The sequence below is a fragment of the Leucopleurus acutus genome, assembly GCF_964270905.1.
Source record: "Leucopleurus acutus genome assembly, chromosome: 9".
NCBI classification, from domain to species: Eukaryota; Metazoa; Chordata; class Mammalia; order Artiodactyla; family Delphinidae; genus Leucopleurus; species Leucopleurus acutus.
In genome coordinates, this window is record NC_139144.1 from 49,382,861 (window position 1) to 50,483,989 (window position 1,101,129).

At 39.6% G+C, this 1,101,129-nt stretch overlaps 6 protein-coding genes and 1 long non-coding RNA gene across 23 annotated transcripts; 5 read left to right on the forward strand and 2 right to left on the reverse strand.

Moving 5' to 3' along the window:
* Positions 1-140,298: 140,298 nt before the first annotated feature.
* On the forward strand, positions 140,299-344,696 carry SLC25A13 (solute carrier family 25 member 13; the record flags this gene model as incomplete). The annotated part of the gene is given in 19 exon segments (XM_082846449.1): positions 140,299-140,445; positions 140,448-140,507; positions 172,518-172,571; positions 185,135-185,277; positions 229,986-230,101; positions 251,536-251,675; positions 267,337-267,483; positions 269,738-269,876; positions 270,633-270,726; positions 270,945-271,029; positions 274,380-274,467; positions 274,951-275,109; positions 287,963-288,015; positions 289,380-289,460; positions 312,970-313,110; positions 331,480-331,618; positions 342,391-342,549; positions 342,641-342,731; positions 342,999-344,696. Coding segments are annotated over 19 exon segments (2,217 nt in total). The 3' UTR covers positions 343,180-344,696.
* Positions 344,697-347,831: 3,135 nt separating this feature from the next.
* Positions 347,832-365,497, forward strand: LOC309966432. The gene is made up of 3 exons (XR_014326450.1): positions 347,832-349,443; positions 353,965-354,079; positions 364,959-365,497. It is a non-coding gene; the product is annotated as an uncharacterized lncRNA (long non-coding RNA).
* On the reverse strand, positions 361,828-868,355 carry DYNC1I1 (dynein cytoplasmic 1 intermediate chain 1). Of its 15 annotated transcripts, none has more exons than XM_082846457.1 (22): positions 868,130-868,355; positions 865,612-865,689; positions 752,949-753,077; positions 749,487-749,550; positions 733,170-733,233; positions 720,575-720,611; positions 659,165-659,281; positions 651,330-651,444; positions 648,529-648,619; positions 632,798-632,857; positions 605,268-605,383; positions 498,252-498,341; positions 491,862-492,024; positions 489,795-489,894; positions 482,108-482,233; positions 445,997-446,143; positions 441,938-442,051; positions 439,317-439,450; positions 435,549-435,693; positions 386,583-386,723; positions 382,374-382,499; positions 361,828-362,786 (listed from the first exon to the last, which is right to left on the reverse strand). In XM_082846457.1, the coding sequence occupies exons 4-22, from the start codon at positions 749,539-749,541 to the stop codon at positions 362,676-362,678; spliced, it is 2,052 nt and encodes a 683-aa protein (XP_082702583.1). In that variant the 5' UTR covers positions 749,542-749,550; positions 752,949-753,077; positions 865,612-865,689; positions 868,130-868,355; the 3' UTR covers positions 361,828-362,675. The 15 variants fall into 15 exon arrangements, with proteins under 15 accessions (XP_082702583.1, XP_082702587.1, XP_082702586.1 ...); XM_082846461.1 differs by lacking the exons at positions 752,949-753,077; positions 865,612-865,689; positions 868,130-868,355 and adding exons at positions 703,236-704,194; positions 707,813-707,923; positions 732,674-732,729 and having other exon boundaries at positions 711,745-720,611; positions 749,487-749,512; XM_082846460.1 differs by lacking the exons at positions 752,949-753,077; positions 865,612-865,689; positions 868,130-868,355 and adding exons at positions 703,236-704,194; positions 707,813-707,923; positions 732,674-732,729 and having other exon boundaries at positions 708,853-720,611; positions 749,487-749,512.
* Positions 844,395-857,517, forward strand: PDK4 (pyruvate dehydrogenase kinase 4). Its single transcript, XM_082846467.1, has 11 exons — positions 844,395-845,593; positions 846,599-846,740; positions 847,937-848,008; positions 848,770-848,954; positions 849,123-849,209; positions 849,667-849,744; positions 851,276-851,352; positions 853,351-853,449; positions 853,649-853,759; positions 853,946-854,059; positions 855,248-857,517. Exons 1-11 carry the CDS (start codon positions 845,479-845,481, stop codon positions 855,389-855,391), a joined length of 1,224 nt encoding a protein of 407 aa, XP_082702593.1. The 5' UTR covers positions 844,395-845,478; the 3' UTR covers positions 855,392-857,517.
* A 33,428-nt stretch (positions 868,356-901,783) lies between the features above and the next one.
* ASB4 (ankyrin repeat and SOCS box containing 4) lies at positions 901,784-1,022,656 on the reverse strand. 2 transcript variants are annotated; one of them, XM_082846465.1, is made up of 9 exons: positions 1,022,570-1,022,656; positions 1,018,489-1,018,634; positions 1,017,664-1,017,803; positions 985,039-985,082; positions 983,647-983,789; positions 955,333-955,632; positions 920,262-920,752; positions 904,101-904,214; positions 901,784-903,188 (listed from the first exon to the last, which is right to left on the reverse strand). In XM_082846465.1, the coding sequence occupies exons 3-9, from the start codon at positions 1,017,712-1,017,714 to the stop codon at positions 903,000-903,002; spliced, it is 1,332 nt and encodes a 443-aa protein (XP_082702591.1). In that variant the 5' UTR covers positions 1,017,715-1,017,803; positions 1,018,489-1,018,634; positions 1,022,570-1,022,656; the 3' UTR covers positions 901,784-902,999. The 2 variants fall into 2 exon arrangements, with proteins under 2 accessions (XP_082702591.1, XP_082702592.1); XM_082846466.1 differs by lacking the exons at positions 983,647-983,789; positions 985,039-985,082; positions 1,017,664-1,017,803; positions 1,018,489-1,018,634; positions 1,022,570-1,022,656 and adding an exon at positions 966,066-966,273.
* Positions 1,022,657-1,022,899: 243 nt separating this feature from the next.
* PON2 (paraoxonase 2) lies at positions 1,022,900-1,049,242 on the forward strand. Of its 2 annotated transcripts, none has more exons than XM_082846551.1 (9): positions 1,022,900-1,023,008; positions 1,031,028-1,031,098; positions 1,037,903-1,037,958; positions 1,041,594-1,041,759; positions 1,042,333-1,042,423; positions 1,043,872-1,044,072; positions 1,046,953-1,047,034; positions 1,047,758-1,047,886; positions 1,048,459-1,049,242. In XM_082846551.1, exons 1-9 carry the CDS (start codon positions 1,022,935-1,022,937, stop codon positions 1,048,615-1,048,617), a joined length of 1,029 nt encoding a protein of 342 aa, XP_082702677.1. In that variant the 5' UTR covers positions 1,022,900-1,022,934; the 3' UTR covers positions 1,048,618-1,049,242. The 2 variants fall into 2 exon arrangements, with proteins under 2 accessions (XP_082702677.1, XP_082702676.1); XM_082846550.1 differs by having other exon boundaries at positions 1,042,297-1,042,423; positions 1,048,459-1,049,238.
* Positions 1,049,243-1,059,006: 9,764 nt separating this feature from the next.
* On the forward strand, positions 1,059,007-1,092,811 carry PON3 (paraoxonase 3). Its single transcript, XM_082846103.1, has 9 exons — positions 1,059,007-1,059,189; positions 1,060,970-1,061,040; positions 1,073,773-1,073,828; positions 1,077,985-1,078,150; positions 1,082,786-1,082,912; positions 1,087,739-1,087,939; positions 1,088,925-1,089,006; positions 1,089,251-1,089,379; positions 1,091,828-1,092,811. The coding sequence occupies exons 1-9, from the start codon at positions 1,059,116-1,059,118 to the stop codon at positions 1,091,984-1,091,986; spliced, it is 1,065 nt and encodes a 354-aa protein (XP_082702229.1). The 5' UTR covers positions 1,059,007-1,059,115; the 3' UTR covers positions 1,091,987-1,092,811.
* Positions 1,092,812-1,101,129: the final 8,318 nt, after the last annotated feature.

The window sequence follows — 1,101,129 nt, forward strand, 5'->3', positions numbered from 1 at the left end:
CTCCCATTTCTCTTATGACTAGCTTGCAAAGCTTTATTAAAATCAAGACCAGCAGGTATGACAAGAGGCTGACCTTGTTTCCTAAGCATTATGTATGCTGCCCACACAAAAGACTCCTAAGGCTTTTGCACGGCCCATAAATTCATATATCCCCAAATCTAAGTCCCTAGTTAGTTATTGAAGCAAAAAGTAGCGGCAATACAGCATAATATTTTAAAGCATGGAATCCAAAATAAGACTTCTGAGGTTCAGATTCTGTCTTTACCACTCTCCAGCTGTGTGACTTTAAGAAAGTTATTGAACTTTTTTCAGCCTCAGTTATTTCATCTGTAAAGTAGAATAATAACAGTTTCTACTTTTCAGAATTATTGTGAGGATTAATTGAGTTGATGCGTGTAAAGGACATGGTAAATGCCTATTAGTAGGTATTATAATCAGGATTACGGTCATTTTTAATTCCTACCAATCCCTATAGTGACCAATTTCTAGGCAATAGATGGAGTTGCAAAACAGACAGTAAAAATCAAACACCAATATCTTCCAGATGATTTCAGCAACCATATCATGGTCTGCTTATTCTGGTCATCTTAGTAGTCAAAGGTCATTGATCACCAGAGTCAGAAAATAACCTTTTAATAGTTCCTAAACCAGCTAATTGTGTTACTGTGTCTCAACAACCTGCATTTTCTGTCAGATAATTTGAGCAATGTGTCAATTTGATCTGATTCATCAATTGCTATTGAGCATCCATTATGTACAAGGCACTGAGTCAAATTGTGTGGAAGGATAAAGGTTAATATTTCATTGAGTGGCTATTAAATGCCTTTCTGCGTGCCAGGCACTGAGCTAGGTGATGAAGATATAAGAGCAAAGTACATAGACTTTCTGTGCTTGGGGAGCTTCTAGTCTAAAGGGGAAAAAGAATAATAAAGTCTAAGTGCTGTGCTAGGAGAAGACAAAATGCTGTGTTAGAAAAGAACAAGATGAAATAGAGGTCAAGGATGCTGTCGAGGTAGAAGTTGTATCTAACGTGAGAACAAAGGCATGAGTAGGAATTAGCCAGGTGAAGCCATAGGGAGAGTACTGGGGAACAGCATAGGCAAAGGCTCAGAGGCAAGAAAGGGCCCAACAGTCTTCAAAGGAGGAACTAATAGGAGTTAAGTATCTCTGGAGTGTATAGTACAAGAGTTAGAAGGGAGAGATAGAACCTTGTAAGCCATGGTAAGGAGTTTAGATCTCATCCCTAGGACAATGGGATGATACTAAAATTTTAAGCAAGGGAATGAGATGATCAGATAAATAGGCATTTTAGAAAAAAATCACTCTGGCTACAGAGCAAGAAATAAATGGGCAAGAGGAGGCAGACTGGAGATAAGACTTGAGTCAGGAAAACGTTTTAGAGTATTATGATGATAAAACAAGACCTGGAGGTAGCTCAGACTCAGATAGGACAGTGGGACTGTAAAGAAGTGAATGTTTTCAGGAGATACTGAGAAAAGAGAATCAGGAAGTGTTAATGATTGATGAGATGGAGTCATTGTGGGAGAAGAAAGAATCAAAGGTGACTCTGAGATGAGATAGAGGATATAAAGTAGAGGGCAAAGGCTCCTGTTCCCTGTTGTATGGAATAGGGGGTAGGACAGAATATGATCACTGACACAATAGAAATGCAAAGATGCAAGAGAGGCATGAGAGCATCGTTCCCCAGGGATAAGAGACTTGGAAACATCTTCAAGGTTAGGTGGCATTGGAGTTGGATTAAGATTAGCAGGGACTGTTTGTTTGGAAAACCAAAAGGGTATTTTTATTCTTCGGTGATTTCAGTTCCATAGCTTGAATCTTTTTCAGTGGCCAGAGTCCCTGGAGCAGGCAGTGCTTTCAGGAAGCGGCACTGACAGTTGAAAGTCCAGAGGTACCTGTTCATCGGGACCTGGAATTCCTGACTGAAGTCATCTGTGGCTCCATGTAACATTTCTCAAGCTGTAGATATTTGAGGTCACGTCCAGGCCTTTGTCAGCTAGGGAATTGCTGCTCTGAAAGCGTGCTTAGGTTTTTTTTGTTGTTTGTTTGTTTGTTTTTGCGGTACGCGGGCCTCTCACTGTTGTGGCCTCTCCCGTTGCGGAGCACAGGCTCCAGATGCACAGACTCAGCAGCCATGGCTCACAGGCCCAGCCGCTCCGCAGCATGTGGGATCTTCCCGGACCGGGGCATGAACCCGTGTGCCCTGTCTCGGCAAGCAGACTCTCAACCACTGCGCCACCAGGGAAGCCCTGAAAGTGTGCTTAGTGAAAGCCTTGCCAAAGTTGTCAGAAACAAATCACTCTCCCCACCCCCTTAAAATTTCTTAAAAAAAAAAAAAAAGATAAAAGACACACTTTCATATAATTTTCCAAAGCTTTGCATACCAGATTTGCTCTGGGGTAGATATTGATGTAACATCAGACCTCAAAGAAATAAGCATTACTTTTAGCCTGGAATCTGAACACTGACCCTTTCTGCTTCAGCCCTACTCACCTGAGCTTTGCAATCAGAATTTTCAGCAGCACTGTGAAGGCTCAGAGAAGAGTTAACAGGCCTTTTAAACTGCCCGCCCAGCACATGTGGGATACATCTTTAACCACAAAGTATGTTTTCTTTAAGGCCTTTCCTCAATTGTGAAAACTGAAATTTAATAAGGACTGAGGAAGCCTGTAAATCAAACACAATAAAATATTAAATTATGTACCTTACTCCAAGTGTGGTACATATATTTTATCATTGAAAAGTATGGGTCTGAGTATTCTGGAAATTCTGATTTCTTGGGCAGTTTGGGGGTGTGGAACAAAGCTGCATTAGTTTTCAATTTTCAGAACATGATGTTAGTGATTACATTAACTTAATCTAATATTATTTCCCATATTTAAAGACAGAATGAGAACCTTGTGTTTAGATTGTTGTTGGCTTTAAAAATATAAATGTGAATGTATGTGTGTGAGTGTGTGTATATGTGTGGACATACATAAAGAAATAAGGGCCTGGCTGGCTTTCCATATAATAGGCCGAGTTATTAGTACAGCTGCACATTCTGTGTCTCAGGGGATTAGAAGCTCAGCCTGAAATCTCATTTAATTACAGAGAATTGACTACCATGGACCTCTTGCATCTGGACCCAGAAATAATAGAGAGAATTTTGTTTGAATGGTTTGTAGTGTTCAGGCTAGAAACACATGTAGTTCAATTTCTAACATTTGGTTAAGAACAAAAAGCAAAAGTTCACAGATGGTTAGCTTAGCCTATTATATTATTTTACTAAGGTTCCTTGACTTTCTTCTTCTTTGAGGACTTAAAAAAATGCAACCTATTCTCTTTTAGATGTGGAGGTAAAAGGGCACCAAATTACTCAGTTCATCTGTAAATGAATTTAACAATAATACCTACCTCACAGATTATCATGGGGATGATGCCAGGTAATGAAAGTGAAAGGACTCCACAAAATACCAAATGCAGTTCAATGTTAGTTAAACACTATTATTACTCATTCATTCCTTTATTCACTCAGTAAAAACTTTTGAGCACCTAGTAGGTACTGAGCACTATTCTAGGTGAGAGAAATAGAGTGGTGAATAAGAAAGATATGATTTCAGCTCTACAGCAGTTTACACTGTAATGAGGGAGCCAGATGACAAGATGATTTTAGAGCATAATGAGTGCTGTGAAAAATATGAAGCAGGATAAAGTGATAGACAGTGGCTATGGGGTTCCTTTGGAAAAGTAATCTTTGCGCTGGAGACTGAATGAATTAAATGACGAGAAGTCAGCCATTGGAAGGGCAATCCAGAAAGTGAGAAAAGCAAATGCAGTGGCCTAAGCTGGGCCCGTTTGAGGACAAGAGAAGACCACAGTGACTGGAGTGTGGTGAAGAGGGAGAAGGATACGAGGTGAGTCGAGAGAAAGGCAGTGGCCCAGCCTGGTAGGCCTTGCTAGGGTTTGGAATTTTATCACAAGAGCTACGGGAAAGCATTGGAGGATTTTAACCAGCTAAGGAATATGTTCTGAATTGCATTTTTTTTTTTCATCATTCTGGCTGCTGGGTAGAAAATGGAGAGAGGTGGTGTGGGGAGTGGCCAGAGTTGTAATGGAGACACTAATTAAGAGGCTATTATGATAGCAGAGGTAAGATGAATGACGGCTGCACTAGGGTGGTTACATGAGAAGAGAGAAAAATAGGCATCCCAGCGGAGATGTCAAGCAGGAAGCTGCATTTATGACCTGGAATTCAGGGGCAAGATTTGGGTTAGAGGTGTGAATGTGAAGGTCGTCAGCAAACCAATGGTAGATAAATCCTTGGGGGCTGAATTGTCACACAGGGAGATCCGAGAGGGAGGAAGAGAGGGTCAGGACTGAGCTTGGGAATATCCTGAAATTTAGAGGAAAACAGAGGAGGAAAAGCCAGCAAAGGTGCAATCACTGAACAGAGCAGGGGGAAATTCAAGAAAGGATGGTGTTCTGGTAGCCAAGAAAATAAAGTACTATGAAAAGGAGGGATTAGTCAATTGAGTCAAGTGCAACTGAAATGAAGAGGAAGATGACTACCTGAAGAATTCAGTGGATTTGATGACCTTGATAGGGAAACTAAAACCTGATTATAGTAGGCTACAAACAGACTTGAACTTGAGGAAGTGAAGAACGATTTTAGGCAATACTTCTTCAAAGTTTTATAGGAAGGATCAAAGAAATGAGACTTGGGTCAAAAAATATTTCTTTAAGTAGCTAATACTAGCTACTAGCTACCATTTTTTGCCCAGTCACTATGTGCCAGTCACTATGTAATTTTATCTCACTGACATTTTAATCCTTAAAATTCTATCAGGTAGATATAGTATAATTTACTGTTGACATGTGAGTCACCTGAAGCAAAGAGATAGGCTACCGGCCCAAGACCCTACAACAAGTAAATAGAGGAGCCAACATTGGAACCCAGGTCTGTCCCCTTTCAAGGCCCATGGTTTTCCCATGAAACTCCAATAGCTACAGACCTACGCTCTTAATCATATTCTCCAGCCAAATGTCTATAAAGCTGTGCCATGGATATTGACTCAATGTGTTAGTTAATATAATCTGTGTATGAAACATATCTGATTCCCACTGACCCTGGCTAAGGATTTCATATAACTGGAAATTCAAAAGTGGGGCAGGCCCCAGGACAACATGAACAGCGGCTCATCAAGGACCCGTCTTCCTTCCTTCTCTGTGTTCTGCAATCCTCAGCCCTGGTCTCATCTTAGGCTGGTTCCCCTCATTCACACTGGGTACCTTCTGGTGTAACATGCCATATGCTCCATTGTTTAAATCAAGAACAGATAGAAAACCTCTCTCTAAGCACAGAGCACAGCCACAGTCTGTTTGAGCCAAGTGAAGCCATGTACCCCTTCGTCAGTCATTAGGGAACTGTCAAATATTGATTGGCTTAGACAAAACAAAACCTTTCTCTGGAACTGAGGGTCAAAGGATAAACTTTCAAAATCGGGTTCTATCGGGAAGGGATAGGAGATAGATATTGGATAAGAATGCCTAGGCTCTGCCTGCAGCTACAATCCTATTTAAGTCCTCTATGAAGGGCCAATTTACATGTGCCCTCTCCACAATAATTTAGGGAACACAGCAACAAAGCCTGGAGAGTTATTAGAAATTTTGTCATATCCCTTTATAGCATTTCTGAATAAGGAATTCTGTCACATGTTCCCATGCTTCTTTCTATTTGCTATTTTGACTGGGGGCCACTTCCAGGACCACTAATAATACTTTGTACTCAAGAAAAATGAATTGATCTACTATTTGGATGGGGGTTTTCTTTAGCCTAAGGTTTAAGATGGTGAAATACTGAAGGGAATAACTTTGTCTTCTAACACTTACTTTGGTGTTCTTGACTTACACTGGGTGCTGAATAACAATGGTTGTCTGACCTTCCCTTGGAAAACATTGGAAGCTTTCAAATGCAACTATTGGTAAATGTTGGGTCATATTTACACTTACATGTGTCACTAATGAAATACATATGGATATAGGCAAAATCAACAGGTTTTTTTTTTTAAACACCTTTATTGGAGAATAATTGCTTTACAATGTTGTATTAGTTGCTCGTGTATAACAAAGTGAATCAGCTATATGTATACATATATCCCCATATCTCCTCCCTTTTGCATCTCGCTCCCACCCTCCCTATCCCACCCCTCTGGTAGTCACAAAGCACCGAGCTGATCTCCCTGTGCTATGCGGCTGCTTCCCACTAGCTATCTATTTTACATTTGGTAGTGTATATATGTCCATGCCACTCTCTCACTTTGTCCCAGCTTACCCTTCCCCCTCACCGTGTCCTCAAGTCCATTCTCTACGTCTGCATCTTTATTCCTGTCCGGCCCCTAAGTTCTTCAGAACCTTTTTTTGTTTTTGATTCCATATATATGTGTTAGCATATGATATTTGTTTTTCTCTATCTGACTTACTTCACTCTGTATGACAGTCTCTAGGTCCATCCACCTCACTAAAATAACTCAGTTTCGTTTCTTTTTATGGCTAAGTAATATTCCATTGTATATATGTGCCACATCTTCCTTATCCATTCATCTGTCAGTGGACATTTAGGTTGCTTCCATGTCCTGTCTATTGTAAATAGAGCTGCAATGAACATTGTGGAACATAACTCTTTTTGAATTATGGTTTTCTCAGGGGATATGGCCAGTAGTGGAATTGCTGGGTCGTATGGTAGGTCTATTTTTAGTTTTTTAGGAAAACTCCATACCGTTCTCCATAGTGGCTGCATCAGTTTACATTCCTACCAACAATGCAAGAGTGTTCCCTTTTCTCCACATCCTCTCCAGCATTTATTGTTTGTAGATTTTTTTGATATTGGCCATTCTGAGCGATGTGAGGTGATACCTCACTGTAGTTTTGATTTGCATTTCTCTAATGATTAGTGATGTTGAGCATCCTTTCATGCGTTTGTTGGCAATCTGTATATCTTCTTTGGAGAAATGTCTATTTAGGTCTTCTGCCCATTTTTGGATTGGGTTGTTTGTTTGTTTGATTTTGAGCTGCATGGGCTGCTTGTATATTTTGGAGATTCGTCCTTTGTCAGTTGTTTGTTTGTAAATATTTTCACCCATTCTGAGGGTTTTCTTTTCATCTTGTTTATGGTTTCCTTTGCTGTGCAAAAGCATTGAAGTTTCATTAGGTCCCATTTGTTTACTTTTGTTTTTATTTCCATTACTCTAGGAGGTGGGTCAAAAAGGATCTTTCTATGATTTATGTCATAGAGTGTTCGGCCTATGTTTTCCTCTAAGAGTTTTATAGTGTCTGGCCCTTCATTTAGGTCTTTAATGCATTTTGAGTTTATTTTTGTGTATGGTGTTAGAGAGTGTTCTAATTTCATTCTTTTACATGTAGCTGTCCAGTTTCCCCAGTGCCACTTATTGAAGAGGCTGTCTTTTCTCCATTGGATATTCTTGCCTCCTTTATCAAAAATAAGGTGACCATATGTGCGTGGGTTTATCTCTGGGCTTTCTATCCTGTTCCATTGATCTATCTTTCTGTTTTTGTGCCAGGACCATACTGTCTTGATTACTGTAGCTTTGTAGTATAGTCTGAAGTCTGGGAACCTGATTCCTCCAACTCCATTTTTCTTTCTCAAGATTGCTTTGGCTATTCGGGGTCTTTTTTGTTTCCATACAAATTGTGGAATTTTTTGTTCTAGTTCTGTGAAAAATGACATTGGTAGTTTGATAAGGATTGCATTGAATCTGTAGATTGCTTTTGGGTAGTAGAGTCATTTTCACAATGTTGGTACTTCCAATCCAAGAACATGGTATATCACTACAACTGTTTGTATCGTCTTTAATTTCTTTCATCAGTATCATAGTTTTATGCATACAGGTCTTTTGTCTCTTTAGGTAAGTTTATTCCTAGGTATTTTATTCTTTTTGTTGCAGTGGTAAATGGGAGTGTTTCCTGAATTTCATTTTCAGATTTTTCATCATGAGTGTATAGGAATGCAAGAGATTTCTGTGCATTAATTTTGTATCCTGCTACTTTACCAAATTCATTGATTACCACTAGTAGTTTTCTGGTAGCATCTTTAGGATTCTCTATGTATAGTATCATGTCATCTGCAAACAGTGATAGTTTTACTTCTTCTTTTCCAATTTTCATTCCTTTTATTTCCTTTCATCACTGATTGCTGTGGCTAAAACTTCCAAAACTGTGTTGAATAATAGTGGTGAGAGTTGGCAACCTTGTCTTATTCCTGATCTGAGTGGAAATGGTTTCAGTTTTTCACCATTGAGAATGATGTTGGCTGTGGGTTTGTGATATATGGCCTTTATTATGTTGAGGTAAGTTCCCTCTATTCCTACTTTCTGGAGGGTTTTTTATCATAAATGGGTTGAATTTTGTTGAAAGTTTTTTCTGCATCTATTGAGATGATCATATGGTTTTTCTCCTTCAGTTTGTTACTATGGTTTATCACATTGATTTGCGTATACTGAAGAATCCTTGCATTACTGGGATAAACCCCACTTGATCATGGTGTATGATCCTTCTAATGTGCTGTTGGATTCTGTTTGCTGGTATTTTGAGGATTTTTACATCTATGTCCATTAGTGTTATTGGCCTGTAGTTTTCTTTCTTTGTGACATCTTTGTCTGGTTTTGGTATCAGGGTGTTGGTGGCCTTGTAGAATGAGTTTGGGAGTGTTCCTCCCTCTGCTGTACTTTGGAAGAGTTTGAAAAGGATAGGAGTTAGCTCATCGCTAAATGTTTGATAGAATTCACCTGTGAAGCCATCTGGTCCTGGGCTTTTGTTTGTTGGAAGATTTTTAATCACAGTTTCCATTTCAGTGCTTGTGATTGGTCTGCTTATATTTTCTATTTCTTCCTGGTTCAGTCTCAGAAAGTTGTGCTTTTCTAAGAATTTGTCCATTTCTTCCAGGTTGTTCATTTTATTGGAGTATTGTTGTTTGTAGTAATCTCTCATGATCCTTTGTATTTCTGCAGTGTCAGTTGCTACTTCTCCTTTTTCATTTCTAATTCTACTGAACTGAGTTTCCCTCTTTTTTTCTTGATGAGTCTGGCTAATGGTTTATCAATTTTGTTTATCTCTCAAAGAACCAGCCTTTAGTTTTATTGATCTTTGCTATTGTTTCCTTCATTTCTTTTTCATTTATTTCTGATCTGTCTTTATGATTTCTTTCCTTCTGCTAACTTGGGGATTTTTTTGTTCTGTCTCTAATTGCTTTAGGTGTAAGGTTAGGTTGTTCATTTTTGAAGTTTCTTGTTTCTTGAGGTAGAATAGTATTGCTATAAACTTCCCTCTTAGAACTGCTTCTGCTGCATCCCATAGGTTTTGGGCTGTCGTGTTTTTATTGTCACTTGTTTATTTTTTGATTTCCTCTTTGATTTCTTCAGTGATCTCTTGCTATTTAGTAGTGTATTATTTAGCCTTCATGTGTCTGTATTTTTTACAGATTTTTTCTTGTAATTGATATCTAGTCTCAGCCTTGTGTAGTCTCATAGTGTTGTGGTCGGAAAAGATACTTGATACAATTTCAAATTTTTAAAATTTACCAGTGCTTGATTTGTGACCCAAGATATGATCTATCCTGGAGAATGTTCCTTGAGCACTTGAGAAGAAAGTGTATTCTGTTGTTTTTGGATGGCTTTATGGCCCAGCATGTGATCTACCCTGGAGAATATTCCATATGGACCTGAGAAGAATGTGTATTCTGTTGTTTTTGGATGGAATGTCCTATAAATATCAATTAAGTCCACCTTGTTTAATGTGTCATTTAAAGCTTGTGTTTCCTTATTTATTTTCATTTTGGATGATTTGTCCATTGGTGAAAGTGGCATGTTTAAGTCCCCTTATATGTTTGTGTTACTGTTGATTTTCCCTTTTATGGCTGTTAGCATTTGCCTTATGTATTGACGTGCTCCTATGTTGGGTGTGTAAATATTTACAACTGTTATATCTTCTTCTTGGATTGATCTCTTCATCATTATGTAGTGTCCTTCTTTGTCTCTTGTAATAGTCTTTATTTTAAAGTCTATTTTGTCTGATATGAGAATTGCTACTCCAGCTTTCTTCTGATATCCCTTTGCATGGAATATCTTTTTCCATCCCCTCACTTTCAATCAGTATGTGTCCCTAGGTCTGAAGTGGGTCTCTTGTAGACAGCATATAGATTCGTCTTGTTTTTGTATCTATTCAGCCAGTCTATGTCTTTCGGTTGGAGCATTTAATCCACTTACATTTAAGGTAATTTTCTATGTGTATATTCCTATTACCATTTTCTTAATTGTTTTGTTTTTGTTTTTGTAGGCCTTTCCTTCTCTTGTGTTTCCTGCCTAGAGAAGTTCCTTTAGCATTTGTTGTAATGCTGGTTTGGTGGTGCTGAATTCTCTTAGCTTTGCTTGTCTGTAAATGTTTTAATTTCTCTGTCAAATCTGAATGAGATCCTTGCTGGGTAAAGTAATCTTGGTTGTAGGTTTTTCCCTTTCATCACTTTAAATATGTCCTGCCACTCCTTTCTGGCTTGTAGAGTTTCTGCTGAAAGATCAGCTGTTAACCTTATGGGGATTCCCTTGTATGTTATTTGTTGTTTTTCCCTTGCTTCTTTTAATATTTTTTCTTTGTATTTAATTTTTATAGTTTGATTAATATGTGTCTTGGCGTGTTTTCCTTGGATTTATCCTGTATGGGACTCTCTGCACTTCCTGGACTTGATTGACTATCTCCTTTTCCACATTAGGGAAGTGTTCAAATATAATCTCTTCAAATATTTTCTCAGTCCCTTTTTTTCCCCTCTTCTTCTTCTGAGACCCCTATAATTTGAATGTTGATGCATTGAATGTTGATGCATTTAATATTGTCCCAGAGGTCTCTGAGACTGTCCTCAATTCTTTTCATTCTTTTTTCTTTATTCTGCTCTGCAGTAGTTACTTCCACTATTTTATCTTCCAGGTCACTTATCTGTTCTTCTACCTCATTTATTCTGTTCTTGATTCCTTCTAGAGAATTTTTAATTTCATTTATTGTGTTGTTCATCATTGTTTGTTTGCTCTTTAGTTCTTCTGGGTCGTTGTTAAATATTTGTTTTATTTTCTCCATTCTATTTTGAAGATTTTGGATCATCTTTACTATCACTACTCTGAATTCTTTTTCAGGTAGACTGCCTGTTTCCTCTTTCTTTGTTTGGTCTGATGGGTTTTTACCTTGCTTCTTCATCTGCTGTGTATTTCTCATTTTGCTTAACTTACTGTCTTTGGGGTCTCCTTTTTGCAGGCTTCCGGTTCATAATTCCCATTGTTTTGGTGTCTGCCCCCAGTGGGTAAGGTTGGTTCAGTGGGTTATGCAGGGTTCCTGGTAGAGGGGACTGGTACCTGTTTTCTGGTGAATGAGGCTGGATCTTGTCTTTCTGGTGGGCAGGACCACGTCCAGTGGTATGTTTTGGGGTGTCTGTGACCTTATTATGATTTTATGAAGCCTCTCTGCTAATGGGTGTGGTTGTGTTCCTGTCTTGCTAGTTGTTTGGCACAGGGTGTCCAGCACTGTAGCTTGCTGGTTGTTGAGTGGTACTGGGTCTTAGCTTTGAGATGGTGATCTCTGGGAGAGATTTTTCTGTTTGATATTACATGGGGCCAGGAGCTCTCTGGTGGACCAATGTCCTGATCTCAGCCCTCCCACCTCAGAGGCTCAGGCTTCACACCCAGCTGAAGCACCAAGACCCTGTCAGCCACACAGCTCAGAAGAAAAGGGAGAAAAACAAAATAAATAAAGTTATTAAAATAAAAATAAATTATTAAAAATTTAAAAATGATAAAAAAAAGGAAAGAAAGAAGAGAGCAACCAAACCAAGAAACAAATCCACCAATGATAACAAGCACTAAAAACTATACTAAAAAAAAGGAAAAGAAAAACAGATATACAGATCCCTAGGACAAATGGTAAAAGTAAAGATATACAGACAAAATCACACTAAGAGATATACACATACACACTTACAAAAGGAGAAGAAGGAGGGCTTCCCTGGTGGCGCAGTGGTTGAGAGTCCACCTGCTGATGCAGGGGACACAGGTTCGTGCCCTATTCCGGGAGGATCCCACATGCCATGGAGCGGCTGGGCCCGTGAGCCATGGCCGCTGAGGCTGCGCATCCAGAGCCTGTGCTCCGCAACGGGAGAGGCCACAACAGTGAGAGGCCCACATACCGCATAAAAAAAAGAAAAAGGGAGAAAAAAAAAATATATATATATATTAAAAAGAAAAGGAAGAGAGCAACCAAATCCATAAACAAATCTACTGATGATAATAAACTCTAAATGCTAAACTAAGATAAACATAAAACGAGAAACAAATTAGATGCAGAAAGCAAACCCCAAGTCTACAGTTGCTCCCAAAGTCCACCGCCTGAATTTTGGGATGATTCGTTGTCTATTCAGGTATTCCACAGCTGCAGAGTACATCAAGTTGATAGTGGAGATTTAATCTGCTGCTCCTGAGGCTGCTGGGAGAAATTTTCCTTTCTCTTCTTTGTTCCCACAGCTCCTGGTGTTCAGCCTTGGATTTGGCCCCGCCTCTGTATGTAGGTCACCTGAGGGCATCTGTTCCCCACCCAGACAGGATGGGGTTAAAGTAGCAGCTGATTAGGGGGCTCTGGCTCACTCACGCTGGAGGTGAGGGAGGGGTACGGAATGCAGGGCGAGCCTGCTGCGGCAGAGGCCGGCGTGATGTTGCAACAGCCTGAGGTGCACCGTGTGTTCTCCCGGGGAAGTTGTCCCTGGATCACGGGACCCTGGCAGTGGCGGGCTGCACAGGCTCTCAGGAGGCGAGGTGTGGATAGTGACCTGTGCTTGAACACAGGTTTGTTGGTGGCTGCAGCAGCAGCGTTAGTGTTTCATGCCCATCTCTGGTGTCTGTGCTGTTATCCATGGCTTGTGCCCATCTCTGGAGCTTGTTTAGGTGGTGTTCTGAATTCCCTCTCCTCGTGCACCCACAACCACTGGTGTCTTGCCTCTCAGGCAGTTCCACACTTTTTCCTGGACTCCCTCTGGCTAGCTGTGGTGCACTAGCCCCCTTCAGGCTGTATTCACACAGCCAACCCCACTCATCTCCCTGGGATCTGACCTCCAAAGCCCAAGCCTCAGCTCCCAGCCCCTACCCGTCCCGGCGGGTGAGCAGACAAGCCTCTCAGGCTGGTGAGTGCTGGTCGGCTCCGATCCTCTGTGTGGGATTCTCTCCGCTTTGCCCTCTGCACCCCTGTTGCTACACTCTTCTCTGTGGCTCTGAATCTTCCCCACTGCCACTCTGTGTCTCCACCAGTGAAGGGGCTTCCTAGTGTGTGGAAGCTTTTCCTCCTTCACAGCTCCCTCCCAGAGGGGCAAGCCCCATCCCTATTGTTTTGTCTGTGGTTTTTCTTTTTTCTTTTGCCCTACCCAGGTATGTGGGGAGTTTCTTGCCTTTTGGGATCTGAGGTCTTCTGCCAGCATTCAGTAAGTGTTCTCTAGGAGTTGTTCACATGTAGATGTATTTCTGATGTATTTGCAGGGAGGAAGGTGATCTCCAAGTCTTACTCCTCCACCATCTTGAAGGTCCCTCAAATCAACTGAGTTTAAGTGAAAAATAGAAACAAATCCCATGGCAATCCTAAACAAAGATTTTTTTTTACTAAGATTTTCATATTATAGGAAAAACAGAGTAGCAGTCATACAAATTTTTTTTTAAATTTCCCAGTCCAACTTCATCAGATAATGTTCCACCATATGCTTAATTTAGTTTAAAAATTCAGTCAACTAAATGGGTAAGATAATTTCCTAATCTAAATACAATAATATTAAAGAGATAGTTTACATAATAATAGGATACATTTCTTTATTTATAACTTTAGTAGTATTTGATGAAGTACCTATAGGAAGTTCTCTAGGGAAAGAGAGAACTAACCTTTAGATTATTTACCATGTGCTAACTACTATACCTATTGCTATATTTACATTAACTTGCTTAGCACTCACTGCTATCCTGCAAGATATAACCTATATTCAATACAGAAATGAGAAGACTTTGGCTCAGAGTTTAATAAAACCTATTCAGGTTTACATATAATGTTGGAGTAATAAGTTGGGCCTCAGGTCAGTCTGTCTAAAGAACAAATATTCTTCTTACTTCTTTATACCACCTGTTTTACATAAGCTAGAGGAGACCATTCCCCATCCCACACAAGGCTGAGTACCATATGATACACTTCCATAATATGCATTGTAGGAAACTCCTGTAGGATTTAACACATTTGTTTAGTGACAGATTCCCATGTAGAATCTAGTCAATAGGCTCCATGAGGTCAGATCCTCAGTCTGATTATCACTTTATAAATTCCTGTATCTCACACTCAGAATTTGAGTCCTTAGTCAAAATCTGTTAACTGGCAGCCTTAAAAGAACATCTTTATAATTTAGAGAAAATACTAGGCAAGAATACAATGATTCAAGATCTACAAAGCAAGCTACCGTCTGTCAGAGAAAAATTATCTTAAAAAGCAGCCCATGTCAATCCCTCTTGAACTCTTGGTGGGAATGTAAATTGATACAGCCACTATGGAGAACAGTATGGAGGTTCCTTAAAAAACTAAAAATAGAATTACCATATGACCCAGCAATCCCACTACTGGGCATATACCCAGAAAAAACCATAATTCAAAAAGACACATGCACCCCAATGTTCATTGCAGCACTCTTTACAATAGCCAGGTCATGGAAACAACCTAAATGCCCATCAACAGATGAATGGATAAAGAAGATGTGGTACATATATACAATGGAATATTACTCAGCCATAAAAAGGAATGAAATTAGGTCATTTGTAGAGACGTGGATGGACCTAGAGACTGTCATACAGAGTGAAGTAAATCAGAAAGAGAAAAACAAATATCGTATGTTAACACATATATATGGAATCTAGAAAAATGGTACAGATGAACCAGTTTTCAAGGCAGAAATAGAGACACAGATGTAGAGAACAAACGTGGACACCAAGAGGGGAAAGCGGGGTAGGGGGGATGAATTGGGAGGTTGAGATTGACATATATACACTACTATGTATAAAATAGATAACTAATAAGAACCTGCTGTATACAATTTTTTTAATAAAATTTTAAAAAAGCATACCCCCCCCCAAAAAAAAGCAACCATGTCTGATACAACCCTAAAGCAGACTCTGTCAGGTCTATGGAAGCCAAAATATTCTGTGCCTATCATTCCTTCCATCCCTGGTCACCACCCCAAAATGTACACACATCCAGACAGCTATCCAGTCAGCTCACTCCTTCATGCTCTGTGCTTCCTCTCTTCTGACCCAACGTCTATCCTCCTTTCCTTCCAAACTATCCCACTGCAAAACCCTATGTACCTTATTCCAGAGTAAACAGATTCCCTTCTACCCTCAGCTGCTACACAGAACACTTCCTATACTTCCTTGCTTTACTAAAATTTGGTGCATCTCCCAAGGCCGCTACTTCTTTGGTTGCCCTTTCAAGGGCCATCTTCCCGTATGCCATATTCCATAGCTCTCTCCCAAATACCATGTTACATAGCTCTAAGGCATGGGTTTTTCATTCTTTTCACTCACCAGTGCATTTTTCAAACCATTATTTCCCAGTCCTTAAGTTTAAAAGATATGTTTGTCATTTGAGATTCATGTTGTTTAACATATCATCAGTTCCTGCTAAACCATCCACCACTAACCACCCACCTGGTTATGGTCTTAGTCAAAGCTTTTGGCCTCTGTATCATAATGGTCCTCTCCACCCCAAGTCTCTTCCAGAGATCCCAATTAAAATCCATGTATAGTAGCTACTTTCAGCTCTTTAAAGTCCTTCATTCCTGCTATGCCTGTCCTTGGACTTCAATTCTCTCCTGTCTCTACTTTATTTTTTACTTAGTCTACATCTCATGATCTATCATGTCACCCCTCTCATAATACTCTTCTCAACAACCTTGCCCCATATCCTCCCATCACACTATCCTAGGAAACCCCACCTTTAACTTCTATGATCTACCAGGCAGTATTGGAAAATGTAAGTTCACAGTGCATATTGGTATCCCTTCATATTCTAGATCTTTGATTTTCACTTGGTTTCTAGCACTGCCTGTAAACCATATATTCCTAGTCAGCAATCTCCTCTTGTCAAATACTAGTAATAATTTTAAAACTTCATCAGTCTTCTCAGGCAACATGCCTCAAACCTCCTATCTCACTCTTAAGACATGACCTCACCTCCTACTTTAGGAAGAACGAAGAGACAATCCTATGAGAATTTCTTTACCTTCCCACTCTCAGATCTACAAGACTAACTAAATCTATCCTTGTCTTTTTCTTCTTTCTGTCTCAGTGGAAGAGTTTCCCCTCCTGAGGCTGATCCTTAAACTTATGCTTTGACTGCCAACTAAGTTTTCTAACCAACCCACTGCAACTACTCTTACCAGTTACCAATAACTCCTTGTTGCTATTCAGTGGATGGGGTTCTGTTCTTAACTTACTTGATTTCTGTGAACCTCTTTCTCCTTCTTGGAACACTTTCTTCTATTAATTTTTATAACATCACACTCTCCTGGTTTTCCTACTACATACCTGTCCATTCCACAGTATCTTCCTCTACCTGCCCTACAAGTGTTGTTCTACTATAAGGCTCCATCCTTGGTTATCTTCTCACTCTACACATTTTTGCTGAGTAATTTCACCCATTCCTATAACCTCAATCACCATCAATATCAGCAGTCTTTAAATTTGTGATCAGTCCATTTGAGAATCTGATGAAAATTCTGGGCCTTGTCCCTAAAAACAAGTGCACAAGCAGAAATTTTTCCAAACCATTTTAGGAGGGTTCATGGACACCCTGAAACCTATTGATGGACCTTTCCAGATTTCCTGATCTACAGTGCTAACAACCCCCAAACCTTCATCTCCATCCATGTCTCTTAGACAAGACTCATATATCACACGGCCAACTTGATATCTCTAATCAAATATTCCACCAGCACCACACACTCAACATATTTAAAACCTACTACTTTCTTCCTACCCTAAACCTGACACCTACAGATTTGCTTTTTTTGTCATTCAATATGGTTTTCTTTATTGGGTCTTGTGCAATTCTTGTTAAGTTTATTCCCAGATAGTTTAAATTGTTTCCATTGAGAATGAGATATATTTCCCATTTCTATTTCTAGGTGCTTACTGCTAGCACAGAAAAAAAGCTATTTTTTTTATATTTATCAAATATTCAGGTATCTTGTTGAATTTTACTAGCATTTTTACTATAGTCTCTTGGATTTTCTAAATATAAATTCAAAGAATTGGCAAAAAAAGCTAGTTTGTTTTCCTTTTCTAATATTTATGATGATTATTCAATGTTCTTGTCTTATTGCATTTGCTAATCTGGCTACTGAAAGTGTGGAATCAATAGTATTGGCATCATCTAGGAGCTTATTAAAGATGAAGAATCTCAGCCCCATCCCTAGACCTACTAAATCATAAGCTGCATTTTAAAGATCCCCAGGTGACTCATGTACACAGTAAAAATTGAGCATACTGCTATAGAATATTCAAGACAATATTGAATAATAACGATAGTCGCTTGCATTATCTATTTACTGGTTTAAGTTGAAATGGGCTCTATGTTTCACCATCTAAATGATTTTGGTAAATGGTTTTTACAACACAAAAATAATTTTTTCTCTTGCTCTCTTAGAATTTTTTATTTAGAATGACTGCTTAATCAGAGTTCTTTATTATCAAATTTCTTTATATATGATAATATGTAGAATTTGTTTATATATATGATAATATAGTCTTTCTACCTTGATTAAGTTAATATAATTAATTACATCAACAAATGGTTCAGTTACACCAACAAAGTTAATGTATCTTTTGATATATTACTCAATTCTATATCTTAATATTTTATTTTAATTTTTTCTTCTATATCCATAAACAACTTGTCTCTATCTTTCTTTATTGGTTTGAGGTAACAAATTGTAGCTGTTTTTATAAAATGATTTGGGAACTATATTTGTCATCTTTGTCAGTAGACAGAAACAATGGTTGGCAAACCTAGTTTGCACATTAGAATTACCTGGGGAGCTTTAGAGAAATATTAATGTTCAGGCCTGTCTCTTAGAGATTCTGATTCAAGTAGTCTGGGACTCACCAGAAAACAGTATTTTTAATTAAGTTAAATTTTTAAAAAACAGCTCCACAGGTGATTCTAGTGAGTCTTTAGGACTGAGAAATACTGGTCTAAAATCCTTTAAATAACTTGAGAAGATTAAGTACAATTTAGCCATTATCTTGTCAATGGGTGCTATTTAGTCACCTTCTCAGTTTCTTTTAATGTAATTGTTCCATTAAAACTTCCCATTTCTTTTAAAATGAATTTTAATAAACTTATATCTTGTTCTCTACGAGGTTAAGGACATTTCTTTCTATTCTCATTTTTCTGAGAGTTTTTCTTTTTTTAATCATGAATGGATGTTCAATTTTGTCAAAGACTTCTTCTGCATCTCTTGAGATGATGATGCAGTTTTACTTCTTTAGTCTGTTAATACGGTGAATTACATTGATTGACTGTGAAATGTTGAACTAGCCTTTCCCTCCCAAGATAAATCCCACTTTATTGTGGCATCCTTTTTATATGTTGCTGGATTCTATTTGTTAATATTTTGTTGAGTGGGGAGATATCAGGAAACTCACCCTTACTGGTCATTCTTCATTTTCCTCCCCATAAGTTTGCTATCGTTACTTCTCAAATTTTTCAGATGCTTCATTGCTTTTTGTAGTCTATTTAGATTTTCAGTTGGAATCAGTGGAAGAGATAGACTGTGGTACGCTTACTCCATCTTGACTAGGACCAGAAGTCTGTCACTTTCTTTGGATATTTTTTGTAAACAGTACATCCAATTAGCCTGCTTTTAAATGGAGAATTCAATCTATTTACATAAAGCTCATATTCTTGATTTTATTTGTTTCATTTTATTTTATTTATTTGTACTTTTTTTGGTCTTTGGATTTTTTCTATTGTCTAATTATTCCCTACCTCCACAATCTCCTGTTATTTAAAAATGCCAATAGGGACTTCCCTGGTGGTCCAGTGGTTAAGAATCCACCTTCCAACGTGTGTTCGATCCCTGGTCGAGGAACTAAGATCCCACATGCTGTGGAGCAACTAAGCCCGTGCACCACAACTACAGAGCCCACACGCTCTGGAGCCCATGAGCCACAGTTACAGAGCCCATGCGCTCTGGAGCTCGTGCGCCACAACTAGAGAGAAGCTTGCACGCTGCAAGGAAAGATCCCGTGTGCCACAACTAAGACCTGACTAAGCCAAAAAATAAATAAATAGATAAATAAATATTTTTTAAATATATAAAAAAAAATAAATAAAAATGCCATTGTAATTTTTCAATTCATAAATATTCACTTTCCCTTTCCTGGAGGTCATAAGGGAGCACCTTTTACTCAACTATTACACAAAAGTAGATACCAACTGTTTTCTCTCCAACAAGGCATTGGTCTTTCATTTCTTTACTCCTTTCTTTAAAGAAATGCTCTTTAGAACACATTTTCTTTTGACATTATATTCCCCCTCCCAAATGAGTCTTTTCCCATTTTTTTTTCTCTTCCTTTCCTCCTGTTTCCACCTAGGTTGTACAGAGATTTAGTACTTTGTTTAGTTCCAGACTAGCATTATATTTTGCAGTACATGTCCTCTATTCCAGGATCATTGTCTTAGCCCTTGCATTATGTATAATGATTATACATTTAGATAGATGGGAAAATACATTTTCCTCCTTTGCCCCTCCCTATGTCCTCGTCATCTTTCCTTATCTTGAATTCTCTCTTCTGGTTAATTCCAGTTTGGTTACAGTCTCTACTCAACTATTTTCTTCAGCTTTGGTAGAAAGATAATATATTCAGTAACTCTTTATATATTTGCAAACAACTTTTTACATGCCAATAGATGAATCTCAGAAACCTATTGAGCAAAAGAAGCCAGACACAAATGAGCACATGTTGGATGATTCCATCTATAGAAGTTTGAGAACAAACAAAATGGATATATTGATATATGATAGTGTTTAGAATAATGGTTACTTTGGGGAGAGGAATGAGGAAGCCTACTGGGGTGCTGGAAATATCTGTTATTCTCTGTGGTGCTTCCCTGTGTTTATACGTATGTAAAAATTATCAACCTGTATGCTTAAGATCTTTGCACTTTTCTATATGTGACCTATACCTCAAGAAAAAGAAAAAGTTTAAAGGGGATGAAGAATATTAATAAATTAATAGCTTAACTATAGAAGGAAGTTGAAAAAGAGGACCAAGAATAAGACTTTCTCCCATAAAAAGCACCATACCAAAAACTGTTAAAAGCAATTTCTAGCAAAACTCTCAGGAACGGGTGTATTTAATGCTATTTAAAATGTTCTGATTTTTAAAACTAGAGAAATGAAAAGATTCCCAAATAATTTGGCAACATGAAAAGGTGACCTCATATTTTTGCCCTTAAATTGACCAGAATAAAGAAGCATCAAGTATCCACATTCTAAAGAAAGAAAGCTGCAAACAGTTGGAGACACCTGGGCTTGTTGGGAAGTGAACTCGCCCTCCTAAACCCGCAGCTCCTTCCACTTTGGGGTGCTAGAATGAGGAAAAAGCTGAAGGCTGCTAGCCTTCTCACTCCCCACCCCCTCACCTCCCTAATCCCCACCCCAGGGCCCTTCAGCAACAGGTTAAGCTGATCTGGATAGAGGGAAGCATATTCAAACAATTAAGAACGTATATAGTTGACATCTATTCTGTGAGCCCAAGTTATTAGAATCCATAGTTACCTAATTACAATTTCTACCAAAGAGTGGTCACCATGCAAAGAAGTCAAGAATCCACGAAAAAAAAATTTTAATTAAAATCTATTCAAAAGCTAGAAATCAATTGGAAAGCATGACATAACCAAGTGCATGCTGCTCTCTTAAAAATGTGAATTAAAAAAAAAAAATCAGTGAGGACAAAATCTGCTTGTGTCAATCCAGGTTGTTCCTCCTATTATAGCAAAAGCATATTTTATAACACACTTATATTTCTTCACTGAGGGCCCACTTTCACTCTTTGTTTTTGACCTCTGTGCAAATGAACGTTGTGAAGCAGTTATTTCATCTGCTGGAGCTGAGGTCTGCATTGCCATTCATCTCCTCATTTCTGGGGCTCTGCATTCAGGCGTATGGAGAGAAAACTCTAACAGAGCAGCAAGCCTTGGTCTGAAATCAGCACTTAGAGTATCTGCCCACATAGAAACAGATCTTTTTGTGAGGTTGAATGATGCTGATAAAATAATAGATTGGCCTGCTGTGTAGAAGCTATGGAAAGGCAGCTAATGGGGCTCCCACAGGTCCTGGGAACCCAGCTAGCAGTTGCAGCAAGAATCTGATGAAAAAGCAAGATCTAGCTAAGGTGCTATAAGTAAATTAACCCAATACTTAAAGGGGTGTGTGTGCGTGCGTGCACGTGCTGAGAGGCACAATTAACCATTAACACACACTAGTTTGATCTATCTAGCTTCTGTTGCAAGTTCTAGCGCTGTCTAGCACTCCTTCTGGAAACATGCCCCATGTTTCAACAATACTTTTGCTGAGAGAATGAGCTCCCTGGGACATGGGGGTGTGTATGCCATTAAAACCAATCAATTTCATTGTTAAATTTTACAAATATTTCCATGCAATTGTCAACAGAAATATAATTTTCTGAACAATGTCACACAAATAAAACATATCTTGGAAAACACTGCAGAAGTCAAAATGTCCATTTGGACAAGTCAATTCTTAGACTTCTCTTTGTGATCTCCAGCTCATTCAGCATCTTAGTAACCACGCAGACATATTCTGCAGCTGGAAAGTACGAAGGCAACTTCAACATGTCTCTCAGGCCAAGGTTATCCTGTGTTTTTGGGTTTGTCCCTCCTGTCCCGACAGAAAGAATGCACAGGGAATGTCTCATTTGGATTCGGGAGGTGAAGGTGGTCCTGAGAAGAGTTGGTAACCATGCAGTGAGTACCCCATCAGCCAAACTAAAGTGTGTGTGCATGTATGTGTGCATGTGTGTGTATGAGAGAAAGGGTGGAAGGCAAACCTGCTCTAAGAGGAAAGAGTAAATAGTTCTTGCTAAGGTATGAATAACTGATAAATACAGTCTCACAGTAAAGCCAAGTCTTCACATGTTATTTCTTGTTGTAAGATTTGTAACCACTTCCTAAAGCTTCTTCATTTTGACCAAGAATAGAGTCTTAAGTTAAATGGAAAAAGCTCTAATGCTGGAACACAGATTCTTGGGCTTACTGAGCTGATAAAGGAGATTGCCCTTCTGGGAGCCTGGGGAGGTTATACTGTATGGGTTTCCCTGAAAATGCAACTATTACTCTGTCTTATTTCAAGTCTTTCCAGGACAGAGGAAAGACTTGTGTGCCTCTCTGCTCTCTGTATAAGGAACAAGAATATTAGTGCAAAATTCGACTTCTCAGAGCACCTGTGTTAGGTCCCAAAAGGGTCAAGCACTGGGATAGTTGATGAGGCAACCAGGGACAATCCAACAGGCTCTAACACATGCCCCTGGGGTGGCCATGCTGCAATCAGCTCACAAGCCAAAAGAACTTGAGTTTGTCCAAAGCTGAGGACAATAGGGCAGACTGGGCAGGCTTGGCCATGCAGAGGCTTTGTGTCATACTCAACATTCCCTCCCTATGAAAGTCTTGGAAACCTGGGGGACATGAAGAACACTAGCAGTCATTCTAGACACTTGGAACTTGGTCCCTCTCCCACATGCATTTCTTGTCTGGTTGTATCAACAAATGTAGGGTTGAGGAAAGATGTGAATGATGGAAGGAACTTTCCAGATAGGAGTGAGGGAGCAGAGCCCAGCATGTAACTGCCTCTTCTATTACCTGCAGCTTGCTCTCTGAGGTACAACCACATCCTCACCATGTGACCAGCATGCCCAAACTCAAATTCTGCCATGGGTGCCTCTAAGCCACATTGGCAGTACTACTTCTTACTTCCAAGCATATCATGCTGCCCCTAGGAGGTATTCAATAAATGTACTGAATGATAATACCCCACCTTGTGGTGTTTCTCATCTCTCCTATGTGGCTACATCTTGTTTCCCTAGTAGGATCATAAACAAGGACAGCATATAACACTTCACCTGCCTTACGCTTCCTCATGGAGCACCATACACAGAGTGCTCTGAGAGACACCAAACCCTTAATACTTTCCCATGCTTGCATAGATGGGCATTTTCTATTTATGTCTATTTCTTTATTTACATTATTCTGTACAGTGTGGCCTTTTAAACTTTCACCTACAAACAATGACTGCTAGTATAACACTCCAGCCTCTACATGGAATTAGTTTCCTCGGTTCTGCTGGAGAGCTGCAAGAGACAGAACATATGATCAATTTTATATGATATTTTGATAATTCATATCCTGTTACTGAGAAGAATTACCACAGGAAAGGAAAAAAGAGAGACAGAGAGAGAGAAAGATATTGTCTTGTAGATAATAAAAAATTTTCACTCATTTCTTACATTTATCCATTTTCAAGATCACTTTCCATTTTCTTAGTTCTCTTTTCTGAAGTGTTCCTGAGGAAAAATAAAAGACATATTCCCCTTTAGGTAGCCTGTTTGGAATGAACTATTTGAAGGGCAACCCAGCAATGCATGGGCTTTCATAAGTAACATGACCATCCACCACTTTAAGGAAATACAATATAAATAGATAAAGCAGCTAGCAGGTAATTACATGCATTAAAGAAAGATTCTCCACTTTCCAGGGGAGAATTACTACAAGCTCCGACTTTGCACTGAACATGAATTTCAACTTTTAAATTTTGATTTGCATAAAACTTTTTGTAACAGAGGTGCACTTACAACAAGAATTTCTCCGAATCCTATTACAATGAGGAGGAGACTGAGGGAGGATCTTCCCGTCCTAGCCACTAATCCAGTGAGATTGTAGCTGCATTTGAAAGGGTGATGTCAAACCACTCTAAGGCTGTGACCCATGGGGTTGTCAGCCAATCAAAGACTCAGTGTGCAGCTGGGCCAGGTCATTTGTTCTCCCAGATCTTATCAGACTTGACTCCTTTTCCCATTAGAACTCCTATTTCTCATTTTCGGCCTCAAGTTTCCTCTACTCACAAATACCCACAATAGAAAGCAGCTTTACGGTCTTCTAATCCACTGATTTTCAAACTTCTTTTAAATCAGAGAATTCTTTCCTCAAATGAAGGCTCACCCCAAAACCCAAGATGTAAAACAGAGCCACTTGGATGTGCTCTGGTCGTGTCGCAAAGCCCCACCAGAAGCCCACCTGCTGCACTGACCTGACCTTCTTAGTAAGGACTTCAAGATGGAAATGCCACTCCCTCCATGTACAAATGGAGAATCTGGAGGTTGGGCTCAGTGCTTCTCAGTGAAGATGTTATTGGCATTTGGGGACAAAAGCAGTCTTTACTGTGTAGGATTGACCTCTGCATGGTAGTCCTTTAACTTCCTCAGCTAAGTGCCTGTTGCCCTCGCATACTTGTGTTGACTAAAATCAGCTACTGAGAGAGAGTCATCTGGTTCCACCTGGGCTGAGAATCACATGGCTCTGAAATGATTTCACCAGGGTTAGTCAGAGGGGCAAGGCCAGCATGAACCCAGGTATCCTGATTCCCAGTCTATTGTTCTTTCCTCTCCAGCACATGGACTTTCCTGCCAGCTACAATTTTTTCTGTCTCTCACCCCTTTTAAGCTTTGCTCTAACAGTTGGGGCCCCGTCTACTGAAATTCAGCTTCTACTTGTCTGTGGGCTGCCTTGAACCACTGCCATTGCTGCTCTTAATGTAGAAGCCGGGAAAGCTCTTCCATCTGAGGATGGAGATTAGTGTAGACAAAGAAAAGATATCACAAGCACTTCTCAGTTCCTAGTGAGCACAAATTTAAGCCCTGGTCCCATGAACAACATAGCTTCTCAGTGAGATGTGAAATTGCAATGCACTAGCCCAGATGAACTGAATTTTTTAAATTGAAATATAGTTGATTTTGTTTGTTGTATATATATAAACATATAAAATGGTTATAGTGGAACAGGATAGAAAGTCCAGAGATAAACCCACGTACATATGGTCACCTTATCTTTGATAAAGGAGGGAGGAATACACAGTGGAGAAAAGACAGCCTCTTCAATAAGTGGTGCTGGGAAAACTGGACAGGTACATGTAAAAGTATGAAATTAGAACACTCTCTAACACCATACACAAAAATAAACTCAAAATGGATTAAAGACCTAAATGGAAGGCCAGACACTATCAAACTCTTAGAGGAAAACATAGGCAGAACACTCTAAGACATAAATCACAGCAAGATCCTTTTAGACCCACCTCCCAGAGAAATGGAAATAAAAACAAACAAATGGCCCTAATGAAACTTCAAAGCTTTTGCACAGCAAAGGAAACCATAAACAAGACGAAAAGACAACTCTCAGAATGGGAGAAAATACTTGCAAATGAAGCAACTGACAAAGGATTAATCTCCAAAATTTATAAGCAGCTCATGCAGCTCAATAACAAAAAAACAAAGAACCCAATCCAAAAATGGGCAGAAGACCTAAATAGACATTTCTCCAAAGAAGATATACAGACTGCCAACAAACACATGAAGGAATGCTCAGCATCATTAATCATTAGAGAAACGCAAATCAAAACTACAATGAGATATCATCTCACACCAGTCAGAATGGCCATCATCAAAAAACTCTACAAACAATAAATGCTGGAGAGGGTGTAGAGAAAAGGGAACCCTCTTGCACTGTTGGTGGGAATGTAAATTGATACAGCCACTGTGGAGAACAGTATGGAGGTTCCTTAAAAAACTAAAAATAGGACTACCATACGACCCAGCAATCCCACTACTGGGCATATACCCTGAGAAAACCATAATTCAAAAGGAGTCATGTACCAAAATGTTCATTGCAGCTCTATTTACAATAGCCAGGACATGGAAGCAACCTAAGTGTCCATCAACAGATCAATGGATGAAGAAGATGTAGCACATATATACAATGGAATATTACTCAGCCATAAAGAGAAATGAAATTGAGTTATTTGTAGTGAGGTGGATGGACCTAGAGTCTGTCATACAGAGTGAAGTAAGTCAGAAAGAGAAAAACAAATACCGTATGCTAACACATATTTATGGAATCTAAGGGGAAAACAAAAGGTCATGAAGAACCTAGGGGCAAGACGGGAATAAAGACACAGACCTACTAGAGAATGGACTTGAGGATATGGGGAGGGGGAAGGGTGAGCTGTGACAAAGTGAGAGAGTGGCATGGACATATATACACTACCAAATTAAAATAGATAGCTAATGGGAAGCAGCCACATAGCACAGGGAGATCAGCTTGGTGCTTTGTGACCACCTAGAGGGGTGGGATAGGGAGGGTGGGAGGGAGGGAGATGCAAAAGGGAAGAGATATGGGGACATATGTATATGTATAACTGAATCACTTTGTTATAAAGCAGAAACTAACACACCATTGTAAAGCAATTATACTCCAATAAAGATGTTAAAAACGAAAAAAGACACATTCACCCCAATGTTCATTGCAGCACTATTTACAATAGCCAGGTCATGGAAGCAACCTAAATGCCCATCGACAGACGAATGGATAAAGAAGTTGTGGTACATATACACAATGGAATATTACTCAGCCATAAAAAGGAACGAAACTGGGTCATTTGTTGAGACGTGGATGGATCTAGAGACTGTCATAGAGAGTGAAGTAAGTCAGAAAGAGAAAAACAAATATTGTATATTAACACATGTATGTGGAACCTAGGAAAATGGTACACTGGTTTGCAGGGCAGAAGTTGAGACACAGATGTAGAGAACAAATGTATAGACACCAAGAGGGGAAAGCTGTGGAGGGGTGGTGATGGTGGTGTGATGAATTGGGCAGTTGGAATTGACGTGTATACACTGATGTGTATAAAATTGATGACTAATAAGAACCTGCTGTATAAAATAATTTTGAATAAAATTCAAAAATTAAATAAAATTTTTAAAATGTTTATAAAAACATTTTATATGTTGTGTTAGTTTCTGGTACATAGCAAAGTGATTCAGTTTTATATATATATATATATATATTCTTTTTCATATTCTTTTCTATTATAGGTTACTACAAGATATTGAATATAGTTCCCTGTGCTATACAGTAAGACCTCGTTGTTCATCTATTTGATTTGATTTGATTTATTTTATTTATTTTTGGCTGCGTGCAGGCTTTCTCTAGTTGCGGCGAGCCGGGGCTACTCTTCGTTGCAGTGCACCAGCTTCTCATTGCGGTGGCTTCTCTTGTTGCGGAGCTGGGCTCTAGGCACGTGGGCTTTAGTAGTTGCAGCACACAGGCTCAGTAGTTGTGGCATGCAGGTCCTAGAGTGTGCGGGCTTCAGTACTTGCAGCACATGGGCTTAGTAGTTGTGGCTCGCAGGCTCTAGAGCACAGGCTCAGTAGTTGTGGCGCACGCGCTTAGTTGCTCTGCAGCCTGTGGGATCTTCCCCAACCAGGGATCGAACTTGTGTCCCCTGCATTGGCAGGTGGATTCTTAACCCCTGTGCCACCAGGGAAGGCCTGTGTTCATCTATTTTATATATAGTAGTTTGTATCTGCTAATCTCAAACTCCTTATTTATCCCTCCCTGCCCCCTTGATTTTTTTTCTTCTCCCCAAATCATACTGTTTGATTCTAGGTCATCTATATTCTGTATAACCTTGCTTCTCATAGATCGTCTTTTGGCTGACATTCTCACCAAACAATTCCTACTTTCTCCATTCAGCAGCTGTATGACTTTCTAAAGGACACCTGGCTTTTCTGACCTCAGTTTCCTCATTTACAAACTGGGGAGAAGAGAAAATTTGCAGGATCCTTGCATGGATTCACTGCAATAATGCATGTAGAGTCCCTAGCACTACCAATTGCTTATTAAATGGCTGCTGCCACTGTTCGGATTAACATTGTCACCATTTCCTTGCCTTGGTATAACTTGTTGGAATAAAGTAAATTCCCCTTAGGTAATCTTCTTAAAGTTGTCACTTGGAGGTAGTTGAACACCCAAATTCTAGATTCCCTGCTCAAAGCTTCCCCTCGGCTTTCAAGCTTGCCCAGTAATGTCAGCCTATTTTGGAAGAAAGTGTTAGATTCCCCTCTTCCTCCTGTAGTAAGACAGGTAGACATCCCCGTAGTCATCTGGGAGATCTTATTTCCCACTGATACAGGGGTCGGCAAATTTCCAGACCTTTTAAAATGGGTTTTTACTAACAGTCTATCAAGTCTCCAGAGAGAACTATCCTGTCCAAGACAGCCAGGACTCTTTTTTTTACTGACAGTTTGAGCTGTGTGCTTGAAATCATTTTTGACAAGAAAGAAACAGGCTCAAGTACAAAGAATCACGGACCGTCCACAGTGACCATTTTTCAGACTTTAAAATCCACACAAGTGCTTAATTATGCCATACAAAAAAAGAATTTTCATGGAAGTTTGTTGTAAATTTTTGTCTTTTGCTCTCAGTACTCAAGAATCAGTTAAACAATTTCAAAAATCATAGCTGTTAAGTCAAACTAAACCAAACACACTTCTGAAATATTTGCCAAAAGTTGTTTCAGCATACAATTTGCTTCATTGAATCAATTAGGTTTTGCAAAGTTATATTTGTGTAGAGCATCTGTTAGATACCTGTTTAAAATCTATCCATATGGTTAGTGTTTTAAATGATATATACAAATGTTAAGTGTATATACGAAAAAGTACCCTTTATTGAAAAAATAGTTAAAACCCAATAAATCATAACAAATTCAATATTACATTCCATGTTGGGATTCTTTGGGTCGATCAGATTCAGCAGCACTTCTTAATAGAAAGCTTTCATGTGTTTCTGAGGAAATTGTGCCCAAGGAAAGACTGGTGCAGTTTCCCTAGCTACATTTCCTTGCTCTTTTTCTCCTCAATGAAACAATAATTATTCAATTAATCTTGTCAACAAGTGGAGGCTGGTTTCATTTCAGTTGTTTACTAATTATTATTGGGTAGATCTTTATATCCTTGAAAATGTTGTCCAATTGCGACAAGCTACTAATGAAGCAAGACTTGGTTAATTAGGTAATAAGAGCAATTAGCTTGTCAGCAGTTAATTCCAACAGTCCCTAGAGAACTGCTACATTTAGGGATATGTATCTCAGGAGCTATTGACCTCTAAACCTTCCTCCTTTGCTGTCACTGCAGTTTAATGGAAAGTCATTTATTTTGTCAGGCTAATAACTGAGGTAATGAAGTAGCCTATGGCTCTGGCTTGCTACTCTGTTTTTCTCTTGCTAATTTTAGAAAGTTTAAAAATAGATGAATGGGTCTATTTTGGATATCATTAAAAGAGGAAACCCAAGGTGGGACTTTACAGAATCCATGGAGCACCCGCTGACCACCCCCAAAGCTATCTGGAGCTCATTAGTCCTTACAGAGCTTTCTCTGCCAAAGAAAAGTTGGTTGTGAAATTTTAAATTCAAAGACTTTTAAAAGCCAAATCAATTTTGTTTGAAAATTTGATTTAACGGGATGATGGAGGATACTTCTGGAATTTATTCTCATTTCCATGTTTACTGATAGAGACTGTCTTTAAAAAGTGATGGAATTGGGTGATTCATTTGTAGCTTTTTGTGTTGCAGGGAGATGAACGAGGCCGGAATGAGGATTACTTTTCATAATAGATCTTAGAAAATATCTTAGGACAACTTGACAAGCTTGACTTTGCCAAAGAGTAAATTTAAGCTAAGATAATATGATTGTTCTAATATTGGACCTTCCATTTTCAGTGTAAATTCTGTGTAGAACATTCCCTCCACCTCTAGACAGTGGCTGAATCTGACTGAGACTGAGACCAAGTCTGAGACTGAGATATTTCACGGAACCAATTTGCTATTTCTGGTCTCCTCATTCCTACAAAAAGTTGGGAGAGGAAAGTGCAAGCCTTTCCTCTCAGAAGTCCACAGGCCCTGGTCTGTCTACCCCACGGCATATTTCAGAGCTTCACTTACTTCATCTCTATTTTTCTCCTTGGGAGCATTGTGCAAAACTCTTCTAAGCTTAAGCCATTATACCAACTACAAAGGATAAAAAAGGAACATGAAAGTGGAAACAAAAATGAAGGCAACTAATCCTATCTCATCTCATAGTTTTCCTGAAGTTGTCACCAATATTAGAGGTAACAGTATGGACCTTGTTGGAATTCAAGATGCCCAATAAATAGTACTCTCCCTTACCCTCTTGAGTTCTGAACCAAATAAGAAATAAGTCAAAAGGGTAAGGTGGATTAGAACTCATATTACCTTTATTTTAAATTGATAGAATTCAATTCAGATTTTACTACACTTTCAAGGGAAATTACCTCAATATTTTAAAGAATTAACAAAATTTAATACTGTTTAAAACATCATATTAGAGAACGTGGTTGTTGTAGGAATATGGCTTCTATCCTAATAGAACTAAACCCCAGAATTAGAAAAACTTACCCACCCGGTGTCTGGACCACATCACCTGGGAAAACTGCTGGCATAAACCAAGGAGCTGAGCCAAAGATGTGCTTCTGCTGGTGGCTGCATGCTAGAGAGGAAAGAGTTGGCTTTACATGTCCAACTTCACTTTCCAAACTCAGGAATAAGATTAAGGCACTCCTCAAGGGAGCAGTAGGAGGGGGCAGGAATACAGGTGTGTTTCCCAAGTAGAATTCCCTCCACTGGAGTAGGGAAGGACTCTTCCTTCCAACAGATGTTATAGATGTAGGTTTTTTTATATGATTCCATTTTGGTGATTCATTAAGAAATTAAGAGTATAGTAAAATTGAAATTAAACCTCATTAATTTTAAAATAAGGTGATTTACAACTTCAAATTGTCAATAAACAAAGAATCTATAAAGCAAATTAACAGTGTCTTTAGAATTTGTGAAGGACCATTTTGATTCCATAAGAGAATATACTAATTTGAAGTCACTTCAAAGTGACTAATTTAATTTCAAAGTCACTAATTTAAAAGGGACCATCCTAATTATAAAATATTGCTAAATCTGTTAAAGTAACTCATATAGGCATAGGTATGTTGTTCTTACCAGAATAGTGAAAATGCTGAACAGAACTATCTCAATTATTTTATTTTACTTCTTGATGCGCATATATTCTACCAACATACTCTACCTTCAGCTTACTAATAAGACTGAAAGGAAAAGGAACTCTGGGTTGCCCCATATTTCCCTTTCCTTCTGTGCCATCATATTCAGCATAAGTCATTGACACAGAGGGGTAATATGAGGAAAAGAAGATATGATACGCTTCCCAGGTTGTTTTTGTTTCTTACAACAGCACTGCTGCCTTCTTCTTGTGTATGACACAAGTTCTCTTTTAAACAGAAAGTGTGGTTTGGGGAGCTGTTAGCATACCACCCCGCCCACAAGCTCTGCTGCTAAGTCCTTGATGTAACACACTTACCTTATACTTGCTTTGAGTTTCGCTGAACTCCCATGCTGCATGAGTGCACCAGAGTTCCGTGCCCACGGGGCACTGTGAACGCTGCCTACAAATGGGACAGCTAGGAAGCGTGGGACTTACACTGCACATACCCTCTCTGCTCAAATGCATGCTTTATTGTCCCATCAGACTTCATGCATGAAACACAAGTTCAAAGATAAAATTAAGAATTTCAAAACAGAGACAGCAGAGAAATAAAACAAGTGTGGGCACTTTTGGGCATGGGGCCATGTGCAGTGGCACAGGTCACATGCCCATGAAGCAAGCCCTGGAGAGAAGGTTAGACCTAAGGGAATTCAGGCCACAGATTAGCAGCAAGGAAGGCTGAATTCCAGGATAGTGGTCTGAAAGGGAGGGACAAGTGGTGGAACAACTCCTTATTCTTGTTTTAAGCAACTACTCTCACTTTTACCAGGCTGTTAGAGTACCAATGATAAATGGGCCTTGTACCAACACAACACCAGGCTGGCAAGAGTGTTAGAGGTGACTTACTCCTCAATAAATATGAAGTAATTCTTCTCAAGTTGTTATTCAGAGTTGTATGGACCCAATTTAGTCTTTGTGCTAAATTACATTCCACTATGCACAGAAGTAGGTGAGTTTTTGCTACATTTTTGTGGGCATTTGGCAATAACTAGTCTGGTTAAATAAAAGTTTATTATAATTTCTCAACTGATTTAGTAAAATTGGTATAAATGTTAGCTTTGGTAAATTAAACAGCTTTCAAAGTACTTTAAATTCATTACCTTTAGAGTTTACAAAGTGCTTTTACCTACCGAATCCCCCATTTAACCCCCATAATAACCCTGTGAGATAGAATAGGCAGACATTTTTATCACTGTGTATGGGTGTGTTTACCAGAACTATCAATTGGATTACATGAACCTACATCCCTCCATGGCCTCACCTGATTGGAAAGGTGGAAGCACTTAATGGAAGGAAATCAGACCATAAGCTAGACAATGAATGAACTAGTGTGACCAGACTCTAAAAGATGAACTGGGCCAATTTGATGTATCTCTCAACAGAGGTAAGGTAATTTGTCAAATACAGACCTTGTTGTACAACTCATACTGAGTCTCAACATTTCTAAAATAAATCTATTGAGACATTTTCTCAAATTGCCCCTTTCTCTGTCTTCTCCATCTCAGTAAAGAGCACTTCCATCCACTTGTTTGTTCAGCCAAAAGTAGGAGTCATCCTTGAGTCCTCCTTTTCCCTCCATCCAATCTCTCAGCAAGCTCTGCCAGTTCTATTGATAGCTTTAGTCTATCTGCTTCTGTTCAACTCTACTGCCCACCCTCTGGCCCAAGCTACCATCATCTCTTGCCTACTTTGCAATATCCTCAAAGGTGGTCTGCCTGCTTCCAATCTTGCCCCATTGTAATCCATTCTCCACACGACAGCCATTGTGAGCTTTATAAAATGTAAATAAATCATGTCACTTATATGCTTAAAAATTTTAGAGGTTCTTCAGAGTTCAAGAGCTCATTGTCCTCATACAGACTGAAAGTGAGGGGATGGAAAAAGATATTCCATGCAAATGGAAATCAAAAGAAAGCTGGAGTAGCAATTTGCATATTAGACAAAATGGACTTTAAAATAAACACCATTGCAAGAGACAAAGAAGGACAATACATAATGATCAAGAGATCAATCCAGGAAGAAGATATAACAATTGTAGATATTTATGCACCCAACATAGGAGCACCTCAATACATAAGGCAAATGCTAACAGCAATAAAAGGGGAAATGGACAGTAAAACATTCATAGTACGGGACTTTAACACCCCACTTTCACCAATGGACAGATCATCCAAAATGAAAATAAATAAGGAAACACAAGCTTTAAATGATACATTAAACAAGATGAACTTAATTGATATTTATAGGACATTCCATCCAGCAACAACAGAATACACTTTCTTCTCAAGTGCTCAAGGAACATTCTCCAGTATAGATCATGTCTTGGGTCACAAATCAAGCCTTGGTAAATTTAAGAAAATTGAAATCGTATCAAGCATCTTTTCTGACCACAAGACTATGAGACTAGATATCAATTACAGGAATAAATCTGTAAAAACTACAAACAAATGGAGGCTAAACAATACACTACTTAATAACCAAGAGATCACTGAAGAAATCAAAGAGGAAATCAGAAAATACCTAGAAACAAATAACAATGAAAACACGATGACCCAAAACCTATGGGATGCAGCAAAAGCAGTTCTAAGAGGGAAGTTTATAGCAATACAATCCTATCTCAAATAAACAACCCAACCTTACACCTAAAGCAATTAGAGAAAGAAGAACAAAAAAACCCCAAAGTTAGCAGAAGGAAAGAAATCATAAAGATCAGATCAGAAATAAATGAAAAAGAAATGAAGGAAATGACACCAAAGATCAACAAAACTAAAAGCTGGTTCTTTGAGAAGATAAACAAAATTGATAAGCCATTAGCCAGATTCATCAAGAAAAAAAGGGAGAAGACTCAGATCAATAGAATTAGAAATGAAAAAGGAGAAGTAACAACTGACACTGCAGAAATACAAAAGTTCATGAGAGAATACTACAAGCAACTATATGCCAATAAAATGGACAACCTTGCCCAGGAAGAAATGGGCAAATTCTTAGAAAAGTACAACTTTCCGAGACTGAACCAGGAAGAAATAGAAAATATAAACAGACCAATCACAAGCACTGAAATTGAAACTGTGATTAACAATCTTCCAACAAACAAAAGCCCAGGATCAAATGGCTTCACACGTGAATTCTATCAAACATTTAGAGAAGAGCTAACTCCTATCCTTCTCTAGCTCTTCCAAAGTATAGCAGAGGGAGGAACACTCCCAAACTCATTCTACAAGGCCACCATCACCCTGATACCAAAACCAGACAAAGATGTCACAAAGAAAGGAAACTACAGGCCAATAACACTAATGGACATAGATGCAAAAATCCTCAAAATACCAGCAAACAGAATGCAACAACACATTAAAAGGATCATACACCGTGATCAAGTGGGATTTATCCCAGTAATGCAAGGATTCTTCAGTATACGCAAATCAATCAATGTGATAAACCATAGTAACAAACTGAAGGAGAAAAACCATATGATCATCTCAATAGATGCAGAAAAAGCTTTTGACAAAATTCAATACCCGTTTATGATAAAAACTCTCCAGTAATTAGGCATAGAAGGAACTTACCTCCACATAATAAAGGCCATATATGACAAACCCACAACAAACATCATTCTGAATGGGGAAAAACTGAAACCATTTCCACTAAGATCAGGAACAAGACATGGTTGCCCACTCTCACCACTATTATTCAACATAGTTTTGGAAGTTTTAGCCACAGCAATCAGAGAAGAAAAAGAAATAAAATGAATACAAATTGAAAAAGAAGAAGTAAAACTGTCACTGTTTGCAGATGACATGATACTATACATAGAGAATCCTAAAGATGCTACCAGAAAACTACTAGAGCTAATCAATAAATTTGGTAAAGTTGCAGGATACAAAATTAATGCACAGAAATCTCTTGCATTCCTATACACTAATAATGAAAAATCTGAAAGAGAAATTCAGGAAACACTCCCATTTACCACTGCAACAAAAAGAATAAAATACTTAGGAATACATCTACCTAAGGAGACAAAAGACCTGTATGCAGAAAACTATGACATTGATCAAAGAAATTAGAGATGATACCAACAGATGGAGAGATATATCATGTTCTTGGATTGGAAGAATCAACATTGTGAAAATGACTCTACTACCCAAAGCAATCTACAGATTCAATGCAATCCCTATCAAACTACCAATGGCATTTTTCACAGAACTAGAACAAAAATTTGCACAATTGGTATGGAAACATAAAAGACCCCGAATAGCAAAAGCAATCTTGAGAAAGGAAAACGAAGCTGGAGGAATCAGGCTCCCTGACTTCAGACTACACTACAAAGCTACAGTTATCAAGACAGTATGGTACTGGCACAAAAACAGAAAGATAGATCAATGGAACAGGATAGAAAGCCCAGAGATAAACCCACGCACATAGGGTCACCTTATCTTTGTTAAAGGAGGCAAGAATATACAATGGAGAAAAGACAGCTTCTTCAATAAGTGGTGTTGGGAAAACTGGATAGCTACATATAAAAGAATGAAATTAGAACACTCCCTAACACCATACACAAAAATAAACTCAAAATGGATTAAAGACCTAAATGTAAGGCCAGACACTATCAAACTCTTAGAGGAAAACATAGGCAGAACACTCTATGACATAAATCACAGCAAGATCCTTTTTGACCCACCTCCTAGAGAAATGGAAATAAAAACAAAAATAAACAAATGGACCTAATGAAACTTCAAAGCTTTTGCACAGCAAAGGAAACCATAAACAAGGCGAAAGGACAACCCTCAGAATAGGGGAAAATATTTGCAAACAAATAAACTGACAAAGGATTAATCTCCAAAATTTACAAGCAGCTCATGCAGCTCAATAACAAAGAAACAACCAACACAATCCAAAAATGGCCAGAAGACCTAAATAGACATTTCTCCAAAGAAGATATACAGATTGCCAACAAACATATGAAAGGATGCTCAGCATCACCAGTCATTAGAGAAATGCAAATCAAAACTACAATAAGGTATCACCTCACACTGGTCAGAATGGCCATCATCAAAAAATCTACAAACAATAAATGCTGGAGAGGGTGTAGAGAAAAGGGAACCCTCTTGCACTGTTGGTGGGAATGTAAATTGATACAGCCACTATGGAAAACAGTATGGAGGTTCCTTTAAAAACTAGAAATAGAACTACCATACGACCCAGCAATCCCACTACTGGGCATATACCCTGAGAAAACCATAATTCAAAAAGAGTCATGTAATGCAATGCTCATTGCAGCTCTATTTACAATAGCCAGGACATGGAAGCAACCTAAGTGTCCATTGACAGATGAATGGATAAAGAAGATGTGGCACATATATACAATGGAATATTACTCAGCCATAAAAAGAAACGAAATTGACTTACTTGTAGTGAGGTGTATGGACCTAGAGTGTGTCATACAGAGTGAAGTAAGTCAGAAAGAGAAAAACAAATACCATATGCTAACACATATATAGGAAATCAAAGAAAAAATTCTGAAGAACCTAGGGGCAGGACAGGAATAAAGACACAAACATAGAGAATGGACTTGAGGACACAGGGAGGGGGAAGGGTAAGCTGGGGTGAAGTGAGAGAGTGGCATGGATACATATACACTACCAAATATAAAATAGATAGCTAGTGGGAAGCAGCTGCATAGTACAGGAGATCAGCTCAGCGCTTTGTGTCCACCTAGAGGGGTGGGATAGGGAGGGTGGGAGGGAGACGCAGGAGGGAGGGGATATGGGGGTATATGTATATGTACAGCTGATTCACTTTGTTATACAGCAGTAACCAATACACCATTGTAAAGCAATTATACTCCAGTAAAGATGTTATAAAAAAAAAAGTTAAGAGAGAGACATGGTACCCAGTCATGAGCAGATCACTTTCAGTGAATTTCCTCTCCAAGATTTACTTAGGAAGGCAGAGTGTGTTATTTTGAGGGGCATTTGAAGAAAATGGTAACTTTAACATTACCATGGAAAAGTATGTGTGTAAATACTACAAATAATAATGCTGTTTATTAAAGTAAAAAAAAAAAAAGAGCTCATTGTACTGATTTCCAAGGCTTTGCATGATCTGAAATTTGCATCCCTCTCCAACCTGACTCATACCAATCCCTTTAGCCACACTGACCTTCTGTTAGTACTTGGAGCCCATCAAGCTCTCTCTGTCTCAGGGACTTTGCACTTGCTAGTCCCTCTGGCTGGAATATTCTGCCTTCAACTCTTTGCAATGCTTATTTTGAAATCATTTTTAATTTAAATGTCACCTTTATAGGAAGGGCCTTCACTGATCATCCATCAGAAGTGATTTGCACCCCCATTTATTCTCTATTCAGTTCCTATTATTTCCCATCATAGGCCTTATCACAATCTATCTTATTTATTAGTGTCTTTGCTCGCTTATTGACCTTTTCTCCCATCAAAAAGTACATTTCATTAGGGCAAGGACCTTGCCTATATTGTTTATCACTGTATGCCTAGCACATGGAAAAGTACCTGGCACATAATGGGGGCTTGATAATGTTTTATTTAAATGAAGAGTAGAGAGGAAGTCAGATGGACATATTAAAGTTGCTGATGTACTTGTATTTGGAGCAACCTTACGTATACTGAAGACTATGTACAAGCAGAGGAAATAAAAATTAAGCAAAGGAGATTAAATAAATTAAATAAAAATTAAGCAAAGGAGAAAGGGGACATGGAAAGGATTGCAGAAATAAGCCAAAATCTGAAAAAGAATGAATATAGACCCCAGAGGTGTCTTCAGTGAGAAGTGTCCCAGTTATTAACTCAGAACAGCGGTGTCCTGACAATAAACTGCTTTTGTCAGATACCAACCAATGTCCCAAATTTTTTAAGTTAGAAAACTGAAGGTAATTCTGTAGTCTTGTCTTCTACAACTGTGGTTTTCATCAGAAGTCTTTTAGCTACAAGTAACAGATATATAATTTAAGCTATCAAGAATAAAAAGGGGACTTTTATTGATTCATAAATCTAGGAAACCTGCAGACATGGATGATTTCATCTTGGCTGGACCCAGAAGCTCAACTTATGTCATTTTCTCTCTCTCTGTGTCCTTTCTCTCTCTCTCGCTCTCTGTCTCTCTGGATGGATAGATAATAGATAGAACATACAGAGACACACACAGATAGACAGAGATATAAATATACATCCCTATTTCTTAAACTTCCTTCCTTCAGTGCTGTGATTAATTCTCCAATAAGTTCTCACCTTTCGGACAAAAACACAACTATAGTCACACCCAAACTCACATTCTTACAACTCTTCATCAGAAGGAAGAGATACTCTCCCCCAGTGTCCTTAAGTGAATTTCACAGGACTGTTACACCTGACAACAAATTTTCTGAAAAAAAAAAAAGAAATTTTGTTTACAATAGCATCAAAAACAATAAAATACTTAGGAATAAATTTAAATAAGAAGATGAAAGATCTCTACTCTGAAAACTACAAGACATTAATGAAAGAAATTGAAGAAGACACAAATAAATGGAAAGGTATTTCACGTTCATGGATTGGAAGAATGAATGTTGTTAAAATATCAATACTGCAAGAAGCCATCAATGCAATACCTATCAAGACTTCAGTTGGTATTTTTTATAGAAGTAGGAAAAAAAAACACTCCAAAAATTTATATGGAAACACAAAAGACTCCAAATAACCAAGAAATCCTGAGAAGGAAGAACGAAGCAGGAGGCACTACACTTCCTGATTTCAAACTATACTATAAAGTTATAGTCATCAAAACAATATGGTACTGGCATAAAAACAGGTCAGTAGACCAATAGAACAGAATTGAGAGCCCAGAAATAAACCCAAGTTGACTGTATGGTCAACTAACATTTGACAAAGGAGCCCGGAATACGCAATGGAGAAAAGACAGTCTTTTCAATAATAGTGCCCGGATAATTGAATATCCATATGTGAAAGAATGAAACTTGACCCCTATCTTATACCATTCATAAAAATTAACCCAAAATGGATTAAAGACTTAAATGTAAGACCTACAACCATGAAAGACCTAGAAGGAAACATGGAACTAAAGCTCCTCATCATGGGTCTTGGTAATAAGTTTTTCGATCTGACACATAAAGCACAAGCAACAAAATAAAAAAATAAACAGATGGGACTACATCAGATTAAAAAGCTTCTGCCCAGCAAAAGAAGCCAACAACAAAGTGAAAAGACAACGTACAGATGGGAAAAAATATTTGCAAACCATATATATGATAAGGGGTTAATATCAAAAATATATAAAGAACTCATTCAGGGACTTCCCTGGTGGTCCAGTGGTTAAAACTTTGCCTTCCAATGCAGGGAGTGTGGGTTCGATCCCTGATTGGGGAGCTAAGATCCCACATGCCTCGGGGCCAAAAAGCAAAACATAAAACGGAACAATATTGTAACAAATTCAATAAAGACTTTAAAAATGATCCACATCAAAAAAATCTTTAAAAAGAAAAGAACTCATTCAGCTCAATAACAACAACAACAACAAAAAACCAAATAACCCAATTTTTTAAATGGACAAGGGACCTGAATCACCATTTCTCCAAAAAAGATATACAAAAGGCCCACAGATAATTGAAAAGATGCTTAACATCACTAGTCATTAGGGAAATGCAAATTAAAGCCATAATAACACCTCACTCCTGTTAGAATGGCCATCATCAAAAAGTTAAGAGATAACAGACACTGGCATGAATGTTGAGAAAAGGGAACTCTTGTGCACTGTTGATGGGAATGTATCTTGGTACAGCCACTATGGAAAACGGTACGAAGAATTCTAAAAAATTAAAAATAGAACCACCGTGTGATCCGGAAACTCCAGTTCTGGGACTATATCCGAAGGAAATGTAAACACTAACTTGAAAAGATATCTGCACCCCCATGTTCATAGCAGCATCGCTTGCAATAGCCAAGACATGGAAACAACCTAAGTGTCCATTGACGGATAAATGGGTAAAGAAGTTGGCATATATACATACAATGGAATATTATTCAGCCATAAAAAAATGGCAATATGGACGGACTTGAAGGCATTATGCTAAGTGAAATAAGTCAGATAGAGAAAGATAAATACTATATGATCTCACTTATATGTGGAATCTAAAAAAAGAAACTAAACAAAAAACCAAAACAAACAAACAAAAAAACCCACACCAAATTTATAGAAAAGAGATCAGATTTGTGGTTACAGAGGCGGAGGGTGGGAGCAGGGGAAACTGGAGGAAGGTGGTCAAAAAGTACAAATTTCAGGTTATAAGTTAAGAAGTACTAGGGGTGTAATGTCAACAACATGATGACAATAACTAAGGCTGCTCTGTGATATATAGGAAAGTTGTTAGAGGGTAAATCCTACGAGTTCTTATCACAAGGAGAACATTTTTTTCCTTTTATCTTTTCTTCTTTTTATTGTATCTATATGAGAAGATGGATGTAAGCTGACCCTATTGTGGTAATCATTTCACAATATATGTAAATCAAACCATCACACTATATGCCCTAAATGTATACAATGGTATAAGTCAATTATTTCTCAATAAAACTGAGGGGAAAATTGCCTGGGTCCAGGAGGCTAAGTCACTATGAATGGTCATCCTAGATGACCTGTCCAATCCTGTGGCCAGCAAGCCTGGCACAGTGACAGCACACGAACCTGGCACAGTGACAAAAAAACACACAAAGCCCACTTGGAATGGGTAAGGTGTGACTTCCCCAAGAGATGCTGGCAGAGAAAAGTGACCTATCCTCTGCTACTCTATTCCAGCCACCTCCCAAATGCCTTTCAATTCCCTGCACACACCATGTTCTTCTATATGATCAGCGATTTGCACATGCCCCTGCCTTGGATTCCCTTCTCTCTTAGCTTCCTGGTGAACTTGAGATAAGATGGTTAATCTCAAAGCACTCCATGCATACCTCCACCACAGCCAGCTCACTGCCCTGGGTTCTTTATCTTTGTCTACATCTGTCTTGCTCAGACTGTGAGCATCTTGACTTCAAGGACAGTGAGTGGGTGTTCAACAAATAGGTGTTTCACAAACAAATGGATGTGTGACTATTTCACATTCAAAGGTCCCACAGCTAATGAATTACAGAGCCAAGATTAGAACCCAGTGTATTTCCCTTGGCCCAGTATTCAAAACTTGTGTAGCATTATAATTATATAAGACTCTTATGAAGAAAAGCTGTAACTTTCTCAGCTATTGCAGGAAAAGCCTTAGTTTGGGCATTAATATTGAGAAAAAGAAAAACAACTCTCCACTGAATAAATAAATACAAAAGGCCTTAGAATGTTTTGCTGAAGTAAATTGTATTATTGGAGTTGTGATAACTCAGGAAACTTTTCTATTTTAAGCTCTTTTCACAGCCCTTCCAACAGTCAGTATTTCTTGTAAATGTTTATCCAGTGAGCACTTATTTAATGGATACTAAATAGGACTCTGATTGTACTAGTGACTGGGGACAAAAAGATAAGCAAGGCATCCCCTGCCATTGAGGAAACACAGTCAATGAAGAAATCAGACACAGCAGCCTATAGGATCCTTTAACATCAGGTAAATCATGTCACTCTTCTGTTCAAAACCGCCCCCTAGTTTTCCTGCCCATTTGTGGTTATCTCCAGACTCCTTATCACGACCTACAAAACCCTCACAGCATGGCCTTCCCCTACCTTTCTGACCTCATCTCCCACCACTCTAGCACAACCAGCTTTCTGCCTCAAGTCCTTGAACTCTTTCTCTGCCTGAAATGTCCTTCCCCAGGTATCCACAGTTAAGTCCCTTACTTCCTTTATAGTTCTCAAATGTCTTCTTATCAAAAAGGGCTTTCCTGACCAGACTCCCCATCACCCAGTTCCCAGCATCATTCTCTAACCCTGCACCTGGTTTTCTTTATATTCAAGCACTTACTACTAACTGACATATGTTTATTTTTTTATGTTAGCGCTCTCTCTCTCTCTCTCTCTCTCTCACACACACACACACAGACACAGACACACACACACACACACACACACACACGATTGTAAGCTTCATTAAATAGGAATTTGCTGTTTTATTCATATTCAACAAATAGTTGAGTGACTGAATGAATGAATACCGAATATTTTTTATTTTATTGAAGTATAGTTGATTTACAATGTTGAGTTAATTTCTATTGTACAGAAAAGTATTCAGTTATACATATATATATATATATATATATTCTTTTTCATATTCTTCTCCATTATGATTTATTACAGGATACTGAATATAAGTCCCTGTGCTATACAGTAGGACCTTGTTGTTTATCCATTCTATATATGAGTTTGCATCTGCTAATCCAAACTCCCAATCCATCCCTCTCCCAACCCCCTCCCCCTTGGCATCCACAAATCTGTTCTCTATGTCTGTGAGTCTGTTTCTGTTTTGTAGATAAGTTCACTTGTGTTGTATTTTAGATTTCACATATGTGATATCATATGGTATTTGTCTTTCTCTTTCTGACTTACTTCACTCAGTATGACAATCTCTAGGTCCATCCATTAGCTGCAAATGGCATTTATTCTTTTTTATGGCTGAGTAATATTCCATTTTATATATATATATATATATATATATACACACACACACACATATACATATATCACATCTTCTTTATCCATTCATCTGTTGATTGACATGTAGGTTGCTTCCATGTCTTGGCTATTGTAAATAGTGCTGCTGTGAACATAAGGGTACCTATATGTTTTTGAATTATAGTTTTTTCCAGATATATGCCCAGCAGTGGGATTGCTAGATCATATGGCAACTCTATTTTTAGTTTTATGAGGAAGCTCCATACTGTTTTCCATAGTAGCTGTAGCAATTTCCATTCCTACCAACAGTGCAGGAGGGTTCCCTTTTCTCCACACCTTCTCCAGCGTTTGTTATTTGTAGACTTTTTAATGATGGCCATTCTGACCAGTGTGAGGTGATACCTCTTGTAGTTTTGATTTACATTTCTTTAATAATTAGTGGTAATGAGCATCTTGTCATGTGCCTATTGGCCATCTGTATGTCTTCTTTGGAGAAATGTCTATTTAGGTCTTCTGCTTATTTTTGATTGGGTTTTTTTGTTGTTATTGAGTTGTATGAGCTGTTTGTACCATTTATTTTGGAAGTTAAGCCCTTGTTGGTCATACCATTTGCAAATATTTTCTCCCAGTCTGTAGGTTGTCTTTTCATTTTGTTTATGGTTTCCTTTACTGCACAAAAGTTTATAAATTTGATTAGATTGCTTTTGTTTCTTTTTACTTTTATTTCTATTGCCTTGGGAGACTGACCTAAGAAAACATTGGTACGATTTATGTTAGAGAATGTTTTGCCTATGTTCTCTTCTAGCTTTATGGTGTCATGTCTTATATTTAAGTCTTTAAGCCATTTTTGAGTTTATTTTTGCATATGGTTTGAGGGTATGTTCTAACTTCATTGATTTACATGCAGCTGTCAAGCTTTCCCAACACCACTTGCTGAAGAGACTATCTTTTCCCTACTGTATATTCTTGTCTCCTTTGTTGAAGATTAACTGACCATAGGTGTGCTCTCTATTGTGTTCCATTGATCCATATGTCTGCTTTTGTGCCAATACCATGCTCTTTTAATTACTGTAGCTTTGTAGTATTGTCTGAAGTCTGGAGTACCCAGTATTTTAATACAAACGTTTTCAAAATACACTGTACTCAATTATAACAATCATTCTCTTAAACTGCACTGATGATAGCTCTTACTAATGAGAACTGAATTCCAATGTTTAGGCTAGAGCCTGGCTCCAGTTGATGAGGTATTTCTTATTTCTAGTGAACCATTAAAGGCAAGACACTGGATCAGATGTTGAGAAGGGCACCAATGGGGTCAAAATAAGATTCAGAATTTAGGAGACTTTGGTCCAGTAGAAGAGAGAAAATCCACCTCTGATCATACAAATGCAGTCAGTAATAGGAGTCTAAAGACAGAGCATGTCATGAAGTCTCAGAAGAGAGAAAGAGAATTCTTGTTGGGAGGATCAGAGAAGACCTGAAGGATGAACTGATGTTTCACTTAAGCATTGAAGAATAGGTAGACACAGGAGAATGACAACTGCCCACAGAAGAGACACAGAAAACAAAGCCACGGGAGCGTAAGAGAAAGTCTAGTCTTCCTTGACTCATGCTAATGGGAGTAGAGAATATAAAGATATAATGATCCTTTGAGATCATAGAAACCTGTGAATATGCTGAATAGTTTGGAGAGATGGGCCTCATGGACAAATCTAACATTTTAAAAACTGGTTCTTTAGCAAAATTGAAATATCAATACTTACTTATAGAGTTCTAACAAAATAACATATTTGAAAGCACTGCCACATACTATATTTCATTAATCCTGGTTTTTGTTTGCTTATTATTCAGAAGACATTGTCTATTTATGGAAACAATTTGAACAAAGAATGACATAATCAGAGCTTTTTCTTACTATCAAATTACCTGAGAGATCTGGTACGATTTGGTCCTCCCTTGATCAGATGTTTTTGAAATGCCAAACTCAATTTCCTATTCCCCTACATGTCAACCAAAGACATAATGATAACATTAGCCTCTTCTTCATATGCAAATGGACATTCAAAAACGTTTTTGAAAAAGTTATGAGGTGGTAAAACCAAACTGCCTGGGTTTGATGCTGCCTCTTCTATGCAATAACTGTGTGACCTTGCCCAGGACACTTGACTTCTCCATGCCTAGTGGTTGGTGCTGTGAGAATTAAATAAGATACTGTGTATCACGTACTTAGCACAGAGCCTGGCATACAGCAAATGGTCAGTAAATATTATTTATTGTGATGCCATTGATGTTCTCTTAGATCCTAACTAGATAAGGATATAAAATTTAGCAATTTGGTCTTTATGATTTTTATTAATAATTTAAGCTATAAAAATTGGAGATTTGAACAGTATGATGCACCTAAGTTTGAAAGATATGAAAAATTGGACTTCATCAAAATTAAAGACCTTTGTGTATCAAAGGACATTATCAAGAAAATGAAAAGACAACCTATAGAATGGGAGAAGATATTTGCAAACCATATATCTGATAAGGGTCTGATATCCAGAATATATAAAGAACTCTTACAACTCAACAACAAGAAGATAAACAATTCAATTTTTAAATGGGCATTAAAAATTGACATTAACAGACATTACTCCAAAGAAGATATACAAATGTCCAATAAGCACATGAAAAGATGATCAACATCATTAATGATTAGAGAAATGCAAGTCAAAACCATAATGAGATACTGCTTCACAGCCACTAGGATGGCTATAATTTTAAAAAAACAGAAATAACAAGTGTTAGTGAGGATATACCTTGCTGGGGGTGATATAAAATGGTTCAACTGCTGTGGAAAACAATTTGATAATAAAGTTTAACTCATAAAGTTAAACATAGAATTACTGTATGATCAATCAATTCTACTCCTGGGTAAATACCCCCCCAAAATTGAACTTAGGTACTCAAACAAATACATGTACAAACTTGTTCATAGCAGCTTTATTCAAACTAACTAAAATGTGGAGACAGCCCAAATATCCATCAACTGATGAATGGATAAACAAGCCATGATACATACAGGCAATGGAATATCATTCATCCATAAAAAATGAAGTACTGATATATGCATGCTACAATGTGGATAAACCTAGAAAGGCTAAGTAAAAGAAGCCAGACACAAAAGATCACATATTGTATGATTCCATGTATATGAAATATCCAGAACAGGTAAATCCACAGAGACAGAGAGCAGATTGGTGGTTGCCAGGGGCTGGGAGAAGAGAGGAATGAGGAGCAGCTGCTTAATGGGGACAGGGATTCCTTTTGGGGTGAAGAAATTTTGGAACTGTATAAAGGGGGCAGTTGCACAACACTGTGGATATTCTAAATGCCACTCAATTGTTAATTTCTAAGAAGTTAATTTTACCTTATGTAAATCTCATTTCAAAGAAATATGAAAGCAAAATGATTATTTCCATAAAAATGTTAGAATTACAGTCTTTTCTAATTTGTCCCATTTTGTAGTCACATAGTATATGTTTCCTCCATCATAGCATACTAGTCCCTGTGTTCTATTTTATCTTGTATGCACATCTACTACAGGGCTCAGTAAACTATGGCCCACAGGCCGAATTTGGCCCACTGCCTATTTTTGTGTGGCCCACAAACTAAGAATAGTTTTCACATTTTTAAATGGTTGAAAAAAATCAAAGCAAGAATAATATTTTGTAACACATGAAAATAAAATACAAAATTCAAATACGTGTCCATTTATAAAGTTTTATTAGAACATGGTGACTCTCATCTTTTGTGTATTGTCAATGGCTACTTTCATTCTACAGTAGTTGACAACAGAAGCCAAAGCCAAAAATATTTACCATCTGCCCCTTTACAGAAAATGGTTTTGACCCTTGATCTATATTAGATGATAAACCTTTAAGGGGAAGAAGTAGCTCAAGTTCCTAGCCTAATGGTTTGTATATCCCAGAGTTTTGATAAATGCCTCTTACTTTAACACCACTGTAAATTTTTTAGTATTCAAATGTGTGCCACAGGATTCCTGCTTCTATGTGCTAATAAAATTGAAAGCACTAATTTCCTTATATTTCTACAAAGTTTGACACTTACCTAGTTTGATATTTAGCATATGAATTCTACAAAAGATTTTTTAACAGAAATTCCATGCTGCAGTTGGAATTTATCATACCCAAAAAGAGAAGTAATTTTGCAGTCTTTCTAAAAAATATATAAAATAGGTGTTCATGTTGAAATCTTGAAAATTATGCTAATGTGCCATTCAAACTTTAGATGTCAGTACATAAAACTATGTTAGTTTTCTAGCACAAAAATAAATTAAGGATTAAAAAGTTCTGATCCCTGGCATTCCACTCTTGAGGATAAATTCAAAACTGGTATAACATTAGTTTTAAAAAAAAGCTTCTATATTTAACATTTAATTTATTAGGAGATATAGAATTCTGTTATTGGTTTTACAAAGTGAGACACCACATATGTTCAGGAGAGTATAGGTAAAGATGTAAACACTAAACATTCCAACAGTAGATTTGAAGGAAAAAAGAAGCAAAAATAACATTAGAGACTAGCTCTTTTTCGACTGTAGGTGACAAATGAGCCAACATCTTTGTAAGATAAAATGATACTAAGCAGAAATCACTTAAGTTTCTCAGACATTTTTCTAGCAAAATTTCTTCCTTCTCTGACTTTTAATATCTTTCACTACTTATATGTCTCTATTTTGCTCAGAAGATTGTCTGAGTTGCATGGGACTGTTGGTATAATCAATTTAGCAATCAATTCAGTGACATTGATGTTGAGTAAAGAATAGCCTATTGGGAGTTCAGAGATCTCAACCAGAAGCCAAGTGACCTTGAGCCTGTTCTTTTACTTTTCATCATCTATGATAAAGAAGGTGACTCCGTGGTTTCTGAGCCTCTTCCATTCTAACATCCTGGGTGGCTAAATAATAAATTAAATTTATTTTTGACATTGTGATTGACAAGTTATTCAACAGATTTAGGTGCATCACATTTTTTATAGTAATATATAGATTTGGGCCTTTGTATTTCTTCTTTATCAAATAATTTATGTGCACCTACTAGTGTAGTAGCCCTATATTTAATAGGACAATGTAAAAGAGTTTTCAAAGGGTGAAAAATCTATACATGTAAATTATTATTATTAAATAAAATCATACGATATTAGGATTAGGAAGTTATGAAGTTCACCTACATGACTTTTTCACTTCACAGATGAGAAAACTGGATAAGATTTGGAGTAAGTGCTAGAGATTTGAGCTTTTCCATTATTCTATGTTGCCCCAGTTACAGCTAAAAAATGCATTCCAAATCCTTGCTGTTCCTGCAGTATTTGCCTGTATTGGCTTCCTCAATCATAATGTTTTTCAGGCAATATTCTATTTTCTCACACTCTTACTTTTTTATTCCCATGGCTTGATTTCAACCTAGTCTCTGTGTCTGCAAAACATTGCATTCCCTGGTTGGGTTTATCAAACAGTTATATCTAAGTAGTGTATTTATATTTCATCCAAGCATAAGAAGTATATGGCTCATTAGAATTCAGGGATAATAACATAAGGTGAAGAAAAATAAACAAAGATGAAATAAGGGGGAAATTTTTGTCTTATCTCAACCATTTTGATGTCAGATTCTTCTTCAAAACTATGGTTTTTTAAAGGGGAATAAATTAATCTGGCAAATTATATCTAGTTAACCAGAAAGTCAGCAACAGTAGCAAGATACTTCTGGCAAGAGTCCATTCACTCAGTCATGTTCAGCAAACATTTATGGAACCCTATAAATAGCAAGCCAATTTAGGAGATCCTGACTGAAATGAACAGATTAATGAGTCCCTTCCTTTCTAGGAAAGAAGTTAAGAAATAATCATTATAACTCAAATTTATTGACTCCTTACTATGTGCCAGGCTGTGTTCTGAGTATCTTACATGAATTATCCCTTTTGATATTTATATTGATATCAAGATTAAATGAGATCCTTGACTAAGCTTCTCAACCAAGCCTGGAGCATTTTTGATTCTCACAACATATTAATTTGCTCTCTGTCCTCCTTTTATTTCACAGGAGACATCAATATCTTTCCTTCTAGAAAATATCTCCCAGATAGAAGTGGATTTCCAGAGCTAAATGAATAATACAACCGGAAGTACCTGCTGACTGAACATAAGAAATATCCCTGAATCCAAAGGGCAGCTTAGATAGAGAAGTGAAATGAAGCTCAGCTGAAGGCAGAAATGAAACAAATGCTCATCTGAGGCACCAGGGATGGATTAACACAAGAGATGCCTGGAGATGGGAGGTAAACAGAGAGATTCTACCATAAAGCACTGAGACAAGAAGAGGTCTGGGCTCTGCTTAGTCATGAAAAGGCTCATACAGTTGGGGAGGCCTGGCTCCAGGGAACACACTGAAGGAAGTGTGGGCAGAGGCACAAATGACAGATTTTGGAGCCTGTCTCATGATGCCCCAGCCTAGAGCCTTCAGAGCATGGCTTCCAGAACCACAGCAGACCAACACTTTCCACAGAGATGGGGAGGAAGTTGCTAGAACAAACACTGTCCTGAAACTTGCCCCAAATCTGAACCTAATCAAACCCCAATGTTTTCTTGAGGTTAGAAAAGGCCTGGCTTAGCATTTTTAAAACAATATCTATTTGCCTTTTGTCTCCCATTTGTAGCCAGAAGTGGAAGTTCTAAAAACCCATTAAAAACTTTGGGTTTTATTTTCTATTTATTTCTTTACTATATGCTTTCCCAGCCAAAACCAGAAAATGCTGGGACGGCACAAGCTCATTCTCCTGAGATATCCAGATCAAAGTTGTTTGGAACTGCCTTGGCTAAGCAACTGAATTTTTCCATTCTTATCCAAACCAATGCTTCAAACCCTTGCAATTTACTCATATGCATCCACCTTCTCAAGTGTTCTGAGGCATTTCTTTCAGCACACATGTTGGCCTTCAAAGGGTAATAAGCAATTGTGTGCTGGCAAAAGTTGCATTTTCAAGTTTGTACCCCCGTACCATCATCCAACAAAGTGAACAAGAACTTCTGGCAACTTTGTCCACTCTCTATATATTCCATACAGAGTCAAAGTATAGGAAAATATAGGAAAAGCAACATTAAAGACCCTCTTGCAGAGAAATGTATTATTTTCAGAGTACTTTGCACTGCTAAATTATCCTCTTCCTTAAGTATAGAACTCACTTTGGCCAAGTAAAATTGTAAGACAACTCATGTCATCCAACCTGCAAATTTACTGGAAAACTGGTTTCGTTCCTCTCTTAAGGCCTTAGAGAGATGTCCCTTGGCAGGGGGCAGTCACCCAAATTTGCCCTATCAGAAAATTTGCATGTTGTTGGATAACCCATAGTTTACATTTATTACTCTATAAGTCATCCTTATTCTAAATGACTTTGCTCCATAGGTACGTTACCTTTCAGGAAATTATTGAGTACAATGTGTCGCATGCCACAATCTTAATTTTGTCTTCACAAAAAATACAGTTTATCTATAGTGATTTTGCTGTGGCAATTCTTACCTTGATTTTCTTTTTTCCATGGGATACAAGAGCAAACTAGAGTTTGTGTTACCAAAAAATCAACTCTCAGGGTACTCCACATTTTCAATAGGATGAAGAAAATGTATGATGCTGCCCTACTCAAAGCTGCTGAGAAAACATCACAGTGATGCCCATCCTTGCCTGTGACCTGTTTTAGCCTCAGCTTCTCTTTGGATACAAAGGTATTTCTTCAAGGATTTTACACAACCTTGGCTATTCCGGGCTGTGTATTTGAAGCCTTGTTCATTATCACAATCTTTTTTTAATGCCAAATGAAAACCATTTTTATGATCAGATAGATGAACTTCTAAGGTCAGCATCCCTGTCTCAATTACTGATGTTTCCAAAATATACAAGTGATTCTTTAGTTTTATAAACCTCCACCTGCTTCTTCCTTTCATGTAATTCACCTTTGTTCAGTTATTTTGCGCCACCCCTGCAGTGTTTTCAAATATATTTCAAATCCCCCAAGCAAACCTATTTCAGTTGATTGGCTTCAGAGAACTCTAATGCTGGCCAGGCATTTTGCTGCAACCCCATTTAGACTCAGCAGGAAGAGAAGATTTAAAAGGCAGATTACGTTTTTAGCTTTTTAAAACCTGCTTTATTAGAGAGGCTAAAAGTCACAGTGGTGGTAAGCTGAATTCTTTTGAAATACAAGCAACTTCAAGACATCTAGCGAGCAGTTCCTCGCCTGTGGGGCTCCTCCCTTTGGGTTTCAATGATGGCAGGGACCAGCTGGCTCCAGGCATTATTCTTAAGGGTCTTTGTGGGTCCAACAACAGAATCCATAAAAGCACCAAAGAGGTTTCATTTAAGGGTCAGAGGTCTTTTAAAAGCAGCTCACCAAGATTCCCACCCCTGGACTTATAGTGGGCCATTTTGTGTGAAAGGTTTGGTTAGGTACTGGCCTCCATTAATTGTAGAGGTTGGCCAAGGGACAGTAGATAGAGAGCCATGGTGAGGATGTGAAAAGCCACTTAGAGAAGAAGAGAGAATACCTGCAGGCCAAGTCCTATGGCAGGCAGCTAGGAGTCTAAATGGATGGATAGATAGGTAGGTAGATAGATAGATAGATAGATAGATAGATAGATAGATAGATAGATAGATAGATAGATAGATAAATAGAAGCTATAGCACATATCATCTTAAAACAAGTTATCAGTGCTTTCTCTTTCACTTATTTGGAGCTCTGTTTGAATTACACCAGGAGCTGCTTGTAAAGTGGCTGAGGGCCTATGAAAGGAGGTGGGAATAATGAAATTTCAAGAGAGTCAATGAGATTCCATAAGGTTTTGTTTAGAGGTTTTGAGATGAGATGAACACTACTGGGTTTCAAGAATGTTTATGGAGAGAGTGCACTGAGAAGCAGCCTGGGTCCTGTTTAAAGGCAAGATACAGGCTTAAACCAGAGATGTAGCTAATCAGAGAGGACAAATACATAGCATCTGTGCTGCCACCCACTCCCTCTGTGGCCAAAGAGAATATCAACAACTAATCCTAACTCCTGTGCCAAGCCCAGCCGGCCTTAGAATCCTTCTTAGCAGGCTGCTGCAGTCCTGGATTAGACTGCGGATACTCCTAAAAATGTCTATGGATAAGTTTAGAACCCAACACAAGTTTCCGTGGGTGGGGCAAAGAGGTGACAGAACTGAGTACAGCCAGCACAATGGTTACTATCAGGGTGTCCTGTGGAGGCTCCATGTGAGCAAGGGCAGCAGGTATTCAGCTTCAGATGTTACCCCACAGGAATCTGGGACCCGTGTGACCAGATTTTTCAAGAGTAAATAGAAATCCAATTTTGACTTGGAATCTCTTGATTTTTGAATGTTGGATCCAAAAAGAGAGGGGAAAATGAGTGCTGTGTGGGCCAAACCGAATACATATGCAGAAAAAAATAAAATTAAAATACACCAATGGGCTAGCATAGCTTGCAGGCTAGATGAACTGAAGGAAGGTTCCAGTTTGCTCTTATCTTGCCTGAATTACCTTGTTACCATTCGCAGCTTAAAAACAAAAGAAAACCATCTCACCAGGGCTTGAAGAGAGCATGTGACAAATTGCAGAAAATTATAGCCAGCGCTTTGTGGTTGCTGAGCTCCCCCAGGTTGCACACTAGCAGAGTCCTGAAAAAGTAGGCAAACTTCAAAGATCAAACTTTCCACGGCTTCAGAAGGGACCTTTCAACCAGCTTGCTTTTGTCCAGATCCTCCCTTACCCCAACCCTTTTTTTTCAGTCACAAAGCAGTTGTCTCAAAGCTCAGATTCTGATATTGTCAGAGGCTAATGACAATGTCAGAGGCATTTGCTCCTTACTTATTTCAGTATTCCAGCCCTCTCAGTCTTGGTCTCCCTTTGGGCTGTTTACATACAATTTCCTTCTGGGTGGAACTTTGTTTTTCCTTTCCTTCTTTTGAGGCTGTTGTTTTTTCTTAAAATAGGAGGTCATTTCAGGCAGAAATGTGTTTTCGTCTCCTTGCTTCCTCTATGGCTGGGACTGGGGCCCTTTTGGAAAGAAGGAAATTTCCACTTTGTTTACAGGAGGGATTGGTTTTCTTTGGATATCCCATTAATTTGCTGGGTAGGGAGTTTGGAGTTCCTAGCATTATCTAAGGAGATCAGGAAAGTTATTTTAAAGGCATTTCTTTGATTTTTTTTTTTAATGTTATACACTCTGCTTTTCTTATTCTTTTTCTCAAACCAGTTCATGTTTTTCCAATGAATCTAAGCTTCCCATGTGTCTGTCCCTGCATTTCAGCTCTCTACGTTGTCTTCCCAAGATCTTTAAGCTTTAGTTGTCAATCTGGATAATTTGACCAGCATTCTGGAACAAGTCCAGCATGAGTCATAGTTTTATACTCTGGGTTGGAAAAGTAATTTTCCCTTTCCCTTCAAAATGCAGCCATGACCCATTACTGTTACTGGAAAAGACAGACTTGATCATGCATACCTTTCTTCACCCCATCCTCGCATCTTCACAGGCTACATCTGTCAAGCAATCCATCGCCCACGTCAAATAATGTAAATATGCACCCAAGTGGGTGTTCTAGGCACCATTGAGAGTTTAACCTGGACCTCTGGAAGAATACATTCTAAGAGAGAACATTAACTGAAAAAAATTTTCCAAGCATCCCAAAGCCAAACAGAATAAAATTGCTCTAGGTGAATCTTGTGATGACTTTAGTAGGTTTGATGCAAAAGAAATATTAATTTTAAAATAATTTATTCAAGGCCACTCCCAATATGTGATTTATTTAAACGACCATGTTCACTAACAAATAATGCCCCAAAACCTCATTAAATGCAGTCAAACTATCCGATCTCAATTTTGATTTTTCAGTGCCATTCCATTTCATAAATGCTTTGTTTATTCTAACCCTGAGAACAAAAGTAAATAACGAAAAATAGGATAGGTGATAAGAAGGATTGAGATCAGGAAATATGTGACCAAAGTGGCTAAGGATGGAGGTTAGGACCATGGATTTGGAGCCAGACAGGTGTGGGATGGGTTCTCAGCCACATTGGTACTAGCTAAGTGGCCTTAGGCAAGTTACTCATTTTGTCTATTTAATTTTCTCGTCTGTAAAATAAAGATACTAATAGTACCTGCTTCACAGAGTTGTTGTGGATTAGTATGTTAAAGACATAGTTAAGTGCTCACCACCAACAACACAGAAATAATTCTAACGTTTATAGGGCACTTACTATGCATCAGGTACTGCCTTTACTTGAATAACTCTATGAAGTAGGTATTATTATTATTATCTTAATTTTACAGATGAGAACATTAGGGACCCAGAGAAGTTAAGTAACTTATCCAGAGCCACAGAGCTACTAAGTAACCAAGCCAGGATTCCAACCCAAGTGGACTGGCTTTGAGCCTAAGCCCTTAACCACTATGTAGATTTTATTATTAACATCTTTTTAATTTGTAATGAGTCTTCATTATTCTAAGTGATGTTCTATAGGTTATTTCTTCGTTAATTCAATTTCTTACGTTGCCTGTGACTGTATATATAGTGTTGTACACTGAACAGAGAAGTTCAAAGTGTCAATTCTGTTCTCCAAAATATAATAAGAATCTCTCTCTCTCTCTCCCCACCCCCTGCCTTCATACGCACGCAAGCACACACACATATACACACAGAGATTTGGTTATCCTCATTGGGCTCTACTTCCTAAATCAGAGAAGTAAATGATGTATTTCAAAAATATTGTCTACAGTATAAAAAAAGAAAGGGTTTCTAATGCATTTTTGCCTTTTAGTTAACCAGGAATAAGTTATTTAAAACCTCTTAATCCTCTTAGCATTCTGGTTAACAGAGATTTTTCTGTAAAACAAAATAAATACACATGTCTGATATTATAGAGTCAAATAGCTTCAATTCCAAAAGGTACAAACTGCTCTAATTTCTAGTTTTTAAAGAAGCGAATATTTTAAAGTAAATTGTTGGCGAAAGTCCAATTTTCATTTTTCTGAGCAATGAAATTTGAAGAATTGGAAGGAGTGGTAAAGTATGACATCAGAAACAGATATATGAAAAAGGCCAGAAGTTTGTCCCAGTAACATATTCTAATAATCAAGAAATTAAACATCACAGGATGTGTTTGCATATGTACAACAATATGCTGTCCTCGAATAAAGCTTACATTTTACTTTACCACGTGTGACCTCATTTGATTTCTACAGGAGAAATAATATTTAATATTAGGTGAGAAGAGAGTAGACATAGTACCAATTCATTTTATGTAGGAGGAAACTGAGGCTCAGAGATCCAATTGCTTGACCTAGGTCACACAGCTGGTTACTTGCAAAGCCAAGACTTATCATTTCCTGCTATTTCTGCTAAATCACAATTCCCACTGGCACTTTTGCTGAACTTAGTTTGACAGTTTATACTAAGACCAGGATGGCTGTTCCCCAAGGTGTGGGAACCAGGAATAATTTCTGTGTAGAAAAGTCCAGAAAAAGAGATGGTAATGCATTTGGGTACACCACTCCCAAACCAGTTCAGAAGGCCCAAGGCAGTGTTGGAAGAAAAGAGGTCACTGGCAGGAGAGAGAGACATAACAAAGGGCAAGTGTCCCAATTTTCCCACATCTGGCTATGCTCATCCCACATTTTATTTTGTTTTAAAACTACTGTCTCTCCAGTCAAACTGCAGGGATTGAATCCTGGCTCCACTATTCACTAACCTCTTTTTGCCTCATTTCTTTGTTGGTAGAATAGGATCCATAATAGTACTGCTTTTGTGGGGTTCATGTGAGAATTCAACAGGAAAGCTTATGTAAAAGATTTAGCATTGTAACTGATGTGTGGTGAGTACTGAAAGAACACCAACAATTGTCATCATAGTTATTTCATGCAGAGATATAAGTGGAGGAGCCAGAATTTGAACCTAGTCAACCAAACTCCAGAGACCATTTTCTTAACCACAGTCCTATACCACCTTCGTACTTGCTCTGTCCTTCCGTCTGGAAAGCACTTTTCCTAGGTACACATCGACATGGCTCCCTTCCTTTCTCCACTCAGGCCCCTGCTCAAATGTCACTTCCTCTGAATGACCTTTCCTGGCTGCCTGATCTAAAACAGTGCTCCTTGTGACTCTCTATGCCTTTAATCTGCTTCATTTTTTTTATCACACTCATAGCAACCTGATACAAGATTGAATATTAATTTGATTGTTCATGGAAGGCTTTCTCCACCATTAGAAAGCAAACTCCATGAAGGTAGGGAGCTTGGTTTGGCTCACATCCGTAACCTTATTGCCTAGAATATGTCCAATTATTTGTTGCATACATGTATACATTAATAAGGAAAACACTCATTAGCAGCAGCAGCTAACACATTGAAACGCTATCAACAGATAAACCAAAATATGGGTAAGATCTGGTTTCTACTCTTAAGGGACTTGCACTTCAGCTGGGAAGGGGCTGTGGAAAGGTGGACAGAAACACGCCCAGCCACTATAATAGCGCATGCCAGGCTGGTGAGTGGTGCCAGGCCTCTGGGCACTTACATCCTGAGTCTTATCTTCTTGCTAAGGTGCTGACTTCTCCACCAAGTCAGTCTGATAGTCTAACCTTCCCAAATGAAAAGTTCTGGAAGCAAATCTCATAAAATCAAATGAGATAATTTCGGAAAGCCATTTCAAAAGAGTTTAAGTGCTCAACCCCATTGTCTCTATGAAATCAGACATATCATTCTCTTGGGGGTGACATTCCCCTGAGAGCTGCAGATAAGGTACATTGAAGTCTACTCAAACTACATTTCTTCTCGGTCTAATCTACCCCCAAGAGTAAACTGGGGAAGTAGATACTTTACAGTTGCTAAAGGTCCTGGGAGAGTGAAAAGCAAAATAGGCACTCAGCCTCATTCAGCCCAAACTACTGGACCTTGTCTCCCGTGTGTGAGTCATTAATCAATCCCATTAAGTTCTAATCCTTTGCCAAGCTAAGAAAACACAATCCAAACAGTAGTGAACATTTCCTCCCCTTGCCACTTACCCCTAAATAGGAAGAGCAGCCTTCTAAAAACTTCAGTCTTCCTGAGATAAGCAGGTCTGCAAAATGTCTGTAGGATTTTCCGGAGAGAATATGTGCCACATTCGATGAAGTGAGAGAACACTGCTTGATTCTGACCACTCACACTCAAAAGTATTTCCATAGCCCAGATAAAGCAATGCAGAGCTACACAGGATGACATGACTAAAATAAAACAAATCATTTAAAGCATGATTTCCCGCTGAGTGGTATTGTTAGCCGTCCCATGGTGGATAACTGTTAGCTAACACAGAACAGACCCCAGGCTCTTGTATAGCAAATCCTTTTATATGACAAATGACACTGTGTTGATGAATGGTGACCACAGGAAAACAGCATGATATAATGGAAGACTACACTGTAAAAAAAAAAAAAGACTACACTGTACTTCATCAGAGAAGATCACCTTGATCAGGTGTGATGGCCCAAAGGGATAAATAGCCACTGGGACAGTCAAATCCACACTCCCAAGCCAGGGCATAGCAGGGGCCTGATGTGGTTTATTTAAAGGGCAACACAACACAATGGAACATGATTGGTCAAGGGTCTGGTATATGCAACGTTAAGGGTTAGGGGTTAAAGAGATAAAGATGAACACAACACATGCCTGCTATTAAGGAAGACGAAAGTACTAACTTAAAACCTTATTTAATTTGGTTTTTATAAGAATCTAGTAGGGTAGACAGAGCAGTTCTATAAACCCCATTTACAGATAATGAACCTAAGGCTCAAAGTGATAAGTGATGTGATCAAGTCTTACCCTGAGTGAGGTCTGGAGCTGGGACTTGGCTCTGAGTCCTGGGCTCTTACTACTAAATCACCCTGCATCTGGCTCCATCTTTAGACAACTGGAAAAAAGGAAGCCTTCCTTCAAACCTAATCCTGAGGTATGTTAGAATTTGACAGCTCTAAACTTTTAACCACTTCAATACATCATTGCAAAGATTAATAACTTTCTTTCATAAAACTGTAGTATACTCACCTGATCAAAATAGCCAGATGATCTCAAAACTGAAGCTCTGGGCTTCCCTGCTGGCGCAGTGTTTAAGAATCTGCCTGCCAATGCAGGGGACACAGGTTTGAGCCCTGGCCCGGGAAGATCCCACATGCCGCGGAGCAACTAAGCCCATGAGCCACACCTACTGAGCTTGCGCTCTAGAGCCTGTGAGCCACAACTACTGAGCCCGAGTGCCACAACTACTGAAGCTCGCGTGCCTAGAGCCCGAACTCTGTAACAAGAGAAGCCACCCAATGAGAAGCCCACGCACCGCAAGGAAGAGTAGCCCCTGCTCGCTGCAACTAGAGAAAAGCCTGCACGCAGCAATAAAGACCCAAGGCAGCCAAAAATAAAAATAAATTTAAAAAAACAAAAACAAAACAAAAAAAACAAGCAAACAAACAGAAGCTCTGCTTGCATTCACAGTACAGTTCAGGATCCAAGGATGGCAGGCTGGATCCAAGGTGCCAGGGAGATCAGAGGGTTCCTGCCCTGGGTTGGATCCTAAACAGTTTTAAGTGGCCCAGAATTAGTACGTTTACTCTCTTTGGTTTATAGTTGCATCTGTCTTTCACCTCCTTTACCTAGATTCCTTTCAGTGAGCTTTTACTGCACTTTTGGTTCAAATGCCATTTCCTGACATCTTTGTTCATCAGAAGGTGTTGTGCCTTCATCATTGTGATCATAGTGGCACTTTTATCTTTACTTCTCTTTCTAGTGAAACAATGTTTTCTACCCTGTATTACTGTTATTTATGTATATTTTTATGTCACCTCTGAACGTAAAAGTCCTTGAAAACAGTATCTGTAATTGAATATTATGTCTTAACTAACCAGCACAGAGTCTTGAATTTGGTACGTATCCAGTATGTTGAAAAAATGAATGAATCCTTCTCTGGTTTCCACTCACCCCTATATCTTCTTCCAAGGACTTCTGCCTGACTTGAGTCCAGTCTTATCTATAGAAGGTCTCTTTTTACTAGTTGTCCTTTTTATTTCTCCAGCTCCATGATATTTGTTTATTTTAAGCATTTCTTGAGCCCATCTTGAGGAAAAGTTTATAAAATTTCCAATTCTCTCAAAATGTTACTGATGATCCAATCAAACCAGGATTGTCATGAGTAAAGAAAAATTGCCTATCAGTATTTGAAGCAGAGATGCTTTTCCCCAGAGCCTTGAAATGCCCCAGTGAGCAAAGGCTTTAGATTTCCCTCAGTCCTGAATCTTTGGACCTACTGGAAAATTAGGAATTCCTGGCAAAATACAACATAAGGAGAGACATGGGAGTTGGGAGAGATAGTAGATCATGTAATTCAATTTCATCATTTTACATATGAAAAATAGAAGTCCAAAATGGTCACGTAATGTATCCAAACTTACCCACCTCCTTAGTGAAAGGCCCAGAACTAAAACCCAGTTGTCCTACCCACTGGTCCTCTGGGGTATTTTCTTTTTTTAATCTACCATCTCATACTAATATTTTATTTCCTGTTTTTATTGGATTGGCTTGAATCCTTGAATCCTCCTCCTGTTCTCATGCCTGTCCAAAGCACTAGGCCACTGAACTAACAGCCCAGTCCTCATGGCTCCAAGAAGCCCCATCTAGTGAGAAGGCACTCATCTCACTCCTTTGAGCAGTACCATTTTCCCTACTTAGACAGGAGATCCCTATTTTAATCTGTCTGCCTGGAGTCCTACAATAACTAGCAGAGCTAAGAAATCATGCCCAGACTTATGTTGGCCAGGTAGAAACTACTCTACAACCTGTGGGTCAGGTAACATTACACTCACTCTGGCATACCTTGATTTAAGAATCAAATAGTTTTATCAGAGTCCTTTGTGATTATATTACCATCTTAGCTACCTCATTTTTCTAGTCCTACCATCTATTTTTTAATAGAAATATGCCTTTCTCATATGTAGTTTTATATTTATTCACTTTGAGATGTGATTATTTTGTGGAATATTACTTGAATTTAAAAGAAAAACCTATTTATGTAAAAAGGATGAATTTATCAAATTCAATATATTAGAGCAAGCTCTGATCAAAAGAGCCCTAGATCTGAAATCAGAAGACTGGAGTTAAAATCCAGCCCCTCACCAGCTCTGTGACTTTTGTCAATGACTGAACCTCTCTCAGCCCCAGTGTGCCCATTTGTAGAATGGAGCAAATAATCCAATGGCATAGAGTCTGGGAAGTTGAGTGAAAAGTCATTCAATGGGTCATGTGTGCTGCCTGTTATGGTACATAGGCTCTCACTACATTTTGACTGAATCTGAAAATGCATGATTTTCAGGAACAAAAGAGCAATTTATCAGTTTCTTTCACTGTTGCTCTGGTTTCTCTCTTCATCAGCACTTTCCATAGTGTTTTAGAAATGCCAATTAATTTTTAAAAATCAAATTTAAATGAAATGGAAAGATATCATGGTGCATATTACCAAAAAACTTATTACATATGTACCTCTTAAGAGCTTAGTAAAGTATTCAAGAGAAATAGATTAAATAGTTGTTAAATTCAGGCAGGACTTCCCTGGTGGCAGAGTGGTTAAGAATCCACCAGCCAATGCAGGGAACACGGGTTCGATCCCTGGTCCGGGAAGATCCCACACGCCACAGAGCAACTAAGCCTATGCGCCACAACTACTGAGCCTGCGCTCTAGAGCCCTCGAGCCACAACTACTGAAGTTCGTGTGCCCTAGAGCCCACATGTCACAACTACTGAGCCTGCATGCTGCAACTACTGAAGCTGGCATGCCTATAGGCCACACTCCACAACAGGAGAAGCCACCACATTGAGAAGCCTGCGCATCACAACGAAGAGTAGCTCCTGCTCGCCGCAACTAGTTTGGACATCATTCAGAGAAAAACATTAAACAGCGTGAATACAAAATCTTTCAGAGTGTATTAGAAAATAAAAAATCTACACTAAATCGAACGTTGAAGAGGTCCTGGATTCTTCTTCTTTTTTATGGGGATCAAAATGGCAGCTGAACAACCATTTTTCAGACTGAAAAAAAAGCAACATTAATTTTTTTGTTGTTGTTGTTTTTTTTGTGTTTTTTTTTTGGTAACATTAATGTTTTTAAATGCAATTCCAAAATAGTATTAAAGGTAATGTTATCAGTAAACACATGACCACAATCTCCATATGTTACTACAGTTTACCTTCTGCTTGTACATAGATTTCAGATAATGTTTAATCATATTTTGAATTATACTAACTCTCCCTTACATTATATTATAAATATTTTTCATTTATTTAAATGACTGCATAATATAGTTCATCATGCTGCTGAGTCTAAATTTAAGTAACTCTTCCCCTAATCCTAGACATTTATTTGAAAGGTCAATTAAATTGGGTGATTAAGAGTTGTATAAGTAGTTCTTAGAGATTTCATTTCAGAATTCCCCTGCATTCCCAGTCCCAGTGGCCATTTCAGTTATGCAGAGTATGACAGTGGCACGTAAAACAAAGAGAAGTAGAAGATAAGCCCCTAAAACTACTATTATAGTGGGGGGGGGGTGGGGGGCAGTGAAGAGCAATAGAGGTACAACAAACCAAAAAAGCACCTTCTTTTAATGTTTGTCTTCAGTTATTGGACTAAATGATTATCTGGTTCCCTTGTGGAGATTTATTTCATCAGCCACTTTTTCTAATTCTGTATTCCTTTTGGCCAGGTAGAAATAGACTAAAAATATGTGCAGGGAAGAATTCTGGACATATTTTAATGTGTGTCTATCTGCATTGGTTTATGTCCTGTCTTGTTATAAAAAGGATTTAAGGCAGCTCTGAAGGACTTAAGGTCTTTAACAATGCAGTTTTCTCCATTTTTTTCCTATTCCTAGAGCATTTCCATCAGTAACAGAAGTTGAATTATACTTCTTAGAGTCTTACCTCATATTACTAGTACATAATATTTTGATTCCTTTTTATTTTACTCTCTATAGAAATCAGCTGGATGTGAACAGTTTCATATCAACATTCAGAGGTTATTACAAATGGTCCACATTTGTCTTTGTTATATCTCTTGTGTAATTACAGCCTGGATAGAGTATTATTTGTTCAAACGTCAGAGGTCACAGAGCAGTCTTTTCTGGTTTATGTCTGTGCTAATCAGCTAAGAAACAGTGGGCTAAGTTATAAAAAAAATAATAATAAAATAAAGGTAAATGTTGAAGTTTTCTGAATGCAGGCCTTGACAATAACATGCAACTAGCTGGGCTTTGGAACTCCAACTGTATAGGACTAGGACTGTCCCATTGTTTGTTGCAATGTGAGATCATTCCATCACAATATTTGCTCTATAGCTGCATGATTTTTTTTGTTTCTTTGTTTTAGTATTTACTGTGAGTCAACCTTTTGTATTCTGTGCAGTGGCAGAGTGGCGTTTAGGAAATGGGAGGAAAGGTATCTGATCTCTAGCAAATATAAATCTTTGCACTTGTATGGAACTTTAGAATTGAAAGAATGTTTTCCACCTATGGCCTTCACAACAACACTGTGAGAGACATAGGAAAGGAATGATTATCCTCATTTTATAGGAATGAAACTGAAACTCAGGTTTTGTGACTTACTCAAATCCATCACAACTGGAAAATGGAAGACAATGGGCTCCATCCCAGATATTCCTGTTCCTAATCCAACCTGCTGGATTCCACCATTCACAGCTGTAATTAAGACTTTATTAAGTAATTTCCCCCTTTGAGAGTTTTCTGTAATTTCTAGTTGCAACTTAGTTTTACAGCAATCCAAGTCAAGGACAAATCTGTGTGCTTATGAAATGACTTCTTCCTTTGATGTACCTTGACTCTCCATGGAATGGACCCAACAATTAGTTCTGTCCCCGACTAAAGAGCTCATGTCGTTTGTTGAGATGGTACCCAATAGAGAGTGAGACTTCTCAAAGCAGCTAATAGATTGGGGCTTCCTAAACCACATCTTGAGGGTCAAGAAACATTACCCTCCCTGGCTGGTGGTAAATCTTCAACAAATTCAGGTGGCTCTTTCCCTAGGTTCCCATATTTCCTCTCTTCACTCAGCCAAAGTCCACATTCCTTTCCCTGTCACCACACACAGTTTGACCCCAGACCAACGTGGCAGTTTCCTCCATCCCTTTGAGGTCACAGCCAGTGCTGCTCTGTGGACTCCCTGGCAGTGGGTATTTGGGGACAGCCACTGCCCAAGCCTTCTGCAGCAGCCCCTGAACCTTATTGACAATGATCTTGTGTTCTCCTTGGCTCCCTGGGAGGAAGACTCATCCTGCTCAGCCCAGGCCTCCCACCAAGTGTGTTACTTGAGGCCCTCAACCCAAACAGGATGGTGGTTGAGTGCTGGAAGTTACTTGACCACCATTACCTCCTCCTTGCCCCCCCCCCCCCCCCGCTGCTCGGTTTAGCCAAAGATGTCAGGAACCCACATCAGAAAGGTTTGAGTTTACTGTGAAATACTGTGAATATCTTCTAAGTCTTTTTCTCCCCCCATGCTGCTTTGAAAAGACATATGAGATAGGCCCAGTGCAAAGAGGTATTTTTGCATCTAGTCTGGGAAAAAAACGTCCTAGCCCAAATAGCTGAGAACATTTTTATTATGAAAACCTGGGAGGAACAACTATGAGGAAGATTGATGTCCCCATCAGCAAGGTATACTGGACAGAGGACTGAGTTCTTTGGTGGTGGTCTGTGCAATGGCCCTGAGGAAAATATGGCTGACACTGTGGGCTAGTATACAGAAAGAGAGGCCATAAAAGAGGACCCTGCCACTTCTACCCTCAGAAAATCCCACAAGAAGCAACTGCTATGGGGGACTGTTCCCAAAACAAATTCCAGATCTTGAGAGGCACTCTTAAAAAAATTAAATTTATTCCCTATATATCCATACCACCCCCATCTAGGTACTCTCACTTTTATGAGGCCGCCTCCACCATCAACACTTATTAAACACCCTCTCACCTTGACACCCACATATTCATTCCTTTATTTATTCATTCAGCACCAGACTCTTTACTAGGCAGTAGGGCCAAGTAAGACATAACATCAAGCCTTTCTGTGGGCATCCAGGATTGGGCCAGGGCAGGAACTTCTGTTCCCACAGTTACACTATCAACTTCCTTTCAATTCTTGTCTTTGCCTTCATTTTCCCTCTGAGATCTGTTCTCTGCCTAGTGGAATATTGCGGTGACCATATAAATTAACCAGGCTGCTATATTAACCAAGTAGTATATTTCTTCTCCCACGTAAATTCAAACTCTTGAGTTCTTAAGAAGGCCATTCAAGAATTATCCTAATGTTAAGATCTTCAGGCAATTTGACAAATACAGGGAGGGTAAGGGTATAACGTGTTGAATCTATGTCCCTCAACCAATCACTGTAGTCAGTGGCTGCCTTTGTAGTTCATGCAAATGGCCAGCTCTGGTCAACAGGTTAAAACACAAAAAAGCTCAAATTTCCTTAGGCAGAATTACTTGGTACGAATGTATCTTTTTTTATTTTCCATTATTAATGAACGTGTGTGTAAAAGTATATAAACAAATCTTTAAAATCAAGTAGGCTACAATGATATCATCAGGAAGAGAAAGTAAATAATAATACTGAGGCAGGATACCTCTCTGTAGATGTTGGGAAAATGAAGGGAAATAAACATCTGAGCTATATCCACTCATTATTAGAATAAACTTTCTCCCAAATAGAGATTATTTGCAGAATCATAGAGGGTAATTGCGCAGGACTTCCTAACACTCAGATGAGGCAGAGTCCAAAGTATGGTACAGACTCAAGGAACTGAAAAGTTTTCAGGATCCCCTCTTTTCATGTCTCTCTAAGAGCCAAACCAACCCAGACCAATAATAGCAACTTTTTTATTAAACATTTTCTAGGGAAATTGATTTTATATGTTGCTTTATAGTCCCATTGCAGTAGTTAAAATATATGCATCATCAAAAAATATTTCTAACATCTAATTTAAAGCTCTAGATTAAACTTAAACCTGTATTCTGGGGGGGAGGGGACTGAGAAGAGGTAGAGTAAAGATGGAGAGAAACAATCAGTTAGCCTCTTCTTTGTTTGTTATAGCACTGGTATTCTTGAAGCCTGTGTCTAATTCCATTTATAAAAATTTCTTTTCCATCATAAGTAATTCTAGATTAATAGGTTGGTTCAAATTAGCCATTGTCTCTTCAACTTTTCTTTAAATGTGTTAATAATAACTCACAGTAGTATGGCAAATTCTAGTCACAAAGCACCTTCTTAGGCTTTATCTGTTATCCTTTCCATTTATTCAGAAGAGACTGTTGGGTGCTTTGAATATTTGTGGACAGCTGTTAATTAATCCTTTCACTAACTTGTCTCATTAAGAGTCATGGGTTTCATAATTTGAAAAGATACATGCATCCCAATGTTCATTGCAACACTTCCATAGCCAAGACATGGAAGCAACCTAAATGTCCATCGACAGATGAATGGATAAAGTAGATGTGGTACATATATACAATGGAATACTCAGCCATAAAAAAAGAATGAAATAATGCCATTTGCAGTGACATGGATGGACCTAGAGATTGTCATACTGAGTGAAGTAAGTCAGACAAAGACAAATATCATATGATATCACTTATATGTGGAATCTTAAAAAATGGTATAAATGAACTTATTTACAATACAGAGATATAGTCACAGATGTAGAAAACAAACTTATCATTACCAAGGGGGAAAGGAGATTGGAGATAAGTTGGGAGGTTGGGATTGACATATACACACTATTATATATAACTAATAAGGACCTGCTGTATAGCACAGGAAACTCTACTCAATACTCTGTAATGACCTATATGGGAAAAGAATCTAAAAAAGAGTGGATATGGGTATATGTATAACTGATTCACTTTGCTGTACAGCAGAAACTAACAAAAAATTGTAAATCAACTATACTCCAATAAAAATTAATGTAAAAAAAGGAGGGAGGCTTCCCTGGTGGCACAGTGGTTGAGAGTCCGCCTGCCAATGCAGGGGACACGGGTTCGTGCCCCGGTCTGGGAAAGATCCCACATGCCGCGGAGCAGCTAGGCCCGTGAGCCATGGCCACTGAGCCTGCACATCCGGAGCCTGTGCTCTGCAGCGGGAGAGGCCACAGCGGTGGGGGGCCTGCATACTGCAAAATAAATAAATAAATAAATAAAATTTAAAAAGGAGTCACAGGTTTCAAATTAAGCCAGTTGATTTATATTTCTAATGTCTGAAAAAGATGTGGAATTTTGAGGTGATGGCAGTAGTGTTGCTAGAAATAAGATTCTCCAGTTGTCTACATATTTTGAAAGGTGTTTATTACATAGAAGGGCAGTTTCCGTTGAAGGTAACTCTCCCATTTGTTATAGGATAGGTTTTCCTCCTGTCCTGGAGTTTCTGTGTTTGAGAGTCTGAAACAGGAAGTCTATCATCCACACTGATTCCTGCCTGCAGCTTTAACTTTCTAGAGATCAAAGTGGATCTCTTTTCTATGTTGTCAAGAGTGATAGGCCAGAGTTCAGCACCACCAAACCAGCTTTACAACAAATGCTAAAGGAACTTCTCTAGGCAAGAAACACAAGAGAAGGAAAAGACCTACAATAACAAACCCAAAACAATTAAGAAAATGGGAATAGGAACATACATATCGATAATTAAATGTAAATGGATTAAATGCTCCCACCAAAAGACACAGACTGGCTGAATGGATACAAAAACAAGACCCATATATATGCTGTCTACAAGAGACCCACTTCAGACCTAGGGACACATACAGACTGAAAGTGAGGGGATGGAAAAAGATACTCCATGCAAATGGAAATCAGAAAAAAGCCGGAGTAGCAATTCTCATATCAGGAAAAGTAGACTTTAAAATAAAGACTATTTCAAGAGACAAAGAAGGACACTACATAACGATCAAAGGGTCAATCAAAGAAGAAGATACAACAATTGTAAATATATATGCACTCAACATAGGAGCACCTCAATACATAAGGCAAATACTAACAGCCATACAAGGGGAAACTGACAGTAACACAATCACAGTAGGGGACTTTAACACCCCACTTTCACCAATGGACAGATCATCCAAAATGTAAATAAATAAGGAAACACAAGCTTTAAATGATACATTAAACAAGATGGATTTAATTGATATTTACAGGACATTCCATCCAAAAACAACAGAATACACATCTTTCTCAAGTGCTCATGGAACATTATCCAGGATAGATCATATCTTGGGTCACAAATCAAGCCTTGGTAAATTGAAGAAAATTGAAATTGTATCAAGTATCTTTTCCAACAACAACGCTATGAGACTAGATATCAATTAAAGGAAAAGATCTGTAAACAATACAAACACATGGAGGCTAAACAATACACTGCTTAATAACGAAGTGATCACTGAAGAAATCAAAGAGGAAATCAAAAAGTACCTAGAAACAAATGACAATGGAAACACGACAACCCAAAACCTATGGGATGCAGCAAAAGCAGTTCTAAGAGGGAAGTTTATAGCAATACAATCCTACCTTAAGAAACAGGAAATATCTCAAATAAACAACCTAACCTTGCACCTAAAGCAATTAGAGAAGGAAGAACAAAAAAAACCCCAACGTTAGCAGAAGGAAAGAAATCATAAAGATCAGATCAGAAATAAATGAAAAAGAAATGAAGGAAATGACAGCAAAGATAAATAAAACTAAAAGCTGGTTCTTTGAGAAGATAAACAAAATTGATAAACCATTAGCCAGACTCATCAAGAAAAAAAGGGAGAAGACTCAAATCAATAGAATTAGAAATGAAAAAGGAGAAGTAACAACTGACACTGCAGAAATACAAAAGATCATGAGAGATGACTACAAGCAACTCTATACCAATAAAATGGACAACCTGGAAGAAATGGACAAATTCTTAGAAATGCACAACCTTCCAAGACTGAACCTGGAAGAAATAGAAAATATGAAGAGACAAATCACAAGTAATGAAATTGAAACTGTGATTTAAAATCTTCCAACAAACAAAAGCCCAGGACCAGATGGCTTCACAGGCGAATTCTATCAAACATTTAGAGAAGAGTTAACATCTATCCTTCTCAAACTCTTCCAAAATATAGCAGAGGGAGGAACACTCCCAAACTCATTCTACGAGGCCACCATCACCCTGATAACCAAAACCAGACAAGGATGTCACAAAGAAAGAAAACTACAGGCCAATATCACTGATGAACATAGATGCAAAAATCCTCAACAAAATAGTAACAAACAGAATCCAACAGCACATTAAAAGGATCATACACCATGATCAAGTGGGGTTTATTCCAGGAATGCAAGGATTCTTCAGTATATGCAAATCAATCAACGTAATACCCCATATTAACAAACTGAAGGAAAAAAAACATATGTTCATCTCAATAGATGAAGAGAATGCTTTCGACAAAATTCAACACCCATTTATGATAAAAACCCTGTAGAAAGTAGGCATAGAGGGATCTTTGCTCAACATAATAAATGCTGTATATGACAGACCCGCAGCCAGCATCGTCCTCAATGGTAAAAAACTGAAACCATTGCCACTAAGATCAGGAACAAGACAAGGTTGCCCACACTCACCACTCTTATTCAACATAGTTTTGGGAGTTCTAGCCACAGCAATCAGAGAAGAAAAGGAAATAAAAGGAATCCAAATCGGAAAAGAAGAAGCAAAGCTGTCACTGTTTGCAGATGACATGATACTATACATAGAGAATCCTAAAGATGCTACCAGAAAACTACTAGAGCTAATCAATGAATTTGGCAAAGTAGCAGGATACAAAATTAATGCACAGAAATCTCTGGCATTCCTATACACTAATGATGAAAAATCTGAACGTGAAATTAAGAAAACACTCCCATTTACCACTGCAACAAAAAGAATAAAATATCTAGGAATAAACCTACCTTAGGAGACAAAAGACCTGTATGCAGAAAATTATAAGACACTGATGAAAGAAATTAAGGATGATACAAATAGATGGAGAGATATACCATGTTCTTGGATTGTAAGAATCAACATTGTGAAAATGACTCTACTACCCAAACAATCTACAGATTCAATACAATCCCTGTCAAACTACCACTGGCATTTCTCATAGAACTAGAACAAAAAATTTCACAATTTGTATGGAAACACAAAAGACCCCGAACAGCCAAAGCAATCTTGAGAACAGAAAACGGAGCTGGAGGAATCAGGCTCCCTGACTTTAGACTATACTACAAAGCTACAGTAATCAAGACAGTATGGTACTGGCACAAAAACAGAAATATAGATCAATGGAACAGGACAGAAAGCCCAGAGATAAACCCACTCACATATGGTCATCTTATCTTTGATAAAGGAGGCAAGAATATACAGTGGAGAATAGACAGCCTCTTCAATAAGTGGTGCTGGGCAAACTGGACAGGTACAAGTAAAAGTATGAAATTAGAACACTCCCTAACACCATACACAAAAATAAACTCAAAATGGATTAAAGACCTAAATGTAAGGTCAGAAACTATCAAACTCTTAGAGGAAAACATAGGCAGAACACTCTATGACATAAATCACAGCAAGATCCTTTTTGGCCCACCTCCTAGAGAAATGGAAATAAAAACAAAAATAAATAAACGGGACCTAATGAAACTTCAAAGCTTTTGCACAGCAAAGGAAACCATAAACAAGGCCAAAAGACAACCCTCAGAATGGGAGAAAATATTTGCAAATGAAGCAACTGACAAAGGATTAATCTCCAAAATTTACAACCAGCTCAATAACAAAAAAACAAACAACCCAATCCAAAAATGGGCAGAAGACAAAAATAGACATTTCTCCAAAGAAGATATACAGATTGCCAACAAACACATGAAAGAATGCTCAACATCATTAATCATTAGAGAAATGCAAATCAAAACTAAAATGAGATATCTTCTCATACCGTTCAGAATGGCCATCATCAAAGAATCTAGAAACAATAAATTCTGGAGAGGGTGTGGAGAAAAGGGAACCCTCTTGCACTGTTGGTGGGAATGTAAATTGATACAGCTACTATGGAGAACAGTATGGAGGTTCCTTAAAAAACTAGAAATAGAACTACCATACGACCCAGCAATCCCACTACTGGGCATATACCCTGAGCAAACCATAATTCAAAAAGAGTCATGTTCCAAAATGTTCATTGCAGCTCTATTTACAATAGCCAGGACATGGAAGCAACCTAAGTGTCCAGCGACAGATGAATGGATAAAGAAGATGTGGCACATATATACAATGGAATATTACTCAGCCATAAAAGGAAATGTAGTGAGGTGGATGGGCCTAGAGTGTGTCATACAGAGTGAAGTAAGTCAGAAAGAGAAAAACAAATACCATATGCTAACACATATATATGGAATCTAAGGGGAAAAAAAGGTCATGAAGAACCTAGGGGTAAGCCGGGAGTAAAGACACAGACCTACTAGAGAATGGACTTGAGGATATGGGGAGGGGGAAGGTAAGCTGTGACAAAGTGAGAGAGTGGCATGGACATATATACACTACCAAATTAAAATAGATAGCTAGTGGGAAGCAGCCGCATAGCACAGGGAGATCAGCTCGGTGGTTTGTGACCTCCTAGAGTGGTGGGATAGGGAGGATGGGAGGGAGGGAGATGCACGAGGGAAGAGATATAGGCACATATGTATATGTATAACTGATTCACCTTGTTATAAAGCAGAAACTGACACACCATTGTGAAGCAATTATACTCCAATAAAGATGTTAAAAATAAAAAGTGACAGGCCATCATTGTACAGCACAGTAGATGAATTCATAACACAAAAACAATAGCACTTCTTCCTTAACTTGTTCAATAATATCAACGTTATGGTCTCAAACAATTTAATTTCATCTTTCAAGGGCAACTCATTCTTGAGCCTAAGATTACTTAAGAGAGGGATATGTTGTGGTATAATTGCTTCTGGATTAAATATTTTCCCCGTTACCCATCAATTTAACCCTATTTTTGTCTGAATCTAATCATCATTTGAAAATATAGGTCATGTGAATATTTAAAAAATAAAAGAATGAAGGAGGGAGTTATTCTCAATGAACAATGATAAGGTATTTGTATTCCTTAAGTTTCAAAATAGTGTGAGCCTTAGAAATCCACTAAATATTCCAGCTGGGGACCCAATCATACGGTTGTGTAACTATTTTTCTTAAGTGAACTTTCCTGGTCAGTTATTACTACTTTCAGATCATTCAGTTTGGTCCTCAACCAACAGAGACCAAGCATTTTAAAGTCAATAAAAAAGCCTTTTCAAGAAACAATGTCATTCTTTTTTCTAATAAAATCCAAACCTTTCAGTATTTCCATACCAGATGCCACATTTTACTACTATAGATTGTACCAACTTTTCTCATAGCCAATATTAAAACTGCACATGTGTGTACAGTTTGAGTTCCAGTTTAAGAAATATATTCAATAGAAATAATTGGGCACTACACAAAAATATATGTACAAAAATGTTCATCACACTATTGTTTATAAAGGCAAATATTGGAAAAATTAAATGTCCTTCAGTGAAAAAATCTGATGATACATTCATGAATTGAGATACTGTATAACCACTGAAGATGATGAAATCTATCTCTATAGACAGTGAAATATGTATATGTGTGTGTATGTCTATGTATTTTTTTTCAGGATATGTATGTATTCAGGATATCTATAGTTGCATAAATAAATGTATGAGGTTATTTTTTTGCTTTTCTCAAAACATGTTTTACATGATATGTAGCAGAGTGTATGCATAGAAAAAGACTTCAAAGAAATATGTGGAAATGTTAACAGCAATTGTACCTGATGTACACCAGCAGTTGTACCTGGGATCACAGGTAAATTTATTCTTCTACTTTATATGCTGTATAATTTTTTAAATATCTTTAAAAACTATGAAAGTAAGCATGTATATCTTCAATAGTTTTTAAGCTATTTTCATTTTGGAGGAAAAAGAAGCTCTTAACAGAAAATATTTTATAAGGGTTTCGTTTCTTTAAAGGAAACCACTCAAGTCAGGAAAAAATTCTTTGCACAAAATACAGTGAATTTTATTCATCAGGAGTGATTAAAGGATGGGGCATTATAGTTAAATGAGAGTAACTACATGTACTTTATGTGAGTATAGGTCATGGGCATATCAAAAAGGGCACTACAAAGTGGCTTTCATCCAAACTTTTAAAACCTTCTTTTTAAAATTTCAGCTTAGTTTGTTTTATCTGAAATAGTTTCTTTTTTTTATTGAAGTATAGTTGATTTACAATACTGTGTTAGTTTCAGGTGTACAGCAAAGTGATTCAGTTATATATACATATTTTTTCAGATTATTTTCCATTATAGATTATTGTAAGAAACTGAATATAGTTCCCTGTACTATACAGTAGGATGTTGTTTATTTTATATATAGTAGTGTGTATCTATTAATCCCATACTCCTAATTTATCCTGCCCCTCTTTTCCCTTTGGTAACCATATATTTGTTTTCTATGTCTGTGAGTCTGTTTCTGTTTTGTAAATAAACTCATTGGTACTATTTTTTAGATTCCACATATAAGTGATATCATATAATATTTGTCTTTGTCAGACTTACTTCACTTAGTCTGATAATCTCTAGGTCCATCCATGTTTCTGCAAATGGCATTATTTCATTATTTTTTATGGCTGGGTAATATTCCATTGTATATATGTACCACATCTTCTTTATCCATTCATCTACAGATGGACATTTATGTTGCTTCCATGTCTTGGCTATTGTAAATAGTGCTGCTATGAACATTGGGGTGCATGTATCTTTTTAAATTAGTTTTCATCTTTTCCAGATATATGCCCAGGAGTGGGATTGCTGGATCATATGGTAACTCTATTTTTAGTTATTTAAGGAATCTCCATACTGTTTTCTATAGCAGCTGCAGCAATTTATATTCCCACCAACAGTGTAAAAGGGTTCTCTTTTCTCCACACCCTCTCCAGCATTCATTATTTGTAGACTTTTTGATGATTCTGACCAGTGTGAGGTGATACCGCATTGTGATTTTGATTTGGATTTCTCTAATAATTAGCGATGTTGATCATCTTTCCATGTGCCTGTTGGCTATCTTTATGTCTTCTTTGGAGAAATGTCTATGTAGATCTTCTGCCCATTTTTGATTGGGTTGTTTGGTTTTATGACATTAAGTTGTATAAGCTATCTGTATACTTTGGAAATCAACCCCTTATCAGTTGCATCATTTACAAATACTTTCTCCCAGTCCATAGGTTTTCTTTTCATTTTGTTTACGGTTTCCTCTGTTGTGCAAAAGCTTTTAAGTTTGATTAGGTCCCATTTGTTTATTTTTGCTTTTATTTCTTTTGCCTTGGGAGACGGATCTAAGAAAATACTACTACGATTTATGTCAGAGAATGTTTTGCGTATGTTCTCTTGTAATTTTATGGTGTCATATTTTATATTTAGGACTTTAAACCATTTTGAGTTTATTTTTGTGTGTGGTGTAAGTGAGTGTTCTAATTTCATTGATTTACATGAGGCTGTCCAGCTTTCCCAGCACCAGTTGCTGAAGAGACTGTCTTTTCTCCATTGTATATTCTTGCCTACTTTTTTGAAGACTAATTGACTGTAAGTGTGTGGGTTTATTTCTGGGCTATCTTTTCTGTTCCATTGATCTATATGTTTGTTTTTGTTCTAATACCATGCTACTTTGATTACTTTAGCTTTGTAGTATTGTCTGAAGTCTGGGAGGGTTATGCCTCCAGCTTTGTTCTGTTTTCCTCAGTATTGGTTTGGCAATTCTGGGTCTTTTGTGGTTCCATATAAATTTTAGGATTATTTGTTCTAGTTCTGTGAAAATTGTCATAGATAATTTGATAGCGATCACATTAAATCTGTAGAAAGCCTTCTATTTTTAATGACTGGACCAAACCCAAAAATAAGCATCTTTGGATTCTGCAGTTGTTACTAACGTGCATTGATTGGCTGTAAACGTATCCAATTCCTCCTCTCTCTTCTCACCCACAGATTCTCATATATGAAAACGACTTGAAAGACTCTAGCCAGTGGTATTCATGCTGGGTTTCACAAAGTTGCTGACCTGGGCTTGTCAGCAGAGCAGAGAAGGGCTGAGGTCCCTCTTTTCCATCTTTTTAATCATAGAATGATGCATAATGCTTCTTTTGAAAGAAGGGGTCTATGGCAACAGCAAAAACAGAAAGCTTTGAGACACACCCTCATTACTACAAACAGGGAAACTGACGCCTAGATGGACTAAGTTACTTGTTCACCAGAACAGAAATGCCAGGACAAGAATGCAGGATTCCTGACACTTGTTCTGTTAGTTACTATTTTCACAGCACTAGTTAGGCTCCTCACAAGAAAGAATCTCTATAGGACAAGCAAAGAACAGAGCCAGTGAAAGAGGAGTGTCTTTGTCCCAAATCTGAGGTATTCATATTCTGGCTGAAAATAATTAGCAGTGTTTCAAACTATTAAGATTCCTATGGAAGGCAGCAAACCAAAATATGAAAGTCTTTATAATATCTAATGCAAGACCTCTGAACAGCCATTGTGTTAAATGTCACAAGAGATTTTCATCTTAGTATTTAGTGGCTGGCAGGAGATGACTCAGTGCCATGGAATTTAATTTTAAATTGTTTTCAAATAAATTCACAGAGTCCAATAGCATGAAACCTTGGAAGGTGACGGGGTGGCTTTAAAGATTTGAGAGTTTTTAAAGCCATATATCAAAGGTTCCCTCTGACAGTTATGGGGATTTATCGTGTTCTCAACCTCAATTGTTTCTATAAGCTCTCAACCATGATTCCCTATGCAAGAAAATTAAGTTTGGATATCTTGCCATCTTCGCCTGCCTGGGACCTCAAAATATCTAACCCCATGTACCTAGAAACTGCTCAAACATTCCTTCCTAGGGGCTGTCATTAAATCCCCATTTTCTGGATGGAGACACAGAGGGTGCAACCATTGGTCAAGGTTACCCAGTGAGTCAGCGGCAAAGCTGGGAATGCAACCCAGACTTTCTGACTCCCTTGCCCGTCCTCTGACCATCAAACCACATGCTCCTGACCAGGATGAAACAAGCTTGTCTGTCTCAGCATTTGGAGGGAGCTGAGTCAAACTGCAGTTTATCCATTTCCCTTTCGAACATTCATATGCCATTTATTTCATCGGCTAATGGACAAATGGCTCCAGATCATTTTTCACTCTAAAAAACTTATTTTTTATTAATTTTTCAAGGAAAGGCTATCTTAATTTGGAAAAGCAAGAAAGACCGCTTTTTCCCCCCCATCGTATCACATTGTGTAACACTGACAGTGTGGCTGCTTCGAAAACCCACAGAAGCTGCTTCCTTTGCCCTGCCGATGGCCAGTTCCTTTGCCAGCTTCTCCATGTGGCCTTCCTTGTACTGGGGTCGGGCGTCCCGTGGTTCCTGGCAAAAGCAGGTCCCATGGACAAGCCAGGCCTTGACGTGGCTGTTCCTTCTCCTGCTCTGTTTTTTTAATCTCTGGCTGCACTGGGTCTTCGTTGCTGCGCGCGGGCTTTCTCTAGTTGCGGTTCGCGGGGGCTACTCTTCGTTGCGATGCACAGGCTTCTCATTGCGGTGGCTTCTCTCGTTGCAGAGCATTGGCTCTAGAGCTCAGGCTAAGTAGTTGTGGCGCACGGGCTTACTTGTTCCACAGCATGTGGGATCTCCCGGACCAGGGCTCGAACCCTTGTCCCCTGCATTGGCAGGCGGATTCTTAACCACTGAGCCACCAGGGAAGTCCTCTCCCGCTCTTTTAAATACTCCTTGACCACAAGAGAACCCAGTTCTCCCACCAGCTACACCCCATGTGCCACTTGAAATGTAGTCAGTGGTGACGGTCCAAAAGGGCGCCAGCCAGAGTCCAGAGCAACTTTACTAGGGACTAGGGAAAAGCAATACCAGGTCTCCTGCCAGTGAGTACCACCTGCTGCCAAAGACCACAGGGGGAGAAAGGTTTCTAACACTCTGCGCAGGGGTAAACGCTCTCTCTTTCTTGCAGCCCGTAAAATTGTTTCTCCCAGCGTTTTATACCTGTCATGTTTAATCATAAATATTTCTTCCTCGAAATGAACTAAATTGTTTACTCCCAAAGACCTGTTGCCATTTGGGGGACAACTTTCCAAACTCTGGGTTAGGGATTTTGACCAGCCTGCTCCATGCCCTCTCCTTCTGTTGGCAGCTCGTCATCGTGCTCTGCAACGACTTTGCTCCAGAGGCTGTCAGCAGAAGCGTGGAGCAGCAGAGAATGGAATCAGGGGAGAAGAGAGGTGTGTCGTTATGGTGCTATCTAGGCTCCTCTTTCTCCTCCCTTGCCTTTGTTAAACCTGTCTAGTCCAGGCCAAGCAGGCCGTGGTCCGGTGAGATTCCCTGAAGTCTCCTCAAAATGTAGTGCTGTGCCCTAGTGAAGTACCGCACCTTCCTCGGTGCCCAGCCGCCTGTCCTCTGACTGCAAGAGACTTGAGGGCTGAGGCTATCTCACTACATTTCAGAACAAAGTCCCCACAGACACACAGGGTGGCCCGAAGTCAGTCTCCCTAAAGGTCTTAAAATTGTAAACACTTAAAAAGCTGATTCTGCTTGTCATTCCCATCACACATGGCTCCAAATGCATCGTATCCTCCTCTTCTCTAGCTCTTTCTGCACAAGCCATCAGGCACTGTGGTCCCATGAGAAGAAATAAGTTTGCTTAATGTGACAGCACTGGGATGTACTCCAGGGAGAGTGACAACATAATTTTGTTTACTATTCACTCCAAGTTCTAAAGAAGTAAACTTCATTAACTTTTCTGATAAAGCACAAAGACTCTATTATTTGCCTTACCCACAAAATTAAAAAAGGAAAAAAAAAAAACTTTGATGTCTCCAGGAAGGCAGGCTTTTTTTGAAGTTTCTATTGCTCTACCCAGGTGATCTAGAGGCTGATATTGCTTCAGTTGGCCTCTGACCTCTGATGGAAACGCCCAGGTCGGGGATTCTGTGCAGTGCTCAGCCGAAGCCTGTCTGCCTATCCATGTAGATTTAATGGTCCACCTGGCAGCTCGACTGCTGGAACAAAGAGGTTTTACATCTCTGGCTAATATTATGTATATATTTATAGAGAGAGAGAGATAGAGATATGCATTTAGATAGATAGAGAGAGATTTTTCATTCACAGGGTAACAAACCTATGCAGATAGGTATTCAAAGCAGCCTCTCAATCAGAAAATAAGGGACTTAAAAATATAACATGGCCCATGGAAGCCTGACTTAAGTCATAGACAGGCCTAGAGAGACTGAAGCCCCATAAGGGGAGAGTGGGGAGGACAAATCAGCCTGGCCCTCCACCTTCCAAATGTGATAGAAGAACTTATGGGCCCTGTTTAGGCTTGTGTCTTCTTGATTCTCTGTCCACAGGGTGGAAATCTGCTCTTACGATAAAAGATCATGAGAAAAACTATCTGGAAAAATGATAATTTTTAGAAAACTGCTTTCAGTTAAAAAAAAATTAGCTAGAAAACCAAACCAAACCCCCAAATTAGATATTGGATCAGATTACTTTATTTTTTTATTCCCTTTTTTCTTTCTGCTGAAAGGAAACGGTCGTGTATATGAATGTGTCAGCAAGCACAGGCCCCAGCCTCTGACTGCTCAGAGAAATTAAACTGCTTTCAAAGGGAGTAGCAGGCAAGACCGCCCGAGAAAAGGAGTTTAAGGCCTTTTGCATTCATTCAAATTTATTTGGGGCACAATAGATCTCCCATATATGTCAAACAGTCATCTTTTCTCCTTTATTTTAAAAGTGGCATTTGAAGATCTGAGAGTAAAGAGTAATGTGAAAGTTTCCTTCACAGAACTTGTTCTTTTTCTTCCCCCAGCCCCCCAATAAAATGGTGTTTATGGCTTAATATTACAGAGTTGGAAAGAAAAGATGTGAGTGGGAAGACATGGGATTTAAAAATATACAAACTATAGAAATAGAACTATATTTGGATGTCGAACTTTTTTTTAAAAAGGCAAACTTTGTTTTTTGGTTTAATTTTTTTACTGTGGTAAAAATATATATATAACATAGTATTCATCATTTTAGCCATTCATAAGTGTACAATTCAGTGGCATTAAATTCATTCACAATGTTGTATAAACATCACCACTATCTATACCCAAAATTTTTTTTACCATCTCCAATAAAAAATATCTATGCTCTGGGAATTCCCTGGCAGTCCAGTTGTTAAGACTCAGTGCTTTCACTGCTGTAGGCCCAGGTTTCATCCCTGGTCAGAAACTAAGATCCCACAAGCCGCGTGGCACAGCCAGAAAAGAAAAAGAAAAAATCTCTGCTCCTAGTTATTATTTAACTAGTCCAATGCCCCTGGTAACACCTCTATTCTTTCTTTCTCTATGAATTTGTGTATTGTAGGTATCTCATATAAGTTGGAATCATACAGTATTTGTTCTGTGTCTGATTTATTTCACCAAGCATAATGTTTTCTAGGTCCATCCATATTGTAGCATGTATCAAAATGTCATTTCTAAAAAAAGCAAACTTTCACCTGTAAAGAGTCAGAATTTTGATCTATTTTCTTCTTATTTGCAGCCCTTGTTCTCTGGAGCTTGTTAATGCTCCATAAAGGAAAGCAGAGGTCTTTGATCTTATGGGGCTTTGCTTTACTTACCATCTTCTGAGCACTTGCAAGTCTTTCCTTGTTGACTGAGAAGCCGAAGAGGTTCTGGATTTTGTTTTTATTTTGCTTTCAGATCTTCTGGTACTGTGAACTGACAAACTCCTCTCTTAAAACCAAACGACTGAAAAATCTGACACTGAGGCACTTACGGTCAACCTCAAAAGCACATTTTTTGACCCTCCTTGACCTGAATACTTGTAATTTTCCTTCAGTTAAACTGAGGAGGGGTACAATGTGTAGGCAATGGGCATTTTACACAACCCACGTTCATGACTCCTCCCTTTTTTAATCACCTAGTGATAAAAAAAGTCTAGTGTTTCTCAATCCCAATGGGGCAAACGCCACCTTTCACAAATATTTTGTTAATCCCCCTTTAAAATCATAAAATGAAATTCATAGGCAATATAACCTATATACACCCATTACTTTTTTTAAAAATCAAGACAATGCCTTAAGCATGATATAAATTAGAAATAAAAGAACAATAATTTCTAATAAAATGATATATATTCCAGTAATACGTTTCCCAATTTGCTTGGGAATAACTACATTGAAAGACATAATAAAGTAGTCAGAAGCTGGCATTTAGAGGGAGAGTCACTCTTGAATTCAACAACTACAGATACAAACGAAGACAAGTGTGTTATATAGACAACTAAATCCCTTGAGTAATGTTGCAATTTTCCAACAGTTATGCAAATTTCCAAATCAATGAACAACTTAGAAAAAAGTTCTGGACAGAGTATAAAGTTTTATTCTTAGAAAGTTTAGGATATGTTAAAGCTGTAATAAAATATATTGTGCTTGTATGTAAAATGGAGTTAGATTTTCAGTTCAAATAATGCACGAGTTTGTCCACATTCATGACTGTCCAGCTGGACATACGAAAATCATATATGGAATGCAGAACAATTCTTTGTGCAGGACTGCCCCAAACTTGCATAACATTGACATCCCTAACATTTGCCCAGTAAATATGAATGGCCCCCAATCAGTGTGACAGTCAAAACTCCCACAATTTTAAAAAAAATAACCCAGAGGTAGAAGTATAACTGGTCTAGTCTTTTTAGAGGTGGGAAACCAGCAGATAATTTTAAGTGCCTCTAAGAATTCCCAAGTATGTTTACATGCCCCATTTCCAGAGTGGGGTCTGGAGAGAGAAATGCTCCAGGGACAAATTCGGCAGGGAGGCTATTTGGGTGGTTGCCGTTTTTGGAGTGATTTTCTCATGTCCTTGCCCATGCCATGGGCCTGAGAGCTTACCCTTTGCCTTTCTCTTTAGACGCTCTGTCCACCACCACCTTTGCCAAGCTTCATAAATGTAGGAAAGTACATAAACAATTTTACTGTGGCATGGTGGAAGCTCTGGGGTTGAACATGCAAATTATGTCGTTACAGCTTCAAAAAAGGTTCAGGCTCTTTCCTCCATTTCATTTTCCCTTCTAAGTTCACCCTTAATTGCAGACTCCAGACCAAAGCTGCAAGTCTTGGCATAGCTCCCATACTATTAAAAACTCTTAAGAATTCCTTTCTATATGTGTCTCCAATCCTACCTCCAACTTGGTTCCGTGCCCACACTAGTAGTTTGTCTGAACCAAACTTGGTGGCTTCCTGCATTCTGTGCTACAGTCACCCTGGAAACTGTACTTTCCACTCTCCATCAGGACATCCCTGGGCATCTCTCAAACAATCTTGCCACATTTCAAAAATATGTTCTAAAAGAGCCAGGTTCCTTCTATGCCTCCACAGAATCTAAAATTTTTCTCCATCCCCCATCACTTATGTTGTCTGCTCAGATCCTTAAGATAATCCTGTAAAGTAGATCAGGGAGATAGCATCTTATCACTAAGGTTCACTGAGGTACAGATCAATTGATTTGCCAAAGTCACACCGCTAATAAGTAGCAGAACTGGGAAAATAACATAGATTTTGGGTTACTTATTTGTTTTTGTCTTTATTTTCTTACATTTAATTCAGTAGGATTTTCAGGGATTATTTAACTAACTCCATTAAAATAAAAAACTCTTTGGTGCACGATGTCATATTTACCGTTTCCATACTCATTTGAAATTTTGCAAATCTCTCCAAAAGCTTTCTTGCTTTTCTTGCTGTCAGTACAGTCGGAAAACCCCTCATTTTCTAGTCTATCATCATATCCCCAGAAGTGCCTCTGCCCTTCAGATGGTTTAAGGTGCCCTTCCTTTGACCCTTTTCACCATTGTTATTTTTTCTGGATACACAGAAACCAGAATTGCCACACTGAAAGATATGTATGGCCTACATTTTGGTAACAGAGGAGTGATAATATTTTCTTTTTTATTTCTGAAGCATATTGTAGGCAGAATACTCTGAACTTGAAGCTTCTCAGAACGGCAATTACTCTCTTCACCCTTCACTGAGGCCCCAACTTCCCATGCATTTCACCCTGTTCCTAAAGCCCTGACTGCTCTTCAGCCTTCTCCTGTCCTAAAATCCCACACAGACTTCAAGGCCTAGTTTGCGTGCTGTAGCCTCTATGAAGCTTTCTTTAAACTTCCAAAACAATCCCTCTATTTCTCCCATAGCACATCGTCTAAAACTTGTTTAGCACTTATTTAATTCTACAGGATATTATAATTAAATGCTCACAAAGGTTTGTTTTATATTCATTCTTACATATGCTTTGCATTAAATTTCACACATTTCCCTGCTTATCATTGAGATTGTATCTCATTGCTTCTCCCTGACTTCATGTTTCTTCTTCCTCATATAAACTGTCTCTGAGAGGATCTGTAAATGGTAAATTTTTTGAATTCTGTTTCAATTAGAAAATTTTTGTCTGCAAGTGACAAAAATCCCTACTCGAATTGTTTAAAAACATAAAGGAATTCATTTATCTCACTTACCACCAGGTCCTGAGATAAGTACAGCTTCACAAGCAAAGATATCACGTAAAGGAAAATTTCTTCTCGCCATCCCACTCTGCCATCCTCCACCTTTCTATTCTGCTCTGGGGTTGACACCCTTCTTGACAATGGCTGCCACAATCCCAGGAATCACTGGCAAACATGACAATGTCCAAGGGAAGAGCACTCTGCCTCTTTTCCCTATGATCTCTTGAAAGGAAAAGAGACCTTTCATATAAGCCCCCTGGCAGATTTATCCTCACATCTTATTGGCCAGGACTGAGTCACCCAGCCCTTTCTATATGTACTAACCACTGTCAAGGGGAATGGGATTACTATGGTTAGTATAGACTAATTAAGATTTACCCTTTGTCAGGCCAGAAGGTAGGGTAAACAACACTATCAACTTGGGACATAGATAACACTTGGTTTTTGGACAACACTTACAGGAAGAACTTTCCAGAATGCACTTAGTCCCCATAAGAGAGTTCTTGAACCAGGCAAAGCAGGATGCACCATGGGTAGTGCCCTGGGGCAGAGAGCTGGTGCCTGTGCTGCTTTAGCATGTATAAAGAAGCGAGGGCAGGAATACTTAACCAATCCTATAGCAACAGGAGTTTTCAGTCAGAGCACTGGTGTTGATGGTGAGGATATGTGGAAGCAGGACAACAGCCACCTGGAGGAGTTTTCTTTCCAGTTCTGGTGTCAGCTAGAGATCTCATAGTTCTCCTCACTGAGCTAGCTTTTTGCTCGGTTACCTAAGGGAACAGGGTGAGAGAATTTGTCTTGCCTCATCCCTGAATCACATGGAGGAAGAATGTACACCTCAGTAAAAACAGGGCTCTACGAGCAAGAGAGAAAGCTCTTTTCAGTAGGCTATTGATGTGCCTTATACCTTGAATGCTTGAAACCCTTACCGACTATGGTTAAATCTTAATTTTAGAGTCAAAAGTTCTTTTCCTTCAATTCTCTGACGCTTTTGCTTCAGTGTCTTCTCTTACCCAGTACTGCAGATGAGAAATCTGTGGGTTATCTGTTTTGATTCTCTGGAGGAGCTTTTGCAACTTTTTAAAATCTTTTAAGTATGAAAATGTCATAATTTTGTGCGAATTTGTGAGGTTGTTCATCCTGTTTGGCACACGGTGTTACCTTTCAATCTAAGAGCTCTTTTTTTTCAGGTGTTATTTATTTGTCATTTACTTGAAGATTTCCTTCATTATCTCTATTTTATTCCTTCAGACTGGCCCAGGGGAACCATGCATCATTAAACAGGCTTTAAAATTTACGGATATCTCATCCAAGTCTCCCAACTTCTCTTGCACATTTTTACCTATTTGCTGTTTATGCTCTCTTCTGTAAGGACAGTTGACCCAGTTTTTAGCTCATTATTTAGCTCTTTAGTTTTTCTTTTCTGCTGTTCAGTCTTACATTTAGTTTTTCTAATAAACCTCATTATTGAAATATAACATGCATAAAGAAAAGTGTATAAATCCTAGGTGTACAGGTTGATGAAGAATCACTAAGTGAACAACACATGTGTAACCCTCACAGGTGAAGAAAGAAGACAGCACCAAGAATGTTGTCTTTGCTTCTTTTTTTCTTTTTAAAATTAATTAATTAATTTTTGGCTTTGTTGGGTCTTCGTTGCTACACGTGGGCTTTCTCTTCTTGCAGTGAGTGGGGTCTATTGTTCGTTGTGGTGCGCGGGCTTCTCATTGCGGTGGCTTCTCTTGTTGCAGAGCACGGGCTCTAGGCATGCAGGCTTCAGTAGTTGTGGCACGAGAGCTCAGTAGTTGTGGCACATGGGCTCTAGAGTACAGGCTCAGTAGTTGTGGCACACAGGCTTAGCTGTTCTGCGGCATGTGGGATCTTCCCGGACCAGGGCTCAAACCCATGTCACCTTCTTTGGCAGGCGGAAGAAGAACCACTGCGCCACCAGGGAAGTCCTGTCTTTGCTTCTTTAATATATAGGGTATATATTTCTGATATGGAAACTTAGTAAAGTGAAAAAATAAAGAGACAGCAGAAAGTACTGCTAGAATAATCTTTAACTTAGTTTGCAATTCAAGCCAAGTGTTCATTCTGTAAGTGTAGCCATCTGGTCCAGGGCAAAGAAGGGTTTTTGTTCAAATGAGAAAAATGTGAGATCCTCCATCTCTATAATGATCCAGTTCACAATGATATTGCCGACAAATTTTCTAATTATTCCATCTTGCTCATATGATTATTTTCTCACTCATCTTCCCTCTCTATAATATTAGTTCATGATTTTTTTATGGCCAAACCAAAGAAAGTGGAAATTTTTCTGACCACACCCTCTCCTAAAAATCTAAGGATGGATTATTGTGCAAGGACCCTGCTGTGGCTAAGCTCCAGCCTGAAAAGGGGAGTTGGGAAGGTTAAAAGAAAATGACTATCTCCTCTCAGTAAGAGATGCATGGAAGTGTCCACTCTCCCTAGACCATCAAGTAAACTAGCTCGCCCATGCCCTCAGGAGTAATCTGGGAGGAAATGGTAGAGAGGTATACTGTCTTCCTAGTCTAATGCTCTGCTTGCTGCCCCCAAAGTTATCGTCATTCATTCTTCTTGTTGAGGACTGACCATCTCAAGAGAAGAAAGATCTCAAGGAATTGATCACAACTTGCAGCTCTTATGTGGATTCAGTGAAGTCTCAACAAATATCCAGGTCATTCAGTGGCTGGAAATCTATATGATTAGTTCAATTCAACAGATGCTTTTGTAACACCTGTCATTTTTTTTTATTCATTCAACAAATATTTGTCAGTCACCTACTCTGCACCAGGCTCTATTTAGGAGCCATATAATGGACACAATAAATAAGATGAGACCCTGCTTTGAAGGAAATTCCAATTTAGTTGGAAGGAAAAGGCACACAGAAATAATGAAAACCAATAACAGGAAAAGGCATGTACCCTGGAGCAGTATAAATAAATGACACTGGGGGCAGGACGAGGGAGGTCAAGAAAGGGAGATCATACTCAGATCAGTAAACCAGGATGACTTCATAGAAGATCGCATTTAACCTTGAAGCTAGGTAGGAATTTGACAGAGATGCAGGAAAGAAGAGCGTTCCAAGAGAGAAAACTGCATAAAGAAAGGCATGGAGTTGAAGGTAGGCAAAATAGTTGGGTGTGGCTGGAATGAGAATAGAGACAAATAAGCAGAGGTAGATTGTTTTTTAAAAAAGAGAAAAAGTTGGTCTATGTGCACCATACGTATGGATCACAGTCCTAACCAATAGTCAATGGAAGCTGTAACATCCAAAACAAACTATTTTATAGAAGATATAGAGCTCCTGGTTAAAAGTAAATGATATTTTTGTTAATCCAGTATAACCTGGGTTAAATGCAAAGTGCTAAGATGAACGCTTTCCTCAAGGAATCCTCTTTTTAATAAAGGAATTAGAGGAACCAAAAACTTGCCCAGTTTTCCTAGATAAAAATATGGATAAGTTAAAGTAAACATTAATGATTGAAGAGTTAGTTCTCGCTGAAAGGAACATGGAAGGCTCTGTGGAAAATGCACATTTAAGCATGGTTTTGAATGATGGGCCAGGAGCTGGAGAAGATGGAAGTGAAATCAAGCTCCTGGTTTTGTAATGTTGTAATATTTGTAATGCTCATGGACAACAAGCATGGAGCTTGTGAAATCACTTGCCCTCCATAGACATAGCTACAGAAGCACTCTGACCCAGCCAATTAACTGTGGGTATCTAATGAACGTTTCATTAGCATAAATTGCTATGATGGATAGAAACTTTATGAATCCTACGCAGCTCTCTAGGCATTTAAATAGAGGCTTTGTTTGTCTTCTGAAATCATTATTACAAAATAGAGGAATATTTACAATACAATAGTATAGGAAGGCTAAAGTGGGGTAGTGACCATAGATGAGGTATGAGCAACATGTTCTAAGGCCTTAAATGCCATCTTAAAAAGTTTAGCTCTTATTCTAAAGACAATGGGAATCATCAAAGCATTTTGAACCAGGAGCAGGCTTCCACTTTAGAAAAGTCACTCTGGCGGTTGGAAGAAAGAAATGAGTGGTAGGTGGGCTGAAGACCTAGCACCCAGTCAATATTCCACTATAGCTGGGCAGCCAGGGCAGGGTGGACTCGTAACATGGCATAGTAACTAAGACTGGTTTCAGAGCTGGAGAAAGCACTTACTGCGAACCGTCTGGTTACGTCGTTAAGGTCCCTCACCACCCCCTGTTTGTCAGAACACTGCTCAAGCCAATTTTTTAAACCAAAAGGCTTAGGAATAAGAATATCACATACACTGAGGAAATTTTAATTTAACTTTCCTGAGAGTGGGAAACCAACCTCTTGCAAAGTTCAGCACATTCCTCAAAGCTGCTCTCACTTTCCTGCCTCGCTGAGTCAGGCAGCAAAAGGGCTTCGTTGCTAAGACAACTCCATACAAGGCCCTCCATGCCGCGCTGCCCTCTGCAGCCATCTCTGGCCAAACCCTTTGGGGTTGCCTGGAAAATTACAAACCAAAACTGGCAAGCCTACTTCTTCACATATCTTTTACAGAAATCCCACTTAGATATCCCTTTCTATCAACCACTTTATTTCTGTTGTCAGTCTCTCCAGCCCCAAACTCTTCCTTCTTTGAAAGGAAACATGGACTTTCCAGGCAAATAAGATTTTATTTCCTGATATCTTCAGACCTCATTTCCTATTCTTCTGTTTGTTTGAAACTTATCTAAGGAAGGACTAGAAAGCGAGGGAGAGAAGCTGCTTCTGATCTACTATACGTCACTCAGGGCTGGGTGCTCTGATGCATGAAAGTACCGCATTTAAATGCATTTCCTTGTTGAAACATATGACATCATATATTGAATAAGAGCAATATAGAGCATCTGGCTTTCAAAAAGGTATCTGGCAAAGTTTCAGGATAAGGAACAAGGTGAAGAAATGGGAACTGGATAAGGTTATGTGGTTAGAATGATTCAAATCTGACAATACCCAGAGGATGTTGATTAATGAACCACTGAGATTTTGCAGGAAGGGCTCTATTCTTAACCCCCTCCTGTTCATCAAATTCATAATCACTTGGATAGCAACATATGCTATTAATTTTGCAGATGACCGAATACATTTAGTGCAATGCTAAGCACTTAGTAATTGCTCAATAAATGTTTGTTGAATTTAATTGAGAGGAAACTGTTGATACTTTACATGACAGAATCACAATTCTAAATTAGTTCATTAGGCTGAAAGAAAGTAAAAATACAAATACAATAATATTGAAAAGGGATGGATGAATTTTGTGCTCTTGGGCTCAAATAATCAATGGTACAACTGTAGGACTGAGAAAGCCCAATTTAACATATGAAAAAAAATTAGAATTTAGTTGACGATAAACAAAATATGAATTAATAGGCTGCTTTCCTCTCCTTACAAAAGTAATACAGGCTACATAGCATCATGGACAAATCAAGGGAGATAACAGGGTTTGCCATTGCACTATTTAGACAACATCTGGAAACTGTGTTTCATATTAGGCACTGTGCTTTAAGAGGATCATTAATCAAGAAACTGTGTCCAGATGAGAATGGGCATAATGGAAAGGGGCTCCCATGAGAAAAATGTAAAGACATTTGGATTATTTGTCCAAATTATAAAACAAAATGTATGCAGGTATAGGGGTAATAATAGGATTCTTCATGATAGCTACTTTCACATGTTGAAAGGCTATCACATACAAGCAAGATTCACATTATTCTCGGTTGCTCCAGAGGGCTTAGCTTAACTAAGCTAAGATTAACATAGCTTAACTAGGACCTTGAAAAGAGTGAAAACAAAGCAAAGTTTGGCTGTAGATAAGAAATAATCCTTTACCAAATAAAATAGTCAACAAATGAAACAGTGAGTGCTACAAAGTAATATTGAAAAGCAGGTTACTTTTAGAGAGAAGTATCACATAAAGTAGTTTGTTGGATTTTTAAAAGGACTCTATATTTTGAAGTCCCTTCCATCTCTAAAACTGCCTGATTGTGATTATAATTATATTGTCTGAAAGCAAAAAACAAATAGTGGTAAACCACCATCAATCAACTAATCATCATGCAGATCAATATGGCACATGAAATATTCATTCAGCTGAATTCCACAAGTAATTTTTGACTGCTTCTTTTGTACTAAGCACTTTGTAGGTACTAACTTTTTAATTGAATAAGACTTAGTGATTTACCACAAGAAGCTTACAATCTTGTGGTGAAGAATGACCTAAATAGATAACTTCAATATGTTTCTTAGGCACTTGCACTAGTTTCCAATTGCTACTGTAATACATTACCAAAACTTAGTAGCTTAAAACATTCACAATTTTATTGTCTTACAGTTCTGAGAGTCAGAAGTCTAAAATGGGTGTCACTAAGTTAGAATCAAAATAGCAGGGCTGGTTCCTTCTGGAGGCTCTAGGGGAGAGTCTGTTTCCTTGCCTTTTCCAGGTTCTAGAGGTCACCCATATTCCTTGGCTTGTGGCCCTATTCCTCCAAGTTCAAAGCCAGAAATGTCAGGCATAGTCATTCTCACACTGCCATCTGTCTGGTTCTCTATATTCTGCCTCCCTCTTCAGAATTTAAGGACACGTGATTATGTTGGGCCCACCCAGATAATCCAGGATAATCCCCGCATCACAAGGTCAGCTGATAGCCGTGTAGTATTTAACTCAGTATTGTCACATATTCTAGTTTTTCAAGGGAAGCTGCAGATTTGGATAGTTATATATAAAATACCGGAGAATTTTACACTGCAACTCTTATAAAATATATCTGTGGACCAGATATGGCCCATAGGCTACTAGTTTGCAACCTCTAGTCTAAGATGAAGAAAGTTTTTGACTGATTAACTAGCAGTTCTTAACCTGGAGTCCAGGATAGAATTCAGGAGGCCAGGAGCCTGAATGTGGAAAAAAGTATATCTCCATTTTTATTTATATAACACGAATTACATATCTTTTAAATATCTGTTTAAATATCTTTATATTAAACAATAGAAAATAAATTATATGCTTTAGTTTTTACTAACCTCCAATAGAAATTTAGCATCTCCTTATTTATGAATATCAACAACAAACCGCAGTAGTATTAGGAATACCTGTAGCTATCACCCATTATGTTACATTACAGTGTTGCAACATTTCAAAATATCTTCTATGCTCACCACTACTTTGAAATTATGGCAATTTGTAGATCCATCCTAGATCTACTTGTTTAATGTATTAATAAAGCAGCACATATAATACCATATCACGAATTTGCTTTTATTTAAATATTTTGATAACTGTATGTCATCATATTTGGTTACTTTTACCATGCTGTTTTATTTTATATATTTAGAAAGATTATTCTGAGAAGAGTTCCATATGCTTCACCGGACTGCAAAGGAGTCCATGGCACGTGCAACACACACACACACACACACACACACACACACACACACACACACACACACACACACACCTTGAGCCAAATGAGGGGAATGAAGGAAAAAGGCAAGGAGAAATACGACTCAAAGCCAACACTCACAACTGTCCAGCTTAGTTTACACTTTGATAAAATGTTAGTATGTGCCCAGGGGGCACTTGTCAATCTCTGTCACTGAGGCAGTGACATTAACTCTTTCAGGCTTCGCAGGTACTGCAGTTGAGTCTAATTTCAACTACCAGGAGTGACTTGAATCTTGGTGGAAACTGAAACCTGCTGTTGTTAAGCTCTATTATTAAAGTAATAGCATCTTGTTCAGTTAATAGGTCGCACAGGAACGTCATGTAGTTAGACATGAAGATTTTGGGTTTAGGGCTTGCTGGGCTGAGGAGCTACTGAGTGTTTGCTTGCATCCCGTTTCACCAAAGCCTCTCTCTGCTGGTGGATGATGGCTGGTTGCTTTGCAGGTCTGGGAAATGTGTTTGGCCTACTCCATTCTGGGCTGTCTGCTCTGCTTGCTTTGGTTTTGCAAGTCTGAGCTCAGCTGTGGGTTTATTTAGTTCCAGGAGACTGGCGTTGGCTTTTCACATTCCTAGGTCTCATGTGTCTGAAGACCTTCAGTTTGGCTTTACAAATGATCCTATGGTGTAACACTAGCTCCTGAATGGTAACATAAGTTTGGTAATAATAATAAAACAGAAATAGGGAGCTATCAGAGATTATTAGTACTGGCATGTGAATTAAACCATATTGCAACAAATCTGTTTCAAGGGTAATAATCTTAGTTTGGACAGAATTGAATTCAAGACCTCAGCCTCGCTGGCATTTCCCACATCCACTTCCTCTAACTTTGAAGCTTTCCAGATCACTTAAATGGTGTACGCTCTCCGCTAGTCTCCAATAGTCCTCTAAAAGGAAATCATTCCTACCAACCTCTGTTTGCAAATGTCTTGACATTTTTTGAGTTGCAGGTAGCTGAATGCCCAAAGTTATAAACAAGAGGGTCTCCATACCTGTCTATGGTTCCTAAAGGCAGATATTTGTCTCTTTCGTTCATTGTGGCATCTCTGCCTGGCACACTGATAGGTGTTCAAAAAATATTAGTTTAGTAAATAAATGAATCAATGCAACACAAATACTTATAATTACAATGCTTTCTTCAGAAGTTATTGAAAGGATTATTTAAGATACCATGTTAAAACCTTCATAAACTCCTAAGTCCTATATAAGTGAGTAAATTGAATTCACTAGTGCCATAAACCATGGTTAATCTCATCCCCTCCTTTCATGTTAAGTCCAACGAGAAATGCAGAAAATACATTTATACTAACTTTTGGTTGTATAAGAGTCTTTTGGTTATATAAAAGTCTGTCCCTAAGCAAAACTGTATAATTGGCATGCTGCCATTCCAGTCTCCTTTTATCGAGACTTTTGGGGCACCCCCAACTTCCAGGGATACAGGGCCTCCCAAAACCTTGTACATTTGACATAATTAGTTTTGAAGATACTTCTATCCTTATTCCAGACACAACATTTCTTAGCATCGCTGCGTCACCATCAAAACTTTTGTTTCCATGTACTATTCTTTCTCAGCATTACAAAGCTAACCTGAAATCCTTAATGTGTATCAGTGTGTCATCAGCAGGTTTCTGTTTAATGTGATATCTTGGGTTGTGCACATGTCTTTCATTAGGATCAGATACTTCAGCTATCCTGGCAAAATGATGGGAGAATATTGGCTCTTCAAGATCATTTAATGTTATACTGCATTGGCCCTCATTGTTATACCTATTTTATCTGTGCATAGATCCAACTGGGTAACACACGCTGAGGCTTATTTTGCCTCTGCTCTGCCCTGGTACACTGGGAGACTTGGGCAAATTGCCCCCCTCTCTCTCTGCCTGAGCTACTTCATCTAGAAATTGAAAAGGGAGTAGGGGAGTGCCCCAGATAATCTAGTCTGCACCTAAAGGAGCAATAATTCTGGGGTTATCTGTACTATGCTTCAGATGAAATAAATCAGGTTAAAAGAGAAATTTATAAGAGATGCTGCTGTTTTTCTCACCTTCACTTGGCATCACACCCTTAATGAAATAGAGTAATTCAGGAGCCAAAGATACGATATATATACATACACACACATACATATATCTTAAAGCGATAAGAAGACAAAAAATGATTTTTGAACAATGACCAAACTCACATTCCGCAAAGAGAACTATATAAATTTACTGAACTAGAAAGTATATACCTCATAGTGTGTTCTCATAACTGTTTTTACTTCCCCCACTTTCAGAATCTTGTGACACTCAGAATGGTTCTTCAGGCCAATTACTACTGGTCACACAGTTCTGTGCAGTTTCAGTATGTCTAGCCTGAGCTGTCTGAATCTTCAGTCTCATCAGGATTATCATCTTCACTACCCATCAGTGGGACAGGAAGGTCTAAACTCACATTTGTTGTGGAGGAATTACTTTCTACTTGAGATTCCTTCAATATGCAAAAGCATGGATAGCACCATACTTCCTATTTAATATCATTAAATATGCCTGTCATATTTTATGCCTGAAGAGCTTGGAGTGCTATTATTCAGTTGCTTTGTGTCCTGCCTAGTGTAGGCACATATACACATTTATGTTAGTGAGAGTAAGGCTAAATTTCTGCATCAAAGAGATCCCCACGCACACACACACAAAAAGAATTAGTGGCTAAAAGAAACAAATCGCCTTCTCGATCATGTACCAGCCTGAAGTAAGTATTGCCAGCTGGCGAGTCTGCTTACATGATGATCATTCAGAAACCCAGGCTAACAGTGGCTCACCTATCTTCAGTATTTACCTCCAAGTAACACCCTAAATTCCCTGTATGAGCTTAAAAATAGACCACAAACTGATAATTTTATCACTTTGTAGTTAAAAATGTGACCCATAAATCTACTTATCTCCACCTAAAATTTGCCTCTCTTTTTTGTTTTAATTAATTAATTTATTTTTGGCTGCATTGGGTCTTCATTGTTGGGTCTTTGTTGCTGTGCAAGGGCTTTCTCTAGTTGTGGTGAGCAGGGGCTACTCTTCGTTGTGGTGCGTGGGCTTCTCATTGCAGTGGCTTCTCTTGTTGCAGAGCTCGGGCTCTAGGCACACGGGCTTCAGTAGTTGTGGCACACAGGCTCAGTAGTTGTGGCTCGCAGGCTCTAGAGTGCAGGCTCAGTAGTTGTGGCGCACGGGCTTAGTTGTTCCGCAGCATGTGGGATCTTCCCGGGCCAGGGCTCGAACCTGTGTCCCCTGCATTGGCAGGAGGATTCTCAACCACTGCGCCACCAGAGAAGTCCCGAAAATTTGCCTCTTTTTAAAATAAAAATCATGGCATAGTGACTAATTTAATGCTTCAGGTGTAGTGGGCAAACTGTTGATAAAACAGAGAATTTCCATTTTTATTAGCTCCTTTGACAACCAAATAAATGAATCTGGAGGCTTATTTATTATATATACGATTCTTCTTTATTATATATACGATTCTTCTTCTATTCAATAAAAAATGTCAAAATTGGTAATAAAGTCTGTGGTTTTTAATGTCTTTTTTTGCAATCATGTTAATATGCCAATGTCAGGCTGTCCTTTCTATAGAAGGAACTAAACGTCAAAATATAAACAAAGGAGTGAGTTCCTTTGTGTTCCATTTTTGTTGACACTGAATTTTCCTTCTGAACAAAAATAAAGCCCGTTTTTCTCATAAGTAGTGACTTTAACTTGACCAGAAAGGAAAAATAAAAAGACAGCAATGTGTTGGCAAATGCCAGGAGACAGTGGTGACTGTATTTTTATAGTGCATTGTGAAAGACATTTAACAAAAAAAAATTGAAAGAATACTAAGAATAAATACTTCTAAAGGTCTCTGGCTCCCTTTTAAAGAATAACTTGAAGGATGATCAGCATTCATCCCTGATAGATAGTCAAGATAAATAGGGATAAATAGAAAGTCAAGAAAATAAATCAGCTTATAAATGAGCATATTTACCAAAACCCAGAAAATTTTAAAAGTTATGCTATTCACATTGATAGAATACAAGTTTGTTTACTGCCATGGAGAGCAAGATATTTTATTGGATACAACTGCCGTATGGTTTCCCTGCTGGCCTAGATCTCTTAGGCAAGTAGACCCACAGCAGCTGAGCAAACACTCTGGAACTTTATGTCGCTCAAGACCACCGCAAGGGCTGCTGGAGGAGTGGAAGGCAGCCACCCTGTGGAATCTGAGGGAGAGGCTTCTGAGAATGAGGTGGTCTTGGGGCATCAGAAGCCTACTATGGACTGAGTGCCAAGGTGTTGAGATTCCCAGATCAGCAAGGTCCCATTCTCACAGACCCCTGAGATCAGATAAAGTCTGGGGACCCCTGCTTGCCTGTGTCAGACAGCCAATGGCACTTGGTGCTAAGTCCCAGCGAACTGCTTCTCCGCCCTCCCACGGCTGTCCCACAGTAGTTTTGGCCCAGATTGGTTCCTGCTACATTTCCTTTCTCCACTGCCATGTAGAAAAGTGTGATGGGGCATGAAAAATAGTATTGCAAGCCAAATAATACACTCTATTTGAAATGACTGGCCTGGTATCCTTAAATAAAAAATAATTTTGCTTCTAATCTCAAATGCCAGTCTACAAACTTGCAAGAAACCCAGAAGACCACAGGATGAGGTGATGTAGACTACAGTGAGGTAGAGAACAGAAAAGGGAGATATCATAAGAGCCTGGGGAAAATGTGGATAATTAGAAAATGTGGCTGCTGTGTTGGACTTTGAAGGCATTCAGCTGTAACCAAGGCCTTCCCATGACACAAAAGTGTGAGACAAGGTTAGTTATATATATAATCTTCTATTAAGTTCATGAAAGTTAATTCTACCAGCGTAGCTTTTAATCTTTTTAAAAATGTTTATTTATTTATTTATTTTAGCTGTGCTGGGTCTTAGTTGCGGCATACGGGATCTTCGTTGTGGTGTGCATGATCTTTAGTTGTGGCATGTGGACTCTTAGTTGCAGCATGCATGGGGGATCTAATTCCCTTACCACAGATAGAACCCAGGCGCCCTGCATTGGGAGCACGGAGTCTTACCCACTGGACTACCAGGGAAGTTCCCTAGTTTGTATTATTAAAGACAGTGATGATGCAGCCTGCTATCTTGTCGTGTATACAATATTAATAGAAATAGTTACAAACTAAGGTTATCAAATATATGAATACACAATCAATGCAAAATATTCTTTTTTTAAAAAATTTACTTTATTTATTTTTGGCTGGGTTGGGTCTTCGTTGCTGCGCGCAGGCTTTCTCTAGTTGTGGAGAGCAGGGGCTACTCTTCGTTGCGGTGTGTGGGCTTCTCATTGCTGTGGCTTCTCTTGTTGCAGAGCACAGGCCCTAGGCACACAGGCTTCAGTAGTTGCAGCACGTGGTCTCAGTAGTTGTGGCTCATGGGCTCTAGAGCACAGGCTCAGTAGTTGTGGCACACAGGCTTTGTTGCTCCGTGGCATGTGGGATCTTCCCAGACCAGGGCTCGAACCCGGGTCCCCTGCATTGGCAGGTGGATTCTTAACCACTGCACCACCAGGGAAGCCCAATGCAAAATATTCTTGTCAGGTAATTCAGTTGGAAAGCAGTCACTCTTCTTCTGTAGCCTGTGCCCACATGTGCACTAGCGTGTGTTCACACATGCAGAATGCTCAAGGAAGGACTGAAAAGAGAAGGATGAGTAGAGAAAAACAACTAAGGAAAATGTGAGGCAGAATTGGAAATCAAAACAAACTTACCTCTGAAATGATGTGATTAATTAAATGATGTGGCCCTCAAACATCAAAGTAATGCAAGAACAGGGATGTTTTCCAAAGCTCCTTTGTTGAATAAGGGAATCATTTCACTGTATGAATTACAATATACACGACACTGGTCCTCCTTACTAGTCATAACAAAAATTACCTGAAACATATACAGAGTGAAGGAAAGAATTTCGGTTTTGAATACTGAGAATTCAAGAAGAGAGAAGTTATTTCCTCTAAAGGCTGAAAATTTACCATATATATATATATTCTGTGACTATAAGTGAAATCTTTTTCTCCTTTCCCTTCAGAGTCTGAAATAATTTAATCTTTTTGTAATTTTTTTTTTTTAGAAAACAGACTGTAAACATTCACATTATTAAATATATATTTAGTGGATAGAAAAGAACAAGAACAAAAGTTTCAGCTGAGGAGTTTCTGCCAAGAAAAGATCTGATTGAATTTTCATGATGCTTAGAAAAATAGAGTAGGCTGTATTCTGTACATTAATGCTCTTTGGAAAGTTATAGGCTGGATTTTAAATCCATTTTATGATAATAATAAGTCACTTTAAGTATTGTCATTATATGCTGTTAAGTTAAATATAATTATTTAAATTAAATCATAAACTGAAGTTTCCTTCTTTTAAAATAGAAAAATCTAGCAGTTACCCAGTAACAAAGTGGTCAAATGTAGCATCCCTAGTAATGGGACAAATCATCATGATGTTACTCTTGATGGGATGCTATTGGAAGTACATAATACAACCTATATAGTATTCTCACCAAAATGTTTAACCTGAACATATTCACAAGAAAACAACCAAATCTAGATTACAGGACATTCTCTGAAAGAATTGGCTCTGACCCTTAAAAAATAGTTAATGCCATAAAAGACAAACAGGAGACGGTACTATTCTAGATTAAAGGAAACTAAAGTGATATGGCAACCATACGTAAGTGCATAATCATTGACTGGATCCTGGATCAAAAATAACTACAATAAAGATTATTTTGTAAACAACTGGAGAAATTTGAATATGGACTCTATATTAGATAGATCGTTATTAAATATCTTGGGTGGTTTTGTAGAAGATATAAGAAATACATTCTTAAGAAATACATGTTGAAGTGTTTAGGGGTAAAGGGTCATGTCTGCAAGTTGCTTTCAAGTGTATATACAGACGTGTGTGTGTGTGTGTGTGTGTGTGTGTGTGTGTGTGTGTGTGTGTAGAGAGACAGGTAAAAGCAAATGTTGTAAAATATTAAGAATTAGTGAATCCAAGTAAAGAGTATATTGTACTGTTCTTTCAGCTCTTTCAAATTCAGTGGATTTGAAATTGTTTAAAGACACTGGGTTACTACATCATAGATGAAGGCTATTTCTCTTTAGAAAGCTTTCAGGTAATAAATGAAGGAATGATAGAATTAGACTGTCTCCATTTTGTAATCTTTAATATACTCATATATCTAAGCATTGAGCATCAATGGTCATAAAAGGAAAAACAATCAGATATTAAATGCCTTTTAAAAGAACACACCACAATTATAAAGTGGCTTTGACAAAAAATATCAAACCTGAAACTGACTAACCCTCTAGGTCAGCTGGTCTAAAACATCAGCAGAATCAGAGTCACCTGAAACGCTTGTTAATCACTGATTGTGGAATTGAAAGCCCAGGGTTTCTGATTCTGTAGGCCTGGGGTAAAGTTCAATATTTTGCGGTTCTAACAGGTCACTGGGTAAAGCTGAGGCTGTGGTCCAAGACCACCCTTTGAGAAGAACCTCACTAGATCAACATACTAATTTACAGGAGCTACAAATGACAGAGGAACATGTCAAATAATATCATGGAGGTGCTATCAACAAAACCAGACTGTGGGTAAGTAAAGGAAAAAACACTGTTTCTTAAATAAATCAATTGCAATTTAAATAAAGATGAAGGGGAACGTACAGGTTAAAAGATATACCAATCAATTGCAATATGTAAATTTTTACTTGGATTCTTATTTAACTGCATTTTTAAGTATTTATTATATTTATGATGTTTAGAAATTTGACTATTGACTGGATGAATTATGATTAATGTTTTAGGAGTATTATTGGTATTTTTTTTAAAGAGAGTTCTTATTTCTCAGATATACATATTAAAATATTCATGAATGAAAAAGTTAGAGGGGAAAAAGTTTAAAAACATAAATAAAGGCAACAAATCTATAATTCTCAATAACTTCACTGATTTTTATTCTCCGGCAAGAGTATTTTTATCCTGCTTGTTTCATCTTTAATATTCCTATTTAGCTTTTTTCTATCTTCCTTTCCCCTGCTGGTGACTCAGCTCTTGGAAATCTGAGATAGCCATCACAATTATTTTCACAGCTAAATTCTCTTTGCTAATCTACGGTACACATGTATTGATTTCCTCATAATTTTGACATTTTTAAATGTCAAAATACTAAAACAACAAGTACACCCATAATCAATATAATTTCTATTTTAATTACAAGCAAAAATATCAAAAATTAGGGCTTCCCTGGTGGCGCAGTGGTTGAGAGTCCGCCTGCCGATGCAGGGGACGCGGGTTCCTGCCCCGGTCCGGGAAAATCCCACATGCCGCGGAGCGGCTGGGCCCGTAAGCCATGGCCACTGAGCCTGTGCGTCCGGAGCCTGTGCTCCGCAACGGGAGAGGCCACAGCAGTGAGAGGCCCTCGTACCGCAAAAAAAAAAAAAAAAAAAAAAAAAATCAAAACTTAAGTTTAGTTTTATTGTGAAAATATCAAATATAAAGCGTGTATGATGAACATAGAGCTTAAACGATAACAAATGAAAACCTGTGCATCAACCACCCAGCTTAAGAAATAGGATATTATCAGTACCCTTAGAAGATCCCTGTGTGCCCCCAACTAAATCACTTCCCCTGAAAGTAACCACTATGCTGAATTTTGTGCTAATTATTCCTTTGCTGTATTATATAATTTTGCTGCCTAACACTATAGTTGTGTCTATTTTGATATTTATATAAGCAGACTCATACCATAGTCATTCTTCTGTGTATTTGTTGTTGCTGCTTACAACTTTATGTTTTTGAGATTCAGCGATAAAAATAGGTACAGCAGTAATCCATCCATTTTCACTGCTGGATTAGTATTCATTTGTACAGATACTCCAAGATTTATTGATCACTTCTTGTGTTGATGGATATTTTATCTCTCTTTCCAAATTTTACAGCTCCTTATTTGATTGTACTATTACCTCCATTACAAGGTTACCCTAAAATGATGATGCAGAGCTGACTTTTTAAAGTCAGTTCTTCCTAACTTGAGTAGCATGGCTGCAGTGTTTCCCCTTAACTGTGGGCTCAAATATATATTTATATCATGTTAAGGAAATATTCATCTATTCTTAATTGAATGTTTTTGTCAAAAATCATTGCTGGATTCTGTCAGGTACCTGTTGAACATTTATGGAGATGATCATGTGATATTTCCAATTAGTTCTTTCAATTTAATAGTTTTTTAATATATAAATGTTATTGATTCATGAAATAAACTCCCCTTGTTAATGATGTTTTAATCTTAAATTTTGTTGCTAGAGTTTATTTTAGAGTTTAGTACAATATTTATAAGTGAAATTGGTCAATAGGACTTTTTTTATATAATCTGTCAGATTTTGGAATCAGTATCACTTTGTAAAAATAATTTGGAATAGAGATTATTTTTTTCTTAATGTTGTGGCTATCTAAATAATACTGTTATTGTATTTCCTTTAAAGTTTTGGCATAACTTTCCATAGAGTCAAATGGCCCTGGAGTTTTTCTTTGTTGATTTTCTCTATTTCTTCTAAGGACATCATTATTTTTTTTTTTTTTAGGTTTTTCTATATCTTCTGATCAGTTTTGCTATTATATTTTCCTAAATGAAAGTTATTCTGTTCATCCAAATTTGCAAATATATTTTCGCAGAGCTGAGTGTTCTCTTATTTTTCTTTTAATTTCCTCTGTTTCTGCCATGATTTCTCTATTACCATTTCTTTTTCATTATACAATACTCTGTTAGTTCCTGGTATACAACATAGTGATTTGATATGTCTATACATTTCAAAATGATCACCATGGTAAGTCTAGTTTTAATATGTCACCATACAAACATATTACATAGTTATTGACTATATTTCCCACAATGTACACTTCATCCCTATGACTCGTTTATTTTGTAACTGGAAGTTTTTACCTCTTAATCTCCCTCACCTATTTCTCTCCTCTTCCTACTCCCCTCCCCTCTGGCAACTGCCTGTTTGTTCTCTGTATCTATGACTCTGTTTCTGTTCAATTATATTTGTTCATTTGTTTTGTCTTTTAGATTCCACATATAAGTGAAATCACACAGTATTTGTCTTTCTCCGTCTGACTTATTTCATTTAGCAGAATACCCTCCAGGTCCATCCATGAGATCACAAATGGCAAGATTCCATTATTTTTTATGGCTGAGTAATAGTCCATTGTATATATATATACCACATCTTCTTTATCCATTCATTTATTGGTGGGCACTTATGTTGTTTCCATATCTTGGCTATTGTAAATAATGCTGCTAAAAACATTGGGGTGCATGTATCTTCTTATATGTATATATATATACATATATATATATATATATCTTATATATCTTATATATATATCTTATATATATCTTCTTATATATATCTTCTTATATGGTTATTTTGTTTGGATAAATGCCTAGGAGTGTAATTCCTGGGACGTATGGTAGTTCTATTTTTAATTTTTTGAGGAATTTCCATACTGTTTTCCAGAGTGGCTGCACCAATTTACATTGCCACCAACAGTGTACAAGGGTACCCTTTCCTCCACATCCTTGCCAAAACTTGTTATTTGCTGTCTTTTGGGTAATAGACATTCTGACAGATGTGGGGTGATATCTCATTGTGGTTTTAATTTGTATTTCCCTGATGATTAATGATGTTGAACATCCTTTCATATGCCTATTGACCATCTGTATGTCTTCTTTGGAAAAATGTCTATTCAGGTCTTCTGCTCATTTTTTAATTGGGTTGTTTGGGGTTTTTTTGTTTGTTTGTTTTTTGATGTTAAGTTGTATGAGTTCTTTGTATATTTTGGATATTAACCCCTTATTGGATATATCATTTTGCATTTCTATACACTAACAATGAGCTATCAAAAAAATTAAAAAAGAAAACAATCCCATTTGCAATCTCATCAAAAATAATAAAATACCTAGGAATAAATCTAACTGAGAAGGTAAAAGGCATGTACTCAGAAAACTGTAAGACACTGGTGAAAGAAGCAGAAGATGACACAAACAGATGGAAAGATATACCATGTTCCTGGATTGGAAGAATTAATATTGTTAAAATGATTATAATACCCAAGGCAATCTACAGATTCAGTACAATCCCTATCAAAATACCAGTGGCATTCTTCACAGAAGTAGAACAAATAATTCCAAAATTTATATGGAAACACAAAAGACCTTGAATAGCCAAAACAATTTTGAGAAAGAAGAAAAAAGCTGGAGGTATCATGCTTCTTGATTTCAAACTATATTACAAAGCTGCAATTATCAAAACAGTATAGTACTGGCATAAAAACAGACACATAGATCCATGGAACAGAATAGAGAGCCCAGAAATGAGCCCATACTTACATGGGCAATTAATCTATGACAAAGGAGGCAAGAATATACAATGGGGAAAAGACAGACTCTTCAATAAATGGTGTTGGGAAAACTGAACAGCTACATGCAAAAGAATGAAACTAGACTACTTTTTCACACCATGCACAAAAATAAATTCAAAATGGCATAAAGACTTAAATGTAAGACCTGAAACCATAAAACTCCTAGAAGAAAACATAGGCAGTAAGCTCTTTGACATCAGTCTTAGTAATATTTTTTTTGGATATGTCTCCTCTGGTAAGGGAACCAAAAGCAAAACTAAAACAAATGAGACTACATCAAACTAAAAAACTTTTGCACAGCAAAGGAAACTATCAACAAAATGAAAAGGGCACCAACTGCATAGGAACAAAATACATTCTTAGGCCTTTTATTTATAAAAAAGTCCACTTACATGTTCTCAGTAGAAACAGAGAAAAGGTAAAAATATGTAAAATTTTAACCTAGGGTAAGCAGTGATCTGAGTGTAATTGCATATTGCCTAAGAAAGGCAACAAATATTACTTTAACAAGTTTCCCATGCTTTTTGACAACTCAGCTAATTTTGATTCTTTTGTTTTACTTGGCTAAAATATTTATTCTTGTCCAGACATGAATCAATTACTATGTATGTTATCTCCTTGTCAGATATTGCTCCTGCTCAATTTATTTATTTGTAACAATAGATAGATGATGTAAAGATACTGAGTAGTTTTCATAAGTTAATGATCCTAGATTTCAATTTGCTTCAAAAATAATTAGTTAAAAATTATTTTTAAAAAATTATTTAAATTTTTAAACAAATTAGTTGAAAATATTTGTTCTGTTATCTAAAGTGTAGTGTAGTTTTAAAGCCACAGTATCTGGTCTTCTGACTAAGGCTCAAGAAATACTTGTTTATAATATGATGTAATGAGAAATAATCCAAAGTGATTTCCTTAACTTTGTGGGGTTATAGATATTTCATAGACTTTCAAATAAGAGAATAAATGACCATTGAAAATAACAGAATAAATACCACCAGCAGGAATTTGTGAGGAAAACAGAGAGCAGTTTGAAAAAATGATGTTTTCCAAATGTTCCCCATATTTCATTCAAGGCTCATCTCTCATTCACATTACCTTATTGTTTTTAAAAATGTTTTGTGCTTTTTTGTGTGTGAAATACTGAAGGTTACTGGGTCAATGAATTGTTTTTGCAAATCAAATATTTCTTTAAAATTCAACAAATTTTCAATGAGCGTTAATTAGGCAGAGAAATAGTTCAGAACTCATTTTAAAACATGCATGATAATTAGGGAACATCAAAAAGTATTGTTAAATTCTAAACAGTAAACAATCTATTGTTAATGATTTAACAAATTCCAAACACTAACCCACAGAGCTGAGAACTGACCTTGTTTTTTTAAGGCAAGTATAGATTAAGCTAATGATTTACTCAATTCTTCTTTTCAAAAAGTAGTTTCACCAAAGACTACATTTATCATTGCAAAGGTCAAAGTTCATGGAATTTTGGAGCTGAGAGAGACATTAGGTATCTCCCTGTCCACCAGCAGATCCACCAGCAGCTGAGGAAACTGACATGGCCAATTCATATTTGGTTACCAACAGGCTGAACTAGGACACAGTTTTCCTGGCTCTCAACCTAGGTTACTTTCTACTATATTTTGCTGTGTCTGTATTAATATATGTAAAAGCACTCACAACACTAGCTAATAAGTTTACTGTGGTGTATTATTTTTTTAATTGACATTTTAAAAATCTTTTATGTTAAGAATCACTGTGATAAATAACAGGGATACACCAATGAATGAGGAGGAAAGTTTCTCTCTTTCAGGAGTCCATGTTCTGGTGGGAAAAGCACATATGCTTAATTAGAAAAGCATTAGAGCAAGAATGGTAAATCTTGCTACGACTGATTAGTTTTCTCCCCTGGGCTTGTTAGGAGTGGTGGAATGTCTGGCTCATGTCGTTTTTGTCCCAAGTTCTACCACATTTTAATTACAATTATCCCTTAAACTTCTGTGGCCCTTTTCAGGTTTGAAAATATGTCTCCATTACTGTATCTGATTCTTACAGTAAAAGGTGACACAGATATTATTATCTCCATTTTCTAATTTAAAATCTGTAGCTAAGACTGGGTGACTTACCCAAAGCCTTACAGCCAGAAAGTTGTAGAACCGGTTCTAGAATCCCAGGCTTCTGGCCTTTAGTCCAATGAGTTGGTCGTAATATTAATCAACCTGAATTTCCAAAATTCCAAACATTTAGTTTTCTGGGAATTCTGAGGTTACTTTAGAAGGGAGATCCTTCAGTGGAAGTTTGGGTAACCTAAATATCCAAATAATAGCATGCTTTCTTGGAAAAGGAAAATAGTAGCACCCAAAAATTCCATGGAAGTACTTGTGGCTCTTAATGAACTGTGAGGATGGCGTTTTGCTAGAAGCGTGAAACCACAGTCAGCTTTGAGTTCCTCGGTTTGTTTGTTCCATTTCTTGTCACGGGGATAAGGAAACTTGAAAATAAAATATCACTGAAATTAAATGTGTCTGGAAAGAAGTTTACCAAAATGTTACCAGTCTCTGGGTGGTTGGATTACAAGTTAATTTCATTTTCTTTTTCTGCATTTTCCACATTTCCTACAATAATTGTTATTTTTATAATTAGAAATTATATAATTCATCTATAGCTATATATGATTCGCAACCTATTCAAAAAGGGAAAGAAATTTAAACTTTCTTAAGCTGGATACTTGGATGGACAGATATTTGGAAACTCTCCCAACAAATGAATACCCTTTAAAAAAAAAAAGTCAATCTGTGAGTAAGCTAAAGAATTCATTCAGGCATTCATTCATTCTTCTCTAACAGGTATTTATTGAGCACTACAATGTGCCTAGCATATGGCACGTTGTAGTGGGACTGGGAAGGTAGCACTGAACAAAACGGATAAAAATTCTTGCCTTCAAGGACCTTCCATTTTAGAGGGAGAGACAGACACCCCCAAAAAAGATGGGTTTCATAGAATATGTTAAATGGTGCTAAATGATTAGAAGAAAAATTAAGCAGGAAAGGAGAATGGAGTACTTGGGGTAAGGGCATTTTGGATAAGGGTATTCATGGAAGGTGTGACTGAGAAGGTGACCTGAAATAGATGAGGTAGTGAGCCAATGGGTTTCTGGAGGGAGAGAAATCCAGGTCAAGAGAGCAGCAAGTACAAAGGCACAGCGTAGGACTGTGCTTAGCATGTTCTAGAAACAGCAAGGTAGCCACAGTGTCTGGAAGACCATGAGCAACAGGGAGAAGAGTAGGAGATGCCATCAGCAGGAAAGGAATGTGATCTGACCTATGTTTTTGGATCACTTTGGCTGTTGCGATAAGGATAGATTAAAGGCAAGCAAAAACAGGCAGGGGGAGACAGACTGAGGACTGCTGCAAGACCTCCGCAAGTGGTGTTGGTGGCTTGAACCAGGATGGCAAGAATGAAGGTAGTGAGAAGTAGATAACCTCTGGATATATTTTGAAGGTGGGGCAAACAGGATTTGCTTATGGATTGAATGAGGGTTTTAAGAGAAAGAGTCGACAGTGACTCAAAGTTTCCAATTGAGCAACTAGAAAATTGGAGTTGTCATTTTCTAAAATAAAGAACACTATGGGAAAAGAAGATTTGAGGTAGACAGAATTGAGAGCTCATTTTTCGCTATGCTAAGTTGAGGTGCCTATCCTCTACCAAAGTAGAAATGTTGATTTGACACTTGAATATACTCGTTGGGAGTTCAAGGGAGTAGTATGAGCTAGAGATAAAAAGTTGAGGAGTTGGGAGCACAGAGATGACATGTAAATCCAAGAGGCCAGGTAGGAGCAACAAGGAGCAAGTGACACTAGGTAAGAGCAGAGACCCAAGGAGAGCCCTGGGTCCTATCTACATACAGGGAAATGGGGAAACCAAGTGAACAACAAGTTTCAAGAAAGAGGACATGATCAGTTGGTGGTAAGTCAAATGCAGCTGAGAATGATTGTGCTTGAGGCCAGTTATTTCTCAGAAAAAAATGGATAGTGTCTGTTCCAGGGATTAAGGATCCATAACAGTTATGCCAGAAGAAAAGCATTTTAGAGACTATGGTATCACTTCTTGACCTTCTGACTAAGATCAAGTGTAGAGGCCATGGTATAATGGAAGGACCAGCTTTGAGGACCAGATTTGAGGACCAGCTTCACCACTTATTGGCTGTGTGATCTGGAAACGTCATCTAAACATTTCAATCCCAGGTTCCTGCGACTATGAGGTAGAAGCAATACTAGCTATCTCATTCTGTTGCTATGACGAATAATGGAAATAAAACTCCTATCACTGTTCCTAACAAACAGTAGGCATTCAATAAATATTAGCTTCCTCTTTGTTATTAAATGGCATAGTTGTTGAGGTCAATGTAATGGGAAGGAATATGGACAGAGCCTATAATATATTTTGGACTCTATGAAATTCATCCTTGGTGATCCAACTCCCCATTTCTCCCTCCTTCTAATTATTCAGGTCCCAAATATGTGTCCCTTGCTAAACTTTTAACTTGGCTTCTAAAACTAAAAATCCCAAACTGAGGAATATTCATAAAATAATTGCCTAATGTTCTCCATGTTCATTTCATGAAAACAAAGAAACGCTTAGAAACTGTTCTAGATTAAAGGAGAATAAACAGACATGACAAATAAATACAATATGTGACCCTGGACTGGATCCTGGACTGCTATTGGAGAAAAGGGGGCTGTCCTGAAGGACATAATAAGGACAAAAATGAAATATGGACTATATATTTGAATATGTATTTTTAATATGTTAATAATGTTAAATGCCCTGAATTTGATAATTGTGCATGGATGTCTATGAGAATATCCTTGATTTAAGAAATAGCACTAAGGCACATCAGAGTAACAATCATTAAAAGTAATTATATATAGAATGGAGAGAGAGAAAACGAAAAACAAAAGTGACAAAATGTTAAAAGTTGGTTAATCTGGGTAAGGGGTATTTCTGTATTATTCTTGCAACTTTTTAATTTTGAAATGTTTTCAGAATAGAAAGTTAAAAATATCCCTGTAATATGCTGTTAATCACTTCATGCAAAAAGCTTCTTTCCCAGATCAGTTTTGGGACAATCTTTCACATACATTTTATATATTCTTTTACATATGTGACAAATTGCACAACAACAACAAAATAAAAAATAATGAGGAATGTGTAAATGTCTGAATTTACATGGAAATGTTGTTAGGTGACACAGGAAATTGTAGATCCTTGACTTGAACCCCTTTGGTTAAAAAAAATCACACAGATACACACACACACACACACACACACACACACACACACACACACACACACGCTAGTTATGCTCAGCTAATGTCTGAAAATATACAAAAGTAATTTAAACAGTGATTACCTCTGAAGAGTCCAAATGTAATTTTCTCTCCAAAACTTTCTTTCCGCTTTGAATTTTTTAAATGATGATTGCTTTTCTAATTTAATATTTAATTTACTGTGGTTAATAAATGATACTATTAAAATTAGAAAGCCAAATATCACTGTTAGAATTTGTGACCCAATAAGAAGGGAGTGGTTTTGAAAGAGAGAAGCAGAGCATTTCTCCTGCTGCAAATGTAAAAATAAGAAAAACTAGAATTTGTCAGTCTTTGTCTTTTGCCTAAGATCTCACTGTGGCAGGAAGCAGAATTATCAACAATCATTGAAAAAGCAACTGTTATTTAGGACTTCAAATGTTTAGGTAAATTATTCTGTACCCACAATTTTCTGGCTTCTGAAAATCCAAGCTTCCCCATGATTTGTACTAATTCCCTACCTTCAGATCCTGTTTTTCTGTGCTCCTCCATCAAGAGCCACCTTGTTGCTGCCTAGAGTTGCTCTGCTACCTTTTATGAGGAATCCCGGCACATTCATGGTTTAGAATTGAGTAACTTGAGTAAAGGCTTGAAGAGTGGTGGAAGCACCTTCACTGGGCATTGCCAGGCCTTCCATTGTCTTCCTCTTTCACATTTCACTGACTTCCAAAAATGTGTGTCCCCACCCTGTGACACTGCAGATGTGTGCCTACACTCAGAAGTGCAGTCAAATTCTAGGCTTCACTTGTATCACTCTAGTGGACCAGCCAGGCCCGGCCAATCTCCCAGTCCCAACTCACCTTGGAATTCTGGTGAATAAAGTGCTTGTCAATGAAAGTTTATGATTATGGTTTGTAAATGAAGCATTTGATCAGGCACAATTGTGGCAGGAAGGGGAACTAATTCATGGAAGCCAACAGATCTTTGAGTCATCTAAACACTCTTCCTGAAATGCCCTGTATCTCCTCTTCCCTGACCTCATCCCTCCTCATTCTTTAGGACATAAGTCTGGGCTCACTTTTTGCTGGAAGCTTTTTGTAACTGTCTCCCCCTTCTTCAGACCCATCATCTTTAGACACACATATTAGTTGAAATCATGCAATTAAATGGGATGGTCCAAATGGTCCATGAAATACAAAACAACAACAACAATAATAAAAATAAATAATTTTGTGATTAGAGATGCAGGCTATAGAGCCAACCTGCCAGAATTCAATTCTGGATCCCCTACTGAATAGTTTCATCACTTAGACTTTTGCTAGACTAAGAAGAGGTGAAAGAGTATTATACATATTCCTTTAAAGATTGTGGGGAATTCATTTTATTTATTTTCATGAAAATGAGGATATGTAGGGAGTTGGCAGAAGTTTATAAGGATATGTACTGACAACATTTAATAAGTCTTCCAATGAATTGCTGGCCTTGTTTCTCATCCTTAAGTATTCCATACCTATACTTCATTCTTTTCACAGTTATGGTCATTGACCAAAACATCTGTGTTTGTCTCTCACCAGACCAGGAGAAAGAAGTCATGAAAGGTCTTTAAAGATCTGTCTTAGTAGGAGTCTTGTAGCTAATTAAAATCCAAAATAAAAGAGTAATATTTTCCTCCAAGTTGACATCTGTCCTATCCATCTCAACTATGAAACTCCTCACCAAGTATGGTAGGCAGAATAATGGCTCCCCAAACATGTCCTCATCCAAATCCCTGAAACCCATGAATGTGTTACCTTACATGGCAAAAAGGAATTTGCAGATGTGATTAAATTAAGGAGATGGAGCAATTATCCTGGATTATCCAGGATAATCATAAAGTTCTTATAAGTGGAGGTAAGAGAGTGAGAGTCAGGGAAGAGATTTGAAGCTGCTGTGCTGCTGGTTTTAAAAATATTAGAAAAAGGAACTATGAGCCAAGTAACACAGATGGCCTCTAGAAGCTGGAAAAGGCAAAGAAACAGATTCTCTGCTGGAGCCTCCAGAAGGAATACAGTCCTGCCAATACCTTGATTTTAGCCCCGCAAGATCCAGTTTGGGCTCTTCTGAATTCCAGAACTGAGTGATGATAACTTTGTGTTGTTTTATGTTACTAAATGTGTGGTAATTTGTTATAGCAGCAGTAAGAAACTAATACACCAAGTCACTTACGTTATTTCCTTCTCATACTTCTCTCTAGCTGAAACTTTGTTGTTCAGTTGATTGGTTTGTTAGTTGTTTCCATACCACTCCACTCCCTCAGTAATATAAACTCCACAAGGTGAGGAGGGGTAGCCCTCAGACTGAGCCCACTGCCTGTCCCACTGAGTCAAAGAATTACTAATGATGTTGTCAAAATTGTTTGACATTACTTACTAACACCAGAGAGCAGGAACATGGTATTCATTCTGATGTGTTCTTAGGAATCTACTGTGTCCAGGGACATGGGAAGCATCCAGACGAAGAGAGATGTGAACAGCTCCTGACACCCAGGAGATATCAATCCAATCACATGAAGTAACAAGGTAATAGTGATGTAGGATTTGTTTGAGCAATTAAAATGCAAATAGAATAGCAATGTTTTAGAAGTCTGTGGTTTAGAAGAAAGGCATGATGGGGCATAGTGGTGAAGAGCAGTGGCTTTAGACTCAAGGCATTTAGTTGAGAATCCTGTCACTTCTTTCCCCAGGGTGACCTGGGGTACTTAATTTCTCCAGCCTGATATCCTTGTTAGTAAAATGGGGACGATGAGATCCATGCCACAGGTTGTTGCGATAATTATTATAAATGAGAAAATGTACAAGAGTCTTTAGTGTAATGTCTGGCATAAAATAATAGCTCAATAAATCATAACTTAAGAGTCTGATTCATTTCTCAATACTCAAGAGCAATTTTTACGGAACTAGATGGTTTCTCAACATTTCCTCATCAGGATCCTCTAGAGCTGAGTTATCTTATTTTGAAGAGATCTCCTTCCTTCCCACATCTCCCCACTCCTTTCCCCACTCCTAAATCCATAATTTCTGTTCAGTGCTGAAATGATTTGCCAAACCAGATTCTGTCAGTTAGAGTTTCCCTTTGCCTATTTTCCTTCAAGAGATGGACTCCAGCCAGAAAAAGGGTTTTGGAGGTTAGTTAGGAGACTCTCCAACTAAAAACATAAATGTGGTTTGGGGAGGGTACCATAAGAAGGCAGAAATATAAGACACAATGATTCTTTCTTTGTGGTCAAGATGGATGAGCTATATTTGTTAGGGCAATTTTGTTTGCCTATGTTCTTTTTTTTTATGCTGTATATCAGTATACAATCCCTCATTGTTCATTTTCTACTGGACCTTTCTCAATATAACTTTCACTGTTTTCTTTCCAACACCTCACTGCCAAGCTGATCAGAAAGGCAGCTGATTCTACCTCTCAAAGGTTAAACTGTGCAGTTAAACATATATGAAAGATTTTCTCTTTAACACATAAAAATGGTTTGTTTTATTTCTCTTCCATCTAACCCAACACACAAAAATACTCAATCTCATATTCTGAATTCTCACCAGTGAATGAAAGGAATAATTAGGAATGATCAACAGACAAATAGACCTATGGAACAGAATCAAGAGCCCAGAAATAAACCCAAGCATATATGGTCAACTAATATTTGACAAGGAAGCCAAAATACTGAATGGAGAAAAGACAGTCTCTTCAAAACATGATGCTGGGAAAATTGGATATTCACATGTAAAAGAATTAAACTTGACCCCTATCTTACGCCACTCACAAAAATTAACTTAAGTGGATTAAAGACATAGATGTAAGACCTGAGACCATGAAACTCCTAGAAGAAAACAGGAAAAATCTCCTTGGCATGGGTCTTGGTAATGATTTTTTTGGAAATCACACCTAAAGCACAAGAAACAAAATAAAAAATAAATAGATGGAGCTACATGAAACTAAAAAGCTTCTGCACAGCAAAAGAAACCATCAACAAAGTGAGAAAACTACCTATGAAATGGGAAAAAAATATTTGCAAACCATGTGTCTGATAAGGGGTCAATATCCAAAATACATAAAGAATTCACATCTCAATGGCAAAAATTCAAATAATCCAATTAAAAAATGGGCAAAGGACTTGAATAGACATTTCTCCAAAGAAGATATAAAAATGACCAACAGATACATCAAAAGATGCTCAACATCATTTGTCATTAGGGAAATGCAAATTAAAACCACAATGAGATATCACCTCATGCCTGTTAGAATGGCCATCATCCAAAAGATGAGATAAAAAATGCTGGTGTGGATGTGGAGAAAAGGGAACCATTGTGCACTGGTGGTGGGACTGTAATTTGTACAGCACTAGGGAAGCAGTATGGAGTTTCCTCAAAAAATTAGTTATAGATCCACCCTATGATCCAGCAATTCCAGCTCTGGGAATATATTCAAAGGAAATGAAAACACTAACATGAAAAGATATCTGCATCCCCATATTCATAGCAGCATTATTTACAATAGCCAAGATGTGGAAACAGCCTAAGTGTCCACTGATGGATGAATGGATAAAGAAATTGTAGTGTGTGTACACACACACACACACACACACACACACACACACAATGGAATATTATTCAACCATAAAGAGAGAGGCAATCCTGCCATTTGTGACAACATGGATGGACCTTGAGGGCATTATGCTAAGTGGAATAAGTCAGACAGAGAAAGACAAATACTGTATGATCTTACCTACATGTGGAATCTAAATAAAACAAAACAAACAAGCAAAAATGAACAAACAAGAAAAACTCACACCAAACTCAGAGAAAAAGAAATCAGATTTGTCGTTAGCAGAGGTGAGGGTCAGGGAGGGGGAATTGAAGGAAGGTGGTCAAAAGGTACAAACTTCCAGTTATAATATAAATAAGTACTAGGAATGTGATGTACAACATGATAAATATAATTAACACTGCTGTATGAACATAGGAAAGTTGTTAAGAGAGATCTTGAGTTCTCATCACAAGAAGAAAAATTTTTTCTTTTCTTTTTATTGTATCTATATGAGATGATGGATGTTAACTAAACCTACTGTAATCATTTCACAATATATGTAAATCAAAATGATCATGTTGTATGCCTTAAATTTATACAGTGATGTATGTCAGTTATTTCTTAATAAAACTGAGGGGAAAAAGAATGATCAAATCCTTTGATTCTTAGAGGGTTTAAACGCTGTTATTACATGTGGGGGCAGATGTATCTCCTTTCATTTGTTTCCCAAATATGAAGAAATCAGGTAGCAGTCCCAGTCCTAAAGCCAGAGCTGTGCAATGGGAGTTATCATCTGTAATCTCCTCATATGCTGAAGTCTTTCAGAAAATCCAACCTTCCCATTGAGTGAAAGGTCTCAGTAAATATGGCATATCTCCCCCATTTATATTGGCAGCTACCCAGAAATCTATAATAGGGTCATTTTCCTTTTGGAGAGGTGGGAAATTTGAGGAGAATAGTCTGTGGATTCATGCTTGGAAGGATAGACCCCTTGAAGAGCTCTCGTAATTTATGATGGGCAGTGGCCAGGGGCTACTGTTAACCGTGGCACAGCCGCCCCCGGAGAACACAGTGACTCTTCAGTCAGCCTTTCTGGCTCGCCTGCTGAGACCCACGTGGAACCTCAGTAGGCGCAGTAGGTGGTATGTAATTCCTGGTCTCTCAGAAGGCAATAGAAACCAACTTCAAACGCTTGCAAAAGAATTCAGGCTGTTTAACAGTGGGGATCTTCCAATGGAGGCGGGTGAATGAATGTGAGCCTCTCTCATTTAGAAATATAAACCGTGGTATATATTTTGCCAAGTGTGTAAGTGTGTGTGAAGACTGGAATCTGTTCCTATCTCAGGCTACTAAATTCAATTCAATTCATCATAACTATGTATTGAAAGCTTTTTGTGTGTATAGCTCTGTACATTATTTTGTGGCAAATATGGAAATGAGTAATGAAGACAGAAGGAAAGGAAAGTCATATTTATAGAGTTCATTCTATGTATCTGCTTTAATTAAAAAGAATTTTTCTCACAACAACGGTGAGAGGCTGGGCAGTTTAGATGAAAGGTCCAGACTCATGTAATAGAGGGTCAAAATTACAGGGAGTTAAAAATAGTAGATATTTCTCTTTTTTCAATGTCAGAGTCCAGAAGTAGGTGCTCCAGCACTGGTATGATGGTTCTGTTCCAGCGACCCAGACACTTTCTACTTGTTGCTCAGCCATCTCTAGGGTGTTACTTTCATCCACGGTCCAAAATGGCTGTCCACCCCATCTACATCCCCACCCCTCGCATACATTGGTTCTGCTCACAGCCTGTTTGCCAAAGATTAGCCTCATGGCTAAATCTACCTGTGTAATATAGACTTCATTATGGGCAGTCTCAGGCCAGGTGAAAAAGCAGAAATTCATTTACATGAAAGAAAAGGCAAAAGATATTGTGGAACATAGGTAGTTATGATGTTTCTCATTTTACAGTTATGAAGCTGAGATTCATACGGGTCAAATAACCTTCCTAAGATCCACGACTTCACTATACTATACTGCCTCTCTGCTGTGCTGTGCCATAGTCGCTTTAGGCTTTTGGTTAAGCTATTCCTGCAAGAATAGAGCCCTGAAATGCCAGAATTATGCCTTTCCACGATAAGTTCTGTATCCTTTATGTAAAGGGAAATAACGTTGCGATGGAAATCATTTATGGTAGAGATTTAAGATGCTCAAGATCTCTCACTTAGCAAAGGAAAATAAGGTTTTAAGTAAATGGAAAATCCACTGAACTATGGGAAGAAGTCCAACAAACCAAGCATCCAGGGCAGCAAGGTGGGTGAGACTTGCCTGGGAGAAGTCAAGGCCCTCCCTCTCTATGGTTTTATACCCTCATCATGACAGTGGTCACTGTCATGACTACTCAACTCTGCCATTGTAACATTAAACCAGCCATAAATTAGACAATACAAAAGCGAATGGGTGTGGCTGTGTTCCAATATATTATTATTTGTGAACACTGTATTTTGCCTTTCATATGATTTTCACGTCACAAAATATTATTCATCTTTTGATTTTTTAAAAGCCATTTTAAAATGTAAAAATTATTTTGAGTTTGTCAGCCGTTTAAAAACAGATAATGGGTACATCCCTATAGTGGACTATAACTCAGCAATAAAAAAAACAAACTCCTGATACACACAACAACTTGGATGGATCTCAAGGGCATTGTGCTGAGTGAAACAGTCAATCTCAAAGGTCACAGACTGTATGATTCCATTTGTATAACATTCTCAAAATGACAAAATTATAGAGATAGAGACACATTAGTGGTTAGGGGTTAAGGGTTGTTGGAGATAGGGACATGGTTGACTACAAAGGGGTGGCATGAGGGAGATTTCTGTGATAATGAAATAGTTCTCTGTCTTTCTTGAAGTGGTAACTACATGAATCTAGGTAAGCATGTGATAAAATGGTGTAGACATACACACATTGTGCCAATATGAATTTCCTGGCTCTGATATTAGACTATAATTATGTAAAATGTAACCATTGGGGGAAACTGGGTGAAGGGTACACATCTTTCTGTACTATCTTTGCAATTTCACATTTATAATGAACATATCATTATTTCAAAATAAAAAGTTAAATATAAAAAATTCAAAACAAAGAGTGGTTTGGATTTGGCATGTGGGCTATAGTTTGTCAACCACTGGACTAGAAAAAACAATTTCAGAATATAATAGGAAAAAATTAATATGCATAAATATAGAATATATAAGTCAATGAGGGCACTTCCCTGGTGGTGCAGTGGTTAGGAATCCGCCTGCCAATGCAGGGGACATGGATTCTGGTCCGGGAAGATCCCACGTGTCATGGAACAGCTAAGCCTGTGCACCACAACTACTGACCCTGCGCTCTAGAGCCTGCAAGCCACAACTACGGAGCCCGTGCACCTAGACCCCATGATCTGCAACAAGAGAAGCCACCGCAGTGAGACGCCTGGGTACCACAACGAAGGGTAGCCCCAGCTTGCTACAACTAGAGAAAGCCCACGCACAGCAACAAAGACCCAACACAGCCATAAATAAATAGATAGATAGATAATTTTTTTAAAAAAGACAATTTGATAATTTCTATGAAAAATTTTAAAAAGTATCCCTTTGGTCCACCAATTACACATCTCCGAATTAGTTCTATGAAAATACTTACATGGGACCACAAAGATATGAGTATAAGGATGTTCACTATAGTATAGTTGGTTTTTTAAAAATGAAACTTTATTGAGCTATAATTTATGTACCATAAAATTAGCTCATTTAAAATATACAAGTCAGTGATTTTTTAATAATTTACGGAGTCATACAACCATTACTAAAATCCAATTTTAGAACATTTCCATTATCCCTAAAAGATACCTCCTGCCCATTTTTAGTAGCTCCCTGTTTCCACCCTTAGCCCTAGGTAACCATTAATGTACTTTTGTCTCTATAGATTTGTCTTTCCTGGATATTTCATTTAAGTAACAAATTTTAGTTTTAATTGGGACATGCTCAATACCCAACAACATAAAATTTCTTTCACTAATGCTCTAGTGCCAGCTACGGACATGATTTTAAATCATGCTTAACTTTAGCTTAAAAGCATCAAGAATACAGTTTCAGTAGGGAGGAGATTAAAGGATACTAACACCATGTAAGAGAAATTGGTATTAACACATTTGTATGTATACTGTCTTCCTTTAGAATTTGATAAGCAAAATCAGTTAAACTTTGTCCTAGAGAAACATCATGCAGCTGTTATACTGCTCCCCATTCATAAGGGTTGCAAAATTGATCTGTGTATTTTCAGTGTGGGAGGCATTGGTACTTTGACAGAGTTCTGTTACAGTATTCTGATTATGCCAAATGTCTAATGTACACCTAATGATTGTATTATACACAGAAAGCTGCTATGCACTGATTACCAACTGCTGTTTATAATTTTTTGAATACATTTTTCTGATGCTGAAAAAAGGATGGAAAAAGTCACAAGAGGGAGAAAATGGAAAAGAAAGTTATCCATAAACAGTGGGGCTTCATATAGCTCCATGTGGCTACATCAAGACTCATGATGTCTGAGAGTCTCTGACAAGTTTTAAGAGCATGATAAATATCTAGGTTTAATAGCAATAAGCAAATAGTAGCCTCAGATTTGATATGTACATGGGTGTCAAGCTTATTGTAACACTTGATATCATGAATCCTTGGCGACTTAGGCCTGCTGGCAACTGCTGAGCCTACTACGCCCCAACCATAAGTCATCAGTTAACATAATCAATCAGAGATCAAGTTTTTCCTGTAGGGAAACTGCTTATTTAAATGTTCAGGGCTACTTTATATGTTTGTTATGATCCAATTATATTTTCAAATATTTGAGATGCTCAGTAGAGAGGGAACATAAAGGACTTGGTTCCTTTGAGCAGGGTAGGTGTTATCAGTACTACAAATTAAGCCATCATGTGAGGAAAGCAAGAAGCAAAGGGTAGTCCCAAATGGGACTAGATTCTGAAACTCTACTATCTCCTTTCCCTGTGGCATTAGAAGGCAATCATTTTAGAAGAAAGTGAAAAAGTAGTAAGAATAGAGGACCATCTTCCCCATGGTGTGAAGAACATCTTCCCCGTGGTAAGAACCAAGGCAAGAGAGTGGGGGAAGAGTTTAAGAAACTGAAATTAGTTCAGCTTGACTAAAGCAGAGGTTGCAGTAAGGAAAGTGGCAAAAGATGAGGCTGAAGTAGTAGACAGGAGCCAGTAAGCCGCGTTAAGGTCCTAGGAATTTATTTGAGGACATTGGGGAACTATTTAAAAATTCTGAGTAAAGGAGTGGCCTGATGAGGTTTGGATTTTTAGGTTTCCCTTTGGGCACAGGGAGGAGAACAGTGTGGAGGAGAGTGAAGTTGGAGGCAGGGAGGCCAGGTAAGAGATTCTGTAGAAATTCCCTGGAAGAGGTGGTCTTGCTCGCACTACCACAGTGGTGGTGTAGAGAACAGAGGTAACTACATGAAGGAATCTACAGCACTTGAACCTACAGTGGCTGAATGGGTGCAGAGGGTGAGGGAAGGAGAGGAGTCACGGATGACCTCCATTTTTCTGGCTTGGGGAGTAAGGTGGCTGATGGTGCCATTCATTGAGGCAGAGATCAGAGGGGAGGAATTGGTTGGGGTAGTGTCCAATTTGGACATATTAAAGTATTAATGACCAGAAGGCAAATACATAAGTAATTATTATGAGTCTGAAGCTCAGGAAGAGAGATAAAGAAAGAGGTAAAGATTTGAGAATCAGACGTCGAAGCTACAGAGGTAAATGAGATGAGACAAGACTGTAGGGAATCTGGAACCTAAAGAGGGTAAAAATGTCACAAAGATAACATTATTGGGCCTGGGATCACAGCCCAGGTCTTTGGACTCCCAGTAGAATGGTCTTGCCTAAGAACCAGGGGGGAGAACAGCCCGACATGGTAGTTGAGAGCCCCAAGTCAGTAAGCAGAGAGAGAGTAGTTTGAATCCCAGCCTGGCTACACATAAACCAAATGATATTAGGCAAGTGACCTAGTCTCTTTAAACCTTACTTTCTTAAGTTATGGTAAAGAGATAATAATAATATCAGCCACAAGGGTGCTGGAGATTAAAGGAAAAAGCATTTCTAAAGCATCTATCTCAGTGTTTGACATATAGTTGGGAATCAACAAATAATCTTACTATCATGTACAAGAAACAGAAGGAAAAGTTGGTATTATATGTAAAAACAGTAAATTTCTCTAGAAAGAATAGGGTCTATATCTGGAGGGCAAAGTGCCAACAGCATGGCAGTACTGTTTGATATATTTTGGGGAGGAATAGGCCCATCCAGAAAGAAAATGATAAATATGCTAAGTTTATACAATATGTACTCAGCGATAAATATTCTAAGCATGTACTTCAATAATTCTCTCATCAGAGCAGCCCTGTTACCCCCACCAGATACTGATAATTAATCAACTGAAATGAATCTTTACAGAATAAACAAATCTGCTATACATGAATGATGATTATGTCTCTCTCAGTTGTGAAGGCTTTTCATAACTTATTCATGCCAATGTTATGAAGAGTTTTCCCTTAGGGAACAAAATCTTCTTTTTGGTGAGACCTCCTTTTAGACTGTTTCTGGTGATCATTTCAGCCATATCCACAGGATGTAGGTAATTGTCAGGATCATAAGGGGGTTCTGGGGTGCTAGTCCACTCTGTTCTGCAGGAGGCAGAGAGTGGGCCCCTTAATATGTTTCACAAACTCTTGAAGTCCTGCTGGCAGAGCTGGGATTGTTTGCCCTAACTGCACTCAGGGACGTGGACACCACAACTATTGTATCCAGATGCAAGCAGATGGCCCTACTGAGAAATCTCTGCATAAGCTGCAAAGGCATTCACTTCTGTGGCTAAGGAATATGGAAAGAAAGTAGATTGTGCCAGACAAAAAGAGACCTCAGCTTGGTCCTGAAGAAAATAACAACAGCCCCATGAATTAAATGTACACATACACTCTAACTACTTCCTAATACCATCTTCATGCTCATTTTAAAGAACATTCTCCACAGGTCTCTTGCATTTTTGCACATCTTATGAGCAGAGGCTCTGATGGCCTTGCTCCAAATTATCTTATCAGGACATTTGTATAACAAAGGGCCTTGGAAGCTCCTGGACACAGAACAGCATACTTACTGTCCCTTATAAAGAGTCAGTTTCCGTAACTAGGGTTCCCCTCCTGTAATGCAACCCTCTGCTTGTGCAGGTATCATGTGGCCTCTTTGCATTGCGCTGTGGGAGTTTGGGTATAGGGAAACCAAAGCTGATATTCTGGCTGTTGCTTTACTGTGAGTAATAAACTGTTCTTTGTCTCTGACCCAGGAGTCTCACGTCTTCTGCCAGCATCCATGAAACTTACTAGCTTGCAAGCAGACTAAAATCTCAGAACGTTTACAGTTCTTAACACTAGATTTTACCATGTCTAATATTTCATATGAGTCATTTTCAGTTTTTTTTTTTTACATCTTTATTGGAATATAATTGCTTTACAATGCTGTGTTAGTTTCTGCTTTATAACAAAGTGAATCAGTTATACATATACATATGTTTCCATATCTCTTCGCTCTTGCGTCTCCCTCCCTCCCACCATCCCTATCCCACCCCTCTAGGTGGTCACAAAGCACCGAGCTGATCTCCCTGTGCTATGCGGCTGCTTCCCACTAGCTATCTATTTTAAGTTTGGTAGTGTATATATGTCCATGCTACTCTCTCACTTTGTCACAGCTTACCCTTCCCCCTCCCCATATCCTCAAGTCTATTCTCTAGTAGCTCTGTGTCTTTATTCCTGTCTTACCCCTAGGTTCTTCATGACATTTTTTTTTCTTAAATTCCATATATATGTGTTAGCATACGGTATTTCTCTTTTTCTTCCTGACTGACTTCACTCTGTATGACACACTCTAGGTTCATCCAACTCACTACAAGTAAGTCAATTTCGTTTCTTTTTATGGCTGAGTAATATTCCATTGTATATATGTGCCACATCTTCTTTATCCATTCATCCGATGACGGACACTTAGGTTGTTTCCATCTCCTGGCTATTGTAAATAGAGCTGCAATGAACATTTTGGTACATGACTCTTTTTGAATTATGGTTTTCTCAGGGTATATGCCCAGGAGTGGGATTGCTGGGTCATATGGTAGCTCTATTTGTAGGTTTTTTGTTTGCTTGTTTGTTTTTTGCAGTACACGGGCCTCTCACTGCTGTGACCTCTCCTGCTGAGGAGCACAGGCTCCGGACGCGCAGGCTCAGTGACCATGGATCACGGGCCCAGCTGCTCTACAGCATGTGGGATCTTCCTGGACCGGGGCACGAACATGCGTCCCCTGTATCGGCAGGCAGACTCTCGACTGCTGCACCACCAGGGAAGCCCTATTTGTAGTTTTTTAAGGAACCTCCATACTGTTCTCCATAGTGGCTGTACCAATTCACATTCCCACCAGCAGTGCAAGTGTTCCCTTTTCTCCACACCCTCTCCAGCATTTATTGTTTCTAGATTTTTTGATGATGGCCAATCTGATAGGTGTGACACGATATCACATTGTAGTTTTGATTTGCATTTCTCTAATGATTAATGATGTTGAGCATTCTTTCATGTGTTTGTTGGCAGTCTGTATATCTTATTTGGAGAAATGGCTGTTTAGGTCTTCTGCCCATTTTTGGATTGGGTTGTTTGTTTTTTTGTTATTGAGCTGCATGAACTGCTTGTAAAATTTGGAGATTAATCCTTTGTCAGTTGCTTCATTTGAAAATATTTTCTCCCATTCTGAGGGTTGTCATTTTGTCTTGTTTATGGTTTCCTTTGCTGTGCAAAAGCTTTGAAGTTTCATTAGGTCCCATTTGTTTATTTTTGTTTTTATTTCCATTACTCTAGGAGGTGGGTCAAAAAGGATCTTGCTGTGATTTATGTCATAGAGTGTTCTGCCTATATTTTCCTCTAAGAGTTTGATAGTGTCTGGCCTTACATTTAGGTCTATAATCCATTTTGAGCTTATTTTTGTGTATGGTGTTAGGGAGTGATCTAATCTCATACTTTTACATGTACCTGTCCAGTTTTCCCAGCACCACTTATTGAAGAGGCTGTCCTTCCTCCACTGTACATTCCTGCCTCCTTTATCAAAGATAAGGTGACCATATGTGAGTGGGTTTATCTCTGGGCTTTCTATCCTGTTCCATTGTTTTATATTTCTGTTTTTGTGCCAGTACCATACTGTCTTGATTACTGTAGCTTTGTAGTATAGTCTGAAGTCAGGGAGCCTGATTCCTCCAGCTCCGTTTTTCGTTCTCAAGATTGCTTTGGCTATTCAGGGTCTTGTGTGTTTCCATACAAATTGTGAAATTTTTTGTTCTAGTTCTGTGAAAAATGCCGTGGTAGTTTGATAGGGATTGCATTGAATCTGTAGATTGCTTTGGGTAGTAGAGTCATTTTCACAATGTTGATTCTTCCAATCCAAGAACATGGTATATCTCTCCATCTATTTGTATCATCCTTAATTTCTTTCATCTGTGTCTTATAATTTTCTACATACAGGTCTTTTGTCTCCTTAGGTAGGTTTATTCCTAGATATTTTATTCTTTTTGTTGCAATGGTAAATGGGAGTGTTTTCTTGATTTCACTTTCAGATTTTTCATCATTAGTGTATAGGAATGCCAGAGATTTCTGTGCATTAATTTTGTATCCTGCTACTTTACCAAATTCATTGATTAGCTCTAGTAGTTTTCTGGTAGCGTCTTTCGGATTCTCTATGTATTGTATCATGTCATCTGCAAACAGTGACAGCTTTACTTCTTCTTTTCCAATTTGGATTCCTTTTATTTCCTTTTCTTCTCTGTGGTTCTTGCTGAGGCTAAAACTTCTAAAACTATATTGAATAAGAGTGGTGAGAGTAGGCAACATTGTCTTGTTCCTGATCATAGTGGAAACGCTTTCAGTTTTTCACCATTGAGGATGACGTTGGCTGTGGCTTTGTCATATATGGCCTTTATTATGCTGACGAAAGTTACTCTATGCCTATTTCTGCAGGGTTTTTGTCATAAATGGGTGTTGAATTTTGTCAAAAGCTTTCTCTGCGTCTGTTGAGATGACCATATGGTTTTTCTCCTTCAATTTGTTAATATGGTGTATCACGTTGATTGATTTGTGTGTATTGAAGAATCCTTGCATTCCTGGAGTAAACCCCACTTGATCATGGTGTATGATTATTTTAATGTGCTGTTGGATTCTGTTTGTTACTATTTTGTTGAGGATTTTTGCATCTGTGTTCATAAGTGATACTGGCGTGTAGTTTTCTTTCTTTGTGACATCCTTGTCTGGTTTTGGTTATCAGGGTGATGGTGGCCTCGTAGAATGAGTTTGGGAGTGTTCCTCCCTCTGCTATATTTTGGAAGAGTTTGAGAAGGATAGGGGTTATGTCTTCTCTAAATGTTTGATAGAATCCGCCTGTGAAGCCATCTGGTCCTGGGCTTTTGTTTGTTGGAAGATTTTTAATCACAGTTTCAATTTCAGTGTTTGTGATTGGTCTGTTCATATTTTCTATTTCTTCCTGGTTCTGTCTCGGCAGGTTGTGCATTTCTCCGAATTTGTGCATTTTTTCCAGGTTGTCCATTTTATTGGCATAGAGTTGCTTGTAGTAATCTCTCATGATCTTTTGTATTTCTTTTTTTTTATTTTTATTTTTTTTTATTTTTATTTTTTTAACATCTTTATTGGGGTATAATTACTTTACAATGGTGTGTTAGTTTCTGCCCTATAACAAAGTGAATCAGTTATACATATACATATGTTTCCATATCTCTTCCCTCTTGCGTCTCCCTCCCTCCCACCCTCCCTATCCCACCCCTCCAGGCTGTCACAAAGCACCGAGCCAATATCCCTGTGCCATGTGGCTGCTTCCCACTAGCTATCTACCTTACTGCATTTGTTAGTGTGTATATGTCCATGACTCTCTCTCGCCCCGTCACAGCTCACCCTTCCCCCTCCCCATAACCTCAAGTCCGTTCTCTAGGAGGTCTGCGTCTTTATTCCTGCCTTACCCCTAGGTTCTTCATGACATTTTTTTTTCTTGAATTCCATATATATGTGTTAGCATACGGTATTTGTCTTTTTCTTTCTGACTTACTTCACTGTGTATGACAGACTCTAGGTCTATCCACCTCATTACAAATAGCTCAATTTCGTTTCTTTTTATGGCTGAGTAATATTCCATTGTATATATGTGCCACATCTTCTTTATCCATTCATCCGATGATGGGCACTTAGGTTGTTTCCATCTCCGGGCTATGGTAAATAGAGCTGCGATGAATATTTTGGTACATGACTCTTTTTGAATTTCGGTTTTCTCAGGGTATATGCCCAGTAGTGGGATTGCTGGGTTATATGGTAGTTCTATTTGTAGTTTTTTAAGGAACCTCCATACTGTTCTCCATAGTGGCTGAACCAATTCACATTCCCACCAGCAGTGCAAGAGGGTTCCCTTTTCTCCACACCCTCTCCAGCATTTATTGTTTCTAGATTTTTTGATGATGGCTATTCTGACTGGTGTGAGATGATATCTCATTGTAGTTTTGATTTGCATTTCTCTAATGATTAATGATGTTGAGCATTCTTTCATGTGTTTGTTGGCAGTCTGTATATCTTCTTTGGAGAAATGTCTATTTAGGTCTTCTGCCCATTTTTGGATTGGGTTGTTTGTTTTTTTGTTGTTGAGCTGCATGAGCTGCTTGTAAATTTTGGAGATTAATCCTTTGTCGGTTGCTTCATTTGCAAATATTTTCTCCCATTCTGAGGGTTGTCTTTTGGTCTTGTTTATGGTTTCCTTTGCTGTGCAAAAGCTTTGAAGTTTCATTAGGTCCCATTTGTTTATTTTTGTTTTTATTTCCATTACTCTAGGGGGTGGGTCAGAAAGAATCTTGCTGTGCTTTATGTCATAGAGTGTTCTGCCTATTTTTTCCTCTAAGAGTTTGATAGTTTCTGGCCTTATATTTAGGTCTTTAATCCATTTTGAGCTTATTTTTTGTATGGTGTTAGGGAGTGTTCTAATTTCATTCTTTTACATGTACCTGTCCAGTTTTCCCAGCACCACTTATTGAAGAGGCTGTCCTTTTTCCACTGTACATTCCTGCCACCTTTATCAAAGATAAGGAGTCTATATGTGCATGGGTTTATCTCTGGGCTTTCTATCCTGTTCCATTGATCTATCTTTCTGTTTTTGTGCCAGAACCATACCATCTTGATAACTGTAGCTTTGTAGTATAGTCTGAAGTCAGGGAGCCTGATTCCTCCAGTTCCTTTTTTTGTTCTCAAGATTGCTTTGGGTATTCGGGGTCTTTTGTGTTTCCATACAAATTGTGAAATTTTTTGTTCTAGTTCTGTGAAAAATGCCAGTGGTAGTTTGATAGGGATTGCATTGAATCTGTAGATTGCTTTGGGTAGTAGAGTCATTTTCACAATGTTGATTCTTCCAATCCAAGAACATGGTATATCTCTCCATCTATTTGTATCATCCTTAATTTCTTTCATCTGTGTCTTATAATTTTCTACATACAGGTCTTTTGTCTCCTTAGGTAGGTTTATTCCTAGATATTTTATTCTTTTTGTTGCAATGGTAAATGGGAGTGTTTTCTTGATTTCACTTTCAGATTTTTCATCATTAGTGTATAGGAATGCCAGAGATTTCTGTGCATTAATTTTGTATCCTGCTACTTTACCAAATTCATTGATTAGCTCTAGTAGTTTTCTGGTAGCGTCTTTCGGATTCTCTATGTATTGTATCATGTCATCTGCAAACAGTGACAGCTTTACTTCTTCTTTTCCAATTTGGATTCCTTTTATTTCCTTTTCTTCTCTGTGGTTCTTGCTGAGGCTAAAACTTCTAAAACTATATTGAATAAGAGTGGTGAGAGTAGGCAACATTGTCTTGTTCCTGATCATAGTGGAAACGCTTTCAGTTTTTCACCATTGAGGATGACGTTGGCTGTGGCTTTGTCATATATGGCCTTTATTATGCTGACGAAAGTTACTCTATGCCTATTTCTGCAGGGTTTTTGTCATAAATGGGTGTTGAATTTTGTCAAAAGCTTTCTCTGCGTCTGTTGAGATGACCATATGGTTTTTCTCCTTCAATTTGTTAATATGGTGTATCACGTTGATTGATTTGTGTGTATTGAAGAATCCTTGCATTCCTGGAGTAAACCCCACTTGATCATGGTGTATGATTATTTTAATGTGCTGTTGGATTCTGTTTGTTACTATTTTGTTGAGGATTTTTGCATCTGTGTTCATAAGTGATACTGGCGTGTAGTTTTCTTTCTTTGTGACATCCTTGTCTGGTTTTGGTATCAGGGTGATGGTGGCCTTGTAGAATGAGTTTGGGAGTGTTCCTCCCTCTGCTATATTTTGGAAGAGTTTGAGAAGGATAGGGGTTATGTCTTCTCTAAATGTTTGATAGAATTCGCCTGTGAAGCCATCTGGTCCTGGGCTTTTGTTTGTTGGAAGATTTTTAATCACAGTTTCAATTTCAGTGTTTGTGATTGGTCTGTTCATATTTTCTATTTCTTCCTGGTTCTGTCTCGGCAGGTTGTGCATTTCTCCGAATTTGTGCATTTTTTCCAGGTTGTCCATTTTATTGGCATAGAGTTGCTTGTAGTAATCTCTCATGATCTTTTGTATTTCTGCCGTGTCAGTTTTTACTTCTCCTTTTTCATTTCTAATTCTATTGATTTGAGTCTTCTCCCTTTTTTTCTTGATGAGTCTGGCTAATGGTTTATCAATTTTGTTTATCTTCTCAAAGAACCAGCTTTTAGTTTTATTTATCTTTGCTGTCATTTCCTTCATTTCTTTTTCATTTATTTCTGATCTGATCTTTATGATTTCTTTCCTTCTGCTAAGTGTGCAGTGTTTTTGTTCTTCTTTCTCTAATTGCTTTAGGTGCAAGGTTAGGTAGTTTATTCGAGACGTTTCCTGTTTCTTAAGGTAGGATTGTATTACTATAAACTTCCCTCTTAGAACTGCTTTTGCTGCATCCCATAGGTTTTGGGTCGTCGTGTTTCCATTGTCATTTGTTTCTAGGTATTTTTTTATTTCCTCTTTGATTTCTTCAGTGATCACTTAGTTCTTAAGTAGTGTATTGTTTAGCCTCCATGTGTTTGTATATTTTACAGATCTTTTCCTGTAATTGATATCTAGTCTCATAGCATTATGGTCGGTAAAGATACTTGATACAATTTCAATTTTCTTCAATTTACCAAGGCTTGATTTGTTACCCAAGATATGATCTATCTTGGAGAATGTTTCATGAGCACTTGAGAAAAATGTGTATTCTGTTGTTTTTGCAAGGAATGTCCTATAAATATCAATTCAGTCCATCTTGTTTAATGTATCATTTAAAGCTTGTATTTCCTTATTTATTTACATTTTGGATGATCTGTCCATTGGTGAAAGTGGAGTGTTAAAGTCCCCTACTATGAATGTGTTACTGTCGATTTCCCCTTTTATGGTTGTTAGTATTTGCCTTATGTATTGAAGTGCTCCTATGTTAGGTGCATAAATATTTACAATTGTTATATTTTCTTCTTGGACTGATCCCTTGATCATTATGTAGTGTCCTTCTTTGTCTCTTCTAATAGACTTTATTTTAAAGTCTATTTTGCTGATATGAGAATTGCTACTCCAGCTTTCTTTTGGTTCCCATTTGCATGGAATATCTTTTTCCATCCCTTCACTTTCAGTCTGTATGTGTCCCTAGGTTTGAAGTGGGTCTCTTGCAGACAGCATATAGATTCATTTTGTTTTTGTATCCATTCAGCCAGTCTGTGTCTTTTGGTGGGAGCATTTAATCCATTTATATTTAAGGAAATTCTCAATATGTATGTTCCTATTCCCATTTTCTTAATTGTTTTGGGTTGTTATTATAGGTCTTTTCCTTCTCTTGTGTTTATTGCCTAGAGAAGATCCTTTAGCATTTGTTGTAAAGCTGGTTTCGTGGTGCTGAACTCTCTCAGCTTTTGCTTGTCTGTAAAGGTTTTAATTTCTCCATCAAATATGAATGAGATCCTTCCTGGGTAATCTTGGTTGTAGGTTTTTCTCCTTCATCACTTTAAATATGTCCTCCCAGTCCCTTCTGGCTTGCAGAGTTTCTGCTGAAATATCAGCTGTTAACCGTATGGGGATTCCCTTGTGTGTTATTTGTTGTTTTTCCCTTGATGCATTTAATGTTTTCTTTGTATTTAATTTTTGACAGTTTGATTAATATGTGTCTTGGCGTGTTTCTCCTTGGATTTATCCTGTATGGGACTCTCTGTGCTTCTTGGACTTGATTAACTATTTCCTTTCCCATATTAGGGAAGTTTTCAACTATAATCTCTTCAAATATTTTCTCAGTCCCTCTCTTTCTCTCTTCTTCTTCTGGGACCCCTATAATTCGAATGTTGATACATTTAATGTTGTCCCAGATGTCTCTGAGACTGTCCTTAATTCTTTTCATTCTTTTTTCTTTATTCTGCTCTGAAGTAGTTATTTCCAGTATTTTATCTTCCAGGTCACTTATCCATTCTTCTGCCTCAGTTATTCTGCTATTGATCCCTTCTAGAGTATTTTTAATTTCATTTTTTGTGTTGTTCATCATTGCTTTTTTCCTCTTTAGTTCTTCTAGGTCTTTGTTAAATGTTTCTTGCATTTTCTCTATTCTATTTCCAAGATTTTGGATCATCTTTGCTATCATTATTCTGAATTCTTTTTCAGGTAGACTGCCTATTTCCTCTTCATTTGTTAGGTCTGGTGGGTTTTTATCTTGCTCCTTCATCTGCTGTGTGTTTTTCTGTCTTCTCATTTTGCTTATCTTACTGTGTTTGGGGTCTCCTTTTTGCAGGCTGCAGGTTCATAGTTCCCATTGTTTTTGGTGTCTGTCCCCAGTAGCTAAAGTTGGTTCAGTGGGTTGTGTAGGCTTCCTAGTGGAGGGGACTAGTGCCTGTGTTCTGGTGAATGAGGCTGGATCTTGTCTTTCTGGTGGGCAGGTCCACGTCTGGTGGTGTGTTTTTGGGGTGTCTGTGGACTTATTATGATTTTAGACAGCCTCTCTGCTAATGGGTGGGGTTGTGTTCCTGTCTTGCTAGTTGTTTGGCATAGGGTGTCCAGCACTGTAGCTTGCTGGTCGTTGAGTGAAGCTGGGTGTTGGTGTTGAGATGGAGATCTCTGGGAGATTTTCGCTGTTTGATAGTACATGGAGCTGGGAGGTCTCTTGTGGACCAGTGTCCTGAAGTTGGCTCTCCCACCTCAGAGGCACAGCACTGACTCCTGGCTGTAGCACCAAGAGCCTTTCATTCACACAGCTCAGAATAAAAGGGAGAAAAAAGTAGAAAGAAAGAAAGAGGATAAAAGAAAAGAAAATAAAGTAAGGTAAAATAAAATAAAGTTATTAAAATAAAAAAAATAGTTATTAAGAAAAAATATTTTTTAAGTAAAAAAAAACGGACGGATAGAACCCTAGGAGAAATGGTGAAAGCAAAGCTATACAGACAAAAATCTCACACAGAAGCATACACATACACACTCACAAAAAGAGAAAAAGGGGAAAAAATAATAAAGCTTGCTCTTAAAGTCCACCTCCTCAATTTGGGATGATTCGTTGTCTATTCAGGTATTCCAGAGATGCAGGGTACATCAAGTTGATTTTGAAGATTTAATCCGCTGCTCCTGAGGCTGCTGGGAGAGATTTCCCTTTCTCTTCTTTGTTCTCACAGCTCCTGGGGTTCAGCTTTGGACTTGGCCTCGCCTCTGCGTGTAGGTCGCTGGAGTGTGTCTGTTCTCTCAGACTAGACGGGGTTAAAGGAGCTGCTGGTTCAGGGACTTTGGCTCACTCAGGCCGGGGGAAGGGAGGAGTATGGAGTGCGGGGCGGGCCTGAGGGGGCAGAGGCCGGCCTGACGTTGTACCAGCCTGAGGCGGGCCATGCGTTCTTCCGGGGAAGTTGTCCCTGGATCCCGGGACCCTGGCAGTGGCGGGCTGCACAGGCTCCCCGGAAGTGGGGTGTAGATGGTAACATGTGCTCGCACACAGGCCCCTTGGTGGCAGCAGCAGCCGCCTTAGCGTCTCATGCCCGTCTCTGGGGTCCGCGCTGTTAGCCGCGGCTGGCGCCCGTCTCTGGAGCTCCTTTAAACAGCACTCTTAATCCCCTCTCCTCGCGCACCAGGAAACAAAGAGGGAAGAAAAAGTCTCTTGCGTCTTCGTTAGGTCCAGACTTTTCCCCGGACTCCCTCCCGGCTAGCCGTGGTGCACTAGACCCCTTCAGGCTGTTTTCACGCCGCCAGTCCTCTTCCTGCGCTCCAACTGAAGCCCGAGCCTCAGCTCCCAGCCCCGCCCGCCCCGGCGGTTGAGCAGACAAGCCTCTCGGGCTGGTGAGTGCTGGTCGGCGCCAATCCTCTGTGTGGGAATCTCCCCACTTTGCCCTCCGCACGCCTGTTGCTGTGCTCTCCTCCGCAGCTCCGAAGCTTCCCCCCTTCCGCCACCCACAGTCTCCGCCCACGAAGGGGCTTCTTAGTGTGTGGAAACCTTTCCTCCTTCACAGCTCCCTCCCACCGGTGCAGGTTCCGTCCCTATTCTTTTGTCTCTGTTTATTTTTTTTTTTTTTAGCCCTACCCAGGTACGTGGGTACTTTCTTGCATTTTGGGAGCTCTGAGGTCTTCTGCCAGCATTCAGTAGGTGTTCTGTAGGAGTTGTTCCGGAGGAAGGTGATCTCCGCGTCTTTCTCTTCCGCCATCTTCCCCCTCCCATTTTCAGTGCTAATGTACCTTAAAAATTTGCCTTTGTGTGTTCCCGTCCTTCTAAAATGAAATTTAGGACACCAAGAATTGATCTGCAGGCAGTAGAAAGGAAAGATATTTCTGAAAGAGACGTGGAAAGCCAAATAGTCAAAGTATGTTCTAAATCATCTACAGTATAGAAAATTAGATATACTTGTCTATATTGTCTTTGACAAAAAAAAAAAAAGAAACCCGAAGAATGAAAAAAATAGAGGAATATTTTTCTAAAGAGTCAGCCATAAAAGTTCAGAGTAGGAAAAGAACTTACAAAGTTGATTCACTGACGCCCTCCATTTAAAAAAAAAAAAAGACTAACTCTCATTTTCTTCCTTTGCGTTCTCCATAATGGCTTTTATAAACTTACTCAATTTTCCTTAGAAACTTAAAAATTTGATGTACAAATGTATTTATCATTTTCTACTTATGCTAGATAGAAGTGATAAATGACTTAAAACACCCACCCATAAGAGAGTGGTTGAGATGCTGGTAAATTCTTATGATATAATATTAGGGAGCCATTCATAATTATGTTTTTCGAGAATACTTAATAGCATGATAAAGTTTTTATGACATATTGTTAAGTGAGACAGTAAGATACACAAATTATGTTACCCCAGTAACATAACACGTCGTTATAACACACACTCATGCATACAAAGAAAATAATGGGAAGAAAATTACTTTAAAATATTAAAGTAGTTAAAACTGGGTTAGGGGAATATGGATGATTTTTTTTCTTTGTTGTCTTCTATGTTGTCAAAAATCCCTTATAGTCTATTCAAATATTTTTTTTAATTTCCTTTATACAATAGAATCAAAATCAGAATCTTATTCTGGGATAGATAACTTACACTAAAGTTCAATCTTTGTTTAATTCACCATGGGGCTCATTTTAGCCTTTCTCCTTTCCATTTGTAACTCTCCTCACAGTGTGAAGTGCACTGGGCAGTGCAGTTTTTAGGGGTGGGAGGGGGAGTAACACCATCTGATTCCTTGGCCTCCTACTCCAGCCTGCCCCTCCTACCCAATTCGTCATACCCTATCCTCATGTGAAGTCATATATATGGAAAATCCCTAGAATTCCTACCCCTGGGAACTCCAGCCTGTGCCCTGGCATTGCCAAATTTTTCTAAGCTGGCTGCCTAATGGTGCAAATGAGTGCAAACTGGGGATATACTAGGCAAAATGTCTTTGTGACTCACTCCCATCTCCTCCATCAATCTTTGCTGCATCAACTCCTCCACCTTCTCTCGCTCTCTCCACACACACACACACACACACACACACACACACACACAACTCTAGCTCTAGAACGCACGATTCAAGAGCAATATAATGCGAGCCCCTAACCAATCAAAATTGTTCTATTAGCCACATTAAAGATATTAAAAGAAACATATGAAATGAATCTTAAGAATATATTTTATTTAACCCAACATGTCTAAATTATTACTATTTCAACATGTCATAAATTTAAAAATTATTTAATGAGACATTTTATATCTGCTTTTCCATACTAAAATCTCTGCAATCCAATGTGTATTTTATACTTTCAGCACATCTCAGTTCACACCAGCCATGTCTCAAGCACTCAGCAGCCACATGTGGCTTGTGGTTATAGTATTGGACAGCAAAGATCTGGAGACATCGTTTCCCTCTACAACTTCTGTCCCATGTCCCTTAGCCTGGGGCTTCCAAAAGTGTAAATGCCTCGTGGTAGCTTTTGGGACCGGCTCCACTAGGACAGCTATCTACAGTTAACCTGGGGCTTTAGAGGAAATTTCCTGTCACAGATTGTGACACACACCCCGAGGGAAATTGGGGCCTTTTGTGGTTCTGCCACCCAGAGTAGGCAGTCACCTATCTGAATCTTGCCAGGGTGGGGACTGGATCAAGTGGAGTTCTGTTCCCTTATTAAAGGACACTTTGGAACTTAAGTACAGAGGCCATCACTGTTCTTAATCGATACCACCCATCCCACGCTCTCCAGAGTAAGAACATTCCTCTTCTTCTACCTCATGCCTGAGCTTGGATGGATGGCTGACTTGCTGGCTGTCTAAGCAAATCAGGACAAGGAGAATGTTAATTGATTGAGCGTCTTCAAAATCAAGTGTGCTCATTTCATTGGTGAAGCAACTGAGTCCTGGAGAGGAGAAGTGATTTGCCCATGGTGGCACGGCTGCTAAGGGGCAGAATTGGATTGGAACTGCAGATCTCCTGACCCTCAGTCCATTACATCAGGCCTCAGGTCACTTGTTTGCACAATGTTGATAGAGCTAATGAATAAGTTCACTTACTAGCAGAAATTCCAGGATCTACCCCAGAACAGGCCATTTACCTGTCCCATCTAGGTCAGTTTCCCTTTCCCAAGTCATCTTTCCACACCAAAGTTAAGAAAACAAACAAACAGAAATAATTACTCACCGTGATAAGTGCCAAAAGGGCCAGAGACAGGATGCAGAGATAGAGAATAACAAGGAGTTTCCTGCTTCAGAAGGGAGGTCAGAGCAGGTCCCTGAGGACCTGAGGGATGAGAAAAAGGGTCGGCAAGAAGGGCTGGCAGAGCTCCAGACAGAGGGAAAAGCAAGTGCAGAGGCCCTGGGGCAAGAAAACAGCCTGTAGAGGAACCAATGGCAGTCAGGAAGTGAGGGGTGGGAGGACCTAAGAGGAAGGGGGGGAGCATGTTACATGGAGTCTTACACAGAAAAGCTAGACATTCAGTTAGAATTGGATTCTCCTGCCTCTTTTGATATATGGTGAGTTTCTTTTTAATTTTAAATGTTGATGTTTAAAGATCTTCTTTGCTGCATTATGACCTTAAGAGAATTATCTCTGCCACCTGCAAGTGAAGTCATTAGGGTGGGCCCTAATCCAATATGACTGGTGTCAGTTATAAGAAGAGAAGATTAGGACACAGATATGCACACAGGGAAGACCATATGAACACACAGAATTATCTCTGCCACCTGCAAGAGTCCTTGGGGGCTGAATGTGAGGGCCTCTATTTCTAGCAGTGGATCCCTAATGGATTCAAGCGGTAGTGGCAGGAAAGAAGATAAAGCACCACAAAGGCTAGTGGCCCTGAAGGTGCACTTGTGATTGTGTCCAACTGACAAACAAGTTCAGACATGACCGATTTGATCCAATCTCTTCAAATTGGAAACTGAGAACTAACGCTAATAGGTTGTTCTTAAATACTCAAGTGCTTTCACGTTCTCTGCCTCACTGGAGTTTCAATCTCCAGCTTCGAAAGTAGATTTTCCAATCTTTGTAAATTGATTTACCTCCCTCTCTTCCCCCACCTCTATACTTCCCTACCTTTAAAAGATTCTGAGACAGTGAGCCTAGGCATAGTCTTCATTTGTGTGATAGAATGCTCTTAGGAGGAGTAACGTACAGTAGAATTATAGAATACCGGAGCTAGAAGGAATCCCAGAAGACAGCTGCTCTGACCCTCTCATCCTATTATTATTATTATTTGTAACATATTCCTATGTGCCATATGATTTATATACATTCAATTCAATATCTTAGCAACATTGCAAAATGGGTGTTTTTACTTCTCTTTTACAGATAAGGAGACTGAGGCTCAGAGAGGTTGATAACTGACCAAGTGTTGCACAGCCATAAGTGGCAGAGCTGGGACTCAAATAGTCTGTCTGATTTCTTTTTTTTTTTTTAAATGTATTTATTTATTTATTTATTTTTGGCTGCGTTGGGTCTTCTTTGCTGCACGCGAGCTTTCTCTAGTTGTGGCAAGCGGGGGCTACTCTTTGTTGCAGTGCACGGGCTTCTCATTGTGGTGGCTTCTCTTGTTGTGGAGCACAGGCTCTAGGCGCACGGGCTTCAGTAGTTGTGGCACACGGGCTCAGTAGTTGTGGCTCACGGGCTCTAGAGCGCAGGCTCAGTAGTTGTGGTGCACGGGCTTAGTTGCTCCGTGGCATGTGGGATCTTCCCAGACTAGGGCTCAAACCCGTGTCCCCTGCACTGGCAGGCGGATTCTTACCCACTGCGCCACCAGGGAAGCCCCATCTATCTGATTTCTAACTCACCATGCTAGCTGAAGCTAGTTAGACAGATAGAGAGAGAGATTGCTAAGGAAATAATAACAAGAGCCAGTGGTAGAATCTACACACTCCAACTTTTTTACATTGTGATTTGCGGTAAAGAAGAATACAAAAGAGAAATAAGATCTGTATAGAGTTTTACTGTTATTGCTGTTGCTTTATTTTTTAAATAAAAACATAGGTCTCATTAAACCAGTTTTGGTAAGATTGTCTTACTGAGCATCTGATTTCTTCAAAAATTATAGAGCTCTTGGTAGTTTCAGGAATTCTTGCAAAAGAAACTGCTGCACTGGAAGCAATGCTGCAGGTGGCCAGGCCCGAAGAACTCATTGTATGAATCGCTGGCTGTTGCTCCTTCCTGCTGGTCAGACACTGGCGGACTGAAGCACTTGCCTCTTCTGATACGTCCCTCTTGAGTACGCTGAGGGGCCAAGGCGGCCTAAGCTTGATTCGCCACTACTTTGAGTGGATTGCTGGGCCCAGAGAACCTCAGCCAGATTCACAAACACAGACTTGGACTTGGTGCAAGACCCTGAGGTTTTCTGCTTCTGCGCCATAGAAACTGGGCTTATCCTCTTTAAAGACTTTTGATGTAAATCCCCCCGAGTAGTCAGTTTTGCTTTACTGGGATTGTGTGGGACTATGGTAAATGGTACCAAATATTCTACTCTAAGAACTCTCATTTCTCTAGATTTGCTACACCAGTGAGAGCATTATCAGTACAAGGTGTGTTAGGCAGAATCATAGCTCCCCAAAGATGCTCACGTCTCTATCCCCAGAACCTGTGAATAGGTTACATTACATGGCGAAAGAGACTTAAGGTAGCAGACGGAATTAAAGTTGCTAATTGCTATGGGCTAAATTGTCTCCCCCTTAAAAGTCATATGTTGAAATACTAACCTCTAGTGCCTCAGAATGTGGCTATATTTGGAAATAACCACATTCTGAGGCTAAATGTGGCATTTAAATTGGTAATTAATGTTAAGTGAGGTCATTAGGGTGGGCCCTAATCCAATATGACTGGTGTCTTATAAGAAGAGAAGATTAGGACACAGATATGCACACAGGGAAGACCATATGAACACACAGGCAGAAGATGGCCATCTACAGCCAAGGAAAGATGCCTCTGAAGAAATGAACCCTGCTGATACCTTGATCTCAGACTTCTAGCCTCCAGAACTGTGACAAAATAAGTTTCTGTTGTTTAAGCCACCCAGTCTGTTGTATTTTGTTACGGCAGCCGCAACAAACTAATTAATTGACCTTAACATTGGAAGGTTATCCTGGATTATCTGGGTAAACCTGATGTAATTACAAGGGCCCTTAAATGTAAAAAAGCAAAGCAGAAGAGGAAATCAGAGTGATGTGATATGAGAATGAAACAGGAGGGAAGGGGGCAGGGCACAACTTTTAAAAGAATGACATAAGGACTTCCATGGTGGTGCAATGGTTAAGAATCTGCCTGCCAATGCAGGGGACATGGGTTCAATCCCTGGTCCGGGAAGATCCCACATGCCGCACAGCAACTAAGCCCATGTGCCACAACTACTGAGCCCTCACGTCACAACTACTGAAGCCCATGTGCCTAGAGCCCATGCTCCACAACAAGAGAAGCCACCGCAATGAGAAGCCTGCACACCGCAACAAAGAGTAGCCCCTGCTGGCTGCAACTAGAGAAAGCCTGTGCACAGCAATGAAGACCCAACGCAGCCAAAAAAAAAAAAAAAAAAAGAATGACATAGCCATAAGACATGACTAAAACTGGTTAAAACTAACTAGATCCAAAATGGTGGAAAATTTGAATTCCAGTGGACCTTGAGCCTTATTATACACTCATTGTAATACATTAGCATCTAAATGACACACCTACCAGTGCCATGACAGTTCTGAGGCTGACCATCAAAGATCAAAAAGTGGGTGGTGGCCCAATTTCAGGAAATCTCTGCCCCTTCCCCCAAATAACTGGAATACTCCTCTCATTCATTAGCCTATGAAATTACCCACCCCTATAAAAACTGACAGCCCTGTACCCTGGGGCTGCTCTCGCCTTCTGAGATGGCCCACACTCTGTCTGTGGAGTGTGTTTCTCTCTAAATAAATCCACTTCTTACCTATCAATTTCTCCCTCACTGAATTCTTTCTATGACAAGACATCAAGAACCTGAGCTTCATGGACTTCCCTGGTGGTCCATTGATTAAGAAGCCACCTGCCAATGCAAGGGACATGGGTTCGATCCTTGGTCTGGGAAGATCCCACATGCTGCAGAGCAACTAAGCCTGTGCGCCACAACTACTGAGCCTGCACTCTAGGGCTCACGTGCCACAACTACTGAGCCCATGTACTGCAACTACTGAAGCCTGCGTTCTCTAGGGCCCACATGCCACAACTACTGAGCCCACATGCTGCGACTACTGAAGCCCACATGCCTAGAGCCCGTGCTCCACGACAAGAGAAACCACCACAGTGAGAAGCCCATGCATCTCAACGAACAGTAGCCCCTGCTGCCCACAACTAGAGAAAGCCTGCACCCAGCAATGAAGACCCAACGCAGCCAAAAATAAATAAATAAATACATACATACATACATACATAAAAATTTTAAAAAAAAGAAGGAAACTGAGCTTCATTAAGTCCTGAGACCAGGTGTGTGATCTCAGTTAAAAGACTGTAGTTCAAGTCCCAATCTGGGTTCTGGCTGGGTTCAAGTCCTGGCCCATGGGTTCAAGTCCCAATCTGGGTTTTGGCTGGATTCGAGTCCCGGCCCTGGTTCAGGTCTCAATCTGAGTTGCACGGTTTCGAGAAGAGTTGGACCTGCTGTTGCTGGTTTTGCAGATGGTGAAGGAAGGTCGTGAGCCAAGAAACGTAGATGACTTCTAGAAGCTGAAGCAGCAAGGAAATAGATTCTCTCCTATAGTCTCCAGAAAGCAACATAGCCCTGCTGATACCTTTATTTTACCCTTTTTTGGCCTTCTGAAATATAGAACTGTAAGATAATAAATTTATGTTGTTGTGGTTTTTTTTAAATTGAGTTTTGTTTATTTACAATGTTGTGTTAATTACTCCTGTATAGCAAAGTGATTCAGTTATACATACATATATATATATATATATTCTTCTTTTAATTTTCCATTATGGTTTATCATAGAATATTGAATATAGGTCTCTGTGCTATACAGTAAGACCTTGTTGTTCAAACACTAAGTTTGCGGTAACTTATTACAGCAGCAATAGGAGACTAATGCTGCTACTGAATACACGTTCATGTGCCTGATGCACAGTGAGGCCAAACAAACCAACACATTGGTGTTTGGAGCAGAGAAAGGTTTACTGCAGGGCCAAGCAAGGAGAATGGGTGGCTCATGCTCAAAAACCCCTAACTCCCTGACGGTTTTGTGGGAGAAGTTTTTAAAGGCAAATCTGGGGTGAGGGCTGCAGGGTGTGTGACTTTCTTCTGACTGGTTGGTGGTGAGGTAACAGGGAGGTGCTCCAGGAATATTGTGCAGAGCCTGAAGTTACCATCTTCCACCTGGGTGGGGGCCTTAGTTCCTACAGGAGAACTCAAAGATATTGTTATGTATATTCCTTCAGGAGGAACTAGGACTGTGTTCCAAAGCTCTACAACTGTTTCTTGACTGCTCCTCCATTGTTTCTGCATTCCCTCCCTTCTCTGATTAACAACTGTTTATTATTTTTAATAAATAAATGAATAAATTTATTTATTTTTGGCTGTGTTGGGTCTTCATTGCTCTGCATGGACTTTCTCTAGCTGTGGGGAGCAGGGGCTACTCTTTGTTGTGGTGCGCAGGCTTCTCATTGCGGTGGCTTTCCTTTTTGCGGAGCACGGGCTCTAGGCGCGCAGGCTTCAGTAGTTGTGGCTCGCGGGCTCTAGAGCGCAGGCTCAGTAGCTGTGGCGCCCAGGCTTAACTGCTCCATGGTATGTGGGATCTTCCCAGACCAGGGCTCAAACTGGTGTCCCCTGCATTGGCAGGCGTATGCTTAACCACTGCGCCACCAGGGAAGCCCATTAAATTTTTTTTTTTTTTGGCTGCATTGGGTCTTCATTGCTGTGCACGAGCTTTCTCTCTAGTTGCGGTGAGCGGGGGCTACTCTTTGTTGCGGTGTGTGGGCTTCTCATTGCGGTGGCTTCTCTTGTTGGGACTTCCATCGTGGCGCAGTGGTTAAGAATCCTTCTTAGCTTCTGGTGGTAGCTGTTGACCCTTGGTGTCCTTTGGTTTGCACCTGTGTCACTCTAATCACTGCCTTTATCGCGTGGCTTCTCCTGGTGTGTTTCTGTGTCTTTTTATAGGGACACCAGTCATAGTGGATTAAGGGCCCATTCTACTCCAGTATGACCTCATCTTAACTAATTACATCTGCAGTCTCCAAATAAGTCACATTCTGAGGTCATGGAGATGTGTTTGGGGGGTACACAACACATAACATGGCCCCTTCAGTCAAAATTCAGTGCCAGCTACTTTTAAACGGTAGGGAAGAGGGTGGTCTGGGGACAGACAGGAAGGACAAGTATGACATAAGTCACTTACTAGGAGGGCACCTAAGCCTGGCAGGACAAGACAAAGTAGCAGGTGCCCAGCCAACTTATACTTTATCCTTTCAGATGATGTTTCACATTGTTCATAGGTCACGTGGAAATCAAGGAGCATCCTTCCTATTTCAGGGCTTTTGACAGTTTAACTTTTCAAAAATTTCACATTTTGAGGAATTCTAGAAGGAAGAAGAAAGCCTAATTAACTGAGTCTGACTCCAAATGTAGGTTGAAATACACTTTTATTCATATGTGGTTACATTTGCATCCATAGTGTGGTAGGTTTGGTGGGTGGACTAATGGCTTCCCCCAAATGTCCACATCCTAATCCCTAGAGCCTATGAATGTTACCTAATATGGCAGAAACTTTTTTGCAGATGTGAATATGTTGTGGATATGGAGGTGGAGAGATTATCCTGGCTTATCTGGGTGGACCCCAAATGCCATCATAAGTGTCCTTATGAGAGGGAGGCAGAGGGCTATCACAGACAGAAGAGGCAATGTGAGGGAAGCAGAGTCAGAGAGCGAAGATGTTATGTATGCTGGCCTTGAAGATGGAGGAGGGGGCCATGAGCCCCTGGAAAAGGCAAAGAAACAGATACTCCCCTAAACCTTCTGGAGGGAGCACAGCCCTGCTGACACCTTGGTTTTAGCCTCTTAAGACTCACTCTGAAATTCTGACTTCCATAATTGGAAGAGAATAAATTTCTGTTTTTGTAAGCCACCAAGCATGTGGGTCACTTTTTGAAGCAGCCATAAAAAACTTACATACAGAATGTGATTCCTTGTATTTAAATTCAAATATGACTCTCTCTACATACCCACATGAAGACATCAAGACTTGAAGAAAACAACAGTAAAATGTTAACAGTAGCTAACTAGTGGAAGAAATGTGAGTGATTTTCTTGTCATTGCTGTGATTTCCTGGATTTTCCAAGATTTCTAGAAAACATCTACAGATTCTTGATTCTTTTTCTATAAAAGTTAAGGGAATATTATACAGTCTTTAAGAGTCTTGCAATTCTGACACACGCTAAAAAACAGATGAACCTTGAGGACACTATGCTAAATGAAATAAGCCAGTCATAAAAAGACAAATACTATATGATTCCATTTTTATGAGGTACCCAGAGTAGTCACATTTATAGAGACAGAAACTAAAATGGTGGCTGCCAGGGGCTGGGGGGAGGGAGGAATGACAGTGGTTGTTTAATAGGCTTAAAGTGTTAGTTTTGCAAGATGAAAAGCGTTTTCGAGATTGGCTGTACTACCATGTGCATGTGCTTAACACTACTGAACTGTACACTTAAAACTCGTTAAGAGAGTAGATTTTATGTCATATATATGTTTATCAACATTGAAAGTTTTTTTAAAGTTCATTTATATTATAAAAGGAGCGCTTCAGTGATACCCTTAGAAATAGATATGCAGTATACGATGTGATCTTGGTTACATGAGGTGGTATTTTCTCTGCACCTTTTAAAATCCTTTACAGCAGCCAGGGCTACCCTGTAAGTGAGCTTTAGACTTGTCCCGCACTATCCTTTTCTTTATCAATTCTCCTGTTTTTGCTTTTGTCTTTATTCTTTCACTCCTTTCATGGTCTTTCTCTGCTGCCTATGAACACATTTGAGGCTTTTGGGTCTTTGTTAGACTTCTTGAGAGTATGTTAACAAATCACTCCTTTTTGAAATGCTTCTTTCTTTGGCTTTTACAACGTCATTTGTATATTTCACATACACTCTCCTTACAGAGAAGAGGCACACACTTCAAAACACTCCTCCTGTATTACTGATGGCTGGAGTCTCTAACATCTACACCAGAGGCCACTGTGCAAGACTGGGTGAGCTCCTTTCTCTCTCCCACCCCCACATATAATCAGGCACCACGCTGACTAATTTTACCTCCTATGTGTTCCTCTAGCCCTATCCCATCTCTGGTTTCAGGCCTTCAGCCTGTCTTATCTGAATATTCCAATAGTTTGGTCTTACCCCATTCTCTACACTGTAAGCAGAGGGATCCATCTATACTGTAACCCTGGCCACGCCACCTCCCTTAAAGCCCTTCAGTTAAGGTGCACACCCTTCAACATGGCACCCAACATCCTCCAAGACATGGTCCCAACCTGCCTGCTCAGACTCTACTTCCACCAGTTCCACAGCCTGTTACCTTTCATGACCAATCACTTTCATAACTTGCTGTGTTTCCTCAGCAATTTCTGGACCTCCTGCTTCCCCTCCTTATTTCTTCTGGCTGCAAAACCGTTCCCCTCCACTTCACTGGACTGATGCACATCCACAGCTTAGGCATCATGTACTCTAAGAGGCTTCCCCAGTCCTCAGCATTCCCATAGTGCCCTGGGAAAAGGGTGTTGCCTTAACAGTTTATATGGACATTAACTGTGTGCTTGCTTTCCCACTAGCTCTTTAAGGGCTGGGACCATCTCTCAAGTCATTCTGGGGTTTCAACTCCTAACACAGTGCCTGGCATATAGTAGGCACTCAGTCAGTGTTAATTAATTAAAATGATTAGTAATAAACACTTTTGTTGATAGGTTATATCCATAATCCACAAAACATTTAAAGCCCTTTTCACTGACCACCATTGCCTTAATTATAAATTTTGGTAGCAGGGACAAATGAATGAAATTCTTATAAAGAGGAAGAAGACCTCTGGGGATTGATTATACATTCGATTTTTCGATTAAAATTTTGACCTGTTTATTTTAGTAGGGCCTATTTTTGGGCGTGTGTCTTTGACTTCTACAGCCCTACTATGCAGGGCTGAAATGAAGGAGCTCCATGTTCTGCACTACATACAGTCGAGTTTGCCAGATCTGACCTAAAAGTAGACTTGCCAGAGACATTATTTTGCTATTTCCAATAGACCAGTCAATGCTTCGGGATTCCTTATAGCAGAGAGGAGCCCCTTTGAAAGGGAACACCTGGCTACACATGGCACCAAGTGTAGTTCTCAACTTCCCCAGGCTGTGTGCCCTGCCTGTGGGTCTCGAGGGCCCTGGAGCAGCCCCTAGAAGCATCCGAAGCCAACAGCTTCCCTCGTGAGGCCACCTGATCCCAAGAGACAGGCTTGCACCCCGCCACCCGCCCTCGGCCCCACCACAGAAGTCGCCGCTGCTGGACAGCGGAGCCGGGGTCACGTGCGCGGGTCCAGTCTACCGCCCCCAGACCCGGGCCCGCCCCGGCAGAAGGGCAGAGGCCATCGGGATCACGCGCGCCCCGGCGGCCCTGGCCGGGCCCAGCCAATGGGCTGGCGGCGCCCGCATGACCCGCGCCGGCGGGAGGGCGTGGGGAGGCAGGCCGGGCGCGCACGCTGCCAGGCTGTATCGCCGCTCCCGCCGCCGTCGGGACTGGAAGTGAGCGGCCCGGGCCCGCAGCGCCAGCGAGCCAGTGAGAGCGTCCCGCAGCCTCCCGCAGCCTCCCGCACCCGGTGCAAAGCATGGCGGCCTCCAAGGTAAGCGTCGGCCCCTTGGCCGGTTGCCCCGGGGGGCGCGAGGGGCCCGGGCGTTCACGTGCCGGGCTGGTGCAACCGGGAAAGCAGAAAGAAAGGGGCGCGGGGCAGCTGTTCCACCTTGCAGCAGAGGGAGGAGGGAGGTGCCCACCCCTCCCGGGCAGCCCAGACGGCCGGTGCGGAGAACGGGGACCTGGGCCCGACCTTGCAGCAGGAACTTTGCTGGCTGGACCCTCCCACTTGGCCCGGGCGGGGAGTCAGTGCCGGGCCTGCGCCCGGCGGGCCGAGCCAAAGCCGGTGAGCAGGAGCGGACACGAGCGCGTCCCGGGGCGTGGGAGTGCTCGGGGTCTGCAGGTCCGCACTGCTACCCCAGCGCACTCGCGCTCCTGACCCTGGTAGTTGTTGACCCGAGCTGCTTCCCGGGGGTCACAGCCCGCGCAGAAGCCTAATCCCATTCGGTTTCAGAGGCTCCGCCCTCTCACGGGTGGGGAAGTCACCTTAACTTCCGTTTTGGAGACCGCTTGAGAGAGTTGGCCTGGGCGTGTGTGCGTAAAAACTCCAAAGCACCCGCATCCCCCCAGGCCCCCCGCTTCTCGTCCTTCTCTCCGCATATGACAACACTTACATACCGGCCTCTAAGCGTTTGAGAGGCTTCTTTTTAGAAATGACAAAACAGATTGTCTTGGGAGCCTGTAACTCCTGTGAAGTTCTACTTAAAAGGAATTCTGCGTAAGGTGACTCATTAACTAACCCAGAGGAAAGGGAACTCCGACAGCTTGACCTTTCCTCTTTTACCACTTCTTGAAACCTGGACACCATTTCAGCTTCTTTGGACTCCATTTCAACTTTTCTGGCAGAATACCATATTTAGTCCCAATCACTTGAATCATTGGAATTTATTGCTTTTAATTTTAAGTTCATGAAGGCAGCCCTTTAATCAAGCCTATACAACTTCTTAGCTCATTTTAAGTGCAGTGAACTTAAATATACCCAACATTTCAAACATTTGTCCTTAATCAAAACTCTGTGATAACCCTCAAGAGGAAAACATGGCCAACACATCATATTCCTATTTATTTGAGCAAACTAATCACATTTGCAATGGAAATTGTAAGCAGACAGATATATTTAAATGCTGTTCTATGACTTAAGTTTCTCCGAGCGTCCCGAAATCTGCAGGCTTTTCGGTGTTCCTAGATTATGTGGCCTAAGTGGCCTTTCTCTTTTCCTTAATGACTCTGAGTTCCATCCTAAGGAGTGTGCTCTGGGTATGCATGTGCAGACACATGGGTATGTATATAACTGTTCTAGTTAGATTCCCTGAGGATCACTGGGATTCATTTTTGGAACCTACATTAGCCCTTTCAAACCCAATAAATAGCCCTTGACCTTTTCTTTGCAGTAAATTTGCATGCAATGAGTACAAGTCACCCTCAAGGTGACTTCTTCCAGGAGAGTAGGTGGGAGTAGATACCCATACTTTACTGTCATTTTTATGTCTATAGATGAGTTAAATAATTTTACTTAATTTGGAGATAAAGTGAGGAACTTAAATTGAGGAGTATGCATGTAAATGGAGTATAAGACTGATTAACTAGTTTGAAATAAAATAAGTGACATGAAGGAGGTTTAACTTTTTGGTTGTATTTTTATTAAACTGTCACTTCATATCAATAAGTGCAGTTGAATTTTAGCCAAGTAGTGAGAGTCAGGGAAAATGAAACATTTCATTTTTACTCTTTGGGAACTTGTGTTTTTGTTTATTTATTCATTTAAACTTGCCTCTTTTCAGGATTTCTGATGGCTCATGCCATATATACATATATTTATAAACCAACAAGACATATCAAAATCAAGTCAAAGTAGATGAGAAAAACAGGATAAAGGGAAAATAAGATGAAGCCAGGGCTAAGGTTAGTGGAAAATAAGGATGTATGTACTTGCTAGAGGTGACTGAATTTTCTAGCAGCCAAAGCAAAGAGGAAGTGATCAGTGAGGTCAGTTACTTGGGAGAGAGGTCTCCTTTTTCTGCTATCTGAGGGCAGTTTCGCCCCATCTTTTTCTTTTTTTTTTTTTTGCGGTACGCGGGCCTCTCACTGTTGTGGCCTCTCCCATTGTGGAGCACAGGCTCCGGATGCGCAGGCTCAGTGGCCATGGCTCACGGGACCAGCCGCTCCGCGGCATGTGGGATCTTCCCGGACCGGGGCACGAACCCGTATCCGCTGCATCGGCAGGCGGACTCTTCAACCACTGCGCCACCATCTCTTTTTATATGCAGTGAGCAAACTGCATTCAAAACTACCTCATGACCACAAATGTGTGTTTGTGGATTCCATAAGGCCATTTCTTATAGTGTTTCTCATTTTAGCTCAACGGCGGTAAATGTAGGTCCCCAAATGAGCTGTGCTGGTCCACCTTAGTCCAAGAATACCCCTTATTTAGTTGCCTTTGGACTCTTATTAGGGTGAGGTGATTCTGTCCTCTATTAGGCAGTGCTGGGCAGCCCCGATTCAAGGCCATGCTCTTTGCTTTTTCCTGGAGCCCAGATATTCCATATTGAACACAGAGCCATAGGCTTAGCAATCTTAATCTGGTGGTAGGATTGACATCCCCTCTTAAAACTTGAGGAACCTGACTAGAAGAGAATCCCATCTCAGTGGAGTGTCTAAGATTCTGGAGTGCCCAGAATCAGAAACTGGTCTTTTATTCTTTTCTTTTGGCCGCGCTGTGTGGCTTGCGAAATCTTAGTTCCCTGATCAGGGATTGAACCCAGGCCCTCGGCAGTGAAAGCGCAGAGTCCTAACCACTGGACCTCCAGGGAATTCCCTTTTATTTATTCAAACGTAACTAATTTTTCATGTCCCTCTTCCTTTAAATAGTATAAATAGGAAGGCTGAGAATCTGTTCTTTAGTCTGCTTTTATTTTGATTTCTGCTTGATGGTTACTACTTAATGCAAAAGGTATTTGTTTTTTCATGAAGTAACATTGCTCCGAAACTTGGTGTTTTGAGATGAACTTAGAAAACTTCAATTCTCTTGCTGCTGCCTTTTGTAGGAATAATCCTATGGTTTCCCTTGGTAGATGGTAGATGATAAGTGGTCTGCCTGTACTACTAGTGTTATTTTGAGTATTTCTTTAAAAAACTTCCAAGCACTGCCCTACATGTATTGAAATGAAAATGAGTTTTTTAAATTCTATTTTATATATTTCCATAAAAAAATTCATTTTTAAAAAGTAGTATTAGAGAGGCTATCCTTTTCTTGTAGTTGTAGTCAACGTTCCCTTTTCGTCACAGGTTGAGTTTATTATCCATTAAGAATGACGAAATTAAACTAGGTGAAACTGTTAAAAGAGATTGCTCACTGGAGTTCAGGTGTGAGAGATGTTCAGGTATAAAACTGGACTCCAATAATTTGGGTGAAATTAACCTAGAACTAAAAGAAGAACATTTGGAGACAAGCTAAAGCATTCATAATCATGAAAATTTGGTCTGTAGTGCTAATACACTTAGTATTGCTATTCCATTGTTGACTGAGTTGTTGCCGTGATCGTTTAGAATTGTGTGTATTGTGTTCTTTTGAATGTTGCAAACGGGAATAAACTAAGGATATGAAAATGAACTGGACTCCGTTTGGACCTTCAAGAAAACCACAACCATACCACAGGCTAAATCCTCTCATGGAAGTGCCCCAGGTAGGGTTAGTGCCATAACAAGGGCTTATGGGAGCATCAGGGAAGGAGCCCGTTTCTGTCAGGGGAGGGGAGGGAGCGTCTGAAAGGTAGTGGTATTTCAAAAGGAATAGTCAGAGGAAGAGGGAAGACCATTCCAGTGATAGGAAACAGCAAATGAAAGAAAGAGAGGTGAGAGCACCTGCTGCGTTTAGGGGATAGCAGGTAATAAAATCAACTGGAGAGTAGCTAACACTTACTATTTACTAGATGTGAGATTCAGTTCTAAATGCTTTTCATTATTAACTCGCCTAATGCCCCTAACAGTCCTATGAGTTACATACTATAATTTCTGGTTTATAGATGAAGACTCAGACACCAAGGGGTGATGTAAGTGGCCTAAGATCTGATAATTAAAAAGTGAAGAAGCTGGGTTTCAAATCAGCCAGTCTGGCTCCAGGGTCTGTGCTCTTACCCTGTCCACCATATTGTCTGCCTGGTAGTTTAGCATAATGGAGAGTAGAGTTTATGGGAGAAGGGGGAGATGGCTTGGGAGGGGAAATTAGATGCCTCTTATTTAAGACATTTATTTAGGTCTTGTAACTGTAAACCAGACTTTTATTTTTGAGAACCACTTACACAGTGCTTACTGTGTGTGAGGCACTTTCCCAAGTGCTTTACAAATAATAACTCCTTTATTTTTCATAATACCAAAAGTAGGTGTGGTCTATTTTTGTCCTCATTTTACAGGTGAGAAAACTGAGGTCTGGAGAGGTTAAGTAATTTCCTCACAGTTATACGGAGAATAAGCAATACAGCTTGGATTTGAACCCAGCCAGTCTGTGCTCAGAGTCTCTGCCTCACCTGCCCAGGCCTTAAAAAGAAGTTCCATTTGCAGAGGTGCATGTGAGAATTCACATGTTATCAGTTATGGGCATGTGTATTTCCTGATCATTCCAGTCCAGTAGTTTGTAGAATGCTTTGGCACTCAGTATATGCTTCATTGTTAAGTGGTTTTTGAACCAGATTGCACAGGCCAGAAATTGTCATATACTTTTTTTTAAACAACTTTATTGAGATATAGGTCACATGCCATAAAAGTCACCCATTTAAAGTGTACACGTCAGTGGTTTTTTGTATATTCACAGAGTTGTGCAACTATCATCACTGTCATTTACCTTTGTAAAAATTTTAACCCAGTGTTCACTAATTAGGACTTGGGCTATATATTTAACCTCCATGTTTTTCATGCTTCTCATCAATAATAATACCCTCTTCAGAGGTTTGTTACTGAGGATAAAATGTGATTGAGTTTATTAAGGATATTCTTCAGGTTGAAGGTGTTCTCTCCCATATGGTAAAAACGGCTAGGTATTTGATGGTATAATAATAGTATAATAAAACAGATCAGTTTTTTGTACTGGACAGGAAGGAAAGAATGTTTTGAGTTGTTTTTATGCAGCCATGATGCTGGTAAGTTTCTGTGCTTCCACTGATGTTTGGATTTAGGGTTTCTTAAATTGATGGTGCTGGATGGGCCTTGGGGTTTACATAACACAATGTTCCTCACTCCTCCCTTCGTTAATCTTGTTCCCTTTTACCAGGTGAAGAAATGGAGTCCTAGAAAAGTTTGTAGTTGGTCCAAGTTCCCTTGAAACCTGTTTGCTTTTTGCACTATTGTAGTCCAGGGGTTCTCAGCACATTATAGTCCTCTGGACTGGTATAAAAGTGCTGATGCCTGGGTCTCACTCAGAGGTTCTGATTTAATTGGACTTAGGTGTGGCCTGAGCCGCAAGGTTTTTGAAAGCTCCCCAAGTGAATCAAATCTGCTTCTGAGGTTGCCAGCCACTGCTCTAGGCGGTTTTCCTGCTCTTTGCTTCAGCTGATCCTCTGATGGTTCCTTCTTGGAATAAGGAAGGAATGCAGTGAGATCAATGCAAGTCTCTGGTGTGTCAATTCAAAGGAAGGATACCTAGGGGTCCCTACAAGTTGTCTTCTTTCTTGACAATTTCTTTTCAGTCCTTCTGCCTTGTTTCACCTTCGTGCTTAGGCATCAAGTTTATATAGTTTTGTAGTTATCCTAGAATATGGGTTTTATCACCAAATTGATTGAAAGCTCCTTTTGTCTTCTGTAAGTCTCAGTGGTTTTCTGTATCAGTGTAGGTGCTTGAGGGGGGAAGTGTTGCAAAGAGCAAGGTAACCCTGGTCTTGCAGCCTTTTCCCTGGCTAACCTAGTTGGGTGCCCATGTGTTGTCAATGTTCCCCAGTTGGGTCACAGGGCTTTACAAGTGTTGTTTAGCAAATAGAGAACTGGGGGTGGGGAGAGGGATGGGGAAGGGTTGAAAGCCCTGTAGGGTAAGAAAATAAGGGAGCAGGTCTTCCTGGATATCAAGTCCTTCTGTAATTGCTGGAGTTGCTCTGACTCCTTCGGCCTCTTTGACCTTTTGTCCCACGACTGGCCTCTGCTTTTTTTTTTAGTGGAAACACATTTTTAAAAAATTTTATTTATTTTTGGCTGCGTTTGGGTCTTCGTTGCTGCATGCGGGCTTTCTCTAGTTGCGGCGAGCAGGGGCTATTCTTCATTGCAGTGCGCAGGCTTCTCATTGCAGTGGCTTCTCTTTTTGCGGAGCATGGGCTTTAGGCACGTGGGCTCAGTAGTTGTGGCTTGCAGGCTCTAGAGCGCAGGCTCAGTAGTTGTGGTGCACGGGCTTAGTTGCTGTGCAGCATGTGGGATCTTCCCGGACCAGGGCTTGAACCCGTGTCTCCTGCATTGGCAGATGGATTCTTAACCACTGCGCCACCAGGGAAGCCCCAGCCTCTGCTTTTGTTGAGTTCTTAGATGGAGGCATTCCTTCCTGTGTTCTCCACTATCTGTGAGGATTAGCTCTGCTGAGCATGGTCCATTCCTACTCACCCTGCCCATCATTTGCTGCTTCATAGCACTTATCCTTCCCACCATGTTTTCTTGGATCCCTTTGTGTGAATCTGCTGGTGTCGTTGCTTCTGCTTGGGATGTGCCCTTGTCACAGTGATGTAATTCCCTTGGCAAAGTACTTAATAGCAACTGAGCAAACCCTGTTTTTCATGGCCTGTTTAACCAGACCCTCTTGTTAGGTCAAGTCAACCCCATCAATGGTGGCTCTGGTCTCTTAGCTCAGAATTATTCCCAGTGGCTGATTTGTAGAGTGGTGGTCTGGTTTGTTGGTTGGAAACGTTTAAAAGATAGTGTACTCGAACTCACCATTTCCTTTGGAAATTTGCTTTGTAGTTGCATGAGTGAATATAGGCCTGGTGATTTCTTTTGCTTTAGGTGCTGACAACATAGCAAAATTGGCAGTGTTGAAATTCTTAGCAATTCAATGTAAATAAACCACTCTATTTAATGGCTGTTATTAGGCTGGTAGCTTTGTCTTGATTTCCACATGTAGTCACAGTTTCCACATGTTTTCCATGAAAACTGTTGACTTGCTATGAAAGTCAGATATTTCAATATACAATTACTGTTTTATGGTAAAATGTCTTTTGCATAAGACATAAGACAGTAAAATTTGTAAGAAAATTGTCTAAGTAAGTGTAGGGGAGGAAAAAGTTTCCCTCAACTCTCTTAGGGTCCCTGGCTGGGTCTGAAAATTAAAATGACAAAGGCAGCTTAACAAAAGAAAAGTATACAAATTTTGCTGAATTTTTATGTGTACATGAGAACCTTCACAAGAGAATGAAAGTGACCAGAGCAGAAAGCTTTAAAACCTTTTGGACAATGAAAAATAAATTTGTAAAGAATTGACAGGACAAAAGGGAAGTAAATGGTGAAGAAGTAACTAGGAAGATAAGGGTGGGTTTAACAAGGTTTGTGTGTGCAGGTTTTTTGGCCCCAACTTCCCCATCTTTGGTGACGATTGTCTCCTCTCCTCCTGGAACAGGGACGGTACCTTTTGTAGGGGAGTTTATGACCCTTTCAGGAAAGAAGGTTGGGGTTGTGTGTGGGGATGGTCAGAGTGACCTTCCTGTTTCTGCTGTTTTCTTAAACTCCTTCAGCTTAAGACACTGAATATGACAAGGTGCCGCATTTTGGGGTAGCATGTCCTGAACCTCGTCGTAAGCCTGATTTGAACAGGTTTTTAGACCTGGGCTCATATTCAGTAGTTTTTCTGAGTTAGACATGATTTGTATCTGTCTGAGCCCAGCCACAGTTGTAGTCTGAGATGTAGAGGACACCCAACTGCTCAGTCAGCACCCCTTTCTCATGTGGGAAAACGCTTCAAGAACTTTTTTTTTTTTTTTAATTTTAAATTAGTAGCTCTGGTTTAGTGAAAGAGCCCTGGACTAGAAGGCAGGAGAACCTGGATTACAGGTCCAGTGCTTCCACTGATGGTGAGAACGTGGACAAGTCTGGCTTCTCTGGGCGCTCAGAATCCCCGTGAAGCAAACAGGGCCTATCTGTGACGTCTGTGATGAGCAAATGAAGTATAACATGGGAAAGCACTTTGGGGATTATGAAGTGCTATAGGGACTGTCAAGTGATGTCTGTTGGAGACTGTGGGACGTTTCTACCTAACTGAAAACTAGGGACATAGGTATTATTTGACCTACCTGAACAAAAGATGGTGTGCTTTTCTTAAGCTCATGATCTACTAAATAGTCACCATAATGGCTAGACAGTCTGGCTGCTTCAGTAATCAGATTCTCTTGAGTGGTGTGGTCCCTTCCTGGAGCCTTGCTATTAGAAGCTTATGGTCCAAGGACCAGGAACATTGGTTTTACTCGGGAGCTTGTTAGAATTGCAGCATCTGTGGACTCATCCCAAATATTCTGTTGCATCAGAATCTGCATTTTAAATAGATCCCCAGGGGATTGTATACACATAAAAGTTTAAAGAATATTGGTCTGGAACTCTCATTACTGTGTAATTAAATGTAGCTGCCTTTCTAAACTGAGGGTACAGTACTTTTTGATTTGGTTGTAAGTCAGTCCAACTTTTTGCAGAATTAAATACATAGTGATAAAACCCAGTATAAATTTTAGGATTCTTCGGGTTAATTTTGATTCCATTGGAGCCAGGGTATTATTTTGGATGGCGTCTCTGTGTTATTATTTAAGGGTTGTACTCGTCTCCATTTCTTTACTACCCACCTGTACTTAAAATTCCTGAAAATGAACTTATGCCTATTCTAGTTTTTGACATTCTCTCCTTTGGGTCACCAGTAACCTCTGTTCTGAAACTGTTGGCCCGTCCTCCTTATCTCTGGCCTCACAGGACCCCGTGTCCCACTCCTTCCTTCCTGGAGCACCTTCTGTCAGCTTTCATGATGTGCCCTCTCCTGCTTGGTCCCTTAACTCATACTTATTCTCCTTGGCCGGCTTCTTTTTTGTCCTTCTGCTCTCCCCTGAAATGTTGGTGTTCCCCAGGCCTCTGCCTCAGATCCTTTTCCTTCTGACAGGTGATACTTCATGGTACTCCCCATGGGGCAGCTCTCTCAAGCACTGGCCTTGTGTTTTTGACTTTTTGTTGGAAATCTCAACTGGCTTGTCTCAAAGATATTCCAAACTCTGTTTACTAGAATTGAATTCATCTTCTTGGTCATTCCTTACTTTTAGCTGCAGTTTAACTTTCCTACCAGTTAAAGTTTCTGGTTAGTTCGCTAAGTACTTGGGTGGGCAACCAGGAGAGACACCATTGGCAGGAACTTGGATATGGGCAAAGAGATGGGTCAGTCAAACCCTTCTCATTCCCTGGAGCAGGTGTGTCCCATCTCCTCCATTTATGTTCAGGTCCTCATTCCTTTTTAGGTCCAGCACTGCCATAGCTCCAAGCTGGTTTTGCCTTTGGTCTCTTCTCTGCACTTTCCTCTCGATTCTGCCCAGAACTGTCAAAGGAAGCCTGTAAGATTGGCCCTTGTGTCCCTGTTCAGAGCAGTCCTTTGTTCATGAGCACGGCACTTAACAGTTTTTAAAAAGTGCATTCAAGTGTGTTACTGATTCCAACTGCATGCCAGCTCCTATACTGAGTGCTGGGCTTCCTCAAACGAGTAAGCTATTGGATTTGTTTTCAGGAACTCACAGTCTACAGAGATTAAAATGACCAGATAATGTGAAGACCCAAGCTTCATTATCTGATCTTTATAATCATCTACAAGACAGCAGGGAAGGTGTCATGACCTCATTTGACAGAGAAACTTAAGGTTCAGAAAGGTTACGCAAATAACAGTGACAACAGCAGCTGACACAAGCCAGATACTGTTCTAGGTACTCTGTATGTGAAGTAATTTAATCTTCACAACAATCCCACGGCATGTAAGTGCTATTATTGTCTCCATTATACAGATGGGGAAACTCATCTGTACAGAGTGGTTAAGTCTCTTGAGGCACAGAGAGGTTACATGACTTGCCCAAGGTCACACACCTTTCAAGTGGCAGAGCTATGACTGGAACACACGCAGCCTGGCTGCAGAGTCCATGATCATAACCACTGTACTACATTGCCCTCTTTAATCTACCTTGCTGCACAGTGTGGCTTCATTATGCCTAAAGAATAATATTTAATCTCATTAGTCAGTTTATGCCTCCTTGGTCTTGACTGTTGTCTAACTTTTCCAGTATTACCTCATGCCCATTCCCTTCTCATATCCTTCACAGCGGTTTGTAAATGTGACATGTCCAACCCCTGTTCAGATTCTGTGCCATAAAGCTATGGCAACAGTGTAGCAGGAAAAAAGGGAGCCTGTTTGTTTGTTTAACTTAGAGCTCAGTCAGAGACAAGAATGTTTCTTGTCATTCCTCTATATTGGTGGGCAGATATTGTTTGTTTATTTAGTTCTTTCCTTCAGTTTTAGGGAAAGCGGTCTTAGTTTTATTCCCTCATTCCTTGAAGTATCTGTAAGGATGTTAAATCCCATGTCCTAGTTTTTATAGTTGGTTTGTTCTAATCAAGATTCAGACACAGTCTGCACATGGCATTTGGTCGATATTGTCTTTTAACTCTTGTTAATCTATAGGTTTGACTACCCATCTTTTTTTGTGTTTCCTTGCAGTTTATTTGATGAGTGAATTGGGTCATCTTTCCTGTAGTTTCCCACAATTTGGAATTTGCTGATTGCACCCCCCCTGATGTCCGTCTGTCCCTAGTGTTTCCTGACAATTGATAGTTAGGTCTGGATGCTTGATCAAGTTTAAGATTTTATTTTTTTTTATTTTTTGTTTTTGGCTAGAATACTTCCTAGGTGGTTGCTGGCTGCCTCTCTCAGGTTACTGGATCCTTGGTACTGGGTACGCCCATCAGGAGGCACGTAATTCCTGGTTGTTTCCTACGTTGTTATGTTTGGTGAGTGGGTTTGGATGTTGCCTTCCTGCTGCACCAGCGTTTTGCGTAATGGTTTCTTGTAGTTGGCTAAGTTTTCATATTCACAATTGTGCTTTGTGGTGCATTGTGATGTTCATCCTTTAAAAACACACACGTGTGCCTGTGTGTATACACGTATGTATGTATATATACATATATATTACAATGAGTGTGTATCACAGTTACAACAAATAGTGGCTATTAAAATCAATTGGATATTCATTAGTGGGCACAGAGTTTGTGTTTGGGATGATGAAATGGATAGTTCTCATGGTTGTACAACATTGTGAATGTCCTCAGTGCTGTTGAACTGTACACTTAAAAATGGTTAAAATGTTAAATTTTATGTGTTTTATCACAATAAAAACAAATCAATTGAAACTGGATTGTAACATACTGAATTTTTTTAAAAAATTAATCATTCCATGACTATTATTCTTTCCCCAAAAGAGTCAAAGTGAGATGGAGGTGGGGAAGTAAAATTCTTACTTACTGAAGAATCAACTAACCAAGTAGAAGGTATGATAGAATTAGAAAAAGAAGACAAATTATTTGGCAACCTGCAGGTAATTGATTCAGGCACGTGTCCTCAGTGGATGCTAAAACCTTCAGTAAAAGATTGTTGGAATTCTCCCTGTCTCAAAGTATCTCCCTATAAATTACTAACTACAAAGGGGAAAAAGTACCGTCATAAGGGAGGGCTCGGCCTCAAACTGTGATCCAATTTAACATCATCAGAAGGAGGGAAAAGCTAGCATGGCGCACCCACAGGTGTGATGCCATGAGAAGTATACAACATGACCTTTAGAGATTTCTTGCCAAAAATGTTGAATCTGAATCTAATCATGAGGAAACAATTAGACAAATCCAGAAAATAGGACGTTCTGTAAGACCTCTGGCTTTAAAAATGCCAATGTTACGAATGAAAAGGCTAGATTAAAGGAGGCTCCCGAAGAGATATGACAACCAAATGCAGCGCTTGAACGTGGATCCAAAATAAATAAAACAATGGCCCTGTTGGAGCAACCTGAATAAGGAGTTTATATTAAATTATACTGTAATAGTTGGCTAGGGCTGCCGTAACAAAGTACCACAGAATGAGTGGCCTAAATGACAGAAATTTATTTTCACACAAATCTAGAGGCTAAAAGTCCAAGATCAAGGTGTTGAGAAGGTTGGTTTCTTCTGAGGCTTCTCTCTTCGGCTCATAGATGGCCTTTGTCTCTGTGTGTCTTTACATGGTCTTCCCTCTGTGTCTGTGTCCTAATTTCCTCCTCTTATAAGGACACCAGTCTTAAGGGATGAAGGCCCACCTTAATGACCTCATTTTACCTTAATTACTACTTTCAATATCCTATCTCCAAATACAGATTCATTCTGAGGTACTGGGGGTTTAGGGCTTCAACATATGAATTTTGTGGGGACACAGTTCAGCCCATAACAGATATTAAATCATTTTTAAATTGTCTTGGGTGAGATAGTGATATTGATGTTCTGAAGGAAAATGGTCCTTGCTGTTTCTTATATTTTATGTTTTCCACTAGATTTTAAACTGATGACAGGGACCTCAAAGTACCTGTTACATAACATTCAGACACCATTTGTTGAATCGTTCGTTTACTTGGGGGTGCCACCCATGGCAACGTGAAAGGGAGCAGATTTCTGCTGCATGCGTGTGGTTTGTTGGAAACTTCTCTTTTTCTAATAACCATTTTCTCAAGCCCCTCCATCCCTCACTAAACTAAAAAAACTAATAATTTGGAATACTTGAGGAGTTGTGCATGGGTAGCCCCCAGGAGAGCGCATGGTGGAGAATCATAGCTGCGCAGTAAACCTCAGCAGGGATTGGGCTGTTCAAGGTAGATGAATCTCCATGACTACAGAGAAGCTGCTTCAGAAGGACGCTCCTGGAGAAATGTGCTTCCTTTTGACTAAGAAGGTCCAGCTGCATTATAGCGAGACATTCCCAGCAGGTCCAAACAGTATGTCTGCTGATTCAGACCAGCTGGTCCCAGTAGCATACTGCACCCTCCAGGTGGCTTGACAGGAAAGGCTGGTGATATATCCGATCTCTTATCTGACTCTGCCAGGCCCACTGGCAAGGACTTTCATCCTTGTGTGTCTTCACGAACTTATTTTATTGCAGGTTGATGTTGACTCTGCGTTTCAAGATTCCACTTTCTTTCCATTGTGAACTGAGACGGGCATCTCAGTTCCAGAGTAAAAGCCCAGCTCCTGGTTTCCGTATGGTGCTTCTTGGAGGTTTTTGTTAGCCCATTTTGGTGTCCACCAGCAGTTTAAGAAGAGCCTGGTCTTGACCTTTGCCCAGCTTTCCATTGGGTTATTTGCCTTCTCATATTGACTTGTTCTAAGAGCGCTTTTAAATTAAGAACCTTGGCCTTTTGTCCTGTTACACATTATTTATATGTTTATTTTTTGCAGTTGTTTGATGTTTAATGGGTTCATACACACTTTTGATTTTTAGAACTTTTTATGTTACACATTTATTAATCTTTTCCTGTATGGTTTCTGCATTCTGGTTTGTCTATCATGTTTAAACACAGCTTTCCCTCTTAGTATTACATAAGAAACCACTCATGTTTGATGTCAGATGAAAGGTAGGAAACCAGTTTAATTTTTGTTGTTGTTGTTCAATCCCAGGAGGTCATGAACCTTCACTAGTGCCACTTCATCAGCCAGCATGACCTACTGCCAGCTCAGCCCAGACCCTCTGCTGGCTCAGATTCTTAAGAGGAGCTCTGATTAGTTCAGAAAGCCAAGAGAGCCTTCCCTTAGGGCTCAGCTGTCCACTGATGACTCAGTCAGCTGGACCACTATGAATATGGAAAGGATACAACAAACTGGCAAGCAAGGCACTGCTAGATTCTGTCCCAGAGTATGCTACTTTCATTCAATCCTGATTCTCACTCACTCTCTCTCTGTAACAGGTGAGAAAATAGGAAGTCATATTGCTGGTTAGCAGTAGAGTCAGAATTCAGACGTCCATTTGCAAAGTCCATAAAAGTAGGTGTAAATAGCATTCTATGAGGGAAACCTGGTTAGAGAATCTGGAAAATCTTCCAGGAGGAATTGGCATTTGACTTAAGCCTTAAAAAAATAGTAGCATTTTTTAAACTTCTCATTATGGAAATTTTCCATAAAAAATTAGAACAGTGTAACAAACTCCCATGTCCCTTTCTTTTTTTTTTTTTCTTTTTTTTTTTTATTTGAAGTGGGCCTCTCACTGTTGTGGCCTCTCCCATTGTGGAGCACAGGCTCTGGACGCGCAGGCTCAGCGGCCATGGCTCATGGGCCCAGCCACTCCGCGGCATGTCGGATCTTCCCGGACCGGGGCACGAACCCGTGTCCGCTGCATCGGCAGGCAGACTCTCAACCACTGCGCCACCAGGGAAGCCCCCATGTCCCTCTCTAACCAGTTTCAGTAATTATCAGCTTATGGCAGATGTCGTTTAATTTATACTACACCCTCTCTTGTCCTCTCATCGCTCTGAGTTTTTCAAAGCAGATCCCCAACATCATATCTGTAAATATCACTGTGTATCTCTAAAAAAGATTTTTTAAATGCACAACCAAAATATCATTGTCACATCTAAAAAAAATTTAGTGCTTCCTCAATAGGATCAAATACCTATTCTGTACACATTTTACATATTTCCCCTATTGTCTTACAATTTTTTTAAATTGTTTTCTGAATTGTCATCTAAATAAGGCCCAGGCAATGCAATTGGTTGATATGACCTAATTTTCTTTAATCTCTAGGTTCTCTGCTTTCTTAATCTCCTGTTCTTTCTTTTTTCCTTCTGAAAGTCATGATCCCATATGATTAAAATCATGGACTCTGTTCAAATTATGGCTCTGGGCAAGTTACTCTACCTCTGTCTACCTCAGTTTCCTCGTCTGTAAACAGGACATGGTGGTTTTTACTTCCTGGGTTATTGGGAGGGTCAATATGCTCATGTTTCTAAAGCTCAGAGCCAGGCCTGGACACAGTAAGCTTTACAGAAGTGTGGGCTTCCAGAGGGGTTTGGAACCAGAGCACTTGCTCAGAGTCATGTTGAAAATCGTGGGAGAGGAAAGAGGAGGGGTTGCTCCAGTGAAATTGTGCCCAGTCTTTGGGACAAGGATCCCAGCTGTGCAGAGGGCTCCTGTGCATTTTCTTTTAACTTCCTCCTGGGTTCTTGACTATTCTTCAGTTATATGATGTTGATGCATAGCAGAATTTTGAACAGGTGAGGTATTATTTAGTGAAAGCAACTTTCTGTTGTCCTTTGATTTGCTGCTCTCTCTTCTCTGCGTCTAATAAGTTAACTATTCTCTCAGCCATTTTACCTTTCTGTGGCATTATCTGGGCTCCAGCAACTTGTGATCTCCTAAGTAGAACCTTTCAGCCCTTTATAAATATGTCATATACTTTTTATATTCCTTTGTTCCCCATCAGGAACATACACCCCAGTCTTCAGAACAGCACAATCAGTTTTTATTCATTTAAGGAGCAGTAGTAATTTGACACTTGCTAATATGTAACAAATTATATTGGGAGTGGTAATTACAATTGCAGCTCGTTGCTAATTACACTGTAACCTTGATGCTTTAAAAAAACTGAGACTGAGTTCAGCATATAATACTGAGAATAATATTCTCTCCATTAGGTAAATCTGGCTTCCACTGAACCACGGGTATTTATGTATGATAATACCAAATCAGAAAAACTTTATTTTAAGTGGCTTTCACCTGTAATGTTGTCCAGTAGCACCAGTCATAAGGATAGCTTAAAGTCCCCATCTTTGATTGCCAAATTCCTGGCACATCCTCCAGGCAGTATAATTAGTATGAAGATGACCTGGGCTCTAGGGTTATTTTTGGCTCCGTGATTTACTACTACTCATTTAAGACTAAGTGTCTTACATGCCACAACTTCCTCATCTGGAGACTGGGATGTTAATGACTTTTCACCTTGAATAGTTTTAGTAATGTTTAAGTGAGATCAGGCATAAAGCCTTTAGCACATGCCTAGCATAGAGTTAAGGGCCCAGTAAAAGTTAACTGGTCAGTGTGAACCGCTGTAATCAGTAATAAATAACCCAGCTCCAAGACCTTACCTCTGCCACCCCTGACTCCAAGAGCTAACCAGAGTTAGCACTCTGATTTGTGATAGCATATAGCATCACACACTTTGTACCAACCACTCGTTGATAAGTCTGTCGTTCCCCCTCAGGGGGCAGGGTCTCTGGTTATTTGGCGTTGTCCCCTCAGTGCCTGGTACATCGGAGGCTTCCCATAGGCGATCGTGTTGCATGAACGAGCAAGTGGAGTGGCGCTGTCTCAGGCAGTGGTTCTCCCCTGGGGGCAGCCCCCAGGGGAGATTTGGTAATGTCTGGAGACACTGTTGGTTGTCACATCTGGGAGAAGGGGTTGCTACTGGCATCTAGTGATTACAGACCAGGGATGTTGCTAAACATCCTACGATGTGCCCGACAGCCCTCTGTAACAAAGAATGATCTGACCCAAAACAGTACGGCCAAGGTTGAGAAGCCCTGGTCTAACGCAACTTGACTGTATTAGGTTGTGGCCCTGGGGGAAAGACATGGGGCCTGGGGCCCATCAGCTCTTTGACCTGCAGTTTTCTCAACTACAAAGGAAAAGAACCAACCTACTTCAAGGATTCAAAGAAAGGGAGATTATACAGATGTGTGCCTAGTGACTCTGCCTCCTTAGTTTCATCTTGATGGTCCTGGCTACCCATGATCTTTTTTAAAAATAGACTTTATTATTATTATTATTATTGTTTTGGAGTGGTTTTAGGTTCATAGCAAAATATAAAGAGAGGTTCAGAGATTTCCTGTACTCCTCCTGGCTGCCCCCCGCACATGCATAACCTCTCTCGTATTATCATCATCCCCCCATCAGAATGGTACATTTGTTACAATTGATGAACCTACAGTGACATATCATTATCACTCAAAGTCCGTGGTTTACATTAAAGTTGACTCTTGATGTTGAACAGTCTGTGAACACATTTTATAATGATATGTGTCCATCATTATAGTTTCATACAGAGTCTTATCACTGCTCCAAAAGTCTGTGCTCTGCCTGTTTTCCTTCCCTATTTGCCAAACCCTGGCAACTACTGATCTTTTTACTGTCTCCATAGTTTTTCCTGTTCCAGAATGTCATATAGTTGGAATCATACAGTATGTAGGCTTTTCCGATTGGCTTCTTTCACTTAGTAATATGCATTGAAGTTTCCTTCATGTCTTGTCATGGGTTGATAGCTCATTTTTTAGTGCTTAATGATATTCCACTGTCTGGGTAAACCACAGTTCATCTGTTCACTGACTGAAAGACATCTTGGTTGCTTCCAGCTTTTGACAGTTAGGAATAGAGCTGCTGTAAACATCCCTCCATCCAGGTTTTTGTGTGAATGTAGTTTTCAACGCCTTTGGCTGAATACTTAGCAGCATGAATGCTGGATCGTATGGTAAGAGTATGTTTAGTTTTGTAAGAAACCTCCAATTTGTCTTCCAAAGTGGCTGTGCCATTTTGCATTCTCATCAGCAAACAGTGCAAGTTCCTTTTGCTGCACATCTTCACCAGCATTTGATATTGTCAGTGTTCTGGGTTTTGGCCATTTCTAGTGGGTATGTAGTGGTATTTCATTGTTGTTTTAATCTGTATTTTCCTGATGACTGAAGATGTGGAGCACCTTTTCATATGCTTATTTGGTATCTGTATAACTTCTTTGGTGAGGTGTCTGTTAAGGTCTTTGGCCCATATTTTAATCTTAATTGAGTTGTTTGTTTTCTTATTGTTGAGTTTTAACAGTTCTTTGTATATCTTGGGTAACAGTCATTTATTGGCTATTCTTTCTTTGTTTTTGTTTTTGTTTTTGCGGTATGAGGGCCTCTCCTGTTGTGGCCTCTCCCGTTGCGGAGCACAGGCTCCGGACGCGCAGGCTCAGTGGCCATGGCTCACGGGCCCAGCTGCTCTGCGACATGTGGGATCTTCCCAGACTGGGGCACGAACCCATGTCCCCTGCATCGGCAGGAGGACTCTCAACCACTGAGCCACCAGGGAAGCCCCATTTATTGCCTATTCTTGTGCAAATACTTTATCCACGTGTTGGCTTATCTTTACATTCTCTTGACAGTGTCTTTCACAGAGTGGAAATGTCCATTTTATTGAAGTCCAGCCTATCATGGATCATGCCTTTGGTGTTATATCCAAAAAATCATCATCAAGCCCCAAGGCCATCTAAGTTTTCTCCTTTGTTGTCTTCTAAGAGTTTTACATTTAGGTCTGTGATCCATTTTGAGTTAATTTTTGTTAACGGTGTAAGGTCTGTGTCTAGAATCATTTTTTGCATATCAGTGTACAATACCATTTGTTGAAGAGGCTATCTTTGATCCTTTGTCAAAGATCAGTTGACTGTATTTATGAAGGTCTATTTCTAGGCTTTCTATTCTGTTAGATTGAGGATTATTATGTCTTTTTGGAGAATTGACCCCTTTATCATTAAATAATGCCCCTGTTTATCCCTGTTAACTTTCCTTGCTTTAAAATGGGCTCTGTCTGAAAGTAATATAACTCCTCTGCTCTCTTTTAATTAGTGTGTGCATGGTATATCTTTCTCCATTCATTTATTTTGATCTCTATGTGTCTTTATATTTAAAATGTTTTTTTGTAGATGGCATATAGTTGGGTCTTATGTTTTTGATGCATTCTAACAATCTGTCCTTTAATTAATTGGGACGTTGATGTTTAAAGTGATTTTGATTATCTTCATTGGTGTATCTGATCTTTGTGTATCTGTGGTTTGGTATCTGACATTGATTGGGTGGTAATTCGGAATCATTATTATTTCAGATATTCCTTCCGGTCCTTTCTTCTCCTTCTGGTATTCCCATTACACGTATATTACACTTTTTGTAGTTGTCCCACGGTCTTGGATATTGTTCTAGTTTTTTTTTGTTTGTTTGTTTGTTTGTTTGCTTTCAGTTTTTTTTGTCTTTGCTTTTCAGTTTTGGAGATTTCTATTGAAATATCATCAGACTCAGAGATTTTCTCCTCAGTTGTATCCAGTCTACTAATAAGCCCAGCAAAGGCATTCTTCATCACTGTTACAGTATTGTTGATCTCTAGCATTCTTTTTTAGTTCTTCCTTAGAATTTCCATTTTTCTGCTTACATTGCTGATCTCTTCTTGTATGTTGTCTACCTTATCCATCAGAGCCCTTAGCATATTAATCATAGTTGTTTTAAATTCCTAGTCTGATAATCTCAATATTCCAGACATATTTGAGTCTGGTTATGATGCTTGCTCTGTCTCTTCAAATTGTGTATTTTTGATTTTTGGTATGCTTTGTAATTTTTTCTTGATAGCCAGACATGATGTACTGGATAAAAGGAACTGCTATAACTAGTCCTTTGGTAATGTGGGCACAGGGTGTAGAGGGAAAGGAAGTGTTCCTAGTCCTATGACTAGGTCTCAGTCCATTAGAGAGCCTGTGCCCCTGGACAGTGTACTTCACAAGTGTTTCTCAATTTTTTCTTCCCCTCAGGTGGGAGAGGATGGCTGGAGGTGGCTGGAGTTGGGTATTTATTTGCCTTCCCTGTGGTCAGCTGGCTCTGGTATTACTCCAGTGGGTTAGACGCCTCTGAAATAACTTCTGAGGCAGACCTTCTTACAAAGAATGGAATGCTCTGATGCATTTCAGCTTGGTTCCTTTTCCTTTCCTCCTACTGGAAATGCCAGGTGATTTTTCTCTGACATTCACTGAGAACCAGGTTGAGTTCCAGGAGGTAACATTCACGAAAGTGTGGGGAATCCACTATGTCTAGGTCCACCTAGAGTTTTTTAAGTCTTTTCTTGTCCACACTGAGCCTCCAGCAATTGGTCATTGTGATCCTCTGGTTCTCCCTTTCTGTTTCTCCATGTTGGGGGGCAGTGGTTTGCTTGTTGACATCACTCCTCTGATGGATCTGGGGAGAGTAGTTGATTTTTCAATTTTTAAGCTTTTTACTTATTTTTAGGACAGTCTGGCAACTTCTAAGCCCCTTACATGCTGGACTGGAAACCAGAAGTCTCCCCATCATCTTTTGACTACCTTTCCTATAATGGAGAAAATCCCCACATTACAAGGCCTGCCTGCTAGAACATATGAGTCAAAACTCAGTTCCCATCTTTCCCTGCAGCCGGCGCACAAGCATGCGATCTAGCTTTGCCAATTGGATGCTCATGTGTGACTTTGATTTGGAAGACGGCAACACAAGGAAGCAGCTTGTGTGTGAAGTTTCCATTTCGGCTGACATGATAGGCAGCCTAGGCAACCTGCTTTTGTTGTGGGATTGGAGGTACATTTCTCACCAGGTGATTCTAGGATAGTTTTGGGCATCGCTGGTGGTGCCTTAGCCTTAAGCTGATTCTCCAGGCTTCCCAACATGGCTGTCATCATCCAATAGAATTTTAATATACTGATTTTCTCCTTAGCCTGTTACCTTTTATTGCTTATTTCTAAGTTGGATACATGTTGGACCTACCTCCTCGTCTTCCTTTCATATTGAGGATTAGAAATACCATATAACTGTGTTTACAGCTTACATTTTTTAAGAGTAGCTATTAATCACTACCAACCTTATGTATCATTTTAGGATTCACAGAGCACTTTTTCTTCATTCTAATGAATCCTTAAGATAACTTTATGAAACAGATACGTAGATTTTGTCATTTTGCCCTTTTTATAGATGAGGAAACTAAAACTTGGAGCTGTTAACTGACTTGTCCAAGATCACCAAGTTAGCAATACACTGGAACCCAAATCTTTACTCTAAACGTGGAGATGTTTGTTTATGAAAGGGTGAGCAAGCATCTTTTTCACCATAAGGAGTTGAAAATATAAACAGACAAATGTCTATTTCAGAAAAGACTTATACTGCCTCTTGTCAAAGTTTTAGTCTTGGGAACATTTACTGGAATGTTAGCTTTAGCTTAATAACAATAATAATAAAATCTAAAATTAGAGCATTTAAAGTTATTTTGACCTAACAGAACCCACAGCTAAAATACCACCATTCATTTCTTAACTGCTGTACTCTTCTTCATACAGAATTTTAATGGTGATGGATTTATTACTGTTTAATGTTTGTCTACAACATTTTACAAGCTACTGAATCGTTCTGATAAATATCTCCAGCATCCCTGAAATTACCCACTTGCATAATTACTCAGCAGGTTAACATTTGTGGTGTCTGGTGCTTTGTAAGTAAACTGTTGAGTGATATGAACATTTGAGAGTTGATTACACAGTAAGGTTGTGCTTTGAAGAATGCTTAACATGGCATTTTGTCTGTATATTAATTTATATTTCAGTAACTTTTTTATAATGACTGCTCTTCATTTATTTATTTTTTAACATCTTTATTGGAGTATAATTGCTTTACAATGGTGTGTTACTTTCTGCTTTATAACAAAGTGAATCAGCTATACATATATCCCCATATCTCTTCCCTCTTGCGTCTCCTTCCCTCCCACCCTCCCTATCCCACCCCTCTAGGTGGTCACAGAGCACCGAGCTGATCTCCCTGTGCTATGTGGCTGCTTCCCACTAGCTATCGGTTTTACATTAGGTAGTGTATATATGTACATGCCACTCTCTCACTTTGTCCCAGCTTACCCTTCCCCCTCCCCGGGTCCTCAAGTCCATTCTCTACTATGTCTGCATCTTTATTCCCATCCTGCCCTTAGGTCCTTCATGACCATTTTTTTTTTTTTTAGATTCAATATATATGTGTTAGCATACTGTATTTGTTTTTCTCTTTCTGACTTACTTCACTCTGTACGACAGACTCTAGGTCCAAACATCTGACTACAAATAAGTCAATTTTGTTTCTTTTTATGGCTGAGTAATATTCCATTGTATATATGTGCCACATCTTCTTTATCCATTGATCTGTTGATGGACACTTAGGTTGCTTCCACGTCTTGGCTATGGTAAATATAGCTGCAATGAACATTGTGGTGCATGACTCTTTTTGAATTATGGTTTACTCAGGGTATATGCCCAGTAGTGGAATTGCTGGGTCGTATGTAGTTCTATTTTTAGGTTTTCAAGGATCCTCCATACTGTTCTTCACAGTGGCTGTATCAATTGACATTCCCACCAACAGAGCAAGAGGGTTCCCTTTTCTCTACACCCTCTCCAGCATTTATTGTTTGTAGATTTTTTGATGATGGCCATTCTGACGTGTGTGAGATGATATCTCATTGTACTTTTGATTTGCATTTCTCTAATGATTAGTGATGTCGAGCATCCTTTCATGTGTTTGTTGGCAGTCTGTATATCTTCTTTGGAGAAATGTCTATTTAGGTCTTCTGCCCATTTTTGGATTGGGTTGTTTGTTTTTTTGATATTGAGCTGCATGAGCTGCTTTTACATTTTGGAGATTAATCCTTTGTCAGTTGCTTCGTTTGCAAATATTTTCTACCATTCTGAGGGTTGTCTTTTGGTCTTGTTTATGGTTTCCTTTGCTGTGCAAAAGCTTTTGAGTTTCATTAGGTCCCATTTGTTTACTTTGTTTTTATTTCTATTTCTCTAGGAGGTGGGTCAAAAAGGATCTTGCTGTGATTTATGTCATAGAGTGTTCTGCCTATGTTTTCCTCTAAGAGTTTTATAGTGTCTGGCCTTTCATTTAGGTCTTTAATCCATTTTGAGTTTATCTTTGTGTATGCTGTTAGGAAGTGTTCTAATTTCATTCTTTTACATGTAGCTTCCAGTTTTCCCAGCACCACTGATTGAAGAGGCTGTATTTTCTCCATTGTATATTCTTGTTTCCTTTATCAAAGATAAGGTGCATGGGTTTATCTCTGGGCTTTCTATCCTGTTCCATTGATCTATATTTCTGTTTTTATGCCAGTACCATACTGTCTTGATTATTGTAGCTTTGTAGTATAGTCTGAAGTCAGGGAGCCTGACTCTTCCAGCTCCATTTTTCTTTCTCAAGATTGCTTTGGGTATTCGGGGTCTTTTGTGTTTCCATACAATTGTGAAATTTTTTGTTCTAGTTCTGTGAAAAATGCCATTGGTAGTTTGATAGGGATTGCATTGAATCTGTATATTACTTTGGGTAGTATAGTCATTTTCACAGTGTTGATTCTTCCAGTCCAAGAACATGGTCTATCTCTCCATCTGTTTGTATCATCTTTTGTTTCTTTCATCAGTGTCTTATTTATTCCAAGGTATTTTATTCTTTTTGTTGCAGTGGTAAATGGGAGTATTTCCTTAATTTCACTTTTAGATTTTTCATCATTAGTTTATAGGAATGCAAGAGATTTCTGTGCATTAAGTTTATATACTGCTACTTTACCAAATTCATTGATTTGCTCTAGTAGTTTTCTGGTAGCATGTTTAGGATTCTCTATGTATAGGAGGATCATGTCATCTGCAAACAGTGACAGCTTTACTTCTTCTTTTCTGATTTGGATTCCTTTTATTTCTTTTTCTTCTCTGATTGCTGTGGCTAAAACTTCCAAAACAATGTTGAATAATAGTGATGAGAGTGGGCAACCTTGTCTTGCTCCTGATCTTAGTGGAAATGGTTTCAGTTTTTCACCACTGAGGACTATCTTGGCTGTGGGTTTGTCATATATGGCCTTTATTATGTTGACGTAAGTTCTCTCTATGCCTACTTTCTGGAGGATTTTTATCATAAATGGGTCTTGAATTTTGTCAAAAGCTTTCTCTGCATCTATTGAGATGATCATATTGCTTTTATTCTTCAATTTGTTAATATGGTGTATCACATTGATTGATTTGCGTATATTGAAGAATCCTTGCATTCCTGGGATAAACCCCACTTGATCATGGTGTATGATCCTTTTAATGTGCTGTTGGATTCTGTTTGCTAGTATTCTGTTGAGGATTTTTGCATCTATGTTCATCAGTGATATTGGCCTGTAGTTTTCTTTCTTTGTGACATCTTTGTCTGGTTTTGATATCAGGGTGATGGTGGCCTCATAGAATGACTTTGGGAGTGTTCCTCCCTCTGCTGTATTTTGGAAGAGTTTGAGAAGGATAGGTATTAGCTCTTCTCTAAATGTTTGCTAGAATTCACCAGCCCTGGTCCTGGGCTTTTGTTTGTTGGAAGATTTTTAATCACAGTTTCAATTTCAATGCTTGTGATTGGTCTGTTTATATTTTCTATTTCTTCCTGGTTCAGTCTTGGAAGGTTATGCTTTTCTAAGAATTTGTCCATTTCTTCCAGGTTGTCCATTTTATTGGCACATAGTTGCTTGTAGTAATCTCTCATGATCCTTCGTATTTCTGCAGTGTCAGTTGTTCTTTTTCATTTCTAATTCTATTGATTTGAGTCTTCTCCCTTTTTTTCATAATGAGCCTGCCTAATGGTTTATCAATTTTGTTTATCTTCTCAAAGAACCAGCTTTTAGTTTTATTGATCTTTGCTATTGTTTCCTTCATTTCCTTTTTCATTTATTTCTGATCTGATCTTTATGATTTCTTTCCTTCTGCTAACTTTGGGGTTCTTTTGTTCTTCTTTCTCTAATTGCTTTAAGTGTAAGGTTAGGTTTTTTATTTGAGATGTTTCTTGTTTCTTGAGGTAGGATTGTATTGCTATAAACTTCCCTCTTAGAACTGCTTTTGCTGCATCCCATAGGTTTTGGGTCGTCATGTTTTCATTGTCATTTGTTCCTAGGTATTTTTTGATTTCCTCTTTGATTTATTCAGTGATCTTTTGGTTATTAAGTAGTGTATTGTTTAGCCTCCGTGTGTTTGTATTTTTTACAGATTTTTTCCTGTAATTGATATTTAGTCTCATAGCGTTGTGGTCACAAAAGATACTTGATACGATTTCAATTTTCTTAAATTTACCAAGGCTTGATTTGTGACCCAAGATATGATCTGTCCTGGAGAATGTTCCATGAGCACTTGAGAAGAAAGTGTATTCTGTTGTTTGGATGGAATGTCCTATAAATATCAATTAAGTCCATCTTGTTTAATGTATCATTTAGAGCTTGTGTTTCCTTATTTATTTTCATTTTGGATGATCTGTCCATTGGTAAAAGTGGGGTGTTAAAATCCCCTACTGTGGGTTGAGAATCTGCCTGCCAATGCAGGAGACATGGGTTTGAGCCCCGGTCTGGGAAGTTCCCACATGCAACGGAGCAACTAGGCCCATGAGCCACAACTAATGAGCCTGCGTGTCTGGAGCCTGTGCTCTGCAACAAGAGATGCTGCGACAGTGAGAGCCCCACGCGCCATGATGAAGAGTGACCCCCGCTCGCTGCAACTAGAGAAACCCCTCGCACAGAAACGAAGACCCAACACAGCCAAAAATAAATAAATAATTGATTTTTTAAAAATCCCCTACTACGATTGTGTTACTGTCGATTTCCCCTTTTATGGCTGTTAGCATTTGCCATATGTTTTGAGGTGCTTCTATGTTGGGTGCATAAATATTTACAATTTTTATATCTTCTTCTTGGATTGATCCCTTGATCATTATGTAGTGTCCCTCTTTGTCTCTTGTAATAATCTTTATTTTAAAGTCTATTTTGTCTGATATCAGAATTTCTACTCCAGCTTTCTTTTGATTTCCATTTGCATGGAATATCCTTTTCCATCCCCTCACTTTCAGTCTGTATGCGTCCCTAGGTCTGAAGTGGGTCTCTTGTAGACAGCATATAGATGGGTCTTGTTTTTGTAACCATTCAGCCAGTCTATGTCTTTTGGTGGGAGCATTTAATCCATTTACATTTAAGGTAATTATCGATATGTACGTTCCTATTACCATTTTCTTAATTGTTTGGGGTTTTAGTTTGTAGGTCTTTTCCTTCTCTTGTGTTTCCTGCCTAGAGAAGTTCCTTTAGCATTTGTTGTAAAGCTGGTTTGGTGGTGCTGTGTTCTCTTAGCTTTTGCTTGTCTGTAAAGGTTTTAATTTCTCCATCGAATCTGAATGAGATCCTTAATGGGTAGAGTAATCTTGGTTGTAGGTTTTTCCCTTTTATCACTTTAAATATGTCCTGCCACTCCTTTGTGGCTTGCAGAGTTTCTGCTGAAAGATCAGCTGTTAACCTTATGGGGGTTCCCTTGTATGTTATTTGTTTTTCCCTTACTGCTTTTAATATTTTTTTTTTTGCATTTAATTTTGCATAGTTTGATTAATATGTGTCCTGGCGTGTCTGGACACATTTGATTAATATGTGTCCTGGCGTGTCTCTCCTTGGATTTATACTGTATGGGACTCTCTGCACTTCCTGGACTTGATTAACTATTTCTTTTCCCATATTAGGGAAGTTTTCAGCTATAATCTCTTCAAATATTTTCTCAGTCCCTCTCTTTCTCTCTTCTTCTTCTGGGACCCCTATAATTCGAATGTTGATACATTTAATGTTGTCCCAGAGGTCTCTGAGACTGTCCTCAGTTCTTTTCATTCTTTTTTCTTTAATCTGCTCTGCAGTAGTTATTTCCACTATTTTATCTTCTAGGTCACTTATCCGTTCTGCCTCAGTTATTCTGCTATTGATTCCTTCTAGAGAATTTTTAATTTCATTTATTGTGTTGCTCATCATTTTTTATTTGCTCTTTAGTTCTTCTAGTTCCTTGTTAAACGTTTCTTGTATTTTTTCCATTCTATTTCCAAGATTTTTGGATCATCTTTACTATCATTATTCTGAATTCTTTTTCAGGTAGACTGCCTGTTTCCTCTTCATTTGTTTGGTCTGGTGGGTTTTTACCTTGCTCCTTCATCTGCTGTGTGTTTCTCTGTCTTCTCATTTGCTTAACTTACGGTCTTTGGGGTCTCCGTTTAGCAGGCTGCAGGTTCTTAGTTCCCGTTGTTTTTGGTGTCTGTCCCCAGTGGCTAAGGTTGGTTCAGTGGGTTGTGTAAGCTTCCTGGTGAAGGGGACTGGTGCCTGTGTTCTGGTGGATGAGGCTGGATCTTGTCTTTCTGGTGGGCAGGTCCACGTCTGGTGGTGTGTTTTGGGGTGTCTGTGGACTTATTATGTTTTTAGGCAGCCTCTCTGCTAATGGGTGGGGTTGTGTTCGTGTCTTGCTGGTTGTTTGGCATGGGGTGTCCAGCACTGTAGCTTGCTGGTTGTTGAGTGGAGCTGGGTCTTAGGTTGAGATGGAGATCTCTGGGAGACTTTTGCCATTTGATATTACATGGAGCTGGGAGGTCTCTGGTGGACCAATATCCTGAACTTGGCTCTCCCACCTCAGAGGCACGGGCCTGACGCCCAGCCGGAGCACCAAGACCCTGTCATCCACACGGCTCAGAATAAAAGGGAGAAAAAAGGAAAGAAAGAAAAAATAAAGTTATTTAAATAAAAAATAAAAGATAATTATTAAGAAAAGAATTTAAAGTAATAAAATAAAAGAAAGAATGAAAGAAGAGACCAAGCAAACCAAAAAACAAATCCACCAATGATAACAAACGCTAAAAACTATACTAAAGAATCCAAGAAAAACCAAAAAAATGGACAGACATAACCCTAGGACAAATGGTAAAAGCACAGCTATACAGACAGAATCACATGCAGAAGCATTCACATACTCACAAAAAGAGAAAAAGAGAAAAACATGTGTATATCGTTTCTCCCAAACTCGACCTCCTGAATTTGGGATGATTCGTTGCCTATTCAGGTATTCCACAGATGCAGGTACCTCATGTTGATTGTGGAGATTTAATCCGCTGCACCTGAGGCTGCTGGGAGAGATTTCCCTTTGTCTTTGTTCACACAGCTCCCGGGATTCAGCTTTGGATTTGGACCCGCCTCTGCGTGTAGGTCGCCTGAGGGCGTCTGTTCTTCGCTCACACAGGACGGGGTTAAAGGAGCAGCTGATTCGGAGGCTCTGGCTCACTCAGGCCGGGAGGGAGGGAGGTGTACGAAGTGCCTGGCGAGCCTGCGGGGGAGGGGCCCGTAGTGCGCGGCGAGCCTCTGAGGGAGGGGCACGGAGTGCGGGGCGGGCCTGCGTCGGCAGAGGCCGCCATGATGTTGCACCAGCGTGAGGCGCGCCGTGCGTTCTCCCGGGGAAGTTGTCCCTGGATCCCGGGACTCTGGCAGTGGCGGGCTGCACAGGCTCCCCGGAAGGGAGGTGTGGAGAGTGACCTGTCCTCGCACACAGGCTTTTTGGTGGCGGCAGCAGCAGCCTTAGCATCTCATGCCCGGCTCTGGGGTCCGCGCTCTTAGGCGGGGCTCACGCCAGTCTCTGGAGCTCCTTTAATCAGCGCTCTTAATCCCCCCTCCCCGCGCACTGCAAAACAGAAAGAGGCAAGAAAAAGTCTCTTGCCTCTTCGGCAGCTCGAGACATTTTCCGGGACTCCCTCCCGGCTAGCCGTGGTGCACTAACCCCTTCAGGTTGTGTTCACGCCGCTAGTCCTCTCCCTGTGCTCCGACCGAAGCCCGAGCCTCAGCTCCCAGCCCCGCCCGCCCCGGCGGGTGAGCAGACAAGCCTCTTGGGCTGGTGAGTGCCGGTCGGCGCCGATCCTCTGTGCGGGCATCTCTCCGCTTTGTCCTCCGCACCCCTGTTGCTGAGCTCTCCTCCGTGGCTCTGAAGCTTCTCCCACCCCTCCGCCACCCGCAGTCTCCGCCCGCGAAGGGGCTTCTAGTGTGTAGAAACCTTTCCTCCTTCACGGCTTCCTCCCACTGGTGCAGGTCCGGTCCCTATTCTTTTGTCTCTGTTTATTCTTTTTTCTTTTGCCCTACCCAGGTACATGGGGGAGTTTCTTGCCTTTTGGGAGGTCTGAGGTCTCCTGCCAGCGTTCAGTAGGTGTTTTGTAGGAGTTGTTAAACACGTAGATGTATTTCTGATGTATTTGTGGGGAGGAACGTGATCTCCACGTCTTACTCTTCTGCCATCTTGAAGCTCGGATCTGCTTTTCATTTATTAGAATGTAGGGAAACTGTAGGATGAGGAATGAGTGACTCAGTGAAGTCAATGAAGAATTATTTTTCTTAAATGTGATGAGACCTCTCTTTCTTTTTTTCTTCTCCAGTTAATGGTAACTGTGTTTTGGGGGAATTTCTTTTAGAGTTACTGCTTGTATCAGTGAAGGTTCACTTGCAGAGCACAGAATTCACACTTTATCTCTCTGGTTTTCCTTGCCATACTTCCCACTGCCCCCCTTTTAAACCAGTCATTGAAGTTATGTTATTTTTGGCTGTTATTATTTTTGTATTTGGGATGTACCTAGCTAGTATATGTGTTTTGCAAATGCTATTGCTGTTATTTATAATGTTTGTCTTATCAAAAATTTTACATATTCAGTGTTCTTCAGATTCTGCCCCGTGGAACATAGATTTGGGGAATTGACCTGAAATTTCTATACTGTCTTTAAACAAAGGTTAACTACTCCCAGTTCATGGAAAAACATATACTGCATAGTTTTTCCAGTTCTCCCCCCCTTCTCCCTTAACCTCCACTTGGTGTGAATGTTATGTGCTTCTGTATAAAATTCTCTATTGAATTAAGTAGTAAATGGTGGTAATTCATAGTCATCTGCCAATAATCCTTTTTCTTCTCGGTGATTTACTCCCTATGTTTGAAAATTACTTTATTTAAATCTCTTGATATAAATATTTTGTTTTAATGGTGGCATCTATTCTTATAAACGCAAATTCAGAAGAGTAATGATAAAGCAAATCAGGCAATCAGATTGTAAGAATAGTATCTGTAAATATTTACATGCTGTTAGTATATGAGAAATATATACATGTATATAAAACAATGAAAATCAGCCTTTTGGAAAAAATCTAGAGTTTCATGAATCTTCTGAGAAGCCCAATGAACTAAGGATTGTCAGGTGATGCAACGTGCGCTTGCCGAGCAGGTGTTCTGAGTTGGCTTAAAAAGGGAGCCTACGTTTCTTGGCTCCCTTTTTCCAGTTCACAGAACTTGCTAGCTCCTGGTTTTGCCACCAGGTAGACTCCATCTCAGTACCCCTTCAGAACGCTGGCATGTCTAACTGTAACTTAAGTGTAACTGTAACTTAACTGTAACTATGAAGTGTTCTGTACACATCAGGTGACCTGACTTAAAAGTGCTGGGCCACTATATGGATTGTTTTCTCCTGTGCCTCCCACCCTGGGAGAGTTACAGAGTGAAAGCTTTCTTTCTCTCACAGAGGTGTAGTCCTGGTGGTGCATTTTGGGATTAGTAAGTAAAAGAACGCTGTGGGAATTTAGGGCGGGGGAAATTCACTCTGAAACTGCGTTGCCCAGGGAAGGCTTTATGAAGTATGTGGCATGGTGAATTAATTTGATTTTAAAGGATGTGTTATTCAGATGGAGCAAGAATAGTTCACTTTGTGGAAACTTACCTTTGCTTTTTTGAAAGGAAACCCAATTAAGTGCTGAGGGTCACTATAGGCCTTTTAAAAAACTGTTACGGTCTTGAGATGTAGAACTCGAAGGGAATTTCTTTGCTCTTAAAGGAGAGGATAGAGGCATTTCATGCTGGCTCATCTTCTCCAATAGTGTTTGTCCTACGCCACCTTTCTCAGAATATAGACCCAAAGGGAGGGAATCTTCTGAGACTCTTGGCACTATCATCAATCATAGGTTGGTTAGCAGTCTCTTTTCTTCTCGTTAACTGAACAGCAAAGAACACTCACTAATTGAGGATTTTAAAGAGATTACAAATTCTTATGGATAAAAATAGCATTGGTGGTTACAAGTACTCAGCTGAAGTTAAGAGTTATCAGTCTTGCTTTGGGAAACAAGGTGACCAACTAACTGGTTTCAGGAAAACTACCTCTCCTATTCCAGTGATTAGTTAATAAAATTATTCCTGACAGTGGTAGGCCAAGAAGCTCAGGCAGTTACATATTTCGAGACAGAGAACCCATTGTCCAAAGGTCTCAGAAGAGCCTTTGCAAACACACAGAAAGGATTTAGAACAATTTGCATAAATCTCCCCATGGATAGCGACATGGCTCCAGTATTGGGGTGGTTCCAGGAACCCCTCCTTGGCTGTATCGTGGGGTGACGCTGTGCTTGGTGAGAACTCAGTCTCCCGACGGTTTTTGCCAGCAGGATGGGGTGATGGGACGCTGAATAAGCCTACTGTTTGGTTCCACATAAGGACTCTTTTGTGTTGGCCTGGGGCAGCCATGTTCAAGTTTGTCTTCTTTTTCCCCAATGATGTTTTTGGACTTTGTGGGCTGGAGAATTAAGCACAACACCTATTCTGAGCTAATCTGTCAGACTTTGCTCTGAAAGCTAACCATAGCCCCTTGTATTCTAGAATGTGGTAAATAATAGTCATACATATGGAGACTTAGGACTTTTTTTTTTCGTTGAAGTATAGTTGATTTACATTATTAGTTTCAGGTGTACAGCGTTGCTATTCAACATTTTTTATAGATTATACTCCGTTTAAAGTTATTACAAAACAGTGGTTATATTTCTCAGTGCTGTATAATTGGAGACTTCTGGTTTCTTAAAAGTAGGGGAGAGGAGGAGACTGCTTGGCATGACAAGATAGCTGGGCATTCACACCTGTCCATTGTGGAACTGTGGAAAGTAATTCCCTTCTGTGAATATTGTTTGCCTTGCTCACTAACTTCTCTAAGAACTATGTTCTCTTACATAGTTAACGAACAAGTTGTACTTTAATATTGGCCTATGAAAGGTGTGGGTCACTCTGGAGTGTAGTTTAAAATGCCAGGTGGTTACAAATCTGTTTCAACTTTTCTTTTTTTCTTATTCATTTTGGAAAAACAATGGTATATATTAAACACTACATATTAGGAGCTTTATTGGTTTCTTGCACGGAATGTTATCATTCTAGAAGCCACATAAGGAGTCTTAATTTAAAATCCAGAGAGTAGTTTATGCACTGGGGAAATTTAGTGCTTTAAGTGTAAAAATGAAATCCACTGATTTCTAACCTGGAGTTTATTTTCTTTCAGTCTGCTAGCTTGATTTCTCAGCTTTGTTCTAATAATATAAACATTTTTATGTTTATTTATAGGTGGCTTTAACCAAGAGAGCAGATCCAGCCGAACTTAGAACAATATTTTTGAAGGTCAGTATAAAGGAATTTATTTTGTTTTTTGTTTGATTTGTGTTCTGTAACTTTGAAGATTATTTTTGAGCAGCTCTTAATTTCATTGTTATATTTTAAAAAAAATCCCCCAAAGTATCTTAAGACGTGTAAAAGAGATCCTTTACAGTTATATCTATTTTTAAAAATGTATCAGATACTTGTAGGCGACTGTGATGGCTGCATGGTTTATGTTTTATTTCTTTTGTCTCACACGGTATTAGATATTGAAACAGAGTTGCCCGGGTGGCGGGTGGGGGGGAGGGTGTTCGGGGGTGGGCGAGGACCTCACAACCCATTTACCTTTCCAGGGTTGACTTGTGCAGTTTGATGATACTAATACTTTTCCTCCTAAGAAGTTTAAAGCTCTTCGTAAACATCTTAGTAATCCTTCTTTCATCCAAAGGGGACCAGCCTTGTCTCTCCTTAGAGCATTGTTGTTGCTCTTATCATCATCATCTTCATCATATCATTTTACTTCAACTGTGGTGCCCTTGAGGAGGCCCCAGTATGAGTAATAGTAGATACTACCTCACAACAGACAGCACACAAGTTTACTTCCTTAGTTTCTTACGCTTGCACCTACTTTGTGATATTAGGCACTGAGTGATTAATACTCTAATAAAAGCCTACCTCAGGTCCCAAACACTGGACCACTTTTAAGGTTATTTAACTGGCAATGAAGTACTAAAAAAAGAAAGAAAAGGCCACTTTTGTAAAGAAAATTTTGAAAAATATATATGTGGACCTTTTCTAAACATGGTGAAAAGGTAGCTGTGCTATATATAAAGAGGATCAAGCCTTCAAGTGAGAAACTTATTATACTGCTGTGTGTCAGATATATGGCTTAGGAAGTTATTAATTCTGTGAGCATCACTGTCCTCATCAAACTGTGTCACTATTAAAAAATTGAGGACTCAAGGAATTTGAATACTGATAGGATTATTTGATATTAAAGAATTGTTATTAATTGATTTTTTAGGCCAGGTAATGGTATTCCGAATATGGGAACTATAGAGTCTTTTTCATTTAGAGATGTACACTGAAGTATTTACAGATGAGATTATGCTATCTGAGATTTGCTTTTAAATAACCCAGTTTTGGTGAGGTAGGAGAAATAAGTGGGCAGTATGATGGTAATTTTTGCAATTGGGAAATGGAATATTGGGTTTATTATACTATTCAATCTACTTTGTATATACTGATATATGAACATTTTCATAATGTCATAAAATTTGTAAAGATTCAATGAAAAAACTTATTTGAAAGTGATATGCATTAGATATGCATGTGATATGCATCAGATATCGATTCAGTAAATGCTTGAAATTAAATAATTCAATAAAAGAGACGGACTCCAAGAGAAAATGGTTAAAAATATGAGCAAAATATGAGAAAAAAATGTATAAGGTGGATTGTATTATATATAGGAAAGCAGAATTCTTTATAAATTTGTTTTTTGCCCAGAAAGGTCAATACAGTGTAGAGATTCTAAGGTGGAAAAGAATTCTGGATGACGGAAGTCCAGAAAACAGAAACACATTTCTTCCTCACCTAGACTAGTGTTTGTTGCTGTGCACGTTGGGCCCTCCATGATTGGGCTGAGGTGTGTATGAGTGAACCATAGACATTTTAAAGGTGTGTATTTAAGGTCTTCTCTCATGAGGTAATTCTGGAAGACCACTTGCAGAAGAGCACGTGAGTGGGTTGCTAAGGAGCCTAGAGAGATGCATACAACTTGTTAACTCTAGCTGGCAAAGTCATCATCATTCCTTGAACTCAGGATCTGTGTACTTCCCATCTTCTAAACCAGCAATAGCTGTGGGCATCCTTCTGACGGGAAATGGGAACAACTTAGAGTGTCTCAGAAGATGGTGCATCTTGGGTACTTACTGGTCTTTTGATGTGATCCAGTGCAAAGGTTCCGTGTAAAAGCCGTGCCCACCCTTTGATGGCACGTGGTGGCTGGTGAGGCTGGGTTAAGATTCTGCTTTGGAACAACATATCTTTTTTCCAGCTGCCACATCTCAGTAGCAGGCAAGTCTTTACTGCAGACAAATGAGATTGGTCAGGTAGACCCAAGGAGGGTAGCAGTCCCTGCAGAGTTCTGGAGAGCCACCTGTGGGGCTTCTGCGTCAGCGGGCCGGAAGGCTGGGCTGGAACCTTTGGGACCAGATAGGGGAGTGCTGCCTTCTCTTGGCGTGGCTGGGACTACGTGGCTTTTGAGTGAGAGTTCCATATGACTTAGAGTCCGAGAGGATGATGTGGGGCAACTGTCCCCGAAGAAAACAGTGGTCAGCAGTTTCTGGAAGGGATTGTGGATCTGGCAGAGGTTCGGGTGATCTCATCAGGCTTGGGTAGTGTGGTACCAACACAAATCCACCTTGGCTCAGCACGCTGAGGAGCTCTTGTTTACTCTCTGCCGCAGACGCTGTTATGGGGGAAGAATAGGGAGAGAGGCGCCTGGGGGCTGGACCAGGCGTGTCTCTGCTGGGGCTGGGCTTTTCAGTTAAGCGAGGATCAGCAGTGAGCATGCTGTAAACCTGACTGCTTTGCTGACTTTCTATGACTCTTCCTGACTTTCCTTATTTATAAATATCCCAACCTTCTCTCTGCTAAACTAGTTAGATGATTCTTCTGTAGCTTAGGGGAGGTGGAGAGAAGCTTCACTGTACCCTTTGGACCAGATGTGCTGGTAACGGGAGTGGCAGCTGTGAAGAGCAGAGAGAGCTAGCAGAACCAAAACAGATAAGGAAAGAGGGGTCCTGGTGGGCTAAAATGGGCCCAATTCTGGCTTATTTTAGTTTTTTGAAAAGAATTAAAATCAATTCCACTTCGTTTTTTGAAGCTGCTTACTGTATGTTAAGTACAGTGTCAGGTGTTGGAGATATAAAGATGCATAAATCATGGCTCCTGCCCTTAACTATCTCACTGTGTGTGTGTTTAAGTGTAAAAAAATAATATGGTTGATCTGCATTATGTAGCATTAATTAGCAGGGAGATGATGTGGGGCTAATTACATCTTCCTAGAGAGGGTCATTAAAAGTTGCGGGAGGTGGTGATATCTGAGCTGGTATTTATCAGATGGAGAAGGTGGAGGAGGGTTGTGGAGCAAAGGAAGACCGTTCCAGGCAAAGGCAATAGCATGACCAAAGCAAAGAGCTCTAAGAGCTCCAGGTGTGGCAGTGGCCTGCAGCATAGGGGCTTAGGCAAGGGTACTAGAATGGTAGGCAGGGTGGAACTTGGCATAAAGCATCCCCAGCCTAAGGTGTTTGAATTTTTTTATGCAGGCTTTTCTAGTGATATGTGGCGGGTAATGTTTTGTCTGGATGTAGAAGTTGAGGTCTAGGTGTAGTCAGTTTTGTTTCTAACCTAAACGTTGACATGGGGTTTTCCTCTGCCTAACACTTTCCATGCTGCTTCATGTTAAACAGGTGTGTATTTGAGTGCTTACAGTTTAAATAAAACCCCATGGAAATTCGCAGTGAGTGGGATGTGCAGAAAAAGGAGACCAGATTTACAGGCATGCAGAAGGTAAAAAAAAATCTTAAGTCAGCACAGTCAAGGGTCACTTGTGTGGTTAAAGCAAATGCCACAGGAAATGGGAGGAGGGAGCAGTCCCTGTGGTGGGGAGAGGTCAGAGAAGGCTCCTTGGAGAGGGAATTTGTGGAGCCCCAGGGTCGCGTGGGAGCTGGGCAGGCACTGAGGAGGGCAGCCGAGGCTTCTGGGAAACAGGACCACATTGGAGGGAAGGCCTGGAGGTGGGTTTGGGAGCAAACAGCCTCCAGATTGAAGGATTCCTGCTCATTCTTCAAATGTTTATTTAAATTCAACTCTGTGCCAAGGAGTCTGCCAAGTATTACAGTGTGTGGGTGACAAAATTAGAAAGAGAATTGGGAGTTTGCTGTTTCTGCTAAGCAATAGGACTCCATTGAAGGTTTTCTGAGTTATCCAGCGACATGGAGTGTGGGTCTGAGATTTGATTGGTGCAGCAAGACCATGGGTTAGGCAGCGACGGACGTAATTGTGGTGTGAGACCCTAATAACTTGATGAGGGTTTTGGTAGCAGGGAGAATGGAGAACGGGCAAGTTAAAGACATTTTGAAGGACCATTTGGTTGAAAATGACCGATCTTTCATTCTTTGTCAACAAAAGCATAATATATACTTTAAAAAATGTTTGTAGGCAAAATTGGAAAAATAATTCCTTCTTTGAAAAACTTTTTCGTATGACAAAACAGTTCCTATGTTTTGAAAATTTAAAAGGCAGATGTGTATAAAGAAATGTAACTTGTGATCCATATATATTTATGTCTATATGTTTATATATACATGTATCCATTTCCCTCTCCCTGTTTCTTTGTCTCTGTATATGAATATAATTATTTTCCTTAACAGGAAATACCATTTTGTATCCATTTTTTCCCTCACCTAAGATGTTATGAATACCTTTTCCTATAATTGAAAGCATTTCTGCATTATTTTTATTGCTATCATATTACTGTATATGGCTGTTTTACCATAATTTATCTAGCCACTCCCTATTATTGGATGTTTAGTTGTCTTCTCTGCTCTGCTATCATTAACAGCACTGTAATGAATACCCTTGAAACTACATTTTTGCATATAGCTAGCATTTTCTTAGGATAAATTCATAGAAGTGGCATCGTTGGATTAAAGAGTGGGTTTACAACACTTTAAGGCTTTTGGTTCTTGGCAGACTGCCTTTCAAGAAGATTGTATCAGTACACGTTTTTGGGAGTATGGAAGTTTTCATTTCTCCACATTATGACGTCAACTCAGATTATTTAAAAAAATATAGCAGCAGCAGTAAAAAAACCTTTCTGCCAACTTGTTAGTTGAAAAATTGTATCTTCTTTTAAATTTTTATCAACAGTAACATATTTTTCTGTATTAACTTTGTGATAATTGTATTTAAAATTTTTTGTTATAATTTACAAATATACAGAAAATAGAGTAGTACAGTAAACACCCACATAACCACCACTTAATTTAAATTAATATCTGTCATATAGTTTCATATATATATTTAATGATATATTTCAGTGTAAGTTAGCTGTCACCATGATTCAGCCGCAATACTTTGGCATACAGCTCCAAATAATAAGAACAGTTTCCCTCATGGCCATAATATATATCACTGTGCACTTAATGAAATTAATAGTAATTCCTTAATAACATAAAATACTTGATCCATATGCAAATTCTTAATTATACTTTATTCCACCCCTATAACAGGGAATCAGGGTGAAGAATGGTCAGACGTAGTGATCAGGTGTGCACAGCATTTCTCTGTGGCTAGAAAACAGTCAAGGAGAATTTGCCCTTCAGCCCTCAGATGTGAATGATTTGTGGCAAACATGGGTGGCTGGATGATTATAGTTCTGGTGTGTTCACAGTTGATAGACTATTTTGTTTAACCAGTGGTGAGCAGGCCAGTTAGGCCCCCTGGCCTCTGAGCATACAGTGTAGTGACACATTCGTTTCCTTTGCTACTGTATGCATTGGGTGTGGTGGTGCGTCTTCATGTTGACAGTTGGCTTATTAGTCAGGGTTCTCCAGAGAAACAACCAGTAGGAGATATCTCCATCTCTAGCTCTAGCTATATATCTATCTAATGAGATTTATTGTGAGGAGTTAGCTCACACCATCCATTTTAGAGGCTGAGAAGTCCCATGATATACTGTCTGCGGGCTGGAGACCCAGGAAAACCTGTGTTGTAATTCAGTCCCAGTCTGAAGGCCTGAGAACCAGGGGAGCTGATGATGTAAATCCCAGTCTGAGGGCCAGAGAAGACAGGTCCCAGCTCAAGCAATGGGGAAGGATAAAAGGTGTGAATTTTTCTTTCCTCCACCTTTTATTCTATTCGGTCCCCAATGGATTGGATGAAGCTTATCCATATTGGGGAGGAAAATCCACTTTACTGAGGCCACAGATTGAAATGTCACTCTCATCCAGAAACACCTTCACAGACACACCCAGAAACAATGATTAACCTGGGCACCTGTTGGCCAGTCAAGTTGACCCATAAAATTAACCGTCACAATTAGTACTATACTAGGTTGTGCAAGGAATCCTAAAAGCCTTCCCATTTTATAAGTATATATGTTTAATCATATTAAAACTTCGAAAAATTGTAAGGGAGAGAAGCTTCAGGTCATTTGTAAAAGCTATTACCAAAGAAGGATTAAATAACATTTCAAAGATGTGGTAGCTGTAAGGTATAGTCCACTCCCCTGACAGGGACCCTCTTTCCATCAATCTAAGGAAAACCTTTGACATGTTTACTTTAATCACAGGCAGACCACCCCAGCCTTGGTGATGAGCTGATTTTTAAAACTGCAGAAAACTGTGTTCTTTGTGTCCAAATTAACATGTTCTTACATTTAAGAGATGATTTATCACCTCTAAAAAAATGAGGCAGGTAAAATACCTGAGATTTTTAAATGTCAACTGTTTATTGAGGGTTAAGTGAAGTGCACAAATCATAAATGTACAGCTCCATGCATGTTCACAAAGTGAGTACACCCAGGTACCCAGCACCTCAGAAGCCCTCTGACGCCCTTCCTAGTTAATACCCGCTCCTTCCAAGAGTAACTAGTTGTCTGACACCGTATATTAGTTTGCTTGGTTTTCAACTTTATATAAATAGAATAATACAATATGTATTCTTGTATCTAGTTTCTTTCACTCTTGCTTTATTTGTAAGATTCATGCATGTTGTCATGTGTAGTTGGTATTAGTTTATTCCATTGTGTGAATATACCACAGTTCATTTAAATATTCTACTGTTGACATTTGAGTTATTTTCCATTTCTTCACTCTTCAAAATAATGCTGCTGTGGGGTGGGACCAGCTTAGTGCTGTGGCCCCGATCCAACCCCTCTGGCCCCGATCCAGCCTCTACCTAAGGTACACACATGGGGGAAAGAGTGAAACCCGCACAGAAATGCACCCCTAAAGCCCTCAGGCCCTGGCCATGTCCCAAACCAAGGCAGAGACTGCTGTCATACCCAAGAGAAACCCAGCTCCCACCCCCAATAGAGCTGTGATGACCACTGAGCAGAGAAGCCCTGGCTTGCACATGGCTCTGGCTCTAGCCCCTCCAACTCCAGCTCCACCTCCTACCAAGGCGGTAGCTGCCAGTACACCCTGGAGAAGATGCAGCCCGTGCTCACATCAGATCTTTCTGTCCCACCAAAGCCACTGGGCACATGCAGACTGCATATGGATGCTCCAAGGACACGCCTTCAAGGCCAGGAGAGGTAATTGTTTCACCTAATTTCATAGAGACAGAGAAAGTTAAACAAAATGAGAAGACAGAGGAAAATGTTTCAAATGAAAGAACAAGGGAAAAAGCCTGGAAAAAACCACTGATGAAACAGAGATAAGTAATTTACTTGATAAAGAGTTCAAAGCATTAGTACTAAGAATCTTAACGGGGGAAAAGAATAGATGAACACAGTGAGAATTTTAATAAAGAACTAGAAAATATAAAAAAAGAACCAGCCAGCACTGGAGAATATAATAACTGAAATGAAAAAAAAATACACTGGAGGGAATTAACAAGAGATGAGGTGATATAAAACATATAAGTGATCTGGAAGATAGAGTAATGGAAATTGCCCAATAAGAACAGCAAAAAGTAAAACATCGTAAAAAGTGAGGATAGTTTAAGGAACTTCTGGGACAACATCAGGTGTACTAACATTTGCATTTTAGGGGTCCCAGAAGGAGAAAAGAGAAAGGAGTAGAGAGGGTCTTTGATGAAATTATGGCTGAAAACTTCCCAGATATCCAGGTACAGGAAGCACAGAGGGTTCCAAACAAGATGAACCCAAAGAGACCCACACCAAGACATACACTTAAAATGGCAAAAGGTAAAGGTAGAGAATTTTAAACGCAGCAAGAGAAAAACAAAGTCACATTCAAGGGAACTGCCATAAGGCTGTCAGCTGATTTTTCTGCAGAAACTTTGCAGGCCAGAAGGGAGTGGCATGATATATTTAAAGTGCCGAAAGGGAAGAACTTACAACCTGGGATACTCTATGCAGCAAGATTATCATTCAAAATTGAAGGAGAAATAAAGAGCTGCTCAGACAATCAAAAACTAAAAGAGTTCATCAATACTAAATTGACCTTACAAGAAGCATTAAAGGGTCGCCTTTAAGTGATGAAAAAGAAAAAGCTCCAATAAGAAATTACAGGAAGGGAAAAATCCCACTGGTAAAGGCAAGTATATAGTAAAGGCTGTAGATCAGCCACTTAAATAAGCCAGTATAAAGGCTAGAAGCCAAAAATTGTAAAATTAACTAAACTACAATAAACAGTTAAGAGATAGACATGAAGATGTAAGATATGACCTCAAAAACAAAATGTGGCAGGGAGGAACAGAAAATGTAGATCTTTTAGAATGTGTTTGAACTTATATGACTTAATCAGTTGAAAACAAGTAGATACAGTTATAGGTCAACATATATGAACTCCATGGTAACCACAAATCAAAAAACCTACAGTAGATACACAAAAACTAGAGAGAAGGGAACACAAATATATCCCTAAAGAAAATCATCAAACAACAAGGGACAAGACTAAAAGAAGAAGAAAAGCACAGAGAACAACTATAATACAAAACAACCAGAAAACAAGTAACAAAATGACAACATACTTATCAAAATAATATTGCTGTGGACATTAAAATGCTAAAGCATGGGGTTTTTGTTTTTTGGTGTGAAATTGCTGGGTCTCTGCTTACGTGTATGTTCAGTTATAGTAGATATTGCCAAGCAGTTTTCTAAAGTGCTTCACCAGTTACATTTGCTTCACATTTTGCAAACATTGGTTATTTATTTTTAATTATCTTGTGTATGAGTAGTGGTATCGCATTGTAGTTTTAATTTCCATTTTCGGTGGAATTTTTTTAGGGGTCGGTAGCTTGACAGTGATTCTAAAGATCATTTGGGGAAAAATCAAAGAGTGATTATGGCCAAGAAGACTTGCAGGAGAAAAGTAATGCAATGTTTTTTTAATTTTTATTGGAGTATAGTTGATCTACAATGTTGTGTTAGTTGCAGGTGTACAGCAAAGTGAATCAGTTATACATATACATATATCCACTCTTCTTTTAGATTCTTTTCCCATGTGGGTCATTACAGAGTACTGAGTAGAGTTCCCTGTGCTATACAGTAGGTCCTTATTAGTTATCTGTTTTATATATAGTAGTGTATATATGTCAATCCCAGTCTCCCAATTTATCCCTGCCCCCGTTCCCCCCTTGGTAATCATAAGTTTGTTTTCTACATCCATGACTCTATTTCTGTTTTGTAAGTTCACATTCATTCGGCAGATATTTATTGAACATGTTTCACTCTCTGCCAGGCAACAGTCTGGAACTTGAGGATATAGCAGTGAGAAAGGAAAAAAGTCCTGTCCTGGCAGAGCTTTCCCTCTAGTTATAGCAATTAAGATGCATGTAATCTTGCAAGAGTAGACAGGTCAATGCCTAGGATAGACCTGAAACAGTTCCTGCTGCAGTGATGACAGGAGCTGTCAGCCCATCCTGGCATTCTCCCATGGAGTTTGGTCAGAGTACATCTTGACCTTAGGAAGCCATTGACGACTGATCAGAAGTGGTACTGAAGATGGACTTGCTTGCCAAGCCTTTCCCTGGTGACCATATGATAATTTAGTATGTGGTAAACATTACATCCTAAATGGAGGAAGAGAGAATGATTTGATGTATGATCCTAGGACAACCAAGAGAGTAAGTAGAAAAGTCTCAAGGTGGAGGATACTTTTTCAGACCACATAGAAAAACAAAGTACCAATAATGTACTGAAACTTAAAGGTAAAAGATAAACCTATTCAAGAAAAGCTAAGAGAAAACGTGGGTGAATATTTAGTCTTGAGATGAGGAAGAACTAGTTTCTAAACTTAGAAGTAATGGAAGAAATTGCAAAGGAGATAAAAACCTACAGCCTCAATTATATAAAAATATTAAACTCGAAAAATATTTACAACAAGTATGATAGACAAAGGGGGAAAAGGCTATGTTCTCACACTGTTGGTGAGACTGTAATTGATACAATCTTTCTGGAGAGCAGTGTGTTAATAAGTATCAAGACCCTTAAAGATGCTCTCCTTTGACTCAACAATTTCTCTTCCGGGAGTCTAGCCTTTGAAATTTGCCAGGAATTTGGACAAATGTTACATACAAAGCTGGTTACCTTAGCTTTTTAAAAAAAATACCCAAAACTGGAGATAATCCAGTAATCTAATAATGTCTACTGATGGGAGAAGAGTTAAACTTTTTTAAATAAATTAAACTGTTTTTAAATAAATAAATTATTCACTACTATAAGCAAACATAGGTATAATTCTAAATCATAGGATTGCTGTAATTAGAAGTGACATTTCCTTTATATATTTCAGTCTTTTTTTGCCTCAGTTAGGAAAATCAAAGTATAATCCTTCTACGTTTGCAAAAAGCCAAATTCATTGCTAACTGAAGAATAGTAGGATTAGTGGGCCGTCTTTGAGCTTTTCTTTTTTTTTGTGCTAAAAAATGTTAAACAAAAACCAATAATCTAGACCATTTATAAAATACCTGTTGTGTGTAGGGCATTGTGCTAAGTGCGTTACATGATTGTTCATTTATTTCTAGTATCAACCTTAAGAGCAGGTAGTGTTGTTATCCCCATTTTACAGGTGAGGAGCCAGAGGCCCAGAAGGCTTTAGTTACTTACCTGAGGCCCTCCAGGTGGTTAGAGGCAGAGGCAGAAGCAGAGCTCTCTGCAGCCCAGGCCCGACAGAGTCTAAAGCCCATAACTGAGTATCTAACCAAGAGCTTATCCCACATTGGAATGACTGAAATGTAGAAATGACAAGTGACTTTTTTAAAAATTAATTTATTTTTATTTATTTTTGGCTGCATTGGTTCTTCGTTGCTGTGCGTGGGTTTTCTCTAGTTGTGGCGCGCGGGCTTCTCATTGCGGTGGCTTCTCTTCTTGTGGAGCATGGGCTCTAGGTGCGCGGGCTTCAGTAGTTGTGGCTCTCGGGCTCTAGAGCACAGGCTCAGTAGCTGTGGCGCATGGGCTTAGTTGCTCCGCGGCATGTGGGGTCTTCCCGGACCAGGGATCGAACCCATGTCCCCTGCATTGGCAGGCGGATTCTTAACCACTGCACCACCAAGGAAGCCCCGACAAGTGACTTTTTAAAACAGTTTTAACTGGGATTAACGGCAGTTACAGAGGGAACAGAGATGCTATCATTGCACCTCTGTTCACTGTGCTCTCCCATCACTGTGGCTGCTGTCACCCAACTAGCTCTCTTCTTGTAGTTCATGGTCCTCATCTCTCCACCCCGCAAATCCCTGTTTGATCCCAAGGATCAAGAGGCCCTCCCCTGCTTCACAGGGATATGTGTGACCCCCATGTTGTTTCTCAGCGTTTCCCACAGCCCCCGGTCCTCCACAGAACAGAAATGAGCAGGTTCCACTTATGTGAACTGGAACGTCTTGCAGGCAAGACCTGGGGGGACGCTGTGAAAAAGCATAACATGCCACCTTAATCTCTTGTTTTTTTTGGCCACAGTGCGCGGCACGTGGAACTTCCCTGACCAGGGATTGAACCTGTGCCCCCTGCAGTGGAAGTGTGGAGTCTTATCCACTGGGCCACCAGGGAAATCCCACCACCTTATTCTTGTTAACCATTTCTGCTGTAGAATGGAGAGGACACTAACCACAGCAGCATTTCTTACCTGCTTCCATAAAATCTCACAGCAGCCATGTTGTTAACAGTTTGCTCTCCAGCTTATCCTTTTTTTTTTTTTTCCAACGTTATTGCCTTTGAAACAGGAAAGAGGGCAAAAGAATTGGGTTGTTTTCATTCATGATTTCAGAATTCTACTTTTTAAAAAACAAAAAACAACTGTATGTTCTTGCTAAAGAACAAGACAAAATTTGTCCTTCTAAATTTCTGTAAACCTGGGTTTCTCAAGCTCAGCGCTGTCGACAGTTGGCTGGGTGACTGTTATTGGGGTGGAGGGTCGTCCTGTGCACTGTGGGTATTTAACAGCATCCCTGGCCTGTATCAAGTAGATGCCAGTTTCTGCTTCTGCCCCTCCCCCCAAGTTATGACAATCAGAATTGTCAGCAGACACTGCCAGATGTCCCCTGTGAGGAAACGCGAAAACAGAGGCAGCTCAGAGCTAGAGAACTCCACCCCAGAAAGGTAACGTACAGAGAAGGCTCGTCTTTGTGCGTTGTGCTTGACTCTTGGGGACATTGGTGTATGTAAGCTGGACAGTCAGGCTAAGCTGCCTGCAGTTGAGAACCGCTGGTATAAAAATAAAACTCGGCAAACTTAATGGGGTTTTGCTTTTTATTTGGAGCGATGGGAAATAACTGTCCTTGTGAAGAGTATATTGTCATGTCTGATATTTTATCCATTGAATATTCTCCGCTTTTTCACATATTGGTTATATACTTTTGAGAACAAAATATATTTTCTTTCTCTTTTTAAACAGTATGCAAACATTGAAAAAAATGGTGAATTTTTCATGTCTCCCAATGACTTCGTCATTCGATATTTGAATATTTTTGGAGGAAGCCAGCCTAATCCAAAGACTGTGGAACTTTTAAGTGGTGTGGTGGATCAGACCAAAGATGGGTATGTTTATTTTTAATTATCTCGTTTAATTGTTTTTTGTTTGAAACAGCTTTCTGTTGCTTTAATGATTAGAAAGTCAGTGTTTACCTTCCCATCACTTAAGAGCATTTTCTCTCGCTATTACAATTAATACGTTATTTTAGAAATAATACCCTTAACATTTCCTTCAGTGTTCTTATCACAGTTGGGGATTCTATATGTGTATTTCTTGACATAGTTTAAACAACTGTTTATAGTTTCACAACTCTTGTAGTTGAATGGTGTGAAGATGTACTCAAGTGTATGTAGCATATTGGTATTTTTGAAGGCCACTGTAAAAATTGTGAGTAAATTTAAAACATAGCTCTGTGAACTTTTCTACAGTCTTTCTCTCTGCTCAAGTAACTTTTAAATGTCACATATGATTAAATGCTCTAAATCTAACAGACAGAATAATGATTCCAAATACCCAAGAAGGGCATTCTGCCCAAGCTGGAAGAGAGACACTGGACCATCTAAAATTAAATAGGACACTTTGCAAAATGCCTTTGGATTTTTTTTCCCTTACCAGTCTTTTCTGTTTACATTTTTAAAAATGAGTCATTCCTAAGTTGTATAAGAATGCAGTTGGGGCTTCCCTGGTGGCGCAGTGGTTGAGAGTCCGCCTGCCGATGCAGGGCACACGGGTTCGTGCCCCGGTCCGGGAAGATCCCACATGCCGCGGAGCGGCTGGGCCCGTGAGCCATGGCCGCTGAGCCTGCGCGTCCGGAGCCTGTGCTCCGCAACGGGAGAGGCCACAACAGTGAGAGCCCCGCGTACCACAAACAAAACAAAACAAAACAAAACAAAAAGAATGCAGTTGGCTTTTACCATTAAGTGCAGAATTTTGGGCTCTGAAATATTGGTAATACGACCGCCAGTGTCCCCTAATAACCAAGTATAATATGTAAAAAGTAGCCTTCTGTATATAAACTGTAGTAGATCCAGCCATCTGGCCTTGCCACGTGCCAGCACCCCCTTTGATAGATTAAACCACCTGCCATTCTGGGGTGGTGTTCGTTAGCTTTGAACATTCTCTGTCGGTCCTGTGTCTGATTTTCCCACATGCATGGGTTTGAGACGCAAACAAAGTAAACTCCAGCGCTGCAGTGCGAATGCTCTCAGTTTTACCAGCACCTTCCTTTTCTTGCTTATGCACCTGTCGTTCCATCATGCATGGAAGTAACCTCCTCTAAAGTGAAAGTCTTGCAGATGGGAGGGAAGTGCGGAGGAAATTGGCAGTTATACGTCTTGTAATACGCGGCAGATTGCTGGATTATATTGTCTCTGTTCCAGTAGCAGTTACTTGGGCTACTTCTGTTTTCTACCTCCCCAAGGTGGGATTCTTTGCTTGATAGGAAAATGTCATGTATGAGCAGGTCTTCCTTCCCTCACAGGACCTCTCTGATGAGGTGCAGGGTGAGGCAGAGGTATATTTCACAGTAGTCCATTCAGGCTAAAGCTAGACAGAACATAGATTTATTCTAGCAAATATATATATATATATTTTTTTTTTTGAGGGAAGTTTGGTTGCTTCCACATACTCTGTGCTTACAAGATTCAGAAGAAGTGTGACCAAGCTCATGTGCAATATGAATTATGAGACTCAATGTTTAAGATCATTTTCTTCTTATTTGATAGTTAAATTTTTTAAGCTACAGGAAATTGAAAGAATTCAGTGAATGCCCAATAGACACCTTTCATCTAGATTGACTGTTAACTATTTTTTTTTTTTTTTGCGGTATGCGGGCCTCTCACTGTTGTGGCCTCTCCTGTTGCTGAGCACAGGCTCCAGTCGTGCAGGCTCAGTGGCCATGGCTCACGGGTCCAGCCGCTCCGTGGCATGTGGGATCCTCCTGGACCAGGGCACGAACCTGTGTCCCCTGCATCAGCAGGCGGTCTGTCAACCACTGCTCTACCAGGGAAGCCCGACTGTTAACATTTTTAACACCTGTGTGCCTTTTTCTTTTTTTTTACACATACACTTTCTACACATGCACACACATTTCCTCTTTTGGCTGGACCATTTAACTATAAATTGCAGGCATCAAGATACTTCAGTGTTTGTCTTCTAAGAATAAGAACATTCTTCTTACCATTATCATACTTAGGAGGATTAACAATGGTGTGAAATATATAATATCCAGTCTATTTAAAAATGTACCAGATCTCTCCCCTCACTCCCCACCTCAAATGGCTCATTGCCTTTTGTTTTTTAAATCCAGGATCTAATCAAAGTTCTTGTATTACATTTAGTTGTTGTATATCTTTTAATCTAGAACAGAGCCTTGCCTATTATTGTTCTTTCATGAAATTGACTTAAAACCCAGGTCCAGTTATTTCGTTGAAGGTCCCGCATTCTGGACTTGTCTGATTGTTTCCTCATGACTTGGATTCATGATGGATTTTGGGGTGCAGGTTAGGAAAGATTCTACTACCTATTGTATCTCCTCAGGAGGTACCCCGTCCCGGCATTGATGACACCATGGGTATCCTGTTTCCCAAGCAGCCTTTGACCCACTCGTTTTGGCATCCATGGTGATCCTTTTCTGAATCAGTTATTACACTGATGTTTGAAAAGTAGTGATTTTTCTAACTCTTTGTTTGTCCTCTCTTTATTGTCTGCCATTCTTCAGTAAAGAAAAGCTTTCTTCCCTCCACTCCCTTTTCTTTCTCTCTTAATTTTTTATATCAGTATAAACTCATGGAATTCTTTATTTTAAATTCAGTCCATTATAATCTATTACTGTGTTCTCTGAGTTGTTCAGATTGTCCCAGTGAGGTCAGTGGGAGTCCCTTTAAGCTGGCTTGTACCCTCAGCCTTTGAGTACTCTTTGCTTTTGGTAAATAAGATGTTCCAGGCTCGCTTTGGATTTGTCCTGCTTCTGACCGGGACATTACTCTTTTCTCAAAGAAGTCCTGGTTCCTTTCGTTTGGGACTGGTGCTTGGAAACAAGGAGCTAAGCACTGGCTCATTGTTACCAGGGTAACTTTTCCGTGGAAAGAGCTGGGAAATATACTTTTAAAAAGTTCATAATGATATTTCCTATTTAAATTTAACATTTACAGGAGTTTTCCTTCTCTTCTATTTTGTACCTCTTTCTTTCAGTGAACATTTTGGTTCCTAGATGCATTAATTTTGTACAATTGTAGTATCTTGTAATGTACTTTGCTTCCTTTCCATCCCACCCCCATTAACACACATGCTTTTCCTATTTCTTTTTACATATACTCTTCAAAAATAGAGGCTTAAATTCATTAGACGTCAACAATGTAACATGCATTTAACATAAATAAAGTAATAACATGTATGTTTTTTCAAGAGTTCATAACAAATCTGGAACGTTGGCTTTCTTTTCCTGACTTCCCAGATGAGAACTGAGGGATCAAGCAATTTGCTACCAAAAGGTGCCCAGGCTTGTCTGGCTCTAGTCCTAGGCCTTCCCACTGTTCTGAGCTGCCTCTTCTCTCATAATCTCACAATCCTCTTTAACTTGACATTTTCTTTATGATTTTTTATTATCTTAAATCTTAGCATTTTACTGTGACAGAGAAAATCTTAAATGGTCTCAATCCTTTGCCCTATGACTAACTTTTCTTTCTTTTTTTTTTTTTTTTTGCAGTATTGACAGTGTATAGCTCAGGGAAAAGGGAAAACCATCACCTATAACCTTCTCAGCTTGCCACAGATATTTTGAATTTTTTAGTATCTTCCATAATTTGTTAACCTGTATCAATGTTTTTTATAATTTGAATTCATTTTAATTGTAATTCTCTTTTATAATCTTTTTGACTGTATCAATTTTCATATTTCCATATGCTGTTCATATGAACAGTGTTAAATATAGCTTCATCATTTTCTATCAGATTAATATACCATACTTTATGAAATCATGCCCTTATAGAGTTATTTCAGTTTCTACTTTTCTATAATAGATGCTATTGGAGTGAATATCTTCATGTATATGACATTTTTCCCTCTGTTTAATTACTTCCTTAGAAAGAACTAAGAGAGGGATTCCTGGGTCTAAGGGTAGAAATATTTTATAGCTCACCGTATGTATTGTGATAATTCTTGCCAAAAGGGCTGAGCAATTGAAGAACTTGTCTCCGGTATTTAAGCTGACCGAGCTAGTAGCATAGGACCACTGTTTAAGACCCATGCAGATGTTCCTGTGCTATTTTCCCTAACCCTGACACGCAGCTCCACAGTATTTACTTCAAAACTAGATATAATCATACATCTTTTCTCAGTGTAAAATGGTGAATGCCCTCATTTCCCCTTCCTTTACCTTTCCACAAGTCACACATCATCCTCCCAAATCAAGTACTGTTCCTTGAAAAAATTACATGACAGAAGCCACGCAGTGGCCCACAAAAGCACAACAGCACACGCTGAATGAACAATGAGGAAGTGCTGGAGGACGTGCCATTAGTCTGGTCAGGCTCTTTTGGGGTGTGATCTCCTAGCTTGACTAGCCAGAGGGATTTTAGTGTATAACTTTATTAAAATTTAAAAAGCTATTTGTAAATTGACAACTTTAGGATTTAAAAATAATGACAGCTGTGCTGGCCCAGATGTCATGGTGATTTGAAATACTCATTTTTAGTTAAGTACTGGTCCCCCAGCTGTGGTTTCTTGAGTCCAAGGTCCAGGTCCTGCATATTTTACCATCTCCAGGGTCTAGTCCAATATCTGGCCTCTGTTTTGCATCAATTTGTTGACTAAACTTAGGTAAATGTACTGAGAAGTTTTTGCCCCCCTTATGTTATGAAAGCCCAGGAGTGTTGGGAAATGGAAGCTTTAGTTCAAATTCTAGGTTGCTCATTGTGGGAGGCTCAATTATGGCCACCTGAAGATACCAAGATACCATAATCCCTGGAATTTGGAAATGCGACCTTGTGGAAAAAGTGTCTTTGCAGATGTGGTTAAATTGAGGATTTTGAGATGAAGAGATTAGGACACAACACTGGCAGGGGCAGGAGGCATTGTGACCACAGAGGCAGAGATTAGAGTGATGGGGTCACGAACCAGGGAACACCTGGGGCCACCAGAAGCTGGAAGAGGCAAGGAATGCTTCTTCCCTAAAGAATCTCCCTTTGGATGGAGCATGGCTCTGCTGACACCTTGGTTTTAGATGTCTGGTCCCCAGAACTGTGATAGGATGAATTCCTGCTGTGCTGAGCCACCCACTTTGTGGTCAGTGATTGTAGCAGCCCTAGGAAATGAGTACCCTCACATAGGTATTTTCTTTGGGTAATGAGAAGGCCTGTAGTTGTGAAGAATTTTGGGGGGACAGAGACCAATCAGCCTAATACCGAAAGGGAGCATTTTTTTTCAGTAGTAGCTTTTGGCTAGAACCAGGCATTTTCCAGGCAGAGACCCCTGCTGTAGACTGTCTCCTTGAGGGATGGCCCTTTCTGGAAGGCTTCAGCTCTGTTTAGTGTTGGGCTGAGCTTTAGCGTGGAAGTAAAACACCTGTGCACTGCATGAACTTATGGACTTGTTGGCAAAGGGACCTTGTTTTTCTGGAGCCCTCTTGACGCTAATTTAATGACTCATGAGGTTGTGGCTTGGTCAGCCTTCCACGCTGGGAGAATCTTGTGGAGGCCTGTCCACTCGGTCGTTCAGCAGCTGCTTGAGAACCTCATGTCTGTGCCTGGCACTGTTCTGTATGTGCAGCATACCATGTCGAGTGGGAAAAGGAGTGCTTGCCTGCTTGGTGCTTCTAATTTAGTGCGGCAGACAGGTGTTAATCCGAGAACCACAAATAAATGTGAGCTGATGTTGTGATGGGTGCTATGTAGGAGAGACACGGTGTGAGAGATAGCAGAGGGGGCTTCATGCCAACTGGGAGGTCAGGAAAGACTTCCACTGAGTGACATTTGAGCCATGGGAGTTGGGAAGGTGACAAGAGGTGGGCGACAGAGGACAACATTGTAGACAGAGGGAACAGTGGCTGCAAAGTCACATTCTGAAATGCAGGGGCCGGCAGGCCTGGAGCATGGAAGGTGCAGGGCATGGGGGCGGGGGTTGGTGGTAGGCCGTGGCCAGACTGTGTGGGAACTTGTACTTCATATTAAGGATTGGGGGTCTTTGTCCTAAGAGCAATGGAGAGCCATCAAAGGATCGTGTGAGTCTGGGGATTGGCACGACCTGCCTCTGTTAAACGTGGTCCTCGCTGTTAATATTCTTTGATTTCACCAGTCCTTACTCTCCCTTCTAATAGCCTGTTGTGTTTAGATTTCCCTGCATTCCACTGTTTTAATAGATTTAATGATGAGTTTAATCAGCTTGTGAAGTTCCTGGAGGGTGCCCAGGCCTGGAAGCCTTTTGTAGGTGGACCTCTGGGTGAGGAGGGTTTTCTGAGCCTCGGAGGAGGGAGATGTTGGGTTTGTCTGTGTAATTTTTGAGATATCTTTTACGTTTGGTTGTCATTACGTTTTTGTTTAAAATGGGAATGAAGCTTTTTTAACTGCAATTTTAATACATCGTTCACATAGCTATCTGCTAAGAGCAAGGGAAAAATAAATTGTGTGTGTGTGTCCCTTTGAGCTTTGCCAACATGTTTGTTTCTAGTTGTTGTTCATTAACTGAAGTCTCATTAGAGAGGCTGGGGCTCAAAAGCAATTTGACTAGTACCTGGCCTCACGTGGAAAGACTAAGCATGGCCTGAATAAGCCGGAGGTGTTGGCTGCCTGGCCTCTTGGGCTCAAGATGCTCTCTGCCTGTTACAGGTCCGACCCCTGTCTGTGTGGGGTGGGCACTGGGCAGCTCTGGTATCTAGTTTGTTTGCTAGGATTGCTATTTTCCATCTCAAGTGTGGAATCTCTTTGCACTCCATGCAAAAACAAAAGTTGGTTCTTCTTTTGAAAAAGGGAATTTCAGAAATCCTGATTTCTTTGTTCTTTTTCTCGGACATTTTAATTATGAAAAATTTCAATCATACACAAAAGTGAAATCCTGATTTCTTAGTGACAAGCTGACGCATTCAGCTTAACACCTTGTCAGCCCCTATTCCTCATTGAATCAAAATGATAATGTAATCGTCATCCACAAATAAGTCTTTTCAGAGTACAGAGAATCAATCCTGGGACAATTCCCATTTTGAGGCATGAGGAATAAGGGTGTCAAAGAAGAAAAGATAAAAAAAAAATCTCAGGTTTTAAAATGTGTGGCTATATAAAGTGTGTTCTCTGCCTTTCCTATGTTCGCTATTTATCCTTCTGAGAAGGAGAAAAAAAAGCTCCTTTAAATACTTCACAAGGTGAAGGAGGATATAATAATGTTGTTGATGATAAAAGCATTTTTATATACCTGTTTTCACTTTGCGAGGCTGTCGCGATGAAATCCAGGCCTTGGCCGCATGCTGGGAGTTAATGAGGTTTACAATTGGCAATGCTTAAAGAGTATTAGGATAATGTATTTAAACATCAGCAGTTCACAGTCTGAAATGCTCATCATCTGTCAAACACAATCCAGAATCAATAGGAGGAGGTCTTTCAGTTTGCTAATGAGGAAAGTTTTCTACACTACTGGGGTGGACACAGAGTTCAGATAAACACCTGAAATTCATAAACTGTAGAATTAAGCAAAGGCATTTCTTTAATTAAAAAAAAAATTGGTACTAATCAACAGCAGTCACCTGAGAAGCTTAAATTTTCTTCTTAGTCATCAGACTCCCAAATTAATCTACCAAAACAAAAAGCCTCATTAGCAGCTCTCGTTGAATCAGTGTCATTTTTTTCTTTCTCTCAAAGTGTCTGATTAACCCCCTTTCTTTTTGCATTACTCACTTTGTGTTAATATTTGATGTCTGAAATCATGGGGGGGGGGGCGTGCAATGTGGTGGCTAGATGCTGTCTGTGCAGAGTAGATTAAAAAGAATTCTTAAAAAGGTTTGTATTATGTCGCTGGTACATTAGAAAACCTTTAGGAGTGTCAGGTGCCTGGGTTTATTTTTCTTCTTAATTCCAGAAAGCATTGATTAGTGAGTAGGTGCTGATTTCACTCCTCATTCATATGTAGGGATAGCCCTCCTTCTCTTCCCCCTTCTCCTACTTACCAAGCCAGGCCCTCATTTGGAGACTTTTGCTTTCAAGGGAAGGTGAGAAATGGGCCATAGCTGGAGGTGGGAGGGAGGTGAAAGCGAGGGTCTTTTTAAAATGGGTAGAGGGCAGTGTAATGCATGCTGATGGGAATGACTACAGAGAGTGGAGAATTGACAGTGTAGGAGAGAAAAGGAGGAAATTTCTGATACGTTCTGAGAGGGAGGTGGCCTCTTGTGGTAACATGGAAAGTTCATCTAGAACAGCTGCTCTCAGAGTGTGGTTGGTAGACCCCCGGGGGTCTCAGAGACCTTTCTAGGGAGTCCGTGGGTTCCAAACTGTTTACATAAAAATACTAAGACATCATCTGCCTTTTTTTGTCCTGTTGTATTTGAACTGATGGTCTTAAAAGCCACGGTTTATAGAACTGCTGGTTAGCACCGATTCAGCAGCGACCCCAAGCCCAGCAGTATGAGCGGTCATCGTATGCTTCACTCACACGTGTTCACAATCATGGTAGGAACGATGATGCCAATTCTGTTTCAGAGTGTCCTTGAAGAAGTAAAAATGACTGATTTTTTATTAAATCTTACGCTTGAATACGTATCACTTACAAATTCTGAGTGACTAAACGGGAAGCATCCGTAAAGACTGCTGGTTACTGTCCTGGGATGGTTGTCAGAGGAAAAGCAACTCAGGTGCTCGCCGAGTTAGTCATTTTTTAAATGGAACACACTTTTTGAGAGAATTAAAATTTTCACATGACAGCCTTCTGATACTTAAAGCCTTTTCTGATATAATTAGTGGTGATAGTAATAATGTGGTTTTTCAATATAGTATAATGCAATGTGCCAGCGTTTGGAAGATCTGCATAACTTAGGGAAACATCTTTTCCAGTTGACCAGTACATGGTGTTAGAGAATCACGTATGAGTCAAAGGTCTATTCAAAGTGCAAGATAGACCCATGGATTTTAATGTAACAAGGTGGGAAAAGTTCATTGGTACAGTTTCAGATTCCACATTGCAGCTAATCTTTAAGAAACTATCCCTTGTTGGGATTTGGTGTTGTATCATAGAATATCCACAAGTATCTAAAAAGGCTATTAAAATGCTCCTTCCTTTTCTAACTGTGAATCTGTATGAGGCTTAAATCCTTCATATCCTTCAACCAGAAAAACACATTACAGCAGATTGAATGCAGCTGTCTTCCATGAAGTCCGATATTTAAGAGATTTGCAAAGACATGATACTGCTTTTTTCTCACTACATTTTTTTGTTTTAGAAAATAGTTATTTTTCATATAAATATGTTATTTATATTGCCATATAATAGGCTTATTCACTTTTTAATGAATTAATATTTTAAGAATTTATCAGTTTTAATTTCTCACACAGTAAATATGATAGGTACAACCCACATAAATAAAAGCCCCTTGGGATCCTCAATAATTCATAAGCACGTAAAGGGGTCCTGAGACTTGAAAGTTTGAAAAATACTGAGCTAGAAAAATGGAAGAAGATAAGGTACTATATGGGGCAGAGGTGTTGTATAGATGTGGTGGTGGGATTTGGGGGAAGTTTTCTTCTGATCTCCTTGGTTTTTCTCTGGGAGATAGATGAGACGGAGGATGCAGGTGAGGTATTGTCAGTTTGAGGAGAGAGGAGAATATACTACGTATTCATTTAGAAGTGAATGGATAAAGGAACACAGCATGGCTGCTGGGTTGGACCCACTTGAGGTCCCACCTGAGGGCTTGTGGTCGTGAAATTCAAAGTGAGACCAGTTCGTGTGGCTGTTTGTGTTCTAGCTACCGAGGCCAGCTGCTTACCTGCCGGCATGGAGCAGGAAGTGTTGGCTATGACCGAGGTTGGGGGCTTGGCCGTTGATTAACCCAGAGTAGGTAAGGGCATGCAGGGGAGCAATTACAATGATTGACTATAGATTTAATCTGGATAAGGGGCAAAGAAAGGACATCGGAATAGCAGGCAGTGAGAAGGTGGTAGGCTCAGTGAATTGTTGATTTCAGTGAGATTGAAGATTGTTGAAGTTGGGGTATAGAAGGGAGTGAGCAGGAAGGCTAGAAGGTAGTGAGATGCATGAAATTGAGAATAAGGAGGTATTGCAGTTATTGGTGATGGCAGAAGTCTAGAGTCTCACCGTCGGACTGAGTGACCGAGAATGGATGGAGAAAAGATCATTGGAAGAGGCAAATTCAAGTAATTGGGAGGCCTGGGTGTTTCAAATTATTGAAAATATTGAGAATTAAGGTAGGAGTAGGGTTGGAGAGCATGTCAATGAGTCAGGAGTTAAAACATGTTAGGGAGGAGGTATGAATCTGGAGTTATTAGGTGATAGAAACAAGTTGGGGTGCTGAGTGCTAGTTATATGGTGGGAGTATTTAAACTGGGGGTTAGGAAGGAAGGATTGGGGGATGGTCTGGGAGGGGCAATGGGAAGGAAGGAGTACACCTCCCCTGCTTATAAGCTTGATGCAACCCAGGACTGCAGAGGAAAGCCCCTTGCTGCTTCAGAAGCATGGAAGAGCCAGGTGTTGGTTACAGCAAACAGGTGAAGGGATATTTAGAGGACTCCTGAAAGGAATTCCCTTTAGAGATGGGATTGAGGATGAGATTTTGCTCACCATGTGCTGTGAATTCTAGAGGGCACAGTGGGGAGGGGTTTCTGGGAGATGGTGGGTGACAGAATAGGGAAAGTGCAGAGCCCCTGTGGGGATTAGGTGTGGATGTTAAAGGGTAAGCGGGGAATCTGGGGCTGCTGGCGGGCTGCTGTCGACATGTACAGGATAAAGGGCACAATGAGATTAGTCTTGATGAACTCCAGATTGTGCCTGCTGGGAGATAGGGATCTTTGTAGAGAGGCAAGGAAGCTTGGGGAGGGGCAGTCTTACTACTTGAAGAATTTTTAAAGCAAAAATATTCTGTGGGATTAGAGCTCTGCTGATGTTTTTATCCTAGATGGTTAGATTAAAGGATGAAAGAAGCAAAGAGTTACCGAGCACATATAGGGTTCCAGATCTGGTGCTAACAGTTTCCACCCTTTCTCTTATTTAATCCACATAACAAGTCCTTAAAATAGGTACTTTTACCTCTGCTAACCCTAACCTTACAGAGAGAGGTGCAGAGTCATAAAGTTTAAATAATTTTCTTGAAGTCATATATCTAGTGCTGGAACTAGAATTTGGACCCATTTCTCTTTGGTTTGTGCCCAATCTGCTCTGGAACTTTGTGTGTTTAGAGAAGAATATTAAAAATGGAGCTTTGGGGCTTCCCTGGTGGCGCAGTGGTTGAGAGTCCGCCTGCCGATGCAGGGGACACGGGTTCGTGCCCCGGTCCGGGAAGATCCCACATGCCGTGGAGCCGCTGGGCCCATGAGCCATGGCCGCTGAGCCTGCGCGTCCAGAGCCTGTGCTCCGCAACGGGAGAGGCCGCAGCAGTGAGAGGCCTGCGTACTGCAAAAAAAAAAAAAAGAAAATGGAGCTTTGAATGAGAACTTTGCATATGTCTTTGCTTAGAAGTTGTGATGCCCTTTGCAAAATTCTTAGTCCCTAAGACTGATTATTTGACCAACTTAAGGTGGACCTAAAACCTTCATGAGAGCTATCCCAGCTATCATCCACACCCACAAACTTAGGGAAAACTGTCCTCACATTCCTCACATTTTTATTTTTTAGGCCAGGAATAATTTTTGGTATACTCTTCCCCTTTTATTTCTCACAGACTGAACCTTGAAAGTACCAGTGCACACCGTATTCTCAGAAGGCTCACCTTTATTAGGCCAACTGAAAATACCAACCCTTCTTCCCAGCATGTCAGGATGCTCAGAAAATGTTTGAAGAGCAAATACTGTTCCTTCCCTCCCCCTTGCCTTGTTTGGTTGTCTGGTTTTGCTTTACCTGTACCATAGGTGTTTAAAATTCAAATCTAAGATTTTAAAGGAAATCAAATGTAAGCTCTGTTTCCTGGCTACTTGCAAACATATTTCTCTACAAATATCAGTGTCATTGACACAGGATGTGGCTGTTGCTTAAATTAAAAGTCTTGCCTTAAGCTGTGAGGAATTCCTGAAGTGAAATGTGAGGAGATAGTGCCTGTTAACTTTCCCTTTGATTGTGGCATAATTGTCAATGAGTCACTTCCTAATAAACAGAGTGAGATTCTCAGACTTTAATGAAGGTTTTGGAGGGTAAAGCTTCCATAGCAATCTGATGTAGAGATTTGGGGATCTTCAGTCTGGAAAAATAAGAGGTGAAAGAAGATAACTGTTTAACTTTCATAGAAATTCTAGAGAAACTTTATTATATTATTTGTTTATATTATTTGTTATAGAGTCTCTGTAATAAAGGATATATGATAGCGTGGCCTTGTGTTCTATACCTGAGAGAACCTTGATACTTTAAAAATATGTCAATTTCAGATTTATTAATTCATTTAACAAATATTTATTGACACCAACTATGTGCCAGGCACTGTTCTAAACAAAACAGATAAACATTGCACTCTTATATAGCAAATAGACAGTGTAAACCAATAGACATATGTGATAGAGAGGCAGGTGGCTGTATCTGTTTGTGCAAGGGAAGGAGATGGTGAGTGGCCATGTGCTCTGGGGTACTACAGTCGATAGGGTGGTCGGGGAGACCTCTTTGTTTTTGTTTTTGCGGTACACGGGCCTCTCACTGTTGTGGCCTCTCCTGTTGCGGAGCACAGGCTCCGGACGCGCAGGCTCAGCGGCCACGGCTCACGGGCCCAGCTGCTCTGCGGCACGTGGGATCTTCCCGGACCGGGGCACAAACCCACGTCCCCTGCATCGGCAGGCGGACTCTCAACCACTGCGCCACCAGGGAAGCCCAAGTGTGCTTGTTATCTTTGAGATAAGCCAGGAAACCAGTTTGATCAGAGGCTGGTAATGAGCAGGAAAGTGGAAGAAGTCAGAAAGGTATCCAGGAGCCAGATTATAAAGGTACTGTAGTATTTTATTTCAAGTGAGGGAGAAGTCACAAGAGAGTTTTGAGCACTGGATTGACGTGATCAGAGTAACAGTTTGAAAGGATCTCCCTAGCTGATTTGCAAAGAATAGAATGAAGTGAGCAAGAGTGGAAGAAAGAAAAAAGATAGTAGGACTAGAGGGCTAGTTGTGGAGACGATAAAAGTGATTGGATTTGGGGTTTTCTTGATAGATTGGATATGAGATATAGGAAGGAACAAGCTAAGTGACTGAGGGGATTCTGAGGGAGGAACAGGTTTGGAAGCAAAACTAAGCATTCGTTAGGACATGATAATATCCGGGTGTCTATTAAACATGTAATTGGAGACAGAGCCTGATAGATGTTGGCATCTGGATTAATTTTAGAGGAGAGGTCTGGGTTAGAAATGGGAGTCAACCAAATTAGTTCCTTCATCTGAGCCAATTTTCAGCATCAGGAGTTGATGTTGTAATAACTTCGGAAGGTTCAAAGAGTTGTGTGTCATTTTTTTTGTGGGAATGGGGGCCTTTTTTTATATTGAGTATTATGAACTCAAAGGGCTTTTATGCATTTGGTATATTTTAAAAATTGAGGTATAGTTAATTTATTATGTTGTGTTCGAAGTGTACAGCAAAGCGATTCCATTATACATACATATGTATGTGCATATATATATATATTTAGATTCTTTTGCATTATAGGTTATTACAAGATATTGAGTATAGTTCCCTGTGCTGTACTGTTGGAACTTACTGTTTAATTATTTCATGTTTAGTAGTGTGTATATGTTAATCACAAACTCCTAATTTATCTCTTTCCCCGCCCTCCCGCCCCCCCCACCCACCCACTATCCCCTTTGGTAACCATAAGTTTGTTTTCTATGTCTGAGAGTCTATTTCTATGTTGTAAATAAGTTCATTTGTATCATTTTTTTACATTCCACAAATAAGTGATTTCATATGGTATTTGTCTTTCTCTGACTTACTTCACTTAATATGATAATCTCTGGGGCAATCCATGTTGCTGCAAATGGCATTATTTTATTCTTTTTAATGGCTGAGTAATATTCCATTGTATTTGTACACCACATCTTCTTTATCCATTCACGTGTTGATGGACATTTAGGTTGCCTCCACATCTGGGCTATTGTAAATAGTGCTACTGTTTACAATAGTGAATGCTGAGGTGCATGTATCTTTTTCAATTAGAGTTTTCTCCAGATACATGCCCAGGAGTGGGATTGCTGGATCATATGGTAACTCTGTTTTTAGTTTTTTAAGGAACCTCCATACTATTCTCCATAGTGACTGCACTAATTTACATTTTCACAAACAGTGTAGAAGGGTTCCTTTTTCTCCACACCCTCCCCAGCATTTATTATTTGTAGACTTTTTAGTGATGGCCATTCTGACTGGTATGAGGTGGTACCTCACTGTAGTTTTGATTTGCATTTTTTAATAATTAGTGATATTGAGCATTTTTTCATGTGCCTCTTGGCCATCTGTCTGTTTTCTTTGGAGAATTGTCTATTTATGTCTTCTGCCTATTTTTTAATTGGGCTTTTTTTGTTGTTGTTGTTATTTTGATATTAAACTGTATGAGATGTTTGTATATTTTGGCAATTAAACCCTTGTCAGTAGCATTTTTTGGAAGTATTTTCTCCCAGACTGTAGGTTGTCTTTACATTTTGTTTATGGCTTCCTTTGCTGTGCAAAAGCTTTTAAGTTTAACTAGGTCCCATTTGTTTATTTTTGTTTTTTTCCCCCATTACTCTAGGAGATGGGTCCAAAAAGATACTGCTGTGATTTATGTCAAAGAGTGTTCTGCCTATGTTTTCCTCTAGGACAGTGGTCCCCAACCTTTTTGGCACCAGGGACTGCTTTCGTGGTAGACAGTTTTTCCACAGATGGGGGGTGGGGGCTGAGGGTATGGTTCAGACGGGAATGTGAGCGATGGGGAGCGGCAGATGAAGATTCACTCGCTCACCTGCTGTTCACCTCCTGCTGTGCGGCTCAACTGTTGGGGACCCCTGCTCTAAGAGTTTTATAGTATATAAAAGTATATAGGGGCCTCCCTGGTGGCGCAGTGGTTGAGAGTCCGCCTGCCGATGCAGGGGACACAGGTTCGTGCCCCGGTCCGGGAAGATCCCACATGCCTCGGAGCAGCTAGGCCCGTGAGCCATGGCTGCTGAGCCTGCGCGTCCGGAGCCTGTGCTCCGCAACCGGAGAGGCCACAACAGTGAGAGGCCCACGTACCACAAAAAAGAAAATAATAAAAAATTTTTAAAAAGTATATATATATAAAAGTTTATATATATATGTGTGTAAAAGTATATATGAAGTATATAGTTTTACATTTAGGTCTTTAATCTATTTTGAGTTTATTTTTGTATATGGTGTTAGAGAATGTTCTAATTTCATTTTTTTACATGTAGCTCCCCAGTTTTCCCAGCACCACTTGTTGAAGAGAAGTGTTGAAGAGTCTTTTCTCCACTGTATATTCTTGCCTCCTTCATTGTAAAGTAATTGATCATAAGTGTGTGGGTTTATATCTGGGCTTTCTATCCTGTTCTGTTGATCTATATGTCTGTTTTTGTGACAGTACCATACTGTTTTGATCACTGTAGCTTTGTAGTATAGTCTGAAGTCAGGGAGCCTGACTGCTCCAGCTCCATTCTTCTTTCTCAAGATTGTTTTGGCTATTCAGGGTCTTTTGTTTCCATACAAGTTTAAAATTTTTTTTCTAGTTCTGTGAAAAATGCTGTTGGTAATTTGGTAGGGATTGCATTGAATCTGTAGATTGCCTAGGGTAGTGTGGTCATCTTAACAATACTGATTATTCCAATCCAAGAACACGATGTATCTTTTCATCTGTTTGTGTTGTCCTCAATTGCTTTCATCAGTCTCTTACAGTTTTCAGAGTATAGTTCTTTTGCCTCCTTAGGTAGGTTTATTCTTAGGTATTGTATTCTTTTTGATGCGATGATAAGTGGGCTTGTTTCTTTAATTTCTCTTTCTGATCTTTCACTGTTAGTGTATAGAAATGCAACAGATTTCTGTGTATTAATTTTGTATCCTACAACTTTACCAAATTCATTGATGAGCCCTAGTAGTTTTCTGGTGGCATCTTTAGGATTGTCTATGTATAGTATCAGGTCATCTGCAAACAGTGACAGTTTTACTCCTTCTTTTCCAATTTGGATTCGTTTTATTTCTTTTTCTTCTCTGATTGCTGTGGCTAGGACTTCCAAAACTATGTTGAATAATAGTGGCAAGTGTGGACATCCTTGTCTTGTTCCTGATCTTAGAGGAAATGCTTTCAGCTTTTCACAGTTGAGAGTGATGTTAGCTGATGTTTGTCACATATGGCCTTTATTATGTTGAAGTATGTTTCCTCTGTGTCCACTTTATGAAGATTTTTTATCATAAACGGATGTTGAATTTTATCAAAAGCTTTTTTCTCCATCTATTGAGATGATCATATGGTTTTTATTCTTCAATTTGTTAATGTGGTGTATCACATTGACTTGTAGATATTGAAAAATCCTTGCATCCTGGGATAAATCCCACTTGATCAAGGTGTATGATCCTTTTAGTGTATTGTTGGAGTTGGTTTGCTAGGATTTTGTTGAGGATTTTTGTGTCTGTGTTCATCAGTGATATTAGCCTATAATCTGCTTTTTGTGTGTGATATGTTTGTCTGGTTTTGGTATCAGGGTGATGGTGGCCTCATAGAATGAGTTTGGAAGTGTTCCTTCCTCTGCAGTTTTTTGGAATAGTTTCAGAGGATAGGTGTTAACTCTTCTCTAAATTTTTGGTAGAAATCACCTGTGAAGCCATTTGGTCCTGGACTTTTGCTTTTTGGGAGTTATAGAATTACTGATACAGTTTCAGTACTGGTAATTGGTCTGTTCATATTTTCCATTTCTTCCTGGATTCAGTCGTGGGAGATTATACCTTTCTAAGAATTTGTCCATTTCTTCCAGGTTGTCCATTTTATTGGTGTATAGTTGCTTGCAGTAGTCTCTTATGATCCTTTGTATTTCTGTGGTTTCGGTTGTAACTTCTTTTTCATTTCTGATTTTATTCATGTGGGCCCTCTCCCACATGGGCCCACATGAATAAAAAGAAAATAGCTTTTTTCTTGATGAGCCTGAGTAAAGGTTTATCAATTTTGTTTATCTTTTCAAAGAACCAGCTTTTAGTTTCATTGATCTTTGCTATTGTTTTTTAGTCCCTATTTCATTTATTTTTGCTCTGATATTTATGATTTCTTTCCTAAGAAAGAAACTAAGTTTGGGCTCTGTTTGTTCTTCTTTCTCTAGTTGCTTTAGACATAAGGTTAGTTTGTTTATTTGAGATTTTTCTTATTTCCTGAGGTAAGCTTACATCACTATAAATTTTCCTCTTAGACCTGCTTTTGCTACATCCCATAGGTTTCAGTTTGTCGTCTTTTCATTTTCAGTTGCCTCTAGGTGCGTTCTGACTTCCTCTTTCATTTCTTCAGTGATCCATTGGTTGTTTAGTAGCATACTGTTTAGCCTCCATGTGTTTGTGTTTCTTTACAGTTTTTTTTTTATCCTGTTTCTAGCTTCATAGCATTGTGTTCAGAGAAGATGCTTGATACGATTTCAGTTTTCTAAAATTTACTGAGGCTTGCTTTGTGGCCCAGCATGTGATTCATCCTAGAGAATGTTCCATGTACACTTGATGAGACTGTGTATTCTGCTGCTTTTGAATGGAATGCTCTGTAAATATCAGTTAAGTGCATCTGGTCCAATGTGTCATTTAAGGCCTGTGTTTCCTAATAGATTTTTTGTCTGGATGATCTGTCCATTGATGTAACTGGGGTGTTACAGTCCCCCACTATTATTGTGTTACTGTTGAATTCTTGTTTTATGTCTGTTAACATTTGCCATATATATTGCGGTGCTCCTGTGTTGGGTTGTATTTGTCATGTTTTAATCAACTGTATGTATTTCATCTTTGACCAGTGGGAACCTTTTTATATTTTCTCCTTTGTCCTTTTTGATAGGTTCCATCAATATTGGAGTATTTCCTTGCTTTGTGGCAAAGCAGGATGTTATTCTATGTATTTCCTGCTCCAGACCTGGACTCAGCCACACATCCATGGAGCTGTATTCTTTTTCATGGGCAGCTATATATAGAGACCTGCTTTGAGGCTTTAGTGGATAGAAGGAGGAAAAAGTCTTCAGTTTATACTGGTATTTCAAAGTTAAATGGACAAAATTCAAGTCAAAATATGTTTAGTCTCTGATTTTTTAAAATTTATCTCTATTCTTTCACTGAAAATCTTGATTACCAGCAACATCACAGAATTACGTGTTTGCAATATGTAGGATATATTCAAAATAAAAACACCAGTATTGATGCTGACAGTTAGATACGGAAGGAAGCTTAAGATTTCTTTTCAACTTTATTTGTGCTTAGACTGCATCCCACTAAGTATATACAATGAAAATACTGTGTTCTAAGGTTATTTGAAATAATTCATTTCTCTGTGCGGTTTTGCCACCAACTTGATGTATCTGGTTAGGTTCATTCATTTCAGTTTGTTTTCAATTTTTAGGGACTGCTTTTTTTTCTTTTAGATCTAATTTAATTGTTGCATATATAAAACAAATGTTTCCTAAGTCACAACTATATAATAGAGGCAAGGTATACTCAGAGAAGTCTGGCTGGAGATGCCTGTCTTCTTCCCCCTGTCTCCACCCTCCCCCTTATAGCTTACCCTTTTTTCCTTTAGTTTTTGTATTTTTCTTCCACAGGGTGTTTCTCCCCCAAATATAAATAAATTGGTATGCATGCATATTCATGTTCATATTTCTCTCCCCATTCATACCCCAAACCAGCCATGTAAACTCTCACTATAGTGTATATATACTGTAGTATTTGGGTTCTTTATTACTGTTTATGCTACAGTGTATATAGTATATGTGCATGTGTGTGTGTTTTAGTTAGGGTTCTCCAAAGAAACAGAATTAATAAAGCATATCTGCAGTTGACCTTTGAACAACACAGGGGTTATGGGCACTGACCCTCCTAACAGTCGAAAATTTGAGTATAACTTACGGTTGGCCCTCTGTTCCTGCGGTTCTCCCATATCTGCAGTTCTGCACCCTTGGATTCAACCAATCTTGGATCATGTAGTACTGTAGTATTTACTTTTGGGGTGGGGGAACTATGTATAAGTGGATCCTAGCAGTTCAACCCATGTTTTGTTTTGGTTTTTTTTTTTCAAATAAAAGTCTCTCCAAATTCGTTACTTTCAGGCAGTAACAGATTGTCACATTTAACAACTGTCTTATATACACCAAAGATTCCAGAGAAAAAAACAATTTGAAAAACTTTAATAAATGGAAAGAGAACTTTTCCCAGTTACCTTATACCATTTCTAAAATATGAACAGTTACATAGACTTATAAGAGTAGAAAACAGTAGAAAATTGTAATGTATTGACTAAAATTATTAGTTCAGTGAATGGACATCTCAATTTATCTAGATTATCTAAAATTCTTGGATCTGTGAAATATATAGAGAAATTTTTCACTATCAAGGCCCCCCACCATTTCACTGTGTTATTCAAAAAATTAACTGATTTTTCTTTTGTAAAAAATTGGATTTTTGAATCCTGATACTAGCAGGTTTGCAGAAGTTTATTGGGTTGAAAAGAAAAGAAATTTTTTTAAAAACCAATTTTTTCTGCTATTCCACTCAAATTTTAAATTGAGTTTTGCATTGTTTCTTTTTTTTAATTTAATTTAATTTTTTTTTTTATACAGCAGGTTCTTATTAGTCATCAATTTCATACACATCAGTGTATACATGTCAATACCAATCGCCCAATTCATTACACACACACACACACACACACACGCCGCTTTCCCCCCTTGGTATCCATACGTTTGTTCTCTACATCTTTGTCTCAATTTCTGCCCTGCAAACTGGTTCATCTGTACCATTTTTCTAGGTTCCACATATATGCATTAATATACGATATTTGTTTTTCTCTTTCTGACTTACTTCACTCTGTATGACAGTCTCTAGATCCATCCACATCTCAACAATAGACCCAATTTCGTTCCTTTTTATGGCTGAGTAATATTCCATTGTATATATTTACCACATCTTTATCCACTCGTCTGTCGATGGGCATTTAGGTTGCTTCCATTACCTGGCTATTGTAAATAGTGCTACAATGAACATAGGGGTGCATGTGTCTTTTTGAATTATGGTTTTCTCTGGGTATATGCCCAATGGTGGGATTGCTGGATCATATGGTAATTCTATTTTTAGTTTTTTAAGGAACCTCCATACTGTTCTCCATAATGGCTGTATCAATTTACATTCCCACCAACAGTGCAAGAGGGTTCCCTTTTCTCCACACCCTATCCAGCATTTGTTGTTTGTAGATTTTCTGATGATGCCCATTCTAACTGGTGTGAGGTGATACCTCACTGTATTATTGATTTGCATTTCTCTAATAATTAGTGATGTTGAGCAGCTTTTCATGTGCTTCTTGGCCACCTGTATGTATTTTTTTGGAGAAATGTCTATTTAGGTCTTCTGCCCATTTTTGGATTGGGTTGTTTGTTTTTTTAATACTGAGCTGCATGAGCTGTTTATGCATTTTGGAGATTAATCCTTTGTCCATTGATTCATTTGCAAATGTTTTCTCCCATTCTGAGGGTTGTCTTTTCATCTTGTTTATGGTTTCCTTTGCTGTGCAAAAGCTTTGAAGTTTCATTAGGTCCCATTTGTTTATTTTTGTTTTTATTTCCATTACTCTAGGAGGTGGATCAAAAAAGATCTTGCTGTGATTTATGTCAAAGAGTGTCCTTCCTATGTTTTCCTCTAAGAGTTTTATAGTGTCCAGTGTTACATTTAGGTCTCGAATCCATTTTGAGTTCATTTTTGTGTGTGGTGTTAGGGAGTGTCCTAATTTCATTCTTTTACATGTAGCTGTCCAGTTTTCCCAGCACCACTTATTCAAGAGGCTATCTTTTCTCCATTGCATATCCTTGCCTCCTTTGTCATAGAGTAGTTGACCATAGGTGCGTGGGTTTATCTTAGAGCTTTCTGTCTTGTTCCATTGAGCTATATTTCTGTTTTTGTGCCAGTAACATATTGTCTTGATTACTGTAGTTTTGTAGTATAGTCTGAAGTCAGGGAGTCTGATTCTTCCAGCTCAGCTTTTTTCCCTCAAGACTGCATTGACTATTCAGGGTCTTCTGTGTCTCCATACGAATTTTAAGAATTTTTGTTCTAGTTCTGTGAAAAATGCCATTGGTAATTTGTTAAGGATTGCATTGAATCTGTACATTGCTTTGGGTAGTATAGTCATTTTCACAATATTGATTCTTCGAATCCAAGAACATGGTATATCTCTCCATCTGTTGGTATCATCTTTAATTTCTTTCATCAGTGTCTTATAGTTTTCTGCATACAGGTACTTTGTCTCCCTAGGTAGGTTTATTCCTAGGTATTTTATTCTTTTTGTTGCAGTGGAAAATGTGAGTGTTTCCTTAATTTCTCTTTCAGATTTTTCATCAGTAGTATATAGGAATGCAAGAGATTTCTGTGCATTAATTTTGTATCCTGCAACTTTACCAAATTCATTAATTAGCTCTAGTAGTTTTCTGGTGGCATCTTTAGGATTCTCTATGTATAGTATCATGTCATCTGCAAGCAGTGACAGTTTTACTTCTTCTTTTCCAATTTGTATTCCTTTTATTTCTTTTTCTTCTCTGATTGCCATGGCTAGAACTTCCAAAACTATGTTGAATATTAGTGGTGAGAGTGGACATGCTTGTCTTGTTCCTGATCTTAAAGGAAATGCTTTCAGTTTTTCACCATTGAGAATGATGTTTGCTTTGTCATATATGGCCTTTATTATGTTGAGGTAGGTTCCCTCTCTGCCCACTTTCTGGAGAGTTTTTATCGTAAATGGGTGTTGAATTTTGTCAGAAGCTTTTTCTGCATCTACTGAGATGATCATATGGTTTTTTTCCTTCAGTTTGTTAATATGGTGTATCACATTGATTGATTTGCGTGTATTGAAGAATTCTTGCATCCCTGATTTAAATCCCACTTGATCATGGAGTATGGTCCTTTTAATGTGTTATTGGATTCTGTTTGTATTTTGTTTAGGATTTTTGCATCTATATTCATCAGTTATATTGTTCTGTAATTTAATTTTTTTGTATTATCTTTGTCTGGTTTTGGTATCAGGGTGATGGTGGCCTTATAGAATGAGTTTGGGAGTGTTCCTTCCTCCACAATTTTTTGGAAGAGTTTGAGAAGGATGAGTGTTAGCTATTCTCTAAATGTTTCATAGAATTCACCTGTGAAGCCATCTGGTCCTGGACTTTTGTTTGTTGGAAGATTTTTAATCACAGTTTCAATTTTATTACATGTGGTTGGTCTGTTCATAGTTTCTGTTTCTTCCTGGTTCAGTCTTCGAAGGTTATACCTTTCTAAGAATTTGTCCGTTTCTTCCAGGTTGTCCATTTTATTGGCATAGAGTTGTTTGTAGTAGTCTCTTAGGATGCTTTGTATTTCTGCTGTGTCTGTTGTAAGTTCTCCTTTTTCATTTTATTGATTTGAGTCCTCTTCCTCTTTTTTTTGATGAGTCTGGGTAATGGTTTGTCAATTTTGTTTATCTTCTCAAAGAACCAGCTTTTAGTTTTATTGACCTTTGCTATTGTTTTCTTTGTTTCTGTTTAATTTATTTCTGCTCTGATCTTTATGCTTTCTTTCCTTATGCTAACTGTGGGTTTTGTTTGTTCTTCTTTCTGTAGTTCCTTTAGGTGTAATGTTAGATTGTTTATTTGAGATTTTTCTTGTTTCTTGAGGTAGCCTTGTATAGCTATCAACTTCCCTCTTAGAAGTGCATTTGCTGCTTCCCATAGGTTTTGGATTGTCGTGTTTTCATTGTCATTTTTCTCTAAGTATTTTTTGATTTCCTCTTTGATTTCTTCAGTGATCTCTTGGTTATTTAGTAATGTAGTGTCTAGCCTCCATGTGTTTATGTTTTTTATGTTTTTTTCCCCTGTAATACATTTCTAATCTCATAGCGTTTTGGCCAGAAAAGATGCTTGATGTGATTTCAAGTTTCTTAAATTTACTGAGGCTTGATTTGTGACCCAAGATGTGATCTATGCTGGAGAGTGTTCCCTGCGCACTTGAGAAGAAAGTGTTATCTGCTGTTTTTGGATGGAATGTCCTATAAATATCTATTAAATCTATCTGGTCTATTGTGTCATTTAAAGCTTCTGTTTCCTTATTTATTTTCATTTTGGATGACCTGTCCATTGGTGCAAGTGAGGTGTTAAAGTCCCCCACTATTATTGTGTTACTGTCGATTTCCTCTTTTATAGCTGTTAGCAGTTGCCTTATGTATTGAGGTGCTCCTATGTTGGGTGCATGTATATTTATAATTGTTATATCTTCTTGGATTGATCCCGTCATCATTATGTAGTGTCCTTTCTTGTCTCTTGTAACATTCTTTATTTTACAGTCTGTTTTATCTGATATAAGTATTGCTACTCCAGCTTTCTTTTGATTTCCATTTGCATGGAATATCTCTTTCCATCCCCTCACTTTCAGTCTGTATGTGTCCCTAGGTCTGAAGTGTGGGCCTCTTGTAGACAGCATATATATGGGTCTTGAAAAACAAGTACCCATTCAGCAAGCCTGTGTCTTTTGGTTGGAGCATTTAATCCATTCATGTTTAAGGTAATTATCGATATGTGTGTTTCTATTACCATTTGCTTAATTGTTTTGGGTTTGTTTTTGTAGGTCCTTTTCTTCTCTTGTGTTTCCTGCCTAGAGAAGTTCCTTTAGTATCTGCTGTAGAGCTGGTTTGGTGGTGCTGAATTCTCTTAGCTTTTGCTTGTCTGTAAAGCTTTTGATTTCTCCATCGAATCTGAATGAGATCCTTAATGGGTAGAGTAATCGTGGTTGTAGGTTCTTCCCTTTCATCACTTTAAGTATATCATGCCACTCCCTTCTGGCCTGTAGAGTTTCTGCTGAGAAATGAGCTGTTTAACCTTATGGGAATTCCCTTGTATGTTATTTGTTGTTTTTCCCTTGTTTTCAATAATTTTTCTTTGTCTTTAATTTTTGCCAATTTGATTATTATGTGTCTCAGCCTGTTTCTCCTTGGGTTTATCCTGTATGGGACTCTCTGCGCTTCCTGGACTTGGGTGGCTATTTCCTTTCCCATGTTAGGGAAGTTTTCGACTATAACCTCTTCAAATATTTTCTTGGGTCCTTTCTCTCTCTTCTCCTTCTAGGACCCCTATAATGTGAATGTTGTTGCGTTTAATGTTGTCCCAGAGGTCTCTTAGGCTGTCTTCATTTCTTTTCATTCTTTTTTCTTTATTCTGTTCTTTATTCTGTTCACCATTCTGTCTTCCAGGTCACTTATCCATTCCTCTGCCTCAGTTATTCTACTATTGATTCCTTCTAGTGTATTTTTCATTTCAGTTATTGTGTTATTCATTTCTGTTTGTTCTTGAATCCTTCTAGGTCTTTGTTAAACATTTCTTGCATCTTCTCGATCTTTGCCTCCATTCTTTTTCCAAGGTCCTGGATCATGTTCACTATCATTATTCTGAATTCTTTCCTGGAAGTTTGCCTATCTCCACTTCATTTACTTGTTTTTCTGAGGTTTTATCTTGTTCCTTCATCTGGTACATAGCCTTCTGCCTGTTCATCTTGTCTGTCTTTCTGTGAATGTGGTTTTTGTTCCACAGGCTGCAGGATTGTAGTTCCTCTTGCTGCTGCTGTCTGCCCTCTGGTGGATGAAACTGTCTAAGAGGCTTGTGCAAGTTTCCTAATGAGAGGGACAGGTGTTGGGTAGAGCTGGCTTTTGCTCTGGTGGGCAGAGCTCAGTAAAACTTTAATCCACTTGACTGCTGATGAGTGGGGCTGGGTTCCCTCCCTGTTGGTTGTTTGGCCTGCGGCAACCAGACACTAGAGCCTGCAGGCTCTTTGGTGGGGCTAATCGCGGACTCTGGGAGGGCTCATGCCAAGGAGTACTTCCCAGAACTTCTGCTGCCAGTGTCCTTGTCCTCAGGGTGAGCCACAGCCACCCACCTCTTCTGCAGGTCACCCTCCAACACTAGCAGGTAGGTCTGGTTCAGTCTCTCCTGGGGTCACTGCTCTTTCCCCTGGGTCCTGATTCGCACACTACTTTGTGTGTGCCCTCCAAGAGTGGCGTCTCTGTTTCCCCCAGTCCTGTCAGAGTCCTGCAGTCGAATCCCGCTAGGCTTCAAAGTCTGATTCTCTAGGAATTCCTCCTCCCGTTGCCGGACCCCCAGGTTCAGAAGCCTGACGTGGGGCTGAGAACCTTCACTCCAGTGGGTGGACTTCTGTGGTATAAGTGTTCTCCAGTTTGTGAGTCATCCACCCAGCAGTTATGGGATTTGATTTTATTATGATTGCGCCCCTCCTATCGTCTCATTTTGGCTTTTCCTTTGTCTTTGGTTGTGGGGTACCTTTTTTGGTGAGTTCCAGTGTCTTCCTGTCGATGATTGTTCAGCAGTTAGTTGTGATTCTGGTGTTCTCACAAGAGGGAGTGAGAGCACATCCTTCTACTCCACCATCTTGGTTTAGGCTCCTCTCAACCCATGTTGTTGAAGGATCAACTGTATAAAGGGATGAGGAGGAAAGGGAGGGGAGCTGGGGCTGGGGAGAGAGGGAGAGATTTATTAGGAGGAATTGGCTCATGCAATTACGGAGGCTGAGACCTCTCACTGTCCACCATGTACAAGCTGGAGACCCAGGAAAGTCAGTAGTGTAGTTCATTCTGAATCTGAAAACGTCCATGCCCTCTTCAGGCACACCACCCTCCCAACCCTGTCATGTGCTCACCAATCTAGAAGCTGCCTGGACCCTGTACTTTTGAAATTTTTATGGAGGCCTCACGATCAGTTATTTAACTGCATTTCTAACCCCTCCCCCCTTTTAAAAATTGGAGTATAGTTGCTTTACAGTGTTGCGTTAGTTTCTGCTCTACAGCAAAGTGAATCAGCCACATGTATACATATATCCCCTTTTCCTTGGATTTCCTTCACATACAGGTCACCACAAAGCATTGAGTAGAGTTCCCTGTGCTACACAGTCTGTTCTCATTAGTTATCTATTTTATACATAGTAGTGTATATATCTCAATCCCAATCTCCCAATCCATCCCACCGCCCCATTTCCCCCCTTGGTATCCATACGTTTATCCTCTACGTCTGTGTGTCTATTTCTGCTTTGCAAATAAGTTCATCTATACCATATTTCTAGATTCCACATATGTGTGTTAATATACAACATTTGTTTTTCTCTTTCTGACCTCACTCTGTATGACAGTCTCTAGGTCCATCCATGTCTCTACAAATGACCCAGTTTTGTTCCTTTTTATGGATGAGTAATATTTACTACATCTTCTTTATCCATTCCTCTGTTGATGGACATTTAGGTTGCTTCCATGTCCTGGCTATTGTAAATAGTACTGCAGTGAACATTGGGGTGCATGTATCTTTTCAAATTATGGTTTTCTCTGGGTATATGCCCAGGAGTGGGATTGCTGGGTCATATGGTAGTTCTATTTTTAGTTTTTTAAGGAACTGCCATACTGTTCTCCATAGTGGCTGTATTAATTTACATTCCCGCCAACAGTGCAAGAGGGTTCCCTTTTCTCTACACCCTCTCCAGCATTTATTGTTTGTTGATTTTTTGATGCTGGCCATTCTGACTGCTGTGAGGTAATACCTCATTGTAGTTTTGATTTGCATTTCTCTAGTACTTAGTAATGTTAAGCATCTTTTCATGTGTTTGTTGGCCATCTGTATGTGTTTTTTGAAGACCTGTCTATTTAGGTCTTCCACCCATTTTCTGATTGGGTTTTTTTTTTGTTATTGAGCTGCATGAGCTGTTTGTATATTTCGGAAGATTAATCCCTTGTCAGCTGCTTTGTTTGCAATATTTTCTCCCATTCTCAGTGTTGTCTTTTCTTCTTGTTTATGGTTTCTTTTGCTATGCAAAAGCTTTTAAGTTTCTTTTTTTAAAATAAATTTATTCAATTTATTTTTGGCTGCATTGGGTCTTCGTTGCTGCACGTGGGCTTTCTCTAGTTGCGGTGAACGGGGGCTACTCTCTTCATTGTGGTGCACAGCCTTCTCACTGCGGTGGCTTCTTGTTGCATTGCACGGGCTCTAGGCACGTGGGCTTCAGTAGTTGTAGCATGCAGGCTCAGTAGTTGTGGCACATGGGCTTAGTTGCTTTGCGGCGTGTGGGATCTTCCCGGACCAGGGCTCAAACCTGTGTCCTCTGCATTAGTAGGCAGATTCTTAACCACTGAGCCACCAGGGAAGCCCTGCTTTTAAGTTTCATTAGGTCCCGTTTATTTTTGTTTTTATTTTCATTACTCTAGGAGTCAAAAAAGACCTTGTCAAAAAAGACCTTGCTGCAATTTATCTCAAAGAGTGCTCTGCCTATGTTTTCCTCTAAGAGCTTTATAGTGTCCGGGCTTACATTTAGGTCTTTAATCCATTTTGAGTTTACTTTTGTGTGTGGTGGTAGGGAGTGTTCTAATTTCATTCTTTCACATGTAGCTGTACACTAACAACAGAGATCACAAAGAGAGATTAAGAAAACACTCTCATTTACCATTGCAACAAAAAGAATAAAATAACTAGGAATAAACCTACCTAAAGAGGCAAAAGACCTGTACTCAGAAAACTATAAGACGCTGATGAAAGAAATCAAAGGGAACACAAACAGATGGAGAGATATACCATGTTCTTGGATAGGAGGAATCAACATTGTAAAAATGGCTATACTACCTTTTCCCCTTTCTAGAGAATAGGGGATGCCCTGAAAATTTCAAGCTTCTAATCATTCCTTGGCCTTTGTGGTAACCAGTTCCCATCCAGGAGTCCACCAAGAGATGCTTAGTAGAAGACTCATCAGATTGATTTCTAACATAGAGTCCATGTTCAACCTACACCAGAAAAGTTGGCAATGAACCAGCTGCTGGTAAAGATGATTAAAAGGGGAAGCAGGATAGCAAATGTACATACCACTGTAGTTCTGCTTCATTTTATTTTTTTTAAAATATTTGTTTTATTTATTTATTTTCCTTAATTTTTTTGGCTGCATCGGGTCTTAGTTGCAGCACTCAGGATCTTTTCATTGCGGCGTTGGCTCTTTGTTGTGGCGTACAGGTTCCTCTCTAGTTATCACGCGCAGGGTTCAGAGTGCTCGGGCTCAGTAGTTGCAGTGTGCAGGCTCTCTAGTTGAGGCACGTGGGCTCAGTTAGTTGTGGCTCGCAGCATGTGGGATCTTAGTTCCCTGTCCAGGGATCGAACCCACGTCCCCTGCATTGGAAGGTGGATTCTTTACCACTGGACCACCAGGGAAGTTCCTGCTTCATTTGAATTTTCTCTGCAAGTTCATCTAAATGTACATTTTCAAAAAGAAAACTATATTAAATGAGCAAAAAGAAAAAAGGGAAAATATTAAAAGTGTCAGTAATTCACCCTGTAACGGTGCAAATTCAGGCTCAGCACAGCTGATGATTGGCACATGGCCCCCAGGTGGCTAGTTCTGTGGATTCATTCCTGGTGAATAATTGAACTCCCAATAAAGTGACTCTTCATTTTACATGATTTAGTTCTTTTGATTCCATTTGTAGCATTATGGAGGGATGTTACTCTGTATCCGGAAGGTGACCACTTACCACCTTTGCTGAGAGGCATGACCATCCCTCCCTGAGATTATTGTAATGGCCTCTTAAGTCTCCCTGCGTCTGTTCTTGCTTCCCTGCAGTCTGTTCAGCACAGCAGCCAGAGTGATCCTATTAAGACCTACGTTGGGTCATGTTACTCTCTGGCTCACACTCTTTTATGGCTCCCCATGTCACTCCAAGTAAAAGCCAGAGTCCTTACTGTGGCCAGCAAGGCCTTACTGTGCCCACTCTCTCCTTCCCTTACCCTTCTACTTCATCTCCTACAATTCCTCTCCCCACTTAGTCTGTTCCAGCCCCAGTGGCCTTCTTGCTGCACCGTGAACACACCATGCTCAGTCTCACTGCAATGCCTGCGCACTTCCTCTTCCCCCAAGAAGTAGGTCTTCGTGCTGATGACACCTTCTTAGGAAGGCTTTACCCGAACGTGCTGTTTTAAATTGTACCCCCAACATGCCTTTCTCCTTATAGGGCAGTGTATCTCATAGTGGTTATCTGGTCACATAAGGATTTTATTAATTGGTTTACTGTCTCCCCCTCTGCCTTCTCACACACGCTTGGCTGAAGCTCCAAGAAGGCAGGGATTTTTGTCTGCTTGGCTCACTGCTGAACCTGCAGATCCTAGACAGTGCGGCTGGCACACAGGAGCACTCTGTATTTAGTGAATGAATTTGAATGGATTGGACACATAAAGTGCTATGAGTGTGGGAGGTATGATTATCAAGCTGATAAGGGGATGGAATTCTCAGGCTGTCTTCTGGTTCCATATTGAAATTCAACATATTAAAACCCCTGGTTTTCATTTTTTCCTAGGAACTCTATGACATTTTATGCCATCTCTCTCTGTAACAGGTGCTGAAACTTTTAGCTAATCTTTTTTCTTATCCTGTTTTCACGTTTATCCTCTCCAAATAGGCTGGTACCACAGTAGTCTGGGGTCATTCTTGTTTTTGTAAAATTACTGTGAGCGATTCTTTGTATTGAGAAAAACACCCATATGATTAGGTTCTTGATCCTTTTGAGACTCCTGCCCCTCCCCTTCAGCACCCTATGAAGGCCAAAGAGTTGGCTAGCTGGGGACCATTTGTCTCTGCCTCTCTCTTCCCTGCTTATGGTCTGGTGAGTCACAGCTTTCTTCAGCAGAGGCGAATAAATGCAGCCACGTGTCTCCTCTTTTAATAGATTTTAGTTCACACCATTCTTCCAGTTATTAACTTAGAATATGATTTTTACAAATTCACTAAGGGGGTTGCATTTCCATCTAGGGAAAACCTCCCTTGAAAGTACCTGGGATTCGCTGAACATGGAAAACCTCTTTTTGTGGCTTTATGATTTCCTGATTAATGCTTTCTTCTAGAGTTTTGTTTTGTTTTTTAATTTAAATCAGGAAATAAAAGTTACCAATTAAGGAAAAAGCATTAAAATACTGATGTTGCTTTTCCACAATTAGCAGTAATTGTACCTAGAAAAAGCAAAAGAGTCTCAAAAGTCTTGTAGCTGAATTTGCTTTTGCAAAAATATAAAAGTACTCCCAACAGTTTCTAATTTTGATTATTATTATTTTTTTACAATTGCTATTCTGTGTTGTAATTGCCTGCTTAAAAAAAACTTGCTATTATTATGAGACCTTTATAAATAGGACTTGTTAATGAATGCAGAGATAGTATAGAATAGGATGGGGCAACATATTGGACAGAAAATTTTTCTTGCCTTTTTTTTGGAATTTATGTAGGTTCTTCCAGAGAGTAAAATAAACTATAAACCTAAGTAGAGCAGGCTTACATAGCTATAATAAATGCTTTTGGTTATTTTAATGAGAATCTACGTTCATGGGTGGCCTGTGTTAATAGGTGTATTTATTGTGTTTTGTTAGTGATTATTTGTATAGCAAAACATAATTAAATATGAAAAACTTACATTTTTCTTTACCAGATCTTGTGCCAATTCTTAAGTGAATTATGTTCATGTAGTAAAATTTAAATTAATCTGTATCGAGGATAGGGGTGGAAATAGCATTCTGTTTATTGTAGGTATTGGGTAAAATCCAGAAATACTACTTAATCAGAATATTGTAAGCAGAAAACGCTTTTTGTTTCAATTCTCATTAGTAATGTTTCTTAAGTTTTTAGGCTACTTTTCTCAGCAATGACAGTGTATACAATTTAGTTTTAATTTTTAAGTTTCATTTGAAATCCTAGAGTGTCTTAGATAATCATTTAGAACATGAATCGTTATAGAGGCATCAGAGATGTGACTGAATCTGTACTGATCCCAGTATATCTTGAACATGTTTTGCTTAAAGATTTACCTGTGCTATCAGTTTGTTTCTCATGATTTACCTCATTTCAGAGCAGAATGTTGAAACCAAAATGGGGTATACATTTAATATCAAATAACTTTTTCCTTGCCAACCACACCTCAGCCCCTGGACTGAACATGGTGTTTGAGGTTTTATTCAGTTATGTGAGTATTTGTGGAGCAGTGGGAGGTGTAAGCATGGCACCTGAGGCTAAGTCATTCCATTTTGTGTGGCCATTTCTTCCTCATTTTGAATTAGGAAACAGATGTGGAAAGGAGAAAAAAGATCCCAGTTCATCATCATAGTTCTTTCTGGTACCTCAAGCCTCACAACTAAGAACTTATTTGTTCTTGGCCGAGCTGTCTCTTTACTCTTAGGTTGACTGAGGACAGCTTTGGGGCTGCCTCCTGAACCTTACTTGATCAGTACCCCCAGCCCCACTTCCAGCGTTTTGGAGCCTGCCTTTCTCCTTTTCTGGGAAAGGTGAGAAAGCACGTTAGAGATGGCCGTGCCATTTGATGATTCATTTTCTTTCTGCATGTGTCCTTTAAAATTAACATTGCAGGGGCTTCCCTGGTGGCACAGTGGTTGAGAGTCCTCCTGCCGATGCAGGGGTCACGGGTTCGTGCCCCGGACCGGGAGGATCCCACATGCCGCAGAGCGGCTGGGCCCGTGAGCCACGGCCGCTGAGCCTGCGCGTCCGGAGCCTGTGCTCCGCAACGGGAGAGGCCACAACAGTGAGAGGCCCGCGTACCGCAAAAAAAAAATTAACATTGCAGATTTAGAGGCCCTTTGTGATGCAGGTGATAGAGGACAAGTTGTTATTGTTTACAGGCTGAGAGATTAGGCTTACATGGAGTTATGATGTGTCTCAGAAAATCGTAATTCCATGGTTTAGGAGCGATAATCTGCTTGGGAATGTGGGTGGGGAGGAGGAGACTCGAAGCATTGAGACTATGTTTGTGGGGCCAAGTACATTGTTTTTCTTAGACAAGGATGCGTATTTGGGGCGGCATTGGATGGAGGGCTGATGGAGATTATTGGGGACAGCTGCCATTCTTCATGCAGGCATTGCTCTAGAACATGCTGTATAAACTGCATATTACCACTTCTAAACTATAGAACACATCAGTAAATTTTTAAATTTAAAATATTTTAGATAGTGCATGATTTATCCCATACTTTTTCTTTCTTACTATGTGCCTTGATTTTAAGGATCTTATTCTTTAAATTAATTTTGTTACCGAACTTGAGTGCTTTCTCTCTCCTTGTTAGAAATGAGAGTAAAAGTATTTGATGGTCTGAGATGGAATTGATGCAGTTATTTTACAACTTTGAGTAAATTTAAAGTAAAATTTAAAAACCTAAGCCTTCTTTGCTTGCACTGAAATATTATGACTATATAGATGAGAAGTGTTGCCCCTGAAACTTGGTCTGAGTTCTCTTGTTAATATAAGAGAGATTTCTGCAAATTCAATTTGGAATCAACACGTAGGCACTTTTAAGATTTCTTTTTCATGGTCTTAAATACAGAAAATCATAATCTATTTTAAGCTTCTTATAAATGATGGAGCACTTGTTTACATGTGTAAAATGACTCTATCTGAGTAGTGTATTGAAGTTCATGTTCATGTTTGCTATTTAATGACACCTAATGATATTCAACGAAGGGTTATGCTAAACCAAAGAGAAAATGTGTTACCCAGGCAACTGCCTCAGGCAGACTAGAGATTCAGGCATATGGCTCTGTAGTATACATTATTTCAGCATTTTTAAGCATAAAGAACCACACATGTAATTGACTGTGAAAAATTACTGCTCAGTTACTGTATTGTATGGTCATAATAGAAGTAAATGAATACGTCATTGTTATTGGAACAAGTCTGTTGGGAACCACTTGTAGACTCTACTATTTAAGAAGCAAAAATACAATAAGAAGAAAATAGCTGGTTTAATTAACATGTAAAAGTGGGTTAATTTGAATTCAGCTGGCACAGCAGATATTAATGTTGGCTTTTTTTGTGTGCGTGTGATATTCTGGCTTAAGCCTATGTACTTCTGTTTCTTTTGGCCACACCATAAATAATTTTATTTAAAAAAATATGATAAAGGCTATTTGAGTCGTTGAATTTTTGCTTGCTAAGGGCTTATGTTCTGATCACATCAAAAAAGGTTTTTGCGTGTATCCATAATGTAAGTTTTATAAGTGAAAGAAAATGTTAAAATATTTGAGTAACTGATAATGTTTTTTCAAAGGGCAATCAGTAAAACTTGATTTCATGTATTATTTAAAAATTTAGTTTACTGCTTTTTAGTCAGAGTGCCTAGCTGGACAGTTACTGCGTTGGCAGATGCGAGACAGTGGCACATTTGCTCTTGTCACTTTTTGTGTGTCTGTGCTTATTTAGATGCTTCTTACTTGTTTCCGAATATCATTTTAATCATCGTCACCTTGCTTCAGAGTTTCAGAAAAACGCATTGAGAAGGGCATTGTGTTCCGATTACAAAATGATTTAACTCAATCAATTTTTGGTGTTTTAAAATGTCATTTGGGCAAAGAACACCCATAGATAGTACGGGCCTGCGAAAATTGTTCCTTGAGCTGTCTACTGTGCCGTAGGTACTCACATAGTCTCTGGAGTGCAGGGCGCTTTTGTGTTTTTCGGCTCTAAACTAATCAAACTGGAGACTGAAGTCAGATATGCAAAGGGTTTGGCAGCATGTACTCCACGGGAAGCATTTAAAGTATGTAACTGGTTTCCAGTGGCAATCTAACAGCTAACCTGCTACTTTATGCAGTGATAGGCCAGTGTACGGTGGTCCTTAAAACATGCTAGTTAACAAATTTACTTGCCTGCTGGCTTTCCAGTTACTGATTTATCAGGCTTATCTGCAGTTTATCTCCCCGTTATCCTTCTTCATTTGCCATTTTATTTATTTTCATTTTTATTTATTTATTTGTTTTTGGCTGCTCTGCACAGCATGTGGGATGTTAGTTCCCCGACCAGGGATCCCATGCCCCCGGCACTGGAAGCATGGAGTCTTAACCACGGGACTACCAGGGAAGTCCCTTTTTAAAAAATTTATTTTTATTTTAATTTTTTGGCATTTGCCATTTTAATAATGTTGAAAGCCTTCTCATCCAGCCTTGAAAGAATAAGGGAAGATCTAGGAAACCTAGATTAAAAAAAAAAAAATCTACTTTGCTTACCCAAGTGGATTTTCCAGTATGGTTTATAACTACTTCTCCCTTTTTTCACCACTGGTCTTTCTCCTTTTCAACTTTTTCCCCCCATTAAAGGCAATCCCCAATTTAAAATGAGTTGCTCATAGTGTTTTTAGTAACTTTGTATACATTATATTTTTATAGTTATTATAAAATATTGGCTATATTCCTTGTGTTGTATAGTATATCTGTGTAGCTTAATTTTTACATGATAATTTGTACCTCTTAATCCCCTACCCCTATATTGCCTTTAACCCCTTCCTTGTCCCCAGTGGTAACCACTGGTTTGTTCTCTATATCTGTTGAGTCTCCTTCTTTTTTGTTATATTCACTAGTTTGTTGTATTTTTTATATTCCACATAAGTGGTATCATACAGTATTTGTCTTTATTCGTCTGATTTATTTCACTTAACATAATACCCTCCAAGTCCATCCATCTACTGTGAAGTAGAACGGGGATGGATCATACTTGCTCGACATGTTTGATCCCGCTGATAAGGAAGAAAGTATTAGAGGTAGAAGAACACCCTGTATAAATGCCAGCAGTTGGCACAGTCCGCCTTGGGCAGCTCAAATACTGTTTGAAATGAACTGCAAAGCAGTGGCCAGACAGGTAGATCTGGAAGCATGGGCATATCACTCACCAAGTTAAGCTCGTAATTACAAGAGCCTTTATATTTATCTTCTTTTGGCAATATGGGAGCAGTGATGTATGCAGAGGTGGTATTTATAAGCTAAGTTTATGATAACAATACAGTAAAATTGCTAATAAAATCTTTAATAGGTTTTTGAAGCCAGGCAGTAGCCTGCTTGTTTGAACAACATTCAAGCTGTCAGATTTCATTGGAGCCATTGAATTTAAATAGCCCCTTGGCGAACGCTGCAGTGAGATTTGAACCTGAATGCATGGTAGGGCTGAGGAACCCAGCTGGCCTCAGGACAGATGCACTCCTGGGAGCGCCAGGCTGGTGCCAGAGCCAGGCTGGACACGGATCCTCCCTCTGACTGAAGATGGAAGAAAATGGGATTGTAGCGTGAAAAGCACTGGAGAGAGCACCTGTAAGAGATCAGGAAAGGGGGTCTGTTCCAACTTGCCCAGCAAGATCATGCTGCCTGTTAGGCAAGGGAAAACTACAACTCGAGCCTCTTTCTACCTTATTACTGATGGTTTTTAGAATATAAAATGAGGTAATAACTCATTGTCTCTTTCTAGAATGTGTTAAGAACAGTTGTGTTAAATTTACATAATTAGGGCCGTTGAGGCTTAGTTTGGTTGCTCACTGACCATCAACTGGAATATTAAATAAAATCTTTATTTATGACCTCTTTCATCATCTGCCTAAGTAGCGGTTTTTGTAACCTCAGTAACTTCGGGGCCTCAGAGTCTCTGCTTCTCTGGCGGCTGCAGGCCACCAGGCATCCCAAGGGCACACCTGATGTGCTCCTGGGCTTTAAAAGCTGTGTGCTTTGACTTCCAGGACAAGCCCCCCAGCTCTGTCTAGAGAGCGTATCGTGGATTTGATCCCTTCTGTTTTTCTCTCTCCTGCTATGACCCCGGTCCCACCCACTGCAGCCACTTCCAACTGGACTCGTGCTCCGGGGTTTCCTGAGTGTTCTTTCCAGGAGCTCACATCACCCCCCTGCATAAAACCCTCCAACATGGCTGTTTCCCATGTGTGCTTGGAATGAAGTCCACACAGCCTGTATGCCCTGCACCCTCCTTCATCCCCGTCTCTCTCCCTGCCCCCCACCCCTGTACTCTCCAGCCACTCAGGTGTCTCCCTGTGCCATGGAACTTGGCAGGGTTGGCTGGTCGTAGGTCCGGACCTCACACTGAGGTTTCTTCCACCAGAATACCCTTGCTCCAGATCTTCCCGTGCTTCCTCCTTTTCATCATTCAGATCTTAATACCACCCCCCAGGAGGCATTTCCTCACCACCTATCTCCATCATTCTCAAGCTTGGCTGGGTGGGAAGTTAAAAACAACAACAACAACGACAAAAAAAACGGGTGGTTGCTCTGATCCCTCCTCATACCCATTAAATAGGCTGCTGGGGCTAAGAAGCACTATTTAATGTATTTCTCAATTTTGTCCTCTACACAGCAGTTATCTGATCTAGAACCATCTCATCTTTATGTAGGTATGTTTGAGCTCATTGTCTGCCTTCTCCACTGGAATGGAACTCCTTGAGGACATGGATTCTGTCAATCTTATTCATTTTCATAGTACCCTTAGCACCTAGGGCATTGCCTGGCGTATGCTAAGTGCGGGGTACGTATATGTTTGGGGCCCTGAACAATGTATATTTCTAGGGCATTTGGGAGGGAGATAAAAGAACTGGAAACCCCCCAAAGCTATTAAAGATGTTAAAGTCATGGAGGCCAAAACTGTTTTGATAAACTGGCCATCACAGGAGAGCCCAGTTCTGTTTTTGTTTCTTTTTGTTTTTTTCGCTTGACATTCACAGATACTTGAACCTGGGTGGTCTGGTGGTTGGAGCCCAGTTTTTGGAGTTAGATTTTACTTTCATCTCTGCCATTATTCCTGGACAGCTGTTTGGCTTCTGTTGTAACACACGGAAGAAGGTTATAAGGAGAAGTTATTTTTGTGAAGCACTCTTATGGTTAGGAACCTTAAGTAAAAGTGGTAATTGGATTTTGATGCGCTGCACTGTCTATTACCAAACTTCCTAAAGTCTAAACAGATCAGCTCCTTACGTGCAGTTGCTTAAACTTTCATAGCCACGGAGTTGGCCTGGAGATAGGAGCCAGGCAGGAGATGAGAGGGACCACACAGGGTACAAGCCATTGCTGAGCGAGAGTAAGCAACAGCAGGGAGGAAGAGAACTGGAGCTTATCCACCTTGGATGGCCAGAGTGAGTGTGGCTTTCAACTGTTTGCTTCTTTTTTCAGCTCTCCCTACCCCCACCTATTTTGTTCAGTCCTTCTGCCACTACCCAAATTTAAGGTGCTTGCTGTTTTGTTTCATAGAAATTTTTATTCTTTTTCTTACTACACAAATAATTCAGTATGTGTGTTATTGAAAAGATTAGAAAATGTGGACAAGCAAAAAAAAAACCTTAAATTTCTAATATTTTAACTACCTGGAGATATACCCATGACTAACTCTTTGGTGTTCATCCTTCAAACTCTTTGCGTGTGTGTATAAGATACCATTTTTGTCTATTTTTCACAAAATGGGCTTGTTTTCTACATACATTTGTGTAACCGATTTTGTACTTAATAACATGAATTTGTTTATTGCAGTTTGTAGTGGTTGGACAGTTCTCAGTGTATGAATGGTCCTTTATTTAATCAATCATGAGTTGTTGCATATTGAGGTTGTTTTCACTTTTTTCACTGTTATCAACAATGCTGCTTGAACATTCCTGTAGAGAAAAGTTTGCACACATTCACTGATGATGTTTTAGGGTAAATTCCTGGAAGTGCGATTGTGGTGTCAAGGAGTGTGGGCGTTATCAAGACTCTTGCTGTATTGTTGGATTGTCCTCCGGAGAGTGTAGTGCCATAAACTTCTATCCCCTTGTCGTAAGGAGCCTTTCTTTCTCCTTCAGATCTTCATGATTCTTCCCTGGATTCAACCAACAATCTCCCCAACTCCAGGCTCTTCTCCCTCCAGTTCATTTAACTCTGCCAGATTGAAGGGTCTGAAGCCCAAATTCATCATGTCACTAAAAGTTCTAGATTTTATCTGCCATTAGGAACTCCATACCTTCCTTTGTGCTTGCCCTCCCTCCAGCACACTTGCACTTCTTGTGGCTCTTCATCTCCAGCCTTCCTTCCTTGGTTCCTGGCTCACCGTCTACTCCCCCAGACCTCCAGTTGTTTGGGGCAGAAATTGCACTTTTCATCTATGTGTTCCCAGCACTGGCCTGTGCTCAGCACATAGAGCAGGCGCTGAATTGGAGTCAATGGCCTTTCCTTTCCCCCCCTGCCATCTCTACTTGATCATCTCCCCTCTTTTACAAGACTGATGTTACATGACCACATGGTCACATCTTCCCTCTGATGTCACGTGTTCCTAATTTCACAGACTTTCTCCATCTCCTCCTTTTTCTCAATATAACAATAATCTTTCCCTCCTCTGAATTCGTGGAGTAATTTATCTCCAGTTCTCTTATATTACCTACCATTTTTTCTATAATATCATAATTTTCCATCTATATTCTCTGTTATAAGTCTTTCCAGGCTGAGAGCTTTCCCTTGCAAAGTTGAGAAGGGGCGGGGAAGGAACCTACAGTTACGCTAATGTAAAAAGCACTGACATCATTTTGGTATGTATCCTAGTATCTTCCTCTGTCTATAGTAGACACGTAATCTTACATCATCCTAAGCATAATGTCCAGAGGCACTCCACTTTTAATCCTTTCCTCCTTGGCTCAGTATGTGACTGCAGTATGTAGTGCTGTAGCTGTTTTACTGACACTTTAAAGGCCTTGTAACATAGCTGCTGTTATAAATGGCTTTCAGAAGAACAATAGCTCTGGTGGTTTGGAGAACAAAAATGACTTGCTTAAAAAAATCTCTGCTCGTGTCAGAACCATGAAATAGAGTAGCTAGAAACCTACTCTCCCCTAATCTTTTTTTTTTTTCCACTAGTTTGTGCACTTTCTCATAGATGTACTTTTTTTTTTAACATCTTTATTGGAGTATAATTGCTTTACAATGGTGTGTTAGTTTCTGCTTTATAACAAAGTGAGTCAGCTATACATATACATATATCCCCATATCTCCTCCCTCCTGCATCTCCCTCCCACCCTCCCTATCCCACCCCTCTAGGTGGTCACAAAGCACCAAGCTGATCTCCCTGTGCTATGTGGCTGCTTCCCACTAGCTATCTGTTTTACATTTGTTAGTGTATGTATGTCCATGCCACTCTCTCACTTAGTCCCAGCCTACCGTTCCCCCTCTCCGTGTCCTCAAGTCCATTCTCTACGTCTGCGTCTTTATTCCTGTCCTGCCCCTAGGTTCTTCAGAACCTTTTTTTTTTTTTTTTTTTAGATTCCGTATATATGCATTAGCATACGGTATTTGTTTTTCTGTTTTTGACTTACCTCACTCTGTATGACAGACTTTAGGTCCATCCACCTCACTACAAATAACTCAGTTTTGTTTCTTTTTATGGTTGAGTAATATTCCATTGTATATATGTGCCACATCTTCTTTATCCATTCATCTGTTGATGGACACTTAGGTTGCTTCTGTGTCCTGGCTCTTGTAAATAGAGCTGCAGTGAACATTGTGGTGCTGTTTTGAATTATGGTTTTCTCAGGGTATATGCCCAGTATTGGGATTGCTGGGTTGTATGGTAGTTCTATTTTTAGTTTTTTAAGGAAACTCCATACTGTTCTCCACAGTGGCTGTATCAATTTACATTCCCACCAACAGTGCAAGAGGCTTCCCTTTTCTCTACACCCTCTCCAGCATTTTTTGTTTGTAGATTTTTAGGTGATGGCCATTCTGACTGGTGTGAGATGATATCTCATTGTAGTTTTTCTTTGCATTTCTCTAATGATTAGTGATGTTGAGCATCCTTTCATGTGTTTGTTGGCAATCTGTATATCTTCTTTGGAGAAATGTCTATTTAGGTCTTCTGCCCATTTTTGGATTGGGTTGTTTGTTTTTTTGATGTTGAGCTGCATGAGCTCCTTGTATATTTTGGAGTTTAATCCTTTGGCAGATGCTTCGTTTGCAAATATTTTCTCCCATTCTGAGGGTTGTCTTTTTGTCTTGTTTATGGTTTCCTTTGCTGTGCAAAGACTTTTAAGTTTCATTAGGTCCCATTTGTTTATTTTTGTTTTTATTTCCATTTCTCTAGGAGGTGGGTCAAAAAAAGATCTTGCTGTGATTTATGTCATAGAATGTTCTGCCTATGTTTTCCTCTAAGAGTTTTATAGTGTCTGGCCTTACATTTAGGGCTTTAATACATTTTTTTTTTTTTTTTTTTTTTTTTTGCGGTATGTGGGCCTCTCACTGTCGTGGCTTCTCGTTGCGGACGCGCAGGCTCAGCGGCCATGGCTCACGGGCCCAGCCGCTCTGCGGCATGTGGGATCTTCCCGGACTGGGGCACGAACCCGTGTCCCCTGCATCGGCAGGCAGACTCTCAACTAGGCAGACTCTCTTCCCACCAGGGAAGCCCTAGGTCTTTAATACATTTTGAGTTTATTTTTGTGTATGGTGTTAGGGAGTGTTCTAATTTCATTCTTTTACATGTAGCTGTCCAGTTTTCCCAGCACCACTTATTGAAGAGGCTGTCTTTTCTCCATTGTATATTCTTGCCTCCTTTATCAAAAATAAAGTGACCATATGTGCATGGGTTTATCTCTGGGCTTTCTATCCTGTTCCATTGATCTATATTTCTGTTTCTGTGTCAGTATGTCCCCTAATCTTGAGTGGTGTAGGCCTGTGAAAATGTGACTTCTGTGTGTGCTTCCATGTCAGCTGACCCGTATCGCACTATTAGTTGCTGCAGGTGAGCATTAGTGTCATATCGTGACTGTTCCTCTTAGACGCTAGATGCAGAGCTCATCAAAGTTGTGTGATTTATTTTAGAGGGCATCTAACATTGTCAAAGAAGTTTGGGAAGTTGAGGGCAGAAAAGGAACTAAGTGAGCCCACCAGCCAGGTCTGAACTTGATTAAGCTGGTATCCTTTGTTGTAACTTACGCTAATACCCATTAAATCTGCAAAGCAAGACTGGAATACTGTTTACACAAAAAATATGTGTACCTATGTAAATGTTTTTAGATATCACGCTGTAAATGAATATAGTACTATATAATTATTCTGATAGCCTTCTAGTCAGATTACCTTGAAAATCCAAAATGATCTTGATGAACAGTAAAACATTGTGATTTCATAGTTCATCTGTATACCTCCTACATAGATGTATAATACTTGTGTCTAACAGGATTACCAAATTACATACCTTTTTGGTATCTGTAACATGCCTAAAATACCAGAGCATTCATTGGCCAGTTACAGTTATGAAACCACAATGACATTGCCAGAGGAGGATTTGTTCACCGACATAGATGGCCTTCAGGTTTCTCATACCATTTTGAGAGAGATGAGATTCTCTTTTTCTGGTATTTAAGCCTTCCTTTATTCAGATCATTACATTTAAGAAATGTCCTGGTTCTACATAACACACTGTGTGATTCGCCTTAACTCACCCACCGTCTGTGCAGAGATAATTTATCGATTGATAAACTGGCAGCAAGTTCAGCTGATGAGTGTGTGGCTGTATGGTTGTTGGTGCTGCTCTGAGGAGGTCCTGGGGTGTGAGGAGTGGTGGTGAGAAGAAAGCAGCCAATCAGAAACACATTTCTCCTCTGTGCTGCTGCTTCAGTGGTCTGGAGCCGGGCGAGCATGCGTCCCTAAGTGAAATGGTTCTGGGCGGTTTCATTCACAGCATTAAGTAGCCTTTGTTTAAAAACTCCTAGTTCTGTGTTTCCAATCTTGGCCTGTGTATTAATATTAGTTTGCTAGGGCTGTCATAACAAAGCACCACACACTAGGTGGCTTAAAGAAAAAACAAAGAATTTTATTGTCTCACAGTTCCAGAGGCTGAGATCGAGGTGTTAGCAAGGTTGCTTCCTTCTGGGGGCCTGTTCCATGCTTCTTCCCTAGCTTCATTCGGGTGGTTTGCTGGCAGGCTTTGGCATTCCTGGGTTTGTAGAAGCATCACCCTGATCTCTGTCTTCATCTTCATGGGGCGCTCTCCCCGTGTGCACGTCTGGGTCCAGATTTCCCCTTTTCATAAGGACTCTAGTCATTTTGGATTGGGTGCCCACCCTACTCCAGTAGGATCTCATCTTAACCAATTACATTTACAACGATTGCATTCTGAGGTTAGGACTTCAACGTGGATTTTGGGGGGACATAGTTCAACCCCATATTCACCTTTCTCCTGCGGTCCACACTAGTCCTTTTGGCTTCCTACTGGATACCATACTTCACTGTTCCATGGGTATCTCTAATTTAACACGGTTAGAATTGATCTTACTCTCTCACAATTCCCTTCTTTTTCCTTTTTTATTCTTTATCTTTGGTGGTGGTGTCATCATCCCACTCAATTATCTAAGTTAGAAGTCTTGGAGTAACTCTTTTCTGGCTGTCAGCCTCTGACCTCCAGTTGCTACCAAGTTTTGTCATTCCTGCCTCAGTTGTATTTCTCCACTTTTCCCCTTTCTCCAATCCTAGTGTTCCGGCTCTGGTTTAGACCCCTGCTGTCTCTAGCTGTCAGGCTGTCTCCCCACGTCTCGTCTTTCCTCTGTTAAATTCATCTTCCACAGCAGTTCCCTTTTCTAAAATAAAGATATGAACCTGGCATTTATTAACCCTAAAAACCTCCAGTGACTTCTCACTGCCTGCAAAAAAAAAAAGGTCAGGATTCTATAACTGGCCTTTAAAGGCCTTTACAGGTGGCTGGCATGATAGCTCAACCACTCTTTTACTCGGCAGGACCATTAGATGCAGGGTCAGTAACACCTTTGTCCTTCTCTAAATGCAGCACACCCCTCTGTACTTAGTTCTTTCCTCAGTGTGGATCGTCCTCCCCCTACCCTTCTCTCTTCTCTCCATCCTCCCATACCGATTGGAATTCTGTCTCGGTCAAATGGGAACCAGGACACTTGGTTTTCAGGCCAAAATGCCAGAAGCCAATTGTTTCACCGTGCATGAGCCATAACTTCTAACAGTTTTCTCAAAAGTAAAATGAGGAGGTGGAAGGAGTTGATCTCTAAGATCTTTTCAGCTTTCAAATTTGTTCTTTAAGTGCCACAGATTCGTGGAGCATTCCTTAATTTATTATTTATTTATTCCTTAAGGAAGAATAAGTCACTTCTCCTCTGTGCCCCGATACTTTATCTTTTACTTTTGATACTCAGCTCGTGTTCTGGCAGGGTTACATGCACACGACTACCTCTCCTTCCCCCAGCAGGCTGTCAGCTCCTTGAGGCCAGCCGGGAACCTTCCACTCATATGTGTTTCCCTTGCCATCCCCACCTGCCCCTGGTCCTGCTCACACACACAAGATTCTCAGTGAGACAGACTCTGTAGCCGAGGAGAAAATGTTCTGGGCAAGTGTTCTTCTGTAATACGTGCCGTTCCTGAATGTTCCCCTGCGTTCGGAAGGATGTGTTTTTGGATGGTGAATGACATAGAGACCATGTAATGAACACACCAGAGTTTTCCTTTCTTTGTGGCATTATTATAATCAGGTGACATTCTGGGAAATAGCTAAGTTAATGTTGTAGCACTTACTTTCTATAAAAATGTGTTCTCTCTATAAGATTTTGGAAGTAATTAAGTGTTCTGTGAAACATGGGAAAGCACTTCTGTTTTCTTTCTCCTTCTATATCCTCGAGACTTGGACTATCCCAATGTATCATTGAAATATTTGTACATTTAAAATACAAAATAGTGGCAAAGAACTTAGTTCTAAGACAGCCTTTGTGGATTTATTTACTCCTTGGAAGTCAAAGCACCTGTGGCCTGTTCTGCACCTCCTAATGGATAGATGTAATCATACCGTGACCTTGCTGAGAAACTTGTATCTCTGAACGTCTGATCTCATTTCACAGTGTTCTCTTATGTACTTTTCTGTCCAGATAAAATTAGTTCCTCACATTTTCCTTGCACACTCCCTAGCTTTCTTGTACCAGCCTTTCTGCAGGCATTTCCCCTGCCTAAGGTGACCTCCTTTCTATGCCCATTACTGCATACCTGTATTTCACTAATTTTTCAAGACCCAACTCACATTCCATCTCTGCCACAAAGCTTTCTTTGGTTTCCTACCAAAATTCTTTTATCATCATCTTGGTTTCTGTCTTATGATTTGTCTTTCCTGTATAATATTCTAGACTAGTGTTATCTGTCTTACCAGACTAAAAGTGCCTTGGGGTCATATTTCGTGGCCAGTTTATCTGTATTCTATCCCCCGCCCCAATATCGTCCTTTAGTTCAATCCTCATGTGGTCAGTGGATATCAGTAATGAATGAATCTTTGTGAACCATTTTTACATGGTGTAGGAAGGTATTAATGAATGACTGAGCTGGTCTATTTTGTTGTTAACAACCATATATTAATCTAAAGTGTCTAAGCTTTATTTTTAGAATTAATGTGTCACCATATCCTCAAATCTGTCATGTCTTTTAGATTCTGTGTGTTGTTATTTCAGTCCACTCTATGTAAAAGGAAATGCTAAGTGTTTATACATGTTTTTAGGTTTGAATTTTATTTTTTGACAGTGACGTTTTATTTTTTTCCCTTAGTGTATATTTGTGTATGCTTTTATCTTCCACAAGCTACTGACTTTATGCTTTGTGCTTGTTTTGTGTTGCAGATTAATATCCTTTCAAGAATTTGTGGCGTTTGAATCTGTCCTGTGTGCCCCAGATGCTTTGTTCGTGGTGGCCTTCCAGCTGTTTGACAAAGCTGGCAAAGGAGAAGTCACTTTTGGTAAGGGGCGTGAGTGTGTGCACACCTAAGGAAGTGCAGACCTGTGTGAGCGGTTTGGGCTTTTTTTCCCCAAGACTGAAGTGTATGGAAATGGTTTTAAGAAGTTAGCCTATCCCTTTTAACAAAGATATCTCGGTGTTTTGAGGCGCCAGTTCTTGAAAAAAAAGTCTCCCTTCGTGAAAAATTAAGTTTCTGGCTTAGTAGTTTTGATGCTCTGCTTTCGTTGTAAGGTGAGGGAGGATGGAGCACGACTGAGTCACAGGGTCGTAGAAGGTGAGAGACAGACAGGATTTGACCGTCCACTTCATTCCCTTCACAGTCAGTAGTGCTTTCCACGATTAGAATGAAGACGTTAATAAAGTGCCTAAGAACAGAAGGGATTCATGTTCCCAGTACCTTGTGTCCTTACCTTGTCCTCATGGAGTAGCTGGAGTCCAGAGGCAGCGCGCGAGATGGTAATTTGGAGCGGTACGTGGAGAACCCTGTTCTTCTCAATAACACGTTCCCCTCTGGCTGGGCTGGCAGTGTCTGCTGTGCTGCCCCCGCCTTTATTCGGGGACGCAGCACCATCTTCATGGGGCTCAGCCGCCAAGCTGCAGAACACCCTGAAGTCTCTTAAGCATTAGGAGAAAGGGAAAACCAGGACGTGGTGGGGCAGTGGTACGTTCTTGTTTAAAAATAAACTGGTTACTGAAGATACATGGGGCAGAAGACACCACATTTCCCTCGGACTGTGCCGTGTCCAGCGTATGTTATCTGTGCGTGTGAACCTGGTGCAGAAAGCATTGCTGTGGAGAATTTTGGAGCCCTTTTGGGGCACACAGATTGTGCATTTCAGGGGAAATGGGTAATGCACCCATTTTAAACGTCTTTGTTCCTTGTCTCTAATTTATTCAGACTTCTTGGTCTTGTCTTACTTGTACGTTGTGAGGAATGTACAGATAGGGGAAATACAGGTGGTGTAATAGAGCACCATCTGTTCTGGATGGTTCTGGAATTGGAGAGACTTAGCTCCTCCCAGCTCTGCCACTTTTGTCTCTGAGTCAAGTTAATTATCCTTTCAGGTCTTTATTTTCCTTATCAGAAATGAAGGTAATAACTACATAAAGTATAGGTAAGGCAGCCTTCCCCTCCCCGACCCATTCCTCAACGTTCATTTGACATGACAGTTATTTAAGGCTAGATCAGCCAGGGCAGAGGCAAAAACACATATATTTACCTGGTTTTCTTTCATGTATTCTAGAAGCTCAGATGCTTTCCGTTAATACTTCACGAGGATTATTTGATATTTTAAAATCCCTAGAATAATTTTAGTTTTTGCCTCTCCCATCACCCAGTTCCTCTAGCCACAACTTTTCAGTGGAATACCAATAAAAATGTTCCCACTAAAATCTCCAAATAATAAATGAGCAGCTAGCTCATGGTGGTGTTGATTTACCCGGTGGAAGTCAGTTTGATGAGAACGTTATGATGACGTTTCCTCGGGGTGAACAACAAGGGGAACCTGTAAGTTTGCGTGAGCTCAGCACAGGTGTGCTCGCTCTCTCGTCTTCCTCCTTTCTGCAGCAAATCTGGAGGGAGGGCTGGAAGAGAGCTGGATTGGAGATGGGGGGCTGAGAAATGGATTTCCGGCGTTTTCCCGACTCCGATCAGTCTTCCGTCGTGGGCATGAAGTGGCGGGGCTGATGTTACCACCAGCACACCACTGGCCTGGCGGAGGAAAGAAGCAGGAGGCTTTGCCAGTGCTGGGAGGGCTGTGTGTGTGTGTTAGTGTGGTCAGGAGAAAAGAACAGGTAAAGCAGCAGAATGTGGGAGATGGGAGTCATCTGTGAATTGTAGAAAGAACGTGGCATGACAACTGTTTCTGCTTCTCTCTAGCTGTTGGTTGATGGACAAGTCATTTCCGATTTCTGAGCCTTATTTTCCTTACCTACAAAATCAGGGTAATAGCCTACCTTCCAGGACTATTGCACATAAACGGGCCATGTGGAAAACAAAGGCCTTTATAAAAATAATATTACTGAAAGAAATAATGTGAGAGAACAAAGGAGGATTTCCTTTTTTTTCTTCTTCTTTTTTTTGTTCTTTGAGAAGCCCTTTATTTTAACTTGCAGTTTAACCACTGGTCAGGTAGCTGGGAATTTGTGCTGTGTTGAACACTGTCCCATCTCTGAAGACATACGAGAGTGCGTAAGACATGGGGGCTTCCAGGGGGCTACGATTCTGCTTCTGTCCTCAGCTGCATGTGACTGTGGTGGAAGAGTGCATAGCCCATCTCTCGATACCCTGCCTTCTGCAGGTATTTGTTCCAGAATCTGCCTGTCTCACAAAACACAAACAGGGTATGTCCTGTATCTGTTTATGAGGAGCCAGTGGCGTCCTCACTCTGTGGGTGTAATAAAATGTAGCCTGCGCTTTTCTGAGCTGTTAATCCCCATTTAGGATTAAACTGAAAGAGCTATTCATAGTACAAAGAAGATACTCAAATGACCATCAAATTGAAAAATGGTAGCTGACTTAACATTTTTCATGAGGTCGGGTAGAGTCATTCAGTGGAGGTGAGTGCTGTGTACAACAGGCTTTTGCCAAGTAAACACAATCATATGGGAGGTGTGGCAGCCTTAGGAGTGTTTTGTCAGCAGGTACCTTTAGAAGAAGCTAACAAATAAGTACGTTTTTCAGGAAACTTGTGATGGGGTTGAAGAAATTTTTTAAAAAATGGAGTTGGGCAGAAAAGTGGACTTTCCTAGTCAATCCTGATCTCATAGCCCACAGTATTATAAGGGAATCCAGATCTGTGCCCTGACTCTCTGTCCATATGAAGCTGTTTGAGAGACACACAGTGGCACTCTTTGCTCTGATTACTTCCTCAGCTCCCTGTAAATCCTTCACTCAAGAGTGACCCTTTTGTATATCAGAAGGTTGCCCTCCTGAGTGTGCATCTTTGGGAGGAGTAGGCATGGAGTGGCGAGAGAGGAAGGGCTCCTTTTTTAACCTCCCAGGTTGGCATGGTCAGCTGTGGTCACGGGGTGAGCACTGTGCTTGCACTAAACAGTGGGTCATCTGGGGCCTTCCCATGCCAGGGAAGGCTGGCAAGTGGCCTCAGATCCCCCATGTCTCCTGGCTTTGCATTTCATCCAGAGGAGAGCAGTTACACTCTTTATCTGTATACATATTAGGTTTCCACATAAGAGCTCATCTGAAGCAGGGCTTCTAGGACTAAGCCCAGTAAGCACCGGTATTTGTCAACAAGCCGGCAGTGTCAGTGCTCCCACTAATGCTGATTCTGATACACACTAAACAAAAATCAGATGGAGCATTTCAGTGTCGCATTTCAGTGAAGCCTTGCCCCCTGTTCTCTGAGGCCTTGTTTATGTTTACCGTATTTTCATGTCCCGATCACTCCCTGTGTTTGCTACAATGAAAAGATCTTGATGAGGCCAATTTTGTTCCTTTGATATCTAGTTCATTATGTTCTCCTGTTTCCTTTGAGGGAAAACATATCTCCACTATTCTTGTTCTCACCATGTTTTCTTATTTTGATACCCGGTATTTGTAAGTGCATTTTATGTTGCCAACAGATGTATAACATGATATCAGTATAAGTAGAAAATTCTGCTTAACAATTTGCAACTCTGTGTGATTGGAGAGAAAAGTATTTTGTTCTAAATCTTTTCATTTGCATTTTTAGCCTATTTTATATGGCCGTGATTTTTTACTCTTAATTTTTTCAAGTGTACTTTACTGAAGTAGAGCATACATGCAGAAGGATGCATGAATCCTAAGTGTACATTTTGATGACTTTGCACAGTGTACATACTTGTTTCACCACCATCCAGATCAGAAAGAGAATGGTACCAACACTCAGTAGGTCTCTTCCCAGTTACTGTTCCAATGGTAGCAAGGGATATTTATCACCATCAATTGATTTTGCTTGCTTTTAAACTTAATAAAAATTGAGTGATACAGGATTTATTCTTTCATTCTCACTTTTGCTCAAATTTTATTTGTGAGATTCATCCATGTTTTTGCTATGTGTATTTTTATTTTGTTCTTTTTCTTTGCTGTGTAGTATTCCATTGTATAACTTTACCCTAATACGTTTACTCATTCTACAGTTGATAGACACTTGCACATTTCCAGTTTTGATTGCTACAAATATGCTTTGAACATTCTTTTATGTGTTTTGGGGTGTGCATATGTGTAGGCATTTCTAGGAGTAGAATTGCTGGGTCGTAGAGAGCTTCCCTGGTGGTGCAGTGGTTAAGTATCCACCTGCCAATGCAGGGGACATGGGTTCGAACCCTGGGCCGGGAACATCCCACATGCTGCGGAGCAACTAAGCCCGTGTGCCACAACTACTGAGACTGCGCTCTAGAGCCCGCGAGCCACAACTGCTGAGCCAGTGTGCTGCAACTACTGAAGCCCACATGCCTAGAGCCCATGCTCCGCAACAAGAGAAGCCACTGCAATGAGAAGCCCGTGCACCACAACGAAGAGTGTAGCCCCCACTCGCAGCAACTAGAGAAAGCCCACGCGCAGCAACGAAGACCCAACACAGCCAAAAATAAATAAAATAAATGAAGAAAAAAAAGAATTGCTGGGTCTTAGAAAATGTGTATATTTAGCTTTCAGTAGATCTTACCAAACAGTTTTCCGAAGTGGTTGTACCAGTTCACATTCATACCATCAGTGTATGAGAGTTCTAGTTATTCTACTTCTTTGCAAACACTTGCTGTTATCAGTTACTTTCATTTTAGTGATATCTCACACTGTGACTTTAATTTGCATTTTTCTCATTACTTATGGGTTGTACAACTTTTAAAAAACTGTTTATTGACCACTTGAGTATCCTTTTTTTACTATGTGTCTATTTTCTAGATACAAGGGCTTTGTGGGTTGTATATTTCCAGATGTTTTTACTCTGTGACTTGCACTTTTACTCCACTTCATGGAGTCCTGAGGAACGTAAGTTCTTAATTTTAATGTAGTACAAATTACCAGCATTTTCTTTTATTGGTAGTGCTTTTTAAAAAAAAAAATATTTTTTTATTTTTGGCTGTGTTGGGTCTTCGTTGCTGCGTGCGGGCTTTCTCTAGTTGTGGCAAGCGGGGGCTACTCTTCGTTGAGGTGCGCGGGCTTGTAGTTGAGTTGGCTTCTCTTGTTGTGGAGCACGGGCTCTAGATCAGGGACAGCAAAGTTCTTCTGTAAAGCGCCAAATAGTAAATATTTTGGGCTTTGTGGGCCATAGGATCTCTGTCACAACTACTCAACTCTGCTGTTCCTATGGGTGCGTGTGGCTATGTTCCAATAAAACTTAATTTGAAAAGACAGCTGGTGGCCAGTGGAACATAGTTTGCTGACCCTTCCACCAGAGTATTAACAGGAGCATACACAAGTTGATGATAAGACTAGGGATTAAGACACTTAGTAGAATGGGTAGGTTGTGGTGATATTTGGATATTTGCAATGAGCTACGAAACAAAGAAGGTTCTCTTCTTTGTGTCTAATATGGTTTGGTTAGCTTCATTGAGAAAGTGACTTTTGAACACAAATTTGAAAGAAGTCTAAGGCAATTGATCATATAGAATAAGGAAGAAGGAGGGGAAGAGACTGTCCCAGGTGAAAGGAATGGCCTTTGCCCAGGTTGGAAGACTGGAGTGTTCTTGGCACATTTGAGGAACAGCAAGGAGGACTCATGAGAATTGAGTGAGGCAGGGCGTCCTGGTAGGAGAGGAACTCAGAGAAGTAATGGATCTGATCAAGGAAGGCCCTGTAGGCCAAGGTTAGGACTTGACTTTGATGGTAAGTGAACTGGGAAACCATTGCAGGGTTTTTTGTTTTTGTTTTTTTTTTAGCAGGAGATTGTCATGATCTGGTTTATATTTTTACAGCATCATTCTGGCTGTTGGTTGAGAATAAACTATAGAAGGGCAAGAGCAGGAAGAGAGAGAACAGTTAGGAAGCTATTGCAATAATTCAAATGAGGCATCATGGTGGCTTGGGTGGGAGTGAGGTTAGGGATATATTGAAGAGAGAATCAGTAGGGTTCTCTGATAGGTTGGACGTGGCCTGTGAAAGAGAGAAGAGGCAAGAAAGATTCTAAACTCTTTGGCCAGATCAACTGGAAGGGTGGAGTTATCAACTGATAACTTGGAGGACTGAAGGCTTGGGGACGGTGGGGGAAAGAAGAGGAGCTCACTTTTGGATGTGTTAGTTTGATGCCTTTAGATATTTAAGTGAAGATGTCAAACAGGCACTTAGATATCTGAGTGTGGAATTTGGGAGATAGAAATTTGGTAGTTATCAGAAAACAGATAGTGTTTGAAGCCATTTAACTGGATGAGTGAGTTAGAAGAATAAGGAAAGATAGGGGTGTCTATTGAATGCTTACTATGTTGTAGGACTGGAGATACAGCAGTGGCAAGACTAAAAAGTCCTGATCAGACGTTTTAGGGAGAGAGACAGTAAACAAGTAGAACATGACATCATACTATATATTCTCTATCTACAAGGTAAAACAGGCTAGGTAGAGAGGAGGGAGAGAAGCTATCCAAGCAGACCTGGAAGAGTCTGTGCACCAAGGTGACGTGATACAGGCTGTGTATTGCAGGAGGAGATGGAGCTAGAGGGTCTGGAGGTGATGGTCACTTGAGAGGTGCTTCGACAGTCTAGGCAGGGGTAATGCAGGCCTGGACTGGACCCCACCAGGGCCATTCCAGAGGGTGAATCCTATATGACTTGGCTCCTGACGGACTGTAGTAAAAAGGAGATCAAAGGAAAGAAGAGGGACCCAGTAGTAGCTACTGAGTTTGTTCTGTTCCAATGACATGTGGTTTTTACATGATCTCTTGAGAGAAGGGATATAGCTGTCATTTTAATCTTGAAGTTTATTGATCACTTACTACTGAACTCACCCTGAGCCAAGTGCTTTATATGTAATTGATTATTTAACCCTCAGAACCTAGGAGGTCTGTACTATTATAATTCTCATTTTTATTATGAGGAAATGGCCTTGGGGAGGTTAAGTAACTTGTCTGTGGTCCTGGAGTTGCCTGTGGTGGAGCCAAGGTAGCAGCCAGAGGACGGCCAAGCGTTACTCACTGTTCCACACTGCCTCCCTCTGGTGATGGCTGTGCTCTGTGAGGACGGCCTGCCTTTGTAATCTAGATAGGTGCTGATTCATCCTTTGTGGTTTCAGTCTTTTTATCAGACATTAGAGGGATTTAATAATTTTTCATGAAGAAGTAAAGAACAATACACGAATGAATTAAGATTTTGTTTATATGACCGTACTGGAAAGTAATTATAAGGAAGAATGTACCTGGATTAGAGTTCTCAGTACATGTAGAAATTTGCCTTGGTTACAGAGACGTCCAAGGGATTTGTTGAAATGCACTTGTTGTGAGCTTTACCCAGGAGGCTTTATCTTTTGATGTGAGCAGAATTTTAAATGGAGGGGGAATTACAGAGTGGTGGGAGGGGAAGGAGAGTTGGCCTTTGTGCAGATTGAGGATAGTAGAGGAGACCCTTGATTGAAATGTGGGTGCTGGGAGCCAGGGCCCCATGTGATGGTGCACCCACCACAGCCCTCTAAGCAGGAGTTTTAATTTGATAGGAGAGGCAATTGGGAGTCCTGCAGGGTTGTTGAGAGGACGGGGACGGGATCCGAATGATGCTTGGAAAAGGTGGGTTTTGTTGCATTGGTTGGAGTGGGGCAAAGCCAGAGGCAGACGTGTCTGTGATCCTTGTGTAAGCTTCCCATACCGATGTGAAACAGGCAAATGGGTGATCACTCCCATTTTGGGAGTGGAAGAACTGAAAGTCAGGGTTTGAAAGGACTTACCTGCCCTCTGAGCAAGTTGGTACAGGGTGGTTTTCCAACACTTCCATTTTCCCAAGTTTCTTATTTGTTGATGCTGGGAAAGCAAAGCATTATTGTTAGGAATTTTAAGAAAGTGTGTGTGTGTGTGTGTGTGTGTGTGTGTGTGTATTTAGTGGAACTGTTAATCTGATATATTTAGTGCACCCACCAGTGATTATTTTTTTCATGATGCTAATTTAACATTAACTCTTCCTATTTATGAATATTTCTTCAGTAGTTGTGTCTGCAGTAGGCGCCAGTAATAGCCTAACTCAATAGTAGTGGAGGACCTGAATCTTACCTTTGTCTAGTGTAAGTCACAATTGACCTTCTGAAAATTCAGAGTATGTTGTATACCAGAATACTTCCTCAAGTTGAAATATAAAATTTTTATTTGCTTAATGCCGTCACATGTTTTTCTTTCCCTTTGACTTATCTTTTTCATTACTCTTGAACAAAATTTCATGAAATGTTTTATATGCAGTTATAAAGCTTCCATTCTTAGTATGTGAACATAAGCCCCCAGTGTCATTATTGTGGTGGTGGTGGGGTGTGTGTGTGTGTGTCCGCCTGCAATTTTTCATTGACCTTTAGCAACAGGGATTCTCAACTCTTTGGTTCTAGATAAGTGTTAGGAAGTCCATGAATGGCCACAGTTGTTAGTTGTGTTTTGTCTAAATGAGCATTTGCCTTTAGCAAGTCTGAAAGGAGTCCTGCCAAAGGGTAGGAACTGCTTTTTGAAGAGGGACAGCTGAATGAGTAGACATATATCTTATTTAATACTTTTCTAGCATTGCTGTTTAAAAACTTCAATTGTAAAATAGTCTTTGCCCTGAGCTACACTGGGAGAGTTGGCTGCCTTGCTCCTTCAGCTCTGTCAGTTGGCCTGGAATCCAAAAGAAGCGAGCACAGTATTGATTTTGTATTATAAGCTGCTGTGGCCTCTTGTCCTTTAATCTTAACTATTGAGTGATATTGTGAGTTTGGGTGCTTTAAAGTGGTGTCTCCTGTTAACGTTGTGTGAGAGAGGATTCTCCTATTAGACAGTCGTAAGGCCCCAAAGTTTTAGTCTACGAAGGCTCTGAGAAGTCCTGCAGAAAATGTAAATTAACTTTGACAAACTATTTGAACAGAACCTACCTTTCTTTTGTATGTGAGACGTAAACAGAATCCACAGAACTAATGAAGCGATTTCTAATGTCCTTCTCTAGTTAATTCTTTGACGTGTATGTTGGTGTTTGGAGGGGCCCTTCCTGGGTTCACAGTTGGATTTTGTGCAGGAACACTTGCTGTGATGAAAGTGAATTGGAATGCTCTGGGAAAACGGACAGGCTAGATGACACAAGGAACTATGTGGAAACAACCCGCTTCAGTGATTCTGATTCAAGTTGCAGAAAATGATGAGAGCTAAAAGTACGCAGATAAGTTTTGAAGGTAGACACTCAAATTTAATAATAAATGTAAAAAACTAGAGGAATGCAGGTATTGGAGTAGAAGAGGACAAAACTTTAGCCATAATTTTTGAAAGCTCACTACGAAGAAGGTCATTTATTAATACCTTTGTAAAGACACTTGGAAAATGAAATATTCAAAACGATAACTGAGGGGAAAATGGTTCTGAGAGTCAGAAGGACCAATTATTTGAGCAAAGTTCTTTGTTAATATTCATTCTGATTTTGATGTTTCACAAAAACAACAGGTTATTTTGGTGAGAGGACGTTATTGCCCGATAGTAGATTTTATTTCCTATTTTGGGGGGACCCACGTATATTTTCTTAAGACACATTCCAATAGAGAATGAGAATATTGAGTAAGAGCAGTGTGAGTTTTGAGAGGAAATAACCTCAGCATTGATGAGGACTGCGGTGTGCCCAGGGACCGAGTGTCTTGTATGAGATCCTAGAGACTGTGCAGAAGCTGTTCCAGTTCATTGGGTCAAAAATCTACTACTTACGAAAAGCTAAATACGGATTTGCACGATTGACCATAATGGCTTCAATTTTGAAAGACAGTGGTATCAGAGAGCACTTCCAGTTGGTGGGATAATTTGAGAATCATCTATGCTCAAATGGCTAAAATATTGTACTTTTTGCTACTTCATCACCCCATTTTAAAAATAGGGAGTGGGGGGGGAGGCCTGTTGAGAAGGTGGAGGAATGTCAATTGGAGAGAAAATCACAATAACCATGTGAAGCCACTCCTTAGTGAATAACCGCCTGAAGGTTAAACGTTCTTTAGAAGACTGTGGGTATGGAGAGGTCGAATCAGGGGACGTCTGCCCCTGGTGTGTGTGTGTGTGTGTGTGTGTGTGTATGTGTAAGATGAAGGGAGAAGAGAACTTGTGAATAGGAAAGATGGTGTGGAGAACAGAAAGCTAACGGTAAATCCTAAAACTTGGAGCACTGGGAAAATTTGCCTATTTTAAACAGTACTGCTCACTTAAAAATAATAAAATTATACCATTATTCTTTCAGTATAAGAGGAGATAAAAATATAGTTTTTCTAAATTGGAAAATTTGCTGTAATCTTGCTGCTAATGACTGATTTCTTCTAACAGTTGCAAGGCTGTTTTTGCTCTGATAGGTTGATAAAGGAAACAAAATCAAGAATGTATTGGAAGTTCTCAGAGAAAATTACAGTTTAGGTATATGTTGGGGGTGGATAGTTAGACATTTTAATTGAAATAAAACAGTTTTATACTAATAAGGGATCACTGTGGGTGTACATTTGTAGTACATTTGCTCTTGAGCATTTAAGTAGGGTTAAATGTATGTTAATGCTTTTGCAAGAAAATTATTTTTGATAACATCCGTCTAAGGAAACTAGCTTAGGAAATTGGTGTTTTAAACAATAGAGATATTATACTTGCATTTAGGGAATGAATTAGGATTCTTTGTACTGCTTTAAAATTTTCAAAGAGTTGGAGTCCTTTGGTGTGTTCCTCTCTAGTGGTAAGGAAAGTTAACAATAATTAACACAACAGACGATTAAAGCAAGCTTACACGTCTGCACAGTGACCGCAGTCTGCTGTATACCTCCAAACACCATTTTAACTGACCTACTTTGTTTGTTTGTTTGTTTTGTTTTGTTTTTTTGCGGTACGCGGGCCTCTCACTGCTGTGGCCTCTCCCATTGTGGAGCACAGGCTCCGGACGCGCAGGCTCAGCGGCCATGGCTCACGGGCCCAGCCGCTCTGCGGCATGTGGGATCTTCCCGGACCGGGGCACAAACCCACGTCCCTTGCATCGGCAGGCGGACTCTCAACCACTGCGCCACCAGGGAAGCCCTGACCTACTTTTGATTTTATGAAAGACTGCTAATGATTTATTCTGTCCAATTGAAAATAACTTTTTTCTGGCAGATAGATTGAAAACATCTCAGTTGGCCTCTCTTGCTGTTTGATTTAGATAGTGCATGTGATAGAAGATTAATCTCGAATGCTAAGTAGCTGCCAGCCTGTAACATTTTTCATTGTTAACCAGCATTCACTATGATGACTTACATAGTGAATTAATCTTGAGGATTTATAGATCCATTAGGCTTTAGAATAGGAAGGATTCTTATCAATAAGGCAGAGCACGAGTTCTCGTTGTAATAACGTGGGGAGGGGGTGTTCATGACAACTGCAGGCTCCCTGGCTCCATCGCAAATCTGCTGAATCAGAGTATTTGGGCGTGGGGCTTGGGAATGTGTTTTGAACAAGCTCTCCAAGGGAACGCGTTTCACACTGCAGCTGAACAACGGCTGGTGTCATTTATGGCTTTATTTCATGGATGTGGAAACAGGCACAGAGAGGGGATGGTGACTGGTATCGTAGGAACCACAACTTTGTCTTCCAGCACTACTAGATGGGTGATATTCTGTTCTAGAATGCCACGTGACCTCATATCAGGGTAGTCCCATGCCTCTCTACGTACAGAACTGGAAGAGGTTTAAGTTAGCCCTAATTTCTACATGTACCAACACCATATATGACTTGGAAATAATATTCAGCTCAGCTCGACTGTCTGTGTGTACGCAAGCGCTGTGTCTGCCTGTGTGCTCATTTTTTTGAAAGATACTTATCACCACTGTACCCGCATGTTCAGAATGATAGTAATAATAATACAAAGTTTACAGGGGCTTATAGAGATCTCAATTTAATCAGAAGAGCTGAGTGTGTGAAGTACTTATTCTGTACTTACTCTATTTTAATGGCACCCATTTTCCCCCTAGAACTTCCTTGAGCAAGTCTGAATTGTAGCCAGAATACTTCTTTCCTCTTCAGACCCTTAACTGTGATTAATAGAAAAAGGCACTTGTCAAAAGGGTTTGAAATGGCAAACCTTGATATTGGCCCATGTAGCAGTAGAGATAGGTCTGTATCCACTTACTCCATTATGCTATTTAACTTCCGAATTCAACAGTTTGTCTTGTGCTCCCTGCTTAAAAGACGTTGGCCGTATAAGCTGTTGTTAACCATATCAGCAGGGTGAAATATTATTTCCCTTCGAACGAAACCACAACTTTCTTTGAGGATTTAGCACACATTAGAAAAAGCACCCCAGTGAAGCTGCTGAGGAGTAAAGGGCACTGTTCAGCAACTCTCCCTTTGCCTCTGAGAGGGATGGATTACTTTCGGGTTTAACTGAAACATCCTTTTTGTGTTTATTGTATTAATGAAATTTTTAGGATCCATGAGAGAGAGATTGTGGTTCAGTGTTTGAAATAATGTAGCTTGATGAACCTTTTTTATTTTAATGGGAAACTTGTTTTCCTTGATTTGCAGCTTCGAAGAGTGAATCTTTTGGAAATTAAAGTGCATTAACTTAGTTATTCTGTATGGAAACAAAAACATAGAAAGTAAAAATTTGCATAAGTGAAGACCTCGATGATTTCAGATTATAGTGTGGTAGAGGTTAAGGAATAAGAGGCCATAGAATTTGTAAAAACAAATTCAGTCTAACCACTTAATGGCATGTGCAAGTAATTTGCCAATTAAATATTTCTAGTATCTGAAAGATCTTCAAAGTAAAGAGTGGTGGTTCTTAATCTTTCTTAATTTCATACTTTCAGAAACATAATGGAAAATTACTTAGTTTTTTTTATCACTTTTCATTCAAAATTTTAATATATGAGCTAAAAGAGGATGATTTTAAGTATTTGAGGAAAATTATTGCTTTTTGAGATATGTGTAAACTATGATATTTCCAATCACACTGTGCCTGATTCTTTTTTTCTTTTTGTATCTTTTGTAAATATTTGGTGCCCAGATAACAATCTTCATTATAATTAAGACTTTAGATTTTGGAATTTTACCATTTTAGTGGTCACCTGCTGTGTTTAGAACATTGTACTGGGCACACTTGGCTACAACCCTCAAGTTATTTTACTCCCGTTTTACACATTGAGAGAATGGAGTCACGGTAAGTAATTTGCCTAATATCACTCATTAGTAGGAAGCAGATTTGAGGGTTCCAGGTTATTTTTAAAAACACAGCTTTATTTAGATATAATGCACCCATTTAAAGTGTATGATGCAATGTTTTTTCGTCTGTTCACATATTTGTGTAACCATCATCAGTTTTAGAATATTTTCATCACCCCAGCAAGAAACCCCGTACCTTAGCAATCCTCACTCCCCAATCCCATTTTCCCCTAGCCCCTCCAGTGCTAAGCAACCACTAATCTACTTTCTGTCTCTCTGGATTTGCCTATTCTGGACATTTCATATACATGGAATCATACAACATGTGGTCTTTCATGACTAGCTTCTTAGTATAATGTTTTCAAGGCTCATCCATGTTGTAGCATGTAATAGTACTGTATTCCTTTTATTGAGGATGTCACATTGTTATAGGTATACCACTTATTGTTTATCCATCCTTCAGTTAATGGATATTCTGGTTGTTTCCACTTTTTGGCTATTGTGAATAATGCTGCTATGAACATTTGTGTACAAGTTTTTAATGTGAACACATGTCTTCATTTCTCTTGGATATATACCTAGGAGTGGAATTGCTGGGTCACATGGTAACTATGTTTAACTTTTTGAAGAACTACCAAACTCTTCCAAAGTGACTGCGCCATTTTTACATTCCCACAAGCAGTGTATGAGGGTTTCAGATTTCTTCACATCCTCACCAACACTTGCTACTTGTGGGGGTGAAGTGGTATCTCATTGTGATATCTCGTTTGATTTGCATTTCCTTAAAGGCTAATGATTGGAGCATCTTGTCATGTGCTTATTGGCCATTTTGTCTTTGGAAAAATGTCTGTTCAAATCCTTTGCCCATTTTAAAAATTAGATGAATTGTCTTTTTGAGTTGCAAGAGTTCTTTATATATTCTAGAGTTCTTTATCAGATACGTGATTCGCAAAACTTTTCTCCCATTCTGTAGTCTGTCTTTTAACTTTGTCGATGGTATCCTTTGGAGTACAAAAGTTTTCAGTTTTGAAGATGTCCAGTTTATATATTATTGTCCTTGGTTGCTTGTGTTTTTTTGTTTTTGTTTTTTTTTGTTTTTGCAGTATGTGGGCCTCTCCTGTTGCGGAGCACAGGCTCCTGACGCGCAGCCTTAGCGGCCATGGCTCACGGGCCCAGCCGCTCCGCGGCATGTGGAATCTTCCCGGACCGGGGCACGAACCCGTGTGCCCTGCATCGACAGGCGGACTCTCAACCACTGCGCCACCAGGGAAGCCCCTGCTTGTGTTTTTGATACTATATCTAAGAAACTATTTTCCAATCCAGAGCCGTAAAGATTTATGCCTACGTTTTCCTTTAAAAGCTTCACAGTTTTAGCTCTTATATTTAGGTCTTTGCTCCATTTTTAAGTTAGTTTTTGTATATGGTGTGAGGTTGGGTCCCACCTTACTTCTTTTGCATGGTTGTCCCAGCACCATTTGTTGAAAAGACTAATCTTTCCCTATTGAATTGTCACCCTTGTTGAAAATTAACTGACCATAAATGTAAGGGTTTATTTCTTGACTCTCAGTTCTATTCCATTTGTCTTATATGTCTGTCTTTATGCCAGTACCACACAGTCTTGATTACTGTAGCTTTGAGGTAAATTTGAAATACAACTTTTTTCTTCTTTCTCAAGATTGGTTTGGTTATTCTGGGTCTCTAGAATTTCCATATGAATTTTAACGTCTGCTTGTCAATTTCTGCAGACACCAGCTGGAATTTTGATAGGGATTACACTGAATCTGTGTATCACTTTGGGGAGTATTACCATCTTAACAGTATTAAGACCTCCCATCTATGAATATGGAATGTCTTTGCATTTATTTAGATCTTCTTTAATTTCTTTCAACAGTGTTTTATAGTTTTTAGAGTACACGTTTTGCATGTCTTTTGTTAAATTTTTTCCTAAGTATTTTATTCTTTTTGAGGCTATTGTAAATTGAATTGCTTTCTTAATTTCATTTTTGGGTTGCTTACTTCCAGTGTGTAGAGATACAGTTGATTTTTGTATGTTGATCTTGTATCCTTCAACAGTGCTGGACTTAGTAGTTCTAATGGTTTTTACGTGGATTCCTTAGGACCTTGAATACGCAAGATCATGTCATCTATGACCCAGCTTTTAAAAATCACAACTGTTTCCACTGCAGCCATACTGTGTAGCCTGGGAAACTTATTGGGGGAAATCAGTTGACTTTTTGAGGTTATATTTAGGTAAGAAACGATTACCACTTCGTAATTATCTTTTTATAATCTTAAAAAAAAGTGCAGCAGACTTTCAGGCTAGAAACATTTGTGGAGAAAGCAAAGTCCCCAAAAATAAACCCAAAGGCTCTTTGAGCTTATTTGGTGAAGTCTTGCTTTAAATACTATCACCATTATTTGGTGATATTATGGGAACTATAGACCTTCCAAACATAGTTTGTTTGGCACATATTGAAATAACAATGATTATACTTTGAGATAAGCACTCTAATTTGTTTTTACTTTCAGGAGGAGTGGCTGAGCTAAGAAAACTATGATTTTAAATATCCAAAATATATATCTAGTGCTTCATTTATATTTCATTGCTAATTCAGTTTTGCTTCTTTGCCTACATGACCTCAACCTGGGGGTAAGATTTTAAGACCTTGTGCTTTAGACTAGGAGAGACCTTCTAATTTTTTTAAGTTAGTAATCTGCCAAGTGATGCTTGTTTGAAAGCCATCAGCAGGTGCGTTATGAATTACAGTTGTACTTATTTGTTTATTAATTTGCTTATTTCACGGAACCAAGGGACCAAAAAGCGTAAAACATTTTTCTCTTTCCTCTCCAGGACTGCAAGTTAGGAAGTTAGGTTTGAAAAGCTCAGGGAATGGTAAAGATTTAGTGATAGGATGACCCTAAGATGGACTCCTAGAGTCTTTTATGGTAAAGCTCATGGAATTTTCCATGAAAGTGAGAGTACAGAGCAGTTTTGAAAATCACTTTGGTTTTTAGTTTCTGATTTTCCAACTATATGATGGAAGGAGTACTCTTACCTCTCATTGTCTCACCAAGGCATGGAGAAATCTTAAAACAATCAAATGTTAAGTGAGAAAGCTATTTGAGCCTCCTAAAAGGAGAAGAGAATATTAACCTGAGATGATATTACAGTGTCTTCCAAAGTGAGGGGGGAAATTCCAGAACCCATTGTGACTATTGGGCCTAGAGATGTTTGTTTTCATGAATGTACAGGAAAATGTTGAGGCCAAGCATTTCAGAAAATCAGTGCCCCCGAATGACTTCTTGTAGTGGGATGAAGTATTCAGACTTAAGAATCTATAAAATATTTTCAGAGAAAAACTGTGAGATTTCCAGAGTGACAAAATTTAATATTTTAATTTCTTAAAAGAGTTGATTAGCCTTGAAAATGACTATAGAAATATTGGTAGTTTTCCTCTTTATCAGTAATAATAATGCTCATATCATTTGGTTTGTCCAGTTAGAATGACTTGGTAATCTTATGATATTTGAGTATTCAAGCCTCTGTTAGGTAAGTTAGGAGAGTGAAAAATAAATTTTGTAGAGATTGTATCAAGTGGTAAAAAACTCCAGGTCTTATCTTTCTGCAGAATTCCATGACCAACTGTTCTTCCCGTAGCAACCTTTTCTTCACCACAAATGTAGCATCAAGTCCTTAGGGTTTGAAAATAATATTTGCTGCTGGCAGGTGATGCCAACATCTGTAAGTGCCTAGACCAGGATCTGTCCTGTCTCAGTGGCTTTGGTCCAATATGTTCTGATTGGACCCTTAATTCACTTCAAAAGAAATGAACCCTTCTTCATGCTGTTGCTCTTTACTGAAAAACTCCCTCACAGGTTCATCTGAATAAATCCTCCACAGCCTTTAGGACCCAGATCAAGTTTTACCTTCTCCAGAAAGCTTTTTTTTCTCCCACTGTTGTAAATGCATCCTTCCTTAAACTTGTGTTTCCTTGCCAAGAGGAACTGTTGCTGTTTAGCACTTAATCCAGTATACTGTTTGGATGTGTTGTTTAGTTATTTCTTGTGGATTAGACTTGGATTCAGCACCGTGTCTTCTTCTGCCCTCCTACTTCCCGCAGGACCTAATACAGTGCTCCCAGCTGTGCTGGCTAACTAAGGACTGACATTCTTACAGTGGCCAGTGTGTTAGAACGGCTGAGAACTGAAAATGGACCTCATTCTCAGGGTTGTATAGTTTGTAAACTGTCCAACTCCAGGGAGCACTGGTCACATAGACCATGAAGTGAATGTCAGTCACTGGATTGTACAACTTGCACGTCCCCTTGGGTCTACAAGTGGCCTGTGTGTACACTTACTGCATGACATTAGGTCTTCTGGAGAATCTTTCCTACCTCCTTCCTTTCATATTTTTTTGTCCGTTTCAGTGGGGAGTTTAAAAACCCTTCTATAAATCTTTAGAACAACGTTTTTCAAAATGAGGTTCTGGACCCTTGAATTAGAAAAACCCAGGAGGCTAATTAAAATGCAGGTTCTTTAGTTCACTTGAATCAGCCTAGGCCTGGGGCTGGAGACATTAATAAGGAAGATTGACAATTCTTTGCAGTTCACTAAAATCTTAGGAAATGATTGTTGAAATGTTTGATGATTATTGGAAATGATTGTTGATTGTTGAAATGTTCAGTAGGGTGGAAACTGTAGTGCCTCAAAGGGTTAATACCACTGTCCTTAACCTGTTGCACTATTGTAAACCTTTTCTTCCTCATTTAAGTTCAACCACAACTTAGTGAATAGTTGCTCTATGGCCACCATTGTGCAGGCACAAGGGGAGAAGCAGATGTGAAAAATATGACCTTTGTTCTGAAGGTGCTAATAATCTATGTAGAAAGAAAAGATGTATAATTAATGTGTATACTCACGCAGACCTATCTGCATACCTATACAATACTATATAGAGATATCTTTTTAAAAACACATCAATAGTTCAGGTCTGTAGGATTGACAGTTTGTAGAGTTGAAACGTGTTTTAGAGATCACATATAGCTCTATACTTCAGGGGGACTAAATTTCAATACTTCAGGCAGGCATTTGCATAAGAGAGACAAGCTCTCATGGAATAGTGGAGAAAGCTCTAGACTTAAGGTTCCAAGTTCACAGTTTTGAATTAAAGTCAGAGCTCTGGTAAGCAGTGAATGATAATTATAGGAAAAATAAGATTGTTGGTTAGAGTCAGTCACATTTTAAATTCATTTACTAAGTTTTGAGTAACCTAAATTTATTATATATATTTATAGTTTTATACCATATAAATATTAAAATGGATAATAAATGCCTTAGCTTTATATGCCAATATTGGGTTAATACCTTCTGTTACTTTTCTTTGTATTAATACATGTAATTTGCATATATTTAGCCTAAAACACATTTTTACTACATTTAATTGATTTAAATATCCAGCTGACACACCCTTTTTATAACATGCCTGCTTTTGTAAATGTCTCTCATCTTGCTTACGGTGGTAGCAGGAGATACGGAGGGTCTTTTTGGGTAACTTCCTCGTCACTGCTGTGGGAGTTCCTGTTGCTCATTGTAATAGTTTGCTGGGGTTGCCATAACAAAGTGCCACAGAGTGGGGTGGCTTAAACGACAGAAATGAACTTTCTTACAGTTCTGGAAGCGAGAAGTCCAAGATCAAGGTGTTGGCAGGATTGGTGTCTTTTGAGGCCTCTCTCCTTGGCTTGTAAATGACAGTCTTCTCCTTGTGTCTTCACATGGTCTTCCTCTGTGCCTGTCCGTATCCTAATCTACTTTTCTTATAAGCATGGCAGTCATATGACATTAGGCCACCCCCCCCGCAACGACCTCATTTTAACTTATCTCTTTGAAGAACTTGTCTCCAAAATATAGTCATATTTAAAGTCCTAGGGGCCATGGCTTCAACATACAAACGCAACACAGCACGTAGATCTCATGTCCTGTCACCTCTGAAGTCTTCTATTACAACATACCAAACCTTCATCATGAACTTCCGTCTTTCCAGCTCTATCACTAACTTCATCAAGATTTCCAGTGTTGGACTTTTTGTTCTCCAGAGTCATCATTTCTTTATGACTTTTACTTAACCTTCCATCCACCCATGTCTCCAATATTGGGTTAACACCTTCTGTTACTTTCTATAGGATGTTGAAGGAAAGGTCAAGAAAAGGAAGGACCTCGTTTTTGACAGCTATCCCATGATTATTGCATTGAAAGGTTATTTTACCAGAATGCTGGGCAGAGAGGAATCTTTATTTCACCAGCTTGGCAGAAAAATGGCCACCAAGTCATTTTTGTTCGTATATTTCTCTAAAATTTTATTATAGTATAGAAACATTTTTTATAGAGTAAAAAATTGTGTGTTTTTTTTTCTTTTGGTCACATCTTTGTCATTTGAACATCGTTTCTCATTAGATCATTTATTGGTCTTGATTAGAAGATTGATTAGAAGATTGTGGGCCTTCCTTGAATCTATCCTGGGCCTGCTTCATACAGAGGCATAGAAATTTAGAATGGGAAAGGAGCTACAGATTATCTAGGTTAATATCTATTCTATCACATATAGCCACTAGAATAATACCTAGCACATGGTAAGTGCCTAAGAAATTTTAGCTACTATTAGTAGTAGAATTTAAACCCAAGTAATTTGACTTTCAGTTCGGTAATTCCTTCTCAGAGGTTTTAGAGCCAAAAAGAAACTTGCTGAGTCTCCTCCTACTTAGTTCATTTCATTCATCACTCCCCACTCAGATCCTCAATTCTTGATTCACTTCATTTTTCTTATGTCCTTTCTCTCTTTTTTTTCTCTTTTTTCCTAAAAGTGGAGAAGACAGAATAAATTCAAAGAAATTGAGGGTTATGCTTAAAACTTCTTATTTTATTATCCTTATCAGGGCCAGCCTGAGGTTTTCTGCCATCTTTTATAAAATTTATGCCTGGCATAATGCTGATTTTTTACTGCGTTCTTCGTGCAGATACACACCCAATCTTATACTGATGGCAGCACTACTGTTTCTTCATGGCAAGACTTTTAAAATTTCTGGAAACTTTAAAAGCATGGGATAAAAACTTGTGAGTGTAAGGGTGGATGGAAGTAGGAAATTTGGGGGAAACCGTGGAAACACGTGCCAAGGTTTTTGGCACCCTTTAGAGAATTAAAGAATTTACCTCTTTTTTTAAATAGTTGCAAAGGGAAAAAAACAAGGTAGCAGGCACAGTTTGCTCATAAAAGCGAGCAGGGTTGGTAGATATATTTAAAGATGTGAAGGCCAGGACAAATTCATTAATATAATTTGTGTCCCTTTACCCTCCAAGCATACACTCATGTTGGGAGGCGGAGAGACTAGTAAATAAAAACGTGAAGCTTTAGAAAAGTAAGGTTTTTCATATTGTTGTTTTCTGTTCTCTGTCAGTCCTCTTACAGTTTTGTGGTAGAGGCTAAAAAGAGGGGAAGAATCAATACTACAGTACATTTGGTAGCCCATCTTAAAAGGGGATTATTTGGACCATTTGAGAACGTCTGTCAAGCCAGAGTGTGCAGGATAAAGTTAAAGGATGGGGCTGTTGGCTGTTCTTCCTCTTACCTTTAAGTGTGGCCTGATTAACAGTGGAACTTTTTACAGCTTAAATAGAGTCTTAGTGCCGTTGAATATATGCTTCAAGATTTATATCTAACTGATTTCTAAATCCTCAAAAACATTTTAACAGCTTGTTAAAGAGGACTATATTTAAGACTTGTGTAGTGTTCTATGTGTGTCTGTATGTATATGTCTGTTTCCTGCCACTAAAGATTGAATTATATCCCCTGTGCCTAGAAAATAATATTTGTTGAAACAAAACAGATGATGATATGAGATTTAGCTTATTACTTTGGTTTGCGACTGCCTTTTAGGGCTTTTTGTGTGTGTGTGTGTGTAACTTCTTGGTTTTTTCCTTTTATTGGATGGCATTATTAACTTTGACTTCATGAGACTCCCAGTTCTATTTCTGCCATGATTTTATAATCTGTGTTTTTAAAGTTGAGTTACTTTTTATACAAAGAAAGTAGCAATATCCATTTAATAACAGGTTTTATAAGGAAGAACCCGATTTGCTTTGTTTTAATCAACCTTTCCTTTCTCTTTTCAGAGGACGTTAAGCAAGTTTTTGGACAGACCACAATTCATCAACGTATTCCATTTAACTGGGATTCAGAATTTGTGCAACTACACTTTGGAAAAGAAAGAAAAAGACACCTGACATATGCGGAATTCACTCAGTTTTTACTGGTGGGTCTAGCCCTTATAAAAAATTTAAAAGAGTGAATAAGTAAAACTAGGATCGTGATGCACATTTGCTAACCCTGGCCAAACCATCCTATTTGGAAGTATTTCTTTATTAGTATGTAGAAACTATAGGATTAGATAGACTCTTACAGACTCTGCAGAACCCCTTCCTGCTTAAATGGAATACACATTGAGGACCCAGGAAGTCAAGTGATGTGCTGAAAGGTCACATAAATCAGGAGGGACACAATCAGAACCTGAACTCTCGGCTTATGGCTGGTTCCGCCACTACTTACCAATATTTTGTTTTCCCTTGGGAAATGGACAGGTGTCATCATCAGCATCTAACCATAGCATCATTTCACCTGAGGCCTTTGTATAGACAAGACACTCGATCTAGACCTTGACTGCATATTGGAATCACCTGGGGAGCTTTAAAAACTTGTTTGGGTCCCCCATCTCTAGAGATTAGATTTTGTGTGTGTGTGTGTGTGTGAGAGAGAGAGATGGAGGGCAGGGAGGGACTGCTTGGGCCTTGGGGTATTTAAAGCTTTTCAGGCACTTCTATTGTGTTGCCAAGTTAGAGAATCACTGTTCAGAGCACTAGCTGTCCATATCCGGGGTTCAGCTCTGTGGGAGTTACCTACATCTCTGGGACGCCCCTGGCCCAGTCCCTCCTGACTCTCTCTTTTCCCTCCCTGCTTCGTGATAATTTCACTAGGCCACTGATGATACTAACAGAAGGCTAGTAACAAAATATGATCACAGTTTAGTTTTCCTCCTGAAGCATAATTTTAAGACTGTTGATTCGGATATTGTTTAGTCACTAGAGATCAATATCTAGATATTGTATAGGTCTATGTGATAAACCACTCTTTCTTTCAGATTTTTATGCATTTGTTTTGCTTCTCTAACAATTTTATTTTATTAAATATAATATTTAAAAGGCCTGTTTAAGGGAATTAGTTTGCTGTGTTTAAGTCGTGGGTCTTGAGGAAAAATTTGCCAAGGAAACAATCTTTTTCTTCTTTTTTTTAAAAATTGAAATGTAGTTGATATACAATATTATGTTAGTTTTAGGTGTACTATGTAGTGGTTTGACATTTGCATACATTCTTTTTTTTTTCCTCTTTAAAAAAAATCATTTTATTGATCCTTTACCATACAAAATTTATTCAAATTACACCCATTTGAAGTGGTAAGATCACAGCTAGAGAACAGGTTACCCTGTAACAAATCTATTTACAAAATCCATCATAAAAGCTTTTTTTTTTTTTTTTACATTATATTACATATTTTCTTCTTTTAACTAGCATACAACACAAAGCTAAACTGATTAGTAGTTTGCCTGCTCCCAATTTTGGGAGAAATACTTACTTTTGACAAAATCACGTACCCCATAGGAAAAGAAATTCCCACAATCTGACAGTTGCCACCCGACTCACTCTGCAAGGCATCTTCCTTCAAATTTTGCATACATTCTGACATGTTCACCATGATAAGTCTGGTAACCATCTTTCCCCATACAGAATTATTACAATATTGACCATATTCCTAATGTTGTGTATGACATCCTCGTGGCTTCTTTATTTTACTACTGTAGGTTTATAGCTCTTCATCTCCTTTGCCTATTTTGGCCCCGCCCTCCCCATCTGCCTACCCTAAACACCTCCTCTTCTTTGTTATTAGTAACATCAGCAGTGGGTATCTTGGTGGCCCTGCATCCTTCCTGCGCCTGTGACCTTGCCAGAGTCTTCTGAGGAGTGGTTGGAAGCACAGCTGTGGGGCGGAGGTGGAGGGTATGGGGACACACGTGCACCGTGCCCAGTGCTCGTTCACTCAGCATTTTGTGGTCTCCATTCTTAGGCACAGTGTATGTAATAGGTTGACTTTACTAGGTGCTTCTCTTTCTGACTTTCATTGGTATCGTTATGATATCTAAAATTTGTCACGCTTTGTAGTTTGCTTTTATTTTCCCAGTCTTTGAAAACTTAAAAAACAAGATGTCTTAAACATGCCTTTGTATTTATTTTAAAATGTGTTCATGTCTATGGATTCCCGTTTGCAGTTCTATATAAACATAAACCTGATTAAATAACTCAGGTGGAGAATGGAATGTGAGTTGTTAGGTTTGTGCTCTTGTTTATACAAGACATCGCGCTGCAGTAGGAGGTGGTATTCATTTTGATGAGGAATAATTACAATAATGCTATTGAGACAGATGCCTCCAATTGACTTTATGGAACACAGCCTAATTAACTTTTAGTCTTAATGGGATGTTAGCAGTGGTAAGGATGATCAGGTTTCCCTTTAAGCAAATATCAATTATGCCGAATTGAGTCAGCTGTAATCCACTCAGCTGCTTCTAGGCCTTCCTCAAGATATGGACAAGCCAGAGGCAAAGATGAGATGACTCAGGGATTATTGATTAGGTTCCCAGCTGCAGCTTGTGGGGCATTCACTTGTATTGGACTCCGTTCTATACTGGTGAATACGCTCATCCCTCAGTGTCCGGCATGGGACAATTTTGACTTTGTAGCCAGAACGCAAGTGCTAAACTTTTACTAGATTAAAACGGTCTTGGTAGGTAATTAGGGCTTTGCTTTTGTGTCCCACTCCAGGCCCAGAGTTAAAGGAATTAATGGATGTATCATGATAGACTTGCTATGAATGCCGATGAAATGCCAGTTTTGGTGTCTACCATTGGGTCACTGTCCCACTGCCCCCATTCAAATGCTTCCTTTGAAGTCTTTTCTGAATGAAGGTAGAGCCTCAGACCTCAACTTCAAATACTTCGTTCTTTGGGGCTCTTTTCTGGATGCAGGGACCTTCTTAAGGATGTAAGTAAACGTAATCTCCTATGTTTGGGGCTCTTGCTTTATCAAGCATGTGCCCGCCTTTCTGCTGTGGAGCAGGGCTCAGAAACACAGGCACCAGCTCCCTGGCTGGTGCCAAGGTCGTGAAAGAACTGCCACCATGCATGCCACTTGCCTGTCACCTGAGGAGGAAGAGGAGCAGTCAGCCGTAGGGTCAACTTCACAGTGCTTGTGACCTCAAGGAGCCTGTTGTCGAAAACACCGGTCAATCCCACTGAAGGGCCTAGAAGGTATCAGCCTCACACTCTTGTGTGTTAACCTGTGCTTATGTATGTGCACGTGTTTGTGCCTGGTGAGCAGTGCAATTCTCCGCAAGGTCAGTTTTTTCCCCTTCATTTAAAAAATATTTTATTTTATTTTTAATTAATTATTTATTTGGCTGTGTTGGGTCTTTGTGGCTGCGCACAGGATTTTCTCTAGTTGCAGTGAGGGGGGGCTACTTTTCGTCGCAGCGCGTGGGTTCCTTGTTGCGGTGGCTTCTCTTGCTGCGGAGCACGGGCTCTAGGCACACAGGCTTCAGTAGTTGCAGCACGCGGGCTCAGTAGTTGTGGCTTGTGGGCTCCAGAGCACAGGCTTCAGCAGTTGTGGCTCACGGGCTTAGTTGCTCTGCGGCATGTGGGATCTTCCCGGACCAGGGATTGAACCCGTGTCCCCTGCATTGGCAGGTGGATTCTTAACTACTGCGCCACCATGGAAGTCCTGAAAAACATTTTACTATACGGAAGCTGGTGTGCGTTTGTTATAAGCCACCACGTGGCTGTGAGGGCTCCACATGTTCACATGTTCGTCTGGGTACTGTCTGAGGTGGTTGGTGCCGGTCGTGGGCATCTATTGGATGCTGAGCTGGAATGTTGTTTTCTGTGCTTTGGTTATAAAATTCATAAAGTGGTGAATCAGTTTGATATACTTGGAGCTAAATTTGTCTTGTTTGTATCTAAATGATATTGTTGACGCAAGTAGCAGGGATGCAAAGCCTCCCTTCTAGAGTCTTGGTAGGGAAGGATTTCAGAAGGGAGTGGAGCCACAGTCCTGTTACCCCCATCCTTAATACTGTTGCATCCACTGCTGCTATCTTTTTTGTGCCGGGTTCTATCATCTCCACTTAACTGCATGAGTGATGGTGTGTACGTGTGAATGTGAATATAGTTTTATACGTTGCAGTGTATGTGTGTGTATATTAAAATAGTCTATAAGCCTTTCCAACATATCTGTACTCTCAGCTCTTAGGGCAAAGCTCTAATTTTATGGTTACTATTGAAAAATGGATTTTAATATACTGAAAACAGTATATTTAGAAAACAGTTCTGAGAAATTTTCCTATTCTATACCTGCTGGAACTCCTGTTCATAAATGATATTAACATAGAACTCTCTACCCTGTTTTGAAGTATTTTTGTGATTGTTACTCGCATGAGGCAAGCCACCCAATTCATCTAATGTTTGCTGAGGATATAGGATTTGTCAAGAGGCCTTGTGCAAAAGGCTCAGAGGTGCAGAGGTAACAACTTTTGAAATACTTATAATGTACAAGTCTGGGCGCGTGTTCCTATGTTTATTCGCCTGACAGCTCAAAAAGCACAACTGCAAACAGATATAAAATGTATACCCTATGACGATGCTCTTCTATAACAAAAATCCTTAAGGGTTTGTAGCATAAACCCTTATGGCAGGTGTAAACCCGAAACCAACATTCAAAGTGTGGTTAGAGCAGCCGTTCAAGGTACAAAATTAAAGGGCCAGATACTACTATACGGTCTATTTAACAGACCCATTTTACAGATGAAGAGTCTGAGGCCTTTTACTTTAGAGTCTCTTAGCAGTATCTCATTTGTGATTTCGATTTGCATTTCCCTAGTGACTGATGATGTTGAGCATCTTTTCATGTGCTTGTTGCCACTTGTACGTTTTCTCTGGAGATATGTCTGTTCAAATCCATTACCTTTTTCTTATTGGATGGGAGTCATAGGCAGTTGTGAGCACAGAGTGAAAGAAAAGCCTCTTAAGTTTTTATGCCAAATTATTCTGTAGAGTCGGTACTGAGAGTCACTCTCAAAAAAAGAAGTCATAATAGCAACAACCTTTATAATTTACAAAGTGGTTTTAAATATCCTGTTTCTGATGCTAGCATCCCCCAATACCCTGAGAGGTAATTATAGTTATTTCCTATTATATACAAAAGAATAAACAGACTCTAGGGTAAAATTTTGCATTTACAGGTAATTTTACGGGGAAATGCTCATGGTTTTCAATGGGGTCCCAAAGGAGTACCCCAAAAGAGTACAGACCTGCTGTTCTAGAGCTTAACTTCTTCCATAAGATCACAGACATGTGAGGGATTAAAAAATATGATGCCATTACCACTATACTCCACTATGTTGTCTCCAGGGCCATGGCTATGAAGCTAGTTTCTCTTCCTGGAAAGGGCCATGTTTCTGAATGGGGATGTACAGTCATGCATTGCTGGACATTTAGCATTCCTGATCCCGGCCATTAATTGCCAGATAATGATTATAAAAAAGCCATAGTAGGGGGCTTCCCTGGTGGCGCAGTGGTTGAGAGTCCCGCCTGCCGATGCAGGGGATACAGGTTCGTGCCCCGGTCCGGGAAGATCCCACATGCCGCGGAGCGGCTAGGCCCGTGAGCCATGGCCGCTGAGCCTGTGCGTCCGGAGCCTGTGCTCCGCAATGGGAGAGGCCGCAACAGTGAGAGGCCTGCATACCGCAAAAAAGAAAAAAAGAAAAAGAAAAAAAGCCATAGTAGGGGTACGTGTTACAGTTGTTTCCAGTTTTATTTTATTATTATTTTTTTTTTGGCCACACCGCACGGCTTGCAGGATCTTAGTTCCCCGACCGGGGATCCAAGCGTGGAGTCCTAGCCACTGGACCGCCAGGGATTTCCCTCCAGTTACTTCTTGATAATGGTTTATAATCATGGGTATATATTTCACATATAATTATTACAGTCTAAAAATCATCTACACATAGGAGTTTCTAACGGCTCTGGTCTCAGGATAGAAAAGTCTCAGATTACTACCCAATGCGATATGCTTGTTAACTAGAAAACTGTTGCTGTTAACTACGTCTCCTGTAGCATTTTCCAGCCTTAGAGAGTGCTTTGGCTTGTGTTGGTCTTTACAGTTGCCTTAGGTGTTAAGCAGTTGCTATTGTTTCTGTATGAAAGATGAGCATGTAGAAGCTTGGAGGAGTTTTTTGTTCAAGATGAGACAGGTGGAATAGAAGTTGGTTTTAATTTTCCTAAATCTGTAGCAGTGTTTTCAAATTTTGTGTAAAATGTTTCTGAAGTGATTTTAAAAGGTGGTGCCCTGGGCCTCTGTCCCCACCAAGGGTCTGATTCAGTAGGTCTGGATAGGGCCTAAGAAATAGCCTTTCAAACAGGCGTCCTGAACTGTGATGTTCCAAATGGTCCGAGGGCCCCATGTTGAGAAACGTTGGTCTAGATGACAAAACCCTGACTGTTTAAAAGCACAGAATCTGGTGTTCAGGTCTCATCCTAAGGCTGATGGGGAGCTAGGAGAGGCAAACATGATCGGATTGGTGTTTCAGAAGGACTGCTCTGGCTGTTGTGTGGACAGTCAAATGGAGAGGGATCTGACTGGGAGAGGGAGACCATCTGGCCATTCTCCAATCCAAGAGAGAAATGACTGTGGCTTGGGTTGGATGGTGATGGTGATGAGCTAAAGAAAATGGGTTCAAGAAAAGTTCAAGACATGGGCCTGTCCAGGCTTGGTGATCTGTTAGGATGGGGACAGTAAAGGATATGCAGAACTCATGGTTCGCTCCTGGATTTTAGGCTTGGGCAAGTGGGAGGATGGTGGTGATTTACCAAGACTGGGAGCACAGGGGGATGGGATGGAGGACATGTTGGTGAAGGCTTGTGAGGAGTGCTTTGCATGTAATCACCACTGATCATTTCATGGAGCCAGGAAATTTCTTCTGTTTTCAGAGCCCTTCCTCCTCTTACTGGAGGAAGAAGAGTCACGCACAAATCAACCACGCTCTAAATTGGTGACGAGGCCAGATTTTGAAGGTGGGATTCCATTAGTTAGCCAAGAAATGAGATAGCTGGCTTGGGAGGGAGTGGGACTAAAAATCCTCTCTAATATCTTCTCATCAGATAGAGTTTAAGGGGCTTCTCTGGTGGCACAGTGGTTGAGAGTCCGCCTGCCGATGCAGGGGACACAGGTTCGTGCCCTGATCCGGGAAGATCCCACGTGCCGCGGAGCGGCTGGGCCCGTGAGCCATGGCCGCTGAGCCTGCGTGTCCGGAGCCTGTGCTCCACAACGGGAGAGGCCACAACAGTGAGAGGCCCCCGTAAAGCAAAAAAAAAAAAAAATAGAGTTTAAGAATGAAGTTGTCTGATCCAACAGAAAGTCCTCATCACAAGGGTGTGAGTGTTTTACCATAACTTTATTCAGGTCCTCCTTTCGTCAGGAGATGGATGATGAGACCCAGAGAGGTGAATCGTAGTTGGTAGAGCTAGGAGTAGAACCTGGGACTCAGAGCTGTGTCTGGTGTCCCGACCAGCCATTCATATTTGTTAGGACCCTTGTCATCAGATCACGTGAGCCCCAAGCTAGCCCTGTTGGATGCCAAAGCATATGCATGCAAATAAGGCAACTGAACAGTTTTGGTTCTTTTCGTTAAATCAAACCAACCAGTATTTTGGCCTATGGGTCAACAATGGCATACAGACCAACCCAAGTCTTTTGTGTGAAATGGACATTTTGGTTTTCAGGTTCTGCGCCCTAGAGAGCAGAGTTCTGTAAGTCAGCAGCCCCAGGTGCTGGTGGTGTCCCACCACCAGCGTGTCCCTCTGAAGGCCAGAGATTTGCTGCTCCTAGTAGTGAGCTGTTCTGAGTCATAGGGTTGCGACTATGTATGTCAGGGTATCCTGGTTTAAGGCAAAACTTTCAGCACAAAAGCCTGTGTTGTTAAAAAAGGAATTGTTCCCCCTGCCAGCCCAACATCACCACCAAACAAAAGAAAACAGAACCTTCAACCATGGCAACATCAAATTCTCAAGCTTTGGAATTGAAAGAGCATTTCAGGTGTTAACAAAAAACAATCCTTTGTAGTAGAACTTGCTGAAGCCACAATTGTTTTAACAGGTCAGTGGACCACTAACAAAGTCCTTACTTAGGATTGAGTAACCCAAGCCATTTGTGCCGCCCCCCGCCGGGTACCCCAGCTTGCCATCTGTATTAGTTAAAATATCTAGACCCTGGATCTTTAGTAGCCAGAGACCATGATTATATTTGCATTCTTAACATGGGTGTGATTTTTATGTTGATTTTAAGTTGGACCAGATGGGGTCTGTGATACAGCTTTGGTACTGCTTCATAAATACAGTACCACTTGATGTTCCAAAGTGAAATAATGAGTAAAGGCAGCTAATGTTGTTTTGCCCTCAGCTTCTCCAAGAGATGAGATTGTGTTTTGTGTCCAAATGGAAACCACTGCTAGTTTGGCGCCGAGTGACCAGAGATGGGGGAATAGCCTGGTCACTTGGAGAATTAGACACAGGATTCATTTCATTCGCACTGCACTTTCTGCTCTCTGGGCAAAGGAAATCAGAATTCATTGTGCTTTTGTGTCCGTGGTTTTCATCGGCTAGCTGTTTTGTTGAGTAGCCTGTTGTGCAGGCTTTTACAGTAACATCCTGGTGAAAATGAACACACCATATAGCTGTTACCCACTGTGAAGTTTAACGTTGAATCAGAAGAGCAAGGAAATTGAGATGGAAAAGCTCTGTACTGGTTGTTGTCAAGGTGTTGCTGTGTGTGCGGTGTCACATGCAGCACTGCTACTAAAGACCCTTTTAATTAGAGACCCCACCCAGTGAATTGGAGATGAAATTTCACGCTGAACTCTGGAAGTCTGACTGCATAGGCTGAATGTGGGGAGCACAGAAAAATGTTGAGAATGGGAACTACTTATCTCTCTACCTATTGCATTGCCAAGTTCCATTTTTCACTCAGTTTAAAAATATGTGGATCTTTATTTTAACTAGAATTTTTTCCTCTAAATTAGCATAGGATTATGAAAATGATACTTATATATTAAATGGTAGAGGTCCTGATACTTGATGTAATATAGAATTTATTTGAAATAGGGCCAAATATAATACCATATTTTATAAGCAAACCTTCTTTATACATTTTTATTCCTCATTTTCATAAATAATTACCTGCATTTTCCCCAGAATTCTTCTACCACCACCCCTAAAAAGGAATTCTTTTGAATTATATCTTTGTTGATAACCCGTTATTAAAGTTTTAGATATATATTTTTTTAATTTCAAAACTATACAAAACACAAAAATGCAAAGTAGTCAGGGGTGTTTTTTGGTGTTCTTGGCTTTATAATATAAGTCTAATATAAATCATCTGGATCTGCTGCTTGTTTTGAGGGTCTGTTGGTCTTTATTTTTTTTTTTTTTTGGTTCCTGATAAATTGTTTTCAGGCTGAAGCACGAACTTGCGCGTCTGAATAAAGGTGGAGAGAATTTTTGCATTCAGAATATACCCACTTGAAAATTGGAGATTATTAAGGAAATGACAGGCCTGGAACTCTTAGAAGCATGAATGTTAAACCAAAAGTGGTGTAACCCCTATATATGTGTATTTCTGTACAGCTAGCAACTCTGAAGAGTTTGATTTTTTTTTCCCCCTCCTGCAGCATTCTGAATGGGTGTGTTAAAGTAGTTGGAAACTGCTACAGTAGAAGCCTAGTCCATTAATCATCACGTACCGGAATAGAGGGAACAGAAAACAGCTCACTGGCAAATGTAAAGAGAAACTGAGCCTCCTTTCACGTGTTGGAGCCTTAGAGGTGGCCGTCCAGCTCCTTGCTTTGTGACCTCCTGGCCTTAGGTGAAGGAGAGCCCTTTCTCTTTACAGTCCTTCCTGGCTCCATCAACAGCGTTTAGGAAGCGCCCTGTGGCCTGTTACTGATAAGAGCTCTCTCGGGAGAGCCGTGCCTTCATTCCAGCTCTCTGGGTTTTCCACAGGGTCTCAGGCCATCGATTTTATTGTCTGTACTCATTTAGGTATTGCTTCCATTTTTGTCATCTGCCTGCTCTTCCTATGCATTGTAGGATGATCTCATCCATTTTTACAACTTTTTTTTTTTTTTCCTTTTGGTTTTTGGTAGGCCTTCCCCTAAAAGGAACGGGCAGTCCACGTAGGATAAGGGTATGGCTCTGGAGCCAGACCGCCCGGCTGCATATCCAGTTTCATCCTTAGCGTCATGCGACCCTCAGCTGCTCTTTACCTAATTTTTCCATCTACAAAATGGAGGTGGTGGGTAATCCCACCTTATAAGGTTATTGAAAGATGAAGCAGGAAAATGCAGCTGTCCCTGGAGCATAGCCTGCGCTTAACAACAGTAAATGTTAGCCTTTGGGGGTTTTTTTTCCCCCTAAAATCCTGTTGTCTGCATTTCTCAGATTTACATTTCGACCTGTACCTCTGGCTTTCTTTTGTTTGTAGCTGGAGGCAAAGCTTATCTCACTCCAAGTTTCTCCCCGTGGTCAACTACCTCATCTCTTTCCCCTTAAGTATTTTCTTTTGTGGTAGATTCTCCTATCTCTCCCATCATTCAAGGTGAGAATTCTTTAAGAAACTCTTGTTCCATTTTTATATATAAATCACCACCCAAACTTTTCTTAAAATCTCTTTTCCAGTTATCTGTCCAGATCACTTATGATCCCCTTGCTTATGGTTTTACCCAAGGCAGCATACGTTAGTGGTTGGAATCCGACAATACTTTGGTAGCGATCTCAGCCTCTCCCACCTCCTAGCTGTGTGACGTTGGACTGGTTACTTAACCTCCCTAAGCTTCGGGTGCCTCTGGGAGACGAAGGTGTTATCACTTCACAGGATTGTTGTGAGGCTTGAATGAAGTCCTGTCTTTGAAGTTCTTGGCAGAGCCCCTGGCCTGTAGAAGTGTTCAGGCACTCAGCTGTTACTGTTATCCTCCACCCTAACTGGTCTTCGTCTCTGTTCCTGTTGTTGGTTCAGAATGACTTAGCAGAACTGTTCCTTACCTACTAGGTGATTTTTTTAAAGACTCCAAGAACTTATATTGGAACTGACTTTGGAGGTTTTTGACGTCTAGTTTTTACCACTCGGTGCAGTCAGGTGTTGCTGAGGCTCTGAGATATAAACACACTTCCCTAAGCCCTCCCAGCCAGGAGCACCATGACTGATACTTGAACTCTGCCCATTCCTGTCCCAAACTTCAGATTTGTCATTATAACAGATTGCTTCCACAACCCCTTGTATAAAATGAAATAAAATAGAATATGAAAAAATAAAAAAATAAAATTCCTTGACGTATGTTTCTCAGCCAGTTCAACAGGTATTTCCAGTGACTGGGAACCCCCTACTTTGCAAGGTAGCCCATTTCATTGCTGAATAGTCAGGTTAAATACTTCTGTGTTTTGTGCTGAAACCTGATCCCTCTATCTTCTCTCCATTGATTTTTTTTTTCTTTAAGAAATACAGAGAACCAGTCTAACTTCTTTTTTACCTGATAGTCCTTTAAACCTTTAAATATTTGAACGTAACTATTGCGTCTCCGTCTCGCATTGTTCTCCTCTCCCCCCCGCACGTAGGACGAGTTTCTCCATTCTGGTCCCTTTCGTTTTGGAAATGAACTGTAACTACCCATGCTCTAGACACCATGCATACCAAAAGCTCGCCGTCCCAGCTTTACCCCTCTGCACTCAGATCTAGGATGCTTCACTGTCTTGGTAGCCCTGAATAGGGTTAGGTTTTCCTTAAACAGCTGTAGAGGTGCCAATGGAGAGCTTTGATGTTAAGTCAGTCTACCATGAGTAGTGAGCCTGGCTCTTTGTTTCAAAGGTCATTCATTCTTGAATTAAGTATTTATAGAGTACCTGTATGTTAGCTCCCCCCCAGGCCTCCTTATTGGTCTTTCTCCTCCTCAATCTCTTGAGGTCGTGAGCAAGGCTGGGAGAAGGCCGTTTAGATTTGGTTTCTCTCCTCCATGGTCTCTGCTATTGTTAGGAGGACAATCCTGGTGTTTGAGAGCGCATCAGAGACTTTTGCCTTAATGCAAAAGTTTGGGGAATTTTATTGTTTTCTCGTGAAAATAGGCTACAGAAAAATCTAGAGCACTGGAATACTTTAAAAGCAAATTGAATGTTTATCTTCTTATAGCTATGAAGACTCCTAAGTGTCAAATAATATTTTGTAATCAAATTCCTGACAGCAGCATTATCCAGGCTTCCCATGCAATGTAGTGGGGTATTAGGAGCAAGGTCAGTGCAGCGGGACTGCCTGGCTTTGAATTCCAGCTTTGCTGCTTCCTGTCAGTGAGACGTTCGTTTCCTCAACTGCTACAGTGGAGTTAATAATAGTTCCTGCCTCATAGGGTTGCTGTGAGCATTAAATCAGTTTATCACTACAAAGCACTTTAGAACACTGGCAGGTAATGTATGCTTACAAAATGCTGTTATCGTGGCTGTTTTATCATTTGAGGTAATAGTTTTCATTTCCTCACCCAGAAGAAGAAATAGTCATGACATAAACAGATGTTCTTCAGAAGGCAACCCCCTCTTCAGTAAGCTACTTTTAAGTTTGGGGAGACACATAACTAAACGTTTTTACTATACGTGACTATTAGAGAACTACCTGGATCCACCTTGATTTTCATGGAATTTAGTGTCCCCAATCTTTAAGAACTGTTGGAAATGTGTTCTCAAGTTGTCCTTTGTTAGGGTTAGAAGTGCTTATGTACCGTGATTGCAGGATTCCTGCTACTAGATGTTTAATCGTGCACAGAAATGCGTAGTGATGCCACTTGTCCCCATTACAGACTCACCCCCTGTCCTGCAGTGGAAGCATCAACCCCACTTGGGTGTCTGTTTCCCAGTTAGACATTCTGGATGGATTGGTCTTAGTGTTCCGGCTTCCTGCTCTCTGAGGAGTTGGAGTGACCAGGGAAACTGATGCTGCTTTTGATACAATGTTCTGAGGAGCCCCGAGACTATTTCAGTTATAAACTAGGGGAAGTGGTAAATAACTGAACGCACTTTCTGGTATTGTTGAGAGTAATCTTGGCTTGCGATAGCTTTAGCAGTGGGTCTAGCGATTCAAAGAAGACTGTGTTCATTTACTTTCAATTGAATACATACTGTGGTCATTTTTCACTACAGGGTGTTTAACAGTTGGTTTCATCCTTCCTTTTAAATTGGAGACACTTGTACAGAGGACCCCTTTTTGTTCAATACATTGTAATTTGTTCACTCAGTTGGTTTTATACAGTACCTGTCACTGAAGATTATGTCCATGGTTTATTGAGTACCTGCTATATCTAAAGCATTCTGCCCACACCATAAGTAGGATGAGCAGGACACAGTCTCTTTTTCCTGGCAAGGCGGGGGAAAGACAGGAATTTAAATAACTGATTATAATGTAGGATGGAGTAAGACAAGCCTTATAATTGCGGTTCAAGCAGGAGGCCGCATGATCAGATCAGTTATTTTCAGTTAGGAGGCCTGGTTATATTTACCTAAGTGGTGGCATTTGAGCCACCAAGTGGAAGGATTTCAGGAGCTAGAGCAGAAGGCTATAATCTCCGCCAGGTGGAGGGAAGAGTGTGGACAAAGGCCCGGATGTGTGGAAGGTCTGTCCAGGCTGGGCATGGGGTGCCCTAGACCGGGCTGAGAGTAACTCCTTGTAGGGTCTGGAGAGCCTTGCTTTGGAGATAGATCTTTACGATGAAAGGTTTCAGCTGAGGGTGACTGAAGTCAGATTTGAGATGCTGAAAGGCAGCTGTTGATGTGTGCAAGGTGGATGCAGAGATCAGAGAGGAGTGCCAGACTGACAGTTGGGCCCATGGTGGCCATTCAGCCGTGGTCTGAGGAGGCCTTGAACCAGTGGTCAGGAATAAAAAGGAAAAGATGCATTTGACTGAACTTTCAAAGGTCCAAGTGGCTTAATGTAGTAACTGGTTTACTCTGGGGGAAAGGAAGCTGGAAAAATTGAAAATGACAGGTTTCTAGGGTAAATGATTGGGAAAACAACATGCTAATAATTCAGCTTTGAACATGGGAGAAGGACCAGGTTTGAGGGCTGGGTGGGAGACATATAGTAGTGGATTTAGCGACGTGTAATTTTATGGCCTTTACAAGATACCCCCATGAGTATATTCACTAAGCAGTTAGAAATTCTGGCGCAGCAGATAGGAGTGAGAGGCTTGGATCTGGGAGTCAAGCCTTATAAGAAATCTCATAAGAAGACCTAGCGGGGGAGGTCTTTGCCTAGGAGAGTTGAGTGAGAAGACCTGAGGACAGAGGGCTGACACGTGCCTCCTATTTAAGGAGTGAGTGGAAGAAATACTAGAAAGATTAGGGTCCCAGACGAGAGTTCCAGGCCGGATCAACACTGGCAGATGCTATAACCGAGAAGAGGCTTTTGAATAGGATAAGAACTCTGATTCTTGTTATTGTTTTGTCTTTAAAAATGTTTTATTGTAGACACTTTCAAACCCCATAAAAGTAAGGATAAAGATATGATGACCCACCGTGTTCCCACTATACAGCTTCAATTATTATCAATATAGTCTTCCTTTATCTCCCCACCTTTCTGTAGGAGGAGAAGGGAGATAGGATACTTCAAGGCATTTTCAGATTCATGTCATTTCTCCCACACTTTAGTTTGTACTACTTCATGAGAACAGTTAGTTTTCATAAAACTGTAAGTCATTATCTCACCAAAGTTAAAAAAAAAAAGTTAATTCCTCAGTATCATCTAATAAAACTTTTAAATTTAAAGTCCTTGAAAGCCACATCCGGGATGCCTTTTAATTTCATAGACATTAGATCTCACTCAAAGGGCCCATTTGGGAAATGGACAGAGTGTCTTGAGGAAGAGAATATAATACTCTCTGCAGAAGGGCTGCTTCTCCTACACAGCACATGATGGGTTTTGACGGGAGACCGTGTTTTATTTTTTGTTACACTTATCCCCTGAGAATAGCAATAGAAATCTAAGGTTGGGCTTCCTGTCCTTAGATCATAGGAATTAAAACATATATCCAATGGCACTGCCACAGTTTTGCCACCTCTGATGCATGTACCATCCAGTCCCTAATTCTAGAGTATTGGCCCTCAATCGGGACATATGGTCCTCTCTGGAGACATTTTTGATTGCCATGGCCTTGCGGAAAAGCGGCTACCAGCATCCAGTGGAAAGAGGGTAGGGATGCATAGGACAGCCCCCATAACAAAGGCTTAACCTACCCCAAATACCAACAGTGTAGAGGAATAGCATATTCCTGAGCAGAGCCACCCTTTTCAATCTGCTGTTACATCACATGTGTGTGAACCAAGTTACCGTTAAACATTTTCCTCTGTTCTTTGGAGAGAGGTTACTGTCCCTGTAGGTGTTTTCCCTTTGATCATCTGCATCCCCTAAGCAGGGTTTGTCCAGACCTTTGAGCCTGCCAAGCTTCATTCTAGGTTTTATTTTCCTTGTGTCTTTGGACTAGAGCAGAACATGGAAGTGATTTGGTTTCTTTGGGTAAGAAATTGAAGGAATGTACTTTCTCAAGACATGTTCACCAGTCTGAACAAAGTTCTCTCTTTGGAAGGAGATAACTTGGGAGTGCTATTGAACAAGTGTGGGGCTTAGTAAATCAAGATATAATGTATATATTTCTTCACCCCGATTTGAAATTGAGCAGTCATTGGTAGTAAATGGGAAACATAAATGAAGTACTTCACCTTCTTTGTTTGCAGGAAATACAATTGGAGCACGCGAAGCAAGCCTTTGTTCAAAGGGACAATGCCAGGACCGGAAAGGTCACAGCCATTGACTTCCGAGACATCATGGTCACCATCCGCCCTCATGTCTTGACACCTTTTGTAGAAGAATGTCTTGTAGCTGTAAGTTGTTTTTTAATTTCTATTGGAGTATAGTTAATTTACAATGTTCTGTTTGTTTCAGGTGTATAGCAAAGTGAATCAGTTATACATATATCCACTCTTTTTTAGATTATTTTCCCATATAGGTCATTACAAAGTACTGAGTAGAGTTCCCTGTGTTACAGTAGGTCCGTATTACTTATCTATTTTATATATAGTAGCGTGTATATGTCAATTCCAATCTCCCAATTTATCCCTCCTCCTAGGTTGTAACTTGCCATAATGAAATGGCTTATTCTACCTGGTGTAAGCTCAGTAAATAAGAGATCGTAAGAACAGGTCTTACAGATTATGTTTAAACACTAACATTTTTTTATTTCCTTAGTGATATTGCATCCATTACCAAACTTAACAGAGAGTGCTTTGCCAGTTTTAGTGGGTAGGTTAACTTGTTACCTGGATGATGTGGACTATCTTAAAGAAATGTATTAACTGGCTTTTTTGAAAAGGAAAAACAGACATATAATCGCATATTAATTTGCTTTATATTTTGAGGTATGTCAAATGCTGATCTTTGCTTTTACCTGTTCTCCAAGGCAAAGTGGTTTTTGTAAGCAGGTAGTGCACATAGATATGTTTGAGGTGTCAGCAGAACAGGAACTCTAACCCTTGGATTCACTCATTCATTCAGCATGTGTGTGGAGGCGACACTGGCACATGCAGTGGGCGGAGCCTTGCTGTCCTGTGTCGTGGAGCTTCCCTCCTAGTGGATGTCCAGCCACTCTCCTCCTTCATGGACCCTGAGGGTGTCCTGGAACATTCAGTGGTGGTGGTTCCCAAGCCTTGGTCACGGAGCTTAAGAATCATCAGGGATAGTTATTAAAAGTGCGGATTCAGGGCTTCCCTGGTGGCGCAGTGGTTGAGAGTCCGCCTGCCGATGCAGGGGACACGGGTTCGTGCCCCGGTCCGGGAAGATCCCACATGCCGCGGAGTGGCTGGGCCTGTGAGCCATGACCGCTGAGCCTGTGCGTCCGGAGCCTGTGCTCCCCAACGGGAGAGACCACAACAGTGAGAGGCCCGCGTAACGCAAGAAAAAAAAAAAAAAGTGCGGATTCTGAGGTCTCTTCCAAGCCTACCCATTCACCATCCACAGGTGGTAAGGTCCTAGAATCTAATTTCTGAGGCTTCCTAGGTAATTGTGATGATCCCCCAGATTAGGGACCCTTATGCAATGGTAACTCTTCCTTTGTTAATCCCAGGGAGAGGACTTTTTGAGTGTTTTCACCATCACCTGAGTTTGCCCCAGTGCTTACCATAAGGAGAGCTTTTCATTTTTCCTCTTTTTCTTTCTGGTCTCTCTCTTTGGAGATGCGGTGATCTGACAAGGCCTTTTCCACTCCGGCACTGTGTTAATCTCGCTCCTTTTCTTGGCCCCCCCTTCGCTATCCCAGCTCTCACATCAGCTATTTCAAACGAGTAGTAAGTGAAGATTTATGTGGTTGTTACCTTATAAAGAAGTGCTTTCCTAATAAAAATATTTTGCCTTGTTAGGGAAGGCAAGATATTTGAAACCTCAAACTGAAGTTCCATTCATAATGGACATGCTGTTTTCCTTGTCCCCGTGAAGAAATATGGTTTCTTACAAATTCTGATTATCAGAATTCTGACCAGTCTTAACCCTCATCAAAGCGTATGACATCTCATAATTTTACCATAATATGCTTGTTTGCTAGAAATCCTACCAATATAAAGTCTGTACTTAATGCTGATTTATTACTACTTATAATTAACATGACAAATCATGATATTAATGTTAGATTGACCACTTTTCTTAGTATGTTTGTGTTGGTATAATAGAGTTTTGCATGTATAAGTATACACATGTGTGCATGTGTATAATAGAGTTTTGCATGTCTAAGCTTTTAAGGATTGCTCATTAGATGAAATAAACAAACTTATAAAACATTTCCAATTGAAATTTGAACTCTGTAAATTACTACTGGTTCTGTTGTTATAATCCTACACATGTATTTAGTTTTCTAGGACTTTGTGGAGAGTACAAGTTCTGGTCATGATTAGTTGCAGTTACTTCTAAAAATCATTTATAGCTTTTTTTTAATGTGAAAGAAAAATGCTTATAAACATTTCTTTCTATACATGCTTTCTTAATTACTTCCAAAACTAGCATTTGATGTACATACTTCTGAATCTTCTTCATTCTATAAATGCTTTGTTTATTTTTCTTCTCCCCCTTCTTATTTTCAACTTATTTGAGGCTGCTGGAGGTACCACATCCCATCAAGTTAGTTTCTCCTATTTTAATGGATTTAATTCACTCCTTAACAACATGGAACTCATTAGAAAGATCTACAGCACTCTGGCTGGCAACAGGAAAGATGTAGAGGTGACTAAGGGTAAGTGAGAATCTGAATTCTTGCCTGCAACTATCTTGGTGAGTTATTATTAGGGTAAAGAAGACAACTAGGAGTTTACGTTATAAATTTTTCTGTCCCACTGACACATATTAACCATATGGTACATGTGTGTTCCCCACCCTTAGATCAGACAAAACAGTCTTCAGCACATTTTAAATAAACCCAAGACGGTCTTTGAATGAGGGAACCATGTAAAGTTTCTTAAATGTTTTCAAATCTTACTAAAACCTGAGCTAAATTGGCATCCTCTAAAGTGACCTTCAAAAGTACACAAGGAATTCCATAAACTTACACTGCTGACAGTGTGTGTTGATTGACTATCTCTGATCAAGATATCAGCATTTTAATGGGATTTTTTTTTTTTTAAACAGAGAATTCCCTTCGGAATTCCACAGCTTCATTAATATTACGTCCTGGGACCTATGCATATTGAGTTTCATATCTCCTTCCTGGTTTTCCCTGACCCGCAATTTGAATGGCTTCCTGTGTCATTTATTCAAAGCCTTTGGATGACACCAAGCTTTTAGAGTCAATATTAGAGAAACTATTCTGTACAGTTTTTCCAGATAAAGGAAAGAACTGCAAAAATTCTTACCCTATTTGGATTGACTTGAATTCTACGACTGTTAATAATAAAGTTTGGTGATGTTCGCTCATTCCTGTGCCTTGAGTTAATGCTGCATTTAGCGGCTATTCCTTCTTGAATCTTTCCCTTTTAACTCTTTTTCCATACAGAGGAGTTTGTTCTGGCAGCTCAGAAATTTGGTCAGGTTACACCCATGGAAGTTGACATCTTGTTTCAGTTAGCAGATTTATATGAGCCACGGGGGTAAGTTGCTCTTTTTTTTTTTTTTTTTTTTTAATTAGCTTAATAAAGGGAGGTTAGGAGGTGGGGTAGGAGGACCGCAGCAAACCTGGAGAAAAAGAAGCCATATTAAAGATGACTCTGAAATATGGGAAACAAGAAAAGAAACGTTTTAAAATTCCATAATGTAAATTTTAATAAATTTGTATTTTGTTGTTGCTTGTGCTCGCTTTTCCCTCTAGACGTATGACGTTAGCCGACATTGAACGGATCGCTCCTCTGGAAGAGGGAACTCTGCCCTTCAACTTGGCCGAGGCCCAGAGGCAGGTGGGTAAAAGGGAGCACACTTTCTTCCTGGTGTTTCTTTGATAGGGTCACCCAACCTCTTTTCACGTGCAGTTGCCTTTTGGACACTGGTCTCTGACCTACCATTTCTTTGTTTTGCACCAAAAATCCAGACCATTTCAAAAGGCTGGAATGAGAAATTACTTAGAGATATTCTGAGAAACAGATAATTGGCATTTGCTTTTCCTGTGAAAGATGGGGTGATTTCTTAACCGCCTTAGAAGCCTAACCCTTCCAAAAGAGGCAGAAGATCTTCTTCCCTCAATTTTGTGCTGGGAGAGGTAGGACTGGAGTCCCGTTTTGGTGTCACCGTCCCAGCGTCGTGTTGTGAAATGAAAGCTGGGCTCTGCCCCACAGAGAGGTACTTCATCAGGGCATCGCCCAACTGCCATGCCTGCCGGTTTTCTGAATATCAAAATGAGATAATTTTGTTTAGTCTGGAGTCATAGTTTGAAGGCTTTTAGACCTATTTTCTTTGTGAAAGGACTCATAAGTTATGTGGAAACAATTTGAGGAATGCTAAATTTTATTTTATGGTTAACAGAAACCAACCTCTTGAATTTGTGGAAGTCAGAAACCGAAGACCTGGGACCTCTTAAATTTAACTCTTACTCGGCTTTCTATAGGTCAGGGTTATAGAATAAAAGCCTCCAGAGCATGTGTTGTGCTTACATGGTGTTTGTAAAATAAATCCACTCACAGACGAGCATCGTTTTAGAAAAATACCTCCTTTAAGGCAAAGCCATCTCTGAATCCTGTGAGACTTAACAGTTTTTGGCTGGGAGCTCCGGGTCTGTACAGAGACGCCAGTTTGACCACAATGGGTTGATGCGGGCTGCATTTTTAGGACGGGCAGGCCTCGGGCCAGGACGCCCTCCTTTCAGCTCTTTCCCACCCGATGGCAGCGGCAGGTTTTGTGTGCAGCGTGTAACTCAGAACGGTGGGTGTGCACTCAGTAAACCCTAACTAGGCACCTCTGGAAAACCAGCTGGCTGCCGTTAAAAGGGGAAGCCGATTTCCCCGAGTGCAGGAGAGAGAACTGTGTAATCACGTGCAGAGGTGGAAGCAGCTCCGCTCTCCCCCGCTTTGATTTTTAAACACTGCTTACCAGATGATTATCTCTTCGTCTCTGTGCTACTATCTCCTGTAGAAATTTGGGGATTAAGAAAAAGGAGAGCATTTTTTTTTTTTTTTTTTTTTTAAGATTCCTCCTGTTCTCCAGCTGGCAGTGGTATCCCGCAAGTTTTCCTCTACGCACTCTGCAGCTTTTGAGAGTTTCAGATGATGGGTGCTTGTGGATCCTGGCCATGAAAGGGTTAGACGAGATTGATGAGATTTATAGGAGGAAATGATTGGCTGCTGCTTAGAGGTCTAGAGCAATTCACTGGGGGCTTGCCTGGAATATTCTTTACTATGTGAACCCCAGTGGGCCTGACAACATCGACACTCTCAAGCAGTGGAGGTCATCTACCTGGTAGGCTAGGTGCCAACATTTATCCTCCACAGAGTGCAGGAGGAGGAGTCTGTCTTGTGTTGTTTTGTGAGCACGCCACATTTCTAGCTTTAGAAAAGTTAAATGAAAGTCTGGGATTTCATTTATTTTGTCTTTGGATGAGTTAGTGATAGTGGTAGGTTCCTCTCCCCACCAACCTATTATTTTCAAAGTATTTTCACTCACTGTTTTGATGCCAGCACCTTTCTAAGTACTGCATATTTATATCCGTGTAAATAAAACAGTACCTTTCCAACGGATGCATCTGTCAAAATGAAGTTACTATGGTTAACAGATATAGATGGAAATCATCCATCTATACGGAGATAGCGTTGGATGCACCCCATGGAATCTGCAGAAGAGATGTTTTACTTTCTTAAAGATGCATATTTCTATGTAAAGCTGTTTTCAGTTAAATAACTTTGAAGGAGATTCCCAATTATCTCATTGTATTAGAATTGTGCTACATTGACAGCAACTAAAACTCAGTGGGTTGATAGCTGGGATTGGTCATTATTTTCATTGTTCACCGATCTTAATTATCGTGGCTTTTGAAAAAACAAGTGTTACTGAATGTATTTATTCATTCAACAGGTATTTATTAAGCACCAGCTATATGCCACCCTCATGTGACAGCTCTGTGTGACATAAAATTGCTATTTTATTTATGTAGACAGAGAATGGAAATACTCTGAAATGTTCTGGCATCAAAAACACTGTAAGAATAATAGGTCAAAAGAACAAGCATAATACAATAACTGACTGGCCTGAAGTATGAATTTAGAAAAGATGGACAAAAAAGGGGAGAAAGTATCAAATCACCTGTAGTACAACCACCTAGTTGTAGCCACTGTAAACATTCGGATGCCTCTGGGTGATGAGATAGCCAAAATGTTAGTGTTGTTATTATATGCGTATACATACCAAAATAACTTTTTAAAAAGTAGCATATTCACACACAGTCTTTAACATTGGTTTTAAAAGATTATCATGAAACATTTCAAACATTTTAAAAGGTAAAGAAAATCATACCATGAATACCTGTCTACTCACCATACTCTTTTTAGCCTGTTTTTGCTTTATTATACCTTATGAACACTTTTTCTGAGCATCAAATATCTTTTACAATATTGCTTTTTAATGACATACAATTTTGTGTTAAAGCTATAGCATTATTTTTAACCCGTCCTCCATTATTGGACATTTAGGTATTCTCAGAGTTTTTGCTCTTAAAACAGTACTGCTTTTTAATATTCTTGTAGCTTGATCCTTGTTTATATATATGATTATTTTCTAGCCTAACTTTTTATAAGTAGAATTGCAGGGTCAAAGTTCAGGTACATTTTAAGGGTTTGGGTGCATATTGCCAAGTTTCCCTTCAGTTTATGCTTGATTAAATGGCAGATTTGAGAAGCTCTGTTTTTTTAATCATCTCTTACCAGGTTGGATATTGCCATTAAACAAACAAACAAAAAAACCCCAAACCTACCAATTTGACAATTTGATTGATGAAGAATGATGGCTCATTAATGTTTTTAAATTTGTATCTCTTTGATCACTAATGAGAATTGAACATTTGAAAATGGGTTCATATTCATAACGTTTTGGGGGCACATAACAGCTTTCATTATATTCAAACTTGATTTTAAAAATTAATAGCAATAATTACTTTTTATTAATAAGAACTTACAAAATCTAATCATGCCTTCCTCTTTGACATTTTAGTTGTATCATGAGTTTAGAACCCAGTTGTAACTTTTAAAAAATAGTATGTGCTCATTTTTGTTCTGTCTTCCTTTCTGTCTCCTGTTTTCTCACTGCAATTCCTGTGCGTGCAAAGAAGAAGGCCTCAGTCGATTCATCTCGACCGATTCTCCTACAAATTGCAGAGTCGGCCTACAGGTTTGGTCTGGGTTCTGTTGCTGGAGGTGAGTCATGGATGAGTGCAAATTTTTCATTTTTGTTATTCCTCTTTTTCCTCTGATTTTCCACCTTGAAATACTGAAGGACAAAGCCTCCTCTGGTCTTTCCCTGAGCTAGTTACCAGTCTGTATCTGTGTGATAGGATAATAGCAGAGGGAACTTTCTCCTCATACCTACATCTGATCAGGGACTTAGAAGTGACTTTTTTCTCTTATTTATCTGCACACAGGCTTTCTAGAGACAGGTTAATAATGAGGTTAGGCTGTAGTGATGTGCTTTTTAAAATTTGAACTGTCTGTGATATCCTTTTATCGGGAGAGACTTGAATGAAAATCCACAGTTATTTATTAAGGGTGTAGAGAGTTTTAAAACTTGTATATACAAAATTTGTTTTTTTCTTCCATTCACATCTTCTCTTTGATGTTAACCAACCCTCCCTTTCCTCTGACCTTAATTTCTTCTGAAATATTGTTATTCCTTGATTTTAGCTGTTGGAGCCACTGCTGTGTACCCTATCGATCTGGTAAAAACTCGAATGCAGAACCAGCGATCCACTGGCTCTTTTGTGGGAGAACTTATGTATAAAAACAGCTTGGACTGTTTTAAGAAAGTGCTACGCTATGAAGGCTTCTTTGGACTGTATAGAGGTTAGTGCCATGTGCTAAATTCATGAAAGGGGAAATAGTAGTCAGAGGTTTGGTTTTTCCATCTGAATGCCTGAAATGTATTAGAGAGACTGTGTTAAAATGGAAATACAGCAGATTCTCAATTATCCATGCTAATGGGCGTAGGCTGGAGGCATCTAGGGCATGGCTAATCAAAACAGCCCATAATCTGAAAGCCATTTATATTGCTCTGCCATATGTTTTATTTCTTAAAAGTAATTATTTTCATAACCATCTCTAGTGAGTTTTTAAAAGGCTTGTATTGTTTGTGTTCTTGAACTAACTCTACTCACCACCTAACAGGGAAAGGCAGCTGGGGGACAGGACAGAGCCTACTTGGGACTAATGATTCTCCTCGAATATTCCACAAAAATGTCTATCAGGCCAGTACCCAGGGGTTCAGTGCAGCGCTCGTTCCTTGACTGTCTCTTTCTGAGTTAAGGTTGCCCCTTTCCCTTCCTCTGACTCTGAACCCAATGGAGTTAATTCACATACCACTCTAGCCAGGCAGTCCTTCTCTATCCAGCTGCTTCTGTAATCACCTGAGGCTCATTAATCAACAACAACAGTAGCAAGAAGTATGTCATCACAAATGGAAAGGATCCCACAGACCCTGACTGCTTGACCACCGGCACTGGCCTAAAGGACATGACTTAACTTCCCAGCCACTCCCTCTGTGATTGCCTTCTACAGAGAGAAGAGAAGTAACTGTATTTGCATCAGCTAAAATCCAGTATCGTGAGGCAGTTCCAGCTAAGCCACTTTGCCATTTGGCGACTGCAAAGCTGACGGGGTCTTCCCTCCCTTCCCCTACCAGGAGATAGTATTTAGTACTCTGCAGAGACAGACCTTGAAGCCGTGGAAGCAGCCGTGGAAGCCCGTGCCTCTAGGCCTCTTCTGCCATCTGCTGATTCTAGTCTTCCTCTTAAGCACCCAAGTTAAAAATAAAACAACAACAAAGACCCCTCTTGAAATCTCTCACCTTAGCAATGAGGAGGTTTCAAACCCCAGAGAAGTTCCATTTTGCAGGTTCTTTTGTGTAGGGAGATAACCTCCATCAAAGGCCTTTTGATCTTTCCTCTGCCCTCTTTCCCTCACCCCCTGCGTCTTCTCACAATTGGGAAGGTCTTTGACCCCAGGTGATTGATGATGACCCTTACAGGGTCACTGCCTTTCATTTGAAATACTTTTCCCTCCTGGTGACAACAAACCTCGCAAGTGAAATGTCTCCCGAAATGTCTCCCCGAGTAGTACAAGGTTAATGTCACCGTTCCTGCTTTGCAGTGATTCAGGCAAAGGCTACTGCTACCTGTTCGTGTGGGTTGTTTTCTGTGGGCAGAGCTTTGAGCCTCAAACCGGACAAATGTCTCAGCCTTGGCATTGCTTCACACACCACTTTTATGGGCTTCCCTTGGTGTTGGATTAAATGTCAAGGGTGCCTTTAGAATTGTGAGACATAATGTTTGTCCTGCTGAATGCCTTTAACGTGCTTGTTTTGACCTGGTTTGTTTGAATTTTGAGTCCCTTCTCTTTCCTCTTTGACCACACCTGGTGGGTTTTGATTCTTGGTCGCATCTGGAATTCCTTCCTCAACCTATCCTTTTGACCCCCTGGACAAAACAGCTTAAAGCGTACCTGAGTAGTGAGCTACTGTGGGCCGTCCGGTAAACCGCATGCTGTTTCAGTTATATCAGTGAGACTGGCAGAACTGGTTTTAACTCCTCAGGGATGGGGAGTAAGCCGGCCTGTCAGGCAGACGTGGAGGCTCCCTTTGAACACCAAAGAGGCAGCCCCTCATCCTTTTCCTGGTTTAGAAAGAGCCATTTATCTAACCTGTTTTGGGTGCCTGATCCCTAAGGCGTTCTCTTGTCAGAGGATGATAAGTAGAGTGTGAATATAAGATGATTAGTGCTAGGAGTCACCTGTGTTCATTTCTCCCTGACTTCTTATCTCTTCTAGTAGACAATTTTAGAGCAAAAGATGTGCTATAAAGCTTTGCTTAGTTTCTGTTTCGTAATTTGGATCTTGAGAGCAAAGAGGTGATTGGCAGTTTAGGCTTTTGAAAAAATGATATACGGTCTTGCTTCATAAATGAATTATTCCTATTCTTGATTCATTGGGGACTAATTCCCTTTAGTGCCTTGCACATAGTCATTGATTAATAATTGTGTGTAACTGTATATTTGTAAATGCTTATCATTGGACAAGAGAGGGATCAGGTGAAAACGGGAAACTATCATTACCAGCCAAAAATTATAATAGAAACAAAAAAGACCCCAACTATTTCTGAGAATCAGTATTCTAACCTTCGTGTAGAAGGTCAAGATATAAAACACCCAACATGTGACTCTTTGACGATAAATTTCTTATTAAATGTAATTTTGTTTAAAATTTTAATATTCCAGGGGAAAACAGTTAAATTTTAATTCTGAGAATTTAGAATTGCTGCTGTTCACACTCCACCTAGCAATACTTGAGAAGGTGACAGAGTACATCTCTAATTTATAAACATGTTTCAAAATATTGAGCCTATTTTTTCCTATTATGGAATTTTGCTTAACATGTAATTTTTCTGCATCAAGACAAATATAATTGCTAATATTTCCCAAAGAGTATAATTTGGGAATGTTGCATAAGTAAGTTCTCTCCCCTATTGTAAAGCTATCTTTATGTATATTTGGAGGAAAAGTTGGCAGTTGGCCCTGAAAGAAGGTGCTTGCAGCATGCATCCTTATTACAAGGTTAATGTAGCATCGCTCTCCCTCTCTTTTTTTTCTTTCTTACAACAAGAATACGGAACTCTAAAGGAAGCGGTTTTGTATTTAGAAATCGTTCCCTGTGGAGCTCTGAGAGCGAAGGCTCTTTTTGAAGAACTCATTCGGCGCAAGTTGTTTTCCTCTGTCCTTTCTCTGGCAGTTGCCAGCATCTGTGCGCGGTCCTGGAAGTTATCCCATCATAAGCAGGGACCACATTTGAATCACGGCCCCGTCATCAAAAGGTGACTGATAACAGCTATGGGGATTTTTAGCACTGTCTTCAGTTGATGCTGAGTCCTCGGAATTTTAGTGTTGTGAGTTGGTGAGGTCTTCTCTCCATGTTTCTGTGCAGCTCCCTGCTTCTTTGTCTCTCAGAGCCTCTTATCTTTGGGGGGTAAGTTTGGTTGTTAGACGTGATCCCCTTAGAAATCCTATGAGACTGACTCTGCAACCCATCTCTATAATGCAGACTACTTTCTTTACAAGAAAATTATTGATTTTCCTAGGTTTTTCTGTAATTTTTGAAATTCAGACCCTTTAGGCTAAGTCTATCTGTATCACAGGAAATAACACCTAAGAAAATCCAGATCTCCCTGAAGTCCCTTGGGAAAGTCTTCCTCTATTTCCTCCCCAGTCTCCAGATTGATTTAATGCACTCAGGTGTTTAAAATTCTTAATGAATTACCTGACAGCTCATTTGGGTTGAATGAACTACATGACCAAACGAGTCAGTTATTGGCTAGCTGTAGACTTGGCATATCAAGGAGAAACAATTGATTGGGTAATCATCCATAATTAAATGCTCTTAACGTTCCAGGAATAACTAATTTCTGCCTCTAAATTTTTGCTACGCTCTCCTCTCTCAGATGCTTCAGGTAATGAGATGAGTACCCTTAGAAATTGGAAAATGTTACGGGGAGGGAGGACCACGGGGAGAAAGATGGATTCAGGAGAAATACTTCCTAAAGGAAGGTTTTAGTTTTTATTTCTGTTCATGGGAAAAAAAGAAAATCTGCCAGAAAGGGAAATTAGATCACTTTGTGAATTAAACTTAATTTGGAGTACTACTTAGTCTTTGAGCCAGTTGGCAAAAAAAAAAAAAGAAAAAAAATTTTTTTTTTTTTTTAATCAGCCCATTGACCAGGCTTGCAGAGTTTTAAATGTGTCTATTTCGGGTTGTCTGCGTGATGCAAAAGCAGTCGTCTTCCATCCTGGAATGTTCTCAAGGTGACATCTAGAGGATATTGTGGTGATATCTCAGGAAGTTTTGTCAGATAGCTAGTTTAAGCTATGTCTCTTGGGTGGTTAATGGTTCTGTAGAAGGCAGTGTCCAAATTATGTGGCTCCACAGTGAGATTCCTTCTTGCTTAATTCTTGTAGATAAAAATAAGTTTAAAAATTCTATCACCAAAATAGAGCAATTGGAGGTTGTACAAGTCTATTTTGCATAACTTAAGAAGCCATGCATCTTGGCACAAACCACAGTGAATCTGTACACTTCACTGAGTCATGGTGTCCATTCATGTCCACCAAAGCTTCTAATGAGTGCAGAATGGTTTGGTTTGAGTCGTATTTTCTTGGCCATTTCTGCACATTTTCATTTAGGGTGTTAAGCTGTGAGTAGATCAAAAAGCAGATATTTGGTTATAGAAAATCAAGTGAAAATGAGCAAAAGACTTGGACAGTTCCTGAGCTGGGTAATCAAATCTCCAGAAATCTACCGTGAGCACAGAGCATTAAAAGGGGAGACTATGGTGACACAGACTTGGAACTAAAGTGGGTGGGAGTATCGTCAGAGGCTTGAGAGGGCCGAATGAGAACAATGATGAGCTTAGAAAATTGGGAAAGATGGAACTAGACGTAACCTGGAGAAGAGAGGATTAATTAGTGAACGAATTAGTTCTAGGCCTCAAGAATGATAATTTATTACCAGCTACTGCCAATGCTGAGACTGAGACAAGGGAAATAGATTAAATCTCAGCAGCAAGGAAATTTAGATAGAAGAGAAGATAACCAAGACCCTGAAAGTTGCCATATACTAGAGTGAAAACCTGAAGGAGGAGAGGGTATGATTCTTCTTCCCAATGACCTTCACTTCTAGAAATCCTCCAAATAGAGAAGTCCCAGGAACCAAGGTTTTTCTAGACCATAACAGTATCATTCCGTCATGCTTTAACAATCAGTCTCCCAAAGGCATCTCCTGAGCCATAGCTAAAATAATAGATGGTTCTTGACATTTTGAGCAAAAATATTTAACCCAGATAAACAAGCATTTAAATCTTAATATCTGCCATGCCCCCAGCTCCACTGTACGCTCAGCTTGGAGTGATATCCTGAGAGCTGGTGGAAAACTGGATAGTAACGAGGGCCATGAAAGGGGATAGTGTAGTTGGGAGAGGAGGGGCGTGCCTCATGCCTGGGGGCTGTGTGAGTCAAAAGCAGACAGACACAGGGGAGGGGCGGGGCCGGGAGGGGGGGTGGGGGGAGAAGAAAGCTTGAACAAGTGAAGAGAGAAGGCCATGGAAATAGGAGCAGGAAGAAAAGCTGTGAGGCAGGGCGCACAGAGTGCTGATAGCTCCAGAATGAAGGTTAATCTGATGTTGAAAGCAAGGAGGGCTCTCTGGGAAGATGGGGACAAGTGTAGGGGCCTCCATGGTGAGGTCAGGAGGCTAAGAATTTAACATCGGAGGGGTTGCCTCTGGGTTGAAACTAGATAACACAGAAAAGTGCTAGATGTGGTTTCAGCTACAGCAATAGGAGTATTTTGTGCATTAATATCCCCTACCAAGCTCTACTGCCTGTCTCTGCCCTGGATGCCTTGGATGCTGTCTTACGTGCTTTAAGCTACCTTTCTCAGGGCTGGGCTGGCCACTCTTGAACTTGTTTTCTGTCTGACCTGAGACAGAAATGCTGCTTGAATGATGGGTTTCTCCCTTGCTGTGGCCCGACATCATCTGTGCCCCTCCGTGTCTTGTCCAGTGTGGTCTGTTGGGACAGCTGCCGCATGGCGGTTACAGTTGTTCGTGGACCCTCAGCCCGGCTTCTGACCCGCTGCTTTCTCTGAGCCTCGTTCCCCAGTTGAGCCCTGACTCCCACTTGTCCACCAGGTTATAGTCTGCAGCTCAGCTCTGCAGGTCAGTGCCTTCTCCTGTGAGAGCCTCATATTCTCTGGAGAGAGAGACGTGGAGGCAGATGTGCGTGCCACCACATAGCCGCCCTCCTCTTACTGTGTGAAAGGGCCCAGCCCTGCAGCCTACTAGCCCAGCGTGAGCCGGCACCCAGAGAAAAGTTGCAGAACATTCTGGGCTGGAAAGAAATGCCTTTGTTGGCGCCATAAATCCACTAGAGTGCACAGGGAAAAGCTGAGCATTCCAGGGCCGAAGAGCCCTGCTTTGGGAGGCATCACGGACCCGAATTCAACTCAGTGCCACAGCACGGTCACCAAATAGTGAGGGACTTGGGAGAAGCTGCTTAGCCTCTCTAGAGCCCAGTTTCCATGGAAGAAGGGGAGGATAGTGATGCTGATGAAGGTGAAGAACAACAAAAAGACACCTCTGTAGTACTTACTATGTGCTTGGCACTCTTCTGAGGGTTTTGTGTATATTAACTTGTTTCATCTTCGAAACTACCCCATGCACATGGTACTGTGTTTATCCCTATTTTACAGATGTGGAAACTAAGGTACAGAGAGGTTGGGTAACATAACCACAATTACACAGCTACTAAATAACAGTCAAAATTCAAACCCAGCAGCCTGGCTCCAGACTCCATGCTCTTAAATCGCCCGGCTCTTCTACTCCTCAGGAGAAATTACATGGTAAAAAGTTGCTTATCATCAGAGATTGAGAACTGTTTTAGTTCTTAACTGAAACATTTTATTTTAGCTTGAAAACATAGTTGAAGGTGTGGTGTTATGTGTGTACTGCTTCCTTATCTTTGCCTAAAGTAAGTGGTGCTGCTAGACACTGTCAGACCGCGTGTGCCCTCGCTGCTTGGCGACAGCTCTTCTAAGGATGGGCATAATGCCATGGCAAACAGCATTGTACTCCTAACCTACTTCCCTAGTTCCTATACTGCCATAGTCACCTAATTCTAGGCTGTGAGCATTATTCAGGATGAATTGCCTCTTGTAAGCAAGAGGATAATCAAGAGTATGCCTTGAACAAATAGGTAGAAAGAAACTTTCGTCACCTTTTTTGAATACATAATATAGGTTGTGAACGGTGTCTGGCTCCTTGTATACCTTTACTGATATCATTATCATAATAAACCGATGAGTCGTAATTGGCATCCTTGGTTTACTGATGAGGAACTTCGAGTTCAAAGAATAATGTCCCCAAGATCACTCAGCACAAAAGAGGTGCAGACCTAGGATTCCTGCCCAGGTCTGCCTACCTCCGAGGCCCGTGCTCCAAGCCATTCATTTTGCTGCCGAGCCACTGGAAACAAATAGCTTTAATTAGGCCAGCGTTACTAATGAGTCTCTCTCGTAGTCCCTTCTAACTCTGAGATTCTAGAATTATATTTCTAAAAACGTAGTAGCCCTCTGATCAGCACACTGCTCTCGGGAACTTCCTTTTGGGGGTTCTGTGTGAAGCCTACAGTGGAGGTTCGTGGTATGGGCTTAGTTCCCACACCTCCAGCTCAGTTCTTTCTCGTTGGGTTGCATGAAGGTTGGGAATCAGAGGGGATAGTGTGATTTATATCTCAGCCCCATGAAATCTCAAGACAAAATACTGTATTAATATTGTACCCTGTAAATCTTTTCTCGCATTAGCAGCCTTCTGGTGAAGTTTGCCAAGGAAGCATTGCCATATGTGCTGATGGAGCTGAACTAAAATGAGAAGATTAGAAAACTAACCACACTAATAAATTTCATTTGAGGCAGTTGGAAAACAGACTGCTGTTTTGACAAGTTAGAAACAACACACACATCCATTCTCTGTTTCTAATGGTTAAAATGAATTTCCAGAATCCAACAGAAACATCTTGTATTAGAAGCCTAATTTTTCTGCTGAGTTACCCAGACGTCAAACATACATGTGCTTTAAACTCCAGTGCGATGGCGTTGAAGTGTCTTCACCAGACTGGCTGTTTTAAGGCATTACCGAGCCACACTACCCTTCCTCCCTCTGAGGTCAAGGAACCGGGAGGTTTATTGAAATTCCCGCCTCTCTGACTTTCCTTGTCCTGCAGGTCAGGGCCCCTCCCCTCCCAACGGGCACTTGCCCACAACTAATGGTGTCAAGGCCCACATCTCTCCTGGCTCTCAGATTGTCATCCACAGCTACCCTTTGCTCCCTAGTTTGCCAGGGTTGTCACCACAAGAATGGTACTTAGCCAGTACCTCACTGAGTGCCAGCATCTGGCCCAGGTCTCAGGAATGGATTTGTACTTTGGTTTTGTTCTTACTGGGTTGAAGTTACTCATTTAATACAGTGGAACTCAGGGCCTTGGATTCAATTACTTTAACCTCCTAATTACTCTTCGTGCCTTGGGTCTCTGCCTTTACCGTCTGTCCTTCACCTGCCTCCAGAACTTTTTACTTTTTGAACTTGACTCTTTAAAAGCCACCCCATGTGTCTACAGAATTTTTTCCAACCCCCTTAGGGTGGCCTGGGGAGAAGCAGTGCAGTATACCGGCCAGGAGCACCCCCTTAGAGCCAGACCACCTAGGGTTGAACCCCACTGCCCCACCTAACAGCTGAGCAACCTTGGGCGGGCTCCGAGAAGTCTGCCTCAGTTCCTCATCTGTTGATGGGGTAAAAATAACATGTGGTGAGCTATTGTTACTGACCACTTGTGGTGTAGATTACATGTGTTGATTCACATAAAGCGCATAGAGAGGTGCCTGGCATGTACTGGCTGTTGTCCTTATCGCCGCTACCATTGTTTATTACAATGTCAGCCATCTCACCACAGCCTCCAGTGACCTCGCCCTCACCCTGACTGTGCCACGGTCTTGAGAAATGTTGGTGCCTTTTCACGCTCCGTCCCCTCTGCCTGGATCACCTTGCCCTCTGTTCTATTCATGTCTCTCTTCTCCAGTGAACCTCTGCTTATCCTTAAAGAATCAAGTTAAGTATCTCCTCTTCTTTGATGCTTTTCTCCCTCCTGCAGGCAGAATAACTGGTTCTCTCCACTGTGTTCCCATAGTACTTTGGTGCCCCGGGGCTGTGATACTCAGCACTCTGTTTTTAGGTGGTGTGTCTCCTTTCTGGCACACAGAGACACCTAGGGCTCCCTTTTCTTCTAAACTGACACCGGCTCCAGGGGATGCCACAGACCTTACTATGTTCATCCCAGTTTCTTCCAGTACCAGGCACAGAAAGCATTTGGTAAATGTTTGCTGAACAAATAAATATTTGCTGCCCTATATATAGTCTTAAAAGCAGGGTTTTCTCTATTGTTTTGTTTTGCTCTCTGCTGTTCACAGTGCATTACTAAATTTATAGTGAGAAATACAGAACTCGATAGCTTAAAAGGCTGGCTGAAGTGGTTGCATCTAACGCTACAGTCACTTGGCTCTGTGGGCTGTTTTTTATTAGTCATTTAAAAACACCATCACAGGGTAGTTAAAGAGACGGGAGATCATCATTTAAATCACAGTGCTATCAACCCATCCATGGCTTGGTCTACAATTTAATGATGAGAGTAATACATCTAGCAAGTAAATATTTAACTAAACATTTTGGTACTTGACCTGAATGCAGAGAGTAGAATGGAAATTGTAAATGTTAAGATGTAGTTTAACCAGCTTATCCCTGAATTTTACTGGTAGAAATTAATGTTGTACTTTCATAAAGTAATAAGAAAGCCTTTCTTCTCATAGATGTTATCTCATGGTATAAGCAAAGGATTAATAAGTGAGCATAGTTTAGGAGGAGAGAATTCTTACTTTGAATAAGAACATTTGCTTTGCCCAGATGGTTCCATATTCACATTTTCTGTGCTTTTTCGGTTCATTTAGATTAAAAAGAGTATAACCCCCAGGCTTCCCTGGTGGCGCAGTGGTTGAGAGTCCGCCTGCCTATGCAGGGGACACGGGTTCGTGCCCCGGTCCGGGAAGATCCCACATGCCGCGGAGCGGCTGGGCCCGTGAGCCATGGCCGCTGAGCCTGCGTGTCCGGAGCCTGTGCTCCGCAACGGGAGAGGCCATGGCAGGGAGAGGTCTGCGTACCACAATAAAAAAAAATTTTAAAAATAAAAGAGTATAGCCCATACTCAAGCTGGCAGAGGCATAGGGGAACTTGGTAAGAGTTCACATGAGAGAGAAGGAAATCCGAGATCTCATAGGGATCCCAGGGCAGGAGTTTCACTGGAATCTGGCCTCCGTGGGACCGGAAGATGGTCAAGGCCGTCCCTCCCACCTGTGCACCTTTCATGGGCTGTGTGTTTTCTCTCTCTCTGGTGTCTCCATTCTGTTTGCTACACATTTTCTCCTGCCAGTCTTCTTCCTTTTCGTGTCATAGTTGCTTCTTCCTTGTGGCGTTATCACACTCGTCTTCAGCTGGCCACCTTCCCCACTCCATCTGGCACCGTCTCAGTTTGCTCCTTTGTGCTGACTGACTCATCACCTTTGAGAACTCTGTCACGCTCCTGGGAGAAGGGTCCTGACTGGGCAGCTCTACTCTTGGTGCCAGGTCACAGGGCCCAGGTTGCTGAACTCATTGGCTGTACATCTTTTAGGTGTCTTGCCCTTGGGGATGAGATAGGCTCAAAATATGGCTGCCTGGAGAAGACGTTGCAAACCCAACTGTTTATAGGATCCAGGCAGCTTAGTTATATCAGTGAAGAAATGAGGCTGGTTGTGAAAGGCAAATACACATTTGCCTGTCAGGCAGAGGACAGAGTTGGGTGTTGTCTAAAGGCATAGACTCTTGAGGAAGATGGCTTAAATTTGAATCCCAGTCTCACTATTTATCATTTGGGTAACTGAGAACAAATTACTTAATCTCTGTATGCCTCAGTTTCCACTCTACAGGGTGGTTTTAAGGATTAAATGAGTTAGTAAAGTGCTTAAAATGGTGCCTGACACATAATAAACAATATGTTGGCTGTTTTTAGAGGAAATTTTGATTAGAATCAGCATCCTTATCATTTAGTTTTACGATGAAATGAGCTTTCTCCAATTCTGCCTAAAACATGAAGCTGTCTTGGTCTATTTAGTTTCTCCCTTTTTGTAAAGCCATAAGCCCAGAGAGATATTTCTCTATTGTGAGGATATCAACAGAGCAAGAAATGATGAACGATAATTGGCACTTGTCCTTATTGCCGTGATGGCATTAGGGCGTGGCAGGGACCTTGCTGAATTGATGCTTGGGTCCTGTCTAAAGGGCAGAGCCTCGCCCAACTGGAGATAGATTGCTGTGATGTCAGGAGGAGGCCCAGAGCTGTCAGATCCATTAATCAATCAATTGATCAGTCTAGTCATCCATTCAGCCATCTATCTATCTATCTGTCTGTCTATATAATCTCAAATTATGTTTAAAACCTGTGCTACTCAGCAAAGCACATCTGCAAGCTGGATGCACACATCCCTCGAGCTAGTGACTTTTGGCTGTAGGCTGTTTCTTTAAGAAGATGATGTGGGGTGGTGCAGTGGTTCAGAGTCCACCGATGCAGGGGACACGGGTTCGTGCCCCCGTCCGGGAAGATCCCACATGCCACGGAGCGGCTGGGCCCGTGAACCATGGCCGCTGAGCCTGTGTGTCCGGAGCCTGTGCTCCGCAACGGGAGAGGCCACAACAGTGAGAGGCCCGCGTACCGCAAAAAAAAAAAAAACAAAAAAGAAGATGATGTGGGCAGAGCTGGTCTCTCCAAAGAGGCTGAGGGTGGACCTTTTAATATAGCGAATTAGGAAAGTGTACTTAGTAGTGACGTATAACACCATGAAGACCCTCCCAAGGACAGCAGCATGACGTGGCAACAGTAGATTCTGATCCTTGGGGTTAGCTTACTGAGTGTTTCCAAGGAAAGGCATCTGTCTTTGATTTGATTTTCTTAGAAAGAACAGATGAAAAAGGTAACTTTTTTTTTTAGTTCAAATATGTAGGTCCACTACTGTCATAACTGCCTTTCCTAGAAGTGGCCCTTTCCTGTCAAAGACCACACCTCCTCCTGTGCCCTGATTCTTAATTTCCACTCCACCTATTGTGTCCAAAACTGAGCTCGGCCGTCTTCATCTGTACCAGGTGTTAGTGCTAAAAACTGAGCTCTAGCAGTCAGAGCCAGTTACACCCACCCCCCCCCCACACACACACACACCCCACACGCACACACACACACACCCATCACTATACCCTGTTTTCTGCGCCACATCCAGAGTGGTCTTTTGAAAATATGAGGTAGCACATCACTCTCCTCCTAATGGAAACCCTTCTTACCTAACTTGGAGTATATCGGGCTTCAGGGTCCGGGTCTGCAGCGTGGCATCGGGCCCCACCTATGCCTCTCCCTGTGCCTGCCTCCTGCGAGGTGATGTACTGACACTCTCCCTCATTTTTGAGCACACCAGGCTTGTTCCCACTCTGCTGTCTTTGCCCCGTCTGTTCCCCTTCCCGAAATGCAATGCATGTTTCCCCAACTTTTTCAGCAAGGTCTCTCCCTTCCTTCCATCTGAGACCAGTCAGAGGGAGCCTCGTTTGTCTTGAGCTTGTCACAGAGTCATAGTTGCTAAATGTATGAATGGCTGAACCGTGGGCAGTGTGTTGGGGGGGGGGAGGAGCTGAGAAAGGCGTTAGAGAAAAAGAGTATTTTCACTAAAGTTCACTGATTTAAGAGGCGGGAGGGAAAAAAGCAAATCTGGAATAATGAGATTTCCTGTATCACTAATACTGTTGATTTACCCAATGTGCAAACGATCCAGAACGTGAGGGGGAACTTACTCAGGCCTGATGTAGCTCTTAGACATTAGTACCTAAACATTCCATTTCAAGTATTCTCATTCAAGGTAAGAGCAGAAAGTGGCAGCAAAGATTGCCCCAGTTTTTACATTGTGATCCCCCTCTTTAGAGCTGTTGATGTGTTTAGTTAATGTTAATTTACTTAATATGCTTCTACTTTTTGTTGTTTTTCAGGTCTGTTGCCACAGTTATTGGGAGTCGCCCCAGAGAAGGCCATAAAACTTACAGTAAGTCTTTTGATTTGATGCTTCCAATGAAGGGAGTTTGCACACACTCAGGAATCTAGCAGAGATTCTTATGTGAAACAGCAGGTCTGTGTTTCCTCAGAGGCGCTAACTGATTTGAACATGGAGGTGCTCACCACACATAGCTTTTTATTATTCCCCATTTAACAGTGAACATCTGAAAATGTGATAATATACTTGAACAAGGTTTTGGGTGGTTGCCACCACCATCATCATTGTCATCATCACTATAGTAGTGGCAGCAACAGCAGCTAAATTTCTTTCAGTACCTACCATATTAGGTGCTTTCCATGTATTATCTGTTACTGTTTTAATCTCAAGCAAGGTGTGACCCACAGTTTACAAGTCAGGAAAGTGAGGCCCACGGGGATTAAGTGTTTACGTGTGTTTGCACAGGTCGTTAGTAGGAAGACTAGAATTCAAAACCAGATTTTTCTGACTCCAAAACATATTGTTCAAGTACACATGCTATTTACAGAATTCGTGTTCGGGGTGTATTCTGTACACATTTGCCGAAGTGGCATGTTTAGGGGTCTGAGTTCTAGTTTAAGTTGATCCTCCATCATATTGGTTCTTCAGTGCCTGACTCCTGTCTGACAGGTGGTAAGTATTCAGTATGTATTTGTGCAATGGATAAATAATTGCATTTTCATCACCAAGGTCATAAAGTCCCAGAAAGTTAAACTTCACTTTTGGATTGGGCTGTGTAGCATTGGTGCTGAAATTCTTCTTTTACCATCTTATTGTGTGACCTTGGGACAGCTAATCTTTTGAGTGATCCTTAAAATTGCTTGTAGTACATACCATTTTGAGAATGTTATACTTAATTAATTAATGAATGCTCTTGATGTTCTCTCAGAATCCTTGAGAAATTTTTTAAATACTGAATTTCTACTAAGCTAAAAGATCCGCTCGGCCAAATTTGTCTCAATGATGCTGTTTTAGATTAAATCTTGTTGGAAAACTTGAAAGTGATTTTTTTAATCAAATCCTATAAAACAGTTTTTAAGTTATAAAATGTATGTTTTAATTTTGTCTCTGTTGTTAATATGTCTCTCTTTTTATGCTATTGTAATGGCAGGACATATTTGAATTAAGCTTGTAAGCCACCTCTCTTAATTGTTTTCTCCGTGAAACATCAGGAATACGTATTTATATATTTTACCTTTCAATAACTATGTATATGCTATTAAGAGCAAACTCTTAAGATACTTCATTTATTCAGTTTATGATTACTCCAATACAGTGACAGAGAAAAGTAACATTTATTTACAGTTGTATATTTATATGTGTTTAATGGCTTTCTCTATATTTTTCATCAGCTTCTATAAATATTTTTCTTCCAGGTGAATGATTTTGTGAGGGATAAATTTACGCGCAAAGATGGCTCAGTCCCACTCGCAGCAGAAATTCTTGCTGGAGGCTGTGTAAGTACCTTTTGCGGATATCTACATTGAAAAGACTTGTTTCACATACATATCACGACCGTGCTACACAAGTGTGGACTAAGGCTTCTGTTCACCACAGGTCCCGTTCAAGGGCAGAGTCTACTAGGGCACCTCGGCTTCTCCTAGACAGGCGGACCACTCCTGAGGTGGAAGGGTAAACGTCTCTGGTCTTACTGCCTGTTAAGTCGTGCCTGTTAAATTCGCCATTGCTAGCAGTTGGTTCTGCAGGAGAAGCCATTTGTGGCAGAAGTGTTTGACCTTTGAACAGATCTTTGCTAACCTATTTTAGAGTTTATTTTTCATACATTCTTTCCTCATGGCACCCTCTGCTGGGTCAGGCACTGAAATTTGTAGTTTGAAGTCAGCAACCATAGCTCTCTGCTTTGCTTTACTTCACAAATGCCAGCAACTCTTCAAGTTTCCCAGTGCTTCCAGGAGAAGGATGTGGGAGGTGACTGGCTGAGTGCGCTCCGCATTGTCAGAAATGCTTAGAACGAGTATTTCTTTATATGGATGAACAACCTGCATCTTGTTCTTGAGCTCAGCAAAACATCATGTCTTGTTTTATTTCATGTACAGGTTTGTTCACGTGAATGTAAATACCTTACGTAAGTTAAACTCTTATACAAAGACTGGTGCTATTTAAAGATAAGGTTGGTTAAATAAATGGTCTTTGATCACTAGGGCAATAAATATTGGTATATTTTCCATCTACACCTGTGTTTCTTGTACAAAAGATGAGGTCACTTTTTTTTTTTTTTAAATTCACTTGTTCTGTGCAGGAAATGGTGTTCATAAAATGATCTTTTCTTGAAAAGTCCTTGAGTGTAGAAGTTGGGAAAACACCCGAGAATATTAAACCTTTGTCTGGAGAGGGATTATTGTCCTAACATTGAATGGGGTTCCCTGAACGTAGCAGGAGCTACAGAGTCCTAGCTCCTGGTAATTCTTAAGAGATGGACGGAATTTGGCTACAGCCTGACTTTCTGTTTGATCACTGACCTGTCAGAGACAGCCAGGTAAGATCCCCTTGTCCTGTAACTTTAGGAGCATTCAGGGTGGAAAAAGGGAGCCTTTAATGTCCTAAATAAAAAGGGCGCACAATAATAATCCAGAAGAATATTAGGAGTTGCAGAAATGGCTCTTGCCGGTAGGTACTCATCCTTTAAAACAACTGTAGTTTCCAGTTAAATAACTAGATTTTCTGATTTTCAATAGGCATAACCATGGGCTTTACCTAAGTCCATCCTTGAAGCTATTACAAGGGTCTCGAGAGAGTAGGGCATTTCTGTAGGTCAGGTGGGTTTGTTTTTTTTTTAGAAGTCAGGTTTTAAACTTTCTGAAAAGACATGATTACATATCTCTGTAAGAATTTAAAATGGAAAACTAACTATGTGATACTACTCAAGATTTTGGCAATAATCTTGAGGGTTATTTTCTTTTTAATGAAAGCATTTTGCCTGCACACAGCCCTGGGTGCCAAGGAGATTGGTCGTGGCACGTATCGTCTGCTGTAGGTGGTCTTGTTTTCTCGTATGTGGTCGCCCATTCCAAACACAAAGCACCGATTGGCATCAGACGCGGTGCCTCGTTATTGCAAAGTGGTGCAGCCCTTTTCAAACCTGATCTAAACACAGGCTTAAAATTGGAGCCACTGGGGCTTTACAGCTACTTAAAATATCTGTGAAATGAGGTTTGCCATCCTTCATCTCAAAGGTGGGGAGTCAGTGGTCCTCAGTGTTTCAAGTCTCCTGTTTTTGACTGCCCCCTACTCCTCCCTCCCCCCGAGTCATTGCTTTGAGAAGTAAGAGTTTATTTTTCAGGTAAGCAATTCTGTTGGTGGCAAACAATCCAGGTCCTTTAGATCTCTGAGTAGTGGGATGGCTGGTGCCATTGCAGCATGTGTTTTTAAAGCAGTAGCAGCATCTTTCTCTGCAGGCTCTGGCAGAGTTGTTGTCCCTGTCGTTCAGAGCCAGTCACACACCTCCTTAGAGAGTCCTTGTGAGTACCTCTGCCTCACTGTCCAGTTAGGACTACAGAGGGTTTAAAAGGTAGTGTTGCATGGGCAGTTCCCCTTAGTTCACCCAAGCATTGCCAGGCACTGCCTTTTAAGTCCCCGGGGAGCTCACCTTACTGTATTATGACCGAGAATTAGGAGTATGGCTAACTTTTGCACTTATAACCTCAACTGCTGATTTCTTTGAAGATGGCTTTTTTGTTTATTTTATAATCTGGTTTCTACAAAAACAGGGAAAAGATGCAAGGAGGTCCTTGTCTGCTAACCTTAATCGTCTCCTGGCTAAACTGAGGCCTGTTTTATTATTTTTTTTCTTTAGAAAAACAACAAGAATGATAGTAAATTTGAAGGAAAATGTTGGAGGAAAAAGAATAAAATTGATCTCATTCATTAATTTTTGATATAATGAAATCTGTGACTGAAGAGCTTAAAAAACTCTTTTGTTAAATACTCTTGTTTCATTGGTGTATGTAAAAGGATGAATCTAGCATGAAACTTACTTTTTGCACTAGTTTAGAGCACTGTTAAAAATTTGACCAGTTTTCTGAGCATTTTTGTAAATTGACACTTAACAGTGGTGATATATTCAGCACGGCTCAAGGCTACAGTAGGTGCCAAGACTGGGGTTTATAAACTCTCATTCTGAAAGGTGTCTTGTGGTTTGTGTTTTCTACATAAGTTGGTTTTCTACTTTCTGAATTAGACTAGGAGTTTTAGGAGTTTTGACAACTTGTTTGACAACGGTTTTGACAAGTTGTAGGAGTGTAGGTCTTTGACAAAGACCTGGAGCCTCAGGTGTCCCTGCACAAGAGCTCAGCCCTGGAGGGAGATGTGACTTAGGGTGGTCACTGTCAGCAACGGTGGAGGCTCCCAGTAAATGGGGCAGAGGACAGAGGGCCTGTCACCACTACCCATCTCCAGTTAGGTTCCCAGTGACTTTAAACCTGACATGTTACCTCCGAGTACGTTGTTGTGATTGCAGTGTTGCTGCTACTTTAAGAAAAAATAACATATGTAATACCATGTGGTCTGTAGGTTACAGTCCTTAAATTCTACAAAGTAAGTCTTCTATGCCTCTAGTGGAATAGAGGGTTGAACTCCTGGGGGCACTGGGATCTTTAGTTTTTGATCCTTTGATCTTAAGGTTGTCCAATAAGGAAACACAAATGGTGCCACGACTGGTTTCAGGGAAGATATAAATATGATTAATTTATTTGGCATGAAAATCTACATTGAAATGAAAAGAAAAGAAATGATATTCAGTGGGTGGAAAAATATGTCAAAAAAGGATAAACCTCTGTCTTATAAAGCTTGTATTTAGTAAAAATTATTTGTGTACCAATAAAAATTAATAGTATTCCGTAATAATTTTTGGAAACACAAGTGAACATGCTTCCTGAACAATAGTCCTTTGATTATGGATCCACTGTATTTTTCTTTCTTTTTTATTTTAATTTTATATTGGAGTATAGTTGATCAACAATGTTGTGTTAGTTTCGGGTATACAGCAAAGTGATTCAGTTATACATATACATGTGTCTATTCTTTTTCAGATTCTTTTCCCATTTAGCTTATTATAGAGTATCACGCACAGTTCCCTGTGCTATACAGTAGGTCCTTGTTGGTTACCTATTTTAAATATAGTAGTGTGCACATGTCAATCCCCAATTCCCAATCTGTTCCTCCCCTCTGGTAACCATAAGTTCCTTCTCTAAGTCTGTGAGTCTGTTTCTGTTTTGTAAGTTCATTTGTATCTTTTTTTTTTTTTTAGATTCCACACATAAGTGATATCCTATGATATTTGTCTTTCTCTGACTTACTTCACTTAGTGTGATTATCTCTAGGTCCATCCATGTTGCTGCAAATGGCATTATTTCATTCTTTTTAATGACTGAGTAATATTCCATTGTATATATGTACCACATCTTCTTTATCCATTCATCTGTTGATGGACATTTAGGTTGCTTCCATGTCTTGGCTATTGTAAACAGCGCTGCAGTGAACATTGTGGTGCATGTATCCTTTCGAACTATGTTTTTCTCTGGATATATGCCCAGGAGTGGGATTGCTAGATCATATGGTAGCTCCATTTTTAGTTTTTTAAGGAACCTCCATACTGTTCTCCATAGTGGCTGTACCAATTTACATTCCCACCAACAGTGTAGGAAGGTTCCCTCTTCTCCACACTCTCTCTGGCATTTATTATCTGTAGGTTCTGTGATGATGGCCATTCTGACTAGTGTGAGGTGATATTTCATTATAGTTTTGATTTGCATTTCTCTGCTAATTAGCAGTGTTGAGCGTCTTTTTATGTGCCTCTTGGCCATCTGTATGTCTTCTCTGGAGAAATGTCTGTTTAGATCTTCTGCCCATTTTTTGATTGAGTTGTTTGTTTTTTTGATATTGAGCCGCATGAGCTGTTTGTAAATTTTGGAGATTAATCCCTTGTCAGTTGCATTGTTTGCAAATATTTTCGCCCATTCTGTGGATTGTCTTTTCATTTTGTTTATGGTTTCCTTTGCTGTGCAAAAGCTTTTGAGTTTCATTAGGTCCCATTTGTTTATTTTTGTTTTTATTTCCATTACTCTAGGAGACGTATCAAAAAAGATATTGCTGCAATTTATGTCAAAGAGTGTTCTGCCTGCGTTTTCCTCTAAGAGTTTTATAGTGTCTGGTCTTAAATTTAGATCTTAAATCCATATGGAGTTTATTTTCGTGTATGGCGTTAAAGAATGTTCTAATTTCATGTTTTTACGTGCAGCTGTCCAGTTTTCCCAGACATTTATCGAAGAGACTATTTTTTTTTTTCCATTGTATAGTCTTGCCGCCTTTGTCATAGATTAATTGGTCATAGGTGCTTGGGTTTATTTCTGAGTTTTCAATCCTGTTCCATTGATCTATATTTCTTTTTTTGTGCCAGTACCATACTGTTTTGATGACTGTAGCTTTGTAGTTTAATCTGAAGTCTGGGAGCCTGATTCCTCCAGCTCCGTTTTTCTTTCTCAAGATTGCTGTGGCTGTTTGGGGTCCTTTGTGTCGCCATACAAATTTTAAGATTTTTTGTTCTAGTTCTGTGAAAAATGCCATTGGTAATTTTTCCATCGAGATACATACATGTGCATTTGGGTGTGGGTATATGTGTAAATATATCTAATGCTTATGGGAGCTTATATTCATTTTAAGTGGGGAAAATAATTGACATGCTCACATCACTGGTTCTGAAAGGGATTGGTGAGAATGTCACCATGGAAAAACATGGCATGAAGAGCAATCTTAATTGCTCTCCCTTGCAAGTAAGTGTGACCCTAATATTGTGGCCTCTGTTCCCATTATTGTGGGGATTCTCATACACATGGTATTTTTTGCTTGTTTGTACAGCCATGTATCAGATACCATTTTAAGGAACTTTTTTTTTTTTTTTTTTTTTTTTTTTGCGGTACGCAGGCCTCTCACTGTTGTGGCCTCTCCCATTGCGGAGCACAGGCTCTGGATGCACAGACTCAGCGGCCATGGCTCACGGGCCCAGCCGCTCCGTGGCATGTGGGATCTTCCCGGACCAGGGCACGAACCCGTGTCCCCTGCGTCAGCAGGCGGACTCTCAACCACTGCGCCACCAGGGAAGCCCTTAAGGAACGTTTTTATAACTCATTTTTTTTTCTTTTGCATTACGTTCAATGGCAGTTAATTTTTATGATTTTTGAAAAACAAAAAGACACAGACACCCATGTGCCTGCCACTTAGCTTAAGATGTCACACTTGACAAATGCAGCCAGAGGCCCTCTTGTGTTTACCTGTCCCAATAGCTTTTTCCTCCCTCATCTCCCAAGAGATAAAACTATCCTGAAATTGGTATTTTTTTTATTCTCATGCCTGTTTTTTTATACTTTTTGTGACATTTGTGAAATTGGTGTTTTTTTTAATTCTCATGCCTGTTTTTTTTATACTTTTTGAGTGTATCCCTAAGCAAGATGAATGTTTGCTTTTGGATGTTTCATTCTGACCCAATGCTACAGGAACATAGACCCAATGATTCCCATACTGATGCCTTTGCATTTTTTTCTTACTAGTGCCTTGCTTGGAAGAAAAGAATAGTAAATGGGAATATCATTTTCAAATGCTGTAATGTGGCTGGCATACAGTGAGTATGTCTTATAGATGTGTGGATTTATATGATTTTATATAAATATAGTTGGAATGGCATATTTATTTAACCAAGTTTTATGTAACTTGGAGTTTCTTCGCTAAAGTCATTTCTTCAATCCTACCATTTAAACTCATGATGAATACTGAGTAAATTTAAAATTGTAACCCTCCCCACTGCCAATACACACGCTCCCTACCTGCCTTACTGTCTCCGCTCCTCCTCTTCTCCCTAATGGGAATATGATTTCAGCGTTTCTCTATCACTGAGGAGGAGAGGTGTTCTGGTTATCTATTGTTGTATAACAAGTCATCGAACAACTTAGTGGCTTCAAACAGCATTTTATTATTATCTCTCCTGGTTCTGTGGGCCGACTGGGTTCACCTGGGCAGTTCTCCTTTGTGATCTCCATGTGGTGATAGGCAGACAGCAGCTGGGGCTGGAATCATCTGAAGGCTCCACTGGAATAGACGTCCAGGATGGCTCACACTTGAGCTGGCGGTGCTGCTCACTGTTGCCTGGGAGCAGCTGGGGCTGTGTTGCAGAGCACCTACTACGTTCCTCTATTATGTACCTTGAACTTTTCAAACCTCGGCAGCTTGATTCTAAGAGAAAGCTTCCCAGAAGCAGGCATCCTAAGAGTCCCGGGCAGAAACTGCAAAACTTCTTATGACCTAGCTTTCAATAGCACTTCTTCTGCATTCTACTCGTCAAACAAGCCACTTAGCACAGCCCGGATTCAAGAGGAGAGAAATTAGACTCTACCTCTCAATGAGAAGAGTAGCCAAGAATCTTTAAACTACCACTGGAGGGTTCAATAAGCAGCGTTGTAGGATGGGAACATCCTCATTGCCCTCCAGTTTATGAAGATTTCATAGTTAATCACATGTCTTCTCCAAGGAGCTGTTGCTGATTCTGGAACCCATTCCTGTCCCACATTGCTCTTGGTTGAAGGGAGCAGAAACTCACTAAAGAAAAGCAATAACTAAATGAAAGTCTCCCTGAAGGGTGTACATGAAATGAAATCAAAGGCGCTTGAGAATTGAGGCAGTTCTGTGCACTGGCAACTTTCTCTATTTTCTCTGGGCCTTCTTGGTCTCTCTCACAGGGACTTTGCATCTCTCTGCATATTTTTTTAAGACTTTACTTTCTTAAGAGCAGTTTTAGATTCACAATTTTGAGAGAAAGATACAGAGATTTCCCGTATACCCCCTGTCCCCACACGTGCACAGCCTCCCCATTACCAGCATCCCCACTAGAGTGGTACCTTTTTTACAGTTGATGAATCTACATTGGCACGTTAGTCATTCAAAGTCCATAGTTTACCTGAGGGTCCATTCATGGTGTCATGCATTCTACGGGCTTGGACAAATGTATGACATATATCCATCATTGTAATATCATGCAGAGTGTTCTCACTGCCCTGAAAATCCTCTGTGCTCTGCCTCCCTGCCCCACCCCTAGCAACCATTGATCTTTGTACTGTCTCCATGGTTTTATTTTTTCCAGAATGTCTTATGGTTGGAACCATACAGTTTTGTAGTCCTTGCAGATTGACTCCTTTCACTTAGTATTGTGCATTTAAGGTTCCTCCATGTCTTTTCATGGCTTCATAGCTCATTTCTTTTCAGCACTCAGTAATATTCCTTTGAGTGTACCACAGTTTATCTTTTCACCTACTGAAGGACATCTTGGTTTCTTCCAAGTTTTGGCACTTGTAAGTAAAACTGCCGTAAACAACCTTGTGCCAGGTTTTTGTTGAAAACGTAAGTTTTCAGCTCCTTTGGGTAGATACCAAGGAGCGCAATTGTTGGATCTTACTGTAAGAGTATGTTTAGTTTTATAAGAAGCCTCCGAGCTGTCTTCCAAAGTGGCTGTACCATTTTGCATCCCTACCAGCAAGGAACGAGAGTTCTGTTGCTCCACATCCTTGCCAGCATTTGGTGTTGTCAGTGTTCCGTGCATCTTTTTACTTCGCTGATCCATTTCTTCTCGTCCTCATGGTGTTCACTTCCTCAAGAATTCCCGTCATGTTTTTACTGGCCAGCTGGGCTCTCACCGTACAGTATGATCTTCAGCTTCCTTTCATCCTCAGCCCTAGCTAATTGCCCAGTTTTGTTTTGTTTTTCATTTAATTTTTGAGAGGAAATTTGGCAGTCCTCATCTTTGTGTGCCCGGTTGTAGAGCAGTAGTCATGACCACCCAGATATTAATAACTTTGCTTAACAAATCCATTTGTTTCAACTATTTATAAATGTGTTCAAACCCTTCTTGTACCATTTTGGTTTTAGCTTGAATTCTGTAAGTATCCTGTGAATAGTAGTTTAGGTACTTTTGTTATAAAATATACCCAAAGCCTTATTCCTTATGCCTGAGCTTGAAATCACTTGAGATTTCAAACCCAGTCATATCAAACCAGGAAGAAAATTTCCTCATGTAATGAACACATATGCTCTGGCAATCAGAGTGTGTGAGTCAGAGTGCCTCAAGTGGATTTAAGTCGTACTTTTGTGATCTTTCTCTTCCCTGGGCTTTCTGTGGAGATGTGGCCTCATGGTGTAGTTTTCTTAGGGCAGAATTTTAGTTTCTCTGTGAAAGTCTCTGTGCACATATCCTACTTAATAAATACAGAATGATATGAGGCTCAGTCGTTAAGTTGAATTTCTGTGAGGTTGCTGCTGTGTAACGTGTCAAGTAGCCATGACTTATTATGTGTTATAATGATGCTATGGAAATAAGGTTATTATTTTATTAATGCATAACATCATTATAATTTATTTGTAGTTTAATGAAAAGCTAATGGTTAGTTACATTGTTTTCAAATTTGTTACTATTATTTGGAGTATCTCTGGGAGATTTTTTTGCATACCCCCAAAATGTAAGACCATATTGTAAGGGTTTTTTTTCCCCCCAATGGTAATATATAGTTTAATAGATGACTTCCAACAAGATTCTAGTGAATTAAATTATCCTTGTTTCATAAGCTTTACATTATTTAAAATACTTTTCATTCATTTCTGTATTTTTACAAACGAAAATAGTACCAAACATACATATTTTATTTTATTTATTTATTTAATATTTATTTATTTATTTGGTTGCACCGGGTCTTAGCTGTGGCTCGTGGGCTCCTTAGTTGTGGCTCACCAGCTCCTTAGTTATGGCTCACCAGCTCCTTAGTTGCAGCACGTGAGTTCCTGAGTTGGGGTTTGTGGGCTTCTTAGTTGCAGCTTGCTGGCACCTTAGTTGTGGCATGCAAGCTCTTAGTTGCAGCATGCATGTGGGGTCTAGTTCCCTGTCCAGGGGTCGAACCCGGGTCCCCTGCATTGGGATCATGGAGTCTTAACCACTGTGCCATCAGGGAAGTCCCCAAACGTACATATTTTAGTCAAGATCATATCATAAACATTTTCTGTCTTTCAACATATGTTATAATTGTGATTATTAAGAAAAAAATAACCATATTAAAGCTAGGGTAGAAAACAAAGCAAAAGAAACTGCCCATAATTCTTCAATTCTCATATCATAAGTTTTCTTAATCTGTACTTATGCTTTATCCCTGACTTCCAGCTCTACTGACTGCAAGGCTTAGAGACTATTTCAGGTATTATGTATGACTTGTTGTCTCTGTCAAATGTGGTCCTGCTTTGCCACTTGAGCTTTTCCTTTATAACTGTGCTGAAAGCTAATTGTATCCTGGGGACCTTGGGTAAATGTTGACAGAACTGAGACATCTATAAATGTGCAGGACAGGACCCCTGTCTCACTGTTATGCTCTATATCTAGCCTGTGTCTGACACACGAGAGAGGCTTAAAAATAGCTGTGGAATGAATAAATGCTTGACTAGAAGGTGTTGGTGATGAGGGCAGTAAACGTAGGGTAGTCATTTGATACACTCTGTTGCTGTTACCTTCGTTACAGATGGGCAGTAAAGACACAGTGCCTCCAGGGATTGCAGCAGCGCACAGGAATTGATGGACCTTAGGGAATAGCTGTAACATGCCTACATATGTACATACCCAGGATGTTTCACAAGTAATGTTTTCATTGGTCACTCAGGAAAGGAGCCAAAAAGCTTCTATTTATTTTATTTGGCTTCATTTCTAAGAATGGTAAATAAACTAACACACAAATATGTGCAGAACCTTAAGAACAGGATGAAGACAAACAACTTGGGGCACTTGGTATAACTTATTCATTATTGCTTATGGTCTTAGTAGAAAAGATTTTATCGAATGGTTAACGTGAAGTTATGTCAGAATCATGAAGGAATCGTTAAAAGAGTGGCTTTAAAAAAAAGACTAACAACAGTGAGATACCACTATACACCTTTTAGAATGGGTGAAATCCAGAACACTAACGATATCAAAGGCTAGTGAGGATGTGGAGCAACAGGAACTCTCATTTGTTGCTGGTAGGAATGCAAAATGGTGCAGCCACTTTGGAAGACAGTTTGGAAGTTTCTTACAAAACTAAACATGCTCTCATAGTAAGATCCAATAATTGCATTCCTTGGTATTTACCCAAAGGAGTTGAAAACTTATGTTTTCAGCAAAAACCTTTACAGCTGCTACAAACTGTATGGTTCGGACTATAGGACATTCTGGAAAAGGCAAAACTATGGAGACAGCAGAAGGATCAGTTGTTGCCAGGAGTTGTGGGGAGGGAGGGATGAATAGGCAGAGCACAGAGGATTTTTAGGGCAGTGAAAATACTCTGTATGATATTATAATGATGGTAATATGTTGTTAAACATTTTTCTAAACCCATAGAAGCTGCAACTCCAAGAGTGAACCTTAGTTAAACTCTGGATTTTGGAGGATTATGAAAATAATTTTGCTCCATCATAATTTGCCCAGTAAGTCTTCTGGGGGATAGGACTAAGGCACTGGGCTGCGATAGAATTCTATGGCCTGCCTGCTTCTATGAAAAGTTCTTTCTTCACACTTCTACTTGAACTTGGAGCAAAAATAGAAGGTGTCTGGTGACAGTAAGGGTTCATAGCACTGGCCTCCCTGGCTAAGGGCTGCCTTTGGTGGCTCAGAAATGTCATCTTACTAGAAGCAAGTCCATCTCGTGATAGACACTGAGCCAGCCAGATGTCTCTCTTTTGTTTTCCTCCCTTCCCCTTCTTTGTGAAGGTCTCGGAGTTATTTGACTGAACACAGTTCAAACGCTGAAGCATCCTTCTGGTTTTCTAATAAATAGGGGAGGGGTTTGTTACGATATGAAGGTATGAACAAAGATTCGGTCACAGCTTTCATACGGTTAAGATCCTTTAGATATTGAGGGTCTGTGAATCATTAAGAAATTCTGGTAGTCGTAGTCAAAATAGACATATATAACAGGCAGAGCCCAAATGTGAGCGTATTTGACAGCTCTGTAACTTAATTACTTTTTAATGTCAGTCGAACAGATTCCACTTTGGTTTCCTGGCCAGGCTTCTGTAGGCCTGTTAAAACCCTATGAAGTTGAAAATTTGAAACTTAGTGTTCGTAAAACACGTAAACAGAGTACCCTTTTTCTGTCTTACCATGTAGTTAAGAAATTAAGAATAGGACATTTTATTTTGGTATCTGTCTCAAAAACAGTTAAGTGGTGAGAATCTATTTTCAAAGTTCTGAACAGTCAAGTCACAGATTTTTTTTACTTAAGAGCTTAATTTATACATCAAATCAAAGGAGAAAATCCCATACTGCCTTGTGTTTAGAGGCATGCATTTAGTCAGTTTAACTAGGTGTATTAGTTTTCTAGGGCTGCCATAGCAAAATGCCACGGGCCGCATGGCTTAAACAACAGAATTTTTTTTTCTCACACTTAGAGAAGCAGGAAGTCCAAGATCAAGGTGTCTGCAGGTTTGATTTTCTTCTGAAGCCTCTCTCCTTTGCTTGCAGTGGCCATTTTCTCACTGTGTCCTCACATGGTCACCCCTCAATCTCTGTGTTGTCCTTATCCTGATCTCTTCTTCTTCTAAGGACTCCAGTCATGTTGAATTAAGGCACACCCATATGACCTCGTTTTACCTTAATTACCTCTTTAAAGGCCCTGTCTCCAAATATAGTCACATCAGAAGTACAGGGTTAGGTCTTCAGCATATGAATTTTGGAGGGACACAATTCAGCCCATAACACTAGGGGTTAAGATAAAGATTCTTTTCTCAACTGCAATAAGGACTCAAGTTCTTGACTGAAGCAGGGTGATGACCCCTCGTGAGGGCACTGGGTCTGACACTTTCCCTTCAGAGCTTGATAGAGTGAGTGGCATCTCGGCCTCATGCCCCATTTGCCAGCTTCTCTGTGAGGTTGCTGAGCACCTGCCTGTCTTCAGTGTTTGTGAACAGCAGCTGAGTGCTGTTGGGCACTGTGTTTTAATTTAATTCACCCACTGGTATTTGCGGAATATCTGTTTTGTACATGTGATCTTTATAGACCGTGATAATACCCGCACTGCGTACAAATTATTTTCATGTCTCCATTTAACATTGGAGTAGAGAGTAAATGGAAAATATGTTGAAGCTTAGATTTCTCAAGAAATCTTTGTTTTCCAGTTTATTCAAATATCACATTGCATTATCACTTGAGTATTCATTTTATATGTAATGTAAATCATTAGACATTTACTAGTGTAGACCTTTTTTTGTAGTTACAATTTTATTTGTATCAAAATAATGTACTTGGGTTTTAGTTTAAAAAAATTAAATTCCATATCTTCATATTAATCTATTTTTGACACATTTAAGCACACATTTTAGAATGTCACTGTGCAATTAGATATTCTTAGCACATGTCACTTGTGAAAAGCACTTTAAATCTAAGTACATTCAATTGAGCACAATTAGAATATCAAGATACATATTCTTCGTATACATTTTGCCACTTAATTTTTTAAGTAGCTATAAGTATCTACCATGTGAATTCAAATTAAAGGGAGGTGATTAAATTACAGTTATAGTTAATGCTTTTAGTTTAAAATATAGCAGGAATAACACTATTTTTTTAAAAAATACACTGCTACGTTTTCTGTGGACAGCAGATTGATGACAGAATGGATTTGTTGTTATTTTTGTTACATGCAAGACTGTTAGTATTCTCTGCATATTCTCAAGACTGTTGCCGAGAATGGTGGGGGAGGGAGCAGGCGTCATAAGGGCTTTTCCATCTTGTGAGTTCTTTTGACTCGACGGCCCCCCCAGTCCCTAGAAAGAATGTTCGAGGATAGTATCTTGGTTGGTAAAGAAGCATTAGAGAAAGGCTTGTTTAGTTCATAACAGGTGAGAAAAAATGGATTATAGGGAAATATGAACTGGGGTTCCTGAACAGATCTTTTAGATCATGTATTTAGGCTGCTGGTATGTCCTGTGATTGTAATAGTGAGCAGACGGCCTTGGCAAGTCATTTTTAATTTCCATGTAACTTTTTTTTTTTTTGGGTGGGGGGCCATGCCACGTGGCTTGTGGATCTTAGTACCCTAGCCAGAGATTGAACCTGGCCCTGGCAGTGAAAGCGCAGACTCCTAACCACTGGACCGCCAGGGAATTCCCTAATCCCATGTAACTTTAAAACTTACTTGTTCACAGTCATTGGACCTAAAGTATGTTAAGATCATTTTTGTGAAGATCACTGTTCTTGGAATACTTAGAGAAATTGGGCAGTACATTAAGATTCTGGATTATGTTGCCTTTCTAAATATCTGATTTCTTGAAATTCTCCTTTTAAGAAAGAAGTGTCACTTCCCTCAATAAAGTTAACTATGCAGAATCAGAAGTGTTAACCATGAAGTTAATCCTTACATAATATGGCAAAAGGAATTTGGGTGACAAAAGTGGGAGATAGAGAAGAAAAAATCAAGCTTACAGAAGCACCTGGGCACTGAGCAAAAGCTATGATAGAAGCCACGTTTCAGGTTCTTTGCAGACTATCTATCTAGCCCATTTCAGAAAGGGGGTATTAGAAGAAAAAACCTATATTTTACTTCAAGCCCTGAGGACCATGTCATGTGAAAAATTCGAGCATTTGGAAAGAGTGATGCTTTGTGTTGATAGAGTGCCACTCACCTGAGAAGCTTGGTGCTCGGACTTCATGCTGACATAGTTGTAGCTTCCACAGCCCTGCTTCCCTTTCCGGTTGCTCTCAGCCCTCCTGGATGCAAAGGTGAATTTATGAAGATCATGGACTTCAGGCAGGACTCACACAGCTAGAACTGTCATACGGAGATGTGCACTTTCATTTGTACTGGTGGCAAGATGAGGTGTCTAGCATCCACTTGGGATAGTTTTAAAGTCCAAATACTAGGACTTGATCTGGAACATTAAGGGTGATCGTGTTACCTTTTCCTTCTAGCAGTCGTATTACCTGGTTAGAAGGAGTGCACGGTGCGTCATTTTCAGCAGTGGGGAATCTTCTGTGCTATATCCTGTCTAGTCTCTCTCTCGGTCCCTTTTGTGACTATCAGTGCACATTTCCAAAGTGGCTTGCCAGTGTCGAGGGCAGCCCACACCTAAATGGAACAGAGATCAGTCCACAAACATGGTGTTGTAAATGATGCGGGTTATCTATCTGGCCGTTGTCATTTTTACCGGGACATGATTATTAACCATTTCTCAGTAACAAATTTTCAGAATTTAAAATACCCACAATTTATTGAATGTCATCTTGAATTTAATTAAATAAAATTGAATGAATTTAAGTTAAATAAAAACCATCTGGTTATGTTGAGCTCTACGACATCACCCATCACTCACTCACATGAGTTCTTCTTTTTTTTTAAATTAATTAATTTATTTAGTTTTGGCTGTGTTGGGTCTTTGTTGCTGCACACGGGCTTTCTCTGGTTGCAGCGAGCAGGGGCTACTCTTTGTTGCGGTGCACGGGCTTCTCATTGCGGTGGCTTGTCTTTGTTGTGGAGTGCGGGCTCTAGGTGGGTGGGCTCAGCAGTTGTGGCTTGCAGGCTCTAGAGCACAGGTTCAGTAGTTGTGGTGCATGGGCTTAGTTGCTCCACAGCATGTGGGATCTTCCCGGGCTCGAACCCTTATCGCCTGCATTGGCAGGCGGATTCTTAACCACTGCGCCACCAGAGAAGTCCCACGTGAGTTCTTTTCTTCCTTTTTTTTTTCCTTTTTTACCTGATATAGCTGCTTCTTACCAGTCTTCAGTGTGACTGTGCTTTCCTCAGAAAGAAAGTTTAATTTGCAAGTTTCTAGGGAAAAAAAAATTTGAAAACTCAACTGTCCTGGCTTTGAAGGAGTTTGCTAAACTAAATTCACCTAAACAGAGTTTCGTCATGTATTTATTAATGGTAATCAGGACCCCTGATTGAGCACTGTGGTGTGCTAGACACTGGAATCAGTGCGTTATATACTTGTTTCCATTTACTCCTCACATGATCCTATAAATAACAGCTAGAATATGGGCTCCCTGAGGGTGGGCATCTTTGTCAGTTTTGTTCACTCCTGTATACCTGCCTCTGGAGTTGGCACATTGAAAGCATGAAGAGCATCAATGTCCCTGTGTCCATTTTACAGGTGAAATAAGTTTGGAGTGTGTAGGTTGAGAAGTGTGTCAGAGCCTAGGCTGTCAACCATGGGCCATACTGACTCCCAGCGGTGCCCCCCATTTCTCAAGCAGCTGCTCTGTGTCAGGCACTGTGCTCGCTGTGGCACCTGCTACTTTATTTAGTCCTCACAATGCGTCTGTGAAATGCTTTCATCTCTTTGGTATAAATAAAGAATCTAAGTCTCAGTAAGTTTGAAGAATTTGTCCAAGGTCACATACAAGGAAATTATGAAGGCTGAATTAAAATCCAGGTTCCTCCGATTCAGTTGCTCCTATGCTGAACCACTGCGCTATATTTAGGTAAAACCCACACTAGTGTAATTATTTTCTGAGCCTGTTTGAATAAAATGGAAAATAGGTCAGTAGCTATACATTTCTGAGTCTGAACTATTCCTCAAGGATTCAGATTTGGCATGATTGGGGGATTTTGCCCCCTATTGGCCGGGCTTCCTCGTGATTTATTGACTAATCTACAGAGAAAAACTTGATGCATCTGATGGAAATCAGGGATATTGTACCTGGGAGAAAACCTCTCTTACGTATTTCTTGATGGACTCCAGTGTCTCTGAAGCATTTGCATATCTGGATCTTTTCATTTCTCTAGTCTTGGCTAAATTTTAAAAGTCACCGACGCTGTAAATGCGTGTTAATGTGGCACAGGACTCTCCACGTGACTTTTTGTTCAGAATATTCCTATCTTCAAACATCTTCATGAAACCTGGTTGGGATTTAATTTAGGAAGACTGCTCTGAATTTTAAATTAGTTTATGAAAAAATTGACACCTTTACAACCTTGGACTATTACATTCATTTATAGGAAATTGACATTTTTTACATTTGCATTTAAAATTAATTTACAGATCAAATGACACCTTTATAACATTGAGTCTCCCAGTTTAAGAACAATACTTGTTTCTCTAGTATTCAATCTGTATGCCCTTTGTATTTTAAAAATCTATATTTTTTTTCATTTCAGTTCTGTACATTTAATATTAGGTTATTTCTTGTTAATGCCACTTGTTAAAAAAGAAAAAAGTTAATGTGTAAGGTTTTTTGTTTGGTGTAGCAGTTTCATATTTCTCCTCTAAAGATATATAATGTTTTTGAATGTTGGGCTCTGTTTTTTTTTTTTTAATGCTACAGAATTTTTTGTCACACTGATGCAGGTATTCAATACAAGTAGGCAATAAAATATTCTTGTTCGGTACCTGATCATAGCCTGGGTAAGAGTCCACATGGCGCCAAACGGAATCATTGCTCACCTACAGTCCTGTGCATACAGTCGGCTCTTAATAGAGAACCTAGAGAACCACTGTGGAGCTGCCCATGGCTCTGGGTACCCTGGGGCGGGCACAGATAAAACAGCCTGTTTTAAACACTGTTTAAACACGGGCTGCATGCTGCATCTAACAGCCTGTTTCGAGTTGAGGGACAGAAGGCATGAGCAATTGCATTGGGCTCATCCTTAGACGTCATTAGCTGCTTCATCCTCTTGTCTGTGTTGCAAATCAGACTGACTTCACCCTAACTTCTACTTGAGAGCCAGAGTATAATTTTACTGTTGCTCCTGAGGGCCCTTTTGTTGTTGATTTGGTTACGCTTCAGAACTTTAGTTGTGGTTCCTTATGCCAAATCCTGATCCATTTGATTCTATTTTCTTTATCTTTGAAGCCTGTATAGTAAGACTAAGACTAATAGTTTCTGCTCTGAAAAAAAATCATCCCACAGCTCTGCGTGTGTCATTAAAGCAGATCTGCCAGCTTTACAAAACTGTCTTCCACTCTTCCTCTTCCTCCACTCAGAACTTGTGCTGTTTTGCTTAAGTGAAACACAATTATCCCCAGTTCTGTTTATCTTTTCACTCTCCGTAGATCTTTTCTCCTTAATTCCCTAAATTTTCATTCTACTTTGCTTGCTTCCATAAATGACTATCATTCTCTCTTTTCCACTTCCCTGGAGAAATGTGGCTTACAGGAGCTCTCTAATTACTCAGCATCCCATCCCCAATCACAGATCACCCCGTGTGCTGGGCTTCACCTCCTCCTTGTGTCAGCAGCCGTTGTTGGCCTTCTTCTGCCTTTGGGAAGCCCCTTTCTTGACTTCTGAGCCTGCATCAGTGTGCACTGTGGTGTAAGCAGAAGACTGTCATCACTTCTTAGGTCTCCACTCTTGGTGTTTCGTCTTCGTCCCACCCCATGTAAGCTCCCGCCTTCAGTTAGCACATATGTGGGGTGACGCCCTCATCTGTGTCTCAGTCCTTAATTCCCAACTCACCCTTCTGTGGCCTTCTGGATGTGTCATCTCTTTCGGTTCTTTTTTTCCCCCCTTTTACATATATGCAAAAACTCTGTTCCTTTCTTCAACCCTACCCACTCCTTTTGCCCCACATTCAGCATCCAAGCCCTGCTGATCTCTGTTGCATCCGCCCACCCCCTACTTCATTACCAATGTAATTGTTCTAATTCTGGCCTTCTTTGGCTCTCACCTAGTCTGCTAAAACCCTAATTTTTACCCCTGCCCCAGGGCTCTCCCTCCTAATAAACTCTCCCCTCTGCTGCCCGGTCATCCTTCTGAGACATAGATACTAGTCACAGCACCCTCCAGCTCCTGAGCGTCATTTGCCAGCTCTCTTCCCACCACAGGCACACACAGAGGCACTTCCCCGGAAGGCGGCCCCATTCCCGAGTGTAGCGTTCTAGGCCTTCCGTGATTTGGCCCCCGTAGTCCTATTTTTCACCATCCTCCTTCGTACCCCTTCCAGGCCACCTGAAGCAATGATTCTTCCATGCTACTGTGATAAGCAGTGGAAATAAATGCTCAGGCTCTGGCATCCAGCAGGTCTAGCTTTGAACCCAGGCTCCACCTTCCTAGCTGTGTGACGACCTCAGGCAAGTTACGTAACCTCTTTTCAGCCTTGGTTGCTCACTTATAAAACTGGAATAATATTATTAGCTACCTTACGACATTATGAGGACCAAAAGAGAAAATCCTTACAGAGCTCTTAGCACGATGCCTGGTACGTAGTAAGTACTCAGTAAGTGCTACGGGACGATAATGTTGATCTCGTCATAATTATCATTCTAATTAAAATCTCTTTGGGCAGATGTGGTGCTGGGTCTCTTTACCCTCCAAGTGTAGCAAGCTCTTGTCACTGTCGCTTTGTGTCGTTCCTTGCCTGGATCACCTAAATCCTAATTGCACTTCAGTCACCAGGTGACGCATAATCTCCCCAGATTATCCAAGTCAGAAGAAATCTCTCCCTCCTTTGAACTGCCATGGCAGTGTGTCTGGACTTTAGCTCTTATCTCACTTATCTTTTCTCACGTGCCATTTTTTGTATTCATAATGAGTATATTTCTTGGACTCAGTCTTTCCTCTGCTTGCTGGTTGTGTAGCCCTAAGGGTAAGTTGCTGTATTCGTTTGCTAGAGCTGCCATAGCAGATATACCACAGACTGGGTGACCTAATATAAGTTTATTTTCTCACATTTCTGGAGGCTGGAAGTCGAAGACCAAGGTGTCAGCAGGGTTGGTTTCTTCTGAGGCTCCTTTTCTTGGCTTGAAGATGGCCACCTTCTTACTCTGCCTCACATGGTCCTTTCTCTGTATATCTTGGTTTCCTCTAGTTGTAAGGACACCAGTCACGTTGGATTAGGGCTTACTCATAGGATTTCATTTTACCTTAGTTACCTTTTAAAAGGTCCTATCTTCAAATACAGTCACATTCTGAGGTACTGAGGGCTGTCTTACTTCAGTATATGAATTTCGGTGGAACACAGCGTAGCCCGTACGTAATAGTTGCTTTAATCTTTCTATGCCTCAATTTCCTCTTATGTAAAATCTGGAAAAACATGTTTTGAGTAGACTGAAGATATGTATACATGCAAAGCAACACCCTAATAGCCTATGATGGATGCTTAAGGAATATTTATTATCTCTACTCCTGTTTCAAACTCCTTGAGAACAGGAATTCTTTCTCACTCATCTTGTGTCTTTATTGTTGCTAGGACAAACTTTGAACATGATTGCTATAAATATTTGGTGGATAAATATATGAATGAACGATCAAGTAGGAGAAGCGAGCGTGCAATAGGTATATGTGTTTCTCTTTAGATGCATCCAGATAATGAATAGCAACTAAGATTTCAGTCACAAAGACGATACTGAGAAACCTGAAGACAAGTCAGTCTCCCCACTGTAAACATAATATGCCACACGGAGCCAGTTCCTGTATGGAAAATCGTCACCTGGCCTACTTGTCACAGACTCCAGAAAGTCACAGGGAAAGGATTTGTGACAAAATTGCCCACATACAAAAAGCAGTGTCTTCACACAGCCAGAGCCTTCAAGTGATGAGGGACACAGAGACGTCACGTGCACAATAGGTGTTCCTGTCCACTGTCTGCAGATTCAGCTCTCTTTGATCTCTGCAGAGGAGGGACGTGGGTAAGGTACTGTGAATGGATAATAGACCAGGAGACTGAAGAGCAGCAGTGGTGCACTGCTCAGCGATCAAGTCACGATGGTGCCCAGACATCATGCATCTGATGATAAGCATCTTCTCTTGGTGCCTTGGAGTCTCTCATTTCCTTCCAGCTTGACTCCAAAGAGCCGATTCATCTTCAGCCCCTCTACAATGTGCCACTTTGAGTCTGTAGGTTCTTTCTTTCTGAGCCCACCAGAGGTAACTAGTGCGACATTATTTTTTTCTTAGTATCACTGCACTCTTTCTTCCCACTGCCTCTGTTCCCTGCAGCTCTCTGAAGGGAACTTTTGCATCATCCTTAGTGATTAGACAGACTTCACTGTGCGATGCTGAAAGATTGGTATCTGTCAATTGGCTTGGAGTCAAGGGAGTTGAGTATAATTTCTTGTTTTATTGTATATAATATTAACTTTTGTGGGTATTAGTTATGATATCAGATAATGAATAAGATAGCAATTCTGTACCTAACAATCATACCCTTTAATAATGTTACCACTTGGAGATGTATAAAAGGTTTGTTACGAGGTCAGATGTAAAACATATAAATGTTACCCTCTGAAAGAATGTAGAAAACTAGAATTAGAAATCACAGCTTTAAGCCCTTTAAGCAGCCTCTCAGTTGAAAGGCAGCCTAGAGATGTTGCAGTGAAGTAAAATGATTCTCAACTCTCACCACACGTTTTAATCACATAGGAAGGGGCAAATGTAGAAATCTTATTTATCAGGAGTAAGATCTAGAAGTCACTATGTTTGAAAAGCTCTGCAAGCAGTTGTAACATGCCACCAGGGAGGAGAGCCATCAGTTTAGGAGCTAGAGGAGAGGAAACCAATGTGTTTGGAGTCACTGTTTGAGCCCCGTGCTGGCTGCTGTGCATTGGCCGTCTCTTTGATCCTCGTAACAGGTGAGATGGTACGACCAGTAGTGACTGAGGATCACTTGTCACATGTGATACTCAACTGCCCCTTAGCTGCTGTTGGCAGCACTTGGTGAGTGTGCGTCGCGTTCCTGTTCTGTTCTTCAAGAAGATCCATGTATATGTACGCTGACTGCTTGCCATTCTACCCGTGGTAGACACGGTCTTACCCACTTTTGAGCTTTTAAAAGTCAGCCTCAGGTTAATTCCAACTCAGCGAATCTTTCCCAGCCCTTCTGCCCCATGAAACAATTTTTAAAATTGTATTCATTTTCACAACATGAGAACTCAGGTCCAGAAGCACAGACATAATCCTTACTGTACCCTCAGTGCTGTTACTAGGCCAGGGCCTTTTCATCTCTTCATTATGGCTCCCATCAGCAACCCGCTCCGTGTCGCTTGGAAAGACGCAGGTGCCAACTCACAAAATACTCAAGGGCTGCAGGGGTTGGTCTTCCCACCTGCCTGCGGGTCACAGCAGCCTGGGAGCAAAGCATGGCTCTTCTGAGCCCTGGGAGCAGTGGAAGCAGAATGGCTTCGTGTGGACCAGAAGAACACACCAGCCTCTCCTTCCCACTTTAGAAGGGCCTTTTGTGGGCCTTTTCGTGAATACAACCCAGGTTTTTCCTACCACTTCTGTAGAGTCACTCAGGAGAGATGAAGGTGATGGGTGAAACGTGATTTAAGCAAGTACAGAGAGGGAGTCTGTGGCAGTCTAAACACAGGGGAATACTGCCTTCTCCATAGTTTGAATGTGTGGAGAGAGGGAAACTCCTAGTCTGTTTTTAGGAACAAATGTGTATTGACTAAGGTATCAAGTTGGTAAAAATGGAAAAACGATTTGATTGAGAGAGTTAAAAGGATGAACATTTTTCTTTGTTTTTTTTTGGTTAACGTTGCTTCTCATATTAGATAAAAATGAATACTGCTACATGACTTCTTTATAGAAGTAACACATGATCTATGCAGAAGAAACAAAAAACACAGCAGAAAAGAAATCTGTAACCCTACCACCTCAAAAGCACTACATTGGTGTCTCTCTTCTACATGATGGTCAGGGATAGCAGCGGGAGAGGCGTACGTGCGTTTACGCATCTGAGAGTTTTTACTTCACAATGTGTATTGACCATTTCCCACCTTATTTTTATGGGCAGCATAATATCTCATTTCAGGAGCATACTCAAATGCATTTAATCTATCCCTTCCCAGTGCATGTTTATGTTTCTAATTTTTATTTCCAGGTATTAAACTGTACTTTAAAGACCATCCTTACAGCTGGTTTTGATTAGCACAAGCCATTTTGTGAAGGCACGCACGTTGGTTGATAGGATCAGAGGATCTGGCGAGAAGTAGTTTGGTATGATATTGACCCAAATTGTGCATGTTACCATGATAGCATCTGCTAAGCTGTAAATGTCAGCACCATGTCTGTGGTCTGGTTCGGTGACGTAGCTGTATAATGAAGATTCTGAAGTACGTTCTGTGTCAGCCTTAGTTTAGATGATATAAAAATATATTTGAGACAAGGAATAACAAGTTGAAGTACAGTAAGAATGTAATTGCTTATAATAAATATAGGCTTAGCTTCAAAATAGCTAGCTTAAAATTCCCCTTACAGTGTGCACTTTAGAGATTTCCACTGATGATCTTAGAGGTGAGGCTCCCAGCCATTTGCTGGAATGAACACACATTGTTCACAGTTTGGGCTGTAATTGATTTAATGCATATTTTTACTACTTTGACATTTATCTTGTATGAAAAGAGCAATTCTATACACAGATAATATGTAAATATAATACGTAAGTCCATAAAACGGTGTTTGATGAGCGATCTGATTTTTTTAAGAGAAGAAAAAGTAGCTTTCATCTAAGTTTGCATGTCCTCTGGCAGTTGTTGGAATATTGACAGAGTTATGAAGTACATCATGCGAGAGCCTGTGTCCTCTCTGCCCCCCTCCTGTTCTGACAGGCAGATTCGTGTCTCTTTATTTAGATACCACTTGACTTTCATGTTATGGCTGCCTTTGTGTGTGCTTGGCTTTGAGTCCTGTGGCGGTGGTTGATTGTGCTTCAAGGAATGTTTGTCATTTTCGTGTGAGGACTTGGGTGAGGCCAACAGAAGCCTCTCTGTGTTGGGCCAAGTCTCTGGTCTTTGCTCTCTTTCACCCTCCACGTGAAGGAAATAGAGCCTGATCCAAGTCCTCCCAGGCAGTAACTATGTTTTGATTCAAACTCATAATCACTGTTTTAATTGATGGGACAAGGATTGAAACTACAGTCTATTGAGAATAGAATATTCTGAGCTCCTTTGAAGAGAATCACTCATCTCTTTCTGAACCACCCCGCGTTATACTAAATCTTTTCTTTTGCTCCCTTTTAGGCAGGAGCCTCCCAGGTGATTTTCACAAATCCTTTGGAAATTGTCAAGATCCGTTTGCAGGTGGCTGGAGAGATCACCACTGGTCCCCGAGTCAGTGCTCTGTCTGTCCTAAGGGACCTGGGCTTCTTTGGGATCTACAAGGTAACTCTTTTCAGTCATTTATTTGAGTATATGCTCATCTCCTAAACTAGTAACTGCTCATAGGCATGAAATTGATTCCTCACATTTCTATACCTAGAGAAGATCTTCTGCCAGAGCTCATAGGGGACCTTCATGCCAGTAGAAGGAGGTGTCCTTTCCTGCCATCTGCCAAATAACTGTCCTTAGAAAACATAAATCAAGGATGAGTATGATGTCATGACCCCCACAGACACTGTTCAGTGCACAGCTCTTTGCCGCAGCACTGGGTGGAGTTTTGTTTGGGTCTGTTACTGATATAAAAACCTAATTCTCAGTGCTGTTGTCTATGAAAGATAGCTGCCAGGGTCACGGGGCACCATCTTTCGGGAGATGGGCTGAGCTCGGTTTACCCACGCGCACAAAGCCCACACCAGATCAGGAATTTATGTTCCGATCCTGTACGTTCCAAACCTATCCCTATGTGTGCCTTTTCATAATTATTCTGCATCTTAACCATTTATCATTTAGAAAACAGTTTTTCAGAATGATCGCAAAACCAAAATTATAGAAAATTCTTGAAATTTGTCATTTACACTCTTCTACCAAAGAAGTTGTAATGAACTAGAATTAGCTTCATATATGCCCTGTTATAAGGCTTCATCAGACATTAGGTGTTCACCAATTTTCAATGAGAAGATTAAAAAAAATGTTTCATGGCCAACTTGAATAAGTAAACCTTTAGGGATATAGGAAGGTAAGTCAAACAACTACTTAAAATGTTGGTTTTCATTTATTTACACATAGATATATAAAATCACATTACATAAAATTAATATTGCTTTTTTCTGTACACACATATCAAGAAATATTTTATTCAAGTTTCTCATATGAATTTTGAATCAGCGTCTTGATCACCACTTAATTCACATTTTAAATCAGCCATTCACGTGGTTTTGGAAAGTCCATTGTCTTCATTTTCGTTCCAAGCTGTCAAGAGGAAGTCACTTTTGGACTCTGGGCAATATTGTCCCTAGAAATTTTGTCCCACAGACACATAACATTACGACACTTGCTTTCTTTCTTTTCTATTCCCAATTTATCCTGAATGGATATATAATGGTCCCATATGTAACATATTGCTTTTTAGAGTGAACTTTGAATGCCTTGCTCTGACATTCAGCACAGCATTTGTAAAAGTATTCCCCAGGAATACTTTTTTACCCTTTTCTTTTTAACTCAGTTTTTTAGGTGACCTTGGTGAACATCCAGTGTTAGTAATAATTGAGGTTGTTTCAGGTAAATCTGCCTTCCCCAAATAGAGCTCTGTACTTCTCAAGGTCAAGTGGTTGGAAGAGTACCCCAAGATCTGAGACTCTGTGAGGATCAAATATTATGTGACACCCTCTTCTCTGAGGTTAGTTTTCTGGGGGAACCTTGCCTTATATTTAGGCATCTTGTAGTGTTTAGGAATAAGCATGCTGATTTTTTAAAGTAGCACTTAAAATGCTCAAGGTGATTGTGCGGTGGAACACAACATGATAGCTGTTTCATTTACCAAATTGTTATCCAGCTGTAAGAAACAAACAGTATTGTCATGAGGCATAGCATTCATCAATTTGAAGAAAAACCCTCTTCTGTTCTGAGTTTTTAGTCTCTTGCAGACTATCGCACGATGTCGCAGCATGTCAGTTTGACAGGCTGCCAGGCAATCTTTCAGTGGGTTGTCTGGTAAAAAGCACTTAGGTACTGTGGCAGTGACTGCTATCGAAATGTCTAGATGGATAAAATGGTAAAAACTTGTTTGCTGACACAGAAACGGAGACTGCTAAACTACCTGCAAACGAAACAAGACTGAGTTTTAGTCCTTTTCATCTTCACAGTGTTTCATAATCTTAATCCCCTTTAACACCCCTTGGAAGTAGTTGGTCTCCTAATTTTGTAGTTAGGAGAATAGAGGTGCCAACGGTGGTATCTGAGCTGAAATTGAGGCTCAGAAGTTTCTTGTTTCCACTTTTGTACTAAAATGGCTTTCCTGAAATGAGCAGGATTGCTCAAGTTTGAGCAAGAGACCTCTCCCATATAAAGTTAGTTTAATTACTAGCCTGGTGGTTTAATCTAGTTCAGAGGCATTCCACAGGCCTGGGTGCTGCCTTTCAAAACACTGCTTTTGGTGTATTGGTAATTACCAGGTGAAGTCACTGACAATTTGAGCTTTGAGCTTCTGGAAACTTGATTGCATTGCGAGAGAGTGACCTGGCAGGCAGTCTCCTCCGTTCTGCTGGCCATTGGTATCATCAGCTAAACTCCCTGAGACCTGCGAGGCTGGACTTGATTCAGCAGAGTTCCCCTCTCCACTCAGTCTGATTGGTCTTGTATTACCACCCTAGCTTATCCTCATTTGTTTTATCCCACCTTCCAACCTCAGCTTTTGTAGTTTATCCTCATTCGTTTTATCCCATCTTCTAACCTCAGCTTTTGTTTCTTGTGAGTTTCCTTTCTCCAGGCTCACCTACCTTGCCCCACCCCTCCATGGTCAGAAATCACTTTAGTGGTTCTAGATCCCACCTTTTAGGGGCATCACAGCTTTAACATTGCTATGTAGTTTACTGTGTTGTTGTTGTTGTTGTTGTTGTTTCCAGATAGCGCTCTTCAGTGATAAAGCTTTTCTCTGTTTCTAGTCTTGGTTGGGTAGAAAAATGCGAATGACCTGTGGTGACTAATACTTTTAAATCTGGTATGTGTCCCTCTGGGTGGGTCTTGAAAAAGAGAACTTCTACCCTAGTTTAAGGTGGGACAGGTAATCTTCATTTTCCCTCCCTTGGACCCTTTGTTTGCTGTTGTTAACATGACAATGCGGGACCCAGGAAGGGTTGAGTGTAGGCTCTGTCTGTGTGTTTAGACCTGCAGTGCTCAACCTCACTTAATTGGACTTAACCAGGCTTTCTGTTTTTCTCCTAAATTGACTTGCAAAATACCCAACTATTCTGCAACTTTCCAGTAAAAGGTAATTAGAATACTTGCTTTAGAAATACATTTACAACTGAAAAAAAAAAGTGGATGTGGTAAACATTTCACATTCCTAAAGTTAGAAATAGTTTAGAGCAGAAAGAGTGAACTCTGTAAACAAAGTACCCCCCATTATAGTGACATTGTTATAGCCCAGAGTAGGCAGGTGATTGAAGTAAAGGCAGGATAATTAATTGCCTTTGAAAGAGCTGTTTGAATATAATGTAGTTTTTTAAAATCTGCAACAGGTACTACTTTTCTTAAGAATATGTGAGGTGGTATTTCCCTTTCACTAGGTAACTTTTGTTTTATTACATAAGCCCCTAGAGTGTAAGTAAAATAAATTCTTACCTAAGAAAGTGATACACATCTACTTTTGAATGGTACCTTCTCCCTAGGAGCCAACAGAGCTTCAATGAGGAGAAAGATTATACCTTCTGAGTGGAATAGAACTTATTTAACATTAAATGGCAGCACAGCTAAGATAGACTAAAAGGTGCATGCATGCTTCTGAAGCAATGGAGTAGTTCGTGGCTATTTTTAAGAATGAAAAATGGTCAGTGAAGCAATAGTGGCAACGATCCATCAAGCTTTGTTGAAAATGGTTTTCAGGTTGTGTAATCACAAATTAAACATTTCCATCTAAAGCGTGGAAAGTCACCAAGGAATATGAGCTCTGTCCACTGTTTTCGAATCAAAGGCCTCTGTCCCACTGCATTTGACAGAGAAAGTCATCCCTTGGTACCCGTGGGGGACAGATGCTCAAGTCCCTTCTATAAAATGACGTAGTACAATGAATACAGTTGGCCCTCCATATCCACAGGCTTCACATCCAGTTGTATTTTCATCCACATACGTGCGTGGTGTGTATGTGTGTTCATTCATCGTGTGTATATAAGTGAATCACTGGAGCTACTGTTCATAATATCAGAAAGCAAGTGATGACACATGTTCTTGATTATTCTGCTAGTTATCTCAAAGGGATATTGTTTGGTCTTTTAAAGTAAAATACAAGTTTATGTTTCAAAAAAATGATATAATTCAGAAATGTCTTAAAGTAAAATTTTCTCTTTACCCCTTACCACCCTATTCTCTCTTTAAAGGATTACCACTGCTTATGTTTTTTATATATCTTTAAGAAAAGAAAACCTTTCTATTTAAATCTGTATTTATTTCTCTCCTCCCTCTCTCCCTTTTCTCTATCAAAAATTGTACACACACACACACACACACACACACACACACACACACACACATCAATGGTGTATCTGTGTGTTTTAACAAAAACAGAATCCTCCTAAACACACAATATATCTTAATTCTCTTTTCTCATTTTATTTAATAACTGTATATAAGTTTCTTTTAAGTTTGTTTTTTTAAAGCAGTTTCCTATTGATGGGTATTTAAGTTGTTTCTAGTTTGGGGACATCACAATGACAGGGTGAACATCCCTGCATATAGTGTGACATACTTTTGTGAGTATATACAATGAATTCTTAGCAATCCCTGCATATAGTGTGACATACTTTTGTGAGTATATACAATGAATTCTTAGCAATGAACTTGTTAGGTCAAGGGGCATGTGCATTTTTTAGTGTTAGTAGATTTTGTCAGATTTCATCAGTTTATCACTTTTATCTTGGTAGCATACAAGTACGTAAGAATAATTTCTCAAGATAGCAGCTTTTAAAAATACCTGCTTTGGGATATTGGCTTGGTGCTTTGTGACAGCCTGGAGGGGTGGGATAGGGAGGGTGGGAGGGAGGGAGACGCAAGAGGGAAGAGATATGGGAACATATGTATATGTATAACTGATTCACTTTGTTATAAAGCAGAAACTAACACACCATTGTAAAGCAATTATACCCCAATAAAGATGTTAAAAAAAAAAAAAAGATAGCTAGTGGGAAGCAGCTGCATAGCAGAGGGAGATCAGCTAGGTGGTTTGTGACCACCTAGAGGGGTGGGATGGGGAGGGTGGGAGGGAGGGAGACGCAAGAGGGAAGAGATATGGGAACATATGTTTATGTATAACTGATTCACTTTGTTATAAAGCAGAAACTAACACATCATTGTAAAGCAGTTATACTCCAATAAAGATGTTAAAAAAATGCAAAAAAAAAAAATACCTGCTTTTATGAGCTCATGGTCCCATATGAAGAAAACAATTGTTTAGTCATGGCTTTGAGGACATCGTGCCATGCTAATTTTCTAACGCTAAGGGACACTACATGGTTTTACAACCACCCGAGTGGCAGTTCTCTTCTGATTCATCCACCTTTCCCTTTCACCCAGACCTCTGTGAAAGCCTCCTCATGGGTTTCTCTATTTTGATTCTTGACTCCGTCAGATCCGTAGTCCCCACAGCAGCCAGAGTGATGTAGTTAAAATGTAAGTCAGGTTAATTCAGTCACTGGATATACGTCTCTTGAGGTCTGACTGTGTGCCTGGCACTGGTCTAGCCATTTAGAATGTCACTGTGAAAAGCCAAGCCCCTGCTCACTTTGGTGGGTAGAAGTCAGCCGTCAAGAAACCAAATATATGACGTCAGGTGGAGCTAAGGACCTTAAAGAAGAAGGAGGCAGGGTGAGGGGATGGAGAAGGGCGGAGGCTGGATGGAATTGGGATGTTGCCTTTTAATAGGGTGGCCAGGGAAGGCCTCTCTGAGGAGATGATATTTGAGTAGAAACCAGAGGAAATAAGAAGCTAGTGTGCCCTACAGAAACTGTGTCTCTGGTGAAAAACTGTCTAGCAGTTAAACTAGAACCTACTGTGCTTAGACTAGAACCCCAGCTCCATCCCTGCTGGCCCCGTCCTCTCCACCCTCCATTCTGCACCGCCCGCCTACTCTGCGAGCTATGCTGGCCACCTTTCCTTTTCAGATACTCCAGGCTCGTCCGCTCATTTTCAGTTGCCTGAAGGCTCTTCCCCTCACATCTTAGCTCAGCAGATGCCTGTTCAGAAGGACACCAGGTCACTCACTGTCACATCTCCCTCTTCCAGGTCTCTATGTAGCACCCATCACCATCTGATAGTTCCGTCTGTCTCTGTCTCTCCCGCATCCAGAGTGAACTGTGATACCAAAGACCTAGCTTGCTCACTGCTTCTGGCACATAAGTAGACATTTGATAAATATTTGTTGAGCAAATAAATGGTAAGCAAAAGCCAGGTGTTTCCAAGTTACTAGCAATGATATGAAAGCATGGAGAGAGAATAAGTTGACAAGTAATGACCACAGAAGACCAGGATACTGGGGAGGCCAAACATAAAGGAAACAGCCAACTAGATGAAAGATCGCTTTCCCAGGTTCCGAGGCCTCCATTTATTCACCTGGAAAGCTCTGCCCTGGGCACTGGGAAAATGAAAATGAATTATAGTGCATGTTTTTATAAAGAGTTTACCATCTCATGGGGACGGTCAGACAAGTATAGAGACCCTTGGAATACAACACATGCAGTTGAGAAGGGCTGTCAGAGTGCTGCACACAGAGTTCTAAGAGGGATGGAGCAGACTCATAGCAAGAAAGCCAGGGGGCTTTGGAAGGGGAGATGGCATTAAAAGATGTGTCATAGTTAACCAGGTAGAAGGCAAAGACAAATGGCATGATAGGGTTTGTGTTTAAGGAGGGGTAATTCAGCGTCAGTGTGGAGAGTGCCACACGGGAGAGCAAGACAGAAGGCTGGGAGGCCAGTTAGGAAGATACAGACTGGGGATGGCAGGGAGGAGGGATGACCGTGACCTCAACCAGGACGTCACGGTGGGGAGAGGCAGTAGGGGGATATATTTAGAGGATGTGTGAGAGTTAGACTCACAAAGTCTTGGAAAGTGATGAAAGGTGAAAAGAAAAGGAAGATTAAATCAGCCCAGATTTCTGGCCTGAGCACCTGGATGGACTGTGATACTGTAAATTTTATAATTTCATAATATTTGAGAAGCTGCAAGAAACCTTAAAAGACCTTCTGTCTGGTGTTACCTTTATAATTGAGGAATCGAAGCCCAGAAGTCTTAGGAGAATCAGCTAGGTGATTGGTAGGCAGGGCACAGCTAGGCCTGACACTGTCTCCTGACACCCTATCTGGTGTTCTTCTTACTCTGCCCTGTTGAATGTTGGCCTAGAGCCTTGTCAGAGGGATGGGAACTTTAGACGGTCTTTTAAGGGTCATCCACGTGCATGAAGCTATGGGAGTGGGTAAGATCCCCAAGCTGATGGGACACCAATGATGGAACTCAAAAACTACCCTCATTAGGGTGGCAGGAGTTAAGTGAGTATGGGGGAGAAAATAGCAGAAGCAGCTGTCAGGTGGAGAACCAGAAGAAACAGTGCTGTGGGAGCTGGTAGAGAGCTGAGATGTAAGCGGAAGAGGAAGAACTTGAGTAGTATCTAGTGCTGCAGACCAAGGGGACTGAAGTCCAAGGAAAGGCCTTTGAATTTAAAGATGGAGGCCACTGGTTATCCTTAAGAAGTCAATTTAAGGACAATGGTAGAGGTAGAAACCTGATTGAGAAAATATTAGCCGATACAGACCATTCAACCTAAAGATTCTACCGTGAAAGAAACAAAAGTGAAAGCATACAGCAACTGGAAGAAAAAGTAGAGGCGAGGGCTAACGTTACAGGGGAGAAGAGGCTGAGAGATTTGTGGTTTGTTTTAATTTGTTGGAAGAACCATGCCTGTCTGTAGACAGAAAAAAGAGTCACTGAAAATGGAAGGATTTGAAACATCTGAAGATACAGCAAGATCAGATATGGTGCTAGGACTTTCAGGAGGGACAGAGGCAGGGTCCAGGCTTAGAAGCGTGTGTGTTTGTTCGCATGTGCGTGCAAGCTCGTTAGAGCTAATGTTTGATGAGGGCCCACTTTGTGCTAGGCCCCATGTTTAGAGCTGTATACACTTTACATCATTTAATCCCTACTACAGCCTACTGATGCAGATAGTTTTGTTTTTTTGTTTTTTTAGCTCCAAGTTACAGTTGAGGAAAAGAAGGCTTGATGGGTTTAGGTAATTTTTCTAAGGTCATATACCTTGTAAGGAAGTGGGAGGCTGGGTTTCAAACTCAATGCAATCTCTCTTTGAAACATGAGTTATCACCTAGAGATATCTTGAGCCAGATGAGAGAGAGCATATGTCTGATAGATAATTCAGGGAAGTTCAAAGACAAGGTTCTATGCTACACACGGATATGGAGCAGTTGGCAGTTTTGGTGTCATTGTTGATGCGAGCGTGCTAGGAAAATGGAGATGAAAAGATTTGAGAGGATACCAAACAGCACGAATGTGTGATAGCTTAGGTCAGGGTAGTTATATGATCATTTTTTCCTCATTCCTTTTAGTACCCAATACTTTTAAAAAATGTTAGTTAGAATGGCTCAATTTTGCTTTGTTTTGTTTTTTAGAATAAACACATGTTACCTTAGATCTGATATCAACTCTTTAAATTATAGGAATTAAAATGATTTTATCCATTGCGAGGCAAGAGGGCCCTTCTGTTTCCTTAACTCTTGCATTAACCAGCATAGCAGTACAAACCCCACATGCCCTGCAGAGAGCCACATAATCTGACAATGAGCCAAGCTGCTACCCAAATGATAGCAATTTGTGTTCTTTGAAAAATAACTTTGTGGGGCTTCCCTGGTGGCGCAGTGGTTGAGAGTCCGCCTGCCGATGCAGGGGACACGGGTTCGTGCCCCGGTCCGGGAAGATCCCACGTGCCGCGGAGCGGCTGGGCCCATGAGCCGTGGCCGCTGGGCCTGTGCGTCCGGAGCCTATGCTCCGCAGCGGGAGAGGCCACAACAGTGAGAGGCCTGCGTACCACAAAACAAAGAACAAAAAAAAATCTTTGTGCCTTCCTGATAACTTTGTCATAAATATCTGCTGTAAAATGAACATTTGGGGCATTTTGTCATATTAAAAGACAGTTATTTTAGAAATTAATGAAAGGATATCAAGTACCTCAAGCGGCCAGGTTTTATATCTAACATGGTGTGAACTTGTGACTAATATTGGAAATGATGTAATAGTGTCCCTATTCTGCTTAGAAGTTTGCATTTAAAAAAAAAAAACTGAAAAAAAAAAAGACTTAAAAAAACCTTTCTGTCCCTGTGTTTCAAACGCATTATCGGTAAAAGAGGATAGTAATGATACCTACATTTGGAAGAGCAAATAAAAGGAGACATTGTGAAAAATATTATTTTTATTGAACAGTGCTGGAAGAAATGGAGTGTGCTGAAGGGGGCTAGAAAATATTGTTTAAAATATTAAAAAATGGTTAATTTTTTATCATTCTCCCATTCACCCAGCAAATATTTGTTGAGGGCTAACACTCTGAGGTGTGCTGAGTTACAGAGATGAGTATGGCCTTATTGCCTTCAAAGTGATCAATATTAAGAGAGGTGAGAGAATAATTCTAGTGCCATAAAGTTCTTTCAAAAGTTAATTTTAACAGGTAGTATAGCTTTTAAGAGAAGAAAATTCAGATATAAAAAAGTATGTAATAGTAAAACATTAGCCTCCTAGCCTCATGCTGTTGGGTAACCTTCTAGAGGCAAACATTTTTATCCAGTTAGTGTTTTGTTTTGTTGTTGTTTTGTTTTTTGCTAAGTGCCTGCAGGATTGGTTTCAACAGCTCTTTTTTATTTTAGTTCATCTTTTGGAATATAATATGCTGTTCTTTTTTGTTGTTTTTGTGGTACGCGGGCCTCTCCCGTTATGGAGCACAGGCTCCGGACGCGCAGGCTCAGCGGCCATGGCTCACGGGCCCAGCTGCTCCGCGGCATGCGGGATCCTGCTGGACCGGGACACGAACCCGTGTCCCCTGCATCGGCAGGCGGACTCCCAACCACTGCGCCACCAGGGAAGCCCTAATATGCTGTTCTTTATATTTAGAAGTATTGAAAGTGATGCTACTACTCCACTGTTCATAGAGGGCTCTGAATATATTTTCCAGAAGTGATAGATATATTTCTACTAATCTATCCTTATATTTCTCTGGTTTCTAATTGTGACCAAGTTCTGTATTTAAAAGATGGCTAATTTGAGAAATGTTCATCTACTGTAAAGTTAAGGAGATATGTCTTGTGACAGCCATAGTCCCATGTGGAGTATGATCAATTTAGCAAACTAGTTTAAGCTTACTTGATAGGATTCGGCCTTCTGCCAAATAAAAGATTTGCTCTTAGCCTGATAAATGCAGAGCTCTCCTGTGATTCAGGTATGAAACCATATAGGAGTCACACTCCAGCTGCCAGTTGTTTAAAGACTATATCAGCTAATTCTGTTTTCCCCTCCGACAGGACAGTGTGCTTTTCGTTGATAATAATAATTGTCTTTATATCACCACTTTTTATTGAAGATCCTTGTGCTAGGTATTATACTAGGTACTTTATATTCATCATTGAATTTAAATGTAATTCTTATGTCAGTACAAATATTACTCACTTTTTTTGGAGAGGAACTTGAGGCACAGAGATTTTAAGAACTTCGCCCAACATCAGGTAGCTAAGTGGCAGAGCAGTAATCTGAGCCCAGGTCTCTGACTCCAAAGTCTGTATTCTTGCTCCTGCAGTATCCTGCTGTTGATGCGGAGTGGCGGAATTCAGATATAGATCCATATTTAAGATACATTTTGACACATATGTGTGTGTATATATATAAAACTGAATCATTTTGCTGTACACCTGAAGCTAATACAGTATTTAAATGGAAATATAGTTCAATAAAAAAAATTTTTTTAATGCTCCCTCATACTATCTGGACAGCAATGAAAATTGCTTTGTTTCTGAGTGGAGGGAGAGAGAAGGGGGAGGGGAAAACCCACCCCTAAGAATCAGGAACTCCAAGCTTGTCTCACATAGGTTTGCAGACTGAATTTATATTTCTTGAGTGATACGAAAACTCTCAAGCTGGGAATTTATTTTAAATAATCTTGAATTGGTAGTGCCTCCAGCTCCCTGGCAGAAGCAAACACAAGTTTCGTTAAGAGGAACCCACCTTCAGCCCAGATGTTAAAGAATTTTCATAGATAATGTTCCAAGGAAAATGGGCAGCTCATAAACAAAATTCTCAAATCACACAAGGAAACAAGGCACTTTAAAAAGAGACGGCGAAAACAACTGACAGCATTTTAAACCTCCAAAGGTTTAAAATTTAAAAATTATCATAGCTCTAAAGTGAATGTTTTTGTTTTAAAAATTAAAAAGGTGAATATATTTATGATGATTGAAATTTAAAATTCAGCATTTCAAAATTCTTGCTTTAACAGCAGATTAAACACAGCTGAAGAGAGAATTAGAGAATTACTCACAATAGAGAGACAGAGAGTGAGACACAGGAAAGTGTGAGGAGGTCTAATGGGTATAAAAGAAAACCAGGAGGAAAGGAGAAATGATGGCTGAAAATTCTCCAGAACCATTGAAAGCTATCAATCCATAAGTTCAAGAAGTACAGCAAATCTCAAGCAGGATAAATAAAATTAATTCAGGCTAGACAGTCAGAATGAGACTGTTGAACGCTAAAGCTGAAGAGAAGCTCTTAAGTGGCTAGAGAGAAAAGCAGATTGTCTTTAAAGGGGAACAGTTGAACTGATGGCTAACTTAGAAACAGGAACCGTGGAAGCCAGAAGTCATTTGAATGGTATCTTCAGTGTGTAGAGGAAAAAACCTTTCAACATAGAATTCTATACCCTGTAAAAATGTCTTCCAGGAACAAGGGTAAAATAAAGACAATTTTTAGACTAGCAAAACTCAGAAGGCGTATCACTGGTAGAACCGTACCAAAGGAAATTCTAGAATGTACTTCAAGTAGGAGGAAAGTGATTCCAGATGGTAGTTTGGAGGTGGAACAGGGGATGAAGAGCAAAGAAAAGTGGTAAATATTTAGTCTAAATAACATTGTCTGAATTTAAATGTGTGTGTGTGTGTGTATACACATACACGTATATGTATGCATGTATGATGGTAATTACAATGCTTAATGTTATCTGAGCTAGAATTAAAGTCCATAACAATGATAAGATGGAGGGGTTGCTTATAATTTAAGTAGTCTAATGTGCAAGTATTATATAGGAGGAAGGTAAAGATAACAGACTGTAAGTTAAGTTAAATTTCAGGGTCTAAACCTTGGGACTAGAAACAAACCATGCAACTTGCAAATAGGTAGCAGGGAGAAGTTGGGGGGAAAGACAGCAAGAAGGGAAAGAAAAGAAAAATGGAAAAGATGGGACGTTTTTTACAGATTAGCTTTGTGAAGGGGACAAAGCTTCTCAGAGACCAAAATTCCATGTAATAAAACTCTGAGCCACTTATTGGATTTCCAGTCCATCTAAATGATGAGCGTCATTGATGGCAAAGCAACATGTAATAGTAGAACAGTAGAGAATTAGACCTGGCACACGAGTGGCATTTCCTAACAAAAAACCTTGAGTTACCAAGGTGCTTTTGTTAGAATTGCAATGAAATTAGGGAGACACCAATAATCTAAAAGTCCCTGGACTAAAGAAAGCAAGTAGTAGGCATTGATATTTTATATTCAAATTGAAGTAACTTCAGTGTCACTTATATGGAGTCTCCGATTGTTGACTGGTTGATTTGGCTTTAACGCCAGTGACACAACATAACGGAGCTTGGCACCAGTAATGTTTCTCAGCAAGATACTGAAATGCACCCTGTTCAAATCCCTAACTGTCCCTTGCCTGGGCAGGAGAGGTGCTGCCAGGCTGTGTATACAAGGGTTAACTCGCTTGGGAGAAACGAAGAGGAATGCTAAGGGATCAAGACATGACATGCTGCCCATTGTTTGTAGCTCCAGGATCAAAATATACAATTATACATGCCAAATAAATTCTAAACCTGTAAGGTAGGAAAAGAGGGGTGGCTCTGACTACAGGTGCCAGAAGCATTAAATAACCTTCCCAGACAAGGTGCACCACTGTTGTCTTGAATGCTGCAGGGTCCCCCCCCCCCCCCCCCCCCCGGTCTGGCATTTCCCCCCATGCTAGACAATGTGCATTCACTGCAGGAGTCTCTGTTAAGCCTCTGTCTCCCAGACCTGCTGGCTCCTGGTGCCCAGCCCTGACACAGAGGTGCCTTTGTGAGTGTAATTACCTTCCCCTGTATTAGAAATAGTCTGTTTCAAGCTGTATTTGCAGGTATAGCTAGAGTAAGCAGGAATTAGCATGTGAAAAGACCTGCCCTGGCCCTGACTTCTTTATCAACCAGCATCCTTCAGGATGGTTTTTTCCCTCAGATTGATTGGGCAGGTGTGATACCATCCAAGATGAAGAGCTTTAAAAGAAGGAAAAAGACACTGGAGATAGCAGTGTATGTGTGTAAGACACAAATCCTGTTGTGTTTTATCTTTTGACAATTTCATGCCAGACAGAGCTGCCAGAGTCAGCTTGGGTGGATGATTCCAGCAACTTAAGAATTGATTAAAGCTCCTTTGGGCTTTCACCATAGTGTCCGCATCCAAAAAAGCATGAGAAGTAAAACAGATATTTCCTTTGCCATGGCGATACAGTGGCCAGCGTCTCTAAACATGTCTAATTGGCCTGTGTGCACCATGGACCACTGAAGTTAAATGAAGTTCCTAGACGTTGACTAGAATGGTGACGGAGAGACTTTGGAGGGATATGGAATTGGAACAGAGCCAGAGTTGATAATTAAACTAGATCTGAGTTTTGATTCAAGTTTATTCACATATAGGTCTCCCCTGAGATGCCTTTTATTGTTCCTGTCTGTTATTAGTGGGCCTTTTATTAAAAAGGAAAAGAATAATAATAATAATTTCCCCTTTTTGGAGAAAGAGTGCTTTAACGAAGAGTAAGAGATCAGATGATTGCATTTTTCATTTATTAATTTCCCCCAAGTGATTTTACTGTGTGTACAAAGGAACTTCAGGGCCAACCAGGGAATGTCCAAGGGCAGGGCTGCCCAGAGCAGGGAAATGTGGGGATTTTTCTTAAGGAGAGGAACATTTAAAGATTTATTTTAGGTGGTACACACTTTGTCATTTATTAATTTTTTAATGGCCAAAGTACTTCTTTTTGTGTTGCTGACGCAGGCTCTTGGGCAGCATGGAATGTTCCCCTTTATTATAAAGTTGCCTGTTCAGAATGGCTGATCACTTGGTAAAAATGGTACGTGCGGCAAGTAGAATTCAAGTCAGACAGGTTTATGTTTTGATGTAGGACGGGAGGATGGGTGTTCACTGAGAAGTGAAGGATTTATCAAGGAATCTGGGGAACATTCTCACCGTTGGAACTTTAAATGCCTTTCTCACATCCTGTCTCCCTTTTCATTGTGCCAAACTGGCACCTGCCTTTGTGCCTTAGGCCTGGAGGAAGTCGGGGGGCGGGGGAGGATGGGGGGAGGAGACCAGGAAAATTTAATAAGCCTGTGCCTTTTTCTTCAACCCTTTGCAAAGTTAGCTTTCCTTGGGAACTGGGCTTTGATGCCTGGGGTGTGAGAGACACCTCATAACTCAGAAGAAGTGATGTGCTGCCGGGAGATGTCTGAGCAGGTGCTGGGCTGTGGGAGGATGCAGGCTCCAGGAGAGGCAGGGACCACAGACCTCCTCATCCCCACCGGCCCTCACGCTTGTCCTGGACTTGATACTTTACATGGGACTTTAATAATTATTTCCTCGTGTAGTCCTAAACCCCTGTCCCCCTCCCTGCCCCGAAGAAGGCAACCTTTGGCCATTTTGACAGGAGAGGAAGGTTCAGAGCTCTGTTTCCCCCAGTGCTCTTTCATTACACAGCCACACAGCCATAGAGGGGAGGGTACCTCTCTCAGGTCCCAGGGCTGCTTCATACGTTGCTCAGTGGAAATTAGAGTTTCTAAATGTTTTCACTTGCTGGCTAGATGGTCCTGCCTCTGTGAAGCAGAGATGGTGGCCATTCCACAAGGTAACTTTCTTCCTTCACTTTCCCTTTCCTTCCTGTTTTTCAGATAATCAGAAACCAGAAATGTCTTACAGAGTCTCACCTTGGCTCCAGCATCCGTAAATTATTTAAGCACATTGTCTGATCCCTGGTAGGAAAAATGCAGCATATTTCTGACCATTTTTCCTTTAGTGTTTCACAGTGTAGCTCCGCCTTTTCCTTAGATGTGGTCTGTCTTTGTTTGTTCATCTGTGTTTTGATCAAGTCATTTTTCTTCGTAGTCATCTGGAACTGTTTTCAGACATCTCTTAAAGCATATCACACCTCTTATTAGGCTCCTATTCTCACACTGATACATGATTTACTGTCATGATTTCAGGAAAGCAGAGTTCCTTCTTGGGAGAACCCAGCTGCTGCTTCACTTGGCCTTACTCTTCTTGTGTCACAGGGATGTTTCTAATTTCAGGTCACATATCAGTGTATCCCAAAGCCTCTCATTTCTCTCTTTAGTTGTGGTGTTTTCTGTGGGAGTTGGCAAAGCCAAATCAGTGTCACCAGGAACATGTCTTAGGCCCTAACAGCCCAAGGTTTTGTTGTTTTCTAAATTAAATCAGGCAGTAGTTTCTGGCTCCTGGTTGCCTACACTCTGAAATAGGCAACACTGACGTAGGCAGATACACAGCACTGAGAAAGTGTGGACAGTGTGGAGCCATGTGGAATCTACTCCTCGTCTATCTTCTACTTACTTGGAAAGGGTGGTGTTTGGGTTAAAATGAATGAAGAGGAGGTATTTAAGAGGTTGATGTGCCTAGCTTAGCAGTTATCAAAGACGATGGAGAGCAATAGGTGTGCCTTGATTGATCAGATGAATGGGGCATCGATTAGCTTTACCTGAGAGGAATCAGGCTGACCAGGAGAGGAAAATGGGAAAGTGAAGTCATTACAGAGCTTTGACAAGGGTGACAATACGGGGCCTAACCCACAGGACAGCCAAGACCATGATGATGGTGGAGTTTTTAAAACAGCGTATAGAAAAGGAATTTAGGCAGTATGGCTGAGGAGACGTTAGACCATACCGCCCCCTCACCCTCCCACAAAAAAGAAAACCAAAACACTGGACAGCATGAATTTAAGGAGAAGAAAAGCATAACTGAACCACAGAAGCATGACCCCGACTATGGAACGGTTGATAATATTACTGTTGAAGGCGATGCTCCTAAACGTATATGGTGGTTGCAGTGTTTATCTCTTGCTGGTGAAAATTAAGTGCAGATTAAATTTTTAATACTTAACTTTGTCTGTGATAGGCACTTACTATTTTCCAATCGGGGGGAAAAACATGTTAAAGGGAAAATATTACCAGCAAAAAAAGAAAAAAAAAAAATGAGCAGAGCATCTAGACTGAAGTTCTATAGATGCAGAAATTTGGGAGATGAGGTCCGTAGTAAAAACTAATAGATCTAGTTAAAAGCAGGATTCGTGTGAGGAGGAATTTTATCATCCTAAAAATTACTCCAAAGTGATTTGTTTAGTAAGTCAGTAATACGGCAAGTTTTTTTTTTACTATATTGAAGGAGCCAGACATGAAGAAGATTTAACTGATCTTAATATGAGTTGGTCATTTGGTGTTTAATTTGAATATCTCCTGGACAGACTCTGCATGTGAGCAAATAGCGAACAGAACTTATGGGAAGGTTTGTAGGCAAAATAAGGAAAAGGAAGTAAAAATAGACACACAAATGAGTGATAGTATTACCCTTACACAGTAACTCCCTGGATTATAACTTTTTGAAAAGCGAATCATCAGGAAAGGATTGGACGCTACATGGATACTGGTGCTATACTGTACTTTTTCCCCTTGAAAAAACTGGGAGAGGTGGAAAAAACTCGAGCCTCCTGAGTTTTGGACCTGTCTCTGGCACTGCCTCCAAGGAGGTCCCTTAAGCAAGCCAACAGCAAGGCCCTTAATAAACCTGCGATTGATAGGTTAACTGTCCTGGGCACCAATTTGCACATGTATAAAATGAGGAATTTGGGTGTGGTGAATTTTGTAGTTCTTCTTTTCAGTTACTCATTTAACAGTTTGGGTGTTAACAGAAGTGTGGGCTGATTGGCCATACGTGATGGGGGATCTGTACTCAAAGTGGCCAGAGGCAGCTTAACACATCCATGGGTGAGTTGATTGAAGAACAGCCAACATGACAGAATCCAGATTCCAAGCATTTGTTCTGGTTGGAAGGATGGGCCAAACTAGGATGAAGTTTAATAGGATTAAACACAAAGCCCTGCTTATGTTACTTGTTTAGGACAACTAATTAAGTTACAGTAGACCTAGGTTAATAGCGGTTCATATGAAAAAGACTAAGGGCTTTATTACCCACAAGCTCAGTGTGAGTCAGGAGTGTAATGCGGGTGTCAGAAAAGCAAAGGCTGCAGTAACAGATGTGTAGTGTTAAGGAACTTTGACAGATTGGAGGCTGGCATCAGGCAAATACCCGAGAGCCAACATCACTAGACCTCAATAAATGTCGCTGGGCTTGGCTAGATCTGTGGAATCTGGATGGATTCATTATTTTCCTTGAAGAATCTCTAAATTTGATGAAAATTTTTAGGCATTAGAAATCTGTGAAAGAAATGGTATTAAATCATTAAGTGTTGAAAAGGGGGGCTTCTGAAGGTAGGTGGGTTTAGCCTGCCTAAAACACGGTATACGTCTTGTGGTTTTCATTAGAATATTATATCGTATTTCTGGGCATGCATCAATTTTCAAGCCCTCCCCATGGCATTATTTTGGCACCAGAAATTATTTGGTGAAGACTTTGCCTTAGTTGCTAATTGTTCTACACAGAGCTCTTAAATATACAGGAATTATTATAAACATTTTAAGGCTTCAGGACAGGCATTTATCAATGTTTCATAAACCCTGGGGCAGTCGGGCTAAGTATATGAATAAATTGGGGGAATCCATGAACCCCTTGAAAAGGTGTCTAATTTTTTACATATGTGTGATTTTTTCTGGGAAAGAGTCCAGCATTTTCATCAGAGTCTCAAACAATGTGAAAAACAAACCCCTTCCCCTACCACCTTTATAATTTGTCCACTTCCCAGTGCGTAAACACAGAGGTATCTTGGTTGTTGTTGCCCATCTTCTGAGAACAGATCCTCCTTGAAATGCCAGTGACCTGCCATCAATTAGGGATTTAAAAGGATGTGGCAGGCAGAGTTCCGAAAATGTTTTCATCGAAATCTTACCATTAGAATAAACAAGAACTCTCCCCTCTCGCTTATACCACACAGTAAAATGTTTTATTTTAAAATACAAGATTCTGATTTATTACTTGCAGAACTTGGGTTATATATGTTTTTTTCTGTTCCCCTTTCAACTTGTTAAGTACAAATTTGGTCTTCTCCAGGAATATTTTGTTCTGAGGGAAGTTCCAGAGAAGCTTGATCTTCTGAATGGGATATGTGTTTCATGTGGTTTTTCTTCCTTTTCAAACGTACAGGGTGCCAAAGCGTGCTTTCTGCGGGACATTCCTTTCTCGGCCATCTACTTCCCATGCTATGCTCATGTGAAGGCTTCCCTTGCAAATGAAGATGGGCAGATTAGCCCCGGAAGCCTGCTCTTCGCTGGCGCCATAGCCGGTGAGTGTCCTCAGAGCTCTGTTCCCCCTGTGCCACGGCACTGGAATTTTTGCTTATCGCTGTCGACAAGGTACACGTGAGATGGCTTTAGATGGCTTTGAAGAGCTACTACAATGAAAGGGAAAGAAATGAATCTTACGTCTGGCAGGTTAGACTATTAGACAAGCTTAATTTCTCAACTCCAAAAAAAAGCTCGTTAAAAGTTGGTGCATTTGTACTATTGCTGGATTCCAGTTCAGGTTCCATGTCATTTCATAGTTTCATTTCATGGTGTAAGAACAAGAACTGTTCAGTCAGAAGTTTTTAAAAATGTTAATACTTGTGCCTTAAAGGTGTCTAACCAAGATAGTACATAAAACTTGTCCAGAATTTAAGCAGTAGTTATTGTCATTGAGAGAAAAGAAATGTAATAGAACTAGAAACAGCTTGGGTCTATTAGATACCTGATTCCTGCTAGCTGTGTAAGGTTGTAAGATTCGGGGTGGGGGGTTGTATTGAATCTCAGAGAGCAATGACTGTCTTCTATAGTGCTACAGTGAAAGTATCAACAGAAGAAAATAGATGCAGACGTTGGCTTCTACATTCCCAGTGTAAATCCTTAGAGGAAATTTGATTATAGCCCCAGCAGGAATGAGTTCATTCTTTGATGCTTCTCCTTGTTTAGAGACCCTAAAGGCTAGAACAATCTGGATTAGCTCTCCAGGTGGTGACAAACATTTAATGAGTTAACAGACCCTAAGGCAGTCATGGGGTGCCTGGGTCCAGACAATTTTGGTACAGGTGTTGTTCTCATCAGACATGTGGCTTGAGCCTCTTGAGAACTACCCCCTGCTTTGAGAAGTTGTTTGCTAGTTTTTGAGCCCCGTGTCCTGCCTGTAGCCTGGGGAGCCCTGGAGGCGGGAACCCATGGAGCTCCTCTGTAATTCTTGGTGAATCCCTTTTCTTCAAAGGTGGTGATGTTGGTGTATGAGGCAGGGCTGTCCTTTCCTGGCTGCTCAGGGAGCCTCGTATGAGTAGCAGTGAGACCACTCTACCTAAATCGTAAAAGCATGATCTCAAGACTCAACCATAGAATTCCCTGTTTTAATCCCAGTTTGGCTGTTGACTCACTCACTGTGTCCTTTATGTGTCATTTACAGATGTATAAACGCTAATATCTTTTGAATCAAAAGGGTATAATACAACTTATTTCCAGTCATTTACTTGAAATAAGGTAGGACCTACTGGGGAGAACTGACATACCACTTAGTAGTATGTGACCTCGGGCAAGTTACTTAAGCTCCCCGGGGTTGATTTCCTCAGCCATAAAGGGAGATGGTAGTTGTACTGACTGGAGAGAGTGGTTGTGAGGCTCTAATGGGAGCACCGATGTGGAGGACTTAGCCTGTAGCCTGGCAGAGAGTAAATACTCAGTACATGTTAGCCATCATTATGTTGAATCCAAGAGAATCTGTCTGTAACTCACTCCAAAACTCAATTGCAACATCAGAAGATAAAGCTCAAAGTCTAGGACATTCTCCAAGCTTTGTTTTCTTTGAACCACAAAAATATTGCCTTTAACTCTTCCCTTGGAGAAGATAGCTACCCAGACATAATTTTTGTCTCTGAGTACAAGTTTTCCTGGGTGATCCATGCTGTCAGAACTGTAGAAATTATGAGTGGATTTTTTTTCTCTTTTAAAGTTTATTGTCTTCTATTTTTTGTAGGATTATGAAAATATTGACCATTGTAAAATATTTGGAAAGTATCGGAACACGTAAATAAGATAACACTATCCATTATTCCATGACTCTAAGAAAATCACCATTTAATATTTTTGCTAATTTCTCCCCCCCTTGGACGGTTTTTAACAGAAATGTGATCCCATTATGGTTATGTGGTTTGCACTTAGTATCGTTTCTGAAGCATTGTTCACCATCACTGCAAAATGGTTCATGGCATGTGCTGTGGGGTCAGACTATCCGGGTTCAAATTCCAGTTTCCCTGCTGAGAACTGTATGACCTGAATGAGTTACTTAATGCCTCTCAGCTTGTTTCTCCACCTCTATATGGAAATAAGAATAGTCTTAGTCTTGTAAGATTATTATGAGGATTAAGTGAATTAATGGATATAAAGATCCAGGAAAGCACCTGGCACATAATAAATGTTCAATAATAATATTAATTTTCTTATGTCATTTAAAACTTTGTAAACAAAATTTTTAATTTGCTGCATACTTAAATCATCTTCAATCTTAGAAAACAAACTTTTTTTTCAAAAAAAATTTAAATACATGGTATTGTTAAAAAACATCTTTGTGCATAAGGCTTGTCCCCCTATTCTGGATTGTTTTCTTGGGAGAAATAAATTCTCTGAAGTGAGTTTGCTGGTTAAAAAAAAAAAAAAAAAATTATGATTGTTTTTAAGGCATTGCCTTGTCCTACTTGAAAGTTTGAACTGCTTTACATCCCCATTCTACTATTATTTTAGCCCTCTAGCCATCCTGTTGTCTTTCAGAGTTGTTTTCCACATACCTTCTGTATTAGTTATTTGTTGCCACAGAACAGGTTACCCCAAACTTAGCAGCTTCAAACAACAAATGTTTATTATCCCAGTTTCTGTGGGTTGGGAGCAGCTTATCTGGGGACCTGTAGCTCGAGTCTGTCATGAGGTTGCAGTCAAGACGTCAGCCAGGGCTCTAGAAGGCCTGACTGGGGTCCGAGGACGCACTTTCAAGACGGCTCAGTCGCACGCACGGCATTGGCAGGACTGTCAGTTCCTTGCCACAGGGCCTCTCCATAGGTCCTTGGGTGTCCTCATGACACAGCGGCTGGCTTCCCCCAGAGCAAGACCAGAGAGAGAGGGAGGAGGGAGAGGGAGGGACAGGGCAGGAGAAGTTGGGGGAGGAAGGTGAGAAGAAGAGGAAGCAAATAGAAGCTGCAGTGTCTTTATGAGCAAGGCTTGTAAGTCGCACTCCTTCGTTTCCACACCGTCCTATTAGTCCTACTGATCAGCCCTCCGTAACGTGCACGGAGACGATGCGGAGGCAGAGGTGTGAACACCAGCAGGTGAAGATCACTGAGGCCCCTTTGGGAGCGAACTGCCATGCTGACTATAGAACGTTTACTTTCACTTTATTGCCCATCTTCCCCTTCCCTGTAAGACAGGATAATATAAGACAGACTTTGTCATTGGATTTTTCTTGAAAGGACAGATAAGCCACAAAGCTTGATGGTCTTTATCTTCCACAAACCTGTATAAACTATGTAATGAGAACTAAGCTACTTTCTTAATTTCATAACAGATATCAGAAGCCAATGGCAACTGTCATAACCTCTGTTCTCATTAAAGTTAGGGATGTTTCTGTTATCCAGTTTTTTAGCCTTATTTGGAGGTTCCAGTCAATGTGGTGAATATGAAAAGGAAGAAAGAGGCATAAATATTAGAAAAGAAGAAATGAATCTATCGTTATTTGAAAATGATTGTTTACCTGAAAATCCAAATTAAAATGCCTAAAAATGTATCAGAATTAATAAGGAAGATTAGTAATTTTTTTTTTAAGTAAGATAAACATAAAAATGTATGTCCAGTGATAAGCAGTTAACTGATGTCCTGGGAGGAAGCAGGGCCACCATCTGCTGAGTGTAGAGCCTTGCAGGTGTGCTCAGCCAGGAAGCTGAATTCAGTATGGAAAGGGCAGGGGACTGTGGTCAGAAGCGTGCCCAGGGCAACACCATCAAGAAGGGCAGTGAGCACAAAATGCACCACACGTGTGTGGGCTGTTGGTTGCAGGCCAGATCAGACCCCCATGTTCCTCTTGTGGATACCAGGGGAAGAAAGGCATTTCCTCAGGAGAGGACACAGTGATGGGGTGGGTATGCACAGAAGCCCAGGAGGTAGGTCCAAGGGCCAGAGGGATCTTTGTTGTCATTAAGAGAAAGGAGAAAAGCTGATCTCAAAATAAGCTACGAGGAACAGTAATTGACTTAACTAACTTATTATAAGAAATGTCTTAATGCTATTTTTATATGTTATATAAAATACACATTTTAATATAAAATATGATTTTTATATTTTATATTTCAGTTTATCTCTTACACAGGATACTTTTGTTGTTGTTGTTGTTGTTGTTGTTGTACGCGGGCCTCTCACTGTTGCGGCCCCTCACCCTGCGGAGCACAGGCTCCAGACTGGCGGGCTCAGCGGCCATAGCTCACGGGCCCAGCCACTCCGCGGCATGTGGGATCTTCCCGGACCGGGGCACGAACCCGTGTCCCCTGCATCGGCAGGCGGACTCTCAACCACTGCGCCACCAGGGAAGCCCAGGATACGTATATTTTTTGTTGAACAATACTATTATACATAAGATGGATCTGGGTTCAGTGAACATGATTTTACCTTTTATGTTTTGACAGGAATTTCAGTTATTCAGTATTACCTTACTTTCTCCAAAAATTTGATTTGATTTAAAGTTAGATTGCTTCGGTAATATACAGCTTTTTAACAGGTGGTTGTTAGTATCTTAAAACATAGAGAATATTAAATTTTTTTAGGTCTATGTATCTAGTGATAAACTGGGAAGATCTTTAGATGCTGGGAACATCTCCATTAATTCACAGGATCGAGTTAAGACCAACAGATATTTGAATTTATGTTCATTAGCCGAAGTGCCTCATGTGTCAGAAGGTGAGGGTTGAAGCAAGGGGCCTGAAATTAAGGAATCAAATTCTGACTCACTCTAAGTGTTGCTTTTTTGATTAATGAAGGGCAATGCAATATGGTTTATGGATAATATCAAATGAAGGATATCTAATACTTCTCAAATGTTATAGAGTGACCGCTCATCCCAGATGATCTTGTCAGAGTGGTGAGGTAGAGGAACAAGTCAGACTGCAGTGATGGTCGTGTGATGTTGTCTTTGAATTAATTAGCTTTGAATTAATTCAGGAATATCTTTTTTTCTTTTTTTTTTTTGCGGTACGCGGGCCTCTCACTGTTGTGGCCTCTCCCGTTGCGGAGCACAGGCTCCGGACGCGCAGGCTCAGCGGCCATGTTTCACGGGCCCAGCCGCTCCGCGGCATGTGGTATCTTCCCAGACCGGGGCACGAACCCGTGTCCCCTGCATCGGCAGGCGGACTCTCAACCACTGCGCCACCAGGGAAGCCCCAGGAATATCTTTAAAAGAGTTCTGTGTGTGACTGATCATGATGCTTTTACAAATGTATTAGAAGAATTAAGTTAGGAGAAAAGTACCATTGGCACATAATTATATAAAATGTAACGATTTTTTAATTATGTGGACATAAAGCTTAAGATAATTTAAAAGCAATTCTTAGATCCTTAAAAATAAAAAGTAATGGAGAGGTTGGATCAAGGTAATGGACTGAGCATGTTGATCCATCTCTCCTCCCAAATATCTTAAAATGGTAGAAAGTACATGTTAAAAAACTCCTTATTGGGCTTCCCTGGTGGCACAGTGGTTGAGAGTCCGCCTGCCGATGCAGGGGACACGGGTTCGTGCCCCCGTCCGGGAGGATCCCACATGCCACGGAGCGGCTGGGCCCGTGAGCCATGGCCGCTGAGCCTGCGTGTCCGGAGCCTGTGCTCCGCACCGGGAGAGGCCACAACAGTGAGAGGCCCGCGTAACGCAAAACAAACAAACAAACAAAACTCCTTGTTAGCACCAGCCTTCAGAAGATAGGAACCAAAACCTGAAACAAGTGAAAAATGCCACAGCCCAGAACACCGGCAGGAGAAACTACTTTTATTAATTTAAGAGCAAAACCAGATAATTTTAACCTCAGAGTGAACAATGGATAAAATGCCTTGAGTGTTGGGGAAGGTTTTAGGGTAAATAATTAACAAGAGTTAAGGAACTGCATTTACTGCGGGAAGGTCGGCTTGCTCCTCTCTCTTCTCCTTTCTATATGGAACTTCAGGCAACATTTGAACGGAGGCTAAAAGCCCAGAGCTGTATTCTAAAGGGAAGGGAACACTTGCCTGGAGAGGGTGATTGTAAAGAACTGAAATAAATCAGGGCAAGGCTTAATGGTAATTCCAGACCTTTACCACAGATGCAGGGGGGGAAGAAAAAAATGAACTAATAGCAGCTCTTCCAAAGAGGGGTAGAAAATAATTCCTTCTACCTCCAGAGTGAAGCACCCCGCATTGCAGGATTTGGAAGGTCCCTGCCCTGCCAGCCTATCTTAGCCCCTGCATGCAGTTACGGGCCTCACCCATTTCACAAACTCTCTCCATTCAGGAGAGAGGCCTGTGGGTGAGGCTGGCCCAGAGTGCGGTGAAAAGCTGTCCACAGCACAAATCAGCCTGTCCTTTGAACTTGAATGTCAGTAGACAGCCAGGGGTCCCCTCAGACAACAAGGAGCAATAAGGTAAGTAAATAGAAGAATTACAGAGAAAATGGGCAATTCAGGGAACAGAGAACTTTTAAGAACTATAATTAGGGTCCTCAGATTTGAAAGAAACACTCAGTAAGGAGGCTTTCTTGAAAGTTAATAAAAAGATTGCCAAACTTAGAAATCCATAAAAAAAAAAAAAAACCACCAAATTTGACACATGGAAAATAAAGTCATGGGAGAAAACAAACAAAAAACTCTAGAATATGGATCACAAATACATAGATGAAAAATAACAGAAAATTTAAGAGATACGTGGGATGAATCCGAGAGGTCTAACATCTGTTTAATAGGAGTTATCCAGGGAGAAGCAATAAGGGAAAGAGGACAGAAAACCAATCAGTAATGGAAGATTGGCTTCTCATCTGCGGTGCTGGCTTCCGTCAAAACGCCGAGGAGAGGAGGTCTTGATATGCAGTTACCTTCCCAGCAGGCACACTTGCCTTCAGGAGCAGAGGCCAAAGCAGGGTAGTCCCTCCCAGCCAGGACTCACAGGTACCCCTCACAGACCTCTCGGAGGCAAAATGAAAAGTGAACTTAAGAAAGAGGACACTGTGGGATATATGAAACAGAGCAGATAAAAGTTAAACCCAAGAGTCGGTCTGAGTGACTGCTAACCTTGGCTTATGTGTTTTTGTACAAGAAGCGTTGTTGGGAGGCAGGTAATAGAAAGGGAGACAAAGGGAGGGGCCACCACCTCCTCAGCTTGCAGAGATGTCAGTGCTCATTCGTTGCACACACTGTAACCCACACCTGTGTAACAAACGCTTATGATATTTAGACAAATTGAATTAGTCAGGAAAGGGTGGAAATCACAAGGGAAACACCTAGAAGCAGAGAAAATAAAAACTGTAACTAACCCAGAATGGCAGAAATCAGTCTACAAGCCACAACTGAATGCGTTCAGTGCCGCTAGTAAAAACAAACACTTTTAGCCAAGTTGTGAAAGAAAATCTAGTCATCTGAAATTCGAGGAAACAGTGACATAGAAAGATGGAAAGAGAATGGATTGAAAAATATGTACCAGGCAAATACCAACAATAAGCAAGTGTAGCAATATTAATGTCAAACTAAATGGAATTCAGGGTTTAAAAATAGCATTCAGAAGCACAGAGACATATTTTACACTTAGAAAAGATGAAGTTCACTAAGAAGCCTCTCTGTATTATCAACATAATATCGTCTTATAAAACCTCAAGTTAAAAGTATGACAAGAGGGCTTCCCTGGTGGCGCAGTGGTTGGGGGTCCGCCTGCCGATGCAGGGGACATGGGTTCGTGCCCCGGTCCGGGAGGATCCCACATGCCGCGGAGCGGCTGGGCCCATGAGCCATGGCCGCTGAGCCTGCGCGTCCGGAGCCCGTGCTCCGCAATGGGAGAGGCCACAGCAGTGAGAGGCCCGCGTACCGCAAAAAAAAAAAAAAAAAAAAAAAAAAAAAAGTATGACAAGAACGTGGTATTTTCTCTTTCTAAATGAAAATCTTTACACTTTTCTTAGAAACTGATACATCAAGTAGATAATATAGATAAGGGTGCAAAGCGATTCTGGCAAACTTAACCTTGATCCAAAATACATAGATATTAACTCTGTGTCCCATAAACAGAGAAGCACATTTTTTTTTTTTGCAAATACTAACGGGATATTTGTGAAAATTAAGGCTGACTTACCCCAAAGCTGTATTTTGAGTCATATGATATCTGTTCATTGGTCTTTGCTGGGTTGGTTTTTTTGTGTGTTTTTTTTTTTTGAGGTACAATATTATATAAGTTTCTGTTGTGCAGTATAGTGATTCACAATTTTTAAAGGTTATATTCCATTTGTAGTTATTGTAAAATATTGGCTGTATTCCCTGTTATACAACATATCCTTGTACCAAAGCTGTGTTTTGCCAATCATGCTTTCTTTTTGTTGTAAATGACCTTCTACTCTCTAGCTGCTGGGCACCCCCTTAAAGAGTTATAATTTTTTTATTGGCTGGAGAACACCCAAGTTGTTCCAGTCACACAGGTAGCAGGTGGCCCCAAGGTCTCACCATTTGTCTCATCTCTGAAGCACCAGCTGGGCAGCAGTCCCCTTCCTGTTGAGGAACCTGAAAGCTGCCTCCCTGTTGCCTAGCCTTCTCTTGTTCTCCCATCTTTGGGAACCTAAAAGCTGCCTCCCTGTTGCCTAGCCTTCTCTTGTTCTCCCATCTTTGGGGAGAGAGAAAACTTGACCTCTTTTTGTTGTTGTTGTTGTTGTTTTTATTTGGTTGCACTGGGTCTTAGTCGTGAGACGTGGGCTCCTTAGTTGTGGCATGCGAACTCTTAGTTGCGGCATGCATGTGGGATCTAGTTCCCTGACCGGGAATCAAACCCGGGACCCCTGCATTGGGAGCGTGGAATCTTAACCACTGCACCACCAGGGAAGTCCCAAGACTTGACCTCTTGCTCAGCATTGTCTTTACCCTTTTGCAAGCCGGGAGAGGCCAGGCAAATTGGCTCAGAGTCTTTGCCATCCCTGACCCCCCAAATCAACACATCTCCGGTGGCCCAGCTCTTCCTGGTAGGTGCTGCTTTCCTGGCCTTGCTCTGGAGCAGCCTGATGCTATTCTCCAGGGGAATTCAGCAAATCTCCACACCAGAAATCCCCTGTCCACAGGGATATCCACAGTCCCTCTGAGGCCCTGGCAGCTGGCCTCCTAGGAGAGGTGGGAGCAGGGGGTGGAGAGGATGAGAGTCGTGCACAGGCCGCCATGTTTCCAGGACTCCGCCCCCGCCAACACACACACCAATCACTTTTTACCAGACAACTTGCTAAACATCTTACACGTTTCTCTTGGCATTTTTATTCCACTGATCAATGTCTTTCCTCCCTGCCCTCCCCAATACTTCTCTCTTTTTTCATAACAAGTAGCTATTTATGAAAACTGCCCTAACTGAAGGAAACCTTTTACCCATTTTATTGCTTGTATGTCTTTCACATTCACACTCTGACATGCCTGCCCACCGTTGTAAGGAGGATTTTATTGCGTGTCTAAAGCAGACAGCCTTGCTAAACTCTTTCTAAACCAGGAAGTGAAACAAAATTGGTGGTGTGAACACAGTGGGTTTCTAAGCATTTTTCATGTTTCCTTCCATTATGTTGGAGGATAAATTCCTGGCTCAAAGTTGAAATAATTCCTCTAAGCTAATAGGAAATTCAGTATGACTTATCCAGTGAAGCACTGGATATAAAGTGAGCTTTCTCACGTGCAAAAACGTGATGCATTTTATAAAAACTGTTAAGATGAATGTTTGAGGAGCTTAGTATAGATGGAAGAGGAAAAGATACAGCTTAGTGATATAAATGCAAACGTGTACTCTGCAGATTTCCCCCGGGCACATACGCACACACTGTAACTTTAAAGCTGTCTGTTAGAAGGATGAGATGGAGTTGTGAGCCAGACCACGTTGGTTTGGACAGAAATTCTTACAGAATTATTAAGCCTTAAAAAAAGCAAAGGAGATTTATGCATCTGCATTTGACCAATTTGGTTTGGAATAGGTTCATAATGGAAAAGTAATAAAACCATAAGAGACAGTGTCTTCTGAGTACAGTCTCGCTTTTAAAAAATCTAAACATGGGCTGCCCCAGTTTGGATAAAATGACTGTAGAAAAATTTCCCATTGGTAATTTTGGGAGGGTTTTGTTGTTGTTGTTGTTTCTTTTTCATTGATTATCGGCCAATCTAAATTTTAAGCTTTCTGTCATGTTTTCTGGAGATGTCAGTCATAGGAAAGAGGAATCCTGAAGTGTTATCTGTGGGCGCCTCCCCTTCAGGTCACTACACACACACACACATACACACACACACACACACACACACACACACACAGTGTTTGTTTAGCTGTCAGTAAAGTCTTTCTCTGATGTAAATGAAGAGGTGAGGGTTTGGAAGGTGGGGGGTGGTTGAGTGTATGTGACAAGGCACCTCCAGTGACTGCCAGAAAAGCAGGAAGAGGAGACGGATAACAAGCTTCACCTCTGAAAACTCAGACCTGGTAACTCTGATTTCCACAGGAAAGCAAAAGAAAAAACAAGCAAACAAACAAAATCTTTCTCCGTTTGTTCTCAACCACTTGAAGTCATCGTCTTGATAATTCCTTCAAACTATTTAAGAATATAAGCATAACAAACGGAGGTTGCTGATCTGGAGACGAGGCGTGTGCTCCTCTAGGTGTGTTGGAGCCTCCTTCACTGCGGACGAGAGTCACAGCTGTGCTTCCCAGAGGGGACAGCAAAGAGGCATTTGATTTCATCTGATTCTTAACTTTCTTTCCACGGCCGGCAGTTCAAAGCACAGTTCTTTTTATATAGGGAGAATGTGACCGGACTGCGAAGGTGTTGTCTTTCCTGCAGGTATGCCTGCGGCATCTCTAGTGACCCCCGCTGATGTTATCAAGACTCGATTACAGGTGGCCGCCCGGGCCGGCCAGACCACTTACAGCGGAGTGATAGACTGCTTTAGGAAGATCCTTCGGGAAGAAGGCCCAAAAGCTTTGTGGAAAGGAGCTGGCGGTATGGAAATAATTTGCTCTTAACTAAACCTTTGGTATCAGGTGAATTTTTAAAATCTAATTGCATCTGTTATTTCTTATTTCTTTCAAAGCTCGTGTGTTTCGTTCCTCCCCCCAGTTTGGTGTAACTTTGCTGACCTATGAATTGCTGCAGCGATGGTTCTACGTTGATTTTGGAGGAGTGTAAGTATCCTGCTAAATTTCAGCTGCTTCTCATACTCTGTTGTCATTGAGAAAGGTATGTCTGTTTAGTCCCTATGATGAAGTAGAAAAGATGTAGGAAAATACTGAAGTCATGTTATCAAACTCATTTCAAAAGGGAATATACAGCTAACTAGAATTCCACAGTTCCTCTCTGATCCAGACTTCAGCAGTTTTTGAGCGTTGTTTTTACCAAGTTAAAAAACAAAACAAAAACTCAGATTCTCGCTCTGTTTTCTCTCCTTTTAGGAAGCCCATGGGAGCAGAGCCAGTTCCTAAATCCAGGGTCACACTGCCTGCTCCCAACCCCGATCACGTTGGGGGCTACAAACTGGCAGTTGCGACGTTTGCAGGGATTGAAAACAAATTTGGGCTCTACCTACCTCTCTTCAAGCCATCTACCTCACAAGCCGTTGGTAGAGGCCCGTAGGACCGTCCCTGCCCTATTGCTGTGGCTTTGTTGTTACTGCAATGAAGAATGCCCCAGCTTGGATTGAAGCAACACTTCATTCCTTTCACTTCCATCTCCTGTTTAAATTCAAGTCGAGGCTTTTTATAAGGTGAAATCATTTATTTTCCGTGTGGTTTCATAACCTAGATCATTGTGAAATTTTTCATAATTATTCTTTGGGCCTCTGCTCACAAACCTTTGTGTCTGACATTTGCTGGGATTTGGTCAACACTAACCGGATTTGGAGGAAGAAGCAAGTCTGAATACAAATTAGAACCGTTCTCCTTAGGATTAGGATTATAGTCCCAAAGAGGCTATTGAGAGGGAATCATGGTGCTCAGAGCAAAAGTGTTCCGTGTGTCTATTTAACCTGGTAGGAAACTGGGTGCATATTCGTGAAAGTAAAAAACGCTGGAAGAAATGAAAACATTATCAGAAATAGGCAGCCTGGCTTCATGTTTTAAGCATGCACTAATTCTGTCTCTGGATTACATTATGAAGCTTTTATGTGAAACATGTTTTTTTGTAATGAAAACCACATTGAAGATGTTTAATAATCATATTCTGTTACTGGTACTAAGACTACTAGGGAGAAGTCTTTTGTGCTTTAGCGAAAGTACTGTTGGCACTGTACTCTCTAGATGGAGAAACCAGGATATGCAGCATCTCTCCTCATTTGGGGGAGCTGCTCATATGAAGCACATGTGCTGACTGCTGCCTATTTCAATAAACACTGTAGAAAAACGCGTGCCTCCCTGTTACTGGTACCTACCCTCGCCCCCTCCCAGTCCCCTGTAATTGGCATCCATTTGCTTTTAAAATCCATTTTATCTTGAATCATGGAAGAAAAATACATTGCAATGTAAGTTTTAATTTAATTTGTGGTGCCTTGCGCAATGGTCAGAAGGCTCATGTGTTTGTGAGGAAGGAAATAAACTATTTTTAAAGCTACTGGATTGTTTGCTCTTGTTATGTCATGTGGCGAATGACCGCAATAATTGTCATCATTGGACTCTCTGTGTTTCATTTTGAGGGTGATTTGTTCGTATTGGCGCGGATATGTCCTCGTCTTTCAAGGTGACGTGTACCCTTGTCTTTGGTATGCCAGCGTTCAGCGTGAATAAGGGAAACTACACTTAACCCCAGCTGAGCGAGGAACCTAGCAAACTGACACTCGTTCTAGTCGTTCTCGGTGCTTTTGGCAGTTTCTTACCGTGAGAATTAATGTAAAGCTTCCCTGGCAGTTGGGCGTGAAAACTGGTATGAAATGGCAATGGTATTTTCTCTGACTCTTCCTCATACCAAAACCATATACCACTGTGTCTGACCTTTGGTAATATTTGGCCAGCACTGTAATGACTGGTGGAAAGGTGTTAGTCTTGAACAGACCTTAGGGCTCTCCTTAGGCTGCAATCGTGCTCCTGAGGAAGCTGCTGAGTAACTTACCAGCAGTGAGCTGGAACTTTCTGTTTCTCCGAAATTCACCTCCAGACGGCACAGCCATTTCTCAGTCTCTGTCTTGCTGTAGATCAGCAGGTTGGCATTCCAAGTTATTGTTCAAAATTGGAAAGTGTAGACACCATCCATGAGTCTGTTTTGTTCTGTTTTTTTCAGTGAACAAAAGCTTTGTTATTCTCACCAGAGACAGGACACATACATACATGGCTCCCTCATGGTTTTGGTTTGGCGAACACCAAAGAGAAACCCCTCCGTCTCCCTGAACTCACCCCTAATCCCTGCTCAAAGTGACAAGTGGTATTTATATTTTAATCTCAAAGACCAGTCACAAGACTCCAGATACGTCTTATAAATTTAGGTGGTGTTACAATAACAAAGCACTCAAGCTTTGGTATTTTGAATGTGGAGCAAAGTCTCCGAGTGTAAATCGCTGCATTCCTTTTCTTCACGTGCTTGAAATTTTATAGAAGATCAAATTTTCATTGTATAAACACTGACCCACGTCTCAGACATGGTGCATTGCCCTGCCTGCTTCTTTAAGAGATGCTGCATTTGTTGGGAGAGTGTCTTGGTTTCCCTTAGACGTACCTGTAGCTGAGGGCGATTCTCTTTAGTAAATGAGAAACCCGGGGTACCAGGAAGCCAGAGGAGATAGGGCCACAGGACTGTGTTTCTTTAAAATCCTCCGCTTACTCTGTTCAGGGATAGGCAGTGACTTGAGACACTTTGAAGGAGGCCTAATTTCCATCTGAGTTGTGCTCAGTGGGTGGTGTGACTGTGACATCCTTGAATAGAACTGCAATCACCGTGTGGTGAAAACCACGTCAAATTTGTTCTGGGTTTTTCTTCTTCCTGAAGTGACAGCACAATACGTTGGCAGTGCTGTGGCTGCCGTTTCTGCAGCTGCTCCTTTTCCTCAATGCTGAGGAACCGAGAGCCGTGTAACTCCCACCCATGGGGACCAGCCTCCCCCCTGCCTGGCCAGCGCGCTGGAGTGTCTCCCTCTGCCCTTGGTCCACCTCATGATTGCTTGGGGTTGGGGAAGAGGCCTGACTTTTGTAGCAGCTTTTTTTTTTTTCTAGGAGGGGAAAAAATGTGGAGCTGACCACAGAATGAACACACTGATTCTTGGGTTCCAGTCGTGGCTGGGTTTCTTGAGGCTGGGTGGCATGCTGTCGCCAAGCTCATGCTACACCTCATAACCCACAACCATTCGCTGTGCTCCCTGGGGTCGCCTTAATCCCAAGCAGCCGGGGTTGCACAGGGGAAAATAAGAATTCTGGCACAGAAAGGAGTCATTTAAATGCTTATTGCATTTCAAGCTTCAGTTTTTACTTAGCTAAAATATTTACCATTGCTGGAAAACAATGTTTAAAATTTTGTGCTTATATGTTATTTAATGGTGTGGCCTATGTAAACCTCAGGATGCTTACATTTTGACAGTCTTCTGGAAATGTTTAACAGCACATAACTCAGTGAGCAGGGAATAAAAACCGGGAACAAATTGTGCTTGAAACTTTGTAACCTCCCCTAGCTAGGTATTCGGCAAGGCACCTTGGAATTCTTCAGGTAGAGGCAGGGAAATCTCCAGTAATGGAATTTGGTGAATCCTGTCTTGTGGCCCCATTTGTCAACCTTCTAGATAAACCCTAAGGGTCATCATGTGCTTTTTACCGCAGAAGCCATCCTTGTGGGGATGAATTTGTGTCTTTGCCACTGAGCAAAAATCCCATTTTAAATTCAGGGTAATCAAACGCTTTCAGGATGTGGATTTTCCCGAAGATTTTTAGAAGACACGTTCCCTGGTAAGAGCAGTGAAATGTTCTTTCCACAAATGGTACTGCCCACAGAGGGGGCGTGCCTTTTGTTTTACCTTTTGGGAATAACCCAACCCTCACCGAAGGGTTCTGTTTTTGATGTTATGAGGACCACGGTGGGGGGGGAGGGGGGTGTTTAATGGTTTCATTTTAAGGTCTGAGGCAGCAAAAAGCATTGCCACTTCTATCTTTTAAAACAGTGGCAGTCTTCAGCTTGAAAGCCCAGATTGGGCTCCATAAGGGTAGGGACTATGCTTTGATGCTAGTTCCACAGCGCCTGGAACTTTTAGTAGACTCTTATTATTTGGATGGATGGATGGATGGATTTTTGAGAAATGGGTTTTTTTCCCAATGAGTAATCTCTATTATTTTCCTATTTTATAGGCCTTTTCAGTAGTGGTTTTAATGGCTGGAGTTAAAACCATAACTGAAAACAATTATAGTCTTATGTATTGTTCAGTTACTTTAGAAGTCATAAGTACTTCTTTTATTAGAGCAACTACAGCTATTTATTTAAATTGGTTTTAATTAGTTGGTTACTTTGAGTCAGGAACTTTCATATAAACTATATGATATTTAAATTTCCTGGTCATGGTTAAAAATAAAGAATTAAAAAATCATATCCTTTGAGATTATTGTTACATTAGGGTTGAGCTATATCATTAAAACAGTTTTTATCAATAAGTGTTAATTATTTAGAACTCATTCTCTGTTCTTCGCTGTCTTGACGTTTGTGTCCTTAGGAGCACGGTGGCGCGCTTCCCTTTAGAAGTTGCCGAGGACAACGGGAACGCTCTTTCGGAAGGGTTTGTTTTTAGCTAATGCATTAATTGACTCCAAAAAGTCCAAATGGAACACTCTGCTTTCATCTGCTGGGGTAACCTAATAAAATAATGTTTGTTTTTAGATTCCCGGCTGTTAAGGGGGGTTTGCTCAAGGCAAAACCACAGTCCCCTCGAATAACTTTAGAAGGAGAGTTAAGACGACACACTAATTGTGCCTGTCGGAGGTTTGCTCCTTCGAGGGCCCAGACACACCCCTTGCACACTGGTCTGGCCACCAGGGCTCCGGTGCCCACTGCTGAGTTGATTCCATTGGACAGGGCTCCTGCCCCTTTGGAAGATGCTTGATTTTGCTGTGAGCGGTTCTTAAGGGGATTTAAAAATGGACTAAGCTCTCGGAGCAGACTTGGGCAAGCACGCTGTATATGCTATCTGTCTGTCCTACAGAATGGAGAAAGGGAAACACAACTTAGTGAAAGAAGACTGATTATAACATGCTCCTTACCTCCCATCACCCCCTCCCCCATCCTTTGCTACTTAGCCAAGCTCTTGCTCTGGTGTCTTATTGGGCTGCTTTCAAATGAGAAGGGGACAAGTAATCCTGCGCCCCCCCCACCCCCCGCCCCGGAGTTCTTTGGCCAGGAAGAACTCACTAAATATGAGTATTACATGCCAGGCATGCTCTCATTAAATCCTTCACACGTCCCTTGAAGTAGGTACTATTCTTTTCCCTGTGTCACAAATGAGGAAACCAAGACTCAAGAGACGTTAAGTATCTTGCTTATGGTCTCCGCTAGCAAATAAGAATGCTAAGATTTGAATCCAGGTCTGATGGCCCCCCAAGCCCTGTTCTATATGAGGATTTCTCAACAAAACTCAGTACAGGAAGTTTTTTTGATAGTCTATGCCCAGAATTTCTTATTGTCCCCTGGTTCTCAGTATCAGATGTATCATTCCTAGCTTAGAGTAGAAGGGAAGGGTGATCTCAGATTATTTACCATTGTAAGTGCATTTGCTATCAGAGAATTCCACAGCCTGAGGACCTGGTGAATCCTGACAAGCCTTTTGAGGTTCATCTTAGACTATTTTACAGCCTATTAAAGTCAGTAAAGAGAGAATTAAGGTAAACTAGAAGTATTTGCCCCACCGGTTTAAAATTGGAAGGTAACGTGGAAAAAGCAGAGATAAATTTACAAACTGTTACAGTGCAATGTGATATGACGTGAACTGAATTGGACCATCTTAAAAATCTCTACTATAATTAGAAAATGACGTTCTTCAACAAAAGTTGGAAATAATGGAAAACCAACTTAAAAGTAAATATCTATGGGTACTTGGCTTCAAAGTGTGTCTGGAGGGCATGGAGACAGTTTACAGAATGTGGGATTTGCTGGAATTACTTTTGGACATAAAATCTCCATCACGCCTAATGGTGGAAAAGCCTTACTCTATTCCCAACAAGTTACCTGTTATCCCTAAAGTTAAAGGCGGATATCTACCACTGCGTTTTGCTGCCCCCTCACCCATTCTTAAATAAATGAAAGCAAATTACTGACTAACCCACACCAAAAATTTATAGCATTTTTTTTCCTGGACAAAAGGGATAAAAAATATATATATATATATAAAAAATATATACACATACACATATAAATACATATATATATAAACATAAATACATATACGTGTGTTTATATATATGTATATGTGTATTAAAATGTCATATTCCTTTTTCAAAAGACTGATATATTTCAAAATGTGAATTTCTGTTTTGAAGCAGAATTTACCTATGTAAGTTCTAAGTATACAGATATGCTTTATCAGTTTGAGAATTTATGGAGAATTAGCCACTCCATGTAAGAGGCTGCTTTTTTTCTGATGACCTCTTCATTTGGGCCAGCTCCAGTGTTATAAAAAGCTTACACTCTGGTAGAGTAACATAAGAAATAAGAAAGATTGGGGATAGCGGAAATTGAAACAGGCATTCTTTTTTCTTCTGAAGACAGAAGTGAAGCGATTGCCAATGTTTGTTGAATTTTATTACAGTGAAAGCAGAGATTTCTCCACACTTTCGGTCTCAGCCTTTGTCCAGCCTCACTATGCAGTGTATGTATCACCTTCTGAACTAAAGAAGCAGTTCACACTTGACCTAGAACTTCAAGTTACCTGTGACCACTACTTATAAAGTAAGTGACTTCTTTCTTTTTTTAAATAGTTTGTCTGAAAGTAGAGAAACCATCATTTCTGTCCTTTTCTGGGACTTGAAATTAAGTGTGGCATTTTTTCCTTTTACTCCATTTAGAAAGTGTCTTGATTGGCTTAATAACTAACCCTTCTAACACCACACATATCTGGCTAAGTTATTACAAATTATAATGGCATTTGACATGAGTTGGTTATAAAGGATAACCACTATCTTTTATCAAAGCTGTCTAACAATAAATTTCAAAATAATCATTATTGTCAGGGCCCTGAAGTAATTATTAAATAAATGCTTTAACCTCTATAGACAGTAAACTCTAGTTTACTTTTTTCTACCTTAAAAATTATACCTTTGGGAGATTTCTGCTTCTGGCCATGATGGAATAGTAGGGAAAACTAGAAAACTGGGTGAAACATATGGCACAGTAGTTTTAAAACGTTAAATATGAGGCAAAATAGGACTGTGAACTCTGAGGTGGGAAAGGAAACACACAAGATGAAACCTACCATTGCACCAGCTTACTGCCTGGGCGCAGGTTCCAGACACTGTGCAGAGAAGGGGAACCAAGACAGGGCCCAGCCGTCTCCCCGAATTGAAAAGCTGGAGCTCAGAAATCAGGGGGCCAAGATAGCTAGAATTTTAAGACAAACTACCAAACAGGAGGGAGCTGCTCTGAGAGCTCTGGAGTTTTGCAGAGAGTTCCCCAGTCTTTGAGTACTGATCTGTGCATTTGTGGGAGGAAACGATAGCAAACTTGGGAAAGAACCACTGGAAAGGAAGAAGCAGAAAAATTCTGGAGTTCACAGAGGAGAAAGAGTTTGTGTTCCCACCAGCAGGAGTAGAAATTCCTCCATAATACATAGAACATCAGGTAGAATCCACAGAAAAATGTCATATTATGAATAGCACTAAATAAGAACTACTATGAAGGCGGCTCTGCCCTTAACAAAGCTTAAAAGCAGACCTCACAAAGATCTGATTCCAAGTAATTTAACTGCTTGTCAGAACACAATTTGATACTAATTCAAACAATATAACAAAAAAAGCCCACAACCCACTGTAACAAATTTAATTAAAAAGTCACCCATCATAATAAGGAAAATATAAACGATAAAAAAGTGAAAAAATCAACCAACAGAAATGTATATCATGATGAAGATGGTGAAAACAAATGATAAATAGAAAATCTTAAAAGTTGCCAGAGGAAAACATCCCATAACCTACAAGGAAGGATGATAATAAGAGAAGATTTCTACTTGGGAACTATTTAAGGCAGAAAGCCAGAGTAACATCTTTAAGGTATTTAAAAAACAAGGCCAACCAATAAATCTACACCCAGTGAAAATATCTTTTGAAAACAAAGGCAAAATAAGGTAGACAACAAGTAAGAGAATTCACCGGGCAGCTAGAATTGCACTAAAGGAGATGTTAATGATAGGTCATCAGGCAGAACCAAAGTGATATCAGATGGAAATTTAGATCTATACAAATAGATGTAGAGTTCCAGAATTGAAAATAAATGGATAATTAACTATTTTTTATTTTTAATTCTTTTAAAAGATAATTAAGTCTTTAAAGCAAAATCAATAATGATGTATTGTGAGTTTTATAGCATACATAGCAGTAAAATGTACAATAACAGCACAAAAAAGAAGAAAGGAAAATGAAAATACACTGTCAAAAAGTTTTACTACTACTATACATGAAGTAGTATACTATTATCTGAAGGTAAAGTGTAGTAAGTAAAAGATGTATGTTGTAAACCCCAGAGCACACTAGAAGATGAAAACCAAACAGATTTAGTTAATAAGACATTAGTGGAAACCTTAAAAAAAGAAAAATCCAAAAGAAGACAGGAAAAGAAGAAAACAGAAATAAAAAAACAGATGGAGTAAATAAAGAAGAGCAAGATGGTAGATTTAAACCTAACCATATTCATAATTACATTAACTGCAAATGGCCTAATCACTCCAATTAAAAGGTAGAGATCAGATTTGAGGGGGAAAAAAAAAAGCAAGGCCCACCTATATGCTATATAAAGAAACTCACTTTAAATATAAAAACACAGATAGATGGGAAGTAACTTGACAGAAAAAGATATGCCATGTAATCACAGATTTCAAAAAAGCTAGAGTATGCTATGTTGATATCAGCCAAAGTATATTTTAGAAAGAGAACTAGTAGTAGGGATAAAGAAGAATATTTCATACCGATAAAGATGTCAATTTATCACAAAATCCTAAATGTATATGTACCTAATAACAGTGCTTCAGATACATGAAACAAAAACTAACAAAATTAAAGAATAGAAGAAACACACAATTTTACTTCCAAATTTCAACACACTCCTCTTGATATAACAGGTAGAAAATCTACAGTATATAGAAGACCTGAACAAATTTATCAAATAATTGACCTTATTCATATTTATAGAACACTCCACTCAACATCAGCAGAATACACATTCTTCTTAAGTACACGATAAATTTTACCAAGATTAACTATAATCTGGGCCATAAAACAAGTTTCAATAAACTTAAGAGGATTGAAATCACACACATTACCTTCTCTGGCCATGACAGAATCGAACTGGAAAGGAATAACTAAAAGATACTTGGAGGGGCTTCCCTGGTGGCGCAGTGGTTAAGAATCTACTTGCCAATGCAGGGGACACGGGTTTGATCCCTGGTCCGGGAAGATCCCACATGTCACGGAGCAACTAAGCCTGTGCACCACAACTACTGAGCCTGTGCTCTAGAGCCCACGAGCCACAACTACTGAAGCCCGCGTGCCACAACTACTGAAGCCCGCACGCCTAGAGCCTGTGCTCTGCAACGAGAAGCCACCACAGTGAGAAGCCTGTGCACCACAACGAAGAGTAGCCCCCGTTTGCTGCAACTAGAGAAGAGCCCGCGCATAGCAACAAAGACTCATCGCAGCCCAAAATAAAAATTAATTAATTAAAAAAAAAATACTTGGAAATTCCCCATATATCTGAAAAATATATAGTTCCAAACAACACTTGAGTCTACGAAGAAATCACAAGGATAATTAGGAAATATTTTAAACTAAATGAAAAGAAGAATACAACGTATCAAAAATTTTACAATGAAAAAAATATTTTACAATGCATTTAAAACAGTGCTTAGAGGGAAATATATACTATTAAGTGCTTACATTAGAAAAGATGCGAGGTCTCAAACAATTATCTCATTTTCCACCTTAAAGCAAGAAAAAGAAGAGCAAATTAAACCCCAAAGATGCAGAAGATAATAAAAAGCAGAAATCAATGAGATAGAAGACAGGAAAACAATAGAAAAAAACAGTAAGATGAAAATGTTTCTTTAAAAAAATCCCCAAATTTAGAAACCACTAATAAGACTGATCAGAAAAAGAGAAAAACAAAACAACAACAACAAAAATAACAACTAATGTGATTAAAAGGGAATGCTATGAACAAATTTATGCCAATAAATTAAACTACATAGATGAAATAGATTTCTTGAAAGATATATACTAGCAAAGTCACTGAAAAAGAGATATTGTTACTAACTCTATTTCAATAATCAAATTCTTAGTTAAAAACTCTTGTCCCAAAGAAAAATCCAAGCCTAGATGAACATAAAAGGGACAATCCCTTATGACCAAATAGGGTTCATCACCAGAATATAAGTTAGGTATAACACTAAAAAAATATATACTATACTGATTAAAAAGAAAAATCATGATTATTTAAATTAGATTCAGAAAAAGAATTTGGAAAAATTCAACACCCATTTAAAAAAAATAACTCACAAGCCAGAAATAAAAAGAAATGTAATCTGATAAAGGGCATCTACAAAAAAAAAAAAAAGCTATAGCTAACATGATACTTTACGTGAATGATTCAATGCCCTAGGCAGTGCAACATGATAAGAAATAAATAAATAAATAAATACACTGGGGAAAAAGAAGTAGAACAGTATTCAACTGCATATGAAGAAAATTTTAAGAAGTCTACATAACATTTATTAGAAGTAGTAAATGAATTTAGCGACACCACAAGAGACAAAGTCAGTATATAAAAATCCACTGTATTTCTATATACTACCAACAGTATCTGAAAATAACATTTTAAATATTTACAAAATGGGGAAATAATAGTCTTTTCTACAAATGTTGCTGGAAAATTAACTATGCATATACATAAAAATTAACCTTAGCCCACAACCACACCATACACAAAATTAATTAAAGATGCATCATACACATAAATATGAGTTTAAACTATAAATATTTCATAAAAAAACATAAGAGAAAATCTTTATCTTATCTGTCAAAGAGTTCTATTTTTGCCTTGGATTAGGCAAAAATATTTTAGATGAGTCAAGATTTTAGAAAACATTCTTAATGAAGAAAGCACTGTCAAATTGGAATTCTATATCCAAAAAAAAAAAACCTTCATAAATAAAGGCAAAATAAAGACATATTTAGACACACAAAAACTGAAATTATTCTCTTGCAGAATCTTACTACTGGATATGCCAAAAGAATTTCATTGGTTGAAGAGAGATAACATGAAATGGAAAGCCCAGATCTCCAGAAAGAAATGAAGAGAACCAGAAAAGAAAAATGTGAAAGTAAGTAGTTTTTAAAACCTTTTAGAATTATCTTTATTTTATAAATACTTTTAATTCATAAAACACTATTCACTGAAGCAAAAATAATAGTGTATTGTGGGATTTATAGAAAATACAGAAGTAAAATACATGACAACACAGGAACAAAGGACAGAGAGAAGGTAAATGTATTATTCTGTTACATCATTTGAAGGTAGTCTGTTAGTAGTTAAACATGCATACTGCATTCTTGTGAAACCACTAAAAAGAATAAAGGTCAATAGATGAACTGTAATGCAATACTAAGAATTATTTGGACCATCAGAAAGAAGGCAGAGGGGAAGAATAGAAGAACAAAGAATGAATGGGATCAATAAAAAACATTTACTAAAAAAAATAATAAAAAACAATTACTAATACAAAATAAAAAATTAACCATGCCAAAAATTACATTAATTATACATGGACCAAATCCTCCAATTAAAAGGCAGAGACTATTAGACTGTATTTAAAAAAAAAAGAAAGAAGGACCCAACTTTCAGCTGTTTACAAGAAACACACTTCAAATATATAGACTTAAAAAGATTAAAAATAAAAGGGTGGGAATGACATCAGCCAAAATGGCAAACTAAAAAACTCCAAATTCTGCCCTTCCATAAAAGCAATAAAAAACGGGCTGAAAGTCAAAATCAACTCTTGTTCTTGAACTCTGGAAATTAACCAAAGACTTGCATCAACTAAGGGAACACTGACTGAAGAACAACCCGGATTCTCTGAAAGAATCATGAACTTTGTGTCATTTTAACTTACTCTAGTCCCATCCCCTCTCTGTAGTCCAGCAGCAGCTCTGAAAATAACAGCTCACATTCCCAATACGACAGGAAGCAGAAAGTACTTCATTCACAAAGGATTCTAATTATTTGTTCTGACCTGTCTGGTTCCTCCCTGGTAGACAAAATACATGTCTTTATTGCACCTAACTTGGAACTGGTGTAGTACTAAGGCTGCTTCCTGATGCGGGGTTATTTGTCCAAAACATTCACAGGCTGATATCCTAGTTGCTGCTGGCTGAGGTAATAAATAACAGTTAAGACAATCAATAGACTAACAAAAAACTTGAGAGGACAGGCTAGGGAATGAGATCTTTGAGGGCTATGAATAGCTCTGACATACCCCTGGGAATCTGGACAAACACACACACACACATACTCAGAACTGTGCACATGCTCAGGAAAGTCCTAAGAAGGCCCTAAGATCTCACCTCCTGTTGACATTGAAGCTCTGTAGAAACCGGAAGTGAAGGCCAATGCAGAACTGTAAACTGCCTGGCTGATAGGTGACGATGCACCTCAACAGAGAGATATACAGAGTCCTTTGCCATAGACTAGAAGAGTTTTTTGGCTCCAGGCATGTAAGGAGCCAATCACTAGCTAAACATTAAATTAACAGAGACTTCAGAGGCTGCACATACACAGAATACAGACTGCACAGAATTAGTTCAGAAAATTTGGTAAATAAACAACAATTACAATAAGCAGCAACAACAACAAATCCTGTGGAGGTAAAAAATCTGATTTCCAGAGTTGCACATTACAGTATTATAATTACTGGATATATTATAATATTAAGTTTTCAACAACAAAAAAGTACACATGCAAAAAAATAACAAAGTATGGCATATACAATGGAAAAAAGTCAATAGAAACTGCCTGAGAAAGCCCACATACTGGATTTTTCTAGACAAAGACTTTAAATCAGCTATTATAAATATACTCAATGAATTAAAGGAAACCATGTCTAAAGAACAAAAGGAGGGGACTTCCCTGGTCGTCCAGTGGTTAAGAATCCTCTTTCCAATGCAGGGGACGCGGGTTCGATCCGTGGTTGGGGAACTAAGATCCCACATGCTGCGGGGCAACTAAGCCTACATGCCGCAACTACTGAGCCCGCATGCTCTGGAGCCTGTGCGCCACAACTAGAGAGAAGCCCGTGCACCACAACGAAAGATCTCGCATGCCGCAATGAAGATCCCATGTACCACAACTAAGACCCGATGCCAAATAAATAAATATTTAAAAAATAATAATAATAATAAATTTAAAAAAAAATAGAATGAAAGGAAAATATGAAAATGATGTCTCACAAAATAGAAAATATCAATAGATAGATACTATAAAAAGAAGCCATGTAGACATTTTGGAGTCAAAAAGCACAATAAATGAAATGAAAATTTCAATAGGGAGCTCAATAGCAGATTTGAATAGGCAGAAGAAAACATGAAGAATCAATTGAAAGTATGCAGTCCAAAAAACAAAAAGAAAAAAGATAGAAAATTTAAGAGACCTGTGGGACACCATCATGCATGCCAACATACACACAATGGAAGTTCTAGAAGGAGGAGACAGAGAAAGAGTAAAAAGAATGCTTGAAGAAATAATGGCTAAAATTTTCCCAAATTTGATGAAAAACATTAATCTATCCATTCAAGAAATTCCATGAAATCCAAGTAGGAAAAACTCAAGAGATCCACACCTAAACACATCATAATCAAACTGTCAAAATCCAAAGCTGATGAAGGAATCTTAAAAGTTACAAGAAAGGGCTTCCCTGGTGGCACAGTGGTTGAGAGTCCGCCTGCCAATGCAGGGGACACGGGTTCGTGCCCCGGGAAGATCCCACATGCCATGGAGCGGCTAGGCCCGTGAGCCATGGCTGCTGAGCCTGCGCGTCCGGAGCCTGTGCTCCGCAACGAGAGAGGCCACAACAGTGAGAGGCCCGTGTACCACAAAAAAAAAAAAAAAAAAAGTTACAAGAAAGAAGCAACTCACTTTATCTGGAAACATAGAGACCAAAAGGCAGTGGGATGAGATACTCAAACTGCTGAGGAAAAAAAAAAAATTGTCAATGAAAAATTCAACTTCTGACAAAATTATTCTTCAGAGATAAAGGAGAAATTAAGACTTTCCCAGATAAGCAAAAGCTGAAAGTTTATCCTAGCAGACCTCCCCTACAACAAATGCTAAAGGGTGCCCTTCGGGCTGAAATGAAACACTAGAGGGAAATTTCATAATAATAAAAGGGTCAGTTTATTAAGAAGATATAATAAACTTAATATGTATGTACCTAGTAACAGCTTCAAAATGCAAAAATAAAAATGGAGAGAACTAAAGAACAAGTAGGCAAATTCAAAACCGTAAGTGGGTATTTTAATATCTCCTTCTTGGTCACTGATAGAATACATAGAAAACAGTAAGATTAGAGAAGATTGAAACAATACTCTCAGCCAGTTTAATCTATTTGACATTTTTAGAACCACATACCCAACATACAAAGAATGCACATTTTTTCAGGTGTACATGGAACATTGCCTAAGTTAGACCATATCCTGGCCCCTAATGGCACGTGCTAATTCTTGTAACTCTTTCGGTGGCTAGTCTCTTTACTCCTTAATAGGTCACATGTCCCCAGCCAGGTTATGCTGGGAGAGCCATCAGAGAGTGGTGTCAATCTGACCCGAAGAAGGTGAGAGGGAAAGAAGGGAGGGAGGGAAGGGAAAGCAAAGATTAGTCTTAGACTGAAGTACAGTTCCGAGAAAGTTTTAGCAATGCTGGCAGGGAGGCCTTGAGAACTCCTTTGAGTTCTCCTCAGAGAACTCTTACATCTCCCAGGAACAGGCCTGCCTTACTATCCCTGGTATGCTCAGGCTTGGCTGACAAGCATGACATTGGTCAGACATACTGGTGGATTTTAGAGCAAAGCAGCTGGAGCTGTCAGTCAATTATGTTCTTTGCAACGAGATCTTAGAGGCAAATTGTCATGGCTACCACATTCCATCTGGGACATCAGCTGGAAGAACTTGAATGGCTGTGGGCTGCCTGGATATCTTTCTCTATATCCACATGGCCACTCTGTGATGAGCTTAGGCCTTTGTACAGCCTAGAGGTCTTAGGGTAGTTGCCCTTCTTACACAATGGCTTGGGGAATTAAGAGTGAGTGTGCCAAGAGACCCAGAAGGAACCTATGTCTTCATATAACCTTGTCCTGAACCCCACATAGTATCACTTCCCACATATTCTATCATTACACAAGGTCATCCCAGGTTCATGATGGGGAAACACCACACAAGAAGTGGGAGACTGTCTTGGAGACTAGCTACCATGGTGGGATATACCCATATACAAGCTCTTATAATTCTTCATGTGCCTATTACAAGTGACTGGCCTTAGCACTTTTCATAGTCCTCACTACTGAATCCTTCAGACTTTGGTCTATAACAGCTCATGGCTTATTGATTTGTTCTAAGGTTCTTTAGCATATGTTTGAGAAAATTTTTTCCCCAGTACTTTTCATTGGATTGCTTTTTAAAAAAATTTTACTATAGTTGATTTACAATGTTGTATTAGTTTCTGCTGTACAGCAAAGTGATTCAGTTATACATATATTCATTCTTTTTTAGATTCTTTTCTCATATACGTTATCCCAGAATATTGAGTAGAGTTCCCTGTGCTGTACAGTAGGTCCTTGTTGGTTATCTATTCTTATATGTAGTAGTGTGTGTCTGTTCATCCCACGCTCCTGATTTATCCCTTCCCCACCACGTTTCCCCTTTAATAACCATAAGTCTGTTTTGTAAATAAATTCATTTGTATCATTTTTTAAAAAATTAGATTCCACATATGAGAGATACAATATGATATTTGTCTTTCTCTGACTTACTTCACTTAATATGATAATCTCTAGGTCCATCCATGTTGCTGCAAATGGCATTATTTCATTCTTTTTTGTGGCTGAGTAATATTTCATTGTATATATGTACCATATCTTCTTTATCCATTCCTCTGTGAATGGACATTTAGGTTGCTTCCATGTCTTGGCTATTGTAAATAGTGCTGCAATGAACATTGAGGTGCATCCACCTTTTGGGATTATGGTTTTCTCTGGAGATATGCCCAGGAGGGGATTGCAGGATGATATGGTAGCTCTTTTTTTTTTTTTAATTGGAGTATAGTTGATTTACAATGTTGTTTCAGGTGTACAGCAAAGTGAATCACTTATACATATATCCACTCTTTTTTAGATTCTATTTCCATATAGGTCATTATAGAGTATTGAGTAGAGTTCCCTGTGCTATACAGTAGGTCCTTATTAGTTCTCTGTTTTATACAGTTGTGTGTATATATCAATCTCAATCTAGCTTTCCGACCATCTTACCCTGTGGTAACCATAAGTTTGTTTTCTACATCTGTGACTCTATTTCTGTTTTGTAAATAGGTTCATTTATACCTTTTTCTTAGATTCCACTATAAAAGCGATATATTTGTCTTTCTCTGTCTGACTTCACTCAGTATGACATTCTCTAGGTCCATCCATGTTGCTGCAAATGGCATTATTTCATTCTTTTTAATGGCTGGGTAATATTCCACTGTGTATTTGTACCACATCTTCTTTATTTCTCTCTTTATCTATTTCTATTTCTCTAAATGTCCGTCGATGGACATTTAGGTTGCTTCCATATCCTGGCTATTGTAAATAGTACTGCAACGAACATCGGGGTGCAGGTATCTTTTCGAACCATGTTTTTCTCTGGATATAGGCCCAGGTGTGGGATTGCCGGACCATATGGTAGCTCTATTTTTAGTTTTTTAAAGAACCTCCATACTGTACTCCATAATGGTTGTACCAGTTTACATTCCCACCAACAGTGTAGGAGGGTTCCCTTTTCTCAACACCCTTTCCAGCATTTATTGTTTGTAGACTTTTTGATGATGGCCATTCTGACTGCTGTGAGGTGATACTTCACTGTAGTTTTGATTTGCATTTCTCTAATAATTAATGTTGAGCATTTTTCAGGTGCTTTTCCTTTTTTAAGATTAGCCATTTGGTTTTTTTTGTTTGCTTTTTTGTTTTTTGGCTGCGTTGGGTCTTAGTTACAGCACGTGGGATCTTCATTGCGGCATGTGGGATCTGTCATTGAGGCAGGCAGGCTCTTCGTTGTGGTGTCTGGGCTTCTCTCTAGTTGTGGCATGCGGGTTCCAGAGCGCACAGGCTCAGTAGTTGCGGCGTGCAGGCTTAGTTGCCCCACAGCACGTGGGATCTTAGTTACCTGAGCAGGGATCAAACCCACATCCCCTGCATTGGAAGGCGGATTCTTTACCACTGGACCACCAGGGAAGTCCCTCATGTGTTTTTAGACCATCTGTATGTCTTCTTTGGAGAAATGTCTGTTTAGATCTTCTGCCCATTTTTTGATTGGGTTGTTCTTTTGACATAGAGCTGCATAAGCTGTTTGTAAATTCTGGAGACTAATTCCTTGTCAGTCACGTCATTTGCAACTATTTTCTCCTAGTCTGTAGGCTGTCTTTTCATTTGGTTTATGGTTTCCTTTGCTGTGCAGAAGCTTTTAAGTTTAATTAGGTCCCATTTGTTTATTTTTGTGGTTTTTTTTCCATTACTTTAGGAGGTGCATCCAAAAAGATGTTGCTGCAATTTATATCAAAGAGTGTTCTGCCTATGTTTTCCTCTAAGAGTTTTACAGTGTCTGGCCTCACATTTAGGTCTTTGATCCACTTTGACTTTATTTTTGTGTATGCTGTTAGAGAATGTTCTAATTTCATTCTTTTACATGTAGGTGTCCAGTTTTCCCAGCACTGCTTATTGAAGAAACTGTCTTTTCTTCATTGTATATTCTTGCTTCCTTTTGTCATATACTAATTGACCATAGGTGCATGGATTTATTTCTGGGCTTTTATACTGTTCCACTGATCTATATTTCTGTTTTTATGCCAGTACGATACTGTTTTGATGACTGTAGCTTTGTAGTATAGTGTGAAGTCAGGGAGCCCAATTCCTCCAGATCCGTTTTTCTTTCTCAAGATTATTTTGGCGATTAGGGGGTCCTTTGTGTCTCCATGCAAATTAAAAAATTTTTTGTTCTATTTCTGTGAAAAATGCCATTGGTAATTTGATAGGGATTGCACTGAATCTGTAGATTGCCTTGGGCAGCACAGTCATTTTGACAATGCTGATTCTTCCGATCCAAGAACATGGTATATCTCTCCATCTGTTTGTGTCATCTTCGATTTCTTTAATCAGTGTCTTATAGTTTTCAGAGTACAGGTCTTTTGTCTCATTGGGTTGCTTTTAAACGTATTTTAGATATTCATATTTTAGCTTTAAAAATTTAATGTTTTTAAAGAGTTTCAATATTAACACACTGTATAGCACTTAGGGAAAAGCATATCATTATTTCAAAATTAAAAGAAATCTCATAGCTCAAGGAATCCCTACCAACAAAGCACCATGGAAATTCTCTTCCTAAAAAGCCAAAGACTGTCTTCAAATGTTTTTCATGACTCAGCCACTATTTATTTTCATTCTCTCTAGGCAAGAAATGACCTTTTGAAAAAACAAAATCCTATAAAGTTGTTTAGACATATTTCCTAGTCCAACAGTAATAAATGTAATTTTCTGGTATAAATTAAAAAATAATGAAATGTGTGGAACAGTTGGTATTTGTTCATCTTAACCTGTTCTTCCTACTCCCAACACTTGAAATAGTCTTTGGGTTAGAGTGGCTCTGGCGAAGAAGACAAGAAAAAGCTTTCCAGAAATAGCACACACGTTCCTTCATAAAAATAAAACCAGAGTCTTGGTTTAAGTCCAGCCAGGTTGGCTGCCTATAAATTCATTATCAACCTTTAACACGGCCCTAATGTATCTCCCCTACCCGCTGGCCACGGCAGAATTTTAATCAGGCAGTTCCCAAGCAAAGGATTTATCCACACTAGAGCAGACCTGGTTTGGAACATTTTATTGGCAATACTGGTGTCATATTTAGGAACCACAGACTTTTGTCAGACTGGGTTAGCTTGAATGACAAATATCAATGATCAACTATATGTGAAATACTGTTAAAGTACCTAGAAATAATAGGCATTAAAATTCATTCCATTCACTGCAACAAACCTCTAAAGATTTCATGTCCTCAGTGGAACCGGCATACTGTAATTGTTATTTGGAACTTAATGTAACCTCAACAGCAACAGAGAGACAATGCAGTCCTCTCATTATGCACATGCTCTAGGATCGTTTATTTTAATGCTTTCAAATAAATATGTTCCATGCAGCACACCACAATAAATAAGGAGCAGCAATGTTCTTCTAGTAAATCCATTCATAATGTGAGTCACCGTGTAAAACGCCACATCTCAAGTCTTTGGCCCTGTACCATAGCATGACACCACATCTGCACCTAATCATATCTGGCTTCATATGGATTTAATAGGACTATGCCAGAAGTGCGTGTAAGCACAAATTTAACCAGAGGTTTCCAGCTATTAAATACGGCTACTAAGTAGTTAAAAGGCAACAACTCAACGCAAAAAGGCTCCTACCTCCCCATCCCCACTTTTGAGACAGAAATATAAAGACAGAAATGCTCTGGCGAATTTCAGGTCAGTGGACAGTATACATCTGGAATACTTGGAGCAAAGCTGGCACAACATGGCACCCAAACGGTCACGGCAATACTGATACTGAATGGACACTGAATACAAGCGGACTTGATGACTGCAGATGCTGAGCTCTAGAAGGTCAAGGTGGGGACGGCTCATTTCCACTAGGCAGATAACTCAACGGTGCCTTCCTCCTCGCTGTCAGCTCTGTTCGCACGAATCTCCACGAGCGTCCTGGCAAATCGGGTCCACTCATCATTGTGGGGAACTGCAAGCTGCAAAACAAATTAACGGAAAATGGTGAACAAGGTATCTTCCATGCTGAAAGCCTTGAAGCCTGCATGATTGTTCTTCTTGAAACAGATGATTCCCTTGGAATGTAAGGAAATCAGATAGTCTTCCTTGAATCAGATCTCTGAAGCATTGCTCTTAAACTGATAATTTAAGAGAATAATGTCACTCTCAAAAGCAAAATCGCACGTGGGATTTATAAAACATTAAAAATTTATGTAAACTATATAGTTCATACAGTATCCAAGTTAAAGCACTTGCAGTAAGAAGACCAGAATTACAGTGAACACGACAAATAAAAACTGCATTACTAGGAATTTGCAATAACGGTGGTATTGTCTTCCTAAGTCGATGCTATTGATCCTTTTCTAAAAAGTGTTGCTAACGTGCCAATCTATATATGACAAGAGTATAACTTACATATTCAAAGAAATCTTACTACTATAATATGACATTTTGGCCTTTCCAGCAAGATCGTATATGATGATGCCAATGAATAGTAGTAACTAAGATTTACCAAGAGTTCTGCTCTAAGTACTTTACATGTATTCTACTTATTCCTCACAGCAATCCTATGTAGGATAATATTAGCATTTACATTTTACAAAAGGAGAAATGGAGGCACAGAAAGATTAACTCATCTTGCCAAGGTTGCATAGCCAGCAAATATCAGTGCCAATGTCATCTGGTTCCAGTAATTACATGCTTAGCCAGTATGCTACACTGAATCACCAAAAAGAGGAATTATAAAATTTCCCCAAAATATCTTCTCCTGTGCACAGTTCAGTAAGGAGAAAATTAACCCCACCTGACACAAACTGCATGTATGGATTTTTGTTAGGTGTTTTAAAGGATAATGATTTCTCTACATGGCATCTAAAAATGAATTGTCTAAAGGTATCATGCAAGTGTTTGGAATAAAAAAGAATTATTTGAAGATGAGAAGCAGGATCAAGTACAAGTCTGAATGGTTTTCATGTAATAAAATTTGTTTCGACTGTAGAGCCATTTTCTTGGAAGACTACCCTGTAAGATGATGTAATCCATCTACAGATACTAGTGCTACCCATGCTATCCATATATTCCATAAACATTAATAACACACAATCATCCCAGTCAATATACATTTTCCAAAATAAAAAAGCAAATAAATCTAAACTTTGAGATCACTTTTACAGCTGAAAAATTTCTTACTATATCAAGCCAGACATTTAGGACTTTTTAAATTTTAATTTTATTTATTTATTTTTGGCTTCATTGGGTCTTTGCTGCTGTGTGCGGGCTTTCTCTAGTTGTGGTGAGCGGGAGCTACTCTTTATTGTGGTGCGCGGGCTTCTCGTTGCAGTGGCTTCTCTCGTTGCACAGAGCACGGGCCCCAGGCACGCGGGCCTCAGCAGTGGCGCAGGCTCAGTCGTTATGGCTCGCAGTCTCTAGAGCACAGGCTCAGTAGTTGAGGCGCACGGGCTTAGCTGCTCCGCAGCATGTGGGATCTTCCCGGACCAGGGCTCGAAACCGTGTCCCCTGCATTGACAGGTGGATTCCCAACCACTGTGCCACCAGGTAAGCCCCTAGAACTTTACATTTTTATTACAGTTGATGATATCCTCAGATACGATCTATCCAAGACAACTTATTGGAGGGTGGCATCATCATCCTACAAAGTACCGTCCTTCAATTAGTGCTCTGTTCTGAGGTTAAATGTTTCAAGGATTTAATTCCGGAAATGATATACAGGTGGGAGAAGTAAGTTTTTTTTTCTTTTAACAACTTTTTTTTGGGTACTTCTTTGTTATTTCTTATTTGGAGAAACGGAGTACTAACAAGAACTCTCATTTAGCCGTATGAGTGAGTTCTGGATGGTTAAGTACTTCCCTAGTTATTGAAATGAATCCAAATTCCTTTTCAGACAGTGACACAAGTTCACAGCAGTCTTGAATGGCACTGTTACCCCTTTGCTCAGTTCATTTTCTCTACTTTGAGTTATTTTCCTATGCTCCACTATTCATTTTTCTCTTCAATTTTACAAAATACTGCACTGGGGAAATGAAGTCCTCAAAATAAATTATACAAAGAGCTAACAAAAAGTATGAGCAGGAAAAGGTTGGCAACATATTTATATGAAAGAATAGGTCCACTCTTTCTTGTCTTTTCTCCAGCTCCTGACCAAGCCCTCCCAGAAAGAACCACAAAAACGAAACAAAAAGCCCAAGAAGGTACAAAAGCGAATCCCGATAACATAACTTTTTCTCATATAAGGTGAGAATCAAGTTAAATCTAAAATGCCTCGTAACTTCATGTAACGTTAAATATTGGGAAAAAAGCAGATCTCACTGGTAAAAGTGATATACTCGAGGGGTTTGGCTTCTAAATGTAACACTGTACTTATTATTGGTTAAAATGGCACAAATTTAAGTTACTATATGATACCATATGTAATGTTTTATTGATAGCAATGTATAGAAACAATATACTAAAACAAAACAGGTCAATGTGTTTACATAGTTTCATGTAGTGGTAACGGCAAGACTTAAGAAACAACTCTAATAAAGATTATGAAACATTAAGGGTTGGATATGTGTCCAGATACAGTCTGGGACAGAACTGAGTATCACTGATGACATATAAAATTGTGCATCTAACTTTTCAAAGACAAATTTTTTGGAAATCTCGTTCCTTTATTTGTTAAAGAAATCAAAGTAGTGATTTTAATATTTACCATTAATCAAACATAAAATTTAAAGGGTTTTGTAAGTAAAACCTTGGAGGTTTTTTTTAAAAAAATTGAAGTATACTTGAGTTAAAAATTGTTTCAGGTGTGCAGTAAAGTGATTCAATTATATATACTTCAGATTATTTTCTATTTTATATTACTACAAAGTATTGAATATAGTTCCCTGTGCTATTCAGTAAATCTCTGTTGCTTATCTATTTTACATATAGTAGTTTCTGTCTGTTAATCCCATACTCCTGATATATCTCTTCCCACCCCCATCTTCCCTTTTGGTAACTGTACGTTTGTTTTCTATGCCAGTCTGTTTGTTTTGTATCTACATCCATTTGTATCATTTTTTAGATTCCACATATAAGTGATATTATGACATTTATCTTTCTCTGGCTTACTCCACTTAGTATAATAATGTCTAGGTCTGTCCATATTACTGCAAATGGCATTATTTCATTATTTTTTATGGCTGAGTAATATTCCACTGTGTATCTACACCACATTTTCTTTTATCCACTCATCTGTCAGTGGACATTTAGGTTGCTTCCATGTCCTGGCTATTGTAAATAGTGCTGCAATGAACATTGGGGTACATGTATCTTTTCCAATTAAGAGTTTTCATCTTTTCCAGATATATACCCAGGATTGCTGGGTATGTGGATTGCTGTGTGGGATTGCTGGATCATATGGTAGCTCTAGTTTTATTTTTTCTCAGGAACCTCCATACTGTTTTCCATAGTTGCTGCACTAATTTACATTCCCACCAACAGTGTAAGAAGGTTCCCTTTTCTCTACACCCTCTCCCAGCATTTAGTATTTTTTGCCTTTTTGATGATGGCCATTCAGACCAGTGTGCGATAATACCAAGGTGTGGTTTTGATTTGCATTTTTCTAATAGTTATGGATTTTGAACATCTTTTCATGTGCCTGTTGGCCATCTCTATGTCCTCTTTGGAGAAACGTCTATTTAGGTCTTCTACCCATTTCTTTGATTGGGTCGTTCAGTGTTTTTGATACTGAGTTGCATGAGCCGTTCGTATGTTTTGGATTAGCCCCCTGTCAGTAGCAGCACTTGTAAATATTTTCTCCCATTCCATAGGCTGTGCTTTGCTGTTAGAGAAGTTTAGGTCTGATTTGGTCCCATTTGTTTATTTTTGCTTTTATTTCTTTTGCCTTGGGGAACTGATCTAAGAAAATATTGCTATGATTTATGTCAGAGGATGTTTTGCCTATGCGCTCTTCTAGGAGTTTCATGGTGTCACGTCTTATATTTAGTTCTTTAAACCATTTTGAGTTTTTGTATATGGTATGAGGGATATTGTAATTTCATTGATTTACATGTTGTCCAGCTTTCCCAGCCCCACTTGTTGAAGAGACTGTCTTTTCTCCATTGTATATTCTTGGCTCCTTTGTCACAGATTAATTGACCGTAGGTGTGTGAGTTTATTTCTAGGCTCTCTATTCTGTTCCATTGATCTATGCCTGTTTTTGTGCCAATACCATTGCTGTTTTGATTACTATTGCTTTGTAGTACAGTCTGAAGTCTGGAAGGGTTATGTCTCCTGCTTTGTTCTTTTTCCTCAGAATTCTGGGTCTTTTGTGGTTCCATGTAAATTTTAGGATTTGTTCTACTTCTGGGAAAAATGTCATGGGTATTTTGATAGGGATTGCATTAAAGCTGTAGATTGCTTTGGATAGTATGGCCATTTAACAATATTAATTCTAATCCAAGAGCATGGATCTCTTTCCATTCTTTGAATCACTTTCCTTTATCAGTGTTTTATAGGTTTCAGCATATACGTGTTTCACCTCCTTGGTTAAGTCTATCCCTAGGTATTTTATATATATATTTATGTTATATAAATATATTTATATATATATATAAAATAAATAAATATATATACTTTTTTTTTTGGCTGCACCCCACAGCTTGCGGGATCTTAGTTCCCTGACCAGGGATGGAACCCAGGCCCTCAGCAGTGAAAGCACAGAGTCCTAACCACTGGACTACCAGGGAATTCCTGGTAGGTATTTTATATTTTTGATGCTATTTTAAATGGGATTTTTACTTTCTCCTTCTGATATTTCATTGTTAGTGTAAAGAAATGCAACAGATTTCTCTATGTTAATCTAAGAATGGATTTTATCAAATTTAAAAGTTTCTGATAAAAATATACCCTACTGTGGAACTACTGCAATACATTTGACCTTTTCCATGGTGATGGAAATAATAGTACTATATTTGTCCTTAAAAATACAGATTCACCCTCACAAAATGTTTCACAGTATTCTAACATATCTTGTCTTTTTGATCTGTGAAAGTTTCATTTAGGTTGGGGAAATATTAGAAGTTTGTTTTTTCTTTTTTAAATTGCTCTGCCAAGCATTTTCCTCTCTAGAATACCATAAACTTCACAGAAAAGTTAGCTTGTTTTGGTTCACACACACAAGATTCTTGATTAGAACAGGCTGAGAACACAATTGCTTCTAGAAACTTAAATTTATCTACCTCACCCCATCACACTTTTTCATCTAGCTGACTATAAAAACAATCCAAGATCATCATAATGTTAGAAGGTGAGGTGCACACTGCCCCATTTTTAGAGTTAAATATCACCATCAGGAAGCACTTTAAGTATAATCTTAGCTTGAATGTGTATTCACAGGCTGTTTCCACACCCAAAGTAATAATTTTTGGCATCTGAATTACTTGCAGGTAAGACCAAACAGGTATCCTAACACACAAGACCACCACTCTTTTCATTTTACATCTTTGGCTGTAAACAGCTATCTGTTTGGACAGAACTGTGTCCTTCTTACCCTTGGCAGTTCCTGACTCTTCTCACCTGGTTCTCTCCTATTAGAAATGTCTAGAAAAGAAGTTCATGAGCATAAGTGCATCTGAAACTTTCTCTAGGAGACTTTTAATCCAATTTTACCTTAATCATTAAGTAGGATAAAAAACTCTGCTCGTTTCTTTGATTAAGAGAAAGACTGCTGTCATGCCCTTCTAACTAGCATATATGTATCTATTCAATACTGATTTAGTCATCATGGACTTAGTACCAGCTATATGGCAGGCACTATGGTAGGACTAAAGATACAGTGATGAATCATTTTGGCATATGATGACTATAAATATTAATTATAGTGTTTTCTTAGGTCAAAATGTGTGAATACTGGCGTAGGTTTTTTTTTTTTTTTTTAAACTTTACTGATACTCAGAAAGTGAGTAGAGTAACCTAAAATTCACTTTCTTACAGTGATAACTGCAACATTTCCTGGTATGTGTTGTGTGTCAAGCGAGTAGCAGGGACGCAAATGGCATGTTAATGACATGGCTTCAGCATCTCTTCAGGTTTCTGTCAAGGCATTAAGGCTAAATCTAGACCATCACTATGGATTTTTTCCCCCTGAAAATAAGTTTAGAATAATTTTCAAACAGTGTAAATTTCTGATAGGAAGAATATTCACAAGTGTCTAATGGTGATGAACAATTTCAGTTAATTTAAAAAACATATTTGAGAAGCACTGTGAAGCAAACAGCCCATAGTTATATCAAGGGACTACCATAAAAAAGGGCCCGAAAAAATTGACCAGTATTGTCCTGAGTCAAAGTGGATCTGGAAACATTTTGGGCCTTCAGATTCATCCACCAACGTCCACATCCTAGGTCAGAGGTGACTCAGATTCTTCTACTGCTTCACCCAGGGTTCACCACTCGCCAGTTTACCACCCCCCTTCGCAACTGGATGATTGTTTTCTAACTTTTTGCTAAATGTATAAAGCATTTTTGTGCCAGAAGCACTCAGGGAGCCGATTCCTGAGATAACAAAATCTTAGCTCTAAGAGTAGGTGCCTCTTACAGATATGATATGACCATACATTTACAGCCAAGGGAACTAAGGCCAAAGGTAGTTTCTGAAGCAGTAATTTGGCCCTAAGGAGGAGGTAAAATGAGCCTTAGATTTGGACAGGAAACTTAAGTCCTGCTTTCATCTTGGTTACTGGCCAGGGTCAGGCACTTAACCTCTCATTGCCTCAATTGTAAAATGGGGATGATGGTGTCTGACCCATTTATCAAGAGAGATGTGGAGAGGATGAGAAAGGTAATCTAAGTGAAGAAAGTACTATGAGTTCAACACAGAACAGTCATGCATTCTTGTTCTATGAACAGTTACTCAGATTGAACATGTTCCTAAAAATCACATATGTGAGTGGCATACGTATCAATTCGATATCATCTTTGTGGTTTTGCTTTAAGAATTAATTCTAATTTTGCTATGTGAGGACATTAAGAAGCAGACCTCTCTCTGACAGACAGGAAACAGAAGGCCAGGGAGCTGAATGATTTGCTCAAGACCATGTAACTTACCGCATGTCAGTGTGGGCAATCAGGAGCCTCACCCCTTTAGGAAATGCCAGCATACCATGGCAGGCAGGTATTGTGTTTTGAGTCACCTGTTAAAAGAGTCTAAATATTTTTAATCTTCTAAGATTCCTGGAAGATGTAAAGGTCAGAAATAAAAAGCAAAAGTGCAAAAGTTGTGGAAAAATTCATGAAAATTGATCGTTTTCATCCTCCCCCTTCATCCCCCTAGTTCTGAGGCTGTGTCACGGGTCTGCCCCCCAGCCTCCTCCCGCCTGAATGGAATGGAGGATGCCCCTAGATCCTGCCCTACCCCATCCCCAAATAACTAATTAGGCTAACCACTGGGTGTCCTGCCTGGGCTTCCTGGGCTTCTTGTGTACCTAAAGGGAGGCACAGATTGCACGGTAACTAGATTTTGAGAATGGAGCCAGGGTTGACTTTTTTCCACCTCAGACAGCACCTAGATGATATGGTTTCTTTCACAGCTCTGCCAATAATTTCCTGGGTGTCCTTAGGAAACGTATGTTTTAACATCTTCACTTCATTTGTGAGAAAAAGGAATTTTTCCACTAACTCCTAGGACCATTGTGAATATTAAACAAGATCTCCCCCCCAAATATAAAAAGCTTAAGCTCAGTGTTTGGCACATTATAAACCCCAGATAAATGATGTTGTTCACCCTATATTTTTCCTTCTTAATGTTAATTCCCTCTCCTCCAATTTTTTTCCTTTTTTCGCTTCCGTACCTATTTTCTTTCTTCCATTTTCTTCTTTTCACCTACAGAGAGCACTGCATTTTTTAGAAGTACACCTTAGATTTGATCATATTTGCTTTCTTAAAAACCCATACAAATCATTTCCTAGATAGCTATTATTAAATGTATGACTGAGTTTCACGAACTGGGTATGGGGAAAGGGTTCTTTCAGATCACAAGAAAAATCCTGTCAGAGGACGTTTTGTTCATTTAAAAATCAAATTCCAAGTATAATTATTCCTTGTAAATACACACATACACATGCATCTTTTTCATTTTTCAAATATGACCAATATAGCTTTGTCAAGCTATTTTTTTTAATTTTTTTTTATAAATTTACTTATTTACTTATTTTCAGCTGCATTGGGTCTTCATTGCTGTGCATGGGCTTTCTCTAGTTGCAGCCAGCACGGGCTACACTGTGTCGTGGTGCACAGGCTTCTCATTGCAATGCATTCTCTTGTTGTGGGGCATGGGCTGTAGGTGCATGGGCTTCAGTAATTGTGGCACGTGGGCTCAGCAGTTGTGGCTCGTGAGCTCTAGAGCTCAGGCTCAGTAGTTGTGGTGCACAGACTTAGTTGCTCCGCGGCATGTGGGATCTTCCCGGACCAGGGCTCGGACCCGTGTCCTCTGCACTGGCAGGTGGATTCTTAACCACTGCGCCCCCAGGGAAGCCCAAGCTATTTCCTTTTCATGGCACTTTCTATGGTGGGAGTCTGCATTTTTAGCTCAAGTTGTAAGGCCTTGTAACCACTGAACATGCTGTTATAAAAATCAAATGACTTTTTATAACCAGGGTTAAGCACACAAATATCATGCATGTGTCCCTTTTTATAAGCACATGGCTAACCATTCTAAGCAGTCCTCAGTCAGGCCTCCCTCATTTGTTAGTAATTGTAAAGGGTTTATAGTACCTAGCAGCTGATTTTAAATAGCTGCATTATCTGCAGTAACTCACTCCTACCAGCCCAACGCTCTATTTTTTATGTTAAAAGTATCCGTCTCAGGCACTGCCTCGTATAAAAGCAGGTTACTTTTTAAAAATATCTTGGATAATTAAGACAGAAAGGCATTCTGTAATTTCAGTGTGCCACGCTTAACGTATCTGAGAAACCAAGCAAATTAAAATGAGTAGGACTCCAGGTTTCAGGATGAATATTCCAGGATGTGTGGTTCGGCAGCATCTTTGTCATCTTTCAATTAAATGGAGTCATTAAAAAAAAAAGTCTGAGACAATTACGTTAACCATGGATTCCAAAGAGATACACAATTCAGCTCCTGTACTAACCTAAAAATGAAAGTTTTCTTTCAAACGATATCTTACGAATTACCTTTTCACTTTAATGCACGCTGATATTGTTGTTCTTGTTGCTAATGCATTTAAAGAAACCGTGGACGTGAACATGGGTTTCCACAGAACAACTGCTAAACCCTTCTAAGCTCTAAAAGCTTTTTAAAAAGTACAACTGTTAATGGCACCCCAATTCAGGAGATTGCGAACTTACCGGTGTACAAACACACATTTGTGTTCAGAGGAAGCCTATATTTTTTAGGACACTTCCCTTTGCCACACACACAGAGGGAAGCAAAGCGGGAGGTCATAAGCAATGAAACAGCTGCCAGAACAGAACGAGACCAAGCTCCACTGTATTTAACTCTTGGGAGCGTCTAGCATCACTGGTAACAATGGATGAAACCACGAACCAAAATTCCAAGCCAGAATGCAGTATACAGAGCGCATAAGTATACTACAGTGCTCCACCACGAAAAGATATACTGTGTGGTAACTTAGTATTTAGAGAAGTCCAGAAAGTAGAAGTTACATTAGTCTCCATTCTGTAGCATCTGCTGTTACCAGTCAGTAGGTCAAAATTTCTGTGAAATTTAGCATCATGCTAAGCTATGGTAGTCTGATGATATCTGATTATTTTTTGGTTAAGAAAGAATTTCTTTTTTCTGAAAATCCCATCTAAGGGAACCCTCTATCCACCCATGAAGCTTGAGATCTTTCTGCTAAAGTTCTCTTCCTAGTATCTTTAAATGAGTGCTTGACTTTTATAGCATGTTTGTTAGAACAATACTTTTAAAAAATCCATTACCACCCAATTAAGGGAAAAAAATTAAGTTAGGACATGAAAGTCAAAAGTAAACAGTAACAAATACGAGTCTATATCAATTTCAATAAGCCAGCAAACACGGAAGGAAATAATTTTAAACATTATTCTTAAAAAGTGAACATTTAGAACTATTCTTCATGTTAAAATTTAGCATCATGGGAAGTGTGACAAAATTCTGAAGTTTTTACCTGAGGGGGGAAAAACCCACACAGCTGAAAAAGAGTTAATTCACTATGGCTTAAAGATGACCTTGTTCACATCTGTATCAAAATCTTGTCACTCTCTTTTCTTTAGAAATGTCTTCAGCATTATTTTTCTATTATTTAGAACAATCTATTTCTCTGTCCAAAAGATGGAAAAAATTGCTAAAAACTTTGGCTGGTGGGCAACAATGGAAAATAAACTTTTTAAACTGCACTACCATTCTTTGTCCATAACACAAAAGATCAAGAAACTGACAGGGAAATGAAAAAGCATATGCTACTCAAACTGATCTCTCATACCAGCTGACTAAACATATATCCTTTCTCTTTCTGATATTAACTATAGGTTTTCTAGTAAATTTCTAGCAACCACTGCATCTAAGCAGTTTTGACAAAAAGAAGGCTTATTGCTAAACATCTTAAAAACATTTACCAAGGTAATAAAAGAAATGTTATTCCCTCCTACTGAATGTTTGGGCATAAAAGAGGTATTTTTATAATGTAGTTCATGATTTACCATATCTATAGTGTCCAAAAAAAGCAAAATGAAAAAGAAGCATTTTTCCAGTGGTTTGACGACTATCTGAATAAACTGTTCCTCTTCTGTTACCTCTAGTGACCAACTGCTCACTTTTAAAAGCAACGGAGGGGCTTCCCTGGTGGCGCAGTGGTTGAGAGTCCGCCTGCCGATTCAGGGGACGTGGGTTCGTGCCCCGGTCCAGGAGGATCCCACATGCCGCGGAGCGGCTGCACCCATGAGCCATGGCCGCTGAGCCTGCACATCCGGAGCCACACACAAAAAAACGGTAAAAGCAAAGGAGGGGAGAGTGACTGGGACAGAGACTGGAGAGGAAGGACAAGCACTCTTTTCTAAATATATTTTCTATGTATCTTTTACCATGCAAATATAGTCAAAGGATTTTTCCTGTCCATTCATCTATAGCCAATGTGGAGGCTGCCCTCTGAACGCTTCACACCATTAAGCTTTTCCTTAACCTTCAACTTTCACATGTGAAACATCCATTCACCGAATTATTTACTGAGTGCCTGTTATGTGCCAGGCACTGTGCTAGGCCAGGTTATCCTGTTCAAATAGACAACTGGCAAGTACCTATGTTTCTGTGGATGTGGCACTCTAAAATCAGAAAAACTCTACTGAGGAATGTGATAAGCCAAAGGAGGGCTGCCAGACTGATTTTTTCCCCTAAGTCAAAGGGTGCCTAGTTCTTAGGATACTAGAAGATGTTCAGTTTTTTCCTAAGGGTCTTTAATGCCAAGGCAGACAAAAATAGAAGATCCTGTCTACATGTGGAGGACAAAGATCTCGGGGAATGGACCACGATCAGCTTTATCGGCCAGCCTAAAAAGTAAGAGTGCAAACTTTCTTCTACAATGTTAAGCTCTGACATTCCCTAAATGGTTGATAAATAATTCATGTTTTAAAATGGGAAAGATGTTCTGATAGCTGACATTCTCAAAAATTCATGCAGACCTTCCTTGAGAGTAGAACAGAATGATTCATTCACTTCCTCCCTTTGCAAGTCCAGCCTGTATGGCATATAAATATTTATATGTCAACATGTATAGGCAGATATTTGATTTCATATTCTATTTTAGATATACCAATAGTAAACACACATACTCGCAAAAGAAACAAATAACTTCATTTCTATACAGGCCAGTGTTAATCTAGACTCACATATGATTGAAGCAGCTTCATGCCCGGGCTGGTCTAAGCTGTGATTTGAGGCTACCGTTCTAAGCAGTAATTTTTCAAGATAAAGTTTAGCAGGTTTGAAATTCTAAAACTAAACACAAGTTTGTTAGACATAAAAAAATATTAACACTATAATTAATGACTGCTTCAAAATCCAAACTGCTATTGAAGACGACAGTTTGAAACCACAGAAGAATCATAAAAGATGATTAATTATACAAACTGATACTTGTTTCAGAAGGTTTATATTCAAAGACCATTTATCACCAAAATGGGAATATGTTAATTTCACTGAATATTGCAGATTACTCTGCACACATTAATTTGGTTTTTATAAAATTAGATATTAGTGTTTTCACTTAATCAACTACTCCATAATAGATAAAAGTCATTAAGTATTATCAATTCAGAAAAAAGTAGCTTGAAAATATATTTAAATCCATTTTTATACACTACTGCTACCTGAATAAGCACACTATTTGTATAATAATTAGTTTAATCATGGTCTTTTACATATGTAATTATCAAAAGCCACTGTGACTGCATTCACTATAAGATAATTATAACATTAATTGGAATAGCACTTTTCTTTTTACAACACTTTTCCTAGAAGAAATCAAGTTAATACTAAAATTATAATTGTCCATTTTAATCAGATTATTTTATTTCAAATATAATTTATTATGACATGGAAATGAATATATTATTTCAAAGTAGCTTATTTTATATAATTATATTTATTAGCACCCCAAATCTGCCCATGCAGATATATGCCTTTGTGCTTTTGACTTAACTGCACAGGTTTGTGGCTATGATAATAAAAATTCAGGTTAAAAACTGAAAAGTCCAGTTGAAAAAATCCCAAATGTTTTGCTTCTATGTCATCAAATATCTAGATATTACTGGCAGAACTAAGTATCTGGATTTCCAGTTTTTATCTGGATTTTGGCATCACAGAATAGTTTATGCCAAAGTCTTTGCAATGGAGGGGAAAACCAAAAGAAGTGTTTAGTATCAGCAAAAGATGAAAATATTGTTTATCTACTGAAGAATAAGCTACTACTTAAAAGACCTTCAAGAGTCTAGCAACTTACGGCCACACTCATTTAATGAGAAACACAAGTGTTTTGGGTGATTATAACTGGACTCTGGTAAGCTGAGCCTAGCTCTGCCCTTCTCTTCTGGAGGCTCCCAGAGCTTAGCTGTGCTATCAGGCTCGTCATCAACAGGGGATAATGGCTTTCATAGAGCACAATAATTAAATCGACTGATTTCGAGTGCAGTTCTTTTTCATTAAGGAACTCTTATTTGAATCAACCCCCAAATTTCACTTTAACTTATTTTGTGTTCTGCATTCCCCCCTTCCCCACGGAGGGGGATTATTTAGAGCACAAATTCCTGTGGAAAACTGATGTAGGCACTGTCCTACTGGAAAACATGAAATCGTTCCACAAAACAAACAATTATTGCCTCCGTGTAATCGACTTAAAAACCGTACGTGTATTGTTATTTATTTTGTGTTTTGCTCAAACCCTTTTTTGACTCCCAGTACTTCCAGTTTATCAGGTGCTCCTACGCAGAACTGCTATTTAAGCTGCAAGGAAAATGGCTCATGGAATCTCTTTGCTTTTATTCTTATTCTAGCTGGCTATGACAATGGTTTGAGGCACATTTTAATAGTCCTCTTACATTATCATACCTTGACCATCATTCTAAAGTATATTGCACAGGTCATTTTTCCTATTGGGAATCCAAGTAAACTTTTCATTCGAATTTTTAATTTCAGCTTTAAAATATATTCAAATGAACATTTAGCAACTAAGATCTGATGCAGCCAAAAGTAAATAAATAATAAATAAATCTTTTTAAAAAAATGAACATTTAAATTCATGCTTACGGTTTTAGCAGCTGCATTTGATCTCTCGTATTCTCCTGCCTTTTTCCTTTCTAAAAAATTTTCAAGGCCTTTTTAACACATTGACAAATGTCAAATTTATTGTATTTATTAAAATTTGTAATAAAATGACTGCCGTTCTTTTGGCCCCAAAGAGTCATATGAAACAAGCTATATGAAATGTTGCCAAAGCTCAGGGTTAAACTTTAGAGATTAATACACATTTCCTTAGGTAATTAGTGAATGGGATACCAAGCAAATAAAGCTGGGACGGTAAGATTTATTCATCTCCCAAATTAGTTTTTAAGTTGCCATTTTATTTTTCAGATTCTACTTTAGGCTGAAATGATTTTGGAATTTTACCATTTGACTACTGTAAAAACAATCAGGGATTTGAAACATAATTATGAGTATTCATCGCAACTGAAAACAGTCTTCTCTAGAAGAGGTTAATGGAAAAAGAAATAATAGGAGGTGGAAGATAAACTGCTTCTTTCACAACTGGTGCTGCAAACAGCATTGTAACTAATTCAGATAAGCAGCAAACATAGTTGTTAGGGGATATCTATGACAGCTGCATCTGTGTGACAGCAGTGAAGCATTAAAAATGGCAACGGGCTTGCTATAAAACACATCTGCAAGAAAGACAGGTAGCTAGGCTGACGATCAATCATCAGGACACGTGAATAATTCTATACTCACTGGCCCATGTGCTGGTAAAACCAGCTCCGTACGTATATACATAGAAAAAGCTCGCTATTCGGTAAAGAGCCACAGCAGGGAGTAATTTTTATTTTTAATTCTTAAGAATATGTGTGTTCACACATCATTTTTAAAAATCCAACCATGATGAACAGGTCTCTGTGAGCGTATTCTGAAGAAGAATGCACTCAACATTTTCAGGTTGTATTTGTAGTTACTTTCTGACTTGTTATCTTACCCATCTTTCAATTAATTTAATGGGATCATACAGCTCCAAAACAAACAGATTGCATCCCACAGTTTGGGGAGCAAAATCCTGGAAACGTATTCAAGAGCTAGGCTCATTTTCAAGTGTAGATCTTAGAAAATTTAAATGGTGCATGCAACCACTGTCTATTTAAGTAACTTTTAAGATGCATGAATAGAATTAAAATTAGAGCCAAATAATAAAAGGGGTCTTCTCTGTCTTTCACTGAATTCACATAACTTCCATTTACGCTAATGGGAGTTAAGCACCTGCTCTGCAAAGAAAATAGACCCCTATCTGTGAAAATAAACGTGTACAGTATATTTTCCAGATACAATGCTCAAATCAAACAACCAAAAATGTATGCTATATAAACAAAGCATCATGTGGCCTACCTGAAAACACTTGTTTTATATTTTACCCCCTTAGTCGTAGACCTTGAGATATTACTCATGCCTTTGCTATTTAAATGTACCAGAAAGAAAAAAAAAAAAAGGATGGACAGACTCAATCTGGTGATTTCAGTGAGCTCATACACAATCCTCTGTTTACCCCTTCAGAAGTTCATAATAAATTGCATCAGTAAATATGGATTCGAGCCACTGCTCTCTGCCATCATCTTAAAAGTCATGGAGGACAACTGTACATAAGAGAGGAGGGCATGATCATGGGCGCACTGTGCTGGGACTCCCTGCAGCAGCTGCAGCCTCGGCTGGGACAGGAGATGAGGCAGACGACTGTTAACCACTGTGACACCAGAGTCCCCTTCTGCAGCGCCCTTCTGGCTGAGTGTGAGGTCTCACAGGAAGGCACATCTACCTGGACTTGAATGGAGCTCTCTCCATTGGCAGTCACAGGAGTCACAGAACCTCTATCAGGAGGTTCTTGACACCGAGGTGGACAGAGAAAGGCTGCCCCTCTCGACTCCACCTAAAGTAGGCATCATAGAGATCTTTCCCAAAACTCTATTATACTTTCAGTTAAAATTATGATGTGATCAAAAGAGGGTTGTGGGGAGGTAAATTAGAATATCCACCAAATATCCAAATATGATATTTAGAATATAATGTCATTGCTATTCTCATCCAACATTTTTGAATAGTCTTAAGGAATAGGTAGTAATAATATCAGACGGCATGCACTACATTTAACCATATCTCTATAAAGATTTCTCCTTCTTCCTAATTGTCTAGGTCAAGGCCAAAATTTTTAATTTCTGATCTGCATTGTGAGTGGTATTGAAAGCAATACTCTTGTGGACAGGAGGGAATACAGAATTTGAGGGGCCCAGTGCAAAATGGAAACATGGAGCACCTTGTTGAAAAATGTCTTAACAGTTGGAAGACAATGACAACAGAGCATGAAACCAAGCTCAGGGCTCCTCTGCACGGGGCCCTGCAAGACGGCACAGGTGGGACAACCATGAAGCCAGCCTCGCTCTGAAACAGGACCTTACGAAAGATAGCCTGCTGCCCCCTCCTCCCTTCTCCTCAGCCTAACAGAGGTCTCAGTCAAGTAAACCATAGGAGAATGAATGTGAGATGTCCTCCGGTAGACAGACACCAGTTCTATGTACTGAGGTCCCGAGGAAAATGGAGCAACAAAGTGTCCTCTAAAAACTACCATTTACTTCCTTATACAGATTGTATTGTAAGGCTTATCGAAAAGTGTTCCATCTTCTTCCTAGAGGGTTCCACAAAGCAAGGTTTTCTATCCGAAGGCCAGCGTGACCCTGGTGATGGGCTCTGTTTTAATGGGGCCTGGAGGACTAGTTTTGGATACAGATAATGGTAGCACTGTCTCCTGGCAATCTGATCCTCAGTGACATATTTTTTCTTTCTCTGTATTTTTTTCCTTTTAAAATCACTTCCTGCTTAAACCCCTTCCCTCTCGTCAGTCGTGCACCAGCGTTGGATTTGACCTCAAATTCTAAATGGGCCAGGTTGCCGTGAAGGCGCTCCACCTGGCTTTCTGCAGTGTAGGTGATTAGGAAGGCTGGGGAAGCGCTGTTTAGGGGGTGCCCTTCTAAGGACAGCTGTGCTCTGTCAGGTCTAGGTTCAGTGAACGAGACAATAGTAATTACAGTAATGGCAGCATTTGCCTATGAGCTACCACCTCTCCGAAGTGGGCATCAGCTAAACTCAGCTGGAGGAGTTGTCTTTCCTTTTAGGAACGTGGAACCTCCACAGAGTTGGTCTTCAGAGACTTAGAACAGGCTATAGAGGCAAGCAAAGAGAAACAGAAAAGGACCCCTTTATTTCTCCCCCAAACTACATATAAATATTTTTGTAAGGTATTTACAAATTTAAGAGAAAAACTATACTTACAACAAAATTATCTTGTAAAGTCTGAGTTTTTCTGAGCTATGGGTTACTTTTTAGGATCAAACAATACAGAAAGAACTGTTCAAACGTATAAGCTTATCCTGATTTTCGGTCGTTCAGAAAAGGGCTCGAAGATTATAATATTACCTACTCTCAATAAAAGAGTATACCCCCCCCCGTTTTTTTTTTCCCCCTGGTAGTGAATTTGTAGGGATAAACAACCCTACAAATTTGGGGGCCTATTATATGTCACAGAGATTTTTTTCTATAGCCTGTCTAGACTCCAGACAATAGGTGAGACTGGCCTAGAGTTGCAGACATTTCCATAGTCTGTAATGTCCCTTAGAAAAGTAAGGGCAATAATACTAAAATGAAAACCAGCCTGATCTGCTGGTACGATAGGAGAAATATGAGTATGACAACACTTTACAACTTAGAAATGATGACAACCACCTAGGAAGAAGTTTTAGCAGCCATATATCAGCCAAAGCAACTTCTACAAAATCATACATACTCCCCCAATATGAGTCATATTCAAGTAATGTTGTCCAATGGCTATAAAATCACCTTATTGCAGAAAATTCTGTATATATGTTATGTTGTATTTTCTTATTGCCTAGAGGTGGTGTGTGTGAATGTATATTACATATATATGAATATATGACCACAGATTATTTGTGGTCAGCATACAGGTTTTTCAAAATGCCTTACTTTAAATAAACCAGATTGTTAGACTATTCTGCTTTTCAGCCCTCTTGGATAAAACAATTAATGTTGCATATAATCTTAAGACAATTAAGGGACGTTATGTATAAGCAAGGGAAGTGGAGAAAAGAGTTTTTAAATTTCATCTATTTTCTACCATTTCGTCTCTGAGCATGTCTCCACATACCTATTTTCTCTCCTACAATTGTACTTGTTCTAAACAAAGGAAAGGAGGAGAGAGACCTTTTGTTTCTTTATATTCTCCTTCTTTGCTACTTTTTAAATTTTTAAATAAATGAACCAATGTAGAATAAGTGTTTTTGTTGCTTGGTTTTATGATGATGAAGACCATGAAAAAGATGCACTGATTTTAAATATTCATTGAAGAAAATATTGCTTTAAAAATATTGGCAATATTTTTAATTCAGAGGGTATTCTCTTTCTCAAAGACTCCAAACTACGTCAGTAGTCACTGGACCATTTGCATCTTCACCACTGGGGATGAATATTAACAGAGTCTTTGTTACTGTTAGAATGACTCAGCTTACGACATCAGGAGTAGTTGAGAGGGGGGGGGGGGACGGGGGGGACGGGGGGGGGGTGTCTAATGAAATAGACGGCTTGCAGTGAAAACAAGAGATTCTTCTAGCTGTTCTCCTTAGAGTTGTACATCCCCAAACAGAAGACTCCCATCTCTGAAGTCATTTAGTTTCTGTCTCTGGCCGAATTAAAACACATACATACACACACACACAAACACCATCCAGCTTGTTTCAACACAACGAACTCTACCATATAGCATCATCAAAAGTTCCATTGTAGAGCAAACCATCTAGGATTGCCAAAATTATAGAAAGCTCATTGATGAAACCATAAAGAACCCTTCGCAGTGTGATCAGCTATGCCTATCCACCAGGCACTCAAAGAGCACTCCCAAGGTCTAGGACATTATATACACAAATGCAGTATATTTTCCCCCGGAATGCAAATGTTAGATTCATACTACACGAAAACAGTTTACACAACACTCTTGTTTTGCTTGAAAGTTCAATATTTTCTTTGTCTTTAAGAAAAAAACTCTTTAACCAAAATGAAGGTTCTTGTCAATACTTTCCCATAGAGTAAAAACAAACAGATATGCTTCTGTAAAATGGACTGATAATGTAACATTAAGTATAGTATGAATATTCAAGGAGATTTATATGAAAGAAAAGATGTAGTTTTTTCTTTTGATATGTACCATGATATTCAGAATGACTTTACATGTCATATAACAGGGTAAACCAGAGAAGTACACACTGCATATAATAACTTTGAATACCATGAAAACGATACGAAGTTCTGATTCCCCTCAGCTTTTTTAATTGGCTACTTTTAATTAAAGAGTAATAGTATATACCTTTTAATTGAACACACCAACTAAAGCTTGACTTTTCAAAGTAAACAACAAATTCCAAATTCAATGTTCGCATGATGAATTTGGCAAACTTTTCATTTTCATGAAGCGGGGGGGAAGCGCCATGCTCCATCACAGGATGGCTGGGAATTCTACAGCGCTCTGAAAGCCCGATCGCTAACTGACGCACGGCCCTGCGCGTGGACGCGGAAGACCAAATTAGGCCCTGAGGAAGTCTCACTAAACTCCCACCGAAGTCAATGGAAATTTGCAAACGCACTCGAGAGGGCTCTCAGGGCCCACAGGGTGCTGTCAATAATTTCACTAGGTCTTCAAACCAGATACACAAGCAAAAACAAAACCAAAAAAACTGAACAACAAAAACAAAATCAAACACCCAAACCAAATAACATGTACCTCTCCGACGTCATAGATCCAAATACGGCCTTCTGAGTCCCCAACGGCAACTTCTTTGCCACCTTGAGCCCAACGAACACGGTTTAGGGCGGATGCCCCCTCAATGGCCACACTTGCTGTTGGAACCTGCCAGAGGGGTTACGACAAAGAATCTCTGAATATGAACTTAAATATACGAATTCACAACGATACGTTTAACTGGATGAGTCACCACTGCCTGCATGTGCATTAAGTACTATATATACCTTGTGCAGGGGTGAAAAGGATTCATTGTTCTTAAATCATATGCTCCACTGAATTAAAGAGTAGAGAGAAGAGACACTTTCACAAAAAAAGGAAAAGAGGGAGAGTCTTTTTCCACAGTCAATGGGCAGTGAGTGACATAAATATTTCTTCCGATTATGCAGGGTGCACAAACAACATACAAACACAGCAGCTAAATGTGATACTTCTTGATCAGGTCATGATTTATGGATCAATGGAGGGGGAGATTTCAGGATTTACCAAGATTAAGGATACTCTAAAAGGCGGAATGGGGTACATGGTGGAAAAAAAGTCATATTAAGGGTCTTCAGGGGAAAAAAATGTATTGATCCCTCAAAACCTCATCAGGGAGGGGATGCTCAGAAGAAGAAAAAGCAAGCAGGTGAGAAACTTCAAAACTGCGAGTTCTCCTTTCTTTTTTCTTTTCTCACCCCGCCCCCCCCCCCCCCACCTTTTTTCTTCCTCCTAGCAATACCAAGGTGTAGGAAGTTCTCCATAGCTCTGAAAATGTCCTCAGGGTGATATCCTGATAGAATGTAGCACTTACTTGTAGAAAAGGCCTTACATCTCCTTTAATAAACACCTGAAATCTGACAATGTTGATAATGACAATATTAATCATTATTAAAGTGAACCAGAGGTGCTGAAATGGAACCTGCAGTATTTGTTACAAGAACCTTAATATTTGGAAAAAGAATTTCAGTGGGTCTGCCCCTCTTTTCATCATCAGCTGTGTAAACACTCATCTTGAAGGTTGGAAGTTTATAACTGATAGATCAGATCTCCAAGCCTTCTACAAGAAAGTTGAATAGGAAATGACAATAGCCCATTAAAAATGAAAAAAGGTAAATGTTAAAATAAAAAAGGAAAAAAATATATAGTGAAAAGAGGGCCACCAACATCATCTTATGCCACTGTTTTAAGACCTGTGTCTAATAAACATGTCCTATTAGGATGGAAACACCACATGTACTGTGCCTTAGCTCCCCTGGCATTCTGCTATTCAGGGAATTGAAACCATCTGTTTATATGATATTATTGACCCAATACCTATCTTTAAAATAGCAATAAAAACTCCATCATATGTAAGAATCTATGTTTAAACTTAATCTTGAAATCAATAAAAATTCTTTTACCTGCTTAAATCACTGTATGTCAATTGACAGCAAAAATGTCAAAAGTCCCCAGCTCATTTTTTTTTTTTTAATACACAATTTCTACAGTAAAGGGACCTGCTGTGCAGTGCTGGAGACTGAATTTTTAACCAAACTTTTTAAAGGCCAAAACAATGTGAATTTAGTTTGGGCCATAATTCTGTCAATGCACTTTATTATTAGTGTGCTACTCAGCAAAGAAATCTGCGATTCAGCTATAGAGTTTCAGAGTTAACTTTTAACTCCATAATTTAGAGAGATCATACAGGATCCTACTTTCTCTAACGCTAGTTAATAACAGATTTTATCTGTGAACAATCTCAAAAATTGAATAAAAAGTATTTAATCTTAATATAATACTCAAAAGAAAGTGATTTTTTTGATACATTTTAAATTATGCCTAAAACATTTTAAAGAATTTTATTTATTTGGAATTAAGTAAAGTAGCAAACTGGAACAATTAATATTTTAACCATTTAAAAATATCTTCATAGATATTATAAGTGGTTAAAAAAAAAGGCTATCACAGTCTATAACATGTGCTAAAAGAATTATCAAATGCATGAAGAAAATGACAAAAATATATTTTATTAGTTTGACCAGTAATGAGCTTTCAGAAGTTGATGAATCTACAATGAAAATAATCCATATATTGTCTCTGGCTTTCTTACTCTTGTATCTCAGTTTCGGATATATTTTCATATTTTTTTTAGAGACTCAATCATTTTAATTGCAAAGACAGGATGTATATACATAATTTACTACATCGTGTAGAGGTGACACTGAAGTAGGTGAATATGAACTATCCTTGCATAGGAGCAGTCGGAATAACTTGGTTTAAAAGCACAGTATTTTGCACAAGGACAAAGAAACACTGAGACTTCAGGGTTTTTTTTTTAAACAAATCTAATTCCTAATTGGACAAATATTTGAAAAATCTTATTCAACTTGATAGAAGGCAAAAATGAGTGTTTTAAAAAGTGTTCAGTTCATTACTGGATTTGAATCAGGCTCAACGTATCTACTATTATTGTGAAAGCAGAACTACGATCACCGCAAAACTAAACGATCTGCATGCCAAGTAACCATTTTTAAAAATGGTTAACAATAAAACACTTATGTGGTTGTCTCTTGATACCTAGAGCGAGGGAGGGAAGGGAAAACACGTTTGGCAATGTTGAGATATTAATTTTGTTTTACCTAAAAAGCCGATTAAAACAGAAAACTAAACGAGAAGAGTTACAGAGGAATTACTATGGAGTTGGTAGAACACTCCATTACATCATAGTTGAGTATCACCTGAACTCACTTCTACTAAATCTGATTTCTGACTGGGTCTCCTAAATCAATCTGGAAAATGTGTTTTTGGTTGTTTAGAGTGAATTGAGTTTATTCCAGCAGACAGAAACAATATGATTTTAATCAACGGTGATGAAAGACTTTGGGAAACCATCACATCGTAGAGTAATAACACCTTTCTATAAAAGCAGTAATGTTATAAACATTTCAACATCTGAAATGATGGGCACTGCACGTATTGATGCCCTTTATTTCCAAAGATGCTTCATTACGTAACTCGTGTCCTTGTCATACACTTCTGGTAGCCAAAAGGAAAAAATAGACGTAAATGGAAAGTTTTTTTAAAAGACAACTATTTGGCAGTGGTTTTAGATGTATATAATCTTGCAAGATACAATGACTCAATAATAACACCTGAAGGATATTTCCCTGCCCCCTCCCAGAAAAAATACTAGGGGAGCCTGTTCCTCTTCATATCCTCCAGCTGTAGGCTTCCTAATTAAAAAGGCTGAGCTGTTTCCTGCTCAGAACACTTCAAAAGACCTCTCTCTCGTTCTCCACTTGACATGTAGTTTTCAGCACTTGTTCTTCTTACCTGTCCATTCTTATTGATGGAGAGCTGCCCTGAATCACAGACCAGGAGACGACGACGAGACCATTTTATTGTATTAAACTGAAGGACATTTAATATTCACGTTTAAAAAACCCAACCAAAAACTCTGCTACCTGAATTAGCACCTCAATAATTCTGAGAAAGTGTAAAAAAGGAAAAATATACGTGGCATAATTTTTAAAACATTTATATAGCAAAAATTTTTAAAAGACTATTTCCTAGTGTTAATTGCTTTTTGAAAACATTTTTCACTTGTGAAGGACTCTAAATGTGACATGTTAAAATCTCCTTTAAAAAATACTGAGTTTAACATACATGTTCAGTTTGAAACTTATAAAAGTCTGTCTGTGAGTTCGGTATCTTAGTCAAGGATTATTCACCTTGTAAATTTCAAATGGAGACTAGATCTAAACATAAACGGTCAAGAGAATCATCTTTTATGGATTTAAAACAGAAATTGTGCAAGTAGCAAACACTGGCAAATAGCCCTTTTTAAAAGCCCAATCTCGAGTCAAAGTCCACCAAAAGCTTACTTTTCCAAGTGTTTGCCAATGGAGTTATTTCAACACCCTGAAATATGCCCGAGTGTCCTTTCCCGCAGTAAAAGGCGTGAACACGTATGGTTTTGCTCTTTGCAGAGAAGGGTCGTCAATTGTCCAAGATTCCGCCACGGTTTGGGGATGAAGTGAGATTAAATGATTTGGGGCCAACGCATCTGCCAATACCCTGCACAGCAGCGGAGAATGGGGGGTCGGCAGCCCAGCTGCAATTGGAGGGTCTGTCCAAAAAAGGCCATTTCAGAGAGAGGGGGAGACGGAGAGAGGCCGACGGCTCCCCCCCTCCCAGCCCGCCCGGCCCGGCGCCTGCGCTGCCGCTCACCTCGGTGTCATTGTTGAGGTTCCAGAGGTCCAAGCGCCCCATCCCGTCCACGCAGGCAAAGAGCGCGGGATGCACGGGGGACCACATGACATCGTACACATAGTCTGCATTGTCTTCAAAGGAGTAGAGCGGCTTGTTGTGCTGTAAAGCAGAGAGACCGTGAAGACTTTGTGGCGCTGCGGCTGCCTCGGGCTGTCTAGCGAGCCTAATTAAAAACTTTGCACATTCACAAAGTGTCATAAAACTTCCCGAGATGAAAGTCCTCGAGAAGGTGGACCGCAGCTTTAATGTTACTAGAACTGTCCACTGGCATAAGTAAATACGGTGGGGGAGGGGGGCGGGGGAGGCGGGGAGGGACTCTTAAGGGGCTAGGGGCTGGGGGCTGGGACGGGCGGGGGAAGGCGGTTTCAGACACAGTCGTGCGAGACATTCCAGACAGGTGGCCGGGGCTGCCCAGGAGCCCGGAGATCTCGCCGGGCTATGCTCTGCGAGTCGCTCAGGGCCCGAACCCAGGCGTGCTCTGCCTGCCGGGATCAGACCCGCGGGGAAGGATCTGGAAGCCCCGGCGGTCCCGGAGACCCAGAACCCTTGGCATTGAAGGCAACGCCTGCCACCTCGCGGTCGTTTTCTGTAGCTGCAACTCCGCCTCCAATCCAACTCGAGGCCAAATTTATACTTTAATGGCTCCTCTGCGGCGGGGATGGGGATACATACTTTAAACGGATTTGTAGCTCTTATGGGAGGTGAAAAATCTCGCGGTTCTGAGTCTCTGGTCTCTCTCTCCAGGGTCAGTTCACCCAAATCGGGTGGACTGGCGGGGCTCAATGCAATGCCCCTGAACCTTCGTAGGAGGCGGACCACGTTTTCTAGATTACTCAGTATTTCTAAGAGCCCTGAAATCGGTGTTTTTTGGGGAAAATGCACTAGCACACCCCTACTGCCTACAAATGCTTCCCCTTCGGAGGGACACAATAAATTAAAATGGCACTCTTGATTTCCTGTGAATATTGTCACATCAAAATAGCAGAGAAGTCAGAGGCAAGTTTGAAAGTACACCAGAAATAAAACGTAATTGGACTTCATGAATTATTCATTCCATCTGGCTTGTCTTATTCTAATTTCTGCATAATGGCTTTACTAATCCCTGATCAATTAATGTAAAATGAAATTTAAATGATAATGAAAGCCCTAGAGATAAAAGAAATTAAGCATTCTTATATCCTCTGACAGAAATCTAAACAATGGGAGTTTTTTCCCCCAATGTCTTCCTCATCCAGTCAGCTGTCTGTACTCCTTTCATGGGTTCAGCTGAATGCCTGTACAGGCCAGAGTAGTAAGATCAAAAAACGGTAACATACAATATGAACAATCAAATACTTTCTGCAGAAAATGTTCAAAGAATGTATCTGTGGGGAATCAGCTCCAAATATTCGAGCAAACTCCCCAAATGTACTGTGAGTGAAAATAAAATGCACAAAATGCGTGTGCTGAAATCCAGGTGAGAGAAATCACGGGAAGACAATAAACTCCCACAGCCTAAACCTAATGCAAAAATTTGTTAAGGTAGTGACTATACGTGATTTCTCCTTCCAGGAATTATCTTGCTTTGGCGTTGCTGAGACGTGAACACAACTGTAAGACTATTAAAGCAACGGAAGATTTTAGATGGGACATTGTATGTGTGGGGCGGGTGGTGTGTGTGGTCTTATTTTTAGTTTAAGAAGTACCTAAAACAAACATGTGACATTGAGATATCAAGAAGAATTAAATGGACATTTAGCCTTGTAATTTTGTATTTTAATACCCTATACCTCTTTTATGCCAAAAAGTTCATGATATCCCATATGTGCACTGTAATTTGGAGCTAAGATTATCTGCCTATTTGCTATTTTTGTAGCTTTTTTCCTTCCTCTCACTGCTTGGAATGAGGTGATTCAAACTACCTTCCTTCAGCAAATCTGAATACCCAATGACCTTAAATTAATATGATTATATCATCTTTTTTCCTTATTAATATAAAAAAAAGGCAGGGTGGAGTAGCTGCTCCTTCACTGACTACTTGTGAATATTAAATCCTAAGTCTTCATAGAAGATTATTCCTGCCCCAAATTCTTGATTTTGTAGCTAGCTAGTCACTATTTGTTAGAGAATATGAGTAACACATTTTTCTTAAAATCAAAGAGTAGAAAAGACTTACACATGCTTTAAAAAGTCAGTTCTCAGTATCTTCTCTTAATAACCCAGCTGATAGCATAACTGAGTACACAGAGGTCTAGACATAGATGCACGCATACATTCAATACACATAACTCATCTTCAGTCCTTGCTTTGATCAATTAGAAAACCATCTAGCTTTAAACAGTCATCTTCTAAGGAGTTGATATTACTCAATATGTTAATTCTCTCAAATTACACTGCTAATCTCTAGTGTTATTTCTTTCCTTTTTTCTTTTGGTGTCTTCCTTTTGAAGAAACTTGGTCAAAACTCCAGTATATCCTGGAGATTTTACTTTTTAAACATCTGGAAATAACTGCTTTGTTCATCTTACCAAAAACCAATTTTCTCGTGTTTAACAGTATTGTATTGAAATGCTATTATTCCCTAGGTTTTCTTCAGCCCCCTTATCACCTCCCACCTCCAAGACTGAAGTCACTGTGCAAGTTAATGCTAAGCTACAGATTGTGCATGTTTGGGGCAGGGAGAAGGATTTATATTTTCAAAGGCTTTGCTCTAATCTTGATAAATTCATAGGATGAAGAAGTCTTGGTGGAGACTGAAGGCATTTTTAGGGTACCAAGGGGACCGACATCTATGAAGCAACAGTTCCCACGTTTAGAACGGCACATGCTATAGGCATTGGGCTAATGCCACTCTAACAATAGTAAGCAGTGCTATTCTGAATATGAAGTGCAGTTTTTTCAATAGAGGAGTTTTCCATTCTATCTTAGTTGGGACTCAGAGGGTAAGCTGAAAACCTCATTGAAAATTTGTCTCAAACATTTAATATAAAACATTTCATAATTTACATATGTATCATGAAATATTAACAAAATATATCAAAAGCATTAGGGTCTAAAGATTCTGTTTTTGAATTTTGAAACATATGTTTGTATCTACAAAGTTGTTATAGCTTGCTATTGCATTATCACCGATTTTAGAACACTACAAGTTTTGAAAAGGTGGAGCGTGTAGGGGCAAATGTGACCAATGATTTTTGAGGAGGATCCTATAATATCATTTATATATATTAAAGATACAGAAGCTTGGTGATTTTAAATATTAACCCTGCAAAATACTCAAGGCCATTTAGTAAATTAAATATCATTCCACTATGTGTTACCGTAGAAAGCGTTTTTTAAGACAATCAAATTTCACTAGACACAAACCCCTTCACTTGCGTGTTCTCTTTTCTGATGCCCTGTTTGGTATCAGAGACCCGTTAGAGAACAAAAAGGAAAACTGCCTTGTAACGCAGACTACGGCATGTGTGACACATGCCAATGAAATAAAGCTGCGACGCCCTGTGTTTTAGACGGGTTTCCAGAACTGTGCCAAAATGTTAAAATATCCAGACACCGACCAGTGTGATTTTAATGCCCTGATTCTCAGACAGAGCGGAGAAGCAGGCTACCAGTCACCTCCCAGACAGACTTGAAGGGCAGGAAAGGGTACATTATTGGGTGCTTGCGTGTGCCTGACTCTATACACACATTGTCTAATTTAATCCGCATAAAATCTCTGTAAGGTAGACGGTATTTACAGAAGAGAAAATTATAGTTCAGGAAAGTTAGTAACTTTCCCAAGGCCACGAAGGTTGTAAGTGGTGGTGCTGGATTTGGTTCTCGGGTTTTTCTAGCTGTTAAGCACATCCTCTATATGCCGGAACCGTGTGGTCCTCTATGAAACACAGTGAAGGTCTTCGGTCTTTACAGAAAGAGCAAAAGATCTGTTACCTCTCCACTTCGCTGTCCCCGTCAATTCAACCAGTACTTAACTAAGCACACTGTAACTTGTAGAAAGAGTTCAAAACTATCACATGCACAATGTTTCATTTCCTGAATCGGTTATTAATAATCCTGAAGATGTTACCCATACAATTCCAGGCACCCTCAGCACCCTGTGACACTAACAGAAGTCTTTCTTTCCTGAAAACTAGGAAACAGGATGGAAATAGGCCTTTAGCCAGCAGAGATTAAAGCAGGCCATGCATTAGAGAGCAGAATAAAATGATGCTAAGAGGCAAAGATCCGGGTTCAAGTTCACTGAATGTCTATACACCTTTGGGTGAGGGACTCATCTGATAGATGGGGATAACACAAGGAGTATGGAATAGGAAAGGAAGGAGGAGAAAGTGGAAAAACTACAGACCTTGGGAAATTGAATTTAACATTCTTGGATCTGAAGTTTATTTTTCATCTGTAAGATGGAAAGCTAGAGCAATTGACCTCAAGGGTTCCCACTGGCTTTGTGATTCTATGACTCTGTTCTGTGGTCAGGGCTGAGTGGAATAAAGCATGTGAAAGTTTAACAAAGAGTTATTCAAAACTAAGTATTATAATTAAAGCCATCTTCCTTGATGTTCTGTGGAATTCATATCATAGTGATTCCTTTTTACTTTGTATTTCACCAAAATACACAAAGATGTATGAGGGTAGTTTTCAGTGAGAAAAACTGAAATAATAAGAGTAATAAAAGACCTCCTATTTGACCAGAGAAGGGGTAAAGACTATTAAATTTACAAAAGAGAGGCAGGTAGTGAACTCTGTTCAAAAATGAACTGTTACAACATCCATCAACGTTTTACCATAAAGACGATCTCTGGATTGAGCTTTGATTTTATAAGTATACTTCTGACAATGACTAGAGCTGCGTATTTTTCCAATCAGTTAACTGTAAAATGATTTCATGAGAGGTGAATTTCTGTTTCTGACGTTAGAAATGTACCAAAGTCACATCCAGGGAATATAGTGTTTGTTTTATTTTCCTCTATATGATTTTTTTTTTCCTCCTATCAGGCAGCTCAAGGCATCCTAACGGGCTTTAGTTTCTTTTGCAGGTTGGTGAATAGGAAGATTTGTGTTAAAATGCCTCCTAACACCTCCAAACACTGTGGTTCTTGAGGTTGCATTTGCCTGTAAATGATTAGCTCTCAAAGCCAACTTAGAAATGCCTGCCCAAACCATGGACCTTTCTTTTGGTGACGGGGGAGTGGGGAAGGGGGTATTTCATGGGTAGGTCAGGTCGGGGTGGACAACTAACAGTAGAATTTCTATGTATTTATTCTGAAATAAAAGGAAAACAAATGGAATCTTACCTTGAAAACTCTATCTTGTTGGGGGAAAAATGATGACCAAAATACTAAACAATGAGTAATAAGAAAATGTCCTTCAAAAATTGTCATGCGGGTTCCTGTGAAGTAATTAAATAGCCAGCTAGTTCTTCCAGGAAACATTAAAATGTGAGATCACAATATCACTTTTTAAAAAACCACCAAAGGACCCCCAAACTTCAAGCTCACACAAAAATGGATGCTTCTACCATAAAAAGAGAGTGCTTAAACAAACCAACCAACCCAAACTCACAAACCAAACCAAACCACCAACTTTCTTGGCCCAAAAGAAGTGCTGCAAATTTGGTACTATGGCTGGAAAACATTATTTGCAACTTAATGTAGTGTCTTTCTAAAGCGCAAAGTATCCTGTATTTATCTTAATTTCTGTGGCTAATATTGTAACAATACTCATGATACCCACATCCTATCTTTACCTGCTTCTACCATGGTCAGAAATTCAGAATCAGGCATAAACACTTTGGATGAGCTATTCTTAACAGAAGAGGTACAGTGGGTCTGTTTGTTGTTTGTGTACATTAACCAAAAATACATTTAAGGACTTTAACTTGAATTAGTTAAAAGAATTACAAAGAAGGTTATAGAAATCCAGGAATTTAGCATTTGCCTCTCTATAAATGTAGAAGTTTTGCTAAGTAAGTACTGAAGCCACATAAAAGGTGTTCTTTGCTGCACTACCTTCCTCTACGGCTTATTTGCATGGAAGAATCCTTCTAATCCAGGAGGCGCCAGCAATAAAGGGGATAAATCCATATAAAAGAATGGATACATATTCACAGGTTCTGACTAGCGTTTGAGTGTTTCAAGCCACGGAAAAAGCTACCAGCTTTGCCTCCCTCATTCATAAAAGGAGTTATTTCCCCACACTGGCACGAGTTTTATGCATATCAGCTCCACCTAAAGGTTCTCCTTTAAAACAGGCATTTTAGTGAAACAAATCTGTACAGAATCCTTGTGAAGACACTCAGCAAGCAGGGGTGCTCTTCTGAATTGAGCTGTTTGCATTCACCTCAGCTGCTAGGGCTCTTTTGGTAAGTTCTGCCTCCGGACTTATTTGAGTGGAGGCAGGGCAGAGACAGTCACTCGACAGTTGGCTCATTGGTACCATGTGGGTGGCCATCCTCTGGACTGACTGTCTCTCTCTGACACACTCTGTGGCTATAGAAGGAAGCAAGCAAGTTCAGAAGAGCCCCTCTTTGGTTACTGCTGCCCCAATTCTACTCCTACCACGGCCAAGTGGTTTCATATGCAACATGATGTTAGAGAAAGACACATTCGATATGAAGATAATGTACAGGTGGATGAGAGCCTGTATTAGGAGGCAGGCGGGACGGGATGGAGACTGGTGTGAAGGATGAGCCGGTGTAGAGGGATGACCTAGGGCTGGACCTAGAAGCAGCTAGAAGTGTGGTTGTAGCCGTGTCTTGAAAAGTTAGAAGGCGGAGCCAGTATAGACATATTTGCAGGCTTAAGCAGCTTTATTTATTTGTTCCTATTGCGGGTTAAACTGCACAACTGCATTTTATTAGTGGGTAGATTAAGTGGCAGAATATTTCCACTCTGGTCCTTAAACTGTCCACCTCCATCCACTCTAGCATCTGGCTTATAAACTCTCTCCCCATTGTAAACAAATGTATATTTAATACATATTTATAAATTATATACATACACATATATATACATATATAAATTTACAAACATATAATTCTTAAAAATTTAAAAAGATAAAGTTATAAACCTAGATCCATGGATTACACCTTGATTCTCCCTTCATAACTTATGTCTAAATTCCCCAGGTAAACACGTGCCAGTTCTCAGAGCTAATCTGACATTAGTGGTCGCACTACATTTAGTAAATATAACATTTAGACAAATTTTATTTCTTTTTTTTTGAATTTTATATACACTAATATGTATAAGATGGATAACTAATAACCTGCTGTACAAATTTCATTTCTTTTCGAGAAGTCACATACCCAAATACCCAGGTTTAAAATCTAATGGTAAAATTGTCTAAGTAATTAAATATTTCATTCTACTTGCTCAACAATCGGATATATATCGTATACATTCAATTGTTATAGATGTGTCCTACATACATGTGAAGGGCACATTTTCAAAGGGTTAAGGCAAGTTTTTTGTGGGTCTGCACCCCTGAGTCTCCTGGTGTTAAATGCAATGTATCTTTTATATTATATTCAGGAGTAGGATAGCTGACAGTTGTGTTTATTTTAACGGTGGAGAGAACTGGCACAGAGAATCCCACATAAGCAGAAGTTCAAAACATTCAGTTCAGACGTGGAATACATTTGATATGCTTCCTGCTTTGCAACAAATTTGCTTACCTTATTTTATTTTGCCTAAACCAAACTGAAATTAACTTCTATTCAAAATGGAAACACCAGCTAAGCATGAGGTGAGGTGATTCAGGATACTAAAGATGGGCATGGGAAAATAACCTAGTATTAATTACGAACCCTGGACGATTTGCAAGGCTAAGAGGTCATATGAGGCTGCCCAAGACGGAGCTACGTTGGTCTGATGCAAACACAGCTACTTTGGGGAACAGAGATGAGTTTTAATTTACCTTCCAACATCAGACATGACATGCGGGTTAGATCAGGAGGCGGGGGTGGAGGTATCTTTGAATCTCATAACTGTGTAGATAGTTGTATCTGTTATTTGTTATTCTCATTCTCTCTCCAAACATTAGTGCTTAGAAGGAGAAGGCTGGGGAGGGCAACTCACGCAGCATAGCCGTGAAATGAAAAGGCAAACATTTCCGCTCTGGTTAAAAGAGCAAAAGAAAGGATTCAGCAAGCCCTTCTCGCACAACAATAAAGCCCAGTCAGCTGGGTGAATTTTAAGTCTCAAAAGTGTTTGCACTTATATGGATTATTCACACATGGCTGTATAAATATTTAGCAGCTATAGTTATGTGTTGGTGGGTGAATGTTTGGCGGGGTAGCGGGGGGGGGGGGGGGGCGGCTCAGGTTGGGGCAGGGGTAAAAGGACAGGAAGCACGAACACAGGCTAAGTCTGGCTGTGACTTGATGATTACATTCTTGTGGTTTCTTTCAAAGTTAAAGTATTCTCCCTGGGTGAGCTTAAAACAGGAACCCCCTTCTTCCCCCCCAGCCCCCGCCAAAAAAAAAAAAAAAAAGGGAAGAAAAGAATCTGGTGACTGGCACAGGTAGTTTATTGAAAGCCGATTTTAATGTTTGCTACCTTATATTAGGAAGGGGGAGTGAAAATGAGGATAAGGGAAGAAAAAATAAGTCAGACACCACCTGAATGTCTTGTTTACCACAGAGGCAGCTAGCAGGGCTTTGGGCTTGTGGGAAAAAATGCACTCTGTCATCGGTCAGTGTTAATGGCAGTAAACTATTGATTTCATTAATCTTCTTGCTTTTGTTAAGTGTTATGCTTAGATACTGTAATAGCCAAATCTTTAACTTTTGATTTTTATTGTGTTTTCCTTCTTCTGATATTTTAAACATTTAACAAAATGCTAGCAGAAATAGATATACTCAGGGCCCTTTGTTAGAATTATGTAATTTTTAGGAAGTGTTTCCAACACAGCTTAAAATAATCTAACCTACCTTAACAAAGTACATTATTTCACTTAGGATATCTAAAAGTATTGATTCATCAACAATGATTTATTGAGGACCTACCATATGCTTCCTACTTTGGGAAATCAATAGAAATACAAGATCTGACTGTTCATAAGGACTTGAAATCCAGGTAGGAAAATGAAAATTATGAAATAATAAGGAATTGTTCACTTGGGAGCCTATTTTCTCGTTTTGTTCCAAAAGGACTTATGTTGTCTTACAAGTTAAATATACTGCAAAATTAAGAATAAACACACAACAGAGGCAGATAGAATAGACAGCTAATACTAGGATCCTGACGATTACAATCTGGTAATGAATTAGCTCTAAATTTCCTGATAACTAAGACATAGGGGAAAACACGTCGTGTCACAAGGAGTACGTAGATTTCCCCATATGAAGAAAGAAAGAAAGAATACAAATTCCTCCTCAAAGACACATTCTTGGGAAAAACTCAAGGAGAAATTTACCATGTCTGTGAATCCCTGGAAGAGAGACTGGCTTTCTGGTTTGTTTATACCAAAGAAAGCGAACAAGTAAGATAGCCAGGTGCTAAATTCTGTGGTACAGATGTCAGGTGCCAGAGGAATTCGGAGACTGGAGGGATGGCATGTTGGTGGTTACCTTAGTCTGATGTGGTCAAGGAAGGTATTATCTAGGACAGGTGATGGGACCGGCCTTCAAAGATGCATAGACTTTGACAGATGGTAAGGAAGCCAGTCGGTGGGGAGGGGTTGGGGAGAAGCAAAGCAAACAAAGACCTGGCTGCGGACATCAGCATGGAATTCCCAGGTGGAAGGTGAGAAGTGGGGACAGCCCAGTGGACTCTGAAGATTTGTCCTAAGGAATAATAGGCAATAATTTTGGTTTGGATAGAGTCGGAGGTAAGGACATGTTATGAATAGTCTTGAGTATAGAGTTAAGACTTTTTAATGCAATAAGCTACTCATTTATTAAATATGTACTGATAAATGGGCAGAACATCGTGCTATGTGCTAAACAGGTTCAGAGAAGTCTAACATTCACGCAAGGGTTTTCAATGATAGAAAATAGAAGCAGCAGCAGAGTAGGGGAGGGAGATCTGATTTGTATTTTAAACATGGTACATTTGAGTCTCTGGAGATGACACTTAAGCCAGCAGTCGAAGTGTAGGTCTGGAATTGAAAGAGGGGCAAGCTTGAAGCCTGTGCCAAACAATCATTCACGAGAGGTGCTGAGGGAGAGGAGAGAGTGCTGCAGAAATGAGCAGCAGACAGTATGATACAAGATGAGTACTAAAAAGAAGCCAGCACACTTGAAATTAGGGGTTTACCAATGGTCTTGGAGAGAGAAGTGTCAAAAGGCTAAGACGGTAGGTTGAGGAGTGGCTGGGAAATATGGCAGTGGTTGGTCTGGACGCATGTTGGCTCTTCAAGGGGCTTGGCAAGCTAATCCAAATGTTTGGACATGCCGGGACTTCCCTGGTGGCGCAGTGGTTAAGAATCCACCTGCCAATGCAGGGGACACGCGTTCGAGCCCTGGTCCGGGAAGATCCCACATGCCGTGGAGCAACTAAGCCTGTGCACCACAACTGCTGAGCCTGCGCTCTAGAGCCTGTGAGCCACCACTGCTGAGCCCGTGAGCCACAACTACTGAAGCCCACGCACCTAGAGCCCGTGCTCTGCAAGAAGAGAATCCTCCGCAGTGAGAAGCCCGCGCACCGCAATGAAGAGTAGCCCCCGCTCGCTGCAACTAGAGAAAGCCCGTACGCAGCAATGAAAATCCAATGCAGCCAAAAATTAATTAATTAATTTTTTTAAAAAAGAAAAATTTTCGGACACGCCTGTGATACTTTAAGCCAACCCATCCAATCACAAACCACAAACCTCTAAGAGGATCCTAATATTACTGGTGTTTGAATCTAGATCTGTCTTCTTTAAGACCACCCACTTGCCATTTTGATGTAACATCCTTGACATTTTGGACAATCTCTTATGTGGCTTTATATCTCACACGTGGCATTGAGCCTGGCAAACACTGCATCTTGAGGTAGACAAGATGCACTGAGAGTGGATGCTGAAGCAGGCAGCATCTGGGTGCAGTCCCATCTCTGCCTGACACCTCCGAGCAGAGCCTTGAACTTCCCCCTGATTCTTTGGGCTTATGATTCTTTCTTAGTCTCCCCAGGGCTGAACCTCCACTTTGCCTGATGGGTTTTTGATTCAGCATCCTCCTTCGGCTCTTATTCTAGCATGCTACTTCAGTTTAAACCTTTCCCCCCACTCTGCTACCTTAAATGTAAACTCTGATGAAGACCACCCAGTCATGGCAAAGGTTTCAGCATGTTTGTAAACCACTGGCAACGAACCAGACAAAGGGGACTGTTTTTGTGGAGGAAGGTGATATGAAAAAGAGTAATAAAAAATTAGGCTTGGACAGTAGGAAATCTAGTCAGGCCTTCCTGTGTATTATAGGAACAGGGTATTGGGAATTGAATGTCTGATGAATGTTACCTCATTAAAAATAAACACGGGCTTCCCTGGTGGCGCAGTGGTTGAGAGTCCGCCTGCCGATGCAGGGGACACGGGTTCGTGCCCCGGTCCGGGAAGATCCCACATGCTGCGGAGCAGCTGGGCCCGTGAGCCATGGTCGTTGAGCCTGAGCGTCCGGAGCCTGTGCTCCGCAACGGGAGAGGCCACAACAGTGAGAGGCCCACGTACCGCAAAAAACAAACAAACAAAACTTATCCTGGGACGTAAAATATAACACATACATATATTTCAATTGGTGTGTGTGTCTGTGTGTGTGTGAGAGAGAGAGAGGAAAAGAGGAAGAGCAAGAGAGAGATATTGATCTGAGAAGGAGATTAACATGCTTTTTCATGGACTATCCTTACATGTTTATTTGTCTGGAGAAGAAGAGTGATGCCTGAAAACAAGAGAATGCTGTACTGACCATAGAAAGCCTGAATCCAAATCAGCACCACACAGTGACTAGATACCCTGCACCAGTTAATAAACGTATTCTGAACACGGTGATAATGATGAAACAGGTCTTTGGATTCAGCATCAACAAACTTACTTCTCTACAGAGCTACCATATGATCCAGCAATCCCACTCCTGGGGATATATCCAGAGAAAACCATAATTTGAAAGGATACATGCACCCCAATGTTCATTGCAGCACTATTTACAGTAGCCAAGACATGGAAGCAACCTAAATGTCCACTGACAGAAGAATGGATAAAGAAGATGTGGTACATATATACAATGGAATATTACTCAGCCATAAAAAAAACGAAATAATGCCATTTTAGCAACATGGATGGACCTAGAGATTGTCATACTGAGTGAAGTCGGTCAGACAGAGAAAGACAAATATCATATGATATCACTTATATGTGGAATCTAAAAAAGGGGTACAAATGAACTTATTTACAAAACAGAAATAGAGTCATAGATGTAGCAAACAAACTTATGGTTACCAAGGGGGAAAAGGCGGGGGGCTAGGGATAAATTGGGAGATGGGGATTGACATATACACACTACTATATATAAAATAGATAACTAATAATGACCCACTGTATAGCACAGGGAACTCTACTCAATACTCTGTAAGGACCCACATGGGAAAAGAATCTAAAAAAGAGTGGATATATGTATAACTGATTCACTTTGCTGTACAGCAAAAACTAACACAACATTATAAATTAACTATACTCCAATAAAAATTAATTTTAAAAAACTGCAGAGATAACTACTTATGTTACTTCTGAACTGTGGAAGAAGCTTCTATGCTATAAATCCAGGCATTTAAAGATGAATCTATTAATATAAGTCCATGATTTTCATGCAAAAATCACATTCACAAATGCCAGCAACTGGAAATTAAATGTATTAAAGTCCTGCAGGAAGCAAAAAAAACCCCACAAAACCCCAAAACAAACAAACACAGTTACTTCTCACATTAACCATAATGCATCAACTGTTCCTGCAACTTTCCCTCAACATCCACGGGTCCTTCAGGGCTTTACTGCCCCTGGAAGCCAGCCTTGGAAGGACTGGAGCCCTTCAGGCACTAGGGGTGGGGTGTGTGTGAAAGAACCTCAAGAAAAGCTCATTACTGTTAACTTCTTTGTCCATAACCAAGGGTCAACTGTGATAATGAAATAACCTTCGTTTTTGTTACAGGCTGAATTGTGTTGGCCCCAAAAGTCATACGTTGAAGTTCTAACCCCAAGTATCTCAGAATGTGACTATTTTGATATAGCCTCTTTAAAGAGGTTATTCAGGTTAAATGAGGTCATATGGGTGGACTCTAATCCCATATGACTGGTGTCCTTTTAAGAAGAGGAGATTCAGACACAAATATGCACAGAGGGAAAACATAGGGAGAACACGGCCATCTGCAAGCCAAGGAGCGAGGCCTCAGAAGAAATCAACCCTGTCAATACCTTGATCTTGGACTTCTAGTCTCCAAAACGGTGAGGAAATAAATTTCTGCTGTTGAAACCACCCCATCTATGATACTTTGTGATGGCAGCCCTAGCAAACTAATATAGCTCTCAAAGGAAAAGAGAAGGAAGGCTCTCTTTTTTTCCTTGGCTTCTAAGGCACACCCACATGGGCACATTTACCCTATGATTCTGCATTTATGGAACTGCCCCCAAGAGCACAAGGCAGAATGCTGTTTCTTTTGCAGTCTTTTGTGCTTTACTGTGTCTTCCACTGGAAAGGGCCTGTGGTGAATATAAAGCCTCTCTGGAGGCAGCAGAGCCTCTTTCTAATTTTCAACTTCGCTTTACTTCGCACCTCTAGTTCTGCAATGTTGTTGGGACAACTGAGGAGGGCACAGATGCTGCCTCGATACCAACACGCCCAACCACTGCAGGGACCCAATTGAACGTGAACCAGAAATGACAATTCTGCCTGATTCAGCCCGTCACTTTTGCCTGGATAAAGAGCTGTTCCCCCCCCCCGCCCCCCCAAAACAAAGTCTGCTTTGCTTGAGATGAGAGTTTATTTTGGTTTAATTTTGTCACCCTCTGCAGGCTCCGTCTTGAAGTCCCTTTCTTTTAGAAAAGGTAGCTGGAGGGTGAGGTGCGGATGGGGTGAGAGGGCAGGAAAAGGCGAGGCAAGCAGGCAGGGTAGCTGAGCACGACATGGGTCCAAAAGCGGAGCCCTCTTACCCAGGGCCTGGGGTTAACCTTTCACCTCCAGAGCAGGCAGGCCCCTGCCGAGCTCTCCTTATCAGCCTCCTTAAAGGCTAATTCCTGCTGAATGGGTTCCTGAGGCTGGAGAAATTTCAAAGAATTTTTGAATACATCTCTACAGCCTCTTCTCTTAACAATAGGATCTATCAAACAGCAGGGGAAGGCTCTGTTTAAAAGCACCGACAGGAGATCACAAGAATGTGTTTGATTGCCAAAGTGACTAATTTATTTTTACACAGTATTAATGATGCTACAATAACTAATATCTATAGCCTGGTTTTGACAGCTTATTGCAAGCGTTCCCATTGTTTAAGAAAGAAGGAAAAGGAAGCAAAAAAAGAAAGTACGAAAGAGAGTGTTTTATTTTGCTACATTTCCATTTGTTAACAAAACTCTCCATAAGCAAAACCAGAGGTCATTAGCAAACAACCAAAACATGCCTGTCTCCAGAAGAATACAGTTCCCTTCATCATTTAAAATACAGCTCTGCTGAAAACCCGAATCAGGACAAATCCTTAACATGAAAAATTCAGTGCAGACGTGAAACCACCTGACTTTACTTTGGGTTTGTGCTTAAAATGACCTAGAAAATACCATAATCTTCTCTTCGTGCGCTGGATGCGGGCCAGGGCCCTGGCTCCAGAGGCAAAGGGTAAAACTAAAAATCATGTCTGAACAGACAGCTCCACCCTCTCTCCCAAGTCCACTTGGCCTCCTGACAAAAAGTGAGGTCTGAAGCACATTCACCCAGGGCCTGGGGTTTTGGCGAAAACTCAATACTCTTATAGGACAAACAAAAATGAAATCCAAAATGTTATCGCCCTCGCCTTTAGAAGTCAAATGAGCTTAAATGACTGTACTGCATACGGCGAGTGGTTCCCGTTTGCTATGTAATAGGGTAGATAGAAATGTATTAAATTGTAGCTTTTTGTTTAGGAAAAGGATCCCTAGCTGAGAGTTTAAATTCCAAAGTGTTTTTTGATAATAATTGTGTGTGTGTGCAAAAAATGAGATAGAGAGAAACTGAAAGAGAGAGAGAGGAGAGAGAGATTTCCATATGGAACCAAACACTTTGGATTAAAGGTCAACTATGGGGGGGGGGTGGAGGGCACAGGGACCCCACGGTGGGGTGGGGCTGCTTGCCTGGCACGGGTGCCCCAGAATGTGGGTAAGCCTCTCAATGCCCTTCACTCTCCCTCACTGAACGCTTCAGCTCTTAAGGACTCTCCCCAATGCCCACCCACTCTGACACCCCTACTCTCCCTCACGCTTTGGATGGGTGAGAGCCAGGAGAGACTGTCAAGTAATTTTTACCTCCTGCTGAGCTAGTGACAGGCTCAGTACAAACAGCTACATCAAGAAAGTACCTCCACGCCACAGATCCCAGAGCCAGGGCTCTAACAAGACAGTCCGGGGCTATGAATACCACCATCTGATCCCACTGGGGCAGATCAGTGCTGAAACGGCAGGACCACGCGTTCCAAATGTGCTTTCCCCCTCGTCCCCTAATCAAAACCCTCTGCTCCAGCCAGTCGGCTGGGTTCACAATCCCCGCTGCACACTGGAACCCTTCTGCCCTTCAAGCCTTTACTCACGCTGCTGCTTTCTATCGCTGGAGAAAGAATGACCAACAAGGGATTAACCTCCAAAATATACAAACAGCTTATGCAGCTCAATATCAAAAAAACAAACAACACAATCAAAAAATGGGTGGAAGATCTAAATAGACATTTCTCTAAAGAAGACATACAGATGGCCAAGAGGCACATGACATGATGCTCAACATCACTAATTATTAGAGAAATGAAAATCAAAACTACAATGAGGTATCACCTCACACCGGTCAGAATGGCCATCATCAAAAAGTCTACAAACAATAAATGCTGGAGAGGGTGTGGAGAAAAGGGAACCCTCCTACACTGTTGGTGGGAATGTAAATTGATACAGCCACTATGGAGAACAGTATGGAGGTTCCTCAAAAAACTAAAAATAGAGCTACCATATGATCCAGCAATCCCACTACTGGGCATATATCCAGAGAAAATCGTAATTCAAAAAGATACATGCACCCCAATGTTCACTGCAGCACTATTTATAATAGCCAGGATATGGAAGCAACCTAAATGTCCATCGACGGAGGAATGGATAGAGAAGATGTGGTACATATAAACAATGCAATATTACTCAGCCATAAAAAAGAATGAAATAATGCCATTTCAGCAACATGGATGGACCTAGAGACTGTCAAACTGAGTGAAGTAAGTCAGACAGAGAAAGACAAATATATGATATCACTTATATGTGGAATCTAAAAAAGTGGTACATACAAACCTATTTACAAAACAGAAATAGTCATAGATGTAGAAAACAAACTTATGGTTACCAAGGGTGAAAGGAAGAGAGTAGGGATAAATTGGAAGGTTGGGATTGACATGTATACACTACTGTATATGAAACAGAAAACTAATGAGGACTTACTGTATAGCACAGGGAACTCTACTCAATACTCTGTAATGACCTATATGGGAAAAGAATCTAAAAAAGACTGGATACATGTATAACTGATTCACTTTGCTGTACCCCTGAAACTAACACAACACTGTAAGTCAACTATATTCTAATAAAAATTAATTTTTAAAATATACCTTTACTTCATTCCTGAAGTGTTTGGTTTTCCACATAAAGGATGGTTTTTTGAATTTGTGCTTTTAATTTTAGCTATTAGAGCAGTTTTAGGTTCATGGCAAAATTGAGAGGCAGGTGGAGAGAGTTCCCGTATACTCCTGCCCCACAGCCTCCTCCGTTATTAACATTTCCCACAGAGCGGGACATTCATTACAATCAATGACCCTACAGTGACGCATCATTATCACCCAAAGTCTATAGTTTATCTTAGTTCACTCTTGGTGTTGCACATTCTATGGGTTGTGACCAGTGTATGACATGTACCCACCATTGTAGTAGCAGAGTAGTTTCACTGCCCTAAACATTTTCTGTTAGAGCAAGTTTGGTCAAACAGTCCTGGAGGGCAGCAGATTTAATTCTTGGTGGGGAGGGATGGGGGACTCCTTGGGGTTCTCATTCACTGCTGGTGGGAACGCAAGATGGTACAGCCACTCTGGAAGTTTCTTACAAAACTAAACATATTCTTACCATACAATCCAGCAATGATACTCATTGGTATTTACCCAAAGGAACTGAAAACTAAGGCCCACACAAAGATCTGCATACGAATGCTTACAGCAGCTTTATTCATAATGGCCAAAACCTGGAAGCAACAAAGATGTCCTGATGAAGTGATAAACTGTAGTATATCAAGGCGATGTTATTCAGTGATAAGAAGAAATGAGCTATCAAGCCATGAAAAGACTCAGAGGAACCTTAAATGCGTTTTTACCAGGTCAAAGAAGCTAATCTGGAAAGGCTATGTATTATATGATTCCCAGTACAGGACACTCTGGAAAAGGCAAAACTATGGTGACAGTAAGAGATCAGTGGTTGCCAGGAGTTGCGTGCGGGGCGGGAGGGATGAAGAAGCAGAGCACAGAGGATTTTTAAGGCAGTGAAATACTCTGTATGATGTTATAATTATGATTGTATGTTATACTTGTACAGACCCATACAATGTACAATACTAAGAATGAACCTTAAACTATGGACTTTGGGTGAATATGAAAAAAAATTCTAGACTGTTATTACATTCTTGCATGTTTTGCAATGATGACATGTAGGTTGATATGTAAACATTCATGTGTTCATGTTTGTACAACTGATTGGACAGAAGGGGCAAAAATCAATGGAGTAGAAAAGAGGTGATAAGCGGAGAATGCGATTGTCAAACATATCAATTAAGAATGGACAGAGGTGTCTTTGCAGGTCCATTTGTGTTTGGGGTGCAGTTATGTTTCAGTCACTGGGGCACCTGAATGAGGATTAAAATAAATTTGCAGTAAATATAAAACTTCAGAGTTTATCCTATCATTCATCAGCAACATTACTGCTAGTGGCTTAATTTAATTTATATGTAATTGGTCAATAAGATAATCAGCCTGTGTAATATATTAACCATTTACTACTCTGACTGAAAGCTGTGGGGAATATAGAATAGATGTGAACTATGGCCACTGACCTCAAGAAGTTCATAGCTCAATAAAAAGAGGGAAACAACAAACAAATACATTAAAAGACATTTACATTATTTTAAAGTGCTGGGTTTTTTCCTGATGATTAAAATTATTTTATGAATAGCTTTATGACAATAGGGTGAGGCATCATTAAGCAAGAGAAAATTGCAAGATATTCCAGCACTACTCAAATAAAAATAGGTGCACAGGAGGAGGAACCAAGACGGCAGAGTAGAAGGACATGCTCTCCCTCTTGCGAGAACACCAGAATCACAACTAGCTGCTGGACAATCACTGACAGAAAGACACTGGAACTCACCAAAAAAGGTACCCGACATCCAAAGACAAAGGAGAAGCCACAGTGAGACGGTAGGAGGGGCACAATCACAGTAAAATCAAATCCCGTAACAGCTGGATGGGTGACTCACAGACTGGCGAACACTTATACCACAAAAGTCCACCCGCTGGAGTGAAGGTTCTGAGCCCCACGTCAGGCTGCCCAACCTGGGGGTCCAGCAACGGGAGGAGGAATTCCTAGAGAATCAGACTTTGAAACCTAGTGGGAATTGATTGCAAGACTTCAACAGGACTGGGGGAAACAGAGACTCCACTCTTGGAGGGCACACACAAAGGAGTGGGCACATCGGGACCCGGGGGAAGAATCAGTGACCCCAGGGGAGACTGAACCAGACCTACCTGCTAGTGTTGGAGGGTCTCCTGCAGAGGCAGGGGGTGGCTCTGTTTCACCACGGGGACAAGGACACTGGCAGCAGAAGTTCTAGGAAGTACTCCTTGACGTGAGCCCTCCCAGAGTCTGTCATTAGCCCCAACAAAGAGCCAAGGTAGGTTCCAGTGCTGGGTCGCCTCAGGCCAAACAACCAACAGGGAGGTAACCCAGCCACACCCATCAACAGTCAAGTGGATTCAAGTTTTACTGAGCTCTGCCCACCAGAGCAACAGTCCCCTCTACCCACCACCAGTCCCTCCCATCAAGCCTCTGAGATAGCCTCATCCTCCAGAGAGCAGACAGCAGAAGCAAGAAGAACTACAATCCTGCAGCCGGTGGAACAAAACCCACATTCACAGAAAGATAGACAAGATGAAAAGGCAGAAGGCTATATACCAGATGAAGGAACAAGATTAAAACCCCAGAAAAACAACTAAATGAAGTGGAGATAGACAACCTTCCAGAAAAAGAATTCAGAATAATGATAGTGAAGATGATCCAGGACCTTGGAAAAAGAATGGAGGCAAAGATCAAGAAGATGCAAGAAATGTTTAATAAAGACCTAGAAGAATTAAAGAACAAACAAACAGAGATGAACAATACAATAACTGAAATGAAAACTACACTAGAAGGAATCAATGGCACAAAAACTGAGGCAGAAGAACGGATAAATGACCTAGAAGACAGTGGAATTCACTGCTGCGGAACAGACTAAAGAAAAAAGAATGCAAAGAAATGAAGACAGCCTAAGAGACTCTGGCACAACATTAAATGCAACAACATTTGCATTATTGGGGTCCCAGAAGGAGAAGAGAGAGAGAAAGGACCAGAGAAGATATTTGAAGAGATGCTAGTTGAAAACTTCCCTAACATGGCAAAGCCAACAGCCACCAAAGTCAAGGATGCGCAGCGAGTCCCATACAGGATAAACCCAAGGAGAAACACGCCGAGACACAGGGTAATCAAACTGGCAAAAATTAAAGACAAAGAAAAATTATAAAAAGCAGCAAGGGAAAAACAACAGATAACATACAAGGGAACTCCCATAAGGTTAACAGCTGATTTCTCAGCAGAAACTCCACAAGCCAGAAGGGAGTGGCATAATATACTTACAGTGATGAAAGGGAAGAACCTACAACCCAGATTACTCTACCCAGCAAGGATCTCATTCAGAGTCGATGGAGAAATCAAAAGCTTTACAGACAAGCAAAAGTTAAGAGAATTCAGCACCACCAAACCAGCTCTACAACAAATGCTAAAGGAACTTCTCTAAGTGGGAAACACAAGAGAAGAAAAGGACCTACAAAAGCAAACCCAAAACAATTAAGAAAATGGTCATAGGGACATACATATCGATAATTAAACGTGAATGGATTAAATGCTCCAACCAAAAGACACAGGCTTGCTGAATGGATACAAAAACAAGACCCATATATATGCTGTCTACAACAGACCCACTTCAGACCTAGGGACACACACAGACTGAAAGTGAGGGGATGTAAAAAGATATTCCATGCAAAAGGAAATCAAAAGAAAGCTGAAGTAGCTATATTCGTATCAAATAAAACAGACTTTAAAATAAAGAATGTTACAAGAGACAAGGAAGGACACTATGTAATGATCAAGGGATCAATCCAAGAAGAAGATATAACAATTATAAATATATATGCATCCAACATAGGAGCACCTAAATACATAAGGCAACTGCTAACAGCTATAAAAGAGGAAATCGACAGTAACACAATAATAGTGGGGGACTTAACACCTCACTTACACCAATGGACAGATCATCCAAACGAAAAATAAAGGAAACAGAAGCTTTAAGTGACACAACAGACCAGATAGATTTAATTGATACTTATAGGACATTCCATCCAAAAACAGCAGATTACACTTTCTTCTCAAGTATGCACAGAACATTCTCCAGGATAGATCACATCTTGGGTCACAAGTCAAGCCTCAGTAAATTTAAGAAAATTGAAATCATATCAAGCATGTTTTCTGACCACAACACTATTAGATTAGAAATGAATTACAGGGAAAAAAAACATACAAAACACAAACACATGGAGGCTAAACAATACATTACTAAATAACCAAGAGATCACTGAAGAAATCAAAAAGGAAATCAAAAAATACCTAGAGACAAATGGCAATGAAAAAACGATGATCCAAAACCTATGGGATGCAGCAAAAGCAGTTCTAAGAGGGAAGTTTATAGCTATACAAGCCTACCTCAAGAAAGAAGAAAAATCTCAAGTAAACTATCTAACCTTACACCTAAAGGAACTAGAGAAAGAAGAACGAACAAAACCCAAAGTTAGCAGAAGGAAAGAAATCATAAAGATCAGAGCAGAAATAAATGAAATAGAAACAAAGAAGACAATAACAAAGATCAATAAAACTAAAAGCTGGTTCTTTGAGAAGATAAGCAAAATTGATAAACCATTAGCAAGACTCATCAAGAAAAAGAGGGAGAGGACTCAAATCAATAAAATTAGAAATGAAAAAGGAGAAGTAAAAACTGACACCGCTGAAATACAAAGCATCCTAAGAGACTACTACAAGCAACTCTATGCCAATAAAATGGAAAATCTGGAAGAAATGGACAAATTCTTAGAAACGTATAACCTTTCAAGACTGAACCAGGAAGAAATAGAAAATATGAACAGAGCAATCACAAGTAATGAAATTGAAACTGTGATTAAAAATCTTCCAACAAACAAAAGTCCAGGACCACATTGCTTCACAGGTGAATTCTATCAAACATTTAGAGAAGAGCTAACACCCATCCTTCTCAAACTCTTTCAAAAAATTGCAGAGGAAGGAACACTCCCAAACTCATTCTATGAGGCCACCATCACCCTGATACCAAAACCAGACAAGGATGTCACAAAGAAAGAAATCTACAGGCCAATATCACTGATGAACATAGATGCAAAAATCCTCAACAAAATACTAGCAAATAGAATCCAACAACACATTAAAAGGATCATATACCATGATCAAGTGGGATTTATCCCAGGGGATGCAAGGATTCTTCAATATACACAAATCAGTCAATGTGATACATCATACTAGCAAATTGAAGACTAAAAACCACATGATCATCTCAGTAGATGCAGAAAAAGCTTTTGACAAAATTCAACACCCATTTATGATAAATACTCTCAAGAAAGTGGGCATAGAGGGAACCTACCTCAACATAATAAAGGCCATATATCACAAACCCACAGCAAACCTCATTCTCAATGGTGAAAAATTGAAAGCATTTCCTCTAAGATCAGGAACGAGACATGGATGTCCACTCTCACCACTATTATTCAACACAGCTTTGGAAGTCCTAGCCATGGCAATCAGAGAAAAAAAAAAAAAGAAATAAAAGGAATACAAATTGGAAAAGAAGTAAAACGGTCACTGTTTGCCGATGACGTGATACTATACATAGAGAATCCTAAAAATGCCACCAGAAAACTACTAGAGCTAATCAATGAATTTGGTAAAGTTGCAGGATACAAAATTAATGCACAGAAATCTCTTGCATTCCTATACACTAATGAAAAATCTGAAAGAGAAATTATGGAAACACTCCCATTTACCATTACAAAACAAGAATAAAATACCTAGGAATAAACCTACCTAGGGAGACAAACACGTGTATGCAGAAAACCATAACACACTGATGAAAGAAATTAAAGATGATACCAACAGATGGAGAGATATACCATGTTCTTGGATTCGAAGAATCAATATTGTGAAAATGTCTATACTACCCAAAGCAATCTACAGATTCAATGCAATCCCTATGAAATTACCAATCGCAATTTTTAAGGAACTAGAACAAATCATTTTAAGATTTGTATGGAGACACAAAAGACCCTGAATAGCCAAAGCAGTCTTGAGGGAAAAACAAAGAGCTGGAGGAATCAGACTCCCTGACTTCAGACTATACTACAAAGCTACAGTAATCAAGACAACATGGTACTGGCACAAAAACAGAAACACAGATCAATGGAACAAGATACAAAGCCCAGAGATAAACCCATGCACCTATGGTCAACTAATCTATGACAAAGGAGGCAAAGATATACAATGGAGATAAGACAGTCTCTTCAATAAGTGGTCCTGGGAAAACTGGACAGCTACATGTAAAAGAATGAAATTAGAACACTCCCTAACACCATACACAAAAATAAACTCAAAATGGATTCGAGACCTAAATGTAAGACCAGACACTATAAAACTCTTAGAGGAAAACATAGGAAGAATACTCTTTGACATAAATCACAGCAAGATCTTTTTTGATCCACCTCCTAGAGTAATGGAAATAAAAACAAAAATAAACAAACGGGACCTAATGAAACATCAAAGCTTTTGCACAGCAAAGGAAACCAAAAACAAGATGAAAAGACAACCCTCAGAATGGGAGAAAATGTTTGCAAAGGAATCAACAAACAAAGGATTAATCTCCAAAATATATAAACAGCTCATGCAGCTCAATATTAAAAAAAACAGACAACCCAATCCAAAAATGGGCAGAAGAGCTAAATAGACATTTCTCCAAAGAAGACATACAGATGGCCAAGAGACACATGAAAAGATGCTCAACATCACTAATTATTAGAGAAATGCAAATCAAAACTACCATGAGATATCACCTCACACTGGTGAGAATGGACATCAGAAAATCTACAAGCAATAAATGCTGGAGAGGGCATGGAGAAAAGGGAACCCTCTTGCACTGTTGGTGGGAATGTAAATTGATACAGCCACTACGGAGAACAGTACAGAGGTTCCTTAAAAAACTAAAAATAGAATTACCATATGATCCAGCAATCCCACTATTGGGCATATACCCAGAGAAAACCATAATTCAAAAAGACACATGCACCCCAATGTTCATTGCAGCACTATTTACAATAGCCAGGTCATGGAAGCAACCTAAATGCCCATCGACAGACGAATGGATAAAGAAGTTGTGGTACATATATACAATGGAATATTACTCAGCCATAAAAAGGAACGAAATTGAGTCATTTGTTGAGACGTGGATGGATCTAGAGACTGTCACACAGAGTGAAGTAAGTCAGAAAGAGAAAAACAAATATCATATATTAACGCATGTATGTAGAACCTAGAAAAATGGTACAGATGAAACAGTTTGCAGGGCAGAAGCTGAGACACAGATGTAGAGAACAAACGTATGGACACCAAGGGGGAAAGCCGCAGGGGGGCGGGGATGGTGGTGTGCTGAATTGGGAGATTGGGATTGACATGTATACACTGATGTGTATAAAATTGATGACTAATAAGAACCTGCAGTATAAACAAACAAACAAACACAAACTAATCCTAAACTTTCTTTGGGTTATTTGTATGGAAATATGTTAATATAAATGTTTCAGACATTATATGAAATTTCTAAAATCTTATATGTTCTGGTATAATGTTGTAAGTCATAATTCTAGTTTTTACTTTAAAATGTATATCTCAGGAACAATTAAATTTCCTTGTCAATTGCATTATTATGAACTTTCATCAAATCTTTAACCGTGGTCATTTTTAAGTCTTTTGTCATTTACAGACAGTTCTGGTGTACTCTGATGCTTTTGCAAAACTGTTCCTATAAAAGGGTTTCATCTTCAAGGAATTCATGGAAAAGACTCCGACAAGTACAGGTTTCTGGTAACTGCTTGTACTACTGAACTGAATGAATAAGCATTTTCAGAACTCTAATGGAAAACTGATAAATGCATAAAAGTGCTAGCAAAAGATCAAGATGAAAAAAAATTAATTACATGGGACTGAGTGAACTGATGAGGATGATTATAATTTTTGTGACTTTGTCTGAATAAAAAAAAAGAAAAATCCCACAAAGGCTCAGAGGCAAAAAATATACAATTCAATTTTCATTGCAAAGTAAAGGAGCTGTTACAGTGGAGCATTCCTGGACTGAATGTCAATATTATGACATAGTACGAGTGTGTTTCGTGTTTGGTAATTGCAATCATTGTTGCTTTTGTTGTGGTCATCCATTTACAATGCTTGGTGTCAGTTTATTTATCTCTTGTACAAATAAAATACAGTGTGTGTGTGTGTGTGTAAAAAGAAATAGGTGCACAGTTCAAAATGTTAAAATCATTTTTTTTACATGCACTTATTTCTAACTGACTCAATTACAATCAATGTGAGGTGGAAAAAATATGCAACTAAAAGAATATCTAAATCACTTCTCTCTACACACTGGTTTTCTTTCCTGTAATATCAGGGAATTAAATAGGGGGTCTGTAAAGTACTCCTCAGGTCTGATTTCTATGACTTAAGCCATATTTTCTTGTTGCTCTCCTTTCTTGTTTCCCGCCCACGGACTTTGGTTCTGTAAAGGACATAAAGACTGTTTATAAGAAAATAAGTGGTATATTTATTTAATCATTATTCCAAGTGGTGCTGGCATCATACCTGTCTTCATGGAAAGCTCCTTGCATAGCTTTCAGAGCCTGTCACGCCTCCATCTCTAAATACTATTTCTGGACATTTAATTCTTCCTTCCTTTCAGCCTCTCTCTCTCTCCCCTCTCTAGAAATTCAAGTTCATTAATCATCTCTATACTTACTGATATTTTTGTCTAATTGTTTGACATTATTACTGAAAAATGCAAATTGGAAAGAGTGCATTTAGAACTTGCGGGACTAATGGGTAGATGCTTGTCCAAGCGAGTGGAAAACCATGAAATGCAGGTTGAGGTGTTTGAAATGATTAGGAGAGCAAGTAGAGCGGTGTCCATCAGAGTTTCCGAAGGTATGTTCCAAGGAATACTGTTCTCCCACTATGCCTGGGTAAAAATGAGTCCCATACCCAGATGAGTTTGGGGACCTTTGCATGGCAAAAATCAGCCCATTCCTGAAGGATAAGTTAAAAAGGCCTCTCCGATAAACATACTTGTTCACTTTAACTCTTTCTGTATTGCTTTTAAATCATGGAACCTCTTCCCCTGCCTTTTTTAAAAAAAATGCCTGTTAAGATTCCACAGAATACACGTATTGTAGGAGATGACATAATGAAAGGTGTGTTTTATTTTAGGAAGAGGATTATGTAGGAAGAATGAGCATGGGGAGAGACCAACCTCAGAGAAATAGGTAAAAAATTTGTCATAGGGGCTTCCCTGGTGGCACAGTGGTTGGGAGTCTGCCTGCTGATGCAGCGGACACGGGTTCCTGTCCCGGTCCGGGAGGATCCCACATGCCGCGGAGCGGCTAGGCCCGTGAGCCGTGGCCGCTGAGCCTGCGCGTCCCGAGCCTGTGCTCCGCAACGGGAGAGGCCACAACAGTGAGAGGCCCGCGTACCGTAAAAAAAATAAATAAATAAAAATAAAAAAATTTGTCATAAATTTGATAAAGAAGACATGGTCCTTCTCTGCTCTCAAGGAACTATTTTTTCAAATAGCCTCCTCTGGGGGACTGGGGAGGGCATTCTTAAAGGAGCGCATGCCTGTTCTAATTTATTACAGATCTAGATACACACAAAATACTTTAAAAAGAAGAAACAAGATCACACACACACACTGACAGACATATAAAGACACACACCTTTCATGTTGGCAGTCCATGGATTGCAATACTGAAAAAACGGTCTTAACAGCAAAAGACTAGCAAACCTCAGTTCATTTACTAAATTTTGTTAAAGGAGGGCAACTGAGAGAGAGAAAAACCAAGCCAATCAGGCATAAATTAGGTTCCATAGGTGGGTGGAAGCCAAGAGTCTCAAGTATAAGCCTCCTCGATTGGGGACCCATTACAGCTCTTAACGCAGCTGGGCCTGGCAGAGTGGTAAAGGGGAAATCTGGTTTAAAAGTTACGTTTTTAATCATTAAGGAAGGTCCTAAGTGAGAAGGAAAATGACAACTTATAAGAGGCTTCTGACTTTTGACTTGGGTTTAGTTCAAGCCAATGAACAGAGGACAGGAGAGAAAACTATTTCACTCTACCGCCAATTCCACAACATTCCTCTCCAGAAACTTCCACAGCACTGGTGAGCTTCCAGTAGTAAACACTGAGGTCTGTTTCCCCAGAATTTATGAGAGGGCCTGTTACTCTACTTTGGAAGGAAAAATGAGAGTTTCCAAAGATTAATTATATTTATTTTTCCTCTACAAAACTTTTATTTATTCTTTACAAAGTACTAGAAGAATGAGAACAATCTCCCAATTTGTATTGTCCCAAGTTGATACAGTAGTAATTTGTCCTAATGGTCAAATTCTACTCATCCTATATTGTGTGTAATACTGGCAAACTAACATATATGAGACACAGGATAAGGATGACCAAAGAAATATCCTTCTCTGAGAAAGAGTGTATCAATACATACTAAATAGACAAGTTAAAGAAATAACCTAGAAATTGTAAAAGTAACTGATATTAGAATATACTAAGAAAAATCCTCACATGTGCTTTCTTTAGCTCGCCATATTTAAATCACCTTTGAGAGGTCAGGACTCAGTGGGAAGCAGGGGACAGGTGTGAAAAGACTGTGGTGACAGGGTAGTTTGGAGCTAAGAAGGACAAGGACGAGAATGTATACTTGGCTCAAAAATTTAAAAACAATCATAAGTTGGTAAAAAGAAAAGTCCAGTTGAAGATACCACAGAGGAACAAGTAAACATCAAGCTAGCAGAAAGCTCAGATGAGACAATTAAGGGGTCACGTGGCAGTATGTTTACAAAAATATACTTAGTAGGGCTTCCCTGGTGGTGCAGTGGTTGAGAGTCCGCCTGCTGATGCAGGGGACACAGGTTCGTGCCCCGGTCCGGGAGGATCCCACATGCCGCAGAGCGGCTGGGCCCGTGAGCCATGGCCACTGAGCCTGCGCCTCCGGAGCCTGTGCTCCGCAACGGGAGGGGCCACAACAGTGAGAGGCCCGCGTACCACAAAAAAAAAAAAAAAAAAAAAAAAAAGTGGAAAAAAATATATATATACTTAGTATTACCTGATATCACTGGTACAATGCCAGTCACATGGAAGTATGCAGCTGAATGAAACTTCTGTTATTACGATGATTACTACCATTATAGTCTTTATCATCATGATTGGGCTTCATCTGAATATTTCAAGTGTAGTAGTGAATTGGGAGGGGAGTCCCATGAAGGGTTGCAAAAGTAAACATTCTGGTCACTCGAGGTGCTACTACTGAATGTGGTAGAATGGCGAGAGTGTATATTAATAATTCAACCAACTAATGTTGAGATAAGAGAGATCTATGGGCTGAATCCAGGGGTTAATGTGAAACACAAGTATTGCTGGTAATCTGAGGAAGCGGTAGCAGATGTAGAACATGAGGTTGACCCTGTGGTTCAAAATCCTGAGGGGAAGGTGAGATGTCTCTACTGCCCAGTCTCACTCAGTATGACAACAAGAGGCAATGAGGCCCCACTTTATAAGCCATTGCCCTTGTCATTTCCAGAAGAAAGTCTACACTCTATCGCATGGCACCACAGGCTGCCTTTCATCCCCGCTTTTTGCCTCAATTGCTACCCTTTCATTATTCCCTTCCAGTCACCTTGAACCCACTGCTCCAGTTCAGCTACACTTTCATATCCAAATAACAACAATAGCAACAATAACACTATTTAATAGTAATGACAGTACTGCTACTTCTTTCATAGTGTTTACCCTGTGCCTGGCACTGTTCTAAGAGCTTTATGTATACTAACTCATTTAATCTTCACAAGTACCCTATGAGATAGGTAGTATTTTAATCCCCATTGTATAGATGAATAAACTGCAGCACAGAGAGGTTAAGTAACTTTCCGGAAGTCACACAGCTAGAGTGTCAACTATTCCATGCCTCTGACTTTGAATACTCTGTTCCTTTTGCTTGGATTCCCTTCCCTTTCTCCCTTTACCTAAGTCCTTCAAACCTCACCTTGGATGTCACCTACTTTGAGAAGCTTCTTTACTGCATTTCCTTCTCTATCCCCTCCCCACTGCTTTAGTTTGAGTTAAGAATTTCTCTTATAAACTATGATTTAGAGAAGAGCTGAGCCCCCTTCTTTTGGAGAGAATCACTTCCCATAAGAGTCAGACTTTCCCAGAGTTATCTTTAGAACGAGTGTTCCTGCGTGTAGCAGTGAACCAAGGGATGACTGTCAGGCTTGTTTGGGAACCTCTTGCCTTGATCACCTGAAGAAATACTCACCACCTTGAGTGAAAGGGGCGGGTAAGGACACACACTCTGGTTGCCCCTCTCTTCGGATCATTCTTACAAACTAATTGGAATTCTAATCACCTACTTTGTAAGAAAAATATTAGGAGGTCACTCTACCCCTAGATGGTTGCCTTAGATTTTTTCCCCAAAATTATAGTTTCTTAAATATTTCCTAATAGGATTTTTAGGGCTTAACCTCAGTTTTCTAATTATTATATTTATAAGTTATGGTTATGAATTTTACTGCTCAAAACCACTGCTAACTAAATATTTGCTCCAGTATGTCTTTAATGGACATCTTTAAAAGATCCAGGGACTATTCATCCATGTATTAATTCAATATTTTATTAAGTGCCTTAGCAGGTGCCAAGCACTATGGGGATACAGATGGAATAACATGGGTCTACTCTCAAGGAGCTCACGGTCTTAGAGAGAAAGGGTAGAAATTCTACACATACTAAACGGGACTCAGTAAGCAAGACAGCTGTTTTTATCGTTGCATTAGCTACAATATAGCCACATTTAACATTTATTATAACACCTAATCATTGTTCATGAATCCATTTTAAAGGTAATAACCAATGTTGTTCCTTAGAAACAAAATTTTTCCTATTTCTTTTACTCATGAAAAATTGAAATGATCATTCCTCTCTAGTAGTTAGGAGGGGAAAAAACCCAGCTAAGATAGTCATCTTATATTTTAACCCTGGCAGAGGATGTAAATGTGAAATAGGTGATATTTACTGATTTCACAGTATTGCTTGAAAATTGAAGATTATCTTTCAAATTTGTGCAAAGTCATCACCCTTCAGTCACTTAGAAAATTTTGTTCTCAGAGTCACTGCTTCGTTAAAAGCTTAGAGGACTGAGAAGTATGTAAACTGCTAGGACAGATTATACAATGTCAAGATACACTCCGAGGAAGTCAGTGATTTCCATCAATCAAATGTGTGCCCGGAAAGGTTCTTGGATGATTGCACCCCAGGGTGCTGTCCAGGATCCACATCAAATACCGACATACTGATACATGGGTTAAGTCAGGCCCTACACCTGACCAGTCAACATAAAGGAATTGCATTTTAGAGACCAAAAGTTCTAGTGCAGGAAGCATTTAGAGAATATTATCAACACAAGTGACAGAAACGAGACCTTTGAGGTCTAAAGGAAGGGGCTGACCTGGCAAATACACGAATAGTATCAAGAACCCAAATCCTTGTGAAGCTGTACCAGGACCAAAATAAATATTAACACAATGTTTAACTGGAATCCACTGAAACTTTCCAAACTGGATGCAATGACAAAAAGTCCAAAGACTCATAACTTGTCCAGCTCCTAAACTACAGTACGGGAAAAAAATTATCCTAAACCTCAGCAAACAGAAAAGCTGAGAGGAATAATGGATGTTTTAATCCAGCCAAGAGTTCATACTTTATTTCTAAGCATCAATTCCAGCATTTCTTGATGGATGGGAAATTTAATGTGCTAAGATACAATAAAAGGTAGGAGTTGATAGTCAATAGAATTTATTCAGGCAATGCCTTTTTTTTTTTATTGTTTAAAAGGATCATCAAGGATAGACTTAAGTATACAGTTTTTTACTGTTCTCTTAAAAACAGCTTCATTGATGTATTTAAAGAAGAATTTTCCAAGGGACTAATCAACATTATTGAAACAGCGAAGTCATGAAAGGAAATGAAAATGGCAAAATGACCTTGGAAGAGGCAAAGATGTCGGGGCAATCTGAAGGAGCAGGTTTGCTGGTGATCATGGGCATAAAGACAGTGTAGGAGGTAAAACTGCAGTTTGGTAGGAAAAAAAAAAAGGCAGAAGATAAACAGGATTGGAAAGGGTAAACACGGTCAAAGGCGGGTATCTGTGTTTTGCTTTTTTTCCCCCAGTAAGCTGGAGGGAAGGAGATGTCAGGCATATAGAGAAAAGGGACACGATGCTAAGTGTGGGAATTCACATGGGGAAGATCTCCCATGGGAGGCCTCCCCATGGAGAGGTAGAGCACCTACACTCTGTATCTTCCAAGCCCTGTCCCACACCCTGGCTGGGACAAATCCGATTGTTTGTTCTACTATTTATTTGGACTCTTCCGTCCACTGCCTATATGGTAGCGGACCATAACAAAACTGTTTACTACACATGGTTATATTTCTACGCTTTATCCACTGAGGCCAGGGTCATATAGTTTATTTCCTTTACCCCTCTTACAACGGGTTAAAATATGTTGATAATTAAGGTGATAAACAAAGCTCCTCTCACTACTAAAAATGGTTGCATTCCTATGCTTTAAAAAATGTGCCTTTAATTATATTGCCTTAAATTTCTGATCAAAAAACCCCCCAAAACCAAAAACCAAAAACCATCCAATGCCTCTGTCACTAACATGCAATTACAATTGACCCTTGAACGACACAGGTTTGAACTGTGTGGGTACATTTACGCATGTTGCACCTGTATTTTCATTTTACAGATCTTTCAATTAACTAAGTGTGGGGAAAAGTTTGTGTTCAATTAGAGATCACAATATGTAGAATCTAAAGAACTAAGGTTTGAGTCCTGACTCTATCCAAACTTCCAGCTTTCTACCCTTGGGTGAGTCATTTATCAAAAATTCCTTTTTTTGTTTTGCTTTGAGGCAGAGATAGCAGTCCTCAGATTTTCAACTGCGAGAGGGGTGGGTGGCCCTCACCCCCACGTTGTTCAAGGATCAACTGTACTTATTTTCTCTTAGTAAGTCAACTAAGCTAATGAAACTAGAAAGAAGCGTTTAAACTTTTCAAGATTCTATAAGCAATGTGGTTATCTGGTGTTCATGAGCTAAATCACTCTTTGGGGGAATGTTTACTACTATGCTTTTTTTTTTTTTTTTTTTTTTTTTTTTTTTTTTTTTTTGCGGTACGCGGGCCTCTCACTGTTGGGGCCTCTCCCGTTGCGGAGCACAGGCTTCGGACGCGCAGGCTCAGCGGCCATGGCTCATGGGCCCAGCCGCTCTGCGGCATGTGGGATCTTCCCGGACCGGGGCGCGAACCCACATCCCCTGCATTGGCAGGCAGACTCTCAACCACTGCGCCACCAGGGAAGCCCTGGGGGAATGTTTAGAAGCCCAAACCTCCAAAAATATGCCATATAATGTTCTTTCTTTAGGCTTTCCCCCAAATTTAAATAAAATCATACATAAAGTTAACGGGAATATTAGTTTTTCAAATCACAAAGAGAGTTGACAATGACTGCATTTTCCTCCAAATATACTTTTTAATTTAACTACAATATTTCTAAAATCCTGTGCAGAGGAATTTTATTTTTTAGTCTTGATCTTCAAAATCATAGCTTCTTCTAAAAGTGTGTGAAGTGCTATTGTCTCTTTGGCAATCACATTACTTACGCAAAGTGAATTGATATGGACTTTGCTACAGGCATCAAGATTAGATTCATTTCACTCAGGGTGCTAATTCCAGCATCACATTCTCCCCTGGAATACGGATTTTCTTTGCTAATACTATCTTTGTGTTAGAAATATAAATTCTTGGTCAGTAGAATGTACAAAATGCATGTCTGTGTTGCCAGATTTCCCTGTTGTTTGGTTTTCCTTTAAACCTTTTTTTGGGGGGGTATCCTTTATGAGCTACACGGTACTTATTTTTATGCACAAAGTATTATATCGAAGCCACTTTAAAAATCTGACTTAAGGATTCTTCCTTATGTTATTTAATTTGCAATCTGCTATGGTCTGAATGTATCCCCCCAAAATTCATATGTTGAAATCCTAATCCCCATACATGATGGTATTAGGAGGTGGGGCCTTTGGGAGGTGATTAGGTCGTGAGGGTGGAGCCCTTGTGAATGGGATTAGAGCCCTTTTAAAAGAGACCTCCACAGAGCTCCCCAGGCCCCTCCATCAGTGAGGACATTGTGCTGGCTATGAACCAGGAAGGGGACCTCGCCAGAATGTGACCATGCTGGCCCTTAATCTTGGGCTTTCCAGCTTCCAAAACTGTGAGAAGTGAACTTTTGTTGTTTATAAGCCACCCAGTCTGTGATATTTTGTTATAGCAGCCTGAACAGACTAAGACACGATCTCAAGTGTGAGGGTACCACTGACTCGATTACCGAGAAAGCCTCCACCATAACCTTCTTCACCTTTGTTTAAATGATTAAAGAAGTCTAAGTTATCCAATGAGTTTAAAATAAAGATTAGCAAGGTAACCATTATTGTCAGAAGGAACTGAAAAATAATTACCCATCTTATTTCTTTCTCTGCTCTACACCTATCTGAAAATTCTCATTGTCAACAAGAATTTTAAAAAAGCAAAAACCAAAAGCCTTGATTTCCAGTATTTTCAAAACAATATTTATATTTTCACTTTGCTCTTTTTATTAATATAAAGAAGGTTATGTTCAGGCATAGTCTTGCAAAAGTGACTAGTAATTTTAGGAGGTGTTGCTACCGTTTCCTTTAAATTTTATGTGTGTTCAGATTATGAAGAGGAGAAAAGACCCTACCTAATGTTGTCAAGAGTATCAAGTGTAACCATTGTTCCCAGTACATCACCACAAAAGGTTATGATTAATTTGGGGTTTCAAATATATTTACAGTACAAAGCTCTGGGCAGAACACGTAAGGTACTAATTATATCATGAAACCTGGCTGGGAAGTGGGACATTGGTTTTTGCTCTCCTGCCTGAATCCTGAACTAGCTCTCTAGTCCCTAACACAACCTTGAAGAGAAAGGAGAGACCCCTGAAAATAACTGAACTGCCCCCTCACGCCCCCTCCCTGGCTCTGCAGGATAGAGAATCTGAAACAGAACTTCACATTGCTTTAGAGCACAGCTCTTCAAATTTTAGCAGCATCAGGATCTCGTAGAGGGTTAATTACAACACAGATTACCAGGCCTCACTCCCAGAGTTTTTGATGCAAAGTTCTGGAGTGGGGCCCAGAGAGTTTGCATTTGTATCAAGTCCCAGCTAATGCTGATCAAGGGGCCACACTTTGAGAACCCTTGGTTTAGAATTGTAGACAAGTGGTAGATCTCCCACTCCTGAATTTGTCAACCTGCTATGGTAAGTTGGGGACAGGTTGTGGACAGTTATGAATGTCAGAGTCAGGAGGTTTCTGAAGACCTAAGAGATTCATCAACGACAATTTTCCACAATTCCTGGCATTCCTGTAAAACTGAAATTAGACATCACCTGTGAAATGCGATGACCTCCTCTGGAGTCAGGGCCCTGTCTCATCTCTCACAGGACCTGATCTAAACCTCCCCGCTCTCCCTGCCACATCTCACTTCCCATCAGAGGTAAAAGTGTCTCTGACTTCACTGGATAATAGGGACCTTCTGTCATTCTCTGCTTCCCCCTCTGCTACCATTACCTAAATCTATCCATAAACCTTTTTTCTCCAGTCTTTCCGGTGCCCTGCCTTTTCTCCACACCCCAACCCTGCATGGGCACCTGATATCACCGTTCTCGATTTTTCAAACCATCCACTATTGATCTATACATTTCAATGGCTCCTTCTCTTCAGGCCACAAACATGCTCAAGTCTCTCAAAAAGAATAATAACCAAATCCTTCCTCCGCCCAGCCTTCCCTGCTGGCCACCACTGGATGTCCTTCAGTTCACAGCCTAATGGCTGGAAGAGCAGTCTGTATTTGCGATGTCTACTGTCTTCCCTCCTCACTCTGCTGCCACCTACAATCTGTCCTCAAGGATCCACTGAAATTGCTCACTGAGCTCCACACCACCTTCCTCTTGCCTTTTTTTTTCTTTTTTGCGGTACGCGGGCCTCTCATTCTTGTGGCCTCTCCCGTTGCGGAGCACAGGCTCCGGACGCGCAGGCTCAGCGGCCATGGCTCACGGGCCCAGCCGCTCCGCGGCATGTGGGATCCTCCCAGACCATGGCACGAACCCACGTCCCCTGCATGGGCAGGCGGACTCTCAACCACTGCGCCACCAGGGAAGCCCCCTCTTGCCTTTTTGATCTGGGTACTCCTCCTCATGCTGCAGCAGCATCAGCTCCAAGGTTACACCCTTGTCATCTTCCATCCACAGTCTATTCATAAGTTTCTCCCTTGGAGTAAATGACTAACTATATGCTGATCACTGTCAGCGCTGTAGTTTTAACTCCACTCTTGCCCCTGAGCTGCTGTTTTTGCAATTACCTTTGAGAAAGTTTCAGCTAATTTTCTACCCCAACTGAAGCCTGCTTCTCCTCCTCTATTTCCTGTCTCAGTCACTGGCGCCACCGTTCTTTCACTCAGATGCCAAAGGCAGAAACATCAGGATCGTCACTGACTCCCCTGTCAAGTCAGTTGGTCATTACGTGTGCTTGATTTTCTCTCTCAGACTTGTGTTCTCCTGCACAAGCTCACTGTTTCTGCCACTGCCAACATCATGGCTCTCACCGGGATGATCTAACTAGCCTTGTAACTGGATTTCCTGCCTCTAGGCTCAGTATGCTGGTGTGGAAGAGGACATGTTAGGGGGTCACACAAACCTAGGTTCGAATCCCAGTTTCCCCACTTTCTCACTGAGCACAGCAGGCATGTTATTTAAGCTCTCTTATGCCTTTTTCCTCTATAAAATGGAATAATAGTATCTACTCATAACTTTACTGTGAGGACTTTGTGGACTAATGTATGTAACACTGGATGTAACATTTAGCACAATGCCTAGCACACACTATGACCTCAATAAATGTTGGTCCCTCCTCCCCGACCCCTCCAAATCACCTTCCATCGAAAACTCCCTAAAATTAAATTTTGATTCATTCATAAAGTGAGGTGTCACTGTTTATAAAATAAAAATAAATCTACACAATCAAGTATACACTGATCTTTCCAGCCTCACTGCATGTCATTTCCTAACTGGATACCTGCTTTCAGCCGTTTAGGTGAAAACAGCTGCACATTTGTTGATCCAGCTCCCAGGAATGCAACCTGGTCCATGGTTTGCCAGGTAAACTACTCCAATGAAGTTTCTGCTTCAGTGGGAAGCCTTCCCTGTCTGTGGTTTAAAGATGAAACTTGGTGGGGGGAGGGCAATGTAATGTGTTTTAATCCCCTCTCCCTTCATGCTATCCTCACTAGAATTTGCAAAATTAGCATCCTGTTTGGAATTCATTTTTTTCATCTTTCCTCCTCATTCTGGTGGTCTCTCTCATAGCATTTTCTAGAAATCTCTATTAGTACTTATTTCACCTGAACCAACCACTCACTGCTCCCCCTCTTTTCCAGATGTTTCCACCATGCCCTCCGTGTCTCATTCCATAGTAAAGTCATGTGCCTGCATTCTCAGCCTTCTCACTGAAAACTCCCTTGACTGCCTGTCTCAAACCCATCACCTCCCGTGCCGTTTCCTCAAGTAGAAGCTGTTCATCACGGCGTATTCTATTTCACATCAGTGAGGCAGACAGTCAGCTTCTTACTTGCTCTCCAGGGCTGTTTCATGGCTCTTCAGCCCTCCAGGAAAAAGTCCTGCTTCTTTTAAGCTCAGGCCACTTGTCTGTACCACCTTTTACCTCTTTTGATCTCTCTTCCTAATTCACTGAAGACTTTAGCACCTGGGTCACCATCTTCTTCTCTATTCTTATTTTGCCATTATTATCCTGGCCCACTTCAAAGCACACAGCATACTAGAACCCTGACCTTTTATTTCCGTGACTACCTCATCTCCAGAGAACTACAACTTCACTGGACTTCAGCTACAGACATGACCACACCCTGGACCCTTTTTTTTTTTTAATCACTTGGAATTATTTCAGTTGTGAAATGTTAAATCCAAACATCCCATTTTCTAACAATTTACTAATTCTAACAATTTCTAAAAATTTACTAATTCTCTTACCCAATTACTGTCTTCATAATGTTCTTTGATCTTATAGGGCCTTCCAACCCCCCCAATCCCTTTACTTTCTTTTTTTTTAAAAAAATTTATTTATTTTTGGCTGTGTTGGGTCTTTGTTGCTGTGCGTGGGCTTTCTCTAGTTGCGGCGAACAGGGGCTACTGTTCGCTGCGGTGCGTGGGCTTCTCATTGCGGTGCCTTCTCTTGTTGTGGAGCAGGGGCTCTAGGCACGTGGGCTTCAGTAGTTGTGGCGCACGGGCTTAGTTGCTCCGCGGCATATGGGATCTTTCCAAACCAGGGCTTGAACCCATGTCTCCTGCATTGGCAGGTGGATTCTTAACCACTGCACCACCAGGGAAGTACTACTTTCTTTCTCTTTTCATTTCCTTCCTGCTCCAGCTTAGAATCCTTAGTCTAACATCAAACACTGTCTTGTCCACATCTCCAAATCCTATATTCTGTTGTCCTTCCATCATATTATGGCAAAGCTCCAGCCCAGGGTCCAACTAACTGTCCATCTCATCCCTGTCCATATTTGTGCTGCCAAGCTCTCTCAGAGGAAGTCAGCCCTGAAGACTGATGCCACTAAAACATCCTGGTCTCCAACCCAACTGGGTCCTCCACACTGCCCGAGTCCATCTTTGTTTCCCTCATCAGCCCTTTCTGTTCTCTTCTGTGACCAACTGAAACCTGCTCCCTTCAGCACCTCCCTTCTGCTCCCTTCAGCACTTCCCACTCAGCAGAACACTTCATCTCCTACCATTCTGAGAAAACAGAATCAATCGAGAGTTCTCTCTGCTTTCATCCACCAAACCTACACACCTATGTATATCTGCCCCCATCCTTTCCTGTTCCTCTGTTACACCAGAAAAAGGTGTCACTGCTCAAATGTAAAACTCACCCCCTGCCTATGCTATGCATCCCATTCACTCCAACATTTTTGGGATCCTCTCTCTGCCTTATGCTTACAGGTTTTTTTCTACTCTTTTTCTTTACTGGCTCTTCCACAACAGCAATATCCTCAAGAGTCTCTACAGTCTTAAAAAAAAAAAAAAAAAACGAAAGAATAGAAAGAAGAAAAACCCTCTCTCCACTTTCCATCTTCCTCTCCCTGTAGCCAAGCTTCTGGATTTTTCTTCAGCACTTTCTGTTTTCCTCTCACTCCTTACCTCCTTAATCTGTGTTCCACTCTCAGTGCACTCCAATGGGACTGTACTTGCCATGGGCACCAGTCGAGTTGCTAAATACAAGGGACATGTGACAGTCTCGATGCTACTTCTCTCAAGTATTTGTTACCGTTGATCACTCCCTCCTCTTTTGCCTTCTTAGTTTTATTATAGAAAATTTCAAACATATTTAGAAATAGAATATCCAACTTCAATAGTTATCAATACATGGCTCATCCTATTCACCTACAACCACAAGCTCTCCCCTTCCCAAACGATTATTGTGAAGCAAATCCCTGACATCATGTAACGTCTTCTGTAAATATTTCTGTGTACCTCCTTCAAGGTCAAACCACTTAAAATGATCACAATATCATTATGACACCTAAAATAATAATTCATCTTTATCAACAAATATTCAGCCAATATTCACATTTCCCTAAAAGCCTTCTAATGTTTCAATGGGCTGTTTGCTTGAATCAAGACCTTATACAGGATCCATACTGTGAGACTGGATGAAATGTCTCAAGTTTTGTTTTGTGTTCTGTTTTGTTTTGGCATATAGCTTCCACCTCTATTTCTTTCTTTTTCCTTGAAAAAAATTTTTTGGTTTTGTTGCTGAAATGAGATCAGTTGTCTTACAGATTTCCCCAGTCTGGAGTTGGCTGACTGCATCCCTGTGGTATTATTTAACATTTTGCATCTGTATCTCCTATTGCCTCTAAATTCAGAGATCTGGTAGATTGATAAGATTCAGATTTGATCTGGGGGACAAGCCTACTTCAAAGGTGGTATTGCATACTTCCATAATTATGAAGGTGGTTTCTATTTTTAAGACGTTATCAGCAATAACCATTGCTTAGATCATTAGTGGTTGCAAAATGATAATATTCAAATCCTATCATTTCTTCTTCCCATAATAGCTGGAATATGTCTATAAAGAAAAACTACTCCCATCAACTACTTAGTAACCCTGCAATACAAATCACAGAAAGACAGAACAAATCTTTGACTCTTTCAGAATGACTGATTCTTTCCTTTAGTTATTAGTGCTTTGTTTTGTTTTTTAAAATAAATTATTTATTTTGGGCTGCATTGGGTCTTCGTTGTTGGGTCTTTGTTGCTGCACGCAGGCTTTCTCTAGTTGCAGTGAGCAGGGGCTACTCTTTGTTGTGGTGAGTGGGCTTCTCATTGCAGTGGCTTCTTTTGTTGCAGAGCTCGGACTCTAGGCACGCAGGCTCAGTAGCTGTGGCTCACAGGCTCTAGAGCGCAGCCTCAGTAGTTGTGGTGCATGGGCTTAGTTGCTCCACGGCAAGTGGGATCTTCCCGGACCAGGGCTTGAACCCCATGTTCCCTGCATTTGCAGGCGGATTCTCAACCACTGCGCCACCAGGGAAGTCCCTAGTTATTAGTTTTTAAAATAATCAGTTGGTCTCCCTGATATTCTCCAAAGATGACCAATGAGGTTTTATTTTTCTTTTTTCAGTATCATTATGAACTCAATCTATTACTTATAGACAGAGTAAAAGCTTATTCAGCTTGGCTTCCAAACTCTTTGACAAGAAATTCATAGCGTTTGCTAGCTTCCTTGTTTTCTATTATGATGAAATATTCCAAGCTCATTTTCTACATTTCCTGCTCCAGATCTAGAATCAGTAATTTCTTCCAGGATCTCTGGTTTCTTTTAGTGGAACTGGTATTTAGAAAGCACAATCTGGACCCCAGAAGAGTAAATGCCATTGGATTGGTCATTTGTTTCTAAACCTTTTTGGTAGATAGAGCTGTGAATATGTATTCTTTTGGATTTAGAGGTCACACACACCATGAGTTCTTACTGATAGGTCCAACTCAAATTTAGGATTATGACAGAGTTTTTACCTGACTTTGTGTATTTGCATCTCCTTTCGACCCTGCTGTTTATATGAATTCTCAATGACATCAACTCTCACAAACATCGCTATCAAGATACAAATGCAACAGTATAAGAGACAGTAACAATATGACCATCAGCAATATGAGTACTAGAAGTAGTTAAAGATTTTTGAGGGGAGTCCTTTTTATCCCTAAAATATCTCTCGTTTGGAATGTATAGTCAAAAATGCAGGGTTTTGAAGTCATTTAGAATTGTCCCACACTGTAAGGTTCTGCATCCAATCTGAGCCACACCTAAGCTGATTTCATGTTACTTCAATGAAAAGGAACCAGTTGTAAAACTTATTTTGTTTTATAACTATGTAAAATATTTACATAGTTCGCAAACCAAACTGCCAAGGTATATTCAAAGAAGTATGGCTGTTCATTTCAGCCTCCAGTCTCTCTCTAAGTAATCATTTTTGTGTGTGTGTGGTTCATCTTTCCAACTTTTAAAAATGTATATGTAGATATTTAATTTAGGGAAGGAGGCAAGATAGCAGAATGGAAGGACTTGAGCTCAACTCCTCTCACGAAAACACCAAAATCACAGTTGACTGAACAGCCATCAACAAAAAAGACTTGAACCTACCAAAAAAGATATTCTACACATAAAGCCAAGGAAGAAGCCACAGTGAAATACTAGGAGGGGTGCTTTCACAGTATAATCAAATCTCATACCTGCCAGGTGGGCAACCCACAAACTGGAAAATAATTATATGGCAGAGGTTCTCCCACAGGAGTGAGAGTTCGGAGCCCCAGGTCAGGCTCCCCAGCCTGGGGGTCTGGCATCGGGAGGAGGAGCTCCCAGAGCATTTGGCTTTGAAGGCCAGCAGGGCTTGAGTGCAGGAGCTCCACAGGACTGGGGGAAACAGACACTCCACTCTTGGAAGGCACACACAAGGTTTCATGTGCACTGGGACCCAGGACAAAGTAGTGCCTTCGTAAGAGCCTGGGCCAGACCTACCTGTGGGTCTTAGAGGGTCTACTGGGGAGGCGGGGATCAGCTGTGGCTCACTGGGGGGGCAATGACACTGGTGGCGGAGGCCCCAGGGAAAATTCATCTGCGCGAGCTCTCTCGGGGGTCACCATTTTGGCACCATGACCTGTCCCCACCCAGCAGCCTGCAGGCTCCAGCGTAGGGATGCCTCAGGCTAAACAACCAACAGGGTGAATACACAGCTCCATCCATCAGCAGACAGGCTGCCTAAAGTTGTCCTGAGCCAAAAGCCACCTAAAAACACACCCCTTGACATGGCCCTGCCCCTGTCACCAGAGTGACAAGACCCAGCTCCACCTACCAGTGAGTAGGCACCAGGCCTTCCCACCAGGAAGCCTGCACAAGCCCCTGGACCAATCTCACCCACCAGGGGGCAGACACCAGAAGCAAGAAGAACTAAAACCCTGCAGCCTGAGGAACAGAGACCACAAACACAAAAGGTTAGGCACAATGAGACGGCAGAGAAATATGTTCCAGATGAATGAACAAGATAAAGAAGAACAACTAAATGAAGTGGAGATAGGCAACTACCTGAAAAAGAATTCAGAGTAATGATAGTAAAGATGATCCAAGATCTTGGAAAAAGAATGGAGGCACAGGCTGAGAGAATACAAGAAATGTTTAATAAAGAGCTGGAAGCTTTAAAGAACAAACAGAGATACAATAACCAAAATGAAAAATACACTAGAAGGAATCAATAGCAGAATAAATGAGGCAGAAGAACGAATAAGTGAGCTGGAAGACAGATCGGTGGAAATCACTGCTGCAAAACAGAATAAAGAAAAAAGACTTAAAAGAAATGAGTAAAGTCTAAGAGACCTCTGGGGCAACATTAGAGGCACCAATATTTGCATTATAGGGGGCCTGAAAGGAGAGGAGAGAAAAGACCCGAGAAAATATTTGGAGAGATAATAGCTGAAAACTTCCCTAACATGGAAAAGGAAACAGTCACCCAAGTCCAAAAAGTGCAGAGAGTCCCAGACAGGATGAACGCAAGGAGGAACACACTGAGACGAACAGTAATCAAACTGACAGAAATTAAAGACAAAGAAAAAATATTAAAAGCAACAAGGGAAAAGCGACAAATAACATACAAGGGACCTCCCATAAGGTTATTAGCTGATTTCTCAGCAGAAACTCTGCAGGCCAGAAGGGAGTGGCACAATATATTTAAAGTGATGAAAGGGAGCGTCCCTGGTGGTGCAGTGGTTAAGAATTTGCCTGCTAATGCACGGGACATGGGTTTGAGCCCTCGTCCTGGAAGATCCCACATGCCGCGGAGCAACTAAGCCCGTGCGCCACAACTACTGAGCCTGCATGCCACAACTACTGAAGCCTGCTTGCCTAGAGCCCATGCTCCGCAACAGGAGAAGCCACTGCAATGAGAAGCCTGCGCACCACAACGAAGGGTAGCCCCCACTCGCTGCAACTAGAGAAAGCCTGCGTGCAGCAACGACGACCCAATGCAGCCAAAAATAAATGAATTAAAAAAAATAAAGTGATGAAAGAGAAAAACCTACAAGCAAGAATACTCTACCCATCAAAGCTCTCACTCAGATTTAACAGAGAAATCAACAGCTTCACAGACAAGCAAAAGCTAACAGAATTCAGCACAACCAGACCAGCTTTGGAACAGATGCCAAAAGAACTTCTCTAGGCAGAAAAGAAAAGGCCATAACTAGAAACAAGAAAATTATGAACAGGAAAGCTCACCGGTAAGGGCAAATATACAGTAAAAGTAGGAAATCATCCACAAACAAATATGATATCAAAACCAGCAATCATGAGAAGAGAAAACAAATGTGGGATATTGGAAATGCATTTGAAATTAAGAGACCAGCTACTTAAAACAAACTTGTATATACACAGACTGCTATATCAAAACCTCATGGTAACCACAAACCAAAAATCTACAATAGATACACACACACGAAAAAAGAAAAAGCAATCCAAACACAACAATAGTCATCAAATCACAAAAGAGAACAAAAGAGGAAGGGAAGAAAAAAGATCTACAAAAACAAATCCAAAACAATTAACAAAATGGCAATAAGAACATACATATCGATAATTACCTTAAACATAAACGAATAAGTGCTCCAACCAAAATACATAGACTGGCTGAATGGATACAAAAACAAGACCCATATATATGCTGTCTATAAGAGACTCACTTCAGATCTAGGGACACACAGAGAGTGAAAGTGAGGGGCTGGAAAAAGGTATTCCATGCAAATGAAAATCAAAAGAAAGCTAGAGTAGCAATACTCATATTAGACAAAATAGACTTTAAAATAAAGACTGTTACAAGAGACAAAGAAGGACACTACATAATGATCGAGTGATCAATCCGAGAAGAAGATATAACAATTGTAAATTGTAAATACATATGCACCCAACATAAGACCACCTCAATATATAAGCCAAATGCTAACAGCCATAAAAGGGAAAATCGAGAGTAAGACAATAATACTGGGGGACTTTAACTCCCCACTTACATCAATGGACAGATCATCCAGACACAAAATCAATAAGGAAACACAGGCCTTAAATGACGCATTAGACCAGATGGACTAATGGATATTTATAGAGCATTCCATGCAAAAGCAGAATACACATTCTTCCAAGTGCACGTGGAATATTCTCTAGGATAGATCAAATGCTGGGCCATAAAGAAAGCCTTGATAAATTTAAGAAAACTGAAATCATATCAAGCATCTTTTCTGACTGCAATGCTATGAGATTAGAAATCAACTACAAGAAAAAAAACTGTGAAAACCATAAACACGTGTAGGCTAAACAATATGCTACTAAACAACCAATGGATCACTGAAGAAATCAAAGAGGAAATTTTTAAAAATACCTAGAGACAAATGACAGTGAAAACACAACAATCCAAAACTTATGGGATGTGGCAAAAGCAATTCTCAAAAGGGAAGTTTATAGCAATACAATCTTACCTCAGGAAACAAGAAAAATCCCAAATAAACAATCTAACCTTACACCTAAAGCAACTAGAAAAAGAAGAATAAGCAAAATCCAAAGTTAGAAGAAGGAAAGAAATCATAAACATCAGAGCAGAAACAAATTAAATAGAGACAAAGAAAACAACAGAAAAGATCAGTGAAACTAAAAGCTGGTTCTTTGAAGAGATAAACAAAATTGACAAACCTTTAGCCAGAATCATCAAGAAAAAAAGAGGGCTCAAATCAATAACATTAGAAATAAAAAAGGAGAAGTTACAGCTGACATCACAGAAATACAAAGGATCATAAAAGACTACTACAAGCAACTATATGCCAATAAAATGTACAACCTAGAAGAAATGGTCAAATTCTTAGAAAGATACAATCTCCCAAACTGAACCAAGAATAGAAAGTATGAATAGACCAATCACAAGCACTGAAATTGAAACTGTGATTAAAAAACTCCCAACAACCAAAACTCCAGGACCAGATGGCTTCACAGGTGAATTCTACCAAACATTTAGAGAAGAGTTAACACCTATACTTCTGAAACTATTCCAAAATATTGCAGGGGAAGGAACACTCCCAAACTCATTCTATGAGGTATCACCCTGATACCAAAACCAGACAAAGATATCACAAAAAAAGAGACTTATATGCCAATATCACTAATGAACATAGATGCAAAAATCCTCAACAAAATATTACTAGCAAACCAAATCCAACAATACATTAAAAGGATCATACACCATAATCAAGTGGGATTTATCCCAGGGGTGCAAGGATTTTTCAATATCTGCAAATCAATCAGTGTGATGCACCACATTAACAAACTGAAGAATAAAAGCCATATGATCATCTCAATAGAAGCAGAAAATGGTTTTGACAAAATTCAGCACCCATTTACGATAAAAAGTCTCCAGAAAGTGGGCATAGAGGGAACCTACCTCAACATAACAAAGGCCATATATGACAAAACCCGAGGTAACATCATACTCAATGGTGAAAAGCTGAAAGCATTTCCTCTAAGATCAGGGACAAGACAAGAATGTTCACTCTTACCACTTTTATTCAACATAGCTTTGGAAGTCCTCTAATCACAGCAATCAGAGAAGAAAAAGTAATAAAAGAAATCCAAGTTTGAAAAGAAGTAAAACTGTCACCATTTGCAGATGACATGATACTATATACAGAAAATCCTAAAGATGCTACCAGAGAACTACTAGAGCTCATAAACAAACTTGGTAAAGTTGCAGGATACAAAATTAATACACGGAAATCTCTTGCATTTCTATACACTAAAAACAAAAGATCAGAAAGAGAAATTAAGGAAACAATCCCATTTACCACTGTATCAAAAAGAATAAAATACCTAGGAATAAACCTACCCAAGGAGGCAAAAGACCTGTACTTTGAAAACTATAAGACGCTGATGAAAGAAACTGAAGACGATACAAACAGATGGAAAGTTATACCAAGTTCTTGGATGGGAAGACTCAATATTGTCAAAATGACTATACTATCCAAGGCAATCTATAGATTCAATGCAATCCCTATTAAATTACCAATGGCACTTTCATGGAACTAGAACAAAACTTTTTAAATTTGTACGGAAACCTGTAAGACCCTGAATAGGCAAAGCAATCCTGAGAAAGAAAAACGGAGCTGGAGGAATCAGGCTGACTTCAGATTATACTACAAAGCTACAGCCATCAAAGCAGTATGGTACTGGCACAAAAACAGATATACAGATAAGTGGAACAGGATAGAAAGCCTAGAAATAAACCCATGCACCTATGGTCAATTAATCTACGACAAAGGAGGCAAGAAAATACAATGGAGAAAAGACAGTCTCTTCAATAAGTGGTGCTGGGAAAACTGGACAGCTACGTGCAAAAGAATGAAATTAGCACACTCCCTAATACTGTACACAAAAATAAACACAAAATGGATTAAAGACCTAAATGTAAGATTAAAGACCTATAAAACTCTTAGAGGAAAACACAGGCAGAACACTCTGACATAAATCTCAGCAATATCTTTCTGGATCCACCTCCTAGAGTAATGAAAATAAAAACAAAAATAAACAAATGGGACCTAATGAAACTTAAAAGCTTTTGCATAGCAAAGGAAACCATAAACAAAACAAAAAGATAACCCACAGAATGGGAGAAAATATTTGCAAACGAAGTGACCAAAAAGGGATTAATCTCCAAAATATACAAATAGCACATGCAGCTCAATATCAAAAAAAAAAAAAAAAAACCCAATCAACACAATCAAGAAGCGGGCAGAAGGTCAAAATAGACATTTCTCCAAAGAAGACATACAGATGCCCAAAAACCACATGAAAAGACGCTCAACTTTGCTAATTATCAGAGAAATGCAAATCAAAACTACAATGAGGTATCACCTCACACCGGTCAGAATGGCCATCATCAAAGTCTACAGACAATAAATGCTGGTGAGGATGTGGAGAAAAGGGAACCCTCCTACACTGCTGGTGAGAATATAAACTGGTACAACCATTATGGAGTACAGTATGGAGGCTCCTTAAAAAACAAAAACTAGAATTACCATATGATCTAGCAATCCCACTGATGGGCATATATCCAGAGAAAACCATAATTTGAATAGAAACATGCACCCCAATGTTCACTGCAGCACTATGTACAGCAGCGAAGACATGGAGGCAGTCTAAATGTCCATCAACAGAAGAGTGGATAAAGAAGATGTGGTACATATATATACAATGGAATATTAGCCACAAAAAAGAGTGAAATAATGCCGTTTGCAGAAACATAGGTGGACCTAGAGATTATTATACTAAGTGAAGTCAGAGAAATACAAATATCATATGATATCACTTATGTGGAATCTAAAAAAATGATACAAATGAACTTATTTACAAAACAGACTCACAGAGTTCAAAAACAAATTTATGGTTACCAAAGGGGAAAGGTCGGGGGAGGGATAAATCAGGAGATTGGGATTAATGTGTACACACTACTTTATATAAAATAACCAACAAGGACCTACTGTATAGCCCAGCTCAATATTCTGTAATAACCCACATGGGAAAAGAATCTGAAAATGAACTGAATCACTTTGCTGTATACCTGAAACTAACAAAACATTGTAAATCAACTATAAAATAAAAATTAAATTTAAAAAATATATAAGTAAAGATTAAATGGTGACAACATACTATTTACGTTTCTCATTTAAAAATATAGTGACCTCTATATTCTAGAGATCACTTCATAATAAGCATATGGACATCTTCATTTCTTTTCTACATCTGAATAGTACTCCTTCATGTGGATGTATCATACTTTTGATCTGTCCAGTGTCCTACTGATGGACTTTTGGGCTTTTTCCAATGTTTTGCTATTCAAGGTAGTCTTTGAACAACTATCCCTCTGCATAAGTCTTTTTCTTATTTATTGCTAGTACATCTTTGGCATAGAATCCTAGAAGCGGGAATTGCTGTCAATGAGCAAATATGCATTCATCATTTTCAGATATTGCCAAATTCCCCTCCATTAGCGTTGTATCATTTGCATTTCCAATGACAATGTATCAGAATGGTTGTTTTCTTTCGGTCTCCTCACAGAGTATGTTATCTTTTGGATTTCTGTCAGTCTCATAGTTGAGGTTTCTCAGCTTGGTTTGAGTTTGAATTTCTAAGTGTGGTTGTTTTTCATACAGTTAACAGCCAATTCTGTCATCTTGACACAGTCCTCTCCATTAATACCCAGGAAGCCCTATACGCAAACAATTCTAATTGTTTCCTATTTCTTGGGTTGTTACTTTTTAATCTTTTTTTTCTACCTCCATTTCTCCTGTTTATTTCATAAATATTTCTCTTTCTCTGCATTGTGTTTTAGCATTTCTTTTAAAGTCCACTCCTTGGACTTAATAAACGTTCTGATTGCAACTAGGTCCGTATGAGCAGCCCAAAGCGCTCCCTCTGCTTCTGTCCCGATTATCAAACTGCGTAGTGAAGGCTGTGAATTGTGCCTCCCAGCCACCTTAAATACGACCCGCACATCACTCCTCAGCAACATACACCTCCTTGGGTGTTCTCCACCGCAATGAATGCCACTACAGACCTCCAGTCGCCCCAGTCTTAAACCTGGGTTTCTTCCTGCTGACTCCCTCTCTCACCTTCCTTGTATCAAATCAGTCACCAGTTTCTGTGGCTTTTACCTCATAAATGATTCTCAAATCCATCTACGTCTCTCCATTCCAAACTACTGATCTAAGCCACTGTCATTTCTTCCCTGGACTCCTGCACCTTCCTTCCAGGTGGCTTTTTCTAGTTTTTCTTGCTCCCAAACATGGTCAGAATTACTTGTGAAAGCACAAATAGGATGGTGCCATTTACCAGCTTAAAAACCATCAAAAACTCAAAAATAACCCAAAACCAAGAAACCCAAGTCCCAAGTCCTGTATTTCCATAGGTACAGATGTATGTGAGTAAGTACTGCAATGCTCTGGACGCTCAACACTATACTGATAGCAGAGGGTACCTGGGATGGAAGGCAATGAAGGCGATGTCAGGGGCAGGCTTAGTATTGGTGAAGGAGGACTTGTTTTATCATTATTTGCATTGTTTGAATTTTTACAATTAGAGTGTTCTCCAGTATTACTTACATATGTTAAAATAGATAAAACGGACTGAGAAAGTGAGGCTTAACTAGCTCTGAGGCAGGTCGGGTTCACCAGAAGGTTGTACAAATTCCTAATGCCAGGTCTCCTGGAAGAGACTAAAGGTTCCCTACAACTACTCCCAAGAGACAAAAGTGTCCTCTTCCCCTGTGTATTTCCTGGGAATGTAAATCAAGGTTTTCTTACCTTTGTGGTCCACAGTTTGACGGTCCAGTCGAACGACGACGTGACAAACAGGTGTGAAAAGTCGATTGGGCCCACTGCCATGTGGCAGTTAATTCCTGTCACTGGCCCTTGGTGGCCTTCGAAGACTTCCCCAATACCTGCTTTGCTGCACAAAGACCACACAAGAGCAGAGTTTCAGTGACCTTCACAAAGCACTGATTACTTTACAAAAACCAGGCTTGTTTCTGCGTGATTACTTCTCCATGATTTAGCACAGCCATAAACCATCAGACATGAAACCACTTTCGGTTACCCTGAGAGAAGTAAATGCTAAACTACTCTTAGTGACTAAAAAGACAATATGGGGTGATACCGTCTTTTTAATCTTCAGAAGTTAATATCAAATTTTTACCATTTAATCCTTTTTCAGGAGTGCCTCAAAGCCCATCACTGTGGTTGCAGCTGCTTTGATGCAAAACACATACAGCCGGTCCTCTATAACCGCAGACGCGGAGCCCGCGATATGGAAGTCTGACTGTATTGTGCCGTTTTATAGAAGGGACTTGAGCATCCTCGGATTTGGGTACCTGCAAGGGCTTCTGGAACCAATTCCTCGTGGATTCGGATACCAAGGGACGACTGTACACTCAGATCTCAAAGCTTTCGTATTTGTAATAAGATGATTCTACTCTTGTGGTGACTTTGACACAACTCCCATTTTAACTCCTTCCAGGGAGCCTATTGGCTATAAAACTCCATATATCCTTGAATACATGCATTTACCCTTTTGAGAAAAAGTTCTTAAACTAAGCTGACATACCTGAAAATGTAAAACTTTGTGGAAACCCTTGTCACCACAAAATAATAGGCAAAATAACTTAAATGTCATATGGAGAAAATGTTTTCACTGAAAGCAGAAGAGTAATTTACAAATCCGCTAAATGTAAATTCCGTAAGGGCTGGTGCCTTGTTTAGCATGCAGTAAGTGCTCAATAAACATTTGTTGAACAAAACAGCAAAGAAAGAGGCAAACTTACGCCTTTTTCCCCAACAGGAGCACATTTGAGAAATGGCGATACAGTTTGAAAGTTATCCACAGACATATGTCGTTTATTTAACTAAGCTGGGGTTGTTCCCAGCCTCTATTATCCCACAATAGTCTGCACACAATCACACCCAATTAGAAAATATACCAAAATGCTGTATTTTAAAAATTCACGTGCACAAGGTTATAAATATGACAAATACAGAGGGATTGTGGAATCCATATATTATGTCACAAAGAGTGAGAATGCATTAAGTTATTAAAGAATGTAGGCTTCTGGAGCACCAGTAAATGTCAGTATGCTAAGGAAAATTTGAAATCATGAGCCAAGTGCTGCAGCATGTGTTCCATGTGACAGGCACTCAAAAATTATGCCTGGTCAAACTGCTAACAGCAGTTCCACACGTGATCATTTACATTTGTCCTAGAGAACATGAGGAACTGATCTTTGAAGTGGCCCCTGGTGAGACTCCATTTGCTCTTAACAGCATCCTGAAAGGGTTTATAGGGTGCAAAATAAAGAACTTATTTAATTTATGGAAGTGGATTTGCACCTTTTCCATGTTAGGTGAAACACAGAAATTTCGCACCTCTCCCCTGTAGCCCTATGTGACCCACTTAAGATCACTATGAAGCCCAATGCCTATGACTTTACAACTCTACTGAGATCTGTATTTTATATTTCAGATAGATGGACCAATGTAAAAAGCAAAATCAAGCTCACTGTAAAATGATTTGCGGTTTGTACCTTAGGTACCCTTCCTTTGAACCACAGTGCATCTTCTGATTGTGTTCGAAAAGGACAATAGCCACAGAACAAAAATATTCACCATGTAAATGGTTATTCACATTAGAGAAAATTTCTTAAAATCTGAAAGATATCAATGAACATGTTCTGTAGCCCTCACAGATAATTAAAGCCTTGGGTTAAGTCAACTGAACCTGTGCCCTGTCGATTCTAAAAAGTATGAGAGTCTGTCTGGCCCACTGTTGCTCTCTGTGCCTCTCTCATGCCACTTACGACGTTCTACCCGTCTTGCAGATGTTTGTGTGCTTACCTTTTCCACCATCATCAGTTTCTTGAAGATAGGAACAGGTTTAAATGATGTCTGCATGCCTGGCAACATCTAGCAATGCACTTTGCTGAGAGCAGTTGTGCAATGAACGTTTCCATGAATGAACAACTCTATCAGATCTTTCTATGCTTTCATAAAACTGATGTGTGGTTGTAGCCAATACTTAGGAAGTAGGACTATTGGGCATGGAATTATGAGGCACATCTTCCTAGTCATCTTTTACTCATGTGAGCAGGGAAAATACTGCTTGTTTCTGTGGAGAGCACAGTAGGGACTTCACAGCCTGTAACTGTGTGAATGGAAAAATCATATAGCTGAGCCACGGATGCCTGTTACTTCCACAAATCACAAATACACTGGAGTATGAACCTGGAACAATTTCTGGTTCCTCGTTCAATCTAAATAGCCTGTGGTGAGTGCAAGAGATGAAACATCAATTGAATTAGAACTACTAAAGTGAAAGAGAAATAACACACCAAGGTGAACACAGTGAACCTTTCAAAAGCTGTGAGTCCATTCATTAAGTCTTGCATGTAATTTTATAACCCAGTCTAAATTATCGAGTTCCACTTTTTCCTGAGATTTTTCCAGGAGCACCTGCCAATCTCTCAACCAAGACAGGATTCTTATCACCTGGAATCTTCATTCTGCCTTATGTATCTCATACTATTTCAGCCTCTGATTGAGAGGAAGGGCCCTAAGGCACTTCTCTATATTATTTGGTTGTTGTCATTCTTTATTCCCCATATAAATTTTTAACTCCTCACTTACTATGTGCCACACACCAGGCAGGAAACCAATGACGAAATGGAAATAGTTTAGTAAGAGAAAAATGGCAGATGACTGAATAGTTGAAATAAAATGGGATGAATGCTAATGTAGAAGTGATACGAAAATATATAAAACAACAAACCTATCTGACAGCTTGTAGTCCTATCCCATTTATTCCACTTTAATTTTCTCCATAGTACTTATCATCTTACACCACATATTCACCTGTTTATTATTTTACTGTCATTCACCCTCAACCAGAATATGAACTCCAGGTCTGTTTTGTTCCCTACTGCATCCTTATGACATGGTGGTGCCTGGCACATGGTAGGTTCTTAGGAAATACTCCTTGAAAGAATGAATGAATAAAGGGAATGAAAATGCTATGGAAACATAAAGAGCGAAATGATTTTCTTTGTCCAAGAGAGTCAAGAGAGGCTTCAGCGTGGAAAGACCTTTGTTCTGGCTCTCGAAGGGTGAGAGGGAATTAACCAGGCCAAGATGGGAGAAATACCAGACCCAGCGGGAGAAACCAAACGTACAAACTCACAGAGGTGTGGTGGGGAGGGGTGCGTGGCTGGAGCCTGAAGGCTGAGGCTGGGAAGGGGCAGGCAGTCAAGGGTAATCAAGAATCTTCTATGATACGCTAAGAAGCTTGGACTTTTTCCTTCAGGCAGTGTGAACCATCAAAGGCTTACAAACGGCTAAAGCCTTACAAAGGCTTACAAATGGCATCCTTATAGCAGAAGGATGCTATAAAATAGTGAAGACATGAGGCTGTGATTTGCATTTCTTCAGAAATGCCTTTCTCATAACGCAAGGTGGTTATAATCCAGAAAGCGATAACAGACTTTTGGAAATGAAGAACACGTCATCGGTAAGAAAACAGAAACTCACCTTCCATGACGACAGGCCGTGTAGACGGTACCCTCCTCGCTGCCAACCACGAAGTTATTGACGTCTCCCGTTGGGAAAGCCATTCCGGTAACGGCCACAGGCTTGGACTTATTGTACACCAGCTCCATGCTCTCCTACCAAAACATGGCGTGGTTACATCCCCTCTGTCAACTCCTTGCCATGCCAAAGATAGCACGGAAAAATCATTTGACTAAATCGCCTGTTTGCTTTTCACACAGCGTTACAAAAGACCCCGGCTGTGCCAGAAACCACGCTTTACTGCCCCTGACATTCATGCTTCTGTGTATCTCTGGTTTCAGGCCGGCTGTATTTCATCAGTGTGTGTGCTGCTTCTGAAGTCAGGCAGAGATGACAGGTGAGAATTTTGAAACTAATGGTGCAGAAACTAAAGATAATACTGTAATGGTTACACTTGTCAGCCCCAGGCTTTAATACAACACACAATACCCTTATATTTACAAACATTTTCAACATCAATTGTTCGTGAGAATACACTTGTATTAATATCAGATGTACTAAGCACGTTTGGCAAAGCAGGAGTGTGTGTCCTCCATGGACTGAAACCAGAAAGTTGTCACTCAGGTCATAAAAACCAGATTTCAACAGGGACTAGATTTCATGAAGGGCAGACATTGGGTGTGTAGGCTCTAAGCCTGCAAAAGACAATGTTTAAATAAGTCTTTAAAATGGTAAATGAGAGTCTTTATTTTACCTAAAATGATTTTCAAAATTGGGAATTCAAGTGTATTTTAAAAGACATTCTGCTGAATTAAGTTTAACGACAGTGAAGAACAGTTAAGTATAACTAACATCCTTGAGTATTTCTGGCTATTTACATCAAACAGCCTGCTTTGTGCACCTAAAGTAAGTTTAAAACAACATTCTAGGGGATCATGTCATTCTGTTTGGAAGTTTAGTCTTTTTTTATGCAAACAAATAAACCTAGTCATCGCAGCTAAGGAGTCCATAAATCGGAAGCACATGCTAACAGTCTGGGAAGCACAGACCACGTGGTCATGTGACATGCCTGCAGTTTGTGAGATCCAGACGCAGCGCGTGCTTTAGTGAGGGGATGCTGTGACAGTGTAATACAGAAACCTAGACCAACCGGGGGTCTGCTCCATGGCTAAAATTAGCAGAGGGAAGGTACAGTCTCTTGGTCACCCACTTGGGACAGAGAGGGAATAGGGCAACTGTTGTCTGTTCCCATGTCTGCCTGCCATCCACAGCCATGCCACGAAATGCTCCATCTCTGTACAGAGACAGGCGTCTGCGGGCATGCCAAAACTAATAAAAATGGTCATGTAGCCCCCGTACGACTGGCTTTAACCTAAACAAACACACATTTAATCAGCAAAATGGGCAATTAAAAATTCCTAATTAGAGGGTTCGCTCATATCTGTTTGCTTTTAAAAGAAAACAACATATTGCTGAGAAATTTAAGACAAAGCTATAAAATACCCACACACAACTCCCAACTTGTATAAATGTTAAAGATCAGCAAAAATAGAGGAACTTAAATTGTAAGGAACTTATTAGCTCTCCCCCCACACTAAAATTATAAAAAGAACTTCTTTAGTCTTAGTATTCTCTTCATCTGTTATTTTGTGGAAACTTATAGCGAGGTTCCTTTCAGTTTCCACATTTCCTTATGTATCCTGAAACTTCTAATGTCTTCTAAAATTGTGACAGAGACATCCCAGCATTGTTATTCCAGGAAAGGGAATAGGAATGTTAAAATTGAGAAGTATATCCTAGATATCTTTTACAATTTTCTTGATGTTTCCTCACATTGTCAAAGGCTATAACAGGAAATTCTTCTCTGTTTTTAGCTGGAGGACAGTGAAGTACTTTTTTCCCCAAGAAATGTGGAAAGAGTATGGATATGTGTGTATTTATCTGTGGGTATGAGTGGTGTCTTCCGTGTGAGTGTACATACATATACTCTGAAAGTTGCACTTAGATGCCTCCCCCCAATGGACTCTTGCACTTCTGCTCCTTTGTTTAGCTCTCATTACTGTAATCAGGAGCAGTTTGGAAACCTTGGAACTTTTTCATTTTCAACTTCTTGTTTTTTTGAGCAAGGAATGGCAGGAGCCACCCTAAGAAACATTCCAGAGGAGAAAACAGATGGTTGGACAAATTCTTCAAACACACAAGGCAGTTGTCTAGGCTACAGATACAAGCAAGGGCTTGGATTTCTGTTTTGCTGGGATACCTTTTCTCCAAGGCAAGGACCCATCAGGGATCGCTCCGCTGAGTTCCAACCCCGTTTATATTTGTTTAACAATGCTGTAGGGTAAGTACGATTCCTACCACAGCCAACTTCCATAATTACTATGCTTTAAAATGGATTATTTCATTTTCACTTGAAACTGACCTAAGGATTAACGTATTACAATAATTACATGATTTGCGGTAAAGGAAATGGGTTTGGCTTCAAGAGGAGGCTGCTGAAAACAGGCACCACTCTTTCAAGTGCACACATTGATTTTAGGTCCTATAGGATGTGAGAGTTTGGCTTTTCGGAACTCTGTTCCATTAGGCAGGTTATCTCTTTTAACCAAGATGCTCTTATGTGTAGGGGAAAACAAACCCACCTGTGGAGTGGAGAGCATGTCCAGGCTCCAGGAACACATTTTACCATCGGTAGAGACAGTGATGAGGTTATGAGCATTCTGGGTCCCAACAACATTTACACAGTACACGGGATGCTGCAGAAACATAAACATGGAGGATCAAACCCTGATCCAAGAGGAAATGCTTACATCTGAGTGTCAAACACATTACTCTAAAACAAGGATTAAGGAGTGACATAATCCCACAATAATACAAGCCTCAGGTCATTTGCCACTTTTGATTTGAACCTGATTTCTTTTTAAAAGCTCTGGCAGCAACACGTCGTAGTGGAAATACTCAGAAAGCTTCACCTTGCTCGGTCAGATGCAGTACAATGGAGCTGAAGCAAACGGGAGCAAATGAGGATTGATGGGACAGAAGGTGCACAGGGAGGTGAATGTGTATTACTTGAATGAGGCTCCACCACACAGTCTGGCTTCTAACCTCACCATGAGTGATGGAAAAAGACAGTCTTCAAAAGGGTAGAACAACTGCCTTTTGGAAGGAGTGTTAACTAACTCCGGAGTTGAGTGCGTTATAGCCACAGTGCCAGACATTTGTTAACATGCTTTATAAAAAGTGGTTAATATTCATCAGCCTCTTTGATTTGAGGGAGAGATACTGGTGGTGGAAATTATTGGCACAAGGAACCTAGTAAGATTAAATTAGGCTTCTTTATGTTGCTGTAAAACCTAGGATAATGATAGATTTATTTCTCAAAATATTGTTTAGGGTTGTACGGAGGCTTAGATCTGGCCAGGGCCTTGAGAAAGGTCACTTAAACATCCCAGGAATCATAAGCAAGATGCTGTAACCTTTTTTCATAATGCAAGAAGGTTATGCTACTCTGTAGAATCCTCAATGGTAGGCTAAAATCATTTGCAGCTGCACATTAAATACTAAATGCAAGGTTAGCAGAAGCACAACGTAGCAGTAATTTGGGTTAGATTTCAGGCAGCTTAGCCATCAGTGGCCAAACCACAACTTAGTCGATGCTTCTCTGTGCAAATAGCTGACAGTCTGAGTCTCTCTCTTGATGAGTTACTGTCCATAATACCTAGCCACAACAACAATGAAACAATCTCTAATATTGCAAAGTTGATATTATATAAAGGATGGTTCCCAAACTATTATTATCATATAAACTCCTGGTCAGAAGGAACTGTAATAACTATAAGTATAGCTGTTCATCTGCCTCTCCCAAGAAGTGGTCCAAACTCTGCTTAAACACCTTTCTTAGCCAGTTTTAGCACTAATTCTTGGGCAGTTCCTCCTTCTACCAATGGGGATGAAGAAAGCTCAAGGAAATACTTTCAGTGAAGTGCCCTCTGACATCATATACATCAAGTCAAATAATACGTACAGATTGTTCTTATATTACCCCTCCTCCCCCCAGTCTTGTCTTGCTCTGACAAATCATCACCAATTCCTTCAAATGCGCTGAGGACCTGGTTTTCAATACCTTCCGCAACCTGGACACTCTCTTTTGAATACGCTATATTTTGTCCGAGTTCCCCTTCCAGTGAAGTTCTGAGAATGAAACATAACCGTCTACGTACATTCTGACTAACTGAATACAGAAATACAGGGAGCATTGAATTGTCACTTCTCATGTGATAAAAAAAAAAAACGCCTGTATTAACGCATCTTAAGATTTACACTTGTTTTGGCAACTGCATCACCTCTTTTACCCATGCTGATGGAGAGTCAACCAAGTCCCTATGTCTTTTTCACACCACGTTCCTGCAGAAACCTGGACAGTGGTAAGTACAGCAGAGATCTGGAACGAAATATTCTTCTGATCAGGTCTCTAAATACCAAAAGGACCGACTGGTTGTGGGGCTGTGGACAATGCTTTTTCCCAAGTCTCTGGTGTATGTGGAACGTACAGCAGAGTACAAACTCAAGGGTGAGTCACATGGCGTTCTAAGCTCTGCACGCAAATAAACTGGAAGAATGGATGAGACACATTGTCGCCTGAAAATGGCAGACTCAGTAAACTGAAGAATGAGAAAGCAAGGTCCAAACATTGTTATGAGCCCCAAATCTGCCTAGTGTTTTTTAGCAAGAGTCCAACAGGGTTTCTTCTGTTAACCACAGAGCATCAACACAAATCTCCAAAACCCTAATGGATCGGGACTCCTAAGGGTGGGTGTAGTAGGGAAAGAAGGCATCTAGAAGGATGTAGAGAGCAAATGCCCTGAGAAGGAATGTGTGTGGTAGCCCCTCCCTGGCTTTAATCAGTACTACTGGCCTGTGCTTTCAGGAGCAATAAAACTCAGTTTAAGTTTAAAAGAAAAGAGAGATGTAAAGAAACCAGAACAGAAGCAGACACGTGGGCATGCCTACTTATACACACACACAAACACACATCACCCTGCTTAATGGAAAGAAAAAAGCAACGGTACCGCTCATTTTTCCAGTATAGAAGCCAGATTGTTTTTATTTATTTTAGGAATAAACTTACTGTGTGCCAGAAGGTTTTTGCTTTAATTAGGATTTCCTGTTGTCCCAAATGCATATGTGTGGTGGGTGTGAAAGGAAATTAGTTAGTAATCTGTGGTGGGACTCTCTTTCCTTAACCACTTTTGATCCTGGTACCAATGAGCCAGGCATGAGTGGAAGTTGAAAGACAAGTCTCAAAATTAACTGTGCTCTTTGAGCTGTGGATTCAACGAAACACAGCAAAAGAGAAAAAAAATGTTATTTTATTTTCTAACAGAAATAATGTCACTCTGTTTGATAATTACAGTATTTTCGTTGTGAAGATCACATCCTAAGTTGCTTGGAAAAGAGATGAATACTTTGGAAGAGCCCCTGCAGCATTTGGATTCTCCCCAAAAGCTTCGTGCTAAACGTTCTGATACCTGGATTTATAACTTTTTGAAATTTCAGGAGGTATGCTCACAAACGCACCAGATAGGGCCAAGGGCCAAGAAATGGCTTCATGCTCCTTGAGCAAACACCTGCATCAAGCCCGTCTCCTCTTGGGTCACAATTTTCTGTTATTAGTTTGGAGAAATGGGGTAGGCAAGAGCAATTTTCCCAGATTCCCAAGAACTAGTTTCACCTGCATGTGTGTTAGGCCCAAGTCAATCAGAATTAAGGCTGACTTGGTATTTGTCATTTCCCATCGTCGATCTTACAAGAGTGGAAGAATTTTCCTCTTCATGGTCTCGGCTAAAGCAGCGAGCAGTTCTTTTTCAAAGCTAGAGGGTTTTGAGGCCAGCAGATGAAACAAATGAGGCAACCACATTAAGGAAATTGAAACAATAGCAGAGCTGTATCCTTGGGCATAATTTGGGCATTTCAGAGAAAGGACATCAATTCCCCTGAATGTCAGGGTAGCAGAGATTGATGGAGACATGCCTGTCTTCTTATTCCTCCTAACAATTGCTAAACACACCTGTCATTCTCTTAAAGGAAATGACAGACTAGTTGTCTTACGAACACTGTACTGAAACTCTTCTGCTAAATTATGGGTAATGGTTTTGAGATGTTGACTTTTAACCCTAGGGATTATACTGTCACTGTAGACTTTATCGTTGAGACTTACACCATGCATTCCAGAATTTAAAGTCACAGCACTCCCTCAAATCACAAGTGGAAAAGGCCTATTGGCAAAAGTCCCATATGCCATCCCTAGACAGAAAGTGCTTACTCTTTATGGTCTATTTGAAAATATGAGTTTCCACCTTATAATGTAAATGTGAAGAGTTTCTTTGGGAAAACAATTTCACAGATGCTTCTTCCAAGGTTTCTTCCTGGGGCATTTTTTAGTTTTAAGCTATCCTCCCTGTAGGAGGACATCCAAAGAGATCCTTTCTATGTGTTAAAACTTGTAGATCGTTAAGAGTCCTCTAAACCCAGTGCTTCCTTCATCTACTTTCCACTCGGCTTTCCTTTAGTCAGTCAGAAAGCAATCACTATACATTAGATACTTCGAAGTTGGAGTTACTAACAACAGCCGTACTTCTGTCAGTTATCCCCTCTTTCAGGGCTTGGATGGCTGACCGGGATGTGACAAAAGCTTGACTTACTGTGTGTGCAGCAGCCGACAAGGGTGTCCGCTGGACTGGCGTCCTCCGATGACTGCGATTATCCCACAGGACAATCTGGCCCGAGTAAGTCCCACCAACTACCAAATTGGGATGGAAACGAGCAAAGCAGACTGACATCACAGAGGACTGTGGGAGGGAAGAGGAGAAAGGTATCGTGTGAAATGGTTAGAGGAGGCTTGTTTCTTCCTGAAGAAAAAAAAACTGCTCATCCCATAAACTCAGCACATCCTGGAAAACACAAAGCAAATGTTAAGTGCAGAGCGTGTAGGACATTTTGTACACAGACACAGAATTTCCCTGGAGAGGTTAGCCGATGTTTACTCCTTGAAACTTGAAATCTGAAGTCTCGGCCACGTCATCAAATAGGCATAAACCCTATCTTACGTACATCATGTTTTGTGGTCTGTAAAGCTTGGGTTTGTGGATATTTCCCATTTATCAATAAAATCACATCAGAATTAATATTAATTCTCCATTAGTCTCTACAAAACAATTCTTTATTTGAGGGCGTGTCTGCATCCGTGTACAGTGCTGGCAAGGCTCTGAGGACTCTGAGACTGGGTACTTTTTTTTTCTTTTTGGCTTAATGTAGACTTCTAGGAAGTGTACTGATCTCAGACTGATCCAACTGGTTCCTCCCCAAATTCCCTCGCCTCCCATGGGCATTCTCCTGACCTTTATCCTGCCCACTTCAGACAATTCTTAATGTTATTCTTTGCCTATTTTAACAGTCAGAAATGGATTTCAGTCCAGCTCTGCCATGGCCTGTCATAGCATCATGAATGTGGTTTCTAAAATTCCACAGAAGACTACCGGGCACTACATTTTATAGGAAATTACTTAGCTGAGCAGGAGCCATGATATATTTAAAATCAGACAAGCTGGCTGTTCCACATTTGCTAAGAAGTCCACTGTGACTCCTGTTGTGCTTTACATGGTTGCATTTATACACAAAAGTAATTGTTTTTAATAAACCCATTTCACCCTTTCAGTTAAATTCAATGAGTGGATCTTATGTGTAAGGAAGGCATTGTACCAGGCATGATGAGAATACAAAGGTAGTCACTGCCCTCGACAAACCCGTGCCCTAGGAAAGAAAACTAAAAAGCATGCGTTCGGTGAACATGCTGCCGCTGGTCCCTACATGCTAGTCCACACCTTTGTATGGAATAAAAAAAGGTGCCTCTCTGCACAACATAGTCACGTGGGCGTGCGCCTTGGCAAGTGGGGAGGAAGGTAGATTTTTGTCCTCACTTGTCCCTTGGGTTTGAGATGCTTATGCAGGTCACAACTTGCACACACAAGCAGCAGCCCTGACGGTGATATGGGCCATGACTAGGTCACAGGAGCGTGTGTGTGTGTGTGGCGTGGAGGGGGGTGGTGAGAAAGGTTTGGTTTAGCTAGGAGAGGGGAAAAAAGAGGGGAGCGGAAAGGGTGGGATGATTAGAAAGACCTCATGAAAGGGAATGCATCACCCTTGATGTACATGTGGAATGTTCAGCAAGTGGAGAGGAAAAGAAACAGTGATCCCTGAGAGATGGGATAATGGGAAGACAAGACCGGAGGCTCCAAAGCAGAGGCTGCTGAACAGCCACAGTCTGGTTTGGCTGGAAGAAGCTTGCATGGAAGAAGCAGGGAGTAGGAAATGTGACTGAAGGGTTCACCTGGGCCAGACAAGAGTGGACCTTGAATGGCAGGCACTGCGTGGACTGTTTTCTGTGGGCAATAGTGAGAAATCACTGCTTTCTGAGCAGAGAGAGACAGAGAGAGAGAGACAGAGAGAGGGTCAACGGTTTAACTGTTACGCCAGTAAAGCAAAGAAGTCATTGACAAAGAAACGATAACCTCTTTGTGACTGGGAAGCTAACTGTCCATTAAAAAAAAAAAAAAAGTCAGATCTACTATCAGCCTAAGGCTAGCTCCTACTCAGGGTCTCAGATTCTCTGAAGTACAATAAAGAATGTAGACTATTTTTCGATGTCATGTTTTCCTAGTTTGAATGATTCTCAATTCCAATTCCTTGAGCACGATTCAATGGGGAGCATGCTTGTGCCCCAATCTGGTTTTCATAAAGTTCAAGAATAACTCTCAATAATGGTACTGAATTAAAGAAAAAGAAAATAATGCTGGTCAGCTTCTTGTTTTTACACATCTCACAGAAACGATTCTGAGCTTTCAATTGATGAAATTCTTTTTCTGCTTGAGCTATGTTGGAGACATTTTCTTTGAAACTTCAGAAAGACTTAAAATTATCCAGGTGGTATCAACAATTGAATTTACCAAAGCTCTCCAATGGATATAGATAAAGGAATGTCATTAAATTTGAAAAATCCAGAATTAAACCACTTAATTGCTTTTGTGTTTCACTTAAATCTCAGCAAATACTGCTCCAAACCTTACACAGTTTGTTAAGAGACTAAACTACAGAAAAACAGTGGAGGTATTTCTACAAAACAGAAATACATAGTTGGTGATCAACCAGAATCCAACACCACAAGGTGAGAACTTAATTCCTACTTTTTCATTCGTTAGTGTGTCCACTTTGCATTCATTCATTAAACACACAGTGCTAAGTACTAACTAAATCATTTAAAAAAACGTTAAATGTCAGAAAAGCACCCCCATCTCGAATTCAGAATTCTCTTTACATTTGATAAAAAGTCAAATTATTATGAAACAGAAACAGACTCATAGACATCGAAAACAAATTTATGGTTACCAAAGGGGAAAAGGGTGGGGGAGGGATAAGTTAGGAGTTTGGGATTAGCAGATACAAACTACTATATATAATATAGGTAAGAAACAAGGTCCTACTGTATAGAACAGGAAACTATATTCAATATCCTATAATAAAACAATGGAAAGAATATGAAAAAGAATATATATATATAACTGAATCACTTGCTGTACACCAGAAACAAACAACATTGTAAATCAATTATACTTTAATTTAAAAAAGTCAAATTGGTACTAAAAAAAAAAAGAGTAACACCACTTTGGAGCATCAGAGTTCTGCCATTAGAGTCTACTTTGTTTTGCTGAAAACCAATCTTTACGATACCTCCATGAGGAAAAAAAGAGTAGAAATACTTATTTTATATCTGGAAGATTAGAAATGATGGAGAATTTGTGATTCATCAATTGCACTTATTTTTTTAAGCTCAGTATGTTAATTATAGTAAATATTCTATGTATTATAGACTATGTATAAATGTTAAAAATAGATCTCTAGGGTATGCCACATTTGACATAGTATTATTCATACGGAAACTCTAAGGCAGTATGATCACAATTATCTACATGTAAAGTTTAGAATTTAGTCATTTCTTGAGATGTTTCAAAGTACCCTGATGTTTGATTTAATGGTAGCAAACACTTGGTTGATTGACTGAATTTTTAATTTTTCATCCAAATGTTTAGGTTACTTTAGACACATGGGAACAGTCCCCCAACTACAGTCCTGACAGAGACAGCTCCTCTTCTAATTTGGAAAGTCTGCATCAAACTGCGACTAGTAAAGTGTCTTAGAAAAATCCCTGCAACCTTGCACTGTTCATACAGCTACTGATCTAGTTGTTGTTGCCAATTGTCATGGAATTTATTGACTGTCAGCATAAAGAGCAAAGGATGATATCATCCTGTCAGTTATATCCATTGGGTAAAGAGTAAAAAAGCATTCCAGAAAAAGTGACTGACACTACTAAAACATGTGGCTTTCTGTTGCTCTCATATTTAACAGTTGTTGTTCTATGTTGTTCTCATATTAATATTTTCTGAAGACATATTCTATGAAAAACATTAATAATACTAATGCTATCTTAAAAATTTCATCACTCTCCTGGGCATTTAAAATTTTGTATTCACTCAGTTATTCAGTGTCATAAATAAAGCATTACATGACTAATACAATTTAGACAAACAAATTGGAAACAAGAAGCTTCCCTACCCTTGTTATTCTTGGCTCTGTAAGAATACGTATCTATATAGTTTGTAGTTTTAACTGTTTACCTATTTTATTTTTTTCTTTAAAATATTAGAGCCTTGAGGGCTTCCCTGGTGGCACAGTGGTTGAGAGTCCACCTGCCGATGCAGGGGACACGGGTTCGTGCCCCGGTCTGGGAAGATCCCACATGACGCAGAGCGGCTGGGCCCGTGAGCCATGGCCGCTGAGCCTGCGCTCCGCAATGGGAGAGGCCACAACAGTGAGCGGCCCGCGTACCGCAAAAAAAAAAATTAGAGCCTTGAAATTATTTTGGAAAATAACATATGGCCTTTAAACATTCAAATCAAGTAGTTTACATAAGTGGAAAAATAATGATAAAGATGATGAGAATTTTGGGACAATGCTGACGGTTTAATCAAAGTAAGTTTTCCCGAGACTACAGTCGAACTGTTTTAACACAGCTAGTGATTTCATTTACGTGGCCATGTTGATGGTCAAATCAGGCCCCAGAAATATGATAAGCTCCTATTAAAAGCTTCGTGTAGAAGTGGTGAGCTTGACCATCTATATTCCAATACAAGTAACACAGAGACATTATTACACGAGGAACCACTATTTCCAATAGGACGAGCATGCCATTTTGATTATTTTACATACTATAGTTCCCCCAAACCAGGAGAAGCAAGGTGGTGAGACTACGTCTGGAGGATCAGGCTATCTCTATTGACAGTTTCTGGTGTCCTCCGCAGACGCGGGCACCCAGAGGCTCCTGAGGAAACTGTTTATCTTCTAATCTTGTACAGAATGCCTGGTGCAAAGGCAGCCCTCCTCCTTAACCATATTGCCACATGGCCATTTGCACACGAGCTGACCCACTAGAACAGGGTTCCACGCTCTCGTCATCTATTTCGAGACCAGGCAGTTAATTTCACCCCACTCACTAAGGGAATTCCACAGAGACGAGCCGGGCGGAGGCTCCATTCTCCACGTCTCCCTCCTCGCACTGCACACCAACTGCATTCAATTCCAGTCGGCCCCGAGCCCTCTTTAAGTGGCTGTGGGGCTGTTTTCTATTTTATAGAGTTAATCCAGACCAGCTTAAGGATGGTACTTTCCCTTAACCACAGACCCAGATGCCCAGGGCAAACAGCCTTTGGTCACTGCTGGTTGGGCAGCTGGTGCCGTAGGTTCACATTTGATCTGGTCGCCCGGGTCCTTTTGTGTGTAGCACTCTGCCCGCTCCCCAGCCATCATGCCTGGGCAGGAGGGATAGGGGCCCTGCATTCAAAAGCATCTCTTATTTCAAGTACCATCTCTTCTGGGGAGAAGTTAATCCTTGAGAGGGAATGGCCATATTGTTGCCATATGCTGTTTAATGGTGGCTGACATTTTATTTGCCTAAAAGCTAATGCTTAGCTGTCAGAGGGTTGTGAGGCAGACAGATCAGATGCTTCTGGCTACTAGTGCGCTAGTATATATTTCTGCAAGTACCTAAGAAACCCTCAAAGATAGTTCTTATGTTAATGGAAACAAATGTAATTGGAGAACACTGCTGTCGAAACACCTCTTACAGGCAATCAGGCAGCACCAGGCACCTGACAATGTAGAAGGTTGTGAAGGTGGAAAATCCAAGACATGAGTCATGAGCTGGGCATTTAACTTTAATTGAGATGAAGGCAAAGGGTCTTTCCTCTTTCAGAGCTCTTTTCCTATGCCTAAGTCTCTATCCTAGGGCATACACGTCACTCTTCTAAACTCTACGAGTAACCATCTATGAAAGTTACCACCCCATTAGTAATGGGGTGTGCAGGAGCAAAAGCTGAATTAGCCTGCTTGCTACTGCTTGACTCGGTTTGTATTTTAAAAAAATTAATGTAAAGCAGCTGATTCTAAAATCTGATTTCTGGGAGATTAGAAACCACTCATTCCAATGACCTTTCTTCAAATCCCTTGGAATTTTCGTGCATCTCAGTATTGTGCGTCCCTAGACCTGGGCTGTGTGCTGAGTACACAAAAGTTAGTGCGCAAACCACAATGAGGTGCCACTTCACACCCTCTAAGATAGCTATAATTTTTAAATGTTTACATGTCAATTATACCTCAGGAAAGCTAAGGGAAGAAACAAACAAAAAAGGAAAATCATAATTGTTGGTGAGGCTACGGAGACATTGGAACACTCATACAGTGCTGGTAGGAATGTAAAATGAGGCAGCCACTCTGGAAAACAGCCTGGCAGTTCCTGAAACCATTAAACATAGAGTTAACATCTGACCCGGCAATTCCACTCCTACGTATGTACCCAAGATAACTGAAAACATGTAACTACTCGAATTGTACATAAATGTTCATAGCAGCATTGTTGATAAGAGCCAAAAAGTGAAAACAACCCAAATGTCCATCAACTGAGGAATAAAAAAAATGTGGTGAAACCATACAATGCAATATTATTCAATAAAAAGGAAGGAACTACTGATGCGTGTTATAACATGGATGAAGCTTGAAAGGACGCTAAGTGAAAGAAGTCACAGAAGGTCACATATTGTATGATTCTATTTATATGAAATGTCCAGAAGAGACAAATCCACAGAGGCAGAAGGAAGATTAGTGGTTGCTCAGGAATGGGGGTTGGGGGAGAATGGGGAATGACTACTAATGGGTCTGGGTCAACTTTTTGGGGTGATAAAAATGTTCTGAAGTTAGACAGTGGTGATGGTTACACAACTCTGAATACACGCAAAAAACTGAATTGTACACTTAAAAATAGTGAATTTTACGATGTGTGAATTATATCTCGATGTTTTTAATAAAAAATTTTTAATTAAAAACTTTTAAAATTTAAAAATATATATACATTGCTTATATGTGGAATCTAAAATATGGCACAAATGGGACTTCCCTGGTGGCACACTGGTTAAGAATCCGCCTACCAATGCAGGGGACACGGGTTTGGGCCCTGGTCCGGGAAGATCCCACATGCCGCGGAGCAACTAAGCCCGTGCGCCACAACTACTGAGCCTGCACTCTAGAGCCCGTGAGCCACAACTACGGAAGCCCACGCACCTAGAGCCCATACTCTTCAACAAGAGAAGCCACCGTGATGAGAAGCCCACGCATCACAACGAAGAGAGTAGCCCCCACTCGCCACAACTAGAGAAAGCCTGTGCGCAGCAAAGAACACCCAACACAGCCAAAAATATAATTTATAAAAAATAAAATAAATAAAATACGGCACAAATGAACCTATCTACAAAACAGAAACAGACTCACAGACAGAGATCAGACTTGTGGTTGCCAAGGGGGAGGGGGCAGGGAGAGGGGTAGACTGGGAATTTGGGGTTGGTAGATGCAAACTATTACATTTAGAATGGATAAACAAGGTCCTGCTGTATAGCACAGGGAATTATATCCAATCTCCTGGGATAAACCATAATGGAAAAGAACATTAAAAAAAGAATGTACATATGTGTGTAAAACTGAGTCACTTTGCTGTACAGCAGAGATTGCCACAACACTGTCAATCAACTATCCTTCAAATAAAGAAAGAAAATAAAATTAAAAAGAATAAAAATTCAATCCATAATTAAAACACTTCCAACAACAACAGAAAAGTCGGTGTGCTGACATGGTCCTTATCTCGTGAACCTTAACAACCTTATTTCTTATCTTCAGGACAACTGTCTGGACTACTTTGACCACTCTTTCCTGAGATAATTATTCTCTTTACTTCTCCCGAATAGCTTCTTCAGTTTCTACTCCCTGAGAGGTTCTGGAGGTGGAAAGGGAGGGTTGACACACTTGGAATCTCGAGACCTGACTTCCTGCTCTGATACCCACTAGTTGTATACATCCTCTAAGCCTTAATTTTTTTGCACATTTGCAAATTATTTATTTATTTTTAAAATTGTGCTGAAATACATGTAACATAAAATTATTAGCCATTATTAAGTGTACTGTTCGGGGCATTAAGTACATTTACATTGTTGTGTAGCTATCACCATCATCCATCTCTGGAACATTTTCATCTTCCCGAACTCAAACTCTGTATCTATTAAACACGCATCCCCCATTCCCACCCTCCTCTCAGCCCTTGGCAACCAGCAGTCTACTTTCTGTCTCTATGAATTTGACTACTCTAGGAACCTCATGTGAATGGAATCAGAGTGCCTTTTGTGACATTTGTCATGTGTCACTTAGCATGTCATAAAGGTGTCATTATACCCAGGTAGCACTACTAGTATTAGTGCATGCATGCTGTGGCATATAACAGAATTTCTTTCCTTTTTAAGTCTGAATAATATTCCATCATATGCATATACCACATTTTGTTTATCCATTCATCTGTCAATAGACACTTGGGTTGCTTCTACTTTTTGGCTATTGTGAATAACGTTACTGTAAATATACAATATTTACAAATACTGTAATTGTATACAGATTATCTCTTCAAGATTCTGCTTTCAATTCCTTTGGGTATATACCTGAGAGTGGAACTGATGGATCATATTCCATTTTTAAATCTTCGAGGGACTCTCATACTGTTTTCTATAGTGGCTGCACCATTTTACATTCTTACCTGTAACGCACAAAGGTTCCAATTTCTCCACACCCTTGCTGATTCGTATTTTCTGCTTTCGTTTTGTTTTATTTCATAGTAGCCATCCTAATTGAAGTGAGGTCTCATTCTACGCCTGAATTTTCAATTCATGGCAGCAGCACGAGAGTTCTTGCCGGGCCTAGAAACAGGGCATTTTCTTTGCCTCTCTTCCCTCGGGGCCGTTGCAAGATTTGAATTAAGTAATGCAGTTTAAAGACGATAAACAACATTGCATGCCCCTATATAGAGTTAGAAGTGACTTCTGTGATTTGAAGAAACACTTCCAGAGAAAACAAAGGTCCAGAGACGTTTTCATTTTGCTCAACCAATCTTTCCTAAGCAGTTCTGATAGTAATGCTAGGTCCTGCCTTGATGATCTAGGTTGAGAAACTGTCTCCGAGAAGTTTTACTGCACCGTTTGTTACATGTTTTAACTCTTTGGAGTCCTTATTTTGACAACCCTCTGCTCCTTCCTGGGACACTGAGTCTCTCTGGTTTAACGGATCTTCATGCTTGGTTACAGCTCCTGTTGTTGATGGCAATTCTAAGTCCTGACAATTTGCTGACTTTGGGTAACGAGGAAGAGGAAAAGGAGGAAACTGAAATGTTAGCACCAGAGATAACTCTACAGTGAAAGCCAAGATGAGATTCATGCCACATTATTATTCAGGCATACTCATATTGCAAGCACTGCCAATTTAGGAAAATTTAGGCTCTCAATCTTAGTCCCTTCGGTGCAAGAACTTTTGAATACAACAAAATTCTAGGGCAATGGGATAATCTACACGCTGATTCCAGAAAGATTTCTGAAATGGGATTTTTCTTATGTTAACATATTTCACACTTTTTTTTTCTTTTTGTGGTATGCGGGCCTCTGTTGTGGCCTCTCCCGTTGCGGAGCACAGGCTCTGGATGCACAGGCTCAGCGGCCATGGCTCACGGGCCCAGCCGCTCTGCGGCATGTGGGATCCTCCCGGACCGGGGCACGAACCCACATCCCCTGCATCGGCAGGCGGACTCTCAACCACTGCGCCACCAGGGAAGCCCCATATTTCACACTTTTGAGTCGAGCTGGGACTTACTTATCTGTGATGTGACTTTACATCTGATTATTATTCATCATTTGCAGGTGCATGGACCCCTCAAGCTATTTTCTAAGTCAGTGTTACTCCAAACTTGCCTGTACCTTAGCATCATCTGAGGACCTATTTAAAATTCCCCAGTACTCAAGCCACAAACCATACCAATTAAATAAGAATTTCTGGGGGTAGGACCCAGGCATCAAGACTTTTTAAAATTGCACAGGAAGTTCCCACGTGCAGTCAAGTGAACAGTACTGTTTTAAAGCAATGGTTCTGGAACTTATCTGAACATAAGTACTTAGTTTATTAAAAACACAGATTCCTGGGTCCCAGCCTGGATCTACTGAATCAGAATTTGAAGAGGCTTGGAGGTCTGTGCTTTGTGTCTCTGAGAAATCTGGAGGACCTGCAAACAATGCATTAGTTGAGTATGGCTGAAAGTCACTGTGAGATAAATCTCCTTTTGCATCAGTGTAGGCCATGCCTGGGATGTTTCCTTCATGGGGTCATGCACCCATTTGCACAACCTGGCCAACTGAGACACATATGATACAATAAAAGTTCCTCTGCCAAAGTGCCATTGCTTAATTTCCTTCCATTTGACTTGCTAGTTTTTACATCTCTCCTGGCTTCCCCTTCCCTCCTAAGTGATTAGGCTCTTAGAAAGAGATCACTGAGAGGGATACTAAAGGTTTAGGTCCCAAGTTCCCTTCAGCATCATGCCCCAAGCTGACACTGAACACCTGAGAGTTTTCTTGTTCAGTATTAGGAAGGCTAATGAACATTATCACTGTCACACTAGATTACATGGTTATTTACTTGTGGGGGCATTCCAAATTTTTGAGCACCTACTAAGTGCCAAGCACGCTGTATACATCTCTCTATCAGTCCTATTAGGTGGGTAATTTTGCCTCTTTTTCTTCAGATTAGAAAACCCAGACTCAGGCAAGTAACGTCATGGGCTTAAGTGGCAAAGCTCAAATCTGAACTATGGCCTGGCTGATTTCGAAGTCAATATACTATGAAACCTTGCATCTGAACTGAATGCAGGTGCACTTTCTCTTGGAGATATACAATCCTCCCCCTTCTGACTTCACGCCATGGGACGTGGGACTCATGATCACAGACGACCTCATGCATCCCTACAGGGCAGAGAGGGCTTTTGGGCTCCCGTCTGCTACAGTGGCCTTGGCGTGGAGTCTCCAACCCCTTTCCAGCTGGACTTCTGTTGCCAGTATAGAGATCGACCACCTGACTCAACAGAACTAATTAGCACCAATTGTGGTGAGACCTACCATGAGGTGGGTTCTTCCTGCTGAGAACTGATTGCGACCAAATAATCATTTCATGGGAGTCTACTGAACAGCTAACAGCTGGAAACCAGTTGGGTCACTACTAACAAGCTCTGCATTCACTGTCACTGCTTCGGGAGAAAACGCTTTGTTTTCACCTTATCACTATGCAGCCAAATCAGAAATGCCATTTCAATACAACCTTCTTAAATGAGTGTTTATACCCCTAAATAATGATGTGAACTGTTATTAGCTCTTGTGAAAAGGGGAGAGTGCCCCCATGCGCTTTAACGAACAAAAGAGACTTCCTGCCTAGAGACACAGACACAGGAACCCATTCTTCTCAACTCAAGAAATATGAAATACACATACATTTTTAAAATAAGGGGTTCGTTAGGAGATGGGATCCTCTTGGGTAAAATGGTCCCATTTTGGAAATGAAAGGTAAGGATCGTGCTAAGTGAAATAAGTCAGACAGAGAAAGACGAATACTGTATTATATCACTTACATGTGGAATCTAAAAAATACAACAAACTAGTGAATAAAACAAAAAAAGAAGCAGTCTCACAGATACAGAGAACAAACTAATGGTTACCAGTGGGGAGAGGGCAATATATAGGTAGGAGGAAAAAAGGGTTATTATGGGATTATATGAAATCGTCTGTGTGAAACTTCTAAAAACTGTAAAGCACTATAGATTTTAAAGAATCTTTCATTCAATAAAAAAATTTTAAAGTTAAAAAAAAAGAGAAAGGGATGCCCTGTGTTATGGAAAAAGTTCAAAAACAACAATCAGTGAAAATTTTGAGGTGTATTCCATCCTCACCTGTACCTGCAGAGTCTCTTAAAGATCTATACAATGCAAGACACATACAGAACGGCCATCTTTAAAAAGTCGACAAAAAAATGCTGGAGAGGGTGTGGAGAAAAGGGAACCCTCTTATACTGTTGGTGGGAATATAAATTGGTGCAGCCACTATGGAAAACAGTCGGATGTTCTTCAAAAAAACCAAATAACAGAGTTGCCATATGATCCAGCAATCCCACTCCTGGGCATATATCCTGACAAAACTATAATTTGAAAAGACACATGCACTCCTGTGTTCATAGCAGCACTATTTACAGTAGCCAAGACATGGAAGCAACCTAAATGTCCACTGACAGAGGAATGGATAAAGAGGATGTGGTACATATATACAATGGAGTATTACTCACCCATTAAAAAGAATGAAATAATTGCTGACACTTGCAGCAATATGGATGGATCTAGAGATTACCATATTAAGTGAACTAAGAAAGAGAAAGACAAATACCAGATGATATCACTTATATGTGGAATCTAAAATACAACACAAACGAACGTATCTATGAAATGAAAACAGACTTACAGATATAGAGAACAGACTTGTGGTTGTCGAGGGGGAGGGGGGAGAAAGAGGGATGGACTGGGAGCTTGGGATTAACAGATGCAAACAATTATATATAGGATGGATAAACAACAAGGTCGTACTACAGAGCACAGGGAACTATACTGAATATCTTGTGATAAACCATAATGGAAAAGAATATGACAAAGAATGTATATGTATAACTGAGTCATTTTGCTGTATGGCAGAAATTAAACACAACATTGTAAATCAACTATCCTTCAATAAAATAAAATTTTTTAAAAAAGACACATACCAAAAATTCAAGGTGAAAATGAGACCTATACACACAATTTGTGTGTGCGTGTACATTCCAGCTAAAAAACTACCCAACAGCAAGATGGAGAGTCTTGGTAACAAGTTCTTCAAAATGCCAAGCCACTCTTAGGAAGTAACTGCTTCAGACTATCAAACACAGTGGTATTGAAAACCTTCCTTGTGCCAGGTACCAGACTAGATATGACCCACGTGTTACTTTGCCGAACAACTAGGAAATTTCTATTTCCTTGTTTGTAAAAGGAAAGTTTATTTCCCATAGAAACTTTATTTGTAAAAGGAAAAGTGTTTCTCACTCCTATGTCAATCCTCACAGCTAGTAAGAGTTCTGTAGAGAAATCAGCACAAAAATTATCATTCTTAATTTTTTAATAAACTTTTTATAACAGTTTTAGATTTGCAGAGAAGTTCTAAAGATAGTACACTTCCTATGCACCTCACAGGCTGTTTCCCCTAATGTTAACATCTTCCCTGTTGCTACATTAGTATGAGTACATTTGTCACAACTAATGAACCAATATTGATGCAATATTACTGAAGGCCAAACTTTATCCATAGGTTCTTCGTTTTTACCCAATGTCCTTTTCTTGTTCCAGAATTCCATCCAGGACACCACATTACGTTTAGACATCATGTCTCCTTAGGTTTCTCTAGGCTGGGACAGTTTCTCAGACTTCCCTTATTTTTGATAATGTTAACTTCTTTGAGGAGTACTGGCAGTCAGGTATTTCCTAGCATGTCCGTCAATTTGGTTTGATTTTTTTTCCCTTGTAATTAGGCCTAGACATAGATATTCTAGGTCTTAGAGAACATTTGAACAACAACAACAACAACAACTCCAGGAGTTTGAGATCAGTTGGTGAAAGGGGATTATAACACACCCACATTCAATTTGTATACATTAGGTTATTTCAAAACTTTACTGTGAATAAAGCAAGGTGGAGAGATGCACCATTTTTTGACAGTAATGCTCAATGAAACATGCTCAGGTCAAAGAAGCTTTTTCAGTCTAGACTTCCAAACATTTACTAACCATTTAGCGTCTCCTTTTCGGGAAATACGAAACCCAGGTTGCTATGCCTAAACTGGAATAGGGGTGTGGTGTAAGCTGAAAGCAAAATTTTGCTTTATAAAAGGGACAATAAAGAATAGGAAGAGATGAATATATGGTTGTTTTATATGTTAAAAAGCACCAGCTTTCTTCAAATCAAATGTCTAAATCCTGCCTAATTAAAAAAGGAAATTGATATTTGGATATGGCATGTGTTGACATCTACCCCTTTGATTTACATGAGTATGAACTAGAGAGAAGAGATTATTCAAGAGAGAAGAAAAAGAGTTCCAATTTGACAGGAAAGAGTGTAGGCAGCATCAGCTTTAGTGCCTGTTAAAACATGAAGCATTAATAGCAAAAAGGGAGGGAAGAATTGTGACTGTTTCCAGTTTAGTATCTTCAAAAATGCTTGGGGTTTCTGAGAATGGCTCACCCAACCACATGAAAGTGATGCTAAGGGATTCAGCCACACGACTTCTCTAAATCCAGGGCTGGGACTGCTCCACTTTTACCATCAAACCATCTTACTTAAAGTGTAGCCACAAATTAAGTTTATTTTCTCTCGAAAAAGTACTAAGTTCTTTCGAAGGGGGCAAACACAGCATTCAGGAATATGGCTCTCCCCCCGCCCCGCCCCTGCTCCCTGCCTCCTACTCCCTCCTCGATAGAGTAAGTCATGAAAAAAAAAGAGCCAGCTTCTTAGTCTATGAATTCTTCCTTGGCTATATAAAAAAGTCAACAATGGCTTTCAGCTGTAAAATTCAACAGAATTCAGTTACCAGGTTTTTTTTTTTTTTCTTTTTACAAACAAACAAACAATAGGCTAATCGGATTCAGAATTACTGTACTGGCAAGAAGGTCTAAAAACAATTGCATGACAGATCTGTGTCTTGCTTTGCGGGCAATTTCTTTCTGAATTTGTAGGATTCAGGTTTTGTGCTACAGGAGGTCCAAAAATGAGGAAGAAAATGCAGTCTCATATGTCACTCGACAACCCCCTGCTGATAAAATAAAATAAAATGTAGGTGGATCCTACATTTGGAGGATCCACCCAAGGAGTCATGGGACATCCCACATTAGATCATTACCAAGCCACTTAGGTTAAAAATTACAGGGGGACCATTAAAAAGAAAAGACTAAAGTGTTCCACTACGCATAGGCTCTTGACATGGTTTTTTTTTTGAGTTACTGTGGTGGTTTTTTTTGCCAGCTGTGACGGTTCATGAAATCAGTTGGATTATTCTAAATTTAAGAAGGTAAAAGAATTTGTCAAGAAGAGGCGCTTGCGCACATTGAAACTATATGGTGAATACAGATCTCAGGGAAGCAAAAGTGAGGTCCTACAGCCAAGAAGCAACGTGGTACAAAGGCAGAAGCTGTCTTTGTCTCTTTTTATCTGCCTGGAATTACTTAGATATGCTTATGCCTAAGGCAGGGAGATGAACCAGATGACCTCTTAGGACTGTGTCTAGCTTGCTGGTTCTATTGATAAACTGCTACTTTGAAGTACTGAAAAGGACTAGAAAAAAACTGAGTTTAAGTGCTTGCTAAAAGATCAATGCAAGAGACAAGGGTAAACTGATTTTTGTGACTGTCACCCAATCCCAAGTCTCACCCATCCCCCAATTTCTACACCAATGCTTTTTTCCACTAAAGATTCTTTGATGTTTAACAAGAAACCCAACGACTGAGAGTGAGTTGAGTGTGGAAAGGGACAGAAATCTGTCCTGGTGGCTCATTTCTAAGTGGAGTTAAATCCTCTTTTAACATAACATTTATGTATACTTAGAAGACCAATGGATAAATGGGTATCAATTCCCAGTTGTTCAAGTTGAGCTAGTTTTTCAAAGACGGACAAATAATAAACAAACCCAGAGACAAACAAAAATGTATGAATAAAAATTCCTTTGGGATCAAATGATTAAATTTACAGCACTTGAGATTTTTCTGTACTTTTTGTCCCCCAGGGGAAAAATCCTCTCTCTCAAGACTTAGAATGCGCAAATTAAAGGCCATTTACATGGAGTTTGAAGTTCTCAGTTCCGAAAAAAGAATCTGGAGGCACAGTCAAAGCCTTCTGTCAATAGAATTCTGTCTGAACCTTGTCCTTCACTGAATTCTATGGGTGATAGTACTGGTCAGCTAGAAGAAATGTGATCATACTTCTCAAACACATATGACAGAGTACACTCAATGTGTGTGTCAGTCAATTATCACAATGGAGTGTGTAAATAAAAATACACAAGGGCTTCCCTGGTGGCGCAGTGGTTGAGAGTCCGCCTGCTGATGCAGTGGACACGGGTGCCTGCCCCGGTCCGGGAAGATCCCACATGCTGCAGAGCGGCTGGGCCCGTGAGCCATGGCCCGTGAGCCATGGCCACTGAGCCTGCGCGTCCAGAGCCTGTGCTCCGCAGCGGGAGCGGTCACAACGGTGAGAGGCCCGCATACCGAAAAAAAAAAAACCAAAAAAACCCCCAAAACACAAGGACAATATATTTTCTCCTTTTCCCTAAAAAGGTAAAAGAGAAATGATTTTATGTAATGAATAGGAGCAGTTTTCACAGTAATCTGAGTTTTGTCTACAGACTTGTGATGATAGTATTTTGTCTTGGGAACCGGTGGCTCTAAGATTCACACAGTACCCAGTGTACTTTTCCAAGAGTTGAGAAACGAAAGGTGTCCCATGGTCCTGGAGAACCAGGAACAATATGAAACCAGATAATGAAGAGTTAAGAAAAGCTTCTCAGGCTGCTAATGAACTCCATCCTGCCCTGGTGAGACCACCCTCCTTTTAAGTAAGAGGTAATTTAATATGCATCTAACTCAGTTGTGTTTGGGCTTCATCCAATCTAAGAGTATCAGTGTGATAAATTATAATGAATTGTCTGCAGTACTTCACAAAGTGACTATAACAGACCTGAAAAACAAGATCTCTAAGCCTGATTTTCCAGCTCCCTTTGAATGCTTTTCGCCTGATTCCTTTCACATGCACCACTCCAAAACTTGAGAATGCTTCTTATAGCTCCTCCACGCGGAAAAGTTATGTGCTTCTGGCCCCATTTGATTAGATCCACAGTTGTTGGCTGTCTATTACACTTGAACATGACACCAACAGTGAGACCCTCCAAACACTGCAGCAAGAGCACCTTTCCTTTCCGAACAGTTTTTCTATGTTAATTTCCTTTCATAATCCACACAGTGCGCTGGGAAGTCACTTAGTGAAACAGACTCGATTCATAGTTCAGATTCTGAAAAAGCAGCTGGATCTAGGCACCCTAGAGTCTGTAAGGAAAATGGGCAGAGACTGAAAAAGTGGTCAGGAAACTCAAGTTCTAGCAGGGTCTGGGACTATAGCTGTGTGACCCACCTCCTTTCGGAAGTAGTTTCCTCATTTAGGTTAGCAACCACTGCCCTAGAGAAAAGGCCACCTCCACTTCATTTCCTGACTTTAGAGAGTCCCAGCTCTTCAGAATGCAAAAGCAGGACTGTTATTCTATAGAAGATCCTTCACAAATAAAAGAGATTAGATTGGGGTTAAATGGTTTGCTGTGCTGGTCAGAGGACAGCAGCCTGTAGGGTAACACACAAAACTTGTGTGGGAGGGGCAGGATGGGATTGTTTTTTTCCTATTCATAGGATACAGATGTTGTTGTGTAAAGATCCATGGACTGGTAATCAAGATGATTTTCTGTGAAAATCACATTAATTCTATCAGGCTTCATTTCTTCATGGGCAAAATAAAATGGGCATGTTGAACTTGTAAGCTTCACTCCCAAGGGCAGGGGATGTGCTTCTCTCTTCTGTGTTGTGCTTTGTGCCCAAGGCACTTCCTGAGGACTAGGAGGTATTTGTACTTGTTTCCTATTTTGCTGCTGTAACAAATTATCCCACATTGAGTGGCTTAAAACAATACCAATTTATTATTTTAGAGTTCTGGAGGTTGGGACTAAAATCCAGGGGGAGGCAGGGCTGCATTCCTCTCTGGAGGCTCTAGGGGAGAATCAGTTTCCTGGCCATCCTTCCAGCTTCCAGAGGCAGCCTCGCTCTTTGGCTCATGGCCACCTTCCACCTGCAAAGCAGCAATGGCTGGTTGAGTCTTGCTCACATCTCATCACTTTGATTCTCCTTCCATCATCACATTTCCTTCTAAGTCTGACTCTCCTGCCTCCCTCTTTCATTTATAAGGACCCCTGTGATTACACGGGGCACATCCAGATAATCCAGGACAATCTCCCCTTCTTAAGAGCCTTAATTTACCACATCTGCAAAGTCCCTTTTGCCATGTGAGGTAACACACTCAGTTTTCCGGTATTAGAAGGTAGCCATTATTCTGCCTACCACATTGTTCAATAAATATTTGATCAACTTGTAAATATTTTGAGAAAATGGGTAGCTAAACACTTTGAATTATCTATAAGGTTAGCTAATTTCCATGGCTCATCACTAGCCAAAGTCGCAGTCACAGGTATACTGGACATTTCCGATCCCTCCCAGACACGCAACCTTCATGCTCATTCAAGTTTATGTGCACTTCACCCTGTTTTGGCTGTAAAAACGTACTGTGGTTCTATCCAACTCTCTTTCACCTGGTAGAGAGAACATAATCTGTTGTGACAGATTTTTCCCAACCAAGTTACGTGAATTGCTCACTGTCACACCAAGATATAGCCTTTCCACTTCCCTTGCATCCCATTTCATACTAAACTCCTTTCTCCAATTACCATTTCAGACAGATCAACCAACAAAAAAGAGGAGGTGGCAATCTTCCGGCAGGAGTAAAGATGCACAGAGCACACTGGAATCCTACCAGGAAAAACCCAAGCTCTGTCATTATTAACACCCTGAGTCACGCATCTTCTTCCTCCAAGATGAATCCTTCAAATCTAAGTCACGATCAATGAACTACTCTCCCACTAGAGGTGCTGCCAGCCATCATATCAAGATTCAGACACCGTCTGTCAAAACTTTTTCAAATTTGTCCTCACAGCATTAAACATATGACAATAATCTACGTCCAACTGTCACCCAACCCTCCTCCCCCAATGCAGGTCAAGTTTCAGGGTGATTTTGGCAGGTTATCTAAAGGAACTTGAGTGATGGACAATTACATATTTTCATTTTGAAGTTTTTCAATTGTTTTAAAGCAACTGACATTTTATGCCTGTTAGGCTATCACTTGGGCAAACTTTTACCAGTTCTTAATCAAAACAATTACAGAAACCCTGTCATCTTTAACGTAATTGTAGCATTCAGAAAGAGATGACAACTCAATATTTGCCCTATTCCCAGTCCTATCAATGTATCATATATAACTGGTGTTAAAGAGTAATTGGGAATAATTGGAAATCAAACACTGTACTTAAGCATGTTGATAGAAAGATAAGTATTGAGAGCTAGATTGACGTGAAACAACACTTCAGAATTTGATACCCCAGACATTCTCTTCTTTTAAACCTGGCAAAGATACCAAATTATATCAAAGTCCACAGATTTACTTACTGATTATCTTAAGTACAAACAGAATGTCTCTCTGTGGCCTAGAGGAAATAACTGCACAAGACTCACAAGACGCAAATTCTCCTGAGCAATTTTTCCTGCAGTTCCAGTAGGTCATTAAAGATTTAGCACCAGGACTTCCCTGGTGGCTCAGTGGTTACCAATCCGCCTGCCAATGCAGAGGACACGGGTTCGAGCCCTGGTCTGTAAGATCCCACATGCCACGGAACAACTAAGCCCGTGCGCCACAACTACTGAGCCTGTGCTCTAGAGCCTGTGAGCCACAACTACTGAAGCCCACGTGCCTAGAGCCCGTGCTCCGCAACAAGAGAAGCCACCGCAATGAGACGCCTGCTCACCACAACTAGAGAAAGCCCTGGCGCAGCAACGAAGACCTAACGCAACCAAAAATTAATTCATTCATTTTAAAAAAGATTTAGCACCTACTGTTTGCACACTTAAACCTCCGGAGGTTGGTTTAACATAGCACATAGCTGTCCCTGAAGAATGTGAATTTCTATGGGAAAATCTAGTTCAAAGGTAAACCAATCTGTAATACATTTTCTTTTTTCCTTATTTAATTCCATATTCTTAAACACGAGCTTTAAAATGCAAAGAAACTGGGAAAACTGATATACATTTACTCTCAAGAAGCAAGACAAACACAAAATACAGTTGAATTTCTAAATAAATAGCTGCTTTAGAGTCCGAAAATGTCATAACTTGGTAGCAATAATACCTTTCATATGGCAAATACAAGGTACTGTGGAAAGTTCTGCGTCTACATTTGCCAGGTCAAATGCAGAGTTGAAGAAACTGGTTGAAATGCCAAAAGAAAAAAAATTAAACTTTCTTCTAAGGCAATCAGACCAAAGAGGCAATAGGAGTTTCATTTTCCTGTATAATTTGAATAAACTACTTCAGTTTTACACACACACACACCCCCTTCCAAAATGTAGACAAGGGCTATATAGCTACCAACAAGTTGTCACACATCTGGAAGACTATTTTAAAACACATTCAAAATGTTTTGACTACATGATGCCAAGCATCTGGCAATACAAACTTCTCTTAGGAACTTTTCTTCTATAGAATTCAGTCTTGTGTATAGTCATTGTGCCAGATTTTGAACTACACGTTTTATTTGTGGAACGACTGTGTGTATATACATATACACACATATATATGCAAATATATATATATATATACACATATATTTATATGCAAAGGCAAGGTTTTCCTTATGATTTTGATTTAGGTAGATTTAACTTAAATGATGTTAACAGAGTTGCTATTGATTTTTGCGTTACTTGAACTACTCTCTAGCTGTGCCCTCCCCCTGCCCCAAAAGCCGTTCAGTGGCCTCTATTGGTCAGTCCCTCCCCAGGAACATTCTCTCCCAAATGAACAGCACTCACTCACTTGTCTAAATAGTAACTGACTTTATTGGTTTCATTCCTCAGCAAGGATGAGGAAAAGCGAGGCTTCTAGCTTTCCCTGTCTAATAGGAACCAGCCTTAGGAATACCTGTGGTTCACCAACCATCCCCAAACCATCTGCAGGATCTTGAGGTAGGAGGTAGGTATTCTTCATGTGAGGTCGCCTCCCTCCTCAGGCGAGCTAGCTCAGATTTCCAAAGGCCTTTTCCACAAACTAACCTAACCATTCCTATCTCCACTCCACTTTCAACCTTTCACACTAAGTCCTAAGTCGGGTGACACCACGGTGGGAGTGTTCTGAGTAAAATATGCACCAGTTATTTCAGTTTTGTAGATTGCAATGACCTCAGATCACTCACTTTTGCTTGTGACCCAGGCGAAGAGGGATAAATTCCTCATAGGCAGGTTACATGGTGCTAGGCATAAGTGTCTGTTGAATTCTTCTGCATAAAAATGCAGACTGTCCCATCATTGAAGTAAAGATGACCGTATTTCAAACTTGAAATAAAATTAAACAGGTGGTCAGGTTTCAGCCTAAGCAGTGTTCACCATTTGGGTAGCTGTGAATAGCAGATTAATGGGGACAGGTTCACCAGAACTCTATTGGCATTAGGGTGCTACTGGTAAAATACAAAGACTGTATATATGAGGAACTTTGGAGAGAGTGGGGTACCAGCTTGCCGTATTTAGGCTTCCTTGACACAAAGAATACACACTTAGGGGAGAAAATCATTGTCTCCTTCTTTACAGAACATGCCCTGACCTGACGGGCTTCAGTTCTAGAAGTCACTGGACTGTTCAGGGCCCTGAAGCATGGCAGCAACAATGATGCTGCAGCAATAGAAACCAGCACATGGTTGTGAAGCTCACGCTGGAGGGAGTGAGGGCCACCCCTCGAGATGTTTGATGGGGTCAGAGCATAGGGGAAGGTGGTGGGGCCTGGGTGCTGGAGCTCCAGCCAGCTGCCTTCAGCGCCACAGGCAGTCCGTGGAACCTTATTCATGCACATACTTGCAACTTCTAGAAGCTTCCAGAAAAAAAGTGAGAGAATTTGAAGAACCTGGAAATCTCAAATTGCAGACGGGATGAGAATTATAGAAATACAGTTTATATTATAAACAAGACCTCATTTAACCAGTCTGGTGTGGCTTAGAAAAACCCGGGATTTGATAGGTAGATAGATAAATACACAGAAATAGGGACAATGAATTTGATGACATCAAGCAACATAATATATTGCTACTTGATAATATATTTAATAGCATAAGATATTGCTATTGCACTTTAAAATATAATCTAAATCAAGTATTTGAAGGAGTTTCATGATCTGAAAATATACCTGAGAAAAATGTAGAAAGCCTCCTTAAAGGGTTAAAATACATTCTTCACCTGGGAATTATTAACTCAGAATTCCTCACGAAAAGCAGCCTTCGCTGCAGGTTTTACAAATAACAGCAGTTGGTGGCTAATATTTCTAACCTTTAGTCAGTTTTCTGTTGATGAAAAATCAGAATCAGGGATTATTACTTTTACAAAGAATGTTTAGACATCCCAGTGACATGATCACTATATAAAATATAATTCAAATTATCTCAGTTTAAACACTGACTTTGACAGTTAGTAAAATCATTTAATTTTCTGCTATGGAAACTATTTTAATAATTTTAACCACTTTTTAGATTATATCAATTCTTTGAGATGAAGCACGACGGAGAATGAAAATAATCTTTGTAAATTGAGCTCTATTGCAAAAAATGATTTCCATTCTTCAGTAGGGATATTAACGGATAACCTTTTGAGTACCCTTTCCTTGTATTTCTCTTCTTCCTCTACCTCTCCTGTCTTCCACAGCTCAAAGAAAACCTAGCTCATGAAAACAGACTCTACTTAATGATCCCCTTCCCTCTGCCATTCTCTTTCATTCACATTCCCAACTTTGCATCTCTGTTCTCATTTTCCTTTTTTCTTTCCGGGGAATGACCACCTCAAAGGATTAATTCAGAACAGGCAGCAGAAAATGGTAACAAGAGTGGGCAAATCAGGATGTGGATTTAAAATCAAGAGGTATTTTAAAGGAGGAGAGTTACTCAAATTAAACATATGTTAAAAATATGGGTTTGTTGTTCATGGCATACCTGCTGCCTGCGATCCCACCCTCATCGGATCAGCCTTCAAGGGCAGAGCATTCCCTAGTGGAATAATAAATAGAGCGGCTTGAGTGGATACGGATCTGAGCAGCCCAGCGAGCTGCCTTTCCTCTTGGTCTGACTTCACTGTTGGAACACAGGTGGTAACTGAACTAGCTGAACTAGTGAAATGGATCGTGGCCCCTCAGGCTCACCGCCAGAGAGAGAGAATAGAATTCAGGCTCCAAGTAATCAGGCTTTGGGCATAAAAAATTCTAATATAGGTCTTAGCATTTATACCAAATTTTGTTTTAACTGATATTGCCTGTTTTCCAAGGGATCATCTTTCTTACCTTGATGCATGTGAACTAGGCAGCAAAAATCCACTAGTCTTTTATTTTTTATTATTTTTATTTATTTATTTTTTTACTGCGGTATGCAGGCCTCTCACTGTTGTGGCCTCTCCCGTTGAGGAGCACAGGCTCCGGACGCGCAGGCTCAGCGGCCATGGCTCACGGGCCCAGCCGCTCCGCGGCATGTGGGATCATCCCGGACCGGGGCACGAACCCGCATCCCCTGCATCTGCAGGTGGACTCTCAACCAATGCACCACCAGGGAAGCCCCCACTGGTCTTTTAAAAAATATATGCTGTACAGATGCTTACAGTGCTATAGTGCTATTCTTTGGGCTGACCTGCCATCAACCGAGGGGTGTGGCAAATTGTATTCTGCAGGTAAAAACAAAAAGACTTGCCCTATTTCTGCACTTTCATTCTCCCCAATGTACCATATTTTGCAGCTCTCTGCTTTCTCAGAATTATGCTCCCAAACATTATTGATATGAACGACCCACATCTATACTCATTAAAGGTTTTCAGTGGGAACTATGTAGAATAGCAATATATGATTTTCTTGCTCCTTTATATCCTTCCTTGCTGTAGAGGAGTTTTGAAGTTGAGAGCAGCAATGTAAGATACTTATGGGTTGAATTCATTCCACTGATAGGCAAGATTCAACAGTCTTGGGTCTCTAAGGATAAGTTTCCATGATATGGACAACATATCCGTAAGGGTTTTGAAATAATATGGGTCTGAGAAGACATTGTTTCTAGAACACAAGAACTACCTAACTAGCTGTGAAATTATTACAGAATAATAGAGGCTAACTGGTTTCCCTTTATACTGTCTATGAAAAATACTACTTGCTAATGAAATGAATAGTGTGGGGTAATAAACAGTTTCTAAGTCCCTCAAGCATTTCATATGTGCCCAATATAAACCATCATATACAAACAACAAAACCTTTTTAACTGTTCATTAAAGCAATCAGGCCCCCAATGTTTGTTTACTAGTTCAGGTTATCACATACAGAAATAAAAATATATTAACACCAAGAGTAACAATGCCCCAAATCAGCAGATATCATATCAGAGGACCTAACGTATATGAAAATTACTATTTGTACAAAGGATAGTTTGAAGGGTATGATTATTTGCTTTTCAAAAAATTCATTTAGTTATCCAGGTCTCCTCTAGCAAGCCATATCTGATTTAAGAACTGGCCTCCTTTCTCCAAGCTGTCCGAATTGGTGATGTTTTATAGAACTTGGCTCAAATGTCCCTCTTACAAAGGGGAGAACATATTGTAATGTTCTGAAGGCAGGAGGTCTGTGTTAAGCCTGTCACAGCAACTTTCGCTATCTAAAGGGGAAAATCAGGTGAAATCGAGTTCTGAAATTTAGCAAGTCCTCACAATTTGACCATATTAAAGAAAGTGCCGTGGGGCTTCCCTGGTGGCACAGTGGTTGAGAGTCCGCCTGCCCATGCAGGGGACACGGGTTCGTGCCCCGGTCCGGGAAGATCCCACATGCCGCGGAGCGGCTGGGCCCATGAGCCTGCGCGTGCCATGAAACAGGTATAGGGCATGATCAGAAGTGTGGCTTGGCAGGTGGGGCAGGTGGAAGGAGGTAGAGCACAGGTACAACCCGGTTGGTGGGCAGCAGGGAGAGCTTTTCCTAAGCACCTTCCTCCAAAGGGAAGTCTTTTCAAGAATTTTAATGGCAATAAGATTGACACATGTTGTCAATGCCTTTGATGACACGATGTGAAAGGAAGCAGGTGAGGACAAAGATGGAGAGACACATGAGAAGGTTGGGGCAGGGGGAGGACAGGCAGCATTGTATTTAAGTGCTTTCCCACTCCCAAAGCAACCCAAAGCCTGCTGCCCCACTCCCGGACTTGTTCCCCTTGACATTCCAAGGTGATTTTGCCTGTCTGTGATGAGCAGTCCTTTAGGGTGGAACGTCATTCTGCAGCAAGCTCACTGGGAAACTGCAGCACTGGCCAGAGACGGAGCGGTCTGCCCTGGGTCAGGAGCGTGAGCCATGTTCAAGCAAGGCAACATGATGACTTGGCAGGGCAAGAAGGAATCATTCAAGAGAATTCAGGCATGAATAGGTGGCTGGTCCAGAAAACCATGAAGGTATCTCCAAACCCTGAGATTCTACAATTCTACATATTGCTAGATATTGTGGACAAAATATTAACTCATATGAGAAACAAACACCCGAAAAACAAAATGAAAACCAATCCCCTCCCCACCCAATACAGCAGAACACGGTTAGCCTATCTTATAATGGTAACTGGACTGAAATGGAAAGGCAAATCCCAGCTATTTAAAAAACTATTAGAAGGGCTTCCCTGGTGGCACAGTGGTTGAGAGTCCGCCTGCCGATGAAGGGGACACGGGTTCGTGCCCCGGTCTGAGAAGATCCCACATGCCGCGGAGCGGCTGGGCCTGTGAGCCATGGCCGCTGACCCTGCGCGTCCGGAGCCTGTGCTCCGCAACGGCAGAGGCCACGACAGTGCGAGGCCCGCGTACCGCAAAAAAAAAAAAAAAAAAAAAAAAAACTATTAGAAGATGAAACAAAAATACAATCTCTGGTTCCAAATATTAAGTGAGTATGGATGCAGAACTCTGGATCAGTAGTTAAGATTGGCTAATACAATGTGTCTGTTGCTAAAACAAAGTTAAATTAATTGTGAAAATCTCCATGAGCCCACACAGATTCTGTTCACAGGACCTGCCCACTCTCCCCGACATTTTTCTTTGTATGTGTGTATAGGGTGTGTGTGTCTGTGTGTGTATACTTTGCGGCTAAAGGAGCACATTTGCTTTGATTGTGGAGCTCTTTCCAGACATTAAAAGCCACAATTCTAGTTTTTATACCTAGAAAATGCCAAAATGTGTTCCTTTCTGGGGGAATGAAACACTGAGCCCCCTTTAAGGGCAAGCCCTTAGAAGCCCATCAACTGTTGTTTGAAAACTTCTGGCTCTATTTTTGTAGAAACTTTGTCCTGTATTTTCTGAAAGGCTCTTGGATGAACATTCTTCTAGTGCCAATTTTAACACAGCTGAATGCTTTTATTTGTGCTGCAGGTAGCACACATGGTAACAGACATCACTAAATGAATTTCGTTCCCACACAGAAGTTCTTTTCCAGAAGTTGTTTGCCGGCTGCCCAGCTGTGGGATCAGAGGGTAGGATACTGCTGATTTTAGACATAAGGAAGCGGACAGTAGGAGCCGGGCTTTTAGTGATGGAGCCTTTTGGGGCCCCGGGGTAACTGTTACACATCTCGTGCCAGAGAACACAGTGTGCGACATCACTGTTCACTCAGAGTCCCTACCAAGATTAAAAACCACATATACAGCAAAATACTTTACTATAATGTAGACCAAGAGTACTTTCCTTTAGAAATAGTACGTGCAGGGGGAAAAGCTGAGTAAGCCCAAGGGAAAACCCGTGCATAAGCTGCTTATCTGTTACTCTTAGCAAGGTGAGGGGATCCTGGCCACACTTTGTGGACTCTAAGGACATTTTGGTCTTTCTCTGCATCATGCTCTGGAATTATTTTTTCCATTTTTTTTTTCATGCTGCCTCTGTAACACAACCTCTTTACATAGTTTATCTCAGGAAATGACAATTGGCTGTCGAATCCCATACAAATTGATTGGATATGACAGCTTAAAGGAATAAATATTCTGCAGAGAAGAAAAGTTTTTCCTTAGACTCTTGTATTTTCAATCTTTTTTATTCCTTCTTAATTTTATTATTTCAATTAGATCATTTAAAAAATCAACACATCACATACCAACCTCCCCTAAGAGCAATCATAAGATTTGATGATTTTTCTGATACACAGGCTAGGGTTTCAAATTTGCATTATTTTATCTACTGAATTAACTATGAATTCTAAACCAAACTAATGCTGCCATGTGTTTTTAAACATCTCTAATCCAAACCATCTGGAGAGGCATGGTTTTGCAAAGGCATCCCTTCCAGGACACTCTGTGGATTTTGTCACTGCTTGAGGTTTTGGCAAACCATCAACATTACTATAATTCTCTTTTATAAAATATAGCTTTTGACTAGGATTTTAGAGTCTTGGGTGTGTGCGTGCAGACACTTTTTGCTCTTGTCCCTTTCTCTTTCCAGAAGACCATATTTAAAACGAACTTATTTTAAAGAAATAAAGGTCTTTTTGTATAAGGAATACACTTAACTTCAACTATTCAACATAATGCTCGACAGCGTTATCAAGAAGCAAAGAACACACCTTATTGTACATAGATGCTGGAAATACTTTTTAAAACAAGTCAAAAGGAGAAAACTTATCAACTTTAGAGAAGAGCAACTACAAAAAGTATAAATATAAAATGATTATGGCAACAATGATCTGTAGCATGTGACAAACTCCATGCATTTATGAGATTACAATAAAAAATTGACTAAGCTAAATCTTTCACCTGAGAAAAGCAACATCTCGTTTAATTCTTTGGCTACTAATGAACACATCATTTAAAAATTATACATCAGGGACTTCCCTGGTGGTGCAGTGGTTAAGAATCTGCCTGCCAATGCAGGGGACACGGGTTTGAGCCCTGGTCCGGGAAGATCCCACATGCCACGGAGCAACTAAGCCCATGTGCCACAACTACTGAGCCTGCGCTCTAGAGCCTGTGAGCCACAACTACTGAGCTCATGTGCCACAACTACTGAAGCCTGTGTGCCTAGAGCCCGTGCTCCACATCAAGAGAAGCCACCGCAATGAGAAGCTCACGCACCACAATGAAGAGTAGCCCCCGCTCGCTGCAACTAGAGAAAGCCCGCGCGCAGCAACGAAGGCCCAACGCAGGCAAAATAAATAAATTTATTAAAAAAAATTATAAATCAGATGTAAGCATGCTAAAAGCGAAGGGTGGACCACTTGTCACAACAAAGGTTAAAAAAACTTTCCCTGGAAGTAAGGATGATTCTCCTTCCACAAATTCTCTTTGATAATAATGCTTTCAAATAATTTCAAAAGTAAAAGAATGGAAAGGTCAGCTTTTTTGTTGAGCCACTGTCTGAAATAAATTAGACACAAAGTAGAAGGTTTTGGGCAAGTTTATAACAGGGAAAAATGTCTATTCTTTAGAAGTAGATGGCCTGAAATCCAGAGTGAGTCTGTGCCTAGAATGTAAGGATGCCAAAAGAAACGCACAGGCACTCACTCAGAGGTGGTGGCATCCTAGAACACTCCTGGCAGATGCTAACATGATCTGGGGTACCATGAGAGTCCACTCCTGGCTTCTGTTTCCTTTCCTGGAATGGGTTCCTCCACACCCACACCTCTGAGGGACAGGGCTGCCTTTCTGAGACTTCTTTCCTTTTAGACCACCTGGTATAATTTAAACCTGCTCCTGCCTAAAATGGAGGATAAAGGAAAAGCACAATCTGAGATTTCAGAGGATGGAAGATGGAAGCCCCACCTGGGGGGCCTGGATCCAAGTCTTTAGGAGAGATAGCTCTTAACAGAGATGCTAATCTAGTCTTAGCTGCAAGTAGAACACTGGTCAGCCCCATCTTCCTTACTCTTGCTTCAAGGTCTACAGAGCGAGTCCAGCGTGGCAAATGGCCAGCGAGTCTATACAGAATTCAGTGCAGCCATATGAGCTATGTTAGAAACCAGTGGGTTCCGTTATGTAGCCTGTGCCTGAGGCAAACAATCAGTGTAAGTAATTAAGGCACGGAAGCAAATGCATCTGTACCCAGTACACGGTGGAGGCAGAAATAGCAAGGACACTACTTCAGCCATGTGTACCGATACAACAGTACCAGTTATCAAAATACTGAGATTATTTTGTGCTTGTTAGAAAACAACTAGGGCATGGCAGGGATGGGGGCGAACTGAAGAGTTCTTGTGGAGAGGGGACAGCCTCTTCTCAGCTCTAGCCTATTGTTGCTTGAGGACCTGGCCATACTGGGTACCCCATAAATGTCTGTTGAACGAATGAATCTAAGTTAGGTGAAATTGCTTTGCAAAATACGCAAGCAAGGAAAATAAGAATACCAAAGTTTAAGCTTCCTGCCATGGGATGGACTAAAATGTGGTAATAGGGAAACAACCAAATGTAAAGAGAATACTTTTATCTTTTCAAAGTATGTTCACCTACTGCTACGCACAGAATTATGTTCCCCTAATCCCCAATGTGATGGTATTTGGAGATGGGGCCTCTGGGAGGTAATTAGGTTTAGATGAGGTCATGAGGGTGAAGCCCCTGTGATGGTATTAAGACATCAGAAGAGCTCACTCTCTATCTTCATGTGAGGACATACCTAAAAGGCAGTGGTCTGTAAGCCAGGGAGAGAGTCCTTACCAGAAACCAAAATGGCTGGCACCTTGATCTTGAACTTTCTAGCTCCAGAACTGTCAGAAAATTATTTTCTGTTGTTTAAGCCACCCAGTCTATGATATTCTGTTATGGCAGCCTGAGCAGACTAACACACCTATATTATCTCTTTTATCCTCACAATAATCCTAAGAGGTAAGGAGAACCCCATCGGTATTCAACCCAGACCCCTGAAAACACCCATTTCCCTTAGACCAAGCTCTTGTGACCTCAGTCAATGGCCAGGTAGCAGGGTGGTGAGCACAAGGGGAGTGACAGGCTGGAAACCTTGCTCATGCTGTTGTCTGGAGCTCAATGCACAGCACCAATAATTACTGGGCAATTCCTTGATGAAGCACAACCACAGAAAGCCCAGTTCAGACCGTTTTAGCACAGGGCACGGCAAGAGGAGGGAAGGGCATTTCGAGAACTGAATAAAATCCTCAATGTTGGTTTCTGTGCCTCCAACTCCCTTGCACGTTAATGGGGCAGACCAAACGCTCTTAAGTCTTAGGTAGCTTTGTAATAATGTTAAACTTCAGCTTGAATTTAAAAACAATGTGTTTAAAGGTGGACTCTCATGGCATCCCCTGCATCTAATAGCTCACTTGGTCACGTGTCAGGTACACAGCTCCCTCACTGCTATTTCCAGATGAGGAATCGTCTCTGATACAACCTCTTGGCTGTAATGCTGCTGCTAACTCTCATCTCCCTAGATGTGTCCCAATGATCAGTTTTGCTTCTTCTTAATTTTTGGAGAAGATTCTAGAAAGCAGGCAGATAAAGAATGAGAGCTGGCAAGGCAGTTTTTCTGCTTCCAGCTTCCTGAGCCAAAACAGAAAAAGAAGTTCCTGTTGTTTGGTTTAATAACAATCAGTGTCTAGCTCAAGCCTTGCTCGTCGGACCAGTCATACTCAATCGGCATAAAAAAAAGTGTTTCCGAGTGTCTGCATTTCATTTCAGCATGTACGTGTAAACTCCCTTTTCTTTTTTCCTAAAGACGCAAAATAGCCCTGCTGTGCTGCTCTTCTTGTCTGATCCATATAACCTGCATCTTTTAGGTAAGAGTTTAATTCTACCTTTATTGTTGCATGTATTCCTTAATTATCCATAATTGTGTACTTTGAAATGTGTATCACCATCTATACAACAACAGTGAGGTTTCCTCTTTTGGGTTTCTCCATCCTGCAGTCCACCCAGCATTGCCTTTGAAAACTAGGTCTTACATTACTTAGCACGTCCTTGTCTGTGGAGTTTATTCTGCAATTACTAAGCACCTATCATGTGCCCTCACTTTGTCATCCCAGGAACTCATATTGAATACATAACCCTAGTTGTCAAAGAACTTTACATTCATTCATCCCTTCTCTTTTCCGACCTCTACTGAGTAACCACTCCTTGCCACATTGAAGAGAAAAGCTTAGAAAATGACTTCTTAAAAAAAAAAAAAAAAAAAATCAGTCAAGCCGTAAGGAAGTTACCTGTCCTTTAATTTAAAAAGAATCCTCAGGGCTTCCCTGGTGGCGCAGTGGTTGAGAGTCCGCCTGCCGATGCAGGGGACATGGGTTCGTGCCCCAGTCTGGGAAGATCCCACATGCCGTGGAGCGGCTGGGCCCGTGAGCCATGGCCGCTGAGCCTGCGTGTCCAGAGCCTGTGCTCCGCAACAGGAGAGGCCACAACAGTGAGAGGCCCACGTACCGCAAAAAAAAAAAAAAAAAAGAATCCTCAAGTCAAATTCTAACACTTCTCGGGTCATAATATACCTAGGAAAATTCATTTAATTTATATCTTTGTGTCCATAGCTGTTCTGTTCGTTTAGATTATAGCCCACAGTCTGAGCCGGGGGAGGAACAAAAATTGATGGGAGAAGAAATCAAGTTTAATGCAATAAACCTCACAGTTCCACCAGAGACTAGGGGAAGTCTTCTCTCCACGACATGACAACAATGCCTCAACAACTGTCCCGGGGTCACTCAGCAGTGTGGTCAGCTAGGAACAGAGCTGACAGTCCTGCCTTTCTGTCCACTCCCCTCACCAGCAGCCCACATTCTCTCCTGGGTTCCCATCACTCCTCACAGCGAGGGTGGGGATGATGAGGTCAGCAGGCACCTCACATGAAACCGAGCACTGGATGGCTAACGCTGTAGCTGCAATCTCACCTGTAACCTTTGTAGAATCTTAATGAGAAGCGAAACCACACATGGGGGGAAAGTCAGCTGAGGATTTTAAACACTGGCACAAATGAGGCTCGTTCACTTCACATTCTGCTTCCCACCCACCCACCCACCCCCCGGCCCCGAAATCAGGAGAGCTTCAGGTCTGTGTCAGTTTCAGGTCATTGTCAGATAATCCTCAAAAAGCGAATGCCAAGAACAAAGAAACCAAATCAGGAAAAAAATAAAAACCTCTGACCAAGCCAAGCCTCTAAATATAGCTTTTCCACTTACCTCAATGCAGATAATTCTAAGATATATATTTCTGATTCTATTCATTGCATTTAAAAGAGAAAGACCACACCAGGGTAAGCAATGCAGGGTGGTCAGACACATAATCTAATGACAGTGTGTGGAAGCCACTACAGAAGACAGCAGGAGCACTGCCAGATGGTGCGGTGGGGCTGAGTGGCTGATTTCTATGCAGAGTTGCCGATGTTTTCCAAGTACGGATGGCTCTCATTGAAATGAAAATAGAAAATGCAGGACCAGAGCCCACACTAAACATTCAGTTTAGTAAAGACAGAAAACTGCCCACGAAAGTGGAAGGTACTTGGCCTTACTATATTCTCAGTAGAGAGAGAGGAGCCTTCCTCCTGCAATCTTTTTACCGTTAGGCTAAAAGCCTGTCGGTCTTTGCAAAGGAAAACGGAACTGATAGCTGCGTCTTGTGCATTTGTTTTCTAGGGCCTGAAACGATGCTTTTCTGAGCCATAGGATTTGTTTGCAACTATACACTTGGCGAAAAATATGAAGAATCAAGAGATCAGCAAGAAATGGCTAGCTAATGTGATTCTTCCAAAATGATAAAAGTACAGTCGTCATAAGGCACCCGTAGCTCCTCACCTCCAGTCCTCTTTCTTACTAAGAAAACGAATTTTGAAATTATTGCAACATCATAGGAGAATGTGGCAGCACATTCATTCTACCCAATTTCAGTGAGATAATGTCTGGAAAGGACCAATTGTAGTAAATAAGCTTCACCAACGAACAGGAAGGATACAAGAAGAAAAGTGATAGGTCAGTGAGCGGCGGTTTTGGTTTTTCTCATGTCTATTTTAGTTCTGTGGGCTCTCCAAATACCCCCCTGCACTACCATGGTTAGTGCACGGTAACCAAACTGCTCTTACTACTTTTTCCCTCCACCTCACCAACATCCACTAAGTCACCTACACCTTCCCTGGCTGCCTAAGTTATCCCTGCTTTGGCCTCCCAACAGCTCAGTCATACTCGGTATCACGGCACTTTTGTTTTCTTTTGGCAGCCACTGGTGTTTACCTGGAGGTGAGCCGAACTTCACGGAGATCAACTACAGCAAGGTGTGTCATTATCCCAAAAGAAAGGGCACTGTCCAATGCACGTTGTGTCGTGTTCAATGGGGTCTTGAGTCCACTCCTGGAAAAACAACTCTGGGTCTTCTGACCACCACAGAAGCAGATCCCACCAATAAGTGAGCTCAAGGAAATAAGTATGTGTGGGAGGAGGGGTGGGGCGTGGAGGTCTCCACCTCCTCCACGTGAGGTGAAGCGGGAGGGGGAAGGGAGTTGGTAGGAAATTTCTCAAATAGGGTCAGGTGGGAAGGCATCAGAGTAACAAAGGCAAAAAACACCACTCTAGTTTGGGCCAAAGGGGAAAAAGGAATGATGGCCATACTTCCAAATAAAGAAGCCAACTAGGTTCATCACCTATCATCCCCTCTCTTCATCTCTCCTCTACATTCCAGTGGTTTTCAACTATTGCTGCATCTTCAACTCACTTGGGAGCTTTGTAAAAATGACCAGACTGTGCCCCAGATTAATTAAATCAGAATCTCTGGATGAAACGCAGGCATCAGGAGGTCTTAAAGTCGCCCAGGTGACTGCAATGATCAAGTAAGATGGAAAACACATCTCTGTTCCATTTTTCTCTCTTCACTTCTCCCCAGACCCCCATGCCACACACCTGCGTGGTGTTAACTGGCTGAGTTCCTGACTAGTGCAGCAGGAGGCAATACACAGGCTTCAGAGTAAAATATGAGCTGACTTCAATCCTGGCTTTGCCATTTACGGGCACCTGCCCGGGTTCATGGCCTCTCTGAGCCACAGTTTCTCACCCGGGCAGAAATGGGAGCTTACCACGATGAATGTAGATTCTTAAAACATGTTAATATCTTTTTTATTTTCAGAGATCAATGTCACAGAGACATTCCCCATGTCCTCAAACTATTGTTTTTTTCTCACCTCTTAGGAAAGCTCCCACTCAAGGTCTAATAATTTCAAAGTTGATCACTCCAGGTATATTTGCTTATTAGCCCAAATGATCTGAAATCAGTAGGACTTTAGGAGTTGTGAAAGGTGTTAGTTTCCTGGGTTGCTCTGAGGTGAAATCCAGGTATGATGGTTAATTTTATGTGTCAACTTGGCTAGGCTACAGTCCCTAGTTTTTTGGTCAAATACAAGTCTAAATGTTGGTGTGAAGGTATTTAGATGTGATTAACATTTAAATCAGTAGACTGTTCCTTTGCACATGTCACTTAACCCCAAAGTTTAAAAGTATTAGAATTCTCCCCTTTCTCAGTGAGAATGCTAGTAGAGTTTAGAACCCCCAGCTGCTTCTGGTCACCAGATGAAGTGAAGATAATAGTAGGAATCTGGGGAATACAGAGATAGTTTAGTCAGCATCTTTTGTTAGGATATTCAGAGTACTTCTGACTTTAAAAAAAAAAAAAAAATCAAGGGTATATCTTCTAAAACACATATATTGGAGCATTTAAGGGGGCAACTAAAAATAAGGTTAAATGCATTTTGGTGAAGCTTTTAGTAAATGATCCCAAAGATACCAGGAGATGAAAGAATGCTCCTTTCAGTCAATACTTGTATTAACCATTGTGTGATAAAACAGATAATTTGAAAATTCCAGTTAATTCCGAAGACTTTTGGAATTTGCCTCTTCACTCAGCATTATTAGTTCCTACTGACCTACTGCTGTGCAGTGTTATGAATATTAAGCACATTATCAAATTGTTATTACCACAGGCTACCTTTCGTCAGTTAATATAATAAAATATTTAAATTATGATAAACATTATGTACTTCGACCAAAACAACATAGTGTCACTTCTTAAATTTAAAAAAATTCAATATATGCTTTATACAATATCAAAATAGCTTAAATGGCACTGTTTTTCAAAAAATGTGCTTCTGCTTATCCCATAATCCTTTTAGTATTTTCTTGGTAATTCAGCAAAACTCTTTAAACTGAATAAAATTAGGATTTTGTGCTTCTATGTTTACAGAAAGAGCATATCAGACTGACAAATTTGATAATCTAAAAAAAAAAAGAAAGAAAAAACTGTTCTTATTTCAAAGGTTCAAAAAATAAAGGTTATTTACTATGCAGACCAGGACTTCTTGTTTTTAAGATAGCAAATTAGAAAAACATGGTAAGAGTTAGAGGTTACTCAATCAGGTTGAAGCTGGGACTTTTACTCCAGCAGCTCTTGTTCCCCAAATTATATCTGATAATGTTCTAAAGTCTAAACATATTTTAGTTCAAAAAGATACTCAGCTCTTAGATATAAAATGGCACTAAGCTTCCAAATATCAACAGGTTTACCCACCCTCTTCAACTAATGTATCTGTTTTCAGAGTAATCTGCCACTCAGGACCTCTGAATCGTAATATTTGAGGAACTGAAACTTTGAGCTAAACCGTTTGTTTGCATTTTCCTGTGCGTAATCACAGGAGAGGGGCATTAATAAAGGGGTTGGTGTATTGGCCACTACCAAGGCCTATTATTTCAGCAGAGTCATGGCAACAGGGCAAAGCCGAGTGTGTGCAACTGTGACATAATTTCAGCCTGTATTGTGTTGAATGGAAGAGAAGACCAATGTGTCAGCAGATACAAGCAGTAAAATATCCCAGACTAGTTGCAAACCGGAAACAGTATCTATATTTCTCAACAATTCAAGAAAGACAGTGATAAATCTTACCTTAAACTGGCTACAAAAGTATTATAACCTGTAAAGCAAGATGGCGCCCGTAAACTTAAAATTGGCAAAATCCCATTGAACTGCATTTCAGAGAGAGGAGGGAACTCGAAATGGTACTGTTTTGAGGGTGTCCACGAGCGTGGGCAAGCATACGTTCCTGCTAAGCAGAGGAAGTGGTACACCCGGATTTCTTCCTAAGTGCGAGGTCTTTAGAAACTCATCCTCATGGGGGCTGTTTTAAATGGAAAGAAAATGACACACAGTCCCCAGCTAGGCTTCTGAACTGTTTGCAGAGGGTTGCCACTTTCCCCAGACATTAGGTTACTGTGGGGGAATTTTCCAAAGTTGTCAACAATTCCATTTTTAAACTCAGTTCTTCCTCTCCACATAAAACAGATGCGAGGCAGCATGAACTATATTTGGTCTAACAGGAGATATAAGGTTTTTTTACATTGCTGACTCCTACCTGACAGTGGAAGACGTATTCTGGTGTGGTTTTCTTAAACTTCATGTTCCAAACCAAGGCCACTCCATCTGGTTCATGGGGAGCATCTTCGTTGTTGTTGTAGGAAGCGACCATCAGCTCGGGGTACTGGATGGAAGAGGTCACAAGGATGGCTTATGCCAAGATGACAACACAAGGAAAACATTCTTATTCCAACAGACACATGCTATATTACATACTTTCAATGGCACTTTCTTTTTAAGCTGTGGCATACTTAATACCAACCTCACGTCTCAACCCACTACAAGCTGGTTTCTACTCCCAACAAACGTTCCACGTGTGCTGCCATAGTCACCAATGACCACTAAACTGCATGCTCTGCTGGATCTCTCTGGGTTCTATGACATTTGGGCTACTCCCTCCTTTCTCCTATGTTGGCTTTCATGACATCTTTCTCTCCTGATCTTCTTCCAAACCACTCTTTTCAGTCCCTACAGTTTCTTCTATTACCTATATTCCAAGGGGGGCTGTGTTCTGCCCTTATTTGTCTCTATCGACACACTGTCCCTGGGTGAACTCATCAATAGCTTTAATAAGCATTAATACATTGACAATGTTCAAATCTTTATCTCTAGGCTTGATTTCTCTCTGAGGTGCAGATTTCACAGCTACTGGGGATTTCTCAAGGCTGTCCACAGACACGTCAGATGCAGTGCATAGGAAAGCGAGCTTGTTGCCTTCTACAAAAACCTACTGCTCTTTCAACATTCCCTCTTCCAACATTCATCCCTTTAGTGCTTTGCACTGACATTACCTAGCTGTCCAGGCCAGACACTCCACGTTCATTTTTTACTCCTCCCTCTTTCTCATCTTCACATACTGTGTTTCACTACTTCCTCAATGGTAATTCAAATGCATGTTTTCTTTCTATCCTTGAGATCAGAGGGCTCCTAAATGAATTTCTTGTCTGGATGAAAACAGTTTTTTAAATGGCTTCCTGCTTCCAGGCTCGCCATGCCTTACCCTCACCTACTCCACTCTTCATCCTTTGTCAATATGATTTTACAAAACATACATTTGGCTAAGTCACTCCTCTGCTTAAAATACTTTAATGGCTCATCATTACTTTCAAGATAAAATCCAGGTCATATAGGATCCTTCATCATCTGTTATTTTCTACTTTCTCTGCTTAATCTCTTACAACCTTCCCTCCCTCCTCCCAACCCCACTCTATGACCCAGCCTCACTGGGCTAGTTCTGAGGTTCATAGGTACAGCCTCTGTACCACGAGTCTGATACTCACTCTCATTGGAATGCCTCTTCTGTGTTGGTTACATCATTAACTTATTCGTTAGGACTCGATGCAGGCACCAAGTCCTCCAGACAATCCTATCTAACTATCCACCACCCCTCCTTGCCTCTCAGCAGCTCCCTTAGCAATTATGTGTGTCCCCCTATTAAAGCACCTGTCAAACTGTATTACGGCTTCTCCTGGTCTATGTCTATGACTAGATTGTAAGCTCTTTGAGTATAGGGACTTGTTTTTATTGACCTCTGAATCCAGAGTACAGTAAGTCCTAGCACAATAAACTTGTGCCAAAATCTGTTGAATTACAAATGCTCTTTCTTATGTTAGTAACCCTGTGCTCGGAGGCAAGACCTTATCTTTAATCCTTTGTTGTTAAATAACACCAACAATTAAAAGCTCAAGTAAAAGAAACACAAGTAGTAAAATAACAAAGAGGACTCTACAGTGAGTAGAAATACCTACTCACCGTCCATGAACTCTATGCTGAGTGTTATAAATAAACTGAGGCTGAATCTCATGGCAGGTATTCAGGAGTTAGAGCACATTTCATGAAAATGTCATTCCTACCTGGGATTCCCATAAGGCAGCTCTGTTAAAAATAGCATCAGGCTTATAGCAGATCATATCAGTCTTTGCTCACAGGTAATTTTTCCCTACACTGCATATATTTAACATAAGATTGTCTGTATAAATTTGAACATCAACTTTTTTTCTATCAAAAATAATTAAACCTAAGTCTTCTATGTGATTGTAGTCATTCTTTGAGCTCCCTCAACTTAAGAAAGCTGCAGAGAGTTACAACTCGCCAGTTGGTACAGAGAAAGTATAAGCCTACAACAACACACACGTATGTGGCCACCAGGGGAAAGTAATCATTCTTTATTAGAAAACACTCCTCAGCGGATGAATCAAAGGCCTGTTAAGAAAGGCCTTTGATTCGAAGCCCATTCAAAGAAACTAACATCCAGATAAACACAGAAGTCTCCAGACTGCCCATCTGAAGTTTAACTATGTCACATGTGAAAAGGCAACTCTATATAAACATCAACACCACTACCACAGTGGCCAATGGACAGCCAGATGTGTCTGGAATAATATCCCACAGCTTCACATCTGGGTCTCATCGCTGGCTCCCACTTGCAGTTCTTCTTTTTTCATTAAAAAAATATTTTACATTATTGGGTTTAAAACTCCTTTAGAAAACAGGGAGAATTTCTGTGAAATACCAGTGAAATGCTTTTGGTGAAATATCTATGACTAGGATCAAAAGGCCTAAAGATACTGATTAACTCTTATCTCTTGAAAGTGTTTGTGATTTCAAAGTCTCCTCTAGTATGTTTGTTTGAACATGACTAATCATATTTTCTTATTTTCCAATAAAAAGTAGTAAATCTCTGAACGATTATTTAAACTTTAAAGGTTAAAATTATTACCTTAAAGGGAATATTAACTACTAGGAAGTTTGTGATTACTCACGGGGCTGAATTATCTAATATTTAACCTAGGAGAATTTTACCCGGAAATTACCAGATCTGCTCTCAAGCTGCTTTTTCTTATAAAGAAATAAAATCTGACATTTATTGGCGAGGAAGGAACCAACATGTTTTAAGTGCCATTATGTGCCAGACACTGGGCTGGGGAACATGTTCACTCATTTGATCCTTACAATTCTCTAAAGTAAGCAATGGTTTTCCCACTTCTACAGACAAAGAAGCCAAGGGTCCCTGGGTAAGGAACTTGTTCCAAGTTAAGTTGCTAATAAATGATAAAGTGAGACCCTGCTTGAAGTCTATTTGGTTTCAAAGACCATGTTCCTTCCAGCCCACTGTGGCATGCGTCAAGTGCCCCCTCCCCCCATGCATATGAGAGGCACTGGTGCCAGGTAAAATGGGGGACACGAATTTCAACAGTAACATGCTTTGCTTTATAGGAGCTCATCACTTAGCAGAGGGAGGTGAGACACATGTATGAATAACTACAACACAAATATAAAAGCAGAACATGCTAAGATGGAGATACAAAAGGAGTTCTATCAAAGCACAGAGGAGAAAATAACTACTTTAGTTGGAATGGGGTATGGTAGGGAGAGATATTGGAAAGGACTTCTGAGAAGAAATGAGACTTGATTGGGCGCTGTTAAATGGCTAGGTGATTAGGAGAGAAGTGAGAGGAGAGTATAGACGAGGGTAAATATTGTATAGTCAGGTAAATATTGATGCAGGAAATCTCTCTTGGGTGTCTGCCTGGTTCACAGTGATTCTCCCAATCTTTGGAGATTACCTCTATACACAGGTATCTAACTTCCCAGGGACAATTAATTCATTGCAGGGTTCATACCTGACCCAGCTGGGGCAATCACATTCTCTAACTTGGCTACTGTAACTTTTGAGCTGAGACACAGAACCCATGGGCTGGCAAATGAGTCAGCTTATGACAGCATCTTATTGGTGGAGCCTCTCGAGCTGCCCAGATTTATACTCCTGAGTCCCCGTTCTTCATCTCTTCCGTGGATTCCCTGAGCACCTTAGCAGCTCTCGAATAAATTTCCCTTCTTCCTTAAGGTAGCCAGGGGTAAAGTTTTCTTGACTAATGGAGTGGAGAACATATTCAGGAGACAGTAGGTTATAGCACCTGGCTGGGAGGCAGGTGTTACGAAGAGATGAAAAAGATACAAGGGCTGCAGATGCCTCAGGGCATCCTCACAGAAGTCACTGAGTACAGGCTAATGATTTTAGACTTCACTCTGGGAGACATACTCTGCAACTACTAATACTACTAATTCTACTACTACTTTAACATTTATTGAGTATTTTTTATATACTAGACAGTTTTAAAACTCGAAGTGTTTTAAATATTTACTCACTTAATACAATAAGCATGTGAGCTAGGTATGATTATCATTTTATGAGTGAGGAAACTTAAGCCAAAAAAAGTCAGGTAATTTGCTCAAGGTGACACTGAGAGCAAATAAGTAATCTTCACAAATAGTAAACTGGAAAAGTACTTACAATGATTCAACAGTGTAGAGAATTGAGGCAGGGAGACCAGCTAGGAAGCTATTTCCTAATCTAAGCACAAAGTGGAGGCCATGACATAAAGTAGGTATCAACTCCACATGTAAGTGGATTTGAATTGATCACAGTGGGGGTCTTTTTGCTACCGTAAATTTGATTGGGTTTTGCAATTAAATGAGTTATCAAAAATTACTTGAAGAGGGATGGGGGAGGAATGGAGTAGGAAGTTGGGGTTAGCAGATGTAAGCTATTATATAGAGAGTGGATAAACACCAAGGTTCTACTGTATAGCACAGGAAACTATATTCGATATCCTATGATAAACCATAATGAAAGAGAATATAAAAAGAATGTATATATATGTATAATTGAATCACTTTGCTGTACAGCAGAAATTAACACAACATTGTAAATCAACTTTACTTCAATTAAAAAAAAAATGACTTGGCTTTGTATCTTGGATGACTCCAAGGTTAGAGGATGCAACTTACATATGAGAGGAATATACATGGTGGGAGTGAGATCATAAGTCTGGTTTTGTATATGTCTGCCAAATCTGTCATGTGATATGTGGATAGTATTATTGACCTCCTGTGCTAAACAATATTCAATGAATAGCAAAGTTGACATCATTCCCCAAGCACCCAAATGTCTTCCAAGGAATAATGTTTGGTGGATATTTTGCAAATATCGCAAAGTTAAAGTGTTCTTGTTTAAGAAGTACAAGAGGTACTCATAGCAAAGCTATGCAGGAATCTTACCGTTTCTTCCCTTTTTCCCCTCTGTTCCATTCTGTTCCACTCATAATCATCCTAAGCATACACGCCTCTACTAGACGCTAAGACTATGCCTCTATCCTTTTCTTCTTTCTTAATATCATTGGATTGCACGTAGATTCACTCAGAAAGTCTCTTCATTCCATATGTATGTCAACCTGGTCCTTTGAACCCCAAAACTGTTATGATGTAAGGGCTCTAATTCCTGTTTCTTATGCTCCAAAGAAAATACATTTTTCAGAAATGCAAACCCCTTCCCCACAGTGTAGATGGCAGGTTACACAAAAATGGGGAAAAACAGATGCAGTCTCTCTATGGAGGAGTTTCTGCCCTTTCCAGTTTCACCTCCTGCAACAAAAATGACACACAAGACCCTGTGTGGAAACAAACCTATCCACAGGCAATAGGGCCCACCACACGCTGAGGCCAGGCAGGGACCAGCCCCACGGGTGAGCCCCCTGCTGCCTCCTCAGGGAGAGTTATCAGTGAAACCTGCCTTTGAGGAATGTGTCAGATAAGGTTCCTGTGTAATTTCCAGACTCTGAACAAGTGCACAAGCCGAGCTAAATGTCTCCTCAGCCTTGGAATCTGCTTTCTGCACACACACCTGAGTGTGCTCACAGAGCACCCACGCACTGGCGGGAAGTGGCTGGGCACACCCTGCCTGTATTAGCCTCTGCACGACCATGCCCTGCGTGCTCTCTCGTTTGGATGTAAAAAGAGATTCAAGGGGAGAGATCACTTGCCCACTTTGTGGCTGCTGACAATCTGGTTGCAGGGGTTTACATTCCTCTGCAGTGTTCCTGTTCTCAGCATGACTAAATGGGGCTCTTCACATCACCTGCTTTACTGCTCTGCCTAGAACACACTCTTCTCCCCTCCATTTGTCTAATCCCAGTCTTCTAAGATGCCCTGTCCAACCAGAGACAGACTCCAACCTCCACTGAATCCGGAAAGCACTTGCTCTCCGCCCTATGTCACTCAGCCCTTAGAACCTCTTTTGGTTTCAGATTCATAAGCCCTTTGTGGGAGGCACTGGTAAAGAGCATATGCCTGGAAGTGCTGAAAGGCTTGGGTTCAAAGCCCTGCTGTACCACATCCTGGCTGAGTGACGGTTAGTAAGATACTTAGTTGCTCTGAGCCTCAATTTCTTCAGCTATAAAATTAAAATAGTAACAGTGGCTGCCTCACTTGATGTTGTGAGGGTGAAATAAGACAATGCCTCCAGAGCAGCTGGCACAGTGCTTAGTATATAAGAAACACAAATTAAAAGCTAGCCATGATAATTATTCCCAATAAAAGCATAGACTATAAGAAAACAGAAACTGCACTGTGTATAAATGCCCAGTACTTATCATCCCTATTTCCCTCATTGCTATTATGTCATTGTCATTACAGGAGGGGATGCAGCATGGTGATCAAGAATGTGAGCTCAGGAGTCAGACCACCTGAGTTCATATTCTGACCCCACCACAATTAGGCTGTGTGCCTTTATGTGCATTATTTAACTACTCAGTGCTGGGTAAATTATACACTAATTGAGTAGGCCATTCAATTGGCTTTTGGTAAATCTGCCTGCTTTCACTATAAGTGCTACGCTAGGGAGTTTAGATTTTTTTTTTCTTGCAGGCAATAGGGAGTTTTAAACCAGGGAGTGAAGTGATCAGATTTGCATTTTTAGAAATATTATTTGGCTAGATGTCTACAGGGAAAACTATAGGTGGACAAGTTTGGATGTAGAAAGAACACAAGAAGGTTAGCAATACTACAGGTGTAAGATGATGAATATATGAGCAGCGAAACGGACAGTCTTGGTGACAGACCGGGTCTAGGCGATAAGGGAGAGAAAGTTTCTAATGTTAATGACGAAAGTTTTGCTTTAGGTCCTTGGGTATATTGTGATGGCTTTAAGAATAGAGGAAGCAAAAAAGGATTTCAGACATGTGGAAACAATGAGTTAGTGATTAGTTTGAGATTCTATGGGACACCTGAATGGATCTGTCTGGTGTGTAAAGTGGAATTCAGGAGGGAGATTGGGCGGGGGAGAGAAAAAGGCTGCCCACGTGGTGGTTGAATCCATAGCAGTGGAAGAGATCTCCCACAGAGAGCATGTCGAGAAGAGTAAAGGTTGAAGGCACGACCACGGGGACCACGAGGGTAGGAGAGGAAAAAGAAGTCTCGGAGGAGTTCGAGAACTGAAAGAGAGTCGAGTTGTGGAACTCAGTGGAAGGATAATATTTTTAGAAGTATGGGGAAGTCAACAAAGCTGGATGACAAAGAGAGGTCAGGGCAGATTAAGGCTTAAAAATATTCACATGGATTTGACAAGCAGGAAATCATTGGTGACCTTAGTGAGAGCAGTTTCATGGACAGAATGGCCTGGCTCTTCGTCTGGTCCCTAGTAAGTACTCAATGTGTATGAATAATAGAGTGCAAATTTTAAACTGAAACTTCAGTAAAATGAGAAAGAAAACCAATAGGCACAGAAAAAAATTGCAAGTTAGAGAACACGTCCAAAATAGTGGAGCAATTCTCTCTTATTTTTTTTTTAAATACAAATGCCATGAGAACACAAGTCCAGTTTGTCCCATCCCAGCAACAATTCTTACCTGGAGAGACCAGTCCATACACGTGACTACTCGGTGCTTGGACCAATGCTCATCGTAGAACTGACGATTGAAAGAAAGGTTGGCTCCAGCCTGGACATCCCTAGGAGGGTTTAAACATCAAAGACAAATATGATGCTTCCAATCGGGGCTTTACCTCTAGTGCTCATACTGAAAGAATGAAATGGCAAGAGCATGGCGCACAATACTCTCTAAAGCCAAAGCGTCGATCTAGACAGCAAACTCTGATCATAAATAAACTAAAGGTGATCTCCTTTCTGCAAAGCCCTCTCTGACCTGGCCCAGAAAAGGTTCCCACATGTTGTTCCAAGCCTGGTGTGAAATGTCAGATTTGTTTCAGGTTCCTATCTTGAGCAGTTCTAAAGCATTCTCCTCCCCCTAACAAGCTCTGCCTTGAATCAGAGTTTACCAGAAATTTCCCAGCTCGCAAGGAAGCGCAGCACATTTGGAGAGTCTTTGGTATCAATATCACCTTATCTGGCCTTAGACCGGAAATGATATGCATGTTTCTCTTTACCTGTAATTTCTGATTGAAGGTGAAAGTTCCACCGTGAGACAGGCCTGCTGGGGAGTGAGGGATTCACCAAACACCTTAGATACTTAACATAGACCAAAATATCACCTGGGTGGAGGAAGATTACACTTTGGCTACTGTTTACTTGCCTGATATTCAGCTGGCTGCAAAACCTCCTCTGAAGAACTCTGCACTGGTCGTGCATTCGCTCCACAAGACCGAGTGTTTAAATTGAGTCATACTTGTTCTGTGTCAGCATCTATGGGATCTGCATAAAAAGCTGCCTATACTCCTTGGGCTTCAGTTCAGGAATTCTTCCACACTCACCCTTTTTTTCTGTTCATTTGCTTCATTCCATTGCTTTGCACCCTGTATCACTTGTCCTATATAGTTCTTGTTCAGACTGGGTGACTTGACCTCAGATTAGGTACTTGGGCTCCAAGCAGCTGACTTATCATGACTTTTTTCCCCCCTGCTAATCCTTCCTCAGCTCCACCACTGCAAACCCAGGCAAGAGGTACGTGCACCCAAATATCTGCCAGGAACCCAGTATAACACTGTGCCAGACACCCAGAGGGAAAGAGGACTCAGAAAACTAACTGAGCCATAGAGTAATGGCTTCTTAAAAGAAAACAAATATAACACATGTATTCCAAATATTATTCTCTTTGATGGAGTCTAACGATGCTGTCGACTGTTTAGAACATTTTTAGAACTCCCTTTTGAAACTGTTTTCAGAGCCGCGGTTACATTGCCTTGAGCATCTTCAACGATGACAGGTTGGCCTTTGACAATGTATTTGAATTTTAGAAGTAGTAAAATGTCAGGTCTAATGAAAAAGGCAGGTAACCTCATCTTTTCATGTTGTTCTTGGCCAAAAGAAATTGGTGGCTAAAAACCAGCTCTATCTCTCACAGAGCTCATAAAGCGCCTCCAATTATCCACACGAAGATGGCTGACAGCCCCTGCCGAACGTAATACATATGCTGCAGTCACGGGGCAAGTCATTTGGGGCCATTTACTTCTAATGGTTAGTTGAAAGTAAATGGCACTTGTATTTCCTAAAAGGCATATACACATAATCTTATGGCATCAAAAGAGGAAAGAGTTGCCAGTCTCTGTTTGCTGTCTCCCACATCAGTTAAGGTCTCCCATATCTCATGTTTATTTTCTTCGGCTTCCTGTTTGCTTAGACATCAAAAATAGATCTACGGGATATAACACAAATCTCCTTTTGCTGCTTATGTTTTCTCAGAGGACAATGTACATGACTCTGCCAGTCTCTATCACCTGGGCTGTTCTCCAGATATCAAGTTCAAAAGCATTTCATGGAAGCACATGATAATTACAAGGAAACTCTAAGCCAGAAGTCATAACCAAAGCCCTTAGTCAAAGCTGTTCAGCAAGATCAGCTCTGGAATTTCATACTCCTCTGATTTGTTAGGCTTGGAACTTGCCTACTCAAAACATAAGTGAATTTAGAATCAACAGAGAACTTATCACAGTATTTTTTTAAATGCACACAAGAAACTAACCCATCTTTTTCCTCTAACTCTCGACCACTATAGTCAAAGAAGATATCGGAGTCTTCTGCCAGCGCTCTTTCAATTACCCGTATTGTCCGATCAAAAAAGATGAGAAATTCCTCTGAGTGAAGGATCTGCTGTTTTTCTTCCTCTGTCAGCTCCCTTGGAGGAGCTATTTATGTAAAAGAGATTGTTGGGAAAGAAAAAAAAAAAAGGGATAATTAAAACATTTCAAGAGGAATCCAACTCTTGAAAGACATTGCTTATCAAAAGAGTGATAAGACACAGTGAAATAAACCATTGTTAATATTAATTCTAAATTACTCTTAAATTCACATCAAAGGTTTTTGCAGATGTCTTCACTGACAATTTTACAAAAAGATTTCATATCTGGACTAATTACTATTTTGAAGAGTTGAAAAATATTACAAATGAAAATGATTGGTGTGTTTTAACAATGAGTTCTGAACGTTATTTTCTTTAGAACTGAACTTGAAAAACAGCTCAAATAGTACATAATAGAGAAATCTATAAAACCATGTATATCAGATTATAAAGCTGCGCATACTAAATAATTAAGAACTATCTATAATATGATCTAGATAGCACCTTTCCTCTTTCTGCTGATAAATTCATTTTATTTTAGATAGTTACTTGATAAGGCTGATTGATTGTTATATAGATTCTCCTCAAAAACTGAAACATGTCCTTCCAAACGCACCTTTACCCAAGATATCTTCTGCTTTTAAACAAACACATGGAACAAATAAATGCTATAAGACACCTCATAATTGTTATTATGCCTTACTTTTCCAGCATGATTAATCTTATAAGACTAAATTTGAAGATACAAAATAAGGCAAAGAGAGATTAAGTAACTAGCAATATGTCATAGTGTCTGAAAGTCAGCTCACCTCAGAGTCACGATTAGGTTATATAAACTGTTCCTTCGGTAGCAGGGTTTACATAAAACTATAGAGGAAGGATTAGGAACTCCCCCAGAGTGAGAGATCCCTAAGGGCAGAAACTGTCAGCTGAACCTTTGTGGTTCTTCAGGAACCCCAGTTCAACTTTTGTGCAGAGAGACTTCAATAAATGTTTGATCAATTACCCTTCCAGTAGGACCAGAAGCTCCTGGAGTTTAAGCTACAAGAGGAGGGTAGTGCATTAAAACCATAGGGGTCCCTGGTGGAATGACTCACCCACAGGATTTCCTAAACACTTCCACAACCATCCTCATAACCAGGACCGATTTCTACCTGGCCACATGGTCAGAGGAATCATTTAGGTATAGCCACCTATAGCATAATGTTTTATGGAAGTGTTATTTGATTTGATTAATGGTATCTTGAAGCCACTGTCCTGAGAAATCTGAACCGTCAAGAAGCCCTCCTGCAGAGCCATGGAAGTAGATCTCAAGCTTTTAATGTTCATAATGTCTCTCCCCTTCTGGCCTCCCCTCCCCTGCCCCAGACTGAAAGGCAGAGAGGTCTGGAAAGACTCCAGGGTCTGTATTTGTACAAGAAATTAGAATGATTACGACGTAGTTGATTCACACCTTGAGAAGTGGAAAAACATGATTCAGCCACTACAGCAGAAGATTATCTCCAAATACAGCTCACCCCGGTGTTTCTAGCAGCCCTAAATATAGCCGGAAATATTTCTTTGTTGCTGAAGTCTCCAGAGCCCTAAATGTGCCCATGTGTATTGGGACTCTCCAAAAACCTCCATCAACATCTGCTGAGCAATGCTGCACAGACACTAGCTTGAGAAATGGTGAAGTGGGCAATGTGTAAACTGTAAATAACAAGAACTCTACAAAACCAACCTGGAATCCAAGAGTTACTCTGCCATTTGCTAGCTTGGATTCTTTTATCAATGAAAGCTCTCTAAGCTGCAGTGTTATCCATAAAATGAGGCAATGATACCTAAACTTTAAGTCTGGTTTAAGACTTAAATATACTGACAAATAGTTCAGCATTCAATAATTAGCAGTTATATATAACTAGTCTACTTTCTAAAGCACCCATAAATTAGGCATTTGAATTTTTTCACCCTGATATAAGTTCAAGAAAACAGTAAAACTACTAAATGTAACTAGGTAAAGGGGAAAACGCTAGGGTCCTTTTGTTTTGGTCAGTACTGTTATATAAATAAATAAACTTCACTAAACAAGGATGCTACAGGACCAAGAAGAATGTCTTATTTATTATTTTTTTTTTGAATGTCTTATTTTAAAACCTTCACTCGGCTTTTGTCACTGCTGATGTATGACTTGAGACACACCTGAAATTAAGCAGAGAAATAGGAATTTTTTCCCTTTATTCCTGTTTTTACATTTTAAAAATACCTATTCTATTCTCTGTTTATCTTTTTGAGCTACTTGTATTCCACCTGTATATTTCCTTACAGGTCCATTACCTTGAATAAAAAACAGTTCCTGTGTAATTTTCTGTAATCTTTTTCTTCCCTGTAGCTTACTGTCATTTTGATCTCAGCTTTCAAGACACACAACTTCTTCTCTAAGAGAAACATAAATGGCTGATCAAAGTGTATTTGCAGAGGCCAAGTTCAGGTAAGTGAAGCAGTAGCGTCTCCAGATATTATGTTTGGCAATACAATATCTGGCTTGAAATTAAATTGCTACTGAAGCAAAACAAAGAACATATTTTATATTAAGCTTTGATGTCTAACAGGGATCAAATGACATGATTTGTTAGCACAAAATAATAAGATGCATGTGCAGATGAGTACTTTTTAAAAGTCATAAACAATATTCAACTTAGGAGTTAAACAGAGCTATGGTTATTTTCGCTAAAACCCCAAACCTCTCATATTTAAAAGTCTTTAAATTGATGTGTTATTACAATGTAATGAAAACATAATGGAGTATCCAGGAACCACAACCAAAATCTGTATTTGGAGGTAAAACCTCTCCAGACATCATATTTCATGAAAAAAAAATTAGTTGATTAATGGAGTCCACAAAATTTTAAATATAAGCATAAACAATTAAAATCAGAATTGTATTACTCCAGGAGAGACCCCAAATTCTCCCTAAAATCTCTGTTTCTTCAGCTTTTCCCTATCCCTGGAACCTAAAGAATTATTTTCAGCATCTCTGCATAAAAAGGTAGGAAGTAATTTAATAGCAACAGGCGTAACAGCGCAAAACAAGGGCAATGATAATGGTTGATTTTTCTTACAAGTTAAGCAGAAATTGCTATTATAGCAGGTTTGTTGTTTGTTTTTGCAACATGGAGTATTTCTGCCAAGAGCTAACAATATTTTATGCATTTAAAGTGACCTTTTTTAAGAAATAAAGATTCTTCAGAAAAAGTAGTACACATGGATATGACTTACATATGAGCCAATGACAGCACAATTTTCAAACTTACCAAAATTTACCTGAACAGTTATATTTAGCTTGAATAAGAAGTACGAAAACAATGTACTAGAGTCATGAAACTCAAAGTTTAGAGAACTGCCTAATTGTATGAATTCATGGCCTGCAAAATTAAAATCTAGTATGAATTTTATTTTAGGGTCTACTTTTAATTCTTTTTATTATAGAAATGTTAATTTGTCTTGGTACTGTACATGAAAATACTTTTTTATGTGTCTCTCATGTTGATTCTATCCTATTTGCTATGCTTCTTAAGTTTTCTTATTGACCTGAATGTGTACTTTTTCAATTTCTTTTTGATTTACTCTATTTACTAGACACTATATCTTTTGATTTCTAGAGTTCCTGGATGTTTTTTCTCTGTAAAAATGTAAAATCTGTAATGGAATCCACAATTTATATTGAGTATTTTACAATCTCATCTTTAGGTCAAAAGTAATTTTTAAAATATCCATTTCAGAAATGTCTTGCCTTGTTTCAATGATATAGCTTTAAATTTCAATATAAAAATTACATCTTTTAAATATTTTTCAAGAATATGTCAAAAAGATTAAAAAATAAATAAGTAAACCCACATAACTTAAATATTCCATCAGATTAAATAGGGACAGTAGCTCTTACTGAATTTTACAGTGAAATCAGTTCAAAAACAAGAGGAAGAAAACCAAACCAAACTAATAAAGAATGATGTCCTTCTCTGAAGTTAATGTGAAGTTTATGAGTTAATGTGCATTTACAAGAGTCACGTTTCCAATTCTGTTGCTTTAAATCTCTAAACATGAAGATACTAGGACACTCACATATAGAAATTTCCTAAAATTTTATTAAAAGCTAAAAGCTACCTGCTGTTTTCCCTACTCTGATGTGGAAAAAAGAGTGAGAAGAGTAATAAATCAAACCCATATTTCTCTACTGTTTAATGCATTTTTGATGTCACATGGGCAAAAATGTCAAAAGCTAGCGAGCACTGATTTTTTTCCCATCTCCCCCTCAGCACTTTTTTTTTTTTTTAACTCCAAAAAAGGCCAGATTTCTCAAAAATGTGTTCCCTGGTTTGAAACTGTGTATGTCAAGTTTCAGCCCAGAGCAAATGTTTATGGCTAAGTAATAAATCCCTGAAACTCAGGGTTCCTATGGAAGTGCTGACACAGCCCTGACTACCATGCAGCTGTATGAATGGCGCCACGATTGTATCTGCTAGAGATTCTTTAAAAAGTTTGCAAAATACTGTCTTGCTTTAAAAAAAAATAGCCAGAGAGAGTTTGATGCCAACATAAACATGCTTTTAACCCATTATGTGCTAATTTGCAGAAAAGCCATTAATAGAGACTTAAGATGCACGGCGCGGCAGTAACAGGAAATGCACTTTCAAACTTCTCTTGGACTTTTAACAGGACTTTAATCAATTCCATGAAGCATGAGTGAGAGTTAAAACTGGAGGGTGTTTTTGCTCAGAACTTAAGAAGGAGGTTGCAATGCTTTGCCAGAGAAGAGAATTTGGAGATTGGGGTTGGGGGGCAGGAGGGAATCCGTGCCAAGACACACAAAATACACCCTGGCTTCTTATCACCCAGTACATCTTAAGGATATTTTGCAAAAAAAAAAAAAAAAAAAAGAGGGTGAGGGTATTTTAGTAAACTTTGACTTATTTTGTCTCTTGCTACACCTGTGTTAATGATATTCTATTCACCAGCTTAAATATATACATGTTCTTAGTAGGAGGTTTAAATGTGAACTTGCTTCAATCAAATCCTTTTAGAATCTCTCAGAAAGAGGAACTTGTGCCTTCTGTGGACGCCACTGTTAAAGATGCTGAATCTACTGCCTGCCTACAGCCGTACCCTAGAACTTGACAGTAATCCACCTCACTCAATGCCTGGGCAGGTTGAAGGGAGTCCCTATGACCACTCCTACAAAGTCCCCGGGGACAACCATGTGCCATGCACTTCGCCAGAGCCACGGGCAAATCGAAAATTTAAAAATCAAATGAAATTCTAATTAGACTTACGTTGCTCTAAACTTGGAACATTTAGTAGGAAATATGGAAGAATCTTTTTAATCTACACTCCATTCTCATGGACACTCCATTCCTCAATAAGAATGACAATCTCAAAATTCTCTTTTTCTCCATAGGCTGAAAATCTCAAAGGGACACAAAATTAGATTTTTAGGGAAACATCAGCTATAGTATTTCTTGCCTTTCCCTTTCTTTTCTTTTTTTCATTATTGCTTTCTTGTTTTTTGAAATCCAGTGCTATTACAGGAAGATGGCTTTGTGGGCAAGTGTACAGGCTTTGGAGTCAACTCCAAATCCTGGATTGTGTACTTACACATTATGTATCCATGGGTACATTTTTAAGCCTCCCTTTTCCTATTTCTCTACCTATAAAATAGGGAAAATAATAGTATCTGCTTCAAAAGGATGTTGCAAAGGGTACATATTATCTCTGGAGTGTTAAGGAGAGCGCCAAGTACCTAGCAAGCCCCTAATAAGTACTAGTCATTGTTATCACTGGAGCATGTAAAGGCTGCTCCTTCTGATATGGGCAGAGTGTGGAGGGAAACTTTTAATAGTATAGTTAATAGTGATGATCACGGTTAATGTTTCTCTGTAGATCACAAGAATAAACCTCAGAATTTAGTGACATAATAATTATACCTGCTCCTTTCCTTTACTGTTATCATTAGGAATAAATGATGGCGTGAACTAGATAACATGTCACTTGCTAACAAGTGTCTTATTTTACTGCTATTTAGTAATAATTTTACTGGAAATGTGACTGGACTTGTGGATGGTTCGTGTTTTATTTGCTTCTGTCAGTCAAAAAAATAAAGGATTACAGTTTATGTTGCTAAATGTAATGTATTGATCAATCACATAAAACCTTCCACGCAGGAGGTATACGTTTAATTTTTACTTACCTCTATAGTCCCTTATGTTGGTTAAAAAGACAGCAATAAAATGATGACGCAATTTAGCTCCCACACCATACCTTCCTTCACTTCCTGTTTTTTGTCTTGATTTTCCAGTTCTGAATCCTGGCCAACTTTAGGTTCTACCATTTCCTCATCATCCTCATCCTCTAGAAAAAAGAAAGAGAAAAATGCATTATATTCTTTCCTTCAAATCAAAGCGTCTGGCTGATGGTGGGAGGTAGGGGCAGAGGGTAAAGTTCCAATCATTTAGGGCGGCTTCTAAGTAAATCAGTCCACGATGAATGCCCAAGATATACGTTCATGAATACATGAATACATTATCTCCAAAAAAGGCCTCTTTGAAAGTACCCCACGCTTCTGAGAAAACCGCCCCGAGTCGGCACCTGCTACATCCATCTCCAGGCCCTCACCACATGGGATGTCTTGGAATTGCCTCTCTGACCTCTGAAGCTTCTTCGGAGATGGGCCAGGAACAGATCTTAAAATGTTTCCACCTGTAGCACATTCTCCACAGGGGACACCTGCTGTACAGACGACTCATTTCCAATTTCATTCTCACCAAATTAATTTGGTTTTGACCTACAGGAAAGGGTTAAATACAGGTCTGACCCCAGGTCAAATGCCACTGGCAAGTAAACAACCTGGGGTAGGGCCCCAAAAGTCATTGCCATTGGCCTGGAAGAAAGCAACCAACCTGAAATGGCATTTACACATTCAGAGCAGTTCATGCATTAATGTGAATTTAATGAGCACTAACAAACGGTACCAGTCGGCCACCACCGCCAGATGTTACAGTGCCCTTCCTGCCCTACGCAAATGTGCTCCTACTCTCTCTCTCCTCCCAAACTGCTTTTCTTGGAGGTCCCTTTCAGTGCAGAGTGCTTGAAATCATCAGTCACAGTGTAGAGGACGGAGGGGCAAGACAAAGTGTCACAAGAAAATCCAACTTAATGGAATAAAACAGTATAAAAAATTAAAACTTGCTTCCATGGTTTTTAAATATATTACCTTCACTCAAGTATTATATTGATTTCATTGGCTCAAATGGAGTTTAAAAGAAATGACTTCACTTCCTCCACCCCCATCATTCATTCATATATCCATTCATTCAACAAATATTGATATTTACAGATGTTCTATAAGATCCAAAGCTCTATGGAGAGTCCCATTTCCATCACAAGAAATCCTGAGATTTATAGTAACTCAAAATTTCAGCTCTAACCACTTAGAGAATGCATTATATATGCATATTTAAATGCCCAAACAAATATGTATAGCCTGAAAAGCAGCTGTAAAAGTTCTTGATTATATTAAGCAAGTGATTTGTGGAAGGAATATCCATTTTAAAAATATGGATATGTAAATATAGTATTGCAATTTAGATACTGAAATACAGTAACCTATATGCATGTGTGTAGATTGTGGAACCAACATCATTACTTTATAATCACACTAAATACATATTGGAAAGAATGTAAAACACTTTTGAGGAAAACTGTCATTATTATTAACACATTAACACAGTTATTACTAATGCATTATTACTAACACATACCTGTGAGACAAAAATGTGCACTTAAAATTTTGAAAAGTACACTGTTACCCAGATCTTTAGACAAATAGACCTTTAACGTGTTAAATTATAAATAACACATCTAAATCTTTATATATAAAGATATTTCTGCTATCTTCCCATTAAAAGCCAGCTTGGAAGGTCCTGAACAAAATATTCACCTCGACATGATGTATCTTCCTGACCCAAAGACCTAACACAAAGCCCAGTGAGGCACTAGCGGGAGGGAAGTTTCCTCTTCTGGTAAACCTTGGATGCAGAGGCAATTTTCAAAAGGCCACTAATCTGCTGGGAAGTAGCTCCATCTCTGAACCTTCTAGAGACAAGTATTTAAATCCAGTGGATTCAGCAGCCGTTCCCTGGCACTTACTAAATACAAGTAAATACAACAAATGCAAAGGTGACAAAGCCCACATTATGGGTTGAACTGTGTCCCCCTCCCCAAATTTGTATGTTGAAATCCTAACCCCCAGTACCTCAGAATGTGACCTTATTTGGAAATAGTGTCATTGCAGATATAGTTAGTTAAGATGATGGCATGCTGGAGTAGTGCAGGCACCAAGTCCAGCATGACTAGTGTCTTTATAAAAAGGGGAGATTTAAACACAGATTCACATGCAGGGAGAATGACGTTGAAGATGAAGGTGAAGATGAAGACTGGGGGATGCTTCTACAAGCTGAGAAGTGCCAAGGCTGGCCAGTAAACCACCAGAGACATAGAACAGATTCTTCCTCATAGCCCTCAGAAGGAACCAACCCTGCCAACATCTTGATCTTGGAATTCTAGCTTCCAGAACTGCGAGACATTCAATTTCTACAGTTTAAACTGTCCAGTTTATAGGACATTGTTATGGCAGCCCTAGCAAACTAATAAAGTCAGTAGCGTGCCTTACCTTCTATGATCTTATAATCTAGTAGAAGAGATAATGAGATATACAATAATAACAACTAAAGCAGTGATGAATGCTTTACTTGTATCATCTAATTTATTTATCCGAACTCGGTACTACCCACCTAATTTTATAGGTGAGGAGACGGTAATTCCCCCCAAAGAAACTCCCAACCGTGTTGAGCTTCAAGTTTTGTCTGGTTCTGCGTGTTTTGATCCGATCTGATCTTTAACCATTACGCACACTACCTCCCCACCCGCAGCTGTCATGAAACAGAAATGTCGTGGAGGAAAGCCTGAAGCACGGCAGGTGAGCTGCTCAGCTGCAGGGTAAGGAGGGGTGTGTGTAGGCTCTCAGAGGTGGACATCGCGTGGTTCACTCTCCCAATTCCCGGAGGTCAGCGCATGTAACACTCAACTGAGGAGAAGTTAGGTTTCACACCCTTGAGAGCTAAACAGATGAGTTGCTTTATTTATCAAAACTATATATGCTACACCCACACTCTATTCTTATTTACTTTGTGGAATACACTCTCCTGAGACCTGACCAGCAACATTTACTACAAAGCATTGCTGTATTCCTTCAGCCAGACAGATTCGCAGCTTGCGTGGGAGCAACATTTCAAGGGAAGTAATTGGTCTGAGTTCAAGGCTGGAGTCTACCACTTGCCAGCCCCTGACTTTACATAGTTCGTAGAAACTCTCTGAGGCCTTTTTCCTCATCTGCTGAATTGGGATAATAACCCTGTCTTAAAACACAAATTTATTGTGAGAAAAAACAAAAGTATTGATGTGAAATTGCTTTTTAAACCACCAGGAGAGTTGCAAACATCCATACAGAGAAACCGTCAAACAAATGCTGCCTTCGCTTGTATGTCAGAAAATATTTACTGAGCCCTTACTATGTGCCAGGTGCCAGGCACAGGACAGGGAACAAGACAGACAAAAAAAAAAAAATTCTGTGCTCATGTCACGGAGCTTCCAGGAGTTAGGGGAGAGAAACTGCAAACAAACAAATAAACAAAACATACACTGTGTCAGGTAAGTGGGATGGGGACAGAGAAAGCTGAAAAGGGACATCTGGCATGCTGATAAGGGGAGGAAGAGGTGAAATTTTCAATAGAGTGGTCAGGAAGGGCCACACTGAGCAAAACCTTCAAGGAGTTAAGGCGTGAGCCATGGGAAGATCTTGGGGAAGCAAAACTAACAACAAATAGATTCTTCCATCTCACTCCATAGACCCAAAGGGTGGAATAGGTCAAGGTCTAAATTACTTTATTATCAGCTCATTTGACTATGGAAAACAATTGTGCTTTTATTAGAACCACCTAGTTTGTACATTCACATTTTTTAGTTCTTAAAACGAAGTCAGTTTCACCAAATGACTTTGGCTAGTCAGCTTTAAATAGTATCAAGCTCTCACCTTTTGCAGCTATAAGGATTTTTGTTTTAAAAACTCCTGGAAGAATCAAAAGCAACATCATGACAGAAGCGCCCCTTAGAGCTTTTAGGAAACATATTATTCTATAAGGGCCTGGCAATAAAAAGGGCTAGACTGTGATAGAAGTGTGTTAGTTTATTTTTGAAGTAGGTGGGGAAATAGCAGGTTATCTAATTCTTTAAATACAAAATACTTGCCCAGAGAGTATGTTTTCAATGAGTTCTTTTTTTTTTTCCAATGAGTTCTTATAATATGTGCAAAGTCCCATAATGAGATACTGTGAATAAAAGAGACATAAATTTAAAAAACAGTACCTGCCTTTTTAAAGTAGTTACAAACCAGTTGTAGGCATTAATTTTGAGTGGCCACAGAATTCTTTGTCTATCATCCTTTTAAAGACAGAAAGTGAGTGTTTCAGTGGATTTGTTAAGGAAATAAAACACAAGAGACTGGTTTGTTTCTCTGCATACTGATATGTTTGCCTTGCTCAGCAAAGAGAGTATATTTTTCTTTAAGACTCTGGTTTCCTTTCTGGTGCAATTGGAATTACTTCTGTTGAAACCATTTTCAAAACAGTTAAATAACTTTAAAGAAAAGGATTTATGTAGAACCGCTCCAGACTACTGATATATGAGTTGTGCTACTTAGTTCATACCCGGTTACATTTCCTCTGAGATTGGAGGGAAAAAAATCACCACCCATGTACAGTTTCCTGTACCAGGTACACAAGAGAAAGTAAACTACTGGCAGAAGTTAATTGCCTGTCAGCCCAAGGGGCTAATTTCAAACAACAGCATCTTTTAGACATTATTTTATTTAGCACCCAAATTCTACTGTCTGCAGTTGTTGCCTTCTTTCTCTCTAGTTGGAAAAAAGTTTGCTCATCACTTCTCCTTCCTTAAGATTTTCTCAATGTCTAAACACAAGTAATTGCATGCCTGGCAGCAATTACACATAACACACTTAGTGCAAGGCCTCACCCCTTATATGAGCTCCCAAAAGGTTAGTTTCCTCCACCAGTGAGTGGCTGAGAATGAAGTCAATGTCACCCATTGGAATACGCCACAGTCCTCTGAGTGTTGAGCTGCTCTGATGGCCTCACACATTTGAGACTTTGGAAAGGAAGTGCAGGGGACCGTTCGCCACTGTTAGCAATACAACATCAAAATCCCTTTCTGTCTTGGTGGGGGGGGGCGCGGGATTCCCCTTGCACTACTGTTGTATTGGCGCCTTGCTGGACCCTACTTTATTCTCCTGACATCCTGGGGAGACATTTTCCTGCTCTCCATTTCCTGGTGACCAGGACACAGGCAGGATCTGGGCAGTGTCCTAACAGGGGCTTTGCTCCTAACAGGGGCTTTGTCTCTGGAGCCAGGAGGCAAAGCTGAGGGGACAGTTAGGATTAACGAGGGGCAACGTGCAGCGGTGTCTGACATCCTGGCCAGACTACTCCAGAGCTCCACGGTCTGGGTTCCCTTGGTCTTGCCCTTTTCCAAACCTGTTCCTTCTGCCTCCTGTTGATTCTGTGAGTACCAGATTTCCTTCCAATAAATCCCATTGGACTCGGTGCCTGCTGCTTGCAACCAGAATCCCGAGTGATATGGGGTGGCCCTCTGTGAAGAGAAGGGCTTGGGTTTTATGAGGTCAGTGGGTTCTTGCTTTCCTCGGCTCTTTCAGGGCCTGCAAAACCCCAGGATAAGAGCGTTTGAGTGCCTGGCCTGAGCCCTTGACACCCTGCTCCTGGCTTTTCACAAGGGGGCTGTGGCCTCATGGAGGACCGCTAAGTCAGGTCAGGGGGAGAAGGACAGCAGGGAGCAGAGTGGGCCATTTCACTACATCCTTCTCAAAAGGGGCAAGAACAAAGCAATTACCATATGACTTCGAATCGAACAGGCCAAAGACTGTAAGATACACAATTACTATACGTACCACTAAGAAAACTGATTACTGCTAATTAAACTATAACATACATAAATTCTAATGTGAAAAATTGTGAATGTTGAAACTGATAAAATAATTAGTGGCTTAGAAATGAATAGAACGCTAGCTTCCAAAAGATAAAAGGGATGGCAAGAACACAGAGTCAATTCCAAATCAAACTTACTACTGTGCTACTGTTGGTGAACGGACTTGGCGAGATACAAAAGCTCTTTTTTTGTTTTTTGTGTTTTGGACGTATTGCACTTAACTTACGAGCAAATGCCCTAGTCACTTTTATATAAGTCTATGTATGACTATTTCAGATAGGGATTCTTTTTATAACATATTTAAAATTTTTTATAGAAAAACACAGTTAATCTCTCAAATTAAAATTTATTTTCGATTTAAAAATAATTCACCTTAATGAAGATATTCTTTACAGTTCTGTCTTTGGCTTCATCTTTTCTCATATCAAATGCCACTCTGGATAATATTTACATCTGTCTTCCATCATCACCCACAAATGGATGTCTCCTGCCAAGATATCCCTTCTAGGCTCCAGATTCTGTATTGTACATTCCAACATGAATGTCCCCCAGGCACCTCACACTCGACATGTTCAAAGCAGAACTCCCACCTTCCGCTGAGATCCGCTCCTTTGACCACATTCTCCATCCCACCTAATGGTACCACCTTCCATGTGGGTTCACAGTTGGATATCACAGTACCACCTTTAATTCTTCTTTTCCATCAGAGCTTAGGGGGTCTCTAAGTCCTCTCAATTCCTCCTCCAAAATCTGTCTTAGGGCTTCCCTGGTGGCGCAGTGGTTGAGAGTCTGCCTGCCAATGCAGGGGACACGGGTTCGAGCCCTGGTCTGGGAAGATCCCACATGCCGCGGAGCAACTAGACCCGTGAGCCACAACTACTGAGCCTGCGCGTCTGGAACCTGTGCTCCGCAACAGGAGAGGCCGCAACAGTGAGAGACCCGCGCACCGCGATGAAGAGTGGCCCCCACTCGCCGCAACTGGAGAAAGCCCTCGAACAGAAACGAAGACCCAACACAGCCAAAAATAATATAAATAAATAAATAAAGTGTGACTAGTGTGGCTAGGGAACTGGATTTAAAAAAAAAAAAAATCTGTCTTAAATCCACCTCTGTCTTTTCTGCACTGCCCTCATCCAGGCCATTGCCATCTCTCTCCTGGAGTATTACAATAGCCTTTTGACTGTTCTTTCTACTACTACCAGTCTTGCTCTGGATTTCTAGTAGTTTCATTTTTATTTAAAAAATACATCTCTTTATCCTCTCTCCACCAAAAAAAATTCTGTAGTTTCCTATAAATTTCAGTATAAAACCCCATAACTTCTTGTCTCTTCTACCTCAGTTTGCATTTTGGACAATGCACAATCACCCAAAATCCCAGTAGGTACATGCCTCAAAGTCAATGCGCATTGTTTTTTTCTGCCTGTCTTGGTCTTCCCTCCAATGTCCAGGAGGTGATTATTACTAACTCTTTGTGACGCATCTCTGGAGCTTTAACACTTCCCCGCAAGCAGATCTGTTGACCCCTTCCATTGTTCCACACATTGACCCCTTCCACTGTTCCCCCTTGTATCTCTATGATAACACAGCCAAGACCACTTGAAATTAGGTTTCACATTTATCTCCAGAACCAGACAAAAAGTCCCTCAAAGACCCACGCTTGTTTGTATCATCAACGTCAAGTACGAACTCTAGCAAGAGCAAGATGGGTGATTGTTCTGGAAAGGGAGTGTGAACCACACCATGTAGGACCTTGAATGACAGAACAAGTTTGGACTTCTTTCTGGAGATCAGTATCCCCCCTTTTTAATAAACATACATCTCATTTAATCCATAAATATTATTTAAAATTTCAAAAGGAATTCAAGGCACTGGAGATGCTAAATATGACTTTTGAAACCTCACTTATCTCCTTCCCAGCCAGCTCTTTATGTATATTCTAGTATATCTAAGGGGCGGTCTGACCTTTGATGAAAATTATTGCTGCCATCCAGCCCTGCAGAGAAACTGGAGGCTTTTAAAAATTCAAGAGACAAGGTCTGATTTTGTTTAAGAATATGGAGGCTGGAGGGGAGTGGGAGAGCCTGGAATGAGAGGGACAGTTAGAAGGTAAGCTATAGCCATAATCCAAGAAACAAATGATAAGGATTTGGCTTCAGTTGCCAGTAGGCGTGATGAATCGTACTGTGAATGTAGACATGTGTTTGTACAGCAGACAGTGAGGGCTCCCGTACAGAACTCACTCAAGTCACCTTATCCTTGGACCAGCTTCATGTACAGTTTGCCAATTTCACCAGGAGTCCAAGGACAGGCACCCTCCCGATACGTATCACGGCGGCCAAAATAAAGTATAGTATGCACCACTGAATGCTTACACAAACCAAGGTGAGCGCCTCTGTACTTCAAAAATATGCGGCAAAGACATATTTTGTGGGATTTTCAGTAAGCACTTTGTTAAATATACTACATGCTAATATTTAAAAAAACCTTCACTTTCTGGTCTAGAAAAATCTGGCCAGAGTAAAGAAAACATACATTTCTCATCGTACAGAGCACTCCTGTTAACACTCTAGGCCACATCAGTTCTCTCCTAAGGCTCTAACATGACAGTACTTGGAAAGTTTACTTCCTGATGGAATGTCACACAAGGCATTGCAAATGGGAGGAAATGAAAGAAAATATTTAAAACAAGAGAGGAAGCCAGAGAATGGTACTTTTTAGCAGCTGTTTCTGAAACTTGTAACTGTGCTGATACATAATGTGTGTGCAGTAAATATGTGCTGAATTGAGTTGATGCGGATTAGTCAGCTTGCGTGGAAGGACAGAGACCAGGAATGGAATGCCCTTCTAGAGATGTCCAGGCAGGAGCCCATGGATAACTTCAGCATTTGATGTTTGTGGATGGGAAGATGTGATTGATCTCTATTTCCATAAATTTTCCTCCTTAAAAACCATCAATGGCTCCCTATTTCCTAGAGCATCTCAACATTTAAGGCCAATCACTAGCTGACTTCAATTAATTCTCCAGTGCTGCCCAGAGCAGAATAGTCCTTAGCTCACCTGTGTATGAAATAGGCCAAATTTGTTGCCAGAAACCACCCCCCGCATCTTTCCTCCCTTTATTCTTTTATATTTTTCAGGTCCCCATCTCCTAAGCTTTCTCAGGAAGTCATGGAGCTTTCAGCTGTGATCAGTTGAGTGAACTAATTCATACTAATGGATTAGAGAATGGTAACCCCAATAAATTAAGCTCTAACGGTGCAGGAGCTGGGAGGAAGATTTTCAAACAGCCAAGCCACTCCTCAAATCGGTCCTCTGTTCTGCATCCTTGGAAGCAGAACCATCATTGCACAACTACAGAAAGAGCACTCCCATTGTACTCTAAGTTAATAGGGACTCCTTGACTTGTACAGGGCACGGGTTCTATATCTATTCTATATCTAGGTTTATTTGTACAGAGGCATAAACACACACACACACACACACATTTTGGGCAATAATTCAAAACACAAGAAAATGCAATTCTTGTCTGCTTGGAGAGGGAGAAGGGACTCCTAACTTTCTTTTCCAGACTTAAATTCCTTTTGCTGCCTACTTTTGATTTTGGACAATCCCATACCCTTCTCTTTGTTTCCTCTATCACTTCTTCAAATGTGCAATTTTGCACTTCCTCTCAGTGGGAGCATGGCTTGTGAAAAAGAACACTGGGGTCACAGGGACAGGGATGTCATCATACCTAACTTTCAGCAGCAACTATAGATATGTCCCAGAAAAAAGTAAATCTCAAGGACTCCAGGTACTAAAATGTCTGCTGTGTTATTCTAGCTAGTAAAAACAGAGTAAAATAAGTAGAAACCATTTAGACACATTATTTTGCTTGTAAAGAAACTGTTCATAAGGAAAACATGGTACCTTTCATCTTTAAGCCTGTCAACTCTGACATTTAATGTCAGAGCAGTCATCACATCCACCACCGCACATAGATGTCATCCCACTATTACATGTTCTCTAAGTGACTCAGTTATACACACACACACACACACACATACACACACACATATTCTTTTTCATATTCTTTTCCATTATAGTTTATCCCAGGACATTGAATATGGTTCCCTGTGCTACACAATAGGACCTTGTTGTCCATCCATTCTATACGTAATAGGTTGCATCTACTAACCCCAATCTCCCAGTCTATCCCTCCCCCTCCCGCCCTCCCAACCACAAGTTTCTTCTCTATGTGAGTCTGTTTCTGCATTCTTTTTGTTAACAAGAGAATCAGATCTTGTTAATTCTACCTCTTTGTATCCCCTTCACTTGCACAACTGCCTCTGTCCTCTCCATTTTTCTCCCTCCTTCTCTTTGGTAAAGGCACCATGGTTGTTTATGTGGCTGTCAGGTCTCCTAGCTAGCATTCTTACCTCCAGCTGCTCTCTATGCCTACCCTTGACAGTGTATGACAATCTACACTGTCAGATTAATGCTCTAAAAACAGAACTCTGCTCATATAAATTTCCCAGTGAAAGCCCTTGATAGTTTCCATGACATGAAGAATAAAAGCTGGATTCCTTGGCCTAGTCTCCAAGTCTTCCAGGGTCTGACTCCAACATGTGTTTCCTGCTGAATTGCCTCTACCATGTTAACCCCCTCTCACCCCTGTCAGTACTCACACTCCAGTCAGCTGACACTGACACTGTGATTGCTGCACAAACTACCACATTCTATCTGTCCTTTGGTTCATGTTGTTCGCTCAGGCAGACTCTTTCCCTCCCTTCTCTTTACAAAATACGAGCGCCTAATACGTGTCAAGCACTATTCCAGGTGCTGGGATTAGAGCAGTGAACAAAGCAGACAAAACCTCCTGTCTTCATGGCACTTGCATTCTAGTGGTGGAGACAGAAATTTGACAAGATAAACCAGTAAAGTCTACAGTACGTTAGAGAGCTGCAAGTGCTAAAGAGAAAAGCAACACAGGGAGGTGGTGGGTATCACAATTTTACATAGGTAGCTGGGAGGTCCTTACTGAGAGGTGGCATTTGAAGAAAAGACTCAAGGAACTCAGAGGTCAAGCTACATGGATAGCTGGAGAAAGCATTCTAGGTAGAGGAAGCAAAAGCACAAGGGCAGGATTTTGCCTGGAATATTCAAGGCCTTGAATACGTTTGTATCTTCCCCGCATGTAAAATCCATCTATACTTCAACCCAGTTCCCCAAATCTCTCCTGTTCACCCTTGTTGTAAGGGATTTCTTCCTCATTTAACCCTTCATAGCACTTGAGTCTGTCTTAACAACTTTCTCTATCCAATCAAAGAACTATCATGTTTAAAAGTATGACATTTATCATGCTCTACTTTGTATATGTTTTTATGTTAAGCAAAGCACATCCCTGTACATGTGTGAGTTTTCTTCTCCATCCAAAATTCTGAATTTCTTGGGATTAGGATGCATTAATTATTCATATTTATTTGCCCCAATATGGGTGTTAAGTAAATATTCTTGACTGTTTTAAATGTTAATAATGTCATTTCCCCAGTGTTCTAAAAAGCACATTTTCTCAGTGGTTTCTCCAATGTTTTAACTGGATCACAAATCTCTTCACTCAACTTCAAATTTTAAGGTTCCTGTCCTTGATCACTAGATCTCATCATCATTGCCAGCAACTCTTCTCTAAACTTACCCAGCGAGTCCCTACACTCACTGTGAGGCTCATGGTCCTTTACTTTGTTTGGTGTCCTGATCACTGGTCACGAGGTATTTGCTCACTACCTAATGTATGCTCAGATCTGTTCTAGGCATCATGGAAAAACAACAGTTAACAATTCACTGAATCATATATGCCAAGCTTTGTGGTAAAGGTTTTATTCCATTAGCTTATTTAATACTCCTAACAACTCGTGTATAGAGTTCTCTCTATACATGAGGCTTAGAAAAGAAGATGATCAACAAGGTTAGAGGTAGAGGAAGAATAGAGTCAAGATTCAAACTCATGTTTTCCAACTCCCAAACTTCCTTAACTTGCTGCTAACTTGAAGCAAACAGTATAAAGGAAGAAAAGGGAACTGTAATGCATATTGTGGCTTTGACCACCCAGAACCCACCAAGTCACATCTTTGACTAACAGTCTCTCTATTCTTCTTTGGTGGACCCATCCCTCCCCACTCTCAGCTAAGCAAATCCTTCTTAAGATTTAGAGGAACACTCTGTATCTGAGGCAGTGACCAATGAGACTAAATCTCAGTATTTCTCTTTGGACTATCAGCAGAGTGACCATAACATCTACTGTCCAAATTGGGATACTTCTCAGAGGGAATGGAGGTACAATTACTATTTAAGCAGGACTGGCAGGTGTAAACGAGGACAGTCTGGGCCATCCAGGATGTGTGGTCACCCCTACCACAAGGAAGTGGACTCCTCTGTTATACCGCACTGTGTGACTGTTCTAGCCCAAACAGGACACGTGGTTACTCTAACCATCAGGGAAGTGGATTCCTCTCCTCCATTGGATTGGGTGTCATACTAACAACGGAACCAAAGCTGTCCTGGCTCCCCATATGGAACTTGAAAAGAATCAATAAATAAAGCATGGGGACTTCCCTGGCGGTCCCGTGGTTAAGACTCTGTGCTTCCACTGCAGGGGACACGGCAAGCTGTGTAGTGCAGCCAAACAAATAAATAAATAAATAAAGCATGGCCAAGAGATGGATAGTGGTAACAGTTTGAAACCTAAATTGAGCAGCAGCTGAAGGCAGCATGTCCCGAGAATCTAGGGCCTAGATTTATATTCACTAAGAGCCAACAAACATTTTTTCGGCTTAAGTAATTTGGGGTCGGTTTCTCTATCACTGGCAACCAAAAAAGTATGATTGGTCAGGAACTAGTAACTACTGACTACCTACTTTGTAGGTACTCTCTATTTCTCTTCATGATCTCTTTTAGCATGCACACTAGCCTGCAAGGTAGCATAGGGTGAAATGCATGAGTCCTGCTGCCATGCTGCTCAAGTTCAGATCCTGTTCCTACCATTTAGTAGTAACCTTGGACTACTTACTTAACCCCTTGTGCCTCAGTTTTCTCATCTACTGATTACAAATTGTCCTCCTTGGTTAATGATGATTCTTTAATGGCTTAAGACACTTAAAGAACATTTTATTATTATTGATGAGGAAACTGAGACTCAAAGAGGTTAAATAAGTTTCTGAAAGTCAGACAGCTACTAAATTATAAAGGCAGATTTTTTAACCCAAGTTTTTTGATGTACCAAATTCCATTCTGTTTCAACTGTGTCTACACTGTCCCAGTTGCTTGGACTAAGCTGTGAAGGATGGAGATGTCTCAATGGGTTTGGAGGTAAGAATAAGCATAGCCAGTGGAGAGGAAACGTGGAAGAGGCAAAGCAGTTTTGGAGCACAGTTGAAAAAAAAAGCTGCCACCCATATTCATTCACACAGACCCCAGCTTCTCTTGCCTATCCCAGTTTCAGTATTGTTTTCGCACAGTGAGTGGGTTGCTTCACAATCCATGTGTAGATTCAGAAGTGTTCCCACCTACTGCAGGGAGGTCTACTTGAACAATCTTGTTTCCTCCAGTACGAGACTATGCCTACAGGATGTGCCCTGCTCCATCTCTTACTAAATGGGTTACTCTGCCCTTTGCCAACACTGCTTCAACTGAGCTAGCTTTCTAGCTTTTCCTGATCTTGCCAAGAACTCTCATATCTCATAGCTTTTATACTTGCTGTCCCCTCTACCTGCAATACTCTTTATCCAAATATTCACACATCTTTCTCATGATTTTCTTAGAGTCCCTGTTCAAATGTCACATCGACTGTGAGGGCTTTCCTATGCAACCTACATAATAGAGCAACGTGCCTCAGCCCATTCTGTACTGGCACACGGCACTTGTTTTCTCCTTATCCTAAGTTTTAAAAAACTCCATAGCACTGATAACTATCTGATTTAGTACATTTATTTATGTATGTATTTATTGTCTGTCTCCTACTACTTAGCACGGAAATTCTACAATGTCAGTGACTGTGTCTCTTCTTTGCTCTATACAAAGCACTTAGAAAATAGCTGGGTAGGTGGTAGGTGGCAATAAATATGTGTTGGACCATAAGATGACTGAATGCACAAAAGGACAGCAAGGCAGCACTGCATGTTGAAACGAACAACATATAATTCCTTAAGCCCGCAGAGTGATGGCAGTCCCTGTAATGGAAATCAGGGACCCCCTCCCCCAACCTTGTTATGGATGCTCACAACCCCACAGATCTGGTTCCCTGAAATGAGAATTTTCTATCTCTTTAGCACTTTCATTCTCTAGAAGATGAAAAACGGATCTTCTGAGTGCTCTTTGCTGACTTCTATTTCAGCATTTCCTCGTTCTGGTGTCCCACCCCCACCCCCGAGAGAACTGATATATTTTCCATCTGGAAATACATCAAAATTCATCACAGTCCAATTCTCAGGGAAGATCATTAGCACATTTGTTTGCTTTTATCCTGGCATTAACAACTCTATTTGGGGCTAAATTATTTCCCCTGGTTTCAACATCAAGTTTTCCCATTGGCTCAAATACGAAGTCCCTTGTCTGTCAATGTAATAATTTTCTATTAATTATGAAAGAAGAAAGCTAGCAGTTTGAGAGTCTTAAGGGAGGCATTTGCCTAATCCAAGAAACTGATTTTTCCAGTTACTTGGACTAAGTACAACTCTCAGTTGTGGTCAGATTCACAGATTTCAAAGTGCCCCTTGTTTTTACTTTCTGGTCAGTCTAGACAGACATGGTTCATTCCTTCATTTTTCAAGCTGTTGAAACATCAAGTTGGTCAAAAGAATCTGAATCTCTCGAGAATGAACTGAGCAGCACTTCACCAGAGACTTCATAACTTTCTATTGAATATCCCTTCAAACAGAAGAACCAACTCAGTGGTACTAGGAGAGATTTCACTTCAAAGGCTCAATGTGAGTGTGAGATTGAAAGTGTGACAACAAAAATAATGACCATTATTGTCCTATCCAGAATGGAAAAATAGTCTAGTGTTTAGGACATGCAGTCCTGAATTTTTTTGCCTGTTCTCAGCTATTTCAGTTTCATCTGGGTGTCCTCACCCAACCTAAACTGCCCCCGTTAATAATAATGCTTCTATTCGTTACAATTGGACACATGCTCTTGAGAAGCTACCACGTGCAAGGCATAAGCTCCATCTTATGGGGCCACAGAAATGAATCAAGAGAGATGCTTGAACTCAACGGTCTGGCATTTGGGCAGGGAAATGGCCACTGTATGTAAATATCTATATCAGAAGAGAGAATGCTTGGAGATCTGCTCTGGGAATTCCACAGGGGTAAAGTTATTCTCAAGGGAGAGTATGGGCAGGGAGAGACGAAAGGGAAGCAGATTTTTCAAGGAGTTTAATTTGAGCTGGGTCTTGAGGAGTGGTGAGGTCTTCACAAGGATATAGAGATGGGAATGCAGAGTATCATTCCAGAAGAAGAAAGAGCATGTATGAGTACAGCACAATGGAAAGATGGGCACAATGGCAGGAAGTTCAGTAGAGGAAGTAATGGAAAAACCTTAAATACCAGGATAAGTACCAGGATAAGTAGAGTCACACACATTTGCTATTTGATTCTCAAATTGATTCTCAGCTCTGTTGAGAAGAAGCATTGTGAATTCACATTGCTTTAACTCATGTCAAAAGAGGCTTTTTAAGGATCCCTGGGTACTTAGCAGTGTCATGACTCAAGCGAACAATTTTCCCATCAGAAATTCTGCAGCAGGTAAATTACCTACATATGTTCCCCAGAGATAGCATAGGGAAAACATGGTCTTATTCATGACCATTTGCTATACGATAGGTGAAAGCTAGGTTAGTTCCTTGAAGATTTATTTTCTCATCTGTAAAGCAGCGATGCTCATTTCTGTGCTACTTATATAACAAAGTTGTCGTGTGGAACAATGATATAATGGAGATAGAGATGTTTTGTCAGTGGTAAAGGGCCATTCGTTACATGTTAGTTATTAAGGTAGGGTAATTGTAGTAATAATTACAGCTTCTCGATGGCACAAAAATGTGTGAGGTAGGAAGAAGGTTATGAAACAGAAAAAAGAAGGGAGACATTCCAGTTAGGGCTCATGATAGAAACAAAGGGCGGGAAAGATCCACAGAGACAGTTATCGCTGGGTTGTGGCAGAATTGGGGGATGCGTGTAAAGCAGCGAGCACAGTTCAAATAACAGAATACAAAATAAGGGCTCAAGGTGCCAAGGCTCTAAGTCTTGTTGACACTAGACAAACAGCACATGTAAGCTACGGATCATTAAGCATTTAGGTGGAGTCGGTGCTTACTGCAGGCATGATCTTGGCTTTAAAGGACAGGTAAGAGTATGATGGGTAGGGAAAGGGTGTTAGCATCTATATTATTTAGGTTAGGTGTTCTGGGCTCCCACTGCACCCTGTACTTCCATCTTTAAGGGTACATAAACATGGGAGCATTAAATTAAGTTCTCTCTGAACTACCAGCTCTCTGTCTAATAATTCACCCACAAAGGGACTCCTTACTTGTGTGTTGAATCAGGCTAGGTACATGATGAAGGAGGGTGTAAAGTCAGGAGATAATGAGGACACATTCAAGGGTAAGGGAAGAAAAGCCATGTGAGAAGGGAACAAGGGACAAGAATGGTGGCAAGGCTGGAAGATATGTGATAGATACCTCGGAAGCTAGGCTAAGGCCTTGAGTTTTGATGGAGCAGAGAGAACAGGGTAACAAATTGAAAATAAGTAATGTATGGTAGCCATGTACTGGACATGCTACTGCTTCAGCCCTAGCTGTAATGCAGTCGTCAGGTGGACCAACCAGGGGGAAAGAACCAAAACCATGACCACCACGATTCGATCATGGTATTCCAGTGAAATCGATTTTTCCACCACACATGCCAATCCCTACTCCTGTCCTCGGTCACTGTTGAGGCAGCCTCAAGGTTTTAAAACATTACCTCCTATTACACAGGAAAAGTTTGTCTCCATCTTCTGCCATTCCGTTTTATTCCTAGAGCTTTCACATTAACTCAGACTCATAAAATCATTCAGCTGAAAAGATCCATAAAGACAGCTATGGAAGTATTGTGAGATTTAAGGACGGTGTGTGTAAACCACATAGCACGATGCTCAGAGAATTAGATTAAAAAAACAGGTAAGTAGAAGTTTCTTCTTTTCTTCCTCTTCCTTTTCCCCCTCCTCCTTCTCCTCCCTCCTAATGATCTAGTGTAGTCTTTTCACCTAATGGATGCGCTATTGCCATCCATATAGTCGAAATCTCCCTAAGTTCACACAGCCAGCTAATGGTCAAGCTTGGATTAGAATACAGATTTGCTGGCTCTCTTCCCATTGCTCTCCCCACACCTCATGTTGTGGCAGCAAGACTGTCCCGGAGACAAAGAAAAGCCTCAGTTCCAACTAGACTTGAAGGAGAAATGTGTTTCAGCAGCAGATTATCTGACATGCCCTCAGCAAGCTTCACCTGTCAAGATGGCTACTACCTCATTTATGTATTCCATTTCTCAACTCCAAATCTCTCCTTCTGAATGAAGTCATTAAATTATGCAAAGTCATCAAAGCACCCTGTGGCTTCTGGCCAAGCCACTGCGGGCCATCCAACCCTCCCTCCTAGGGCCCATGCATGGCAGAGGGCAGTCTGCTAGCACAACTATGGGCCACCAAAATTCGAAGATTCTTTTCGGGACAGGCTAATTAGACCAAATCACTCCAACAGGTCTAGACGGTGCCGAACAGAGTTTAGTAGCTGGATCAGAGCCTACTGTGCTCCCACGGGCTTGGCCGCTCCTATCCACTTGCAAAGGCACGTCCTTCCCTTCTTTGCAGTGTTGAGTGTTGGCCTTTTAAGGCAAAGTGAAACCTCCTGGACACACATTATCTGCAGCTGTAGGGAACAACTAAGAAAAAGGATATTTCATGCTGATATGCTTGGAACACCTCAAGTGGCTATCACTGTTTTACCTCCCCTTTACATCGAAGCAAGCCAATCAAGTTGACAAACTGAGTTTTCAATACACTTAAGAGGGAAACTAGAATAAAGAAGGCCGGTGGGAACTTTTCTACCACCCCTTTCCTATGGTGTTAGTTCAGCCCTTCCAGACTGCTGCTGAAGTGATTATTGGGACATGAATACCGGGACATATCATCTCCCTGCTTAAAATCCCAGTATCTCCTCATCCCCCACACAGGATAAAGGCCAAACTCCCTAGCCTGGCATATACAATCTCCCGTGGTTTAACCCTTGCTAGTTTGCTGTCCTTATATCACACCACTCCCCTCGTGCAGGCTATATTCCAACCGTTTAATCTAGGTGCACTTGCCCCCAGGAGGCAGTATATTAGAATGGTTAGGAGCACAAGCTCTGAACTGAGGTTGGACTGCGTGGACTCAGGGTTGCTGCGCTGCGTAAGTCCCGAAGGACACTCTGCACACTGTCGCTAACATTAATTGACGCTCACTAAATGTTAGGCATAGTTTTCCTGGTGGTCATCTCATTTCAACCTTATAATAACCTACCAAGTAAGTACTGTTATCAGCCCTCCTTTAAGATGTGAGGAAGCCAAGGCCTAGAGAAGTTGAGTCCAAGCAAGTTCATGCAATTGGTAAACAAGAGAAATGGGATATAAACCAGGTCGAATTTAATTTCAGAACTCAAGGTTTGAACCAGGCCATCATGCTGTTTCATTGTTCTCTCCCCCAAACCTCTCTTCTTCCTGGATTCTCTTATCTTTGGGATTGAGGACCAGCCACTGAGCCACCTTAGCTAGAAGCCTGAGATCCATCAGAAACGTCCCTTCTGTGTCAGGTTCCTATCTCCAATCAGCTGATAGATTTGATCTGCTTAATCTCTAAAACATCTCCTCCCCCCACTCCCATTAACCATGCCTTGATTTCGGTCCCTATTAATTTCCTGCTGAATTACTGCTGCTGCCTCCTAACTGGACTCTCTGTTGCTGGTCTGAGGTCTACAATGTTGCTGAAAGGAGCTGCCAAAAGGCCCTGTCCTGCCCCTGCTAAAATTCTGCCAGTGCGTCTCCACCGTGGCTTCCAGTTCAGCACCCAAAGCCCTGCAGGTTGTGGTATGGACTCTCTCACTTCACTTTACATTCCTGCCCCATAGGATCCCTTTGCCCAGGCATTCAGAGCCTCTCATAGTTCTCCATACTGTGTGGCTTCATCTGTCTGAATCTTCATACACATCGCTCCTTCTGCCTGGGGTGTCCTTGTTCACTTCTTCCAGTTAACTCCTATTCATCCTTCAAAACATAGCTTCATAGCTTCAACTTCACCTCCTCTAGAATGCTTCCCCTGATACCTGATGTAGCTGCTTCTCCTCTGTGTAGAGCAACTTAGCCATGTATTATTTGTAATTGATGATTGTATGTCTGTCTCAATTATGCTCTAAACTCCTAAAGGAGAGTAATCACGTTTTATTTGTCTCTGATTGCCAATGCTTGGTCAAATGCCTGGCACATAGTAAATCCTCAATAAAGATTTCTGCATGTTGAATTAACAGACAAGTCTTTTACGGTACATTTTAGGACAGCGTCAATATTAATTTCTACTTATGTGTTTTTAATATGATTTATCTTCAGGTTCTCTATACGGCAAGAACTGTCATTGATCAGCTTAGAAAATTTATGTCTAGAGGAAAGAGTTTGATTGCTTTGTTTAGAACTCAACTGTGTCTCATACAAGTGAGTGCTTATACAATATAAACTTTTTGGTTATAACATAATGTATACATTCCTTAATCATTTTCCCAGAAACTCCTAGAAGAAAGTTACTGAATCTTACTGAGAAATGGCGGCACATCTGGAATCCTATGAGTGTCTCCATATGGTAGTGGTTCTCAACTCAGGGTGTTTTTGCCCACTGCCCGCCCCCAGCCCAGGAGACATTTGGCAATGTCTGGAGATGTTTCTGGTTGTTATCACATCTGGGGTCAGTTGCTACTGGAACCTGGTAGACAGAGGCCAGGGATGCTGCTAAACATCCTGCAATGCATAGGACAGCCCCCCACTGCAAAGGCTTAATCAATCCAAAATGCCAGTAACGTCGAGGTTGAAAAACTCTGGTTTATGGTATCCAGATCCACTCACTCTTTGAAGATATCCATCTGCAATTGTGATGAACTGGGTAACACTCAGACTACACTTCTTTCTCCCAGTAGAAGCTCTCATGATTGGTGATATTTGATGTGGGTGTGAATGTGGCTTAGAGACCAAGGCCAGAAGGATGAGTTCTATGATCTTGAGGATGGAGAACTTCACTTCTTTCAGCACCTACTCCTCTATGTGTCCTTTCCTGTAAATTCCATGATTAGCAAAACATTTTGTTGCTCAAAATGACCCTCCAGCTCCTGACTGCTACAACCAGATGAAAGCTTCAGGCTGCAAGAGTCATCTCCCCATTCTGACACCTCCGGTTCATGCAAGGTAGTGGGCAGAGAGAAGACCCACATGTTTGCAAGGTTTCAGCTTCCTCCTTTCTTGGAGTGATAGGGCCCCCAGTCAAGAACTCCCAGACAAGACCCGAGCCCCCGCGAGTGGGAGCTTCTAGATAATGAATAACTCTGAAATCCTGAAACAATGAGTAAGCAGCAGCAGACAATAAACAGCTTGAACAATTAATTCTTTGGGGAAAGAGTACTGATTTTAGGGGGACTTTTGTGAATCAAAGAAATAAAGGAGTGGGCTGAGGCAAACAGATTGCTCTGAGATTCACATTCCAAGTACCAGGTTTTAGGAAGTTGCCACCATTCTGAAAATCTAAGCAGCAACTCCCAACTTCTTCTGCCACTAGAAAGTTTTACAAAAAGGTCCAATGAATACTGCCTAACTGCTGGCAGTAACATTTCATGCAGTAATTGTTTTAGCCTTGTTTCATAGTATTTACAATCATTTGTCCATTATATCATCTCTAATGCAAACCAATATTATCATTTTAGAGGTAAGGAATAGCAATAACCCAGAAGAAGGGTTTTTCTGGTTATGTAACAAGTCATTGACCTAGCTGGAACTTAAACTCAATCCATCCAGGACTACAGAACAACTAGATGAAGAAAATGCCAAGGTAGTAATTTGGTAGCACACTGAATGAACTCAATGACTGAGCTGCTCATTAATATGTGTGTTTTAATAGCATCTTGTAGTTCCAATAGCCAATTAAATGTGTGCTCTTATTGAGCATCCACTGTGCAAGCTGAGGAAGACAAAGGTGGCTGAATATAACTCCTTTCCTTGGAGAACTCGGGGTGCAGTCAGAGAAGCTAGCAAATAAGCACTTAATGCTACATTATTTACTTAGCAACTCAACATGCATGTGCCATGCCTGTTGGCACAGGCATGGTCTTTCTGCCGAGTGCACTGAGATGTGACCAGGTACTCAGGGATGGAACTAGGACAAGGCTGAGGATTCTCTTGTTATAAGGTATCAGCTCACATCACAGAGAAATGTCTCCTTTGTGCTGAGATACAGTCATGTATCTCCTTCTTCAATTCAAATGCTGTAATACTTTTCAAATAGTAGTGACTGTTACCAGCTAAAGCACAAATCTTCCCAACTTGGCCAAGTGTAATAAACAAGCCCCACATTGCTCTCGATAACAGGCACCCGCTCCCCTTCTTCTGGTCTAGGCTCCCTGAGATAGAGACGGTTATACAAAAACTGGAGCTAGATTTATAGAGAAGAGCATTCAGCACTAACATCCTTAATACACATTGAAGAGTGAATGAGAAAACTACTATAGATTATGTTCACAGTTATGCCAAATAATTACATATTTAATATATTTTTTACCCTGAATTGAGCTTTTGCTCCTTTCATTTAAGCTAGTCCTGTCTGAAATTCTTAGATGAACTGTGTTTCCAAAGGTGAAACTTTTCATACATCTTTGCTTCTTAACTCTGTGTGGTGAAGGGCCAGTTTCTTTTTTGTGTGTGTGGTACGCGGGCGTCTCACTGTTGTGGCCTCTCCCGTTGCGGCGCAACAGGCTCCGGAAGCGCAGGCTCAGCGGCCATGGCTCACGGGCACAGCCGCTCCGCGGCATGTGGGATCTTCCCGGACCGGGACACGAACCCTGCATCGGCAGGCGGACTCTCAACCACTGCACCACCAGGGAAGCCCGGGCCAGTTTCTTTTTTAAAAATTTCTATTCTGTCACAGACCGATCTTTTCATAAAATACAATCAAGATGAATGATTGGATGCCGCAGCAATGCTGAATCCTTATAAAAATGTCTAAATGCATATTCTCAGTTTCTCTCCCTCCCTCACTGTAGATTGATAACTAACAGTTTGTGGACTAGACCCTCTGGGAAGCACATGTTACAAGGCACTGATATATAGATATTCAAAGACATTTAAGACAGCAAAGAAAGTAATTATCCATGAATCTTTAACAGGAAGATACAAAATCAGAACATGCAAGATGGAAACATGCTTAAATTGTAGCATCCGGCTCTTACTGCCTGTATCTTTTAAGTATCTGATCAATGTAAAGGTGTCAAATGGTTAGAGACCAAGAGACATTCTACAAACACCATCTACACCAGCATTGGCCAAGAGAGATTTCTGTGGTGATGGAAATGTCCTGTCTGTGCTGTCCAATGCAGTAGCCCCGAGCCCCACGTGGCTATCGGGCACTTGGAGTAAGGTTACTGAAAATGGAGGAACTGGATTTGAAACTGTATTTAATTATTTTAAGTTTAAACAGCCTCATGTGGCTGGTGACTCCCAGTCTGGACAGCGTGTACGTGTAGCTGACTTTTAAATGACCAATTTTTAAAAAGAGGTGGCATGAAAAATATGAAAAGAGTGGAACTGCTTCTTTCTAGAAGGATGACGCATCTGAATCCACAAGCCCTACCGCTCCCTCCCCCCTAATCAGCTGCTCCCTTCTAGCCCTCAATGTTCTGGCCCTATGACTGCCTTGGAGTTCATGTTTTCTTTCCGCACCCACAGTACTCTTGCCCTCTTGCCAGCCAGAGAAGTGAATGGTGACCAGAGAGCACGTGAACCCCTTTTCTTTGCAGCAGCTCAAATTAATTGGCTCTCTGCTGCTCTCAAGACAGTCAAGGCCGCCTGGCCGAAGTGTTGAACCAAGGTGTTTGTGCTTGCACAGAATTAAGTCACAAGTAAAGCACTTATGTCCGATGGCAGATTTATAAGAGGAAAAACTCAGCAGGAATAAAGAGTTGGAGACCCCAGCCACAGGCTTTTCATAAACTTTGCCTTGATTTAGTGACTCAAACAACCAGCAAGAAAGGCAAACTGCAGAGGTAATCCTATCATCTTTTCTCCAACCAGCACTACTCCATCTTCTTGGCTTCCTCACGCTGCTAACGTGAATTCAAATCATCTGTGTTTAAAGTTAAACTCGGTGATTGACAGTTCTTTATAGTCTCAGTCCTATTGAAGATTATTCTAGATATCTATCAGTTATTACTACAAGCACAGTATGATATTCAATGCCGACAGTGAAAATTGTTTTTAACAGTGTAATGTCTGATCTGTTTTGAAAGCGATTTTAAAATAAAGAACTAACCATAACCAGGTGGTGAAAATCCAAACATGTTTCTTTTTTCTTTTTCTTTCTTTTTTTTTTGGCCTTTTTTTTTTGGATAGGGGCAAGGCAATGGGGAAAGAAGAGAAAGTAAAACACATACTGCAAGAAGCTGTTCCACTAACGTAAAAAGAGACAAAAGTATTTCACTTTAGTTTTGCAGCATTTATTGCTTAAAAAAAAAAGATATATAAAATTGAACAAAATACTCACAGCCACTAAAACTTTTGGGATTTTATTTCTAAAAGATGTTAGAGTCACTTGTAAAAACTGCCATTGCCCAAGAGATTATGAAAATGTATTGTAACATGTGAAGATCTGTGTGAAAGGACACTTGTCTGCTTTGTTCTCTGTAGTGTTCTCAAAGCTAGAACAGCCAGGCACATGGTACATGCAAATATTTGCAGAATGAATCCATGAACTTGTAAAGACATGGACCAACTGCTATAATTCATGATAGTGCTTAACAAAGGCCATTGGCTGCTCTGACCAGCACAATTCTGCCCCGTGGAGACCAGAGTAGTTTTGCGGCCAGGCTTTAAACAGAGCTCTGCTGGACGAGCAGACCCTGAAGGTATGATGTGATCAATCATTTCGTAAGCTTGCGCTCTGAACTCAACCACACACCTCAGCAAGGCCAAAACTGAAGAAAGGGCAACACGATGACTAAAAGAAGGACTGAGGAGGAAGGACGGGAAAGAGAAATAGGGCTGCAAAGTGGAAATACACTGAAATGTTGGTTTTTTTCTTTAAAGCTTATTATGCAGCATCTACAAATTTTATATCTCCATTTACATAAAAAGGTTTTTTCCCTGGTAGAGAAATAACATAGCATTTGCTTCAAAACAGGCTGCTTGGGGGAGAGCACTGAGCCGGGTAGTGCGTACCCCGGGGCTTGCGGAAGGTTTTCAGCTAGAATCTCCAGGTCAGGACATAGAAAGAGATTACTCAGGTTTTGCTAGTAAAGTGGGGATAAAAGGAGTGGAGGAGGGGACATCTAGGGATCCGGGCTTGAATGCACGTCTTCGTCTTGATGAGGCATCTCTTGTTGCTGAGTTCCCAGTGGCATTTTCAAGATTCCTCTAATCACTAGTTGTCACTCTCCGCCATTAGTGAAGGAAGGGAGTTGCAAAGGGGAGGAAAATATAAGCTAAAAAAATCTACCACCTTATGTCAGAAGTGATAAATGCATTTACAGCAATTGGGAACAAATCTGAGAGTCAGAAGGATGAAAAGATTCCATCATGAGGTAAAGAACATAAGTGGGCGATCTGGGGGCAAACTGGCCTTAAAACAGCTAGAATGGGGAAGGAGGAAAGGAGACAAGGAAAGAGAGAAATGGGAGATGAAAGGAAAGATGAAAAGGAGGGAGGAAACAGTAAGAAAGATTCTTATGCTCTATTATCAGACTCACTCAGTTGGAGCACAGAGCACCATTTCAGAATCAAATAGGTGACCAATTCCAATACCCTGTTTATCAATTTGCTTTTTTTTTCCAATTTCAAATAATGAAACATAAATGATTCTGAGGGAAACTGAAAGGAATACGTTCCATGAGGCTGTGGAGAAACACAGAGAAACATACACAGAAAAAAAGCATCAGGGTGGGGTCCTTCCTGACCTCCACTCGGTGTAGTCTCCAAGGCGAGAAGCATGAAAGCACGTACACAAGGAACCCTTCAGAACTGCAACTCTTTGCTGCACGAACCCACAACACAGAGGAAATCTGCTGTGTAGGCGTGCAGTCCTCCTACTTGAAAAGAGATGGCGATACTGCCATGTCACGGAAGGATTTTCCTTCTCATTTTGTGAGCTGGAGGCATTTGAAAAGTGGGTAAAGCATGAGCTTAAGACTGTGTCATAAGAAAAGATATGTTAAACCTAACCTCTAATAAAAAGGTTATGTTGGATGCATTGTTTAAAACTGTAAAAGACAAGTACTGGTAGTGAGGAAAAGGAAAAAGAAAAACAAAACAAAAAACCTCGCGGGTTCCAAGCAAACTTTCAAAAGCCAAATTCAGAGAAAACTACCCCATACTGATCCTCAGTTGGACCACCCCCTGTTTTATCATAACTGTAAAAACATAAGCATCACTGCCTCTCCCATAGCACATCTTAGCCTTTGTAAATACTGTCCATGACCTTTAAAGCCTTAACAGTTTTGTGAACAGGAAAGCCAAGGCTATGTTAAGGACGAGATGGAGAGAAGTCATGTTTTCTTCACCACAGATTTGGGGCGGGCTCTGGGGGGAGAGCTGGAGCCTCACTGAAGAAATATCAAATATGCTGCTTAGCAAAAAAAAAAAAAAATCAATTTCAATTATATCACAAAACTTCTGGAACTGGTGCTGTCTACTGAGCAGAAAATAATGATAACAGTAAAGTGCTAGTTATGAAAACTTTAAAAGGTATAATCATTGTCACCAAAAAACACTGGTCTATTTTATTCAACCCCGTTCATTCTTAGCTCCATAGACCATTTTATTTTGAAGAGTTATGAGACAAGGCTCAGGGAGAGAAAGACTAGAAGAAACAGTGATGCTTTGCAACAGGTAATGAATTTTTCACATACCCTGAGGTAGAGGCGATTTGAACCTTTATTGTGTCACGATTATTCTATATTGGGTTAACTGTTATGGTCTTTATTGCTGGCCATTTTTTTTTGGTTTGCTTTTGTTTTGGTTTCTAGGCTGAACTGGTCCTGATTTTCACTTCTGTTTGATGGGTGTAGCTGCATTGGTACCCTTCCCAACTGACCAAAGCCTTGCTTCTTTATCCTTCACTTGTCTCTTCATCTGAGTCTGACCTGTTGACTCTCTGGTCATGACTCTTAATTCAGTTTTGCCAAACTCTGCTGTGACAGCTGCAGATGTCAGAACAGAACAATAATAAAGGAAACTCATGGTTCATCATTCTTTACTGGCAACATAAGCTACTTATTTATATAAGACTCAATGGCACATATTGAACAGGTACATCAAGAAGCATTTTCACTGATTTTCCCGCACAAAAGTATATTTTTAGTCAAAAGAATTAGATGTGGATAAGTTAATGCAAATCCATTCATGTTCACCGGAAAAAAACAAGTAAGCAAATGAAACCAAACACCAAAAAAAAAAAACCCCGAAGTGAACCAAAGCAAAACAAAACTTTCAAAATATGCTTGAAAAGGGTGAGGAGTAACATCTTCATATTCTAAGGATGGCAAGTGTTTACCATTATATGTCCCTAATGCTCTTTTAATAAGCATCCTTGTAGAAATATAAAAGTCTCACAGGACTCTTACGTTTTCTAAGCAACCATTTTCCCCATTTCCTTTATGGGACACTTCTTTCTATGACAGAAATAGCAAGTTGCCTAGGAGTGTGATAAACATTTGCCAAGGGGGAAAAAAAGGAAAGAATTCAAAGTGAGCACATCTAAAAATCAAGGATTTCTAACATGCCAGTTAAAGTATTTTGCAGAAAAGATTAGTGAAAAAAGAAAAGAAAGGTGAGAGATTAATGGCAAACCAGTCCAAGGCCCTTTATTAATCCTCAGGCCAAAAGAAAACTAACAGGTGCACTGTTTGTGGATTTATAGAAGACATCTGTCCATCTGGACTTCCATTATTCAGGTCCACTTTGGTTAGGATGGATGCAGGTTTTTAAAAGAGGAGGGTATTTATGTCAACTGAAAAAACTACATCTCCATCTCTTACACTTACCTGCTAATTATAGTTCCTGGCAGTAGTATAGAACAAGAACAAAAACCTCTTAAATCCTCTCTGGTGAGAGCTCCATGCTAAATGACTTTCATCTTGGCATTTAAAGGAAATCCAGTCAGGCTAGTGAACAGACCTCATCTACCAGTTCTAACAATTCCACGGAATTTGCTTTTCCCTTTTCCAAGAATCTTAGGAATTTTTCTTGCAGGAAAGCAGTTCCTCATTAAAAGCCAGCCACTCTTGGGAGTCAGGCTTAAGTTAATGGCCATTGAAAGCCAAACATTCAAATGTGCAGTAAATTAGCTTTCTCCAAAGATGGTGTTTCCAGAAGGTGTATGCACCACTCCCCAACCCTTCAGCGGCCCCACCTAGGGCAGTAATGGGTAGCTAGTTGTTCTAAGGATTAGTGCACTTGCATAAGTGAATATATAAATTCCAAAGAAGAGTTATATGCACACTATAAGACCAGATCCTGAAATGGATCTCCAGAGCCACATTTTATGCCTAAGTACAATACAAACACCTGCTTTAAACACAAATTCTTTTACCTTGACCACATTCTCTTTTTGGTTCACCTCAATTTGATCTTTACTCAAATGCAAGCCTCATTTATTTCTCCACAAAGCCCAAGTTGTTCCCAACTTTCATCATCATCATATCTCACTCTTGCCTGGAGTGGGCTACATATCCTCCCATGCAGAGCAGAATTGCAAAGACAGAGGAAGACCTAGGACCTGAGAAGAAATGAACTGGGAGACTTTATGGTCCAAAAGGAAACATTAGACAGATGTAAATGAAATTACATCATCATCCTATCAGCCTGACGCAGACACTAGCATCTGTATAAAGCTAACAGCTATCTGCGATTAAAGAATGGGAGAAAATATCTGCAAATGATGCCACCGGCAAGGGATTAATCTCCAAAATTTACGAACAGCTCATGCAGCTCAATATCAAAAAAAACAAACTACCTAATCAAAACATGGGCAGAAGACCTAAACAGACATTTCTCCGAAGAAGACATACAGATGGCCAAGAGGCAAATGAAAAGATGCTCAACGTTGCTAATTATAAGAGAAACACAAATCAAAACTACAATGATATCTCACTTCACACCAGTCAGAATGGCCATCATCAAGAAGTCTACAAACAATAAATGCTGGAAAGGGTGTGGAGAAAAGGGAACCCCCCTACACTGCTGGTGGGAATGTAAATTGGTACAACCACTATGGAGAACAGTATGGAGGTTCCTTAAGAAACTAAAAATAGAGCTACCATATGACCCAGCAATCCCACTCCTGGGCATATATTCGGAGAAAAACATGGTTAGAAAGGATACATGCGCCCCAATGTTCAATGCAGTGCTGTTTACAATAGCCAAGACATGGAAGCAACCTAAATGTCCATTGACAGAGGAATGGATAAAGAAGATGTAGTACACAAATATAAAGGAATATTAGCCATTAAAAAGAAGGAAATAATGTCATTTGCAGCAACGTGAATGGACCTGGAGATTATCATACTACGTGAAGTAAGTCAGAGAAAAACAAGTATCATATGATATCGCTTATATGCGGAATCTAAAAAAAATGATACAAATGAACTTATTTACAAAAGAGAAATAACCTCACAAACTTAAGAGAATGAACTTATGTTTATCAGGGGCAAAGGATGCAGGGGAGGAATAGATTGGGAGTTTGGGATTGACATGTACACACTGCTATATTTAAAAGAGATAACCAACAAGGACCTACTATAAAAAATTAAAAATTTTAAAAATTAAAAATAAAAAAGAAGATGTGGTGTATACATAGCTACAAAGGAATATTACTCAGCCATAAAAAAGAATGAATACTGCCATTTGCAGCAGCATGGATGGACCTAGAGAATATTATGCTTAGCGAAATAAGTCAGAGAAAGACAAAAACTGTCATCATTTATACATGGAATCTAAAAAATAATACAAATGAATGTATATGTAAAACAGAAACAGATTCACAGATATAGAAAGCAAACTTGTGGTTACCAAAGGGGAGAGGGGAGGCAGGAGGGACAAATTAGGAGTGTGGGATTAACAGATACAAACTACTATATATAAAATAGATAAGCAACAAGAATTTACTGTATAGCACAGGGAATTATAGCCATTATCTTGTAATAACCTATAATTAAGTATAATCTGCAAAAATACTGAATCACTATGCTATACACCTGAAACTATTATTGTAAATCAACAATAATAAAGAAAAATGGAAAACAATTGCTGAATTGGCTGCTTCTTCAACTCCCACTTCTCCTCACAAAATTCCCCCTTAGTTCTCTTATTTATTCCATGTGTTCCAGTTTCCTAAAACCTATACTTGGGTCAAATTATGCCTCCTCATCAGGAACAACAATAACAGGACTTACCTCAAAGAGTTGTTGTGAGAACTAGATGACTTAATGCAGGTAAAAGCCTGGCACAAGCCTTTCCTCACACCATATACTCAATAAATGTTGGCTTTAATATTATAGCTAAATGATGTATGGCCCTGGACACAAATAGTCCAATCACTCCCTTTCTGTTGTAAGGAATCAAAGATGTTGACTCAAGACCAAGCCAGTGAATTGTTGAAGTTAACTAAGCCATTCCCACTGGGCCACTGCTGAGTGTGGTCTTGGGACCTCAGCAATGCAGTTTGAGAATATGCTGAACGATAGGAGCACTGGTCCATCCAAGCACACTGACAAATATGGACGTCTCCTGTCTGCTGTATCCATCATCTGGCCCGCCCAAAGGCCCTCTCAGAATTTCAGTTTCAGCCTGACTTTCATGTTACCATCCCGAGAGTTCAGAGTCTTTGTTGGAATGCTGTCCAATGCAGGTGTCATGCACATGTGCTTGTCAACTGAGGTTATCCTCCTCCTGAAGATCAGTATACTATTGGCTTGAAACGCTCAATGCCCTTGAGAGACTTTTGAGAATTTCTCCAGGATGAACAGATGGTCATCTCTGGCTCCCGCTGCCGGCCTCTGCAGAGTTCTTTCTCCCCCTACTATTAATCACAGGGCTTTTCATTCATTTCTGCCCTGATGTTGACCCTCAAATGGAACTCACCCCTTTTCTTTAACTACTACCCAAACAAAGCCATATACAAGGACCTGTTTTGTAGAAGACTTTATTGAAGGTTTCAGGAGATGAAAAGAATTTGTAATGCAGCAATGTAAACTTTTGGTCTTTTCTGTTCTTAGAAGATGCTTTTTGGTCTTTTCTATTCTTAAAAACTTCTAAGCCACACTGCCATAATACTTGGAGAACTGTTCTTCTACATTCTTTTCTCTCTTCTCTCCCTCTCAGGTGTAAACCCCCATTCTGCTCCTAAATTTCTCCTATTCTTTTATGTATAGCATTTCAGCTGCCTTAGTTCCTGTGCCTGCCTAAGCTGGAAAAGAAGAAACTGGAGAGTGAGATCAGGGTTTAAAGGAGTACAGAATGGAGAATTTGGCCCACCCCCCTTTATGGAGGCATGAATTTCCTAGGGATGGATGGAACGGAGCTGGTCTGGAGCCCTCTTGAGCATAGCCCACCCCAAAACCTGCCATCTATAGGAGAAGATCTCAGCAGCAGGAGGCTCTGGGGTGGACTAAGAGTGGCAGGACCTGAGAAAGACAAGTGAAGCATGAAGACATGCTTCACGTAGTTGTTGTTCATGGATATCTTTACTGTATAACACAGTTGGTTGCCTTCGTGTTTTCTGTAGCACAAATTTGGTAATGACTTTGGCCTTAGTGCTTAAAAGACACATCACTTTCAAGGAAGAGAGACTATAATAATGCAGACAAGCACATACATCAACATGAACAGACATTTACAAAAGAAAGGCACTGAAGACTGACAGAGCACTCACTATGTGCTGGGCTTTCTGCGTACACTATTTCATTTAATCCTCGTAAACCATCCTTCCCTACTGTACTGTTATTTCCATTTTGATCACAGAGGAAACCGCAACTCCGAGAACTTAGTTATCTTGGGCTGTCCCTCAAAGACACTAAGATTGCTACCTGCACCTATGGTGAGCCTTTGCATCACCACTGCTTGGAATCATTCCCTCCAGTAATCCAGGGCTGTCTCTGTTCCTTTCTCCATGCCTCCGTTCTAACTTTAGCAGGTGAGTGATGTTTTTGCTATCTATCGTATACAAAAGAACACCCTCCTTCCATCTGGCTTTCTCTAGCTCTATGTCTTTTACTCTGTTCTTTTCTCCTCTATAACACCCAATCACCATCTGACATACTCTACTTGTTTAACTTATTTCTTGTATTTCTCCCCTTTCCTCCAACCAAGATGTAAGTTCCTTGAAGGCAGGGGCTGTGCCTGCCATGCTCACTATAGTGTCCTTAGCACCTAGAATAGGGCCTGGCTCGGGGTAGACACTTACTAAATATTTACTGAATGAATGAATGAGTCATACACCCCATTAATTCTTCACTAAAAACAACAAAATAAACATCTACTCCACTAATTCTCCACTATAAAAAGACGTGTTCATTTCCCATGTATTATATGTCTCTTGGGTTACAAGATACCCGACGTTTAATGTTAAGAAAAAGAACAGTGCCAATTTAATGCTTTGGAAACGTGTCTATTTCCCAAAAGTATCTTTTAAAATGAAGAAAAAAAGGATATTCTGAAGTGAGTTTACCACATGAGACAGCTAGTCTTACATATGGCTCTTTCAGAACACTTACTTAAAAGGAGTACAATTTCTCCTTTATAATCAAGACTCAAGAATGACAACAAATATGAATTTAAATTGAAGAAATAGTTACTGCAAAATTAGGAATCTTGAGTAGAGACTGAAAATGCTTTAAGTTTGGCAGAAATACTTTATTTAGAAGACTTTATTATTAAACTGCTATTGCATTTTACAATAAAATAAAATCCCTTCCAGATAATAAAATACGGAATAAACATTAATTTTCATTATAAAATTTTGTGAGCATACCTCTTTTTTCCCCTCTACTTCCAAATATATACAAATTATTTACAGTGAAAGGACACTATCTGAAATGCATCTGATTAAGATCCAACTTTTATCCACAAGGAACTTGTCTTAAAATATAAATGTCTCAGTAGGATTACGCACTACTAATATTTCTCCTACTATTGATACTATTACTATTTATGCTATTGCTACTAATTCTTGCTACTGCTACAACCCACATCTCCCCCACCATCACTAGCACTTTATAGCTGACAAAAAGCTTTTAATATAGACCTCATTAAATCCTTATAACAGATCTATGAGATTTCCATACATACCTCAAGATTCGTATTACAGATGAGAAAACTGGGCAGAGAGAATCGTAACTTGGCCAAGGTTAAAAAGCAGCAGAGCCATTATTTGAAGCCGAGTCTATTTGATGCCAAGTGGCCTTATTTAAAATGAGGATATTACAATAAAAATATTCTACATCCCAAAGCCATAAATTGCCATATGTGATTATTCCACATTTTCCCTAATACGCTAACCACCCCCTTTACCCCCAGTCTTTATCTTTTCACTATGAAAAGCAATCCTTTATTGCATTAGCTAAACTGCAATGTAGCCGCAAGCAATCAGCTTCTGTCTTTGGAGACTCAGAAACCTTATCAAGTTCACCACCACCATGAATGTTATTATAATTTGAGAAATAGGTAATTTATCAGATTAGCCTGCTAAATAAAGTATCGGTGAGCAAAGACATGCAGCCAATTTGTTATGTGTAAGATCTACCAATATAGATAAAAATGCTCTTTGCCCTTCTAGGCTAATGTAAATGAGAGAAAAATGTCATTGACAGCATATATGATAAGAAAACATAACAAACTGCCAATGTCTCACCAAGAGGGAATTCAGACATACTCTAAGTTAAGCACACTTAAGGAAAGCCTCAGGCACAAGGAAGAAGAGGAGTACCCGAGTAATAACAAGTAAAACTCCTTTCACGAGAGATGAGAACAATAAATTACAGTTCATGCATACAATGCAACGCTATGTTCAACCATCAAAATGATATTATATGGTCAAGATGTTTAATGTGAAAAGACAATATATTTATATTACTAAAACAAAAATATGTATGTGTGTTACGTATGTATACATATGTTATAAATATATTAGTACATAATACATACTATAAAAGCTATATATACACATAACACCAAAGTGTCAGCAATGCTGGGATAAGTTGTATTTATGGTTGTTTGTAAACACTCTTTTTTTGTTTTTCCACATTTTCCATTTGTTCTACATTGAAAATGGATTGCTGTCACAAAGAAAAAGTAAAATGTAATGAAAATTTTGTCTATTTTTCTTTTAACATTTTGCTGAACCTTTTACAATGTTTCAGATATCATCACACTTTCCTAATTCTTAATTCCAAATTACTTCAGCAAGCATCTCATAAAACAAGCACATTGTCCTATTAACCATAATACCATTACCACACCAAAAAAATTAATAATAATATCCCAATATTGTCTAATATCCAATCTATATGCATATATCTTTAGCAGTCCCTCAAATATCTTTCATAGGGCTTCCCTGGTGGCGCAGTGGTTGAGAGTCCGCCTGCCGATGCAGGGGACACGGGTTTGTGCCCCGGTCCGGGAAGATCCCACATGCCGCGGAGCGGCTGGGTCCGTGAGCCATGGCCGCTGAGCCTACGCGTCTAGAGCCTGTGCTCCGCGACGGGACAGGCCACAAGAGTGAGAGGCCCGCGTACCGCAAAAAATAAAAAAACAAATCTTTCATAGCTGCTTTCTTTTGGAACCAGGATCCAATAAAGGTTCATACACTGAATTTGGTTGTTATGCCTCTTTAGAATCTTTTAACCTAATAAAGCCCTATCCCTAATCTTTGTTCCACCCCTCCCACACATACCTTTTTTAAAATAACAGTCACTTTTAGTAGACACTCCCATTCTTGTAGAATGTTTCATATTCTGGCTATGTCCAATTTTTTCTTCATGGAACTACTGTATTTTTAATTTATAAAATTCTTTCTTGTTCTCCATGCTTTTTCTCACATCATCTTATTCTTATTTTTAGGGTAGAATGATGTCTTAGTGCTCAAAATCTATTACTTATAGCACCCTTTTTTGGTAATTTTCTTCTGTTGCTTGAATATCTTTTTCCTCCAGATTATTTTTTTCTATTTGTTTTTGCCTCTGCTTTGGGTATACGTTTTTTAAACACACCCCATTTCACCTGAAAAACCAGCTACAGATGAAAACCCATCCTTCTGTGGTTGTCTCTATAAATCTGGACACTATCTTAATGCTAACTTCCCAGAGTCTTTGAACATTCCAGTATCTTATTTTTAAGAAGAACTGTTTAGCTTGTAGCCGTCTGTGACTATTATTGAGGCAAGTCCAGGGAAATAATTTTGCTAACAACTTAGCTACCATTTTGGCATTCTGGTGTCCCAACCAATTCCCCTTCCTTCTCGGCATATCAGCCATGTATATACTCGAATCATTTTAGCTTCCTTATTTTATACAGCAAACACATATACTTCACTAATTTCACAATAACTACTTCCCTATAATAACTTTTTATTGCACATACTCCATTCTTGACTTTAATATTTGCTTGCCTATTTAGTAACTGGAGAAGAGCATCATGGCAAATTTGGAGTACATGTGGTCACATCTGATTAGCTCCTTTAATGGGGAGGACGAATAGATTATCTGTGATATTGTATACTTCAGCTGAGATTTTTTTCAAAACGCAAACAAAAAAGAACTTCAGTTTTTTTTAAACTTTGAGACGTTATGTGTACTTTTTTTTAATTGTAGTTTCATGTATATTTACCTTCTTGTATTTTTCTTATGCTAATATTAAAAAGGGTGTGTATTCTCAAGTGATGGTGTGTGGTGAAGGCTTTAAAATTCAAGGAGTGGCAAGGGGAAGTCAGGCTGGGATTTTAAAAATTTATAAGTAAAATCCACCAAGTGGACAATATTTTTGATGATATTGGCATTTGACTAGGTGACCTTAAAGTCCCTTCCAGTTCTGGGGGTTCTTCGTTCTACGACTTCAGTATTTGATTCTATAACTTTGGTTTTATTCTATGAATGGTTGCCTTCATTCTCTGTCTACAGGTAGCCAAAACAACACCATAATTGTGTTCATAAGAAAGAACTATTTATCAGACCATTTTATTTGTGGATATATAACTGATTGGTTTTCAATGAGCTGTTTCATTATTTTGTATGTTCAGCCAGTTTTAAATAATGAAGCCTTACGTGTGTTGTTCCTCACCCTACTAAGAAGACATTCCTACTTGCATGTTGATTATGGTTTGTTTGCCTTGCTTTTCCTAGTAAGGGCTATAATTTAGGAAACAAAGCTCTTGTCTGTAATTTAATACGTACTCCCTAATACCTAATAATGTACCTTACAGGAACTCTAGAAATACTTAGTGACCATCTATTAATCTGACAAAGTGTCCAACGTTGTTTCATGTCTTCCAGTCACTGAGACTAACCATAGCTGGTTGTTTTCAGTCTGTTTTCTCTGTCTCCACACGGTTTCTAGGCCAAGAAACTGAATAGCAGAGTTTGCTCTAGTCATTTCCCTCTTTTTCTCTATTCCAAGACAACCAGGCAATTACTACTGGCACTTAAACAAAGACAATTATCAGTGGCAAAAATCTCTTGCGTTCTACTGTAAAGAATACAGATTGTGACAGTTTTCTAGGCAAATCTTCCACTGGCACCAATGGTGACCCTAGACTGAACTTATGAATTAAGAAATAGGTGGTTCTGAGTATTGGGTATTTCGTATTACTTCTTTTACTACCACCAGGCTCAAAATAAATCTAGCTAAGAATAATGAAGAAAAGGCCATGAGAGGCTACAGCAAGAGAAACTTAAAGGTGAGAGTCTCGTCAACATTAAATATTTGCCTGATTTTATTATGTGAGGTTTAAAAAAAAAAGTGTTTGCTAAGTGAAAAAATTAGAGAAAGACAAACGTTATATGATTTCACTTATATATGGAATCTAAAAAACAAATGAACAAACATAACAAAACAGAAGCAGAGTCATAGATACAGAGAACAAACAGGTGGCTGCCAGAGGGGAGAAGGGTGAGGGGGATGAGAGAAATAGACAAGGGAATTAAGAGGTACAAACTTCCAATTACAAAATATAGGAGTCATGGGTATGAAATGTACAATGTGAAAACACAGTCAATAATAATGTAACAGCTTTGTATGGTGACAGATGATAACTAGACTTATTGTGGTGATCATTTTGGAATGTGTAGAAATATTGAAACACTATGTTCTGTAACAGGAACTAACACAGTGTTGTAGGTCAATTATACTTCAAAACAAACAAACAAACTCATAGAAAAGGAGATCAGATTTGTGGTTACCAAAGATGGGGGATTGTGGGTGGGGGGAGGAAATTAGATGAAAGTGGTCAAAAGGTACAAACTTCCTCTTAGAAGATAAATAAGTACTAGGAATGTAATGAGCAACATGATAAATATAATTAACTCTGCTGTATGTTATACAGTAAAGTCGTTAAGAACTCTTAACAGTTCTCATCACAAGGAAAAAAAATTGTTTTAATTTTTCTTTTACTTTGCAACTATATGAAATGATGGATGTTCATAAACTTACTGTGTTCATTTCATGATGTATGTAAGTCAAATCATTACGCTGTACACCTTAAACTTATACAGTGCTGTATAATTATATCTCAATAAAACTGGAAGAAAAAACAAAAATTAAACAAACAAAAACCCAACATTTCACTACCTTTAGTGCAGTTTCATGTCACCTCTGTAAGAGCTTAGATTCAAATGGTGTGTCTATTATGAACACAAATTGTGACATGTTTGAAAGACATGTCTTTGTGCAAATGCAGGTTTTGCCAGATGTTGGTGTCATTTCTAAGCTGCCAAAAATGTTAATTCACATGAGCATCAACTTATTTTTGCTTTACTAGAGGCAATGATTTCCTTAGAAGTCTAGAAAATATTATGTTTCTGTATTGGATTAACCCTGAGTCACATCAATGTGCTAAAATGACTTCAGCTGAGGATATCTATTTCTTTTCCAATGAGACTTTAATGTACACAAACAAAGGGCTTGACATTGTCAGGAACAAGAACTTCCAAACAGTTTAGGCCACGGATCAGTTTGGACTCTTTTTTTGTTGTGATGGCCGAAGGGATGACACCTAACATTTTATCAGAAACAAAACTACTCTCACATGAATTTTCAGTCTTAAATCATGTATTTGAAAAGCCTACAAATACAAATACGCTGTCAAAGTATAAAACCTACCAATGATGTGCTGCTGTAAGTCTTATTCTTCCTGAGTTTTGAAAATCAGGTGTTTCAATTCTAGGTCACTGGAGTTGGAGTCAGTGGATAGGCTAAGTCATGATCAAAACCTACTACTATGACCTTGAATAAATCACTTAACCTTTGTGGGGCTCAGTGCCCTCATCTAAAACTGAAGGGGCTCATTTTATCATTGTAGAGGTTCCTAGAAGCTTGATGTTCAATGGTTTCATATTTCTAACACATACACCGTAATCTTGACATTTTCTCAGGCTACAGTTCAAGTGAGGGCAAGCTCACAAACACCCTACCTAAGGACACTTCTAATGCCCTCTTATGTCGTTCAGTTCCACTCAGTCTTTTCCCAGGGTAGGTACTGCCTAGCAATGGGAAACATAAAACATCTGTCCTGAGTACTGCCCACTGTCATGTTTAAGTCCCTGATCAAGTTAATTCACCCCCCCCCCTTTCTTTTCTATTAGCCATGATTACCATGCAACTTCTCTGTTGTGAAAATGTGCTACTATATTGTGTGTATGACTTTCCAGTATAGGTTGGGAAAAATAAAGACTTTTTTTGCCAGGTTTTATCGCTGCATTCTTGGACCTAGTCTGTCATACAGAGTGAAGGAAGTCAGAAAGAGAAAAACAAATACCGTATGCTAACACATATATATGGAATCTAAAAAAAAAATAAATGGTTATAAAGAACCTAGAGGCAGGATGGGAATAAAGACGCAAACTTACTAGAGAATGGACTTGAGGACACGGGGAGGGGGAAGGGTAAGCTGGGACAAAGTGAGACAGTGGCATGGACATATATACACTACCAAATGTATGTAAAATCGATAGCTAGCGGGAAGCAGCCGCATAGCACAGGGAGATCAGCTCGGTGCTTTGTGACCACCTAGAGGGGTGGGATAGGGAGGGTGGGAAGGAGGGAGACGCAAGAGGGAAGATATATGGGGATATATGTATATGTATAGGTGATTCACTTTGTTATAAAGCAGAAACTAACACACCACTGTAAAGCAATTATACTCCAATAAAGATGTTAAAAAAAAATAAAATAAAATAAAAGGACTAATTTCTGCTGGAAAAAAAGGAAGAAACTGAAAGTAAGCTCCATGTTCACCAATAGAGGGTAATAAAATAAGTTTAACTCAGTCCTACTGAGTTATGGACATGACTATGAGTTATGGACAATGAGTTATGGACATGAGTTATGGACATGAGTTATGGACATGAGTTATGGACATGAGTTATGGACAATATGCAACAGGTAAATAAACATTATGAGATAGAGCAACATGTCTTGATATGGATGACTGATCATGAAGGCAAATTGTTAAATGAAAAAATGTGAGGAATAGAACAAATGTGATATGTGATACCACCTATGTAAAAATAAACAAAATTATATGTATATATGAACACTGCATATAAAATTCCTATTACTCTAAATATATAAAACTGCTAAAGAAAAAATATCTACTACAGGGGTCAGCAAACTTTTTCTGTAACGGGCAGTTAGTAAGTATTTTTTAGGCTTTGTGGGTCACACGGTCTCTGCTGCAGATGCATGACTCGGCTATCACAGTGTGAAAGCAACCAGGGACAAAATGTAAACAAATAGGTGTGCCTGTGGTCCTATAAAACTTTATTTACAAAAACAGGCAGGGAGGGCTTCCCTGGCGGCGCAGTGGTTGACAGTCCGCCTGCTGATGCAGGGGACACGGGTTCGTGCCCCGGTCTGGAAAGATCCCACGTGCCGCGGAGCGGCTGGGCCCGTGAGCCATGGCCGCTGAGCCTGCGCGTCCGGAGCCTGTGCTCCGCAACGGGAGAGGCCACGACAGTGAGAGGCCCGCGTACCGCAAAAAAAAAAAACAGGCAGGGAGCTGAATTGGCCCTTCGGCTATAGTTTGCTGGCCCCTGATCTAGCATCATACATACTAACTAATGAAAGGATTATCTACTGGGAGGAAACCAGAACTGATGAGGAGTAGTCAAGGGGATATTTTTCTCTAACTGCATTGTTAGATTTTGATTTTACATTGAGAATGTATTCATGAATTACCTGTATAATTAAAGACATTTTAGAAGAATAAGAAAAATAATTAAAAGAATAAAAATCATTTCACCTGCCACTTAAAGCAGCAATACTCTGATCTGGCAAACTTTCTAAGCTCTTCCCAATAAACATCCCATGAAGCAATCTTCCTGCCAAGGCTTTGTTCTCTTATCAGCTCTCTGGGGCACATTAAAGTATGGCAGCCCAGAGCCTGCAGAGCTAAAGGACAAAGAACACTGGGGCACAATCCCACTCTAAAGAGCTCACGCAGCAACCAACCTCTGCAGTAAATGAGGACAAGCTGCCCTGTGTTATGTTTCCTTTTCAAATACTTCTTTTTACATCAAAAACACATTGCAGGGGAGTGAAGACTTCAGGGGCATCCTACAAAAACAGGCTGCATAATTCTGATATTGAAAGCCAGCCACGTTTTAATTGACTGCCAGTGCTCAGCCACGTCCTTGAGCTCGAGATAGCCAATAACAATCTTGTAATTTCTGAATGTGAACTGCCACTCAGGTGGAGACCAAATAGCGAAGGTTTCAGCTTACCTCTTCAAATGTAAACATGAAATTTCAGATATCCATAGCAACGAGACCTCCCTCCGCCTTAGACACTTTCTTCAGAAAAAAAAAAAGGGGGGAGGAAAAAGCATTTCTGTGGTGGGTGGCATGTAGACAGTTGCCCATTAAAACGATAACATCGAAATATAAACAGCCAAACCTTTTCATCATTTACTGACAAATGACTTATAAGACTGCTAGTGAAATCCTTTCAAAAACCTTTTCAGACATGTTGGAAATTAAGACACCAGCAGCAAGTTAAACTGACAAGTAATTACAATTAATGCCACCACAATCATTAGTAAAACACATTTAGCTATATATTTGTATGCCAATATTTAACAGCAAAACAGAATCCCAGGAATGCCAACCTGCCCAAAAGTGCCCTATCTGATTTTTACCAATTTTGCAACCAGCTCGGTTAGAACATAAAAAAGAATTCATGAGCCGGGAAACCGAGGTATCCTGCTTCTGAAAGACCTTGTCAGCTCTGGAAACCAGGAGCCTTTAGTCACTGCTCTTTTCAAAGGGTGGGAAATCAGGGCTGCCTTTCTAGCATTCATAAATTTAACCTTCTGTCCTGTCATCCCTTCCTTGTGAAATGTTTCTCAAGAGGCAGACATCCGTATTCGAATTAGTTCACAAAACAGTTACTTTCAAGTGAAACTTCGGCAGCAGAATGAATAAATAAACAGGTTTACACAGTGGGATACTATATAGTCGTGAAAGAAAATGAACCACAACCAAACACAACAGTATGAATGAATCTCAAACATAATGTTAAACAAAAGAGCTAGCCATGAAAGAGTACATACTGTATGATTACATTTGTAGAAAGTTCATTCAGGCAAAACTAATCTATGATGTTAGAAAGCGTGACAGTAGTTAAATCTTGGGGGAGCAGAGACTAAAGGTGAACCTCTACATTTCTCCTAATTGTCTCCTGATATTACTCCTAAGACTTCATCTGGAGGCTGGTTGCCTGGGTATGTTCACTTTGTAAAACTATCAAGCTGTATACTCTTGACGTGGGCACTATTCTGTATGCTTATTCTGCTTTCAAAGAATGTATAAGAACAACAAACAACCCCAATACAACAGGTATTGAGCAGCGTATGCTGCAACTAGGATAAATATAATAATCTCTATCCTCCAGAAATGTAGAGTCAAGTAGGGAAGATGAGTTTAAAAAACAAAACCATATTACTTGGTATGGCCCGGGCTATTAAAGAGTTAGGTGAACGGCACTACGGGAGTGATTTCCTCTGCTCTCAAGGTGATGGGCGTCCACAGAAGGTGACACTGGGCCAAACTTGAGTGACGAGCTCTGTCAGCACTGAGTAAAGGGCAAAGGCATTCTAGGCATGGGTACCACTGGCGCTCAGGGCCTGGGAGGATGATGGAAGAGCAGGATACACATCATGTTAGAAAACAACAATCACCCCGCCACCCGGGGTGCTCATCTTTATGTATTCGCTGAGTAATTCACAGTTTTTCAAGGAGTACTTTACTCATATCCAATTGCAAGGCTCTCATCCTCAAAGGAGCCGTATCTCTAAAAGACAGTTGAATCAACTATGCAACATCAGTAAGTCTGGGGAAGGAAGGGAAGGAGAAAGGACAGAAGCCAGGCTGCAAACATTAATACTCATGACAAGCACAACAACAATGGTGATAACCACCACATACGCTTCCTACTTGATATGCATAGTCTGATACATTTAATTCTGACACCAATTGTACGAGCCGAGCCGGGGACTCTCATTATCTCCATTTAGTAGAAGCTGAAACTGAGGCTTAGTGAGGCTCGCTAACCACCCGCAGCTATATAGCCAGTAAGCAGCAGAGCCACTATTGGAACCTGGCGGGTCTAACCCTGAGGCCTGTCTGCTCAGTGAAGGTCTTTGCACGGGGACCAGCCTCGGTTGTCAGGCACCGACTCTCTCCTCACAGCCTGTGCAGCACTGGGGCACAGGGCAGGCTCAAGACAGCTGCAAACCCACCTCGGTCAGGACTGCAGCTTCTCTAGTGACCAAGTGATCACCCTGGAGATACTGGGAGAGGCTGTGGATGATTTCCTTCCCTCCACATCCTGTCTTTCCATGCTTCCCAGCCTGAGCAAGAGAATCAACTTCAGTGTTTCTGCTTCCTGGAGCTCCCAGGTGGGAGCAGGGAAAGACGGGGGACTGGGCACACCTCTTTCCGGCTGCCGCTCTTAGCTCCTAGAGCTAAGGTGGGGCTGCTTTCCTCTCCTGGAACATCCTCACTCTCACTGTCCTCACACCCTGCTGAGGGATCTTTAAATTTGTAGCACCCTGGAAAATGTGTTTCTTGAATAGAGGTGGCTTGCGACGGTGAAGTATGTGAAGAGCTCGGGTCTGAGCCACACTGACAAATTACCTGGAGGATGTTATCTGGAGACCAGAGGTGAGGACTTGGCATGCTTTTGCTGAAGCTCCAATTTAATAATGATGACAGGGAAGGGACTGGAGTGTCATCTGGGAAATGTCTTTAAAGAAATGTGTGCTGGGCTTCCCTGGTGGTGCAGTGGTTGAGAGTCTGCCTGCCGATGCAGGGGACACGGGTTCGTGCCCCGGTCCGGGAAGATGCCACGGAGCGGCTGGGCCCGTGAGCCATGGCCGCCGAGCCTGCGCGTCCGGAGCCTGTGCTCCGCAACGGGAGAGGCCACGACAGTGAGAGTCCCACGTACCGCGAAAAAAAAAAAAAAAGAAATGTGTGCTATCCTGAGGGAGGACGCAAGGCAACATTCAAATGGAAGGCAGAAAGCTTTGTTTTCTAAGTCAGACTCTCCATTTTCTTCGTCTTGTTTGTTTTTTCCACAAGGAAGGGTCTGATAGCAAACTGCTCAAAGCAGCCAAATGTGGCTGGGCGGGCACGGCTTCCACCCCTCCACACGACACAGCCCTCCTGCTATTTCAGGCCTCGGGTTCCGCAAAACAGACGCCGCTGCCCTCCATCCTGGGTTGTGTGAAATTATGCGGTGGTTTGGTGAAGTCAACAAATAACTAGAATGAACCACATTTTGGGAAATAAAAAAGCAGCTGGCATCAGTTCTGGTCTTCAGAAGGCAGTAAATAAGGACAGCTATCCTCTGTTGCCTCTTATCTGAAATCTGGCTTTTGAAAAACTTTTTATTGGGAGATGATTTCAAAGGAGCGGATACGTTGCAAAAATAAAAATAGTACAAAGAACATCCATATGCCCTTTACCCAGATTCATCTACTGTTAATATTTTATCCCATTTACTTAATTATTTGTGCTGTCTCTGTCACCTCCACCCCTGCCACATACTTGTGTATTTCCTAATAAAATAGATATACTTGCACATACCACAGAACAGTTATCAAATTCAGTAAATTTAATATTAATATAATATTTTAAACTAATCTAGTATTGGTATGCAATTTTATCAGTTAGCCCAATAATGTCCTTTCAGCCCAACACAAATGCTACCTCTGCCATGATCCTATTCCTAACATTTCTCTCTTCTTTTGTGATACTTCTTTAGCACTCAGATTTCCTTTTCATGAGACTATTATGTCCTACCTTGCGCTGTATGGCCATTTACCTCTTCTATTAGACTGTAAGCTTCTTGAAGACAGGGCAAATATCTATTGGATGAATTGCTAGGTGTATATATGTGTGTGTATATACTAATATAAATGGCTGTAGAGTTAATTAATTTGTATTAGATGTTTCAAGACTTCCATGTCGTCATTTAAAAAAATGAATACCTTTTTGCTTCTTAGCCTAGAAAGATTCACATACAATAACCTTTAAACAGAACCATTAAACTACAACAGTCTGTTTGTGAGGTGAGTTTGTGGAAATATTTTTACAAAAATCATAGTCATAAGTCATAATCAAAGTCATAGTACTGTCACATGTTTTGAGCATATGAGAGGACAGATTACAATTCCAAAGCACCATAACAAATGAAAGAAGTATTTTGAACAGCACAGTCCATATCTGGCTATGCATTGAGCAGTCAATTAAAGATAGTATGTCAGGGGAATGATGTCAAATAGAATCTACATTGAAAGCATGTCAGGAGCGGGTGGGTGGATCATTATGATCATAAAAGATCAAGGTCAACAAGGTAGCTATTAAGGCAACTACTAGACAGAAAAGTTGGTTTGAATCACAAAGTAATTCCTTATATCCCTCGCCTGTGTTTTATCCTTACTACAATTTTATGTACCTTTTATTCATCTAACCACATATAGAGGGAGGAGGAAAACTTGAATATACTCAAAAAGAGTTTCAGGAAACTGTCTATGGCCCAAAGTTGTTGCACCTTCTCAAACAGAAGGAATAAATAGATTTTTTTAAACCCTCACAATTCTAACATCCAGATATAACTACCATCAATACTCTGGCATAATCATTTCAGTCTTCCCTCTGCATATGTAGAAAATAGATATTATTTTATCAGTATCAAATCACATTCACATACATTTTTTAACCTGTTTATTTTGTAACCTGTTTTATTTATTTTTTTCCTCACTTAAAAGTATATCATAGACGGGCTTCCCTGGTGGCGCAGTGGTTGAAAGTCCGCCTGCCGATGCAGGGGACACGGGTTCGTGCCCCGGTCCGGGAAGATCCCACATGCCGTGGAGGGGCTGGGCCCGTGAGCCATGGCCGCTGAGCCTGCGCGTCCGGAGCCTGTGCTCCGCAACGGGAGAGGCCACAACAGCGAGAGGCCCGCGTACCGCAAAAAAAGAAAAAAAAAAAAGTATATCATAAGCTGTCATTTTTAAGCTAAATAGTGTTTCATCATATGCAGGCATCTTAATTTATGTAACTAGTTCCCAAGTAATAGATATTTCTAGGTTTTTAATTTTGCGATCAGGAAATTTAAAAAAGCAGCTGGCATCAGTTCTGGTCTTCAGAAGGCAGTAAATAAGGACAGCTATCCTCTGTTGCCTCTTATCTGAGAGTTGGCTTTTAAAAAATCTTTTTATTGGGAAATGATTTCAAATGAGCATGTAAGTTAAAAAATAAAAATAGTACCAAGAACACCCATATGCCCTTTCCCCAGATTCTTCTATTATTAATATTTTAAACAATGCGGCAGTGAGAATTCTTGTAGTTTAGTTAAATCTTTTCTCTCATTCTTGATTACTTCCCACAGGAATAATTCCTAGAAAGGAAACTGCTCAGTTTGTACATTGTTTTAAAGCTCATAATGATAAGTATTACCAAGCTGCCTTTCAGCAATACTGTGACAATTTTAAATCCTGAAGCAATGCCAGAGAGAGTCCCTTCAACCATACCCTTGGGAATTATCTTTGACAATTAAATATGTGCAGTGTTGCTCCTTGTTTAAATTTGGATTTCTCTGATTTATACATCAAGTTAAACATCAAATAACTTAATTGGAAATTTGTACTACCGTTTTATGAGTTTGGGGTCATAAATATTTAAATGATAAAAAGAAAAACTAAAGAAGATAAAGTAATATTCAAAGTATATTTCAAATCTAGAAAAATGCAATTCCACTCCATGTAATAAAACAGGCATAAGAAGAAACAAGGAGGGCTTCCCTGGTGGCACGGTGGTTGAGAGTCCGCCTGCCGATGCGGGGGACACGGGTTCGTGCCCCGGTCCGGGAAGATCCCACATGCCGCGGAGCGGCTGGGCCCGTGAGCCATGGCCGCTGAGCCTGCGCGTCCGGAGCCTGTGCTCCGCAACGGGAGAGGCCACAACAGTGAGAGGCCCGCGTACCGCAAAAAAAAAAAAAAAAAGAAGAAACAAGGAAGGTATGTTCCAAGTTTAAGCACAAATGTCACTTGTGAATACAGCTTTTGCTCTGCATCTACGAAAGATCAGATCGTTTTGTAAAGTGCCTGTCAAATTTTGGCTATTTTCTATTTTCTAGAGAGCTGAATGTTAAAAATCAATAGAAATGTTACAGCATTCATGCCGCCTTTAGAAGGGTTAGACAGACCCATGCCCACAACATTCAAAGCCATTTCTGTTTAGAATCTTGGGAAGGAACCTATTCCAAACTTCCAGAATCACAGCTGGCAGGCTATAATTTAGAGTTGCATACAGGATAATGTGTATTAGTCCATTACTAAGCTGTAAGTTGACACCAACCTTTGGAATTGCTTTCTCAGAGGAAATGTTGAAGAACCAATGCCTCAATCATTTCCAACGGGGCTGGAAAAAACATTCAGACAACCCATTAGATCCTTTCATCTCACATTTTGATGATTTTCATCAAAAGGGAGGTGGAAAGGGGGTGATTAGACACCAATTTTCACTCTGGTGAAAATCCAAACATGTATTTTTAAGCTCAAGACATTGATAACCGATTGGCAAGTTCTTGTCCCCACTTATGTGAACCCTAGCAGCCACCCAGAATATCCTAATGGTAATGAACATGTTCAGAAAGAAGGGATGGGCAGCAGCATCTAAAGCAAATATTGCAATCCATATTGGACAAGCAAAGGGCATTTTTGTGAATACCAACAGAAACCTTAAGTCACCAGGGATTAGGTTTGAGACTTTCATTTGCCAAAGTCTAAGCTGAATTGCACTCTAGCTGTGAGATCGAAGGGCTGTTCTTTGATGATGTATAAGAGTCTGCAGTGGTCACATGGGTTTGGCTAAGGCTGCATTAGAGTCAACTGAGGGACTCAGAAGAGCCTGCTTTGGAACGGGTCAAAGATGTAGGCCCTCTTCCTGCCCACGCCATCTGGGCTGATTCTGCCACAATTCAGGATAGGACAGATACCCTGGCTCCAGACGCTACAAGCTGAACCACTGTGCCGTACTAGCGTTCCCCATCAGCTAGCTCCAAGTTTTATCTTTGAAACAACAGAACTCGATCTAAATCTAAGCCTTCCATCAAACTGAGCTGAAATTTAATGAACACTGAACATTTTTTTCTGTCTGACCTAATGCGTTTCTTCTTTCCCCATTCTCATCAAAAGCAGAAAAATGTTGTTACTCTCCGACCCAGCACTATCCAACAGAAATACACTGTGAGCCACAGATGTAATTTTAATTTTTTTTAAAACTTTAAACAAAATTAAAAACAAAAAATTTTAATTAAAAACAAAAGATGAAATCAATTTTAATAATATAGTCTATTTAACCTAATATATTCATCATGTTATAATTTCAGTATGTAACCAATGTAAAAATTATTGAGATAGTTTCCATTTTTCTCACTCCAAGTCTTCAAAATCCAGTGGGTATTTTATACTTAGAGTGCATCTCAATCTGGTCTTGCCACATTTCAAGTGTTCAATAGTGCCATGTGCCTAAGTGGCTACTGTATCAGAAGGAACACAGATCTAGAGATTAAAATGTGGATCAGGACCACCAAAGCAATATAAGGACAATTCAAGATGCAAAACACAGAAGACTGATCTCACGACGACTATGCTCACTTCATAAACACAGCAATGCAAAGAAATGGGAGATGCTCTGGAAATCATCCATTCAATGCCCACGTGCACTCTCTAACAAGCTTGATAACACCGTATTCTAATGGGGAAAATTTTTCTCAATAGTAGCCCCCAAATGCAAAGCAATGAGCCTCTCTTGTTTTTCCTTGGCAAACACAGTTGTAAAGTGGTGCCCAATGTGAAGAATGTAAAGGTGAGGAACATATAAAATTGTTTCCATGCCATCCTGGTGCCAATTCCTGATAGCCATCATGCCAACCTTAAAAGTTCCTATACATAACTGTCATGCACAACCTGAATTAAAAATATATTAGTAATACTTCATTATAATTTCCCCCTTCACTCAAATGTCATTTGTACAGTGAAGTTACACAATTTCCAAATGTGTGCATCTTGTTCAAGGCAATTTAAAAAATGATGAACAGATATGAGAGTTTAAATTTCTTCCCCATAATGGCATACCATTGTTTTAACTGTGTAGAGAACCTTTGCAAATAAGCTATAAAATGCTGTTACCCCACAAAAATTATTCTTCAAGCACAGTCTTCCTCCATATAACACAACCTATATTTAGTAATAATAATTAACACTTTACAAGTGGATAGTCCTTTTCTGTTTACAAAGCATGGTTTACGCTGTCTCGTTAAGCGTCACAAGAAACCTTGTGAGGCATAGATGGCAAAATAAACAAAATACAAGTTCTTTGTCACTGGCTTTCTTCCAACATTTTACTTCCTTTGGGTACACTGACTATTTACAAGGTCAATGTAAGGAATCTCTCTTTAAAAAAAAAAATACTATTAATGAATCTTTCAGATTGCTTGATAAGCTATGTCCTAGTAGTCATTTGGTTTTCACACTGAATAAGTCAAAGTTCTTGTCCTACTCAATCTTAGTCAAATAAATTCTACTCAAATCTCAAATAAAGCAATTCCCTTACTATTCAGTTGACTCTAAGTTTTAAAAAATGGTGGGCTGGGGCTTCCCTGGTGGCGCAGTGGTTGAGAGTCCGCCTGCCGATGCAGGGGGCACGGGTTCGTGTCCCGGTTCGGGAAGATCCCACATGCCGCGGAGTGGCTGGGCCCGTGAGCCATGGCCGCTGAGCCTGCGCGTCCGGAGCCTGTGCTCCTCAACGGGAGAGGCCGCAACGGTGAGAGACCCGCGTACCACAAAAAATAAAAAACAAAAAAGAATGGTGGGCTGAAGTCTTGACCCAAACACAGATTTACCTTTACGTCGCACTATGTATAGACCTGCCTGGTGTAGGAACAGCTAAGCCTCTGAACAACCGCCGCCCCTCCCCCTGACCCAATCAAGAAAAAAGGTGGGACAATAAAAGGCCCCTGAAGAAATTTAAACTCTGAAGTCAAAAGACTAACTTAAACTTTAAGAAAAATCTGCCATGAGATTAGAGTCAAGAGAGAGGTTTGATGAGAAGAAATAAAAAAATCAAGTGGGAGCCTTTAGACACAACAGTGCTCAAGACCCGATAACGCAATCTTATCGTCAGGAAAGAGCACATACAGGGAAACGAAGAAGGCTTTTTAAATTATAAATTAATTAATTAATTAAAGCTCCACTTTTTCTAGGTATTTAAACATTTTTCAGAACCTGGAGCCCCGGCTTGCCTGGGTGCTGCTTTTCTACACCTAGAAATCAAGGAAGAAAATTGGAGGGAGCGTGTTCGTGCATGGAATGAAAAATAGACCATCTTGTTAATTATATATCTATCTGCTACATATGTCCCAGCTCGCTGTCTTACACATAAAATTGCGGGGAAAGTCTGGGTATCCCGAAAATAGCCCCTCTCCCCTAGCATGGAAATAGGAAGGAGTGAGAAGGGCCTGAACTTCATGTGTGGCTCCTACTTTCTCTTGTTGTAAAGGCCACACATGGAGTGCAGTAAGAACAACAGGCCAGGCAAGATAGGTTTTGGTTTCCTTAGTTAAACAGCTCAGTAGACTTGGCTGTTCCCTCATGCCAAAGCAAGCTAACCGATCAGTCCTTCTCCGAAGAGTTTTGCCTTCTGTGTCTTATAGAGATATAAAGGTTACTCACTTTGGAGGGACATTTGAAACACATTTCAAAATAGACTGGAGCATGTTTAAGGAGCTTTTGGAATCACTGAAACCACCTTTTGACTGACTTATATTGAAAAAGAAAAGAAAAAAATTCCTGAAGAAAAATTTGATTTGTCATTTGATTTGAATGGATTAAAAATATAACATAGCAGCTGTTCAATTCTGTGTCATTGAAATTCCCATTTCATATTTTTTAATTGCTACTACGAAAAATTCTTTGATTGCACTTGATGAAATTAAGTTTTGCCTTTTTAATGATTAAACGGGAAAATTCAAGTGTGTTCTAGTTAAGAATTTAAATTATTGTGTGTGTTTAAAACATGAAGTTAAATCAAGGATTTACTGGGTTAAAGGAAAGGAAACTGTAGGATCACAATGCTCATAACCATATTGTGACAGGGTTGCTTTACAGATGGCAAATGACATATTTGTCATCAGTTGTTTTGTGACAACCCCGTGAGTCACTGGTCAGTTAACACACTCATAAACATGGTGCACATTCTGCTCCTGAGATTTCATTATGGAAGATGACCAAGGTGTTTGAAGACAAGAGAACAACCAGGGAGCCCACTGGCTGCTCAAAGGCTCCCAGATCCCATAAAGATTTTAAAGGATGAAACCCAGACCATGTGTTTATTACTGTAGGCAGAAACCCTTGTCCCAGTCTGCAGCTGAACGCTAAAATGGAAACAGTGAAAGGCGGTAGCCTCTGAATACAAAGAAGATAATGCATGTGAAATGGGACCACTGGACCACACAAAAGAGCTCTCCCAGAAAATGCCTCTTTGTCCTACAGATGTATGGCATGTTTAGAGATGTGTAATATAGTTGAACTTTTTGCAGTCACAATAGCATGCTATTTATAGTTATGACATAATAAAGCCTCAAAATTTTTTGATAGGTTTATCAATAGCCACGATAAATTTTACATCTCTTATGAATAGTTACAAGGTGGGGATGAAAAATTCATTACTTCATCTCAAAAAGAATATATTTTACTCTCTTTTTAAAACACTGTACTTATTAATGCAAGAAAATACAGTGCAATTTTGATAATGACTATAATATAAACGATTTTTTGAAGGTAGCTATCATATTAGCAGGGATTGTGCAGAGAATGAGAGAGACCGTTTGATTATTATTATTTCTAAACGATCCACTGAAAATTATCTAACTCTTGACTGAATGCTAAAGTGGCCCCTCACCACTAAGTTACTCAGAGTTCCCTCCCCTGTGGGTGGTCATGGTAGTCCTAACTATGGAGAGCAAACTTTCTCATACCTTGGGTCCCTAATAAACACTTTTCATAAAGTAGAATATTGAGTCTTTTATAAGCAAAGGCAATCATGATATTCATAGCTCCACAAATGGCACCTTTAACAATTATAAATACATAAAGTAGTAAAGCTTGGAGAACATGTTTTATCCAATTTAAAGTCATCTCTTAAAAATCAACCCAGAGTTAGGAAAATAATTACATTGAGATGTAGGGCTAATATATGAAAATAAGGATTACTTTTTTAAAAACTTTATATTTCAAAATAGTTTCAGTTTTAAAGAAAGGTTGCAAAGATAGTAGAGAGTCTTCTCGGATACCCCCAACTAGTCTTCCCTATCGTTAACTCTTACATCAATATGTCACTTGTCACAACTAGTGAACTAATCTTGATACATTATTATTATCCAAAGTCCACCCTTTATTCAGATTTGCTTAGTTTTCACTTGATGACTTTTTCTGCCCCAGGATCCCATCCAGGAGATGGATTACATTACTGCATTACATTTAGTCATCATGTCTCCTTAGGCTCCCGCAGACTGTGACAGTTTCACAGACTTTCCATGTTTTTAATAACATTGAAAGTTTCAAGGAATACGGTCTGGTATTTTGTAGGATGCCCCTGGAATTCGATGTTTTTTCATGATTAGACTGGGATTATGTGTTTGGGGGAGGAAGCCTACAGAAATAAAGTGTCATTCCCGTGTTATCATAGTAGGGGTACATGCTATCAATATGATTTATCACTCTTGGTGTTGACATTGATCACCTGGCTGGGGTACTACCACCCGCTCCCCCTCCACACCATACTCCCTGGAAGAAGGTTACTGTGCATAACCCGCGATGAGTGAAGGGTTACTCTCTACTTCCTTGAAGATGTAGTATCTACAGAAATTATTTGGGATTCTTTTGTATGGGAGATTTGTCTATTCTCCCTAACTTATTTAGTTATTCCATCACTTATTTACATCGTTATGGATTTATGAATACGTATTTTATACTTTGAGTTATAATCCAATAATATAATAATATAATAATATAATAATTATATTAATATATATAATATATATATTATATTATATATATAATATAATTAATTATATTAATATAATAATATAATCCAATCCAACAATTAATATTATAATTAATATAATTAATATATATTAATATAATATTATATATTATATATATTATATTTTATATATATTATATATAATATTGATATAATATTAATATATATTAATATAATTAATATAATAATATAATCCAATCCAATTATATATATAATATAATTAATTATATTAATATAATAATATAATCCAATCCAACTTTGAGTTATGAATCTAATCCAATCCAATCCAACAATTTACTATTTATTTTGCTGCTCAAATTCTTCCAGCTTTGGCCATTGGGAGCTCTTTCCATTCCTAAATGTTGCTCCTAAATATTACTTTTTAAAACTATAACTACATCTTCCCTGTTCTCACTTAATATTTTTCCCCAAATTATATATGGGAAGAACATGCCAAGTTTCATATTGATTTTGTACTGTTTAAAATGTCAAACCCAGATTCTTAACTTTGGTTTCGATGGCTCACACAAACAGGACATTGAGTTTGTTCCTTAGATGGCAGACTGTCAGATTCTTGCCTGGAGCCCAACTACTCCTCAGAATGAAGACAATGGGCCATTCCAGCTTTTCTTGTAACTGTTGTAACTTTTTCTCTTTTACTTTGTTTTACGTATTTTCCTGTGGAGTGTTGGCTATGCAAAGAAGCTGATTTTTAAATGTTTACAAATATGAAACATATAAATATGAAACCTAATTAACCCTATGTTTGTGGAATTAACCTGTATTTGTAAAAACAGAATGGGAATCATGTGACATTTAGAGCTGAAATGAACATGGCCTATTTCTAACTAGACAATCCAGAACTAGCTTTTTTCCCTTTCTTTGGAAAAAAAAACCCTCTAGGTTGCTGACATTGGGTCAATAATCAAATTCCATGTCTGGATTTTATTTTACTTCTTTGGGATAGTGTAACTTGTAGAAAATACTATTTAGGTATTTTGGTAGAATTAATTGCTAATTAAACAAGAATGTATGGTCTTATATAAATATATAAGAATATATATCAAAATTCTGAGTTTACGATTCTGAAAAAAAATCAGCCTGAAGTAATTAAATTTTCATTTCACGAATATTTCTGGGTTGCCTGCACTATGCAGAAGTAACAGCTTTCTCAGTGTCCCACCACTTGTTTTTTTTTTTTTTTTTTGTGGTATGCGGGCCTCTCACTGTTGTGGCCTCTCCCGCTGCGGAGCACAGGCTCCGGACGCGCAGGCTCGGCGGCCATGGCTCACGGGCCTAGCCACTCCGTGGCATGTGGGATCTTCCCGGACCAGGGCACGAACCCGTGTCCCCTGCATCGGCAGGCGGACTCTCAACCACTGCGCCACCAGGGAAGCCCCCACCATTTGGTCTTTTAAGGCTAGAGTAAAAAGGTTTTAAGAGCAGTCTCTTTAAGAAGATCTCCCAAGATTTAAATTCTGGTACATTGCCTATTAAGATGGAAAAGGCATGAACTCAAGGAATTCTAGGCTGTCCCCCAAATGAAAACATTTATGATATTTGTTTAAAGGAAAAAATGTGAGAGTGGGGAGATGGCAAACAAAAGCTTTGTCCTAACAATGAAGAATTTAAAATAAGCAATACAAAGGAGCATAGAGAAAAATCAGCGCTACGTAAATGTCCCCCAAGGCCTCAGAAACCTTCTGTTCACCTCTAGAAAGTTAGTTCATTCTTCTTCCTAAGGAATTTTTTCAGCCTGACTGCTTTTAACGGTGCCAACAGCAGCAAACCATGACAAAAAAGCCAACTGCTCACAGACACACACACACACACACACACACACACACACACACACACACACACACACCTGCTCCTGCCTTTCTCCATCCACACTTCCATAATTTCCCTCATGAACCCAGAGCTGTTCTGTCTCCACCAGGAAGGGTGGGAGCACCTTAGACCTCTCCCTGGGAATCAATTTAGATTGATTCTCCTACGAAACAGAAAAGTCAGGTTTTCTGCCTGTTTTTTTTTTTTTTTTTTTGGTTTGAAGAAAGGGAAACAGAGGCAGAAAGGTCAGTTGACCTTCTGAACGCCACCCAGAGAGCCTCAGCTTGGGCCTCAGCTTCTCTTTAAAATAAAGGTTTACTTTAGATACTCAAATAGACGTTTTTAAATGTGCAAATCTAAAACCTCAACCACTGGACCCATGTTTACAGTTCAGGATTATACAAATTTCCCTTGGTCTTCTGAGGCCTCATCTAAGGGACCTGATTGATGCTCTCCTGCAGCCCCAGGACAAGGGGCAGGATGCTTCATGGAGAACACAGCCGTTAGCTAATGGAAGACATTTTTCATCCTGTGGAAGGAGGGTCGACGGCAGCCAGCTACAGGGCCAGCCAAAAGTGGCACCTACCAGCTATGAAGGACAGAGAGTCCCAGTGCCCATATGGCAAAGAAAAAACACATTAAGCAAAGTTCAGGTTCACCAAGAACTTTAACAGGATGTTTTGACACTGGCTGACACCACCGTAAAGGTGAATCGCAGATGTGACTACGGTGGCAGTTCGATATTTTCTATTTCTCCATAACATCTTAAACATCTTGTGAAAGTTCCCGGGTGGCTGGGGTGAGGGGAGGTCCTGCAGAAGATACCTCTGTAAGTGTTGGAGGTTCTAGGATTTCTTTGCCGGAAAAGCTTAGGTATAGCATTTTCTTTGGAAGGAGACTAGGGAGAGAGTTGGGTAGAAATTGACTTGAACCTGTGTTTGCATAGCAGTTTATAAAATATCGAGGGACTGTCAGTAGTTCTTCTCAAAGGATGAAGGTGCTGGTGGAGAAGTAAAAGTCTCTTCCCAGATCACTCCTGAGCATGGCCACTGTGCGTAAGGGGGCGCCCCCAGAAGACAGAATGCCTCTGAGTCTACAAGATCGTGCCCTCCTCCCACTGACCTCTCCCTACCAAGGCCTCCAACCCCCTCCCCAGTCCACACCCTGGATGGCCAAGGTGGCACAGATATTTCCTCATCATTGTACCAGGTCAGGGGATAACTGGCAAGGCTAGCTGGCAAGTGAAAGTGTAAACAGGTTCTTATTTTCCCCTTCTTTTGGCTCTCTATGAATAGAACGATCACATAAGAACCTCAAGCTGATGGAAAAATTAGATAATCACACCCGGCTGCCCTGAACTCATCCTTAAGGTGGGTCAGCTAAGGGCTCTGTAGATGTGTGAAGGAAAACGAATTGCCCACTTTTATTGATGCCTTTGGGGAGATGAGATGCCAAAAGACATGAAGAAACAATTTTGACAAATTTAAGACAGTTTTCTCATCTTGATTACTTTGACTCAAGAAAAATAATTTCCATATATGTTTTTTAAAGTGCTGAAAACAGGCAGTGAGCCGTTTTCTTTAAAAAGTAAGCCGGCAACGCCCTCTGCTGGCTGTTTTTCTGCAGTGTCCAGGATCTAACACGGGGCAACGCGGCAAAAGTGGGTTTCAGAGACACAGGATATAATGTTCAAGGGAAGAGTACAGACATGTTTTGGAAAATGATCCATACTTGCATATTGAAGGTTAACTGTGAAATTGTAGCTGTTTCTAAATGTTCAAGTAAATACCATAAGATACAGGAAAACTAGACCCTTAGAAAAGAAAATACATAAAGAAAATGGATAACAACGTATTTCTAATAGAATACAAATGTCTACTGATTATTCTATCGTTTTTATAAATAAACAGATCCAAATATTAAACAAAATTTTCTCCTTTAGAGGAAACTGTACAAATAAACACACAGCGATATTTATGAAATTCACATAATTTGAGCCAGTTTTTCCACTCATATTTAAGCTCTGCTTACATACTCCAGTTTCAAATTTAAGGCAAAGAAAAGCTCGGCAATCAGAAGCTTTTATTGGCAATAGAAATAAAGTCCCAAAGCCCACAGCTAACTGACTTTATATGGGAAATATTTGATTTTGAGAAATGTTTTTATACTTGAGAAAGATAATTTTTAGTTAGAAACATTTCCATCTGCGGCTTGTTTCTTTTAAATAAATATTTAAAATATGGGGACCGGTATGACTTCTAAGTGTTCTTTGTTAGGCAGTTCAGAGACAATGTTATAGTACTGAGCATATAGTCCCAGAGACAAATCAATTCCCAAAGCGTAGCCCACTCGCTGATTCTTACAGTGGGGATAACTGGCTATTTACTCTAAGGCAAATCAATCTCCTTTCGCAAATCAATCTCCTTTCATTTTGGTGAGTTCACTGTTCTCTGTTGTTGAACACACACTAATGAACAGACTACCAAGCACAGTTTGTTTCTCTGCCTGTGAGCTGGAATGGGGGGGGGGGGGGGGCGGGAATCACCTTTTTATTGACACATGCCAACTTAAAGCAAAGAAATATTCTAACCTAACTGAAAAGCAGACAAGTACAAATATTCTGATTTTGTTAATGTGGGGATTTGTCTTATATAATTTTATAGGCTTGTAAAGTGAAACTTTCTGATTTCATTTCATTGACAAAAAGGAATTCTGTTCTATGAATGCACTGATCTTACTTGACTGCAAGTTGCCAGAGGCCAGTAGACAGCAGGCATTCAAGAACATACATTGAATGTTTTGAAAGTTTCTCGGGCAGGTCGGTTTATATAATTTTACAGTCGTAAGGGCACAAAAGGATTATCTGGTCTAACCCGGCTCCTTCAGAATGTGGCTCCACTTAGTAGCCAATATATTGTTTCAAAAGTAGCTTTTTCAGAAGTGTATAGAAATAAAACATAGATACTCATTAATAACTTAAAATACAAATTAAATCGAAAATTAAAAGCTTTGGAGATATATGGAGTTTCAAATCCCAGCATCACAACTCTTTCTAGCTATGTGACTGTGCATGTTAGTTAAACCTCTCTGATACTCCAGTGCCTGATCTGTAAATACTTGTCAGAACCTTTGTATTGGAGATAACACGTATAAGGCTTCTGGCACGTAAGTGCTCAACGAATGGTAGCTGTTACTATATCTGTTATGATCGTGTGTGTGTTCTCCTTGGCTCTCTTTGTGATTCTGCCAAAATCGCATGCTCTCTGAATTAGGAAGAGCTTAACTATCTAACTAACATGGAAGGAAATGATAGCACACAGGACAGAGTGCGTTCACTTGTCTCATTCAGGATATAACTGAGATCACTCATTTCAGGGTCAATGTATCTCAGAGGGTGAAGAGTAGAAAATAAAATGCTGCAAGATTTTCCCTTGAATCAAAAATCTCATTCTGATGAAAAAGAAAACAAGTGAGTCACTTTAAAAGAAGTGCATGGGTGATTTTATTTGCTCAGTTTCCCTTTTAAGATGTGATCACCAGACTTCTGGCTGCTTGAACAACACTGCTATCGGCTACAAAACCACATGCCGCAGGCAGGCACAGCCAGCACCCAGAGGACAGAATACAGAGTAGACCTCATAAGGAATCTAAGGAAAAGAGGAATGAATGCAAACACCAATTGCTGACAGGCAGACTTCATTCTCAAATTGCACACCAGTGGACACACTCATAAATTATCAGGTATCTTCATTTTGAAATGCTAGTCCAACATTAATGTGACCATATGATGTTTTCAAAGGGATAATTATCATTCTCATCTTGCAGATTGATCATCACACTTAAAAAGGAACATCATTTCACGTTATGACTAATATCATATTCGGCTGCCAATGTTAATAGGTGAAAATATTCTGTCTGCATACAAAAATGACATGACCGGCCCAATATTGGCAAGGCGTGTGTATGCGGCTTTCTTGTTTAATTATTTGCTCCCTCTTTTATCCACAACCCACACAAAGGATTTCAAGTGGCTTATAAAAAGAACCAAATTACAAAACCAGGGACGTTCTAATGAAAGGAAATAATAAAGCCATGGACAAGAACAGCGACCACATCCTATCCAACTGCTAGAAGTGGCTCAGAGCTTCCTGGTGGGTTAAGGAAATAAAACATGATTCACAGTGGCCGTAAGATAAAATGTACTTTGATTTGTTTTTTTCCAGGAGTGACAGGCCAGCTGCTTCTATCAGCCTTCTTACCTATCAACCCGGTGCCGCCTGGGTCAGTGTATATAGTTTTGGCCATGACATAGTCAAAGCTGAAAGGCTGGAAAGTGGATCCGATTCTGCCCAAGATCAGAGCTTCTTGGCTCATGTGTGACTCACAAGCCTGTTGTGAGCTACTGACCTCCTCAGCCTGGGATGAAGATGGGTTACCTCCTCCCTCTACCCCAGTGTGCCACACAAATATTGTAATTTTGATGTGAGAAATACCGGGCAGCACAGCTCTAAACAACTGAGCTAATAAACCATCGCTTTATTTGTGAATAGAGTGAAAGTCAAACTCATCACCCCAAAGATCGGCTAGGATACTGCTCCCTTAATTCTGTGTGTTGGCCATGCTTGACATCCCTTATGAAGCTCTTTTTCATTACTCTTTTTCATTCCCTCCCTTTCAAGTTCTCACATCATAACTGCCTTACTTGGAGGCAAGGGTCAGTTTACGGAATAAAGGTCAAGGTTCAACTTCAAAAGAACTCACAAATAATATCCGTCTATTTGCAAAACTCGTTCTCATTTCGTGAACACGGGGGAGTAGCTATTTCCAAGGATCCATGAAACCAACCCATGGCCACAATAGGAACACACAGGAAATCCAGCTTAGTCTGTGCCCCACAGATCTCCTGCCCTCAGGGTGATCCTCCCACTTTTCAGAAGCTGATCCAAAGGCAGAGGAAGGACAACAGCTGTGGGATGTTAGCCCCTGATGAGGGCTGGTGCTAATGAGAGTCTTGACATAGACAAAGGCTCCTGCCTCCAAAGCTGGCTGGCACCTCACTTCACACAGGTCCGAAGAGAGGGGCAAGATCGTGTGCCTGGTTAGGACAGTTCCTTCTGCTGGAGAGCTGCCTGAGGGAGATGTTCTGGTGAAACAATCTTCACAAGATGAAAACAAGACTCGTCTCATTATTCTGCACTCTTCACACCACTGCAAATCAAGAGGCAGGAAAGATGAACCCAAGCCACATGCATGGCACACCGTGAACAGGAGGGATTCCGTGTCACCCGTAGGCAGACGTCTTCACGCTACGGGGTACAGAACAAACCAAAGTAACACCTTCGTTCTAAAACTGCCTCTCCGCTCCTTTCTCAGCATCAGGATTTCCAAATGATGAGCGCAAAACGAGAAGCCTTAAAAACAGCCTGGATTACGTGTTCATGGAATTTGCCCTAGAGATGAGGGCTATCCTTTAGAACCTCTGAGGTCTCCTTATAGATGATTCATAACTAGTTTCAGTGGCCTTGAAACATTAGCTATATATATTTTTTCTAATTTTTCTTAATGGTAGTTTAGCCCCCTCTTAAGAGTATTGGTTCTCAAAGATCAGCTCCACCTGGCAGCTTATGGGACGGTCAAAGGACGGGACCAGCAACCTGGTTCTAACAAGGCCTCCAGGTGATTCTGATGCTCGCTCGAATTTGCTTCAGAGTATTCTTTCCTGTTTTACTTACGGCTTCAGATTACTTTGCTTTGGTCACTGACAAGTTCAAACCTCCAAACCTGTGAGCTTTCCCTAGCTTCAAGATCCCGCCGGGTCCTAATTTTTTGACAACTGTGGGATTATCCAGTTTTGTTTGCCTGCTCTTTATACTGTGTCTGCCCCCATAAATCTAACTGTTGGCTGAGCTCCAGCTGTACCCAACACTTGGGTGAGATCACCTGTCCTGATGAGACCTAAGGATGAACATCAGTGGGCCATTCTGAGAGCTAGAGAAAGGGTACGTTGGGTGGGGTGAATCAGGACAAGGGCCGTGAGTTGGGAAAGGACTTGGTGCATTCAGGAGGAACAGAACAACAACCCGTGAAGATGGGTGATGGTGAGCAAGGGAGAGAAAGATGAAATAAGGGTGGAGAGCAGAGCTCTGATGGGGCAATGCAGGGCTTCAAGGACATGGTAAGGAGCTTAGATTTGATTTCAAGGGCAACTTGAAGTCATGGGCTGGGGGCGAGGGGGGGTGGTAAGTAAGAGAGTGCTGTTATTTATTTATATTTATACAAAGCACTCCAGCTGCACCTCTCCTTCTACCAGTTCCTGGTCGTTCTCCTTCCTCTTGTTCATGGTTCAGCATCCAAATTCGTTCACATTCCAGGACAGCAGAGAATGTGAGCGTGTCAGTATCACCCACCCTGTGTCCCCAACTCCCACACAGGGAGGCACGTAGAAGAGGCTCAATAAACACGTATTAAATAAATAAGGGACAAACTGAATCTGCACGTATCTTTGTCTTATATGCAATCTGCAATGAGGTTCTTACAGCCAAGGATGTGGTTAGAAAACATCCTCATTCCTACTAGAAAAAAAAAAAAGTGGATATTTTTAGAGCTCGACTCCCCCCACCCCAAATGTCCCTAGAGTTTTCAGCTGTGCTCACTTTGCTGTTTTTGTTACTGAACTCCTCTTCTCCTCCCCACGAACCTTTGTCCTGCCATTCTTTCCCTTTCACTTAGAATTGTTTTTATTCCAAGTCTCTTTGGTATTTCATCATTCCTTGCATCATCCCTTTTCTTTCTGTTCCAGTAACAGCCCCAGTCCACTGTCTGGAGAGCTATGCCCTACTCTTTAATTTTTTGCCCTTGCAGTGCCATAGACCTTCCCTCAACCCCTACTCCCTCTCTTGTAATGCAGTTTATGTCTTGTCTTAAAAGAAGTCTTTTGGTTTTTTAAAAGTCAAGGTCACATTTAACAAGGTACATTTTACTAGTGACTCTTGATAGTGCAGAAGGCTAGTTTTCCAGTACTACTCCACTGGGAGTCCCCTGCAGCTCACTACGTTATTTAACCCTGGCAGACTCTTTATAAGACAGATACCAGGGAGAATCACATCCAGGAATCCTAGATTCCTGGGCTGCTTAAGAACCCTCAAGGGTTGTGGATGCCCCCCCTGTATCTGGGTGTGGAAGAAAACCTTTCACCCCCTAAAAGAGGCCGGATCACTGGCCTAAGTCCTACAGATCAGTTAGAAAATTGCTACAAACATCAGAGTTGAAGAGTTGTTTAACCAGTAATATTTAGCCATTTGGTGTATTACTTCCTTCTGTGGAAACACCATGAGTCAGTTATTTTTTTATTGCTTTCTGACACAAAAGGCTGCGTTATTTTCCCCCAAACTCCTTTCATTATCTCTCATCGATAGTGCCTACCAATGCTTTTAAAATATTAGATATTTAAGGTTATAATATAATATGGATAGATGCCAAATCTATTTGTAGATCACTATTTGGTTGCTAAATGCTTGCTTTTAGGCTGAAATGTGGAAAAATAACTTACTTCCTGAACTAGAGTTCTCAATGATATAGTCCAATAAACAAATACTTTTTTGTTTTATGAAACTATACACAAAAGTGTGTACATTCATATTAAAACTTCAGAAGAGTTATCAGAAACACACTCTCCCTGCGTGTGGTTGCTTTAACAGGGTTGGAGAATATTTCATTATTTTCTTCCTTAAAAATAAGATACTCAGGGTGGGATAGGGAGAGTGGGAGGGAGGGAGACGCAAGAGGGAAGAGATATGGGGATATATGTATATGTATAACTGATTCACTCTGTTATAAAGCAGAAACTAACACACCATTGTAAAGCAATTATACTCCAATAAAGATGTTAAAAAAATAAAAATAAAATAAGATACTCAGACTGTTTAACTGACTTGACCCAACACCATTCTGTATTTATTAAAATACAAATTATAGAAAGTAAAAAATATTCCACCATTACAAAAATCTCCAGATCACATTTATTTGAATTTTTTTACTTGCAGACTTTTCAAGACTGCTTTCATTCCTTTTTTTAACTCTTCATCTTAAGCATATCTTGTTTAAAAAAACTGAACTCAATTTGCCTATGCTTTTCTAATTTTCTACCTGATAATTCTGTTAAACCATATTTACTGAGTGTTGAATATAGAAAACATTTCCTAGGACAAAAAAGTTAAAGACACATTTTTCCTCAAGTAGACTACATTCTAATTAAGAATTCACAGAACAAGGACCAAACTGACACAGTCATGGTGAAAGCCAGAGAACAGGGACATGAACTTGGACTAGGGAAGACTAGGAAATCCATGCGAGGATATAGGGCTTGGGCTTTGAGCAATGGAATGATTAGAGTTGGGGAAAATTAAACAGAGGGAAAAGCAATTGAAGAGTTGGGAACAGCAAGACCACAGGCACGGGAAAAAGAACGTTATGCCGACTTGAGTGAAGAGGCCAGACTAGCTGGAGCATAGGGCTCACGTGTGGGAGTTGAGGGGAGGTTAGGCAGGCAAACTGCAGAAGGTTTTGAGTGCCAGCTCACTCTCCTGGACGACAGAAGGCCTGCCATTTCTTCTCAAAATGCAGGGAGTCATGCTGGGAATCATATGATGGCTTACGAAAGCACTCATTACATGACCTTAACTCATTATCAGATACTCACTTACGTAACTTCATGAGAACAATGTCCCTTAAAACACTAAGATGTGGGGCAAGAATATGTGCTTTTATCCAAATATTTTCCACTGTTCTTGCATTACCTGAGAAGAATGGGACAAGATAAAGCAAGTAGCTCAGAGATCAACAGCCCTGTCTCTGAGTGAGCTGCAGATTTCAAAGGAGATGCTCTGCAAGCAGATCTCAGTAAGGAAGCTGGGAAGCACAGCTGCTTGGAGAGCTTAAGTGATTTAGCTTAATTCCTCTGTAAACTGTATTTTAAATGACTATGAAACCACATTTCTGTGACTGGTATTGTTTAAGGGGATGGAAGCCCAGCTAAAAGGCTTTGGTTTTCTTTCATAAATATTCAGGCTTATTCTACTGAGACTTCCTCCCACCCCCCTTAGTAGTCTCTGAGAATTAGCCCCTTGCAAGTTACGGAAAGACTGGATTGCCCACTGTATGTCTTAAGGGCTCTGTGTTTGGCACATGCATCTTATTTTCTTGGAGATCTAGTGGACTGTGATCTTTCAGGTTGCTTCATAAGGTGGCTTTCTATAAATAAAAGAAAAAAGAATGAATTCATTTCACCCCGATTCCCAAAAAGATAAATGTTACCCTGCCCACCCCCCCAAATATAAGCATAAAGCTTAAAGGTCTGTTTCTTACATAGGAATAAGTAGAAGATAAATCCTTCACCATGATCAGAGACCCACTGTGAGCACATGCTGGAAAACCTCTAAAGAAAGTGTTTTTAAAACCATCAGAAACTTTTCAGTAAAATAGAAGAGGAGCTACATCTGTGTGAAAAAAAACAGGAAAAGGCATAAGAATTGAGCTTCTCTGTATCAAGTGATCAAGACCTCTTACCTACCTCTCATTTAATTTTCATGGCTATCATATGCAGTTTTCCCACTTACAAATGTGGAAACTACAGCTCAAGGAAGAAGATTAAGTAACAAGCACATTAAGACATAGGAAGATTAAAACACAGCTTATAAGAGACAATATATTAATACTGAAGTGAGTGGTGGAGACTACAAAGTGATCTAGTTGAGAGAAAGGAGAGGTCCTTTTACACTGGGCTGGTCTGTGGAGAGGCTGAAGCAAAGGTGAGATTGGGCTTAACATTGGAGGATGGGCAAAATTTTAACCCGCTCACAATGCTGGCAGGATGATGAAATGTCATCAATGAAAAGGAAAAGATTAGGACACAATGGAGCATTAGCAGGAGTCCAGTCCCAAGATCTGCCCTTAAGAAAGACAGAGCCCCCAGAGAATGACTCAAGCAATGAAATGGGAGATAAATCCTTCATATGATCAGGAACCCCATGAGACAGCGAGGCACAAGTCAGACCAGAAGCAGGGCCAATACTAGAATGAATCTCTGAATCTATAGCTGCTAAGCCTGGGAGAAAAAAGAAAGTGGCCTCTTTAAGAAAAAGGGCCCAGAGAGCATGGGCCCACAGCTGAGTAGGTCTACAACTCAAATTACAGAACGCTTCAGCACTCAGAGTTTTAGTCCTGGGAGCTATCCAAGGTACTGACTGATTCCATACTAATTTCTGACCCAGTGGACCAAGGTCTGTCCTACTGTCTCTGCACATGTAACACATGAACCTCTTTACTTCAACCACTCTCCAGCTAACTGCTATTTGCAACTTCAGTTACTTTCCAAGCCAACTTACACCTTGTCTGTTGCCTGCCATGGTTTATGACTCTAGGCCATCAACTTTACACTCCTATTGTCAATCCACTAGGTAAAGAAAATAGTGGAGCCATTATAAGCAAAAATAGCATTTTAAACAAAGGTCAGAAACAATAAATTGACCTATTTAAATAGTTTAAAACTATTGACTTTTATAGGGAAACTGTAAAAATGAACCTTGAAATGTAGGTTGAAAGTAGTTTATGAAAAGTGCTGATTTCAATGATAAGAAATTTTGCCTTGTCAAACGCAACAGGCAATTTCAAAGTTCTGAAAGTTATTGAATAGGACATTGATGTGACAAAGAAGTGTTGGGGAAATCAATGTGGAAGTATCATGCCAATGGATTAAAAAGGAAAGATTCAAGAGGTAGGCAGATATCTCCTTCTTTGGGCTGAAATACTTTTTAGAATATGTATACACACACACACACACACACACACACACATATTGTATATACATATATTCCTAAAAAAGTCTTTTCAGGGATTTAGGATTTTAAGAAAATGATTTTCCAAAGATTAAAGATCACATTGAACGCTTCTATGTACAAAAAGTACATTCCTGAATCTAAATCTAGTTAGATTTAATCAACTTTTAAATCCAAAAAGAATGTTCTGTTGTATCTGGTGCCTGTCACTGACTGATAATGCATCTTTGCATCTTCCAGTCTCCTGCCATTTTTCTTATAATCCAACCAATTTCTCAATGCTGGATATCTGTCACTACTGTTTGCAAAATTCTCCCCAGACAAAGCACATCGCTTATGGCTCACTGTTGTATATTCTTGAAACATTACTTCCTCCTCTTTCCAGCAGTTGCCATTAAACCCAGGTGGCTCCATCCTCCATAGATGGCCAGGGAAAGAGGACCTGGGGATCAGGAACCTAAGGTCTGGCTACAGTCCAGGTCCTTGTTAACAGGACTTTGGAAGTGATATAGTGTGGATTCGGACGTTTATGACACTGTACCATAAGGTAGTTGCCAGATGTGGGGCAGCCTAAGTCCTATACATACTTTAAAATAAAGGGCTAACCAAACCCAGTTATCAGCCAAATAGTATCTATGTCTCCAGTATAGCAAGGCAAAACTGGACTCAAAATCTTTCATACTAGCCACAAAATGTTGCCAATCTGTCAACACATCCTCAGGACCTCGCTGCTGCCACTCTCCAGCTGCCTTTGTCTCTAGGCAATTTGGGCGTTGCTTTCTGCCCTAAGCCAAATTCTCCCACAGGAACTGCCACTACTGCCTTGCATTCTGACATTCAACTAACTGCCCCTTGCCAAGAATGCATATTCCCATTCTTCACAGTCAAACAAAGAAGGATTCAAATTCTGCCTCTACTATTACTGGTTGTGCTCTTGGACAAGCTGGGCAACCCCACTAAGCCTCAGGTTCTTATCTATCAAAGAGGAGTGATCAGACTTACCGAGTTGTTGCAAAGATAAAAATCAAATAAGGGATACGAAGCACTTAGCGAGGTCTGGAAAAGGGACGCACACAATAAACTGTGAATTGTGGTGGGAATAAAATGATATTTCTTGTTCTGACAGGACATTCACAGGAAGGCCAGTTTTCCATGGGCTGCAACACTTTAAACTTTTAAGTCTCTCCTCTAGTCTGCCTCCTTGTTTGTGGTTCCACCGTTTATCATAGCTCTCTATCTTTTCTTCATCTTTACTTCATCTGGGTTCCAGCCCTCGGCATGGATTACTCCTAAGCTAGAACCAGGTATGACTAGCCTTGCCACTCTCTGCTGGGGGTAGATAAGAATGCTTCAGAAAATACAAGGTGCCTCTCTCTTCAAAATGAACATTTTTCCATACAGGTTTAAAGCATCAAGGTAAAATAGGGCAAAGCACTTTGGAAAGACAGTTTGAACAAAGCTCAAAAACTGTGAAAATGAGACAAGGTAGATGTGTTCTTCTTTCCCACCTTCAGTAGTCTTACTACCAAAACACTAACTATTAATTAAATTGTCCCACACTTCAAGTTTCTTCTCAGTGGGGGTATAGGTAGCAAAGAATACTTGCTACCAAGATATGGCTGTGGAATATTTTAATTTTGTGCACTACAAGTGGGACTGCGCCACTGGGATATCTCATGTCCGTTAACAATTTCAGAATGCTCCTGACATAAATGAAGGTCCCTGAGTCAGCCTGGAAATAGTCAGTGCTTTTTTATAAACAAAAACACTGAACCAACTAGAAAGATAGCTTTCATACTGTTCTCCATGAAGGAACAGTGCGGTAAAATTTTCACATGTGAATTCAACCAAACTGAAATAAGATGGCCCATTGTTTGAATAAACTGAGGGCATGCAGCTGGGTTTTTCCTTGGCAGTAATTCTAATAGCCTAAATAAAGAACATGTTGAACTACCTACTTTGGGGAGAAAGCCCCTGGAATATTTCCTCAGGAAGAGGAGACAAGTGGATTTAAAACGTATCATGTTTTTAGAAGACTAAGTTTCCCCTGCATGGAGGCACAGTATAAATATTACTTTAAAAACGCCATGTTTCTTAAAATGTGATGGTTTCCCCAATATATAATATGAATGTAAACAAGATGCCTGTCAAGCATGGCTATAACATACTGCTTAACACACCAAACTTATAATATGCACCTATTAGAGGCTTGGTTCTCTTAATGAGAGGAACTAAGGACACTGCATAAATTCTTCAACACATGTTTCATTTCTCCAGCTGCCTTGTGCTGTAGAACATCATGTTAACAAGAAGTGATGCTAACAAGAAGCTAAAACCAGTGTAGCAAATGGGGCATTTAAAATATATATAAACATACTGGCCTTCACAAAGAAAGGAGCTATTTGGGGGGAACTAAATGGATCCCTAGACAGACATATTTTAGTTTAATATTCCATGTATTTTTCTACATGCTAACCATGTCAGTGCTTCTCAATGGCAGAAAAATACTCTGTGAGAGAACAAGAAGCCAGCATGCAATTATCCCCTGGGCTCATACTCTAAACACAATCATTTGGGGGGAAGGGTAAAAGGCAGCCACCTGAATTTCACCAACTTTCTTTGGTCACTTTAGGGCCATTTTTAAATACCAATATTTGCAGACAGCAGCTAAAGAAACCAAAGCTTGCACTGCTTATTCTAAACAAACCACCTGGCAGCTTGCGTGGATTCAGAGAAGCTGGCTATTTTATGCACTGGTCCACCGGAGCTGGAGAATCAGTCTAGAATCTCACTGCTTACTCTCCTAAATGCTCACCAGGGAAATCAGTTCTCATTGTTCACTGAGGCCAAATCTATATAGCAGTAATTTCTAGTATAAATTCAGAATGAAGAAATGACTGGTCTTTTAGCCCAAATCACCCAGGTGTTTAACCAACCCTGAAGCAAATGGTGGCCCTCATCTAACCATGCAAGGCTTCATTCGTCCACTTGTGTCCTCCAGGTTCCACAGCCTCCATCAGTAAGCACTATCAGTAAGCAACTCTGTTGCAGAGAATGGGATATCTTCAAAATGGTATCGTTTGTCAATTAAAGCCAGCTTCATATTAAAAGGAGGATACGGGGTCCATATAGAGGCAATGTAATGAAAACAGTTCAAGAGCAACTGGTTGATGAGGGGTGGCGGCTGCCCGGAAAAAAAGTATAAACTATTCGTAAAATGAAATGACTGGTTGAACTTACAGGCTATTAGAAGTGATGTTGAGTATATATCCTACTTCAGCCTGAAGACTACTGAAGACTATACAGTAGAGCTCTCATTTGTTTGTTATTATTCTTTTGTACGGTAAATGAAACAGCAAACAGATGGCGACAGTACATTCTATTAAACATTCAGAGAACTCTGTCCCTTTGACTACAGCCTGTATAATACCTCAGGCTCCAGGAAACTAGTCTGATTTTGGCCCAGCGCTCCACTGGCAGTCAAAGTTGGTCTGAACAGGTTCCAAAAGAACTCTGCTCCAACCCGACTGGGCATTGGTCAATTACTGCAGAGCACCATTTAAGTTGAAAGGGATAGTTATCTGGGCCTAAAATCAGCTGGAAACGGAGTTGCTGCCATGTCAGCAGTCTGCCTTTCCCGGAGGCTCCAGCACACTTAGGCTGGCTCTTTTGTCACCAGTCATCTGCATCCAACCTGACGTGGTTGCTTAAAAAGAGAGGATGCCAAGTTTGTTTGTCACACTTCATTTCTTTTTCTCCCTCCTCTACATCCAAGAAACAACCAAAGAGGAAATTAAAGACTCTTTTAATATTTAATATTTTTATACCAATTGAAAATGGGGAAAATAATACACTCAGTTTCTCTGGAGGGACCCAGAGTGAAGTATAAACTGATATTCTTTTAACAATGTACAGCTCATTCCCTATATGTTTACATTGAAATTCCCATGGAAGATCCATGGTATGAATAAAACTTTTCATTCCATTTTTACTAGGATTTCTTTTAGAAATGGAGGATGGATGGCAAAGATTAAATACCGTAGAACCTGCTTTCCAAATAAACCAAGACTTTAAGAAAAGCCCAAGTCTGTTTTGGGATTAAAACCCTTGTATTTTTCCTGCTCTGATATCATTCAAAATGAGTTTTATTGGTGAGTGGATAGCTTCCACGAGGCAACCATTTTCCACACAGATTTCCAATTCCAAATCTCCTTAGCAATGACCTCAGCTTGACTCCAAATTTAACTGTACACATCTAACCTCAAGTGCAGCTTCTCCAGCAAACCCCAGGTTGTCCTTATTTTGCTTTCTAAAGCAATGTGTGTATTGTAACTGGTCCATGATGATGGTGATTATTATATTAATAAAGCTACTGTTCCCTGGAGATGTGGCTTTGTGGTTTACAAAGAGCCTTCTACCCTAGCCAAAAAGGAGGCAAAATTCTTGTATGGGTTGTTTTGCAATGGTTTGTGGCACAGAACAGCAGAATGTCATAAGAAGGAAACAAGAATTAAAAGGGAAGGGAAATTTGAAGAAAAACACAAACTCGGATTCCTTTCCAGTGGGTATGCTGAACACAGGCTATGGAGTACTACTAGAAATAAAGTAGGCTAACCCTCCCAATCCATGTAGCCTCAGGCACGCTCTACAGATGAATTTCCCAAGCTCGTGTCCAGAGAAGCCAATGGAAACGCATACGTACATTCTTTCTAGATCTTTGTCAGAGCAAAATCATGTGCTCTGTGGAACAGATATATTCTGTGTACATAATACAGATGAGCCCTTACCATGAAAACAGTATATCATTTACCTGCTATTTCTGCAAGCTGTTCTAAAATCAAGAACTTTCGGGAATAAGAAAGTGAGTGAGATACAGAGGTGGAGCAGAGGTCAGATAATAATGAGGAGTTAGAAATATCTGGGGGATATTCATAGAAAAAATAGAATATTCAAAACTTGCTCTAAGGAAAAATAAAAAAAAAAACTAGTGATGTAGTTTTTCTTCCCTCTGCCCTGAATATTCTAACACACTGAAGACCTCAGATGAAAGCGGTAGTTTCTAACACACTCCGCATGTCAGGTTATCCTTACCTGTGATTTTCCTTTGTGTGTGTGTAATTTATATTCCATACTTATTAATAGTGGACATCACAATATATTACATTGGATTTTAAACAATAACCTGTGTGTTTCTTATGATATACTTTTACAAAAACGAATAGAAAAAAAGCAGGCCAAAATAAGCTTTTGTTCTAGTCTCACAGAAGTGAACTATCAATGGAGAAGAAATGCCTTAAGTACAATAGCAATGGAAACAGATACCATGAGCACATCCCAGATAATATTGTCATCTAACTTACAGCAAGTAACTCCATTTGTTCTTCTTTTGCTAGGTTATTTTAAATTTTAAGTGATTTTTGTTTAAATTATTAGATGTCAGTTTTTAAAGATGATTAATATTTAATGACAGGATAAAATAGAAAATGGAGTTACAAGCTTTTCTCATTGACATTTAATGTAAATTGTACACTAGCCACATAGCATACTATCAAGTGATTTTATGGTAGAGATCAATTTTGGGGGGGAAAAAAAATAAAGTCATACTTTTTTTTCTTACCTTTGCCTCCCTTCACCCATTTATCTCAAACCCCTGTCCCCCACCTTTGGCAACCATCAATCTGTTCTCTGTATCTATGAGTTTGGTTTTTTTGCCTTTTTTTTTTTAATAGATTCCACATATAAGAGAGGTCATATGGTATTTGCCTTTCTCTGTCTGACTTATTTCATTTAGCATAATGCCCTCAAGGTCCATCCATGTTGTGAATGGCAAGATTTCATTCTTTGTTTATGGCTGAATAATATTCCATTATTCATATATATATATATATATATATATAAAATTGTGATTATATATCACAATTTCTTTATCAATTCATCTATCAGTGAACACACAGGTTATTTCCATATCTTGACTATTGTAAATAATGCAGCAATGAACATGGGGGTGGAGGCATATATCTTATCAAGTTAGTGTTTTTGTTTTTTGGATAAATACCCAGCACTGGAATTGCTGGATCATATAGTAGTTCTATTTTTAATTTTTCAAGGAACCTCCGTACTGTTCTCCATAGTGGCTGCACCAATTTACGTTCCCACCAACAGTGCACAAGGGTTCCCTTTTCTTCACATCCTTGCCAACATTTGTTATTTCTTGTCTTTTTGATAATAGCCATCCTAAGAAGTGTGAGGTGATATCTCATTGTGGTTTTGATTTGCCTTTCCCTGATGATTAGTGATGTTGAGCATCTTTTCATGACATGTTGACCATCTGTATGTCTCCTTTGGAAAAATGTCTATTCAGATCTGCCCATTTTTTAAAATCAGATTGCTTTTCTGCTATTGTATTGTATGAGTTCTTTATATATTTTGGATATTAGCCCTTTATCAGATATATGATTTGCAAATATTTTATCCTATTCAGCAGGTTGCCTTTTCACTTTGTTGATGATTTCCTTTACTGTGCAGATTTTTAGCATGATGCAGTCCCATTTGTTTAGTTTTGCTTTTGTTGCTTTTGCCTTTAGTATTAGATTCAAAAAATCATCACCAACACCTATGTCAAGGAGCTTTACTGCCTGTGTGCCTATGTTTTCTTCTAATTGACCATATATTTGTGAGTTTATTTCTAAGCTCTCTATTCTGTTCCATTGATCTATGTGCCTGTTTTTTATGCCAATGCCATACTGTTTTGATTACTATAGATTTGTAATATAGTTTGAAATCAGGGAGTGTGATGCTTTCAGCTTTGTTCTTCTTTCTCAGTATTGCTTTGGCAATTCAGAGCCTTTTGTGGTTTAATACAAACTTTAAGATTATTTGTTCTAATTCTGTGAAAAATGCCACTGGAATTTTGATTAAAATGTTGCACTGAATCTATAGATTGCTTTGGGTAGTATGGACATTATAACAATACTGATTCTTCCAATCCATGTGTACAGAATATCTTTCTATTTGTTTGCGTCTTCAATTTCTTTCATTAATGTCTATTTTTTTTAATTGGGTTATAGTTGTTTTACAATGTTGTGTTCTTTCTACTGTACAGCGAAGTGAATCAGAGTTCCCTGTGCTATACAGCAGCTTCTCATTATTTATCAATTTTATACATACTAGTGTATATATGTTAGTTCCAATTTCCCAATTATTCCCCTCGCCCGCTTTCCCCACCTTGGTGTCCGTACGTTTGTTCTCTACGTCTCTGTCTCTATTTCTGCCTTGCAAACTGGTTCACCTGTACCATTTCTCTAGACTCTACAAGTATGTGTTAATATATGATATTTGTTTTTCTCTGACTTACTTCACCCTGTATGACAGACTCTAGGTCCATCCACATCTCTGCAAATGACTCAATTTCGTTCCTTTTTATGACTGAGTAATATTCCATTGTATATATGTACCATATCTTCTTTATCCGTTCATCTGTCAATGGACATTTAGGTTGCTTCCATGACCTGGCTATTGTAAATAGTGCTGCAGTGAACATTGGGGTGCGTGTATGTTTGTGAATTGTGGTTTTCTCTGGGTATATGCCCAGTAGTGGGATTGCTGGGTCATATGGTAATTCTACTTTTAGTTTTTTAAGGAACCTCCATACTGTTCGCCATAGTGGCTGTATCAATTTACATCCCCACCAACAGTGCAAGAGGTTTCCCTTTTCTCCACACCCTCTCCAGAATTTGTTGTTTGTAGATTTTCTGATGATGCCCATTCTAACTGGTGTGAGGTGATACCTCATTGTAGTTTTGATTTGCATTTCTCTAATAATTAGTGATGCTGAGCATCTTTTCATATGCTTCTTGGCCATCTGTATGTCTTCTTTGCAGAAATGTCTATTTAGGTCTTCCGCCCATTTTTTGATTGGGTTGTTTTTTTAATATTGAGCGCCATGAGCTGTTTGTATATATTGGAGATTAATCCTTTGTCCATTGATTTGTTTGCAAATATTTTCTCCCATTCTGAGGGTTGTCTTTTTGTCTTGTTTATGCTTTCCTTTGCTGTGCAAAATCTTTTAAGTTTCATTAGGTCCCATTTGTTTACTTTTGTTTGTATTTCCATTACTCTAGGAGGTGGGTCAAAAAGGATCTTGCTGTGATTTATGTCCAAGAGTGTTCTTCCTATGTTTTCCTCTAAGAGTTTTATAGTGTCCGGTCTTACATTTAGGTCTTTAATCCATTTGGACTTTATTTTTTGTATGGTTTTAGAGCGTGTTCTACTTTTTTTTTTTCTTTTTGCGGTACGCGGACCTCTCACTGCTGTGGCCCGCTGCGGAGCACAGGCTCCGGACGCGCAGGCCCAGCGGCCATGGCCCACGGGCCCAGCCGCTCCACGGCATGTGGGATCCTCCTGAACCGGGGCACGAACCCGCGTCCCCCGCATCGGCAGGCCGACTCTCAACCACTGCACCACGAGGGAAGCCTGAGAGTGTTCTAATATCATTCTTTTACATGTAGCTGTCCAGTTTTCCCAGCACCACTTATTGAAGAGACTGTCTTTTCTCCAGTGTATATCCTTGCCACTTTTGTCATAGATTAGTTGACCATAGGTGCGTGGATTTATCTCTGGGCTTTCTAGCGTGTTCCATTGATCTATATTTCTGTTTTTGTGCCAGTACCATGTTGTCTTGATTACTGTAGCTTTGTAGTATAGTCTGAAGTCAGGGAGTCTCATTCCTTCAGCACCATTTTTTTTTTTCCCTCAAGATTGCTTTGGCTATTTGGGGTTTTCTGTGTCTCCATACAAATTTTAAGATTTTTTATTCTAGTTCTATGGAAAATGCCATTAGTAATTTGATAGGGATTGCACTCAATCTGTAGACTGCTTTGGGTAGTATACTCATTTTCACAATATTTATTCTTCCAATTCAAGAACATAGTATATCTTTCCATCTGTTTATGTCTTCTTTGATTTCTTTCATCAGTGTCTTAGAGTTTTCTGAATACAGGTCTTTTACCTCCTTAGGTAGGTTTATTCCTAGGTATTTTATTCTTTTTGTTGCAATGGTGAATGGGATTATTTCCTTAATTTCTCTTTCTGATCTTTTGCTGCTAGTGTATAGGAATGCAAGAGATTTCTGTGCATTAATTTTGTATCCTGCAACTTTTCCTAATTTACTGATTAGCTGTAGTAGTTTTCTGGGGGCATTTTTAGGATTTTCTATATATAGTATTATGTCTTCTACAAACAGTGACAATTTTACTTCTTTTTTTCCAATTTGTATTCCTTTTATTTCTTTTTCTTCTCTGATTGCCGTGGCTAGGACTTCCAAAACTATGTTGAATAAGAGTGGCAAGAGTGGACATCTTTGTCTTGTTCCTGATCTTAGAGGAAATGCTTTCAGGTTTTCACCATTAAGAATGATGTCTGCTGTGGGTCTGTCATACATGGTCTTCATTATGTTGAGGAAGGTTCCCTCTATGCCCACTTTCTGGAGAGGTTTTATCATAAATGGGTGTTGAATTTTGTCAAAAGCTTTTTTTTTGCTTCTATTGAGATGATCAGATGGTTTTTATTCTTCAATTTGTTAATATGGTATATCACACTGATTGATTTGTGTATATTGAAGAATCCTTGCATCACTGGGATAAATGCCACTTGATCATGGTGCATGATCTTTTTAATGTGCTGTTGGATTCTGTTTGCTAGTATTCTGTTGAGGATTTTTGCATCTATATTCATCAGTGATATTGGTCTGTGATTTTTTTTGTAGTACCTTTGTTTGGTTTTAGTATCAGGGTGATGGTGGCCTCATAGAATGAGTTTGGGAGTGTTCCTTTGCAATTTTTTGGAAGAGTTTGAGGAGGATGGGTGTTAGCTCTTCTCTAAATGTGTGATAGAATTCACCTGTGAAGCCACCTGGTCCTGGACTTTTGTTTGTTGGAAGATTTTCAATCACAGTTTCAACTTCATTACTTGCGATTGGTCTGTTCATATTTTCCATTTCTTCCTTGTTCAGTCTTGGAAGGTTATACCTTTCTAAGAATTTGTCCATTTCTTCCAGGTTATCCATTCTATTGGCATAGAGTTGCTTGTAGCAGTCTCGTATGATGTTTTGTATTTCTGCAGTGTCTGTTGTAACTTCTCCTTTTTCATTTCTAATTTCATTGATTTGAGTCCTTTCCCTCTTTTTCTTGATGAGTCTGGCTAAAGGCTTATCTATTTTATCTTCTCAAAGAACCAGCTTTTAGTCTTATTGATCTTTCCTATTGTTTTCTTTGTTTCTACTTTTTTTATTTCTGCTCTGATCTTTATGATTTCTTTCCTCCTCCTAACTTTGGGTTTTCTTTGTTCTTCTTTCTCTAGTTCCTTTAGATGTAAGGTTATATTGTTTATTTGAGATTTTTCTTGTTTCTTGAGGTAGGATTGTATTGCTATAAACTTCCCTCTTAGAACTGCTTTTGCTGCATCCCATAGGTTTGGGGTCGTAATGTTTTCATTGTCATTTATCTCTAGGTATTTTTTGATTTCCTATTTGATTTCTTCGGTGATCTCTTGGTTATTTAGTAGCATATTGTTAAGCCTCCATGCGGTTGTGTTTTTCTATAATTTTTTTTCCTGTAATTGATTTCTAATCTCATAGCGTTGTGGTTGGAAAAGATGCTTGATACAATTTCAATTTTCTTAAATTTACTGAGGCTTGATTGGTGACCTAAGATGTGATCTATCCTGGAGAATGTTCCATGCACACTTGAGAAGAAAGTGCAATCTGCTCTTTTTGGATGGAATGTCCTATAAATATCGATTAAATCTATCTGGTCTATTGTGTCATTTAAAGCTTGTGTTTCCTTATTAATTTTTTGTCTGGATGATCTGTCCATTGGCATAAGTGAGGTGTTGAAGTTCCCCACTATTAAAGGTTACTGTCGATTTCCCTTTTTATAGCTGTTAGCATTTGCCTTATGTATTGTGGTGCTCCTATGTTGGGTGCATATATGTTTATAATTGTTATATCTTCTTTTTGGATTCATTAATGTCTTCTAGTGTTCAATATACAGGTCTTTCATGTCCTTGAATAAATTTATTCCTAGGTATTTTATACTTTTTGATGCAATTGTAAATGGGATTATTTTCTTAACTCTTCTTTCTGATAGTTTGTTATTAGTGTATAGAAATGCAACAGGTTTTTGTGTATTGACTTTGTATCCTGCATCTTTACCGAATTAATTTATTAGCTCTAACTAATGGAGTCTTTTTTTAATGGAATCTTTAGGGTTTTCTACATATATCGTGTCATCTGAAACATAGTGACAGTTTTACGCCTTCCTTTCCAATTGGATGCCTTTTATTTCTTTTTGTTGCCTAACTGCTCTGGCTAGGAGTTCCAATATTACACTGAATAAAAATGGCAAGAGTGGACATCCTTGTCTTGCTTCTGATCTTACAGGAAAAGCTTTCAGCTATTCACCATTGAGTATGATGTTGACTTGTCATATAAGGTAGATTTGTCATATATGACTTTTATTATGTTGAGGTACATTGCCTCTATATCCACTTTGTTGAGAGTATTTATCACAAATGGATATTGAATTTTGTCAAGTGCTTTTTCGGCATCTACTGAGATGATCATATGATTTTTAATTCTTAATTTTGTTAATGTGGTGTATCACTTTGACTGATTTGTGGATGTTAAACCATCATTACTTTACCTGTGATTTTTCAATTGGTTTGTTGTTTCATCTCACAATGTGCCTAAGAGAACAGTTTTGCTCTCTCCACCAACTGCTGTTCCCATCTTCATTTTTCAAGTATTGTTTGAGAGCCTCCAATTTACAAATTAAAAACCTCCTGAATGATTTCTGGCTTGGTGGGACCAACAGATCAGACACAGCAGTCTGGAGTGGAATAAGCCTAGGATTCAATCTCAAGGGTGCCTGGTGTGTGGAGAGGCTTACATCAGACATTCATATCATTTTAGCTGAAGAATAGCCAACAGAAGATTCTGATTTAATAGCCCAAGGAGGGATTCAGGCATCAGGTTTTCATTTTTAAAGCTCCCTTGGTTATTCTAATGCACCAGCAGGGTTGGGATCCCTTTTTCAGAGAATGGTTGCTATGACTGGGGACTCTGTGCCTCCAGATATAACACGGTCCCTTCTCCATCACTTTGACACTTTAGAAGTCTAAAGGAATTCATTCATTTATTTAATGACTGCTAATTGAGTATCTATAATTTGTAAGGCACTGTCCCAAGTGATACAAATAAGCAATGAACAAAACAAAGTCCCAGACTTGTAGAGTTTACATTCTTGGAAGGTAAAATATTTTAAAAGTGCTTGGAGAATCACAAATTTTAAAAGCCTCCCTTTACTTGGGGACAAAAAAAAAAAAAAAAAAAATGCATATTTGTAGCCAGATTGTTTTCAATAAGAAATAATTTTTTAAAAGAGATTCCCATTCCCAGGATGAAATCTTAGGCCCTAATCACCAGGATAAGAGAAACAGTCCTTATTGTTCAAGGCATTGAATTTAATCAATCTCCTCTTCGATTCCATGAAAGTTTCTTCTCTTTTACGTGCCTCAATATGAAAGTAGTCATTTTAAAAAGAAGATACATTCACGAATTAGAAGTAAATAAATAATTCATTCTGTGTAATCTCAGACTGAGGCAAATCAGGGATTCTTTCCTTTGCAAAGGCAGATTTTTTTTGGATTTTTCTTTCAGATATAAAACAACACAACAACAAAGCACAATATAGATCCTTCCACTGCCTACTGTTTTACCCACACCCGGAATTTTTGTAGCTGTCTTGGTCCACAGATCTGTGAGCAAGTGCCTGCTAGGGTATAGTATAGACCACTCATCCTTCATACCCAATCACCTCAAGATGTTATATGTAAATAGCTCATGATCATGAAGCACAGCAAAGATAGAGAAATGGGTTTAGGAAAATTCAAGAATTTTAGTCATGTTATCTACACCAGGGACAGACCAGAAATACCACGGAGTCTTGGAACAAGAATCCAAATTAAACAGTGAGACCATCAGTTGAAAACTCTGTGGGACATCCTAAATTAACACAAAACCCAGAGCCCCCAGCAGGTGGCCATGTTTGACATTTAAATCACTAACATTTTGTATGTGGAGTTTTTATTAGGACAAGTTTACCACATGATAGACAATCTGTGTATATTTGCAGATGTGTGCATGGCCGTCAAACCTGCATGGAGAGGATAATTCTCAGCAATCTCCACCTGACTGTTGTTGAAGGCAATGTCCAATCAAAGTACAGAGCTCAGCGAATAAATGAGTTGCTTTGACAGGAAATTCCAACAGCAGTTTTAATTCTGATCAGGCTTCAGGAAATGGAAAGAATAAAAACACATCAATTATAGTGACAGGAAGTTTTAAATCACATGGCGAGCAGCTGCTGCCAAAAGACGTGTCTGCCAGCTTTGTTAAGGAGCCTGGTATTTTGGTGTGACCAAAATTTTACACCAAAATGTTAGAGGCTGACATCACTGCCTAATTGCACGTTATCTCTCTACAAGGGTAAAGAAAATGACACGCTACTGAAAGCGTATTATTATTACGGGGAAAAGAAATCAACTTAACTGTAAGGGTTTGGAATGCATTAAAAAAAAACGGACACATACAAATATATTCCTCTGCACAGAAAGCAGATCTGCCTGCCAATTAAGTCACAACTGTCCACTGCTAATTAAAATCTTGTTTAATCAACACTCAGGTATAAGTATTCATTTCATTTCATGACAAAGAGCTAGATTCTTCTTTCCTGCCCTTTGGGTCTCCTTTCTCTTTATAGTGTATTCTTAATACTTTTAAGCTAGGTCACAGGGAAAGGATGTAGAGAAGAAATCATGGGCAAGAAGCCAGTCCACCCAGAGTAGTCCATACAGCTTGTGGGGGGGCGGGGGAGAGGTGATTTTCTACACAGTATATCAAACAGGCTCTATCTTCAAAAGAGTTTTAACTCAGTCACTCTAGACAAGTTATAACATAAATTCATTTTCCTAGGATTTATAAAGGGCCTTTCTATAAAGTTCAAAGGGGGCTCAGAACTTTCTCTGGTTTGTTGCCTTTCCTGCTTCCGGCTTAGGAAACTGGGGATAGATGTTAATGACTGTGTGCTCATAAATGGCCCATGTAAGAGGTTATAACTCAAATTCTACTTTTCTTCACTCAATTAAAGGCTTCCCTTTTTCCTAAAATTTCAAGGACTCTGGCACATTCTTCCCTTCTTAACTGATAAAGTCCTGGTGTAGCCACCTCCATTAATAACATGAAAAAGTTACAGATTCTCCATATTGGTCTTACAAGTTAGAAGCAATGGCATCAGACACGTATTTCAAAATCCAACTTCTAAGTAATTTTCAATATTCTCAGTATGTTATACCAGTACAGTCAGTACACGTAGCAATATTTACTAACATTTGACATATGTCAGGTTTTAGAAATTTAAAAGTAAGACCTTCAGTTGGATATAAACAAAGCAAACTTTACTTTTAAGGTTTTGTATAAGGCTAAATACAACAAACAGAATTGATGGGAAACATCGTGGATTGACATTCTAGGTTCCTGGAGGGTAGGTATAATAACTTACGGCCATTGGTAGTAACCACAACCTGTAGCAACCTATTATGAAATAATAAGCAACTTGCTTTCTGATCTCTCACTGGCCTTTCCTGTGTTTGTTTACAGGCCATATGATTTAGTGGAAAAAGCATGAGATACTGATTCAGACTGAGCTGTGTGCGAACCCAGTTCCAAGTGTTTAGTAGCTGTGTAACTTCAGGCAAGTTTCTTTTTTCTCTTTGTCATCTATCTGATTTGAAAGTGGGAATAATAATGGTATTTAACTCATAAGGTTGCTGCGAGGATTAAATGAAACACTGAATTTAAAGTACTGAGTATAAGAGCTAACATATAGCAAGTATGACATTCGATGATATTACCACATTTATTGTTATTAATGTTGATATTAACAATCCCGTCCAGTTTACCTCTTTGCCTCATATTTTGCTGTGAGGTTTATGATGTTCTCTAACTTGGAACACTTCTCCATGAACACCTTCCTTTTAGCTAAAATGACACTAGTTTAGGGCTCAGAGCTCTTCACCGGGCAATTCTTAGCCAATGGTCTTCCTGTTCTAGTCTCATCTAAATCCCCTACATGCTGTGTCTGGAACTGCCGGAGAAAGCAGCCCTCTGCAGTTAGCAAACTATTGCCAGCCCTAGTTTTCCTGAGGTGGCCCAGCTTCTGCTATAATTAGCACAGCAGCCAAGACTTCATAGACTGTGGAGGCTTAGTGCCTTCTGCTGGCTCTTCTTGCAAATCACTGCCTTATGAAGGGGAGAGTGCAGAAGATGGTTTCTCTAGCCTCCCTCTCCAGCTGACTCTGAACTTGGAGTCCTTCTCCAGGGCCAGCCAGCCCTGATTTCATTATGAAGCCCTCAGGTCCTAACTAGAATAAGATAGGATTCTTACATCATTATTACCTAGAAGAATGTCTGAAGAGATGGTCACTGATGAGATTTAGAAGAAGAGGCATACTTGTACACCCTATGCTTGCAGTGCTAAAAATTTGGGGTCTCCAAGGATGCTGGGTCTGGATGGATAAGGGACAGGCAGGTAATCACAACACGTTAAATAGTGAGCAAATTTCTTCACGTGCAACAGCAGAAGACAAAACTCCAGGCTTCATCAGACATTCTACATTATTTGGCAAATGGTTATCCACAGAGGCACCAAATAAATTTTCCTTTCACTTCAAAAATCTTTATTGCAACCCTTCATAGGGCAGACTGCTTCAAGAGATTCCAAACCCAATTCTCCAAGTCCCAACCCAGTCAGCACATTGCTGTTTCATGTAATATTTTTGTTTCCTGTTCTTGCCACTTGGCTTTGTTTGACATCTGTCTATATTAACTATATTCTCCATTGATATTACTAGCTTTGGCAGGTCAAAGAAACAAATCTTTTGAGCCTGGCTGTGCTATTCTTCGGTATTTCCTAGATCTCTAGGTTTTGCCCCATCAGCAGTCTTTGATACCTAAATCTGTATGCTTGGAAGCTGACATTCATGGAGTGCCAGCGATGTGATGGACGCTGGACAGAAACAGGAGTAAAGCTCATATTCTTAGCTAAGCCAATTTATGAGACTCTAAAGCCCAGGCAACTTTTCTTATTACACTGAACTTCAAGGGAGTTACTGGGAGTAATGTTTCTTATGTGTCATTTTTAAACTCTTCAAGGACTAGACATTTACAAACCCAATTGTCTGATACCCAAAGGACCCTTTCATATAGTACCACTGATATTTCTCCTAAACAGACATCATGTACTGCCCGTCCTTCCCTGCTGATTATAAAACCAGTGAAAAAGATCAAGAAATGAACAAGACATTCTCAAGTCACAAGTCCATTTGTAAGTGCTAATTAATATACTCCCTTATACATAGTTCTCCAATTATCTTCATATAATAGGTGAATTTTTTTCTCTGAAAATCATAGTCCTTAAGGATGAATAAAGGTAAGTTACTTTGGAAATTAGCCTGCTATGAGAGAGTTCTAAAACATGCTAGTGTTTAGTAGCCAAAACCAGGAAGTTATTTTTTTAACCCTCCCTTTTCAAAACTCACTGTGCCAAAATATATAAAGATTATTAAGAAACTAAGAAAGGGTGAACCAAATTCAAGCACTTTTTTTTTTTTTTGTGGTACGCGGGCCTCTGTTGTGGCCTCTCCCGTTGCGGAGCACAGGCTCCGGACGCGCAGGCTCAGCGGCCATGGCTCACGGGCCTAGCCGCTCCGCGGCATGTGAGATCTTCCCAGACTGGGGCACGAACCCGCATCCCCTGCATCGGCAGGTGGACTCTCAACCACTGCACCACCAGGGAAGCCCTCAAGCACTTTTATGATTACATTTCTCTCTGTTTGCTTCTCTTACTTTACTGCTGGTTCTGATTTTTCCTTAGACCAAATACAAAATGGTAAAATAAGCTTTCTAAATAGCTATTCCTTTCTGAAGTACACCATCTGTATTAGTTTGCTAGGGATGCCATATCAGAGTACCATAGACTGAGTGGCTTAAACAACAGAAATTTATTTCCTCACAGTTCTGGAGACTAGAAGTCCAAGATCAAGGTGTCAGCAGGGTTAGTTTTTTCTGAGGCCTCTCTCCTTGCCTTGTAGATGGCTGTCTTCTCCCAGTATCTTCACCTGGTCTCCCTTCTGTGTGTGTCTGTGTCCAAATTTCTTCTTCTTATAAGTACATTAAGTCATATTGAATTAGGGTCACCCCAATAACCTCATTTTAATTTCACTGCCTCTTTAAAGACCCTATCTCCAAATACAGTCACGTTCTGAGGTTCTGGAGGTTAGGTGATTTCAACATCTGAATTTTGGGGGTGACACAATTTAGCCCACAACACCCATTAAAAAAATCTTTTGCAGGTGTACCTTCTATTACAGTATAGATTTGTTTCTTAAAGCTATGTTCAGGTGGAATTTTAATAAACAAGAAGTTCTCAACCTAGCAGCATCAACTTCACCAGAGAACTTGTTAGAGATGCAAATTTGGGGAACACACCTCAAATCTCTGAATCAGAAATTCTGAAGGGAGTAGGGGCTGAGCAACCTGGGTCTTAACATACCCTCCAGGTGATTCTGATGCATGCTAAAGTTTGAGAACCACTGGAATTAACCAAATGACAATTTAAACATACTGGAATACTGCAGTAGATTTTTTTTATATAAAGCAAAGATCCTTTTTTAAAATGTGAATCATCACCTGCTAATTTTGGATTTTGGAAATTCTGAATTTTAATGCTAGCTTTTTTTCATAGGAAGGCACATCAGTATTTCACTTCATTAAGTCTAATGTTCATTCCTGGCAATTATTTTTAAATATATATATATATGTATATATATATATGTGTGTATATATATATATATGTAAACATGTATGTGAATATATATATATTGCTAACCCATATCTTTAGCTTATTAATTTCTACTAGGTTCACTAGTTACTGTCTCTCGTGTGCTGTTTCTATTTATTCAGGTCAAACTCCAATTGTAACTCCCTCCAACTACTGCTCCCAAGCATTTCTCATTCCTTGAAAGGAGATCTCCCATGCTGAACTGAGCACCGATCAAAATTCCTTACATCATATTACCTCAGAATTACCAAAATTACAGATTTAAGTGGAGGTCCTTCCAGTTTTTTCCCCTTACATTCTAGAATTACAAATCAGTTCAATTGAGAAGACAGATGCTTTTCTAGCTATGTTGTGCCCAGGAATAGAAAAATTACTTCTAACAGCTACTAAGTCATGTTTTGATTGCTGTTGTTTTAGTCCTAAATATTTCAGCAACAAATAATGAAACATAAGAAACTCAGAGGTGGCCCACTGAAATTAATTTTATCCCTTTTGCAGACAACCAGGTCTTTGGCAATTTTTGGCCAAGAAAAACTATATTTTGGCAAAACACTCATACAACACACACACACACACACACACACACACACACACACACTCACTCATACATGCATGTGAGCACTTTTCTCCTGTGAGTTACTGGTGGACAATGGCAGGGCCACTATTCTTTTATCATCTAGTCAAGCTGGAAATTCATACTTTTCTGACTAATAACAAAAGCACCTTTAATGTGATTTTATCTTTTATTTAAAAAGTATTTAATCATCCAAATGACAGATGCTGTGCTTTATTAGTCTTTAGACTAATGATAGTTTCATGAAGGCATTCAACCTAAACAGAGCTGGGTGTTCCAAAGCTATGCTAGCATGGCAGAAAGAGAAGTGAAACATTAGTGAACAGCAAACGGGACCACTGTCATCACCGCATGCTGAGTTAGGAAGATTTATTCTCTAGAACAGTAAATCTTAAGTCAATGGATCATAGATGGGTACCTTTGATACTCTGATTAAAACCACAGAAGCTTTCCTGAGAATAACACACCAGGCCCATACACCATTCTAAGTACCCTATCGGGGGCTCACAGACTCTAAAATAAAACTTTCATTGTTATGGGATAGACCTTGAGTCTAGTCTCGGACTCAACACAGACATCATCAGAAATGGGAGGATGATGTTAACTCTTTTCTCCAAGGATCTGTGTAAAGATTTTTTGTAATATTTGAAATATATGTATTTAATTTTTAATTAAGACTTCAGTGCAAAGAAATCAGTAAAACTAGTTTCTGCTCATGAAGAAGGGTGATAGGAGGTTTTGATAGGAGATATAGATGCTATAATAGGGGCACAAGCACATTTTGTAAAGAGTTTAAATGAGAGATGTCATTCCACTAAAGGGGACAGGGGGTAAGAAAAGCTTCAAGGCATTCGAGAGGGGCCTTACAGGATGGGAAGAATTTAAAAGATGTAGTTGTTCAGAAGAGGAGGTGGAAGGGAAGAAGAGAGAAAAGGTATTTCAAGAGAAGGGAAAAACCTCAGGAGAAAGAGTCAGGAGGCTGAAATAGTTTTCAGAATCTCCTTTGATTAGAGCAGTGATCCTTAATCCCAACTGTGCATTGTAATTACCTGGAGAGATTTTAAGATCCCACCCCAGACCAATTAAATCAGAATTCCTGGGGGTGAAGCCCAGACATGTGTATATTTTTAAAGCTCCCCACATGATTCTAACATGCAGCCAAGGTTAGGAACCACTGGACCAGAGCATGGAGACTGAGTTGTGGAGGGTGGGAGATGAGACTGACTAAGTAGGTTAGTGTCATATTCTGGAGGGCCCCCTATGCTCACATAGCATTCTGCACATAGCCAGAAGTCATGGAAAGTTTTTAGGCATGGAGGTGGCATGATCAGAGCTGTCTTTTTGAATTATGTTTTGTTGAAAGCTGCCCTGTCATAGACATTCAACACTTACAGACTGAGTAAATAGAAATGGGCACTCTCTCCTCCATGTCTAGTTTCCATGGAAACAGAATACCATCACTCATAAAGGGCATGTTTCCCACTTGTTCTTTGTGACTATTGCTGCTCTCTTCCATATGTTCTTCAGTGAGACTGAGGTACCTTTTTGCCTATCATGCCTCAATTGTCTGGAGTTTCCTCAACCTTTTTTTCTACCTTGCCTTCTTGGCGAGGGTTTGTGCAGTCAGTCAAGCAGCACTGTTGGTCAATTCACTAAAGTCAACATAAGGCAACCCTGAAAATGCCTTGAAAAAAATGCGTTTTCTTCAAATGGAAAGAGGCTATCTGGTTTGAGGCAGAGTGATACCACGGGAAGAAGCTTAAAGTTAGGAAGTGCAGAGTATGAGTCCTGGCTTGGTTATCTGTCCTCAAGTTAAGCTCTCTGAATCTTAGTTACTTTATAAAATATAGAATAATGCAATCTGTTTGGCAGAGGAGCGAGGACTGTAGAGAAACGATGTGGAGAGCATGTCATGCTCAGCAAGTTAGAGGGGCTCAATAAATGGTAGCTGCTACTATTAATTAATGTCACCCAAATCTTAAAATTAGGATTCATAATATGACTTCTGAAAGCTCACAGAGAAATTATTTTCATAAAAATTAGGGGACAAAATGAAGTGCAAGGAATAAGTAGTTTTTAATGTCTTTCTTCCTATAACTCAACGAGATTTTGGAAAGAGATATGGCTACCTAAAATGATTCTAGTTTTGAGAAGCTAAGACCAGGTGTATGTCTCAGAACAAAAATTCTAAAATAACATGCCATTCCGGTCTGGAGAAAATAAAGGGGTTCTAGAAGTGAAAGAATATTTGGTGAGATTGAATAAATGTGCGAAATATTTCACGGAAACATTAAGACATCTAGTTAGAATGTGTGCAAATGGTAATTTTTAAGCTAAGATTTATGAATACTGATAACAAGTATTGTATATCAAGCATTTTGGATGGAATTTTATTTTTACATGAATTACATTTGATCTTCACTACAACCCTATGAGGTTTCTTGACTTGGAGAAACTGAGGCTCAGAGAAGTAACAGAGGACAGTGCTGTGTATGCAGCCTGTAAGCTGTTTTTGCCTTTATTATCCTTTTAACCTCTCTTCGCTGTTCATGCCAACTGTCCATTTCATTGACTTCTCAAGAAACCACAGTCCTGGATTCCCATGGTCATGGAACCACTTCCTCTCTGCAATCTTACAAAGTCTTCTAACTGCGGTCCCTGCTGCGTTCTACAAAATCATCAAACATCTTATTATGTATTTAATAGAGATGATATAAAAGACTGCATTCCTCAGTAGTATTTTACCATTTTAAAGGACTAAACATGGGGGGACAATGGGTCAAGATGAGTGTTCTTCCCTGCCTTTCTCTTATCGTTACCATCAAAAATCAATTTCCAGAATCAGAATTTGAGTCTATTAAATCTCAGGGCTTCACTGATACCCTCCATAAAATTTTATTAAACAATTCATTCTTTAAAAATATTAAGAAAATGCAGATGTCTTTATATTTTAAAAAGACATTAAATACACAAAAAAAGACATTAAGTTCTATCATTGAAAATCTTCCAGCATTATGTTTAAAATTGATGCTGAGAACCTTCTTTATATATAATTCTTATTTGTTAGGGGAGAATCACTGAAACCACTTGGCCAAATGAACTAAATTTTAAGAGGAAATTCCATAATGGCCGGTATTTTTTTATATACTTCAAAGAATAATACATACAGCAGATCTCCCAAAGTGTTGCCAGACTTGAATTTCTTAAAAATCTTTCACTGTGAACATATTGCTGGTGTTGAAACACAACCCATGTCTCTCACAGCTTCAACAAACATATTTAACACACTTATGCATACATTAGTTAGTGTAAACATCACTCACTTAAGTAGAAAGGGTTTTTTTAAATTTTAATATTTCATCACCGTGTCATTCCACGGAAACTACCTTGGGGCTACTATGAAGCAGTTTCAAACCTCTCTCATATAAAACATCATTCCACATTAGCAGAAACTCCATTCAGTCAAGAAGAATGGCATACTGGCTACAGGCAACTCTATAAACCGCATACAGTTTTAATTAAATTCATTAGAAATGCTATGTCTCTCAGTAGATTTGAGGGCAGATAGAACCACTTAACAATAGCCAAGACCTAATCCAGTTTGTCAGAACTAATAATAACACAAATGCAACTTCTCACACAGGGACACATCCAGAAAGTTCACGAATGAGCAATTGTGATGCTATTTTTTAAAGTAATACTTATAAATTATTGCAAGATGTTGCCAGCTTCAGACCATGGTTGCAATGTCTAATTCCAATGAGCTGATAAAAGGTGCTATTAATAAAAAGGCACATTTTGGGCAACTGACATAACTAATTGATCAAGTAATTTGAGTAAAAATACAAGATTTCACTAGGAAACCCGGACAGGGATGAAATCACTCAATTTACTGAAAGCCAGAAGGCCTTGAAAAAAGAGGAGACCACAGAACACTTTTATGTCTAACCAAAACCAAATAAAATGATCCCAACATACAAATAGGCTTCAGATGATATAATATGACGAGAGATTTCAACTATGTAGGCAAACCTTTCATTTTCTTACCCAAATATGCCAAGCCAAAGATTACCAAAATAGAGAGGGAGGGGAAAAGTCCCATTTCCTCAGTCTCTGTAAGAGTGGCAAGGAACATTTTTTCCCTCCTTTTCAAGTTTCACCATACCTCACTAAACTAATGCTCAACATTAACACTTGGATCTCAAGATCTGGGTTAAATTAAAACAAAATGAGATAAAATGGACCCAGATGAACGTGAATTTACCTAGGCTGACACTTCTAGTAATGGTTACTGGAAGACGCATCACCACCAGCCCACCCAAGAATCCCTCCATCAGCCCAAATCACTGCTTGTCTGGAGCACCTGAAGATGACTGGGACACTATGTGGTTCTGCTAGATGACTCTGCTGAGTTTACCGCTGCACATGAACTGAGGAGAGAAGGAAACAGCTGCTCAAACTCTCTATTCAGGTGCGCTAAGAAATATGGAAACTCTCTCTGTCCTCTTTTTCTTGGGAAAACAGGCACATCCCAAAACTCATCATTATTAAGAAATCCCCAATATTGGCCAGAACACTGTCCTGGTCCATTTTAGGAGGGGAGAATTGGTATCACATATATATTCCTTCAGGCCTCCAGCAGCAAAATCAATGTCTATCACTGAAATAATAGTTTAAGGAAAGGCATCGTCCAATCATTTTCTCATTTCATCTTCATAACATCCTTTTACGGAAAGGGCTGAAAGGAGATAGGACTTTTTTGATGTCCAAACAAATTAAAATGGTGGTTCAAGAGAAGGACGATGCTTCTGTCAGTAGAGGCTACCATGGAGAAAACAAGAATGGGAGGAAATTACAATGGTATCCCTGAAGATAGGAAAACACATGCTAATGTGGGCGTCCTCAGCCAGAGCATGTATGGAACCAATGGGAAGTATAAGATCCGTGATGCACAAAACAGATCTTACCCCCTGTGAACAGTTAATAAATTACAAACTCGTACACATTTCATTATGTTCATATACATTTCATCATATTTTGTGTCTTGCCTCGAACTGATTTTATCCAGTGTACCATGCATGCATGACCACATGCCTGTCCCCAAATGCTTACTTCATCAGGAAGTGTGAATGGGCTGCCAGCGCCTGCCAAATGACACTAGAGAACAACCAAGTAGAGAAGATTAAAAGTTATCCTCACTTTCTTTGAGCCAAGGCTCAAGCCTTCTTCCCAGTACCAGAAAAAAAAAAAAAAACAACATCCTGAGCCTTCAGTATGCTAAACTCACAGTGAGAACAGCCACTTGCACTACTGACTACAAGAAAACAAATTTCACAAGTTTCAGGCTGTTAAATGAGATCGACTATTCTCCCACAGTCCAAAAGTGGCCTTATTTTATGAAAAGGAAAGGTTCTCCATCAGATACATGTTTTCCTGCAACAAAATCATCTGACTTGTTATCAAAACTGGAATCCTGTGCTGACAATTTTATAGGAAATCTTATTTCACATTAGGACTCTGTGATAATAATGATCGGGGTTTTGTGTTGTTGTTTGTTTTTTTTAACAAGTCATCAAGCATAACAACCTCCCTGGATCCCTGCCTTCACAAACCACTTTCTCATTTGCACGGTTAGTCCTACCACACTGGTCCAGCACTGACACACATTTATGGAGAATTAAAAGAAGTTCAGGGGCCAACATTAAGTTGACTTTACTACTGGTTCCACTCTGACCTTGAGATCCACTTCTATAAATGAGCTCTTTTCTCGTAGCTAGAAAGTAAACCTCTCCCCTTAACATCAGTTACTCTTTTTTTGTCTAGCTACCTACTGTCATTAATATTATTTTCAGTACTTTGATCACTCCAGAACTGATACCTTGCCATGATTTTCCTAATACTTGTTGAGCTTCTTAGAGGACTGAATAAATTGCACCCAAATGAGAAATAAGGCAAACCTAACAATGGAGCGAGGCCAAAGTAACACTTTCATCACTGATGAAGACTGAGTGAGAAAGCCAAATGGACCTGCTAATTGATTTCCTGAATTAGGCAGATTTATTCACCCACTTACAGGTAAGACCAGACTTGACAGGCCTCCCCAGCTGAGTGCGACTCGAGTATGACCAAAGGCGCAGAGGAGCAAAAGGTAACTTGTATGCTTACAGGTATGCTTGCTTCCCCCAAAAGAGAGAGCAGCTGGCTTGAAACAAGTCACTGTACCTCCTCTGGGGATGGAGGCTGGGGGGCGGGCAGGGTGAAGTGAGTAAAGGGGTGGCAAGAGGCCAGGAGTATTATACTAACTGAGCTTCACAGTGAAGGAAACATCAGATGTGGGCAGGAAATGCATTCAGTTGATGGAATTCTCTTATGTGGGAGGCTTGGATTTTGAGGCTATGTACCAAGATGTTGGGGTCTTGAAGGGTCAGATTAATAGCACCACTCTTTCCTGTCCAAGTTCTGAATTAATTGAGAGATAAAACAAGAGACAAAACAAATAAAGCCCAAATTATCATCATTAATACTGATAAACGATATGTTGGCAGTTGTAACCTAGGTGTAACTTGCTGCACCTTTCCCCCAGATTCTAGACCCTGGGACAGTTCACATCTGACAGAGCCAGCACTTTTACATATGTCACTACCTCTAACTGGTGTGAGGATGACAGTAGTAGGAAGAGGTCAAATTTCCCCTCCTAAGGACCACTGATAAATTAGTTCCATCCAATCAAGAAATGTTGGCCAATTATTGTCCACCAACCTTCCTACAATTCTACCTCTATTAGGAGAAGAAAAGAAAGGCACAAGAATCAAGAGTTCTGAGGGAAGATCTTTCTTCCTGGAAACCAGAATAAGGGAAAGGTGGGCATTTCTCTCATACAGTACCTCCTCCCTCATGAAACCCAGTTCATATGGTTGAATTTCTAATGCCTTCAACTGGATGTCCCAGATTTCAACCCCTCAGCCTGTCTAAAATGTATGGGGACCAAATGGAGTTCTCTTGCCCCCATTTCCATGCCCTTGGCAAGCTATTTGTTTACAACTTTCTTTCTTGCTTTATGCCACGAGAGCTGACCATGCTTCTCTTTCTACTTTTTGGTCACTTCCTCTACTTCTGCAGCTCCTCCTCCCTGAAATTGTTTTTCCCTTCCTCACCATCCCCCAAATATAAGTCTCCTCTTCATGCAGGAGTTTTAATGCTAGTTACTGTAGACCATAGGAAATCAGCGAGGAAAATAATACATAGGAGAATTTCTTTAAATAACAAGGTACTCAAAAGAGTTATTCCATAGCCTATATATATAATAAAATGTAAAAGATAGCAACTCTGAGATTCTCATTGCCCCAGTCCTGACACTCTTTAAAGACAATTTTAACCAGTGTTTGCCAACAAAAGGCATGCTTACTTCCCATCTCACGCCCATAGAAGACATCTTTAATTGAGATGAGGTAGAATGGAGTCTCAGAATCCTTCTCAACACAGCAATCCACTTAGTCACTACCAACAGATTTCAGTTGACTCTCAAGATAAAACATATTTCTATTCTGGATAACTTCATACTGTCATTTTGGAAGAACTTTTCACCTCCCTTCAGACATTCTTGACACCATGCTACTTTCACAGGCCGTATTTTCTGCCACCTTAGGATTTTCTCCATTTTTTTCCCCCTACTACTTTCCCAATACCTTTTTCTACTGCAAACTACATTTTCCTCCTGGTGCTATAGTCCACCCTGGGACATCTCTTTGCAGGCCGCTGCATTATCTCTTTTGGTTATAATTTGCTTGCCTGTACTGCTACTACATTCCGCTATCACCCGCACTTGTCCAGTATCTGTATCTTCTCAGCCAGGACCCCTATGGGTCCATATCTGGCAGATTTGGTTTCATCAAGGTGCCCACGCCCAACCCCATCCCACCACTCACTAATATACTACAGTGGGATTTATAGATGACATTTTATTTTTCTCTTCTGTATGTCTTATGTCGTTTTTTGTTCTTCTATTATTCTCTTATAGTTTTCTTTTACATTAAGTGAATATTTTCAAATATAACACCTTAATTTTTAATATTTTTCCCAGTAAATTTTTTTAAAGTTATTTCCTTAGTGGTTGCTCTAGGGCTTACCATATGCATCTTACCTTATCAGAGTCTGCTTCAGATTTATACTAACAATTTCGATGAAATACAGAAATGTTATACCTATATAGCTCTATTCCCCTTCTCCTTTCAATGCTCTTATTGTTACATATATCTATATATGTTATAAAGCCCACAATGCATTGTTATAATTATTACCTCATATGACATTATATATTTTAAAGAAGTTGAGGGGAGAGCTTTTGTTATTTAACCTTCGTATTTGGTTCTCTTCATTTCTTCCTGTGGATTCAAATCACCATTTGGAGTCATTTCCTTAGGCCAAATGCAGCTTTGCAACCTACTTCCTTTGTGTTATTACTAGCAAATATATTACATTTCCATATATTACAGGCTCAGCAATATAATTATATGTATAGTACTTTAGATAATGCTACTTAAATCAGTTAATGAAGAAAAAGAGGAAGTATACACCTACACTGTCATTTATGGTTACATAATTATCTTCACCTGTGCTCTTGGTTTTTTCCGGTGAATTTGAATTACTATCTGGGTTCAGTTGCCCCTAACCTGAAGAACTTCCTCTAGTGTTTCTTATAAGGTGACTCTGCTAGCAGCAAATTCTCTCAGTGCTTGTTTATTGGGGTATGTCTTTATTTCACCTTCATTTTTTGAAAGAAAGCTTTGCTAGGTTCACATTTATTGGTTGACAGTTTTTTCTTTGAGAACTTTAAATATGTTATCCCACTGTCTTCTGGCTGCCATGGTTTCTGATGAGAAGTCAGTTGTTAATCTTACTGAGTTCCTTGTAAGTGAAAATCGATTTTTCACTTTCTGCTTTCAGTATTTATACTACGATCTGTCTTTTCTAGAACTCCTTACATTTATTCTACTTGGAGTTTGTTGAGACTCTTGGGTTCGTGAATTAAGGTTTTCATCAAATTTGAGAAGTTTTCAAACATCATTTCTTAGAGTATTTTTTCTATTTTTTCTACTCCTTCCTCTCTCACCTCTCCTTCCAGCACTCCCATCATGTATGCTGAGTCATCTAATGGTATCCCACATTTCTCTGAGGATCTCTTCATTTTTCTTTTTTTGCTGTTGTGCCTTCTAATGAATCTTTCTTGTCAGTTTTTGTACTTTCCAAATCCTGAATTTACATTTGTTTTTGTTTTTTTTAAATAATTTCTACCTCTTTACTGATATTCTCCATTTAATGAAATATTGAAGTTTTTAATCTGTTTTCACAGGCAGTTTCTTTTGCCTTGTGAAACTGGCTATTTTAGGTAATACACTGTAGTGAGTCTGGGTACTGGCTGATCTCCTTTCCCTTCCCTAGGGGTTGGTTATTGTTGCTTGCTTGTTTATTTGTTTAGTGACTGGATTATTTTGGTGAAGTCTGTTCTCTCCTCTCACCCCATAGCGTACAGCCTCTGATACTGCTCCTCAGATGGTGCAGCCTTGGGCATCTGCACAGTCATCTTGGGAGGACAGTATTTTGCAGTCCCTTTAACTGTCCCTGTCCTTGACCACACCCAGCAGTTAAGTTCCATTAATTGCTGGCTGATTGCTCTGTTGTTGTCAACAGTGCCCTGGGACACAAATTTCTCCACAGATTGATCCAATTGAACTCAGGCTCCTTTACAGAGATAGTTTTTGAGTTCAGTTTTTGAGATTTGTCTGATCCCAGGAAGGCTCTTCTTAGTTGTCTGTCTCCCTGGCTCTGGCAAGTAAACTAGCTGACCTATGACTTAGCTTATATCTTGTATGCATCTACCAGTTGACTCTGAATTGCTTTATAGCACAACCTCCATTGTTTTGAGGATGTCGTTAGGCTTGAATATCCCCACAGTCCATTGCAAATGAAGTCAGCTTCTTTGGGAAGAGATTCTAACCTCTCTGTTTTATGGCCTACTTCTTCCTCTGGGCCAATGCTCTGGAGCTGGGCGAGGGGACAGTGGCATACTTCTGAGTGACACCTATGCTTTCGGAGCTGGGTGCTTGGCAGAGTCGGGTCCTGCCATAGCCTCTGGTGTATCTGGCTTGCCTCTCCCTGAATGGAACCTCTGCTTTACACATGAGCTGGTGATTAGGGCCCCGGTATTTTTAGCATGCTGCCCCCAAGGTAAAGTCCCTATTTCTCAAGTCTGGGCTAGACTAAAGAAGAGAATATCCGCCTCTCAGTTGCACTTGCTTGAAGCTTAGGCTCTGTAACTGGTATCTGGGGGCAGAAACGGAGATTGTAAAGTCCTGCCCCTCCCAGGAAGATACAGTAGCCCTCCAACTGGGAGCTGGGAGGACAGGCAGCTCTGTGTTCTTTTCTGCACCCACCTGAAGAAGAGTTTGCTCCAAGCTGAACTGGGAAGAGGGAGCACAGGAGTAGGCTGTGGTTCAAACACCGCAGACTCTTCCTGTTCTTACCAAGTTTTAGTTAAGTTTTCTTAAATAAATGTTTTTTCATTTGTTGTATGCCATTGGTACCATTTCCAGAGACTTGAGTGTTTTGGTTTTGGTTTTTTTAATATTTTCACTAATTTACTGGGAAGCAGATCCACAGAGCACTCCATGTTGCCATGCTGGAAATGGAAACTTTATATGCTTCTTGACTTAGTCAACATATCAGTTGTATTTCTCCAAGGAATAAAAGGCTTGTTATACACTGTAATGTTCCTTAATCCTGATATCTCTTGACTCTATCATTGATCAAGAGTGATGAACAAAAACAATATCCTGTTCATTTTGATGAGCAGTGAGAGTTATGTTTGAAAAGTATTAATGTGCTTTTCTATTTTTCTTTCTGAACATAATAATCTCCAGCCTAGTCTACCTAGGGCATTCATTTGCTAGTAGAGACTTTAGAATTTGATGCAGAATGAAAATAAAATGGCTAAGGTAACATTCAGCTCCCTTCTCAAAAAACTGGATTTTGGAACCCCACAGGACGATGAGAGTCAGGATTAACTGAGGGAGAAAAGCCATTCCAAATTTCTTTTCCTTACCATTTAGAATATCAAAAAAGAAAAACAAACAAACCCATAAAGATCCACTCCTTCTGTCCACTTCTTTCCCCAATCTATGGGGGAAGTTAAACATGGGAGTTTATTTTTAGATAAGTGGCAAGAAAAGGAGCATTCAGGGAACAGAAGAAGAGGTAAGTTTTCAGATACATCTGGATTTCCACTTTCTGAGGAGAAGCATTGGGAGGGAGGAGTGTTAATAAACCAAGAAAAAAGATGAGCACAGGAACCACTGAACCACATTCCTTATTTGGGAATCTACGGAGACCACTATGCAACAGGTCTCGTTCACCACAAGGCAACGACCCAGCTTTGTTGGGAGTGGTTGGCATAAAACAGAAGAACCAGTGAGTGCTCCTAAGCCTCCATCAGATCATCTGAGGCATGGAAACTCAATGGAGAGCCAGTCTGCCACAGGGTCTGCTGTGGTGGATAAAAGGACTACATGGCCTGGGCTGGACATGGACTTCCCGGCCAGGGGTTGAACAGAAGGCAAGGCATTGACTCAAGTTCTAGAAACAATGAAAGCCGAGAAGAGACCAAGTCATCAAGAGCAAAATGGCTCATGCTTCCTGGAGACATTGCCAAGCCAAAAGAACAGACACGGGCTTCCCTGCTGGCGCAGTGGTTGAGAGTCCGCCTGCCGATGCAGGGGACACGGGTTCGTGCCCCGGTCCGGGAAGATCCCACATGCCGCGGAGCGGCTGGGCCCGTGAGCCATGGCCGCTGAGCCTGCGCGTCCGGAGCCTGTGCTCCGCGGCGGGAGAGGGCACAGCAGTGAGAGGCCCGCGTACCGCAAAAAAAAAAAAAAAAAAAAAAAAAAAGAACAGACACAAGTTCACCAGCACTGGGTGCCAGTGCCCAGGTGGACAAAGGTCAGGGCAGAGAGAAGCAGATGTCAGCCAGCATAGTGCCAAGGACTTGACCGAGGCCAGAGTCCCTCTCATCCCTCCCTACTCCACCAAGGCCATGAGATCATGTAACCTCTTCTCTCTCCCGTCCAGTTTGGCCATGATCTCAGGGAGAAAAGCAGGTGAGAGTGAGGTTCTATGAGGGTTGGAACGCTTCCAGTCAATTTTAACTGAACATACCAACTGAGACTGTTTACAGTAAGAGACTGCACTCAGGTTTATTGCATACCTTTTTTCTATTGTCCCCTAATAGCGAATAGTATTATAGACAGCTGAAGACAAAATCAAGGAGCTGCATTGTCTTTGCACTTCAGATTTGTAATTTGAGTAAATTCTGTAGCAACACTGCAAGAACAATAATGTTTATGAGTGCCCTGGGCACATAACACATAAAATTTTTCTCTTTACCTCCCCTTTTTGCTTCTCACCAGAGCAGGCACTTTTCAAATATATATTTTTGGCTTCCCAGCATCCAAACACCCTCTTTTAGAGCAGGGTATACCAAAATAGATCAAAGTAAAGTCATGGCCTCCCCTAATATTATGGAAGCCAGGCTGGGCAGTTATTCCTCTGCTGACCCTCACAGCTAATTCAGCGCATGTAACCGAGGCCTGCCTAGTGGACCCCTTTAAAGCTCAAGGGAGCACCGTCACGGTGCAGGGAGAAGTAGAGGGTTTCAAGGCAGCAGTGACAACAGAATTTAAATCCTGAGCCTCATGGCAGTGCCCAATGACAGGAAGTCCAGGAGGTCCAGGTCGCCTTTATCAAGCTGATCAAGTTCAGAGGCATCACCTTGCTGTGTTAGCTGCTGTCTCTGCTCAGACTGCCACAGCAAAATGCCATAGACTGAGAGGCTTAAACAACAGAAATTTACTTTCTCACAGTTCTGGAGGCTGGGAAGTCCAAGATCAAGTTACCAGCCAATTGAGTTTCTCCTGAGAGCCCTCTTCCTGGCTTGCGGAGGCCTCCTCACTGTGTCCTCACATGGCCTTTGCTTGGTGCGTGCACGTGGAGAGAGAGAAACAGACCTCTCTCCCTTCCTCCTCTTATAAGGCCCCAATCCTATCAAATTAGGATTCTGCCCTGATGACCTCATTTAGCCTGAATGATGACCTCATTTTAGCCTAAAAGCCCTATTTCCAAATATAATCACATTGGGGGTTAGGGCTGCCTTCTATTTCTGACCTAATCCCTTAACTTCTAAAATCCATTCTATGAAGTATCTAATATCTTTCCAACAAATCCCTTTTCTGTTTAAGTTAACCAGAGTTCGTTTCTATTGTCGGCAACCATGAACCTAGAGTGATCAGAAATTAGTATCAGAAGACAGTCACTCAGGAAATTGGTGTTGGTTATTCGCCCTAATAAGGGCTAAAGAAAATGAAAACTCAGAGTTCAGGAATGGGAAGCTGTCAGCCGTAACAAATCGCTAGATAATTTTTCTTCTGCAGTGATCTTTAATGAAGTGTCCACTGAAAAGAAGGATTTAAGGGATCAAATTATCACTGCCATTGAAGAGTGTGAACGGCCTGAAGAATTTAAAGACACTATAGGGTGAGGTGGCTGCTTCTAATGAGACTGGACGGCTTAAAGAAGAGAGGACAAGCTCAGATCTCTATATTTTAGCTCAAGGCATAGACCCAGGGCATTTCTCTGGTTGTGATAAATGTCTTCATAAATGTCTGCAAAACTCAAATGCAAATTTAAAATTCAGTGGGTGCCTGGATAAAGTCCATTGAATTTCCAGCCTTACCAAGTCACTTATGTGAAAGTGATAGTACTGATCAGGAAATAATGAAAAATTGAATATACAGGAGAATACGGAGGCCTGGAAGTAACCCCCCCCACACACACACCAAGCCACACTCTATACCAAGCCTTGCTTCACAGCCAAAGAAGACCCACCTCATTTCTCTTTGCATCGTCATCATCTTGTATCAGGGTTGAGCCAGAGAGCTGGCTTTACCTACAGACCTTGATCATCTCACCTTCAGCACAGGGCATCATGCTAGCAAGACCTGAACAGTAAGCTGGATTGGTACCTTCAATACCTTGTTAAGACACAAGTAGGCTACAGGATGGGAGAAAAGTACTTGAAAATATAGAGATCTGCTACTTCAGGAAAGTTGCTATGGGTCTAGTGATCATAAACTCCAAAGTACATGGCAAATATCTTGTTTCTCTAATAGTAAGAGTTGTCATACTTGGTGGGCCATTCTGGCTTTTGCAGGTAACATATTCAACATTTGCATGTACTTATTCAACCCATTTACCAGGTGACTCAAAAGGCTTCTACTTTTAAATGGCTATATTACCTAGAAATTTTGGTCCAGCAGATCCAATGATGCGCAAAGGGTCTGTGGAAAATCAAAGAGCTCTAAAAGGGAAGCACAAAACAGGCCCCTAGATTTTAGAGCAACAGTGTAGCCCCTTTACTATTTTACTAGCCTTTTGAGGGATAGGTGTTGGTTTGCCCAACAAGCAGACCCAAGTAGAGATACCAGGTGACTATGGAAAATATGCACTATGAACTGGAGCGCTATCCGATCCATCTGGCCAGAAAGTCAGGTGGATCCACCGCTAGCTCGCTCATCAGCGAGGACTATATACTGAGTTGTGACAAGCAATCTCCCTGAGCCCGCTGCTCTCACTCTCATGCTCTTACTCCTGCGGCAATGCCACTCCTCCTGCAGCCTAAAGAGAAGTGTTGGGTGACTAGCTGTCTGAAAACATTTGAGCCTGGACTCTGGAAATTTCTAAGTGATAGGCTGGCAAAAGCCAGAAGTGGACGGCTGACAGGACACCTCCATTTAGGCGTAGGCCTAAAGTTCAGTGGAAAAGAAAAACCACTACAATTCCACTTGGATGAAAAGAGTTTTGATCAGCATATCTTGTTGCCCACTTGAGCTGGAAGAGTAGACTGTTTGAGAAAACACTCTGTCTAAAACTAAGCCATGAGCAATGACTGAAAGGTCACACGTAGAGGCTACCAATGGCAAAGGATTTAGGAAAGAGGTATATGGTGGGACCTTTCAACACAGACTGACAGTGACAGAATATTTATGTACAATCAAAAATTATGCACTGTGTAACTAATAACGACCGACTGTATAGCACAGGGAATGCTACTCAATACGCTGTCATGGCCTAAACGGGAAAGAATTTTTAAAAGAGTGGATATATGTATATGTATAACTGATTCATTTTGCTGTACACCTACAACTAACACAACACTGTAAATCAACTATACTCCAGTAAAATTTTTTTTTGGAAAATTTATGCACTGTGAAGGAGGCTTCTAATAATCAGGTGGAAGAGGTGATACATTCTATTCTACAACGCCAGTCCTTCTCCTGTGTCCCGCTGCACAAGTACTTGCTCAATGGACTCATAAAGTATCCATAGCTACAAGTATGTACAGCTAGGCCATACAAGGACACAGTTGCCCCAACTCAAGACGCCTTGGCTACATGCGCAACCAGAGACCAACTGAAACTCCTAATACTGAACTATATCTCAAAAGAAGAACCAGCCAGGTTGATCACATTTTTCTATTGTGTAGTGGGGAATCCAATTGTCTTCACTAGAAGAACTGCTTATTCTGGATGTTCTCCCCCTGCTTGGCATGCTTCTCCTAGGTTCACTGGTCACAGACTTACTGAAAATATTACGTACTGTAAGTTTGGACTGTCTTCTTGACAATTAGCTTCTCTGCCTGTCTTCTGAGCCTGCCTTTTCAATCTTCAGGTTGATTCTGTGATTTACATAATATCCTTCTACTCAAACTCTTTCCTGCTTAAGTTAACCATAGTTTATAGTGTCTGAAACTATAAATTCTGGCGCACCTCCTCCCATGTCTTACTCTTTGACCTACTTCTCTTTCATTTCTTCCATCATCTGGCTCATAAGGCAAACAGTCGAGGCAACTCTATGACCTAAGCCAGGTCATCCATTCATTCCCACACCAAACATTAGGCACTATGCAGGCACTAGTGATACACAGAATCAATGTGTCTGTTACCAGGGATGAGGACCTATGAGAAGGGATGCCTTGGAGATCAAGGAAACTGGATATGTAAATGAACTTGGGAGAAGCAATCAGTGATCTATGATTACATATTAACTTGATATTAGGTCTATAATTTGGATATTAGTTCTTTTTTTAGTAAAACGTGCTTAGATCATCTACCTGCAATGTGTGAGCCTTGGAGTCAGACAAAAATCTCACAGCCCCTTTTGTGTTAATATGAGCTTCCAGGTCCTTAGCTTCAGTTAAGCTTCTTATTCATCTTCCTGCTCTGAAGAGGTTCCAGTTGTATGAAAAACTAAAGGGATGGAGTCATCGAAACAATATTAGAAGGATAATGTTTTTATTTTATGCAAAATCTTTCACTTCTGAATGCCATGAGTTTACAAAGCACATTAACCCTTGATGGCCTAGAGATTGTGATATGTTGTTTAACTGATTCACTCATGTTTAAACAAAATTCTCAAACCATCTTTCTAAAATATAAGTTTGTTTTCTAGTACAATACTGTAGCCAAGATATAATCCCATATTGAGCCTAAAGTTCACAGGATGCTCTAGGGCTAGTCTTCTCCATGGCCCTCCCCTCTCTATAGACCTGTAGATTACAGAGGTATAGTAAATAAGACAGTGCCCACCGGCACCAAGTCTTGCTCTGCATTTTATCTTTTTATTACATTTCTGGTTCCATTTTGAGTTGTCATGAAGCACCCTTTTGTTTTTTTACTGGAAGGAATATTTTGGCTAAAATGAGCTTATTTGACTGAGATTTGATTGTACCATCTCTGGCACTCTCACTAAGTACTTTTCAAAAATAAATTAACTTTTAGCCTGAGGCTTCTCTTCTGGAATATCAAGACCAGCTAGAGTCTAAGCCAATATCTATTTTAGGGTCTAATATAAATCAAGAACTAAACCATGAAAGCTCTCCTGACCAACAGCTGGAAAGGTGGTTGAGAGATAGAGAAAACAATTTCTTTTAACTAGAAAATTTTGTCTATTTGATACAAGTAATACTTAAAAAGTAATGTCTGAAATGTCTATGTTCCTTAGATAGCCCCCCACCCTTTTTTTTTTTTTTTTTGTCTTTCAAGAGTCTTGCCAAGATGATATGAGATTAACATTGTTAAAGGAAACTAATATCCCAGGAGAGGATCTCGAAATCCCTGATCTTGTTAACAGTGGGCCTGGAGGCTCTACAGTTTGTTCTGAGAGAGGATTAACTTTAACCAAGTGTCAAAAGGGAAATAGCAGGCATATTCTAAGGAAGCAAACTGTGGCAGGATGTCACTATCTCTCTGGAATAGTGTCAGTTCTTATCTTAAAAACAGAAGCTAAAAATAAGATTAGGTGTGTCATCTTCACTAGAGAGTTTTAATTTGCATTCAGATGCCACCATGGATTGTCACAAAACACATGGTGGTTCTTTAAATAGTAAGTTCAGAGAAAGTGTGTTAAGGTCCAGGAAACTGATATCCAGTTGGAGAGTCAAGGTTATGACAACATACCCTGTTTTCTCCCAAGTCATCTCCAGGTGTTTCAGGATTGGCTTCCATTGGGAAATTATATCTCTAAGAACTGTCTGATTTCAAACTTTAGGTTCCAAATAAATATTTCCACTTAGATCCTACGGTAGATGTCTTTATTGGGCAAGTTTGTATCAAAGAATTATGTTCTTGGGACCACCAAGGTGTAGGAGGCCTTAGAACTCAACTATCTGCAGTTTAGAACTCAAATCTTAATTCTGATCTCTCATCACTTCATGCAGAAGGACAGGGGAGCAGCAGAAGTGTAGATAACTAACAAGGAGGTCATACACGGTCTTTAGAAGTCCTTTCGGCAGCATGAAGACAGGGTAGAAGGAGTGACTATTCTAGTCTCTAAACTGCGGACCATGAAGGGAGAACCCAGAGGGGTTCTCACAACTGCCTCTAATATGACAGGATGAGGCTTATTGGAGGACTTACCCTGCTGGGGGTACAACTTGGATTCTGTCCAATCATCTAACGCTTGCTTGGATACGGCTGACTTCACAAAAAGGAGGAGCATCTACAAAGTCATCATTTACCTAGAGGAGTTCTCTACACGTCAGGGAGGTCTCCTCACCCAAGCCCCTCTGCCCAGCCATGGTAAAGTGGAGACCAGCCTGGCTTGTGGGTCTCAGCATCTGACCTGCATCATGAGGGGTCATGGGAGACCTGAGCTGTCCAATTCAGGAGCCACTAACCCCCTGCAGCTATTGAGTACTTGAGATGTGGCTAATGCAACCGAAAAAACTGCATTTTAAAATTTAACTTTAATTAATTTAAGTTTAAACTTGAAAACAAATATTTGATACAATTATTGAACAGCTTTCAAATATGTTTGGAACAACAGTGGTATATGAACTTACTGTTTCAATTGTCAATTTTATGAAATCTTATTACAGTTCAAGTATTTCCAAGGGAAATTTAGTGTTTGAATTGGGATATGCTGTAAGTGTCAAATACAAACCAAATTTTGAAAATATAATATAAAAAAAGAATGTACTGTATCTCATTGATAATTTTTATATTGATTATATGTTAGAATAATAATTGTTAAATATACTAGGTTAAATAAAACATTACCAAAATGAATAATGGCTCATTATGTTTTTATTGGGCAGTGCTGGACTAGTTTATCCTGGGAAACTATCTCTATATTTGCAGCATCTATATTGAATATATGCCAGAGAGGATGGGAAGCCAAGGTAGAAATTCCCCTCAAGCAGCCAAGAATTCCCCTCAACCTTCCTGCACACCTGTTCCAAACTCAAAGTACTTTCTAAACAGTATCTCTGCACAGTACAAACTTGGTGACTGCTTTGCTCTTTCCTGGGCCAAGCCAGGTGGCCTTGGTGACTTTCTCCTTCAGTTCTCATAACTGTCATGTTCACGGCAGTAATGCCTGCACCAGCCTCGGGACGGAAATACAGGCCTGGTGGAAATAGAAACATTGAACTCCCCTCCTTACACACTCTCATGACTTTTCCTTAAAAACCCCATAAAACCAGTGCAGCCTTAATGCATGGATCATATTCCATCCTCCCCAGAATACAATGAGCATTTTCTCTTCTTTCTTATTCGTCTAGAATCATTTCATTCTTCATTTCTTCCACTGATATCTATTGAGCCCTTTCTTTGTGCCAGGCACTGTGTTGGGCAGGGAGGTAAAGAACACACACCTTCTAAATGTCCATCGATGGAGGAATGGATAAAGAAGATGGGGTACATATATACGATGGAATATTACTCAGCCATAAAAAGGAACAAAATAATGCCATTTGCAGAGACAGGGATGGACCTAGAGATTGTCATACTGAGTGAAGTAAGTCAGACAGAGAAAGACAAATATCATATGATATCGCTTATATGTGGAATCTGAAAAACAAGGGTACAAATGAACTTATCTACAAAACAGATACAGAGTTACAGATGTAGAAAATAAACTTATGGCTAAAAATATTTTAAACACAAAAGTAAAACAGGTGGAGGGATAAATTGGAAGATTGGAATTGACATATACACACTACAATATATAAAATAGATAACTAATAAAGACCTACTGTACAGCACAGGGAACTCTACTCAATATTCTGTATTGAGTACAGAATGGCCTACACGGGAAAAGAATCTAAAAAAGAGTGGATATATGTATATGTATAACAGATTCACTTTGCTGTACACCTGAAACTAACAAAACATTATCAATCAGCTACACTCCAATAAAAGTTAAAAAACAAAACACACTGGCTTCCCTGGTGGCGCAGTGGCTGAGAGTCCGCCTGCCGATGCAGGGGACGCGGGTTCATGCCCCAGTCTGGCAAGATCCCACATGCCGCGGAGCGGCTGGGCCCGTGAGCCATGACCGCTGAGCCTGCGCGTCCGGAGCCTGTGCCTGTGAGTCGGGAGCCTGTGCTCCAAAACCGGGAGAGGCCACAACAATGAGATGCCCGCATACCTCCAAAAAAAAAAAGGCACACACACACACCTTGCCCTCAAGGAGATCCAATCTAAAAGGAAGACATTCAAATAACAATTAAATATATTAAATAAATTAAATAGTAGCTTGATAAGGGGAAGATGGACTATGCCCATAGTACAAGGAGAGACATCAACCATAAGTGGAACTACCAAGGAGCTGTCCCTTGGTTTTGGTCTGGAAGGAAGGCAAACAGGAGAGATGGCATTCCAGGTGGGAGACAGTAAGTAAAAGCCTGTGGAGGCATGAGGCTGCAAGGCATGAGGTGCCTTGGAAAATGCAAGTGGGTTGGTCTCTCTTGCATGTAAGAAACAAGGCATAAGAGGGAAGTCAAGCGAGGGGGGTGGCCAACACGGGGCCACTAAGTTCCAATTTATAAGATGTCACGGGGGCTTCCCTGGTGGCGCAGTGGTTAAGAATCCGCCTGCCAATGCAGGGGACATGGGTTCAATCCCTGGTCCGGGAACATCCCACATACCGCGGAGCAACTAAGCCTGTGCGCCACAACTACTGAGCCTGCGCTCTAGAGCCCATGAGCCAAAACTACTGAAGCCCGCCTCCTAGAGCCCGTGCTCCACAACAAGAGAAGCCACCACAATGAGAAGCCCATGCACCACAACGAAGAGGAGCCCCCCTCGCCGCAACCAGAGAAAGCCCGCGCACAGTAATGAAGACCCAATGCAGGCAAAATAAATAAATTAAAAAAAAAAAGATATCACGAAGAGAAGAGGAAGATCAGAGAACTCTTCAAATGATCAACAGGTTATGTAAGTTTCTTCCTCCTCCCTCCAGATTGGCTTACATTTTTCCAGCAAGTTAAGGAGTTCTCATTTTCCTAGGGGCCACTGCAGAACCTGGCGTTTCTAAGATGTCTGGCCTCATCCTTATCATTCAACAGCATCTGTTGGGAGCCTAGTATGGGCCAGTCACTTTCCCACTATAATAAAGATGCAGAAGACTGGCTTCCTAACGAACCTCAGGACCTCATGGTCAGTCCAGCGAGATATTAATAACACAAAGCAGACGTAGTTTGGAAGGGAACCATTATTTTTTTCCTTTCTTAGGACCTGGGAATAAGAAGCATGTGTTTAAAGCGTTTTGGAGATAGAGATATCCTGCTCCCCAAATCACTGTTACCTATTCTCAGCCTTCTTTCTCTGCAACTAATGACCTAAGCAGAGAGGGAAGATCTAAACTTGTACTGAAAAACCAGTGTTTGTACGGACCTCATTCCTAAATCTCCAGGGCTTAAATCATTCTCTGGACTGTTTCTCATACATAACAGGTCACTACGATCACAAATGAAGAGAATGTTCATTATAGTACATAGTGGAGAAGAGAAGCTTAAGCTTGGGCAAGTCCAAAGTACCTTCCCTTTCATTTTCAAGAGTAAAATGAGAACATGTCAAAAACTGAACGCGTAAGAACTCCATTAGATGTAGAACAGATTAATGCTCTGAGATCAACAGTTTGAATACTGTTAAATTTTCCATAGTCACATAATGACTTCAGAAATGATCAGCGTTCCTTCATACACCATGGGCAATAATGAGCTAAAACAGATCTTATCCGCACCACAGCTTTACGTATTATCCATCCAAGAGCCTCATTGTGTCATGAAATTCAGTAGTTCATTGCTTCCTTACCCTGAACGCCTGCAGTCGTCATGAAAACACTGCCATGGCCCAAGCTCCCAAATTGGAAGCCAATCCAAACCCGCCACGTGGTAGAGCCTCCCCACTTCACTCAGCAGGTGAAAGGCAAGCATGGGGCACCCACCCCCGTCAGCCAGGGGCTGGACGACACCGGGCAGCCAGAGGTCAAGGAATCATCTGTGCTGAGAGGACGATTTGCTGAACTCAAATCCAAAGTTCTTCCTGTCTAAACCCATTGGGGATTGCTTTACTGTCGAGAGCTACGGTAGCTCACTTTGAGTTCAAATCTGTATTGTGGAATTTGAACCATCAAAACACCCATCACCATAAAAACCCTCTGTGAGTCCTGTTAACAAAACAGAAAGAACTTCTGCCAAGAGCTGAGAAATAAATTCCTTCTTTCATGCTGCTTGGACCACAGCATAATCAGGGCTCCCAAGCTCTCTCTGCAGTAATAAAATGGAATGCCCAGGCTTCTCCTTTTGATGTGTTCCAGTTTAAAAGTTTAGAGTTGATGCCTTTTCATCCTTAATTTATCTTCCCTTGTAAATATTTCTGTACCATTTCCAATATCTAAAGTCTACACATTTCCAAAAAATAATTCACTCCTTCTCCTATTTCAGTTGTATAACTTTATGTTATGGGTCAAATTTGGGGCTAAATAAACATACCTCAGGCTACAGCTCTGCAAATACCTCTGGCAGCAAATTAACTCAAACAAATGTTTTGGTTGGGTGACGAGGTTATTTTTAATGATCTTCCTGATCTGCCTAGAGGCCCAAGGATAGACTAGGTGAACTCCCAAAGGCTTTTCTAACTTTGTATTTTCTGCCACATTAATATACAGTTCTCAAGTTCATTGAAATAGTTGGTTTAAAATTTCACCACCAGAGGGTGCTACTTGTTTGCTTCTAAAATTCATTTCTTATCACGTGAAAAACAGAGGCCCTGCTACCAAAGAATCATCACCATGCCAGACAGCATTACCCAAGAAAGGTTTTCAGAAGGCCTGTAGACAGCGCTCTACTTCAAGGAATCCAATTTCACTTGTCTTTTGATGTTATGTGTTTAAAACCAGAACTGAAAAGCTCCGTAACTTGCACAAACCAAAGTGCACTGACTTAGATATGCTGTAAACCAAGGACGGAATGCGAATCATTTTTCATTTTCATGGCTTTTGTTCAGTATTTACTACACAACAACAATGAACCCAGAATGCTAACATCCTCTTCACCACACCAGACAATAAAATAACAAAGTAAAAAGAGAATTTGCTTAGCTATAGAAACAGTGCTATATTCGCTAACAATGCAACCTTCACTTATCCTATTTTAAGCGCACACATCTCCTGCTTCTGCTTTGGAGTGATTTTGCTTTGGTGTAATTTTTGACTTCTAGGAAGCATTTTGATTGATTAGCTTCAGCTTCTCTTATTAGTGTATTTTCACAATTTATTGGGATTTGCACATACATTTTCCACTTGATATTTTCAGGTATGCACGAAGGAGGCATGGAGTGAATTCCCATTCACCCACATGGAGATCGCATGGAAAGTCTTTAAATCGTGCTAAGAAATTCTAGCGTGTTGCCATCTGAATTGGCAAAGCAAGTTAGGGGTCAGCAAAGTTTTTCGGAAAAGCACCAGATTACAGTAAAGATTTCAGGCCATGTGAGTCATAAGTACTCAACCCTACCACGTAGCAAGAAAGCAGTCATATAGACATGCAGGACTGGATATGACTGTATTCCAAAACACTTTAATTTGAGGAATAGGTGGTTGGCTACAGTTTGCTGACTCCTGCAAATGCTGAATCTTAATGTACACTCTTCTTATCAATAAAATTCAGAGAAGTTTCTATTACATTATCCTTTGGTGATTTTCCCCCTCCTCACACAGTGTTGACAAACTGTGGCCTCATTAATTTATCCATTTTAAAGTTCATGGGTCCTTTGGAGGAATACCACTGGGTTTCCTCTCCAGTGTTTCCAAAACCAGAGTCAAAGGAGACTTAAGCTTTTGGTGTGTCGTTATATTCGTGTCCTGTGAAGATGTCTTATGGTAAGATATGAAATCAACAGGAAGGATGTAACTCCCTGGCAATTTCTCCAGAGATCATATGGAAAGTGAACAAAAGACATAGTTTACCTTCGGACTGATGTGTAGCCAGAGGAGTCTGGGTCTCCTTGGAGTAGGACACTACCTCCCTGGGCAGGAAATCCACTTGGGTAACCTTCGACACACCCAGCTTATGCAGTCTTCGTCTAGAAATAACAAAGGACAAACGCTTAGAGAGGGAAGGCATTCCTTGCAGAAGATCTATCAGGAATAAAACAAACAAACCCCAAATACCCACAGCTTCTCAGTACAAGGGGCAGTGTCATGAAGTTGAACTGGCCCTGGGCTGCAAGTCTGGACACTGGGGTTTTGGCCCACTTTGCCCCTGTGTTGCTGGGTGGTGTCAGATAGGTCCCTCAGGCTGACCCTCAGCTTTTCTATCTGCAAAACCAGGTCTTGTCCACTTCAAATGAGACCCCTCCATTCTGAGCAACTCTGATTTTTCTTGATTAAAGTTTATAAAGGGAATTTTCATTTGTAATACAGGATTCTAGTCCCTTAGGCAAGAGGGACAGAAGAAAAGTAACGCTTCTGGGCTTCCCTGGTGGCGCAGTGGTTGCGAATCCGCCTGCCGATGCAAGGGATACGGGTTCGTGCCCTGATCCAGGAAGATCCCACGTGCCGAGAAGCGGCTGGGCCTGTGAGCCATGGCCGCTGAACCTGCGCGTCCGGAGCCTGTGCTCCGCAACGGGAGAGGCCACAACAGTGAGAGGCCCGCGTACCACAAAAAAAAAAAAAAAAAAAAAAAAAGTAACGCTTCTCAAATCTGAAGAAAAAAGAGATGATTAGTGGAGTAATTTGTTCTCTATAATAGTAATGAGAGGATGATATTCCAGGGGGGAGTATAACATCTCCCATTTCTCCAGAAAAGAAACTAATACAGATCAGCATGTGAATTTGTTTAAAGATACGCTGACACAGCACAAATTGAGTGAAAAGGGTACTGGGCTAAGAGTGATAAAGTTTTAGTTTAGAATTCCCAAATGAGCCGTGACCATGTTAAAAAAGTTCTTTCTGAATATTTATGGAGCTCATCAAGAATTTTCAGATGTCTTTCACATCCATCATGTCAACTGTCTTCATGACACCGCTATGAAGCTTCTGGGCAGATTATCACCATCTCCATTTTATGGATGAGGAAAGTGAGATTCAGTAGGAGACATTCCCAAGTATATGCAACTCGTAAATGGCAGAACCAGGGAGAAAATTCTGTTGGCCTGAGTCCCGGTCCAGTGCTTTTGCCACCAAGTCAAACTCCTACCTGAGGTTCTTAATGGTGAGCTCTGAGTTACCCCCCAGATCTGAAGTGCCTCCTGCGTCACCCAGGAAACATCCACTCCTGGAGGCAGCAGAGTGGTCGCTAATCACAGAAGACTAGCCCACACTTACCACTATGTGTGTGATCTTGAATAAGTTACCTAATCTCTCTGTGCCTCGGCTTCCTCAACTGTAAAATGGAGATATTACTAGTTCTTAGTACTAGGATCAGTATGGGTAATGTCTATGTACCACATACATAGAATGCGTATGCCACGTACATGTTATATATACATATGTACACAATTTACACACATATTTAAAATAGTTTCTGAAACATTATTTTAGTATATAGATTTAATCAGTATCAGACATATTTTACTATATTTCTTTAAAATTTCCAGGAAATAGAGTATGTGTGTGTCTCTCTGAGAGAGAAAGGCAACATAACCATTTAGCCACAATTCCACATTCCCTAGCTCTCTAGGATCAATAGAAGCATACCCTTTTCGTATTTTTAAATTATTACTAGCAATGGCACAGACTCACTGTATTTTTTTCAGTAGTAGTAATAATAAAATGAAAGAAGATGCATACCACAGCTGGGAATTTCCATGTACAATTTCTAGGAAAACAAAAACTTCTTCTTTTCTATGAATCACTAAAACTGAGGTAAAACCGAAGATGAGCACAGAGTAGATACAAACAAACTAAGGCTGGTTTAGAAACAAGCCCAGCTGGCTGTCTCTGCGGCTCCACTAAGCACGACTGTAGCCCAAGCTCCACACAGGCCTGGGCCACGTGGGCCTCACTCACTCAGATGTCTGGACCACAGAGCGTACAGGAGGGTCAGGCTGGGGACCCAGCACTTCCTCCAAACCTTCTCACACAGAATTAGGGGAAAACACACAAAATATACTAGAAACAAAATTACCAAACAAGGTAAAAGGCTCAAGGTTTCAAAGCAAGAAATTCAGGTATTATTTTAAGTCCTTCTTGGGTTAAAGAAGTATGTTTTTCTTCCTGAAATGGGTCTCTCTTGAAGCATCTGAAAAAGAAAACATGACTAGACACCCCAGGACTGCTTGAGACAAAGCCCCCTCTGCTGTTTAATAGCCTGGAGCATCTTTCTGAGGCCCCAAGAGGTTCATCTTCATCTTAGGCAAAGAGATGGAAAGGAAACATGGGCTGGTAATGTACCACCACCAATTCAAAATGGGGTCACACCCGGCATGGAGAGATCACCGTGGAGTTTAGACTTCCATGGGCATCTGTGTGAGGCCCAAAGATCTCCACAGTCCAATTAAGAAATACCTATACCTGCAGCCAGGGATTCCAGCGCCTCTTGCTAATAAGATGCAAGCGTAAGCTGTAGGCCTATCTTGTTGGGTGACCAGCCATAGGCACTGGACAACGGGAAGCTGATCTGTAATTCGATAATCCACAAGGCAAATTGAAACCAACTAGTGAGGCAGCATAGCATAATGGTTAAGGCACGTGCTCACACAGAAACTGGGTTCAAATCCCCTCTCTGTCACTTACCAGCTGAATGGTATGTAAAAGCTTTGGACAAGTGACAAACCCCTCTAAGCCTCATGTTTCTCATCTATAAAATGGGTACATATCATTGAACTGTTATGAAGATTAAATGAAGCTAATACTTGTAAAATACTTAATTTAGTGTCTGGCACATAGTAGGTGGCTCTACTTCTATCTTTTTGACTGATTATAATAATGCTTATATTTGTTTCAAAGAATCAGAGAAGGCAGATTTATGAATGCTCTAAACTGATTTTCTAAAACAGTAGATTCAAAGGTTATCTCTGACAGTAAAACGTAAGAATCACACTCCTAATTTCTTTGTATGGCACATGGGTAGGTTTTGGCTGCCTGGGAGAGTCCATTTGGTTTTCCTTTAATTTCCCGGTTTTCAAAACTTTGCTTCAAGTGGTGTGAGTACCACACAACTGTTCCCAGCCCTAGCTGTTCCAGAAAGTCTGGCAGAAGGTGGCGCCCTTCCACGGCAAAGACCTTCCTCTTAGGTGTGTTCTCCAACTGTGTCCCCCACTTATGGGTCTCTCCCAGACCAGCCTTAGGGTCTGCACGTCTCAACTGATCAAGGATCTATCCATTCATACAAACCTGTGATAGAGACTTTGAGCGTCCCTAAGATACTTCTACAATTTTATCATCTGACAAAATTATCATATAACTATGTCTACAAGAGGAAATATATAGTAGTTATTTTCTTTAAAAGTACAAACACTGGGCTTCCCTGGTGGCGCAGTGGTTGAGAATCTGCCTGCTAATGCAGGGGACACGGATTCGAGCCCTGGTCTGAGAGGATACCACATGCCACGGAGCAACTAGGCCCGTGAGCCACAACTACTGAGCCTGCGCGTCTGGAGCCTGTGCTCCGCAACAAGAGAGGCCGCGATAGTGAGAGGCCCGCGCACCGTGATGAAGAGTGGCCCCCGCTTGCCACAACTAGAGAAAGCCCTCGCACAGAAACGAAGACCCAACACAGCAAAAATAAATTAATTAATTAATAAACTTCTACCCCCAACATCTTCTTTAAAAAAAAAAAAAGTACAAACACTGAACATTGTGCTTCTTATTTTTGCTCAGTCTTACCAGCTCATAATTCTTTTATTCAAGGGTGCAAATTAAACTACTTAGCAAAGGAGGGGGGGAAGCCACATTGTATTGTAGAATTAATGCTACTCTAATTCCTTTTCCTTCTAATTAGGCTCTAAAGTTCATGCAGGCTCTTCTATTCTGACTCTGGGATACCTTCTCCGCTGTCCCACCATCCCTCCTGCAAAGCTCATGCCCTCGCTACTATACACACACACACACACACACACACACACTCTCTCTCTCTCTCTCTCTCTCTCTCTCTCTCTCTCCCCCCCCCCCACTATAGCCCCTGTTACATGTCACTGTCCTCTTCTCATGTCTGACTTGACTGAAACTTACTTATTTATCCCTGAGTTATCTCTGTACCCTGGGGCTTAGTTCTGTGTCAGGCACAGAGCTGGCACTAAATAAATGTTTGAGGAAGAAAGGGAAGGAAGAAGAGAAGAATGCAAGGAGGAGAAAGAAGCCATGATGCAGGAATGTAAATTGAGAATTCAATTATCTACGCCATGGCAGCCATGGTATTACTATTAAATATAGGGTCCAGCAACTTGTGTTTTAATTACCCACCCCCACCTTCCCCACCGGTGATTCAGACGCTCACTAAAGGCTGAGCACCACTGATTTAGAAATATTAGAGTGTAGACATAGAAGCTTCATTGTTTCTAGATTCACTTGGGCCTCTCCATCCTGCAGCTTAGAGGATGAGGCCTCAGTCCCACAGAGCGGAGATGATATCTCTTGACCAAGCTTATAAAGTTCTATGAGACAGGCTGGGAACAAAGGTGAACAAAGATGAGAGGGTAAGAGGATGAGTGTCAGACTGCAGTGTGCAAAATATTAAGGGCCTGGCACAAGGGTCTATCCTAGATCTAAAACTAAAATGTCAGGCAGGGGATCCCAGAGACGCTGGGCAATGGAACCACGGATCCCTTACTCGCTGACCTGGCCTGGTCCTAAAGTGACGTGGGGCCCACATCTCCCAGGGCCAGGGCTGGACTCCCCACTAAAAGTCCCAGAGGCTTCTTCTCCAACTGGTCCTGTCAACCTGGCTGAGCAAGCTGGCTGAGCAAAGCCATATTGCACCAAAGTTGAAATGTTTCTTCCGAAAAGAAAAATCAGGTCTTGATAAAGAACAAAAATGGAAGGTATCTGAAGTCTGAGAAGGTTATTTGCCAGGGCTCAGGGTGTTGAGATCTATGATCTACCACTAGCATAGTCTAATTCACTCAGGTTTGTCCACTTGCCCTCAGTTAGACCTTATGCATCACAAGAAGAAAAAAACTCCCTTACACGAATCACTGTCTCCATTCCCCTTTCTGGTTTACTTGTAATGTCTTTGCCTATCCACCAGAAGGTTAGCGTGACTTTCCTGGCTACTTTCAGAGTTTCATTATCCAAGGAAGATGAAGTTCAAAACGCGACTTCATCATGGTCTATGATGTCTACCAACGTGGAAGAAAGTTACGGGTTGTACAGACTTACTCCCAAATAAAAGGATGAGAAACATATACATAGCAGTTGGAATTCTAATAAATATAAACTCTTTGGCTCTTCTCCCATTTCAAAGATGAAGGAAAATTTAAGAGAAACCTTACTGACATTTTAAAATGCAGTTAATATTTAAACATTATTTTTAATAATACAGAGAATAAATACTTGCAAAGCACAGATTTATCTACCAAAGTGGGATACCCTGGTTTTGTCCCTATTTTTGAAAAGACCTATATTCCCTTGAAAGCCATGAACAACAGAACTTCAGCTTCTGATGTCACTGCATCTGTGACCTGAAAATATGCAGTCACTGTTTCATGCGTACACGTGCAGTGCTAAAAAAAAAAAAAAAACAACTAGATTTCAAAGAAACTACTGTTAAGCTGCCTTTAAGAATTAAATAGGAAAATGATTTTTTTTTTTTTTTTTTTTTTTTGCAGTACTTGGGCCTCTCACTGTTGTGGCCTCTCCCGTTGCGGAGCACAGGCTCCGGACGCGCAGGCTCAGCGGCCATGGCTCACGGGCCCAGCCGCTCCGCGGCACGTGGGATCTTCCCAGACCAGGACACGAACCCGTGTCCCCTGCATCGGCAGGCGGACTCTCAACCACTGCGCCACCAGGGAAGCCCAGGAAAATGATTTTGACACGACAAAGATGGGTGGGGGTTGGTCTGGGATGGCAAGGATCAAAAAGCAGAGCTCTCTGATCAGAGACTTAAGATCAAGGCTGTCTTAATTTTTTTTAATTGAAATAAAATTTACATACTGTAAAATCTCCCCTTTAAAGTATACAATTGAGTGGTTTTTAGTACATACACAAACTCGTATAACCTCACATTTGTAATTGCACAAACTTTTCGTTACCTCCAAAAGAAATCCTGTACTCGTTGGGAGTCACTCCCTCAATTCTCCCTCCTTCAGCCTCTGGAAACCACTAATCTACTTCTGTCTACTTTCATATAAATGAAATATTACAGTATATGACCTTTTGGGTCTCACTTCTTTCACTTAGTTTGTTTTAAGGTTCATCACATTATACCATGTATCAGAATGTCATTCCTTTTTATTGATAAATAATATCCCATTGTATGGATATACCACATTCTTTTTAATCCACCCATCAGTTGGTGGACACTTGGGTTGCTTCCATTTCTGTCTATTAAGAACAATGCTGCTATGAACATTTGTGTACAAGTTTTTGTGTGGGTGTATGGTTTCAATTCTCTTGGAATTGAATTCTTTTTGAATTGGTATATATCTAAGAGTGGAACTGCTGGGTTAGATGGTAATTCTATGTTTAACTTGTTGAGAAACTGCCACACTGTTTTCCAAAGTAGCTGTACCATTTTACATTCTCATTAGCAGTATACAAGGATTCCAATTTCTCTACATCCTTGTCAACCCTTATTATTATCTGTCTTTTTGCATTATAGCCATCCTAGTTTGTGTGAAGTAGCATCTCATTGGGATTTTGATTTGAACTTCCCTGATGGTTAATGATGTTGAGCATCTTTTCATGTGCTTATTGGCCATCTACATATCTTTCTTCAAGAAATGCCTATTTAAATTCTTTGCCCATTTTAAAATTTGGTTATTTGTCTTTTTGTTGTTGAGTTGTAAAAGATTTTTATATATTCTGGATACTAGACCCTTATCAGATATTATTATTTGCAAATATTTTATCCCATTCTGTGGGTTGGCTTTTCACTTTCTTGATGGTGCCTTTTGAAGTACAAAAGTTTTAAATTTTAATGAAGTCTGATTCATCTATTTTTTCATTAGCTGCTTGTGCTTCTGGTGAAATATCTAAGAAACCACTGCCCAAGGTCACAAAGATTTACAGCTACGTTTTCTCCTAAGAGTTTTATAATTTTAGCTCTTACATTTAGGTCTCTGGTCTATTTTGAATTAATGTTCCATATATGTGAAGTAGGGGGGTTCAACTTCATTCTTTTGCATATGGATATCCAGTTGACCATGCTTAATTTTTCTTAATGTTCAGTGGCAAGATTGAGCAGGGGGGCAGAGAAAGGCTTTGTCATGAATACTGCTCCTTGGTGATGCCCATGGGCCCCAAGCAGGAGCCAAATCTGACTGTGGGAGGATAGATTCAAGAGGAGGCACCTCATCACCTGAGAGCTTCCCAGGGGTCATGAAAGCCTTCAGAGCACCCGAGCATGTCATCCATCACTGGCATTAGCATCATCAAATTCTTCCCGAATCAGTCAGACACAATACAACTCATATTCTGATGCTCTAATTTTGGACCACAGTGAATTCTATACAGCAAACTTGATGTTCCTGCATTTCATACTCAAATAAGTGAAGGAAACTGCACTAATATTACGGTACTATCTCTATTGGACTCATAAGGGAACCCAGTAATATCGGAGATCTGGCTCCAGACTACTAAAGTGTTAAGCAAGAGGCTGCTGTGGAGATTTCAGATGCCATCAGCTGATCCTCACAGATGCACGTATATCAGAGTGGATGATTCATCTTCTAACCCATCACCAATACTGGGACGCTGACTACCCTCACACTAGAATTTCTGTTTTAATGTCACAGTACAAGAGCCTATGTGAAGACAAAAGCCACAATAAGAATATACCAAGCATCTAAGAAACTCTTCCAATTTTACAAATTGAGAATCACGAAGACTCTCCACAATGGTCTCTGAATAGCAGTCTCATAGTGTTCAGTGACTGGAAATTATAATGTTGAGGATATGCTGGTTAAACCTGGTGGCAGAAGTGTGGGCCGTAAGGTGGCAGAGTCAGGAGCTCAGATCAGAAGCCAGGAAACAAGAGGGGTCGTTGTACTAATGGGCAGTCTCTCGAGCAGGGAAGAAACCTGGAAGTCAAGCAGATAACACCAGGAGCAGATGTTCCCAGAGACAAAGAGTTATTTGGCCAGATGCCAAAGTAGGTCAAGGCCAAGGAATAAAAGAATGTCTGCACTGGGTCCAGATTCAACCCTCCTGGGTTTTATTCCTGCTTATTTGCATGTGCGTATTTCATCCCCAACACACATTAATGGTGCTGCCAGTGACTTTCTTCTCCTGGTGCTGCTTATAAAATTCCTTGAGGTTTCTCAAAGAAGAGCCCCTTAAGACAGTGAAAGTGATAATGGTGCCACTTTCTTCGTTGTCCAAAAATTTTATGTGGGTACCCACAAAGGACTTGATAGCTGGCACAGGAACTACTTCAGCCAACATCTTTATCAGCAACCACAAACCATTTTTGAAGCACAGATCCTTACAATAAAGAGAGGATGAGGAGATTGAACATATACAACAAAAAGCAAATAAGAATGAAAGGTAATAAGAGCCAACATGAGCAATTCACATCATCATCAGTGGGACAGGAGAGTATAATAGGAAGATCACTATGTGTTTGGGTAAATGAAGCAAGTTTCACTGAGAACCAAAGGCCTGGTGTAAGTCTTGAAGGATAGGCAGAACTCAGTCGTAGAAAGGAATGAGGAGGGTGCTCCAGGGAGGAGGTGCTATATATGCAAAGATCTAAAGACTGAATTCACATTTTATGCCTGAAAGACCAGGTTTTCAGAATAGAAGTTTTACACCGAGTAGCAGTGGAAGATCAATTTAGAGAGGTACACTAGGGCCAGATGATTAGAGGGCTTTAAATCTCAGGCTAAAGATCTTGCACTTTATGCTGCAGACAATGAGGAATTACTGAAAGTTACTAACAAGCTGACGGCTTCAAAGAGACATTTAAAGTGAGGCAACTGTGTGAAGAATGGAGTCTCAGTCTCCCCCTTTGACAAACGAGCGACCAGAGTCTATGCGTGGGGCCTCAGAAGCTGAGGTGGAGAAAAAGGGGAACTGAGAAAGGATCTACAAACAGAGGCCGGATGGGTTCAGTAACTAAACAAAGAATCCAGGCAAAGCACTAAATCAAAGTGGGAATGACTACTGGATTTGTGGAAACGTGGTCCCGGGTGATAAGAAGGCACTCAGTGGTGATGCCACTGGGAACAGAAGGAAAATGCTGTAGTTTGGTGATGTTGGAAAAGAATTAAAGCAGTTCATTTGGTATGGAAGGTGAAAGAAAAGGAATAAATTGGGGATTATATCAAGGCTTCATGCCTTATGGGAAGAAAGTAAGTAGTGTAACTGGAAGACATCGGGGAATCCCGAGAAAGTTCTGCTTTGGGATAAAAATGAGTACCTCAGTGGATGAGTTTATAGTGAGGAGTTTTCCAATTGTATGAAGTTTAAGACCAAAGCTATGAAAAGAAGACAAAGCAGAAAATGTGGTCCTGGCAACCACCCACCTAGAGCCACATGGGAAAATACTGCATCCATAGAAGAAGAGCATATAGAGACCTAAGGACATAGAAACTCATGAAATATGAAAGAAGTTTTTAAAAATGACAAAAGGTCAACTTGTTTTCCCAACACTGTATACTGGTGTAATTAGGTGTGACATACCGAGGACTGGCTCCTAGATTCGAGAATGGGACACCACACGGAGGAAAGGTGGCGATGGGGTACCACACGCAGGACGTGAGCCTAGCACTGAAGCCCCTTCACACACAATTTATCCCTTCTGTTCAGAGAGGGTGCTTTTCTCCAAGGCCTGAGAAGCAGCTTGATGGTTGACCTTTTCCAATTACCTCAAGGAGGATCAGTTTCCATTTTCTATGTTCACATTTAAAAAATCATTTGAGGAAGTATTTATCTCATTTCGATGATATTTGTCTCTTACTGTGCAGAGATATTAGTCTGGCAGCTAAACCATTTTTCCTGAACAGAAGCAAATGTCAAGTCTGGCTCAGTCAACAGGCACAGTTAAAGGGTCTGCCTTAAACTTCATCACACAAGTAAATCTTGCAAACTCCCGGGATGAGAGAAGAATCAAAATAGTCATGGTTATAACAGAGCTTGGCAATATTGGTGGGAGTTCTGCTATCAAGTGCCCACTTTACAAAGGAAACTGAAAGTTCAGAATTATAAGATCAGAAGGTAAGGAAGTGCGTTTTCTCCAGTATTGCATATAAAGGACAACAATGATATAAAAATTTTGTAGATTGGCCTTTTATTGACTTGATATTTATGAAAAACCTTCTGTAGAAGTTGTAACTTCTAACTTTATAAAGCTATAAAATTACAGAAATCTTTAAGTCACTGAGTACCAAACTATAAGCATACATCCCTCCCAACTGACCATATTAATTTTTCTGAAATGGAATAATAAAAGGAATATTGTTTTGTGAAAGTCCAGCTGCAAGTGTGGAACAGAAAATATCCCATAATTGCTTATTCAAGGTTCTTGAGGGTAGAGAACAAAGTCGAGCAGGTAACAGCTCTCAAGAAATGTTTGGGGACTTGATAAAGGAATATTATAAGAGGTAAACAAAGTGTTTTCTCCCTCTCTTGTGACAAAATTTTTATTGGATCTGTTAAAACCAATTTATTGAAGTTTTTCATGGGTCAGAATTCATTCTATGCTTAAAGATTCCGAAATGCATTTTACCATTACCTTCTGATACACACACACACACACACACACACACACACACACACCCCAAACCGCTATTTCATATTTTAATTTCTGTAGAAAGTGTGATTAGGTGTTATTGAAAAGGCAGAGATTGTCAGTTTGATAAAAATACAATCCACATCATTCTCAAGAAAATTGCAGGCACTGTGTCCAAGGGAAACCTTAAAAATTAATTGAAACCAGAGATCTAAACATAATGCACAAGAACATTTGAAAAAACATGGAGAATAAGCCAAAAGAGGCCTACTTTATCAAAGGCTAATGAGATTATTACTGTTCTGCTAGGCAAATGAAAACAACCTGAAAACATGAAAAGACCTCTAGAACTGGCAGGTGAGACTTCCTCAAACACCTACCACCATCTTGAAGGATATGTGTTTTTTCTGGTGCCTTTAGAGAGTTGGTTTAACTTCTATACTTAACAGAGTGATCACTCTGTTCTGCCACAGCAGTTTGGGATGGTGCGTGGTGGATTCAGGAGTAATACCCTCTCTTTCAGCCAAAACAAGAGGCAGAAGAGAAGGCTGAGAGAAGAAGAGGTCACCACCACCTTCTAACAAAGTCTCCCAAGGACTGAAGGAACCTCTAAGTTCCTCCTTGAGGGAAGGAACAGCCAAGTCCTTCACGGCTTCAGTTCTTCCTCATTCTCGCTTTGCTTCCAAATATTTCAAAAACCCTACTAAGGGTTTAATATACTAAGACATAGAGGAAATATAATTGTGAGGCTTCAATAAAATCAGAAGCCACTAAATATTCCTATATGTTATTGAGCTTAACAATTTGATGTGAAGGGCCACAAAACACTCTCATTACTCACTGATGTCTGCTCATCATTGAGAATCTCTGTCTCCCTCCCCGACTCCCCTTTTGCTGACTCAACACATCTCCCTGAAGACCGGCAGTCTCATGGTGGCATTTGCCCGTATGTTCCCTTCATAAGACAACAAAAAACATTTGAAATATAACCCTTTCCTCAAACTTGCTCATTGCAACTCCAAATTTCAATGACATTTATTCACTTCCCAGTCAATATAAACTTTCTATCCCATGATCTTTTAACTTACTCTTTTTATCTCATTATTTCATTTTTTACTTCTACCATCTTCAATTCACTCAATTATTATAACAGCCTAAGAAATAAAAGTATTTTGGGTACTTTCATAAGCAGCTGCCTGGTGAAAGATGAGTTACACTTGATTTACAATTTTCTTGAAGCCATTTTTTTTTCACCCTAATTTCTCTATGTTGCCACTTGTTTTGCTGATCACATAGCTAACATACAAAGCATACAAAAGTGAAACATTTGTGCTCCTGGCCTAGATGGAGTAACAGAGACCAGATTTATCCTCCACCTGAAACAATCAAAAAAAAGGACAGCAGTTTGAATGAAACAACAGTTTGCAAGACACTAAAGGTCAAGCAATGAAGTAAAGGGATACATGAGAGCAGGGAAACGTATGATGAGTCCTATAATTCCCCATACTCACTGCATTGAGAGTTTTAAGGCCATCTGTGATGCAGGGAGAGAACCCAAGTGAAATCCAGCAGGCTCATTAAGTTGAGGAGACAGAGCTAAGAGTCCAGGGAGACCACAGCAGCTAGACTTTACAGTACAAAATAACAGAGAAAAGAAAACTCACAAAGAGAAAACCTACACCTTCAGAGGATACCCCTGAGGATTCAGCTTAGTACTGATCAGCACATGTATCTGAGGAAACCACCTGAGGCCAAGGGAAGAACTACCTGAAGGAATTAGAGGTAACAGTTCTGGGCACTCACACAGGAACAGGAATGTGCCTGTTCCCACCCACCTGTTCCCAGGCAGGAAAACCTCAAGATGTATGGGGCATTGTATAGAAAGCACATAAGGGTCTTGCCTCAATAGCAGAATTAATTAGCCATAGACTGAGTACTGCTCCAGTCCCAACTAACAAATCATAAAAACAAGACTTGAAAGAGTTTCCAAGTGAACTGACTGTATCTCAGAACAAATCTCAAGATTTACAGGAATTCAAATATATCTAACACCTAACCAAGTAATATTCACAATGTCTGACTTCAATCAAAAATCAGCAGACATGCAAAGAAGAAAGAAAACACAACTACAATGAAGAGAGAAGTCAATCAATTGAAACTGATCCAAAACTAATACAGATGATGGGACAGCAAGTAAGGATATTAGTTAATAAAACTGTATTTCATGTGTTAAAAATTCGAGTAGAAACAATGGAAGGTTTTTTTTAAAAGACACAAATAGCACTTTTAGAGATGAAAAGTACAACGTATGAAATTATAAATTTACTGAGTAGGCTTCATGGAATATTAGAAATTGCAAAACAAAAGATTAGTGAAGACAAAATATATCAATAGAAACTATCCAAAATAAAACACAGGTAGTAAAGGAAAAGTAGATGGAGCAAGTTAACTGTGGGAAAACCTCAAGTGACCTCATATATATGTCATTTGAGTCCCCAGAAGAAGAGAGAATAGAAAAAAATTCTGAAAAAATAATGGACACATTTTTCCATATTTGTTGAAAACTATAAGCCCAATGATCCAAGAATCTCAATGAACCCCAAGCACAGGAAGCATGAAGAAAACTACCTCTAGGTATATCATAATCAAATTGCTCAAAATCGATGAAAAAGAGAACACTGCAAAAGCATCCAGGAAAAAAAAAGACATTATACTCAGAGAAATAAAGAAAGGGATGAGAGCATATTTCTGGTCAAAAACAATGCAAGTGAGAAGACAATGAAGCAACATTTCTGAAGTACTGGAAGAAAAAGACTGTCAACCTAGAATTCTATACTCAGTTAAAACTATGTCAAAAATAACGATATAACAAAGACGTTTAAGACATAAAAACTAAAAGAATGCCTTAACAGAAGATCCTAACTCTAAGAAGTGTTAAAGGATATCTACCAGACAGAAGGAAAATGATGCCAGATGGAAATATGGCTCTACACCAAGGAAGGACATCAGGAAAGTATTGACTACATGGGTAAATACGTAAGATACTTTCCTTATTATTTAAATCTCTTTCAAAGCTAACTAGCTGATCAAGATGGTGGAGTAGAGGGATGTGGAACTCACCCCACGCCATATACACATCAAAAACACACCTACATGTGGCACAATTCTCATTGGAAACTAGCAGAAAGACTCCTGTACAACAAAGGCTGTAAGAAAGATGGAACTGGGTAGGAAAAGAAGAGACGCCATCAGGTCAGGACCTGTACTCCTGGGACGGGCCTCAGAGGACAAGGGAGATTACATGGGTGGAGATCCTCCCTGGGAGTGAGTTCTTCAAGCCACATGTTGGGCACCCCAGCCCTGGGGTCCAACACAGGGAAGATGAGCTCCCTTGGCTTGTTGGAGGGCCAATGGGACTGGCAGGAGGGCTGTGGGAAGCACAGACGAGTGAAGCATGAGGAGCACATGCACGAGTGCTTACTCCCCAAGCAAGGCAGAGAAGGCGTATTGGAACCGCGCAGGCAGCTGACTGGTTTACTGCAACTACCCTGGGTGCCTGCCCCTGCTCCAGCCCCACTTACTTCACATTGCAGCTCCACACTGGAGCGAGGACTGCCACAGCTGAGGAGAGAGTTCAGCCGTCAGACACAGCGGTGGCTCAGACCTGAGGCAGTCTGAAAAGGGCAGGGGCAGCCATTACTGGCACTCGCACAGGCAGCGCATCAGAAGCAGCCCTGACCTCTGGTCATGGCCAGACCACTGTAGCCCGTGCCGCAACACACGTGAAGGGCCCACACGGGCACTGCCTGCCCTGCAGCACAGCTCCACACCAGGGTGGCAGTGGTACAGACTGAGGGAAGAGAATGGACGTGAAGGATAAAGAAGACTCAGACCCCAGAGCAGGGTCTGAGCAGGGTGGGGGCAGCCAGTACTGGCAACTGCACAGGCAGAGCGTCAGAAGCAGCCCCAACCTCTGTATGGAGCCACACTGCTGCAGCCTGTGCCCCATCACACCGAAAGCCTGCGCGGGTGCCTCTTGTTCCAGCACTGCTCCCCTCTGGGGCAGAAGTCCTGGTGCTGGGAGCAGGAAGAGCTCACACTGAAAGAGAACAGAACCAGCACAGACCTGACCCCTCAGAGCTTCTGCCTCAGCAAGTTGGGACCTGACCCTGCTCCCAATAGGGTGGAGATAACCACTGAGCAAATGGTAAGCCCGGGCTCACACCTGACCCCAGCCAAAGCCCCTTTCTCCAGCTCCACCTCCAACCAAGGCGATACCTGCCAGCACACCGTGAGGAAAGACATAACTTGTGTTCACATTGAATCTAGCTCCCAACCAAAGCTACCGGGCACACACAGACAGTAGAGGGACACATCCACATGAGGACACCCCTTCAAGACTACAATAGGTAACTATTTCACCTAATTTCATAGAGACAGAGAAAGTTAAGCAAAATGATAAGACAGAGGAACTGGTCTCAATTGAAAGAGCAAAAGAAAAAACCTGAAAAAAATAAATAATGAAATAGAAATAAACAATATACCAGGTAAATAATTCAAAGCAGTAGTAATAAAAATGCTAACTGAATGAGGGAAAGGAATAAACGGAGTGAGAATTTTAACAAGGAACTAGAAAGTATAAAAAAGGATCAGAACTGATGAATACAATAACTGAAATGAAAAACACACTAGAAGGAATGAATAGCAAATTAGGCAATACAGAAGAATGCACAAGTGATCTGGAAGATAGAATAATGGAAATCACCCAATTAGGACAGCAAAAAGAAAATTAAAATTAAAAACTGAGAAGAGTTTAAGAGATCTCTGAGATAAAATGAAGCATACCAACATTCACATTATAGGGGCCCCAGAAGGAGAGGAGAGAGAGAAGGGGATCAAAAATGTATTTGATGAAATCATGCCTGAAAATTTCTCAAACCTGAAGAAGGAAACGAATATCCAGGTACAGGAAGCACAGAGGGTCCCAAACAAGGTGAACTCAAACAGACACATACCAAGACATATCATAATTTAAAATGACAAAAGTAAAAGAAAAAAAAGGGAATTCTAAAGTAGCAAGAGAAAAACAAAGAGTCATATACAAGGGAACCCCCATAAGACTATCTGATGATTTTTCTGAAGAAATTTTGCAGGCCAAAAGGGAGTGGGGCATGATATATTCAAAGTTCCGAAAAGGAAAAACCTGCAATCTAGAACAGTCAACCCAGCAAAATTATCATTTAGAATTGAAGGAGAGACAAAGAACTTCTCAGACAAGTAAAAACTAAAAGAATTCATCAATACTAAACCTACCCTATAAGAAATGTTAAAGGGTATTCTCTAAGTGGTAAAGAAAAGACTATACACAGGGAGATCAGCTCGGTGCTTTGTGACCGCCTGGAGGGGTGGGATAGGGAGGGTAGGAGGGAGGGAGACGCAAGCGAGAAGAGATATGGGAACATATGTATATGTATAACTGATTCATTTTGTTGTGAAGCTGAAACTAACATACCATTGTAAAGCAATTATACTCCAATAAAGATGTAAAAAAAAAAAAAAAGAAAAGGCTATAACAAGAAGAATCTATAGGAAAGAAAAAAATCTCACTAGTAAAGGCAAACATATAGTAAATGCTAAAGATCAAACACTTAAATAAGCTAGGATAAAGATTTTTAAAAATCATTAAGTATAACTACAATAAACAGTTAAGGGATAAACATGGAAATGTAAAATACGACATCAAAAACAAAAATGTGGGAGACAGGAGTAAAAAAAAAATGTAGATCCTTTAAAATGTGTTTCAACTTAAATGACTATCAGATTAAAACAAGTACATATAGTTAAAGGTCAGCATATATGAACTCCATAGTAATCACAAATCAAAAACTTACGATACACAAAAACAGAGAGAAAGGAACACAAGCATACAACTAATGAAAAGTATCAAACCTCAAGGGAAGAAACAAAAAGAAGAACACAGAAGAACTACAAAGCCCACAAGAAAACAAGTAATAAAATGGAAATAAGTACATACCTATTAATAATTACTTTAAATGTTAATGGACTAAATGTTCTAATCAAAAGACAAAAGGTGGCTGACTGAATAAAAAACAACACCTATCTATATACTGCTTACAAAAGACTCACTTCAGAGCTAAAGACAAACACAGACTGAAAGGGAGAGGATGGTAAAAGATATTTCATGCCAACAAAACTCGCAAGAAAGCAGGAGTAGCAATACCCATATCAGACCAAATAGACTTTAAACAAAGTCCATAAAGAAAGACAAAGAAGGACGTTATATAATGATAAAGGGATCAATACAAAAAGGATATTACACCTGCTAACATATATGCCCTCGGGCTTCCCTGGTGGGGCAGTGGTTAAGAATCCGCCTGCCAATGCAGGGGACACAGGTTCAAGCCCTGGTCTGGGAAGATCCCACATGCTGTGGAGCATCTAAGCCCGTGAGCCACAACTACTGAGCCCACATGCCACATCTACTGAAGTCCATGCGCTCTACAGCCCGTGCTCCACCACAAGCCACTGCAATGAGAAGCCCGTGCACTGCAACGAAGAGTAGCCCCCCCACTCGCTGCAACTAGAGAAAGCCCGCGCACAGCAACAAAGACCCAACACAGCCAAAAATAATAAATAAATTTTTTTTAAAAAACATATATGCCCTCAATATAGGAGCACCTAAATATACAAAACAAATGCTAACAGTCATAAAGAAAGAAATTGCCAGGAATACAATAATAGTAGGAGACTTAACACCCCACAGACATCAACAGACAGATTTTCCGGACAGAAAATCAACAGGGAAACATAGTCTTAAATGACACACTAGACAAGTTGAACTTAATGGAATCTATAGGACATTCCATCCAATAACAGCAGAATACACATTCTTTTCAAGTGCACATGGAATGTTTTCCAAGATAGATCACATCCTAGGCCACAAAACTAGTGTCAACAAATTTAAGAGAATATAATTATATCAAGCATTTTTTTCTGACCACAATATGAAACTAGAAATCAATTACAGAAAGAAAATGGGAAAAAAACAAACACAGGGGACTAAATAACATGCTACTAAAAAAAAATGGCGGGCTTCCCTGGTGGCACAGTGGTTGAGACTCCGCCTGCCGATGCAGGGGACACGGGTTCGTGCCCCAGTCCAGGAAGATCCCACATGCTGTGGAGCGGCTGGGCCCGTGAGCCATGGCCGCTGAGCCTGCGCGTCTGGAGCCTGTGCTCCGCAACGGGAGAGGCCACAACAGTGAGAGGCCTGCGTACCACAAAAGAAAAAAAAAAGGCTCAATGAAGAAATCAAAGAGAAAATCAGAAAATACCTTGAGACAAATGGAAATGGAAACACATATTCCAAAATCTATGGGATGCAGCAAAATCACTTTTACGAGGAAAGCTTATAGTGATACAGACCTTCCTCAAGAAACAAGAAAAATCTCAAATAAACAACATAACTTACCATCTAAAGGACTTAGAAAAAGAACAAAGAAGGCCCAAAGCCAGCAGAGGGAAGGAAACAATAAAGATCAGACAGGAAATAAATAAAATAGAGATGAAGAAACAATAGAGAAAATCAATGAAACCACAAGTTGGTTTTCTGAAAAGATAAACAAAATTGATAAACTTTTAGCCAGACTCATCAAGAACAAAAGAGAGAGAACTCAAATAAACAAAATAAGAAATGAAAGAGGTGAAATAACAACCAACCACAGAGATAACAAAAAAATCGTAAGATATACCATGAACAGTTATATGCCAACAAACCAAGTGTTGTCAAGAATGTGGAGGAACTGAGGCTCACATACACTACTAGTGAGAATGTATATAATGGTAAAGCCACTTTGAAAACAGTTTGACATTTTAAGTTAAATATACATTCTCTATACAATTCAGCCATTATACTTTGTGATATTTACCCAAAAGAAATGAAAGCATACTGCATAAAAATATTTCTACATGAATGCTCATAGCATTTTTATTTGTAATGGGGAAAACTGGAAACAACCCAAATGTACACCAAATAGTGACCGGATAAGTGGAACCAGAGAGTTGGCACCGCACGCAATACCTTTGTGGACGGTGTGCTCCTCGAGGACAAGGAAATCAAAGCAGAGCAAAGTGCCTGGAACATAAGGTCTGTGCTGTTTCTCGTTCGAGTCTGGATTTCTACCCACCAGAGTTATACAAACCTTAAAATATAAGATTGAGGTATTTATGCCTTGTGTCTTTTTTGCACCTTAATTCACTGGCAAGCATCCCTTGTACCAAGTTGACAGCCGTGTGGCTGACAGGGTCTTGGTGCTCCGGCCGGGTGTCAGGCCTGAGGCTCTGAGGTGGGAGAGCCAAGTTCAGGACATTGGACCACCACAGACCTCCTGGCCCTATGTAATATCAATCGGTGAGAGCTCTCCCAGAGATCTCTGTCTCAACCCTAAGACCCAGCTCCACTCAACGACCAGCAAGCTCCAGTACTGGACACCCCATGCTAGACAACTAGCAAGACAGGAATACAACCCCACCCATTACCAGAGTGGCTGCCTAAAATCGTACTAAGTTCACAGACACCCCAAAACACACTACCAGATGTGGTCCTGCCCACCAGAAAGACAAGATCCAGCCTCATCCACCAGAACACAGGCACCAGTCCTCTCTACCAGGAAGCCTACACAACCCACTGAACCAACCCGACCCACTAGGGGCAGAAGGCAAAAGCAACAGAACTATGAACCTGCAGCCTGCAAAAAGGAGACACCAAACACAATAAGCTGGGCAAAATGAGAAGACAGAGAAATATGCAGCAGATGAAGGAGCAAGGCAAAAATCCACCAGACCAAACAAATGAAGAGGAAATGGGAAGTCTACCTGAAAAAGAATTCAGAGTAATGATAGTAAAGATGATCCAAAATCCTGGAAATAGAATGGAGAAAATACAAGAAACATTTAACAAGGACCTAGAAAAACTAAAGAGCAAAGGAACAATGATGAACAGCACAATAAATGAAATAAAAAATTCTCTAGAAGGAATCAATAGCAGAATGACAAAGGAAGAAGAATGGATAAGTGACCTGGAAGATAAAATAGTGGAAATAACTACCACAGAGCAGAATAAAGAAAAAAGAATGAAAAGAATTGAGGACAGGGCTTCCCTGGTGGCGCAGTGGTTGAGAGTCCGGCTGCCGATGTAGGGGACATGGGTTCGTGCCCCGGTCCAGGAAGATCCCACATGCTGCAGAGCGTTTGGGCCCGTGAGCCATGGCCTCTGAGCCTGCGCGTCTGGAGCCTGTGCTCTGTGCGGGGAGAGACCACAATAGTGAGAGGCCCACGTACCGCAAAAAAAAAAAAAAAGAATTGAGGACAGTCTCAGAGACCTCTGGGGCAACAATAACTGCAACAACATTCAAATTATAGGGGTCCTAGAAGAAGAAGAGAAAAAAAAAGGAACTGAGACAATATTTGAAGAGATTATAGTTGAAAACTTCCCTAATATGGGAAAGGAAATAGTCAAGTCCAGGAAGCACAGAGAGTCCCATACAGGATAAATCCAAGGAGAAACATGCCAAGACACATATTAATCAAACTATCAAAAATTAAATACAAAGAAAAATATTAAAAGCAGCAAGGGAAAAGCAACAAATAACATACAAGGGAATCCCCATAAGGTTAACAGCTGATCTTTCAGCAGAAACTCTGCAAGACAGAAGGGAGTGGCAGGACATATTTAAAGTGATGAAAAAGAAACAGCTATAACCAAGATTACTCTACCCAGCAAGGATCTCATTCAGATTCAATGGAGAAATTAAAACCTTTACAGAAAAGCAAAAGCTAAGAGAATTCAGCACCACCAAACCAGCTTTATAACAAATACTAAAGGAACTTCTCTAGGCAGGAAACACAAGAGAAGGAAAAGACCTACAGTAACAAACCCAAAACAATTAAGAAAAAGGTAATAGGAACATGCACATCAATAATTACCTTAAATGTAAATCGATTAGATGCTCCCACCAAAAGACACAGACTGGATGAATGGATACAAAAACAAGACCCATATATATGCTGTCTACAAGAGACCCACTTCAGACCTAGGGACACATGCAGACTGAAAATAAGGGGATGGAAAAAGGTATTCCATGAAAATGGAAATCAAAAGAAAGCTGGAGTAGCAATTCTCATATCAGATAAAATAGACTTTAAAATAAAGAATGTTACAAGAGACAAAGAAGGACACTACATAATGATCAATCCAAGAAGAGGATATAACAATTGTAAATATTTATGCACCCAACATAGGAGCACCTCAATACATAAGGCAAATAATAACAGCCATAAAAGGGGAAATCGACAGTAACACATTCATAGTAGGGGACTTTAACACCCCACTTTCACCAATGGACAGATCATCCAAAATGAAAATAAATAAGGAAACACACGCTTTAAATGATACATTAAACAAAATGCACTTAATTGATATTTACAGGACATTCCATCCAAAAACAACAGAATACACTTTCTTCTCAAGTGCTCAGGGAACATTCTCCAGGATAGGTCATATCTTGGGTCACAAATCAAGCCTTGCTAAATTTAAGAAGACTGAAATTGGACTTCCCTTGTGGCACAATGGTTAAGAATCCACCTGCCAATGCAGGGGACATGCGTTTGAGCCCTGGTTCAGGAAGATTCCACATGCTGCAGAGCAACTAAGTCCGTGTGCCACAACTACTGAGCCTGCGCTACAGAGTCCGCGAGCTACAACTACTGAGCCTGCACGTCACGACTACTGAAGCCTGCACGCCTAGAGCCCATGCTCTGCAACAAGAGAAGCCACTGCAATGAGAAGCCCACGCACTGCAACAAAGAGTAGCCCCTGCTCTCCACAACTAGAGAAAGCTCGCACACAGCAATGAAGACCCAACACAGCCAAAAATAAATAAATAAATAAATAAATTATTTTAAAAAAGAAAAGAAAATTGAAATCGTATCAAGTATCTTTTCCAACCACAACACGATGAGACTAGATATCAATTACAGGAAAAAAACTGTAAGAAATACAAACATATGGAGGCTAAACAATATGCTACTAAATAACCAAGAGATCACTGGAGAAATCAAAGAGGAAGTTAAAAAATACCTACAAAAAAATGACAATGAAAACACGACAACCCAAAACCTATGGAATGCAGCAAAAGCAGTTCTAAGATGGAAGTTTTTAGCAATACAATCCTACCTCAAGAAGCACAAAAAATCTCAAATAAACAACCTAACCTTACACCTAAAGCAATTAGAGAAAGAAGAACAAAAAAAACCCCAAAGTTAGCAGAAGGGAAGAAATCATAAAGATCAGATCAGAAATAAATGAAAAAGAAATGTAGGAAAGATCCATAAAACTAAAAGCTGGTTCTTTGAGAAGATAAACAAAATTGATAAACCATTAGCCAGACTCCTCAAGAAAAAAAAGAAGACCCAGATCAACAGAATTAGAAATGAAAAAGGAGAAGTAAGAACTGACACTGCAGAAATACAAAGGATCATGAGAGATTACTACAAGCAACTCTATGCCAAGAAAATGGACAACCTGGAAGAAATGGACAAATTCTTAGAAAAGCACAACCTCCCAAGACTGAACCAGGAAGAAACAGAAAATCCAACAGACGAATCACAAGCACTGAAATTGAAACTGTGATTAAAAATCTTCCAACAAACAAAAGCCCAGGACCAGATGGATTCACAGGTGAATTCTATCAAACATTTAGAGAAGAGCTAACACCTATCTTTCTCAAACTCTTCCAAAATATAGCAGAGGGAGGAACACTTCCAAACTCATTCTACAAGGTCACCATCACCCTGATACCAAAACCAGACAAAGATGTTACAAAAAAAGAAAACTATAGGCCAATATCACTGACGAACATAGGTGCAAAAATCCTCAACAAAATACTAGCAAACAGAATCCAACAGCACATTAAAAGGGTTACACACCATGCTCAAGTGGGGTTTATCCTAGTAATGCAAGGATTCTTCAATATACGCAAATCAATCAGTGTGATACACCATATTAACAAATTGAAGGATAAAAACCATATGATCATCTCAATAGATGCAGAAAGAGCTTCTGACAAAATTCAACACCCATTTATGGTAAGAACTCTACAGAAAGTAGGCACAGACGGAACTTACCTCAACATAATGAAAGCCATATATGACAAACCCAGAGCCAACATCGTTCTCAATGGTGAAAAATTGAAACCATTTCCACTAAGAGCAGGATCAAGACAAGGTTGCCCACTCTCGCCACTATTATTCAACAAAGTTTTGGAAGTTTTAGCCACAGCAATGAAAGACGAAAAAGAAATAAAAGGAATCCAAATCAGAAAAGAAGAAGTAAAACTGTCACTGTTTGCAGATGACATGATTCTATACATAGAGAACTGTAAAGATGCTACCAGAAAACTACTAGAGCTAATCAATGAATTTGGTAAAGTAGCAGGATAGAAAATTAATGCACAGAAATTTCTTGCATTCCTTTACACTAATGATGAAAAATCTGAAAGCAAAATTTAGGAAACACTCCCATTCACCATTGCAACAAAAAGAATAAAATATGTAGGAATAAACCTACCTAAGGAGACAAAAAACCTGTGTGCAGAAAACTATAAGATACTGATGAAAGAAATTAAAGATGATACAAACACATGGAGAGATATACCATGTTCTTGGATTGGAAGAATCAACATTGTGAAAATGACTATACTACTCAAAGCAATCTACAGATTCAATGCAATCCCTATCAAACTACCACTGGCATTTTTCACAGAATTAGAACAAAAAATTTCACAATTTGTATGGAAACGCAAAAGACCCCAAAAAGCCAAGGCAATCTTGAGAAACAAAAACGGAGCTGAAGGAATCAGGCTCCCTGACTTCAGACTATACTACAAAGCTACAGTAATCAAGACATTATGGTACTGACACAAAAACAGAAATATAGATCAATGGAACAGGATAGAAAGCCCAGAGATAAACCGACACACATATGGTCACCTTATCTTACCTTTGATAAAGGAGGCAAGAATATACAGTGGAGAAAAGACAGCCTCTTCAATAAGTGGTGCTGGGAAAACTGGACAGCTACATGTAAAAGAATGATATTAGAACACTCCCTAACACCATACACAAATGTAAACTCAAAATGGATTAAAGACCTAAATGTAAGACGAGACACTATAAAACTCTTAGAGGAAAACATAGGCAGAACACCCTATGACATAAATCACAGCAAGATCCTTTTTGACCCATCTCCTAGAGTAATGGAAATAAAAACAAAGATAAACAAATGGGACCTAATGAAACTTAAAAGCTTTTGCACAGCAAAGGAAACCATAAACAAGACCAAAAGACAACCCTAAGAATGGGAGAAAATATTTGCAAACAAATCAATGGACAAAGGATTAATCTCCAAAATATACAAGCAGCTCATGCAGCTCAATATCAAAAACACAAACAACCCAATCCAAAAATGGGCAGAAGACCTAAATAGACATTTCTCCAAAGAAGACATGCAGATTTCCAACAAACACATGAAAGAATACTCAACATCACTAATCATTAGAGAAATGCAAATCAAAACTACAATGAGGTATCACCTCACACCGGTCAGAATGGCCATCACCAAAAAATCTACAAACAATAAATGCTGGAGAGGGTGTGAAGAAAAGGGAACCCTCTTGCACTGTTGGTGGGAATGTAAATTGGTACAGCCACTATGGAGAACAGTATGGAGGTTCCTTAAAAAACTACAAATAGAACTACCATATGACCCAGCAATCCCACTACTGGGCATATACCCTGAGCAAACCATAATTCAAAAAGAGTCATGTACCACAATGTTCACTGCAGCACCATTTACAGTAGCCAGGACATGGAAGCAACCTAAGTGTCCGTCAACAGATGAATATATAAAGAAAATGTGGCACATATATACAATGGAATATTACTCAGCCATAAAAAGAAACAAATTGAGTTATCTGTAGTGAGGTGGATGGACCTAGAGTCTGTCACACAGAGTGAAGTAAGTCAGAAAGAGAAAAACAAATACCGTATGGTAACACGTATATATGGAATCTTAAAAAAAAAAAAAGGCTCTGAAGAACCTAGGGGCAGGACAGGAATAAAGACGCAGACATAGAGAATGGACTTGAGGACACAGGGAGGGGGAAGATTAAGCTGGGACGAAGTGAGAGAGTGGCATGGACTTATATACACTACCAAATGTAAAATAGATAGCTAGTGGGAAGCAGCTGCATAGCAAAGAGAGATCAGCTTGTGCTTTGTGACTACCTAGAGAGGTGGGATAGGGAGGGTGGGAGGGAGACGCAAGAGGGAGGGGATATGGGGACATATGTATACGTATAGCTGATTCACTTTTTTATACAGCAGCAACTAACACAACAATGTAAAGCAACTACACTCCAATAGAGATGTTAAAAAAAGAAAAAAAAAGGGACCGGATAAACAAACTGTGGTATGTCCATACAATGAACTAGTCAACAAAAATAAGGAATCAACTGCTGATACACACCTACATGAATGAGTCTTGACATAATTATTCTGAGTAAAAGAAGTCAGTCAAAAGAGTACCTACTGCATGATTTCATTTATATAACATTCTAGGAAATGTAAAGTAATGGACAGTGACAGAAAGCAGATCAGTTGTTTGGGGGGTGGAGAGAAGCAGGAGCGAGGATGAAAAAGGCACAGGAGAAAACTTTTGGGGGATGATGAATATGCTTATTATCGTGATTGTGGTGATGATTTTATGAACGTGTATACATTAAAATTTATCAATTTGAATACTTTAAATGTGTGTCATTTCTTTAATATTAATCATACTTCAATAAAGCTGTTAAAAAAAATCAAATGACAGAGCCCGTTAACTCCATGCCAAAGAGCAAGAAGAGGAAATAAAACTGTCACTAAAAAACTCTTGTCGCCTGAGGTAAACTTCATAAAAAAACTTCATTAAAAAAAAACTTCACAAAAAAAAAACTGAGTTTTTGCCGGGAAAACAGATATAAATAGGAAAATTCCTAACTGTTCCATGCAAGCAAGTGTAATTTACCAGTGTCACAATCTGTCTAAAAAATCTGTTAATTTAAGTGCATAAGGTAAAGTCTCTGCCAGTTCTAGCCCTTTTTTTAGAAAAATACACAATGAAATATTGAAGAACTACAGTCTGAAATTCTCCTGAATAGTAACATACTATGTAGTCAGGGTTTTTCACCTTGATTTAAGCCATACCTCTTGGTTATTTAAATAATACAAATGGAAATAAAACATACAATGAACTACATAACTAAATAGCCAGAAATTTAGTAGTGTTAAAAAAAATAGTGTATCAGTTACCTGAAGTGTTAGGATATTACCTTGCCTTAGCAGCGTTGTGAGTCTGCAGAGAACTTTTGCATACATAGAAGGACACAGGCAGATGGCATTTAACCTAACATACAGAGACCCTTCAACCTTGAACGCCTACAGTAGGCACTGAAATTGATAGCAACCCACAGATACATGCCCAGGAATCTCAGAAATTCAAAATAAATAATAAATAAATAAACACCCACTTCAGGATTCATTAGGTTGTATTTAGAAAGAAAAAGTAATAGCTTCAGAAAATACTGTAATAAAATTTTTCACATACTGAGGTACCCAGTGGCGTGTTGGTAAATGTTCCATAACTGGCTCGAGGGAAAGGGAGCAAGCCCCTGGTTTGCAGCATTTGCCACTTGTTGTGGTGTAAATACCCTCACCGTGGCTGGTTTCGGGCTGATCTGGATTCACCAGAGCAAGCTGAAAGGAGAAGCACACAGTCGGTGCTCCTGAGCTTGAGCACAGCTAGGACAAGCACCCCACTGGAAATATCTCAAGTGTGAATATAAGCTAACTCCAACCCTATAAGACAAATAAACTACGTTTCTAGGAAATGCCTGTGTGTTTTATTCTTTGTGGGTGACTTTTCAATTCTGAAGCTCCCTTTTAACACAACTTCCACTTGAAAAAAAATGATCTTTAGGATGCAGGAGACATTACCCATCATCAAATATTTGACATTTCTTAATACTGAGGCATTGAACAAATCTGCTTTTTCTTTAACAGGAATCTTTACACATTCAAACTTGATTCAAATTAAATGCTAACTGTGAGTCCCCGAAAAGTGAAAAGGAAACAAACAAGATACACCATTTTCATACTGATTTTAGACAAGGATTAACTTAAGGTAACTTGTTAGTCAGGGGGGAGGATGGTTAGGATTAAGTTAATCATCTCTGCCGTCACAGAACTTGCGTGCCCCACCTTGCAGCAGAGGTGTGGGGATATGTTTGTAATTTTTGTTTTGGGGGAGGGCTGTTTTGCAATCATAGGAATTAGAAGGGGAGATCAAAAGCCATCTTTTTGTGGTGTTTTCCACAAAGAGACTTTCTTCAAAGCATAACTTCATAAGGAAAACTAACAGAAGGAAATAAACTTATCAAACTGGAAATTCAACAAAGAGGGAAAAAGCAAGAGCAACAACAGCTCCAGCATTTCAACACAACTGTAGCAAAGAAATAATAAAAGGAGTAACAAAAGAGCAGACATATACCCAAGTTCTGAGTCTGACTGCAGCTGGAGCACTGAGGGGTCTGTGTCCCACTGCAGGGTCCTAATCGTGCAGCACAAAGGAAAAAAAGAACACAGAGAATTAACAAAAGGGGAGGGAAACAAACCAAACCAAACCATGTCATTCATCAAGGCAATGGCATATACAATGTATACACAGAACATCTCCCCACTTTGTCACCCTGGCAACCCCCAGGAGCCAGGAAGACCCCGTGAATATCAATTGACAAGAGAAAGTGAGGGGCTGTCCTTTCCTTTGAACAACTGTTTGATATTGGAAGCTATGGTTGTTTTCATGGAAGGAAGCCCAGAGCTAAATATTCAAATATTCATCCACTCACACACACCCTTTTTGCTTTTGTTTCATTCTACACTGGAGCCTGACTGATTTCAGCATGTAAACTGCTTCATGTATACCCCAGAGCCCAGTCACACCTGGGAGCAACAAGTATCTCCCATGCAATGATGAGAATCAAATGCAAGGGTTCGAATGGGCCACAGCAGGAGCATCTGGGGAAGTCTGGCCAGGTAGAACACGACTGCAGAACCAGGAGAATAACTGGCTTCCTCGGGTCAGTTACTGCAAATACAACGCATTAGATTTCGAGGCTCATGGGTATTTTGTTGTTTTTTATTTATATACTACACCAAGATGGTGACCAACAATAATATCATTTGTCTCTAAAGATGCCAGGGATATCTTACACCTTCTAAATATTTCACAAGAGATAGCACGAAGTATCAATAGTTACCAAGGTTACCAATAATTATCAATTTCCCTTGTTATTTCTCCATCACATAAAAGGAGGTAAGTAGCTCTTCCATGAACAGAGTGCACACAAGGACCTTTCTCAGGCAGGACCTTTAAAGTCCCTGCACATTAAGTAGTTACAGGTGAGTCAGGCATAAAGTTACCTGGTAGACAACCGATGGACAGTAGGGACTTTGGGGTCAGGCATCTGAGACTCAAATTGTGCCTCTGGGACTTACCAGCTATGTGACATTGGACATGTTGCTTAAGTTCTCAACCCCTGCACCCTTTTACTTGCTCTGAGTGTGGCCCACAGACCAGGAGCATGAGCGTCTCAGGGAGTTTGTTGGAAATGCCAAGACTCGGGTCTCACCCAGACTCACTGACTCCACGCTACAGTGTAATAAGGCCCCAGGTGATGTGATTTGTGGGCACCTTGAAGTCTGAGAAGCCCTGCTCAGTTTCCTTGTCTGTGAGGATTTCCCATGACTTATGAGACAATTCATGACCTGGCTTGTAGCTATCTCCCCAGTTTATCTCTAAGTGCTGCCCCCTCCCTCACTGTGTCTTCCCTGATGTTCTTCCCCCAAAGAGCTGTGTGGCTCATGCCTTTGCTTGTTTCTGTCTTTTAGCTCAAATGTCACCTGCCCAGAGAGGCTTTCCTTCTCTCACCACGCTACCCCAAGCAACACTTCCTTGTCACTCTTCATCCCGTTCTCTTATCCTGCTTTACTTTCTTCATAAAGTATCTTCACCTATGATTTTATTATACATCAGTTTATTTATGACTGTTTGTTGTTTAACTCTGGACTTAAGCCTCATAATGACAGGAGCAGCTATATCTCTACATTATAGGGATATATGCCTAGACCCATGCGTGGCATACACGTTTATATAATACAGTATTAGTTGAATGAATGGATGGATGGATGGACTCTCTCTGGATTTCTATAGGGACTACATGCAATTATACCTATAAAATACAAAGTAATTATTTGATAAACCGTAGCTGCTCTTACTATACCACATCCACTATAACTACCCCCAATGTTTCTTTGAGTCAGTGCCCCACGTATGTAGAGATCCCACCTAAGCTCCTCCTGTAGAAGTATCAGAACGCAGTTTCATAGCTTCCCTTATTAGTTCTGGTCATGCTCTTGTCCTCTTACCTAAATGCACTGAAAGATGACAGCTGAAGTGAGAACACAAATTGGCCATTGTTTCTTAGACCAATGCTTCTCAAACTTTAATGCACAGATATCTGGGAACATTGTTAAAAATGCAGATTCTGATTTAGTAGGTCTGGGGTGGCCTGAGATTCTACATTTCTAACAGCTCCAAGGGATGCAGATGCTGCTGGTCTGTGGACCACACTTCGAGTAGCAATGTCTGGACTTAGATCAGTAGTTTTCAAATTCTAACATGGATCAGAATAACCTGGAGGGATTGTTAAAATACAGATGCTGGGCTTCCCTGGTGGCGCAGTGGTTGAGAGTCCGCCTGCCGATGCAGGGGACACGGGTTCATGCCCCGGTCCAGGAAGATCCCACATGCTGCGGGAGCGGCTGGGCCCGTGAGCCATGGCCGCTAAGCCTGCGCGTCCGAAGCCTGTGCTCCGCAACGGGAGAGGCCACAACATTGAGAGGCCCGCATACCGCAAAAAAAAAAAAAAAAAAAAAAAAATACAGATGCTGATCCTCTAGCCCAGGAATTTTGGTTTCAGTAGTTCTGGGGTGGGGCCTGAGAATCTGTATTTCTAACAAGTTCCCAGGTAATGCTAACAGCTGACCCTGAAACCACCTTTAGAGAATGACGGGGCTAGACTATTGCTTCCATTAGTCAGCAGGCAGAAAGCATCACTGATCCTCAAATACATCAGTATCTAAACCAGTGATTAACTCAAGACTGGCCTAAGGCCCAGGCCATTTTCAAACCAATTAAATCAGAATGTCTCTGGTGGGACCCAGGCATCTGGATTTTTTTAAACTCTCCAGGTGATTCTCATGTGCAGCCAGCGGTGAAAACTACTGCTCTGCACTCATTCTCTGTCCAAGGAAAGCAACTCTCCCTGGCTCTGCACGCTGATTCCATCACCTCCTTTCAAATCGGGGAAGTAACCGAATCCATTACAGTGATTCATCCTTGCTGTTCACGTATCACTGGGGATCAAACCTTTGATCTTTATGGATATTTCTTCGGCTACAGACAGAGGAGCAGCCTCTGGCTCTGGATCACTGTGAGAAACACTCCCTCATAAGGAACGGGATCAGCTCCTTTGCCCTCAGGTTTCTGATGGGACGATTTTATTGGCCTTTTCTCGTTCCTCCTAGGCAGGTGAAGAATGTGGCAACTCCCAGGTGGTCACAGCTATTCTGTTATTTATCCGACGGCTCACCTGAACTCACTGTATCCTTAAAGAAGTAAAAACGATGATTCTCTCGAATCACTCACTTCAGAAGTCCACCGATTAGCAGTGTGGAGTTTGCATTTTACTCAGTCAGAACAACAAAGGAGGTCTCTGGCACTAACCCACAACAGTCCTGCCCTCTACCCCAGTCACGCATGTGCTCCCCAGTAAAAGAAATCATAGTCGTTGCCAGTAACGAGCAGTGTGGTAAGGAGTCAAGCCGAGGATGCTATCGAGTGTGCTAATTTTTTCTTCTCATTTTTCCCATTATTATCTGTGGAGTGGTCAGACTTACGCAGAATGCAGTTTTTCTTTGAAAAGGAACTTAAAGTCAGTACACTGAATAAACAATGTGTTTCTGAGGGTAGCCTAGGAATGTGTATTAAACGTTTGCTGAATTCCTTCTGTGCAAACTTGCAGAAAAACTTCTCTGTAGATAGCAGCACCTTGGAGAGGGCCTCACCTCAGCCTAGGGGTCCCGGCTTGTGTTCTGGGCTGGGCTCCACTGTGTGTCATCAGGAAAGTCCGCTGTCCTTAGCAAAAGGAGGGTCCAGGCCTAGAGGCCCTTTAGGGTTCTTTTCTGCCTGGTATGTTAAAACGTCAGATGACTATTAAACTGCCTTTCTGCTTTCTCTTCTCCAGCTGGAAAACTTTTCTTTAACCAACTGACATAGTTCTTACTTTTTAACCATCTTATCATCAACTTACTGTATCACTGAAAGTAAAATGATGGTTTCCCCACAGCTTCTTGGACAGTTTGAAATCTTGCCAGGTAGTTTATTTTTTAAATGAAAGAAGTAGTAAAATTGTAAGTAAATATATGTGAACTTAATATATTATCACAAAGTATTTTCATACAGAAATCACCCTGTTTACTATAGTAATTAGTTCTAGTTATCAGTCCTCTCTGGAATGGACCAATCAATGCATGCGGGGACAGAATATTTTTATAAAAATATTCATTTAATTGTTCAATAAATTCCTATTAAGAGCCTAATATGTAAACTACTGTGCTAGAGGATTAAAAGAACTCCTAAGGAAACTGCAACTCTTATGGGGAGATAAAACATATAAATAGTTTCGCGGAACAAGGCAGAAAGTAAAACAAGCCCTGTAAGCACCACAGTCGTGCTGTGGGACATGGGACTTGCACTTAAGAATCTTACATTTTAGTAAAGGAATGAGACCTATGAATATTTATACCTAATGATATGCATACTGATAATATATACAAGGAAAAAGGTAGTTCCAATCACTTGCCCAGGGCCAGGCAAAGTTTAAAGTTTCAGTCAATGTTAGCTGAAAAAAATAAGTAAATGCCATAAGAAAGATTAATACTAATGATAGCTATGACTTCCTTTCAATGAGTGTTTATTCTGTCCCAGCCAGCCAGGCACTGGACTATACTTTCATTATCCTTTGGAGGCCAGAGCAGGGAGACACCTTCCCTCTTGAAAAGATCAGAGATTCCATTCGACCGGGGTTTTGAAAGATGGAGCAGGACTGGGACATACACTCATTTTTCATCAGTGCCTTGTTTATTTTAGGCAGCTGAGTTAGTCTACTAGTTCTAATAAGAGTTCTAGATCTAGTAAGTTGTGTTTTAGATGCCAATTTACCAATCTGTCATGAGAACAATAACTGACTGCCAGTCTGAGCAATTATACAAGCCTGACAAAGTCTTCTCCCCTTGAAGACCAGCTTCCTGGGAAGCCAGGCAACTTTAGCAGCATCTTCAGAATTAGAACACGTGAAGCTGAACGTTTAACTATTACGGTTTCTCCCTGTCCTACGCCCATGTCCACATTCTTCAGCAACACTAGACATACCTCCCTCACTTCTGCCAGAGCCTCCATTTCCCCCAATTTCTTGGGATGACCAACAGAACCTGTTTTGATGAATGTAATCTTTCTTTAATTCTGTCAATCAGATTTTGTTCAGTGTTCCTGTCTGGGAAACCATCTTGGTTTTGTTTGCTTATTTTTAAGAACTGTATTTGTCTGCTCTGATCAATTGTACGTTGATGTCTTAGGTTAGCTCTCTGAGGGCCCAAGGGAGGATCTCTTTCATATGGAACCTGCAATTTGCCCAGATCCTGAATAACCCAATAATTCCTTACCTAATCTGGCATCATCATGGCTCTATGGTCCCATGGTTGGATCGGCAGTTCTGGACACACCGTTTAAGGTCACATTTCCTAACTTTGTTTCAAAATTCTAGGTACAGGAGCTTCCCACACCATGGAAAATAATCATTCACCTATTTGATCCTAAACATGCCACACAATGTAGGCTCTGGCATCTCATCTAAAAAGGCCTACCATGTAACAGTTAGTTTATAATTTGGGGAAAATTTGTTTTTCAATATTTCTTTAAAAAAAGAATAAGCGAAACGCCAAAATTCTTCAAACTCGCAGTGACCTATGAAAAGACTAACAGAACTTTATATTTTAAACCTTTTAACAATTCGTCACTATCCAGCTTCTTAATAAAATTCTCCCTACATTGGCCCAATATTATTTGCTCAGTTTCAGTTTATTGGATAGAGGGAAGTGAAAATTCAAACGAAACAAACAAAACAAAACAATCCCTGGCCCTCTGCTGAAAGTATAACTTAGGAGTAAAAGACATGATGTCTGTTTTGTGTAACCTTGTTCTCTGATGAGTCGTTAATTTCTTCCTGTTCAGCAGCAAGTTAGTGGTTTCTTCTTCCCATCTTTTTTAGACTCCAGAGTAGACAGCCTTAATATTCTTCCCTTAAAGAATATCTTTGCTCTTACATTTTTTTTTGGTTTTGGTTATAAGAAAGAGATGTATGATAAATACTTGGAAGGCAGTAGTAAAGAACTGTCATTTGTAATGATAGTATTCAGTGCGGCTGGGGCACGCTCATATACTGCTGGTGGCATTTTAAATTAGTACAGTTCTTTGGGAAAGCAATATGCCAATATGGAGCAAGAATCATAAACACAGAATTACTCCAGGACTCGTTTCACTTCCAGGAACTCAGCCTACGGAAATAAAATAACACAAGCAATAATAACAAAAATGACGACGATGATGATAACAATGACCTCCAAATTATCAAATCCCAAGGCTAATTCTTCTTTCTCAGCCTTGATCTCTATGATTCTGGTGACTATTTTCTCCTTCATAGCATGTTATTTCTTTTAGTCTTCCTGGCCCTAAAAATCTTGTTTCTTTTCCTCCTCTCTCACTGTAACTTTGGAAGGGTCCTTGTTCTGTCCATCCCCGTAAAGACAGACATTCCCCAACCAGGGTTATTTCTTCTCCCCTCACCTCTATGCTCTAACTGTAGGTGATCCCAAAGATGTCCATATATCTTCAGCAAAAAATAATCCCAACGTCCTCATCACCCTTGAACTCCAAGTCCCACCTTTTCACATGCTTATTGGACATATCCATCTGTAACACCAAAGCCATTTCACCCTTCCTTGTCTCATCTGTCTTTCCTTTCCTTCTCTATTGCCACAGTCCTCATTCAGACCTTCGGTCCTTTTTATCAGACCAATAGTTCCCCCAAACTCGTCTGCAAATCTTGAAAGCATTATAAAAATGCAGTGGCCCAGATCTCAACTCAGACCTATGCCCTAGGTATGTGTTTTTAATAAGCTGCCATGTAAATTCAATAGATAGCCACCAGATATGGAAGCCAGGAATCTGAACTATCTCCAAGGCCATACTTGCCCCCCAGACTCTGATCTCTTTTCATACTGCCTCCTTCACATGCATTCTACATCCCATACTCTTCCTTCCCCCACCATTTTCCTTTGTTTTTGCCTCTCCCATTATCTGGAATGTCCTTTCTCCCACCTCTACTTGTCCAAAGCATAGGCACGATTTAAGACCCAGCTCAAAGGCCTTGCTCTCTAAATATATTTGTCCTCAATAACCTCATTCACAAATAACTTGTCTCTCTATGAGACAAGAACGGAGAAATACCTGCACCTCTTATTTCAGTTCTCTTTGCCAACCTACAACCCATTTGACCTCAACAGTAGCCCTGTACCACGCTTTAAGGACAAGTCTGAAGATGGTCTAAAGGATGTAATAAGCACTGTTACAAAGCCCAGGGGCCTCAGCATGAAGACAAACACACTGTTAGTCCTACTCTACCTTTTTGCCCTGATCCTAGTAATTGAATTTCTGCCTTGCTTCTGTGAGAAATCCTCGCCTTGTGCCTCAGTCCTCTAACCACTGCCAGTGGCTCCCCTTGAGTAAAGTCCACCTTCTGGCAACTAGCCCAGCAGCCTTGAACTACCTTGCTACTACCTGGGTCCTCATCTCTCCACTCATCCTGCACCCATCCTATTCAGTTTTTTGCAAGCTGTGCAAGCGTGCACACACGTGCACACAAACACACACATCAATAAACATTCACCTAGTTCCTAATATGTGTCAAGACTCTAGGTAGGGTAGTAATGAATCAAAAGCACTTGTCCCACAAGAATATACAAGCTAATTATAGATGGTCTGGGAATAATGCTTTATGACATTATTGCTCATCTCTATGAGTACAAACATTTAAGAGCTGTAACCACATAGAAACATTTCCTTAGATGGCTTCAAATGAAATACGTCAATTTACTGGAAGCGGGATCTTTAGAAGTAAGAAGAATTCCTCCATCTTTGTATTCCTTGCAGGACTAGCATTTATTGTGTGTCATACAATAAATTCTCAACTATTTATTGAATGAATGTGACGACTGAATGAACAAATGAATGGTCTTTACTTGCCTTTTCTGCAGATGGGTGTGAATTGTGAGGGCAAGCTGATTCCCAAAGAAATAGTTTTTATTTTCTTTATTAAAAAATGAGAGAATAAATCAGGGCATGTCTGCCTAACTCCCTTCATCTCTACCAAGCCACTTACACAGAACTCAGTCTTGTATGGCATAATGTCACCACCTGGTGCCAGGAGAATTTTCAGGCTCACTTCCACACTGAAGAAGGACAGCCTATCTTGAAAATGCTGACCTCAAGGCATGAATGGATAAAGAAGCTGTGGTATGCACACACATATATATAATGAAATATTATTCAACCATAAAAAATGAGGAAATCCTACTGTTTGTGACAACATGGATGGACCTTGAAGACATTATGGTAATTGAAATAAGTCAGACAGAAAAAGACAAAACTGTATAATCTCAATGATAGGTGGAATCCAAAAAAACCAAACAAACTCATAGAAAAAGAGATCACACTTGTGGTTACTAGAGGCAAAGCGTGGGGGAGCGGGAATGAGATGAAGGGGGTCAAAAGGTACTAACTTCCAGTTATAAGATAAATAAGTACTAGGGCTGTAACATATAACATGATGATTAAAGCTAACACTGCTGTATGATGTACAGGAAAGTTGCTAAGATAGTAAATCCTAAGAGTTCTCATTGCAAGGTGAAAATGTTTTCTTTTTTCTTTTTTTCTTTCTTTTTATTGTACCCATGTGAGAAGATGGGTGTTAGCTGAACCTATCGTGCTAATCATTACACAATACATGTAGATCAAACCATCATGCTATGCACCTTGAACAGTGATGTATGTCAATCATTCTTCCATAAAACTGAAAAGAATGCTGACCATAATGCTAGTCTGTGCTGAGAATGAAAAGAAGTCCAGCTACCTTCTCTACCAATTGAACTTAGCAACTTTTGTTAGTCCCTGAAGCAACCACCTTGGAGCTCAAATTGTCATCTTCTTCTTTTCTCTTTAAGGTGGAGAGACCTCTCGAGGGCAGAATACCGAGCTCCCCTGAGTCCCACAGTTTCTCTGGACTCTTGTTCACATGTCTTCTCTTTCAAACAAATCACTCGTCACTAATCAGATAAAGAAAACAGTTTGGGCCAATGTGAGCATAGTGCCAAACAGAAAATCTCCAGTGAACGTCATCCCCAAATGCTTTCTCTAAGTGCCATTTCCAAAAGTAATACAGTGAATAATAAGGACGTTTTAAAATCCATCACATCACTCAATCCGTCAGAATCATTAACGTGATGTCAACTAATTAAGAATGACATTTAAATAATGAGTTAATGTTTTACTTCCCAGCCTCAATGATTTCCTTACTTTGGTCTGGCAAGGACAATGATAAAGATTTTTTCCAGTGTCAGCAGTAAAATTGGAACAGTGCAATACACACTCATACCAGGCTCTTTTTAAAAAGCCTCTTTCTTCATTTACTGTGTGAGAATCTTCCCTCTGTTGGCTAAAGCCCTAACATGGAGCTCTGATACAGGCCACACTAAGCCATACAGGGAGTCCATCTGAGCTGAATTCAAAAAGCAATGCAAGACTTCCCATCACAGAGCAAGGATGTGTTTTCCCCAAATCTTACACAGAGGACCTGCTGTCAAGCAAGCAGTCTCTCTAGAAGAAATCTCAGCAACCCCTTGATAAAAATAGATGTTTACCCTATAACTATAACCAGATGGATATATACAGCACTCTCTGCCTGAGACAGAGTGACAGGATATCAACAATTTTTAACTAATCAGTCTATGTGCTACATAAAGAGAAAACCCTAGAGTGTACACTTTATTTTGATTTCCAAAGAGACTGACTTTTAATCAGCCTCGAATCAGTGATTTCAGTCTCCCTGAAGTCCAACTAGCTGGTAGCATCCTGTCGGCTTCTCTTTACATAATGATCATTTAAGGAATTTTGGATGCACAAAATCTTACTCGTCTTTATTAAATTTCCCCCCAGGTTTTGCATTATTGAATTGTACTTTTCTACCTTTACTAAAACCTCCTTACAGTCTTCCCTTTAGCTTCTGATTCATCAGGGAAAGATAGTGATGTTTTCACCAAAAAGAGTTAAAAATCCTTTGAGGTTCAGGTAGTGCCAGGGAATCCTATGGAGTTCAATTGTGGATGAAGTTAAAAGTCCTGAGGATTGGGCTTCCCTCGTGGCACAGTGGTTGAGAGTCCGCCTGCCGATGCAGGGGACACGGGTTCGTGCCCCGGTCCGGGAAGATCCCACATGCTGCGGAGCGGCTGGGCCCGTGAGCCATGGCCACTGAGCCTGCGCGTCCGGAGCTTGTGCTCTGCAACAGGAGAGGCCACAACAGTGAGAGGCCCGCGTACAGCAAAAAAAAAAAAAAGTCCTGAGGATTTTCTGTCGGGCATTAAGCCCATGTGGTCCCTGAGCACATTTTCCTCTCCTCAAATTACAAGAGAAAAGTGGTGACCAGGTGCAGCCAGCACAAGCTGACCATGAATAAATTATTCTAATTTCCTTATTTGTGAGTTCAGAGTTCACTAGGCAGTAAGTAGATCAGGGAAAGGCAGAGTTTATCAAATATCTGAATTTTACCCGAAGTATTTTGTCAACATCATACTTAATATTAACTATATAGAGACCTAATGTTCAAACTGAACAGGAGAGGATCTGCAGACATCTGTCCCAGTTCTGATCTGGAGTCCACATGAAGCTGGAAGCCTGAAAGACCTCTAATCCACTCTGTACCTTTGTTCTCCTGTTAAGTGTTTCAGAAGACATTTCTTCTGTTGCTGCATCTAAGGTCCCCTTGGGAGGGGCTTCACCTCTCTAGAGAAAATCTATGGACATAAGCATTTTGGTTAATAGGTGCTGATGGCTGGAAAGACAGGCATCAATTTTAAATATAATGGGATTATGCTGGGAGCAACTGGGGAAATTTGAAGATGGTATAGATACTAGATAAGATGAAAATGTACTGAAATGGAAAAATAGAGATACCTGAATAGAAAAGTAAGTTCAACAGTTTGTACGGTATGATATCATTTATCGTATATATGATGACATATATATTGTGTGAAAGAATATACACTAAGGTATTAAGAGTGCTAATGCATAGTCTCTGTAGGAATATGATTTTTTTCTATTTTTGCTTGTCTATATTTTCTAATTGTATAAAATGAACTGATATTGTTTTCTATAATAATAAGAGATTATTAAAAATAAAATGCGGTGGTACTTGAGTGTCCTTGATTGATTGGAAAGTAGAACTTAGTGATGGTGTTAAGGCTACAGAGGGTCCAAAAGGAAGATAAAAATCAACTGTATTACTATCCGTCCACCCCATGTCACTTGTCACAAAAGACAAGCATGAATAATCTCCCGTGACTGTTTTTTTAAGGAGGTTACGGGATGGGTGTTATTGTAACAAGAGATTGCACAATACGTTATCACACTGAGACACGTTTTACCCTTGAAATCCTTTTGAAAGTCTTCCTCTTGAATCAGGCTTGGGACAGTGTGTAGCCTATGCTCTGGTATACAGTAAACTTTATGATGTCAATACTCTCCTAGTTGCCACAGGCCAGTGCAGCCTCTAATTTAGTTTTGGAATCTCAGCCAAACATGAGAAGAGCCCTGGTGCAAAGTCCCCTGTGAGCCATCCATGTGAATAAGAATAAATGTGGGCTGAATGATTCTCACTTAGATTCATTTCTGGTGGAATACCTGAAGGTTAGGGATTAAGGGCTGGGCTAAATCAAAGTACGAAAAAAAGAACAGTAATAGCTAAAACTCACATATACTTAATATATGCCAGCCTCCTTTCCAAGGGCTTAACAGATATTTATTTGTTTAATCACAGTAACCTAACAGAGTAGGCTGTGTATCACTTTTATCGATTGTCGTTAGAGCTGATGTAGGGTTGAGGTATAGATTGTGGAAACTTGTATCATCCTGCCCAGGGTCAAACATAGCACTGTAGCTATGTCCTGTGTGAGCTTGAGAAAATTACTTATTCTCTCTGTGTCTCAGTGCCCTGATCTGTAAAAAGCAGGAGGATACTTGATTCATTCAACATTTAATGAATACCTACTATATGGATACAACCACAAATATCACTTACTCCCTGCTCTCAAGGACCTGACATTCCCTGAGGAAGAGAGACATGTATTCAACTAAGTCATTCTTGTTTGAGAGCTATAAAGTGCTGCTGCTTCACTTGCATGTATAAAGGATGTAAGCTGTTGGTTTGAAATTAATATTCTTTATCATATTGAGAAAAATATTTCTATCCCTAGTTTACTAAGTTTTAAAATATGGGACTAGATGTTTAAGTTTTGCAAGTACCAATTCAGAATATACTGCAATATTTACTTTTCCCTCTTTGACCTTTTCCTAGGCTGAATTATGATAACATGTTTTCCTATACTAAAATATCCTTGAATTATTTAATCGATCCCAATTTTTGAGTCAATATCCCAAGCATAACATTGTATCCTTTTAATATTGTGTTGGATTCCAGTTGCAAATAGTATGTTTAGGATTTTTTTCATCTACTTTTATTTGTAGAACTAGTCTTTTAAATTTTTTATTAATAAATTGATTTTTTTGAAACCCAAGAGCTTGTTCTTTTGTCCAGTGTATTTAAATGAGCAATGATTAATTGGTTCTACAAAAACTAATTAAGAGAAAGAGAAAAGCACCACAAATGTAAGTTGTAAATGAGAAGCAGGCCATAATAACAGAAGCAGAAATTGGAACACAAATAATGACACTGTAAGTTTAAAAATTAAATCACACTAGTATAATTGAAAAAATATTAGATATATCTACTCTATTCACTCAATTTAGAAAATTTACTAAATCAATAAAAGAAAATTTTGTTATACCTGATTTTTTAAAGCACTATTCTAACCTTCTCTTTATAATAGGGTACATTAAGTATGCCCATTTCCAAATTAACCACTTACAGGGCTTATATAAGAAATGTTTCCCAATTTTGGCTCTGAAAAGAAAATTGTAGTTTTGGTTTGAAATGTTGGCAAATGAATGACAGAATTTATGTGCCCCTTTAGGTAGGACCAGATATGTTGATTTGACTCCTAAGTTATCTTCTGAAAGATTTTCCATTTCTCAAAAGGTCCAAATTCTACACAAATATGCAAATTTATGACTATAGAGTTACATTCTTAGGAATTACCAAGTTTTTTCTCAGCCTCATGTTTTATGAAGTGTTAGAGTTAATAGTAACTGTTTTCAAAAGATGTTTCTTCTACAGAAAAAGACATTCCAAGTGGAATTTTAAAAACTGAAATATAACATTCTTCTGAAATTTAACTCTCATATATATTTCATGGAAGCAAAAACATAAATTTGGGCGGAATGTTCCTAAGTTCAAAACAAGGGCAAGGGGCTTCCCGGGTGGCGCAGTGGTTGAGAGTCCGCCTGCCAATGCAGGGGATACGGGTTCGTGCCCCGGTCCGGGAGGATCCCACATGCCGCGGAGCGGCTGGGCCCGTGAGCCATGGCCGCTGGGCCTGCGCGTCCGGAGCCTGTGCTCCGCAACGGGAGAGGCCACAACAGTGAGAGGCCCACGTACCGCCAAAAAAAAAAAAAAACAACAACAACAACAAGGGCAAGATTTACTAAGTTATTCCTAATGCTGTCTCAAGCCAATTTTATCCTTAGTTTTTCTGAAAATCATCATTTCCTCAATGCCAGTTTCCTTGCATTTCTATGAAACCTGCACTTAGCAAGGGAGATACTCATTGACTTCTAGTTGCCTACGCTTGCCAAAATGTTCCTATAAAGAATTGAAGCTAGTTGGAGTTTGTGTGGGGTGGGAGTAGACAGCACCTCTTCCAGAGTGATTAAGTTAAAAAATCATGTAAGAAGTGGAAAGAAATGAAATGATGTTCTCTCAGAAGGAATAACTGCTGCTGTCCCCAGAGTGCTAACAGCATAGGTCAGCTTTCTCTAGAAGTTTTCAAAAGGGCTCATCAACTATGAAGTCAGTAACAGTATTTAATGCTGCCAACTGCACCCGTTGACACTAAGCATCACTGACACAACACCATCGTTGTACAGAAACAGGCAAATATATTAACTTAATGACAGGCCAGCGACCCCCTAAGGAATGTGATTATATTGTGCCTGCTCTTGTATAAATGTTAGATGGTACATGCTGTGTTATTATTACTTTTTTTCCCCCTCAAAGACCTTTTGAAGTGTTCAAAGCAAAAGATGAGAGAAGACGTGTGCTACCCCAAATCACAAAGGCTAACATAAACTAACATAAACCAGCCTGGTGCCCACAAAAGTCTCTACTTTCACTTTTCTCAAATTGAAAGCAGTGTCCACTGGTTTCAAAAGGCCCTATCAAAACAAAACACTCAAGTCTGAAACACACCAACAGGCAGATATTGGTGAGATCAATTCAGTCTTACACGCTGGTTTCAGAAAGCAAAAAACAGGCCTACAGCACAGGCTAATACTATTCTCATTTCCATAGTTTTCTCTACCAAAATTGCCTACGCTTTTCTGGAAACAATGGACTTTCAGAACATAATGCTTGTGATAATGTGTCAACAGAGAAAAATGCAAAATTGTATACCTCTCCTCCAGGAACATAATATGGTAGCAAGAAATGTACACAGGTAGACAAGGATTGAAAGGTACATTGACAAGGCAAAGGCTGATTTCTCAGAATGGTGGTGTTGTGGATGATTGTTTCTTTTATTTGAAATTTTATTAAAATATTTCATGATTTTTAAAAAATTAAGAGTCAAAGAGAGAGGCCACAAACTGTCAACAAGATCTAGCCCACAACCACTTTTAACAAAGTCATTAACAGTTAACATTTAGGAGACTGTTGCACAAATACTTGAATTTTTAGCTTCTCATGAAAAATTGAAAGATGTGGAAGAACTGGGGCCATGTTCCCACCTGAGCTCAACCAGCCTGAGCTGTGAGGAGACATCTGACCTTTATAAAGGGAGTGCCTGCTAACCAGCTGCCACGGGCCCCCTCCCCACTCATCTCTATCACCTGCCTATAGGCACCCTCGTGGGAATCCTGCTGAAGGCACCTGGATTAAGAAAGTTTCCATGACTCCATGCATATTAATGAGCCTTCTCCTTTCTCTCGTTACATCTTTACATTTTGGATGTCCCCTCAGTGGTCAAATTAGAGAATGTCTATATCCGCTTTGAGAAGCTAATTACATAATCTTGGAATATACCTAGTGTAATAAAAATTTGGCAATTGACAAAATCAGAGCAGTCAATCCTGATGATTATAATAATTTGTAATGATAATAAAAACACTTTGGGGACCCAGTTCTCAAATTAATCAACTCTATTAAGCAAATAAACAAGACTTTTGAAAAATTAAATTTAGGGTTAGAACATCTCAGTGTTCTAGTCGTAAAGATTCTCATGGAAACCAAAACCAAAGTGGAATAAGAAGAAGCTGGATATATATTCCATTTGCCTTTGGTCCTTCCCTGCTTTCTTGTAGGCCTAAGCTAATAGATATGTCTGTGTTCGTGAAACAAGGTACATGGTGCTAAATTAGCCCATTCACGGAAGGATAATATATAAGTTTATCATTTCTAGGGTTCAAATTCAATGCTATGCCACCAAAAATAGTAAGCCACCATAAACGTAAACATAAAAATGACTGATACGTTGAAGATGCATGCACATTTAACAGTGTACAACAGAATGATGTGGTTTTCAGGCCTTTTTTTTGGCCGGGGGGGGGGGGCTTGTATTATTGACACCCCACCATGGCCTTTGTAAAGGGAAAATTCTTACCTTGTCAATGGTCCCAGGTCGCCTGAGTCTTGGCTTCCAGCTTCACTGGGAGTGCTCACTGATTTCGAGGAGGGAGACATAGGGGTTGGGACTAAATAATGAAAATAACAGGTATCCCATGTTAAAAAATGCAGCGACTGCACTGGGGAAGAGCAGCGTCAGACAAACCAAAACAAATGGGCCCAAATTAAAGTGGTTGTATGGCCAGGAGAGATCGAGATGGGATAAGGAAAAAAAAAAGGAAAGAAAAGAAAAGGAAGAAAGTCAAGTGAATTTTTCATATTTTGGAAATTAAAATTTGAAATGAATTTAGACAGAATTAACTTAGGGATTCTAAGGCCATGTCCACCTTAACAAAGTAACATGGAGAATCAAAACAGTTACCCAGATAATTCAAGTCAAATCTCTCTCTAGCATGAACTATCCAGATGCTTCTAATTCTCCACTTTATTTTGTTAGTATAGATGTGACCTATTAAAAAATAAAATGAGGTGTCTATAAAACCTTAAAAGATTATAAAATAAGTGATTCTGAATAATTTTAAATGGTCACAGGGAGTCAGAAAAGGCTGTTGTATGTCTGCACTTGGAGGGATATCTATTGTCCACGGAGTATAAACTGCATTTGCTGTGAGAGACTAAGTGACAGATAGAGAAAGGGTAAATGTTGAACCTGGTAATTTAAAAATCTCTTTCAAAACAAAGCAAAATGCCAGGCTGCTTTATTTTTACACTTAATTAACAGTTCCATCCCGTTGTAATGTTTACTGTGTTTGTGAATTGTGTTCCTTTGCTTCTGGCAGCTCTAGAAAGCACTGCCATGTGCACATAAGCAAACTGCCGTTCTGCAGACAGGAGAAGCAAGTTCAAAGATCAAGGTCAGTGCAAGCTGAAAGTCTGAGAGCAAGGATAATAAAAGAAAAAAACTAAAGGAAATGCAAATGTATTTTTTTCTCTATCCTTCAGGTACAAGCCAAATGTCCTTCAGATAGAAGCTGCCCCAAATAGCCAAGGTGGCTGCAGGCCAGATGAGAATGGGTTCTCAGTATCACACATGCCAAAGAAGCCATATGGGCAGAAAGAAACTTCAATACGTAGTGTAGATTCCCATTTGGTTTCAATCATGTGCAATTTCCTTTTATTTATTCAATAAGGTAAAGGGTTTAACTATTTTGTCCAAATCCTATAACACAATGGCAGATCTGTCAAGTAACTAGGAATTTTCACGTGGTTCTACAATTAATTCACTGATTACCCTCTGCAATAAGTCAGAGGGTCAGTCGGAGACATGGATGAAAATTGAAAATGGAGTCCACCCTTGCCAGGGCCCTTTGGCAGGGATGCAGGGATAGTTCAGAATTTGGTCATGGTTTAGGGATGTTTAAACTGTTTTGCTCTTAAGGTTCAATTGCTGGCTTTATGCAGGTTAGGGGAGAATAGGTATTCTACTATTGGGTTTAACCAGTGTTCACATTGCAGCAGAACTTCAAAGGCTATTTTGAGGCAAAAATATAATTGCAAAGTGTCTAATATATATCACTTGTCAACTAAGTAATAAAAAAATCTGTCAGCTCCTCAAAGAAGGTCCATCACTCAAATATCCATAGTTTACCTCTTTCATACCACAAAGAAGCTAACAAAATAATCAACGTCTTATTGGGGTTTATTATATCATTGTTAGACATATGATTTTACCTACTACAAACTGAGGTTGAGTATAAAATGCCTTTTCATGGTGTTTTAGTTTTGTGTGTATTAAATTATATTCAGCAATACTTAATAATTTGTATGCTTATGATATATTGCTCTTTTTCTTATTTATAGTGATATAAACACTTGCCATTTTGTTGTACATGGGATATTTTTTATTGTTAAGTAATTATGGAAATACATGAAAATTTATTTTAATATAAAACCCAATGATGGAAATAAAAGAAGACGAACCACTGATAAAAGGAGACCTGTACTGCATTTATTTATATGTATTACTTTTAAAGTTTTTGTTTTACTATATTGGATATCACGTAGTTTTACAGACACCCTAGGATTACTCTAAAATGTATGGAAAGCAAATGGATAAAGAAAAATAAAATAACTTATCACATGAGTGATATATAGTTAAGTGACAGAGTAAACACATTATGTACAAGTTACCTTCAACACAGATAAAACAAATAGTTCACTATCCAAACCCTGGATAAAATGAGGTCATGGATAATTAACTAGGAGTGAATGAGTTGGAGGAAGGGTGCTGCAGTAAAAATGCCGATGAGCAATGAAACCAAGACATACAACAGAGTCAAAGAAATTTAAACTTGTTAATTAGCTGCTAATCTGTCGCCCTTCTAAGTTTTCCTTCAAATTTACCATCGAGCATTCTATTTTCATCATGGAATAACTGTGTCTGTGGTGGTTATGAAATTCATAACCAGATTCACAGTATTTAGGTTGGCAGAGAGAGGCAGGGATTCAGCAATGAAAATGAAGAACAATTTTTTTTTCTTAATTTCGAGATTTCTTGTATTTACCATGTGGCAACTCATTTAACAAATAACACACAGTGGAGAAGGTTGACTGCAGAATCAGCCAATAAGCAGCAAACTGCTAACAACTCTACAACCTGTCCTCCTATTTCCTTCCAGCCCCCTCAATTCCAAAAATAAATACATCTGACCCATAAGCCAAAGCGTTTCTTACAAAATAAAAACAAAAATAGACGTAAAAGAATAGTAAATGCTGGACATGGTATATCCCACACAAGTCAAATCTGAGGAAATAGTAACACAAAGCACTTTTAAGTACCTAGAGGGGGCTCCGGCGATATCCCAATGCTTTGCAGCAAAGCCTCTGTCTCTCGGCGTTTGCGATCCAGGTCAGAGTCATCCTGAACTGGTTCTTTCTTCTGCTGCATATCAGCCTACAAAAAGTAGATGCCAGTAAGAAAAGTGAATAACAGAGTTAAAGGTATGCTTTTCCTGGCTGAAACTGGTAAATGCATGGCAGAAAACACCAGGCAAAAGCCCTAAATAGATATAATCATGTGTATAAAGGATGAAAAAACACTGTAACTGCTCCATTTAATAATCACTAACCCAGTACTTTCTCCTTTGGTTGAAGGCTTTTTCCTGTCTCTATCACAGGGTATAAAAGTTTTACTCACTCAGTTTCGGAAGAAACCATCACGGCAAAATATTTCTAACTGGGATGTGATTTTAAAAAAAATTCTGTCTGGTTTTTTAAACCCCCTTGTCCCTTCTGGGAAGACATATGATCAGTTCTTGATGAGTGTGTTTGTAATATTCATGGGTCATGTTTGGAATTATGCAAACAACGAATTATTGGGATCTGACTAAAAAGTAAAGCTAGTTATGAAAATCTGTTACTGTACAATACACTATTATATCAGTAATCTAAGTTTACCATGGTTTAAATAAACCAAGCTAAAATGTTTATTAAAGCATGTGAACAATACTGATGTAAGTATTGTTGCTTAATTCTGATTTTCTTTTTTTCCCTAAATATTGACATATGTCGTGAAATTTTTAAATTTATTTATTTATTTATTTATTTATTTATGGCTGTGTTGGGTCTTCGTTTCTGTGTGAGGGCTTTCTCTAGTTGTGGCAAGCGGGGGCCACTCTTCATCGCGGTGCACGGGCCTCTCACTATCGCGGCCTCTCTTGTTGTGGAGCACAGGCTCCAGACGCGCAGGCTCAGTAATTGTGGCTCACAGGTCCAGTTGCTCCGCGGCATGTGGGATCTTCCCAGACCAGGGCTCAAACCTGTGTCCCCTGCATTGGCAGGCAGATTCTCAACCATTGCGCCACCAGGGAAGCCCAATTCTGATTTTCATAGGCTTCCATTATACATATTAACTCAAAGGAGAAAATTATCGTGTAGAAAAATACAAAACAAAAAATCATTTAGGAGAGAGACATTCTTTCCCCAAGTTCTATCTTAAAAACACATCTTATCTGAGCCTCTTATAGTCAGATCCAGTTTGTCTTTTTATAGGATAGCAACAAGTCAAAATACAGGTTAAAGAAGGTTAGTGGTGGAATTCTGGGGGGAATTCTCGGGTCTCTTTTCTTTTGCATAACACAATTACTACTTAAGACAAGGCATTTGCCCCACATCTGAAACACGATAACATCCTATTTGATGTGCAGCTACCTCCAAGGCTTTGTGAGTTTTCAGGCATGAAGTTGTCTTAGAGCTTGTCAAAAGCCAATTATCCAGTTATCAGACACACCTTTCTCCCCAGGGGCAAGCTGGGCTCCCTAACAGACACATTACCTCTTTCAGGAGTGCAAAGTACATTTCAAAGCAGTAAGCATAATTTCTGTTGTGGCATCTAAAGCAGAAAGAGTTCATGCAACCTTGACTTACTCCCAGATGGTAACCTACACCCCAATTATAAGTAAAATGCATCTTTGCACATAGTGCTAGGCTCAAGGCTTCTGTTATTATTCGCCTCAGGCTTCAAATGCCGTCATATGTTTGAAGTCTACCTGTCATCAGAGGGAAAACTGCCATTATGGGGATCGATAAGGGCTAATGAGGATACTAGAAGATTCAGGCACTCTCATAGAACCCAAAATTCTGAAGCGGCAGTTTAATCTTGGAAGATATCAAAGTTCACGTTCTTTCCCAATTTTAACATTTAAACTAGCAAGTTCCAAAGCTTATGCATACAACAGAGGCAAAGACAGAACTAAGATAAGAAAAAGGACCTTGCAGAGTGAGGATCTATATCAGTATTCACATACCATAAAGTTAAAAAAAGGACTGAAGGAAAAGGGGCAAATGAAAGAAAAGGGAATTATCACTGCCACTGCTAAAACACAAATGAAAAAATGAAGATAAGCAAAATTCATCTCAGGAAGCCAATACAGAACAGCATGGTTTTACAGTGAAGAGTTAAGCCATAACTGGACTGTCAGCTTCACTGAGAGCAGATAACGTGTTTATTTTGTTCACCACTGTATCCACACATCCAGATCAAGGCTTGACACAGTTGATGCACAATTATCAATAAAAAAATGTGTTGAATGAATGAATATTCTGCCTTTGGTAATTGCTCTTCTATAGCTACAGAATCTAAGAATTACACACCATTCAGAGCAGTTTCCACCAGCTATAGTCCATTCAGTAAGCCCCTTTACACCACCACTGTGAGGAGGAGTCATCTAAGTTTCCAGTGACCCAGTGCTCATAACAAAGCCACTTTTCCTCATCCTTTCAACAAAAACTTATTTAAGGACAACGGAGTGCCGGTGGTAATGAACGCGAGAGATTCTAATGGAGCTTGTGTACAGTGAACAGAAAAAGATCCATCTAATCTTCCTTTGAATAAACTTAGGACATAATATCTATAACCTTCTGTCATGTATGTCCTATGCAGAAAGGCACAGAATCTGTTTTTTTTTAATTTATTCTAACTTTAATCATTTTAAAAAATAAATTTATCTAATTTTTTTTTATATTTATTTTTGGCTGCGTTGGGTCTTCGTTGCTGCACGTAGCCTTTCTCTAGTTGCAGCGAGAGGTGGCTACTCTTCACTGCGGTGCATGGGTTTCTCATTGCAGTGGCTTCTCTTGTTGCGGAGCACGGGCTCTAGGCGCGTGGGCTTCAGTAGTTGTGGCGCATGGGCTCAGTAGTTGTGGCTCACGGGCTCTACAGCGCAGGCTCAGTAGTTATGGTGCACGGGCTTAGTTGCTCCGTGGCATGTGGGATCTTCTCAGACCAGGGATTGAACCTGTGTCCCCTGCATTGGCAGGTGGATTCTTAACCACTGCACCACCAGGGAACTCCTAACTTTAATCATTAAGCATTCAAAAACCATATTAGAACATAAACTGCGTGTCAACATGCATGGCCAGACACTGTGCAAAAATAGCACACCCGAACTCCACCTCCAATGTGTCACTCCCACGATACAAGGGGTCTCTACAACTCATTCTCTGCCTTCTGCCTTTTTTAATTCTTAAGGAAACAGACAATATAATGACAAATATTAGTAAGGATAAATGTCCAACTAGACGTAACAGAAGCTTAGGAAAGCTATCAACACTCAAAGTTGACCAGGAAAAATGCAAAGTTAGGTAACTGGGACTTATTGGAAATAAAGGCAGTTCCTAACTGTTACCAACTAGAACCTTAAACTAAACAATGTGTTACTTCATCCAAGGCAGTTATACCAAGCCCTAATCATGAAACCTCTGGTTTTTTCCAAGTAAATACTACAGAGTCCTAATACATTTTAATGACTCAACAAGGAGTTTTTGCATACTAGTAATTTAAAATATGCTCGGTGTCTCTCCCAGCAAATGGTATTTCTGTTTGTGAAGAGGCATCACAGCTGAGACCCAGAGAGGGTATGTGAAGAAAGAAAATTTGTCAGCTGAGAATTGTCAGTCATTTTTCCAAAGACAGCTGCATAGCTGTTAGACGAACAAGTGAGGAAAGGCCGGGAAGCCTCTGTCCATCTTACCTTGCAGCAATTTGGCAGACGGCCAAGGACAGGACGAAATTTCAGGGTGGCCTCATTAAGCACACCTCATTGCTTTAAAGCCAATTTTTCATGACATTGGCTCTGTGTCGTAAATGGTGACCACTATATTTATTTTAAAATCAGATTTCATCCGTAATACCACAACCAAGAAAGCAGTTGACATCCAAAGACGCAGAGAGTGTAATGTTATACATGTACACAGTTTTCTGGATTCTGCAGAGACAACCAACCTGGGTGGTCCCACTTCACACTAGTTGTCAGTCATGGCAAAAAACTGTCACTCAGATTAGCATTAAAGAGCATTTCGTTTCCTTTTATTCTAAACTTGTTTTATTTAAAATATAAGCCTAAATAAAGTTTGAAAATATCAAGCTTATAAGCTTAAGGCTATTTCTAACTCTCTACAAACAACACAAAAACTAGAAAATCTTAAATTTAGGAGTCAATGACCATGGCCAGTTAACTAGAGCATTCCAGACTCGGGATCTGAAGCTTCCAAGGAAATCTGCAGAAAAAAAATTCCGGTCCTTGGAAAGAATGTCTGTGACCAGCATCTCAGACCTGCCCTAACTAGTTTAGGTGTTCATTCATTCATTCACTCGTTAATTCTATAACCCTTTATTGAAGGCCTACTATGTGGCAGGATCTGTGCTGGACATTGACTCAGTAATGAAAAAATACAACCCTGTCCCCAAAAGCTTGTGCTCTATTAGGAGAAAAAGACAAATGAACAAGCAAATGGTGCTAAATAATTTGATAAGGTCAAGGATAGGGTATAGGACTAACTCAGTCATGTGTTAAGAGAAAGGTATTAGAGAAGGCTTTCCAGAGGAAGAGACATCTGAGATGAGAACTGAAAGACATATGGTTAACAGAACAGCAAAAGCCAAGGGAAGAGAATGTTCATAAACTTCCTGTCAACAGAGAGCATGGCCCATAAGGTGTAATGTAAGAAGCTGAGTCTGCCTGTAATGTGGATTTAGGGAAAAAGGAGATGGAATGGAAAGGGGAGAGCTACTGTGCCTGTCTAGGACCCATGATCAGTGTGAGCTGGAGAAGGGGTGGTGAAAGAATGACCCCAGGTTTCTGATTTGGACAACTGGCTTGGCTGGAAGAGGGGGTCCTTCCTGAGACTGGAGATAAAGGGGGACCACTTCTGAGGCTTAGCCCCCAGGGGCATAAGAGCATTTGAAAAAGAAGGATCAGAAGAGATTACTTCCAGGTTTCTTTCAGCTACAAAATGCCATCATCCCAGGAAACTAGGGGCCTTGAATTATAAGACCCTTCTAATAATGGGGCATTTTTGAATAATGGCCTCCCTAGCACCGATCCTGACGAATGTATGCAGCCGTTCTACGGGCCCCATTTAGGGCCCATCTCAGGAGCAGAGTAACAGCTGTTTCTCACCAACCAGATCCTCTGCGTCTTCCACTGCTCTACATCATCTCCTCGGATCCTCACACAACTCCATGAGGAAGGACCCACTCTTCTCTCCATTTTACAGAAGGGAAACCAGGTTCAGAGAAGTCCCAGAGCCACTCAAGGCCATTCTGCGAAGGGCAGAGCCAGGTTTCCTAGCCACATTCAACTTGAAAGCCTCTGCATAACCACTGAGTTCTACTGCCTCTGCCTGACAACACCGGCTTCTCAGAACAAACCAAGTCATCATAGTCTGACCCAAGGAAAGATCTTTTGTGGGGGAGATGTGGCTGTAGAGGGACAGGACTGAAAGCCGGGACACACCTTCAGGATGCTACAGTGCAGTGGATCCCAAAATCTGGTCCTATTTAGATATTTCAAATCAAGAGACTCTGGGGAGGGGAGGCTGGGATTCTACATTGCCATGGGACTCCAAAGAGCAGAGTCAGGCCTCAACCACCCTGTCAATTTAGAAATGAGGAAACTAAGACTATGTAAAGCTTTAATTCCAGAACTAGGTAGAGGCAGAAGGTAGAAGGTAGAAGGCCCAGAGTCCAGGTGTTCCACACTCTCCACCACCTGCCGTCCCCAGTCTGCCAGGGCTCTGTCTGTTGCGTAACAAGCTAAATCCCCATCAAAGCTGCGTGGTAGAGGAACAAAAAGGGTGGCCTGTTTCTACCAGTCTTGTTTGCCTGTAATTTCCCCCCCAAATGTGTAAAATGATGAGGATGAAGCAGACAGCATAATTTGGAACCAGATTTCCCATATCACTTCGCATTTTGTGGTAATTCTTTGGAATTCAAGTTGGATATTAGAATGTCAGTTTGAAAGGAAACCGGTTATTAGTAAAGGATAACAGGTGCTTTAAAACTACAGTAAGTGTTGACATCTGAAGGAAAGGGAGCATAATAACTTAATGCTTTTTTTGGCTTTGCATGGAAATGAATAGCCATTCCTTGTCAATTCTCACCTCTACTTCACTCAAGACTGCATATGTAACAGCAAAGATCTGTGAAGGGAAAACATTACGCTCGCTGTCAAGGACAAATAAACTATGACATCAATCAAAGTGTAATGGTACCAAGAGAAGCAAGATACCAGAAGGCTAGAGAACAACTTCAATTATGTTTTACTTTGTTGGAAAATAATTGTTAGAAATCTTTTTACCTTGTTCTCCCAGCCTTGTAGTGTGAAATAGCACTTAGCTTGTAAGGCATCAAAACACATTCTTCTTTTCGCTTAAAGAAAAACTCTGGGGCTTCCCTGGTGGCGCAGTGGTTGAGAGTCCGCCTGCCGATGCAGGGGACACGGGTTCGTGCCCCGGTCTGGGAAGATCCCACATGCCGCGGAGCGGCTAGGCCTGTGAGCCATGGCCGCTGAGCCTGCGCGTCCGGAGCCTGTGCTCCGCAGTGGGAGAGGCCACAACAGTGAGAGGCCCACGTACCGCAAAAAAAAAAAAAAAAGAAAAAAGAGAAAAACTCTGAGTAGGGAAGCAGCTCTGGTTTGTATTCCACACAAGCATATCACTCTGTATATAGTTTCCTTCTTAGAAAACTACTCAAAAATATCTGTGGCATCTGGTTTTTGTACAAGATGTGGGCTATTTCTACACCACCACAACAAACTGGAGAATTAAAAATAAACTATTTGTTGGATTCTGACAGTAGAAAAAAACATGATATGGCAGCAAGGCACTGAACTGGGAATCAAGGGTCCTGGATTCGGGTCTAGCAGGCAGAAAAGCTACATTTCACCTCTGGATTTCTGCTGCTTTGTTGGCATAAAGAAGGGCCTTAATGGAAGGGCTCTAAAATCTCTTCTAGATTTAACATCTCACATAGCGGGGTCTACTATACTATCCACCCCCTTAACCAAAGGAGAAGAATGCAGCTTTCCCTTTACCAGACCTAGGATTCTTATTTACCGTGAAAAAAATATCCATTTAAGAAATCATGGTAGTGGGATGAATTGGGAGACTGGGATTGACATATATACACTAATATATATAAAATAGATAACTAATAACCTGCTTCATAGCACAGGGAACTCCACTTTGCTGTACAATAGAAACTAACACAACATTGTAAAACAACTGTACTCCAATAAAAAAAATTTTTTTAATAAAAATAAATAAATTGATGGAAAATACTTTTAACTTTAAAAAAAGAAAAGAAAAGAAATCATGGTAATCCACTGGCATCATTGTCTATTTTTCTCCTAAAATGTTCTGGCCAGTAGTTTTTTTAAAACCTTCCCTTGACATTAACACTTATTAAGTAGTAACTATATCCTAGGTATTGCTAAGTGCTTTATAAGATTAACTTTTTAAATCCTCATGATCAGACAAAATAAACACACTGCTATTCCCATGTTAAGCACAGGGAACTGAGACACAGAAAGGTTAAGGAATTTCTAACAATAGCGATATCACAGGCCACTTTCAGGGTCCTATTCAAGTCTGGGGTAAACCAGGGGTTCGGGACCTCTGGACCAAATGCTATCTACCGTTTACGTGGTGCCTGGCCACTACATGGCAGATGTCAATGACTTTACTACTCTTCAGTATGTAGACATCACTCATGTTATTCAGGTATTATAAAAGCAGTCTTTTACAGGGTCCTCTTTATCCGTTTGACCAGCCTCTCGGAATCAAGTGATTCTCCTTTCCCCCTACCCCCCAACACCCCAGCACCCAGTACTTACCTCTTTCTTCTTCCTCTCCTCTTCCTTCCGTTTCTTCTCTTCTCTTATCTGTGCTAAGCGCTGTTTTTTGCGCTCTAGCTCAGCTTTTAAGTCACTTTTGTCAGACATGTTGGTTTCCTTGGAGCAAAAGAGGAAAAAAAGTGAATATACACAAACAACTTCTCTCTATTATCATCGCAAAAATCATTCAAAAGGAAATCAAGCTTGAAAATAGAACTTTCTGGCAATAACAGATTGTACACCTTAGCCTCTGTTGATGAATCAAATAAGTCAGATCTGGTCTCCCTCTATATAAAATCTTCCCTTTTCATGTATACATAAATATTTGAAAAAATACAGTGTTATAGTCTATTCTGGTCTGAAGAATAATAGCAACTTACTTCAGAATAAGTAACACATTTTCTGTACAAGTTTCTTAACAACTAAACAAAAAGTTAATAAGAGAATCAAAAAAGAACCATCACCATGACTTCCAATTTAGACGACAATGGACCAATTCATCCCCACACTGAGAAAAGAAAATAGGCTGTCATAAACTCTTAGACACATGCCCTGCTCAAATTTCTATGGGCTCAACAAACATTCCTCCACTGAGACTGGGCACATGGAGATTTCATTTTGCCTAATATTGTATGCATCAGGGAAGACAGCCACTGAAGACCTAACATGTTAATCTTCTTTTCCTGTGAAACTCCTCCTGAACTGTCACAATTAATTTCATCTCCAGTACAAACCTATTTCTATAAGACTTTCATTTGCATACTGAATGCAACATTGCTTATCCTGGCACTTCCCCTTTTCAAAGCAAAAGATACTTGTGAACACATGAATGAGGAGACAACACCATGGCAAGTTCTTGGGACCATTTATCTGAACAAGATTTTTAATGTTAATGGTGATGATGATCCTAGTGGTGATGGTGCCAGAAATTTCAAACATAATGAGTTTGGAGAAGATTCTCATCAATCACAATGATTATATTTGCCTCTTTTCTGCTCCCAACTGGAAACTAAGAAAATGGAGACACTGAGACATGAAGAACTCCTCTCTGACCCAAATTCCTAAAATAAAGTAAAAAAAAAAAAAAAAAAAAACTAACCATAAATGTCACGAGTATTCATTTGCATACTACTTGTATGCAACTATGATGAATATATAATGTGTCCCTGAGTAGATGACAAAACGAGGGAAGGCAAAAAAAGGCATACAAAGCAATGAAAAATCCTCAAACTTACTGTCACTGTCTTTACAAGGTAATCGAGAACCTGCAGTCACCCTAAGACACTTTCAGATGAATACACACAGTTGGGAAGTGTGCTGTGTTCCTACTGTCCTACCATACACATTCTTGCTCATAATGTGATGGCAAAGGTTTGTGAAATAATAGCAATAATGCTCATGATAATCAATCTCTGCTATTCACGATCATGCTCTTCATTTTTCCACAAATATGTGTTGAATGTTTAATCTGTGCTAGGCATTCTCTAAGGTATCGAGTACAAAGATGAGCAGAGCCAGATTCTTTCCTTCAAGGAGTACATAACTCAACTTTGTGAGCATGTGGTGTGGCTGGAAATGCTCCTTGAGAGATCGGCTTACTGAGTGCCAGATACTTTACATTTATTATCAAATTTAATTACAACAATCCGAGGAGACCAATATTATCATGAATGCCTTTTTCACAATTCAGATAAAGGAGACTCAGCAAGACCTAAGACTGCACAGTCCATACATGGAAGGACGTCAGTTCAAGCATGTCCGTGCTCTGCACCACTACACTCCACTGATCGCCAAGGTACAAGTTCAGAGGGGATGCAGAACAGGAGAATAATCAAGATCTGGTGGAGTGGGCGAGGGTGAACTTTAAGGAAGAAGTGGAATTTGAACTGGATATGGAAGGAGGTCAGGAACTAGCACAGGAAAGGGAGATAGAGACCCACAAAGGCCTGCAGAAGAGAGAACCAGCAGGCTGTGTACAAGAGACGCAGATGAATCCAAGTCAAGTTGGTAAGAATGGACCTGTGGAGGCAAGTGGCAAAGACCTGAAAATACAGAAAAGTGAGTTCCACTGGGTGTAAAGAGGGTTGGGAAATCAGCAGCTCTTTGAAAGAGAAAGTGACAAAACAAACACAGAATACAAATTTGCTTAAGCCTATTCTTGTCCCTGACTGGGAAACAGATAGGAGCAGAAACTAGAAATACGCAAGCTGCGGGGAGGCTGGTGCCAACATCTATCTGGGTCGATTGCACCTGCACCGGGATGGTAGGTGAATGTAGAGACAGAATGTGCTGGGAATGTGGACTGAAGAGAGCCCAGCCAAGAAGGAAGACGTGACTCCTGGTAGCCTTTAGATGTGGAAGCACATGAGAAAGATTCAGTAACAATTCAACTTTGAGACTGTCAAGAGGATGTCAGTGAAACTGGGAAGAGAAGGCAAATAAGGAAGTGATGAAAAAACTTTCACTGTGTCATAATTTAAGTGTCAACAGGACTTCTGAGCAGGAAGAACGCAGAGATACAACACTGCAGGTGCGTTGAGAAGCTGGATGGGGACTGGGGCTGTGGAGTGGAGCGTGAAGTCTCCTGCCAAGGCCTATTTAAACCCGAGTCACAAATTCATTGTCCTTACAGGTGCCAAGTAGATAACTGAGGAAACAAAGCAGTGACTGAGTCCAGCCAGAGAGGAAACATTCTGCCTGCGGGAAGCAGTTCTATTCGGTTCCAATCTGATGGCTGACATGGAAGAACATGGACCCAAGCAGTTAGATCTGATTTTTTCCCCAAGAGAAGCCATACAACTGATAAAAGTAACATTTACCACTAAAACACTGTTAGCCAGTAATTTTCAACACCAAAAAACCTGACGGGAGAAAACTAGGACCTAATTCCAGAAGGCATCTGAGAAGTTACATATATTCTTCCCCAATGGGGGCCAATCTGATCTATGTTTTTGATATTTTTCTGCTGTCAAAAACGAAATGTCTGATCAGAAAAATTACTGTTAAAGCAATAGTTGTGTCATCCTATGTTGAAAGCAGCCAGTGGAAACTTCTTAGAAAAACTTTAGAATTCTCTAAGAAGTTTCCCTCTCCTCCACATTCCCTTTTATCTCCCTTTCCCAGTCCATCAAAAGTATCTGGCATGACTTCAGTTACATATTATGGTTGTTAAAGAGCAAACCATGTAATAGAACATCCTGTATTTGTTGTGATTTTCTTGCGAAGGACTTCATTCAACAGTGGGAAGTAAGGTGTATTCTCAGTACATTTTTGCAAAGGGCAAAGGTCTTCTTAAAACTGATAAATTTGTCTGACAATGTTGGTCATTTAAGTTGGTGTTACCAGCCATAGAGCCAGTATTTTAAAAATAAACAACAATAACACCAAGGGAACTTTCAAAAAAATTATGTTATATAGTGACGTTTCAAATAACACTTAACGTTTTAAAGGCAGTAGAAGCACAACATTAAAAGACAGCTTTAGAGTACCTTCCACTTATTGACTTTTGGATCTATTCCAAACTAGACACTTTGCATCAACACCTGGGAGAAGAAGAAATCTCAAGAGAACACCTTGTAAAGGGTTTGGAAAGTACACATTAGAGTCAATGAATGGGCCTTTACACACAGTGAAATGGCTTAAATAGTGGCACTAAATGCAGCGTCAGCACTGAACTCCACAGGCTTTCCCGGGGGGCTTGCCAGTCTGACCCACTAAATCTCCCTGCACATTAAACAAAGCAAATCGAGGAACAAAGAATGGAGGACATGAGTTATAGAGCTTCCTGGGGCTAATGTAGGTCATTGCAAAGGCAATTTTGGTGCTCGCAGTTTAAGAAAATAAGAGTCAAAGCTACCTGCTGTTAATTATCGCTCCCTTGCTGCACACACATAAAAAGCTGGTCTCTTTCATTTACAAATGGCAAGGGGTCAAGTAGATAAATCAAACCCACCTCTAGGTGTATATCGCCTCCCTGTCTGATCATCCACCTACTCTCCCACCCACCAGCCAACTACAGCTCAACTCTACCCTGGCTTAGGAACACTTACAGCTGTCTCGCCCCAGCTCCACCCATGGCGGGGTCAGTTGATGCACTGTTTATGATGCCTGCCCAGCTCTCCTCCTAGCAGAGTCCCATGTTCTGAATTTGCTTTCCAGGGTGACATTCCTTTTGCCCACATTCTCTCACAACCTACCTGCACTTGCCCGATTCATGCTCCTATTCCCTCCCACATCTGCATCTCAGCTCTCGCCCTCCTGCAAGTTCTCCAGCTATCACTGAGTACAATCCAATGTCACCTCTTTTTTTTTCTTTTCTCATCCTGCAAATTACCCCTACCTGACAACAGAAATCTCAACAGCTACTAATCTCAATTAGGGTATGGACTGCATACCCTAATTCCCAACTGTAACTTTTTTCAAATTTAAACTCCCTACTTCTGATTTCCCTCTCTTCCCCTGGTTCACCTTATATCCCCTTGTTCACTATGACTCATCTCCATCCAACCTCCCAAGTGTTTCAGTTCTCACATCTTTTGTTTCAGCCCATCTTTGAGCTCAGTAAACTGCCATTGTTATCATCCGAGTAAATGAATCAATATAAGTCAAGAGCTTAATACTGTGCCTGGCAAATAGTAAACACCTAAGAAAAGTTGTTTGTCCTCTTCCCCCTTCTCTTTCTGCCCCTCTTCCCCTTCCGCCTCCTCCTCTTTTTCTACTATTATTATTAGTATTACTATTTTTTTACCCAGCAAACTCTTTCCCCCAACTCCACCCTAATTCAATATCCAAAACCATCCCTCGAAATTCACTGCAAAGGATCTAAACCTAAAAAAAACTTTAACAAGAAACAAACAAAACAAATCAAGCTCATAGACACAGAGAACATATTGATGGTTCTCAGAGCTGGGGGTGAGGGAATGAGTGAAATGGGCGAAGGTACAAACTTCCCCTGAGAAAACAAATAAATCATGGGGATGTAACATACAGCATTGTGACTATAGTTAATAACACTGTACTGCACATCTGAAAGTTGTTAAGAGAGTATATCTTAAAAGTTCTCAACCCAAGAAAAAAAATTATATAACTATGTATGGTGACAGATGTTAAACTAGACTTATTGTGATCATTTCACAATATGTACAAATATCAAATGATTATGTTGTACACCTGAAACTAATATAATGTTTTATGTCAATCGTACCATAATAAAAATAAATTAAATATTAAAAAGTTACAGTGAGAAATACATTAAAGGTGTAGCATGCTTCTCAATCTAAATGGGTTATAAAATGGAATGCACGTGGTTAAAGAGATGTGACTCAAAGAAAAAAATATTTTTAAACAATTAAATGTAGTCATTTAGTAGTAGTAAAATTCTTCTCCATTTTTCTGTTGAACATAGGGATTATGTATCAAGCTGTCCCAGGCAGGCATCCTCCCCTATCTTACCCACTTCCCCCAGAGGATGGAGAGGCACATGGAGAAATGGTTTCTTCTCTAGTTAAGAAGTTGGTTACAGGGAGGGTCACTCCTGCTGTTCCATCATAAAAACGTCTCACGGTCCTAAGCCTCAAAGAGGAACGAACGTAGAGAGGAAGGAAGGAGGAAAACACGAGAGAACAACATGGACACTCAGGAAGGTAAAAACAGAAGTCATCTCACACCTGCCCTTTTCTTCTCAATTCACCCTGCATCTCCTTCACATTTCTTACTCCACACACATCCATAAAGAAAGGAAAATGCTCGACTTTTCTTGAACCCAACAATGCGACCCATCACCTTCATTTCCATTTCTGCACATATGGTCATGGGATGGTTTGATCCTGTTTAGAACCAAGCATCTAACAGAGGAGAAGCAAAGGGTTTAGCTCTGTTTACACAGCTGCCAAGCAACAGAACCTCCTGAGGCTTAGCTTTTCAACCGTCTAGATCTCTATTTCCTTTCAGTTGTCTAAGTTGGCAGCAGTCTGAGATTCCATTTCTAATGCTGGCATATGCAAATGTATTTTTAAGCTTAAAGTCAGAATCCTAGGAGGTTTAAGTCATTGCCCAGCTGTTTCCAGACGCATTGAAAAAACTACCTAGAAACAAGTTCTCTTTTCCTGCCTAAAAACAGTTGTTCCTGTCAGCTCTTCACTATCAGCTATTGAACTTTTCATCTGCCACTAGGTACATGTAAGAAATTTGATCTTTCACAACGTCCTTGCACCTGCCTGGCTTCTTATACAATATAGCTGCCTCCTTCCACTTGGACGGGAGGCCAAGGGATGAATGGGACCACAACCATTTTTACAGCTATATCAGACTGTCAATAAAAAGAGGGTGAGAGAAATCTCAGAAGGAGTTGGGTGGTGAAAGATGTGGGAGGGTTATATGCTAAATCTGTACAGCCATCAGTATACTGGGAAAACAAACATTTTGATAAAATCCATCTCATGGGGGGTGCCCAGGCCTCGTCTACTCATATTGTAGATGAGTTCTCAAACGTTTGGTCTCAGCATCCCTTGGGACTCTTAAAAATTATTAGTGACCTCAAAGAGCTTTTGTTTATGTGGGTTACATCTATTAACATCAACCATGTTAAAAATTAAAACTGATAAAACTTTAAATACCTAATAATTCTATAATAACAACACTAACCTTTTACTTAACATAAAACTTTTATGAAAAAATAGGCACACTTTCCAAGACCAAAATAAAAATCATAAGAAAAGGGTATTTCTTTTATATTTTCACTTCTCTTTTTAATATCTAGCTTAAAAGAAGTCAACTGGATTCTTACAGGTGTTTGTGCATTCAATCTGCTGTGATGTGCTATTTTAGTTGTAAAGAAAATCTGGTCTCACATGAATGTGTATTCTGAAAAACAATGAGTATCTGAATAGCCTCTCAAAGTAACTGTGGATATTCTTTGATATTACACCAAAAATCAACAAATGGCAGTTTCCAAAAGTTCAGCTGCAATCTGAACATGAAACCACACCAGTCAATGAACTTTTTTGTACTTTGTTACATTAAAATCCATTGGTCTGTTTTAAACTTTGAATGAATCTTTTATTCATGTATGATTTTATAACATTATGCATTGGTTACTTAGAAAATTATGCAGACTTCTCAAATATCGACACATTCCATTGTACAACATCCAAAAATCACATTTGGTACTATCATTACCAAACTCTTCAGAAGGGTCTTTAGGTATGGTAAAGCTGTACAGCTCATGGTGGCAGATATAAGTTTCCCAAAACTCTAATTTTTGCTTGAAGCTCAAATTTTATCATTAGCAACAAATATTGTCAATTGTGTTCTTGAAGTGGCAAGCTCACGTCATTGATTTTTGAGAAAATTTCTGCCAAATAACCAAGCCTAAATAACCATGGTTTGTCTATGAATTGTAGTTTCAAGTAAAAAATAGTGTTTCTTGAAAAAAGGCAGCTAATTTAGCTCACAACTCAAACACTGCACAAATGCTTTTCTCTAGAGAACCACTGGACTTTGGTAAGCAGCAGAAGTGCCTTATATGCCCCCATTTGTCACACAGAAAAGACGTGTGCTCAAGGTTAGAGATTTAATGTAACTAGTATTTTTTTCCGCTTCATGAAGGATACTCTTAAGTGAAACTATTTGTCTTTTTAGCTGCAAGTGTGTGGCAGTGAGGTGCAACACCACTGCTAGGAGTTTGGTGCCCTGTCTCAATTCATGCTAAGGTACTAGCAGTTTGACCTACCATCACTTTCACACAGTCCTTGCAAATGTCAATACAGTGGAAAAGACAAAAAACATTTTAGCATTATTATGAAAATAATTTTGACCTTTACAGACCCCTGAACACATCTTGGGATTCACAGGGCTCCTCAAACCACACTTTGTCGTAATCTACTTCTGATAAGATGGAGTTGATTCTAAAGTCTATAGAGACATTTACTTAACAAAATTTTGCTAAGAGTTTATATTGGCAATCTAAACAGAGGGGGTTAGAGCTCTTTCTTTTGCAGAAAAGTAAAAGATAACAGGAATAAAATCACTGAGCGTAGAAAATTCAGATTAGAGTCAAGAAACTACAATGATTTAGAAATATATTTATAATGATTTAAAAATACCAGGAAGATCTAAGACGTCTGGATACATCATTAGAAAGACTGGATTTAGGGAGATGAGGCCTTGAAGAAAAGGTTCCATAGAACTTTGTGTGAAGGATTTCTTATTCCTCACTTGCCTACACCAGGTAATAGGTAAGGAAGACAAACTGAGAAGCCTTCTCTCACTCCCCATCCTCCTCCCCCCATAACACACACACACACACACACACACACACACACAATTAATGGGTCTTCTTCACCTTGCGAAGTAAGTGAACTAAGATGGTTGTTAATAAAGTGAAGGCTTCTCTGTTATATGAAAAGTTTTTATTCTTTTAATTTTGCTGCTTTCACAATTACAATTACACATGTTTGTTTCAAGATAAGAAACTTTAAAGATTACATAATCCAGTACCAGTATTTTACCCATAAACAGGGAAACTGAGTTGCGTTTATCTAAAGTGTACAACTATTAAGTGGTCGAGTCAGAACTGGAAACACCAAAACTCTTTATTTCTTGAATATTTTTCATTAAACAATGCTTCCTTTTCAGGGTTTACTTATTCAAGATTTCACTCCCTTTAGTCACAAGAAAGCTCTTCTTAAACAAAAGGCACTTACGGTGGATCCTGATCAGTCTACTTTCAATCACTCTCTATCACCACCTGGTGGCAGCAAATGTAAATTGCATAGGAGAGCTGACAGGAGAAAAGACTTTGCCTCTGAAATTCCCAGCCACACCTCTAAGCCAATACTGGGCAGTCCCAAGCACCACAAGAGCTTCATCTACATAGGAAGGATCTATTTATGTTAATAGAGAACAGGTTTGGAGGGAAAAAAATCTTCGTATATACATATAGTTAAATATTTATGTTGAGTTTTCGAGGCTCCTCTTAATTTTATTCATATTGGGTTGGTTCTTGACTAGGAAATCAGGCAATATTTCCACAGTAAGCTGTTAGTATCTCTCTTCTTGGGTTTGTGAGCTATATTTAAGATTGTGTTTGCATAGTGTCTCTAGCCCTACTTTCATCAAGATTCTAAGCTACCCAAATTGTACTGCCTCAGCTGTACCTTGAGCACCGGCAATTGCAGCGCATTATACAGGAGAGCCTCTCCAGCACTCAGCACAGAGGCCCATGATGCTAGAGAGAAAAACCAATCCATAGGGTATCTGCCCTCTCATCTAGTTAACAGAATAGAGACGAGAGCTCTTCAATGTTAAAGGACTCAAAACCCATTGTCAGCTTTGCCAAAAGTTCTGGAAAATTTTGAGTCATTTCTGACCCCTACAGTGCATTCCATCCATTTAAAGACTCAACGTGCTTCTCTTTGGAAAAGGAATTGTTCCTCAATTAACAGATTCATTCATTCACTTCTTAGAGCATCTTCCCTTGGGAAACACTCAGATGATATCAAGAATCCTTAGGAAATGAGCATTTCAAGGACCATCCTTGAAAGAATATAAAACTAAAGATGGAACAGTTAGGACACTGGAAGAGAAATATTTTGGCATTGGGTCCCAAAGAATCTGGGCAGAAAAGGGACTGGAAAATAGAATCAGAAGAAAGGAGATGGGAGCCTTCTGGACAATATCACAAGGAAAACTAGAGTGAAGAAAGAAGTGAGGCCTTACACAAAGGATCCTGTGAAACACCTCACCTCAGGTTGACACAGATGGGAACGATGCATCACCTGCCTAGGCCAGGTACCAGTAAAGAAGCCAAACAAAGAGGGCCACCACCACTACTACACTTGAGATGAGGCTATGTATCTGTGCTCCTAGGGGTTCGAAAGCACTTCAAAGCAAATAAAAACGAGCACTCAGGGAGCACGTGCAAAGTGGCAGCTTCTCCACAGACCGGATGTGAGCTCCCTTCAGCACTTGCACAGTGGCTCCTCAGCCTGCAACTGAGCTCACAGTAGACTTTCAATAAACACTTGCAGCTATATAAATGGGTTAAAGACGGCCCCTGTGTACTGGCCTCTATGTTGTTCACTTCTTATCAGGCTAGGACCACTAGATTTGAGCACCCATCAGCATCAAACACAAATTCTTACACGTCCAATCGCTTTAAATATAGCTCAAACAAGCACATTTTTAGCCACTTAGAGATCTTCTGCTTTGCATACCCTGCAAAGTTGCACCCACTATCTGCCAGTCATAGATAGGACAATGCTGTGGCTATGAGAGACCTTTAGCAGCCCTTCGGCGCTCTCTGATCCACAGGCTGCCCCGCTTGCTCCAAGCAGCACCACCAGAACACGTGGCCTCCCTCTGATTCCCTCTTCCCTTTGTGGGTGGTGGCCCCATGCTGCTGTCCCTGGAGGGTGTCCTTCTATCAGGGACAATCCCCTCTCATGCAGTCCCATCCAAGTGCTGCCCATGTTGTGCCACAATGCCACCTCGTGATCCTGTTTTTCCCTCGATCAGCCCTGAAATCCTTGAACTCACCATACCCCGCCCCCAGCCAATTTTCACCAGTCCTCCCAATTTTACACCTAGTATTTCCAAGCCTGCCCTCACCTATCCATGCCAATCCACACAGCCCAATGCCAGGCTTCACATCACTCGTCTGACAACTGCAACCCTGTCTCCGTGCAAACCCTGCTCCGCGATGACCCTCCCCATCCTCCACAGGGAGTCAGAATAAGCTTTCTGTCATTCAAATCTGAGGAGTACACTCCCTTGCCTAAAACATGTCCATGACTCCCTTTTAGTTGCAAAATGTGTCCCAGCTCCCCATCACGGCCCTGAAGATGCTCTTATTGCCCACCTCTCGACCCACAGAGGCCTCCTCTCCCTATTTCACGTTTTACTGGCAGGTACCAAGCTGTTTCCTTCCTTTGTACCTTTGCAAATTCCAGAAATGCTCTTCTCACCATTCATTACATGATGATGCCTATTCATCTTTCTCTCTCGGCTCAATCACATCCCCTCCAGAAAGACCTCCTACGGTCTCAAGACTGGGCCGAGCACTCTCCCTGGCGGCCCTAGAGCACCTGAGGCTGGCCTGCTGAGACATGAACCACAGGTTCCACCTATGCGTGCCTCTGTTCTGTTCATACGATGCTCTCCTCCTGTTACACCAACAGCTCCTCTAAAGGAGGGGCCACATCTAATTTATCTCTGTACTTCTAGTGCCCAGCAGTAAGTGCTCAAGAATATCCCTTGAACTGCTAAATTACCATTAGACAGAAGTGTGAGATTTTCCACACTTTCACTATTGGGATTTTTCTAATCATCAGTATGTTGGGTGAGTGCACTAAAGTTTTCAATGATCCAACTCAGAAAAGTTCTTCCTTATTCTGCAACAAATCTTTATTTCCATGGGCGTGGGGGTGGGAATCGATTTTTTTCATCCATTAGGACACGTGCATCAAACCCACAATCCTAGCATTGCCTCATCCATTGTACCATCTTTTCCTAAATCAGTACATCATATACCCATTGATATAATGTTCTCCTGCCTGGCTTACATTTTTAATGTCTGTTTTTTGACTCTAAAAGGATTATTTAGCAAAATCCATTCAACTTATAATTGACACCCTCCATTATCTCAGCCAAAAACTCAGCAATCTAGAAGCCCAAAATGCCTTGAGGATAAATCATCATGCTGATAGTTGGGCTTTCTCCTTAAAAGTGATGTAAAAATATCAGTGCTTAGAACAGAGCCATCCATTGCACTTGAAGCTGTTTTCTCTGAGTTGCCAAGATGATAAATGAACGTGTCTAAAAATAAACGACTCTCGGGTAACCTGTGGGGCTGATCTTTAAAATAACTGATAACAAGCAAATCTTCAGACATGACTAACTTTAGCTTTGACTCCTTGCCTACCATCCCTATAAAGGGGCCAGATGTTCTGCACAGCAAAGTTAAATCAACACAGCCCTGGCTGCAGAAGACCTAAATAGACAGTTCTCCAAAGAAGATATACAGATTGCCAACAAACACATGAAAGAATGCTCAACATCACTAATCATTAGAGAAATGCAAATCAAAACTACAATGAGATATCATCTCACACCAGTTAGAATGGGCATCATCAAAAAAATCTACAAACAAATGCTGGAGAGGGTGTGGAGAAAAGGGAACCCTCTTGTACTGCTGGTGGGAATGTAAATTGATACAGCCACTATGGAGAACAGTATGAAGGTTCCTTAAAAAACTAAAAATAGAACTACCATACGACCCAGCAATCCCACTACTGGGCATATACCCTGAGAAAAACATAATTCAAAAAGAGTCATGTACCACAATGTTCACTGCAGCTCTATTTACAATAGCCAGGACATGGAAGCAACCTAAGTGTCCACCGACAGATGAATGGATAAAGAGTATGTGGCACATATATACAATGGAATATTACTCAGCCATAAAAAGAAACAAAATTGAGTTATTTGTAGTGAGGTGGATGGACCTAGAATCTGTCATACAGAGTGAAGTAAGTCAGAAAGAGAAAAACAAATACCGTATGCTAACACATATATATGGAATCTAAAAAAAAAAAAATGGTTCTGATGAACCTAGGGACAGGAAAGGAATAAAGACGCAGACGTAGAGAATGGACTTGAGGACATGGGGAGAGGGAAGGGTAAGCTGGGACGAAGTGAGAGAGTGGCATGGACTTATATACACTGCCAAATGTAACACAGTTAGCTAGTGGGAAGCAGCCGCGTAGCACAGGGAGATCAGCTCGGTGCTTTGTGACCACCTAGAGGGGTGGGAGAGGGAGGGTGGGAGGGAGATGCAAGAGGGAGGAGATATGGGGATATATGTATATGTACAGCCGATTCACTTTGTTATAAAGCAGAAACTAACACACCATTGTAAAGCAATCATACTCCAATAAAGATGTTAAAAAATGTTATATAAATAGAAAAAAACCATTAGTCTATATATATAGAGACTAATACATATATATATATATATATATATATGTAAAGGTCACTACTTTAGGTGAGTATCACTTGTCCTACATACTAAAAGGTCACTGTGAATTTCATCACCACGCATGTTGGTGTCTCTAAAGATTGTGCACTCGTATCTTTACCTGTTAAAATGAAATGACATCTATTTGTTTCAGATACATATATTATCATTTTTCAAATATTCATGGAGGTAGTAAATTCATATTTGTTTAAAAAAAAGACAGCCCTGGCCAATAGGGCTGCCTATTGAGGGCACTCTATCCTGATAGAAGATACAGGCAAATTCAAGCTGCCCAGAGGTTCTTGCAACTCACAAATGAGAACGAATTTAAACTATCATACTAAAGGAAATAAAATAAAGACACATTGATAAAAATAAGGGAAGGAAAATTTTAATGCTTAAATAATAAAGTCAAAATAGATTTTTCTCAATATATATGTTCACAAAGTCAATTTGTTTTTAATCTTCTAAAAATATAAGTTATTAAGATATCTCTACATCTTCAAACCACTTCATTCAATACCCTCCCAAACTAACTACAAAATACAAATTTGTAATTAAGCCTACCTAATTTTAAGGACGACTGATCTTGGTTGAAGTTATGATGAGTGGAGAAACTCACATAGAGAGGGACCTGCTAAGTAACACTCTACCTTCCCACCAAAGCAAACAACTTGACACGTGAAAAGCCAAGATTCAAACCAAAGTCTCCAGTGGCTCTTAACTACTGCCTATGCCCACGTCTTTATGTTTTTCTCGTCTTCCCTCACCCCACGCTATTGGCTTTAACATCTGTACTGGTTTATTCTATTTCCCTTGTATTCTTTCTCTGCCGTTGTCATCCACTTTATGTCAGCAGTTTCCCTTCTCATGTTTGTTCTACAGGTGATAAAGAATAAGACAGCTGAGGAAAACACAGGACTACTAAAGATCTTATAAGTCAACACAGTCTGTAGCACTACTGTGCTCACAAGAAGGCAATAAGAAGGCTCCACAGAGTTGGTGACTGAACAAACCATCCCAGAGGAAAACCAGACCTGCGGACAGCAGAAGGTGAGGGGTGCCTCCCAGGCAGAGGGAAGCATGGACAAAAGCAGGGAGATAGGAAAGAGAATGGCCAGTCTGTGGGACAAGTAACTGGATATAAATGGGACACTCAGCGCAAAAGAAGATGGAGGAAGATGAGGATGGATGTGGATCTCACCTCTCAGAGATGAGATCCCAAAGGCTGAGTGACCAACCGTCCCAGTCTGCAGAGAGATAAGGGAGTTCCCTGGATGCAGGACTTTCAGCACTTCAACCAGGAAAGTCCCAGGCAAACCTGGACAAGCTGGTCACCCTACAGCCAAAGACCTGCTATGCCATACTTTAAAGAGGTCTGAACTTCTCTGGAGGCAGCAAGGAATTACCAAGGATTCAACCAAGTACAAGACTAGATCATTTATCCCTAGCGTGTAATACACACAGCCTTTTGAAACATGGGTTGCAACCCACTGATATGTTACAAAATCAAATTCGTTAGTAGTCATAGGGAGCAGCATTTGTGATTAACATATTAGAACTACTAGAATGCACACTGAACATAGTAAGGACAACTATTGTTTCATGGAACTTGGTTTTGGACACACAAACATGCATTGTGACATATACATAGTATTTTTTTATTGTCAATTGGGGTTAAAAGAGATTGAAATATATTGGGCTACATCAATTGTAAAATCAATAAACTTTCAATTATAAACTTGTGTCCACCTTTGTCTTTTCTCAGCCAATATTTTGCAATGGCATGACACCCACAAATCATGGTGATGTTTGCACAGTACACTGAGGTGAACAGAGAAAGCTGTTCACTACCACAGGAGCCTGACCCGGGCTCTGACTATCATGAGGGCCAAGAGATTAACATCTGGGTGCACATGCAACCTGCAATCCATTTGCAGGGCCCTGGAGAGGAAGCACTTCCACAGAAGGACCAAAGCAAGCTCAGCAATATTTGAGTCTACCAGAGGAAGAAAGTGAAAAAGATACCAAATAAATTCCTGCGTGCTTCAAGGCACAAACACATCAAGGTGGACGTACTTAGAAACATTAACCCGCTTTTCCAGCTACCCTAGTATGCCCATAAGAGTGCAGAAAACCAATACTGTCGGGAATGCAGGACCAGGGCATATTTCCTGCAGGCCATGTCAGCACAAATGCTGACTGACCCTAGGATTTGGATATCTGCCATTTGTCTCATCAGCACAACCTTTATATCCCTTTTAGAAAGCAAATACCCATCTGAAAAGCTTGGCTGCAGAGTCCCCAGCCTGGTCTGCACACAGCATTCTGCACATGAATGGATAACTCAGTGGAATGAGGCAGTATTCAGAACAGATTTCTCAACTAGTCCTTAAAGGCTTAAACCCTTCTGATACTCATGTGCATTTTTTAAATTCAAGACTTCTTTTTTTTTAATTTAGCTAGAGTCAGTTTCAACCATCTGTCTCTTTGAGTGAAAATAGGAGTCAGGCTTGTATATATGAGCTGTTGAAGAAAACCAATTTTGGCAAAAAAAATTAAAGTGGAAGAAGAATTATATCTCCATTTTCGAGACCATGCTAAGGAGTAACAAAATATCCAAAGTAAGGAGGAACTTACATGAACACATCTATCTCCTTTTCTGCCTGTTAGGCTGCCCCCATTCCTGACCGTTCCTTGACTGAACTTCACTGCAAGTAGACCTCTGCCCCCCAGTCATCGCCTTGAGAAGTAGCAGAGTGGAGACATAAAAGGGATTTCCTGGATTTGAGTGACAACATTTAGGGGTGTGGGAGACGATAATGGTAGGTGGTCCCCAAGAATTTGGAAATAATGGGACTAGAGCATGATCACTTTCTGAAAGTTAAACTACACCTTATCTTTTTTTTTTAACTTTTAATTTTATATTGGAGTATAGTTGATTAACAATGTTGTGATAGTTTCAGGCGTACAGCAAAGTGATTCAGTTATACGTTTTCCCATTTAGGTTGTTACATAATATTGAGCAGAGGGCTTCCCTGGTGGCACAGTGGTTAAGAATCCGCCTGCCAATGCTGGGGACACAGGTTCGAGCCCTGGTCTGGGAAGATCCCACATGCCGCGGAGCAACTAAGCCCGTGTGCCACAAGTACTGAGCCTGCACTCTAGAGCCTGTGAGCCACAACTACTGAGCCCACACGCCACAACTACTGAAGCCCACACACGGAGAGCCCATGCGCCGCAACAAGAGAAGCCACTGCAACGAGAAGCCCACGCACACTGCAACAGAGAGTAGCCCCTGCTCGCTGCAACTAGAGAAAGCCTGTGCGTAGCAAAGAAGACCCAATGCAGCCAAAAATAATAAAAAAATAAAATTTAAAAAATATATATATATATTGAGCAGAGTTCCCAGTGCTACACAGAAGTTCCTTGTTGGTTATTCATTTTAAATATAGCAGTGTGTACATGTCAATAAACTAGTCCTTATCTTAAAAGACAGGACATCTCCCAAGTCGAAACGTCACACAGTGCCAGAACATCAAAGCTAGGATTGACCAAAGGTAATGCAAAACCACCACATAAATTAGCAGTGAACAATTGTAAATCTGTTACAGTTAAAGGAGAATGAAGTCTTAAATGACAGGAAAAGGGGGTGTGAATTTATCAGGTTTTCTCTAGTGCATCCAGGGAAACAGATGCTCTGACCAGTCAGTTGACGTCATCATTCCCGTGCATCTGTTAGGAGAGTCACCACGATGGCGCCAGGCTGCTACACTGCAGCATCAGCTGTGACAACTGCTCCCCGTGCTCTGGCCCCATGTACATCCAACCTTCGGTCTTCCACACTCCAGTTAAAGGCAACTCCAGCCTTCCAGTTAACTCAGACCAAAAATCTTGGAGTCATCCCTGTTTTCCCTTTCTGTCAAATCCCACATCCAGTTCAGTAGCAAATTATTTGGGCTCTACTTTCCAAGCATTTCCAGATCTGTCTACTTTTTGCCACCTCCTCTGCCATCACCCTATCCCAGCCACCATCATCTTCCATCATATTATTGCAAAAGCCTCCTAAACGGTCTCCTTGCTTCTACCCTGGGCCTGTCCGCCACCCCCCCCCCCCCCCCCCGCTTTACCGTCTATTCTCAGCTGCAATGGTAAGTCATTGAAACACAAGTCAAATTATGTCACTTCTCTGCATAAAGCTCTCCAACGGCTCCCATCTCAGAGTAGAAGCCCAAGTCCTGCCATGGCCTCCGTGGTCCTACCCAATCCAGCCCCATCAATTTTCTGATCTCATATCCAGGCACGCTTCCCTGCTGTTCTTCAAGCGTGTCAAGTACACTCCTGCCTCAAGGACTCTGCATCTACTATTCCTTCTGCCTGATGCACTTTTCTTCTCTAAAAATCCAAAAGATTTGTTTCTTCAAAACTTAGCTCAAATTTCATCTCATCGAGGTCTTACTTCGTCACTCTATTTAAAAGGGCAAACCCCTCCCCCCACTGCACACGCATCTCCAAGTCTTTCCCATTGCCTTGTTTTTTTCATTATGTGTTATTACCACCAAACATATCCTATAACACATTTAAATACTTTTCATTGTTTTCCGCTTCTCCTAGCTCCAATGAAGGCAGAGATTTTGTCTGTACTGCTCACCAATGTGTTGCCAATACCAGAATAGTGACCAGTACAGAGTAGACAACAAATACCTGGTGGACGAATGAACGAATTTGGCTTCAAAAATTGCCTGAGTGAGCTCCTTCCTTGCCTCCCAGCCTTGTGCTCCATAAAAAGGGTCAAGGTTCCACTGGCTTTGAGATTCTCCTGTGTCTGCTCCCTGACCCTCCCTCTCAACCCTTTTGCTGTGATCTGGTGTCCTCAATGGCTGTATCGTTGCCACACCTAGATTCTACCTCCCTTCCTGGTCCTTTTGAATGTATTACATAATTATGCCATCTGCTTGATTTTTCAATGCCCATATTACCTCTGGACTTAACCTTCAGGATAACCCTTAATGCCCACGGGCTAGTACTGTCCCAACCATACCCAGCTCGGACCTCTGAGTCCAAGGGCCTAAGAACCCAAGTTCTCAGGAGACTGCAGAATACTAACCTATAAGCAAGGACACAGTGATCGCATGGGAAGAAGTTAGGTTTCTCCTGGCAAGTCAGTAAGTTGGCATTTATGTTTGTAGCCTAATACGTAACCTACACTTGCATTGGGTTGTGTGAATTCGTCACTAAGTTGCTGGAGGATTTTGGCTACATAAGAACAATCTAATATCTATACCCTCAAAACTAAGATTCAGACCTTAATCCTGCCTCTCCGTCTGTCTAGCTGATTGCTGGCTGGCCCTGATCACACCTCTGTCCCCACAGCTGCAACATGACAGGTGACTACAGATAAGAATGTTGATGCCCACGAGTGTTGCCTGCTCATGTTCTCAGCACGTGAGCACGCACCCACACATACGCACACACAATCATCTGACCCCAAGTTCCTTCAGCAGATCAGAGCGTGCTTCTCCCCACCGCTGCAGCCCATGTTGCATAGTGACCATTTGCAGGAAAGAAGTAGGGGGCGGAGGGGAAGGAAGGGGGATGATTTACCTGATCGAAGGGGATGTGAGAATACCTTGGGTATCTGAGCAAGATCCCCATACATTTGTAAAGGAGGGAGAAGCACACTAATCAACGAAATTTTCTAATTTGCTAATAAGAGCCAGGAAGCCCAAGTAGTTGGCTCCACGAAATGTATCTTTATGTTAATGCAACTTAATGGGTACTTACTGAGTCCCTATAAAGTGCAAAGTGCTGTTCTGCCTGCCGTGGGACTTACACAAATGATTAAGAGGAAAGTGACCAAAAGGCACAGACTCACAGTTATAAGATAAATGAGTACTAGACTACCGTTAACACTGCTATATAGTAAGGTTGTTAAGAGAGTAGATCCTAAGAGCTCTCATCACAAGGAGAAATTTTTTTTTCTTTTTTTTATTGCACCTGTGAGATGATGTATGTTAACTAACCCTATTGGAATCATTTTACAATGTATGTAAATCGAACCATCATGCTGTACACCTTAAACTTATATAGTGATGTATGTCAATTATTTCTCAATAAAATTGGGGAAAAAAAAAAATCCCAGAGGGGAACACTGGGCTAAGTTGTCAGGCTAAGACACCCTCCCTGCTGGGAGTGTTTGGACAGGTAATACCAACATTTACCACGTACCTCTCCCTTCTTTACACTTTCAAGGCTAACAAAGGGCACGTCTGATTTTTTAGCTATATTAATCTATGCAAAAAGTTATAATACAGCCTTTTGCCCTGGAAAACTACCCTTTGCTTTTGAGACAACAGGTTAGCAGTAAAAACAGTCTTATTTCCAGGTTCTCAGAGGATTTATTAATGTAGTGCCCTTGTCAGGTAATAATAAAAGTAACATATTCCTAATTGAGCTCTTACTATATGCCGGGCACTGCTGTAAGTCTTTTCCATGTGTTAACTCATTTAATCTTTTTATTAGTATTCCAGTTGGAAGAAGCAGGACTCAAGTCCAGGAAGTTTGGGTTTTAGACTTCCTTAACCACCAGTAGTCAACTTTCCTTAACTGCCATTATACTAATATATAAAAGAAGAAAACAACAACAAGAAGAGCCTACGAATTTAATTTTTTCTATAATAAATATGTCTAATTTCTATAAGCAAAGGAAATCTGCTGTTAAAGGTTAACTTTTTGACTGCTTGTTTATGACCTGTCCCTCTTTACTCCAAATCAAAGTCCCTTGAGAGCCGAGACTTGGGCTGTCTTGGTCACAGCTGTATCTCTGGTGTCTGGAACAGACTTAGGAAGCACTCATTAAATACATTAGCCATCCTTCTGTTTCTTCCTATTTTCCATTTTATTTCTTTTGAGAAAAAAAGGGCAGGGTCATGATTTGTACAGTGAATTATATGATCAACCTATCCATAAATATTTGTTGAATGAATAAATTATCTGAAAAAAAAAGAGTCTGTCTCAAAAAGCTTATAATATGGCAGGTTCTGAAAACACTAGCTCCACCGCAAGGGAGAATGGACCAAGTACAGGATAAAGGTTTAAAGCACAATGGACAGCTCGCAGGAACCAAAGCACACAGTGGGCTTCAAGAAGGAGGGGCCACGAGAGCTGGATATGGAAATGTGGGTCAGATGGGAACTGGGAAAGCATTTCCTGTGGAAGGAGAGTGAGCATGAATGAAATGACAGGGGCAAGAAGCAGCAGCCGTGTTTGGGGAATGGCAAACAGTTCAAATGGACTGTGGTGTATGGTCAAATGGGCCCAAGGCAGCAGGGGTGCTACGGGAAACAAGCTGGAAAGATGTGTGTTTGGTGCAAAACTCGCAGGTCTTAACTGACCCAGGTCAGCCGTTTCTGCCCTTTGGTCTTTCCTCACTTTAGAAAAAAAATATTTATTTTTAAAACATGTAAGGGTCTTGAAAAAATCAAACATTTCCATGTTAAACCGAGCCAATCTATTCAAATGTGTTAAGTAATGCAAACAACGAGAATTAACACTTTCCTTGCGCATCACACCTTTGCTGTACATAATGAAAAAGTGAGAAATTAAGCGCTCAAAATAGGTACCTTAGCATTTGTAATACATCCTTTGCATAAGATAAGCGTTCGGGGTGGAAACTATTCCCCAAGTAAACGCGTAGTTTTCTGTTCTTCACACTCCAAAAGGAATATGGTAGTTGGGGATTCTGGCAAATGCCTTTGAATGGACATATTTATCTAGGCTCTGCTGGCAGGATGGCTCAGACTTGGAACATCATCAGGGTACATTAAGAGATTACTGAAAGAACAAATAAATGAACAAATGAAAAACTGAGCCCTCACATGCATGATGATGTGGCCAACTTGTGCGAGCATTTTCTGTTTGTTTGTTTGTTTGTCTTTAATGGTTGTCACAAGCTGTTAAATTTTCTTCAACCTGGCCTCACACTGCTACGGCATTCCCAATGTCTGGCAGGAGTTTAAGGAATATCTGTTAAATGAAGGAATGAATGAACGAATGTTACAAGTGGAACAGTTATGTGGGAAAGGAAGTAGACAGAGACTGTCATATTTATTTTTCCAGTCTGGCACCTGCCGTCTTATTTATGCAGGCCCCAAGGGAATGGCAGAACCTGGCCAGAGATGAGAGTGATGCAAGGCTCTATCTAGTATACAAAATCAGAGCTGCTTAAATTTGGAGAAAAAATAATGTAGAGCTTACCAGAGGAATCTCTGGTCTGACCTCTCATTGGTGCAATAATCCCGTCACAGAAAATCTGCACTGGAGGTGGCACGTTTGAATTCTCCTGGGCATTGGGAACTCACTACCTTATAGGCAGCCCAGTTCTTTTCTGAACAGCTTGAATCAATCAACGGTTCTCTCCATTATGCTGATATGAACTCTCCTTTGGGGCTGCAATAGATAGGTGTCCTCATACCTACTTACCAAACACAGGGTCCCCATGCCCATCCCTTCACCTGCTTACAGCCCAGAAGCTCTCAGCAGCACCACCTCAAATTCATCCACTTTGTATTCAAGGAGTAGTGGGGGAAGAGGAGAGCCAGAACAGGAGAGAGAGAGGGTGTGAACTGGCCAAAATGAGCCGCACAGTCTCCCGCCCACCACACCCAGCCTCTAGCTCATCAAGCTTTTACCTGTGGTGCTGGCCCCAAGCACATGGACCTTCTAACTTTCTGGACTCAAACAAGCAGAAGGCCTCCAGGATTTAGCCCCAGTGGATCTGTATCACATTCGCATTTAATGTAACATGACTTTGGAGTGGTGGACGTAATCATGGGGTGGGGGGAGTTTAGAAATGTGTCCTCGGCAGACCTGAATTCCAAGATCAGAATAGAGGTCAACTTCTCTCAAGCTGCTTCCAGTGGGTAGAATAGGAGAGCATCTTTCCTTCGTGAATATATGTCATCTGGTGAGGAGAAATGGGTGTGTTTCTTGTACTTGAATAAGACCTGTTGTCTTTGTTGGTGAACTCATAGGTGCAGGAGTCACGTCTCTGTTTATGAGGCAACAACCACTCTCTGCTCTGCAATTCAGAGCAAACACTGTCATAACCCATGTGCAAGTAGGTGCTCGACAGCAGCTCTTAGAGAAGAGGCTGAGTTAGAGGACCTCAGGGCTGAAAGGACCGTCAAGGTCAGCTGGTACCTCTTCCTCTCTCATCATGCTGTGACCCATGGAGGGTGACTTTCATTAAAGTTCATTTGAATAGAGAATTAAAGTAGGCACGTGAGAGTAATTAATTAAAAACTCACATGAACATAGTAGCCCCAAACAGAAAACAAGGCAAATATCCATCAATAGGAGAATGGATAAACAAAATGTGGTATGGTCGTACTTGGAATACTATCCAGAAATAAAAAGAACAAATTACTGATTAAAAAAAAAAAAAAGAATAGAGGCCAACTTGATACTCTACAGGTCTCTGGACTAAGGTTGCCTCACAGGCCAGGAAAATGCTAACTGACCATCTGGCCCTTACAACGTACTCACCCTGATCTATCGAGCACGGAAAGAAATGCTCAACGTGATCCGGACTCAGGAAGGTAAGACTTCCAGAGTCCTAGGAATTATCAAGCACACATTCATTCTGGGCCCAGACACTCAACAAGTGACACATTTCAGGAAGTCAGTGTTTGTACTAAATACACCAAAATGATCCAGGGGGAAATATTTAAACCCTATAAGAAATGTAAAATTAAGTAGGATTTATTCTTTCCAATCTCACCACAACACTAGGAAGTAGGCACTGTTATTATCAGTCCTGCTGCACAAATGAAGAAAATGAGGAACAGGGAGGCAAAGTAACTTGTCAAGGTCACGCAGCTAGTAAGCAGTGACACCGGGATTTGAACCTTGGCCCCAGAGGTCACGCTCTCGTACTAGCTCTTAATCACTGTTACAATTAGTTTGGGATCAAACCAGGCCCAAGAACAAAAGAGGAAGAATGAAGATAACACATTAATACTAATGGTTTTGCCTGGTTAACACTGATGTCTGGTCAGCCTACACATTCAAAGAAGTGATTATTCACTTATTATTAACAACTTCCCTTGTTTGAACCTCCATTACACTGTTATCCTTCTATTAGGTATTTATCACATTTTACCTTATACAATAACCATGTGATATATGTGATAACATAAAACCCTAGGTTACGGATATTAAACTTTCCTATTTTTCTCTGATTAGACATCAGCCCCTTAGGTCTATACCTTGCTCATCTTCATGTGCCTACGAAGCACCAGGTCTGGCTCATGGTTGCCACTCCCTAAGTACTAAAGAATGTTCCGGACTAGAATTGAAAAACTACTGAAGGAAGATACATTTCACCCCTACACATATTTATTTTATTCGTTATCATAAAATCTAGACTTCTAAGCCCACTGATTCCAGGACCCTGTTATCACTCATGATGCTGAACCCGTTCAAATGCACTTTATATTCTAAATGGGCATTCTTTCAGGTGCTACTAAAGTTGGGTGTTGAAACCACTACACATGTGATTGTATCTCAGTGAGCTGCCTAGGGATGTGGTCAGCAGCACGAGTAGGCAGAACTCAGGCAAGCCCCTCCCTTCCAGTCATTTGGATTAATTACAAACATTCCTATTCCCCTCCTCCAGGACCAGGCTTAACAACCCCTGTGCAGTCAAGGACAGCCATCTGATCTGCTCTGGCTAATGAAACGTGAGGGACCAGGGCACACTTACCAAGATGAAACCTCTCTCAGCATAAGTCTCTGAGTGAACGTGGTCACCAGGGCCCCTTACTGACCCACACTAGACATGTAACACGAGTGAGAAAAATCTTTCCTCGTGCTCCTCCGCTCAGGTTTGGGAGTTGTTTTTTATTGAATCATGACGCAGCCTAACCCTATCAGTGCACTCCCATGGCCCCAACACACTCCAATGATCCAGCCTTCTGGTTACTGTTCACCTTCCTTGATTTGGTGTTGACAGCTTCCAGTACCCTCCTTTACCACCCCCCACCCAAGCCTGCTGGGGACTGCCCTCTGAAAAGGGTGTCACAAAGACTAGACTCTGTCCTTGACCAAACCCTAGACAGGTTCCTCCGAGTGGTTTTCAACTAGGCCCAGTCTGTGGGCATGTTCTCAAGAGCCCAATTTTAGCAAGAGTCCTGAGAAGAAGTCAGTTTAGCCAGAATCCCTCACCCGCGATATCTGAACACCAGCACCTGACTGATATCTGATGGGATTCCTCACACCCCACCACCTCCCAAGTGATAGCTGATCACCTTGGCCTGCCTTTATCAAGAATCCTATTAGGTTCGTTTAGCCCGAATCCCTGCCCTTATCCCTGATGTTTCCTCTTAATAATTTTCCATCCACTGATTCCCACCCGGCTACTTGGCTATAAATTCCCAACTGTCCTTGTATTCAGAGTTGAGCACAATCTTTCTCCCCGTTGCAAAACCCCATTGCAGTGGTCCTAATATCTATCACGACACATAGTTCCCCTGAATAAAGCCTGCCTTACCATTTCTTTAACAAGTATTATGAATAAATTTTTCTTTAACAGGTGTAAAGACTAAGAAAGCACTGTCATAATTAAACATATGGTTGTCAGAACACGTGTCCTGGTTAAAGTAACTTTCATTCTGAATTTTCCCCAAAGAGTTTACAAAATATTCTTTTCCACTTGCTGCCCAGATCTACCTTCCCAGTGTTTAGGAAGGCAGTGGTGGGGTTGACATTGTCAAGGGGTGTTAAAAAAAAAAAGAGACAACAAGCCCAAAATTGAGTCACCTGTGCTAAGTCTATGTCACCAAACCAAAACTTGATACCTAACTTAATTAAAGTTTCAATCCCTCCCAGGAGCAGAATCTTAAACTAGTCAATCTGGAATTACCTGATCGGCACTAGTGAGGTAAACGGGATGCAGCCTGATGCATGAATTGTTGAATAAAGCCAATAAGATCTTTAAAATTTACTCAGTTGAATTTTGTTTTTTAACAGACTTGGTGGCGGCAGTGGGATTCAAAAGAAACTTTTCACAGCTTCAGGGATGATGAGAAACACAGGCATGGTACCCACAAATCCTCTGAATTCTCTTGTTTCTCATCATCTCTGAGGGCTGTAAGTTCCTCTCAGTTCTCAGCTCTGCTGTCTTTGTGCAGAGGTCCCAATCTAACTGACTTTCCAGTCCAGGGCTTAGCCGGTCATCTTCAGCTGGCAGACAGTTCCATCTGGAACCCAAGTCCCTACCCTTGCTTCAATCCACATTTCCCTATTTGACTAAAATCCCTAGTTCCATGTTGGGAACTGCTGGTGATTCAGTCTGCAATTCCTCATTTACTTGGAATCCTAGTCCGCAGTCACTATCTGTTGGGGTCTGCTGAGTCAGTCCTTTCCCCAGTCTCCAGTATCACACTGAGAATTGCTGGTGGTACACACAAGGCCAGTCCACAGGAACATGGCTTTGGTGCTGCTGGTGTGCTAATGCGCACATGTTTGTTTATCTCGTTTATACAGATAGAGGCTATTGCTAATGGAATCTCAGAAGCCAAAAGGTGCAAAACTGGTGGGCCTGGATTGAGAACTTAAAAGCTGTTAGAGTGCTCCCTTACTCTAAGACTCCTGTGCTAGATAAGTTGGTCACAGAATGGCTAGACTGACACTAGGTCACCCGCTAAACCCAAGAAAATTTTCATCCAACAAGGTACACTGTAAAACACCACACAATCCCCGGTCTACCAGCACATCCCTCTTAGGTATTAATTTGGCTCAGAGAGACCCAAGACCTACCTAGCTTAAAAAAAAGGGTGGGGGGGGATCTTTAAGTGCCAGAGTTGAGCATGCCACCTTCTGGCACACCTGCTCACTTTCTCTAAGAACTATAGTCCTGGAAACTGTATATATCTACAAAAATTGCAAAATCTTACTAAAAACAACCTAGAATTACAATGGCCATGATAGGAAATGTTCCAATTAGATTGACTGTTCATTTAAGAAGTACATTTGAAAGCAAGAGTTCCCAAATCAACAAACAGAATGGGATACCTATTTCAATTGGTATGCAGAAGCTTCCAAAAAGCTTCAAGATTCCAAAACAGCATCATTAAAAAATTCATTGCAAAAGGCTAATTAAAAATTTAGAAAGATGCAAGAGGTACCTAAAAGACAGTAAGACACGCTCCCCTCTATCCACCTTTACCTGAGCGCTCATGCTCTCTAATTCTCTATCTAAACTGCCTTTCCACCCTGGACAGTCACCTTTTAAAATAAACCACCCATCCAAGGCTGCAGGAGATCCTCCCCAGGTATCTTTCACTCCTCGGACAAAGACCAAGCTAAGGACCATAATTAAAGAATTTCCTAAACTCACGGAGGATCCCCAAAAGTTTTCTGAAGTATTTAGAGTCCTCATTAGAGCCTATGATCTGGGGCTGCCAGATCTTTATCAGCTCGTGCACATGCTGGTAGGACCTGGTGAAGCCCAAAATTGTATGCGAGAAGCAGGATGGCGTAACCCTACTGATGATATTTGAGATCCTCGATCTTCATCACGGTCCCCTTACGGAGCAGAAAAAGCTTGCAAAATGCAGCTGATCTTCTAATAGCCATTCCTAGAGTCTTCCTTGCCCGCGATGATTGGTCTGTTATTCAAACATGCAAACAAAAAATGAATCTGTGGCCGACTTCAAAACTCAACTGGAAGCTCTCTTCCTAAGGCATCCTGGGTTCCATACAATATATGATGTCACCCAACCTGCTCTAGTTGCCCAACTTGTAAATGGATTATCTCCTGAGATTAGCAGATTGATAAAAAGGCAGAAAATAGGATAGCAGGCCACTGGTTTGACTGAACTCATGACCACTGCTGAGCACTTTGAAAGGACTTTGGAATAAGACCGTAAACAAAAGTCTGCCAAACTATTAGCCTTTACAACTACAATAGTTCCAAGGCCAGAGACCTAAAATAATACCTGGGCCTCCCACACTGCACCCTCCAAGAGGGTCCATCATCAAAACATTGGCCTAGGGATCCATGTCTCAATTGTAATCAACTGGGGTACCGGAAAAAAGATTGCTCTCATTGATCCTGTAAAAATTCTTCAACATCAACTTAAATTCTCTCATATCTTCCCCCAAAGCAGGGCCCTCATATGGGCCCCTCCAAGAGTTGACAGGCCTCCGACAGATTCTCTGGTAAACTGCCACCAGTAATTCCTTTACATAGCCAAGGGGAAATTAAAATTTAATTGGAAACCTTGCCAAGTTGTGATAGATACCAGAGCTATACTCTCTACTTTAAACCCCAGAGGACAACAAATGTTTTGGAGTGAAAAAGAAGTTTCCACAGTGGGTATCTAATAAAATTCTATCTCAATCAGTACAAATGACTCTGGGACCTTTCACTGAAAAACATTCCTTTTTGCTATGTGATACAGTTGTAGTCAATCTATTAGGTAGCAATCTCCTTTCTAAATTAAAAGGGCTAATAAATTTTGCTTCTCATAGAGACCTCATCTTAGAATGTCCGGACCAACCGGAACCTGATCTTTTATGTTCTTTACAATCTGTCCTTGATACAGAAGAGGAATAATTCCAGCAAAAGACCTCTAACTTAATCGAGGTGCCTGAAAATCTGTGGGCTACCTCTAACACTGACACTGGGAGAATAAGAAGTGCAGAGCCTATAAAAATTCGGAGAAACATAACTAAACCTCTTCCTAAACTGCCTCAATATCCATTAAAACCTAAGACCACACAAGGCTTCGTACCAATAACAGAAGACCAATTCACACAGGGGCTAACCATTCCCTGTACCAGCCCCTGTAACACCTGGTCTTATCAGTCCCAAAACCTAATGGGTGGGGATGGCGATCTGTCCAGGACTCGAAGGCTATTAACGAGATTCCCCATTTTCCAGCTGTTCCATTCCCCAAAATCCTTTGTCACAAGTTCCGTCAGACTCAAGATGGTTCACTGTTGTGGAGCTTTGTCTTCTTCAGCATCCCTGGGGACCCCAACAGCCACTATCTATGCATCTTTACTTGGAACAGTCAACAGTATACCTGGACAGGCATGCCTCAAGGGTTCACTGAGGCCCCTTCTGATGTTTCCCAAGTGCTCCACCAAAATTTATGTACCCTCCAGGTTCCTAGGAAATCGACCCTTCTACAGTAAAAATATAGATGACCTTTTGCTATATTCAGCTACCAAAGAGGCATCCATAAAGAATTCCACTTACTTGCTACAACAGTTAGCTAAAAAAGGACATAAAGTCTCCAAGGAAAAATTACAATTATCTCTAGACACTACTCATTACCTAGGTCATGATCTAAGCGCTGAAGGAATCCAGCTGTCTCCAAAAAGAATTAAGCTAATCCAAGAATTCCCTAGGCCAACACCTAAGTGACAACTTTGTGGATTCCTAGGCCTGGTTGGTTATTGCAGACTATGGGTTCCTAATTTTTCTCTCGTGGCTTTCCTGCTCTAGGAACTCACTAAAAACTCAGTCCCTGAACCATTTCCTGGGGAAGATAAACGTGAGCAGGCCTTTATCAAACTAAAACAAGTGCTGCAAGAACCGCCTGCCCCAGGGCCACCCAACTTCAAAACCTTTCCCCTTATTTGTACATGAGAGAGAGAACCAACCCCTGGAGAATGCTCACACAAGAACACGGTAAGCACGGGCCTAGTGTTTATCACAGCACACAATCTGATGCAGTTGCTCGAACCTATCCCAACTTCCTAAGGCTGTAGCTGCAAAGTTAGCAGAAGCCTCAGCAGATTTAACCCTAGGAAATGACATGTATTTACAAACTCCACATACTGTCCAAGGTCTTCTTAATTCTGAATTGACTCAACATTTCTCTGCAAAGAGACTAACCTCCTATGAGATCCTTCTGCTTTCACCACCTAAATTGCATCTAAACATTATAAGGTCCTTAATCCCGCTACGTTACTACCCCCACCTGAAGAAGGTGAGCCCCAAGACCTCGAGGTAATAACATCCCATTTCGTGACACCACGTCCTGTCAACGAGACGCCATCACAATGAGAAGCCCGCACGCCGCAACAAAGAGTAGCCCCAGTTCACCACAACTAGAGAAAGCCTGCGCACAGCAACGAAGACGCAACGCAGCCAAAATAAATAGATAAATTAAAAAAAAAAAAAGAGCCCTTGTTCCAGACTTTTGCCACCCCGATATCCTTGCAACAGGCAACAGCCTGCTTCTGAGTCAGAGAAATCACGGTTTTTTTCGGTTTTTGCATTCCTTCACCCACCATGGTGCAAGTAAGATGACTGAAATCAGGAATAAACACTGGTGGAGGGCCTTCTATAAAATTATGAAAACAGTTTACCACCAGTGTCTGACCTGTCAGGTCCATAATCCTGAAAAAACTATGTCTGTTCCCAGAGGCCACAAACCTCCTCCCTCTGGACCCTCTGAACACCTGCAGCTGGACTTCATTCAACTGCCACCTAGCATGAGTTATCAATATGTTCTTCTTACCGTGTGTGTGTTTTCTGGATGGACTGAAGCCTTCCCCTGCTGCAAAGCCGATGCCTTCACAGTGGCAAAGAAACTGTTAGAAACCGTGTTTCCCACGTGAGGTGTACCTTCCACAATCTTCAGCAACTGGGGTAACCACTTCACTGGGCAAATCATATAAGCTTTAACAAAACCTTGTAAACTTCTTGAAATCGTCACTGTCCCTATAACGCTGAATCATCAGGCAAGGATGAGAGAAGTAATGGATCCTCAAATTCAAAACCTCCAAACTTGCTCAAATTGTTAGAGTCCCTTGGCCTCAGGTATTGACTCTGGTTTTGCTGACTATTCACAGTACCCCTTTTGGGAAACATAAACTTACTGCGCGTGACATAGTCACCAGCAGGCCAGTGTCTACTGTGTACAAATTTTCTGTTGATTCCTTGTTATTTCACATTAACATGACCTGTAATTGTAAGTCTTTAATGTCTTCTGCTGAACCTCACTTATCACCAACAGATGGAAAAAAGCTCTCCCAGATCCCAATTCAAAGGATCCTGTTGGCCACAGTATGGAGCCTGGTGACTGGGTATTCTGGAAACATCGTCAGAGGAAGACAGCTCTTGAACTCAGCTGGAAGGGATCTTACCAAGTGCTCCTGACTGCTGACACCACTGCAAAACTAAAAGGCACTGATCCCTGGGTACAGATCTCAAAGCTTAAGAAGGCTCCACCTGATATCTGGTCCTGTACAAACACTGGAGACCTGCAAAACAAACTGACTAGGAAGAGAAGTAGCCAACATCAAGACAGACTGCTTCTACCAAACACCAGATCAAGCCTTCATACCCCTTTCTTCTTCCCTGTCTTTCTTTCACTCTGGCATTGGCCTGGAAAGATAACGCCACCATCTGTTATCTTCCGGGCCATTGTGAAGGGGGATAATCTTTCAGACCGTTGCATTTGTCATCAAAATCTCTGATCTGTCCATGATGCTAGAGACCCCCTAGTCCTCCCTGTGACCAATTATTCTTCTATTCCCAACGTCACCACAAACTATAATTGACTCCCCTTAGAAGGCACTTACAGAATCCAACTTTTATAGCCAGTGCTTGTTTTAACTTTCTTCACTGATAACTCTACTTGACCAATTAGACATAAACACCTACACAAAGTGTGTAGTACATCTGCACACTCACATTCTTATGATGATCTAAATCAGATCTTCCCCCAATGATGAAAAGATCTCACCAGCAGCACCCATTTTTGCAAGGAATTTAGAGCAACTTTTTATTTCAGGTTAGGAGATTTACCTCCCAAATGCACTGGGAACCTAACTGACCCTTGTCTTGAACGGGTAAATGCGACAATCCCTTCGAATGAATTCATCGACGGTGCCACGTTAGCGGGAGTGCTTTGTGTCCCCTCAGGATTTACCTTTGTCTGTAGTGGTTATTATTCTCCTTGGGCCTACGAGTGTCTGGATGGCTGGCATATAACTGGGCAATACCTCTTAGGTAACCTAACTGTGCCCCTAACTGTTCACAGACTGACACAGCTCATTGGTCACCTCTCCTGAATTTACATCATTGAGTTAGAAAAGACCTACCAGAAGGTGCTCATGATTCTGGATTTGCTTCTGTTGGCAGGTCCCTACTTCCCTGGTTCAGAGTGAGTACAAATGAAGCTATGATTAAGAATCTCTCCTTAACTCCTGAAAACATTGCAGAATCCACTTCTAAAGCAAGAGCTGCCCAAGAAAAATCCTTAGACTCTCTGGCCAAGGTTGGTCCTGATAACAGGATAGCCCTTGATTGTCTTTTAGCTGAACTAGGTGTCTGTGCTATGGTCACCACCACCTGTTGTACCCGTATTCACACTTCTGGGGAAGTTGAAACTCAGCTATACAAGATCACTGAGCAAGTCAGTGGGCTTAAGAAAGTGACTACTTCAATGGGGTCTTTCTTTGACTTAACAGATTTTGATCAGTTGGGTCTTGAGGACCGTGGCTCCAAAGTGCACTCCAGACATTGGGAATCGTCCTGTGTATAACAATCATAGTAATCTCCCTGGCACGATGCATTCTCACAAAAGCTTTAAATGCATGTTCGCAGCAGCCAACCACCAAGCAAATGATTTCTCTAAGACTGGAATTTCAGAAAAGAAGCAAAGAAAATGACCGATGTAAAAAATGTGAACTTGAACTTGTGACCTGTGAATACCACAGAGAGGATGAGTAAAAAAAAAACATGAGAACTTCAGAGCGGTAGCTGGGAGTGGTGCTAATGCCTTAAATTTTGATCACATCTCTCAGTAAAGCTAAGAGTCTGATCAAAAGGCAGGAATTGTTATTAAAAAAAAGAGAGAGAGAGAGAGAGAGAGAGAGACAACAGGCCCCAAACAGAGTCACTTGTGATAACCCACATCACCACACGGAGTCTTAATACCTAACTTAATTACAGTTTCAACCTCTCCTGGGTGTAGAGACTTAAACTGGTGTATCCGGAATTACTGATCAGCACTAAGCAGGTAACCTGCCTCACAGACCCTACCATCCCCTAAAGGAACGTGACCTTGCCACAAACAATCCACTCTTTCCCTAGTAACTTCCTTGTCTTGCTCCCTTCTGCCTACAGCGGTCTTTTCATTTTGTAAAGCTCTTCAGAGCTCCTTTCTATCTGCTAGATGGGATGCTACCCAATTCATATTTTGCTGAAAAAAACCCAATATGATTTTTTTTTTTTTTTTTTTTGCGGTTCGCGGGTCTCTCACTGTTGTGGCCTCTGCCGTTGCGGAGCACAGGCTCCGGACACGCAGGCTCAGCGGCCATGGCTCACGGGACCAGCCACTCTGCGGCATGTGGGATCCTCCCAGACGGGGGCACGAACCCGCGTCCCCTGCATCGGCAGGCGGACTCTCAACCACTGTGCCACTAGGGAAGCCCCCAATAAGATTTTTAAAATTTACTCAGTTGAATTTTGTTTTCTAACTGAGGTGATGTTTCCAATACCCTCGCCCATCCCCCAAAGCAAAGTTCTACCCAGTTTACTGAGGTAAATGGCTCTGTCTAGGCACAATGTACTTGGGAAAGGGAACATTTGAAGAGAGTATCCTTCTCCTCTCCTATAACTGTTTTGTAACCCAACTTTTCTATCTACTTTAAACTGAAATCTACAACTTGGCCTTCAAATTTTAGTAATTCATATTTCTTTATTTTGAAAAACAAAGGGCTCTCAAAGGAAATGAGTACAATTCCCCCCTTTAAAGTTCATGGCAAAAGATATGAGATTTCATCCTTGCTTGATATGCCAATTACTTTTCAGCAGCATTCGAAAAATATTAAAAAGCTTAAAAGAGGAAGCAGGAAAATCTGTATTCAAAACCCCAAACCTGGCCTTTACAAAGTCCCTGGGTGGTCCATATTTGCATTGGGAGATTTAGTTTGGCATTTTAACTTAGGTAAATAGACTCTCACTTTCCTCTGAGCCTGAAAACATTCAAAGAGAGAGGATCCTCTTTCGGAGCCAGTGGTAACCTATACCTTCTGAAAGTGAACAAAGTCACACTTTTCAAGAAAGCAAGCAGAGAAGTTTTCTGTTATTCTTTCTCCCACAAAATACACACCAATTCCCACAACCCCTTGCTATTTTGATACTAATGGAGGGGATGGTGAAACAGGAGACACGCTTCATTTTAAAAGGGGACACTGTCAAAACACACATTCCCCACAGGGCCTTCTACCCTTTCAGCCACCCAAACCCAGCAACGACTAAAATCCCACAAGCTGATTCTGAGACAGAATCCCATGATCATCCTCTCCACATGGGCCCACTATAACATTCAACAACTCGATCAACTTTTAAAGGCTTACATATGTGCACGACAGGAACTAAACTACTTTCAAAAGGAGAGAACTTCATTCCATTTCAATTACTAAAACCTCCAGCTTGTCAAACAAAGAAATGGGTACTATTTCAAGTTAGAGCGGTAAAATCGTACCCTACAAGGGAAACCATAGGCAAAGGATATAAAATATTGTCATCATTTATTCATTAGAGCTATTTAAAATACATGTGTTACTCTTGGTTTCACTCTAGATATTAGCATAAAATAGAAATCTGACAAATGAATCAAAATTTCCCCTCCCCCTCCCAGAAAGGAACCCAAGTACTGCCCTGCTCAGAGAGTGTCAGATCAAAGCCAGATCAAAAGAATTAGACCAAGGGACTCCTAAAGGAAAACACAAGACTCAAACCATCCTACACGTCACTTCTAGAATGAAAGATTATTTTCCTCAAGACTGCCCTTCCCCCAGCAGAAATGTTCAATGTGATCCTGATTCAGGAAGGCAAGGCTTCCAGAAGTCTAGGCATTACCAAGCCCACGTCCATATTGGGCCCAGACGTGCAATTGCGGCTACATTTAAGGAAGTGAATGTTTTACTGAACACGTTAAAATGATCCACGGGGGAAAGAATTAAATCTTATAATAAAAGGAAAATTAAGTGGGATTTATTCTGGCTAATATTTCAGGTCAACAAAGCTCGTTGAGATCTACCACGTGTAAGACCCTCTGCTGAAAGACACAAAGGATGCCTCAGGGAGCCTAGTGTCTTGAAGTGGAAGGAGGCAGGTACATAGCATAATTCACTTGTTAAAAGCATACCTTTGGTTCAAAGCAGGGCAAGATCACACAAGTCCCTGAGAAGAGAAGGCTAGAGAGTGAGATCATGGCTGTTGAATAATAAAAAGTATCTTCCACGCATTGAGCATGTACCACATATTGGACCCAGTACTCTCATTATCTGCAATCCTTACAATAATTTTGCAAGCCAAGTATTGTTATCCCCATTTCACAGATGAAGAAACTGAGGCTCACACAGGCAGTCAGTGGAATAGCAGGCTTTTTCTTTCCTTTCCCTTATGCTTCCTTTTAAATGTTATGCTCTTCTTATCTTGTAGAAGACCAAAGAAATGGACTTAAATTACAGCAGGGAAGACTTCAATAGAAAACCAGAACATCTAAAGCAGGGCTTCTTAACCTTGGCTGTTCTGTGCATTGTAAGCTGTCCAGCGGCACCCTGATCCTTCCCACTACAGATGCCTACAGCCACCCTCTCTCCCCAAATGTGATAACCAAAAATGTCTCCAGACATTGCCAAATGTCCCCTGGGAAGGACAATCACTCCTGGCTGAGAACCAGTAATCTAAAAACACTGGAATGGACAGATCTCTTCCTGTAAATCCCTAAACAGAAGAAAGACAACTATCCAAACAGTCACCTGCCTGAGGGCAAGAGATGGGACCAGTGGCTCTGCTGTTCTTTCTGGCCCTGCCACCTTGAGTTTGAGCCACACGGACGAAGGCCATGGACCCGACTCCCGGCACTGGCCCCGCAGTGACCTGTAACACACAGCACCTGTGCTAGATAAATATGTGCTCTTCAAACTGGCATTGTGTGCCGCTGGCATCCATGAGGCTTTCTAAAGAGCACGCAGGAATGTTGTTATGAGCTAATAACATCGTAATTTCGAGATCCAGAACTTCTGTCTGTAGGCTTTCCAAAAACTGACCAACCAGAGAACACACCTGTGGTTGTACAATCATTCAGGGCCTCCTTTCCCACCTCCATTACCAGGGGAAAAAAAAGGAAACCCAAATCTTACTGTGATGCTTGACCACAGGGTATAAAAATATCCTTTTGTTGAAGAGCTTCTTCAGGTACTTTTTAAACAGAGGTTGGTATAGCACTTAGATTTTAATTTGGATTCAAAGAATGATGTCATCGTTTTATTTTTAAATGTCAAAGTTTACAATATTATGGAAATTACACTCATTGTGATTCTTTAAACTAACAATAAAAATGTTAGACACCAACCTAAAATGTGTGGGGGTGAGGGAGCAGTAAACTTTTTAAAAACTTTCAGAGGCTACAGGAGAGAAAAAAGCTTGAAGCATAATGAAGCACCCTGGTGTCTGTTCCCAGGCCAATCTGCTGATCAAAGGCAGCCATCCTCTACAGTGCCTGGGACTCATTTTTATTATAAAGAATGCTCTTGACTCTAACATCAATTTCTGCTTTATGTGTTTGCCACACTGATGGCATTAGCTGGTCTGTACCCAAAAATGGATCGCCGGATTGACACGAACCGAAAACTAAAGGGCATGTAAGTCATCTGGTAAACAGAGGTCCCCCCAGGACTAAGTACCAAGTTAGTGTTCCAGATCACGACGCAGCCACTATATCAAGTAAGCCCCAGAACACCGCACAGCTTACAACTCAGTTCTGAAGTAAGTTCATTTTTGCAATGAATAACGTCTTGCAGCTACCCCGGCAAAACCAACCAATCAATTCTCTGGGCTTGGGTGCAGACTGCTATGCATTTGATGCTCAGCAAGATACCTGGGCACACCTGAGAATCAAATGCGTGGGGCATGAGCACACACCTCAAGGGAAAGCAGGGCCCGCTTATCCTCTGACACGCTGAGAAATGTCTAATTTTCTTGTTCCCGTTTGATAACACATTTAGGCTTTTCCTATCAGCATGGGAGAGTGTTCTTGAGGAACTCTGTCCTGCCACAATAAAAAGCTACACTAAACAGTACTTTTTGGCGTCCCACATAGAGAAACAATGAAATATGTCAGGAAGAGAATAAACAGGCTTTGGACTCTGGCCAACCTACATTTGAAACCCAGCCCTTCTACTAACTGGCCTCATGTGGCCTTGACCGAGTGGCTTAATGTTTCCAATCATCTGATTCCTTGTTTGTCAAATGCAGATAAAAATGTCAGCCTTACAGGGATGTTGGGAAGATTCGATGAACCCTAAGTGTGAAAAGGGTAAGTGCCTAGTGAATGGCGAGCAGTGCTAGGGCTGCCTGAGGTCCTCGAGACCTCACCTGGTTGCAGCATGCATGAGTATATGTTGTACTTGGACCTGGGCACTCTAGCATGCCTCTGTAGCGAAATACCAGCAATGTCCTGATAGCCAAGAACATTTTTTCTTGGCTGGTTCTAACAGGATAGTTTGCTTTGTTTCCAATGCATTTCAGCAGAATGGCCTCTGCTCCTCCCCCTTCCTAAACAGTGCACTTGAACCAGTGGTTCTTAATCTCTTTTTAGTCACAAATACCCAGTCTTTCCCTAGAAAGCTGCATTTAGCACAAATGCATAAAATTTTGCATCAATTATATCGGGTTCAATGACCACCTGAAAACTCTCATATGCCTGCCCTCCACGGTGCCTATGACTCCTGCTTAAGAAGACTCCTCTAGGGCTTCCCTGATGGCGCAGTGGTTGGGAGTCCGCCTGCCGATGCAGGGGACGCGGGTTCGTGCCCCGGTCCAGGAGGATCCCGCATGCCGTGGAGCGGCTGGGCCCGTGAGCCATGGCCACTGGGCCTGCACGTCCGGAGCCTGTGCTCCGCCAACGGGAGAGGCCACGACAGTGAGAGGCCCACATACCGCAGAAAAAAAAGACGACTCCTCTAAACAAAGACTCAGGAGATGCTTTGCAAACATGTGGCTCCTCAGCTGGCACCTGGGTAGTGGCGTCTATGTTACAGTGTAAGCTTCACGCTGACAGTCTGGTGCCAGGCTTCCTAAAGAGAAGCAAACGAAACAAGTACTGGGTACCAACGAAGAGCTCCCAGTCAAGAGGACTCATTTTTTACACGGACCTGGGCAATGGTTTATAAATTTCAGAGTAATGAGAGTGGAGTTAACTTTAGTTAATTCTCAAAAGAAGTGAACCCTAGAAGTTCACGGTCCCAGCAAAGTCCCCAAAAGAACATACTTTCTCACATTTTCTAGGGAATGTAGAAGAAGCAACAGTTTCTAGTAAAAGGGATCCCTGATCAGTGGAACAACTATTTACATGGTATTTGAGATCCACAAAGTATTATGGGGAATTACTAGTTTCATTAAGGAGACAGAATGAAGGCAATATCTGAGTTCAAAAGAGCTATGGTCCTACGCTGGTTTTGCCATATCATCCACGCCTACCAATCAACTGGCAAAAAAGTATGGCTACACTTAAGGCTTCAAAGAAACTGCAATGGCTCACAAGGAAAATGGGCAACACACCCAAAAGAAACAGACAAGCTAAACTTTTCTGTTTCTCATAGGGAACGCTAGCTCAAATGGATGACTACTGGTTTTAGAGTCAGACCTGATTTGAATCCTACCTCTGCTATGTATTAAGTATATCACTTAACTCAGTTTTTCATCATCTGTAAAATATGGATAATAATGTCTACTTCATAAGATTAATATAGGGATTGAAATGAGATAACATAAGAGCCTGGTATTCAATATATGAAAATTAACCAATATAAACTGTCCTATAGAAGAGTACAGGCAGATTGCCCAGGTTCAAATCCTGGCTCTACAACTTATTAGCCAAGCAATTTTCAGAAAGTTGCTTGACATCCTCGTGTCTTAGTTTCCTTGCCTGTCACATAGGATTACGAATAATATCTACCTCATCAGGTTTTTGTGAGGATTAAAGAAGTTAATACATGAGAAGTAGTTTAAAGTGCAACGCCTGGTCAAGTGCTCAGTACATTTTAGTAAATGTATTGGTAATGTAATACATTCAGCAAAGGCAGTGCAATACATTTAGGAAATGTACTGAGCACTGCTAAAGTGCTCGGAATATTATTATCAACCTTTGTTTTATTTGATGGGGCAAAGTATCGGGAGAACAAGGTGATGAAAGAATATACTTAAGTTTGCAATGCATGTGTGTGACCTTTACATTTGATGCTATTAGGTGACAGAAGGAAACAAGGTGACCAGGGAGGATGAGTGGCCCACTGATGTAACTGTTGATGAAGCCTGTACACATTTGTCTGTGCTAAGAGACGTGACTGGGTTTAAAAACTTGGCATGTATTTTACAAGACTCGTCTACATGGCTGTTTTGAATATGAACAGAGCAGCACCCAGGCTTTATCTCCAAGAATTACTTGACTCAGCACTGGAGTCAAGGAAAAGGCTCATTTTTTAAATGTAGACTCTGGAAGGAATCTTTGGGGAAGTAGGAGGGGTGGGAACAAAGTTCATAGAGCCCCCTCTTAGACATGAAACATGATGAGAAATGCCTGATGACTTCTTCTTACTATCTCAGTTCATTAGAAACTAGGGGCCAGGGTCCACCACTTGTGAGAACTCTGCTCCACTTTTCTGTCGGTTGAGTTTATCTTCTCTGCCCATATCTCTAGTGGTGATTATACCTAATGATATAGACCTGTAACACCAAAAAAGCTTCAGGACTTATTTCTAGTAGGAGAGAAGGAAAGGCTGGGTGTGGGGAGGGGCTGAACCATCCCTCTCCTCCAGGGCACTGTGCAGGAGCTCAGCAACCCTGAGGTCCAAGAGAGAGGAAGCAGGTGCATCAGTGCCTGACACAGAGAAGAAAAAGAGAGATGTGGAAGATGTTATGGGCCAAAAATGGGGCCCAGAGCTGCACAGGCTGAAAAAAGCCTGCATTGGGCCCCCAACTATATTAATTAAACATACCAATGATGATGCTAGAAGATTTTTTAAAGAAATGGCTCTTGGAGCACTGGATCCTCAAACCTTAAGAAAGATTGGGAGTTGGCTCCTATGAAAAGAACATTTGATGACTTAGTGGTAGCAATGTACGATTTTATTTTACTAAGAAACATAGTCAGAAGAGCAGAGTTTGGGTCCTTTTTTTTCCATGCCGAAACTTGCACTGAGTGCAAATTTCAAATTTACTAATACTGATCAACGTGTTTCTCTATAATTTCCGCAGTGAAAATGTATACAGAGGCAGTCACCCCTATCTGTGCTAATATTACCCATATGATGTCTTCTGCAGCTACCATGCCTTACTGTTGGTTATGCTTTCTGCTAATCTGGAATATTCAGAAGCAATTTTGCACAACCCTGAACTACAATAAGTCTACAATGCTCACTTGAAAGGCATTCCAGGCAAGAAAATGGCTGGCTACTTGTTCTGCCCCTTACCTAGATGCGGGCGAGTCCAGGATAACGAATATATTCCATCTGCTGCCGTTTGCTGAGCCTCTAATTTCCTAAGTAATTTCCTGTCCTGATCCTGGGTTTCTGTTCATCCTTATTACAAGTCATGAGACTCCCGCACACTCAGTTCCCATCAGTGTCGCCAGGGTCACTGACCTTATGATGACGACGCACGGATTTATAAGGCCAGGGCGATGCGGTAGTGGGAGTGGGGGAAGGAGAGGCACGCGGCCGCGAAGGTGTTTACTAAAACACATCCCCAAGCCACACTTTTTTTTGCAGCAGTGAGAGAAACTGGCACCTTCTTGCGTGTGTTTAATTAATGCCTTGCTGGAAGTATATTCGCTTCCTTCGACTTGGCGGATAGCAACAGCATCTAAGAGCTTTGCAGACAGCTTAAAATGTACTCAAACAGCATCCATTCCCCTCCCTCTGCAGCTCCCCCCTCCCTCGGGGGCCGTCAGCTGGTTGTCCTGAGGGGTGCGGATTTCACTGCCGCTAACCTTCTGCTCCCCAGGAGAAAACCGAGGCGGGGCGCACTGGGACGCCCCTCCCAGCCCACAAGGTGATGACACCACTACTCACTCTTTCTCATCTGCCCTCACCTCCTGGCTCAGCCGGGAGAGCCGCAGCAAGGGGCTGCCGCTGCCGGGGGAGGTGGGGGGGGGCGGGGTTTGGCCGCTTTCGGGCGCCGCGGAGCATGCAGGAGCCCGGGGAGGGGGCCGAGGCTAAGGTCCGGCTGCGGCTGCCGCGGCCGCAGTACTGCCCAGCGGCTCCAGAAGCCGACAACCCGGGGGCGGGAGGGTTGAGGAGGGGCGCGGAGGCGCTGGCCCAGGGAGCGCGACACCCCCCCCTCCCGTTTACCTGGACGCGGTCGGCGGCGGCGGCGGAACTGGGCTCGAGAGCGCGGCCACGGCTCCCCGGCGGCGGCGGCGGCGCTCGTGCGCTTCCCGAGGGCGGCGGTCCCGGCGCGCGCAGGATGTGCTGTCTCACGCTGCGCCGGCCGCTCGGCTCACGCTCCTCCGGGACCTACAGCACTTCCTCCCTCTCCGGAGCCTGACACTGACAGCTCCCTGCGAGCACCCAGTCTGCGGCTCGCCCCGCCCCCGGCCCACGCCCTCCACGCCCCGCGCTCCTCCCGCGGGAGGGCCCTCCGCACCCGGGATCGCGACGAGCGGGTAGCTCCGGCCCAGAGGCTGATGGCAGCAGCGGACCTGGGGAGGTCTATCCGTCTACCCCTGTGCCACCGGTAGGACTCGCCTAAGTGGCTGCAAACGGAAGAGCTTCAGTGTTGTGAGAGCTCCTGCAGACATGCCAACATGGAACAACTTTCACTCCCTGACAACTACTTTAGGTTATTTAAACAGAAATAGAGAAAGCGCAGATCCATCTGTTACGCACAAAGACTTATAGATTTAGCCTTAATTTTTCCCAGAGGAAAAAATATATATTCATCTTGTCTCCACAACATTGCTTCTTAAAGTCCTAGCTTTTTAAAATCTGGATAGCAAAATATCCTCCATATGCTAAGTGAAATAAGTCTGACAGAGAAACACAAAGACTGTGTGATATCACTTGTATATGGAATCTAAAAAATACGAGGAACTAGTGAATATAACAAAGGAGCAGACGCACAGATATAGAGAAGAAATTAGTGGTCAGTGGGGAGAGGGAAGGGGGAGGGGCGTTATAGGGGTAGGGGATTAAGAGGTACAAACTATCATGTATAAAATAAGCTGCAAGGATATATTGTACAACACAGGGAATATAGCCAATATTTTATAACTGTAAATGGAGTATAACTTTAAAAATTGTGAATCACTATATTGCACACCTGTAACATAATATTGTGTAACCAAGCAGAACCGAATGGGGCCTTCCCAGGGACAGACCCCTCCCCCATATCCTCTGTTTTAGCTCCTCTGTGAAGTGCCTAGGTAACAGTATCTGATGCACATTTCCTGAGTTGTTTTAGAGATGCTAAAACCCCCAGGTGGAAAACATTAACTAGTTAACTACTCAATGACCAAGAGCATGCAGCCCCCAGGCCTATTGGCGCCTAAGGACTACCTCAAAACCTAAGGTTAACCCCTGTGACACCGCCCTGTTATCTCACCATTAACCAATCAGAGAATTGTGCACGAGCTGATCAGGTACCCTGGGGCTCCCCTCCCTCACCTTGCCTTTAAAAATACTTTGCTGAAACCCATTGGGGATTTCAGGCTTTTTGAGCATTAGCTTTCCCAGACTCCTCGTATTGTGCCTTATAATAAACGCTGACCTTTCTTTCCTTCACCACAACCGGCTGTCAGTAGGTTGGCTTTACTCTGCGCGGGCAAGCAGACCCAAGTTTGGTTCAGAACGATTGTATACCAACTATACTTCAATTTTTTAAAAAAACACATATGAAGAAGAAAAAAAATTTTAATAAAAATCTGGGTAACCATTCTTGGACTCCCCCAAAGCTGCCATAACAGCCGAGTTTTAAGGCCCAGAAATGGATTGGGGGGATTCTAATTGATGCAGGTTTGGCACCATTTTTAGGTAAGCTTTTCATCATGTTTCTTAGATATCTGTGGGGTCACTGTACACATTAGAATGAAAGTAGAGAGCAAGGACTATATCTCATTCACTGCGGTATCCCCAATATCTACAACAGTGTTTGATGCATAAACGGGTGCTCAATAAATATTCATGAATTTATTTAATTGACAAGTACTACAGTATTTTCAAAATAAATATAGATCTGATTGTGAATACAATATCATACTTATCTATAAAATGGCCTTCCTTGTTCCAATTTTGCCTTGCTGACAAATTATTGCGAGCATAAGTATGGCTAAAAAAAGAGAGTTAAGATGTCTTTAGTTAGAAGGAATTCAAACTATTCCAGAAGAAAAATTCTATGAAACAAATACTTGCCACTGCCGTGTATTAGACACTTAACATATGTCAAACTCTACAGATATTTTCCTTTGAAATTTTTCAGTAACACTACGTAACAGATACAGTGCCGTGCCCACAGAAAAGGAATCTGGGTCTCAAAGAAGTTAACTACCTTGCCTGAACTCCACAGCTACTGAGTGATTCACCTGAGGTCAGAATCCGTGTCCACCTGACTTCACAGCTTACACATTCCCACTTGGTATTACTGTCTCTCCACTATGAGGGTTGATGAATGTCCACTACCTGCAAAGCATTGTGTTATGTTAGGAGTTTCAGATGGTCCAAAATTGAGGAGAATATAATCCCTTTTCACAAGTAAGGTTAAAATCCAGTTGAAGGTGGAAAAAGAGATAAAGACAACATATAATTAAAGACAAACCATAAGGAAATGGTCAAAGCCATACAATGTGTTAAGAGTACTCAAATAAGAGCCCATCTGGTATGAGTGGGGGAGATTGTAGGAAGAAATTAGAATTATGAATATGGATAATATTTGAAATGGGTAGGTAAGGTTTTTAACAGTAGAAATGAAGAAGGGAGAACATTTTCAGGCATAAAACTCCAAAGAAGAGAAAGCACTATGTATACTTAGTAAATGTTGAGTGAGCCAGCTTTTTGGAGCATAACAGACTCATAGGGGAGCAGATTTGGGCCTTAAGAGTTGCTGAAGAGCAGACAATGGAGTACCACAATTACAGATGTTTGAGCAGGAAATGACGCTTGAGGAGAGTCATCTGAGGGTATCTAAGTATAGGGGACTGGAACAAGCAAAGGCTGAAGAGACCAATTGGAAGTTCACTGTAAAAATCCAGGCCAGGATTAAGAAGGTCTAAATTTGTCAATCGTATTCATCACGAAGAGCTTGAAATACATGCTTGGCACAAATTAAACCCTCAGTAAAAAGCAGTTGTAACTATTTTTATTATGTACTCAGGCATAGTACAGATATTGGGTGTGGGACTGGAAATGAATAAGAAATAAATGGTCTCTATATTCCAGAGACTCAAAATCTAAAGAAAAGACACCACTGGCTTTAATACCAAGCAGACTAAGAAAAGCAGAACAATTAAAAACATTTGCCATGAGAGATCGAGAAGGAGAAAATGCATTTCACTTGGGAATTTTTGTTATCCGGAAGGTCTTGTTGAAGAGGTTCTGGGTGTTTGTGTTTAGTTAGATGCAAATTTTGACATATGGTGATATGCACTTGAGAATGAGGTTAGAAAACAGGCGCAAAAAGAGGTATAGACCTTATGTTTATTGATAGATCTTAATTTTTTAGAGCATTCTAGGTTTACAAAAAAATTGTGCAGAAAGTACAGAGAGTTCCAACATACCCCCGACAAATTATAAACTGGTCATTGCAACTAACCTGTTTCACTTCTTAATCTAGCTATTGCTTCAAAGTTTGAAAGAAGGTCTTCAAGAACAGATTAAATGGCTACCAAAGAACATAATGGGCAAATTCCTAACTTGCTGTAGCCATTAGGAGGTTGCTTTAGTGCCTCCAGAGAGACAGTGGTGTGGCTAAGCTCCCCAGTTCTGGAATTAGACTGTCTGGGTGTGAAGTTGTCTACCACTTACTGCTTTTATATATTTGTACATGTTACTAGACTCCTCGAAGACCCACGTCTCCTAGAAGGAAAAAAGGGGCAATGAGTTAATCCATGTGAAGCACTTGACACAGTCCCTAGCATGTAATTATAAATGCTCAATAAGTCTTAGCTATAGTTTGCCATAATTAATCTAGCCTGCATGAAAAGTACAAAAAGTACAGCTTTGTACCCTCTAAATTCAGTGTCCAATCTTGACATAACCAGACTTGAGGTCAGACCTCAGAGTCACTACTAGCCTTCAAGACAGATTCCTTTGCCTTTGTGCACCTGTCATTCATTAGTGCTGAATACAGGCAGGGTCCCTCAGCTGGCTCCTTTGTCTGACTTACTCTCCTAGGGCCCCACTTCACACAGGTTCCAACAGAACTTTTGTACACCAGATGCCCTCACATCTGCCAGAGAATCTCCTCTGGAAGTTATTCCTCAGTTAATTATATCTTGGTTGCAGGAGATAAACTGAAAATCCACCTCAGTGGTCCAAAGGCTCTAAAAATACAGAAAAGAAATGTGAGCCATCCGAATCAGCTATTAAAAATGAAGGGGTCCCAACAGAGAAAAAATGCTTGAAAATGTTCTCTAGTTAGGATGACATGTGCTCTACATCATGTTCAAAATAAAAACCTGTGAGGAAACTAAAGCACTGCCCAATGACATACACAGTTTTGTATGGGATATATACCAGGTAGGATATATTTTATGTATTTTTCTATTATATGACTGAAGTTGGTCTGTTTGTGCCAAATCAAAACAATAATAGATGTCCCGAAACAGGTGCATTATTAATGTTTGAAGATTTATTAGAAATTAAAGAGTGACTTATGGGGAAGTCAGTGATTCCAGTGTCTAAAGCAACTCCTGCTTTTTGTCTTCTGGACACTTTTCATCAAGGGACATTGCTTATGTTTTTATACAGTAGGTGCAAAAACCCTGCAATAAATAAATACACACACAAAATTTGCCTTCAGTTTTGGAAGAATGAATTCAGAGGTGTCTGCTGTATAGCTTTAGATTTCTCTAAATGCTTTTTGAATAACTTCCAAGTACAACACCAATTCTACTATAATTACCTGTATTTGTAATATAATTGTATTATAATCACCCATACTTCCACCTCCTTCACTTTTGCCACCATGTGTCTTTGCCCCTCCCCTTCCTCCTTACATTTCCTTCCATCAGCTTTTCTTTTGAGGACGATGCTAAGCCAAAATGCATACGTTTTTAACAATCAGTCATTAAATACAACCATGAAAATATCTATACAGAAAAAATAGAAATCTTTGGATCTTAAAAAAATTGTTTTAAGCACTTATATGTATGGAGGAAAATCCAATGATTATAAAACATAAATTATTTATGTCATTTTAAATTCACATTCCATCAGTGTCTAAATATAAATCTTTATTTTTTCCAGCTGTGAAATCAGTATCTGCATTCTTCATTGTGTTCTACCTCGTTACATGTTATTTCAAATTTCTATTTCTAGGAATCAAATAACCTACCTTGCCAAAAGAAATTAAACCACAATTTTGGTAAATTACATCTCTAGATTATTTCCTAGAAACATATTTTCATAGTTCTTGTAATTGCTCCTCGGAAAGATTGATCCTAATAGCTCTCCCAACGCTTTAAAAAAGTCATCTGTGTTTTTTAAAATAAATAATTACATATGTATAATAATTACAATGTATCAATATACATTGATACTATGTGCCTTTAACCAGAAAGTCTGAGCATTTTTTTACCGGTGCTTCATTATTTGTTATTTCTCATGTGCTAACTCTGAATATCAGGACCATTTGAGAAGTGAAATCTAAATATTTTATGTATTTTAGAATACAAATTTTGTATATTACGTTTCTCACTCCTCTTCCTTCATATGCTTACTTCATTATAGAGTTATACTTTAAGAGGGATTATAAAACACACCTTATAAAATACAATTTTCTAGTATTAAAGGCATGTATAAATCAGATTACATTGAAGTCAAGAACATAGGCTCTGGAGTCAGGCATACCTGGGTTAAGACTAGTGCCTATGATTCACTAGCTGTGTGATTCTGTGCAAATTGCTTAAACCCTTTAAGCCTCAACGTCTTTACCTGTAAAACGGGCATAATAGGGCCCAACTCTTAAGATTTTAATAAGAACTGAATGAGATGATGCTTATAAAGAACTTGGTATAGTGATCAGCACCAAGTAAACACTAAATTAATGTTAGACATTGTTATTATTATGTGGATGCGCATAGAAAAAAGACTGAATGGTTACACAAAAAAATGTTAACAGTGGCTATTTTAGATGATAAGATTATGGACTTTTTTTCTTTGGAATTTATCCTTACTTTCTAAATACTCTATAATGAATATGCATTATGTGTTCCAACAAGCCTGTTAGATACCAGGGATAGGCCAGTAACAGCATTCAGTCACTTAAAAGAATAGAGGTTTATATTATAACCTTCTTCCTTTTGAAATTCCCTAAAGGTACTTGAAATCTTATCATCTGGCAGTGGGTATGATATACAATTTAGACATTAGAAACAATAAGCTGTGGATACATGAAGTGCTAAAAAAGGAGTCAGGATAAGGATGGAGCGAGGATGGATAGAGATGACTGTGCCCTCTCACTTCCTGGATAAATACCTACCATCACACACTGCTCTTCCTGCACACCACTTCTGGCACATACCACTTAGGTGGTTATTGTGACGCTCTGGTTCCATTGAGATGCAATGAGCCATGAAGGAATCCTTCCCAAGGGATCTTACAATGATATGCTACAGTCTTCTCCAGAACTGAAAATGTACACTGCCCTTGTCTATCCTCCAGGAAGGTGTCCCACATGGTAGGGATGACAGGATAGAGCCATGTGGCCATTGGGTGCCCTTGTGACCTCCAGGTCCTTGCTCTCCTACATTTGCTAAGTATTCAGATTAAATTCTTTGTAGAGGGTATGTTGGAGGAGGTCACTGAGAAGACATGACTGCCTGTTGACACAAAAGCTGAAGCGAGGGAATCAGGCAATGGTAGGTTCCTCACCCAGTCCCTTGTCCTTGGAATGCATATTCTGCTCACTGTTCCCACAGTGGGAGCCATTTCAAGGACACAGCCTTGAGAGAGCAATGTATTGTTGAGGTCATCTGGACTGAATATGTGACTGAATCCAGTTAAGGGCTCTATAACAGCTTTTAAGATTCTGCCTGGTAGATGTGGAGATCTACTCATCTTGTGGCCGCCAGGACAAATGCCATATGTAAGTTCCCTTGCTTATTAAAACTGCCACCTGCCAATCTGGAGTGGCCTCTGTCTTCAGTCTCTCCTTGCGCTCTGTGTTTGAGGACCAGTTTGGAAACAAAAGGATAATACAATTCACATTATTGGCCAGACTATTTCTAAAAATATGGCCTAACTGTAAAATATGGGAAGGTAGTGAAAGAGATCATCTTCCACTTAATAAGTTTTTAGCATGAAAACCAATTAACACATTAGAAAGCCCTTAATGTTTTAATATTCTCCTATAAGAACACGATCTTAAGGTTCACGTGGAGCATTTCTTTGCCTCTTGGTTGTATCTACCATATTTTGAAAGATTTTCAAATTGATAGTTTGAAGCGAACTCGTTATTGTTGCAAATACACATGTATGTGTATTCAAATATTGAGTAACAGTCTGAGGTTGATAAAGGATGATTCATAAATATTTTAAAAAGTTAGCTGTATGTCCATTTGTCATTGAGCCTTGGGGTCATCTTTTTGCTTTGCTTTTCTTACTTTGCATGAAACTATTTAACAACAGTAATGAATACATTTTTTCATAGTATTTTGAAAATTAGACTTCAACTTTTAATCTTTTGTTAGTGAAATTATATTTAACGGTCTCTTTTTAAAATATCTTTTCTTGTTAAGGTTTTCTTACCATATTGACTAAAAGTGATAGAAGATAAAATATCATAAGCTGCCTAAAGCTATAGTATGTCTTTCATTACTTTGACATTCTTAATATTATATCATCATTTTTAAGTCAAACTTTCCCCCTCACCAAAGGCTCAGGTTGATGGAGATAAATTGCTGAACTGTTCAAATAGTTTCATAACATTCTAACTTGTCAAATAGGAGTAAGGTCATACAAGAGCATGCTAAATGGGATGATTAGCCATTGTTAATAAGAGTCTGAAAATCTTTCTATTTTTCTTTACAGTCAAAGAACTACAAATATAGATAACTATGTGTATTTTGAGAAAACTCTTTTGAAACATTTCAGGTCAACAAATAGGCATCCAAGTAATTTTCAACAAAGCCAACAAGTAATATATTTCATGTTTCATTTCTATAGTGGAGTGTAAAAAAAGAGAGACAGAAGATTTCCCAGAAAAGTTGGAAATTTGACAGAAGTTCCAAAGAATCATAAATAAAGAAAACAAAAGAAAAAAAAATAGAGACAGGGAGTCAGTAAACTTTGAGATTAGCTCTTGTGTAAGATAAAGTACACAGTCACTTATTATTTCAAACACTTTTGTACATTGGATAGATGTTAATTGGCTTACTAACAGTTTTTAAATGTTCCCATCTCCTTTGGGAAGCTTATGGTTTGCTTTTATTTTCAAACATCAAGATTCATCATTAAACATTTTCTAATGGAATCCCAGGAATTTTACCCATCTGTGAAGAAATAACTTGGAGTTGACACATTCACGAAAATAAAAGTGTCCTGTTCAAGAATTTACTAGATACATAGCCTCAGTGGCCCTTTGAATTTCACAGTTCTTTAGGTTTCCTTTTTTTTTTTTTCCTGTGTGAAATCCTACATAGACGTCTCATACCACAATGCCTAAGGTCAGAATCAGAACCAACATTTTGAGCCATTTTCTCCAAATCAGATATAGATTTTTTTTTCTACAAATATTCTATCAGGCATCATTTATGGATGAACATTATTTAAGGCAGGAAAAAAATTGGGGAAATCAGTATTTTAACCACTATTCATAAATTGCCACCTATTCTTTAAAGCTTTGGCTATCCTGTAAATGAGCATGCTACTTGTGGCAGAAGGGAGAAAGGGAGACCACTTTCATTGGTTGAAACATAATCATCAAAGCAATAGCAGTGTATTTTATGCTTTAGGGATATGATACATTCATAAACCTCAAGTGTTGGAGAAATGAGGCGGTGTTGAAAGAGCAAAAAGGCAGTCAGGCTTGGCTTTAATAAATCACAATTTTGCGCCTCTTGTCACTATGTGCTGTTCTATTATGGCAACTGACATTCAACAAATATTTTCCAAGCACCTACTATGCGCTAGGCTCTTTCCCATGTGTTAGATTTCATCATCATCATTCCCAGACTCAGTGCGGTTAAGTAACTCGTTCAAGCTCTCACAGCACGTAAAGACTAAAGCCAGGACCCTAAATCAGGATGTTTGATATAAGAACCCAAGTGCTTCACTTGCAATATAGCCTCCGTGTATCTTACTTTGGGGTTTTATCAGGGCTGCTATGACTGGATTTTGCACGCAGACTCCTTAAAATTAGAATTTGGGCCAGGGTGCCTAATCATATAAATATTCACTTGACCTTGGACAAGTTACTTACGTTCTCTGTGCCTCAGTTTCTTCGTTTGTCAAATAAGGATATTAACAGTGCCTACTTCACTGGGCAGCCCTGAGAATTAAATGAGTTAGCATGTATGAAGCATTAGAAAAACGTCGCATACATAGTGAGCTTTATTATTAAATCTTCTGAACATTTATGATTTCGAATTATGTTCTTAGAATTGTGTTCTTATAGAGTTTCATGTCTACACGGATATTTGGTTTTTGTCTTGTCTTGCTTGGCTTTAATTCTCTATTTCTGATGTTGGGAGATAGTGAATAAGACAAAACAGTAGCAGCTGTTGAGCTGTTAGTGTTAAAGGAAGAAAGCTGCACAAAAAGGCGATGGGAAAACATAATTACTTCAAGAGATACCAAAAGGAAGGGGAAAAAAAAGAATAATATCCCATGTCAGAAGGAGCGTTCCTCAAAACGACCCTAGAGTAACACACACACATGCATGCATGTCCTGATAATCGTCTCTATAGAAATCAAAACTTGGGGAGTTGGTGGTACAAATCACATTAAATCCAAGACAGTAAATATGAGGGGTCGGGTAAAATGAGCAGAATATGATAATACACTCTCATCCTCAGAGGCCTCCCCTGCACTCATTCCCAGCCATTTCCTCCCTGCCACCTGCTCCTGTCCCTGAGGCAGCCTGTTAGGGGCGGTGCTTAGCGGGGTCTCTGACCTCCCACTACCACATCTATATGCCGCCTGCAGTCACCCTCCCTCACCCGTCTAACTCCACCCCTTGCTGCACACTGGCCCTTTGAAGGTTTTAATGAGGCACCGATGCTGAAGTTTGTTATTCTTACCAATGGTGGTGATCAAAATCATGGGACGTACTCTGAATCCTAAACATGGTCAGCTTTGCAAACAATGTTTATGGACTCTTTTGTAGCACTGAGTGTTAAGGAAGAAAAACATACCAATCCTATCTGCAAATTGCATGAGACTGGTTATGAATGATTAACCATTGCAAAGACAATGGAGAACGTGCTCAGACTCTCTAGAGGCAGTGGAAATTAACCATTAAAATCGGCCTCTTAGCAGAGGGCTACTTTTAACTTCACTCTACGTTCATTTTTTCAGTTTTTATTTTTTCATTTGTGTGATGAGCTTTGACCTTTTTATGGAAAGTTTTGATCATTCTCTTTAAATTCCTAACTATGGGGGCCTTTCCTTTCCACGTGAGAGTGTGTGTGTTTATGTGCACCTCCCCCACATGTACATGCCCTTGGTAGGGGCAGGTAGAAAGATAATGACACTCTGATACGTATTATTGAGCAAATTTTTGAGATCTTGGTTAGGTCACTTCCTCACTGAAGGCAGTATATTTCTTTTAACGCTTTCAGAGCCAGTTTATATAATTTTTAAAAATATGAAGATAGTTGATTTATAATGTTGTGTTAGTTTCTGGTACATAGCAAAGTGATTCAGTTTTTTATATATATATATATATATATATATATATATATATATATATATATTCTTTTCCAGATTCTTTTCCACCATAGGTTATTACAAGATATTGAATACAGTCCCCTGTACTATACAGTAGGACCTTGTTGTTTCTCTATTTTATATATAGTAATGTGTATCTGTTAATCCCAAGCTTCTAATTTAATCCTGCCCAGGTTATATAATTTGATGGTTCTATGATCTGATAAGAGCTGTTCTCAAGATTCATAGAGGTGCTAAGCACCTCTACTCAGTTTCTGAGTATAAAAAAATTTCAATGTCTTTGTTAAACTGAAAAAAATATATAGTCAATCATTTAGGTTACTAATTTACAAATAAAAAATCAGAGGAAAGTAAAATTCCCACCTGTCAAGTCACTCTACTTGGTGACTGTGTTATAAGCTTGGTCAAAGGCTGAGGCAGTAGAACCAAATGGTTCCAAAATACTGTGGTTTAAAGACAATGGAGGTATATTAATCTCACATTATATCTGTAGAGTGAGCACTCCAGGCTGGGGGGCTCTAGGTAGCTCTGGTCAAGGTGCTTACTCAGAGACTTGAGTTCCTTGCACCCTGTTGCTTTGTCAGAGCAGGTCTTCATCAGCAGAGTGGAAGCTGAGTCACAGGTGAGGGACCTATAGCTTGCAGGAAGTGAGAAAGTGACGTGCAAGTCCACTGTCTTAGGCTCAGATGTTGAAACAGCACAGGTCATATCTATACACACTTCACTGGCAAGAATTCAGTCACATGACCTCACCTAGCTAAAAGAGCAGCTAGAAAAAGTAGTCTCTAGTAGGGCCCACGGGAGGCCAGCCACAACTCTATTGTATAGAAAAGAGAGATTAGAGTTTGGGGGACAATCAGCTGTCTATGTCACATCCCCTTAGTTTCTAAAGCTAGAGTTTGGTAAATTTCTAGATATTATGAACCATATTTTTAAATATTCAAAAATAGAATCAAATAACTGTTTTGGAAAAAATAATAATACCAAGTGTAAGATGTAGGATGACAGGAGCTGTATAAACAGACAATCTCATATACTCTGAAGGGTAAAAGCATGTTTTGTATCTTCTGTTGGATATCTGGCAATTATTCCAATACAACTTCCTTAATAGTGGAAGTAGAAGTGACACAGTCAGTTATTAAACAGCTGTGCTGCTTGGTTGTCAAACACACACATAGACTGAAAAGAAATATTCTGTATTTCACATTAACGCTGTATCTTCCAACACCATATGAATCCAGAGGAGTACAGGAATTTGGAAGTGGCTCCTTTACTCTCTTCTATTTGTCCTCACAGCTACTTAGTATATTTATGATCTTTTATCTAGGCTGACAGGGCTATCCCATATGCCCGAGCCTTAATAATCCTTGGGGAAAACATCTCCCTTTCTATCCTCCTTCAGTCAGTGATTTGTAATTTTTACCTTTTTGACCCCTTTTTCCCAGAATCTGGTTCCTTTAGCAAAGCAGACTGTCAATCATTCGGGTTCATCCAGATCCACTCTGGATGAGGTGAGGCTGAGTGAAGTACCGCAAATGGAGTACGTGTGAAAAATCAATCAGTTTATACTGCCATATTGACCTCATCTTAGCATAACTCTTTTTTTTTTTAATTAAATTTATTTTATTTTAGCGTAACTCTTGTTCATGGTTTTGCTTTTAAAAAAGTTTCCTTCTTCTTCCTCTGCGTTAGGTCTGACTCAAGGGTTAGAAATAGGTGAAGGAAGAGGGTGCAGAGTGACCTCCAGAGGCACACCCAGTTTATCCTAGGTCAGATTAGGTCTCGCTAGATTTCTTTCTACTCCTTACAGGGAGCTGTCCTTTGTCCTCTGCTTCAGAATCTGAACCACCAACCCATCTCCAACAGTGCCCCACCTTTTTCTTTGTGCTTTTCTGCATCACACTGATTAGGTCCAACAAGTCTAAATTTCAGCAGCTTGAAATTTAGATCCATGGAAGAGGCCTGGCCTCCTCTCCTTGCTGGGGTGATAGTTATACCATCCTTACCCAAGGTTGAGCGTTCATGGTCCCCACATCACTCTCACCTTGCTCCTTGATACCATTCCTCTTCTAACTTCTCCTCACAGAGGTGAGAGGGGCTCCTCTTTGGCCTCACCGAGAGTGTATCAATTCTGTTGTGGATGTTGGTGTCAGTGTCCTGAAGCCAGGTATTTTCCCTCTCTATCAACTCCCACAGGGGTAAGAAGCTTCTACATAACAGACTGCACTTCAACCTTTACTTGTTAACATGGATTCTAATTAGTTTACTATTAGGGCTCTCTCCTAGCAGTCAGGTATGCCCACCTGAAATCTTGGCACTTTTCCTGGATGACCAGGTATTTGATTTTCAGTGTTATATAGTCCTACAGCAACCTCTTAGCCTCTTGGGGTTTTCTCTTCATTTAGTTATATACGAGAGTGAAATTATTATTTTGTTCCCTTGTCATAAACAGAGTTTAAAGGAAAGCTGGTGCAACTTTAAGAAATTGAAAAGGAAACTAGAGAAATAGCTTCTTAGTAGCATTGTTTTCATGAACTAGGAAATATATTTATGACTTTGTCTTTTTTTTTTTTTCTGGATGAAGAGTTACTGTAGTTTTTTGGTCTTTGAGACTCTTTGGAATGATAAAGGCTAAGCGTGACCCTGGGGTACAACCTTGGATATGTTGTCTGCTTTCCAGTGTTGCTGGAAGCCTGCTCGTGATCTGAGCCAAGGTCTTTAACTTTCCTGTCAAATCTGTGAGCTACATAACAGAATTGTAATGTATATATTCCTTTTTTCTTCAGTTTAGCCAGAGTTCAGAGGTACAATCACCATGCATTTCCTAAGTACCCTGAGGTGATACTACTGAGAAAGTACCAGTGCTTTCCACAGCCCATTCACAAGGCATTCCAATACCTTCTAAAAACCCTCATTAGTGTTAATTTCTGCCATTCCCAGAGTAGGCTTCTGGCCTTTAGAGAAGATTTACCGTTTCCCCACTTGAAGACTCCACTACTTTCTGTCACCTTGAATCTGTTTGCTGGGCTCTTGGCCAGACTTCCTCTCTCATTTGGGATGACTGTCAAAGTTTTAGGTTACTGAATTCACGGCTGCTGATAGATACTACAATCTTCAGGATGCAAGTCTTTCCCATCCCAAATGGCAATGGAGAGAGTATCAGAGATTTGAGCCCAGCAGTGGAATGGGGCATCTACATTTCTGGTTTTCAACTTTGACCAATCATAAGACCAAAAAGTTCAGTTTCTTGAGCTGCTATCCATTGCTGTCTATTCATGCCCAATTTGGCACTCATAAGGACATTCACAGCGGTTTGATATACATCTATACTATAAAAGGTATCGCAATTCATATAAATCTTAAAAGTTGACTGCCGTATACTTCTTCACATCTAAGAATTTTAATTTATGAGGAGGTAGCAGATATAATTGTCAGGCTGGATCAACCTAGCTAATTCTTTGGTTTTTTCTATTTGAAGGTACTGCTGTTATGAGACCACTTCAAGACTTCTAAATTGGCATTGATGTGAAATATTGTTAGGGTTGAGAAAATTCAATATGTAACACAAATGCTCAGAATGGCTGCTCTCAGACCTCTTCCCACCTCTCTTGCTGAAGGATCCAGAGGCTCTCAATATTCTGAACTCAGAAATCTTCCCTGGCTCTGGGCTTATCCGCAGTTGAGAAACAGTGGGTTCCTCATATGTCACAAAGTTGCAGCAGCAACTTTATCAAGATCAGTTCCAACCCTGCTCCTCCAAAGTCCTTCTGAGGACATCAGAAGTTTCACATAGTTTCTATCCCCTTCTGCTGATGAAAGGTTGCTGGGCCTTGGAAATACCTGAGTCACTCTCAAGACTGGAAAATTCTACCAGACATGATTTCTCTCTTCTCATTATTCTCTGAATTCATGAGTATCTGACAGTAAACTTATATAAAACCAAAGATCCCAGCCAGCCAGTCTGTTAAATAAAGTACAGTTTATTGGTTAAGCTTTTGTTCAGTTCACGATATCTACCAAATCCTAATTTCTCCAGAGTTCATGCAAACCGTGATGATTAACTCTAAAGATTTCAAGACATGATTTTTCTATCTTTAATTAAGAATTTAAAGATACGATATCTTAAATCATTTATCTCAGGATGATTTTTCTAAAACGAATTTCCTATTGTGTTGCCCTGTTTTAAGTTCCTATACTGTACGTTTTCTCTTAGAGTACAGGTTTAACTTTAATAATTTCCTGTATTCTTTGGGTCCCAAGGAATTACCAAGGACAAAAACATCTAAACTAATGTCGAAGGTCCTTTACAGATTCCCCGCCTCTACGTACCTTCTATTTGACTATAAGCACTAGTACACAGAACAGGTTCTGAGATTATGCTAACAACCAAAATAGGCTAACACTGAATGACATGTGTCTCAGCCTGGCTTTACTAGAAAGCAGAGCCTGAGAAAAAGGCTTATGTGCCAATACCTTATTGGAGAGTATGCCCCAGGGGGCAAGAATGAGAGACAATGGTAATAAAGCAGGAAGAACCAGAAAAAGAGATGCATCATTGAGTTGGCTCTCCCCTATGTGTGACTGGTTGCTCAATCCCGTGGGATCACCTAAAATATTAAATTTATTTTAATCTGATTCAATTTAAATGTTAAATTCCTAGAGAATTTATCCTCTAGCCACAATGATACTAAATTAAAAATCAAAACAAAAACTGGAAACAACTCAGATATCCTTCAATGGGTGAATGGTAAACAAACTATAGTACACCCATGCATTGAACTACTACTTAGCAATGAAAAGAAACAAACCAGGGACTTCCCTGGTGGTGCAGTGGTTAAAGAATCCGCCTGCCAATGCAGGGGACACAGGTTTGATCCCTGGTCCGGGAAGATCCCACATGCCGTGGAGCAACTAAGCCTGTGCACCACAACTACTGAGCCCACGCTCTAGAGTCTGTGAGCCACAACTACTGAGCCTGCGTGACACAACTACTGAAGCCCGCGTGCCTAGAGCCCATGCTCTGCAACAAGAAAAGCCACCGCAATGAGAAGCCCGTGCACCGCAACGAAGAGTAGCGCCTACTCACAGCAACTAGAGAAAGCCCACATGCAGCAACGAAGGCCCCACGCAGCCAAAAATAAATTAATTAAATTTTTTAAAAAAGGAACAAACCATTGACACACAATGACTTGGATAAATCACTAGATAATTATGCTAAGTGAAAAAACAATTCCAAATTTTATAGACTGTATTATTCCATTGATATAACATTCTTGAAATGACAAAATTGTAGAAATGGAGAACAGATTAGTGGCTGCCAGGAGATAAGGAGTCTGTGGGTGAGAGAGGGAAGTGGGTATGGCTGTAAGAGAGCAACATGAGGTATCCTTGTGGCAATGGAAATGTTCTGAGATTTGACTGTGACAATGTCAATATTTTGGCTCTTTTATAAGATATTACTATTGAAGGATAAAGTGTACATTGGATTTCTCTGTGTTTCTTACAACTTCATATGAATCTACATTGATCTCAAAATTAAAAACTCAATTTAAAGACATGACCAAAAAAAAGGCCTCTCCACAATTCATATGATTATCATTATTCCACTACCATTCAAGTGCTAAAACCAAAGTATCATCCCCCAAATCTTACTTTCCACCTGTAACTAACTCCATTAAATCACAGATGAGAACCTTAGCAATTAAAATGCCACTGGCTGCCAGAGGTTATCACCATGCCACATGGTGGCATACTGGTTCCCCAATATACAGAGTCTGAGACAAAGCTTAAATGCCAATACTTACTGGGGAGTGAGATCCAGGAAGCAGAGGTGAGAGATAGCAAGAGCAAAGCAGGTAAAGATAGAGAGCTAACACAAAGATGGATTATCAAGTTGGCCACCACAATGTGTGACTGGTTACATGGCAGTCAGAATTCTAAAGATGTTCCTCTAAACACCCACCCTCTGATTATTCAGCCAAACACTAACCTAGGTACCACTGTGAAAGGACTTTGCAGATGTAATTAAGACCAATCAGTTGCTTTAAAATAGGGAGATTATTTTGGATTATCCAGGTGGGCCCAATCTAATCACACATGCCCATAGGAGCAGAGAACTTTCCCTGGCTGGAGATGGACAGGAAGAGGTTAAAGAGGTGGTGAAAGGTCAAATCAGGGAGATTCCAAGTGTGAGAAGGGTTCAACGTGCTGTTACTGTTTCTGAGATGTAGGGGCCCCTATGCAAAGACTGGAGAGAGGCCACAGGAGGTAAGAGAATCCTTCAGCTGACAGACAGCAAGGAAACGGGAACCTCAGTCCTGCAACCACCAGGAACTGGATTCTTCCAGCAACTTGGATGAGTTTACATTCAGATTCTCTCCAGAACATACAGAAAGGAGTCTAAACTAGCTGATACCTTGATTTTGGTCTTGTGGAGCCCAGGAAAGAGAAACCCACCAAGCCAAACTGGACTTGTGACCTACAGAACTCTCAAGACAAAAAAATTGTGTTGTTTTAAGTCATTCAGTTTGTGGCAATTTGTTTCAACAGCAATAGAAAATGAATATAGTTTGCTGCCTAAAACGCAACTCAGGACTATCTGCCTAGGGAAAGAAAGAAACACTTATCCACTGACTCCCATCTCATAATAGTGAAGGTCACTTATGAGTTATACATGCATGAAGGTCCAGCAGTTTCCCACCACCTTCCTGCAGCACAGCATCAATAAAAAGCCCTTGAACAGGAAATGGTTAAGTATGAAGGGCAGGCCTGAGGCAAGGTGCTGCCAGGCTGCATATGTAAAAAGTGGCCAGTATCAAAGTTGTTCTCATGCTCACTCCATAAAAATGAAGACCAAAGGGGAGAAAGAGGAACAGCTTTCTTTTTCTGGGTGCCAAGTTTATAATATATCCAGCTGTGATTCTAATATACCCAAAAGCACTATATATGCTAGCAGCAGTCCCTCTTAGGTGGCATAAGGCAGGTTGGTGGGGTCAAGAAGGCAAAGGTTCAAGGTGCTTGAAGGGTCATTGTTATGGACTGAATGTGTCACTCCAAAATTCATATGTTGAAATCTTAACCTTCAACATGATGGTATGAGGAGGTGGGGCCTTTGGCAAGTGATTAGGTTATGAGGGTGGAGTCTTCATGAGTGGAAGTAGTGCCCTTCAAAAGAGACCTCAGGAAGCTCTGTCACTCCTTCCACCACGAGAGGACATGGCAAGAAGAAGGCTGTCTGTGAACAAGGAAGCCAGCTCTCACCAGACACCGAATTTGTCGGCACCGTGTTTTTGACTTTTTAGCCTCTAGAACTGTGAGAAATAAATCTTTACTGTTTAAACCATCAGTCTATGGTATTTTTGTTTTAGTAGCCTGAACGGACTATGACAGTCATCAAAATAGATCCCAGAGTAATTAAGGTAGATAGTGGGACATGGATGAAGAGAAACCTGAGCCAAAGAGCGACACCGTTTGGGCCCTAGCATGGAGTAGAAGACAGGGATGTTGTGAAGGTGGTGTCCTTACTGAGGTTGGCTGCTGGTGCCTGGCGTGCATTGTACAGCAGCGTCCATACCCTTTTTGAAGCACTGTGAGGTCAGGCAGACTTCCCTGGGCCCTCTGACGCATTTTGTTTCTTGATCTTCTGCTTTGAATCCCAAAAGAAAGGTTCTTACTTGCACCTCTTCTTTGACACAAATGTGCACATCTATGTCCATACAATGGGCTAGGTCCTGAGACCTGGAAATCCCCAGCCTAGAGGAACATCATCTTTGGAAGGTAGATTGTCCTCTCCTGTGTGGTGGGGGGAGATACTTCATTGCTTCTCCTTTCCAGCCTTACCCTCATTTGTAGACTCAATGGGCTCCAACCCCCAAGTATTATGAACCTCCTTTTTCTTCTATTTACTATCCTAGGTCCATCATTTACTGGCTGGGAAATCATGGGTCAATCATCTGACCTTTCCTTGCTTCTGTTTCTTCATTTACAAAATGATGATAAAAACATAATTTATAGGGCTGTGGTTTGGCTTAAATGGGTTAATATAAGTAAAGTGTTGAGAACAGTGCCAGACCTAGAGTGTCTGCTATAATGACAACAACAATAATAACAACAATATTGCTATTATTAGATGGCAAAAGATCAACTCAACCTAAAATATAGAGAATTTATTAAATAAACTATAATAGAGCCATAAAATGGAATATCATGTAGTTTTTAAAAAATTAACAATATTTATAAGATATATTAATCAGGAGAAGTTAGAGAAAAGCTTGTATAATACAGTGTAAAACAATATGGCAAAGTAATATATACTTACATTTGCTTGCATATGTGTAAAATTGCTTGGGGAAGATACACAAGAAGCTAATAGTAGTAGTTTTTCTGTTTGGGTCATAAAACCTTGGCAGATGGGTGACAGTGGTAGAAGAGAGATTTTTCAGTGTACATTTTTATACTTTTCAATTTAAGAACCATGTAAATGTATTATCTAGTCAAAAATACAGGCAATGCCTTAAGAATGAAAATATAAAAGAGAGAACTCAACTAATTCATTGGAGCTGGGGAACTCTAACCTATGTGTGAGAGTCGTGATCCTGAAATCTAGACTGCATAAAGGGCATGATCAGTCTTTTTTCTTCAAGAATTTGTGATCAGTTGCACGACTGAGAGATGAATTCTGAAAGCTCAAAAGACCTATCTGGTGGCAAGGGTGACACCTGCAGGACAGACTGAGAATTTGTCGAATTATTTATCTTTGCTGGGCAGAACATTACACCTGGGGCATGGCTTAAGGCGGCTGATCATGGATTTCTCATCGGAATTGCTAGACAAAGAAGTTTGCATAAGTACCAATGGAAATACTGCAAACAAAAGCATTTTTATATAGGGAATCTAGGAAAGTCACTTCCCACTCACTAGCTGTGTCTTTCAGCAAAGCCATTTAACAGCCTCAGAGACGTGGTTCCTTCAGGTGTAAAATACGGAGAATGAGGCCTATTTTTAAGAGTTGTATGGATTTGAAATAGGTATGTAAAGTTCATTGTTCAGCTCCTGGCACATTCTAAGTGTTCAGTAACTAGTATCTACTGGTATTGTTAATAGCCACTGTCCACTGGACTGATTCCTTCAGCCAAACACCCAGCTTGCTGCAAATCAGCCCCTTCACTACCTTCCAAATGAATCCAGTCACACTAAATACAACAAGAGTTTTGAGGTTATACTGCAGAGCCACAAACCAGATCACCTGGGCAGTGATAAGGATCCCATCCAGGGCCTTTCTCCCTGTAGCACTTGGCCTCTGGAACTCCTGTGTCCTTGCTCCAAGACTTCCCCTGACACAGCAACTCCCAGTCTTTGCCTCCTTCTCTCCCTTCTTACTTATGCAGATCAATGTATCTCTCCTACTTTACACTTCTGTCAAATAAAAAGCCAATTTGGGGCTTCCCTGGTGGCGCAGTGGTTGAGAGTCCACCTGCCGATGCAGGGGACACGTGTTCGTGCCCCAGTCCGGGAAGATCCCACATGCTGCAGAGCAGCTGGGCCCGTGAGCCATGGCCGCTGAGCCTGCGTATCCGGAGCCTGTGCTCCGCAATGGGAGAGGCCACAACAGTGAGAGGCCCGCGTACAGCAAAAAGACTACTGCAACAGTGAGAGGGAGACTTTGCAATAGGGAGAACAGAGCTCCTGACCCTAAGATCTATAAGCATCTCAGTGGTCAGGGAGAAAGATGTGTTTGTTTTATGGGGAGGCATAAACAAGGCCAGAAAGGACAGGAACTAAGGGAGTAGATGAGCAGGTGGCATGATCAGACAGTTAAGCAGGTGATGTCGTTAAGGAGGAATTATTCCACATTCCAGTGCGCAACCCCTGGGGTCAAATTTCAGGGCTCTGGGGAAGGACAGAAGTCTAACTAAAGTTTGGTTGAGGTAAGTTAGTGGGCATTTTGTTCAAATTGTTCAGTGGGAACAAACAGTTCAGCAAATCTTTTATGACAAAGAATGGGAATTTCGAGGGTTTGTGTCTGGCTTTGTCCTAAGTAAACAAGGCGGTGGTGGGGGTTCATCTTATTTAAGTCATATGGGGAAGGGTGTTCTTTGCAGTAAGTCTTCTCCCAGAACACGAGAGGATGAGAGGATTTCTTAATCTGCAGTTTTCCGGGAGCACAGAGATCAGGTAAAGGGCAATGTTATCATTTCCAAACTAGCAAGTCACATCTCACCTCCACTGCTGGCAATTTGGGGTCATTTACTCACCATTCTCTGTCTCTGTTTCTTCACCCAACTGTATTTTCTAGGAAAAATGTAAATTATTAAATATCTATATCTGTACCTCCCTTTCTCTGACAGCAAGAGAAATTTATCTATAAATCATAGAAAGTCGCATACATCACACACATTACCCTGAATACTTCAGGATGCCTTTCCTAAGAAGAACATTCTTCCATATAACCACAGTAACACTAGTCCACCTAAAAATTAACATCAATTTTATAATATCTTCTAGTATCCTGTCCACATTCTCATTTTCCTAATTGTCTTCCAAATACTTTTATTACTCCCCCACCCAGACCTCTTGAAACAATATCCAACCTAGGTTCACAGGTAACGTTGTATTTAATGTCATTTTAGTTTCCTTGAACTTTGCGACTCAAAGCGTGATCCATGAGTCAGTATTATCAACATCACCTGGAAAGGAGTTTGAAATGCAAACTATCAGGCCCTGCCCAGACCTAATCAGAAGCAGCTTTTGAACCAGATCCCCAGGTGATTCAAATGTGCCTTAAGAATTGAGAAGCACTGCTCTCGAACAGTGTTTCCACTTTCTCCCCATGATACTGAATTTTTGAAAAGTCTAGATCAGTTGTTTGTTTTTTTCATTACCACTTTTATAGTCACTTATCTGAATATAAATTCACTTATATCCATTCTAGAAGGTTTGGAAAATGGTGGTTTTGTTTTCTACTTCATACTTTTCTGTGTCTGAGTGTGCTTTAGTATCTTAAAAGCATCTTTTTCCTTTTTCTCCTTTCTTTGGATCATGTAAGCAATAAATGAATGAATTTTATGGTAAAACTTTACATGATTTAGACATCTACAAAGAAAAGTCTACATCCTCCTTTATATTTCCTATCAGTTTTATTCCCCTCCTCAGATGTAGCTACTATCAACTGATTTATATTTATCTGTATCATTCAGGGTTCAGTCATGGGAGCAGAACCATGATGCACATTTTGGAAAGAAGACATTTATTGCAGGAATTAGACCTTACAAAAATGCTGGAAGTGAGGAAGTGAAAGTCTGGAAGAGGAGTCAGAGATCAGGTGCCTGGAGCAGGGATGGGGAAGCCAAGCCCTGGAGCTTGTAGGGAAAGCTGTGAAGCCAGCCAGACATGTGCAACCCGCAGTGTGGGCTCAGGAGGGGACTATGGGAGGCTATTCCCTCTCTGTAACTCCTTCCCTGTGGATCCGTAGCCAAGCATCTTCTGAACAGCTCAGAGCTGCTATTAGACATCAGGGCCAGAGATCAGGAATACCAGATGGACAAGGAGCTTTGACCCACAGTTCATCAACACATCTGACCACGGTGACCTTCTCAGAGTAATGGCTGCTGTTCTGCTTTTGCCTCCCAAATCTTATATAAGCTCCCTTATGGACAACTATAACCTGGGTGGGAAAAGAAGGCATAATCCAGTCCAGCATTCTACCCACCCTCTTTAAATAAGTATATATGCATACTCATTCTTTGTAGAAATGGAATCACATGGTACATATTGTTTGCCACTTTCACTTGTCACTTCAGTCTTTCGAGGTCTGTCAGTACATATTGCACAGTACACCAAACCACTTCTTTTTAGTTTTTGCAACCCCTTGAGGCAGCTTTTTTTAAAACCACTGGTGGCATCCCTTAGTGGTTCATGGAATTAACTAGTATGTCAAAGCACCATTAAAAAGTATGGGATAGAACAGAAAATATAAAAGTGCATCTCCCTCTGTAAAGATAACTACTGCTTTGTGAAACATTCGTTTCAGTTAAATACGTGTGTGTGCTGTGGGCACAGCCTGAAATATATAGCCTTCTGTGGGTAACAGTGGTTTAAAAAAACATTGCCTTGGGATTTTGCTTTTCTTTCTTTTTTTCCTCTTCCACCACCTCTCCATTTTTTTGTTTGATTATTTATTTTGACTAATAACCTTAGTTTGGAAAAAATAGGGTGATATCTGGGGCTAAGGGTTTTTGAATAATTTTTCACCTTAAAAAATTATGCTATGGTTATAAATAACATCTTATCTATTGCCAGTACAAAGTTGCTAGCAAGCATTAGAAGAAGATGCCTCTTCAGTAACATGAATGAGAAAAGATTGATATGGTCAGAAAATCAAATGATGTTGCCTCAAAAGTGTAAAAAACCTTCAGTTTGTGAACTTCCGCAACCAACAGTAAAACATATGCTCATTTGTTTGGTAACAGAGACCTCTAGAGAGCTCATATTAGAACTGCAGCAAAAGCTTTTTTAAAAATTATTTATTTTTTATTTTAAGAGCTGACTTTGGTTGATATCATAGATTTTAGGAACACAAAAAGAATTTAGAGATCATTTAATTCCATATACTTGGATGCTCCTAAGACTTATTACTTACCTTTTATATGCCAAGCACTTTTATAAATAATATCTAATTCGGTTTTCACAATTCTGTGAGGTAAATATTACCACTTTCAATTTGTTTTTTTAAATTTATCTTTAAGTTTATTTTTAATTTAATTTTTATTTTATTCTTATTGAGGTATGATTGACAAATAAAACTTGTATATATTTAGATTGTACATTGTGATTTTTTTTTTTTACAGTGTATTGAAGTATAGTTGCCAAAGTTGTGGCACTTTCATTTCATGAATGAAGAAACAAAAGACTCAGGAAGTAAAGTGACATGTCTAAAAGCAGAAAGCTAGAAAGTGGCAGGGCCAAATCTAGAATTCAGGATTCTGGATTTTCAGGCCAGCAGTTTTTCTAATATACTACAATATCAAAATAGTATATACTTTTTAAGTGAAGAGGACTTAGCATTTAGTTCATTTTCTTCATTTCTAAATGGAATGAAAGAGACACAAAAAGAAGAGCAAATTGTCTGGGGTTACATAGCTAGTAAAGAGCAGAGCCAAGGTTAGTATAAGTGAAACAGCTGGAGATTGAAGAGCAGGAGACAGGCGTGCTAACCTGGTTTTCAATCTCCAGCTGTTTCACTTATACTACACGGACAAAATACATCCTACTTAATAATGTGGAAAGACCCATTTCTAGCAAAATGGCAGAATGGTTTAAAAAAAATCACTTATTAGAAATTATTTAGGGAGGGTAAATATATCCATATGCACTCAAGTGAAATTAATTTTCTATAAATATGATTTTTTTCGTATGTAAAAGAAAATATATCTCAGAAACTGAAATGACAGAATAAAATAAGTGATTAAAGTGATGATATTGATGTGCATTGTTGATCAGTAATTTATTTGTTAAAATATACAAGTGCTTTTTACAATGTAAATTTGCCATTCAGCTTGAACACATACTATGGGCAAAAGTCAATGTACATGACTGGGAATGAAACTGAGAGAGGTGTGATTTTTGTCTCCCTGGACTTGCAGTCTTTGAGAGATATTTTTTTAAAAGTGCTCAAATAGCATTTAACTAATTGCAATTTTTGTAAATGCTATGAAGTAAAAGTGTAGGATACTATAGTTCTATTTTTAAAAAATCACTTCTTAGGAAAAAACTCTAGATAAAATATTAAAAAATAAATATTTAGTTCAGGAGAGTTAATTTCCTGAAGTTGAAAGCTGAAAAATTTTAAGTGAAGGCAGGAAAGTATCAGAAAATTTCAGAGAGCAAAAAGGAGTGGAGAGGGTAATTAATCAAAGAGGTGAGGAATTCAGAGGCTCCAGCCTGCTCAAAGGGCACCTCAGAATTACGGTGACCTCCAGCTTTCTGGCTGGTGGTCTCACAGGACATCAGAGCAGGAAGCAAACCTTCAGGACTCCCGAAGATGGAAATTCAGACAGGACCCCCACTGCATTAAGCTGGGACCCCAATGGGTAAATCCTCAGTTGGAAGGGTGAATTGAAAAATCAAAGTCACTCCACAGATGAAAATAATGAAATAGTTTGCCTTTTTCAAACTTGGGGCTGGGTTGGGGGACGGGAGGAATGCCTCTCAAGGGAATTTTGTGTGTGTGCTTACTTTTGTGGTACGCGGGCCTCTCGCTGTTGTGGCCTCTCCCGTTGCGGAGCACAGGCTCCGGACGCGCAGGCTCAGCAGCCATGGCTCACGGGCCCAGCCGCTCCGCGGCATGTGGGATCTTCCCGGACCGGGGTGCGAACCCGTGTCCCCTGCATCGGCAGGCGGACTCTCAACCACTGCGCCACCAGGGAAGCCCCTGTGTGTGTACTTTTTTTTAAAAGTCAGGTTTATGGAGGCTTAATTTCTGTGAAGTAAAATTCACTGTTTTTAGTATGTAGTCCTATGAACTTTGATAAATGCCTACAATCTTGTAAGCACCACCTTAATGAAGATGGAGAACACCTCCATCACCCCCCAAATTCCCTTGTGTCACTTTCTAGTCCAACCTCCTCCCCTACCTCCAGCCTATGCCACCACTGATTTTTCTGTCCCCACAGTTTTGTCTTTTCATGAATGTCATGTAAATGGAATCATGGAGTATTGTAGTTTTTGAGTTAGCTTCTTTCACTTAGCCTAACGCCTTAGAAGTACATCCACATCATTTTTTCAGGAGTTTGTTCATTTTCAACGGCATCCTGCTGCATGGATGTAACATGGTTTGAGTGTGCAGTCACAACTGAAGGGTATTTGGGTTGCTTCCAGTTTTTGGTGATTATAAATAAATATTATAAACATTCATGATTAAGTTTTGTGTGAACATAGGGGTAGGACTGTTGGATTATGTGATAAGGATGTTAAACCTTATAAGAAACCATTAAAATGTTTTCCAGAGTGGTTATGGCATTTTGCATTCTCACGACCAATGATGAGAGTTCAAGTTGTTGTGCCTCCTCCTCAACACTTGACACAGTCATTTATCAAACGTTAGCCATTCTGATGTGCATGTGGTGATATCTCATTGTGCTTTTAATGAGTACTTCCCTCATGACTAATGATGTTGAACATCTTTTCATGTACCTTTTTCCCATCTGTGTATCTTTATGGATATGTATGTTCAAATCTTTTTACCATTTTTGATTGGGGAGTTGGTTCAATTATTACTGAGTTTTGAGAGTTATAATTATATATTCCTTTGCAGTTAAACTTTTATTTTGAGGTAATTGTAGATTCACATGCAGCTGTAAAAAGTTATAGAGCTCCTATGTGTCCTTTACTTAATTCCTCCCGATTAGAACATCTTGCAAAATGTTACTATATAATACAGTAGAGTAACCAAGACATTGACACTGATACACTCAAAATACAGAACATTTCCATCAACAAAAGGACCCCTTATATTGCCCTTTTATACCCACACTCACTTCCTCCTGCCTGCACCCCTTCCCTATTAGCCCCTTTTAACAGCTAATCTCTTCTTCTTTTCTAAAATTTTGTCATTTCAAGAATGTTATATAAATGGAATTACACATTATGTAAACTTTTGGGATTAAGTTTTTTTCACTTAGCATAATTTCCGGGAGATTTATCCAAATTGTTCTGTGTATTAGCAGTGCTACTTTTGTTTCATTTTCTCTATTGTTTTTCTGTTTCCAATTTTACTGATTTCTGCTCTTATCTTTATTATTTACCTTTCTCTGCTTCTTTATTTTTCTCTTTACTTCTGAGTTATTGAGGTGAGCTTAAATTTGATTTAAGTTTTTTCTTTTCTGATTTCTAATGTATGCATTTAGTGCTATAAATGAGGTTTGTCTGATGAGCCAGGACATTTGTATATCTTCCGTGTGCATTTAAAAAGAATGTGTATCTTCTTTTGTTGTTTGGATTGTTCCTTAAATGTCCACTAGATCTTGTTGGTTGATGGTGTTGTTGAGTTCTATATCTTGCTGATTTTCTGTCTAGTTGTTCTATCAATTGTTGAGAGAAGTGTGTAACAGTCTTCAGCTATAATTGTGGGTTTGTCTAGTTCTCCTCTGAGTTCTTTCAGGTTTTGTTTCACATAATTTTCAGCTCTGTTGTTTGGTGCCTACCCATTTAGGATTACTATCTCTTTTCAGTGGATTGGCCCTTCTATTGTTATATAACCACTCCTCTCTGTCTCTGGTTATGTTCTTTCAGAGGAAGTCTATCTTATCTGGTATTATAGAGTCATTCCTGTTTTCGTTTGATTAATGTTTGCATAATATATCTTTTATGTTTATTCTTTCAACCAGTCTGTATCTTTATGTTTGAAGTGAGTTTTTTGTAGACAGACGATAGTGGGTTATGTTTTATAATTCACTCTGTAAATTTTTATCTTTTAATTATATATTTAAACTATTTACTTTCAATGTAATTATTTGTATGTTAAGATTAAAATCAGCAGTTTACTCTTTTTTTCCCCTTATTTCTGTTTTGTTTCTCTATTTTTTTCTGCCTTCTTGTGAATGGAACAAATTTTAGAATTCTATTTTGAATTATTGATCATGTCTTTGAGTGCATCTCTTTTGGTATACTTTTTAAAGTGGTTATTCTAGATATTACATTATATGTATATAACCCATCATGGTCTACTGGCGTCATCATTTTACCAGTTCAAATGAAATATAGAAACCTTACCTCCTTTTGTGTTCCCTTTTCCTCTCTCATTTATAATGTAATTTTAAAAGTATATTTTCTGAACATAGAGGACATATCAGACAGTGTTATAATTTTTGCTTCAACCATCAAACAGTTTAGAAAACTCAGTGGAGAAGAAAAACCTATTGTATTTACCCATATATTTGTTTACCATGGGGTTTTTTTGTTGTTGTCCCTCTTTCCTAATATTTGAAGGTTCTTTTTTATCATTTCCTTTCTATTTAGAGAGATTCCTGTAGCCATTCTTTTAGGGTAGGTTTGCTAGTGGCAAATTCTCTTAGTGTTCTTTCACCTGAGAATGTCTTGATTTCCTCGCCATTTGAAGGATATTTTCACTTGGTATAAAATTCTGGGTTGGCAATTCTTTTCTTTCAGCACTTGAAATGTGTGGTGCCACCTCGTTCTGGCTTTCATGGTTTTTGATGAAAAATCCACTATCATTTGAATGTTTTCCTCCTGTAGGTATGGTGACATTATCCTCTGACTGCTTTCAACATTTTTTCTTTATCTTTAGTTTTTAGAAATTTATTTATGATGTATATTGGTGTGAATTTCTTTAGGCTTATCTTGTTTGGAGTTCACAGAACTTCATGAATCTATAGATACACGTTTATTGCCAAATTCAGGATTTTTTCAGCTATTGTTTCTTAAAGTACTTTTTCAACTCTGCCCTCCTTATCCTCTCTCTATATAACTCTGTTGGCACAAATGTTACCTCTTCTTTTATAGTCCTACAGGTCCCTCTGACTCTGTTCACTTTTTAAGTCTATTTTTCTCTGTTGTTCAGTTGGAGTAATCTCAGTTGTTCAATTCACAGATCTTTCCTCTCTCCTCTCCACTCTAGTGTTGAGCTCATCCACTGAATGAATAAAAATCCACTGAATTTTTATTTGTTACTGTATTTTTCAGTTCTAACAATATAATTTGATTACTCTTATCAATTTGTATTTCTTTACTGAGACTATCCATTTCCTTCCTGAAGCTTTATATGTTTTTAAAATTTATTTTAAGCAGTCTCATGATTGCTTGTTTAAGCATTTTATCATGGCTTTAAAAAATTTTTTTTCAGACAGTTTCAACATTGCTGTCATATTGATGTTGACAACTATTTACTATCTTCTTTGCATTCAGTTTGAAGTCTTCCTGATCCTTGTCTGACAAGATTTTCGATTTATTTATTTATTTAATTTAAAGTAAAGTATAGTTGATTTACAATATTATGTTTGTTTCAGGTGCACTGCATAGTGATTCAGCATTTTTATAGATTATACACCATTTAAAGTTACTACAAAATAATGGCTGTAATTCTCTGTGCTGTACCATATATCCTTGTTGCTTATCTATTTTTTAGATAGTAGTTTGTATTTCCAAATCCCATACCCCCTCTCTTGCCCCTTCCCACTTCCCTCTCCCCACTGGTATCCACTAGTTTGCTTTATATATCTGTAAGTCCGTCTCTATTTTGCTATATAATTTACTTGTTTTACTTTTTAAACAACACATATAAGTGATAACATACAGTATTTGTCCTTCTCTGTCTTACTTATTTCACTAAGCATAAAAAATACCCTTCAGGTTCATCCATGTTGTTGCAAATGACACAATTTCATTCTTTTTATGGCAGAATAATATTCCATTGAATACATATACTACATCTTCTTTATTTATTAATCTGTTGATGGACACTTGGGTTGCTTCCAAATCTTGACTAATGTAAATTGTGCTACTATGAACATTGGGGAGCACGATCTTTTCAAATTAGTATTTTCATTTTTTTTCCAGATATTTACCAGGTGTCGAATTGCTGGGTCAAACAGTACTTCTATTTTTAGTTTTATGAGGAACCTCCATACTGTTTTCCATATGGATGCACCAATTTACATTCCCATCAACATGGTACAAGGGCTCCCTTTTCTCTACATCCTTGCCAACATTTGTTATTTGTGTTCTTTTTGATGATGGCCATTCTGACAGGTGTGAGGTTATATCTCATTGTGGTTTTGATTTGCATTTCTCTGATGATTAGTTATGTTGAGCATCTTTTCTCTGTTGGCCATCTGTATGTCTTCTTTGGAAAAATGTTCAGCTCTTCTACCTATTTTTAATCAGGTTGTTTGTTTTTCTTTGAAACTGAGTTATATGAGCTATTCATATATTCTGGGTATTAATCACTTGTAGGTCATATCATTTGCAAATATTTCCTCCCATTCAGTAGGTTGTCTTTTCATTTTGTCATGGTTTTCTTTACTGTGCAAAAGCTTTAAGTTTAATTAGGTTCCATTTGTTTACTTTGCCTTTATTTCTTCTGCCTTAAGAGACAGATCGAAAAAAAAATATTGCTACAATTTGTCAGTGTTCTGCCTATGTTCTCTTCTAGGAGTTTTATGGTTTCAGGTCTTACACTTAGGTCTTTAAATTATTGTTCATTTATTTTTGTATATGGTGTGAGGAAATGTAATCTCATTCATTTACATGTACCTGTCCAGTTTTCCTAGCACAATTTATTGAAGAGACTGTCCTTTTAAAATTACATATTCTTGCCTCCTTTGTCATAGATTAATTAACCATAGGTGTGTGGGTTTATTTCTGGACTCCCTATTCTGTTCAATTGATCTATGTGTCTGTTTGGGTGCCAGTACCATGTTATTTTGATTACTGTAACTTTTTAGTACAGTCTAAAGTCAAAGAGCACGATACCTCCAGCTTTGTTCTTTTTTCTCAAGATTGCTTTGGTATCCCTGTCTTGTTCCTTTAGAGGAGAGGCTTTTAGCTTTTCACTGTTGAGTATGAAGTTAGCTTTGGATTTGTCATAAGTGGACATTTTTGTGTTGAGATGTATTCCATCTATACCAACTTTGATGAGAGTTTTTTTTTATCATGAATGGATGTTGAATTTTGTCAAATGCTTTTTCAGCATTGATTGAGATAATCATGTGATTTTTTTTTATCCTTCTTTGTTAATGTGGTGTATCACGCTGATTAATTTTCAAATATTGAACCATCCTTGCATCCCTGGAGTAATCCCACTTGATTATGGTGTATGAACCTTTTTATAAGTTGTTGGATTTGGTTTGCTAATATTTTGTTGAAATTGAGAATTTTTGCATCTATACTCATCAAAGATATTGGCATATAATTTTCTTTCTTTTTTTTTACTGCCTTTATCAGGTTTTGGTATCAGGGTAATGGTGGCCTTATAGAATGAATTTGGGAGTGTTCCCTCCTTTTAATTTTTTTGGAATAGTTTGAGAACAGGTTTAAGTTCTTCTTTTGTGTGTATGGTAGAATTCCTCAGTGAAGCTATCTGTTCCTGGACTTTTGTTTGCTAGGAGTATTTTTACTACAAATTCAGTTTCACTACTAGTGATCAGTTTGTTCAAATTGTCTGTTTCTTCCTGATTCTTAGCATGCTGTATGTTTATAAAAATTTGTCCACTTCTTCTAGTTTATCCAATTTGTTGGCATATGACTGTCATAGTAGTCTCTTATGATTTTTTTTGTATCTCTGTGGTATCAACTGTTATCTTCCTCTTTCATTTCTTATTTTGTTTATGTGTGTCCTCTTCTCTTTTTTTTAAATGATTCTTTTTTAAAACCATTTTTAAAATTTTATTTATTTATTTATTTGGCTGCATTGGGTCTCAGTTGTGGCATGCGGGCTTAATTGCCCTGTGGCATGTGGGATCTTAGTTCCCCGACCAGGGATCAAACCTGCGTCTGCTGTTGGAAGGTGGATTCTTAACCACTGGACCACCAGGGAAGTCCCTCTCTTTCTTCCCTTCTTGATGAGCCTGGCTAAAGATTTATCAACTTTGTTTATCTTTTCAAAAAAACAGCTCTTGCTTTCATTCATCTTTCCTTTTTTTGTCTCTATTTTACTTCTTCTTATCTCTGATCTTTACTATTTTTGTAATTCTGCTGCCTTTGGGCTTCATTTGTTCTTCTTTTTCTAATCCCTTTAGATGATAAGTTGTTTATTTGAGTTTTTCTTATTTCTTGAGGAAGGCCTGTATCACTATAAGCTTCCCTCTGAGAACTGCTTTTGCTGCATCCCATAGATTTTGGAAAGTTGTGTTTCCACTTACATTTGTCTTGAGGTATTTTCTGATTTCCTCTTTGATTTCTTCATTGACCCATTGGTTTTTTAGTAGCATGTTGTTTAGTCGCCATATGTTTGCACTTTTCCCATTTTTCTTTCTGTAATTGATTTCTGGTTTCATACCATTGTGGTTGGAAGAAATGCTTGATATAATTTCTAACCTCTTAAATTTCTTGAGACTTGTTTTGTGGCCTAGCATGTGATCTATCCCGGAGAAGATTTCATGTGCACTTGAAAAGAATGTGTGTTCTTTGCTATTGGTTGGAATATTCTTTATATATCTATTTGGTCAACTTGGTCTAAAGTATAGTTCAAGTCCAGTATTTTCCTGTTGATTTTCCGTCTGGATGATCTATCCATTGTTGAAAGTGGGGCACTGAATCCCTACTATTATTGTATTGTTGTCTCTTTCTCCCCTCAGGTCTGTTAGTATTTGCTTAATATATTTAGGTGCTCCAATCTTGCATGTGCATATATTTACAACTGTTATATATTTTTAATCACTTTATCTTTAAATAATGACCTTCTTTGTCTCTTCTTACCATTTTTGGCTTCAAGTGTAACTTTAAGTATAGCTTATACAGCTTATATAAGTATAGCTAACCACACTTTCTTTTGGTTCACAGTTGAATGGAATATCTTTTTCTATCCCTTCACTTTGAGCCTATATGTGTCCTTAAAGCTGAAGTGAGTATCTTGTAGGCAGCATATAGCTGGGTCTTGTTTTTTGATCCATCCAGCCACTCTGTGCCTTTTGATTAGATAATTCAATCATTTACATTTAGGGTAATTATTAATGTGTAATGACTTACTAATGTCATGTTGTTAATTGCTTTCTGGCCATTTTGTAGTTTCAGTGTTCCTTTTTTCCTCTCTTGTTGTCTACCTTTATGAATTGGTGATTTTCCATGATGGTACACTCTAATTCTCTTCTCTTTATCTTTTGTGAATCTACTACAGGTTTTTGCTTTGTGGGTATCATGATGCTTACATAAAACATCTTATAGATTAACATTCCAGTTTATTCTGATAGCAACTTATCTTCAATTGTATATTAAAAACTACCCTTTTATTCCCTCCCCTTTTATATTTTTGACATCACAGCTTACCTCTTTTTATATTGTATATTTGTCACAAATTATAGTAGTATAGTTGTTCTTAATACTCTTTTTCTTTAACCTTTATACTATAGTTAAGTGGTTAACACACCATCATATTACAGAATTAGAGTTTTCTAAGTATGGCTGTATATTTAAGAAAAAGAAGAAGAATTAAATCTAAAATAAGTAGAATTAAAAAGAATGAAAAAGAATTAAAAAGAAATTAAAAAGAATTAAAAAGAAAAAGAATTAAATCTAAAATAAATAGAAGAAAATAAGTTATTAAAGTTAGAGCAAAAATCAATACAATTAAAAAAAATCAATACAATTGAAAATATAAAATTAATGGAGAAAATAAATTATACCAGAATTTGGCTCTTTCAAATGTTCAATAAAACTGATAGGCCTCTGGCCAGGCTTACTAAGAAAAAAAGAGAAAGGAAAGAAATTACTAATATCAGAAATGAAAGAGGAGACATAACTACAGAGTGTATTGATATTAAAAGAATAATAAAGGAATACTATAAACAACTTTATGCCCACAAATTTGATAACCTACATGAAATGGATAAATTCTTTGGAAGCTTCAATCTGCTAAAACTCACACAAGAATAGACAATACAAATAGGCCTGTTTCTATTTAATCAACAATTGATCACCTTCCAAAAAAGAAAGCACCAGGGACAGATGGGTTCACTGGTGAATTCTTTCAAACATTTAAGGAAGAAATTACACCAATACAATCTCTCTCAGAAGATAACAGCAGAGGGAATACTTCCTAACTCATTTTATGAGGCCAATATTTCCTAATACCAAAACCAGACAAAGACATTACAAGAAAGGGAAACTACAGACCCATACCTCTCATGAACAGATGCAAAAATCTTCAGTAAACTTGAAGATAGATCAATAAGAATTACACAATCTGAAAAAGAGACAAAAAGGCAATTGAAAAAAATGAACAGAACCTTAGGGACTTACAGGACAATAACATAATGTATAACATTTGTATCATCAGAGTCCTAGTAAAAGGGAGGAAAACATGTTGGGATGAGAAATTTTTTAACCAAAATGGTGAAAAACTTCCCAAATCTGGTGAAAGACATAAACTGCAGATTCAAGAAACTGAGTAAACCACAAACAAGATAAACCCAAAGAAGTTCATTTTAATATACATCATGATCAAACTTCTGAAACTAAAACAAGGAAGAAAAAAATCTTAATAGATCCAGAGAGAAACTACATATTTTAAATGACAATTCAAGTAACAGAGAAATTCTCATTAGAAACCATAGGGGTCACTGCTAATCCCTAACTCCCATTATAGCAGAGGCAAACTGTTATATATAGGCTGGATAAACAACAAGGTCATACTGCATAGCTCAGGGAACGATATTCAATATTCTGTGACAAACCATAATGGAAAAGAATATATATATACAGTTATATATATAACTGAGTCACTTTGCTGTACACAGAAATTAACATAACATTATAAATCAATTATACTTCAATAAAATTTAAAAATATGTAAATCAACTATACTTCAATAAAAAAAAACCCCACAGGGGTCAGCAGGAAGTGGCAAAATATATTTAATTGCTAAAAGGAAACAACTATCAACCCCAAATTTTATATCTAGCAAAAATAGCTTTCAAGAAAAAAAGGTGAAATAAAGACATTCTCAGACGGAAAAAAATAAAAGAATTTGTTGTCAGCAGACCTGATCTAAAAGAATTGCTGAAAGAAGTTGTTACAACAGAAAGAAAATAGTAATAGAAAAAACCTGGAACATCAGTAATAAAGCAAGAACGATGAAATGGGTAAATATAACAGAATATCATTCTTCTTATGAGTCTTTAAAATTATTATTAAACAGTTGAAAGAAAAATTATAATGTTGTCTAATAAGTAAATATCTACTTAAATAACACAGTAAGAAACTGGATAAAAACTATAACTAACTAAGCTATATGCTATTAACAGGAAATTCATTTTAAATATAATGATATAGTTAGGTTAAAAGTAAAATGATAGAAAAAGTATACCATTCAAATACTAATAAAAAATGGGAGTGGCTATATTAATATTAGATAAAGTAGACTTTTTAGATAAGGTAGACTTCTGAGCAAAGAAGAAAGAAGTGGTACATTACACAATAAGGAGGGTCAATCCACCAAAAAGACATCACAATTCTCAATGTGTTTTCACCAAACAACCAAGTTGCGAAATACACGAAGCAAAAATTGACAGAACTATAAAAGAGAAATAGATAAACTTACAAGTGGAGACTTCAACACTCCTCTCAGTAACTGGTATAACTAGTAGAGTGAAAATCAGCAAGGATATAGGAGAACTGAAAAATGCCATCAATCATTGGGATCTAACTGATATTTATAGAATACTCCACCCAACAACAGCAGAATACAAATTCTTTTCAATTGCACATGGAATATTCACCAAGACCATACCCTTGGTCTTAAAACAAGTCTCAACAAACTTAAAAGTACTGGAATCATACAAAATATGTTCTGTGGCTATAATGAAATCAAACTAGAAATCTATTAGAAGGAAAAGAGAAATATCTTCAAACCCTTGTAAATTTAACCACATGCTTCAAAATCATCCTTGAGTTAAAGAAGAACTCTAAAGGGAAATAAAAAATTACATTGAACTAAATAAAAATAAAAATATCCAAATGAATGTGTGGGATGCAGTTAAAGAGTGCTGAGAAGGAAATTGTTAGCACTAAATGCTAATATTAAAAAAGAAAACAAAGTCTCAAATCAATAATTTTAGCTTCTACTTCAGGAAGCTAGGACAGAAGAGCAAAATTAACTTAAAGAAAGCAGAAGAAAGAAAATAATTAAGACAATGGATATCAATGGATTGAAAACAGAAAAACAGTAGAGAAAAATCAATCAAATAAAAATCTGGTTGCTTAAAAATATCAATGGAATTGATAAAGCTCTAACAGGACTGACAGAGAAAAAGGAGAGAGAAGACACAAATTACCAATATCAGGCATGAAAAAGGGAATATCACTACAAACCTCGCAGATATTAAAAGGATATTAAGGAAACCCTACCATTGGCTGTACACACATAAATTCAACCATTTAATGAAGGGAATCAATTCCTGGAAAACCACAAGCTACAAAAACTCACCAAAGATGAAACAGACTATTTGAAGAGCCCCATAATTATCAAATAAATTAATTTGGTAATTAAAAAGCTCCAGAAAAAAAATCTGCAGGCCAAGATGTTGTCTGTGGACGCTGCTCCCAAACATTTAAACAAGAATTAACACCAATTCTATACAATCTTTTCTAGAAAATAAAAAAAGAGAAATCATCTCCCAACTCATTTTATGAAGCTAGTATTACCCTCATACCAAAATTAGACAGACAGTACAAAACATGAAAACTACAAACACAAAAACCGTAAAAAATATTAGCAAATTATATCTAGTAATATATAAGAATTTTGTATCTTACATACATAAGATATGTATATAAGCTATTTATAGCTTATGTGTATAAGAATTGTGTATTACAACTAAGTAAGATTCATTCCAGAAAAAAAAAGGTTAGTTCAATACTTGAAAGTGAAAGTAATTCAATATATTAATAGGTAAAGAAGAAAACCCACACAATTATATAAACTGGTACAGAAAAGCATTGAAAAAATTTTCAACACCGATTCACAACAAAATTCTCAGAAAACTAGGAATAAAGAGGCATTTCTTCAACCTCATGAAGAGCATCTACAAAACCCTACAGCTAACATCATAGTTAACAGTGAAAAACCAAATGCTTTCCCTCTAAAATTGAGAATGAGGAAAGAATGCTCACTCTTACTGCTCTTATTCAACATATTGCTGTAAGTCCTAAGCAGTGTAGCTAGGCAAGAAAAGGATATTAAAGGCATACAGGTTATAAAAGAGGAAATAAAATTGTCTCTATTTGCATATTACATGATTGTCTATATCACATCATAACCTTGTCAGCAACCTTTTTCTGAAAGGGACTAGATAGTAAATATTTTCAGCTGTAAATAGGCATAATGGTCTCTGTCACAACTTTTCAACTTTGCTATTGTAGCATGAAAGCAACCATAGGCAAAACATAAACAAATTAGCATGTTTTTATGAAAGTTTATTTACAAAAACAGACAATGGGCTGAATTTGTCACACAGGTATAGTCTTTAGAGACCTAGTCTACATTAAAAAACACCCTATAACTAATAAGTGAGTTTAGCAGGTTCAATGGATATAAGGTCAACACCCAAAACTCAATCATATTTCTATATATTAGTAATGAATAAATTGGAGACCAAAATTAAAAAAACAAAACCAATCAAAATCTCTCAAAAAATGAAATACGAGGCACAAGTCTAACAAAAGAGTTACAAGACTATATGCTACAAAGTACATAATGTTGGTAATATAAGAGAAGCACCAATAAAATGAAGAGAAACACTATGTTCATAAATTGGAAGCCTCAATGTAGTAAAAATGTCAGTTATTCCTAAATTTATCTATTGATTTGGTGCAATTCACATAAAAATTCTTACAATCTTTTTGTGGACATAGTCCAATCTTAACAAAAAATTCATATGGAATGGCAAATAAACTGGAGTTGGCTAAAGTATTTTTGAAAAAGAAGAATAAAGGTAGAGAAATCAGAATACCTTGATTTAAGACTTCCTGTATGGCTGCGGTAATCAAGACAAGTTTTTAGAAGTATAAACATATAGATCGTAGACCAGAATAGAGAACACAGAAATATACCTACACAAGTATGGCCAACAGATTTTTGACGAAGGTGCAAAACCGATGCGATGAAGGAAGGACAGCATTTTTAATACATTGTGCTAGAACAATTGAACCCGCATAGAAAGAAAAATGAACTTTGATGCAAACCTGTCACCTTATGCAAAAATTAACTCAAAATGGAACATAAGTCTACGTGTAAAAAGTAAAACTATAATATTATTAGAGGGAAACTTTCAGAAAAAAAATCTTTGTGACCTAAGGCAAGGAAAGAGTTCTTAGATATAATATCAAAAGCACAATCCATAAAAGAAAACTTGATAAAGTGGACTTCACCAAAATTAAAAACTTTTGCTCTGTGAAAAACCCTGTTAAGAGGTTAGAAAGATAAGCCACCGATTGGGAAAACACATTTGCAAATCACATATCTGACAAAGGTCTTGGATCCAAAAGATATAAAGAACTCTGTGAGTTTACCAGTAAAAACACAAACAATGCAGCTAGAAAAACAAAACAAAACCCACCAAATCCAGTTTGAAACAGACACGTAACCAAATAGGGAATATGGGTGCACATAAGCGTATGAAGAGATGTTCAATATCATTAACCATGCTGAGTGAAGAAAAGCCAATATCCAAGGGTTACATACCATATGATCCCATTTATACAATTTTGAAATGACAAAATTATAGAGATGGAGAACAGATCAGTGACTGTCAGAGGTTAGGGAGGGGGTATGATTATAAAAGTGTAGAACAATGGAGGGTCTTTGTGTGATGGAACAGTTTCATATGTTGACTGTGATAGCAGCTACCTGAGTCTATACAAGTGATAAAATTTCATAGAACTGCTGTATAACATTGTAAAGAAATTATACTCCAAAAAAGATGTTAAAAAAAAAATCTGGTAAAGCAAAAAAAAAAAAACTTCATAGAACTATACCCACACAGAAAAAGATCAGTACATGTAAAGAGTGATGCAGTCCAAGTAAGTTCTGTATCTAGTCAGTAGTATTGTGCCAATATCAGTTTCCTAGTTTTCACATTGTACAGTGTTACTATTGGGGGAAGTTGGGTGATGGGTATACAGGACCTTTTTGTACTATTTTCGCAACTTCTTGTGAGTTTATAATTTTTTCAAAAACGTATCAAAAAGGAACCACTGAGATGCCGTGACTACTGCCACCTCAACAACAAAATTTTATGCCAATGCATTTGAAAACCTAGATGAAATGGTCAAATTTCTAGAAAAATTTCCCACAATAAAAGCACTGAATAAATTCTACAAAACTTACAAGAATAAACTTTATTCAAGGGAATAAAAATGTGACATTTCACAACTCAATGTGAGTAATGTCATTAGTACCAATTTTGCCTCTCCAATAGAACTATATATACTGCTAAATTGATTTTGTTTTCTCCAATATCTTGTAATTTCTTAATTCTGTCTGTTCCAATGACTCATTCAGAGTTTGGTATTAAGGGATATTTCATGAATTCCAGTAAGGCAACTAGCTGGTGTTAGATCTCATTTGACCAAAACTCCTATTGATGTGGTTCTTCCAAACATTTAAAATCTTATCTTTTTCCTTTATTTATACTTGGCCATTTTTCCTGAAACTGTTGATACCTGTGGTCACGTATCTAGTAATCCTAACCTTTTTAGTTCAATTACATTTTAACAGATTAAATAGAAAAACATTTTCTCTTTTTTCTTCTTTCTTTTTCTTACGGTATGCGGGCCTCTCACTGTTGTGGCCTCTCCCGTTGCGGAGCACAGGCTCCGGACGCGCAGGCTCAGCGGCCAAGGCTCACGGGCCCAGCTGCTCCGCGGCATGTGGGATCTTCCCGAACGGGAGCACGAACCCGTGTCCCCTGCATCGGCAGGCGGACTCTCGGCCACTGCGCCACCAGGGAAGCCTGAAAAACATTTTCTAATATGGGAAGATAAAACAATGCCAAGTCTCTAGTTTGGAGCTCTAGGTTTGCTCTTTATCCTTGTTCTAAGCTTTTCCCTGGTCCCTTTGATTGTGATAGTTCATTCCTTCTCTCTGGTTGTTGGAATGGCAGAGGCTCTTTGTTTTGTGGCTGCATGACAGCCATTTGTCCTTACGTGGTCTTTTGTTCTGTCTCAGGGGTTGCCTGTCCATAAGATAGATATAATGCTTTTCACGTCCGTAATAAAGTCTGCAGTGGGTGTGTGTGGGGGTGTCTTTCCATTCTTTTCTTTTCTTGTTTTTTTCTTATCTTTTCTTGTCTTGTCTTTTCTAATAGATTTCTTATATGCTTTTTTCCTTCTATTTCTCTAAGTCTACTCTGGTACGCAATAATCTCCACATCTTTCAGCAGTCTGTGTCCTAACTGTGCCTATCTCAACTGGGATATCATTACACCCCACCTGTACTTTTAGTTGCTCCCAAAATTGTAATTATTTCCTGGGGAGATCCTGCCTTATAAATGTTCTGCTCTTCATTTCATCTCTGCTTGTCTGAACAACAATTTATTTTACATGTATTTTTTATGCCCAGGCTATCCTAGTTTCATCAGTATTGTTTTGCTTTTCTATAATCTTTCTGCAGTTTAGCTCTTAAACTGTTGTTTGGGGTCACCTAATTTTCCATCCTGTAAATATCGATTTCAGTAATGACTGTCTCTGTCTAGTGACTTTTATGGTACCTGAATGTCAACCCTCACTTTGTTTTTAACTTCAGTAATATCAAGGAACACGATATCCATATATGGCCATGTGGTTTATGATTCTCTAATTTGATGCCTGAATTCTTTAGCAATCTTTATCATTAATATCAATATAATATATTACTACTATATTTGCTGTATTATGTTTTCATTTTTCTGTGGTTGAGCCTATTTTATGTCCACTACAGCATAGATTTTCCAGTAATCATGACTAGTCACTCCCTGTAATTCCTGTCATCTGGAGTGTTGCAATGCCTCTTTAGAGTATCACTTGACCAGCCCAGAACCCCCTGGGTCATGAGCTTCATCACAATATTTATGATATGCAGCACCATCTGCTTGGAAACATGATTCTTTCTACCCTTGTTTTTTCTTAATTCTTTCTGGATCCTGCACTACTTCAATCATAATCATCACATCCTTTACTGTCTAGTTTTCTCTTCTCTAGTTGGTCTAAACATCATGGGAGCAGGGAATTACCCTCCTTCTATTTTAGGCTTAAACATAACTCTATATTTATTTTCTTTAAATAATCATTCCTGCCTAGTTTGTTACCCTAGTAAATATTTCTACTTACTGAATTACAAAACCTTTAAAATATATTCATAGTATAAAATTACTAATGAATTTCTCTCAGCTCTTGATCTCAGATTCTATTTTGCTTTAGCCTTACACACATACGAGAGCATATCACTCTAAAAATGTGGTGCTGTGCATATAGACATAAGGCCAACAGAGATTCCGAAGAACCTTTATACCCTGAAGGTGAGGAAAGGTCAGGCTCAAGTTTAATTATGGTCCCGAAGGAGAAAATGTCATTTTATTACGTGGATAAATACATGTTAGTGTCAGTTAGGTTAAAAAATGTTTAAACATAATTCGTAGTATTTTTCCAGAAAAATGAAACAGACACACCAAGAGTTTAAAAAAATGACCCCAAATCATGAGTGCAGTGAGAAGTGGGGAGATGAGGCTATGCAGGTTTGATATTAAGAGATTCAAGAAAGCTAAATTGTGCTTGGTGTGATGTGCTTGCTTATGGAAAGTTGAGAAAAGCTGAATATGCATCAAAGTGGGGAGTGCGGTGAAACAGGGTGAGTCTTATAGGGAGGTCAGCCTCGTGAGTGCAGTGACAGTGAAGGATACATAAAGTACAAGAATACACTGGCTACTGGCTATGAGAACTATGTGCCGGGCCCCATATCCACACATTACATGTATTCTTTCTAATATTACTCTAACTGTGCAAAAGGGCCAGGTTTGTGCGTATGAAGAAACTAAATATGTGAAGAAACTAATGCTCAGAGAGGCTGCAGTTCATTTACCTAAGGTGACACAGAGAAAATATTAAGCCACGTGTATGAGGCTCTGCAATCTGTACTTATCTCACTACTCTGCACTTCCTACCTGGTGTGACCTGTGTAAATATGTCTTTGAGATCATTTCATCAGTCCTTATTAAAACTTCGGCTTAGCTCTTCCACTGGGGGCTCAACATTCCTTCCTTCCAAGCTTTCTCAGAGAAAAACTGAAATTGACAAACCAAAATTCTCAGTTTGTCCTGTAGGTGCCACCATAACCATAGAATGTCTCTTTCTTGCTCGTCAGCTCTTATTTCTCAGGGCTGCGATAGACCAGGAATTCTAGAAAATGGAAGAAGTCAATTTACGTGGCTGATAGTTCATATTGGTAAGCTCACCCATGTGTTTAGAGTTCTGTAGCTCTAATATGCATTTTTCCTTGTTTTAAAAGACTTTTCTAATTTTTTGAAGAAAGACTATTTTACATGATACCAAGATCAGAAAGTATAAAAAGGTACATAATAATCTCCCTCCCACTGCCACCCCCATCTGTCCAGTTCTTATTCATGACCCCTCAAAGCAGGTAACCACAGTTATTAGCCTCCTGTATCATTCCAGAGAGTTTTCACACACACACACACACACACACGCATACACACACATAAATTTATAATCTTGCTTCTTTTTATTACACAAAGGGTAGCATATTATACAGACTATTATATAGACTATTCTGTACTTTGGGTTTTTTCCCACATAAACACATATATAGGAACTTTCTATAGCAGTGCATAAAGACCTTCTTTACACTTTTTAAACAACTGTACAAATGTACAATTTAAACACTGTACAAAGGTACAATTATTTATTGATGGGCATTTAGGTTGATTCCAGTTTTATTGTTTATTATCTTTTATTAACAATAATAAAAATAGCAATCTATATTTGTTTTTTGAGGCTGCCATAGCAAGTTACCATAAACTTAGTGACTTAACTCCATTTATTATCCACAGTTCTGTAGCTCAGAAGTCCACGTGAATTTGACGGGGTTCTCTGCTCAAGGACCAACAAGAACAAAGTTAAATTGTTGGCCCAGTGGGGCTTTTACCTGGAGGCTCCGCTTCCAGTCTTACTTGGGTTGTTGGAAGAATTCAGTTTCTAGGGGTTGTGGGACTAAGGTTCTGGTTTCTTCGCGGGCTGTCAGCCAGGAGCCACTCTCAGATCCCACATGTAGCACAATTCCTTTCACATGGCCCCTCATATTCCAACCAGCAGGGGCAAGGCATCAAGTCCTTCTCACTCTTGGAATCCCTTTGACTTCCCTTTCTGCTATCAGCAGGAGAAATCGTTCTCCTTTTAAAGAGTCATATGATTGGATCAGATCCACGCAGATAATCTCTCTATCTTTTAGAAATTCTTCTTACCACACTATCACTCATCTTGCACTTATAACATTTTTCTATGTGCTTTATTTATATCAGCTCACGTAATCCTCACCACAATCCATTAAGTTCAGTTGTTATTTCCATTTTACAGATGAATAATCTGAGACAGAATGGATAAGTACTTGCCTTCGGTCACAAAACTGTGAGTGATGGAATCAGGACCCAAATGCAGGCACTCTGTGACCAAACCTGTCCTCTGTGCACTTCCCCCTACTGCCTGTTGCAAATGGAGCCATAATGAATAATTCTTTGTTAGTCCTTGCATCAACCAGAGTCCTGCAGGAAACAGAGGATATGTTCAAAATTAACTGCTGAGAGTGTAATGAAACAATGATTTACAGAGGGACGGGAAAGATTAAGGGAATCTGTAAGGGATGGTGAAGATCAGATATAAGCTAAAATCCACAGGAGGTTGTTTTACCATCCCTAAGCTTGATGTGAAAGAGAAGAAAACTGTGTTACTTGAGGCTGGCAAGAGCTGGAGCTGGGGAAGGTGGCTCCTTCCCAGGAGCTGTGACCATAGAGGAACATAGGCATTTCCAAAATCACAGCTATGCAGGGAAGGAGGAGGGGAAGGCAAGGGTAAGCCCCTCACCTCCCTCTCCTCCTGACTTCCAGTGTCCTTGCACTGGTCAACTCCAAGTGGAAGCCAGAGGGCAAGGAAGCCTTGGTGATGCACTTAAAGCTTAAGTGCTTGGGCTCAGAGTAGGGTATAGAAGAGTAGAGAATGGTTATGAGTCAGGGGATTGGATAACATAGCGTCTTGGTGTCCTTTGGTCAGAAATTCAGTTTCAACCAGGGACCAGTAGCAAGCCAGGAGTGTTTTTTAAATGGATAACAGGTTGTGGCCAAAGAGGCTTTCATTCAAAACCCTCCAGATCTGCCCTGTGATGTTAGGTCTTGAAGACCATTCGTATAGCATCCCTATCTGTCACTGTCATGTACTAGTGGGTCTGCTGGATGGTAAGTCCCAAGAGCAAGGCAGTTACACCTTAGCCTTGAGGTGTGGTGTGCTGGATCTAGCTCATACTGGCTGGTGAGAACCAACGTGTAAATTTTCAGGAATTTTGTGAGTTAGTTGATGTCACTTTGGTAGCTCAGAATTAGCCGTGATGGGAGTACTTACACCATAAAAGGTAGCAAATGCTACAAATCAGGCTTTTTTGTTTTTCTGGAGAGCTGGTTATTAAACACTGACCAGTATGCCACTGGCCCTGGCCTTGACCATCTCCTGCTCTAGGCCCCAATAAAACTGATGGTCTTATGGGTTACCCAAAAAAGGGGTCTGGAGCAATGCAGCCAAACATGGAATATCTTGGCACTAAATTCCAAAGAAGCTCACTATATATATATATATATATATTTGTGTGTGTGTGTGTGTGTGTGTGTGTGTGTGTGTGTAGTACGTGGGCCTTTCACTGTTGTGGCCTCTCCCGTTGCGGAGCACAGGCTCCGAATGCGCGGGCTCAGCGGCCATGGCTCACGGGCCCAGCCGTTCCGCAGCATGTGGGATCTTCCCAGATCGGGGCATGAACCCATGTCCCCTGCACTGGCAGGCGGACTCTCAACCACTGCGCCACCAGGGAAGCCCAAAGCTCACTATATATTGTCCCTATTCATTTGCAGTGATGTTGCCAAGTGTAACAACTTGTATCTCACACAGATGTCCAGACCAGTTAATGCTGGAAACTTCAGCCATAGAGCAGGCTTCTGTGCTTTCACGGGGTTTATCTCCTACTCTATGTTTTACTGTATGGCATCAGGTATCTTCTAAGGTACTTATAGTGCTTGCTACTTCCTGTTTACCAGCTCCAATTAGCCATGATATTTAATGGATCTATGAGTCAAAATATTCTGATTACCACCCAGACCCTGTGACTTATTAAAGTAATCACTCCCATTTAATCTCTGATGGTCAAGCAGAGCCACTTGGCATCTACCATCCCAGAATCTTCTTATTCCCATTGAAATCAGCACCAATTCTATAGATGCATATCTCATCATTATAACATGCCTACTAAATCTAGCTTTTTAAATAGTGCTTTTTGCTTTTGCACAGCAGAGGAAACCAATGACAAAACAAAAAGACAACCTACTGAATGAAAGAAAATATTTGCAAATGATATGACCAATAAGAGGTTAATATCCAACATATATAAAAAGCTCATACAACTCAACATCAAAAAAATAAACAACCTGATTAAAAAATGGGCAGAAGAACTAAATAGACATTTTTCCAAAGAGGAAATGTAGATGGCCAACAGGCACATGAAAAGATGCTCAACATTGCTAATCATCAGGAAAATGCAAATCAAAACCACAATGAGATATCACCTTTCACCTGTCAGAATGGTTATCATGAAAAAGAACACAAATCACAAATGTTGGTGAGGATGTGGAGAAAAGGGAACCCTTGTACACTGTTGGTGGGAATGTAAATTAGTGCAGCCACTGTGGAAAACAGTATGGATGTTTCTCAAAAACTAAAAATAGAACTACCATATGACCCAGCACTTTCCTTACTGGGTATATATCCAAAAAAAACACCAAAAATACTAATTCAAAAAAGATACATACGGGGCTTCCCTGGTGGCGCAGTGGTTGAGAGCCCACCTGCCGATGCAGGGGACACGGGTTCGTGCCCCGGTCTGGGAAGATCCCACATGCCGCAGAGCGGCTAGACCCGTGAGCCATGGCTGCTGAGCCTGTGCGTCTGGAGCCTGTGCTCCACAACGGGAGAGGCCACAACAGTGAGAGGCCCGCGTACCTCAAAATTAAAAAAATAAAAAAAATAAAAAAGATACATGCACCCCAGTGTTCATGGCAGCATTATTTACAATTGTCAAGATATGGAAGCAACCTAAGTGTACATCAATAGGTGAATGGATAAAGAAGATGTGGTATATGTACATATCACAAAGGAATAATACTCAGTATAAAAAGAATGAAAATTTGCCATTTGCAGCAACATGGATGGACTTGGAGAGCATTATGCTAAGTGAAATAAGTCAGACTGAGAAAGACAAACATTGTATGACATCGTATGTGGAATATGAAAATACAACAGTGAATATATAGTGAATATAACAAAAGAAGCAGACTCACAGATATAGAGAACAAACTAGTAGTTACTAGTGGGGAGAAGGAAGGAGGAGGGGCAATACGGGGGATTAAGAGGTACAAACTATTAGCTATAAAATAAGCTACAAGGATATACTGTACAACATGGAGAATATCGCCAATATTTTATAATAACTATAAATGGAGTATACCTTTAAAAATTGTGATCACTATATTGTACACCTGTAACATATAATATTATACAGCAAGTATACTTCAATTAAAAAAATAAATCAGTGTTGCTTTCTAAGATGCTGATGCTCCCTTCATCAAGGCATTCCTTAAGGCTTCAGTAAATAAATGTCTTCTAGTTCTCTGGCTGCTTATGATTGAGGATGGGAGGTGGCTCTTCAACCTATGTATCAATACAATAGATCCACTTCAACATTCTCATCAACTTAACCTTTGAAGTCTGCCCTGTACATCTTGCTCAAAAATTCCAGCATCACAGCCTCATGGTAGACCCATTGCCAAGGCTTCAGAGAACCACATCCAGGTGCTTGAGCCAACACACTAAACCACAAATCCTTTGTGAGGATTCATATCAAAACATTTGGCCTGAAACAACCTTATGTTTCATCTAACACACTCAGAAGCAATACCTGTGTTTGTTTCCTAGATTCCTGCTAATACAAATGGAAAAGTATACTTTATCTCCTCCTGCAGAAGACCTTACTCTTCTCTCTTTGGGCTGTGCTGGCATTTAACTCTCACTATGGATCTGGAAGTAAATAAGGGATGGTGAGGATGGGTGGGGGAAGAGCTGGCTCCCCTTGTAAGATGACTGTCCCAAGTTAAGTCAACATAGGAAATTTATGAAAGGAAAGCCAAGCTTCCTTGGGAAAGAGCTGGGCTGCTTACTCAGACAAGGAAGATCCAAGGAGGTTTCAGTGTTCCAAATTTTCAGCCTCATGTCTAGTTTTCCAAATATTCCTATTCTAGGTCTCAGAATCCCACCCCCCCCTCTTTAACTACTGCCTTGGGATAACTTGAAGAGGCTGAACATTTAAATAGTGCTATTTCTCTGTTACACATATGGTTAGTTTTTGGACCTAATTTTTGGTCATGTGTGCCCTGTAGAAAATAATCTTTTTAAGGCCAGCATTGAGGCTTTTTGATTTTCTTCTTGTTCTTCGACTTGAAGGTTTAAGTCTTTAGGCTTGAGACTTCCCTGGTGGCACAGTGGTTAAGAATCCGCCTGCCAAAGCAGGGGACATGGGTTCGAGCCCTGGTCCGGGAAGATCCCACATGCTGCGGAGCAACTAAGCCTGTGTGCCACAACTACTGAGCCTGAGCTCTAGAGCCCACGAGCCACAACTACTGAGCCTGCATGCCACAACTACTGAAGCCCGCATACCTAGAGCCTGTGCTCCGCAACAAGAGAAGCCAGGGCAATGAGAAGTCCACGCACTGCAACAAAGAGTAGTCCCCCGCTCGCCACAGCTAGGGAAAGCCCACGCAGAGCAAGAAAACCCAACTCAGCCAAATAAATAAATAAATTTATATATTAAAAAAAAGTCTTTAAGCTTAGATTTTTCTTCCTTTTTGTAACCTCTCCAAGGCAGTCAGGAGCAGCCAGGCCACAAACTATAATCACCATCGTTGCCAGAGCAATTAAGAGCCTTAGTCATTTGATCTTGCCTTGCCATCCACTTGTACTGCAACCTACAACAGCGCTATCTTGAGTAATCATGATATTGCTACATATCAGGGATTACTATTATCCTACTTTCCCCTGGGAGAGGATATCTGTGAGCTTATCAAAGATATGGGCAATGGAATCTCGGAATCCCATTTTGAGGGTTTGTTTCCTTGAGCTTTTTTTTTTTTTTTTTTTTTTTGGCGGTGGTACGTGGGCCTCTCACTGCTGTGGCCTCTCCCGCTGTGGAGCACAGGCTCCGGACGCGCAGGCTCAGCGGCCATGGCCCACGGGCCCAGCCGCTCCGCAGCACGCGGGATCCTCCCAGACCAGGGCACGAACCCGTGTCCCCTGCATCGGCAGGCGGACTCCCAACCACTGCACCACCAGGGAAGCCCCTCCTTGAGCCATTTTAAAAAAATGTATTCTTTATTTTTAATTGAACTATAGTTGATGTACAGTATTATATAAGTTACAGGTGTACAAAAGTGATTCACAATTTTTAAAGGTTATACCCCATTTATAGTTATTATAAAATATTAGCTATATTCCAGGTGTTGCACAATATATCCTTCTTGTTTCTTAAAATTCAAGCATTATTCATTGCAGCACTATTTACAATAGCCAGGACATGGAAGCAACCTAAGTGTCCATCATCAGATGAATGGATAAAGAAGATGCGGCACATGTATACAATGGAATATTACTCAGCCATAAAAAGAAATGAAATTGAGTTATTTGAAGTGAGGTGGATGGACCTAGAGTCTGTCATACAGAGTGAAGTAAGTACGAAAGAGAAAAGCAAATACCATATGCTAACACATATATATGGAATCTAAAAAAAAAAAAAAAAAGGTTCTGAAGAACCTAGGGGCAGGACAGAAAGACGCAGATGTAGAGAATGGACTTGAGGACACCGGGAGGGGGAAGGGTAAGCTGGGACAAAGTGAGAGAGTGGCATGGACATATATACACTACCAAATGTAAAATAGCTAGTGGGAAGCAGCTGCATGGCACAGGGAGATCAGCTCAGTGCTTTGCGACCTAGAGGGGTGGGATAAGGAGGGTGGGAGGGAGACGCAAGAGGGAGGGGATATGGGGATAAATGTATACGTATAGCTGATTCACCTTGTTATACAGCAGCAAATAACACAACAGTGTAAAGCAATTATACTCCAATAAAGATGTTAAAAAAAGAAAAGAAAAAAAATTCAAGCATTAAAAGATACAAACATGAATAGCTTAGAAATGTGAAAGTTCCCTCATAATCCAAACCTCTGCTGATAATCACTGACAGCCATTTAGTATTTTTCATCTTTGCTAGTCTAAAAGAGCTAAATAGTATCTCCAGTTTTCTTTAATTATCCTTGAACCATTTTTGATACCAACTACTGTATTAGTCAAGGCCCCCACAGGAAAGAAATAGCCTACTTGAGGGGTTTAACTGAAGAGGATTTAATGATGGAGATATTTTAAGAGGGATGATGTATTAGTTAGGGTTCTCCAGAGAGAGAGAGAGAGAGAGAGAGAGAGAGCGAGCAAATATATAACCCTAAGTAATACATCATCCCTCTTAAAATATGAGAGAGAGAGAGATATATTTTATTACAAGGAATTGGCTCACATGATTATGAAGCCTGGCAAATCCAAAATCTGTAGACCCAATATCCCAGTTTGAGTCTGAAGGTCAGGAGCTGCTGTAAAATGAGGAAGAGATGATCTTCTAGTTCAAAGACTTTTGGCAGGAGAATTCTCTTACCTGGGGAACAGGGTCAGCCTTCTATTCCATTCAGGCCTTCAGCTGGTTGGATAAGGCTCACCCACATTATAGAGGGAGTCTGCTTTACTCAGTCTACTGATTAAACATTAATTTCATTCCAAAACACCTTCACAAAAACAGCCGGTGTAATGGCTAACCAAATATCTAGCCATTCTGTGGCCCAGTCAAGTTGAAGCACATTAACCATCACAGATGAGTAGAGTTAAGGGAACTGAAAAGAGATGGTGAATACCCAGAGATTAGCTGCAGCAGAAATGTGTTATCAGCATTTGGCCTACAGGGACAATGAGGAAGAACTGACGGCATCAGACTCTGGTGATGGCCACAGCCATGGAAGAGGCCATTTGATATTAGTGGTGGTGACAGAGAAACAAAAGCTCTTCCAGAATCACTCTTGTCAAAACAGGAGTCAGTGGAATGCATACCTTGACCTCTCTCTTCTTTCCTTTCCAATCTCTTGCGGATGGTCCACCCATACATTAATCCAACCTAGAAAGAAGTCAGAGGGTAGAAGAACCTGTGTGAAGCATTCAATAGAGGTCAACCTCTATTGAAAAAAAAAGAGTGAAAATGGAGATGAGGTGCAGAAGCAAACAAAGAATAACCAGAACATAGGTCTTTCTCTGGTACAAGTGTATGTTTACAATAAATTCATAGAAGTGGACTTACTGGGTCAAAGGGCAGAGGCATTTGTAATTTTTATAGATTTTCTAATCTCCCCACCACTTAGGGATTGTAGCAATTTACATTCCCTCTAGTCCTACATGTGAATGACTTTTATCACACAGCTTGTCCAACCATGTGCTATCAAAAGTTTGGATTTTTGTCAATACAGTAGGTGAAAAGTGTTGTCTCTGTGTAGTTGTATTATGTATTTCTTTTTTTAATGAATGAATATATCATCTTTTCATATAAGTTAATAAGAACTCATTCAATTTCAAGTGGTAGAAAACTCAGCTTAATCTGGTTTAAGCAACAGAGAAGAAATAAGATTCACATAAAAGTCAGTGAGTATATCTAGAGACATGCCTTGATCCAAGGACTCAAAGGATGTCATCAAACCTGACCTACCCCTCTCTGTCTCTGTCCCTCTGTATCTTTCTCTCTCAGTCTCTTTGTCTCTGTCTCTCTCTCTCTGCACTTTCCCTTTGCTTGGCTCTATTCGAAGACAGTCTCTCCTCTTGTAGTGGTCCCAGGCAGCACCAGGCTTTCATCCTCAAACTCCAAACTCAGCACAAAGACCTATGTCTGACTTTCACTGAATTCAGTTGTATTATGTACCTGTCCTTGAGCTATCACTGTGGACAGAGGGATGTCCTGCTCCATTTGCCCAGGCCTGAGTCACAGGACCATACACCCTTCTATCCATGCATGTATCTTTAAAGACACCCATATCAAAATAATGCAGCTATACTAATCACAGTAAAAACTGTACTCATCTTCATCCCAGAAGGAGATGAGATAAACAACCTCAAGCTCATAAATAAACTAGTTATTGCTCTAATCCAGAATCTCTAGGTTATGAGTATTCTTCTTGGTCGGGTCCTAATATGGCTTTTTGTAGTCCAGCAAACTGTGATTAAATGAAAACCATAACTCACCATTATACACTTATAGGGAGAGATAATGACAATTGAAATAAAACCTTCCATTTGAAAAAGAGGAAAGTGGGAAATTGCCCACAGTGGTCTCTGACCTGGAACACTTTCTAAGACCCCTGACCCTAGAGTGAAGTGAGCTCGTTAGTCATAATGTGGCCACTCCGGAAGGTTCTCTTTTCTCCTTATTTTCCTTGGCCCCATTTGAGGTGGTGACCTTAGGCAAGGATGCCCCTTCTATGGGTTGCATTTATTTAGCATCTCATTTCCTGAAGGATTAGGTTCGAGGGCCTGGAATGACCTTGGAGTTTGAACAATGGCAGGCTACTCTTTGTTGGGTTTAAGGTTTTTCTGGCTGTGAATCTCTCTTAAAACGTTATGAGGCAATAATCCCATAAGGTAAGTATTATTATTCTTATTTCATAAGTGTAAATTCTATTGCTCAGAAATGTGAAGTGGCTTTGCCCAAAGCCATACAGCTGCGGAGTGACAAAGCCAATATTTGTAGCCAGAAGAGTCTACCCTTATCCCTCTATTTCATACTGCTTCCCTGTGTACCTTATATTAAAATAGTTTTGTTTGCAATACCTCTATCATTATTAGCAAAACCTTCATATCTAGAAACTCTAGTGGGAAATTCATTCTCACTGCCCTTCCTCCATGCACTACTAAATTTCTGTCAGTCAGAAGAAAATAATGAAAAACAGAAGAAAAATGGAAAAATTCTCAGTTTGTCCTGTAGGTGCCACCCTCATCATAGAACATCTGTTTCCAGCTTTGCAGCACAACTCTCAGAGCTGCAATAGACTCAGACATTCTAGAAGGATTCAAGAAGTTGCATCCAATTTATGCAGTTCAGTGCCAGCATCCATAACCTGTTTTTATTGTTTTGTATGTAGCTCCTGGGTTCTAGTTAGGACTTTTTCAATTTTTTAATTCATTTAATTTTTGAACAGGTACTATATTTATAATGGCTCAAAAACAAATAAAAGTGTAAAAAGAATATAGTGGAAAAAACTTCCGTTTCATCAAGTCCATGCCAAAAGTTACCAGTTATTAGTTTATTTTGTACTTCCAGAGTATGTCTTATTCATATACAAGAAAACATATTTTTAAAAAACTACCTTGTTTTATTTTGCATGATAGCACAGTATAACATTTTTTCTCCATCTTGATTATTCCATTAATACTATATCTTGGAAATCTTTTATATCAACACATAAAAATTTCTCTCTCTCTCTCTCTTTTTTATAGCTTCAGAGTATTCTCACTGTATGGAGGCACCTAAGTTTATCCACTCAGGTCTCTAGCGATGAGTATGTAAGTCAATTCTTTTGCCAGTAAAAATAATGCTAAAATAAGTAGCTTTGCATATAGTTCATTTTGCATGTGTGTGAAGATATCTGAAAGTATTTGAGGATATATGCATTTGCAATGCTTATTGACATTTCCAAATTGCCCTCCACAGGGCTCATACCAGTTTATGCACCTGCCAGCCATGTATGAAATTGTCTATTTCCCCACAGCTTGGCCAACACAGTGTGTTTTGGATTTTTGCCAATCAATCTGAGAGTGAAAAAAATGGTATCTCAGTTTTACTTTTTGTTTCTTTTATTATAAGTGAGTTTGAGCCTCTTTTGGTTTAAGAGCAATTTAAATGAGTTAGAATCCTTTTGATTGCAAGTGATAGGAAGCCCAACTTCCATGGCCTCGGCAAGAAGATGTTTGTTTCCTCATGACTAAAAAGTCTGGAGGTAGATGTAGAATTTCCAGTGGGCCTTAATCCAAAGGCATAAATGTTACTGAGGCCTGTGATTACTCTCTCTCACTCTCTCTCTTTTTCTCTTTCTGTCTTGCTCACTCACTTGCTTCCTTTCCCTCTTCCTCTCCTGCTTCAGTTTCCTTCTGTCTTGACCCTCTCCTCAAACAGGCTCTGATTGCCCCATGCTCACAGACCTGCATTGGATAAGGGAGGCAGTGCTCTGACTGGCCAGGCCTGAGTCATGTGACAGAGCCCAAATCCCCCCAGACCAGATGGATTGAGTGAGAGGTGGGGATTCTGGCTGTCCAGTGAAAGGTCAAAGTGGTGTTATGTGGAGAAGAATCGATAGGCACTGGCTGGTGAACATTGCGGATTTGTGTGGTAATCCACTCCTCTGACAGCTCAACATCCACATACCCTTCTATTCTCACACACACACACACACACACACACACACACACCCCTTAAAAAACAGCCATACTGTAATTGTGACGAAGCTGTAACTGCCTGCTGTGAAACTTCACTCACCCCTTCCCAGAGGGAAACCGCACAACAACTCATGTGGTTATTGCTCCAAGTTCAAGATTTCTGGGTGATGTGCAGTCTTCTTGGTCAGGTCCTGATGTGGCTCCTCCTGGCCCAGCAACCTGTGGTTCCTGTATAACCAAAAGGTACACGTGAAAGGACAGAGAAAGAACAGAGTAATAACAACAAAATGCCCATTTAGTAAGGAGGAGAACGGGAAACAGCATAAAGTGGTCTCTGGTCCAGGATGCACAGGACAGGAAGAGCAAGGTGTCCCTGACCTGGAGGTAATGTGAGCTCCTTAGCTAACCTGACTGCTCTGGCCTGTTATCTGGAATCATCACCTTTGTCCTGTATTTCCACAGCCCCTATGAGTTGGAGACTATGGAGGAGGAAGTCCCTTCTGTGGGGTACATCTCGTAAGCATCTCTCTCCCTGTTGGAATGGGCTTGGGGTGTTTAGGTTTGCCTTAAAGATTAAATAATCACAGGCTGTTGTTTGCCAGATTTTGAGTTCCTCTAGCAAGATATGTCTCCTAAAACACCATGAGGCTCCTGGGCATATATTGGGAAAAAACTATAATTCAAAAAGATACATGCACTCCTATGTTCATAGCAGCACTGTTTACAATAGCCAAGACATGGAAGCAACCTAAATGTCCATTGACAGATGAATGCATAAAGAAGATGTGGCACACATATACAATGGAATATTACTCAGCCATAAAAAGAATGAAATAATGCTATTTGTAGAAACATGGATGGACCTAGAGATTCTCATACTAAGTGAAGTAAGTCAGAAGGAGAAAGACAAATAACATATGATATCACTTATATGTGGAATCTAAAATAATGGTACAAATGAACTTATCTACAAAACAGAAATAGAGTCACAGATGTAGAGACCAGACTTGTGGTTGCCAAGGGGGAGGGGGGAGGGATGGATTGGGAGTTTGGGATTAGCAGATGCAAACTATTACATATAGAATGGATAAACAACAAGGTCCTACTGTATAGCACAGGGAATGATACACAATATTCTGTAATAAACCATAATGGAAAAGAATATATATATGTATAATGGAATCACTTTACTGTGAAAAAATTAACACAATATTGTAAATCAACCGTACTTCAATAAAATAAATTTAAAAAACACCATGAGAGGGGGCTTCCCTGGTGGCGCAGTGGTTGAGAGTCCGCCTGCCGATGCAGGGCACACGGGTTCGTGCCCCCGTCCGGGAAGATCCCACATGCCGTGGAGCGGCTGGGCAGTGAGGGGCCCGCGTAACGCCAAAAAAAAAAAAAAAAAAAAACACCATGAGGCATTAACCTGCGATATATATAGCATATTTCTTGTTTTACAAGACTAAATACTATGGCTCAGAGATGTTAAGTGCTGTTACCAACAGCCATACAGCCGGGGAGGATCAAAGAGTGAGTGACAAACCCACTATCTGTAACCAGCTCTTAAGTCTAAGATTTCAATATGCTTATATGAAAAATTATGCTCACAATAACTAGCAACTCTGATGAGAAAAATCACCATTCCTGCCCCGTGCCCTGTTAAACTATTCTGATATTCTCCCACCCATCCCCTCCTCCTCCCAGAAAGCACAAAGAAACAAACTGAAATATTCTATTTTTCCTGTAGGTGCCGCTACTAACCACAGGGTATTTCTTTCCAGCCCTGCAGCCTGATCTCTTAAGGCTGGAAAGAATCAGAAATTCTAGAAGATGGAGTCCAGTCTACATACAATTCAGTCTAAGGACCCCCACTCACGAGTTTAGAGTTCTATAGCTCCAACATATGTGTTAGGGTTCCCTTCTCCTGAAATTATATTTAGTTCACTTTTGAATAGCTTATACATTTATAGGTTTCAAAAATTTAAATGTGCATAAAAATCTTATTTGAAAAAAATCTCCCTCTATCCCTGTCTCTTATCCACCAATTTCCTCTACATAGCATTTATGATGGTATTCTTTTTTTGTCTATTCTTCTAGAGATTTTAATATGTATGCAACTATGAACATAGATTTCTTTCCCCTCCCTTTTTAATTATTCACATTCTTTTTTCCCTTTTTAATTATTATTATTCACATTCTTTTTTCCCTTTTTAATTATTCACATTCTTCAGTTATTCACATTCTTCTGTTCCTTTTTTTTTTTCTTTTCTTCTACATAGCTATATATTATGGAGAGATTTCCATTATCAATTCCTAAAGAAATTTATTCCTTTTAAGAGAGAGTCCTCCACTGTGTGGATGAAACTGATTCTCCCTTGAGGAACATTTAGTTTGATTCTTATTGTTTGAATTTCCAAACAATGCTGCACTGAATAACCTTGTCCATGCCTCATTTTGCAGGTGAGGATATATATCTGTGGGACAAAGTACACAATAGTGTAATTACTGGGTCAAAGATACATGTATTTGCAGTTTAACAAATAGATTTTTACCTTCTTTAGGGATGATTAAACACATTCTCACTAGTAAAATAAAATATTTCCTCACAGTTCAGCCAACATAGTATGTGATCAATTTTAATTTAATTTTTGTCAATATAATTGGTGGAAACCACTATCTCACTTTAAATTCATAGTTTTATTATGAGTGAGGTTGAGCAACTTTTAATATGCAGCATTAGAAATGATGAGGGGCCTTTCAATTACAAGCAAAACAAAAACAAAAACCCCTCAATCTGGCTTTAGAGAAAGGGATTTATTGTCTTTACAACTGAAAAATCAGGGATAAATTGAGAGTTTCCAGTATGCCTGGACACAAGGATTCAAACGGTGCCCTCACTTGTTTTCTCTCTCTTTCACTCACTCTTCCCCTCTCTCAATCTCCCTCTCTCCAGTCTCCCTTCCTTTGCTGGCCAGGGAGGCTCGAGGACTGCATTCTCATAGCCTCTTCTGTGGGCTGTATTTATTTAGCATCTAACCTCCTGTTGATGCAGGTTCAGAGGCCTGGGGTTGTCTTAGGCATTGAGCAACCACAGGCCATTTGGAGGGCAGCACTGATATTCCTGAGGTGACACAATTCACTTAAAATATTAGTAAGCAACAATATAACAAGGTCACAATCATCCACATTTTACAAGTGAAGAAACCATGGCTTTTAAAAGATATAAGTGCCTTTGCCTAAAGCTATGCAGACAGTAAATGATAGGGACAGTATTTATATCCATGTGTATCTGACAGTAAATATACAGTGATTAGTAAACTGCTTTTGTTCAGGAACTCCAAGGGAAAATCAATCACCACCTCCATTCATGCTCGACCACCAACTCTCAGAATAAAAAAAAAAGAAAGAAAAAAACAAATGAAAGGTTCCGTATGTGTCCTGTAGGTGCCACCATTACCATGGGATATCTCTTTTCAGCTGTGTAGCACAGGTCTCTTTAAAGCTGAAATTCTAGAAGGTGGAAGAAAACCTTCTCTTTCAATTTATGCGACTGACATTTCACGCTGGCACCTCACATATAATTTAGAATTCCGGAACTCTGCTGTGTTGTTATTGTACCTTTCTTTCTAAAAAATATGCATTGAAAACATTTGTGAAGAGTTTATGTAGTTCCGAATTTTTTTAAATACAGTAAAATAAAAGGTATACAGTGATAAAATCTCCCTCCCAATCTTGTCTCCTAAATCCCATGTTCCACTGCCCCTTCCCCATGGATAACTACTCCTCTCAGTATTTTTTCTCTTTTCTGAGACATCCATACACATACAAGCAAATATGAAAAGATATTTCCTTTCTCCCGCCTGTTTATATATATTACACAAATGTCTGCACTTAAAATTTTTTTCTTAACATATGTTGAAGATAAGTTTGTATTAGCCCAAAAAGAAATTCCTCATTCTTTTTTTTTTTTTTTTTTTTTGCTGTACGCGGGCCTCTCACTGTTGTGGCCTCTCCCGTTGCGGAGCACAGGCTCCAGACGTGCAGGCTCAGCGGCCATGGCTCACGGGCCCAGCTGCTCCACAGCATGTGGGATCCTCCCAGACCCGGGCACAAACCCGTGTCCCCTGCATCGGCAGGCGGACTCTCAACCACTGCGCCACCAGGGAAGCCCTCCTCATTCTTTTTTACAGCTTCATATATTCGCCTGTATGGCTGTACCATATTTTTTCATTTATCCAGACCCTATTGGTGGACATTTACATTGATGTTTTCCTATTACAAACCATGTTGTAGTGAATAAATGTTTCTTCATTGTATACATACAAGTGTAGTTGTAGAATAAATCCTAGAAGTGAAATTGTTGAGCTAAAAGGTAAATGCATTTGTAATTTTGATAAACATTTCCAAATTACCAACCACGTGGATTGTATCATCTAAGTACTCCCACCAACAAAGTATGATAATTCCTGTTTCTCCATAAATTGATCAATTACAGGGAATTATCAAGATATTGGACATTTGCAAATCTGATAGGTGAAAACTTGTATGTCTGCGTGGTTGTATTTCCCACATTTTAAGTGAGATTAAGCAGCTTTTCATTTACTGAAGACCCAGTGTATTTAGTCGAGAGTTTTTCACTTACAAGGTTAGAAATCCCAGCTCATGGAAACTGAAGCAAAAGGAAGAAATTCGTTATTCACATAACTGGACATGGATATTCTAGGATTTCGAGATCTCTCTCTCTCTTTCCCTCTCCCCCAGCCCTACCCCGCCCTAGCTCCTCTCTGTCTTAGACAGGCTTCTTTTATGTGGTGACCCCTGGCAGTTTCATACTTATAACCTCACAGCTCCAAGTTTAGCAAAAAGTTCTGGACCAGGGCTTCCCTGGTGGCGCAGTGGTTGAGAGTCCGCCTGCCGATGCAGGGGACACGGGTTCCTGCCCCGGTCTGGGAGGATCCCACGTGCCGCGGAGCGGCTGGGTCTGTGAGCCATGGCCGCTGGGCCTGCGCGTCCGGAGCCTGTGCTCCGCAACGGGAGAGGCCACGGCAGTGGGAGGCCCGCGTACCGCAAAAAAAGAAAAAAGTTCTGGACCAGATCCACTTATTATTAAGTTGAATTGGATTATATGTTCATATTCTTGGGTGTAAAGATTACAGTGTTCTGATGGTCCAGGTCTGAGTCAATTTTTCTTTTTGAGCCAGAGATAGAGTCAACTTTACTCACACTATGTGGATTGAAGTTTAGGGTTAAGGTTCAGAGATTAGGGTTATGCCTATCTTGAGGAAGATTGGAGTCGTACAACAAAAAGGAAAATGAATGAGTACTGAAATGGGTATGCAGCGTGTCCATACTTATCCTTCTTCCCATATATACATCTTAAGAAATGCTCATATCTACAGAAAAATCTAAAATCACTCATCCCCTTGCTAGAGGAAGGCAACCTAATTTTCACATCTAGGATATCTAGGTCATATGCATTCTTGGTCGGATCTAGGCTTGGCTCCTCCCAAGAATTATAGTAATTTATAGTGAATAATAAATTATAGTAATTTATAGTGAATAATTATATTTACTGTACATAAAATATTATAGCAATTTATAGTAAATCATAACATCAATCACCCTCAAGAAATACCCAGACTATTCACTGACAGAGAAAGGACAATATAATTATGATTAAAAACTCCATTGTAAATGAAGAAAATGGGAAACACAATAGTGATAACTAGAATATTACCCAAATTATGTCTTAGAGTGCCTTAATGAGATAATCTGGCCGTTCTGGTTCTTTATTCTAGAAAGTTTTTCTTTGTTTGACGTGGTCTTTGTTGAGCTCAGTTCCTGTTGGAGTGAGTTTGGGGGACCTGAGATTGTTTTAGGGGTTGGACATCACTGACCTGTAGCAGGTGCGAGCTTTAAATGCAACACATTTATAAAGATGGTAATATTATCTACAAGCGAGGAAACTAAGGCTTGAAGAGGTTAGGGACTTTTGGCATGAGTGACAAGGAGAGCATCAGAATCCAGGTATATTTTCTTCTTCAGCACACTGCCATCTCCATCTGCTCTCTATAAAGTGGCTCTGTTTGCAGTGCTTACATCAGTAATTATCAAAATTTTATTTCTAGCAACAGCAAAGAGAAACCCCAAGCATATGTTCTAAACTCTTCTCCCTTTAAAGGGGGAACAAAGTAACAAAAAATTCTCTGTTTGTCCTGTAGGTGCCATCTTAATCAAGGAATATTTCTTTCGGGCACTGCAGCCCTGATCTTTCAGAACTGCAATAGACCAGAAATTCTAGAAAGTGGAAGAAGCCTGACAGGACAATATATATCATCAACAGTTCAGTGCCAGAATCTCTACACACATCCTTGTTCCGATGAATTAGTTAGGATGCTATTATTTTCTTTAAAAGGAAGTTACCGAAGTTTTGAATAAGTAATATATTTATATGGCTCCAAAATAAAAAGAATAAAGGAATATTCAGTAAAAAAAATTCTCCCTTCTAACCTTGTCCCCCATCTGCTAAATTCCCATGCCTGCTCCTCAAATATGTAATGACTCATTAGCTTCATGCATATCCTTCCAGAGATTTACATATATATGAATATATATTCTTCCTTTTTTACAGAAGCAATAGCATAAAATTAATTGATTGGCAAAACAACGTACCTTAGAAATATAACACGTCAAAATAAAAATTCTAGAATTTTTAAAAACATCTTTATAGTGTTCCACCATATGGATGTGCTATACTTTATTTAACCTCTTGATGGGCTGATGCATATTTCTCAAGAGGTTGATTCATATCTCTTATTGTTACAAACAATACTGTAATGAATATCTTCATCATATGATGTTTTTCAGATGTGAAAATATATTAATAGAATAAATGTCTAGAAGTGGATTTGCTGGGGCAAAAGTTCACACATTTTTAACAAATAGTCCCACACTGCCCTTTGTAAACATTGCAAACACCTTATACTTCATCAGTAATGTATAAGGGTACCTACTTCCTCACAGCAGGTCCAACATAGCATGCTATTGAATGTCTGGATTTTTTAATCTTGTAGTTGAAAAATGGCATGTCTTTCCATTTCAATTTGTTTCTCTTGTTTTGAGCAAGATTGAACAATCTTTTATAAGTTTTAGAGGCAACTGAAAAAGCCCTAGCTTTTTCGATTGAAAGTGTCAGAAAACCAAACCCATTTGGCTAAAAGAAAAAAATGATTTTTTTGATAAGTCCATGTAGATATTTCATTTTACCTTTCAGATTTCTGAGGCCTTGCCTCTAGGTAAAGGAGACCTCTGGGAAGCATCTAGGTTCGGTCTACCCCTCAGCCCCTGTGCTAAAGGACAATGATGCCTTCTTGATCTGGGGTTGCTGTTCTCCCAGATATTGATGGTCACCACCAATGGTGTGACTCTGGGGCAAACAACTTGCATGGAAGTTTGAGAATGAGCTTCATACATGACTCATTCCACTTAGGAGTGGATTTTTCTACCCTTTCCTCTGCTTCTTCTCAACCTGTAGAGGAAATTCCTTGCAGAGTGAATATACTCAGTCCCAGGCTCCAGTTCAAGATGGTTGCTGTAGTCACCTTGCCACCCCAAGATAAGGTTTTCTCTTTATCCTGAACTGAGCATAAGTAGAATCCACTGAAATTTTTCTATTTCATCTGTTCTCTTCCCCAGAATATGGTCTTCCTTTCTTTCTTTCTTTTTGGTCAACCATTTCTGCACTCATCTCTTCCCTCCATCCACACTGTCTTGCATTTCTTTTCAAAATCACCACAACATACATTTATCATCATGTATATGCTGTTGTATTTATTACACAGAACCATCTCCACTTGTTTGCTTTACTTATCTAGTTCCTAGCTGCCTGTCCTGGTGACCTATAGTTCATCTTTTGTGTAATTTGAGGAAGCAAAGCACAAGAAAAGCCACACTTTCAAATTCCAAGTCCAAATGGAAAGAGGTGAAAACATTCCTGGAGTGTAAGGCTATGCCCACATTGATGCCAAATTAACTATTTAAAAAGAAAACTGGGGCTTCCCTGGTGGCGCAGTGGTTGAGAGTCCGCCTGCCGATGCAGGGGACGCGGGTTCATGTCCCAGTCCGGGAAGATCCCACATGCCGCGGAGCGGCTGGGCCTGTGGGCCATGGCTGCTGAGCCTGTGCATCCAGAGCCTGTGCTCCGCAACGGGAGAGGCCACAACAGTGAGAGGCCCACATACCGCAAAAAAAAAAAAAAAAAAAAAGAAAACTGGTGTCCCTTCAAGAAATTTCTTTCTTTTTTACCAAATTGGTTTAATTGACCAACTGTTTTGCTTTTAGATGAACACAACCTCAGAATGCTGTTTTATAAGCAAGTTAGTGGTCACAGACTAATTAGAAAAAACAGGAAATCCATGACAAGCTAGAAAATACTTCAAAGTACTAGAGGGGTTTGCTTTAAATGGCATATTTATTATAGTCTCTTCACAAATCATCTTTGTTTAGAAGTTGTACATGTTAGTGTGGGAAGAGCATGAGATCTGGAGCCAGCAAACCTGGCTCAAACATAGCCTTGGTCACATTTTTTTTTTTTCTGTGATGCTTGGTAAATTATCAAACTTCTCCAAGCCTATATATAAAATAATAATCTTTTTCACCCCATAAATATTAATTGAGTCCACCACAATGTAAGCTCCATGACATTTAGAACATAGAAGGTAGGCAATAATATTTGTTGTAGAGTCAACTATACCCCAGACATTGTGTAAAAGCCTACATAAACAAGTGGCAATAAAGACACAGTTCCTTGCATCCAGGGAAGTTTAGGAACTATTTGGTCAATCAGCTAAGAAAGCAGGACGTTTCAGTACAACTGGGGGGTGGGCACAGAATTTAGGAAACTACCAACAATCCCCTATACCTATACGGTAGCATAAGGGTGGAAAGGAATAATGAGCCGTGAGTTCAGAGAGGTAAGGCAGGGGTATATCATGAAGGATCTGGAGGTCCAGGCAAAGACATTTGGCTTCCATCCCAAAGCAAAGGGATGGAACCCTTAGAACCCCTGAAGGGTTCTAAGCAAAGAGGTGTCATGATTGGGTGTGTGTTTTAAAATGTTCACTCCAGCTGCTTTGCAGAGAAGGATTGGAAGGGGGCAAGACTCTGTAGAGGAACCAGTATAGGCAAGAAATAATAGTAGCTTTAACCAGGAAATGGCAGTGGAGATGGAGAGAAGTGAATGAAGGTGAGAGACATTAAAATGTAGAAATTAAGTGTTAACAATTGATTATATAGAGTCACTAAGAGAATGAGGGGAAGAGGGGAGGAAGCTGAAATTTCTAACTCTTATAACTATTCACATAGATAGTAAACACAGGAAGAGGAACAAGAATATTTAGGGGAGGGTGAAGAAATAATTAAAATTGCATGCAATAATCATGAGTTGTCAGTGGCATATCTATTGGAGCTGTCCAATTGGCTGTAACATATATGGGTCTGAAGTTCAAGAGAGAGGTCTAGAAGATATCAGTTTGAAAGTCATCGGTATGTAGATGCTTACTGAAACTAGGAGCAGATGAGATTGGTCTGGGTGAACGTGCAAAGCAGAAAATAAGAGTTTAGAGTCTACAATGGCCTTAGGCCCAGCAGTACTGAAGGCAGTGTCTGTGAACCATGGCTGCATGCTAGAGTCACTAGGAAGCTTATAAAGAATTGTGATGCCAGGACCCCATGCCACACCAATTAAATCAGAATCTCTGGCCTAGGCACCACATTCTTTCAGAACTTCCCAGGTGATTGCAATATACAGCCATGGTTGAGAGCTATGATTTAAGGAATAAATAGAGGCAGAGGAGAGTTTGGATAAAAACCCAGGTGATATGGTGTCACGGAAGTCCAAAGGAGAGAGTATTTGAAAGAAGAGGAGCGGTCAACAGTGTTATATGCCTCGAGGAGCAGCAAAAACTAATCACTTGAACACCATTAGGAAGGAAGGAGGATTTGCAGATTGCAGTAGAATATTAGTTAGGACTATGATGCTAAAACCCCCCCAAGAGCATTGGCTTAAATAAGACAGAAGTATATTTTTCATTCAAGTCTAAGAAGTTGGGGATAGTTCAGTCCAGAATGGCTTCCATTGTTTCAATTCCCCAGAGCATTCTATCTTGTTCTCATGTCATGTATGTTTCCATTCCCAAATTTATCTCATGGTCTATGTCAGCTGCCAGTGTCTCAGCCATTTCATCCACATTCTATCAGCAGGAAGGAAGGGCAGGACAGGAATAAAGACGTAGATGTAGAGAATGGACTTGAGGACACAGGGAGGGGGAAGGATAAGATGGGATGAAGTGAGAGAGTGGCAGGGACATATATACACTACCAAATGTAAAACAGATAGCTAGTGGGAAGCAGCCACATAGCACAGGGAGATGAGCTCGGTGCTTTGTGACCACCTAGAAGAGTGGGATAGGGAGGGTGGGAGGGAGACACAAGAGGGAGGAGATATGGGGATATATGTATATGTATAGCTGATTCACTTTATCATAAGGAAGAAACTAACACACCATTGTAAAGCAATTATACTCCAATAACGATGTTAAAAAAATCTAAAAAAAAAAAAATAAGAAAGGCATACTGTCTCTTTAGAACATTTCTCCAAAGATAAACATATCACTTCCATTAGCATCCATCATTCAGAATCTAAAGTCATGGACACACAGAACTGCAAGAGAAGCTGGGGAAAATAGTCTTTAGGCAGTCAAGTGCCCAGCTAAATTGTGTAGTATAGAGATAAGTGCTCCCTTACTCTATATAATGCTTTCCAACTTTGCCATGCCTATACATAATCCAAGGTGCTTGCTACAGGCAGATTTTACCTACTTTCAGAGACTCCAGGTCAATAGATTTAAAGGCAAGGTCCATATATTTTGTAAGCATTCTAGATGATTCTGATGCAGTTGGTCCATAGACAACACTGAGAAATAATGTCCATCTAAGCCTGTTTGCAATTGACATCCCTGCTGCCTTTGCTATTCTACTTGGTATACCTGGAATTCCTCTTTTCACCAATCGTTGACTTAAAATCCCAGTCTAATACCAATTTTTCTAAGAATTCTTAGCTATCAAATTTACTCCATAATTAATGTACTTCTTCAGCATTTTGGTAGAGATGCCTACACAATTAAATGCACAGTGGTACCCTGTGCTTCCTCGTTATGTCATGTGAAATTACATTCCCCAGTCTCCCATCACCACTTTAGACTGCAATCTCCCTAAGCATAGGGATACTGACTCTGACCAGAGCACTCTTTGATGCTGGAAGGTGCCCAGTAACTGTATGTTAAATGAATAAACAAATAGATGAACAAATATGAAAATGTACAGAGACTCAAAAAACAGAAAAATTGATGGGGATACCGAAAACAAGCAGTGTAATGGAAAATAAAGATGTGAGAAACAGAATAAAGTAAAGAAAAAAACCAGGTTTAGCAGGAGGAGAATCATTAGAGCCTGGAAGCAATGTGGGTGATTTAATCATAAATAGTTTTAAGAAGCATGGGAAAAGGAGTCTACCAGCAACGTGAAATAGACTCTTAAGTACCTGACAAACCTGAGAAAAATAGGTAGTGAGAAAATCAATGCATCGAAACCCAACGAAACTTCAATGTACCATCCCTTTTCAATCACTTGGAAGGAAAATTTTGTGTTTAGTACATCCTCTTTCTTCATATTTGGACTTTTAAATAGGGTATTTGGATTCACAGACTGTACTCAGCTCAGATCGTCTCTCCTTCCAGCACACTGCTGTACTTTTTAAATGACACCAGGCTTCCAAGCAAGATTGATTGTAAACCTGAAAAGGTTATATGTGATGTAATGAATACACATGTTACTCCCTCAAGTGCATCTCTGGAACGATACCTATTCCAGGATACTGTATGTTCTCATAGTGTAGAAAAGATTGGGAAGAGATCTTGCAGGCAAGTACCAAAAGAAAATTTCCTATTATGCTCACTTAATAAACTGCTCTATCTTGAATTCATTCACTCAATGAATACACAGTAATTAAAAACTGACTATTTTTGGCATTCCATAAATGTCTGTGGATGAATGGGTAGATGAATGGATATAATGTGCCAATCAAAGTTCAAGGTGCTATGAGAATAAAATAACTCAAACATGGGACCTGCTCTTAATAGGGACTGCAGTCGAGTAAGGGAATCAAGACATCAATAACCCCTTTTGAGAAAATGTGGTAAGTGCCACCCCAGAGGTATACATTTTACTATGAGAATACATAATACAAAGGAAGAAGAGATTGTTTCCAAGTGGAGTGCTAGCAAAGAACTTTTGCAAGAAGTTGTGTTTAAGCTGAACCTTGAAAAATCTAGATGTGCAGATTTTGGGAAAAGATATTCGGGGCAAAGAAAGAATATGAGATGGACTGTGTTGATGTGTGGAAGATGGAGAAGAGTTTAGTTTGGACAAGATCTGAAGTTTATGAAGGACAATATTGGGCAACAATGTTGAAAAAGTACATTGAGCGTCTGCATGGAGGTCTTTAAAGTTTTTGATGACTTAGCACAGGATAGTTAATTACTAATATTTATTGAATGCTTACTATAGGCCAGGCACATTGTAATTACATAAATTATCTTAATTAAGGTTCACAATAACCTCCTATGTAGGTTCATGAGGTCCTTCTTATCAAAATATAATTGATGCTGGGAAAAACCAGTTAAAAGATCTCAGTTGAAGTGGAATTTATGATTTCATGGCAAATTACAGGGGTGAAATGATTAGAATATTATCTTTAAAAATGATTAACATTATGACAAACGTTTAGTTATCTTTCGTCAACAACACATATATATTATAACTGTAAGTTTACGCTAATTCTTAAAACTAAGGAAGAATAATTCAAATGGGTTTTTTGGGGGAAAGGCATATTTTTCCAAGAAAACTACATGATTGCATAATACAACATTCTTCACTTTATATTTATATTTTCAGCATGATCATAAAGAAGGTTGATTTTGCAAAATTATTTTAGTTTTTCATGAATTTCCTCAGAACTTTGATATCAAACTTATTCTTCTTTGAAATACCTATCATATTATTGTTCTGGTTAATTTTCTTTTCCCCCCATGGAGTGTTAACATGTTTTTAACTCTGCCAATTATTTGTCTGTGGCTTTGTGTGTAATTCAAATATTTTTCCACTTTTATTGACATCATGACATCTTGCATCATTTGTACCATTTGCATTTTGATTTTACAGTCATTTGCATTATGATTCCTAATGGTTATTACCGTTATCTGAAAATGCAGACGTTTTGTACACTCAGTGAGAGTCTGACCTACATTGATGAGAAGGGCCAAAGTGCTTGAGTGGGAGGTCAGTTGAAGAGGTAACTCATTAGTCAATACTTTCATATTATGACACATTTTATTTTCCTATAAAATCTTGGATAATAAATACCAGGATGATGAGAGCTTCGCATGTTTTATGATTCCTATTTTACAAATGAGAAAACTGAGGCCAATGGAAGTCAGTGTGCCCATAGCCACATAGCTCATAAATGATAGAACCAGAATTTGAAGGCAATCTAACTTGAGTGTTTAACCATTGAGTAGTGTAGGTATGGGTCAAGTGCCTTTAGTTGTCAATTAGGGGTAAGTCACTACCACACATTTACAAAGAATGGAAAGCTCATCTTTCCTGTGTTGCCTGCTGACTTGTGTTTTTTTCCCTACCTTCTAAAATTATACAGACGGATCTTAATTTTCAGTCTTTTCCCCTTAATATATGCAATTAATGAGTTAAAAGACTGTGTTAGCCCCAACACACAAGTTTTGACATAACAGTCTCTTCATTGACCCATAAATTATTTAGAAGTACGTTTTAAAATTTCTAAACAGAGAAGGATGACTGTCTTTTGGCTATTTGTTTTTCATTTTACTGCACTGAGATTTAAAATATCTGCATGATGTAGAAATCTAGATCCACTGGTGTTTGTTAAGACTTGTTTTGAAACCATTATGTGGTCAATTTTTGTAAATGATGTATAAGTGTTTAAAAAGAATGTGTGTTCTTCCACTGGGCATATACCCAGAGAAAACCATAATTCAAAAAGACACATGCACCCCAATGTTCATTGCAGCACTACTTACAATAGCCAGGTCATGGAAGCAACCTAAATGCCCTTTGACAGACGAACGGATAAAGAAGATGTGGTACATATATACAATGGAATATTAAAAGGAACGAAATTGGGTCATATGTAGAGGCGTGGATGAATCTAGAGACTGTCATACAGAGTGAAGTAAGTCAGAAAGAGAAAAACAAATATCGTATATTAACGCATATATGTGGAACCTAGAAAAATGGTACAGATGAACTGGTTTGCAGGGCAGAAACTGAGACACAGATGTAGAGGACAAACGTATGGACACCAAGGGGGGAAGCGGTGGGGGGTGGGGGTGTGATGAATTGGGCGATTGGGATTGACGTGTATACACTGATGTGTATAAAATTGATGACTAATAAGAACCTGCTGTATAAATAAAATAAAATTCAAAATTCAAAAAAAAAAGAATGTGTTCTTTAACTGTTGGATATAGAATTCTATATAAGTATATTAGATGGAACTTGTTAAATTTCTTGAAACACATTCTAAATCTTTACAATTTTTTATTTGCTTGATTTATGAATTACAGAAATAATTGCATTAAAGTCTTACAATATGATTATGTATTTGTCAATTTTTTGTTATAATTTTGTCAATTATTTTTATTATTTTAGGGTTATTTTTAAGTTTAGAATTTTTGTATCTTCTTGGTGTTTTTGTTCCTTATCACTATATAGTGTGCTTTTTCCCCTAATATATACATTTTAAATTTTACTTAAAAATTATTTGTCAGATATGTTACAGTGATACCAGCTTTCTTTTGGTTAGCATTCTCCTAGAATGACTTTTCCCTCCTAATTTCAGCTTTTTTATGTCATATTTTAACTGCATCTCTTATAAGCAGTGGAGCTGATTTTTTAAAAACCCACTCTTTCTTTTAACAAGTGAATTTAATTTATTTACATTTATTATGATTATGGATATACATGGATTGATTTCTTCCACCATATGCATTCTATTTAGCATATTTTTTTGTTTCTTCTTATCCTTTTCAGGAGTCTACTTAACTGATAGTTTTCTTTGTCACTGCCCCTGGTTTAAAAGTTATACATTCTATTTCTCATCCTTTAGTGATATCTTTAAACTATTAACATGAATTATTTACATAGCAATATCTAAACTCAGTCAATATTTACTCTCTTCTGAAAATTAAAAGGGTCTTAGAATGCTTTAACTTCAAACTTGGGGGGGTTGCATTCTATAGTTTTCCAGTATTTCTGTTTTGCTTTGTTTTTATATCCTTAAATTTGTCACTATTGTCATTGCTGATGCTTAGATATATCCATATGTTTATGAATGTAATTTTCATTACTGTTTCTTTTATCCCACTCCTTCTGCATGAATTCAACTGATTTCTTTATAAAGTATATAATTTAGTAGTTCTTTTTAGCAAGGTCTGTAAGTGATAAAATTTTCTAGTTCTTTGCTTGAAATAGATTCTCAAATAACAATTTAGCTGAGTATACAAATATAGGTTGATAGTTACTTTCCCTTAACACTTTGAATGTATTATTCCACTGTTTTCTGACCTGTATTTTTGCTATTGACACATTTTTGTTTTTGGGTAATTTTTGTGCCTTTGTTGGTTAAGTGTCTCTTGTTTGTTGCTGCTTTTAAGATTTTAGGTTCTACTGCTACACTGTGATGTATTTAGGTGTAGATTTCTTTTTTCTTTATTGTTTTTGGAAATCATGTGGTTCTTGATTCTATGGATTCATGTATTTCTTCATTTCTGGAAAATTCTCACAGACTTTCAAGAGTGCTTCTTCCCCCTTTTTCCTATTCTGTCCTTCTGGAACTCCTAATAGGTGTACGGGGACCTTCTATTTCTACCTTCCATGTTTCTTAAATCTGAATCTGTTTCCTTTTCCATCTCATAATTTCCCAGTGCTACATTCTATTTGAGATCCTAGTTAGAGCTGCCAGTTCACCAGTCTTCAAATATCTAATCTACTGTTCACTCATCAGTTTTAAATAAAATTATCTATGTTTTTCTTTCTTATTCTTTTATCTAATGTATCTATTTTTTCATATTTTCTTGTTCCTTAGAGTTTCAATTCTTTCATGTCTTAATCATTTTAAACATAATTTATATTCTGCTTCAGATTATCATTCTATTATCTCAAGTTTTGGGGTGATAATTCTGCTGTTTTTGCTCACTCTCACTCATAGTGAATGTTTTCCTTGTGTGGGCTGTAGTTTTTTTATCATGAGCTCTCTTCTTCAGCATGACTATTTTTTCCTATGAGAACTCCGTATGACCTGTATTGTGGGAGTGTTTCTTTAGAGTGTTTGGTTTGGGGCAGGAACTTAGGGTACTTTTGGCCTAGGGCCAGTTTTTTTTTTTTTTTTTTTTAACATCTTTATTGGAGTATAATTGCTTTACAATGGTATGTTAGTTTCAGCTTCACAACAAAATGAATCAGTTATATATATACATATATTCCCATATCTCTTCCCGCTTGCATCTCCCTCCCTCCCACCCTCCCTATCCCACCCCTCCAGGCGGTCACAAAGCACCGAGCTGATCTCCCTGTGCTATGCGGCTGCTTCCCACTAGCTATCTACCTTACGTTTGGTAGTGTATAGGGCCAGTTTTATATTAATTCCTCAACCTGGGGTGAGAGTTTAACCTTCTTGCATAGGCTAAGTTCAAACTCTAAATCTATTTGAGGCACAGGTTTGATCAGAGGTAACGCTTCTGTTTTGATTTCTACCCAGAATCAAAGTGGAAACATATATGAATGTATCTATTGTCTCCCTTTGCTAGGGAACAAATATATTTCTTAGTCCACCCTTTCACTTATGATGCAGTCTTTTCAGGATATCAGCTTTATGTGGGAAGTAGTTCCAACTTTCTTTCTTATTTGATCCCTGTATTAGTCTACTCAGGCTGCCATAGACTGGGGGGCTTAAACAGCAGAAATTTACTTTCTCAGAGTTGGGGAGATTGGAAGTACAAGATCAGGGTGTCAGCATGATGAGGTTCTGGTGAGAGTTCCCTTCCTGGCTTACAGATGGCTACCTTCTTGCTGTGTCCTCATATGGCAGAGTAGGGGGTGGGGTGGGCGGGGAGAGAGAGGGAGAGAGAGAGAGAGAGAGAGAGAGAGAGAGAGAGAGAGAGAGAGAGAGGAGAGAGAGAGAGAGAGAGAGAGAGAGAGAGAGAGAGAGAGAGAGAGAGAGAGAGAGAGAGAGTGGCAGTGAGCTAGCTCTCTGATGTCTCTCCTTAAAAGGACACTAATCTGGGCTTCCCTGGTGGCGCAGTGGTTGAGAGTCCACCTGCTGATGCAGGGGACACGGGTTCGTGCCCCAGTCCGGGAAGATCCCACATGCCGCGGAGCGGCTAGGCCCATGAGCCATGGCCGCTGAGCCTGCACGTCCGGAGCCTGTGCTCCGCAACGGGAGAGGCCACAGCAGTGAGAGGCCCGTGTACCGCAAAACAAAACGAAACAAAACAAACAAACAAACAAACAAAAAAGGACACTAATCTGATCAAACTAAGGCCCTACCCTCCTGACCTCAACTAACCATAAATATCTCCAAATACCCCATCTCCAAATACCATCATATTGGGGGATAAGCCTTCAACATATGAATTTCAGGGGGACACAAACATTCAGCCTGAAACAGGCCCAATCCTTTGTCTACTGTCCTCTTGTGTATACTAAAGACAGACTTCTAGTTTACCAAGAGCAAGGTCCTCACTCACCCCACACCCTGTTGCAGCATCAGCTCACAGCAGCAGTTTAGTGCTCTAGTCTTCTGTCTCCACTACATTTCTGGAACCTAGGGACTTCATTTCTTTCTTTGAGTCAACTATCCAACATGTCTAGGATTTTTCAGGTCTTCTAGTGTTGTCTTATTGCCAGAAGCAGAAGTCTCTCACACCCAGCTTTTTCCTTTCATTTATGTGATCTAAACAAGTCATCTGAATTTCCATTCCTTTCCTATTAAAAAAGGATGATGTACACAAGTATAATTTTCATTCATCTCATGCAGTAATTCTGAGAAAGAGCAATTAGAGATAGAAATATGTTGCCAATTAAAAATGTTAGATATAGCAAAAGCAAATAGAGATTCTCTAATAATGCATTTTAATTATAATGCATTGATATTAAATTTTTTATTTGAGGATATTAAAGTATATTATAACTACATTATAATTCCTTGAAGAGACCATGAATGTTTCCAACCCAGCAATCACAGAACAATGAAGGACCATTTGAGATTTGATTGTAAATTTAGTATCATTGGCTCCCTTTTTAAAGATTATAGGTACAATTTCTAGAATGTTATCCTATTGCTACAGAGAAGGGCATTTTTCTCAGGACATGAGTTGAACAATTATAGTGGTTTATTTCAAAGAGGGCTCCTACAGGGCGAACAGTTCTGGGAAAAGTGAGGAGTTAAATATAAAAATGATCTTGGTGGGAGGCAGTATAAACATTGGTACTCGAGGGCCTTGGAGTCTATTGTCTTGCTATATCCCAATGGCTCTGGGACAGATCATATTCTCCTGTGCCTTCATTTTTTCCTCTAGAAATAAAGAAAAACAAGACTCATTGAAAAAATTATTTGTTATTAACCATGAGGTCAAACCTAGCATGGTTAGTACCTGGAGAGGAAGGAGAATGGGGAAACTGAGCTGGCCTTCTTCATGATTTACAAAGGCAGAGTCCGTCTGGGAGTTTAGATCCATGGTTAGGTAAATAAGAACAGGGCTAATATCGTGGAATCAAACTGGCTTCTACGGTATCCTCCAGCACAGGAGTTAGTTCAAACGCAAGCCAGACCTTCCTTTGGAAACAAGTAAGGCTCAACATTAAGGACTGGTTCCCAAAACTGTCTGGGAAAGGAGCTGATACTAAATCGTAGTGCCAGCTTATGAAATCCCTCAGGCATTCTCCCTGCTGGTTTTTAAGGGAGAATGCTCCATTCTAAACACATAGGGGTGATATTCAGTCAATTATAAGGCCGTATCAGTTGCGAAAGTATAGAGACTTCTACACTAGTTGGTAAAAAGCAACTGTCCTGAGTGTCCAGAGTTCCCTGGTCACTTAGGCCCATTTTAGTTTCCCCGCACCTTGTAACCCACGTCTCTCTCTGCAATAGATTTGCTCCTGGCACAGCAGCCCCAGAGTCCTACGCAAGCACTAGAGCCAGAGTCTGCTCTGATAAGATGGTGCTGTATTGCTGATAAAATGTTTTGCCTGTTGTCCTAGCCTAAGCCTGTAGGCCTGAACTGCACCAGAGCCTCCAGGTTCCAACCTTTAGTGCTTCCAATGTATGTATCTGAACAATCTGACTTCATGGGCATTCCAGACTTTTGGCTTAACAGGCCTGTTTGACTTCCTATCTTCCTGACCATTACTGCATGTTCTCAATACCAGTGGATCCTAGAGTTTTAGATTTGACACGTTAAATAAACAAATATCAATGTTTAAATATTTTGCAGACCGATATAATCCAATCCACTCTTTATTTTGCCAAGTAAAGACCATTAATTTTTTAAAAATCATCTTCTGCTACCATTATGCTATGTAAGAGCAGAAGGACACAAATTCAGAATAAACCCCCTAAATAATTTATCCTACGAAAAACTCACTATATTGTCTTTCTCTTTCTCATTTTACCAAAGACTAGTGATAAATTAACCACGGACGGGTAGTGATCAGTGATATTTGCAAACCTGCACTATACTCCCTATACTAATGTTTCCAAGCTTAGCCCTAATGCAGCTCACCTGATTCACTTGTTTTACTTGCTCCGGTCTGGTCTGGTGTTCCAGACCCTGGACTGCACCCTGATTCTAAAAACTGAAGTATAAAATGAAGACAGTCTTAGCATTGGTTAAGTCCAATCACTTCTTCCCACACTACTGGGGATGAACAGGAGCCCTACAATTCTAACATTTAACCTGGTTCTCTGTCCTCAGGCTGGACAGAGTCCAATATTTTATAGCTTGTCCTTTTCTCCTTTCCATATAACACACTGGCATTGTATATTTATTTACATGTGTACTATCCAGTAATATTGGTGCTTTCCTGGTAACGCGAATTACTTCATTAACACTATGCAAATCTGTAGTCACGGCTTGATACCAGGCAAAATAGTCAATACCTATCCTATAGAAAATAGTTCTCTGGCTTTGAATAAAGAGTACCTCTAAGGACCTTTCATCTATATACCCAACAACATCCAAGAATGAGTGCTTCAAATGCATATTATAAAACTACAGAAAAAGAGTTTTATCTGACACTTGATAATTTTACTAAACTATGTGTGGAGGAAAGAAAAGGCTTCAGTAGCAAAACAGAAAGACATAATTGATTACACTATTAGGAAGCTGTTACAACATGAAACAAACATCATAAGATCATAAGAAGACTCAGCTAATAATGTATTTCTGACATCAATAAAATCAGTTGTTTTTCATCAGTGTTGTGAAATTTCTGATTTGTTTTAGCCTTGCGTATTATTCTATTATGGCATGATGATTCTCATTATGTTTCCCTAAGCCCTATCAACAGATAGAGTCTAGACTCTATATATTTAGTCAAAATAGTCAGGCTTCATCTGTTTTCAGAACAGTTAATGTATTTGGCTTATTACTCTGAAAACACTGAGTACAATTTAGCTCCCTAAAAACGTATCCAGCATTAGCTTATGTAAGAAGCATTAAGGTCCACTGTGTGATGATTTTATTCTTTTCCTAAGGCAGTGAGTCAGGAAATAATAGCTATTATTTTTGATCACTTATAATGTACCAGACACCGTGTTCACCTTTCATATACATTATTCACTTAGTTCTCACAACAAATTATTATTCCCATTGTATACGTTTAGAAGCTCACCTAGAGTCATGCATTTAGGAAGTGGCAGATGCAGGACAGTCTGATTTCAAAGCCTGAAGTCTTAACCACCATATTATAAAAAGTACTTGATTCCATAGACTCAAACTTTATGTCTGATGTTTGTATAGACCACATACAGTTATGTCCTCAAAGAGATGGAACCTAGTGTTTCCAACCCTGACATAAGGCTACTTTGGACATGAAGATGGCATTCATTTTTATTTATTTCTCCAGGAGGGTTATTCCCATGATCAACATCCTTGAATGAATCTTCACTGATCTTGGATAAAAATTCCAACATCTATGAGTTCCTGGACACTTGGACTCTCCTCCATTCCAGGCTCCTTTACTTACTTGGTTCAACTACTCTGGCCTTCCACGGTCCCTCCAACACTCCACACCATTTCCTTTCTCAGGGCTTTCTCCTATCTTCCCTCTGACTCAGACATTCTCTCTGCTCCTGCTCATACCTCCAGCCTTAGTTAAATGTCATTTCCAAAGAAGCCCTTCTGGACTTTACAGCTTACATCAGGTTCTCCTGTACTGTTTTCCCATAAGACCCTTTGTAGTCATCATCACAGGTTATAAATGTATCCTTAATTTTGTGATTATTACTTTTTCATTATTTTCTTTTATTTTTTGTAGTTTTATTGAGATATAATTGGCACATATCACTGTATAAGGTGTACAACATAATGATGTGTCTTACATACACCATGAAATGATGACCACAATAGGTTTAATGAACATCCATCATCTCATAGAGATACAACATTAAAGAAATAGAAAAATATTTTTTCCTTATGATGAGAACTCTTAGGATTTACTCTCTTAACAGCTTTCACACATAACGTACAACAGTCCTAATTATGTTTATCATGTCGTACATTATATCCCTGGTACTTACTTATCTTATAACTGGAAGTTTGTACCTTTTGACTACCTTCATCTAATTTCCCCCTCTCCCACTAAAATGTAAGATTCAGTAATATCAGAGGCTGTGTTGGTCTTGCTCACTGTCATCCAGCCCCTGAATCCTGCCCCCATACTTGTTGCTAGTGATTATTGATTGAATAAATGAATTAATAAATGAGTGAAAGATTAGTGATGGACTTATGTACTTCCATTGTATTTTTTTTTTTTGCGGTTCGCGGGCCTCTAACTGCTGTGGCCTCTCCCGCTGCGGAGCACAGGCTCCGGACGCGCAGGCCCAGCGGCCGTGGCTCACGGGCCCAGCCGCTCCGCGGCATGTGGGATCCCCCCGGACCGGGGCACGAACCCGCGTCTCCTGCATCGGCAGGCGGACTCTCAACCACTGCGCCACCAGGGAAGCCCCCCATTGTCTTTTTAAGCAGATACAAGCTAAGGTTAGTCTGTATCCATGGAACTGAGCAAAGCTGTATGATTCCATGTGCTTGAGTCTATGCTTTTTGCTCTGGCACTAGACTGAACATGTTAGTTGATTCCTGGGCCATTTCTCTGAAACTGCTTTGCAAGAAAACAAAAATAAGCAGAGGCTAACTATTCTCAGAAAGTTTCTGTAGTGCTACGAGCATGATGGAAGGGGAAAGAGAGGAGACTCTGCTTTATATTTTTAGACATGGAAACCAGAAATGTCACATTTCTTCAATACTGATCACAATGGTTAAAGAAAACATATAAAAAGCTAATTGTTAAGGTGGCGATGAAGAAGATATGTTTTTAAATCCTGAGACTAATTTCTTCATCATTGCAAATAGCCAAAATAAAATATGTATATGTAGGAATAAATAACTATATATAGGATTATAGAATCAACAGCATTTTTAGAGAATCTGATAGGAACAAAAGGAAATTGGTGGCTTTGAGGTAATTCATTATTAATGCTGAAATCTATAAGCTTTGAACATTTTCTATGTCTATTAAACATTAACTGTTATTTTATAGGTATAACTGGGTTGAAAAGGAGCAGAATGAAGGGAGAAATACTCTGTTCAAATCTGTTTCATAATGCACACTCCCCTCAAAAATTAGCTTTTTTTATTACAAAGATAATTCATCCTCATTATAGAAATTTTAGAAACACTGAAAAATATGAACAAATCATTCAAATCCCAACAATTTCCAGAAAATCTTAGGTAACATATGCTGTATTTCTGTTCAGTCTTTTTGCTGGGTATCTTTGTAACATAGTTGCAATAAATTTGCATAATACAAGATTGATTATAGTTTTTAAAGTTTACCTTTTATGATTTATAACAGGAAATATACCTGCAATTATAAAATATTTTGGGAAAATAGATAAAGAAAAAAGTATTACCGCATATGGCACTACCCATAGATAACTACTAATAATATTTTGGCATATGTTCTTACAATCTTTTTCTAGGGTATTTTCTTAAGTTGTTATATCATGTATATTGATTTATAACAGAGTTAACACAGATATTCATAGATCCTAGAATGTTGCGAAATAATTTCTAAGGGCTAACAATTTGCTGCCTATTTCATTTCACCTGAGTCTACTAACGTGGCTCAATGAATAAAGCATTCTACGGCACCATGCATTTAATTTTATAACTCTTTTTATTGATTTTTTACTGATTTTATTGATATGAGTGGGCTAATACACAAGATCACGTTGTCAAATCAGACTCACTTGAAGACTGCTTGTTCAGTAACAGACTTTACTAATAACTGCAGGATATGGGCAATCAAGAGGCATGGACAAAGCAGACAGAAGGCTGGGACATCAAAGGTGGCTCCATGGGTCCTTTTACCCCACATCAGACATGTTCTCTCTGACCCAGAATAATAGATGAAGTTTCAGATAAGGTTTTGCAGGTTTACCTCATACAGCATGAGGAGTGCTTAAGTTATGAAATATCTTCATTTTATACTCCAGAGAGTTGTATACATTATGTGAGATTCTTCAGGGAACCATGCATCCTAGATCTAGATTCTAGGTTTATTTACTAAGTGATCCTTAGCAAGGACATTGTGCTAAGGCTTTCTATGATAAGAACCCTTCTCTTTAGCAAATATTATTAGTGTACTTATCTGGAGTTCCCGTTGACAAAGAGATTAGACTGGATTACCCTGCCTTTTTCTTTCCCCTGGAGTTTCTCTCAACACCCTCAAAGAAAGTGAATGGATCCCTGACCAGATGTTAAAACTCTTTCATTATCATTAAGCAATAGGAAAAGAGAAAAACAGTCTCTACAATTTAGCTCCTCATTTTCCACCCCTAATTCGTGCACAGATGTAATTTTTAGTGGGCGCATAGTCAATGGTTCTATTCCTCCAGTACCTTTTTTCCCCACCTTCGTTTTTGAAAAACTCTTAGCCATTCCCCCCCCCCACACCCCCAAATTGTCTCTAATCTGTTCTCTCTTTCCTATGCCAATTAAACTCCAATAAAAAGGATGTTAGAAACTCCCAGAAGATAGCAGAAGAGAGAACCTAGATGACCTTGGGTATGGTGATGTTCTTTTAGATACAACACCAAAGGTACAATCCATGACAGAGAGAATGGATAATTTGGACTTCATTAAAATGAATGAAAAAGACACTTTTCTGCAAAAGACAATGTCAAGAAAATGAAAAGGCAATCCATAGTCTGGGAGAAAATATTTGCAAAACACATATCTGATTTATCCAAAATATATAAAAAACCCTTAAAATTCAACACTAAGAAAACAACCTGATTTTAAAATGGCAAACAACCTGAACAGAAACTTCACCAAAGAAGATATTCAGATAGCAAATACACATATAAAAAGATGCTCCACAGCCTATGTCATGAGAGAATTGCAAATTAAAACCACAGTGAGATACTACTGCACACCTATTAGAGTGGCCAAAATCCAAAACAAAACCAAAAAAACCCAAAATGCTGGCTAGGATGTGGAGCAATAGAAACCTCATTTATTGCTTGTGGGAATTGACAGACACTGGGAAGACAGTTTGTCAGTTTCTTACAAAACTAAACATACTCTTACTATATGATCCAGCAATCATGCTTCTTAATATTTACCTAAATGAATTGAAAACTTACGTCCACACAAAAACCTGCACATGAATGTTTATAGCAGATTTATTTGTAATTGCCAAGACATGGAAGCAACTAAGATGTCCTTCAGTAGGCGAATGGATCGATACATGCTGATACATTCAGACAATGGAATATTATTCAGCATCAAAAAGAAATGAGTTTTATGCTGTGAAAAGATATGGAAGAAACTTAAATGCATATTACTAAGTGAAAGAAGCCAATCTGTAAAGGCTCTGTACTATATAATTCCGACTATATGACATTCTGGAAAAGAAAAAAAGCTATAGAGACAGTGAAAGGATCAGAGGTTACCAGGGGTTAGCAGGGAGGGAGGAATGAATATATATATATAGCACAGAGGAATTTTAGGGCAGTGAAACTACTCTGTATGATTCTATAATGGCGAATACATGTCATTATACATTTGTCAAAATCTATAGTTTAAATTAGGGTTCACACCAAAAGTGACCCTAATGTAAACTATGAACTTTGAGTGATTATGTCCATAGTTCATGTTAGGACTCACCCTTCGTGTCTTGCAGTTCTGTGAGTTCGGACAAGTGCATAATGTCATGTATCTTCCATTACAGTGGTATAGTAATAGTTTCACTGCCCCCATATCCCTTATGCTCCACCTGTTTATCCCTCCTCCTCACTCCCCACCCTTGAGCCCCTGGCAATCACTGATTTTTTTTACTGTCTCTACAACTTTGTCTTCTCCTAAATATCATATTTCAGACTTACTTCCTTCACTTTGCAATAAGCATTTAAAATTCTTTCATGTCTTTTCACTACATAAAACCTCATTTCTTTTTAATCTTGACTAATATTCCATTGCATGGAAGTACACATTTTATCTGTTCACCTACTGAAGGACATCTTGTTCACTTCCAAGTTTTGGCAATTATAGATAAAGCTGCTATAAACATTTGCATACAGGTTTTGTGTGGACATAAGTTTTCAACCCACTTAGGGAAATACCTAGGAGTGCAGTTGCTGGACTGTATGGTAAGACTATGTTTAGCTTTGTAAGAAACTGTCAAACTGTCTTCAAAGTGGCTGTATTATGTTGCATTCCCACCAGCAATATATGAGAGTTCCTGTTGTTCCACATCCTAGCCAGCCAGCATTTAGTATTGCTAGATTGGGATTTTGTCCATTCTAATAGGTATATAGTAGTATCTCATTGTTGTTTTAATTTGCAATTCCTTAATAACAAATGGTGTTGAGCATCTTTTCATATGTTTATTTAGCGCTTGTATATCTTCTTTGGTGAGGTTTCTATTCAGATCTTTTTAATTGTGTTGTTTATAGTTGAGTTTTAAGAGTTTGTCCATTTAGTTGTTAATAATTGTTATTGCAATTTCTATTTCTAAAAGTTATATTTGATTCTTTTAAAAATCTGCTATGCTAATTTTTTAGTTTCCTATTCCCTGCAGGTATTTGCCAACTTTTCCTTTATTTATTTAAACTTCTACAACATAATTATTGTAAATTATTTGCTAATAATTCTCATTTGCTGTCTTAAGTCTCTGTTTCTGCTATTTTTTTCACTTTTTCTCATGGATAATAACTTGTTTTCTCATATGCTTTGTGATTTTAGACTGTGGGCTGCATAGTATCTTTGAAACATTATTTGTGGAGAATCTTTGAGACCTTGAATGAAGGTACCTTCTTTCAGAAAGCATTTTCATTTATACTTCTGTCAGGATCCTAGAGGCATTACTAGCCTAAGACCAATTTAGATTAAAATTAAACTAAATTCACAGCTTGATATTTTTTGAACTACTTAAATGATGTGAATGCAGACTGCAAATCGGCACAAGGACCACTTTGTAAACATAACTTCAAAGTGAAAGATTTTATTCCCCTCTGGCAGGTAGGTACCACCAATACAGACACTTGGGGTTATCTTGGGTGGTCATGGTACATGAGTTTACCTCTTGTCACCGTTTCTACAATGATCTGGCCCTTTGGAATCTCAGCTTAATGTGGGGAGGGATCCTATTCGATTCTCCCCATTGAGCAAGCCCTGGGACTTGATGTCAAAAATCAAAGTTCAAGTTTGCAGAAACTGGCAAAGGCCCTGGAGGCAATGGCACTGAATCTCCGGGCCCCCATTTTCCTCACAGGCCTCATAATTCTTTATTTTATTTATTTTATTCTTTATTTTAAAATTCTTTATTTTATTATTTTAATGTCTTTAAGATTTTAAAAGATTATTATTGGATCCAGAATTTTCAGTTGTGGGAGTTCTTTATATTTGATATAGACCACTAGTTCAGTGAGGTATTAGTCCCAACAAATTGATCTGCCTTAGCCCCAGAAATGGAAGGCTCCCTCATGTCTTCTGTACCCTCTAGCTCTCCTTTCACCCTGCAAAGTTGTTATTATCCAGGTTTCCGTCTTTGGCATTCTTTTCTATTTGTATGTTTCCTCCCTTGGTTTGGTAACATCCATTGGTATGGGTTAAATTTTCTTCTCCCATGTTACATTCCTGACTTCCACTCTGAGTTAGACCTTTCCATGTGGATGTATTTGCTTGCACCTCTATCTTTTCTATTCTGAAAAGAAGAATCTCTTCTCAGGAACCAGTTCCTCCTTCTGCCATAGTCATCTGTGAAACAGCACTATTTTCCCATGCACCATTCTCAATATGAAAAATCACAGTTGATTTTTGTTCATCCTGTGTAATCAGTGCCTGACAGTTCTTTCACAGGATTGACATCTCCCAACTTAGTCGACTCTCACCTGAGCCATTACTACCTTTCTCCTGGACTCCCGCTCTGTGATCTTCTACCTCTGGTCCATTCTGGGCATTGTCTCCATTATTTAATGCCCTTTATAAGAATCCTTCCATGAGTTCACATTTCTCAATAGAAAAAGCCCAGCCTCCTTAACCAGTTGTTGTGTAAGCCCCACATGAACTTACTCTAGGCTTTCTTTTCAGGCTTGTATCTCACTCTACACAGGCATCAGGCCAACTCAACAACTTGCCAGTCTCTGACACATTGTATACTTTTCTACTTCTATACTCTTGTACATCCCATTTATGTTCTGGAACAGAGCCCTTACTGTACCTCTCTTGAAATCTAATAATGCCAAGCCAAATTCTAAATGTCACTATGTCCAAAACAACTTCCCTCTTCACGCTAGCCATTTTCCCCTAATACTCATGTAATCTCTTATATATCAGATTGAACCATATGAGATTGAGGTTTTTATGGGTCAAAAGTGGTTGTATGTTGGCAATTTCATGTGAGTCAAACAAAAACCTCGTTCAGGGCTTTGCATAAAATTAGCATGTGTCTAATAAATATTCACTTAAATGAGTGAGTGAACATTTTGACAAAAATAAGCAATACAGTCAACAGTGAAAGAAGATAAGTCTAGCTGAGAGTAAGAAGAATTAAAAATTTTATGCTTTTAAATGTATGAAGAATTGTCAGTGTATACGCATACATACACACACACACAGAGTAAATGAAATTTGTCAAAGAAATCAGAAATTACTACAACTAGAATTCAGAGAAGAATAAGGATAATAAAAGTATCAGAGTTACCAATGTTTGCAGCTCATATTCATTTCATGAGGCTGGATGGAAACTGATAACATAAGTATAACCAAATCCACTTTGAACTAATTGAATGCAAGGGACTCCTTAAGAATAAACTGTTATTATTGCAACTATACTATTGAAATCATCATGTGGTAATTGGAAAATAAAATCAGGAACTGCAATTTACCTTAAAAATTAAAGAAAATTCATTTAAGAGCTCTCTTGGCATTTCACTTCTTGTTGCTAAGAATCTACTTTTAAAAGCCAAATTAACCAGATTGTCCATTAACATTGATCACATTAGCTAGATAATTGCCAAATCTCCATCTTACTTATGCTGTGTAAATGCAGCATAATGTGAAAGTAAGGACAATGTATCTTGATGCATAAAATACCCTTTCCACATAAACTTCTTTTACAATTTTAAAGCAACCCTCTCTGCCATGTCCCTAGCATTGGCACTGCTTTATATTACATAAGCATGGGGCATAGCCATTAGCAAAGACTTCGCTGACGTCATAAAAGCAGTGCCTCTGCTTTGCCCTCTCACGTAAGGAAGGACAGAGTTCACAGATAAATATGAATGGGATTGCCTTAGTAGTACCTATAATAAAGACTCTAAACTGGAAGACAAAATCCTCCTCCTTTCGCTGAATTGGCTACTTCAGCTGGCAGAACCGTCCTTAGGGCTGAGGCTTTTTTATCACTGGAGAAACGAAGAATGTACTTTGGGCTCAGTGCTAATCTTCTGCAACTCTCCCTCTTAAAATAAAAGGAGTACATTTTGTACCACCTGCAGAACAGGAGTAATTAAACAATAACTGAAACAGATGATAACAACTTTGATACTTTAGTCAATGAACTGATATATATCCAACTAGAAAATCAGGAATTTTACCTTTGACAGAATATTTTTTAAAATAATTATGGTGATGTTTTTATTTTTGTGTGATATTGTGTTTACTTTGCTTTTAATTTGCTCAGGATTGTACCATTGGTGGAGAAAGTCTATTTCAAATCAGAACTCTCTGATGTACAGTTAATGACCATCCAGAATGTTCACAGTGTTGTATAAACTTTTAGAGCATGTCTGCTGGGGAAATATAAAAACAGAAACACAGAATCAAAGGCCTGGGTTTGATTCACCATTACTACTAATGAGGTATTTAACCTATTTTTAAGGTTTTTAACCTATTTTTTAAACTTATCTCCCTTTCTATAAGATTAAAATGAGACCAGGCTCTTCCCACTTTATTAAGAGGTGTTAGGGATTAAAGTATATTTCATAAAAAAACTCTTTATAGGGTGTTATATAGCTTGCATACATAAAATACATATTACTGCTGTAAATTTCTCTCCTAGAAAGATAAAAATGTAATGAGAACAAAGAATAGCTTGGGAACTATCAGTGTTATGCATCACTTACTAACAGGTTAGTTTTATTTCCCAAATTACTTTCTTCTGTTGTTCTGCTACTACATTATTCAGACCATTAAGGGAAGATGGTACATCCTGTGAACAGCATTATGTATGGCCTACTCTGTAATGCAAGTGGGAGCTCTGTTCTCTGATTGCAGCATTATAATCTCCCATTATAGCAGGCGCTATGAATCATCCTGCAGACAGAAGACAGGGCTGGGTCCTCAGGTAATCTGCGAGCAGTGACACTCTTTATAACAAGGTTACACCACTCTGTCCTAGGCATGACGGAGGTAGCTCCAGCATACATGGCACTACGTTTCCACTAGACAGTTAGATATAACGATCAGTAAAAGGAGATCTATTTCTATTCCAAGGAGCAGCTTTTAAAAGGGGTACAATGACGAAGATACACATTGAACAAAATATCAGACTGAGCACAGACGATACCAATCAAACTAACAATAAAATAATATCCAACACTTGTATGGCACTTTTTGATTAAAAAAAAAAAAGAGCCTTCCTGTGAATAATTTTATTTGATTTTCATAACAACCTCATGGGGTAGGTAAGCAAGTTAAACGTCCTGTCATTTTTACAGATATTTAGAGGGGTTAAGTGACCTGCTCAAGCTCACAGAAATTGCCTGATTCCTACTATAGTTCCCTTTCTAATATTTCTGATTATGCAAAAGGCAGACAAAAAACATTCCACTGATTATGTTGCTTTATTAACATTTTGTGTCACTTTTTCAAATGGAGTTTTGTGACTAGGTGAAGGTAATGAGAAGTGAAAGGACAGACAAAGAAAAAATGCTAAAATAGTGTTTTCAAACTGTGTAACATTGTAATGCATTGTGTTCACACATTGGGTTTTGAAGAGTCATCTAAGATCAATGTGTGGTATGGACTGGATATTTTTCCTGTAATTAAAATTAATTTAATTTTAATAATTTTATTGTAACCTTTGTGTAGGCACCTTAAGAGACATTGAAATAAAAATGATCAATTGCTTGTTTTTAATGGTTTCTCAATCTGGATACCTACGACCACTTTGCCATATATCCCTCCAGATATCAGATACTCATGTTACTTTCCATGCCACTCCCACCAAATAAATAAATGATAAATACTTGCATGCATGTGTTAAGAATTTACAATTGGTCAGATAATTTTCTAAGTTCTTTCACAAAAATTACCTCTTCCATGGCTTGAGGGAACCTTAGGTTTTTTGACAGAGAAGGATCTCTTCATTCAGGGCCTGAACATTTTGGGAAACAGTGGTTTGAAAGTGTTGAATGGAGGAAAAGTCGATGAATGAAGATAATAAAATCCATAACTCTGGGACTTCTACAACTAGACTAGGGGGGTAGGTGTATGACAGTTTTTTCCTGAGTCTCTGCTCTTTAGACACCTGGCATGGGATAGGTGCTTGGTAATATTTGCTGAAGTTTGGTTAGATGGATGGATAAATTAAAGATGATACACTCCAGGTGTAAACTTCCTATAGAAACTGTATTTTAAATTTCTCTTGTACTTTTGAGCCCCAAAATGGGCCCTGCCGACCCTTCTTGGGCAAAATGATCAAAAATTAATATTGTTTTTCACTCACCGTTTATTTGCCTTCTTGTCTCTATGACCCACACAAAGCACTAAAGAACACGTAGCATTTATTCATTTCAGTGCAGTTTTATATAATATCCTTATGACATATGACGGGCAGACTTTATAATCAATACCTTTTCAAAGACTTGTAAACTAATGCTCAGAGAAAGTAGTGCAGCCAAGAATTTGATCCAAGTCATCTGAATACACACCCTGTATCTTTCCTATCAGATACTTCTTTGCTATCTCAGGATCCTAGAATCTGTCAGTTATCTATCAATTAACCCTCTACTAGTTATATGATAACTAACAATAGGTGTTCAGACTTATGCTTCCCAGAGACACTTAAAAATCTGGAAAATGGTAATGTTTTTAAAAATACTTCAGGATCCAAAGGAATGAAATTATAAAGGTCAAAGGACAAATTGGAGAGGTTGATATGTTTAGCCAGGAAATCCTACACAATGCTCTTGTTAAGTCACATTCTCAAAAGTACTTTATTGATTAATTTTGTATTTATGCACACAGGGAGGAAGGGCAACAAAAGCAAAACAAAGCAAAATTTTATTTACCTCTTTTTTTTTTTTTTTTTTTTTTTCCCCCGGTACGCGGGCCTCTCACCGCCATGGCCTCTCCCGCCCCGGAGCACAGGCTCCGGACGTGTGGGCTCAGCGGCCACGGCTCACGGGCCCAGCCGCTCCGCGGCACGTGGGATCTTCCCGGACCGGGGCACGAACCCGTGTCGCCTGCATCGGCAGGCGGACTCTCAACCACTGCGCCACCAGGGAAGCCCCTATTTACCTCTTAATGTCACTTGCAGCTTCTAATCCTGACCCTACAGAGATATCCTTCGTAATATTCTCAATAAAACACGTAATTCAGAGGGACCTCATAAAAGAAAATTATATCTCTTCAGTTAATCAGCTTGTTTGTAAGCATATTACAATTTGAACTAAGGTTTTGTCTGGAAAACATGATCTATTCCAAATTTCAGCACTTTCTGTGTCTTTTGAGTATTGCTCATAAAGGCCACTGGGAAAAGGTTTGAACTTATTTTTGTTTATTTTGTTTCTTGCCTACTAGCTCCTCCCTGTCATTACATTTTTCCTTACCTCTCTACCTTTCTTTCTTTACCTTTCTTTACCTAATCAAGGCCACCTTGACTTTAAACTTGAATTTGGACTATGAAATCCTCAGGCAGCACTAGGTGTTGTACTAGTTAATGAATAAATATTTATTTAGTGCAGAAGTTGTTTGCATTAAAAAAGGAAAGAGGTAAGAAATTGGCAGATTTGAATAGTGTGTTTCAACCAGTAATATAAGATACGTTTAGAGATCATTTCCTGGGTTTCCAGTCATCTCTTTTAACTGCTGATGTTGAATTTTTAACTGGGTGACGTAACTAGTTAGTTGACAAAAATGGCGTAACAAATCAGTTGAGAAAACCAAACATCTTAGTGGATATTAATGTGTACTATGTCTTTCCCAGAATCTCAGTTTCACAGAGATCAAGCTAAGCAGCCCGAGTATTTCCTATGGCTGTGCAAACCACTTTGTGAGTATGAACTAAATATCAAAGTTCAATCTAAAACACACACACACATACACAGAGCAATGTAGTGATGAGTTAAGATTTTCTTGAATCTTATTTGTAACAAAATAAATTTCTCTTCTTATTTCTCTTTCTTCTTCAAGGGTCTATGGATGTAATTTAGGGGTCCATGAACTTGGATGGGAAAAAAGCTATATTATTCTTTTCATTAACTTCTAACTGAAATTTAGCATTTTCATCAATTTTGAATGTAGGTAACAAATCTATTTCTTTTTCACCAATAGAAATCATAGTTATTTTCATATTATATTAACTTTTGGCAGGTATCTTAAAATATTGTTTGCATTCTTTTCGACCTCAAAACCACAGAAGTTATTAGAACTGTCACAAGATCTTGCTATTTAAAATATTTATTTAAAAAAATACATACATTACTATACTACAAATGTGGTTTTTAATATTTTAATAGCAGTATTTTAATGTAGTTGGCTTTCTTTGTAATCCTAGGTATCTTACTCTATGTTTTTAGATATATTTTCCTGATGCAGGAGCCTGTCTCACACTGCCAAAGGGTCCATAGTACAAAGTAGGTTAATAACTCTTGCTCCACATGCTGCAATATTATAGGTCAGACAGAAGATAACAGCTCCAAAACACACGTTTACAGAAATTTAGTAATGTAGACACAAAAGGGCTTCTTTGTTGTGGTGGTGAAATAAATTAATTTAAAATAGAGGCAGAAGAGGAGATTGGTTCAAGGTGGTGGAGTAGAAGGACGTGCGCTCACTGCCTCCTGCAAGAGCACCACCACCACAACTAACTGTGGAACAACCATCGACAGGAAGACACTGGAACTCACCAAAAAAGATATCCCACATCCAAAAGCAAAGGAGATACCGAAATGAGACGGTACAAGGGGTGCAATCACAATAAAACTGAATCCCATAACTGCTGGGTGGGTAACTCACAAACTGGAGAACACTTATACCACAGAAGTCCACCCACTGGAGGGAAGGTTCTGAGGCTTCCCACGTCAGGCTTCCCAACCTGGGGGTCTGGCAACGGAAGGAGGAATTCCCAGAGAATCAGACTTTGAGGGCTAGTGGGATTTGATTGCAGGACGTCAACAGCACTGGGGGAAACAGAGACTCTACTCTTGGAGGGCACACACAAAGTAGTGTGCACATTAGGAATCAGGGGAAGGAGCAGTGACCCCATAAGAGACTGAACCAGACCTACCAGCTAGTGTTGGAGGGTCTCCTGCAGAGGCAGGGCTGGCTGTGGCTCACCACGGGGACAAGGACACTGGCAGCAGAAGTTATGGGAAATACTCCTTGGCGTGAGATCTCCCAGAGTCCACCATTAGCCCCACCAAAGAGCCTGTAGGCTGCAGTGTTGGGTTGCCTCAGGCCAAACAACCAACAGGGAGGGATCTCAGCCCCAGGCAACAGCAGACAAGCAAATTAAAGTTTTACTGAGCTCTGCCCACCAGAGCAACCCCAGCTCTACCCACCACCAGTCCTTCCCATCAGGAAGCTTGCACAGGCCCCTTAGATAGCCTCATCCACCAGAAGGCAGACAGTAGAAGCAAGAACTACAGTCCTGCAGCCTGTGGAATGAAAACCACATTCACAGAAAGATACACAAGATGAAAAGGCAGAGGGCTATGTACCAGATGAAGGAACAAGATAAAACTCCAGAAAAACAACTAAATGAAGTGGAGATAGGCAACCTTCCAGAAAAAGAATTCAGAAAAATGATAGCGAAGATGATCCAGGACCTTGGAAAAAGAATGGAGGCAAATTTCGAAAATATGCAAGAAATGTTTAACAATGACCTGGAAGAATTAAAGAACAAACACCTAGAAGAATGAGAGAACAAACAAACAGTGATGAACAATACAATAACTGAAATGAAAAATATACTAGAAGGAATCAATAGCAGAATAACTGAGGCAGAGGAACGGATAAGTGACCTAAAAGACAGAATGGTGGAATTCACTGCCGCAGAACAGAATAAAGAAAAAAGAATGAAAAGAAATGAAGACAGCCTAAGAGACCTCTGGGACAAAATTAAATGCACCAACATTTGCATTATAGGGGTCCCAGAAGGAGAAGACAGAGAGAAAGGACCTGAGAATATATTTGAAGACATGCTAGTTGAAAACTTCCCTAACATGGGAAAGCAAATAGCCAACAAAGTCTAGGAAGTGTAGAGAGTCCCAGGCAGAATAAACACAAGGAGTAACGTGCTAAGCCATGTAGTAATCAAACTGACAAAAATTAAAGACAAATTATTAAAAGCAACAGGGGAAAAATGACACCATACAAGGGAACTCCCATAAGGCTAACAGCTGATTTCTCAGCAGAAACTCTACAAGCCAGAAGGGAGTGGCATGATATACAGTGGTGAAAGGGAAGGACCTACAATGAAGATTACTCTACCCAGCAAGGATCTCATTCAGATTCGATGGAGAAATCAAAAGCTTTACAGACAGGCAAAAGCTAACAGAATTCAGCACCACCAAACCAGCTCTACAACAAATGCTAAAGGAACTTCTCTAAGTGGGAAACACAAGAGAAGAAAAGGAGCTACAAAAATAAACCCAAAACAATTAAGAAAATGGTCATAGGAACATACATATCGATAATTACCTTAAATGTGAATGGATAAAATGCTCCAACCAAAAGACACAGGCTCACTGAATGGATAGAAACACAAGACCCATATATACGCTGTCTACAAGAGACCCACTTCAGACCTAGGGACACATACAGACTGAAAGTGAGGGGATGGAAAAAGATATTCCATGCAAATGGAAATCAAAAGAAAGCTGGAGTAGCAATACTCATATCACATAAAATAGACTTTAAAATAAAAAATGTAACAAAGAAGGACACTACATAATAATCAAGGGATCAATCCAAGAAGATATAACAATCACAAATGTATATGCACCCAACATAGGAGCACCTCAATACATAAGGCAACTGCTAACAGCTATAAAAGAGGAAATCGACAGTAACACAATAATAGTGGGGGACTTTAACACCTCACTTACACCAATGGACAGATCATCCAGACAGAAAATTAATAAGGAAACACAAGCTTTAAATGACACAATAGACCAGATAGATTTAATTGATATTTATAGGACATTCCATCCAAAAACGGCAGATTATATTTTCTTCTCAAAGTGCCCATGGAACATTCTCCAGCATAGATCCTATCTTGGGTCACAAATCAAGCCTCAGTAAATTTAAGAAAATTGAAATCATACCAAGCATCTTTTATGACTACAACGTTATGAGATTAGAAATCAATTACAAGGAAAAATATGTGAAACACACAAACACATGGAGGCCAAACAATACATTACTAAATAACCAAGAGATCACTGAAGAAATCAAAAGGGAATCGAAAAATACCTAGAGGTAAATGACAACGAAAACATGATGATCCAAAACCTATGGGATGCAGTAAAAGAAGTTCTAAGAGGGAAGTTTATAGCAATACAATCCTACCTCAAGGAACAAGAAAAATATCAAATAAAAAATCTAACCTTGTACCAAAAGGAACTAGAGAAAGACGAACAAATAAAACCTAAAGTTAGCAGAAGGAAAAAAATCATAAAGATCAGAGCAGAAGTAAAAGAAATAGAAACAAAGAAAACAATAGCCAAGATCAATAAAACTAAAAGCTGGTTGAGAAGATAAACAAAATTGATAAACCTTTAGCCAGACTCATCAGAAAAAGAGGGAGAGGACTCAAATCAATAAAAGTAGAAATGAAAAGGGAGAAGTTACAGACACAGCAGAAATACAAAGCATCGTAAGAGATTACTATAAGCAACTCTATGCCAATAAAATGGACAACCTGGAAAAAAATGGACAAATTCTTAGAAAGGTATAACCTTCCAAGACAGAACAAGGAAGAAATAGAAAACATGAACAGACCCATCACAAGTAATGAAATTGAAACTGTGATTAAAAATCTTCCAACAAACAAAAGTATAGAACCAGAGGGCTTCACAGATGAATTCTATCAAACATTTAGAGAAGAGCTAACACTCATCCTTCTCAAACTCTTCCAAAAATTGCAGAGGAAGGAACACTCCCAAACTCATTCTATGAGGCCACCATCACCCTGATACCAAAACCAGACAAAGATACTACAAAAAAAGAAAATTACAGACCAATATCACTGATGAATATAGATGCAAAAATCCTCAACAAAATACTGGCAAAGAGAATCCAACAACACATTAAAAGGATCATACACCATGATCAAGTGGGATTTATCCCAGGGATGCAAGGATTCTTCAATATATGCAAATCAATCCATGTGATACACCATATTAACAAATTGAAGAATAAAAACCATATGATCATCTCAATAGATGCAGAAAAAGCTTTTGAAAATTTTAACACTGATTTATGATAAAAACTCTCCAGAAAGTGGGCATAGAGGGAACCTACTTCAACATAAGGAAGGCCATATATGACAAACCCACAGCAACTATCATTCTCAATGGTGAAAAACTGAAAGCATTTCTTCTAAGATCAGGAACAAGACAAGGATGTCCACTCTTGCCACTATTATTCAATATAGTTTTGGAAGTCCTAGCCAAGGCAATCAGAGAAGAAAAAGAAATAAAAGGAATACAAATTGGAAAAGAAGAAGTAAAACTGTCACTGTTTGCAGATGACATGATCCTATACATAGAGAATCCTAAAGATGCCACCAGAAAACTACTAGAGCTAATCAATGCATTTGGTAAAGTTGCAGGATACAAAATTAAAGCACAGAAATCTCTTGCATTCCTATACACTAATGATGAAAAATCTGAAAGAGAAATTAAGGAAACACTCCCATTTACCATTGCAACAAAAAGAATAAAATACCTAGGAATAAACCTACCTAGGGAGACAAAAAGACCTGTATGCAGAAAACTATAAGACACTGATGAAAGAAATTAAAGATGATACAAACAGATGGAGAGATATACCATGTTCTTGGATTGGAAGAATCAACATTGTCAAAAATGACTCTACTACCCAAAGCAATCTACAGATTCAATGCAATCCCTATCAAATTACCAGTGGCATTTTTTACAGAACTAGAACAAAAAATCTTAAAATTTGTATGGAGACACAAAAGACCCCAAATAGCCAAAGCAATCTTGAGAGAAAAAAATGGAGCTGGAGGAGTCAGGCTCCCTGACTTCAGGCTATACTACAAAGCTACACTAATCAAGACAATATGGTACTGGCACAAAAACAGAAATATAGATCAATGGAAGAGGATACAAAGCCCAGAGATAAACCCACACACGTATGGTTAACTAATCTATGACAAAGGAGGCAAGGATACATAATGGAGAAAAGATAGTCTCTTCAATAACTGGTGCTGGGAAAACTGGACAGCTACATGTAAAAGAATGAAATTAGAACACTCCCTAACACTCTACACAAAAATAAACTCAAAATGGATTAAACACCTAAATGTAAGACCGGACACTATAAAACTCTTAGAGGAAAACATAGGAAGAACACTCTTTGACATAAATCACAGCAAGATCTTTTTTTGACCCGCCTCCTAGAGTAATGAAAATGGAAACAAAAACAAACAAATGGGACCTAATGAAACTTAAAAGCTTTTGCACTGCAAAGGAAATTATAAACAAGACGAAAAGACAACCCTTAGAATGGGAGAAACTATTTGCAAATGAATCAAAGGACAAAGGATTAATATCCAAAATATATAAACATCTCATGCAGCTCAATATTAAAAAAAACAAACAACCCAATCAAAAAATGGGCAGAAGACCTAAATAGACATTTCTCCAAAGAAGACATACAGATGGCCAACAAACACATGAAAAGATGCTCAACATCGCTAATTATTAGAGAAATGCAAATCAAAACTACAATGAGTTATCACCTCACACTGGTTAGAATGGGCATCATCAGAAAATCTACACACAACAAATGCTGGAGAGGGTGTGGAGAAAAGAGAACCCTCTTGCACTGTTGGCAGGAATGTAAATTGATACATCCACTATGGAGAACAGTATGGAGGTTCCTTAAAAAACTAAAAATAGAACTACCATATGACCCAGCAATCCCACTACTGGGCATATAACCAGAGAAAACCATAATTCAAAAAGACATATGTAATCCAGTGTTCATTGCAGCACTATTTACAATAGCCAGGTCATGGAAGCAACCTAAATGCCCTTTGACAAATAAATGAATAAAGAAGATGTGGTATATATATATATACAATGGAATATTACTCAGCCATAAAAAGAACAAAATTGGGTCATTTGTAGAGACGTGGATCGACCTAGAGACTGTCATACAGAGTGAAGTAAGTCAGAAAGAGAAAAACAAATATCGTATATTAACGCCTATATGTGGAATCTAGAGAAATGGTACAGATGAACAGGTTTGCAAGGCAGAAACAGAGACACAGATGTAGAAAACAAACGTAAGGACACCAAGTGGGGAAAGCAGGGGTAGGGGTGGGAGTGGAGGTGGGATGTATTGGGAGATTGGTATTGACATATATACACTAATATGTATAAAATAGATAACTAATAAGGACCTGCTGTATAAAAAAATAAATAATTTAAATTAAATTAAAAATATAGATACAGAAGAGATATAATGTATGTAAACTTAGTTTGTAAACTGTAAAAGGGTTATGTAGATAATAGTGATAACAATAATATTGTTATCACTATCAACAATATTAATATTAAAGTGTGAATAGGGCTTCCCTGGTGGCGCAGTGGTTGAGAGTCCACCTGCCAATGCAGGGGACACGGGTTCGTGCCCCGGTCCGGGAGGATCTCACATGCCGCAGAGCAGCTGGGCCCGTGAGCCATGGCCACTGAGCCTGCGCGTCCGGAGCCTGTGCTCTGCAACGGGAGAGGCCACAACAGTGAGAGGCCCGCGTACCGCAAAAAAAAGAAAAGTGTGAATAATATTTACTACCTCTTGAAAATAATTCTTTTTGCCTAGCTTTATGAAGTTTCTAGAATTCCACTCCAGTAAAAAGAACATTTTAAAAGTTTATTTCATCTTCATGCAGAATAAAAATTAAGTTAAAAATTATATATATCCTTCTTTCTTACACAGGGCTTTTGTTTCCCCCCCCAAAATAAAGGATTTGCATATATTAAATATGGTAATTTCCCTTTTTCAAATTCTGTGCTCCATATTCAGTCCCTAGGAAAAACTGAAGATTAGAAAAATATTATGTAATAATATATCTAATTTGAAATATGAGTTTAAAAAACCATGTATTTCTCTATTCCTACAATTTTCTACTCTATATAAATGTTTTACATGTTAAAGTCACAGAACTTGATTTTTTTCTGCACTCATCCTAAAATATCTCAAGAAAGGGATTTCCCTGATGGTCCAGTGGGTAAGACTCCACACTCCTGATGCAGGGGGCCTGGGTTTGATCCCTGGTCAGGGAAGTAGATCCCGCATGCTCGCCACAACTGAGTCCGAATGACATAATTAAGAAGTCTGCATGCCGCAACTAAAAAAAAAAGATCCTGCCACAACTAAAGATCCCGCATGCCACAACAAAGATCCCATGTGCCGCAACAAAAGATGTGGCGCAGCCAAAAAAAAGAAAAAAATAATCTCAGGAAAGAAGACATAGATATCACTCTAGACAAGAATCATTTCATGGAAGAAATGGAAGAAAGAGCTGAGGAACTCCTTAAATCCATCTACAAATTCAATGCAATCTATAAGAATTCCACCTGGGTTCTTTGCAGAAACTGATAAGCTCATATTAAAATTCATATGAAATTCAAGGAACTTAAAATAGCCCAAACAACAGAAGAAGAAAGTTGGAGAGCTTACAATTCTTGATTTGAAAACTTACTATAAAGCTACAATAATCAAGACAGTGTGGCACTGGCATAAGTACAGACATAAAAATCAATGGAATAGAATTAAGAATCCAGGAATAAACTCATTTATCTAGCCAACTGATTTTCCACTAGGATACCATAACCATTCAATGGGGAAAGAATTGTGTTTTCAACAAATGGTGCAGAGACACCTGTGTAGCCCATATGCAAAAGAATGAACTTTGACACTTACCTCATACCATATAAAATATTTACTTAAAATGGATCAAAGACATAAATGTAAGAGCCAAAACTATAAAACTCTTAGAAGAAAGTATAAATGTTAAGTGTGAATCTTTGTGACCTTGGGTTTGGCAATAGGTTCTTAGACATGACACCAAAAGCACAATCAAGGAAAGAAAAATAGCTAGTTGGACTTCAACAAAATTAAAACTTTTGTGTCTGATGAGACCTCATCAAGAAAATGAAAAAACAACCCACAGAATGGGAGAAAATATTTGCAAATCATATATCTGATAAATGACCCATGTCTAGAATATATAAAGAACACTTACAGCTCAGTAATAAACAGATAACCCAAATCAAAAATAAGCCTGGGTGTGGTGGACTGAAAAGAGAAGAACTGGTTGAAGGACTGCACGAGAAACAATTAGACCCCCAGATTTGCTTCTAAAGCCTAAATTCCCTTGTCCCCAACCTGAGCAGAAGACCAGACACCTATACTTTGGTGAGAAAGACCAAAAGACTATGAATATGGAACTTCAGGTATAACTGAAGGCAAGAATAAGGCTCTGAAACTGAAAAGAGGAGTTTTTCAGGGAAAGCTTGCTGGACTCCCAGAATAATGGCAATCATGTTTATACCCCCAAGCAGGAAATTAGATTTCTCCCTAGGAAAACTGACCAGCCCAAGAGAAAATCTGAGGTACTCTCTTAAGATACAGTCAAGTTTTTGCTTCATTGTCCTAAGTGGAATCCCACTAGTCAGCAAGCTGTTCCCTTCATACAGAACTTCTAATCACCAATCAGCTTTATAGTAACTTGTTCCTAAATGTATAAACACAGGATCATCAGATATTTGAGCGAACTCGCTGCTATGAACAATTATACACAAAACCCTTCACACTTACACTTCATACCTACACACAATAACCCAACTGATAAGCTTAAAGATCTAAGAGAAAATATTAATCTATGAAGTAAGAACAAGTTGCTATAAAAAGGAACACTAAACAAATAAGAAAGAACCCATGGAAGTTCAAAAAGATGAAGAGAAATGAAAACTTTAAAAATTCAATAGAAGTCTTGGAGGATAAAGATGAGGAGGTCTCCTAGAAAGTTAAGTTTAAAAGATAAATAAGTGGAAGATGGAGAGAAAAGAAAGCTAGAAGATTGGCTCACAAGGTCCAAACTTTAATTACTAGGAATTCTACAGGTGAACAGAGAAAAAGGAAAACAGAAAACACTATCAAAGAAATACTAGGAGAAAATTTCCAAATACTAAGGTCATGATTTAGCAGATTGAAAGGACACATCCTACACAATGGATGAAAATAGATATATATTCAGGCAAATCATTGTGAAATTTTAGAACATTGGTTAAAGAGAATAGTCTCCAAACCATCAGAGAGAAAATCAAGAATGAAGAAAACTTGAGACCCAGGAAACAGAATTGCATATGGGAGAGAGGTGAAAGGAAGTTTCAGGACAATAACTGTGCAGATGGCAACTGATCCATGTTGGAAGAGGAAAAGAAGAGCCTTCATTGGGACATCTCCAAGAAAATAAAACAAACTTATAGAGCAGCTGACATGTTTGCCATATTTAGAAGAGTTTTAAAGTTCTATCAGAGAAAATTCGTGGCTGAATTAATAACAGGTACATAGAAAATTAAGCAAAATTTTTAAAAACACAATTATTAATCTTAGACAAATGAAACAGGTCACAAATGAGGAGGAATTTCATGGTGAATGGACTGCTCCAGCTCCCGAGGTTACTGCTCCTCAAACTGAGGCTGCAGACAGGCTGAAGGTTGCTCAGGAGCCCCCAGTGCCCATCCTGCAGCTCCCTGCTGAGGACCAAATGGGCCTCAGGCCTTTGATGGAGTCAGGGCTACAGCTCCCACTGCTCAGGCCTCTGAACGCTGTGTGGCTGACAGGGTCTTTGTGCTCCGACCGGGTGTCAGGCCCGTGCCTCTGAGGTGGGACAACTGAGTTCAGGACATTGCTCCACCAGAGACCTCCCGGCTCCACATAATATCAAACAGCGAAAGCTCTCCCAGAGATCTCCATCTCAACGCTAAGACCCAGCTCCACTCAACGATCAGCATCTACAATGCTGGACATCCTATGCCAAACATCTAGCAAGACAGGAACACAATCACACTCATTAGCAGAGAGGCTGCCTAAAATCATAATAAGGTCACAGACATCCCAAAACATACCACCGGACGTGGTCCTGCCCACCAGAAAGACAAGATCCAGCCTCATCCACCAGAACACAGGAACCAGTCCCTCCACCAGGAAGCCTACACAACCCACTGAGCCAACCTTAGCCACTGGGGCCAGACACCAAAAACAACGGGAATTACTAACCTGCAGCCTGCAAAAAGGAGACCCCAAACACAGTAAGTTAAGCGAAATGAGAAGACAGAGAAACACACGGAAGACGAAGAAGGTAAAAACCCACCAGACCAAACAAATGAAGAGGAAATAGGCAGTCTACCTGAAAAAGAACTCACAGTAATGATAGTAAAGATGATCCAGATTCTTTAAGATAGCGAACAGAGGAAGGAACCAAGATGGCGGAGTAGAAGGACATGCTCTCACTCCCTCTTGTGAAAACGCCAGAGTCACGGCTAGCTGCTGGATAATCATTGACAGGACACTGGAGCTACCAGAAAGGGTACCCCACATCCAAAGACAAAGGAGAAGCCACAATGAGACGGTAGGAGGGGCACAATCACAGTAAAATCAAATCCCATAACTGCTGGGTGGGTGACTCAGACTGGAGAACACTTATGCCACAGAAGTCCACCCACTGGAGTGAAGGTTCTGAGCCCCACGTCAGGCTTCCCAACCTGGGGGTCTGGAAACGGGAGGAGGAATTCCTACCGAATCAGACTTTGATGGCTAGTGGGATTTGCTTTCAGGACTTCGACAGGACTGGGGGAAACAGAGACTCCACTCTTGGAGGGCACACACAAAGTAGTGTGTACATAGGGACCCAGGGGAAGGAGCAATGACCCCAGGGGAGACTGAGCCAGACCAACATGCTAGTGTTGGAGGGTTTCCTGCAGAGGCGGGGGGTGGCTGTGGCTCACCGTGGGGATGAGGACACTGGCGGCGGAAGTTCAGGGGGTTGCTCCTTGTCATGAGACCTCCCGGAGTCTGTCGTTGGCCTCACCAAAGAGCCCAGGTAGGCTCCACTCTTGGGTTGCCTCAGGCCAACCACCAACAGGGAGGGAACCCAGCCCCACCCAAGAGCAGTCAGAGGATTAAAGTTTTACTGAGCTCTGCCTGCCAGAGCAACAGTCAGTTCTACCTACCACCAGTCCCTCCCATCAGGAAACTTACACAAGCCTCTTAGATAGCCTCATCCACCAGAGGGCAGACAGCAGAAGCAAGAAGAACTACAATCCTGCAGCCTGTGGAACAAAAACCACATTCACAGAAAGATAGACAAGGAACAGGGCTATGTACCAGATGAAGGAACAAGTTAAAACCCCAGAAAAACAACTAAATGAAATGGAGATAGGCAACCTTCCAGAAAAAGAATTCAGAATAATGATAGTGAAGACGATACAGAACCTTGGTAAAAGAATGGAGGCAAAGATCAAGAAGATGCAAGAAATGTTTAACAAAGACCTAGAAGAATTAAGGAACAAACAAAGAGATGAACAATACAATAACTGAAATTAAAACTACACTAGGGCTTCCCTGGTGGCGCAGTGGTTGAGAGTCCACCTGCCGATGCAGGGGACACAGGTTCGTGCCCCGGTCCGGGAAGATCCCACATGCCGCGGAGCGGCTGGGCCCGTGAGCCATGGCCGCTGAGCCTGCGCGTCCGGAGCCCGTGCTCCGCAACGGGAGAGGCCACAACAGTGAGAGGCCCACGTACCGCAAAAAAAAAAAAAAAAAAAAAAAAAACTACACTAGAAGGAATCAATAGCAGAATAACTGAGGCAGAGGAACGGATAAGTGACCTGGAAGACAGAATGGTGGAACTGACTGCTGTGGAACAGAATAAAGAAAAAAGAATGAAAAGAAATGATGACAGCCTAAGAAACCTCTGGGACAACATTAAACGCAACAACATTGGCATTACAGGGGTACCAGAAGGAGAAGAGAGAGAGAAAGGACCAGAGAAAATATTTGAAGAGATTATAGTTGAAAACTTCCCTAACATGGGAAAGGAAATAGCCACGTAAGTCCAGGAATTTCAGCGAGTGCCATTCAGGATAAACCCAAGGAGAAACACGCTGAGACACATAGTAATCAAACTGGCAAAAATTAAAGACAAACAAAAAAATTATTGAAAGCAGCAAGGGAAAAAGGACAAATAACATACAAGGGAACTCCCATAAGGTTAACAGCTGATTTCTCAGCAGAAACTCTACAAGCCAGAAGGGAGTGGCATGATATACTTAAAGTGGTGAAAGGGAAGAACCTACAATGAAGATTACCCAGCAAGAATCTCATTCAGATTCGATGGAGAAATCAAAAGCTTTACAGACAAGCAAAAGCTAACAGAATTCAGCACCACCAAACCAGCTCTACAACAAATGCTAAAGGAACTTCTCTAAGTGGGAAACACAAGAGAAGAAAAGGAGCTACAAAAACAAACCCAAAACAATTAAGAAAATGGTCATAGGAACATACATATCGATAATTACCTTAAACGTGAATGGATTAAATGCTCCAACCAAAAGACACACGCTTGATGAATGGATACAAAAACAAGACCCATATATATGCTGTCTACAAGAGATCCATTTCAGACCTATGGACACACACAGACTGAAAGTGAGGGGATGGAAAAAGATATTCCATGCAAATGGAAATCAAAAGAAAGCTGGAGTAGCAACACTCATATCAGATAAAATAGACTTTCAAATAAAGAATGTTACAAGAGACAAGGAAGGACACTATATAATGATCAAGGGATCAATCCAAGAAGAAGATATAACCATTATAAATATATATGCATCCAACATAGGAGCACCTCAATACATAAGGCAACTGCTAACAGCTATAAAAGAGGAAATCGACAGTAACACAATAATACTGGGGGACGTTAGCACCTCACTTACACCAATGGACAGATCATCCAAAATGAAAATAAATAAGGAAACAGAAGCTTTAAGTGACACAATAGACCAGATAGATTTAATTTATATTTATAGGACATTCCATCCAAAAACAGCAGATTGCACTTTCTTCTCAAGTGCGCATGGATCATTTTCCAGGATAGATCACATCCTGGGTCACAAATCAAGCCTTAGTAAATTTAAGAAAATTGAAGTCATATCAAGCATCTTTTCTGACCACAACGCTATGAGATTAGAAATGAATCACAGGGAAAGAAATGTAAAAAACAAAACCACATGGAGGCTAAACAATACACTAAATAACCAAGAGATCACTGAAGAAATCAAAGAGGAAATCAAAAAATACCTAGAGATAAATGACAATGAAAACACGACAATCCAAGACCTATGGGATGCAGCAAAAGCAGTTCTAAGAGGGAAGTTGATAGCTATAAAAGCCTACCTCAAGAAACAAGAAATATCTCAAATAAACAATCTAACCTTACACCTAAGGGAACAAGAGAAAGAAGAACAAACAAAACCCAAAGATAGCAGAAGGAAAGAAATCATAATGATCAGAGCAGAAATAAATGAAATAGTTGCAAAGAAAACAATAGCAAAGATCAATAAAACTAAAAGCTGGTTCTTGAGAAGATAAACAAAATTGATAACCATTAGCTGGACTCATCAAGAAAAAGAGGGAGAGGACTCAAATCAATAAAAGTAGAAATCAAAAAGGAGAAGTTACAACAGACACCGCTGAAATACAAAGCATCTTAAGAGACTACTACAAGCAACACTATGCCAATAAAATGGACAACCTGGAAGAAATGGACAAATTCTTAGAAAGGTATAAGCTTCCAAGACAGAACAAGGAAGAAGTAGAAAATATGAACAGACCCATCACAAGTAATGAAATTGAAACTGATTAAAAATCTTCCAACAAAAAAAAGTCCAGGACCAGATGGCTTCACAGGTGAATTCTGTCAAACATTTAGAGAAGAGCTAACACCCATCCTTCTCAAACTCTTCCAAAAAATTGCAGAGGAAGGAACACTCCCAAACTCATTCTATGAGGCTACCAGTACCATGATACCAAAACCAGACAAAAATATCACAAAAAAAGAAAACTACAGACCAATATCACTGATGAATATAGATGCAAAAATCCTCAACAAAATACTAGCAAACAGAATCCAACAACACATTAAAAGGATCATACACCATGATCAAGTGGGATTTATCCCAGGGATACAAGGATTCTTCAATATACACAAATCAATCCATGTGACACACCATATTAACACATTGAAGAAAAAAACCCATATGATCATCTCAATAGATGCAGAAAAAGCTTTTGAAAAAATTCAACACCCATTTATGATAAAAACTCTCCAGAAAGTGGGCATAGAGGGAAACTACCTCAATATAATAAAGGCCATATACGACAAACCCACAGCAAACATCATTCTCAATGGTGAAAAACTGAAAGCATTTCCCCTAAGATCAGGAACAAGACAAGGATCTCTACTCTCACCATTATTATTCAACATAGTTTTAGAAGTCTTAGCCACAGCAATCAGAGAAGAAAAAGAAATAAAAGGAATACAAATTGGAAAAGAAGTTAAACTGTCACTGTTTGCAGATGACAGGATCCTATACATAGAGAATCCTAAAAATGCCACCAGAAAACTACTAGAGCTAATCAATGCATTTGGTAAAGTTTCAGGATACAAAATTAATGCACAGAAATTTCTTGCATTCGTATACACTAATGATGAAAAATCTGAAAGAGAAATTAAGGAAACACTCCCATTTACCACTGCAACAAAAAGAATAAAATACCTAGGAATAAACCTACCCAGGGAGATGAAAGAAATTAAAGATGATACCAACAGATGCAGAGACATACCATGTTCTTGGATTGGAAGAATCAATATTGTGAAAATGACTATACTACCCAAAGAAATCTGCAGATTCAATGCAATCCCTATCAAATTACCAATGGCATTTTTCACAGAACTAGAACAAAAAATTTCACAATTCGTACGGAAACATAAAAGACCCCGAATAGCCAAAGCAATCTTGAGAATGAAAAATAGAGCTGGAGGAATCAGGCTCCCTGACTTCAGCCTATACTACAAAGCTACAGTAATCAAGACAGTAGGGTACTGGCACAAAAACAGAAATATAGATCAATGGAACAGGTTAGAAAGCCCAGAGATAAACCCATGCATATATGGACACCTTTTTTTTTTTTTTGCGGTACGCGGGCTTCTCACTGTTGTGGCCTCTCCCATTGCGGAGCACAGGCTCCGGATGCACAGGCTCAGCGGTCATGGCTCACGGGCCCAGCCGCTCCGCGGCACGTGGGATCTTCCCAGACTGGGGCACAAACCCGTGTCCCCTGCATCGGCAGGCGGACTCTCAAACACTGCGCCACCAGGGAAGCCCTGGACACCTTATTTTTGACAAAGGAGGCAAGAATATACAGTGAAGAAAAGATAGCCTCTTCAATAAGTGATGCTGGGAAAACTAGACAGCTACATGTAAAAGAATGAAATTAGATCCCTTTCTAACACCATACACAAAAATAAACTAAAAGTGGATTAAAGACCTAAATGTAAGGCCAGACACTATCAAACTCTTAGAGGAAAACATAGGCAGAACACTCTATGACATAAATCACAGCAAGATCCTTTTTGACTCACCTCCTAGAGAAATGGAAATAAAAACAAAAATAAACAAATGGGACCTAATGAAACTTCAAAGCTTTTGCACAGCAAAGGAAACCATAAACAAGACCAAAAGACAACCCTCAGAATGGGAGAAAATATTTGCAAATGAAGCAACTGACAAAGGATTAATCTCCAAAATTTACAAGCAACTCATGCAGCGCAGTATCAAAAAAACAAACAACCCAATCAAAAAATGGGCAGAAGACCTAAATAGACATTTCTCCAAAGAAGATATACAGATTGCCAACAAACACATGAAAGAATGCTCAACATCATTAATCATTAGAGAAATGCAAATCAAAACTACAATGAGATATCATCTCACACTGGTCAGAATGGCCATCATCAAGAAATCTAGAAACAATAAATGCTGGAGAGGGTGTGGAGAAAAGGGAACACTCTTGCACTGTTGGTGGGAATGTAAATTGATACAGCCACTATGGAGAACAGTATGGAGGTTCCTTAAAAAACTACAAATAGAACTACCATATGACCCAGCAATCCCACTACTGGGCATATACCCTGAGAAAACCATAATTCAAAGAGTCATGTACCAAAATGTTCATTGCAGCTCTATTTATAATAGCTAGGACATGGAAGCAACCTAAGTGTCCATCAACAGATGATGGATAAAGAAGGTGTGGCACATATATACAGTGGAATATTACTCGCCATAAAAAGAAACGAAATTGAGTTATTTGTAGTGAGGTGGATGGACCTAGAGTCTGTCATACAGAGTGAAGTAAGTCAGAAAGAGAAAAACAAATACCGTATGCTAACACATATATATGGAATCTAAGAAAAAAAAAAGGTCATGAAGAACCTAGGGGCAAGACGGGAATAAAGACACAGGTCTACTAGAGAATGGACTTGAGGATATGGGGAGGGGGAAGGGTAAGCTGTGACAAAGTGAGAGAGTGGCATGGACATATATATATACACTACCAAATGTAAAATAAATAGCTAGTGGGAAGCAGCTGCGTAGCACAGGGAGATCAGCTCGGTGCTTTGTGACCACCTGGGGGGGGATAGGGAGGGAGGGAGGGAGGGAGACGCAAGAGGGAAGAGATATGGGAACATATGTATATGTATAACTGATTCACTTTGTTATAAAGCAGAAACTAACACATCATTGTAAAGCAATTATACTCCAATAAAGATGTTAAAAAAAAAAGAAAGAAAGAGAAAGAAGTGAGACCAAGAACAGAAACAAGTCCTCATCTTCCTTATCAGGAAGTTAATATGTAAGTCTACAACTGAAAAATAGAAAGTAGCAGTATAGGAGTGCTTTTTATAAATAGGCTATTTTGTAAGTGAGTGGAGGAATAAAATTGAGTAGTCATTTACAGAAAGATTTTTCTTTCAATAAGAGGAATAAAGAATGGCTTCATGGAGGAGATGTTTTTGTTAAATTTCTTTTGGTTGCAAGAAACAGAATCTTGCCTGACTTGCCCAAGTAAAAAAAAAAGGGGTTGGGGCTTTTACTGTACAAGGATACAAGGGCAGTTCTTGGAACTTAAGTGTGGAAAGTACAGCTGAGCCTAATGAGAAACTGGAAGCAAGAATCTGTTGCCAAACAACAGAGGTTACTATAACTAGCCCATCACTCAATAAGGTCTACAATCTTTGCTTTTCTCTGTGCATCTATCTTCATTTCTATGTATGGAATGGCTACTCTACTTCTGAGCATGGTTGCTACAGAAAGACATCCTCAACCGTAAAGCCTACACCACCCAGGTCCAAGGCGGACCATTGGAGACTCACTAAAACTTCTGAATCCCAGTTCCAAACTCCAGAAGAGGGAATCTGAGTGTCTCAGCTTTGGTCAGGTGTCAGTCCTGGTCGTATTAGCAATGGTAAGAGTAGAAGCATCGTGTACAACAAGCAAAGCGGCAGGAGCCACTGCTGTGGTCAGAGGATGAAAGGAACTCTAAGAAGGAGGGGCATAGGCTAGGCAGAAACCCTAACAGGTGAACATCATATATTTTTAGGATAGATATGTTTTGGGCAAAAGAGATATGAGAATAGGTAGAGGAGAGGATTGAAGCAGAGCAAACAAGTGCAGGTCCTGTCTGGATACCAATACATGGCTCTGATTTGCCAGCAGGGAGAAAGTGAGGGAATGCAGTGTAAAATAAGTTTGGAAACATAAATTCTCTGACCTTCAGACCTAATGCCACTCCTCATCTTTGCCCCCTGTTTGAAGGAGCCAGGGTTCTGTTTGTCCTTTTCTGATGGTTGCTGTGTTTTGTACTGGTAGATTGCTTAGAGGATTTGAAAACCAACCTGTTCAGACCTGTCTGCAAAAGCTTATGGAGGTAAAGAAGTAAAAGGTTTGTATGAGCACCCAATTTGTCTCCTACTTAAGACTGTACAAGGGAACATTTAATATCCTAAATCCTCAATTAAACTGGTTTCTTAATTCCTTTTCCAAGTGGAGTTCTATCCAAATTTATACTTAAGAAGCATTTAAAGTACCTGTGAGAGAAAAAGTGATTTTTCAAGTGTCCAGTATAATATCAAATCCTGAATGCCATTGCTTGACAGAGGAAATAATTTTATAAGAGACTAGAAAAATTGCCTGGAAAAATATAAGGGTAAAAAATATATCAATATTCTTTAACATAACAAATAAAATGGGCAAAGATATCTGAAGATAAATTTTTGAAAAGGTGAAAAGACACTAATAAACAATATTAGGAATAAAATAATCTATGATCCTTCAAAGATTAAAAAAATAGTAAATAGGCTAAGAGCCTACTCTATGTGATGCATTTAAAAACTCAGATAAAATGGATAGACCTCTAGAAAAAGTATGACTTACCAAAATTTACTTAGGAAGAAATAGGAAATGTAAACAGTCATAACCACAAAGAAAATTGAATCAGAAGTTAAAAATCTTCCTACATAAAAACGTTGTCTAGTCAGTGGGGCCAGCAATTTCCAGTAAACAGTCAAAGAAGAAATAAGTCTGCAAACATTCAAGGAAAAAAATTTCAATCTCACACGAACTATCTCAGTGTATAGAAAATTGGGGATATCCCTAGCTCACTTTATTAGGTTACTATAACTTTGATACAAAATCCAGTGAAGCATGAGAACAAAATTGCAGCTCATGAGCACAGATACAAAAATCAGAATATTAATAACACAATCCAGAAGTGTGTGTGTGTATGTGTGTGAGTATTAAGATAATGCATGAGTTGGTTAATCCCAGGAGCGCAAGTTTGATTTTACGTAAGAAATAAATTAATGTATATCACCATATTAACTAACGAGAGGAGAAATAATATAATCATCTCAATAGAAATCGAAAAAGCAGCTGATACAATTCCACATCCTTTTCTAAATTAAAAGAAAATAAATTAGAAATAAAAGAGAACATCCTTAAACTGACAAATGGTAGCTACAGAAAACCTACAGCTAGCATTGTATTTAATTATGAAATATTTAAAGAATTCCCTTTGAGCTTAAGAAAAAGACAAGGGTATCTGCTAACATTATTTGTATGATATTGTACTGGAGTGCTTAGCCAGTAATCAGACAAGAAAGAGTAATAAAAGGTATGAGAATTGGAAAGAAAGAAATGAAACTGTCATTTTTAATTTGTGGATATAATCTGTGTGTTAGAAACCCAAAAGAAACTACAGATAAATTACTAAAATTAATACGATAATTTAGCACAGTTACAAAATTTAAAACTCAATATGCAAAAATAAATTTCAACAAGCGTAAATGAAAATTTTTAAATATATCTACATCAAAATTATAAAATATCTAGTAATAAATATAACAAAATTGTTCAAGAACTTTATGAAGAAAATTATAAAACTCTACTGAAAGACAAAGAAAACCTAAGTAAACATAGATATATACATCATGTACATGGATGAAAAGACTTGATGCCATAGAAACACTAATCATTCTCAAACTGGTTGGTGATTTTGATGATATTCCTATTAAAATCCCAACAGGCATTTTGCGGTACTTGACAAGTCAATTTTAAAATTTATAGGGAAGAGCAAAGGGCCAAGAAGAAAAAGAAGAAGAAAAGGTACTTATTTTATCACATACTTAGAATTATTATAAAGCCATGATAATTAAGACAGAGGGTCTGATTATGGAACAGTCAAATGAAACAGAATAGAAAGTTTTAAACAGGTCTACTAGTATATGGATCTTTAATATATGACAGAAGGTGTGTAGCAGGTCATTAGAGAAAGAATGTACTTTTCAATAAATTATCTTGGCACACTTGGGTATCCACACGTGGAAAAATAAAATTCTATCCCTCTCGCACACTATATTCAAAAACCAGTTCCATTAAACTAATCTTAGATGAGAAAGGCAAAGTTAACAACAGAGGAGAGTGTTTTTATGACCTCCAAATGGGGAAGGATTTCTTAAAACACACAAACGATAAAGGAAAACTTAAATTCTATTGTTTTATTCAAAAGATATAAAAATAATTAAAAGAAAATACGCAAACTGGGAAAAATGATTTTTTGACACACAAAAGATTAATCACCAAAATACGTTTTTTTAAAAAATGTAAACCAAAAATCCTCTCTTACAGATCAATTAACAAGAAAGAGAACAATTCAAAAAAAAGGGCAACATTTTGAACAAGAACTCACAGATTAATAATCATAAATGGAAATAAACATGCGAAAAGATGCTCAACTTTATTAGAAATGACGAAGTGTAAATTCAAACTACAGTGAGATAAAATATCACACCCACAATGGAAATTAAAGTCTAGCAACATTACACACTTGTGAGGATGTGGGAAAAAGATGGATTTTATACAGCTGATAGAAGTGCCAATAGCTGCTACATCCACTTTTGAACACAACTTATATTCTAATAAAATTGAAAATGTGCATACCCCATGACCCAGGAATTCCACTCCTGGAAATCCATGCACATACGTGCCAAGAGAAATACCCTAAAATGTACCTGGTAGTACTATTTATTATTTCAACAAACTCTGAGCAACCCAAACGCCTATCAACAATAGAATAGATAAATAAGTTGTGTGTTACTGCAATGAATTACTATGGACTAGAAATTTAATGGATTTCTGCTATATAAAACAACATGAATTTTTTAAAAGTTTGATAAAAAATAAATATTGCATGATTCCATTCATTTAAAGCCAATCTGTTGTTTAGAAATTCAAGGAAAAGGTAGCGCTATTATGAAAAGAAATCAAATTATAAACATAAAATGCTGGGTCATCATTATTTGAGAAAGGAAATGGGACACAGAAGAGAAAGGAACACACAGAAACTTCAGCATTCTTGGTCCTGTTCTGTTTCTTGCCTAGACAGTGGATAAGTGGATTTTCACCGTATTTGTTCTTTACACTTTACACATATTCCATAAATATTTTTGTATTTACGGAACATCTCAGTTTTAAAATTATTAAAAATTGTTTAGTATATCAAGCACAATAACAACTGTTCAACACTCTACAGTAGCACTGTCCAAGAGAGTCAGTGCCCTGGTCCAAGGATTCAACCAGCCCAGGCCAGTGACAGCAAAGTTCCAAATGCAGAAATGGATGCATTGAACCATTGTAGGCTGTCACACCCAGTCACCTCAGCTAATTTCTCTTGTTCCAATTCTTATTTTGTTAATCCATATCCCAATTACAAATTTAACATCCCACATAGATTTGCCCACAGGAGAGAGGGTACTGATCAACAAACATGAGTCACCAGAGAGCTTGATAGCTCCATTCCTCACTGTAATTTAAAGCTGGCATTCTGGCTGATATTTCAAGTTCTGTAAACATCCTCAGGGACAATCTATGCCTGTCGAAAAGATGGAAAAATGAATCATTCCAAGGACAAGTGGAGGGGGAAGCTGAGAAGGAGGCAGAGAAACAGAAGGGAAGAAGGTGGTCGTCCAAGCCATGTTTCAGATGCAATAACAAGAGACTTTATTATAGGGGCACTTAAACTGGTTGCAGGCTGAAATTTGAGCGTTTACAAAGCCAGTATATAACTTATAAGGTAGTAAGTGCTATTATGAAAGACAGCATCTTGTAGTGGAAAAAGCAAAGTTTTGAGAGTCAAATGTGACTCACATATTGGATTCCTCACTCATGGTGTGCCTAGGTCTCTATATATTCACCTGTAAACAGAGTTAATAATATTGGTGATGATTAAAGATAATACACTGCTCTTCTCAAAGGAAGGCAGCTTGGTAAAATGGAGGTGCTCTGGTTTTGATCCCAGACCCCACCCAGCCTGATTCCAGCTTCGCCACCTTCTGGTTGTATGCTTTCCAAGACTCATTTTTCTCATTGATAAAATAGGGTAATGAGACCTACCTTGGGGATATCGTGAGACCTAGAGATAATAAGCCCAGTATTGACACTTCAGAAGTGTTCAACATAGCTTACATAATATTATTGTTACTGGATGTGGATTTGCTTTTTTAAAAAGCAAAATCAGAGATGTCTAGAACAGAGAGAGAGCCAGAGGGACTCTGGGCACAAGGAGGAGGTGTAGTTACTACAGTGATAGGCCATTGCCATGAGCTGAGATAGCGACATGGGGCTGGCTATGGTAGCGTAAGGAGGAAGTGGGCATTAGTGACTCAGACATGGAGACTTCTACCCAAGGACAAATGTCGATTCACTGGAAAGAAGGGTGGGAAGAAGCAGTACTGCCAGTCAGTCCCAGAGAAAATTGAGTAGCAGATGGGTAATCAAAATAAAAACTCTGATCCAGATGTACCTGAGAGTCATATAATATGGGGACTTAGATGGTAGCATAAGTCAAAAAACTGTGGCATAAGTCAAAGCATTAATCACATATTCAAAGCTAGAGGCCACAAGATCAGCGTAAGGCTGATAGATGCAGAGCTGGCTTTGGCTTCTTAAATGTTCCAACCAGGCTAAAGTAATCATTTTCTCCTCTGCGAAAGGAATGCTCAGGAGCTCTGGGCTGACCTGGGGGACAAGGTCTGGGGAATTCATGCTGGCAAGGGGATGGAGCACTGCTTAACCTGGGGCTACAGTACGTACAGCAAAGGGAAAAGTTCTGTGTGGCAGCATACTGGACAAAACCTAGATGCTGGCCAGCCACACCATCCAGAATGCCAGAACACCATCTAGGCAGAGTCTTAGGCATTAGGATGGAAAGCTGGTTTCAAAAACTGTGCTGGTAAAGGTTTCTACAAATGACATTTTATAGGATGTGGGGGCTTGAGAAACAACATGTGTATGGGAACAATCAAAGTCACAGAATTTGTTTGATACCACTGTGCAAATGTCTACAAGTCCTAGTTATAAAGATGAAGGGGTTTTATCTGCAAGGAGCCAAGCACACCTCATTTTCAGAATGGCAGGAATTGGCAATAAGGGTCCACAGTGGAATTGAGGCCCATGGCATGCCCCAGTCCCAAACCCACACTCTTTAGCTTTAGTTCTCTGCTAGTTCTTAGGAAAGACAGAGCAAAATGTTATTCACAAAGATGTCCGCCCCTGAGTTCCTGGCTATGCTGGATGCAAGTTTGGTCTTTAAAGAATAAAGATCAATTTCCTGAAAGAACTGTGTACAAAAGAGTGTGTCATTTCTAGGTACTGTGAAGAGTTCTATAAGTATTGTTGACTTGGAAAATCATTTTGAAGGGAATATAATTGTATTTCTTGAATGGGAAATTAATCCAATTTCAGAATAACTTTCAAGATCGTTTTTCTTCCCTACTTTCCTCTCACTGAGGACCTTAGAAACGTTCTAACATGGTAACGATTTGCTTTTAGCTGCTTAGGTTTACTCTAGAGCTTTAATTTCAACACATTCATTGTGGTTTGAGATGCAGTTTACTTATTGGCTTAAACGTGATTCCCTACTCAGGGCATCAAAGAGTGCTTTGATTTTACGTTTGGTAGGACCGGTAGTTCTTTCCTCTACCATTTGTAATCGCTTTACTTAATCATCAGCATCGCCCACACCCCGCCCCCCCAAATATCACCTGGATGCTTTTGAGCATTAATAACAAAGGTCTGCTTTTTCCAAATGCCCTCGAACTTGAAATAAATCCCCTCAAATTCTACCTCCCACACCAGGGGGTTTATTCCATCTCCAGTTAGAGTGGGGTGCAAACTCTTGGGGAAATAACTAGATTTTCTAATCCCAGTGTGAAAAGTTTAATGTCTTAGTGTACAACTCAAGACTTTTAATTAATAATACTGCTTTGTGGTTCTTCTATTCACCCTTTCTTTTACCTGACTAAATATTCAATTCATTCTAAAATGTCTATTTATTTCACCAAATATGACATCTCTAAGCTGCAAGATTTAAAAAAAATTAATTAATCTATTTATTTATTTATTTATGGCGGCATTGGGTCTTTGTTGCTGCATGAGGGCTTTCTCTAGTTGTGGTGAGCGGTGGCTACTCTTGGTTGTGGTGCACAGGCTTCTCATTGTGGTGGCTTCTCTTGTTGTGGAGCACGGGCTCTAAGTGCATGGGCTTCAGTAGTTGTGGCATGCGGGCTCAGTAGTTGTGGCTCACGGGCTCTAGAATGCAGGCTCAGTAGTTGTGGTGCATGGGCTTAGTTGCTCCGCAGAGTGTGGGATCTTCCCGGACCAGAGCTCGAACCCATGTCCCCTGCATTGGCAGGCGGATTCTTAACCACTGTGCCAGGGAAGCCCCTAAGCCATAAGATTTGTAAGTAAAGTTATCATAATTGTAAATTCTGGTGTTTGTTTCTCTCTAGTACCTTGGGGGGAAAATTCTTATGTCCTTCCTTTGGTCTGGCTTGGACATAAGTTTAAATATTAAACTTATGTTTTAAAAAACGTAAGTTTTATAAACTTATGTTAAACTTAAACTCTTCCATTAAAAAATCTATCTATAAAAAATAAAAAATCTACCTATCTATAAAAAATCTATCTAAAAAATCTAAGTTTAAACTTAAAGTTTAAACTTAAACTCTTCCATTAAAAAATCTATCTGCACCAGGCTCAGCCTCTATGGCCATCCAAAGTCCTGACATTTCTCTGGAATACTCCTTCGGTTTCAAACTTAAACTAGCTCCAAGCCGAATTTAAAGAATTGGACTTTTGTTTATATATGAGGAAAACAAAATCGCCTTTTTTAAAAAAATTAAACACACTGGAGCTGTGTTTTGAATGAGTTGCAGGATTTACCGCTTTTATTTGGGAAGACTTGTTTCTGGGTCTTACTGTCATTCTGTTAAAAAACTGCTTGTGGGGCTTCCCTGGTGGCGCAGTGGTTGAGAGTCCGCCTGCCGATGCAGGGAACATGGGTTCGTGCCCCGGTCCGGGAAGATCCCACGTGCCGTGGAGCGGCTGGTCCCGTAAGTCATGGCCGCTGAGCCTGCACATCCGGAGCCTGTGCTCCGCAACGGGAGAGGCCAAAACAGTGAGAGGCCCGTGTACCGCAAAAAACAAACAAACAAACAAACAAAAACTGCTTGTGGGCTAGTCTGGAAGAAAGAAACTGAGAAAAAGCAGGAGCTAAACTGTGTTGCATTATAACATTACAGGGATTCTTGACTTGCCCTTGGCAACTAGAGGGGAAGGAAGTATTAGGAACCCCAGGAAACATGAGGAAGTGGGAAGATGGAAAATTGCAGACCCCAGCAACCTGAGGCATTTGCGGCTAAAGAGAAAATGGCCCTGATAGACTCCCCTGTGTAGGGATTGGCCGAGTTCTTTAGGAATAGTGAAGTCAGCCATTCAGTTAGCTTCTTCATCTGTGCTGGGATCCTTCTATTATCCCCAAATCTTTATTAAAATCCTGTGATAATAGCAGCTGTGTTGTAGAGCTGCCTTGAGGAATGAAGGAGAAGGTGGCTTATGCACATTTGGAGCAAAGATGAAGAAGGGAGAGATCAGGCAGCAAGAGTGGTGACAAAACATGCATGGGTGGCTAAGGCAAGGCCAGAAGAAGGAATTCTGAGGGACAGATGACAACCAGCAGCCAGAAGAATATACACTTCTCCCACCCCGGGAGCCTCACGAGTATTAAAGAAGGTGCTGAGCTTCCCAAAGCTACATGGCAAGGGTATGTAGCTGAAATAAGACATGTACCCAGAATACTGGAAGACTCAGAGATCTATGAATTATGTATAACACACAAACTTCTTTTTTTTCTCTTTTAAAAAGTCAATAGTGGGTTTCCCTGGTGGCGCAGTGGTTGAGAGTCCGCCTGCCGATGCAGGGGACGCGGGTTCGTGCCCCGGTCCGGGAAGATCCCACATGCCGCAGAGCAGCTGGGCCCGTGAGCCATGGCCGCTGAGCCTGCGCGTCCGGAGCCTGGCAACGGGAGAAGCCACAACAGTGAGAGGCCCGTGTACCGCAAAAAAAAAAAAACAAGAAAAAAACAGGCCGTATCTTCAAATAAGGTCACATTCTGAAGTAATGGGGATGTCAGGACTTCCACAGATGAATTTAGGAGGACATAATTCAACCCGTAACAGTCAGATTCTCAAGATGGGTAGAAGGAGCTCTTCCTAATTGTACACAGAGCCCTGAAAATTCTGATCTGCTCTTCACATATTTCTTAAAAATGGACACATTTCTTCCCCTGCCTGCCCCAATCCCTAAGGGAGTATCCTGGCTTGGGAAGTCATGGTTACCAGTGAAAATGTGTGATATCTTTCAGGGGGTATTTGGGCAAAGCAGGAACCACTGGTCTTGGGGAATGTTTTAATAACCTAGACAATAAATATTTAATATGCTATTAAAATAAGATTTTTTTCTGTATATCAACTACATGTAGATGAAAAGCTGAAAATAATTTTCCTTTTTTTTTTTGCTGTACGTGGGCCTCTCACTGCTGTGGCCTCTCCCGTTGCCAGGCTCCGGACGCGCAGGCTCAGCGGCCGTGGCTCACGGGCCCAGCCGCTTCGCGGCATGCAGGATCCTCCCAGACCCGGGGCACGAACCCGCGTCCCCTGCATCGGCAGGCGGACTCCCAACCACTGCGCCACCAGGGAAGCCCTAATTTTCCTTTTATGGCTTCAGAACAAAGTGGAAAATTTACATGCAATGGCCATGGGATGGATTGATTTCCATAAAATGGCATTCTCTGCAGTTTCAATTTCATGCAAAGAATTCTAAGGGTTTAAAATGCTACTCAACAGATCCCTGCTTATTTGATGTGCAGTGAAGGAAACAGTTGTGAATTCTGGCTTAGTTTTCAATCTAAAAGGATTTAAGGAAAAGTGGTGTTTTCAGCTCTAAGGCTTAAAACTTAACCATATTCTAGAATTAGATCAAACAGAAGACAAATTAAGATTTTCTATAGATTATATGGAGCCAGATTCAAAAGCTGATGTTAATTAAGACCATTTCACAGAGATTCTAGTGTACATTTTTAATGACGTGGACATGAGTAATTATCTTATTAAGTAGTATTGGGACCTTTCACAAACAGCTCAGATGTCAGAAGGGGGCCTAAATGCCTGTGTTCATCTATGCTCTTCCCATATCAACCTAGTGGAAACCCAGATTTGGAATTCAACCCCTTCCCAGATTTCCACAGGAATACCAATGACTTCAAGTATATATTTGGATATTGTACACACACTGAAGATCCAGGGATGACCGGGAGCTCTGAGCACAGCATTCTGCCAGTCCCTTTCCTCCTACTCTCTTTTCTGGCTTTCTCGTTTTTATGTTTTCTCCACCCTCCCCCAGCCCCGTCCCCAAGCCACACCATCCCTTCATTAACAATGCCAATTCCTCCTCTCAGTTTATGCACAGCATGAATTACAGCACATCAAATTATTACCTCAAGTAAACGCTTTCCCTAAGAACAAACAGCAGAACAAACTTTTCTCTACTCCATTACACATTGACCATGGGTAACTTACTTAACCTCTCTAAATCTAACGGAATACAGTGAAAATCGCCCCATAAGATGAATTTGGCACATGACTGGCACTGACTTCCATCCTCTGATCAGCCCTTTCTTAATCAGGAAAAGCTAAAGTTTATTTGGGTGGGAAGAAAAAAATGAGTGACACCAGAAGAGGAAATAGTAAACAATCTCAAACCATTTGGGGAAAGCCGGGAAAGGAAAATAGACCTCTGAATCCCAAATATTCTCTTGGCCCAAACTGGCCAGTTAAATAGGAAACTTTAAAACACCAAACTTCAGCAGGCCCTGGGTAGTGTGGATTGCACACTTGGACCCTGGAACTTCCTGCATTTCATTAATCATGCAGTAAGATGACTTTATATTTTACACAACTGAATTTTTAGACCTCACTTATCATATTATGGTGGGGTTTTATATGAATATGGAATTTTTTTAGGCCTTATATAGCTTATTAAACTCTCAAAATAACTACCCCATTTAACAGTAGAAAAGGAAAAGAAAAAAACCCAGACACTTCTGAAGAAAGTAAGGGACTTAATAAATTGGTAACAAGAGTTGGGGCTCCTACCAGTTCGTCTGATGGCAACTAGACTAATTCTTCCTGGACAGCATGCTTCGTTCCCCAGGAGACTTCATCAAGACTATATAACAGAAAATTATTTTTCCTCCAAAACACTCGTTTGGAATGATACTCAGTTAATTATCTCATATTTCACCTGGCCTGTGTCCATATGTTTTAGAAACTTTGTGGGTCCATGCCTTCCTATTGGTGGCATCCAATTGCAAGCTGGGTCTAAAGCAATCTGGCAATATGGTGAAGTCAATCAAACAAGCAGTCATTTCAGTTAAATAAATAGAATGGGTAATTCTATGTCAGAACCACCCCCCCAGTGAAATTTTCATTCCGTACTGGTATAAAGAATTTTGCAATAACATCAAAGTTGAAAGTGAGGAAAAACTGGTTCTGTAGTGATTTACAGGCTAAGATGTATAATAGTAATAATAATAGTGAGAAGAATAGCAAGAGATTCCATTTATTGAGTGCTTACTTTATTCCAGGTACTGTGCAAAACACATCGTAATTTAATCTTAATGAGAAAAAATTTTATAAATCTATTTTTGTCTTTTTCACTAGAAATGAAGAATTTTGCATTGATGATACAATACCTAACATTTCCAAGAAAACTCTAGGCTTTGATGCCTACTCCCTGATCAAATAGGTAGATGTGAACAATTATGAGTAAAACTTCCAGTATTGGTGTCATATAGAAGAACAAGAACCACAAGAAATGACCACGATATCTGATTTAGTATTTGCTTCTTAAACAGATGCTGCAACATCTGTTTTCGCCGTTCATCTACCCTGCAGGTGTAAGTTAATGTTTCTTACGTATTGGGTATTTCTCACATGACAGAAAATACTCATATATTTTATGGAAAAACCTCATTCAAAGCCAGGAGCAAGTTTCACCATGATACTCTAGTGTAATTTGCCTATGTTTATGGCATTGCTTTCTCCCTGCTCTCACAAATAACTTCAACCTGTCTTCTAGACAAGTACAGATACTGGAGCAGTTTCAGTCCTAAAGTTCCTGTAGCATAATTCTTTAATGAGGACTTCTATATCTAACCCCGAAACCATGTAGTCTGTTGGTATGATCAGAAGAAGGATTTGGAAATCAGAACAAAAATACTGGCCATCAAGTAATAGACTACATGTTGGCATTTTGATGATAGGCAGACTGGGTTTGAACCTGCCTTCTGCCGTTTATTAACTGTGTGACCTGAGATGTTTTACCTGTCTTCTTTAAGCTTTAATTTTTCATCTTTAAAATGAAGATAAGAACAGTGTCTGTCTCATAGGGTCAGTGTGAAGGTTCAGGGAGTTAAGGCACATAGATGTGTTAACATAGTGCCTGGCACATAATAAGAGCCTAGTAAACATTACTTACTATAATCACTCCTCTCTCTGCCACTTTGTGCAAATTTGGCCAAGTCATTCAACCTCTCTAACCTCTGATGCTATAAGGAAATAGATTAAACTAGATGTCTTCTAAAATCTTTTTCTGCTCTAATTTTCTGTGAGTCAAAATCATTCTGCACATTCATAGGAAATATAGTTAGCACTCACCAAATACTCAATATGTTCCTCTACATTTCTCAGCATTGTACTTGAGTTGAGACCTCATAACCAGTTCTGGCCAATGGAAATATGAGCATAAATGATGCCCAAGGCTTCTCTGGGTCCAAGGCAGTTATGAGCATGTGTGAATTCTTGCATTCCTGTTGTTGCAATATGGAAGCAGCTGGATCTCTGAGATACCACTAAAGAAAATTTGCCTGGCCTGCACTTGACTGTGACAAGAGTAAGAAATAATTCTTTGTTGTGTTAAGTAAATGAGATTTTAAAGTTTGACTGTTAAAGCAGCTAGCAGGTACTTGCCCTGACTTATATAGTACTCAAAGGCCTCCACAACCTATATCTTAAAATTGTTATGTAGGTAAAACTTTTTAAAAATAAGGCACACTCTTCCTGGGGAGGGGGTGGAGTGGGGGGGGGGGAGAAGAAAGGAAATGTAATTAAAGATCAACATGTGGCCTGAGAGGCATGCATGAAAAACATGAAGAGGCCAAGAAGCTAAATAGGGCATTGTTTTATGTGTAGCTCCAGGCTTTTTTGGCATTTACTAGATGCCACCCTTTTTCCCATTAGCTTGGTTTATTTCAATTAGGTGTATTTCACTGTACAAGTAGGATGGCTCTGACTCTTAAGTTAGAAATTCCTGAGTCTGTTTTTACAACACCTTAACATTTCTCCTGGTTTTCACTGGGCATTGCAAAATTCTTAAAGCATAATTAATTTTACTATAATTACACTAATTATAAGAAGAAAAACATTTCACACCAGAGGTAAAATGGAAAGGCATACAATATCTGGTGTCCCTGCCTCACAAGATTGTTGTGAAGACTAAAGTAGATATCAGAGGTTGAAAATTATTAAGTGTCACACAACAAAGTGAGGTTACACAACAAAGTAAGTGTTACACAACAAAGACACTAGAACTTATGAAGGAGGCTGGATATCTGATATGGGAAACCTATATTTTTAAAGAGAAGACACTGGTGAGAGTCAAAATACGAAGCATGGTTAGAGATCCACACAGGAACTTTAATAAGAAGAGCCTAACTTCACGCTACAGAGTATACCTAATTTCACTAACTATTCTCTTCCTTTAAAGAGAAAGCTACTAAACTTAATATATATTTGAAAAAAATAATAACACCTTCTTCAGAATAATCGAAATTATAAGAGCAGTGAGAATGGCCTTTCTAAGCAGCTAAATATTTACACATCTCTGGATAGTTTAGGGAAACTGGGATTCTTTGAGAGTTTGCATTCATATTTTCTTAACAAAGAATATAGCATTGGTAGGCACACATCAATGTCATTTTATTAATATTGATTTAAATGTGAATTTCAAAAGTAAATAAATACCAGTGATTCAGCTCTCCATGTCATTTATCAAGATGGATTTATCCAAGCCATTTGTGATTTGGATGGAATGTTGGAACAGGGACCACTGCTCCATAACAAACAAGATAGATGAAAATCTCAGATGACTGTTGACCTAATACAAACAAAATATCTCCTAGTTGCATTGGTTGTTGCCAAGTCCCAGTGGAGTGCTAAGAATAAATACAGCACAAGTGCGGAAAGGGGTCTGCTTGACTTTGTTTGTGATTGTGCAAGTGGATGAGCGATAGGACTGTGTGCTGATCTCTGCTACTGCATGGAAGCCACTGGGTCACTGACGTCAGTGCTCAGAACGCGGTGTGCTGTGAAAGCAGTAGTCCCTCATAACATAAAAGGGAAAAGTAAATAATATGACCTGAAGAAGAGAACGAAGCTTGAGGCAATACGTCAGGTCACTGAGGCAGGAATAATACTTCACTGTACCAACAGTTACCATCCAGTGAGGCCCTGCTTGGACTCTGATAGAGTGGGTTTTCCCAAAAGGGAATTGGTGGATGGTCCGAAGAAGCACTTAGCAGCATCACATTCATTTTAGAAGAGCAATGATCCATGTATTCTCCAAGACTTTGAGCTAGGTACATTGTGTAATTTACAGGAGACTTGCTTCTACAAAGTCTGGCCAACAGTGGCCGGTTCATCTCATATTCAAGCTGTATATAAAGAGGCAAAAATTCAGGTTGAATCGTTGTCAGTGACTCTAGATTAGATGTAACTAATTGCCAAAATGGTCTCACCACATGGATATACTAAACAGCTTTTTTGCTCCTCACCCAGTGTCTAGCAATCAGTGAAGGGGTCACTGCCAATAGGGATAGAGAACAGGGAATGGGAGTGAGAAGAGTGAAGTGTAAGACCTGGAGAAGGGAGAGAGTGGGTGAAGAACCATGGGGGCAGCTCTGATCCCTGCATTTCAATAATTTGGTCTTCTGTGACCATAAATTCCCTGAGTGGAGGCAGGGAAGACTTGTTAGCAAACTGGACATGCGTCTCCCTGAAACACATACACACACCCCTGAGGAACATGTTAAATATATCTCAGTTCCATCTTAAAAAATTCAATCTTTTCAAGCCAGAAAAAAAGATTCTCAATATAGCCTAAGACCCCAAATCTGTTCAATATCAAGTTTGCTCATATTGCCTGATACCTTGATATGAAATATAAGATGGTTGGATGGGGCTCGGTGACATTCTTATTTTATTCAGCACATGTACAATTTTGTTGTTTACTATTGCTTCTTGACTCCATAGATTTCTTCCAGGTTTAATTTCCTTCTTGCTGAATTAGATCAATCAGTAGTTCAAAAGCAAAGAGCTATGTGTAGTAAAAATTACTTTTTAGATGTTTGGGATGTTTCTATTTTAATTCTTCAATGGTAGGCTAAATAGTTAGAGTTTTAGGTAAAAGCTGATTTTTTTCTCAGCACTTGAGAGACGTTTCTTTGCTTTGTGGCACCCACTGATACTGAACAGAATTGTTTTGTCAGTCTAAATATCATTCCTTTATAAGCAATATGATTTTTCTGTTGATCAGCATTTAAGGTTTTCTTTTTGCCTATTCTGCAACTGCTCCTTCTCCATGAGCTCCTTCAGACTCGGGCTTTTGATCTATCTTAAGTCATGGAAACTACTTAGCCATGATCAATTTTTTTTAGTATCTTCTTTTCCTTTATTCTTTATATTCTCTTTCTGGCACTCCACTAAGATATATGACAGAGATTCTCAAACAATGTATCTCTTTCATGTTCTCTGTTTCTGTGTTGCATTCAGAGTGATTTTCTCAGGTCTGTCTTTCAATTCATTAATTTCTTCTTCAATGAGTGTAGTCTACAGTTAATATCTTATTAACATTTTTTAGCAGGTTTATCAAAATATAATTCACATACCACACAATTCACTCATTTAAAGTGTACAATTCAATGGTTTTTAGTATATTCTCAGAGCTGTGTGAACAACAGCACAATAAATTTTAGAACATTTTCATCACTCCAAAAGAAACCATGTTCTCTTTAGGTATCACTTCCCAAACACTCCCAGCCCTAGATAACCACTGATTTACTTCTGTCTGTATGGATTTTTTCTGGACATTTCATATCAATCAAACAATATGTGGTCTTTTGTTTATGGCCTCTTTTGTTTAATATATTTTCAAGATTCATCTCTTTTGTAGCATGTGTCAGTACTTTATTCCTTTTTATTGCCAAATAATATTCCATTGTGTGGCTATACCACTTATTATTTATCCATTCATCAGCTGATGGGCATTTGGGTTATTTCTATTCTTTGGATATTATGAAGAATGCTAAAAAAAAAAATGCTGCTCTGATCTTTCATGGACAACATTTTTTGGTGGACATATGTTTTTTTGGGTGTAGGAATGGAGTTGCTGGGTCATAGGGTGACTATATGTTTACCTTTTGAGGAATTTCCAGGTTGTTTTCCAAAGCGTACAATTTTACATTCCTAACAGCAGCATATGGGGGTTCTAATTTCTCCATATTCTCTCCAATACTTACTCTTCATAAATTTGTGTCATCCTTGCACAGGGGCAATGCTAATCTTCTCTGTGTCATTCCAACTTTAGTATATGTGCCTCCCAAGCAAGAACTTACCCATATTTTTATTATATATATATATGAAGTGGTATCCCATTATGTATGGTCTTGATTTACCATTTGTGTATCTTTTTTAGAGACACGTCTATTCAGACCCTTTGTGATTTTTAAAATTAGATTATTTGTCTTTTTATTTTTGAGTTGTAAGAGTCCTTTATGTATTCTAGATGCAAGTCCTTTATTAGATTTATGATTTGCAAATATTTTCTCCCATTCAGTGGGATGTCTTTTCACTTTTTTGATTATGTTTCTTGCAGCACAAAAGTTTTAGTTTTGATAAAGTCCAATTAGTCTATTTTTTTCTTTTGTTCCTTGTACTTCTGTTTTTATATTTCAAAAACCATTGCCAAATCCAAGGTTACAGATCTATGCCCACATTTTCTTCTAAGAGTGTTATATTTTTAGCTCTTACATTTAGGTCTGTGATGCACTTTTACTTAATTTTTGTATATGATGTGAAGTATAGGTCCAACTTCTTTTTTTTTTTTTTTTTTTTTTTGCGTGCAGATATTCAGTTGCCCCAGTATCATTTATTGAAAAGACTGTTCTTTCCCCCACTTAATTTTTTTTGGTACCTTTGTCAAAAGTCGATTGACTATAAATGGAGGGTTTATTTCTGGACCCTTAATTCTACTCTATTGATCTATATGTCTGTCCTTATGCCACTGCCACACTGTCTTGATTATTGTAGCTTTACAGTAAGTTTTGAAATTGGGAAGTGTAAGTCCTTCAACTTACAATTTTGTTCTTCTTTTCCAAGATTATTTTGACTCTTCTAGTTTTCTCAAATCTCCATATGAATTTTATGATCAGCTTGTCAATTTTTGCAAAGAAACCAAGTGTAAGTTTGATAAGGATTACATCGAATCTGTAGATCAATTGGGGGAGTATTGCCATTTTACCAACATTGTCTTCTGACACATGCACATAAAATGTCTTTCCATTTATTTTCATCTTCATTAATTATTTTTAACAATGCTTTACAGATAGCAGAGTATAAGTTTTACAGTTCTTTTATAAAATTTATCATATTTTATTCTTTTTTAAGCTATTGTAAATAAATTTCTTCATTTCATTTTAAGATTATTCATTGCTTGTGTATAGAATTACAATTAATGCTTTTAAATGAGGTATAGTTGATTTATAATGTTATATTAGTTTCAGGTGTACAACATGGTGATTTAAAATTTTCATAGATTATACTCCATTTAAAGTTATTATAAAATATTGGCTATATTCCCTCTGCTGTACAATATATCTTTATAGTTTGTTTTATACATAGTAGTTTGTACCTATTAATCCCCTACCCCTATCTACAATTGATTTTTGTATATTAATAATATAACCTGTAATCTTTCTGAATTTATCACTTCTAATAGTTTTTAGTGGATTGCTTAGGATTTTCTAAATACAAGATGACGTCATCTGTGAATAGAAACAGTTTTACTTCTTCCTTTCCAATCCTGAAGCCTTTTATTTCATTTTCTTGGTTAAATGCACTGGCTAGACTCCCCAGCACAATGTATACTAGAAGTGATGAGAGCAGACATCTTTGTCTTGTTCCTGACTTCAGGGGAAAAGTCTTCAGTCTTTCATCAACAAGTATGATATTAGCTGTGGACTTTTCTCTGATGCCCTTTATTGGATTGAGAAAGTTCCCTTCTATTTCTAATTTTTAAAGTGCCTTTTTCATGAAAGGGTATTGGATTATGTCAAATGGGTTTGCTTCATCTATTAAGATGATCATGTGGTACTTTGTTCTTTATTAATATTACATGTTACATTAATTAATTTTCAGATATAAAAACCAACTTTGCATTAATCCCACTTGGTCAAGGTATATAATCCTTTTAATATGTTGTCAGATTTGGTTTGCTGTATCTTGTTGAGGACTTGCATCTATATTCAAAAGAGATATTAGTCCATAGTTTTCCTTTCTTCTGATGTCTTTTTCTGGATTTGTTATCAGCATAAAAGAGGTCTCATAAAATGAGTTGAACTTGTTCACTCCTCTTCTATTTTTTGGAAGAGTTTATAAAGAATTGGCATTAATTCTTTAAATGTTTGGTTAAATTCACCAGTAAAACTGTCTAGGCCTGGACTTTTCTTTGTGTATAGTTTTTTTGGTTACCAACTAAATTTATTTATTTATTTATCTTTTGTTACAGCTCTATTAAGATTTTGTATTTCTTACTGAGTCAGTTTTGGTAGTTTGTGCCTTTGTAGGAATTGGTCCATTTAATCTAACTTATCTAATTTATTGGCATATAATTGTCCATATTATTTCCTTTTAATCCTTTTTTGTTTCTGTAAAGTTGGTAGTGATGTCCCCACTTTCATTTCTGATTTTAATAAGTTGAGTCCTCTTTTTCCCTTGGTCAAGCAAGGCTAATTTTTTGCCAATTTTGTTAATTTATCAAAGAACCAATTTTTTATTTCATTGATTTTTCTCTATTGTTTTCCTATTCTCTATTTCATTAATTTCTGCTGTAATCTTTATCACCAAATGAGAAGGAAAGCATAAGCTATCTTCCTTTTTTAACTTTTTATTTTATATTGGAGCATAGGTGATTAACAATGTTGTGTTAGTTTCAGGTATACAGCAAAATGATTCAGTTATACATATACATGTATCTATTCTTTTTCAAATTCTTTTCCCATTCAGGTTGTTACATAATATTGAACAGAGTTCCCTGTGCTATACAGTAGGTCCTTGTTGGTTATCCATTTTAGGGAGTTTGCGATTGACATGACAAGCTATCTTTTTTGTAATCCAGTCTTATTAATGAAAATAAGCCCCGAACTTGCACTATAGGAAACTAATTATTGCTTCAAACCATCTCTAGACCTTCAAGCACCCGCTGCAGAGGTTGGTTTATGTGTATAGGAGTCTGAAATCCAAAGACTAGGAGGAGGAGAAAAAAAATGTCACCCTTTGAGAGTGCTCCTCATCAAAATCGTCACATAATACAATAAGGCAGTCTTCTGCAGAGGTAGGACCTCCACCCTTCCTCTCTCTCTAAAGTAAGTTTGTAAATGCTTCACTAATCAGGCTAAATTTATTTCATCTGCTCCTACCCAGTGTCAGTGGAGTCTTTAAAAGATTTTGTCTACCAAATAAGCTTCATATACATTAAACAATAAACAGTTTGTTCTGCCTATATTATTACTATTTTTTGGTCAATGTTAATCCATTTTACAAATGATTTATTAGCAGTAATATGATAGTATTATAAAATCACAAAAATTACTAAATCAGTGTGACCTGAGAAAGTTTTGTAACCTCTGGATTATCTATTTTCATTTTTCCCCCACAGTCTTATTAAGGATAACCGCATGGGTTTTATTAAACTTTCTGAAATATTAAAAAGAGCTCCAAGAACCTTTCTAACCTCATGAGCCTCAAATTGGTAACTGATTGATGAAGGTGTCTCTAAAATCACACCAATAGAATAAAACTGTATTTTATTGGTAAGTACATGCTCCATGGTGATACCCTTATGGTGATATAATACCTCCTGCTCTTGATCACATTTCCCAAAGATATCTTTCTAGAGGTAGAGAAGGAGCAAAAGGTGCGATTAACTTGTGACACGTTTGGGAACGCTTCATTTATTCTACAAAAATTGATTGAGCATACACTGTGGCATATACTGTGTGCCAGACATGAGTGGACAAAACAAAGAAACCCTGACTAATATTCTAAAATCTAAATGCTTAATATAATATAAGATAATGGTAAGTGCCGAGAAGAAACATAAAAGAGGGGATTCGTGGTGTCAGGGAGTGAGGTATGCTATTTTGAAAAGGATAGTCAGGAAAGGTCTTGGATATGAGAACATTTAAGTAGAGATCTGAATGAAGAGAGAGCCATATAAGTAATTGGAGAGAGTTCCAGGCAGAGGGTTCCAGCAGGTGTAAAGGCGAGAGCATGTATGGCATTCTAGATAGGAGTTTGCATCTTGTAAGTTTTAGTCTTTTGAATTTGACTCTCAGATAACAGTTAATTATAATATTAACTTTGTGAACTTACAAAGCCAAGAGCCACCTTCAGGCATGTGTCAGTGACTTGACTCAGATGCAGACACCCCATTAGGCCTAAGAGAAAAGCCTCCTATTACTTTAAAACAACATTTGTACTATACTAAGTTGCAAGATTGGATCTGAAGGACAGAATCAGATACTCTATTTTGTTAAGGTACTTTGGGAAAAACTTGTGATGTCATACCCGTTAGGAAATTTATAAGACATCGTTTTTTTCTGAGTGATGAGGCCAAAAGTGAATTGTACTTTCTTCTTTACATATATTCTATATTATTTACATTTTTATTGAGCATTTTTTTAGTAATCAGGAAAAACATAAAAGTCTTTTTCATATTCATTTAAAAAATGAGTTATAAAACAATACTATATGTAGCAAAATCCCACTTTACATAAAAATATAGAATGTGTATAACTGTGTGTTTCTACATTTATAAATGTTTTTTGTAGGTTTTTTTTGGAGCGGGTGGGAGAAGATTGGCATCTATGTAGATTTACTTGTATATAAAAAGAAAAAAATAGAAGAGCAGAGACCAAAATGTTAATAGCAGTTATACCTGAGTGGTTGAATTTTGGGTGATTTTAAAAAATCATCTTCAGTATCATATTTTAAACTTTTTATTGAAGCATAACATGCATAAAGAAACAGTGTAAAACATAAATGTATAGGTCAACTAATTATCACATATAACTACCACTCTAATCATCAACCAGGTAAAGTAATAAAACCTGCTAGCACCCCAAAAACCCCTCATGCCCCCTCATTCCATCCCTTATACCTTGACTTGCTGCATTAAAGTTTAATTTTAACTGGCTTTGATAGTGAGATAAATGGAGTCATATAATATGTACAGCCTGGGGTTGAGCCTCTTTCCCAGTGCCTCTTTTTGTCAACTAGTCTTTCGTGGGTTGAAGCCAGCAGAATTGTCACAATTCTTTTCCATAATATTGGCACAAATTACTTTCAAATAACTTTACTTTTTGTCAAGCATTCACATAGATACACATTTCAGTGAATCTAAACAAGTATTCCTAAAACAAGTATTCCTGTCATCATTATCCTCATTTTTTGAGGTGAGAAAATAGAGATGAGGTAAATTGCCTATAGTCTCACAGCAAATTGTGGGTGGAGATAGAGGCTCCTACCTCTGACTATAAACCCCTTACAACAGCTAGAGAAGAATACAGCCTAATTCTCTAAGGAATACTGTGACACCCAACAAATTCCCCTTTTAATTTAGAAAACATGATTTTCCAACATGGCTAAGGGGGAAAACATCTTGTGAAATCTTCCTTGATCTGTACTGAACAAAGAAGAGAAGAGTTTGGCTAACCTAGCCTCCTCCTGCCCAAGGAGTGCAGTATACAGAACATCTCACAATCTCCTACCCTTGCTAACTTCCTGTCCTTCCTTCCTTCCCTCCCTCTCTCCTTTCTTCTTTCTTCCACCAAATGCTTAATGAAAGTCTACTATACACCATCCTTCTTGGTACTTATGATCCAGCAGGAAATAAAACAGACATGGTCCCAGCTTGCTTGAAATTTACAGACTAGCAAACTAGGGTCATTTGTAAACAAAAAAAAAATCCCAAGTGTGATAAGTATTAAACACTTGTGCAGTGAACCTGGCCCAAATTAAGAGATAAATATTTGATCAATGAATCAATGCTCGAATGAATGAACAAATGAAGAGATGAATTGACTGACCTTTAAGATGTTATTACTCTGAGATTCTTACTATAGCAGGATAATTATAATTTTTTTCTGATTCCGATTTTCTATTCCTATATTGCTACAAGTGAAAAATGTTGAGGAAGAATTAAACTAAATCTGTCAGTCAAAAAACTTCATAAGAAAATCAATTAACTAGCTCAAAATCATTTCTGTACTTTCAGAAAAAAAGAAAGCAGCTGCCTGATGATATTTTTAATTGAATTCAAAAGCTATTACCTATGAGAACCTTTAATTTATTCTTACTCAGTCAATCGAAAACAATTTAAGCAAAGCAGAATCTGTTTTCTTCTAAGTTGCAACTGAGCTGAGAGCTGTCATGCCAAGTTTCACCCAGTGTGAATTTCAGGAGCTGAATGATAAACACCAGTAAAAGAAACCCTTCCCTACAATGCCAGCAGGACTGCTTTGCTACTAGGCAACAATCTAAGAAAACCAATATTCTGTTGTAAATTACCCATCTAAAAGGCTAGAGAGGAAATTACAGAAAGAAGCAATCTTCATAATAATTCCCCCATTACCCCATCCTGAATCATCTCTTACCCATGAAAGGGTGAATATAGTAAGTATTTTCAGAGAATCTCAATTCTCATTAAAGTGAGGATTAGAGAGATTGCCCTCCTAAAGAAATGGGTTTAGCAACTCTATGCAAAGGCCTTACCCCATAGAGTATGTACAAATGTAATGGGTGAAAGTGACAGAGGGAAGGCTCTGGAGGCTGAAGTCCTGGGAGCCACAAAACTCAAGTTGATGTCAATACTGTCAGCTACATTGCAGCCTAGTCTCTACTGGTTCATCCATTCATTCAACACATGTGAACAAGACAGAAAAGCTTAGAGTCTAATGTGGAAGTCAGATGAGAAATAGGTACACAAACAAACAAGATTGCCAAACATAATTGTGCCCTGAAGAATACTTCCAAGGTGATGTGATAGCGAGTAACTTGAGAAGACTTATTTAATAAGGTGGTTAAGAAAGGCCTTTCAGAGCATTCTTCTAAGAGCTTTACATATTACAAATGTTCTCTGTGTTCTTTTTAATAGGGCCTAACCATGCTCCTGTCACATTAGCTGATGTAGACTCCCAAGAACTGGAAGCTTACTGTCTTTTCCAGACAACTCATGATGAGTCCGTGGAAAGGAAGGGAACGGGGGAATGTCTTAACCCAATGGCTGGAATTAGCCAATACAAGGGGAAAACTCACTTCTTCCTGTACGACCATGGGGAAGGCAAAAAATTCCTTAGAATGGCTAAAAAAGCAAGAATATTAAAGAAAATATTGAAAAGTTGGATTATTTTCAAAATTTGAAGCTTTTGTTCTTAGAAAGACACTGTTTAAGAAATTAAAAAGCAGGCCACAAACTGGGAGAAAATATCTAATATATATCAAAAATATTATGAGTTTGTATATCCAATATATATGTGTGTAAACACATTGTGCATGCATATATAAATGTAACATACAGGACACATGTGTGTATCATATGTCATATAGAACATATAATGAACTCTTAAATATCAATAATAAGAAGACAAACAACCCAGATTTTAAATGGACAAAAGATTTAAACAGGAACTTTGCGAAAGAGGATATGCAAATGGCCAACAGGACTCAAAAAGATATTCAACACCATTAGTCATCAGAGAAGTACAATGAAAGGGACTTCATTTTGAGCCAACAGGACTCAAAAAGATATTCAACACCATTAGTCATCAGAGAAGTACAATGAAAGGGACTTCATTTTGAGCCAACAGGACTCAAAAAGATATTCAACACCATTAGTCATCAGAGAAGTACAAACTAAAACCACAATGAAAGGGACTTCCCTGGTGGTGCAGTGGTTAAGAATCCGCCTGCCAATGCAGGGGACATGGGTTCGATCCCTGGTCCAGGAAGATCCCACATGCCACAGAGCAACTAAGCCTGTGCACCACAACTACCGAGCCTGTGCTCTAGAGCCCGTGCTCTGCAACAAGAGAAGCCACCTAAATAAGAAGCCTGCCCACCGCCTGCCACAACTAGAGAAAGCCCGCATGCAGCAACAAAGACCCAACGCAGCCAAAAATAAATAAATAAAATAAAACCACAATGTGATACTCCTTCTCACCCACTGGAATAGCTAAGATGAAAAAGAGCAACCATATCAAGTGTTGGTGACGATGTGGAAAAATGAACTCATACACTGCTGGAGTACACACAAACTTGTATACAATGTTCATAAAAGCTTTATTTCAAATAGCTAATAACTAGGGACAGTCCTACTGCCCATCACAGATGAATGGATAAACAAACTGTGTTGTATCCATACAGTGGAATACTACTCAGCAATAAAATGAACTACTAATACATACAATAACATGGATGACTCTGAAAAACATGCTGAGTAAAATAAGTCAGGCAGAGAAGTACACGCGGTATGATACCATTTATATGAGATTCTAGAAAAAAGGAAATTTAATCTATAGCAATAAAGAGCAGATTAGTGGTTGCCTGGGACCAGGGGTCAGAGCAGACTGACTGTAAAAGAGCATGAGGGAAATTTTGGGGGTGATGGAAATGTTCTATATCTTAATCGTGGTTGTGGTAAAAACTCTAAGAATGTACCCTTAAAAGGATCACATTTTATTGTATGTGAATAACAATAAAGTTGACTTTGACTCAATAAAGTTGATTTTTAAAATGGGTCCTTTCAAAAAGTGATCTTAGTGTTTGCTCATAGCACTGGTGGAGGCACGTCATGCATTATATCAATTCACAAAGTTTGAGGTTGGAAATCTAGGCAGATATGGAGCCAATATAACAACCACAGCACCAAAATATCCACTGACATGGTTTTACCAAATTTACCATAGCAGTCTTTTTTTAAATAAATTTATTTATTTATTTATGGCTGCGTTGGGTCTTCATTGCAGTGCGCGGGCTTCTCATTGCGGTGGCTTCTCTTGTTGCGGAGCATGGACTCTAGGTGCATGGGCTTCAGTAGCTGTGGCACACGGCCTCAGTAGTTGTGGCTCGTGGGCTCTAGAGCACAGGCTCAGTAGTTGTGGCACACAGGCTTAGTTGCTCCGCAGCATATGGGATCTTCCCCAACCAGGGATCGAACCCGTGTCCCCCGCATTGGCTGACAGATTCTTAACCACTGTGCCACCAGGGAATTCCTACTTTACCAGTCTTGAAAGATGCTCTGTGAAGAAGTCTCTGTAGTCCAGTAAATTGCAGAAAGACTGAATATTCTATAGATTCACATTATAACAATACCATAAATATGGTTCTGAAAGTCCTAGAGTAAATAAGTATTTATTTATGCCAGCCCTTCTTATTTTATCAAGGAAGATCTACTGGAACACAGTTTGCGAAATGCTAAATCCATTGATCAATGTCAATCTGGAGGGAAGTTTCTTGGAGATTTTAATCATCAATATGTATTTTAAGTCTCAAAAGAGCATTTTAGTATGTAGCATTTTCCACATGTATTTGAGCGTGGTACTCTATTTTCAGCTGCATCTTGCAAAATTGGTATTCTATTTTCTTCCAAAAACAGTTTTCTAGGGTTCTTCCAAAGAGCTTGGTCCTTGCCTCTATCTTCCTCATAAGCAACTTAGCCAAATGGCAAATACAGGATTGTCAAATTTTCAGATGACACAAACTAGTTTTCTTTTTAAAGATAGTCAATACTGGGCTTCCCTGGTGGCGCAGTGGTTGAGAGTCCGCCTGCCAATGCAGGGGACGCGGGTTCGTGCCCCCGTCCTGGAGGATCCCACATGCCGCGGAGCGGCTGGGACCGTGACCATGGCCGCTAAGCCTGTGTGTCCGGAGCCTGTGCTCCGCAATGGGAGAGGCCACAACAGTGAGAGGCCCGCGTATCGCAAAAAAAAAAAAAAAAGATAGTCAATACTACAGAATTTGAATTCACTGAGATCTGGACAGGCAAGATTGATGAAATTTAAAAAAAAACTGTCGAGTTTGAAAAATCAATTAAGTGTATACATGTTTTATGGGGGACAGAGGGAAGCAAATTTTGGAGTTTTAGTTGGCAATAAACTCAACCAAAAGTATAATGTTGTGGCATCAAATGCTAATTCAACCTTAGTCTACACAATTAAGAGAATGGTGTTAAGAATAAGAGAACCATTGTAGGTGAGTACCACTGTCAATCTACAAGATGGTGAAAGAACCAGGAATGTCAAAGAAAGAGTGCCCAAATTCTGGGGAAAAGAAAACACAGGCAGAATGGTATTTGCCTCCAAATATGGGGAGAAATTTCATGGAAAGTCACTCAAGCATCTTGATTGCCAGCTTCTAGACCTATTTTTAAAAGCTCTGATTGTACCTAACCAGGACTGTCTTAATCAGAATGGAAATGTGTCCACAAAATCCACAGGACATGGGAGGATCAGGTTCAGAAAAGATGGAGGGAGCTCTGGGATGGGGCAGCCAGAAGCCCCGCCGGGGTTACACCCAGAAGAAATCCGGTTCTCACACCTGTGCCCCTAGCAGTAATGATGGATGAGCAGGACCTACCCCTGTGTTCTTGCAGATGCAGCCTCACTCAAGATTCAAAACCCCATTACAGAACATTCAATGAGCCGGACCAAAATCCTGTGCCTAGCCCTGGCTGGATTTATTTTGAGATATTCCAGAGAACAGAACTAGCAGCAATGAGATGGCTGTCGGTCCCAGACAATGTCAGAATGCCTCTGCTTAGAAAAGGAGTTTATACTAATTGAATACTTGCCAAAGATTTTTTTCTCAATGTGGGAAAGGCAGCAATTACTCAGACTCATTCAGTGAGAATTTTAAAAGTGATAATGGGCAAACAAGAGTGCAATGAACATTAGAGGTCATCTACAACAACTCTTGACCTTTACCAACATGGAAACTCATCTAGAGAGATCAAATGATTTTTTTGAGGGGCTCTCAGTGAGTATCAAAAGAAATGAACACAGGATCCCTGTGACTTCAACCCACCCTTCTTTGTTATAAAATACTGCCTCCTTTTTCAACTGAACCATCTCAGTTAGTGACAGAATTGTAAAATTCACTGAGATCAAAATATTGTTGTGTCGAAATATCCACTCGTTGTTAACAGAATTAATGTGAACACAGAAAAGTGTGATCATGTGGGGAAGGGAGAGGAGGTTAAGGAGGGAGGTGGGGACAAGATGAAAAATTCATTCAAACCTAACTGAATTTATTTTTCTGATGTGACCTCTAATTTACCAACATGTTCTTGGTTTTGATGCTAACCTTTTCCAGTAATTAAAGTTTGACTGTTTAAGGAAGAACAATGCCTTTGACTACAAACAAGACTAGGAAAATGTCACTGTGAAGGCAAGTTACTTTTCATCTGCTTAGTAAACTTTTTGACTGATGAAAAGTCAGTACTTCACCAATTCTTCTTGCAGGTGTTGTTTGTCTGTTGTGTCTCCTATATCATCTGGAAACAACAGTTTAAACACTACTTTAATGAGAAAAATCGCCCATGGCTGGTCTGGTTCTGCCTTAAATGGATTTGTAGCTGATCAGTGACTGATAAGATGTTTGCTTTAAACATTTTTTGATGGACAAATCCATTATTTGTTGCCAATTTTTCCAAGGTCCACGGAGAAATTAGCTTTAATTATTCCTTTGGTTGCAGGAACATAGCAAATCTTCTGTTCTTAAGAAAGAAGGGTAAACACTACTAGTCATTGGTTTTCAGCAATTCTTTCATAAATCAAAATATTGAAACTAGTGAATAAAACACTTAGGTTTCTCTGAAGGACAGAGTATATTATATTAATTCTTCCTCCTCAATACAGAAGCAGAAGAAGAGTTTCCTGAAATATTGTGTCAAAATATCAAGATAAAAAGTGGACACCTCAGTCATTCAGAGATTTCATGTATACATCTAGTAACACTGTGGCCTCCCACTTCCTTTCAAATTGATGTAGGGTATAGATTCTCTAACTGCTACCATCCTGAAACATAGTGTCCACTAGCAGACAAGGAAGTAGCATAACCAGAAGCACTCACTTAAAAGAAACTCAAAAGAAAAATCAGAAAGAAGAAAAAAGGACATTAACAGGGAAAGAGGCCCCAAAACTGGAATGAACCCCTCATCACTATTCCTATTTTCTCCATACAATTTCTGGGTTTGCTCTCTAATAGCAACTTAACCGTCCTCTATTGTGTTACTCATCATCTCCAGTGGAGACACCCCTTCCTCTCAGAGTATGAATCCTATGATTTGGCTGATTCTAGACATGGTCAGTGACAGCCTGTGACCACCCCATAATACCACGGGTCAGAAGGACTATCATGGCTGTGTCTTACCCAGGTTGGTTTTCTTGGAGTGGAGCTCACACTGGCAAGGTTCCATCCAGACTTGTAAGCAACCAATTTCTTTCTCATTCAAATTTATCATTAATTCACCTTGAGATCTTGGTCATGACCTCCCTTTACATTTGTAATGTTTCAAGAGTAAATGTTCATACTGAACTAACTCTGGGAACCATGTGGGAGGAACACTGCACAGCGCTTTTCAAAATAATATCATGGCAGGCTTCCCAACTCACAGCCACAATATCCTGTGGAATCAACAAAACTATTTAAAACAACAACTGCTTCGAATCAGAACAATTCTGCGGAGGCTCAAGGCAGCAAAGCTTTTATTCCTAGACTCTAGAATACTGGTCTTCTTATATCATGACCCAGATAGATCGGAAACAAAAGTTTCGTCCCCCCACTATTTCTCTTATCACAAGCATGCTGTTTTTCTTTATTCGATTTCATTTTAATGCTGGTTATGACCCACTAAACTGATTTTATGACCCACTGATTGGTCATGACCCACAATCTAAAAAGCACTGCTCTAGAACGTGGAGAACTTCTCTCCTTATCTGGAGTCATTTCAAATGGCCATGTTTTTAAGATTCTAAAGCGATGCTGCACATTAGATATACTGTATAAAAATTAAGATGGCTGGGTACCCCAGCTAGAGATTCTGATTCAACTGGTACCAAGCATCAGTCATTTGTAAAAGCTCTCCGGATGATTTTAATGTGTGGCCAGGATCAGGACCCATTGCTGTGGTCTAGAGTAGCTAATAAGAAAACCGTAAGTTCCTTTATTGCAGTATACTTTTTAAAAGAATCTCTTCTTATAAAGTTATTTTACATAATATGAATTAGCCAGTCAGTAGGCTGTGTATCAGTTTGGCACATTTGGTACAGGATGGTCTTTAAAGCACTTTACAATCTCTATTTTTCCACTTGAGCAGCAGAATTCCTAAAGGCCAGGAGGCCTGAGCACTTGGCCTCTTGCCTTGGACACAGCATCACAGCAGGAGTGGTTTATTACAGAGCCGCCTCTGGTCTGTGTGACCTTTTCCCTACTGAGCTTTATTTCCCTGAACAGAAACTAGATGCCTGAGAATGACGCATGTAAAGTGACTGCAGTCCACAGCGGTGACCCTTCACCTACTAAACTTCCTTTGTGGATTCCACTGCCAGGCGAGGGCAGCTCAGGCTGTGAGTGTGGGACCGACCTTTCACCCAGTTAGCCTGCCAGCAAGAGGCCCAGCGTCGGCTTAGCTTCTCTAGGATGGGCTAGGTGCTTTCCTCCAAACACGATGCTGATGAAAACTGTGCATGGCAGAGTAACTTTTTTAAACAAGAAATGAATTTATGAATTCATACCCTAGCAAAGGAAAATGATCCCTTTGCTCCAATACACAGTACACTTTGAGGTACCCATCTGTTGAAAGCAGAGGTGGGAGAACCCTACTGTGGAAGGGGTGAAAGAAAGAGCAAAGTGTCCTTTTTGGATTCAGCACTGACTACTGAAACACGGCAAGGCCCTTCATCAACCAAGAACATAACATAACCAGGTTGCTCAAACTCAGCATTGTCAAATCCTCAAGTTTATTTTCAAAAGGGAAGGGCTGAAAGGGGAAAGGAGTATGTGTCTGTGTGATTACTGTTAAAGCTAAACATGGTCTAATTTCCTCTCTGGCAAAGTCTAACCTATACCCTACAAATAAGAGGACACCAGAAAAAAAATCAGTGTCCTTGAAGAAACAAGCTGTTGAGTTTCCAGCATGTTTGGGGTTTTTTTTCCCCTCAAATTCAGTTTCACACAGGTGTCTGGTTTGGACCAAGAGAGCAAACAGGCATTCTTAGTTCTAAAAGGTCAGAAAGGCTCTTGTGAAAAAAATCTTAAAATTGCCAAGCCCCAGAATAGCATGGCAAAGATTTCCGTTTAAACTGAGATTTAGAAAACTCATATTTCCTACTATCTATGTGACTTAGGTGACTTAACGTCCCCTCTGCCTCAGTTTTTCCTCTGCAAGTGAAAGTGCTGGATTAAACGAATGCTTTTTGTATTTGTCTTTGACAGTCTAACTAAAGGACAGTCCTTCCAAATGGAAAGGGAAGGGTAGAGGCAGGGAGGCTGAAACGTGGAGGCCGCTTGGATCCCTAGCCCAGGAATAACAAGGGGTTGTATCTCTCAAACCTGATTCACTGCTTCTCTGATCTCTGGAGTGCTGTGTTGGAAAGAATCCTGAAGCCAAACCAGACCAAATAGGAAAGAATGTTATGATCTACAATTGGTGGTGTCAGCTACAGTTGGAGAGGGAGGGACTAAGCACTTGCACAATATGTACTTGCTTAAATTGGCATTTTCAAACAAACAGAAAATTTTAGTATAACATCTGGGTATGTCTTTTTACTGCTAAGCACATAGCATTGCAATGCTATACTAATGCATCGCGTATACTAATAGGCCAGTACACATGAATTGATTGAATTAATCAGGTAGTACGGAATTATTGTGTAAATGACAAAATTTTCCCATTTTTAAGTGGATATCCAGTGGGGTGTTTATACAGTGTTGACCATCCCCTACACTGGGATAAGCAAAGAAATGACAAAAGGAAGTGACCTCTAAAATTTGTCTTCCAGATGACCTGATGCCTGATTGTGTCCTTTTATTATCTGGAACACCACTAAAAGGTTGTCTAAGGCAGCCAGGCAGTGCTACACAAACCAAGGCTGGACCTTGGCAAAACTTGGAGTTTTCCAAGTAAGAGATTTCTTTCTATTTGGACTCTGGTAGGGGGAGGGGAATAGAAATATCCTGTTTGGTGATAATCTCAGGAAATGTAGGCAATGATCAGCAATCAGAGAAAAGGAACAAGTCACAGAACCAGAAGCAAAGTTTCAGCTGACAGTAGCTCGATATCAGTCTACAGGTGACAAAGGGCAGGAAGGATAAGGGAGAGAAAGAGCTGAATTCGGGCTTCTCAGGTGTGGGGTCTCCAAGCCTCTTGGTATGCCCAAGGGGTTAGTAGAAGGCAGGAGAGCGATTAACCCAATTCCCTGTCATGATCCTGCCTTCCAATTTCGTCGAAAGCCTATTTTAACAGATCTCTGCCAAATTCTTCTGCCTGTTCTTTTGCTACATATGTTTTTATTTCAACTTTCGAAATAACATAATTAAGAAGTAACACATGTTTCATTGTTTAACATTTGGAAAAGCACAAAAAAAGCAAACATAAATACTGATAATTTTACCACCTAAAAATAACCATTATGGACCTTCTGGGCTATTTTCTTTATACATATGTTTATGTATATGTTTGTGCATATAATATTCAAAATATTAACCATCTATGTTTTCCACCTACATTTCTTATTATCCCATGACCCCCTCCCTCTTTTGGACAGCTCAACCATGATTCACAGAAGAAGCCCAAAATACTTAATACAAGTTTGGGAGATCTGAGAAATTGAGATATATGTTTTCTTTTTTCCTAAAAACCTATGTGTGGTTTTTATGATCCATCTACTAACTCCTTCTTAAGGTTCATTTGGGCTGTTGTCAAGTTTCCTTCAACTTTAATTTCCTTCAGTACTCCCCAAACCAGAGAATCTCTTCTAGTTTGAGAGGTAACAGTAGGAAACTTGATGTGATTTATTGCATATTCACTATACTCTAGATCCCTTCAAGGCCTGGGCCTTTGAAACTCATTTTCTGCACCAAGACCCTAGGAACACAGCAGGAGTAGAAATGGCTGCATGGAATATTAGGCAGCCAGGCAAGAATCAGCCTTCTAGAGTTTCCTGTAGCCCCAAATGGTACAGTCACAACAGAGGGGCACTGAGGTAGATGGGGTAGGAGACTAGGGTCCAGTATGTTTCAGGAACAGCAGGATAAAATGTTGCCCATGTAGCCAAGAGCAGAGACAGGCCAGAGAGAGAGAGAGAGAGAAAGAGAGAGAGAGAAACAGACTCAAATAGGTCTTTTAGATGGGAATGAGGGATGATATTGTAGCAGTTTACATGAACCAACAATCTAGAACCACATATAATGAGAAACATCTCACTGGAAGCTAGCATGGTTAGATGACGCCAGACACGAGATCTCCACCTGCCCTGAGACCTCGGCCTATATGAGCTCCTGAGAACATAGATGCAGCCCTGGGGGAAAGAATGGTAAAATCTCCCATTAACCAAACAGACTTATTGATACTATGTATAAAATAGACAACTGATGGGAACACACTGTATAGCACAGGGAACTCTACCTAATGCACTGTGGTAACCTAAACGGGAGCGAAGTCCAGAAGGGAGGGGATATCTGTATGTGTATGGCTGATTCATTTTGTTGTGCAGTTGAGGCTAACACAACATTGTAAAGCAACCATACCAATAAAAAAAAAACAAACCAACCAATAAAAATTAAACCAACCAAACCAACCAATAAAAATTAAAAACAAAACAAAACAAAAAACCCAAACAGCTTTGTAATTGACATTAAGCTGACTTACAGAAAATTTCAATACTGGCACATCTGACGTTTGTGGACTGAAATTTGTACCCACTCTATATATTTTAAATGGCTTAACTAGGGTTGGTTCACCTAGTAAGAGAAAGAGAGAGAGAGAGAGAAGAGTTTTCCCAAGTGCATAATTATGGTGTTGGACCATGGAGTACATACTGGATAAGAGGAGGAGAGATGACGTAAGAGGAAGGAAGGAAGGCAAAACTGGAGTCTCAGTGAGTTTGAGGTAATGTACGTGAGAAGATGGCTGAGTCAAATACTCTAGGACTATGGGAAGTGGTATACAGGGAGTTTTTGACATTTTACATGTGGTAGTATTACTTGTGAGGATAAGTTCTAGGGTGTATTCATGGGAATGGGTAGCTGAGGTGGGATATAGATAGATACTGACAAGGCAAAGAGACTGATGAATTCAGACTGATGAATACTGAATCCTTTCAGTAAAAGGATAAATGGATCATTCACAGTAGTGTTGAAATCAACAAGAATGATAACAGGAATCATACTGGCAAGGAAGTAGCCATTTACTCCATAAAAGGCAGTGATAAAAAAGTAGTAGGTGGTATTATCCGATGCCTGGTCTTCAAAAGTCCTGTGATTTTAAAGGAGAGTAGAGGAGTAATGTTTTGAATGCAGAGAGGTAACAAACAAGGTGTGGAAAGAGGAGGACACTCATCTCACCTTCAGGTCAATATACTCTGAGTTAAGGAAAAAAGCCACCTACACTTAAGAGGTTGCATAAGACATGATGTCCTCAGGTTGTGGCAAGAATATAAAAATATTTAGAGAAGAAATTGGTGACATAGGAAGTTTGTAGACAAATGCTGAGTTCTAGAAGGCAAAAGGGAAGTATTTGGAAGAAGGGCAAAGAGTGTGACAGACTAGGTCAGACGGGGAGGTACAAAAAAAAACACTCTGGAGAAGAAACTAGGCAAAGATGGATGAACTGAGGGGAAGAAATGTCAGGTGGTACCTGAGTTAAATCATGACTTGAGGCATGGCAGAACTGGTGCAGGTAGGCTCTGAGGTCCAACAGTACAACACAGAGTCCAGGGAATCATTTAGCCTAAACCATGTGGAACCAGATGGCCATGGCTCACTCCTGCACTGAGATGTGTTATGACAGGGGGTAGGATATAACCTGGAACACAAGACTTAGGGAAGGCCTGGGGGCTTACTATCTCCTACAGTGCTATGGTGTGGTAGACAGGGGAAAATCTCACAGATAAAATAAAGATGCCTTTTCCTCAGTAAAGAGATAGTAAGACAGAAGCAACAGAAGAACAAGAAAGGGATAAAGGTGAGAATGAATCAAGTAATGATGCAGGGCATCTAGGGTGTATAGGGAAGAAATGGAAAACAGAAGATGAATGACATACTGTTAGCAAAAGGGAAGGTGAAAACCTGAAGATCTTCATGAATGCCATGACAGGATTAGAGAGAGCAAGGGAATACGTCAAATGGAAAAAGAGGAGACAGTGGGTTGGGATCAGGGCCATTCATATTTTCAGAGGCAAGGTAGTCCTGACCAAAAATCAGATATGTGAAGTGGTCACGGGAATAAGTAACAGAAATAGAGTAGGTGTGAAGGTCACTGGGATTAAAGAATTCAAGGAACTATGAGGACAGAGAATTAGATAATTCATCCACATGACTTTTGACGTTGCCTAGGATTACACTGCTTTCCAGAGCCCCAGTTCTACCTTTCAGATCAGTTGCAGTAGACCAATATACTCAGGGCTGGGGCATCACCACCCACTGCACAGCATTTATTTCTATAAATGCTCTCTCCACCTCACCCTCCCAATTTGTTGCACTCAGGCAAAACACAGTGGCAGTAGCATAGTTAGAAATAGCAGTGGTCTAGTTCCCAGCTGCTTCAATCCACTGTTGCTTCATCCCCAAATCCCGTAGGAGAAGAAAAATGTGCGGGCTAACAAGTGACAGGGAACAATCTTTCCCAGAGTGGTGTTATTTTATACACTGTTCATTCGGCCAAGAACTATCACGTTAGTGTATAAAGCACAAAGCCATGCATCGTGGAGAACATAATATGGAGTATAAAGGAAGAAGTGAGAGTTTCTCCTTCCACACACCCCCAATACCATGACTGTTTGGTGTTATTCCCTCCCAGACCCTTTACATGCATATAAGAAGCCATATTCAAATATTCAGTTTTTATTATTTTTTCTTTCTTTCTTAAATAAAAATTGGACCATACTATATATATATTAGTCTGAGACATGCTTTTTACAATTAGTCAAATATAGAGGACAATTTTCCAATATATAGACAATGTCAGTATAGGTCCTCTGGGACAAAAGTGCAAGAGGTTTTGGGTATTTTTGTCTGTTTGTTTTTGTAGAAACAAAAACATACACTCACCAAATCTGTGACTATATAACATGTACCTGGGACCATATTAATCTGTTCTAGAAACAGTACCACATCCAGCACAGCAGTTTCCATCAGGGATGCTAGCTACTCCATTGGTTTACAGTAGTCCATAACCATTCTCAAAGAACCATCCAGTTTCCACACATGAATTCAGTGGAGATATGATGGAACCACCACCCTTAAGATACTTAAAAGAATGGAAGTAATCTCTCTCAATCCCACCAGGATACCATGTTGTTTCGTATTTGTTTCAGAAGCTTATACTTGGCTTTCCCCCACTTTGACAGTTCTAACCCCATAGGCCAAGGACTTACTGTGGAATTTTCCAGATGCCAACTGCCAAGTATGTAAATCCCAGTTATACACTCAAGGACCAGAGAAATTATTCTATCCCTAGGACTCTCCTAATGGGAAATGTTTGCTCCAGCACCCCCAACTGGGCTGGCTGATGGGTAGCCTGTGAAAGGCTAAGGGGGAGGAAGCAGTACTGGGTAGGGAAAGTTTTTAGATTGTGGTGCATATATGGCACTTGTGAAAGAAAAGGGGACATGGGAAGCAGAACTGAGCAGGGACAGACTCAGACCATGATGCAAGTCTGACAAAACCACGGCCAACCCTGAGAGGTTCTCAGAGCAAAGGATTCCCATTAGCAAAGTCCCACATTGAGGAGAAATGGCCAGCCCTAGGTGCTTATCCGTCACAGGGGCTTACAGGGGAAAAGTGTAGCACTGATTCCTATACTATGTGGATCCCAAAGGTGCTGCAGCTGAATGCTGTCAGCTAACTGCACACCTTGCAACTAATAGCAAGTATTTTAGTTCATAGGTGTTATTTATTTATCCATTCCCCCATGAGTAGACAAGTTGATTTGTTTTCAAATTTTTGTTCTTACAGGTAAACTGCAATGAACAATCTTGTACATTAATCTTTATGCTCTCTGTTAGTAAAACTGTAGGATAAGTTTCTAGAAGTGGAATGGCTGAAACAGAGGTAACTCTCCTTAAAATTTTTATAGATTCTGCCAATTGCCTTCCAAAAAATATTGCCAATTTTACACTTCCACAAATAGCACAGGAGAGCATTCATTTCCCCAGGACTTGCCAACATCAGATGTTATCAGCATTTTTTATTTGCCAGCCTGACGGTAGAACAATGATGTCTCATTATCTTATTACTTTTTTTTTTGGTACGCGGGCCTCTCACTGTTGTGGCTTCTCCCGTTGCGGGGCACAGGCTCCGGACGCGCAGGCTCAGCGGCCATTGCTCACGGGCCCAGCCACTCCGCGGTATGTGGGATCTTCCCGGACCGGGGCGCGAACCTGTGTCCCCTGCATTGGCAGGCGGACTCTCAACCACTGCGCCACCAGGGAAGCCCTATCTTATGACTTTTTATTTTCCTACTCATTCATTAGTCTCAGAATGTTTCCACATGTCTGTTTTTTTTCTTTAGTTAATTTTTTATTTCCTTTGCTCACCTTCTCTTATTTTTTTGTAAATGCAAACATTAAACACAACTGAGAAATTTCTGGGGGGAAATGAACTCTAAGCCTGTATTTGGAGCTGAGGCAAAATTCTTGTTTTCCAGTGTAAAGTCAAGATGTGTTACCTTCAGGATTCACTTGCTTTTTTTCTGATAACATTGGAGCTACAGATGGAAAGAAAAAAAAAAGAGTAATAAGAACACTTTTGCTTCTGTGTTGCTTTAGTTAAGGGAGGGATTTTGACCTTGATAAGTGTAGGGCGGCCAAGAATTAAACCAAGGGCTGCTCCAGAAGGAAATACTGTGCACAGAAAAAAGTGAGACATGGCTGTAGGCTAATAGTAGAGGGGAGCCCTGTGTAAAGAAAGTGGGGAGAGGCTCTTACTCACCTACCTTCACTTCTCTGCAGTGGCTTAATAGCCTTTGAGTTCTCATCTTCCCTTCACCAGTAATTACAGCCGCGCCTGTGTTTCCCGTTAAAGTGTTCCCAAATTCATCATTTGTGTTCCTCCCTCCTCAGTCAACCTATCCTTTCCTCCTGACCCTTCTGACTTCTTGCTTCTATTGCTGAAATCACCCCCTCCCAGTAGCACAGGCTTAGAACATCAGAGAACGGTGTTTTCATTCTTCCTTCTCAGATTTGACAGAGCCTAGAGATTTTACCAACAAATGGCCCTTTTCATTTCCTTTCTCCATTGCCCCAATATCTTTCCTCTTTACCTGTGGACTTCTATTTTACCTTTATAACTCAGATGTGTCACCTCTTCTAGGAAAGTCTTTGCTGACTGCTTGCTCTTCCCCCAACTCCAACACACACTTTATATGCATCAGGCTATTTTTTTCTTTAGATTCAGTAAGTCCCCTACATATGAATCTTCAAGTTGCAAACTTTCAAAGATGCAAATGTGCGTTCGCATGTCCAATCACGTCAGGTGTGAGTGAAACTGCAGCTTGCCCTCTGTCTCCTGTTGCTGACAATCCTTCAGCTCTACCATCTCCCACGTCCTTTCCCTCCTCCAGTCAGTAACTCTTCTTGCCTGTTCACTCGATGCCAGCCCCTGTATGCCAGCTGCTGTACTGTACTACTGTACTTTTCAAGGTACTGTACTGTAAGATTGAAACTGTTTTATTTTTTGGGTTTGTTTATGTTATTTGTGTGAAAAGTATTATAAACCTATTACAGTACAGTACTATATAGATGATTGTGTTAGTTGGGTACCTAGGTAACTTTTTTGGACTTACCAACAAATTGGACTTACGAACATGCTCTTAGAACGGTACTCGTTCGTATGTAGGGGACTTACTGTATTTACATGTCTTTCTCTAATCCTTGAAGAAAGGAACTATGCCATTTTCATTTTTATGTCCCCAGCACCTATCATAGTGCCTGGTACATAATAGGTGGTCAGTGAAGTTTAGTTGCATTTAATTGTTTAGCTGTTAACAAATTTGTGCAGGGAGCTCATTGCTTGTTGCCTAAAAGACTTCAACAGTTCCATGTTGCCTACTCCAGGAATAGCAAAGTCCTCATACCAGCATTTAAGGCTTTCATGATATAACCCAATGTTGCATTTCCTCCCCACTTTGGTAAACTAGTCATTATTTCTCTACTATATCCTTAGCTTGTACATCTGTGCTTTTTCTCTGGCTTAGACATCCTTCCACATTGTCTACCAGTAATTTGCCAAAAACTTCCTCATCTTTCTAAGGTTGTCTCAAAAGCCAACCCTCAGAGAAAGCATTCCCTGACCTCCAACATAGCTCTTCCTCCAAACACGCCTGAGCCCTGTTAGCATCACCACCAGCTTGACACATTGATCAAATCTCTTTTATGAACTGTTTTCTAGTGCATTGATTGTAATTTTTTTTGCTTTGGGGATTAAACAGAAGTCCCATAAATTAAAAAAAAATTGACCATTGTTTTCTATCACCCACTATTAGTATGCGATACTTGAGAGAAAATGGTTTTGCACCCACCAATGCATCCAGTCCAACTCCTGATACCTAGTATCCTCTAAAAGCACCAGTTATAAGAAACATCAGAGACCAAATACTGATTGAGGCCTTGCTTTCCTCAATCTCTTCACCAACATGCTTTCACCAATATTTCCTTCTCATGCCCCAATGGAAGGCTGCTCCACCTCTTATAATTGTTACTTTCTCAGAGAGACATTCCTTGCCCACGAATCTAAGGTAGTTACAGCCAATTATATTCTTCATATGAATTTTCTTCATAACCCTCATTGTCCATTTGCTTTTGTAATGCCTGTTTCCCCCACAAGTCTAAAACTTCCATGAGGGAACAGATCATGTCTATTTTGTTCTGTGTTGAAATAGCCATTTCTTAAAAAATCATTTGTCTGTTATATACTTTGAAAGTATTTTCTCCAAGTATGCTGTTCATTTTTTTAACTTTAAATATTCTGTAGTCAAATCTGTTCATCTTTCCATCATGGCTTCTGAAGTTCCTGTTGTGTGTGTGTGTGTGTGTGTATATATATATATACACATACATATATATATATATTTTTTTTTTCTTTTGCAGTATGCGGGCCTCTCACCGCCGTGGCCTCTCCCATTGCGGAGCACAGGCTCTGGATACGCAGGCTCAGCGGCCATGGCTCACGGGCCCAGCCGCTCCACGGCATGTGGGGTCCTCTGGGACCGGGGCACGAACCCGTGTACCCCGCATCAGCAGGCAGACTCTCAACCACTGCGCCACCAGGGAAGCCCCCCGTTATGTATATTTTTAGTTGCTTCCTTGGAATATGCTCCTAGAGGTGGAAAAGTTGAATGGGCTTCTCCTTAGGTCTTGATGCATTTTGTTCCATTGGACATATGCCCAGTTCTTTGGCAAAAGTGTGACTTGCACTCTTGAAGCTCTACCCTTTACTCAAATGAATGTGCAGATTTGTCCATATCCATTACTCTTAAGTAATTCCCTTTCCTTTACTTTTATAGCAACTGGATCACCTCCAAGTTCTGAGGTCAGCCTGAGAATAGAAATGAAACTCTCTTTCCAGGTCACATTCTAATCACGGTAATACACAGCACCTTAGCCAACTGGGTACACAACCTGATCTGTCTATCCCAGCCCAGTTACCGTAACTGTTGCCAGTTCCTGTCATAGACATATGACAGAGAAGAATGTAACGTACTGTGAGAATAACCTGGTAAATATTGTTGGATGGGATGACATGCATACAAGTTTGGTGACCTCGGTTCACATTTAGCCCTTAGCCATCTCTATGAATGTCATATGGCTTCACCTGATCTTTAGTCACCCCACCACACATACAGGAGCACTGCGGGGGGGAAGTCAGGTCAAGTGATCAATGGGGCTTTCCTAAATTAAACCTGCTTATAATGCATCATTTCCATTGCCTTTCCTCTGCAGATTAAAGAGTAGAATTCTTTGTAATATATATTTTTGCCTATTCCAGATCCCACACGCAGGGTAAGAAAAGCAAATGAATGCTTTTCTTTTACTTCTGTTCTTAGGATATATTAAAGAAAAAGGAAGGGATTTTTTACCTTAAATTGCTTCATCAGAGAGTTTTATTTAGTCTTTTGACTTCTTGAACATTTTTGTTGTGGTTTCATGGAGCTATGCACATATGTAAAAAAGGATTCAGAATACAAAGATATAAATCATAGTGGTATCAAAACCTATCTCCAAGTGGAGATGCAATTTGGAACTTTCCCCATGTTTCCACAACTAAGCTTGAGTAGCAACAAAGCAGAGTAGGAATCAGAAAGATGCATCAGACATGGTCCCAAACCTGATCTCTTTCAGGGGAGAGGTTCAGAAAGGGACAAAACAAGAACATAAATAGCTACAATATAATGTCATAAGTGACAAAATCCATATTTGTAAGAAGGCACAAGGAGAGGCAATCAGGAAAGAGATCTTGCAGCACATAGTTTGTGGTGGACATTTACTGGTATAAAATAATGTCTTAAGCAAAGATTTGGATAAAGCACGTTTCATACAGGAGGACAGAGTGAGCAAATTCTCTGGAGAAAAAAAGTCAAACTGACAAATTAGTCCCTTTTAAATCTTGTTTTTAATTAAAAGAGTTAAGCCTAATGGAGGGAATGTATTACCGGAAGGAAACAAACTGATGGCTTTTTATCGCCACAAGAAAAAGTAAACGTACTTTGGGCTGCTCAAGTCACCGCAAAAGGAACTTCCAGTTCCCGACCTGCGCTATTCATCGATGGAGAAAACGCTGTAAGGACTCTAGGCTGTTTATTCTTTTCGCTGTCCAATGGCAGAGAAGCCCATACTTCTGCACGCAGCTGATTAGCTACTGTAAAAGCCCCGCTCCGAGCACGAACCAATGACATCTCCGAGCCAAGATTCTTGGAAACAGCTTCTGGCTTGGAATGCGTGACATTGAGACAGCCTCTTGCTTGTAAACAAGGTCGAGTCTGGGCTGGCCCCAGCCCACGCTGTCCGGGGTCCTGTCACAAATGGCTAATCTTGAGCCCACGTACCTCCTGACGGCCGCTTTGGCTTCCTGGTGTCCCCTTACCCCTCACAGCTTCGGGTGCCAGGCCTCCGCGTCCTGGAGGCGGGGCCCAAAGTTCTTTATCTGAGCTGACGGGCGCGCGGCTCCAAGCTCAGGAAGCTCTCCAAGTTCCAGTGGCTCCTCCCGGTTGGAGCTTCGCGGGCGGGGGATGCGGGGGGGGCGGGGGGTGTGCAGGGAAACAAATAAAACCTCGGGAGGCGGCGGGTGGTGACAGGATACGAACTTGAGTCTCAAGCTACCTACTGCTCCATCGACTCACTGCCCGATTCCTCCACCGCGAAGCACCCCCGAACCTCAGCCCAGGCCGGGGAGCACGAGCCTGCCAGCCACCTGCTCTCCCCGTCCGAACGCGCCCCGCCCCTTCTAAGGCCCCAGGTCCTGCTCCCCGCAGCCTTCACCCCACACACCAGCCCCAGCTCGTGCCAGGACGGTGGTCATCAAGATGAAGGCGGCACGCTTCGTGATGCGCAGCGCCGGCTCCCTGGTACCCCGCGAGGTCGAGCATTTCTCGCGCTACAGCCCGTCCCCCCTGTCCATGAAGCAGCTGCTGGACTTCGGTGAGCGGGGACGTAGGGCCCGGGCGGGGACTGGGGAGCTGCCTTAACTTTCAGACCCGGTGTAGGGAGGGCTGGACTCATTACTTAAAACACCTGGGGTGCGCTTTCCTGCTGAACCCTGGAACCTCGAAGCCAGCACACCTTGCCTTTCTTAGATTTGCCTTCTCTCTGACAGTTTGTGCCTGGAGGTCAAGGCCACTTGCCGCCCCGCTGATGCTGGTTGGTTTGAGCTCATCTTTCCTATTCTGTTTCTATTCCAAAGTTTTCAGTCAAAATAGTTTTTGCTTTCAGTCACCATTTAACAATGAACTAGAAACTTCATCCCCTCCTTCACTGCATAGTACTTCTTGGAGAAGATTCCTAATATTATAAAGTAGCTTTGAATTAACCGAGATTTTATCCTTTAGCCACCCTCCACCCCTCCACAGGGTTCATCTCTCTGCATTCCTAACATTTCCTAACAAAGATTTCTTTGTCTCTTTAGCTTTAACGTTATCTATATATTTGCATTACTGCTGAAAATATTTACAAACTTTCTGCACACATCTTATAAAGAAAATTTCAAGGATTTAAATGTGGTATTATTTATCACTAGTCTGGAAACATTAGGACTCCCACCCCTCCCCTTTTCCCTTCACTACAGTTTCATATCTAGAACTCTGCAAAGGATGTTGTCTCCCTGACATTGTGATTTGACTAAATCCTGCATTCTTTTATGAATACTAAGAGCCTTGGGATATTATGACTTCTTGGAAGTGAATCCTCATCAAAAAGAGAAAACAATAATTCTCATATTTGGTCACTTTTTAAAAAAGAAAGAAAGAAAAAGACAATAAAGAAGAAGATGCTTACTCCTGAATTATCTACAAGCAGTTACCCAACTGAGGGTTAAATATCATTTTGTAATATATATATGTGTGTTCAATATTGGAGAGTTAATGCTACTCAAATATATAATTTAGATATACTTTTTTCCAAAAACTAAATAGATGCTGTTTATTACAGGTTCAGAAAACGCATGTGAAAGAACCTCTTTTGTGTTTTTGAGACAAGAGTTGCCTGTGAGGCTAGCCAATATCCTGAAGGAAATTTATATCCTCCCTGAAGGATTAGTAAATACCTCTTCAGTGCAACTAGTTAAAAGCTGGTAAGTGGTGAACCATTCTGAAACAATCTCTAGTTTTAAGATAGTTATCTGAGTATGAATTCTTACAATATATTAACATCGTAATTGGAAAACAGGTGGTCTGAAGCTTAAATACTTTGAAAGATATATTTTCTATTAATTTAGGGTAAGTTATCATAAGGGCAGTTATAAAGCTATAACAGACATTTTTACCCTGAAAGAGTAGATACTTTCACAATATAATTTTAGAAGGCAATATGAAAAATAAATGACAGTTACAATATTAGTTTGTGTTTAAAATAATAAAAGACAGTTTGATATTGCAAAAAGAATTCTGTCCTAGAAATAGATACAAATGACTATTACTTATAGAGGGCCTAATCTTTGTTACTTACAAACCAATTAAGAAAGCAGGCCCAGGATCAAATCATGCCTTCCTCTTTTCCTAGTTGTGGAATCCTTGCTTAGTGTCTTATCTCTAGGCCTCAATTCCCCCATCTATTATTGAGGAGAATAAAGTATATGTCTCAAAGGGATATCTGAGTGTAATTAAATGAGGTAATCCATTTTAAAAGCACTTAGAACAGTACCAGGCACACAGCCAGCACTCAGTGTCAGTAATTATCTCCTTTTGCAAATAAGGATACTGACTTAGAGAGGGTAGGTAAACCAAAGGAGCAGATTTTCAGAGAACAGAGCCAGGTTATGCACTGAGGCAGATATGCACCAGACCTTCACCCTAACCCACTGACTGTACAACTTTTTGTTTGTTGATTTAAGAAATATATGTATTATGCGCCCATTAAACAATTGCAATCTGAAACATATTCAATCCACAGTATTTACTGCTGCTTTCAAGACTTCTATTCACCTATGAATGAATACAGGAGGAAAAAAATATGAAGCCTTTCTGTAAAAGTAATTTCTAAATGCTTTTGCTATAAAAATAAAGACATTTGACAAACAAAACAGAAAACTGAATAGTGATCTAGGATAGTTAAACAGATTTTAAGTTAGCAAGTTAAAGTTAAAGTTAGGGTTAAATTTGTAGCTTTCTTTTTTCTAAGACATATGTTTTCCAAATGTCTTGGAGGAAAGTTTTAATTTTAAACATAATACGTTTTCTCTTCAAATCATTTGGAAAAAGCAATCTGTTTTCAGCCACTTGTAAGTGACTATTCAATTTTAAAACTTAAAGCCCACCTGTCGCTTTACAGGTATATTCAGAGCCTGATGGAGTTGGTGGAATTCCACGAGAAAAGCCCAAAGGACCAGAAAACATTATCAGAGTAAGTTTTATGCATTAGAACAAGTGTCTAAAACTTTGACTATTTCTAAACATCAGATTTTTTTCAGACCTCACTTAAAGGATAATTTATAATAGTATCCTGATTAATAAATAACTACCCCCTTACAAATGACAAGTTTTGGCTTGTTGGTTTTTTTTAAAACCAATAGAGAATTATGGCATTGGAAATGATGCTGAGGATGAAAAGTGTAGAGGACTTTTTAAAAGAAGGAAATCTATTTTTACTCTAAATTTAGTATGATGATTAGATTTGTAGAAGGATCTACTGTTACATAATATCAATGCACGTTGGTGTCATTGTAGAGTACACATTTTCTTTCAGAGTAATTGACAGTCTCTAGCTATAAGAATGAGAAATAAAACTCTTTTCTAAATCTTACAAGAAATTTGAAGTTTTTTTCACAGTGGCATTCTAGAGCCATCTTAAATAGTACTTATTTTTTAAATTATTTTTTGAAAGAGAAAGCTTAGTGAACAACTGGAGTGAACCTACCACTCATAGAGCTGATATTTTACATGTAAGCTAGAAGCAAAATAAATCTGTTTGTGAAGCTATCTCCTCTACTGTAGTCAAAGAATCTCTAGTGAGAGTCTTAATAAAGCTTCGTCCAAACGTTGTATGATTTGATTTGTTTGGATGGGTACTTGAGAAAGGCTTTACCTTCTTTGAAGTAATCTAAGAAATATAAATTAATGAAACTTATTTGAACTTCTACTAACCATGAATGTGTTTTCGCTTAGTTTTGTAGATACTCTCATCGAAGTTCGAAATAGACACCATAATGTAGTTCCTACAATGGCACAGGGAATCCTAGAGTATAAAGATGCCTGTACAGTTGACCCAGCCACCAATCAAAATCTTCAGTATTTCTTGGATCGATTTTACATGAACCGTATTTCTACCCGGATGCTGATGAACCAGCACAGTAAGTTAGTTCATCATGGTCATGATATATAGAGACGGGTGTAGAATACAAGCCATACTCTAAGCAGATATTTCACTACTTGGTGGATCACATTCTTTCTCAGAGGTAGTTCTAATCATTATTATCCTGATTTTTATAACAATATTCTTTGTTTTTATTTTTCAACAGTCCTTATATTTAGTGACTTACAGACAGGAAACCCAAGCCACATTGGAAGCATTGATCCAAACTGTGATGTGGCAGCAGTGGTCCAAGGTAATTTCTAGGTTTCTGCATTTCCCTTATTGAAAATGTACATTATCTGATTGACACATCTACTGTTGAGGTGACTCTGAATGAATTACTATTCAGAGTGCTCCGTTTATGTCTTTATAAATACTGTAATGAAGGTCCTTTGTTTTTGAGAGTCAAGTGCTTAAATATTCACTTATAATATTATAAAAAATCTAAACGTCAATAGCTAATGTGCCATATTCTCATAGATTATAGTTGATATCTGAAGTGCACATATTCCTATAGCAACAGCTATAACTTAAGCACTGTGTTCATTTTTTCTTCAATAAAATATTAAAAGTTAATTTTTCCATACACATAAACTTGTACTCTAATGAATATTTTGGATTAAGGGTAGTGTATACACTGAAGATCACTTGAAAATTTTACTTGGCATAAATTCACTTAATCATTATGGAAAAAAACCCTTCCATTCCAGATGCCTTTGAGTGTTCCAAGATGCTTTGTAATCAGTATTATTTAACATCTCCAGAATTAAAGCTCACACAAGTGAATGGTAAGCTATAAATTAAATATATTTTTATCTATGGAAAATTCAGTGTTCTCCCAGTATGATTACTTCTTGTAAATACAAAGCAATGTCTGTGTTCCTTTTCTGCCTTCTGAACTTGCCTAGAATTTGTACACATTTTTTTTTTGAAGCCAAGGTTCTCTTTATCTCAACTGGAAAGTTCCAATTGAGTATATTCAGTTGCTAATGAAAATTCATAAAGAAGAACGGTTTGAACAGATAATTTAGGATTTAGAGTAGCAGCTAAGTTTCAATATCTTTGATCAAAGAGCGACTGCTTACTACAGAATACAGGAATAAGGAGGTCAGATTTGGAGGAACCACTTGGTAGTGGAGATATGCTCCTAAAGAGGTTACTTATCAGATCTGAAAACAAAAACACTTTAAATTGCACTATAAGAAAGAAGCCAGTCATAGAAGGACAAATACTTGTGATTGCACTTATATGAGGTATCAAAAATAGTCAAGCTCATAGAAGCGGAGAGTAGAATGGTGGTTGCCAGAGGCTGAAGGAAGCAGGGAGATGGGGAGTTGCTGTTCAGTGGGTATAAAATTTCAGTTATGCAAGATGAGTAAGTTCTAGAGATCTGCTGTATAACACCATTCCTACAGTTAACAATACTATATTGTACACTTAAATATTTAAGAAGGTAGATGTCATGTTAAATGTTCTTACCAATTTTTTTTTTTAATTTTCACTATAAGTATATATCACTGTTTTGGAAGCAGAGCATACTTCAATAGCTTCAACTCTAGGGTACCTAAAAGGATAAGGTCTTCCCACACTGAATGAAGTAATTACAGGATGAATGCAAGGCACTATTTTTATCTTATCCCATAGCTGCTTCTCAAAGCAAGACAGTACACTGAAATTGGAATAGCTTCCTTTCAACTCAAAGTAAACATCTTTTTCAAGTAATAGTTATACAGGAACAATGTTTGTTGGTGGTGAGAATTAAAATCAAGTTGCTCAAATTAAGAGTAGCTTAACTCATGGATTGGGGATAGGGAAATGTAATGGATTGCTAAACCAGAAGTAGGAGTACAAATAAAGACTGAAAAATATTTTTAAGCATTAACAGCATTGTTGCATAATACTTGCAGATAAACTGCTTGAACTGTTTGATGAAATAAAGAGGGAACTGTGCCAGACCTTGTTTTCTGATTCAAACTTTGCCAAGGCCTGGAACACCAAAGAATAATACTTTTATTTTTCTTTTCAGAGTATTATGAGGTTTTTGTTTCTATTTTCTTTAGCCTCTTGGTGAAATTTAAGCATATTTAGCCTATGGGATTTTATGTTTAGTTGATAAAAATCAAGAATAATCATTAATAATCAAGAATAATCAGTTGTGTTTACTGTTTAAAGGGAAGCTTCTAAGGTAGGACTTTAGAGTGAGGAGGATGGGGAGTATTCCAATTCTGTTTAAATCTAAAATATTAATCAAATAGATATGAAAGTTTATTTTAATGAAATATTTGTTCAGCAGTTCTAAATTAGCTTAATTTTTTCTAGGAAAATTTCCAGGCCAACCAATTCATATTGTGTATGTTTCGTCTCACCTTCATCATATGCTCTTTGAACTATTCAAGGTAACACACTTCACAATAATTGCAATTTTGTTTTTTTTAAATGTTAACTGGTTACATTTTTATTCCCTTTATCATTCCCTACTAAACAGAGCCTCACTATCTTCTCCCAGGCATGCTTCTGTGTCCTAACAAAAAGAAGCTACAGTTAATGTTTGAAAGGGTACATGCAGTTCCTGTAGCATCAACATGTATTTGAGAATGCACAATATGAGTCACTATATCTCAATGCTCCCTGTTCCCATTATTTTTTCAGGTGTCCAACAAAGCACTAGTCATTCATGCATTCATTAAGGGAGGTCGTGGGGTGAATGCTTCAGTGACTGAGGCCTTGTTATCTCCATCCCCATAGGCCGGTCCAACTCTAAATCCAGAGGTTCAGGTCCAGAATTACTGGAGGTGGCAGGGTCCCAACCTATGACTAGAATATACTCAAAGGACAGTCAGTTCCTTCAGTGATCTACTTTAATGTGCATATGAATCACCTGGCGGTTTTGTTAAAATTCACATTCTGATTCAGTAGGTCTGGAATTGGGCCTGAGATTAGTAACTTCTAATAAGCTAACAGGCGATGCTGCTGATCCATGGGCCACACCTTCCATAGCAAAACAGTAGGGTAGGGCTTCTCAGACGCTAGTGTGCATTAGGATCACCTAGAGAGCTTTTACAACACAGATTCTTAAGCCTGTCCCAGAGATTTTGATACTCTTGACCTGAGAATCTGCATTTCTAACAAGCTCCTAGAGGACGTGGATGTTACTGGTCTGGGACAGCCAGGTACTAAGAATCAAATCCCGTCCCAGGTTCTAAGCCCAAACTGAAACGCTGTACTTGCACCAAAAGACAGAAAAACACTTGAAGCTTTGTGATGGTTCCTAAGAGTCCCCTGGACTGGAGAGGAGGAAGTCGTCAAAAAAAGTGAAATTGGGCTTCCCTGGTGGCGCAGTGGTTGAGAGTCCGCCTGCCGATGCAGGGGACACGGGTTCGTGCCCCGGTCTGGGAAGATCCCACATGCCGCAGAGCGGCTGGGCCCGTGAGCCATGGCCGCTGGGCCTGCGCGTCCGGAGCCTGTGCTCTGCAGCGGGAGAGGCCACAACAGTGAGAGGCCCGCGTACCGCAAAAAAAAAAAAAAAAAAAAAGTGAAATCCTCTTCTAATTCTGATGTAACTCTTCCCGGAACCTACTGTTTCCTAACTTATTCTAACGTTAATGCAATGAGGTAGTGATTGTACTACAAACATCTGATCTATTTTATTTCTCTTCAGCTAATGCTTAGAGCTTAACATTATTATATAGAAACCAGAAAGCAGATAACCTATCAGAAGAAGGGTAGAGAGGAAAATGGGTAAAATAAACCAAAACTTTATCTGTATGAGATTCATCTACTTATCTTGTTTGAGCTTCTTCTCTGTTAAAGGACAAAAGATGCTTTTTTGTTGATTTACTTTTAAATTGAATGGTCCAACTCATAGTTATTTTGCCATCATTGGTAAAAGTTAAGATGATAATCAAACGCAAATTGAAATTTAATTTAGAATTATTTACTATCCTTTTAAATAGTAACAACCTTTTCCCAGCAAATTTTATAAAAGCCAATAAATTGGTTCAATGATTCACTGTTATTTGTTATGTAATAGTCTTTGGTGCTTAGATGTAAAATGTAATGGAAAGTCAGAAAAGAGAAAGCCAGGAAATGGACTATAAAAACCAATTTCTACATTTAAATTAAGCTTACAAATAAGAACTTGACAGCTAGCAGAATTGTTTTTCCATTAGACATTACTCCCAGTAGCTATATTACATGGTAAATGAATATTTTTCATTATACCTCCTGCATGACACAATCATAAATGGCTATTTACAGAGCTATTTTACTACTAACTTAAAAAATAAGAACTTTGAATTACCCTCTGTGCTGCTTTCATTTTAAACATAAAAAACAGTTATTTATTGTCCCCCATCCTCCTGCCATTGAATTCCTTACGGTTTTGTTTTCTTTAGAATGCAATGAGGGCCACAGTTGAACACCAGGAAAATTGGCCTTCCCTGACACCAATTGAGGTGATCGTTGTCTTGGGAAAAGAAGATCTTACAATTAAGGTAACCATTCTCTGTTTTTCTTTTGAGTCTTTCTTAAGAGAATTTTTAAAAGAGTCAATAATAAAAAGCTCTCTGCTTTGAACAGTAGATCAAAGTCATGTACACCAGGTGACTTTTAAATGAAGGAAAGACATTTTTATATAAACAAATGCGTATTGTTTTTAATGTGTAGCTCTGATGACTGGTTTGTTTGTTTAAGATTTCAGATAGAGGAGGTGGTGTTCCCCTGAGGATCATTGACCGTCTCTTTAGTTACACGTACTCCACTGCACCAACGCCTGTGATGGATAATTCCCGGAATGCTCCTTTGGTAAGACCAATTATATGGCTAAATTCATCCCAGCCACCTACTTCTAAATGTAGAGCAAGGATTACAAGGAAGTATTTAGGCAAGTTAATCAATTTAGTTAAATTGGGCATGGGGGTTGTGAGAAAGCATTTTGTATTCCTATGATCATGTTCACCACTTTGTCAATAACTGATCTTTCCCTTCTAGGCTGGTTTTGGTTATGGCTTGCCAATTTCTCGTCTCTATGCCAAGTACTTTCAAGGAGATCTAAATCTCTACTCTTTGCCAGGATATGGAACTGATGCTGTCATCTACTTAAAGGTATCCTTTAAATCCAATAAAAAACAATCATATTTCTGAAAAGACTGCTTCTTTTACAGCCCTGAGTTCTACGGTCCACAGTGAATACCCAAACTGAGTTAGTGCAAATAATGACCACAAGTCATTATATTTTCTATTTGGTATGTGTAGATATATTATTTAATATTTAATGTGGTAACGTATCAAAAAGGAAGTGGGCCAGGCTACTTGCCTCAGTGAAGCAAAATTGTTTCCCAAGAAGTGCATTAGTTTCTGAGTGAGAAGATGCTCATTTGAATTTTTTAAGGCAAATCCTATTGGCATCCTTAAGAATGGCTATACTTTTGTTCTACTTGGACTTGTGGGAAATACATATACGCTAATAATATTTCAGCCTAGAAAACAACTGATATCAAGATACTCAAGACCTTAAGCTGACCTTGTTAGAAATCCAGGGAGAGGAAAGCTGACTGCTCAGAAGCTATCAGTGGGGTGCCTGGCATTTCCTGTTTAAACTTTAAAATTTGGTACATGTTTTTTCCATTTCTGATAAAGCCTCAATTTATTTAAGGTCACTGTCCTGATGCTGTTAATCATCTGCCAACTATTTCAAATGAAAATATATTCACAGTTATTAACAACTAAAACATTAAGCTTCTAGGCTCCCATTTTTGTGCAAGGGAAAATGGGACCATTTGCCGCATGGTCTTAGAACACCTGAAATAGTTATTCATTTCTTAAATAGTAAAAATGTCTTCCAAGTATTGGAAAAGGTTAACATATTATAGATTTATAGTATCAGATTTTAATAGATCAATAGTATCAGGTTAGGACTCTCACTTTATCACACATACAAAGGTTTTGCCTAAAAAACCTATTTGCCTGTTGCTATTCAACTCTATGGCATCAGCAATATCCAAACAAGGGACATGTGTAACTATTGAACACAAATACTGTTACCTGATTTATAACTGTATATATATTATTTCAGCCCCTATGGGGTGCAGATAATATTTATTTTTCAGTTTTCTTTTATACAGTGCCTAGCATACCATGGACTCTGGTGTGCTCTTATTAGTAAATCAATTAAAAGAATGTATTTGAATGTTTGAATACTTACCTCTGAATTTATTTTGAATAATCACTTCAGGTACAAATTATGTGATGAATAATTTCTTTGGCTTGATTTTTTTCTCCTCTTTCTTTCAGGCTTTATCTTCTGAGTCTATAGAGACACTCCCAGTCTTTAACAAATCAGCCTTCAAACATTATCAGACGAGCAGCGAGGCTGGTGACTGGTGTATCCCAAGCAAAGAACCAAAGAACCTGGCAAAGGAAAACGTGGCTGTGTGAGGAGGGACTCTCAGGACGCTTTAAGGGATCAAAGTGGGTCTATGCCAGTGCTGCTTCCTGAATGTTTGCGTGTGAACTCTTGTTTTCTCAAAAACAAACAACGGCAACAAAAACTCCTTGGTCAGAACACTGATGTGAAGAGGAAGAAAGCTCCTTTCTGTGACCCAGGCGAGCACAGTGCAGGACTACAGGAGTTCACGGCTGGCCAGCTCTTTATTCTCTTAACTTAGAATAACATATGAGTTTATATCAAATCCTGGAGAAGAAATAAGCCTCAGTTTTCCATCTGTTTATCAGCAAGAATGGGAAAGAGTGAGAAGTGAAGATGTAGGCTAGCAGTTTCAATGACTGATATTTTAGACCACTGGTTGATGTTATAAGATACTGGTATTTATGGATTATCAAGTGTCAGTGTACCAGTACTTTCCTGTCACTCAAAGGACTAGGGCTTATTTTATACTATATGATTAGAAATGTATGTAAACATACATTTCATATATATCTATGCAATCTAGAGATGAAAAGCCAGTGACTGAAATAACACTTACTTTGAATGAGGAGGAATGAGCCAACACATTTTATTCTGAGTTGCAGCCAAGGCATGGGCCTATGTAAAAACTCAGAAGAAAGCCCCTTCTGATAAATACAGTGCCTTTATTATGCTGCTTTTCCTGTTCACACCTCAAATAAGAAGTGAACACTTATTGCCAGGTGCCTTGTCTTGGTTGAATTTTAAAATATGCACTGATTTCAGGACGTTGGCGGTTGGAGGGAGAGAAGAATTACCAAAGTGATAGCAAAATCTCACCTTGCTTTGTTTATAAATGAAACAGAAGTAGATTGGAAAAACCAGTGTTAGGGAAAGAAATCATGCATTCAGAACCTAACTCAGTAGGAAGGGCTGTTCTCCACACTGCAGTGGTGGTAATCCAAAGGCATCTATTTTCTAGGCTTAAAAAGATGTATTTTTTATATATTTAATTATATTCTGTACACTTCACCATTAACATGTCTGATAAAAATTTGTAATTAACAAACAGCTCAAGAACATTAGAATTTAAATACTTCTTAGAGTATTTTTAACAAATAGCCTGCAAGTAAGAGGTTTTCATGCTATCGATGCTGATGCTTTCATTTGTGAATCATTGTGAATGAGAGCTAATGCATGAAAGCTGGAATGCATATGGAACTTTGGGCGAGTTCAAGTATAATATGCAGGTTGATGGGGCAGTCTAGCACATTCCTCTTAGAGAGGAAATTAAAAAAACAAAGGAAAGTAGGAAGGAAGGAAGGGAGGGAAGAAAGATGGGAAGGAAGGAGAGAGGGAAGCAGAAGGCAAGCATCTTGCTATATTCCCCACAAATTATTTCAAGAAATGACCCATATTATCATGGATCAATTATTCGCGAGAGAATGAATTGGTGTCTTTCAAAACTGTATGGCTTCTTTAAATGGTTCTCTCACTCTTGCAAGATAATAGGCTTTTATGAGATAATAAACTCTTCTGTGTCAAACTGATGTTTTAAACCGGGATATCGAAAAAACTAGCACTTCCTGTTTTGTAAAATAATCAGCACTGTCTGTATGTTGAATTTAACATTTGTGTTTAATTTTCTCATGGCCTAGTGGTGTGGTGCTTCTGGTAGTGGCCATAAAAGCCTCAAACTATTTGCTGTGGATTTCAGGTGTTATCATCAGAAGTCCTGGAAGTGACTTTTCTTGATGGTGAGACTCTGGCTCATGCATTTATTGATTACACAGAACTATTTGCAATAGGTTATTTGACTTTTCAAAAATTTAAACATTTTTGCACGTAAATTCTTGTATTTACCAAAGATTAAAGCAGTTGATTAATAGTTAACTCAAACACTGTGAACTACCTTTAAAACACAAGAGAAAAAGAAATGTTGGTATCTCAATAACATCAACTGTGTAAATGGAGTTCTATAAAATAGAAATAGTCCACATTGGTATTTGTGAAATCTGTGGAAGAACTTTAGGATCCTAGTGGATGGAAACTGAATGTTCAGGCCCACTTAAATTATTAATGTATAAATTGTGTTTTTGTGTCTAGGTTATGTACAGAGAAATGTGACAATTTTTATAATAAATATTTTTTATTATAATGGTAGATGTAATCTTTTAAAGTTCTTTTCTCAAATTAATGGAAAGTACTAAGAAGAATTTGAGGTAAAGTTTTTCCTCACTTTACACCAAGTCTAATTTAGCTACATATGGGGTATAGCCTTTAAAAAACAAAACCTTAAAATCTTAATTTTTAAACAAAAGATACTTTATAGCATTCCAGAAATTTCTGGTTCTCCTTTGCTCTCTTGGTTATGCTCCAATAATACATAGTACAATGTGTGTTTATCTACATGAATAAATTCAAGAATTGTTTTTCCAATGCATGCACTCTCTACATTTTTTTTGGTAAATTTACTTAAGAGTCTCACTTAGTGACTGTATTTACATAGCAAATACAGTGGAGTATCAAAATAATTACCTAGATAATTTAGGTTCCCAAACAATTTCTAGATTAAATATCTGAATAATAATAGGGTAGAAATAGGATAGGAAGTACTAAATTAAGTGGTGACATGTTTTATCTTTGCTATCTTCACACTGTCTTTCTTTACTAATTTAATCCTACTTTATCATTAGACAACATTCTCTGCCTACCTCCATAATGCCCTTATTGCAAAGTTTTGCAAAAAAACAAATTTAAAAGGAATGGAGGGAGGAAGGAAGAAAGGAAGGGAAGGAGGGAGGGAGGGAAGAAAGAAAAGCAATTAGAATAAAATAAAATTAGTGGAATAAGTTTGTCATAACTAAATTCTAAAATCTTGTCAGAATAATCATATGTAAATAAAAAATGCCATCAACTATGGCATTAGACCCTAAAGAACCTATACTGAAGCCCTTCAGCCCTTCAGCAATGACATGCTTGTTCACTTGACTACCTTCATTTCTTCTTCTGTCAAGGAAGTACTGCACTGTCTAAAGGAAGCCCAAGAGCACACACATACCTACACGCACGGGATTAGCTATACAGTTCCCTTGAATTAAGCAATTTGGGAGGTAGGGGGTTAGCATGTGCCCCGGGCTCAGAACCTTCATCCCCATTTCCACAAAAACTGCAAGACTTCAAGTCCCACAATTCTCCATTTATGGACATGTACATCTTTTCGACTCAATGTGTATACCCCCAAAGGATACAAATTTTCAAGTTCAACAAAGTTGGCTGAATTTTCATTAAAACTGTCTTTACACCATTTCTCCCAAATTTCAAATTTGGCTCGAAATGGTAAGAGCATTTGATCTTAACTACAATAACATGTGCAAAGAGAGATTATTGTGACCTAGTAGTTTAAGCATTGGCCTTATAATTTCTTTATTCTACTACTATGCTTTTAGGTACCGTACTTACACTTAGATGTGTAATAACACTGCAAATGTATATGAAATCTCCAGGTCACTTTGGTCTGTCTTGATCAAAGTATTGAGGAATTTTCATAATTTCACAGGAGCTTATGTAAGAGGTCCCCAACCCTCCACCATGAACACTTAGAGCAGTAGGCTTCTATCTACATTAACATGCTATCCATACATCTTTTAGGGGATTTTTTCACTTTTTACCTTGCATCACAGTTACTTAGGCACTCAATAAACATCTCCTGGATGGATACATGAATAAACACATAAATAAACCTCTGCCTTTAGAACAGCATCCCTGCGTTTAAAAGCAGATTGGAACTCTGTGTTAAACAAACATACATCAAATTTTATAAGATTTTATGCTTTAAATGGTATTCAAAAAGTTTTACAACATTGCAGAAACTCTGGAATACTTTTCCAAGCCAGAAAAATTGCAACTGATCTTGTTTAAAGTAGCTCTACATTGGTGGCCTTTGGCCATTAAAAATTATCACATATTTCAAAAGAAATTAAATAATGGATAAAAGTTATAACTAACTAATGAAATTTCTTGAGCAAATGGGTTGCTATTTCAGATTTTATTAGTATTATTCCTTCTTGTTCACCTTGGACTCAGATGAAAAAAATATCACCATTCATATTTCATGGCCTCTTAATGGAAATGAGCAACTGTCTTTTAATGAGATTTTTCAGTTCCTACTAAAGTGCAAATAAACATAAAAAGCCACTCAAAATCAACAGAAATGTCAGTAGCCTTGAAAACATGTTGAATCTATTAAATGATGTGAAAATGATGTGAACTGTCTTAGTGATAAATACAGCAATGAAATAATAAAGTTTATCAGCAGATTAAAAGACATCATTCTCATGTTTACTGCTATTATTCAATGTAATGAAAATAACGCAAACTGGTTGATAGGAATTATTTATGAGCATATTATTTTCCATAAATGTAAAAGGATGCTTTAACATATAAGACAAATAGCCTATTAAATGGCAAAGTCTTGAGTTTATTTTATCAATTCCATTAAAACTATGCCCTTTAATGTGTTTCTAGCCCCCAAAATACACTTCGGTATTTGGCAGAATTGCCCTTAACTCAGTATTTTTATTTTAAATTCACTTTTGAGAATAACAAAATATGTTTGAAATTATAGCTCTGTGACCTGAAAATGAAATAAAAATTTGAAAACAAAAATGAAAAACTTATACCATATTCTTAGGCAATACTCTTTACCTATTTGAGTCCCAGTTTTCTCTTCTACCTATGTGAAATAACTAAATGAATTCTAGTGCTTAAGGAAGACACTTTTAATTCTAAATTCTCTGAATCTATTCTCATAACAAGCAAAAACATTATTTCTTTAATTTTACATTTATATGAAATGATGGATGTTTACTAAACTTATTGTGGTAATTATTTCATGATGTATATAGGTCAAATCATTATGTTGTACACCTTAAACTTATGCAGTACTGTATGTCAATTATATCTCAATAAAACTGTAAGGGAAAAAATGAACTCTCACATAACTGAATAAACGAATGAATGAATAAAAGTTTTTTAAATACATTAACAGTGATGAACTTTATTTTTTAAATTTTAATTTTATATTGGAGTATAGTTGATTTGCAATGTTGTGTTAGTTTCAGGTGTACAGCAAAGTGATTCAGTTATACATATACATACATCTATTCTTTTTCAGGTTCTTTTCCCATATAGGTTATTACCGAGTATTAAGTAGAGTTCCCTGTGCTATACAGTAGGTCCTTGTTGATTATCTATTTTATATATAGTAGTATGTATATGTTAATCCCAACCTAATTTATCCCTACCCCCTTCCCCTTTGGTAACAATAAGTTTGTTTCCTAAGTCTGTGAGTCTGTTTCTGTTTTATAAATAAGTTCATTTGTATAATTTAAAAAATTCCACATATAAGTGATACCATATGATATTTGTCTTTGATTTACTTCACTTAGTATGATAATCTCTAGGTCCATCTATGAATGAATGAATGAATGAATAAAGTTTTTGAATCTATATTTTCTAATAATTCTTTACTGAATACCCTGCCTCCAATTTCTCTGCAGTCCAAACTAGGCTTTGCATAATATCACTGTCAAGCTCAGAATCTTTTGCTGCCTTCCCAGTGCCTAAGAATCTGATATTTATAGTTTTCTACAATCCAACCTACACAATCAACCTTACAACCTATACCTTCTGTTACTGAACTGTTTAGTATATTGTCTTCTAAATATGCAACCAACATTTTCCTTTTGATCATTGTAAATATGCCTGCCTGAAATGCCCTTCTTCTCTTCTCTGCCTTTTTCCTAAAAGCTGCTCAACCTTCTAAACCCAACTCAAATTCCCCCCTCCATGGACTGAGCATCCCAGTCCAAAGTGCCTTCTCCCAACTTCTTCCTCTAAGCTCTCACGTGGTCAGGACCATTTTAGTGTTTAGCACGTAATTCTTAAGGTTGCTAGTTAAATGTTATAGAGAGGTATAAAATCCAGAAACCCAATTAGATTGTGTTTTCCCTGCAATCCAGGACCATGAATTACACATACCTATATGAAAACCATGATGTTAAGCCTGTCTCATGTATAGTAGACATCAAAAATATTTCTTGATTAATATATTTTTGATGAGTTGGGAAAACAGAAAAAAGCAATGAAATAATTCCTGATTGAGAAGATTATTCTACTGATCTAAAACCAACATCACCCATCATAACATCAAGGGCCCTCAGCACTTCTTCTCTGTCTGGGAAGGATCCATGTTTATTTCCAGATGGATCATGCCTATAATATATACATACAAACTAACTTAAACCTTTTATTTCAGGCTTAAAACTAGGTCTGTGTCCCCAAGGAGCTTAGAGTCCTGTTGAAGAGTTAAAGAGACACAAACGTGTGAGAAGTTGAATCATGACCAAAGATTTTACTAACAGTTCAAGTCAACAGTAGAGGAGATGCCATAATTCCTAATATACATAGCCAGGCATATTCAGTAACATTAACTGCTATAGAAATTTAAAGAAGGAAAGGTGATTTCAAGCTAAAGAGACTAGGTAGAAAGAGGACAATTTAGGGGAAGTGGGGAAAAGACCATGAAGAAACTATCCAGGGAGAAGGTGGGAAAGGTATATTGGAGCTCAAATAAATATAGTCTAATGTCTAGATGTGGTATCTGGGGCATCAAAGAGCCATTTACTAGGATAGTAAAAGGATCAAAACATTTCTGTGGACTAAAATCTTAAGATCGTATGTCTCACTGTCAGTTTATTTACAAAATACAGTGTAGCAATCAGCACAATCTTCTTAAATGAGAGATTAATTTAATATTTGAATAATTAAAGAGAGAATCTGTGGTATGTTGGCTGATGAGTGAAAACAGTGGGTTTTCACACAAGTGTCCTACTGGTCAGACATGTAGGACTCTGGAGCCAGGCTGCCTATATTTCCATGCCAGCTCTGCCACTTAATAGCCATGGGAAGTTACATAACTTTTCTCTGCTTAAGTTTTCTGATCTGTGAAATGGGGATAATACTATAGCACCTTCCTTATAGGAATGCTGTGAGAATTCAAATGAGTTAATATATGTAAAGCATTTATAACATTCTTTGGCACATAATAAAATTTATATAGATATTTGCTATTTTATCAATAATGTTATTTAAGTATTAGATACTGGATCCTTCTATTAAGGAACTTCTATTAAGTTCCTATACAAATAAGTGGATAGCAATAAAAATAAAGTACTGTTCTTCAGACATGAAGTCATACAGTGTGAGCATGAAATATCAATGATAGTAACAAATTTGCTCCAATATGCCCTACTGCCCGATTATGACGCTGGGATTAGATTTTTAGGTCAAAGTATGGTCTATTGACCTGAAACTGCTGAGTAAGGCTAAAACCTGTTCAGGAAGGGATCAAATGCAGACCTTGACCTCTTTGGTAATGCTGTCTAACCAGAAACTGGGTGGATGGTGATGTCATGTGTTAGCTAATGAGATCCATTAACTCTTTTAGGTCCCTTTGAGAGCACTGCACAAGGCTGCACCTCCCAGAACACGGAGAAGAAGCTAGCTCACTGCACATTATAAACAAACATATAGCACTTTGCCCAAAGTACACTCTCAATAATTGTTTGTCGAATGGATGAAAAGAGACTTAAACCATAAAAATAACAATTAGGCTTCAGTTGTTCCCCAGGCAGCCTCTTGCCCCTTCTAAATATCATATTTCATCTTGTGAAAGCAGAGCTCCAAATGATAACAAAAGCAAGCACAAAACACGATTTTTAAAAAGCCTTTGAAAACAGTTCCCTGGCATATTGGAAAGTAGAATATGTTACAGTTACAGTTACAGTTCTTTGTAACTGAAAATATATCCTGCATTCTGTTTAGAGTCAGATGTGATTCTTATCTTCACCTAGTCCAGGTAGTTCCACACAGGATTTTACTTACCATGCACTAATTTGGGGGAAATTATTTTAGGGATAAAACTTGCCACTAACTTGAAGAAACAATTTTTTAACCACAGATAATCTATTGGTTATAATATTGACTTGATCTTTTTAAGCTATTATTTCCATTGGCAGAAAATATTTATTTCATGTATTAGAATACAAATTGGTTTCACTATACTTCTTTCTTCTCTCTCTGACCCCTTTTAAATTGAACATTAAGTAGGCAAAAAAGAAAATTCTACAGAATTATGTGAGATATTTTTCTAAGGATTTTACATTAATTAATTCATTTTTCCCTCCCAACAACCCTTATATTAACTCTTTTGCATAAATGGACTTTTATCCTCACAACATCTGTATTATCCTACCCTTTTACAGATAGAAAACTGAGCCACAAAGCAGTCCAGTAAGTTGTCCCTATCAAGGGACAAAGCTGGGATTTGATTCAAGGCACTCTATACTTCAGAGCCTTTGCTCTGAAGAAACAGTCCTTCTTTGAGAAATTCAGGGAGGATAGCAACAAGTCAGAGTGATGCCTGAGGTCATGCAAATGTGTAACCCATAGCTAGTCTACAAGGCAGAGGGCCAAGGTCACTGACCTCATCGCAAGCAGCCTAACCAACCAGCTGCAGGTCCCTGTATTTCTTCAGACAGTATTTTCAGAAGTCCCTACCTACTTGCAGAGCCATCAGAAGCTTGGGTTGTTAGACCAGCTCACGCTTTCAACTGAATGACACTTAACCATTCTTCAGGCATTGAGGCAATTCACTTACTTATTCAACAAGTAATCAGCAAAGATTTCTCAAGCACCACATGCTGCCATGCACTAGGAATACCATAATGAATCACAACGATTCCTGTGCTCAAGGACATTATAGTCTATTTGTGAACACAGAAATTAGGTTTCTAAATATTGATATGTTTTAATATCTTTATTTATTCATATTATCCTGAGAGTTAGATACAAGATTTCTGGGACAGGGACAAACTATTTATACTTACTTACAGTAAAAACTACATTAGTTCCCCTGGCCCCAATCTTTCCCCCTTCTAAGGTGATTCAGTGAGAGCCAGACGTCACATTACACTTACTGGGATCTGTACTATAGGTGAAGAACCCCCTCAAAATATGAGCGTTTATCTGGAAGAGGAACAGCTGTCTCCCACTCCCTCCCTTTGTGAGACAGTGAGAAAAAACTTTGCTCCCTAATGTACACAAATCCTCCTTCAGGCAAGAAGGAGAATACCCTTTGGAATGTAAATAAATATTTCCAGGGGGCCATATGACAAGTTTTGTCCTGGCAAAGCCCACTAACAATTCCTGGGAAATAAAAATAGAATCTGGATAATAAAATAAAGTCTGACCTTTTTTTCTTTTCCTTTGTGCTTTATCCAGTTTCACTTGTTCACATGGGGCCGCATGCAGAGGCCTTGCACCTGAGGTTGCACACGACACTTCAGTTCAAGATGGCAGCCAAGGGCTGTGTGCAAAGACACTGCACCCGGCACTGCAATGTGGAGCCACGCCCAACCTGCCAGAACTCCACCCCTCCCCCTGCTGTGAAGGACCCTATAACGCAGCTCCTCCTACAACCTGTCCGGGAAAGTGTGTGCTCTAGAGCGAGAGCTTGCACCTCTCTTTTCTTTGATCAAACAATAAAGCTTTCCTCTGCTTACAAACAGAATTCAGTCTTGTTCTATTAGTTCGGATGACACCAGGCAGCAGGACCGTCACTGGGGAAGTTTCTCTGGAAAGAACCCTGCGTAAGGGTCTTATTCCAAGACAACACTTGGAATGTCTCCAGGCTCAGCTTTGGTCAGGTGCCGTTTTCAGAATCAACCCATGTAAACATGGGGGTGAAATGTTCTAAGTGTCCAAGGCTTAATCATGTGCCTACCCACAGGGCTAGAGGAACGGGGTTGTGGTGATAATTGGTCCAATTTAAACCATATAGACTGAGAAGGATAACACAAAATGAGTAGAGATGTTTCCCCGAAGGGAAGGATGGTAGCAAACCAAAAGCATATGTCCACTACAGCAGGAAAGTATGAGTCAGAGCACAGGTGGGGAGATTTTCACTAGGTAGGGGGAAAAACGTGTCCTCCATTATAATAAGAGGAAATCATGTGAGTTAGATCACGTTTTGGTTGTTAAAGCTTATCTGTAGAGAAGGGAAAGATGAAGTGATCAGAGGTTTGAGGACAGAAAATAGCTTTAAAATAATTGCAGAGAGTAGGAGGATAAGCTATGAGAGAACATATAGTTAGGTACAGTGGGGAGAGGAGAGAGGTTGTTGACTAACCTGGTCAGTTGTGTGATTTCTCCCGTAACCTACTCAAGAGTCTGGATTAGGGGTCAGGAAACTGTTTGTTTGTTTTTCCTGTCAAGGGTCAGATAGCAAATATTTTAGGCTTTGTGCACCACATATGTTCTCTTTCACATATTTTTCTTGGCCTTTTAACAAATCTTCAGAAATGAAAAAACTTTTCTTAACTCCTTGACTGGGCTGTAGTTTTCTGGTTTCCATGCAGGCAGGGAAAACATGGAGGGTTACGTACATCTATGGTTGTGAATTCGTCCAACAAGTAAAACGAAAATAAAGAGACAATAAAGTTTAGAGTATTTGTGAACGAGTGAATGAAACCGAGTCCACTAGACACTGAAGTCACCAATCACTCATTATTTATAGATAAATTCAATTAACATTGCTTAGGTGTCTGTCGTGTGCCAGCCACAAAGCTATGTTCTAGGGATACAATGGTAAGCAACACAGGCATGACCTCTACCTTCATGGGGTTTAGAGCCTAGTGGGCAAAGACAGATTCATTTTAAAATAACAAATAAAAATGTATAATTATACCTGGATCAGTGTATAGTATATACAAATTTTGCAGCATAAAAAATTCAAGAAATATAACATTCTTCTATTCTTCCAAGTCAAATTTGACTTGCTTTGAGTCCCTATACTATGTCATACCCCCATCCCAAATCATTATATGAGTTTCTCTCCCTTCAGGGTTGTATAATGATTCAGGAGTCAGTCCAAAACAGTCAACTATGGCCCTTTGGCCTTGGGATTATGCAGATAACTGCTGTTTTAGCTGCTTTCCAAACCTGACTGATGACTGTAAAGGAAAGAGAGGCGATGGAGGAGATCTGTGCCTGCAGTGCAAAGCTTGAACCTGGAAATCTTTACGAGCGATCTCCCGGCAATTTCCTGTGTACAAACGCCTAGGTCACTCAATTGCCACCTGGACTGTATCTGTCCAAGGAGTCAGCTATTTCTACCTCACAAAATTCAGTGTCTTGTTTCCAGCCTCCCCAACTCTGGTACAGTGCCACGTAAGTCCAATGACTAGTCAAATATTTCTTAAATAAAAAAAAAGGTGGGACAACACATGCCCACAAATTTTATTAACTTAGATGAAACTGACCAATTCCTTGAAAGACAGAAATTACCAAAACTCAGACAAGGAGGAATAGATATCCATCCCTACATTCATTAAAGAAATTGAATTGCTAATTAATAACATACCAAAAAAAGAATGCACCAGTGTATATGATTTTACTAGTGCATTCCACCAAATGTTTAAGGAGGAAATAACATCAACTGTCAAACAACCTCTTCCAGCAGATAGAAGCAGAGGGAATACTATCGAATTCATTCTATGAGAGCAATATTGCCCTATAACCAAAACCAGATAAAGACAGTGTAAGAAAAGAAAACAGATCAATATCTCTCATGAACATAAGTGTAAAAATTATCAATAAAATATTACCACATGAATTCTATCATAAATAAAAAGAATTATATACCACAGCCAAGTGAGACACACTCCAGGTATGCAAAGCTGGTATAACATTTGAAAAATCAATCAATATAATCCACCCTACCAATAGGCTAAAGAAGAAAAATCATATCATCACATTAACTGATTAAAGAAGAACAAAGTTGAAGGACTTATATTACTGGATTTCAAGACTTTAAGGACTCTAAACCTACAATATAAACAATATAGTGTGGTACTGGCAAAAGCATAGACACATGTATCAATGGATCAGACGAGAGAGCCCCCAAAATAGTCCCAAACAAATACAGTTAACTGATTTTTGCAAATGTGCAAAAGCAATTCCATGGAGAAAGGATAGTCTTTTCAACAATTAATGCTGGAACGATTAGAATTCATTCTAATGAAAAAAAAAAAGAAAAGAATTAAGATACATCTTACATCTTGTACAAAAATTAATTCAAAGTGGATCACAGAACTAAATGTAAAACACAAAACTGTAAACCTTCTAAAAGAAAACATAAAAGAAAATCTAGGTGGCCTTGGGTTTGGCAGAGTTTTAAAATATACCAAAGCATAATCCATGAAAGAAAAAAAAATTGAAAAATGGAACTCTGTTAAAATTAAAACCTCAGCTCTGTACAAGATATTGTTAAAAGAATAAAAAGACAAGCCACAGACTGGGAGAATATGTTTGCAAAACACGTATTTGATAAAGGACTTTTATTCAAAATATACAAGAAACTCTTAAAACTCAATAATTAGAAAATAAACACATTTTAAAATGGGGAAAAAATCTGAATAGACACTTCACCAAAGACAAATGGCAAACAAGCATATGAAAAGACACTCAACATTATTTGCCTTTAGGAGAATGCAATTTAAAACAAGATACCACTGTAAACCTATTAGAATGGCTAAAATCCAGAATACTGACAATACTGTATGCTGGCAAAGATGTAGAGTAATAGGAACACTTATGGAATTTGGAAGACAGATGGCAATTTCTTACAATGATAAACATAGACTTACCATGTGTCCAGCAGTCGTGCTCCTAGGTAATAAACCAACTGATTTGAAAGCTATGTTTACACACAAACCTGCTTGCAAATGTTTATAGCAGCTTTACTGATGACTGCCAAAAACTGGAAGCAGACAAAATGTCCTTCAACAGGTGAATAGATAAACAAACTCTGGTGCATTTATAAGATGAAATACTATTCAGCAATAAAATGGAATGAGCTCTTAAGACATGAACGAAAAGACATGGATGACTCAAATACATATCACTAAGTGAAAGAAGTCAGTCTGAAAAGTCAGCGTACTATCTGATTCTATTTATATGACATCTGGAAAAGGCAAAACCTTAGAAACAGTAAACAGATCAATGATTGCCAGGGATTTGGAGGTCGGGGCTGGGAGAGTTGAAAAAGTAAAGCACAGGATTTTTTAGAGCAGTGAAACTTCTTTGCATGAAACTACTTTGTATGTAATGGTGCCTACATGACAGAATGCCTCTGTCAAAGACCACAGAACTTTACAGCACAGAGTGAATCTTAATGTATGCAAATTTTAAAAAAACATTTAGAAGGTCAGAGGAATTCCAGGATGGAGTGCAGAATATGATGCAGAAATCTAACTGTATTACTAATGTTAGTAATGAAACAACCACACTGAAAAGGGTAGAGGCTAAGGTCTGCTCTAAGTGACTTTGGAAATAGAGTCTGTAAGACTAAAGGCAAAAGGAATAGTACATAAGAACTGTACTCTAGTTGATAAAGGTTTAAATTCTGAAACCACTGTACATGTATCAACAACTGAGTAAAGGGATGACAGATGGTGGGAGGCAGATTTCTCACTGTTGGAGTGGGAAGTTACAGATAAGCAAGGGAAGAAAATTAGGATTAGAGTTAGAGATATAAACATAAACTCCTGATTAGTGTGATACAGAGGGATACATATTGGAAATATTCATATATATATACATGTGAGTATACACACATATATTTCTTTTCTCTGTCTGCTATGAGAGCCTAGAAGTAATGACACCCCAATAGCAATGAGCACACCTAGCACCCAGATCTTAGTTTCTAATTGGCCTTCAGTTAATAATAATGTACCAGTATAACAATAATGTATCAATATTGGTTCAGTGGTGACAAATGTGCCATAAAAATGTAGCATATTAATAGCTGGGAAACTGAGTGTGGGGTATATGGAGACTATGTACTACCTTCAAAACCTTTCTCCAGACTTAAAACATTCTAAAATAAAATGGTTATTTAAAAAATAAAATATGGGAAATCTCTGTACTTTCCTCTTGATTTTGCTGTAAACATAAAACTGCTCTAAAAAAAATAAAGCCTATTTTTTTAACTTTTTATTTTATATTGGAGTATAGTTGATTACCAATGTTGTGTTAGTTTCAGGTGTACAGCAAAGAGATTCAGTTATATATATATATACATGTATCTATTCTTTTTAAAATTCTTTTCCTATTTAGGTTGTTACATAATACTGAGCAGAGTTCCCTGTGCTATGCAGTAGGTCCAGTAGCACAGTAGGTCCTTGCTGGTTATCCATTTTAAGTATAGAGTGTGTACATGTAATCCCAAACTCCCTAACTATCCCTTCCCACCACCCTTTCCCCCCAGTAACCATAAATTCCTTCTCTAAGTCTGTGAGTCCATTTCTGTTTTGTAAATAAGTTCATTTGTATCATTTTTATATCATTCTTCTTTTTTAGATTCCTCATACTGAGCAAAGTAAGTCAGAGAAAGTGAAATATCAGATGATATAGCTTGTATGTGGAATCTAAAAAATTAAAAAAAAATAAAGCCTATTTTAAAAAATAAAATAAGACAAGAAGAAGCTTAAGTTCTCTAGCCTAGTAGCACTTCTTTTAATTGAGCAACATAAAAGTCCTTGAGCAAAAAAAATCCTAAACCTTGACCATGTTTCGTTGGGACAGGGTGAGAATTCCCTATAGACATAAGAGCACACAAAAATTATTTTTTCATTATTTTTTTTCTGCAAAAAAGGCTATAAAACAAAAAGTACACTTTAATCTTACATAAAAGAGTACCTAATCTGGTCATTGTCAGCTAGGAAAGCATTCCCTAAGAAAGGATGAACAGAAGTTAACTAAGTAAAGTAGAGACTGGGGAAAGCATTCCTGATTAAAGGAACAACATACACCTGAGGTAGAATTAAGACGAATCATGGTCCGTCAATGATGACCAGTGTGGCCAAAATGCAGAGTGGGACAAGATGGAAGCCTGAGAAATTGTTAAGCATAGGCCCATCACATGTGGCCCTGTTGACCAAATTAACAGCAACAGTCTTTATCAGAGATGCAGCAGGACTCTACCGATGAGTTTTTAGGAGGGAGAAGGACATGATCAAATTTAAGCTTTGAAGGTAGCTCTCTGGCTGCACCACAAAGAAGGAATCGGAGCTGGGCCAGAGTTGAGGCAGAGTAAGCATTAAGAGATTAGCTTATACTGTTCCTGATGATGGAATATAGTGACTTGAAATAGGGTAGTAGTAATAAATATGGAGGAAAATGAAAGATTTAATGGCTATTGAGGAGTTAAAATTGAAAGGACTTAGGTCAGGAGAAGGCTAGGATTTCTACTCTTACCACTACTATTTAATATTGTGCTGTATGTTCCTAGCCAGTGCAATGAATCACAAAAAGATATAAAGGACATACAAATTGGAAAGGAGGAAATCAAACTGTCTTTATTCACAGATGATACGATCATCAATATAGAAAACCCTATGGAATCTGCAAAAAAAAAAATTCGACTAGAATAAGTGAATTTAACAATGTTGCAGGGTATAAAATCAACATATAAAAATCAGTAGTATTTCTATATTCTAGAAATGAACAATCAGAAATTAAGATTTTAAAAAATACCATTTCAACATCATCAAAAAAAACCTACTTCAGAATAAATTTGATAAAAGATGTACAGGATCTGCACACTGAAAAACTACAAAACATTGCTGAGATAAAATAAAGATGACCCAAATAAATGGAAATATATATCATGTTTATAGATCAAAAGTATTTTAAAAATTTAATTCTCCCCAAATTGATATATACATGTAGATTCAATGCAATCATAACCAAAATCCCAGTAGGCTTTTCAATGACAATTGACAAGTATAATTCATACAGAAATGCAAGGGTCCTAGCATAGCCAAAACAAATTTGAAAAAGGAGAACACAGTTGAAGGACTAACCAGTATCTGACTTTAAAACTTATTATAAAACTATAGTAATCAAGACCGTGTGGTTTTGGCATAAAAATAGACAAAGCTGATGAGACAGGGAGTTTATAAATAAACCCACACATATTTAGACAACTGATTTTTGACAAAAGTGCAAAGGCAATTTAATGGAGGAAGGGTAGTCTTTTAACAAATGAACTGGTGTGACTGAATATCCATATGCAAAAAGTTAAATTTCAATCACAACATATCCCAAATTAACTCCAAATCGATACTGACTTAAATGTAAACCTAAAACTACAAAATATCTAGGAGAAAAATCCTTGTGTCTTTAGGCTAGAACAGATTTCTTAGAGATGCCACAGAAGCATGACTCGTTTTAAAAATGAAAGATTGGACATGATCAAAGTGACAAACTTCTGCTCTTTGAAAGACACTATTGAAAGAATAAAGAGATAAGCCACAAACTGGAAGAAAATATTTGTATATTATATATCTGATGAAGGACTTATATTCAAAATGTATTAAAAGCTTTTGAAGCGCAATAATAACAAAATACATAATCCAGTAAAAAGGGGGGCGATTTTGATCAGACACTTCATCAAAGAACATTTGTGGTAGCAAATATTCTCAGGAAAAGATGCTCAACATCATTAGTCATTAGGAAGTGCAAATGAACAACATAAGACACAGCTATATACATATCAGAATGACTAAAATTGCAGAGTCTAACTATACTACTTGTTGGCAAGAATGGAAAACAACTGGAACTCTGGTGGAAATGCATAAGCATTTAGGAAAATGTTAAACATACATCCACCCCATGTTCCAGCCTTCCCACTCCTATCTATCCAAGAGAAAAAAAGCAATGAATTTATGTAAAGATTGTATGTGAATATTTACAGCAAGTTTTTCTCCCATAATCTCCCCAAACAGCAGTCCTATCCAAACAGAAATGCCAGTCAACTAGTGGATGGAACAAATTTTAGTACATCCATACAATGGAATGCTACTCAACAACAAAGAGAAATGAAGAAATGATACACACAACGAGAATAAATCGCAAAGTAATTATTCTGAGTGAAGAAGATAGTTCCCCCCCCCAAAAAGAGAAAGTATATATTTTATGATGCCATTAATATAAAACTCTAGAAAATGCGAACTAATCTTTAGTGAGAGAAAGCAGATCAGTGGTTGATGGGATGATGTGGGAGAAGGGGCAGAAGGGAGGAGATGACAGAAGAGTATGAGGGATAGTTGAGGATGATGGTAATATTCAACATCTTGATTGTAATGACAGTATATATGTATATTTTACAGATCAAATTGTACACTCTAAATATGTACAACTTATTATATCTCAATTTTTTAAAAGTGTATGTTCTCCTCCAAAAAATTTTTAAGACGATAATATTAACGGAAAAACCCGAACGCACTTTTTGGCCAGGCCAATAGATTGAATATGCTTGGAGAAGGGAAAGTATCGAGACTGATTCCCAGGCTTCTGGCTTATACACCCAACTGAATGATGGCACTATTTCTGAGATAAGAAGGAACAGAATAGAACCACTGGAAGTTCTAGGAATGGGAATGAAGATTATGAGTCTTGTGTATAGCATGATGTTAGATTTATGGTGGAGAGGAATACAAGGAGCACGTTCCAGTATGACAGGGACAGAGGGAGGTTTCCCAGAGACTGATGGGAGAGAGTAAGATAGAGGGACAGCGGTATATAAGCTGCAAAGTTTTAGGGCTTTTTCATGAAAGCTTGGGGGAGCTGTGCCAAGGGGACATAAGAAAGGCATGAACCATGTACCCCTGCATTCTATCCCCCTTGTACCTGTGTCAGGAGACCTTCAGGAGAAGTGATTTGGAAGAAGTCAAGTTTGTATGAACGTAACAAAGTAAAGAAATGTTCAGTTGGCCAGTGTGTAGGGCTGAGTTCCAGAAGACACAACAAAAGAGTTCGGAAAAGAAATGATATTGTCAAAGGAGGTGAATACTATAAAGGTCAGAACACAGAAGATGATAAATTGAGGGTCTTGCCTCAAAGAATGACAAAGAACAATAGGGATTCTTCTCTTCTTGATCCACAGGGATGGTGATGGCTACAGTGGCTGCCAGTGGGCCGGATTGCCTTCATCTATCTAGGAGAAGGGAGTGGGCCGGATTGCCTTCATCTATCCAGGAGAAGGGAGTTGGTGGGCATTTTGCCAGGTAAGATTCCTCATATATGGGTGACTTGCATTGAGTCATTGCAGCTCTCTACAGAGAGATGGAAAGGGAGCTGTTGAAATTGATATTTATTATGCTCCATCATGTGTCCAGGACTGTGAAAGATGCAAAGGAAGCTTAAAAAATTATAGCAGCCTGTATGTTCATAACAAAAATTAGAAAGCACTATGAAGTGGTATTTAACCAAGCACCAGAGAGCATAAATTTAAATAAGCAGCAGGAATAAGAAAATGGATGGACACTGTAGGTAAAGTTCATCAGAGGAGCTTCCTAGAAGGAAATGAAGCTTTTCAAGAAGTTTAGGATCTAGCTAGGAGGAAAAGATATAAGCAGACAGCAGAAAAGAGGAAAAGTGTAAGTAAAAGTCCCAGGCCAGAATATATACAGAGAGTGTGTGTGAGCATTTTGTGCATAAACCCATATGCGTTAGAGTTGACAGAGGGAGAGAAAGCCAATAAAACAAGGGAAATAAATTTTATGATGGGGTAATGTCAAATAAAATTTGGGATAGATAAGTTGGGTACAGATTATCAAGGATCTTGAAAAGTGTACACATGATCTGAAAAACTGTAGGAAGCCATAATCAATTTGACCAAGGAGCTGTATGATCAAAGTAACACTTTATAAAAATTAGCACTGCATTTGTGTACAGGATAGTCTGGAGAGGAGACAGGCAGTTTTATAGTTCTGAAAAAGTGTCTTTTAAAGGCAAAACATTTAAAAATCTTTGTAGAGCTAAATTGAAGAACTCCCCAAAACATAATATTTTCTTTCTTTCTTCTCAAAGGAATGCTAACGTAGCATGCTAAATAGTTTCATCGTGTCTTTGTACTTTCTTTCTAAAAGGAATATTAAAGAATTGCTATACTCTTAATCTGAGGAGCTCCATATACAGGGACTTTAACTTCTATCTAGAAATTTTCCTGTGGGAAGATTTCCTCTCAACATGCACAGTACTTATTTTTACTTGATGCCTTAATAATTCATTTCCAGTTTGGTGATTTTTATGTTAACATGGAGAAACTGACGAGGGCTCCCTGCCTAAAAATTCAAATGACTAAAGGTTGAAAGCTAAAACCTTTAGGGTTAGAGGAAATATGGTTATTTAGTGAAGACTAGGGAATAACTTAAAACTTTTCCGCCCAGTGGACATAGATTTATCTTATTACATAGTTTTTAATCTCTTACTAAAGATAATGCAAGAACAAACACATTTGTTTTGAAATATGTTTTCAAGGAGAGCCCAGAAAGAATTTTCTTACAGTAAGTTATACACTGGAGCAGATAGTAAGGAATGTTATAGATTTTCCTAGAAGAGTTTTGCTAAGGTTGTGGAGGTCCAATTTGAGTTTAGGCAAGACTCAAAAGTGTTAAAGGCAGAAGTGGAAGAGGTCTAGGGAAATTAGGGTTAAAGAAATATTAAAATAAATACCCTTTGACTTTTACCTTTAAAAGAGACTCCAATTTCAGGGAATGACTGGTGGTCTAATGAGGTGGATATCATAAAAACATATTCTGCAGGGTGATATGGCAATAAGCCAGTTAAGGAGTAAGGAAACTCAGTAAAAGAAAGATACGATTTTGAAATTTTGAGTATAGGATGTTTTCTGTCACTCATATTTGTTTTCTAGCTCAGTTCCCACCAAATATATTTTTAAAAGATAAATGTTAAAAAATACTACAAATGCCTTGACTTTAACTTTTTTAAGCATTGGGTTCCATGCTGCACTGCTCTGGAACTCCTCTATCACAGTGGTGAAGGTCCTCCCCCACTGTATGAGTTTCCAGGGACGGCTATAAGAAAGCACAACAATCTGGGTGGCTTAAGCAATAAAAAGTGATTGTCTCACAGACCTGAAAGCTTGAAGTCAAAAATCAAGGTGTCAGAAAAGTTGGTGCTTTCTGAGGGATGCGAGGGGAAATTTGTTCCATGCCTCAATCCTAGCTTCTGGTAGCCTTGGGAGTTCCTTGGCTTGTAGATGGCATGATCTCTGTATCTTCACATTATCTTCCCTCTGTCTCTATGTCCACATTTCCCCTTTGTATAAGGACACAGTCATATTGGATCAAGACCCACCCTAATTACCTTATATTAAATTGATCACTGACAAAGACCTTACTTCCAAATGAGGGGGCACTCACAGATCATGGGGGTTAGGACATCAATGTCTTTTGTGGGGACACAATTCAATCCATAACACCCACCATCACTGACCTCACCACTCACCCTAATGCAGCTTTGGCACCAAGAGAGTGCTAGTACTTCTGAGGCGGAACAAATGCAAGTGTGGGAGAAGTGTAAGGTTGAACAGAAACAGAGGAATTGCTCGCAACAAATACAAATTTTTTAAAACATTCGGTGGATTAAAACCATTTGGTGGCTATCTAGGGACTCTCAAAGCCTATCAGTTTGAAAAGTCAGCAGCAAATTTTACCTAAAATCTACCAGACATAAAATACTTGGAATGCTAATTTGATACTTTTCTTTTAATGTTCCTGTTTTCCTTGCAAGACCTAGATGTGACTTTTTAAAATCCTTTATTTAAAATATATGAGGAAATTGGTCACGATTCACCATAAAATTTTGTTTACCTTGGAAAAGAAGGCTGTTACTTTAAAAGAAAATCTTTTTAAAGCTTTACTTTTCTCTTTCATCCCCCAAAGAGAAAGAAAATCGCTATATTCATCAAAAATATGCTACTGGGAAGATCCTGTAATTAAGCCTAACTTATAGGAAACAACGAACAACAAGGAAAATATCTGACTCTCTGGAAAGTTTTATGAAAACTCATATACTTACATAAAGAAAAATCTACAGAATCTAACCCATTTTCTTTTTCTTTCCTTTTCTTTTCTCTCTTTTTTTTTTTTTTTTGCCAGAAAAGGAAAGCACTGGGAGTTGACACTGACCTTGTAAACAGCAGAGCCAAAGTTTCTGTAAAGCAAGGCTGCAGTTTCTCACAGCTAAGAGGTGTAGAGGCCAATATCAGAATCCAGCTCTTGTAATCCTCTGTGTTGCCTCACTACATAGTGCCCTGAGCCATATATTCCAAAACCTTTTGCACTTACAGAGCAATTCCCTGACTATAGTAAGCCCTCTTATTTGTACCAGTTAGGAATACTTTCAGTAGCAAATAGCAACACAGTAGACTAACAAAATCTTAAGTAGATAGGGTTTGGAGGCAGGAGTGGTTTTTGCTTTGCTTTTTGCTTTGTTTTGTTTTTCCATAACCCACACTCTGAAGTAGAGTCCAGGACATGAGTGTTGATCCAATCTTGTCCTTAGGAATTGGGCTCTTTCTACGCTTCCTTTCCACCATTCTCAGCAAATTGACTTTTTGTCCTTATTTTTATCACTTCATGGTTTCAAATGACTCTCACAGCACCAGGCATCCTGTCTTTTAGGTTAAAAGAAGCAACACCAGGGACCAGTGAGCTACATTTTCATTTCTGTTGTTTTTTTAGGGAATAAAGGCTTTCCCATAAACCTCCAACTTATCCCTTTTTGGTCAGATCTCAGTCACCCTTAGTTAAAATGAGGATGGGAAATTGAGTACATGGTAAAGGGACATAAGATCATCATGATTTGCTTAGACTAAGGCTAAAAACATCACGACACTGAACCAAATCATGGTTCTGTAAGCAAGGAAGAACAGAGAAAATGCCTCTGGGTATGCCAAAACAACTTTGGGGGTATTTCAGAAGGTTTTTGAGAATCCTTAAACGATAACCCATCACTGGAGCCTGAAGGACCAACAAAAAAGATGATTAAAACAATTAGCTACAAGAACAAATAAGAAAAAATAGGGACTATTTCTTACTTTGGGAAGCTCAAGAAATACCACTGGATAAAAGCAGAGTTCCTTATGATAACAACAAAAATTGACTAAATTAATAATCCACATAACAACAGCATTGATAGGGACACAAATAAGTATTTGCTGATCCTTAATGGACATTTGCCATAACATATTTAAATGCTAAATGGAATCATTTCAACAAGTGGCCTTATGAAAAATTTTACAATATCAAGAATGGGGCTTTGAAAACTCTAATGTGCTTACAAATCACATGGGAATATTGTTAAAATGTAGATTCTAATTCAGTAGGTCTGGGTAGGGCCAGAGACTGAATTTCTAACAATTTCCCAGATGGTGCTAAAGGTTCTGGTCCATAGGCGATACTTTGATTAGTAAGGATCTAGAAAACAATTCGTATCTTTTAACTTATTTCAGCAAAGGGGCTTCCCTGGTGGTGCAGTGGTTAAGAATCTGCCCGCCAATGCAAGGGACACCGGTTCGATCCCTGGCCTGGGAAGATCCCACATGCCGCAGAGCAACTAAGCCCGTGCGCCACAACTACTTAGCCTGAGCTCTAGAGCCCGCAAGCCACAACTACTGAGCCCACATGCCACAACTACTGGAGCCTGCATGCCTAGAGCCCGTGCTCCGCAACAAGAGAAGCCACGACAATGAGAAGCCTCCACTCACCACAACTAGAGAAAGCCTGCACTCAGCAATGAAGACCCAACACAGCCATAAATAAATAAATAAATTTTAAAAAAGAAATCAGAGGTCTAAAATAAATAAATAAATTAATAATTTCAGCATGATATGAAGTTTATCTTTGGTTGAGATTTTTGCAAAAAATCATTCTTGCTTTGGGTGAGAATGTTTTTGCGAGGAAAACATTCCCTGGAATGTTAATAAAAACCATTCTGAATAATTAGTTACTACAGACGTCACTTTTGCTTCTTTCACATAGCTTCACTCTCAATCAAGTACTAGTCACAAGTGATTTTTCCTCTTAATATTATTGGAAAAAAACCCATTTTTTTTTTCCGTCACGCCACGTGGCATGTGGGATCTTAGTTCCCCAACCAGGGATCGAACCTGGGCCCCCTGCAGTAAAAGCGCAGAGTTTTAACCACTGGACCGCCAAGGAAGTCCCCATTTTTATTATAAACCCAAATGCCTTCTAAGGATAGAGAATCCTTAGAAATGGACTCAGAAACCCCCTTTGTTCTGTGAGCATTTTGATAGGTCTGGCTTTGAGGTTTTAGCCAGAAGCCCTTTAAATGCAGACCAATTATTTAATGCTTCTGGGTTTATTACCTTCAGCACATCTTCTAGATAAAGTATGAAATTAGGGTCAAGGTTTTTACTCATTTGTGTGCAGTTGCTTGAAAATGACCTTTCAGTCCCCGGCTAGGCAGGACCAGGGTTGGGGAGAGAAGGTCACAATAAAACAAAGTAAGGGATTAAGGTCTACTAGAAGGACATCAGAGGTTATGCAGAGCACACAGGCTGAGGCAGTGACCTAATGTTTACCCCTCCCGAGTGTGCAGGGAAGACAGGAATTCCTCCTTGCATTACAACTCTACAGACACTGCATCTTTCCTTATCTCTGAACAATAAATTCCTTAACATGGTACACATTTTAAGGTTCTCTTAATGTTTGATGATGTCCAAGAAGTCAAATTCATTTAGGTACATTCAGGGTTCTGTGTTTCTTCATGGGTATTAGCTGTAAGAATATGTGCTAAAAGTGACTATCAGATTTAATGACTGTGGGCCCTGAATGACATTGTATCTAAGAGCCAGAATTGATCTCCCTCGTTTTCTGTCTGTGTGTAATGGATGGAATATTTGTGTCCCGGCTCCCAAATACATATGGTGAAGCTCTAACCATCAATGTGGTGGTATTTGGAGATGGGGCTTTTGAGAGGTAATTAGAGTTAATTGAGGTCATGAGGGTAGAGTCTTCATGATGGGACTAGTGGCCTTATAAGGAGAGGCAAGACTTCTCTGGCAAAGCTTTAAAAAAATATTATAAGTGTGGCAATGGTTGTTTCCTCAGAATAGTATGCCCTCTAGCTGGTTTAAGCAAAAGAGGTTTTTGCTTTGTTTTGTTTTAATAGAGCAGTAAAAGGCTTACAGAGTAATTGAGAAACAGTCTTGAGGTTGAGAAATTTCCAAAGCCACACCACACAACTGGGCCACCTGGGAGCAGGCCCACGATAGGAAGTCCGATTATGGCTGCTGACTACACACCCAGCACCTGCTACAACTGCGTCTTATGCCTCCTGCCCCATTTCCTTCAGTCCTGAATTCAAGTTTTTCACGAGTGCGTCTTTTTGGCACAACCTGAATCATAGCCAGAACTCTAGCTGCTTTGGAGTCTGAAAAGTGTTACTTTTAGCTTTCCAGCCTCTGCAGTTTAGGAAGGAGGTTGAAAAGATTATTAGTTAAAACCATAGTATCAGCCATAATAAGCAAAACAAAATGGGCAAAGTTTCAAACTCACTTAAATCAACTTATGAAATTCTAGCTTTTGGCCCTTCAGGGAATGTCACCCTAATGACACACTAAATTACCCATTTGCCTAGGACCCATTCCCTCTAAACAGGCTTGGTTTTTCACCATCCGTTTTCATCCCTGTACCAGACCTACCTCCTAAGTCTCCTCACATCCTCGTGGCCTCATCTGTTCCCTACCTGAGTGCTGCTTGCCCTGATTCCTGATTAAGAGCAGGCCAGCAATGGCTGACTGGCTCATCCCATTCCAGTAGTTATAAAACCTTGAAGATTCACCATTTAACACTGGTTAACTCAGCCTCCACTGCAAATTCTGGGGAGAAAAGGCCAGGCTCTGATATGGCCTCCATCACTTTTATCATGGCAGAAACCACAGATGCTCCAGTAGCTGGTGGTCCAATCCCACCAGCTGCTGTCCGGAGGGAAGATAGGAAAGTTAACACTGGCAAACCAGAGGTGAGAAACAGGATACAGAAAGAAGTCTGTAGATAGCCTGTTCACCCTTCTTTCCATGGAGGCCTGTTCTGAGATGCTGGGAATTCATGAGTTCTCTCTGGAGGTGTTCTGCATAACTGAGCAACCATTTGAATGTCCTATAACTAGATCTCCCTAACATGATTTTTAAAATCTATTTCTAGCCTGCCTTTTTGCCTCATTCTTGCTCCCCTAGGACTGCACTCCACAAGAAAACATGTGCTTATGAGATTAACCTCAGACTCTTTTCTCAGGAACCCAGGCTAAGATAACACCTTTGCATATAGCAGTCTCTCAGTATAGAAAGACATTTTCTTTTTGCTAACCACATCCAACTTCTTAAAATCTGGCTCAAAATATTCCCCTCTAGAGAAACCCATACTTCACTAATCATTTCATTACTTCCTCTTTTTTTTTTTTTTTTTTGCCGTACGCGGGCCTCTCACTGTTGTGGCCTCTCCCGTTGCGGAGCACAGGCTCCGGACGCGCAGGCTCAGCGGCCATGGCTCACGGGCCCAGCCGCTCCGCGGCATGTGGGATCTTCCCAGTCCAGGGCACGAACCCGTGTCCCCTGCATCGGCAGGCGGACTCTCAACCCCTGCGCCACCAGGGAAGCCCCAATTCATTACTTCTTATCCAACCTCATTTACTCTTAATTTTTTCCTGAATGTTTCCTATGATTATATCAATTTGTGCATTTCTTCACTTCATTTGTACATACGGTCACCGGCAAAGCCCACTGGGGTCCCAGAAAAAAATAAGACAGAATCTCGGTGGTAAGGTCTAACCTCCTCTTTCACGCTTCGTCTAGTTTCACGTACAGAGGCCTCAAACTCGGCGCTTCATACCAGAGTTTCTCACGAGAAATGGCCAGCGGACACCTCACCTCCTGGGTCCTGTGCGGAAGCGCTGTGCAGCTCACTGCAACTTAAGATGGCGGCGGCAGGCTGCGTGCAGAGAAGCTGCGCCCTGCACTTGTGATCTCGCGCAGCGAGCACAGCTGCGCCCACCTCTGAGAACTCCGCCCCCTGCCCCGCTGACAAGATCCCTGTAAAGCAGACCCACCCACCGTGGCCTGTCCCGGGGGGCATGTGTTCTAGGGGCAAGCTTGCACCTCTTCTTTCTGTGATCAAAGAGTAAAAAGCTTTTCTTTGCTCCTGATCCAAATCGGGTCTCGTTCTGTTGGCCCCAATGACACAGAGCAGGAGGACGCCTGTTGGAGGCAGACTTGGGAGGGTCAATAACGGTATTAGGTCTGATTTTCTCTTTTCCTCAAGCTAAGAGCATAGACTGTCACTTTCTTAAGATACATTTTCTCAGTAATGCTTAATACAAGGGCTCTGCCACTAAGTGTGCCCAGTGTAAACGTGGTTTGAGGTTTAGAGTGGAGGTGTCCGTCCACCCTCTGGTGCTTCCCTGCCTGCATCAGCATTTCTTCTAAGCCCACTTTGTCTTCCTAAGGCAGCCCCAGGCTTTCCAGGGCCAAGCTGCTGCACCTCCCCGCGGGTCCGACCCTCCAATAGGAATTATCTTCCTCCTGCATGCAGTTCTCTGTCCACTGCTCAGCCTTGAAAAACAACAGACTTGGTCTGGGTCCCATTCTTGACTACTCGGCTGATACACAATTTATGCCAAGTCACTAATGACTAAAGGGAGGACACCTGAGGTGAATTCATGTCTTTAAGGATATACTGTAAACAGCTGCTTTAAATCGATGTGGACTTACTCTAAAAATGAAATTTAGACACTAAAGTAGCTTAATGCAGGAAAATTTTCTGAGCAAGATGATTTAAATTAAGTGACTGCAGTGTTGAATTGCAATATTCTAAAACTCCAGTATATCATGCTATTGATTAAGAACCACTCTTTTAGTTGGTGATGCCATTATTTTAGTATTTAAAAAATCTGAAATCTGAATTATTTATGTCTTGGGAAGTACCTAGAGAGTTAAACCCAGCATTGAAAGGGAGGCTTTACGATTTCTCAAGGTGTCTGGGCTAGTGAGTGAAAAAGATTGGAAGTCTTAACACAGATTTTCCCAGATCAAATTCTTTCTAGTTCTACTTCTTGAAAGAAGTATTTTTAAAAATTATTTTTTAGCATTAACCTGAGTATATAAAGGAGAGTCTCCCTAAAAGAGATTTATAAAGAACAAAGACTCAGTCTTACCCTCAAAATATCTGCACTTCGAATGGGGTCAGGTTGATAGCAAAAACAATCAGTGTTCAGTGGTGGAAACTCCTTATCTGTTTGATTGATTTGTTTTGTTTGTTTGAACAAAGGCTGTTTCATAGCAGAAATTAAGAACCAGGCAACTTGCAAATCGACCGCTGGGCCTTAGTAACAAAAACTACAGCTCACTGTCAATAAAAATATTGAAGTCTTTAATAAAAAATAAAAATTTCTAAAATATATTAGCACATAAAGATAAGATTACTTGTAGGTAAAAGATGAGAGAAAGAAATTTGGATTTAGTTTATATTTAATCTCTTAACTATTCCTCCAGCTAGTATAAAATATGAAAAATAATTCCTAGGGGCTAGAAAAATTTGCCCCAAAATAGGCTCACCATCAAAGATGTCACCATTGATACACATGGTTCTTAAGATCAGACCTGCAAAAAAAATCAAATAATTTAATTCATTTTCAATTTTCAGAATTTATTTTTTCACTTTTTGTAATGTTAGTTTATTTGGTATAAGTACTTTTTTATTGCATTTCCCCTGCTATTAATTCAAATTAGAATGGTAATGTATGTTTAATGTTTATATTTTTGAAATTTAAGTTTCATTTAATGTTATATGTTTATACATTTTATAGGTGACATCTGCCAAATATTTAGTTTCAATGATTTTTTAAAAATTTTCTGAATTCTGAACAGTTTTTAAATAAACAACAGGTATTAATACCAGGTTATCAATACATTATGAAAGAGACTTCCCTGGTGGTACAGTGGTGAAGACTTTGCCTGCCAATGCAGGGGCTGCAGGTTTGATCCCTGGTCAGGGAGCTAAGATCCCACATGCCTTGTGGGCAAAAGAAAAACCCAAAACATAAAACAGAAGCAATATTGTAACAAATTCAATAAAAGCTTTAAAAATTGTCCACATCAAAAAAAATCTTAAAAAAATACATTATGAAATATCAGTATGTCATTCTGCTCCAATAGTGTCATCATGATTTTCTGTGGCTCTTCTTAATAATGCCACTTAAATGACCACCAGTTCTAGTCGGCTGAATGTGCAAGTGAATGTTCAGTGTATTTTTTCTGATACCCCTCTCCCCAATGCCTCTCTCTCCTCTGAACAACTCATTATTTCTTCTTCCCAGGGGTGTCTTCTGACCCTGCAAACTCGGAAAGGGGAAAACAGCTATTTCTTGAGCATCAACTCTGTGCCTAGCACTGTGTTCCATGCTTTCCATAATCATCTCATTTAATCATCACAATTAACTCAGTGTGGTCTTTGTCAAAATTTCCATTTTATAGCTGAGGAAATGGACGCTAAGTGGTGTTGAACAGCACATGAGCTGTCACATTTCTGAGAAGTTGTCTGGCTCCTCTGTGCTGAGCCCAGTGTCCTCTTCCTTTTGCTTCACTACATCAGGACTCTCGGTCTCCGCTTTGTGTACTAAGTCTGCAGAAATTGCTTTATTGTACACCTACACAAGACACTTTGTTTTTTAAAACTTGAAGTACTTTTTCAATAATTAAATAGTATTTTATCTTCAACTAAGTTGGAGGTGGGAATAGATGGCCTTTGTGGTCTTCTCATTCCCTGAGGGGGTCTATGAAATGACAAAGAAGGCAAATGCCTAAAATAGCAAAAGGAATGTGGTGAAACAATCCAGAAAACATCCCGAGAAGGCCTTCATGAGGAAAACAGAAACTTGAAGACATAATGAACATATTATGCTTTCTCCTAAAGCAAAAATACCAATTGAGCATCTTACTTGCTCTTCGATATTGAAACATGTAGAGGTTTTCTGAATATTTATTGTCTTTAGGTGATTAGGATTAATGATATCTTGCATTTGTGAAGCACTGACTGTTTGCTAAGCACTTCAAATTTGTCAGCAGTTTACTGAACATTGTGAACTCGGCAGAATTCAAACTCCATAGGGTTTTATTTTTCTTCAATCACTGCTTTAAAACATGCTCCATCGAATCTCCCCTTCCCAAGACTTTATGGCGTCTCTGGCAGATGCCAGTTTTCTGAACTTTTCAGGTTGTAAAAGATATACTCCAGTGCCATCCACTTCCAAGGAGAGGGGGCATCTCTTGATGATCTCCCCACTTCCCCACCCCACACATCTTCTGAGCCCTTTGCTGTGTTGAAGACAGGGAGACAGAATTCTCAAAGGGAGCGGAAATGTTTTTACTTACCGGTTGCCGCTGTGATCTCTGCTCTCTCCCAGGGCAACCATCCAAATCTGTACCTCTTGGGAGACACCTGATGATTCTCTGGAAGGCTCTTCTGCAGCCTCTTCACTGAGTTGCCACCTCTCATGGGAAATTAGCTCCAGTGGACCTTTTCCAATCTCCCCCAGCTCCCATCCCTATATAATCCATTCTACAAGCTTTTGCTGCTGGGGTCTCTTCTTAGTCACACGTTACGGTGGGGTTCCAGTAATTCAAGATTTCCATGGTATCCACTTGACCTAGAGAAGTCTCATGCATCTTTTTCCTGCCAGATAATGGAAATATGCCCTATTCCCCTACTGCTCATTTTCTCTACCCTGAGTTTTTTCCCTAATTCTCTTTCCCGTTGCTTACGTAGGCACAAAGTGCAGTTTAGCAAATCCATTCATTGCATAAGTAGGTATCCAACTGAAAAATGAGATTCCAGGCTCAACTTCTTGCCAGCACCCCTGTCCCCAATCTCTACAAATCATTCTCCTGGGGAAACCCGTTGGTTTATTTTAGAAGGAGTACCCTCCAAGGGTGGAAGGAAAAGACATGGAACTCTTTCTGAAGCTGGAGATTACAATTCAGTAGTTCCCTCAAGATTAGATTAGTGAGCAGAGAGTGATAACTGAGGCAGCAGAATGAATTTGCCTCTTAATAAATCTCAATCATCTCTTTGTCCACTAATTATCATCTATTTTCCCCAAGTTTGGAGCCAAGATGCCAGTTCTGAGACAATAAGAAAAGTCCCACTCAGTACCTTATCACAAATGCAATGTATACGAACTCCACACAATTCTGAATGATAGGTATTATTATGACTTAGAGTGAAGCTCAAAAAATAATCAGTGTTATGCTGTGAGGGGAAGAGAATTTCCATCATCTCATACCACGCTTGGCACTAGGGCTCAATAAATACTTATTGAATAAATAAATAATGTGACTGAATAGCCAAGGTCATGCTTAGGAAGTGGAGAAATGACATTCAAACTCAGTTCTTTTTGACTATCAACATCTCCCTAAATAAAGTGTCATCCTCACACCAACACTGATGATAACCACAGCCCAGTGTTATAACATCTCCTCTGTCTGACTCAGATGTATCTTTCAGAGAAATTATCTCATTTCTCTCCCCATATTGGAATCTAGCCCCAGGAGGGTTCCATCTACATACATGTGAAACCAATTAGCCGGTCCTAAGAACAGAATGAGCTTACCCAGCCTGAGCTTGGCTTTCTACATTTTGCAGTTGCATATGGTTGGTGAAATCACTCCATGGCAGAATCTTTAACTTTCACACAGATCATTCTCCCCTGAGCTTTTCTGTTTTCAGTTGCTTAATATGCAATAAGAACACACCATTGTAAAGCAATTATACCCCAATAAAGATGTTAAAAAAAAAAAGCAATAAGGATCTGTGTGATATTTATCATCTCTTAATTACTGTAGGTTCTCAACTTCAGTGTCTTTATAAGGCTGGTGAGTTACTTATAGGGACTTTAAACTGAAAAAGTATTGGGTGGGTGAATGAGTGAATGGATGGATGGATGGATGAATTGGGTGAATGCCTACATTTCAGGTAGTTGACACCACGTAAATGTATCTAGATTGATCGGCATTCTGTAAACCAAAAAGCAGCTGAATCTTAGAAACTTAGAGAACTATGCAAACAGTGCTCCAACAAGAAGCTATACCCTATACAAATATAGGAAATATATGAAAAACTCACTTTAAAATACTTACTTAAAAATTGACACTTGCCAATTATAGAGGAAAACATAGTTTAAAATATTTGTTTATAGAGCTGAGCCAAATGGAGACACTGAGGATTTGGGAAGAGTACCTCTGAGAGAAGATAAACGTTTTCTTATCACTTTACCAGCACTGGTTGAATTTCAAGTAACCTTTGTGTTCCTTGCCAAAGCTACAGCAGAGGGCTAGCTTGGGAGGGCAGCAACTCAAACCCTGCCTGTACCTGTATGAAATGGGACAGGTTGGTGGTTATTCTCCTCGGGCACTGCTTCTAAGGTCCAGGGCCCAAGGCTATGAGATGCAAAATGAAAGAAAGTACAAGGAATGTATTTGCATTTGGCTTTGAATAGCATGATTACGGTGGCCCAAAGATATGTAGTGGTCTCTAACAATCATTTAAAAAACAGCAGAAACTAACACAACATTGGAAAGAAATTATACTCCAAAAAAGATGTTAAAAAAGATTAAAAAACCTAACCAAGGTGTTGAGAAGTGCAGGGAAACAGTTTGTAGGCTTGGTTTGGAAGGCTAGAGGATCAGGGAGGGGTGGTGGCCACCCAGCACCACACAGGATCCCCTTCTGAGAGGGGAGAGAAGCCTTGGTGTCTGTTCTTGGCATTGATCTGACTCTCTCGTAAGTTTCTGGCAACCTCCCAGAGAGAACAGCGTGTTCCCTGCTGAGCCTGTACAGCACTTCAAAAACATGTTTGTGTGTGCAGCCCAGTAGGCAGGGCCTGGCTTAGTCACTCCTTGCCAACTACTGCCTCTCTGGACTGTCAGGAGGAAGACTTGGGCTCAGACCTGCTGTGCAAGTCCTGGTGTTTCTGAGATGCCCAAATAATCGGTGCAGAGATCAATTTTTAGGGAACCTGAATGTTCCTGTAGACCATGGTCTAATAAATATTCTGTTGCAAGGAGTAAATATAGACTGAGTTTCAGCTAACGTCCTATTATGGTCACAAAGGCCTCCTTTGGATACTTGCACCTGTTTTCCAGGGTTAGATCTTCCCGCTCGGCATGATTACTCACCCTGTGGAGGCTAAAATAATGCAGATTAGCTCCATCCCTGGGTACTGCCAGCCTGAATGGACTGACTCATTCCCTGCTCCTCACATGGCCTTTTCAGGAGAGTGAAATCTGAGCAGAAGAAAGGATTAGTCAGCCTGACCTAAGGGACCCCTGAGGGGGTGTTTGGGGTTTCCAGTAAACAGAAAAGGGGTTATCAGAATGGCATTGGGCTCCTAGGCCCTGTGGGCAGGCAACACAGGTCCACTTGTCTTGCACTCTTAACAGCAAACAGCAGCCAAAATATTGTGGAATATCTTAGGGACAAACTATTGCAGATCAAAAGACATCATCATTATAGACCTATTCTTTTTTTTTTTTTTTCTTTTTGGGGTACGCGGGCCTCTCACTGCTGTGGCCTCTCCCACTGCGGAGCACAGGCTCCGGACGCGCATGCTCAGCGGCCATGGTTCACGGGCCAAGCCGTTACGCGGCATGTGGGATCCTCCCGGACTGGGGCACGAACCCGTGTCCCCTGCATCGGCAGGCGGACTCTCAACCACTGCGCCACCAGGGAAGCCCTATACACCTATTCCTGTAAACAAAGTAGGTCTATAAAAAATGGGGGCCACCATAGAACTTTCTGAAATCAACTGCTGGAATTTCTTCATCTTTGAATATAGCCAGCACTTTCTTTAACTACTCCTAACACATCTTTCCTAGTATGGTCTTGCACTGTAGTTTACCGAACATCCAGTCTTACCACACTCCCCTCTCCCCCTTCCCCTGACCCCCACCTCCACCAGGAACTCTCTCCTAAGTGTCATGACTCTATTGGACTTCTCCATCCCGCTGTTTCATTAGCCCCTCTAATTCAACTTGTCCAAAATTATTCTTGTCATAAGAAACAGTATAGTATAGTGGTTAGGAAGCAAAACAAATCATATAGGTATTGGTATGGGACCAAATGAGCTCAAATCCTGCCTATACCTCTTAATTAGCTATGTGATCTTAGGTACCTGCATAACCTCTCTGTACTGCAGTTTAACTGTCTAAAATAAACACAGAAGTACTTTCGTCACAGGGTTGTAGTGAGAATTAAATAAGTTAAAACAAGTAAAATGATTAGCACCATTAACTTTGCCATATTAGATTTGCCGTAAGTAATAGTTAAAAGAATCAATGAAGTAACACATTCAATGGTGAATCCAATATTTAAATGCTCAAGCTATTAATAACAAAAAAAGTCAAAAAGTGAAATTACAGAATTTGAGAAGCCCAGAGTGGAGCAGCGATTTGGACAGTTAGTAACCAGGTAACCTTGGTTAAGTCACATAACTTTTTCTGATCTCCAATTCCACACATATAAAATAGGGATGGTACTAGCAGCTGACAAATGCTGGCTGCTGACTATGTGTCAGGCATTACTGAAGCACTTTAGAAGCATTATAAATAACTAGACAAAGATTTAATAATCATTTCAGAATAATCACTGATGATAGAGAATGTAACATTCTTCTCTTCATTCATTCAATAGTTATGTTAACTCCTACTAAACGCTAGGAGCTGAGATTCAAAAGGAACAAATTGCAAAATATTTGAACAGGCAGTCCACCAAAGAAGATAAACAGCCAGTAAGCACGTGAGAAGCTGTTTAACATGATTAGCTCTCAGAGAAATGCAAATTAAAACTGCAAATACATATCACTGCACACCCATTGAAATAGCTAAAATTAAAAAGGCTGACACCACTAAATGTTGATAAGAATGTGCAGCAACTAGAACTCTCATATATTGCTGATGGGAGTGAAAAAATGTCCATCACTTTGGAAAACGGTTTGGCACTTTCTTATAAAGTTAAATATATGCCCACTGACTGACCTTTCGATTCCACTCCTAGATATTTACCCAAGGGAAATGGAAACATGTCCACAAAAAGACTTGAGCAAGAATGTTTATAGTAAGTTTGTCTATTGAGTTAGTCAAGGTTCCCCAGAGACACAGAACCACTAGGCTGTGTGTATATATACAGAGAGAGAAAGATTTATTTTAAGGAATTGGCTCATGTGACTATAGGGACTCTCGAGTCTGAAATCTGCAGGGCAGGCTGGAGACCCAGAGAAGAGTTAATGTTTCAGTCCTGAATCTGAAGGCAGTCTGGAAGCAGGATCCCTTCTTCCTCTGAGGACCTCGGTCTTTTCCTTGTAGGCCTTCAACTGACTGGATGAGGTTCACACATATTATGGAGGGTAATCTGCCTCCATAATATGGAGTAAAATGAGTTTGAGTACACTCAAAGTCTGATTTAAATGTTAATCACTTCTAAAAAACACCTTCACAGCACCATCTAGATTCGTGTTTGACCAAATATCTGGGTACCATAGTCTAACCAAGTTGACGCATATAATTAACCATCATCCATCATTACCCCAAACTGGAAATAACCCAAATGTCTGTCAACAGGAGAATGGATAAACATATTGTGGTACGTTCATACAATGGAATTATTACTAAGCAATAAAGTACTTCTGTACTAATAAAGAGGTACAAACTATTGATACATGGAAAAACATGGATGAATCTCCAAAATATTATGTTGAGAGAAAGAAGCCAGACCACAAAGAGCATATACTATATAATTCTATTTCTATGAAGTTCAAGAGCACGTAAATCTAACCTCTGGTGTTAGAAACAGCACAGTGTTGCTTTTGGGAGGTGAGGATTTACTGAAAAGAAGCAGAAAGGAACATTCTGGGGTAATACATGTGCTCTTTATCTTGATTAGAGTATTGATTACACAGGTAGATATGTTTATAAAAATTCATCCAATTATATATTTAAAGATTGTGCATTTTGCTATATGTAAATTTTACCTTAATCTTTTGAAAAACTGAAGAGATTACAGTTCTTTCCTTTAAGGTTATAGCCTAGTTGGGGAGACAGTAGGCAGGCTGATGATACAACATGGCATGATGAATGAGGCACTTAACCTAATTAGCTTACTAAGGTTTTCAAAAGAGTCAGTGGGGAGTGAGCACAAGTATTTCTTAAAGTGCCCCATGAGGGCTTCCCTGGCAGCACAGTGGTTAAGAAACCACCTGCCAATGCAGGGGACACGGGTTCGAGCCCTGGTCCGGGAAGACCCCACGTGCCGCGGAGCAACTAAGTCCGTGCGCCACAACTACTGAGCCTGCGCTCTAGAGCCCACGAGCCACAACTACTGAAGCCCGCGCACCACAACTACTCAGCCTGCACTCTAGAACCTGCACGCCACAACTACTGAAGCCCGCGCGCCTAGAGCCCCATGCTCCGCAACAAGAGAAGCTACCATAATGAGAAGCCCGTGCATAGCAATGAAGAGTAGCCCCCACTCGCCGCAACTAGAGAAAGTCTGCGAGCAGCGACAAAGACACAACGCAGCCAAAAATAAATAAATAAATAAGTTAAAAAATAATAATAATAAAAAAATAAAGTGCCCCATGAGGTCTGGGACTTTGACTACCATTATTCACCTTTGAATCCCCAGCACCTGGTACAGGATCCAGCTCAACAAATACCTGTTGAATACATTCTATACTTACACACACACACACACACAAATGAAAAAAAAAAAAAAACCTGTGGCAGTAATTATCACCTGCTTTCTACTTCTTCCAGGTTTTATTTACATAATGTATGACCATGAATCTGTGAGAACCTTGAGAATAGAGCCCAGAGATGACAAAAAGTTTCCCCTTGTCTATCAACTCCAAGCACTTGGCAGTGGCAGTCTACACACCATGTTGAGGAGGATTCAGAGGCTGAGTCTGGGTTAAACAGGAGAGAATAACTTGATTGGTTAGAATTGCCTGCCACAGATGTGAAAAGTGACATGCCACACTTCTGCCATCTCAAGAGAGCTCAGACTTAAGCACCATGTAATATCTAAACAAGAAAGGTAAACTATACATATAGAGGAAGAACATGTTCAGTGAGTTAGTCAGCCCTGTCCCAAGGCAGAAAAAAAATGTAAGGACTATTGAAAACCAACTCAAATATCAACACATTGCAAGAGGGCCTATCTTGATTTATTAAGTTGTGTCCTGTGTTTAGAAATGGGCAGATTTCCTCCTATGGGCTGCAACCCATACTGATGGCATATTCTTGAATAGATATATTCATACGTTCTATTCATTTCTGTTTGCTAGATGTGTGTGTGTGTGTGTGTGTGTGTGTGTGTGTGTGTGTGAGTGTGTCTAAACTTTTCCAGCTTGTGTGGGGTCTGTGAGTTACTTATAAACATCTAGAATTCAGCTGGAAAAGGCAAGTAGGGTATGATTATAATAATAATCACCATTTCTTAAAAGTTAACCATGTGGGCTTCCCTGGTGGCACAGTGGTTAAGAATCCGCCTGCCAATATTGGGGACACAGGTTCAAGCTCTGGTGCGGGAAGATCCCACATTCCACGGAGCAACAACTACTGAGCCTGCCCTCTAGAGCCCGTGAGCCACAACTACTGAGCCTGCATGCTGCAATTACTGAAGCCCGCGTGCCTAGAGCCCATGCTCCGAAACAAGAGAAGCCACTGCAATGAGAAGCCTGCGCACTGCAACGAAGAGTAGCCCCCGCTCACTGCAACTAGAGAAAGCCTGCGCGCAGCAATGAAGACCCAACACAGCCAAAAAAAAAAAAAAAAAGTTAACCATGTGTCTGGCGTTGTACTAAACATGCTCATTTTATTTACTTTCCCATCAACTCTACAATGAGGTAATTACTGCCCCTAGTTGCAAAGAGAGAAATTGTCTCAGAGGGAGTGGGTGGCAGAGAGGAATTCTAATCCAGTGTGGATGACTTGGTTTGTTAGTCTGTGTGGCCAGCAACTCGGCTACATGATCACCAGAAGCAACTCTTGTGCTTTTCCAAAAGAGAATATCTTGAGACCTCACTGGTAGAGTTGTCTGATAGTGCAGCAATACGTGGGATGCTAGGAACCCAGATTGGGTGATCAGTCCCCCTCTCTGGCATTGCCAGGGCAGACGGACCAGAATTGTGCAGGTCTTGTTTTAGAAATTTTCTCATTACCTCTCTGGTAGTTTTTGCTTCTAGCTTGACCCTGATCTCTAACCTGTAATCTATTGTTAAAAAGAAAACAAATTCTTCCATAATTGTGGCTTTCAGACTGGGCACAAAAAATCAAAGACTTAGAGAGTGAGAAAGAAGTACAAATTGTCCGTTTCTGGATGACTTATGTGTCACTTTCATGCATCCAAAGCAAAGCTACAGAAGACACTGGTCTCATCAGTGGTTGACAGTCCCTAGGAATACACTAGCATGGCCTCTGCATGGCTCACACTGAGATCTTGGCCAAGCAGAGGCAAAAAATACACTCAAAAATGAGGAAGAGGGCTTCCCTGGTGGCGCAGTGGTTGAGAGTCCGCCTGCCGATGCAGGGGACACGGGTTCGTGCCCCGGTCCGGGAAGATCCCACATGCCACGGAGCGGCTGGGCCCGAGAGCCATGGCCGCTGAGCCTGCGCATCCGGAGCCTGTGCTCCACAACGGGAGAGGCCACAACAGTGAGAGGCCCGTGTACCGCAAAAAAGAAAAAAAAAAAAAAATGAGGAAGAGAGATAAGGGAAGGGAGAAAGAGAGAAAGGGAAGTAGGACAGAAAGAAATGAAATCAAATGAATGGAATTACTAATGAAACTGTCCGTTTCCTTGCTACACAGAGAGAAACTAAATGCAATTTTATTTTTCTTATGTAAACACAGGATAGAAACTGTGGTTCTAAGACCTCTTCCTGATTCCCAGATCTCTCTCCTATGAAGGGCAGAGTAGGTTTGTTTGAAACTGTAACCAGGAGATTAATGAAAGTTGCCACAGACCTTTTTGTCTTCCTTAAGCTTTCCGGTTTAGTTTTCTTCAGAGCTGCATTTTTTTTAAATTTTACTTTTTTAAAATTGAAGTACAGTTGATTTATAATGTGTTAGTTTCTGGTATAGAGGAAAGTGATTCAGTTATTCATATAAATATATTCTTTTTCAGATTCTTTTACATTATAGTTTATTGCAAGATATTGAATATAGTTCCCTGTGCTATACAGTAGGACCTTGTTGTTTATATATTTTATATATAGTAGTGTGTATCTGCTAATTCCAAACTCCTAATTTATCCCTCCTTACCTTTCCACTTTAGTAACCATAAGTTCGTTTTCTATGTCTGTGAGTCCATTTCTGTTTTGTAAATATGTTCATTTGTAGCATTTTTTAAGATTCCACATATAAGTGATATCATGTGGTATTTGTCTTTTTCTGTCTGATTTACTTCACTTAGTATGGTAATCTCTAGGTCCATCCATGTTGCTGCAAATGGCATTATTTCATTCTTTTTCATGGCTGAGTAGTATTCCAGTGTGTGTGTGTGTGTGTGTGTGTGTGTGTGTGTGTGTGTGTGTGTACCACATCTTCTTTATCCATTCGTCTGTTGACGGACACCTAGGTTGCTTCCATATCTTGGCTACTGTAAATAGTGCTGCTCTGAACATTGGTGTGCATGTATCTTTTCAAAATAGAGTTTTCTCTGGATATATGCCCAGGAGTAGGATTGTTGGATAGTATGTTAACTCCATTTTTAGTTTTTTAAGGAAACTCCACACTGTTCTCCATAGTGGCTGCACCAATTTACATTCCCACCAACAGTGTAGGAAGGTTCCCTTTTCTCCACATCCGCTCCAGCATTTATTATTTGTAGTCTTTTTGATGATGGCCATTCTGACTGGTGTGAAGTGATACCTCATCATAGTTTTGATTTGCATTTCTCTAATAATTAGCGACCCTGAGCATCTTTTCATGTGCCTGCTGGCCATCTGTATGTCTTCTTTGGAGAAATGTCTATTTAGGTCTTCTGTCCATTTTTTGATTTTTTTTTTTGATATCGAGCTGTTTGTATATTTTAGAAACTAATCCCTTGTTGGTTGCATCATTTATAAATATTTTCTCCCAGTCTGTACGTTGTCTTTTTGTTTTGTTTATGGTTTCCTTTGCTGTACAAAAGTTTATAAGTTTGATTAGGTCCCATTTGTTTATTTTTGCTTTTATTTCTTTCATTTTGTGAGACTGACCTAAGAACACATTGCTACAATTTACGTCAGAGAATATTTTGCCTATGTTCTCTCCTAGAAGTTTTATGGTGTCATGTCTTGTATTTAAGTCTTCAAGTCATTTTGAATTTATTTTTAGAATTGAGAGCTGCTGGTAGTTCCACTGCTCTGATTCATGGCAGGGAGAAAACTCTCCTACACTGCCTCCTTCAGGCCAAACTGCCAAGAGCAGAGGACCATTAACGAAGTCAGCCTGGAACAGTTTGCCTCAGAGAGTTGGTACCACAGGAAAAAATCATTGCAGTTAAAATGCAATAAAAAGCCCGTGGTCCGTGCCATGCATGTCTTAGAAACTCTATATGTCCTCAGATGTATTCCACACAATGTGTCCCACCCAGAAGATGCATGTACCATCTGAGCATTTATTAAGGTTCAACTATACACAAGACACTTTAGATGCTCTACATGCATCATTTCATTTAGTTCCCAAATCAGGTAGTTAATCACTATTATCCAAATAAAGAAATTGACACGTGGGTTAAGAAACTGGCCCAAGTTCACACAGTTATTAAGTGGCACAATCAAGATTAAAACCCAACTACTGAATTCCAAAATTCAGATTATCCCCCCCTGTGTCACACTGTATTGCTAATGCACAGGAGCAAAACTTTGCAGTTTCTTTGTATGTATCTTTATCACAGAACCAGCCAAAGTTACTTAGAAACAACGCTGCTGCCTAAGCTTTTCTCTGATGCATCATCCTAAGAAGAGGCCTTTCATTGTCCCTCTGACTTCAGCAATCCTGGGAGCTCTGGGGCTCCTGAAGGACTGTAATTATGTCAATGCTTCTGTAAACAATTTATCACTTGAACACTGCTGTGGCGAGAATTATAAATGGCGCTAGAACTCCAAATGTTGCCTCTGTCCCTTCATCCTCTTTTGCCCTGGAAGAAAGGTTTCCTCTTTTTTCTTTCATGCAATTAAAAAAATTCTTTAGCTTTTTGATATTAAAAAATTCAAGGCTATCATTCCTTTTTGCTCAATTATTCCATTTGATTGGAGTGTTTTACATGGTAAGAAAAGGGATTATTCATCTTTTGTTTAGATTTTTTTCACATCTAAATCTTCAGAATTGTATATATATATTTTGCCATGGAAGGAGAGTTGAGGTTAATGGTAAAGGCAGTTATCTGCATTAAGCCTCATAAGATGCTCTGAAAATCATATCATATAAATGTTATGTAGTTGTATCATAATTATTATTACTATAAAAGTTATAGGGTTGCAAAAGAACAATTATGGTAATAATAATATTCCATTGGTTTCCCATGCTGCTTCCCCATGGCTCAAGATGTTTCATAATTTGATCCTACCCAGTCCTGCCAACCTTATTCTCTACTCTCTACAACAAATGTTCATCTTTTACTTGTGTCCAACTTGTCTACTCGGTGACAGTGAATGCTCATTGTATGTTATAGCGTTAACCCTTCACTGAGGCTACTCACCTTAAACTCCACCCCTTCCACTGTGCTACTTTTACTCAAATTATTACCCAACCCCACCCTTCTTCAGTTCACAGCTCAAGTCCACCTGCCTGACCACTGGTCCACAGTGACCCCTCTCTTCCCTCAACACTGACAGCACTTACTATGATCACCAACTGAGCTCTCACTGACTTATCACAGTCTTATATGTGTTTGTGCATTTGTCAAGATCTCTATAGGAAATAAACTGCGTACTCAATAGGGGTGATTGAAGAGAATTTCACCAAGGAATATTTATAGAAATGTAGATAGCAAGGAATGATGAAGCACCTGGGACAGAGGCAACAAGAGGAAGCCTTGACTACCCTAGGTCTGAAGGAAAAAAGTGGAGAACGGTAGCTTAGGAGAAGGGCTCATAACAGGAGCTGTGGCCTTGAGGAAGGAATTCAGCCACCATCAAGAGAAGGCTCAGCAGGGAAGGAGCCTGGAAGTGTCCCCATCTCTGTCTCCTCCTGCTCTTCAGTCTCCGGCTGGTTTTCCCACTGAACCCACCAAGAAGCCAGGGGAAAGGAGTTCGGCTCATGCAGCCCATGAAAGTCATCCTGCCAGGACCCTGAACAGGGGAGAGAGAGAGTTTGTATTTTGAAAGGCAGCTATGTGTTTTTGTCTTTCTTCCTGAATTAAATTGATTATAATCTCCATTGGTTCCCACCTCTTCTCAATTAAACAGGTTCAGGTTCCCTGAAATCTGATATGGGGCAGTGAATAAACGTCTTCCCTTGTGACTCTGGGCAATGTCTGGGCTCCTGGACCTTAGGAAGACCCCTGGTACCTAACTTCTACTTCAAAATCACCTTAAACGCCCCACGATGATAGTTCTGTTTTGTCAATTCTTCTGTGCTTGATTAAGCACTAAGAACGAATCCCCTGGTGTCTTTAATTTAAAAAGTACAAGGTAGCATCATTATTACATTTCCTTGGCTGGATTAGCATCTATTTGCATAGTTGTTATACAATATCATTGAGGCATACCTCTATCTCAGAAAACCAATTACTAAAGAAGAAATTTCAGCACACCTAATCTACTTAGTGTCACTAAAATTTAAAAGAAAGAAAGAAAAAGGAAAAAATAAGAAAAGAAAAAATAATCAACTGCCTCTTGAAGGATGTTTTTGCATATTTCATGCATTGATTCTCATCAGTGACAAGTGTGATTAAACATAGGAAGAAGGCAATTTATCAATGAAATATAAATTTTGAAAATCATTTCCAATCAACCATTTGATGGCAGGCTGATAGAAAAATAGCTCAGTTAGAGAGCATCTAATTTTAAAAACCCACTGTATACCTTTTTTTTAACATCTTTATTGGAGTATGACTGCTTTACAATGTTGTGTTAGTTTCTGCTGTATAACAAAGTGAATCAGCTATACGTATACATATATCCCCATATCCCCTCCCTCTTGTGTCTCCCTCCCACCCTCCCTAACCCACCCCTCTAGGTGGTCACAAAGCACCAAACTGATCTCCCTGTGCTATGCAGCTGCTTCCCACTAGCTATCTATTTTACATTTCATAGTGTATATATGTCCACGCCACTCTCTCACTTCGTCCCAGCTTACCCTTCCTCCTCCCTGTGTCCTCAAGTCCATTCTCTACGTCTGTGTCTTTATTCCTGTCTTGCCCCTAGGTTCTTCAGAACCATTTTTTTTTTTTTTAGGTTCCATATATATGTGTTAGCATACGGTATTTGTTTTTCTCTTTCTGACTTACTTCACTCTGTATGACAGACTCTAGGTCCATCCACCTCACTACAAATAACTCAATTTCGTTTCTTTTTATGGCTGAGTAATATTCCATTGTATATATGTGCCACATCTTCTTTATCCATTCCTCTGTCGATGGACACTTAGGTTGCTTCCATGTCCTGGCTATTGTAAATAGAGCTGCAATGAACATTTTGGTACATGACTCTTTTTGAATTATGGTTTTCTCAGGGTGTATGCCCAGTAGTGGGATTGCTGGGTCATATGGTAGTTCTATTTGTAGTTTTTTAAGGAATCTCCATACTGTTCTCCATAGTGGCTGTATCAATTTACATTCCCACCAACAGTGCAAGAGGGTTCCCTTCTCTCCACGCCCTCTCCAGCATTTATTGTTTCTAGATTTTTTTGATGATGGCCATTCTGACAGGTGTGAGGTGATACCTCATTGTAGTTTTGATTTGCATTTCTCTAATGATTAGTGATGTTGAGCATCCTTTTATGTGTTTGTTGGCAATCTATAATCTTCTTTGGAGAAATGTCTATTTAGGTCTTCTGCCCATTTTTGGGTTGGGTTGTTTGTGTTTTTGATATTGAGCTGCATGAGCTGCTTGTAAATTTTGGAGATTAATCCTTTGTCAGTTGCTTCGTTTGCAAATATTTTCCCCCATTCTGAGGGTTGTCTTTTCGTCTTGTTTATGGTTTCCTTTGCTGTGCAAAAGCTTTTACGTTTCGTTAGGTCCCATTTGTTTATTTTTGTTTTTATTTCCATTTCTCTAGGAGGTGGGTCAAAAAGGATCTTGCTGTAACTTATGTCAAAGAGTGTTCTTCCTGTGTTTTCCACTGTATACCTTTTACTCTTACTACATAGTAAAAAACAAACAAGCGAACAAAAACTTTGAGCTACTGCAAGTGAATCTTGCAGTGAATTGGTACCAACACTCCCCTCTTCCTTCCACATTTCGCACAGAACCACGCACATATTAGTACTGAATAAATTCTTGAAAGTGAAAGAATAATTAAATGAAATCCGCCAATCCTCCCTGTTCTTTCATTCTGATATGCAGTAACCCTCACTGCTGGGAATCTCATTGCCAATCTATACTCCTCCTGCTACAAAGTTAACCTTCACCTACTCTTCCCTCCATGAAGATGGAAACAGCTGATCAACCCTCTTTATCCACAGGATACATTTTCAAGTGACTCCACAGCCTTCATTAAATAGTAAAAGGAGTGATTGCATCCTTGATAAACCCACTTACAAAAGGGCAAAGTTTCACAAATTAATCAATTTGCCTCTTTGCTAATCCTCCACATCAATGTTATTTCCGTCTCCATCCTCCACCTCAAAAAAGCCCAGGAAGGTCAGGGACCTGGTTTGCCTTGTTTCCCCTTTGATTCCCAGCGGCCAACAAAGCGCCTGGCACATAGAAGAAGCTCAAAAAGTATTTCCCAAAGTGAACAGAAATCTACCACACATCACCTTTAGCTGTAGCTTCACTCTAAGAAAAGATTACTCACTGGTAGAAAGCTCTCCCTAAATAATAACGATTATGACAATAACAAAGACAGTAATAATATTAAAACGCTAACTGAATGTCATGCTCTGTTCTGTGTGCTTTAATGTACTAACAATTTAACCCTCTGATGGGGCTCCAGACACACTGTTCCCATAGACAGCACCTTGGCGCAGTGTCTAATTTAAGCTGAAGGAGTTTAAGAAAACAGCAGAAGCAGGAAGATCACTCTGACAATCCCCTCCCCTTCTTCCCTGAAACAAATCATAAAACCCTCCTGTGGGAGATGCCCTCCCTAAATCTGGAGGAAAGGAGCATCCTTATCTTCTAAGACAAAGGGACACCAAGAGGAATCCTAACAAACAGGTCCCGGTTTCCCCCAGTTTACCACACTGACCTCATACTCCTTAACCTATCATATTGCTACACAACTGTCCACTCGTCATCAAACCTCGCATAAAAATACTCAAGTCTGTTTCTTCAGGGTCTTCATTTCCTTATGAAGGCTCCCATGTCATGTGAAACTTATATTAAGTAAATTTGTATGCTTCCCTCCTGTTAATCTGTCTTTGACCCAGCCAAGGACCCTAAAAGAGTCAGGTAAAACTTTTTCCTCCCCTGCACCTCAAAACAATCATACAGAAGTTTTATGAAGGAGGTACCATTATCATTCCCAAAATGAGGAAATTGAGGCATGCAGCAAGCATGTCATTTTCTCTAGATAATGGGTCAAATAAGGATGAGAGTCAGGATATAAACCCGGATAGACAGGCACCAGAGCCAAAATTCTTAACATGTAACTGTAATGAATCTGTTTATACTCCAAAGGAAGTGACAATGAATTCCTTCCATAGATTAGCTATGGTGTCTGTGTTTCAAAGAAAATAAGTGAATAACTGGATTTTTCAAAAAAGTTTTGAAAGTGTGCCGTTCAAAACTTCAAGAGTTCTTCATAAACAATCAGATGTGTAACAAAAACATAAGGCTCAGCTGATTTTTCCAACATTGATGATCCACTGCAAATGGTTTGTTACTTTTCTCATCCTTACAATCAGCTTTTTACTGCTGTGTTTTTTATCAGAAGCCGCTGGGTTCAGGATGGAAGGACAAAGTGACAGTATAACACTAGGTGATTAAAAAATAGAACTCAAGTGTGTCTACCTCCTGAAAAGGGAGAAAACTGGATGGGTGATCTTTCCCTCATATCAAAGATTCTTCTGCCCATGTAATCTACAGTCATTAAGTGACTATTTACAAAAAGTAACAACGGTATCATCAGGATATAATTTCCTCTGTTTCTCCTGCCCATGGTTGCTTGAATGGTGAGAATGAAAAGAAATTAGAAATCCAGGAGGACAGAGATAGTGACAGATGGAAGAGTATGATTCAGTACAATTTATTATTATTAAAACACTCTTGTTCCTACAGCAATAGCCTGTGTTTCATTTGTGTTTACCCTTTACTTTCCTTTGAAAGTATTATTTATTTACAGGCACATTTCCTCGTTCTCTTTTTCTTTCTCAATGTTGAATAAGGCAATGGATCACGTAGAGTTCTTCAGTCTAACTGCTGAAAAGTCAGCTAGGAAAAAGTCTTATCGGCAAATAATTCACAAAGATGAAAGGAAAGAGAAGAGCTTTATTTAAGTCCTCTAAATGGAAGTTCAAAGATGAGGAGAAATAACTTTAAATCCACAAATAAACCATTCAAAGCAAGTAGTCCTGTATCATATGCTAGATTAGCACAGAATGTTTAAGCACAGCAGGCCAACTGAGATATGTTACTTCCCCATGCAAGGAACATCCTCTCCCAGCACCTCTGACTGGCATTCTAGAATGTGTTCTAACACCACTTGCTGTAAGCAAACTGTTTTTTGAAGGATCATATTTTATATGAATAGTTCATACAAATACAGTATTCTATTCCATAATACAGATCTTATTTTAGTATAAAATATTTCTCCCAAAATATCTGAGTAGAACTGATACTTCAGAAAGATTATTGTATCCACTTATGATTTTTCCTATGGCACCAGGAATATGCAAATCCCAGTACGCGAAGCAGAGTCTAGGTGTAAGGCTAGTGGAATATTTGACATCATCTCTACTGCAAACTCAAGCATCTAAGGTTAAACAAGATGGAGAACCACACACACACCACAAAAACAACAACAACAACAACCAAAAAAAAACCCCTGCTCATAACTGGCAAATAGATTTGTTTGTGCTTAATTACTTCTGCTGTAACCTCTAAAAGGCAATGCTAAGAGTCAATGAGCTTATCTAAAAGTGATTAGCAAGAACAAAAAGTGAAGCGAAGTTGGCCTCATAAACCATGAGGTCCAGAGGTTAATCATCTACGTTTCTCTTTCTGCAAACTGCTAACAAACCTGATTAACACACTAGTCTTTCCAAGTTTCTCAAACTTTTACCATTTTCAAAAAGTCTTTCCATGTGCTTTCTGCAGCTGGCCATCACCAGCAAAGTGCCCCTTATCTTCTAGCCAAAATGTTCTGAAATGTCAGTCTGTTACATAAAAAGACCAAAGTAATCAACCTAAGTCTTTCCCTTCGCACGTTTCCTTGCACACATTTTCCTAAACTTCCTTGTCACACACACATGGGAGCCACTGAGTGTGCAATATTTTCCCCAGGGAGTCTGGGAAAGCACTACGCACGAAATCATTCTAAAATAAAAATAAGTACATGTGCCTGGAAACTTAAAGTGAATACATTTACATTTACACTCATAGCAGCCGGAGATCTCTCTACTACACACAATCCCTTCACTCTTTATCATCATGCTTCAAAGAAAACCGCACTTCATGTCAGAAACATGGCTTTGAAAGGCAAGCATTAAGAATGAATCTGCACCTCTACTCTTGCCTCTGACATTTGACACTGCAGTTCCCTGCTTACATGTCCGGATCCTCTGCGAAATGGTGAGATCCTGGAGGGCAGGAGTCCTCGCTTCGGACTCATCTTTGCATCTCCAGTCTTTGGTTCAATGAGAGTGTTCAAATGTCCATTTTGACTTTCAAGTGGACTGATCTTTGTTTTTCATTTCTAATTTGACTCAAAGATTTCTTTGTTTTGAGTATGCTCGTGCTTTCTTCACTAAAAGTAAGTTGAGGAGCTTAGTATATGGAAAGGAGTTTGCAAAACTAGCCATAGTAATTTCTGCTAAGTGGGAGTGGGTGGAGGACACCAAGATTAAGAGGCCCATCCCAAAGCCTAGCATTTTGCCAACTGAACGATAATGTAAACTTATTACTGATAAGGGAGAGGATGAAATTGGTTGTAAGAAAACCTGGGTCCCATTTCAAATGAGATAACATATGAAAAATCTTATAAAATTATAGCAGGCACCAAGTAAGAGCACTATACATATTAATTATTATTGTTATGTCAGGACCTTCTGGATACGCTCTTGTTTTTGAGACTACCTTAACTTTACCTCTTGTTTATTTCCCCTCACCGTGATACTCTAGGATTAATGACATAGTGTTTGTAAAGTGTTTTTAAATCCCTGAAGTGTTATAATCAACCCAAGTACCATTTTATTTATGCAAACTGTGTCTACTCAGCGAGTCCACTTAAACATCTAGGATTGGGATCTTCTGTCTCATAAGGCTTAATAAATGATTCCCTCTGGCTCTAAAAGCAAGTACTTTTTCAATGACAATGGGAGGGAAAGCAAAGGAATTACTCTGTGACATCTGCTGTGCAACGTTCTTCGAATGGCACATCTTGATAAATGCATGAGAGTCCTTGGAGAGTTACTGCACACAGTGAAGAGAGAGTGGTAAAAATCCCAGTATCTCTGAAAAGGAAGGCAACACATGTTAAAGTCAGAAAAGTCTCAGAGTTTACGTCAATAGAAATCAATAGTGATGTGTTTAGTCCCTACTTTCCACGGTCTCTGATGGGGAGGCAAAAATTAAACATGAATAATGAAGCTAAGGCAGGTTAAGTAACTTTTTAAAGCTAAGATAGCTAATAAGTAGCAGAATAAGACTGCACCTAAGCCATTAGCCTCTAGGCCCAGTGAGCTTTGTACTCTGTGCCCAACGTCTCTCCCGTGCTGGGGACAGCCTGTGACAGCTAAAACCAAGAACATGAGGCTAGGTGGAAGGGCTGGTTCACAAAGACAGCAAAGTCCACACGCAGCATGAGGACTCAGCTTTGCCAACGGCTTTCTGCATGACTCATCACAAAGTTGTTGATACTCTGTTACCTGCCTATTACAGACTTCAGGTTATTTAAAAGTGAATGAAATAATCTATATAATTAATTAATCTATATAATTATTAATATTAATTAATCTATATAAATAATAGAGCAATTTTTTAAAGTGAGTGACATAATCTACACAAACAATTTAAACTTCTGATAAAAATGCTATATGAACAATCCCAAATATTCTTCTTCTTATTATTATTAAATTCATCTAAATTGATGGGAAGAAAGTAAAACTTTCAACTGTTCAACTTGCCCTTAGATGGAGAAACTCCCAAGATGCTCCTAAGTACTACCTACTTATTTATTTATTTATTTATTTATTTATTCTCACACCTGCATTTTATAACCCTTTGTCTTGTTGTATTTGTGTAGCATCCTCAAATTCTTAAAAGCATTCTCAAAACCCATTTTTTGAATTAGAATTTCCTGCACTTCCATTGCACTATGGAAGTACTTTAGAGCAAAACCCACAGGAAGTGAATTGATGCTTTACCTCCAAATCATCATCAGGGATAGCTCTTTTCCACTTTACGTTCCACCTGATATGTTCATAGGCATTGACGACAACTTCGATTGCTTTGGGACAAGAATGGCAAGCCTGTATCACCTGCAGAGACACCATAGAGTTTCATCTGTTCAATGCACATATATGATTCATCTTTTCCACGCACAGAGACATCAAGACTTCATGGACCAATAAGCCTCTTTGGAGCCCTGAAATGCTTTTGAGAAGTCTCATGCCTTTGAGTATTCAAACACACTGTCAGCCCCCATGGTGGATGGGAGGATTAATAACATAAGACTAATTTCCTTCATCATCCAGGAGCAAGTGAGAAAGAGGTGCTAACAAAGAGGGTGGGGGCCTGACGAAATGCATCCCCTGCTCGTAAAAGCAATTTTGAGAGAGGCCGGTCTCAAAATACACTTCCAGCTGTCTGGGAAATTCTCCTAGTTCTACAGAAAATTTTATTAGCAAAAAGCTGAATGTTAGTAATCCAAGAACTCAAGCCTACTGGTGACTATGAGGTAAAACAAACTATAGAGTAACATGAAAGTTAACCAAAGCTGTCTTCCCAGTGCAGTGCTTGAAGAGGACTAATGTCACGTACCAAATCACCCTCACTGGTATTGTAACCTTCACCATCAATAAAAGATCACATGAAGATTAGTTATTTCATTAGCACACTCTGTTCAACAGTTCATTGACTAACCAAATAAAACTGGAAAGCCGAGTCGAGTGGCCAGCATTTCCATCAGGAGGCAGGAAGATTTAGCTTCAGGTTTTAGACTAAACTGGATATTTAGCCAACCTTTGATGTTACCATGAAATCTGGACATATCTGATTAATCAATCATGCAGCCTTTATTAAGTGACAATGGAGGAATATATGAGACATACCCCAAAGTAAAACACACTGGTTTCTGGTGAGAGGCTTACTGTAAGAATGAGAAGCAAAAACACGTAAATGAAACAAGAGAAGATCAATGGAGATGTATGGTTGGTTCACATACGTAAGTGTTAGATTATAGGGTTTGAAAAAGAGGAATTATAGAAATTCCAAGAGAGAGAGCTGAGTGAATTGCGCTAACCGGGAATGATTTCTTGGAGGAGATGAGTTCAACTGTAGATCCTAAATGGTAGAAAGGTGCGTGCCTGTGTGTGTGTGTGTTGTGTGCCTGCCTGCATACACTTACAGGCCTGTCTACATGTGCAGCATCAGCAAATGTAACAGTTGTGTTGAAAGAGAGGTACTTCAAAGGGTAAAACAAAAACACAGCTCCATTATCGCTTTCTCCTGCTCACACAAACCCACTGCCTGGAACCCTTCTCCACTCCTGGCATGATACCTCAGGCAGGACTCACACCTGTTTCTACTTAATTTTTCTTCTTTCTTTTTCTTTTTTTTTTTTGCTGTACGCGGGCCTCTCACTGTTGTGGCCTCTCCCATTGCGGAGCACAGGCTCCGGACGCGCAGGCTGAGTGGCCATGGCTCACGGGCCCAGCGGCTCCGCGGCATATGGGATCTTCCCGGACCGGGGCACGAACCTGTGTCCCCTGCATCAGCAGGCGGACTCTCAACCACTGCGCCACCAAGGAAGCCCTCTACTTAATTTTTAATAATAAAAAGTACTCCAGTCACTCTAGATAGCAGAAAAATGTCATTTCAGTAATAAAAATGTCCATTTTAGTTGAATAATTGAAACTCCAAATTTTATTTAAAAGTTTCTCCTCTCCCATAGCCTAGGCTTGTTTCAAGCTGCAGTTGGAAAGGAGGTATTTGTGGGTGTGGTATAATAAGAAATACATGTTTGGTCTTTGCCTCTGGTTCTTGACAAAGAGCTCCTTTCCACCATTTCAATTATGCTAATGAAGTGAGTCTTAATGGGGCTCCTAGAGAGCTTCATTAGGTGGACTGGTTACTGGAAAGACAAATCCTTCATTAGATGATTGGAACTTCTACACACCTTGTCTCCTACCTCCAGGGAAAGAGTTTGACTGAACTCAAACTCCAACATCCAGGGTGGTCTAGCATTGCATTTTTCAATGTGAGGTGGTAAGTACCCAATGTCTTGGGACTTTAGGCAAAACTGAGACAGAAGGATGAGTATTTTAATACCCAGTTGTGTGTATGTGTGTGTGTGTGTACCAAGGTCACCTGAATGAAGGGCCCATGTCAGGAAAGAACTAAAGTTAAGAGCAGGTAAGATGGAGTCAGCTGACAGTACACCTGGAAGGTCAGTCTGAAGAGCTTGGGATTGACTTAATAGGCAATAGGAAGCTATTATGTATTCTTAATAAGAAAGGGTTATATTCAATCAATTCATTCCATTGGGAAACCTTTATTGAGCACTGTGTTTAGCACTGTGACAGTAATTCTGAGTTTATGCCCTGCTTCTGTCTTCAAGGAATTTACAACCCAGTTGAAGATAAAAGACATAGGTATTTCAGAGTTCAGAGCAATATAATTCAGTAAATAATAAGAGGCTAACTTAAAGATCATCAGTGTCCCTTGAGTACCATGAGCAAAAGCACAAAGGGAAAAACAAGGATATCAAGGGCAGGGAGCCCTGAGGAGGCTGAATGGGAGTGCACCAAATGGCTTCTCAGCTAGCTTCACCATTAGTCACGAGAACCGAAGCTGTGAGAAAGAATAAGTAGGGTTTAATGACTAATCAGATATAGGGAGTAAAGACTGCAACTCTGAAGCCTAAGATCAAGTACAAATAGGGGTACCACCGATGGAAATGAGGAAATAGGAAGGGCATACTAATTTGAGGATGGTCAGATAATGAGCAGGAGGATATTTCCTATGTTATGTCCTAATGTCAGTTAAAAATGTGCATGATGGATGCTCTAATGAGAAGGTCAAGATGGAGAGGGAGATCTGTGCATCATCAAGGAATGTGCTGGTTAGGTCAATCATACGCTAAATGGATATAAACGGAAAAGGTAGAGAACCATGGTCTGAAGCTTGATGCATCCTAATAGGCAGGAGAGAGGATGAAGGAAAAAAATTACAGCTACCATTTTTTGAGGACTTATCATGTGCCAGGGCCTGTGTTAAATCTTTGCATGCTTAGCTTGCTAAATCTTCAGACAACCTATGAGGTTAGTCCTATAATTATCTCCACTTTACAGATTTAAAATCAAAGGGTGAGAGAATTTAAACAAGGGTATTTAGCTAGTAAATGACAGAGATAGGATTCAAACTCAGGTCTGTGTGACTCCAAAAGTCAAAAACATGTTGAATAAAAATGGTGAGGGGCTTTCCTGGTGGCGCAGTGGTTAAGAAGCCACCTGCCAATGCAGGGGACACGGGTTCGAGCCCTGGTCTGGGAATATCCCACATGCCGCGGAGCAACTAAACCCATGCGCTACAACTACTGAGCCTGTGCTCTAGAGCCCACCAGCCACAACTACTGAAGCCCGTGTGCCTAGCGCCCATGCTCCGCAACAAGAGAAGCCACCACAATGAGAAGCCCGCGCACCGCAACAAAGAGTAGCCCCCGCTCGCCATAGCTGGAGAAAGCCCGCTCACAGCAACGAAGACCCAACACAGCCAAAAATAAATAAATAAATTAAATTAAATTAAAAAAAATGGTGAGAGTGGGCATCTTTCTCTTGTTCCTGATCTTATAGGAAATGCTTTCAGCTTTTCACTGTTGAGTATGATATTAGCTGTGGGTTTGCTGTATATGGCCTTTATTATGTTGTGGTATGTTCCCGCTATGCCCTCTTTCTGGAGAGTTTTTACCATAAATGGATGTTGAATTTTATCAAAGGCTTTTCCTGCATCTATTGAGATGATCATATGGCCTGGCCTCAGGAGGCATGGCCTCACCTGAGGACTGTGTCAGCCCCAACTAATAGAGCAACCAGAAGGGGCTCTACCGAATAGAGGTTTGAGTCAATGGTGTACTAGAAAATGTTCAACAACAGGCATTTTGTAAAAAAAAAAAAAAAAAAAAGACTGTATGTATATATGTTTATAAGTATATTATAAGTTTTGCTAATATAAAGAATGTGAAGCCCTCAATTTACAAATAATAAAATACCCAATATAATTTATTTCCTATTCCATATAGCCAGTTGGTACTCTAAGAATGCTATCACTGATTTTTATATCAATTTTGTATAGATATGAGTTGTATTCATAGCCAACCTGTGTCTGCAACTGAAGCGTGCATGTAGTTCCTATGTTTACATTGGTTGACATTTTTATTACATTAAGGAGTAACTGTTTCACAAATGTGAAACAATGAAGACATATATTGGAAACTCACTCACTCATCAATGACATAAGTAACTTCTATGTGGAAGCGCTTAATAGTTTTTTGAATATTGGAAGCATATTTCTCAATTTTTTGTACTATTCACAATGTAATAGCTACAGACACCACACACTACAAATTTTTAAGTTTAATATACATTAGTAACATTCTCTCCATCAATTTTTGAAGTCTAGACATCAACAAAGCAATAAGTTAAGGTCTGATTGGTAGTATTTGCTGATTTCTGTGGTGTAAACAGTTGCATCATGGCCTATTTGAGGTCCCTGAATGTATGGTGGGGAAGATATGTATAGTAACATCATTATATAGTGTTTCCACCATATAGATCCAATATATGCAAATAATATCAGGAGCATAGATATGTAGAGTAAAATAATTGGCAGATAGTGTGTTCTGAATATTTATTACCTTTGTTTTTAGTATACTTTGTTGTAGGTCTTTTTTTTTTTTTTTTTTTTTTTTGTGGTACTCGGGCCTCTCACTGTTGTGGCCTCTCCCGTTGCGGAGCACAGGCTCCGGATGCGCAGGCTCAGCGGCCATGGCTCACGGGCCCAGCCGCTCCGCGGCATGTGGGATCTTCCCGGACTGGGGCACGAACCCGTGTCCCCTGCATCGGCAGGCGGACTCTCAACCACTGCGCCACCAGGGAAGCCCCATGTTGTAGGTTTATATGACTTAATTTTTAAAAATCGTTGCATTTAACAATCAGCTCACAAAATTCCTGATAATTTAACAATCAGCTCTCGTGAGCTACTGTGAGCCAAACTCTAGCACACAACTCCTTTTAATTGTCCCCGAATTTAAAAAGTGCAGTCATAAGCCATTGCAGACTAAATTGTATATTGAAGCTCCAAACCAGTGAAGGCATCAGGACCATCCTGCCCAGTGGCTAGGTCCAAATGGGCACAACATAAATACTTGTTTAATGAGACGATCCATTCACATACATAGTCTGGGTACAGTGCACAAAGCTGACCTGCTGACAATGGCTTTTTCAGCCAGGTCTACTTAAATAAAGAGTAATCCCTAAGGGGATAAGCAGGTGGGCTGGAGTTAGACATCCATTGCTGTGGGACCTCTGAAGAGTTAGAGTCAGCATTTCTGAGTATATGGAAAGTACAACTAGAAGGATTTCTCCATGGGTACAAGATGGTCAAGGTGGGCAGGTAATTTTTCCAGAGTCAGCATTTCTGAGTATATGGAAAGTATAACTAGAAGGATTTCTCCATGGGTACAAGATGGTCAAGGTGGGCAGGTAATTTTTCCAGAAACTTGGCCTTGGGAAATTGAGGCAAATGGGGCTGCTCTTTTCTCTGCAGTTGGGATGAGGATGGCAGATATGTAGCTCTATGCAAAAGAGACAGACAAAACCTGAGGCTGACTAATTGCTTTGAACACTAGTTTATAAACTACCATAAGAGCATCATAGACTGTTAGAGTTGCAAAGGAGCCTAGGAATTATCTAATCCCCCTAACTTGGAGATGAGGAAATTGAAACCCAGAGAGGCACACAGGAAGAGAAAGCATGGTTTTAGGTCTTCATCTGAGTTTAGTGCTCTTTCAAATATATTCTGATGATCTTATTTTAATCCTTAAGTAAGGACCAGTGAAATGAATGGTTTAAAGACACAGATCCTATTGTACAGGTATTTAGAACAAGAAACACTCTTTACAAAGATATACAGATTGCCAACAAACACATGAAAGAATGCTAAACATCATTAATCATTAGAGAAATGCAAATCAAAACTACAATGAGATATCATCTCACACTGGTCAGAATGGCCATCATCAAAAAATCCAGAAACAGGGGCTTCCCTGGTGGCGCAGTGGTTGAGAGTCCGCCTGCTGATGCAGGGGACGCGGGTTCGTGCCCCGGTCCGGGAAGATCCCACGTGCCGCAGAGCGGCTGGGCCCGTGAGCCATGGCCACTGAGCCTGCGTGTCCGGAGCCTGTGCTCCGCAACGGGAGAGGCCACAACAGTGAGAGGCCCTTGCACCAAAAAAAAAAAAAAAAAATCTAGAAACAATAAATGCTGGAGAGGGTGTGGAGAAAAGGGAACACTCTTGCACTGTTGGTGGGAATGTAAATTGATACAGCCACTGTGGAGAACAGTATGGAGGTTCCTTAAAAAACTACAAATAGAACTACCATATGACCCAGCAATCCCACTACTGGGCATATACCCTGAGAAAACCATGATTCAAAAAGAGTCATGTACCAAAATGTTCATTGCAGCTCTATTTACAATAGCCAGGACATGGAAGCAACCTAACTGTCCATCAACAGATGAATGGATAAAGAAGATGTGGTACATATATACAATGGAATATTACTCAGCCATAAAGAGAAACGAAATTGAGTTATTTGTAGTGAGGTGGATGGACCTAGAGTCTGTCATACAGAGTGAAGTAAGTCAGAAAGAGAAAAACAAATACCGTATGCTAACACATATATATGGAATCTAAGAAGAAAAAAAAAAAAAGGTCATGAAGAACCTAGGGGTAAGACAGGAATAAAGACTCAGATCTACTAGAGCATGGACTTGAGGATATGGGGAGGGGGAAGGGTAAGCTGTGACAAAGTGAGAGAGTAGCATGGACGTATATACACTACCAAACGTAAAATAGATAGCTAGTGGGAAGTAGCCGCATAGCACAAGGAGATCAGCTAGGTGGTTTGTGACCACCTAGAGGGGTGGGATAGGGAGGGTGGGAGGGAGGGAGACACAAGAGGGAAGAGATATGGGAACATATGTATATGTATAACTGATTTACTTTGTTATAAAGCAGAAACTAACACACCATTGTAAAGCAATTATACTCCAATAAAGATGTTAAAAAAAACCCACTCTTTACTATTATCATTATAGTAATTATAGGCTGGATTTTGTTGAAAGTTTGAAATAATTCCCTTTCTAATGCAAAGATGTAGCTAATTATATGAAAATAGCATCCATCAGACCTCTATACACATCCTTCTCTAAAGACCTCCAGATATATTCTTTCTAGAAGGATGAGCCATGTTGAAAAGTATGCTGGAAATCAGATGAGTAATCCAAAATGAAGATTTCAATTTAAGAGTTACCAGGACAGAGATGACAGCTGAAATTAATCCAAGGCCTGAATCAAGAATATACTTGTACTGGAATTTTGAAAACAGAGAGCATGAGAAAGTCAGAAGCCTGTAATGAGGCTCTGCACATGGTTTAAGTGTCCACTCAGAAAACTGACCTGTGCTCTGCATTAATTCCCGGGCTACACTCACTCTTCATGGAAACCACACTGGTTATGTTTAAAGACACATTGCCCACCTACCCAATACAGGTAATCTGTCCCTAGGTATTCCTTACCTCCCCCTTCCTGCCAAAACCTTGTACACAGAGGAGGTGTGGCTAAAAGTTACTCTCCTCCTGTAACACATTATTTACTTCTCAACTAGGGTTTCCAGGTTTAGCAAATAATAATAATGTAGGTTACCAGGTAAATTCGAATTTCAGACAGACAACAAATAATTTTTAGTATAAATATGGCCCCAATATTGCATGGGACATATTTATACTAAAATTTACTTATTAGTGATGAATTTCAAATTTAATAGAGCATCCTGTATTTTGTTTGGCAACCCTATTCCCAGCCCCTATTCAGAAACAGTTCAAACCAAGTTATGTATACAGGAATATAATTCATTCATAGTTCAGGAGCCCAACTTCACACATCTGGTGCTTCAATTTGCACCTGGCACACTCCCATTTATCACCTGGAGATAACCTTTCATTAGGATAAAAAAAATTGAGTACTTCTTAACCTTCAGTCTTCAGATGCACAAAGTCCAAAGCTCCCACTGCCACATTAGTTTTTGCTGACACTGACTAGCAAATTTTCTGCTGACAGAAGACGGTTCTCACAGCAGGAAAGGCTCCTTTTAGCCTGACACTCCCAGCTCTCTTAACCGACACGCCTAGCTTCCAGAACGAAGACAGCTGATCATGCCTTCTTCAGGCCTCAGCAATTATTTCACCAGGCAACAACAAAAAGAGACCCTTAAGAGAGAGCAACTCTAAATAATCACTCTATGATGACTCCCAGGAACCTTGACCATCAAATGAGGAAGGACTGGTGGACTCAGAAGGCAGAAGCTTCTGCTTCTTCTTTGTAAACCTGGGAAACAGAAAAGGCTCAATGACCTTCGCCTCTGTGCGTCTCTGGGGTCTCTATTCTCCCTTCCTAGAAGAACAGTTGGACAAAAGGTAGTGGTGGCAACTGGAGAGACCTTAAGACCCTTTCCCCCATCATCTGACCCCTAAAAGCATAAATTAGAAAATAGATTCAAGATAAATCTCCCTGCCACCCTTCCAGTACAAGTGCCACCTGTAAGCCACTTCACCAGAGAAAATCTAAAGCTACCTCTGCCCTTTTATATTGATATATTTGTGTGCAGAAAGGTACTTTATGATCAAAGAGACTGCTTCTACCCTGGGCTTCATATACAGAACTGTTCAACGGCAGAAATCATCTTTACCTCCCCAAAACTTTCACATACCTTTCCCTCCCCTAGAAAAATGTCTTTCTTGCCCTACAAGAAAACCCAATCTTGGTTCCTGGGGTGTCACTTCCTTCTGAATTATGCTGAGAGAAAAAAAAATCAAATGTCCTTTTGTACCTTGAAAAGCAATTGCAGACCCTATAATTCTTTTTTTCCCCTTATGTAATTTCTACATCAGCTTTCAGTGAAATACACCCTCTACAAATTTGCTTTGTATTTGGAAGACAGCATCTTCAGCTCTGACCTTGTTCCTTGTAAATAAGGAAACTGAATTCCCCATCCACAAGAGAACAAATCACTTTATCTTCTGGATAAATGAGTCAGTCATTTACTTGCGTAAAGATGACTTTCTCATTGGAAAGTCAGGTTGTGAAGTAGTTGTTCTAAATCACTTTATAGCATCTGCATAGTAAATTGAATAGTTTTTCTTTAGTTTTCCTTTGGAAGGGGGCCAGTTCTGTTATATAGTCTATTGGGTAGCAACAAAAATGTTTAAAGTACCAACCACCCACCAGTAGCCAACTGAATCTTAAATCTCTTTAGCATACAGCCAACCTAGAGGAGCTCAGAGGAGCAAAACAGAACTGAATGAGAAGTTGGTAACTGTGGATAGAGTGTTCCCTGGAACACATAATTGTATACTATTCTACAGGAGAGTAGAGCCACCAAAGTAAGGCTGGTAGGAAAGACTCCTACAATGGACCAAGAGTACATTTTGGGAGGAGGAGGAAAGGAAATGATTTTGTTGAGCACCTAATAGTCTCAGTGATTTACATGTCTTACTCACTCCTCAGACAATCCTGAAAAGTTGATACTTTTCTCTTCATTTTCTCTTGGATCTGAGAGATTAAGGGACTTCAAAATCACAGAGCAAGTAAATGGCCAAGCTAGAATTCATATCCAAGGTTACTAAGCCCCTGTTCCTACCCCTCCTCGCTGTTATCTCTCAGAGAACTGCCTTTGTGAACAGGACCTGGGGCCTTCCTCACATTTGCAAGACTTCTTGCAGGAACAGAAAATCCATTTAAAGGCCTGTTGCCCCTAGTCTGGCACATCTTTAAAAAGCACTAACTTCACTTTCAATGCAGTTTTTCATCATAATTGTCCTACAAACCTCAAGAACTTGCATCTCCAGGGGAAGTGTGTTCTGCTGCCCAGAGCCACAGGGAGGCCAGAATAGCTACCAATCCTTTGTGCACAATAAGCTGCAGGGGTTCACGAAGGCAATGTCTCTAGTTCAGTGCTTTTAATATAGTTACACTCCCCAGCTCCACAGATAACATTGTGATAGGATTTCTTTCTAAAAGTAAAGTTTCCAAATGCTTGTGCTCTCCAATCCCAGAAGGAAGTGCTTTCATTCTATTATACCAGAGGTCTAGCCAAGTAAGTTTGGCAAGGAAGTGAAAGAAATCTTTAGGAATCAGGCAGAGGGCATGTCTTTGAAGAAGCAATTGTTTGAGGTTGGGAACTTTAAAGATCCCTCCTGATTGGTGAAGACCACGTTGACTCTAAAACTGATGAGGGAGAAACGATGAACACCCTTGGGAACGTCTTCGGAAGGGGAGGCAGGTGTGCTCCTAGCTTGACCACTGCTGCTCTCCAGATCAGCAGCCCCATGTGGAGCCTTGTAGGAGCCGCTTCCCTTCACCTGTGAGCCAGGAGGAAGCAATCCTCCAGGACCAGGCTCACCCTCCACAGTCCAGAGTCACCTGTGGCTCCACCCCACCAGCACCACGCTCCTGGGGAGGATAGCAGCAGCCCAAACCCTTAAGTGGCTCTTACAGGGGAATGGGGAGAGGGTCTTTTACTTACTTTTGCAGAGACCTGTTTCATCCATAGTCAACCACCAGGGGGCTTCAGAGTAAAACTCAACATTTAATCTCTGGGCATTCTCACACATTGTCTCTCCTGGTTGGAAAGGCCCCTGTGGGTAAACCAGGCCCAGGAACATGGATTCTACTGCTCAACAGATATGTAATGATAACACTTATAGTCATCTTTTGTTTAAAGGTTGCCATGACCAGAAATGATAAACACTTCCTTTTTTTAAAAAAAGATTTTTTTGATGTGGACCATTTTTAAAGTCTTCATTGAATTTGTTACAATATTGCTTCTGTTTTATGTTTTGCTTTTTTGGCCGTGAGGCATGTGGGATCTTAGCTCCCCAACCAGGGATTGAATCTGCACCCCCTGTATTGAAAGGTGAAGTCTTAACAACTGGACAGCCAGGGAAGTCATGGTAAACACTTCTTAAATATTATCTTGTTTCATTCTCAGAACAACCTTAGGAGAAGGATATTATTATCCATGCCCTCTGTCCTTCTCTACCCTCTTCCCTGGAAGGAAGGTAGCCTTACAGCATAAATATACACAAAATTATGCATTATGAAGTGAGCTGTATTAGAAAGAGATCGATTGTTTGTCTTCTAGAAGTCCCACTATGAAGAATGACCACTCTAGTGAGATGTGGGTAGAGAAAAAAGGGGAGGTAGTCCAAGGAAGAGATATTTATAGATGCAGGATGAAGGCTGAGGTGAGGAATTGGGGGGGAGACTTTGTGAGGGCTGACAGTGACTCCAGAAAGAGTAAGAAAATGTTTGGCACCATCCTCTGGGCTCTGAGTATATCTGTGGTGTGCTATGAGTAACATTAATTTCTTTCTAGTGAAGGACCTGGTCTGCATATTATTGCCAAGGCATAAGAGTATATCCATTTCACAGGGAAGGAAATTTAGGCTCAAGAAGCAAGTAATTTATTCAAAATCACACTCTTAGGTGAGTGGCAGGACCCAAATTTGTTTGACATCCCCCTCCAAATTCCATGCTTCTTTATTCTTGACATGCATAGCATGGCAAGTCTAGAATGAATGAGTTATGAGTGATAAAGCAGAGGTAACATTTTTAAATAGGAACCATTTCATATGTAATTTATTTTTATTTTTTATTATTATTTTTTTTTTTTGCGGTACGCAGGCCTCTCACTGCCGTGGCCTCTCCCGTTGCGGAGCACAGGCTCCGGATGCGCAGGCCCAGTGGCCATGGCTCACGGGCCCAGCCGCTCCGCGGCATGTGGGATCCCCCCAGACCGGGGCACGAACCCGCGTCCCCTAGCATCGGCAGGTGGACTGCCAACCACTGCGCCACCAGGGAAGCCCTTCATATGTAATTTAAAATGCTGGGTTGTATACTCACTCTAGAGATTGTTAATATCTATTGTTTCAGCCAAATCTAGATACCAGTGTGTATGATCCAGAAAATGGATGCAAACTAAGCAGTAGATATTCATAGCTAAAAGCTATGGATCACTGCACTTTAAATAAAAGTTGCTGAATTTTTCATAGAATATAACCATTTGATTTTATTTCTAAGGCTGAAATATGTATAACAGTTCAAGTAAGAAAATATTCCTTCGATCCAACCTTAGTATTGGATTTTATTTTAAAATTTTAAAAGTCCAAAGCCTACTGATCAATGGGAAAATTGCAAGGAAGGTGAGAATTAACAACTGAGGTCAAACAACTACCTTCAACAGTAGATTTCATGAATATTTTTTCAGGCCATTTAGGTAGCAGTCTTTCCTCAAAATTTATAGAGAAAATATAAGGGTTAAGCGTTGTCCTAATTCTCGACCTTTTCAGACATATCTTGACCAAGATCCAGAGGCAAAAACAAGTAACAGCTAAAAACTTGGGAGAAATATAAAATTTGGTTTGGGAAAAAAGAGAAGCCTTAGGTACAAACTGATACGGAGATTTAAGGATTTAATAGGATGCATATGAGTTATTCCAGGTCAGGAATAAGAAGCAGAGGATTAGTTTCGAATATTTACCAAAAAGAAAAAAAAGTGGGAGGGACTCAGGAGGGACTCAGGGGTGGGAGGGGGCGGTGTTCCAAAATCAAAGAGACACCCAAGGAAGGGAGTGCTGTAGAATCTGCCTTCATGGAGATTTGCAAATACAACAAGAGCACTATTTCTGCCTAGAGCCTTGAGAATTAAACAAAATGACCTCTTTAGGTCTTTTCTTGTGTTGTGATCCTTTAGGTTTAAATACATTTCCTGGGCAATGTCATAAAACACAGCAGAAACTGCTAAATCTAAGGGCTTAGGTTCAGGAGTCAGACAGACCACATTCTGAATCAAACATATGACTATTAACTTTTAATGGGCTTGAGCCACCCAGCAATTCTATTACATTTCCCAAGTCCATTTGCTCCCCAAGGTAAACATCTCACACCTTCACCTTTGCCCTTAAGTCTTCAAACCTCTTCTCCAACCACTTCTCATTCTTTACTGAGAAAATAGAAGCAATCATAAGAGTACTTATATAAACTCTTATTAACATATCTACCAACAGCCCTGCATCTGGGCACACAGGCGCTGCCTTCCCTCTTGCTATGATGGATGAACTGTCTGTGTTACTAAGACCAACACCTCCATTTGTGCACTAGGTCCCATCTTCAAGATGGCGCTCCAATAATTACCTGCAGCAAATTTTCTCCCCTTCCTAGAACACTCCCATCAGCCAACAAACATATCAGCCATCATTCCCTTCTAGCTACTCTTGCATTACAAGAAAATGCCTCAAACCCCTCACTGTTTTCACTTCCTTTTATCCCTTTTTCCTTTGAATCCACTTTAATTAACCTTTTCTCACCAGTGATCCACCAAAATAACTCTTGTTGAGGTTCCCAATAAAATCCATGTTGTCTAGTCCAATGGCAACTTCTTAGCCCTCATCTTATTTGAAATGCCACCTATATTCAACCCAGCTGATTCCATATCTTCCTTCCTCATGTTCTATCTTGGATTCCAGGAAAACATTCCATCTTGATTCTCCTCCTAGCTCAAGGACTTTCTACAGTTTCCTTCACTGATTCCTTTTCATCTACCCAAACTCTAGTTGGAGTGCCCCATAGCCCAGTCCTCTGGTCACTTCTCCTCTCTCTCTACCCCACTTCCACTGTGGGTCTAAGCCACCCTTATCTCTTATCTAGATAACTGTACTACCTTTGCCCCTCTCCCTCGTAGAGTTATTCTCCAAAAGGCAGTCAAAAGGAACTTTTTGGAACATAAATCAGATTTTTTTTTCCCTCACTCAAAATCATTCAGTGACTTACTCTCTCATTCAGAATAAAAAACCAAGGATATCAGCACAGTCTACAGGGTCATATATATGGTCTGCAAATCACCCTCACGCTTCTCTGACTTCTCCTCCTCCTTTCTCACCCCACTTCAGGCACTCTGGCTTCCTCAGACATGTTTAGTCCTCTCCTACCTCAGGACCTCTGCACCTGGTTTTCCTTATATCTAGAATGCTCCCCCCACCACCACCCCTGCCCACCCCCAGCTATTCACATGACTTGCTCCTTCATATCCTCGTTTTCTCTAATTAGCCTTTGTAAAACAGCACATATATAAACACCAAAGAAAGCCCACATTCTATTATTATCTTTACCTTGCTTTACGTCTCCATAGCACTTAACATATCAGAGTATATTTATTAGTTTGTTGTTTTGTTTTTCCCACTGTCTCCCACTAGAAAGTGTCTTCCATGAAGGCCTTTGTTTGGTTCATTGCTTTATCTCCAACTCCTAGAACAGTTCCTGGCACAAAGTAGTGCTCAGTGAATACTTGTTAAATAAATGAATGAATGAACTTGACCACTTACTCTGTGTGACTTTAGGAAAATATCTGAATTCTATCACCTTTTAAATGAGGATAATGCCAGCCCCTACCTCAGAGATTATTATAAAATAAAATTAAATAATATGTATCAGCCTATTTAGAGCTCAACAAAGGACATTATTGTAACACTATTATTTGTTATCCTACTCCTAATCAACATAATCTTTTGAAATTTTCTATAAAATTAAAGTTCCAGGACATTATGAGTATTACATAAAATTTTAAGGAAAAAAATTACTTAATCTTTCATTAAAACACTGACAACCAAGAGAAAATTCCTTACTGAGATCACATAAATCATTGAACTCATCATGTCTACATTGGAACTTTCTGTGGGTTGTCTATCTGGAATTTTCTGAGTGCTCTCCCCTTAAATTCTTTAGTGGAACTTTTCTTTCAACTAAACTTCACACTGCAGGACTTCAGACAAGTCTCTGACATTTTACCAAGGTAGGAGGTAGCACTTGGCTGTGAATTTAGTAAAACTTCTATCAACTAGCTTTCTGTGACCCTACATTAGTTAGCTGGTTTATACATAAAACTCCTCTACTGCGTGTTAATTAATTTTTTTTAAATGAGTGAGATCCTAGGTAAATTATCATTTGATTTCTTTATTTAAGGTGAAATGCATTTTGGTTTCCAAATTAATGACCGTCATCAACCTAATGCAAAACTCTCTCTTCCATGTGCCTAGAGAACCCTTTATTCCTCTACCTTGTCATTTACCACGGAATATTAAAGTTATCTCTTTATGTGTTTGTCTCTCTCACTAGCTCCTAAGCTAATTGAGGATAGTTACCATGTCTTAGTCATGCCAGTATTGGTAATATCTGGTCCCTGCTAGCCCATTAGAGATTATCATTAAATACTGTTTAAAATAAAGGCTGTGCAGTGTCATACTTACTATAAAGCTAAACACTAGCACCAAATGAACCAAGGTTGAATACTGGCACTGCCTCTGTGTGAGGTCAGACAAATTACTTAACTACTCTGTGCCTCAGTTTCCTCCTCTATAGAATAGGGATGATGATATTATTTACCTTATCAGATTGTTACAGAATTAAATAAATTAAATTAAGAAGTGTAAAATGCTTATAACAGTGTGCTTAATAAATAGAATTCATTATAATAAATATGACTATTAGTTCTTAATAAATGTTAGCTTTCATTAAACCAGAAAACCGAGTGGCCCTTTCATGTCTACAAACTAATTCCAGAGCAGTCTCAATCATCTTTAGAGCAAACATTCTGCTTAAGAGACGGCAAGGCCTGCGTCCACACCGTTCACCTCTCCTGCAGACGTAAAGTGGCCTTCTGATCTTTTTCACTCAGTCCCCAAGGAAGCCACTACCAGTTCACTGGTGTTCACACAAGACATGGAAAATTATCTACTACCTTGCTCTCCTTCTTTGCTCTCAGCCCCAGATTTCAAACAAACTTGGACTAGGACAAGATAGCTAGGGTTGTATGTGTAAATGGAATGTCAGATTGTGGAGCAGAGGCAGCCCAAAGACTCAAGCCTCAAACAAGCTTGAGTTACTTGGAGATTTCAGACCAAGCCACCCTTTGCGTCCCCATTACCCTGCTGACGACCCAGTTCTTCACTTGGTGCCCTAGGACACAGCCTCACCTTGTGGAATTGTGGAGGGTATATTCGAGCCGCCCCATGGTTCAACAGCAGCTGGTAGCAGATCTCAGGCTGGGCGGCAGGTCGCACGGAGGTGACCTTCAGCACATACTGGATGGCAGCACAGCCATTGATATCCATGAGATTGGCTTCTGCGCCAGCTTCCAGCATCATGTGCATGAGCACGTGGTCACAGTTCCAGGCTGCCTTGTGGAGCGGAGTTTTAAAGTCGTCATCCCGGGCGTTGACCTCGGCCTTGTAGTCCAACAGCATGCGGCAGATGAGGTGATGCTCCCTGCTGAACTCCTGCTCTTTAAAGCGGAGGGCCCAGTAGGTTGCGATAGCCAGTGGGGTCTCCATGTGGGCGTTCACACTGTCCACTATGGCCCCGTGCTCCACGTAGAAGGCCACCAGCTCCGGGAGGCCGAAGTGGGCAGCCGTGTGCAAAGGCGTCTCCTCATCCTGGTTGTTGGTCTTCATGTTCACGTTCGCCCCTAGAAAGGGAGAATGAGGAAGACAATTATTTAAACATATTTTATCATTTTCCACAAGGTTCATTAAACAGGCCTTTTCTCGCTGCTTCCCTTTGAACCTCTTCCGCTGTATACCACCCATTTTTCCAAGTTCCATTTCTAGACCCCATGGAAGCCACTGCTTTGAAACAACAGCGCCACCTCCTGGACAACCAGCAAATGTACTGAGGTGATGGGAGAGTGGGCCTGAGAGCAAACGATTTCGGTTGGGAGGCTGGAGCACTGTCTAGAGTTATAGTTCCTACCCCTAGGTGGATTTGGAAATACAAAGTGATTCTGATAACCAAGCAAATATCATTAAAAATGAAGGTTATATCACAATCTTTGAGGTTCATACATGTAGCTTTAAAAGTCTTCAGTCTCTTGATGAGATTTCTTCAAAATCATCTTTTTCTTTTCTTTCAAGGGAACTAAACCTAAATGTTTGGTTCAAGGGAACATCAGTGGTATGGAAATTGCTCAGCCCTCTGACTGAACACTGACAATATTAAGCTGCCGAAGTCTGTGAGGCTCCTTTGGAATACAACTGGGGCAAAAACAAAAAACACAAAACACTTTGACCACCAAACTAGACTAAGGGTCATATTTTGAAAGGAAAGGGATAGAAGCTAGTAAAATAAAATACTCATTAAAAGAAAGACAATTAAAGACTGTATGTAACATGTCCAATTTATGGTTGACAAATGCTGTTTAGAAATACAGATTATTAGTGCTTGGAAATCTCCTTAGAAATTATTTAATCCAACCCACTTATCTAACAGACCAGGAAACTGAGTGAATTTAATTTTTTGATAGGGAAGTTAACTACTAGAATGGTCAACTTGAGAAGCTGAAATTTTCCTTCTCAGCCTAGTTTAATTGGGGTGAGCTAAGTGACCCCAGGGAGCCTATTCTGTGATCAATTCTACTGGAAATTTTTATAGTTACTTCAAGTATAAATCTGGAAATACTTTTATTAGTATCATTATTATTATTATGCCAGCAACTAATATTTATTAAGCACTTGCCATGTACAACATTCTGAGCTACATGCTTTTCACATATTGCCTCATGGAATCTTCCTAGCAACCCTTTGCAGGAGGTGCATTTTTCCCCTAATTTTACAGATGAAGAAATTTGTTTTTAGACTAATAACCATACCAAGCTAAGAAGCAATAGAACAGAGGTTTGAAAGCAGACAGCCTGGCTTCAAAATCTCTCACGACTGTGCTATTCTACGTCATTATTTTCCTAAAAAAATTTTTTCTGTACTTTGCTCTCTTTGGATATTTGAAAACTTGAAAGTAACAGAGAAATAATGTTGCATTTTGTTAATTTAAAAAATCTGTTCTCTGTGTGTTGCTCCTTTATGCCCTTTTTTATGGCACCCTGTGATCATATGGAACACATTTAAGAAAGGCAATACTCCTACAAGCTTACTCAGTGTCAGAAAAAAGCCACCCCTCAGTGAGGTTTCTGAAAGCACATTGCTCTGTAAACTCAGAGTCTATCTCTGCTCCTAACTTTCAGGAAGCAGAATTATAAGTAAAACTCATCCCTCACAACAATCTGCCCTCTGTGTTCATCAGTATTCCGCCCTGGAGAAGTTCTGGGTCACATCTCCCTTCAGGTCAGCACTTCTTTGCTCTGGAGTGAAATGCGATGAATAAGAATGTCTTCCCAGAAGCTAATGCAGGGTCACTTCAGATGCTGGAGAATTTCTAGTAAGAAAGGGAATCAAAGGGTCAGGATGAAAATTTTATAGGCCAACTTGGAAGTAACCACGTCCTTTATTTTTTAATGTACTTGGACATTTACAATGGATCCCTGACCTCTTGCTACAACTAGATATACTGCGTAGTTTCCTTTTCTGAATAGGAGAGCCTTATTTTTGAATTGTGGCTTTGAGTGTAACTTTTCCAGGGACTACATAAAGTAGGATGATTTGACTACTTTTCTATTTTAGATTTTGTGATTCATTCAAGAAATTAGAGACCATAAACATAAATTCTTGGGAACTTAAAAAAATATTTTTTTTAAATGTGAAAATGCAATGTATTAGTTTCCTAGAGCTGCCGTAACAAAGTACCGCAAAGTAGTACCGCAAACAACAGAAATTTGTTCACGGTTCTAGAGATTGCTAGTGCAATTACAGTGTTGATGAGAGTGGCTACTTCTGAGCGTTTTAAAGGAGAATCTGGCTCATGCCTGCCTCCTAGCTTCTGGTGATGTCCATCAATCCTTGGTGTTCCTTGGCTTGTAGATGCATCACTCCAAGGACTGCCTCTATCTTCACATGGTTCTCTCTGTGTCTCTGTGTCTTCACATGGCCGCCTTCTTATGACACCAATCATACTGCATTAGGGACCCATCCTGCTCTACTCATCTTAACTAATTACAGCTGCAACAACCCTATATCCAAACAAGGTCACATGCTGAGTTGCAGGGGATTAGGACTTCAACATATCTTCTTTTGGGGGGAAGGGAGGCGATACAATTCAACCCATAATATATAACATGCATTACATAATATATAAAAATATATATGTGCAGTTTAAAAAATATTGTAAAGCTATCACCGATGTAATCACATCCCAGGTCCAGAAATCAAACACTCCCTGACCCGGAAAAGCCCTCTACTGTCCAATCTATCCTTCCACCTCACAACTCCACCATCCTGCTGGAGGTAATATTATTCTGACTTTTATGATAATCATGTCCTTGAATTTCTTTATAGTTTAACCACCCTTGTATATACCTCTAAACAAGATAGTTTAGTTTCACTTATTTTCCAACTTTATATAAATGTAATAATCAACACATATTCTTTCATGACTTGCTTCTTTCACTCAACACTATGTGAAAATGATCTATGTTGCGATGTCTAGCTCTTGTTTGTTCATTTTATTGTGTTCTATCTCACAGTACAAGTAATACTACTACTGACAGACATTTACAGTTTCAGACTATTCCAAACACTGCTGCCATGAGTATTCTTGTACATTCTTGTACCCTGGTGCTCATGGGCAGGGTTCACGGGGTGCTATACCTATGAGTGGAATTGCTGGGTCATCGGGTGTGCTTATCTTCAGCGTCATTAGATGGTATCAAATAGGTGTTGTACCAGTCTACACTCCCATAAGCCATGTGTGAGGGTTCTTATCAACATTTGGTATTTTCATTCTATTTAATTTTAGTCAGTCAGATGGGTGCATAGTGATATCTCATTGTTTGAATATTTATTTCCCTAATTAATTAGGTTAGACATATTTTAATATTTTTATTAAACAAATATTGCTTTTTATTTACTATTATAAAGCATTTCCATATTGTTATATTATCATTTAAAATATCATTTTAAAATAATGACATAATATTCCATAGTGAGTTTACCCTCCTGATGGATGTGAAGACTTTTTTCCAAAGTTTTGATCTTATGACTAATGCTACAATTGATACATTTGTGTGTAAATCTTTGGATTATTTCCTTAGCATAAATTCCCCCAAAATAGAGTCATTAAGCTGAAATATCTGAGTTATTTTAAGGGTCTTTATGAATAATTGAGGAAAGTTATATTTATCTATATCTCTCTATATTTATATACATCTCTCATTGATGCATGAGTGCTATTTTACTCACCAGTAGGTAGTTACACAATTTTAAAAATATGTTTGCTATTTGGAAGTAAAAAATGGTCTCTCTTTTTCTTTTCATTTGAATTGATTTGTTTATTAGAGTTTGAACACTTTGTAATTATTAACTAGTAGCATTTCTTCTTTAGTTATTGTCCAAATTTTTGTCCTTTTATACTCTGAAGCCTTTCTGCTTTGTTTACATTTATATGTGTCATTCATTAAAATAATATTTAAGCCTATGCTCTCATAATTGGTATACATTTTTTATCCAGTTTATTTTTGATTTTTCTTTAATACAATAATGTAAACTTTATATGGTCAAATTCTCCCTTTGTTTTTTTGTTTTTGCTTTTGTTTTTGGTATTAGAATGTCCTACTCCTCTCAGAGGTTTCATAACTTATCCAGATTAATTATAATTGGATTTTTAATAGATTTAAAAAAATGTTTAACATTTAATTCATGTGGAACTTATTGTGGTGTACTTATCGATTTAGGAAGAATTGATATTCCTATAGCATAGAGTCTTTCCATGTAGGAACATGGTCTGTTTCTCTAAAAAGTTTTCTTTACATTTCTGTAAACTATGCCCCCACAAAATTTGTAGCAATTTTCATTTTAGGGAAGACGGGTAAATTATTTCTGGGGTAAAGTAAATTTTAGTGAGAGAAGGCCCTTCATGAACCTTCTAATTTATGCAAGATGGACTCCAGAACTAGTCTGAAATGGTTGCAAATTAGATGGAGAAAAATTTTCATTGCCTGATAAAGAACAAGAACTTTTCAGATTTAATCTGTGGGCAAAGGAGACAGAGATTTGGTTGCACTGAGAATATGATGAAAAGGGGACATAGGATAAGAATTGCACAGAAAGAGTGGATGCTGGCCACAGAAATGGTACTGTGATACTCCTGAAGCCAGGAATATAGGGACACAGTGCCAGTCAACATTCAATTTTTTCTGTTCTTCTGTACTGTATGATAGTATCCATTCATTATCCTCCAACAGAGAGAATCAATTTCATGAATCCTAGTTATGAGACCTCACATTGCCTTACTTCTTTTCCCCAAGAAAATTAAACTGCTTCCAAGTGCCCATTTGTTGGCTTGGCTGATCTTCCGAGATCAGTCGTCATGTGGCTCCCTCTGCTGGGCTTTGCTACTCCCTACATTCTAAGAGTTGGCCCTCAGAGGCATCCTCTTCAAAGTATCCACATTCCCTCACAGTTCTGTCACGTCAAAAGCTACGTGAGAGTGGGGGCAGGTCTCTGTAGAAACTGTCACCTCTCCATCTTCCCAGACTCAGGGAATCCACATCTTTACTTCATCCCTAAGCCCGCCCTGCCTCCCTCCCTGTCCTAATGAACTTGATTTCTCACAGAGCCTGTGTGTAAGTGGGGAGGTCAGTGGGGAGACAGAGGATGAGCCCAGACCAGTGCTCTCAACCCTTTCAGGCATGCCTTTCCTATTCCGCGATGAAGTCGAGAAATAATATCATCTACCTTCATACATAATCTTTTAAAAATAAACCCAATGCCTAGCTAACATGTAAAGGCAGAATGAAAGTAGTTTCTAATAATTTTAGCTACATAGTTATGATTGCCACAAATAATATAAATTGCAATGATATAGTATAAATTTTAATGTGTTATTGACTATACTAGATGACACAATGAAATGCTTATTTGCTTGAATCCATATGTAGACTCCTAGCAGCTACATCACTGAACTGACACAGGTGTTTTGTATTGTAATTCAAATACCACAGATGTCATTGCCATAATGAATGGTATTCCAAAATGAGGAAATAAATTTTGGTCTGGTTTTGCCTTGATTTGTAGCATAGTTGCATTTCTGGAAATTTCCATATTTATTTACAATTCAAAAGTATTTTGCGTTTATATGTAAAATGCAGTTAGGTTAGAAATCTACTGTGTTACTACATCTAAATATCTGTTATTACATCGGCACTAAATCTAAGATTTTTTACAAATTATGAAAGAATTAAAAAAATACAGAAAATCTCAGAAAATCTAACAGAAATCTATATACCCATATTTGACAGATATTAATCTTTGACATATTCTCTTTGGTTTTCCAAGATAAAATTTTACAGGAAAAAAACAGCCCATTTCTCTTTTATTCCCTCCCTTTCTTTCTCCTCAGAGATAATTATTATTCTAAAGTTGACTTTGTCATTCCCTTTAAATTTTTGTTCTTTTATTACTCACATATGCATCCATAAGTAACGTATATACCATTATTTTGTGTTCTTAAAAACCACGTAAGTTGTACTCACTTTTGCAACCTGTTTTTACCAGCCACATTATGTTTTTGAGCAGAGCTGATTTTTTCATTTCAACTGCTGAACAGAATTACATTGCATAATTAAACTACAGTTTAGCCATTCCTCTACTAAAGACAGTTAAGTTATTTTAGCTTTTTCATAATAACAAATACCTTTCAAATCATGCAGGAGTTTCTTTAGAGAGAGAAACCGAATTAGTGGGTAGTAGTATACAAACATTTTCAATTACATTAAATTATACTCATCAGTGGTTGTGTCAATTCAAATGTCAGTCGGTACAGTTTAAAGGTTCAGCATCATTTCCAACACTTTGTATTGTCACACTGTTTAATGTTTGCCAATTAGATGGTATGAAGTGATATTTTGATTTAATCTGCATTCCCCTGGTTATCAGTAGTGTTTTCTCATATGTCTATAGGGGCAACAAGATTTCCACTTGTATGAATTGCCTATTCATAGCCTCTGCCCATTTCTCATTGAATTGTTTGTGTTTTCCATATTTATTTTTTAGGATATAAACAAGATCTTTGTGGAGAAAATGATAAAAACTTTACTGAAGGCAAAGGACTTAAATGGAAAGTTCTGCTATGTTTGTGGATAGAAAGATTCAATAGTATAAGGATGGAAATTCTTCCTGAATTAACCTATAAATTCAATGTAATTCAAACATTTTTTACATAATTTTCAAAGAGTAAAGAACAAATCAATTTTGTAAAAAAAAAGTAAAAGAATGAGAAGGAAAGACGAATGATGAAGAAGGTGTACTTATCTTACCCGATATCCAAGCAAACTATAATTAACACCATTGGTGGGAATGTAAATTGGTTCAGACTTTATGGAAAACAGTATGAGGTTCCTCAAAAAAGTAAAAATAGAACTACCATATGATCCAGTAATTCCACTCCTGGGTATATATGAAAATGAAGAAACTAATGAAAATGAAAACACTAATTTGAAAAGATACATGTGCTCCAATATTCATAGCAGCACTATTTACAATAGCCAGGACATGGAAACAACCTAAATGTCCAACAACAGATGAATGGATAAAGATGACGTGGTACATATATACAATGGAATATTACTCAGCCAAAAAAAGGAACAAAATTGGGTCATTTGTAGAGATGTGGATAGACCCAGCATCTGTCATACAGAGTGAAGTAAGCCAGAAAAAGAAAAACAAATATCGTATATTAATGCATATATGTGGAATCTAGAAAAGTGGTACAGATGAACCTATTTGCAGGGCAGGAATAGAGACATAGACGTAGAGAATGGACATGTGGACACAGGGAGGGGAAAAGGGAGGGTGGGATGAATTGGGAGATTAGGATTGACATATATACACTACCATGTGTAAAATAGATAGCTAGTGGGAACCTGCTATAAAGCACAGGAAGCTTAGGTTGGTGCTCTGTGACGACCTAGATGGGTGGGATGGGGTGGGGGAGGGAGGTCCAAGAGGGAAGGGATACAGGTATACAGACAGCTGATTGACTTCACTGTACAGCAGAAACTAACACATTTTAAAGCAATTATACTCCAATAAAAAAAAAGTTTGAATTATTAGCCCTGAATGTTCAACTTTTGAATTGAGACTGACTTGTGAGACTTAAAGTGACTATGTAACTTTTTTGTACCTAAGAGTTACCAGAGAAGACACAGACCCACCTGAGTTTTCCTCCCACAGTAGGGGAGAAACTAGACCCTCTGAATAATTTAAAAAGACACTGGAAAACAAAAATAACATTGTTTTATGAATATATCCCATGATCCAGTTAATAATCATGTGTCTAGTAAATTTTTTAGACAGGGCACCTTTTAGCATATTTTCTAAGAACTCAAATATTGGATACTATTTTTAATTGTCATCACACATTAAAAATAATATTCTTGGGTAATTTTCTCCAAAATATTCCATAAGTCCATTCTACTCTTTTTCTAATACTGAACATCATAGAGAAATGGGAGCCCACCAAGTTTTTTGTTCCTTTATAAGCAATCTACTTTTTATTTGTTTTTGTTATAGTGTTAAGTGATAGTGTTAAGTTTCCTTCCTTCCTTTATTTATTGAGGTATAGTTGACTTACTATATTAGTTTCAGGTATACAACAGTGATTCGATATTTCCATAGATTACACACCATACAAAGTTATTATAAAATATTGACTATATTCCCTTTGGTAAACATTACATCTCTGTGACTTATTTATTTTATAACCACTAGCTTGCACCTCTTAATACCCTTCACCTATTTCACCCCTTCTCCCCTCCCTCCCCTGTGGTAACCAGGGGAGGTTCTCTGTATCTGTGAGTCTGTTTCTATTTTGTTATATTTGTTTGTTTTGTTTTTTAGATTCCACATGTAAGTGAAAGCATACAGTATTTGTCCTTCTCTGTCTGACTTATTTCACTAAGCATCTCTCTCTCTTTCTCTCTCTCTCTCTCTCTCACACACACACACACACACACACACACACACACAACACACACACACACAATAGAATGCTAGTCTGCCATAAAAAATAATGAAATCTTGCCATTTGTGAAAACATGAATGGACCTGGAAGGTATTATGTTTAGTAAAACAAGCAATCTACTTTATATTTATTCACCTATTTGTATACTTTTACTATTTTTATTGTTGAAAGTTGATGTCTTATTAAAGATATATCTAGGCTCAGTTTTTTTTAATTGATTTTACCAGGAACCAAACCTACCCATTTCATCTCCACATAATTATCTGTTTTCATACAGGAATTTTTTTCTTTATCCTGTTTTTTAAGTTTTGGTCATATTCAAAAAGGAAACATTTCTTTATGTATTGAAAGCTATAAAATATTTTTTTGCTTAAAATTTTCATCACCCACTAACTATCAAGTTACAGTCATTGATAAGAAAGTCCCCCCCTCACAATTTTTTAAACCCCAATCCTCAAATGCATGAGTGAAAAAGTGGTAAATTACTCATGGCATTCTTTTTTAACATTGCCTTTAAAAATTACACTTCTCAGGCTTCCCTGGTGGCGCTGTGGTTGGGAGTCCGCCTGCCGATGCAGGGGGACATGGGTTCGTGCCCCGGTCCGGGAAGATCCCACGTGCCGCGGAGCGGCTGGGCCCGTGAGCCATGGCCGCTGAACCTGCGCGTCCGGAGCCTGTGCTCCGCAACGGGAGAGGCCACAACAGTGAGAGGCCCGCGTACCGCAAAAAAAAAAAAAAAAAAATTACACTTTTCTTAGAAATAGTGCTAAAACAGGGTGAACAGTAGTTAGTCTCACTGATTATAGTGGCCTGCAATATGCATGAGAACAGAAGGAAACTTGGAGAAAACATTATCATGGGTTATAATAGTAAGGATTTGAGAAGGAATTTTCTTCAATTTATTAACTTCAGGTAGAAATTTAGAATCCTCAGTAGCTACTTGTTTTGTCTGAAATTCCGTCATCTCCATCAGCTTGAACTTCACCTGCCTCAGTTCAAAATCATGTTTGCACAGGCTTTTGTGCAGTAAAATCACAGTTGTTCAGTGTTCTTTTATGAAAATATTAATAATGCCTGCTATTTTTCAAGCACTCACTAAGAGTTTTACATACGTCTCACTTATGATTAACAGTAAGCATTCTTTAGAAACATCTGTTATTCAAAGGTTATACTTCTTTTTTCATATTCAGGACTTTTTTTTCCTCCAAGTTCTGCGATTGTTTCTCTTCTGCTTCTTTGTCAAGGATGCAATTTTGTGCAGTGTCAAGTCTGTTATTAACTGTCACCAAAGTAGCCTGCTTTGTTCTAGTTTCAATTTTGCCCTTTCAATCTACAATCTTTGGCAAATATATTTTCCTGTATCTTTCACAGTCTTATCTTAAATGAAATCTTAAAGGAAACACCATTTCCCCTAAGGCCCCATCCCTATATAACCACATTCTCCAAGGTCTGGAGTTGAGGACTACCTTCTTCTAGATCAACAGCAGTGCTTCTGAACCATTACTCTCTCAGCCTTGTGTACAACTCCTCATCAGTTAAGGTTTATGTCACCCAATGAAGTTACTCTTTATACCTTTTCATCTGCGATCTCACAAATTCCCAGTCACTCTTCCATTTTCAACAAAGACATAGGTCTCTGGCTCAGTCTTTATTTTATCTCTGTCCTGACATCACCCTGCAATACCGTTGCAGATGATGCGTTCAACACATTTGCACTCACAATTCCTAAATCTTCTGGGGCAGATTGCATTACCGTTACCAATTATCTCATTGGTCCTTCTTGCAGTGGCTTCCCTGTTGAAGGTTCATACACCTCTACCCTGTTGAACTCAGTTTGAAATATGGGTTCTTGTTGCCCAGTTGCATCTCTATCCTTCCCTTAGTGAAGTTTTTCAACTCTTTCTTGATTGCCAATATATTCTAAATTTTCCTTAGGCTAGGATTTAATCAGGATAGACTAAATTATGGTGTTGTAACAACACTCAGATCTCAGTGGCTGAATGCAATAAAAGTTTATCTCTCACTCTCACACTGTCTACTGTCATTCCAGAACCAATGTCCTCTATTTGACCTCTCAGAATCCAAGCTACCTTGATCTTCTGGCTTCACCATCTCTACCTGAGGTTTCCTCCAGTATCACAACATCATGGGGAGAAACAGGTTTTAAATATCCTATGGGGGCTTTACATTGCCTAAACCTGGAAGTGGCTCATTTCTTCTGTTCACACTACATTAGGCAGAAAGGATATATGATCCTGCTGAACTGCAAGGGGACTAGACTAGAAAGTCTTCCATGAGCCTGGAGGGGAAGAAAACTAGATATTGATGAGCACTACTTATTTCTACCGCTGCTGACTTGAGTTTCCGTGAGTAACAGTAAGACAAACAAACAACAGTTCTGACTGATTCAACAGCGACGTTTACCTTCTCTCCCTTTCACGTTAGGGAAGAGGGGTCTCTCCTCCAGTTCAAGACAAATAACTCCATCTTTGCGACTGATCATCTTCCCAACAGTCAAATGTTGCTCCACAAATAATATCTCTTTACTCCATATCAAACAGCTCTCTCTCCATCAACTTTTTGTCCTCCTCTTATAAGCATACTTAAGTTTCTCCCAATCCTTTTCTCCTGTTTAACTACCTTCCAATTTCTTTTGATCTCTTTTTAGCCAGACTTCTTGAAAGTGTGGTCTCTGCTTCCTGCACCCACTTCCTTACTACCTATGATCCCCTTGGTCCATCACAACCTGCCTTCTGTCCTCACCACTACACTGCTCTGACAAAGGTCACTAGTGGCTTCCAATTGATCATTCCTATCTACAGTTTTCAATCTTCATCTTACTACACTCCTTTGCTGCATCCAATGGTGCTGACAACTCACTTCTTAAATTCTATTTTTTCAACTTCCCTGGGATGCTTTCTCCTCCCTCTCTGGCTATTCCTTCATTATATTTCTAAGATTTCTCTTCTCAATTCCTAAATTGTGTTGTTTCACTTGGGTATCATTCAGTTTCTGCACTTCTTACTATATGTAACTTCCTTGAGCAGTCATAACTACTCTTTTCACTTTATTTATGAACAGATGGCTCTCAAAATTATATGAACAATCATATATATAACGGACTTGTATCTGGAATATATAACTTACATCTCAATAGTAAAAAGAGAAATAACCCAATTTAAAAATGGGCAAAGTATATACATAGTCATCTGTACACAGAAGATATATAAATGGTCAATAACCACATGAAAAGATGCTCAGTGTCATTAGCCATCAGGGAAATGCAAATCATAACCATAGTTTGGGGGCTTCCCTGGTGGTGCAGTGGTTGAGAATCTACCTGCTAATGCAGGGGACACGGGTTCGAGCCCTGGTCTGGGAGGATCCCACATGCCACGGAGCAACTAGGCCCATGAGACACAACTACTGAGCCTGCACGTCTGGAGCCTGTGCTCCGCAATAAGAGAGGCCGCGATAGTGAGAGGCCCGCGCACCGCGATGAAGAGTGGCCCCCGCTTGCCACAACTAGAGAAAGCCCTCGCACAGAAACGAAGACCCAACACAGCCCAAAATAAATAAATAAATTTAAAAATAAATAAATAAATACTCCTGTTCTCTGTTTAAACAAAAAAACATAGTTTGATACCACCTTATGCCCACCAGGATGGCTATGATCAAAAAAACAGATAGTATAAGGGGGAGGGGCAATATAAGAGTAGGGGAGTAAGAGGTACAAACTATTAGGTGTAAAATAAGCTACAAGGATATATTGTACAGTATAGGGGATATAGCCAATATTTTATAATAACTATAAAAGAAGTATAACTTTAATAAACTGTGAATCACTATATTATACACCTGTAACATATAATATTGTGTATCAACTATACATCAATGAAACAAGCAAAAAAGATAGTACCAAGTATTCACCAGGATGTGGAGAAATGGGAATTCTCATACACTGATGGTAGGAATGTAAAACGGTACAGCCACTTTGGAAAACAGTATGGCAGTTCCTCAAAAAGTTAAACACAGAGTTACCACATGACGCTGCAATTGCATTCCTGGGTATTTACTCAAAGGAAATGAAAACATATGTCCACACAAACATTTGTATGTAACTGTTCATAGCAGCATTATTCATAATAACCAAAACATGGAAACAATCCACATGTCCAGCAACTGGTAAATGGATGAACAAAATGTGGTGTATAAATACAATGTAATATCATTCAGCAATAAAAAGGAACAAAGTACTAATACATTGTTTCATTTCATCACTTCAAAAATCATTGAAAACACTATGCTAAGTGAAAGAAGCCAGATATAGAAGACCACATATTGCATGATTCCATTTATATGAAAAGTCTAGAATAGGCAAGTTCATAGAAACAAAAAGTAAATTAGTGGTTGCCTAGGACTGAGGTGGCGGGGAATGCGAGTTGAAGGAAAATGGAGGGTGATTGCTAAGGTACAGTTTTCTTGTTGGGTGATGAAATGTTCTAAAACTGTGGTGGTGGTTGCATAATTCTGTGAAAATACTAAAAGCCACTGAATTGCACACTTTAAAATGGATAAATTTTACGTAAGCGAATTATACCACAAAAAAGCTGCTAAAAAATATATGACCAGTCTTGGGCTGACCCCAGAGTTTCAGATCTATATCTACAACTGCATTCTGAACAAATTCAGTTGGAAGTCCATTGAGCGCTAAAACTTACCATGTCTTAAACTAAACTCTTTTCCTTCTTATTCCTGTTACTCATGTAAGCTATATTTCAATAAATAGCAATGCTATGGCTCCAGCAAATCAAACTGAAAGTCAGAAATTCACCTTCCAGTCCTCCTCCTTTCTCACTCCCCTGCCCCTTTTCATCAGTCACCAAGTGTTGACACTATAAATTCCTATCCTATTACTACTGCCTAGTTTGTACATCTGCATTTCCCCCATAGGCTACCACGTGCTCAGATTCATCTTCCATAATTCTGACAGTAATTTATTTATTTATTTATTTTGACAGTAATGTATTTAAAATGCATACCTGACCATATTGCTCTATCTCTTAAAATCCTGTAATGGCTTTCCATTTTCTATATGATACAGTCTAAGCTTTTCGCCGTGAGAGAGAAAGCCATTCAAAATCCAGCTCCTACCTCTCCAGCCTTCTATCCTGCTGTCCTTTGTCTCACACTTTGCTTTAATTACTGAGCATCCTGTAGTTCTGTGCAAACGCCTACGTGCCTTTGCTTATGTTGTTTCCTTGACCGGAAATGACTTGAATTTCTTCTTTGACTAATTAACTTTACTCCTCCTTCAAGGTCCTGTGCCACGTCTTCTAGAAAACCTTCCCTTACCCCCCGGCCGTGCTACTTGTCCCTCCTCTGTAAAATATTTTATCTAGAGTGCTAAGGAAGAACAGGTTTGGGTGTCTTGCTCCTCGATTTAAGATCCTTGAGAACTGATGCAATTTTTATTTGTCTTTGTGTTCCTAGAGCTTGGTACGTTCATTCATTCAGCAAATATTTGTTGAGACACTACTATGTACCAGCTTCTGTTAGAGGCTCTGGGAAGACCATAGTAAATAAGACAGTGTCCCTGACTTCATGTACTTTACATGCTAGCGAAGAAGATAGACAAAAAATTAACTCATATATTTATGTGTATATACATATATATATGATAAAATTATAGGTAGTGATATGTTGTGAAGAAAAATAAAGCTGGGTAAAGTGATGGAGAATGATGAGGGAAGAAGGTGAAGCTTTTCACGGAAAGGCTCTGACTTCCGTGCAGCAAAGAAGTAAGCCACCTGAAGAACATGAAGAAAAGCTTTCCCGGCAAAGGGAAAACAGCAAGGGAAAAGGCTCTGAGGTAGGTAAGAACAACCTTGATTTGTTCAGAAAATGCAAAGACCAGCATCAAAAGAGGTGAGTAACAGAGGGAGTGGTAGGAACTAGCACTGGTGAGGCAAGCAGGCACAGAAGGTCACAGGAAAGACTTTAACTTACATTCTAAATGTGGGAGGAAGCACTGGGGGGTGAAATGATCTGATTCACCTTTTGTAAAGATTACTTACTCAAGCAGGCTGTGCGGAGGGTAGACTATAAAAAAGGAAAATGTAAAAGCAGGAAAATTACTGGAAGTCTGCTATTGTAGCCAAGAAGAAATAAGGTGGCTTGGGTTAAGGTGGTCCCATCGTGGGTGGTTTGAAGTGGACATACCACTTCCAGTGGTCAGACCAGAGATACATTTTGATAGCATCAACAGGTCTTCTGGGATGTGAGGTGTGAGGGAAAGTGAGGCAACACAGATCCCTTCTAGGCTTTTGGCTTGAGTAACTGGCAGAACAGAGTTGCCATTTATTAAGACAGAGAGCATTAAGGTGGACTGGAAACACAGTTACAGTCTGGACATGGTCAGCTTGAGATGCTTATTCAATATCCAGTGGAGATGGATTATATATAGTCAGATAGGTGAGCTGACGTTCAGAGGAGCGGGTCAGGCTGGGAGATACAAACCTGGGAGTGAGCACCGTTTGAGGATATTTGAAGTTGTGAGACTAGATAAGATCACCAAGGCGAGTTTTGATGGGAAAAGCGTGTCTGACTGAGCCCTGGGCCCCCCCAGCTTTTTAAACGTGGAAAGGAGAAACAAATCCAGGAAACAAGACTGAAGAAAGGGCAATGAAGGAGTAGAAAAACAGCCTGACTTTATAAATGGTCATTAAACCAAGCTATTTATCACACAGTCTGTTCTCATAACCAGTTTCTTCTTCTTTAACAGCTACCTGTATTTTTTTTAAAACATACTGAAAACAGGAAGCAAATATCACAAACTATTTCCCTCTATCTCCTGAAGCGAATCTTTTTCATATCAAAGCTTATCAGCCAACTCCTCCGATTATTGCTTCTCATCCCTTGGGATGCAGACTTCTTTTCATAGAGCCCATGTTTATTTATTCTTCTGTTTATTTTTAATTTACTCAGCCTTAAGGAAAAGACACCTTTCTAGACGTGAACTATCCACATGCAGGCACTGAGCTCAGTCACCTTATTTTTATTTTGTTTTTTATCTTTTTGATTCCAAGAAAAACATTGATTAAAATTTAGCAAAGTAACCATAGATAAGACTGAATAACTCAGAATTTGGAAAACATACTATTATCATATTATTTTGCTCTCATCTTGTTGTGCTCATGAAATCAGACCATATCTTGTGACTGGGATAGTGTTTTCACCGAAGGAAATGAATGCTGCTATTGTCATTCAACTGACAAAGAGGTTAATCTTGGGGAAGACTGTTGAGGTTTTGCGGGTTTCTTTTTTTTTTTAAAAGGAGAAAGTGAACAATGACTTCTTCTTCTGTCCAAGGACAAAATTCTGTTTGCTCTGGCCTCAGAACAAGGGGAGGCCTGGATCAGCCTCAGGGGTGGAGGTGAATGGCCCTGGCTACATGGAGGCAGGACTGGAATGAGAAAGGGAGATGGTGATGTATTGATGGGAGTGGTACCCCCACTCCCGAGGCAGAATAAGGTGGGCGGGGTGGGGGGGGGCAGCAAGTGGTGGGTTAGGTTAGCAGAAACCAACTGCATGAGAAAGAATTAGTCAAGAACAATGGGCCTTCCCTTTGCGGTGGCTGCAGGGCAACAAAGCACTGGTGATGAAGCCCTCTCTGGAGCAGCCAGCATACTGGACCACGAGTGAGGATTCCCTTAGTCCAGAGGGAACACCTTTCTACATCCAGTGGCTTACAGAAAGAACAATTGCTTGAACAGAGGTAAGTCACTGCTGGGGAGTCATACCAGGAGAGGGTATTCAAGGGAGAGACTTCCTGCTAATACAGTCTGTAATGGATTAGAGTTGTTTTACCCTGGAGTACATATGTGTGATATTGTCTGTATTCAAGCTGGTGAAACTAGAGGTATGACTACATAAAGGTTTGGAACAGCCCCTGGGGTTGATGGATGGGGGAAATTATTGCCCCGAGCTCGCTTTGCATTTCTGCCTTCATCTCTGCTTAGGTTTCTTAGAGGCAATGTCCCCTTCAAACTTTGGATGGAATTAAGCAGAGGGCTTCAATCTTTCTGTTTCTTGCAGGAAAGCAGTTGCAGAATTATCTCTTCCTGAGTTGTCAGGGTAACGTTCCTTCCCTGTGGGGCAGTGTATTTTTCAAAGACCCCCAGTTGGACTTCTTGTTACCATCTTCACACTTGAGAGCTCTGTAAGACAGGTAGTGACTAATCATCTGAGAATACAAGCTCTTCTCTAATTCCTGACATGTTACATGCTGTGAGTTGTATTCTCAATGGATATAGACTGATGAAGAAGTTAAGGGGAGGAGGAATTTGTGAAGCCAAATAGTGAACATTAGAGTCAACTTCTTTCCCTAACTCTTGGGGGGCCACCTATCCTATTTTGTTTAAGAATGTATACTATGTAGCATCTCCACAAAAATGTGTATCCCAATCCAGTCCCTCTGATGATGTAATTAGTAGAAATTTCATTCATTCTTTGGTTTATAGTTTGCTGATATATTTAATTTACATAGCTGTGGCTAAATGGTTTTTTGTTGTTTGTGTTTCTGATAAAAATCTCGATTTATTTTACAATCATAGCCCATGAAAGGAAGACAATAGATGTATTTTTCCTAACTCCAAGAGAATCTGAAGAGTCCTTTATACTTGTTGAATTAATTACAATAAGATCAGTTATAGTTTGATGAGTTAATTCAAATTGAACTTCCTGTAACAAACAATGAGGAAATAAAATTTCTCAAAGCAAACAAGTAAAGCAAGCAGCATTGTCTCAAAATTAAGGATAATATAACAATAAACTATTGTAGTTAAAAATCAAGATGTAACTGGTGGGGACTTCTCTGGTGGTCCAGTGGTTAAGACTTCACCTTCCAATGCAGGGGGTATGGGTTCGATCCCTGGTCGGGGAGCTAAGATTCCCACATGGCTCATGGCCAAAAAATCAAGACATTAAAAAAAAAAAAACAGAAGCAATATTGTAACAAATTCAGTAGAGACTTTAAAAATGGTCCACATCAAAAAGAAATCTTTAAAAAAAATGATGTAATTGGTGGACTTTTTTTTTTAACATCTTTATTGGATAAAATTATTTTAACATCTTTATTTTAACATCTTTATTGGATAAAATTGCTTTAAATTGGATTTATTAAAATTGCTTTAAAATTGGATATAATTGCTTTAAAATGGTGTGTTAGTTTCTTCTTTATAACAAAGTGAATCAGCTATACATATACATATATCCCCATATCTCCTCCCTCTTGTTTCTCCCTCCCACCCTCCCTATCCCACCCCTCTAGGTGGTCACAAAGCACCGAGCTGATTTCCCTGTGCTATGCAGCTGCTTCCCACTAGCTATCTATTTTACATTTGGTAGTGTATATATGTCCATGCCACTCTCTGTTTTTTTTTTTAACTTTATATTTTTGTAGATAGTCACCAGTAAGCAGGGATTAGGTGTATTAGCTCAGGTGTGTGTTAGCTCAGAAGAACCCTGCTGTGTCAAAGAAGTAATAACATTGGTGATACAGTAGTACCAGTCATCAACCAGGACGCCCAGGGTGAGGGGGGGAAAAAATGAAGTGAGATGGGGTTGGGACGTCTGGATTGAGAGAGGTGCAAGGACCTGGAGTCACTATGTCAATGAAGATCTGGTAAGGTGTAAGTGAGGGGGTGACGGCTGAAAAGATAGGAAGTGAAAATAATGGAGCAATGTCAAGAGCCAGGATGCGATAATGTGAGTGGATGGCTGAATTGGAATGGGATGAAGGTTGTTAGCATTGAGGAGGTCCAGGAGCTGTGGCTGAGTTTGGGTTGGTAATCTATGTCAGAAATGGAGTCCACCCCTGAAGATGGAACTAGGGAAATGCACCAAAACTGCGGGACAGATGACCAAGTCCTCAATAGGAAATGACTAGCATTACAGTTGATGGCAATCCTTATAATGGGTAGAAGGTGAATGTATTAGTTCCTGATTGCTACAGTAACAAATTATCACAAATTTAGTGGCCTAAAACAACACAAATTTATTATCTATGGCTCTGTATGTCAGAAATCTAACGTAGGTCTTAGTGGGTATGATGGTTAATTTTATGTGACAACTTGGTTGGGCCACAGTGCTCAGATATTTGATCAAACATTATTCTGGATGTTTCTGTGAAGGTGTTTTTTGGGTGAGATTAACATGTAGATCAGTAGACTTTGAGTAAAGCAGGTTACTCTCCACAATGTAGGTGGGCCTCATCCAATCAGCAGAAGGCTTAAGAGAAAGGACTGCAATCCCTGAAGAAGAAGGAATTCTGCTCCAGACTGTCTTTGTCTCAAACTGCAACTTTCCTGTACTCTGCAATCTCATGAGCCAATTCCTTAAAACAAATCTCTCCTCTCCCTCTCTCTCTGTTGGTTCAGTTTTTTGGAAAACCAATAAAAGTGTGCAAAGATCAGGAGTCATTGTGGTTCTCTGTAGGAGAATCTGTTTTCTTGGGTTTTCCAGCTTCTAGAGCCCACCCACATTCCAGCAATGGTGGGTATAATCTTTTTCACATGAAATCTTTCTGACCTTCCTACCATAGTCACATTTCCTCGGACCACAGCCAAAAAAGATTCTCCAGTTTTAAGGAGATGGGCTGACTCAGACAGTCCAATACCATCTCCCCACCTCAAGGTTTTTAATTTAATCACATCTTCAAAATCCCTTTTGCCATATAAGGTAACATATTTATAGATTCCAGGGATTAGCATGTGGACCTCTTTGGAGGGTCATTATTCTGCCTACTGTAGTGAAATAGAATCTGCCCTCAGATGGGAAACTAGAGGGAAGACTGATGTACACAAGGTTAAGTGCAATGCCTGATGCACCAAATGTGAGTTCCCCTTCTAGCTACAGACTCCAATCTCATTCTTCTAAGCCATTATTTGCCAAAGCCTGTGCTGTGGCATATTAGTACTGTAATATTCATTAAAAATAAAAGCACTGTAGTTAAATAAATTTGTAAAATTTGTGTCCCTTGGTGTAGTCACAATTCACATTAGCATATGAAGGATTCTGAAAAGTCCTATGGTGAGGAAATCTGTCTAATTTAACATGCATTTTCCCAAACTTATTTGACCTAGAATCAGCTTGGATTATTATCAGTATCCCCATTTGGTAAATGAGGGCTGAGATTCAAAGAGGTTAAATCTTGCCCTCCCTCGCGTAGGTAGTGAATGGGGAAGGGGGTCAGAATTTGAACCCAGGTGATCTTACGCAAGAACCTACACTCTTAAGACTATACTTGAGTTCCTATTTTCATATCAAGTCATATTTGAGCTCCTTGGCTTGAATACCACCTCTGGTCTAATGGGCTGTGGTGGGGAAGGATCCAGTGCTACAGAACTTAACAACTTAAGCCTTCCCTTCATCAGGGGCTGTGAACAAGGCAGTTCTAGAAGGAGCTGAGGAAGCAGCTGGTTTATTGACTGACATGTCCAGCCTACAGCGGAGACAGATTCACAGAACAGGGCAACTGGGCAGTCTCAAGATTAAGTTACATTATTGGCAGGATTCTGAGTAGCAAAGGAGAGGCAGCCCCACCTAGTGGAAAAAGCAGGTGCTCTGCATTGAGGTCAACCTGCATTCAAAACCTGGTCTTACCATTAAGCAACTCGCCTAAAGCTCAGTGCTTTAACCTGAAAATGGAAATAACAGTATTGCTCTCATAGGACAGTTGTGAGGATTAAATGAGAATATGATAAAATGCCAGGCATGCAACAGAAATGCCATATCCAGTTGTTGTTACTATTATTATTAAGCTCAAGCGGACCTTTCCCCAGGGCTCTTATTCAGTCTTTTCCTCCCGCCCCAACCCAGGTTAATTCAACTCTGCTTGCAAGAAGTGGATTTACTTCCTGCCTTTACCACCTGGTTCTTTGCTTGGCATGGCCCTCTTAACTGAAGAGAGTTTCAGAGGGCTGCCGGTACTTCTAAGGCACAAGGAACCAAGGCAAAGGATGCTCTAGGGGCCTCCCCACAAGTATTCAGCCCTCAGTGGCTCTCAGTGGGGGTTGGCTAATACCTCTTCTGACTGCCAGGGAGATGTTTTATCTCAGAAAAGAGGGGATCCACTTTATTCTCTTCCCATTAGCTTTCTAATTAGTAGAAACTTTTTCAGGAAGCTGGCGTATGCTAGAATCTTAGCCTCCAGTTCTGATGCCTTTGCCACTTCCTCTGTTTGGGTGTTTTCTTCGTTAATTTAATAGAAAACTGATATGGAAGCCCCAGGCTCTTGTTTGATTTAACCATTTTACCTCCAAATCGGCCCTGGGAGTCTCCTATTAAAATTGTTTAGATTATCTTCCATAAATTATTACTTATGGAGATTACAAAGAAAACACTTACGTTGCTGTTTATAAAGCTGATATCTTTTGCTAAATGGTGTTTAAACTGTTCAGAAGATAATAAGATCCAGCCTCCTCTAAGTAAGAACAAATTAGAGAAGTGATGATAGAAAAAAAATAAAGCAGTGCAAGCCCAAGGAAATTTCATCCTTCAATTTCTGGTTTCAGATGCTGCTAGTTATAAAACAAAGATAAAATATCCAGACGGAAAACTTACAACTCAGGTCACATATGGCCTTTGATAGGAGAATTTAAAGTAGAGAGAGCCAGTCGGAGAAGGAAACCTATAATACTAATGGGAGAGAGGGCTGGAATTAACACTTTCCTGCTGAAGAAACACTTGGGAATTGTCTGGGGCAGCAGTAAGCAGCCCAAATTTAAGAAAATAGACTTAGGATATTCATATAGTTGAGACCAAAACAATTAGTATTTGAATTAAAAGAAATGGCTAACAGCTAAGTTTCGTGACAGGGATATTTATCTTGTACCCAGTTGTTTCCATATATTTTAAACCTTGCTATATTAGAAGCAGGAATTAGAAATTGATCAAATTAGAAATTGATCGAATTGCTGTATTAGAAGCAGGAATTAGAAATTTATCTTTTTAATGAAAGAATTTAATTTTAAGGAAAATGAATTAATGGATTTTTAATATATCTTTTTCTATCACTTATCTACACCTTTGTTGGAGCAAAGCCAGAAAACCCAAATAAAGGCATTATACTTAGAAGAAAAATATCAGCTTCTGTGTTAAGGATCTGCTTTGCAACTCTAGACCTTCTTTTTTTAATTTATTTTTTAGCATATATGGAAACATGTATATGTATATGTACCTATACTTGCAAATAGCGAGTTTTCTTCTTCACGTCTTTTTTTTTTTTTTTTTTTTTTTTTTGGTACGCAGGCCTCTCACTGTTGTGGCCTCTCCCGTTGTGGAGCACAGGCTCCGGACGCGCAGGCTCAGCGGCCATGGCTCACGGGCCCAGCCGTTCCGCGGCATGTGGGATCTTCCCAGCCCGGGGCACGAACCCGTGTCCCCTGCATCGGCAGGCGGACTCTCAACCACTGCGCCACCAGGGAAGCCCTCTTCACGTCTTTCAATTAAACACACGTTTAATATGCCCAGCTATCTTCTCGGGTGTTTTTTTCCAAGAAGAGCCTTTAAAATCATCTTATGATGGTGAAATTTTTTTAAGCTAATGGAATTCTAATACAGCATTTAAACTGCTCTTTTATATAGGTAGTATCACCTTAGCACAAATTTTTCTCCTAATTTTTCAATTAGCCAAAAGTCCCAGAAGAATAAGCAGTATGCAATTTTCAGCAAGACATTGTAGGACCACCCTGGAGCCCAATTGGTTAGAACGGAGCCTGGTTAAATTCTACCAATTGTGTTAGCTGGGGCCTTATTTAACTACTCTGAGCTTCCAATTCCTCATCTATAAAATGAAGAGAATAATATGAATAATAAGAACAATCTCACATGGTGGTTGTGAGGATTAAATGAGACATTTTATTTTGAAGTACCTGACATTCCACATCACAGACGCTTATATGTTTCTTTCCTTTCCATTTTCCCCTTCATATGCATATATACCAGCAACATCAATTTCCTTTATATGTAAAGCCAATGCTGTTAACTTTATTAGGCTAGATTTTCCATTAAGCATTTATCCTTATTCATTAGCTAGGAGGACTGATGCACAAAGATATTAAATTATTTACTCAAGTTTAATGAATGAAATTTAAAACCTTTCTCCCCTGCTTAACATGAATGTGCCCTTTTCAGTATGCAGAGCTTTGTTGCGTTTATTCAGAAGCTATTGCTAAGTGCTTAGTTTGAAACACAGGATTAATGAGCCCAGAGACAGGGCGCTGGTCACCATGGCAACCAAACTAGCTTTGCCCTATTCCTAGCCGAAAGAAGTGATGCGGGATGCTTAACTCTGGCCTGCAGTATATAGCTAGGTGTTCTTTTTTATATCTCTGACTCCCCATTGATGCTTCCAATTTTTCCCTAATTCTCTTGAAAAAAAAGAAAAAAATAAAAAGAATATCACTGCTTCTTTGGGGCTCTGTTTTTTCATCGATACCGCCTACCTTCCTTCCTGAATACATTTATCTCCCCATCAGTTTCTGAAGACTTCGGCACCTGACTCACATGATCCCTCTCCACACAAATTCTGGGTGGCTTTAACAATCACTCGGATGACCACTTACTGCCCTGTCTCTCGGTTTCTCGATCTCACTCTCTCCTGTGACTTCCTCCTCCTTTCTGATCTGGTGGCTCCCACCTGTAGACATACCTGGACTGAGCCATTACCCTGAAACTGATCAGTCTTCAGAAATCACGAATTCCCAAATCCAATTCTCTGACCAAAACTGCCTATCTTTGTACCTTGGTTTCATTAGAACCCCTCTCTGTGATCTCTTTGTCCATTAGACGGTCCTTATACTCCTTCCCTCCCCTTCCTATCCAGCTGAGTTCCATTCTCCATCATTTCGATCACTCTTTTGCCAAAACTTTAAACTACCTCCAACTCTTCATAGTGCCTGCCTAGTGCTATGAATGAACTTAATCCTGAGTGAACCCAATACCCTACTGTCTCAGCACCTGCACCCAAGCAGCTGCGAGCTATATGGCAAAAATCACTACAGATGCAGTGCCACCTGTACAAGATCAGTACCACCATAAAGTCAAATATGAAAACTCCACTGGGTCCTTGAGACTGCTCAGCAAGCCAATGTTTCTCTACTCAACTTTTTTCCCCACTCTCCACCATAATAACTTAAAACCTTTTTAACTTCCTCAATCTTTTAACCCTTTTCCTTCTCTTTTCACTCTCAGATCTCCTCACCTCTACTTTACATAGAAAATACCTTTCAGAGGGAAACTTCCTTAAAGTCTGACTACCCAGTGTCAACTCCCATCCTCTCTCATTTTTTGCCTTCAGCTACAATAGAACAGGTGTTCTTCTCTCTAGAGTCAATCCCTCTGCCTCGTTCTAGATCTCATTTCCCAAATTTCTCAGAATCCTCATACCATAAACTATCTCTCCTCTACACTCTGTCCTCAATATCTGCCTCACTAGTGAATTCTGTCATCAGTTTCTTAAATGCTCAGGTTTCTGTTATCAAGAAGAAAACATTTCTCAGCACCTTTCCCTCTTCATCTGCCTTCTTGCCTCCTCTTCAAAAACTCTTTAAAAGTCTTGTTCACACTCAGACTATCTCTTTTTCATTATCAGTCCCCTCTGTTCTGATTTCTGCATCTTCACTCAATTGATTGCTACAGTCTCCTTCCACGTCACTGAATCCAATGGAAAATTTTTAACTCTCAATGTACTAGATTTCTCAGTACTATTTGACACTTCTGACTTCTCCCTCCATCCCAGCTTGCTCTCTTCATATGGGAAAAGAATAACGCAGAGTTATTTTGACAGTAACAGTCATGGAATTGCCCTGGTTCAAACACACTTTTCCTCCCTAGTTCTAGTACTTGTTCTTTATTGAACATTCAATAAACAATCAACAACCAATATGTATTATGCATGGGCTATGCTGAGCAAAACTCTGTTCTTATGAAACAGAGTTTAGTGAGGGGTGTAGCACTACTAAAAGGATTAAGCAAATAAAATATAGGTGCCACAAAGGAAAATTACAATGTGCTATGAGAATACAGAATAACATTGGGACCTAACTTAGTTTAAGGGAATTCAGGAAGAACGATCTTTGGAACTGATGTCTGAACTAAAGCCTTAAGTAGGAGTAGAAGTTAGCTCAGCCAGGCAGAGCATTCTAGAATGCATGTATACCACATTTGTATCCCAAGTCCTCTTCCCCACCTGGGAGCCTAGAATACTGGCAACCAGGCCTTGGCCCTCCAGAAAGAAGCCAGGTAGAGATTTCTTTGGAGAATCTGACCAGCCTAAGAAAAAATATCTAAAGATAATATGTCACCAAGTCCTCAAATTACAGGTCCCATTAGATCCCCTAGAGTGAAGTCAACAGTCAACTAACCCCACTCATACAGGTAGATTCCAAATCAGTGTTTAGTCACTCAATTTTAAATATCAGCAGACAGCCAAAGATTATAAAACATCTAAGGAAAACCTTTAAGATGGTAGAGACAACAAGAAACTAAGAAAAATAATCGGGAGTAAACCTCCTAGAAAGTAGAGCATTAAGATAAAGCAATGTAAAACAGGAGAGACAATATAAGACAATTAGAAGAACAGTCCAGATGGTACAATATCCAAATAATAGCAACTCAAGGAAGAGAGCATACAGGAAACAAAAGAAAAGAATTCAGGTAAGAAATAATTATGGAAGATTTCTCAAAACTGAGAGACATGCACGTTTTGGGGTTGAAAGAACCCAGTACTACAGGTGAAAATCAACCCATCAAGGCACATCACCATGGAATTTCAGAATGTCAAAAAACAAAAAGAAAATCCTAAACCTCTCAGAGACGAAGATAATAAGTCACAAAGAAACCATGAGGAAATAAAAGGGCCATGGAGAAATGCCTTCATCATTCTAAAGGAAAATGATGATCAATCTAGAATTCTGTGCCAAGTCAGGGTAAAATAAATGCATGAGCAGTTTCTTGCACCCCTTCTCAGAAATCAACTAACGGAGGCCCAAACAGGCAACAAATCGAGATCTAGAAAGACCCAGGATCCAGGAACAGGAAATCTAACATAGGGAGAGGCAAAGGGACTCCAGGATGATGAGAGAATGGAGATTTCAGGATGACAGTGGTTGGAATAGATCTGAAGTCTCCAGAAGGGACTTTTTTCAAGAAAATAAAACTGATTAGACACCTGTTGAAATATTTTCAGAAAAGATTAAAACTATTGGCAAAAGTTTTGGGGTTAAGAGAGTGGTGATTCATTAAAAAAATAAGTAAATGAATAAAATAAGACAATTAGCTTCAGGGAACACAAAATGTTGTACAAAGAAGGAATGGTTATCCTAGTTTAGTACAAGCCTCACAGTTATAATGTCATTATATTGTGAGGATGGAGGATAGGAAAGATACTTGTATGGGGAGGGCAGGGAGGAAAAGGAGCCAGATCCTCATCTTCCATTATGATAAATCAATAGATTATCAGAAAACTGTTTATGTTGCTACTTATTCTTTTCAATTTTATGCATAAATAAATGGTATTTATTTAGCAATATGGAGATAAATATCAAACTAATCGGCTAAAAGAAATGAAAGTGGTTGCCTCTGAGGAGCAAGTAATCAAGAAACACATTTTTTGTAATAAACCTTGAATGTGGTATCCTCTTAATGTCTTTTAATCAATTTTTATATTTCTTCCACCCTTTGCTGAATACATTTTCTAAGTCCCTTAAATTTCTTGTGGTTTGGTAAATACATCTTTTCTTATTATAATTTCTCACTGCTTCTTTCTGGTATATAAAAATACAATTGATTTTTGTATATTGATCTCAAATGCAGTACCTCTTCTGAATTCAGTTATGAATTCTAACCATTTGACCTTAAATTTTCTTGGTTTTTTTTTTAATCTAGACAAACATATAGTGTGAAATAATGGCTTTTTTGCTTCCTGCTTTCTAATCTTCTTAACATCTTATTTATTTTTCTTTTGTCTTTGTGTCAGCTAGGACCTCCAGGACAAAGGCGTGAGATGTGAGAGCAGCAAACTTATTCCACTCCTGATTCTCAAGGGCAGGCTTCTAAAATTCACTACTAAATAGACCATCAACTTTACAAAGCCCTGCTTAAGGCAATGCCTTCCCAAGTGTGCCATGATTTTACATGGGACATTCTTTACTGGGCTGGAGCACCTGCTGCTTGCCTGGATGTGAGAAATGACCTGCAAACAAATTTCAAGTTCATTCATTCAGAGCAGAGGAATTGAAGATAATGCTTCTAGAAAAAATAGCAACCAAAAGACGAGGATTTTTAAAGTCATTCTCTGCCATTTGAGAAAAGAAGGTCTCTGGGTTGACAGAGGTCAAGAATTTGATTGCCCATTATTTACTGTTACTATTACCTTCTATGTACAGCAAGGGATTTTGGCATATTTTTTACAGTGACAAATTAATTTTTATAGTGATATAAAAGTTCCTTTAAAATTAAATAAGTAATGTCAATTTAAAGAAAATATTAAATTCTTATTGTACAGGTGTATGTCCCATACAGCATATGGGACAAAAATCCCCAAGGTTATTTGCAAGTGACTAGGAGGGTCAGATTTGTGCTATTACAATATATAACCTAAGAGATGGAAAGACAGAAGGTGATGGACTGGTGAGAGAGGTGTCTGTCAAGCAGGCATATCTATTTCTTGGCCAAAGTGAAGTCCAATGACATCTTGCCTTACTGTGTTCACATCATTGAATCGGGAATTTCCTAATGTGCAGGTAACTCGTGCCACTGTCACACCAAGTAGCAGGGGACAGTCTTTTAAAAGGCATGGTCTCCTTTACATTGCTCTCATGCTACATTCTGCTAGGAAACATTTGAATTTTTATGGCTTTCCTGCAGTAACAAATTTTCCTCCAACTGTCAGGATTTGCTTCATGCAGAGAAAAGCAAGCAGCTTTCATTTTCCTCTTACGAAAGGGAATAGGTAGAAATAATATGCTGCTTTTCAGTCAGCTAAACCTGACCTGACTCTCTTTATTTGTAGGGAAATGCAGGATTCACAGAAAGGACATTTTCACTGAGGTAAATAAGCCTTCTCAACTGATGAACACTATTATACTAATACCAAAGGAAACAAAGGCCAGAAGATGGGGGGCATTAAGTAGAAAGACAAACAAAAAAATAGCAGACAAAATCCAGCCTGAGGACAAAGCAGGCTCTGCAACATTGAAAAAATAGGGGAAAATCCTTTAAGAGAAAATTGCATGCAATTTTTTGGCCTCAATTAGCCTTTTCCACAAAGAGCACTTTTCCACAAAAAGCCCATTAAATAGCAAATGAAATTACATCGGTTTTCAGTTGCCATGGCATTGGTTTTCCTCTAATGGACTTCTCTGGTCCTGAGTTTAATGTTTAGCCTGACTTATTTTCCTTGTCTGTGTGCTGTCTCAATTCCCTCTGTCCAGCTACAAAGTGATGTATGTGACTTCTCAAAGTGCCTACCACATAATCCTGGAGAGAGAAAATTCATCCCTCAGCTATCTCCCTAGAGACTGAGAGAGTAAAACTGACCAACAGCAGCATTTAATTAACTGTGAACATAACAGTTTCCATTTACTAGATGGCAGTAGTTCCCTTCCATGCACTCAGGGCTCCTGGAGCCATTCCCAGATCAGTCAGAGATCATTTATTGAGTACTTCCTATGTGCCAAGCACTGTCCAAGAAACTGAAGACATAAAAATGCAAAAGAAAGGCTGCAAGATGCTGACAGTCTTCTAGAATTTCCAGACTAGAAGATTACCTCCAAGCACTTCTTTTCACCTTTCCTCCATTCATAAAATGGGTAAAATTTTACCCAATTACCTGATTTACAGTTTTATTTTGTTTTGAAAAATTTTCCAGGTATCACACTTAAAAAAAAATTTATTCTAAGAGTAAGGATCTGACATAACAAATTTGCTTTTTTGAAGTTACTTAGCTACAGCTAAATATTACTTATGCTATCAAGTTTGACTCATAATTCATATATTATTTTCTGATATGCATAATCATATACAATTTTTAGAAAAATAAGTTTATGCAGTTCATACACTCCTATGAACTTATTTTTAAATCTTTCTATGTCAGTAAACATTCTTTTATAATATCATTTTTAACGTCTGTATGGTATGGAGGTAACAGCTTAAATTTTTCTATTATATATAAAAATATTTTTTAAGTATTTCAGTAATATAAATGACTCTCTGAGTGCAAAAAGAAATCAAGCAACTTTTTTGAGACTCTAAGTACATTAAAAATTTAAAATGCCAATATATCTTTTAAAATTCTGGTACATTTTAAATGTATTTCTTAACCAATCAAAGCTTTTATTGCAAAAATATAAAACAAAACACACTATAACTCCACTATTTTGAAGATTCTCATAGAATTAGGAGAAGTCTCAATTTCTAGTGTACTACAGATCACGTGACCAAGGAAAATTCTGTTACATGATAAATGTCTTTCTTTCTCATCAGTTATCTCTGACTCAGTGTATAACCTTGTTTAGAGATATATTCAAAGTCTGAATTTGAGGCCCTACATCAATGAGAACCCTGAGTCAAAAGGTGCTGAATTAGTCCCTAATCCTAGAGGCAGAATTTCTGAGTTTAAAAAGGTTTTAAGCTTTTGATATTCCCCTCAATCGTATGCATTTTCACTCCATTAAGCCTGTGTGAGAGCACTGCCCCACGTGTTTGTCAACATATGTACTATCATCTTTGATATCTTCGTTAATGTAATAAACACAACAAAACATCTAATTCTTATTTTTAATTGACATTTTACTGATTACAATACAAGTGATCATTATGTTACCTTTATTTGTCGTTTATATGCTTGCCTGTTTTTTTTCTGAAATACCTATTCCTGTTCTTGGTCCCTTTGTGCTTTTTTTTTTTTTTTCTCTTAGTTGTTACCCTCCTAACTTTAATTTTTAAAGTTTCTTTACATAGTAAGGATATGAGCCCTTTGTCATATAGTCCCAAATATTCTTCCCAGTTTTATGACTGCTTTTTAATTTTATAATCTGTTTGCCACACAGATGTTGAAACAAACATTTTTGTGTTCTCTAATTTATCTTTCTTGTTATGGCTTCAGCCTTTGATGACGTGGTGCTAAAGGGTCAGTTATCTTTAACAGACTTCCTTCTACTCTTCCTCTTGGGTTATCAGTCCAATTCCTTGTGTCAGCCTACAGGGGGCGTTGCTCAGTCTCCTCCTACCTCTTTACTCCTCCCTCTCTAGGTAGGCCTCCCTCTGTCGGCAGGGATAAAGCACATGGGGAATAACTGTGTCCTCTGGGAAAGCTGTGTGGTAACACCTCTGAGGAAAGACGAGGTCGGGAGCTCACTGTTATTCCGTGGTTGATGAAAAGGTAGTGATATAAAAGATCAATAACTAAACAAATATATAATTTCTTAACTTTCCAAAAATTTTGAAGATAAACAGCTTAAAAGTTTAAATTAATTAGTTAAAATGTAGATTAAAAAAACTAAATCTAAAAATAAATGTATAAGTAAATGTGAAAGGTGGTGATGGTCCCATGTGGGAAGGTAAAGTGGATAAGCTCCAATCAATGCCTGTCCTTCTCCAAGCATCTCTGCACTGGGCCCTTCCTCCCAGGGCAGGCAAGAAGGAGAATAAGCTGGGTTGATTTTTTTTTCCCTTTAGTTCTCACAGGTTGAGAAGACCACAGCATCTTCAAGCATGTCCTCCCATTCTTTCCCCATGACCTTTCCATATCTTCCCCTCTCTCATCCAATTTCCAGTCTTTCTGCTCTCATTTTGGCTGATGACTTTGTACCAGATAGGGACTCCCTCATCTTACCACAACCAAATCTACAAGTGCTCTGGCATTAAAACCATCTTTTACTTTGGCTCACCTGATGAAAAGGAGGATGTGTCTCAAGGTCTCTGGTTTTCACCCCATCTCAACTTCTCTAAGATTTGGACCTTTCAGTTATCCTGTTTCATGCATCTTCAACTGTTTGCTTTCTATAAATCATTTCCTTCACTGTACAAACATTTCCTTTTTTTTTTTTTTTTTTTGGTTGCACTGGGTCTTCGTTGCTGCGCAGGGGCCTTCTCTAGTTGCGGCAGGTGGGGGCTACCCTTCGTTGCGGTGCGCAGGCTTCTCATTGCGGTGGCTTCTCTTGTTGCAGAGCACAGGCTCTAGGTGCGCGGGCTTCAGTAGTTGTGGCACACGGGCTTAGTAGTTGTGGCTCACGGGCTCTAGAAAGCAGGCTCAGTAGTTGTGGCGCACGGGCTTAGTTGCTTCGCGGCGCGTGGGATCTTCCTGGACCAGGGCTCGAACCCATGTTCCCTGCATTGGCAGGCGGATTCTTAACCACTGCGCCACCAGGGAAGTCCCCAAACATTTCCTTTTATCTTCAACTGTAGATAATAGTCTCCTGTGACAAACGCCCCCCCCCAAACCCCCTTCAGCAATCATGCTACTCTTATGCTCACATTTGCAGCCAAATTTCTTTTACCAGTTGTCAGCATATGCCATCTCTAGTTTCTAACCTCCCATTCACATCTTCTGATCTGGCTTCTGCACCTACCATTTCATCAAAACTATTTTTGCCAGTGATAACTCTGTCACTTAATCTAATGAACATCTGATTAAACCTCTCAGTAGCTATCAATACAGCTGACCACTCCCCCATTCTTGAACCTGCCTTTTTCTTAGTTTCTCTGATGCCAAAAATGCTCTTGGATTTTCTCCAACTTCATTTATCAATACATTTCACTCTTTTTTTTTTTTAGTGTGGAATATTTTAACACATTCTTAGAAATAAAGAATTATAGAGGAAAGTGATTATCACAAGGAAGAGAAATCAAAACCCTAGAATAATTTCACTCTCTTTTATTGCCTCCTCTCCATCCTGCTAACCTCGAAACATAAGAATTTGTCAGAGCTTGGTCCTAAGTTCTCTTTTATCTCTCTACACTGTTTATCCAGATGAGTTCATTGATTTCCTTGGCTTCAAATACAATCTATAGGCCAATGGCTCCTAAACTTACTGCTTTAGTTCAGAGCTCTTTTCTGAAATATATACTTTTATATCAAGTGCATCCTTGACTTATTCACTTTGATGTCTCAAAGAGGTCTGAAACCTCTCATGTTTAAAACTAACCTAGAAGGACTCACTCTATGTGCTTTTGAGACTTGATATAAAGCAACCAAGTCAGTGGAGGATTAGCAAAAAGTAGATATATAGATCAATGGACCCATACATATTTGGCCAATTGACTTTTTTTTAAGATTTTTTTTATGTGGACCATTTTTAAAGTATTTATTGAATTTGTTACAATACTGCTTCTGTTTTATGTTTTGGTTATTTGGCTGTGAGGCATGTGGGATCTTAGCTCCCCAACCAGAGATCGAACCTGCACCCTTGGAAGGTGAAGTCTCAACCACTGGACCACCAGGGAAGTCCCGGCCAATTGACTTTTGAGAAAAATATCAAAACAATTCAATGGTGAAAGAATAATCTTTTCAACAAATGATGCTGAAACAATTGGCCATCCATACATGAAAAAGATGAACTTCAACCCATACCTCACACCATATGCAAAAAATAACTCAAAATCAATCAAAGACATAAAAGTAAAACCTGAAATTATAAAACTTCTAGAAGAAAAACGTAGGAGAAAACCTTTCTTACTTGGGTTAATCAAACATTTCTTAGCTAGAACACAGAAAGCACAAATCATAAGAGGTAAAAATTGATAAACTGAATTTATCAAAATTAAATACTTCTGTTCTTTTAAAAACACCATTAGAAAAATGAAAATCCAAAGAATGAATTAAAATATTTGCAAAATACATATTTGACAAAGGGCTAGTATCCAAAATATATTAAGAACTCTCACAGATCAATAACAAGAAAACAACCATTTAAAAAAAAAAAAGCGGGCTTCCCTGGTGGCGCAGTGGTTGAGAGTCCGCCTGCTGAGGCAGGGGACACGGGTTTGTGCCCCGGTCTGGGAAGATCCCACATGCCGCAGAGCGGCTGGGCCCGTGAGCCATGGCTGCTGAGCCTGCGCGTCCGGAGCCTGTGCTCCGCAACGGGAGAGGCCACAACAGTGAGAGGCCTGCGTACTGCAAAAAAAAAAAAAAAAAAAAGCAGCAAAAGAAATGAACAGATATTTCACCAAAGTGAACACACAGCTGGCAGACAAATACATGAAAACATACTCAATGTCTTTGGTCATTAGAGGAATTCAAATTAAAAGCAATAATGAGATGCTATTAATACTTATTATAATGGCTAAAACAATCTTTAAAAATCTGACATTACGAAGTTCTGACAAGGATGGAGGATAACAGGAACACTTACACACTGCTGGAGGAAATGCAAAAGGGTACAAGCACTTTGGAAAACAGTTTGGCAGTTTCTTATAAACTTACCATACAACCCAGCTTCCCATTCCTAGGTGTTTACCCAAGAGAAATGAAACATGTCCATACAAGAACGTGTATGCAAATGTTTAGAGCAGCTTTTTTCAAAATTGTCAAAAATTAGAAGCAATCCAAACGCCCCTCTACTAGGGAGTGAATAAACTGTGTTACATCTATACACGGAATACTATTCAGCAATAAAAAGGTCTGATTTACTGGTGAGTGCAGTTACATTGATGAATCTCAAATGCATTATGCTACACTGGAGAAACCAGCCTCAAAAGGTTACATATTGTATAATTTAATTAATATGACATTCTGAAAAGATGAAACTAAAGGGACAGAAAACAGATCAACAGTTGCCAGGGGTCGGGGGAGAGTGAGGGAATTAACTACCAAGGGCATCGGGGGATTTTTTGAGATAATTGTGGTGAATGGTTTCACGACTCTCTATTACTCAAAAACAGTGAACTTACGGTATATAAATTATACCTCTGTAAACCCAACTTAAAAAAAATGGTATAACGATCTTCCCCACATACATGCTTCTTCCCCAAGTTTTCCCATCTTAAAAAATGGCATCACTATCCAGCCATTTTCTAAAGCCAGAAACCTGGCAATGATTCTTGAAACTTCCTTTTCTGTCACCCAGCCCCACCCCCACCTATATCAAATCCATCTCCAAGTCCCACCAATTCTGCTTCTAAAACATATTGCAAACCCATTTTCTAATTTTCCTATCCAAGCTTTCCCCTTAGTGCAAATCATCATCCCCCCCACCTACACTATTGCAAGAGTTTCCCTGCTGGTCTCCCTGCTTCCATTCTTGGCCTTCTCCAACCCAGCTTATGAATGACCCCATATTGATGATCTTAAGTGAAAATTAAACCGTGTCATTGCCTTGCTTTAAACTTTTCAGTGGCTCCATTTCTAAACCCCACACTCGGCACCCATCAGGCCATATATGATCTGACACATCCAATGTCATCTGGCGGCACTACCCTCTACCCTCTTATCCCTCCCACCCCCCCCCCATGATACTCTGGCCATACTGGCCTTCTTCCATGTGTTGGATATTCCAAGTTTTTTGCTCCCCTAGCAACTTTGCACATGCTATTCGCTATCCCTAGACTTTTCTTCTTTGCTCTTGTTTTTAATGGCCAGCTCCTTCTCATTATAAAGTTTCAGCTTAAATATTGTCTCTTTAGAGAAGTTTTACACATTTTATAATAGTTTACTCCTGATGTTCTCTTTCATAGCACCTTATTTTGCTCCTTTCCCAATTTACAGTTATGTATTTATAATTTATTTCATCAATATTCATCTCCCCTACTAGAATATAAGCTCCTAGAAGTCAGAAACTATTTTCTCTTTTTACTTTCTTAGCACATTACCTGACATCCTAGAAGCTAATAAATATTTGTTAAATAAATGTGTTAATTAACGAGACTCCTACAATTAAAACAGTAATAAGAATTCAATGTGATCATCACTGAATGACTGGGGCCAACATAACTATCTCTCTACATATTTTTAGGGCCCCCTGAATTAGGCTTAATGAATAGAGATATGTACTACATTGCCGGAGGTAAGTAAGGGTCACCAATTTTCAAAACCATGACTGGGCAAGTAGATGACAATGTCAGCCACCCAGAAAGACTTACCTCTCCAAACCAATTGCTTGGCACACAGGATGGAGCTTGGAGTTGTACAGAAGTGTAAAGCTGTGTGTCCACTTAAGGAGTAGCAATTGAGCTTTGCTCCACGGTCACAGAGAATCTTAACACAATCCAAGTTGGCCATTTCACAAGCCACATGAAGAGGGGTTTTCCCATTAGGTCTACAGTTGATTGTAGCATTGTGGTCCAGTAGCACCAGAAGACATTCCACGTGACCAAACAAGACAGAGAGATGCAGGCCTGTGGCCCAGGAAGACTTTAATTTGTAACTAGGCAACCAATAACCTGAAAAAAGAAAGGGAGAGAAAGTTTAACTTCTTGGCCTAGGATTTCTCCCTGTGAGAATTAGTGAGGATTTTTACAAAGTATTTTACTTTCGTCACATTTATAAAATTGGCGGATGATTTGGAAGTTGTAAACTAGTGGCTGATGAATCTGCAAATGTTTAGCTTAGTAGTGTATTTGGATTACTTAAATGGGACAGGGGCTTTCTACTCTTCCCTATTATCTTGGTCCTTCATTTACTTCACCTTCCTGGCTGTCCAAGGCATTTGTGTTTGAGACCTTCATTTATGTGACTGCATTTTATTTTACGTGATGATTTACAGGACATTCTTATTAAAGATTTTTTTTTAACTCCCAATCGTTGTCTTAAATGATTCCAAAGCTGTTACTTACAAGCTTATAATGTTCATTCCATCACAGTTCTTTTTCCCTCTAGTTGTTGCTATTGTTAAGCTAAGGTATGAATGTATTTGATGTCTTTAGAAAATTTGTCACACCAAGATTTTATTTGCCTGTCTATCAGTTTATACAACACCTCTTTCCGAAGAAGAATTAAGAAGAATTTATAGCAGCTTACAAATTTTACACAAGATTTTTTTTTTAATGATCTAGAAAATAAGGGCAAAGGAAAAAATAAGGAAGGCAAAATAAGGAAGGAAAATAAAAAGAGGTCCAGGGTCAGATAGGTACCCAAAATATAAACTGTGTTGTATATATGCTAGAACCACACTGCAAATTTGCCTTTGAACTTCCCAGCAGCCAAAATAAACAGGACAACATGATGTGTTGCACAATTAACTATGCCCACAAGCTATACACAGATTAATTGGTCAGGAGAAGCATAGTTGTTCCTAGAACTGAGATCTTAAATAAAATTTTCCCATTAGCTGTTGAAAATCTCTCTCTCTCTCTCTCTTCTCCCACCCTCCCTCCCTCTCACCCTCTCTCTTTCTCTTTCCTTTTTCCCTCTTACCTCTGACTTCTGAACACTGAACTAGTCCCTTTTTCCCAAGTGTCCAATGATTGCCATTTTGACAAGCTATAACAAAGATAACTTTATAAATCCTTTTTTCAATGTCAATACCCAGAGCCACGGCATTAAGCTCACTATGAGTGGAGAATGGAAAATAGGTACAGAAAGATGAAATATTTAATGGCAAGATGAAGATGTAGATATAGCTCAACAGCTTAGAAGAGACTCTAGGGTGGAAACAACAATACAAATTTTAACATGGATACATCAGAAGTTTGGTTTTACAATAGGTTGTAAAAATTCCACTATGCGAGTACAAAGTAAGCAGATTATGAGTTTCTTTATTTTTCTTAGATTTTTTTTGGAAAGATCGTCTTTATTTATTTATTTAATATTTTGGCTGCACCGCGTGGGATATGGGATCTTCATTCCCCAACCAGGGATTGAACACACGTCCCCTGCATTGGAAGTGCGGAGTCTTAACCACTGTACCACCGGGGAAGTCCCAGCAGATTATGATTTAATGGTAATTTATTTGAGGAAAAACCTAAGTATTTGAGTTGACAATAATCTAGAAATGAGCCAACAGTAAGATGAAGCTGCCCAAATGCTGATACAATCTTTAGCTACATTAATAGGGTATAGCACCCAGAACAAGAGAAGTACAAGTTGTATTCTTCACTGATTAGATGAGGTCAGAAAAATCTAAAATATTGTAAATACTTCTGGGCAACAAAAATGAGCACCTGGAGGGCACTCAGAGGATGATGACCACGTTAAAGGTGTGCCTGGTGATTAGGTATTAAAAGTCTCTCATTTAAGTGAAAAGAACTACCTACGCACCACTCCTGGGTATTTATCCTACAAGTACATTCACTCATGTGTGAAATGCCATATAAGGGCCACTGTATTACACAACTCCCAGGAACACTACTTGCATTGAACTCTTTATGAAGAGTATGAAGTTCCTGGGAGTTATAAATTCTGGTAACCTGGCCCAGGACAACAACATGCACTACACTACAGCATTGTTCTTAATGGTTAGTGATTGGAAACAACCTCAATCTTCATCAATAGGAGACTGTTTAAATAAAGTATGTACATCCGTACAGTGGAACACTATACAGTCATTACAAAGAAGGGGGAGGTTCTGTGTATACTGGTATGGAAAAAATCTCAAGATATATTATTGAATGAGAGAAGCAGGGAGCCGAAGAGTGTGCATAAAGGCTAACAGGTAAGAAAATATTTATAAACACCTAACACAAGAAACTGGTTGCACTGGTGGGGACTGGGGGACAAGAACATGGATTTACTTATCCTTCAATGCTCCCCTTGAGCTTTTAAATTTAGTACCTTGTGCGTGTATTACTATTTATAAAAATAAATAAAATTAAAAAACTGTTGTGCTCCTGGCCAGGAGGAAAAATAATTTAGTTTAAAAAGGCCATTTAGGGCTACCCTGGTGGTGCAGTGTCTTCCAGTGCAGGGGACACGGGTTCAAGCCCTGGTCCAGGAAGATGCCACATGCTGTGGAGCAACTAAGCCCGTGAGCCACAACTACTGAACCTGCACTCTAGAGCCCATAAGCCGCAACTACTGAAGCCCACGCGTCTAGAGCCTGTGCTCCGCAACAAGAGAAACCACCGCAATGAGAAACCCGTGCACTGCCAACGAAAAGTAGCCCCTGCTTGCCACAATTAGAGAAAGCCCATGCACAGCAATGAAGACCAAACGCAGTGAAAAATAAATAAATTTATATTTTTTAAAAGAGGTTATTTATAGGGTTATGCACAATGCTGATTAATCCTGAGGGAATGAATGCTCCCAACCAGAATTTTGTTTTTCTATGGCCCACCCTCCAACCTAGACAGACAGAAAGACAGACAGACAGACACACACACACACTTTAGTCTCTTTTCATCTCACTCAGAATTCTAGGGCCATTTTGCTTTCTCGTCCTCCCAACTCTCCCCTTATCCAAAGTTGTTCTTTAAAAAGAAATCCAAAGTTAATTGGAAAGGTCTAATAGACTGAGGATTGTTTAAAGTGTGACCCTCTTAGGATTATCTGAATTTATGTAGGAATCTGTATTCATACAATAGAATTAAGTTCTAAGATACTAATTCCAGAGTTCAGACACTGAAAGGTATTTGGTGATATGGATTTTCCCTGGTAGAGACAAATAGTTTCACAGACAGTCTGGACTGGGGAGGATCAACCCTGTGCCTGTGTGTGTGTGTGTATAAATAGATATGCATACACAATACATTTGTATATATCCATATATACATTTCCATTTAGCTGTGCACATTGAATCTGTGTTCCAAGCATAGTTTTTAAGCTATATGGTATGCAACCTGCTTTTGATAAGGAAGGAATCACTTAACACCAATACTTAGTCATCTTAATACTCAAGTTTCCTCTACAAGCAATTTGCAAAGACAGCCTCTTCTAACTCTCTTGCAAAGAAGCTGGTTCCAGATCTGAAAACTGGAGTGTGTTTTGCTTGCCAATTAACGGCAAAGATTAGGCAGCTCTATGCAGCAACTGATTGGAAACTCAAGTCTGCTTCTGTAGTGGTAAGAAAAATGATCTCAGAAAGGAAGCAGCAGAGAGCTGATTAAGAAAACACCATTTTGATGTAAAATCAAAGAAACACAGAATGTTAGCGCTGGAGGGAAGATTATCCAGTCCAAGCCTTTCATTTTCCAGATGAGAAAACTGCCACTTTTTCAGCCTGCTGGAGCCATAAGTCGTCTGCCTCAGTCCAAGCTAATGGACTCAGAATATCTGCAATGCAGGGTTTCCATCTGTCTTTGTCTTTGTGGGAGTAGAATAGGTTTAGCGCCAAGCCTGCTTCACAAATCATAAGGAAAGAAAGAAGATCCCGAATTCATCTCTATGTCACATCTCTGATATGGAGATACATTTGTTGATTTTTTTTTCTTCCTCCTAAATTCCCAGTAGCACTTAGAGAATCTATCCTGCCTGTTTATTACATGAATCGGTCATCCCTGACCTCTCAATCAGTTTCATCTCCATGTCCTATAATCATAATCATTAACCAGTAAATTGGGCTCAGAGATGGCCAGGTGTTGGAATTCAGCTAACCTCATAAATGAAATTGTGCCTACAACTCACCTCTCCTAGAAAGGAATGTGGGTGGTAGGAACGTAGATGGGTGGGTGGCAGCAAGACCCCTTAGCTGGTGCCCCTAGGGAGCTGAGTGGAGAGATAGGAAGACAATAGATAGTCGGATATAGATCAGGGTCTGTCGCAATGTATCTTGAAGCTACATTGCAGAACTTTGGTGGGGGGTAGTGGGGAGGAGTTTCTGGATAATTCAAGCCCTTGCAAAGCAGGAAAGCCCACTGAAGAGACAGAAGCAGTCCACAGCAAACAGGCCACACACATATAGTCACCACCTTTTTTTTTTTCTTTTTTTGCTGTACGCGGGTCTCTCACTATTGTGGCCTCTCCTGTTGCGGAGCACAGGCTCTGGACACGCAGGCTCAGCGGCCATGGCTCACGGACCCAGCCGCTCCGCGGCATGTGGGATCTTCCCAGACCAGGGCACGAACCTGAGTCCCCTGCATCGGCAGGCAGACTCTCAACCACTGCGCCATCAGGAAAGCCCCAGTCACAACCTTTAAATGACGATACGGTCACAAGTCACTGTGTACCAAGTGTGGAAACAAGCAGGAGTGCCCTTTCCACCACACCTACCCTCACTGAGGACCAAACCTGAGGTAATGCCATTGCCAAAAAACCACAGTGATGCAGCACCCATTAACACATTTGTGTCGACGCTGGTATGTCAAGAGATCAAAATTTGTCCTACAAAATGTAACCCCCAATGGTCACAGCATGACAGAAATACAGTTAACTAATCAGTCAGATTCATTTTGTACACTCTCCCTTCTTTCCACAGCAATATTGTCCCAGGGCTTCAGAACTCAAAATGTGATTTATTCTTCGCATTTGTCTCTCAAAGGGCCCCCCTCTGCTCACTTCTGCAGAGTCCAGGATGCCCTTTGACTGTGTGCTCAGATTGCCCAAAGGACTGTAAGGAGGGAGTAAAACCCAGGAACAAAGCCCTTGATGGGGCCAGACGTGAGGAAGGCACTGCTTCCCCTAATGTAAACTACTTGGTTCTCACCCTGGGTCTGCAGTCTGTGGGCAGTGATGCCTTCTGCTTGAGTTCTGCTTGAGCAATGAGCTTAACTGAGAAGAAAATACATTCTTTCTCCTAGGAAAACATCCCAGAGAGAACTCTCAAATATAGGCCACACCCATGTGGGTTTATAGCATCTACCATTACTTTTTACCTTCCCCAGACCATGACACTTAATCTGTTTCTATAATTTCCCCTTCTAAACATTGAAGATTATCAGCATGCAGGAGATCTAGAGGGGGTCTTGACAAAGCCTCCACTTTACAAATGAGGATAAATATCTTGTAGAGATTAAGTAGCAGGAAGTGCCCATGTTTGTATACCTAGTCTCCCCCAAATCTGAAAGCTACATGCAGTCCACCTCCAAACCAATATCAATTCTCGGCAAAGTTCTAAAGGAATTTAGGAGTTATGCCCCTACAAAAATACACAGACCAATCCTTTGTGTGTGTGTGTGTGTGTGTGTGTGTGTGTGTTTAATTTAAATCTGAATCCAGAGATATGCCTGAGTCACTGAGTAGAAAACCCCCGGCTCAGGAAATACAGTAAGGAGCGAAGTGTTTGGGCCACCTTTTGGAAGAAGGGTTGATTCTGCTCCAGTGTTTGGGGGGATATACACATCTCTGGTAAATCTTTAGCTAAGCTCGGCTCTGCCACAGTTATCAGCTGTAATGTTATCTGAGTCCAAAGAACCCCACACACAAGAAGCCTCTGTTATTACAGCCAAAGGTTACACACACTGCTCGTGGCTGGATAAGCAGACATTTGCTCTGCTGTGTCCACGTATTTACACAGTCCTGAAGGATTACAGGCTGGAGCACAATTCTTACCTATTTTTTAATAGCTAATATTTTCAGGATAAATCTCAGAGTTTCCCCAGGAGAGAAAAAAAAAATAAGCTTGAAATGTAAAATTTAAAAGAAAAAAATCTGAACATCTAGGAAAGGAAAAGAACCCTGGGATGGCAATAGGAAAGTAGGAGAGTGAATTTCTGGTAAAGAGGAAAATTAGGTGATGAGAAGATGACTCATTAAGAGAGTGAAAATAAGAGCTTTCAAGATATTTGGAAGGCAGTTGCTACTTAGTAAAGTAGATAGAGTACCTGCCAGAAAGTTTTCCAGTGAAATCATTCATTGGTTATTTTAATTAAAAATATGACTATCAACCAAAGAACCTGAGGCTTTGGGCCATAAAGGAAGTACTTAAGGTGCATTACGCTGATTAACCTTGCTGACTAGGGGATTCCATACCAAAGAGATAAGTATGATATTCTGCCTGTAACATTAATGAGCCAAGGCTCATGCATCTGAAGGAGAATCAAATGTGTGGTTGAAAAACCTTTGGAAACAGCTTTATGGATATTCACGTTTCCCGTATGGAGATGGCCTAGTGAGAACCAATATGAATAGCTTTGTGTTTTCTTAGAGACCCACTTTCACTATAAATACTGTGCGCTTGGCTCATAACAAACTTTATATCATTGACATCCCTTGACTATTCAACTGCTAATTGCATTTGGCAGTTAAAAGTTGTTCGTGTATTTAACTTTTCTTCACTTCATTCCCATTTTAAAGTGGTCAGCTGGTAGATGTAATTTTGCTTACTTGTTTTTACTTTTCAGACCCATGTATCTGCCATTCTCTAGGAGATAATGCAAATGCCAACCAGAATGCTTCTTTTTTTTAAAGAATGGCTTTTCTTAAAAATTTTATTTTATTATTATTTGGCTGCCTCGGGTCTTAGTTGCAGCACGTGGGCTTCTCTCTAGTTGTGGCTCGAGGGCTCTATAGTGCGCTGGTTTCGTTCCCCACGGCATGGGGGATCTTAGTTCCCCCACCAGGGACCATACCTGCGTCCCCTGCATTGGAAGGTGGATTCTTAACCACTGGACCACCAGGGAAGTCCCAACCAGAATGTTTTTAATGTTTGCTTTACAAAGTGTGAGAGAAATATTTTTAATTGATAAAACATAATTTTATCTGAAGATTTGATTATGAAGTTTAAAATAACTTGAAAAAATAGAATGAGATGTCTCAAACTTTAAGAATCATTATTAGGTGCTGGGGCTAGGCCGGGCTCGCCATTTGAACCTGGATGCTGGCTTCTAAATCTGTTCTCTGTCTCACAGGTGAGAGAAGTTACTCAATGAGACGGGGAAGCAGAAGTGAATTTCCAGACACTTTGTTCTACCTTCCTCACAAAGTCCATGTTTTATATTTGCTTAGGAGGTCAACTTTTGATTATTAGTGTACCATTTAGATTGTGGATTGGGGGTTGCAATGTTTAGATTCCAAGCTGATTTCTTCATCAACAGACTTCTGAGTTGCCTTTACAAAAAGTATAAACTTGCATTCATACTGACTTAAACATACCATAATTAGGGGAGAAAATGTGGTCCCTTTTAAAAATCCTATGTCCTAAAAGAAACAAAAATTATTTGGGATTAAACGTACCACTGTTGATCTTCCACAGGACAATCAAATGATGAATACAGATTACATTACTAATTACACAAGCAAATTTAAAGGTAGCATAGTATGTTCTAGATTTTACACATTGTCTTGCTTAGTAGGCCCCAAATTACTAAAACCTGAAGATTCCCACACTTTAAAAGTAAATAGGTAGGGCTTCCCTGGTGGCGCAGTGGTTGAGAATCTGCCTGCTAATGCAGGGGACATGGGTTCGAGCCCTGGTCTGGGAAGATCCCACATGCCGCGGAGCAACTGGGCCCGTGAGTCACAATTACTGAGCCTGCATGGGCGATGAAGAGTGGCCCCCACTTGCCACAACTAGAGAAAGCCCTTGCACAGAAACGAAGATCCATCACAGCCATAAATAAATAAAAATTAAAAAAATAAAAAGTAAATAGGTAATGTTCTATTTCTTCTTCTGGATGCTGGTTGCATATGTTTGTTTATTTTGTGAAAATTAACCAAGCTTCACACTTATGAATTGTGCACTTTTCTGTTGTAGAGATTTTGAAAAGTGCTTAAAAAAATCAAAAACGAATGCATAGCAATTCAACAGCATTCAACATCCAAAAAGTCTGCTGTGATTTAATAAAGTCTCACGAAGTTTAATCTAGTCACATACCCTTCAAGGCCACAAAGCGTCTCATTCCTTAGAATTATTCAGAAAGGAACTAATTCTAACTAACAAATGACCAGTGTAGCCTGCTCAGCTCTACACTAGTCCCTGGGAATTCCTCTGTGACTTAGAAACTGATGTAACCACTTAGGTCTACTCTGCTTGGCTAGCAACTAGGATTCTATGCATCACTTCCATTCCTGACTAAAATAAAAAGTCTGATAATGAGGCTGGAAGCCATGTGAAAATATCTGAAGAAACTGAAGAAAATGAGGCTTTAATCTGGGATTAAGATTGAAGAGACAGATTATTATACCCATATTCATATTAAACAGAGAGTAAGTGTATTTCTTTCTATACGCACACGTGTACGTGCACACACACACACACACGCACACACACACACACGCACACGCACACACACACACACACACGATTTCCTGCATAAACCCTGAAGATATGGCCACAAATCCTAACATTTCTTCCATTCATCCACCTGGCATGCATAAGAATGTTACTGTTCTCTTTTTTTCCCCCCCAAATCCAGAGAGTGTAATTTGCTTTCTCCCTAATTGAAAGTCCCATCCCACAGTCCTATGAAAACACCCATTTGCATGAATGAAAATTTAGCTCTATGAAGACCATAGGGAGTCGGCTCATATTGACAGAAGGATTTTAAAATGCATTTTTTTCTCGTTCAGGGATGATAACACCATTGGAAGCAAGAGAAACAGCATCCTTCTCCAGAAACTGCCACTAAGACTTCCTTTCTCACAACCTCTGAACCTTCGCATGATCTATGCAATTTGGCATGCTCAGATGAGAAAAGGCAGTCTTCACAGCTCAGGGTCAAATAAATTACCTGCTGACTTGGACATAAGTATTTTAAGCTAGGCACGAATATAAGTTTTAAAAAATACCTTAAAAATGTATTAAGCATTCAGGCAGTCTTTCACTGAACAAATCCATAAGATGAAAGTAATCTGATCATATAGTATACATTCTTTCTTCTTAACAGAACCTCCATCAACCACTTTTTAAAAAACAGGCCTCTTCTTTATTTTCCAATCAAGATAGCAATGCCAATTTATAATAAAACCCTCAAGTAAAAATCATAAACACAGTAACTGGCCTCAACTATTCCATCCTTCCTTCAGAACTGATAGTAAATTAATGTAGAAATATATACCATTAAGTATTCATTTCTGAAGATTGATGGTGCTGATGATTTATATACAAATGGAAAGTATTTTAAACATAAAAAAAGATCTCTCTTTCTCAATGCTGTACACAAGACCTTATCATCTATTTTGTTTAAACAGAAGTGATGTTGAACATGGTGTTTGTTTGCAGTCCGCTTACCAGATGGCCTCGCTACTCAAATTTCCCATTAACTAGCTGATTTGGGAAATCAGAATCTGCTCACTTCTAATTTATTTCTGACTTATTAAGCATGGGTTCCAGAAAATCCCGTGATAAAAAAAAAAAAATTCAGTTCTAATTTTTGCTATCCTTAGTTCTTCATAACGCAGATACTCCATGTTAGGTAGATCTACAATTTTGATCTATCACTGTAGGCATTGAAAAAAGTTAACTTTTTGGCTTTTCTGGTTTCAGCTTTTCTGCCTGAACTGAAAACTCATTAAAATGACAAGGATCATAAAGGTGTATCACGGTACAGCCTTATCCATTTATTAACCCTTCAAATAGGGGCAAAAATCCTCTTCTTCCTCCAGGTGGATGTAGAGATGATATATCTTTAAGTAGCCCTGTTAACAGAGGGCTGGCAGCCTGTTCCCAAGCCAGTCATACTGTCTGGATTAGATCTCAGCAATCTGTTTAGCCATAATCTAGAGACGGTTTCTTTATTCTATGTACTTATAAGAAGAAATAAAGTTAGAAATAGAGGAAAATTGCATTACTAAATATGATTATCCAGGATTTCAAATTCTAGGCACAGGGATACAGAAAGAAAAGAGAAGGAAAGTAAAGAGAAGAAAGAATATATTTATATATATACCAGCTCATGATTTTGTCTAGTTTAAAAAGAAAGAAATGATTACATTAGAAATATTTTTTAAGTATATATTTAAAGAAATAGTAAGAGCTACCGGTTTAGATTGGGTGACTAAGGCTGTGCATTAAAAAAGCAAATCCATTTTCTATCGATTTTACAATTACACCTATAATTTTTACCTTGTTTATAAGATGCCAAAACCATATTCTCATCTTCAACTTCAAAAACTGTGTCCACATCTATTTGCCTTTGGATTAAAATGGCCTTCAATTTTCCGAAGTCATTTGACTTTACAGCCTCAAGGAAATTCCTCTTAACTAACTTGGCAGCTGCAGATTTAGTGATAGGGGCAGCCGTGCTGTCCATCCTTCCTCTCCCTCTGGAAGCTGTATTGTGATTTATCAGGAGAGCGGCACCAAGCTAACAGGCACATGCTAGAGAGCCCACAAACTGTCAGCTAATTTTATCCCAAAGTTATGCTGATCCGTTCTATTTATATAGGGACCATTTTAAACTTCAAAATATCCTTCTTGGCTGTCACTGCACTCTCAGGTCTTTTAAACTGGTTCTATACTAACTAATTCATTGAATAACATAGTGTATCAATATGAAGGAAAACCCTCACAATACATTTCAGAGAATGAAATGTCACTATTATTTCTTATACAATCAAAGTAATAATGTAAGATTTAAAAGCTCTTAACTTTTCTTTTTTTTCCCCTCAGTAAAAACATCTGGTGCTCAACTGGAGATCCAATGTCTTGCTCTGATTAACCAATAGCCACAAATGAAAATTTGTTACAGTGGCTGATACATGTGCTTCTGAAAACCTATAAAATTCTGTAATAAGAGCCTGCAAAATCAAGCATGGTCATACACATTTGAAAACAAACAGAAGGTTATCAAGTGACTTAGACTTGAAAAATTTCAACATCATGAAAGAAAGCAGGGTAGGGTGATGGTGGTAGGGGATTATTTTAGGTAAAAAGAGACTAAAGAGACAAAACAGCTAAATGCAATGACTGAGTAAATTTTATTTAATCTTGTATTTTAAAAAATCAGTTAGAAAAGACTATATTGGTACAGTTGTGGAAATATGAATATGGACTAGATATTCCTTGATAATATAGAGTTATTGTTAATTTTTTAAGGTGTGGTAAAAGTATTGTGGTTATATAGAATAATATTCTTATTCTTAAGGGGTAAACTGTCATGATGCCTAAAGCTTCTTTTCAAATAATTCAGAAATACAAAAATAAATGTGTATATATATGTATACATATATACATGTATAGATATGTGAATGTGTGTGTGTATGTAAATAGAGACAGAGAGAGAAAGCAAATGTGGCAAAAAATTAAAAGTTGGCAAATCTAATGAGGGATTTACGGATGACCATGATATTATTTTTTCAGCTTTTCTGTAAGTTTGAAATTTTCCAAGGGAGAAAAATACTCCATTTTTAAATGTACAAATTAGAAAAATTGTGATAGTAAATGTTAATTTGAACATAAAGAAATTACACTTTATATATTTTCTGTGGGAGTCAAAACTGGTGCAAACTTTCTGCAGAATAATTAGCAACATGAATTTAAAAAAACTAAAAATGATAATAGTATTCAATTCTTAGAATTTATATAAGCATATAGACATTGATGCAAATTGTAACATAGTATTTTAACTTATTTCATTGATGTGTAACACAAATACAAGAAAGTAGAAAGTGACAAGTCATAAGTATACGGCTTGTCCAATTTTTACAAAATGAACACACCCCTGTAACCAACCCCCAGGTCGAACCACAGAGTCGTTCAGGTACACTTGAAACTCCCTTTATGTCACTTTTCAATCCAAACACTCACCTGACCCCCAATGACAACGACTATCTTGACTTCTAATATGGTAGATTAACTTTTTTTAATGTTTAAGATTTTTGTTAATATTCTTAATTTTAAATCTTCAAGAAGATAAAATTTCAAGCTTAACATAGTGTAAAGTATTTGTCCTGAAATAATTGATGGATAAATGAATAAAAATGTATATATAGATGATTATATTGTTAACAATAGTAAAAAACATGGAAGCAATCTAAGTGACTGACAGCAAAAAATTTGATAAACAAATTATGTCATATCCATGTAATGAAACACCCTTCAGTCATTATGACTAGGTAGATATATACTGATTTTAAAATATCTATGAGATAAGTAATTTATAAAATAGTATATGTAGTATAAATATTCTTTAAAAATATCTATACTGGGCTTCCCTGGTGGCGCAGTGGTTGAGAATCTGCCTGCCAATGCAGGGGACACGGGTTCGAGCCCTGGTCCGGGAAGATCCCACATGCCGCGGAGCAACTAGGCCCGTGTGCCACAACTACTGAGCCTGCCCGTCTGGAGCCTGTGCTCCGCAACAAGAGAGGCCGCGATAGTGAGAGGCCCGCGCAACGCGATGAAGAGTGGCCCCCGCTCGCCGCAACTAGAGAAAGCCCTCGCACAGAAGCGAAGACCCAACACAGCCATAAATAAATAAATTAAACAAACAAACAAACAAACAAAAATCTATACTTATATAATGTACAAATATATGTATATATTTACATAATTTGTCTCTATCTATATAATGTATAAATATGTGTACTAAATGCACACGTAGGAAGAAAACTCTGTACGCATGCATCAATTCCCAAATATCATCAGCTTTTATCTCCTAATGCTAAGATTACATCTGATTTCTTCTTTATCTCTTTCTTATTTTCTGAAGTCATCTACAATGAGCACAAATTACATTTGTGATAAAAATGTATTTCTGCACTGAACGTATTAATAACGATAACTTGGTAACGCAGCATAAGCACAGAATTGTAGATTCCATAAAGTAAGGAACTAAATCATTCTCCTGCCCTCAGTGTTCAGTATGAACGAATAAATGAATAATGAATGAATAAAGAATTATTCATTGATTATTTACAACGTCCTTAGCACTATGCTTGGTTGAGAATAAGATACTGTTCCTTTTATGTCCACATGTGTGACTCAAGTATAGCAATTATTGATGGATATGTTTTGGCCCTTTTTGACAAACCTAAGAGAAAGAAAAGCATTCCCGGTAGAGGAAACAGAGACATAGAGTTTTACTTTATTGGAGGATAATTAGTCCTGGAAAAGATAACGAAAATTCACACTACCTAAAATTAAGACTGAATTTCACAGTTGGGGGGTGGGGGTGGGGTTCTCTTAATTCATCTTGAAAAAGAAAAGCAAAAATTATAGGGAACATATTTTCATCTAATATTTAACTTGTAGGCTGACAGTTACTTGTATAATTCATAGAACCACAAAATACAATGTTTACTATTTTCGGAGAAAGATATTTAATTCTTCTGATTCAATTTCATAATGACATGAAGCAATATACTTTACCTTTTGAATGGTTTTTGTCAAACTAATATATAAAAAGAATCATATTTACAAACGTACTCAAGAGCTTCAACAGATTTGCCAAGGGCCTTTCTTCATCCTTTGATATTCCAATGACATACAAACTCAATGGCTGGAGTTCCCTCTAAAACACCAGTCAAATCCTCACGCTCTCAAACTTTTCTTATGCAATTATTAACAGAAATAACACTGACAAATTGCCATTAGTAAATGGTTTTGTATGTGATTTGGGCAGTTCTCCAACGTTTTCATCAACCTCATGAAATCTTAGCTGATTTACAAAATTTGCAATTTCACTTTGTGATGGACATCAGAAAACCCAAGTGAGATATAGACCCAACAGTCAAGGGTATGTTCTCATATTTGAGTTTGCCACCTTGTGACCCGAGGGACTAAGATAATGGGTGATCAGTTAATAGGCTCCATAATTCTTAACAGTAATAAAGTTTTTAATCTAACCTTACCATTCCAAATTTTACATTTTCTGCTTTCAAGGATAAACAATAAGTTGAGAGGGAGGGAGGCAAATACCAATGAATATTGAAAAGGAAATATCAGATAATACATAATTAAATCTCACATTGTGGTTCACAAAGCAATTCATTCCATTATTGGAAAGTTAAAGTCAGAGCTTCTTTGTTATATTGAGTCAAAATCTGCCTATTCATAATTTCTTTCCATTAAGTCTAATTATGAACATGCAATTATACATTTACAATTATACTCTTTCTAACATTTGAAAATAGCATTCTCTCTCATTAATCACTTTTTTCCTCAGGTAGTGTCAACTGTTTCTTTTTGGGGTGATTTTCAGAATTCTCTTGTCCTGCCTGTTCTCTTCCGGATCCTCTTTAGTTGATTGATAAATGCCCCTCTTAAATTTTGGTGCCTAACATGGAACATAATATTCCTAGAGGGAGCTGAAAACAAAGGATTCTGATGGATGACACCAGGGACACTCTGCTTTTGTTGAAATTGTATTGGGATTCTTAGAGGGCACTTTGCAAGCTTGCCTCGTGTTACAGTTGTAATTCCTTCAACAAATACCTACTCAGACCTTCAATATGCCAGACACTTATTCAGAGCACTGCAGTGGACAACAACAACAAAAATCCCTGCCCATGTGGAATTAAGCTAATGGATTTAAGTAGTAATGAAGTCCCCAGATCTTTCCAATCTCCTGTACACTAGAAACTGTCACAAAGTTGTAATTCACTGAATTTCATACAGAAATAATATAGCTTGTTTATATGCAATTAATTGATCTGGTCCCCCTTATGGGTTTTCTACATAACTTAGTGGCAAAGGGAAGGACAACTTAATTTTAGTCCAACTGGATATGCTTAGTCTGATCCAAATATTTAGCAGTCTCTTTAGGTGAATCCTCAGTCTCTTTGGATAAAAGTCTCTATCTTTGAGAATTTTGAATTTCCCTCTAATATGGTCATTTCCAATATGGATTTCCCTCTGAAAATATGGGATATGTATAGGAGCAATACTAATTCAAAATACTAATACTTAGCATCCAGAATCAATTAGAAGAGAATTTAGCCATAAATAACCACTATGACTAGACCAGTGTACACCAGGTGAAGATCAGTCAGGGGTAGGAATGCAGCTTATATGACCTCATGAGAGGAGAGGCAGTCCTAAGATGAACTCATTGTCCTCTAGACCCTCCCTGATCTTCATAGCAGAGTGGCTCCTCTAAATTGGTCTTGTCTGGGTGTATTCAGGTTTCTGGCATCCACCACTGGAGAACGTGATCCTAGTCATTTGCCTCCAATCTTGATGTCCTCAAATACCACAGCCTCTGGCTATGTTAGTCCAATCTATGCTCTGAAACTCTGTGTCCTCTCTCCAGGCACACTGTCACTCTCTCACACTTCATACAGAGACCATGAAGAACCAGCAGCTTTCTATAGCCACCTTCTTGCCATCTTTTTGGGGCCAGAATGGACATGGACCTAAGCTGAGGGCTGGGGTTCTCCAGGGGGGTCTACATTCTCCCTGATGCTGAGTCACTGCTCTCAGCATCTTCAGACCTCCTCAGGCATATCTTGTTACCAAGTCCCCTCCCCTCTCCATGGCTCTACCAACGTTCAACTCTGAAACAAGTGTGTGACTAGGGATGAGAACGTGGCATCTAACCCCTCAATCAACCTACATCTCTTCTCATAATCCCTCAAGACTTCCAGGCTTCCTGACTAAAAGGGTCCAGCTTTAGACTTCTTACTTCCTCTTTAACTTTTTCTTTGTCTCCCTAGGTCGGCAAGCTTGTTGACCTCCCTCCATAGGTGGAAGAGCTGTCATTGCATTGTGGAAGAAACTTTGGATCCTGAATCCTTTGAGCATGGTTCTTGATATACTAAAGAAGGAGATACAATTATTTAGAAAAAAATCCTCATTTTCTTAAAGCCTGATTTTCACAACTATTGTATTTCTAAAAGTCAGCATTGAGATTTAAACCTTATCAAAGGCCAATATATCCTAGGGTGTTCTCATACTTTCTTTCCTTGGGTTGATAAACATCAAGACTTGGCCCTGAAGGCTGAGGGCTACAAAGTACACGATTTAAGAATGAAAATTAAAAGCACTGATTTAATGTTTGGAAACAAATTTATAATTTTGACCTAAAGAAAGGACTTTAAGTTTTCCCACCAAAGCTATTTCGGTCCCATCTCATAACTATAAAAATAAATAAATGCAAATCCTGCAGAATATTTTGAGAAAACAAAGCAAATTTCCATGAAGAAATGCAGGAAATTGAGAAAGTCACCTGGATTATTGTGCTAAAAAATCAATTATTGACCAATTTATCTGAGCGGCAGAGGATAAAACTAAGAGATTATTATTTGCACTTAGAAAACAAATAACAGCTTAATTAAAATGCCCCTCAAGTTCATTCTAATATATAGGAAGTAAAGTGACCCATGCTAATAAAACACATTTGAGAGCTTTCCACATTATCCAGACCACTGCTTCAAGCCACCGTCTCTCTAGGCCTCAAGAGGCAAAATTACACAGAGACTATATTTCACTCTGTCTGTTCAGGCCCGTCAGAAATTCCTGTCTCCTCTGATCTTAAAAATAAAAACTCCCCATCCTGTAAGAAGAGTTTTTTATTAGTGTTTCACAACATGCTCAGGACAGTGTCCTCTCCTCTTGGAGCAAAGCGAAGAACCTTCCAACAAGGTGATGATACTGTGCAAGGGGCCTGGAAGACCCTCTTGTACTCTCTGAGGACCTATAGGGGAGGCAGCAGGCACAGAAGCCCGGCTGCTTGTTTTCTTGATGTCTGTGTACAACATAATCTGACCACTTGGAGTATCTTCTCTGAAGCACAAATAGCTCCTTGGTCCCTGAAGGCATTTAAACATGAATTTGATGCTACTAAGCCAGCAACTACCTATCAAAGGCAACCAAGAGAAGAAACCAGAAGCCAAGGCTTCTAAGATATACCTACAGAAACCAAAACTTCTGTGAAAACAGAACCCCTTGGGCCTCCCTGACTTTCCTAGGTAGACGAATTAGGATGTCCTCGCCATCAGCCCACAGAAATTGTTGATAAGGTGGTCTGATATCTTTTTCTTCTTAGCTGCTATACTTAAGTCTACCATGCAGCATCTTACTGATTACATGCCATCTTGTTTTGTTTGTTATTGTGTCATATATGTGAGTGTTCATGTTTTGTATAAAGATTGCTTTTGGTTATAGGTAACACCAACAACTGAAACTGACAAATAATAAAAAAGATGTATCGGTTTACAGAATGGACAATTCCAGTTAAAGCATGGGTTTCAGGAGAGCTCTGATCCAGGGATCTATAAAGTCATCAGGGCACTTTCAGGTTGCTGGGACTGTCAGTGGTGTAATTACAATTGTCATCATTATTTCTAGTTTACAGATTAGGAAAACTAAGAACGCAAAGACTGTAAGGGAATTATACAAGGTTAAATGACAAATAAATGACGGATCCAAGATTCAAGCCTACTCCTTGAGACTCCAAACCAACGTTGCTATTGGAGCAAAGGCTTCTTATAGAGTTTTGTGAGGCATTGTATTATGATCAATAAGTAACCTAGGAAAAAATCTGCTTAATTTACCTCTTCATTCAATAAACATTGATTAGGAACTTACTATGGGCCAGGCACTATATTAGTCATCTTTTGCTACATAACAAGTAACCCCAAAATGCATGACCTTAAAGCAATAATAATCACTTATTATCTCTCATGGTTTCTGTGGGTCAAGAATTCAGACAGGACACTATGGGAAAGGGAAAGGCTTGTCTCTGCTACATGATATTTGAGTCCTCTGCTGGAAGACTCAAAGGCTAGGTGTTAAAAGATCCCCTTTCAGAATGGTTTGGTCACTTAGCTAACAAGTTGGTGCACGCAGTTTGGTTCTTGTCCATGTACTCCACGGGGCTGCTTCAATGTCCTCATGACATGGCAGCTGGCTTCCCCCAGAATGAAGAACCCGTGAGAGAAAGTTGGAAGCTGCAATGCCTTTTCTTACCTGACTTAGGAAGTCATACACCACCACTTCCACCATATTCTTTTGGCCACACTGAGCTGCCCTGATTTGATGTGAGATGAAGATAAAAGAAAGGCATGGGGGACTTCCCTGGTGGCCTACTGGTTAGGATTCAGGCTTTCACTTCAGGGGCCCGGGTTATATCCCTGGTCAGGGAAGTTCCCACAAGCCACACAGTGTGGCCAAAAAAAGGAAAAGAGAAAGAAAAAGAAAGGCATGAATACCAGGAAATGAGAGTCATTGAGGGGGTTCATCTTAGCCACTGCTGGGGCTCTTCTTAAGCACTGTAAACACATGAAGAAAATCCCTACCTTTATGGAGCTTGTGTACTAGTGAAGGGATCATAGGGGAATCAGACAATTAAAAAAACAGTAAAAAAACATAGTTTGTCAGGTGGTAATACATGCCATAGAGAATAATAAACTAGGGAAAGTCTAGGATCCCAGCCAGCTCATAAGTCACCCATGTATAGATCAGAAAAATGTATGTTCCTTTGGGCCAATAAGTGAAAAAAAGCACCCTCCACTTCCAGGCTAGCCCTGGGAAGGTGTTATGGCCTTGGAAAGCACGGCAATTTCAAATATATGATCAGAGAAGTCCTCACTTTCCCTGAGCAAAAACCTGAAAGAAGTGTGAGAGCAAGGCATGCTGATATCTAGGGGAAGAGCTTTCTAGGTCATGGAAGCAGGAGATGCTAGTGCCCTGAGATAAGGAAAAGGAGGTGACCCTAAAAGGCCATCCTGATTCAGATACCTCTACCTCTTTTCAGGTATCTTTGAAGCTCAATAAAGCTTAACAGTGGAACTGATGTACGTCATTTATTTCATTTCTTATACTTCTTGAACCCAAGTCCAATTCTCTAAGTTAAACTTAGAACAGCATTTTTGTATTTGCTGTGTGTTTGGCCTGGTAGTTAAGTTCTCAAAAATGGCTTATCATTGATGATAGTTTTATATGTTCCATAAATAAGCAGAAAAGTACACACTTCATTTTATTTGTGGATATTCAGTATTGAAGTGGAGCAAACACAAAAATTTCTCAAACTATATTAGGGTTTCAATTCCCTGTTCTCCAAGGTCCCTACATCACCCTTCATGTCGGGGCATGGCAGACGATTTATAACAGAGACCTCGCAAACTAGTACCATTACAGCTATACTTTTGTAACAATGCAGATCAAGTCTGTGTGCTAAGCATACTATTTCATAAGAACAATTTCCATGGTTGAAAGAATCAAACCAAACAATGTATATAAATGTGATTTGTACGTTGTAAAGCATTCCAGAAGCATTACAGGATTACTGTTGCTGCCGTTCATATCAGTGAGAGCTAACAGAACATCACAACTCTCCTGAGAAAGAAAACTCTCCTGAGTAGCTCCTGGTGTTACTGTAAAAGAGCACTGGATTGGGAAACCTGGTTGTGTTGCCAGCTCTGGTGATAATTAGCTGTGTGTGTTTCAAATAATTCAAAATACCTCTCAATGACTCAGTTTCCTCTAAATCAAAAGGAGACCTACTAGACCCACTCCTCAGCCTTTAGTTTTTCTTTTTTTCTCTCATTGAATTCGGGGTCTCCTGGATATTGGCAAAGCTTGAGAGTGTTTTACAAGGGCAGACGTCCGTGCCCCATTCTCTGAATGGGCTGCCCATTGCCCTTGCCCGCAGAGAGGGTCAGTTTCTGTCTTCAACCAGTTGGGGGCGCTGGAAGAACTCTTAATACCGTCTCAATTCTAAAGCTCTTGGTGGAATTACAAACTGGAAGCGTGTGTTTAGCATAAAATCTGTTTTTAAAAATCCCACAAATGACTGAAATGATTGCTTTGTAAGCAATAGGGCTCAAAATCCTTCTCAAGCACATCTTCACTTAGAACTCTATTTGTGGCCTGGCATCCTTCTCTTTGGAATGCTGAAGCCATTCTTTAGCCACTACTACACACTTGGAATTAATATCGGCGAACAAACCAGCTGTCTTCCATGTGAGAGTATTTAGACTGAATTTGTAGTGCATCACTTGGAGCTTTTCTAGGGCTTCTTGGTCGCTGGCACCATGTTACATTGTTCTCTTTCATTTGCTCCCTTAATGAGTGGTGGATGACAGAATGGCTGGATTGACACAAGCAATAACCAAGCTCTGGTCCACCTGAATTTTGACAGACTACATTTAATGTCATCGTTGACTGTGAAAGACAAGGTTTCTTGAGATAAAACATCCCTGCGCACACAGGGGGGCACTGACTCTGTGCTCCAGGTCTCCTAGCAACTGGCCTGCATTTACATGCCCTTCCAGCATGGTTCAAACGCCCAGCAGAGCTTGTATTTCCATCCCTCACCCCGTTACACACATCACAAAATCAACTCGAGGGAATCATTTACCACAATTTTGTCTCATCAGAACATACACAGCATTTGCATCCGCTTTTTAATTTTGACAAATTTACAAAGCAAGAGGGAAGAAAACTGCCCTTCCCTTTCAGGTGTTAAAGACATCAGACTGTTCTGAGTTGTCTTTTCTAACATTCTGGAACATCTGTTAAGACCTACAGCTCTGGGCTTCCCTGGTGGCGCAGTGGTTGAGAGTCCGTCTGCCGATACAGGGGACACGGGTTCATGCCCCGGTCCGGGAAGATCCCACATGGCGCGGAGCGGCTGGGCCCGTGGGCCATGGCCGCTGAGCCTGTGCGCCCAGAGCCTGTGCTCCACAACGGGAGAGGCCACAACAGTGAGAGGTCCGTGTACCGCAAAAAAACAAAACAAAACAAAACAAAAAAACCCTACAGCTCTCAGAAGCCAGTAAGCTTTTTACCAATTAGAAAGATTCCTCAACTTTATTTTATGTTTGTGGAGATACTAAGCTGTGAATGCCCACAAAATGCGTGAAAGCTGTTTGTTCTGGAGCACTGCTGAACATAACACATAATCTCTGGGTTCTTACAGAGAAAATTTTGCATGATGAGTCCTGCAGACAAAGCTTCAGTTACAGGAAAACCATAGGAAAATAATCTACCTAAAGAAAAACAGCATTCTTGCTTTTTCAAGAACTTACTTACTTGTCAAGTAGAATCACAGAATTTTAAACTAGAAAACAGTTTTGACTTTAAGTGTATCAAACCTACTTATTTAAGGAAAGAAAGTACTGAGACCAGATAGCTTGTGTGACTTACTCAAGATTCCACAGTTAATCAGTGGCAAAGTGGGGGCTCAGACTTAGGGTCAAGCTTCATACTTTAGTTTTTGATGCTGCCTCCCTACAGTTCTCATTTTATACCTCCTCTCCCCAGTGGACTTAGCAGTGTGAAGAAAAAATAGGCAGCCACTTTAGTGCACACGAGAAAGTCATCCTACTCTCTTTAAAGTGGATAAATTTATGAAAACTTTACAAATTTGTAAAACAAGCGGTGTTCAATTATTATTTTATATATGTGATATTCTGTTGTGGTTGCTATGTATTCAGGGGATTCAAAAGCTCACACAGAGTTCATCCTTCGGCAGATATTTAAGAATGCTCTCTTAGAAAGAAATCCACAAATACAGCTTCTAACAACAAAGCACATTTAAAAGCTGTGAACATCTTTCTGGAGAGAATTAAAGCCATGCTGTTAGTTGTCATTTATGTGCTGTCTTTAACACACCACGCCACATGATGGCAGTGTTCCTCGGTAAATGAACCTGGAAAAACAACTGCAGTATCCCCTGGAAAAAAAAACCGTACACCAATGCAGATAAAACTTGATCCAGATTAAATCATAAATATGGGTTAAAATTTTGGGGGTTTTATCCACTTAAACCATATCTTTTATGATCATATTTTCCTACAATGAATTTCTCTGTTCAGAATTTGCCATGGGTCTATGATGTTATAGAATGAATTTCAAGATGTGAGTGGTTAGCAAATACATAAATATAAGTTAAACGTTGTTTGGAGGGGGAGGGTGGTTGTCGGTCTACTGTTTGTTTTCACTGCGATGGTATTAAGAAGAGCACTTAAAATAATAAACTAAATATGTTTTGTACCGTGTGTCTTTAGATTCTTTCCAGACCGTTATTGTCTTATGAGTCTCTGTCTTTGGGTGTGGGAAAGCAAGGCAAGCTTGCTTCTCATGCTCAGAATTTTCCTCTTAGGCTGAAAATATTCCCTCTAAGACGAGAAGGAGATTTCCTGAGTCTCTTCTAAAAAGGCGTGAAGCCACAGATGGAAGTGAAAGCAGCAGCTACTGTCAGTCAAGGCTGCAGGCAAGACTGTGAAATCAAAGATTTGTTCCCGTTTCCCAGCCCCGGCCCTTTCTAGTGTCTTTTAGGCTGCCCCTTGACAGCGCCAGGGGGTAAAAGAGCTAGGCTTGTCCTCTAGATCTTTATTTCTTGATCCTTCCTAGGTGGATTTTGTATTTGAAACACGGGTTGTGAACTTTCTATAAATCTTACAAGAATGAATGTCAGTTACCTGCAAGGGAATATCTGGGGACAGGCATGCAATGTACACCCAACTCATACAGTGAACAGACCTGGCCGGAAGCTGTCAGAGGACTCTCTGGGCTTGCCTGGCAGTCCTGCCACCGCATACCACAATTCAACAACTATTGACAGAGTTATTATTTATGTGTCTGACAGTGGTAGGAGTGGCAGCAGGATGAGTAGCAGGATGCAGCCCCTGATCTCAAGAACTTACAGGAGAATCAAAGAAATGAGAAATACAGACTACACAACAGGGCAGAACAGAATATACTGTGAGAGTATTATGGAAGGAAGAGCTCACACCTTCTGATTGAAGGCTCAAGAAAGATTTCATAGAGGAAATGATATTTGACATAGGATTTTGATTGAAACCGAAAAACATTAGGTGTTTGGTTACACTGTGTCACCACCTAGGAATGCACTCTCCCCTATATCTCCACTCACTGAAGGCCCTTCCCAGTCTTAACCTATGTCAACTATCCCTCATGGCAGGGAGTGAGGGCATAGGGAGAGAATGGTAATCCAATTTTACTAAAATAAAAAGAATCTCGGGGCTTCCCTGGTGGTGCAATGGTTGAGAATCTGCCTGCCAATGCAAGGGACACGGGTTTGAGCCCTGGTCTGGGAAGATCCCACATGCCGCAGAGCAACTAGGCCCGTGAGCCACAACTACTGAGACTGCGCGTCTGGAGCCTGTGCTCCACAACAAGAGAGACCAAGATGGTGAGAGGCCCGCGCACCACGATGAAGAGTAGCCCCCGCTTGCTGCAACTAGAGAAAGCTCTCGCACAGAAACGAAGACCCAACACAGCCAAAAATAAATAGATAAATTTATAAAAAAAGAATCTCAACCAGAGAAATAGAAGATAACACTGGACACCTGATTTGGGTCTATAACTATAGGAAGCCTTGAATGCAAATAGAGCAGTTCATGTTAAACCCCACCAATAATGGGAATCACTGAGGAATGCCAATACTCTGGGTTGTAATTTTATGTCCAAATTCTGTATCCAGCTGGGCATAGGGAGAACTATGTAAGTAAAGATAGTCATTAAATATAACTGATGGCTTATTCTATTCTATTGGCAGCCTGAATTATGATAAGGGTTCTCAAACTTTAAGGTACTTCAGAATCATCTGGAAAGCTTGTTACATTGCAGACTGCTGGGCCCCAACTCTCAAAGTTCTGGTTAAGTTTGGGTGAGACCTGAGAATTTGTTCAGTGCCAATGCTGCTGGTCTGGGGACCATATTTAAAGAACAATTAGTTTATGGGCTCTATAGAATATTTGTCAGGTTAGAGAAAGCTACCTCGTCCTAAGGATCATACCACAAAAATACCTCCTAAGCCCTTCCCTGATTATGGTTTCTATATTTCAATGATTGGGAACATCAGATAATTTTTATCTTAACCACATGCCTGTTCTGAATTTAAAAAAAAAAATTTGCTGTTGAAAACATGGCATGCATATAATATAAAAATGAGTTTTTAGAATTTGTTTTATTTCCATCACAGACCTCATTGATTTGAAACTGTATGTTAAGTGATCATAACCAGCTATTGGGGGCTACAGTAACTTAGAATGTTGAAAGAAATATACAAAACCAAAGACCCAAGAAAAGAAATTTAAATGATAATGAGTGAGATGACTGACTATCCCATGTGATAAATTTTATTTCTTTAAAATATCAAAACATATAAGATATTATTAAGTGCTATAGTCTATGTATATCCTATTTTTATATTTTGGCTAAAAAAACAGAGAAAAATACAAATGGCCGTTTATATATATAAACGGCTGGGGTAATCATTCAATTGAATAGCCAAGAAAAGCTAATGGGCTACAGTTCAGGACACGTATGCTCTTGGGAGCGAACGTGAGGTCAGGAAACTGTATCAACCTGATCATGTGATGTACAGTCTGGGCCCTATCTGTTATAGGTGTGCCTCTGCTTTTAGCAAATACCACACATAAAAAGCCAGCTTTACAGAAAAGGTCAGGATTCATTGAAAAATCCTAGAAGAGTCTTTGAGATAATTTACGGCTTTATTTTACAGTTGCTGAAGGTGAAGTATAAAGAGGAAATGTGTCCAAAGCCACCCAGTTTCTTCTTTCCATCCCCCATCCCATCTAACCTGATAGTCAGTGAGTAAACACCTTCCCTTCTCTGATTTCCCACACCCTTTGCTTCCACCAGCCCTTGAGTCTCTCACTATTGTTCCCCATCTGTTGGCTCTGTCTCTCCAACAATGATTGCAAATGCCTCAAAAACAGGAGCCGCTTCTTCATCCCTCTCCTGAATTCCCTATGGATACATTAAGGCGCTGATTATTCCATTTATTACAAAAAAAAAAGAAGAAACCTCCAAATTACAAAAGCATTCACAATAGGATCTGTATTCTATAGGCTCTTTCAGGTTGCAAGAGCAATGGAGACCAATCGTGCTTCCCTCATTAATGGGGGTTTATTGTGAGGACAAACAGGACGCAGACTCAGCAGCTGCACACACAGCCGGCCCCGCCAGGAACTCCTCACTGCCTGTTATTGTCCTGGATGAACCTGTAGCTCCTACGGCCGAGGCCGCGCAGCTGCTCTCCTGACTTAACTGCTTACCCTCTCTGTGCCTCGGGTCCTTCACCTTTAAAATGGACATCATCATAATACCTACCTCGTTGGCTTGTTGGGAGGATTAACTGGGTTGACATATGTAAAGCTCTTACAAGGGTATCTGGGGCATAGTAAATGCTAGAAGATGTTGGCCATCACTATTAATTCAGCCCCTCCCCAATATCTCCTTGAATATGAGGGTTCTGGCTCCTCTGAAAGATACAGGCACAAAATTCCCTTTTTGTCTTCTGTGAGAAGTTGCCTTTCCCCTCCCCCCCCCCCCCCCCCCCACATAGTTTCTGCTCACTGGTATCATTACTGCCCTGGTACAGAGAATCAGCTCACTGCCCTTCACTTCAGAAAAGGCCTCAGGAGCGACTGATTCCATGGAAACTCGCCACTGGTGAGCCATCATTTATTCTAGTGCCAGACTGCTGGAGGGTTGAGAGAGGAAATGGAGGATTTATCAGATTAGCTTCCTTGTACTGAGGCAGTTTGAATTTTCTCTACAAGTTCTGGCAAATCTTGACTTAACTATAGCATGGCTAAATTCTACAAACACTGTGAGGAGGGAAATAGAAATTTCCAGGAGGACGTGAGCTGAAATTGTACAGTTGGACCCGTGTGAGTCTGCAGGAGCACTGCTTGGGGCCGGCTGCAAATCTAGCTGAGGTGTTAATGTTTTATCATTCTGCAAAGAGGCTCTCTTGTAGTTAGCCCCGCTGTTGAATCTGGAGTCTGTCCTGAGCCTTTTTGCTCAAGGCTATGCACGTGGACCTAGGCAGAACATCCCTAAAGCCCCTATTAGTGAGAGCTGACTGCTTTCCCCTGTGAAGACAAGCATTACATTGCAGTAAAATGCAAATCCACTAACAGGCAACTGCAGATTTATAGCACTGCAGTTCCAGAGGAATCACAGGAAATAGAACCTTGTCTCTCCTGGTAAATCGGAGGTACAGACTTCTCCAGATTGCTCAGGACTCCACGCAGGAATGGCTACATAATTTGCAAGGCCCAGTGCAAAGTGAAAATATGGGATCTCCTGTTTAGAAATTACTACGACTTTCAAGATGGTGACAACAGAGGATTAACACAAGTGCTGGATCTTTCAGAGCACAGGGCTCTGGGCAACTGCCCAAGTCACACGCCTATGAAGCTAGATCTGATTCCAGGTGTCACTGAAAAGTGGCACTTACGGTTTAAACGCATCATATGGCCTATGGGGAGAGAATATGAGTGCAGGGGTCAACCTTGTTTCCCCACCTCCTGCAGCCCTGGGGACAACCACCCCATCATTTGATTGACGGGGGTAGAATCAAAACTGACCGCATTGCTGAGCCCCGCCTAGTTTTACTAGTGATATTGTGTCATGCTCCTACCACCACACACCACACACCACCCTTTGCTGTGAGTCTGAGGACACTCACACTCCTCCTCTGGTCCTTGTGGTTTCTGCTTTGCATTCAGTAAGAGATCGAGTAGCACAGTGCTTGAAAGTACAGACTCTGTACCATGGCTAGTTGTGCAACCTTGGGCAAGTTATTTAATCTTTCTGTGCCTCAGTTTCTTCATGTATAAAAATGTGGATAACAGTAGTAGCTGTCTAAGAAAGCAAACTATGTTAGCACACATAAAATACTTAGAATTGTCCTGGGTACACAGTAAATGCTCTACGGTATTAGCTGTTATTAACCTGCCACCTTTGTCCCAATTGAAATCTTCTGTTGCTACCATCACTGTCCTCTGGACCCCTGAAGTTCATGTTGGGGGTTGGGGCATTCCTCCACTGAGGCAAGAGGGTACTGGGCCAGGACTTCAAATTCATTACAGGCCAAAAATTCAGACATTTGTTTATATTTCCAAATGAGGTTAGATACATATGTTTACAGAGATACACTAACAGCACTGGAGGTCCTCTGTTCCTCCTACAAAAGTTAATTGCTAAGTGTAAATATTTTAAGTTCAGTACAACCCTACTTTGGCATGTCTTCATTTTTAAGTATACCAGAGGCTGTGGAAATAGAGGGGGCCTCCTCGGCGTGTCAAGGGTCCTTGACATGGCCACTCCTGACCTTCCTCCTCTTTCCAGTAGTTAGAAAAGCAGGAACTGGAATCCACATTGTTCTGCAAAGGAGGAAGCCCACAGGAAAGAGAAGGGAAAATAACATGGGCCCTGAAGCAGGAGCTCTGGGGATCAAAACTGACTCAGACTCCAGCCCCGTTTTCTGTGAGGCCAGCCACGTTCGTTGAAGGGAGCATCTGTTCCTCTGTAGAATGGATTAAATGTACCTTCTTCCCTAAGTCACAGGGCTGCTGGCATTCGGGCAGGATAGATACTTCAGAAAACACAGTAAGAATGGAGCCAAAGGGAAAAGGAAAAAAGGAGACATTTCAAAGAGGCCATCAAGAACAAAGTCACTCTGGTATCAATGATGGCTGAAAATGGAAATATGGCATAAAATAGGAGTTGAATTTAAAGCTCTAGAAGAAAACAAACAAAAGGTTGAGCTTACTTTGTAAACAGGGTCATATACTATGAGTTATGCGTGAATTTCTTTCTCTTGTTTGGTGATAGATTAGAAAGGAATTTTAAATAAAACATAAATATCTTTCCTAATTGGTGGTGGGGGGCGGTGGAGAGGGAAGAAAACCCTACCTTTAGTTTCAAATGAATTAATGGATGGGGAAGTGCGAAAATTATCATCAGCCTTTCTTCTTACCGTCAGTCACCACAGCTGCAATGTCTGTCCACACAGCAAACAAGAAATGAGAAAGTAGCAGCTGATGCAGCCTCTGCAAGGCTTTACTGTCCTCCTGGCGGTGCAGGGGTAGACAGGGAATCTTGAGCAAATCTGTGTACTCTCTGCTTGATAGATAAAAAGAGAATTTTATTGCACAAGGTTTATAAATGTGGCCCTTGCTACATGTGTTTGTTCATTTTTTAAAATTTTAATGGAAAAACAGTATTTTATTTGCTTAGATCTATGCATTTTAAGAGTCTTAAAAATAAGCGTAAAAGAGCTTTTACTGCAACATAAAGATCAAAGAGAGTCAATTTCCTCCCACAGCTATTTCTTCAGGTGTTTTTTAATCTGAAATGTTATCTTCTTCTTTTCAAAATGGTGCCCAGAATGAAAAAGCGATCTGTATTTAAATATCTGCATTATATTTTCTTTGCTTTTCAAGAAACTGTGTGCCCAGACATTTAATGGTCAGATTACACTTATAATGAAACTAGAACAAAAATTCAGAAATTGTATACCTGTAATTTGGGGGAATGTGTTTAAAATTAAAAACAAAAACCAAAAACTTTTTCCGAGAAGAAGCTCTGTGCACTGTATTAGGATGGGCTACTCTGATTCAGAATCTGTTGCCATGGTGACCAATCTGGGTGCCTTGTGGGCTCTGTAAGACAGGCTAGTGTGGTAATTATATAAGCTGAAGTGCTGCTGAATAACCCCAGGAAGGCAGGACTGCCTCAGTGCAATTTCTAGGAAACCACTATTTTAAAATTCATACATCATAATGCCTTCTTCTTTTATATGGAAATCTACCATTTTGTATTTTCTGTATATAAATCTGATAAGACTGATAGAGTAGAAAATAAAATTTACTAACTTCTGAACATCAGAAATATGCCAAATTAACTGTGTTTTATACTAATGAATTTATTTCCAACAATTCTATTTTTTTATGACTGGACAATGAACCAGCAATTAAATGGCCTACTGTTTGTCATAATATGCCACGTGTGACTTAGTTTTTTTTAAAAATATGTAATATATAATAATTATAAAAGTAGGTAATTGATTAGAACAATAAATCAATGCCATTTTTAACCTAAATAGACAAGTTAAATTAGTTAAGTGTGAAGTGCAATTAATACATAGATTTCAATAATTTCAATGAAAAAAATATTTAAGAAGAAGATACATACAAATCTTATCAATCTTTTTCATCTTTTACATTCCACATTGTCACACGTGGTCATAGGCCATGCTTGTAAGAGATAGATCATTACTTGGCACACAGGAAACTGGTTTCTGATGATGATGTAATGTTATTCCTTCATTCAGCAAACAGTTACTTAATGAGAAAGCTAGATATTTCACCTTAAACAAGTCTTTTCACCTCCTCGGGTCTTCAGTTTCCTCATCTGTAAAATAAAAGTTCATATTCAGGGCCTTTCCAGATCAAAAATTCCACAGTTCTAGAACTCACAAGATAAAATAGTCTTCATTATCAGTTGTCTAGTACTTTTACTTTGAAGAAAACTACTATTTATTCAATACTGACCATATCTTGACACTGTGTTTGACATTTTACTTATATTACCTGTGGTACTATAAGGTAGGTACTGTAATCCCACTTAACAAATGAAGAAACAGGGTATATAATTTGACTCTAACTCAAATTTCATGTACTTTGTATTACACCATGCACATTAGTGAAGGATCTTCAGCTATCTCTATGGATGGATGATATTTTTGTGATGATAAAAAAATGTAAAGTACGATTGTATAACATGTCAGAACTCTGAAAGCATTGATTTTTTTTAATTATTAAAGAACTCTGAAATCAATGTGACAAAAGACTAAACTGAACTATCATGAAATAGGGACTTGCAGATTCTTCCAAAGGCAATGGGATGTAAGAAGTGGACACTACTTAGTGCAAGAACAATGCTAAAAATGGGACTTAGACATTCTCTTACTGTTTATTAGTACCCCTTTTTGTCTAGTCATACTTAGGTGATTAATCATGGATCTAGGTCTGATGAATTGAATTTTATAAAAATTAAATGCTGGTAAAAATAACCATTGTAATGAGCACTTAAAATGACAGATATGACTTTCATTAGCCTGAGTGTTTTTTCTACTACTCCTCAGAAAGCACTTTCTCTCCCCCTGTATTTGAAGATGAGGCTGATAATGAAGTGGCTATTCAGGTGTCCACATTTATTTGCAAAATCATCGTGTATTTCACAAACTCCCTCCATTACGTACATGGTCTTCTGTTCAGTAGTTTTACATACTTTTTACTGAATCAATACTGGCCCTTTCCTGTTCTGTCCAAAGAACATCCCCCCCCCACCCCCGCCCAAATGCTTTATAACTCAATGAATGCAGTTCTGGCTCTTTATCTTGGAGACTTTTTTGCCTCAAGTCCCAATGTTATACCCCATCTTGTTTTCTGTTGTGTGAAAGAGGGGTCTGATGACAGATTTCATTTCCCAGAATTTATTACCTATTGTGTATATTGCGGTTCAGTCACAATGACCCCATCTGCATTTAGGTTGAATGGGGGGCCCCCACCCTGACCCAATTTAATAAAAAAATAATGAGGCCACTCAAAGCTCATAGATGTGTCAGCACTATGAAAAGGGTCTATAATCAATGCAAATGTGATGTTTTCCTGCTTTGTGGAGCACAGAGGTTTGACACCCATCTCTTTTACTGGATCAAATCAGACTCCCTCTTTGCTTTGAGAATCTAATGAAAGGTATGGACTTTCTTCTTCCCTCAAAAAAAAAAAAAATGCATGTGGCTGGATAATTTATTGAAATGTTAATTGGTGGGTTGTTTCATGCTCTATTTTTTCCTCCCTCCTGTTTCAGGAATGTGGTCAAGCCTCTTGAGATGCGAATTGTCCCCCTGAGGTTGTACAGAGCACAACCTGCCAATCCATTCATGGGAGGCCTCCCTGAAAGCTCAGGAAGCTTTGTATTGTCCAAGGATGGGGCTGGGAGAGTATCAGTAATGACTGAGCTCGGATTTCCTGCCATCCAAGGCAGAATGGGGGCTTGGGGTCAAGTTTAACTTGATTTAAAGTTTATTGCATAATATGATGTTTTTGCACACTTGTGTGTAGATATAGGATCCCATCCTCTCTATAATTCTATGTACCCACACATAATTTTACACAATATTTCTTGAGGGTTTGTGACCTCCATCCCCCAGTTCATCCTACCCCACTCTCTGAGGTCAATAATAAGAATTTTAACGTTTATTAAGCGGTTACTATTGAGTTTTAACACAGAATAATTCATGTATTTTTAATGAAGAGGAGTAAGGGTTAAGAGGTTAAATAACTTTCTTAAGGTCACACAAGCCGTATTGATGGAGGCAGGATTTGAATCCAGACACACATGGGGTAGTAGTAAGCTATACTGTTGCACAAAAGCCATTGCTCTAGGATGCTATCCTCAGGACTGACTTCTATTTCTTTTATCTTCCTTAGTTTCCTAAAGACACCCTTTAGTAATCCACGCCCCTGAACCTGGTCATAATGTAACAAATCCCCATACAGAGATCAGTCTCCATTCACACTCTGACATATTAAATGAGGCCCCTGCTATATGCCATTACCTGTTGGACCCAGGTCCCCACTATGCCATCCCCACATCTTAGAAGAACTCTGTGGCTTTGACTGGCTATTTCACCTCTCCAAACTTCAGATTCCTTATCAACGAAATGGGGATGATAAAAATACCTATGACATGAGATTGTTGTGTGAATTATATCAAAAGCAGGGCACATTAATTACTTGGCATAGGATAGGGCCTAGTACATAAGAGTTCAATAAACGGCAGCTCATTGTTATAATTAAACTGCATTATTCTAATCATTTAGAATTGCCCTCAGTTGATACTTCTTTGAAAGCAGACAAGGCCTGGGATCTGGAAGGTCTTCTGTGACTCCTTCAGGCTTATAAATTCTTCCTTTGCACTACCATAGTATTTTTTTTTTTTTTTTTTTGCAGTACGCGGGCCTCTCACCATTGTGGCCTCTCCCATTGCAGAGCACAGGCTCCGGACGCGCAGGCTCAGCGGCCATGGCTCATGGGCCCAGCTGCTCCGTGGCATGTGGGATCTTCCCGGACCGGGGCACGAACCCGCGTCCCCTGCATCGGCAGGCGGACTCTCAACCACTGCGCCACCAGGGAAGCCCTACCATAGTATTTTGAACATACTTCATTGTTGCTTTTTGGATTCCATAAAAATTATGTTTTCACATATCTGTTTTCCATCACTGGACTGACAGCATCATATTGATTGTTGACATCTCAGTATCTAGCACAGGATCAAGCACTTAGGCTAGGAACTCCAGGAGTCCACCCCAGTTGTGCCTGGCTGTGACCTGGGTATGGCCAGAATAAAATATATCTATAATAATAATGATTTTGTATGTAGGAATACTAGGTATGAAATAATATTTGAAATGGAACAGAAAAGAATGAAGTACTATAGTTTCACATATTTTATCATTAGCATTTTCCCCCAGCTTTATTAGATATATAATTGACACATACATATTACTATTTTTCTTATTCTTCTCAGGGACTGTTTAATTTTTTTACTGTAACAGAAAACATAGAATATAGCAATATTTTAAAGGTAACACACATCCAGCCTTCAAGTGAACTAAAGATTTTGTTAGATGTTCTTTATAGAATTTAAGTTAGAATTTAATATTGGAAAAAATAACTTATTGACAGTAAATATACGACTTCTTACCTTTCCCTAGTTTGTGTAAATTGAGATCATTTTAAGTCAAGATTGGTAGCATAAAATATCTTCAAAGCTGGTGCACAGAACTCCTGTACCAGTCATTTAAATGAGTTCTCAAAGAGTTGAAAAGAATCCTGATTTCATTCGATTTACTACTGATGTGTCTCATGGAGGGAAAGGTTGACTATTAACAAAACAGTTAGACTTGAGGAAAGGTTTTGAAGAAAGAAAATGAAAAGCATTTAAAATTTAAAATGTAAATCACGTTTCTAGCTTTAGAATAGAGTATTAATTCAGGCCAGACTAATTTCAAATTTATGATAATTTCATTAGCTGCATTGAAGCTTTCCTTGATCCAATCTGTAAAAGAGTAGTTTGCTAATTAATAATTACAAAATATGGGAGATATTTAAGGCATTGTTTTCAAGCACTATTTGCATTTGTTGTTTTCAAGCACCATTTGCTCACAAGCTACTAATTATAATTTTAATTCATTTATTAATTTAGATCCAACAGAATCTTTGGTAATGTTTTACTGTTCATTACTAATATTATTGTAATTACTTAAAAGTTATATAAATGCATTTATGTTCCAATAATATAATTCAGAATTTTTAAAGTAATTAAACTTCATTTTCTGGTATAGGTTACGTGTTAGCTTTTAATTTACTAAAAGAGACTTAATAGACAACCTCTAAATTAATACTTACAACTATATAGTGAAGGACTGAACTGCTATGGAGAAGTAAATAAAACATTCTTACAAGTATGGTGAAACCTGTCAATGTTTTTTTTTTTTAACTAAGCTACAAACTTTTTATCAATCTGTCTTAAACTCACACTAATCAGATAAAATAATTTGTATAAACTCTTTAATGCAATAGGGCATCTTTCCACTTTAATTAATATCCTTACATGCCCACAACGGTCATAATTTACCTTTGTTTCTCAAATAGTCCATGTTAATTTCTGTGGTAAAATTGTAAGTAATAGTAATTATTATAATGTATGATTAAGTTGAAGACAAATATCAATCCATGGTTCTTTTCAAAATGGTACTATTTTTTTTTCCCATCTCAGTAGTTATATAGAGCTCACTGATCCTCCAGTCTTCCTCTTAAACCTCTGACAAATCTTTTTAGAAGTCCCCCTGAGACCCTTCTTCTTTCTCTTTTCTCTGGGTTTTACTTGGGATTCTCACCTAAGTTCTTTCTCTTCCCCCTTTGTATTCACCTTTCATCTCAACTGTTGCCATGGAGTCAACCATAGCAACGATTGACCAATCAATAGCTGTCTGATTTCTCAAAAGCAGCTCAATCCAATAGCTCACTTTGTCTCTGTGGTATTTCTTTATATGTATAAAGCTAGAAAAAAATCCCAGTTTTAATCATTTAAATGCTTTATTAATTGATGCATATATTTTTGCTGAAATTAGTATTTCTTTGCATGTAATTTTGTTATTCTCAATAAGCAGGATTTATTAAGAGAGTTTTAAATAATTTAAATTTTATATTTTATAAGCCCTTTACATAAAATAAATTCACAGAAACAGATGTTCTTTATACTCTTCTTCTAGAGGACAAACTGATCCCATGTGGAAGCTCTCCCTTCCATAGTGATTAACTAGAAATAACAGAAAAGATGTGTGATTTTAAAATCCATTACCACAGAGGGAAACATAAATGGGTAACTTCAGGGGAATCCTAGAAAAAATTTAAAAATGGAATTAAATATGAGGAAAAAAACCAAAGGGTGCTGCTCTGGAGACTGCTGGTTCCAGACAAAATGGTGTAAACATATTCCATTTTATTTCTCCCACTAATCACAGCAAAAACAACCACAAAAATCTTGGGAAAAAAATGTAAGACACTTATAGAAGACTCTAAAGGGAGGAGAAAATAAAGTGGAGTGGCTAGGGATCTTGGAACTTGAGGAACAACCTGGCAGTAAATTCTCTGAGTTTTTTCTTGCCTCATGAATACCTCAGCCTGAATGCTAGAGAACCTAGAAACATCAACAGTCACAGACAGAAAACAGCCCCAAGAAAAGTCTGCTTTCTCTAGCCAGAGGACCAGGAAAAGGTGATCCAACAAGACACAAACTCCTTAACCATACCTGCCTGTTCTGGGTGGGGGTGAACATTAGGAAAAGCACCACTCCTCTCCCCTACCACACTGGGCACTGCAGTGGCAGACCAAGGGGGCAGAGCTCTGTTTTCTACTCTGCCCACTGCAGTAACAAGGAGATGACCCTCACCACATGAGTCAGAGGGTGAAACCCTGTCTTCCAAACTTGCCATGAAACAAAGAGGTGGTACCCTTCCATAAACCCAGACAGTGCTGAGAGATTGTGGGATGCAGTACAGTCATCTGGGTAACCAAAGCAGAGCGGATCAGAATAGCATGGCAGAGTCTTGATAAACTAAACTGATATTTGAACTATAGTACACCAAAAGAGTAACAGGATATGCATTCTGAACCTAAATAGTTTGCTAAAGAAGATGACTTAATAGGAACCAAAGTCTCATAACACAATACTCAAAATGTCCAGGGTATAGTACACAATTGTCATACCAAGAACCAGGAAAGTCTAAACCAAATGAGAAAAGACAATCAATAGATGACAACATCTACATAACACAGATGTTGGAATTGTCTGAGCAGGATTTGCAAAAAGCTGTCTAAAATGCTTTAACAAGAAATTGTGAACAATTTTGAAACAAATTTTAAAAAACAGAAAATATTGCAAAGAAATAGAAGATGTAAAGAAAAATTAAATGGAAATTCTAGAACTGAAAAATACAATAATCTAAATAAAAACCTCGCTGAACAGTCTCAATAACAGAATGGAGATACAAGGTAAGAATCAGTGAACTTTAAGGTAGTTTAATAGAAATTATTTAATCAAAAATACATAGGGAAAAATTTTTTTGAATAAACTGAGCCCTAGGGACCTATAGGATAATAACAAGAGATCTTAGATTCATGTTATCAAAGTCCCAGAAAGAAAGAAAAAAAAATGCAGTATTGAAAACAATTCAAAGAAACAATGGCTAAAAACTTCACAACTTTGATGAAAGATATAAACCTACAGATTCAGGAAGCTGAGCAAACCACAAACAGAATAAACTCTCCAAAATCTATACCTAAATACATCACAGTCACAGACAAGAGAAAAACTTTTGAAAGCAGTTAGGTAAAAATCAACACATTACCTACAGAGGAACAATGATTCAAATAACAGCTGGTTACTCATTAAAAATCATGAAGGTCAGAAGAAGTGATACAAAATTTTTCAAGTGCTGAAAGAAAAGAACTGTCAACCCAGAATTATATATCCAGTAAAAATATGCTTCAAGAATAAGAAGAATTAGAGGATAAAGAAAAAATTAAGAGAAATTATCCCCAGCAGAATGACAGAATAGCTAAAGCAAATTCTTCATACTGAAAGAAAATGATAACAGAAGGAAACAAAGAACATCAAAAATGAAGAAAGAACAACTTAAAGGATAAAATATATGGGCAAGTCCAATAGATTATTTTTCCTTGCAATTAAAAAAAATCATGTTTAACAGTTATAACAGTGTCTGATATGGTTCTCAGTGTATGTAGAAGTAATATTTTAAGGCAACTATATTATAAAGAGGGAGAATAAAGTGACCTAAATAATGGTGATGCATCCACATTACACTTGAAGTGGTAAAATGCTGATGATAATAGACTAAAATAAGCTGCATATACTTATTGCAACACCTAGAACAACCACTTAAAAAAACTGAATGAAGAGACAGACTCAAGAGATAATACTGTAGATAAATCAAAATGGAATACAAAAAAAAAAAAAGCTCAAGCAACACCGAGAAAGACAAGAAAGGAAAAATCAGAAGAATGAAAAATAAAGAGAATAAACAAAGCACATAATAAATGGCAGACATGAATTCTAAAATATCAATAATTACCTTAAGTATAAATAGCCTAAAACACATGAAAAAGGGAGCTGCAAAGTACATGAAGCAAAAACTTACAGAAATGAAAGAAGAAATAGAGAAATCCATAATCACAGTTGGGGACTTCAATATCCCTTTGTTAAAAGTTAGTAGAAACAGTAGAAAAAAATGTTAGGAAGGATTTAAGAGAATTAAACAATACCCAGCCAAAGAAATCTAATTGATATTTATAAGAACATTCTACCCAACAGCAGCAGAACACACATTCTTTTTAAGTGTGCTTGGGACATCCACAAAAGACTATTTCTTAGATCATAAAATGAACCTTAAGAAATTAAAAGAATTAAGATCACATAAAGTATGTTCTCTGATCATAATGGAGTCAAATTAGAATTCAATAACAGAAAGAAAGGAAAAAAAATCACTAAACACTTAGAAATCAAACAATCTACTTCTAAATAATCCATGTGTCAAATAAGTAGTCCCAGGGAAAAACTTTTTATATCAACTGAATTAAAATGAAAATACAGCACATCAGAACTGTAGAAAACCACAATGAGATATCTATCACTACATATTTACCAGAATGGCTAAAATAAAAAAAATAATAATAATGACAACACCATATCCTGGCGAGGATCTGAAGAAACTGGATTTTTTCATACATTTCTGGTAGGGATGTAAAATTGTACAGCTACTTCAAGAAGCAGTTTGGCAGTTTCTCAAAAAACTAAACATGCAACTGTCACGTGACCCAGCAATTGCATTCCTGGGCATTTATCTTAGAGAAATGAAAACTTATGCTCACACAAAGACCTATAGATGAATGTTCATGGAAGCTTTTTTGTTATAATCAAAAACTGTAATCAGTCCAGATGTTCTTCAACAGGTGAATGGTTTAACAAACTTTTACACTGTTACAGTTACACTGACCATGGAAAACTACTCAGCAATTAATTTAAAATGAACTATTGATATATACAACAATTTGGATGAATCTCCAGGGAATTATGCTAAAAAGCCAATCCCCCAAAATTGCATACTGTATGATTCCACTTATGTGACATTTTTGAAATTGCAAAATTTTAGAAAATGAAGACAGAATAGTGGTTGTGAGGAGGTGGGGAAAGGAAGGATGAGAAGGAGAGAGGTATGGCTGTAAAAGGGCAACATAAGGGACCCTTGTGGTGGTGGTAATGGAACTGCTCAGTGGTGGAGGATACATGAACCTACAAAGGTGATAAAATTGTATAGTACTTAATACACACACACATACAAATGAGTACAAGTAAAACTGGGGAAACCTGAATAAAATCAATGGGTTTCATCAATGTCAATAACCTAGTTGTGATATTATACTATAATTTTTCAAAATATTACCATTGAGGGAAACTGGGCAAGGTGTATGAGGGATCTCTCTGTATTATCTCTTACCACTGCATGTGAGTCTATAATTATCTCAATAAAAATTTCAATTAAAAAATCTGTGGTATGTAGCTCAAGCAGTGATACAGGGAAATTTATGGGAATAAAATGCTTAAACTTTAGCCTATGCTGCTAGTAATTTTTGCTCAGAAAGTCCTGATTATGCAGAAAGATGAAAATATTAGTTGCTTCTGGACAAATATATCACAGATTTAAATGTAAAATGTAATACTATAAAACTTTTAGAAGAAAACATGAAGAAAATCTTTGTGACCTAGAGTTGGGTAAAGAGTTCTTAGATATGACTCCAAAGGCATGATTCATAAAAGAAATAATCACTGAATTGGAGCTCATCAAAATTTGAAATGCTTGCTCTGCAAAATACCCTATTAAGAATATAAAAACACAAAACAAAAACTGGGAGACAATATTTGCAAATCATGTATTCAATGAAACATTCATATCCAGAACATGTAAAGAGTATTTTACCTCAACAGTAAAGCAAACAATCCAATTAGAAATAGGTAAAAGATTTGAACATACACTTCACCAAAGGGAATAGAAAATATGTACACTCAAAAATTTTCAATACCATTAATGTGGTAGGCAGAATAATGGCCTCCAAATGGTGTCCACCTTCTAATTTCTGGAACCTGTGAATATATGATCTTACTTGGTGGAAGGGACTTTGCAGATGTGATTAAAGTTAAGGGCCTTGGGACTGCCCTGGCAGTCCAGTGGTTAAGACTTTGCCTTCCAGTGAACGGGGTTCAGGTGCAATCCCTGGTCGGGGAGGTAAGATCCCACATGCCTTGGGGCCAAAAAAACTAAAGCATAAAACAGAAGCAACATTGTAACAAACTCAATAAAGACTTTAAAAATGGTCCATGTCAAAAAAAATAATCTAAAAAAAAAAAAAGTTAAGGACCTTGAGATAGGGAGATTATCCTGGGTTATCCAGGTAGGCCCAGTTTTATCATATGAGTCCTTAAAAGGTGAAAATCTTTTCTGGCTATGGTCAGAGATACACAACAACAGAAGGGTCAAAGATATGTGATATTGCTGGCTTTGAAGATGCAAGGAGGGCCAGGAGCCTCTAGAAGCTAGAAGAGTCAAGGAAATAAATCTTCCAAAAAGGAATGAAGCCCTGCCTACACCACAATTTTAGCCTCATGGGACCTGTGTCAGGCTTCTGAACTACAGAACTATAAAACAATAAACTTGTGCTGTTTTAAACTGCTAAAGTGGTGGTAAGTTGTTAGGGCAGCAATAGAAAACTAATACAATCAGTCATTACAGAAACGCAAATTAAAACCATGATGAGATACCAATACATGCCCATTAAAACAGCTAAAATAAAAATTACTGACAGTAGCAAACACTGGAGAGGATGTGGAGAAACTGAATCCTCATAAATTGCTAGTGGGAATGTAAAATGATACAGCTACTCTGGGAAGCAGTTTGGAATTTTCCTTAAAACCTAAACATGCAACTATCACATGAGCCAGAAATTGTACTTCTGGACATTATCTTAGATAAATGAAAACTAATGTTTACACAAAAACCTATAAAGTAATGTTTATAGAAGCTTTATTTGTAATAGCCCAAAACAGGAAACAATCCAAACGTCCTTCAATGGATGAATCAATAAACAAACAGTGATATACCCATACTATGAAATAATTCTCAGCAATAAATAGAAACAAACTACAGACACATGCAACAACTTGGATGGATCTCAAGAGCATTATCTGAGTGAAAAAAAAAAGTCAGTCTCAAGGAGTTGAATACTGTATGATTCCATTTGCATAACATTCTCAAAGTGACAAACTACAGTGATGGAGAACAGGTCAGTGGTAGCCAGGGGTTAGGGTTGGGGAAAGTGTGTGACTATTAAGAGATAAAATGAAGGACTTTATCTGCAATGATGGAACATTGCTGTATCCTGGTTGTGATGATAGTTATCTGAATCTATGTCATAAAATTTTATAGAACTACCCCCCCAAAAAAATAAACACAGTATACAACAGCATCATTCATAAAAGCCAAAAAGTGGAAACAACCCAAATTTCCAACAACTGATGAATGGATACACAAAATGTGGTACAGCAATACAATGAAATGGTTTTTGGCAATAAAAAAGAATAAAGTACTGATACATGCTACAAAATGGATGAAAACATTAGGCAAATACACAGAGACAGAAGGTAAATTAGTGATTGCCTAGGACTGGAGGATAGAGAATCAAGAGTGACTGCTAATGGGTATGGGTTTTCCTTTTGGATGTAATGAAAATGGTCTAAAATTAGATTATGTTGATGGTTTTACAACTCTGAATTTACGACAAATCAGTGAATTGTACACTTTAAATGGGTGAATTTGTGGGATATGAATTGTATGGCATATGGTATATGAATCATAATTTCAGTAAAGCTGTTTTTTAAAAAAAAGGAGTGCATGTCAAAACTGATGAAATCTGAATGAGGCCTGCACCTGAGCTAATGGTATTGTGCCAGAATGAGTTTCTTGGCTTTGACAACGTATAACATACATTGTACTGAGTGAAGGGTACATGGGAATCCTCCGTACTATTTGGCAACTTCTTGTGAGTCATAAATTATTTCAAAATTAAAAAAATTATTTTTAAGGAAAGTGTGCTGCTTTGTGCACTTGGTTGAAAGACCTTTGAAGTAGGAGGGAGCCCTGGGACAATGGACAGAAAGATGACAGGGTTACTACAGCGGGAGAAGTCAAGTATGTCAACCACTCCATGGTTCTCCCTGTGTAAAGAAACAAGCAAGAGTGGTGCCCACCTTCAGACAGCAACAACACATGTAGAGGCCTCCATTGGAAAGGAAGGACTAGGATCTTGGAATAATGGTCACAAACAAGAGGAATGAAGAGTGTCCATCTCTCCTGTAGCTATAGGTACACCCCAATCAATATTCTGCCTCTCCCACAAGTGACTGCAAGCAGTCTGCCAGTCCACTCCCAGCATCATTTCATGAACCTCCCCCATATGTTGGCTGGAGTAAATTGATGGAGCTTTCCCAGGATGGCCAAACAGGGCAACACAAATACAAAGATACACACATGACCACTTAACAGTTGAGATTAGCCAGCATCATGAGAAAGAGGTACCATGCATGAAAGAATGCACACGTGAAGAAACAGTTACTAGAGCTGGCAGCACTGGACTTTAGACACCATCACTACTTTATTTAACACATATTTCCTCAGCTTCCCTGTTATGTACCAGGTACTTTAACTTCTGGAGATACCACAGTAAACACAACAGGCAAGGTTGCTACCATCATGGACATTTCAATTTTTACTGGTCGAGACAGACAAAAAAAATATAAACAAAAGAAAATATCAGAGCACAAAACGTGTTTTGGACAAAAATAAAGCAGGGTGGACCTTCCCTGGTGGTGCAGTTGTTAAGAATCTGACTGCCAATGCAGGGGACACGGGTTCAAGCCCTGGTCCGGGAAGATCCCGCATGCCACAGAGCAACTAAGCCTGTGCACCACAACTACTGAGCCTGTGCTCTAGAGCCTGCGTACCACAACTACTGAGCCCGCGCGCCACAACTACTGAAGCCCGTGCGCCTAGAGCCCGTGCTCTGCAACAAGAGAAGCCACCGCAATGAGAAGCCTGTGTGCACTGCACGAAGAGTAGCCCCACTCACTGCAAATACAGAAAGGCTGCACACATCAACGAAGACCCAACGCAGCCAAAAATAAATAAATTAGTAAATTAATTTAAAAAAATAAAGCAGAGTAAGAAAGGAGTAGGGAAGAGAGAATATGTCTTTGAAGGTATTAGGTGCTGCTTTGGATAAGGTAGTCAGGGATTATCTCTCTGATGGGGAGGTAACCTTTGAGTGGAGATCTGAATAGTGGTGGGAGCAAGTCTTATAACGCCCGGTGGGGTGGAAATAGGGCAAGCAGGGGAGGGGAACAGGTATGTGTGTGTGGAGGGTTTGAAATTTTGACAATAGCAGGGAAACCAAAGTGTTTGGAGCAGAATGGGCAAGGGGGGGAGAGTTCAGAGAATCCACAGGAGTCTGATCATCTAGAACAATCTAGGCCATTTTAAGGACTTGTAATTTTATTCTAAGCTTAATTGATACAGTATATTCCAAGAGTATTTTAACCAGCAATTCTTTAAAAAGAATCAGCCAGCAATCGTGTAAATTAAAGGCTTCATCTTTGAAATGAATCATTCAATAGATGAGTAGAATAGCAGATGGGACACACAAAAAGAGCAAATTAGTGAGCTGGAGGAAAAACCCAAATATTTTTTTTCCAGAATACAGGACACACACACAATAAAAAGATGTAAAGTAAGAAGAGGAAGACAGAATCTCAAACAATCCATCCAGAAGATCCAAATTTTATCTAATAGAAGTTTTGGAAGATACTATTAGAAAAGTCCTTTTAGGAAAAATGGAGAAGAGACAATGTTCAGAGCAATACAAATATAAATATATGCTTAAATAATACCATTAAGAAGTTTCAATTTATATGAAACAGAGCAAATTCTGCACCTAATAAAGACATAAATATTTATCAAAAATCCATGGATCATTACAAAATATGACCATATACTACACAACAAAAGAAGACAGTTATTTTATAAGACTATTACAATCTCTAAATGTAAACAAGGCAAATCCTGCCCAAGAATAAAATTAAAGGTCAATTTCACTTAAGAACATAGAGGTAGAGTCCTAAATAAATATTAGCAAATCAAATCTGGCAGTGTATTTTTAAAAAATGATGAAGTAGAGTTCACTGTTTTTTAAAAAACTCTGTATGTAATTTATTATGTTAACACATTATGTTAACACATTAAAAGTTAAAGCAATATGATTATGTCAAATGACATAAGTAAAACTTTAGGTAGATTTCAACATTCATTTAAACTTTAATTTTTATTTTTTCAGCTACAAGAGATTTATTAAAGAAAGGCTTCCTAGAGACATTAAGCGAATGGGAGAAGGACAGGGAAAGGGAAGAAGCCAAAAAAGGATGTGATTTCATGTGAAATCCCAGCCTGATTCCAAGGGGAACTCTGGAGCATAAATTACTCCTTAGACCATGTCCTTCCTTGAAGCAGGGGAAGAGGGCTTGGTATTCTCTGCACTTCCTGCAACTGCGGTTTGGTGTCTGACATTAATTTGTGGTAAATCTTCAGTCATTATTACTTCAAATATTGCTTTTGTTCCTTTCTCTCTTTCTTCTCCTTCTGGTATTCCCATTATGCATGTTAGATCTCTTGTAGATGTCTCACAGTTTCTGGTTATTCTGTTCTGTTTTCTTCAGTCTTTTTTTTCCTTTTTTTTGCTTTGCTTCTCAGTTTTAGAAGTTTCCATTAAGATATCAAGTTCAGAGATTCTTCCCTCAGCTGTGTCTAGTCTACTAATGAGCCCATCAAAGCCATTCTTCATTTCTGTTATGGTGATTTTGATCACTAGCAACTCTTTTTGATTCTTTCTTAGGATTGCCATCCTTCTGCTTACATTATCTGTTGTCTAGTTGTTCCATTAGATTCTTTAATATATTAGTCATAGTTGTTTTAAATTTCTGGTCTGATAATTCCAATACTCCTGCCATATCTGACTCTGGTTCTGATGCTTGTTCAGTCTCTTTAAACTGTGTTTTTGCCTTTTAGTATGCCTTCCAGCCTCTCTGGGAACCAGTGCCATGGTAGGAAAATTTGAACTGTAATCATTAAAGACTTGCTAGAGGATTAGTATGGACAAGTACGAAAGTTAAAAACTCCAAGGGGACCCAGTCATGGGGGGGCTGTCCCACACTTCTGAATTTTATCACTAGGAGCTCCAATAGGTCCTCACAGTGAATATCAGAGAAAAATTCCTTTGTGCTTCTAGCAGCGAGAGGGGAAAAGCAACCTTTTTGAAATGTGTCATTGCATTCTATTCTTTTTAACAAAGGCTGCCCTTGGAACAAACTATTTTACCAGAGAGAAACCTGGGGAAGGGAAACACTCAACTCCAGACTCCTGTAGCCATCCTCTCCCAGCTAAGAGCGGGGAGTGGGTGGGGGACTTAGAAGCACTGGTGAGGTTCACAGTGCAGAGGCAGAGGCTCACCAAAAGACTGAGACCTAATCACAGGACTATAGAACACCTCCTTTCTTCCCACACCTCACCACCACATCACTAAAGGCCTACTTACAACTGTTCCTTTTACTCAGTATACCTAAATTAGTGGATAAATACCAAGTTCACGGAGGGTAAGATTTGCCATTTTAAAGATGCCATTTTAAATTCAGTATATCCCATATCTAAGGTCAATAGGATTTTTCATAAACTTTTACATGCTAATTATAAAATTTATATCTTTATTTTTGCTTTAAAAAGGTAAGTGGGCTGGGGCAATAGAATTCATTCAATCTAATATGCAATTGTATTATAAATATATAGTGATTTATTAAATTTTTTTTAAATTAATTAATTTATTTTTGGCTGCATTGGGTCTTTGTTGCTGCACGCAGGCTTTCTCTAGTTGTGGCGAGCAGGGGCTATTCTTTGTTGCGGTGTGTGGGCTTCTCATTGCGGTGGCTTCTCCTGTTGCACAGGCTCTAGGCACGCAGGCTTCAGTAGTTTTGACACACGGGCTCAGCAGTTGTGGCTTGTGGGCTCTAGAGCGCAGGCTCAGTAGTTGTGGTGCACGGGCTTAGTTGCTCTGCAGCACGTGAGATCTTCCCGGACCAGGGCTCAAACCCGTGTCCCCTGCATTGGTAGGTGGATTCTTAAGCACTGTGCCACCAGGGAAGCCCCTATAGTGATTTAAATAGCATTATTGGCACAATAAGAAAAAGAGATCAATTTTTTAAAGAATAAAAATTCTAGAAACAGACCCATGAATACATAAGAAAGTCAAATTGCAGAAGAATTACAAAGATAAATGAATATCCAAAAAGATACTTGGTCTCACAAAGATTCAGAAGCATACAAATAAAAAGGAAAATGAAATACTTTTTTTATGCAACAGTCAGGCAAAAAATAAAATGTCCAATAACATCAATTGATTGGTAAGGAATAGAGGGAAAGGTATTTTCATATTGCTGTTGTGTTAACTTAGTATAGCCACTCTGGAGGACAATTAGGCAGTGTAGTAATCGATTAAAACTGAATAGATGCATACTCTAAGACTCAGCAAATCTATTTCTAGGCATTTACCCTATAGAAACACTTATACTTATGCACAAGAAATCACATGCAAGATTATTTATTGCATAATTATTTGTGATAGCAAAAAATCTGAATATCAATTAGAGTCAGTTAAATAAACTAAAGCACATTCGTGCAGAGGAATATTATGTATCGAAGAATAAAGTACTCCTGTGAGAACTAGTAACATGGAAAATATACGTAGGTGACCTCAAGGTCAGAGATATAATTTAAATATTCATAAGAGTTTTATGGGGCCTAATGATAAGCAATATTGATAGACAGCATATGAAAAGAATTCAGGTAGGATTCATGTAAGCTCAAAGATCTTTAGAGTTAAATGGAACTGCATTTACTTATTTTAGCCTTAGGAATGCAAGCTTTAATCAAGTGATGTTGCCCCCTGTGTAGGATTTCACAGTCTAATCTGATTTAAATGATGAGTAATTAAAAGGTTAATTTTGTGTCAATTTGGCTGGCCCACAGTGCCCAAATGTTTGGTCAAACATTATTCTGGATGTTTCTGTGAAGGTGCTTTTGTGGGTTTTTTTCTTTTTTTTAGTTAATTTTTATTGGAGTATAGTTGATTTACAATGCGTTAGTTTCTGCTGTACAGCAAAGTGAATCAGTTAAACATATACATATATCCACTCTTTTTTAGATTCTGTTTCCATATAGGTCATTATGGAGTACTGAGTAGAGTTCCCTGTGCTATACAGTAGGTTCTTATTAGTTATCTATTTTATATATAGTAGTATGTATATGTCAATCCCAATTTCTCAATTTATCCCTCTCCACCTTTCCCCCTTGGTAACCGTAAGTTTCTTTTCTACATCTGTGACTCCATTTCTGTTTTGTAAATAGGTTCATTTGTACTAATTTTTTAGATTCCACATATAAACGATATCATATGATATTTGTCTTTCTCTGTCTGACTTAACTTCACTCAGTATGACAATCTCTAGGTCCAACCATGTCACTGCAAATGGCATTATTTCTGTGAAGGTGTTTTTGAAATGAAACTAACTTGGTGGACTTTGAGTAAAGAAGATTACTCTCCATAATGTAGGTGGGCCTCATCCTATTAGTTTGAGGCCTTAATAAAACAAAGACTGACATCCCCTGAGCAAGAAGGAATTCTGTCTGCAGACTGCCTTTGGACTCAAACTGCCCCTCTTTCCTGGGTCTCCAGCCTGCTGGCCCACTCTGCAGATTTTTGGACTTACCAAGCCTCCACAATCACATGGGCCATTTCCTTAAAATAAATCTCTCTCTATGTAACTATGTATAGCCTATTGGCTCTGTTTCTCTGGAGAACCCTGACTAATCCAGTAATGACAGAACTCGAATCCAGGCATGTAAGCTATGTCTGTGGCCAGCTTACTCTTGAAGTTTCGGAGTCCTTGGCTTTACAATTTTTCATATAAGTAAGGACCAATGCATATCATCATTGCCACAGTGATCCAATTATGCAAGTCTATAACCTCTGTTTGTTGCAAAACTCTATCAAGCAAAGAAAACAACCCCAAAATTATATAATAAAGTAACCCCCAAAATCATGTGAAATAACATAATTTTTCTTTAGTAGTAAGCATCTTTCAACCCTAAGAAAATTTGAAGGTAAATATATAAATGTCAAGATAAACAAATCTGTGTTTTCAATAATTTAGTGTTCAGAATTTTGCATAATTTTATATTTCATATACCTGTAATATTCAAAATTTGGTCTGATAGAATAATAGCTTATTAGAACAGCAATCTTGTGATTCTAATTTAAAATGTATTACATAATTTATTTAGGCTTGTGATTTTAATTTAATGTCTGTGCTTCATAAATATTAATGGAACATTAAGAGAATTTAAGAATCATCTATTTATAAGTTTAATTTATTTCATATATGAGCTATTTAACTACTCGGGAAAATTTTGTTTGTTAAATCAGACAATGTAGAACTTTAAAAGGAAACAGAATATTAGTTTCATGAATACAGTTTGGATAAAGAAGTTTAAATACCTAACTCTATAAATTGGTCTTAATTTTAATCAAAGACCTCTTAAAGGGATTGTTGAAATTTGCTATGAATAGAATAATAAGATTTGTAATCTCTTCTTCAAGCATAAGATATAGGTTTCATAATCTATAACTAATAAATTATCAATTTTTAAAAACAAACATCACCTCTGAAGAGTGTTTTCTGTGCCAAAAATGTCATCCTCAAGGCACCAGAAAAACTAGTTGACAATATTGCTTCCTGAACACACACTCACACAATAATACCATATGTTTCTATAGGTACATATATAAGAAAATAATAGACAAAGAAAAGAATACATATGAAACTAAGAAAAGTATTTTCCCATGGACAAAGGGTAGGGAGATTTTAATTTTATCAATAACATCTGAATATTCTGCAGTGTGAAAGCATACATGTGTTGCTTGTGTAAGAAAAAATAAATTAAAGAAAATCCTTTGTCAGGTCATGTGTACCCATTCCGGGTTCAATAATCAGGGGTCGATATACTTCTGACTCTCTATGTTGTCTCAAGACGAGTCTGTGTCAGGAGTTAACCTTGCTCCTTCCATACTAACACAAAGCCATTCTCCTAACACTACCATTTCCAACCACCTTCCTATTTGAGGGGCTTTATATAATGGGTAAAACTAAAAAATACAAATAAGATTCTGAATGTAATTTTGGTACTAATGTTGAGAGTTTTGTTGGATTTGTCAGTATCACCATGGCAAGAGGTGAAACATAATAGTTTAGGGAATATCAATGAAAGTAGGAGGGCATGCTTGTAAAAAGGCTCTGGGGTGGGGAGCTCCTGGCATACAAGACCATATTTTCTAAGTGTAGCCTGGAGAAGAAACTTGTTATTTTCAAAGAACTAAAGGTAGAATTCCTCTTGAGGTGCTAAGACTCTTGTTTGTTTGCTAGAAAAGAACCTGCAGCCAGGCTGGATGTGAAATGACAGGCTTTGAGACATGGTCTGGAAGAGAAGGCAGAACAGAGGGAAAGTGAAAATCCTTGGCATAAAGATTTCATTCTAAAGCAAAACTGGGAGGGCCCTAATATTGAAGTAGAGTGTACTTGGGTGAGTGTCCTTTTAATATTACCATGTATGATCCTTTCTTGAAGAACAAATAGGCAAAATAAAGTGGCATTACTGGAGCTTGTATACAAAGGTTTTTGAAAGATGAGATATTTAATTAAAATTGCTGCTATCCATTAAAAACTTGTTCTTAGAAAAGTTTATTAGGTTGCAAAATTATAGGGTTTTAAATTTTATTTATTATTATTTTTCTTAAGAAATAGGTCAGTAATGCATATTGTCTTTCCTGGCTAAAGCTCTAGTAATATCTGACATGACCATAAAACTCCTTGCTGAAATTATGTGTAAAAATTTGCTCAGCACAGGAGATAGTTCCACCCTGACGTAGAAAGCAGAGCCAGGAGCTGAATGATCTGATCCAACCTTCCTTTGCTCCTACATGTTAAGCCTTAGAAGAGGGAAAGTCCCCAGCTATCCAGGTGAGCTGCATGACTCCTGGGCAGAACTCAACTCTGAACTCTGCAGGACCCCCAGGTAAGCAGTGGCTCTCCTCTGCCACCCTGCTGGAGGACAGTGTCTAGGAATGGTGGCAATAAAGATCATTCCTATTCCCACATAGTCAGGATGTTAATCATCAAAAGACCAGTTGGGATTATTACAGAAAAACATCCTTCAGTGCTCTCCTGGAACAATAAGAACACAAGGAGAATTCTGGTTTCACCCTTGGAAACCTGAGAGGGAGAGAGATGCTGGAGAAATGGACTGATGGCCCAGCAAAATGGTGAGACAACTGGGTGGAAGGAAAAATGAGGACACGAAAGAAATGTCCAGTGATGAAGGTGACTGGGAGTTAGAACAAGGAGAGGTAGAATAAGGCTACTTAATAATTACTTTTATACTGTTTATTTGGCTGTACTGTGAAGTGACTCTCCATCCCCCAGCTACCTGAATCTTCACTGCCAAATGTATTAATTGTCTTAACGGTTCTTTGTAGATCATTAAAGGAAAGGGAAGGTAGCTGCATACTGCAGGGTGGAGGGAAGAGAAGAGACACAGGAAATAAGACACACAGCAAAGGTGGAGAATTTCAAGTAAGCAAGAAAGAAGGGTGATCCAAGCCCCTGAACTTCATGCCAAGGAATCTTTAGGGGGACTTAGAGCAACCCATTACATGAGATGGGGTTTGAGCAAGTTAAAAAACCTATTAAAGAGAAAGATAACTCCAAAGTTTAGAGGTGTGAGGACCACCCAGGAGGCTATCACATGTATTACACATCACTGACACCAGACAGGGAGAAATGAAGAGGTCAAAGACTGGTTCTATGTATTCCAGTGGACTCTGAGATTCATTATCTACTTCTTTGTCCATGCATCTATCCACCCATCTATCTGTCACTGATTTTATCTATCAAGTTGTTCACTCCCAGTTTTCCTCAATATCACTATTTCCTTTAAGCTTTGAATGGTTTCTTCAGTATTGAAGGGAATTCCTTTTCTAGTTAATAACAGGGGTAGAATTAGCTAGCACAAATGCAGTCTGTGGCCCCAACCTAAAACCAACAAAACACAAAGAAAAAAGTGCTTTTTCTTGCTATTTCCCTCTTTGGTGGCAAGAGGTTGCTCACTAAAGCTTTAGGAGATGGCCTAAGTGAGTTTCTCTGTAGCCCCCTGGGGGTGGGGGTGATGGGGACAACTTCCGGTCCCAGGTCAGCTCCACAGCTGCCCTTGGACTAGAGGAGTTCAGCTGTCAGCACGCATGGATGATCACCAGCCTGGAGTCTAGCAGAGGCTGCTGCCCCACAAGCCTACTGTCCTCTTTCATCCCTTCCACCTGTGTGCTCTTCACTGTTCAATTCTGTCCAATTTCCTCCACCAGGAATTTTCCATTATTCCAGTGGCCTGGACAAATTCCTGTGATTTCTCATGACCTATGGGCCTCTATGCAGTGCCTCATGTTGCTAGAATTGGCTTCATTTTCCACTTTTAAGATATTCAAGTAACTTCAATTTCTTCTCACTTAGAATAGTCACACGACTTACTTTCTAAATTTTGGAATGTAGGAGAGGTTACTTGAAATGAAATATAAGGTTACAAAGAATACTGAGGACTTAATTTAGCATCCCCCCTCCATCTCTGCAATTTAATCATATTTCATGTAAACAGTCATTATGTTTTCAAGTCATAAAATATTAAGTAAACATGGATGATAACCACTATCTATGTTTGAAATAAGAAAGAGCCCTGCCCCTAATTCCCACACCAGAAGTGAGCTCATCTTCCCCCAAGGCAGCCAGGCAAATTCAAGCTCCAGAGCTTCTGTGAAATATAAAATAATGAAAAGAAAATGCACAGGCTTAAAAAAAATAATGATGATAATAATAAAACACTGCTTGCAGGAAAAATAAATGAAAGGCAGAAAATGAAGTAGGTCTCCAAAAGTAATTCCTTAAGACTCTTGTGTCAATTCTCCTAAAATAAAACATACCAAATAAAATCTAAATTCCTCCTGCTTGCCTGTGCTGTACACACATAGTCCATTAGCAAAGGGGATGGGGTCCCTGGAAATGGAAGCATCAACCGAGTGAGCAGTGCCTTGGTCTTTCTAGCGTTGCCTCTAGGGAGAAAGTTCTTGACCTCTCCCACCACCCATCACTGTCCCTTCTCTGACCCTAGAAATGGGTGCTTTCAACTTCCACTTGTTAAAATGCTGGCCTGTCTTCCCAAGCTGCAGTTAGGTTCATGACGTCCCCTACAATGTCAAGGGCTGGCCCCAGAATCTCAGTATCTGCTAATCTTTACTTCTGTTTCTCAGATGTCTCCTTGAATGGGTTTTGAGTCTCTCGCCTAAAACTGTGACGCTCTTCCTGTTTCCTGTGGCAGGCCCAGTTCTATCACTTGCACCCCTTTTTGTCAGCCTGCATGACAAAGCTGTTCACCAGAACAAAGAATAAATGGCAGGAAAAGGTACTCAAAGGAAGAAATCATGAATTTTTCAGAAAACTTACCAACTTGACGAAATTATCAAAATTGTTTTTCAGTAGTTCTTATTAGATACAAGTATATGGTAGCCCTCAGAACTTAGGAAAAACATATATACTTACAGTCTACTACACTGGATTTATATATAGCTATTTCAGTGAAAAAGCACACTATAAAGAATCAGCACTATGCAAAGTGGAGTGTTTGGGGTGAAAGGCAACCATTTTTAAAAACTGTCAGATATCAAACAAGGTCAAAGAATTTTTCAAAAAGTGGAGTACTGGAAGGAATGAGCTAAAAGATAAAAGATGGTAGCTGGAAAATGAGATCTTAAAAGTAAGATTTTAGAATTGTTGTGATTAGTGGTAATAGCAAAATCTTAAAGTATAACCATAGAAGTAGGCAGCGAAGTAGTGTAGAGACAAGGTCACTGGAGGAAAGGCAATTGTGGAACTGAAAATGTTAAGTGTGGAAAGGTTACACACAAGGATGTTAAAATCATCGAGCATTTTGGCAGTATAGTATAAAAGGGAGTGATTGTGAGCGGGGGCAGAACCATCGAGGACAGATGGGGAAGTATCCTGGGGTTGGGGGGTCAGCAGATAACACAGAAAGTTGAAAAGAGTATTTAGAGACGATGTTTCAGAACATAGGGGATTTTGTTAATGACTGACTATGGGTTTCAGAGGACACAACAGAAGTGTTTTGGAAGTTGGGGGTGGGGGAGGATAGGGAGATGGGAGAAAGCACCCTGCCATATGGGAAGAGTCTGCAGGATGAAGGCTGACCAGGAAGCCTGGGCTTCTCCACGTGACCACATAACATAGGGATAAAGGGCCTAATGAGATGAAACAGATATTGGAGGTGAGGAGGTGAGTTGTTCCAGGGCTCTCTTGTCACTCTTGTCCATGGAGGTACAGAGGCCAGGAGAGGGGCCGTATTATGCCAAGCACAGATAACTCTGGAGATTTCTTTCCAATCCTCTATCACCTCCACCGTCCACATTGTTCCCAGTCCGTATAAAGGGCCAGATAGCAAATAGGTTGCATTCTCTATGGTCAGGGAAGGACTGCCTGGAGCACTGTGGTATAAAGAACTTCAAGGCCACATTCAGATTCAGGAGAAAAGGAAAATGATCACCTCTATGCCAGTATCTGCCTTCCCTAGCTTAAGGTGATCCCCAAAGCTCAGTTCAATGTCTAATTCTCCATCCTACTTCCTATTTTTCAACCTGCCTCGTAGCCACTTAGGACTTTTACATATGTCACTCTGCTTCAGGCTACAACCTCAACCCTTCCTGAAGATCCTCTACACAACTTGCTGTGCTCTCTGCTAACGAACCCCACGTTTCCATGTCCAGACAAGACCTCATTCCTAAGCACTAAAAGCTTGTCTGCAATCTTCTCCTGGGCTTGGAGCACATCAAAGGTGCTCATCAATCTTCCCCTGTCCATGCCACCCCAATCTGTTCCTCTTCCATCCCAGTTAGTGTATCCCCATTTACACATCTGAACAACCCAAGTCACCTTCAATTCCTCCTTCTCCCCCACGTCTTATCAGTCACCTATTTCCACCCCTTCAATTTCTGAAATTCCTTAAATCTGCTCCTTGTGCTCCCTCCCCACGGCCTCAGCCTTGTTCACATCTTCTCTCAAGGAGACTTAGGAAGGAGACTCTACCCAACTCACCTTCCAACAGCCATCAGAGTGACCTCTGTGAAACACTGTTTCTCCCTTCCTTAAAAGGCTTTTGTAGTGTGCTCCAAAGACAAAGAAGAAGATAAACTCAAAAGGCCAATATTGCCAGAACAAAGAGTTACAGGACTCCTACCACTCTGTCACAATGTGACCACTGCAGTGTCCCAGGGCCCTCGCAAGCAGCATGCCCGGTCCCTTTCCCATCCCATTATAAGGAAAGATATTTGCTCCGTTTTTCTCCCTCTCAGCACACTGAATGTATACATACTCTGCCCAGTCAGCAAATGACTTGCACATTCCCTGGCTATAAAAACAGACAAGCAACCCATGCTCATTGTCGACTTTCCCTGGCTACCAGGAAGTCGGCCCGCTATTCTTGCAGCGACCCTTCTCTTTAATAAACTCTGTCTTCCTTACATTCTGCCTTGTGTCTGGAAATTCTTTTCCAACCTGCGCTCCAACCATGACAGCTTTAGTGGCTTTGCAGCATATACAGGATAAAAATCAAAGTTCTTAGCTCTTGACAGATAACATTGTACATGTTTGTTCAGGTGCCTCCTCTCCCACTAGATTATGATCTCCACCAAGGCAGGAAGGTATGCCTCCTTTATTTTGAGTTCCCAGTAACTGCTTAGAGATGCAGAACATACTCAATAAATGTGAAGTGAAGTAGTACAAGCAGGCAGAGGAAAAGTATAAAAAGTAACCCAATTTTAAAGATGCTCTTTCATGAGAGTTGACACGAGCACATTTTCTATAACTCTCGCTACAGCTAATTCACCTCTGCTTACCATAAATAACAAAGGAATAAAAATCTTTTAATTTGACAATTAACAAAAAATATAACAGGGTGGAAATAAGGGGTTTTTTTTCTTTTGTGTTTTGGAAATGAGGTGTTTTTTGTTCATTTGTTTTTGTTTAACTTTTTATTTTATATTGGAATATAGCCAATTAACAATGTTGTGACAGCTTCAGATGCACAGCAAAGCGACTCAGCCATACATATACACATATCCATTCTCCTGCAGACTCCCCTCCCATCTAGCCCGCCGCATAACATGGAGCAGAGTTCCCTGTGCTATAAAGCAAGTCCTTGATGGTTATAATTTTTATTATTGTTTTTATTTTTTAAAACATCTTTACTGGAGTATAATTGCTTTACATTGTTGTGTTAGTTGCTGCTAATAAAAAAGTGAATCAGCTATACGTATACATATATCCACACATCCCCTCCCTCTTGCATCTCCCTCCCAATCTCCCTATCTCACCCCTTGAGGTGGTCACAAATCACCGAGCTGATCTCCCTGTGCTATGCGGCTGCTTCCCACTAGCTATCTATTTTACATTTGGTAGTGTATATATGTCAATGCCACTCTCTCACTTTGTCTCAGCTTATCATTCCACCCCGGGGCCCTCAACTCCATTCTCTACGTCTATGTTTTTATTCCTGTCCTGCCCCTAGGTTCTTCAGAAACTTTTTTTTTTTTTTTTAGATTCCATATATATGTGTTAGCATATGGTATTTGTTTTCCTCTTTCTGACTTACTTCATTCTGTATGACAGACTCTAGGTCCATCCACCTCACTACAAATAACTCAATTTTCCTTCTTTTCATGGTTGAGTAATATTCCATTGTATATATGTGCCACATCTTCTTTATCCATTCATCTGTCGATGGGCACTTAGGTTGCTTCCATGTCCTGCCTATTGTAAACAGTGCTGCAATGAACATCATCGTACATGACTCTTTTTGAATTATGGTTTACTCAGGGTATATGCCCAGTAGTGGGACTGCTCGGTCATAGGGTAGTTCTATTTTTAGTTTTTTAAGGAACCTCCATACTGTTCTCCATAGTGGCTGTACCAATTTACATTCCCACCAACAGTGCAAGAGGGTTCCCTTTTCTCCACACCCTCTCCAGCATTTATTGTTTCTAGATTTTTTGATGATGGCTATTCAGACCGGTATGAGGTGATACCTCATTGTAGTTTTGATTTGCATTTCTCTAATGATTAGTGATGTTGAACATCCTTTCATGTGTTTGTTGGCAATCTGTATATCTTCTTTGGAGAAATGTCTGTTTAGGTCTTCTGCCCATTTTTGGATTGGGTTGTTTGTGTTTTTGATATTGAACTGCATGAGCTGCTTGTATATTTTGGAGATTAATCCTTTGTCAGTAGCTTTGTTTGCAAATATTTTCTCCCATTCTGAGGGTTGTTTTTTCATCTTGTTTATGGTTTCCTTTGCTGTGCAAAAGCTTTTAAGTTTCATTAGGTCCCATTGGTTTACTTTTCTTTTTATTTCCATTTCTCTAAGAGGTTGGTCAAAAAGGATCTTGCTGTGATTTATGTCATAGAGTGTCTGCCTATGTTTTCCTCTAAGAGTTTTATAGTGTCTGGTCTTATATTAAGGTCTTTAATCCATTTTGAGTTTACTTTTGTGTATGGTGTTAGGGAGTGTTCTAATTTCATTCATTTGCAGGTAGCTGTCCATTTTTTCCAGCACCACTTATTGAAGAGGCTGTCTTTTCTCCATTGTATATTCTTGCCTCCTTTATCAAAGATAAGGTGACCATATGTACATGGGTTTATCTCTGGGCTTTCTATCCTGTTCCATTTACCTATATTTCTGTTTTTGTGCCAGTACTATACTGTCTTGATTACTGTAGCTTTGTAGTATAGTCTGAAGTCAGGGAGCCTGATTCCTCCAGCTTCATTTTTATTTCTCAAGATTCCTTTGACTAAAACCTGGTTCTTTGAGAAGATAAACAAAATTGATAAACCATTAGCCAGACTCATCAAGAAAAAAAGGGAGAAGACTGAAATCAATAGAATTAGAAATGAAAAAGGAGAAGTAACAACTGACACTGCAGAAATACAAAAGATCATGAGAGATTACTACAAGCAACTCTATGTCAATAAAATGGACAACCTGGAAGAAATGGACAAACTCTTAGAAATGCACAACCTGCCAAGACTGAATCAGGAAGAAATAGAAAGTATGAACAGACCAATCACAAGCACTGAAATTGAAACTGTGATTAAAAATCTTCCAAGAAACAAAAGCCCAGGACCAGATGGCTTCACAGGAGAATTCTATCAAAAATTTAGAGAAGAGCTAATACCTATCCTTCTCAAACTCTTCCAAAATATAGCAGAGGGAGGAACACTCCCAAACTCTTTCTAAAAGGCCACCATCACCCTGATACCAAAACCAGACAAGGATGTCACAAAGAAAGAAAACTACAGGCCAATATCACTGATGAACACAGATGCAACAATCCTCAACAAAATACTAGCAAACAGAATCCAACAGCACATTAAAAGGATCATACACCATGATCAAGTGGGGTTTATTCCAGGAATGCAAGGATTCTTCAATATATGTAAATCAATCAACGTGATACACCATATTAACAAATTGAAGGAGGAATACCATATGATCATCTCAATAGATGCAGAGAAAGCTTTTGACAAAATTCAACACCCATTTATGATAAAAACCCTGCAGAAAGTAGGCATAGAGGGAACTTTCCTCAACATAATAAAGGCCATATATGACAAACCCACAGCCAACATCGTCCTCAATGGTGACAAACTGACAGCATTTCCACTAAGATCAGGAACAAGACAAGGTTGCGCACTCTCACCACTCTTTTTTTTTTTTTCGGTACATGGGCCTCTCACTGTGGTGGCCTCTCCTGCTGCGGAGCACAGGCTCCGGACGCGCAGGCTCAGCGGCCATGGCTCACGGGCCCAGCCACTCCACGGCATATGGGATCCTCCCAGACCGGGGCACAAACCCGTGTCCCCTGCATCGGCAGGCGGACTCGCAACCTCCACACCACGAGGGAAGCCCTCACCACTCTTATTCAACATAGTTCTGGAAGTTTTAGCCACAGCAACCAGAGAAGAAAAGGAAATAAAAGGAATCCAAATCAGAAAAGATGAAGTAAAGCTGTCACTATTTGCAGATGACATGATACTATACATAGAGAATCCTAAAGATGCTACCAGAAAACTACTAGAGCTAATCAATGAATTTGGTGAAGTAGCAGGATACAAAATTAATGCACAGAAATCTCTTGCATTCCTATACACTAATGATGAAAAATCTGAAAGTGAAATCAAGAAAACACTGCCATTTACCATTGCAATAAAAAGAATAAAATATCTAGGAATAAACCTACTTAAGGAGACAAAAGACCTGTATGCAGAAAATTATAAGACACTGATGAAAGAAATTAAAGATGATACAAATAGATGGAGAGATATACAATGTTCTTGGAGTGGAAGAATCAACATTGTGAAAATGACTATATTACCCAAAGCAATCTACAGATTCAATGCAATCCCTATCAAACTACCAATGGCATTTTTCACAGAACTAGAACAAAAAATGTCACAATTTGTATGGAAACACAAAAGACCCCGAATAGCCCAAGCAATCTTGAGAACAAAAAGTGGAGCTGGAGGAATCAGGCTCCCTGACTTCAGACTATACTACAAAGCTACAGTAATCAAGACAGTATGGTACTGGCACAAAAACAGAAAGATAGATCAATGGAACAGGATAGAAAGCCCAGAGATAAACCCATGCACATATGGTCACCTTATCTTTGTTAAAGGAGGCAGGAATGTACAGTGGAGAAAGGACAGCCTCTTCAATAAGTGGTGCTGGGAAAGCTGGACAGGTACATGTAAAAGTATGAGATTAGAGCACTCCCTAACACCATACACAAAAATAAGCTCAAAATGGATTAAAGACCTAAATGTAAGGCCAGAAACTATCAAACTCTAGAGGAAAACATAGGCAGAACACTCTATGACATAAATCACAGCAAGATCCTTTTTGATCCACCTCCTAGAGAAATGGAAATAAAAACAAATGGGACCTAATGAAAGTTCAAAGCTTTTGCACAGCAAATGAAACCATAAACAAGACCAAAAGACAACCCTCAGAATGGGAGAAAATATTTGCAAATGAAGCAACTGACAAAGGATTAATCTCCAAAATTTATAAGCAGCTCAATAACAAAAAAAAACAAACAACCCAATCCAGAAATGGACAGAAGACCTAAATAGACATTTCTCCAGAGACGATATACAGACTGCCAACAAACACATGAAAGAATGCTCAACATCATTAATCATTAGAGAAATGCAAATCAAAACTACAATGAGATATCATCTCACACTGGTCAGAATGTCCATCATCAAAAAATCTAGAAACAATAAATGCTGGAGAGGGTGTGGAGAAAAGGGAACCCTCTTGCACTGTTGGTGCGAATGTGAATAGGTACAGCCACTATGGAGAAAAGTATGGAGGTTCCTTAAAAAACTACAAATAGAACTACCATATGACCCAGCAATCCCACTACTGGGCATATACCCTGAGAAAACCATAATTCAAAAAGAGTCATGTACTAAAATGTTCATTGCAGCTCTATTTACAATAGCCAGAATATGCAAACAACCTAAGTGTCCATCATCGGATGAATGGATAAAGAAGATGTGGCACGTATATACAATGGAATATTACTCAGCCATAAAAAGAAATGAAATTGAGCTATTTGTAATGAGGCGGATGGACCTAGAGTCTGTCATACAGTTAAGTAAGTCAGAAAGAGAAAGACAAATACCGTATGCTAACACATATATATGGAATTTAAGAAAAAAAAATGTCATGAAGAACCTAGGGGTAAGACAGGAATAAAGACACAGACCTACTAGAGAATGGACTTGAGGATATGGGGAAGGGGAAGGGGAAGCTGTGACAAAGCAAGAGAGTGGCATGGACATACATACACTATCAAACGTAAAATAGATAGCTAGTGGGAAGCAGCCGCACAGCACAGGGAGATCAGTTCGGTGCTTTGTGACCACCTAGAGGGGTGGGATAGGGAGGCAGGGAGGGAGGGAGATACAAGAGGGAAGAGATATGGGAACATATGTATATGTATAACTGATTCACTTCGTTATAAAGCAGAAACTAACACACGATTGTAAAGCAATTATACTCTAATAAAGAGGTAAAAAAAAAAAGATTCCTTTGGCTATTCGGGGTCTTTTGTGTTTCCATACAAATTGTGACATTTTTTGTTCTAGTTCTGTGAAAAATGCCATTGGTAGTTTGATAGGGATTGCATTGAATCTGTAGATTGCTTTGGGGAGTATAGTCATTTTCACAATGTTAATTCTTCCAATCCAAGAACATGGTATATCTCTCCATCTGTTTGTATCATCTTCAATTTCTTCCTCAGGGTCTTACAGTTTTCTGCATACAGGTCTTTTGTCTCCTTAGGTAAGTTTATTCCTAGGTATTTTATCCTTTTTTGCAATGGTAAATGGGAGTGTTCCCTTAATTCCTCTTGCAGATTTTCCATCATTAGCGTATAGGAATGCAAGAGATTTCTGTGCATTAACTTTGTATCCTGCTACTTTACCAAATTCATTTATTTGGATGGAATAAATTCCATTTGCATGGAATATCGTTTTCTATCCCCTCACTTTCAGTCTGTATGTGTCCCTAGGTCTGAAGTGGGTCTCTTGTAGACAGCATATATATGGGTCTTGTTTTTGTATCCATTCAGCCAGGCTATGTCTTTTGGTTGGAGCATTTAATCCATTTACATTTAAGGTAATTATAGATATGTATGTTCCTATTACCATTTTCTTAATTGTTTTGGGTTTGTTAATGTAGGTCTTTTCCTTCTCTTGTGTTTCCTGCCTAGAGAAGTTCCTTTAGCATTTGTTGTAAAGCTGGTTTGGTGGTGCTGAATTTTCTTAGCTTTTGCTTGTCTGTAAAGGTTTTAATTTCTCCATCGAATCTGAATGAGATCGTTGGTTGGTTGTAGGTTTTTCCCTTTCATCACTTTAAATATGTCCTGCCATTCCCTTCTGGTTTGTAGAGTTTCTGCTGAAAGATCTGCTGTTAACCTTATGGGGATTCCCTTGTATGTTATTTTTTGCTTTTCCTTTGCTGCTTTTAATATTTTTTCTTTGTATTTAACTTTTGATAGTTAGAGTTATATGTGTCTTGGCGTGTTTCTCCTTGGATTTATCCTCTATGAGACTCTCTGCGCTTCCTGGACTTGATTGACTATTTCCTTTCCCATATTAGGGAAGTTTTCAACTATAATCTCTTCAAATAGTTTTTCAGTCCCTCTCTTTTTCTTTTCTTCTTCTGGGACCCCTACAGTTCGAATGTTGGTGCATTTAGTGTTGTCCCAGAGGTCTCTGAGACTGTCCTCAATTCGTTTCATTCTTTTTTCTTTATTCTGCTCTGCAGTAGTTATTTCCTCTATTTTATCTTCCAGGTCACTTATCCATTCTTCTGCTTCAGTTATTCTGCTGTTGATTCCTTCTAGAGAATTTTTAATTTCATTTATTGTGTTGTTCATCATTGTTTGCTTGCTCTTTAGTTCTTCTGGGTCCTTGTTAAACGTTTCTTGTATTTTCTCCATTCTATTTCCACAATTTGGGATCATCTTTACTATCATTACTCTGAATTGTTTTTCAGGTGGACTGCCTATTTCCTCTTCATCTGTTTCGTCTGGTGGGTTTTTACCTTGTTCCTTCATCTGCTGTGTATTTCTTTGTCTTCTCATTTTGCTTAACTTATTGTGTTTGGGGTCTCCTTTTTGCAGGCTGCAGGTTTGTAGTTCCTGTTTTTTTTGCTGTCTGCCTCCAGTGGGTAAGGTTGGTTCTGTAGGTTGTGTAGGCTTCCTGGTGGAGTGGACTGGTGCCTGTGTTCTAGTGGATGAGGCTGGATCTTGTCTTTCTGGTAGGCAGGACCGCATCTGGTGGTGTGTTTTAGTGTGTCTGTGAACTTAGTATGATTTTAGGCAGCCTCTCTGCTAATGGGTGGGGTTGTGTTCCTGTCTTGCTAGTTGTTTGGCATAGGATGTCCAACCCTGGAGCTTGCTGGTCGTTGAGTGGAGCTGGGTCTTAGTGTTGAGATGGAGATCTCTGGGAGAGCTCTCGATGATTGATATTACGTGGGGCTGGGAAATCTCTGGCAGACCAATGTCCTGAATTTGGCTCGCCCACCTACGAGACTCAAGCCTGACACACAGCTGGAGCACCAAGACCATTTCAGCCCCACAGCAGTGAATGTGGCAGTCTCCATTATGAAGTCAGATTATGAGGGTCTACAATAGCTGTTCAGCTAGAACAGGCTGACTTGGGAGCAATTTGTCTATGAGGCTGTCTCCAGCAGCTCGTGTCTGAAAGAGTAGGTCTCCACATGTGCTGCGAGAATCTTAAACATTTATATAGAGGTCTTCACTGGGTTCAGTCTCGGATTCAGTACAGATGGTCTCTGAAGAACACCTTACTCTCTCAAGGTTGTGTGCTTGAAACAGCTCCTAAGCCTCAGGGTCTACAAGCTGCAGGAAGACGAGACTGCCCAGGGTGGCCTGCAAGCCATTCTTGCCACGAGCCCCGCTGCTGCTGTCGTGGAATCCGGCTTCCCCCACCACTCACCCTGTAGTGAGTTTTCAGTGAAGCTTTCTCTCTGTGCTAGTGAGATTCATGCTACTTGAGTTGTGCAAAGCCACAGAGTGCGTAAATGTTGGGGTGGGGGCACAAACCCAGCAAATCTGGCCCCAAGGTCTGTGTTATGTCACCCAACGAGAGTGGGGAGGCCACGCTCCTAAACACCTCACCCCCACGAGCCAGCTCCTCAAACCCGCAACGCCACAGGTGGTTATCCTTTTTAAATATAGCCGCGTGTACATGTCAATCCCAAGCTCCCTAACTATCCCTTCCCTCCACCCTTCCCCCCCCCGCCGGTAACCATAAGTACATTTTCTGAGTCTGTGAGTCCGTTTCTGTTTTGTAAGTACGTTCATTTGTATCATTTCTTTTTAGATTCCACACATAAGCGATATCAAACAATATTTCTCTTTCTCTGACTTACTTCACTCAGTATGACAATCTCTAGGTCCATCCATGTCACTGCAAATGGCATTATTTCTGTGAAGAAGGTTACTCTCCAAAATGTGGGTGGGCCTCATCCTATTAGTTTGAAGCCCTTAATAAAACGAAGACTGATGTCCCCTGACAAAGAAGGAATTTTTAATATGTATTTTCTTATATTGGATTCTGGTTCCACCATATTCTAGGTGTGTAACCCTGGGCAAGATACTTAACCCCTGGCCTCAGTTTCATAACTCATAAATTGGAGATAATAACAGTAACTAATCCAAATGGTTGTTATAGGAATTAAATGAGGTAGTGTATGAAAAGCCTGTTGGAATGGGAAATGTTCAATAAGTAACAGCTGTGGTAGTTACTCTGAAAGAGGTTGCACATATGGTTTATTTATAGATAACTAGAAACATTATTGCTATTAGACAATGGGAAACATGCATGTATTTCCTAGAATGAACAGAACATATCTTAACTTTTTCCATAGAGTTCAGGCCATACTGAGTCAGCCTCTGAAGGAGATTGGGAGTTTTTGTTTCTGGTCTCCCCAGCTTTTCTCTTTCCCAACATTTTCTACCTTCTGACCTCTCCATCTGGGGTCCAACTGCTCCTGGAAGAGAGGCAGCAAATCTGACAGCCCTCTGTAGAAAGAGGCTTGGGTCTAGTGGACCATCTGGTTAACTTTCAACTTTAACTCAAAATTGTTTATTCATCTGTTCTAGAGATACATTGACACAATTGAAAAAACTCATTCTTTTTTTTTTTTTTTTTGCTTTTGAACTTACACACTGCTCTTTTCCTTTTAGCATCTTACCTTAAGAAAGTTTAAAGTTATCCAGTATCTCTGCTCTCTTCCCACACATACAAGAACATTAGGATGATTTAACACAGGTTCCACTTCCTCTTTCTTGTTCTTATCCAGAATTTTAAAAACTCATTCATTTTACTGGGCCACTCCTCCTGTAATAAACCAGGCATATTTTTTACAAAATGCATAATTATCTTGTGACTAGCACATAAAATTTTATTTTACGTTTGTGTGTTTTTGACCTCTAGAAACAGCAAGTTCATATTGTTCAACCTAATATTTGAAGAATGTTAATTTCTTGACTATAAATATTTTAAAATATATACAACAATTTTCTGTTTCTGTTATGGCATTTCTTCACTTTTTAGTATATTGGAATTCTCAGAAAATGACTTGGTGGTGGGCAAGTCTCCTTTACCCTCCAAGAAGCCCTAGTGTGAAGCCTCTACAAAGTAAATCTTTCTTTTACTGATAATACTTATCTTTTATAACACCTTTTCCATGTATTTTTGTGTTAAAAGATCTAAAGATATGACTCCTTAAAAAAAAAAAGAGGTAAGGAGAGGAAGGAAATAAAAAGGATATGGAGGGACCAATGCCCCATCATATATTATATAAAATGACAATAATCACAAGAAACCTATTTCACAAATTACTGGGAATATTACACGTGATAATATACTGTGAAGAACTTTAAAGAGTTAAAAGTACAATCATGAAAGGCAGTCCACTTATGTGTTTGAAGAAACATTTTTGGTCTGTGAATGCTTTATTTCTGGTCCATGGTGACATAAGTATGAAAATTTGAGAGTAAGCATTTAGAAACTGTTATACGAATTTGACAAAGTCATTTTACATCTGTTGAATCAAATAATAAAAGATTTGGGCTTGTACTTTGTATGTCTGAATTTTTACTTCATTTTCTAGTAATTCACTTTCATTTTACTTTACAAAGGCAAAGAAACCCTGTCCTTCACCACACATAGTTTGAGAAGCATCGATAAAGGCTATTATTATTTCTGAAATTTTGCTTAACAACCATTAATTTCTAATTACAAACTAGTTATATGTCATTATTTGAGAAATACTCTCTTAAACCAAGTGTAAGGAGTTGCCAGCATACAAACAAGTTCCAAAACAAGTTTGTTTTGTATTGGGTAACATGGTTACTTGGAAGTCAGACACCATTTTTCCCATGAAATAACATTAGCCGAGGGTTAGGTTCTTGGTGTAGCCTATCAATCCCAGTTATCTCAAAAGATGGGTAAGCTATACAATAAAATGTGATCACCCGTATAAACTGTAAATTTTTTTTTTTCGCGGTACTTGGGCCTCTCACTGTTGTGGCCTCTCCCGTTGCGGAGCACAGGCTCTGGACACACAGGCTCAGCGGCCATGGCTCACGGGCCTAGCCGCTCCGCGGCATGTGGGATATTCCCGGACCGGGGCACGAACCCGTGTTCCCTGCATTGGCAGGAGGACTCTCAACCACTGCGCCACCAGGGAAGCCCTATACTATAAAATTTAATGACCAGGCTTCTCCACCCTCTTACGATGAAGAAATTAGGCTACTGATTTCCAAATCAGAAAACATCCCTCTTCCCCACCCAGCCATGAGAAAAGGTGATTCTTAGCTCTGGCAGGGTGGTAGGGATAGGGATAAGGATGGGGTTACTTTTGCAGAAGTTGCTTCAAGAGCAACTCAGAAAGAGGAAGAGTAATGGAGCTATAGTACTCTTCACACAGAGAATGGAGGAATTAGGAGATCAAGTTTGAGGGAACTCACTGGTCGAGTTAATAAAATTAAACTGAGGATTCTCTAAGATTCTCTGAGAATGAGGTTTGGCAGGTTTTGCTGGACTTGAAAGCCTGGTTCTTTACCACAAATGCCTCTATCCTAAACCCCAGGGCATTGTGGTGGCCCAAGACGGTGAGAAGGCTTCATCCTGAATTGAAATCTGTTAGCGGCTACCTCAGAGATTTTAATTTTTCTTCTGTCGTTGTTTGAAAAGATGTGAGGACAAGTCTAGGCTTAGTGAGAAACATTGGTAGAATCAGTTAGTGCCACGGGCAAGAAGGGAAAGTAAGCATAAAAGCTGTATTTCGCTACCCTGAAAGAAACAGACCTTTGGCCCTTTAATTTCAGCTGAAACCAGGATGAATTATTAAGCACATGACTTTTTTAAAAGCCTGGGAATAGCAAAAGGGGAACAGCACACAACAAGGTAATCTTATTTACAATTTATGGTTTCCTCATTTTGTGATACATTTGGAAGGCACAGGAGCCTAGCTCTTGACCCAGAGTCCAAGAGGAATAGTTTTATATACTAGTCACTAACCAGAAACCTTGGAACAAGACTCTCAGAACTAATACAGAAGCCCTGGCCACAGTCCCAGGCCTTCTTCTTTAGGTCCTCATTCTAAATTCTGATTTCATATATGAGATTCTTCTCTGTCCCCAAAGATTGACATTAAAAACGTCCCTAGAGAAGAGATCCCACCCACACGTATCCAGTCATAGGGTAACTATGGTGAAATTCTTAACCAAAATGGTCCATGGATAGAATCTGGGGGCTTCATGACCTTGAATGAAGGGAAAAAAATCTTGATTTCTAAAGGAATTTAACATTTCCTTCAATTATGAAAGTAGAAAACAAATCAAATCTCAGAAGCATTAGCAATACTTGTGACTTTGTTACTAATGTAAATAAGAGTTATGTTCATTATTTCATTATAGTGCTGCAGACATCTTGAAATAACATTTATGCTCATCGCTATTTGAAAGAATGTTGCTAGATCTTGTTATTTAACGTGTTAATAATGTAGCACACATTACACTATTATATTACTATAGCACAAACTTTTAAAAGACTACTTTGGTAATTGCACTTGAATGTAATTGGTCTCCTTTGCAATCTGCACCTTTTTAAAATAATTTTTTAAATTATTTATTTATTTATTTTTGGCTGCATTGGGTCTTCGTTGCTGCATGTGGGCTTTCTCTAGTTGCGGCAAGGGGGGGTTACTCTGTTGTGGTGCGTGGGCTTCTCATTGCGGTGGCTTCTCTTGCTGCAGAATGCAGACTCTAGGGCGCGTGGGCTTCAGTAGCTGCGGCTTGCGGGCTCTAGAGTGCAGGCTCAGTAATTGCGGCACAGGGGCTTAGTTGCTCCGCGGCATGTGGGATCTTCCTGGACTAGGGCTCAAACCCGTGTCCCCTGCACTGGCAGGCGGATTCTTAACCACTGCACCACTAGGGAAGCCCCACACCTTTTATTGTATGCATTTATGTTATTCTGCGAAGGCACCTATAATTTCACTACTGCCAGACGGGTTCATGACATAAAAAAAGGTAAGCCTCCAGGACTTTCAAAGTACAACTATGTTGCTATCTACCATGCAATATAACCTAATATCCTTTAGGACTGAATCAGAGACATACAGAAACTGAGGGGTCTCTTTTTTTTCTTGGTGCAGAACAGGTGAGAAACTGGCATTTGCTTTTATTTACTGGTTGTTAATAAAACCGATGTTTGTTGAAAATTGGCAATTGTGACCATTTCTGCCTACATACTACAGGGTGGCAATTAAGTACTGGCAACCATGAGAAGCTTGTTTCAGCCATACTCACTTATTATAACTGTCTCAATCTTAATGGGGAAGGTTCTCTTTTATACTTTTTTCTTTCTTTATTCACGTTATGATTGTTAAGTTTTAAAATGGGGTTTGTTTTTGGTGGGTTTTTTTTTTTTTTTTCCTTGTCTTATTCCCATAAACTGAGTTTGGAGCAAAAATAGTGTCCAGGTGAACTTCCCTGGTGCTCCCAATGCAGGGGGCACGGGTTCAATCCCCGGTCGGGATTCTGCGTGCCGCAGGGCACTGACAAAAAAATAATAATAAAATAAATAAAATAGTGTCCAGGTTTTGAGGTCTCTAGTCTAGATGAAGCATTACGTAATAGAATGTTTCCTTCCTCCCATCTACATCCTGTAGTGATTCCAACATGACGTATTTACAGAAAATGGCCCAGTATCTTTTCCTGTAATTAAAAAATATATATATTTAAAACTGTCCTCCAGAAGTTTCTTACCGGACTAGGACGGAAGGAATGTCTTCGAAGATTAATCGAGAACTGAGAAAGGCCTGCAGCCTGCTTGAGATTCCCGTGGGGTTGTCTGTTAGTGAAGGGAGGTGAAGGAATTCAAAGTGTCACGCCCTTGGCCTAACCAGGGGCGGGATAGGACGGTTCCCACTGCTGGGAAGGTGTATCAAGAGGCAGGTTTGCGGTGACAAAGGCCAAGGGCCGCACCGAGGGCGGAGCCGCCGCGGCCTGTGAGCAGCAACCGGGCTCGCCGACCTCGGGGCGGAGCACGGCCCGCGCGCAAGAGCCGGACCGCGGGCACCGCCCACAGTGCTCCCGGGCCCGGCCGAGCTAGGCGGCGCGGCTTCCGCGCCATGGGACGGTTGCTGACTCTGAGCTTGCTGGGGATAGCGCTGGCGCTCCTGGGCGAGAGGCTCCTGGCGCTCAGGTAGGTGGGGGCCTCTCGGGTCCCCAGGCTCAGGGTGGCAGGGGCTGCGCGCGAGCGGGGACCCCGGAGCCGGCGGCCACGTAGGACCTCTGCATCGCTCTGCTCCTCGGCCGGCGGAGCTCCTCCACCCCCACCCCCAGCCGCCACCAAAACCCGGCACAGTTTGGGCTGAATCGCGAGACTTCATAGAGAGTTTGTAAGCTTTTGCTGCGCACCCAGGTCTTTGTTACCTAAGTTGACAAGCGAGTACTTTGCGATTTACCCAGGGGCGAACCTAGTGCTTTAACTTGAAAACAAAACTATTACTCATTCACTGAAACTTTAATTATAAAGATTTATTTCAGGTCATTGGTGCTGCTTCTCTTTGTTGCCCGAACCAGCCTCCGTCTTTAATAAAGTTGTTTTCCGTCTCTTCCCTGCAGAGTTTGAGAAACTCTTCCTCTGCTCTCTAATCTTGGCACGGTTGATCAAAGATACTTGAGATATTCAGCTATTGTTCTTACATCACTTCCTTATTTATCTCTTCGTCTGGGAACACCGAAGCCAGAATGCCAAACAGGACACGCCTAGTCTATCTCATGTTTTAGTTATAAGGAAAAAACGTGGGTGATCAGACGTCATAGTCTCTAAATTATCAACTCAAATTATGTTAAGCCTCACGTGAAAGAATTCCAGAAATGTTGAGCACCTTCTCTGTACGCTGTGCACTCTTAGCCTCCTGTAATAGAGTAAGGCACCGTCCTTACCTTTAAAGAGTTTACCCTATTAAAGGGAAGGAGAGAAATAAATCAGATAGATAAATTAGGATGTTCAGGACAGGTACAAACCAACCCCTGTTGGCTTAAGGAGGAGAAGTTACAACGCCTGAAGGTGGAGTTCAGGAGGAAGAGACATCTGACACTAGCCTTGAGGGATGGGTGAAACACAAGTGGGGATGAAGGAGGCAGTCCCAGATGGAGAGTGCCGCGGGAAGAAAGGGAATGGCGGGGGAAGTTTAGATTTGAGCGGAGCATAAAGTTAAGGGATGAGAACAGTCGGAGTAGGGTTTTGAGATGGTTAAACCTACGTTGAAAAATTGGGGCCTGCATAGATAGGCCAAGGGGAACTAGCAATGTTTGTTGTATGTGTTTTATTTTTTTAAACAGGAACCTGTTTAAACCATCTAAAGCGTAACCAGTTGGGCTGTGTAGAGATGACCTGGGAGGCTGGATTGGAGTAGAGCAGTGGTTCTCAGTCCTGGCTGAGCCTTAGGGATCTACTGGAGGCCTGCTGTCTGGGCTGCACCCCCAGCAGTTCCAATTCTGTTGCTCTGGGTGGGGCCCAGGCATGAGTATTTTTTATTTTAAAAAATTCTCCTGATAATTCTAACATGCAGTTAGAGTTGACAAGTACCAGAATAGAGAGCAAATAGACCTGGGGAAACTAGTTAAAGTCTTGCAGTAGTTTGGCCCAAACTCTGGAACCCCAGGGATGAGGGGTAAGGCCAAGGTGATACTACAGTTTGCAGCTCTGCTGTCTTAGCTGCAGCTTCATCTGCTCATAAAGGGATGCCAGGAGGAGGAACAGTGTCTATGCAACAGGAAGCATCAGAGTTGGAGGAGGAACATTTACTGGTAAGAAATGGACATGTTGAGCTTAATTTTCACATTATATAAATGACCATCCTGCTCTGCAGAACGTTATTGAGTTGGGTGATTTTGTATGATCTGTCCAGCTCTTGGTTTCAAAGGCAGGACCACTAAAGTTCTCAAGCTCATTAAATTATCCCTAAACTTCAAACCACCAGTGTTTCCATAAGTTGAAGTTTTCTCAATTAGTCAATTTTTTCTTCTTACTAATCTTAAGGTTTTAAATTTAAATCCCTTTAAATAAATGTAGATGCAAACCTAAGAAAAAGTAAATAAAGCTTATTTAATTTACATAGAACGCACCTGCTAGATGATTTAAATTTGAATGTATCTTTTCTTTATAAAGACTTGACTATAATAAACTTTATTGAGCAGTGACTTCATAGGGTTGTAACCTCATTGGACAGCTGATGTCCAATATAGTGGCTGATGTGAGAATGTTGGCTGTGTGAGAATGTTGGCTGTGTGAGAATGGCTGTGTGAGAATGTTGGCTGTCCAATATAGTGGCTGATGTGAGAATGTTGGGGTGAATGATGGGTGGCTAGATCTAGCAAATAAAAATGTAGGACACCCAGTTAAATTTGTATGTCAGATAAACAACAAATCATTTTTTAGTATATGCCTATCCCATGCAATATTTGGGGTGTAATTAGACTAAAATACTATTCGTTATTTATCTGAAATTCAAATTTAACTGGGCATCTTGCATTTTATCTGGCAACCCTATGAGTGCAGAGCATCAAGTGCCTGCTACTTACAAAGTTCGGTGGAGTGCTTAAATGCATAACGTTTCTCCTTTCAGACCCTTAGAATATTTTGAAAAGCAGCATGTTCCCACCTCCACATAAAGAAAGGCTCTTCAAAAACAGGTTTTTGGTTTGTTTTTTTCTCTCATCTGCTGCCTTCTATTTCATTATTCTATTTTTAGAGATGGCACTTTGGCACTTAGGTTATTTCTCTCCCCCAGGGTGCCCACTTAAATTTCAACTTGGATTTCAGATAAACAGTGAATGATTTTTAGTATAAGTATGTCCTGCATGGATAAATGGAATCAAGGTTGTCTCCTTCCTTCTGAACTATAACTGGCTAAGGTTCCCAGGGGAGGATGGCATGTCATACCCAACTTTTCCACTCCTCCCTCATGCAGCAATAAAGGAAAAAGTAGAAATACAAACATGTCCCCAGGCCAGTGCTCCCTGTTGCAAAGCACACACCCTTGAATGAATCATGAGACTTGAGTATATCAGAGACCTGTGCCTGAGCAGGAACTCCAAATACAAGCATCTGAACTTTTTGCTTGTTGCTTGACACCTTTTATGACAGCTCCACCAAGAAGCTAGCTATCCAGTCAGCTTTTGAACTCTTCTGAAGGGGCAGACTTGTTTTCAGCCACCATCCTCCTTATTTATTGTGTGACTACTATGTGCTGGTCTTTGTGTTGAAAGTGTCAGCAGTTCATTATATTAAACTAAAACTTACATTTACTGACATTTGGAAAGAAAGCCCTTTTACCTTCCTGCCTTCTTCCAGTTTTCATATATGTCTTCCTTCCTATATTATACATAATATTAACTGAGGCTTGGAGAGGCTGCCTAGTTAGTTCAGAAGTTAGTGTCAAACCTGTGCTCTAAGCCAGGTCTTCTGATTCCAAATACAGTTTGTCCCAGCTCCACCATGGCCTCCTCTCTTCTCTGCCATTGGAGCAAACTTTCCCCAGCTCTACAAGCCTAAGCACAAATTCTTAATTAAGTAAGAGCATTACAGGGGACCAAGGGGTGAATTTCAAGGGGTTTTACAAGTCTGTTTGTGAAAGATAAAGCCCCAGTTTGTCTGAATTTAAGTCTGTACGTAAAAGATAAAGCCCCATCAGTGGTTTGTAGGTTCAAAGGCAGTGAGATATGGAACAAACCTGGTAGTAACACTGTGTTCCCAGTTTGCTCAAAGCATATTGGCACACCAGACTGGTGCATCCTTACTGCTACCACACGATGAGGCAAGATAATCAGTAACCGCCCGTGACCCATTCCACTTTGGATGGGTAATGCCTTTTCCTGAGTGAAGGAAATAGAGATTCACTTCATGCTAATGACTGTTGGTTAAGGGTTCATGCTTTGTAGCCAGGTCGCCTGAATTCTCCACTATTTACATGAGACCTTGGCTTTTATTCCCCCTTTCTGTGCCTCAGTGTCCTAATCTGTAGGATGGGGATAATAGTACTATATGCTCCATATAGGGGCTGTAAAAAATAAATGAGTTCATTCTTGTAAAGTGCTAGAACAATGTCAGACATGTAGTAAGTGTTCAATAAAGTTACCTATGATGACAATGACGTTGGAGCAGGGGTTCTTAGACTTTTTTGTGCCATAGATCCCTTTGGTAGTCTGGTGAAGCCTTGACTCCTTCTCAGCAAGCATCATGTTTCTAAATGCATAAAATAAAATACATAGGATTACAAACCAAACTGAAATACTATCTAAGTTAATACTAATTTAAATACTTAAATTCTATTGCCAAACTATTTAAAAGATCTAATGTACTAATGTAATAACATGGCCTTCTTTATTAAAGCCTTAAGTAGATCTAGAAGTAGTTGAATACCTAACAGTAGATACTGTGAAGCAGAGATGAGTATAAATGGTATTTTGAGATCTCTACAACAATTAAAATGTGATGAAACAATGTAATTTCTGTTAGTGACAGAGTCACAGGTACTGCTAGTAGAAAGCTCAGTGGTTTGTTGCCTACACTCATCATCAAAAGAAATACTCAGTTTCAGTCAGAGGTTTAACTAAAGATGTGTTTTTTCCCCCCATCAGAATTCAGAAACCCCTGAATTTTACCCATGGACTCTTTGAGGGTCACTGGACTCCAGATTAAGAATCATGATGTACATGTTTCTGATGGGGGTCATTGGAGAAATGATTACTGGCTCAGTTGAAGGAAGGCAGTATGCATTCTTTCCTGTATTATACCTATCATATACTCATAACTAAAAGGAAAATAACCAAGTTCTAATGAAAAGGAAAAGGAAAGTGAGAAAAACAAAAGGAACCTAGAACAAAGAAAGCAAATAGCTTTCATCTGGAGTGTCCATTTTAATAGACTAGTAGTGGTGGCCTGGAACATTGTGTCTAAGCTGGAGCTGAGTTAAAGAGAAAGAGTGCTGTAATTGATTAGCAATGTCTGCATGACAACGGAGTGGCAACTGCCACACCATCTCTAATCTAGTACGTACATAAGCATGCTGTGGACATAAAGTGTTAGGGAGCAAATAGGCTGCTGCAAAAATATGACTTATTTGTGTTTGTATCTCTTATTTATTTATCTGTTTTTGGCATTAATATATGTAGGCTTATTGATCTGCTAGTCCAAAGAGTTTGTATAGCTTTCATTTGTATATTCTCCAAACTTCTTAAATCTGTTATCATTTAGGAGTGCTTTTAGCTGCAAGTAGCATACATCACATTAATGGTAGCGTATACGTATTGAAGCTTGCTTTTCTCACTTGATACAAACTCTGTGAGTCATTCATCCTAGAGCTTGTCCATGGAGTCAGTGATCACATCAAGAAATTAGGTTCTGATGTTTTTGTTCTTTGATCCTCCACTGTTGGCTTTGTGTCCTCATACTTGTGTTAAGGATGCTGAATGATTGCTGTAGTCCCAAGTACCACATATATGGTCAAATCATGAAGAATGGGGGAGTGCTGCCAGTTAGCTCTCTTCCTATGTCTGCCTTTTCTACCAGTAATAAATTTATCTTTCCCAAAAGGCTGGGTCATATGATTACCCCTAAAGTACAAAGGGGGCTGGAAGCAAATATTTGGCTTGCCTGCTTCTGCAGTGAGAAAGAGCAAGGAAGAAAGGGGTGTGAATGGCTTTAGGTTTGTTAGCTAATAGGGTCTGCCACTCTGGAGTACAGAAGTCCACTAATGAGTAGGGAACTGATAGTTCTGCCAGGCAAGAAGCCTAGCAGTTTTCTACCGAAAGTCTTTGAAAGTCTTGATGGGCCACAAAGGATGGAAGCAAAATCCTCTCTCTTTAATCATAAAGGAAACACAAGTAAAAATGACTTGATTAACTAGTAACAGTCCTTGTGTTACTCTTCAGTTTTAATAGCGGGCAGTCTGCATATCTAGAGATGATATTGTACAACTAAACTAGCTGATGAAGATCACCCTGTTAACAAAGTGTAATCATCAGTCATTGATGCAAACCTAAGTTGACTCTGAAAAATACCCCACACCAAAGTGTCCAAACACATATGAATTTTATTTTATCCATAGAATTTTTTGAGAAAGTTAGATGGTAATCAACATTACCCCATCTTTGTTTAGTCAAATGGGCATAAAAGTAAGTTGTATAAAATTGACACCCAAACCAGCACATGATACAGAAACTTGATGAAACTTCAGCTGTGACCTACTGACTTAAATTTACATCTGTTTCTGGAATCACACAATGTCAATAAACCTTGGAGGTCATCTAGTCTCATCCTTATTTTTATACATAAAGAAGACTAAGGCCTGCAGAGATTAATTGACCTGCCGAAGGTCATGCAGTCTTGCTGCTATGACAGAAACGTGGTCTCTTCTCCCCTTTCTGAGAAAAATACAACAGCAGATTAGAGCCTCTGGGTGGAACTTCCTGGCTGGGTGCTGAACTTCAGGGAAGTCATTTTCCTCATCTCTAAAATAGGGATAATGGTACCTGCTTCTTCGGATTGTTTTAAGAATTAAATGAATTCATTCAGGTAAATCACATAGAACAGTGGTAGGCTCAATACATGTTCTCCCTTCTTAGTATTTATTTCCTTTTACCACCCGTGATTATCAGCAGCATCCTCCTCACTAGTGTTACTGCTACAACTTATGTTAGGCTAAGTGTACTTGTTCTCGCCTTTAAATCACTGCTGGGACTCGTAGACTTGAGATTTTTTTGTATTTTTTTTTTACTGCTTTATTTAAATTTTTTATATGTTATTTGCTTTATTTTTTCTATTACATTAATATATTTTATATCTTTTTTTTTTTTTTGCGGTACGCGGGCCTCTCACTGTTGTGGCCTCTCCCGCTGCGGAGCACAGGCTCCGGATGTGCAGGCTCAGCGGCCATGGCTCAGGGGCCCAGCCGCTCCGTGGCATGTGGGATCTTCCCGGACCGGGGCACGAACCCGTGTTCCCTGCATCGGCAGGCGGACTCTTAACCACTGCGCCACCAGGGAAGCCCTATATCTTTATTTTATTCATTTATTTTTATTTTATTGCTTTATTGCTATGTTGTTTCAAGAAGTTTAACAGTATTTGAGTTATATGATTCCAAATACATACTGATTAACAGTTTAATTGGAAACTTTCATATATATATGGATATATATATATATGAATTGCCAAAATATATAGTTGCCACCACCTGTTGGTAATTCTGGGTTGTCCAGGCCTCGGCTTCTTCCATCTCGCCAAGAAACCAGTAGCCTTCCCCATATTTGGTGTCTAGAAGTCTGAAGCTGGCAAGGATATGAATAGGAGAGAGACAAGTGGCAAATTGTCCTGTCTCTTAAACGTGTGGTACCTGTGAACCACTTTGAAACATGTAAGCTACTCTGCAGGCACGCTTGTCATTCTTTGTGGATGTGGAGAACAGAAAGAGAAGGTGAGCCAGTGAGAGGAGGGAAAGCCTTCAAACAATAGAGCCCAGATGTGTTTGCCCACCCTGCTTGGTGGCCCTGTACTCCAGGGTGGGAAGGAAGAGGGAAGATGCTTTATTAGAATTCAACATTTTCTCATTATTCCTTCACTTCCGTTTTTATGAAATTACAACAGCAAGTAGTTTGGCTACAGTAGTTGGTGCTCTCCAACCTTCTCATCCCAATAAACAGTCATGGGGATGGGACTTTCTCCACTTGTTTCTTAATAACTATTTATGAGGTGGCTTCTGTGAGCCAGGCTCTGAACAATGCCATTTTCTCTCGGCCTACTTTCAGTCACTGTGTCATTTTGCAGAGGGTCTGGGCATTTTATAGCCCCTCTGGGTCCTCAGAAGGAAGACAGGGCTTCTGGTTCTACATCTGAAGCTCTTCCCACAACACAAGAGCTGTGAGAAATGGGACCTGGTGCCGTGTTTACATTTGCATAGGAACTTGCATTCCAAGTTGTATTTGTTGAATTATTGGCTTCCTTTTACGACCCATGTTCACATATAGAACTTTGTGATATGCATTTTTATTTTAACTTCATTTCTGGTGCTATTTTATGTTCCTACCCTTGTTTTCTGTCGTCTCTTTTATCTGCTTTAGATTTATGCTGTGTTTTATATATTGCTCTAAGCCTCTTTAAACCCTTTCTGCTACAAAGCAGGGAATATGTAAACAGATAGATTTTTTTTTTTAACAGGAATCGACTTAAAGCCTCCCGAGAAGTAGAATCTGTAGACCTTCCAAACTGCCACCTGATTAAAGGAATCGGTAAGTCTGAGAAAATGCTTGTTACACAGCTTACATTCCTTGGCCCACAACACTAGAAAACTCATTAACAGTATTTTGGCACATAATTACTGTTTATCAGAGGAAAAGTCACATTAAATCAGCAAAAACCATTTCAGTCAATCTCTTTTGATCTCATGCACCCTGTATTTCTTCTTCTCTCTTACTCTCACTGTGATTTATTAATTATTTGTACAATCCTATGTTTTAGACTTCTTGCTTGCTTAGTGACTTTGCTGAACTCGTTTTGTCATCTGTGTTCTGTATTTTGTCAAGTCTGTATTTTTGTCAAGTCTGGATTACGTGTGGCCACTGAATTCTGTGTACCATTAGCCCAGGAGTCAGCTGGTGAAGGTAAGTCAGAAGGAAGAGAAGTTATAAAACAGAAAGTAAAAATCTCCCAACAGGGCTTCCCTGGTGGCGCAGTGGTTGAGAGTCCGCCTGCCGATGCAGGGGACACAGGTTCGTGCCCCAGTCCGGGAAGATCCCACATGCCGTGGAGCGGCTGGGCCCGTGAGCCATGGCTGCTGAGCCTGCACGTCCGGAGCCTGTGCTCCGCAACAGGAGAGGCTATAACAGTGAGAGGCCCGCGTACCCCACACACACAAAAAAATCTCCCAACATAATGTCCACCCACCAGAAATATTACTGAGCCATGAAAAAGGATGAAATAATGCCATTTACAACAACATGGATGGACCTAGAGATTATCATACTAAGTGAAGTAAGCCAGACAGAGAAAGACAAATATCATATGATATCACTTATATGTGGAATCTAAAAAAATTATACAAGTGAACTTATGTACAAAACAGAAATAGACTCACAGATATAGAAAACAAACTTATGGTTACCAAAGGGGAAAGGGAGGGAGGGATAAATTAGGAGTTTGGGATTAACATATACACACTACTATATATAAAATAGATAGGGGCTTCCCTGGTGGCGCAGTGGTTAAGAATATGCCTGCCAATGCAGGGTACACGGGTTAGAGCCCTGGTCCAGGAAGATCCCACGTGCCACGGAACAACTAAGCCCATGCGTCACAACAGTTGAGCCTGCAAGCCACAACTACTGAAGCCCGCACATCTAGAGCCTGTGCTCTGCAATAAGAGAAGCCATGAAAATGAGAAGCCTGCACACCACAATGAAGAGTAGCCCCAACTCGCCACATCTAGAGAAAGCCCGTGTGCAGCAATGAAGACCCAATACAGCCAAAAATAATTAGTTAAAATAAACTTTTAAAAAATAAACAAGTTCCTACTGTATAGCACAGGGAACTATAGTCAATATTTTGTAATAACTTATAATGGAAAAGAATCTGGAAAAGAACACATATATAACTGAATCACTATGCTGTACACCTGAAACTAACACAACATTGTCAACTATACTTCAATAAAATATAAATAAATAAATAAAAATCTCTACCTCCCACAAAAATAACCTCAGAGATAGAGTTTCTGTTTTATTCTTTCTGGTATTTCCAGTGCAAATGCAAACAAATATATGCATATACATTTATATCTATGGTTTTCACAAATGGCATCTTAGTATAAGATTATATTCTGTAACTTGCTTTATTCTGAACACAGTGTGAACAGATTTCCACAACAGCACATGTAGATCTACCTCATTCTTTTTAATATTTGCACGTGCCATGATTATTTACCCAGTTCCTTAATGCACATTTGAGTGGGTATAGTTTTTTGCAACTACAAGCAAGTCAGTGAACTTCATTGTACATATAGCTCTTCCGTTTGTTTATCTGAAGGATAAATCTTTAATAGCGGGATTATTGTTCAGTTAGCACATGTGTTTAAAGTTTTGATAGTCTTTGCTAAATTGCTCTCGCGTTGGCAACGCTAATAAACTCAATACCCCATGTTTATAACAACATTCACTCCAGACAGGATTCATAATGCTTTTTATCAAAAACAAAGTAGTGAGCCTTTTTTGGATCACACAAAGAAGGCTTCCATTTCATGGAAACTATGTGTTTTCAGAGAAGCCTTTTCTACTTCAGAGCTTCTTTCTGCGCACTGCGCCTCCTGTACACATCTGTTTCCTCTGTGCTCTTGTCCCCTTTTCCCATTGCTACTTCTGTACTTTTTCCCAGTCCTATCTCCCTTCACAAGACTCCTTGACTTCTTTCTCCTGGGGTTTCCCCTCTTTGTTTATTGCCCAAACACTTAGCAGGAGGATACAAACTCAGTGTCAAATACCAGATTGTCCAGATTGGAAAGGTCTGTGCTGGATAATGCAGAGCATCCTAGAATTAAGGTTGTCTGGAGTCCCAAAAAAACCCAGCAACTGCATCCTGCCTTCTGGCCGCAATCACAAAGAGCCGCCTTGGAACTGGTCACTAAGCAGAAGCCAGATGGCGTCTGGGAGGGACGTTGTACAGGTTGGGAGGCTGAGTCAGTGATCTCGGAGGTTACTTTTGCTACTGAGTTAATAAATGTCAAATTATTAAACAGCCCTTGGCCCTGTGAAGTCCACCTTCTGCGAATTCAAGTCTCAGAGTAGACGATAGGGCACAGCCAGACACATTACCGGACAAACTGCCAAGTGTATTGCTGCTACAACTCATTGGAATGGAGGGCACCTCAGAGAAAAACAAGTCCAACAACATTTGTATTCTGAACAGGCATCTGTCTGTGTTTGTGACCTTTATGTTGTGATGTGTGTGAGCTGCTGTCTGGAATTGGGAAGAATGAGGAAATATGTCACCTATGGCCCCTCTTGTGAAGTGTTTAATGCCTCTGAGGCACTTCAAAAGGCAACAGAGCGAAGACGATGAGTGATTAGAAGCACATTTGGGATACATTTTTAGATCTCATTAGAACTGTGCTTTTTCTCTCCCCCTTCTTTGCTTTTGCTCTGTGGTTAGCATACACTATATGAACATTCGTTGAATGCTATGTCAGCGATGCATAATGGTTAATAATAGCTTGTGGTTATATGTTTTTAACAACAGTTGCTTATTCAGTGGTCTTTGACTACAAAGGAAAACAAGGGCATACTTTCCCATAGGCAAAAGCAGTGTCTCTTGGTAGGCAGCAGGAGTAGAGGGGTTCTCTTTTTTAGTTTCCACTTTGGAAACAGTAGCAGCCATGCAGTTGAGGCCAACTAATCCCTCCAAGAGGTAAGGGGACAGGTATATCCCCTGTCCCCCGAGTCCCCATCAAGACAAACATACACACACACACACACACACACACACACATAAAATAAGGCTACATTCACCATGACTAGAAATGAACTCTTTGCAATTCTTAGGTGCTTTATAAATATCATATCATCTCATGTCTTTCTGTTTTAATAAGTAATAATCACTACCACATATCATACAGGATGTCTGCCTTCAGGGGGTCAGAAAGTAAGCTCACTATTTATTCTATTTTTTTGTATTCCTTTCCAATGTATCTAACAGACAGAAACTAACATTTGGTATAATATTGACATCTAAATAATAAAAATTATAATTAAAGAGCTATTTAAAAGTTTAAAACATTTTAAAATGTCTTTGAAAATGCTGGCATTCAGAGTCCTGGACTAAAACAAAATTTTGAATGGATTATTTCTCTTGAGTTAATAAATGATTTTATACACTTGGCAGTCAAGATCTTTATAATAACTGCTGCTTGAGTTTTTTTTTTAAAAAGCATTAAAGTTTATAGCCCTTGTTGTCAAGTACTTTACAATCTACATATGAAAAGGAAAACAGAAAAACCCACTATGTGAGATATAGACATATTTTTTCTTTTTATAGCAGATAAGGACCTAAGGCTCAGAGAGGTTAAATAACTTTTGCAATTTTTTTCCCAATGTAGTATTTTCTCCCAGAGTGATTAATACACACATCTGATTAATGAACCAAAAACGTGGAAAATAATAGGCTACATTACATTTTGGATACTCTGTTGGGTATGGCAACGGCTGATTTGCTGTTATAAAGTTACAATAAGTAACTTAGAGAAGAGAGAAATTGGTTCTCTTTTATGTGACAGTCCAAAGATAAGCAAATGACCTAGGGTGATTAGATGATTCTACTCCATGTGGTCATTCTGGAACAAAGGCTGATGAAGCAACACAGCTATCTTCAACATACTGCTTCCATCTTGGTACAAGACTAGAGCTCCAGTTGTTGCCATTTCCCAGCAGGAAGGGGTAGAAAGAAAATTTACATGGATATTTTTATTTTATTTTACCCAGTAGTTGCAAGTAGTTTACCTTGTACTCTCATGTCCCATTAACCTGAACTCAGATAAATGGCCACCTCTATCAGCAAGAAGGGGTAGAAAATGTCTGTAGCTATGTTGCTGTGTACCCGTAGCTGAAAAAAAAGAAGGGGAGTATGGATACTGGGGAGCAGTTGGCCATCTCTGACACAGATAGATAATTGCTAAAGGATTAAGAAGGGATCAAAATCAGATATGCTAAGTTAGAAGACTTTCCAGAGAAAGAGTGTTTGAAAGAAAAGTACAGGATATGAATTGATGAAGATCTTGGTGAAAGGCATGGAAGCAAACATTTTGGGGGAGAAGCCAACATATGTAACTGACCACAGTTGGATTTACAAAGTAAAGTGTCTTCAGAGAGGAACCAGGGGATGGTTCTGACAGAGAAATTTCATTAAATGCTAGGTTGTATTTTTTCTATGCACTTTTAAGTCAGAACAAAAGACTTGAATCCCAGCTTCCCAGTTTGAGACCTTGAACAATTTACTTAACCTTTCAACGGCTCCATATTCTCTAGTCTAAAATTAGAGATAATAATATTGCTTCTTAGAGTTGCAAAAATTATACGAATTAACATATGTAAAGTACTTATAAGGAGCCTGGTTCTTGGTAAACACTTAATATATGTTAGTAGTTATTACTGTTACTACTCACACTACTACTATTTCTATTATTGAATTAGAGGAGAAAAAATTAGGTGTTATGAGATGATAAAAGCCTACTGTCATAACGGCTATAGAAATAAAGATCGGGGAGTAGATCTGGAAAATATTCTAAAGAAAGCTACAGATATGACTTTTTTTCCTTGGAATTAGGCAACGGGATTAAACAGAAAGAAGCAGCAATGTGGTTGACATGAATATATCTTTTAAAAAACATTGTTCTTTTCTTGCTTATTAAAAGAATATGATTATTTGTAGAAATTTTTAAAACAAAGAAAAGTATAAAGAAGAAAATGAAAATCACTCATAATCCCACCACCCAAAAAAACATTGTTATTTTTTTTCTACATATCTTTTGTCTATGTGTGTAAGCATGCGCACGTTGAAGTTAAATTGTCTTAAATGATTTTTCAGGAACAACAAATTTTAATTAACTGAGCTCCTACTCAATGGATCTAGATGGCAGAACTTAGACTAGAATTCTGTGTGCAGGTGTGTGTGTGTTCGTGTGTTCGTGTATGTATACATGGCGAAGCGTTCCTTGGTCCTTGCTCTTTATCAGTTGAGAAACACCATGGCACTAGAATCTAGAGGTTTTTAACTTTTGGGAGTATCACAGACCCTTTTTTTGAATCTGCTGAAAGCCAAGAACCTTTTTCACAGAAAATGTTCTTATCTGTACATACACAAGACACTTTGCATTGGCATAGAATTTCAGAGGGTTCATAAACTCTTTGAAACCCATGTGTGGTTACTTAGGGATCCACAGACCTCAGGTTAAGAACTCAAGCATACAATACTTAAACTTTTATCTCGCTTCTTTCTGAGAAGCAAGCATATGGGTCATCTTTATGAAGTGTAGTTTTGGGTTTTTTTTTTTTTTTTTTTTTTTTTTTTTTGCTTTTCTCCACTATGATGGAGCCAGCAACACTGGAGGCGGCCAGCCAAATGCAAACTCAGGAATCAAAGTCCATATAGCTGGATAGATGCTGTTTGTTTTTGACAACCTAGAAATAATCGTGGAGAAATCCTTTGGAGAGGGCTTAAAGTGGAAGGTTGGATTTTGTGGACTCAGAGCATGTGTCATGATTTGGCTTAATCTAAGCCATTTTTATTCCTCTTTTCTTGTGTTTGGGTCTATTATCTGTCTGTGGAATTTACACAGTGAGACCACTGGCAAGGTCTTATGTCTAATTATTTGCTGTGCTGTGTGGAGTGTACTGCAGACAATCGATAAACAATCAATAGTAATTGTAGCCTGTTTCAGAGACACTGTTAGAAGTTTCACCTGGCTTAGGTGCATGGTATTTTTCATTAATCGTCTTTTGCTAGTTTTTTTCCTGTAATTTAAAGCCTAAATTTAAAGATTAAACAGAAAGCTTTCTTTGCTTATGAGAACAAGCAGGCATTGTTTTTTAAAGAGGGACTGTATAATCCCAGGTGTTTTATCTCTGTTAATGAGAGAAAGTCTGTGTTTGCTTCTGATTGAGTGAGCCGAGAAAGGGACAAGAATATTTGCATGGTTAAATGAAGATGAGCCCTTCATTCTGAAAGTAATATTCCCCTGATGTCAATTACTTTTGTACAGACATCTGGATGTTTATCATAAGAGTGTACAGATGTCAACTTTTTCGGTATTATAGCTGGAAATGTGGTGATTACTTGACTTTGATTTGAGTAGACATAAAATCTCTAACATTTAAAGTCAGAAGTTCACTGCAGGAAAGGATTTAGACTGACGTTTATTAAAGAGAGTGGTTCCTTGGAAGAAAAAATCGGAACCATTCCGAAAGATACAGATACTGATAAAGTAAACAAAGCTCTACCTAACAAGTCACAGAATTCGAACATGACATTTATCTATTTCTTGAACTTAACAGAAGCCGGCTCTGAAGATATTGACATACTTCCCAATGGTCTGGCTTTCTTTAGCGTGGTAAGTATCTTCCTTCCCCAGTCTCAGTGGAGGAGGTACAAGGGAGTTTGATGAGGCCTTCAGAGCAGTAACTTGTTTGTAAAGTTCCTCAGTTTCAAAAAAAAAAAAAGACAGGTCAAACAGGATCTTGGAAATTTTCCTCCAGCTCCTCTGAATGTAGGGATGAAAAAGTCTTTGCCAATTGATTTATTGCTCTTTATGTTCCCACTGGCTTGCACTAAAATATTCCAATGCAATCTGTGTTCTAAAAGTTTGTTATTAAAAAGGATATTTGGGGCATTATTGTGGATATTTGATACTACATTATGCTATTTTAAATACAGCGTCTACCTTTCCATTAGATATTCAATTTGAAACTAGTATTCTTGCTGTTATTATTTATTTTCAAACAATATACCAACTTTCCTAGACAAAGGCCAGTGCTTTTGCTTTCTTTCTTTTTCCCCAAATAGCCTAACGTAAGTGGAATGTCATTGACTGAGCTTATTTATACCCTTCACTTTTGCCTTAATTTTTATGAGCTGAAAAATAACAACCTTTTCAGGCATACATTACAAAGACTTTAAAATTGATTGGCCTGAGTGATGCTAGGCTACACCAATATGCATTCTAATTAGAAAATTGTATATGTGGGCCAAGGAGGAAGTTCTGACCACCTCTGTCTCCTCCCTGGTGTGGGCCAAGGTGAGGGACCTTGTCATCTTCATGGATTCAGTTTTTCTTGAGAAAGAAGTATCCAACTTTGAAGGCAGCCTGTAGTTATTCTGTTCCCTCTCAGCAGCCATTATTTTCAGGCACTGAAACTCAGGAAAGATGTGAAAAACTTGGAGATGCTTCAGAAGAGAGTCACAACACTAATAAAATAGTTGTCAGACTTATGAGAAAGGTGAGAGAACTCAGCTGAGATGAGAATGAGGGTTAGAACACTCTTCAGGTTCCTGATGGTTTTTATATGAAAGGCTGTGAGTGGCTGGTTATTTACCACAGAGGGAGAAAAGAAATACTGTAGACTTTAGCAGAAACATTGATATTTATATGGATTGGCCAAAAAGTTTGTTCGCGTTTTATCACATCTTACGGTAAAACCCGAACGAACTTTTTGGCCAGCCCAATATTAAATTTTAAAACTATGGCTTTAAAAGTTTTAGTTAAGGGGCTTCCCTGGTGGCACAGTGGTTGAGAGTCCGCCTGCTGATGCAGGGGACACAGGTTCGTGCCCCGGTCCGGGAGGATCCCACATGCCGCAGAGCGTCTGGGCCCGTGAGCCACGGCCGCTGAGCCTGCGCGTCCGGAGCCTGTGCTCCGCAGCGGGAGAGGCCACAGCAGTGAGAGGCCCGCGTAACGCAAAAAAAAAAAAGTTTTAGTTAATTACCTACACACAATGAGTAAAATGACATTTCTAGGAGGACTCTGGGTTTGTGTAGAAGCACATGCTTGCACACATATCTTATATTCTTAGGAAAAAGCACTGAGACTCCTAGTCAACATTATTCATAACTAAAATGCAAATATCCAGAGTAGAGTAGAAGGCAGTTGCTTTTTTTTTTTTTTGCAAAGAAGCTGTTTTCAGAGATTTGCGTAATCCAGAAGTCACCTATTTCAAGATTTTCTCCCCACAGGAATAAATCTGAATTAGGAGGGGTGAGGTCTCCAAGCACAAGACATCTACAGCCATTTTAGCTGAGAGGCTTAATATAGTCACAGTGATCTTGTAGCCAAGTCAAAAAAATTTCTTCTGCTTGTTTTTCTCTTATCCTTCCTTGGTTATGTGACTTTTCTTTTTTTCAAATTTAGAAACAATCTCATTTTACTGATTTTTTTTAAATTTACTCAGCATTGTCTCTAATATTTCCCAGAATGCACTCCTTTCTAAATGAATACCTCCCACATCATAGCATTTGTTTATTCTTCCAAGCATTGTAGCCAATTAGCCCATCCTATTCCACAGTTACAGCCTTGAGGGGCATCTCAAAACTAACATCACACTTAATGAGGAATTAGATGACATAGAATAGAAAAAAGATTTAAATGACAGTGTGAATGTACTTAACACTGGTGAACTGTACACTTAAAAATAGTGAAAATGGTAAATTCTCTGTTATGTATATTTTACCACAGGTGGAAATAAAATAAAATTTGAAAAAGAGAAAAAACAGGTTAAAATGATAGGGAGTATTACAATAACTCTGGAGAGTTATTACATCCCTGGTAGAGCTTCCTGAGCATTGAAACCCTATCATTTATGGGACATTAATAAAGAATAGAGATTATTAACCACTGAATTGGCACTGCCATGTAGCAATAGCATAATTGCAGTTTATTCTACTTGTTGGGCCTTGAAGTTGTGTAATTTTGATAGATATTTTTTAATTGGAGAAAATTTCTATTAAATACAATTTGTGCATAAAGTGAGATTTTTTGGGTACTCTTAAATTTGCATAAAGTATGACTTGAAAGATTTAAAAGAGAAAAGACCTCGATTATTTTAGTGAGGGCTGAAAAAGCATTAAATGAAATTCAACTCTCATTCCTGATTAAAAGCTCCAAAAAAACTAGAAGTAGAAGGAAACCTTCCAGAAACCTACAGCAAATACCATTCTTAGTGGTGCAACATTAACTGCCTTCTCATTAATGTTTAGAAAAGGAAGAAAATGCCCTAAAATACTGTAACCATCAGTAATCTACTAGAGTTCTTAATAACCCAAGAAAACAAGAAAAAGAAATTTGAGGTAGAAAAAAAGACAAAACTGACATTATTTTCAGATAGTGTGATCACCTGTTTTTTAAACAGTCTAAGAGATTCACCTAACATACCCTTAGACCTAATAGGAGAGTTGAGTGATAGGGTTGTATTCAAAATGAACATATAAAACTCAATGGCTTTCCCATGCACTAGGAAAAAACAAATAGAAAATGTAATACTACTACTACTACCAGTAATTAATAAGGTTCCATTTGAACAGCAACTTAATTTCCGAAATTTATACAGAAAAATAAATGAGCAGAAATATTTAAGACTATTTTGGAAAGGTAAAGCAATGTGGTGTGGGATGTGAGGACTTGCCATATATATATATACATATTGTATCTTATAAATAAAGCTATAGTAATTAAAAAGTGGCATATTATCACAGGATTTAGACATGAGTCCAAACAGACCAATATGTAAATAGGGATCTAGTACATGATAAAAGCAACATTTGGAATCAGTAGGAAAAGGACAGACTGACTACACGCCAAGCACTGATCCAGGCCTTGGGGTCTAGCAGTGAACAAATGAGACAAAGTCCCACCTCATGTTACAATGGGGAGAGAATGAATGTGTGTCAGATAGTGGCTTATCCCCGCCCTCAACTCTGTGTTATCTCCCAGTCCACCAACCTTCTGGTTACCCTCTGAAGAGACTAAACCCTTAGTCTTCTGCCTCAACTCAGAAATATCAGTTATTGTTCAGCTTTCAGCCTCCCAGCTTCCAATTATTATTTTTTTATATTGTTTCCTCTCTGCTGTCTTTGTGTTTGCAGGTTTATGCCACCACCTTTAGCCAAAGTCTCTATCATTTATTTATAGTTGCCACTTTAGTCTATAAAAATACTTAAGCCTTTATATTTAACTTTTTCCTCTGTTTTAAAAAGGGTCTAAAATGTCCAGGCCTCCACAGTTTTGCACCAGATAAGCCTGGAGGAATACTAATGATGGATCTAAAAGAAGAAAACCCAAGGGCACTGGAATTAAGAATCAGCCGTGGATTTAATTTGGCTTCATTTAATCCACATGGTATCAGCACTTTCGTAGACAATGGTAAGAGCTGATGAGCTACCAACATTAAAAAAAACTTACAATGGTTTGCAAGTGACTGTGGAAAATCGATTTGGATCATATCTGTAGTAAGAGAACAATTAACTCATGAATTACTTCTGTATTCTTCATACAAATAAGTCCATTATTTGCCTCTTCAGCTGGCAGTAAGTTATACTACATTTAGAAATTTCTAACGGTTAACACCTGAAAGAATGTTTAGATTTCATAACCTTTTCAAATATCTATTATCATTACATTGAAAAAGAGCTATATTTGTGAATTAAACTATTAACAGATTATTCATGAATTCTGTATATGGAGTGGGAAACACTCTTTCTTAAAGGTCAGGGGACCAATGATCAGAAATAACACCAGACAGACAGTGATGGGAAAGACGGAGAAGAAGAATGATCTGTTAGGTCGTCTAACAGCTTATACATTCAACCTTTCCTTGCTCGTGGTATTTAAATGTCAGTGTCTGCCCAGAGGTCCTATGGTTATGTCTTGTAAATTAACTCTGTTCTTTCAATTCTTTAGATAACACAGTTTATCTCTTTGTTGTAAACCACCCAGAATTCAAGAATACAGTAGAAATTTTTAAATTTGAGGAGGAAGAGAATTCTCTTTTGCATCTAAAAACAATCAAACATGAGCTTCTTCCAAGGTAATTAGTCCTTTTGTTCATTCTCTGATTTATCTGTAGCATTTTCAAATATTCCCTGTGATGGTCCTTTCACCTTTTGTAAGAGCTGAAATACACACATATATATACACATAAACAAATACATGTATTTATATGTGTAAGTGTGTATACATAGTTTCCTTGCAGAGCAGGGAAAGTCGATATCAGTGTTCTATGTGGGCTCCCTTGAGAAATAAGGAAATGCTGGACTACCGAGGATTTACTCTTCAGGGACATCTTGAGAGTAGAAGACAAACCTCACCATTTTTTCTTCTGTCACCTCCCATTTCAGATGACTCATCATCCGAATAGTAATAACACCTGTCCTGCCAAGGAAGCGTAGTCTGCTTTATATGGAGTTTGTACGCTTAGTATGGGACTAACAAGAACTGTTTTTGCAAGGTAGCTGTGGGCCAATGGTCCTGCAGAATTGGAAGTGGGTCCCTGCTATTTCAAGAACATAGAGCGGGTTGATAATGTGACTAAAAAAGAATTATGTGCCCCTCCCCGGCTCAGCTGCATCTTTTAAGTTTGAACTTGATGAATATTTTTAATTTCTGTTACTTCCCTATCTAGGACTTAACTGTGTAACTGCCAACCATTCTCCCAAAAATTCAATTCATAATAACCAGGAGCATGAGTACCATCCAGGCAGCCTTTGCGTTAGGGCGCTGTTTCAGAGAGGGGACCCACCTTCCCTGTAGCTCCGTTTTTCCTTTAACAAAGGAGAAAGCCGCTCTTTCAGACATTTTTGCATAGGGTAATTGGAATTTAAATTTAATAACACCCTTACCTAATTGGTTTTAAAAATGTAATTGTTTTTCGCATATAAATCTCTCACCTGAAGCATTTCACTATGGCAATTTCATCATTCATCTCTCCGCAAGTGTTTATTGAGCGCCTGTTCGTTCTTGGCAGGTCGCCTTTGTGAGTCAGGTAGAAATTGAACAGTCAACCTTAGTTTGACTAATAACTAAGCAAAGGAACTCAGGAAAATCCAGCAACTGAGAATATGGAAGCTACGTAAATGTTATTGACAGCCCAATCAGCTCACCAGCCAATGAGGCTCCACCGAGCTCTCTCCCTTGGACAGCTCTGTCTTTTTGTATTGTTGTTAAACCCTACATTTCTTGCTGTCAAAAAACACACTCTGTTGGCACCAAGTTCTTTTTCCTTTTATAATAACCTGCCATAATTGCTAAATGACCTGTCTTCAAATTACCTGGTACCATAAAAAATTGTTCTCCGGCAAATGATATTATAGTAGATTACATATGACTATAGCCATGTGATTTTAGCTGAGTTTTTCCTGGGAAACCTCTCACCAAAAATTTAAAGCACATATTATGTAAACCTTCTAGAGACTTAATCTTTAATACTGAGACCAACTGGCTTTTTATATTCTCTCACATGTTATTTTTCTCTTCCAGTGTGAATGATATCATAGCTGTTGGACCAGCACATTTCTATGCTACCAATGACCACTATTTCTCTGATCCTTTCTTAAAGTATTTGGAAACATATTTGAACTTACACTGGACAAATGTCGTTTACTACAGTCCAGATGAAGTTAAAGTGGTAGCGGAAGGATTTGATTCAGCAAATGGGATCAATATTTCACCTGATAAAAAGTATGCTCTCTTATAGAAGTATTTTCATTTCTTCTCAGTCAAGGTGCTGGGCCAAATTCTTTACTTTGCTTTTTTTTTTTTTCAATGCAGAAATAGCTTACTTGATATTTTTGGTCTATGATAAATATACTATATATAATATTTACAAATATTACTATAATACTACAATATAGAATACATATATGTAATATATTATTAAATAGATGTTTTATATAAAATATATATATGTACTATATATTTACATGTAATATATAAATATATATTTATATACAGTATATAAATTTGGTATATATCCTTGTAGAGTTTAATTTTATAAATGTAAATTTTTATAAAATGGGTTCATATTTATATATACATATTAAAGTATTAGGTAGGTGTTTTCCTTTTAAATAGGTATATCATTGTTTTATTGGCTGCATATTATTCTATTTTCAGGATGATTGTAAACTAATTTAACCAATTCTCTATAAATGGATATGTAGGGGTTTTTTTTTTCTGTATAAAAACCATTTTTTATTTCTCATTTACCACTGAAACTTATCCAAATATTTTTAAGGAAAAACCCCCCAAGGGAGAATTACATACAGCATAGTGGTTAAATCTTCAGATTTTGGAGTCATATAGACCTAGGTTCAGATGCCCACTGGGCACTGGCTAAATGTGGGGCTATGAGCGCCTCCTCTTTGCACATTTGTGCAAGTGTTTCTGTAGAACAAACCCCTCAAAATAGAACTACTCACTTAAAGGGTGCTCCTTTCAAATGTTAACTTTAATAGATACTGCCAAATTGCCCCCCCCAAATTATCTCACTATTTTTATATGTCCAACTGTAACCTATAGGAAGGATATTAAAGTCTTTATTAACTTTCCCTTTTACTACCTTAGCACACTGAACAATTTAAACTACTACAAATATAACATGAAATAAATCTGGCATTCTGTGACAACTAAATGTCTATTTTCATGACAATTTCTTCTTTCTTGTTGATTACAGAAAAATGAATAGAGAATCATTTAATTTGTATTGTCTATAACTGACCCAATCCAACCTCTCCCACCAAATCTGTTTTTCTCCTCAACTCTCATCTTTCAGTTATGACAGTCAAATTTTCCAGTCACCCAAGCTAAAAATAATAACAACAGGGCATCCAGCTTTAACTCCATCTCTCTCACCATTCCTATTCAGCCATTGAGCAGGTCACACTGGTTCTATCTGTGCTTCCGTCCCTGACCCTCACCCCCTCTTCCTTCCCATTGACACCTGCTTGGTTCAGGTTCTCACCCTCTCTGGCTGGAGTATTACACTTTCTTCCCACTTGTTTTCAGTCCACTTCCATTTTTCGCACTGTTGCCAATTTGTCTTTTATATTCCCCTGCCCTTTCAAGATCTCCAAGAGGGACCTCAGTCTGCTTCATCTTTGAATCCTCATACTGAGCACAGCCAGTCACAAAGCACATGGTTAGTAATTGTTGAACTGACCATTTGTTATCATGCCATTCTATTATTCCAGAAATTCAGTGGACCCCAGTTGCTTATCAAATCAAGGCAGGCTAATGGGTTGGACTTTCTTTAATAAGCTAGTTCCAACCTCCCTCTTCTACTGTTTCCACACTTACTATGCTTTAGACAAGAACTCATTATTTTGCAAAACTGCCTCTCTTATTCTTGCCCCTGTGCCTTTGTTCACATGTTTTCTTTTGCCTAAAAGGTGCTTTGTCCTCATATCCTCAAATCCAGTCTCTCTTTCCATGTCCACAGCAGATGCCCCCTTCCTTTGTAAGCCCTTCTGTTTTTTTAGGAGTTAGAGATTTCTTCAGTTTCTAGACCTGAAATATGTCTTATGGTACCAATCATGCTGTATTATTTGTTTAATATGTCTAAACCATCTGATCACCCCCAACACACTACAAACTTTTCAGGAGAAAAGGCTGTGTCTTCTTCATGTTTATATCTGTCACAATACTGAGTTCATGGCTTTACACACTATAATTGCTCAATAGAACAGTTGCCATGGAACAGGCAATTCAATGAGAAAAATTACCGTGAAGCAGTCCATTAATTCACCCTCCTTAGATATAGCCAGACTGTTCTGAATAGATACTTATTTCTAACTCTTACATTTCTCGATATGTTAATAAATATTTATTAAGTATTAATATTCTAATAAAATGTGTTCTGTTTTATACCATATGTTTCTACATGTAAATGATCCCTTGAAATATCAAATTATATTGTAGAATGTAAAAGCTTTTTTTTTTTGAAACCAAATATTTGTTTTACTGTCCTTTCAGTGGCAAATATCACAGACTTTATATTTTAAATGATGTCCTATATTATTTTTCCTTACAAACTTTTTGAAAAATAATTTAGCAGTTCCATGATTGTTGTAGTAACACTGAATTGATTTTGAAAGCTTACTTTTTAAATAAAAATTGACCTTGGGCTTCCCTGGTGGCGCAGTGGTTGAGAACCTGCCTGCCAATGCAGGGGACGCGGGTTCGAGCCCTGGTGTGGGAAGATCCCACATGCCGCGGAGCAACTGGGCCCGTGAGCCACAGCTACTGAGCCTGCGCGTCTGGAGCCCGTGCTCCGCAACAAGAGAGGCCGCGACAGTGAGAGGCCCGCGCACCGCGATGAGGAGTGACCCCCGCTCACCACAACTAGAGAAAGCCCTCGGACAGAAACGAAGACCCAACGCAGCCAAAAATAAATAAATAAATAAATTTATTAAAAAAAAAAAAATTGACCTTTATCAAGCATTCCTTGAGAGCCCATCATTGATTAACTTCTTGGCAGGTTATTAAGACTTATTCGTCATACTGTGTTAATGAAGCTTTATATTAGCCTGGGGCTCTAACCAGTATGTCCTTCCTGCAAAGGTACATCTATGTTGCTGATATATTGGCTCATGAAATTCACGTTTTGGAAAAACACCCTAATATGAATTTAACTCAATTGAAGGTAAAATATTTCTTTCTATATCTAAAGTAGACATTAATCTTGAAATTACATAGTTATACTATAACAATTCCTCACTTAGAACAGAATAGCCAGTGTTACTATTCTGGGTTTTTCACTGCTTCCTCTCTGTAACTGGCCAAGTCTCTTGTTTCCCCACAATCACAAGAACTGACTGATTACATGCAGCAGTGTGTTGGGAGGGATATTTGCATCAGATTTAGAGCCCATTCCATGAAGTTCTGACGGCACCTGATGAATTCCAATAAGAATTTTCACAATTGAAAAGACTAATAGATGAATTCTGAAATGAAGATTTATACAAGTTGTCAGTTCTTTCAATAATAAATGAAGGTAGAAATTGGGTTCCACACCATTATTATTTTCTTCCTGCTTGAAAACACATATTTTAGATTGATTAAGAATTTCCTATTTTGCTTTGAATGAATTCCTTAAGCTAACTGATCACTGTGCATCTTTTAAGGGGAAAGGAATTCATTTTTAAGAGAGATTGATTATTGCCCCAGCTTTCTTAATTTTAGAAAAAATGAAAAGTGACTCTAAACCAGTGTATTAAATTTATTTTAAGCAATATTGGTGTTAAAGGGTGGAAGCAGGAGATGGGTGAAACTTCCCCATATGCATAGGGGCAAGAAAGTTTAGCCCTAAATTATTTAATCAAATTTCTCATGGCATTTAGATATTGACATTTTTTTCATTTGGAAGGTACTCAAGTTGGATACACTGGTGGATAATTTATCTATTGATCCTTCCTCGGGGGACATCTTGGTAGGCTGTCATCCTAATGGCCAGAAGCTCTTCGTTTATGACCCGAACAATCCTCCCTCATCAGAGGTGTTTATATTTTTTAGTTTTTCAACCTTAATTATTCAAGTCCTTTTAAACTAATAATACAATAAACTTATGTGGTGGTTGGTTTTGTAATTGCTTTAAGCCAATAATTGGCAGAATTTCACATTGTTCAAACACTTTTAGAAAGGTAGTCTTTTGATGTATTAAATTATGGTGGAAACTAGTCAAAAGACCTTTTTATAAAGACATGTGCCCTCCTTGTGTGGTATACTGGCAATTTTTTAAATACCTGGCTTATTGTCAGCTCTCCACATGTCACTACTTTTGTTCGTGCTAAAGCAGTGAGAAAGTAGGCACATTAGCGTGGAAGTATTTCTATTAATGCTCAATTACTATAATAACACTCAATCCTGTGTTGGCATGCAATAACTAGATGGTTTAAGAAAGTACTTTCTTTGAAGGTTTAACAAAGTAATTTAAACATTAAAAAAATTGGTAACTGCTATTTTCAACAGCATGTCCTCTTAATCATTGGGTCTTTGTGGAAGATTATTGGTGACTGAGTGACTGGGTGGATGGTGGTTCTATATTAATCGTTTGTATCTCCTGAATAGGTTCTCCGCATCCAGAATATTCTATCTGAGAAGCCTACAGTGACTACAGTTTATGCCAACAACGGGTCTGTTCTCCAGGGAAGTTCTGTGGCCTCGGTGTATGATAGGAAGCTGCTTATAGGCACTTTATACCACAGAGCCCTGTATTGTCAACTCTAAATGATCCTTTTGCTATGCAGGCATGCTATCTTCTCTTAACAATTTTCTATGAATTGCTAATTCTGGGGGAGTTTAACCAGCAACGTTGACCCAGAAATGTATGACATGTATAGTAAATTTATTTCAGTAATGAAAGCCCCCCTTCAGTTCACATAGCACTTTTAACGCAAAAGGAAAGTGAACAGTTTTTAAAATTGCCAAGTAAAGGTGAGAGAAGAGAGCTGCTTTCAGTAAAGTGAATACACTTTGCATAAAATAAGCCTGCTTTCCAACTGCCAGAGCATGAATTCCACTGAAACAGGGTAGATTATATTTCCTTAAAATGTAAGTGACCTCAGCTCCACCAGTGTGACCACTGTGACTCAGAACTACTGATACGTAACATGTTTTGATGTTTTGTACTTACATCTTTGTTTACTATTAAAGAGTTGGAGTTATATTAAAGACTAACTAAAATCCATGTTTTGTCTGTTCTTAATTCTCAAGGCATATCCTCAGCGGGGGAATGAGAAAGTGGCCACTTCTTTGTGGGGTTACCTTGGGATGTGCAGGCATGGCAATACTAATTTTTCTCAGTTGAAAAACTAAACTATTTGAATGAAATAAAACAAAGAATAACGAAATATGGCAACTGGAATTCTCAATTAATATGGAGTATTCCATCAGCTCTATTTCTTAATGGGAGCCCAACTTGCATACAAAGAGGAGATAACAGGTTGGAGCTGGAAGGTCAATCATGCCACCTCCTTATTGAACACAGCCATGAACTTCATCAGGTGAGATGAAGTCAGCTATCCAGGCCCACATGGTTAATCCCAGCAATGACAGGATCAGGGTCTGCCTCATAGAGAAGCGTTCTTTCCACTCACTGTACCTCCTGTAAATTCATCTTAAACCCTGAACACATGTCTCTTTCCATTGTAACTTATCAAAGCACTTCACTTCTCATACGCTCCCCCATCTTTAGCATCATTATAATCAAAATATTTGTCATTTACTTATAAAGGGAAAGACAATGCATTAAAAGTGGTACATTCATTATCTCATTTAATCCTAATTACAGCCCTGAGGGAGTACGTATTGATATTATATCACTGTTAACATTTCACAGATGTTCCAGGTCACACCTGGTAAGGGGTGGCTCTCAATCTATTTCTGATGTCAGAGGCTGTACCATTATCCGCTGCATGATGCTTCTGCCATGGAACTAATGAGGATCTCGTTATTTACTCTTCTTCCTAATATATAGTTTCTTCTGTTTTTATAGTTATCAACTTGAGTTCTGCTTTCCGATGGATCATTTAAAGACTTAAATGTAAATTGCATAAGTATTCTTAATCTTGGCCCCTGTCCATTTGGCCTATGTTCTTATTTACATTTTTAACTAGTCTGTTACTAATGTATATTGGATGTATTTCATGCTAAAATCATCATTTTCTCTGTTTGCATTATTCATGGAGAAAACATTAAGTCACAGGTGAATAAAGCAATATTAAATATTATTCATTAGGGATCCAAAACCAAGAAGCATATGTTTTAGATTTTAGACTATGAGCAATGCCTATCTAAAAAGCTACATTCATGAAAAGTACCAGAATACAGTAGGCATAAGATGGACTTTTTTCCATTGTATTTATTAGAAATTTTATTTGGACAAAAGTAAATAAAATTTAATAGGCACATGTATTATTTATCTTAGAATTTTAAAAAGTTAAAAAAAAATAAACTCTGGTTTTTGGCCTCTATGGGCCATGAGGGATTCATAAGTATATTGTGCACCTATTTATGGTGATCCTACTGGGATCATACACTGAGTTTAACAATTTGGTTGGTTATTAAGAGGTCAAATCATTCAAAAGGACTGAAACTGCAATTGGGATAGGGCACCACTAGGTGGATTTAGGTCTCAGGTGGGGGTTTGTGTGTATATTTTAATTCTTTTAAATCTGAGATCCTGTTAAGTGACAATAAGTATCTTCTTTTTTTTTTTTTTTTTAAACAAAACCTCAGCTCTTTTACAACAGCTGAATGTGAACATGGATACCTAACACGGGGAGCAAGGAAAATTAAATATAAGCTATACTATTTCTTTTTCTCGTTTTGTGTATGGATTAATTATTATTGACAACTAATCTAAGGCTGATCCTTTTTCTGGACCAGATTTGCTCAGTTTGAATGCTCTCTCAGAGACACAGCTTATCTAGGCTGATGAATATTTACTTGGCAAAACAATGAAGAATTAACAGCACCTACCAGCACACCACCCACATCCTCCTTTCTCTGGCCACCTGTAGTTTTCCTTACTCCCTCGGCTTTCTACAAAACATTTCTGGGTGTGAGAGGAGGGCTGCAAGAATCCCAGTAGTGCTCTATTAGCTTTCTGCTTCTGGTTTTCGAGATTTTTATTCCATAAAGCAGAAGGCAGAGAAGAAGGAAAAAGAGCCTAGTCTAATTTTTATAATTGCAAAGAATAACTTTCAGTTCACTTTAAAAAGTTTTTAATATACTGAATGACTTTTCTGTAACCAGCCCTGAGCTTGGTATTTATATACAACAATGAACCAGATACAATGCCTATATTCTAGTAGGAGATTCAACAAATGAGAAAATAGATGATAGACGATAGATAGATGGACAGATAGGCAGATAGGGTGATTAGAAGGAACTAAACAGAAATATAATTAGAGAATAATTTAGGGCTTCCCTGGTGGCGCAGTGGTTAAGAATCCGCCTGCCAATGCAGGAGACACGGGTTCAAGCCCTGGTCCCGGAAGATCCCGCATGCCACGGAGCAACTAAGACCGCGCGCCACAACTACTGAGCCTGTGCTCTAGAGCCCTCGAGCCACAACTGCTGAAGCCTGTGCTCCTAGAGCCCGTGCTCCGCAACAAGGGAAGCCACCGCAGTAAGAAGCCCACGCACCGCAATGAAGAGTAGCCCCTGCTTGCCGCAACGAGAGAAAGCCCACGCAGCAACGAAGACCCAACACAGCCAAAAATAAAATAAAATAAATTTTAAAAATTAGAGAATAATTTAGAGAAACCTAATTTCCCCACCCGTACCACTTTTGACATGTTTAAACTCAGAGAAAAATTGAAAGGGTAGTTCAGTGACTGCCCATATACCCTTCATTTGTATTCACGAATCACCAGTTACCATTTTGCCACTTCTGCTTTACCTTTCCAAGTAAAGATGCTTTTATTTTTCTGCACCATTTGAAAGTAAGTTGGAGATATCATAAAACTTCACCTCTGCATACTTCAGCTTGCATCTTCTAAATATGAGGGCATTCTTCTACATAACCACAATGTTATCATAACACCCACCAGCATCAGTGGTGCCATCTAATACCTGACCCAGATTCAAATGTTCTCAGTGGTCTCCAGATGCCTTTAATAGTTGCTAACCCTCCCATCTCCCACCCCACCCCCAATCCAAGATCCAATCAAGAATCAGAATTCACATTTACTCATGTCTTACAAAAAAATCCTTCTTCATGTAAAACAGCCTTTCTATCCTTGTTTTTTTGTTTTTCATGACACTTTTTTTCAGTGCAAGCAAGATATCTTCTGGAATAACCTACCTTCTGAATTTATTTCTTCCTGGAGTCCTTAATTCAGTAGCACTTTCCTGTAAATTAGAAGTTACTTGAGGCTTGATTAGATTCAGGTTAAACAATTTTGACAAGAATACGAATAAGTGACATGTACTTCACATTGCATTGCATCAGAGTATAAACACAGGTTGTTCCACTCTTTGTGATGCTAAATCTGAGTAACTGATTAAGCTGGTGACCACCAGATCAACAGGGTTAATTTGTCCTTTCTTTTTATAGATCCAAGCGAATATTCTGCTCCCTAAAACTTTTCGTCTGTTTGGTTTCAGCACCCATTAATGATTCTTGCCCAGTTATTATTATATTGGAGTTGCAAATGGTGATTTTACTTCTACTATTTCTAGCATTAATATCGATAGGCAGTAGTCTATTTCTTAAAAAATTCTCTGTTATTGAGCTCCCCTTCTCCCTCTTCTACATTCTCTCTCTTTTTTTTTCTGGAAATTATTTTCTATCAGTTTATAGAGAGCCATTCCTTACCTTTTTACAGATTTCTACCTTAATTTCTATCTCCAAAATCAGGATAATATTTATTTTGTAGGAAATTAGTACAATGATCTAATAAAACAGAAAGTCTCTATCCCATTTTCTTTCCCAGTGATTTAAAACTCTACATGGATAAATCCTCCAACTCATACCTTCTTAGTGCCTTGATTCTTCACTCCCAACACCCTTTTCTTCCACTACCTCAGCTATCCACTCCCATGGCCATATTCTGTATCAGAAACTTTCTCACTGTAAAACCTTTATTTCAAGTCTCAGACTCTCCAACAACCACCTCCTGCATTTCCAAGTCATTTGCTCGGGTAGCGCTATTGTTCTAAAATTTTTGAAATTGTTCCAACCTCAAATCCATTGACAACGCCTGCCTCAGAACTTTCTCCCTTTCCAACTGTCCCCACTCTGCGTAACATCTCTCCTTGTCCAATCTAGCTCCCATCCTTTAATCACTTCCTTGAATATACTCTCAACCCCTTTGTACTTCTCTTCTAATGTCTTGTGGGGCAAAACTCAAACCATTTCTTTACTTCACATACGCACCTGAGCAGCTATATGTTATTTGGGAAAATCACAAGACAGCTGAATGCTTCTCTTGCATGAATGTCAAAGCTCATATTCGGTACTCAAAATGTCAAGCAATCCTCAATTTCTTTAGCAGATTAGCTTTTCTCCTTTTAAGTTAATAATTTTATACCTCCTCCTTTTCCTCAAACTTCCCACCATCCCCCATCTCCTCACACTTCGGCTTGAAGGCCTTGCCTTATAATTCATTGAGAAAATGGAAACAACCAGACACGAGTCCCCTCACGTTTCCCCACCAAATCTACACCTCTCACTATAGCTACATCCATCTCCTCCTATCTCTACTGTTAAAGTGGAGAAGGTGTCCTCCAGCTGTCCTTAGGATTTCATTACTTCTATTATCCCTTCTCTCTTCTGCTTCATCAAACTCTTTCCCTACTGATTCATCTTCCCCTACTGATTTCATCAGCACAAAGACATACTAATTGCATCTCCCACTTTAAAAACAACACTCCCTTGACCCTACATTTCTAACCACCACATCATTTCTCTGAACTCCACTGTGGTGGCTTAAAATATGTCCACAGGGGCTTCCCTGGTGGCGCAGTGGTTGAGAGTCCGCCTGCCGATGCAGGGGACGCGATTTCGTGCCCCGGTCCGGGAAGATCCCACATGCCGCGGAGCGGCTGGGCCCGTGGGCCATGGCCGCTGAGCCTGCGCATCCGGAGCCTGTGCTCCGCAATGGGAGAGGCCAAAACAGTGAGAGGCCCACGTACCGCAAAAAAAAAAAAAAAAAAAATATATATATATATATATATATTTATCAACAAATTTGACATTCCTCCCCAAAAGAGGAGCCTAATGCACTGCTCCTTAAGAGTAGGTTGGATTTAGTGGCTGACTTCTAATAAACAGAATAAGACAGAAGTGACATGTGACTCGGTCATAAAAGGCAGAGGCTTCCTCCTTGCTCCCTCACTCAGGTCACTCACTCACTGGGGAAAGCCAGCTGCCTTATTGTGAGGACATTTCTCAGGCAGCCCTGTGGCAAGGTCCACGTGGCAAGGAACTAAATCCTGCCAACAGCCATGCAAGTGAGTCATGGTGGAAATGCCTTCAGATGACTGCAACCTCATGAGTGACCATGAGCCAGAAGCACTTCACTAAGCTGCTTCCAGTTTCTGACCTACAACAATGCTGAGATAATGTATTTTAAGCTACCTTGTTTGGGGATAGTTTAGTGCATCGTAACACATAATTAATACAGCCATGATAAGTAAATTATTCGAGATACACACTGTCTCCTCTTACTCATTACCCATTCACTTCTCAACCAACTACAGTCTGGCTTCTGTTCTTGCCACACAGAAACTGCTCTCATCAAGATCATCAGAGATCTTTGTGCTGTCAAATCCAATTACATCTCTCCCCACTCTCATCTCACTTGAGTTCTTAGCAGCATTTGGCATGTTCTCCTCTTCCTTCCTTCTTGAAACACGCTTCTGCCTTGGCTTTTGCAATACTATTCTCCTCTTTCTTCCCTCATTATCCCTTTTTTGACTCCTTTGCTGTTTCCTGTACCTCATCCAAATAGAAATGTAATGGTTCTCGAGGGCCAAAATTGGGTGCTTTCCTCTTTCTTCTCTCCCTTTCATTCCAATGGGTTTACATACCGCCTGTATGTAAAGTAATTTGGATTACTCCAAAATGAAGTGTATCTTTCAAATATTTTTATATAAATACAGGCAGATACAAATACATATTCTTGTTTTTCCCCTTTACTTCACAAAAGGTAGCAGACTATACACCGTTCTGCACATTTCTTTTTTTCAAATGTTCTAACATCCATATTCTCTTTTTTCTGAAACAGCTTTATTGAGATATAACCACATTCTCTTTTGTGATTTGCTGCTCTCTCCCTCTATCACTCCTGGTCAAGATTCACTAATATGAATGATCTTTTTAAATTAAAAATTGTATGATAATAAACACGATGAAAATACATGGTTTAAAATGTTCAGACATCATAAGCCTTACAAAACAAAAGCAAAGTCTCCTTCCATGATCACTGACCTCCCCAATCTCCATGACCCCAATCTCATGTATCGACTCTTCAGTTTGTGTCATAGACTGTTTCTATGCATATCATACACATGCAAAACATAGAATTCCTCCAATTTTTCCACCATAGGATGATATGTATGTACATTCTGCATCCCCCTGAATGGTACTTTGATTATCCATGGTGTTGGATTAACTAGATTTATGTACTGCACTTATTGTTTAGACATACATGCTCCCATTCGGTCCTATTAGTTCTTTGAGGAGCCCCACTGTATACGTAAGAAAGGCCCAGAGGGAATAGGTGATTTCTAAAGACTAAAGAGTCACTTCCACACAGAACTGGGACTTGACCTCAGGACTTCTGAATTCATTTGTCCTGCTCTTTCAATGACAGTAAGTCCCTTTTTATGACACTGATGTACTCAGTGGTCTCTGCACCAAGCCAATTTGGCCTCTTGACAGGGTTTGAGTGGCCATTACACTCAAAGATTAGCCTTCAAAGATTAGATACGGATGAGGGGCTATGGGTCCCTTTCCCCACAATCTCACTGCCAGGCAGTATGTTTCAATAAACACAAAGCTCAAACTCAAATCTGTAACACATGAATGTTTATTACCAAGGAGGCATGAAAATCATCCTGTGATCCGTTGTTCTGTAAAGTCAGTGAAGTTCCAGCTTTGTCCTGTGTATTTCAATAAGCACATGACAGAAAGTTTCAGTCTGAGACTAAGTTCTGAAGGGAGGATTCAGCTCATTTCAGATCAGAAAGCAGAATCTTCCTTGGTCAATAGTGTGGACACAGCATACAACAGTGTTCTAGAGCCGGTGCTATGGTCTGAACATTTTGTCCCACCCCAGATTCATATGTTGAAATCCTAACCTCCAAGGTGATGGTATTAGGAGGTGGGACCTTCAGAGGTGATTAGCTTATGAGGGTGGAGCGCTCATGAGCGGCACTAGTGCCTTTTTAAAAAAAAATTTTATTTATTTATTATTTTTGGCTGTGTTGGGTCTTCGTTTCTGTGTGAGGGCTTTCTCTAGTTGCGGCAAGCAGGGGCCACTCTTCATCGCGGTGCGCGGGCCTCTCACTATCGCGGCCTCTCCCGTTGCGGAGCACAGGCTCCAGACGTGCAGGCTCAGTAGCTGTGGCTCACGGGCCTAGTTGCTCCGCGGCATGTGGGATCCTCCCAGACCAGGGTTCGAACCCGTGTCCCCTGCATTGGCAGGCAGATTCTCAACCACTGCGCCACCAGGGAAGCCCACTAGTGCCCTTTTAAGAGACCCTACAGAACTCCCTTGTTTCTTCCACTATGTTAAGACACAGCAAAAAGACAGCAGTCTAGGAAGCAGTTTCTCACTTGACACTGAATCTGCCGGCAACTTGATCTTGGACTGCCCAGCCTCCAGAATGTGAGAAATAAATGTTTCTTGTTTCTAAACCACTCAGTTTACAGGTTTTTTGTTATAGCAGCCTGAATGGACTAAGACAGCCAAGAACCCACTTCACTGGTTTGAGTATGCTGGCTTCCTTGTTCTTGTTCTTACTCTAGGCAGAGCTGGAGCTGCTTAGATTGACACAATATGTCTTGCTAATCCACATATTTTGGACAAAACTAGCTTTACCTTGAATAATTATCTCTAATATCTCTTGAGTTAATGAGTGAACTCTCCAGGTGCAGATTTTGATGGTGACACATGATATGGTGATCTCCAAAGTTTGGACTTCTTTAATGCTAACTAACCAGGCTAGGGGTTTGAATCACTGATTATGGTATTCAGATGATAACTATCCACGTTTAAGGTTTAAAGTCAATACACACACACACACACACACACACACACACTCCTCTGCCTAACGTGAAGAAATTTAAAACAAATTATAGATGACACAGCACCTGCAATCAATTGCCCAAGAATATATCTCTTTTCTTACCCTCTTCTTCATGCTATGCTGGGAGCAAGCAAACACAGCGAAATAGGAACAAGTACTCTAGGGTCAGTAGGTCTCAATCCAAATGGAATTTCTGACACTTCTTAGTTATGTAACCTTACGTAAGTTATCATGTAACCTCTCTAAGCCTCACTTTCCTTATCTGTAAAATGAGGATAATAAGAAGTAATATGATAAAGCATGCAAAATGCTTAGTACATAGGAACAATTACTACTATTTCATCATCCTTTCTTTTTATTCTCCCAATATTTACTTCTCCTAAGTCCATATCTTGCATCCACCCATCTAATCAATTTTTAGAGGCTAACTATTAAGTGCAAAGTCCTGTGGCTGGCACTGGAAGACCCAGTGATCAATGGGATGGGGGTCTCTCCCTACAATTAACCTACACTCTCAGGTGGAGGAGGTTCAGATTTAAATGATGGTTAATGCTTATTGGCTTCTTACAATGTACCAAACACAGTGGTGAGCACTTTGCTCTCATCATAACATTTGATTTTAAGCCACGTATAAGGCAGACATTCTTTTACAAAATAGGAATCTGCGGGGCAGGAAAGCTGAGCACCTTATCCAAGCTGGATATAACCCAGGTAGCCTGAGCCTTAAACTCTGGATGCACGCCTGCACCACGCCTCCTGGCCCCTCAGCTTTGGGAGCACTCCTCTCTTCTTCATCTCTCTCCTCCTATGTCCTCATGAAAACAGCATTCAATTCCTCCTCTGCTTGAACTCTTTTAAAATTAATCTTAGAAATAATGATCTTATCAATACAACTCCAGATGTTACAGTGTTCCTCTAGTAGCCCTTCTTCCACAGCACAGTTAAGGAAGGGCACAGGGTCTGGAGCCGGACTGCCTGACTCTGCCACTCTCCAGCTGTGTGACCTAGGGCAAGTTACACAGCTACCCTGTGCCTTGGTTTTCTCACCTATAAAATTGGGATGTTACCTACCTCAGAGAAGTACCGAGAATCAAAAGTAGGCAAAGTTCTAAGCACAGTCCCAGGCACATAGTGGGTGCTGCATAAATGGAAGGCTTTACTATCCTACAGTGATTATGTATTCAGACTATATTCATGTATCCCACAGGTCAGAAACCTCCTTTTCTTTCCTTAATATCTCCAGTTCTGTATTCTCTCAAACACATTTACTCAGTTAAACTCAACAGATCTAGTACTATTTCTTTCTGTTGGTAAATAAAAACAGATCATGCTTGAAGATGCTACTTTGCTCTGCCCAAACTCAAGTCTTCCTCACCTTCCGCCCCTCTCCCTCCAACCTGGTCGTCATCCTTCCGTTTATCACTGACCCCTGTGTCGAGGGATCAATTCGCCGTCTCATATTACTCCTTGCCTTCCACAAACGCAAAGTTTCGAGCTCTGAACTCTAGCTCCCCGCGTTCCCCCGCCCCTCCGGTTTCCACTTCAGGCCACACGAGGAGATGAGGTAGAACTCCGCAGCTTTGGGCAGCTAATCGCCTCCTCTATCGTCCCAGCAACCGGTGGGATCTTGCCGAAGCTGCCAAGAGAACACCAGACCTTAACCCAGGGCTACGGCTCCCGTCTCTGTACTTTGAGCTTTGAAGAATAAAAGAATCCCGCGAGTAAATGTTTCCTTGAACCTCGAGCATAAAGGTAGCTTTGATTCACGCGGATAAAGATGGCCTTGAACCTTTAGGGGCGGCGCGGCGGGGCGGGGCGGGACAACGTGACCTTAGCCCAACGCCCGGGCAGCGCACCAGCCCGGGAGGAAACGACGGGCGGGGTGGGCACCACCAGGGGCGGGGCAGGCGCCAGCCCGCAGCGCCTCCCCAGCGCCTGAGCTCGCGCGTCGCGCCCCAAGACCATGGGGAAGCTGGTGGCGCTTACCCTGCTGGGCGCCGGCCTGGCCCTAATCGGGGAGAGGTTAATGACGCTTAGGTGAGTTGGCATCTTGATGGCAACATCCTCGGCTCCTATTCTCTTCTTCCAAGTTAGGTTAAGGGCTGCCCGGTGCCGCCTTCCTATAGCGGGTAAGAATGAGCAGTTTGGGACCCCATTCCTCAATCCCACCTAGCAAACTGTCCCTTGAGAAGTGCACATAGAGTGAGCTGACTTCTTGCCTTTCCTAAGATGGTGGGGCAGAAATGCCACCCCGCACCCGCCCCTTTCCCGGGTCGCCTTTACATTCAGCTCCTGAACAAACTAACTCTTTTGGAAGCGCTGAACTTGGGGTAGGGAGCCAGGCTATAAGCTGGATGTTTTTTGGCTGACTCAGAGGTTGCCCAAGGCAAGTTCCACACTGAGGAGTACTGGGTTACCAACTCATCCCAGACTAAAAGAGCTAGGTGGACGGCAGGGAAATGAGCCAAAACCTGCAGGGGGAACCTGGCATTTTGTAGGTATCTGACCTTTTGAGTTGGAAGATCTCCTGGTGATAGCCATCCCAGAAATATCTCAGGAAAAGTTAATACTGGGCTGGTAAGAAGAAACGTGAGGTGATGTGTGCATTTCTGAGTGGATCTATTAGCCTCTACTTGCCTTCAATTGTCTTTGGGTTGTTTTTATTTATTTCTTTAAGTAGAAACTGGTTGTCTCCTCAGAGGTTCACGTCTAGAATCTACTGAGGAGCCTAATGCCTTTTTTTTCCCCTCTTAATTTACTTATTTATTTATTTTTGGCTGCGTTGGGTCTTCGTGCTGCTGCGCGGGCTTTCTCTAGTTGCGGAGAGCGGGGACTACTGTTTGTTCCTTGTGGTGGCTTCTCTTGTTGCAGAGCAACAGGCTCTAAGCACGCCAGCTTCAGTAGTTATGGCACACAGGCTCAGCAGTTGTGGCTCACGGGCTCTAGAGCGCAGGCTCAGTAGTTGTGGCGCAGGGGCTTAGTTGCTCTGCGGCATGTGGGATCTTCCCTGACCAGGGCTCGAACCCATGTGCCCTGCATTGGCAGGCGGATTCTTAACCACTGCGCCACCAGGGAATTCCCGAGCCTAATGCCTTTTGATAATACTTTCTAGTTCAGCTTGAAAGAGTTTATTGTTACATTTGCTCCCAATGCACCCAAGTGAGAGAATCATAAAAAAATAATAATTATAAAGCTGATCTAAGGAGTATTTCTTTTAAAGTGACAGTAGGATAAGTCTAAGTGTAGAGTCTTCCTGAATACAATTTAATAAAAATGTAAAATTATTCCTGGTATTTAGAAGAATGTTTCACTGTGGAAACAAAAACACTATTCAGAAATAGTTTGGCCAATTGTTTAAATTGTGGTCAGTTTAATGAATTTAAATACTTGCAAAGTAAATTAGCGTAGAAATTTAAAAATAATAAAGTTAAAGCAAAAGTTACAGGGTTTAGCTATTAAAATACCCTGTTGAATTTGGGAAGGCAGTAGGGGGCACAGGGATCAAAAGGCAAAACTATAGGGGGTTAAGGGAACCAAAGTGCAGATTTATAATAGGCAATACTTTAGCACATTAAATAATATTATTTTGTGCATTTAAACTAATAATATTTATTTACTATTAAATAAGTAATATAGGCACATTACCCAGATAATGTCCACATTATATAAATAAATAAAAGGAGATGTGTACTTATTTGTGATATCATCCATAAATGATGAGAAAGAGAGTTAATGAATATGAAGGTGATTAAAGACCATGTTTAGACATTGATTTTGGATGTTGTGCATTGACCTCCAATGTTTTTATCTTCTACAGAGAAAGAACTAATGCATATCGAGAAGTGGAGCCAGTAGAACCCCAGAACTGCCACCTTATTGAGGGACTTGGTATGTATGTGACAGTACAATTTCTTGGTACCATCCACCTGACAAAGGCTGCCAGCTAATTTAATTTGCTGCTACTACTTAAACCCTCCTATTGAGCCTTCAGCCTCATCAGCTGTACCCAAGCTACCTCATCCCACATCTCCAAGAGGTCTCCTAAATGTCAAAATCTGTGGCTTTTTCTCAGTCCTCTTTCTTACTGATAGCTTCAATCATTTGAAAAATGTTATTGACTACTCTTTGGTTGGTCTCTCGCTGAACTGTGCTCCTGTCCCTTCTGTGAAATTTCACTTCCTTCTCTGTCTTCTTCTGTTGCCTTTCTCACTTCTTTTTTTTCTTCTCCCCTCTCCTTGATGATATTCCTAACTTCAAATGTCACTTCCTTCAAAATTTATCTGCAAGTACTAAGAGGAATATGACTTAGCCCTTATTCTCAAGAACCTCACAACCGACTGAGTTTTTTTTTTTTTAATTAATTGAAAATCCGTAGCTGGATCCCTAATCACTCAAACTGCAGGCCTTCTTTTCCTGTCTGAAATCTACTTTACCTTTCTGTCATTTCCTCCCTCATGCCCCCACCTATAACCAGCTCTTCTTCTAGACTTCTCCTAAGCATGGTACCCACATTGTCAAAGAGACTCAGTTCAAAATTTAGCAACCATTTGTTGTCCCCTCATCGCTCACTGTTTCATGTGAGATATGTTGGCCTCTCCTGGGCCGCCACACAGAGCTGATCTCATTTACTCCTTACTGCCTCAACTGCTTATTCTGGCTCCAAGTCTTTCACTGTCCCTGACAATACTACTAGAAAAACAAAATTCTAGCTAGATTCTGTTCACCGTTCTGGGAATGTGTTCTTTCATTTTCTCACCTTTGCTCATGAAATTACCCCCAATGATTTCTTCATCTCTGCTGGCTGAAATCAGCTGGAAACTCCTCTCGTACCTCTGAACTCTCACAGCACTCTGAAACTCTGATTCACTTGTGACACCTACTAAATGCTTTATTTTAGAGCCAGCAGTGTTCTTTCTTTCTCTCACAATCAGACTGTAAACCTCCTAGGGTCAGGGACTGTGATTTATTTCAGTATGTGACAGGATGAAAGCATAGTTTATTGTGACATAAGAGAGAGATATATATATATTATATATTATATAGCTCTCCAAGATATGTTACTAATATATATATATGTATATATTTTTTCTGATATACATATATACATCAGAAAAAATAAGAGCCCTTTTGATTTTAGTTTTCTGTCTTTTTTCCCTCTCAACTTCTAAAAAAAGAAGAGAAGTAGCCTGGTCCTTGTGCTCACTGGTCTTAGATGAGGTCTGTGCTGCCAGCTAGAAAGCAGAATGAACTGATGACAAACTAATTCCTGAGTTTGGTTTTTAAAAACCTGAGCTCCTTCAAGGGATTCTGATGGAGATGGGAGAAGAATATGTGGGTTTTCTGAATAACAGGGACCTTTGCCCCATTCTGGGGGAAGATCAAGACCTAGGAAGGAATGGTTAGAAAGTATCTTTAGGGAGGCTGAATCCTTTATACCGTGTGTCACAGCCCGAGCAAAGGTTATATGCGCACACACGCAGGACGTGGAAGTGGCAAAACTGTCTAAGTTAAAGGGACCACATGGGCTTGGCAGTGAGTAATTCAGTGGTGACTAGCGTAGAATAAAGGCCAGATGGACTTTCCCAAATATTTGGCTTCGTTTTAAAATTCACCACCTATGGTATCTGCACAACCCTGGCAGAGAGACTCAGGTTGAATTTCCCTCCAATTTAGTGGAACGTGGGCTCAGGGTCAGATTTAATTTGATTTAAAAAATAAGGAAATATAACATTTAATCATTTGTTCACTGTCTTGTGGAGTAATATTCATATTGACTACACATATATCTCTCAAAAGATAAGAGCCCTGCCAAGTAATTTAGAGGGGTAATTAGACTAGATCATTTCTGATATCTAGTCCAACTCTCAGATTGTATGATTCAAACAGACTTGAGAAGTTAAAACTAGAGCAGAAGAAAAAACTGTCATTTCACTTCTCATGTCTGTTGGCCTGTGTACATTTTATATTTGTAGAACTAAACAAGTGAGAATGATCATGGGTCATTTGTCAGTAGGACAATATTGCTATATATCTAAAAATAATAATACTGCCTTATCAAAGGCCTAGTGTCTATGAGCTTTCTGCTGGGTCCTTTGGAAACGTTTACATCATCCTCACAACCACCCTATAAGGTGGGTGCTGCCATCTGTCTTTGTAGATTAGGAAACTGACACCCAGAAGAATGAAGTTACTTGCCCAGTGGTCCAGAACTAGAGGGTGACAGGCCTAGATTATGAGCCAGAGCAGTTTTCTTCTATGCCTTTGTACTCTCTGTTGTGTAACACTGCCTTTCTTATCTACTGACAGCACATTTTTATTATGAAGCTTCAGGGAAGTATGATAGCAGCAGAAAACAGAAAATCTGAGGTGCAAAAAGGTGAAATATTAATAAATAGAGCTGACCGAGACAAGGCAGGCTAGATATTGAAATAAAGCTCACTAATAAGATAATACTCGCAAGACCCAACTATTCCAGAGTGAAAGCTTTATGAAACAATGGAAAACACTAAAGGATTGAAGGCAGGGTGTGGTAGGTAGGCAGTAACAGAGCTGGGGAAAAATTCTGATTTGTGTTTTCTTCAAGACCTAGAGTTTTGTGGTTAATTTTATTGGTGAACAAACTCTTCTTTTTTTTGTTTTCCTTCCCCAGTATTCTTTCTGGGAAGAAAGGTTGAAAGGTGAAATAATTCTAACCTCCAAAAACCGTACCTAAAGATCTTTTTGTGTTAAGTTCATCCTTTTTCCAAGGCTTTGAGGCTCAAGGATTGTCTTAACTAGGAAGTCGTTTGGTTAATCAAAGCTGCACTTGAAATATGAATAGCTTTATCAGTTTGCCCTTGGCAGGATTATCAAGTAGACAGACAGCCATTGTATGTGGTGTCTTCCTATCTTCCCCTCCATCTCTTTTCCCTCCTATAGCTTCCAGCTTCTCCAAGATATGTTTCTACTCCACGGTAGGTTCCATTTGTTTTCTTAGCTGGCTTTCAGAACCTTCTCTCCAAGATGTGAAATGAGGATAATATTACTTGATAGTAATTTGGTGTGACATTCTTTCAGGATGTCTGTAGAGAACTATTGGAGGCCAAAGAAATGAAGTTATGCCAACTAATAGGGTTGACAGATTAAAAGGCAGTAGATGCCTATTTGTAAGCCTTGTTTTAGACTTGGCAGTGGGGTTTTAAGGTTAGTTGTGCACAGGTTAACGAGTATGTGGAGGGGACTCGGGGGCGGGTTCCTGGGGACTCTTACTCCCACAGGTGCCACTGTTTCTGAGATGCATTCAGCCATCATGCAGATGCAGTGTAGGTGGGGGAGGAGGGCAAAGGAGGGTCAGGAGTAAAGTACAGTCAGCTACTAATTCTTTTCCACATCTGAGTGCAAAGCACCAGCTTCCCTATCCTCTGGGTAGAGCAAGTAAAGACAAGCCTAGTCCCTTTGGAAAATGCCCACTCCTATTGCAGGTGAATTACTGAAGTGGTTAATGCTATCATGGGAGATATGCGACATGGTGTATGGAAGATAAAAAGACCAAACCAGAGAGTATACAACTCAGGACATCTTCTACTCAGAAATTAACACACACTTGTCAATAATTTAACCTCAAGACAAGACAAAGTTCAAGAAACTAAAGCAGTGTATCATTTTTAGTCAGCATACCAGCTTTTACTGAAAGCTTTTACAGTGAAAAGGCAGGTATTATATTGGGTGCAAGCATACCGTACTGAATAAAACCTGGTCCTTGTTTCTAGGAAGCTTACTTTCTAGTAGGACATTAACAAATGCAGGAGGTCGCAGCCCAAGTGTGGAAAATGTCATGGTGGATGCAGTCACAGGTGACTGTATTAGTACATAAAATGGATGCTGAAGCCAAGAGAGGTTGAAAAGGCCGAGAAGGTAGCATCCAACTCATCTTTAAGAGCCCGTGATACTCAGCCCAGTGGAGGTGAGGGTGGTGTGAGAAAGGTGTGAGTTGCCAAGAAGCACGAAGCAGCATGTGCTCAGGCATGCAGGTGAGTAAGTCTGGCACGTTTTAGGAACTGCCGACAGAAGTACTGCAGCACACCTGGAATGGAGAGTGAAGAGTGGGAGCCACAAGAATTGAGACCAGAGCCTCAATTCTGTGGAGAATTTGGGATGTATACTGCCAGCCCTAGTGGACCATTGGTGGGTTTTAAGCAGGGGCATAACAAGATCAACTTTGCAATTTAAAAAGATGACTGTCAACAGTGCAGAGAATGGTTTTAGGGGAGCAAAGCTGACCCATTTGGAAGCTATTATAGAAATCCAGGAGGGAGTTCTAGAGCTTGAAAGCCTTGTGATTAGTTAGACTGGGGGAGTAAGGAAAAGGAAAGCATCAAAGATAACTCCAAGGTTCCTACTTTGTGTACTTGGGGGATAGAAGTGTCATCCACGGAAACTGAAATATAGAAAATGGAGCAGATTCAAGAGAGAAATTTCCAGGTCAGTTTGAGACATGTTGAGTATGAGAAATGAAAAGGCCAGGTAGAAATGTCTAATATACAGGTGAATACAGAGGCCTGGAAATTGGACTTGATTTAGAGATTGGAGAATCAAGAGCATGTGAGTGGAAGCTGAAGCCATGGGGCTAGAGTCAATGATGCAGGTAGGATGAGTACTCTGCCCCTAGAAACAGCCAAGGGCAGGTAGAGCCTGGGGAGTATCCACATCCAGGATGGAGGTGGGAAGGAGATCGGGCAAAAGGAAACCAAGAAGTGATTGTTTAGAGAAAAAAAAGTGAGAGAAAAAAGTTTGTTCAAAAACTAACCCACCCATATTCAACATGATTTTTAAAATTGCTTTATTCATTTTGCTGGATTCTCCCGAAGTCTATTTTACTCCATGTAGAAAAAGCACTAAATCTTTCAGGCCATCAAAATACCATATATAGGTAAATCTTGATAACTGGATTGCTTAGAAAATGGAAAGCTCTGATTAATGTAATTATTAGGTTACTGGTTGGGGATTAGTTTCAACCTTCAGCATAATCAACATGATTAAATCTCTGTCCTCCAGTTTTCAGTGCCTATTGTTTATTATTCTGTTGATTCAAATTTGCATTTTCTTTGGCTTTGTTCCACTTTTCTTTCCCCTGTTCTCCTCTATCCTCTCTCAATTGCCTTTTGACACACTAATAACCCATTACCTTAGGTAACCATTTTCCCATGTATTCCATTTACTATAGCTGTGCAACAAACTACCCCAAAACTTAGGGACTTGAAAGGACAATAGGACTTCCCTGGTGGCACAGTGGTTAAGAATCTCCTTGCAGGGGACATGGGTTCGATCCCTGGTCCGGGAAGATCCCACATGCTGCAGAGCAACTAAGCCTGTGCGCCACAACTACAGATCCTGCTCTCTAGAGCCAGCGTGCCACAACTACTGAGCCCACGTGCTGCAAGTACTGAAGCCCTCACGCCTAGAGCCCGTGCTCTGCAACAAGAGAAGCCTCTGCAATGAGAAGCCCATGCACCACAACGAAGAGTAGCCCCCGCTAGCTGCAACTAGAGAAAGCCCATGCACAGCGACAAGACCCAACGCAGCCAAAATAAATAAATACCCTGTTTTTTTAAAAAATAAAAAGGCAATAGTTATTTTGCTTATGAGTTTGCAGTTTGGGCAGGGCTTAGTGGAGACAGCTCATCTCTGTTCCATTTGCGTCAGCTACGGTGACTGAAAGGCTGGGAACTGAAGTCATCTGAGACTCCTCCAGACCTCTCTCTGCACTGTGTGGTCTCTCCACAGTCTCTCTTCTGTAGCTTTAAAATACCAGACTTCTTATTTTTAGGTTCAGGGGTCCCAAAGTACATGCCTTGAGAGAGAGAGAAAGCAGTGGCAGGTTTGGTTATGACTTTACCTTGTATGTCAGGTGGCATCACTTCCTCTTCATTCTGTTTGTCAAAGCAGTTAGAAAGGTCTACCCAGGTTCAAGCAGAGAGGATACAGATGTAGCCTCTTAATGGAAGAGTATGAACATCACATTTTAGGACGAGCATGTGGGGAGTGGTTCAAGATGGCAGAGTAGAAGGACATGTGCGCACTCCCTCCTGCAAGAGCACTGGAATCACAACTAACTGCTGAGCAATCATCCACAGGAAGACATGGGAACTCACCAAAAAAGATACCCACATCCAAACACAAAGGAGAAGCCGCAATGAGGTGGTTGGAGGGGCGCAATCACAATAAAATCAAATCCCATAACTGCTGGGTGGGTGACTCACAAACTGGAGAACACTTATACCACAGAAATCCACCCACTGGAGTGAAGGTTCTAAGCCCCACATCAGGCTTCCCAACCTGGAGCTCCAGCAATGGGAGGAGGAATTCCCAGAGAATCAGACTTTGAAGGCTAGCAGGATTTGATTGAAGGACTTTGACAGGACTGGGGGAAATAGAGACTCCACTCTTAGAAGGCACACACAAAGTAGTGTGTGCATCAGAACCCAGGGGGAAGGAATAGTGACCCCATAGGAGACTGAACCAGACCTACCTGCTAGTGTTGGAGGGTCTCCTACAGAGCTTGGGGTGGCTGTGGCTCACCACGGGGACAAGGACCCTGGCAGCAGAAGTTCTGGGAAGTACTCCTTGGTGTGAGGCCTCCCAGAGTCCACCATTAGCCCCACCAAAGAGCCTGTAGGCTCCACTGCTGGGTCGCCTGAGGCCAAACAACCAACAGGGAGGGAACTCAGCCCCACCCATCAGCAGACAAGCAGATTAAAGTTTTACTGAGCTCTGCCCACCAGAGCAACACCCAGCTCTACCCACCACCAGTCCCTCCCATCAGGAAACTTCCACAAGCCTCTTAGATAGCCTAATCCACCAGAGGGCAGACAGCAGAAGCAAGAACTACAATCCTGCAACCTGTGGAACAAAAAACACATTCACAGAAAGATAGAAAAAATGAAAAGGAGAGTACTATGTACCACATGAAGGAACAAGATAAAACCCCAGAAAAACAACTAAATGAAGCAGAGATAGGCAAACTTCCAGAAAAAGAATTCAGAATAATGATAGTGAACATTATCCAGGATCTCGGGAAAGAATGGAGGCAAAGATCAAGAAGATACAAGAAATTTTTAACAAAGACCTAGAAGAATTAAAGAACAAACAAACAGAGATGAACAATACAATAACTGAAATGAAAAATACCCTAGAAGGGATCAATAGCAGAATAACTGAGGCAGAAGAACGGAGAAGTGACCTGGAAGACAGAAGGGTGGAAATCACTGCCGCGAAACAAAATAAAGAAAAAAGAATGAAAAGAAATGAAGACAGCCTAAGAGACCTCTGGAACAGCATTAAATGCACCAACATTCACATTATAGGGGTCCCAAAGGAGAAGAGAGACAGAAAGGACCCCAGAAAATATTTGAAGAGATTATAGTCCAAAACGTCCCTAACATGGGAAAGGAAATAGCCACCCAAGTCCAGGAAGTGCAGAGAGTCCCAGGCAGGATAAACCCAAGGAGAAACACACTGAGACACATAGCAATCAAATTGACAAAAATTAAAGACAAAGAAAAATTATTCAAAGCAACAAGGGAAAAATGACAAATAACATACAATGGAACTCCCATAACGTTAACAGCTGATTTCTCAGCAGAAACTTTACAAACCAGAAGGAAGTGGCATGATATATTTAAAGTGATGAAAGGGAAGAAACTGCCACCAAGATTACTCTACCTGGCAAGGATCTCATTCAGATTTGATGGAGAAATCAAAAGCTTTACAGACAAGCAAAAGTTAAGAGAATTCAGCACCACCAAACCAGCTCTACAGCAGATGCTAAAGGAACTTCGCTAAGTGGGAAACACAAGAGAAGAAAAGAACCTACAAAAACAAACCCAAAACAATTAAGAGAATGGTAATAGGAACATACATATCAATCATTACCTTAAACATGAATGGATTAAATGCTCCAACCAAAAGGCACAGGCTTGCTGAATGGGTAAAAAAACAAGACCCATATATATGCTGTCTACAAGAGACCCACTTGAGACCTAGGGACACATACAGACTGAAAGTGAGGGGATGGAAAAAGATATTCCATGCAAATGGAAACCAAAAGAAAGCTGGAGTAGCAATTCTCATATCAGAAAAAATAGACTTTAAAATAAAGACTATTACAGGAGACAAAGAAGGACACTACATAATGATCAAGGGATCAATCCAAGAAGACAATATAACAATTGTAAATATTTATGCACCCAACATAGGAGCACCACAATACATAAGGCAAATGCTAACAGCTATAAAAGAGGAAATCGACAGTAACACAATAATAGTGGGGGACTTTTAACACCTCAGTTACACTAATGGACAGATCATCCAGACACAAAATTAAGGAAACACAAGCTTTAAATGACACAATAGACCAGATAGATTTAATTGATATTTATAGGACATTCCATCTGAAAACAGCAGATTACACTTTCTTCTCAAGTGCACATGGAACATTCTCCAGGATAGATCACATCTTGGGTCACAAATCAAGAGTCGGTAAATTTAAGAAAATGTAAACCATATCAAGCATCTTTTCCGACCACAATGCTTGAAAGATTAGAAATCAATTACGGGGAAAAAAATGTAAAAAACACAAACACATGGAGGTTAAACACTACATTGCTAAATAACCAAGAGATCACTGAAGAAATCAAAGAGGAAATCAAAAAATACCTACAGACAAATGACAATGAAAACACAACAATCCAAACCCCATGGGATGCAGCAAAATCAGTTCTAAGAGGGAAGTTTATAGCAATACAATCCTACCTCAAGAAACAAGAAAAATCTCAAATAAACAATCTAAGCTTACACCTAAAGGAACTAGAGAAAGAACAAGCAAAACCCAAATAGTAGAAGGAAAGAAATCATAAAGATCAGAGCAGAAATAAATGAAATAGAAACAAACAAAACAATAGCAAAGATCAATAAAACTAAAAGCTGGTTCTTTGAGAAGATAAACAAAATTGATAAACCTTTAGCCAGACTCATCAAGAAAAAGAGGGAGAGGACTCAAATCAATAAAATTAGAAATTAAAAAGGAGAATTTACAACAGACACCGCAGAAATACAAAGCATCATAAGAGACTACTACAAGCAACACTATGCCAATAAAATGGACAACCTGTAAGAAATGGACAAATTCTTAAGAAGGTATAACCTTCCAAGACTGAACCAGGAAGAAATAGAAAATATGAACAGACCAGTCACAAGTAGTGAAATTGAAACTGTGATTAAAAATCTTCCAACAGGGCTTCCCTGGTGGCGCAGTGGTTGACAGTCCGCCTGCTGATGCAGGGGACACAGGTTCATGCCCCGGTCCAGGAAGATCCCACATGCCACGGAGTGGCTGGGCCCCTGAGCCATGGCTGCTGAGCCTGCGTGTCCGGAGCCTGTGCTCCGCAACGGGAGAGGCCACAACAGTGAGAGGCCCACGTACCGCAAAAAAAAAAAAAATCTTCCAACAAACAAAACTCCAGGACCAGATGGCTTCACAAGTGAATTCTGTCAAACATTTAGAGAATAGCTAATACCCATCTTTCTCAAAATCTTCCAGAAAATTGCAGAGGCAGAAACACTCCCAAACTCATTGTATGAGGCCACCATCACCCTGATACCAAAATCAGACAAAGATACTACAAAAAAAGAAAATTACAGACCAATATCACTGATGAATATAGGTGCAAAAATCCTCAACAAAATACTAGCAAACAGAATCAAACAACACATTAAAATGATCATACACCATGATTAAGTGGGATTTATCCCAGGGATGCAAGGATTCTTCAATATACTCAAATCAACCAGTGTGACACACCATATTAACAAATTAAAGAATAAAAACCATATGATCATCTCAATAGATGCAGAAAAAGCTTTTGAAAAAATTCAACACCCATTTATGATAAAAAACTCTCCAGAAAGTGCTTATAGAGGGAACCTACCTTAACATAATCAAGGCCATATATGACAAACCCACAGCAAACATCATTCTCAATGGTGAAAAACTGAAAGCATTTCCTCTAAGATCAGGAACAAGACAAGAATGTCCACTCTCACCACTATTATTCAACATAGTTTTGGAAGTCCTAGCCACAGCAAGCAGAGAAGAAAAAGAAATAAAAGGAATACAAATTGGAAAAGGTGACACAAACAGATGGAGAGATATATCATGTTCTTGGATTGGAAGAATCAACATTGTGAAAATGACTATACTACCCAAAGTAATCTACAGATTCAATGCAATCCCTATCAAATTACCAATGACATTTTTTACAGAACTAGAACAAAAAATCTTAAAATTTGTATGAACAAACAAAAGACCCCTAATAGCCAAAGCAATCTTGAGGGAAAAAAATGGAGCTGGAGGAATCAGACTCCCTGACTTCAGACTATACTACAAAGCTAAAGTAATCAAGACAATACGGTACTGGCACAAAAATAGAAATATAGATCAATGGAACAGGATAGAAGCCCAGATATAAACCCACACACCTATGGTCAACTAATCTATGACAAAGGAGGCAAGGTTATACAGTGGAGAAAAGACAGTCTCTTCAATAAGCAGTGCTGGGAAAACTGGACAGCTACATGTAAAAGAATGAAATTAGAACACTCCCTAACACCATACACAAAAATAAACTCAAAATGGATTAAAGACCTAAATATAAGACCAGACACTATGAAACTCTTAGAGGAAAACATAGGAAGAACACTCTTTGACATAAACCACAGCAAGATCTTTTTTGACCCACTTCCTAGAGTAATGGAAATAAAAACAAAAACAAACAAATGGGACCTAATGAAACATAAAAGCTTTTGCACAGCAAAGGAAACTATAAACAAGACGGAAAAAACAACCCTCAGAATGGGAGAAAATATTTGCAAATGATTCAATGGACAAAGGATTACTCTCCAAAATATATAAACAGCTCATGCAACTCAATATTAAAAAAACAAGCAACCCAATCTAAAAATGGGCCGAAGACCTAAATAGACATTTCTCCAAAGAAGACATACAGATGGCCAAGAGGCACATGAAAAGCTGCTCAACATCACTAATTATTAGAGAAATGCAAATCAAAACTACGATGAGGTATCACCTCACACTGGTTAGAATGGACATCATCAGAAAATCTACAAACAACAAATGCTGAAGAGGGTATGGAGAAAAGGGAACCCTCTTGCACTATTAGTGAGAATGTAAATTGATACAGCCACTATGGAGAACAGTATGGAGGTTCCTTAAAAAACTAAAAATAGAATTACCTTGTGACCCAGCAATCCCACTATTGGGTATATACCCAGAGAAAACCATAATTCAGAAAGACACATGCACCCCAATGTTCATTGCAGCACTGTTTACAGTAGCCAGGTCATGGAAGCAACCTAAATGCCCATCGACAGACGAATGGATAAAGAAGATATGGTACATATGTACAAAGGAATATTACTCAGCCATAAAAAGGGATGAAATTGGGTCATTTGTAGAGACGTGGATGGACCTAGAGACTGTCATACAGAGTGAAGTAAGTCATATATCGTATATTATTGTGTATATGTGGAATCTAGAAAAATGGTACAGATGAACAGGTTTGCAAGGCAGAAATAGAGACACAGATGTAGAGAACAAACATTTGGACACCAAGGGGGTAAAGTGGGGTGGGGGGTGGTGGTGGTGGGATGAATTGGGAGATTGGGATTGACATATATACACTAATATGTATAAAATAGATATCTAATAAGAACCTGCTGTATAAAAATAAATAAAATAAAATTCAAATTTAAAAAAAAGAGCATGTGGCTTTGATACATCCTGTTTCTACCATATTTGTAAATTACAGTTTACCACACTCAATAACCATTGCCTTCATTTCACCCTCAATGCTGCCTGCTTGGGTTCACATTATATGTGGGTCTATCTCTCTACTAGAAGCTACGAGAGCCCCTTTTTCATCCTGTTCTTAGTCATATCTTACTTATCATATGCCTCTTCCCATAGAAAAATGCTCATGACCAGCTCTCAGTGAGAAAAAGATCTGACTAAAATCTTTCAAATTCAATTATTTCCAATAGTTCATCCTAAGATCTATTGGTTTTATAACAGAGAACAGTTACTCAGTAATTTCCCAGTATGATAGGAGAAGGATAGATTTTTCAGGCCTCAACAAGTTGGAGAGGAGAAATACTTGGCAGAAAGGCCTTTAAGAGAGCTTCGCAGTGAGGACTTTCCAAATGTTATCACTTGGTCTGTAGATAAGTATTCTGTGGGGAATAAAGCTGAATCTCTTAGGACATACCCTGAGAGTTTTTATTTAAAGAATAAATCTAGGATATGAATTTATTTTATAGTTATTTGCTTTTTTTCTCCTGAAAATGGACTTCTAAAAAAAAAAGAATTTAGTATTTCAAGAGTCTGGCTCAGGTTTTAGTGGAGTGTATCATGCCTGTGGCAGTCCTGAAAGTTAATATAGTTTCCCAAGTAAATAGTTAAAAAAGTTAAGGTAGTTTCCAGAAGTTGTTCAAAGTCTTGACTATGTGTGAGATTTACTTTTTAAGCCTTTGTACATGCATCTTTCTGATCCTCTGCTTCTTTTGCAGAAAATGGCTCTGAAGATATTGACATACTTCCTAGGGGGCTGGCTTTTATCTCCAGTGTGAGTATTTTCCATGTCCCTCAGATGCTCATGTCAATAGCTGCATGGACAGTACATTAATGTTGCCGACTACAGCTGCCAGATAGATCCCTACACATTCATCCTGCCCATGGGTAAACTAGTCAACTAAAAAAGCCAAAATGGGATTCCAGAAGGCTAATTAAGATACCACGGAAATGCCAGGCTTGCCTAACCCTTTGTGGGCAGCTCCCTGTGGGCAGTTATATACCCAGTAGTGTCTCAATAAATGTATATTGAATTCCATTAGATTCCTAGACGAGGCACCAGATTTGCTCAGCTGTTGTTCATCCTCATCATCACCCTATTTGCTGGGCCTCAGCTTCTGGAAATCATCTTCTCACTAATTAGTATTCCTCTCATCATGCCTTCCTATGTTTGGAGCTCAGTAAATGTTTGTGGATTGAACGTTAATCATGTTACTCAATACAAAATCCTGAGCATTTTCCATCTTGGATACCTTGCCTTTCAAAGAGAAGCTCTTTCAAAGAGGAGCAGGGAAAAACCTGCATTTTATTCTCAATACAACCTTCACAGGTTTGGGATGATGAGGAAGCTATGTGAAGGACTGAATTTCAATAAATTACAATGTATATGTTTTGAAGATGTTGAAAATTATCATGTACTTATTAAATCAGTTGCATTTGGAACGGGACCTAGGATTTTGAAAAAAGTAGATTGACTACATTTCCAATGTGAATTCTGATTGCTGGAATTGCATGCTCTAATATTCCATTTTGGCCAATAAAATACTACCAAATAACATAAAATTTTTAAATCTATATCTTTTTGGCCAGAAACAGGGCATATAATATAATATAATATTCCTTAATGGCCCCAATTTCTAATTTCTTAAGTATAGTCAGGGTCTCATTTGGATTTTAAATTGCTGCTGCTGGTGGTACATGTGAGGGTGGGAGGGTGGGTGGGAGGGATTTTATTTCTTTAGTTTTCCTCCAAAACCAAAAATAAAACAAAGCTGTCTAGAAAAGCTTTTTCTTTGTTGACTTAAATTACCTATTGTCAATTTAGATTTTCAATGTTATGCCAAATAGACCTTTAAAAATAATTACTTTACAGCTAGGAGATTTCTTTGCTATTAGGAAATAATATTTGTAGTTCCTACTATCTGTTTCTTTTCTATTTTCACTAGAACTAAGTGTACTAAATTCTTGCTATTCAGAAAGTAGAGATTTTCATCACAAATAATTCCATGAGAAATGTTAGCTCTTTTTGCAAAATAACAAACAACTCATTCTTATAGGATAATGTTCTTTGCTTATTTTTAATCTTTCTGTACTGCAATAAATTGAAGTCCTTGTTCTTGGTTACCTCCTACTGCCCTTTCTTGCCATCCTAGAACATGTTTGGAAGATGCTGATTTAGAGAGTAATTCTGTGCGATAGATATCTTTAGTGTATTTAGAGGTGCCAAGCAGGCTATTGCTTCCTTACCTTGGGACTTGGCATGCTCTTTGCCTGCAAGATTACTCCCTTCTTCAATGTTATTGACTAACTCCTAGTTCTCTATGAGGGCTCATCGTAGTGGCACTTTAATTCCTCAGGAAAATCCCTAACACTCTCTTTCTGGGCAAGGTGGCTCTTTGATGGTCCTACAGGTTCCCTGTGGTTAGGGTCTTAGATGCCACACCATATCTGATACACTTGCTCGGTGCTGCCTCCCTGGATTTCAATCCTTTTGAGACCAGGACTTTGGAATGTACATTGCCACACTAGCATCTAACATACTACCTGGCATACACAGGTGCTTGACTACTTACTGAATGTATGTACTGGTGAATGAGGGCAGTGGAGGAGTTCCATGCCTGTCCACATGTACCTGTAGTCTGTTGGTGGAAATAAGATGTCTGCACATCCAGGTGATTTTCACCATTTTCAGTAGTGAATGGTATCAAAAGAATTGCTTGCAATCACTTGCCACAGATTCTTACCCAACTGCCTTAAACAGAAAACAAGGCAAGTGTGAAGCCATTTCTTAGAAGAGTTTCATTCATCATGATGCTTAATGTAGGCCAAGTTTGTTTGCCATGCCCTATCCTTATTCCCCAATCAAATCATTTCCATTTCCAGACCACCCAGTCCTTCTACTAGCTGTCAGTGCCTTCACATTCCCCCAAGCTCCCACGGTACTTGCTGTGGTGTTCCACCTTGAGCTGCCTTCCTGAGCAATATTCTCTACTGTCAAACCTTTCTTTATGGTGTGGCAGAAAGAGGCTGTACAACTAATGATCTGAGTGATTTAGGCAATTCACTTCTCTGGGCTTAATTTTCCTTAGGTGAAAAAGGGAAGAATTAGATGTCTCTGACTTTTTTCCCCCAGTGTTACTGGACTTGGTGACAAATTGACTATGGAGGGAAGGGTAGACTTGGAGACTCAATTTTCTGGCCTGATGTTGGGGACAGCAGTGATTGCCTTAACAGAGAAGAATAGATACAAATGAGATCAAGGATTCTAGGAGAGATGATTCTGGTTTTGACCATTTGATTTTGAGCTGCCCTTAGGAAGAAGTTGGGATGCAAGCTAGGGCTCCAAAGAGGGGTTCCAGGGAAATGTGCATATTTGAAAATCACTGGTATAGAAGAAATACCTGTAACCTTATAAATAAGAGCTACAAGGGAAGAGTGTAGAATGAGAAGGAAAGAGGGATGGATGAGGACAGAGGAGGAAAGGGCAGGAAAAGAATTTAGACTAGCCCTATACAGTATAAGAGCTAGAACAGGGCAAAGGGACTTGGCAAAGAATTTGATAAGGAAGCAGTAAGCAAAGAGTGAGTCTTCCTTAGGAGATGGGCTCTTGACTGACGATGGCAGATTCGAGCTCTGGAAGCAGAAGTTTGTGGCTAGGGACATGCCGATCTCTCCTCTAGGTGTGGTGACTTAAGGAGAGGGAATGATAGAGGGAATAGACCTTCCACTGATGGGCTTCAGTGGCCAGTATTGTCTGGGGAAAGCTAGATTTCCCATAAGATTTAAGCATAGAAGAACTGTTCTAAGAAAAGCTTGAAGATATAGGTGGGGTTGTTTGAAACTGAAGATTGACTACCCCAGGGGTTGGGGGCAGGGAAGGGAGGGACAGTGGAAGGGCCAAGAATAGTATAATTGTAAGTAAGAGTGTGTGTGTGTGTGTGTGTGTGTGTGTGTGTGTGTGTGTGTGTGTAAGAAAGGAAGGGGAGAGGGAGAGCAAAGGAGAAGGTAGAGTAGGAAGAAGGAAGAAGGAGGGAGAGAGAGAGAGAAGGAAAGAATTTAAACTGATTATAAGTGGAAATGAGGGTACAAGGAAAGATAGATACAATATTGTTGATGTTGATATACATCAGAGTGATGGGGGAAGGATACAGGGAGGAAGTGGGCTGAGTTTTGTAATTGGTATAGAATAAACCAACCCCAAGTTTTGACACAATGACCTGGGATGCAGCAAAGGCCCAATACATTCAGGATGCCTATTATTGGTTGATAAACACCTGGTTCTTCCAGGAGAAAGAGCCACTGTTCAAGTTACTGGAATGAACTTTTTACAATATTTGGAGAAAAGGATTCACATCCAAATCTTTGGACATATCTGTAGGAATGAAATAGGTCAGAAATAGTGAACTGTATGAAACTGGTTACCCTCTGTTAATTCTTGGCTGATTATTCTCTTTGTCATGACGTAATATAATGGATGTAGGATGGGAGCAGTGCAATAGACCCATACATCCCTCTCTCTGCTTTGAGGAGCGTTCATTATATATAGAATAGGACTAGAAAGAACCTTCTCAATTAAATATTTTAATTTCCACATTTTATAAATGAGAAACCTGTAGTACAGGCAGATCAAGGGACTCAAACAAAGTAATACAGCTTAGTCTCTTGCATTATGCTTTTGGGTCTCATTCCTTCTCTATATATTAAAAATTGAACATAGGTTCTTCCCATATTCCCATTTGCAGTGGCTTAGATGACATTGGTAATTCCTCAGATCAGATAATGGCAATACCTGACAGTGTAAAAAAATCCCAGAAATCTAAAAGAAATTTAGAGCTTTGAACATTTTTGTTAGGCCTTGAGATTTTAGCTTCCATGTGAAAACGTTGCTTTGATATGTGTATATTTGCATACTTATTCTCTATATTTTAAAGGGATTAAAATATCCAGGCATGCCAAACTTTGCATCAGATGAGCCAGGACAAATCTTCTTGATGGATTTAAATGAGCAAAACCCAAGGGTCCAGGCACTAAACATCAGTGATGGTTTTGACAAAGCATCATTTAATCCACATGGGATCAGTACTTTCATCGACAAAGGTAAAGCTTGAATGCTTAAGAATAAGGGGAAAATGAGGGAAATACAAACCACTCATCCTCAACTCTTCAACATGTATGTGAAAGGAGGGAAGATGCTATTTTACCATGAAGATGTATATTTATAAGATAATAAATATGTATCAAAACATTTTTTAACATCATGTTAAAGAGGGGGAGACTAGACTGTGGTCACACCCTCTTTCTCCTACCCCCTTTTCTTCTCATCTGACCATCAAAACCAGTTGGGATATTGTTCTCAGAAATCTAACATATAAACTAAAGGCCCTTTGAAAATAATCTCGTGACATTTATAAAGCAACATAAAAGGAAACAATGGATGAATTAGACATTGTTAAAATTAAAAACTTCAAAAGACACCATCAAGGAAGTGAAAAAACAACCTAAAGCATAAGAGAAAAAGATGTGCAAATCAGATATCTGATGAGGCTTATATCCAGAATATATAACTTTTACATCTCAACAACAAAAAGACAAATACCCAGTCAAAAAATGGACAAAGGATCTCAGTATATCTTTCCAAAGAGATACACAAATGGCCAATAAACACATGAAAAGATACTCAGTATCCTTAGTCATTAGGGAAATGCAAATCAAAACCATGATGAGATACCACTTCACACCCATAGGGTGATAATTATTTAAAATGACAGACAGTAACAAACATTGGCAAGGATGTAGGGAAACTGGCATCCTCACACTTTGCTGGTGGGATTGAGTGCAGTCATTTTTGAATGCAGTTTGACAGTTCCCCAAAATGTTAAAGGTAGATCTACCATATGATGCAGAAACTCTACTCCTTGGCACATACCTAAGAGAACTGAAAACATAGGTCTATACAAAAACTTACACACATATATTCATAGCAACATTACTCCTAATGCTCAAAAGGTGAAAATAATCCAAATTCCCATGAAATGCTGAATGCATAACCAGAAGGTGGTATGTTTATACAATGGAATATTATTGGACAATAAAAAGAAATGAAGTATTGATGAATGCTACAACATGGATGAACCTTGTAAACATTATCCTAAGTGAAAGAATTCAATGACTAAATGCCACATATTGTATGATTCCATTTATATTAAATGTGCAGAATAGGCAAATTTATAGAGACAAAAGTAGATTAGTGGTTGGCAGGGACTTGGGGGGGGCGGGGAATGGGGAGTGACAGCCAATGGATATGGGGTTTCTTTTTAGGGTGATGAAAATATTCTGGAACTAGATAGTGGTTATGGTTGCACAACTCTGTGAGTACACTAAAAACCACTAAACTATACATTTTGAAAGTGTGAGTTTAATGGCAAGTGAATTATATCTCAAAAAAGCTATTGTAGAAAACAAAGCATAGTTATGAATACACTGTATGTGCTTTAAAACAATAATTTCCAATATTATTTTTTACTTTATAGTTTATAATTCCAGACTAACTTAATTTTTAGATATTTGTGGGTCCACAGATCATGTAGAAGATAAGAATGAAGCCTCACTAGTAGTAACTATTAATACGTGAAGGGAAGGCCAAATGGAAATGTTGCAAATCAAAATTTTTAAATAAATGGTGTTTTAATTCTTCCAAATACATACTGAAGTTACAAGGCATTGTTAATTGTGAAGTTAAATTTGCTAGAGTGATTTAAATGAATAAAAAATGACTAATAATTATCTCAATCCACTTATCCCACCGATCAATGTTTCATTCTTTCCTCTGCACCAACAGACTTGTTCATTTTTAAACAAATGGGTACCTTTTAAAATGCTTGAAATACTATTTTACTAAGTAGGTTAAATATTCCCCTGAAATCTAATATATGATGTTTACTTGCCTAGCAAGCCCTTCTTTAAAAGATAATTGTACCTAACAATTTTATATTGCTTTACAGTTTATAAAGCACTTTATATATATTTTATTCCTCAAAATAAAACCCTGGGCCCAACCTTGACTCTTCCCCTCTCCCTGTCGCATTCAGTCAGCTAGTTACAAAGTTCTGTCCAATTTAACCCTCAAATATCTCTCCAAGCTGCTGACCTCTGCCCATCCTCACTGCACCATCCCAGTCCAAGTCCCCAACATGTCTATCCTAGATTCTGCAGTGGTCCCTGATTGCACTTTCCCTCTTGTACCAACTCAAGCCATTTTTATAAGCAAGCATTATTTTTTATACAAATCTGATCATGTCACTCCCTTCTGAAAATTCACCATATTGTTCCTGTCACTCTGAAGATAAACCCCAAATCTCCAGAATGGTTTCCTAGGTGCTACCCCTACATATTCTGGCATCTGGATGCTCTCTCCAGCCTCAGTGGACACCACTGTCTCCCTGACTCTCTGGACTAGTCACACTGGATTTCCTTTAGTCCTGCAGAATGCTGCATGCCTCAGGGACTTTGCATCTGTAATTCCCTCTGCCTGGAATGTCTTTCCATTTATTTCTGGCTTATTCTTTTTCATCATTCAGGTCTCAGCTTAAATGTCACCTTCTCGGGGAAGCCTTCCCATCATCTTATTTCAGGCTGTGAACCTTGCTATATTTCTTCTCAATGAACTTCCTCTTTTAGCACTCATCAAAATGGTAATTAATGCTTTTTATTAATGTTAAAAGATAACAACATTCTTTCCCTCTCCCACTATTGCTCTATAGTGGGCTCCTTCTCATCTCTAGATCCAAGCTTAACTGTCACTTTTCAAGTGGGTGCAACTGTATGAAGAAGGCATATCTCCCCACTCCCATATTCTTTTATTTACTAATTATTTCCTTCCTGTTTTCTTCTCTAGAATGTAACCATCATAAAAGCATATGTGACTTGTTCATTGCTGGATTCCCAGAGTCTAGAACAGTGTCTGCAGCATGTTAGGTGCTCTGTGAACATGTGTTAAATGAATAAATGAATGAACCCTATGAGTCAGGCAGGGCGCAGATACTGATAGTTTTATAGATGGAGAAATGGAGTTTAGAGACATGTAGTAAAGTGTGACTTCACTTCTGTCATTAGTAAATGGCAATGCCAGAAGTAGAACCCAGATGGTCTTACTTCTAATCCTATGTCCTTAATTCAGGTGAAATTTGGGCTGCTGGCTCTATTTAAATAATTTGAGAGTCATCACTTTTTTGCCTGACACCCAACTAGACATATGATGCTTCATTGGAGAAGGTGTAATGAGTGATCAGATTAGCCTGGAGCTATTTTATTCCATGGGATAGTGTTAGAGTTGGGTTTTTTGTGTTTTTTGTAAGGGGGGAAGGGGAGGTGAGGGTTGGTTTTGGTTTGTTTTTTCTTTTTTTTTTTAAGATGGGACCAGTTTACAGATTAATCCTCAGGCATATAATCAGGCTTTCAGAAGTTAAGTATGTTATGATTGACAACTTATTTTGTTAGTGACCTCCCTTAATTATGTATTTAATTCATAAGGCCAAAACATTACACATAAATTGGCATGAATGAGAAGACAGAAAACAAGTCTTCTCACCAAGCATCTCTTATATGAAAAGAGGCCTTAAGAAGGGGGTAAAGCCAGGGCAGCAATGTATTTTTCATGCTATGTCCAGCAAGAATGTCTTGTCGAAGGGCCATGTGAGGGCTAAATGCTACTCAGGTTCTGCTTGCCAAGTCCCTGGAACAGAATTGCCATGCCCTGGAACAGAGATGGGTCAGACCAAAAGAAAGATTCATCTGCGAGGGAGCACTTTTCCTTAATTCAGGTAAAGGTGCCCATGTGGTTCAGGGGCCCTGGGTATAAGCCCCACATCTCAGGGCTCTGGCTTGCCCCGCTGCATGATTGGAAACCCCATCAAGAAAGGAACTGGGGAGATGAACGCAGATCAAATCCTGAATGGGAGCATGGGCCCAGGCTCTTTCAAACTCCAGAGTGCATCTGACTTAGAACTCCTGATAAGTCAGAAAACAGTACTCTGAGAAGCTAGAGTACTGCCCCCAATCCTGTTCACAGCAGTTCACATTCCGGTATGAGAACAGATAGGTGAACATTCCTGAGGTTGGTTATACCTAAAATTGGCTAATCTATTTTCTTCTACATTTGTATTTACATTCCACGTCTACTGGGTTCATGAATAACTAAATATTGTTACTGCAACCTCAGGCAGGTGACTTGTGTCAGGAGTTCATTCTCTACCTGGGAAATGTTCATTTTAAAATATTTACACAGGCCTGACACTTCTTGAACGTGTGTTGCAACGTAGGCAGTTCTCACAGAAAAGAATTCTCGGCAAAGCTTTGCTTGCTGTACCCACTTCTCTTGTTGAGGGGCCACCTTGGGAAACCACATCCGTGTTTATGCACCACTGTAGTTCTGCATCTTCCTGTTAGAGAGGGTGTGCAGGTGAGGCTGAAGGGAGCATTGCAGAAACATGTGGGCTTGGCTTTGCCACTGGGTGGTGATGAAATTGCTGACGAGTTATTAACCTTCTGAGTGTCAGTTTCTTCAATAAAATGAGGATTCTGGCATTTGTTTGACTTACCTATCAGATGGGTTGCAAGGATCAAATGCAAGATGTATAAGAAAAATCCTTGGACATGACCAAGTTCTACACTAGGTGTAATAATAGTTGCAACAGAAGCAAACTTCTTGGAAATTATGTCTTTTTTCCACTTTAGACCAAATTGTTTATCTTTATGTTGTGAACCATCCCCACATGGAGTCCACTGTGGAGATATTTAAATTTGAGGAGCAACAACGTTCTTTGGTACACCTGAAAACTATAAAACACGAACTTCTCAAAAGGTATGGAATTAAAGTATTTCATTTGCGCCTCTGCTGTGTGCTTTGTTTTCTTTAGTTCACAGCCTTTGTTAAACTTTTGTTTTGAAGCTTTTTCTTCTAAAGCTTTCTAGAGGTTCTCATGGTGACACTGCCCAGCACCTCACTGGAAATTGCTGTATTCGGTATTGAATTTCTTTATATTCTCCAACTTTTTGAAAGCATTTTAACCCTATAAAGTTGCTCTAATTCTATCCTCCATAACACAACAGCGCAGAACCTGCTATTGGGCTCTTTAAACACCCACACCCTTTAGGTGTCCTGGTAGGTTGTATTCTGAAAGCCATACCCATTGGGTGTTATAACCAGCCTCCAGAAGGACCATTCCTTTGTTCAATCAAAGTTTTAAAGTAACATTTGAAAAAAGGCCTGTAGGCCTATATAAAAATTCACATTTATTAAGTATTGACTATGTGCCAGGCACTGTGCCAAAATCCCTAATTCCCTTTCACTCTCACAACTGCCTTTAGTAATAGGCATGAGTAAACAGAGACTTAGAGCAGTTTGGGGTAAGTTACTTACCCAAATTACATAATTTGTAAGTGGTAGAACTAGGGTGTAAACCTTGACCCATCTGAATTCAAAGCTGGGCTCTTAATCACTGTGGCGAACAGCTTTGAGAAAAATTGTAAGTTTTTTACTGGCTAGGTTGCCTGTTTCAAGCCTGTAACGAACAGTGAAGAATCTTTTATAAAATGGATTCAACGCTGAAAGACTGGTTCTAAAACAGTAGAGGTTAATCTTTCCATGAGGTAGAAGAGTAAGGAAAGAAAAGGAAGGAAGTTCATCTTCTCTCCTTTGCTCTCTTTTTCAACAACACATTTGAATTTCTCCCCATAGAATTTAGGGGCAACAAAAGGAGAGGCAGAAGAAGTAAGAGAACTTGAAGTTGTTGACTTTTCCCATGATGCACTGTGCTGGGTTCTGAGGCTCAGTGGGGACCAGGACTGCCACTGCTGGGTGACTGAGAAACTGTGGACAAGTCACTTAACCTGTGCTTCAGTTTTCCTCAGCAAAATGGGGTTTCCCTCAAAGGCCTGACTTACCTACCTGGTGATTGTGAGGGTCAAATGCAATAACATCCCCTGGTGGGAAGAGTGCCTCAGAAAGCACAGCCTGAGGGAAAACTCAAGACACAGCTCCTTTGTTAGGGAGTGCCAGCCCAGGATGCAGAAGTCAGAGACCAGCCTGAGGCAGGGAAAGCGGAGTGTTATGGGTTGAATTGTGTCTCCTCAAAATGATAAGTTGAAATTCTAACCCCTGATACCCCAGAACATGACCTTATGTGGAAATAGGATCCTTACAGATGTAATTAGTTAAGATGAGGCTGTATTAGAGCTGAGTGCGCCCTTAATCCAATATGATTGATGTCCTTATAAGAAGACAGACGGACACACGGGGAGAATGCGTGTGAAGATGGAAAGTGAGATTGGAGTGATGCGTCTACAAGCCAAGGAATGCCTGAGGCTACCAGAAGCTAGAAGAGGCAAGGAAGGATCCGCCGGTAGAACCTTCAGAGGGAGCATGGCTCTGTCAACAATTTGATTTCAGACTTCTGGCCTCCAGAACTATGAGACAGTAAATTTGGGTTGTCTTAAGCCACCCAGTTTGTGGTACTTGGTTACAGCAGCACCAGGAAACTCATATGGGAGAGAGTCTATAGCAAATGCATTGTTAAGCCAGCTACTGCTAAGTGCAACTGACTGCTTGAAACCATGGGATTGCCCTCCAGTAAGCAACATAAACCTCATTTCAAGACAATCTGGCCAAGATAAGAAAGGAAGAGGAGTTTATCCACCCCCGCCCCCCATCTCTCAGTAGTCAGAGGTTTGCCTCAAGGGGTGTTAATTCCTGCACATACCTTTTTACCCATGTGCAAGGCAAGTCTGGTGATATCCTGTGCTTTGAATTTGACACGAAAGCCTGGAAATGGGAGTAAGAGGCCTATAACAGACACGAGGTAAGGCACTATAAGGGTACACTGTGGAAAGTCTGTCAGATCCTATGCAGAGCTGGTTGAAATGGTGCCAGCTGGAATAGGGCAGGCGTGGCTTTGAGGATCTAAAGAGGACCTTGAGAGGTGCCCTGATAAACACATACCCAAGCATTTCAGAGGGTAGAACAAAGTGCTATGGAACAAATTATGAGGGAATTTAACTTAATCTATGGTGATAATACTTTTTGGAAGAAGGACTGCATAAGCTGAGACCTAAAAGACAAGTAGCCCAATAAAATGGGGAGAGTCATTGTACAACAAAACCTCAAAGTATTTCCTGATTCATCCAAATTTTTCTTTCCTAAATTTAATGTAAACTTGTATGGATATAACTGAATCACTTTGCTGTACACCTGTAACTAACACATCATTGTTAACTATACTCCAATATAAAATAAAAATTTTTTAAAATCATAAATGCCATTAGAAAGGGTGACACATTAACTTTATTGACAATATTGTGTATTTTAGAAAGTTGCTGAGTAAAGAAGTTTCACACACACACACAGGTTCAATCTTTTTTTTTTTTTACATTTTTTTCTAGTCATCATCTCTTTTTTTCTTTTCCAAAATAGAAATGATTTTGTTTTAATTGTTGTGAGAATGAGACTTGTTCATTTAAAAATTTCAATGGTATTGAACATAAATAAGAAAGAATAACACTCATAATCCCACCTATGCAGAGAAAATATAAAGGTCAGGATGAACTGGGTCTTGCTACAATAATAGGAAAGAAAAACCCTAGCATCTTTAATGGCTCAAACCCACAAAGTTTTGTCTTGTTTTCATACTCATGCTACATATCCAATGTAGGTGATTCAGGGAGTCAGTTTTATGGTGTCCTCATTTAGAACCTTAAGAGAGGACCACACTCTCATTTATCAGAAAAGTTGCTGGTTACTGTGGAAGAGTGAGTGAAGCATGGTGGATCTTGGACTGCCTCTTAAAGTCTCCCATCTCGGAAGCTACATACATTACTTCATTTTTTTTTTAACTCTTTTTTTTTTTAACATCTTCATTGGAGTATAATTACTTTACAATGGTGTGTTAGTTTCTGCTTTATAACAAAGTGAATCAGCTATACATATAGGTATATCCCCAGATCTCCTCCCTCTTGCGTGTCCCTCCCACCCCTCTAGGAGGACACAAAGCACCGAGCTGATCTGCCTGACCAGCTCTTTATCGGCAACCTGATCATGAGGTGGACAGATCAGAGCTTAAAGATTTTTTTCAAAATTAGGGGAATATGGTGGAGCTGCATATTAACAACAGTGGGAAATTACCCAGTTTTGGGTTCGTTGTGTTTGATGATTCTGAGCCTGTTCAGAAGGTGCTTAGCAACAGGCCCATCATGTTCAGAGGTGAGGTCCATCTGAATGTGGAAGAAAAGAAGACTCGAGCCGCCCAGGAAGGGGACCGCCGAGATAACCACCTGCAGGGACCTGGAGGCCCTCGAGGTGGGCTGGGTGGTGGGATGAGAGGCCCACCCTGTGGAGGCATGGTGCAGAAACCAGGATTTGCAGTGGGAAGGGGCAGTGCTCCAAGGCAGTGAATTGCTCTTCACCGATCTTCAGGCAGCAGTACAAACCCTAGCTCCCACAAAACGGTAAATTTCTTCAGCCAACCTTTGGTATCTTGGAATCTGATCCTAGTCTATCATAAACTGCTTAAGTTTGTAAAATTTTACTTTTTGTGTTAATGGTGTGTGCTCCTTAGCCCCCACCCCCATTTTAGTCCTTCACTTCCAATTTTGTGGAATGATATTTTAGGAAAAATGGATTTTTAAAGAAGAAAAAAAAAAGACTGCATTTCCCTGCTTTACTTGCATATACAGACTGGATTTTTTTTAACAGTTTCCCCAAAGGAATGTTTCTTCCTTATTACTGACATTTGATATGTTTCATTCATTGGAATACTTCTTACTTATTTTCTACATGTTTCAAAATCCTGGGAGAATTACAGGATTTGATAAACATTTTGAAGGCAGGAAAAACCCAAATTGTCTCTTCTTTGAGAGTCAGGACTACCTTCTGGTGCAGAAAAATTGCCGTTGGAAAAATTGACAATTTAGATTCTCTCTGGTATGGTTAAAAATGGAATAAAAGGTGTTAGTGGAGTTTTTCTTTGGATACGCGATCACCAAACAGTTCCAAAACCTACTGTTTTTACCACTGAAATTTAAATTGTGAGATAGGTTTTAAATGTCTAGAATGCAACTGATAAGCTTTTCTTGAACTGTTAGACTTTTTTTTGAAGTAGAGTTTTTTCATGTTTAATTTGTATTTGTAAAAAAAAGAAAACAAAAAAATTTTAAAAATCTGAATAACATAAAACCAGAGCAAAACTGTTGTGCCTTCTATTTATCTTTGATTCCAGTCTTGGCAATTGTTTAAAGAAAAATAATAATAATTTAAAAAAACCTAGATTTCTTCTATCAGGTTCAGAGTGTGTTGGGAATTATAGAATCCCTCTTTCACCTGTAAAAAAAAAAAAACAAAAAACAGTCGCAAGCCAACAGATATAGATTTGAGGTTTATTTGTATACTTGTCTGTTTTTGCTGATTTCTGTGGAAGGGAGGAGTGAGAAAATAACAAATGGCTAAAAGAAAATCCATCAGGGCAATGAAAAGTCATGTACTTTCTGTGGAATCCTTTAATCCACACTAGTTCATGTATACTTTTTCAAACTGATGAATTTATTGGTCTTTGAGATTTAGTGATTTTAAATAGCCCATGGTTTTTTTTCTTTTCCTCTCTCTGTCTCTTTCTCTTTTTTTTTTCTTTTTCATTTTAGTGTGAATGACATTGTGGTTCTCGGAGCAGAACAGTTCTATGCCACCAGAGACCACTATTTTACCAACTTCTTCTTGGTACTATTAGAGATGGTCATGGATCTTCGCTGGACTTACATTCTTTTCTACAGTCCAAGAGAGGTTAAAGTGGTGGCCAAAGGATTTATTTCTGCCAATGGGATCACCATCTCACCAGACAAGAAGTAAGCTCTTTTATAAATTCCAACCCTTTACCCTTGACATTTTCATGGATTCCTTCCCTGAAGAAGCGCTTACTTCCTGAGGCTTAAGTAGTCAATACATGTGTGGAGGGATCCAGCGTGGCCAGGGTTCACAATAAATGTGTGATCTTAAGCCAACCATGCCGTCTTGCACTTTAGGGTCCCCCAACAAAATGCGGGATTTTGACTCAAGGATATGAGGTCCTTGTTCCAGACTCTTATGTGACTAGAAAAGAGTATAAATGCAGGATACCTCTGCCCCTTATGAAGCTAGAAGGTCTTTAATCACTTATACTAAGTTCAGTTACCCAAAAGTTCTTATTGGAGAGGGAGACCCAACTTAGATTGGGCATTGGGATTGTATAAGTTTCAGACTTACTGTTATACTACAACAGAATTTTCTATGAGAAGACATTATTTTATGCAGCATAAAATTTTATGAGAAACTCTTTTAAAGTGTTTTTAAAATGGAAGGTTATTTAAAAAGAAGAGTACCATGAATATTAAATGTAAAGGTGACATAATAAATAGAGATGATCCCTGTGGAAAACTACACTAAGTATTCTTCCTCTTTTTAAAAATAATTGTGACTGAGTTTCATGATCATCTGCTACTTCTTTTCAAGCACGAGTTTCTGGAAGTATAGGCTCTATTGGACTTATGAGAGGTCCGCTTACCTCCATTCAATTTAAAGAATAAAGTGTGATTCATAACTGATGAGACTGAGCCTCTATGTCAGCTAGAAACTCAATTCCATTACCTTATGGTCATATCTCGTATTCAACGCTTACTTAAAAGCACTTCAAGAGTATTAAAAATACCAGTCCATTATCTTTTACTGTAGTTTAGAAAGGCACTGTAGTGGCACTTTGAGCTATTGTGAATTTGTATACTTCTTCTCCAAAATAAAAGTTAGTATCATCTCTCATTACTACTTGCTTAAATGTAAATGTTACTTACTTCAAAGGTATATCTATGTAGCTGATGTACTGGATAAGAACATTCATGTAATGAAAAAACATGACAACTGGGATTTAACTCAACTTAAGGTAAAAGTACCCTGTCTTCCCACACAACGTGTTCTATTACATTAGTTCCCAAGCTTGACCTGGGAATGCGCTCCCTGAATGAAGGAAACGAGACTGTTTTAGAAGAATGTTGGTGAGATTATGCTTGCACTTCTAAAATTCAGTAGCAAAAATCTAATTTCAGGAGCCAGAAGGAGCTGGTGGGAGGGAGGAGGTAGGGAAGAAAGTCAAAACAATGTCTTCACTACTTCCTCTTTGTTGGAAGGTAATCCAGTTGGGCACCTTAGTGGATAACTTAACTGTTGATCCTGACACGGGAGATATTTTGGCAGGATGCCATCCTAATGCCATCAAGCTGCTGATGTATAATACTGAGGATCCTCCAGGGTCAGAAGTAAGTCCTTACACTTCCCTACGCTCATGGGAAAAGCGGCAAGAACAATCAATTTGTTGAGGTGACTTGGGAGAATTTAGCAGGTCATATGTGATGTTCCAGAATTGAACAAATTCTGCATATGGGAAGAGTAAAGATTTGGGGCAGGATGGGGAGATACAGCCCATTAACCCCTTCAAGTCACCTGGTGACTGTTTAACATCAGTGCTAAACAGCATATCCCATCCTTGCAAAGGCTGTACTTGCTATTGGGAATCATGGGAAAATATGAGCTTGATTATTCAAATTGACCCAGATTCCCATATCATAGTTCCAATCAGGATGTAGGCTCTGAGCAGGCCCTAAAGTTAGGCAAAGGGAGAGTCATATATGGAAACATCTTTCATACTGCCCAACAGGAAGCTCCCATGAAAGGGTTTAAACGACTGTAGTCTCATAACAAAATTAGATTTTGCCCACAGGTTCTATTATATATGATAGTGTTGAAGAATGTCTCATTTTATAGATGTTCTTTTAAATCTCTTCTAAAATAATATCATATGCCATTGAATTTTATATGGCATTAGAAATAAAGCATTGCAATTTCTATAGCATTGAGCTTAAGAATAAAAAAATCTCTAGTGAATTTAAATACAGATATAAATTCTTGGCACACATACTAGGAGAGATTTTTTCACAAAAATTTACTGAGCACTTATAATGTACTAGTCTTTATTCTAATGCTTAGAAAATAATCAGAAAACAAAACATACAAAGATCCCTGCTGTTAGGGAGGGAGAAAGACAATGAACAATAAGCATAAGAAATAAGTAAATTAGATAGTAGGTTTGCAAGTGGTAAGTTCTATGGGAAGAAAAAGCATAACAGTAAAAGGGATCAGGATTACTGTGAACAGAGGGATGGCAGGTCTTATTAAATATGGAGACTAGGCTATGACTCATTGAGAAGGTAAAGTTTGAACAAAGAGGAGAATGTTCGAATCTAGGTTTGGGGAGTTGGGAAATTGAGACTCAAATCCCACCCTGGTAATTGGCCCAGTGGGTAAAGTAGAACATACAGTTATTCTGCTTCCAATTTTGCTATTCTTTAGTCTAAAAAAAATTTTTTTTTAAAGATTTGTTTCTTTTATTAACATATTAGTCACAGCTTTTTTTGTTTTGTTTTTGGCTCTGCCACATGGCTTGTGGGATCTTAGTTCCCTGACCAGGGATTGAACCCGTGCCCTCGCCAGTGAAAGCCCGGAGTCCTAACCACTGGACTGCCAGAGAATTCCCTAGTCAACAATTTCTTGACAAAAACCAACAACAACCAAAAACAAAACAAAACAAAACAAAACACCCCAAAACATCAAAAAATATAAAAAGAAACAAAAGTCCAGCCTGAGACTAGAACCTGAAGAATTGTTATCCTAAGCTACCCTGGCCTCAGATATATGCCCCCCAAAGTGATACATATAACATTTCTACAAATGCCCAACAACATCTGCTTTAAGAGAATGAAAATACGATCCATAGAATGATAAGAAAATTGTTTAGACTCTTTTTCTTGTCTCCATTTTCAAGTTTAATCATTTGTTTATTTTAGATAAGACTTCTTTCTTCACAATTACTGACACCCTTCATTTTTGGTGGAGGCTAAAGTTTTCTACATGAGTTCCAGCTTGAGTATTTCCATGTAACAAACCTGAGATAAAGTTGTAGGATCTTTCTCAAGATAAAACAAAAACAAAAAACCCTAAATTCTATTTTAATAAGAGATGTTGATATAGACTCATGACTCATGAAATCCTAATCCTCAATTAAATCCTAATTTAATTCACGTCATGCCCTATTTGAGTGAACTTCATCCAGGCTATTTGGAAACCTGAGCACTTCTGTATTTACTGATTAGCAAACTAAACTGTGTAAATCCTGTGGATCAATAACAGTACTAGGCAGTGATGTGTCAGATTGAATTCCAAAGTAAGCATTCTTTATGCTTCCTTGAGGGAGGGGTCCAGCTGTGAAAACTACCATCTACTGGTTCTGGGTTGGGTTGGCTGGCTAACTGGTTGTCCCTTCATTATCTTGTCCCATGTTTCCCTCCTCATCCTGAATGCCCAGTCAAAGGCAAGAACCTTTCCACAGAGGGAGCAACACTGTTCACTGAAGATTAGATAAGAGCATTCACGGTTCTTACCTCTCTCTACAGAGAAGTCTGAACTATCAAAATTGTGTAAACCATCTGCTGAGGAATTTGGCTAATGTGAGATCACTAGTCCACTTGACTGACTAGACATCGTTAGGACACTGATACTTTCATCAGAAGAAGAAAAAGAAAAGATTGAAGATATATGGATTTTAGCTTATTGATTTCTGAGAAACATATTACTCCTGGAGTATTTGGGAAGGAAAACATCTCTGATGGCTGTTTGTTCATAGTCTACTAATGAATGATCTTTCTTGACAGGTACTTCGCATCCAGAATGCTTTGTCTGAGAAGCCCAGGATAAGCACTGAGTATGCCAACAATGGCTCAGTGCTTCAGGGCAGCTCTGTGGCTTCTGTGTACCAGGGGAAGCTTCTCATAGGCACCGTATTTCACAAAGCTCTGTACTGTGTGCTCTAGAGTCCAGATATTCCAAAAAGTCTACATATTTGGTAAAAGTAAACCCTTAGTTATATAATGACTGGAACTGTAAGTAAACGACAATAAAAATAACTAAATAATAAATTTTTATTGGACACACCAATAAAAATGTGTCCGACTTTTCTCATGGATAGAAGTAAAGAAGCAGAGAGATTATGTAATATCCACCTAATTGCAAGTCAAGATAGTGACAGTCCAACAAGAAACTAAACCTCTTAATTCTTTTTATCTACCACCCCCAATATTCTTTCTACAATAAGATGAGTGAGCTGTGGTAAGTGAGGTGTCCAGCTCACCTAGGGCTCCTTGGTAACTGTGTGGCAAAATTAACCTCCTGCAACTGTGATGTTCTGAGCCTCCTGCAGTCCAGACCAGGAGAAAAGCTAATGTTCAAATATTTATAATTCCCCCTCTCTTCCCTCAATTGCACAAGGCACAAACTACCAATCAAGTGCCCAGCCCATGGATAAAAGCAAGAATTGGCATCATGGGACTGCCCAAAGTCCTCCTTGAACTTGCATTCTCCCAATGTAGACGCAGGAAATCAGATTCTGGAAAATCTGACAAAGACAGACCACACTGCCTACTTTAAGGCAGGGCAGGGCTAATCTGATCTTTGTAACAGGTCTTTATTTGTAGTGATATCTGTATCTTAAGTGTTGTAATCAGCTTGGCTCTGACCCAGGAGATGGTGCCTCAGGACTGTTAAACTCAGCTGCTTTAAACGTGCTCTTCTGGTTGATTCAATAAACACTTATTAAGCAACATTCCATACACCTGGCCCTAAAGAATCTGAAATAAATAACAGTATTGTATTGAAATCTTGTCTTACGGACCAACTCAACCTTAGTTTGATGAGAATGAACAGAAGTGTCCCTTTCTTGGTCAAAAACCAGGACAACCTTTAGGAAATCATTAACAGGACTTAGTATACACAAGCACTCCACCCCCTTCCTTTTTTTTTTTTGCGGTACGCGGGCCCCTCACCGCCGCGGCCTCTTCCGTTGCGGAGCACAGGCTCCGGACGCACAGGCTCAGCGGCCCGGACCGTGGCACGAACCCGCATCCCCTGCATCGGCAGGCGAACTCCTAACCACTGCGCCACCAGGGAAGCTCCACCCCCCCCCCCCTTCCTTTTTTGTGACTTTTGCTGGGGAGTGGTTGGTTAATTTTTTTTTTTTTCTCTTCTGGGGATGGGGTGTTGGGGTGACCTTTTTATTTCCTAAGTCATTTTGCTCAGTTAGATGTAAGTTTTGTTGAAAAGTTTTGTAGCCGGGTAAATTTTTAGCCCATGTAACCCTTTCTGATTTAGACAATAGGATTGCAGTTTCCATTGCTTTAGGGGATGAATGACTCAGCAAAATGTTATAGTCAGTTCTCAGATTTTAATTTTGAGAAGCCTAACCATTAGGGGGGCACAGAGAAAAATAACTAAGAGCATGTATACAGCCAGTTTCGGAAAATATGTCTTATTTTCTGTCCTTAACCCTTACAACTACAAATTAGATAAAGTTTACCAGACTAGGGGGGACATGGAGATCCAGAGATGAGAAGAATAAGTGTATTTAGATCCTGGTGTGTTCCTAAGAATTTGCCCTGCCTTCTTCCCAGGCCAGTTTACGAAAGGCTTCATGATAAAACTCCCAGAGAGATTTGGGGGATCTCATTGCCAGGGACCAATATGTCCTTTCACAGTGAGGGCCTAGAAGGTTACAAAGCTCTGGAGTGTCCCTTCGTGAAGGCACTTCCGATCTTTATGTGTTTATCTTGAGCCTCTTCCCTCACTTGGCTTGGGAGGGAGAGGGATTGCCCCTCACGATAGATGCTGCATTTTGATGATTCCTTGCCTTTTCTTCCCCAGTCTTTCTGTTTAAATTGTCAGAGATGCAGGTAGGGATACTAGGGTGATGAAGAGGAGGTGGTTGAGCTCAGGAAAGAAAATAGTAAAGATAAGCGCAAAAACCAATGTGGTAGACAGCTCCAAGATGGCCCCCAATGATCCTTAATTTCTGGTATTCATTCTCTTGCACAGTTCCCTTCTACATCAAATATGGCTGATCTGTGTAATCAGTAGGATATTCTAGATGTGATGTGTGACTGTCGAGGCTAGGTTATACAAAAACACTTCCATTTCTGTTTTGCTTACAAAAAACTGTGCATAGTGATAGAAGTTTCTGATTGTTTTAAGATGCTAAGCTCTGGACTAATTTGTAATGATAGTCAAAAATGAAACAGAAAACCACATATAATGCAGAGATTAAACAAAAGCCAAAAGTTCATTCTTTAAAAAGATTATTAAAAACTAACACACATCTGGTGAGACTTGCAAAGAAAAAAGAATGACTCAATTATCCAATGTCAGAAATAAAAATAACACATGTAGATGCTATAGATAATACAGAGATAAAAAGAGGGGTTGATGAAACACTTTGTGCCAACAAATGTGAAATTTTTATGAAAAGAACAAACTCCTAGAAAAAAATATAACACTCTATTAATTGGGGTAAGGCTGACCTACTGTAACATACAAAACAAAACATACAATGCCTTAAAAAAAGGATGATCTATTTCTCTTTTATTTTGCAGTTTTCAGGAAAGTGACTGATGAGGCAGCTTCCCTTGATGGGGCCATCCAGAGAGATCACTGATCGGAATTTTGCAGGAAAGAGAAAGCACACTCAAACAGGGCTGTTGAGAGAAGTTCTTTTAAGGGACTATTGACACAATGGTGGGAATGTAGAAAAGAAACTAACAGGAAAAAGTACAACACTCGGTTGTTAGCAATGGAGTGAGAGAGATTGGGGGGGGGTGGGGGCGGGAGTCCAGGGACTCTTTTCCAACCCTAGGTTTGAAGGAACAAGGGGTGGAAGCGGTTACTAGAACCAGAAGAGGGTAGATAAAGTGGAGACTCTCCCAATAGATGCTCTGGTCATTGGTAGAAAGAGGCAGCTAACCTATGACAACTCAGCAGAGACAGCAGAGGGAATAAATATCTTGACTGAACTCCCCTGCCACCCTCCCAACTAGAATCCAGAAGGCAGGGAGCTATTAATGGAGCCCAGAAAGCCTCCAGGACACAAAGCAATGGAGAGTTGCATAGAGAGTGTATCTTGAGCAAAAATAGCTTCATCTTATTGCTGCACCACTGCCTAGGTTACTATAGTTATCTGCATGGTGGAAGGCAGGTCACCCCCATGTCTGTATTTCATCAAACTGGAAGGAGAAAGAGGTTGGAGGATGTCAGGGAGAAATACCCCATGTCTTAAGGCCTAGAACCAGGAATGGTAGTCATTATTTCTACTCCCTTACCAATGGTAAAAACGAATCACATGGCTGTACCTAACTAACTGCAAAGAAAAATGGATGATGTAATATGACTGGGGAGACATATGTTCAAGGAGGAAAAAAATAATAAATTCTAGTGAACAATTAGTGGTCTGTGCCACAGTCCACCTTTTAGCCAACAAATATCCATCTGCACCCTTCTCTTACACATTAGTTCCCTCACCAAGAAATATAATCCCCAATTCCATCCAATTTCTGCATCCAGCTCAAAGCACAGGATCTCTGGGTGATGTTTGGACCTCTGCGTTAGGTCCAGATTTGGCTGCAGGAGGCGGCCTAGAAAATAAAATGATCGTCCCCATAATACATCCAATTACAATGGTTGAGTACGAGCTGAATAACTATAATAAACACTCCTAGTTAAAAAGGAGGAGGAGGAGGAGGAGGAGGAGGATAGAATATACTCAGTAGTCACTGGTCCATAACAATATTATTCCACCAGGGAGGAAATGAGGTGGTTACTTGTCTTGGCATTGGTGTATTTTCCCATGTCCTCTATGAATCCAAATTTTGCCCTTTCAGAATTCTTTCTGGTACATTATGCTCTAAGGCCACATCTAAAGTGAGTCTTGGGAAGACTGTAATTTTAATAGCCTCCTTCTTATAGGTGTAGGTTTGAGAATCTGAGGACATTTCCAGGCCAGAGTTTTGGTTGCTTTTGAAATGTAAGTATCTAGAAATCTGATAAGCTTCTGCATCTATTTGTTTCCAGTAATTGCCATGTGCCAGCAACAACATTCAGATTTCTTTCTGGAGCTTAGTTTTTTAGCCTACTTTACTTCCCGGTTTCCATGTCTACCCACTTCTCTCTCCCTCATTCAAATGCTGTCTCCTTTGAGGCCATCTGAAGGAATAGGTAAAAGGAAGCAATATAATCTCCCACAGGGCTGGCTCCCTTGGCTTTCCTAACTGGGAGGCATTTGGGAAATGCTATGAGCTGTAGCAATTTTACTTCCTGGTGTTGGGGCACAGAACCAAATTTCTAGACCTTCTCTATAGCCTCTGCTTTAGGCCTGCTAGTTCTTACCTGAGCACATAATTTTATTACAGTCCTCCACTAAAAACATTAAGGAACAACCAACCTTTACATATGAACATTCTGGTTGCTCTCTGGGGAAATGGCCGGCCTTTCAAGGTACTGCAGGAAATGGTTTTATTAAATATTTTTGTGAGGAACATTACAAGGATGTCCAGCTTTGTAGCCTGTGATGTTTCTTCAACTCTAACCACATATTTAAGGTTACTTTTAGAACCACTTCTAGGTTCAAATTCCTATATTTTTAAGGTCACGCTAAGCTGTTGTTAACAAAGTGACCTTATTTAGTGGCTTAAAGAATATAGAATTACTAAAAGATAGTACCTCATAGTGGGGGAGAGCACAGATTGTGGAGCCCAATTTTCTAGATTTGAATTCCAGTTCAGTTACTTACTAACTGTGCAGCTCTGGCCTTCTCTGAGTCTCAGTTTACTCTTCTTCAAAATTGAGGTAGTAAGAGTAACTAGCACTTAGGGTCGGTAAGAAGATTAAAAGAGTTAGGATATGTAAAATTTAGAACAGTGCTTGTTATACACTCGTGTTATATACACACTTCCTAATTTTAAAAAGCATTTATAACCTCTGTCACGTCAGAGATCTCAGATGCCTGTTCCTGAGACAGATAAATATGAAAACTCTGATCCTTGTGGTACTCCAGGGGTCTAGTAGTTTTCATGAAGGAGCATGTATTCTGCAGAGCATTAACATCTTCATGATCAATCATCATATTGGATTCCATTATATTGGATTCCATCCCATAGAAAAGGGAAAGAGAGGGTGAGGAGACAGGCCAAACATCTTCAGACCCAACCTGGAAATGGCACTCCTACTGACATTCTATTAATAACAGCATAGTCGTATGTTGACACCTAATTGGAAGGGAAGCTGGGAAATTTAGTTTAGCTGGGGAGCCTTATGCCCAGAGAGGAAGGATTTGGGTAGGTAGCCAGTGTCCTCTATCATAGCTCCTTAAACTGACTCAAGAAGAGTTTGTAAATCATTATAATTCTATTACCGTTAAAGAAATTGAGTTTGTAATAAAAAATTTTAACACTAAAAGAAACTAAATACTAGAGATAATCAAGTGTAAATAAAGTTGAAACGGATAAACACATTGTAGTAAACTCATACAATGAAATAGTACACAGCAATGTATACCACAACTAGAGCTATTTGCAACAACATGGATGAATTTCACAAATGATGTTGAGCTAAAGAAAATCAAAATTAATACATGCGGGGTGATTTTATTTGGGTTGAATTCCGAAAAAGGCAAAATTAAACAATGTTGTTGGGGGATGCATGCTTAGGTGGTTACATTAGAGAGAAGAGGAAGATGATGGTTATCACAAAAGTTAGCGTAGTGGTTTCCTCTAGGGAAGGCGGGGGTTGTTTGTGGTCAGGGTAAGATACAGGGGGAAACTTCCGGAGTACTAGCACTGTTACGTTTCCTGACTTGGATGGTAGTTTGCATTGATATTTCTTTATAATTATTCTATAACTGTGTATATATTTTTTTATACACTCAGGTATATACAATGTATCTCACAATAGATTTTTCATGCATATGGAAAAGCTAAGAACAACTTCAGAAAATAAAAATGAAGGGCAGGGATAGACCTAATAATAAAAACAGTTTAGTATTTGTGCAAGAAAAAACCAAACAGACCAATGGAATAGAACAGAGATCTCAGAAACATATTTCTGTCTAGGGAATTCATATAAGATAAAATTAGCAGCACCAATCAATAGGGTAAGGATGTTTGTTTAGGAAACGGAAGTGGGAGAACCGACTCGCACTATGGAAGGACATAAAATTATGTCCTACCTGACATCACTAGGTAACTACCAACCAAGGAGCAACTCTATAACCTTTAGAGTTAATAGGAGACAACATAGGAGAGTATCTTTATGACCTAAGGACAGGGAAGGACTTCTGAAACAAAGTTTCAAAAATATAAACCCTAAAACAAGAAAGTTGATTGAATGAATCATTGAAATTAAGGATTTCCATTCAGTGCAGGACACCATTGACAAAGATAATAGATGAATATCAGAATGAGAATTATTTGCAATGTTAAACTGACAAAATATTAATAAGTAGAATATATTAGGAACTCTTGAGAATAACAAAGTGGAGATAGTAACCCCAAGGAATAGCAGGCAGATAGTGTGAAGAGGCAACCTGCAGAAGAAGGGAAAAAAATAAAGCACATGAAAAGCTCAGAATCTTTAGTTATCAGAGAAGTGCCAATTAAAACAGCACTCTTAAATTACTTTATACCTATTAGGCCAGCAAAATTAAAAGGCTCAATATTGTCAAGTGTGGATGGGAAGTTAAGAATACAGGGAAACTCGTGCATCATAGCTAGGAGTGTAGATGATTTTGGCCACAATAAATAAGACCCAGAGCTCAAGGAATCATAAGAACTGTAGGATCCAGAGTCATGCCTGCAGCCAAACTAGCAGAGCAGATGCTTGCTATACTGCCTCTTTTTTCAAGGTTTCAAATTTACTCTTGCTCAAGCACTTCTGATTTGAGACACAAAATCACCTCCTGTACTATGGCTTCAAGAGTTATGGAAGTTTAGGTTCTATTTTCCACCTCTTCAGGGTAGGAAGGTGTATTAGAAGAGTGGTATCTGACCCCCCCCCCTGCAAAAAAACCCGCCCACGCCCCAGGTGAAGTTCAGGAACTGGTATTCTATAAAATCTCCCTACATGATCTATTATGTAGCCAGGATTTTAAAACACTGCACCCAAAGGGTGTTGGAAAAGTGGTGGATGGTGCCGAGTTGGTGTCTCCACCACACCATCACAGAAGACCTAGGTGCACATACAGTATTATTGATGTACTTGTGTTCATATTGCTTGTCACAATACTGCAGGAAATTGTCTATAGAAAGAAAACAAATCAATTACTTTTTGCCAAAACTCATTTTTCCCATGCAATGTGGTTGTTCAGAAAGCAATTTGCTGGAGATGTAAATGACCATAATTAACACAGTACAGGGCAAGTCATTCAACTGAAAAAATCCAAGAGGAACATGCTTAAGTAGGAACAGAGAATGTAATGGAAACTTTTAACACACAATTTGATACTCTCTGCAACAGACAGAGCAGAAAAAGCTTGGTCCATCAGGGATGGCTTTGGGAAATGGTGAAATGATTACTTACCACAAAATTGTGTTCATTGTGTTCAAAGCTCCAGACTTTGCCCACTAGAGGAGCCCTGTGGTTTCTAACAGCTAACTGGTATATCACATAAACCTGTAAAATGTCACTGATTCCATTAAGAAGTAAAACCTAAATGAAGTACTGATGGAGCATTCTGTGGACTGTTAGCAATTTTCACTACAGAAAAAATAGTGGCTTCTGTAGTGAATCTGAAGGCTGCCTGTGGGTAGAATGTAAGTTCAAGATCTTTGGAAAATAGATTATGAGTGGATTCTAGAGAAGCCCACTGGTGTTCCAAATAATCACATCATGTGCTAAAAGTCACACAAACACACACATTCACACACACCCATATACACACACCCCATATATAAGTAATGGAAACAATAAGGTCAGATGTGCCCTACCATTAATAGGTTTAAATATTTTGATCCTTTCCTTTTCTTTGTCTTGCTACCCTCACTCCTTTCCAGAATTTTTCCTGATGAGCACTCTCTCAGTAAATCATGTGCTTCTGAAATCCTCTGCTTCTAGGGAACCAGGCACTGACCTTCACTATGATTCCCATTAGCCCAAGAGAAAAGCTAGATACTCACTTTCTCAACCTCTACAGTAGGTTGGATAACTTTTGGCCCAAATATCCTTGTTCTTTTCCATTAGGCAACAACAGAGTATAAACAAATTAACAAGTTGACTTTAGAAACAGTAAGTGATGAAAAAAAATGTGATAATATCAAAAGGTTGCTGGAGGTGGCATGTGCTACTTTTAGCCAGACAGAGCGAAGATAATCTGTTAGAGTCACAGTAAGTGGCTTGAGCTAGGTGTGTACATTTTGGAAACACCAGCATACTGATGGTATGTAAATCCACTGGAATTGATGGGATCACCTTGAGGGAGAATGTAGAAAGAGAAGATACCTCAGAATTAGTCCTAGGGCTTCATCATTTTGAGGTCAGTGACAGGAGGACCCTGCAAAGACGACCAAGAAAGTAGGAGAAAGACTGGGAGAAGGTGGAATCATGAATCCAAGAAAGTATTTAAAAAGAAGGAAGTGGTGATCTGTGCCCAATGTGGTTACAAGTTAAGTATGATTAGGGCAGAGAAGTAACCACTAGATTGGGTAACACGGATGTTATGAGTGGTTTAATAAGAGCCAATTCTGCAGCTGAGTCAAAGGAACACAAGCTATGTTAGAATGGTTAAGTGGAGAATGAGAGATCAAAGATATTCCCTAAAATTAGTTACTGAACCAAACAATCATTTTCTTATGCTAAAATTAGTTACTGAACCAAACAATCATTTTCTTATGCTTATAAATGAGAAAAGATTTGGGCAGGGCTCAGCAGGCATTCATAGAGACAGCACCAACTTCCGGGGAGGGATCTTGTGCCCCACTTTTCAATAGGAAGAGTGTCAAAGAATTTGTTTCCATCATTAATCTGTTACAAGAGGTGGTAAAATGGAAGCAGCAACTGTTCACATGTCTTTCAAAGAGATTTAAGTTTTTTACAGAAGGAGCAGAGAAAGAGAGCAGTAGGTAGTTAGAATGTGGGATCAAAGAGT

Bases quoted from the DNA above. Each gene is read 5' to 3' on its own strand.
- PDK4 (XM_082846467.1), top strand. From the start codon at position 845,479: ATGAAGGCGGCACGCTTCGTGATGCGCAGCGCCGGCTCCCTGGTACCC. The intron at 849,210-849,666 runs GTAATTTCTAGG...CTTCCATTCCAG, and splicing joins TGTGGCAGCAGTGGTCCAAG to ATGCCTTTGAGTGTTCCAAG. The intron at 854,060-855,247 runs GTATCCTTTAAA...TCTTTCTTTCAG, and splicing joins ATGCTGTCATCTACTTAAAG to GCTTTATCTTCTGAGTCTAT.
- DYNC1I1 (XM_082846457.1), bottom strand. From the start codon at position 749,541: ATGTATGGGTGGACCATCCGCAAGAGATTGGAAAGGAAAGAAGAGAGA. The intron at 442,052-445,996 runs GTAAGTCAAGCT...ATGTTTCTGCAG, and splicing joins TGTCGGCTGCTGCACACACA to CATCCCGTGTACTGTGTAAA. The intron at 362,787-382,373 runs GTACATGTTATT...TTTGTTTTGCAG, and splicing joins GGATCTATGACGTCGGAGAG to CTTGCAGTTCCCCACAATGA.
- ASB4 (XM_082846465.1), bottom strand. From the start codon at position 1,017,714: ATGCCATTTGCAGTGACATGGATGGACCTAGAGATTGTCATACTGAGT. The intron at 983,790-985,038 runs GTGAAATATCTA...TCTATCAAGCAG, and splicing joins GGTGAAAAGACTTGTTTAAG to AGAGTACACAGATTTGCTCA. The intron at 955,633-983,646 runs GTAAGAAGAAAG...TTCTTTTTTCAG, and splicing joins TGCAGCTGTGGTGACTGACG to GTTATTGGTTGCCTAGTTAC.
- PON3 (XM_082846103.1), top strand. From the start codon at position 1,059,116: ATGGGGAAGCTGGTGGCGCTTACCCTGCTGGGCGCCGGCCTGGCCCTA. The intron at 1,061,041-1,073,772 runs GTATGTATGTGA...CTTCTTTTGCAG, and splicing joins CCACCTTATTGAGGGACTTG to AAAATGGCTCTGAAGATATT. The intron at 1,087,940-1,088,924 runs GTAAGCTCTTTT...CTTACTTCAAAG, and splicing joins ACCATCTCACCAGACAAGAA to GTATATCTATGTAGCTGATG.
- PON2 (XM_082846550.1), top strand. From the start codon at position 1,022,935: ATGGGACGGTTGCTGACTCTGAGCTTGCTGGGGATAGCGCTGGCGCTC. The intron at 1,042,424-1,043,871 runs GTAATTAGTCCT...TTTCTCTTCCAG, and splicing joins AAACATGAGCTTCTTCCAAG to TGTGAATGATATCATAGCTG. The intron at 1,047,887-1,048,458 runs GTGTTTATATTT...TCTCCTGAATAG, and splicing joins ACAATCCTCCCTCATCAGAG to GTTCTCCGCATCCAGAATAT.